General features: G+C 50.5%; 395 protein-coding genes across 395 annotated transcripts; 209 read left to right on the plus strand and 186 right to left on the minus strand.

Annotated features, from left to right (window-relative positions):
• Positions 1 to 3,579: 3,579 nt before the first annotated feature.
• N7515_008927 (uncharacterized protein) lies at positions 3,580 to 4,064 on the minus strand (the record flags this gene model as incomplete). Its single annotated transcript, XM_056669671.1, has 2 exons — positions 3,580 to 3,602; positions 3,632 to 4,064. 2 exons carry the CDS (start codon positions 4,062 to 4,064, stop codon positions 3,580 to 3,582), a joined length of 456 nt encoding a protein of 151 aa, XP_056517470.1.
• Positions 4,065 to 6,808: 2,744 nt separating this feature from the next.
• On the plus strand, positions 6,809 to 8,027 carry N7515_008928 (uncharacterized protein; the record flags this gene model as incomplete). Its single annotated transcript, XM_056669672.1, has 2 exons — positions 6,809 to 7,419; positions 7,661 to 8,027. 2 exons carry the CDS (start codon positions 6,809 to 6,811, stop codon positions 8,025 to 8,027), a joined length of 978 nt encoding a protein of 325 aa, XP_056517471.1.
• Positions 8,028 to 9,379: 1,352 nt separating this feature from the next.
• Positions 9,380 to 9,766, plus strand: N7515_008929 (uncharacterized protein; the record flags this gene model as incomplete). Its single annotated transcript, XM_056669673.1, has 1 exon — positions 9,380 to 9,766. The coding sequence occupies one exon, from the start codon at positions 9,380 to 9,382 to the stop codon at positions 9,764 to 9,766; it is 387 nt and encodes a 128-aa protein (XP_056517472.1).
• An 840-nt stretch (positions 9,767 to 10,606) lies between these two features.
• Positions 10,607 to 11,012, plus strand: N7515_008930 (uncharacterized protein; the record flags this gene model as incomplete). Its single annotated transcript, XM_056669674.1, has 2 exons — positions 10,607 to 10,651; positions 10,707 to 11,012. 2 exons carry the CDS (start codon positions 10,607 to 10,609, stop codon positions 11,010 to 11,012), a joined length of 351 nt encoding a protein of 116 aa, XP_056517473.1.
• Positions 11,013 to 11,026: 14 nt separating this feature from the next.
• N7515_008931 (uncharacterized protein) lies at positions 11,027 to 12,088 on the plus strand (the record flags this gene model as incomplete). The annotated part of the gene is made up of 3 exons (XM_056669675.1): positions 11,027 to 11,273; positions 11,324 to 11,918; positions 11,983 to 12,088. 3 exons carry the CDS (start codon positions 11,027 to 11,029, stop codon positions 12,086 to 12,088), a joined length of 948 nt encoding a protein of 315 aa, XP_056517474.1.
• Positions 12,089 to 12,440: 352 nt separating this feature from the next.
• On the minus strand, positions 12,441 to 13,817 carry N7515_008932 (uncharacterized protein; the record flags this gene model as incomplete). The annotated part of the gene is made up of 1 exon (XM_056669676.1): positions 12,441 to 13,817. The coding sequence occupies one exon, from the start codon at positions 13,815 to 13,817 to the stop codon at positions 12,441 to 12,443; it is 1,377 nt and encodes a 458-aa protein (XP_056517475.1).
• Positions 13,818 to 14,542: 725 nt separating this feature from the next.
• N7515_008933 (uncharacterized protein) lies at positions 14,543 to 14,951 on the minus strand (the record flags this gene model as incomplete). The annotated part of the gene is given in 2 exon segments (XM_056669677.1): positions 14,543 to 14,721; positions 14,741 to 14,951. The coding sequence occupies 2 exon segments, from the start codon at positions 14,949 to 14,951 to the stop codon at positions 14,543 to 14,545; spliced, it is 390 nt and encodes a 129-aa protein (XP_056517476.1).
• A 1,178-nt stretch (positions 14,952 to 16,129) lies between these two features.
• On the plus strand, positions 16,130 to 18,111 carry N7515_008934 (acyl--CoA ligase; the record flags this gene model as incomplete). The annotated part of the gene is made up of 5 exons (XM_056669678.1): positions 16,130 to 16,163; positions 16,236 to 16,496; positions 16,567 to 16,898; positions 16,965 to 17,067; positions 17,135 to 18,111. The coding sequence occupies 5 exons, from the start codon at positions 16,130 to 16,132 to the stop codon at positions 18,109 to 18,111; spliced, it is 1,707 nt and encodes a 568-aa protein (XP_056517477.1).
• Positions 18,112 to 19,617: 1,506 nt separating this feature from the next.
• On the plus strand, positions 19,618 to 20,655 carry N7515_008935 (glycoside hydrolase family 75 protein; the record flags this gene model as incomplete). The annotated part of the gene is made up of 3 exons (XM_056669679.1): positions 19,618 to 19,713; positions 19,763 to 20,131; positions 20,188 to 20,655. The coding sequence occupies 3 exons, from the start codon at positions 19,618 to 19,620 to the stop codon at positions 20,653 to 20,655; spliced, it is 933 nt and encodes a 310-aa protein (XP_056517478.1).
• Positions 20,656 to 21,133: 478 nt separating this feature from the next.
• Positions 21,134 to 22,853, minus strand: N7515_008936 (sugar porter family MFS transporter; the record flags this gene model as incomplete). Its single annotated transcript, XM_056669680.1, has 2 exons — positions 21,134 to 21,796; positions 21,864 to 22,853. The coding sequence occupies 2 exons, from the start codon at positions 22,851 to 22,853 to the stop codon at positions 21,134 to 21,136; spliced, it is 1,653 nt and encodes a 550-aa protein (XP_056517479.1).
• A 2,885-nt stretch (positions 22,854 to 25,738) lies between these two features.
• On the plus strand, positions 25,739 to 27,066 carry N7515_008937 (glycoside hydrolase 5 family protein; the record flags this gene model as incomplete). Its single annotated transcript, XM_056669681.1, has 4 exons — positions 25,739 to 25,817; positions 25,866 to 26,513; positions 26,575 to 26,703; positions 26,765 to 27,066. The coding sequence occupies 4 exons, from the start codon at positions 25,739 to 25,741 to the stop codon at positions 27,064 to 27,066; spliced, it is 1,158 nt and encodes a 385-aa protein (XP_056517480.1).
• Positions 27,067 to 27,318: 252 nt separating this feature from the next.
• Positions 27,319 to 29,115, minus strand: N7515_008938 (putative amino acid permease; the record flags this gene model as incomplete). The annotated part of the gene is made up of 4 exons (XM_056669682.1): positions 27,319 to 27,557; positions 27,626 to 28,206; positions 28,260 to 28,459; positions 28,519 to 29,115. The coding sequence occupies 4 exons, from the start codon at positions 29,113 to 29,115 to the stop codon at positions 27,319 to 27,321; spliced, it is 1,617 nt and encodes a 538-aa protein (XP_056517481.1).
• A 3,843-nt stretch (positions 29,116 to 32,958) lies between these two features.
• On the plus strand, positions 32,959 to 34,645 carry N7515_008939 (proline permease PrnB; the record flags this gene model as incomplete). Its single annotated transcript, XM_056669683.1, has 2 exons — positions 32,959 to 33,142; positions 33,195 to 34,645. The coding sequence occupies 2 exons, from the start codon at positions 32,959 to 32,961 to the stop codon at positions 34,643 to 34,645; spliced, it is 1,635 nt and encodes a 544-aa protein (XP_056517482.1).
• A 414-nt stretch (positions 34,646 to 35,059) lies between these two features.
• On the plus strand, positions 35,060 to 36,277 carry N7515_008940 (TauD/TfdA dioxygenase family protein; the record flags this gene model as incomplete). Its single annotated transcript, XM_056669684.1, has 3 exons — positions 35,060 to 35,162; positions 35,216 to 35,795; positions 35,848 to 36,277. 3 exons carry the CDS (start codon positions 35,060 to 35,062, stop codon positions 36,275 to 36,277), a joined length of 1,113 nt encoding a protein of 370 aa, XP_056517483.1.
• A 236-nt stretch (positions 36,278 to 36,513) lies between these two features.
• Positions 36,514 to 38,307, minus strand: N7515_008941 (LipA and NB-ARC domain protein; the record flags this gene model as incomplete). Its single annotated transcript, XM_056669685.1, has 1 exon — positions 36,514 to 38,307. The coding sequence occupies one exon, from the start codon at positions 38,305 to 38,307 to the stop codon at positions 36,514 to 36,516; it is 1,794 nt and encodes a 597-aa protein (XP_056517484.1).
• A 324-nt stretch (positions 38,308 to 38,631) lies between these two features.
• N7515_008942 (class I SAM-dependent methyltransferase) lies at positions 38,632 to 40,052 on the minus strand (the record flags this gene model as incomplete). Its single annotated transcript, XM_056669686.1, has 9 exons — positions 38,632 to 38,665; positions 38,717 to 39,036; positions 39,088 to 39,190; positions 39,246 to 39,386; positions 39,444 to 39,507; positions 39,563 to 39,688; positions 39,752 to 39,779; positions 39,826 to 39,933; positions 39,999 to 40,052. 9 exons carry the CDS (start codon positions 40,050 to 40,052, stop codon positions 38,632 to 38,634), a joined length of 978 nt encoding a protein of 325 aa, XP_056517485.1.
• A 465-nt stretch (positions 40,053 to 40,517) lies between these two features.
• Positions 40,518 to 42,535, minus strand: N7515_008943 (uncharacterized protein; the record flags this gene model as incomplete). Its single annotated transcript, XM_056669687.1, has 10 exons — positions 40,518 to 40,650; positions 40,715 to 40,817; positions 40,880 to 41,163; positions 41,222 to 41,305; positions 41,371 to 41,547; positions 41,611 to 41,694; positions 41,763 to 41,926; positions 42,020 to 42,144; positions 42,199 to 42,276; positions 42,328 to 42,535. The coding sequence occupies 10 exons, from the start codon at positions 42,533 to 42,535 to the stop codon at positions 40,518 to 40,520; spliced, it is 1,440 nt and encodes a 479-aa protein (XP_056517486.1).
• A 666-nt stretch (positions 42,536 to 43,201) lies between these two features.
• N7515_008944 (NAD(P)/FAD-dependent oxidoreductase) lies at positions 43,202 to 44,920 on the plus strand (the record flags this gene model as incomplete). Its single annotated transcript, XM_056669688.1, has 7 exons — positions 43,202 to 43,483; positions 43,546 to 43,704; positions 43,759 to 43,868; positions 43,937 to 44,096; positions 44,190 to 44,296; positions 44,362 to 44,670; positions 44,734 to 44,920. 7 exons carry the CDS (start codon positions 43,202 to 43,204, stop codon positions 44,918 to 44,920), a joined length of 1,314 nt encoding a protein of 437 aa, XP_056517487.1.
• A 1,817-nt stretch (positions 44,921 to 46,737) lies between these two features.
• On the minus strand, positions 46,738 to 47,304 carry N7515_008945 (GNAT family N-acetyltransferase; the record flags this gene model as incomplete). Its single annotated transcript, XM_056669689.1, has 1 exon — positions 46,738 to 47,304. The coding sequence occupies one exon, from the start codon at positions 47,302 to 47,304 to the stop codon at positions 46,738 to 46,740; it is 567 nt and encodes a 188-aa protein (XP_056517488.1).
• Positions 47,305 to 47,842: 538 nt separating this feature from the next.
• N7515_008946 (FAD-dependent oxidoreductase) lies at positions 47,843 to 49,243 on the plus strand (the record flags this gene model as incomplete). The annotated part of the gene is made up of 2 exons (XM_056669690.1): positions 47,843 to 48,448; positions 48,503 to 49,243. 2 exons carry the CDS (start codon positions 47,843 to 47,845, stop codon positions 49,241 to 49,243), a joined length of 1,347 nt encoding a protein of 448 aa, XP_056517489.1.
• A 172-nt stretch (positions 49,244 to 49,415) lies between these two features.
• N7515_008947 (A4/G1 family peptidase) lies at positions 49,416 to 50,228 on the minus strand (the record flags this gene model as incomplete). Its single annotated transcript, XM_056669691.1, has 1 exon — positions 49,416 to 50,228. One exon carries the CDS (start codon positions 50,226 to 50,228, stop codon positions 49,416 to 49,418), a length of 813 nt encoding a protein of 270 aa, XP_056517490.1.
• Positions 50,229 to 51,599: 1,371 nt separating this feature from the next.
• N7515_008948 (hemerythrin domain-containing protein) lies at positions 51,600 to 52,191 on the minus strand (the record flags this gene model as incomplete). Its single annotated transcript, XM_056669692.1, has 2 exons — positions 51,600 to 52,025; positions 52,093 to 52,191. The coding sequence occupies 2 exons, from the start codon at positions 52,189 to 52,191 to the stop codon at positions 51,600 to 51,602; spliced, it is 525 nt and encodes a 174-aa protein (XP_056517491.1).
• Positions 52,192 to 53,021: 830 nt separating this feature from the next.
• On the minus strand, positions 53,022 to 54,511 carry erg9 (bifunctional farnesyl-diphosphate farnesyltransferase/squalene synthase; the record flags this gene model as incomplete). The annotated part of the gene is made up of 2 exons (XM_056669693.1): positions 53,022 to 54,375; positions 54,444 to 54,511. The coding sequence occupies 2 exons, from the start codon at positions 54,509 to 54,511 to the stop codon at positions 53,022 to 53,024; spliced, it is 1,422 nt and encodes a 473-aa protein (XP_056517492.1).
• A 392-nt stretch (positions 54,512 to 54,903) lies between these two features.
• On the plus strand, positions 54,904 to 56,589 carry N7515_008950 (DnaJ domain protein; the record flags this gene model as incomplete). The annotated part of the gene is made up of 5 exons (XM_056669694.1): positions 54,904 to 55,009; positions 55,067 to 55,110; positions 55,172 to 55,265; positions 55,325 to 56,364; positions 56,419 to 56,589. 5 exons carry the CDS (start codon positions 54,904 to 54,906, stop codon positions 56,587 to 56,589), a joined length of 1,455 nt encoding a protein of 484 aa, XP_056517493.1.
• A 465-nt stretch (positions 56,590 to 57,054) lies between these two features.
• N7515_008951 (MARVEL domain-containing protein) lies at positions 57,055 to 57,862 on the minus strand (the record flags this gene model as incomplete). Its single annotated transcript, XM_056669695.1, has 2 exons — positions 57,055 to 57,379; positions 57,453 to 57,862. The coding sequence occupies 2 exons, from the start codon at positions 57,860 to 57,862 to the stop codon at positions 57,055 to 57,057; spliced, it is 735 nt and encodes a 244-aa protein (XP_056517494.1).
• Positions 57,863 to 59,005: 1,143 nt separating this feature from the next.
• On the plus strand, positions 59,006 to 60,589 carry N7515_008952 (histidine phosphatase family protein; the record flags this gene model as incomplete). Its single annotated transcript, XM_056669696.1, has 1 exon — positions 59,006 to 60,589. One exon carries the CDS (start codon positions 59,006 to 59,008, stop codon positions 60,587 to 60,589), a length of 1,584 nt encoding a protein of 527 aa, XP_056517495.1.
• A 1,393-nt stretch (positions 60,590 to 61,982) lies between these two features.
• On the plus strand, positions 61,983 to 63,371 carry N7515_008953 (uncharacterized protein; the record flags this gene model as incomplete). Its single annotated transcript, XM_056669697.1, has 3 exons — positions 61,983 to 62,282; positions 62,334 to 62,920; positions 62,972 to 63,371. 3 exons carry the CDS (start codon positions 61,983 to 61,985, stop codon positions 63,369 to 63,371), a joined length of 1,287 nt encoding a protein of 428 aa, XP_056517496.1.
• Positions 63,372 to 63,885: 514 nt separating this feature from the next.
• Positions 63,886 to 65,696, minus strand: N7515_008954 (uncharacterized protein; the record flags this gene model as incomplete). Its single annotated transcript, XM_056669698.1, is given in 2 exon segments — positions 63,886 to 64,618; positions 64,630 to 65,696. The coding sequence occupies 2 exon segments, from the start codon at positions 65,694 to 65,696 to the stop codon at positions 63,886 to 63,888; spliced, it is 1,800 nt and encodes a 599-aa protein (XP_056517497.1).
• A 596-nt stretch (positions 65,697 to 66,292) lies between these two features.
• On the minus strand, positions 66,293 to 68,194 carry N7515_008955 (Y-family DNA polymerase; the record flags this gene model as incomplete). Its single annotated transcript, XM_056669699.1, has 2 exons — positions 66,293 to 68,002; positions 68,057 to 68,194. The coding sequence occupies 2 exons, from the start codon at positions 68,192 to 68,194 to the stop codon at positions 66,293 to 66,295; spliced, it is 1,848 nt and encodes a 615-aa protein (XP_056517498.1).
• Positions 68,195 to 68,360: 166 nt separating this feature from the next.
• On the plus strand, positions 68,361 to 70,704 carry N7515_008956 (DNA damage response protein RcaA; the record flags this gene model as incomplete). Its single annotated transcript, XM_056669700.1, has 5 exons — positions 68,361 to 68,397; positions 68,449 to 68,508; positions 68,564 to 68,637; positions 68,688 to 68,839; positions 68,892 to 70,704. 5 exons carry the CDS (start codon positions 68,361 to 68,363, stop codon positions 70,702 to 70,704), a joined length of 2,136 nt encoding a protein of 711 aa, XP_056517499.1.
• A 365-nt stretch (positions 70,705 to 71,069) lies between these two features.
• On the minus strand, positions 71,070 to 72,466 carry N7515_008957 (glycosylphosphatidylinositol-alpha 1,4 mannosyltransferase I; the record flags this gene model as incomplete). Its single annotated transcript, XM_056669701.1, has 3 exons — positions 71,070 to 71,255; positions 71,327 to 71,434; positions 71,483 to 72,466. The coding sequence occupies 3 exons, from the start codon at positions 72,464 to 72,466 to the stop codon at positions 71,070 to 71,072; spliced, it is 1,278 nt and encodes a 425-aa protein (XP_056517500.1).
• Positions 72,467 to 74,577: 2,111 nt separating this feature from the next.
• On the plus strand, positions 74,578 to 76,000 carry N7515_008958 (DUF3712 domain-containing protein; the record flags this gene model as incomplete). Its single annotated transcript, XM_056669702.1, has 3 exons — positions 74,578 to 74,789; positions 74,829 to 75,271; positions 75,321 to 76,000. The coding sequence occupies 3 exons, from the start codon at positions 74,578 to 74,580 to the stop codon at positions 75,998 to 76,000; spliced, it is 1,335 nt and encodes a 444-aa protein (XP_056517501.1).
• Positions 76,001 to 76,412: 412 nt separating this feature from the next.
• Positions 76,413 to 78,810, minus strand: N7515_008959 (uncharacterized protein; the record flags this gene model as incomplete). The annotated part of the gene is made up of 3 exons (XM_056669703.1): positions 76,413 to 77,399; positions 77,453 to 78,524; positions 78,581 to 78,810. The coding sequence occupies 3 exons, from the start codon at positions 78,808 to 78,810 to the stop codon at positions 76,413 to 76,415; spliced, it is 2,289 nt and encodes a 762-aa protein (XP_056517502.1).
• A 2,280-nt stretch (positions 78,811 to 81,090) lies between these two features.
• N7515_008960 (glycoside hydrolase family 2 protein) lies at positions 81,091 to 83,842 on the plus strand (the record flags this gene model as incomplete). Its single annotated transcript, XM_056669704.1, has 5 exons — positions 81,091 to 81,212; positions 81,271 to 82,221; positions 82,281 to 82,711; positions 82,762 to 82,997; positions 83,045 to 83,842. 5 exons carry the CDS (start codon positions 81,091 to 81,093, stop codon positions 83,840 to 83,842), a joined length of 2,538 nt encoding a protein of 845 aa, XP_056517503.1.
• Positions 83,843 to 86,600: 2,758 nt separating this feature from the next.
• N7515_008961 (uncharacterized protein) lies at positions 86,601 to 87,019 on the plus strand (the record flags this gene model as incomplete). The annotated part of the gene is made up of 2 exons (XM_056669705.1): positions 86,601 to 86,792; positions 86,861 to 87,019. 2 exons carry the CDS (start codon positions 86,601 to 86,603, stop codon positions 87,017 to 87,019), a joined length of 351 nt encoding a protein of 116 aa, XP_056517504.1.
• Positions 87,020 to 88,349: 1,330 nt separating this feature from the next.
• N7515_008962 (translin family protein) lies at positions 88,350 to 89,242 on the plus strand (the record flags this gene model as incomplete). Its single annotated transcript, XM_056669706.1, has 2 exons — positions 88,350 to 88,546; positions 88,597 to 89,242. The coding sequence occupies 2 exons, from the start codon at positions 88,350 to 88,352 to the stop codon at positions 89,240 to 89,242; spliced, it is 843 nt and encodes a 280-aa protein (XP_056517505.1).
• Positions 89,243 to 89,715: 473 nt separating this feature from the next.
• On the minus strand, positions 89,716 to 90,283 carry N7515_008963 (RPEL repeat-containing protein; the record flags this gene model as incomplete). The annotated part of the gene is made up of 3 exons (XM_056669707.1): positions 89,716 to 89,891; positions 89,998 to 90,098; positions 90,153 to 90,283. 3 exons carry the CDS (start codon positions 90,281 to 90,283, stop codon positions 89,716 to 89,718), a joined length of 408 nt encoding a protein of 135 aa, XP_056517506.1.
• A 712-nt stretch (positions 90,284 to 90,995) lies between these two features.
• Positions 90,996 to 92,362, minus strand: N7515_008964 (uncharacterized protein; the record flags this gene model as incomplete). The annotated part of the gene is made up of 2 exons (XM_056669708.1): positions 90,996 to 92,164; positions 92,242 to 92,362. The coding sequence occupies 2 exons, from the start codon at positions 92,360 to 92,362 to the stop codon at positions 90,996 to 90,998; spliced, it is 1,290 nt and encodes a 429-aa protein (XP_056517507.1).
• A 485-nt stretch (positions 92,363 to 92,847) lies between these two features.
• On the minus strand, positions 92,848 to 93,922 carry N7515_008965 (sulfurtransferase; the record flags this gene model as incomplete). The annotated part of the gene is made up of 2 exons (XM_056669709.1): positions 92,848 to 92,905; positions 92,958 to 93,922. The coding sequence occupies 2 exons, from the start codon at positions 93,920 to 93,922 to the stop codon at positions 92,848 to 92,850; spliced, it is 1,023 nt and encodes a 340-aa protein (XP_056517508.1).
• A 244-nt stretch (positions 93,923 to 94,166) lies between these two features.
• Positions 94,167 to 94,597, plus strand: N7515_008966 (anaphase promoting complex subunit 11; the record flags this gene model as incomplete). The annotated part of the gene is made up of 4 exons (XM_056669710.1): positions 94,167 to 94,308; positions 94,371 to 94,402; positions 94,458 to 94,521; positions 94,572 to 94,597. The coding sequence occupies 4 exons, from the start codon at positions 94,167 to 94,169 to the stop codon at positions 94,595 to 94,597; spliced, it is 264 nt and encodes an 87-aa protein (XP_056517509.1).
• Positions 94,598 to 96,140: 1,543 nt separating this feature from the next.
• Positions 96,141 to 98,975, minus strand: N7515_008967 (uncharacterized protein; the record flags this gene model as incomplete). The annotated part of the gene is made up of 4 exons (XM_056669711.1): positions 96,141 to 96,314; positions 96,712 to 97,582; positions 97,633 to 98,114; positions 98,595 to 98,975. The coding sequence occupies 4 exons, from the start codon at positions 98,973 to 98,975 to the stop codon at positions 96,141 to 96,143; spliced, it is 1,908 nt and encodes a 635-aa protein (XP_056517510.1).
• A 799-nt stretch (positions 98,976 to 99,774) lies between these two features.
• N7515_008968 (uncharacterized protein) lies at positions 99,775 to 101,199 on the minus strand (the record flags this gene model as incomplete). The annotated part of the gene is made up of 1 exon (XM_056669712.1): positions 99,775 to 101,199. The coding sequence occupies one exon, from the start codon at positions 101,197 to 101,199 to the stop codon at positions 99,775 to 99,777; it is 1,425 nt and encodes a 474-aa protein (XP_056517511.1).
• A 1,613-nt stretch (positions 101,200 to 102,812) lies between these two features.
• Positions 102,813 to 104,315, plus strand: N7515_008969 (uncharacterized protein; the record flags this gene model as incomplete). Its single annotated transcript, XM_056669713.1, has 3 exons — positions 102,813 to 102,972; positions 103,732 to 103,798; positions 103,868 to 104,315. The coding sequence occupies 3 exons, from the start codon at positions 102,813 to 102,815 to the stop codon at positions 104,313 to 104,315; spliced, it is 675 nt and encodes a 224-aa protein (XP_056517512.1).
• Positions 104,316 to 104,346: 31 nt separating this feature from the next.
• Positions 104,347 to 105,564, minus strand: N7515_008970 (Transcriptional coactivator/pterin dehydratase; the record flags this gene model as incomplete). The annotated part of the gene is made up of 3 exons (XM_056669714.1): positions 104,347 to 104,560; positions 104,605 to 105,479; positions 105,532 to 105,564. 3 exons carry the CDS (start codon positions 105,562 to 105,564, stop codon positions 104,347 to 104,349), a joined length of 1,122 nt encoding a protein of 373 aa, XP_056517513.1.
• Positions 105,565 to 107,022: 1,458 nt separating this feature from the next.
• N7515_008971 (HAD family hydrolase) lies at positions 107,023 to 107,712 on the plus strand (the record flags this gene model as incomplete). The annotated part of the gene is made up of 1 exon (XM_056669715.1): positions 107,023 to 107,712. One exon carries the CDS (start codon positions 107,023 to 107,025, stop codon positions 107,710 to 107,712), a length of 690 nt encoding a protein of 229 aa, XP_056517514.1.
• A 118-nt stretch (positions 107,713 to 107,830) lies between these two features.
• Positions 107,831 to 110,002, minus strand: N7515_008972 (fungal specific transcription factor domain-containing protein; the record flags this gene model as incomplete). The annotated part of the gene is made up of 3 exons (XM_056669716.1): positions 107,831 to 108,966; positions 109,234 to 109,950; positions 109,996 to 110,002. The coding sequence occupies 3 exons, from the start codon at positions 110,000 to 110,002 to the stop codon at positions 107,831 to 107,833; spliced, it is 1,860 nt and encodes a 619-aa protein (XP_056517515.1).
• Positions 110,003 to 111,504: 1,502 nt separating this feature from the next.
• On the plus strand, positions 111,505 to 112,620 carry N7515_008973 (uncharacterized protein; the record flags this gene model as incomplete). The annotated part of the gene is made up of 1 exon (XM_056669717.1): positions 111,505 to 112,620. The coding sequence occupies one exon, from the start codon at positions 111,505 to 111,507 to the stop codon at positions 112,618 to 112,620; it is 1,116 nt and encodes a 371-aa protein (XP_056517516.1).
• Positions 112,621 to 113,021: 401 nt separating this feature from the next.
• N7515_008974 (putative kinesin family protein (BimC)) lies at positions 113,022 to 116,690 on the minus strand (the record flags this gene model as incomplete). The annotated part of the gene is made up of 3 exons (XM_056669718.1): positions 113,022 to 113,972; positions 114,023 to 116,170; positions 116,223 to 116,690. The coding sequence occupies 3 exons, from the start codon at positions 116,688 to 116,690 to the stop codon at positions 113,022 to 113,024; spliced, it is 3,567 nt and encodes a 1,188-aa protein (XP_056517517.1).
• A 385-nt stretch (positions 116,691 to 117,075) lies between these two features.
• On the plus strand, positions 117,076 to 118,652 carry N7515_008975 (UPF0183 domain protein; the record flags this gene model as incomplete). Its single annotated transcript, XM_056669719.1, has 3 exons — positions 117,076 to 117,139; positions 117,200 to 117,840; positions 117,897 to 118,652. The coding sequence occupies 3 exons, from the start codon at positions 117,076 to 117,078 to the stop codon at positions 118,650 to 118,652; spliced, it is 1,461 nt and encodes a 486-aa protein (XP_056517518.1).
• A 472-nt stretch (positions 118,653 to 119,124) lies between these two features.
• N7515_008976 (ABC transporter ATP-binding protein) lies at positions 119,125 to 123,412 on the minus strand (the record flags this gene model as incomplete). Its single annotated transcript, XM_056669720.1, has 9 exons — positions 119,125 to 119,799; positions 119,877 to 120,064; positions 120,126 to 120,241; positions 120,339 to 120,868; positions 120,918 to 121,093; positions 121,153 to 122,327; positions 122,379 to 123,035; positions 123,092 to 123,279; positions 123,329 to 123,412. The coding sequence occupies 9 exons, from the start codon at positions 123,410 to 123,412 to the stop codon at positions 119,125 to 119,127; spliced, it is 3,789 nt and encodes a 1,262-aa protein (XP_056517519.1).
• A 583-nt stretch (positions 123,413 to 123,995) lies between these two features.
• N7515_008977 (isoleucine--tRNA ligase ISM1) lies at positions 123,996 to 126,980 on the plus strand (the record flags this gene model as incomplete). The annotated part of the gene is made up of 1 exon (XM_056669721.1): positions 123,996 to 126,980. One exon carries the CDS (start codon positions 123,996 to 123,998, stop codon positions 126,978 to 126,980), a length of 2,985 nt encoding a protein of 994 aa, XP_056517520.1.
• A 420-nt stretch (positions 126,981 to 127,400) lies between these two features.
• N7515_008978 (opsin family protein) lies at positions 127,401 to 128,564 on the plus strand (the record flags this gene model as incomplete). Its single annotated transcript, XM_056669722.1, has 5 exons — positions 127,401 to 127,537; positions 127,594 to 127,660; positions 127,744 to 128,231; positions 128,295 to 128,429; positions 128,483 to 128,564. The coding sequence occupies 5 exons, from the start codon at positions 127,401 to 127,403 to the stop codon at positions 128,562 to 128,564; spliced, it is 909 nt and encodes a 302-aa protein (XP_056517521.1).
• Positions 128,565 to 130,621: 2,057 nt separating this feature from the next.
• On the minus strand, positions 130,622 to 131,995 carry N7515_008979 (40S ribosomal uS5 domain-containing protein; the record flags this gene model as incomplete). The annotated part of the gene is made up of 4 exons (XM_056669723.1): positions 130,622 to 130,879; positions 130,966 to 131,223; positions 131,384 to 131,721; positions 131,983 to 131,995. 4 exons carry the CDS (start codon positions 131,993 to 131,995, stop codon positions 130,622 to 130,624), a joined length of 867 nt encoding a protein of 288 aa, XP_056517522.1.
• A 238-nt stretch (positions 131,996 to 132,233) lies between these two features.
• N7515_008980 (Mpv17/PMP22 family protein) lies at positions 132,234 to 132,982 on the plus strand (the record flags this gene model as incomplete). Its single annotated transcript, XM_056669724.1, has 5 exons — positions 132,234 to 132,244; positions 132,305 to 132,359; positions 132,417 to 132,522; positions 132,578 to 132,883; positions 132,936 to 132,982. 5 exons carry the CDS (start codon positions 132,234 to 132,236, stop codon positions 132,980 to 132,982), a joined length of 525 nt encoding a protein of 174 aa, XP_056517523.1.
• A 605-nt stretch (positions 132,983 to 133,587) lies between these two features.
• Positions 133,588 to 134,418, plus strand: N7515_008981 (eukaryotic translation initiation factor 4E; the record flags this gene model as incomplete). The annotated part of the gene is made up of 3 exons (XM_056669725.1): positions 133,588 to 133,764; positions 133,819 to 133,890; positions 133,951 to 134,418. 3 exons carry the CDS (start codon positions 133,588 to 133,590, stop codon positions 134,416 to 134,418), a joined length of 717 nt encoding a protein of 238 aa, XP_056517524.1.
• A 4,123-nt stretch (positions 134,419 to 138,541) lies between these two features.
• N7515_008982 (peptide MFS transporter) lies at positions 138,542 to 140,365 on the plus strand (the record flags this gene model as incomplete). Its single annotated transcript, XM_056669726.1, has 2 exons — positions 138,542 to 138,579; positions 138,643 to 140,365. The coding sequence occupies 2 exons, from the start codon at positions 138,542 to 138,544 to the stop codon at positions 140,363 to 140,365; spliced, it is 1,761 nt and encodes a 586-aa protein (XP_056517525.1).
• A 739-nt stretch (positions 140,366 to 141,104) lies between these two features.
• Positions 141,105 to 142,517, plus strand: N7515_008983 (uncharacterized protein; the record flags this gene model as incomplete). The annotated part of the gene is made up of 5 exons (XM_056669727.1): positions 141,105 to 141,328; positions 141,351 to 141,679; positions 141,745 to 142,043; positions 142,107 to 142,272; positions 142,336 to 142,517. Coding segments are annotated over 5 exons (1,200 nt in total), but the record flags the coding sequence as incomplete, so codon positions are not given.
• A 951-nt stretch (positions 142,518 to 143,468) lies between these two features.
• N7515_008984 (syntaxin) lies at positions 143,469 to 144,691 on the plus strand (the record flags this gene model as incomplete). Its single annotated transcript, XM_056669728.1, has 5 exons — positions 143,469 to 143,474; positions 143,534 to 143,702; positions 143,759 to 144,231; positions 144,284 to 144,563; positions 144,618 to 144,691. 5 exons carry the CDS (start codon positions 143,469 to 143,471, stop codon positions 144,689 to 144,691), a joined length of 1,002 nt encoding a protein of 333 aa, XP_056517527.1.
• Positions 144,692 to 145,153: 462 nt separating this feature from the next.
• On the minus strand, positions 145,154 to 145,653 carry N7515_008985 (BolA family protein; the record flags this gene model as incomplete). Its single annotated transcript, XM_056669729.1, has 3 exons — positions 145,154 to 145,328; positions 145,386 to 145,492; positions 145,552 to 145,653. The coding sequence occupies 3 exons, from the start codon at positions 145,651 to 145,653 to the stop codon at positions 145,154 to 145,156; spliced, it is 384 nt and encodes a 127-aa protein (XP_056517528.1).
• A 208-nt stretch (positions 145,654 to 145,861) lies between these two features.
• N7515_008986 (acyl-CoA synthetase) lies at positions 145,862 to 147,843 on the plus strand (the record flags this gene model as incomplete). Its single annotated transcript, XM_056669730.1, has 5 exons — positions 145,862 to 146,174; positions 146,231 to 146,526; positions 146,580 to 147,478; positions 147,529 to 147,752; positions 147,803 to 147,843. The coding sequence occupies 5 exons, from the start codon at positions 145,862 to 145,864 to the stop codon at positions 147,841 to 147,843; spliced, it is 1,773 nt and encodes a 590-aa protein (XP_056517529.1).
• A 331-nt stretch (positions 147,844 to 148,174) lies between these two features.
• On the plus strand, positions 148,175 to 149,009 carry N7515_008987 (uncharacterized protein; the record flags this gene model as incomplete). Its single annotated transcript, XM_056669731.1, has 2 exons — positions 148,175 to 148,550; positions 148,609 to 149,009. 2 exons carry the CDS (start codon positions 148,175 to 148,177, stop codon positions 149,007 to 149,009), a joined length of 777 nt encoding a protein of 258 aa, XP_056517530.1.
• A 326-nt stretch (positions 149,010 to 149,335) lies between these two features.
• N7515_008988 (uncharacterized protein) lies at positions 149,336 to 150,803 on the minus strand (the record flags this gene model as incomplete). Its single annotated transcript, XM_056669732.1, has 2 exons — positions 149,336 to 150,612; positions 150,665 to 150,803. The coding sequence occupies 2 exons, from the start codon at positions 150,801 to 150,803 to the stop codon at positions 149,336 to 149,338; spliced, it is 1,416 nt and encodes a 471-aa protein (XP_056517531.1).
• A 1,169-nt stretch (positions 150,804 to 151,972) lies between these two features.
• Positions 151,973 to 154,181, plus strand: N7515_008989 (putative C6 transcription factor; the record flags this gene model as incomplete). Its single annotated transcript, XM_056669733.1, has 5 exons — positions 151,973 to 152,347; positions 152,404 to 152,769; positions 152,820 to 153,163; positions 153,213 to 153,563; positions 153,611 to 154,181. 5 exons carry the CDS (start codon positions 151,973 to 151,975, stop codon positions 154,179 to 154,181), a joined length of 2,007 nt encoding a protein of 668 aa, XP_056517532.1.
• Positions 154,182 to 154,755: 574 nt separating this feature from the next.
• On the plus strand, positions 154,756 to 155,751 carry N7515_008990 (Frag1/DRAM/Sfk1 family protein; the record flags this gene model as incomplete). Its single annotated transcript, XM_056669734.1, has 4 exons — positions 154,756 to 154,810; positions 154,878 to 154,959; positions 155,013 to 155,282; positions 155,343 to 155,751. The coding sequence occupies 4 exons, from the start codon at positions 154,756 to 154,758 to the stop codon at positions 155,749 to 155,751; spliced, it is 816 nt and encodes a 271-aa protein (XP_056517533.1).
• Positions 155,752 to 155,907: 156 nt separating this feature from the next.
• Positions 155,908 to 159,221, minus strand: N7515_008991 (exoribonuclease II; the record flags this gene model as incomplete). The annotated part of the gene is made up of 2 exons (XM_056669735.1): positions 155,908 to 158,964; positions 159,021 to 159,221. 2 exons carry the CDS (start codon positions 159,219 to 159,221, stop codon positions 155,908 to 155,910), a joined length of 3,258 nt encoding a protein of 1,085 aa, XP_056517534.1.
• Positions 159,222 to 161,984: 2,763 nt separating this feature from the next.
• N7515_008992 (FAD-binding oxidoreductase) lies at positions 161,985 to 163,743 on the plus strand (the record flags this gene model as incomplete). The annotated part of the gene is made up of 6 exons (XM_056669736.1): positions 161,985 to 162,244; positions 162,298 to 162,530; positions 162,582 to 162,695; positions 162,748 to 163,114; positions 163,166 to 163,361; positions 163,417 to 163,743. The coding sequence occupies 6 exons, from the start codon at positions 161,985 to 161,987 to the stop codon at positions 163,741 to 163,743; spliced, it is 1,497 nt and encodes a 498-aa protein (XP_056517535.1).
• Positions 163,744 to 164,477: 734 nt separating this feature from the next.
• On the minus strand, positions 164,478 to 165,290 carry N7515_008993 (uncharacterized protein; the record flags this gene model as incomplete). Its single annotated transcript, XM_056669737.1, has 2 exons — positions 164,478 to 165,036; positions 165,112 to 165,290. 2 exons carry the CDS (start codon positions 165,288 to 165,290, stop codon positions 164,478 to 164,480), a joined length of 738 nt encoding a protein of 245 aa, XP_056517536.1.
• Positions 165,291 to 168,673: 3,383 nt separating this feature from the next.
• Positions 168,674 to 170,822, plus strand: N7515_008994 (uncharacterized protein; the record flags this gene model as incomplete). Its single annotated transcript, XM_056669738.1, has 2 exons — positions 168,674 to 169,114; positions 169,182 to 170,822. The coding sequence occupies 2 exons, from the start codon at positions 168,674 to 168,676 to the stop codon at positions 170,820 to 170,822; spliced, it is 2,082 nt and encodes a 693-aa protein (XP_056517537.1).
• A 287-nt stretch (positions 170,823 to 171,109) lies between these two features.
• N7515_008995 (uncharacterized protein) lies at positions 171,110 to 172,599 on the minus strand (the record flags this gene model as incomplete). The annotated part of the gene is made up of 4 exons (XM_056669739.1): positions 171,110 to 171,911; positions 171,988 to 172,114; positions 172,218 to 172,359; positions 172,429 to 172,599. 4 exons carry the CDS (start codon positions 172,597 to 172,599, stop codon positions 171,110 to 171,112), a joined length of 1,242 nt encoding a protein of 413 aa, XP_056517538.1.
• Positions 172,600 to 173,395: 796 nt separating this feature from the next.
• On the plus strand, positions 173,396 to 173,656 carry N7515_008996 (uncharacterized protein; the record flags this gene model as incomplete). The annotated part of the gene is made up of 1 exon (XM_056669740.1): positions 173,396 to 173,656. The coding sequence occupies one exon, from the start codon at positions 173,396 to 173,398 to the stop codon at positions 173,654 to 173,656; it is 261 nt and encodes an 86-aa protein (XP_056517539.1).
• A 312-nt stretch (positions 173,657 to 173,968) lies between these two features.
• Positions 173,969 to 174,695, minus strand: N7515_008997 (succinate:quinone oxidoreductase subunit C; the record flags this gene model as incomplete). The annotated part of the gene is made up of 2 exons (XM_056669741.1): positions 173,969 to 174,582; positions 174,653 to 174,695. The coding sequence occupies 2 exons, from the start codon at positions 174,693 to 174,695 to the stop codon at positions 173,969 to 173,971; spliced, it is 657 nt and encodes a 218-aa protein (XP_056517540.1).
• A 4,004-nt stretch (positions 174,696 to 178,699) lies between these two features.
• Positions 178,700 to 179,179, plus strand: N7515_008998 (uncharacterized protein; the record flags this gene model as incomplete). The annotated part of the gene is made up of 1 exon (XM_056669742.1): positions 178,700 to 179,179. One exon carries the CDS (start codon positions 178,700 to 178,702, stop codon positions 179,177 to 179,179), a length of 480 nt encoding a protein of 159 aa, XP_056517541.1.
• Positions 179,180 to 180,190: 1,011 nt separating this feature from the next.
• On the plus strand, positions 180,191 to 181,605 carry N7515_008999 (FAD-dependent oxidoreductase; the record flags this gene model as incomplete). Its single annotated transcript, XM_056669743.1, has 3 exons — positions 180,191 to 180,616; positions 180,675 to 181,095; positions 181,154 to 181,605. 3 exons carry the CDS (start codon positions 180,191 to 180,193, stop codon positions 181,603 to 181,605), a joined length of 1,299 nt encoding a protein of 432 aa, XP_056517542.1.
• A 114-nt stretch (positions 181,606 to 181,719) lies between these two features.
• N7515_009000 (DMT family transporter) lies at positions 181,720 to 182,995 on the minus strand (the record flags this gene model as incomplete). The annotated part of the gene is made up of 3 exons (XM_056669744.1): positions 181,720 to 182,552; positions 182,622 to 182,760; positions 182,816 to 182,995. 3 exons carry the CDS (start codon positions 182,993 to 182,995, stop codon positions 181,720 to 181,722), a joined length of 1,152 nt encoding a protein of 383 aa, XP_056517543.1.
• Positions 182,996 to 183,577: 582 nt separating this feature from the next.
• Positions 183,578 to 184,658, plus strand: N7515_009001 (uncharacterized protein; the record flags this gene model as incomplete). Its single annotated transcript, XM_056669745.1, has 2 exons — positions 183,578 to 183,845; positions 183,922 to 184,658. 2 exons carry the CDS (start codon positions 183,578 to 183,580, stop codon positions 184,656 to 184,658), a joined length of 1,005 nt encoding a protein of 334 aa, XP_056517544.1.
• Positions 184,659 to 185,782: 1,124 nt separating this feature from the next.
• Positions 185,783 to 197,701, minus strand: N7515_009002 (hybrid PKS-NRPS biosynthetic cluster; the record flags this gene model as incomplete). Its single annotated transcript, XM_056669746.1, has 1 exon — positions 185,783 to 197,701. The coding sequence occupies one exon, from the start codon at positions 197,699 to 197,701 to the stop codon at positions 185,783 to 185,785; it is 11,919 nt and encodes a 3,972-aa protein (XP_056517545.1).
• Positions 197,702 to 198,121: 420 nt separating this feature from the next.
• Positions 198,122 to 199,804, plus strand: N7515_009003 (cytochrome P450; the record flags this gene model as incomplete). The annotated part of the gene is made up of 3 exons (XM_056669747.1): positions 198,122 to 198,742; positions 198,799 to 199,321; positions 199,386 to 199,804. The coding sequence occupies 3 exons, from the start codon at positions 198,122 to 198,124 to the stop codon at positions 199,802 to 199,804; spliced, it is 1,563 nt and encodes a 520-aa protein (XP_056517546.1).
• Positions 199,805 to 200,615: 811 nt separating this feature from the next.
• N7515_009004 (uncharacterized protein) lies at positions 200,616 to 202,304 on the minus strand (the record flags this gene model as incomplete). Its single annotated transcript, XM_056669748.1, has 2 exons — positions 200,616 to 201,621; positions 201,691 to 202,304. The coding sequence occupies 2 exons, from the start codon at positions 202,302 to 202,304 to the stop codon at positions 200,616 to 200,618; spliced, it is 1,620 nt and encodes a 539-aa protein (XP_056517547.1).
• A 390-nt stretch (positions 202,305 to 202,694) lies between these two features.
• N7515_009005 (zinc-binding alcohol dehydrogenase family protein) lies at positions 202,695 to 203,830 on the minus strand (the record flags this gene model as incomplete). Its single annotated transcript, XM_056669749.1, has 2 exons — positions 202,695 to 203,226; positions 203,298 to 203,830. 2 exons carry the CDS (start codon positions 203,828 to 203,830, stop codon positions 202,695 to 202,697), a joined length of 1,065 nt encoding a protein of 354 aa, XP_056517548.1.
• Positions 203,831 to 204,184: 354 nt separating this feature from the next.
• On the plus strand, positions 204,185 to 206,118 carry N7515_009006 (cytochrome P450; the record flags this gene model as incomplete). The annotated part of the gene is made up of 7 exons (XM_056669750.1): positions 204,185 to 204,399; positions 204,465 to 204,595; positions 204,651 to 204,737; positions 204,791 to 205,077; positions 205,133 to 205,384; positions 205,433 to 205,700; positions 205,769 to 206,118. 7 exons carry the CDS (start codon positions 204,185 to 204,187, stop codon positions 206,116 to 206,118), a joined length of 1,590 nt encoding a protein of 529 aa, XP_056517549.1.
• An 896-nt stretch (positions 206,119 to 207,014) lies between these two features.
• N7515_009007 (uncharacterized protein) lies at positions 207,015 to 207,380 on the minus strand (the record flags this gene model as incomplete). Its single annotated transcript, XM_056669751.1, has 1 exon — positions 207,015 to 207,380. One exon carries the CDS (start codon positions 207,378 to 207,380, stop codon positions 207,015 to 207,017), a length of 366 nt encoding a protein of 121 aa, XP_056517550.1.
• Positions 207,381 to 209,484: 2,104 nt separating this feature from the next.
• Positions 209,485 to 211,517, minus strand: N7515_009008 (putative MFS transporter Fmp42; the record flags this gene model as incomplete). Its single annotated transcript, XM_056669752.1, has 3 exons — positions 209,485 to 210,919; positions 210,973 to 211,135; positions 211,187 to 211,517. The coding sequence occupies 3 exons, from the start codon at positions 211,515 to 211,517 to the stop codon at positions 209,485 to 209,487; spliced, it is 1,929 nt and encodes a 642-aa protein (XP_056517551.1).
• Positions 211,518 to 213,184: 1,667 nt separating this feature from the next.
• N7515_009009 (Zn(II)2Cys6 transcription factor) lies at positions 213,185 to 215,133 on the plus strand (the record flags this gene model as incomplete). The annotated part of the gene is made up of 8 exons (XM_056669753.1): positions 213,185 to 213,195; positions 213,246 to 213,274; positions 213,327 to 213,524; positions 213,575 to 213,861; positions 213,919 to 214,186; positions 214,237 to 214,793; positions 214,848 to 214,941; positions 215,003 to 215,133. The coding sequence occupies 8 exons, from the start codon at positions 213,185 to 213,187 to the stop codon at positions 215,131 to 215,133; spliced, it is 1,575 nt and encodes a 524-aa protein (XP_056517552.1).
• Positions 215,134 to 215,278: 145 nt separating this feature from the next.
• N7515_009010 (putative C6 transcription factor (War1)) lies at positions 215,279 to 218,035 on the minus strand (the record flags this gene model as incomplete). Its single annotated transcript, XM_056669754.1, has 4 exons — positions 215,279 to 216,333; positions 216,386 to 216,669; positions 216,718 to 217,948; positions 217,996 to 218,035. 4 exons carry the CDS (start codon positions 218,033 to 218,035, stop codon positions 215,279 to 215,281), a joined length of 2,610 nt encoding a protein of 869 aa, XP_056517553.1.
• Positions 218,036 to 218,549: 514 nt separating this feature from the next.
• On the minus strand, positions 218,550 to 220,179 carry N7515_009011 (phosphatidylinositol-3-phosphate-binding ubiquitin-protein ligase; the record flags this gene model as incomplete). The annotated part of the gene is made up of 2 exons (XM_056669755.1): positions 218,550 to 219,203; positions 219,259 to 220,179. 2 exons carry the CDS (start codon positions 220,177 to 220,179, stop codon positions 218,550 to 218,552), a joined length of 1,575 nt encoding a protein of 524 aa, XP_056517554.1.
• Positions 220,180 to 221,576: 1,397 nt separating this feature from the next.
• Positions 221,577 to 225,040, minus strand: N7515_009012 (uncharacterized protein; the record flags this gene model as incomplete). Its single annotated transcript, XM_056669756.1, has 2 exons — positions 221,577 to 224,382; positions 224,442 to 225,040. 2 exons carry the CDS (start codon positions 225,038 to 225,040, stop codon positions 221,577 to 221,579), a joined length of 3,405 nt encoding a protein of 1,134 aa, XP_056517555.1.
• A 975-nt stretch (positions 225,041 to 226,015) lies between these two features.
• N7515_009013 (kinase-like domain-containing protein) lies at positions 226,016 to 227,593 on the minus strand (the record flags this gene model as incomplete). Its single annotated transcript, XM_056669757.1, has 1 exon — positions 226,016 to 227,593. One exon carries the CDS (start codon positions 227,591 to 227,593, stop codon positions 226,016 to 226,018), a length of 1,578 nt encoding a protein of 525 aa, XP_056517556.1.
• A 2,002-nt stretch (positions 227,594 to 229,595) lies between these two features.
• On the plus strand, positions 229,596 to 233,229 carry N7515_009014 (uncharacterized protein; the record flags this gene model as incomplete). The annotated part of the gene is made up of 2 exons (XM_056669758.1): positions 229,596 to 232,422; positions 232,478 to 233,229. 2 exons carry the CDS (start codon positions 229,596 to 229,598, stop codon positions 233,227 to 233,229), a joined length of 3,579 nt encoding a protein of 1,192 aa, XP_056517557.1.
• A 265-nt stretch (positions 233,230 to 233,494) lies between these two features.
• Positions 233,495 to 234,760, plus strand: N7515_009015 (cystathionine gamma-synthase; the record flags this gene model as incomplete). Its single annotated transcript, XM_056669759.1, has 2 exons — positions 233,495 to 233,656; positions 233,717 to 234,760. The coding sequence occupies 2 exons, from the start codon at positions 233,495 to 233,497 to the stop codon at positions 234,758 to 234,760; spliced, it is 1,206 nt and encodes a 401-aa protein (XP_056517558.1).
• Positions 234,761 to 235,024: 264 nt separating this feature from the next.
• On the plus strand, positions 235,025 to 235,285 carry N7515_009016 (MoaD/ThiS family protein; the record flags this gene model as incomplete). The annotated part of the gene is made up of 1 exon (XM_056669760.1): positions 235,025 to 235,285. The coding sequence occupies one exon, from the start codon at positions 235,025 to 235,027 to the stop codon at positions 235,283 to 235,285; it is 261 nt and encodes an 86-aa protein (XP_056517559.1).
• Positions 235,286 to 235,539: 254 nt separating this feature from the next.
• Positions 235,540 to 236,258, minus strand: N7515_009017 (uncharacterized protein; the record flags this gene model as incomplete). Its single annotated transcript, XM_056669761.1, has 3 exons — positions 235,540 to 235,624; positions 235,683 to 236,011; positions 236,097 to 236,258. The coding sequence occupies 3 exons, from the start codon at positions 236,256 to 236,258 to the stop codon at positions 235,540 to 235,542; spliced, it is 576 nt and encodes a 191-aa protein (XP_056517560.1).
• Positions 236,259 to 239,134: 2,876 nt separating this feature from the next.
• Positions 239,135 to 240,989, minus strand: N7515_009018 (uncharacterized protein; the record flags this gene model as incomplete). Its single annotated transcript, XM_056669762.1, has 3 exons — positions 239,135 to 239,855; positions 239,915 to 240,351; positions 240,408 to 240,989. The coding sequence occupies 3 exons, from the start codon at positions 240,987 to 240,989 to the stop codon at positions 239,135 to 239,137; spliced, it is 1,740 nt and encodes a 579-aa protein (XP_056517561.1).
• Positions 240,990 to 243,377: 2,388 nt separating this feature from the next.
• N7515_009019 (putative acetamidase) lies at positions 243,378 to 245,287 on the minus strand (the record flags this gene model as incomplete). Its single annotated transcript, XM_056669763.1, has 4 exons — positions 243,378 to 244,201; positions 244,261 to 244,731; positions 244,792 to 245,195; positions 245,247 to 245,287. 4 exons carry the CDS (start codon positions 245,285 to 245,287, stop codon positions 243,378 to 243,380), a joined length of 1,740 nt encoding a protein of 579 aa, XP_056517562.1.
• Positions 245,288 to 245,785: 498 nt separating this feature from the next.
• On the minus strand, positions 245,786 to 246,100 carry N7515_009020 (uncharacterized protein; the record flags this gene model as incomplete). Its single annotated transcript, XM_056669764.1, has 2 exons — positions 245,786 to 245,942; positions 245,997 to 246,100. 2 exons carry the CDS (start codon positions 246,098 to 246,100, stop codon positions 245,786 to 245,788), a joined length of 261 nt encoding a protein of 86 aa, XP_056517563.1.
• A 1,994-nt stretch (positions 246,101 to 248,094) lies between these two features.
• Positions 248,095 to 249,675, plus strand: N7515_009021 (uncharacterized protein; the record flags this gene model as incomplete). Its single annotated transcript, XM_056669765.1, has 3 exons — positions 248,095 to 248,193; positions 248,246 to 248,990; positions 249,053 to 249,675. 3 exons carry the CDS (start codon positions 248,095 to 248,097, stop codon positions 249,673 to 249,675), a joined length of 1,467 nt encoding a protein of 488 aa, XP_056517564.1.
• A 1,755-nt stretch (positions 249,676 to 251,430) lies between these two features.
• Positions 251,431 to 252,432, minus strand: N7515_009022 (Zn(II)2Cys6 transcription factor; the record flags this gene model as incomplete). The annotated part of the gene is made up of 1 exon (XM_056669766.1): positions 251,431 to 252,432. One exon carries the CDS (start codon positions 252,430 to 252,432, stop codon positions 251,431 to 251,433), a length of 1,002 nt encoding a protein of 333 aa, XP_056517565.1.
• Positions 252,433 to 252,909: 477 nt separating this feature from the next.
• N7515_009023 (uncharacterized protein) lies at positions 252,910 to 253,969 on the plus strand (the record flags this gene model as incomplete). The annotated part of the gene is made up of 2 exons (XM_056669767.1): positions 252,910 to 253,446; positions 253,514 to 253,969. 2 exons carry the CDS (start codon positions 252,910 to 252,912, stop codon positions 253,967 to 253,969), a joined length of 993 nt encoding a protein of 330 aa, XP_056517566.1.
• A 480-nt stretch (positions 253,970 to 254,449) lies between these two features.
• On the minus strand, positions 254,450 to 255,826 carry N7515_009024 (uncharacterized protein; the record flags this gene model as incomplete). The annotated part of the gene is made up of 2 exons (XM_056669768.1): positions 254,450 to 255,743; positions 255,792 to 255,826. 2 exons carry the CDS (start codon positions 255,824 to 255,826, stop codon positions 254,450 to 254,452), a joined length of 1,329 nt encoding a protein of 442 aa, XP_056517567.1.
• Positions 255,827 to 256,916: 1,090 nt separating this feature from the next.
• N7515_009025 (uncharacterized protein) lies at positions 256,917 to 257,411 on the plus strand (the record flags this gene model as incomplete). Its single annotated transcript, XM_056669769.1, has 3 exons — positions 256,917 to 257,021; positions 257,078 to 257,197; positions 257,256 to 257,411. The coding sequence occupies 3 exons, from the start codon at positions 256,917 to 256,919 to the stop codon at positions 257,409 to 257,411; spliced, it is 381 nt and encodes a 126-aa protein (XP_056517568.1).
• A 1,520-nt stretch (positions 257,412 to 258,931) lies between these two features.
• N7515_009026 (putative sugar transporter) lies at positions 258,932 to 260,455 on the plus strand (the record flags this gene model as incomplete). Its single annotated transcript, XM_056669770.1, has 1 exon — positions 258,932 to 260,455. One exon carries the CDS (start codon positions 258,932 to 258,934, stop codon positions 260,453 to 260,455), a length of 1,524 nt encoding a protein of 507 aa, XP_056517569.1.
• A 67-nt stretch (positions 260,456 to 260,522) lies between these two features.
• Positions 260,523 to 262,337, minus strand: N7515_009027 (MFS transporter; the record flags this gene model as incomplete). Its single annotated transcript, XM_056669771.1, has 6 exons — positions 260,523 to 260,683; positions 260,748 to 260,817; positions 260,876 to 260,912; positions 260,973 to 261,498; positions 261,555 to 262,054; positions 262,105 to 262,337. The coding sequence occupies 6 exons, from the start codon at positions 262,335 to 262,337 to the stop codon at positions 260,523 to 260,525; spliced, it is 1,527 nt and encodes a 508-aa protein (XP_056517570.1).
• Positions 262,338 to 263,559: 1,222 nt separating this feature from the next.
• Positions 263,560 to 264,423, minus strand: N7515_009028 (ankyrin repeat domain-containing protein; the record flags this gene model as incomplete). The annotated part of the gene is made up of 2 exons (XM_056669772.1): positions 263,560 to 264,043; positions 264,113 to 264,423. 2 exons carry the CDS (start codon positions 264,421 to 264,423, stop codon positions 263,560 to 263,562), a joined length of 795 nt encoding a protein of 264 aa, XP_056517571.1.
• A 527-nt stretch (positions 264,424 to 264,950) lies between these two features.
• N7515_009029 (uncharacterized protein) lies at positions 264,951 to 265,958 on the minus strand (the record flags this gene model as incomplete). The annotated part of the gene is made up of 1 exon (XM_056669773.1): positions 264,951 to 265,958. One exon carries the CDS (start codon positions 265,956 to 265,958, stop codon positions 264,951 to 264,953), a length of 1,008 nt encoding a protein of 335 aa, XP_056517572.1.
• Positions 265,959 to 266,949: 991 nt separating this feature from the next.
• Positions 266,950 to 267,290, minus strand: N7515_009030 (uncharacterized protein; the record flags this gene model as incomplete). Its single annotated transcript, XM_056669774.1, has 2 exons — positions 266,950 to 267,203; positions 267,260 to 267,290. The coding sequence occupies 2 exons, from the start codon at positions 267,288 to 267,290 to the stop codon at positions 266,950 to 266,952; spliced, it is 285 nt and encodes a 94-aa protein (XP_056517573.1).
• A 678-nt stretch (positions 267,291 to 267,968) lies between these two features.
• N7515_009031 (uncharacterized protein) lies at positions 267,969 to 268,998 on the minus strand (the record flags this gene model as incomplete). The annotated part of the gene is made up of 4 exons (XM_056669775.1): positions 267,969 to 267,983; positions 268,041 to 268,146; positions 268,202 to 268,280; positions 268,671 to 268,998. The coding sequence occupies 4 exons, from the start codon at positions 268,996 to 268,998 to the stop codon at positions 267,969 to 267,971; spliced, it is 528 nt and encodes a 175-aa protein (XP_056517574.1).
• Positions 268,999 to 273,012: 4,014 nt separating this feature from the next.
• N7515_009032 (uncharacterized protein) lies at positions 273,013 to 275,502 on the plus strand (the record flags this gene model as incomplete). Its single annotated transcript, XM_056669776.1, has 1 exon — positions 273,013 to 275,502. One exon carries the CDS (start codon positions 273,013 to 273,015, stop codon positions 275,500 to 275,502), a length of 2,490 nt encoding a protein of 829 aa, XP_056517575.1.
• A 694-nt stretch (positions 275,503 to 276,196) lies between these two features.
• On the minus strand, positions 276,197 to 278,648 carry N7515_009033 (uncharacterized protein; the record flags this gene model as incomplete). Its single annotated transcript, XM_056669777.1, is given in 4 exon segments — positions 276,197 to 276,708; positions 276,719 to 277,329; positions 277,379 to 278,105; positions 278,171 to 278,648. The coding sequence occupies 4 exon segments, from the start codon at positions 278,646 to 278,648 to the stop codon at positions 276,197 to 276,199; spliced, it is 2,328 nt and encodes a 775-aa protein (XP_056517576.1).
• A 468-nt stretch (positions 278,649 to 279,116) lies between these two features.
• Positions 279,117 to 281,551, minus strand: N7515_009034 (uncharacterized protein; the record flags this gene model as incomplete). The annotated part of the gene is made up of 6 exons (XM_056669778.1): positions 279,117 to 279,783; positions 279,832 to 280,179; positions 280,229 to 280,405; positions 280,457 to 280,608; positions 280,655 to 281,281; positions 281,375 to 281,551. 6 exons carry the CDS (start codon positions 281,549 to 281,551, stop codon positions 279,117 to 279,119), a joined length of 2,148 nt encoding a protein of 715 aa, XP_056517577.1.
• Positions 281,552 to 282,258: 707 nt separating this feature from the next.
• ugp1 (UTP glucose-1-phosphate uridylyltransferase) lies at positions 282,259 to 284,056 on the minus strand (the record flags this gene model as incomplete). The annotated part of the gene is made up of 2 exons (XM_056669779.1): positions 282,259 to 283,722; positions 283,964 to 284,056. 2 exons carry the CDS (start codon positions 284,054 to 284,056, stop codon positions 282,259 to 282,261), a joined length of 1,557 nt encoding a protein of 518 aa, XP_056517578.1.
• A 1,541-nt stretch (positions 284,057 to 285,597) lies between these two features.
• Positions 285,598 to 290,333, minus strand: N7515_009036 (uncharacterized protein; the record flags this gene model as incomplete). The annotated part of the gene is made up of 5 exons (XM_056669780.1): positions 285,598 to 286,190; positions 286,222 to 287,211; positions 287,267 to 289,946; positions 290,004 to 290,066; positions 290,127 to 290,333. 5 exons carry the CDS (start codon positions 290,331 to 290,333, stop codon positions 285,598 to 285,600), a joined length of 4,533 nt encoding a protein of 1,510 aa, XP_056517579.1.
• Positions 290,334 to 292,327: 1,994 nt separating this feature from the next.
• On the minus strand, positions 292,328 to 294,214 carry sti1 (Hsp90 cochaperone STI1; the record flags this gene model as incomplete). Its single annotated transcript, XM_056669781.1, is given in 5 exon segments — positions 292,328 to 292,480; positions 292,540 to 293,319; positions 293,337 to 293,824; positions 293,894 to 294,087; positions 294,150 to 294,214. The coding sequence occupies 5 exon segments, from the start codon at positions 294,212 to 294,214 to the stop codon at positions 292,328 to 292,330; spliced, it is 1,680 nt and encodes a 559-aa protein (XP_056517580.1).
• Positions 294,215 to 294,619: 405 nt separating this feature from the next.
• Positions 294,620 to 295,733, plus strand: N7515_009038 (RPC34 RNA polymerase subunit family protein; the record flags this gene model as incomplete). The annotated part of the gene is made up of 2 exons (XM_056669782.1): positions 294,620 to 294,864; positions 294,926 to 295,733. The coding sequence occupies 2 exons, from the start codon at positions 294,620 to 294,622 to the stop codon at positions 295,731 to 295,733; spliced, it is 1,053 nt and encodes a 350-aa protein (XP_056517581.1).
• A 374-nt stretch (positions 295,734 to 296,107) lies between these two features.
• On the minus strand, positions 296,108 to 297,354 carry N7515_009039 (putative PHD finger domain protein; the record flags this gene model as incomplete). The annotated part of the gene is made up of 2 exons (XM_056669783.1): positions 296,108 to 296,925; positions 297,015 to 297,354. The coding sequence occupies 2 exons, from the start codon at positions 297,352 to 297,354 to the stop codon at positions 296,108 to 296,110; spliced, it is 1,158 nt and encodes a 385-aa protein (XP_056517582.1).
• A 660-nt stretch (positions 297,355 to 298,014) lies between these two features.
• Positions 298,015 to 299,160, minus strand: N7515_009040 (uncharacterized protein; the record flags this gene model as incomplete). The annotated part of the gene is made up of 2 exons (XM_056669784.1): positions 298,015 to 298,378; positions 298,508 to 299,160. 2 exons carry the CDS (start codon positions 299,158 to 299,160, stop codon positions 298,015 to 298,017), a joined length of 1,017 nt encoding a protein of 338 aa, XP_056517583.1.
• Positions 299,161 to 300,901: 1,741 nt separating this feature from the next.
• esdC (GTP-binding protein EsdC) lies at positions 300,902 to 301,681 on the plus strand (the record flags this gene model as incomplete). Its single annotated transcript, XM_056669785.1, has 1 exon — positions 300,902 to 301,681. One exon carries the CDS (start codon positions 300,902 to 300,904, stop codon positions 301,679 to 301,681), a length of 780 nt encoding a protein of 259 aa, XP_056517584.1.
• Positions 301,682 to 301,885: 204 nt separating this feature from the next.
• Positions 301,886 to 302,125, plus strand: N7515_009042 (uncharacterized protein; the record flags this gene model as incomplete). Its single annotated transcript, XM_056669786.1, has 1 exon — positions 301,886 to 302,125. One exon carries the CDS (start codon positions 301,886 to 301,888, stop codon positions 302,123 to 302,125), a length of 240 nt encoding a protein of 79 aa, XP_056517585.1.
• A 624-nt stretch (positions 302,126 to 302,749) lies between these two features.
• Positions 302,750 to 306,570, minus strand: N7515_009043 (DNA-directed RNA polymerase II subunit RPB2; the record flags this gene model as incomplete). The annotated part of the gene is made up of 2 exons (XM_056669787.1): positions 302,750 to 302,912; positions 302,963 to 306,570. 2 exons carry the CDS (start codon positions 306,568 to 306,570, stop codon positions 302,750 to 302,752), a joined length of 3,771 nt encoding a protein of 1,256 aa, XP_056517586.1.
• A 639-nt stretch (positions 306,571 to 307,209) lies between these two features.
• Positions 307,210 to 309,435, minus strand: N7515_009044 (beta-catenin-like protein 1; the record flags this gene model as incomplete). The annotated part of the gene is made up of 10 exons (XM_056669788.1): positions 307,210 to 307,292; positions 307,344 to 307,461; positions 307,516 to 307,800; positions 307,850 to 308,364; positions 308,428 to 308,521; positions 308,570 to 308,804; positions 308,853 to 308,959; positions 309,017 to 309,249; positions 309,304 to 309,358; positions 309,409 to 309,435. 10 exons carry the CDS (start codon positions 309,433 to 309,435, stop codon positions 307,210 to 307,212), a joined length of 1,752 nt encoding a protein of 583 aa, XP_056517587.1.
• Positions 309,436 to 309,763: 328 nt separating this feature from the next.
• On the plus strand, positions 309,764 to 310,213 carry N7515_009045 (uncharacterized protein; the record flags this gene model as incomplete). Its single annotated transcript, XM_056669789.1, has 3 exons — positions 309,764 to 309,889; positions 309,994 to 310,009; positions 310,074 to 310,213. 3 exons carry the CDS (start codon positions 309,764 to 309,766, stop codon positions 310,211 to 310,213), a joined length of 282 nt encoding a protein of 93 aa, XP_056517588.1.
• Positions 310,214 to 311,037: 824 nt separating this feature from the next.
• On the plus strand, positions 311,038 to 313,366 carry N7515_009046 (transcription factor domain-containing protein; the record flags this gene model as incomplete). The annotated part of the gene is made up of 2 exons (XM_056669790.1): positions 311,038 to 311,610; positions 311,675 to 313,366. Coding segments are annotated over 2 exons (2,265 nt in total), but the record flags the coding sequence as incomplete, so codon positions are not given.
• Positions 313,367 to 313,726: 360 nt separating this feature from the next.
• N7515_009047 (uncharacterized protein) lies at positions 313,727 to 315,336 on the plus strand (the record flags this gene model as incomplete). Its single annotated transcript, XM_056669791.1, has 5 exons — positions 313,727 to 314,167; positions 314,296 to 314,554; positions 314,761 to 314,869; positions 314,922 to 315,043; positions 315,110 to 315,336. 5 exons carry the CDS (start codon positions 313,727 to 313,729, stop codon positions 315,334 to 315,336), a joined length of 1,158 nt encoding a protein of 385 aa, XP_056517590.1.
• A 143-nt stretch (positions 315,337 to 315,479) lies between these two features.
• N7515_009048 (uncharacterized protein) lies at positions 315,480 to 315,902 on the minus strand (the record flags this gene model as incomplete). The annotated part of the gene is made up of 3 exons (XM_056669792.1): positions 315,480 to 315,665; positions 315,732 to 315,758; positions 315,810 to 315,902. The coding sequence occupies 3 exons, from the start codon at positions 315,900 to 315,902 to the stop codon at positions 315,480 to 315,482; spliced, it is 306 nt and encodes a 101-aa protein (XP_056517591.1).
• A 2,754-nt stretch (positions 315,903 to 318,656) lies between these two features.
• N7515_009049 (uncharacterized protein) lies at positions 318,657 to 319,739 on the plus strand (the record flags this gene model as incomplete). The annotated part of the gene is made up of 1 exon (XM_056669793.1): positions 318,657 to 319,739. The coding sequence occupies one exon, from the start codon at positions 318,657 to 318,659 to the stop codon at positions 319,737 to 319,739; it is 1,083 nt and encodes a 360-aa protein (XP_056517592.1).
• A 281-nt stretch (positions 319,740 to 320,020) lies between these two features.
• N7515_009050 (nicotinate phosphoribosyltransferase) lies at positions 320,021 to 321,601 on the minus strand (the record flags this gene model as incomplete). Its single annotated transcript, XM_056669794.1, has 5 exons — positions 320,021 to 320,235; positions 320,287 to 320,614; positions 320,686 to 321,305; positions 321,363 to 321,446; positions 321,496 to 321,601. 5 exons carry the CDS (start codon positions 321,599 to 321,601, stop codon positions 320,021 to 320,023), a joined length of 1,353 nt encoding a protein of 450 aa, XP_056517593.1.
• A 1,157-nt stretch (positions 321,602 to 322,758) lies between these two features.
• N7515_009051 (uncharacterized protein) lies at positions 322,759 to 323,505 on the minus strand (the record flags this gene model as incomplete). The annotated part of the gene is made up of 4 exons (XM_056669795.1): positions 322,759 to 322,889; positions 322,944 to 323,030; positions 323,081 to 323,215; positions 323,277 to 323,505. 4 exons carry the CDS (start codon positions 323,503 to 323,505, stop codon positions 322,759 to 322,761), a joined length of 582 nt encoding a protein of 193 aa, XP_056517594.1.
• A 775-nt stretch (positions 323,506 to 324,280) lies between these two features.
• Positions 324,281 to 325,353, plus strand: N7515_009052 (uncharacterized protein; the record flags this gene model as incomplete). The annotated part of the gene is made up of 3 exons (XM_056669796.1): positions 324,281 to 324,768; positions 324,841 to 325,087; positions 325,138 to 325,353. 3 exons carry the CDS (start codon positions 324,281 to 324,283, stop codon positions 325,351 to 325,353), a joined length of 951 nt encoding a protein of 316 aa, XP_056517595.1.
• A 421-nt stretch (positions 325,354 to 325,774) lies between these two features.
• Positions 325,775 to 326,557, minus strand: N7515_009053 (uncharacterized protein; the record flags this gene model as incomplete). Its single annotated transcript, XM_056669797.1, has 2 exons — positions 325,775 to 326,359; positions 326,414 to 326,557. The coding sequence occupies 2 exons, from the start codon at positions 326,555 to 326,557 to the stop codon at positions 325,775 to 325,777; spliced, it is 729 nt and encodes a 242-aa protein (XP_056517596.1).
• Positions 326,558 to 327,051: 494 nt separating this feature from the next.
• On the minus strand, positions 327,052 to 327,357 carry N7515_009054 (uncharacterized protein; the record flags this gene model as incomplete). Its single annotated transcript, XM_056669798.1, has 1 exon — positions 327,052 to 327,357. One exon carries the CDS (start codon positions 327,355 to 327,357, stop codon positions 327,052 to 327,054), a length of 306 nt encoding a protein of 101 aa, XP_056517597.1.
• A 1,318-nt stretch (positions 327,358 to 328,675) lies between these two features.
• On the minus strand, positions 328,676 to 332,212 carry N7515_009055 (putative nuclear pore complex subunit Nup85; the record flags this gene model as incomplete). The annotated part of the gene is made up of 1 exon (XM_056669799.1): positions 328,676 to 332,212. One exon carries the CDS (start codon positions 332,210 to 332,212, stop codon positions 328,676 to 328,678), a length of 3,537 nt encoding a protein of 1,178 aa, XP_056517598.1.
• A 691-nt stretch (positions 332,213 to 332,903) lies between these two features.
• On the minus strand, positions 332,904 to 334,150 carry N7515_009056 (uncharacterized protein; the record flags this gene model as incomplete). Its single annotated transcript, XM_056669800.1, has 4 exons — positions 332,904 to 333,138; positions 333,193 to 333,338; positions 333,392 to 333,870; positions 333,997 to 334,150. The coding sequence occupies 4 exons, from the start codon at positions 334,148 to 334,150 to the stop codon at positions 332,904 to 332,906; spliced, it is 1,014 nt and encodes a 337-aa protein (XP_056517599.1).
• Positions 334,151 to 335,373: 1,223 nt separating this feature from the next.
• On the plus strand, positions 335,374 to 335,988 carry N7515_009057 (uncharacterized protein; the record flags this gene model as incomplete). Its single annotated transcript, XM_056669801.1, has 1 exon — positions 335,374 to 335,988. The coding sequence occupies one exon, from the start codon at positions 335,374 to 335,376 to the stop codon at positions 335,986 to 335,988; it is 615 nt and encodes a 204-aa protein (XP_056517600.1).
• Positions 335,989 to 339,715: 3,727 nt separating this feature from the next.
• On the plus strand, positions 339,716 to 340,223 carry N7515_009058 (uncharacterized protein; the record flags this gene model as incomplete). Its single annotated transcript, XM_056669802.1, has 2 exons — positions 339,716 to 339,845; positions 339,916 to 340,223. The coding sequence occupies 2 exons, from the start codon at positions 339,716 to 339,718 to the stop codon at positions 340,221 to 340,223; spliced, it is 438 nt and encodes a 145-aa protein (XP_056517601.1).
• Positions 340,224 to 340,716: 493 nt separating this feature from the next.
• On the plus strand, positions 340,717 to 342,032 carry N7515_009059 (Zn(II)2Cys6 transcription factor domain-containing protein; the record flags this gene model as incomplete). Its single annotated transcript, XM_056669803.1, has 2 exons — positions 340,717 to 340,785; positions 340,839 to 342,032. The coding sequence occupies 2 exons, from the start codon at positions 340,717 to 340,719 to the stop codon at positions 342,030 to 342,032; spliced, it is 1,263 nt and encodes a 420-aa protein (XP_056517602.1).
• A 143-nt stretch (positions 342,033 to 342,175) lies between these two features.
• Positions 342,176 to 343,273, minus strand: N7515_009060 (NAD(P)-dependent alcohol dehydrogenase; the record flags this gene model as incomplete). The annotated part of the gene is made up of 1 exon (XM_056669804.1): positions 342,176 to 343,273. One exon carries the CDS (start codon positions 343,271 to 343,273, stop codon positions 342,176 to 342,178), a length of 1,098 nt encoding a protein of 365 aa, XP_056517603.1.
• Positions 343,274 to 343,389: 116 nt separating this feature from the next.
• N7515_009061 (uncharacterized protein) lies at positions 343,390 to 345,441 on the minus strand (the record flags this gene model as incomplete). The annotated part of the gene is made up of 5 exons (XM_056669805.1): positions 343,390 to 343,520; positions 343,582 to 343,807; positions 343,874 to 345,070; positions 345,127 to 345,207; positions 345,262 to 345,441. 5 exons carry the CDS (start codon positions 345,439 to 345,441, stop codon positions 343,390 to 343,392), a joined length of 1,815 nt encoding a protein of 604 aa, XP_056517604.1.
• Positions 345,442 to 345,878: 437 nt separating this feature from the next.
• N7515_009062 (Leucine Rich Repeat domain protein) lies at positions 345,879 to 347,860 on the plus strand (the record flags this gene model as incomplete). The annotated part of the gene is made up of 5 exons (XM_056669806.1): positions 345,879 to 346,025; positions 346,081 to 346,212; positions 346,274 to 346,512; positions 346,563 to 347,112; positions 347,168 to 347,860. The coding sequence occupies 5 exons, from the start codon at positions 345,879 to 345,881 to the stop codon at positions 347,858 to 347,860; spliced, it is 1,761 nt and encodes a 586-aa protein (XP_056517605.1).
• Positions 347,861 to 348,174: 314 nt separating this feature from the next.
• N7515_009063 (indoleamine 2,3-dioxygenase family protein) lies at positions 348,175 to 349,962 on the minus strand (the record flags this gene model as incomplete). The annotated part of the gene is made up of 6 exons (XM_056669807.1): positions 348,175 to 348,387; positions 348,449 to 348,683; positions 348,733 to 348,752; positions 348,817 to 348,977; positions 349,032 to 349,348; positions 349,469 to 349,962. 6 exons carry the CDS (start codon positions 349,960 to 349,962, stop codon positions 348,175 to 348,177), a joined length of 1,440 nt encoding a protein of 479 aa, XP_056517606.1.
• Positions 349,963 to 351,182: 1,220 nt separating this feature from the next.
• N7515_009064 (uncharacterized protein) lies at positions 351,183 to 351,845 on the minus strand (the record flags this gene model as incomplete). The annotated part of the gene is made up of 1 exon (XM_056669808.1): positions 351,183 to 351,845. One exon carries the CDS (start codon positions 351,843 to 351,845, stop codon positions 351,183 to 351,185), a length of 663 nt encoding a protein of 220 aa, XP_056517607.1.
• A 1,006-nt stretch (positions 351,846 to 352,851) lies between these two features.
• Positions 352,852 to 355,177, minus strand: N7515_009065 (uncharacterized protein; the record flags this gene model as incomplete). The annotated part of the gene is made up of 3 exons (XM_056669809.1): positions 352,852 to 353,736; positions 353,805 to 354,867; positions 354,954 to 355,177. 3 exons carry the CDS (start codon positions 355,175 to 355,177, stop codon positions 352,852 to 352,854), a joined length of 2,172 nt encoding a protein of 723 aa, XP_056517608.1.
• Positions 355,178 to 355,937: 760 nt separating this feature from the next.
• N7515_009066 (Major facilitator superfamily domain general substrate transporter) lies at positions 355,938 to 357,747 on the minus strand (the record flags this gene model as incomplete). Its single annotated transcript, XM_056669810.1, has 4 exons — positions 355,938 to 356,402; positions 356,481 to 357,154; positions 357,211 to 357,480; positions 357,531 to 357,747. The coding sequence occupies 4 exons, from the start codon at positions 357,745 to 357,747 to the stop codon at positions 355,938 to 355,940; spliced, it is 1,626 nt and encodes a 541-aa protein (XP_056517609.1).
• A 1,268-nt stretch (positions 357,748 to 359,015) lies between these two features.
• On the plus strand, positions 359,016 to 359,831 carry N7515_009067 (uncharacterized protein; the record flags this gene model as incomplete). The annotated part of the gene is made up of 1 exon (XM_056669811.1): positions 359,016 to 359,831. The coding sequence occupies one exon, from the start codon at positions 359,016 to 359,018 to the stop codon at positions 359,829 to 359,831; it is 816 nt and encodes a 271-aa protein (XP_056517610.1).
• A 2,056-nt stretch (positions 359,832 to 361,887) lies between these two features.
• N7515_009068 (aminoglycoside phosphotransferase family protein) lies at positions 361,888 to 363,684 on the plus strand (the record flags this gene model as incomplete). The annotated part of the gene is made up of 4 exons (XM_056669812.1): positions 361,888 to 361,963; positions 362,026 to 362,325; positions 362,379 to 362,732; positions 362,780 to 363,684. 4 exons carry the CDS (start codon positions 361,888 to 361,890, stop codon positions 363,682 to 363,684), a joined length of 1,635 nt encoding a protein of 544 aa, XP_056517611.1.
• A 2,379-nt stretch (positions 363,685 to 366,063) lies between these two features.
• Positions 366,064 to 367,443, minus strand: N7515_009069 (uncharacterized protein; the record flags this gene model as incomplete). The annotated part of the gene is made up of 1 exon (XM_056669813.1): positions 366,064 to 367,443. The coding sequence occupies one exon, from the start codon at positions 367,441 to 367,443 to the stop codon at positions 366,064 to 366,066; it is 1,380 nt and encodes a 459-aa protein (XP_056517612.1).
• Positions 367,444 to 368,550: 1,107 nt separating this feature from the next.
• Positions 368,551 to 369,630, plus strand: N7515_009070 (uncharacterized protein; the record flags this gene model as incomplete). Its single annotated transcript, XM_056669814.1, has 1 exon — positions 368,551 to 369,630. The coding sequence occupies one exon, from the start codon at positions 368,551 to 368,553 to the stop codon at positions 369,628 to 369,630; it is 1,080 nt and encodes a 359-aa protein (XP_056517613.1).
• Positions 369,631 to 370,264: 634 nt separating this feature from the next.
• Positions 370,265 to 370,972, plus strand: N7515_009071 (ankyrin repeat domain-containing protein; the record flags this gene model as incomplete). Its single annotated transcript, XM_056669815.1, has 1 exon — positions 370,265 to 370,972. One exon carries the CDS (start codon positions 370,265 to 370,267, stop codon positions 370,970 to 370,972), a length of 708 nt encoding a protein of 235 aa, XP_056517614.1.
• An 8,262-nt stretch (positions 370,973 to 379,234) lies between these two features.
• N7515_009072 (uncharacterized protein) lies at positions 379,235 to 379,799 on the plus strand (the record flags this gene model as incomplete). The annotated part of the gene is made up of 2 exons (XM_056669816.1): positions 379,235 to 379,394; positions 379,423 to 379,799. The coding sequence occupies 2 exons, from the start codon at positions 379,235 to 379,237 to the stop codon at positions 379,797 to 379,799; spliced, it is 537 nt and encodes a 178-aa protein (XP_056517615.1).
• Positions 379,800 to 383,051: 3,252 nt separating this feature from the next.
• N7515_009073 (uncharacterized protein) lies at positions 383,052 to 383,822 on the plus strand (the record flags this gene model as incomplete). Its single annotated transcript, XM_056669817.1, has 1 exon — positions 383,052 to 383,822. One exon carries the CDS (start codon positions 383,052 to 383,054, stop codon positions 383,820 to 383,822), a length of 771 nt encoding a protein of 256 aa, XP_056517616.1.
• A 1,896-nt stretch (positions 383,823 to 385,718) lies between these two features.
• On the plus strand, positions 385,719 to 385,931 carry N7515_009074 (abc drug exporter; the record flags this gene model as incomplete). Its single annotated transcript, XM_056669818.1, has 1 exon — positions 385,719 to 385,931. One exon carries the CDS (start codon positions 385,719 to 385,721, stop codon positions 385,929 to 385,931), a length of 213 nt encoding a protein of 70 aa, XP_056517617.1.
• Positions 385,932 to 390,747: 4,816 nt separating this feature from the next.
• N7515_009075 (uncharacterized protein) lies at positions 390,748 to 391,218 on the plus strand (the record flags this gene model as incomplete). Its single annotated transcript, XM_056669819.1, has 2 exons — positions 390,748 to 390,769; positions 390,881 to 391,218. 2 exons carry the CDS (start codon positions 390,748 to 390,750, stop codon positions 391,216 to 391,218), a joined length of 360 nt encoding a protein of 119 aa, XP_056517618.1.
• A 2,978-nt stretch (positions 391,219 to 394,196) lies between these two features.
• N7515_009076 (Arrestin-like N-terminal) lies at positions 394,197 to 398,455 on the minus strand (the record flags this gene model as incomplete). Its single annotated transcript, XM_056669820.1, has 11 exons — positions 394,197 to 394,898; positions 394,951 to 395,520; positions 395,585 to 395,797; positions 395,847 to 395,960; positions 396,036 to 396,321; positions 397,105 to 397,341; positions 397,411 to 397,540; positions 397,602 to 397,640; positions 397,700 to 397,788; positions 397,964 to 398,204; positions 398,260 to 398,455. 11 exons carry the CDS (start codon positions 398,453 to 398,455, stop codon positions 394,197 to 394,199), a joined length of 2,817 nt encoding a protein of 938 aa, XP_056517619.1.
• A 304-nt stretch (positions 398,456 to 398,759) lies between these two features.
• N7515_009077 (ankyrin repeat domain-containing protein) lies at positions 398,760 to 399,980 on the plus strand (the record flags this gene model as incomplete). The annotated part of the gene is made up of 1 exon (XM_056669821.1): positions 398,760 to 399,980. One exon carries the CDS (start codon positions 398,760 to 398,762, stop codon positions 399,978 to 399,980), a length of 1,221 nt encoding a protein of 406 aa, XP_056517620.1.
• A 579-nt stretch (positions 399,981 to 400,559) lies between these two features.
• On the minus strand, positions 400,560 to 401,227 carry N7515_009078 (uncharacterized protein; the record flags this gene model as incomplete). The annotated part of the gene is made up of 5 exons (XM_056669822.1): positions 400,560 to 400,727; positions 400,798 to 400,898; positions 401,043 to 401,076; positions 401,135 to 401,173; positions 401,225 to 401,227. The coding sequence occupies 5 exons, from the start codon at positions 401,225 to 401,227 to the stop codon at positions 400,560 to 400,562; spliced, it is 345 nt and encodes a 114-aa protein (XP_056517621.1).
• Positions 401,228 to 401,488: 261 nt separating this feature from the next.
• On the plus strand, positions 401,489 to 401,815 carry N7515_009079 (protein PET117; the record flags this gene model as incomplete). Its single annotated transcript, XM_056669823.1, has 2 exons — positions 401,489 to 401,584; positions 401,642 to 401,815. 2 exons carry the CDS (start codon positions 401,489 to 401,491, stop codon positions 401,813 to 401,815), a joined length of 270 nt encoding a protein of 89 aa, XP_056517622.1.
• Positions 401,816 to 402,373: 558 nt separating this feature from the next.
• On the minus strand, positions 402,374 to 403,174 carry N7515_009080 (glycoside hydrolase family 134 protein; the record flags this gene model as incomplete). Its single annotated transcript, XM_056669824.1, has 5 exons — positions 402,374 to 402,474; positions 402,527 to 402,654; positions 402,711 to 402,837; positions 402,896 to 402,924; positions 402,978 to 403,174. 5 exons carry the CDS (start codon positions 403,172 to 403,174, stop codon positions 402,374 to 402,376), a joined length of 582 nt encoding a protein of 193 aa, XP_056517623.1.
• A 930-nt stretch (positions 403,175 to 404,104) lies between these two features.
• N7515_009081 (glycoside hydrolase family 2 protein) lies at positions 404,105 to 406,905 on the plus strand (the record flags this gene model as incomplete). Its single annotated transcript, XM_056669825.1, has 5 exons — positions 404,105 to 404,235; positions 404,285 to 405,241; positions 405,305 to 405,735; positions 405,821 to 406,056; positions 406,120 to 406,905. 5 exons carry the CDS (start codon positions 404,105 to 404,107, stop codon positions 406,903 to 406,905), a joined length of 2,541 nt encoding a protein of 846 aa, XP_056517624.1.
• A 1,245-nt stretch (positions 406,906 to 408,150) lies between these two features.
• N7515_009082 (uncharacterized protein) lies at positions 408,151 to 408,798 on the plus strand (the record flags this gene model as incomplete). Its single annotated transcript, XM_056669826.1, has 1 exon — positions 408,151 to 408,798. The coding sequence occupies one exon, from the start codon at positions 408,151 to 408,153 to the stop codon at positions 408,796 to 408,798; it is 648 nt and encodes a 215-aa protein (XP_056517625.1).
• A 3,921-nt stretch (positions 408,799 to 412,719) lies between these two features.
• Positions 412,720 to 413,583, minus strand: N7515_009083 (uncharacterized protein; the record flags this gene model as incomplete). Its single annotated transcript, XM_056669827.1, has 3 exons — positions 412,720 to 413,235; positions 413,404 to 413,443; positions 413,477 to 413,583. The coding sequence occupies 3 exons, from the start codon at positions 413,581 to 413,583 to the stop codon at positions 412,720 to 412,722; spliced, it is 663 nt and encodes a 220-aa protein (XP_056517626.1).
• Positions 413,584 to 414,228: 645 nt separating this feature from the next.
• N7515_009084 (uncharacterized protein) lies at positions 414,229 to 414,450 on the minus strand (the record flags this gene model as incomplete). The annotated part of the gene is made up of 1 exon (XM_056669828.1): positions 414,229 to 414,450. The coding sequence occupies one exon, from the start codon at positions 414,448 to 414,450 to the stop codon at positions 414,229 to 414,231; it is 222 nt and encodes a 73-aa protein (XP_056517627.1).
• Positions 414,451 to 414,656: 206 nt separating this feature from the next.
• Positions 414,657 to 415,346, minus strand: N7515_009085 (uncharacterized protein; the record flags this gene model as incomplete). Its single annotated transcript, XM_056669829.1, has 1 exon — positions 414,657 to 415,346. The coding sequence occupies one exon, from the start codon at positions 415,344 to 415,346 to the stop codon at positions 414,657 to 414,659; it is 690 nt and encodes a 229-aa protein (XP_056517628.1).
• A 3,102-nt stretch (positions 415,347 to 418,448) lies between these two features.
• N7515_009086 (uncharacterized protein) lies at positions 418,449 to 419,310 on the plus strand (the record flags this gene model as incomplete). The annotated part of the gene is made up of 4 exons (XM_056669830.1): positions 418,449 to 418,518; positions 418,623 to 418,736; positions 418,907 to 419,019; positions 419,080 to 419,310. 4 exons carry the CDS (start codon positions 418,449 to 418,451, stop codon positions 419,308 to 419,310), a joined length of 528 nt encoding a protein of 175 aa, XP_056517629.1.
• Positions 419,311 to 419,334: 24 nt separating this feature from the next.
• N7515_009087 (uncharacterized protein) lies at positions 419,335 to 419,931 on the minus strand (the record flags this gene model as incomplete). Its single annotated transcript, XM_056669831.1, has 1 exon — positions 419,335 to 419,931. One exon carries the CDS (start codon positions 419,929 to 419,931, stop codon positions 419,335 to 419,337), a length of 597 nt encoding a protein of 198 aa, XP_056517630.1.
• A 1,727-nt stretch (positions 419,932 to 421,658) lies between these two features.
• On the minus strand, positions 421,659 to 422,222 carry N7515_009088 (uncharacterized protein; the record flags this gene model as incomplete). Its single annotated transcript, XM_056669832.1, has 1 exon — positions 421,659 to 422,222. One exon carries the CDS (start codon positions 422,220 to 422,222, stop codon positions 421,659 to 421,661), a length of 564 nt encoding a protein of 187 aa, XP_056517631.1.
• A 705-nt stretch (positions 422,223 to 422,927) lies between these two features.
• Positions 422,928 to 423,677, minus strand: N7515_009089 (Winged helix-turn-helix transcription repressor DNA-binding; the record flags this gene model as incomplete). Its single annotated transcript, XM_056669833.1, has 2 exons — positions 422,928 to 423,277; positions 423,656 to 423,677. The coding sequence occupies 2 exons, from the start codon at positions 423,675 to 423,677 to the stop codon at positions 422,928 to 422,930; spliced, it is 372 nt and encodes a 123-aa protein (XP_056517632.1).
• A 4,307-nt stretch (positions 423,678 to 427,984) lies between these two features.
• On the plus strand, positions 427,985 to 432,104 carry N7515_009090 (uncharacterized protein; the record flags this gene model as incomplete). The annotated part of the gene is made up of 3 exons (XM_056669834.1): positions 427,985 to 428,337; positions 428,397 to 430,805; positions 430,853 to 432,104. 3 exons carry the CDS (start codon positions 427,985 to 427,987, stop codon positions 432,102 to 432,104), a joined length of 4,014 nt encoding a protein of 1,337 aa, XP_056517633.1.
• A 735-nt stretch (positions 432,105 to 432,839) lies between these two features.
• On the minus strand, positions 432,840 to 434,805 carry N7515_009091 (type-X family DNA polymerase; the record flags this gene model as incomplete). The annotated part of the gene is made up of 3 exons (XM_056669835.1): positions 432,840 to 433,244; positions 433,279 to 433,857; positions 433,879 to 434,805. The coding sequence occupies 3 exons, from the start codon at positions 434,803 to 434,805 to the stop codon at positions 432,840 to 432,842; spliced, it is 1,911 nt and encodes a 636-aa protein (XP_056517634.1).
• Positions 434,806 to 435,190: 385 nt separating this feature from the next.
• On the minus strand, positions 435,191 to 436,305 carry N7515_009092 (uncharacterized protein; the record flags this gene model as incomplete). The annotated part of the gene is made up of 3 exons (XM_056669836.1): positions 435,191 to 435,681; positions 435,775 to 435,990; positions 436,254 to 436,305. The coding sequence occupies 3 exons, from the start codon at positions 436,303 to 436,305 to the stop codon at positions 435,191 to 435,193; spliced, it is 759 nt and encodes a 252-aa protein (XP_056517635.1).
• Positions 436,306 to 436,916: 611 nt separating this feature from the next.
• N7515_009093 (uncharacterized protein) lies at positions 436,917 to 437,905 on the minus strand (the record flags this gene model as incomplete). Its single annotated transcript, XM_056669837.1, has 4 exons — positions 436,917 to 436,959; positions 437,007 to 437,168; positions 437,230 to 437,301; positions 437,352 to 437,905. The coding sequence occupies 4 exons, from the start codon at positions 437,903 to 437,905 to the stop codon at positions 436,917 to 436,919; spliced, it is 831 nt and encodes a 276-aa protein (XP_056517636.1).
• Positions 437,906 to 439,483: 1,578 nt separating this feature from the next.
• nfr1 (putative AIF-like mitochondrial oxidoreductase (Nfrl)) lies at positions 439,484 to 441,325 on the plus strand (the record flags this gene model as incomplete). The annotated part of the gene is made up of 2 exons (XM_056669838.1): positions 439,484 to 440,001; positions 440,086 to 441,325. 2 exons carry the CDS (start codon positions 439,484 to 439,486, stop codon positions 441,323 to 441,325), a joined length of 1,758 nt encoding a protein of 585 aa, XP_056517637.1.
• A 139-nt stretch (positions 441,326 to 441,464) lies between these two features.
• N7515_009095 (DNA-directed RNA polymerase I subunit RPA43) lies at positions 441,465 to 442,604 on the minus strand (the record flags this gene model as incomplete). The annotated part of the gene is made up of 1 exon (XM_056669839.1): positions 441,465 to 442,604. The coding sequence occupies one exon, from the start codon at positions 442,602 to 442,604 to the stop codon at positions 441,465 to 441,467; it is 1,140 nt and encodes a 379-aa protein (XP_056517638.1).
• A 287-nt stretch (positions 442,605 to 442,891) lies between these two features.
• Positions 442,892 to 444,086, plus strand: N7515_009096 (J domain-containing protein; the record flags this gene model as incomplete). Its single annotated transcript, XM_056669840.1, has 3 exons — positions 442,892 to 442,936; positions 442,998 to 443,522; positions 443,586 to 444,086. 3 exons carry the CDS (start codon positions 442,892 to 442,894, stop codon positions 444,084 to 444,086), a joined length of 1,071 nt encoding a protein of 356 aa, XP_056517639.1.
• Positions 444,087 to 445,112: 1,026 nt separating this feature from the next.
• N7515_009097 (uncharacterized protein) lies at positions 445,113 to 446,008 on the plus strand (the record flags this gene model as incomplete). Its single annotated transcript, XM_056669841.1, has 2 exons — positions 445,113 to 445,510; positions 445,600 to 446,008. The coding sequence occupies 2 exons, from the start codon at positions 445,113 to 445,115 to the stop codon at positions 446,006 to 446,008; spliced, it is 807 nt and encodes a 268-aa protein (XP_056517640.1).
• A 1,338-nt stretch (positions 446,009 to 447,346) lies between these two features.
• N7515_009098 (uncharacterized protein) lies at positions 447,347 to 449,704 on the plus strand (the record flags this gene model as incomplete). Its single annotated transcript, XM_056669842.1, has 6 exons — positions 447,347 to 448,164; positions 448,218 to 448,444; positions 448,497 to 448,627; positions 448,683 to 448,929; positions 448,985 to 449,500; positions 449,574 to 449,704. Coding segments are annotated over 6 exons (2,070 nt in total), but the record flags the coding sequence as incomplete, so codon positions are not given.
• Positions 449,705 to 450,591: 887 nt separating this feature from the next.
• Positions 450,592 to 453,249, plus strand: N7515_009099 (uncharacterized protein; the record flags this gene model as incomplete). Its single annotated transcript, XM_056669843.1, has 2 exons — positions 450,592 to 450,765; positions 451,129 to 453,249. The coding sequence occupies 2 exons, from the start codon at positions 450,592 to 450,594 to the stop codon at positions 453,247 to 453,249; spliced, it is 2,295 nt and encodes a 764-aa protein (XP_056517642.1).
• Positions 453,250 to 453,701: 452 nt separating this feature from the next.
• On the minus strand, positions 453,702 to 455,029 carry N7515_009100 (protein-lysine N-methyltransferase; the record flags this gene model as incomplete). The annotated part of the gene is made up of 4 exons (XM_056669844.1): positions 453,702 to 453,823; positions 453,877 to 454,012; positions 454,063 to 454,608; positions 454,778 to 455,029. 4 exons carry the CDS (start codon positions 455,027 to 455,029, stop codon positions 453,702 to 453,704), a joined length of 1,056 nt encoding a protein of 351 aa, XP_056517643.1.
• Positions 455,030 to 455,286: 257 nt separating this feature from the next.
• N7515_009101 (40S ribosomal protein eS24) lies at positions 455,287 to 455,973 on the plus strand (the record flags this gene model as incomplete). The annotated part of the gene is made up of 3 exons (XM_056669845.1): positions 455,287 to 455,363; positions 455,588 to 455,835; positions 455,897 to 455,973. 3 exons carry the CDS (start codon positions 455,287 to 455,289, stop codon positions 455,971 to 455,973), a joined length of 402 nt encoding a protein of 133 aa, XP_056517644.1.
• Positions 455,974 to 457,721: 1,748 nt separating this feature from the next.
• On the minus strand, positions 457,722 to 459,127 carry N7515_009102 (uncharacterized protein; the record flags this gene model as incomplete). The annotated part of the gene is made up of 3 exons (XM_056669846.1): positions 457,722 to 458,750; positions 458,818 to 458,925; positions 458,975 to 459,127. 3 exons carry the CDS (start codon positions 459,125 to 459,127, stop codon positions 457,722 to 457,724), a joined length of 1,290 nt encoding a protein of 429 aa, XP_056517645.1.
• A 2,827-nt stretch (positions 459,128 to 461,954) lies between these two features.
• Positions 461,955 to 463,505, plus strand: N7515_009103 (PPIL4 family peptidylprolyl isomerase; the record flags this gene model as incomplete). The annotated part of the gene is made up of 4 exons (XM_056669847.1): positions 461,955 to 462,034; positions 462,107 to 462,807; positions 462,857 to 463,053; positions 463,155 to 463,505. 4 exons carry the CDS (start codon positions 461,955 to 461,957, stop codon positions 463,503 to 463,505), a joined length of 1,329 nt encoding a protein of 442 aa, XP_056517646.1.
• A 441-nt stretch (positions 463,506 to 463,946) lies between these two features.
• Positions 463,947 to 465,588, plus strand: N7515_009104 (UDP-N-acetylglucosamine diphosphorylase; the record flags this gene model as incomplete). The annotated part of the gene is made up of 3 exons (XM_056669848.1): positions 463,947 to 464,660; positions 464,722 to 465,456; positions 465,517 to 465,588. 3 exons carry the CDS (start codon positions 463,947 to 463,949, stop codon positions 465,586 to 465,588), a joined length of 1,521 nt encoding a protein of 506 aa, XP_056517647.1.
• Positions 465,589 to 466,537: 949 nt separating this feature from the next.
• gisB (putative zinc knuckle nucleic acid binding protein) lies at positions 466,538 to 467,559 on the plus strand (the record flags this gene model as incomplete). The annotated part of the gene is made up of 6 exons (XM_056669849.1): positions 466,538 to 466,592; positions 466,646 to 466,681; positions 466,751 to 466,762; positions 466,818 to 466,859; positions 466,917 to 467,044; positions 467,098 to 467,559. 6 exons carry the CDS (start codon positions 466,538 to 466,540, stop codon positions 467,557 to 467,559), a joined length of 735 nt encoding a protein of 244 aa, XP_056517648.1.
• Positions 467,560 to 468,415: 856 nt separating this feature from the next.
• On the plus strand, positions 468,416 to 469,823 carry N7515_009106 (recombinase DMC1; the record flags this gene model as incomplete). The annotated part of the gene is made up of 7 exons (XM_056669850.1): positions 468,416 to 468,460; positions 468,530 to 468,622; positions 468,710 to 468,909; positions 468,974 to 469,401; positions 469,466 to 469,488; positions 469,544 to 469,706; positions 469,756 to 469,823. 7 exons carry the CDS (start codon positions 468,416 to 468,418, stop codon positions 469,821 to 469,823), a joined length of 1,020 nt encoding a protein of 339 aa, XP_056517649.1.
• A 338-nt stretch (positions 469,824 to 470,161) lies between these two features.
• Positions 470,162 to 471,146, plus strand: N7515_009107 (putative ribosomal small subunit assembly protein; the record flags this gene model as incomplete). The annotated part of the gene is made up of 2 exons (XM_056669851.1): positions 470,162 to 471,076; positions 471,138 to 471,146. 2 exons carry the CDS (start codon positions 470,162 to 470,164, stop codon positions 471,144 to 471,146), a joined length of 924 nt encoding a protein of 307 aa, XP_056517650.1.
• Positions 471,147 to 471,808: 662 nt separating this feature from the next.
• On the plus strand, positions 471,809 to 472,743 carry N7515_009108 (general transcription factor IIH subunit TFB6 family; the record flags this gene model as incomplete). The annotated part of the gene is made up of 2 exons (XM_056669852.1): positions 471,809 to 472,187; positions 472,304 to 472,743. 2 exons carry the CDS (start codon positions 471,809 to 471,811, stop codon positions 472,741 to 472,743), a joined length of 819 nt encoding a protein of 272 aa, XP_056517651.1.
• Positions 472,744 to 476,223: 3,480 nt separating this feature from the next.
• N7515_009109 (RNA-binding protein) lies at positions 476,224 to 477,561 on the plus strand (the record flags this gene model as incomplete). Its single annotated transcript, XM_056669853.1, has 3 exons — positions 476,224 to 476,519; positions 476,576 to 476,719; positions 476,775 to 477,561. The coding sequence occupies 3 exons, from the start codon at positions 476,224 to 476,226 to the stop codon at positions 477,559 to 477,561; spliced, it is 1,227 nt and encodes a 408-aa protein (XP_056517652.1).
• A 1,400-nt stretch (positions 477,562 to 478,961) lies between these two features.
• N7515_009110 (uncharacterized protein) lies at positions 478,962 to 480,668 on the plus strand (the record flags this gene model as incomplete). Its single annotated transcript, XM_056669854.1, has 4 exons — positions 478,962 to 479,302; positions 479,358 to 479,401; positions 479,460 to 479,471; positions 479,521 to 480,668. The coding sequence occupies 4 exons, from the start codon at positions 478,962 to 478,964 to the stop codon at positions 480,666 to 480,668; spliced, it is 1,545 nt and encodes a 514-aa protein (XP_056517653.1).
• Positions 480,669 to 482,943: 2,275 nt separating this feature from the next.
• Positions 482,944 to 485,505, minus strand: somA (putative cAMP-dependent protein kinase pathway protein (Som1); the record flags this gene model as incomplete). The annotated part of the gene is made up of 6 exons (XM_056669855.1): positions 482,944 to 483,114; positions 483,172 to 483,423; positions 483,479 to 483,658; positions 483,733 to 484,732; positions 484,821 to 484,966; positions 485,026 to 485,505. 6 exons carry the CDS (start codon positions 485,503 to 485,505, stop codon positions 482,944 to 482,946), a joined length of 2,229 nt encoding a protein of 742 aa, XP_056517654.1.
• A 1,725-nt stretch (positions 485,506 to 487,230) lies between these two features.
• On the minus strand, positions 487,231 to 487,966 carry N7515_009112 (TRAPP complex core subunit BET3; the record flags this gene model as incomplete). Its single annotated transcript, XM_056669856.1, has 3 exons — positions 487,231 to 487,350; positions 487,432 to 487,623; positions 487,682 to 487,966. 3 exons carry the CDS (start codon positions 487,964 to 487,966, stop codon positions 487,231 to 487,233), a joined length of 597 nt encoding a protein of 198 aa, XP_056517655.1.
• Positions 487,967 to 488,688: 722 nt separating this feature from the next.
• On the plus strand, positions 488,689 to 490,242 carry N7515_009113 (WD40 repeat domain-containing protein; the record flags this gene model as incomplete). Its single annotated transcript, XM_056669857.1, has 3 exons — positions 488,689 to 489,066; positions 489,134 to 489,317; positions 489,383 to 490,242. The coding sequence occupies 3 exons, from the start codon at positions 488,689 to 488,691 to the stop codon at positions 490,240 to 490,242; spliced, it is 1,422 nt and encodes a 473-aa protein (XP_056517656.1).
• A 692-nt stretch (positions 490,243 to 490,934) lies between these two features.
• On the plus strand, positions 490,935 to 494,379 carry N7515_009114 (glycoside hydrolase family 47 protein; the record flags this gene model as incomplete). Its single annotated transcript, XM_056669858.1, has 4 exons — positions 490,935 to 491,110; positions 491,167 to 491,528; positions 491,589 to 492,133; positions 492,184 to 494,379. Coding segments are annotated over 4 exons (3,279 nt in total), but the record flags the coding sequence as incomplete, so codon positions are not given.
• Positions 494,380 to 494,730: 351 nt separating this feature from the next.
• On the minus strand, positions 494,731 to 495,672 carry N7515_009115 (uncharacterized protein; the record flags this gene model as incomplete). The annotated part of the gene is made up of 1 exon (XM_056669859.1): positions 494,731 to 495,672. The coding sequence occupies one exon, from the start codon at positions 495,670 to 495,672 to the stop codon at positions 494,731 to 494,733; it is 942 nt and encodes a 313-aa protein (XP_056517658.1).
• Positions 495,673 to 496,244: 572 nt separating this feature from the next.
• On the plus strand, positions 496,245 to 497,000 carry N7515_009116 (gamma-glutamylcyclotransferase family protein; the record flags this gene model as incomplete). Its single annotated transcript, XM_056669860.1, has 1 exon — positions 496,245 to 497,000. The coding sequence occupies one exon, from the start codon at positions 496,245 to 496,247 to the stop codon at positions 496,998 to 497,000; it is 756 nt and encodes a 251-aa protein (XP_056517659.1).
• A 434-nt stretch (positions 497,001 to 497,434) lies between these two features.
• Positions 497,435 to 498,101, minus strand: N7515_009117 (adenine phosphoribosyltransferase APT1; the record flags this gene model as incomplete). Its single annotated transcript, XM_056669861.1, has 2 exons — positions 497,435 to 497,580; positions 497,633 to 498,101. The coding sequence occupies 2 exons, from the start codon at positions 498,099 to 498,101 to the stop codon at positions 497,435 to 497,437; spliced, it is 615 nt and encodes a 204-aa protein (XP_056517660.1).
• Positions 498,102 to 500,026: 1,925 nt separating this feature from the next.
• N7515_009118 (uncharacterized protein) lies at positions 500,027 to 501,845 on the plus strand (the record flags this gene model as incomplete). The annotated part of the gene is made up of 2 exons (XM_056669862.1): positions 500,027 to 500,182; positions 500,373 to 501,845. 2 exons carry the CDS (start codon positions 500,027 to 500,029, stop codon positions 501,843 to 501,845), a joined length of 1,629 nt encoding a protein of 542 aa, XP_056517661.1.
• A 367-nt stretch (positions 501,846 to 502,212) lies between these two features.
• N7515_009119 (uncharacterized protein) lies at positions 502,213 to 502,952 on the plus strand (the record flags this gene model as incomplete). Its single annotated transcript, XM_056669863.1, has 4 exons — positions 502,213 to 502,258; positions 502,368 to 502,381; positions 502,530 to 502,703; positions 502,806 to 502,952. The coding sequence occupies 4 exons, from the start codon at positions 502,213 to 502,215 to the stop codon at positions 502,950 to 502,952; spliced, it is 381 nt and encodes a 126-aa protein (XP_056517662.1).
• Positions 502,953 to 503,279: 327 nt separating this feature from the next.
• N7515_009120 (C2 domain protein) lies at positions 503,280 to 507,498 on the minus strand (the record flags this gene model as incomplete). The annotated part of the gene is made up of 4 exons (XM_056669864.1): positions 503,280 to 504,764; positions 504,817 to 505,285; positions 505,339 to 505,524; positions 505,577 to 507,498. 4 exons carry the CDS (start codon positions 507,496 to 507,498, stop codon positions 503,280 to 503,282), a joined length of 4,062 nt encoding a protein of 1,353 aa, XP_056517663.1.
• A 795-nt stretch (positions 507,499 to 508,293) lies between these two features.
• N7515_009121 (uncharacterized protein) lies at positions 508,294 to 508,884 on the minus strand (the record flags this gene model as incomplete). Its single annotated transcript, XM_056669865.1, has 3 exons — positions 508,294 to 508,323; positions 508,380 to 508,691; positions 508,762 to 508,884. 3 exons carry the CDS (start codon positions 508,882 to 508,884, stop codon positions 508,294 to 508,296), a joined length of 465 nt encoding a protein of 154 aa, XP_056517664.1.
• A 472-nt stretch (positions 508,885 to 509,356) lies between these two features.
• On the plus strand, positions 509,357 to 514,363 carry swr1 (putative SNF2 family helicase/ATPase (Swr1); the record flags this gene model as incomplete). The annotated part of the gene is made up of 1 exon (XM_056669866.1): positions 509,357 to 514,363. One exon carries the CDS (start codon positions 509,357 to 509,359, stop codon positions 514,361 to 514,363), a length of 5,007 nt encoding a protein of 1,668 aa, XP_056517665.1.
• A 2,694-nt stretch (positions 514,364 to 517,057) lies between these two features.
• Positions 517,058 to 518,189, plus strand: N7515_009123 (Clr5 domain-containing protein; the record flags this gene model as incomplete). The annotated part of the gene is made up of 2 exons (XM_056669867.1): positions 517,058 to 517,185; positions 517,235 to 518,189. 2 exons carry the CDS (start codon positions 517,058 to 517,060, stop codon positions 518,187 to 518,189), a joined length of 1,083 nt encoding a protein of 360 aa, XP_056517666.1.
• A 429-nt stretch (positions 518,190 to 518,618) lies between these two features.
• On the plus strand, positions 518,619 to 519,711 carry N7515_009124 (NADPH:quinone oxidoreductase family protein; the record flags this gene model as incomplete). Its single annotated transcript, XM_056669868.1, has 2 exons — positions 518,619 to 518,651; positions 518,716 to 519,711. 2 exons carry the CDS (start codon positions 518,619 to 518,621, stop codon positions 519,709 to 519,711), a joined length of 1,029 nt encoding a protein of 342 aa, XP_056517667.1.
• A 1,731-nt stretch (positions 519,712 to 521,442) lies between these two features.
• Positions 521,443 to 524,140, minus strand: N7515_009125 (uncharacterized protein; the record flags this gene model as incomplete). Its single annotated transcript, XM_056669869.1, has 2 exons — positions 521,443 to 524,028; positions 524,051 to 524,140. The coding sequence occupies 2 exons, from the start codon at positions 524,138 to 524,140 to the stop codon at positions 521,443 to 521,445; spliced, it is 2,676 nt and encodes an 891-aa protein (XP_056517668.1).
• A 672-nt stretch (positions 524,141 to 524,812) lies between these two features.
• On the plus strand, positions 524,813 to 525,781 carry N7515_009126 (SSH4 family protein; the record flags this gene model as incomplete). The annotated part of the gene is made up of 1 exon (XM_056669870.1): positions 524,813 to 525,781. One exon carries the CDS (start codon positions 524,813 to 524,815, stop codon positions 525,779 to 525,781), a length of 969 nt encoding a protein of 322 aa, XP_056517669.1.
• A 3,293-nt stretch (positions 525,782 to 529,074) lies between these two features.
• Positions 529,075 to 529,389, minus strand: N7515_009127 (uncharacterized protein; the record flags this gene model as incomplete). Its single annotated transcript, XM_056669871.1, has 1 exon — positions 529,075 to 529,389. The coding sequence occupies one exon, from the start codon at positions 529,387 to 529,389 to the stop codon at positions 529,075 to 529,077; it is 315 nt and encodes a 104-aa protein (XP_056517670.1).
• A 919-nt stretch (positions 529,390 to 530,308) lies between these two features.
• On the plus strand, positions 530,309 to 532,256 carry N7515_009128 (glycosyltransferase family 2 protein; the record flags this gene model as incomplete). Its single annotated transcript, XM_056669872.1, has 4 exons — positions 530,309 to 530,346; positions 530,401 to 531,270; positions 531,497 to 531,788; positions 532,143 to 532,256. The coding sequence occupies 4 exons, from the start codon at positions 530,309 to 530,311 to the stop codon at positions 532,254 to 532,256; spliced, it is 1,314 nt and encodes a 437-aa protein (XP_056517671.1).
• A 941-nt stretch (positions 532,257 to 533,197) lies between these two features.
• N7515_009129 (ATP12 ATPase F1F0-assembly protein) lies at positions 533,198 to 538,782 on the plus strand (the record flags this gene model as incomplete). Its single annotated transcript, XM_056669873.1, has 6 exons — positions 533,198 to 533,489; positions 533,587 to 534,360; positions 534,928 to 536,118; positions 536,176 to 537,542; positions 537,596 to 537,949; positions 538,012 to 538,782. The coding sequence occupies 6 exons, from the start codon at positions 533,198 to 533,200 to the stop codon at positions 538,780 to 538,782; spliced, it is 4,749 nt and encodes a 1,582-aa protein (XP_056517672.1).
• A 269-nt stretch (positions 538,783 to 539,051) lies between these two features.
• On the plus strand, positions 539,052 to 540,735 carry N7515_009130 (putative mRNA processing protein (Mss51); the record flags this gene model as incomplete). Its single annotated transcript, XM_056669874.1, has 3 exons — positions 539,052 to 539,916; positions 539,992 to 540,649; positions 540,705 to 540,735. 3 exons carry the CDS (start codon positions 539,052 to 539,054, stop codon positions 540,733 to 540,735), a joined length of 1,554 nt encoding a protein of 517 aa, XP_056517673.1.
• A 598-nt stretch (positions 540,736 to 541,333) lies between these two features.
• N7515_009131 (putative extracellular serine-rich protein) lies at positions 541,334 to 541,708 on the minus strand (the record flags this gene model as incomplete). Its single annotated transcript, XM_056669875.1, has 1 exon — positions 541,334 to 541,708. One exon carries the CDS (start codon positions 541,706 to 541,708, stop codon positions 541,334 to 541,336), a length of 375 nt encoding a protein of 124 aa, XP_056517674.1.
• A 689-nt stretch (positions 541,709 to 542,397) lies between these two features.
• N7515_009132 (uncharacterized protein) lies at positions 542,398 to 543,285 on the minus strand (the record flags this gene model as incomplete). Its single annotated transcript, XM_056669876.1, has 1 exon — positions 542,398 to 543,285. One exon carries the CDS (start codon positions 543,283 to 543,285, stop codon positions 542,398 to 542,400), a length of 888 nt encoding a protein of 295 aa, XP_056517675.1.
• Positions 543,286 to 544,487: 1,202 nt separating this feature from the next.
• Positions 544,488 to 545,681, plus strand: N7515_009133 (putative Ras family GTPase (Rab4b); the record flags this gene model as incomplete). The annotated part of the gene is made up of 3 exons (XM_056669877.1): positions 544,488 to 544,544; positions 544,594 to 544,648; positions 544,828 to 545,681. 3 exons carry the CDS (start codon positions 544,488 to 544,490, stop codon positions 545,679 to 545,681), a joined length of 966 nt encoding a protein of 321 aa, XP_056517676.1.
• A 297-nt stretch (positions 545,682 to 545,978) lies between these two features.
• On the minus strand, positions 545,979 to 547,166 carry N7515_009134 (NAD(P)-dependent alcohol dehydrogenase; the record flags this gene model as incomplete). The annotated part of the gene is made up of 3 exons (XM_056669878.1): positions 545,979 to 546,905; positions 546,974 to 547,096; positions 547,152 to 547,166. The coding sequence occupies 3 exons, from the start codon at positions 547,164 to 547,166 to the stop codon at positions 545,979 to 545,981; spliced, it is 1,065 nt and encodes a 354-aa protein (XP_056517677.1).
• Positions 547,167 to 547,959: 793 nt separating this feature from the next.
• N7515_009135 (FAD-binding oxidoreductase) lies at positions 547,960 to 550,002 on the plus strand (the record flags this gene model as incomplete). Its single annotated transcript, XM_056669879.1, has 4 exons — positions 547,960 to 548,209; positions 548,321 to 549,595; positions 549,647 to 549,822; positions 549,910 to 550,002. 4 exons carry the CDS (start codon positions 547,960 to 547,962, stop codon positions 550,000 to 550,002), a joined length of 1,794 nt encoding a protein of 597 aa, XP_056517678.1.
• Positions 550,003 to 550,080: 78 nt separating this feature from the next.
• On the minus strand, positions 550,081 to 552,963 carry N7515_009136 (Het-C domain-containing protein; the record flags this gene model as incomplete). Its single annotated transcript, XM_056669880.1, has 4 exons — positions 550,081 to 550,324; positions 550,380 to 552,345; positions 552,405 to 552,577; positions 552,632 to 552,963. 4 exons carry the CDS (start codon positions 552,961 to 552,963, stop codon positions 550,081 to 550,083), a joined length of 2,715 nt encoding a protein of 904 aa, XP_056517679.1.
• Positions 552,964 to 554,082: 1,119 nt separating this feature from the next.
• Positions 554,083 to 555,378, plus strand: N7515_009137 (uncharacterized protein; the record flags this gene model as incomplete). Its single annotated transcript, XM_056669881.1, has 1 exon — positions 554,083 to 555,378. The coding sequence occupies one exon, from the start codon at positions 554,083 to 554,085 to the stop codon at positions 555,376 to 555,378; it is 1,296 nt and encodes a 431-aa protein (XP_056517680.1).
• Positions 555,379 to 556,000: 622 nt separating this feature from the next.
• Positions 556,001 to 557,824, plus strand: N7515_009138 (Clr5 domain-containing protein; the record flags this gene model as incomplete). Its single annotated transcript, XM_056669882.1, has 2 exons — positions 556,001 to 556,116; positions 556,171 to 557,824. 2 exons carry the CDS (start codon positions 556,001 to 556,003, stop codon positions 557,822 to 557,824), a joined length of 1,770 nt encoding a protein of 589 aa, XP_056517681.1.
• A 594-nt stretch (positions 557,825 to 558,418) lies between these two features.
• On the minus strand, positions 558,419 to 561,232 carry N7515_009139 (WD repeat protein; the record flags this gene model as incomplete). Its single annotated transcript, XM_056669883.1, has 3 exons — positions 558,419 to 560,097; positions 560,170 to 560,879; positions 560,937 to 561,232. The coding sequence occupies 3 exons, from the start codon at positions 561,230 to 561,232 to the stop codon at positions 558,419 to 558,421; spliced, it is 2,685 nt and encodes an 894-aa protein (XP_056517682.1).
• A 320-nt stretch (positions 561,233 to 561,552) lies between these two features.
• On the plus strand, positions 561,553 to 561,954 carry N7515_009140 (DNA-directed RNA polymerase core subunit RPB10; the record flags this gene model as incomplete). The annotated part of the gene is made up of 4 exons (XM_056669884.1): positions 561,553 to 561,588; positions 561,646 to 561,704; positions 561,761 to 561,847; positions 561,912 to 561,954. The coding sequence occupies 4 exons, from the start codon at positions 561,553 to 561,555 to the stop codon at positions 561,952 to 561,954; spliced, it is 225 nt and encodes a 74-aa protein (XP_056517683.1).
• A 1,280-nt stretch (positions 561,955 to 563,234) lies between these two features.
• N7515_009141 (uncharacterized protein) lies at positions 563,235 to 565,599 on the plus strand (the record flags this gene model as incomplete). Its single annotated transcript, XM_056669885.1, has 7 exons — positions 563,235 to 563,314; positions 563,371 to 563,566; positions 563,655 to 563,756; positions 563,817 to 563,918; positions 563,976 to 564,120; positions 564,187 to 564,198; positions 564,311 to 565,599. The coding sequence occupies 7 exons, from the start codon at positions 563,235 to 563,237 to the stop codon at positions 565,597 to 565,599; spliced, it is 1,926 nt and encodes a 641-aa protein (XP_056517684.1).
• A 1,974-nt stretch (positions 565,600 to 567,573) lies between these two features.
• On the plus strand, positions 567,574 to 567,972 carry N7515_009142 (uncharacterized protein; the record flags this gene model as incomplete). Its single annotated transcript, XM_056669886.1, has 1 exon — positions 567,574 to 567,972. One exon carries the CDS (start codon positions 567,574 to 567,576, stop codon positions 567,970 to 567,972), a length of 399 nt encoding a protein of 132 aa, XP_056517685.1.
• Positions 567,973 to 571,483: 3,511 nt separating this feature from the next.
• Positions 571,484 to 572,258, minus strand: N7515_009143 (uncharacterized protein; the record flags this gene model as incomplete). The annotated part of the gene is made up of 2 exons (XM_056669887.1): positions 571,484 to 571,969; positions 572,166 to 572,258. The coding sequence occupies 2 exons, from the start codon at positions 572,256 to 572,258 to the stop codon at positions 571,484 to 571,486; spliced, it is 579 nt and encodes a 192-aa protein (XP_056517686.1).
• Positions 572,259 to 573,162: 904 nt separating this feature from the next.
• On the minus strand, positions 573,163 to 574,194 carry N7515_009144 (uncharacterized protein; the record flags this gene model as incomplete). The annotated part of the gene is made up of 1 exon (XM_056669888.1): positions 573,163 to 574,194. The coding sequence occupies one exon, from the start codon at positions 574,192 to 574,194 to the stop codon at positions 573,163 to 573,165; it is 1,032 nt and encodes a 343-aa protein (XP_056517687.1).
• Positions 574,195 to 580,994: 6,800 nt separating this feature from the next.
• Positions 580,995 to 582,157, plus strand: N7515_009145 (uncharacterized protein; the record flags this gene model as incomplete). Its single annotated transcript, XM_056669889.1, has 2 exons — positions 580,995 to 581,426; positions 581,471 to 582,157. The coding sequence occupies 2 exons, from the start codon at positions 580,995 to 580,997 to the stop codon at positions 582,155 to 582,157; spliced, it is 1,119 nt and encodes a 372-aa protein (XP_056517688.1).
• A 2,241-nt stretch (positions 582,158 to 584,398) lies between these two features.
• On the plus strand, positions 584,399 to 585,700 carry N7515_009146 (zinc finger CCHC domain-containing protein; the record flags this gene model as incomplete). Its single annotated transcript, XM_056669890.1, has 1 exon — positions 584,399 to 585,700. The coding sequence occupies one exon, from the start codon at positions 584,399 to 584,401 to the stop codon at positions 585,698 to 585,700; it is 1,302 nt and encodes a 433-aa protein (XP_056517689.1).
• A 9,199-nt stretch (positions 585,701 to 594,899) lies between these two features.
• N7515_009147 (uncharacterized protein) lies at positions 594,900 to 595,511 on the minus strand (the record flags this gene model as incomplete). The annotated part of the gene is made up of 1 exon (XM_056669891.1): positions 594,900 to 595,511. One exon carries the CDS (start codon positions 595,509 to 595,511, stop codon positions 594,900 to 594,902), a length of 612 nt encoding a protein of 203 aa, XP_056517690.1.
• Positions 595,512 to 617,405: 21,894 nt separating this feature from the next.
• N7515_009148 (uncharacterized protein) lies at positions 617,406 to 617,890 on the plus strand (the record flags this gene model as incomplete). The annotated part of the gene is made up of 2 exons (XM_056669892.1): positions 617,406 to 617,838; positions 617,868 to 617,890. The coding sequence occupies 2 exons, from the start codon at positions 617,406 to 617,408 to the stop codon at positions 617,888 to 617,890; spliced, it is 456 nt and encodes a 151-aa protein (XP_056517691.1).
• Positions 617,891 to 628,186: 10,296 nt separating this feature from the next.
• N7515_009149 (ubiquitin-specific protease UBP14) lies at positions 628,187 to 630,818 on the minus strand (the record flags this gene model as incomplete). Its single annotated transcript, XM_056669893.1, has 6 exons — positions 628,187 to 628,331; positions 628,386 to 630,066; positions 630,122 to 630,395; positions 630,454 to 630,594; positions 630,655 to 630,722; positions 630,788 to 630,818. The coding sequence occupies 6 exons, from the start codon at positions 630,816 to 630,818 to the stop codon at positions 628,187 to 628,189; spliced, it is 2,340 nt and encodes a 779-aa protein (XP_056517692.1).
• Positions 630,819 to 631,273: 455 nt separating this feature from the next.
• N7515_009150 (replication factor A subunit protein RFA1) lies at positions 631,274 to 633,383 on the plus strand (the record flags this gene model as incomplete). The annotated part of the gene is made up of 6 exons (XM_056669894.1): positions 631,274 to 631,317; positions 631,378 to 631,529; positions 631,589 to 631,679; positions 631,726 to 632,272; positions 632,336 to 633,234; positions 633,290 to 633,383. 6 exons carry the CDS (start codon positions 631,274 to 631,276, stop codon positions 633,381 to 633,383), a joined length of 1,827 nt encoding a protein of 608 aa, XP_056517693.1.
• A 574-nt stretch (positions 633,384 to 633,957) lies between these two features.
• On the plus strand, positions 633,958 to 635,522 carry dbp3 (RNA-dependent ATPase DBP3; the record flags this gene model as incomplete). Its single annotated transcript, XM_056669895.1, has 2 exons — positions 633,958 to 635,300; positions 635,366 to 635,522. The coding sequence occupies 2 exons, from the start codon at positions 633,958 to 633,960 to the stop codon at positions 635,520 to 635,522; spliced, it is 1,500 nt and encodes a 499-aa protein (XP_056517694.1).
• Positions 635,523 to 635,690: 168 nt separating this feature from the next.
• On the minus strand, positions 635,691 to 637,350 carry N7515_009152 (oligosaccharide translocation protein RFT1; the record flags this gene model as incomplete). Its single annotated transcript, XM_056669896.1, has 2 exons — positions 635,691 to 636,543; positions 636,608 to 637,350. The coding sequence occupies 2 exons, from the start codon at positions 637,348 to 637,350 to the stop codon at positions 635,691 to 635,693; spliced, it is 1,596 nt and encodes a 531-aa protein (XP_056517695.1).
• Positions 637,351 to 637,892: 542 nt separating this feature from the next.
• N7515_009153 (OST3/OST6 family protein) lies at positions 637,893 to 639,055 on the minus strand (the record flags this gene model as incomplete). The annotated part of the gene is made up of 4 exons (XM_056669897.1): positions 637,893 to 638,074; positions 638,139 to 638,494; positions 638,559 to 638,656; positions 638,711 to 639,055. 4 exons carry the CDS (start codon positions 639,053 to 639,055, stop codon positions 637,893 to 637,895), a joined length of 981 nt encoding a protein of 326 aa, XP_056517696.1.
• Positions 639,056 to 639,426: 371 nt separating this feature from the next.
• Positions 639,427 to 641,102, plus strand: N7515_009154 (uncharacterized protein; the record flags this gene model as incomplete). Its single annotated transcript, XM_056669898.1, has 3 exons — positions 639,427 to 639,459; positions 639,527 to 639,817; positions 639,879 to 641,102. The coding sequence occupies 3 exons, from the start codon at positions 639,427 to 639,429 to the stop codon at positions 641,100 to 641,102; spliced, it is 1,548 nt and encodes a 515-aa protein (XP_056517697.1).
• Positions 641,103 to 641,363: 261 nt separating this feature from the next.
• On the plus strand, positions 641,364 to 642,551 carry N7515_009155 (RlmE family RNA methyltransferase; the record flags this gene model as incomplete). Its single annotated transcript, XM_056669899.1, has 6 exons — positions 641,364 to 641,537; positions 641,606 to 641,656; positions 641,714 to 641,740; positions 641,819 to 642,235; positions 642,290 to 642,451; positions 642,507 to 642,551. The coding sequence occupies 6 exons, from the start codon at positions 641,364 to 641,366 to the stop codon at positions 642,549 to 642,551; spliced, it is 876 nt and encodes a 291-aa protein (XP_056517698.1).
• A 62-nt stretch (positions 642,552 to 642,613) lies between these two features.
• Positions 642,614 to 645,100, minus strand: N7515_009156 (putative autophagy ubiquitin-activating enzyme ApgG; the record flags this gene model as incomplete). The annotated part of the gene is made up of 7 exons (XM_056669900.1): positions 642,614 to 642,694; positions 642,745 to 643,107; positions 643,160 to 643,627; positions 643,702 to 643,846; positions 643,909 to 644,344; positions 644,841 to 644,851; positions 644,910 to 645,100. 7 exons carry the CDS (start codon positions 645,098 to 645,100, stop codon positions 642,614 to 642,616), a joined length of 1,695 nt encoding a protein of 564 aa, XP_056517699.1.
• Positions 645,101 to 645,647: 547 nt separating this feature from the next.
• N7515_009157 (deoxycytidine monophosphate deaminase) lies at positions 645,648 to 647,067 on the plus strand (the record flags this gene model as incomplete). Its single annotated transcript, XM_056669901.1, has 7 exons — positions 645,648 to 645,669; positions 645,735 to 646,068; positions 646,127 to 646,397; positions 646,564 to 646,696; positions 646,785 to 646,849; positions 646,900 to 646,950; positions 647,008 to 647,067. 7 exons carry the CDS (start codon positions 645,648 to 645,650, stop codon positions 647,065 to 647,067), a joined length of 936 nt encoding a protein of 311 aa, XP_056517700.1.
• A 666-nt stretch (positions 647,068 to 647,733) lies between these two features.
• Positions 647,734 to 649,511, plus strand: N7515_009158 (imidazoleglycerol-phosphate synthase; the record flags this gene model as incomplete). Its single annotated transcript, XM_056669902.1, has 3 exons — positions 647,734 to 647,856; positions 647,917 to 649,359; positions 649,422 to 649,511. The coding sequence occupies 3 exons, from the start codon at positions 647,734 to 647,736 to the stop codon at positions 649,509 to 649,511; spliced, it is 1,656 nt and encodes a 551-aa protein (XP_056517701.1).
• Positions 649,512 to 650,863: 1,352 nt separating this feature from the next.
• On the plus strand, positions 650,864 to 652,893 carry N7515_009159 (cleavage polyadenylation factor subunit MPE1; the record flags this gene model as incomplete). The annotated part of the gene is made up of 4 exons (XM_056669903.1): positions 650,864 to 651,035; positions 651,100 to 651,397; positions 651,449 to 651,549; positions 651,611 to 652,893. 4 exons carry the CDS (start codon positions 650,864 to 650,866, stop codon positions 652,891 to 652,893), a joined length of 1,854 nt encoding a protein of 617 aa, XP_056517702.1.
• Positions 652,894 to 653,673: 780 nt separating this feature from the next.
• Positions 653,674 to 654,569, plus strand: N7515_009160 (ornithine decarboxylase antizyme; the record flags this gene model as incomplete). The annotated part of the gene is made up of 4 exons (XM_056669904.1): positions 653,674 to 653,788; positions 653,847 to 653,856; positions 653,900 to 654,262; positions 654,353 to 654,569. 4 exons carry the CDS (start codon positions 653,674 to 653,676, stop codon positions 654,567 to 654,569), a joined length of 705 nt encoding a protein of 234 aa, XP_056517703.1.
• A 455-nt stretch (positions 654,570 to 655,024) lies between these two features.
• Positions 655,025 to 655,720, plus strand: N7515_009161 (yippee/mis18 family protein; the record flags this gene model as incomplete). Its single annotated transcript, XM_056669905.1, has 1 exon — positions 655,025 to 655,720. The coding sequence occupies one exon, from the start codon at positions 655,025 to 655,027 to the stop codon at positions 655,718 to 655,720; it is 696 nt and encodes a 231-aa protein (XP_056517704.1).
• Positions 655,721 to 655,971: 251 nt separating this feature from the next.
• N7515_009162 (SHNi-TPR domain-containing protein) lies at positions 655,972 to 657,377 on the minus strand (the record flags this gene model as incomplete). Its single annotated transcript, XM_056669906.1, has 2 exons — positions 655,972 to 656,253; positions 656,316 to 657,377. The coding sequence occupies 2 exons, from the start codon at positions 657,375 to 657,377 to the stop codon at positions 655,972 to 655,974; spliced, it is 1,344 nt and encodes a 447-aa protein (XP_056517705.1).
• Positions 657,378 to 657,687: 310 nt separating this feature from the next.
• On the plus strand, positions 657,688 to 659,963 carry N7515_009163 (DNA polymerase epsilon noncatalytic subunit; the record flags this gene model as incomplete). Its single annotated transcript, XM_056669907.1, has 2 exons — positions 657,688 to 657,772; positions 657,859 to 659,963. 2 exons carry the CDS (start codon positions 657,688 to 657,690, stop codon positions 659,961 to 659,963), a joined length of 2,190 nt encoding a protein of 729 aa, XP_056517706.1.
• Positions 659,964 to 660,136: 173 nt separating this feature from the next.
• On the minus strand, positions 660,137 to 663,474 carry N7515_009164 (mediator of RNA polymerase II transcription subunit 14; the record flags this gene model as incomplete). The annotated part of the gene is made up of 2 exons (XM_056669908.1): positions 660,137 to 662,728; positions 662,782 to 663,474. 2 exons carry the CDS (start codon positions 663,472 to 663,474, stop codon positions 660,137 to 660,139), a joined length of 3,285 nt encoding a protein of 1,094 aa, XP_056517707.1.
• Positions 663,475 to 664,523: 1,049 nt separating this feature from the next.
• On the plus strand, positions 664,524 to 666,370 carry atg22-1 (putative autophagy protein Atg22; the record flags this gene model as incomplete). Its single annotated transcript, XM_056669909.1, has 2 exons — positions 664,524 to 664,653; positions 664,719 to 666,370. The coding sequence occupies 2 exons, from the start codon at positions 664,524 to 664,526 to the stop codon at positions 666,368 to 666,370; spliced, it is 1,782 nt and encodes a 593-aa protein (XP_056517708.1).
• A 728-nt stretch (positions 666,371 to 667,098) lies between these two features.
• Positions 667,099 to 668,848, plus strand: pdiA (protein disulfide isomerase PDI1; the record flags this gene model as incomplete). The annotated part of the gene is made up of 4 exons (XM_056669910.1): positions 667,099 to 667,475; positions 667,532 to 667,910; positions 667,991 to 668,430; positions 668,488 to 668,848. The coding sequence occupies 4 exons, from the start codon at positions 667,099 to 667,101 to the stop codon at positions 668,846 to 668,848; spliced, it is 1,557 nt and encodes a 518-aa protein (XP_056517709.1).
• A 350-nt stretch (positions 668,849 to 669,198) lies between these two features.
• Positions 669,199 to 672,926, plus strand: N7515_009167 (Uracil-DNA glycosylase; the record flags this gene model as incomplete). The annotated part of the gene is made up of 6 exons (XM_056669911.1): positions 669,199 to 669,560; positions 669,613 to 670,072; positions 670,141 to 670,403; positions 670,678 to 670,882; positions 670,930 to 672,112; positions 672,169 to 672,926. The coding sequence occupies 6 exons, from the start codon at positions 669,199 to 669,201 to the stop codon at positions 672,924 to 672,926; spliced, it is 3,231 nt and encodes a 1,076-aa protein (XP_056517710.1).
• Positions 672,927 to 673,102: 176 nt separating this feature from the next.
• farB1 (putative C6 transcription factor (Ctf1B)) lies at positions 673,103 to 675,783 on the minus strand (the record flags this gene model as incomplete). The annotated part of the gene is made up of 3 exons (XM_056669912.1): positions 673,103 to 675,246; positions 675,319 to 675,485; positions 675,548 to 675,783. 3 exons carry the CDS (start codon positions 675,781 to 675,783, stop codon positions 673,103 to 673,105), a joined length of 2,547 nt encoding a protein of 848 aa, XP_056517711.1.
• Positions 675,784 to 676,611: 828 nt separating this feature from the next.
• N7515_009169 (uncharacterized protein) lies at positions 676,612 to 676,866 on the plus strand (the record flags this gene model as incomplete). The annotated part of the gene is made up of 1 exon (XM_056669913.1): positions 676,612 to 676,866. One exon carries the CDS (start codon positions 676,612 to 676,614, stop codon positions 676,864 to 676,866), a length of 255 nt encoding a protein of 84 aa, XP_056517712.1.
• A 2,460-nt stretch (positions 676,867 to 679,326) lies between these two features.
• Positions 679,327 to 682,557, minus strand: N7515_009170 (uncharacterized protein; the record flags this gene model as incomplete). Its single annotated transcript, XM_056669914.1, has 1 exon — positions 679,327 to 682,557. One exon carries the CDS (start codon positions 682,555 to 682,557, stop codon positions 679,327 to 679,329), a length of 3,231 nt encoding a protein of 1,076 aa, XP_056517713.1.
• Positions 682,558 to 682,910: 353 nt separating this feature from the next.
• N7515_009171 (uncharacterized protein) lies at positions 682,911 to 684,548 on the minus strand (the record flags this gene model as incomplete). Its single annotated transcript, XM_056669915.1, has 2 exons — positions 682,911 to 684,061; positions 684,242 to 684,548. 2 exons carry the CDS (start codon positions 684,546 to 684,548, stop codon positions 682,911 to 682,913), a joined length of 1,458 nt encoding a protein of 485 aa, XP_056517714.1.
• Positions 684,549 to 685,445: 897 nt separating this feature from the next.
• On the minus strand, positions 685,446 to 687,935 carry sip5 (Sip5p; the record flags this gene model as incomplete). The annotated part of the gene is made up of 3 exons (XM_056669916.1): positions 685,446 to 686,970; positions 687,063 to 687,511; positions 687,564 to 687,935. The coding sequence occupies 3 exons, from the start codon at positions 687,933 to 687,935 to the stop codon at positions 685,446 to 685,448; spliced, it is 2,346 nt and encodes a 781-aa protein (XP_056517715.1).
• Positions 687,936 to 688,939: 1,004 nt separating this feature from the next.
• Positions 688,940 to 690,499, plus strand: N7515_009173 (uncharacterized protein; the record flags this gene model as incomplete). Its single annotated transcript, XM_056669917.1, has 1 exon — positions 688,940 to 690,499. One exon carries the CDS (start codon positions 688,940 to 688,942, stop codon positions 690,497 to 690,499), a length of 1,560 nt encoding a protein of 519 aa, XP_056517716.1.
• A 141-nt stretch (positions 690,500 to 690,640) lies between these two features.
• N7515_009174 (uncharacterized protein) lies at positions 690,641 to 691,534 on the plus strand (the record flags this gene model as incomplete). The annotated part of the gene is made up of 4 exons (XM_056669918.1): positions 690,641 to 690,860; positions 690,954 to 691,229; positions 691,321 to 691,427; positions 691,484 to 691,534. The coding sequence occupies 4 exons, from the start codon at positions 690,641 to 690,643 to the stop codon at positions 691,532 to 691,534; spliced, it is 654 nt and encodes a 217-aa protein (XP_056517717.1).
• A 2,445-nt stretch (positions 691,535 to 693,979) lies between these two features.
• N7515_009175 (uncharacterized protein) lies at positions 693,980 to 694,838 on the plus strand (the record flags this gene model as incomplete). The annotated part of the gene is made up of 2 exons (XM_056669919.1): positions 693,980 to 694,309; positions 694,371 to 694,838. The coding sequence occupies 2 exons, from the start codon at positions 693,980 to 693,982 to the stop codon at positions 694,836 to 694,838; spliced, it is 798 nt and encodes a 265-aa protein (XP_056517718.1).
• Positions 694,839 to 695,199: 361 nt separating this feature from the next.
• On the minus strand, positions 695,200 to 696,330 carry N7515_009176 (putative G-patch domain protein; the record flags this gene model as incomplete). Its single annotated transcript, XM_056669920.1, has 2 exons — positions 695,200 to 696,144; positions 696,232 to 696,330. The coding sequence occupies 2 exons, from the start codon at positions 696,328 to 696,330 to the stop codon at positions 695,200 to 695,202; spliced, it is 1,044 nt and encodes a 347-aa protein (XP_056517719.1).
• Positions 696,331 to 697,252: 922 nt separating this feature from the next.
• Positions 697,253 to 698,992, plus strand: N7515_009177 (uncharacterized protein; the record flags this gene model as incomplete). The annotated part of the gene is made up of 3 exons (XM_056669921.1): positions 697,253 to 697,468; positions 697,521 to 697,877; positions 697,958 to 698,992. The coding sequence occupies 3 exons, from the start codon at positions 697,253 to 697,255 to the stop codon at positions 698,990 to 698,992; spliced, it is 1,608 nt and encodes a 535-aa protein (XP_056517720.1).
• A 400-nt stretch (positions 698,993 to 699,392) lies between these two features.
• N7515_009178 (snoRNA-binding rRNA-processing protein NOP14) lies at positions 699,393 to 702,171 on the minus strand (the record flags this gene model as incomplete). The annotated part of the gene is made up of 2 exons (XM_056669922.1): positions 699,393 to 701,825; positions 701,884 to 702,171. The coding sequence occupies 2 exons, from the start codon at positions 702,169 to 702,171 to the stop codon at positions 699,393 to 699,395; spliced, it is 2,721 nt and encodes a 906-aa protein (XP_056517721.1).
• A 165-nt stretch (positions 702,172 to 702,336) lies between these two features.
• On the plus strand, positions 702,337 to 703,548 carry N7515_009179 (uncharacterized protein; the record flags this gene model as incomplete). The annotated part of the gene is made up of 5 exons (XM_056669923.1): positions 702,337 to 702,379; positions 702,438 to 702,557; positions 702,607 to 702,667; positions 702,724 to 702,860; positions 702,917 to 703,548. 5 exons carry the CDS (start codon positions 702,337 to 702,339, stop codon positions 703,546 to 703,548), a joined length of 993 nt encoding a protein of 330 aa, XP_056517722.1.
• Positions 703,549 to 703,719: 171 nt separating this feature from the next.
• On the minus strand, positions 703,720 to 706,175 carry N7515_009180 (uncharacterized protein; the record flags this gene model as incomplete). The annotated part of the gene is made up of 8 exons (XM_056669924.1): positions 703,720 to 704,695; positions 704,744 to 704,865; positions 704,916 to 705,189; positions 705,241 to 705,380; positions 705,431 to 705,665; positions 705,718 to 705,791; positions 705,849 to 706,061; positions 706,116 to 706,175. The coding sequence occupies 8 exons, from the start codon at positions 706,173 to 706,175 to the stop codon at positions 703,720 to 703,722; spliced, it is 2,094 nt and encodes a 697-aa protein (XP_056517723.1).
• Positions 706,176 to 706,342: 167 nt separating this feature from the next.
• N7515_009181 (pentatricopeptide repeat protein) lies at positions 706,343 to 708,916 on the plus strand (the record flags this gene model as incomplete). Its single annotated transcript, XM_056669925.1, has 1 exon — positions 706,343 to 708,916. One exon carries the CDS (start codon positions 706,343 to 706,345, stop codon positions 708,914 to 708,916), a length of 2,574 nt encoding a protein of 857 aa, XP_056517724.1.
• Positions 708,917 to 709,265: 349 nt separating this feature from the next.
• N7515_009182 (Sec63 complex subunit SEC66) lies at positions 709,266 to 710,240 on the minus strand (the record flags this gene model as incomplete). Its single annotated transcript, XM_056669926.1, has 3 exons — positions 709,266 to 709,622; positions 709,722 to 710,032; positions 710,135 to 710,240. The coding sequence occupies 3 exons, from the start codon at positions 710,238 to 710,240 to the stop codon at positions 709,266 to 709,268; spliced, it is 774 nt and encodes a 257-aa protein (XP_056517725.1).
• A 523-nt stretch (positions 710,241 to 710,763) lies between these two features.
• Positions 710,764 to 715,665, minus strand: N7515_009183 (chromatin segregase YTA7; the record flags this gene model as incomplete). The annotated part of the gene is made up of 1 exon (XM_056669927.1): positions 710,764 to 715,665. The coding sequence occupies one exon, from the start codon at positions 715,663 to 715,665 to the stop codon at positions 710,764 to 710,766; it is 4,902 nt and encodes a 1,633-aa protein (XP_056517726.1).
• Positions 715,666 to 719,047: 3,382 nt separating this feature from the next.
• Positions 719,048 to 719,310, plus strand: N7515_009184 (uncharacterized protein; the record flags this gene model as incomplete). The annotated part of the gene is made up of 2 exons (XM_056669928.1): positions 719,048 to 719,096; positions 719,153 to 719,310. The coding sequence occupies 2 exons, from the start codon at positions 719,048 to 719,050 to the stop codon at positions 719,308 to 719,310; spliced, it is 207 nt and encodes a 68-aa protein (XP_056517727.1).
• A 476-nt stretch (positions 719,311 to 719,786) lies between these two features.
• N7515_009185 (uncharacterized protein) lies at positions 719,787 to 720,235 on the plus strand (the record flags this gene model as incomplete). Its single annotated transcript, XM_056669929.1, has 3 exons — positions 719,787 to 719,927; positions 719,996 to 720,122; positions 720,180 to 720,235. The coding sequence occupies 3 exons, from the start codon at positions 719,787 to 719,789 to the stop codon at positions 720,233 to 720,235; spliced, it is 324 nt and encodes a 107-aa protein (XP_056517728.1).
• Positions 720,236 to 720,431: 196 nt separating this feature from the next.
• On the minus strand, positions 720,432 to 722,712 carry N7515_009186 (putative C2H2 finger domain protein; the record flags this gene model as incomplete). Its single annotated transcript, XM_056669930.1, has 5 exons — positions 720,432 to 720,966; positions 721,029 to 721,637; positions 721,689 to 721,952; positions 722,004 to 722,653; positions 722,707 to 722,712. The coding sequence occupies 5 exons, from the start codon at positions 722,710 to 722,712 to the stop codon at positions 720,432 to 720,434; spliced, it is 2,064 nt and encodes a 687-aa protein (XP_056517729.1).
• Positions 722,713 to 724,228: 1,516 nt separating this feature from the next.
• Positions 724,229 to 727,755, minus strand: N7515_009187 (putative C2H2 finger domain protein; the record flags this gene model as incomplete). Its single annotated transcript, XM_056669931.1, is given in 2 exon segments — positions 724,229 to 725,387; positions 725,399 to 727,755. 2 exon segments carry the CDS (start codon positions 727,753 to 727,755, stop codon positions 724,229 to 724,231), a joined length of 3,516 nt encoding a protein of 1,171 aa, XP_056517730.1.
• Positions 727,756 to 729,716: 1,961 nt separating this feature from the next.
• Positions 729,717 to 731,387, plus strand: N7515_009188 (ammonium transporter; the record flags this gene model as incomplete). The annotated part of the gene is made up of 5 exons (XM_056669932.1): positions 729,717 to 729,728; positions 729,789 to 730,003; positions 730,068 to 730,248; positions 730,307 to 730,627; positions 730,683 to 731,387. The coding sequence occupies 5 exons, from the start codon at positions 729,717 to 729,719 to the stop codon at positions 731,385 to 731,387; spliced, it is 1,434 nt and encodes a 477-aa protein (XP_056517731.1).
• Positions 731,388 to 733,311: 1,924 nt separating this feature from the next.
• Positions 733,312 to 735,626, plus strand: N7515_009189 (putative nucleoside diphosphatase (Ynd1); the record flags this gene model as incomplete). Its single annotated transcript, XM_056669933.1, has 4 exons — positions 733,312 to 733,321; positions 733,376 to 733,410; positions 733,465 to 733,591; positions 733,657 to 735,626. 4 exons carry the CDS (start codon positions 733,312 to 733,314, stop codon positions 735,624 to 735,626), a joined length of 2,142 nt encoding a protein of 713 aa, XP_056517732.1.
• Positions 735,627 to 736,254: 628 nt separating this feature from the next.
• On the plus strand, positions 736,255 to 737,298 carry lea1 (U2 snRNP complex subunit LEA1; the record flags this gene model as incomplete). Its single annotated transcript, XM_056669934.1, has 4 exons — positions 736,255 to 736,333; positions 736,429 to 736,469; positions 736,605 to 736,865; positions 736,936 to 737,298. The coding sequence occupies 4 exons, from the start codon at positions 736,255 to 736,257 to the stop codon at positions 737,296 to 737,298; spliced, it is 744 nt and encodes a 247-aa protein (XP_056517733.1).
• Positions 737,299 to 738,818: 1,520 nt separating this feature from the next.
• On the plus strand, positions 738,819 to 739,510 carry N7515_009191 (uncharacterized protein; the record flags this gene model as incomplete). Its single annotated transcript, XM_056669935.1, has 2 exons — positions 738,819 to 738,839; positions 739,019 to 739,510. 2 exons carry the CDS (start codon positions 738,819 to 738,821, stop codon positions 739,508 to 739,510), a joined length of 513 nt encoding a protein of 170 aa, XP_056517734.1.
• Positions 739,511 to 739,977: 467 nt separating this feature from the next.
• Positions 739,978 to 740,449, plus strand: N7515_009192 (uncharacterized protein; the record flags this gene model as incomplete). The annotated part of the gene is made up of 4 exons (XM_056669936.1): positions 739,978 to 740,030; positions 740,084 to 740,190; positions 740,239 to 740,338; positions 740,422 to 740,449. 4 exons carry the CDS (start codon positions 739,978 to 739,980, stop codon positions 740,447 to 740,449), a joined length of 288 nt encoding a protein of 95 aa, XP_056517735.1.
• A 1,981-nt stretch (positions 740,450 to 742,430) lies between these two features.
• On the minus strand, positions 742,431 to 743,988 carry N7515_009193 (putative cyclin-dependent protein kinase complex component; the record flags this gene model as incomplete). The annotated part of the gene is made up of 2 exons (XM_056669937.1): positions 742,431 to 742,715; positions 742,771 to 743,988. The coding sequence occupies 2 exons, from the start codon at positions 743,986 to 743,988 to the stop codon at positions 742,431 to 742,433; spliced, it is 1,503 nt and encodes a 500-aa protein (XP_056517736.1).
• A 1,122-nt stretch (positions 743,989 to 745,110) lies between these two features.
• On the minus strand, positions 745,111 to 746,050 carry pre3 (proteasome core particle subunit beta 1; the record flags this gene model as incomplete). The annotated part of the gene is made up of 5 exons (XM_056669938.1): positions 745,111 to 745,435; positions 745,492 to 745,767; positions 745,830 to 745,844; positions 745,917 to 745,962; positions 746,011 to 746,050. 5 exons carry the CDS (start codon positions 746,048 to 746,050, stop codon positions 745,111 to 745,113), a joined length of 702 nt encoding a protein of 233 aa, XP_056517737.1.
• Positions 746,051 to 746,421: 371 nt separating this feature from the next.
• On the plus strand, positions 746,422 to 747,512 carry N7515_009195 (alpha/beta hydrolase; the record flags this gene model as incomplete). Its single annotated transcript, XM_056669939.1, has 4 exons — positions 746,422 to 746,558; positions 746,613 to 747,125; positions 747,179 to 747,304; positions 747,353 to 747,512. The coding sequence occupies 4 exons, from the start codon at positions 746,422 to 746,424 to the stop codon at positions 747,510 to 747,512; spliced, it is 936 nt and encodes a 311-aa protein (XP_056517738.1).
• A 455-nt stretch (positions 747,513 to 747,967) lies between these two features.
• N7515_009196 (uncharacterized protein) lies at positions 747,968 to 748,831 on the plus strand (the record flags this gene model as incomplete). Its single annotated transcript, XM_056669940.1, has 2 exons — positions 747,968 to 748,087; positions 748,178 to 748,831. 2 exons carry the CDS (start codon positions 747,968 to 747,970, stop codon positions 748,829 to 748,831), a joined length of 774 nt encoding a protein of 257 aa, XP_056517739.1.
• A 4,391-nt stretch (positions 748,832 to 753,222) lies between these two features.
• N7515_009197 (ATP11 family protein) lies at positions 753,223 to 754,311 on the minus strand (the record flags this gene model as incomplete). Its single annotated transcript, XM_056669941.1, has 2 exons — positions 753,223 to 754,075; positions 754,133 to 754,311. The coding sequence occupies 2 exons, from the start codon at positions 754,309 to 754,311 to the stop codon at positions 753,223 to 753,225; spliced, it is 1,032 nt and encodes a 343-aa protein (XP_056517740.1).
• Positions 754,312 to 754,635: 324 nt separating this feature from the next.
• N7515_009198 (uncharacterized protein) lies at positions 754,636 to 755,227 on the plus strand (the record flags this gene model as incomplete). Its single annotated transcript, XM_056669942.1, has 2 exons — positions 754,636 to 755,036; positions 755,086 to 755,227. 2 exons carry the CDS (start codon positions 754,636 to 754,638, stop codon positions 755,225 to 755,227), a joined length of 543 nt encoding a protein of 180 aa, XP_056517741.1.
• A 1,484-nt stretch (positions 755,228 to 756,711) lies between these two features.
• N7515_009199 (uncharacterized protein) lies at positions 756,712 to 757,089 on the plus strand (the record flags this gene model as incomplete). The annotated part of the gene is made up of 1 exon (XM_056669943.1): positions 756,712 to 757,089. One exon carries the CDS (start codon positions 756,712 to 756,714, stop codon positions 757,087 to 757,089), a length of 378 nt encoding a protein of 125 aa, XP_056517742.1.
• A 300-nt stretch (positions 757,090 to 757,389) lies between these two features.
• N7515_009200 (Single-stranded nucleic acid binding R3H) lies at positions 757,390 to 758,541 on the minus strand (the record flags this gene model as incomplete). The annotated part of the gene is made up of 1 exon (XM_056669944.1): positions 757,390 to 758,541. The coding sequence occupies one exon, from the start codon at positions 758,539 to 758,541 to the stop codon at positions 757,390 to 757,392; it is 1,152 nt and encodes a 383-aa protein (XP_056517743.1).
• A 63-nt stretch (positions 758,542 to 758,604) lies between these two features.
• N7515_009201 (uncharacterized protein) lies at positions 758,605 to 759,387 on the plus strand (the record flags this gene model as incomplete). The annotated part of the gene is made up of 1 exon (XM_056669945.1): positions 758,605 to 759,387. One exon carries the CDS (start codon positions 758,605 to 758,607, stop codon positions 759,385 to 759,387), a length of 783 nt encoding a protein of 260 aa, XP_056517744.1.
• N7515_009202 (uncharacterized protein) lies at positions 759,333 to 760,643 on the minus strand (the record flags this gene model as incomplete). Its single annotated transcript, XM_056669946.1, has 3 exons — positions 759,333 to 759,996; positions 760,208 to 760,437; positions 760,518 to 760,643. 3 exons carry the CDS (start codon positions 760,641 to 760,643, stop codon positions 759,333 to 759,335), a joined length of 1,020 nt encoding a protein of 339 aa, XP_056517745.1.
• A 3,456-nt stretch (positions 760,644 to 764,099) lies between these two features.
• On the minus strand, positions 764,100 to 765,844 carry N7515_009203 (LYAR-type C2HC zinc finger protein; the record flags this gene model as incomplete). The annotated part of the gene is made up of 3 exons (XM_056669947.1): positions 764,100 to 765,560; positions 765,641 to 765,763; positions 765,824 to 765,844. The coding sequence occupies 3 exons, from the start codon at positions 765,842 to 765,844 to the stop codon at positions 764,100 to 764,102; spliced, it is 1,605 nt and encodes a 534-aa protein (XP_056517746.1).
• Positions 765,845 to 767,218: 1,374 nt separating this feature from the next.
• Positions 767,219 to 769,931, minus strand: N7515_009204 (flavin-linked sulfhydryl oxidase ERV2; the record flags this gene model as incomplete). Its single annotated transcript, XM_056669948.1, has 8 exons — positions 767,219 to 767,494; positions 767,547 to 767,665; positions 767,718 to 767,930; positions 767,985 to 768,301; positions 768,358 to 768,573; positions 768,944 to 769,228; positions 769,308 to 769,436; positions 769,516 to 769,931. The coding sequence occupies 8 exons, from the start codon at positions 769,929 to 769,931 to the stop codon at positions 767,219 to 767,221; spliced, it is 1,971 nt and encodes a 656-aa protein (XP_056517747.1).
• Positions 769,932 to 770,304: 373 nt separating this feature from the next.
• On the minus strand, positions 770,305 to 772,726 carry N7515_009205 (Alpha-1-2-mannosidase; the record flags this gene model as incomplete). Its single annotated transcript, XM_056669949.1, has 2 exons — positions 770,305 to 770,902; positions 770,955 to 772,726. 2 exons carry the CDS (start codon positions 772,724 to 772,726, stop codon positions 770,305 to 770,307), a joined length of 2,370 nt encoding a protein of 789 aa, XP_056517748.1.
• Positions 772,727 to 774,532: 1,806 nt separating this feature from the next.
• On the plus strand, positions 774,533 to 776,530 carry sit2 (putative siderochrome-iron transporter; the record flags this gene model as incomplete). The annotated part of the gene is made up of 3 exons (XM_056669950.1): positions 774,533 to 774,840; positions 774,919 to 775,532; positions 775,593 to 776,530. 3 exons carry the CDS (start codon positions 774,533 to 774,535, stop codon positions 776,528 to 776,530), a joined length of 1,860 nt encoding a protein of 619 aa, XP_056517749.1.
• Positions 776,531 to 777,796: 1,266 nt separating this feature from the next.
• Positions 777,797 to 779,718, plus strand: N7515_009207 (MFS transporter; the record flags this gene model as incomplete). Its single annotated transcript, XM_056669951.1, has 6 exons — positions 777,797 to 777,812; positions 777,912 to 778,185; positions 778,250 to 778,644; positions 778,697 to 778,758; positions 778,813 to 779,385; positions 779,464 to 779,718. The coding sequence occupies 6 exons, from the start codon at positions 777,797 to 777,799 to the stop codon at positions 779,716 to 779,718; spliced, it is 1,575 nt and encodes a 524-aa protein (XP_056517750.1).
• A 1,529-nt stretch (positions 779,719 to 781,247) lies between these two features.
• N7515_009208 (uncharacterized protein) lies at positions 781,248 to 781,940 on the minus strand (the record flags this gene model as incomplete). The annotated part of the gene is made up of 1 exon (XM_056669952.1): positions 781,248 to 781,940. The coding sequence occupies one exon, from the start codon at positions 781,938 to 781,940 to the stop codon at positions 781,248 to 781,250; it is 693 nt and encodes a 230-aa protein (XP_056517751.1).
• A 2,494-nt stretch (positions 781,941 to 784,434) lies between these two features.
• On the plus strand, positions 784,435 to 785,849 carry N7515_009209 (uncharacterized protein; the record flags this gene model as incomplete). Its single annotated transcript, XM_056669953.1, has 4 exons — positions 784,435 to 784,521; positions 784,628 to 785,307; positions 785,359 to 785,406; positions 785,468 to 785,849. Coding segments are annotated over 4 exons (1,197 nt in total), but the record flags the coding sequence as incomplete, so codon positions are not given.
• Positions 785,850 to 786,557: 708 nt separating this feature from the next.
• N7515_009210 (gamma-glutamyltransferase) lies at positions 786,558 to 788,663 on the plus strand (the record flags this gene model as incomplete). Its single annotated transcript, XM_056669954.1, has 7 exons — positions 786,558 to 786,803; positions 786,869 to 786,902; positions 786,964 to 787,123; positions 787,176 to 787,758; positions 787,815 to 787,975; positions 788,030 to 788,163; positions 788,215 to 788,663. 7 exons carry the CDS (start codon positions 786,558 to 786,560, stop codon positions 788,661 to 788,663), a joined length of 1,767 nt encoding a protein of 588 aa, XP_056517753.1.
• A 630-nt stretch (positions 788,664 to 789,293) lies between these two features.
• N7515_009211 (putative pre-mRNA splicing factor) lies at positions 789,294 to 792,511 on the plus strand (the record flags this gene model as incomplete). Its single annotated transcript, XM_056669955.1, has 4 exons — positions 789,294 to 790,241; positions 790,554 to 790,730; positions 790,965 to 791,256; positions 791,343 to 792,511. 4 exons carry the CDS (start codon positions 789,294 to 789,296, stop codon positions 792,509 to 792,511), a joined length of 2,586 nt encoding a protein of 861 aa, XP_056517754.1.
• Positions 792,512 to 793,058: 547 nt separating this feature from the next.
• On the plus strand, positions 793,059 to 795,533 carry N7515_009212 (uncharacterized protein; the record flags this gene model as incomplete). Its single annotated transcript, XM_056669956.1, has 1 exon — positions 793,059 to 795,533. One exon carries the CDS (start codon positions 793,059 to 793,061, stop codon positions 795,531 to 795,533), a length of 2,475 nt encoding a protein of 824 aa, XP_056517755.1.
• Positions 795,534 to 799,679: 4,146 nt separating this feature from the next.
• Positions 799,680 to 800,960, plus strand: gprC (the record flags this gene model as incomplete). Its single annotated transcript, XM_056669957.1, has 1 exon — positions 799,680 to 800,960. The coding sequence occupies one exon, from the start codon at positions 799,680 to 799,682 to the stop codon at positions 800,958 to 800,960; it is 1,281 nt and encodes a 426-aa protein (XP_056517756.1).
• Positions 800,961 to 803,811: 2,851 nt separating this feature from the next.
• N7515_009214 (kinase domain containing protein) lies at positions 803,812 to 804,557 on the minus strand (the record flags this gene model as incomplete). Its single annotated transcript, XM_056669958.1, has 2 exons — positions 803,812 to 804,011; positions 804,047 to 804,557. The coding sequence occupies 2 exons, from the start codon at positions 804,555 to 804,557 to the stop codon at positions 803,812 to 803,814; spliced, it is 711 nt and encodes a 236-aa protein (XP_056517757.1).
• A 1,775-nt stretch (positions 804,558 to 806,332) lies between these two features.
• On the plus strand, positions 806,333 to 807,587 carry N7515_009215 (putative glycosyl hydrolase; the record flags this gene model as incomplete). The annotated part of the gene is made up of 3 exons (XM_056669959.1): positions 806,333 to 806,803; positions 806,862 to 807,118; positions 807,179 to 807,587. The coding sequence occupies 3 exons, from the start codon at positions 806,333 to 806,335 to the stop codon at positions 807,585 to 807,587; spliced, it is 1,137 nt and encodes a 378-aa protein (XP_056517758.1).
• Positions 807,588 to 811,521: 3,934 nt separating this feature from the next.
• N7515_009216 (acyl carrier protein) lies at positions 811,522 to 811,928 on the minus strand (the record flags this gene model as incomplete). Its single annotated transcript, XM_056669960.1, has 4 exons — positions 811,522 to 811,559; positions 811,621 to 811,669; positions 811,729 to 811,809; positions 811,863 to 811,928. 4 exons carry the CDS (start codon positions 811,926 to 811,928, stop codon positions 811,522 to 811,524), a joined length of 234 nt encoding a protein of 77 aa, XP_056517759.1.
• A 603-nt stretch (positions 811,929 to 812,531) lies between these two features.
• N7515_009217 (BCS1 and AAA domain-containing protein) lies at positions 812,532 to 813,995 on the plus strand (the record flags this gene model as incomplete). Its single annotated transcript, XM_056669961.1, has 1 exon — positions 812,532 to 813,995. The coding sequence occupies one exon, from the start codon at positions 812,532 to 812,534 to the stop codon at positions 813,993 to 813,995; it is 1,464 nt and encodes a 487-aa protein (XP_056517760.1).
• Positions 813,996 to 814,698: 703 nt separating this feature from the next.
• On the plus strand, positions 814,699 to 815,292 carry N7515_009218 (uncharacterized protein; the record flags this gene model as incomplete). The annotated part of the gene is made up of 2 exons (XM_056669962.1): positions 814,699 to 814,982; positions 815,013 to 815,292. 2 exons carry the CDS (start codon positions 814,699 to 814,701, stop codon positions 815,290 to 815,292), a joined length of 564 nt encoding a protein of 187 aa, XP_056517761.1.
• Positions 815,293 to 815,618: 326 nt separating this feature from the next.
• On the plus strand, positions 815,619 to 816,350 carry N7515_009219 (glutathione S-transferase family protein; the record flags this gene model as incomplete). Its single annotated transcript, XM_056669963.1, has 2 exons — positions 815,619 to 816,004; positions 816,068 to 816,350. 2 exons carry the CDS (start codon positions 815,619 to 815,621, stop codon positions 816,348 to 816,350), a joined length of 669 nt encoding a protein of 222 aa, XP_056517762.1.
• Positions 816,351 to 816,492: 142 nt separating this feature from the next.
• On the plus strand, positions 816,493 to 816,738 carry N7515_009220 (uncharacterized protein; the record flags this gene model as incomplete). The annotated part of the gene is made up of 2 exons (XM_056669964.1): positions 816,493 to 816,514; positions 816,551 to 816,738. 2 exons carry the CDS (start codon positions 816,493 to 816,495, stop codon positions 816,736 to 816,738), a joined length of 210 nt encoding a protein of 69 aa, XP_056517763.1.
• A 2,532-nt stretch (positions 816,739 to 819,270) lies between these two features.
• N7515_009221 (uncharacterized protein) lies at positions 819,271 to 820,089 on the minus strand (the record flags this gene model as incomplete). The annotated part of the gene is made up of 1 exon (XM_056669965.1): positions 819,271 to 820,089. The coding sequence occupies one exon, from the start codon at positions 820,087 to 820,089 to the stop codon at positions 819,271 to 819,273; it is 819 nt and encodes a 272-aa protein (XP_056517764.1).
• Positions 820,090 to 821,310: 1,221 nt separating this feature from the next.
• N7515_009222 (Zinc finger CCCH-type) lies at positions 821,311 to 823,065 on the minus strand (the record flags this gene model as incomplete). Its single annotated transcript, XM_056669966.1, has 5 exons — positions 821,311 to 821,946; positions 822,007 to 822,350; positions 822,409 to 822,709; positions 822,770 to 822,817; positions 822,868 to 823,065. 5 exons carry the CDS (start codon positions 823,063 to 823,065, stop codon positions 821,311 to 821,313), a joined length of 1,527 nt encoding a protein of 508 aa, XP_056517765.1.
• Positions 823,066 to 823,570: 505 nt separating this feature from the next.
• On the plus strand, positions 823,571 to 827,044 carry N7515_009223 (uncharacterized protein; the record flags this gene model as incomplete). The annotated part of the gene is made up of 3 exons (XM_056669967.1): positions 823,571 to 823,764; positions 825,585 to 825,625; positions 825,666 to 827,044. The coding sequence occupies 3 exons, from the start codon at positions 823,571 to 823,573 to the stop codon at positions 827,042 to 827,044; spliced, it is 1,614 nt and encodes a 537-aa protein (XP_056517766.1).
• Positions 827,045 to 828,408: 1,364 nt separating this feature from the next.
• Positions 828,409 to 829,615, plus strand: N7515_009224 (uncharacterized protein; the record flags this gene model as incomplete). The annotated part of the gene is made up of 2 exons (XM_056669968.1): positions 828,409 to 828,740; positions 828,814 to 829,615. The coding sequence occupies 2 exons, from the start codon at positions 828,409 to 828,411 to the stop codon at positions 829,613 to 829,615; spliced, it is 1,134 nt and encodes a 377-aa protein (XP_056517767.1).
• A 191-nt stretch (positions 829,616 to 829,806) lies between these two features.
• N7515_009225 (serine hydrolase domain-containing protein) lies at positions 829,807 to 830,964 on the minus strand (the record flags this gene model as incomplete). Its single annotated transcript, XM_056669969.1, has 1 exon — positions 829,807 to 830,964. One exon carries the CDS (start codon positions 830,962 to 830,964, stop codon positions 829,807 to 829,809), a length of 1,158 nt encoding a protein of 385 aa, XP_056517768.1.
• Positions 830,965 to 831,431: 467 nt separating this feature from the next.
• Positions 831,432 to 833,335, minus strand: N7515_009226 (NCS2 family permease; the record flags this gene model as incomplete). Its single annotated transcript, XM_056669970.1, has 3 exons — positions 831,432 to 832,178; positions 832,235 to 833,155; positions 833,246 to 833,335. 3 exons carry the CDS (start codon positions 833,333 to 833,335, stop codon positions 831,432 to 831,434), a joined length of 1,758 nt encoding a protein of 585 aa, XP_056517769.1.
• A 1,303-nt stretch (positions 833,336 to 834,638) lies between these two features.
• On the minus strand, positions 834,639 to 836,482 carry N7515_009227 (MFS transporter; the record flags this gene model as incomplete). Its single annotated transcript, XM_056669971.1, has 3 exons — positions 834,639 to 834,897; positions 834,953 to 835,359; positions 835,409 to 836,482. The coding sequence occupies 3 exons, from the start codon at positions 836,480 to 836,482 to the stop codon at positions 834,639 to 834,641; spliced, it is 1,740 nt and encodes a 579-aa protein (XP_056517770.1).
• Positions 836,483 to 837,025: 543 nt separating this feature from the next.
• Positions 837,026 to 838,165, minus strand: N7515_009228 (uncharacterized protein; the record flags this gene model as incomplete). The annotated part of the gene is made up of 3 exons (XM_056669972.1): positions 837,026 to 837,635; positions 837,698 to 837,961; positions 838,023 to 838,165. 3 exons carry the CDS (start codon positions 838,163 to 838,165, stop codon positions 837,026 to 837,028), a joined length of 1,017 nt encoding a protein of 338 aa, XP_056517771.1.
• Positions 838,166 to 839,388: 1,223 nt separating this feature from the next.
• N7515_009229 (uncharacterized protein) lies at positions 839,389 to 839,789 on the minus strand (the record flags this gene model as incomplete). Its single annotated transcript, XM_056669973.1, has 2 exons — positions 839,389 to 839,727; positions 839,787 to 839,789. The coding sequence occupies 2 exons, from the start codon at positions 839,787 to 839,789 to the stop codon at positions 839,389 to 839,391; spliced, it is 342 nt and encodes a 113-aa protein (XP_056517772.1).
• A 366-nt stretch (positions 839,790 to 840,155) lies between these two features.
• Positions 840,156 to 841,518, minus strand: N7515_009230 (LysM peptidoglycan-binding domain-containing protein; the record flags this gene model as incomplete). Its single annotated transcript, XM_056669974.1, has 2 exons — positions 840,156 to 841,268; positions 841,324 to 841,518. The coding sequence occupies 2 exons, from the start codon at positions 841,516 to 841,518 to the stop codon at positions 840,156 to 840,158; spliced, it is 1,308 nt and encodes a 435-aa protein (XP_056517773.1).
• A 1,922-nt stretch (positions 841,519 to 843,440) lies between these two features.
• Positions 843,441 to 847,212, plus strand: N7515_009231 (uncharacterized protein; the record flags this gene model as incomplete). The annotated part of the gene is made up of 3 exons (XM_056669975.1): positions 843,441 to 846,498; positions 846,597 to 846,841; positions 846,931 to 847,212. The coding sequence occupies 3 exons, from the start codon at positions 843,441 to 843,443 to the stop codon at positions 847,210 to 847,212; spliced, it is 3,585 nt and encodes a 1,194-aa protein (XP_056517774.1).
• Positions 847,213 to 849,337: 2,125 nt separating this feature from the next.
• N7515_009232 (uncharacterized protein) lies at positions 849,338 to 849,914 on the minus strand (the record flags this gene model as incomplete). Its single annotated transcript, XM_056669976.1, has 2 exons — positions 849,338 to 849,656; positions 849,907 to 849,914. 2 exons carry the CDS (start codon positions 849,912 to 849,914, stop codon positions 849,338 to 849,340), a joined length of 327 nt encoding a protein of 108 aa, XP_056517775.1.
• Positions 849,915 to 850,971: 1,057 nt separating this feature from the next.
• On the plus strand, positions 850,972 to 853,076 carry N7515_009233 (uncharacterized protein; the record flags this gene model as incomplete). The annotated part of the gene is made up of 2 exons (XM_056669977.1): positions 850,972 to 851,310; positions 851,388 to 853,076. 2 exons carry the CDS (start codon positions 850,972 to 850,974, stop codon positions 853,074 to 853,076), a joined length of 2,028 nt encoding a protein of 675 aa, XP_056517776.1.
• A 439-nt stretch (positions 853,077 to 853,515) lies between these two features.
• Positions 853,516 to 854,328, minus strand: N7515_009234 (uncharacterized protein; the record flags this gene model as incomplete). Its single annotated transcript, XM_056669978.1, has 1 exon — positions 853,516 to 854,328. One exon carries the CDS (start codon positions 854,326 to 854,328, stop codon positions 853,516 to 853,518), a length of 813 nt encoding a protein of 270 aa, XP_056517777.1.
• A 2,907-nt stretch (positions 854,329 to 857,235) lies between these two features.
• On the plus strand, positions 857,236 to 857,451 carry N7515_009235 (uncharacterized protein; the record flags this gene model as incomplete). Its single annotated transcript, XM_056669979.1, has 1 exon — positions 857,236 to 857,451. The coding sequence occupies one exon, from the start codon at positions 857,236 to 857,238 to the stop codon at positions 857,449 to 857,451; it is 216 nt and encodes a 71-aa protein (XP_056517778.1).
• Positions 857,452 to 858,733: 1,282 nt separating this feature from the next.
• On the plus strand, positions 858,734 to 860,472 carry N7515_009236 (sugar porter family MFS transporter; the record flags this gene model as incomplete). Its single annotated transcript, XM_056669980.1, has 4 exons — positions 858,734 to 858,809; positions 858,867 to 859,696; positions 859,753 to 860,061; positions 860,128 to 860,472. 4 exons carry the CDS (start codon positions 858,734 to 858,736, stop codon positions 860,470 to 860,472), a joined length of 1,560 nt encoding a protein of 519 aa, XP_056517779.1.
• A 271-nt stretch (positions 860,473 to 860,743) lies between these two features.
• Positions 860,744 to 862,382, plus strand: N7515_009237 (HesA/MoeB/ThiF family protein; the record flags this gene model as incomplete). Its single annotated transcript, XM_056669981.1, has 3 exons — positions 860,744 to 860,984; positions 861,055 to 861,268; positions 861,338 to 862,382. The coding sequence occupies 3 exons, from the start codon at positions 860,744 to 860,746 to the stop codon at positions 862,380 to 862,382; spliced, it is 1,500 nt and encodes a 499-aa protein (XP_056517780.1).
• Positions 862,383 to 862,523: 141 nt separating this feature from the next.
• On the minus strand, positions 862,524 to 863,204 carry N7515_009238 (RlpA-like double-psi beta-barrel domain-containing protein; the record flags this gene model as incomplete). Its single annotated transcript, XM_056669982.1, has 3 exons — positions 862,524 to 862,842; positions 862,896 to 862,985; positions 863,110 to 863,204. The coding sequence occupies 3 exons, from the start codon at positions 863,202 to 863,204 to the stop codon at positions 862,524 to 862,526; spliced, it is 504 nt and encodes a 167-aa protein (XP_056517781.1).
• Positions 863,205 to 864,517: 1,313 nt separating this feature from the next.
• Positions 864,518 to 868,024, plus strand: N7515_009239 (uncharacterized protein; the record flags this gene model as incomplete). Its single annotated transcript, XM_056669983.1, has 8 exons — positions 864,518 to 864,684; positions 864,762 to 864,794; positions 864,853 to 866,032; positions 866,056 to 866,199; positions 866,254 to 867,190; positions 867,227 to 867,383; positions 867,440 to 867,799; positions 867,868 to 868,024. 8 exons carry the CDS (start codon positions 864,518 to 864,520, stop codon positions 868,022 to 868,024), a joined length of 3,135 nt encoding a protein of 1,044 aa, XP_056517782.1.
• Positions 868,025 to 869,578: 1,554 nt separating this feature from the next.
• Positions 869,579 to 871,371, plus strand: N7515_009240 (Major facilitator superfamily domain general substrate transporter; the record flags this gene model as incomplete). Its single annotated transcript, XM_056669984.1, has 3 exons — positions 869,579 to 869,833; positions 869,898 to 870,647; positions 870,706 to 871,371. The coding sequence occupies 3 exons, from the start codon at positions 869,579 to 869,581 to the stop codon at positions 871,369 to 871,371; spliced, it is 1,671 nt and encodes a 556-aa protein (XP_056517783.1).
• A 241-nt stretch (positions 871,372 to 871,612) lies between these two features.
• Positions 871,613 to 872,586, minus strand: N7515_009241 (uncharacterized protein; the record flags this gene model as incomplete). Its single annotated transcript, XM_056669985.1, has 2 exons — positions 871,613 to 872,017; positions 872,071 to 872,586. 2 exons carry the CDS (start codon positions 872,584 to 872,586, stop codon positions 871,613 to 871,615), a joined length of 921 nt encoding a protein of 306 aa, XP_056517784.1.
• A 1,416-nt stretch (positions 872,587 to 874,002) lies between these two features.
• N7515_009242 (putative MFS hexose transporter) lies at positions 874,003 to 876,087 on the plus strand (the record flags this gene model as incomplete). Its single annotated transcript, XM_056669986.1, has 10 exons — positions 874,003 to 874,160; positions 874,216 to 874,341; positions 874,396 to 874,499; positions 874,555 to 874,701; positions 874,756 to 874,866; positions 874,926 to 875,257; positions 875,315 to 875,417; positions 875,473 to 875,710; positions 875,766 to 875,829; positions 875,899 to 876,087. 10 exons carry the CDS (start codon positions 874,003 to 874,005, stop codon positions 876,085 to 876,087), a joined length of 1,572 nt encoding a protein of 523 aa, XP_056517785.1.
• Positions 876,088 to 876,474: 387 nt separating this feature from the next.
• On the plus strand, positions 876,475 to 877,592 carry N7515_009243 (putative sexual development protein (LsdA); the record flags this gene model as incomplete). The annotated part of the gene is made up of 2 exons (XM_056669987.1): positions 876,475 to 876,828; positions 876,885 to 877,592. 2 exons carry the CDS (start codon positions 876,475 to 876,477, stop codon positions 877,590 to 877,592), a joined length of 1,062 nt encoding a protein of 353 aa, XP_056517786.1.
• A 605-nt stretch (positions 877,593 to 878,197) lies between these two features.
• N7515_009244 (putative amidase) lies at positions 878,198 to 880,091 on the minus strand (the record flags this gene model as incomplete). The annotated part of the gene is made up of 3 exons (XM_056669988.1): positions 878,198 to 879,228; positions 879,282 to 879,709; positions 879,772 to 880,091. The coding sequence occupies 3 exons, from the start codon at positions 880,089 to 880,091 to the stop codon at positions 878,198 to 878,200; spliced, it is 1,779 nt and encodes a 592-aa protein (XP_056517787.1).
• A 1,249-nt stretch (positions 880,092 to 881,340) lies between these two features.
• On the plus strand, positions 881,341 to 882,772 carry N7515_009245 (uncharacterized protein; the record flags this gene model as incomplete). Its single annotated transcript, XM_056669989.1, has 3 exons — positions 881,341 to 881,559; positions 881,692 to 882,200; positions 882,259 to 882,772. The coding sequence occupies 3 exons, from the start codon at positions 881,341 to 881,343 to the stop codon at positions 882,770 to 882,772; spliced, it is 1,242 nt and encodes a 413-aa protein (XP_056517788.1).
• A 617-nt stretch (positions 882,773 to 883,389) lies between these two features.
• N7515_009246 (uncharacterized protein) lies at positions 883,390 to 883,896 on the plus strand (the record flags this gene model as incomplete). The annotated part of the gene is made up of 1 exon (XM_056669990.1): positions 883,390 to 883,896. One exon carries the CDS (start codon positions 883,390 to 883,392, stop codon positions 883,894 to 883,896), a length of 507 nt encoding a protein of 168 aa, XP_056517789.1.
• Positions 883,897 to 884,527: 631 nt separating this feature from the next.
• Positions 884,528 to 885,567, plus strand: N7515_009247 (uncharacterized protein; the record flags this gene model as incomplete). Its single annotated transcript, XM_056669991.1, is given in 3 exon segments — positions 884,528 to 884,919; positions 884,930 to 884,989; positions 885,045 to 885,567. 3 exon segments carry the CDS (start codon positions 884,528 to 884,530, stop codon positions 885,565 to 885,567), a joined length of 975 nt encoding a protein of 324 aa, XP_056517790.1.
• Positions 885,568 to 886,188: 621 nt separating this feature from the next.
• sdh2 (succinate dehydrogenase iron-sulfur protein subunit SDH2) lies at positions 886,189 to 887,116 on the plus strand (the record flags this gene model as incomplete). The annotated part of the gene is made up of 3 exons (XM_056669992.1): positions 886,189 to 886,531; positions 886,594 to 886,745; positions 886,796 to 887,116. 3 exons carry the CDS (start codon positions 886,189 to 886,191, stop codon positions 887,114 to 887,116), a joined length of 816 nt encoding a protein of 271 aa, XP_056517791.1.
• A 1,188-nt stretch (positions 887,117 to 888,304) lies between these two features.
• Positions 888,305 to 890,052, plus strand: N7515_009249 (cytochrome P450; the record flags this gene model as incomplete). The annotated part of the gene is made up of 5 exons (XM_056669993.1): positions 888,305 to 888,509; positions 888,571 to 889,439; positions 889,490 to 889,600; positions 889,659 to 889,825; positions 889,878 to 890,052. 5 exons carry the CDS (start codon positions 888,305 to 888,307, stop codon positions 890,050 to 890,052), a joined length of 1,527 nt encoding a protein of 508 aa, XP_056517792.1.
• Positions 890,053 to 891,225: 1,173 nt separating this feature from the next.
• N7515_009250 (uncharacterized protein) lies at positions 891,226 to 891,927 on the plus strand (the record flags this gene model as incomplete). The annotated part of the gene is made up of 1 exon (XM_056669994.1): positions 891,226 to 891,927. The coding sequence occupies one exon, from the start codon at positions 891,226 to 891,228 to the stop codon at positions 891,925 to 891,927; it is 702 nt and encodes a 233-aa protein (XP_056517793.1).
• A 222-nt stretch (positions 891,928 to 892,149) lies between these two features.
• On the minus strand, positions 892,150 to 893,025 carry N7515_009251 (class II fructose-bisphosphate aldolase; the record flags this gene model as incomplete). Its single annotated transcript, XM_056669995.1, has 1 exon — positions 892,150 to 893,025. The coding sequence occupies one exon, from the start codon at positions 893,023 to 893,025 to the stop codon at positions 892,150 to 892,152; it is 876 nt and encodes a 291-aa protein (XP_056517794.1).
• Positions 893,026 to 894,035: 1,010 nt separating this feature from the next.
• On the plus strand, positions 894,036 to 895,471 carry N7515_009252 (Dehydrogenase multihelical; the record flags this gene model as incomplete). Its single annotated transcript, XM_056669996.1, has 3 exons — positions 894,036 to 894,291; positions 894,356 to 894,849; positions 894,926 to 895,471. The coding sequence occupies 3 exons, from the start codon at positions 894,036 to 894,038 to the stop codon at positions 895,469 to 895,471; spliced, it is 1,296 nt and encodes a 431-aa protein (XP_056517795.1).
• A 737-nt stretch (positions 895,472 to 896,208) lies between these two features.
• On the minus strand, positions 896,209 to 897,986 carry N7515_009253 (uncharacterized protein; the record flags this gene model as incomplete). Its single annotated transcript, XM_056669997.1, has 3 exons — positions 896,209 to 897,064; positions 897,115 to 897,449; positions 897,498 to 897,986. 3 exons carry the CDS (start codon positions 897,984 to 897,986, stop codon positions 896,209 to 896,211), a joined length of 1,680 nt encoding a protein of 559 aa, XP_056517796.1.
• A 1,018-nt stretch (positions 897,987 to 899,004) lies between these two features.
• Positions 899,005 to 901,026, minus strand: N7515_009254 (uncharacterized protein; the record flags this gene model as incomplete). Its single annotated transcript, XM_056669998.1, has 1 exon — positions 899,005 to 901,026. One exon carries the CDS (start codon positions 901,024 to 901,026, stop codon positions 899,005 to 899,007), a length of 2,022 nt encoding a protein of 673 aa, XP_056517797.1.
• Positions 901,027 to 901,432: 406 nt separating this feature from the next.
• N7515_009255 (uncharacterized protein) lies at positions 901,433 to 902,119 on the minus strand (the record flags this gene model as incomplete). Its single annotated transcript, XM_056669999.1, has 1 exon — positions 901,433 to 902,119. The coding sequence occupies one exon, from the start codon at positions 902,117 to 902,119 to the stop codon at positions 901,433 to 901,435; it is 687 nt and encodes a 228-aa protein (XP_056517798.1).
• A 245-nt stretch (positions 902,120 to 902,364) lies between these two features.
• On the minus strand, positions 902,365 to 902,958 carry N7515_009256 (LITAF-like zinc ribbon domain-containing protein; the record flags this gene model as incomplete). Its single annotated transcript, XM_056670000.1, has 2 exons — positions 902,365 to 902,530; positions 902,609 to 902,958. The coding sequence occupies 2 exons, from the start codon at positions 902,956 to 902,958 to the stop codon at positions 902,365 to 902,367; spliced, it is 516 nt and encodes a 171-aa protein (XP_056517799.1).
• Positions 902,959 to 904,067: 1,109 nt separating this feature from the next.
• N7515_009257 (ankyrin repeat domain-containing protein) lies at positions 904,068 to 906,026 on the minus strand (the record flags this gene model as incomplete). The annotated part of the gene is made up of 3 exons (XM_056670001.1): positions 904,068 to 904,305; positions 904,361 to 905,614; positions 905,671 to 906,026. 3 exons carry the CDS (start codon positions 906,024 to 906,026, stop codon positions 904,068 to 904,070), a joined length of 1,848 nt encoding a protein of 615 aa, XP_056517800.1.
• Positions 906,027 to 906,441: 415 nt separating this feature from the next.
• N7515_009258 (uncharacterized protein) lies at positions 906,442 to 906,930 on the minus strand (the record flags this gene model as incomplete). Its single annotated transcript, XM_056670002.1, has 1 exon — positions 906,442 to 906,930. One exon carries the CDS (start codon positions 906,928 to 906,930, stop codon positions 906,442 to 906,444), a length of 489 nt encoding a protein of 162 aa, XP_056517801.1.
• A 930-nt stretch (positions 906,931 to 907,860) lies between these two features.
• N7515_009259 (1,4-alpha-glucan branching enzyme GLC3) lies at positions 907,861 to 910,330 on the plus strand (the record flags this gene model as incomplete). Its single annotated transcript, XM_056670003.1, has 8 exons — positions 907,861 to 907,897; positions 907,952 to 908,076; positions 908,127 to 908,226; positions 908,274 to 908,386; positions 908,456 to 909,147; positions 909,205 to 909,540; positions 909,596 to 910,226; positions 910,304 to 910,330. The coding sequence occupies 8 exons, from the start codon at positions 907,861 to 907,863 to the stop codon at positions 910,328 to 910,330; spliced, it is 2,061 nt and encodes a 686-aa protein (XP_056517802.1).
• A 1,115-nt stretch (positions 910,331 to 911,445) lies between these two features.
• On the minus strand, positions 911,446 to 913,462 carry N7515_009260 (F1F0 ATP synthase subunit beta; the record flags this gene model as incomplete). The annotated part of the gene is made up of 6 exons (XM_056670004.1): positions 911,446 to 912,378; positions 912,445 to 912,761; positions 912,883 to 912,925; positions 912,988 to 913,073; positions 913,215 to 913,381; positions 913,452 to 913,462. 6 exons carry the CDS (start codon positions 913,460 to 913,462, stop codon positions 911,446 to 911,448), a joined length of 1,557 nt encoding a protein of 518 aa, XP_056517803.1.
• Positions 913,463 to 914,589: 1,127 nt separating this feature from the next.
• Positions 914,590 to 915,382, minus strand: N7515_009261 (cytochrome c oxidase subunit IV family protein; the record flags this gene model as incomplete). Its single annotated transcript, XM_056670005.1, has 3 exons — positions 914,590 to 914,679; positions 914,772 to 914,965; positions 915,133 to 915,382. 3 exons carry the CDS (start codon positions 915,380 to 915,382, stop codon positions 914,590 to 914,592), a joined length of 534 nt encoding a protein of 177 aa, XP_056517804.1.
• An 821-nt stretch (positions 915,383 to 916,203) lies between these two features.
• N7515_009262 (actin-binding ADF family protein) lies at positions 916,204 to 916,912 on the minus strand (the record flags this gene model as incomplete). Its single annotated transcript, XM_056670006.1, has 5 exons — positions 916,204 to 916,338; positions 916,400 to 916,448; positions 916,506 to 916,751; positions 916,835 to 916,845; positions 916,907 to 916,912. The coding sequence occupies 5 exons, from the start codon at positions 916,910 to 916,912 to the stop codon at positions 916,204 to 916,206; spliced, it is 447 nt and encodes a 148-aa protein (XP_056517805.1).
• Positions 916,913 to 917,788: 876 nt separating this feature from the next.
• N7515_009263 (glutathione S-transferase family protein) lies at positions 917,789 to 918,561 on the minus strand (the record flags this gene model as incomplete). The annotated part of the gene is made up of 3 exons (XM_056670007.1): positions 917,789 to 918,170; positions 918,202 to 918,341; positions 918,409 to 918,561. The coding sequence occupies 3 exons, from the start codon at positions 918,559 to 918,561 to the stop codon at positions 917,789 to 917,791; spliced, it is 675 nt and encodes a 224-aa protein (XP_056517806.1).
• A 797-nt stretch (positions 918,562 to 919,358) lies between these two features.
• Positions 919,359 to 921,027, minus strand: N7515_009264 (SH3 domain protein; the record flags this gene model as incomplete). The annotated part of the gene is made up of 3 exons (XM_056670008.1): positions 919,359 to 920,739; positions 920,793 to 920,876; positions 920,933 to 921,027. The coding sequence occupies 3 exons, from the start codon at positions 921,025 to 921,027 to the stop codon at positions 919,359 to 919,361; spliced, it is 1,560 nt and encodes a 519-aa protein (XP_056517807.1).
• Positions 921,028 to 922,552: 1,525 nt separating this feature from the next.
• Positions 922,553 to 923,104, plus strand: N7515_009265 (putative stress response RCI peptide; the record flags this gene model as incomplete). The annotated part of the gene is made up of 2 exons (XM_056670009.1): positions 922,553 to 922,610; positions 922,698 to 923,104. 2 exons carry the CDS (start codon positions 922,553 to 922,555, stop codon positions 923,102 to 923,104), a joined length of 465 nt encoding a protein of 154 aa, XP_056517808.1.
• An 829-nt stretch (positions 923,105 to 923,933) lies between these two features.
• she9 (putative mitochondrion biogenesis protein (She9)) lies at positions 923,934 to 925,521 on the plus strand (the record flags this gene model as incomplete). The annotated part of the gene is made up of 2 exons (XM_056670010.1): positions 923,934 to 924,603; positions 924,677 to 925,521. Coding segments are annotated over 2 exons (1,515 nt in total), but the record flags the coding sequence as incomplete, so codon positions are not given.
• A 621-nt stretch (positions 925,522 to 926,142) lies between these two features.
• rip1 (ubiquinol--cytochrome-c reductase catalytic subunit RIP1) lies at positions 926,143 to 927,125 on the minus strand (the record flags this gene model as incomplete). The annotated part of the gene is made up of 4 exons (XM_056670011.1): positions 926,143 to 926,324; positions 926,388 to 926,538; positions 926,599 to 926,687; positions 926,834 to 927,125. The coding sequence occupies 4 exons, from the start codon at positions 927,123 to 927,125 to the stop codon at positions 926,143 to 926,145; spliced, it is 714 nt and encodes a 237-aa protein (XP_056517810.1).
• Positions 927,126 to 927,544: 419 nt separating this feature from the next.
• Positions 927,545 to 928,284, minus strand: N7515_009268 (histone-fold domain-containing protein; the record flags this gene model as incomplete). Its single annotated transcript, XM_056670012.1, has 4 exons — positions 927,545 to 927,873; positions 927,939 to 928,029; positions 928,085 to 928,170; positions 928,227 to 928,284. 4 exons carry the CDS (start codon positions 928,282 to 928,284, stop codon positions 927,545 to 927,547), a joined length of 564 nt encoding a protein of 187 aa, XP_056517811.1.
• Positions 928,285 to 928,722: 438 nt separating this feature from the next.
• Positions 928,723 to 931,591, plus strand: N7515_009269 (chloride channel protein; the record flags this gene model as incomplete). The annotated part of the gene is made up of 6 exons (XM_056670013.1): positions 928,723 to 929,167; positions 929,228 to 929,295; positions 929,349 to 929,708; positions 929,760 to 929,837; positions 929,891 to 930,622; positions 930,680 to 931,591. Coding segments are annotated over 6 exons (2,595 nt in total), but the record flags the coding sequence as incomplete, so codon positions are not given.
• Positions 931,592 to 932,135: 544 nt separating this feature from the next.
• Positions 932,136 to 934,050, minus strand: N7515_009270 (Major facilitator superfamily domain general substrate transporter; the record flags this gene model as incomplete). Its single annotated transcript, XM_056670014.1, has 5 exons — positions 932,136 to 932,970; positions 933,043 to 933,183; positions 933,247 to 933,597; positions 933,658 to 933,755; positions 933,817 to 934,050. The coding sequence occupies 5 exons, from the start codon at positions 934,048 to 934,050 to the stop codon at positions 932,136 to 932,138; spliced, it is 1,659 nt and encodes a 552-aa protein (XP_056517813.1).
• A 1,471-nt stretch (positions 934,051 to 935,521) lies between these two features.
• N7515_009271 (uncharacterized protein) lies at positions 935,522 to 935,876 on the minus strand (the record flags this gene model as incomplete). Its single annotated transcript, XM_056670015.1, has 2 exons — positions 935,522 to 935,815; positions 935,871 to 935,876. 2 exons carry the CDS (start codon positions 935,874 to 935,876, stop codon positions 935,522 to 935,524), a joined length of 300 nt encoding a protein of 99 aa, XP_056517814.1.
• A 305-nt stretch (positions 935,877 to 936,181) lies between these two features.
• N7515_009272 (uncharacterized protein) lies at positions 936,182 to 937,183 on the minus strand (the record flags this gene model as incomplete). The annotated part of the gene is made up of 1 exon (XM_056670016.1): positions 936,182 to 937,183. One exon carries the CDS (start codon positions 937,181 to 937,183, stop codon positions 936,182 to 936,184), a length of 1,002 nt encoding a protein of 333 aa, XP_056517815.1.
• A 1,023-nt stretch (positions 937,184 to 938,206) lies between these two features.
• Positions 938,207 to 939,107, minus strand: N7515_009273 (uncharacterized protein; the record flags this gene model as incomplete). The annotated part of the gene is made up of 2 exons (XM_056670017.1): positions 938,207 to 938,525; positions 938,584 to 939,107. 2 exons carry the CDS (start codon positions 939,105 to 939,107, stop codon positions 938,207 to 938,209), a joined length of 843 nt encoding a protein of 280 aa, XP_056517816.1.
• A 167-nt stretch (positions 939,108 to 939,274) lies between these two features.
• N7515_009274 (putative salicylate hydroxylase) lies at positions 939,275 to 940,801 on the plus strand (the record flags this gene model as incomplete). The annotated part of the gene is made up of 5 exons (XM_056670018.1): positions 939,275 to 939,573; positions 939,630 to 939,796; positions 939,851 to 940,166; positions 940,219 to 940,300; positions 940,352 to 940,801. 5 exons carry the CDS (start codon positions 939,275 to 939,277, stop codon positions 940,799 to 940,801), a joined length of 1,314 nt encoding a protein of 437 aa, XP_056517817.1.
• A 598-nt stretch (positions 940,802 to 941,399) lies between these two features.
• On the minus strand, positions 941,400 to 942,206 carry N7515_009275 (uncharacterized protein; the record flags this gene model as incomplete). Its single annotated transcript, XM_056670019.1, has 3 exons — positions 941,400 to 941,531; positions 941,608 to 941,858; positions 942,107 to 942,206. 3 exons carry the CDS (start codon positions 942,204 to 942,206, stop codon positions 941,400 to 941,402), a joined length of 483 nt encoding a protein of 160 aa, XP_056517818.1.
• Positions 942,207 to 942,715: 509 nt separating this feature from the next.
• N7515_009276 (uncharacterized protein) lies at positions 942,716 to 943,225 on the minus strand (the record flags this gene model as incomplete). The annotated part of the gene is made up of 2 exons (XM_056670020.1): positions 942,716 to 942,845; positions 942,957 to 943,225. 2 exons carry the CDS (start codon positions 943,223 to 943,225, stop codon positions 942,716 to 942,718), a joined length of 399 nt encoding a protein of 132 aa, XP_056517819.1.
• Positions 943,226 to 943,798: 573 nt separating this feature from the next.
• On the minus strand, positions 943,799 to 946,034 carry N7515_009277 (pyridoxamine-phosphate oxidase PDX3; the record flags this gene model as incomplete). Its single annotated transcript, XM_056670021.1, has 5 exons — positions 943,799 to 944,035; positions 944,153 to 944,246; positions 944,393 to 944,539; positions 944,771 to 945,755; positions 945,857 to 946,034. 5 exons carry the CDS (start codon positions 946,032 to 946,034, stop codon positions 943,799 to 943,801), a joined length of 1,641 nt encoding a protein of 546 aa, XP_056517820.1.
• A 533-nt stretch (positions 946,035 to 946,567) lies between these two features.
• N7515_009278 (pentatricopeptide repeat protein) lies at positions 946,568 to 950,374 on the minus strand (the record flags this gene model as incomplete). The annotated part of the gene is made up of 1 exon (XM_056670022.1): positions 946,568 to 950,374. The coding sequence occupies one exon, from the start codon at positions 950,372 to 950,374 to the stop codon at positions 946,568 to 946,570; it is 3,807 nt and encodes a 1,268-aa protein (XP_056517821.1).
• A 4,674-nt stretch (positions 950,375 to 955,048) lies between these two features.
• N7515_009279 (uncharacterized protein) lies at positions 955,049 to 955,640 on the minus strand (the record flags this gene model as incomplete). The annotated part of the gene is made up of 3 exons (XM_056670023.1): positions 955,049 to 955,132; positions 955,255 to 955,339; positions 955,525 to 955,640. 3 exons carry the CDS (start codon positions 955,638 to 955,640, stop codon positions 955,049 to 955,051), a joined length of 285 nt encoding a protein of 94 aa, XP_056517822.1.
• A 2,758-nt stretch (positions 955,641 to 958,398) lies between these two features.
• On the minus strand, positions 958,399 to 960,081 carry N7515_009280 (ankyrin repeat domain-containing protein; the record flags this gene model as incomplete). The annotated part of the gene is made up of 1 exon (XM_056670024.1): positions 958,399 to 960,081. One exon carries the CDS (start codon positions 960,079 to 960,081, stop codon positions 958,399 to 958,401), a length of 1,683 nt encoding a protein of 560 aa, XP_056517823.1.
• Positions 960,082 to 961,101: 1,020 nt separating this feature from the next.
• Positions 961,102 to 963,094, plus strand: N7515_009281 (cytochrome P450; the record flags this gene model as incomplete). Its single annotated transcript, XM_056670025.1, has 9 exons — positions 961,102 to 961,387; positions 961,462 to 961,497; positions 961,553 to 961,774; positions 961,837 to 962,462; positions 962,516 to 962,627; positions 962,687 to 962,737; positions 962,794 to 962,819; positions 962,897 to 962,970; positions 963,043 to 963,094. The coding sequence occupies 9 exons, from the start codon at positions 961,102 to 961,104 to the stop codon at positions 963,092 to 963,094; spliced, it is 1,485 nt and encodes a 494-aa protein (XP_056517824.1).
• Positions 963,095 to 965,605: 2,511 nt separating this feature from the next.
• Positions 965,606 to 967,130, minus strand: N7515_009282 (aldehyde dehydrogenase family protein; the record flags this gene model as incomplete). The annotated part of the gene is made up of 2 exons (XM_056670026.1): positions 965,606 to 966,997; positions 967,095 to 967,130. 2 exons carry the CDS (start codon positions 967,128 to 967,130, stop codon positions 965,606 to 965,608), a joined length of 1,428 nt encoding a protein of 475 aa, XP_056517825.1.
• Positions 967,131 to 968,826: 1,696 nt separating this feature from the next.
• Positions 968,827 to 969,477, plus strand: N7515_009283 (glutathione S-transferase family protein; the record flags this gene model as incomplete). The annotated part of the gene is made up of 1 exon (XM_056670027.1): positions 968,827 to 969,477. The coding sequence occupies one exon, from the start codon at positions 968,827 to 968,829 to the stop codon at positions 969,475 to 969,477; it is 651 nt and encodes a 216-aa protein (XP_056517826.1).
• Positions 969,478 to 972,033: 2,556 nt separating this feature from the next.
• N7515_009284 (class I SAM-dependent methyltransferase) lies at positions 972,034 to 973,212 on the plus strand (the record flags this gene model as incomplete). The annotated part of the gene is made up of 1 exon (XM_056670028.1): positions 972,034 to 973,212. One exon carries the CDS (start codon positions 972,034 to 972,036, stop codon positions 973,210 to 973,212), a length of 1,179 nt encoding a protein of 392 aa, XP_056517827.1.
• A 763-nt stretch (positions 973,213 to 973,975) lies between these two features.
• erg8 (phosphomevalonate kinase) lies at positions 973,976 to 975,487 on the plus strand (the record flags this gene model as incomplete). Its single annotated transcript, XM_056670029.1, has 2 exons — positions 973,976 to 974,313; positions 974,380 to 975,487. 2 exons carry the CDS (start codon positions 973,976 to 973,978, stop codon positions 975,485 to 975,487), a joined length of 1,446 nt encoding a protein of 481 aa, XP_056517828.1.
• Positions 975,488 to 976,574: 1,087 nt separating this feature from the next.
• On the plus strand, positions 976,575 to 977,534 carry N7515_009286 (uncharacterized protein; the record flags this gene model as incomplete). The annotated part of the gene is made up of 3 exons (XM_056670030.1): positions 976,575 to 977,151; positions 977,235 to 977,318; positions 977,377 to 977,534. 3 exons carry the CDS (start codon positions 976,575 to 976,577, stop codon positions 977,532 to 977,534), a joined length of 819 nt encoding a protein of 272 aa, XP_056517829.1.
• Positions 977,535 to 978,589: 1,055 nt separating this feature from the next.
• On the minus strand, positions 978,590 to 979,334 carry N7515_009287 (proteasome maturation protein; the record flags this gene model as incomplete). The annotated part of the gene is made up of 3 exons (XM_056670031.1): positions 978,590 to 978,657; positions 978,757 to 979,189; positions 979,332 to 979,334. The coding sequence occupies 3 exons, from the start codon at positions 979,332 to 979,334 to the stop codon at positions 978,590 to 978,592; spliced, it is 504 nt and encodes a 167-aa protein (XP_056517830.1).
• Positions 979,335 to 979,674: 340 nt separating this feature from the next.
• N7515_009288 (mitochondrial 37S ribosomal protein uS12m) lies at positions 979,675 to 980,467 on the plus strand (the record flags this gene model as incomplete). The annotated part of the gene is made up of 3 exons (XM_056670032.1): positions 979,675 to 980,116; positions 980,222 to 980,322; positions 980,402 to 980,467. The coding sequence occupies 3 exons, from the start codon at positions 979,675 to 979,677 to the stop codon at positions 980,465 to 980,467; spliced, it is 609 nt and encodes a 202-aa protein (XP_056517831.1).
• Positions 980,468 to 981,500: 1,033 nt separating this feature from the next.
• N7515_009289 (uncharacterized protein) lies at positions 981,501 to 982,557 on the minus strand (the record flags this gene model as incomplete). Its single annotated transcript, XM_056670033.1, has 4 exons — positions 981,501 to 981,563; positions 981,614 to 982,009; positions 982,063 to 982,117; positions 982,175 to 982,557. 4 exons carry the CDS (start codon positions 982,555 to 982,557, stop codon positions 981,501 to 981,503), a joined length of 897 nt encoding a protein of 298 aa, XP_056517832.1.
• Positions 982,558 to 983,213: 656 nt separating this feature from the next.
• On the minus strand, positions 983,214 to 984,535 carry N7515_009290 (glycosyltransferase family 15 protein; the record flags this gene model as incomplete). The annotated part of the gene is made up of 4 exons (XM_056670034.1): positions 983,214 to 983,281; positions 983,332 to 983,620; positions 983,672 to 984,433; positions 984,488 to 984,535. The coding sequence occupies 4 exons, from the start codon at positions 984,533 to 984,535 to the stop codon at positions 983,214 to 983,216; spliced, it is 1,167 nt and encodes a 388-aa protein (XP_056517833.1).
• Positions 984,536 to 985,276: 741 nt separating this feature from the next.
• On the plus strand, positions 985,277 to 987,855 carry N7515_009291 (deadenylation-dependent mRNA-decapping factor PAT1; the record flags this gene model as incomplete). The annotated part of the gene is made up of 4 exons (XM_056670035.1): positions 985,277 to 985,404; positions 985,459 to 986,637; positions 986,666 to 987,673; positions 987,732 to 987,855. 4 exons carry the CDS (start codon positions 985,277 to 985,279, stop codon positions 987,853 to 987,855), a joined length of 2,439 nt encoding a protein of 812 aa, XP_056517834.1.
• Positions 987,856 to 988,726: 871 nt separating this feature from the next.
• Positions 988,727 to 990,022, plus strand: N7515_009292 (NAD-dependent epimerase/dehydratase family protein; the record flags this gene model as incomplete). The annotated part of the gene is made up of 4 exons (XM_056670036.1): positions 988,727 to 988,755; positions 988,806 to 989,040; positions 989,106 to 989,562; positions 989,628 to 990,022. 4 exons carry the CDS (start codon positions 988,727 to 988,729, stop codon positions 990,020 to 990,022), a joined length of 1,116 nt encoding a protein of 371 aa, XP_056517835.1.
• Positions 990,023 to 990,198: 176 nt separating this feature from the next.
• Positions 990,199 to 991,547, minus strand: N7515_009293 (putative oxidoreductase; the record flags this gene model as incomplete). Its single annotated transcript, XM_056670037.1, has 2 exons — positions 990,199 to 991,296; positions 991,371 to 991,547. 2 exons carry the CDS (start codon positions 991,545 to 991,547, stop codon positions 990,199 to 990,201), a joined length of 1,275 nt encoding a protein of 424 aa, XP_056517836.1.
• Positions 991,548 to 991,743: 196 nt separating this feature from the next.
• Positions 991,744 to 992,536, plus strand: N7515_009294 (putative G-patch domain protein; the record flags this gene model as incomplete). Its single annotated transcript, XM_056670038.1, has 2 exons — positions 991,744 to 992,060; positions 992,098 to 992,536. 2 exons carry the CDS (start codon positions 991,744 to 991,746, stop codon positions 992,534 to 992,536), a joined length of 756 nt encoding a protein of 251 aa, XP_056517837.1.
• Positions 992,537 to 993,050: 514 nt separating this feature from the next.
• Positions 993,051 to 995,374, minus strand: N7515_009295 (Sec1 family protein; the record flags this gene model as incomplete). Its single annotated transcript, XM_056670039.1, has 7 exons — positions 993,051 to 994,050; positions 994,108 to 994,578; positions 994,639 to 994,828; positions 994,891 to 995,037; positions 995,094 to 995,181; positions 995,242 to 995,279; positions 995,341 to 995,374. 7 exons carry the CDS (start codon positions 995,372 to 995,374, stop codon positions 993,051 to 993,053), a joined length of 1,968 nt encoding a protein of 655 aa, XP_056517838.1.
• A 349-nt stretch (positions 995,375 to 995,723) lies between these two features.
• On the plus strand, positions 995,724 to 998,129 carry N7515_009296 (ATP-dependent RNA helicase SUV3; the record flags this gene model as incomplete). Its single annotated transcript, XM_056670040.1, has 2 exons — positions 995,724 to 996,976; positions 997,034 to 998,129. The coding sequence occupies 2 exons, from the start codon at positions 995,724 to 995,726 to the stop codon at positions 998,127 to 998,129; spliced, it is 2,349 nt and encodes a 782-aa protein (XP_056517839.1).
• A 322-nt stretch (positions 998,130 to 998,451) lies between these two features.
• Positions 998,452 to 1,002,146, plus strand: N7515_009297 (uncharacterized protein; the record flags this gene model as incomplete). The annotated part of the gene is made up of 2 exons (XM_056670041.1): positions 998,452 to 999,576; positions 999,600 to 1,002,146. The coding sequence occupies 2 exons, from the start codon at positions 998,452 to 998,454 to the stop codon at positions 1,002,144 to 1,002,146; spliced, it is 3,672 nt and encodes a 1,223-aa protein (XP_056517840.1).
• A 1,378-nt stretch (positions 1,002,147 to 1,003,524) lies between these two features.
• Positions 1,003,525 to 1,003,752, plus strand: N7515_009298 (uncharacterized protein; the record flags this gene model as incomplete). Its single annotated transcript, XM_056670042.1, has 1 exon — positions 1,003,525 to 1,003,752. The coding sequence occupies one exon, from the start codon at positions 1,003,525 to 1,003,527 to the stop codon at positions 1,003,750 to 1,003,752; it is 228 nt and encodes a 75-aa protein (XP_056517841.1).
• Positions 1,003,753 to 1,004,463: 711 nt separating this feature from the next.
• On the plus strand, positions 1,004,464 to 1,007,974 carry N7515_009299 (NPA1/URB1 family protein; the record flags this gene model as incomplete). The annotated part of the gene is made up of 3 exons (XM_056670043.1): positions 1,004,464 to 1,004,620; positions 1,004,680 to 1,007,591; positions 1,007,651 to 1,007,974. The coding sequence occupies 3 exons, from the start codon at positions 1,004,464 to 1,004,466 to the stop codon at positions 1,007,972 to 1,007,974; spliced, it is 3,393 nt and encodes a 1,130-aa protein (XP_056517842.1).
• Positions 1,007,975 to 1,008,976: 1,002 nt separating this feature from the next.
• Positions 1,008,977 to 1,009,984, plus strand: N7515_009300 (uncharacterized protein; the record flags this gene model as incomplete). Its single annotated transcript, XM_056670044.1, has 1 exon — positions 1,008,977 to 1,009,984. The coding sequence occupies one exon, from the start codon at positions 1,008,977 to 1,008,979 to the stop codon at positions 1,009,982 to 1,009,984; it is 1,008 nt and encodes a 335-aa protein (XP_056517843.1).
• Positions 1,009,985 to 1,012,402: 2,418 nt separating this feature from the next.
• N7515_009301 (OPT family oligopeptide transporter) lies at positions 1,012,403 to 1,015,135 on the plus strand (the record flags this gene model as incomplete). The annotated part of the gene is made up of 7 exons (XM_056670045.1): positions 1,012,403 to 1,012,708; positions 1,012,768 to 1,013,328; positions 1,013,415 to 1,013,531; positions 1,013,590 to 1,014,135; positions 1,014,198 to 1,014,375; positions 1,014,435 to 1,014,724; positions 1,014,797 to 1,015,135. The coding sequence occupies 7 exons, from the start codon at positions 1,012,403 to 1,012,405 to the stop codon at positions 1,015,133 to 1,015,135; spliced, it is 2,337 nt and encodes a 778-aa protein (XP_056517844.1).
• A 1,775-nt stretch (positions 1,015,136 to 1,016,910) lies between these two features.
• Positions 1,016,911 to 1,019,378, plus strand: N7515_009302 (uncharacterized protein; the record flags this gene model as incomplete). The annotated part of the gene is made up of 4 exons (XM_056670046.1): positions 1,016,911 to 1,017,005; positions 1,017,077 to 1,017,210; positions 1,017,294 to 1,018,591; positions 1,018,638 to 1,019,378. 4 exons carry the CDS (start codon positions 1,016,911 to 1,016,913, stop codon positions 1,019,376 to 1,019,378), a joined length of 2,268 nt encoding a protein of 755 aa, XP_056517845.1.
• A 275-nt stretch (positions 1,019,379 to 1,019,653) lies between these two features.
• On the plus strand, positions 1,019,654 to 1,019,926 carry N7515_009303 (uncharacterized protein; the record flags this gene model as incomplete). The annotated part of the gene is made up of 1 exon (XM_056670047.1): positions 1,019,654 to 1,019,926. One exon carries the CDS (start codon positions 1,019,654 to 1,019,656, stop codon positions 1,019,924 to 1,019,926), a length of 273 nt encoding a protein of 90 aa, XP_056517846.1.
• A 547-nt stretch (positions 1,019,927 to 1,020,473) lies between these two features.
• Positions 1,020,474 to 1,021,186, plus strand: N7515_009304 (uncharacterized protein; the record flags this gene model as incomplete). Its single annotated transcript, XM_056670048.1, has 3 exons — positions 1,020,474 to 1,020,592; positions 1,020,739 to 1,020,832; positions 1,020,950 to 1,021,186. The coding sequence occupies 3 exons, from the start codon at positions 1,020,474 to 1,020,476 to the stop codon at positions 1,021,184 to 1,021,186; spliced, it is 450 nt and encodes a 149-aa protein (XP_056517847.1).
• Positions 1,021,187 to 1,021,692: 506 nt separating this feature from the next.
• Positions 1,021,693 to 1,023,567, plus strand: N7515_009305 (uncharacterized protein; the record flags this gene model as incomplete). Its single annotated transcript, XM_056670049.1, has 4 exons — positions 1,021,693 to 1,022,039; positions 1,022,151 to 1,022,405; positions 1,022,735 to 1,022,993; positions 1,023,076 to 1,023,567. The coding sequence occupies 4 exons, from the start codon at positions 1,021,693 to 1,021,695 to the stop codon at positions 1,023,565 to 1,023,567; spliced, it is 1,353 nt and encodes a 450-aa protein (XP_056517848.1).
• Positions 1,023,568 to 1,024,121: 554 nt separating this feature from the next.
• Positions 1,024,122 to 1,025,414, plus strand: N7515_009306 (zinc knuckle domain protein; the record flags this gene model as incomplete). Its single annotated transcript, XM_056670050.1, has 1 exon — positions 1,024,122 to 1,025,414. The coding sequence occupies one exon, from the start codon at positions 1,024,122 to 1,024,124 to the stop codon at positions 1,025,412 to 1,025,414; it is 1,293 nt and encodes a 430-aa protein (XP_056517849.1).
• A 515-nt stretch (positions 1,025,415 to 1,025,929) lies between these two features.
• N7515_009307 (exonuclease/endonuclease/phosphatase family protein) lies at positions 1,025,930 to 1,027,147 on the plus strand (the record flags this gene model as incomplete). Its single annotated transcript, XM_056670051.1, has 1 exon — positions 1,025,930 to 1,027,147. One exon carries the CDS (start codon positions 1,025,930 to 1,025,932, stop codon positions 1,027,145 to 1,027,147), a length of 1,218 nt encoding a protein of 405 aa, XP_056517850.1.
• Positions 1,027,148 to 1,029,374: 2,227 nt separating this feature from the next.
• Positions 1,029,375 to 1,030,082, minus strand: N7515_009308 (Zinc finger PHD-finger; the record flags this gene model as incomplete). Its single annotated transcript, XM_056670052.1, has 1 exon — positions 1,029,375 to 1,030,082. One exon carries the CDS (start codon positions 1,030,080 to 1,030,082, stop codon positions 1,029,375 to 1,029,377), a length of 708 nt encoding a protein of 235 aa, XP_056517851.1.
• A 400-nt stretch (positions 1,030,083 to 1,030,482) lies between these two features.
• On the minus strand, positions 1,030,483 to 1,033,810 carry N7515_009309 (PHD finger domain-containing protein; the record flags this gene model as incomplete). The annotated part of the gene is made up of 4 exons (XM_056670053.1): positions 1,030,483 to 1,031,758; positions 1,031,832 to 1,033,244; positions 1,033,300 to 1,033,471; positions 1,033,765 to 1,033,810. The coding sequence occupies 4 exons, from the start codon at positions 1,033,808 to 1,033,810 to the stop codon at positions 1,030,483 to 1,030,485; spliced, it is 2,907 nt and encodes a 968-aa protein (XP_056517852.1).
• A 3,105-nt stretch (positions 1,033,811 to 1,036,915) lies between these two features.
• N7515_009310 (uncharacterized protein) lies at positions 1,036,916 to 1,037,919 on the plus strand (the record flags this gene model as incomplete). Its single annotated transcript, XM_056670054.1, has 2 exons — positions 1,036,916 to 1,037,172; positions 1,037,235 to 1,037,919. 2 exons carry the CDS (start codon positions 1,036,916 to 1,036,918, stop codon positions 1,037,917 to 1,037,919), a joined length of 942 nt encoding a protein of 313 aa, XP_056517853.1.
• A 2,482-nt stretch (positions 1,037,920 to 1,040,401) lies between these two features.
• Positions 1,040,402 to 1,041,326, plus strand: N7515_009311 (uncharacterized protein; the record flags this gene model as incomplete). Its single annotated transcript, XM_056670055.1, has 2 exons — positions 1,040,402 to 1,040,456; positions 1,040,566 to 1,041,326. The coding sequence occupies 2 exons, from the start codon at positions 1,040,402 to 1,040,404 to the stop codon at positions 1,041,324 to 1,041,326; spliced, it is 816 nt and encodes a 271-aa protein (XP_056517854.1).
• Positions 1,041,327 to 1,042,154: 828 nt separating this feature from the next.
• On the minus strand, positions 1,042,155 to 1,045,773 carry N7515_009312 (uncharacterized protein; the record flags this gene model as incomplete). Its single annotated transcript, XM_056670056.1, has 2 exons — positions 1,042,155 to 1,043,477; positions 1,043,536 to 1,045,773. 2 exons carry the CDS (start codon positions 1,045,771 to 1,045,773, stop codon positions 1,042,155 to 1,042,157), a joined length of 3,561 nt encoding a protein of 1,186 aa, XP_056517855.1.
• A 436-nt stretch (positions 1,045,774 to 1,046,209) lies between these two features.
• Positions 1,046,210 to 1,048,258, minus strand: N7515_009313 (flavin-containing monooxygenase; the record flags this gene model as incomplete). Its single annotated transcript, XM_056670057.1, has 7 exons — positions 1,046,210 to 1,046,529; positions 1,046,580 to 1,046,786; positions 1,046,834 to 1,047,334; positions 1,047,388 to 1,047,474; positions 1,047,529 to 1,047,965; positions 1,048,018 to 1,048,155; positions 1,048,188 to 1,048,258. 7 exons carry the CDS (start codon positions 1,048,256 to 1,048,258, stop codon positions 1,046,210 to 1,046,212), a joined length of 1,761 nt encoding a protein of 586 aa, XP_056517856.1.
• A 2,804-nt stretch (positions 1,048,259 to 1,051,062) lies between these two features.
• N7515_009314 (uncharacterized protein) lies at positions 1,051,063 to 1,051,992 on the plus strand (the record flags this gene model as incomplete). The annotated part of the gene is made up of 1 exon (XM_056670058.1): positions 1,051,063 to 1,051,992. One exon carries the CDS (start codon positions 1,051,063 to 1,051,065, stop codon positions 1,051,990 to 1,051,992), a length of 930 nt encoding a protein of 309 aa, XP_056517857.1.
• An 849-nt stretch (positions 1,051,993 to 1,052,841) lies between these two features.
• On the plus strand, positions 1,052,842 to 1,053,102 carry N7515_009315 (uncharacterized protein; the record flags this gene model as incomplete). Its single annotated transcript, XM_056670059.1, has 1 exon — positions 1,052,842 to 1,053,102. One exon carries the CDS (start codon positions 1,052,842 to 1,052,844, stop codon positions 1,053,100 to 1,053,102), a length of 261 nt encoding a protein of 86 aa, XP_056517858.1.
• Positions 1,053,103 to 1,053,368: 266 nt separating this feature from the next.
• Positions 1,053,369 to 1,053,704, minus strand: N7515_009316 (uncharacterized protein; the record flags this gene model as incomplete). Its single annotated transcript, XM_056670060.1, has 1 exon — positions 1,053,369 to 1,053,704. One exon carries the CDS (start codon positions 1,053,702 to 1,053,704, stop codon positions 1,053,369 to 1,053,371), a length of 336 nt encoding a protein of 111 aa, XP_056517859.1.
• An 812-nt stretch (positions 1,053,705 to 1,054,516) lies between these two features.
• Positions 1,054,517 to 1,054,813, plus strand: N7515_009317 (uncharacterized protein; the record flags this gene model as incomplete). The annotated part of the gene is made up of 1 exon (XM_056670061.1): positions 1,054,517 to 1,054,813. One exon carries the CDS (start codon positions 1,054,517 to 1,054,519, stop codon positions 1,054,811 to 1,054,813), a length of 297 nt encoding a protein of 98 aa, XP_056517860.1.
• Positions 1,054,814 to 1,055,737: 924 nt separating this feature from the next.
• Positions 1,055,738 to 1,058,566, minus strand: N7515_009318 (uncharacterized protein; the record flags this gene model as incomplete). Its single annotated transcript, XM_056670062.1, has 3 exons — positions 1,055,738 to 1,056,618; positions 1,056,676 to 1,058,470; positions 1,058,525 to 1,058,566. 3 exons carry the CDS (start codon positions 1,058,564 to 1,058,566, stop codon positions 1,055,738 to 1,055,740), a joined length of 2,718 nt encoding a protein of 905 aa, XP_056517861.1.
• A 2,592-nt stretch (positions 1,058,567 to 1,061,158) lies between these two features.
• Positions 1,061,159 to 1,062,946, minus strand: N7515_009319 (uncharacterized protein; the record flags this gene model as incomplete). Its single annotated transcript, XM_056670063.1, has 3 exons — positions 1,061,159 to 1,062,316; positions 1,062,438 to 1,062,763; positions 1,062,841 to 1,062,946. 3 exons carry the CDS (start codon positions 1,062,944 to 1,062,946, stop codon positions 1,061,159 to 1,061,161), a joined length of 1,590 nt encoding a protein of 529 aa, XP_056517862.1.
• A 1,334-nt stretch (positions 1,062,947 to 1,064,280) lies between these two features.
• On the plus strand, positions 1,064,281 to 1,067,326 carry N7515_009320 (MCM DNA helicase complex subunit MCM6; the record flags this gene model as incomplete). The annotated part of the gene is made up of 4 exons (XM_056670064.1): positions 1,064,281 to 1,065,893; positions 1,065,950 to 1,066,085; positions 1,066,143 to 1,067,129; positions 1,067,207 to 1,067,326. The coding sequence occupies 4 exons, from the start codon at positions 1,064,281 to 1,064,283 to the stop codon at positions 1,067,324 to 1,067,326; spliced, it is 2,856 nt and encodes a 951-aa protein (XP_056517863.1).
• Positions 1,067,327 to 1,068,737: 1,411 nt separating this feature from the next.
• N7515_009321 (MFS transporter) lies at positions 1,068,738 to 1,070,255 on the plus strand (the record flags this gene model as incomplete). Its single annotated transcript, XM_056670065.1, has 1 exon — positions 1,068,738 to 1,070,255. One exon carries the CDS (start codon positions 1,068,738 to 1,068,740, stop codon positions 1,070,253 to 1,070,255), a length of 1,518 nt encoding a protein of 505 aa, XP_056517864.1.
• Between the last annotated feature and the right edge of the window lie 1,066 nt (positions 1,070,256 to 1,071,321).

The raw sequence follows: 1,071,321 nt of genomic DNA on the forward strand, positions 1-1,071,321 counted from the left end.
AGCCCTAAGCCCTAAGCCCTAAGCCCTAAGCCCTAAGCCCTAAGCCCTAAGCCCTAAGCCCTAAGCCCTAAGCCCTAAGCCAATGGTTATCGGAGACCATTTCGAAGTCATCAATTTTGACGTGACACCCCTCGGGGAGTATGATATCATTTTGGGCGTTCCTTGGTTAAGGAAGCACAACCCCGACATCAACTGGCAAACCAACAACATACTCTTTCGATGCGACTGCCGACAGACGAGCGAGAGGTGGACCGGATGCAGACCAAAGACGCTGAAGAGACTTAGCCAAGGGGAGGCAGGTACTCATGGAAACCCTCACGAAGGAGAACTTAAGAGGAGTTTTCGGCCAGGAGGCAGGCCCAACAAGAAAACAACCGATATCAGGGACATCGCAACGACCGAACAACGGCCGGACATGACAGACGAGGAACTCGGAGAATACGTCCTCGCCAGCAATGAGAAAACATCCCTTTACGCCACGGGAGCGCCAGACGAAGAACACAGGATCCCTGAGGAATACGCGGAATTCCAGGACGTGTTCACGCCACCACCGGACGGTAAGCTACCAAAGCATGGTCCGTTTGACCACGAGATCAAGATCAAGGACGGCCAGGAACCAAAGTTTATGCCAATTTACCCACTGTCGCAGAAAGAGTCAGCGACACTGGAAGAATACATCAAGGACAACCTCAACAAAGGATACATTCAACACTCGAAGTCATCAGCAGGATATCCGATCCTGTTCGTACCCAAGAAAGGAGGAGAACTCCGAATGTGCGTTGATTACCGACAACTCAACGACGTTACCATCAAGGACCGGCATCCATTACCGTTGATCAGCGAAATCCAGGACGTCATTCAAGGAGCAACGTACTTCAGCAAATACGACATAACCAACGCATATAACCGACTCCGGATCAAGGAAGGAGACGAATGGAAAACGGCATTCAGGACCAAGTTCGGACACTTCGAATACAACGTCATGCCGTTCGGACTCACCAACGCACCTGCATCATTTCAACGCTTCATCTTTGATGTGTTGAAAGGATACTTGGACAAGTTCGTCATCGCGTACCTCGACGACATCCTCGTGTTCTCGAAAACGGAGGCCGAGCACGTTGAACACAACAAACTGGTGTTGCAACGACTAAGGGAGGCTGAGGTCACGCTCAAACTCAAGAAGTGTGAATTCCACGTACAACAAACCAGCTTCCTCGGATACACCATTAGTCCCGACGGACTCGGAATGGAACAAGACAAGGTCAAAAGTATACTTGATTGGCCGACCCCGACATGCGTCAAGGACGTACAAAGCTTTCTTGGACTCGCCAATTACTACCGAAAGTTAGTCCCACAATATTCGAAACATGCAGCAGGACTTTACCGATTCACCAAAAAGGGTATACCATTCAAATGGGATGACGAAGCAGAAAAATCATTCACCGCACTCAAGGAAATGTACAATCAGGAGGCAGGAAAAGCCATTGTCGCAACATTCAATTACGACGCACCTATCATCATGGAGACCGACGCATCGGACTTTGCGCTCGGGGCTCAGCTCATGCAACCAGGACAAAACGGCAAGCTCAGACCTGTCGCTTTCTGGTCTCGCAAAATGATACCGGCAGAATTGAATTACGACATTCACGACAAGGAACTGTTGGCTATAGTGTCAGCGTTTCAAACATGGAGAGCGTACTTGGAAGGAGCCAAGCACACTGTGATCGTTAGGACAGATCACCACAACCTCACCTACTTCACGACGACGAAGAAACTCACACGACGACAAGCAAGATGGGCAGAAACATTGGCCCAATACGACTTCAAGATTGTGCACTGCAAGGGAACTGAGAACACAGTAGCGGACGCGCTAAGTCGACGCCCAGACTACGAACTCGGGACCAAGGAGGCAGTACCCGCTATCCTAACCACGGACAGCGAAGGGCACATCATATATAACCACCAAATCCTCGCAGCAACCAGCGAATTACAGAACGACGAATGGCTCGAGAAAATTCGAGAAAACACGGCAAACGATGAGTCACTTCAGAAGATTCTAGGCAACAACACTGCGCTAATGCGTAATGGTCTAGTCCATGTCCATGGCCTGGTGTATGTTCCTGGGAACCTCCAAACTGAGATCATCCAATTGCACCACGACGAACCCACACAAGGACACCTTGGCATTGAGAAAACCATCGAAAAGATTACGCGAAATTACTACATTCCAGCACTACACAGAAAAGTCAAAAAATACATTCAACAATGCGACTCATGCCAACGAAACAAAGCATCGCGACATGCACCATACGGAGAATTGGAATTGGCAGAAGTACCAAAACGACCATGGGAATGGATTACAATGGACTTCATCACGAAACTACCCATTTCGGAGGGTAACGACATGATCATGGTAGTCGTCGACCGACTGACTAAATATGCATACATGATACCAACAACGGAAACCATTGATGCACGACAAATGGCCAATATATTACTCAGATACGTATTCACCAATCACGGAACACCGAGCAAAATTACCTCGGACAGAGACAAGCTGTTCACATCCAACATGTGGCAGTCATTGACGGACCAACTCGGCATTGAGCATAGACTCTCTACCGCGTATCACCCGCAAACCAACGGACAGACTGAACGAGTCAACCAGACTCTGGAGCAATACCTTCGACACTACGTAAACTACCAGCAAAATGACTGGACAGGATTGCTACCAATGGCACAATTCGCATACAACAATGCAATGCACGCAACCACAAAGGAAACACCATTCTTCGCAAATTATGGGTTTAATCCCACTATTATCGGAGAACCAATCAGAAAACAACCGCTCGCAGAGTCATCTCGACTACTGGCGACCGGGTTGAAGCAACTTCACCTACAGCTTTCAAGGGATATCGAGTTTCTCAACATGCGCATGAAATTCTACTACGATCAATCGCGCCAGGAGGCGCCGGATTTTCAAAAGGGGGAGAAAGTTTACCTCTTGCGACGCAACATTCGCACCAGACGACCCAGCGCAAAACTCGACCATCTCAAATTGGGACCATTCGAAATTGCAGAAAAGAAAGGATCACTCAATTATCGTCTAAAGCTACCTGATAGTATGCGACGCATCCATGCAACATTTCATGTCTCGTTACTGGAAAAAGCACCCAAAAACGCCGAAATCGCTACCGATGTGGAAATCGAGGAGGAAACAGAAAACGAGTACGAGGTCGAGGAAATTCTGGACACAAACAGAATCAGTGGAAAGCCTCACTACCTGGTGAAATGGAAGGGATACGATACCTCGGAAAATACATGGGAACCTATCGAGAACCTAATGGGCTGCCACCAGCTGGTTCAACAATTCCACCAACGGGAGACGGGGAATCGCCGCCCAAGCCGGAGACGTTCAAACCATCCCAGAAGGACGAAGGGAATTGAGCAATCTCCTGAAACATCTGATCAAAGTTCGGATTCTCAGCAGTAGAAGCCAACTGCTGAACATCGAGAGCAGAGGAAGCAGCCTGCTCGGGGGACGTCGCCTTTTCATCCAGGATTCGCAACAATTCGGCATCATTTTCCGACATTTTGAAACCCTTTTGCTTTAAGAAAGCCATTTGCTTACGCAGCCGACGCTGCCTTGACATGGCCTCCTGATATTGTTTTTGTTTATTCAACAACTGTTGATGCAGCTCCGCAAGGCGAGACTGCAGATCGTTCAACTCGGGTTCCAACAAATCGAGTTCATCTTCATTCTTTTCAATATCGGAAGATAGTTTGTCTTCCGCACGACGCAACAAATCCCATTCGCGACCGGTGTGGAAATCCCGTTTGCACACCCGGCCAGCACGAGTGCATGACGCACATTTCGAATAACGACGACTCCGATCCATCACGCACTCTTCGTCGGACTCGCGGCAACAATCACAAGGCACCGAAGCAATAAAACTATTGGCAATAATATACTCGGCTTGACGAACGCGACCAGCGACTTGGTCACGACCAACGGGGAGCTTGGGAATACCTTCGAGGACAGAGTCAGCCTTACGTTTAGGCATGATGGGGGAACATGACGGAGGGGAAAAACACGAAAAAACAGAAAAACAGCGCACATACCTGAGGGGAAGTCAGCGTTTAAATCCTTTGAGGACAAAGGACAAAGAAAGGAGGGGATGATGTTACGAACCTCAAAGAGGTGCGGGGGCCGCAGCTATTTGAGGGGCAACCATGAACCAATCATTCCGCGGACGCCAGGCACTAGCGTCCTCACGTGCGTTTCGGTATACTTGGGCAGGCCTCAGAAGGCCCCAAGGAGGCTCTCCAGACAAGGGAGCCAGAAGCGACCTACATGCAACCGTCACAAACAATACCCGCTTATCCAACGTAACGGTTAGCGCAACTCAGGAAACGGCCACCACGCACGTGACCAAGGTGGTAGAAGGGTAGCTGGGTATACGGGTAGAACATGCCAAGAGTCATCTACCATTATACCATCTACCGCCATACCACACATACCATCAAGGAGGACTAGATATATAAGGACACTCATTTCACTATCATGTATTTAGTTCTTCGCGATCAATTGCACATTGTTACTTGGTTACTACCTTTGGTACTTTGCACTTCACAGTTCACCCTCAAGACAACCCAACCTACAAGTAGGGGATTCGCCTAGTGGTAACACTTAGTGATTGACTTACTTGGCGCGCACTTCTGGCACGTTCTGCAAGATACTCAACAGGACCCGAACCCGACGTAAGGCTTTGCATAGCAACGGTACGGTTGCGAGATACTCTTGGAATCCGCAGTGGGGACTAGGCAAGTATAACCCGTGGACATCCTAACTCACAGTGACCAGTCGGCTACGCGTAACAGAGGGCCGCAGCTATTTGAGGGGCAACCGTGAACCAATCATTCCGCGGACGCCAGGCACTAGCGTCCTCACGTGCGTTTCGGTATACTTGGGCAGGCCTCAGAAGGCCCCAAGGAGGCTCTCCAGACAAGGGAGCCAGAAGCGACCTACATGCAACCGTCACAAACAATACCCGCTTATCCGACGTAACGGTTAGCGCAACTCAGGAAACGGCCACCACGCACGTGACCAAGGTGGTAGAAGGGTAGCTGGGTATACGGGTAGAACATGCCAAGAGTCATCTACCATTATACCATCTACCGCCATACCACACATACCATCAAGGAGGACTAGATATATAAGGACACTCATTTCACTATCATGTATTTAGTTCTTCGCGATCAATTGCACATTGTTACTTGGTTACTACCTTTAGTACTTTGCACTTCACAGTTCACCCTCAAGACAACCCAACCTACGAGTAGGGGATTCACTCAGTAGCAATACTCGGTGATTGACTTACTCGGCGCGCACTTCTGGTACGTTCTGCAAGACACTCAACAGGATCCATCCCGCAGTAAGGCTTTGCGAAGCAACGGTACGATTGAGAGATACTCTTGGAATCCGCAGCTAGGATCAGGCAAGTATAACCCAAAGTTATCCTAACTCACAGTGACCAGTCGGCTACGCGTAACACCAAGGATGTCGTTCGATTGGGAAGAGCGCGTTGGTACTGAGACTGGAGAGCAAGACGCCCGATCTTACACCCAGAAGCTGCAGGAAGCGTGGTCTTCAGCACGGGAACAGATGACGAAAGCTCAGGTTCGGCAGAAGGTGCAAGCTGACAAACATAGACGGGAAGTTGACTTCGATGAAGGAGACTACGTGTACCTTTCTCTGAAAGGGTTGAAACAGAACCGCCCGAGCCTAAAACTATCGGATAAGGCAGCGGGACCCTTTGAGATTATCAAGAAGGTCGGGCACGCATTCGAGTTACGCCTACCAGCAGGGTTCGACATACACCCGGTGTTTGCACCCGAAAAACTGCGACTTGCCAGGAAAAAGACATCCGAGCCACTCACCGGGCAGATAGAGGATCCACCGCCTCCAGTCAAGGTTGGGGAGCAAGACGAATGGGAAGTGGAAGAGATACTGGACGTACGCTTGCGATACGGAAAACTGCAATACAAAGTGAAATGGAGAGGCTACGACGACGAAGATAGAGCCTGGTACCCGGCTGCTAATCTATGCAACGCACCGCAAAAATTGGAAACATTCCATGACAAGTATCCAGCGAAGCCGGGACCTCCGAGACGGCTGCAATACTGGAAACAATGCGCCTTAGAGGATGAGTACCCTGATGAGCATGTCGATGACGGTAAACCCGTTCAAAGGGACTGAACGGATCTTTGAGGGGGTGATGTGATGAATCACATGACCAATCTTTTCGTGTAGTCCTTTTCACCTCTTGTTTGTTTTCTTTCTTCTTTTCTTTTCTTCCCCAACCTTGTTGTTTTTAGATCAAAGCGAATCGAATTTTATTTCGAAAGAACTTCCTCATCACAGTTGAGTATCTTGCAGGATGTGCCAGTAGTGCGCGCCAAGTAAGTCAGTCACCAAGTGTTACCACAAGATGAGCTCCCCCACTTGTAGGTTGGGTTGTCTTAAGGGTGAACCGTAGAGTGCAAAGTCCAATAGGTAGTAACCAAGTAACAATGTATGATTGATCGCGAAGAACTAAATACATGACGGTGAATGAGTTTTCTTATATATCCAGTCCTTCCTATCCCCTGGTGGGATGGGTTCTCATCCCACGATGGGATGGGACATCACGTGATCTTGATGTCTTCGTAATCCTGTGGTTCAGTCATTCGTGAGATGCCTCGCCAGTCGACACCAAGTTGATTGGTTATCAGTGCGTCTTCCCCCGCATTAGCGTGGTGTGCCTAAATGTTCCGTAACAACTGGATCCTTCCTGACAAACCACGCCGCCAACTGGAAAGTCTCGAATGGCCATACGAAGATTGTGTGTCTGATGAGGCCCGCACCAACGGCCAATGCACGACTTATCAGCAGTCCCAGGACGAATTTCATGATGTCTGTGAGAAGATATGGGCGTCGCGGGGGATCATCTGTCAGCTAGAGGAGCCCGGTCCAAACGAGTCCGGCACCGTCATAGCAATACAAGGGAAGGGACCTTGGATGAAAGAAGACCACCACCATGCAGCTCAGGTAAATCCGACAGCCCCACTGGATCATATCGGTGGCATTTCCTGGAAGTTTTGGGCCACGCACAGATTCCCGCCGTTCCTCAGAGCCGTAAGCACTTGGCGCGTGATCCTCTCCAAGACGCATGGGAGCTGGTCTGCTCGGGATACCCTTCCACTTCACTTAATTCATCACCCACCAAGTGGGAGGCTTCCCGTGTCCGCTCTTGTCCGCTCTTTCTACGAGAATCTGGCGAAAATCTGGGACGACGTGGTTCATCCTCATGATCAGATCCAGCTTATTCCGAATCTTCCGGTAATCAATGCCTACTCCTGCTCCGTGACATCCTCTCCGTATTGCACAGTGTTCTTGGGTGACCTTATGGATCATTCCGAGGAATCGAATCATTCAAATATGTTAACGCAGCCATCGGTTTTCCAAACCTTATTCAGTAATCCGGCCGAATTGCGGTTGTCTAAGGTGTCTTCACCAGATGACTTCTCATTTCCTCTCCAGGAGGTCTGAGTTATCACTTGCGGTACTCACGGATGTGCGCTGGAAAATTAGGGGAGTAAACTTCTAACGGTCCGACAGCGGAGAGGACTCACAGACGCCGACGCATACCTTGCTTCAATGTGAGACTTTTGGCGGATTGAGAAAGAAGCATTTTGACCAGTTGCATCGAGCAATTGGGCCATCTGAACTGTCAAACTATGACAGCGTTGTTTCTAACCCGCTGGCAACTCGCTACGTTGCCAAATTCATGCACCAAACCGGCCTTCTTGCTCTGCTTCAACACGCTGATCAGGAAAGGTCCGATGATCAACCAGATGAAAACCTCGAGGTCATGGAGCAGAGTCCCGAAAATGCTGGGTACTCACCGACGCTTGCTACCACTTTTGAGGGAGGAGAGAGAGCCTCACTCAACAACTGGAATACACGGTGCCTGGCTGGGCATTGACCAAATATAATCAGCAATCAAGGCCGAAGTGAGAATGTCGGAGAATGGGGTTTGATCTTGCTCAGTGCATACTGGGTAAGGTTTGCGATGCAAAAGTACTTGCATGTCTCGTGAGAGGGAGATGATATTGGAGATACGGAGGTGCATCCAGGCATTTATTTTGTGTTCATTGCTTATAAGCCTTGACCTTCTCATTTGTACTGCCGGGTTTAGAGGCTTGGCTTACATGCACCGGCTGCTGCTTCCACTTTTGGACAACCAGCCTCACCTTTTGTACTGGAGCATGATCAGGTGGACGGACACGAGTTCTTGCTTTATCTGGAAAGAAGCGTCTGCATAGCCATTACGATACTGGTTAGGCTCCAACAGGTTAATAGATCTTCGATTGGTTGATTGATTGATGATCAGGCTTACGGACACGAGTTCTTGATTCATCTGGAAAGAAGCGTCTGCATAGCCACTACGATACTGGGTAGGCTCCAACAGGTCAATAGAGCTTTGACTGAAGGATAACAAATACTAAAGGTTATTCGGTACTAGGAGCGTCCGGAAGCCTCAAATCCCTCAAGCAAAATCACCAAATCGAAGGTAACTTCACGGGCAGATGAACAAAAGAGAAATTCCTCTCCGCATTCTGTTGCTTTGCGCCTGCTATTGACACTGAAGCCCTCTGTAGGTGAGACATGTAAGGCAAGCCATGTGCCAATCCCCATGCGTGTGTGAACGAGCATATTAGCGCGAGCCACGGGATGCCTAATGTCTCACAGCCTACATGTTCTCCGGTGATTGAGGAACCTTCCAATGTTTTGGGGCAAATGTCCAAAGGGATGGATGTTGATGTGTCTCGGCAGATTCCTACCTTGAGCACTCGATCCTCTGCAACACAGTTGTTATGTCCTTGTTTACATCCCTGGAATAGATCACCATCTGGTGCCACGCATCACCCAGGGTAAGTACTCAGGACAGTTCGAGTCAGCTATGAATCGTGTGTCCCAATACAGACTGAATTCTCCAACAAGTCCCCCGAACGGAAATGCCACCTGACAGGTATACGAACGGCTGTGCACTTCATTTATACGTAGTCCCCAATAAACTTCGGTTCCCCACTGCAGATCCTATACGGAGCTGGATCCCTAAAAATAACCTGGTTGATGATCTCATCGATCATACTAGGTACTCATTAGAAGCTCGGCTCATATACTTTGGAAAGGTATAAAGTCTACATGGTTCCTACGAGCTGTCATGCCTCTTACTCGAAAGTCCAAACAACGCAGCATACCCAATCTTATCTTTGAACCTCTCCATCACATATTCTCCAATCTAAACCTCCAATTTGCTCATAAAGCCTCAGAATGAAGTTCGCCTTTGCCAGTATCCTGCCTCTATTGGCTGTCCCTATTACTGCCACGCCCTTCGAGGTTCGCCAGTCCAACCCAGTGACCGTGGCCCTCTCGAACGACCAGACCGGGGCCTACGCTGGTGTGACCTTCCAAGCCGACGGTACTGATAGGACTCTCCGTTCCCTCTTCGGTGCCACCTCTGTTGCTTCCGAGGGCATTGTCAAGGCAAACGCCGCCCAGCTCACTGCATTTGTGCAACCCGTCAATTGTGTCATCACGAACGATGGCGCCAGTATCGGCACCTTGACCGCTGAAAATACTTATGCGGATCTTGACGGAAACCCCAACACGGCTATTCCATTCGATCTCAGCAACTCGAAGATCAACTGCCGGGTCTAGGAAGTTGTCGGGTCGTTGATGGAGCATCGTTCGGTCAATTTTGAGTCATGTCCTGTATTGAGGTTTTGATCTACGGGGTGTAGGTAATCTTCAGTTCTTGTTGCAGATATTCAGGTTCATACGCGGATTGCTCAGTTGGAGAAGCACAATATATCTTTTCTCGTACCCTGACAGGCTGACACGATCTCCGTAGTTGGGCGGTAAAAACAACGAATCAATACCCTCCATTGATGGACCTACCTAGCATTGACCTACCTAGTGAAGCGGGAAGAGCGCGAAAGGGGTTTGACATCGCAGACAGGACGATGGGAGGACTGCAGAACAGGAGACAGTAACAGGGGACGTCCTGACATCTACTAGTACTGGGATCTCACGGCAATGATGAATCATAGGTACTCAAATACAAGAGATGTGTGTTCTGTGTGTGTTCATCTGAGGCTCTGAAGTCTGAAGGAGGATGAGCGGTGTAGGTAACTAAGACTAAGTTAAGATCTCATCTAATCATGACGCCTGAGGCATCACCTCTGGACGTGGCGCAGTTCTCCCGTCCCACTACACTAGGTACCTAGGTCACAGAATAGAGCCAGGCTGAAATAGTCGGCGGCTGACTTTTATATAGATCCAATTCCCCGACTCGGCAGCGATCTGACCTGTGCTCGAATTCCAAGGTCTGTAGATCGAAGTTTATCTTATCATCCCCAAGGTCGTTCAACCACCTTAGGTGGAAACCGTGGAATCGCGCACAGGGTCCCCTCGAAGATGAAAACCCATCGTTGTGTTAATATTCCTTTGCGTCTTTTACATTCAGATGATTGGGAAGCCAACAATGTATAATTTTACATGTACAAAGGGCGGGAATGGGCAATTACACTGCAATCGAACAATGTGTGCCCACCTTATGCGAGATCCATTCAAATCATCACGAAAACCCAACTAATAGCTTTATAGGGCGGACTTTCGAGTGCTACCACTCCTGCTAGTTGGCTTTGCTAGTTACCAGCTGGATAGAACCAATATTGCCAGCGCACTTACGGGGAACTTTGCTACCGTCATATCAATCGACCAGAACACCATCAACCTCGGGAACCAATTGATGTTTTTGGGTGTTATTATACTGGAGATACCATCCAATGTTATTCTTCACAAGGTTTGTACTGCGGCTGAGCGAATAAAATACGAGTTGCTGATTGATATCAGGTTGGCGCTCGCCAATGGATCAGTGCACAAGTCTGTGTGTTCGGGATAATAGCAACCCTCCAAATGTTCGTCCGTAATGAAGCCGAATTTTTGCTCACTAGAGCCTTACTGGGCTTGGCCGAAGCTGGGTTCATTCCTGGTGCGATGTACACACTCTCAACCTGGTATACAACAACAGAGTTGACTACTCGAATCGCCATATTCTTCTTCGGCATGTTTGGGGGGACAGGTATTTCGCCGCTGCTGGGAGCCGCGTTATTGAAACTTGACGGCAAGGGGGGCCTTTATGGGTGGCAGTGGATTTTCCTGGGTACGGTGGGACTCAATTTCTCGAATATCATCCTACGCTGACGTCTACAGTGGAAGGATTGTTCTCAATCATGGTGTCTATTGCACTCGTTTGTTTCCTCCCAGAGCATGAGAGCTTTGCCTCGGGATCCCATCAAGTGCACGTACTGGGTAGTGAAGAGCTTTCCGAGACAAACAAATCAACTGTCGCCCGCCCTGGAGCAAAACATACCATATCATGCAAATTGGTATGGGCGACGTTGACGAACATAGCAAGATGGCCACATTTTATTGCAACAGCCTGTGTCTTCTCCACATGGAGCCCCCTCACCACATATACCCCGAGCATCATCATGCAGCTAGGTTTTACTAGAATCGAAGCAAATGCACTTGCCGCGGTTGGGAGCCTGCTCACACTTCCCGTGATCTTCTTCTTTGCCTGGATGAGCGATCGATCGAAAGGAAGGGGCCTCGTGGTCATGACTGCGATCTTCTTCTACTTGGTTTCCTTGATAACCCTCAGGTTACTGCTACATCGCGAAGGTAAATGGGAAAAGTTCGGCTTATGGACAACTGTGAATATATTTGCCGTTGGCTATCATCCAATCCACAACGCCTGGATCCAAATGAACTGCGAGAGGGCCGAGGAGAGAAGCATCAGCATAGCGTAAGTGATATCCTCCCTGTCCCACTCTGCGCAGACAAACTGACCAAACCAAAGAATGTGTAAGGAAGATTGACCCCGGAGAACTTTTCGGTAGACTGACCCCTGGTCCGGACAGTCGTCATGTCAGCTACATCTGGGCTTATGGCGGGAACACAGATCTTTCGGGGTGACGAGTCAGCTCTCTTGTACGTTCTCTGTCTGTTCACCTGAGATATGTCCCACCACTAACGGTGAATGGCTTGACCTTGCAGCTATCCAACAGGGCTGTTGATCATGATTGCGTTGGTCCTTACAGGGTTGGCCCTGGTTGGTCTGCAAATCTTCATCATTTGGATTCAGAATAGGCAGCTCAAAGTACGATCTGGGGTAAAGACGCCATACTTTCTATGACGAACTACTACTTGTGGATATGTGGCTGGCGTCATGGTTATTTCCTTTCGAGTGCATCCGAACATCACATTGCGAGTCGTTCGTCCCTAGGTATTAGGCATCTCCGAAGTGATTGATATCCCGAGCATGCTTCTATATAGACTTGAGATATGACAGTGTACCCTTCACTTCTGTAACTATTCTCTCAGCCAATCTCCGCTCCGAGGGATCTACCCGATCGAGGAATTGAGCACACTTCTCGTCCACTCCCGGCAGAAGGGAGTCTGACCCCTGGTCGAGATCGGCCTCGATCTCGCTCAGCAATTCCTGCATCTTCTCAAAGACTCCCATCGGAGGAAGAAGACCCAATTTGACCCAATCGAGACCCTTTAACCGGCATTCCGGCGAAATCTGCAAGGTTGCACGGATGATTGCCAGGCTCCGGGTGTTGTTATCCAGGACTTGATCCATATAGATGTGACCATGAGCCTGTGTCTGCAAGTGACGCGCAATCCGAGTCGCGCCGATCTCAGCCAGTGAGGAATAAACCAACACCCCCAAGAACGCCAATTGCAGAGCGCCCTTCATGTTCACCATACATGCCACCGATGAGAAACCTGAAAATGTCCCAGACAAGGTCCAAAACCAATGCAGGCAATCCTTGGTCCAGCTCTGATCATATTCCCAGGTGGAACGGGCCCACTCCTCAAGTTCTTTCTGGGGCCCTTTGAAAATGACAGTGCCCCCTTCATCGCGTTCGTACACCGCATACCTCTCCTGAGTATCGTTCTTAATGTGATCAGGCTTATGGATTTTGACCATAGAGGTGAACGAGATAAGAACGGAGGCAAACCAATGACTACTGTACAATGAGAACAAGGCGAAAGCCCAAATATCGGCTGCCAGAATTCCGCACACCATGCCAGTCGTCAGCATGGCCCCGTTCAGCAGACAGATCAACTCCAAAGTCCATTTACGGACCAGCCACCTTATATTACCGGCATGCTGACGAACGTTCTTTTGGCGATTTTCTGTTGACTGGAACATGGCATCCACACGAACGACAACGAAGTCGTTTCCAGGTTGTTTAGATGTTGGAAATGATATTATGTCAGTCAACCATGCATTGCTCAAGTTCAGTGGTAGCTGGCGAAACACATTTCCCGATACATCGGATCGTACGGGAAGCATGGTTGTATCTTGTGCGCATAATTTGATTGATGGGTGAATCCATTTCATCGTCGCATTCAGGCGCTCCACAAGCATCTGCATAGGTGGCAAGGTGCCCCCAATCATTGTGAGGTGCGGCCATGTATATAAACCTCGATCGAACTGAGTATAGAGTCTTGCTGCACTTTTATCGACACGAGGGTTGTAAAGTACTGCCGCAACGCCAAGGGGGTCAAAGGTGACCCCGTCCTCATCCTTCAGTTTGGCATGTAAGTCTGTCAGGGACGCTGGGAACTTTTTCGCTTGCACTATCCCAGCGAAGGACAGAAAACCTGAAAGATAAAATGACGGTGAGGGCATATCGGAGAGTATGGATAAGATCTCTCTCTCTCTCTCTCCCGACTATCCTAACCCATGGTAAAACAAGCTGGGAAACACGAGGTAAGCTGCTCAAAAGTCCTGGGCATTCGCTAAACGTCCTCGTTAGAGGCTAGTGCTTACTACTAGCTGAAGTCGCTCTGGAAGTAACCTGAATTCCTGACGATCCCTGTATCCACCGATAACTCCTGGTCCAATAGAATGTTGACAGATCTCTGGCCAAAAAAATGGTTACAGACGAATAAACATCACGAACCTTGCAGGGACCTAAGATCGAAAGAAGTTAGAAATCACATAACGGGACTCGTGGGACTCCCTCTAACTACCTCAGACTTCTAAAGTCGATTTCAGACTCTCCAATCTCTCATATTCGACGCTCCCCGTCATTCGGGGTTGTGTAAGGAATTTCCTTCCATGCCTTGCAGCCTTCCCATCCTTCATCCTTCCCATCAAGGCACGTGATACATCATGCGACAAAATCGGCGCCAACCTCAGCCCTCCCTACCATTACGCAGTCTACCATCCTACACCACCACATTCCTACCCTACCATCATTATAGGCAATAAGCTCAGTTTGAAGCTTTACATGCGCTTGTGCCACAGTGATACATGGAGCAGTCGTTCAAAACTGACCCGAATGGTCTCCCACAGCTTTGTGCTTCGTTTGACAAAGGTGGTGGGGTTGGGGTAGGCGACGCGTTCGCTATCTACTCAGTTGTCGCGTCCCCTCTGGACTGGAGTAGCGCGGCATTGGAAGCTGGCCTCCTCGCAGAACTCATCTCGGCGGCTTCTGCTGTTAGCAGTGTCATCCCTGTCATCACCACAGAGAGGCCCAGTCGGGTAAAGGTCGTCTCATTGCCGTGTCCCACGCCTCCAAGCTCCAACCCTATGCGGAAGATACCAACTCACTGCAGTCTTCCATGGTTCCTGATAAACGCATCGAAGTTTGCCAAGCACATGATCATTGGCCGAGGAGACACTACCGAGTCTCTGCTTATGGTTCTCCAGCGACCGTGGTGTATTCTTGAAATATGTTGCTGTGATAGTCTCGCAGTATCGGTCATTCACCAGTTCGCCGTTATTGCGGCCAAGCTCAACCTTGGGCTCTACAGTCATGCTGTAGAGTTGCTATATCATGAGCTGAGTATACGCACAGTACGCTCTCTTTGTTATACAGAATACAGCGAGTTTTCCTCGGCTGAATCCTGCAAACCCTATGCCGAAATGGGGACGACTTGGACCCATATCAGGAACGTGTACGTCGGTTTGTCATCAAGTCGAATTTGCTCGCATAACTCCTTCTGGCTGAGGTTGATTTCTACCAGCGCTATATACCTCGGGATTAGCTGTTTTCATATGGTCCGAATCTTGTTCGATATAGCATCAGATGGCATGCGATTCCATGGTCAAAACGACCCAGATAATACCATAAACCATGCGTGTACCAAGCGGAAAGCGCTGGGTCCTGGCCATTTGGTTCAGCCTCCCCTTATAGGTGAACTGATGCCCTCAAAGAGGAGGAATACCTGGGGTCTCGGTGATTGGGGGATGTATCAGGCTGGTTACATTTCAAACAATATGCCCAGCGATCTCCACCACCTGTGTCGGATCTACAGATATATTCTAAAGATGATCTCCGAGTCCTTTCCATGACACCAACTGGACAGTTTGGTTGGCAGGTGTTGGTTTCACATCAGACGCTCCCCCCCGTGGTCGAACATCTTCTATTCCATATATTGCCCAGGTAGCCTTCTTAAGACAAGCAGTTAAGCAGTATACCTGGCTGCGATAACAACTGACATCCCAAAGTGCAACTTACTAATGAAGAAAGGATCTTCCATCTAGTTTTACCCAACTCTCATTTCCCCACTTCCCCGCATTTTCCCCGCCATCATAGCCGGGCTTAGGCTCAACATTCAGGACAGCCCGAGCGATGTCTTCGAAGCAGTTATACTAACCGTTCAGCTCCGTGAAATCTATTTGGTATGGCCAAGATGTCCAGAGGGACATTCGGAGAGTCTCTCCCGACGTTGGATGGATAGGGAATTGATTCGAAACACCAACGGATGAACGATATGATCTGTTTCGCTTTGATGTGTTGGAAACCCGCACAAAGGCCGAGGTCCAGCTATGGCTATAGCAGACTTGGGGGTCGGTCAAGCATTGAGCCGTCTATCCTTACCCCACTCGACCTATGTGGCATTTAAGGACCATGGACAACCGAGTTGCTTCAAGGCTCCTCGCTCAATGCCGACCTATACTGTCTACATAAAGTATTCGTGCCTCTAACAATCATGATCTTTACTTCTCAGCACCCGACTATCTCTGGTATGTGACGATACTCCGTCACTGTTTCCTGAAACATGGGGAAAAATCGCTGATGGACCTGGCGTTGTTTAGTCCCCGAAGACCTGCCCATCTGGGATTTTCTTTTCGAGTCGGCCGACTCGCCTCTTTCCAAGAAAAGAGACACCGGTATCGCGGGCTTTACAAATGCAGCTACAAAGGAGCGTGTTCGCTACGATGAGGTGAAGGACTACGCAACATGGATATCCACAGCTCTTGTGCGAAAGTTTGGCCTCCTGAGTGGCCAAACGGTAGCTCTGTTTGGGCCTAACACTGTCTGGTATCCTGTGGCCATGTTCTCAACAACTCGTGTTGGTAAGTGCTCAGTTGCATAGCCATCGATTTCATGCGCACAAGGTGTTGATTAAATATTCCCGAAATATAGGTGGTATCATATCTGGTGCTTCCCCTGCATACAATGTCGAAGAGATGACCTATGCTCTGAAAACAGGAAAGGCCAAGTTCCTGATGACCACGGTATCCTCGCTTCCCGTTGCGATGCCTGCCGCAAAGAATGCCGGGATTCCACCGCAGCACATCTTCCTCCTTGAGGGTCAGGCTGATGGCCTCACCACAATGCAAGATCTGATTGAGATTGGAAAGGCATATGGCCAGCAAGGACAGATACCTTCGTTCAAGATTCCAAAGGGTCAAACAAACAAGGATGTCTGTGGCTTCCTCAGCTTTAGTAGTGGCACAACAGGTCTCCCCAAAGCAGTGAGTGCTGTCCTAGACATATACACCTGCGGGTAATGGAGGGATCTAATCGCGTTTGAACTACAGGTCATGATTTCCCACCACAACGTTATGGCACAATGCCTACAGGTCCAGCAGCTGACACCAGCAGACCATTTGAAAGTGCTCGCTGTTCTTCCATTGTTTCACAGTAGGATTTACTCACTACACGTCTTTCGTTTTGCCGAACAAGTCTCACTCATGGATCTATTATACAGTCACCGGCCTTGTGCACCAAATGCATCTTCCAGTACTTCGAAATGCCGAGGTTTACATGCTTCCGGCCTTTACGATGCAATCCATGCTAGATGTCGTGGTCCAATATCAGATCTCGGAACTGCTACTTGTGCCACCTCTTTTGATTCGGCTCCTGCGAGACCCAATTGTGTCTCGCTACAACCTCTCCCACGTGCGAAGATTCTCTTCTGGTGCTGCACCACTCTCTTCGGAGATCATTGAGGAGCTTAAGCGCAGGTTCCCAGGAAGAGGACTCAAGCAAGGGTATGGGATGACTGAGTCTTGCAGTTGCATTACCGCGCATACGCCTGAGCAGGCCACGTATGAGTATGGTCAGAGAGTGGGCACTATTGTGGCCAATACCGAGGTGCGAATTGTGGACGTGGAAACGGGACGAGAACTTGGCTACAACGAGCCCGGTGAGATCCTTGCTCGAGGTCCCCAAATTGTCATGGGATATCTTGACAACGAAAAGGCGACTCGGGAAACATTCGATTCTCAAGGTTGGCTGCATACCGGAGATGTTGGCTATATTGACAAGGAAGGGTTCATCACGATCACGGATCGAATCAAGGAGATGATCAAGGTGAAGGGCATCGCGGTTGCTCCTGCTGAGTTGGAAGATCTCCTGCTTGGCCATCCAGCAGTAGAAGATGTTGCTGTCAGCGGTATTCCGGATGACTATAGTGGCCAACGTCCGAAAGCATACGTTGTGTTGAAGCCGAGCGTGAGAGAGGACGCCAGCGCAGAGAAAATCGTGGCCGTGGGTCGAGAGCTCATTGACTATGTACGCAAGAACAAAGTGCGACACAAGTGGATCACAGAAGTCGAAATTATCGATGAAGTCCCAAAGAGTGCCAGTGGTAAGATCCTCCGACGAATGCTACGAACACTCGAGAATGGAAATCAGAAGGAAAGACAGGTCGTCAAGGGAGATGATTTCCGGTCAAAGCTCTGAACTGGGTATGGAGGGGTGGCTGGTGTCTCTATTTGGGCGACAAAGTGATGGGCCTCATGTTACATTCCATATTGCAATCTGATCTCCGTTACATATCGACAGGAAGAGAATCCGTGTGGCCGGATCTAACGAGGTGTCAAACATTCAACCTCGCGAGGTCAGTTAGTCAGTATTTTCCATCTCACTCGATCTGATAACAATAGACAGTCCACTTTGTGAATTATGATCATACCTCTCTTGGCTATCTAGACCTACTGGCATACCTACCAGAACTAGGTATTGCGTTTATCGGACAGTCCCGCTATATTTAGATGGGCATGTCATCTGCAATCATAAGGCGACCGTAGAAGCATGCTCGTATCACCCAAGCAGGCAATTGAAGTAAAGCAAAGATGGCTGAAGAAGTCAAGGCCCAGACCAACTGGGAAAATAGGGATACAACGATCGGTTTCAGGTTGTGGACTCTGCCTGCAAATTCCTCACAATACTGTGCTTTCTCGGATTGAATGCTTTTAAGTGAAGTCATAGAGGTTAAAGGTACCTGGAGCCGAACACTTACTGGTTTTGTTCGCGATCTTCCTCTATGCGTTGTGGGGGCCGAACGCGCATCTACATTCTCCTCAATCCCCACAGCCAACACCGTCCTTTCACTCGCTTTGGCCCCCGAGGTGACCCGATGATCTCTCCCCGATTTGTTAGTTGGTCTTTCTCCAACTGCGATCTCTTCCTTTATTCCATCTTTCGCTCTCTCGATCTCTGCTGACGTCGCATTGTTCGCTATTGGTCTGTTTGTTCCGCCCCCGGACAGAAGAAGACAGAGAAGAGATCGCCCTGGTGTATGATCTTCATCTTTCCATTTGATCAGCGGTAGCTCATATGTACCTGAACCAGTGAACTGATTTCCCCAAGTTTCATCTTTATGATTATCTTCCCTCTTTATCACCCCGCTACATTGGTGTTTCAGGCCCCTGTTCTTGAACCTGAGCCAGCCAGAGACGCCCACACTGCCCAGTGCCGCAAGAGTTACAGTGAAACACTTTCTCGGAACACAGGAACAAGTGGATCTGCTTCCAAAGTTTCATCGGGAATCTAGGATTCAGGACCTGTGCCTTATGCTCCAAGTCAATAGCGTTGAAGTCAATTGCACTGTGCATGATATCCCCATAAACTTCCACAAAAGGCCAATTTGCTGTCTCTCATTGGTCCCTGAAAAAATAAGAGCAGCCATTTTCTACGCTATCTCCCGTTTTGGATGTTGCCCTATGGGCCTATACTCGAAACTCCTCCGGGATGGATCTTGGCAAATACAACATCATGGCAGCCAAGTGGACCACTTCTCTAACGGGCCCCTGCATATCATGCCCACAGGCCCACAGGCCCGCTCAGATCACTCTCGGCTGCTCAATATCTGAGGCATGTCCGGTGTATATATTCCAGGCTTAACGTCTTGAACTTGCTCTAATTTCTCTAAGACAACGATTGAAGTATTTTCTCCTGCTTGCCAAAATGCAAGTCCTCAGTTCTCTGATCCTGTCCTCTGCAGGGCTCGCTGCTGCATATGATCTGCCCTCCAACCTGAAGCAAATTTACGACACCTATAAGGTATCTTGCAATCCTGATCAATCCTAAGTCATACCACTAATATTTTTAGACTGGCAAATGTGACAATGTCCTCGCTAGCGGATTTGACGACGGAGGCTCAGGCACCGATGTTGGTTATTGCGGTGACATAGACGGGGCCATTTTCTTGTACGGTACCGCCGATGGGGGAGTGTACGCCGACATGGACATCGACTGTGATGGCGCCGATAACAGCGCGGGAGGTTGCTCCAATGATCCGAGTGGCCAAGGTGTGACGGCTTTCAAGGATCTAGTGAGCGACTATGGGATTGACGATCTCAATGCCAACATTCACCCCTACGTGGTCTTCGGTAACGAAGGGGCAAGCCCATCTTTTAAGCCCGACGACCACGGCATGGAGCCACTGAGCGTGATGGCGGTCGTGTGTGGTGGCAAGTTGGTAGGTGACCCCTTCCCCTTATCCCATTCCTCAACGCTAACATTCTGTGACTGCAGCACTACGGTATCTGGGGTGATACCAACGGCGACACTTCCACGGGGGAGGCTTCAATCTCTCTTGCTAAGCTTTGCTTCCCTAATGAGGACATTACAGGCGACAGCGGCCACAGTGGAAATGATGTGTTGTACATTGGCTTCACTGGAGAAGATGCAGCTCCCGGATCCAAGGCAGACTGGACTGCGGAGGACAGCGCTACGTTTGAAGAGAGCATCAAATCACTTGGTGATAAGTTGGTGGCTGGTCTTGACAGCTCGAGTTCACCCTCTAGTGATGCGCGCACACCCATCCTAGGAGGTCCCAAGATGGGACCTGGACCCATTATCCCGTTCCGCCCTACGTCTTCGTTCGCTACCTCCACGCCCATCGCTACTAGCACTCCCAGTTCTTCGATGGTGTCCAGTTATCCCTACCCCAGTGCGACTGGGACGCCAACCTGGACGCCGCGATATGTCCGGAATCACTGAACTATCTGTGATGTACGGCTGCCGTAGGATGTCCTTCTTAAGGAAATGTGAGACTGTTCGAATCTGGGTTATGTACTTCATTGCAGGCAAGGTTTCATTACGATATTTGTACACAGTATGTACCATGGGCAGGCCCTCAGAGGTTGTCTCAAATCTAGACTTCTTTCCCACAAGCATGGCGGGATCATTTCATACTCAAGTTACAATAAGGACATATTCTGCCTAGTCAAGAGCGCTGTTGCCGATTATTACCTATTACCTAGGATTGCCTCATAGAATGAAGAAGACGACTTGTCTATGTTCTATAAGTGCAGGTGTACGCTGCTCAACTTCTATATACAAGAAAGTAACTCCGGACAGCAATGGCACTCAGTACGCCAGGCCCGAGATGATATTGTGTCATGTATCATGCAAATCTATAATTCAACACCAGCTGCGAAAAAGACATGAAAAACCAAGCAAATTGCACAAAGTGCGCTCATGCGTCCTCCGCATGAGCGCGCTGCTGCTTGCGACCGTATGGGTTCTCCTCCGCGATCCAATCCTCGTGACGCTCGGGGATCTCGAAGCTGCTGCTCTTCCAAGGAACCACCTTGTTGACATACATCCAGTCCAGTTCCTCAAGTGTGCGGCCTTTGCCTTCAATGACAAAGAAGTAGACAATACCGGCCGCCACAAAGAGGCAACCAGCGAAGACATACCCATAGGCGAAATCGATGTCCTTGGTGATGAAGGTGGTGAAGAAGCTGATGAGGAAGTTCCACAGCCAGTTGGTTGCGGTGGCCAGGGCCATACCCTTAGCACGGTACTTTGAGGGGAACAGCTCCGCAACAATGGCCCAGACCATAGGACCCCATGTCATAGCATAGGCCGCAATGAACAAGCAAGTCACGACAATCATACCCTTGCCAGCATTAGGGGTGTTGGTAGGGTTTTCCACGTCCAAAACGAAATGACCGATGGACGCGAAGATCATGAACATGACAAACATCCAGATTGCGCCAAAGATGAGGGACTTGCGGCGGCCAAAGTTTTCCACGACATACAAGCCACCAAATGTAGTGCCAAAGTTGACGGCGCCAAGGATGACCTGGGTGATGAAGCTGTCGGAGATGCCAGCGCCTTCGAAGATGGTGGTACCCTGTGGATAGATAATGTTAGCATTCTGAATTCTAAACGTCGGATGGAGGATTTCTGCTGGAACTTACGTAGTAGAAGAAGTAGTTAGCTCCACTGAGTTGCTGGAGTGATTGCAGGACCATGCCCAGTGCGAGGCGATAGAACATGCGAGGGGCAGTGAGGAACTCATGCCACTTCTGACCGTCAGACTCGGCTTCGAATTGTTCACGAATCTCGTTCATCTCTTCGATAATGCGGACGTGGTTCTCCGGGATACCATAAAGCTTGGCGAGTGTCTGTTGGCAACTCTCGGCCTTTCCGTGGCGGAACTCGTACCGGGGGCTTTCGGGGAAAAAGATCATACCACCGCCGAGGACCACGGCGAATAGGAAAGTGATCCCAAGAGTAATGCGCCATTGAGCAGTCCCGTCCATGTTGTGGGTACCCAAGTTGATGCAGTAGGCCAAAAAGATTCCGAGGGTGACAAACAGTTGGTAGCAACTGATCATGGCACCGCGGATGTGACGAGGAGCACTTTCACCCTGGTACATGGGCACAAGTAGTGAGCAACCACCGACACCCAGACCAGTGACCCAACGGCCAATGACCACCTGATACCAGTGACCGTCGGGAGCGGTAATCTGGACAATCAGACCGACAATGAGGATCAAACACCAGACGGTGATAGACCACTTGCGGCCCAGCATATCAGCGACAGGGGCACCGACCAGGGCGCCAATCAGGGTACCGATGGAGAGCAAGCCGACAATAAGACCCGAGCGCGTGGGAGTGAATGAGTATGAACCATCCGCTCCAAGCTCACCATATCGCTGCAAGTAGTTGGACATCTCCTGGAAGCCAGAGATCTGACCAGTATCGTACCCAAAGAGTAGACCACCCATGGAGACGAAGAGGGCCATCACCAGGGACCGCATAGTGAGCCGGGGAATTGGAGTATCGACACCAACTGGGCCCTTGGGCTTCTCAATCTGGCTGCTCTGTGAGGAGGATTCGAGGCTTGGCTGCTCGGCCTGGAAGATAGACTCCCCATGGTGGGAGGACGGTTCGGCACCCATCATCTGTGTAGGGCTGAAAAGGACGTGTCTAGCTAGTTGTGCTAGCTTGTTCAAATTGTGTTTAGAAGTGAAATGGGAGTAGAGAACCAGCTCAGAAAGTAGATGAGAGTAAATATGGAGAATGAAAAGAGGGAAACACGCCCATGGGGAACCAGGAAACACGGGGATGATGGGGAATAGGGGCCCTTTTGTAACTGCGCAAGAAAAACTCGAAATAAAAAACAAAAGCCAAAAGCCATTGGAGTGGAGGCGGGGACAGGATTGTGGAGAGGAAAGTTTGGCAGCGATGACGATGCTGATGGGCTCATGCTGTGCCTCCAACTGAGGACAACCAACCAACATTCAAGGAACCCGGCAACGCCGACTTGCACGGCCTCCAACCCCACATATCTCCAGGGGAAGAATCCATACATGGCAGGTACCATCTGCTCATCGGCTGTGGCTCGCCAGTCAGAGTGCAAAGCCGATTTTATCCGGGCAAAGGGTCGGGCAGATTTCCGGTGGCGAATTCAACCGAGCCAAGGCCGTGCCGAACTGGTAAACTTCGGGGAAATCGGTACCTAGCGTATTTCGAGGCCGAGAAAAGGATCCCTTATCCTCACGGCTTCTATTGCCGTGCGTTCCGAACATCTTCTCGGTGTCTATACAGTATACAGTATGCCGACTTGGATCATGGTTGACAATCTGGAGAAAGTGCAGTGGAAAGCGCAGTGGACCATATGTCAGTGACGACCCGGGCAACCTGACCCCAGGCTTTACTCCGGTTTCTCTCCAGACCGCAGCATATGTCATTCCCGATCGGTGTGCCGGTGAAGAAATCCCCGACCTTCCATGAGAGAATTTCGAGGGGAAATGCGGAGTCTGGGGGTGAGTCCATGAGCCATTTACGTGAACCTTGACATTGAACGAGTTCGAAGGTAGGAGCCATACCTGGAAATCTTACTGCAATTTACTTTATAACAGCTCAAGCCAAATCAGTCGCAATACAGGAACCCGATATCAAAACAAGTATCGGCATCGTGCCGTCGACATGCCGTTGACATCCCGAACGCCGAGTCGTAAGTGGCGGATCCGAGACGCCACACCCGCTGGCTACGTCATTGAAGAAATTTTCAAATCTTTCTGCTACATCCTCTTTTGGGTATCGATAGGTCCGCGCGCGCCCCCTTCCATCCCCAATATTTCAGGCAGACCTTCCTAATGGGGTCAGCGCCATATTTTCTGCCAATTGTTTCTGTCATTAGACTCATTACTGCCTGACTCCCAGGCAAATTCTTTCTCGTGGCTCGATCAATCATATCCCACCATTTCTATGCTTTGTTTTCAGGCCATTGCCACGGTGCTTTGGTCGTAAACATCGTAACATTTCATTCATTGATGTGCTGTTTACTCCACGAATCTCTGCCTGAGCTTTTGGGGGCGACATCGCCAATTCGTTTTTTTTTCAAACCCCGACGAACCCAACGGTAATTTCCCAACTCCTATGTCCATGGTTCACTCATTCCTTTACGTGGACATCGACTGCCTAGACTCAAGGAGTTTCAGAGTTTCTACAAGATTGAACGATTTATCACCCGAGGCTACACACTATTGCTATTGCTATCATTACCCCTTTTCGATTCTATAGACTAGTATGCAATAGTAAATAATGATCGCCCATCATCGAAATCGGGTCCACGGGCAACAGGTTCGCGGCTAAATACTAGGAGCCTTAGAGTGGATATGGCCGTGTTATGCACCTCATAACTACGCAGTACGGAGTACGGATGGGTTTAGTGAAACCGGTGAACACTCAAGAGTCAGAAGACAGCAGTGAAAGACGATTTACAAAGATCACCCAAGGCTAAAAACCGACCTTCCAAACTGGGAGGCAGACCATGCGTCTCGCTTCGGCATTTTGTTTCCACTACTTACCGTAACTCCGTACACAGCCCGAGTCCGATCGATCCCGGGGCTAATCCTCCTCCCCGTGCCAAGTCGAGGCGATTCTCGGCCAGTCAAAGCCGACCCGTTGATTGATGGAACCAGGAACGGGGTCACGCTACAAATTGTACGGAGTACAGACTACTGTCAAGATCTTGCTCAACCACGCAGCTTCAGTCTACAGAAGCCCACATATAGGTTTCGAAGAAGCTAATCCATTTTTTTGGTTGTTATGCCTACATGTATCTTTTCTCACTCTATTGAGACCAAAGGCTTAATTAAGTCAATACACAGTACGGCGATGTCTGGAATTCTTCATCGCACTCACAACGGCAAAGAGGTCACATGTATAAATCTGTAGATCTGGTACTACTATAATCATGCTTTGTTTGGAAATTCCACCCATCGGCCTAGATAATTAGTCAATCTTGCATATTGTTCATGTGGGACACTGACCCTTGTTCATCCCCCAGAGAGAGCGGCTCAAACGCCTTGACGAATGGGGATAAGTGTGCCCGCCTCTGCTTAATTCAACTTCTGCAGAACTTCCCCGCAATAGCCGATGATTGAAGCAGGGGTTTCTCAAATTACCCCGCAAACACCGGGCTCGTTGCCTATGATTTCGGTGCTTTTCATGCCGAGGCATAGTGTACCCCCGGACTTCCGCCTCGAGTATTCCACAAACAGCACGGGTTCCTCCTTGAATTGATTCACATGGACCTTAAGATGGCTCGGTATTTTGAACTTGACGGAATAAAGACAATTTCCTATTCCAGAGCGGAAGTGATAGGTCCCCGTAGGTTCCATGTTGATCGAAGCCTGGTTCTCTGGAGTCTGGAGTATATATATGCCCTACATGTCCACCTATCTCCGTGACCGGACACTACTACCTACAGGTAACGGGCATGCACTAGGTACCCCTAGGTTCCATACAACTAGGTACCTGTTGAATCTCGATACCTAAGATGAAGATCCTCGCAATTTTATCTCTGGCCACCTGTTTCATCAGCGCCCAAGCTGCGCCTTACACCCAACGTGTCGCAGGTAACCTAGGCAGAACCGAAACCGACATGATTCTGATATGCTAACAAGTAACAACCAATGCTCTAGCTTCTGGTGACGCGATTGCATCGGGCGTTGCCACTACGAATGGACTCAAGTTCGAAATAGATGGCGAGACAAGCTATTTTGCCGGTTCAAACTCGTACTGGATTGGGTTCCTAACCAACAACGATGATGTCGATCTTGTATTCGATCACATGAATGAATCTGGCCTTCGAATCCTACGAGTTTGGGGCTTCAACGATGTCAATACCGTTCCATCGGACGGAAGCGTCTATTACCAACTACTCAAAGACGGAACTGCTACCGTCAATACCGGAGCAGATGGCCTCCAGCGCCTGGACTATGTGGTTGCTTCCGCTGAGGCCCGCAATGTGAAACTCATCATCAACTTCGTTAACAACTGGTCCGATTACGGTGGCATGGCCGCGTATGTCAATGCTTTCGGTGGCAGCCAGACAAGCTGGTACACAAATACCGCCGCTCAGACGGCGTACCGCGCGTATATCAAAGCCGTTGTCTCACGATACATTGACTCGCCGGCTGTCTTTGCATGGGAGTTGGCTAACGAGCCCCGCTGCAACGGCTGCGATGTTTCGGTCCTTTACAACTGGATTCAATCCACCAGCGCTTATGTCAAGTCCCTGGACCCAAAACACATGGTCACAATTGGTGATGGTAAGTATACTCCTGACATCTTTGTTGCGTAATGGGCTTCCTGATTCTTCTTAAAATATAGAAGGCTTCGGGTTAGACATACAGTCAGATGGCAGCTATCCCTACAGCTATGCCGAGGGACTTAATTTCACGATGAACCTGGGTATTGAGACGATCGACTTTGCTACCTTCCACCTCTACCCACAAAGCTGTGTGTACTTTCATTCCCAAATACTGGAACCAGACCATGCTAATTTACGTATTACTGTCAGGGAGAACCACCAATGACTGGGGTAACGGATGGGTCACGTCCCATGGCGCTGCCTGCGTAGCAGCTGGCAAGCCATGCCTTTTCGAGGAGTATGGAGTCACTTCTGACCACTGTGCCATCGAGGCTCAATGGCAAAAGACCTCGCTGGACACAACCGGCGTTGCCGCCGACCTGTATTGGCAGTATGGAGACACGCTGAGCGGGGGAAAATCGGCCGACGACGGACACACCATCTACTATGGCACCAGCGATTTCACCTGTCTGGTGACGGACCACGTTGCTGCCATTAACTCCTCGACGTGATTATAGCGGAATGGTGTGTGAGGCAACGTAAAATCCCAGATGCTACCAGATTACCGAGCTATGGCGAGTTTGACTTATTTTTTACAAGTGTGCATCCGCCGAGGGATCTTAGAGATTCACAGAAGGATGTGGAATAAAGAAACTTGTGGGGTATTTTTTCTTATATACAATGTAATAACTAGGGACTCCCCGTAGTTGTTATAGGGAGCAAGCCACTGAGGACGAAGCCAGTCGGGCTCCAAAGTGGAAGATTTAAAGGCTCAACTCCTTCTTGGGCATTTCCGCAAAGGCAGAAGGTTCGGTAGGGGTTAGATCCCGTTCGACAGCGTCAGTTGGGGGTCCGCGGTAGTTGTGGTAGCCCCACACACCATACCAGACGGCAGCAATGATGATAAAGCCAGCAAACACTACAGAGGCATAGTTCATGCTCTCCTTGGTAACTGACATGAGGGTTGGCATGCAGAAAAGGGGAATTGCGAGGAGACTCCAGCCTGTGGTAAAAATCAGTTAGCTTCGGCTTTGGAGGCATCTGGATCAAGGACGGGTATAAGGGACTCACCAAGAGCGATGACGTTCGCGACCAGGCCGACAACGCCAAAGTTGAAGCTTCCGTTCTTGATATCCTCTCGACCACGGAAGATCAGGGACACGGCGATCGGACAAGCATAGCTCGTAGTCAAGAAGATAACACCAACACCGGAGAAGGCATTGAATGCAGCGGTGGAGCCAAAGTAGATACAGCCGAGAACAATTTCCACAATCATGCTCAAAAGCAAAGCATTGAAAGGGATATCAAGGCTCTTGTTGACCTGGCTCCACCAGCCGGAACCGGGAATACCACCGTCACGGGCGAAGGCCCAAGTACAGCGGGAGGTGGCGGTCACACATCCGACACCGCAGATCACACCCAACACGATCAGAGGAATGAGCAGGCAGAAAGTACCCGCTGAGTTTCCAATGGCGGCCTTGAAGATCGCAGGGGTGGGCTGACCCGAAGCCAAATTGATCAGGTAGGTCAAATCAGGGAGAACGAAGCAGACGGGAATCAAGAAGCAAAGACCGGCGATGAAGTTGATGATGATAGTTCCGACCATGGCCTTGGGGACCATGATAGCGGGCTCTCGGACCTCCTCACAAAGTCTAGAAAAGGTGAGCACTGTGAAATGACGGAGAGAATGCCTGATGGGACTCACGAGATGATCATGCCGGTTGCCGATGTGGCATAGGCGGCATGCAGGAGACCGATGAAGAATGACCACCCCGCAGGCCACCCAGCATTGGGTTCAAAATGGCCAAAGACCCAGGAAGCATTGTGGCGGCCTTGCTTGGCGACGGCCAATAGACAAACAACAATGGCTAAGAGACCGGCCATCGTCCAGAAGATGGCGAAGGTCTAAAAAGATGATTAGTGTCATTACTATTTTGGGGAATGCCGCACGTGCGATAACATACCTCCAACCACGGTAGCCATTTATTACCGAACGCCGAGATGGCATGGGTGAGGAAGGTGATGGCCAAAAAGATGAGGAAATTATGCCACGCCTGGAAATCATCGGTAATTCCGACGCCAGGAGCCTTCTCAAAGACATTAAGACAAGCGACGAAGAGTAGAGCAGTTCCGAAGTTGACGGCCAGCGTAATGGTGATGTTACCCGCGACGTACGCCCAACCACAGATCCAAGACGCGACGCGACGACACCAGAGCGGTGATAGGACGAATGTCTGATAGTAGACACCACCTGCCGTTGGGTAAACCGAAGTGATTTCTGCCAACGAGATAGCCACGCAGAGAATCAGGAATGAGACGATCACCCAGCCCCAGATCACATTGGCAGGCCCACCTGCGGCGAGTGGGTAGTATAAGGTGGTTGACAAGCCGTAGGGCACTGAGGAGAGAATGAAGCACATGAAAGTGACTTGCCAAATAGATCGATTGCGCGACAATTCAGGCTTGTATCCCATATCCTCCAGGGTGCGATCCGCATTGGAGGTACTTACACCCTGTTCGATCGATACCCCGGAGGGGCTACGGGTTGCATCAACAGCCATAATGAAATTAAGATGTCTGGTTTCTGAGCTGCATGCGATGCTGTTTGTTCTGACGACCAAAGTAGCGGAGATGGATGTCCTAGAAATAAAAACAAAAGGAAAAGAGAGAAAACTGGGCCATAATAAAGCAAGCCAGAAAATAAAAAAAAAAAAAAAAAAGCTCTAAGCGGAGAGAAACTAAGCCACAGGGCAGAAAGAGGGAGGGAAAGAAGAACCTTTGGGCTAATGACCAGCAGATTGAATGCAAGCCAATAGAATCCACTTTACTCCACTTGCCCCCCATCCGGCTCCACTTATTTCCTCATCTTTACTGGCTCCATCCACATGCCTTGAGCCATCTAATCTTCGAGCCAGTTAACGTCCGTTGAGGGGCCACATATCGATTGGTTCACCCAATCAGTCTGCTTATGATGCAGACTCCAGGTTAAAGCGAGCCATTGTTTCAAAATCTTCGAGAAGCTGGGGCCGAAAGAAGACCGTTTGATTAGGGGATGTGAAGTCATATCGGCAAGGATGTCGTCCATCCGAGGCTCGGACAGACCTTCATAGTCATGTTATAACCTATTTAGGCAGTGTAATCCAGAGCTTATCTTTGAACTCAATATTCACACATATCACCGTGTTCATCTACAACGTAGTACATCGTATCCCGTACTCCGTACTTGGCGCCCTGTGCTGTGGAAAATGATGTCGGGGGCGAGGCGCCACCCACTTTTAACTCCGGACCTCCCTATTTCGTATTTGGGCCGAGAAATGGAGAATTGCCGGGGCAAACCGAAACCAGCCTATCCTGTTTAGTTTTTCGTCATCCAGTTCCCAAGTATTTCTCAAGTACGGAGTACTCCGTAATATATGCAAACTTAAGTTCTGTCTAGCATCGATGTATAACGTCTAACTAAATGCGCCGTTGTTATACTAGTTCAGCCCCTCAGTTCAGGATTCGCGCTTATCATTCAACGGGTGACGCAATTAACCGGGTTCCGATTGGGCCATCCCGCAATAATATAATAGCCTCAGTTTTCAGGGGCACACGATGTACGAGTTATCGGCATTGGCGCATCTTTTCCTATCTCTCCGACGAGAAGTTTTTAAAGTTCAACTCAGATAAATCAGATGGCAACTTTCAGCGCCTGGTGCTGAAAGGCTGGAAGTTCACGATTCTAATTGCGTAGATAACAGGCTTGCCGCTTGGCCGCGCCTAAAATTTACGCGAAATACAGCAACAATCAATTTGTGAGTCATGTTGAACTACTAGTAGAACAGCGATCTAGAATGAGCTGATCCTAACTATGTGAATAAGAGCGCTAACAAAGTTGCCGAGGTCAGTTGCGATACTGTTGCTGCCTGAGGTGTCACTATCGCCTTCGCGCCCTCCCGCCTTCCCAATCGACGCGACTGCGTTCTCAACTGATCAACCTCACACTATGTACTAGGTACATGCATGTACATGTGCACTCAATTATTCCCATATCAACACTGGCAGTATATTCGTCCCCGTGGACTTTTTTGACTGCGAGCTTACGTTCCGAATCACAGCACTAACTTGTTACTTCGGACACCAGAAACATCTCAGCAACCCGAGCCCTTTAATTACTGAGTGGACTTCCTATCCACGAGCTGTCACGTCTCATGCGCTGATGTCTTGAATTTCGGCCCTCTGAATCCACCGCGACATGCGCTCCAAGTTTTCATACTATTGCCAATCATGTCTTGTTTCCGCCGACCATCGCTAGCTTCGAAACAAAACGGGATTCTGTTTTTTGAAACACCATGCAGAGCGCCGCCATCCAACAGTTTCTACATTCATAATCAGCCATGTCTTTGCGGAAATTTACCTAGAAAGTCACATATTCTCGAACCCAGGGGAATGCACTCGACACATCGAACGACACAGCGCCCACGTCGTGTGGATCGTAGGGAGTCAGAATCGGCTGGAGCGAGATAGCTTTCGTGCAACAAGGAGTACTACAATTCCTTGCGCCATTCGCTCGGGGCAACCCATGGGACTCGTAGCCTGCTACAAGGCTTCGCTATTAGGGTTTACATGTATGTATAACAGATCAGCTAGGAGCAGTCAATCTTGTTGGCAGATAGCAGAGCCAAATAGCTTGGCACCTCTGAGTATTTTCGCGCCCCGATGGCGGTTGTCGTGCGCCAGGGATGTCACTTCTGAAGACATGCGACAAACGAAAGTGCTGGTAGAGGTCTACACGGTCAGCTTCATGTGATCCGGCGCTATGCAGCAGGTCATCCCATTATGAACAGCTTTTTGGATGTGTCCTTAGGCACTGTGACCGTTGATGTGGAACGCTCAAATCAGTTTGAACTACACAGATCGTCAGACGGGTATAATCGGATGAACCACATGGGCATATTTACACGCAAAACAAACTTGTAGCTTCCTCGACACTTCAAGCTAGAAATACCACGGGCACTATTCCCGGGCAACCATCGGGTCCGCTCTGGTCCTTTGGATGCATTCTCTACGACATGAGGGGGACGTGGGGCCTCAAGCCTTTCCAGAATAGGAAAATGTGGGGAAACTGGAAGCTTGGTAGTACTTGTATGTAGAGTGTGGATCTCAACAGATCGTGACGCATCCTGATCTATCGTGATATAATGGTATAAATACCTGACTGGGAGCCCTTTTGCACTTAGCAACAGTGAAGCCCCCATGAAGTTGATGTGGTTAAGAGATCACCTATGCATCACACGACCCAGTGCGGGGAACCACAGTATGAGTGCTGCATCTGCCATCGGGCTTATTCCATCGATCACTCTGCCAATGGGACTTCCAATTTCGAGGCATGTAAGTTGGAAGTCAACATAGTATAGTTGACAAGAAAAGAAAAGCCTAAAGGTATCATCTTGACGAGAACTGGTCATTGCTTGAACATTGGGGATCTGTTCTGTCGGACATCCAGGGTGGTTCTCGGCCATGATGCTTTCTTGTTCTGAATTTCATCTCTGGATGTATGCAGTTAGCCATTACGTACGTTCCTTCATCTGTCGATTCATACTATGCAAATGACATGCAATACGAGAATTCCCTCGGAATAACTGTTTGAGTTAACCGGCGCCCGAGACCAAGCCTCATCCGTACAGACTAGTCCGATTAAAGAATGACAGGGATATTTGATTGATCAGGTTTGAACCCATTTTCCTGTTCTGGTGTAGTGCCTATGCTCCCCCCTGCAACCTCTTGCAGTTCAAACCATTGAAATTTACTCGAAGCAAAACAGCTAACTTAACCTTGGAAGAAACTAGCGCCGGACCGGTGCTACCTTAATATCCCGGTCTGCTGGCTCGTTATCGGCCAACCTCAGGGCTGTTGTGAGATGTATCCGTCAATAGATACGTCTAGTTACGCGTTGTGCTTACCTCCCATCAAACCACATGTCCACTCAGGCTCTCAGCTGAAGATCCACTGTACTATCATTGACCCACCATAGGGTTGATCTAAAGAGCCACTTGGTCAGGACAGCCAAAATTCAACCACCAGCAACCCCGTGGACGTCGCTGAGAAATGCAGATTAAAGACAGACAAGATCCCGTCCCATCTGCAGCCCAGAGTCTAGAGGCTTCACCCGATGATCGCACTTTCGTATTGCGGCGTGATTCGTGATCGTCATTGGTTAGGACTATCACGGACCCCTCATCCGGCCAGTCAGTGAGGAGAAAGATAAGAGTCTAATGTGATGTGGCTGTCCAGGATCTCTAAATGGGCAACGGCGCGGTGCAAGCCTTTTGAATCTGAGAAGATATAAGACTAAGGGCTTAGTCGGCGTTGTGTCCACCGTTTCAGTTCAATTTTCACATTCCTGCTGTTGCACGCCAGGTACAATGGCCAAACCAGAGACTGAACCTCAGGTGTCTTACGAGGGCCGACAACCAATCAGTGAGAAAGGACAAGCCGTCAAAAATCTGGTCGAAGCCGACCTGCTCGATGACCGATATGCTACTACCAAACGCGGGCTGAAAAGTCGACATGTTCAATTGATGGCCCTCGGTGGCACAATCGGAACTGGTAAGCGTTACCGATTTACGACCTGCGAATAGAGATTATTGACGCAGTCCAGGACTCTTTGTCTCTTCCGGTCAAGCGCTGGCCATTGGAGGCCCAGCTTCGCTTCTTTTGGGCTATGTCTTCATCTCGGCCATGGTCTACGGTCTTGTCACAGCCATCGCTGAAGTGGGTGCATATCTCCCCGTCCACGGCGGAACAATGAGTTATCATGGCTTCCGTTATGTGTCCCGAAGTCTCGGTTTCGCCATGGGATATCTATACTGGTATTCCCTTGGAATTCTAGTGCCCTACGAGATCACAGCTGCCGGACTGGTCATCGGATACTGGGACCAAAATGGATCGGTCAACCTTGCCGTGTGGATCACTATCATGATGTTCATTATCATCGCCCTCAACTTCATGCCGGTGCGAGTGTATGGCGAGGCTGAGTTCTGGTTCGCGGGTATCAAGATTATCACTCTGGTAGGCCTGTTGATGATATCATTCATCCTCTTCTGGGGCGGTGGACCCAATCGCCAGCGACTAGGTTTCCATTATTGGAAGGACCCGCGCCCGTTCAATGCTTATCTCGCGGAAGGCAGCACAGGGAGGTTTGTGGGCTTGCTAAAGTGCACAGTATCTAGCGCTATTGCATTCATTTTTGCCCCAGAGCTGATTGTGATCAGTGGTGGTGAGATGGAGTCACCTCGACGTAACGTGCCCCGTGCAGCTCGGAGATACATTTACCGATTGGTCTTCTTTTACATCTTCGGCGTACTGGCCATTGGCGTTATCTGTCCATCTGATGCCAGCCGTCTGACCAAGGGCGACGGCACAGTGAATTCGTCCCCATTCGTCATTGGCATCCAAAATGCTGGTATTCCCGTTCTGGATCACATCGTTAACGCCGCGGTCTTGACATCCGCCTGGTCCGCGGGAAACTCGTTCCTATACATGTCCTCGAGGTCGCTCTACTCTTTGGCCATGTCAGGCAATGCGCCGAGTGTGTTCAAGGCCTGTAACCGATGGGGTGTGCCATACTGGGCTGTGTCAGCTTCAGCATGCTTCTCAGCATTGGCTTATCTTGCCGTCAACAACTCCAGTTCGATCGTGTTCAACTGGTTCGTCAATTTCACCAATACTTCGGGATTCATCTCATGGATATGCTGTGGCATTGTGTTCTTCCGGTTCCGCAAGGCCGTGGCAGCGCAAGGTATTGAACAACCGTATAAATCCAAGCTGCAGCCATACGGGGCTTACTTCGGTATAGCGGGTGCCATCCTCATGATGCTCATCAACGGCTTCACGGTCTTCTTCCCATCGCAGTGGTCGGTAAGTAACTTCTTCACTGCATATATCGGTATTCCTGCGTTCTTGATTCTCTACTTCGGGCACCGAGTACTGTACTGGGGTGACGGATGGGCATGGCGTCCCGAAGAAGTGGACATGCAAACTGGATTGGAGGAGATTATTGCTGCTGAGCGACCGCCGAAACCGCGGGGGCCGTGGTGGAAGATTTGGTAGCTCATTCAAGCGGATAAAGGCTGAAATCAATGGAGATGTTTGTCATTTCTATGACGCTCCATGGAAGGGGACCCGAGGTGCGGGTGTGTTTTGTCACTCGCCCGCTCTATCACTTTTCGCCAACCCGAGTCAACGGCAATCGATCCAGCTGAATCTCGTAAACCCAACAGTTTTCACTTCCGCGACTCGGAGTTCAGCTTATCGCTATCCACATATTGTAGAAGTAAGCCGTGGTATGGAACCACTGTATAAATCCAATCATCCCCTCTGTGCTTCTTTATATTCAGTGCACCCCGTTGACCGTCTCTTCCGGCGAGCAATCCGACTTCAACAATTCAATATTTGACGTGGCAAAGGACCACTGATAAAAGAACTTCTTATAGCAGCCACTTGGATTCTTTAGAGAACATAAATATGGCCGTGCTACCACTCACTGTCCGTCCTATTCGACCTCCTCCTGGGTCCGATATAGATTTCGGTGCTGAGATCCACGGCGTTGATTTGGAAAATCTAACTGGTTTGTCGATGATGGCCAGGAATTCATATGCTTTGCAAACTAATCTTATCTAGATGAGCAATTTGCCACCATCCGCAAGGCCCTCTACGAACACCACGTTGTGGTATTCAAACACCAGAAAGGGCTATCGCCAAGGGCTCAATATGAGCTGACCAAGCGCTTCGATCCTGTCTCAGAGAGCTATGGACATGGCAAGACTATTGATGCCAAGCGAAGCATTCTCCATCCAGATCTCAAAACTGTTCCTCACCAGCCCCAAGTGCAGGTGATCGGGAATGGACATGTGGAATCGTACGAAGGTCTGAAAGATATCCAATTGCGACACCCTCATCACCGGACATTCCACCAAGATCACATTCCAGATGACAAAGACTATGATTTCACCCGATTCTATCGCTGGCATATTGACGCTGCGCTATATGACCTCTACCCGCCCCAGGTGACAACGCTTATGGCAGTAAGTGTTCCCAAGGGCCGCCGTCAGACATTATTGTATGATGATGGAACCGGGGAAACAATGGACGTGCCCCTGGGGACAACGGCGTTTGTGAGTGGAGAGCGGATGTTCGATCTTCTTTCGCCCGAGGATAAGGAGTTTGTGAAGACAAGCAAAATAGAATATGCCCCTCACCCGTAAGTCTCCTGTTCTATACCCCACTGGTCTCAGTACTAATCAGCATGACAGATACATCTGGATGAGCCAAGCACATTCTCGATCCACTGGCCTCGGTTTGCACTCACAAGGCTTGGAGTTGCCGGACTCAGAACTGCCGCCCATCGACCCCAGCAAGATCATGGTCTTTCCGATGACGTGGAAAAACCCAGTGACAGGCAAGCTGGCACTGCAAATCCACCCATCTGCCGTGCGTCGTATCCATTGTGCCGATGGAACCACGATCGACGATCTAGCCCGTGTGCGGGACATCGTCTACAAGTTGCAGCGGCCAGCCATCAGTCCCCAGTATGTGTATCCTCATGACTGGGAGGATAATGACTTGGTATTGTTCAACAACCGCGGGGTCCTGCATTCTGTGGTTGGCGCATTCAAACCTAACGAGGTTCGGTTATTCCGTCAATGTAACTTGGCCGCTTCGGAGCCACCCGTGGGCCCTTGATCTCCTGGGTTCAATGGATGTGGCCAATATTTTGTGTTTTTATACCTATATAGTTTTTCTGGCCATGCTCATATCTCCCTTGTAGGTACCTAATTCGGGTCTTTCGGGGGCGTCTGTAACTAGTGGATTGACGTCTTGAATGACAACCTGTGTAATATATTGATTATATTTCGGGCGTTGTCCATATTAAAATGCGATGTGCCTCCGCAAAGGGCCTATAAAATTATGAACAAGGGTTAGCGGACAATGTAAAACCCGTTGACGGCCACCTGGCTCTCTCTGAGCTCGTCACCCATTGAGCGAACTCCAACCAAGTGTAATGGGACTTGCTCTACGAACTTCTGTCCGCGCTCGATGATATTGGTACATCCACCAACAGTGCGATCAATCCAACTGGGCATCTGCTGGGTGTCTGGCGCAGCCGTGTGTTCTGCAGCCCACGCCGGATGGGCCAGAGTCTCCTGTACAACAGATGCATCGTATATATCGGTCAAAATAGCCGCCTCTGCAGCTGCCGCTTGCGCATCGGCAAGTTCTTTGCTTGTACTTCCGGTAGGTGGTGGCATCTCGGCGCGAAGATAGCCCAAGACTCGGATCTCGATTTTGGTTGATTGGACAGGAACCTGCTCGAGAAGGCGAATTGCGACCACCCGCCTCGCAATCTGGGCTAGATCGACTCGTTCAGCCTGAAGGGGATCCAGCGCCCGCACAGACAAGATAGCTGGACACCATGACCCGGCCGGGGAGCCTTGGCTAGACCCCATGTCGAAACGAGCCCAGCCAAAGAAGTACCCTCTCAACTGAAACGTCACCCAGTCGGGTATTTTAATCAAGCTCAATCTGGGGAGGTCGTCGACGGTGTCTGGAGACGGAGGTTGCCCAACTGCACAACGAGCTTTGAACGTCATAGGGAACGGCGGCTGGGGACCGACCTCAATGGAGACCGGACCGTCTCCAATGAGTTCTGGTGCTGCTTTGTTTTGCTGGGAGCGTCCGATGGGGCCATATGAGCCATTGATAATACCACCCACACGGTTCTGGACACCACTGGCCGAGTAGACTTTTTTAACGGCAGTCTTGGTAACCCATTTTGGACGGAAGGGAGCAGCTTTGGCCTGAATGGCCATGGCGGCTGGACCTGCCGCCGCTCGCGCTGCCGTTTGAGCATACACACTCACTACCATTGCCCCGACCTCTAAGGGTAGGGTGGCCAAGCTCGCGCCACGGATAGAACTGGGCGCAGTGGACGTGGAGAGCACTCGGAATACCGGGCTGTTGCCAAGCACTTTCTTCTTGGGACCTTGGCAAAGCACAAGCTGGAAATAACCATCGCCTCCTTCAGCGGGAATCCGCACAACGGCAGTCTCCCGCAGCTGATGTGGATTTCGGGCGCGGGGCGGGGCCTTCTTTTGAAATTTCTTGATGTCGCGTTGCCAAGCTCGTTCATCATCTGGTGGTATCTGTTCCGCCCTCAAGGGCATACCTGGAGTCACATCCAGCCAGCTATCTCGAAGCCGGAGCAGCGATTTGAACTGCATGCCAGTCTTGCCCGTCCACCCTTTACTCTGCAGCCACAGAGTCCGGTCCGACGGCAAGGGGGCATCAGAGAAGATTGTTATCGCGACAGAAGTAGTCGGCCCACGATAGAAGACCAGGCCATGAGAATGTCGCAAGATAGTGACATGTTTGTTTGATTCCGTTGGATGGTTGATTAGACCGCCCAGGAAATGCCTCGCATCGCCGAATGCTTTTTGCACAGGCGTTGGCGGTGGGGGAGTCGGAGATGCAGTTGGTCCCGCCGTCCGCGGTCTCGGCAGCGGCTCACGACTTACAGGTTGAGAAGGTGGTCCATAAAGCTCTGTATAGGACGGGGGTCGTGATAATGGGGGTGGCACCAGAGCAGGGGTACTTGCATGAGTTGCTTCCCGCTGATCGGCATGTGCCGTAGCTCGCAAGTTCGGGTTTGACACGGGTTTCCGGGAGATCCGAAAGGAATCGGGTGGGTATTCGGGTTTCAAATATCCAGACATTCCAACTCTACATGACTTTCACGAGAAATCTAACATGTCTTTTCCAGGTTTAAAGGGGGTGATGGCCAAGAATGATGACTGGCCCGAGCTTGCCTCGCAGCCTGAGGCAGAGGTTGCTGCCTGAGACAGCCCGGGAGAAAAGTGGAGCAGTGACAGTATGAAGGATCGCGATGTTGAGCAACTTGAGTTGTTTGAAATAAACTGATTCTTTTTCTATGTTCGAGCAGCCGATCGTGGAACTATGTCTGAATGTGTCAGATCACATTATTTGCTACACCATGCAATCAAAGTCCGAGGTATCTTGTTCGGCTTCGAGGTTTTACCTCAATCAAAAGGTCTGCGTGCGGTGATAAAATAACTATTCCACCATGTCAGTATAGTCAACTCAATCAGAACTTGCAGAACAAACCATTTTGCATAGATATGCAACTTGTTGCTCTTGAGCTCTGCTCGAATTCGAGCGAGCAACACTTCAACCTCCGCGGGCTTCCAGTCCCCATATCGTGTGAACATCGCGAGGGTATAACTCTCTAACGCGCTGTCAACGGTTTGAGCACGCATGTATCGTCCTATTTCCTTCAGCTTGGGGTCTTTGGGCCAAGTCCCGACTGGACACATGTATACGTTGGTGTCAACATCCTCAAATGGCGTATCTTTGAGCAGTGCGGGGACATTGGCCATTGGAAGCCAATCTCGTCCTTGGACTTCTGATAACCGGTGAAATTCCTTCTGATTATTTTCTCAATAGGAAGCCATGCATCGAAGAGCGGGGGTACTTACTTGCCACTTGCTGAAGTAGCAATCCTCGGGGAACGACCCGTCGTCGGCATAGCTGCGAGGTTCTACCTCAGCAATTTCAAGTTGACCACCCGGCTTAAGATGGCTGTGTGACGGTTAGGACATCCCACAGACCCAATTTGCCAGAAGTTGGGACATACTCATAACATTGGCCCAAGAATTCTGACCAATCGTCTACACATCCGGCAAGTCCACGCACGTGAATAAAGTCGAAAGAATCGGCTGGGAAGCTCCAGTCCTGGTTTAAGTCGTCTATAATGAACCGGACATTTGGGGGGACCCTATTTAGCGTCAACATGGCGCGATGGGAACGCAATGGCATGCACACGAGGGCTTACCAGGTGGGCTGAATAGGAGACAGGTCGACGCCGATCACCTCAGCGGAAGGAAACTCGTCTGCAACTGGTTGCATGTTAATATCAGTAGCCAACGGTACTGGTTATATGTAAGGACTTACTGCTTATTGCCCAAATACCCGTCCCCGTCCCGACGTCGAGCACCTTCTGCGGGTTTTGTAGTGGGGTTCGGCAGAGCTCTCCCCCGAGACACAATCGGTAGACATGGTGTAGCACATCCAGTCTATCTGTTAGAAAGAACGTCAATTCCCCAGTTACGTGTACATATAAACCAACAGACATCATCATACCTTGTTCTTGTTCATCATTTGGGAGAATCTGCATTGTTAAAACGGAAGTATGTTGATTTGGCAGCCCCACCTACATAAGCACCAGCCTGATAGGCATGATATGACCGACCATTCTCATAAACATGAGATAGAATCGACGAGCTCAACGAGGTTGTGTCACTTGAAAGACTTTCGTCATCCGCCTGCACTCAAGGTCAAAACAAAGGGCAGGGAGGGATTGTAGGAGTGTATTCGGACTAGATCTTACTGCGCTATCCGTGTCGACTTCGATGGCATCAGCCAGATCGATATTGGGGTGCATGTGTGCCATGATAGTTTTACAGTAAATGGAAGAGGCATAAGAGTGAATAGATCACGGTCACAACAGTTCTTGGCTTTTCAAGTGCGGGGGGACCACCAAAGAAAAACTTCAAACGAAGAAGGAATTTAAGAGACGATCATCGAACCGAACCAGACTGTCGGGAAGAAGGAAACGACCTAGCTGCGTATGTACTGCGTATGTACTCCGTACTGTATACTTCGTACTCGACTACTTCTGCGACTTCTTGGCTTTCCTCTTCCCTTTCAGGGCTGCAGCCTTGCCGCTTTTTGCTCACTGCGTACAACCGAGTACGCCCGTGTGCAGTACATCATCAACCGGGCTCATTGGTAAATTTCTCATCTCTTAACAAACCTCATCTCTGAAGTTGTATGGGTCCAAATCCAAGTACCATTGATACATACTTGAGCCCATAACTGGCCCAGTGGCCTTAATATACTAGCTGACTCAGGTATCAATCTTCTCTCGAGCAGCAGCCTGTTCCTCGGCAACTATATCGGCAGGGATGCGGTCTGGTGTCGTGTTCACAAGCATAATCATGGGAAGAAGAGCAGCCCCGAGTAGCCCAAAAGTTACGCCGCTAGAAAGCCTGTTAGACATATGTTTGATAAAGAGGGTAATATAGATAAACCAAGCAGACGTACAATCCAATCAGGGGGTTACTCGTCGTTTGAGTGTTCATGCCGTAGGCAATAGCCTGTCCAATAGCCTCGATGCAGCGGAATGCGGCACCGTTACGGACATTTTCTAACGTGACCGTTAGTATTGAGGCCTTTGCATATTCCCTAGTACCCCTTTGGAATACCTACCCTGCGCATCGGTCGCAAATGATGATAGGAGCCAATACATGTACGACTGTGACAACGGGCCCGTAGTCTGCACAAAGAAATACGGCAGGAAGGACGAAGGGTACAGTCCGTCATCCCAATCGATAGAGCCAGGTTTATGGCGGTTGAACTTGGTCTGCATAATAATGGACCAGATGTACACACCGAAGTTGAGGATGACGACGGTGTAGAGGCCAATCTGGGCGCGGCGGCGTTGGCTGACGCCCTTCATATCAAGGATAAAACCGAGCCCAAAGCAGCCAACGCTGAGAAGAAAGTTAGTTCATGTTTGAATGACGAGACAATACTGTACACTGGGCTTACACGCAGAAGAAAGGCGAGACGAGGGATGATAGAGCGCGGGAGCGGACAGTGAAGTAAGTACCCAAGTAGGTGGTCCAGGAACCGCTGACATATCTGTTAGCCTTTCATTTCCCTTAAACGATGGACAAAGAGTTAGAAAGCGGGCATACGTGTAAAAGAATGACCACAGTGCCCAAATGGAAGAAAGTGCAATGAGTCTCGACGTCATGGTCTTCCCAATACGCTTTATTTCCATCTTGGTAGAAAGTGTCTCCGAGGTGACGATTTTGGTACCGTCAGATCGAACAACGCGTTCGAAGGGAGTTATTAGCAACGCGAATGGCAGGCTACGCAGAATAATTAGCATCCATCTCTTACCTTCTAGCTTGTTCGCAGGGAGGTGCACTCACGCGAGACACTCAATAATCACAAAGGCAATATAAGTGTCGGGAGATACTCCACCACTGACCCCTTTTTCGTGGTTCTTAGACAGACTGTAAAACGTGAGAGATAAGTCGAAAGTCATCCATGCACTTGTTGGAATACACTTGTGGAAACTCACTTGATTGCACCACCAACAAGCTGGCCAAGATTCCGCGACACAATCCATAGAGCCAAATATTTTCCACGGGCACCGGTAGGTGCAAGCGTCATGATAGCCCCAGCCTCGGCGACATACCAGCAAGCGGTCCCAACACCACTAATAGCCCCGCTGAGAATGAGGTACTGAAGGAGAGACTTTGATTAGATATTTCAGACTTTGGGGAGGCATTTCAAGCTATTTATTCGTGTCATAAATGCTGAAGGGGCCTCACTTACCCATTCGTTGCCGAATTTGCTGTTGCAGTAGTACGCAGATCCTTGAATAGGGAAGGACATCGAGCCGATGATAAGAGCCCACTTGATACCGATTTTGTTCACGAGCGGACCACCCAAGAAGCAAACTGGTGTTCTTTGTTAATGCATTGAAAGCTGTTATCTGATCTTGAGGTACATACCGACTGCAAGCATGGCATATGTAATGGCTGTCGAGATATTCGACACCCGAGGAGAGGCAAGACCACCGCCACCGAGGCCTGGAAAAGCTAAGCTGCACATTCAGACCAGGATGGACTTTGCGCTCTCACCTGTAATTGCATCTGACATGGCCGGCCCACAGAATGCCTGGATGCTCAGAAGTATCATCTGCGTCAAACTGTTCTGCCATACCCGCTTCCAGAGCGGGACATTTGCCCTGTATTGCTCCATATTCACACCCTGAGCAATATCGGATACATTGTCTGGCAAAGATTGAGCATCATCGTGATGACTGGGGAGACTCTTTTTGTCGGCCATTATAGGGGTTAGGATCACAGCGCGTATGGTATGACTATGAGTGATTCAGAAAGATGCTTGAGATTGTTGCGTCCCATGCCTGGTTATTTATACGAGACATGGTCACGTATAGTCTGCACCCCAGTCTTATCTTTGGACCCCGGCAAATTTCCCGATTTGTTTCCCTTATCCCTACAAGGCAAAATCCATGCCATCGTGGTGGGGAGGTCCACCCTCGGGATGCGGGGGTTGATGAAGGTCCACGCGAAATCAAGGCGATATCTTCGGGAAACACTGGGGGTAATTTTATATCTTTATCAAGGATCCTTTGGCAACAAAGGAAAAGCCGGGGTCAACACGGAGTAGTCCTGTGAATGCGATGCTTATCTCGGAACTCCGGGCCCGGGGGGCCCTGTGGTGGGTCACTTCCCCGCGTTCACGGCCCCCAGCGAGTGGACCGCTTGGACGATTAGATAACTCCGTGGCTGAGATATTGAAGGTCCACGCGAAGCTTTTCTCCACTTCGCATATCATCCGCAGTATATCTCCGGAAGCGATTGCTCACATGACTGGTCTCTGGTTGTCTCGAGGGTTTTATCAATAAGGATCCTCTAATTGTCCTTTGACGTTTCTCCCCCGAAGATTGTCTAAACCTTCCGTACCTCGCGCAAGATCGATTACTACAACATGGCCCCTTCGCGAGAGAGCACAAAGGTTCTCATTGTCGGGGGAGGTGGCACAATGGGATCTTCAACCGCACTGCACCTGATCCGCGCTGGATACCCTCCGTCAAACATCACCGTCCTTGATGTATATCCAATTCCTTCCTTGCAATCTGCAGGATATGACCTCAACAAGATCATGAGCATCCGATTACGCAACGGACCAGACTTGCAACTTTCCCTAGAGGCTCTCGATATGTGGAGGAACGATCCCTTGTTCAAGCCTTTCTTTCACAACGTCGGCATGGTGAGTTATTCAATGTCCAATTGGATATCGAGCAACTTCCATAGTTATTTACACACCTTTAGTTAGACTGTTCATCGACTGAAGGGGGTATTGCAAGCCTTCGACGGAAGCACCAAGCACTCATCGACGCGAATGTCGGACTAGAGCAGACGAATATCTGGTTAGAGAGTGAAGACGATATTCTGGCAAAAGCCCCGCACTTCACGCGGGAACAGATTAAGGTAAAGTCGATCACAAGGAAAGTTTGGGGATGGCAAGGGCTAATCAGACGGCAGGGGTGGAAGGGGTTGTTCTGCGGTGATGGAGGCTGGCTTGCAGCAGCCAAGGCCATCAATGCGATTGGAACCTTTCTCAAAAGTCAAGGCGTCAAGTTCGGATTTGGCAGGTATGGGGCAGGACTTTTCGAATTTCTAGAAACCTGGAGTTCGTTACCTTACTGACGCGTATTTGCAGTGCCGGAACTTTCAAGAGGCCTTTATTTGCTGCTGATGGAACGACATGCAACGGTGTGGAGACAGTGGATGGAACAGAATACTACGCCGACAAGGTGGTTTTGGCCGCTGGTGCCTGGAGTCCGACTTTAGTGGATTTGGAGGACCAGTGTGTTTCGAAGGTCAGTTGAGGACATCTCCTTTGACGGCGTTTTTCCAGGGACCCAGTAAAGCTTGATCAAATAACCATGCCGCTAACTGAATGATGGATTTAGGCCTGGGTTTTCGCTCATATCCAACTCACGCCCCAAGAATCGAGCCAGTACAAGGACGTGCCCGTGGTATACGACGGTGAATATGGCTTTTTCTTCGAGCCCAACGAGTAAGCAATCGCTCCTAGCCCAACTGCAAATGTAGGTATGGTCCACACTAACTCTCCATCTACAGGCACGGAGTAATCAAAGTCTGCGATGAATTCCCCGGGTTCTCCCGCTTCAAACAGCATCGCCCTTACGGTGCCACCTCCCCCAAGCTCATATCCGTGCCTCGATCCCACGCCAAGCATCCCACGGATACCTACCCGGATGCTTCTGAAGAAACCATTCGAAAAGCGATTGCGAGGTTCATGCCCCGCTTCAGGGATAAGCAACTTTTCAATCGGAGCATGTGTTGGTGCACCGATACTGCTGACGCCAACTTGTTGATCTGCGAGCACCCCCGGTGGAAGAACTTTATCTTGGCCACAGGAGACAGCGGGTAAGTGGACGATCCAAAATTGTGTATAACTATCGATTATCTTGCTAACATCTTATATAATAGCCATAGTTTCAAGCTTTTGCCCAATATAGGCAAACATGTCGTTGAGTTGATAGAAGGATCTCTGCCGCAAGATCTGGCTAGTGCGTGGAGATGGAGACCAGGAGGCGATGCCCTCAGATCTACACGTGGTGCTCCGGCCAAGGACCTTGCTGAAATGCCGGGCTGGAAGCATGATGCCAAGCTATGAATCACGTCTTCATTTGTGTGATACGAGTCAAGGGACGATCGCTAAGGTCATGAGATTCGTTGAGACCATATGGATATCAGAGGCACCCATGGTACCGGGGCAAGTCCTTCCCCGGATTTCTTAGACTAGAGCGCAACACAATCAATAGTGATCGCAAAATGCACAGTATTGCTCCATGTAAAATCCTCCTTTCGGTATGGACTGAATGTGGATCGAGAGCCGGTCATTGCCTGAGCTGATTACAGAGTAAATGTTCTGATCAGTCTCGTCTCTTTATCATTGGATTTGGACTTACTGCTTGTCACCGGATGTATTTCAATTTTCAGTAGCTCACTGAGTCTGAGCCCGGACTGAAATTTACTCGGTGGGCCTGATTCAGAGCGCCCTTGTAAAAGCGGCGGCAGCTTAGATTGGAAAGTTCCGCCCGTAGATGTACTAGCGACCTACTGTACGGACTTGTAACATACATACATTAGCACACCGATAAAAACGAGGATCCATGACCCCTGCAACTCTGCAAGTCCGACACGCCCAGAGTGTCGGGTTCGAGTCTGATCCTTGTGGGAGATTAGTCTGTAGGGCCGCTTGATCAACCGGGCATGACCTTCGTTTCCATTTATTTAGACTATGTAATGCCCGTCAGTCACTCAATGCGTGTACGTATACTCTGAGCATACATCTACTAGTTATGACCTCTCCTAGGTAAGTCTCCGGGCGGATATACTACACAGCGGAAGGGCTTTTTCTACAGCACATGGTTAAGGTTTCGACTAACCTAATTGTTCTCCAAGGTTTAACTAGTGCTTCACCGGGGTGATTGGATCGGTGCCATTCGCCGTCCCCTGGGAGAAACGGGAAGTAACCATGGAAAGGCGAAAACCCCAGAAATTCTAAAATGTTAAATCGTGATACATATCTTAGTCGTAAATCGACCTCCTTGGTAAGTTCCCCCAAATCTGTACTTTGTGGACTTCATCTCTCGTCCCTTTTCCCAATCTGCCAGTTCAGCTGAACACCCACCCACAGTATCGGTAACCAATGTCGGCGCAGAAGCAAGGATTACAGTGGGGCCTGGTAAGTAGATTCAAACAACTAGTTGAATTGGGAGACACTGGCGTTGCAGAATATCTGATTGGCCTCATCCGCTACAGTACTGCGATGCAGGTGCCTTATCCATCGATCCAGCTCCGCCCGACTTTCACCTTGACACGTAGTAGAGTACATTGTGCCGACTAGTATGTCAAGTTATCTACTGCTTGCCCGAGATGATGAATTTCAGTGAATTCTCCCTTGGACATCAATTGAGGCGAGCAATGCTTGCAAGCATCGATCACCAGATTCCAGAATGCCAAGAGGCTGGCCTGGGATGGTTATGGCGAGGAATCTCTAAGTGGCTGGACCACGCTGTCACCGAAATTATGCCTGATACTTATGGCCATACCCTCTCATCCGGGTTCTGATATGGGAGTCTCCGACCGCTACCCCCGAGTGTCTTAGCGATACTGGATGATGGATGCTGTTCCATTGTCCCTGCGGTCTGGATTTACGACCCCTTTTCATCAAACAGAAGTCGTCGGATACACCAAAAGAAGGAATGGCGAGACTTCGTGGTGTTATTGACTCTGATTTGGTCGGTGGATGATCGACGAGGTCGCAGTCGACAGTGCTACTTCCCAATCATCATATATATCCACTTCTAACAATACAACGTCGATTAAAGATATTGCTGCAATAGCAAAGATTGTTGGGGTTTGCTATCACACAATCGTGAGAGGGTAATTCCGAAGACTGTATGGAGGAAATCGAGTGTCAGCCACTTAAGCCATGGACACGCCAGGTCGTGAACAAGTGAAATCACAACCCATGAAAACCGTCCTTTCAATCGGAGTTTCATAGTAGGGTGCAATATCCACAAATCCAAACCTCCGATAGAGTCGTTGTGCCGCTGTCATTTCCGGCAGAGTGTCTAGGCGCATTCCTCGGTAGCCCAGATCTCGAGCTTGAGCAATGATGGCTTGAACGAGTCTCTCCCCCAGTCGCAATCCGCGAGCTTCTTTGAGCACATATAACCGCTTCATTTCGCACCAGCCATCGGAGCTGCGGCGTAGGGCGACACATCCGAGGACGGGGGGTATTTGCGGGGCAGGAGAGATTGTTGAGTCAACTGTATGCCCGTTCGTGTGATCTCGAGCAACACTGACAGCCCGTGCTATCAACAGAGAACCCCCTTGAGATGGGTCATATTTTCCGGGGAGTGAATCGAGTTCTTCTTGGAAAGATTGGAAGGTGAGGTCAATGCCGAGAGAGATGGCATACCCGGAAAACAGCGAGGCAATGGATTTGGCATCTTCGGGAAATTTGGCGGTCTCTATCTGGATTTCCATAACGACATCGAGGAAGGTTGTGAAAGGGAATGTTGGAAGTTCCTTTCAGTAAATGTGAGGCTGAACCGTGAAGCCGGGGAGACGATGCGATGACTCAAGGTACACACCGCACACCGCTTTAGGGCGCATCGGCCCCGGCTGGCAATCCGGGGGAATCGACATCCCGACAAGCCACAAACTCCCAATTTTAGCATTTTTGTTACTGCGAGAAATGAGAACTGATGAGATACAGAGATATACCAGACAAGCCACGATTCAGAGTTTGTTCTGATTTCTAATTATCTCACGTCAGCGTGAGCATAGACTGTATGCCCATAATGCCTAGACTCCGCGCTGGCAGCTCCACCGCGTATAGCTGATAGCTGATTATTGTGGGATCAAATCAAATGCTGGGAACATGATGAGATGGGCCCCTCATTCCGAGGTTTATCTCATAAGCTTACATCCCGGCACATTTATAACTATAAGATGGTCTCGACCAGCTGGTTAGGAGGCAGTTTACAAGACGTTGCAACGATTGACCAAATTCCTAGACGCCATGGACCAACTCAGGGACTTCCTCGCACAACACCCACACATTCACCATGCTAGCCCTTCGTCTCCAGACTTCGAAACCTTGCGTGAGGCGTTTGTGATCAAACCCACAGTCCCAGCCATGATCGTGCGCCCTCGCTCGGCGGAAGATGTAGCCGGTCTCCTTGGGGTCTTGAAAGAAAACAATCTTCCATTCACCATTCGGGTCGGTGGTCATGACATGTTTGGCCGGTCCCAGGTGCAGGATGCTATTACGATTGACCTACGCGAGATCGCCTACATCCATGTAGACCGGGACAATCTCTCTGCTCGCGTCGGGGGTGGCGTGCTCTTCGTAGATCTCATCAAGGAATTGAGCCGGAATGACGTGGCTGTACCGCATCCTTTGGTCGCGACCGTCGGATATGTTGGTTGGGCTACCCATGCGGGATATGGCCTTCTAACGCCAAAGTTCGGTCTGGGAGCCGATCAAATACTCCAAGCTAAAGTGGTTGATGCCCAAGCAGTTGTTCGGGATGCGGATGAGGACATGTTGACTGCAATTCGCGGCGGTGGTGGAGCAGTCGGAGTGATTGTCGAATTAACGATCAAGGTGTATCCTCTTGAACAGGTACGAAATAGCTTCTTTGAGTATGCATTGCTTTGGTGCTGAACGAGAAATCAGATACTTGCAGGTTTCTTGGTGCTTGAATCCAGCGATCTACCAGCGACCATTCGGCGATACACCGATGCCTATCGTCAACAGAGCGAAGAAGGTCTTCCTGCCGAGCTCAATCTCCAGCCGTCTGTTCTTAACGGTCCAGCAGGTAAGGCAATGGCAGTTTTCTTCGTTTGGGCATCTTCAGATATCACCGCCGGACAGAAATGGTTGTCTAAGGTCAACACTTGGTCACCCGTGGTCATGAGCACTGTTGCACCCACCACGGTCGCTGGGTTCCATGAAAGCATCAAAGACGTCCTCCCTAAAGCCGTATATGGACATGCCTTCACGGTAAACTTCCATGAATTTACTCCTGAAGTTGTGGAGGTCATTAGCAAGCATGCACTGCTGCAGCCTGGCGATCCTGCTACCCTCATTTCCATACACCAACTACGTGACTGCGCCCCAGAGCCCGTGGAAAAATCCGTTTTTGGCACCCGTTGCCCTCATTTCGTCCTTGAAATACTCCCTTGCGTCCTGGATAAAAACAAGCTGGACGAGACGGTGGCATGGGGAAATGACTTTTACAACGACATGATGAGAATCGACACCGAGAACCTGCTACCCTCCACCTTCCTTGCGCTCACGGAAACAAGCAAAGTCAACATGAGAAAGATATATGGACAGCAGTACGAGACTCTGGCACGTCTTAAGAAACAGTACGATCCGGGGAATCTTTTCAAGCTTGCTTTGGTTCAGTTATGATCAATCATTATCTGCAGTTGATATAATACCAGTACATTGAAGTCAAAAGCCACCCATTTTAAACCACGTATTTCCACCCTCCTCATTAAGACACTTAATCCATGAATTTCGCCTGTTGTAGACTCCAACTCCAACCGAAACGCCTCAATTCAATGCAAATGCAGACCCAAGTCTACTGATAGGTGACAGTGAACTCGCTGTTGCTCTTCACTTCGACATGAGCCTTCACATCACCATTCTGCTGAATATCCAGGATCTCGGCATCATCAACACCATAAGATCCGCTACCGGCCCTGGCCTGGGCACCCGTGAAGTCGACCTTGCCAAAATTGACCAAAGGAACCATTGTGCTGCCAGCGTTGAAATCCTCGACGATCCATTCGGCGTTTTGACCAGCGAGGGTGGCGCTGGTTGAAGGAGCATCCAGAGTCTTGGTGACGCTCTTGCCGGTGGACTTGTTCTCAATGATGGCAACACCCCTACTGGGCGACGAGGACTCAACCTTCGCAATGATAACATCACCCGCTGACAACTTTAAGTCAAAGTTCTCGGCGTTCTTTGGGTACCACTCATACCAAGCGTCGAAGGTCTGTTCGCCGTTCTGAATGTAAGAATCGATACCAGTTTGCAGAATCGCCTTGGTGTAGGTGTCGCCGTCGATGCCAACCCAGGCAGACACAGCTTGCATATCGCCAGAGTTGTCAGTGGCTGTTGGCGTGGGGACGGTGAAAGTTGCCGATACAGCGTTGTAGGTTGCGCTAGCTGGAGGTTCCTCGCGCACCACACCTGCCCAGTTCTTGCTGTATTGAAGATTGCCTCCCAGGGATGCTTCCTTGAGCAAAACGCCGTTCCTTTCAGCCGGTACTGAGCGGCGTGACAGAGCACCACGTGCCTGGAGACGCTCAAGGAGACCACTGCGAGGGGCAGCAAGAGAGCTGCCTGCCAGCATGGCAGTGGTGAGGATCGTGGTTGTAGTGAACTTCATTTTCACGGTGATGAGGACAGGTCCGGCCAGACACCGGAAGGAGATGATAGAAGGATCCAAATTGAGTCGTGACAGGCTTACTCTACATTGCAATGATGCTCATGGTATTTATATTCTCCATCTCAGGGTGCGTGAGTTGCATGCGGCACACTGTCCCCCCCAATCCGTATGGGGTAAGTGAGCTCGTGGTGTGGCAGTCGGCCACACAACGTGAGACAAAGTCTGGGCCCCGCCATGGTGGAGAGATGAGGAAAAAGAAAAGCAGGTTTTCCATAGGAACCTAGTAGCATGAAGAAGCAAGCTTATTGGCCTGCGATGGGACTTGTGTTGATCTTGTTCTTTTCCTGTTGAAGGTTCACCTATTACCAAGGCCAAATTGTGCTTCCGTTCTCGTCATGAGACGACCTCTAGATCAAATGGGCAGCTCAGGTGAGATTGCGCGTCGGGGTGACAGGCACATTCCTGAAGCCAGAAACATCTAACAGTGGAGACGTGACGAACAACTGGTAGATCGGCGACGCCTGACACTGACATCTGCAAGCCACGAGATCGACCCCAACTTTGATGGACTTGCATCTTGAGAGATCTGAATGATGAGTTTCATATTCAATGGCGATTGTCTCGAGGGTTGAGGTTCTCGCATATCAGGTCTCTCTTGTTCATACATTCGCAAGGTTGAGCCCGAATACCACCGTGGCCATCGGTTCTTCCCACACGATTCACTTCTTAAAGACGTAAGTGCGTGTGTCTAATCCAACACACGACCATTGAAAGAAAGTCAGGTCCACCCTAGGCTCCTGGAAGACGAAAATGTATGGGAGCGTGCAGCTCGCGATGTCATCGGCGGGATGCGGTTAGCGTACATACCAGTCAAGGGATGTCGACACCTTCACATTCCTCAGTCGGACACCATCGGTGGCTTATGCCGGGAACAGCACACCTTATTCGCAACGGTCATTGACATCAGACTTATTGGCTTAGGGTGTTCAATGACCCGGCGAGGTGATTCCCTGTCGCGTGCTGATATGCAGCCGATGAGCATGCGATGTACTCGGCCAGATCCAATCTGACAGCTGTTGATTCACATTCGTGCAGCCTTGGCAGTCACTTGAGAAGATCTAGCCCTCTTGCGATGACGTTCGTCTCATATGTGTCGCGTAGGACGGTCGACGAGGCACCCTGAGCCGAAACAACACACAACCGCTGCCTTTGAACAGCGCACGTGCGAAATAAAACAGTTCGAGCAGAGAAAATGCTCTGGCAACAAATACAGTGAAATGAGCAACAGTAATAAACAAAACATCATGCGATAGTCAAAATGTAGTTCCAAGCCAAAGGCCGCCACAGTGTCTCGCTATCAACGTCCCGACATTACATAGGAAGCCGACGCATCTCATCAAGAGACCAAAACTTGCGCATATTAGCTGCACCGAGAGTCTCCACCTCTTGATCCAAGTGCACCCATAGAACCTTCTCAAACCCTTCCATCAGCCGCTTCACCTCCTCACGACGTAGATCTTCCTCACCGCACTGACATTGCTCGAGATATTTCTCGAGCTTCTCAAGTCCCGCATGAATCTGTTTATGTTGACTCAACAACTCGACGTTTTTCCGAAATTCAGGCATCTTTTTCGCCAACACGGGGAAGATATGTTGCTCCTCGATATTATGGTGCAAATTCAGTTGCGCACAGAACTGTAGACCCATCATGATCATTTGCCGGGCTGACAGACCTCGTTTCCCGGAGTTTCCACATGCCTCCGAGAGCTGGTTCCACGTTAAGCGGAAATGGCTGTGCTGGATGTATGTTAGTCGAACTGTTACAATGAAGATGCCGTCTCCAAGTGATTGGTGGTCAGCTTACAAATGCTTCCATATGCTCCGCCATACGATTATATGTCCGAAAATCACTGGCAGATAGGGGCGGAAGGTCGCCGGAGCTCGCAGATGAAGAAGATGCCATTTGTTTGAGATTCGCTCGAACCGGTGAGATCCTTGTATGGGGAAGAAAACTCGATCTGGGAACAAGAAATTTCAGAAGCGATGGGCGAACAGCGGGTTGGAGACGCATGAGGCGGCAGTTAGAAATTGAAGTATTGCCGATTATCAAAATGCCAGCAATGCAGAAGAGATCACCGAGATACTGAAAGGGAAGATAGAAGTGAAGGCCGAAAAACAGAGATTGCTGACTGCACGCTAGAGCCACCTGCGGTTCGTTCCATTCGCCAGTTACCTGATTCCGGAGCTCACCGTCAGTTGTCTTCGCCCTTCTGAACAGACTTCGTCCGTAAGGGTGTCCTGTACATTTCACCTGAATATAATGGATGTGACGCGGAAAAGCAGGGATTATCCTCCCATGGTATTTTCTTAGTAGAAAGAGGAACAAATGCATTGAAAAGCTACGGACATGCAAAGCTACGTTCAGTGTACACTTGATATCCCAGATCTTCAATGGATGTTTGCCACCTCGGGCGAACCGTAGGACAAAAATCTAGTACTCACTGGCGAGGGAGATAAATCTCCATTTCGTTATAAGCACTTCTTCGGCGCGACCGCGGCCATAGAAGGGCCGGATCGCAATTTGACATCCGTGCTAAGGGAACTGGGTAGGAAAGAGAAAGTCAGTCAGTCAATTATACACTTGTCTAAAAGAAAACAGTTCTGTTATTATCAATACACATCGGGGCACCGGTAGGGGGCAAAAAAATAGTAAAACAATGTGCCGCCGGGAGGGGGAATCGAAAATATTGGACAATAAAAGGTCGTAACGCCGTGGATGTGAGAATCGAGAAATCAAAGCTCGGGGTGCTCTAGCTGGTTTTTGACCGGGGGTCGGAAGTTGCCCGACGTGATCTCTTTGAAGGCAAGATCAAACCGAGCGCCCATCATCCAGGCAGTGAAAATCATGATGCTGGTGATAACGACGACAATGACGCCCATCAGAGCCATCATGAAATAGACATCGCTCTTGTTCTCATCCTCTTCCTTCTTACGCTGCGCCTCGGCCGCAGTGAGCTCACCGGCAACTCTGCGGTTGGCGGCCTCGGCGGTTTGCGTCGGGAAGAGCGTCTCGATGAACTTCTCGATCTGTCCACAGACAATGCTGATCTTCAGGAAGTTGGGATCCTTGGGGGTGTTCTTCTTGTGAATTCTGCGGACGTACTCCCGGAAGCTGTCGCATAGAACGGAGAGGTTCTGTGTTGATTTGTGCATGAGGTCACATGCATCTCCCTTGGTAATCTTGATGTTGCGCTTGAAGATGTCGGGGTTGCGGAAACACAACTCCAATGTGGCGATGGCCATGGACTGGGGAATTGCACAGAAGTTGAAGACACTCTGTTCACGCAGACCCGCCAGATAGAACAGACAGTCCTCGCCGTGCTCCAGGGCGTTCAGAACCATATCCGAGCTGCAGTTGAGGGCCGCCTCCAGATACTCTGGCTTGAAGAGATCCTCGAAATTGTCGACGTGCTTGGACCAGATTTCCTGCGGCCAAAAGCGTCGGTTATCATCGAAGTCCTCCCGGATGTCACGGATAATATTGGTCTTCTGAAGGAAAAGACCCATTGACTTATGCAACCTGGGGCGCTTCAACAGAGCCGGATTACCGAATTGGGCCTCGACGAACAGGCGAGTAAGACCCTCACCAACCAATCCTGCGACGTAGTAGCAGTACAAATCGTACTCCTCCTTGGTCTTCACACTGGCATCGTCATTTTCTGCCTTTACCGCATAGTCGGCCATGCCATTGCCCATCTTCTCGGTGATGTCACTGATGATGGCCTGGTACTCGGGCTTCATGTTCATGAACTCGGTGATGACGTGATTGAACTGAACCAGCAGCTCACGGTCCTTCTCCTCAGGCCGGTTTCCGGTGAAAGTCCAGCCGTCTTGCGTGAGAATGTCTTTGAAGTTTCGGAGGAGGGGCTCCTTAGTGGCCAGGGGAATAGAAGTATCATCCTCAATGGTATCCAGTCCACGGAGGACCAGGTAGAAGATACAGATCGGAATCAGCAGTTCCGGGTGCAACTCCTTGATCACAGCACTGAAGCTGCGGCTGGTCTTGTCCAAGAACTTGAAGCAGATTTTCTGGTTCTCAGTCTCGTCCTTCTCGTTGCGCTCATGGGGAGGATTGTGCCAGACTTTCCTGTAATTCCGGATGGTTAGCTTTGCACACGGGGGGCCAGCTTCGCATAATTAGCAATTGAAACTTACCATTGGACGATTGCCCTGAGCTGCATAGGGTGGAAGGAGTAGTAGAGAGCATTGCCGATGAAACCCATGATGGGCGGGGAGAGATGCGCGTCAGGTGGATGCTCAATGTATTAACAAGGCAAATAGCCCTAATATAAGAATGATAAGGTGAATGTAAGGCAATCTGGTATTGAAGAAAATCAAATCCAGAATTAGAAAACCAGCAAAACCTGGGGACTCGAGATTGAGGAGAAAAGGGGAAAGGCCACAGATTAAAAGCAAAGTTAGCTAGCTAGCACGTGATGTTCAGACAAACGGTGCATACAACCCCACATGATATCAGCGCCAACTTCCGAAAAATATCTCGAGATTCTGCCTAAACACAGCTTTACTCACTTATTGTCTTGATCGGATCTGCGATCTCGTTAAATCCATATCTCTCATCCACGCTTCCGTCCTCGATTTAGGCTCGGTTGCTAAGATGGTTGCCGATACTGCCTACTACGACGCCCTAGGTGTGCCGCCTACGGCCACCGAGCTCGAGATCAAGAAGGCTTACCGAAAGTTGGCCATCGTCACTCACCCTGGTATGGTCGCATTTGGTGGTTCATATCCACGGCAGAGTTTTTAATACATTATCGCAGACAAGAACCCGGGTGATGAAACTGCACACGAACGCTTCCAAGCTGTATGTCCGGAAAACCCCGAAAGCTTTTGAAATTGCAAAGGCTGACCTCGTGCTACTGTAGATTGGCGAAGCTTATCAAGTTCTGAGCAATGAAGATCTTCGAAAGCGATATGACAAGTTTGGAAAGGAGGAGTCGGTACCTGGTGGTGGCTTTGGTTGGTTTATCACATGCATGCTCGTGTTCAACGCAACATCTCTGACTTTCTCTGCGCAGAGGACCCGTCGGAATTCTTTAGCATGATCTTTGGTGGCGAGGCCTTTGTCGATCTTATCGGCGAAATCTCACTCATGAAGGACCTCACCGCGACCATGGACATCACGATGCAGGAAATGGAGGAGGAGGAGCTGGCCCAATCTGCGGAAGAGAAGCTCAACATCCACGACGAGGAAGTGAAGGCTGCAGGTGGTGAATCAGCATCCACTGCTGCCGCCCACGAAGCCACAGGTGGGGCTGCAGCTGCAGCTGCCGGTCCGTCCGAGAAACCCGTCTCCGGCCAGAGCTCTGGCACCAGCACTCCTCGCCGGAACTTTGGTCAACAGGCTCTTATGGACAAGTCTGAGGAGGAGGCCCGCATGGAGGCAGCTGGTCTGTCCCAGGAGGAGAAGGAACTGCGCAAGAAGGAGAAGAAGAAGGGCCTCTCAAAGGAGCAACAGGAACGCCTCAACGCCTTCGAAGAGGAACGCAGAAAGGCCCGTGAAGCACGTGTCAACACTCTAGCAAACAAATTGATTGATCGCTTGAGCGTTTGGACCGAGACTGACAAGGGCAAGGACGTATCCCACGCTTTCGAAGAGAAGATTCGACTCGAGGTGGAGAACCTGAAAATGGAGTCGTTCGGCCTGGAAATTCTCCATGCAGTCGGTCAGACCTATGTTCAAAAGGGTACTTCTTTCCTCAAGTCACAAAAGTTCCTTGGCATCTCCGGGTTCTTCTCCCGCCTGAAGGATAAGGGCACCCTTGCTAAGGAGACATGGACCACCATCTCCACTGCCATTGATGCGCAGATGACGATGGAGGAGATGGCCAAAATGGAGGAGCGCGGCGGTGAAGACTGGACTGATGAGAAGAAGGCCGAGTATGAGAAGAAGGTGACCGGCAAGATTCTCGCTGCAGCCTGGCGTGGCAGCAAGTTCGAAATCCAGAGTGTCCTGCGGGATGTCTGCGATCAAATCCTGAATGACAAGCGGACCCGACTTGAAAAGCGGGTTGAGCGTGCACATGCCCTGGTTATTGCTGGTAATATCTACGCGAAGGTATGTTTGATTGTCCCCCTAATACTGGGTACCATGCTCATCATTGCAACTTAGGCCGCACGCGACCCTGAGGAGGAAGGCGATTATATGGCCTTCGAGCAGCTAATGGCCGAGGCCATGAGCAAGAAGGGCAAGGATGATAAGGACAAGAAGAAGAAGAAGCACAAGCACGATCATGAGGAGACTCACAGCGGAAAGCAGTCAGTGGAAGAGACCACCATTTAATTACCCACTTATCAGTCTCCTTGTTTTCTCGTTCGAGTCACCTTCCGCACCTTGCCTGTCTTGATAGCCGGTTCATTATATCCTGGACATACATTCGAGTTTTTCTTTCATCTTTCAACATTAACGAGCTCAACCACTCTGTTTCGGGGTTACCGCTCGGGACTGGGCGGCCGCTCATCGCAATGCGCGCGGGGGTTGGCGAGCGAATAGATTGGCCTTGATACCTCCTTTATCCTTTGGTTAGTCGCGACAGCACGACAACGGTTTGTTACAAATCATATGGAAATAGATATTTTGCTGGATATTGTCACAACAATTATTGACGAATTACATTAGTACTGTAGGTGGTATAGATAATCTCAAAAAACATGCAGAAGACACAACCCGGCCAATCATGAAAACCAGTCCTACACCCGTGCTCTCCACAATCCCAAATGACGGTGATCGTCAACTCGAGATGGGCAATCAGACCGGGCTGATCTCAAGCGGGCCTGTGCGATGATCATGGTGGACGCTATTGCCGCTCAATTCGGCACTGTGGATGGGTGAAGGCTCGGAAGGGCTAAACGACTGGGTGTTCGGCTGGTTATGTAGAGCCTTAGCATCGCTAGATGACAAATCCGATGGAACCACAGTGGGCATACTCATTTGGACATCTTGAGCAGGCCCAGCGGTCTGGGTTGCCCCAACTTCCTTGTTCTTCCTGAGAGAATGATACCCGGCCCAGTCCGAGACCAAGACACCACACATTGCAAGAATGGTCAAGACAACGAGGGCGAGGAAAAGTAGCCTGATTGCAAATGAACCCTCATATCAGTTTGATGTGCTACATGTGTTGACTAGAAACGAAGCGAGGAACTCACCAGAGAAGCACGCCGAAGGCCAGCACGGCACTATAGTACGGGTCGATATTGGTATAGCCACTGACTATATTCGCGAGATCGGCGAAACACGCCAACCAGAATACCATTGTCACAAAGTACACGGCCACAAAAATGGCGGCGAGGACCGTGTTGAGCTTCGCGCTCACCAAGCCCTTACGACCATAGTGCCAGGGCAGTACCAGGGCCGCGATAGTGACGAGGATGGTCCAGACTGAAGAAAAGACAAGGAAGATAACAATGGCTGGAGGGTCCACGTCATAGTAATAGTAGCCATTTGATACCGTGCCGGAAGATATGGAGGTAACATAAGCCGAGAGACCCAGTTCGACGATGGCAAAGACCAGCGATGTGCCCAAGAGGGCATATAGTATAATGTTGAGCGCCAGCATGATGAAATCAATACGGCACGCTTTTCCAACTTCGAGGGGCAAGAGGGTCGGAGAGAAGGTAGGAAAAGGGGATAATAAAACAAAAGCTGTACTGGCAGGAGAGCCTCAAGGGGGTAGGACCCTTGCGCTTTATGGTTTCTTCCATGTGCAGCTCATGAGGCTCGTGATCGAAGCCCAAGCAGGATATTGATTTGCAGCTGAAGAGCCAGTAGAAAAATCGGCGCCACCAGAGGGTACAGACTCTGACGAGTCTTGGTCTTCGTGTCCGATACGAGCAGCCGCATCAACATGGCGTCTGGGGGAGCCAGATTGGTAGAAGGCAAGAGAGTGAGTGTTTCGAGTGTGACTTTTTTTCGCTTTGGTGCTATCGACATTATTAATGGGCCTGTAGGAAAGGCGCAAGGGATGTATTGTTGTCTTTGGATGCGGAGATGTGATAAGTCGTGAGCTTTAGCCTTTAGGGCTACTCGCTCGCTTTGGCGTCTTTATCTCCTTCACGAGCATCACGAAGAAAGGAGAATCCTGCATATCAACTGTGAGTGACCACTGTAAGTGACCACCTGTGCAGTCTCCCAGTGTCCTTACCTATCATTGGATAATGGATCGGTTTGTTTTCCCTTTGATGTCCATTCCTCAACATTTATTTCATCGTATCGCATTGATCGACGGTGTCAGCGCCCAGGTTGAGATGATCACTGCCTGACTTCATCCCCAAAGCAGTTAGTGCAATAACCTCCTGTCGATCGCGAAATTTCCCGAGTCTGAAAGTCCGTTCGACTTCGGGGCCTGATCACGGCGTGGGCCTTCGGCTTATCGGGCCTTGTCCGCCGCCTTGAAGCTGTCCTTCACAGGCCAAGCATTTCCCCACACGGCTTGGCTCTTTGGATTTTTGGACCCTACTTAAGGGATGACTACAGTATCCTAAGATCCTCCCAGTTCGATGTTCGAAGTTCAACTGAATCATGAATATCCCACACAATGTCACACCGGAGTGACCCCAACCGAAATGAACAACCGGATTTACATGGGGAAGGGATCGGCCCCCTTTCTCCACCCCCAGCCGGTAACTGGCGAGTCTTTATAACATGGCAATTCCTCGCGAAAATTCAGGAACTCCAGCCAAGTGACCAGTAACGATTCCACATGACATCTCTTCACGTATCTGCAATGGTCATGCTGGCCCTTGCCGGTGGCACGTCCGCCATGGCCTCGAGCTCATCGGCCGCCGCAGCCGGTCCGACCGGCCTTTCCTACCCGTCGGGATTTGACATGAAAACCAGCTGGGGAAATCTCAGCCCCTATGCCGATGCAACCGGGTTCAATGTCTCGAAGGGATTCCCATCAGAGTGTGAACTGTCACAGGTGCATGTGCTACACCGTCATGCCCAGCGCTACCCAACCCAATGGCCTCTGGACGGGGAGGGCATGGAGAACTTCGCCCAGAAATTGACCAATTACAGCAAAAAGCACCCAAACAAGAAGATTGGCTCCGGTCCTCTGGCCTTTCTGAATGATTGGGAGTATGTTCTGGACTTGAACACTCTGCTCCCCACTGGCGCTGCCACCGAAGCCACTTCCGGCGCCCAATTCTGGAGCCAGTATGGGCGATTGTTGTATCGCGCAGAGAATGGCCAGGCAGCTTGGGATGCATCCCTGAATGTGTATCCGAATGGCACTGCGCGCCCGAAGCCCACTTTCCGCACGACTTCGTACCCCCGAATCCTGGAAAGCGCCCGCTGGTGGCTGAGTGGCTTTTTCGCAAACACCGGAGCCAATAGCTCGTACTCAGAGTACGATCTTACAATCATCCCCGAGGAGTCCGATTTCAATAACACGCTGTCTTCAACTGATGCGTGTACCCAGGGCTGGGAGCCAGGTGACAATGCTGCCAAGGTATTCGCCTCGTCTCTCGCTAAGAGCGCCCGGAAACGTCTTGCTGCGTATCTCCCTAACGATCTGACCCTTGACTCTTTCGACATCCTCGCAATGCTCAACATGTGCCCCTATGAGTATGCTACCTTGGGTCAGTCCTCCTTCTGTGCGTTGTTCACCGAACAGGAATGGCGCGACTTCGAATATTACATCGATCTTCAATTCTACGGAGACTACGGCTTCGGCTCTCCCAGCGGCCGTGCCCAGGGAATTGGATATGTCCAGGAGCTCGCAGCTCGTTTGCAGCACAAGCTCATCATGAGCAGTGACAGCAGCGTCAACTACACTTACGACGACAACACCAAGACTTTCCCTCTCGACCAGCCTCTCTACATGGACATGTCTCACGACGACATCATCGTGTCCGTGCTGGCTGCTCTTGGATTGGACTACTTCAAGTACGGTCCTCATGGCCTGCCTGTCTCTGTTGCACACGCGCCACCCCGCACCTTCAACCTGAACCAGATGACTCCCTTTGGCGCTCGCTTGTACAGTGAGATTTGGACTTGTCCCAAGGACGTCTCATTCAAGCATCTCCAGGTGCAGAAGTACAAGAACCCCGATCTGTCGTCTAAGTCGGATACTACCGATTATATCCGATTTGTTCTGAACAATGCACCCGTGCCTCTGGATGGTTTGAAGGCCTGCGATGGTTCGGTCAATGGATTCTGCAAGGTCGACAAGTTCCTCAGTGCTATTCCCGGTCTCAACAAGGAAGCCATGTACCAGGAGGCCTGCTTTGGTGACTACAATATCACCACCCAGGTTGGCAATGGGCAGCCCATCCAGTCTTGAACGGTGGGAGTATCACTCATAGCTGTTTAAAGCCCTGGTCGGGGTCCTAGTGTATATATATGAGCACGTGAGATGCTCATTATGATTCGTGGGTTTGTAGATAAGGTTCCAGTGAATATAATTCGTTCCACGTGGTTACGTTCCATACTTCATGATCGTTGGTAAAGATGATTGGCGCTGTTACGAATACAGGCAGAAAGACAGAAGAAGGACCTTGGCTGAGAGACCTGAGCGCATCTCACATGCAATTCCAAGTTCTAACATGAGGAAGATTGCTAATAGAAAGCAATGACTCTGTCGAACGGTCTCGAACCACTTGGCAGTTAAGGCTGACTGCCCGTCCTGTTGGGAATCATGATCGAAGCAGACAAGTGGGGCCAACAAGACCAAGAGACCGTTGATTAATTTGAAGGTCCTGCAACGACGGCATGTGCCAAAGATATCTGAGCATTCACTAACGTTATGCCATCATTGTCAAGAGTCAGGCCTCAACACTCTCCCCGAACAGTGGCAGAACCGATGACCATCCTTTAGTTGTCCCCTCAAGCCTCCAAGAACAGATAGGGATTCATGCTCTGGGTAACAGAATATGCGGATATCTTGCACGCACAGCAATTTCTCGTGATGAGTTTCCGTTACCAGTCTACCAGGCTATCCACCATACCCAGGCATTTGGCACCTGACACCAAGGTTAGCTTTCACACCACAAGCGTAGCTCTTCCTGTCAAATGATATTGCGCATCATAGGCGATGCACTCCTCCACCAAATACTGTGTACAAAGTAGACCCTGAGCCAAGAGCCAAGAGCCAAGAGTACACTGATGTCATCTCGGCTTATATTGTACAAAGCCAGTCGTACGATGTCGGGTCTTCCTCCTCCGACCGAGATACCGAACCCTTTGTGTCGATCTTGCTGACTGAACTGTCTATGATTGGATCTCGGTTGTGCCATTTGCCCCGGGATAACTGTGTGCAGGATCGAGTGATTCCAAGTCGATTGCAAACCTCGGTGATATGTTTCAGGGTTGGGTCAGACCACCCTGGATATCGGATCAGTCACTTGAATTCAATCATTAAAGTCTGTATTTGGTCTCATTTGGCCTGTTTCAAGCATAAAATGCCATGTTTGGGGGCATAATCTGGGGATTATCCTCCCCCGCGCGGGATCGCCAACCTCCTCGGTCCGCATTCACGAGTGTTTTCTGACATGCGTATCCAAGCCCTAGAGTCACTCATAACCACTGCCATCGTCATGAACAGCTGATTCATGGGAATCTACCACTTCAGGCAGAATGTATATAAGGTCAAGAGCGTAGATGATCCAGAAGTATAATTTTATCCGCATTCTCGTCGAAAAACCCCCCAGTCGATAGCGATCTTACGACCTATAGAGATGCCGACACTGCCTCTGCTCCGCAACATCAGGGATGTCTCGCTCCTCAACGCCTTATTACAAGCCTCCGTGTATCAGCAGATACTCTGTGCGCTGCTAGGGCTGGCAACATACCTAGCCTTAGTATCTTCCCTCCGTTTCCAGCGACGCCAGGCAATCCAAAAGAAATATAGTTACTATGGAACGAGGCAATCCTTGCGTACCATGACCGACCGCGATGCCTGGTCCATTCAGAAAACAGTTATGCAAACCGAGTTTCCTTTCATTGTCATGAAGTCACTGCAATTTGCTCTGTTCCGAGTAAGGGAAACCCCCATCAACTGCTCGTATCAAAGCTAACACCTCGGACAGACATATGGCATCCCCACGATATCAACCCTACTATTGACGACATCTCAGTTCTCCGAGCCGTCGACTTCATTCAAGCGATATGCCGACACAGGCACCCTGATCGGCGAGTTCATGGCATTCGACCCACGCTCCGAGCGAGCGCAAACGGCAATCGCCCGAACCAAGTTCTTGCACCAAGGTTATCGAGCCAGCGGGAAGATCCTCGAAGCCGACATGCTGTACACACTGAGTCTGTTCGCTTTGGAGCCGATCCGATTTGTGCAGCAGTTCGAGTGGCGCGAGATGACCGACATGGAGCGGTGCGCTGTCGGGACATACTGGAAGAGCCTTGGTGATGCATTGGGCATCAGTTATGAGGCTCTACCCTCTGGCAAGACCGGTTTCCAAGACGGCCTCCATTGGTTGGAGGAGATGGGTCTCTGGAGCAAGCAGTACGAAGTCGAGTACATGAAGCCGCATCCTCGCAACAAGGAGATTGCAGCGAGAACCATTGACGTACTGGTATATAACCTACCTAGCTTCATGAAGCCGCTGGGTGAATACATCGTCTCATACATGATGGACGATCGACTACGAACCGCAATGATGTATGACTCTTGATCACGCGATTCACGCAGCCCAGATACTAACAATCCTAGGATGGACCCGCCGCCCGCCATCTTCCGTGTCCTCTTCACCTTCATCTTCAAAACCCGCCGGCTGTACCTGCGTTACCTTGCCCTCCCACGTCCGAACTTCATGCGTATGGACGTGTTTACCGACAAACCAAACGAGCACGGCCGCAACTGGGTGACGATATATGAAGGAGCGCCGTATTATGTGAAGCCCACGATCTGGAACCGTTGGGGGCCGGTGGCATGGTTCAAGTGGGCAGTCGGACAGCCTTTGCCTGGTGATGATGGTGACAAGTATTATCCCAAGGGCTATCGAACCCAGGACCTCGGACCGAAGTACTTTGAGGGTAAAGGGTGGAAGGAAGTCGAGCTCATCAAGGAGACACTCCGTCAGCAGCGAACGGGCCAGTGTCCGTTCCCATGATAGAGATTGGAGATGAACTTGTGTTGATAATATGACTTGATGATATTAGTTCAATCTCAATCCTGGTCTTTGTCCGCAGATACCTAAAGATAATGAGACAGTGTAGAAAACAGTGTGGATACCATCCATGGAGAGAAGTCTATTATTATCACAAGTTCAAGTCAAGTAGTGCTCATACAGACGAAACAAAAACAAAGACAATAGTTGCGCATCGGGTATCTTTCAAATATCCAGGGAAAATCGTTCGAAATGGTTGACAAGATTCAAGTGAAGGCTCTACCTATCGATAACCATCAGGTCCTCGAAGAAAGGCAGAAACAGTCCAAAAGTACATGGTACAAATCGCTAAGCCCAAAAGAGTGAAAAGATGGCCTGTATCATCAAATGGAATGGAAAACAATTCAGACTGAAAAGCATCAAGGGGTATTGTGCAAACGGTGTATGAAGAAGCGAAAAAAGGAATAGTCCCACCAGGAGACGAATGCGAAAATCAAAAGATGAAACACACAAGGCATCATGTAGTCGCATCAGCAGAGATAGAGGGCTCAATATATGTTTCAATAGACGGTGATTCAAGAAATGACACCTCGGCGGAGGACGATGTGACAGGTGAAAAGACGACGTTATATTCGGTTGAAGGGCTTAGAAGACCGTGACCGCTCTCGCCAACTTCGCCCAATTCTTCGGGGGACAAGACTCGGCCGCCGAGTTCAACGTCTTGGACATGAACGTTGTATTCAAGAGCCTTTTGTCCTTCCTTGATAAGCTCCTCGGTCCATCCTAGGCAGCGCTTGAGACTTTGGTTTATCCTTTGGCTATCCTGTAATACCTCCTGATGTCGCGCCAAGTCAAGCATGACACGTTTCTCGTCATGAACACGGTGTTTAGCATCATGCTCGGCCAGCGAGCCTGGACTCATGATACTTTCGTCCGCCATCGAATCTTCGTCGCTCAAATCGGACATATCGTCTTGTGATCGGCTGGAACACTCGCTTTCGCCTTCCTCCAACTCGCTGGTCATCGATAGTGCCACTCCGGAGAATGAGCGGGCGGACGGAGCCATCGATATACGTCCAGCGCGACTCAGTCGCCGAAATCGGCGAAGTTCTGCTTTCTGCTGTCGCATCTCGCGCTCCAGTGTACGGTTGATGGCGAGCAGAGAAGAATTGCTGATTTCCAAATCCATGATCTTGCGTTCAGTTCGTGCATTGAGAGCGGCTTCGCTTGCTCCGTCAGACTTTCCCGGGCTGAGTGGAACAGGGGGTATGTATCGGTCGAGATGCTTGAGCCGTTGCTGAAGATGCGAGGGCGAAGGGTGGGGATTTGCTCCGATATCACAGGGGGTGCTCCATCGCCAAAGTGGCTACTCGATACGATGATCGGGCTGGGACCTAAGCCATCGTGTGGAGGTACGCTATTGCGGGCCGAGTCGACACTCGAGGACTTGGTATGTCGGATCAGCGGCGGTAGTGGTTGCTCCCCAGTCGTGCTGGACGGCGAGCCAAGATGGGGTATGATCCCCAGTCCGTTATCATTGTTGGCGATATATGGGGGTCTCGTATCTTCCGGAGGAGGCGAGGCGGCATCTGAAAGCCTGGGCGAACTCAGGCGCGAAGAAGGGGAAAGTGCTGGTTTACTGGTGGGCAGGGGGCGGGGGAGACCGATCGAGCGACGCTTGCCAGAATTGGATGTTCCATTCGATTGTTCTCCCAATGATTTCCGCTCCTGTTCCCCATTCGCATACACAAAGCTCGAAGCTGGAGACGTCTTCCCGTGAGGTTTCGGCCGTGGGACATCCGGTGGCTCAGAAGGGTGCGATGATCGTGCGTCGGACGCATGAAAGAACAGAGGAGCCCCCGATGTCATCTCCGAGAAAGAATTCGGTCGTGATACGTGTGGTTGATTCTCCGCCGTCAACGTCTTTGCTCTCAAGCTTCGAGATTGTTCCGGCTTGACCCCACGAGCCGGGCTGCGGTCTCGACGACCATAACCAATTGTTGACTGGGAGTAGGGGGTTTGTGGAGACGGAGCAGGAGATGTGGTTGTCGGGGAGTAGAAAGCACCATCTCGCCGGGTCATTCGAGGGCCAGATCGTGGAGTGACGTTGGCGCTCAGGAAACCTGGAACCGCGGGGGAGTCATCTTTGGAGGGGGTCGAATAGGGGTGTTCGGACTGTGCGAGACGTCGGGGAGTGTATCCGGGCCCTGGACTTGGACTTGCAAGTTTTGGTGTTAGAGGACCCTTGTTACTCCTGTGAAAAGCAGCACTGAGGGTAGGTGTGAATGGTTTGGCGAGATTGCCATTGTTTTGTTTATCGTAGGTCATAGTTGCGGGGAGTGCAAGTTATGGCATTGCAGGATCCCACGACACATCAGCATGGTGGCATGTGCCACTACTCAGGATCGCCTGTGTATAAGGGTGTGGCCTTAGGGGATTAAGAACTGCGAGAAATACGAGAAAGGCGAGGAAGTCGGGAAAGTCGAGGGGAGACCCGACTGAAGACCGACGAAAACATTGCCGCCCGATTGGGTTTAGGGCGCCGCTTCACCGCAACGTGGAATTCCTTACTTCCAACAAGGGCGAACTATTGAGGTGATATTGAGGAATTTGTGAGGTCTCTACTTGGTTTTGACTGCTTGACACTGCTGGAAATTGACAGAGCCTATCCTGTTCCCTTCTATAGCATCCAACCTCTGGTTATCCTGAATCTGGCGGCTGTCAAGTGGAGACACGACGGTGAGCCTACAACAACAATTATTGCTTCACTCCACGCTAGGAGTGGGGTTCCGATACTGTTATTGTGTTGGGCGGCATTGGCCGAAGGGCATGGCAATCAGTGTACTGTGCATCTTGGTGATGGGTGCAGACCATGTCGTAGTTTACACATAGGTTACATTCATGAAGAACTTCAAGAGAAAAAATCATTGGAAAAAGAGGCGCTTCTGCTTCGGGTCTGCTTCATGAACACCCGAGGGAGATGTGTGCTTTCTCTTTTTGGTGCTTGGGGGTATCGTGGGTGTATCGTCTGAGGTGTCCTGCACCACTTGCCGGATTGTCTGTCTAGAAAGACAGAAGTCCACATGTTCATTGAACATTCGATCGTCGGCAATTTGTGGCCGTATACAGATAGGGCAATCCCACATGGGGGGCTCTGCAACAGGTTCAGGCACCGCAGAGGGGCCTGGCTTGCGAGACGTGGAGGTCTCCGGCGTTTCTTGACTCAATTGCTCCAAATCATTCATTTCATCCTGGAGCTCCTGGCGCGCCGCTGTCTCGAAAGCCTCCTCGGCACAGATCTCGCGATCTGCATTTACATCGCTAGCCGGTGCAGAAGTGGGCTCAGAAGTCGGCCCAGCGGCGGCTTTGGGTTGGGCCACCACGCCGAAAAAGTTGATCCCGGCCTTCTGAGTGCTAACCAAATTCGAGCAGCGCAGACCAAGAAGCCGAAGTTTCATCCCCGGGATCTCCTTCTCCAGCTTCGTCAGCATCGGCAAAGCAAAGGAGTACAAGTCCTTTGCCAGAGAGACCGGACGAGATGGCGCTGTCTGGCGGGTTAGCACCTCGAAGGTATGCAGTTTGACTTTCAGGGCAAGGGTACGGCCCTTGAACTGAGTCCGCGCTAGATCCTTTTCAAGTTCTTGCGCAGCCCACCAAAGCTTCGCCCGGAATTCCTCTTTGTCACCAATCTCGTGGAACGTGCTCTCAGTGCTGACGCTCTTGCGTTCATGATTCTCCACAGGTTCAATCTTGGTTCGCCCGAGACCGAGGTAGCACTGCGCCAGGAACTGGAAAGCCTTCTCTCCGAATAACTTGGTCAAGAAAACGCGATGTGAGTATATATCACCACACTTCTTAACGCCTATTGATTCCAACTCTCGCTCGAAAACTCGGCCAACTCCGTTGACTTTGCGGACCGGCAAGTCGCGCATGAATTCCATGATGGCCTCGCGTTCACTGGGGACTTTGAACTGCCCCTTAGGTTTATTGATGTTCGAGGCGATCTTGGCGATTTTCGCATTGGCAGCAATTCCAGCCGAGACAGACACTTTTGTCTTCTCCAATATCTCAGCACGCATCCGCTGAACCGCCTCCTCGGGTTCCAGCTGATTTTGATCGCAATAAGCTGTGATGTTCAAATAGGCTTCATCTATACTCGCGCTCTCGAAAAGAGGGTCGTATTCGGCCAGGATAGCGCGGATTTCCTTGGCCTTCTCGGTGTATTTCTCGTAGTTCTGCGGCAAGAGAACCAGCTGCGGGCATAGCTTCTTTGCGACAAACGAAGCCATGCCACTTCTGACTCCGAACTTCCTCGCCAGATAGTTGCAGGTTGTCAACACGCCCTTACCCACAGCCATCGGTACTGTCTTCAACTCAGGTCGGTCAAGTTCCTCCACCGCGGCAAAGAACGCATCGCAGTCCACGTGTATAACATGCTGGGAAAGGTCGCGGCTCATTTCCAGCTCAGCGAGGTATTCATCGGCACGTCGTAGCTCATGGCTTAAATCCAATCGTTCGAGCCGTGCCTTTTCCTTCAAAATTCGCTCAATCTTGATTGTGAGGTTCCTATCGCGATCTTGTTCATGATTGAAGAACTTAGAGCCTTTCGACGCATTGTAGATGATTTCTGATACCTGGAATTTCGAAATTCAGCCATAGCTCCATACACATACAAATACCAAGCGCACCTTTTGTTGGTCGACTGAGTCTTGACCCGCTTTGGTCAAAGACGGACCGAGCAGCTGATATTTTAGAGTATCATTTTCCCCCTCGGGGACTGATTCAGGCGTCGGACGACTATCAGGCTTCTCGCCCGTGGTATCCATGTCTCAGCGTCCCATCGATGGCTAATAAATCGTCGAAGAGGTGAAGAACGCGGGAATCACTTGACGCGGAGTCACGTGGTCACGCGTTTCAATTTGCGCGCTGGTGCCTCAGCTCGGCTTTAAGCTTGGGCTGCCTAAGATTTCCCCGGTATGCGGGCCCATCATCATGTGGATTCTCGATTCGACCGGTGACTTTCTAGAAGGTGGGATACGATTCCTAGCAATGAGATCATTTGGTCGTTAACAGGCCATAGGGAAGCGCGTATGGCTGCGGCCCGGAAAGAAGTATCTATTTGGTCGATGCAAAGGCGAAGGTACGGCCCACTTCCCATGAGAAAGCACACAGTCTTACTGACCTCTTGCTGCTAGTCCTTGTCAATCACGTTTCGATATCCCGCCGACATATGACCATTGAAATCTCACCGGTCAAGCCGAGAGATGGGGTACGGCTATTCCCCCGCAGTTGAAGCGCCCTTTAGCTGATTGAGGACAGTTATCACCACGAGCACGATCTGACATCACAATAACCGACTTGGGATCGAAATTAGGCACAGTCGTGGATGGCCAGAGAATACAAGGAGAACATAAGCTCGAGAAGAGCGATGAGCATGTCATCCAACTAGCCAAATACCAGCACCCGCTCCGGTGCGTATGCCCGACTTTTCTGCGCTGAATATAGAGCTGACAATGTGGATAGAATAAAATGGGAGCCAGTAGTGCTGACAATGTCTGTCTCCTCCCAAGCGGTACGAGGCGAGGATCCTCTAGCTCATGTTCGCATGCGCTTAGAAGATCTTGACATCAAGACCGTGATGGATTACATCGTGGATCACACAACGCATGTAGTACAACGCAAGCGAAATACGGCTAAGGGACTTCAAGCCCTTGTCAACGGGAAATACATCGTGAATGATTCCTATATTGACGCAATTGTCTATGCTGCCACACCGGGCGATCTAGAGAATATCGAGTCACTTTCTCCTCTCGAGGTCGACTATGAATCAGCATGGCCCAATCCAAATGATCACCTGCCGCCACCTGGAAAGGAGCCCACCCAGCGTCCCGCCGCCGCATTCGCCCCAAACCCCGCGCGTCTCAATGTATTCGAAGACTACACATTTATCTTTGGGGACCTAACACAGTTTGAGAACCTCCAAGGTCCGATCAACAATGGCCAAGGAAAGGCGCTTTTCTACGAAGTTGAGCATGGGGTTACAACCGCCGCCGAGATTGTCAGATTTATGAAACAAGCAGCGGGACGGAAAGGCGTCGGTAGCGAACGGCAAGGTCCTGGTGGTGTCGTTCTCGTTCGCTTTCGATCCAAGGGTGACCTCGAGGCCTGGTCCATTGAGGTCAGCAATGAAGTGGCTCTTATGACGGACCAGCGCGTGATCGAGCAATCAGAATTTCTTGACGCTATTTTGGGCAACGATGCATCATCCCTCTGTCGCCCATTACCTACGGAGGACAGTTCTAGCCAGGCATCTATATCCACGGCAGCCGCCGAGCCTGCACTAACGAAGGAACGGCCAATACCCGCTGCTGCAGAGTCACTCGCGCCCGCTGAGCGTGAGGCTAGCCAGCCCCCGAGAGCCCGGGCCAAAACCCCTCGCGTACGTCCCTATGTCAGCAAAATGAAAACATTTGATGACGGTTTCGACATGGAATCAGTCCCGATTTATGCGCCCGAAGATGAGGACAATGCCAATTTGGACACTACTCAGACGATGTTGATGGACGAAGAAGTTCAACTACCGTCCCAACCATCGCAACCCCCAGATACGATTAAGGAAGAAGCGGAAGAGGATATAGTCTCTGATCTTCTACCAGGGGCCCGTGCTATGAAGCGTCGTCGGGCAGAGATGACCAACCGTGCCGCAGAGGGCACAGCCATAGTTACTGAGCCTGAGGAGGTTCCCAAACGGAAGCGAGCTAAACTCGATGTGCTCGAAGCGGCCCGCAAGCATCGGGAAGAGGAAGAACAGCACCGCAAAACCGAGGAAGATTCACATCAGGCAGATATGAACGATATGGACATGGAACAATTGAAAAACCTGGCCATTGTGGAGGAAATGGAGATTCCCGTCCGGAGAGCCCCAGCACGCGCTGATACAACCTCGGACCGCTGGGACGAGCATTGGAACGGGCGCAAAAACTTCAAGAAATTCCGGCGAAAGGGAGAGCCAGGTAGTCGAGCTCGAATCCAGACAGTTATTGTTCCCCTTGAAGAAGTGACCCGCAAAGACTATGGAATCGGCGATCACTACTGGAGCAGCTCTGTCACTGAGAGGAATGCTCCGACGGAACTAGAGACGGAACTAGAAAACCCGACCCCTGTGGATGATGACTTCCCCGAAGTGGCTCCACGCCCTGAGTTGTCGGTCGCTGGGGGCACGTCGCCTGAACCGACTCCAGAGCCGACGCCTGCTCAGCGCCGAAAGAGGCCCCGGGAAGAGCGCGACTCTGACAGCGATGATGGCCTTCGTTTCCGGTTCAGGCGTAAACGCTAGGTTTCTCGTCAGAGTGTTCTGTATCGATACCCTCAATATCTCATTCATCTGATTTAGGATCTTTATCAATTTCCGTACAAAGATGTACTCGTAAATGTCATTTTCGGGAGTCTGGCTTTCGTCTGCCGTTTAGATATCCAGGGCCCACCTCTCTTACCTAGGTAGGCGCTCAGGTCCACGTAATGTCGAGTCATAGACCAGTGAACGTGAGCATTCCGCAGCATATCTGCGTGCTGTGGCTCTAGGTAGCGGCGGGTTCGCCCTCGGTGCAAAATTGCTCCGTATGCAGGAATATTTGCCCCATTCGTCTAGGTAGCAGCGATAACTATACATTTTTATAAAGTACATATGGCGAATATCTCATCTCAGTGCGACTTGGGATGGTCAACTTCACCCGTGATCTCACTTGCACCCTCGCCTCCATCCCTGATGATGATACCCAAGATCCACACATTCACGGCGAAGAAGAACAGGCCTGCTAGGAACAGCCCCGGGACGAAAGATGGCAATCCCAAGAATTCGAGATTGTAACCTTGGTGCAGCCATAGAGCCTAAACGATGTGTCAAAGATCAGACCCGGGTGACGTTGTTGACGAATCAGATGGGAAAAACCAATACATACCTGCCCAGCAACCCATAAGATGGCTGCGGAGATGCCCAAGCTTGGCTTACGGATAAGGGACGAAGAGGGGAGGTAAAATGGAAGCAGGATGAGGTACCACAGGAAATACTGAACAGGTTAGCGGTTACCAAGATTGACCTGAGATCATATCCATACCTGACTGGTACAAACTTTGTTGAAAGTAACAAAAGTGAACGTCTGCGCAAGCATCGCGGTAGTCAAGCTCTTCTTCGCCAAAACGAGAGGCAGAGCAATGACCGCAAGGATGAGCTGCGGAAGGAAGGCCAGTGCCTCAAAGCGTGTTTCGGCACCACCGGCAGCAGTCAGATACAGAAGGGTACTGTATGGAGAGAAGTTGTGGCGGTGATCAATACGGGTAAGATGGTGGAAGAAAGTGTGCTGCAGGAACGGTTGGCCGTACTGGAGATACATGACGAGATTCAAGGCGGCGAAACTACCCAATGCAGCGACAGTCAACTTGACCCGGGACGGCGTAATGAATCTCAATGCCTTTGCCAGCAGACCCAATCTAGTAGGGGCAGCCCCATCGCGCTCGGAATCCCACCACCACATAATCGAAATGCCATAAATGAAGGGATAGATCTTGAAATGCACAGCAATTCCCAAGATCAATCCAGCAACGATGGGTTTCTTCGTCAGAGTTGCCCATATAAGCGCCGCAACAAGCACACCGAGGAGTCCCTCGGAGCTACCACGAGTACTGATATTGGCAACCATCGGATTCCACAACCAAACCGCTGCTACATAACGCAGCGCGCGCTCAACGGGAAAGCGGTAGCAACGCACAAGTAGCTGAGTAACCAGCCATCCAGCAATGACATCAGATAGAGCAAACAAGGCCTTACCAAAGGCGAATGTCAGCGTTGACCAAGGCGCGGGACCCTCCCACGCAGTCGGAAGAAGCATCCATGCCAAGAGCGGGGTGTAGCGGTAAGTATCGCGAGCATAGGGCGATTGCCCTTTCCCAACATAGCGTGCCGCATCAGTGAATACCATGTAGTCAATGTCGGTATATTTCACAGCGGAATGCGCATCTTGCCAGCCTCCATACACGAGGAGCACGAGGCGGAGGACAATGGCACCGAGGAAAACTCGTGATGGGGAGTCGAAGAGAGTCATTTTTTATTTGACCTTTTGTCTCCTCTTCAGATGAACATCGACAGAAGAAATCAAAGATCGCTAGATTGTTTGTTGCGGCTAGCTCGCATAATTGGGCGGGCTTGGTGAACCCCTTGACGAATGTCGTGTTGAGGTTCAGCAGCTGCACATCGAATCAAGACAGACAAGACTTCTGGAATAAAGATATCTGTAATGACCGTGATTGGAATAGGTTTGATTGAGGTCCTTCCATATAATTCGTGGCTTGTTCGATTGCTGGATGTCAACGACTCAACGTGGAGGCTTGTTGTTGCCAACCTGAGGTTTTCATGACTCAGCCTGGCCCGTGCACTGTAGGTCGTCAGCCCCAGGCTCCCAGCCCTATTTGGGATGTGGGGGCCGAGTATCTGGACCCTCTCCGCCGTCTCTGGAATCAACACACAGGCAATATGGATAGCTACATCATTTAGTTTCTCTCCTTTGGATAATCAAGTGGATAGTTCAATCAATAATCATAGACATAGTTAGGCTTTAGCATATTATATATATCCTACCCCTGCCTCATAGGTAGGTAGCGCCCTTCCCATCCATGGTGAGCATGGCAATTGACCAGTTGACTCCCGAGTCCCGAGGTTTGAAGGTTTCACACCCTTCATAAACCAAAGCCCCCTCAGGTGCTTTTATGGTTTGGATGTGTTCCTGGATCTTGAACTCACAAGAATAGAGATAGTTAAGAAATAGCTTGTCGTCAAAAGTCTATTGCCTCGAATGATACCGCCCGTGATGCAGAGCCGAGTAGGGCTTGTACTGCCCAGAAGTAACTGAACATGTAGCCGACCTAAGCTCACAGCAACTATACCCGAGGAGATTGTCAAATAAGATTTATATTTACCGCGTGTCCCCCCGCAAAAGATGAACTTGCCCAATGAAGTCAAATACCCACTGATCCACGAAGTTAAGCGAATGCGGGGAGTCTGATGTCGCTGACTCGCTACCCTCGACCAGCCACACAGAAGGATTCAATTATTCCCAAATAATCCAAGCCGAGCCAGTCATATCGAGTGTTTGTGACTTCCAAGCTTCCCAATGCAGATTGTTACGCCACTGAGAGGGGTCACCCGAATCAGTCGTTGAAGACCCCCTGAATCATTCCTCCACATCTCAAGCTCTTGCTGACAGTTTCTTCATCGGCGGAATAAACAAGGAACAGCACCAGTGTTTCTCGTAATGCAACTCGTGGTATCAAGATCATGTCCAGGTCCATATATGGGGTCTAAATTGTCGGACATCGGCTAAAACACCCAGAATCTGATCTTATTGAGTCTCAGTTAGATTTCTCAACATACGCTGGGCCAGTGTATTACAGTGACAAGAACGAGGAGCCCTGTAAAAGCACCTCAGAGGCTCAGTGACTGCCCAAGCTGATCATGGTCTTAGGGCCCCATTTTATGCCCCATCACGGCCGTGATCCTCTCCTACAGTGGTAAAAAGCACTCACCATGGTCATCAAAGACCTTCCAATTAGCCAACCATTAGTAAGGCCATTGTAAGTTGATGAATATCATCGATCTACACAGAGTCAGGAATAGACGAGACCCTTAACGGGGCCGTGCCGTGTGACACGGGGAGCACATTCTTTGCCGAGTAGGCAAATTCCAGCTCGGGCCTGTATCACTTCGAATGTCCATATTGCATACATACGTGTACCTGTGGCGTAAGACGCCATCGTGCGCCTTCGAAATTCAGCGGGCTAAGTTGGGAGCTCCGAGCAACGGATATGATAGGTCCGATACAGTCAGCTGCTGTGGTCAAAATGAAAAACGGATGAGAGGACAGTAATACCTTCAATTCAAACATGGCTAGTCCAGTCAAAGATCCAGTTCATGAGGACGTACCACAGATCCGACGATGTATTGTATCTTGGTAAGAAACATGACATACATGCTCGACCTGCCTGCTAGATGTCGATCCCCCGCAAAAGAAAACAGAGTTCCTCTATTATAAACCTAATTATCTCCTATTCCTCGGTATCTTTGATAGAAAGACATATGATAATCGTGTGAAGGGTGGCATTGAATTATATAGATGGATTGTCCCTCGCATGTTCTTCCGTTCGTTCAATAAATTCCATCATGGCGAGAGAGAAGTATATCATCGGAGGCAATCGAGGGTTCCTTCACCCAAATCCCAGTCCAGAAGAGCTTTCAGAGCTCGAGAAGGTCGGATCCTCAGTGAGCGTGAGCACAAATCCGAAGAAAGATAAATTTCGCCGCCATTGCAGACGATTCTGGTGTCTTTACCTCATCGGCAATGTAATCTTCTTAGCAATTCTCTTGCCCATCTTGTAAGTGACCCTGTTATTCTGCTGCTTTCCCAAATACAGTGAGCTGAACCCGAAAAGCTTCTTGGTCGTAATTCCCGCCGTTGCACAACTTGTCGTGAACAAAGCAGACATTCGCCTTATCAAGGCGGAGGTTATGAACCCAACGCCAGAATCAGTGCGCATGACATTGGAAACCAAAATCAACTTGAAGCTTGCACTCCCCGTCCGGCTCGACCCTGTCGTCTTCTACACCTTCGTGCGCAAGTTTGGCCATGAGACCCCATATGCAGCAATCGATATCCCCGGTCAAACCGTCAAGGGAAATTATTCACTCGGAGTCTACGACCAATTTACACCACTCCTCAACCTAACGACCTGGGAGGAGTTCGTGCATCAAGCTGTCTACCAAGAGAAGACATCATTATCTCTGTATGGAAAGACCACCGGGTACCTCGGAGTCCTGAAGAACAAAATCACCTTGGATAGGAATATAGTGATTCCAAGTCAGTCTTTCGCTATGCCTTCCATTGTTCTAGCTAACCATACCAACAGCATTGAACAAGTTTGAGGGTTTCAGCATCGCAGACGCCACCCTCGTTCTTCCAGCAGAAGACGACGGCAGCAACCTTATCGCCAACATTACCCTGCCAAACCCAACCGTTCTCACCTTCGAAGTGGGCACCATTGTCCTTGACCTCAAGAGTGGCGATACAGACATAGTGCTCGGCAACGCCACCATCACAGATGTCACCCTGAGACCGGGCAACAACGTATTCCCATTGCGAGGTGTCCTCGACCTCAAGACAGTGCTCGGCAACCTCACCGCAGTCCTCGCCTCCCAAGCCACCTCGCTCCGGAACGGCTCACTGGGACTAACAGCCGTAACCAGAACAATTGTCTCCAACGGCACCCTGATTCCATACTACACCAACGTGCTCGGGTCCTTGCCGCTGGTGGCAAACGTGGGCATTGGCGAAGTGCTCAAGAACACGCTCGGCCACTTGAAATCCGGTGGCAAGCTGGATCTGTCGGGTGCACTGTCGGCCATCAAAGATGACGACAAACGCCGAAGGGCTGTACAGTTGGACAGCCCGGTTGGATACGGCGACGCATTCAGCCAGGTATCAAGTCTGAAACACAATAAACACGTCCAGGAGGTTTTCGGGGATGAAGAACCTCAACGACGAGACGCTATGATAGACTCGCTGGCTCGATATTATGCGTCGCTATGAGTACACCGAATATACCACCTACGTTGAATTGAATATAATGATACCTCTAATGATATTGTTCTTCCCTTCTATTTCCAACCTAGCCCTCATCCCTGTAATTCATTTCATCTCCCACGTATTGGAGACTCGACCCAACAAGATTTGTTGATTGACGTGTTAATATGAATGATCGTCTTCGTACAATATCCGCATCTCCATTCAATAAGAATACGAGGCATGGTATTTGAGGATACCCTTTTCAGCAGTGTTTGCCTTGCGGACGGGGCTCACTCAAGAGAGAAGCATACAAGCGCTTGATCTACTTTTCGCCATTGAGGAATGAAGTATTGAGAGGTTGAAGTCATACATTCATTTCCATATATCCTATGCTAACACGCTGAAGTAAGAAGCCACAAACAAAACAGAAAAGCACTCAGTAATAAACTCCACCATTTACAAAGTACCCCGGATCAGACATTGGATCGAAGTACGTCGGTTGTTCGAATTTCCGGACTTTCTCCTCAGGAGTCAACATAGCCATCGCATCATTTCGTCCATCGATCTCGTTAACAATCCCGGGCCACAAATTATTATCACTCCAGCTCAAGTATTCCCAAAGATACTGACCTCCGGAATCTTCCGTAAAAGGAGCCGCAAGCGGATCTAGGAACCCATTTTCGCTCATCGACATGGGACCACGTCCGGGCTCCGGTGCCGCAAACACCTGCACCATATCCCGACCAGCAGGATAAGAGCCGCTAGGAAGATTGGCCGAGGAATCAGACTCGGCAACATCCTGTCCCCGCTTGCTTGCCTCGTAGATGCGCGAAATGGCATCCAGCGACCGCTTCGCCGTATGGCCAAAGGACTGCATACGGGCAAGGGTCATCATGGCAGTCTCGACCTGCGCCTGGCAGGACTCAATAGATGCACGGGGATCATCGACTGTTGAATCGTTGAGGAAGAGTCCGACCAAAGGGACCATGGACGCCTGGAACGTCCACCAGACGGCATTCCATCCGCACAGCTGGTTCAGCTGAGCCGTCGCGGCAATGTTCTGAATAGAGAGCTCGGCTACTTCGCGACATTTTTCGATTGCCGTGCGCTCTTCTGATCGCAGTGCGATATAGGGTACGCGGCGCATGGCGTAGCTGAGTAGTGTCGGTCGGTAGAGGAGCATTCGTTGGTTGTAGTAGCGCCAGCGCATAACTGTGCGGACGGTGTTGATTGACTCTGAGCAGGGCTCGTGGTCCTTCAGGACGGAAGGGAGATTGTCCCACCACTCTAGGAGCTGAGCATCTGCCTGCGCCATTTCTTGGTGTTTGACCAGCGGTGCCGCGGCGAGGAATTCCTGGACTTGAGTTGCGATTTTGGCGAAGCGAATATTTTCGACCAAAGGGAGGATCTCGAGGACATTGTCCTATATCATAGTTAGCAAAATAATCATTCTTTCATTGACCAGATATGACCTACCTTGTCTCGACATAGAGGGGGCTTAACGGTAATGGTCGAACCTATTCGACCCATGCTGGGCCGCCCTAGGGTCATGCCGGCCCACGTATCCATGCAGAACAAAGACCACCACACGCGGCGCTTAAGATCCATAGAGGCTAATTTCGCCGGACTCGGTATTTGACGAGCCTCTGAGAACTCTTTGTGTAGTCCCAGGGCAGCTGCCATACGCATCGCAGCACCCAAGATGGAATATGCCAGATTCGGCTGGCTGATATAGTGGCAGTACCAGCCACCCATGAGACCAAGCGCCTGAATCGTCTCAATATGTGAGCTACCCAGGGAGCTTAGACTCAAGTGACCCTTGCACCTCAGGAAATATGTCTGATGTGTCATGTCATCAGGTCCTGTGGCCGCAATGCAACCCAGGGCAAGAACAATGTTCAGCAAAGCAAGCCAATGGTCATCTCGCCGACGGCCAGCAATGTAAGCCTCGCGGAAGGATCGCTCATCGATCATAGGAGCAAATGCTTGGAAATAAAGGAAATATGCATCCAACATTTGCATTTCCGAGGGTGGAATCAGGGGTTGTGGAGGTGTAATAGGTGCATGATGCGGCCATGCGATGGGATGCTCCTGCTCACTGGGCGGCGTTCGAGAAAAGTAGGAGGCACATCCCGGGTCCAACCAAACAATGACCTTGATGACGGCCTGGATCGATGATACACCCAGATATGAAGAAGGCTGACGCGCAGACAGCGATAGCGCATTGACATCGTCCGAGACACCTTCTACCAGATCTGTGGAGCTGGCATTGCGGCTATCCGGTAGTTCTTCAGGCATGGTCTGCAAGGCTTCGAGATTGTCATCATCACCCGAAGTAGGTGAGACGTGTGCATCCAGTGAAGCCGAGGTAGCCGGCGATCCACCATGATGTGATAGTCCTTGGGGATATGATCCCGACGTAGTAGTTGTGAGCTCAAGGAGCTTTTCCCGCGACAGATTGACGAGTGACTCCGGTGCGAAGTTGGGGAATAACTTTCCCAGTATACTTCGATATTCTTCCAAAGTAGTAGACAGCTTCTCTACATGTCTGTATACTCGACTTAGCCGGTTGGATCCGGGGGAAATATGAACGGCGTGACTCACCTCCGAGACGGTCGTGGATCTGAATAGTGGCACTGATCTGATTTCTTATACCACCGACAGGCCTCACACGGTTTCTCCCCGTCACATTTGATCTTACGATGGCGACAAGACGTACAAGCGCGCAAGGTTGTCACACGGCGACTGACAGAATCTCGCCGTTCACTGGATGCCCGATTGCGGGCAGGCGTTGCTGCCGTTGGGTTCTCGAAACCCTCGAATGTGTGGAACATTGTGATGAGTTATCGAATGATCCAAATGCATAGTCTGACCACCGTGTTGTCACTGAGCGGACAACATGGATGTGGATGTCAGGAGTGGAATTCTTTTGGCGTAGAATGTTCAATAAGAGTTTGAGGGCTTCACATTGCTGTGGCAAGTATGTCTATGTGAGGGATAAAAAAGAAACAGAAATTTAGAGGGAAAACACAAAGACAAAAGAGAACTAACGCCAAAATGAAATAGTTTAGGCCGATCCGCTTAATCTCCCCGCATTTTGCTTGATGCCTTCGTGGCTTAGAAGAGTAGACTTGTATGCTGTCCGGCTCGCTCGGGTCGACTTGATTGGTTGAAATGGTGATTACTTGTGATTATTATGAGCTAGTGATCTCTCTGTGACTCTACTTCTTCCCTTAGAATGCGTGGAAAGGTACCGAAAAAGGGCTGCACATCTTCTCTGATCTGGTAGAAAAGGCTGAAAGCCCCATGGGCGTCGAACATCGTTTCATCTACGTAATTCCCGGCATATAGAAAGCTAGGGTCTTTTGATGGGAGCCATTAGCCTTGTGATTCCCTGCAGACTACTCTTCTTAGCCGGGAGAGTGCCACGCCAGCATGACCAGGGGTGTAAAGGTGCCAGCCATAGGCAATTTCGCTTCCGGATTTCACACGCCACAGGGATGCGCATGTCACTAGGGTTGTATGGCCTGAATTCCCCAGAGAGAGGGGGCCGTTTCCCCAGACTTGGTCGAGGGGCAAACTGCATGGTCTTTAACAGGTCCTGCAAATGCCAACTAGACAGTCATCTGGGGAAGACCGGTGGGGTCCGGACACCGTCCGGTCCATGAAGACCCCATGCTTTTATGGGGTCGTGTCCGGTGATCTTGACCGAGGTTCCTTTCGGCCGGACTCAACTTATTCTTCACCACTGTGGCACTGGTCAGTCCCTCTCTAGTCTCAGACACTTGGGACTAGCATGGCGGCTCTGAACCAGTGAACCTTGACGCTGACGCCTCTTGAGGGAATTTTCCATAAATTGAGGGGCTCAGATCTGCTTATCCTGGAGGGGCGGCGTCTGGAGTTCTTGGTTCGTACCTTGCCACTGGGAGGGGGCAGGTAATTTCGCGGGGCGCCCATTGTCTCGTTCGAGTCAAGGGCCCGAAATGGAGAGCGGGTAGGATCTCGCCTAACAACAGCAGTTACGGCACTACTGAACACCGCTTTCTGAGTGTTGACTAGCTCCAAACCCTATTTGTTACCCTTTAGCCGGTTCGAGAACTTCGTAGAAACATTTGTAGAAACATTTGTACCTTGTCTACGGGGATGGCATATAAAAGGTACCTGGTTACTCAGAATTATCATGTAGTGGAAAACAACAACACTGGGAAAGGTGTGTAGTGTCGCAGCCCGACTATCCCATCCAATTTTGGTGATCTAGAGTGGACAAAGGCAAGATCACCAGGGACCAAGTCAGAGAAATTGAAAGATCTGCAGAGACCAGTCTCAACGGTTCTGAACTTCTGATGATCTCCGGGAAAAGAGCAGAGAAGTTGTAGAAGTTGGTTGGATGTGCCAAGGCCATGGGAAGACCCGAACCCGAAGGATGCAGCCTGTCACTGGTCAGCCGAAGAGTCAGGTCATTGGTCCGGTTATGTTGCATTTGTGCTAACGGCAAATGTCAAATAGATGAATTCAGGCAATTCAGTAGTGAGGTGTGTGCACAGAGGGGCATGCCTGCAAATGATATGCAGATGCATCCCCTTGAGATTCCACGTGTAGAAGGACACGGTAAACGAACTCATGGAGAAGTCCCTGGTCTCAACTATGCACGGCAGTCAACTATGCACGGCATTCGAAGTTTGGGTGCTTTTCCTTATAAGGTGAGTAAGAGTATGATGAGGTAGAGCATCCCACGTTTCTTCACAGTCCCCGACTCCCCGCATATCGTGCATATCTTTGTTCTCACCCCGAAGGGGAGGCATTATGTGTTGATCACGTGTAATTGTGTATTGGTACACATGCAAATCTCAACATTGAACTATTTCACTGTTACACTGTACTCGAACTTTTGAAGACGACCATTTCAATTTGCAAAAGTTTTGCGAAAGTCAGAATCGATCATGTGTTGTGCTAACCTCTTTCGGCACGGATACCCCCCTGTCCCAAAGAGGAAGGCGAGTGGGGAAAGAGGGGAGCTCCGAGCTTATCGATAACAAATGTTGATCTCCAACTGTGTATAAATTGGGGAGAAGCAAAAGCTCTTTCATATTACCAATTGGCAATTATATCTCAAAATGACCAAGGTTGTGCAGTCTCTGTCTACTGGCTGGTCCTTTAGAGACCGGGACACCGAAGAATGGCTACCGGTGGCTACGGTACCCTCAGTGGTGCAGCAAGATCTCATTGCCAATAAGAAGTAAGCTTCTTTTCTCCGATAAAGCCATTCCATCCTAACGGCGGTGTTCTTACGACAGGCTTGATGACCCTTACATCGGGTTCAAGGAACTGGACGCCCGCTGGGTCAATGAGAAATCATGGGTCTACCGAAATGTTTTCCAGAAACCATCTGCTCCTGCCGGCTCTGCAATTGTGCTGGTATTCGACGGTCTGGACACATTTGCCACAGTGAAGCTCGACGGACAGGTCATCCTGGAATGTGACAACATGTTCTTGGGTCATCGGGTGGATGTGACCAAAGCCCTGGAAGCAGATGGCGAACATACCCTTGAGATCGAGTTCGACTGTGCCCTACTAAAGGCACGCGAGCTCCGAGCCAAGGACCCCAAGCATAAGTGGGTTGGATTCAACGGCGATCCAGCACGATTGGCTGTACGGAAAGCACAATATCACTGGGGCTGGGATTGGGGACCAGTGCTGATGACCGCTGGTATCTGGCGCGCCGTACGATTTGAAGTGTACCAAGCCCGCGTGTCCAATATATGGCCTCAGACTCAGCTCTCAGCGGACCACAAGACAGCTGAGGTGACTGCTGTGATTGATGTGGAGAGCATCGTTGACGGAGAATATACGGCCGAGTTCAGCTTAAGTTCAAAAGGCAACGAGATCGCACGCCAAGTTATTTCATTGTCCGGAAAGACAGCTCAAGTAACATTCCAGGTGGACCAGCCAGCTCTTTGGTGGCCACACGGATACGGCGAGCAGATTCTGTACGAGGTTTCGGTATCGTTGCTTCGGAATGATGAACAGGTTGACCACGCATCAAAGAAGTTTGGTATTCGCACTGCCGAGGTCGTCCAACAACCAGACAAGCATGGCAAATCCTTTTTCTTCCGGATTAACGGGATGGATATCTTCTGCGGTGGCTCATGCTGGATCCCCGCGGACAGTTTGCTTCCTGCCGTCAGCGCGGAGCGATACCGCAAGTGGATTGAGCTCATGGTAGCTGGCAGACAAGTGATGATTCGGTAGGTTCGGATTTTTTTGCCGTCTAAAGCCTGTGCCAATCAAGCTAACGCTTGACTAGTGTCTGGGGTGGTGGTATCTATGAAGACGACGCTTTTTACGAGGCCTGTGATGAACTGGGAGTGCTTGTCTGGCAAGACTTCATGTTTGGATGCGGCAACTATCCCACTTGGCCCGAGATGCTCGAGTCTGTCCGTCAAGAGACAGTTTACAATCTGCAACGCATGCGCCATCACCCATCGATTGTGATCTATGCGGGCAACAACGAGGACTATCAGGTTGCAGAATCAGAGGGCTTGACCTATAACTACGATGATAAAGACCCGGAGAGTTGGTTGGCCACAGACTTCCCGGCACGATATATCTATGAGAAGCTGCTCCCCGAGGTAGTGGCTGAACACTCACCCAGCACATTCTACCATCCTGGAAGCCCGTGGGGAGATGGCAAAATCTCATCGGATACCACAGTTGGTGATATGCACCAGTGGAACGGTGAGTTGTCTTTAACAGAACACAAGTGCCCCCGCTAATCAACAAGATAGTATGGCATGGAACACAGGAAAAATACCAGATTTTCGATACGCTCGGTGGCCGTTTCAACAGCGAGTTTGGAATGGAGGCTTTCCCTCACATCTCCACAATCGACTACTTTGTCGAGAATCCCGAAGATAAATTCCCACAGTCTCATGTGATTGATTTCCACAACAAAGCCGATGGCCATGAACGAAGACTGGCGACTTATCTAGTAGAGAATTTGCGGACCGCCACTGATCTCGAGGTATGGCCACCGAGGACCATCTTGTGACTATACGCTGACATATCCAGACATATATCTACCTCACCCAAGTTGTACAAGCCGAGACAATGATGTTCGGCTACCGAGGCTGGCGCCGACAATGGGGCGACGAGCGACACTGCGGTGGAGCATTGCTCTGGCAGCTGAACGACTGCTGGCCGACAATCTCGTGGGCCATCGTGGACTACTTCATCAACCCGAAGCCCGCATACTACGCTGTGAAGCGGGTACTAAACCCGATTGCTGTCGGAGTACGACGTGAGCACCACGATTGGAGCGTAGCACACGCACAGCCCCCTAAGACCAGCAAGTACGAGCTTTGGATCTCCAGCAACAAACCCGAGACCGTCAAAGGCAGCGTTGAGCTGCGATTCCTTTCCGTCAACACGGGTCGTGATATTCGGGCACCGATTGTGCGCGAGGATATTATCATCACTGCCAATGGTACCACCGATATCATCACGGATGGAGTGCTCGATCACATTGCCGAGCCAGAACCCCATGTCCTTGCCGCCCGGCTGTGGGTGAACCATCAGATCGTTGCACGGGATGTTGACTGGCCTCAGCCATTCAAGTATCTCAACTTTTCCGATAGACAGCTGGATATCAAGCGGAGAACAGATAAATCAGGTGAAACGGTGTTGGTGATCAATGCCCGCAAGCCGGTCAAGTGTGTTGTTTTCGAGGAACAAGAAGGGGTCCAGCTTGGGGATAACGCTATTGACATTGTGCCTGGTGATGAGCAGACAGTCACAATAACTGGCCTCGGAAATAGGCCTCTGAAGTATCGGTACCTGGGACAGGAAGCTGCTGAGGTTGTTGAGTGAGTGACAGTATCCCGTTCACGGGTATGGCAGTTGATTACGCTAGAGAATGAATGTGAGAGCTTGCCCTATACCTAGCCTACTACTTTTTCAACAGAATATTGGCAACACCATGGAAAGACCATCCAGTAAATCATGCACCTGCCCGAAGCCCTCAAAGCGCGTAAAGCAAAGTTTATCAACTACCCACCTGCCAAACAGGATGATTATCCCGCCTTGATAGACGGGGAGTCACGCTAAGAGGTCTGGAAGATGCTCACAATCGTGCAGAACGAAGAATGAGGCGCAAAATCTGACGACATGGAAGCCCGCTGTACGGGTTTTCCTGTTGATAACGAGGAGCCGGCCAGAATGCTCGGGAAGAAATTCAAGTATGCTGCCCAGGCGTAATGCAAATACTTCGTTGAAACAGGGATTGGCCGTAGATTACCTATGGCTGCGGCAGCCCGATGGATGGGAAATTGATGTCACTTCTGGCTTTGTTTCTTGTTTGCATTTCGCTTGCATTTCGTTTGAATTTCTGTCGTATTTCGAGCGGGACCTCATTTTGACGGCTTATCCCAGTCGGTGGAAATGCAGCGGGAATACATGGAACTTACATCAAGTGCCCGAAGGGTCCACCAGGCGGCTACTAATAGGTATGGACGAACTGTGTATATATATCAGTGTTGAGGAACCAAGGAGTAATTATACAAGCCATTGGCCCTGCAGCATGTAGAATGCCGTTTGATGCATTCACCACCTATGAATCAATTGACTGGTTTCCTCTCCGGTCTGCGGCTGGTGAGTCCGCTGGTCTGAGTGCTCTGCCGAGCCATCTTTCAGCTTCTACATCGGTTTGAGATGGATGTCAGTACGAAAAGTGCACCCCACGACTCATTGGGACACATTTCGCTTGGTCATAACTCATGGTTCACTAAAACCATTCCATGGCTCTTGTAATTGGTCTCAATCGTTTAGCAGACCCACCAGTCAACCCAGAACACTCCATAATCCCATGTGTCGTGTAGGTAGAGACCGGTCTGAAAGTGGGAGAAGTCCAAGCGTTTGAGAAAGGGAAGCTGAGGAGTTCTCCACCTACCTTAGGCCCTTGTTCAGACAGGAAGGCCAATGGACATGATGTCGTCGGAAGTGTCACCGGCAACACAACCTCACAGCACAATGTGAGACAACCCTCCAATGCTCTCGCCTTAAGCGAGCCGTTCATTTCCAACGTATAGCAGGCGCTTATGTCGTTCCAGGTTGCCATATTCAGTGCTCCCCATGGTTCCTCTTCCGGTTTGCTGGTCTCATCATGTGTCGCGTGCTTTGGCATGCCCTCCCCTCCCTCTCACTTTATCTTCTTCTTTCTCAACCGATCCCCCATCAACCTTCATCGCCAGAACAATCCATATACCTGGCACCACGAGGTTCCTGGTTCATTTGTTCTGCGGAATCGGTTGATGAGGCGCCTCATGACGTCCGAGTAGAAAATGAAGGGCCCCAAGCGCGTCCTTCCCTCGGCTCCCTCGCTGCCTCAAGGGGGCCTCAAGGGGGCCTCGGCGGCCTCGCTGCCTCGCTGCCTCGACGGCCTCGCGGCCTTGATGCCTCGAGGGGCACTCAACCCCTCGTCTCTCTTGGTAAGGATCCCGCCATCTATTCCCCCCTTTTCATCTCTTTCCTCTGTTCTCATCTCTTCCAATTGCATCACTCCATCTCCATGACGAAGGTTGATACTGATGACTGCAGACGACACAGAGGCTGTTGAGCCATCGTTTCCTCGCTGTCCTCTCTTTCCTTTCCGATCGTCGGCTGCAGGTCGGAATACACTCCTCGAGCCCCTCCTTTTTAGACCAAAGTGACGGTGCATCGTACTCGAGATCCGCGAGCTTGGTTCAAACAAACCAACATCTCATGTTGGTCACCTGTTCTCTTCGATTCTGAGCTCCGTTCCCCAAAAATACCCAATCATAAACCATAACACCGGCCGAAACGATCACATCGTAGTTCGTCTCGGTTTCCTCGCCAAATTTGTTGTCACACCTTGCTGCGCCGCGCAGCTCACACCCACCCGGGGAATCCATGATCGTAATCTCTGCTCTCCCGACGCTCGTCGATCCCTCCGGATATCCCCCCTCTTGGTCCACGGGGAACGGAGCTCCACCTGCTCGCAGCCTCGAAGATAGGCATCGCAAGCAACGTCCAATGGAGGTCGAGTGCCTTTGAGATCCTTGAGAATCGGCAGAAGGCTATGCATAGTAAGTAATAGGCCCTCGTCCGACAATGATCTAAGATCATCTATGGGATCTCGATACTTACTCTTTCTTCCCGATAGTGCCCCCTTGTTGATGAGCACCCCCGGCTCATCAAGGCGATCTGCAAGAAGAGTACTGGTCATCTGAAACTGATTGAGACCACCCAGTCGACATACTAGGCCAACAATGGATCCTCGGTTGTATCGTCTGCCGATCTGGGTATCAAACCCGGATACTCATGCGACATTCCTTGACCCTTCGCAGTTTAACATTCCTGCGAAATTGATGACGGGCGTGGACGGTAGGGGTGACTCGGGTGAGACGACGGGCGTGGGGCTGCCCTGTGGTCGACTGCTTAGGCAATTTGGGGAAAGTGTCTCGCGATGGTTGGCGATGGAATATCTGGATCCATCGACTGCACATTCACAATGGGAAACAACACATCCTCCATGGCCTCCTCGCGAGTGACGAAGGAGAAGAAGAAGAAGCAGCAGCGCCGCAAGCATCGCCCTCAGTACCGAGGAGGCATGTTCAACCATGTTGACGGCCGAAACTACCGCGAGGATCATGCCGTGGCCGGCCCATATCCATGGGTAACCGTCTTCTTCAACTGGGCCGACCGCAGACTCACCGACGAGGAATTGATGGACCTCGTCCTGGCCCGAATTCACGCGAGAGATGGAATCATCTCCTCCCGACCCGTCCACCACGATGTGAAGGTTTGCCTGTCTCTCCCCATTCCCGAACTTTGACAACGTACCGATGTCATAATTGTCGGGGAGCCCAGAACATGGCACGATGGTACAAGGAACACATCCAGCATGCGGGAATGCGGATCAACCGACTATACCTTTTCCGTGCGCAAAACCGGAAGGACTGCTGCTACCGAAGGGCTTGGCGAGGCGGCCAGAGTGTCGACGGCTTGGGCCGACTCAATCGGCAATGATGTTGGAACAACGAAGGATGGCAAATGAGTTTTGTTTCGATTTGTTTTGATGAGAGATCCTCATTCCGAGTCAGGGCAGGCTTACTTTCATGTTTTTGTCGCTGAAGCAATGATGAGTTCTTTCACCTTCTGTCAATCTGTCAGATGAGATCTGGCCAAGGATGAAATTGGCGTCAAAGCTCCAGACATGTGCCAAGAGGCTAGAGCTTGGCGGCTTGTTAGCAAGTCGGGCGGGGACTGCGCCGCTGTGGATGACCAGTTCTTAAATCCAGATGTCCCCGAGGGATTCTCCGTTCGCAATTTCCAGGGGCCAGATTGAAAACGCTAAGCTCGCTCCAGTCACAGATATTGTTGTCTGTGCCGAAAGCCAGACCCTTCACCAGGAAGCTGTCGATGTTGATTCTGGAATCTAGATAGATGGGAAGGGACGATGGGGTTCAAGCATACTCACAAGTCAGGTGTCAAAATGCAAACCCTTGAGGCGAAGCTGGAAAGCCTGAGTCTGCTTTGAAGCTTCAAGCTTTGAGAAAGACCTGATGTTTATGGGTCTAACCTCAACTCCCCGCGCAGCCAAGCTACAGACAACAAGAATGGCGTGTCTGTCGGATCAGGGTCTGGTCCGAACCATGCACCGTCGCAACTAGCAGATGCCAAAATCGTCAAGTCGGAAGGCAGCGGCAATACGAAGACCCCGCCGAAGAAGGCCTTGCTGGGCGAGCCTGTGGAAGGGCCGTGCAATTAAAGAGAAGTGACGTGAATGTATATTACAAGCAATTTCACACGGTTAACGCAATAGTCAAAAGCAATGTACGCTTAAATGTATGCTTTTCTGATTCAAAGTAGGTAAATCATAGAGAGTCGAGACTCGAGACACAAAGTCAGGAGTGACAATAATGAACTACCTAGCTTATTGGTCAGCAGCAGCAGCTCAATAGAATGCACCACACTATATCCAAATGCATTTGTTCAGGGCTCTTGATCGCTGTCCCTCAGAGGCTCAACGAAAGGCTGTCATCTACTGTCCGTCTGTCTCGATGATATAAGCTACTGACCCTTCCCAGCATTGAGCATCCCTCGATTCCACTCTTTACACAACCTGCAATCCATTGGCCATCGAAGTAAGAGTTCTTTCATCAGGTAATGCCATAGCTTGTAATCTTCATTCAAAGAGAGGGAACTGGAGGTTTCGAAAGATATGTGCAGGTTGGCAGGTCGGCAGGTTAGAGATCTGCATGCCATATCTTATCGACGTATCGACGTTATCGTTACGCGGGAGATAGTGCAATCTCGCATTCAAGTAGCAACCTCCAACCTCCCAATTTTTTTACAAATGGGCACCAAACGCTCCTGGGAAGGCCAGCCACTTGAGCTTCATCCCAAAGACACAATCATGGCCGAATCAGAACCATCAGCCCCCTCAATCCAGTCCATGTTCGAGAACTTCCGTGACGAGCTGGACGAACACCATGACCGACGCGAGCGGATCATCAAAAAGAGCCGCGACATCACAGCTCTAAGCAAGAAGATGTATGCCTTCCCTTTCTCTTAAATGATCTACATCTAATCCAATTCTATAGCATCTTCGCCCTCCAACGAGTCCGCGCAACCAACCAACCCCTCCCACCCAAGATCGCCCAAGAAAACCAACTCCGCTTCAACGCAATCAACGAGCTCTTCGAAGCCGTCGTGCCCGAACAACTCGGCATAAACGGCTGGCGCTACCAGCGCCAAATCAGCGGCGGCATCCAAGAATTCATCGAAGCCCTCTCTTTCGACCACTACCTCCGCACACAAACGCTAATCACGCATGCCGAGTGCGCCGCCCGCATCCCATCCCAGATCCTCGTCTCAGAAGAAGACTACCTAATGGGTCTATTCGACCTAACGGGAGAAATGATGCGATTCGCAGTTCTGTCACTGAGCTCCGGAAATGCAGCAGCAACGAAGTCGGGGAATACAGAGGGCGAAAGCGCGAGACCGACACTCGCTCCGTCACAAGGTGGTATCGTCGTTGATCTGCGTGCGATTCGTGCCGGTTTCGAGGCTATGACTGTGCCGAGGCGACATTCTATGCTCCGGGACTTGGGGAAGAAAATGGAGGTGATGCAGAATAGTGTGGAAAAGGTTGAGAGGGCGGCGTATGGGATTCTCGTGCGTGGAAGTGAACGGCCGAGTGGGTGGACGCCTGATCTGTCAGGGCCGGTTGAGGTGGAAACTCACTAGAAAAGTCATCTTTAGTCTTCAGAGATGTAGCAATGAGCAACGGCATGTTTCGGACAGCATCTAACTACACTGTCTTCAATAACTAGAAGAACGTAAGACCTAGGGATACATGTAGCATGCCTATAATTACTTGATCCAACAGTAAACATCATTCATTTGATTGCATACCCATTCTCATTATCGACTTGTTAAACCTACAATTACCACAACAGATCTCCCGTCCATATTGACATTGCTCTACTCCGTACCGATAGGTGAGAATGATGCGTCACAATGACATCAGCACAAGTCACGATAAAGACAGTAAGTCGAAACGGCTGGACATAGAAACGACCGCAGAAACAATTTAAGCCAGTGAATCAAGTCAATCCCAGTGGTCAAATCGAAAGTAAAGTTAAACGCCCTCATAAAACGATCGTGGCACCCATATCTCGTATCACCGCCGTGGCGGTGATGACTCCGTAAGACAAGGATTAGACCGGCGAGCGCGGGTTCTCATCTTCAGAGAGGATACCCTGCGAAATCAGCTCTTCCGGCTGTGGCCGGTTCTGTATCTTGTGCTCGAGACTGTCGGCCCGCATATGCTTCTCGAGTTCGCGGGCGTGGGCCTGCAATGCTGGGGCGGCGGAAGATGCGGGGAGGATGTTCCCTTGGCGGGGGTTAGTACATTCACGTAGATATCGCCCATTGAAAACAAAGATGGAAACTTGGAAATGTGGGAAAATTTAAGCAAAGGTAAAGAAAGGAGACCATACGCTCAATCAGCTGGTCTTTCTCGGGTCTCTTCTCCAGGTTCTTCTTCAGACTGTCTGTAGCACGCTGACGGTCGAGGTCCTGGCGGACGGATTGAAGGGCTCTGAAGTTGGGTCAACGATTCATTTCATTACCCATATTCCATGAGAACACCCACGGAGCTACATTGGTATCCAGCAGGATGTGGCGGTCCTTGAGATCCTGCATGTCCGGGCGGGTTTGGAGATGTTTCTCCAACGAGTTGCGGCGCTCATGGGTTGGAGGGAGGGTCTGTTCGATAGAAGACATGGTAAAAGATATATGGGGTTCAAAGATGTGGGAAGTTTTAAAAGGATCTAAGCTGTTAAAGAAGAGAAAAAGAAGAAGAGAAGAAGTACAAGGTCAAGTGATGTCCCACGGCACGCGGGGAAACCCAAACGGTATAGTTACATGTACTTGAACAGGTACATCCGGCTGATCGATCTACCTGATCGATCTACGTGGAAGTGTCATTTATAAAAAAAACAAGTAATTGAAGTAATTGAATTACCGGGATAAACTGAACTGCTATGCTAGCACATGGAGAAAAATAAAAGAATCCATACCATATCCCAGTCCGAAAATAGCAACTGTCTCAACGTCTGCTTCGACGACCTCTCATCTCCGTCTCCGAGGGGAAAGGGTGAAAGGGAGCAAAGGAGGGCACAGGCGTTCCGAAATGGACATATCCAAGCAGCGCATTGAGCCGCGTGTTGAATCCACCATGGGATTCATGTCCTTTCGTTTCCAAGGTCCGATTATGCCGGGGTCCTGAGATGTTTTATGCCGAGGGAAGAGGAAATCACTCTGTAGGCAATCACAGCAAGACAGATCCAGTTTCAGTTCCCCTGAATTTGAGGATACTGTGTAGTTCTTCAGAAAGAGAGACACCCTGTCTGGTTCTGGATGCATTGGTTCACAAAACACTCCGGCCTACTGTTATCATGCGATGATTCGGAGTAGGCCGTTCTACTCGTACCGATCAAGGAACCCAGAGTTTACCACGACCACGGGCATTGCCTCTGACACCACGCGAAGCCCCGCCACGTGAAGCTCCACCACGGCGACCATTAGCTGAGCGCCGAGAGGCTCCGGAGTCACCACGGGCGGTATTGGCAGCGCCTTGCTGAGTGTCCAAGTCCACCGTGGCCTGCTTGGTAGCGCCACCCAGAGAACGACTGAAAGAGTCCGGGTCAATGGGCTGAGTAGGAACTTCAACCGTAGTAATAGGTTCAACGGGAGGAGGCGCAACTTTCGGTGTAGGCTTGCGCTGGCCACCAGTGCGCGGCGCAGCTCGGGCGGCTCCCTTACCACGGCCACGGGGAACGAACACCAGCTCATCCTCGTCGCTTTCTTCCTCGTAAGACAACAGTGTCTTGGGTTCAACGGGTTGAGTTTGAGTCTTCTCGACGTATTTGCAGCGGTTCTTGTATTCGCGTTCCTCGTACTGGATGGCGGTGCGCAGCTGCAGGATGTTCTTGACGCCAATGCCGAACTTTTGAGCCCACACCTGAGTCGCACGGTCGTTGGTGATAAGAATGCATGTCTTAGTAGAGTTCTCGGCATCGGGCCCAGCATGCAATCGCCAAAGCAGGGCGCTCAGCAACGGGCGCAGAGCGGGTGGCGCTGTCGGAATGGCGGATCCAGAGGTGGTGCGCTGGTGGCTTGAGGACTTTCGCTTGGTCTTGTCATTGCTCTTTCCTGTTCCGTTACTGGCGTCATGCTGAGCGCACTCGGGGCTAGTGCGAGAGCTGCGAGAGGATGTGCGCGAGCCATGTCCGCTGGGGGTACCGACAGAGGTAATCGACACGGCCTCCGGGTCCTTCTTGAAGTTCAGCTTGGACAACAGCATTTGCGACAAATCATCCGACTCTTTCTTGGCCACAGTCTCATTAACGCTTGATTCGGTCGCCGGCTCGTCATTAGTGGCGACCTCGCTGGTCTCCTCGGGTTCCTCCTCGAATTCTGGCAGGAAATATTTCTCGGCGTCCTCCCAGCGCTCGTATTGCTCCATGGGGCCTTGAAGGACAACTCGATCGGCGGTAATATGATCCTTGCCGGAGGTGACCCTGTCGAGAAAGCGGACTGCCTCGCGGGCATTGATAGCGACCTGAGACCCGGCTCGCTTCAGCGCATGGAGTCGTTCAAGAGCTAATCGGAGAGTAACGATTAGATCAACAAGGACTATACCGGGGCAATGAAGCCCTCTGAAAGACTCAAGCACTCACTGTAGAGAGGAACCACAAGATCAATAGCGCCGTTGGCGGTCCATTTCTTGATTTCGCTGATATTGGTGGAGAGGGCCGTCTCGTCGACGGCACAATGAAAGACCTTGCGTCCGGTCGACATGGCGGATGGTAAACGAATGTCTTTAAAGCGAAGGATAGGTGAGAGAATAGAGACCGTCTCTTATCGGACTAGAAGTGCAGACAACTGCAACTGAATCGGCCGGTCAGCACGGGCCTAGAGCTGAGGAAGGAGGTTTGACGGACATGAGAATGTGGGGGAAGGGTGCGGGTGCGGATAGAAGAGGCCGGAACTTTTCACTCACTATGAGAAGTCAGTTGACAAGATGTTCCCATCTGCAGCATCTTTGTAGTAGATACAGTCTGCTTGAAGCCAAAGAAACTGCCTCCGGAAATGATGCGATGGGCTGGCGGGATGGAGATATGCTGACTAATTCAGGAACGGCCTTCCAAGGTTGGAGGAATTTAGGAGAGTTTCTATATCTTCTGGAGGTATTTGGAGGTATCTGGAGGTATACAGTCTAATATAATGGAAATGGTCCAAAATGGAGAAAGAGATAAGAATCATGTTGGTGAGAGAGCCATGGCTTATGACTTCACCTTCTTAATGAGGCCATCCGATTCCTTAACTCGCTGCGCCCATTCACTGGTTTCATTGTTAGTACTAGCAACCACCGGGGTAATCTTTGTGCACTTACGTCCAGCTACCGTCATATACCCGACGCAGATGCGGGTCGCCATAGTCTGCCTCGCCCAAGGCCGTCTCGATGATGGAGGCAGTCACGCCAGTCCCGCACGAGCTGATGATTGTCTGAGTAGGATCCACCTCGTGTTTCTCAAAGACGTTCCGCAGCTCTTCAGCGGGAAGATATGTCTTTGTCTCAGGGTCCAAAAGTTCTTGGAAAGGCAGGCTCTTAGAGCCAGGAAGATGGCCAGATGACAAGCCTGGGCGCGGCTCCGGGTCGGTTCCAGCCCAGCGACCGTAGGAGCGTGCATCTAGTATCTCAACTGGCTCGGCACCTTCCTTGCCATAGTCCAAAGCAAGCTCTTTCATCTCGCGGAAGGAGATCACCAACCGTGAGTCGAAGGTTGGAATAGTGTACTTGGATTTCTCCACTGGCGCAGGCTCGCCGCTCTCGGTCGGAAGTCCCTCCTTAACCCAGAGGCGGTAGTTGTTGAGGACATGCACATTTGGATGGCCAAAAACACGAAATGTCCAACCAACACGGGGTGCACTGAAAATACCCAGCTCGGCAGTATCATAGACCACCACCTCGTCGTCGCGGCGGATGCCCAACTCGCTCATGGCCTCAGCAAATGCCTCACAAGTTGGAAGCATGTGGGGATATGGGGAGTCTTTGTCTTTGATGGCATCAAGGTCGAAAAATCGGGCTTGAGGAATGCGCGAGTTGCGGAAGGACTCGATGCCCGTACGACCCTGTGGGTCATTTGGCATGAACCATGCTGCGCAGAGAGGAATCACACGCGGGGAAGTTGAAATTTTGGTTGGAGGGTTCTTCTTGAGTGCTTCACTCAGTTGTTTTGGCGTCACTAGGTACGAAGAAAAAGAGATACTGCGCTGGCCATGAAGGCCGGTGGAAGTGGACATGTTGTGACGGAAGAGCCGGGCAGGGGAAAGGGATCGGATGGCCGTGAATGTCATAGTGGAGAGAAGAGCCTTTCTTGAGTCCAATTTACATAACTAGGTCAAACTTCAACTGCAAGTAAGACCAGTAAACCCAGCTAGGAAGAGCAATAAGAGGAGTGTTATTGCGTTTTAGGGCGGCATTGGGGGGATGCGGAGAAGGCCTCATGTGATAAGAGATAGTGCGTTGACCCGCTTATCAATGTTTTTCTCCAGCCTCCCTCACCTTCTTGCTTGGCATCAAGTTTCTACACTGCGCAAAATGAAAGTCACCATTAAAGAATGGAACGCCATTGCTACTTGGCATTGGGATATCCCCGACGATGAAGTGTGTGGCATCTGTCGCGTGCAATTCGACGGCACGTGTCCAACCTGCAAATTCCCCGGCGACGACTGCGCCCTTGGTGAGTGACCACTTTTGCTTCACCAAGTCGATGCTCAGCGCTGACTATGATGACCATTGCAGTACAAGGAAAATGCAACCATGCATTCCATATGGTAAGCCTGCGGAGTGGGCATATACGCTAGGACAGGACTGATCAACACTTGACAGCATTGCTTAATGACTTGGATTGAACTGGACACTTCCAAGGGATTATGTCCAATGTGCCGACAAAGTATGCTTTCCTACACTTTTTATTCTAGGTGTTGGGCTAATCGTTTCTAGAATTCGAGTTCAAGGGCAAGGAATAATGGCCTTAACGGTGTTTTCTTTTTATCATGATGATCAGGGCGTTACTGGACGAAATATAGATACCCTTTTGCTTTTTTCCTTATTTGGCTTACGATACTGGGCCTGCTTGCTACCTAGGCTCATATTGTCCCCCAAGCGTTAATGAAGTCCAGTGGTTGGCTACATAGACTATGCTGATTGAACGATCAAGATCAAACTGGATTCAGATCATTTAAACCGAAGTCATGGTGTTGGAACTGGTGTAACAAGTTAACAAACCGTTTGCGTCCGGTGTATTGAGGGGTATTTCGCGATGCTTTCAAGCTGGAGAGGGCACCCTCCTCGGATTTCGCGATGAGCCTTGTTGATCTGTAGGTTGAGTAGGGTCAACCACTGGTGACTGATCAGTGTTAATTCTACACTGCAATATTGCTGGTGTGCGAAACGTCGAAGACTACGGCGATTACTGGGCAGAGGGCCTACTATCGTGGAAGCTCCTGCTCGGTGTAATCTGTGTAGTATTTCGTTGTTGTTATAGCTAAGAATGAATGCATATCCGAGGAGGGTGCCCTCTCAATTTTTGTTGGGCACGTGATGCTTTTTGTTAGTCATGATTGATTAGTCATGAGGTTTCTGTGTACGATTAGTCATTTTTGTTTACGTTTTCTCATTTCCTTCTCCCTAGCTTGTTACGCGCGCCCCTTTCACCGCATCTCATACTCTCATACTCTCAACCCTTCTCCCACCACCCTCACCCGCTGCTTTGTTCTACGTCTTTAAGAGTGGATCCTGTGGGTATCTTTTGCACTAAGTGCAGTCGCCCCCGTCCCATTGATGAATTTCGAATCAACAAGCAAGGGAAGCGAAATAAAACTTGCGAGCGGCATTCGAAGAAACGTCCATTAGAGCTCAATCACTGGGTGGATTTCCTTACGGTCGTTTGCAATTGGAATAAGCGAGTGAGTAATCTAAATTGACTACGCGAGTAACTTGAAGCTGACCACGCCTTGCTCATAGAACCAACCTGAAATACTGAACGGTATATTCACATTCGCTTTCGATGCTCTACCGGACAGGCTTTTTTTCTAAAGCCATACAGGAGAATGCATTTGTTCGATCGAAGCTAAACGACGCAGTGCGGGAGCTCACTAAGATTATCCAAAAAGAAGGGAAATTTCGGTTCACGCACATCAAACTCGGACGTTGGTGTTTTTATATTGACTTAGTTAAACAAAAGTTTCACTTGAGGTACATGGTGGCTGAAAGGACGCTCATGAGATTCTCAATCAGCGGAGTATGCCGCGGACTTGGGCGAAACATCGGCATTCAGCCACCATGTACCTCAAGTGAAACTTTTGTTTAACTAAGTCAATATAAAAACACCAAAGTCCGAGTTTCACAATCTGCCAGGGTCAGACAATAATTACTAAGCATACAACATAAAAATTTAGATCACGTGAAATTTAAATCATGTGATGACATGACAAATTTAGCGAGGGCATTATACACAGCTCGAACATCGCGAAAGCTTCATTTTCTCGCTCAATCTTGATCCCACTACTTCTACGCGTTGCGCGCCCTCGCCAGATCCCAAGACTGCCTACCGAGGGCAAGAACGAGAAAGATGGCAACAGGCGAATCATCAGGAGGATCCCCCATGAGTCCCAGTGGCAGTGTCGGTCGCTGGGAGTACCTCCCAGGGCGAAGACCCTCAATCTTTTCGTTGATAAGGTTGACCTAGATACATGGGGTAGGATCACCAAATGCGACAAGCTTACGTCCCCCACCGAGCAACAAACTACAGGCCACATCGTCGACATCAGTCTTCTTTGGGAAAAAAGACGAGCTGTAGGCCGAGACCTATGGACTGCCTTCACTCATCAGTCTGATGACTGTAACGAAGAACAATGGGGTGATGATGATGATGTCCTTATATTCCGCAACCTCGCGAGCACTCCGCTCCCCCGCCTCCCCAAACTTCAACGACAGCTCCACGGGTCGGCAGCCCAGATCCTACTTGGAGACCGTCCGACGCACGGAACCGCGAGAACAAGTATGCGGAACCGCTCCACGCAAACACCATTGATGATCAGAAATTGGCGGAGATATTTCTGTACCTGCTTCGTTGTATCACCCCATTGTTCTTCGTTCCAGTATTGCCCTCGAGAGTTGACTTGCGACCGGACTGCTGCCCATTGGGCTTGTCGATACTAATGGCAAACTGCCCCGCATGCCCCGGGAGCCGGCGTGCCCTGCCCTCCGAAGCCGTGATGATGTCATCCACGACTTGCGAGTAGCGCTCGTCAGCATAAGCTTGGGACCTGAACACTAGCTCATCGGCGCTAGCGACAAGAGCAAGAAGCTCCGTCTCGACATCCTTGAGAATAGCACCGGAAAGATACTTCCTGCTCATCTTCAGCATGGCCTGCAGTACCAGCACCCGCTCAGCCGAGTGGACTAAATGATCCCAGGCCTGCCAGTCCCAACACATGATCACCTTCCCATCATGCATATCCACGTCTCGGCGTTCGCTAGCAACCGCCAAATTGAGGTGGCGCGCCATTGCTTGCGTGGGAGATTCTCCGATGTCGAGGCCAACCTCAGGATACCGGTTAGTGATGGCCTTGAAGGCGACCTGTTCGCTCAGCTGATCGCGCATGTCGGTGGCGGCAATTGTTCGCGTGACGCCACGCTCGTCACTCTTGTCAGCGGTTTCGACGTAAGTAGTGCCCCAAGGCTTACGCCACAAGTCCGCTCCCGTGCGCGCCAAAACATAACCCTTCGCACTGCCTGCCGGCGCGACATCAGGCCCCAACAGCTCACGCGCGCGGCGCCCCGATACTCCACCGGCTCCCCAAGCAACACGCGTCCGGAGCATCTCGTCTAGCGATACAGCCTTGTCGTTATAGCGCGCATAAAGCGGCTCGACTAGCGATTCGGCGGCAAGGGAATACTGCCTGAGATACGCTTCGAAGCTGCGCGTGCCCTGAGCACGCTCAGGGTAGCTGTATCGGGGTAGCCAACGAGGTCCTCAGCATTCAAGAAATAAGTTGACGCGATGTGCTGCGTGTTGGTCTTAGGGAAGAACCAGGACCTCGCAACCTGCGCCGTCGTCTCCTTGCAGGCGAGTCGGTATTGCGCATCCGACAGCTTGAGTAGCCCTGAGTCAAGGACGTACCGGCCGATATCTATCCAATAAGGCCCCGCCCAGATCCAGGACATGGTAAGGTAGATGCGCCCATAATCTAACTGCGAAGATACCGCGTCGAACAGCAAGCGCTTAGCGATCGAAGCAAACAAGCGCCCGTGGCCTTCAGAGGTCCAGACCTCGAGACACGCACGATATAGCGAAACGACATCAAAATAGTGCCGCCGCTTATACCGCCGCTTATACCGCCGTTCGCGATTCCAGAGCGCCCTCGTCTTCGGCCGGTCGTAGCCCTCGCCACCAAACTTCCCCGCAGGCGTAGTCGTACAGCCATTGTCTGCAACGTCCAACGCCCTGCCCACATCACCAATGTCGACGAGTTTGAGTTGCTAAGTCGCTCTACAGATCATGAATGTCATATGGCCTATACTGCAAGAGGTGGAGTATCCATTACCGCAGTCGGATAAGCAATCCGTGGTTGAAATCGACATCGGCGACAATGCTTGTAAAGAAGAAGTGTTCTGGTGGCGCGCCATTTTATTCTCTGGCAATGGCTAGGATGCGACGTCTAAATATAATGGCCGTGAATATTTGTCGCCATGGTCGGTGTCGGTAAAGAATGCGGGATTCACCCTAGCCACAGAAGGTATTTTGGGTGCCAAACCAAATCCACCAGATTCAGTTACAGCTCTCAAATACGTTTCTCGTTTCTGTATGCATCATCGCCTATACGCTCAGTGCTCAGTTGTACTTGCCAGAGTACTCTGCATCCCATTTTTAAAGAAGAGAATGGTTTCTCTTCCGTTCCCAAAATAAGGTTTTTGGCTCGAAAGAAAGAATATTGCTGGTGACTCTCATGTCTCTATTACCAAACTTCTCAACGAGCATAGCGAATCGCTCTTGAAGTACATAACGTTAAGTTCTAACGCGTGGGGTTTACGCTCCCTCTTATGCAGCACCTTTTTCAATCCAGATATTGAGTGTAATCTCGTCAGTGCATGGTTGAATCCGGCTTTTGCTATTCTTGACTCTATTTTCCAAACGAAGCAACACAGATTGTGGGCAGCAGTCTCAAATCCACGGCCCTCACTCAGTGCTCGAATCGGCCGAGTCATGGTTGCGTTGGCAATGGAGAGGAATCCGACAGCAACGTCCTCCGCCGTAAGCTCCGAGGAGCCATCCTTCTCGGCGTTTATGACATCTGTGAGCGCAACAAATTTGTCCCTAACAACCTGAAGATCTAGTTTCATCGGGAAGTACTTCGGTATAACTCGCCCCAGGAAGAAGTTGGCATCTGTCACAGTCAACGGACCACCTCGTGCGTAGCATGCTGGACCACGTTATTTGCGAGCTGTTTATAGCAGCTAGGCGGATTAGAAAAAGCTCAGACAGATATTGCCCATTCGGCACAACCATATCTATCCGATTTCTATTTGGTGTTATCTACCCCGCGCATGTCGGCTATGTGCTCCTCGATATCCACTTGGCACGACAGCTGATGAGCCGACTGAACTACGTGCTCCGGCAAGAGAAGCATTGAACCGACCCCGCAAATAGCAGGCATGTGGCACTTTCGGTCTTTAAAGTGGGTACACGAACCTGGTGAAAACTCTCATTTCTTCACAACAATTAAGACCATATGTGAGGGAGGGAGACACAATGTTAATCAAATCAAGTTTTCTAGAGGATCAGACACAATAAGTAGGTCCAAGTTTCCAATTAGAGATCATCAACGTGGCTAGGAAAAAATGGTGGCGAGAAACTTCATACCCTATTTTTTCCAGGATCAAAGACTTTATGGCTTCAGGTGTTTCTTTGTGCCTGTGGTATCGCAGGAGATAAGTTATAGAGAACAGCCTATAGACCAACAAGACTTGGGCTTCATAAGTGAGCACACTCATGCGATTGTAGATTCAAAGGAACCAAATTGGCCCACCAAGTTTCTCTTGTGTATGATATTTAAACGATTTTGTATGTTGCTACACCCCGGGCATTCCATTGAATCCGTGTATTTTCCCCTGCCCTCACAGTATTGAAAAAAGAAAACCCTTAAAGATCTGAAACGATTTGCCAAAGGTTCACCACTTGATCGTTTTCCCAGCCTCGGTAGTTAATGTTTTGTAGAGTTTTTGTCAACAGGACAGAATCGCTGGCAGTGATCGAAGCTTCATTGTCGGACGCAAGCATATTCTCAGCCACTTTTTGGTAAGCAAGCTTGTGGGCACGGTGCTTGATGGTATTTCTCATTTCAAAATATAACCATCTGCGACAGCCCGCAATGAACTTGATTCTCTCAAATGCGGACAACTTGTCCAGGTCGTCCTTGGCATCCCCAGCAGGGCCCCCTCGCGTAAACACCCGCTGTTCAATCTCGCTCGCCACCAACTCATAGTTCTTGTTCTGCGCGAGAGTTGCCAACTCAACGGGCCGTATGGGATGCTTCACACCCAGCATTTTACCAGTAGTCAAATGCTGGAGCTCGCGTCTCCCCATTAAATAATCTGCAATGTATTCGGCCAAAGTATTCGTGAGAGACATATACGTATGCACTTTCTCCCCCCTTTGCACAGCCTCTATTTCGGACGTGAATAGAGGCGTGAGAAGCTCACTGAAGACAACACCATCTGAAAACCGAGGTTCGGGATCTGCAGTCTTCATTTTCGGGCTGCGAATCAAGGCCGTCAGCTTAGATGGGAGCTTCACGAGATGCGGGAAATATTTCGAGCCGTATAGATTGGGGGCTACTGATGCAGCCGAAAGGTGGGCGAAATCATGGAGGTCCCAAAGAGGAGATGCATTTTCTAGCATCAAAATGCTCTCTTTTTCAAAATCCTTTGCTCGAACTGCAATATGGCTTACACCAATTGCTGATATAGCGTTTGGAGGAATGAGTCTGGTCTGGTAGTCCACAGTAAAAGTTGAACTTTTGACCAGACGATGAACACCATAATTAATAGCCCGAATAGCGTTGTTGTTGTCAGAGAGGAAGACATCGATTTCTGCGAAAAGATGAAGGTCCGATTGGACCGTTGGTAGGAACTTTTTCCTGCATTCCGAGCGAGCTGCCATAAATATAACTCCATATTTTTGTACCGAGATTGCTGCTTTCCAAAGCAATTCGTGATCGGAAAAGGAAGAGAGGAGCAAATTGTTGTCCGCTCTCTCCACGAGAAACTTGCATCCTTCCAGAGTATATTGGAACAAAGCGCATTTGATGGCCTCTATATGGGATCGAACTCTTTCGTCATCACACAGGTGAGGATGCGCAGGGAAGTGGCCATCTAACCACCATGTTGAAGAATCATAGGCAGGGGATAGATCTTCGAAAGGGTGCAGGAGTCCTTCCGAGGAATCACGAGAAAATTGTGGCGGTTTTTCTGAGAGTAGTTGTTCTTTGTCAGAAATTGGCTCAGCCGTTGAACTCAAGAGATAGTCTTGTAGTATTGTCCGTAATATGGAAGCGATTGAATACATGTTGTAAACAGAGAAACTTGGGATGAAGCTCAGAGATGCTCACTGGATAAGTCTGCTGAGCCCATACGTTGCTAGCACTCTTATAGACCTATATCAGATTGGGGTTCCAAAATTACGGTAACTCTTCTTGCTTGCGAGGACACTAATTTCCAGGCGCCCTGCAAGCATGGGAATTGACTCTACAAGCGTGTTTCAGCGAATCATATCAGATGCATGTACTTCGTATTCTTTTGGGGTTACATTCTTTGCTTACTTTTCTGCACGTAAGTATTGTGAAGCTTTTCCCTGACCTTCAATGGCACAAGTCCACATTCTCCACGGACCTTTGGCCAAATTAGTTGCCCCGTAACGCCTTGTTTCCGCTACGTACTGCTTTTTGTTTTCACGATAATTGATTGGATAAAGGAAAGAGTAGTCAGTACCTTTGCCAGTGGATATATTCTTGGCTTTTCCTGACTTCCTATCGCGTGAACGCGTCTTGGGACTCTAGTCAGCAAGTTATTTCCCTTTTCGTAGTCCATTTTTGTATTTTCCTTGGATACAACGAGAGAATAAAAGTAAAAGTGAAATGAAATGTACACTCAAGCCTTCGAAGTAGAGTGCTGAAGGATGAAAGACCGTAAATTTTCCCACGGAAGGCCTTCGATAGAGAGTCGCCTAAACAACCTATACCTCTTCCATGGCACGGTCATTATTGTTGACAACAGCCATTTTAGAAAAGGTCTTTGCTAAAACAATAATCTTCTTGTTCTCATGTAACGTTAGCATTAAGTTATGGCTTCCAAGGCTTATATATAGTGTTCCTTGTCTTTTCCACAAACTTCGATCTACTTCAGAACCTTGATCAGCCTACAACGCTCGCGAAACGGCATGTCTTCGATCTTGTGGTACTGAGACCATACACCCAATTGGCTACGTGACCCCTGCGATGTACCCCACTGACCTTGGACCTTCTCCCTCTGTATCTGTGATCGGCGAGAAGTCAGACTCCGGTAGATAGTCTCACAGATACTGAGATTATCTTGTCTGTAAGTAAGACTCATGATATTGTGCAGTTGAAAGATCACGGTCATACCGTACGCCAATGGAAAAAGTGGGCCATAACTTGACAGTCGTGGCCAATTTAATTCATTAGTCTAGAATTGGCCACATTGCTTTGTGGGGTAAGAGTGGCGATCGACAGCGGGCCGGGACGCGGAGGGCGCGGAGGGGATGATTGTGGTTAGTCGCTGAAAACCCAACGAGCTGGGCAAAGGGGCACACAACAAAGAAAATTGCATGGTCAAGAGCCTTCCAATAAGATTGATCCCGGGGTTGTTCGATCCAGTTTTCAGGGCAAGTCGTGTGATCGGGGTGCCCGAAACACCACTACGCTCGAGATAGAAAACTAGCTAATCTCACCAACCTAATTATCCAATGCAATTGGCAAACAAGGCAAAGATGGATTTAAAACCCAGTCACGTGTTAGGGGGCCCGACTTGGATATCGTTGAGATAGTAGATTTATCCCTTGGCAAACTATCGTCCATTCGCTTATCTCTCGCTCGTTGCCTGCCTTGTGGCTCTAGATGTTGTGTCAAAATCGTTGAATTCAGACTTGTCTAAAGGCCAAACATGGCAACAACATTTGTCACAGAGTCGAAAGGCCCGGTGGCGGCCTCGGATAGTGACGCCCAAGAGGATGCCGCTGAACAGGTGGATGGGGGAATTCGCGCCTGGACCGTCGTCATAGGAGCTTGGTGCTGTCTATTTTGCGCCTTTGGTTGGGTCAATGGTAAGACTGAGTCCTGTATCATACCATGTCTCATGCCGACCGGAGCTAATCTGAGACGCTTGTCTCCACCATTAGCCATTGGGATCTTTCAGGACTATTATCAGAGTAATCAACTACATTCCTACTCGTCATCTAGCATCTCCTGGATCTTATCCCTGGAGCCGTTTGTACTCTTTGCGGCTGGACTTGTTATTGGAAGAGTGAATCAACCCCGTCAACTACGCTCAGGATGTGAATGTTGATATTCTTTCTTTCTCCAGGTATTCGACAATTATGGCCCCAAGTGGCTACTTCTAATTGGAACATTTCTTCATGTCTTTGGCCTCATGATGACCTCCATATCCACTGAGTACTATCAATTTTTCGTGGCCCAGGGAATTTGCAGCCCTCTTGGTGCAAGCTTTGTATTCTCGCCAGCGCTCTCTTGTACCGCAACGTGGTTCGAGAAACGACGTGCCTTGGCTTTTGGTATTGTGTCCAGTGGATCATCACTTGGTGGAGTTGTCTTCCCCACCATGTTGTCTCGGCTTTTGCCCACTATCGGGTTTGGATGGTCCCTACGCATCTCCGGGTTTATCGTCCTCGCACTATTGCTAATTGCCAACCTGACTGTCCGATCAAGAATCGTACCTGTCCCTCGGCCAGTTAAGTTGAGTGATTATACAAGTCCGTTTAGGGAGGTACCGTTTGTTTTGTTGGTGCTGGCATCCTGTTGTGGATTTTTCGCCATGTTTGTACCAATCAACTATGTTGTGCTAGAGGCCCAGGAGGATGGCGTGAGCCGCGACATAGCTGGTTACTTGTTGACTATCCTTAATGCCGCCAGGTGAGTACCACGGCATTTCCTGTGTTCTTGGGAAAGGCATGACTGAGCTAACAAAATTGTCGCCAAAAGTCTTCCAGGTCGAATTCTACCAGGCTACCTCGGAGACAAATTGGGTCGATTCAATGTTATGATCGCTATGTGTTCATTGTCTGCAATTGTGATTCTCGCCCTATGGCTTCCAGGTACTCTTCTCGCACCGGGGAGTGCGACCATCTACATTGTCTTTAGCATGCTTTACGGGTTTGCATCGGGTGCGTTTGTCGGCATGGTGCCTGCCCTACTGGGTCAAATCTCACCCGACGTGACCAAGATTGGTGTTCGCCAGGGAGTTTTGTTCACTTGCATCAGTATCGCATCGCTCACCGGAAGCCCCATTGCTGGAGCGATTTTGAGTCGACAAAACGAGACATATTGGGGATTACAGGTATGGGCGGGTGCAATGATGATGGCAAGCGTATTTTTCTTCACTATGGCGAGAGTAGTTCTTGGAGGGCTGTCTATCGCGAAAAAAGTTTGAAAATAGAGCAGGGGATTTTCTAGTTACCCTTTTACACAAAACTATCACAAAGCCGAGCCATAGTAACATCCAAGTTCGTCAGCCCTTTCGGGTGGTGAGTAGTCCAGCGGATAGAGACATTGTTGTAAACCTGAAAACATTCATTGGTCAGCATTTCAAACGGCAATTTGACAGGAAAGATATTCAAATCGACACACATTCGTCCATTCAGGATGATGGCGGTGCTTAGCCGCACAATCTGCGACCTGGTTCATAAAGATCTTCATTTTTCACACCCGGTTAGTGTTACCCAGAATGTGATTGAGAAGCATAACTTACCCATGCCTGCTTGAACCCAGGGAACTGCATCTCCCGTTGAATTCCCATACCGTCCTCGCTCAATTCCCAAAATCCACCATTCTCAACGAGCAAAGTCTCAACCCCCGACAAAACACTCTGCACATCCTCTCCTTCCGCAATCATCGGTTTCCTTGTCTTCGTCTCCGTATCCCGGATTCCATAAATCTTATCGCCTATGTCTCCATTCGTATAAGGAACCAAGTACCCTTTTTCGTCACATTTCTCAGCTTTCTTTCCAACAACCACATACTCAACCACCGGGCACTCTGCTACCCTCTTTAATGCCTCAGGGGCTGCATAGCAGCATAATACCACCACTGATATGGACTGCTGTCCACCCATTTCCCAAAGCTCCTCACAGAGCTTGACAACTGTATCGCCGGTAGCAATGATCGTGTCGAGTATCAAAATCTTCCCATCATCGGGGTCCGTTGGAAACGGCCGCCGGCCTAGCCATTCAACCACCACATTCTGGGTGCCTTTTGCCTTGCTGCAGCGCGACAAGATGCATGAGGTAGCAGGGAGACATCGTTGCGCGGCCACGAACATTGGCAAAGCTCCGCGTAGAATTGGGATCATCGTGGTCGCAGATTGGGTAAGGCTTCCGTCGTGGGACTTTGCCACACTCATAATCTCCTCCGTCAAGCCATGAATTGTGTCTTGCATCAGCTTTGGAGAGGAAGATGCAGAGCAGAATGTCGTCATTAGACTCGTGAGTGTTTCATTTTGAGGGACTTCGATGATCGGAGCTGAGACTGCCATTATGTCCTGTCTTTTGTGAACATACCACGAAGTAAAGAGTGCATGATATTGAAAATTTGGAAACTAGACGTTTCTACTCGTATTTTCATGTATGAGAGGCTTAGAGTATGCATACGTGCAACAGTTCTTGGTACTTGACTAGCTTCATGTGGGGGCGGGATCTCATAATTTTCTTCCACTTTACGGAGTATAATGTTGATTGTTGTTCCTGTCTGATCAGTAGAGATAGAGCAAAGACTAGATTACTTGGCAATAATTATTGTACGTATAGTATAACTGACAGAAATTATTCTTCAAAGTAGCGGTTATCGCTAAAGTAGACTATGAATTCACTGGCAGAAATACCCACCAAGCCGATCGCCCGCTCCAAGATGCCTCGTGCAAATGCACACAGAGTCCGACCGAGCCATGCGCTAGCGGGATCAGTCTTGTTCAAAAAGTTTCGGCATGTTTCTCCGCGCCGCGATGGCGTTTGCATTTTCTCGATGTAACCATAGCACTTTAGCTGCATGAGCCTCGTGATTAACCATGTTCACTACGCCGCTGTATAAGCGCCAGGGGCCAAAATGCCGTTTCTAACTAATCTTGATGCCTTAATGCCTGACTTTGGCCTGATTTTGCCTAGGAGCCTGAGGTTTTGGCCTAGGAGCCTGAATTACGACGGGCAGAAAAATAGGGCTGTCTGAATTACGATTACACTTGACTTAATAAGCGAGGTACCATACTTTCCTAGCTCGCTGTCCAGCCATAAAAAAGAAGCCTTTTTATCCCATACAAACGCATACATCTCCAAGTTCAAAGGTGGTTTACTCTCCATGTATGATGTGCGAAATGAAGCCTTTTTGTCCCATACAAATGCATACATCTCCAAGTTCAAAGGTGGTTTACTCTCCATGTGCGAAATGAAGCCTTTTTGTCCCATACAAACGCATACATCTCTAGTTATGGGAAGATGCATGGTCGATTTATCTGGGTGAATTTAGAATTAACCTATGGTTGGAATTAAAATAAAATACTGTAAGGGATTAGCTTGTAAAGGTTTCATTAGCTATTAAAGCATCGAGGTTTACCTGTGCATTATTCCGTGCCGGAGAGAGAGCGCTGGTAAACCACCTTCAAAAATGGAGATACATGCATTTGTATGGGACAAAAAGGCTTCAGTCTCACACATGGAGAGTAAACCACCTTCGAAACTGGAGATGCATGCATTTGTATGGGACAAAAAGCTTCAATTTTACAAGCATATGATTACAATTTACATTACATTGTACAGTGCGGTGTAAAAGGCGGTCAGGGGTCTGGCCAAAATTTCAGGCTCCTAGGCCAAATCAGGCCAAAGTCAGGCATTAAGGCATCAAGATTAGTTAGAAACGGCATTTTGGCCCCTGGCGCTTATACAGCGGCGTAGTTCACCCTACGCTACTGCAACAGTCCTGACTAGACAGTATTGTAATATGATACGGGAAAACGAATTATTTCCCAGGTGATCGTTTAGTAGTTAGTCTTACGCTAGTTAGACTCTTTTTCTGTCTACCGTGCCTTTTTTTAATTGTTATTTTCATGCTCTCTACCCCTCGAGTCTGAACACACACACACCCCCCTCAAGATGATTTCTCTCGCTGTCTTTGACTTCGACGGCACTCTCTTCGATACACATGAATCAATTTCACAAACCATCAAGCTCACATTCGATGCCCTTTCAACCTACACCCCTCCTCGACCCGAAATCCATCGCCTGATCGCCAGCGGTGCTGGCCTAGGAGACACTTTCCGGGCCTTATATCCCTCGCCGAGTGAATTCGCTGCTGTTGAGAACGAATGGATTGAAAAGTACCGCGCCCTGTATGCGACTCACGGTCAACAACTTATCAAGGCCTTCCCTGGCGCGAAAGATCTCTTGACTGAGCTCAATGCCCAGAAAGTCCCAATCGCCATTGTCAGCAATAAGGGTGTAGCAGCAGTCAAGACCGCGCTACAGCGGAATGGCCTTGATGGCTACGTGCCCGAAGATTTGATTATTGGAGATAAGACCCCTGGTGCAAAGCGCAAGCCGGATCCTGCTAGCTTTGTTGATATTTTAATCCCTACCTTGCGTGAGAGCTACGGGGTGGATGTCAAGGCAGAGGACGTTCTAGTGGTCGGTGATACAGTGGCAGATATTCAGTTTGCAACCAACATTGGGAGCACTGTTTGTTGGTGTCGGTATGGGTACGGAGATCGTGAGGCCTGTCAGGAATTGAAGCCACAATTTGTGGTTGATTCTTTGGCAGAGGTCGTTGGAATTATAAAAGCCTAAGAATTGGGAATCCATATAGAGTGTCTTTCACCGCCGGTGGGGGCTTTTGTGATATGTGGTTTGGATGATGACCTACTTCAGTAGGAACTGAACTCATTGCTGTCCGCCAAATAGAAATTCATCGTCCAGGTCGCAGGCCAAGTCCCTCAAGAAATGATCCTCGGGGAAGCATTCCGTTAGCCCATAACCCCTGGTCGGCTAAAAAGCTATGAATCAAGGGATGGTTCAGAGGGAGGCCTTCACCGAATCCCAGTTCTTGGCTATCCACCACTTCGGATGGCTGTATATCCAGACTTTGGTTGTTCTCGGGGACCACCAGTGAGCGCACCTGTGCGTTACAAGTTTCTTTCAATTTCCCCACACTCACCTTCGTACGCTGCAATCTCTCATAGTAGTCACAGCTAGGTAGATTCCCATCTTCCTTCATAGCCTTCATGATAGTGAAAGCGTATGAAACGGCGTCTGAAACGATCACGTTAGGATCCATGACAGCGGAGATAATCAGAATCAAGGTTGAAGAAAATAGATAATGCGCATCAAGATAGCCAAATGATGCAAGAGTGCCCTCAACAAAGCATCTTGACAAAATGGAGTTCGAAGCCCTGGCAGCTTGAACACAGCTTTCTGCCAGGGCAAGAGTTGTGGATGAAAAGCTCCTAGGTGTAGCCTCCATTGTGGTGGAATTGAGGGAGAAACGGGTTTTGAATAAATAGAGCAGAATAGGTCGAGTGGTTGAAATGACACTCTGGTTATAGTGCAGATGAAGACTTGTGACGTTGCGAGGCAGATTGGCTTGTCGTAAAACCAGACTCTGGGGCAGTTCATCATCCCATTTTTGCAAGCTTAGGAGAACTCGGTGGACTCTTTGTACGAAGTTCTCCTGGCTTCGGTGTGGTAGACAGTATATGTCGCTAACTAGAAAGGCAGTTGTCAACTCTGTGTAATCTGTCCGGTGGGCAAGGTTGATCTTACGAATCTGACCTGTGATCCGAGCAAGCTTGACATTTGCAACCAAATGTGCCGGATCTGCGAACTCCTCCTGGTCAGTGGCGGTAAGCCCATCATTTGACGGCAATTCCACATCGATTGCGGAGTCACTTATGAGGAGCGGATATCCTAAAATCGAGCTGCACAGCCTGTCCAAAGTATATAGCGTCCACCAAACACGCCTTCGGTGTTCGCGCTCTATTGGAGGGAATGCGGCTTCAGTCGGCAGACTTCGATGAAGTCCCATCGTCAAAGCCATTCTCATGGCTATACCAATGTAGTTATATGCAGATTTAGAACGACCTAAAGTGTTTGAGTAAAGACACTAGGCATTCAATATTAGCAGGAGCACAAAAGTCTGTTTGTATTGGAAATATTGAATTAAACAACTTACAAAAAGAGTCATTACTTCGACCTGCTCAACTGATGGATCTTCATATCGATTTTGTAATAGTCTAACCGCTTGTAAAAAGTAGTCTGTTCCAGGCACATGTTGATTCACTGTCCTGCGTTTTCGACTTGAGTATATCTCACCCAGTGCCAACAGAGCAAAGTACTTGCACACCCATACAAGGTCGTGTGGCCCTTTCCCTGTGCACACTCGGTCTAGTGTTTCAAAAAAAGACCTTTTCATAACGAGATGAAAGTCGGTTCCTATGAACCGGATCGCAACTTCTACCAGCAAGCGAGACTTGATGCGATCGGGTACGGTCACACCTGGTCGAAGAAGGCGATTGAAGGTTTCGTGTTCGAAGTATGCTGCAGGAGGCACGGCGGCAAGATCCGTATCTTTATCCACGTATTTTAGCACAGTATCTCCAAAAGCAATACTGGACCCCTCTCCAACATATACTGATAATGAAGCAGAGCCAGCCGCAACAAAACCAGCAGGCGATCCCAGCAAGGGATTTGAAACATCCGTATCGGGGAAAGCTGCTGTTAGTTGGGCTTGATGATTTGAAGCACCGCATATCTCATCGGTAGTCTCAGAGGGTGTGGGAGCTCGCGGTCGCTTTTGCTCAGCTCTCAGCTCATGTAGCTCCCTCTCCAGCTTTTTGATGTATCTAGGGTACGTTGTTCGTAAACGAACCGGAATGTTGGGGGGAATACGTGGTGACCCACGTCTCTGATACCGATATCTTGCGATCCCTGGCAGGAAATTCGCATCGATCTCGATAATTTGACAAGCAACACGCTTCGCAAGGCTGAGACCCCGAGCATTTGATCTTCTGCGAATGACATCTTCGGCAGCTATAAAAGGTATTAGACGAAACAGGGCAAACATGAGACACTCACGCGACATATATTCTTCGGTGACGTTTAGTCGATGGTGCCATAGAGAACAAAATAACTGGAGAACAATAGTCAATCGGCGCAACTGGGAATTGGACTACTTATCTGCGGAGAAGAGATAAGCTAAACGTTGAAGTGGAGCTAACCGGAATAGGAAATATATTGTTTTGCCTAAACTATTAATATTAAACTACCAGGCCAAAGTTTATGACAAAGGATGGAAGTCATACAGTAATGTTCGAAATCAGCTTTAGGTTGTGACGGCGTATTGGGGCGCTAAACCAGAAAAGGCAAAACTAACCGGATACAGTAATTCACAGGTCCGCCGTTTACAATAAGCATCAACATGAGCAGAACTGCCGAAGGGGGTCGGATTCACAAGCCACGCAAGCAAGTGGGGATTATCCTTGACACGACCAATCGCGCGGGTGCCGACCAAATCCGATCCCAGCCAAATGGTGACTTCCTTAAACAGATGGTCGGCAAGCTCGGAATAGTTAGACGCGACAACCGCTGCAATGCCGCGGGCGCAAAGGCCAGCATGCCAAAGCTCCGCATCCTCCTTGTCGTTTGCCACGATGACTGGAAAGCCACAGGCCTTGTGCTCCGGTATCCAAAACTGGTCTTGCTTCCACTGCTGCGAAAGGTAGGTTGGCAAGGGTCGGCTCCTTAGAAGGCAGGCCACTGGCGTCCGAGGCTTCGGGAGGCGCCCATACTCCAATCTCTCTCCTCTTCCACACCTGCTGTGCAATATGTTCGGCATTAACAAAAAACAACCTAACTGAAAACATGGCGATCGACCTAAGTAGACCGCTGCCTACTCCCTCATCAAACTGATGGGTGAAGGCAGTACACAGGTCTCGGCCTACAGCTCGTCCTTTTTCCCAAAGAAGAGTGATATAGACGATGTGGCCTATAGTGGACTCTGCCTTGGGCGTTGTGTCGTTGTCGTTGTTGTTGTTATATTTAACGCCCAGTGGGTCGCAGGTGTAGCCTGCGTCCCCGGACCTCCCGAAGGGTATGTGGGCGTGCCACGCTACCTATGGAATTATATACAGTAATATATATTAAGGTACGCCCATAGATGGCAACTCTGGCTGTGGTACCGGGCACGTTTGGCCCTTGTGACTGGTACCCTCCCCGACATGTGGGGTTCTTCAGGTCGTGTCTTGACGCGCTGTGCTGTCGTCTCGCTGTTTAGCGTAGGGGTTCTTGTGAGGCCGTGTGGCCGTGAGTTGGGTTGTGAGGTGGTGAAGACAGACTGGGACACTCCCTTGAATCTCAGAAAATTGATCAGAGGGCGGCGAGAAAAGCGGTCGGTTAATGCCGTATGGGCCTATGGCTAGGGGAAATGAATCATGAAAGCGGGAAATCAGGCCAAATTCAGGCATCAAATTTTACTTGGTCACGTGGCGCTATCGATAAGAAGCTCTCCGCACGCTGATATAGAACCTCAAGTTCTCAACGTATCCCAAGCTCTTTTCCAAAATGATGTAGCCTCAGCTCACGGAGATGTCTCTGAACAATTCTCCCAACCATCCTCCTCTGTCCTCCTCGTCATCCCGGCAGTTCCTCCGCAAAGCAGCGCTCTCGCGGCCAGGCACCGCCTCCTCGCGGCCGAGTGATCCACACTTGCAAGGGCAACTGCCCGAGGGGCGTCTATCAACAGACGACATCCACCAACTTCCAGACACAACCGAATCCCCCAGACAAGGTGTAGGTCTGGATGGAGCGCATGGCCAAGTTGAGGAATATCAAGAGCACCAACCCGCGTCTCACCCCGCATTTCAGCCATTCTTCACCTTAATTGAAGACGCCCATACCTCGGACTACCACCATCCGACGGTCCACTACATATTCTCCGATGATGACACCGATATTGTGACAGAGGCCGCTCTACGCAGCTTGGCAGCGCAGCAAGAAGGATTATCAGATTCCAAGAAAGATCAGATCGCCCAGGCCCAAGCATCCAATCTCCGAAATGAGACCAGAGACTCCTCCAACCTAGACCAGACAAAGACCACGCTACTTCCACCGCCAATCCCAGGTGTATGGGACAACTATGTCATTCTCGACATAGAGCCATCAGCCGTCACACCCGGCGCAGCACAGCCTATCCCGATAAGAGAACTAGCACCCGCCAAAGGCGGGGGTGAAACGAAATCCATGTCCTCGTCACCGGCGAATCCATCTGAATTGCCACAAGAGCAGAGCTCGTCACACCAGCAGTACCGTGTGACCGCGGCGCAGAGCTTCTCGCCGACATGGCAGGTTCTCAACACGGAAGTGGTGCCGGCACCAACCTTTGAGAACAGCAACCCTGGCGAGTCGCCAGGACATGGGTTAATGTTGAAGATCCGGGGCACAAGTGGGTTTCCAGTTGAAGTCACCGGCAGAGAGAAGGAGGGTAAGCTCGAGGAGATGATGGATCAGTTTGCGAAGCGGATGAGCGAGTTGCAAGTTATCATTGACGCCGCCGAGGGCGCAGAGGCTGCCAATTCGAGGGGGAACCACGTGGAGGAGGGGGTTGAGCAGCATTCTTCCTTACCGGACACAGCTGAAGGGAACACGCAGGGCGGGGAAGATAATGCGGCGCCTAGTGCTGAGATAGAGGTGCAGCACCCTTGACGATTAAATATGATTTCATTCCCAGGCGCGTCGTGGGTGAAGGATTCACGTTAGCATTTACAGCTTAGTCTACTAACAGGCTAATCGGACGGATCTCATGAATACACTTTGCATATAGCGAGCGAAAAAAAGCAAACTGGAGAAAGACAGTGGTATTAAGATCGAGTCTGACATCCCCATGGGGTATATCGATGTAGCCAAACCCGAAACGCCAAATACAGTCGCCGTTCTATGGGACTCAGACAAAGGAATCGATAGATACAAGGGATTGACGAACCCATACTTTCTCTCAGCCAGAAACTCCAAAAGCCCAGCAAGTAACTCTCGGGTATCAAATAATTGACGGAAATCAAACAAAGAACAGAGAAAACAACGTGCAGGGAAAACAACCTGGGAACTACTTAATCAGAGGTGCGGTTCCTGTATCTCCGGCCACCAGCAATGCCAGAAGGCGGCAGATTCTCACGCCCCTCCTTCACGCCAGCCAGCTTCTTCGACAGCACTGTTTTGGGGATTTTGCCCTCGGTGGTATGGTGATTGTTGGAGTTTGAGCGGCGCCGTTTGCGAGATGGCTGTTCGGGCTCTTCCTTTTCGGGCGTCTCGTCCAGGTCCAGGGACGGAGCCAGCGCCGGGGTCTCCGATTTACTGGGTGGTAGGATGTCGTTGCCGTCAGACACAACCGGTCTGGCGACGTTTAGGTCGACTTCCCTAAGGCCAGTGTTGGGAGGTGTGGCTGCGGATGAAGGAAGAGGGTGGCCTACCTCTTCCGGAGTATCGTTGTACACGAATTTCTTGGAAGGCGAAGTCGAAGCAGAAGGATCTTGTTCCTCCTGTTCGCTGAATGGCAGAGCAGTGAACTGCTTGGAAGTCCGATGCCGGGCGCGAAGACCATCGTGAGGTTCCGTATGAGGTAGTTCCGAAGGGTATTCGTACCGGCGTTTCTGAGGGGTGATGCCTGTTGGAACATACTCTTTCAAGGGGTGACTCTGGATATTGGACCGTAGCTCTAGGAGTGGCTGGCGGACTTCAGTTTGGAGGGGTGCGGTGGTTTGCTCCAGACTCTCGGTGTGCATACCGACATCATCTTGGAGCTGCCCGACACGACGAGTGATTCCATCAAGTTGCTCATGAACATGTGACCGAGACTCCCGGACATTCTTCGCCATGGCATCCAAATTGCTCAAGTGAGATTGGTGGAAACGGCCATTCTGCGATCGCGCTTTGGCAACGAAGTCATCTAAAGCTTCCATTTGTGTGCCCATGTCGCTCACTTGAGCGTCCACAATACGCACAGTCTCTTGGTGCACAGACTCTGTCACTCGTTGTATAGATAGATTACGTTGATCGAAGGCCTATTCATTGTTAGTCTCATTTCGCAGCCATGAAATGCAATTCTCCTTACCTCCCAATCATTCTGCATCCTGGTCTTGATGTCATCTTTGGATGCAGTAATGTCCTTGGAGAACTGTTCCTCTTTGAAAATCCATTCATCAATGTGTCTGTCGTGTTGTGCAGTTGCTTGCTCAAGGGAGTCGCCTGATGCCGAGATGTCGGTGCGAAGGGTGTCAAATTTGCCTTTCAGGCGGTTGTTATGCTTTTGGTGTGATTCCTCCAGGAGCCCCCGAATTTGAGACATAACCATGTCACGCTCAGCTTGTGCACTAGCATGTTCCTCTTCCAGTACCTGCGCTAGAGTGGAAGAGGCCTTTCGATTGGCCTCCACCGTCTGGCGATTTGCTGCCTGCAGCTCCAGGCGTAATTTATTGATTTCGTTCTTCTGCTCATCGACATGCGTTGCCATGTTCTCAAACATGGACTTGAAGTCTCTGCCGAGCGTGCTGTATGATGAGTGAAGCTGGGAGTGAAATTCCGAAAACTCCCCGATAACCTCTTTCGAGATTCGAGCAGCAGCAGCTGACAACCCATTCAGGCCTTCCCCAACCTTGGACTTCACTTCTTCCCGAAGAACCTTGATCTCTTCCAGGACCTCATTCATCTCGTTGTGAGCACAGGAGGTATTGTGCTTTGCCTCTGTCTCCACCTTGTCGAAGGTAGTAGAAAGATCTCGGATTTGGGAGCGGGTGGACTGCACGGTGCCTAGCTCGTGGTCCACAAATTGGTGAATATTAGCGGACATGTCTTCTAGCAGCTTTGCATGCTGCGTTTGGAAGTCATGCATGCGAGCATCTATTTGCTGCGTGACATTTGACACCTCACCGGTAGAGGTGTGCCAGGTCTGCCGGTTCTCAGTCTCCAAATTGTCTTTGCGATCCAACTTCGCATATAGTCCGTCCACGTCTTGGACGGCGCCATTCAGAGTGGACACTAGACCAGCGCCGATCTGACGAAGTTGTTTCTCTGTAGCTTCATGAGCCCTGCGCACTGTTGTCTCCTCATCCAATTTCTCCTGGGTGTCCTTCCAAAACCTTTCTGTTTCGTTGAGGATGTCTCGCGTCTCGTTCAATTTGGATTGAGTCTCCTCATTGTCATGCTTCAATGAGTTGAAGTTACCCGTGATAGAGAGCAGTTCTTGGACCTTGTGTCGGAGACTGGACTCCATTGATTCGATCTTGGCGCGTTGTTCTTCGTTTACAATTCGCCGTGATTCACTTTCCATTGTCATTTCTTCGTATGCAGCAGGCGTCATGTAGACACCATGGCGATGTCGGGTGGCAATGAGCTCGCTCTTGAGCTTTTGAATCTCCATCCCGATATCCTGTAGAAGCTTGTTTTTGGAGATGATAGAATTGATCTGAGGCTTGTTGCGAATGTTCTTGGCACGGAAGGCATAGTCGAGGGTAGAGATGGTCTCCTCAAGGTTGTTCCGTGCAGGCGAAACTGTGGCAATGATGCAGGTTTTTGTTCGTCCTCCAAGTGAGTCTTGGAGTAGTCTCGTGAGTTTGGACTCGCGGTAGGGGATGTGGGAGCTTTTATCCACCAAAGCGTTGATTACTCTCCCAAGGGTGAGCAGACTCTTGTTGATGAGACCTGCCTCCGTCGCTCGTTTGTTCTCTGCGCCACTGCGTCCAATATTCTCGCTACCCGCGAGATCAACCAGGTTCAGTTTGCCCGAGCTCACATAATCCTCGCCAGATTCAGTTGTGCGCTTCGTGAAAACGGTAACGGTAAAGATTGTATGACTTCGAGAACTCAAATCGTTGCACTTTGTCGCTGCCACTTGACGTTTGTGGCTGCCCGATTGAAGTAGTTTGATGCCGCTGGACGCAGAGTCAATGTAGGTCTCCTCCATCCCTTGGACCATTGTGCTGTGCCCTCCCTTCTTCTCATTTTCGAAAATCTTGAGTTTGGTGCTATCATCGTAGGACAGTAAATCCCGGAGCTCCTCGTTGTAAAGTTCGATGAATGAGCATTTCACTGTGCTTTCCGTGTCCTCCAGCTTGCTGAATAAGGAGTAAAGGGTGCGTGGAATAATTCCTGCATCATCGGACAAGATGCCCAAGGTGTCGGTCATGTCTCCTGACATGGTATACGTCTTTCCCGTTCCGGTCTGTCCGTATGCGAAGATCGTGCAATTGTAACCTGCCAACATCTATCACAACTTAGCAAGACATTCTCTTTCCATACACGGCGGGTCTACAAACCTCGTCAAGAACGGGCACAACCACATCCTCATAAACCATGCTCTGATCGGCAGCTGGTGAAAATACTTTGTCAAAAGCGTATGTTTTGTTCGAAACCGCGTTCGGTCCCATTGAGAGATCCAAGGTCTTGCCCTTCACACCTTCTGGAGTTGACAAGACGACGCCATTGTTTTCTTTAATTTCGCGATCGCTGCGGCCACGACACCGTACCACCACATGAATGCTTGTGTCCTCGTTGAGCTCGCGTTCAAAATCTTTATCCTTCCGCTTTGCTGCAGCGCTAGATTTTTCCGGGCTTCTCGTCGCGCGCGCTGCGCTCGTTGCGGAAGAACGCACCGTCGGAGTGGAAACTGTAGATGTTGCATGTCGTTCTGGAGCTGCTGAGCCCGCTCTTCGGACCGGTTGGCGCAAACCCGACCTCCTCGTGGTGGTGGGTAGCGTAGATGGAGGCCTTGGTGGCCCAGCCATGGTGACTATGCGACACTCGCTGATTGCGAGTCGGTTGTTTCTGCAGAAATATTGCAGAGATATTCCAAGTACTGGCGAAGCAAGAGTAGGTCGAAATCCTTTTACCAGCTCGCGTCAGAGGCTTCCAGGGTTGTGTATATCTGTGGAGCTCCGTCTCAAAGGGGAAAACATAAACAAAGCTTACGTAATGTGGTCATTCCCCCTCTCACATGACCCGGTCTGCTGGCTTTATCGTCATCGCTTCTTATCGCTTATCCACCCCCTCATACCATGTGGACTTCCTTACTTCCCCGGAGCTTCCCTCTTCATAACAAGCACAGCTTGTCCTATTGCATGTACTTTCGTCCACTAACTTTCGCCGGGTCATGAAATCAGACCGCCCAATATGACTACACCTAACACTACGCCGCATGCGCAAATCATCCCTGGGAAGGGACTCGGCTTCATCAGTACGTCTCTGTCAACATATTAGCCCTCCGAGTGACTCTAACTAATCAATACTTGAATAGTCTTGGGCGCATCGCTTCATAACGTCCTTACTCGAGTCAAGTCCTATCCTCAAACCTATCCTGCTATCGACCTTGCCTATTCCTCTACAGATCCGCTTCGCAAACCGGTGGTACTGCAGTTACCTTCAAATGGCTTGCGCCTTCGCTTCGACGGCCCCGACCAGAGGCTGCGTTTGATCGAAGTTCTGGACTTCGCTCGAGTGAATCTTGTCTACAAGAATCAGGATGTAGTCAAAGGTGGAAAGTCAGCAGAACAACCCGTGTCTTCGCACGGCCCTAGCTTCCGGCACGTCTACAATCGCCTGTTTGGTCCCTCATACCCAGGAGAATACGTACCACCGGTAGACCAGTCCCCATATGGCACCTATGTGCTTTCATATCCAGGAATCGCGTTCTCGTTTCCCCTTCAACACTCGGCCTGGTCCGACCAGTGTGACTTTGTAGCGCTCTTGTCCTCTTCGGCTGCCTTGCCGGCCACGTCCATGTCTATTTTCCAAGGGTCATCATGGCCCGAGGTTCGCGCCAAATTATTCACACAGCAGCCACAGTATCCGCGTTCATCGGCTTTGATTGGCAAATCCCGAGATTCGCTCGCGGATGAACTTGAGGAGTGGCATATTCTCGGGGCCGGGAAAATTCAGGTACTCCGCAGGACGGGTTCTCCCTTACACATAACTCTGGGGGAGACGACCCCCAGGACCTCATTGCAGACTTTGGGCCACCTGACGCAATCTACCGTAAGAATGATCGCCGAATCTCGATCCATCGTGCAACTGGTGGCGGAGACCTTGGTACCTCTCCAGGCAGAGGAATGGACATTCCAGATGTCGACCACTCATCTACTAACAGTCTAACCGATGAGTCAGACGATGACCTGGCAACCTTCAATGCCGGGGACCCTACGTCGCTACCTGCAGAGTGCTTTATGAATTACTTCCACCATGGATTTGATGCCTTTATTTCATACCCGACAACCCCCGGACCGGCTTTCCCTGCCTCAGATCTACCGGATCCGTCACCCCCGCCGCCATCTGCACAGTTGACAGTAACCAAGATCGTCCTTCATGGAAACGTTCCAGGCTCTTATCCGTTCAATCGTCATCGCCGGAGTCGCTGGCTGCTTCCTCTGGATAACTCTCGCGAACCCCTGACCTCGGAATCGCCTTATGATGAAATCTCAGAACGATTGCGCGCTACTTGGAAAGGAACATATGCCAACCCTACCGAGGAGCGTGCTTTACAGCGACCAATGGTGCTAAACCGTGGATGGGGAGACAGCCCCGAAAGCAGCGTGGAATTCCTTGGTGGGTGGGAGGAGAGTACAGGCAAAGGACCTCGGACTGGTGCAGACGGTCAGGATGGGGGATTGGGCAACACCGAGCTATTTGGTTTTCCGGGGCTTCTATTTGAAGTTCTCAAGAACGGCGCCGTGAGTTGCTTGACAGTTTACTGATCTGGGATAACGTCCCAATATAGCATTTCCAACATTTGTGCATACATTACGAGTCATGACAATACTAGCTAGTCATTCTTCAATATTGCAAGATGGCATAGCGCCCTTCAATCCTGAAAGTTGGAAGCCTAGACGTAATTCGCGAGAATCCTCGAAGTACACTCCCGGCATCAAAACCCCCCACATCCCAAAGGAGAGCCCTCACGAGATGCGGGGGTGCGGGGATGGAGAACCAGCCAGAATGATTCCATGAAGATGACAGCCTCGACGTCGTGCTAAATTCAGGCGCTATCGCGATGTAAGATATTGAATCATGAGCGAAAGATTTGAACGATGTGTGTTTTATGTGCTCATTCGCTCTGCATTATTGTATGGTAGTCTATCCCGTCAATATAAGTCCCTATACACAGTTCACCCTTGTTCCTTTTAAAAATACTCTTACATATCCCAAGAACGGCTATAGTTCACCTAATCAGGTGCCTAGGTTCTGAGCCTCACACATCTTGGGATAAAGTCGCCCTTTGGCCAGTAGTTCCTCATGCGTCCCAGACTCCGCAATCCTACCCCCGTCAAAAACGCAAATCACATCGGCATGGCGAACAGTCGATAAACGATGGGCAACCGCAATTGTGATTCTGTCCCCTTGAGCTGCCGCCTCGTTCAGCGCATCTTGAACAATCCTCTCAGACTGCGTGTCCAACGCACTTGTTGCTTCATCCAACAAGAGCAGACGAGGATTTCGGAGTAACGCCCTGGCAATGGCAATGCGTTGACGCTGGCCACCAGAGAGCTGTGTCCCATTGGCGCCACAGAGAGTCATAAGACCATCTGGTAGAGAAGAGATAAAGACCCAAGCATTCGCAGCCCGACAGGCGGCCTCGATATCGTGGTCGGAAACAGTTGATCCGTCACCAGTTGGTGATCCCATGGAGACATTCTCACGAATAGTGCCAGGATAGAGCGTGGGCTCCTGCTGCACAAGTGCCACTTGGCCCCGATACAGCCATGGGTTGAATTGGTCCAATGCAAGCGAGTCGATTTTGATGTGACCGGCGACCGGATCATAGAAACGCTCGAGCATGCTGATCATTGTGCTTTTTCCACAGCCGGAGGCGCCGACGAATGCTACAAATTGCCCCTTTGTAATCTATACCAGGCATTAGAAACGAAACAGACACCAGCTGTCGGTGGAAAAGAAGGTAGAATGGGGGAAGAGGAGCTTACATGAAGGTCAATGCCACGAAGGACGCGAGCATGCGGTCTCATTGGATAGGAGAATTGCAGGTTTTCCAATTGCACGGATTTGAAGTCAGTTGGGCCGACATCGCGGTTTTCGTCAGTCTCTCGAATTGTAGGATCTAGCTCCTCAAGCCAAAACAAGTAATTGGCCGCGTTTGTTGCTTTTGTCATGCCTGTATAGCGATTAGTGGCTGGTTCCAAGTAGGGCTCAGGTGTCCAGGTGATGTATCTTACTGCTTGAGAAGCCGAAAAGAATCGAAGCTTGCTGGCCAGAGAAAAAGACACTCAGAAATGAGATAAAGAAGTTGACCATGCTCAGTTCGCCAAAGGAGACAAGACGACAGCCGTACCTGCATATCATGACTCGGTTAGCATCGAAGCAAGATGACGGACGCCATGATAGAGAGAAAGCAGGACAGCAATCCATATTGAGCGAATCAAACATACCAGAATCCGAGTGCCAGGAAGGAATATTCAACAGTTTGCGTGAATGCAAAGGGAAGCATAATGAGAAGCACTGGTTTTGTAGATGCGGCGATCGCACGATCCAGCTCCTGCGTATAACGCTCTAAGACCGAGGTCTCGATCGCCAAAGAAGATACCGTTCGGATGGCACTCACAGCCTCCGAAGCGATCGATGCGCTCTGAGAAAACATTTTGGAGATCTTATCTTCCATCAAACCCTCCAGACTGATGCGAGCGTAGCCCGAGAGGAGCATGGGAGGAAGTCCAGCCAAGACAATCACCAGGCCGAGCTTCCATGCATATACAATCGCCAGAATGGCACATGCCAACACACCGACCGATGCGATCAGAATCAGGGCAACGTTGAAGCCCATGAGCTCATACACGGCGCGAGGGTTTGAGTCGGCACGGCTGCTCAGGGCTCCTGTGGTATTTTCAGGGCGATCGAAGAACTGTAGGTCCTGCTTCATTATGTCACTGAGGATTTGCTTCCGGTACTTGTGATTCATTGTCTGTGAGGAATTAGCAAGTGGACTCATACTAGGGGATAAAGATGATCACCTGTGCCACAACGTTTGATGTCCATCCGATGATGAAGTAGACGACGAAGGATCCGAGTCCCAGAACGAAGAACATGAGAGCGAAGAAGTTTCCCTTTTCCCGCATGGCTGAACCTGTGAACTGGAAGACTTCGATGAACCTGGACATCAAGATGGATTGGCCGGGGAAAGCAGCAGCTAGATGTAAAATTTATCAGTTCTGGTCTGTTAGAACAAGGCCACAACGACTATCTTACCTCCTGTGAAGCACGCCAGAATCAGGATCGCGAAAGTCCACTTGAGTTCAGAAGTTGATGTGATGAGCCGCCAAATTGTTGGAAGAAGTCCCAATCGTTTCCAATTGTCGAAATCATCCCGCGACGATTGCTTCTCCAAGCCTGACCGTGTCATCGAGGAGTACCGAGTGAGTTCACCGGTCAGCGGGACATGATTATCTTCGTCTGAATCTTCATTGCTCGAAGCTTCTTCCGGACCTCGTGCGGCCACAGACAGATCTTGAGCCCGCACCAGTCGCGCATAGGCGCCGTTCGATGCCAGAAGAGAGTCATGTGTTCCTTGCTCGAGGATGCGGCCACTCTCCATGACCACGATATTATCAGCATCCCGGATAGTGGCCAGCTTGTGTGCAATTGTGATGGTCGTCCGTCCCTTCGAAACGTTGTTCAGCGCCTGTTGAACGACCTCCTCGGCGTGGGGATCAAGTGCACTCGTCGCTTCATCTAGAAGAAGAACCCGTGGCTGCGCAACAATGCTGCGAGCAATTGCAACCCGCTGCTTCTGACCACCTGATAGCAGTCCACCTCTCTCACCAATTACGGTGTCATATCCGTTGGGAAGCTCAGTAATGAAGTCATGAGCGAAGGCAATTTTAGCAGCTTCTTGAATCCTAACCAGCTTCTCGGCTGGGGCTTCATGTTCCCACGGTGTACCGACAAGGCCATGAGCGATGTTCTCGGCGACTGTCCCTGAGAACAGAACAGGTTCCTGCTGAACAAGCCTCACGTTCTGACGCAGCCATTTGAGGTGGAATTGGTCCAAAATCTGGCCGTCCAGCTTGATCTTCCCCGCGAGAGGGTTGTACCATCGTTCAATCAGTCCAACAATAGTACTCTTGCCAGAGCCGCTTGCTCCGACAAGCGCAGTTGTCTTCCCGGCGGGAATATGCAGGGAGAAGTCATCCAAAACTTTGACGTCGGGGCGCGTGGGGTAAGCGAACGAGACATTGTCAAAATCGAGATAACCCGTCACGCCCGTCGGTCTATTGCCAGATTCATCGAATGGGTCGATACTCGAGGTACGGTCCATGAGTTGAAATAGCTCCGATGCAGCCGAGGCAGCGCGAGTAAATTCAATCATATAAGGCATGATCGCGGTCAAGCTTGTGGCTGCGATGATGACAGACATAAGGACACTGTGAAAATGGTCAGAACCTCAATTGGTACAGAAAGAAGGTCCAACTCACATAAAAACATCTCCAACCTCCTTCACCTCTCCATTGGATATCATCTTGATACCCTGCCAAAAGCACAAGCCAAATCCTGCATAGATGATGGTGTACTCAGTGGCGAACAGGGAACCAAACAGGGGGTTTTTCTTTTTCCCAAGTCGGCTGGAAACATCCAAGAACTTGTCATAGTCTCGCAGGAGGCGATCTCGAAGACCAAAAGCATGCACGGTTCGAGTACTTGACAGAATGCTCTCAGCGAAAGTGCCAGCCTGGGCCTGGACTTTGAGAATTTTCGTTTCAATCCCGGCTTCAACTGTGGCGACTACGCCCAAAGCGAGTAGCATTGCTGGGGCAATACAACAGCAGATGAGAGTCAGCTTCCATTGGGTGACAAAGGCCAAAACGAAGGACGAGATAAAAGTGGAAAGTCCCTGAACTACAAGCCCCAGCTTCTCCGAAATACCGGCTTGAATCAGTCGGCCGTTGGAAGTCGCCTGCATGGCAATGGATCCACTGGATCCAGCATCAAAAAATGCAATTTCCTGGCTGAGTCCTGCTTTCAGGTACAGGCGGCGAATGTTTCGTGTGATACGGTATGCCGCCAGTGTGAACAATGTGCTGTATCCGTAAGTGAGGAAAAATCGACAAAGACCAATGACGAAGAAGAAGAGACTACTCAGGTGTTAGCCCACCTATCAATATCAATATGGACTAGGGAATGCACCTACCTAAGTCTTCCGGCCTCGTTCCGGAACTGCGATGGATCCGAGTCGCCCGTGGTATAGTCCGTGATGAGTGTGATGAACTGGCCAAACACCAAATTGACCAGAGCCATGCCCACCCCAGATCCTAATGCACAGGCAGTGGCACAGGCCTGCAAGGTGTAGTCCTTGGACGAGCCATATCGAAAGATCCTCTACTAACATTAGCCTTTCGGTCTACAAATCGGAGATGTGCGGCGTTACCCAGTAGCCACCAAGTGACTCTGCTTCTTTTTCGGGCTCTAGGTCATAAGACCGATTCGACCCGTTCTTCTCATCTTCTTCCATCGTGAACGTCCCCCTATCAATGTTTCCGGATGAGTGCAAAGCTGATCCACTCGAATTCGTGCGACAATGGGATCTCTGTCAAGCACGGTGACGTGACGGGGCAAGCTGTCGAATAGATTTGAAAAGGAGAGATACAAGAAGACCATGCTCAATATATAAACCATGATCAGCCACTTTCTCTCTGCGCGTTCTTTGGCGCGATCCTTGGCGTTCGTACTGCCTCGGGGTCCGCGGATTCCGATATCCCCACACATAAGGGGGCTTGGACGTATAGGAGACATCTTTCAGTTATCATCTTTCCAAGGTTATGTAAGGGACTCGAGGAAATCTGTTGCCTATTCATGACGACATTCAAAGGCCCTCTCGGTCCCTATACTGATCCAAAGTAGGTCATTAGACTCATGAGATGAGATGTACGGTACGTCTGTTGATAAGTTCGGACATAATGTTAAGAAATCGATTCCCGCAGAGCGGGGTCTAAACCATTTCAGGAATGGTCGGTGTTTGTGCCAAGACCGCTGGCCGCCTTTTCCATTTGCAATCCTTCGCGTTTTCAACTTGGAACATCCCACTCGGCTGGACAATGTCCGAACTGGCGCGGTCAATCCCCCGCTCCTGGACCTCAACACTGAAACTTCCGAAATCCACTTTCCCTCCGCGAGTATCGGCCGGCGATCGGACGAAATACCTCAAACGATGCACCGATGATCTCTACGCCTGGCAACGCCGCGAAAGGCCCGCCGACCAACCGTTTGTCCTTCACGATGGCCCACCATACGCCAATGGCGATCTGCATGTCGGACATGCTCTGAACAAAATCTTGAAAGATATCATCTGTCGCGTACAATTGGGTCGTGGGAAGAGGGTGCGGTACGTGCCAGGCTGGGACTGCCATGGACTGCCGATTGAACTCAAGGCGCTCCAAGGTCTGCGCGAGGCAGACATGGCGGATGGGTCGGTCAGCGCGGCAGTCATTCGCAAATCTGCGCGGCAATTGGCTCGACAGACAGTGAAGGAACAGATGAAGGGATTCCGGGGCTTTGCGGTCATGGCTGATTGGGAGAACCATTGGAAGACAATGGACAAACAATTCGAGATGCGACAATTAGGTATATTCCGGGAAATGGTAGACCGAGGCCTCATTTACCGGAAGTTCAAGCCCGTCTACTGGTCACCTTCAACGGGTACGGCTTTGGCGGAAGCGGAATTGGAATACAAGGATGACCATATCTCGACGGCTGCCCTGGTCAAGTTCCCCCTTGTCGATATCCCCGCCGAACTGTCTGGAAATCCTCTTCTCCACGGAAATGATGTTAGTGCTGTGATCTGGACCACTACCCCGTGGACACTACCTGCCAATGCTGCTATTGCCGTCAGCGAGTCTTTGGAATACACTGTCGTTCTGTCGGAAAAGCATGGCTATCTTCTCATCGCTCAATCCCGGTTCGAATATCTTCAGACTATGCTCAAAGAAGAACTGTCTGTCATTGTGCCGTCTATTATGGGATCCACGCTGGCAGAGAAAACTACGTATCGACCCCTGTTCAAAGGACCTGAAGCTCAAGCGCAGCCCATCTTCGCTGCATCCTTCGTTACTGCTGATTCTGGCTCTGGTATGGTTCACTGCGCGCCTGGGCACGGAATGGATGATTATGAAGCGTGTCTTGCGCGTGGTATTCCAGTGTACGCCCCCGTCAATGACGAGGGCAAGTTCACCGAGAAAGCTATGCCCCTCGATCCTACACGACTAACCGGAAAGTCTGTCTTGGACGAAGGTAACACCGCAGTATTGGAATGGGTCGAATCATGTGGCCAGTTGCTTGCCCAGCACAAGTACGAGCACAAGTACCCTTACGACTGGCGCTCAAAGCTTCCGATCATTGTTCGGGCTACCGAGCAGTGGTTTGCCGATGTGGCCGACATTCGCAGCAGTGCTCTTCGAGCTCTGGAAGATGTCCGTTTCGTTCCTGAGACTGGGAAGCACCGACTGGAAAACTTCGTGAAGAATCGCAGTGAATGGTGTATCTCGCGCCAACGTGCGTGGGGTGTTCCCATTCCTGCCATCTATCATCGGACCACTGGAGAGGCTGTCTTGACCAAAGATAGTGTCTCGCACATCATGGCTACAATCGAAGAGCGGGGCATTGACGCCTGGTGGACCGACAGTGCAGATGATGCGGCATGGATTCCTCCCTCGTTACGGGACGAACCCGGAGCGGGATACCGTCGCGGAACGGACACTATGGATGTCTGGTTCGACAGTGGTACCAGCTGGGCGGAGATTGATGTGCCCCTCGAAGGACGTAGTCATCCAGCCGACGTGTATCTGGAAGGTACCGATCAGCACCGTGGTTGGTTCCAGTCTGGGCTTCTCACGTATATCTCGCATCAACTTGGCTCAGGTGAATCCACAACGCCTCGTGCTCCATTCAAGAACCTTATCACTCACGGCTTCACTCTGGATGAAGACGGGCGGAAGATGAGCAAGTCCATTGGCAATGTAATCCACCCGCAGACTATCATGGATGGCACATTGCTGCCTCCTCTCAAACCTCGCAAAGGCAAAGGGAGGAAGCAACCCGAAACCCAGGGACCTGTGTACGACGCTCTTGGCCCCGATGCGCTCCGCCTGTGGGCGGCAAGCAGTGACTACACGCGCGACGTGGTGATCGGAAAGCAGGTGCTCCAGACCGTGAACACCAGTCTCCACAAGTTCCGTGTCACCTTCAAGTTGCTGCTAGGTGCCCTTGCCGATTTCCATCCAGAGAACGTGGTTCCGTACGAGCAGCTGCAGCTAGTCGATCGAATTGCATTGAAGCATCTCTCGGACATGGTGCTCACATCGCAAAAGGCATGTGACAATTTTGAATTTTACAAGGCTGTGAATACAATGAACCGGTGGGCCAATCTCGAGTTTTCTGCTTTCTATATGGAGGCGATCAAGGATCGGCTCTACACACTTGGTGAGAACAGCACGAGTCGCCGGGCTGCACAGACAACCTTGTTCTACGTCTACCGCTATCTCCAAGAAGTGCTGGCTCCCATCACCCCAGTGCTTGTGGAAGAAACCTGGGAACATACCCCGGAATCCATCCGCTCTAGTTCTGAGCACCCCCTGCAGCGCCTTGGTTCCACCCCTCCACAGGAGTGGCAAGATTCATCCCTGGACACGAGCTACCAGGAGCTGACTGTGGTCCACTCTACTATCAAAACTTTGCAGGAACAGGCCCGCAGTAAAAAGCAGCTTGGCTCCTCTCTGCAATCCTTCGTCCATATTGTCCTGCCTGGCAGCTCCGGTTTGTTCCAACAATATCTATCCGAACTCCCCGATCTCTTTGTTGTGTCTTCTATCACCCTGGCCTCCCATGGTGATCCTATACCCTCTGAGATCAACAGTGCCGAATGGCAGTACGAGGAAACCTTTGGAATTGGTAGCCAGCAAGGTAAGGTGTACGTATATGCACCACAGGCCTCCAAATGCCCACGGTGCTGGCGGTACGCCATTCCAGAGCCAGTGGCAACTGAAGATGCAATCTGCGATCGATGTGATACAGTGGTGAATGCCTAGACCACTGTTCAGCTGTACTATACCATTTTCTTATTTTTCTCTGTCTGTACTATACAATACCAATCTCAATACGGAGTACCTAGTTGTCGATCCTCAGATCAACGATCGTGCCTTCTTATTGGACCAAGTTGCCCAACCCATGTCAGATCTGCAGTGCCACCCGTAACCCAGAAACATCAAACAAATCTAACAAATCAGAATTCAAAGCTGCAAAGTAATTTATGTTCATGTTTCATACTTATATTAAGGCTATGACGACAGTGCAACCTGGGTCGATGACGGGCCTCCCAATCATCCCGACCTGAATCCTGCTTTATGCAATCGTCATCCCATTCATATACCCTCGTCTTTCACCTTCTCTCTTCTTTCCTTCTTCTTCTTTTCAATACTGTTCCCCATTCTAAACTGAATTGGACCATCATGATTCCACCTTCATTTGATCAGTTCGTTTCCTTGACGGCCCCCGCCACTACGTCATCCGTGGCGCCTATCCCCACGGTCGTTCCGGGGTCCCCAGTCTACCAGGAACTCCATGATGCCGGAAAGCGAACTCTTTGGTGTGTCCCTTTTTCCCTTTAGTATGGAATCTTGGAATTCAGTCTAACAATCAAAGGGTTGTCACTGTGTTGATGGGTCTCTCCTCTCTGGTGTTCTACGTTCTGGCTGCCCGCGCCCCACTGGTGGGTTTACCCCGGATCTGCGGATCTGCGATGATCGATTTCGATATCTTCACATTATGTTCTCTGCTAACCAAGAGCTCTAGCCCAAGCGAGTCTTCCATGTCTTGACCTCTCTGATTACCACCATCTCGTTCATTGTCTACCTCGCCCTCGCAACCGGTCAGGGCATGACATACCGCCACAGCACCACCCATGAATCCCACAAGCATGTCCCAGACACCCACACAGATTACGTCCGACAGATCCTCTGGCTGCGCTACGTGAACTGGGCACTCACCGCACCACTCTTGTTCACTAACTTCGCCTTGATCTCTGGCCTCCCAGGTGCCAACCTGCTGATGGCTACCGTCGCCAACCTGATCATGCTCGCCACGGGTCTCCTGGGCACCTTTGCAGGTCATACCCGTGTCCGCTGGGTCTGGCTGACCATTTCATGTATCTCCTATCTGGCTGTGATTCACCATGTTGGCTTCCATGCGCAGCGGGCGGCGATGAACAAGGATGCTCAGACTAGACGCCTCTTTACGTCTATCTCTGGATCGGCCATTGCCATCCTGGCACTGTTCCCTATGTGAGTATACCGGTGAAGAGATATTCTATATATCTTGAGCAAATACTAATAAAGTGTCAATAGTTCCCTCGCGGCTGGTGCACTGGCACTCCGACTGAGTGTTGATATGGAGACTATCCTGTTCGCTGTCCTAGATATCTTCACACAGGGTATCCTCGGATACTGGCTTCTTCTGGCTCATGACAGCTCCCCTGGAATGTGAGTTCTCTATCCAATTTTTGCTACTAGACACAACATGCTAACTTCTGCAGCACTCTATACTCGGAAGGATTCTGGTCCCATGGTGTCGGCAATGAGGGGGCTATTCGTATCTCCGATGAAGAGGGTGCTTAAGGGGTTACTTGCCCCAATCGGAACCAATGTGGCATGAACTTCTCACAATTGGCTCGGTCTTTCTCTTTGCTCGAGTCGACCACTTGATTCCCTTGATCGTTAAAATACTCTCTCCTCTCCTTACGTGACTGGCGTTTTTTATTATCTGAGAGCGATGCTCATTGCGTAGTAGGATAGCAACTTTTACCATTACTGTTCTTAATGTGTCTCTTTACTTGACCATCTACATAGGACGCAGATTGAAGACTGAATGAATGATAATCGAACAACACAGCAATTGCAACGGCGGGGCGACTCGTACAATTGCTGTGTTGCTCTCTTTTTCTTCTCAAAATTATATCCATACAAACATAGAAGCCAGAAGGCTAGATTCACTATTGTTGGCAGCAACTGTTGCCACGTTAGCTTACTCAAACCTGCAGCTTTCGATATTGACAAGCTAAAATGCGGGGGTAAGCTTTATCCGCGGATCTATCCAGATCGGGCGCATCTCCGGTTGCACCAATCACGTTCTAGTTATGGATCCCGGATGACCCGCAACCCACTACGCAGCGCTAGAACCCGCCAGGTGAATGACGGGAAGGGCTCACACGCTTTACAGTGCATCGAGGGCTTTGGGCTTGTACTCTAATGAATTGTTACAACAATAAAGTAAAACAATCAAATTATCAAAAGAGAGCAACTACTGGTGGATGTAATGTCCTGAAACCACCGAGGCCATTTCTACGCGTACGGTCATATATATATACACCCGACTGGTTATACATCCAGTACCAAGCATCAATCAAACTAGGTATGGAAATCATAGTACCTTAGGTTCCGGGCAATATTTCCATTGTAGCAAATCTCACGATACCCCAACCAGCTTCGCGAACGCCTCCAGTCAGAAGATATGGATCTGTGATCAAACTGCTAGATGCTTTCATCAAACGCCTCCCGCTTCGGATCAGCCTCCTTGTCCCAGGACAATGCCAGGTCGAATTGCACGGTCGGGTGAGAAGTGCCTACCTAAAACTTCAATATCACGCGAGGACGCGAGGCGGCCATTTGGTGGGTGGTTGCAACTTCAGGCGTAAATACTATATTGGTTTAAGCGCGCGAGTACCATTCCAACGCCTGTTTAGTTCCAAAAGATACATATGGGGCCAGACAGTTGTCATTGAACCTTTTGGGTCACCTGGGCAATAGATCTCCTTGATGATTGAGTCCATAGCACCGATATTCTGGAGTACTCCGCGTGTCTCGGCCCCTCGGGTCGACAAACTCCCATACGGGATTCCAGTTAACAGCAGTGACTATGTCATGTACGACAAGAGCGGATGACTTGCGCTCTATATGTTAAGTATCTAATTCAGGACGTCAATCCCGCAGCGGAGCATTTACGTCCAGGAATAATCACCGGGGAGTCTAGCTCTGGGGGACCTAAGGTTCCTGACTCGGTGTGTACGGGAGGATGGATGGAGGCCAGAGACTCAGACCGTCAGTAGGTATTTGGTCGGTAGGTGGTGTGATACCCTGGGCATTCTACAAATTCCCAAGTGAGTCCTGGCCTCCTGGGAATTTCATAGTATTCATGCAGAAATACTGTATTCGATCGAATACCGTCCTTTGACAGAATACTAGGAAAATCGAAATAATAGTTCACATGGTATTCATTGCAAACACAGTATCTAGCACAGTATTTTAGTCTTGTATATGGGCATGGGAATTGTGGTGTTAAGATTGGCCTGATGCTGGGCCCGCGCGACTTGCAGACGGGAACGTGTATTCGAATTGTCGGCATAGATCAGATTGGACCCCAGACTACGATGCCGAAGACTCTCTACAGAGAAAATTACTGCCCTACACCTTACGACTCCTACATCAAAGAACAAATGGCTGGCAAATGGCCCGTGGACTTCGCTATTTTGTGTCCCTCCCCGTGATAAATACACCCAGAGCGGTGCGGAGATGTCTCTCGCACACACGAACCATCTTTTAATCGCCAAGCGCAGAGGGAGAAGTTTTAAAAGAAACCCGTTGGAATTGTCGAACAAAAATCATGCATCATCCATAACCTAGTACTTCTTGCCCTGGCGCAGGACATCACCGAACTCCTCGAGAGGGCTGCGGATGAGCTTAGTCTCGGCCCAAAGGTTGGGGGTAAGGAAACCGTAGGTGTTGACGACAGCGACGAAGGTGGCCTTGAGGGTGTTCTCGAGGGTCTTGGTGGAGCCGGAGGAGGAGGTGTAGGCATCCTGGACACCGGCGAGCTGGAGCAGACGCTTGACGGCGGGGGAAGCGACAAGGCCGGTACCACGGGGAGCGGGAATGAGCTGTAGTAAATTAGAAACCGTTCATACAAATTAGTGGTCCAGAATAGACAGGACCAAATCGAAGATAACCATTGTAGGATACTTACACGGACGGAGACGGAACCACACTTTCCAGACTGCTTGACGGGCAGAGAGTGAGGCTCACCAAGGTTGGTACCCCAGTAACCGCGGCGGACGGGGAGGACAGCGAGCTTGGCGATGGTGATAGCGGCACGGATGGCGGTAGCGACTTCCTTGGAGGTCTTGATTCCGAGACCGATGTGGCCCTCGGAGTCACCGATCAGGACAATAGCCTTGAAACGGGTACGCTGACCGGCACGGGTCTGCTTCTGGACGGGCTTGATCTGTAGGTTGAAATTCACGTTAGTTTCTTGATCTCTGATTTCGAGGTATTCCTTGTTTCGCTCGAGCTTCCACTGCGCAATTGGATGTGTGCAATTGTCGCATTTCCAGTCGAATCCCGCTCAATCCTCCGAATTCCAAAAAAAAAGTGTCGATCCGTACCTTCATAACCTCATCCTTGAGCTTGGGCAGGAAGAAGTCAACAATCTGGAACTCCTTGACGGGCAGAGAGTGGAGGTAGATCTGCTCCATGGAGGTGATCTTGCCGGCCTTGACGAGACGGCCGAGCTTGGTGACGGGCTGCCACTCCTTCTCCTCCTGCTTGGGGCCACGACGGCCACGACGGCCACCACGACCACGACCACGGTCACCACCACGGTCGCCACGGGATCCGAAACCACCACGTCCACGGGGGAGCAGCGTCAGCCATATTGATGTTGTTATGGGGTAGCGACGGGGAGGGTTGTCGGGATTGAGTTGGTCGTCGAGATTCACTGGCGCTGAGCACTGTTTGCCCGAAATTTGCGCGGGTGGGCTAAGCGAGCGGGCAGCCCTAGTGGGGACCCTATGCCCTAAGTGCCTGATTGGGGGAGGTGGCACGTGCACTTAAGGTTTCCAGGGCGATGTCACATGACCTGGCCAGAAGTAGATCGATAGATCGCCGTTAACTATTTGGAGGGGTATTTGGTGTTCTTGGAGGTAGAAGGTATTTAATTCTTGTTGATTACCAGATAATAAAACTGCTTCTATTAACTACTTACAATGATACATCATGTTCCTATTAGAAGACAAAGAAATCGAGTCACGTTGCTAATCATCGGCTACGTCACTGCAAAATCTGGTTCAGGCGGATGCACTTCCTATCTGGGCAATGCGACAGGGTAATCTCGACTCCGCAATTTCGAGATTGTTTCCTCAAAAGAGTTCTTTTAGCGCCTTCCCCTACTGTGTACATGGTCGTTCGTTTTTTGTACTTTTCTATTTGTACACCTGTTAGTTCTACATCCTTATCATGTTGCGCTGGTAAGTCTCTTGCTACTCACCTTCTCGAATTGAAGCTCAATCTTTAATAATTTGATTCAGGTACCAATCCAAGTTGGCGAAGAAGCCCATCCTCACTGCAAGCATCACCAGCGCTGTACGACTCGTTCCTCGTCCCTTCCGCTCGAACACTTCCTGACTCTTTGTACCACAGATCCTGTTCGGCAGCGGAGATTGCCTAGCACAACAAGCTGTAGATCGAAGAGGTCTTGAGAAGCATGACTTTGCCCGGACCGGGCGCATGGCTTTATACGGCGGAGGTATGACCACAAGTCTCGATTGTGGTGTCTTGTACTGATCCGTGTCTTTCATTAGCTGTCTTCGGTCCAGTTGCTACCACCTGGTTCGGCATCCTCCAGCGTCACGTCGTCCTCAAGAGTAGGGCAGCCACTACCGCCGCCCGTGTTACTGCCGATCAACTGCTCTTTACTCCGGTACAACTCACCTGCTTCCTATCCTCGATGGCTATTATGGAAGGTGTCAGCCCCGTGGACCGGTTGAAGAGCGCATTCGTTCCCGCCTACAAGGCCAATTTGATGGTCTGGCCATTTGTGCAGAGTATCAACTTCACATTTGTTCCCCTAGAGTTACGGGTGCTGGTGGTCAACATCATTAGTTTGGGTAAGTACTTTGCTCCCAGTCCGATGTCACTCCGGCTGCTAACCACTGGTAGGCTGGAACTGCTTCCTCAGTTTGATGAACAGTGGCGAGGAATTATAAATCTGGTTTAAGATACCCATGAAGTTTTACTGGTCATTGTCACTTTTTTCCTCCCTGTGTTGTTCACATTGGCGCATCCATACCGGAGTAGTTGACTTTTGAGTGTTGGGCTATCAGTTCGGTCCTCAGGCACCGTCGTCGGGAAGAGTTTTTATCCTGCAAGTTGGTCAGGAATGAGTCTGCATAGAATATACGAAGGATATACAAAGGACCGATGGCAAATAAAATACGATGAAGTGAAAAAAAATGAATAAATAACTGAATTGAAGTCTTTGCAAAGTGAACACTGTGAACTCATATAAAAGCCTGATAGTTCGGTGATACTGATTGTGTTTCGGAAGAACCCAAAGAGGCAAGGCAAGTTTTTGTGGTTCGAACTTCAAAACTTCCACTCTTTGCAGTCAATTGTCGCTCACCGCACTCTCATCACACGCCTGGAGCAGACTATTACTGCCGACTCAATCCAGGCTCCTTCCTATTCAGCTCTCATCTATCTGTGTGAAAAGCCCATTCGCGCTTTCCCCGAACTTCTCGCCCCTCCGACTTTCCGTCGGAACTTTGAATCGTCCCATCTCCCCTCTCCCTCCCCTCCACATACCCTCACCATGTCTTCCGTCGCAGAGAATGGTGCACCGGTTGTGGCCGATGAGAACACCGCTTCTACCACCGAGACACAGTCTGGTGATGCCGTCACTGTCTTCCACAACCCTGATGACTTCAACGTGAAGCACCCTCTTATGCACGAATGGACCCTGTGGTTCACCAAGCCCCCCAGTGGCAAGGTATGTGATACTAATTGGACATATTGGTTTCAGTGCGCTAATGTACGGAAATAGGGCGATAACTGGAATGACCTGCTCAAGGAGGTCGTCACTTTCAGCTCCGTTGAGGAATTCTGGGGCATTTATGTATGTCCCATTTGAAGTGCTCCCCCGACCGATCATCATACTGACTGCGCTGGCTATTAGAACAACATCACGCCGACCTCCGAGCTCGGTCTCAAGGCCGATTACCACCTCTTCAAGAAGGGCGTACGGCCCGAGTGGGAGGATCCCCAGAACAAGCACGGTGGAAAATGGTCATACCAATTCAAGGACAAGCGCTCGGTTCCCATCGACGATCTCTGGCTGCACGCACAGCTGGCGGCAATCGGCGAGAGCCTCGAGAAAGACGACGACAACGAAGTTATGGGTGTGGTCGTCAACGTGCGCAAGGGCTTCTACCGTGTTGGTCTGTGGACACGCACCGTGGGCAAGAGCATCCAAGGCGACAAGCACACTCGCACACAGGCCCAGGGCAAGGAGATCCTCGAGGCTATCGGCCGGCGGTTCAAGGAGGTGCTGCGACTGAACGAGGCGGATGTGGTCGAGTTCTCTGGCCACACCGACAGCGCACACAGCGGCAGCACACGCGCGAAGGCCAAGTACACTGTTTAAAGGCTTGCGTGCGACGGTGTTGAAGACGAGGATGCTGAATGATAGAAAAGATAGCTTTACTCGGAGTTCACGATTACGGACGATACGAATCGAGAGGAACTGACTCGGCTCGATATGCGGTGCTGGAAAATGGGGAGTGATTCACATAGGTGATCATACAGGAATCGACTTGGTCTTCCATTTGTGCCACCCGCTGCATAGTTCTACAGGGACAACCTGATTGCTAGCGACTTGTATCTTGCTCTACCAAACACGTCTCACGAGGCTTACGCCGTGGTTGAGATCGAGGTCATTTCGCCATGATGGTATTTTCTTTACATTGTTCTATACAAATATGACCTTTTAAGGATGCAGTTCGCTTTTGGCACTAGAGTAAGCGGACGGGGTGAGTATCCAGTAGAGCTGACCTTTGGACATTGGAGGTCCTGACTCCTGCCTAGATACAGATCACCTGGGTAGTCGATGTCTTCCAGTGGCGTAAGCATCCAACTAGATTCCTAAGCCACATGTTTCATCTCAACTAGTATTCCACAGCCCATTCTTTGTGGTTGTGCCAGGCCGCCGGGGTCCCAGCAAGCAGCAGGACCTGGACATGATGCTGGCTGACGTCGGGCCATCTAGGTAGCTCCCTCGAATGCGAGTAAAACACTTCAACGGTACATAGAAAAAGGGGCAGCTGCCCACTCAACTTTCCTAACAGCTCCCTCCATCAAGGTTTGCCAGAGATCGAGGCCCGGGTGGCGCACGATCATGCGTTGCCGAAGGCCGCCCTCCAGGTTCGAATCCAACGAGGTTGCCGTCTCGGGCGATTTGTATGAACGTGGGCAGGAGATCACTGTTGCGAAGGCTCCGAGGCCAGTCGCCCGTCGAAAGGGTCGACCGATCGCTGATGATCAGTCATGTCTGTAATCGTATCCTAGCGCAGATAGCTTCTTCCGCTCGTAGAGGGCAACTCTGGTGCATGTGTTAGCCTAATCGCCGTTAGATTTCACTTCTTCGACGTAGTCGGAATGGCGATTGCGAAAGGGCGGTCCTGAAGAACCTCTTCTTCGGACTTCTGTCCAGACTCGACCGTAGTACCATGCGCTTGCGATCCGTAGTCATTTGTAACCGAATCCCACTGGTCGACATCCGGCGGGCCCAGCGCGGATGCTGTTTCATCGGTGTTCTTTCTACGAGGATGGTCGGCTCCTCGCAGATGCCCTTGATGTTTGTATCGTATGCTGGGCAATCGATTCCTCCCCCTCCAACGTCCTAAGCGAACCTGTCGGCCTTCACGCGTGAAGAATGGCAGGAATTCAAGCGCTCAGGTGCGCGCGCTGAGTTCGTGGGGCTGGGGGAGGAACAGATTGCTCAACATTGGGTACAAGACGGCTACTCGGCTGCCATCGTATCCGAGTCTGGGATCAGACTACTCCGTACCAAGAACCGTAAGATCACCTGATACCTATAGAAATTCCAAGTACCATGATCCATGGTCGAACGAAGCAAAGGCCCAAACTAGCAGACCAGCAAGCTGGCAAAGGTCTGCAAAGAAAGAGATACCCAATGTATGGGGATTCTCAATTTCTCCAAGCGAAATTGATATCTATGCGCAATTTTAGGCGACGAAACGTAGTTGTGCAATGTGGAGTACATTTTGTGGATGGATAGTGATGCAACTGACTCACCGGCGCTAGGCCCAGGCAATACACCGTGTGGCCTCACGGCTTTGTATAGCCGTGAGAATTGATTGCTCCGCTCTCCAGCAGAAGCTAGGTGAGCATGTATAGGCGAGTTATGGTACATTGCCATAGAGCAAACCACGGAAGCTGCTTTCGCCGACGAATCTCCGACCACAACATCTTCTTTCTTGATAAGCTCCCTACCAAGTCTGGCAAATAGAATCACCGGGTTGAGAAGAGGAATAGCATATCGCTCCTAGACTCGTATCCCTTCGGACGGCGGTGTATTGATAGATTTCCTCAGCACAATGACGGTGTATGTACGGAGACTTCCTCGCACCATGCTAGCCAGTCGAGACACCAGACCGACTCATCCGGAGAGATCCACTAAGCCGCTTTGACTCTTGAGCGGATGTCCAAGTCGCAATTTCAAAGGTTCATGAAGCCTGCTGCCTATATTGCGCGTCCTCCGTTGGCGGCTGAATGGCTTGCGATGTCGGAGTCGTGATATCCTCGTGTAGGTTCCACCCTTCACCGAAGCACCATGAGATTGGTCCAATGGTTGATATTGACAGGGACCTTTAGACTCAAAAGGCTGAAAAATGGAGAGCAAGACGCTGTTCTCGCGAATCGGGCGCGGGGCAAGGGAAGCGATTTGCAACAACCGGATAGAGACCGGCCACCCCTGAATAGGTCAATAGACGATAGAAGACGATCCTGCCAAGCGAACTCGAATGTTAAAGGAATATCTTATCTCGCCCGAAGGATGTCGACTGAGCCAAACAGACATAAGAGACACGCGATGCCGAGCTTGGCGGGTGATATATGGGACAGGCCAAGGGCTTGGGAGCTGGTGCCATTTGCACGGCGTTTGTCCATCGCCAGTCAACAGCGAGATCGGACCCCGAAGGGCGTCTGCCATGACTCTTGGAGCTCTTGGTCTTTCTTGGAGGGTTTTTGTTCTTAAATATAGCGTCTGTCCCAGTGATCTTCGATCTTAGGTTTATTTTTCTTTCCCTCTCTCTTCCTCTTCCCACTTACATTCATTTCTTCTTCATCGTTGTTCTCCTTATACTCCTATATTGAAGACGACCTCGGCCTCCCACTAATGAGCAATACTAACAGAAACTCTTATCACCCGTGGCTTGGCCCGTGGTTTTGATCCACCCTTCTCGCCTCAACAATTCATCTTTGTTACGAGAGAATAATTACCCCAGAGTCGAGCTTGACCCGAGAATCCAGGCACTCCGATCAAGTCATCGCTCCGAAAATGACACCGACTATCACTGGAGCCTTCATTGGCTACTCCCCACATGCGACAGAACACAAAACAAGACTTCACTCTGGGGTAAGCGGGTAGCCTGCAGCATGGCCAGTGAGACACCTCCGAAACTCAAAGATAAAGCTGCGCGGGGTACGGCCCCAACGTTGCATTGGATTTGATCCAGCGGAATGGAAGACCGGGGACCGGCGGGCATATCAGGTTGGTGTCACAGATTAAGTCAGATTGACAAGTGATAAGCCAGGATCACGACTTCTCCTACTAACGAAAACGGTCGGTCCTCCCGGGAGGGGGTCCAAGCAACTGTGGAATGCTATCGCCTCCAGCTGAAGACGTCCATGATCTCGACTTCCATCCGCCACTCCCATCTACGAAGAGATACATCTTGATCAAAAGACCAGAGCCCGAATATATCCCGATGACCTCCTCACCGGAGGATGGACTGGACTCCGACATGGAGAGAAAAATCATGACATAAAAAGGAAAAAAGATAAAACAAAGATACTTTTTGCCACGAGGACAAACCCAACCGGAAGCATCCTCGATTAGGAAATTTTATCGAGATTCACCGGCAATCTCCGACTGACATATCGAATGTGATTCGTGAAAGGGGAAAAAGAAGTGGGCTCGGAATGGCCCTTCGAGAACCCCCAGATGCCAAATTGCCCACTCAGGCACGACTTTGAATGAGTTGATTGATTGATTCAACTTCAAACTGAATCCACTCAATTGCTTTTTTGTACGGAGATAGCAGGCAATTCCCAGTCAGGATCTCGTTATGTTTCCGTCCAACCCGTTCTGGGGTTACATCCGTGATCCGTCGGTCTTCGATAACCCACTGCCGATCGCATCCGTGGTCGAGCTGCGAACAATCGAATGCCCACCTTCTCAGATAGCCTTAGCGTCAGGGCTGGTTGATTTGGTGATCTTATTCGTTGATTTATTATTTACTAATGCGCCTTCCTGGATGGTACGGTTCAAGCGATAAGAGAAAAAAAGGAATTGGCCCACCCCCCACGGTGTCTCGGATATTTCACGGCAAAACTGGCATATATAGTTATAACAACCACGGTCGCCTTCCTTTTAAAAGCTTCTTTTCTCCTCTTCCTCTCTATTCCACTGCTATCCTAAACCGCCTTTCTTGAAAAAGAAGGCACCACTGGGTCTAGTAACGGCCATGGCGACCACAGACCGTGAGATCGAGACTGCTGCTGCGTATGTCTTTCCCTCTATATTCCCTCACAGGAGTGAGTCACGCGACTAACTCTCTATTCTCAGACCCCCCAACTACGATAATGAGGATGTCACCAAGCATGTCGTCTTGAACGAAAAGGCGGCTATGGACTCTGATCTCGATAAGGAGAACCAGGTCAGCGCAGATGGCGAGGAACCTACTCTGCTCGAGAAGACTTCTTTGCGTCATGTCGCAGAGAACTTGCCTGCCTCCGCCTGGTTGGTGGCCATCGTCGAGTTGTGTGAGCGTTTCACCTACTACGGCATGTCTGGTTTATTCCAGAACTACGTCCAGCGTCCTCTCGATGGCAGCCAGGGCCGCGGTGCTCTCGGCATGGATCACCAGGGTGCAACCGGTCTCGTCACTTTCTTCCAGTTCTGGTGCTACGTTACTCCCATCATTGGTGCCATCATCGCTGATCAGTACCTCGGCAAGTACAAGACCATTGTGCTTTTCTGTATGGTCTATATGGTCGGTCTGCTCATCCTGGTCTGCACGTCCATTCCCACTGCCCTGCAGCACGGCTCGGGTATCGGTGGTTTCATCGTCGCCATTTTGATCATCGGTCTCGGTACCGGTGGTATCAAGAGTAACGTCGCCCCGTTGATTGCCGACCAGTACAAGCGCAAGAAGATGGCCATTTCTACAACCAAGAAGGGCGAGCGTGTTATCATCGATCCCGCTCTCACCATCCAGCGTATCTACATGATCTTCTACGGATGCATCAACGTTGGATCGCTCTCTCTCCTCGCTACTCCCTACATGGAGTTGTACATTGACTTCTGGCCCGCCTACCTTCTCTGTCTCTGCGTGTTCATGGTCGGTACCCTGGTGGTAGTCCTCGGCCGCAAGTACTACGTGGTCCGCCCTCCCCAGGGCTCCATCATCACAGATGCCTTCCGCGCTCTGTGGATCATGATCAAGAACCGCAACATGGACGCTCCCAAGCCCTCCTGGCAGCAGGAGCACGGCGGCGCCGCTGTCGTCCGCTGGGACGACCACTTCATTGATGAGTTGCAGCGTGCGCTTGTCGCCTGCCGCGTGTTTGCCTTCTACCCCATCTACTGGGTTGTCTACGGACAATTCTCCGGCAACTTCGTCACCCAGGCGGGTCAGATGAAGGGGCACGGTATCCCCAACGATCTGATGCAGAACTTCGACCCGATCTCCATCATCGTTTTCATCCCTATCCTCGAGACCCTCGTCTATCCCGTGATGCGCCGCCTGAAGATCCCCTTCCGCCCGATCACCCGTATCTCCCTTGGTTTCATCGTTGCCTCGCTGGCCATGATGTACGCCGCCATTGTGCAGCACCTGATCTACTCTGCCGGCCCCTGCTACGGCCAGCCGCTCTGTGACGCCTCTGTGGTGGACGGCACCGCCTACGGCAACAACGTGCACATCGCCATCCAGACGCCCGCCTACGTGTTCATCGGTATCTCCGAGATTTTCGCCTCCGTCTCCGGTCTCGAGTACGCCTACACCAAGGCCCCGCCCAGCATGAAGTCTTTCGTGCAGTCCATGTACCTGCTCACCAACGCCTTCGGCTCCGCCCTCGCCGAGGCCCTGACCCCGGCCGCCTTCGATCCCGCCATCATGTGGATGTTCACCGGTCTCGCCTGTGCATCCTTCCTGGTGGGTGTCGTCTTCTACATTGTCTTCCGTCACCTGAACGCCAAGGAAGACGACATGAACGCCCTTGATGCCGATGACCCAATGCCCGAGGCTCCTATTGTCGAGTCACGACGTGCATCGCACGCTCAGTAAATAGTGGACTACGACATTAGAGCTCGGACACTGGGTTCTTAATTTCCTGTACTTTTCTTTTCTTTGCGTTGCATGTATCAGTACGCTGGGGTCGTACTTGATTTGGCTTGCATCATCGGAGCAGGACCCTCTGGGTGGTCTTCTACTGCTGAGCAGAACGTGAGATGTAATAACTAAGTATGACTTCTAACCAGAAATAAATCAAATCAATTAATCAAACATGCAACCACCGTTCTCGTAGAATCTAGTGATTCAATAATACAAGGTAACTTATGTGTACTCAGTTGAATTGATTATGCCAAGAACTTCATTGCGGCGTACGCAGGTATACACTATACACCTGCGTAGCGGCGCTTATCAGCCCTTATCCAGTACGGCCTGACCCACATGCGGACATCGCGACATGTGTACACAATACATACTCCGTACTGGCTTCCCTTCAAACGTGAAGGCCGAGCGATGAAGCAGGGGATGACCTCGCCTTCGTCCACGCCATCTTCATTAACTCCCTAGAACGAGTGTTCGCTCTACCTGCGGCTAATCTCTTCCCGATGTTCTTCATAAAGAGGTCTCTAGCCCCTATATCTCAATGTCAACTGGGTCGCATTCGCATATATCCAAAAATCCGAGCTCAAATGGTCCCACGAGTTAGAATCTCCTCGTGGTCTGCAATCAAGTCTACGCTGAGAGGGTTTGCTCCCAGCTCTTGGAATAAAACATCAACTCCAAGCGGCTCAGAACCCCCCGGGATCTTCCCACTAGTGGATATGATCATATCGACGCTGAACGACCAGTGGAGGAGGAAGAACTGCCTGATGACAGAGCAGACCGGTTTTATCCCGTTCATCTGGGCGAGGTATTTAAGGATCGATATCAAGCAATTGCAAAGCTTGGCTTTGGTTCGTCGTCTACCACTTGGCTGGCTCGAGACTTAAGGCACGCGTTATCACGCTCCACTGCTCTGTAGCCGAACTAATCTGTACAGAGCACACCAGTATGTCGCGCTGAAAGTTTATGGGCGTACATCGTTAGTTCACCGTGAACTGCCGTCCTATCACCATATCGCCAGTCGTATAACAGACAGTTCACACGAAGGACGAGACAATGTGCGCAGACTGTTGGATTCGTTCACCGTTAACGGTCCTGATGGCGACCATATTGTCCTTGTCTTCGAATCCGCACAAATGAGCCTCCGCGACATGAAGGTCGTATTTCACCCGGAAGGATTTGACGAAGACTTCGTCAAGGGTGCTATCATTGAGCTCTCGAAGGCTCTCGATTTCCTACATACGCACGGGGAGATTGTCCACACCGGTACCTGTCCCGTCGACCAAAGTCCTTTGGAGCTCGACCCTAACTGCTACTATGATTTAATCTAGATATCCCTTCCAGCAATATGCTCCTTGGTGCCTTCGACAACAGCATTTTCAAGGCCCTTGAAGAGAAAGAACACACAGATCCGGTGGCCCGTAAACAAGTGTCTCCTACCCGGACAATCTATCTCTCTCGGCTGATGCGACCTAAGCTAGGCCCAATGCTGTTATCTGACTCCGGCGAAGCCAGAATCGGTCGTGGACCTCACGGTGGCGATATCATGCCCTTAGAATATCGTGCCCCTGAGACATTACTTTATGTGGGCTGGAGCCGTCCGGTTGATATATGGAGCGTCGGCCTCACGGTAAGTGCATTTGTCGGCTGTACTCCTACTTTGATCAGGAACTAATCTTATCTCTGTGAGAAGGCATGGGACCTCCTGGAGCCAAAGAGGCTGTTTACTGCACGAGACGATGATGGCGACCTCTACGATGCTGCTCATTTGGCACACATGATCGCAGCATTAGGGCCTCCTCCGATGAAATTTCTCGCTAAAAATCCAGAGAGAAGAGCGGATTTTTGGGATGACGAAGGTATGTTGAACACCCCACTAATTGACTATGGTGTACGTTTCGTACTAACCTCTATCGCTTCAGGGAAATGGCTGGGTCTTGCGCCCATACCGGAGGCTCGAACAATGGAAGCCCTTGAATGTCGCTCGAACGACAAAGCAGACTTCCTTAGGTTCATTCGGAGGACATTGACCTGGATGCCGCAAGAAAGAGCAACTGCTAAGGAGCTTTTGGAAGACCCTTGGTTGACAGGGGGAACTCGCTAGCACTGCTTCCCTCTGTATGCTTTCTATCCTATAGGTCCAGAGACTAACACTTTCGGGTTATCCTGAAAATTAATGTCCCAGGTCTAGTTGCTTGCCGGGCAGCCCGAACATGTCTATACAGTGAAAAATTGCCATACCAGGCTTCAAAGATGCATGTGCGGTGTTAAGGGAAAGAATAGGCCGAGGAAATCAAGTACATATGCTGCTATATTATCCTCGAATGTGCAACTAGAACAGATGCTTGATGCCCTTCCAAGGTTAAGATGAGGCTCTCGATGAGACTTAAACCTCCTGATTGGTCATGTTTCACATTCTATTTCGCATGCTATTTCCGACTTGTTGCCTGACAGGCAGCTCATTTCATGTCAGTTCATGACAGGTGACCTGGATTCAAATCCCATTGGATTTTCCGTGTGTGCTGTACAAGACCCTTAGACCCTGATACATAATGACGTGCCGACTTCAATCGCCACAGCAGATCTCAAAGTACTGTATACTTTGAACGAAGTGGGGTTACCCACGCAAATGCAAGTACCCAGTACTTGGCAGAAGTATCCGCCCACCGAATCAGGTCAATCTGTCTGAAATAGAACAGCCACACAGGGTGAATGAGACTCCACTGTAAACTTGCAAGGAGGCTGTACATTTTGTGCTAGTGCAGGAACGGTGCACCTGTGGAAAATTCGTTAAAACAGGGGAGACACTCAGACAACTCACTTTTGACTCCTTAAATAACTATTTTAAACCAATTTAAACGCTTTTGAATGCTTAATTCCGCTCTTTCAAGCTCTTCAAGCTCTTCAACGCGACTAACCCCCGGAGCTTATTGGTCTTGCTGAACTTGACACCGCCAGCGCTTCTGCCGCACCTCCACTTCTCCCGTCTCACCCTTCCCTCCTTCATCTCCCCCCCTAACTACACTCCCAAAGAACCCTGATCAATCCACACACAATGAGTGTGAGTGAACCCCTTTGAAGATCTACATGGAATCTGCTTTCTGACCCAAATTTCCCTAGTACCAGAGCTTAGGGGACAACAATGCTTCTGGCGGCTACGGCCAATATAACCCGTACGGAAGCCAACAGCAGAGCAATCCTTACGCTACCCAGGAACAGCCACAGAGCTATGGATATGGGGGTGGTTATGGCCAGGCTGGTGCCATGGAACAGGGCAATGGAGGCTATGGTACGTTGATCCGGGAGATCTCACCTCGCGACGACACTAACATCCTCGTCCACCAGAAATGTCCAACATCAACCAAGCCTCCTCCGGTGGCCCCACCTCAATTCTGAACAAGTGCAAGGAGATCAACGAGGGCATCGCTGAGTTGACCAGAAAGCGCGAGACCCAGCTGGTCGCAGCCCAGAAGGCGCTTCTGGATTCAAGCACCGGCAAGGAGGACCAGTCTTCGCGCCAAACACTGGACTACATTGAGGATGAGATCAACACCGCCCTCCGCTACCTGCGCGACCAGTTCAAGCGCGTCAAGGAGACCCCAGGCTCTGGCGACTCGCGCGTGCAGGGCCAGGTTGAGAACGTCAGCCGCAACCTGCGCCGCGAGATTGAGCAGTACCAGCGCACACAGAGCGACTTCCAGAAGCGTCTGGAGGATCAAGTGCGCCGCCGATACGAGATTGCCAACCCCGAGGCGACCCCGGAGGAGTTGGAGCAGGGTGTGCAGAATGTTTTGATGGGACAGGAGCAGAGCTTTGTTGTATGTTATACCCGAGTGAGGAGGGCTGGTCCGGTTGCTAACGGTCGAATAGGTTCCCGGCACTCGCACCCGCCAGGCCAACGATGCCCGCCAGGCTACTCTGCAGCGTTCCGCGGCCATCCGCAAGATCGAGCAAGATTTGATCGAACTCAGCCATCTCTACAATGAGGTCGCTGAGCTGGTGCACCAGCAGGAGCCCGCAGTTCAACAGATCCAGCAGGGTGCGGAGGAGACACACCGCAATGTCGAGCAGGCCAACACCAAGCTTGACAGTGCTATCCAGAGCGCGAAGAACGCTCGGCGCTGGAAGTGGTATGCTTTGATTATTATCAGTAAGTACTTATCATGTCTGCGCAAGGTTGAGTGCTCCGCTAACCGAGTTGCAGTTATCATTATCGCTATCGTCGTCGGTGTGGCTGTCGGTGTTACCCAGGCCAACAAGAGTGCGAGTGGAAACTAATTTGTCGCACTGCATCCCCTCCTACCTCTCCCTGTACGACCTTTTTCGGGGATTGACGTATCTCCGCATCTTCCCATTTGTCTTTGTTCCCTCGTTGTTATACCACCCTTCGCATTTTCTCTCTTGTGTAAAAGCAATGCCTTCCAAATCGTTTCCTTGTGTTTTTGCCTCCTAGCTGCACCTAGTGTACAGCTGCTCCGCCGCGACCACCCTTGATGAGTCGGCAATTCGGGCTGACGTCGCGGCGCATGGATGTATATACTAGATAGTTGCTTTCTGTCGGCACCCTATTTGGCGCTAATCCTATGTAATACCGTCTAATAATCGATTGCTTCGCGCATGTGGCTCAATTCATGACGTGGGATAGTAATTTATGCAATGTAATGACACATACGAGCTGGGGTATCCGACTCGACAGACTGACACAGAAGAAAACGAGCACCGAACGCCGAATCCAATCCGCTATGCCTTTCCCTTCCGCTCCTTCTCATGCTGCTCCTCAGCTGGCGTCTGCGTCTTCAGCTGCAGCGCATGCAGTCCACCCTCCCGAGCCATCTCTTCCTTGAACAATGCATATACCATGCGGTGGCGAGCGGCTTGCATCTTCGACTCGAACGCATCGGAGACGATCGTTACACTGTGCGATATTTAGGCTTCCATTCGTACTGCGGTTTTCGGGGTAGGGAGAACAAACTGGAAATGCGTCTCCCTCGAGACCGACCCTGCCATAGCAGCGTGGTGTGCATGGAGGTGGGAATCGTTCCGGATCTGGAGTTTCGAGGGCGTGAATGCGTGGGCGATCTATAGAAATAGTACATTAGTCGAAGTAATCAACAGCATGGAGCATGGAGCCCACCCACCTTATCACGCATCACATCCTCCAACGGCGTGGTAGAGGCCATTCTAGCAGAAGCAGAGAAGAGACGACGGGGAATCAAACCCGGAAGACAGCGAGGAAGCATTGAGAAATACAAAGCAAAGGGAGGTAGAAAAGGGAGAGCGCAAAGTCCGTTGTCCCGTTGAAAGTCGCCAATCGGAGGTTTTTTCTGACTTCCGCGGAACTTTAGTCGCATGACATCAAGTCTGTCCTTCGCCTGACCTCAATTGCTCTGGAATGGAATGACCTGATTTGAATTGAAATATTATATCTAGGACATATCCCCATTCGACATGCCGAGCAGCTTGCTCTCCCTGCTTTCGCGCTCGCGGGCGCGCGTCTTCCACACTCCGCGGATGTCCGCGCTCTCCGCGAGACTCGTATCGACTCTACCAAATACGCATATCTTCCAGGCACTTCAGAAACATGACCCTGAAAGCCTGGCTGTCGTGCATAGCCTGTCAGCTCGGTCATTTACCTATGGTGGTCTAATTGCCGACGTTGTCCGGACTAAGGAGGAGCTGGAACGAAAGGCTGCGGCGGCGCAGGGCCAATTGGTCGGCGAGCGGGTGGCATTTCTCGCGGAGAATAGCTATGACTACGTAGGTAATGTTGAACTTGAATAACCAGGAAAAGTCGGATTGGATGCTAATGGATTATAGTGACGTTGCTGGCGATCTTTGCTACTGATGCCATTGCGCTCCCGCTTTCCCCGTCGTTTCCGACTGGGGAGTTGAAGTATATTCTGGATAATTCTCAGGCGAAAATGCTGCTGGCGACTGAGAAGTATGCTGATAAGGGCATGGAGATCTTGCGGGAGGGATTGGAGCATGAGCCTATGTTCAACGTCCGGAATAAGCTCACACAGGGCGCATCAAATCAGAGCGTAAGCCTGCAAGATCTCAAACAGCCCTCCGGTGGAATGATGCTATACACATCCGGCACCACGAATAGACCGGTAGGATCAATTCGATTCGCTCGTATCAAAGCCAATGGCTAACTCGAGAACAGAAAGGCGTCCTGATCCCACAGTCCGCACTGGCAGCGCAAGCATCATCACTCCTCGAAGCATGGAAGTACACACCAAATGACCGACTCCTACACTTACTCCCACTCCACCACATCCACGGCGTGGTAAACGCAATTCTCGCACCTTTAGTAGCAGGCTCCTCCATCGAGTTCATGTTCCCCTTCCACCCAGAACAAGTCTGGAAACGACTCGCAGCACCCTTCCTACCATCCAACACCAAACCACCCATCACATTCCTCACCGCCGTCCCAACAATCTACAACCGTCTAATGACCACCTTCCCCAACCTGCCCGAGGAGACCCAAAAAGCCGCCAAAAAGGGCATCTCCCCACAAACCCTCCGGCTCAACATCTCCGGCTCCGCCGCCCTCCCAACCCCGACAAAATCCGCCTGGAAAACCCTAAGCAACGGCAACATCCTCCTCGAACGCTTCGGCATGACCGAAGTCGGCATGGCAATCAGCTGCGGTCTCGACAATGCAGACCGTGTAGACGGCAGCGTCGGCTGGCCACTACCAGGCGTAGAAGCCCGACTAGCCGATCTCGAGACGGGGGAGATAATCCCAGAGAACGCGGTGGATGCCAACGGCCGCGAACGCGAAGGCGAGATCCAGCTGCGCGGGCCATCGATCTTCAGCCATTACTGGGGTAATGAGAAAGCGACGCGGGAGAGCTTTGTCGATGACGATGGAGGCGCACCGTGGTTCTGTACTGGAGATGTGGCGTTGCGCAAAGTAGTTGATGGTGCTGGGAGTGGAAGGAGTGGGGACTGGGCACGGGGAGCTATGTATTTCATTCAGGGACGGAAGAGCGTTGATATTATCAAGACGGGTGCTGAGAAGGTTAGCGCTTTGGAGGTTGAGAGGGAGTTACTTTCTCTGTATGTTTTTCTTTTCTTTCCGGGAAAGTATTCCGCTAACGCTGATCCAGTCCCCAAATCACAGAAGCTGCTGTCGTCGGTCTACCCTCTGAACGGTGGGGACAGAAGGTCGTTGCAGTGGTTGTTCTCTCTGCCGATGCAGCTGCTTCGGGTCGGACTGGTCGGTGGGGACCGATGGATATGCGACGGGCGTTGAAGGACCGTCTTGCTTCTTTTAAGATGCCGCAGGAGATGAAGGTTTTGGAGGCAATTCCGCGGAATGCTATGGGCAAAGGTGAGATTCTCTTCTTTTTCTGTACCTGAAATCCACTGACTTTGTTATAGTCAATAAGAAGGCTCTCGTGAAGGAGGTTTTTGGGGTTTGAGTCGAACATACATATACCGTACCAATACTGTACTACTAAACTTTATACCTAAATCAAACCATACAAACCTATCATCGCTCCTTCCTTATTCCACAGAGATGCCAGCACCTTCCTCCTCTGACCTCTCTTACCATTACTCCCCTTCCATAGCCTCTCTCTTCTCATCTCTTGTTTCATCTCACTCTCTAGGTCGGTCAGCTCCTCCAACTTCCAAGTGATAAGGTAAGGATGACTCCATCCTCCAAACTTTAGATACTTACTAATAATACCTCTCAGACGCCGGTCAGCACCTTCTGTCCCAGGATACCACATCGGAAACACCTTAACCACCATGTCAGGGTATCCAGAGATGTCCGGCTCGGACTCACCCGACATCAAATGCTTCCAAGAATTACCAGATGACACATTCGAAGCCATCGGGTTAGAGACCAAAACTATCCGAAGGATCACAAGACAGCAACAGAACCTTCCTATCGACGTGATAAAATACCTACTCTTCACAAACGTCCCCCCAACCGTCGCGGAAGAGATATCTTCAAGCTCCACTCGACATATGTTCAATTACGATACTCAATCTATGATCTTAAAGCTCGTAACTGGGGCCCATCAGACAGCTTCCCGCGCCCTACTCTGTGAAGTACAATACATCCTACTCGGTATGGACCTACATCGATCGATTCTGCCGCTAGGGTCTACCCGTGTCCGGGGTGTGTCTTCCTCAAAGGAGGCCGACGAGTCATGGGGCCCCTAAGCAACCTGTTCCAGGACGCGATGCAAAATGGCCAACCGTTGCGGTAGAAATTGGGGTCTCTGACTCCTACGGGAAGTTGAAGGCGGATGCCGAATGGTGGCTGTCGAATTCAAGGGGTGAGGTGAAGCTTGTGATCATCGTGTCTATCAATAGAAAGACTCCTGGTATCAAGTTTGAGACTGTTGTTTTGGATGTCGGCTCCTTACGACACTCCCGCTACGTCACAACCATACGACAGACCATTATGGTATCCCGTCGCGGCGAACAGATTACCGTTAGCCCGGAAGTGCCCTTGACAATTGAGTTTGAAGAGTTGTTTTGTCGACAACCAGTCTCGCCGGAGCATAAGATTGATATCTCTCCTGATCAGTTGAGATATATCTCAAGCGACGTTTGGGAGCAGCAAGGTCTCTAGTTGTGTCATTCATTCTTACCTCGACTCTCTTAGCTTTATCAAAGGCATAATATACAAAGTTCAAGTCATTGATCAACGTACTACCTCGTGACTAGAAGCTGTAGACTTACCTCGTACACTACATATAGTTTATACATAGAAGAAGATTTGAATAATCGATTGAATTCCGATAATAGCTAAACCATCCGATTCTGCTAGTGAATCAATTCCGATTCTGGTATTCTGGTATTGGTAAAAAGACTAATTCGCCTGCTGATAATCTCAAAGTCGTAGCGTCATGAAAGTTCAATAGTGCAGCAAAGCAAAGTCAAGTAGCCATTGGCCATCTAGAACTTGCGCTGAACACCCTCATTCTGAGCCCGGGTGACATCCGAGTCGACACGGGGATCCAGCTTGTTGGCGATGTTCGAGCTGTGCACAGTAGTACCAGTAGTACCGGTAGTACCAGTGGAGCCGATGCCAGTACCGGTAGTGCCAGTAGCAGGAGTATTGTAGCTGCTACCAGCCGGAGCACCATGACCAGCAGTGCCGAGACCAGCGCCTCCAAGAGTCGAAGTGTGTGTACCCGCACCGGTAGTAGTACCACCAACGTGGTGCTGGGCCTGGGTATCGCGGCTCGAGTCAACGCGAGGGTCGAGCTTGTTAGCGAGGTTAGAGCTGTGCGGACCGGCGTTGGTAGCGCTGCTGCCGGGGGTGTTGTAGCTGGTACCGGTGGTGCCGTGAGCGCCAGTGCTTGTGCCGAGACCAGAGCCTCCGAGGGCTGATGTGTGGGTGCCAGTGGTGCCGTGGGTAGCGCCAATGCCAGTGGTGGCAGTATTGCCGACGCCATGGTGCTGAGCGCGGTTATCACGGTCCGAGTCGACGCGGGGGTCGAGCTTGTTGGCGATGTCGGAGCTGTGGGGACCGGCAGTGGCACTGCCAGTAGTGCCGGAGGTAGCCATGGCCGCGTGGCGAGCACGGTTGTCGCGGTCAGAGTCGACGCGGGGATCGACCTTGTTGGCGATGTTGGAGCTGTGAGGGCCAACGTTGGTGCTGCCAGTAGTGCCATGAGTGCCAGTGACGCCGTGGGTGCCAGTAGCTCCGTGAGTGCCAGTGACTCCGTGGGTACCAGTAGCTCCGTGTGTGCCGGTGACTCCGTGAGTGCCAGTGGTACCGTGAGTTCCGTGAGTGGAGGTCAAACCGGCACCGGTGCCAGTACCAGTCATAGGCTGGTGGTGGCCACGGTTATCGCGGTCAGAATCGACACGGGGATCAAGCTTGTTGGCAATGTCAGAGCTGTGAGGACCGGCAGTGGCGCTGCCAGTGGTACCGGAGGTAGCCATGGCCTCGTGGCGAGCGCGGTTGTCGCGGTCAGAATCAACGCGGGGATCGACCTTGTTGGCGATGTTGGAACTGTGGGGGCCAACGTTGGTGCTGCCAGTAGTGCCGTGAGTGCCAGTGACTCCGTGGGCGCCAGTGGTGCTAGGGCCTAGACCAGAGGCATGAGTGCCAGTGGTGGTACCAGCAGCGGTAGTTCCAGTGCCAGTGCCGCTACCGAAGTCCTTGGACTTGCCAATGTGAGAGTCATCGATACCAGTGTGGGCAGTGTGGGCAGCACGGTTGTCTGAGATGGTTAGTCTTGCTGAAGGAAGGATCAAAGGTGGATGGTGACATACCCTTGTCACTGTCAACACGGGGGTCAAGCTTGTTGGCCAACTTGGACGAGTGGGGTCCATAGTTGGAAGACTGAGTCGACTCGGGCGACTCATGCTTCTTGCCGGTAATGGCGTCTTCAACCTTATGAAGGAGATCCATAGTGACTGTTTTGATAAAGTTGATGAAAGTAGTAGTTTGGTGAAGGTATGGTTGGATGGGGAGATGAAGAAGTGAGAAATGAATTTCCTAGGTTGAGAACTGAGGTGGTATTTATACAAGCCTGTTGCAAAGAGATCCAAACAAACGCTCCCATGACGCAAATTTGGTGTTTCCTGATGTCGTGGTGTACAACATACGGACCATAGCAAACTATACACAAGCCACAAATCGCCTCACATTGAGCTATCATGACATCTTATTGGATACAAGGGTTAATTAGGCCTTCAGCCACTGAAATCAGGGTTCTGTCACAGAGCGTATGATTTAAGCTGGTTCTATGGAATCCATACAAACCAGGTCAAGATCCTTGGTTTGAAGTCATATCAAAATCTCCAATTGCGTCATGTTTCAGCCCTGTCCTGCCAAGACATATGCATATACAGGGGACACCTACAGTAGGCAGCTATATTTGTACCAGGAATATCCTTGTCAGTTTGATGGTCAACCACGGTAGATGGAAATGAGGTCACTGTAAAGTTTCATGCCATATGCCTTGTTCAGTTGTTCTTGTTTATTTTGGTATGGCGTACCATGGTACCTGTACATTGTTTACAGTAGTACTGTGTAGATCAACAGCTATTATTCTACGACATTGGTTATGGAGTAACTACTGCGTTGTAGGTAAATGATGGATTCCTTGTCCCGTCAAGGCGTTAACTACTGTATACTGTAACTCATAGCTTCGGAATACGCCACTGAATCAAATCAAATCAATACATTCTATTACGATCCAATTCTAGTCCTCAAATAAACAGCGGGGTATTTAGATGGGCCCTGCCGCCCTACGTCACCGACCCAACAATTATATGCATCATCACGTGACTTGGTACGACCACAATCCTTTCTCTTCTTTGTCAATGCTCTCAACTCTCTTCCTTAATCCATCCTGACCTCATACCGAGGTCTCCTAACCCTTCTTAATCCTACAATGAAGTACAGTCTTATCAGGAAGAATGCCGGGCAGGCATTCTTCAGTGCTTGTCACTGCTCCTCCGAGCGGAGCACGTGACTTAGATCTCTTGGCGCCGATGGTGTGCGCCAATGGGGGCAGGTCGAGGCTGGGCGAGCTTCATGTTCTCGGTCAAAGCAGTACAGCTAGGGAAACCTAAATGAAAGGACTGATGAGCCAGAGTCTCTCATCTGGATCTTCTTCCAAGGTCCCCGGCACACCTCTAGAGGCTCCTGGTAGCGAGGTTGCTATCCCTCGATTATCCAGTGAGGCTCGGGAAATAAAACATTTGCGTACCCCACAGGCCTGCACTGCTTGCCGGAGCAAAAAGGCCAAATGTGACGGCAGACGCCCGAAATGCCAGAGCTGCCAGCGCATGGGTCGAGTCTGTACCTATACCTCCTCTAAGCGGGATCACCAGCGAATGCATTTGCAGTCTCTGCAGGAGAAAACCAAAGTCTATGAAGAACTGCTCGCCGAGGTTGCTTCTCAGGCCTCCATACATGGGAATATCTCAATTCAGAATGTGTTCAAGGTTTGACGCCCCGATGGCTGCTGAAGTGCCCCAATCTCTAGCTAATGTATCAGTAGAAGCATTTCGAGCAATCACCAGATGTCTTCGCGGATCTTCTTGCTTCAGAGTCTCTGACGAAGCATCATATTCCAGTGTCATGCTCACGCATCTCATTAGATCACATGTTCTTCGAATACGTCTCTGAAGATAGTCCGTTCTCACGGCCAGTCCTTAAGGAACCTCCTGTCAAAGTCAACTCAATCGATTACTGGACCTCGCTTGTTCGCAATGACACTGCGAGCCACCTATTATCATTCTATTTTATGTGGGAGAACCCGACCTGGCACCTGGTAGAGCAGGCTCCGTTTCTCCAAGACCTGGAAAACCGCCGCGGAAAGTACTGTTCTCGCTTGCTGGTCCATGTGTTGCTCTTCTATGGATGTGTATGTATCCGCCGTGTTGCGGTTTGCTTTCTTTTGCTGACCATTTAAAGAGCTTCTCCTACAGATTAAATCATGTCACTGATCGAAGAGAGGAGAAAATGCTGGGTGAAAAGCTCTACAACGAAATCCAGCGTCTCTGGGAAAAGGGGAAAGCAAATCCAGACATCCCTACTATACAATCTGGTCTTTTGCTTGGGTTACTCGCCTGCACCTTTGGCCTTGATAGATTGGGCACACAGTTCATCATGCATGGGGCAAGATCATATTCTCAACAACGTTTCCATAGTGATTTTTATCAGTTTTCGTCGAGCGAGAATAGCGATGAAGAACGCGATCTCGCGCCGGAAGAGGCATCACAGGAAATGATCTCATGGGGCATCTATGATGTGCAAACGTAAGTAGCTCGCTTCCTTTACTGTGGCGTTGGCTAACCAATCGGACAGAATAGCCTCTCAGGTGTACCGGAAGTTGTCTCTGTGGACAAGCCCACCACCCTTGCGCTGCTCGCTGAAACAAGCGTCTAGGCTTGATGAAGACATACAGTGGGTGTCGTATCCTTTCGAGGGTCCTGTTTCTCGACCATATTACTATACCACCCTCCACTTTCGGAGTGCGCTTGCAGTCATCGTAAATGAGCTTTCCATCTTCACCATGAACCTCGACGGAAAAACTATGACCAGTGACGATGAAGATTACTGCTGGAAAATCTACCAAAGGCTGGTGCATTGGAAAGCCAGCTTACCACACCCCGTTCAGCCTGAATACAACACCACCCCGCACATCCTCTGTCTACAGTAAGGGTTCTATCCCGCGATTACCAGTCTTTTTACTAATTCGTCAGTTTCTACTACCACACAACTGTGCTATTCGTCACCGATCTCCTGACATCAACCTCAAAATCACATGTCGAGTCCGACGGAGCCGTCGAGGAGGTTGACTTCGACCTCGTGAAATCCGACGCCATGGAAGCCATCGGCTCACTGATTCTCCTCTTCAAACATCGACATGGTTGGAAATCCGTTCCAATCGTAATGCTGCATTACTACTGCTTTGCCGGTGTCCACGGAGCCTCGAGATTAGACGCGAACGATCCAAAATGGGCTCTCGTCCTCGAAAGCTGCGTGATTGGTCTCTGGCACATGAGTCTCGGATGGGGCAGGTTAAGCAAAGCCTTCCTCCGGACCATCGAGTTGGTCCTCAAATCCAACGATCCGGATCCTGCATTGATACCCATGAAAGTGGTTGCGATTTTCAAGCATTTGAATACCGACCTGTGGTCTGCGACAGATGTGGCTTCTTTGTCGGCGGATTACGTGGTACGCCAAGTGTCAATGAGGGTCAATCCTTCCAATACCCGTGCTGCCAACAGCCAGACGTTGGAGGATCTAATACGAGCGATGGAGAATCTATGAGTCCTGTATCTTTTTTTTGCATTTGATAGCGATTTGTCTGCCTCGGCGTGATTGATCAGAAAAGCATACCGAACACGAAGTTAATGAGTTTTCTACAAGCTTTCCACCAAGCTTGGCTTTCTAATGCAACACAAATCTCAGTCTATATTGATGTTCCATCGGTGACTCGAAGATCGCGTCTCGAGAGCTCCCCACCCAACTTGCTGATGTCATCTACACATCCGCCGCGATCCGACGCGTCCATCGGAGCTCAATCTGAGATTTTTAGAGGTTCCCTCCCCTACCAGGCTACCACAGGGTCACTTCTGAGATCCAAAGGCAATCCAGACTCTTGTGGGGTTGCAGTTCTGGGTTTCCGATTTTTCACCAGGTTATCGTGGTAGATTTGGCATTTTCCTCCTTGCGCGCAACCCCTGACTTAACTGTGTAAACCGACGCGACACATTCGTTTGAATTTCCAGGAGGTATCAGGAGCATCCCTTGCGACCAATAATAGAAAAGCGCTTTTTCCCGGACGAGAATTCCCAAATTCTTTCCAAGCGCCAGGTACCCGAGCGATCGCGCCACCGCCACCATGTGGATAATCTCGTTCTGGTTATTTCCCGTGGTCGCGGGATGCATGTGGATAGGTAAGGGCTGATCCGATTCAAATTTAAACGACTTCTAAGGTCAATGGCATTACTGACAGCTTCATAGCTACCCTGGTAGCCTTGCTGGCAGCCTGGGCGGCGGATGGAAAGCCCATTTACAGTACCATGAGCGTGGGGATGACCATTCCGTGAGTCTGAAGAAAAAGAAGCATTTGACAGCATATACTTAAGTTGAAAACAGTTATATCTCGCACATTGGCGCCGAAGGACTGAAACCGCTCTTCATTGTCGGCAGCGTGGTGACCGTCGTCTTCTTGGACTTGGCCCTGCTCTCTGAGCGCTGGCTTCGACATGCCGGACAGCTCGCGCGGAACAAAGGCCGATTCGACAAGTCGTGCGCGATTGGATCGATATTTTTCTCGATTGCCGGTGCCCTAGGTCTAATTCTGCTGTCCATCTTTGACACGAAACATCACCATCGTTTGCACCAAGGGTTCTTGGCTATGTTCATGTAAACCAGCCCCTTCCTTCAGTCATTGCAAATTTGGATTCAAGACTAACTGGGTTACAGTGCAAGCTACGTGGTCTGCGCGATTCTGGTGTGTCTAGAGTACATCTGGATTGGCCGGTTCTACCACCCCCAAGCGCGGATTCTCCTAGTCAGCTTCGGGATCAAAGCTGCTTTCGTGATCTGCGAGCTCGCCGTCGCGATCGCATTTGGCGTGACCCAGAACTCTGACGATAAGAAGAACGCCTCCGCTGTTCTGGAATGGGGTAAGTGCAAGCCTTTGGTCTCCATGGCTGTTCAGAATGAAGAAGCTAACCTAGCAGTCGCCGCGCTCATCTTCGCATTCTTTGTCTTTTCTTTTGTCATCGATCTCCTGCCGTCTGTTCGCACCAAGAGACATGTTCCTCAGGGCGAGAAGTATGCTTGGCCGGGCAGGCAGACTGAGATGGCTGAACGTCCGATTGACTTCTAATCATTAATATAGGCGGTGTAGAGTGCCTAGCATGCATGTACCTAATACCTAATATAGGACCAACATATAAACCAATGTTTTCCACCTGAATATGATTGGCGATGCCTTTTAGAGGATATGATACAGTATAATACACGGTAGTCAGACTACCGAAGTTCAAGCCCATTCGCCTGTCCTCTCAAACGGCTTCACAAACCGAGTCGCCTCCATCGTAACCCGCAAAGTCGCCATATCCACAGCCGTGATACGGGCTTCGACCAGACAGAAGATACCCAACTTATCTTTATCGGCAAAGCCCTCGGGAATAGTCACAGAGCAATCCACACCAAGATTGGTGATGACACCGGCATACTCAGGATCCAGATGTCTCGGCTTGGTGCGCGGGGTACGGAGCAGAGTAGGGAAGGTTTCCGGAAGAGAGCATTCGGAGAAATAGAATGCGCGGAAAAGAAGCATACAAGCCCAGTGTTGGGCAGAGTATTTGTCCAAGTTTTTGAGACGTGTGCGGAGGGGTTGAGAGTAATGGAGGTGTGCGTCGACGTCGGATTTAGAGAAGGGGAGGAGATAGGTAGGGAGATTTTCCTGATCATTTTGGAGTTCATCAGGAGACTCAGTTGGGTCAGCCTCAGCTGTCTCAGCCAGAGCAGCTTCGTCCTCTGCGAGATAGCTCTCCACAGAATCAGGACTGTCAACCAAAGCGTCGAATTGACGGCCGTGTTCATGCTCGAAACGCAATGCAGCCTCGATTTGATAGTGCGCGATGATATCAGTGTATCGGCGTAGCGGACTGGTACTCTTGACATACGTGTCCAGGCCAAGCGTATGGTGTTTAGTCGGTGAGGAGGAAGAATAAGCCAGCGGGGCGCTGAGCTCGTAGAAGTTCTCGCCGCCGAACTTGGCCAGGTTGGCCCTGGTGACGCGGCCGTATTCCGGGTCGTACCAGGTACCGTCGAAGACGGCAGGGATGTTGCGCGCAGAGAGGAATTGACCGGAGATATAGCCGGCCAGATTCATGATCAGGGAGATCAGATCGGAGCGGGATTCGTCACGAACCTCGTATGGATCGTAGTTGTGCATAGTCAGGCGGATGATTGGGTCGCCGAGATAGATGCGTCCGTCGGTGGCTTGTAGCTCGTACGGTGCCATCGGAGCATTGCCTGTCTGGACTGCGACGGAGAGGTCTGGGCTCAGCGGGGTCAGGTCCATGGCGCCATTCTTCCTGCGGGTGTTGCGGAATGCGAGCATGAGTCGCCGCATGATGTGGAATTTATCCTTGTCCTCCGGTCGCAGGCCTTGTTGAATAACTTTGCCCTCTGGGACTGGTGGCTCGGTGAAATTGCCACCTACTGTCAAAGAAACTGGGGTTTCTTCGTAATCGGGATCGAAGAACTCACGCAGTGTTTGGTGAGTGATGCTGATGACATTACGAATCGTTCCGTTTTGAATTTTGCTGTCCAGGACTTCTCCGCGAAGATTCATCTTCGTACTGAATGTGAGTACAGGCCGGCCAGCCGCTAGACTGAAGTGAGGCTCAGTAAGGGACTTGGGGAGCATGGGATAAGTGCGTTCTGGGATGTATGTGGTGAGGATTCGTGATTGTGCGTACTCCATGATGGGGTCATCATGTCTGAGGAAGGCCGTCGGGTTGGCGACATGAACGTGTATCCAGAATGTGTTATGAGAGCCTGGGACATGCTCTAATGACACACCGTCATCGATTTCTTGTGCGGTCAGATCATCCACACAGTAGACTGGCAAATCTCCCCAATCTTTTCTGAGATCTTGCATAGAATCTTGCAACTTGCCAGCAGTGAGGTTGCTGCAGGTCAGCTCGACATCTTCCAATTCCAAGTCTTTTGTGAGGGACATGCCATGTCCAGGAAGCATCAGATATTGGTCCAGAGGATAGAGATTCTCCCAAGGCGATATCACGCCCATCTCCTGCAAGAAAAGACGGGTTGAAGCCTCGCTCAGACCAAGAGTGTTGTACATCCCCGTGGCCCGCATGATATGAGTTGCAGTTGATCTCAACGTGCCAGACGGCATGACAACGGCGGGAATGCAGAACAGCTGTAAATATTCAATGATTTTCTGATCATTTTGGTCGAACTTCTCGGTGATGATTTCACGGAAAACCTGTGGTTTACCATCCTGACCCGGTGTAAACCTCTGGGAAGAAGGTCCCAGGCTAGACATGATAGTCGGAGAGCGGACGTTTCTGCTAAGGCGGATCATCCGTTGTGCCTTGATCAAAAACAGGTGCATAGGGTGGGTTTTAGCCCCCGGTGTCTCTTTGCGCATGGTAGCACGAATACAATGCTCTTGGTGTTCGTGAGTCCAATCAACAACCTGTGTGACAATGTTGGCGATTCGTTTTGGCTGCACGATATACATGCGGCTGAACAAAGAGGTGGAATCCTTCTCGATGAGGAAAGGATGTTGACGAACAGCCTGGTGAACAGCAAACAGATTGACGCTAGTCAGCTCCGATTCGTCGATGTCCAGAGCAGTCATTGTCAAGTCTTCGAGACTCAAGCAGAGGACCTCGGCATCATCTGCCACCCGCTCATGAAGCGTGTCCAGCTTGTCGGAATTTTCTCTGTAAAATTTCAGGACATGGGTCTTGAAATTTCCCAGCATTCTCAAAAGAGGAGCCCCCAGGGGTCTCGGAAGGCCGCCCTCGGGGGCCAACTGAAGATCCGTATTCGCGATAGCCTCGCCATCTGGAAACCATGGGATCAGAGGCTTAACCAGCTCAGGAGGTGCAAATCCTTTGATGACATAGTCGAGTTCTGCGTTCGAGCAGATGCGCCAGTTCCCGTTGACACCGTAGAACTGTTTCTGTTTGTGAACCGACCGCACGTAGATTCCATAATTGAAAACTCCATCTGCGTTTAACCTGGCAACCAGATCCCCTTGCTCGAGATGTTCACCTTCGAATTCAGCTTTATCATCCTGATTCAACTTGTTCGGATCACCCCAAGACTCTATCGCGTCACGGCCATTAGGCATCGTTCCCAGCGTTCCAAGTACTGGTTCTAGCGGGCCTCGGTATTTCGATTGGCGCACGGGATCCAAATCATTGGGGTTTGTATTTTGCCATCTCCGTAGATACTCGCGAATATCTCCATGCAATTCAAATTGGGACCGAAGGAGGAGATTGCCATCGATTGGGGGTGGTGGTTTTTCCGCGTCGGATGGTTGCTGTTGCTGCTGAGCATCGAAATCACATTAGCGCGAGTTTCCTCTCTCCGTATGATGCTCCATACCTCGTTGTCCGTGGGAGCAGCTTCAGCTGACTGCAATGTTCTCGCCGACGACACAAAGTGTCGCCTCCCAGATACTCCGTGGAGGTGGGTGGCTAGCGGGGTGGACAGACATCTTGTGCGATTATTTCTCCATTGACAGAGCACAGGTGAGCAGTTCCCACCAGTCAGCCTCTGTAAAGCCCCTATTCGTATAAGTGCCATGGCCAGAGCTTGACGAGTTTGATGTTACTGTCGCTCGAAAACTAGGTCATTCTGCCCGCAGTTTCAATACCGCCTACGCCTAGGGCGGTGTCACTACTCATCCCGTGATCTCGGAATACAGTTAGACCGATGATCCGATTATCAACATTGAGAGATCAAGTTCATCGAAGAGAACTCCATTTCTGCCATAGTTTGGTGGCTGAATAGTATGTGTCATTTGGAGTCATCGCTTTTCTTGCTATTGACAGACTGCCACTATGCCTCTATCCATGTTCTCAACATCGGACGAGTGATGATTTGCCTCTCCTACTCCCGCAATGGCCTAACGCTCCGTGGAAATGTACTTGATGGAATGCTTTATAGTCGCCGAAGCTCGGCTGGCTGTGTCTCGAGACTAGAGTCTAGACTATGTATGGATATTTGAGTGCGTCGTCGGCTGGGGTGCCTTTGGGAAGACTCTAACTCAAAGGCAAAAGGCCCTTGGACGTTCGGAGACGATACCAGCAGCTTCGCATATGATGGTATTCCCAATTGGGTGAATACATACACAGTGAACACACAGTCTACATTTTTCAATCCCTAGGACCCAGTGGGCATTCTCTCATATGTTGGACCTGGATCCACCTCGTAGCTTGCTTGAAGATACAACATACCCAATCCGCTCCGATCGGGAATATGTCGGTCAGCCCATCTCTCAAAAATGAGAATAATAACTCAGGGATGATACTCCTTATTGCTGCTCATCGCATAATATCGCAACCTCCAAGCCAAGGCCAAGACACTAGGAAACCCAAAGATCAACGGAGTCATTTCCCCTAACGAATGATCGACAGAACCTCCTTCTACAACACCTTTGCCAAGGGACAATGGCGCCCGAACTCCCTATGCCCTCTCATCCATGGCTTTTACTGTGGTCGGCGCACAGTACCTCCACACTCGGAGGGCTCCGAAACCGCATCGGCGGAGCGAGCTTGAAGACAGGCATGGCCGCATGTCCATCCACGTACTATGTCATCGTGCATGGTGGCCCTGGGCTGCACATAATCTCACTCAATGATACTAGTTCACCCAACTGCTTGGTCTGATGGGCTCTGACCTATCGGGCTAAATGCCCGCGAAGTGATTGCCGTCGTACTCCGATTCCTCTTCGAATGCCCAATACGCAGCCCTACTTCAATCAGCCATGAAACCGTGGAAACGTCAAAAGGTCCCTGTCGATCTTAATTCCCCGCAATCTCCATTGGAAACTATTTATATACTAGCCGAAATACAACATTGACAAAGATTGACAAAGATCAGCAGTAATCCCCAGAGGAGAGCGGCAGATAACGTATTCGCTATCGTTTAAGGGCATTGACAGACTCACCTCGGTCAATTTACGGTCCGAACCGCATTGGGCTTCATGTGATGCCAACGAACATCGAGATGGGATTTTGGCGTATCGATCTAGCAAAGACATGCAGGAAACCATTGAAACTCGACATGTCACGGACATCTTTTCCTGTCTTGTCTAAGCGAGGCATGGCCCGAGCTTGATCAATATCGTGTCCGCTAACGAGAATTCAGGAACCCATCATGATGATCCCCCGCACATTTCGCCTTATGCTGTACTCGGATTGGTGAGATAAACCCCGAACCCGAGACCACTCCACTTGTTGACTGTTCGCTTGTCTTACTTGATCGCTCCGCTTGGCATCTCCCGATGTGAACTGGTGAGACATAGTACCAATAACGCTAATTACGCCAAGTTCCAACTTGCCACATGGTTTTGTGGCTTAGTGCCGCTAAGGGTTTGCTGTTGAGATGCTTTCTCTGGGGAATGCAAACAGCCAGACCAGTTCCTGTCACGTCCCTATTTCGACACAAGGTCAAGTCCAATCCCCTCACGGGTAACTGGCCCTCACTGGGCCGAGAACTAAGCACGACGCATAACGCAAGTGCTCGCATGTTGAATTTATACTCCCTACGATTCTACTCCACTCCACACGTATGATACATTGTAGAGACTCGTCTCTCTGTGCCTATCGAAAAACATGAGCATGTGGGTCGCCAAGGATACCGCCCAATTGGGACCCACTGCTTGCGAGGTACCGTCTCCCTGAAAGCGACGGCCGAACCTGCTGGGAGATCGGCACAGGGGAAGCTCGGCTAGACGAAAGTCTACGGAGTAGTTTGAAGGGACTTGCACGGCTTCAATCCAGCGCGGAACATCCTCGGCTTCTCTGCAGTTCCGTTGCCGTTGTTCTTCTATTGCCATGTGCTTCCAACATCCCATCTGCACAGTCTGCAGTTCGGGCCCCACAACTACAGACAGACACGATGTCGAACTCGTCACAATTTGATATTCCACCCACAAGCCATTCCTGGGATATGCAGCCAGGGCTCTTACCTGATGGCACCGGGCCAGCGGGTCCTCGGATGGGTCTCCATCCCTGAACAGTGCTTCTGCAGAGAAATTCTCTACCAATCCACAGTGTATTATGTAGTCTCCGTCCTGCCGGGCCCGCTGTCTATGAAGGGGTGCGGTCCGTGGCTTGGGGAATATCCTCCGATTGTGGAGTCTGTTGGGCTCAAACTATCGAGGGCCTATATATACTCAACTCATGAACCCGTACCCGAGCTGCTCTTGATCGTGTGTCTCTTTAGGGTTGAAAATTTGACCCCAGGGCCATCCGTCATCAGTCTCTCTTTGAACCATTTCCCCTTCTTTTGTATATTTCTACTATAATCCATTTAGTATATCGTCGACACTCATTTGACAACATGTTTGGAAGCAACGGATGGCGCGCTTTTGCGCTGTCCTTGGCCCTTGCGCCCACTGCATTGGCGGCCGATATCTGCAAGACTCTCAAGGCCGGCGGCGTTGAGATTCAATCCCCTCTTTCATTGAGCTATACATCCGAGCTGAGGAATTATTGGTCCACAGCATGCGGCGATCTCAAGCCGAATTGCATTGCAGCCCCATCCAGTGCTGCGGAGATGGCCCAGATCATCAAGAACCTGCACAATGCGGACACCCTCTTGTTCGTCCCCCTGCTCTGTGTTAGCAGTGACGTCGACTAATCGTCTAACTTAGTGCCATCAAGAGTGGAGGACACATGCCCAACAATGGGTTTGCGAGTATCCAGGACGGACTGCTGATTTCGACTAAGAACCTGGACCAGGTTGACTATAATCCCAAGGACCACACTGCTATTATTGGTCCTGGTCTCACATGGGAAGAGGCCCAGAAGGGTCTCGACGGAACTGGCCGGACTATTGTTGGAGGCCGCATGGGCGGAGTCGGAGTTGGTGGCTACATGCTCGGCGGTATGTGTGTGGAATTGGCATTGGCATTGATATTGGTCTAATGAACTGTAGGTGGCATGAGCTTCCTGAGCACCCAGTACGGTTGGGCTGCGAACAACGTCATAGATTTCGAGGTTGTCCTGGCCAATGGCACTATTGTTCACGCCACCGAAACCCAACACCCAGGTGAGTGAGACTGATTCAGACTCTCATGGAAACGCAATCTAACACCCAGCAGATCTCTTCATGAGCTTGAAGGGAGGCGGTAACAACTTCGGAGTTGTTACTGCTTACACTATGCAGACTCACCCTCAGGACCACAAGGTCTGGGGTGGTAATTACATCTTCACATCTGATAAGACTCCCCAGCTCTTGGAGGCTGTGCGCAAATTCACCGACGAGTACCCCGATGACAAGGGAGCCATCATCCTGACTGCCGAGCGCGGCCTGGTGATTGACTTCTGGATCATGTTCCTTTTCTACGATGGCCCCGAGCCCCCTGCGGGCGTCTTCGACGAGTTCACTGCCATCCCACACACCTCGACCACCAAGACCTGGAACAGCTACTACGATCTGCTTAAGAACAACGACTTCTTCATTCTTCAGTAAGCCACACAGTTCTGCATGCTGTTACCTTTGTCACTAACGAGCAACAGGGGTCAACGCTATGTCATCGCCACCGAGACCACGCCCCTCCCCAATTCAACCGTTGGTGCCGTGCCGCTCCAGGAATACTACGACCACTGGAAGGATGTTAGCAAATCAGTTCTCGGAGTCGCTGGCGCCCTGGGCTCCATCGCCTTCCAGCCGATGCCCAAGACCTATTCCGAGAAGGCCAAGGCCCGTGGCGGAGTAAGACATCTACCCCAAACCTAGAAAAGAAGTCGATTACTAACAGAATCTGCAGGATCTCATGAGCATCCCTGACGACCAGGCCTACATCATCATCGAGCTGAATTTCTCCTACGGATTCGCGATCGACGACAACAAGATTGACGCAGCAACCGTCAAGCTGTACCAGGGCATGGACAACCTTATCCAGAAGAACATCAAGAAGGGTCTTCTTCCGGACGTGTATCGCCCATTGTTCATGAACGATGCGTACCACCGCCAGGATTACTGGGGTCGTATCCACCCCGACTCCAAGGCGCTGGCACTGAAGACGCGCAAGGCGTATGATCCTCAAGGCTTCTTCCAGAAGCGGACCAGTGGTGGCTGGAGACTCAAGGATTAAACCGTCATCTCTTTCTTTGGATATATGTCTATAATTGTATTTATGAGAACCTAATAAACGAGCGGTTCCGAGTCTGATATTGGAAACAAAATAAGTGTTGGTTTCACCAGCTAGGTCTGTGTACACAGTAAAGTGAACAGGTATGCTATAGTATCAAAGTGTGGATTGTATTCGGTTGTTGATGATCTATGTGTCTTCTCTAGGTCTAAGGTGACCTAGCGGTAAACACCCCTGGATCCCGCACGTGACACACCGGCCCTCGGCGGTCACAACGCCGAGCGGCACGCAAGAAGGGAAGCCGCCAAGTCACAGTGGAATATATACCGACACTGGCAGCTTTTCTTTTGTGCAAAGGGATCAGGGGCCACAAGAAGGGAATGAAGAAATGGACGTGACCACAAGAAGGGAAGTGAAGGAATGAACGCAATAACAGGGAAGGAATAAACAAAATAATCGCAACCACGAGAGGGGGGAATAAATGAATGATATCACGACACTGGCAGCTTTTCTTTTGTGCAAAGGGATCAGGGGCCACAAGAAGGAAATAGGTCAATGAACGTGAACACAGGAAGGAATGAATGAATGAATCCAACCACAAAAAGGAAAAATGAAGAAAATGAATGTAACAAGTAACCACCGCAATCATACCGTGCATCGTTTCGCACGTAGATCTCGTCGTCCCCTATCCCGTTCTCTTAACCCATCCCTCGACTCGCAGTCGTAAGATGGCTGTGTCAATGAACTCCTCCAGGCTCCGTCAAGAATCTCTCCTGATTGTCGTCCTCAATGGTCAACTCTGCGAGCATCTGGCTTGGTTCATGTGAATCATCGTCGTCGTGGCCTTCCTTTTTCTCTGAGCCTTCAAATTCACCCAGGAACAATTGAAAGTCCGGTGTTGTGGCTGACTCGCCCGTCGTAAAGTAGTGCTGCTCGCGGAAGTTTTCGAGAGATCGTTTCCGTTCGTCTCCGGTGTGATACTTGGACCAACATCCTGGTTTCCCGCAGATGAAGCATTTCTTCTGACGAGGTCCTCCATTTCCTTGTCGTGCTCCGCGGTATCCTCCTCGTGGTCCTGATTCACGGTTGTTTCTGTACCCATAGATTCCCCTGCCCTGACCGTAGCCCCCGCGGCTGTATCCACGACCTCTTCCTCCGTATGTACGGTCAGTCCAATGATGATCGTACGCGTCGTATTCCTCAGAAGCTTGGAATTGTCCGGACTGTGATCGAGCTGTCGCAATGGCAACTGCTGATCGCAGCTCCGCCTGTACCCCCTCCAGCGAGCTCGATGGCCTAAATAGTCATTGTGTGCACTCCTCGACGGCTTCGCAAGCACTGATTATCTGGTTCCGCAGGCTACTCTCGGACCGGTCTTGTGGTGGCAATGCATTCTGGATCTTCTCGAGCGTGTCGAAGAGTATTTCGAGGCACTCTGAGCGCGACTTATCCGGATTCTGGGCGATGACCTTAGGGAATGAAGTTTGCCTCCACATGGTGGTCGCCCTCTGTCTGTTCTCCTCCGTGTCAAAGCGCTCTCTCATCATCATGGTCATCAGGGGAAAGTCCCTCACTTCTCCCCTAATCTATGAGTAATCTTCGTTACATGAAAATCCCTCGCCCTTCCTGTGAGCATCAGCCGGAACGCGACGCCGAATTGGTGTTCCGGTAAGCCGGCGCTCGTGCAAACGTTGTAAATGCGACCTGGCCTTATCGGGCCTTATCCAGTACGGCCTGACCCACATGTGGATGTCGAGGCGACATATAAACATTTGTTTCATTCGGGCGTATACTGACACCAAGTCTTACGACGTGTCCCTCAGACCAAACATTTGAGCTGATCCTAACTTGGTTAGGTATTCTAAGCCAGTAATGTTTGGTCTGAGATGCTGAGATAAGGGAGAAATTGGGTAATCACGTATAGAGCACTAGGCAGGCGGTCAAGAAAGCGGTAGAAGTAATTAAGCCAATAAGATCAAAGTCAAGCATGGCGGCTACCGGCGTCCGTAGCGGCCCCCGCCTTCCACGGACCGGTCCGGCTCAACGCTGGCCAGAGCGGAAAACAGCCCCAGCAGGAATGGAATCAATGGCATTGCGCAATGGATCAACAACAGCGGGGGTCGCTTCCAAGAAGACGGATTGTTAGCAAACCATTCTGTATCAATACAGTAGTAGCCAATGATCTGACTGCTGCAACCTTCCTTTTTTGGTCAATGATGAAACCTGATAAGTTGGGGGCGGCTCTGATTGACAAAGTACAGTAGAGAACTTTATCAACGAGTCAAATGCTTCTAAGAAATTGTTCTTCTACAGGGTTGGAGCGACACCCGTAGGCTTCCTATGGCTAGTCATCCCGGATCAATGAACTCTGGAAGGTTTTCCCAGAAAATCCTACCGTTAATCAATCGATTTATAACGTAATTGTTACGGGGTCCTACCTTAGAACCCCTCACATATCATGACAGCGTTATCTCTCATGGCTCGGTGTTACAGGTTTCCCATCTTGGGACCCTCACATCACTTAGCGCTCAGACCTTGTATGATCGTCCGGCCCCACACGTCATCGGAGGCGTGGACTTTGGATGATCTTGGACGGGACCCCGGATTAGTATCATGGATCTGAATCCTGATGATTATCGGGCTTCCGTCATCTGGGGACTCGGACCCCGCATTATCCTGTTTGATCTCGGAAGATCCTAAAGGATCCTGGATGTCCTTGCGTGGCTTTGGATTATCTCAGGAGATCTCAGACGATCGTTGAAAGATCGTTGGATAAGTCTGTGAAAGACTGGGATGTTGTACGAGGGAGCTTCCCCTCTTCTGCCCCACTTTGTTGTGCCAATGAGCATTGAGCATTTGTCATTACACTCATGTTAAATACCTCGACTTGGAGAGTGCCATGAGGGCTCCCCAAGATTCAGTCTCGTTACCGAATGGACTATGCTCGTGTCTGAGCCTGCTCGTATCAGAGCCTTACATCTTATTGTCTTCTTACCTAGCCAATAGTCTTTTGTTTCTAGCTACCCCTTAACTAACATTAGTTAGCTAAATAACTACGTATTTCACTATCGAGCTGGCCAACCCACCGAGCTGACCACCCCCAAAACCCATAGTAAATGCGATTTTGTATCTCAACGACCATGAGTTTATTTTGTCTCCTTGTTTTTACGATAGCAATTGATAAGAATAACTAGCGCTCTGTATCAATTTCAAAGATATTAAAAGTCGATATTATGGTGGTATCAAAAATTACCGTTCCATGACCCCAGATATACATGTCACGCAAGCATGAAGCCTTGGATTTTCCTCAAACTCCCGCCCTATAGGTGCTTGTCATGACCTAAAAGACGCTATACTACAAGAATAAGTCCGTATAGGCCACCGTTGTTGAGTTACTGTGTTGTAATTTACCACTTTTACTATGTGTATTGGAGTGGCCAGCTCGGTAGTGAAATACGTTAACGTATTTCACAAGCGAGTCGTGAATCCAAGCGAGTCGTGAATCCAAGCGAGTCGGCAGCTCCAAACCACATAGTAAAAGAGGTCAATTACAACACAGTAACTCAACAATGGTGGCCTCTACGAAATTATTGCTATAGCATATCATCCTTTAGGTCATAACTGGCATCCATGGGGAGATTGAGGAGAATCCAAGACTTGATGCTGGTCTTATATCGATATTTCGTTTTTGGCAACGTATTTTTTCGGTAATTTTTGTTATCAAGATAATGTAGCCTTTTGATTTCGCTGAAATTAATACAGAATGCTAGTTGTCCTTATCAATGGCTATCGTGAAATAAGGACATGAAATGAACTCGTGGTTGTTGAGATACTATATGTAGGATATGTCGCATTTACTATGTGTTTTGGGGGTTGCCGACTCGCTTGGATTCACGACTCGCTTGTGAATTACGTTAATCTATAGTTAGTTAGTTAATAACTAGTTAACTAATGCACGCTGCCATTGGTCTCGATTCACACGCGCTGAATTAGAGCGTTGGGATATTAAATGCACTGATCATCCACCTATTCGCCTGATCTAAATCCAATTGAAAACGTCTGGAGCTGGATGAGAGAGTATATATCACAACGATATGGTGAGCAAGAGATCCCGCTTGATCGACTGAAACCAGTTATAGAGGATGCCTAGCGGGCAGTGCCAGAGGATATGATAGAGAATCTAGTGCGATCTATGCTTAGACGGGCTGAACAGGTGATTGAGCGCCAGGGGGTGGCTACTGACTACTGAATGTACTGTGTGGAAGCAAATGGGGAGCGATCTTGTGTATCCAAGCAACGAATGTATGTCTGATCTGTCTATCTGATCCTCGAAGGGATTTACGATACAAAAGCCACATGATACATCCCAAATAGGAATAGTGGGATAGTTGAGTACCCAGTATTGTCCCAGTATTTCCGACATACTGTATTAAATTGATAATATCGTGTGGTAGATCAGGTGATTAAAACCGGCAGAAAAATAGTGGAGAATGTAATACTATGTACAGTTTTTCCTTGGTACCCCTGTATCAGTGCCTTTTAGCTTCCCACCCCTTTTCGGTGTGGTAGTTATGGAAGTACCGGTGGCTGAGTCAGGCTTCCAACTACCGACCGGAGTTAACTACGTGTCAGACTTCATATTCATCGTTCATCTGTGAACAGCAAGGACTAGAAGGCGATGGGCTACACCAATTGATATATCTAGTCTTTTTCACTAAGATGGACCTGCCTTTCCATTCAGAAGGGTCAGAGGATAGTGTCTATGGGTCGATCTGGACGAAGGTCGACCGGAAGCCAGGCCAGCCATCCACTCTGTCTACTACCTTTTTCGCACTACAGGGATTAAGAAATCCCTCGATGAGGCTCTCAAAACCTCACTGTCCTTCCTTCAGTTCTCCCTCTCACTCTCCCCCATGAACACTGGTTCAACACCATGAGTGCCCCTCTCTATCGCCGCCGCCGACCTGCCGTTGCGTGTATCGAGTGTCGACGGCGCAAAGTGAAATGTGATCGTGCATTACCCTGTGGCCCATGTGGCAATGCGTCCCTGCTGTGTGGTTATCGTAATCCCAATAATGGATTGACCCCGTCCGATCCCCGCGCTGGCCCGACTGCCACCGATCTGCCTACCTCGGCTACATCCGAGAAGGATGGTACTCAGACTGGAGCTGTATCTAGCTCTCCCATTAACCTCACCCCGTCCAGCAGCGGTAGTGCCGGTCTACCACCACTCTTCACCTTCTCGTCAAGGTACACCTTCCCCGGGGATTTGGAGATGAACCAGAGCAAGCCTGTGGACCTTCCTGGGCGCACCGTATCCCATGCCAAGAGCTTGGGTTGTGGCAAGCATTACATCCAATCGTCATTTAGACAGGTGAGCCAACGCAGCTCCTAGGCCAAGTCTCCCCAGGCAAGCCCCTTTTGCTGATAATAGATGCTAGTCAGAGCATTTGAACATTCTGCTGCACAGGTCGGACCATGCGGACGTCCAATCGCTCTGGGATCAATGCACCCATTACGCCCGGATCATCAAGTCAGAGCGGGCCATCAAGTATTACACCCAGCTGGGCCCGCCGAACATAACGAACAATCTGCTGCCCAAGTCGACCTGTGACCGCCTGGTCATGCTCTACCTGCACACCTTCGAGGCGGTCTTTCGGGTGCTGCATATTCCGACCTTCATGCAACAATATGAGCTGTACTGGAACAACCCGCAAGGTGCCAGCCGGGCTTTCCCATCCACCCTCGCTCTTGTCCTGGCCATCGGAGCCTGCTTCATCTCGAAGGCGGAGGCGGACGAGCTTCAGCTGTTAGCGCCCAAGTGGATCGCTGGTGCGCAGTTTTGGCTCACTGAGAGCTTCGAAATGTTTGGCATTGATCTGTCCGTGCTGCAGGTCTCTGCCTTGCTACTGTTGGCGCGCCAAACAGTCCCTGACCCGTCCGAGCTAGTATGGATCTCAGGGGACTTTCCCCTGCGCATCGCGGTCGGACTCGGCCTCCACAAGGAGACGCGAATCCATTTCCCGGAGTTTTCGCCTCTTGAGAGCGAGATGCGGAAGCGCCTGTGGGCTACCATTCTGGAGATGTCGGTACAGTCATCTCTGGACACAGGCATGCCGCCATCCATCTCCAGTGATGATTTCGACAGCGAGTCGCCATCCAACATCGATGATGTCGATGCCAGCAATCTGTCCACTGCGTCGGATATTGCAGATGGCTTTACCCAAAGCACCATTCAGCGGATGATGATGCACACTATGCCGGTTCGTCTGCAGATCCTCCGTTATTGCAATGCCCTCAAAAAGCCTCCGGGCCAGGATTACCAGTGGGTCGTGAAACTGGGCATGCAGTTGGATGCCATGTGCCATTCCCATACAGCAACGCTCCAGTCGTATCAGAGAAATACCAACCCCGACACGCCGAAGCCGACTGAATTCCAGATCCACCTGCTGAACATGTTGACTCGTCGTTTTCTACTGGCGTTACATTCACCGTTCGCGGTAGACGCCAAAGCGGACCAGTCCTTCTATTTTAGTCGCAAAGTGCTCACCGAGAATGCACTCGCTTGCCTCTCACCTCTGCAGTTGGTCCCGCAGGCACCGTTACCCGGGGGCTCCTCACCGGAGAATCAGCAGCACGAGCTCCTGGGGTTGATGGTGCGTGGGGGCGACTTGATTCGGCACATGCTGTGCCATGCCACCGCCATTCTCATCGTCGAACTGACCACTGAGTTGGAGGAAAATGCCTTTCCAATCACAAACAGCCTTTCGCGGGACCTATTCTTCCATGCTATCGAAGAGTCGATGGCTATCTTCCGGCGGCGAATTCAGGCCGGGGAGACCAGTGTCGACATCTATGTCCTGTTCTCCTGTGTCATGGCACAAGCTAAGGTGATGAAAGCCGGACTAGCCCCCCAGCGACACAACGTTGAACCTGCCAAAGACAGTTTAAAATTCTGCGGTGAACTACTCAGATTTCAAGCTCAAGTCAGCGCGGTCAGTTCTCTAGGATTGACACAAGATCTGCAGGTAGCATTGGAGAGTGATCTTGGGGCTTCGAACGTGTGGGATGGCATGGTATGAATTTTTTTTTCTTCTTTCCTATCATAGAAAATAGATCCGATTCCTACCTTCGATCCTGCTCGCAACTCGTGTTGAGACATTGTCGAGGACGACTATCATGAGTTATGGCGTTTGAATATACCTTGTGATTACTTAGATATAAACGATGACAAAGACCAACCAAACAAAAAAAAGAAGAAAAAGGATATAAAAGAGAAAGCAAGCGCCCCCCTTCCATCATCTGGACGAATATCGAGTATATGAGACATTTTCGAAACCCTATTGGAGCCCCATCTATGCCTATAGTCTCATTCCAAGGAAGCTTTCAGCCTCGCTTCCAGCAAGGTCGCCTGCGATGCGAGCTCCGCCGAACTCGCCGTAAACCCTTGCGGCATCCAGACTTTCACGAGGTCAAACCCGGACTCATTCAGCAAGCGCTCGAACTGGGCCTGGGTTCGCTCCAGCGAGGCAAAGGAGACCATCATTGTCAGGTCGGCCTGGGCCGAGGACAGGGCGATCTTCGATTCGGGCAGCAAGGTCTCGTTGATAAGCAGCAATGAATCGGGCGCCATCGCCTCCCGGATCCGGGCCAGGATCTGTCGGGCCTGTGCATCGGGCCAGTCGTGCAACACCGTGCGGAGATAGTACGCCCGCGCCCCTGTCACGGTCTGCGGCTCGAAAAAGTCGTACCCCTGCGGCTCGATCCGCGCGGGGAGCTCCCTTTCCTGAATCGCCTCAATTACAACCGGCAGGTCTTGCAGCACGAGGCGGCCCCGGAGGTGGGGGAACCGTTTCTGGAACGCGATGATATCGCCACCCTGGCTGCCGCCCACGTCCACGAGCAGGACGTCGGACTCGTCGACCACCCCACCCAGTTTCTCCTCTACTGGGAAAAAGTCGAACCAGTTCTGGCCCTGGCGGCGGTGCGAGATCGTCATCACCGTATTGAACGCTTGCTGGTAGTAGGGCTCCCCGGCCAGGAAATCGAAGTAGTGCGATTTGGTCTTGGTGGCATATTGGAAGGGGCCGTCGAGGACGTTGTTCGGGTTCTGCCAGCCTTTCTCTTGGAAGTAGGCTGGGAGTTGGGTGAGGACCATGAGAAAGTGCGTGCTTTCGGGGTTGGTTTATCTTTAGTGGACGCAAAGGGACCCCAGGGGGGAGAGAGGGGGAAGAAAATGGAACATACACATGAATGACGGCGGCGGAGAGAGGCGAGCTCGAGATGTAGGCGGCTGCAAGCGGGGTTGAAGCGTAGACGTCTTGCTTAATCTCGTCGAAGATTCCCAGTGCGGATAGGAAACGCATGATGCGCGCTGTGTAATGGATTTCTTTTGTCAGTCTTCTGTTGAATATGATGATAATGATGCTTGTGATCTCTTCTGATTATTACAGTACAGAGACGGACGCATCACTTACACACGAGAAGAGGATCGGCTTTGGTTGTCTCAGCCAGCTGCGATAGAGTCGCTGTCCCTCCACCGGAGGACTCGGTATGCTGCGCTACCGCATCAAAGAGCTTCATATCAATGCCCAATCGTAATGCTATAGCTGGATAACCCTGCAGCAGATAACCACATAAGTCAGGAGTTCTCTACAGCAGTTCCAGCCATGAAGAAAGAAAGCATACCGCGAAGATCGTTCGTAAGGTGAATTCAAACGGGGATTCCAATTTCTTGCGAAGTTGATCACACGCTTGGAGGAGACGCTTCCGGTCTGCCTCATTCACCTGGAAGTCTGTTGCAGAGGCTGCAACAGACTCGATCTGGCTGGTCAGATCCGTGAGATTGACGGAGGACATCGTGGTTATCGGGATGATGGGATTGTTTGTTCAATGCTTGTAAGAAAACAAACTTCTCCGGATTTTTGTGTCGTACAATGAATGAATGAATTAAAATAGTAGAGCACACTCCCCAATGCTAATAATAGAGTTTCTGTATTGATATTGCAAGTCCCAACACTGCTATTTGATATTCGGGATTATTTAGATACCGTAGTCATCCCCCGTAGATCGTGAGCTCCCACGGCAAATAAGCACCCAACCCGAGATAAGCCGTACCGCTCCCATCCAAACCGCTCAATTGCGGGTACTTTTTCTCCGGATCGTGGCTGGGGAAATCTTTCTCGGCTCCAGTATACATTTGGTGCAAGAGGGGTGTGTTTAATACCGTAATGCCTCGGATATTCCTGTTTTGATCGGGCTGAAGCTGGACGCGCTGCGGCTAGGGTTAGCGCCGGGATATTGTGGGTCCCCAGTTGTCCGGAGTGGGTAAGACAACAACACAACAAAGGTATTTTCGGTATTGTAATCCCGGGTAATTCCACGTACGGACTCATTGCAAGAGTGTCAAACATACATTAGCTACTACACATTGGGGCCAATCCATAAAGACATCTTCGACAGCCCTCCATAATGTATCATTTTTTTCATCTTTCTTTTGGAACATTCACGGAGAAGCATAAGGAAACGAGGGGGAACTGATCACAATGTTGGAATCCATCATTAATTTCAAGAAGAGGCAAAGGTCCCCGTTTCACATCAAGTCTCAAAAGTCTCTCTCGCAACGAATCCCCCAAAGACGATAGTTGAAGCTCCCATGGTCACTGTCGAACAACTGACTTCAGATACTATCCTGCTCGTCGGTGGTGATCCTGTGGGACCTCACTCTGGCCACTGTCCTCGCGGATCATGGAGCCAAAAGCGTCTTGATCGAGAGCAACTGCGCCACGACGCGCTGGCCCCAGATGGATCTGACGAGCACACAGAGCATGGAAACATTTCACCGCCTGGTCATTGGCTGGGGCGGACGACAACTGGTGTCGTCCCACGAAGCGGACTTAGTCCCCGTCCGACCTGATGCCTTGTTTCGTGGCACAGAAGTGAGGTGCGGGATGCGGACATAGCCCTCGACATTCTCTCTTAGGCGGTAGAGAGGTGACTTTAAGAATGTTTATATACATTCAAACCGGGTATGATATTCCAAGGTGCACAAAATGACTTCTAAAAGCGAATAGTAGATGCCAGCCACTCAGGTCTCGTCTCGGTCTTGCTACAAAGCCTGTCTAGCAAATTGTGTAATCCTCTTTGAATAACTACATGTACTGGATGACTACTCTCTTCTTTGAAACACAAATCTAGCCAACGAACTTTGCCATGAATGCCACCTCCCTCAAACATAAGCCACCAAGCCGACGGCAGCCAACGCCGATGAGCCGATAACCGCCCATGCGATCTTGATAAACTGAGACTTACTATCCAGCGTGTATCCGGTAGAGGAGATAATATACCGGATACCATTAAAGAGATGGAAGGTGAAGGGCCAGGCGACGAAGAACTTAAGGATGACCTTAGTGGCCACCGACAAAGAGCCAAAGGCCGCGACGAGGGCGGCTGACGACAGATCCCAGCCGAGCCAGGGGGCTATCAGGTAGGAGGTGCCGAAGAGATACAGGCCGCCGGCGAGAAGAAGTCCCGTGTTTCGCTCCATAGCAGAGCTGACCGAGTGAACCTGCCATTTATAGATGGCCAAATGGGGCGCTACAGGCCGCCGGAGGCGTTGGCGAACGAGTTCTTCCTGGGCGAATTCCGGCTTGATCACTCTTAGTGGTGTTGTGACGGGCTTTGTGGTCTGCATTCTAGAGGCAAGAGTCGGGTTGGTTAATACATATCCACGTTCAATCTTCTGCATATCATACCGGACTTGTTGTTGCCACACCAGACCCATGATAGGCCTAGTAGACGGGGATACTACTGCGGCGCGGCGTAAACCGAGCATAGACGACGCTGGGGACTGTTCATCAGCTGACATCAAACACAACGAAGGGGGGAGTGGATGATACAACGGAAGACTCACCTTTCTGTATCAACATCATGTTTTTCTGGATGGAACCCGCCATGACGGATGGGGTGTGGATGCTTCACGAGTAACGGATAGAGACAGAGAACGGGCTGGGAGAGGAGAGAAAGAAAGAGTCAAAAAGAAAGAAGGAGAGCACTGCAGGAGAAGACAGCCTAGCGTTGTTTGACCCCTGCTAACATCCACCGGCCTTGTCATGGTGGAATCTGAGGCCCTTACATTACGGGTACGTACCTAGGTATTATGTAATTTATGTAATTCTTGGTTAGTTAAGTTAATGTGACACACAAGTTTAACGGAGCATGGCGTCCATGCCGCCAATCACGCTCTTCTACAGAGTAGAACTGGTTGCGGATTTGATATGGATATATACGTATCATATATAACTAATAGAAGGTAGAATAGTCTTACATAGGGGACAATGGGTGTCCGCGTGCCGCCCAAATTTAGGATGAAAGGTACCTAGTGTAGTGGGGAGGTGTGACCTCCCCCTACAGTCTGACTTACCCTGTTCGGGCACTCCTTGTTCACTTACGTCGGCATTCTCGAGATTTGGGAGTCTTAATACTCAGATAGCCCTAGTTTAGCAACACACACTCCTTACACATCTCATATTTGACTGCTTGTGCGCAACCGCCCAACCTCTTTGCTACCTCTGGTCCGATGTCTATGCTAGCCGGTATCTGCTGAATCGACCCGTGTGCCTCAGAGCACACAGCCTTGAGCGTTCCCCTCTTCACTAGGAGGTAATCAACTATGTAGTTATATTCATCTTTGTACATTCACTAAGCTTTTCTCCACTTTCCCCCCTTCCCATTCTGTATATCCTTTAACTCCCGGCTCCACTCCCCTCCCCACTACTTACCCGTTTCGTTCCCTTTCCCTCCCTCTCATTCGTCAACTCCCTCTGACCGCCTGCTTTCGCGTTCTTTGGTACTGCACACTGCATCCTCGCGCTCTCTGATTCGTCCTTTCTCTTTCCCTCTTCCTCTTCTTTCATTCGTCTCCGTCTTCCCTCTCCGCTTACGGGTAGTTCTGCCGTCCAACCCATCTAATCTTTCGTTCTTTCTTCTGCCTAGGTTTCTCTCTTTCATTCCTACTCCGTACTTCTGCCGTACTAACTATCTCTCTGCCACGTCTGCATGCCCCATGGGAGGCCTAAGGCAGCAGGGTTCTCACCTGGCTGCCGCCGGACGTTAAAAATTGCAACAACTATCTCTCTGCTCTTGCTCAAACCCTCTTCCTCTTCCTTTCCTTTTTCTTCCTTCTCTCACTCTTACCCGTGCCTTTCTCTTCTTTCCTTACTGTTTCTCACGTCTTCCTGTCTCCGTCTTCCTCTCCGCTTACGGGTAGTTACCGTCCGCACGAACGGCATTCGATGCCGCTTGGATCCTGAATGTGTGTATGTGGTTGGCACCCAAACGGCCATGAAGAGGCATTGGCGTGACACCCATGGCCGTTCCGGAGCTAACCGCAAGGGTCGTCCCCGCAATGACTTGACAGACGCGAATGGGTACGCAACCTTGGAGGTGAGTTCATCAAAATCGTGCCCATTCTACGTCCTTTCCCACACTACTTATGCTCCACCACTGCCTTCCTCCCGCGCGTTGCCTTTGTCTCTTGCTCCGCTATTGTGTCGCCTTCATTCGCACAGTGCTGCTTCTTCACCTGTGCCTTTCAGCGGCGCGCTGCTTCCATATCTCGGTTGTGCTGGATGTTCATTCGCACGATACTGCTTCTCGACCACCGCCTTTCTGCGAAGCCCTGCTTCGACGTCTTACTTTTGCGGTACGTTCATTCGCACGCTACTTCTTCTCCACCAGTAGCTTCCTGCCCCGCCCTGCTTTTGTCTATGCGCCTGGCTGTGACTCCCTCTGTGTTCCAGCCGCGCGCTGCTTCCATCTCTCACATTTGCCGTACGTTCATTTGCCCGGCTCTTCTTCTCCACCAGGCGCTTTTCGCCGCACGCTGCTTCCTTCTCAGCGTCTGGCCGTGCCTCCCTCTGCGTTCATCGTCTACATCACAAGCCGCACAACACTATCATCATGTAGTCAATGAACTCTGAGGCGGTGTTCTCTGCGCGCGTGGACGTGACACACTCTGCCTTCATTGCCTACATGATGATAGTTCGCTGTACGTCCACTTCTACCGTCTCTCTCTTATTATTTATTTATATTCTTACTCTGAAAGGCGGCTGGCCGCCTCGCCCCTGTGGGCAAGCAGTCCCTCCTCGGTTCGAATCCAGCTTGTTATGTACATCGTACGGGGCGCATGCGCCTCCGCCCGCAACTCCCATCGTTAACCTCAATCCACTGATGCGTCTCTCTCTTATTAGCCTCTCTTCCTTCATTCTTCCCTTCTTCTTCCCTGTCGCTTTCACGCGTACTTCTGCCCTCTCTCTCTTATTGCAATCTTCTCTTCCTTCATTGTTCCCTCCTCTTTTCCTCCGTATTATCCACAAACTCCACTCAGCTCTGCGCCTCTCTCCTCTATTCGCCTCACCGTTAACACCACTTTCTGCCTTATACTTTCTTTCCTAACACTTTTCCCCTCCGTGTTCATGGACTACTTCATAATAGTGTCCACTTCATTTGCATCGTCTTCCTTCTCAAGCACTCGCTCTCTGCCGCGCGCTGCTTCCATCTCTTCCTCTGTCCGTTACTGTCCATTGACTACTTCATCTTACTGTCCGCTTCATTCGCACGCCACCACTTCTCCGTCACTCCCTTCCCGCGGCACATTGCTTTTGTCTATGGGTCTGCCCATGACTCCCTCTGCCTTCATTGCCCACGTCATAAGCCGCGCGCTGCTTCCATCTTTGCGTCTGCCCTTGACTCCTTCTGTGTTCATTGACTACATCATGATAGTGTCCGCTTCATTCGCACGGTGCTGCTTCTTCACCAGTGGCTTCCTGCCGCCCCCTGCTTCAGAGTCTTGGTCTGCCCCTAACTACCTCTGCGTTCATTGCCTGACAAGCCGCGCGACAGTCTCATCATGTAGTCAATTAACACAGACGCGGTCATCTCTACGTCTGCCCGTCAGTGTTCATTGCCTACATGATGATATTGTACACTTCATTCGCACGGTGCTGCTTCTCGGCCACTGACTTTCTGCCGCGCTTTCAGCTTACGCTGCTCCAATCTCTTACTTTTGCTGTACGTTCATTCGCATGGCTTCATTTGCACCGTCTTCCTTCTGAACCACTGGCTCTCTGCCGGGCGTACTTCTGTCTTATCCCTCTTATTAGCCTCTTCTCTTCTTTCATTCTTCCCATCTTCTTCTTCCCTGTCACTTTCACGCGTACTTCTGCCCTCTCTCTCTTCATTTACAAACCGACTCTACACGTGTCCTCCATCTCTACCCGGGCCGCTGGCCCGGTAGTCTCTTCTCGACCTGTGCCTTCCCAGTGGCTTCCTGCCGCGCGCTGCTTCCATCTCCGCGTCTGCCCGTGACTCCCCCCGTTCATTTCGCACAGCCTAATATTGTCGCCTCAGACGCGGCACGTGTCGCCGTGGAAATCTTCGGGCAATTGGTATTCATATAGCCTTGCCAGTTGCCGGTAGGCTTCCCAGTTGCCTGGAGCTTTGCCAGTTGACGGGAAGCTCCCTAACACCCGTTGCATAGAACAGTTTCGCTTACTGACACATGCACAGCCCAAATTCGTACGTTCACTATCTGTTTCAAATGCATAGGTAATAATACTACGTAGTTTCCTCCATACACATATCCAGTTCTCTTCTTCGACTTACTTACGTATTTGCCCTTACACGTACACCCTTCACCTCTTACTTCGCCCATTCATTGTGGCCGGGCCGAAGGCCCGGTAGCGCTCTTGTATGAAGAGGTATATATCTTACAAGATTTTGCCGGGCCTGCGGCCCGGTGGATGAGACATGGATGGATCATAGATATGGTTTGATAAGCAGGCCTTAGATCGCATGCACACAATGGATTAACCCATATCCATTACCAATCCAACCCAAAGTGCGAGTTGGGTCAACCAGTTTACGCTACCAATACGGGGTTTCTCGACGCTCGACGCGGATGGGGAATGATTTCGCCGCCGCTCAGGAGCTGCTGCGCAATGCGAAACCAGCCCGCGGTAAATTCTCGGCCTCGGGCTTTTGCCGCGCCCTAGTAGGGCTTGTGTTGAACATGGTCAATGAGAGGGCCGAGTTCGGCTTCCACACTCCGCCGTGTATGTCCATCCAAAGGAAAGAGTTCCGGGTTCAGCCCGACACTGGACATACCGTGACCCATCGCGCATACAGCTATTCTTGTACTCCAGCAGGGGCAATCCCGGTGCATCTCGTCTCCTCGAACCGTGTGAGTCTGTTGTCCGGCCGCACTGCAACTCCAGGGCCGTGTCTGTATCGGCTCATTCACCCCGGATGGACGGGCCAGAAGGCTACAGAGTTACGGAATGGGTCAGCAAGTGTTTCTCGGGAAAGTGCCTCACCAGACGGGCCTGTCGGTCTTTGTGCAGTGGCCATGGGCTCTCACGGTCGCACGGGGCCCGAGTGACGACTGTACTGAATCCCCTACTACGCTACTCACTCCCGGTGCCGCGCTTCGACGAGGGGTTCTTGGGCTTTCGCGATATGCACGAAGTTGCTGCGGGTATTGTAGGCCAGGCTCTTCATAACCGCCTTCAGCCCTCGGACCGGGCGGCCGAAGATGTCCAGACGATCTCATTCCTTCATCACTCTAACGCAGTGAAACGTGAAACTGCCCATCCACCAGTTCCGCCAGCATTTGGAGCGCCTGTATGGTGGGGAGTTCCAGGACGTCGAGAGAACTCGGGCGGCTGGCATTGACCCCTTGATTAATGACTATCTCGAGGCTGAGGGGCAACCATTCAGTTTCCCTACGTGGGCGAGGATTAGATCTAAATAGTATCATGGTTCATTCGTGAAGAGAGTCGATTCAACTTTGATTCTTTGTTTTCTGTCTATAGATCCGTAAATTCAAACGATATTGCAAATAAGTCTTGTTTATTCGGGTGTTTCGAACTGACAATGTCAGCCACCACTACCGTACTACCACTAACTACCGCTTGGATATATGTAAGCTCGCACTGGCACGAGAGAAGACAGAGAAATGAGCGACCAAGGCGTCGGCACGGGATGCCACGTTCTACGCGCTCAAGTTCTTGTCCTCGTGTTTCTCAGACCCGAATACCCCGCCAGGGGAGTATGCCGCGCGCGATGACTACCTGCTCCATCGACCGTGGGTGATGTACTTCGCAGCACTGGTGGTATGGACATATGGCTTTGCAGCCGGATCAGCCTCGGGTTTCCCGAATTGAGGCTGCTCTGGACTCCAAGCTCTTGGTCCTCGTTTCATGGCAGAAGCAATATCCCGACTTTGCGGGCCTGGACCGGATTATTCGGCAGGATTTGCTCTCAATTTCCCGGCCATTGTAGGTGACATTGAATCATCCCACACATCCTGCATTATATACTCTATGCCGCGGACAAGGGGACTTGAAACGAAGTGCAACACATAGATAGGCAGACAGAGAGAGAGAGCAAAATGATCACCTCCGAAACGAGCCATAAACACATCCTCATCGTGGGCGCAGGACTAACGGGGCTGATCCTGGCTCAGGCGTTGAGATATTTGAGTCAGACTCAGAATGCGGCGAACAGTCAAGTGCGATACTCGTATTCGATCTACGAGCGAGATCCGTATGCCTTCGCTCGCGGGGCAGGTTGGAGCCTCACCATCCACTGGGCACTCACCGATCTGCATAACATTCTGCCCCCAGACATTCTGGCTAGCTTCAGCGAGTGCCTGGTCAATCCTGGCGCTGCCGAGCAGGGCAATCCAGGCAAATTCCAGTTTCTCGATCTCCGAACAGGGAAGCCGAAGGAGTCCTGGCCGATTCCTGCCAACGCCGCCTCGCGAGTCTCCCGCGAGAAACTGCTGGCGCTGTTGATGAGGAATTTGGCCATTCAGGTACGATCCGCCCATCGTTGTCATGCCCTCTCGCCCAATGGCTCATTTCAAGCGGTAGTGGTCCAAGAAACTCGCCGACATCACTCACCCTAGTGACTCCTCGGTGACGGCGCATTTCACCGACGGGAGCAGCGCCACGGGGGACCTGCTTGTGGGTTGCGACGGGGCGCGCTCGATGGTCCGTCGCCTCCTTTGTCCAGCCATCGCCATGCCGCATCGGCTCCCCGTGCGCCTGATCGGGCTGCGCGTACTGTATCCTGTGGAAAAGGTGCGCCAGCACTGCGAGCCTATAGACGTACATTTCTTCCAGGGCGGTGATCCCCAGACAAATGTGTATTTCTGGTTCTCCTTCATCCATCTCCCGCGGCTCACGGATCTGGACACCCATGCCACCTGCCAGATCATGATGAGCTGGCCCTATCAGCCGGGATTCCTGGGCCAGGAGACCCCGACGGAGATGCCCGAGAGCAATGCTGACCGTTTGGCCTGGATACGCAAGTTGGCGGCCGACTGGGCCGAGCCCCTTTCGGCAGCTAGTCTATGATCTGCCACCTGAGACGGAGTTGAGGGAGATTGTGCTCGAGGATTGGCCGCCGAGGTTGGATGCGTGGGAGCATCGTAAAGGAACGGTGACGCTGGTGGGTGATGCGGCACACGGGATGACAATGTGTAAGTCCGAGCTTCCCTTGGTTTATGGGTGTATTATGGCTTTGGGCCGAGGAAAAGCTAACGGAGAAAACGCAGTTCGCGGAGAAGCGGCTAATCATGGGGTGATTGATGTCTCGGTGCTCATTAGGCTTTTAACTGCTAGCACGAAGGGGGAGAGCCCGACGGAGCTGGAGGACATCATCCAGGAGTATGAGTCGGAGATGATTCAGCGGACGCAACCTGCTGTCCTAAAGTCGAGGCAAGCGTGCATCGACGCCAATCATTACGCACGAGTGCAAGGGTCCAGTCCTTTGATTTCTAAACGAGCAATGAAAGATTGATCATTGGGTAGATAGTAAGACTGGGGGGAGGGGGGAACAGTTAATGCCTTGGGTTCGAGATAATCAAGAAGAATCAGTTGCAGAAACAAAACTCATATAGGATTTGATACACTGTTAAGCGAATGATGACTCCTGGTGATCTTTTGCAGCTACCATCTCGGTTCCCTCGCCATCAGCTACTTCGTTCCTGGATCTCTGCTTCCATGCTGCCCCGTCTTCCCTGCGCCCATTGAGCATCATAGTGGTCACCACACTGCCCAGAATCAACATCCCCCCACCCATGCTCACCCAGCTCGGACTCTCGCCCCACATCACCGCATCCATGATCAAGAGAAACACAATCTGGATATAAACCATACTCAACGTCCGGGGGCTGCTTCCATGCTGCATACTCGTGGCTAGCAACATGTGGACGATAAACCCAGACACCCCCAGAAACACCAGCTGCGCCCACTCCGCCGGATGGGGCATCCTCCACGCGTCAACACCGGTGATGGCCAAGCTCAACGCGGTCAACCCAACGACCCAGGTCGCAAAATGGTTCACCGTCACCGCCGGATCCGCATCCTGGCCGATCAGCGGCATCACGACGTAGGCGGCGGCCCCGCCTGCGACGCCAACCAGACCGGCTCCTACGGCCGCAATCCGCTCGATCGACCTGGTCTCTGTGGAATGAGGGAGGCCCCACATCCCACCCATGCAGAAGAAGCGCCTATTACTGGTTTCCGGACGGATGTCGGTGGCAGCAAACTGGATGTGCTCCCACGGCTGGGAGACGAGGACCACGCCCAGGAAAGAGACGGCGATTGCGAGTTGCTGCGTCCGCGGGAATGGCGGCACTCTTCCCAGGAGGCTGGAGGCATATGCGGCTACCATCGGGGAGAGGAAGTTGATTACAGTGGCCTCCGAGAGGGGAAGGGCACGTAGAGAATAGTAGAAGCCCCAGACTAAGGAGTGCGGCGATGGAAAGTTAACGGCCCGGTTCTTTCTCATTTAGTACATATGGTAGGACTTACTCCCAAAGACTCCTGTGATGCTTCGAAGCGTCACCAGTAGCCAGAGATTGGTTTTGCGAAATGGCACGCCGGGGATTCGGGCGATAAGTATCCAGAGCCAGCTCAGAGTTATTACGAAGCTCATCATTGTGATAAGAACCTTTGGCCCGGGATCAGTTGGATTGCCACTTTTCGTCTGAGTCTGGTTAACATACCTGTCCTGTGTTCAGGGCTTCATTCTCTTGAGCTGCCGTCTGTAGCAGTTTGGCAGCTACGGCGGTTAAAGAGGAGATCAGTTGAGCCAGGGCCATGAGGAGAACACTACGGTTCTGTCGCCAGAGTTCCCTCCATCTCCTCTTCCTCTTGACTTGGGTCTGGATGCTTTCTGCAGACATCGGACCTGTTGATTTCAATGATTCAAGCCTTCTGTGCAGCCACGTTACCTGGAAGATAATGTGACGGCATACCAAGTATGCCATATACCTAATGAACCCAGGTCGATCCCGGTACATATCCTCCTCTGATCAGGAATTCTGTTGCCACCTCCCAATCCCTCTGCCGCCGAGCAGGGATTGAGCAGAAATCATGCTGTTTGATAAGTCAAAGAGGAGCCAAGACGCCCTAGAGGCTACCCATTTAAGACCGAATTTCCCGAATTCTCCGTTCCGAAGCTGAATGGCCACCACGCCCAATGGGAGTGGTTACAATCAGGATTGTCATGGAGAAACCCTTGGTCAGTCTCTTCTAAGCCTTGCGAGTGAATTTTCCGATTGCATGAGACCCCTCCAACATACGCCAATGGAGGAAGAGATGAGAGGTTGGGCGCGGTACTAACCATGGTGGATCGATCGTTGCTGACCACCTCCCTCCCCGCTCTTAGGTCCTTGGTATAAGACGAGTGCGAAAGCCCACTTTGCTCAGACGGAGTTGAATGATTGAAGGCCCCCAGTCTCGCGGTTGAATCACTGAACTGCATAATGGCGCCGATTCCGGAGAAGTATCACTTGCTCAAAGATGAGGATGATTCCTCGACTAGTCATCGCAATTCCGGTGGAGAGGAACTTACCGGCCATGCATACCTCCAGCGACAAGAGGAAGAGGGACTCAAATCCCGGTTCTCGAGGAAAGTGACGCTGGTGATCGTGGCCGTCCTGTTTGGAGCCTCCGTCCTCTCCAATATTTTGATGGCACTGGCTTTGACAAAAACCCACGACCATGTGCCCTCCCAGCGAATTACTAAATATGGTGAGTTTAGCTTCTGCTTTCCACTCAGCCTCTGCTTGCATTTCGTGTTTCTGATTGAAGAATGGTCGGTCCTCAGCGGGATTGGCGGATGATCATCCGGTTGCGTGGCAGGCCTCCACCCCGTACAGCACCGAGAGCATCTCTGAGAGTGACCATGCCTGGGTCAACATGGAGATTGACTATATCAATGTGGCGCTTTCAAAGGAGGAGGCCAAGGAGAAAGGTCTCCCTCCGTCGGCAAATTTCCCGTGGGATACTAACTACAGCGTCTACATGATTACTTCCATGCACAGCCTGCACTGCCTGGTACTCCCCCCCCCCTCTGCCCCTGGTCATACCATGGTTGTAATTCATCTAACTCCGAACCGTAAGAAATCTCTCCACCGATCCAATCTCGAATACCGCAAAGGAGTGAAGCAAAGCTACCCAACGGAGCATCTCATCCACTGCCTCGACAACGTCCGTCAAGACATTATGTGCGCCGCCGACGACACCCCGCGCTACATCCCCGTCGATGCAACGGGCACGGCCACCACTGCCGTCGGCCAGTACCGCCAGTGCAAAGACTGGGAAAAGCTGCGCCAGTGGAGCAAGGCGAATGACGCCTGTTTTAGTTACAACGAGCTGATCCGCCATGAGCTCCTGGAGGATCAGCCATTCCCCCACGCGTTGCGGTTCTGCTCCAGGGATAGCAAGTTCTTGCCCACCGTGCAGAAGTTTTATAATCAGTCGAGCGACTGGGTGCCGGTCAAGCCTGATCCGCCCTATCCGGAAGTCGGGATACAGTTCGATGGGTATGATCAGTATACTTGAGTTCAGATCATTGATTAAGAATAGGGATGGAAGAGAGTATATAGGCTAAGTGGGCAGGGGGATCACGATGATTTGCTATTCTAACGTGGCCCCTTTCCTTCATGGGTTCCGGCTCCTGTAGCTCTGATTTTTGTGACGGAGATTTTCCAGATTTTGTTCAGGCCATCATGTGTTATTGTCATCAGCTACCTGTACTAGGTAATGTCTTTTTTGGTGTTGGTTTGTCCTTTGCGGAGGAGGTTTTCTATAGCTTTAATAGCTAACAGAAGGCGGCCCTCCTGTTCAACCAATTTTTGAGCCTTTTGAGAGCGAATTGGGGGCATCGTTGGTGTTCAAAAACAGAGGTTGCTACGGGACCCATTTTATTTTGGCGGTGGCCGGAGTAACAGGGATCCACGTTGCCTGACGCGTCAATACAATGCTAATCTCCATTTTCCTGACACTTTTTGTTGAGATGGAGAAGACTAAATAGCAAACCATGTGGGCGTTCTGCCGCTCCACACCGACTCCAGCACAAAGCAGGAGTCTGTCAAAGTCTTGTGTCTCTAGTGTCTCGGACGATATGGTGCGGATGATCTTGTCTGTGTCATTGTCTGTGGAAGCTATCAGGAGCAAGTCCGATCACGTGGCTTGTCTTGGCAAGGAGCGATCCATGCAGCATGCTTCGACAGAGTCCAAACACTTTTCTTTCCTAAGCTTATGAAACATGATATTTTTGCCCCCAACGGCAGAAAAGGGCTCTGCGGCACTGCCACCGTACTCTTGAGTCAGCCTAAGGGTCCAATGGCACCAAGTATTTTGTGAAAGTAGTCACTCAGTAGTCAGTACATCTATTCCAAGAGAGATGTCCAGGTAGATCAGATCCGGTATTCATCTAATTGTATTCTGCTTACTGCGTATACATACAAGTGTTAATTCTACAGATGTAGGATTCAGGATATATCTTGTGTATTGGATGGATTAATCAACTGGGAGCCGTCAGGGGGCTAGAGAGGGTGTTTTGGCCAGTGCACGGAAGAGTGGTTCTTCCGTGCCGGTCACATGCCGTAGCCTTCATCTCAACAACAAGATGCAAATCAGACGAAACCCAAATCAATTGGCACAAAAGTACTCCGCACAGACCCTCAAAGCGATCCCGTCTCTCCCATATAAGGAAACCGAATCGTCTCCCCCTTCATCGTCATCGCCTCCAAGTATCCCGTGATCAGTGGATCGATACCAGCCTGCAATGCGCGTTCAATCCACTCAGCCATAGAAACCTCCTCAAACGGACACGCGAACAATGTCTCCATTCGGCCTCTGAAGTCCTTCATGGACACTTTGTGCCCGCTGGAGTGGTGCACGAATCGTGTAGTAGACTTGCTCGTCTTTGACTCAGCAGTAGACAGAGCGTCTGCCGCTATCGCCCCGGCGACCCTGTGTACGTCCTCGAAATCAAGATACCCTTCGAAGTTTTCGAAACGCGGAACACAGCGCGTGAGCTTGGAGTATTTCAGAAGAGCATTCAGAGCATCCTCGTTTGGCGCCTCGTCTCCAATGACCGCGCACGGACGATGGATCGTAACGGGGAGTCCAGGTTCGAGTACGGCGGCTGATTCAAGGAGCCGTTCACAGGCCCATTTGCTGGCGGTGAAGCCCTCGGAGCCATCCGGGTTGGGTAGGGAGGCTGAAAGCGAGACCGGAGGGAGACTGGTATTGCCAGAGAGCAAGGTGACACGGTTGGACGAGATGAAATGGATGGGGATTCTGCGTGAAAGAGCAAGGCCCGCCAAGAACCTCGTTGAGCCGAGGTTCGCAGTGCGTAGGGAAGTGTAGTTGTTCAGGCAGTGCCCCGTGCTCCCGGCATGGATGATGACGTCTATGGGGGATTGAAGGTCCGCCATCTCTGTCTGCGACAACCCCAGATTGGGCGTGAGGAGGCTGCCGGCGTAGATGACGATCTTGTCGGACGACGGGAGGAGGGACGCATCCTCCGCGGGGACAGCGACGCAGTGCACTCGTTCAACGCGCAGATTGTGGAGGAGGGACTGCAGAATTATTTTGCCGAGGAAAGTAGTGGAACCGGTAAGCAAGATCTCCTGACGGTCATGGAATTTTGCTTGACGTGTCGAGTATTGGCTTTGAGCTGCGGAGATGAGGCATTGGGTCTGTGAGGTCTCGGAATCCCAGTCAATTACTGATGTGTGGGACACCTGAAGCTCTTCCTTACGGCGACTGATTCGCCTCGCCATTTGAAGGAGAGTCGGAAACTGGTACAGTTCCGCGATGGGGATTGAAACCCCAATCGACTGCTTGATAGCACCCTGGAGTCGGACCAGCAGCATGGATGTTCCTCCTCGCATGAAGAAATCTGAATCGGCATCTAGTCGTGACGGGCCACCGGAGACCGGAAGGACTTTCTCCCACAGCAGGCGTAGCTCGCCCTCTGCGAGGCTGAGATGCCTTGCATTACCAAGGCCGGTACCCGCCGCGCTTTCAGCGGGGTGGGTTGGCAGGGGCAGTGCCATGACGGCCTTCCTGTCAACCTTCCCATTAGCGTTGGTAGGCAGGCGGTCCAGGGCAATGACCACGGACGGAAGCATGTACGGTGGCAGTGGAAGATCTCTGGCGAGCTGCTGAAGTCTGGAGACGTCAACGGGGGCCCGAAGAGGGACGACATGAGCCACGAGGAGTGGCGAACCGGAGCCGGAGCCAGGACGAACGGTGACTACAGCTTCGGACACCAGATCATGTCCAGTGGCGAGAATGCTGTTGGCAATTCCATCGAGCTCAATCCGCACACCATTCAATTTGACCTGATTATCGCCGTCCATGCGGCCCATGAAAACCAAAGTGCCATCCTCGAGAAGTCGCCCCATATCTCCTGTTCTGTACATTTTCGTCCAACCACAGGCAATATCCTTTGGGCTAGCAAAGGGGTCCTGAATGAACTTCGCGTCAGTCTGTTCGAGAGATTTCAAATAGCCTAGTGAAACACCAGCACCTCCGATACAGATCTCGCCGGCGATACCAATAGGCTCCGGAGATCCAGAAGCGTCCATGATGTAGACCGAGTAGTTGGGCAAGGGCTTTCCCACCGGGGATCCATCAGTAGTACTCTGGTCTTCCAATTGGAGAGGGATGTCTTGGAATGTTGCAGCAGCGGTGATTTCCGTTGGACCATAGCAGTTGGTCAGCTGCAAATCAGGATGATCCAGCTGGCAAAACTGCTGAATCAACTGCCGCGACACGACTTCGCCGCCCATGCAGGCATGTCTCCATGCGTAGGGTTTCTGGAGTTGCTCAAGTCCGAAGCGCATCAGCAAGGAGTATTCCGAGGGCGTGGCAATCGTCAGCGTCACTCGTTCCTTTGCAATAAGTCTGGACAGTGCAACGGGGTCTCCCCGCGCTTCCTTCGGTGCGATGACCAAGGTTCCACCGTTGGCCAAAGCGCAGAAAGTCTGCACAACGGACATGTCGAATCCCAACGAGCTCTGTTGTAAAACAACCTCCCTGCCGAGAGCCAGTCTGTCAGTCTTCGCAGCCAGATGATTCACAAAGTTTTGTTGGGTAAGCAGAATGCCTTTCGGATCCCCGGTACTGCCGCTGGTGTGGAACAGGAAAGACGCCAGATTTGATGGAGGCGCAACTGCCGGTACTTGCGCTGAAACCGTTCCCCTTATATCGTCGACATCGGCCAGTTTGGCAAACTTTCCAAGTTCCAGAGCAACGTCACGGGTTGCAGCGTGGTAAAAGACCAACGAGGCTTTGCAGCCATCGACAATGGTATTCAATCGAGCCAGCGGCAGTCGCGTGTCGAGGGGTGTATATATACATCCAACGCGCAGCGAGGCCAGCATACAAGCAATGGCGTCGATGGACGGATGAAGGAGAACACCGACTCTATCTCCAGCGGCAACATCTTGGCTGATTAGCGTCCCGGCAAGTTGCTCAACCCTTCTGGCCAGCTGCGAGTAGCTCATGTCTGAATTCCCGTCCTTGATGGCAGCTTCCTCCGGGTACGACTTCTGGATCGCGTCGAAACGTTCCCATAGGGTGTTCAGCCAAGAATAATCAACCCTGGGGCCTTTTGCGACGGCAAGACTTTCCCCGCGTGACGATTCCAACGTGACTGGTAGCTGATTGACAGGAAGTGAAGGATTGTCGGACGCAGCGCGAAGGACGTCCACGTACATCTGTAGCAAGAGCTCTGTAGACTGCTCCGTGTACAGTTCTTTTTGGCTAGTCAGTTCCATCAAGCAAGCCCCCGTCGCAGACTCTGTGATCCCAAAACTGAGGTCGTACGGGTTCTTTGCGTCGTCGGCAGACGACATCTCCATTTTGCCGTCTCCAAGTGGAACCTGGAGCATTGCGCCCATGCGATAATTGACAGCGACTTGGAACAAGGGGCTGTATTCTGCATGTCGCACGACATGCAGATCCTCGAGAATGAGATCGAACGGCGTATCTGAGTTGGAAAGGGCTTCAAGAATTGTGCGTCTGGTTGAGGAAACCAGATCTTGGAATGTGCTGTGCTTCTTCGTATTAAAGCGGACCGGAAGAAGATTTAGAAAGAATCCCACAGTTCCCGAATGAGCTTCATTATTTCGGTTCGCATCTACGACTCCAATGCAAAGATCCTCTATCTTCAACAAGCGGCAAAGGATGCTTTGGATCACGGCTAGATGGAAGTGGAAGGAAGTGACGCGCAAAGACTGGCTGACTTGCCGGATGTGCGACACCAGCCCCCGATCAATTTCGGCGCTGACGACATGGCTGTCATATGTGGTGAGCGGCTTGCGAGAATCCGTCCGAGCCATTGGTAACAGTGGCATGACAGAGAGTGGAGGCGAGTGCTGCTTGCGCCAGTAATCGAGTTGTCTGGTGAAGTCTCCTCGCTGAGCGGACCGAAATTGCTTGTCCGACCACTCGATATATTCCGTCTCAATCGGAGGGAGCGATCTAAGGCGATATGCGAGGTCCAGGTCTCGCAAGAAAATGTGCCAGCTCACCCCGTCCATGACGATATGATGGTACCCGAAGATAATGATATGCTGTTCGGGCGACAAAGAAACGACAGTGACCGCGAAGGTTTCCGCCTTCTCGAGATCCCAAGCTCGACGACGCAAACGCTCGTATTCCTCTATGACGGTATGCTCGTTTCCAGAAAGAACAGTTTTGATAGAACTGCAAGGCGGCGACAGGACTCCTTGCATCAGTGTTTCGTTGTCCGAGTCCATGAAAAAGCACATTTGCAGAGACTGATGATGGCGAATGGTTGTGTGCAGTGCATTGACGATTCGTGAAACTGGAAGCTTCCCTGTAACATTGTAACGAACGGTGACATTGTACGTCGTTGGATCATGGAGATACTGCGTCAAGAACCACAGTCTTGACTGGGCAAAGGAGGCACGTTCAGCGCGAATTATGGCTCGCTCAAGTGCACAATCGGGAGGTCCTGCGTCACCATCCAATGGCGCTGGGGTACTCTGTTTGACGCCAGGAGTAGTAGCTTGGAGACTTGGACTGGCGTGACTGCTCGACGACGAGAAATTTCCTCGCAAATCATCGCCTTGGTTACTCGTTTTGGAGCCCCCATTGGCACTCCCGACTTTGCCAAGGGCATCACCGGGTCCTTGAGGCTCTGTATTGGGCTTTTCCATCGCGTTGAATGGTACTGCCTCTTTCTTCTCAAGCTGTAAAGCCAGAAATTGCGAAACTGCATCCTCACAGATCTGAGCCGTGGTATCGCCGGACAACACCTTGAGGACTGGAACGTCAATGCCAACCTCCTTGATGAACCAGCGTCGAATCTCAATGGCCAGCAAAGAGTCGCACCCCAAGTCAATCAGGGGAATATTCAGGTTAACACTGTTGGCAGGGAGCTGCATCATCGATTTGAGTTTCCTCGCAAATGCCTCTTGGACAATAGGGGTGACTGTGTCCGCAGAAACCGCCGACCCCAACAGTTGTTTCACGTCTGCTGTAGCTTCCGATGCCGTGACCGCCGGCGTTTCGTCCTGCAATGGCCGGGAAACATAATGCGAGAACTTTGGATTGTGCTCCCATGCGGGCCGTTTAGTCGCGTTGGGCGAATCAACGAAAGGTTCTAGCCCCAAAATAATCTCGTGCTGACGCGTGCTGTGAGACGGACTGGCTAGAATGGTTTCCGCCATCGCATGGTGCATGTCCGATTCTGACAATGGCAGGAAAAACAGCCTACGGAGTCGTTCCTCCATTGCTTGACCCCTGCGAGCAACATACCCTACATCGGTGACCAGACCAATGTGCAAGACGGACGCTGCAAGACCCTTCTTACGACGGTTGGCGGCAAGACCGGAGAGAAACATGTTTGCAGCGTGGTAGTTGGATTGGCCAGCATTTCCAATGATGCTCGCCAGGGAAGAAAATAGGACAAAAAAGTCGAGAGAGTCATCCTGGAAGATTTCATCTAGTATCCTGGACCCGTCAACCTTGGGCGTGAGAGTATCGTTGAGGGAGTCAATGTCCATCTCGGAGAAGAGTCCATCCCGGAGGACCATGCAGGCATTGAAAACACCAGCAATGCGCGGCATTGACTCTCTGATCTCTTCAACAAGCCGACAAACAGCGTCTCGGTCGGTGATGTCGTTCCGGAAGACTCGGATATCGGCAGCACCCTGGCGCATGTCTTGTAACAATTCCCCGTCGACGTTTGGATTCCGGCTCGTCAAAGCAATATTGCGGGCGCCATTGTCAATCATCCAGCGACACAGTGAAAGGCCAAGGTCGCCTGTCATGCCAGCAAGGAGGTAAGTGGCACTTGGCGAAAAAAGCTCGCTGGTGCTAAGTGGCTGAAGTGTCAGTTCCACAGATTCGACACCTGTCCAATCGACCATCGACGGTTTGGAGAGCGTGGCCAGCGGAAGGTCTCTGATTTGGATGCTCGGTCTGTTATATGAGGAGCACACACGTGTGAGAGCGGCAGAATATGCGGGACCCAGAAGGCTGGCGTCGAGCTGATGGAGCGTCGTGTTGAATATCTTGCAGTGTGTCGGGAGACAGGATATGAGATTTTTGGGTACTTCACCAGTACAGTCGATAAGGGCGTCCAAGCTCTCTGGTAGGTGAGGCTGAATAGCGCGGCGCGAGGCCCTGGGGTGGAAGTAGATCCAATCACTGAAGCAGCTGGCCTTGTCGGTAGCGACGAATGAGAATTGGCGTCCCGTTGACAGCAGTGCTTGAGCAAAGTCGTGGCTAGGTTGGTAAACAAGTGTTTCATTCGAGGCCGGAAGGCGGCTGCAGATGTTTCTCGCCAGGAGATGGCGGGCTGTCGCTTCAAGCACCGCGGCATCACAAGGTTGACCCTGCTCTAATGTCAAGACCATGTCGTTGGGGACGTCGACAAAGTTCGCGTTCGAGGTGGAAAGTGCCAGGGCCGGCCGTTCACTCTCCCTCGAAACACCACTGCACAAGTAGTATGGAGGGCCCCCAGAGACTGCGAGAGGGAGAGAAAAATGGACTCGGAGCCGATCATGGCCACGCTGGACGGGGCTATCTACCATGGACGGTCCCCGCACTAGGCGCAGTGAACCCGCAGAGTCTTCCAAAGTCACGCACGTGGTCTCGATATTGACTGCCTTGGTAATGACTCGTTGACTCGCATTGTACGTCTGGTTCATTGGCGCTATGGGAAGAACCCGAGGAATAAGGCGCCGCCCGTCTTGGACTCGAATTTCCGGCTCCACTGCGCACAGCATGTTCTCAGTCGCGCACAGTGATCTAATTACTAGCTGCAGTAACATCTGCGAGAGCTGTTGTGCACATGCGGGAGCATTATCAATAGCATCGACTTCGACGAATAGGAGGTTCAAACCAGGGACCTCTGTTCTCAATGCTCGCCCGATACCGACTGTCATGTTAACATGGGCGTTCTCGCCATTGGCGTTGTTAATGGCCCAGACAACATTCCTTGTCCCGCTCAAAACCCTTTGCAGAGCTAGCAGCGTCTCGCCAGTCATGGCAGTGGAGAATAAAGGTTGATCCAACTCTTCGAGGCAAATGACATTTTCGAATTGAGCCAGCCGATCCAGCTGCTCGGTTTGGATACTATGCCAAACCTGTACACGACTCGTCCAGGAGGCGAGGTAGTGACGGATTTCCTGAACTATCTCCACCTTCGGATTGGTTCGGCCTCCGATGATTAGAACATCCCCTGTTGGGGCAAAGCTCGTGGACAATGCTGGATACCTGAGCATTTGCGTCTTCTTATCCATGGCCTGGCTCACCATGAGTGAGAAGGAGTGCTTGTCTTCATCCAACATGTCCGGCCTCAAACAGTCCAAGCCAGAGAAGCCAGTATCGAGAAGTAGCTGGTTCCATTGCTCAACCGATATGGCGGGGGACAGGACACGTCCGTCATCTACGCCGTACCACCAGCCTGGAAGGCCACCCATGATGAACTGCGTCCGCAAGACATGTGAGCCAGTAATCTCCATCAGAACAAGATACCCGCCGGGTTTGAGAAGATCCCGAACATGATTCATGGTCTCCTCCAGCTTGCGCGTGGCATGGAGGATATTCGCGGCGACGATGACGTCGTAGCTGCGCTCGTCGAAGCCCTGAGCGCCAACCTCCTTTTCCACATCCAAGACCCTGAACTGTATTTTTCGCCGTGCGTCCTCGAACTTTTCAGCCGCGGCTTTGAAGAAGGCAGGGGAAATATCTGTGTATGTGTAAGATCCATAGCGGCTGCCAATTCGGTCAAGGATACTCCGGGTCGTTCCACCAGTGCCGGCGCCAATTTCCAGGATGTTTGCGTGAGGATACTTGAACGTGATCTGCTCCAGAGCGTCCGAGACCGCGCTATTGATGACTGAAAAGCCATATCCTTCCATGTAAAAGCGGTTGAGCATGTCGTCCTGGACCATGACTTCCAGCAGCTGTGTGTCACCACGCACAACGGAGGTCAGATTCTCTCCAACCGCGTGGATGAGTCGCATATCCACACGAGACGCATAAGGCTCGCTTACTGCAAGGATGGTATTCCAATCATCCTTGAGCCATGCTGACTTCGCAATGGGATGTTGTCCGCTGCGCACGGAGGCGACCTGGAAATCGACGGCGTCAAACATCCGCTGGTGGTACCACTGGAACTGGGCGATCTCCGCGCCGACCTCTTCAAGAAGCTTCTGCCAGTAGAACAGGGACACTCGGTCCAAAGCCTCTACCAGGTGAATGTCATCCTTGGCTGCATGGCTAGCCACTTCAGTGACGCCCAATGAGACATCAGGGCCCCAGACAGTCTCCGAGAATAAGCATCTATCGTTCTCCGGCTGAGGTTCGGACATGGATTTCATCGAGATCCCTTCGACCTGGAGGGTAGCATACTGAGATTCACATTGGTAAAGCTGGATATCTCCTTTAAGGAGTGTAGAGTTCGCTGCAGTAACGAACGCGTCCGCCTCCATTTGAGTCTCGACTTTCCCCATTCGGTAAGACACATTGGGGTTCACGGCGAGTCTCTCAATGTGAATCGGCAGATAAGGGGCCCAGATCTCTCCACTGGCGGGAGACGAAAAGGCCGTATAGAGTGACTGGAATGCAACATCCAAGAAGCCAGGGTTGACAACATAGGCGTCAATTTGCATATCTGGCCCCCAAGCAGCCTTGACTGATGAACAGCCCAGAGATCGCTTGCCAGAAACTAGACCGCGGAAAATTCCCTGATAATCCAGACCAACGTTATTCATGGAATCGTAGAACCTCACCATGTCTACTGGCACATTGTTTGCTGGTAACCGGGTTCTTTGTGGCAGGGCATCTAGTACCGGATCGCCATAGTTGATGATGAGACGGCCTGTGCATGCTTTAACCAACGGCTCGGTGCCCTCGGCGGAGCAAAAATAACACGCAAACTCTGCTTCCAGTCGGTCGGTGGACTTTTTCCCATCTTTCGCGTCGATGACCCGGGCAGTGAAGACGGTTTCGACACCTCCTTGCTCTGGAATAACCAATGCGCGGCGCAGAGAAACATCCTCGAGCTCCAACAAAGTGACCGGTCGGCCACCCGTTAACGCCCGTGCCGCCTCCAGAACCATAGCCACATAGCCAGCTCCGGGAAACAGAACCTGTCCTTGAAAGACGTGGCCCTTGATCCAAGGCAATTCGCTGAGTCGCAGTACGTTTCGCCATCTCCGGCTGTCATCAGTGTCATCGGGAACTCGACGGCCTAGTAATTCGTGCGGAGTATCCTGCCGCAGCCGATATTGGCGGGAGATACGAGATTCCTTCCAGTACTGCTTGCCGTGGTCCCAAGAGTAGGGTGGCAGGTCTTTCAGCACCTGTGGCCGTAGACGCTCGGCTCCCTTGAAACTCTTGCGGTATCCACTCATGTCGACGGCGTTCGGTCCAAGTCGCGACCAAACGAAACCGACGCCGCCAGAGAACGCCTCGATCTCATTGTCACCGCGGCGCATGAGTCCGGCGTAGGCCGGGGTAGGCCCATAGACTGCCTTGATTGTTTGCTCCACGGGGCCTTTGAGCGCTGGATGTGGGCCCAGTTCGACGGCCACATCAAAGGGGCCCCCGTTCCAGATCGCAGTCTCAATTGCTTGCGAGAACAAAACCGGGTTGCACATGTTGTCCACCCAGTACTGGTCTACCAGCGTTGACAGGCCCCCCTCTAGTAATTGGGCATCGCCACGGACGCTGGATATCCACACACAGTCCTTGCAGGGCGGATTCACCTTGATCTGGCAGGCTCGCAATGCTTTCAGGTATAGCTCAGCACATGGCTCCAAATGATGCGAATGGTAAGCAGTATCGGCTCGCAAGATCCGCGCGAATCTCTTTTCGGACTCGAAAATCTGCATTGCTTCCTCGATGGCATCGATGTCGCCGGAAAGTGTGACACTCTTTGGGGAGTTGCTTGCAGCAGCCACAAGACGACAATGCCATTGAGGTCGGGCACAGAATTCCTCCGCTTCGTCAAAGGACATGGCAGTGGCAATCATGCGCCCGGCTTGACCTCGTGCCCCGGTAGCGAATTTGGCGTAGTAGCCACGGTAGTATGCAATCTTGATGGCGTCCTCTGCATCGATAATCCCAGCGGCGTATACGGCGGCAATCTCGCCGGAGGAATGGCCCACTACCGCATCAAGTGTGATGCCCGCGGACCTCAGCATGTCCACTAGCCCTATCTGTAGAGCGGTACAGAGCGGCTGTGATAAGGCTGCTTCCCCGATGCGAGACTCGGTCGCTCCTCTCATGAGCTCGTCTACCAAAGACCATTGAGGGCCGTCGTGCAGTGCGGCCAAAGCAGCCTGGCACTGCTCAATAGCTGCTCGAAAGACAAGGTTCTGCTGGAGAAGGGTAGAACCCATGGAAGCCCATTGCGCACCTTGGCCAGTGAAGATACCAAGGACTCCGGGGGCTTCGGCCGGATTCAGCGGCTGATATCTGATTCCGGCTGTCGAGCTCATGGCCACCTCGGAGTCTGCCATGAACCGATCCATGAAGTTGAGCAATTGCTGCACGGTACCACCTGTGAAGAAGGCTTTGATGGGCAAGACGCTCCGTCGAGCATGTAATGTCCACACCAGCCTTTCGAGATCAATTGAAGCGTCGGACCTGATCCGCTCCGCAATGTTTTTGACATTGGCAATAAGGGACGTGCTGGAGTTAGCGGAGAACAACAGAGGTCCAATGAAGAGACCATCAGGTGTTATCGTCGTCTCCCGTACTGGATTGCTCAGCGCGTCGTATCCTTCGATGATAGCATGAGCGTTCGTCCCGCCGAATCCAAAGCTGTTGATACTGGCACGCATGGGAGATCTGCCAGTATCCGGCCATGGTATCGGGGCTGTAGGGATTTCAAGACGGGTGCAAAAGGGGATAACTTCAGGATTCGGCTCGTGGAAGTGCATGTTTGGAGGGATGGTGCGGTTCTTGATGGCGAGAACAGCCTTGAGGACTCCAGCAATGCCCGCACAACCTTCTAGATGACCAATGATCGTCTTCACGGATCCGACGTACAGCTTGCCGTTGGGTATCAGCGGGTTCGAGGATGTGCCTGTTTCAGCCGGGAAGAATGCATCGTGCACAGCGCGCGCTTCTATGGGGTCTCCAGCAGCAGTGCCTGTTCCATGGCATTCAAAATACTGGCATCGATCCAGGATAGGGTCAAGGCCTGCATCCCGGTATGTCTGCCGAATAAGCTCCGTTTGAGACGCTGCGTTGGGCATAGTGATGCCCCTGGTACGGCCATCGGAGTTGACACCCGTGCTGCGGATGACTGCCTCGATGTGGTCGCCATCCATAATGGCTCGACTCAGCGGCTTGAGGAGCAATACACCGAACCCTTCTCCTCGAGCATATCCATTGGCATCCTTATCCCACATCCTCGAGCATGAGTCAGGGGACAGCATATGTAGGCTCGACTCAGCGATGTGCATAGCTGGATCGAAAATCAAATTTGCGCCGGCAACAATGGCGGAGGTTGCATCACCGGCGCGAAGGCCCTGGACGGCCTGATGCAAGGCTACCAGTGAGCTGGAGCAGGCCGTGTCGACAGTCACTGACGGGCCCTTTAGATTGAAAAAGTATGACAGTCTATTTGAAAGAATGCTTATGGAGGTGCCAGTGGCATTGTATGTAGGTAGCACTTCCGAATCTCGTAGCTGAATGTTGCTGAAATCTGCGTTCATTACGCCGACGTGAACAGATGTTTTTGTGCCGTTCATGGCCTCCAGTGAGTAGCCGGCCGCCTCAAGGGCCTCATAGGTAGTCTCCAGCAGCAGCCTCTGTTGAGGATCCATCCCTTCCGCCTCGAGAGGGTTGATATTAAAGAAAGAGGCATCAAACTGGCGAGGGTCCTCTGACAGCAAGTATGCCATCCCACGTACATCTGTGCTGCCATGATGCTCTCCATCTGGATGATAGAACCGAGCGAGGTTGAGTCTCTCAGGAGGGAAGGTCTTGCGAAGGTCGACGGGCTCTTTTAACCGAGTCCATAGCTTTGAAGGGCTATCTGATTGCCCAGGGAATCGACAAGCAGAGCCAACAATGGCTATCAAGTCCTGCATGTTGGGAGAGTAGTGTGCGATTTTGAAGAGTAACAAAGAAGGTGGACAAGTATTAAGTCTGCCTCGTAGTCCCTTGGTGTATGTTGATTGAGAGGTTATACATAGCGCTGGTATGTATCTATCTAAATCGCCAAGGTATACATACCTATTGCAAAGGAATATAGTGGGTCCTCGTATGAAGCCCTAATTGCTGCGATGGATGTCGCGAGATCGCGGCACCGCGGGATATTCAGCGGGATTACGGGAAGATTACGGGAAATCCACGGGGTTTCCACAACGATACTCCGAGATGCCCAGACAGCCATCAAGTGATTTTGAAATGGAAAAGAACCGGGCTGCCCTTGGGTGCAGAGAGATGAGCAGCTTGCTTGGTAGTAGCTTCCCGTATTCCCTTGCCTGTCACTATCATCTTCCACAAGAATGAGTCTGGCCACCACGATTCCGAAGGGGAGTTTGCAAACTCTCCTCCAGCACGCCACCTTTCTGGATGGAATAAAGCTCGCACTCTCTGCATTTGTGATCTATTTCTGCTGCATGATTGCAGTAGACTGGGTCGTCTATGAATGGAAACGCAAGGCACATGGGTGTGGCAGGATCCCTCGGTACCCTCATCGCGACCCGTTCTTCGGCTTCGATATCGTTCTTGGTATGGCCAAGGCACTGCGCAATGACTACTTCCTTGTCTGGCTCAACAAAATTCATGCGAACTTGCCAAAGACCTTTTTGGTGAACTTCGTTGGAACCCGGTTCATCTACACTATCGAGCCTGAGAATATGAAGAGTGTGTCCGCCATCAACTGGCAGGACTTTGCTGTTGGTCCAATGCGGCGAAATAACAAGGCGACTGCTCCGTTCGCGGACAAAGGCGTCAACACTGTTGACGGACATGAGTGGGAATTCAACCGGTTTCTGATTAAGCCATTCTTCAAGCCCGAAACCTTCAGAGATACCACTCGTCTGGCCATCCATGTTGACCGAGTTTTGGAACTGTTGCCAGCGGACGGTGAAGCAGTCAATATCCAGCCACTCATTCAACGTTGGGTAAGCCCCTCCTCTCTGCTGCCGCGAGGACATATGTCTAACCCCGTGATCTAAAGTTCCTTGACGTGACCACCGAGTCTCTATTTGGGGAGTCAATCGAGTCTCTGGTGTATCCGGAGAGAGCCCCCATATGCTGGGCCATGGTGGACGTTCTCCGAGGTCTCCGACTACGGCTTCAATGGTACAAGTACATCTGGCTCTTCCGCCACCAGGCATGGCTCGATGCCGTAGATGTGGTCCACAAATACCTGAATGCGCATGTTGACCGAACATACAAAGAGCTCGACGACTATAAGCGCCAAGGAAAAGACCCAGAGACGGCTGATCGCAAAGACCTGCTATGGTATATGGCGAGCAATTATCTGCAAGACAAGGAAGCCCTCCGATCCCAAATCTGCTTGATCTTTGTGCCAAATAACGATACGACCTCCATCTTCATTAGCCATGTCTTATGGAACCTTGCTCGTCATCCAGAGATATATGAGAAATGTTGCCAGGAGGTACTCGCGGTTGGCGACGCGGAGTTGACATTCTCGGTACTGCGAAATATGAAATATCTCATCGCCATCCTCAATGAGAGTGCGTATCTTGTTTCTCTTTCCTTTCCTATTATTCGTGATCTGGGGGCTGACACAAAGGAAAGCGCACCGCCTCTTTCCCAACGGCGTGACCCAGGTGCGGAAATGCATCCGAGATACGACGTTGCCCGTGGGCGGAGGTCCTGATGGCAAGCAACCGATTTTTGTCCGTAAGGGAGATGTCCTCCAGGTCAACAAGAATGTCATCCATCGAGACCGCGATATCTGGGGCCCCGATGCAGAGGAATTCCGGCCCGAACGATGGGAGAATTTGCGGCCCTACTGGAACTTTGTTCCCTTTGGTGGAGGGCCGCGTCGTTGTCCGGCTCAGATGCTGGTGACAGCAGAAGCCAGTTACTTCCTAGCCCGACTGATGCGCGTGTATAAACGGATTGAAGCCCGAGATCCAAATCCCTATGTCGGAGTGATGCGTGTGGGACCTTCAAATAAAACCGGCGTGCAAATCGCGCTGTTCAAGGAGTGAGAGAGGAGACCCCTGGATACTCGCGTTCTAGATAGGTTTTCCGAAATCAGGATCTTGCAGCAACACGATGCCTTTGACGAGTTGGTGTTCATGAAAACATATGAAGAGCAGAAGTACCTACATTAACTAGGTCACCAGTGATGGCCTGGCCTGGCTGGATGGACCTTGACTAAGCAATAAGTAACTAAGTTAACGAATCCACAGAATTATATATGAGTACATACATTTAGTCAACTTTGACGATTGTTAACAAGTCGAGACTCGCCTACGTGGCAATGCAAGCCATGTCCGCCATGCTGGGGACAATATGCCTGACAAGTCTATGCATCTCAACACCCCACAGGCCATCTGTTAAATCCTGCCCAAAAGGACTTGCCCCTTGTGGTGGTCGCGATGATCCTCAAGAGCGCCCTTACTGGGCGTGCTGTGTTGTATAATCACGGCATCTTTCACACAAGTATTTGCCCTGCCATTTACTTGTAGTACGCAAGGGACGACAACTTACTCTGAGTGTGGAACAGTATGTTGTGCGTTCATCGGCGCTGCAAATAGATCTTGAACCTCTCGGTGGGGTCTCAAGCTTGGTTCCTGGCAAGAAATGCAAATGCCCTTTCATATATGGATATAATTGACTACTAAGAGAACTAGTCACTATAAACAAGCTATAAGGCGCTTCTCCCTAGCACCTGGTCATGACCATCCAAGGAATCAGGACCAAAACCGCTGGCCTGGGCCATAATCCGATCAGCTTCTTCTCGACTGCGAACGTTGTTACCGTGCCACGAAACGAATCCGTCTGGTCGCACTAGAACTAGGGAAGCCCCCAAACCTCATGAGCATGCACTTCCCCTGGTAACTCAACAGTGTCAAGGGGCAGGGCTCTCTTTAGAGCCGACTCTGTCAGCTGCCCAATCGACGTGGCCAATTCTTCACTCTCTGGAAACGCAACAAGCGTGAAGCCGTAACCGAAAAGATGGGAAACAGGAGTCCCGGTCGTCAAATACACATGAGGAGCTCGGTAACCCGGCATGGTGCTTGGTGTATACTTTCTGGGCTGGAACTCTGGCGGGGAAAGCTCGGCTTCAAGAGGACTAGAAACACAAAGACCAGAAGCATAGCGGTATCCCATCTCCACCCCGATACTCTGGTTATGGCCGTCGTATGTTTCGAGATATGAATGCATGGCTGCTCGCATTTGAGCGCCGGCCTCACTGTTTGATTCGATCACGTGGGAGTCGAGACCTAGTTCGGCAGACATCTTCATCAAGTTGCCCATGTGTACTTTCGACCACTGCAGTGCTAGTTCTCCCACAGGCCGGCGCTCTTGCTCATAGGAGAGAAGCGTTGCAGGTCCAGCCCACCCTTGGATCACGGCCGCCAGCTTCCAGCCGATGTCGTAACCATCTGCAACACCAGTATTCATTCCGTAGCCGCCAGTTGGCACAGTCTGGTGACATGCGTCTCCAGCGATGAATATATGGTGCCTAGGCCCTGCGTAAGAACGCGCAAGTGCGACGCTTGGCGTCCATGTCGAGCGAACAAGGATCTCGTCAATCTTGATCGGGAAAGGTTGGCCACTCATCCCACCCAGAAGGTCATAGACGATCTCCTCCGACGAGAGCTGTGTATGATCCACGTCGGGCCGCATGAAACGATGAACGGTCCAGGTGTCGACTTCGTCCTGTGCGATGATGGCTCCCTTGATAGACCCGCCATCACTCGCAGGATTGGGGAAGAACAAGTGCCAAAATTGGCCTTGCTTTTGGATACGTGAGAGATCTCTTGATTTGAAGTGCACGAGGACCGCGTACCCATGGCTAACATTTCGTCAATGAATGGTTCTTCTTGAACTTGCGTATCAAATCGGTAGGCAGGTCAGCACTTACATCGGGCCCCCTTCCAAGGGAATATCCAGACTCTCGCGTATAGCGCTGTGGGCGCCATCGCATCCGATTACGAAGTCCGCACTGACCCTCCACTCTTCGCCTGTCTCCGGATGGATGGCATCAACTTGCGCTCCAAGGTCAAGTTCTCGCGCCCCGGTAACCTTCCACCCAGCACGGAAATCAATAAGCGGATTCTCCATCCCAAGCCCCTTGAGCCACGCCTCGAAGATCTCCTGGGAAACACGCAACCACGGTTCTGACGGCATACTCCCATCATTATGCTCCCTACTCCTTCTCTGGTACTCATCCGGACTCGGCAGATACCATGCGGTGATTGCTTTCTCGGCATGTAGCCCGCTCGAAAAGAGACATGTGAAGGGGTAGTGCGAGGGCACAGCGACCTTTCGCAGTGCCTCTGCAATACCTAGTCTCTGATATATCTCCATCGAGCGAGCATTTGTGAGGTCCATCTTCGGCCACATGGTTGTCGTCAGGTTGCGCTCGAGAATCATACTGCGCACGCCGTACTTGGCTAGTGTCGTGGCCGTGATGAGGCCGACGGGGCCGCCGCCCACCATGAGGACGGTCCCTGAGTCGAGGGTTTCGGTAGGCATGTTTCTTTCTGGTGAATGAAGTGGGTATTTAGAGAATGATCTATCAGAGATCCCACCCTCCCATGACTGGCTTAAATGGTTCTGTGCATTTTACTTGTCAAATGAGTTCTTAGAAGATGGCTGTTGTCTGTCTGCTATTCTCCGCCCGGAATATTCAAGCGCAGTACCCCGTTTGCCCTCGGGTTTTGATATTGATCCACTGTGCTCGGAAAATACGTTTATTGGACTTCAGTTACATTTATGGCTGATCCTAGATGTAGTTCTTTCTCGTAGATACTAGTATCCTGTGTACGGGGACGTACGCGAGGGAATACCTCCGCTCGCAACGCTGGTCTCGTAGAATATCCACCTAAACATTCACACCATGAGGAGCATAAATAATAAAATGACCTAATTTCTCGCCACCTCATACACAAGCTTCCTTCCCGAAACCTCTCCCCTTTGTAGCAGAGCCAAGCCCTCCGGTATACCATTCCATCTGCCAACCCTCACCTCCGACTTGAGCGGCCTAATCTCGCCCGCATCGATGATTTTCTGAGCGATCTGGAACCACCTCTTCGCAAACTCTCGGTCCTGCGGACGCGCATCCCTTTTAAACGGCCTCTTCCACGGAATCGGCTGATTGTACATCGTCAGGCTAAGCACCCAGTTCGGCTTGACACTTCGCCGCGTATGTCCCCGGATGGGGAACGGGTCGAGACTGAGGTAGTGACCGCCGGCTGACCCGATAGCCTCGTAGCAGACGGCCATCGACCGTGTGTCTGTGATGCAGTCGAGGGCGTAGCAGAGAGTGCCGGAAGAGTAATCACGGATTTGACGCCCGCATGTTGGGGAGTGGTAGTCGAAGGCTGCGATGGCGCCGAGGGATTGAACCAAATTGAAATTATGGGGCGAACAGGTCGTTATCGGTGTGTAGCCAGAGCTGCAGGGGATACGGATCAGTAACGTTGGAATTGCGTGCCGATATCACTGTTATCATATAGGGTTGCCTACCGCGTAAGGATTTGGATCGCAAGCGTCCCGGTCGCCGTTGAGCCGCCGTAAACCAGAACATATGGCGACTTGCCAGCCGGCTCAGGCTCCATAGGCAATTGTAAACAGTGATATAGCGACATCCCTACAGTGGCCAGCCCTACACCCAACTTCGCAGCCTCATTGTAGTCCATATTCTCCGGAATTCTAAACACTAAGTCCGCCGGGACAGCAACGTACTCTGCGAATGCACCATTATCCAACCTATTTGGATTATTGCCGAAGACACAACCGCAGACTTGGTCGCCCATGCTGAAGTTGAGCTTGTTGGTGTCGGAGCCTGTTGCGACGACATCCCCTGCGAAATCGCACCCCAGAGTTGCGCCGGCGGTAGGTGACATTTCGGCTGATTTTGCGTCGAAGGGGTTCAACGCGATGCTTCTGACGCGGACGAGCAGTTCGTCATTCTGGAGGGATGGGAGAGAGCATCGGACTGCGGCGATGCGTCCTTCTGGGGTGATTTTCAGAGCGGTTTGCTGCTTTGGAGGGATCATTATGGCCCAAATCTGGAGTAAAGATAACCAAGGTTTACAAGTATAGAGGAGCCCCCTAACTGAAGCTGGACGTTGATAAAGCTGCCTCAGGCTTGCCTTAGTATACCCCACCCTAGTCGGTCTCCGTGCCTCGCGTGACGGGAATCTCGGAGAATTGTCCATCGCCCCCAACACCAGGATTTCAAATTTGCCGAGTCCATCTCACCCTTCCCTGCATATATCCACCATGGCCGGGAAAATGGTCGACGATTCGGTTTATTGCCGGGGTTCGCAATGGTATTCAAGGGCAAGCCCGCTGGTTGAACACTTTTCTATTGCTAGACATGTACCTGCCTGTGTGCCTTCCTTTACAAAATGGGTTTCATCAATATTCAGACACAGGCATCAGATCTAGAGAAGCAGAGGTTGAGGGCCAGTCCCCAAGTTCTCAAATTGCTTGTTCTGATATTACTTGTCCTACTCGTACTCAAAATTTCCGCCAGGCACCGGGCAAACAGAATCACCAACCAGCACGGCAGGAAAATCTGTGAGATTCCTGGAGACGCCCGCGTGTCGAAGTTCGCTTTCAGGTATGGACGTATCCGATATCCGTTTTTAACAGTTGGGGAGGACCCAGCTAAGAAGTGTTCATTAGCCAGCAGCTCTCCGATCACGGCAAGGCTCTCGCCGGAGGCGAGCCGTTCATCATCCGCAATGGCCGAGCAAGAGAGCTGGTGGTAACCAAGCCAGAGCACATCTACGACTTTTACAAGGGTGATACTAGGCGTATGCCTTAAACAGATCCCTTAGAGCGGATAGGGTACTAATACAGGACTCACAGATCATCCTAAGCCACCATATCTGAACATGGGAAAGTACTTTAGCGGGCATGTCACTCCTTTCCGAGTCCCCTTGGCACCTTACGTTTGTCAGTTCGCCGTGGGATATTAACCAGGGTCTCCAGTATTCTCGGCCACGCAGTTGGAGCAATAGCAGGAGAAAGATGGTTGATGATCCGTCGCTATTTCGACCCCGAGTTCTCGTTTCAATCCGCTCGACGAGCGATCCCGCAACTCAGCGCGAGCATCAACCGATGGCTTGATGATCTGCCACTGCAAGCAACAGCAACGAAGAAAGGGTTTGCACTGGAGCTGAAGAAGCCCTGTCGATTTTTGCCGCTCCGGCTTGCGGCGGAGTTTGTGTATGGGGAGGTCTTTGATGATGAGGTAGCGTACCTAACCTTACATCCTCCCTCTATTCCGCTTCAGGTTCATCATTACAATCTCCGGGACATTGGCTGATGGTCGGCTTGGCTGCCGATAGCTTTTCTCTGCCTTATTGGAACTAAATATCCTCCACGAAGTCATCCTGCACGATGTGATCGCCAACAAACGACTGGCGACAAGCCTAGGCTGTTGGTTGGACCGTAATGCGGCCAAACGAATACAAGAATTCCGTTCAAGGTGGAGGGAGTTCAATCTTAGGATTGTCCAGTCTGCTCGGAAGGGATCGCAGGTGTGCCCTACCGAGAAGATATATCGCGGTGTTGAAAGGGGCGATTTGAAACATGAGGAGGTGTGTACAGTCTACCCACAGGATATACAGTTGCGCTGATGTATCCAGTTCCTACACACCCTAGACGAGATCCTCTTCGCCAACGTCGATGTCAGCTCCGCGGTCCTCAACACTCTATTCGAGCATCTAGCTGCCAATACGGCTTTCCAGCAGAAGCTTCGAGGGGAGATTGACGCGCATGTTGGGAGTCGCACCCGCACCCCGGATACCGACACTGACATGGATACCAATACACACACCGAAAAATATCTCTCAAAACAAGATTCACACCTAAACTATGCTGTAATGGAGGCTATGCGCTTGTCACCGGCTTTCGGTCAGTCTATTTCCTTACCTTTTCCCTATTAATAACTCCAGCTCTCTAATCTACTCCTTATGTCGCAGCATTCTCCCTCCCCGAGTGCACTGCTGTCCCAAAAGAGATTGGGGGGTATCGTGTTCCCGCACGATGCCCTGTCGTGATAGACGCCAAACGCCTGAACGCGGACCCAGCTACCTGGGGCAAAGACAGTGATACGTATCGCCCCGAACGGTTTCGGGATATTACGCCCTCAAAATTGCGATACGGGTTTATGCGGTTTGGCGTTGGGGCGGCGAGTGGACGATGTCTCGGGAAGCATTTGGCGGATACGGTGTTCAAGTTGACCTTGCTGGCTGTCCTTGAACGGTACAGTCTCCATTCGGGGCAGGATGAGCCAGAAATCGAAGTGCGATATATGAATCAAAAAGAATGAAACATACCCTAACTCATAGACGGTAAGGGTCGTAGTCGGTCTGTTTCCATTGAGATAGATCTTGCTCCGGCGAGCTCAACGCACTTTTAGGGGTGAGAATGTAATTTTCTCATAGCATTCTCCATGGATATCATCAATCAATCAAGATTCTATTAACTTGATGTAGCCTATCTATTGAAGCAATTAGCCATGCAGGCGCTTCACCAATGAAGCAGGAATCTAGTACCTGAACGCCTGAAGCCCAGGGTAATAGCCTAGATTGAAGGCCTTATTGAATATATCCCCGCTCGACTAAAACTAGTACGTACGACCATTCTCTCCAGGCGCTGAGTTATTGCATCGAATGCTAGAGTGAGGAGTAATATGTTAATGGGACATTGGTTTTTATTGACCAGGTATTGAATCTGTCGCGGCTAGAGCTAAGTCTATTGCATTTATGTCTCCCTGAAGCATTCCACGACGGTTTCAATAGACTTACCTAGCTCTAGCCACGAGAAATTCAATACCTGGTCAAATAAAAAACAATGTCCCATTAACATATTACTATCTTACCATGTTTCCTTCTAATATTGTGATGACACTATCTCGTTAGTCGTTACTGTGTTTCAGACCCCCCAACTCCCTCCATGGAACTCACCCAGGCAGCACCCACCAGGCTATTCCACATAAGCCACACGCCGGTGAGTTAGTAGTTGGGTGACCACCAGCCAATCCTCACTGTTGTATGTTTCTGTTCCATTCTTTTGAAGTTTTGGTTTAAGAAGTGTGATGAAGCCAGGAGATTTCTCACAAGGATTTATTCACTACCTGTGTTGTCGCGATATTCCCACCCGTGGCCAATTGCTTCTTTCTTGGTTTTACGATACCGAAATATCATCGCAAACACACTTGATTCTTCAACTTCCATGGCCGTGAAATATCTTCTTCCGTGGCCGGGCCGGATCCCTGCCGCGGTTTGGTCGGTGCTCGTACAGCTTTTCCGCAAACATTGCTCTGTGGACGCCGTTGAACCCTTCGTTGTCTGTCAGGTCGTCCCAGAATTGGAGGACATCCCTCCACCGTCCCTCCTCAGCATCCCGATTGCCGGACTGGCGCGCATCAATGTGGATTTTAATATGGGTGCATAGGGCTGCCCAAATATTCTTGACATAACGCTGCCCCCCTGAACTGGAGTTGTCGTAGTCCAGATCGTCCTTCACCCAAAAGAAGCACGAAAAGAAGTCTTCCTTCGTGAAGCTGCCGTAGAAGTAGACAGTCATCATTTCCTCATCGTAAATGGAGGAGATAGGGGTTCGGTAATGCTACCGCGAGACTTCCATCAAGTACTCAACCTTGGCCTAAGACAATAAGTTCCCCATTTATTCTTTTGTGTGCTTGTAACTTACTTTCAGCTTGTCCAAGGTCACACTTTTCCAGTTTTTAACGCGGTCGGTTGCCTCACTGACTGCCTTTGTCCACGAATGAGAGGTTTTCTGGAGTCCGGGATATACCTTCTCAACCAACTGGCCTACATTTCTCAGATGCAGTTGGCGTAGGTATGCCCACCTAATCTCTGATTCGAAAGCCTTGGCATCTGGGAGTTCAGTGGCCTCCCATTCATCAGCCCGCGGGTTCTTCAGAGGTGGACTGGGGTAATTGGCATGCCACGGACGCAGACGACGTGTTATGAGGTGGTTGTGATGTTGTCTCTGCTTCAGATGTGGGTTGGACTAATTGGCATGCCACGGATGCAGACGATGTGTTATGAAAAGGTGGTGGGTGAGAATTCATCGGTGTAATCTTAAAGCTAATATTAGTTCTGTTGGACGAAAGTGCTTAAAGTAAATCTGAATACTTACTCTGTCACCACCATTGGCTGGGTTCGCTTGCCACGCTTTTGAACTCTGTGCCATATCTGTAGATATGCATATAGCAAACCAGGGGATGAGAGAAAAGTAAAAGGACTCTGTGTGCAGAGAATCTGAGCTGGTCAATGCTAGAGGCAACTGATAGAAGTAAACAGAGGGATGAGAAGTGGAAGGTTAACAACTGTTGAGTCCAAAGTTAATATATTGGGCAGTTGATCATATGACCTCTGTGTCACTTTGGTATACTCTCACTTTCATATCTGTTGTATGAGATCACATGCTTGGGGCCTTGGTGATCAGGCTTCCCTTTACCTACTTAAAGGCCTGCCTTCTGTACTTAATCAACTCTTTCTCTCTCTCCCACTTGTCCCGATATCACCTCTGTCAAAGACCAACCGCAATCTGTCGCCCTAAGGTCCGAGAATAAATGCAGCATCTGAGCTATACCTTGTCACTGTGAGGCATCAACATACATGCCATCCATATAATTATACAAATATAAGGATCACACGACACCTCGCCTTCTCATCCACCACGGACTCCGTCGATAAGTGACGGTCGATTCCTCCCACGAACCCATTCCTCACACTCGCCACATCCACGCACTCATCTCTTTGCCGGTCGACTTGGTTCCCGGCTCATACGGGGAGATGGCACATACCCCTTCACTGCCAGTACTTCCTTGAAGCGACTGTCAACGCAGCAGCAGCCATCCTGCTGCAGACACTCGCTCATCTTCTTAGTTCTTGGCTCTGAGCTTGAATGGGTCTTTAACAGAATCCACTTTTCCTGCAAACTACAAGCAACCAAGTTTAATGCATTCACGGACGGGGCGCTACGATCAAGCAGAATCAGCGAATGTTGGCGATCCGCGAAGTTAAGAAGCGAGAACGTGAAAGGAACAATTGGCGGATTGCTATGCAAGAGGCTTGTCAAGTTGCTGCATGGCTAAGTTCGTCAGGGAAAGCAGGGGCTTGTGAGGAACCTGTCTTCGCGTGAACTTCTGGACTTCCAGGAGGTTGCCGATAGCCTTTTCGAATCCACCTTCAAGGTCAGTTTCTTCCGCCCCCCCCCCCCAGTCTCGATCATAACTCACCTATGAAAGGCATCGTCTTCCCCACCTACTACCATCTCGTCGTCTTGATCATCTGACATCACCTCCATCATCACTCGCCTCTGACATGCATGATGCATGGGACTCGATGAGCGCGACCGCCCAACCGTTCTTTTTTATTATTTGATGGAACTCTGCAAGCGGGTGCTTTGCGGAGAGGGATACCCCAACTGGCTCAGCAACTCAGGACGACACGAGGACAAATACCCATGTCCCTCTGTCAGCTTCGGCGTCAGCTCCAGGCACGGATGATTGGGGGAATGGATATGGAATTATCTGCTGTCTGCACTTGTTTCTTTCGCAAAATATGCCCTGAGAATATACTATGCATTGGTTCTGATGTGCAACTATTACACTAGAATTGACAATAAAACAAGCTATACCTACGTCTTATACACAGTGCAATCAGACCCCATACCCCCGAATAACTTCATCTCCCAACAGAGGCTCCCTCTCCCTAACATCCACATCACCAGTTTTCCCCCTCTGTAATACAGCAGTCTGCCACGCAACAAACCCAACCAAGCAACCCCCGACACCCGCAACAAGCACCGTAAGCCCAATATTCACAGGCACGGGATTTCCCTTCCAGACTCTCAACGTAAGCGTGTCAAGCCCCGCCTGCGCAAAATTGCCTATCCCGGCAAGACAGATGACAAGTCCATACACCTTCCCGAACGTCGCGAAGCCAAAGACCTTAGCTGCGTAGTCGGATACAGCGGTATAGTAGAAGGGTCTGTATAGTACGAATAGAATGATATTCGCGTATGCGGCGGTAGTACTGTGTGGTGTACACCCTGATACACCGATGAAGGTTGCTGTTACTACCAGGATGCATAGGACGGTTCTTGTTCGGAAGGTATCGAGGAATGTACCCGTGAACGGGACGGAGAGGAGACCGCCTAGTGGGAGGAGGATGTCGAAGGTTTTGTTTATTTTGCTGGCTTCGGCGCTGGAGAGGAGGTATGTATATTGTGTGCGGAGGGTTGCGACGAAGTAGTTTATGCGGAGCATTGTTATGATTGTAAAGGCTGCTAGGAGAATGAACCATGGTGTGCGGAGTTGGGAGAGGGCACTGTGGCCGTGGAGGATGCCGCGGATTTCGTCCTGGCATGATGTTGGAGGTTGTGGATGGGGATGAGATGGAGTTTCTGTGTTGGTGTGAGCGTCGATGTTGGTGTTGAAGATGGTGTTGTCGATGGTAGTTGCGGATACTACCGAGGCTGTGCCATCGTCTAGAAGATCTTGGATATGGCCGACGATATTTTGTCGTTGGAGACGTCTGTTTAGGCGCTGACGCTCGCCCTCGCTGCGGTCCGCGACGGTGTCATCTATGCGGTCGTGGATTTCATCTGCCACTTGTGCTTCGGCTTGTTGGACGAGCTCGCCGGCTGTTTTGTAGGATGTCTTCGGCATTATGAAGATCTGGGCGACGATGATGAAGACTGGTACTATCAGATAGACTGCGAAGAAGTTATTGGTTGAGATGAGGCCCTGGGTGTGTTCGCTCATCAGCCTGAAGAGCAGGAAGAGAGCGCTCGAGGCATCGAAGGCGCCGGTCAGCATAGACAGGATCAGGCCTGATCGTTTGGGAAAGGTGTTTGACAGATGGAAAGACGGAATGAATATGAATGGTCCGCCCAGGGCGAGGAACATGTACCCCGGGATGTATCCGTCGAAGGGCAGCCTGCTGGCTGTGCCGAAGAGTCCTGCTCCTATGGCGAGGCAGATACTGCCGATGATTCCGCCGGCTCGCGGTCCATACGCATCTAGGATTGTTCCTACGGGTAGGGCTGAGACATTGGTTACTACAGCGGCGATAGTGAACATAAGATTTAGCCTGTGCGGTGTTAGCAGGTGTACATTCAACTGGGGGAGAGGAAGGGGATCTACCGAATCTCCTGTCCATAGCAGACATCGACATCTTCGTCCAGCTCGGCCTGGGAGCAGAGATTACGATATACCTTCTCGTGAAGGAGGATCGGCTTGAGAGCTGCAAAGCCGAAGACCACCCCGGCTGCCAGGAAGCAGTATACAACGGCCGTGCATACCTGGGCTGCACAAGTTAGCAATCATTCGGTATCGAATTTGAATTCGCAATGCATACCAATCCTCCTGGCAGCGCTCACTTCATAAGCACCAGTCGTCTCCCCCAGGGTCCGAGAAATTGCCGACTCGTGCACAGTCCGGTCGGCGGATCCCACTGAGCCCGCCCGCCCCCCACGGGTTGGAGAAACCGAGCCGAGCAAGGAGAGCCGATCGTCGGGGCTCTCGTTCCAGGCCGGCCCCGCATACGGGTTGAAATTAAGCCTGGAGGGAAATGAAGAGGCCACGGAGCCCTCGGGCAGATCTTGGTACGAGTCCGAATCTGAATCCTCGGCCCGGTTGGCGGGGTTGCGCTCCCACCCTTCTAGAAAGGAGATACGGTTTAGGGACATTTGGCATTACAGGTCAAGTGTATATTGAGATAGAAGGGAGAGGGGAGTTCATAGATTTTGAGGCTATCTGCGAAGAGCACCAAGATATGAACGAGGACATTGGAGAGGCCAGGTTGAAATGGAGATCAGCCTGTTTTCAGCCTGTTTTGGGGAAATTGCAGATCCGTCGTTATCCAAGGCTGTCATCAGGTGTCAATTATGGCCTGAATAACCAGGCGTCAGGTTTTGAGACTCATCACCTGACTCCCATTCTCACCAACGTGACCAACCATGGAACAAGCGGATGATCACATAATCCGACCCGGGCGACGTCCACGAATGGCTTCAAATCTCAACATTCCGGAGATGCTGCCCCAAACAGGCAGCTCATAAAGAAGAACAACCCCCCACATCTTCATCAAACTCAATTTGACCACGTTTATTCTTTCATGATGTCTCGAATTAAACTTTTATACGAGGGCCAATCTCGGGATTTCAGCTCGAATCACATCTTCGGCTTCGTCTTCCGTCGGCAAGTCCCCAAGATCGACAGGGTTCGATGGGTCCGTACTTTGTCCATGGGTGAATTAGTGAGAAGAACATTGGAATTTAACTCAAAGTGTCTGTTTCATGACTCATGAGAATGGCTCACAACCAATCCTGCGCGTGTGCGTTCTACTGTGTACACAGTATCTGGACGTCACCGACTACGCAGTTAATACATACTGTGTAGTCATGGTGGAAGAGAAATCTGCAAAGACTCTGAGTCTCGAAACCGCCATGTGGCTCTCCGCGGAAGAGGACCGAGCTGAAACTTATTTTTGGCTTTTTACTTCCCGGTACCTTACTACCCGGAGTCCCGGACCACTTTCGGTGAGAATCAAAGGGAAATGAACGAACGAATACGTTAGCAATCCAAGCTTGTTCAACGTCATTGGGTCTTTTTATAATGCCTGACAAACCACAACGGCTTTAAGCCAAATATCCGGGATTAAATGGAGTCCATCCCGTTCTCTGTTTCATCTCATTGGCGGGAAGGAACTGCGAGGTCAAAACGGGAATGGATCTTCAGAAAAGTGGATATATCGCAGAAAGGCAAAAGGGTAAAAGGAAAATATTGAGCCCTATGGCCAAAGAGGAAAATGATGTCCTCGTGAGACAAGATGCAATAGTCTGACTTGGCAGATTGCACTAAGTCTTGTCTTACTCGCGACTGTGTTGTATGTGTACTGTGTACTCCGTACGGAGTATGAGATCTCAAGATCTATTCGATTGGGAACACGACTATCAAAGTTATAACTACGTGGGGGAGTCGGGACTAGGTTGGACTGTGGATTCATCAAATCCCGAGTCCCGAATATGAATCTGCGTTTATTCTCGTTGGTCATCGAGAGAGTCGGATTGAACCAATTCCAGTGCAGTCCCGGTACATTCGAAACCCGCTTCCTTCCTCCTCGACCAATTGTCCTCAATCTTCTCGGACTAAACTCCAAATTCACCGGTTTATATACCCCAACACGTACGCACATCCCGTTGATCTGCCATGGGATCTCCACCCGTATTGGTTTGATATCTTGGAGCCATGGATAACTTTGGTAGCTTGACTGTCGACAGGGCTTATTTATCTACATTGACCCTGGCATATTTGAATCCTTTTCCTTGTTTTGTGATTGTACTTTTGCTGCGTAATGAGGGGATGGTCAGTATTCGTTCGATAACATAAACAATCGTCAACTAATATCTTTTCAGCCTCACGTGTCGTCTGCGCCACCTGAAATGTATGGTCTACAGCATATCTACCATCTCTCTGGTCTTGAACTAACAGAATAGGTGATAAATCCGGCTCAAAATGTCTCCGCTGCCAAAGATCTGGCCGCGAATGTTTGCCGGCCCCCGGCAAATCTGAAGAGGTTTCCTTCAGACATGGTCAGAATCCATCCTTACGAGGAAAGGGGCCCCCGCGATATGGCGAGAGTGATCTTGCGTTCCCGGATGATCAAATCTGGGTGGAGACCTCTTCTCCTGATCGTATGTGCTCGTGTGTCTATCTGTTTTTCAATATACTCACCACCCCGTAGTCGACTTCAGAGATGAAACAGATCAGACGGCAGCTGAATACTATGTTGTCCCCGTACTAAGACAGACGTCCGCTGAAAGATCCTCTTCGGAAGATCGTTCGACGCCTTCATCCTCCACAATGGACTCTTCATTGACACCGAACCTCGTCATCCCTTACGCAGGATCCCAGCTTGGCTCCAGCTCGACTGTTCATTCACCTGCTCCTACGCCAATGAGCCAGCCGAGAGTGCCTAATGTCACCGAAGCTTTTCTCCTGCGACATTTCCAAAAGTACCTTGCGCCTTGGGTGAGCGGACCTGTCTATATCTTCCTTCACGACGAGTGCTGACTGCTAACTGCCCAGCTCGACGCATGCGACCCTAACCGCCATTTCTCGACCTATGTCGTCGAGCGCGCGACTCGCTCCCCGCTGCTACTATACGCCTGTCTAGCTGTCTCAGCCTGTCATCTCTCCCGAACGACAAATACCATTTCCATCGAAGTCGCCCACGCTTACCATGAACGCTGCATCTCAATTATGTTGCCTGTCCTCGACAAACCCGAATTCGAAATTGGCATCGAAATCCTCCTCTCATCAACAGTTATCCTCCGCTTCTTCGAATCTATCTCCTGTGCGTTCTCACCTTCCCCAATCGCCACTACCAAACTAACATTCAAAAAGCTCACAGTCCCCCAAACGACCCCCAACACCACCTCCTCGCCGGCTCTGTCTACATAAGCTCCCACGTCGACAGCGCAATCTCCAGCGGTCTCGCCTCAGCATCTTTCTGGGTCTTCGTGATACAAGATATCCAGTTCGCGTTAACATACCAGAAATGTCTACGACTGACCTTCGCACCCATCGACGACCATCTTCGTCGTTCGTGGCTTGCTAAACCTGTTCTTTCGGACGGTGACTGGACGAACCGCGCGATCTGGATTCTGGCTGAGACAGTGGATCTCTGCTTTAATTCGTCCAGGGAGAGGGTGGAGAAGGAGATTGCTTTGAGGAATCGGATTAACGAGTGGGAGGTTTCGAGACCGGATAGTTTTGCGCCCTTGCATGTTTCGCCGCCGGATCATGCGGCTGGAAAGCCGTTTCCGGTTGTTTGGTTTATGAGTTTGTGGCATGCTACGGCTATTCAGCATATCTGTCTTGCGAAGTCCATGTTGTTGATTCGTGATCTTGAGGTTTATGATCGGAGTATTTTGCATCGAGAGCAGCCTGCTAAATTGAGGGTTTGTTTTTTCGTTTCCTGCTGATCTGCTCTTTGCTAATACTGATTGATGAAGGATCTCACTGACACGCTCAATTTCATGTTCGGCGTGGGGATATCTGCTGACGAGCCTTCGCTGCGGCTTACGGCTTGTCATGCTCTTTTTGCTTGTGGGTCACATCTTGTGCCTTTGATTTTGCTGGATGTTATTGACACTTATATCTTTCTCAGACAGTTCCTGGATCGAGGACCCCGTCGTCCAGAATTTACTCGTTGATCTCCTGCGTCGCACGGAGAGAGAAAATGGGTGGCCGTGGGGGTATTTGCGGCATCAGGTTGTGCAGGCTTGGAGGTTAATGTAATCGATACCCTGTTATAGAATATACATGAGAATTAGCGGCTTATTGGAATCGGCCAGGAATTGGATATCATATACTATAGACCCTGCGACGTGATATCTTGGGGACAACAACGGGTATACCTAAACAAATAGTAGTATACAACAGCCTACAACAACCCAAAATTCCCATCAAAAGAAAGCGGAAACGTAACCAATCCCTCATCCATCAGATTCCCCAACGTGAACCACGAATCCTCATTCAGATCCGTGCTCAACTCCGCCATTCCCATCGGCGGTGCAAGCTGCATCCCACCTGACATATCCAAATACCCACTCTGTGTCCCATATGGTAGATCCGGGTATGTCTGTGAAGCGTCAGATGGATAGGGCTGGTAGTAAGCCCTCGAATCTATCTGGGAGTCAGATTGGAGTGGTGTTGGGCAGGGTAGGCTTGATGACCAGCTTTGGGATGGGTCTGCGAATGATGAGTTGGGTGTTATTTGGTTTGTTGAGCTTGGGCTTGGGTTTGGATTTGTGGGGTATGATGGTATTGAGCGTTGGGAGTTGGTGTTGGTAGCGGTGCGGTGGGCTGGATCGCCCATTGCTACTTCGCTGAGGAAATGGAGTGGTGTCATGCCCGGTGCCATTTGCGTCGGCGTAGACCCGAACCCCGTGTTGGTATCTTGCTTTGCAGGGGCACGGCCAGAGGGTTTCTGCTCGTTTGCAAACACGTCTTTTAGTTCCTTGCCTTGGTCTCCCTGGTCTCGCTTTTTGATGAACCAGTTGCGTAACAGGACGAGGATATTGCCGAACTTTGCTGCTGCGCGGCCGCCATCACGCGCGGCGGCGGTGCGATAGTGCGCTATGACTTTGTCCAGGTAGTGGTCGAGTTGGAGACTTTGCACGTCGAGGATATGGCCGATTTGACTGTCTGGTGACATGAACAGTGAATAGATCTTGATCAGACTGATCACCGGGTATGAGGTACGAGCTATTGACGTCGTAGGCAGTGAGATGAGTCGGTCGATATCAACCGTGCAGATTATGTCGATACTCTGGTGGATGCTGCGGATGGTTGTGTTCAAGGCATCCATGATTGCAACGATTGATGAGCTGTGTAGGCTGTCCTGTGGGGAAGAGTGGTTGACGGTGTTGTAATCCACACTCATTGCTGATTCATGCACAAAGAGATTCAGGACATGTTCTGTCTGAATCAGAGGCTCTGGGAATGGGTTAGCAGCAGATCAAGTACCTCCCCCAGACCCAGGGCTCACCAGTATAAACGTCTCGGGGCACTTCTTCTTTCCACTGTGCCAGTTTACCCTCCAGGGCTTTGATGCTATACCACATTTTACTCTCGGCGAAGGTGGCTACAGACCCAGCAACATCTGTATATAGCTGCCGGCCGGCGTCCTCCATTATGCGTGCCAGCTTTGCCCACCATTTCAATGTACGGTCCGAAGGGAGAGCATCTGCGTGAATCTCCAAAATCTCGAGGCTTTCGTCCATGTATGGCTGCCATGTGACCAGATGTATTCTCCTCAAAGCCGCCACCGTCCTGTCAAAATTAGCCACAGCTCCAGAGAGACACTCGAATAAGACTCACTGTACAGATAGATAATAACATCCCACCCAAGTCCGCCTCGCCTCCGGTCCATCCGGATCAAACGCCGGGTCAAGCGGCTTTTTAGAAATAAGTTCACGGAGCATATTCAAAGTCCGTCTGTCCTCCGATACACGACGATTCAACCCAAGATCCATTGCCATGATGACAGCCATGTGCGTCAAAGAATAGTACTTGAGCTCTTCGAAATTATCGGGCGGCAAATACCAGATTGAACAAACCAATATAGTCTGAACCAGCTCAAGGGACTTATGCCCTTTGATAACAGCCTGCTCGGCAATCTGACGGTATGTTTCATTCACAAGGATAGGCTGTGCATCGGAATTGAAAGCGCCAACAGCAGCAGCGACAATCGCAAGAAATAAGTACGGTTTATTGCGCCGTACCTCGCCCATCGTCGTTCCCGGCGGAAACACAACAAAAGGTAATTCCGGTGCCATTTTCTGCACATACCGGTCAAACGCTGCGCTCGCAGTCTTGAGATCTATAATTCCCCGGTCTATCATATCAGCAAACTCATTGCCAGCCTCGCGGTTGACGGCCGGCGCAGAGGCACCGACACCAGCTTTACGCAACTTCGACGCCTGGGGAATCTGTTCCGCAGACGGACTACCCGGTCGCGAATACCGCGGCGCTAGCAAACCAGACGAATCCTGTTCGTCAGAGCGTCGTCGTTTATTACCAGCGATCTTCTGCTCCCCGCCCATCCACCTCCGCCCAGTCTGCTCATCATGCTTCGGCGAGGGCGGCTGTCCAGACACTCCACTAAACAGAGCAGGGGAATTCGACACCTGCAACGACGCTGTCAACGCATCTATCTTCCGCTCCAACTCCGCGACCCGCGTGTCGGTTTTCTTTGCCCGCTTGCGCGTCGGCGCAGTCACTACACACGTCCGTCGCGCCTTGGCGCACCGCTTGCATGAGCCTTCTGGGTGTGCCGGGTCCGGGTCACAGCGGACTTTGAGCTGTCGGCAGGGCTCGCAGGCTCGTGGACGCTTGGCGTCACCGGGTGGGTCGTTCGGATCGCGTTGGACGTCGGGATTCGGCCCGAATGACGGGTGCGGCGCCTCGTGCATATCTCGGATCTGATAAGGATTGAGGGAGTTGTGGGATGGTGGTTCTGGGTACTCTGGGCCTGTGGCCATTGTCGGTCGGGTCGGCGTGTACAATCGCCGTGGGGATCCGGTTTTGGCGTGCAACTGTGGATCGATGCCTATGCAGTGCGGGGGGTTTTCTGTGCTGACGCGGAGACCAGCTCACTGTTACACATTAGCATCATTGTCTCTATGGATTTGATCATTGGCGGTCGCTGCTTGCGCTGTAGACAGCTTGAGACGGCTTTTTGGGCTGCGGAGGAAGTGCACGGGGAACGGCGATCGCAAACACCGATCACCGATGTGGAGGATCAAGGCTCTGTGCGGCGGAATGGCGTCTATCAAACAAGGGGGACAAATAGTACTGTCACTACTGTGTAAAGCAAGGCTCACCTTTCTCCAGCAACACTGTGCCGTCTGATGCAGATGCTCTAAGCTTGGGGCTAAAGTGAAGATGTTTTAGGTTCTTACGTTCTCGAGTTCTAGCGCATGCACGTGACTGCCAGAGCATAGAGCTTACTGATAGATCTAAAGAGGATACAAGGTGAACTGCAATTACACTGGATTGATCGATTACTGCTCGAATGACCAGGACTCTCATGGACAAGTCCCGGCCCCTAAAGAAATACAAGAGGCAAAAGAGTCAACCCAATGAAAGAGGGGAGAGGATTCATTAAGAATAAGATTCACGTGAGAATTCACGTGAGATAATTGCCCTCTCTAGGAGAGCTTGTGCACAGGGCACTCCCTCTTCACCTCGAACCACTCCACAATGCAATGCTTGTGGAATTTGCACAAGCACTCGAGACGTGCCAAGGTCTGTCCAACCTCGTACTCCTCCATGCAGATTGTGCATTCAGCTGCCTGGCCGTCCTGTCCAAGGCAGTCCTTCTCCGTAGCCACAAAAGGAAGCATGTGGGTTACGGAGGGCGCTTGGAGTGGCAGAGCGCCTTGCGCATCTGATGATTGGGCCGAGGCGGCTGGATTCAGGTATCCCTCAATGCAATCCCGGATGTGGGCTTGGCGATATTCGAGGGTATGCTCGGAAGTCAACGGCGGGAACTGGCGCCGACATACTGGGCAGAACTCTCCTTCATCCGGGGCAGGTCGGGAGGGGGTTGGAGGAGGATGGTGGGCGGAGGGGAGAGAGGGGGTTTGAGGAGGATGGTGGGCGGGGGGGCGAGATGGGGGTCCAGAGGGGGTTTGGGAGGGGGTTTCGGCGGGAACCTCACGGTTGGGCACGGAGCGTCGCCGGCCAAACATGCCGGTCAAGGAGGCAAACCTGCGGCGCGACATGTCGTCGAGGAATTCGGGACGATCAGGCGCGCCCAGGGTGTGTCGTTCCTGACGAGCTTCGTGGGTTTGGTTTAGAGCCTGCACAGTTCCGTGTCAATGGAAGGTCAACTGTAAAACCCAAAAGAAAGCTTACCGATGAGACTCGATAGGTATTATTCGCTGGTGAAGAAAGAGAATGTGTAGATCGATGGGCGTTTGGTCGCACGTGAGTGAATCCCAGGGGATTAGGATTGGGGTCTGGCACACACGGATTGCAAAGTCGAACCTCTTCGCCTCCTCCAAGAGCAGGGTTGGCCGTTAACGAAGAAGAAGGAATAAGGTCATCGGCTGTAAGATCGACCACAGGTGGAGAGCGAGGAAGAGTAATCGGCGAAGATTCAAGGTCAACAAACTCAGGAGGGCGGACAATATATTGCCTAGGTATCGTGATCCGATGCGGGGAACACGCTGCGCAGACAACCCTCCCACACTTTCGACAGTGGTGCTTCCTGTGCCAGAAGTTAAACACCGTCCCACAGATTGGGCATTCGGATACCTCCGAGTCTGCCTGCCATCTAGGGGCAGCCATGACCCGAAACTGTGGGGTCACGCTGTCCTGGATGGACGAAACGGAGCGTGGTTGATTAATCCACGGCAGGTTTGTTTGTCGAGCATTACGCGAGGCCCGTTCGCCAGAAGTAGAAGAACGAGCCGGCACTGGAGGGGAGGTAGAGAGGTCTATCGCCGTTGCAAATGACGACCCGGGGACTGCAGAAATAGAGGTCCTTGTGCGGGACGAGGGCAGCACCGACGAGATAGACCTATGCGGCAAGACGCTCCTGGAAGCTCCTCCATCGTCTGGGACCGGTCCTGCCGTGTCTCCAAATCGTTCCAGTTGCCTCGCATCTTCGCTGGTAGTGGTCAAACGTCGTTTTCGTTCTGAGCCCGGGCGAAAAGAAGAGGGTCCCTGTCTAGGGCTACCTCCATCAGAACTCGGAGACTGTATTATGCCATGTGCTGCTGGTCTTTCGCTTGGTGTGCCCGGCACCATCGACGGCGGGCTGGATCCAGCCATTATTATCGTTGCAAGGTCGGGTATCGGAGATCTCGCCCGACGCAGGTACCCAGATCGATCTCGATCCTCAGGTCACAGAAGCACATGAGCCCAGTGGCGATGGATAAGGATGGTGGGGATATCGATAACGGGGATATCGAAAAGATGCGCGTATCGGAGGACAGTCCCCTCGTACAATCTAGGGCTCAGTTTCAATGACGTTGACGCTTTTTGCCGAAGATTGCATCCAGGATTGAGAGGATGATGCTGATCATAAGGCCAAGGCTGATCTGATCCCCGGATGGGGGTGATAGATGAGGCTGAGAATATCGTAGCCCTCTTGATGAGCGCTAATAGCACAATGGTACCAGCACGGCCGATGACAATAGCATCAAATCAACCAGCAAGTGAACACACGTCACTCGATTCACAAGAGAAAAGAGAGATGAATGATGACAGGAGATGTTTGGCTCTGATACGGACCGTTATCGTTAAGGCCCAGGCGGTGAGGGCGGTGGCGATTGCTGTTATCGGGCGGTGGAGAGGGCGGTGTAACGGGCGGTGTATCGGGCCGATCTGCCCTGTCATCGGCCCTCGGTCTGATTGCTATTTGCTGTGGTTCTCGAGTCATTTGGGGGTTGCCATTCGGGTTTCCCCTTGCCGGAGGATTATAGACCAGTGGCAAAATGCAAATGATACCATTTAACCAAATCGTGACGGTGCTCTACATAGATAAGCGGGTTATATGCGTCAATGTCTAGAGATCAAGGTCTCCATGCGCAGAACCATGGCAGGAGGACCCCTGCATGACGCAGAATGAAGCAAACGGTCCTTCTATCAACCAGAGAACACTAGACGGGCTTATACAAACACAATATACAAGGGTCATGGTGAGGCTAGATCGATCATGTCTTAACCCGAGGCCTCAATAGTCAAGTCTCCTACTCGTCAATCGAAGTCCTTGTAAACTTCGGGATTAGTACAGGAACTCAAAGAAGCCCAGAAAGGGCCAAAAGCTAGTGCTCATTAAGTGTGATCTCGGTATTATGATGTCCAAGTGGTTAATACAGGAAGAGCGAAAAGGAGAAACAGAAAGAAGCAAGGCCTCCAGAACAACACAGCATGTGGCTTGATTTCAGCAACAGCCAGGAGAATAAGATAAACCCATATTCCAATCCCAGAAGTGTACCTTGGGGTGGAGATGTAACGCCATCGCAGCAATTTTAGGCAGAGAGATCGAGCAACGGACAGACAAGCATAAAGGAAATTCGTGATTTGCATCAGTGCGCCAGGTATTTCAGAGAGGAAGTGACGGTGATATCAGGGGAGATAGGTAGTAGATCGATAGAGAGGATGAGAAAAGAAAAAGAATAAGAAGGATATACTGGTCCAAAATACATGAGGGGACCTTTTGTCTTCTAGCGTTCGTGCTCGCCCTGTGCAGCTTCATCAACAAGTTCTGCTGAGCTTCCGTTGAATGACGGCTCGTCTGGACTCGCTTCGTGAATCTGGTCATGTGCGCGGCGTTGAGGTACATAACCCATGCTCGAGGGCCGGTCAGTTCGAGGGCCCATCTGCCCAGCGCTCGAGGCATTCGACCTTGACCTTGTAGTGGAGCTCATGGATAGTCCTCGTTCTCTGGACGGTGAGCTGCCGCCGCTGAAAGGCAGGCGAGCGGCCATGGAGCCTTCCGGCTGGAGATAATTCTCAGAGTAAGAGGAATTCTGCCCTACGCTGGAGTCATGCGACAGGGTCTCCGTCACAACTGGCAGTCCAGCCGCAGTTCCCCTTATATCTTGATCACCGGGCGCCCGCGATTGACGCGAGCCACTCCGACTGGGCAACTCGATGCCCCCGCCGACTGACGTATTGAGTGGTGGCAGTACTGGTGGGCGTGTTCCGCTTGACCGCCCGTTGTCTTGCTCGCCATCTGAATCTTGATAAGGGATATCGGCAGTAGAGACATTGCGAGAGTGGCTGGCAGAGGCTGTGCCTGGCTCATCCTGATATTGCTCATTATATTCGGCCCCTGGCGGGAATAAGCCTGGGGGAGGTGCACGAGCGCTTCGGACAACCTCAAATCCTTTGGCTTTGTCCTTGGTCTTCCCTCGAAGCAAGCCTCTGAACCAGCCCGTCGCAGAAGAGACTGGTCCTGTGGGGTCGGCTGGGCCAGTTTTCAACTTTCGAGTACCGCTGTGGGAAAGTGGTGGGCCTCGGACACCGTAGTAGAAATCAACCTCACGAACGGCATAGTCCTTTGGCTGGCGTGGGGTATCGAGCTCCATGTCATCCTTGGGCGCTGCTAGGTATGCTGGGACTGGTGTGGCCCGGCCAGACGGCCCATCTCCCAGGTCATCTTCGGTATTGATGGCTCGGCGGCTTGCTTTGGATTTCAAGAAGCCCCTTGATGGGCTCTTCCCCTTCTCGAACGAGATACTCCCCTGGGGCGTTCTCCGCCCAGGACGAGGTGGTCGATAGTAAGGATCGCGGGGGTGGGACATCGTAGCACTGCTAGGCGAGTTAGGGAAGCCAGAGAAGCCGGCTCCTTGGTAGGCCGTTGAGGTGGGCGTTGGGAATCCTCCACTGGCTGCACGACTGTGAGTGCCGCCTTGAGAACTGGCATAGTCGTAAACAGCGCTGGCCCTGCCATCACTAGCTCCGGCACGGTTCAGAAGTAGACCAGAGCTTCCAGAGAAACTGCGGGGTCGCAATCCATCAAATTGAGAAGACATACGATCGTCAACGTGAGCAAGCATTGCAGCCTCGGATCCTAAACTTTGACGAGTAAGATCACGTCGCGGGGAGCGCCTGGAAAGCTGACGCATGCCAAACACCTTGGCCAGTCCACCACGAGTCGCACCGCCAGCACCACCAGCACCGCCCACACCAGCCAGTCTTGCCGAAACCTCGATCAGAGTTTGCATCGCGTTGAGGAAGAATCCGAAGATAAGCACCATAGCGTGTAGCACAAGAATCAAGTAGCCGATCCAGCCTCGTGCCGCGTCGGACACTGTTAATGACGGAACAAACACCACGCTCAGGATGACCGTCAAGAACCGCACAGTTGAGAATATGCACTGATACAAGTTCATGTGAGTTGGTCCCGGGAAAGGTCGGAAAGCCAGCAGCGAGAGTACGGCAACAACTTCGCAGATGGCCAGCATCACCACTTGGGCGATGCCAGATGGTTGCAGCGCACCAATGGCAATCCCTCGGGCGACGTTCAGAACGATTGGCACGATGCCAAAAGCCGCTGCGTCATCGCAGTATGTGTTGTAGAGTGGCCCATACAATAACACCGTAGGCAGGTCATCGAACAGGTGAGACTTAGGCCGAGTGGAAATGATCACATGAATAGCCCAAATGGAGTAACACGCGATGCCCACAAGTACCAATGCTGCCAATGCAACAAAATAAGCAGCCGATTGGCGAGCAAGAACCAGCTGAAAGAAGGAAAGCGAAACGATAGGCAAGAGAAGAAAGTTGAACACGATTCGAATAATGTTGCCCAGGGTGAACGGCATGTTTCTAGCGCGCAAGTCCTGGACCGTGTTGTTTGCCCATTCACGATACAGCCATCGGATTGCAAAGAACACCTGGAACAGCACAGTCACACAGGCCAGGATTACCAGTACCCATACCATCATGCCTGGCCAGATATCTCGGGACGAAGCCATTCCAATCAGGTGGGTCAATCGGTCGAGACCATGAGTACCTTCGATGGCATATACACCATCGACGACAGGATCGCGGCCGGCTCCAGGCCCAACAAAACTATGGTTGAACATGAGGGTTGACCATGCTCCCTGGCTCACCGCAGGCTGGTAGAACCCGGGATAGTTCAACGAAAGAGCGCCGGTCAGCACCACGAATTGCAGGTACTGCAGGCAGTCCGCAAACCCGGGGGTGACCAGGCGGAGGACATCCTCGTCACGGCCGTAGTTGCTTGTCCATCGAAATAGATCTGTTGTTCCCCACGGACTATACATGGCGGCAGAGATGGTCGCAATACCTACCAGTAACAGAATCACCAGAGGGACAAAGGCGAGCGCATTCTTGAGGGACGTTCCGAAGTCTGGTGTAACTTCCACTGAGATACAGCCGAGCGGAAGCGCCGATATATCCCCAGAGCGTATGGTCATCAGCGGGACGATGGTACCAAAGCGGTAAGTCGAGAGCATATCATGTTGAACGGAGAAGGCTCGTAAAGTGTCCAATTGACTCCTGCGAAAGAGAAGAGATCAGTATGAGCATGAGCGAAGGGGATGTTCATAATAGCTCACAGATTGTAATTGAAGACGGGTGCCAACGGGAAGTCACCCTGAATAATCGAATCATGAAATCGAGACGCATTATTGAATGGTGAGAAGCTAAGCACGTCGAATTCTGTGAATAGCGTGCTGTATTTGTTGTTTGTGCTGCTCAGATCTTCGATCTTTCCATCAGTCCAATTGGGATTCGTCCAGACCGGGTCGTCCGCCGCCGGATATTGTTTGGCTCGAGACACGGTGCCCGACACATTGCCATAGACAGTCACGACGAGCGGATGTAAAGAGCTGGTAGAGCCGAAATGGACGGACACGTTGGTCGGAACAAATTGTAGTTGTAGGGGATCAGACTCGAGGATTGATTCTGACAGACAATTCTCAAAGTCTAATAGGACAGCAGCGGCCGGCGATGCAAAGGTCACTATGCAAATTAGTGCGATCCACCACATCAAGCTCCATGGTGCTCGTCGACGTTTTGAAGTGTCGCGCCACGCTCGTCCCTGTGAACCGTGTAATCCGCTGCATCGTGACCATCCAAGTCGTTTCCGTCGAGGGGACAATGTGGACCCATCCAGCTCGATCTCCGCTGAGTCGTACATGTCCGCTTCGGGCATCCGGGATGACCTCCTCGGGGAGGTCAGCCCCCGGTGTAGATGATCGAATCCACGTTGCGTTGCCAATTTGGTGTCAGGGTATCGTCCGCCGTGAGCCCTAGGGTCGATTGTCACTCGAGGTCGATGGGAATCTGAGCGCAGGGTATGGACCAAGGATGGTGGTTCGCGTAATGGGGGTTGGGGGGTTTCGAAGTTATGCCGGTGCCTGGAAATACGTCGGACTGCGTAAATCGATCGCTAATTCGCTAAACGCGGCAGAAACCGGGGGAAGGATCAAAAGTCAGAGTAAAGCACACGCAAAAGTGCAAAAGCGACTTTTTTTCGGTGGGTTGATCTGTTGTTGTTGCTGCGCCTTGTTTGGTCTGGCCCCCCAGTGGAGTTTGGCTGACTACTCGACTACATAATGCGCTAATAATAGGAACTACGTGGATCAAAACAACTGTTTCTGATCTTCAACCTCTTGTCTCTCTGCTACTTATACATTAACAGACGGGCTTTACTATGCCTCTGCCAGACTGCCAGTCTGCCAGACAGTCTACATCATGAACTCATATCGCCTACCACACATGGGCTTTGAAGTATACTGCATAGCTACACCGTGCTGAGAATAGGCCTCTTGTTCGCCATGCATGACCCCAGCTCTGTCTCAGCCGATCCTAAATAATCGCCGGATTGTCTCACTTGCGATCGATGACACTGACTTCACTCGAAAAAGAATTAAGAAGCGAAAGAGAACAACAACTGCGATAAGAAGCCATTCAAAGGGAAGTTTGGGGAAGTGAATCAACCTTCAAGGTTATTGATCTTGCTCTTCTTCGATGTTCTCTCTTCGTCCATTGCTTCTTAATTGACGTCAACAACTAGATGCCTTTTGCCCACTTCGCTCTCTCGGAGCTCTGATCTCCGGCCTGAAGAAGACTTGAAGAAGCTCGACGCATTGTCTACCTGAGAATAGAATAATGTGACCTAGCACACTCAGAATCCCATTGCGTGGACATAGTTGAGTGGATCCCAGTGTGATGTGACCAATCTTCCAGTTATTACATAGTCTTGGGACTGTAGGGCTGAGACTTGACAGTTTGTGGCTTGCTGCAAGACCTCACAATCATCACAGGTAAGACAATGGAGCCCTGATAATACCTGTACTTCACAGTACAGGACGGCGAGCAATGGGAGCCGTCTGGCGCCCCGCTTGCTGTCCGTCCGAATAGCACACAGAGTATGGGACCTGCTAGTCGCCTTGATTTGGGAAAACTCAGGAAGAGCCCACTTCTGCATCCATTCGCAATTCAAGAGTTCCTGCGCAGTTGGTCTTTCCTCAGGGTTAAATGCAAGCATAGCCTTCAACATCTTGAACAAAGCAACCTTCTCAATCTCATCCATCTCCTCCGTCCTATACTTCTGCCTTGGCTCCCGCACCGACTCGCTAAATCTCTGCTCCAATGACGGGGCGTATGTCTCAATTTTCTTTTCCCCATCCTCGTTGAACCAATCTGCACGAGCATCCCACTCCTGCCACCACGGCGCTGGCAGCTTTCCAAGGCAGCCAACGTGTGCTTTTATTACCATGTCGTCTGACGGATTGTATACCTCAAAAAGCGGGCTTTGGGCTATAATGACCCGAATCGTACACGCAAGCATCCAGATATCGACAGGAAAAGAAAGTGACTTTCCCTGTTCGAAGAAGATCTCTGGTGGAGTCCAAATTCGTGGTGCATTGGAGTAAGGCCGCGACGTAGTAGCTGGCATGAAAGACCCGCCGAAATCAGTCAGAATAAATTGAGCTTCTGATAAGTCAACAAGCTCACTGTCCTTTCCTAGCCAGATAGGCACAAGACCCTTTTCAGGGACCCCCTCGGGAAGCTGACCCTGATCTAGACGTTCAACCGGCTCGTATCGAGGTGATCCATACTTTTCGTAAAGCTGTTCCGGCGCAAGAGAATCCATACTTCCAGGTAGACGAATTAAGACGTTGCCATCGTGCAAGTCTGCAGTGATCCATCTCATTAGACATCCGGCACATAAAAGGAGAAGAAAGATTGGATCACCACTAGAGGGTAACTTACCACCGTGAACGATACCCTGGGAATGTAGGAATGCCACTGCCTGGACAAGTTGGACAGCCATAACCCTAGCTACAGGCAGCCGAAAGAGGTGAATATAGGAGGAATCTTTAGCTTCTCCCAGATTCATCATTCCTATTTCAGTGACATGGCAATGGTGTACGCCATTAGGCCCAGAAACAGAAAAGCCATCGAATATTGACGGGATGTATGCTGCCCCGGGATGAGCCTTTCCTTCCAACCCTGTGTGATTTAACCGGCGTAGGATATCGGTTTCTCGCGTCCCAGTAGAATCACATGTTGCGACCGGTATCTTTATAGCGACATATCTTCCGACTTCCTGGTTTCTTGCCAGCCAAATCGTCGAGTATGAACCGTAACCAAGCTTATGGATGATAGAATATTTACCACCCAGCTGCTCTCCGACATTTACCGGATGGTATCCTCCCGGGCAATACCGTTCGAGCTGCTCAACTTCATCAATTGGCATGTATTGGATTTGGAGCCGTGTATAATGATTCTCCCCGGCGGCTTTTGATTCCATCCTGCCGGTGAGAGATGTATATGATTTCGAACCTAGTGTGGTGCAGTTAGGGTGGAAGGCTAACTTCATGAGATGCGAAGACCTGGTCAAGAAGAGCCTGGGACGGTAAAGGCAGGAAGACATAGTTCTCCACGGTGAATTGATTGTATGTTGAGTTATTCGTGCAGGACTTGAGATTTGCCAACCTCCTTAATTGCTGAGCGGTTTGGCAAACATCGATATTTGGCGGTGCGTGGACATAACTCATAAGTGCAGGGCACCTCCAATGCGCCGCTGGAGCCCCGACCCCGGATCTACGAGTTACCCGTAGCCCTAGGCGAGGGGATATGTATGAACACCTGGTCTGACAAGCCAATTTTAATCCAATGCGGGGGTCCGAGCTAGCACATAGTTATGCATCGATCTCTTCTGCACACACTGCCTCTTCTTCACACACTGCAGATCAAAATTTTACGAGAGATTTCTGATCAGAGATATTTGGAAGATCTGTCGGTGAGGAAACACTAACCAATCTCAGCGTAAAAGGAGCAGGTGTAGCGGGACAAGCATAGAATTGCAGGTTGCTTGCAGATATTACTACCGGCTTTGAGGGCACACACATATCCGATAAAACGAATCAGAGACTCCGAGGTTGGGCCAGCAGGGATCTAACATGCCAAACTGCTAAGGCCTTGAACCCCTGGCAACGGAAGAACCAAAGGGGTAAGCCGACCAATTAATGCCCAGATTTGGCATCTGACGGGGATCCCAAACGAGGAATATACGTTGTAGCCAAGGGAGTAAAATTGAGCCACAAGGATCTTTTAGGGGCTCTTGGGGGGTGCAAACGAAGAAATTAGGGAGAAGACTCGGGCGCTAAGAAACCCCTAGATGAGATTGGACACAAGACCTGGGAGAATTCAAAGGTTCAATGCTGAGGATATTGAAATTTGAAACGTGAAGGGTAAAGGCGGTTATTTAGCATCAGAAAGAAGAAGTACTGTACGGAGTACACAGTAGTACCTGTAGGTACTGTGGTTATCTACTCCGTACTGCGATCTCTCTGAAAGTCCATCAAGTGATCAACCATGGAACGATGATCATTGACGAAACTCGTCAACTGCGGGTCCATCAGCCCAATCAGGAATAGTGGAGTTTCAGTATGAGACGATTGAATTGTCAGTGCTGATTGGTTGAGTTTAGCAGGTGGCTTCGAGGCGTTCACTTTGTTTCAAGTATACCAATGATGATAGTAGCTATAACTACACAGTAAAATATATATTTAGCTATATATTCATGTCTGTATCCTACAAATTAGTATTTACCGATACTACTATCCCTATTCCTGTCCAAACAGCATGAGACATTCCTATTATTATCATGGATGGCATCACTAACTCCACAGAAAGAGCCCGACTCCACCACGGCAATGCCTCCAGGCGGAGTATCTTCTCCCCCCTGATACCCATCTTTTAGAAAGGACATTCTTCTCCAGTCCAACCTTCCACGTCTCAGGCTGCTGGACCAGCTTCAATAACAATTCTTGTAAGCCTGCGAAAAAAAAATACCCTCCTTAAAAATCTTTGAAGCTCTCTACCCCCTTTGATCTGTTGACGCCGCCTCCAATCACAGAATCCTCTAGTTAAGTCTTGAAATTGGGCTAATTTTATTGGAGTTTGATAGTTGTCTTTCATCCGAGCACGGGCGCTTTCGATTCACCACCCCTCCTTCCGTTTTGTCGACTTGACTTGACTCTCTTCTCAACTTCATACTCCTCTCTTGTCTCAAATTCACCCCTTCTTCCTCTACTTCCCCGCTATTCCATCATTCGATCTCAATTCTGCCAACCCTTATCAGGCCCAAAGCCCCTGTCGATCTTTCCATCAGGGGGAGGGGACATTTGATGACAGTCATACTCGTGCGTGTTTGAGTGCGATGTGGACAGGGTCTACTCGCCATCTTGATTGACATGTCTACCGATGACCCATTCTCGTTTCTGCCCGCGGAGCAGCCCAAACCCGTCAAAAAGCCCCATTGGAGAGATAAGCTATTCTCAAAAGATAAGAGCAAAGTCGCTGCGCAGCAAAATAAAGATATCGCAGACTTCTTGGGCTCATCTCGCACTCCAGACCCTGCGACGGTACCCCCGCCTAACAATCTAAGATACTTGCCTCCGCAAAACGCTACCCCTCACCACATTCCTCCCTCCCAAGACGCCTCCGGATACCCTCCACCATCGAAGCCGACACCTGCGCAAGCGCCAGCATCAGCACCGATTCGCGATAATTATGCCGGGTTCGATTTCTCAGATCTCCAATCTGCCCCTGTCTCCGCCCCCGCCCATACCCCTGCCAAGCCCCATAGCCGGAAAGGGAAAGGGCTGCAGGTGGGATTCAGCAACCAGAAACCCGAGGTGATTGGGGAAGGGGGCGATGAGACCGAGTCCCCAACAATAGAAATATCAAGGGCCCGCGAAAGGTCGCTGAGCAGGGGAGCCCAACCGGATCGATCGCAGCTACCCAACCTCCGACTTGACACATCGCTGGGCGATGGTGCGCGAGCCCGCCAGGCCAACTTGTCGCCTCAGCGCGATCGATCGGATTGGAAACCACCACTGATGCACAGCACTCAGAATGCGGAATTCTTGAGGACATTGCCGCAGAGCGAAAGCGGCTCTCGCTTATCATTCCGTGGGGACAACGAGGCGAGTACCTTCGCACAACGCGTCCGCGATAAGATGCAAGCGGAGGAAGGTCGCGCATTGCACCATCGCTACGACGAAAATGCACTGTCTCCCGGAGCCGAAACTGAGGATCTCCCAACTCCCCCCAGTCCTCCCAGCCCTGAACCATCCTCGAAACTTCATAATGATCCCGAATCAGCCTACGACACAGCACCAACTTCGGTCTCTTCGAATGCACCTCCATCGTCTTTGTCGATGAGGTCTATCGTTGATTCGATTCGCGACCCCGCAAGTCCTGCAACACAACACGCGCCAGCGAATCTCAGTCCTATTGACCCGCGAATGCCCCCGAATCTCATTCCAGGTAGTCCTGGCAAGATTTCTCCAACGCGTGCCAAAGCACCACAGGAGTTGCCTCAGTCGGGCCCGATCCCACCGCCCAGTCGCGAAGGTCGGGAGCCGGCCGGCAGCGCCCAACCCCCGAGATTCTCTCTTCGGAACGTTGCCAATCAGGTTGGCGATACCGCATTTGCGGAGTTCAAAGAATACAATGCACGGTATCAAAGCCATGTTCAGCATTCAGCAGAGAGTGTCAAACCTCCGAGCGATGTTTCGCTGGCAGAATGGGTTCGGGCTGCGGTGTGGTGGTTCCTGCGCGGAAAAACGCGACTAGAAGCATATGCTCGTTCTCGTTCGACCTCGCCTCCTGGTCTGGCCAAGCAAGCCGTGGTTGATCTTGGGAAGGCGTTATGGATTAACGAAAATATCGTGCCTAGTCATCGTGACCTCTCTCGGTACGGTGCCATGAGTGTCGACGCCCTTCTTGCTGTTGCGAGCACTACTGGCGACAAGGATTTGGCAGACCTTCTGGGGATACACCACACTCTCAGCAATCATCTCCGGTCGCTTTCCATGTCCATCAAACGGAACAACATCCTCTCTTTAGTCATCTCAGATGAAACGTCTCCTACTCAGTTGGATACGAGTGTTTGGATGCGTTATCCTTTCTATGCGCCCGACGTCACGGCAGTATTATCTGGCTCCGCAACGCGGTCCATGTTGGTGGAAAGCGTGGGTAAAATGCCAAGTTTGGTCCACATGATGCCTTTGGGCGACACGAGTCGATACTTCAGCTACGGTAGCATGTTTGTTCAGGTCTGCGTGAGCTCCAGTGACGACGATGGGCAACAGCAATATGCCATGCCCTGTGTATTGACCATTGTCCGTGAGCGCTCGGATTGGTATGTCTTTGCTGCAATTACCAGTCAAAGTCAGCTCGTCAATATCCTGATCCAGTCCGATCGCAAGCAAGGTCCAACTTGGGAGGATGTGGACTGGCAAGTCCGGTCCCATTCGATGCGGGTCAAGCTTCCTCGTGGATTTGAGTTGGATGTCATGTTCAAGGACGAAGACTTCAAGACTCTTTGGAATATTGTCAAATACACACAGAAGTCGGAGAACAGTCTGCATCCGGAGGCAGGCGAGACGTTGGTGTTTGAGAATACTGTCAAACTGTTCCAGTATATGGATCCAGGCACGCCAAAGGCGTTCCCTCCAGAACCTACAGAAAGATCTCGAATCCGTTTGTTCGAGCGATCGGTCACTGTTACTGAAGGCACCGGTACCCGCAACGCGCACCGGGGATTCCGACTGGCTGTCATGACCAGCCCTAAGGTCAAGACGTTGAGCAGCATTCGGCATATATTGGGTAACGGCTCCCCGGTTGTATTCGGTCTCTTGCGAGGAGAAAACGGCGCACCTGCTCTTCTGCTCAAAGTGACCGAGGAGGGGCGCACGAGATCCATGTTGATGACGTTTCATGAGGTGGAGGAGCGTACACGGATACACTCTGTGCTGCTGGGCATGGCTCCGCGGGAAGGAGAGGTCAAGTCGCCCGAATTCGCCATTCAGTCCTACTGCATCGAGCAACCGGAGGATGCATTCAGCGGCCAACCGCCGGTTAAACACCTCCAGTTCCCTGCCGGAAGCGTCTGTGTCATTGATCAGGAGCATGCTTACGTTGATCATGGCTATGGACCGACGATCCTGTCCGAACATTTGAGGGCCTTTATCTCCACCGAATGGGGCTCAGTCACGGATCGCATCAATTTGGGTGAGACTTCCATTCTTTTTGTGCCTTTGGAAAGGTTGCTAATCCTTTTCTTCAGGGCCTGGTGAACTGAAGATCGGCTTGGATGTCCATCGCCAGACCAGCATGAGCCTGTTCCGCTCCGCGCAGCAAGATCTGACCCTTTCACTTGCGGATAATCTTACTCGTCCGGAGATGACAGCGCAACTTACGTCGTTGTTGGAGAAGATTACGGCGAAGCCCATGATCCGTCGACTCGACTTCGCCACCATGCAGGGTATGTCTGCTTTTGACTTGGACGTCTGTGCTTTTTTGCTAAGTTTATCGCAGATCTCCACAACTTCGAAGAAGCTGTCACTGGCTTCCAGGTACTTTACGACGGGTGAGTCTATAGATCCACTCTTCGGTCATTGGGACATTACTAATGAGTCCAGAATGGCTTCATCCTTCACCATCTCTCGTCGACGGAGTATGGTTCCCATATATAAGAAATGGGAAGCTTCCCTGGCCCGAGTCCAGATTGTCCGACAAGAGAAAGTCGTTCAAATGCTCGTTTTCCTAGGGAATTTCCAACACGGCACATGCATGAACTTTGTGCTCAAAGGCACTGATATGATGGAATCCTTTGGCCGGTCTGGCAAATTCGGCATTCGAATGGTGGACGCCAAGTTCGCCCTGCCAAAGAAGGACGACAATCCCGGCTCTGACTTTGTGTGCCTCGACATGCCTGAGTATCCTATCGAACATGACGATCTCACTATTACATTCGATACCGAAGCTGGTGAGTTATGGCTTGCTGGTCTTCTAGTGTGCCCCACTAACAAAGGTTAAACAGCACGCGCAAGCTTCAAAGCAGCCCTACCTGGATCCGTACGAGAGCCATCCCGCATGGGCTCTATTCGACGATAATCTCCCACGTTCACTCCTCCTTATCTCGACGATTCCCCACGTGACCAATTACGTGATTTCCCCCTCCTTGCCCCTCCCCGAGACTCCCCGAGACCGGCGCCCCGCATTTTCTGGTGTATAATACCTCGGTGCCTCACGGTCCCCTTTCTGTGCATACAATTCAAGAACCTACATAGCATATTTTATCATGTCGCATTCTAGCGAAGCCATTGGCGCCTCCACGCGCTCTCTGCATGCCGACGATGTCTTGAACATCGTTGACGATGTTGCGCCTCCTATGCATCTCTCCACCACATTTCGTTATTCCAACAATCCATCCAAATTAGTACCAGCTGCTGATGCCACACCCGTATGCAGCTTGACTTTAACTTCCAAGTCCAATTGCCCGTCTAACGCATATCTATCGTAGGCTGACTTTGACCCGACTTCCCATTGCTACTCGCGCATGTCCGCACCCAACCCCACCCGCTTCGAAACAATCCTCTCCACCCTCCTGCATGGCCATGTCATAAGCTACTCCTCCGGCCTGTCGGCTCTTCACGCCGCTCTCACCCTCCTCAATCCCCGCCGCATTTCCGTTGGCGGTGGCTACCACGGCTGCCATGGCGTCATCGCCCTCTTCACCCGCATAACAGGCCTCCAGAAGCTCGGCCTCGACTGTCCAGCTGAAGAGCTGGGTAAGGGAGACGTCATTCTCCTCGAGACACCCGTCAACCCGCAAGGGACTGCCTTCGACATCGCCTCCTACGCCGCCAAAGCCCACCTCCGCGGCGCATACCTCATTGTCGACAGCACCTTCGCCCCGCCCGGCCTGCAGGAACCATTTGACTTCGGCGCAGATATCATCATGCACTCCGGCACCAAATACTTCGGCGGTCACAGCGACATGCTGTGCGGTGTCCTCGCCACCAAGAACGACGAATGGGCCGCCCAGCTCAAAGCCGACCGTGTCTTCATCGGTACTGTCATGGGTAGCATGGAGGGCTGGCTCGGTGTCCGCAGTCTCCGCACCCTTGAAATCCGCGTCCAGCGCCAGAGTGAAAACGCCGCTCATCTGATTTCCTGGTTAGACGGTGCGCTCCACGCGCCCAACCCTGTGCCTGGTAGCGACGAGGCGGCTGTACAGGCTGTTCTCGGTGAGCTTCTGCATGCTAGTTTGCAGAAGGTGGAGGGCGATTGGTTGAAGAAGCAGATGCCTAATGGGTTTGGGCCTGTGTTCTCGATCGTGATGAAGGAGCAGCGGTTTGCACAGTACCTGCCGAGTAAACTGCGTTTCTTCCACCATGCTACTAGTTTGGGTGGTGTTGAGAGTCTGATTGAGTGGAGGACTATGACTGATGCTACTGTTGATCGGAAATTATTGCGGATTAGTATTGGGTTGGAGAATTGGCAGGATTTGAAGGCTGACTTTGCGAGAGCGTTCCGGGAGCTTGCGCAGGATAAACTGAATTAGAGTAGATAGCGTGTGCAATGCATGTATTATTTTCATTGTGTTTACGTGTTCTCATAGAGTTCTAGATCAAAGTCTATCTCCGATAGTGTTTAACTTACCCCGCATTGGCAATTCTATTGGTCATCCCGATGTTACCTCTATGACTTCGAATTTCTTCTTATATTCACTTCATTCTTCAATCCCACCATTCCTCGGTCAATCACTCAATAAATTTTTCAACTTCTCTCCAGTCTCCTCACTTGAGATACTCAAACAAGCTCAATCATGTCCTCAACATTCACAATCCACTACTTCGCCACAGCATCCCAATACACATCCAAAAACACAGAATCACTCCCAGCGCCACTGAAACTCTCCACTCTCTTCGACGAACTGGAAACCCGATACCCTGGAATCACTGCCAAGGTCCTGTCAAGTTGTGGCGTCAGTCTTGATGGCGAATACGTCGATATCGAGGAGGATAAGGAGCTCCTGATCATGGCTGGGAGTGAGGTGGCTGTTATTCCGCCTGTGAGTTCTGGCTGAGCTTCTGAGGATAATGGGGATCTATGTGTATTTAATCTACTATTCTGTGCAAGGTGGTCTGTCAAGCTTGTCTAGGTGGTGTGAAAAGGAATTTATTAGGGCTGCGCTATGAAATATAACAAAAAGACAAAGACATAAAAACATCCATCTCGTCCAGCTCATATCATCAGCTCCCCTTCCGTTTTCTATCTTTCAAGTAGTCTAACGTATGCCGAAACTGTGGAGGGATAATCGATCTCCATCCAAGTGGAGAGTTACTCAACACTCTTCGCAGCAACAGCCTTCTTCTTTATCTGCCACAGACAGACACTGCAAATAGCAGAAGAGAAGAAAAGAATACTAACAACACATTAGCCAATTCCCACAACACTGCAAGAAAGAAAGAAAGAAAACTCACCAAAGCGCAATACTCAGCCCCCAAATCGCCTTCGTCTCCAGACAAATCGCCCTCGAAGCCCCAATCCAACTAACATAGTCAATCCGTCCACTCATATCCGCAATATAACTCGATAACCGCGAGGCAAATGCGTAGATCGTGGCATCGACGTCGTTGAGCTGGGCCAGACTCGTGCATTTTAGGTATGAGAGGGGTTTGCCGACTAGCACTGTTACCACGATCAGGGCGATTAGGAGGGCTGTGTCGAGGATGGCGATTATTAGGAAGGGGAGGATGTCGTCTAGGTATAGGACGGCTGTTATTAGGCAGTAGATTACGGCGATGCTGGTCTGTGTGGGTGTTAGTTGTATTTCCATAGAACTGGGGTTGGGATGAATGGTTAAGGGTTGGGAGAAGGAAGAAGGAGATACTCACCACGCTGATCATCCCGACTAGCAGGTTTGGGGGCGTTGCGTTGTGTGTAACCATTAGGCTGATGAATTTGGCGGTCATGCCGATTATGGCTATGAGAGAGCAGGCTTGGAAGAGGCGGGCGATTTGGAAGGTTGCGCCGAGAGCACCGTAGTTGGGACCCATCTTGTCACCTGAGGTTTTGTTGAATGATAGTTGGATTGTATTGCGGTATTCAATGGGAAATGAGGGATTGAGGGATTGAATGAGGCCCGGATGAGGGTCAATCTGTTAGGCTGGTTGCGTATATGTTATATGCTGATGCTGATGATTGAGTCGAAGTCGGGCAGCGTATGCGAGGAAACCAGTAGATATACGGAACGAAACGCTTCGAGCAAAGCAAAAATAACCAAACAAAGGGAGTGTGTGGAAAGGTGAAGCTGATTGTCAGATTGTAGACGAGGCTGGTTCTCGGCTCTTTATAGACACAAAGCGTGGATTCCAACTCAAAGAGACTCAATTGTTCGAAAGTCTAGACCGGATAGAATTAGCAGTGGAGTCAGATCTAGACTTTCATTCTTCTTCAAGTAGTCTATGTTTATCTCTTTGTGTGTTACAGATCGCGAGGGTAGACGCCTACTATACCTGAGGGCCATGGGGATGACCCGACTGGCCCATTGAGCTGTCTTCTAGATTTGGCGATTGACATGGTAGCTTGAGATCGCCAGACAGCTTCTATGTTGTCAAAGGTAATAGTTACTGGCATAATATTCAGGTACTATGTCGGTCCATTTGATGACTCCACCCTGGCGCTTGGAGGAAACCCTAACTTCCCCCGGGCGCCTCTCGACCACCCGTGCCCCTAGCGTCTTCACACCTGAAGCAGGCGCTAATACGGACGCCGGTAGCCGCCATGCTTGACTTTGATCTTATTGGCTTAATGACTTCTACCGCTTTTTCGACCGCCTGCCTAGTGCTCTATACGTGATTACCCAATTTCTCCCTTATCTCAGCATCTCAGACCAAGCATTATTGGCTTGGGATACCTAAGCAAGACTTAGCAAGTTAGGCTCAGCTCAAATGTTTGGTCTGAGGGACACGTCCTAACGTGGATCCTGGTTGTTCGGGCATCCCGGATTCGGGCAGGCACCCCCAATTTTCCTCTCCTCACCAACCTCCAATTTTCAAATGCCTACCATGCCACCAATCCGAGGTCAAAAATCTTAGAAATTAGTTGAGCAGGTAGACAGAATCCTGCTTGTAAATAAGGTTATTAAAAATGGCTGGGTTACCTCCATTGCTGCTGCTGCTCGCTCTTTCAAGGTCCCGCGGTCGACGCGGGATCCAGGTGGTTACTATTTGGTCTGTCATGAGGGCTACAAGCCATAAATTCACCCATAACTAGGAGGATCAATCCAGGATAGGTTATCTCTATGGTTACTAGAGGTGCTGCTCTTACGATCGCCATGTCGAGAGATATAGCCAATATACAACTCGAAACCCGCAGAGGGAATACCCCCAAGACCGTTGGCAATAATTGGCCAACACGATACATCAAACGACATCCCGAGCTTTCTAGTCAATTCTCTCGTGGTTATAGCTATAAACACGACTTGCTGGAAGATCCAAATACCATTATTGAGAGGTTCAAGCCTGTTGAAAAAACGAGTGCTCAATATGGTATCACTTCGGATGATATCTACAACTTTGACGAACCAGGGTCTGCAATGGGAGTTATTGCAGTGACAAAGGACATTACACAGTCAGTCTGTACCGGTCGGAGGGGTGTTTTGCAGGATGGCAGTCGCAAATGGGTGAATATTGTCGGTCAAGTTAGTTGATGAGCGTATCTTGATGCGGGATGAAACTTGATGCGGGATGAAATTGAGCATTTATGGGAATGGAACAGAAAGCAGACAAAAAGAGATGGACAAATTAATGAAGCAGATACCCAGTAGAGGCGGTTTAACTGAGCTTTAGGGTCCTACTACCAATGTTGGTGGTGAGGAAGGTGCAAGTGTGAGATATATATCTCGTCCCTACATCCGCTCTAGAACCCTATGTTGAACCTACACTCCATGTTTTACCCCCTATGCGTCGGCAAATCGCCTGTTCTGGGTGTCATAAAAAGGGCATTCTTTTAAAAAATGCCCCACAACTTAGTTTAGTAAAATTTATGGGTTTCTGGTTGATTAATTGGCGTTTAAAAAAGGTAGGAAAGTTGATGTTTTGAAGTTCCTGCCCGAATATCCGGGATGCCCGAACAACCAGGATCCACGTTAAGACTTGGTGTCAGTATACGCCCGAAACAAATGTGTATGTCGCCTCGACATCCACATGTGGGTCAGGCCGTACTGGATAAGGCCCGATAAGGCCAGGCCGCACGGAATTTCTTGGCGTCCGTAATTAGTTCAAGCCAGGACATGATAAATTACCATAAAATACATCCCAAAAAGGGCTAGGGAAACCAGACCTTCGGGTCAACTGGCGAGCTCACTAACACCACCGCAGTCCTTACCTAGGTTATTCCATTCTTGAAAGTATAGTCTCCTGGAATATATCATCAATACATTAATAATGCATTAATACTACATTGACAATACCTTAGGAATGTATTAAGAGTGGTGGTGGTAGTACCTATTCAGTGCTCGCTCAGCTATACTACGTCCTAAGAGTAGGGTCCTGGAATATATTAATAATGCATTGGCAATAGTTACATGGAGAATATATTAAGAGTACGTATCCCTCAAACCAAACATGGATCTCTGCTGAACCTACCTACAGGTACTTGGGCCATAGTTATAAATGCAATAGACTTAGCTCTAGCCGCGACGGATTCAATACCTGGTCAAAGGTAAAAACCAATGTCCCATAAAAATATTACTCCTCACTCTAGCATTCGACGAAATAACTCAGCGCCTGGAGAGAATGGTTGTACGTACTAGTCTTAGTCGAGCGGGAATATATTCGATAAGGCCTTCAATCTAGGATATTAGTGTAAGGATGATTGCAATGAAGGGACGAGACTGAGGGGACATGTATAATCAGGCTAATACAGATGTTCAAATATTCCTATACCTAGCAGCAGCTTCCAGCCATAAGTCCTCTGCCGCCGTATCACAGGCAGGATCATACCACAGCATCGAAGCCAAGACAGACTTGACGCTGGCCCAGGACGTCAACCCCGTTTTGCGGGTGATATCCCCCAGAGCAGAGACAAACCAGCGACGGTCGAGAGTACCCGTCGCTGCGATACCGCCGAGAGTCAACACCCATATAAGCGGCACACGAGTAGACGGAGAAGACCACAGTTCTGAAGAGTTGGGTTGTAGGAGGACGGAAATGATGGAGCGGGCGAGGGTGTTGAGCGGGGTATTCTGTTGTGGGATGGGGAAGATGACTCCGACGCCGAAGATCATAGCCGCTAGACGGCAGGCTTCGTATGTAGCCGCCTGGGTAGGATAGGCGAAGTCAACTTCTGACGCGGGAGCGATACAGATGAGGGTGTGTTGGGTGAGGTTGCGCTGGTCGGTGAGGAGAGAGACGTCGGGTGTGGAGGTCGGGCTTGCTCTGACGATCCCGATGTAGGTGTGGACTGCTTGGAAGGCTTCTGCCATTTGACGCGTGGCGCCGATCTTCTGCAAGCGACCAAATCCTCGGTCAACGTCCAGTGGGCCGAAGCCAAGAATTTCCTGGACTGACAGGCCCATTCGGCTGTCGACCAGGGGCCAGAAGTCGAAACATGGGTGAATGCAGAGAGAACTACAAGTGAGGATATCGGAGCTGTAGATGGTCAGTTTCGATTTGAGAGATAAGAGCAAACAGCCAAGACCATCACATACAAGGAAATTGTCGCGGCGAGACCCTCTGTAGGGATATTTGTCAGGCCACCACGTAATTCGACCAACTGCAACAGCCCCTTGATATGGATCATATTCGGCGGCAGACATCCGTAGACGTCAATCCACTGCAGCCGCGGGAAAGGCGGATCAAATGGCGTTCGCTGGTGTTGTTGTGATATGTTCTTATCCGCCTGATGATGCGCCATGCAAATGACACTGAGGAGAACGGCATCACTGACCGCACGACTGGGGTCCTGGATCGCCTGACTGATCAACTTGATAGATTCCATCTCACATAACTCCAGGGCTCGCGCCTCTCTTCGACCGAATTTCGTCCCAGTCACCCATCTGTTCCTGCACTGGACGCGAAGATGACAGAGCGCACCAAACATGAACGCGGTGAACAACGCCGGATCCGACATGGACAGATGGAACCACTTGGTAACAGGAGCTTTGGCATTACTCGGACGGGGAGCGAGTCCGGCCAGATCACCTTCGTGAGATAGCGCTCGGACATATTGACAATCGCAGGCTCGAAGTTGCTAGGAGCAGGATATGTGGCAAAGGGATCAAATATTTCAGCGAGATTCCGCTCCAACCGTTCAAGAGAAGAAGGGCGCTCATTGAACCGGACGACAGCTCGCGGCTCCGAAGAGAACACCGTCACATCATGCGCATCGTCACCGTTGCTGGTCTCACTGCTATCGCTCGCGTGAGAGGGCGGGAATGGCGAGGCCCGGGACCCCTTTTGTGCAGAGCGGGAGTCGTGCGCAAAGGGGTAGTTCGAGCCTGCAATGGGGTTGCAAGGGCTAGAGGGACGCGAGACGAGGGTAAAAGTGGCGGGCGCGGGACCAGCGCGGATAGAAGAGTCATGGACCGGATGGACTGGACGGGAGTGGACATTAGACGATTCGCCAGCGGATCTATCCTTCGTTTGTTCTGAGATCCAGCGACCGACATGCGCGCGCACCAGTCGCTGAGCATCGAGTCGTTCTGTCTCGGTGGTGGGTCTGGCGTTGACGAAATGAATGGTTTCCCGCTTTTTGGCAGCGGGTTGCTTCCTTCTTGATGCCATTTCAGATCATATCACTTCGGGGTAAGCGACGCGATGTGTATATGATAGCTGGATTCTACATGATATAACTTCAGGCGAGACTCAGCCTGAGAGCAGAACAAGAGCCTTATGGAGGCCGATCAAATTGCGGGGCGGTTAAAGAGGAATATTGCAAGTGTAGGTGTGGAGTAACGGTTTGACGGGAGGAATGAGACTTCCGGGCAATGTGGATCATCTTCTGCAAGACTGCAACCCAGCCGTGTCATATTTTGCGATTGGAGCCTTGGAGGTCTTCGAGTGGGGAAAGGAATAAAGGAGAGACAAGCTCGGGTACTCGGGGGTACCCGTGACTGCAGATCAACTCGCTTGATCGAAGTATACAGGAACCAGTTATTATCCTCGTCCTTGAATTTCCCTTTTAGTCTAATGCACAGTATCTATTCGCGGGTATCTCGGAAGTCTCACTCCGTAATTAGCTCTGCATTAGGCCCAACGGTGAAGTGTTCTTGCTTTCATGAGAAAAAATAGATTTCGGATGTTCCTGGCCCGAGAAGTTACTCCATACTGAGACTCTCAACCATGGACTCATCAAACCTTCTGGCCTTATCCAAGGTTCCGAACAAGGTAAAATCCAAATAACCGGAGACTCGACGTAGATTGTACACTCCTACAGTACTATTGTAATAGTGTGTTTTAACCGCCATGACTCGACAGGGACCATAGATTCTCGCCTGGGCTAAACCGAGTAATCATTTCCCCTTTCACCGGGAATCCCAGTAATGCACTAATGTGGCCCTATACCAAATGCAAGCCACGCGCTGTAAATCACATGAAATACGGGATGCTATCCCTACACCCATCCTTACCAAGTACAGTAGACACATCTATCCCTCTTGCCCTCTCTTTAACCGGTTCCCGTCGGTCATCATCAGATCTTCAGAGCTGAAAGCTGCGTAGAGCCTGGCATGAGCAGGGATCTGACTGGCAATTATTTCCTGCTTCTAACCCAATCATAGAGATGTATCCTACCATGTACACACCACAAAGATGGGTTGCACAGACGGTGCTGGACTTTAGCTTTTTTTGACAGGCGGCTGTATATATCCGTACTTCATAAGATAACAATAGAGAGTCTAATAGGTGGATCCCGGGTTCGTACCCGGGTCGATCGCGAGGTAAATCATCTCGGGGTGGCGAAGTTTCAGAGAAATAGGCATAGTGAGAACGGTTACAACGCAGATAAAAACCGTTGGAAGTTTATTCAGGTGACGTTTGTGAAGCCTGTCTAACCCCTGAATATTGGAATCTCTCTTTACCTTAACTTTGTATCTCTCTGCAGAATAGACCGAGGTCATGTTGTTATTGCTATTCTGCTCCATCAATCGGTTAAAAGTTTACGATACATAGTCTACTCCATGCAATACCCTCACTGGATAAGTTCAGAGTTCAAACTCCAGGGAGAAACACCAGTCAACAACCACCAAATATGGTCCATCAACTAATCTAAGAGTATTAAACCAAACCCCTGGTCGGGATCTGCTAGTCTCTCACACTGCCCATTCACAGAATATCCAAATCCCGCTACGGACATCCGCGCCTCGGGCAGACACCGACGAATAAGATGTACACATCGAATTCTCTCTTGCGCGCTATTGCAGCCGTTGTGAGAAGAAAAAGAATATACCCGAGCCAATGGATGACACAAAGGCCTAGGCTGGATCTAGCCAATGCACAATAGGTACAGGGGTTAAAGGTCAACGGCTGCCTTGAAGAGACGGTACACTAATTGAGCAGGGGTGTTGAGATTAGTGTGTTGCTGCCAAGGTTTGCATTTGCTACAATTGATTCCGCGATGTATTTGATTTAGACAGAAATGAAGTTGGAGTTAGCTAAGTGGATCTAATTATGTCCTAGTTAAGTGTTGATGGTTGACTGACGACTGTTGTAAGTGATATCTGAGGGGGAATATGAACGTGAAGAAGCAGGGCGCAGGGCTGTCCAGCTCGAGTCTATGAAGTATGCAGAATGCAGTACTACTCCGTATATGTAGGAGCAACTGTGCAGATGAAATCGCCAATTTCCAGTCCTGCAGAGATTACGCAATTAGCCCCGCAGTGCCCGCACTAGCTACCCCCCGCACCAAGTTACACGGCATTCGTCCCGTGATGGGGCCGGGAGAGAAACTGCGATGTTTACCGGGCGAAGAGAAATAAAAGGGAAGGTGGTAGTTAAATGGTAACATGGTTAGTAATAGACTATGAAATAGAATAATTCATTGTACATTGTACCAGAAGTTAGGGCATGAAGAATGTGCTCGTCCCATGCCTGTCATTATGCACACTAAGCTCGGAAGAACTCCCCGTTAAATCGGGGCGAAACATTTGCCTGCAACAACCTTGCAAGTTCGAACTAATCAATCTCCAACAGAGCATACCGACAGCTCTCACCGGTCTGCGGATCCCGATACTCGGTCAATGCCTTCTCCACAACAGCCATGTATCCAAGAACCTGCTCTTCCTGCCAGCGACGACCGACGACCTGCACAGCAGTGGGGAGACCGGCCATCTTAACGGAGTCATAGTGTTTCCACGCACCCCGGGCAATGCCGTGATCACAGCCCAGACGCTTGAGGATCGTCTTGTACGGGGCGACGAGGGCGTCGCGGATGGGATCTACGTGGCCGACAGGCAGGACGCCAGCGGAGTAATCGAGCAGATTCCAGAGGAAGGTGTATCCGCAGGAGGAGACAGCGTCGTGCATGGCTTCGTGGGGCAGGGCCGGGGTCGCGTTTACAGGACACAGGATGAAGTCGTATTGCCGGGGTGCGGCATCCCACCACTTGTGCCAGGCGGCGCGGAAGGCTTCACGCTGGGCGGTGATGGTCCAGAGCTGGGCGGCGGACTTGGGACCGAAGTCGCGGATCAGAGCGGCGGAGACCTTGTCGCGGCGGATGTAGCGCACGAAGAGGTAGTAGAGGTAGCGGAGAGGGCGGGGCAGATGGGCGATGCTGGAGAGTTGCATGGCGCCGGGGTCGGAGGGCTCGAAGCTCTTGAGGTTGGCGTTGAAGTGGTGGCAGCCATCTGCGTTGAGGAGTTGCGAGGCAAGATTCAGCCCGGTAAAGGGATCTGCGTCGGGGGGAGTGGCGATCTCGGAAACAGAGTGGCCAGCTTTAGTGAGGGCGGCCACTGTGGTTGCGAGGGCACGTTCAATGGCGGGAGTTGGGGGGACGACGCCTGAGTTGTAAGTGACTGACATGAATAGAAAGGGCAAGGGTTGGGATGCTGGGACATACCATCAGAGCTCATGAGGCCAATGCGAAGAGGCTTGCTTTGAGCTTCGGATTCAAGCTCGTTGCGCCAGGCAATAGGGTGAACACTGTGCTCATACTTCCAAGGCTCCATGTTGATAATCGCACGAGTGAAGTACGTCAAATCATCCAGAGTGCGGGCCATTGGGCTGAAGACACTGGGGACACCCTCCTGGCCGGGCATACTGGTGCTAACACCGCCCTTGGGCCAGCGGCCAGTGCTGCAGCGGAGCGAATAGATCCCGCTCCAAGCGGCAGGTACACGGACCGAACCAGCCACATCAGATCCAATACCGATGCGACCACCCTGAGCTAGCAAGGCTCCCTCTCCACCAGTTGAGCCACCGGGAGAATAGCCTGGGGAATGCGGGTTGCGGCATCTTCCCCAAAGCCCGTTAGCCGACTCAAAGGAGAGCAGGGTGATGGGCAGTGCCGTCTTGGCATATGGAACAGCACCTATGAGAGTCAGTACTTGGTTCCGCTGTCGAGAGCATTACTCCAGAATCATGATCTCACCGGCATCTTTCAACAACCGCACCATAGGCCCATCTTCCAAGGCAGGCTTCCCAGTGAAACCCGCATACCCAACACTAGTATCGAATCCCTTGACATGAACGGAATCCTTCAAAGAAACCGGAATACCAGCCAGGGGACCCTTGAGATTGATCTCCGACTCCAGCCACGCCTCAGCCTCGGGTAGCAGCAGTTCGGTAATACAGTTGGTACGCTCCTGGGCTCTTTTGGCTACCTTTCCATAAGTACGCAGAACATCGAGCGGAGAAACGGTCGAGTCCTGGATATCATGGACAAGCTCCTCAATAGGCTGGTTGATGATCTTGAGGTCTTGGGCGCCAATGCGGAGGTGATATGGTGCCGGGAGGGTTGCGAAGCGGACTTCTCGCTCCTTTTGTTTTTGGTTTCTGGTGATATTAGCTTAGAAATGCAAGCTTGTTCTGTGATGATTAGCTCACCTTATGCGCCGATAAGTGAAGTAGTCAAATGGAGGAAGCATGGTGGCGGTGTAGTTCGAGAAAGGAGTTACAGGGGAAGTTAGGGTCTTATACGAGGGCTCTGGCGGGGAAGTTGGGGAAGTGGAGAATGCGATCAGCACCGATGTTAGCCGGCAATTTGAACTCTGGCCAGGCCTGTTAAAGTTGTCCTTCCATTTGTTCAGTAACTGGGCTGCTTCTGTCTGTTGTAATCTCGAACTTGTAAATACCAAGCAATCGCGATCTAATATTGCTAGATGTCGCCATTCGGGCGGCTATTGGAGGAGATAAAGAAGCCTCAGCCAACACCACACTATACCCGTTGTGGAAGGTGTATGCGGTAGATAAACCATGTGATGATAAGCGAATTCTATTCAGTAGGTGATGTGTATGTGCAGATATATAAAGACATCTACCCAAGATGCCAAATGCCATGTCGCTGGAGGAGCGACGGGTATATCTCCAGAGTCAAATGAGAACGCCAAAAATGAAACAAAACGCTATCAATGTGAGGGTTTGGTTTATGCAGTCGCAGGTCTAGGTCGGAGCCAGTTGTTCTTAGCGAGCCACCATATGACCACACCGGCGACAACCATAAAGACCACAATGAAGAAGATGATAAAGCCGTAGAGGATGGAGCGCTCGCTCTTTTGTCGTTGGCGCGAAAGCCATGATGTTCTGGAAGTGTTAGCTGAGGTTCGTCTTCGGGGTTGAGATGCAAGGGCGTCTTACCGGTCTGGTTTGAGTGTGTTTGGTTCGGCTGCTTTTGATTCCTCATCCAAGTGAACTGCAGTTGAGAACCGCTTCCAGAAATATGGGTCACGAACGAGAGCCATGCTGTGTGGGTTTGCTTAATGGAGCTGAGATGAATGAGTCTTGATTGTTGTGGCCGATCGGGCGATTCAAGGGATGGGTGGTTGACCAGCTGCAGAGGACAACGACCGATGTATGAGGATGCGGATATTTAGTCGAGTGATGTTAAGATCGTGATGATAGCACCGATGAATGATTTTAATATGGTTGATGGATGTCGCGGGTGGAAGACGGACTGCATTCACAAGCTCGCAACAGAAAAAGACCGAAAAGAGGAGCTAGGGAGAACAGCTACACTTATTCCTCAGATAGAGGGGTCTTTGCGGTGAAATGCCGCGTGTGGAATTCTGACCGGCGAGACAGACGGTCTCCGAATGGCTGGGATACCAATGGCCCCACGATCCGCTGCCTGCCAGTTGCTGAATCGATTTAGATTGCCCGTGGCCATGCCATCGAAGAAATCAAGGCAGGAAGCTACTGTCAGATGGCAATGGAGTACTGGGATTGGTTGTTGTTGTGGTTGAATACCAGTAAGACGATGGAATGTCGGTCCAGGAATGTTGGAACCCAAAGGGGGGAGGGATGGGCCGTAAAATCGGTGATGGGCCGATGGCTGACATTCAATTGATCGCATAGGTGGACGAAAGATCAAGAATGTGGGCCTGTCATCAACACTGAGGTCTGATCGACAGGCAACGGTGGTCCATTTGTCGCCTTGGGGTCTGGACTTGATGGTGAAGAGGTTTGTATCTGATATCGGGATCTGCTTTTGATGCCCATGTTTCATCTGTCACGAGATCTAAGGGGTGACACATGGTATAGAATCCCTTGACAAGAAACACCTGGTAGGTTTGGAAACATGGACTTGAATGAAAATAGATATCACCGGCAAGGTATTCAGTCAACTGGCGAGTATATGACTCGTTCTCTCCGACGCTTCCAGTCCAGTCGCCTCATTTTCCCACGTTGAACGACACATAACGGAGCAGAATATTGGTTGAGATCCCCCGTAGAGATATCAGCCAGTTCTGGAGAATCCTGCCATCGCTCGTATTGAAACTCAGTCCTGGAAGACATGGAAGTGCTACAAGGTACACCTTACGCAGGTCATGTGGGTGCTAGAAGTCTCGTATATTGTGTGTAGTTATCTCGAGTTCAGGAGGCGGATTAAGATATCTACAGGTGTCCGCTCCCGGGGAAGTTCCTCCGTTCCGGGGTCTCGTGACCAGCCTCGGGCGGCCACCTTCGGGCTTCGGCAGGAAGCGCTTGATCTTGGCGAGCTGGCTCAAGCCTGAGACTAGTTCTAACACAGTAGAGCTAAGAGGGCGCACATGCTTTGACCCCAGACTTTTGGTCAGTGGTCACAGCTGAAATTTTCAAATATGAGGGAATGAAGATTTCAGGTTGAACGAGCGCAAAACATCAGGGCCAGTTGATGATGACTACCTGAATGATCTCACATGTAAGTCACATGTAAGTCACATGTGAAGCTGACTTGACAACTGCCCGGTGTGAAAGGAGGCTGACAGACAAACGAGGTTAGAGGATCGGAACATACAGACATCTGGGAGAAATACAGCGGCTATCTATAAGTCTAAGCGCTGATGATCAGTGACGATGATCGGAGACTCCGTTAGACTGCGTAGTTGATGTTCTCTTGAGCTGATTGGGTCACATTGCGCCACATTAGGCTTCACATCATGTCACATTGTAAGTGAGTCACGGGTATTGAGGTGAATGACATGCCATATACTATTCAGCTCAGTCGTAGCCTGTTTAACTGGAATACTCCATATAAACAATACATCTACTCTACTAACTATCTAAGTATCTTCATCCATCACTTTCATACTTCGTGTTTCTTTGGTTCCCCCCGCAGTGGGTCCACGTGTTCCTGACCGCTTCCTCCGTCAGCTCTCGACTTTCTTTCTACACAGTACTTTCGCCCTTGAGGCCTGGAGATGAACTGTTTTGCTACATCTCGCATGCACTTCTCAACATCTCATACCCCGCATTCATGGCTTCTGCGGATATTGATTGGGGTACGCTGATCAATTCAGATAAGAGCCCAGCCCCACTGCTCGAACAGCTATGTCTGGGGATCGCGCAGTTGATGGTGAGTGTTTATTGCTAAGTCTGTAGTCATCCCTAACTAACAAATTTGATAGCACTCATTTGATTCCAAGGGCACTGCTGATATCACCCCGGAGCGCCTCGCTACCTTCTACCGCAAAGTCGGCGGCAACTATGATCCTCTATTCCTCGAGACCAAGGGACAAGCCCTGTCATTCATCTACCAGTCACTGGGCTGCTTCCACAGTCTCCAGCCCTCAGCAAACCCATATGAACCCCCCTCGGTCCCCGCTCTACTTCCAAATGGCTTCGTGCGATGGCAGACCATACAACTATTGATGGATCCGGATGAGCACTCGGTGTATCTGCAGAGAGCTGTCAGTCTTTGGGACATTGCAGACGCAAATGGTGTGATCTTTCCTAAGACAATACCCCGAGATGCATTCCCTTCCGAGCCAGATCCTGAGATGCTACAGTGGCATGAAGGCGTGAGCCGGCGGCTGGAGCAAGACTTTGTCAAGAGACACACGAAGCGTGCTTCCCCGCCGGACTTTGGAACATATCACTATCATTTCAGTGGCAAGGACCCTCTGCCAGACGAAGACGATTACTTCACACGCCCCCGCGCCGTGCCGAGTCGAAACGCCACAGTCATGCCGAGCCTGATCGGCCTAGTAGCCAACGTCATCACCGCCGACATCACAGCGGAGAATATCCTGCATTCCCCGGGAAAAGAGCAGGACGGACTCGGCCAGGATTCTCCACACCAAGGGTTTCCTCTCCGCCTCCATGGGGAGGAGAACACCCACCGCGTTCGAGGGGCCGTGACCGCGCTACCTGGTACGGTCATCCCCTGAGTCCAGGCACAGCTGAGAGGCCAGCTGCCCCTGACGTGTCGTCAGATGACTCTGCCCACGAATACAGAGATCATCCAAGCACACATAGACACCGCGAGCGACGGCACCTGTCACCGCCTTCGAACAGTAACGGCAGACGCCATTCCCATGAGGCGTACACCCGCCGACCCTTCCGAGATGATTCACCGACAAGCCCTCACCGACATCGCCGGGGTCATGACAGCCACTCGTCACGGTCCAGCAAGTCTCACTCTGACACCTCTCCCAAGGTCCATAAGAGAGATCACAAGAGAGATACGCCAAAGGATCGTTCTAGATCACGAGCAGCGGGTGTGAAATTCCGTGAATCCATCTTCGGCGGTCCCTCGCCTACCCCAGTTGCTCCCGAACCACCGTTCTACAGACCACCAACTCCTCCAAGGGCAGTACCACGACACATGGGTCCCCACGCAGACGAGATGAGAAGAGGAAGCTACAGCGGCACTCCCGGTAATAGCCGACCCAGTAGCGGAGGAAGCGGATCCGAGCGACAGCGCGCGTACAGTAGTGCTGGATTCCATCATCATCCTGTTCCTGGCTGGACGAGTCCTCGGCCCTCTGCAAAACGGTATCCTGTGCCTGAGAACGGAGGATACGTTCCCTCTCGGAGGGTTCCGATATACGAATGATCTTTATGACTTATGACCCATACGTTTTATGACGCACTTTCACACGATCCAAGCATTGCATATGTTTTTCTCATTTAGCAATCTCCGGCGTCATTTGCTTTACTACCCTTAGCTTTATGCCCCATACTTCTAGTTCGGGGCCTTCTGCGTGCCTGCCAGTGCTCGCTGGTACAATCTCTTCAGCCTCCTTCAGCTTGCCCTGATCAGAGTAAAGATCCCCTAAATTATTAAATGCCCCCCATAACTCAACATTGTCACCTGAACAGTCTAGATGACAAACATAATTGGCATGTGGAAGAAGCCGTTGCTGAAGCTCTGAATAGTCCTTCCTCCTTGCACTGGGCACAGAGTATCCAAAAGATATCAGTACCAGCTCATTAAATTGCATCTAATTTACATGTTTGTCTATTTTGGCAACATGATGGCACCAGTCTTGTACCACTGGATGCATCGCATAGCTTCCTCTTGTTGCTTACTCTTAAAAAGAGAGGATCCGATGAGAGACTTCACCCTAAGTTTGAACTCGAGACCGCTTGATATAACTTTTGTGGCCCAGTTCGGGATGTTTGAGCTGTGAAGGCTACTCTTCAGTGACTCGTACCAGATATCTCGATTATCAAATACGCTTGGATTCTTAGTTGTCGCGAAAGCATTAATAGGGTAGGAGCTTAAGTCTGTAAAGGGCGTCAGTTAAACGCTCGAAATTATAACGAGAAATGGACGCTCTAATGAACATAGTGGAAAGGCAGGCAGTTGAACATGAGCCAGAATATTTGTACTAAGGCTTGGCCTTCGGTAACCCGACAGCTGTCAAAAATACATGTAGATTAAACGAGCGTGTCCACGATCTATTCTGCCTCTTTCCGTGGTACAAAATTTGTAGTTATATCGCTTCCGAGGCTAACAGAGCCTCTTTTGCATCCAAAATCCTTTCATAGACGCCTTCCCTTGACATTAGAATCGTTCTTTTCAGGACTTTCACCAAGGAACTTACCAGAAAGTGGCCAGCGGGCTCGTAGGTGCCGAAGTAACCATCTTAACATAGTTATGCTCTCTCTGATCTCTGCCGACGGGTTTCCTTTCCCAATAGTCAAAAGCGCCGAAAGACCTTGATATACAACTCCTACCAGAAGAAATGTACACTGGCCCTGCCCTAAGTCCACCAGATAAGATCCTTGCTGGATTCCAAACGCAATTCGGCAAAGCGTGTCGAGGGCATTATGAGTCTCGACATATGTATGCTGCTGCGCCTCTTGTTGAGATCGTATATTCAACTGCTGCCAGTAATGTTCTTGGAGGAGGAAGACGCCGCTGCCATGAATGGGTAAGCTTTTGAGTTTTCTCCTTTTGAGCGGCTTAGCAACGTCTTTCTGCCAGTGCTTACCTGTAAGCAATCAGGCTTTGGCAGCAGAAGGGTAGCCTGCGGACTGTGACTTCCATTTCATTAGCACGAACTAGGGCTTCGAATGTGCGACATAGTTGTGCTGTCTCCGATGATAGGCTGGTCTTGCTGAGGTCAATAGAGACTGCAGAAAAGGATCTGATGGTAGCGAGAGCCTGGCTGATCAGGTACGTCGCCTGAGCTAGTCTGCCGAAATGGCCAATTTTGAATACGAACCCCTGGGATATGGGGACCGCATCCTCCGGCTCCGAGGTCTATAATATCCAAATCAGAACACTTAGACTTGCAGTAGAGGAAGAGAAATGGTTCTGACCGCGTCGTAGAACTTATCATCGTCGACCGGGAGAAAATCTTCAAATACGGGATCCTCTGTCGCCAAGACCCGAGCAGGATTTGTGAAGTTTAAGAATCTGTATTCCAAATGCGTCAGTTTGGTTATATGCGAGGATCACAATTTCCCCGAATGACCAGTAGAAGGAAATTGTATAGGAAGTGACGGACCGGTCCAGGTTTAAGATAGCCCACCAAACCCTTCGCTTCTCCTCAATCTCCATCCAAGACGCTGTGCGATTATGCTCTCCACCCAACCTAGATTTATTGATCTTGTCCAGACCCATGGCGATACCATAACGGGCACAACCTCCGACTGTCAAATAAGCTGCAGGGTAGATCGCATCACCGATCTCAAAAGCCGCAATGAATATAGCGGCCTGTAAAACTTGAACACACAAGTCTCCTGTACTCTCCACTTCGGAGTAGAATTTCTTGATTGATCGATACAACGAGATCCGTTTTCGGCCTTCATCGTCATTTACTGGCAAGCAGCACAGCTTCATGCACAGATTTAGCAAGACTGTTGGACGTCGGGATGGTGATAACGGATTGAGTACGGCGGCTAAGTGACGCTTCCGACTGACGATAGGCAACCATGTCATCTGGAAGAACTTGCTGGCTGTCTCCAGAACCTGCTGGCTATCGCCTAGGTGCAAGGAAACTTCGTCCGGAATGTCTAGGTCCAGGCGAGGAATTTCTAACCCAGCCTCACGGAAGAGATCGGGTGCGAGGAAACTAATGGCAGCGTTCACAGCAAACGAAGAAGTAGACGAGACGGGCTGAAACTGGGATACATTACTGCTTTGTGCTACGACAGGCTCCGCATGAGCTGAATTGGAATCATCGCCTGATTCTGATCCATGGACACCGCAGGGAGGCGAGGCAGCACGTTGGCCGCGTCTGTGGGGGTAGCTGCACTTCAAGCCTTTTTTGATACACAGCTGACATGTTGGCAGATTCTTGTCACATCTTCGTTTACTGCGGCGACAAAAGAAACAGGACGCGAGAGCATGAGACGTCATGATGGGTCATAACATTTGATGTTTGTTACGGAGCTTTCGGTGTTTGCGGAGGTTTGCGGGTGTAGTATCAAGTACTCCGTAGTTATAGCTAGTTAGTTGGTGACTGGACATTAGTAATTGCACCCCGTTTGGCCACCACCTAGCTCAACACTACTACCGCCTGCCTAAAACGAAGATCATGATTTTCATTATTTGATAAAAAGGCACTTATTCTAATCGGGGTTGCGGGCATCTGCGGGGAACTTGCGGACATCTGCGGATATTGCGGACATCTGGGGATACTGCGGACATCTGTGCTGCGGACATTCATGTGGAATTTGTTAAGATAAAATATATCCATTCACTCTTAAGTTTTATATTTATAATCTGTAGTCAAGGCTATAAGTATCCCGTACTTCTCGAGAAGTCTTTAATTCAAATCATCGCCTTCTTAAGTTCCTCCTTTCAAAGCTCCTCAAACCCATTCTCAACTTCAACATGTCCAAGCTTATTGTCGTCACCGGCGCAACTGGCATGCAGGGATCAGGCGTCATCGACGCCCTGTCCGCAAACCCCGACTGGAAAATTCGAGGTCTTACACGAGACACCAACAGCGAAAAGGCCAAGGCGCTCGTCCATCGTGGTATCGAGATGGTAGCCGCCACCTTTGACGACGAAGACAGCCTCGAAGATGCCTTTATTGGCGCCAATGCCATCTTCGCAGTTACCGATTTCTACGAACCCTTCATGAAAGGAGTCGGCCCGGAAAATGCCATGCAAATCGAGTATGACCGAGGCGTGAAATTGGCCCGTGCAGCTGCTAAGACAACCACTCTCGAAACCTACTTCTGGAGCACCCTACCCGCTGCGAGCGACTTGAGTAACGGCGAGGTGAAAGTCCCGCATTTTGATGGCAAGGGAGCTATCGATGCATACATCAAGAATGACCCGGTATTGAACGCCAAGACGATCTTTCTCATGACGGGCTTTTATGCATCTAATTTTGGCCTTCCGCCCTTCAACCCCGTTTACTCGGTATGGACTTCACCCTTTCTTTCCCCTCTGCCGAAGTTGCTTTTTGGCTAATATTCTACAATAATAGAAGCCAGCAGGACAATATATCCTTGCCCTCCCAGCGAAGTCTTCGTCTTATATTCCCTCACTAGGCCCAGTGAACAACATCGGCATTACCGTCAGTGGTCTTCTCCAACACCCATATCCCAAGGCAGCGAGTGGTTGCAAGGGAGGTCGATATGTCCATGTCACAACTGGAAAGTACCAATTCCAGGAATATTTCTCGAAATGGGCCGAGATTGCAGGCAAGGGGAAGCTTCAGGTTCTATCAGTCCCATTCGAGCAATATGAAGCGCTTCACGGCATATGGGGAACTGAAATGGGTCTTATGATGAAGTTCTGGGAAGTGGCTGGAGCCCCGAAAATGTGGGAAACAGTCGGGGAGGGAGATGTTATGCTTGATGCTTGTGAGCTCGAGGGCGTCAAGGATCGTTTGGTCAGTACTGAGGACTTTTGGAGACAGGCGGATTGGAGTCAGATTTAAGATTCCTATATATAGTTCTCGTAGGTTGAACTCCCGCTGGTGTCCCACACCTCACTGACAACATGTAACGATCACTCAGCTAGAACATACAATCAATAGAACATTCATAGTAGGTCTTGACCTGCTGTGAGTCTCCAAGAAAGTTATTATCGCTTCAACTTAATATCAACGAGTGCTAATATAATGAGATTTTAGTTCCGGGTCCTTACCGGGCTATGGGACGGCTGGTTAATTTCACTTATAATTCCAAGAAAAGTCAGGAATACTTCCGGAGTGAACACTCTATCGCGTTGCTCTTGGAGATTCCTTGGTCTCAACCTTTTCCTCGCGATCTAGATAGATCGTCACGTATATGATACACGGGGCATGTAAATTAGATATAGAAAGAGACTAGTACACGCGACGGTAGATTCGAGCATCCACTTCACTTAGATTCAAAATATGAGCTTCATTCCACAAGACTATTCTCTGCGATACTGCTCAGGACACAACGGCGAGCTGGCTTCGAACAGGCACGTTCTCCTCCATTCCCTGCTCTGGGAATCCCGACACATTGACACCATTCCGGAAAAGGAGACAATGTGTCGAGCCACCGAAATGGAACATACCGATCTCATCACCCTTCTCCACTCGATCACCCTCCTTGACGGTGATATCACAGGTCGAGACCTCCGCCATACCAACTCCAATAAACGCCATCAGCCCAATGGCCGGCTCATCCGCTTCGATGAAAATGAGTGCACGCGTAGCAGTTGAGGTAATATACCCCTGTGAAGTAACTTGGCCTGCCATATCAATCTCCTGTTTCGTGGCGTCTGGATTTCCAACTCCTTCGAAAAGAGGCTCTGAATAATATGTCCCGTCAACGACATAAGCCTTCACAACCTTCCCACGGACCGGCGAATGCCACCGGTGATAGCTCAAAGCATTGAGGAAAGCCTGGTAAACAGTCCCACCAACAAACTGCTCCGCAAGGGGATCACGCGCCAGCATATCCAACACCGAATAAGGCTGACTCTTAATCCAGAACTGGTCACGAGCATTAACATGACGGGCCAATCGATATGGTCTTGACTCGCAGGCATTAGCGATGACCTTTCCGTTATCCGGCTCCGCAACAGGCCGTATTCCCTCCCTGAACACACGCGTGAAGAAGTGGTCCCACGACTTGAAACCATGATTCGGCTTCGAAGGATCACACTCAAACAAGTCATGGAACTGTAGATTCGTAGCAGCCGTACGTCCAATCTTCGCGATAGCCGTCAGATCCCGACGTCCCGTCTCCCCAAACCATCCCTCCGAGGAATCATTCAGCACATCTGCCGAAGCAGGCGAGGCCAGGAACTCACCCCAGACGTTCAAGATCTTCTTGAGCATCTTGTTGATATCCGGATCCAGGAATGCCGCATATCCGCTAGGTGTACCCATAGGCCAGTCGAGCACTGCGTTGATGGGCAATCCGACTAAACCGACCCGGTGCGACTTATCGGTCCATGAAGGCGCGCTAGTGATCAGGTGGTTAAGGACACGGAGGAAGTGGTGGTAGTCGCGGATCTCTGGGTTTCCGGTTGGGTCGTGGCCGTATCGATTTTGGTGGGGGACTTCGTCGAACATGGATGTTATGAGCATGTATATGCGGGTGTTGGATTCGATGAGATGTTGGAATTCTTGGAGGACTGGGTGGAGTGGTTTTTGTGTGTCGTTGACTGTTTTGATTACATCGCCGAGCCATTTTTTGTGCGCTTTGTGATCTGCTGGCATCCAGTTGCCGACACTTTGCATTGTTAATGGCGGTCGTAGAAGAAAAGAATGGATGTCTTACTTGTGAAGGTGGTGTGCAGAGCTATTGTGTGCCATGTTGAGGATCTCTTTGATGAGGGGTTATTGCGGTAATGTTCAGATCGTGAACTGTGTAGTTTTGAAGTATAGAAAGGATGTTGTGTGAATTGGTGAGTGTTTCCAGAAGCACCTGAGGTCATACACAATCTTGGCGGTCATCTGGCTATCTTATGACCCTGTGAAACTACTGTGTAACACAGTACTGTAGTTAGCTCATTATTTGGTTACATCAGTATGACGGATAGGCATAAATCAGACACCTTCAAGTGGAGGATGTGGATGTTTGTTCACTTTGTCAAAAGGCTTGTTTAGATGTGGATCTCAGGCCTGGTGATGTCATCTTCTACTGCTGTAACTACGACCATCCTAGATTATTTTGTCAGGAAAGACCTTTGATGTGGTTACACAGTACTAGAGTAGGTGGTGATCCGGATCGAAAAGATTGAATGATCTGTAGGTATTCCATATTCAACTACGTACTGGACTAGCTCTGATGTTGAGGCTGTCGTCCACTTTCGCGCTTCAAAATAGGTATTGCCTTATAAAGGCTAAAAGTGGTGACGAATTCTATATTGGTAAGATGGCCGAGTTGGTCTAAGGCGCCAGGTTAAGGTACACCTTGACTCCAAACTAGCAATAGTTTCCTGGTCTCGCAAGAGGCGTGGGTTCGAATCCCACTCTTATCATTCTCTTTTTGCTTTGTGTTTGTTCACCCCCTTGGAAAAGTGGCCCTTGAAATTACAATTATTCTGCTTTGTAGGATACTCGACCTCCAGCTGATCGTAGTGCTCGGTGAAACCAATTGGTCCTGATGTCTCAAACGTGTTCTTGCAAGATCCGATTGAGATCGTCGCCTGAAAAACCAGGCAATATATGTGGCGGAGAGCGGTGAGGCTCCACCAAATCGAAAAAAATTGGCTCTAACACAGATCAAGTAGGCGGTGTGTCCGTCCTACTCCCGATCTGAAAATTTCCCACGGCCATCTTCAATTCTTCATCTCCAACATCTTCTACATTTCCTTCCGTTGCAACTACACGGCCGTGATCCACCGAGTGAGCCATTTCTTTTCAAGATCTGGTGTTTGAATATCCAACTACAACCTCAAAAATGGCCGAAGACTCCAGCGCCGCGTGGCCCATTGCCGACGAGACTCTTGCCCAGAGCCTCCTCGATCTCGTGCAGCAGGCTGCGCACTACCGTCAGTTGAAGAAGGTGCGTTTCCCTTGGGATTAAAATGGCCGATAGAATCAAGCTAACTTCTCTTTTAGGGTGCCAACGAGTGCACCAAGTCTCTCAACCGCGGTACCTCCGAGCTCGTGATCATGGCCGCTGATACCAGCCCTCTTGCCATCGTCCTGCACTTGCCCCTCCTCGCTGAGGACAAGAACGTAAGTCAAGGCCCTTTCAACAGTTGCGCGAAGAATTCAAACTCATCATTGAATCCAGGTTCCCTACGTCTACGTCCCCAGCAAGATGGCTCTCGGCCGTGCCACCGGTGTTTCCCGTCCCGTCATCGCTGCCTCCATCACCACCAACGAGGCCAGTGACCTGACCGCTCAGATCCGTGCCATCAAGAACCAGGTCGAGCGTCTCATGATCTAAGATGTTGTATTGGGCATGATTGGGTGGAGAATTGGACAGAAAAGTGAGCTATGGAGGGCTTTCACCTTCGGTGGTGGATTTCTTCTGATATATGGGGACTTCTGCTACTGAAGGCCCTGACTAGTTTGCTTGGCTTTTTATGCTATTTTGCAGATATAGCTTGGACAATTTAGACATCCTGAACTTTGAACGAATCTTGTAGTCTCGACCTCTAGCAGTCCAGGGCACTTCAATACCTAGCCTCTTATCCGGGTTGCGAATATGGGGTGGTGAAGAAGTGAAAAGGATGGTATGAAAGCGTGGAAATAAAAGGTTATGTGCACGCATCCAACCCTAAACGGAAGGCGCGACACCTGCACTTTCTTCGAAGACAGGAGACCTACAGCTTCTTATCACGGGATCTTGTGACATGAATCCAAGTCCTTGAGGTCTCTAGTTTTTGAATAATACAAACATCGATAGCCATGGATTCAAATAAACACCCAGCACATCACTGTACATTGTATGGAGTAACAGCCACAAAGACGGACAACCATATGCTGCCTATGGCCCTATGCCTAGCAGACGTAGTGAATCGGACATAATCCCTTAATCGTTGCACGGTATTCGGCATCTTCTCCACCTCACTTTCGCTTGATCATACTTAGGTAGGTAACGGGTTTTATTCGCCTACCGGGCTGATGATATACGCAGTATTTAGGTGGTGATTAACGAGAGCAAAGCTGATAGGTCACTCTCAACCGATAACTAGATGGCATATACTACCTCCAGCTCACACTGGAGATTTGAAGCAACCTCACAAATGGGCGGGCAGTCTAGCACGCAAGACACACAGGGGCGTTTGCGACGAAGAGCCTTGATTAATTGTCGTGAAGTTGAAAATTGAAATGATATGGGTTCTTCGCTAATGCTCAGCAACAAGGGCCACGAGAATGTGACCAATGTCATGATTCATTTGGGTGTGGTTGCTTCCTAGCTAGTAGCAAGAACTATCGTCTATCGTTCGTCACCGTGTTTGTCGTCCCTAGTAACTGACAAATAATTACTTTGATTATTCTTGCAGCGTGGTTAGATGGATGCTAATCACGTGATAGGTCACGATGCTCAAATTCAAAAGGCCTCTTAACACAGTAAACTCTAAGCAGAGAGTGTACCCGCATATATCATCCAATACTCCCTCATAGAGTTCGTTGCCCCAGGGGCCAGCTTGAGCAGGCATAGATGCTCATATAAAGCAAGAATTCCCCGTCTCAAATGGGGAAGTGGTCGATCATGACTTCCCTCCACTGGGGCTGACACAACACCACCCGCCGGTCACGCCATTGAGTCGTCCAATTACAATACAGCAACAGCAGCCAAACCCACTTAGTCAAGTCCCGTATGGGGGCCCGGACACTGATCTAACAAGATAGTATACTGGTTTTGCTTTGCAAGGTTACAATGACAATGTAGGCACGCTATAAGATCTGCCCCTGGTCTCCTGGTCTCTGCCCGACTTCCTCCTCCCTACCCCTTACAAGATGCCAGAAGCCCCCAAGTCGCCTGGCCTCGAGCCATCGACGACAGAGACCGCGACTATCGCGCAACATGACGATCCCGACGCCACGTACAAGGCCAAGGCCGAGATTCTCAACGACGCGATCCAAACCATCGGCATGGGCCGCTACCAATGGCAGCTCTTCGTGGTCATCGGATTCGGCTGGGCGAGCGACAACCTTTGGCCCATCGTGACCTCCTTGATTCTCCCCGCAGTCACAAACGAATTCCACCCCTCGAAAGCGCCGCTGTTAACACTGGCGCAGAATATCGGGCTGTTGGTCGGGGCTGTGTTCTGGGGGTTCGGATGCGATGTCTTCGGTCGCCGATGGGCGTTCAACCTGACAATCGGAATCACGGCCCTGTTCGGTCTGGTCGCGGCGGGATCGCCTAATTTCGCGGCTATATGTGCATTTGCGGCCTTGTGGTCTGTTGGCGTCGGTGGGAACCTGCCTGTTGATTCGGCTATCTTTCTCGAGTTCTTGCCTGGATCCCATCAGTATCTTCTGACGGTTTTGTCCATTGACTGGGCTTTCGCCCAGGTTATCGTCAATCTGATTGGTTGGCCACTGCTTGGGTACAGGACTTGTGAATCTGCAGACGGTTGTACGAAGGCTGATAACATGGGATGGCGATACTTTATGATCGCGGTGGGCGGCCTCTCTATACTCATGTTTGTGAGCCGCTTTGTCTTTTTCAAGATTTTTGAGTCACCCAAATACCTCATGGGGAAGGGGAAAAATCAGCAGGCTGTGGAGGTCGTCCACGAGGTCGCTAGGAGAAATGGAAAGACGTCCGAATTGACTCAGGATGATCTTGAGACCTGGGACCAGGGTGAGATACAGCAGCTCAGCGCGACAAACATCGTCCGTCTGCGGCTAGAGAGTGTACGGTTCGATCACGTCCGCGCCCTCTTCGACACCCCTAAGCGGGCATGGTCTACCACTTTGGTCATCCTAGTATGGGCCTTTATCGGTCTTGGCTTCCCACTATACAACGCATTCCTCCCTTTCATTCAGCAATCCCGTGGCGCCGAATTCGGCGATGGGTCGACATACATCACCTACCGGAACTCATTGATCATAGCGGTGATGGGAATCCCAGGCTGTCTCCTCGGCGGAATCCTAGTCGAATTACCACGGTTCGGCCGGAAGGGCGCATTGAGTGTTTCGACAGCCGTGACTGGAGCATTCCTTCTAGCGTCAACAACAGCGACCACATCCAACGCGCTGCTGGGCTGGAACTGCGCTTTCAATTTCATGAGCAGTCTCATGTACGCCGTGCTGTACGCATACACGCCTGAGATCTTCCTGACCAAAGATCGTGGCACGGGCAATGCATTGGCCGCGTCTGCGAATCGGATCTTCGGCATCATGGCTCCCATTATTGCCATGTTCGCTGATCTCACCACTCCCGTGCCTGTCTATGTGAGCGGGGCGCTGTTTATAACGGCAGGCATACTTGTACTTCTTATGCCGTATGAGTCTCGTGGGAAGGCGAGCTTGTAACTTGGTGATGCATTTGTCGATTTGGATTCCAGGCAGATAAGAGTGGATGAAGTTGGTGGAATTTAGCCTACTTCTTAGCGAAGCGGCTTTTGTGTCTAATGGATTTGCCATAGCGGAAAAAGAGGAACGGAAACGGTATCATGGCAACAGTGAGAAACGCCAACAATGATGACGCCCATTGGTATCCTAGCCCTTCAAACATGTGCTCGCCGAAAAGTGGGAATACGGCTGGGGTTTCAGATTAGCTTGATGCTGAAAATCAAATGGCATTCTACTGACTCCATATACGTACCGGCAAAAATGCATCGGATGAAGCCATTTGCAGCCATGGCGCTCGCTGCGTACGTTGGATAAGCGTCAACCTAATGCAAGTTATGTCAGTTGTGCCTTTCAACGATTTTAATAAACCAGAAAACTTACAAGGAAACCGAAAATAGAGGTAAACAGCAGCAATGCCCTAGTTTGGTCCACGTCAGCTTTTGAACCCTTTTCCTCTTGCACGAGAGCTTGTACTTACCCAAATCCAAATATGGTAGAGCCTATGATAGGAACAATCCAGTGCACCCAGGGGAATGTTGTCCATCCAAACATGAACATGCCAACAGGCACAATCAGAGAGCCTACCATAGCAGCAGGAAGCCGGAACTCGGGCTCGCTAGCATGGATACCCGTCTCTTGTTCTTTCTTTCGCATAAGACGGTTTCGCGCATTGTTCCAAACCGGATTCATGAAAATAGCTAGGATCATGCCAACACCAATTCCTAGGAAGGATAGACCGACTTGCCACAAGTTGAAGCCATGATTGTTGACAAAGACCAGCGGGAAAGCGTCGAAAAATAAGTAAAGAATACCATGCAAGAGTGCTGCAAAAATGCAGAGGCAGAAACACATGGGTTCAAGGAATAGAAGCTGGAATGGTCGGAGTAAGGAGTTGCCAATTGCGTGGGCAACAGACCTGTGCGCTCTTTCTATAGGAGCAAACCATGATTCGTTGTTTGTCTCTTTTCGAAGCTTTCTCGCCTTGTCTCGTAATAGAATCGGATCTTATCACATGTTAGTTACAGGACAGTCAGGACTTGAAGATTTTCCATAAACTTACGAAATGTCTCAGGAACAAGGAAGATGATTGCTAGCCACAAAGCAAAAGACCAAATGATCAAAACGTAGTACGTCCATCTCCAATCGAGATAAGAACAGATCAAACCGCCAATCAGGGGACCCAAACTAGGTCCGATAAATGGCGACACTGAGAAGATAGAAATTGGGTGTTGTAGTTGCGCCCTGTCGAAGAGATCGTGAATGGTGCCTCCAGCCACAGCGAGGAAAGCGCTGCCAGTGAAGCCATCGAGGAAACGAAAAACGAGAATCACCCCAATCTTGGCGACGGCCTGTGGTATAATGAAAATCACATAGATCGTCCAGGAAATGAGGTAAATGGGTCGTCGGCCGTAAAACTCGCTCAGGGGCCCAAGAGCCATAGGACCGAAACTGATGCCGAGAACGAAAAGAGAAAGACCAAGAATAGACACTATTCTTGAGTTGCCCAGCTCTGCTTCCATCTGTTGGTATGTCGCGGTGTAGATGGAACTAGCGCATGTCCTGAATATGTTGCGTTAGGCTTGGTTCAGTTGCTGTTGATCGCAACTTACATGCACAGACTGACAGAACAAATGACAAGAGTGATGCGCCATTTTTTCAAGGTGCTGTAGCTACGAGGGCATAGAGGATCCGCCTCACCACCCTCCCAGCCGACCTCGTAAATGTCTTTTTCCGTGCTCGGTGGGCTCTGGGCTTTTTGGTCTGCTCGTGCCATATCCGGAGTCGCGGTCTTGCTTGTGTCGTCCAGCGACTGCATTTCGCTGTCTTCGCTTTGCTTTTTCATGATTTCACGAGATCAGTTTGCTCGATCGATTTTGGCTTGTATGGAAGTAGCCACTACAGCGCTGAAAAAGATGCCACGACGAGAATCGTGCAACGCCGGATGAATCGTTCATTTTTATATTTGACCTAAACAAAGTAATTGAGCGAAATGAGCCGACGCGCCCCTATTTTCATGCATTCGGAGGGTTGACAAAGCACTTGAGGGCTGGAACTGGGCTGGCTGGCTCAGGGCTGACTAGACCTGGAGCGGGTGTCGCGATGATCGGCATCTGGGACCCTCTCCTAGCTGGCGACGGCGGGACAAATGGAATCAATTCTGTGAGTATCTGCCGTTGCAATTGATTCAAGACCGTACTGTGTAAGTAGGATCCAGATTCCAGGTCCAGACTCGGGACCCCGATCGGCCCGAACCGGTCCCAGTCCCGCCCTCCCCAATCTAAATTCTAGACCAACTCAGGCTCCACTAAACCCTCCGTCCGCATGCCTAGTGGCCAGCTTGAAACGGATCGCCCATGCTCAAAAGCATACTAGTACACCACGTCGCCGCCATGTAGCCGTACTCTGAAGGTGGTTTCGCCCAAGTTCTGCATACACAAGCAGCCTTCATTCATCACCTTTTGGTCAAACTCACCCCACAAATACAATGTCTACCACGACTACGAAACGCGGCTACCACAACACATCATCGTCATTTCTCCTTCCCAATGAGTGCGACTTTTCAGAACACAGGCTGAATTGAACCCATTGGCCATATTGACATGGTGGACGCCATTGTGGCATTTGAGGAGAACCGAAAAGCAGACTCTCTGCGATGTCTCCAACAACTCAAACCCAGGTTGGACAAGATCTATGATAGACTAAGAGACGGGTGTGGTTTTGGGGGCCACAGGTGCTCTCGACATTTTGTTATGTGCGAAACCCCGTTAATTTATAAAGGCTACAGGCTAGGATAGCATCGAATTTGCAGCGAAGTAAAACAAACGAATGGCAAAGTATCCTAGACAATGTTGGTTACCACTTACCAGCACCACTTTGCGCATTGATCTATGGAGAGTATACAAGTGAATTCCGGATCGGGAAATAGCCCCGGCCCTTGAAACCCTTACAACATGGTGCCTACAAAATCCTTCGGGTCTGTCGGCCCCTTCCGCCTAATCTAAGCGAAGCCGGCGAAGCATCCTAAGCAAATGACACGCTAACTTGGCTATCTAGTTTCTTACTACTTAGCGAGAGTAACCCCGGAAGAGACTGAGTATCGCCTCGCGGGCCTGGGGATCTCTCGCGTACTCAGCCACCTGCGCTGGTGTCTTTTTAGTCTTTGTACCGATCTTCTTGCCAACAGACAGGACAGTGGGATCCGCGCCAGCCTCCAGCAGCATCTTAACGATTTCCACGTTGCCGAGCCTCGCAGCGAGGTGTAGAGGTGTGCCCCATTCGTCGGAAGTCGCATTCGGGTCTACGCCCTTGTCAAGCAAAAAGCGGGTCTTCAGCTCGCGCTGCTGTACACGCGGAGCGAGAGAGTAGAATAACAGATTTGATTCTAATTTCGCGCCGTGTTCGAGATATAGCTCGAGTATGGAGGTGGTATCTGGTTCCTGGGTGCTCAGGATAACTCCGCCGAGGGGAGGGATTCCTCTTGGTCCGGGGAGGTTAGGGTCCGCGCCGGCAGAGAGCAATACAGCAGCAGCCGAGGGATTAACAATCGTACTATACCACCAGAGACGGAGTTAGTTATCTAAGACATCTTATCTCTTTTTTTATTAGGGCGCAACATACCGGAGTAGAGTTTCGCCGCTAGAAGTCCTCGCATTGGGGTCCAAGCCGTTGTCTAGAAAGAGGCGGACAATCCGAGGGTCCTGGTGGAAGTCTTTTCCGTGGAGACGGTTCGTTGCCCTTTCTGTGACGCGAGCACCTGCGTCAAAAAGGGTAGCCACAGCATCAGCGTGTAGCATTAGTGTTGCATTTTCAAGTCCGGTGTTAAGGTCTTCAACGGTTAAGCGGCCGGTGGCGATTGCTTCATGGATTTTTGGCATATCGCCAACGACGCACGCATGGTGAAATTCTCGGTGAAAGGCGTTAGTCTCCATTGTAGCAGGTTGCCGAGGATATCCGGATGAAATGATAGATGGATGGAGATGAGTTGGATGAGGTCGTATTGAAATATAGAGAAAGAAAACACGTGATGTCCACATGCCATTACCCTGGACTCCTGGAGACTGGGGTCTTCCTCACAGTACGGAGTGTTGGAAATGGTACAGGCTGTTTTACCACTAGACCACAACAAAAACCATTGAAGGTTCCTGTTTATAGCCCAGGGAGGCTGTATCCCAGTCTGACACGGACGGGAGTACTCCGTAATATAATCTGAGTCACTAGGTTGCTGTACTAGTAGAGAACTAGTGTTAGCGAGATGATAGAGCCGATCCATTGCAGGAATATCTGGACGTGTGCACGCTCTCAGTAAGGCAGAAACAGGAGTAAGGCCGAGGTTCGTCTTGCATCATAGGCTGGCTCGCAAAGTCAATAAGGAATGCTTACAGAAATACAGAAACAAGTATTTGTCAAACTATGGACAATATGAACATATCGCGATCGTGGAATCGTTACTGTACACTCACCTTGTATTCTTGGCGGCGCTCTCATTTACGTATTGGAAAATGCCATCTTCTCGTCGCCGCAACTCCCGCTGGGCCATTGTTGTTAGAATTTCAATGCTGTCGCCGCGGCCCGTCTCCCAGGCACGGCCCCCGGTACTGTTCGATGCCTGACTGTCGTCGATGGTGTCCAGGTCCATGGAGCAGCGTGGGGCTGCCGTGTGCTTTACGAACTGCCGGAGAGACTCGCGGAGATTCTGGGCCGTCTGGGAAACGAGCTGCAGGTGGATTTCGGCGGCCGACTTTCTCGATACCTGCAGCCGGATGCCTCCAATGTTGATTTGCGGGGCTTCTTCGGGTGACGCATCCATCGTGGTGGGACTACCTGTGTCTTGCAGCTCGTGTCGCAGCTTCGCCATGGAAAATTCATAGGCCTCGAGAAGATAGCTGTAGCAGCCCAGTATGAGCAGAGACGTCATGCCGTGGCACTTGGCAATCGGCATCGGCGGGTAGCATGGCCCGTTCTCCTTCAGGCGCTGAAGTATCTCGGTCATCTCGGCGCTAAGCCTGTATATGACCCCCATGTCGTCGGTCATGCTGAAGGACACGGCGAGCGACTCGGACAAGGCGATGAGCTCGGTGTGTGTGACTACGAGCCGACTGTGCAGGCTCTCACTCTTGACCGAAGCGGCGGCAGAAGGCACCTCGCTGCTGGAATGAGTGTCATGGTGTGTGCCGCTGCTGGAGCGGTGGGGGCTGTCGACCCCCAAGGACGAGAACAGGTCGTTGCCAGTATTTGAGCTTGCGGTTGGTGCCGTAAGCGTACCACTGTGTATCGCCTCATCGATGGGCAGATAAGATTGTCCGTAGTCTTCGAGCAAGGGTGGGTGGTCCCACAAGTAGGCGGCAGTGTTCTCGTCGGAATGGAGGTTGCTGAAGAGGTCTATGCTGCAAGCGGCAGATGGAGGCAGGCTGATGAATGGTACGTCAACTGTGTCATGTCTGTGAGCTTTCCATGTCAAATACATTTGATGCGAAGAAGAGCAAGGTTCGCGACATACTGCTCGTGGCTGGGGTTTGGCGTTGGCTGGGCAAGCTTGACTGGCCTGTCCCGCGACCGACCGGACGACCAGCGTGGCCGCTCGGACTGTACTTGCAGACTGCGCTTGACCGTATGCACTTGTGGCACTGGTTGGACGACGCATCCTTGGTGCACCGCGTTTTGGCGGCGTAGCAACGATCGCAGGCGGATCGAATAGGGTTCATGCTAGCGTTTCTAAATTCTCGTGGTATGCTTCAACGCTGGTAGAAAAGCGACGAAAAGTGGGCGTCTTCCGAATCCCGATTGCGATTTGCGACTCAAGGCGGTGCAGATAGGAGGTACAAAAAGAATACGAAATGGAACAAGAGAAAATGAATGTCTACAGTAGAGCAAACATTCATTCTCTAGGCTGGCGATGAGAATTGGACAGCGGCCTACTCCGTACAGGCTCAGCGGTCAAAACGGTAGCCTGGTTTGTAGCACAGTAGCATATGGAATGACTACGGTGCTACATGGGTGCAGAATTTTACTAAATAAAAGTAGTTCCTTGTCACGCTGGCAGCGTCGGTTGTTCCATATCCACCGAAGAAGCGTGCGACGGCAGTGGGGATTTCCCGGTGGTTTCGGGACGGATCATCCCCTGACCGGCCAAGCGGGGCCAAGCGGGCCCAAGCCGCCAGGGGCGGTTCCTACTTGTCATCGTCGCTAAAGGCCGTGTACGGAGATTAAGGAGCGTTGAGCCGCTGAATGGATTGGACATTCACATCCTTCGCAATGAAAATAGCCGTCTCGAGGAACCTTCGAAGATGGTAGTCTACATGAACTATCGTGGTCTACACAGTACACAGTACATGACCGACGTCAAACATGCATGATGGATGTTGACCCAAAGATTGCGGTATTGAGAATCTCAACGAAAACCCCTAAATGTCATTCATTCGTTACCAATAACCAAATAAACGCAGCCCACCGAAGCACTACTTGTTCAATCCAAGTGGATTATCCGCAGTCTGCTCCTTCCCTCCAGTACTAGACACCCCCTTCTGCGCACTTTGTCCCACGTTCTTCGTCGTATTCCCGAGTCCCTCCGTGGCACCCGAAACCGTCTGTCCAAGGCCGGACGTTGCGTCGCCGACGGTTGAGCCGAGGCCGCTGACTGTTGAGCCGAGTGTGTTTGTCACGCCGCCGACTGTTTTGCCTAGTGTATCGCCGAGGCCACCGAGGAGTCCGGCTAATGGGTTTGGTTAGTTGGGTACTTGGGATTTGTGGTGTAGGTCTGGGACGTACGGTTTTGGCTTTGGCTGTTGTCGTTCGACATTGTGGGATTTGTTTAGGGAGATAAGTATCTTGATTCTTGTAGGTTGGAGTTTGATGGAGGATGTTATGATCGTGTTGCATGGAGTGAAGGTGTTATTTATATCAGCAGCATGGTGGAAACCGGTTACATAGTAATGATCTAATGGGTGTTACCTCCACATTTCTGTCATGGGAGATATCCGGGCCGCGATGAAAGTCGTCCAATGACGTTGGAGGAGTAATTGGGATCCATGGTTGACAGCCACCATGATCGCGTTTAATATGAAAACGCCCTGATCTGACGTAGGTTTGGACCCCGTGTCCATGCCGTGTCTGCGCTTTCAAGATAGTCATTGGTTAATATTGTCCGAGTGCTAAAAGTTATTCATTGTATTAATCTGTCGTATAACTTGTGAGCGTTGGCTATTACTGTATGTTGGTTTGGAGGGTATGATGTCATTGTTATTCGAAGCTGTATTGTATTGAGTGGATCTGCCAGAAGTAGAACAGTCTATGCCTCTAGGTAGCTGGATGGTACTGCGTAACCATATCCTCGGCTCAGCCACACACAGTCACACTCTCTTCTCCATCTCCCTCACACTGTAGAGACAGGTATTCACTCAAACGACCCATCACACGTCCTGCTGCCTTCCGCACGTTCACAAACAGAGACGTTCGATCGATTTGAGTTGTGGCGACGTTACCCACCAGCCACCTAGGATTTATTCTCATGTTAGATCACAGAAGCATCAAATGTAGGAGATATACTTACCCCGTCGCCATCCAATTGAGCCTCCCTACGCTCTGGTGCCTTCCGCATGTTCACAGACAGAGACGTTCGATCAGTCCGACCCGCAGCAGCGACACCCACCAACCACCTGTAATTCATTCCAGTCAGCTCACAGAACCACCAGAGTCCAAGAAGAGACTTACCCCAGTTGCCACACAATCAAGCCACCACACGTTCTGCTGCCTTCCGCCCGATCACAGTCAGAAACGCTCGCCTTCGATCCTAAATAGAAGTGAAAGGGCAAAACGCACGACCAAGAACAAAAGCAAACGCCAGCAAGCACGAATAACATTTTTTTTGGAGGTTTTGGAGTTTTCTGTGAAAATCAAACGGCAAAAGCCTCGAAACAAGAACAAAAACCAAGAAAAAAGCAAGAAAAAAAGAAAGGAGATAGGAACAAAAGAGAATGGTGAGAATGAAGCCAGGCCTTACCTCTATGGACGAGGAAGCGGACGAGGTGGACCCTGGGAATTGGCTATCAGGATCAGGTACATGCCCCAGCAAGGAATAGGAACGCAAGTACGGCGAGCAAGGCTGGCACAAGTCTTGGAAAGATGAATGCCACCACAAACAACGTCAAGCAGAGGTGACTGAACGAGGTGTGGGACATACGCCCAACCTGGACGTGGGTTTGGATGACCACACGTGAATGTCGACGAGAGTTGAGTGCGAATGGCATATCCAAGGACTTGAGTACAGGCGTGAGGGGCGATGCACTGGGGGATCCATCAAGATCAGGTAAGGCTTCCAGGAGCGCACTCGTGCCGAATGCGCCGATGTTCTCACTCCAACAAGGTAGAGCCCTGGGCGGAATGAGCCTCACCTGCACGAGGTCCGCATCGTCCGGGAAGTGGACAGACTTCCGAGGAGGGGGAAAGTCGCCGCAACAAGGTGGGGGGAGGTCCCGGGGTGGGATAAGCCTCACCTGAACGAGGTCCATATCATCCGGGAAGTGGACAGTCTTCCGGACGAATGGCTCGTCAGATGGGAGCTCCTCCAGGTTCTCATCCACATTGATAAGGCAAGACTTCAGAGGAGGGGGACGGACGAAAGAAGAGGGGGGAGGAAGAGAGACGGGGGAGGAAGAGAGACGGGGGGAGGAAGAGAGACGGGGGAGTAAGAGAGTAGTTCATCGTGGAACGTGATAAGAAGTATTGACACTGGGTTTGTAGAGTCAGATGCAATGCAAATGAGAAAAGGCCAGTGGCAGTGGAGAGAGGAGAGAGGAGAGAAAGCAAAGAGTGAAAAGGAAGGGGAATAAATATTGTTTGGGGCCGTCCATGGCAACGAGAAACTAAACAGGAAGTGACAGCAACCAGAAGTTATACCAAGGCAGGTGCGATGGTGGCCATGGAAACGCCGTGGACGAGTGATTAGGGTAAGGAAACTACGACTTCGCCAGAGCAGGAACCTTCCAAGGTTGGAACATCTATAATAAGTAAACATGAACTAACTACAAGCTAGATGTGAGTGTGCTCATGTAAATGCCAGGAAAAACAGCAATGAGGCCAAGAAACAGACAAGTCTGCACCTGGGCAGAAATATCTACATACTTGAGTAATGATGAAGCTATACAAGGTGTGTGTGTGATTATGGCACCGAAGTAGTCAGGGCAAGGAAACAGGAAAGTACGACGTTGGCGTCTCCAGGACAGGAACATCCATAGATTGATTGAGTAAATATCAAGATGTACAAAGTAGGTGTGAGGATCCTGCACCTGTCCCATTCCCTCGCCAACACCTCCACAGCCGAGAAAACAGGCTACAAACCTCTTTGTGCTAGAGACAATTCCAGAGTCTCCAGTCACTATTAACCAGTCAATCGATTGCACTGCTGTATACATGTAGTCGACAGACCGTCACAGACGAGGTCCGAGAGGGCATTGAATTCGATTCCACAAGGTGTGAGAGTCAGAGCTAGATGATGATAATGACCCGATACAACCGAACAACCGCTACTCGATGCTCATAGGAGCTAGAACTTATCTCACTTATCTCAGTCTGGCACAAGCATGGCGGTATGGCATGGCATGGAAGGATAAAGAAGAATGAACACGAACCCTCTTGCGCGGCGAGAGAGCCTAGAAGGCAAGTTAGAACTCGTGAGTCCGTTATAAGGCGATATGTATTGATGATTGATGACTAGGTAGATGCATAGGCGCTACATACCATAAGGTGGTAGCGAATTCCGATTTCCAGCATTCGTAGATTAGATCATTGTATGTAGCCAAACCCTGGAACCTGCCCGAACCCACTCCATACTCCATAGGACCATAGTACACACTACACAGTATGTACCCGATTGACCCTCGAGGGGTTGTGCCATTAACACTACCTCTACCATACCAGTTTGGTGCTTATCTCTAATCTGATTGGCAAGATGGCCGAGTTGGTCTAAGGCGCACGGTTCAGGTCAACCTGATCCCGATGGTTCATTTAAACTGTCTCCGTGTCTCGAAAGGGGCGTGGGTTCAAATCCCACTCTTGTCATATCTTTTTGCTTTTTGCTTTTGCAGAACCGGACATCATGGTGCCGGAACTGCTGATAGTCGGAGGTGCAGATCATTATGCCTAGCTCAGGGCCTTCGGATAGAGACCAGGTGGTTTGCACCCGTTGAATAGGTGGAATGGCAGTCATGTAAACAATTTCCAGCAGGTTTAGAGCAGTATCCTTGGTACTGTGAGATTTGCTGGTGGGACTATGAAAAGGTGGAGCCGATGTAATATGGCACGCTAGTCTTAATTAGGACGCTATATCAAGAGATTGATCCAACCAACCCAGAAACCTGTCTTTTACAAATATAACTACACTCAATTCTATGCTCCAGCCATGTCGAGGCAATATTCCTTTCGGGACATTAGCTCTAGGGCCTGTTCTCCGAGTTCTGAATCCCAGAAAGGGGTTTGCGAAGTGCCATCATGGCTACGAAAGAGCTTGTCAAGAGAGATACCAACCAGTCTGAGGAGGAGCTCAAAACAGAGCTTCAGACAGCCTGACGGTCAAGTAGTAATTGGTTTGACAGATTCATGCCTTTGGCAACTTGCCTCACTCCCGTTCAGAGAGACAGGCCCTCACCATGGGCACGGGTTACGGGTATTGTTTCCTTCTATTCTACAATCGACAGTACAACGATATAAGGCTCTATTATCTTTCTTTCCTGGTTTTAGTTTTTTGATGTGCTTCTCTTTACCGCCGTATGTGTTCTCAATCCTCCGATACGCCTTGTATATGAGATCTTCTTTGCGATGATCAAGCACCCTGTTCAGTTGATATTCATCGGTACCTTATCCATGGGCCTTGCAACCACCATCAATTGATCTGTAGTGTATGCGCTCCTGCATCAGGCTCTTGGCTGAGCTACTTGCCTGGGGATTGTGGGTCTTTGATGCGATCGTCTCGTGATAACAGCAGAGAGCGCTATAGTTGACTTTCAACTGTACGTTCCCTCAACCGCCCCCCAGTATACGATGTGGACAGTCATTACCAGCTAGGTCCTGTGGAATATTGGGCTTCCCCTTGCGGATGGAGATGGTGATTTACCTTGAAACTGGGTCTGTGTCCGCGAGTATTTTCCCCCAAACCGAGATGAACGAGACTCAGGTCCCATCTTCTATGCGCTCAGCTTCTTGGTCTTGGTTGGAGTAACTCTATGGGCATTTGATTTGATCTGGCTTTGCTTTGTAGCTGCCTCGATCTCGCAGTAAAGCTTTGCTTTCAACCTCGGGTGGTGGGTCCACCTTCCCACTGGGGGTGTTTGCGCACCAGTACTTGTCAAATTGACAAAGAACTCATTTCTGAACTCTTCAACGTACTCGGAACAGGAGGCTGATCATGTTCTACAATCTCATTAATTAAAGCGCGGCTAATTTAGCGCAGATCCTCTCCTTATCTGTGGTTGTGCTGTGGATCATCGTTAATATTGACACTCTCAAAGGGGTAATTTCGGGAAGCTTTCCAGCGCGCCCTGCCTGTCAGATCTCCAGCTTGCCGCAGGTTGCGGAGGACAGGGATGCTGGAAAGCAGCATGATACCTAGGTGCTCTCATAGTTTTTCAGGTAGCACGTACTTTGTGTAGTACCTGTGAGTGGTGTGATCCCATGCTTTGCAAGGATTGCGGAAGATAAGCCAATGACCTAGATAGTATGAGACACCACTTGAAGAGCGAGTTTCAGGTTTGTAACGTGTTGTGTAAACTGCTAAGATCCAAGCATCAGCCTCGTAAGTCGTAACTGCCGTAGCTTGAGGAGTGCATTAAAGGTAAGTGTATCAGCTGACAGCAGAATAGCCCCGTGTGAGTGGCTCTCCCCAGATCCGCTCACGTGATGTGGAGACGAGAATCTCAAATTTCCGTTTTTTTCGCTTTTTTTATTTTTTATTTTTTATTTTATTTTTTAAATGTTTTTTACCCTCGCCATCGAGGATTCCAGCCCAGTGTCATCCACTTCATCTCCAATCTACTTTTGCTGGACCGTCTGATCCGCTCAGGACTCCAGCAAATAGATTTGGACCGCCTTCGCCGCCTCTTCGGATCAGCCCAGCTGGTCAACCCCCTGAATCTCTTGGAGAGCGCGACCGTCGACTCAGTTCTCAAACTGCGCTGACCGACACGCTTGGGTCTCCGTAGCCGCTAAGCCCAATTCGGGAACCCCTCTTGGCTGTCCTTTCTGCCTGGTTGCCTCAGGCCACCAGGGAACAACAAACACCCGTCGACGCGGCCTCGGCGCGACTCAAGTGGCGATCTTTCATATAGAATTATTAGCTGCGCTGGCGCGACATCGCTGACAGTTCCGGGCAAATTCCCCCCTTCTGTTGTGCACATTCTCCATTTGCAGCTAGCTTGCAATCATTTTTGGACTGTGCTAGCCCTTGCATGCCTCGCGCTTGAAGGATCGGATCACTCTTATCGTCTGTCGCTTACGGCCAAGTCCCAGCGCAATACTAAAATTGAGTCAAAATGATGAACTACGGTGGTCACCCATTCCACCCTCAACAGCCACAGCAAGGTCAACAGCAGCAGCAGCAGCAACATCAAGGTGTGCAACCCCAACATCCGTTGGGTCCACAGCCTCAACGTCAGCATGCCCAGTCGCCCTTGCTAGGCGCGGGGCCTACCCTTCCCCAGCATGGTAGCCCGTTCCCGGGCGGTAAGCCGATTTTCCGGGGACAACCGCAGCAGAACTTTGCCGCGACACAGTCTCCGGATCTGCGCAAAATGACGCCGACGTCGGGGTCATTAGGTGGATACCCCACCAGCAGCAGTTTTGGCCAATATCCTGGACAGTTTGCGGCGCAGAGCTCTCCAGGTTTGATGTCTCGCAACCCAGATCCAATGGCTTTGCAAAATCTTCACCGTGGGTATAATTCAATTGCCCACCTCAGGCCGCAACCAGGACTTAGTCCTACCACTGGTCTGACCCATGGGCATCCCATGAATGTTCAATCGCCGCAGCAAGCCATGAATCGATTACCTCACGCAGGCATGCAGCAAGGCGACAGCCACACTTCGGCCAGTCCCTCCATGGCTAGCCCGTCTATGTTTGCCATGAATCAACAGCGACAGCAGCAACCGCAGTCACAGCCGCAATCGCCGCAGCAGACGCATCAACAATTGCAACATCAGATTCACCAGCAGCAGCAGTTCCAACAGCAGCAAAGAATGGAGCATCAAAAACAGCTTCAGCAACAGCGCATGGAGCAACAACACCAACAACGCATGGAACAGCAACGGATGGAGCAGCAGCAGCGCATGGAGCAACAGAAGGAGCTGGAACTAGAACAGCAAAAGCTTGAAGAGCAGAAGCTGTTGGAGCAACAGCAACAACGCCTAGAGCAACAGAAGCAGCATCAGCAGCGCATAGAACAGCAGAAGCAGCAGCAGCAGCAGCAGCAATTGGACCAGCAGAGGCTGCAAAAATTGCAGCAGCAAGCTCAAGTACACAACCCATATCAGCAACAGGCACCCTTCCCCCAGCATACTCAGCCCCCGTTCCATCCTTCCCAATATCAGCAACATCCAGCTCAATCGCAGCATCAATATGCCGCTCACCAGGCGCAATTCACTCAGCAGCAGCAGACACAATTCCAACAGCCGCACCACACTCAGTTCCAACGTTACCAGCCAGGAACGCAGTCGGCTGCCTTGCCTTCATCACAGCCAGCGGCACCAGTTGCTCCTACTCCTATGGTTGCTGAAAGCCCAACCATGAAGGTCGACGAGTCGAGCTCTGCGCAAAAGAAGAAGGCCAAACCTAAGAAGGCAGCTCCGGCCCCCGCTCCGGCTATGCCTCAACCCCCTGCTCAGGTCCAGACTCAGCCGCAAGCTCATGTTCAGCCTCAACTAAACATTCCTATGCCGGCTTCTAATCCAATGCCCACCCAGACCAATGGGCAGGTGCAGATGCCCGCTGTGGCCGCAGCTGGGGGTGATGCAGTTGCTACTCCGCCTCCTAAGCGTCGTCGGGGACGCCCTCGGAAGGAGGAAGTCGCAGCTAGGCTTGCTGCACAGGCTGCGCAGGCTGCCCAAAATGGCGAACCTATCCCAGGAGCACCCCAGTCGGGACAGGCTTCATTCACGGCAAACATGACACCAACTGCACCAGGATCAGTAGCGACCACCACCAAAGGAACACCTATTATCGGACCAGATGGAACTCCTTTGAAGCGGAAACGTGGACGTCCTCGTAAGGCCGATCAGATTGCGTGGGCTGCTGCAACCGGTCAGCCTTTACCACCGCCTAAACCACGGAAGCCAGCTTCGGCCAAACCCAAGGCGCCTGGGACCGGTCGACCACGTGGAAGGCCTCGCAAGGCTGATGTGGCGGCTGCGGCTGCGGCTGCGGCTGCTGCTGCTGCCGCCGCCGCCGGGGACCAGACACAGACAGAGATTAACTCCCAGTTGGCTGAAGGCACAGATACAACGAGCACACTGAAACATGCCACCTCTACGATAGATGAGGAGTCGCGCAAACGGCCCTGTCCAACCCCACCACAGATGCATCAAGGCCAGTCTTTGCCTCAGCAGCAGCAGAACATGCACATGTTCCAGCCAGGTCAGCCTTCCCAACCGCAGCCCGGCCAGCACCTTGGCCAGCCGCAGGTCCAGGACATGCACCAGCAGCAGAACCCACACATGTCTCAGTCTGGCCACCTGCCCCACAGTCAGTCTCTGCCGCAGCAGGCGGGCCAGCCGCTTGCCATGCCACACATGCAAATGCACCATCATTCTCCTGTCCATCCTTCGCGACCTCCCCCTCACCAGCCATATCTCCAATCACCTATGCAGCAACAGATGCAGCACCCGATGTCTGAGTCTCCCGTCCACGGGATGCCAGGACAACAGCGCCGAGCACCAATTCCTCAACGCAGCCAGGCTCCTCCACCACCTGCCCCGCAGCATGAGCACCAGCATACATTTCAGATCCAGATGCAGCCCCAACCTACCTAGTGGGTGGTGATTCTCTTTTTATCTTATGTGCTGCACTGCAAACCTCGGTCATTTGTGATGTACTTTGTTCCATCCGAAAGAACGGTGTTTATCGATTTATTGTTCTACGTCTATGAGTTTCTGGTATCAATGTTTTCGAAGGTTGGCGTTCCGTGTTTTTCGTGTCATTGGCATAGGCATTTCAATGTTGCGTCTATTGTTCACTTAGCCTGTGATTTCTTTCTTTGTTTCTTATATATCTAATTCCGAGTACATACTCTAATTTCCATCTTGTTTGCAATCACGCGGTCTAAATTCAGTCAATCCAGTCCTTCCGTACCTACTGTAGGTAGAAATCAGTCATCCATCCACTCTAGGTACCTATGAGATACCAACACCGACTTTTCATCAATCATATTCTCGTATTTTCATAGGTAACCTAGGTAAGGGACATGACTATAGACATCAATTCGCTTAACACCCAGAACAAGAGATAAACTAAAAAACACCTCCATCAAAATCAACCAACCCCTCAAAAGCCTCCATCCCAGTCCCACTCCCATTACTATCATTACTCTCCCCATTCCCCTCCATCAGCCCTCCATCCACACTCCCATTTCCACTACCATCCCGATCCCGATCCCCATCCCGATCCCCATCCCCATCCCCATTCCCATGATCCCTAAACCCCTCCGCATCAGGCCAATCCGCCATATCAACCCCCCAAACCGGGCAAAATCCTCTTCGCAATCCCATGACAAAGCAGAAACGCCCTCTTCGCCGCCAAATCGACCTTAGCCAACAAATGCAACCAAGTAAACGCCTTCTTAGCGGCGAGCATAACAGTCCCCAAATCCGTCTCGAGCGGCTTATAAACGCTGGCCGCAGGCGGGGTAAGCAGCGATTGACTCTGGTCACCATTCCCATTACTCTGCGCGGCACGCGCGTGAGAAGAAAATGCCAGACCGAGTAATAGGGCTGTGGTTGCTTGCATTAGGAAGTGTAGGACGCTCCACCATGGTGCTGTGCGGGCTAGCCAGGTCATGTTGGGTGTGTCTGGTAAGACGGAGATTAGGGAGCACGAGGCTTGGAGGCAGTTTGTGGCCATTTCGGCGCGGAGTTGGGAGTGAGGGGATGTTTCTGGGTTGGTTGGGGTGGATTGGGCTTGTTCCATGTGGGTTAGACAGGGTCTGTAGAGGGTTATGCGGGCTGAGAAGTAGGTTAGGGCTAGACAAACTCGTTCGCGGACGAAGGGGGCGGAGGTTGTGGAGAGGTGGGTGTGGTTTAGATTCCATTGGGTTGTGTTTGGGATGGTGAATTGGTAGGGGGAGGGGTAATTTGGCCAGCCAGCGGTCCATTTTTAGACTGAATTTTTGGACGTGGTATTCGGTTTGGGAGGCGCCTTTGCGGAGTCCTTCGATGCTGTAGACTCTGTTTACGAGGGCGTGTGTTATGAGGGTTAGGTCGACGAGGAGGTGGAAGAAGAGGGATGGACAGGGTGGACAGGAGGTTACCCAGGCTTGGGTTTGGTAGTGGGACGGGGGTTCGAAGAGGGTGGAGCGGAGTTGGGATTCGCGGAGGGCGGGGTCTTGGAGGAGACGCTTGGCATCTGGGTGGTCGAAGGTTTCCTCTTCGCAGGGGAGAGGGGCGGGGACGGAGCAGAGGCCTTCGCCGACGCAGGAGGCGCGGCCGGTCATCGAGGCTAGGAGATGTTCGAGGGAGTAGATGGACCACCAGAGACGGCTGCGGCTTTCTTTGGCGGCGTCTTTGGTGCGGTCGTCTGTTAGGCGGAGGTTGATTCCCAGGGAGAGGGCGGAGCGGAGGGCCATGTTGGAGAATTTGGATGCTCTGCTTGTGTTAGGTGGGAATGATGTGAATCGGAGGTGGGGGGGCGTACCTGTTGACCTGCCCTAGACAGAGGAGGTAGATAGCGACTAGAAGCTCGAGTTGGATCTGCTGAAGATCGGTATGTTCGAAAAGAACATTACTGTGTAGTCCGAGGTGGCGAGCCCGAGTCAGGTATAGCAAATCGTCCTCATCGTCGGCCTGAGGCCCATCGATAAGCCGACAGTAGCGACAGCCAATAGCGAAAATCATGTTCAGAACCGCCAGCCATTTCCTCGTTGGAGTGGAGGAATTATTGAAGAACTGCTGATACTGCGAGATGAAGATCATCTTCCGAATAGCGCTGAACGTCGGATGCACGTTGACCAAGTACGCGTCGAAATATCGATCCGCGAGCTCGCGCGGAGGCACAGCCAAGACATCACACGGTTCAATCAAGGGAATCGCCACCCCATCGAGATGATAATCCATCATGGAAGTCGGAATCTGCCGTTCCAGCGATTGCTGCTTCTGAATCCACTCCGGATCACTCTCACTCTCCAAATGAAACGGGTTCGGCGCCCCGGGCCGTTCAGGACTCTGCATGCGCACACCACTCTCCAACTTGCGAATCCAATTGACCTCCGAGTTCTTGCCAAAGAAACCAGCCGCGCGCGTCCCCTCATTCCGATTCAAATCCTCATCCACCTGATCAATCGCATCGAGTGAGCCCATCGAAGTGGACGAGTCATCGGACTCCTCTCCATCGGGTTTCGGCGGCTTCCCGCTTTTCGGCTTCACTTGCCCATGGGACAAAAAAGGTCAGTCGCCCGCGAAACAGGCTCAGGTGGAACCTCCAATCGACTCACCTTCATCGCTTTTCGGATCTTTTTCGCCGTAGGTACATCCACCTCGGCCTCGAGGTCACGCAAGAGCGCCTCGTATGCATCGACGCGCTTGGACAGAGAACGGAGTCGTTTCTGGTCGCGCACTCGTTTCACATCCTCGTAGGAACAGGTTTGGTTGTTATATACGCATTGGCCGCATTGAGGCCGCATCCCGTCGCATTTGATCTTACGTTGTCGACAGGGCTCGCAGGCGCGGGCTGAGCGTCTGCGTCCGTGTAGCGTGGCATCGGAGCCTGCTAGACGGGGGATGGCTACTTTTGGAGCTGGAGTGGTTGTTGAGCCCGCTGTGGATGCTGGTCCAGAGTGGACCTGGGTTGGGACACCTGGTGAGAAGGGTAATGGTGTTGGATAAGGGTGTTGTATAGGCGGAGTGGTTAATGATCTCCAGTCGTAGGTCACTAGAGGATCATCTTGATTCCTCTGTGAGGGATCCATGTTAACATGGGGGTATGTACGGAATACAGAGCAGAAAGAGAGAGTAAAATGTTCTATTCCAAGATATTTCAAGAGTCCAAGACTTAAAGATGGAGAAGGGCGGGGACCAAGGTCTCCACTCCGGCACGTGATCACTTTTGTGCTTTGTTTTTTTCTTCTTTTCTTTTTCTTTTTGTCGTTTGATTTCTTTTCTTTCGTCTTTTCGCTCTTCTTTTGACTGTTCTTCTTCTCTTTTCTTCTTCTTTGAATGTTCAGATCTCCAATGTGGAGATTGCCACTGTTGGGTCTATGACGTCGATCGTGTCATCTGCTATCAGCCATCTCCACAACAAATCCCCAAGCCCATGTGTTCGTCCAGCCCTCACCATGGCTGCCATACGCCACGGTCCAAAATAGCGCCTTCAACCAGATAACCCTGAAAGATGACGACGATCTACCAGCATATATGATCTTGTCTCCACACCACCCTCAACACCCAGGACGATACCTCTCCACCAAAACATCGTCCTTCCCAAGGCTCAGACTCTCATATCGATCCAACATATCAGAAAGCCCAAGCCCAGGACAATCCTGCAACCCCTCCTCCCCACCACTAATCCCATGATACTTATCCTTCTGATTCAACTTCTCCAACCCCTCGGCATACTCATCAAACCTTGAACACCCCCTAGCCCTCGACCCCTCATCAAACAAATCCCTCAACTCATCCGGAACAGCAGTCGCCCCCCTTATGCGACTCCCCTGCGCCTTCGCCCTGACCGACTGCCGGAAAAGATGGAACAAATTCCGCCCAAGCCCAGACCGACTCGCAATGACCGAGAACGCGCTCGCGAGCGTGAGGAAGTCCTCGTCGAGGACATCGAAGGCCTCAGACTCCAGCAGCGTAAACAGCGCCAGATTGATCGCGTACATGGCGAACTGGTGGGCGCGGTTGACGCCGAACTCGCGTCGGTGAAGACGGGTTAGGGCGGCGATGCTGCGCGCGGCGGTTTGCGTGACTTGTCGGGCATTGTATTTTGCTTCTGGGGTGTGGCGGGGTGGGCTTTCGGGGGTTTGGGGTTCGAAGGAGGTTGGGCCGACTTCGTCTTCGGAGATGCAGCTGAAGAGGTTGATGATGAGGGAGTGGTAGCGCATTCTTGCTGATTAGTGGATGGGAAGGTAGGGAGGAGTGGATGTTACTCACTTTAGTAAAATGATATGCGGAGCCGGTCTGTATCGGACATCAAAGTCCTCCGGGAGAAGATCGTGCCAGCGACGGATACGGTCGTACAAGTCCTCGCGACTCTGGCGCTGGATTGGACTTAGGGCATTGCTGCCCCGGTGGCTGGCGAACATACTACGCGAGATATCGCGGGCGATTGTCGACAAGTTGCAGGCTTCGTCGAAGAACTGGCTGAAGAAGGACGGGCGCGGGTCACGGTGGGTCGGGTATGGTCGCCAGAGGGCATGGTCCTCGGCTGGGTTGAGGCCGATACGCGCCATGTTAACGTTGTTGATGAGACTCGGACGGAGGAAGCTTGTGTGGACCGTCCTGGTGGCTGTGAGCGGTGAGTTCCATCGACCTAGACTGGTATACGTACGTATCGACGTTGAAGAGACCCCAGGCAGTGCGCCGACAGGAGATGTCCATGTCCTGGGAGAGTTCGGTCGAGGCCATTCTGGGACCTGTACTGCCGACGAGACCTAGAGCCTCGCCCATGTGGATGGCCTGGTGCAGCATGATATAGCCGCGGTCGTCTTCGCGGGACATTGCATATCTGTCTTGTCAGCCACCAGCCACCAGAATAGTAGATATGAAGTATACAAACCTCTCATACATCAACAAGGTCCCCTGTAAGCCAGCCAGACTAGGCTGCGACGGCGCCTCGTCCTTCAATCTTTCCGCCTCTGCAAGGAAATCCCTCCCCTTGGAGGAAACATCACCAGGAACGACATAAGCTTCCGAGAATTCAGAGAAGTACTAAACAATTAGCACACCACTCAAATCCCATCGAAAGAACACTCACACAAGCATTGCTTAGCACAGCATTCACCAAAAAAGGACTACAAAACTCACTCCCAACCACCCCCCTCTGCATATGCTTAACAAAAACCCCCATATCCAAAAACGCACTAAAAGGCCAATCCCAGGCAAAATAAAGCGAAACAAGATGAGACACCAACTCCCCATCCGCGGTGACACTCGTCCAAGGCTTCGCCGGCACCTGGACCGGCGCCTCATCACAAAGGAAATGAATATCCATAACCTTACTCCTGAAAGTCGGACTCGACCCTTCAACATTTATGATGTGCTTCATATTCTCCAGCTCCGCAACTGCTTTTTGAGTCTGCTTGGACTCTGTTTCCGACTTCGATCGAGCCGAAGGGGATGTTAGCTCCGCCAAAGTCTCGTTGATGTAGGCGCGGATCTCATCGGCTGGTGCATTGTGCCGGATTATGGTTAGCAGGTATAAAGCGGAAGACTCGTTTGCTTCGCGGATTAGGCGGAAGAGATCGGATAAAAGGTCGCGGTGGTAGGAGAGTTCGTCGGCTGTGCGTTTTGCGGCGACTCGCCGTCGTTGGTCGAGGGATTCGTCGAATATGCAGACTCTTTTGAAGGTTTGGCAGTTTAGGCAGGGGGATGTACCGGAGCACTTGTTTCATCAGTATCATATCATATCATATCATGTCAAGATAGATGTGGATGTAGGTATAGGTGTGGGTATGGGTGTGAAAAATAAACTAACCTTCCTCTTCGACTTCTTACAAGCCAAACAAGCAGTCGATACCCTCTTCTTCCATGTCTCTCCCTTCCCCTCTGTACCTAGACTCCCATTTTCAGATCGGGTGTCACGTTCCACCCATTCATGGTTTGAAGAGGAAGCAGATCCGAGCTGACGGTATTTCTCACTCATGTTCTCCATCCACTTCAGGGCTGGAGTGCGTATGTATAAGATTGAATGTATGAACAAGACAGGGCAATATGTAAAAGAGGGTAGAGTATATAAAAGAGGGTGTAAAAAGTGTAAAAGAAGGTGTATATAAAGAAGTAAGAAGATATACAAGGGAAAAGATATGTACTATAATCCCAATATACACAAAACAAAAAGATAAGTGACTGTTTCCAGGGAGATCAAGACATCGTGAGAAAGAAGTATAAGCCAGAGCCCAATAGTTCGTGAGAGAGAGAGTTGGACGGACATGGCCAATGTGATGTGATGAGATTGCCGCTTATGGCGACTTTCGTTTTGCCTGCGAATGACGTTGAGTAGAGATCATGGGGGAACTGGTACCCGCCTATCATGAGTTTGTCACTGGTGGCTGGAGGGTTGGGGATCATTCAGGCGAGGTCAGGGAATAGAGGTGGAAATATCGTTATTGAACAGTGCGGGAGAAGGAACCGAGCTATAACCGGGTACCTCTCAGGTACTATAGTCGGGAGTCTATACCACGTCCCTACCTAGTCTCAGGTACAAGTATCTCTACTATCACTACAGTAATACTCTACACACAAGCAGAAGAAAAGACGCTGGATTATTGTAATGTAATACAAATACTTCGCATACTCCATGAATCCATAGCCTCGGATGCACCAGTTAACCAAAACCAAAAGAAAAACAACACGAGAAATCTAGTGCTCCAAGATTCTCAGGCTACCCTGCACAACGCAGTTCTCCAGCACGGATCCAGGAGGAATATCAATGGTGCTGCCCTCGGTAGCCACAATAATGACAGTTCCCTTCAGAGTGACGTTGCGACCCAGGTTCACAGGACCGGTAACGGTAAGGTGATCCAGCTCAACAATGCGAGGAATACTGGCAATGCGCTTCTGGAAGTCAGACACCTTCTTGAAGTCCGAACCGAGCTTGATAACGGGAACACCACCGAACCGGTTGGGGTCCATGACCAACTGGCCATGCTCAAGACGGTACAGGTCCGACTTGACCACCATCAGGTCAGAGCAGGTCTTGACAGGCAAGAAGCGGCGACGGGGCACGTTGACACCGTGGGCGTTCTTGAAGTGACGGATGGCCGCACCGACGGCGGTCTCCAGCTGGTAGATAGCCTGATCGGCCTCTCCCTTCTTGTCGGCGGGGATGGACTTCTCATTGGGGATGATCTCCATCTCCAGCTCGTTCTCCTCAACCACGCGCTTGATGGCCTGGACATTCAGCCAGATGTTGTTGGTGTTGAAGTACTTGAACTTCTTAATAGACTTGAACTCGTTGACGTGCTCCTTGGGCACCTGGGCGATCTCCAGCAGGCGGACCTTGCCATCGGAGTCGATGATGGTACCACCCTTCACGTCAGCCTTGGTCTTATCGGTCAACTCCATGATGTATTCGGCCTGGGAGTCCACCATGTGCTGCAAGATGCGGAGATCGACGACGGCACCGAGGTTGTCGGCGTTGGACAAGAAGATGTACTCGATGCCACGCTCGATGAGCTTGTCGAGAGTGCCGGAGTTGTACAGCGACTCGAACACGTCACCGTGACCGGGAGGGTACCAGTCCTGGAGGGGAGAGTCGAAGCTCTTGGGGGCGGGCAGGAGCGAGTCCTTGATGATACGGGGGTAGCGCGACTGGTTGAAGGTGATGATGTCGACATTGTGGCCCTCGTACTTCTTGATGATGGACTGAGTATCCTGATCGGTGTTGAAGGAGTTCATGAGGACGAAGGGGACGTTGACGTTGAAGGTGCGGTTGAGGTGCTCGATCTGGCGCACGGAAAGATCGAGGAAGGACATGCCCTCGCGGACCTCGATGACGGACTTGGGACCCACGCAGCCCATGGAGGTACCCAGACCGCCATTCAGCTTGACGACGGCCAGCTTGTTCAGGAACTCGACGGAGGCATCGGCACCGAGATCGTCGTAGCCGACGACCTGCGAAGGCTGGGGAGGGGCGATGCGGTCCCAGTTGACGGCGTTACCCTTGGCCTTGTCGTTCAAGAAGCGGCGGAAGAGGGCGAAGAAGTTGTCCATCTCAGCCTCGAAACGCTTCTTCTCCTTGGGGTCGGTGACGGTGTCGCCCAGGGCATTGAGGGCATTGCGCATTTGTGAAGCGGCGACGCTAGTGGAGGCATTCTCGAAAGCCTGGTGGGAGGTGAAACGGGTCAGCTCGGGGCCAAATGGGGGTAACAGAGACATGGCGAGAGAGGAGAAGAGATTGGGGATGGGAATGAGAGAAGGTTTGAGGAGACAGTAGAGGATATAAATGTTGGGGGGGGAAAATAAAGAAGAGGGAATGAGGAAGGAGGTCGCGCGTGTTTATGGAAGGCACGAATGGAAAACAGAAGCTTCCCAAAGCAGAAAGAACGAAGCTCTTGACACTTACCATGTGTGACTGAGACTTGCCATGGTGTTTTCCACCAAAAGCCTCCCCATCAGCGGGGGCTCGCAAGTGAGCAGGAAGAGCCTTGGAGGTCATTATGAGTTATTATGAGTTATAAGGGTATCGTGGTAGAAAGACTGGGAGATTGCAATTAGTGGAAGAAGTCAATTGAGAAGTCAATGATTCAGAAGAGGGGAGGTGCCAGTGGTTTTAAGCTGGTCAGTTCTTGCAAGGCCAGAATTCAAAGGTCCAAGCAAGAAAAGGAGGGGCTAAATTGCCACTGTCGATCGCATTGCATGTCAAGCTGCCGTCATTGGCAAAGCAACGGGTACAAACTCACCAGATCCAAGGTCCAAATATAAGAGTGAACCAGAAAGAAGGGGAGTAGGAAATACCAGAGGGAGTTGAGTTGTTATAAGAATCAAGGAAAAAAAGGGAGGACGATCATAGGGGGGTGGGGGGACCCGCGATTTACGTATTCCTCTATGAAGCTGTGACTCTAGTTAGCTGTGTTATATTAACTAGCACGTTCGAATTATGGTTACAATTGATTCTACTAGTAGTACTGTGAGGCTATTGTGTACTCCGTAGTACTCTCTAGGTAGGTACTTAAGTGACCTCTTCCCCCCTTACATCATCGTCAACCATGGAAGCTCGGGAGCTAAGGTTGTACTCTTTTAGGCTATTTACTACCAGTCCAGTTGAATATTCCATTTAGAATAGAATGTTCACCTGACTACTTGGTAGTACCATGTACACAGTAAATAGACAGTAGTACTACACTACACGTACTACACATAATTGAAAAATGTAGAATGCAGGAATAGAACATCTCACATATTCCAATTCCCTTCCCTACTCTACTCCGTACTCCGTATCTCAAATGGACAGCAATCTAGACTACCCTCCTATTCGCTATTTCCACACTCCGGTCCAAGTGGGACGCCGCAAATTATCGACTCCACACTGCCAACTTCCTACGTAAATGACGGAATTTTTTACTAAAAATACCCTGTGAGTCGAGGATGCGATAAGGACTTACTGTGTAGAAGGGCTATCCTTAATACATATTTCCAGACCAATCCATGTACTAGATAACTAACACAATACTACTTAGTTATGCCATTCCTATCAAACAGATTAGATAGCCAAAAATACAAGGTCCAAGCATCTGCAGATCCTGGGCTGTGCACAGAGTTGCGGGAACTGTCGGGTGAAATTTCGAGCTGTCAGGGGAATGCCATGTACGCAGACATACTCCGGATGGGATGGATTCTAGGGCTGAAATGACTGAAATGGCTGAAATGGCCGACCACTAGGTATATACGGAGTGTACTCATCCGAACCCCTTGAAAATTCCTAACTGAGACAATACAAAGTAGTTGAGTCTTGGATTCTGTTTATTCTGTTCGCTGTGCTATCCCGAATAGCTTTCAATCTACTCACAGCCTACACTCTGTAATAGATACCAACGAACAATCCCATTGATAACTCGAAAAGAAAAGGATATCAACAATAAACCGACAAACCGTTAATAAACAATCGAAAGCATTTCATATTTTCATGCACGCTTCAAACCAGACCCAGTAGAAGCCAAGACGTTTAAAAATGAAGAAAACAAAGCATCACGTAGACCATTAGACACCGCTAACAGACCGCTTGCTCAAGAAGCTGCGACGGGGCTTCCGAGAATCCGGGCTATCGCCACCCTCGGCATCCAGGCCCGCCGTCGAATGCGATGTCGTAGGTCGCAGACCCCCATCGGAGACCGCAAAGTTCGACCGAATAGTAACGGAGCCATCGCCAACGGCAACAACCTTATCCTGTCCGGCAACGGAACCTTGGTCATCGACGAAGAACGGCGCCTCGCCGAGGACATCGTCAGAGCCGAAAGTGGAGTGGTCGACGACGCGGACCTGGTACTGCGTGTCCGCCGTGATATTCGGCACCCGGAAGGAGTCGTCGTAGGTGACGGTGCCGGAGGAGTTCTTGTGAGCCTTGGTCTTGTGGACCTCCTTGGCGCCCTTGGCACCCTGCACGCGGATGATGACGCGCAGGTTGGCGGAGGTGGGGAAGTTGGCGGCGGAGACGACGGTGATGTTCGCCGAGCCCCTGTCTCCCCCGCCAGCGCCACCGAGGATGCTTAGGCGGTCGCCGAATTGTGAGGCGGTGCTGCGGTTCCGGCTGTGTTCCTTCTGCGGGGTGTTGGGCGAGGAGGAGCCGCTGGGGCCTTCGACGAGGGAGGCGGCAGGAGGTGAGACGATCGCTCTTGATGGGCTCCGCCTCATCAATGCTGTTCATGATGGCGTTGGGGTCTTCGCCCTTGTCCTTGGAGAACCGCGACATGAGGCCGTGCTTGACGAAAGAGGCGCCGCGGACGACATTCCCACCGACAAAGCCGACGCCCTTGACAGGAGCGCCGACGATCTTGCCGGGGACCGCAAAGGTACCAGAGAAGGTAGAGGAGCCTTGGCGGGCGCGCATTACGTAGGTGGGCTTGAAGAGCAGGCTCAGACGAATGACACCTGATTTGCCATCCAGCGGCAGATTGACTTCCTTGGCCTGGAAGGGCTCCAAAGCCTCCAAGTCAATGCGCGTGGCACCAAGCCAGTCAGCCTTGTCACCAAAGTCCCAGTCGTACACGTCAACGTGGAAGTTGGCACCGATGCGAGACTTGATAGGAACCTCGAAGAACTCGTTCCACGCCGGGTGCAGGGTCTTCTTCTGGACCTTGGTCTTGTGCACGGTCTCGTCGCCCAGACGGAACTTGCAGTAAGGATCGCTGAAGCCGTTGCGGTCCGCAGCGGGCAGCTCGGCGGCATCGTGAACGTCCACACGCAGGGTACCCATGTTGTTGATGCTCTCCATTGGGTCAAGCACCATTCTGGTCGGGATGTACCGGGCGCTGACAGTGACCTTGCTGACTTCGCCAGTGTTGGAGCGGAGGACAAGCTCGGTGGGCGTGTACAGCATGCGCATCAGCGTGGGTAGCGTGTCACCAGTTAGCTTGGCGACGGTGTGTTCCTCGCTTGAGTCCTTGGGGTCATCCTTGTGGACCAGACGCAAGGTGATCTTAGAGAACTCAAGCTCTCGGACGAAGGCCTCGCCAACGTCGGTGAACTTCGCGGTCGTGGTGTGGATCTTGCCGGAGACATATGAGGGGAACATGTAGTCATCCATCAAGACCTCCAACTGGACATGGGGAACAGCCAGCTGGCCCTCGTGGAATTTGAACACAATGAAACCGGACCCTAGGAAACAATTAGCCTTGAAAACATTGCAGGTAGGAAGGGAAGCTACACATACCATATTTCTCAAGATCCTCCGCAGCGATGAAAGTGCGGGGGATGGACTTGACTGACCGAATAGACGAGGTCTCGGCTGTCATGGGACGAGATACAGTGGTCTCAAGACTGGCACGGCCGTTAGCAGCCGTCTCGCCATTGGTGGTGCCGTTGGTGACGGGAGCAGCGCCGTTAGACACAGTCCTGGAGACTTTCGAGGCCTTGGAGTCAACGCTAGCGTTCTTCGAGTGCAGGGTCTTAGGCTTGGAGTCGAGGCTCTGGCGGAACTCAGTGGAATCAGGGCCCGGGCTAGCCGGGACTTCGGCATCCTCCTCCTCCTCCTCAACCTCGTCCTCAGGGTTGACGACCGGCACGACTGGGTAGAAGGCAACGGTGTAGTGGAGCTCTCCCTTTTGAGAGCCGCCGCTTATCTTCAAGCCGCTAACAATATCCTGCTTCTCGTCATCAATCTCAAATTCACCGGACTCCGTCTGGCGGACAAAGTCGGAGGCATTGAGGTCGGCCCATCCAAGGGTTCGGTCCTTGTTGATGGTCTCCTCGTCCATGACCTCTACAGTCACCTTCTCGCGTAGGCTGCGGATAGGCACGTAGACGATCTCATCCCACTCGGGATTGAGGTTGTTACGGAAAGTAACAGTGCGTCCACGGGTCACACCGGAAAGCAGCACACGCGCATAAGGGTCAGACTTGCCCATAGCCTCCAGGTTGCGCAGGTTAGTGGCACGCTTGAAGTGGAAGCGCATAACACCGATGGGGTCGATATAACCAGCGCTACCAATGCCTCCCAGAGCAACGGGCTTCCAATGGAGAGTCAACTTGACACGTCCCTCCTTAGCACCGTGGAGGTGGAACCATTGCTGGCCACGTTCCATCATCTTTATCATATCGTTCATCTTGATCTGGTAGCGGCCGATGATGGGATCCTGCATGATGTCGCGGTCGTCCTTGAGAATGAGACCCAAACGGGCGTTCTTACGATCGGTGACGAGGAATTCCTTGGAGGCATTCTGGAAGATAGGGTTGTTGGTGCGCTTGAGCTTGTTCGTGATGTGGATCTCCTTTCCGTTGAGAAGCAGAACACCGTAGGGGTTCAACTTGCCAACCAGACTCTTGCTTCCGTCGAGGTCCTTGGCCTGCTCCACAGTGAACTGGGCGATACCGGTGTTGAGTTCAGGCGCGGGTTCTTCCTCGCCAGCCTCGTTCTTACGTCCCTCGAGAACCGGGAAGAAGCGAATGTCGGCTTGGATGGCACCACGGTGGCGACCACTGGCCTGCACTTCCAGATAGATACCCTCGTGTGAAGGCTCCTGCTCAAGTTTATCCAATGCGAAGCTAGCAACGCCCATTTCCTTGTCCTTGCGGTACTCGTTCCAGTCGTACGCAGCAATAGACAAGGCATCACTGAAGGAGTTGATAATAACGTAGATTGTCTCATTCCAGCGTGGGCTATCGGTATCGTGAATGATCTTCGTGCGGCCGAGCTCGTTGCGATTGTTCAAAGACACGACAGCGTAGGGATCGGGGGTACCAGAGAATTTATCGGGGTTTTTGAGTTGCGTAGCACCGTGCAGAGTAATCGCGACGACACCAATGGCCTGATCAACGGGGTTTCCAGCAAGCATCTTGGCGATCTCAATCGGGAACACATTTGGATCGTACATCATGGGCTGCAGGTTGGCGTGAATCATCTCCTTGATAAACGACTCGAGACCGGGGATGAAGTTGATATCGAATCCAAGGTGATCACCACCAAGGGGCTTGCAGACATAGTCGAGTTCGGGCTTCTCCAGGAAGCAGACGTCCACTCGCTCGATATGGGGGAACGGAATCTGAAGCTTGACCTTGACACGCATCAAGCCCGAGCAAGCCATATCCTCGACAATGACGTCGAGACCCTTACTCACGACACCTTTACCGACACGAACCTCGAGGACGATTTTGGGGTTGATCTTGTCCTTTGTCTGGCGCGCAGTCAAATCCATGACATCGTTGGGGGTGAAGCTGAACTTCCAGTCCATGATGACGGTATCGGGGTCAGTTTTGGGGTAGGTCTTGACGTGCTCCAGGCGAGGAGGCTTGGTACCGAGGATGAAGGTCTTGAGGCGCAAGCTATCCAAGAATGCGGGAGTAGAGGTACTGAGAACCTGATCGACGGTGTTGATAATAGTGTCGCACAGGACCGGGGCGTAGATAGGCCAGAACTTGACGAGGAAGCTGTTAATCCACTCAAGACTCTCAGTGTCGGTCTCGAGGCGCTGCTTGGACATCTCGCGACTGACATCGTCGCGGAAGTTGCGGCGCACCCGTCGAATGGAGGTGCGGTAGTAGGTGCTGCATGCTGCCATGATCATAAGAACCCAGCCAATGCCACCACCTAGCACGGCAATGATCCATGAAGCCAGGCAGGCGAACACAATGACGGCAGCATTGTGGTACCAATCGCCAAAGAACTTGTCAGGGAGTCTCCCCTCCAAGAACGTCTCATGATCCAGTAATGTGCCCTCATCGCCCAAACTTGCCAGCTTATCGTCAACAAACTTGGGAGCCCAACCGGTTCGGTTGCGGTCCCATCGAAGATCTTCGTCAATGGGCTCACCCTCACTCTTTCGCGTCGCTTCCTCAGCCATAATGGCATTCGCCGATTCCGGCGCGGGGAGGTCATAGTCTGCTTTGCCATCGGTCTAGGTCGGATTAGCTTTCAGATCGCAGGCGCATGGAGAAATCTCTGGATGTCTCACTTGATCTGAAATTACAGCAACACCCGCTGGTTTATGGGGATGGTGGAAATCGGGCGGCAATCGCTACAACATTGAACAGTTAGTATGGCAGATCGCGCCCAATGTAACTCAGCGCACACGCACCCCTTTGGCGGCATTGGCCTTATCTTCTGGTGAAGCATCAGGGTCGAATTGATATGCAGCAGCGCCGGCCTTTTGTGCATCTTCGACAACCTTCTCTTCGACCACTTGTGGGTTGACGTGGGACTCGGGGTCTTTCTGCAACTGTTCCGCGGCTTCAATGCTCCCCTCTATCTTCATCTCAGTCTTCTCCGCGTCGGCGGACGCCATGTCGCCGGTTTGGTGCTGTGTCCAGGTCGGTGGATTTGCGAAGGTGGAAAAGGACCGGCTGAAGGGAGGTCAGATAACACCCATGTATGGATAGTCTGGGGGTTGGTGAGGGGAAGAATGCTGACCTGCAGATACCACACCTGAGTAACGTACCGGGTATATGGCACTGTCAATATTAGTGAACCTGGTGTGTAGGACTCAGGTATGGAGTTACAATTAAAAGAAAGGAAGAAATTAAGAATGAAGAGGAGAAGAGTGGACCGAAAGTACGCAGTACACAGCTCACGTTCCCCAGCCGCTTGCGTCAAGGGGAAGTGTGGCTGGGTCCGGTTTTTTACGGAAATGGCATTGTTTATTTTACCATTACGTTGGTTTTTATCGTTACTACACGATGTATAACTTTTGACATATTTCCGTCATGTTAAAAAAAAGCCAACAAAAGGAAGCGGAAAACGGAAGGACAAGAGGAGATCGCGAGCTCCGATGTCGATCGAAGATCAGTGACGTACGATAAGAAGTCCGAGGCGATCCCAGTCGTGGTCCTAGTTAGTTCTGGCTATAGTTACCATTGCTCTAGAGATCAATTTAGCTTGTTAATGTTCAATCAATCTGAACTGAGCGAGCTCTGTGTATTCATCTCTTCACAATTGATGCCATTGAGCAACGGAACGTGATAGGGGGAGATACAGCTGCCCAGATGTGATAGCCGACTATTACGGAGTAGATTCGAACCGAGCTTTTCAGCACCGCCACAGGAGACCCGACTCCATGGAAAGCCGTCAAATCCCTTTCAACTCCCCAATTATCCCCCTTTACCGCGGTGATCGTTATTTCTCTACCTACTATCATACACTAACGGATGATCTGGTACGATGTGGCTAATCTGGCCCAGCCCTACATACCCTCCAGGCAACAAGATACGTTGTTTCACCGTCTAGGGGAATATCGGAGCCTAGACAGTAGACACACTGCATCTAGTCCGCATTGTACTTGCAAAGCACAATCACCTCAGAACTCCGAGGTACACGTGGCATGCATCCACCACGAAGGGGGGAGCAAATCAATAAAACCCCATTGAAATCGCACACTATCGAGCCAAGAACATCTTACCCTATACCCGATTAGGCAGATCGGCCAGGCTAAATCCACTCGGATTTTCGTTGATATGCGACGTAGGATTGGTTTTCGCTACCGAGGACCGTGCTGAGAGCTGGAGAAGTACGGCTGAAGAGTGCATCACTGCATTGTGCTATGCGCGAGGCCAAGGCTCTAGTCTGTCAAGAAGCGCTAAGAGGTGATAGATCACGTTTTCGTCCCACGTCGAGGCTTGCACTCATCCAGTCTGGGAGGTCGGAGAGAGGTTATTTCCACGACAGCTTTGATCGTCGTGATAGCCACACACACTCGTTAGTTAATTCCCCGTCCAGCGTGGGATGAATTCTCGGATATTAGATCCTTACTTGAACTCCAGGTATGATTGGCAGAAATGTGAGTTCGGTAAGATCTTCTCGGTGATCTCAGATTCTTTGGCTAAGAGGTCCCACTCGCCCCAGCGTGGCGCATTCGGATATTTCTTCTTTTTCCTTTTCTTTTGCGAAAGAGGCACTGGATCAAGGCCGAGCTGCGGCCGAATTTGGTGGGACCCCGATGCGTGGAATTTATTGTTTGTCTATGATAAGTCTTGGGGGCTGCAAGCCTGCAGTGCTATATTTAGCGCATGTCCGTTATCGACAGTTTGTTTACTTCCATCTAACTATGTGGCTGGATTTGCAACTTCTTTTACAGTGTTATACACAGTACCTAGCATTGCACTTGCAACTCTTCAATCGGAGCTACAGATCTCGACGGATAATTACGACCTCAATTGCAAATAACATGATAGCTTGCTAAGCAGAATGGAATTTTGGCAACATGAACAGTAAAAATATGCCCGCAAAGAAATCTCGTGACAAGTCGTTTCCAGATCATCCTACACCCCCAAAGCCCCAAGGCATTTACCGCCCCAAGCGGATAACACCAGCAGCCATCAACTTCTGGATCTTCATCCGCACCTGAGGGTTCTTCATGTGCTCCTGCAGGGCAGCGGGATCGCTCTTGGCCTGCTGGAGAATGCTCTGCATGACAGGGTCCTGAAGAACAGCCATGATCTGAGAAAAGGTTAGTATACTGGAATCTGACATGATATTCAGGAAACATTGGAACTTACATCAGGGTCGTTCTGGATACGGGCCATGGTCTGCTCCTCAGTCTCACCAGCGCGAGCGCTGAACTGAGCGTCCAGGCACTTCTGTTGCCGCTGCTCAATCTCGCGGGCGTGCTTGCCATCGTCGTGTTCGGCGGCCTCGGTGAAAGTGTCCAGAGCACGGTTGTACTCCTTCATGGCGATCAGGGCATCACCCTTACGCATGTACGCACGGATGAACTTGGGGTCGAGCTTGATAGCCTCGTCGCAGTCCTGCACAGCACCGGGGAATGCCATAAGCTTGATAAGAGCCGCGGCACGGTTGGAGTAACCGCGAGGGTCGGAGGGGGCACGCTTGGTCATCTCAGTGAAGGCTTCAACAGCACCGGGCCAGTCGGCGGCCTGGAACTTCTGCTGGCCGAGCTCGCGGGCCTTCTCGGCCTCAGCAGGGTCAATGTAGGCGTTCTTCTCGGCAGTGATCTTGGTCTTCTCGGCGTTGCGGAGCTTGGTCAGGGTATCGGGTGTGCGGTGCTCCATGAGAGACTTGTTGTAGAACTCGATGGCCTGGGCAAGGTCACCAAGTTTCTCGTAGGAGGAACCAATACGGGTGTAGGCCTTGGCCATCAGCTTGAAGTCAGCGCGCAGCTCACGGCCTTCCTCGATGGCATTCTGGCAAGTCTCGATGGTGCCCTGGTAATCACCCTTCTCGAACTTGGCGGCACCGATGTTGTTGAGGTAGGTGATGTCCTTGTTGATCTCCCAAGCCTTGGTGTAGTGCTCAATGGCCTCATCGAACTGCTTCTTCTTGTAGAAATCGTTACCAATCTTTTTTCGGCATCGCCAGCCTCCTGGGTCTTCTTCTTGTTGATTGCCTCCTCATCCATTGGCTCGGGCTCCGGCGTGGGAGCCTTCTTGGGCTGAGAGGCGCTGGGCTGGGGAGTAGGGGCGGGAGGCTCGGCACCCTCGCCACCGAAGTTCATGTCAATACCGAGAAGCACGCTCATGACCTGCAGGAAGCGCGGGTCACGAATCTCTTCACCGACACTATTGGGGTTCTGCTGAATCCTCTGCAGCTTAGCCATGAAGTCGGCATCGCCCAGCAGGGAGGCGGTCTTGGGGTTGCTGGCCAGCTTCTGGAACAGGGCGGGGTCGTTGAACATGCCACCGAGACCCCCGGTTGGGTCTCCAGTGACACCATCTGCCGTAGCCTCCGCATTGATAGCGCGCTGGGTCGCCTCCATTCCGGACTTGGCCTGTGCGTTACCAGGTTCGAGTTTCAGAGCCTCATCGTAGGCATCGTGTGCAGCCACTGCCGTTGGTTAGCATCCTGTTATCAGGCACCTTGTCTCGCCAATCCATGCGCGTTGGGGTTACATACAAAGGTCTCCAAGACCGCGATAAGCGGCGCCCTTGCGAACATGGCCCTTGGACCAGTTGGGCTGGATCTCGATAGCCTTCTCGGCATCTTCGAGAGCTTTTTGGTATTCTTGCTGGGCGGCGTAGACAGCGGAGCGGTTGGAGAAGAGAATGTGATTTTGGGGCTCGATGGCCAGGGCCTCGGTGAACTTCTCACTGTTCGTTTATCAGTTTCTGCTTTGACGGAGTCACAATGTCAAAGGTGGGGTAGCGCGTACATAGCAGTGGGATAGTCCTTAGCAGAGAAGGCCTTGTTGCCTTCTGCCTTTAGTGCGTCAGCCATATTATAGTTGTGGTGGACAAATGCTCGATGGTGATGAATATGCAGATCAAAAACAAAACCACGAAGAGCTGAATGGACTGCGGTTATGAGCTCAAATCGCCGGAGCTTCTCGAAATTTCCGTTGGTCTCTACCGCCTGAGGCAGTAATCTATACGCCTGAGGCATTCACGCTGACATGGAAGCTCCGCCGCCGCTAATCCCTTTTAGGCCAAAGGCACTCCCCGCCGAGAAAAAGTCGCCAAAAAACAGCATCGGTGATTCACTCGTGACTCGAACTTGCTCAACACCCACGCGACATGCCTGTTTAACCTCCCTTCAGCCTATATCATTCTCCTTTGAATATGAAAAGCCACGATTCCCCTCGAATGAACCTTGATCTTGCCTGATATAGCTGTCACATCTACAATGGCCTCTGCGGGGTCTCAAGTGTCTGAGCTTGCCTCTAAGCTTTATGATGCATGTGTGAATGAATTCGCGCGCGACCATCTGTTCTACCAGAATGACTTTCTCAATCTCAAAGTCATTCCGAAGAATGACGTCTCCCTCCTGCTCGAATGCACCCAGAGTCTAGTCAATCAAAATCTTTTCCGACTCCTCCAGAAGGACGGCAAACTGACATGGAAGCTCATTGACCGTGAGGATGCTGAGAAGTAAGAACTGCCTGCACCATGCCTCCCAATTACCTGACGACTAACGTCTCCTTTCCTATAGGCTCCGCAACCTCACCCCGGACGAGGCGATGGTCTACAATGTGATTCATTCGACAGAACGCACAGGTATCTGGGTGCGACACATTGGCAACCGCACGAATCTGCACAAATCCATCCTCGACCGCTGCCTGAAGTCCCTGGAAGGCAAAAACTATATCAAATCCCTCCACAATGTGAAGTATCCCAGTCGAAAGATGTACATGCTGGCCGGGCTCGCTCCGAGCGAAGAAGTCACCGGAGGAGCCTGGTTCACAGACGGCGTGCTGGACGCCACCTTCATTGGCACTATTGCCACATTTATCGAGTTCAAAGTGGCCGAGTTGAGCTGGTACAAAGTCCCCGCCGCGGAGCGCAAAAACAAGCGCATCAAAACTGCCTCCGGCAAGGCAGACGTCAAGTCCTCCGAGAAAAACTACCTCCCGTACCCCTACGGCTACACCGGGTACCCGAACGTGGCAGTCATTTCTCAGCAGCTCCACGAAAGCAACCTCACCCCCGTCCACCTCAGCGATGAGAGCCTCATTCAATTGCTCGATACGCTCTGCTATGACAACAAGATCGTCGCATTGAACAACGGAGAGTGTTACCGAGCACTCAGAAACCCGGACGCTATCAAGGCGGAGCGCGAACGCAAGAAACTAGAGGAAATGGATTCTTCCGAAGCAAACAAGCAGATTGTCAAGAACGGCATGACGGAGGCGCCCTGCGGTTCGTGCCCGGTGTTCCGGCTGTGCTCGCCTGGTAGTGCAGTGAGTCCCGAGACCTGCGAGTACTTTGACCCGTGGCTGAACAATGCTCTGGACTTCTGAGCATCTTGCATGAGCATCTGAATTTTGATTTTCGGCGCACTTCATGCGTCTGGGTGGCAACGAAATACACAAAAAGGGGAGCATAGCGATGGCGTTACAACTTGTTTTGATTTGTGGACATACGCTGGATAATAACAAGCATTCAGCAAAGGAGGATTCTAGAGGCATTCCTGGTGTATAGCCCATAATGTCTGGAAATAAGTGAATAGGAGAATGATTCTGTTTCCAACAGATTGAATTATGCAGTACAATAATCAGTAAAGATTGTAATCCATGTGTCCAGCCACGGCAATGTAACACCATGAAAGCTCACTCCAACGCCGGTGGGTATATCAACCGTCATGCAAATCATAGAAAGCAAAAAGAAGACCGAACTACTTGCCCAGAGTCCGTCGGCACTCATCACAATACCAAGTCCCAACCGGCTCGCGCGTCAATCCAACACACTTCCAGTGGAACCACTCATAAGGACACTCATCATTATCACAAGCCACCATGTCCCCATGGCTGACAGTGCGACAGGTACAGTAGACCTTTGAATCCTCATTACCCTCATCCTCATCCTCATCTTCGACATCCTCATCAGCAGCGCCATCACTCTTATCCGAGTCCGATGTATCAGCACTACTAAGCATGGAATCATCGTCCTCATCGCCCTCCGCATTGGGCGATTTCTTCGAAGCCTTGATCCGACCACTAGCACTGGAAGAGCGCTTGGGCTTGCCACTTGCAGTCTTAAGTTTCTTGACTTGCTGATGCGGAGCCACTTTCTTGGTCAACGCCTTCTTGACGCCGATCGTAACACGGGGACCGACGCTGCCTGCGCGGCTGCCGGCCGGTGTCCCGGGCTTCGGTGTCCCCGGGCCCGTGGAAGACTGGCGCAAGTTCGACGAGGCTACCGGGACATTGAGGGAAGGGTTTAAGCGACGGCGCTTGCTATCGACCGCGCCGGCAGAGGATTCGCGTTGCCGTTGCTGGAGGTGTACGACTGCTGCTGTTGCTGCTGGTGTAGCGGGTGCGGAGCTGCGCGCTGCTGTTTGCCCGAGCTGTGCGGCCGAGACCTGGACACGGGGTGTAGTGGATTGGTTCAAGCGCTGGGCGGCAGCTAGGATGGGATTCGCGTTTCCGGAGGTCTGGTTGAGGGGCGTAGAGTAGGAGGGGGATTCGGAGGGTGCGGAGTCGGGGAGGAAGACTTTGGGCGGGTTGCGGTATTTGTTTTTTGAGTCGAAGAGAGAAGGGAGAGGGGGTCGTTGGAGAGAAGGCCTTCGTTGACGAGGTCACGGATGCGTACGTCGAGTCGCTTGATCTGGCGATCGAGGAGGACGCATGCTTTCTCGCTGAGCTGAATTTTCTCGTTCTGTAGTTCTTGGGACTTGTCCATGTTCTGTAGAATAGTCTTGGCGTATGCCTCTTCCTTCGGGTTCGGCGTCAGACTGCCGTTCATTTTGATGAATTTCTGGATGCTACCGTCGCGCGAGTTGATTAGAGCGCGGCACTCCTGCATGACCTTGTCCTTGGCCTGTATTTCCTCCATCAAGTGGTTTATTTCGGCTGGGAGGTTCGCCACATCGTGGACGAACTGCTCCAGGACAGTTGCGCAGTCCTCTGCACCGTGTGCCATTTTCGGTTCGGTCGCGAGGGCAGCGACAAGATAGTTCCTTATCTGGGTGCTTAAGGGGTGGATAGGGGCTCAACAGGATGCAATAAGATCGCCTGCTCCAATACCACCCTGTTTAAGTCGTCTTTTTGATGACCAGATAGATATCTGGTCCTTTGTTGATAATCAAACGTCCGGTGCAGGGCGTCAAATTCGTGAACCTTGGAAGTTGAGAATATGCTGACTCATGGATGATCCATCCGTTTTAGGTTCCATCGGCCCTACGAATTTCCGAAGTATAGATGTTTCCTGCCTGTTGTTTTGCACATGAACATCTACGAGATAGAGATGACGTTAAAGTAATTCGTTTCCGAAATATTGTATAGCACCTCAATGAGCATTGAACTGTGGACAATTGAACATGACCCTCATCTGCATGATAAGATACGTTCTGTCAGGAGGGCTTCGCAAAAGCGTCTACGCGCATGTTGCAATGTGAGATGATTGCTTGAAGAGTTGCTCAAAGTAAGAGCTGACTGCGCACATATCTCCTTCTCTTCTTCTTCTTCTTCATCGACGGATATCAGGATCCCCCCGCTTAACTAGCCACTGGACTCCCAATTCCATCTGTGACTTGCTCTTGGCTTAAAGCCTTTAGGTTCATCGATCTGAACTCGGTCGTGGCTACTCTCCAGTTCGTCGGTCCAGTTCGTCGGTCCAGTTCGTCGGTCCAGTTCGTCGGTCCAGTTCGTCGGTCCAGTTCGTCGGTCCAGTTCGTCGGTCCAGTTCGTCGGTCCAGTTCGTCGGTCCAGTTCGTCGGTCCAGTTCGTCGGTCCAGTTCGTCGGTCCAGTTCTTCGGTCCAGTTCGTCGGTCCAGTTCGTCGGTCCAGTTCTTCGGTCCAGTTCTTCGGTCAAGGAACTGATCTCACCCTGACTCTCCAGATACTTCTGAACGAACCTCAAACGGTAAACGTTCCTTCTCGCCTGCTTTGGCGGATCAGCCGCTAGCGCCTGCAAAGCACCGAGTCTACGCCCAGCATCAACTACACTGGCCGGTGTATGTGAGTCGCGAACGCCTCAGATCTCGTGGTCTCGATACTGTTAATCAAGGCCCAAGCTCGGAATCAGATGCTCTCTCCCTCGCCAAAGATATTGTGGTCCGTCCAGACACCTCCACAAAGTTCGTTCCGCTGTGAGCTCGTCGTCATATCTCTCCGTAGCATTTCCAAATCCCTCATACCACTCTGGCAGATTTATTGGTCCGTAGTGTGCCTTAGTATACTCCCAATACTCGGGGTACCAGCCGCCAAATTGCCAATCAACAATTGCTGAGACCTTCCCATTATCCACCATAATATTCCGAGGGGCGAGGTCTGCGTGGGCAAAACAGCTTCGATAACGACGGGTGTGGCATTCAGTGACCTCTGGGCCGATCGATTTGGCGCAGTTCTCGATCGAGACGCCCGCTCGAATGTATGAGTGAAAACCATCGTGACTGGAGAAAGGCCCGAAAGTATCAGATCCGATACGGTGATCCATGACCTCGTCGTGGGTTGCCGATGCAACTATCCCTTCTCGCGGAGGTTCTAGTTTCCGAAGCTGACTGATGTAGCCCGCAACCTCAGCGACGATATATTTCGTCTGTTCTTGCGACAGGTGATTGCGGTAAAACGCTGTCTCGAGGTTCATTCCACGAACATACTCCATTTCAATATAGAGATTATCATCGTAATAGTGGGCGTTGAAGTCTTTAGGAACAGGAATCGACGTGTGCTCAGCGACGTATTTCAAGGCTGCTAGCTCTGACGAGGGACAAGGTCCTTTGATCATTCTGCTACGGCTGATTCGAACTCCATGTGGTCCGACTTCCTCGAAGAATTTCTTGCCAATCCATAGTCGGAGTGGAAGAATATAAGAGGTTGCGTGGTGATTTCTCTCTTTGCCATCGCTCGCTTGCTTGGCTGATGAATTTCCCATCAAATTTGCAGTCAATAAGTGGTAGGACCGTAGGACTAGTAGGAAGATTAAACATCCCCTGTGAAATAGTGTGGTGGGAGGACCACGCTTATGTGGTGGAATGAGCGGTGTATTAGGTTAACAAACATCGACAATCCTAGCCCTGAACCCATGTCTTTGAACCCCTTGTTTTTGCTTCTACGCATCTCGACCGTTTGCCAGTTGGCGATCACCGGAAACACGCGGCCACCAATCAGAAATCAGATGCGAAAAGCGACCTTGGAACCAGGTCACGGGTCAACCTTAAGAGCATGAGCTGCATGTTGTCAACAATCAAGTTGAATGTCCTTCTGAACATTGAAAAAAGAAGCGCCGTGGATGTCGCAGGAAAGTCAAGATGATAAGATCCGGGAGTGGACTTCAAGGTGTCTCTCCACCGCCCAGATGAGGGGAACTGAGGAAATCAGTACTCGGCCCCCTCCCCTTTCAAGATGTGACCGGAGAACAGACTCTAGAGAGCTACACCGGCAGTCCTAGGTGCATGTGCATGTCAGCCTACATCCGACTAGGATGCATCTCATCCATCCTGCAGGATCCAGCCGGTGACGTCCGATGCGGCGCCGATGCCTGACTTTGAGCGACCTCCAACCTTGGGGAGTACCACTGACCCGGCTTATTCAACGCATTCTTTGGAAAAGGCAGTGAACATAAGTATCAACGTGAAATAGACACGGATGTCTACATACCATGCCATTGTCAAATCAGGATGAGACCTTGAGACTTTGGGAATTGAGTGCAACATAATCCAACATCATGGCTTATTCCCGCCGAGTCTAGACATGACAACGCACGACATCCACAATATCCACCGTTATGTATGAGGCTGACAGTTCTTCAGACCAGGTTGAATGCGTGGAAGTTGCTTGGACAATGGCCTTTCCTATCACAAACTCTCTCCTCATCTGGTCCGAGCCCCCAGCGCCAAATGACCCGCAATGATTGGCCCTCATCGTGAGGGCAGCACATCGCGCAACACTCACATTGAACCAACCAACTTCCCCAATTACCCGCCGAAGAGTCTCTGTACACAACCTGCACTGCTGATCGAATAGCCAGGGCTTAAAAGAATGCCATAGCCACCCAAGGCGGATTCCTTCTTTTTTTCTCTTTCCTCAGCGAGCGTTTGTTGTGTTAGATCTGCCCTATTCGAATCCTGTGCACTGGTTGCCTGGTTCCTTTGTTTCCTTTCTTTCTTTCTATTCTATACTATACTAATTTTTACCCTATCCTCAAACGAGCTGCGCTCTTTGAGATTCTGCCTTGCATCTGGAACTTCGAATATTTTCAACTTATCAACAGTCTATACTTGTCGCCGGTCGACTTGAAACCTGTTGAACAGATCTACCAACAACAAACACAACTAATTCTAATCTCGCTCGATTATTCTCATTCTTCTTTGTCGTGGACCGGTTTCCTCGTCTAAGATACAAAGAGTCTATCCAATACACAACCAAACTCTGGCAGTTTCCGGTTGTTCACCTATACGACGCTCTTAAACCTATCTTACACTCTACGACAACCTTTTATTTCCAAATTTACATTTCCAATCTTCATCATGGCCGCCGTTCAACTCAAGTTCTCCCTCCGAACTTCCGCAAATGTCAAGACAGTCCACCTCGTCGGCTCCTGGGACAACTACCAACGCCAGATCCCCCTCTCCGCCGAAGCCAAGCCAGGCGCCTGGGTTGGCAAGTTCCGCTTCCAAACCTCCATGCTCCAACTCGGCGGTCGCTACTGGTACTACTATATCATGGACGGCTACCACGTCTCCCACGATCCAGCAGTCGAGTACACCATCGAGCCCACCACCGGCCGCAAGCTAAACATCCTCGATGTCCCCGGCGGCAAGACCAGCCGCTCAGCACCGAAACCAAGCCGCTCCAACATCGCCACCGGCCGCGCCCTGTCTCCCTCGCGCATCCACCACCCAAAGCCAACAAAGCACTACGCCTCGCGCCAGCTCCGCGAAGCAGACTTCGCTCCGACAGTCGACGACCTCACCCGTCGCTTCGCCGGTTCCCGTTTGTCTGATGAGTACTCCTACTCCAATAGCCCGCCCAGCTCAGCTGGTTCCTCTCTTTCTTCCCGTTCCTCGGGTTCGACTTCGCCGTCTTCTTTGTCGTCCATGAGCGACCCGCCAGTCACCTGTCGCTGCGAGCGCTACGGCATCACCCGCAGAGGCGACCGTGTCAAGCTTGACTGTGGCGGTTCTCGTTGTGGATATCTGTCTGAGTCGTCGGAGGATAGCTGCTCGGAGTCTGAGTATGAGAGTGATGAGGAGTACTGTCGTGCGCGCAATGCTGTCCGTCGCCAGGGTATTGTTGTTCGTCGATAGATGATTACTGAGAACCTGGTTTGACCTTTTGCCGGTGTTTTGCCGGGTGCTTGTGATATTGTCTTGCTTGACGTGAAATGTCCGGATACGAGCGACATGATCCATTGCATTTGCTTTACTCTTTTCGTTCGAAAAATACCAAAAACAGCCCTGTCACCGCGTCGGACCGGTTTCGCGCGGTGCGGGCGGGGATGATATGTGTGGATGAAGGAAGAAGAGAAGAAGAAGAAGAGAAGAAGAAGAAGAGGAGAAGAAGAAGAGGAGAAGAGAAGAAGAAGAGAAGAAGAAGAGAAGAAGAAGAGAAGAAGAAGAGAAGAAGAAGAGAAGAAGGAGGACGTCGCATGCATTGCATGCAAGGAACGACGTCCCAGACAACCGTCCACCCTGGATACAGATCCAGCATCCAGCCTCGTGGACACCGACAAGCTTATCTCGCGCCGATAAAGATCTGATCTCGACGCAAGCCTATAAGAATGACAAGATTTGCTCTGGACCCCGGGTTCCTTCATGCGGATGGGGGTTCGGCTTTGCGAAGCATCAAAAATGGGCATCTAGTCCGAAGGACATCTTGAAACCTTGGATGTCGTGGGTCTGTTTCAGGTCTATACTTTGGTTTAGGTCTCATTTGACAATTGAGATACTATGATTAATGAGATATGACCTGCGTATATCCGTTTCATTCTGTAGGAGGATCTGTATATGTAAATGTGTGTGCATCTTGAAAAGGCAAGTTGGAAATGCCGTGACGAAGGTTAGGCATCCGTCAAGTAACTAGTAGTATCAAGTCTGATATCAGTACAGGAAGTTGTAGAAATATGAACTACAGAGTCGAAACGCTTTACAAACTAGAGCCAGTCGGCTACCAACTGTAACCTAAGGAAATCTACAAAAAACTGCACTGCACATAAAGTGATTCAACTATGTAGGGCCGAGAAATAAATGCATGGCCAATGATCCTCCCAGACGCCGCGAAAACAGGCCAAGCCAATGCGCATTTTTGCAGGAGATCATTAAAGTACAAGTTCTAAATAGAAAAATAGCAAAGCTGAGCAAGAAACCCCTTGCAACTTAACGAACCGAAACCCCAGAACGATCGGTGAACATCCGAGCGGCGATGTTCATTGAGGCCAGCTCTTGGAACAACAGCTTGGCGGCGTAGGGGATATGCACCTGCGAGATACGGTGCTTGTTGTTGCAGAGACGACACTCGAAGAGACCCTTCTTGAGCTTGCTATAGAGTTGTTAGTGACGTTATAGAATCGGGGAGGGAGGAACACATACGCAACGGGAGTCATGAGGCCACAATCATCGCAAATATGAACACGGAAAGGATCAGAAACGTCGAAGAGACGTTCCTTCAAGAAAGCACTAGCACCATGCGCGATCATACAATCGCGTTCCATCTCTCCGAAACGGAGACCACCATCACGAGCACGACCCTCTACGGGCTGGCGAGTCAGAATCTGAGTGGGACCACGGGCACGAGCGTGGATCTTGTCGTCGACCATGTGGCGCAGACGCTGGTAGTAGGTCGGTCCCAAGAAAACCTGTGCCACCATTTTGCGTCCGGTGTGACCATTGTACATGACCTCGAAGCCACGCGACTGGTAGCCGTGCTCGCGCAGCAGACGAGAAACTGAGTCGACAGTGACGTCGGTGAAGGGAGTAGCATCACCCTCGAATCCGCGAAGCGCAGAAACCTTGCTGAGCTGACACTCGATCAAGTGGGCAATGGTCATTCGAGAGGGAATAGCATGGGGGTTGATAATCAAATCGGGCACAACACCTTCGCGAGTGAAGGGCATGTCCTCCTGTCGGTAAGTGATACCAATTGTACCCTTCTGTCCGTGACGAGAGGCGAACTTGTCACCAATCTGGGGAATCTTGGTTGTACGCATGCGGACCTTGACGAACTTCAGGTCATCGTTACCAGTGGAAATGAGCACTTGGTCAACGATACCGTTCTCGGTACTACGCAGTGGCGTCGAAACGTCAATCTTTGTGTGTGCCTTGGTGCGCTGGCCGAGCTCTTCGGCATCGGCGGCCAGCGGAGCCGTCTTGCCGATGATAATGTCCTCTCCGGAAACACGCACGCCAGGAGCGACAATACCGTCTTCATCCAATTTGTCATAAGTACCCTTGCGCATGCCAAGGGTGTCCAGCCGCATAGGCTTCTCAAATTTCTCCACGACTTGGAGACCCACCATCTTCTCCGTGTCCGCATAGGTACGGTAGAAGAGACTGCGGAACAAACCGCGATCAATACTGCTTTGATTCATAATAACGGAATCTTCCTGGTTGTAACCCGAGTATGTTGCAATTGCGACAATGGCGTTCTGCCCGGCGGGCAACTCTCTGAATCGCAAGAACTCCATTGACCGGGTGGTGGCCAATGGCTTCTGTGGGTAATAGAGAATATTGGCCATGGTCTCCATGCGCTGGGAGAAGTTCGTCAGGAAAACACCCATAGCTTGTTTACCCATGGCAGACTGATATGTGTTACGCGGCGATTGATTGTGATCAGGGAAGGGAATGATACTGGCGCAGACACCCAGGATCATACTCGGGTGAATTTCGCAGTGTGTCCAGGTGTGGGCGCGCTGGCTGAGAACCGACCGCACACGCTTGTTGGGATCTGCAGTCTCATCTTCTGGCATGGCGTAACCAGCTTGAAGCTGTCGTGAAATCTCGAGATCTTCCGGTGTCATGACAATCATGATTGTCTCCTCTTCTTCTGCGTCAACGTACTCAACTGCACCAGACCGCACTAGACCATCCCATCCGAAGTATTGGTCGCGACGTTCTTCAGGGGCCATGTCCACAGGCAAGTCTTTGTCGGCCTCCAATTTCCGAATGTGTTCCTTGTTGAGGACCAATCCACCCGAGTTCTCACTCTTTGGATCATTGTCAATCACGAAGAGCGGGCGGCAAACACGTCCCGTATCGGTGAAGATCTTGAATTCCCGCTCACGAATGTCACGAATCAAACTGACTTCATGGGAGATCATATTGCGCCGACGTAGATTTTGCATTGTGGCAACAAGATGCGACGGGTCCCGATGGATACCCACCCAGACACCGTTGACAAACACCTTGGTTGCATTGGGGGTCACTTGGGGTTCAAATTCCTCAAGGACTTCCATGTTGCGCTGAATCATGAAGTCCACGATGGGTTCGGCAGGTGTACCGACTGTAATGTAACACATCAATGCCAAATTCTTGACCAGGCCACAAGCTTGACCTTCAGGAGTCTCAGCCGGGCAGACCAGACCCCAATGGGTATTGTGGAGCTGGCGAGGCTTTGCGATCTTTCCATCTCTGCCAATTGGTGTGTTCGTCCGACGAAGGTGAGACAAGGACGAGGCGAAAGTATAACGACTCAGCACCTGGGACACACCAGCCTTAGCCGAAGCCGCCTTCTTTTGCTCGCCCCAGTTACCAGTGGCAAGAGCATATTTCAGACCACCGGTCAGTGTGCTGGCCTTGATACCGATGTTGAGGTAAATCTCGCGATTGGTCTCGACGCATCGCTGCACATAACGCTGGAGATCTTTGGTGACGCGGGCGAACAGAGTCCGGAACAAACTAGCCAAAAGCGGGCCAGCCAAGTCAAGTCGCTTCTTACCGAAGTGATCACGATCGTCGACATCACGACGACCCAGGGCACACTGAAGAAGTCGATGCACCATGTAGCCAAGGAAGAAGGCCTTGCGGGTCTCACTTCCCTCACTCTGCGAGATGTGGGGCAGTAGTTCCTTTTGCATGATGTCCCGGGCGTAGCGCACACGACGGTCATGGTTCAGGTTGGTTTGTGATGAGCCACGCTTAGCAATGAAATCCAGAGCGACTTCACGGTCCTGGATGACAAAGCCCTCCTCGATACAGGGCTTCAACATCTCGAGCATCGGGGTATCGTTGCGGTCATAACAAATGTGGTTGAGGATATCTTCGTCGGAAACGACTCCGAGCGCACGGAAAACGACGACAATGGGAATATCGGCCTTGACGTAAGGAAGAGTGGAGCGAATGGTCGGGCCAAATCCTCCCTTGGCACTGTCACCTTTGGCGAAAAGCTTGAGAGTAAGCGAGGAAAGCATGCGCGAGCCCTTCTCGACTGCACTACGGATCTCAGCAATGTAGGGTGTCGGACTCGGAGGAGCCTTCTTGAAAACTTGAACGATGTTGCCAGCACTGCGCTCCTGCGCGATCAAGACCTTCTCACTGCCGTTGATGACGAAATAACCACCACAGTCGTAGGGGCACTCATTCCAGGCATAGAGGGAAGCCTCGTTCAGATCCTTGAGAATGCAGTATTTCGACTTCAGCATAATGGGCATCTTTCCAATGAACACCGTCTCCTCCTTCATCTGCTCCTGCGGCAGTTCCTTTGTCGTCCACTCGAGGTATGAGCCCTTGGGTTTCTGTTCGCCATCGTCCTCGTTATCGTCATCGTCGTGGGGCTTGCCCGTGATCTCGCGGGCTTCCTGGATCTTCTTTGTAACGCCGAGGTAGAGTGGGGACGCATATGTGAGGTTTCGCAGACGGGCTTCTTGCGGCAGCATGATCGTAGTCGCACCATCGCCTTCAGTTACCGAGGGGCGCGAAAGCATGACAGTTCCATATTTGAGCTCGTAGCGGCGCACAACAACGGGATTAATCTCATCGTCGGAAGGCGGGAGAGTTTGATCGAGAACTACCTGGCCTTGCTCCTCAACAAGCTCTTGCATAGTTGATGAAATGAATTCATCGAACGAGTCCAGCTGTTGGGAGACGAGACCCTTCGCATCAAAGAAGGATTGAATTACTGTCCAGCAATCCTCCGAGGTGATGCCCTCATCGGCCTCCTCGTAGAATTCCTCATCGATGGAAGTCTCATCGAAGTCGGCCATATTTGCGAGGATGTGAGGTTAGGTGTCGATAGAAAGAGAGGGAAAAGATGGGTGAGGTGTAGAAAAAAGCGCAAGGCGCGTCGGCGTGGGAGCAAAGTCTCCGCGAGAATCGCCACACGCGCTACAACGCCCCCGGTCTGGTGGTCAAAAGTGGGATCGTCGGATTATAGGGGTTAGAGGTAGGTAAAGGCGAGAAGTAGACCCGGGATATTGGAGGGGATGAAAGAGAGAGTCCCCGACGACACGGCGATGAAGGGACTGATCTCCAGACGATTGATGCTTCTCAGCCCGCTCGGAGGCGCTAGTCTCAATCTGGCTAATCTCACGTGATTATCGCTCACCGCCCGGACAGCGGACAAATCGCCACGTGATCTTATCAACCACCGAGTCTATTTAGTTACAGCTGAAATTGGGCACATTTCTACGTGATGATGAAGTGGTATGAGAGCAGATGCGTGAAGGGCCTTGAGGAGTCGAGCGGGGGTGTCAGCGGACAGCGGCCATTGGTGTCCGCTGGCATTCCCCTAGTCAAATATGGAGCTACATCTAGTGCGAGTTATCGAGGCCAAGCCGGAGATACTTGATTGCCTCTCAAAGGTTAATTCATGGATATTACATATGTTACAATGTCTGCATACTTCAGACAAACTGCAAAAGAGTGCTAAGCATCTCCTTCGTATCTTGGTGGCCCGGCTCCTCCTCGTTGAGTCCTTCGAGTTGTTCTGGGCCTGTCAGCTCTGACAACTTAACATTGATGCGGTGGATTCACTTACCCTGCAAGGTACCGCGTACCAGAGACAGATCTTCATCGCGGTCTGCAAGAAGTAAGACGATCTTTGTCTTGGCCCCATCATCCTCTGCGACAAGCCACGCTAGAATGACATCGATTGTCTGGACCGGTTAGCCAGGATATCAGCCGGTTCAGGAGTCAGAGTGTGCATGTACCTGTAATGAGAACAAACCGGCGTCAAACCGCCTCGATAACCATTCGCCGGTCATGAGCTCTTGCTCCTCCTTGTCGAAGGTTCTGCGCTCATTTTCGATGGCTTGCTCGACGGGAGCGACACGCGCGGCGTACTCGCGTCTGAGTTTGATGAGTTTCTCAATTCTTGCATAGTCCTTTTCCATAAACTTGGCCAGGGTCCGGATGCGAGGCCCAGAACCACCAGGAAGAAGACGTAGAAGAGAGGCGAAAATTCCCAAGAAATGCTCGATGTTTTGACCCTCTTGCTGCATGGGAATTAGTAAATTGCAATGCATTTGAGATGGATCGACGCACCTTCTTGGAGAACAAGCCGAAGACGGTCTTTAAGCCAGCTGCCTCCACCAACCTCTCGCAGGCCGGTGCACCTCCGACTCCGCCCAAGGCATGATCAAGGACTCTCAAAGCACGTGGCTTACTGAACTTGCCTTCCCTGAGCATGATCAACGCGAGTTCAATTCCTTCGGCCTCCACAAACTTCTCTTTGCCCGAATTTTCCTCGACAAGGCAGATGAGGGCGTCGAACAAATTCTCCACGAACTCCTCCTCATCGGAGTCCTTGGCCGGATCTCTTCTGCGGTACGCACTGAGCAACTGGAGAAGAATATCGATGCCGTCTAGCTCAATGAACTTTGTGCGGTTCTTTGATGATGACTGCAGAAGGATTGCTAGGATTTCCGCCGCATATTGTTTGTTTTGACTGACAGTAGCCTCTTTCTTCTGAATGCGAGACAAAATCCATGACAAGACTGCAGCATCTTGTCCAATTGTCTCGGCATGTGATGTCTGGGAAGCCAAATTCTCGAACACACCTTGTTCGTATTAGCAAGCTACTTCATGCAGATTGTTGACTTTCTCGGAATTAGGAAGCTCACTTAGCACGTAGTATACGCCGGCGCGATCTGCTTCAGACGCTTCATCCAGTCGGGAGAGATTTGAGGTCAATAGTTCGATAAGGTCAGCTTCCATCTAGATGCAATTAGTACTTGACGGTCAGAAAGTCATTCACCTACGCACCATTGCATTGACCAACGCATCCCATTTTTCTTGTTCTGTCTGCACATCTTCGTCTGTCAGTTCGTTGATGATCTGGATTACATCAATTGCAATATCGGCGTTCTCATGCGACAGCAGGGAGGTCAAGGATGCAACGCATCCCATCTTAGCAAATTCCTCGTACAGCTCAGGATGCTCAGATAGGATTGACACGCCCTTGATCTCTGTATCTAGGTCGGCCTCGGAGGCCATGAACCTATCTTGTTTAGCATTCAATATACACAACCACTCCGGTATTACGTACTTTTGCGGGTCGTTCTCAAATTTCGCTCGTAGTTCGGCATTTTTGGATATCTTTCGCTCGAAATTTAATGCGAAGCGGCGCACCCAAGCAGAGTCGAAGATCTCGGGCTGACGAGGACATTGTCAGCGCTTATACAAGCGTACTATCGGTAAAGGATCCCATACCGGAGCTTCTCCTTCCTCTTGCTGGTCGATATATTCCATTGCTTGTGCTGTCTTTCGTTCCATGCCACCGCCGAAGAAGCGGCCTTCCTCGTCATCTGGCGCATCTTCCTCAATGTCTGGGGGGAGCTCCGGTCCGGCTTCCCCATCGTCAAACTCGTCTTCCACCATGGGGGCTTTCCCTTTTGATCTCGCATCGCCAGCTGCATCTAGCTTCGCTGACTTGTACAGCTCGTCTGTGGGAGACCGTTAGGATCAACGACCGACGTGTTTGCGGGGAAAGGGCGTACTTGGATCTTGAATCGGTTCGAACTTGCGCTTAGTGGCCCCGGAACCGGAAGGTTTCTTTTCGCATTAGCTTTGCATTCATCTGAATCAACACACTCACAACTCACTTTGAACAGCTCATCGACGCTCGTCATAGTTGCTGCGGTCGAGACGCTACGTTGGCAGACGGGTATGACCACCGACTTGTGGTGTCGAAAAGATCGAGAGAATTATAAGTAGATAGGAGGTAGTATGGGAGAGGGCAATGAATAGAACAACATAAAAGAGAAATCATCCACAGCAGTCGCTGTCGCAATGGTCCTGTCCTGCGCGAGCGAAAGAAATACGGTTGCCCACTAGAGCTAAAGCCGCAGTGACGCCAAGCGTTCCGAGGCCGCAGATTTCTCGACGTCCGATCACACTCCAACATTAACAAACGACGTCTTCATCTATTCATCCTCCAGACCTCACATCACAGACACAATGGCCCCTAACCAGCGCATCGTTCCCTCTGGCTCTCGCCCTCAGAAGGGCTTCGTCAGCACCATCTACGACGAGGCCACCAACCCCGAGAACAAGACTATTGTCCGCAGTCTCCTGGTTTTCGGAGTAAGTTTTCTGACTTACCCTTATGTCAATGTCTTAATTTGATTCGTGAGGCTAACGCTATACGTTTTAGGCCGGTATCGCGTTCCTGCACTCCAGCTTCGGAGAGTTCCTCCTCCCTCCGTAAGTCGAAACTCAACACAGTGTCATCGAGCATCGGCAAGAACCAGTCTCTAATCTCGCGCAGTATGTAAAATCTTCACGCCTTCTACAAATTCAGTGATACGGCTTGGACTTCTCTTTTCAATCTGCGGAAGCATATCGGCGTCGGTCAAGGAACACACGATGTATCGGCATCTTTCGTTCGGTGGTTTTTCAATCGGATAACTTGTACAATATTATACTGGCAGGGCATGAGGCATCCGACATGCTTTGTTCAGCTTTGAGATTCATGAATACAAGGAGAATATCGGGATTTTCCATTTGCTGGGTGTCCAGCGGTGCGGTACAATCTAGTACTTGGCTACACGTCTCTAGCCTACCACTTGAACTCTCCTAGGCCTTGGGATCAGCGGCATCTAGACCAGCAACAATATGGCACCGCGAGCAGTTGCCCATTATGTGTCCCCTCAAGATAAGGATGTAGGTATAATTGAAGGAATGAAGCTCTAGCTCTACTCCGTCCAAACCTTGATAAAATTCGTGATGAGAAGCAACCACGACTCTCATCCATCTCACTTGCCTCATCCTTCTCACGGTAAGTAGTAGATAGGGAGAATTCCAAGAATCATTCCCACTTTGGCTCTAATCATCTAGCTAGGCAAAAGTCAAAAGTACGGAGTATATACATGGGCCTGGGTGTGGAACTACGAGGATACAGTAGCCGCTCCGCTCCATAACTACGGAGTATATAAGAATGTGATGATTAGTATCTACCAATAGTTGTGATCCATGATCAGATTCGCTTTATTCCAAAGTTGAACCACTTAAAAGCGTAGTAAATTCACCCACCAATTGAATCCGCAAAAGCATCCACACCCACGGAACGCGATATCCCCGCCAAGCCCCCGCAAAACACCCTCGTCCCCGGTTCCGAACACCGCCTTCTTGCGGGTTTGGACAACGGCTGATTCTGTCATCTCAATAGTCTCATGCACGGTCAAACTCTGATATATTATTCCTTCTGCCTATCTGGCGCTATTGGCTAACAGGTCATGTCGTCCAGCGCACTCAAGCACAAGTTGACCGAGTCCTGTCTCCAGTCCACAGCTAAGCGCCACCTTCATGGATATGATCCGCAAGCTCCATGGCTCCATGGGTCGGAGTCTCCTGGAATATGGCGGACTCGAGACAATCCCGATGTGCAGCACTCGTTACCAGCAAATATGGTGTCTGCCGTTCAAGATCTGATAGACCCCGACTTTGATCCACTTACAGCGATGTTGGATGACGAGCCCAGATTTCTGAAGCCGTTGCCGACTCGGATCGCTCCAGAAGACTTGGAGTTTTTGCGCTTTCGTGGTGCTCTCACTCTTCCAGAAAGTGGATTGCGGGATGAACTCCTTCGCTGCTATATCCAATGGGTGCACAGTTTCATGCCGGTATTGAACTTGCAAGAGTTCCTGCGATGCGTGGCCGAGAATGACCCGGAGGGAAACGTCAGCATCCTACTCTTTCAAGCGGTTATGTTCGTTGGCACGGCTTTTATCGATCTCAAGCATCTACAGGATGCTGGATATTCGAATCGCAAGAGCGCACGCAATGCGTTCTTTACTCGATTAAGGGTATCTATGCCTCGCATCAAATCTCCACCATTGTAGACTCATTCATCTGACATATGATCTCTAGCTACTTTATTCTCTGGACTGTGAAGAGGATCGCATCGTGATTCTGCAAACAGTGCTATTAATGACCTATTGGGCTGATGCAGAGAACAGTCCACAGCGAGATATCTGGGATTGGATTGGAGTTTGTAATACACAAGCGCAGTCCATCGGGTTAAACAAAGACCCTGCATCAGCCAATATTGATGCACGGACTCGTCGACTCCGTTGTCGGCTTTGGTGGTGTCTGTATTCTCGAGATCGACTAATCGCTATGGGCATGCGGCGTCCACTGCAGGTGAACGACGGAGCGAGCAATGTCCCGATGCTCAGTATGAAAGATTTCGATTTTGAGCCATTTTCTCCATCCGTGGTAGCCAAGTTCTATTGCCGCCAACTCCAAGATGTGTCACATCAGAAACGTCTCGCCACCATGTTTATCGAGAAGGTGAAGCTCTGTCAATGCATCGGAAGGGTAGTGTTCGCTCAATACACTCCGTCACAACGTCAATTTGGAACCACAACCCGAACCACCGTCACACTCGTTCCTCGACAGGCTTCCGAGTCCGAGTTTGCACGCTGTGGTCAGAAACTCGAGTCGTGGCTCAGTGCGCTTCCCAAGGACGCACAATATATCCCAAAGTCCAGGAAGGCCTTCTCCGACGGCGAGGATGTGCTCTTACTCCATGGCGCAATGCTGCGTATGCTGTATTATGCCACCACCAGTGCACTTCACCGGCCTTGGACGATGGCTTCGAAAGATCAATCCAAATCGCGGAGTGATTGGCGTAATGCTGCCCGCGCAAAGATGAACGAAGCCGCTTCAGGGATCACACAGATCATTCAAGGTTTGAACCAGCTCAACCTCACCAGATTCCTACCGCAGTCTGGCGTGACTGTGATTCTACCTGCCGCCGTGGCGCATTTGTCCAACACCATGTCTGACAATCCTGCCGTCCGCGAAAGCAGTGTCTACAATTTCCATCGTTGTATACAAGTGCTCCACTGCCTCAAGGATATCTATCCGGCGGCTGATATGGAATTTGCCAACATCGAAGCTGCTATCAAAATGCAGTCAGGTGCCTCCAGCACCTTTTTCCAGGTTATGGATTACAACAACGACGCCCCTGCCACATCTTTAACGACCAGGAAACCAAGCAATGTCTCCATCAGCCCTCCTCAAGCAGATTCAATAATGTCTGATACTACTGTCTCCGAAACCGAGGGTCACAAGTCACGAGCTCGAACCTCATCTACCCAAAGCATGCATCAACCCAACATCGATAACACTCATGAACCCGCACAACCTTTATTCTCCGACTTCAACGAATACGCTGATCCCAGCAGTGTCGACAACAACCCTTTCAACTATCTCTCCATTGACATCGACTCCTTCCCCGACTTTGATACCCTGACTGCAACGAATTCTAATACCGCCGATAAAACATACACCTCACCCCCCGATCAAGACCAAAATCCCACAGACTGGGCACAAGAGCTATTTCCCGACACCGGCCTAAACAAATACAATGATACCCGCAAGCTGCAACAAAGGAATATCCAGTCCGATCACGATCTCTTCTCATTCAGTCTAAAGGAAGCAAATAATGGTAGTCCCTCACATTCTCGGCATCTGTCAATAAGCGATGGAAGGGCTGATATCACTGGTGACCTGGATCGGGATTTGGGATTCCAATCTGGGGATGATATATTTTAATGTAGGACTCGGTCCTGACTCGGATTTAGATCGCTTTATATGTCATGTTCGATTTATGTAGAGAAGCCAAGGGGAACTAATCCAAGATGAATGGATGAATTGCTGAAGAGAGAAGAAGACACAAAGCAGGCACCATGTCGGGTTCTGGTAGACTGAGTGTTAGAAAATAACGTGACCGCCCCATCCATTTCGACACTCGGCCAGCCACCTTCGAAGTGGAGCAAGGCCTGAGACTTCCTACATAGCTCGCTAAAATTTAGAGCCAATTACCAGCGTTATTTATTTAGTTTTAACCGTATTCCTCCCCCTTTAACTACCCTTTGTTCTTTACCCTTTGTTTTCACCGTCTCTGTATGCATTATGGACGACCAGGGCCTTCCACTTCCACGAGCCCTTCCAGCACGGCCACCAACTTCTCCGGAGTATGCGCCAAGGGACTTGCCAGATGATTCTGAGGCCGAGTCAGTATATGAAGACTGTGCAGAAACACTTGAGGATTCAAATGTCCCTGATCAGGATTCTATATCTGATAAATCCAAGGGTGTAACTGAATTGCAGCCTAATATTGAGTTCAATATGGGACTACAAAACTCGGGTCTGACACAGAATGGTGCTACCATTAGTGCTAGTGGTAACAGGCTAGTCATGGTCTCTGAGCAAGAGAACCATCTCTTGATTCCTGAATACCCAGCTGTATCGCAAAGTGGTATTCTGCATCGGATCCATCTTTCAAAGAGTCCTTTGGGAACAGACCCGACGAAAGCCAATGCACTCAAGGCATTTGCTACTCTTTCATCAAACGTGAGTGTCATGGTAAACATATGTGAAGTATATCACTAATGTTTTATAGATACAATTCTCACTTCAAAACTCTGGCAGCCCAAACACCGTGTTTATGAGGCTTCTTGCTACGAGGCCTAAAGATCCAGACTCTCGAGTATGGCATCGTCAATATCGATGCCATGGAATTCATCACTGCGAGTCAGCTCATCCTGATATTATCACTCCTTGTGAACAATATGATCGGGTTGATACTCATATCTTTGGGCAGCTTCGTGAAAAGGCAGCAGTCCCAGTTTCTGAATCCCGCAAAGCTCCAGTTGAAACCTCTGGTATTCAATCAGGCTATCAGGATATTAGCTGCCATTTTGTGTGTAACCGACGAAGGACTAGTCAACGCTGTGGTAAGTTTGATAAACGTCTGTTTTATATTTGTAACTGATATGTTAACCACCTTATTCTTATAGGCTTCATCCATCAAAGAGGGATTGGACATCTCGTCAAGAGGGATTGTGATGTGAAATTTGATATATACATACCATATTTATGGGATCGCTTTCCGTTTGTGTTATTGGTGGGTCGTGGTAGCCATACACATTTCCCACCACCACCAGATAAGCTTCTTCGCAGTGTTGTGCAGCAAATCCATGAGCCAAGCAGTCGTCACTTCGTGGATAATGAAGCTATTGGGCGAAAGCAGTCAGTCTTGGCAGCGAGTTTGAAGTATGTAGAAGCTCTTCATATGGTTAACATATCACTAACTTGTTACTTTCAGGGCAAAGCGTCATGTTAATGACATGGTTGAGAAGACAAAGCTTGCTGCTGAAGAAGGCGGCCACTCAACATGGAAGCCCGCAGATGCTATTTCACGTGTTGTGGAACCAAGTCAAGGAAAGAGTAAGTTCTGCTTTCCTGCATATAGTTGACATAGTTATGTCTAACTTATCTAACAACTTGTTTTAGATAAACGAAACCGTGCTTCAGCAGAACGTCTATCTGGTACACAAAGTGTTCAACCATTCTGCTCTGGCTCTTACCCTCACTCGACTCGCCCACAATCAATTCAGCCACCATCGACTGAGCTGGCTGAGCTAATAAAAGAAGAAGAACGGCTACGGGTACAGATCCGATTGGCAAAAAGACGTCGAGTAATTGAGGAGCTACAGCGAGAGTTGGATTCATTAAGTTAAACAGTTCCTTGTACATAGGAATATCATATGTCTTGCATATCTGAAACATTCATTTCATTAAGTATGTGTATCTTGAATGCATATCATTATAAGATATAAAACATTGAAGTAGTCAATCATTATCATGACACAAAAAGGCCCACTTATCCTCCAAAAATGTGCATCATGCATATCCTAATTGGAGGACCAACAGTGTAGGGATCCAGCTTCAGAAGAGGAAGAGGTGCAAAAGCACTGTTGTCAGCACCATATTCGTCGCCAGCTCCATTCTCATCTCCAACATCGTCGCCATTGTCATCGCTGTCATCGGAGATGTACTCCTCCTCGCTCTATTCCCCAGGGGTAATACTCATGCCGTCGGCCACATGCAGCTGGGCGGGAGTCATGAATAGAACGAGATTCGGAGGGGCGTTTTGTCCGTGCTGCATATCATTAGCATATGGTTGGCGTATCAAAAAACAACCACAACTTACGCGCCTGCTGCGTCCGCCGCTGGTGGGCGTTACCGGTGACGAGAGATCGAAAGTATGGCCCCGGGACTTTTGGTTCTGGATCAAGCTCATCATATGTCTTCTTTTCAGTTATTGAGCTGCATCCGGATGAGGATGTCTGGTGGCCTCTGCCGGACGATGTGGACTGGGAGAGTATGTTGGACTCCGCAAACACAAAGCTTGGGTCCCTAGGAGATTCAAATTAAATGTACGGCCTGGACAGACTGAGGCATTATGTCTTGGTTCACCCCGTGGCTTAGCCTCTTAGGAGATGTATGTTTGAGTTCTCACACTGTCACATGATGCTAGTTATCCCCTTTTCCCCCATAGTTATCATAGCTCCACACTTTCTTCCTGTTGGATGCCTGCAAACATGTTTGCTTCAGGCATCACATGAGCCAGAACCCATCGTTAGATAGATAGTCTCTTCCTCTCTCTCTTCCTCTCTCTCTCTCTCTCTTTCTCTCTGTCCACGTTCATCAATACGATCTGCATACATTGTTTCTTCATCCTGATTCACACTGCATCCATCGTATTTCCATGACTTCCTTCTTCAGCTATCATAGCTCAGTTGAGTCAGTACCATATACATTGTACAGCTCCTTCACGATCTCGTTCAGATTGTCGACCTTAGCAGGTTATGAGGCTGGAGACTCTGTATATTGATCTGATCTAACAATCAGTCAATATCCTTGAATTTGTGCTAGCTCACAGTGTGCATTTCGCACAGGGGGTAGTGCTAAGCCCACCCCTCTACATCAAAAATTCCTCGGGACCTTGGTCCAACGAAGCTTCAACACATCTCCTCTCCGCCAGCCCGGAGGAGTCGTGAATAACTTCAGATCTAGCTATTGCTAGGTCCGTACGGGGTGACAGGGAGTCTCTGTATTACAGAGGTCCTGCCGGGTGATTGTCACCTCCTCGTTATCAACAAACGTCAGACCACGTGGTCTGATCCTTAGTGGGATGTTTGCATGCCATCTTGTTTGTTGTTGAGCCGTTATCGCGTAACTCGCCTGGGTACTCCCCTCGATCATGGATCATAGAGCCGGTGCGATATCCAGGGCAATCATCACCTCGGGGGTTTCTTGGAGGTCAGGAGATGGTGGTGAGAATTGTAATGAAGGTGATGATTGCCCTGGATATCGCACCGGTTCTATGCTCCATGATTGAGGGGAATACCCAGGCGAGTTACGCGATAACGGCTCAACAACAAACAAGGTGGCATGCGAGGCGGTCCCCGGTGATGTCTCAAGAATACAACGGCAGCAGCTATCCACCACGCCCACTATCTGACTGAACAGAGCTTCCAACCATAACTCACTCATTTTTCTTTCTGAATCCCACAGCTTCTTCCTGCATCCAGATCTTGTACCTAGCTTGCAAGTTTACTCCTTCGAATCCATCGTCTTCATTGTTGGTTTCACTGCCCTCAGTGTCTCTTCTCTACGAGACAGCCTTCTTAGGGACCCCGGTCCTATTGAGATCAGCACCTATCTTCCATGTTCCGCATCTCACCGAGACTATCGACGTTTGATCGAACCCTGCGTTTATCAGGAGACCAGCACTGTCTCCATTCTTTCTGTCGACATTGACCCAATCAACTTTCTCGATAACACACACCCGTCTTAATCATGACGGATTCTCGAGGTGGACCCTCGAACATCAAGTTCTCAGACTTAGTCCCTTCTCTTAAGGGCGAGTCTTAACTGGGAAACATGGAAACAATGCATGGAGATCGGTCTTAATGGTATTGACCTTTCATACTGGCCTCTCCTTGTTGGACAAGACAAACCCTTCCAATCTTCCTGGCATGGAAGAAGCTTCTGATTATAAAGCTTTCGATGATACAGTGACAGAATCATTGATGACGACACTCCTACTTCTGCTTCTGCTCCTACTGCTACTTCCGCTCCTGCTACCACGCAGCCTGCTATAAAAAAGGCAGATATCACTAAGCGAAAGAAAATCAAGCAAGTATGGGATCCGAGGAATGCCATCGTTCTTTCATACGTCGCATTGTCACTAGATGCCACTATGTTAGTTGGCTGGTGAGTTTTGGTGGAAGAAGGAGCTCAAATACCGGCCTATATTATGTAGCATCCCTGTGGGTTCAAGATGCAAAAAGGATTGAGGGTGGCCAGGACGGTGTGATTATGAAGGACGGCATGATGAGGGAGGTTGCCATTAAGGGATTGGAGGAATATTTTGAGGAAGAATCTGGCGGGGAGTCTACCTACGAGGGAAGAAAGCAATCTGGAAGAAGAGAGTCGCTGAGGGTATATATAGTAAAGTCAGAGCTCACGCCTGCCTCTTTTGGAACAGCAGACAGTCCTATGGTTCCATGCTGAATATGGAACAGTGTATCCATTGACAACCATGGACTATCGATCCGAACCTTAACCTTCGATTCAGAGTGTTTGTATTGTTTTCTCAATAGAGCATGTGATCAACCAGTCATCTTGCTTTGCTGCTGTTACCCTTCGCCCTATTGAAGTCTGTGGTTATTGTAGCTAAAGGCGATGGAGGTCATTGAATCGGATGTCCAATATACTGCGTAGTACATTGTACATCAGTATTCGGCTTCTTTAGTCGTCGGTCACAACGTTTGAGGAAATGGTTATAGCTGTTTATCGTAGAGGAAGCGCGCGAGTGCATAGTCCAGTCGCACTTTCGCCTTTCGGACACCTTCATATTCTCCCACACTACGCGACTAGTTACATCTGTTTGCCCGTCAGGGATCCTTTTTGTAAACATGCCTCCGCATAGTCCTTAACGACTCAACGTCTTTACTGAACCTCGGAAAGTTGGTCTCAGAATTCATGCACGATGGTCAGCCTTGATGAAGATGTGGGCAACATCAGCCATCCAGCTTTCGCAGTGAATAAACACCAACCCAAGTCCAAAGAAAAAAATCAGAAAGCGACAGTCGACCCAACAGCCCTGTTAATCGACACGCTGCCACCCATCTCGATTCCCCAAGAGGATGTCCCACAAGGTGTGGTCCAGATACTCTCGCGAAGCGCCTGCAACGTCGGCAAACTACAAGGGGATCTTGTTCTGAAATACGCCTCAGATCTCAACAACCCATTCTTCCTAACGAGTGTCAAAGTAGAAGCCCGAATCCTCGAGCTACTGGGCAAACACCCGCACATCGTCGAAAGCCATGGCCTCCATGACGAAGGTCTACTGCTGAGATATTACCCAAATGGCACGCTGCACAACTATATCGCCTTACACCCGTTCCTGAACATTGACCAGCGCATCAAGTGGTGCAGGCAGCTAGCCGACACGGTGGTGTTCGTGCACTCAAAATGGGTGATCCACTGCGATATCACGCTGTCCAACATCCTGCTTGACGAGGAGCTCAACATCGTCCTGGTTGATTTCCAGGGTCTGCTTTGCTCTTCTTCTGGGGATATCATGCTAGATGGATTGAGTCGTGCGCCGGCCAAGTCCTCGATGCCTAGAAATGACTTCCATTATTCGGATGCGCGGACGGATATTTTTGCTCTTGGCTCTGCTATGTACCACATCATTGTTGGAAATGAGGTGTTCCCTGAGCTGGATAACTTTGACGATCAAGTAGAGATCACAGAAAAGTTCAGGAATGGCATGTTTCCAATGGGTAATTACATAGGCAGCAACATTGTGGAGAAATGCTGGCGAGGGGAGTATTGGTGTGCCGCCATGGTTTCGTCTGATATCGCTGAAATCCAGGCTATTTCCAAGCGGGTTGCAAAAGGTCCGACGAATGGTGGCAGATTTTCGCCTGCCATCGCTGAAGCTCAGGCTGTCGAAACCGCTGTGAAGGAAGCTCTGATGCATGCGGCGGAGGTTTCGTCTGTTGTTTCTAAGGTTCCTGTGTCAAAGGCTAGCAATGATGATCAGACGGTTAATGCAGATTTGTAGTCAATTTCACGTGGAATGAATGTACCCTAAGGACATCGTTGTGAAAAGGCTGTGCAGATTTGTAGTCAATTGCACGTGAGATGAATGTACCCTAAGGACATCGTTGTGAAAAGGCTGTGCACATTTGTGTTCCTCAATGGCATCATGTATTCTTATTCTCTATGAGCTGTGTCTAGCGCAAAAAACTAAAATGGCCTCTCCAATGTCAACATGATCATGGAGCATGTTCAGTTGTTTTATGAATTGTAAGGAAATAATCAAGATAAGCTGAACCGCTATGCCTATTTCGTCCAGCGGTGGCTCTCATCACCCTCTTCCCAGGTATGCTCAACATAGCCGAGCTTCTTTTTCACTTCCTGGACCTTGGCGTGGTCGCCAGTGTTTTTTCCCAGGTTGTCGCTGAGCTTGACGGCGGGACTGCCGTTTGCAGTCGCAATCTTGATAACGATATTCAGGGGCTTGGACTTCTCTCCGGTTGAATTGTTGATGTAATCGTCTGCGACACGTAAGTATTTTGATATAGTGCAATCTCAAGACTCAGACATACTGGTAAAGAATGTGCCAACTCCAAATGTAGGATTGAAGCCTGCCTCTTCCGCAATGGTCTTATACTCAAGACAATTCTCAATGTTTAAAGAATCGGAGAACACCACCGTCTTCTTCTCGGCGATACCTTGGCTATCATAGAAGTCACGGATCATCTTGACAAAGTATGCTGGGTCTCCAGAGTCTTGGCGGACACCGGCGTAGCACTGAGCATAGGTCATGGTCAATGACATACCATCAGTCGTTGAACCTGGTGCTGAGATGGGCTTCTTGAATGCATCCAAGAAAGCCGGTGTACCGAAAGTGTCTGTGAGGGCAATTCCGAGGACCTAGAATTTCTCGTCAGTCTGGGGGTTTCCAACTGGAAATCAAGAAAAGAAAAAAAAATGAATACACATACCCCCTCTCCAAAACAGCCGAGCCAGTAACTCAATGCCAGCTCATTGGCATTCTCGTAGTCATCTGTGATGGCCGCGATGGTCATGTACCATTCGTGCGCCACAGTTCCAACAGCACTCAGATTGTACTTCATAGCAAAATGCACATTGCTAGTTCCAGTCAGCACGCCCGGCCAGCCCTGCTTCTTGCCTTCCTCCGCAGCACGGCAAAGACCCTTCATAACAAGGTCCTGGGTATGGTAGTCACGACGCCGGCGCGAGCCGAACTCAGAAAACACACATCCATTCTGAAGCAAAGTGCAGCCCTTGCGGTAAGCCTTATCTTCCTGGCAATGGTAGTCCCAGTCCCTATCACTGAACATGAAGTACGCCTGGCTAGTCAAGGCCAGCAGTGGGATTTCGTACAGGATTGTCTCGAGCCAGAGACCTTCAACCATGTACTCAATGTCTCCTTCATCGTCGTCACTGCCTGTATCATGTACCGGGGTGAACTTGATCTTGATGTGCTCAGCTGGTTTGAGGCGGAAGGTTTCTAGGAATTTGAGATACGCGTCGGGGAGGTAAGGGCATTTTTGACGGAGCCATTCTCGTTCTTCGTCGGTGACGCGGATCGCAGCCAGTACTATATGCGCGGGTTATTAGGAGCTGGTCAATCGTGGTAGTGAGGGTGTTTCCGTACACTCCATCTGCTCGAGAAGCCATTTGTATGCGCTGCGACGAAGTTTCATGTGCGGGGTCCGATTCGTGAAGCCGTAGGTCACGTCTGCGCTCGGGTCAGCTCCAATCCCAATTTCCTCGTCGGGGATACTTACGAACATCTGGGAAGTACTTCAGGACAGCACATTGCATCGTCAGCTTGTACAGATCTGTATCAAGAAGGGATGTGACGCCCTGTGGCAAGGGAACGTCTGGATCCATGTTGTTAGGTAGCCGGGAGGTCCGGTCTTTTGGTGGTGAGTCAGTGGAGAGGTATGGGTTGCCAGAAGCTGGAGACTGAATTAAATAGATATGAAGCCGGCAGAGGCCGAGCTGTTGCGTCTTTTCTGCTTTTTCCTGTCAAACAATCCATTTAGCGCGGGGAACACGGCGATATGCCGATAACTGTTTGCTTTGTTTGCAGCTTCTTCATTGCTGTCTGCGAGGCTTTTGCTCTTTTTCTTCTTTCAAGTCCTATTCTTGAGTATATCTCTATTAGCTCTGTGTATTCTTATTGCCCTCTAAGCATGTTCCAGTTCAAGAAAGCTATGCTATGCTTCAACATCAGGTTATTTTTGCGAGTGATACCTGAACTGGCCGTTGCTACTACAAAGCAAGCTGCATGCATTCCATGACCATGCGTAGTGATGCACCTATGTGATTGTGTTCCTGCATTCACAAAGAAAAGACCTACATCGACATCAAAGAAAGTAGGTAGCATATCTAGGTGCTTAATTGCTGGAACGTTTGGGCCGGATGTACGGCCACATGCTCTAATTTGGTGGCTCAGATGAACAATTCACATTATAAAGGAACGGACGCATGTGGTTCTGAACATAATAAAGTCAAATCGCGTCGATGTTGAGTTTCGTCTTTCAAAAACCGACGATCCAATCCACTTTGATTCTGTGCAAAAAAAGAAATGTGCATCATCCGTGAATCGAACACGGGCCTCGTCGATGGCAACGACGAATTCTACCACTAGACCAATGATGCTAGTTCATGTACTGAGGGTCCATATTATGTTAGAAGAGCCTAAATCTCAAAACACAATCGTAGCTCTGGTTTACTGCCCGTGTACTACGAATTTTTGGAAGTTTTCTGTGGCGATGTCTATTTTACGTTACAGGGCTATGTAAAAGGTCAGAATCAGCTACAGGTAGGTGATCTCCGGGCAATGAATTCCATGTAGGTAGTATTGCCCGAGGACAATGTTGTAAACAGGTATCCTATTGACCCAGGTTGGACCTAGGAGATATATATTGTTTGTCATCGAGGCCCATACCTATAGATACAGACAACCTGAAGGTTCGATTAGCGCTATGTCACTACCGCCAGAGCCTTGCTGTAACTCATCAATGGGCCCAAGCACCGTACAGCTAGACCTCCATCCATTCCTTCTCATTTTGATCAGCAAAGCTGTCCTGGTAGGGATGTTTCTCAATCCATTCCTCTGCGCCGACAACAGTCGCAGATTGCTCATAAAATTCGCTGAGCACATCGTTCAGTTCTAATAATTGTCAGTATATCTCAATGCAGTCTCAGTCATTCTCCGAGTACTCACTTTCAACTTCCATAGGTTGCGAAGGCTGCAGGGAAAAGCGAGAAACTCCTTCCCTCCACAACACCAGCGCCGGGGGAATCCGAGTGCCTGAAACAATGAGTTGATATTCCTTGAACATTGATTATGGAGAGTCATACCTCGCTGAATGCAGATAACACTGGGATCCATAAGGGACTTCCCATCACCGATCTCTTCTTGGTATCGCTCAAAATCAAATCGAAGCATTTGTTGCATGAGGCGAGTGTTTGGCATAAAGATTGGGCCATTGGAGTCTGATAACACATTCAGTTAGTCTTTCATCAAGGGCAGGTGGCGGGATACGATTCAACTCACAAGGACTTGATTTTGAAATCGTCGCATGCACCAGACCATCATCCGACACACTGACTGCATCCTTCCTGTGACGGGTCTCATCCTGGCGCACATCATATAATGTCGCCTTGCGCTCGAGCTGGAATCGATACATGGTCGCTGGGAACGAGGTATGCGTCGAAATCAGTGAGAATCCCCGGACTTGATGGATGTTCAGTCGGGCGGCTGGTAGCCATTTGGTGGTAAACATGGTGGCTGATATGTGTTGAAAGCTGATGTTGGGGAAATTTCTGATGCGTTTATGAGGTTCAATTAAATGCCGATATGGGATGGATAACAACGGAAAGTTAAATTTAGGAAAAAGCCTCGAATGGATACCGACTATCCCGCACCGCGGGGAATGCAAACACTAGACTGAACTCAAGCGGATCCACGGAGTGATATCTTGGATTCTTGATTGTGAGGACTAGATGGTCTACCACCACAACACCCAAAGGTTCATGGTATCCAAGTGTTTTGACAATGTGTCCCCTGGGGCCGAGTGAGCCGACCGAACATTTACCCGCACATTTACCCGCACTGGTGACTGTCGCCCAATCAAACCCTCGGGATATTTGATCACGTGTGTACCCACTTACCGAAAATCAAGTCAAGTCCATGCACAACCGGCCACTGTCATCTTCATCAAACTGGCTCACGGGTCACTTCTATTATGAGTAACAGTTGTAACTTGACCCGTGGATCACTGGATCTAGGCCGAAGTAGTGCTGTTAGGCTATGAGGCTATGTGACCCCCTGGCCTCTGATTGGCATACTTGACTCTGTCTGGTCATGTCATTGTGACCTTCACACCTATCTATCGGCTGCTTCTCACCCAGATAGTTCCTCCCTTCTTCGCCTATCTATCCGTCAATTCATCTCCCAATTTACACCAAGTTCTTAAACGCCGCAGTATCTACACTCGCCCTCATGTCTTCTCTTCAATCTTTAGTTCACTTGATCTCATTTCGTCAAATTTCGTCAACATGACTTTATCCCAAGCTCAGCCGCATGCCTTTCTCCGATCCCTCTTTCAACAAATCAACGTTTTTGAAGATGACTTCCCTTCTCTTGAATCTCTGCAAGCGCTCGGAATCCAAGCATCCCAAGTGTCCTTGGATACGGAGAAACACGACACTGTGAAATTCGACCCGTGCTTCTTTGAACCTCAACCGGCCAACGGGGTTCTTCAGAGATATCCTGTAGACCATACGGATTCAGCAGGAGGCGCTCTCAAGTTGTCCCCTCCTCTTAGCGTGCAGGATATCATGGATAGGTCCTTGCAGATATACCCCCCTGGAGTCGCACCAATCCGTGAGAACCTTACAGAAGAGGACCGTGTGATTTTCGAAACTGATCCTAGAGAGGAAGCAACTGAGTTAGAGAATTTTGTCCATCGTCACCTACTCAAGGCTAGGGCACGATCTCCATCGGAGGAGACCACTCTGGACCGTCGGACCCAATGTCGCTGGTAGTAAGTAGACTGCAACCTTGGAAAGAAGTTTATGTCCTATACGTGTATACTGGACTAACAACATTCTTGAAGTCCTCGACACAAAGAAGGCGACCCTGATTATGGGCAGGCCTTCGATCTCTCAAAGTGGTGGGAACTAATTAGTCATTACCGGTACCCCGATCTCCCTCGCAAGCCACATTCGATCATATCATGCGTATCTATGATTTGTCCCAGGGAGACATATTGTGGAGTCACTACACCTGAGCTGTGTGCTATCGCGTGTGCGATGCTTCTTCGAGTCAATCATAAGCCATTCAGCACATGCCATATTCATCCAGTAAGATGTTTCGCTTGATATGATGTGGTCCATATCTAACAATTGCATAGGTTTTGGTTCTCTCTTACATGGGCAATAGGCGGGCGAGAATTATTCAAGCGCTGTACGATGGAAAGACACTGGCCTTGCAATACTCGCCATTTTGGAACTTTGCAGATGCAGAAAGGGCATCACTGCAAGTGTTCGTCCGATATGGATTGAGTAAGCCAGTTGGTGGTCCAGGTCGGGTGATAACTACCTACCCGCCCCCATTCCCTGTAACTTAGATAGTCCTTGCTTTCTGATTCGGTTAAGGAGCATATCGACCCTAGGTTACACCCATAAGCACACCTCTCTCCCAGGAGCAGGTCCATGGGCTGCTTCCTAGGACCATCAAGGCCATATAAGGTATCTCTCCTAGGACTACATCCTCACGGTTCCAGGAGCCGGCAATGCTATACCAAGTGGACGATTGATAGGTTTCGGTGATTTCGGTGATCAGACGAGGAGTGCATGATCATTTATTCAGAATGTTTTAAAAACTCGAGGATCTAGCGAGACGCTCGGCAAATTTGTCATTCTCGATCAAAGCCCCGAGATTCTCGATCAAACACCTCACGCTACGACATTTCGCCTGACGGGAAATCACCGTTCTCATGTTTATTTCAGTTGTTCAAACCGAGAAATCGAAATATTAGCCCGGTCTTGTTAATCACTTATCAATGGTAGGCGACGCTCTTCAATCAAAACAAGTCGAAGCTCATCCAGTATCGAATACATCTCAGGATCTCCCACCTTAGCGGCATGGTAAAACTTTCTGCAACCTTCTTGCAGCCTACTTTCATCGAAGATATCCGTCCCATCGACATACTCCAAAAGATAGCACAGGATAGCCATCCAATAAGTCGCGTAAGAAGAGTCGTAGTCACGACAAAGCAAAAGAATCACGGCCCCGCAATATTTCTCCGCAGAAGGGATTTTCACAGTACAAGGATGCGAGAAGCGTCCTCTGCCATGACCTGGAGTTGCCGACGGCAGTCGAGTGTCCGACGCAAGTATAACTAGATTGTTCTCAGGCATGAACCTAAGGTCTTCGAATTCCCAAAGCACATCCGATTTTCGATAAAGTGAGACAGCAATTTCATCATCGATATGTAGGTGCTTGGATGCCGGTGGGACTCGTGGAGTCTCTGAGTGCCGACAGTTGCTTTGGATACAGGGTAGGAACCCGGCACTCGTGAGTGAAGAGAATGCGATCTCGATTAGATCATCTGGGATAACGAAAGCTGCTTCCTGTTAGAAGATTAGTGCCAAGTAGACTCTGCGGTCAGTCAAGAGAACACTGACATCCACAATTGTGGGAACTCCGTAAATAGTGAGTAGATAGTTGCCCCAAAGAAGGTTGGGGACATCTATGGAGTCGAGAAGACTGGAAATAGATGAGATAAGATCGTTGCTCAACTTTTGGTCAGTGAAGTGGAAATCAGCCATTACTAATAACTATGAAGTCTGGACTCTAGACTCTAGAGCAACAAGAGTTTGGATTTTTCTCACTTTAGCTAGCGACAGGAATAGGTCGGGGACTAAAGAATGGTGGCATGGATCACATGATCAACTGGCGAGTCAACTGATCAGTCAACTGGCGAGGATTCCCGCTAATCACCAACTGGCGGGTCATGGAGTACATAACATGAAGTAGTATGTAGTATGATAGTATCATTCAGCAAATAACAATAAAGAACATTAAAGCCCAGAGAGTAAGATGCAATAACTCGCTAATACTCGACTTGCCAGTCAGGAAATGCCAACACCAGTGTCGACAATACAAGATGAAAATGAAAGCACGAAAGCTCATCTCTCGAAAGAAGCATCGACACGAAGAATAAGAGAAGATAAAAAAGGGAACATTGAACAATACATCCAGATAATTCCCATAGTGGCACAGCCACATATCCCAAGTCTAACCAGAAAACCTCATTCCGCATCTATCGATACTCAGGATTCAGGAGTCCTAAGTCTTTCTGCAGCTCGAATTCACCCTCCCTAAGCTTTTTAGCCTCACTATCCCTCCCATGCCCTGCATCAGACCACAGTGACGTTATCGCCCCAGACGGAACAGCAGACAGAGAAAGATCAGAACACAACGTGTGTCTGTCACAGGCGTAGCCGACAAGCACGAGCTTTTCCTCTACTTCATGGCCGTGCTGGCCGTATGAGGAGCAAGGGTCGACGGAGTGTTCGAAGTAGAGGCATTTGCAGACGGAGTAGCGCTCGATGACCCTGTAGCACATCTTGCTGGATGATGTCTTTGTAGCAGTGTTGGGATGGAGGTAGGATTTCGGTAGTGTAGGTCGTACAGTCTCAGATGGCAATTGAGGGATGAAGGATCGGGTTGTTTGTTGCAGCCTCTGAGGTTGGATGAAGTTGGATGAGGTTGAAAGAATGCGAGCCAGTCGATTCAATAGTGGAAGGAGTGAAACCTTATGACATAGGTAGTTGCTCTTGCCTGAAGAACGAAAAGGAAAGAGAAGGAACGAAGGAGAGGGAAGTAATATAAGTGAGCGTATATAGCAGTAAGACTGAGAATAATAATGGCAACTACTGATTTAATGCAATGATGTAGATCCAGCTGATCAGCCCTATGTCTCCATGTGGCAGCCCCAGGCAGCAAACGGACGGGGCGCGCCCAGACAATCACTGGACTAGTTGCAATCACAACTGAGATGCATAGTGGGGTTATACGAAAATCAACCAGTCCAGTCCTCATGTCTCCAGACTCCCGTCTTTTACCAGGCTTGTATAGTAGTCAGAACGAGACACAGTTGAATGTTATCCCCGGCAGATCCGGTCAGACGAACATCCAACACAGCGAACCACTAGCCACTAGGTATAGTTCGGGGCGTTCAAGTCTCAACACAGCCCCAGAGCAACTGCGACTCATAGGACTATTGACCGCAACATCTCCCTACAAATCGTGAATATACCCACTTAAATATCCCCAGTCCACGCGGTAACGATATTGTCTCATATCTTCTCTTATCTTTTTCATTTCAGTTCTGTCTGTTCTGTTCTTTTTGCTTTTTGCTCGAAGGGTGGAGCAAATTAGGCGCCCACATTCAGCTGACCTGACGCTAAGACAAGACCAAGACTTGAGACGAATTTCGTGAAGAACCGGTTTTCGGAACTAACACGCTAGGGTTTCCGTACAGCAGGTTCAGGACCTGTATGTGGGATGCCACAGACTGTAGCTGAGAGGGGGAGTGAGAGGGGGAGTTCGCCCTTGGCGGTAGTTAGTTCGGGCAATCGGAGGGCGAGGAATGGAGAATAGAAGGAGAGCGAGGGTTGGGTAGGTATACATGAAGCGTTGCAGACACCCTACTGTTATCTACTGTGTACATGTAGACATACTCTCTACATTAATGATTGATAGTGGACTCTGAAGAATTAGTGAAGTGCATAATACTTCTGACATCATACACAAACGGACCAACGGTCTTCAACGGGCAAAAAGTAAAGCGGGGGAAATCCTGAAAGCGTATGGCAGTGTGCAAAGAGCCCGTGCTAAAATTCCATCCATTCCACAAGGTAACAAGGCCTCTAAACTCCGTTTCAGATCGATCCCATTGCACCATGACTCAACCCGCGTGCTAATCCCAGTCGCAGCATTCGGAGGATATCCTCGCCCTTAGCATCGCTGGGGAGTCCAGCGCGCCAGTCCCAGCCGCGGTCTGCGCTGGATGTGTCGCCTGGGTTGGGGACCAGAACGCCTGAGCTGCCTATGGAGCCAGAGCCGGAGCGATTGCGCGCTGACTCGAGCATGTCGTTGCCGATGAGGGAGAAGGTGGATGCGGAGAAGTCGGTGACGGATTTTTTCAAGAGGGCGCTAGGGGATGGCGGGCCGTCGGAGTCCCCACGGGAGGAGGACTGGTACTCGAGTAAGGTGGAGCGGAAACATTCCTCGCACTGTGCGTACACGCGGGGAGTGACGGTTTCCAGGTCCTCGATGGCAGATAGGATGGTGAACTGTTGGGAGACGGAAAGGAATGCAGTGGGTTCTGGTGGAACATTAGTACTAGGCAAGATAGTCGACGGATTCAAATCAGGACACCCACGGTTCACAAATGCACAGGCTTCGCCCAGCAGAGCTAGCAGTCCGTCGACCTGCACAGCAGAATCACGGTCTGGGTCATAGAGACCTCCGTAGATATTATCAGCGGCACTCCCAATGACAGCCACAAGAGCTTGCGCAGCGGCGCGACGTCGAGCCAATGGCTTGTAGCGTGGTCGCTGACTCTCTTGTAATTCAAATTCCTCATCGCGGATTTCGTAGAATCGGCGCAATGTCGCGTAGCCACTCAGGTAGAATTGTAGGATTCGAGCTGCTTCTTCGTCCACCTGTGCAATAGTCGACAAGCAGGCTTTTGGCTCCTTCATCAAGGAGCGGAGTTGTTCATCGAGATCGGCCGTTGCAGGGTATGCGCGTGATTGGACCAAGCTGTAGGAGATCAAGAGGTCAACTACTGACTTGACCTTGCGCCGACTCTGCGCGCGAGCGTAGCAGACGAGTGCCAGGCCGAAGTTCTCGGATTTCGACACCAACATGTCTCCGAATCGCTCAGAAACTCGGCGCCCTTGGTCCTCTAAACCAAGCTCTGAGCAGAGGACCACCAGTTTGTCTAACTGATCGGGGCTTTCTAGAGGAAGTTTGTCCACAATCTCGGAGACAGCCTTTTTCATCTGGCTAGCATCATCGAAACGGCTCAACACCTCAAGAGACAGTTCCCATCCCTCACGGGAGCTGTGCTCGTTATCGATCACGGGTCGGTCATACAGTCCGAAGGCGTAGTGACGGAGAATGTCGTCTTTGTGCAGATGACGAGCCGGAGACTTGTCATCCTGCCCGTAGGAGAGGACCATCAGATCAGTCTCAGACAGACCAGGCAGCGTCTTTTGACTGCTACCAGACTCGAACCAGCCTCCTAGGCTGGCAAGTTCTGCCACAGCGGCGGCCACGCACAGTGACCATGACTGGAGTAGTTCCAGTACACCCTGCACGTTACCTTCGAATACAGATGCGAGACCGACTTCGACGCTGCTGAGAGAATTGGGTCTGAAGTCAGCGTTGTCGGACGCATCGCTAGTAGTGTGACTAATGGCCAGTTCAAGGCGGTCAAGGTATGCGCCACGCATGTTGCGATCAACGGCGCGAACTTGGTTCTTGGGACCACGTGAGCGCAGGAAGTCTTGGAAGGTGTCGCTGGATTTGCTAGCAGCGAGATCCATGCTGGAACCGTCGTCATCTTCACCGTCCCACCATGCAGTCAATGCGATAGTCGCCTCCACCCAGTCCTGGGACCTGGCCTTGATAGCAGATGGGTCACCTAGGATGATGCGGTAGATAGACCGCAAGCATTGGTAAATCGACCACGGCACGCGGCTCTCGGCCATACGAGCCGATTGGGCGAACGAGATCCGGTTCTTATTGCAGTTTTGGTTGAAAGTGGGCATTCCAAAGTTGACAGCCTGGAAGCGATTATCCTGGACTGGCACGATCGATTCATCCCGTTCCTCTCCTTCAGCAAACTCCTCCAGGTCAGTGATAGCGGAGACAACCCGTTTGCGGTACTGCGACCACTCCAGACCGGTGACCTCCCAGTCCCCAGACTGATTTCCAGGACATGTTTCGAGTATTTGAAGAGCCTTGTTGACGCAGTGCTGGATGTTTTGCAGCTGTGTGCCGCGATAACCAGGCTGTGGGAGTCCATCCTCCAATGCAGATCGCGCATAATTGAAGTCTGCAGAACGAAGAACGTCGGCGGCATCGGCCAACCGGCCGCGCAGAACAGACGCAATGATGATATCCCAGAAGTTCGAAGAGGCGGTCGGGTTGGGTTCCACATATTTCAAGGCCTGAAGGTTATTGGTCTGCGATGCATGGTTCTCGCTGAGCCAGTCGAGCAGCACATGTGGCAGGGGTTTAGGGGAGGGGTTTCGTGCCAGAGTTTTGACCATACCGGCAGCTCCGGTGCGCATAGGGTTGATGTGACTGGTCGAGGGCATTTCACGAGGCGGGTGGTGAATCCGTAGCAGCAATGAAGCCAGGTAGATAGCTTTCACAAGGTCAGGAGACCTTTCGCCGGGCCCAATTTCAGAGTGGGCACCATAGGGCCGCTCAATGCCACTTTCGTCTGCGCAATCTTGCCAATTCTCTGTCAATTCCTTCGTCACGCTCGACAACACAGCATCGAAGTCAACGTGTTTGTATTCCGCGGCCTTGAGTTCGTCCATAAGCTTTCCTAGAGCATCCTCCGTTTCGAGAATCATTTCTTTGGGCTCATTGACGGGGGGAATGCGAGACCTGGCAGCCATGTTGTGAAGGATGGATGGCATCGCGGACGGCTTCTTCGGGGCCAGGTTCTTGCGGAGGGGCGACTGGTGCGCCCAGTGTTCGTCAAGTTTCGGTCGCTTGGCATCACTGGGGTTCGAGTAGATCTGTTTGCGCTGAGCACCCATAGAGGGCTGGGAACCGAACGGGTTTCCGAAGGCTGAGTCCAGGAAATTAAAGTTCTTGGGCTGATTTAGGTCGCCGACATCCATTTCATCTTCGGGTTGTTCGTCCTCTTCTTCGAGTTCCTCTTCGGGAAGCTCTTGTTCCTCCTCTTCCATCTGGTCTTCCGGCTCGTCGTGGTAGTCGGACATTTGCGATGACTTGAACCCATTGGATTGCCCAAAGCTCGTCGTTGAATCCCCAAGTCCTCCATTCATCACACCAAACCGCAGGCTGGACTGGGCGGCGGGCTTTGTGGAAGCTTTTGGCTGCTGAGGCATGGAAAAATCGGTCGGTCCGAAAGACGACCCAAAGATGCTATCACTTGTGTTGAGGTTACCGGATTTAGTGAAGATGGAGTTGGAGAAGTCATTGCGCGAGAAAGAGTTCTGGTTTGTTGAGACTGTGTTTTCATTTCTGGAGAAGGAGTTGATGCGAGAGCCGCCATTGATATTGGATGTAGAATGCGGTATGAACGAGCCTGCGGTAGATGGCGGCGGGCCGGCAGGAGTTGTCGACACGTTACTCCAGAGACTGCGAGAGCGATCTTTCGCCGGGGTCTCGGGTGGACTAGACTCGTAGGGCACTTGGAACGACATCGTGACAGAGTTGATCAAACTGAGTAGAGACGGGTTGACGGCATCAGAGGATGCAAGTTTTGGGCCGCAACAGGTCTAAGGACGGTGAGAGGGATGAGATGACAATTTCAAGTGCCAAAGGTAAGTGTTGTCGGGCGAGGAAGAAGTCCGGGGCAATGGGATATCAGTAAGGGAAGATCCCTCTCCTCCAAGCTTGACTTGTTTTTCTTGCCCTTCACTTTCACGACGCGACGGCGAAGGTTCTCAGGCACCAAGGCTTCAAGGCTAACATCATGTGATGTAGAGCAAGCCTAATTGGCTCACGTGATCTTAACTCACGACGTCAGACCCCCTTCGTAGGTGCTCTTCACTTACACTACTCCGTATTTCTTCACAGCAGTACAGAGTACTACGGTAACTACTTTCCGCACTGTCTTACCTTTTAGGAAATGTAGGAGAACAACACAACGTCCCTTCAACGGCGGCCAGATCTAGGCCTCTTGCGAGTTTGCGCTTCTGCAAGATCTTGTGCCACTTCAAGAGCAACACCGATGATGACTGTTATGAAGAAGGTTTTTCTGAAGTTAATCGATTCCTTAATACTAGAACAACAACACTGAAGAGATGAGAGAAAAGAGAAAAGAAGCAAGAGGAAGAAAGAGATAAATAGTGCCAGTCCGTCCTCTCATCATATGACCACCCTCCAACAGTCCTAGCTCCATGTATTCATCACAATGACCCTGGCCAGATTTTTCATACGGCCCTTCTCGCTTATATTCCACGGGCCGTACTCCTGCATCCTCAGTAATGGCAGTTCAGGGCGAGGATTCTCGGGAAGCGACGGCTCAGTTTCTATGAGCCCGCTTTTCAGATACTCGATGTATCTGGCGTCGCAGGAGGCAAGCGTGAGATATATCGACCGGTTGGCTTGCGACACAACCAGGCGTCTATAGTAGCTGATCAGAATCTCTATCCCGGTAATAACATTTCATCGAACTTACCGAGGTGGGGGGCGCTCTCGCTTTTTCCGGACGTCATGCATTAGCCATGCAATCATCTCGCCCGTCTCTTGCCAGGGCACCTCTGGTCGCCTTTTACGGCTCCGAGCGTTTGGCTTAACCTCGGCGATTGCGAAGACTTCGTCGTTCTTCGCCCTCAAGCAGCCATCCGTGCAGTCATTTGGTTATCACCAAAGACTACTGCGTCAAATGCTGAGCGGTCAACCTCCCACTGGCACCGCACGTCTCGCGCCTCGGGTACGTAGATCAACAGTGCCCTTAGAAGCAGCAGCAGGGCGTCATTGACGATTTGCTCGTCCTTGGTTGGAACCTGTACTGCGGCACTGGAACTGGTGGACCAATCGCTCGCTGCCGCTGATATCCCTGACTGCGAATGCAACGGCGATTGGCTGTCCGATCCTGACGCCATGCTCACATAGCTCGGCCGGGGAATCTCGCGCCGTTGGCGGGTGGTAGCGAGCGACTGTTCCATTGCGACGGAATCAGACTCGAGGCTTGTGGTCCAGCGAGCGGGCTTCATCGGCACTTTCTGCTGTGCTTCCTTGACGATAAGAAAGCAACCGAGCTCCCGATGGGCTACCCCTGTATCGTCAGGGTTTCCAAAGCGATCCAAATATGCCTTCCATTCGGGGAAGTTCCGTAAAGTCTCGGAGGTTTTTTCTTGATTGAATCGTCAAAGGCAGGAAACTGATTTATCGATTTTGGGGAGGGGGGGGATGCAGATCGCTCGCATTGCGATGAATTCCTGCAGAGTCGGTTTTGATGCCGAATGGAGATGTTCCAGACTGTGGAGATTGAGGTCTGCTGGTTCATATCCCTGTTGTTCTGCAGCCTGGGCCCATTGACCTTCGTTTTGCGGGAGATCAATTTGGTCGCTGTCCGATGTTCGGGGGGCCTTGATGGTCTGGGTGCTTTGCGGGGATACGCCTGAAGCAGACATTGTGGTTATTTGAGAGGCTCGCTTTTGAATAATATGAGGCTCTCGCAAAAGTTTCGGCCCAAGGACATGGAGAATCTAGAAGAGGGAATGGGGCCGATGTTACCAGCCAAATCTTTTAGATAAAAGAGTGCATTCAGACGAAACAACAACTATGAGGAAAGAAAAGAAAGAGAACAAGAAAGAATCCGCAGAAGACTTTTTATCTCTTCTCCCAGTCACAGGACATGTCCTCTTCCTCCTTAAGTTACAGGTTCTCACAGCTCTCGTATCACACACACTCACCACCCATCATGTGACGCCTGACTCCTGAGCCTTGATCGTCACATCCGAGACGAGAGTTTACCGCAGTGTACAGGCTTCTTCCTCGGAGCATGTTCTCTACATCTACAGATGGAAGGTGCAGACCTACCGTGGGGGTTCGTACCTTCCCACTTCATTTTTTTCGGGTCCCCCTCAAAATGTATGTGTATATCACTTTCACTGTATATAGCACCACCACCTATTTAATGGCCTAATAATGAGGTTGCATTTGTTGAATTGCTTACTGATAGCTCGATCAAATTGTCGCTTACTATTTCGTATAATAACCCTTAGCCTGCGGTACTGCCCAGGGAGAATAACTGTCCTCCAAATTCGTGATCCCGTTCCCATAAAAGTACAACTCTCGTCCTGAATTGAAAGTACACAAAGTGCATTTTGTCCATCTTGGGCAAAGGTCGCAATGACATGACCAGACAGAATCACGAATGGCCAGGCCAATCAGAGGCCAGGAGTCACATGACCAAACGGCACTTGCACTCTGCTTGGCTGCGGGCGCGGGCGCAGGGGTGGCAGGTGGGCTGATTGCAGATTGGCCCATTGCCCCGCACTGCCGTCTGCCATCAATCCCAGCAATGCCAGCAATCCAGCATCCTCAGGAGGCTCAGGGCCTCAGGCAGTGCTAAGCCCGTGGGTCCGTCCGTGGGGGCCAAACTCACTGGAGTCAATTTGATTGCCCAACGGCCTCGATGGGTGGATTTAGTGACCTCAGGGGCCCTCAGCCTTGCGATGATCTACATGACGCCCCTTCCAAGGCTGTAATACTAGCGCTACATAGGCCTCCTGTTGATCTGACAACGTAGTTATATAACATATCGAATCTGCTTCTCTATCAAAACCAAAAAACACGAGCCACAGTGCACTCAAACATCAATTTCAAGACCTTTATATTCTTCATCTTCATCATGAATCCAGGCGCCAAATATATCATCACCCACAGCTTCTGGCGCCACCATTACGATGTCAGCGCTCCAAATAACACACACCTCTTCCACATCGAAAACTCAGCCTTCACACCAGGAAAGCCGGACCTTACTTTACACCGCGGTTCCAACTCCCACGGGCCGGTCGTGGCAGTGTGTAAGTTCCGACACTTCTCCTCGGATTGTGAGATCGGTCTAGCGGACCCCACGCGGCCTGGCAAGATGGAATGGGGGGACCTGCACAAGAAAGGCTTTCTGGAGCGTTCATACTCGTTCCGCATGCGAATGGACGATGGCACCGATAAGACTTTCATCTGGAAGCGAACCCACTCCCTTGGCAATGGTCATGAAAACCATAAGCTTGTCGAGGAGTCTAGCCAGACTGTCATGGCGGTCTTTTCTGCTGGCAGTATCTTTTCAAAAACCGCCGGTGACCTGGACATCTACGTGAATCCGAGCTCGCTTTTCAACCTGATGGCGCTCATCACGGGAATTGCGGTGGTTGAGAAGACAAGACGCGGGAAAAACACCGGGGCGTCTGCAGGTGGTGGAGGAGGCGGGGGTGTTAAGCTGGGACTGGAGGTCTCGTTACATTGATAGCGTTTTGTACACCATGCACTTATGACGCCATAAACATACTGTCTACGGGCCAGATGTGGATTGTGTGGTTTATTTAATGTTCTTTTAGTTGTGATACCCTTGACAGAATTACCCAGGCTGTTGCTCGATACTCAATTCGCGGAAATATCTTACTCTAACGTATTCCTTCCAGTGGTACAGACTCTTGACCTAGATCAATGAAGCTAAATGGTCGAATGAAACCCTCCGGATGTATGATAGACCCGCAGTCTTACACAATCCACACTTGAAGTCGCCCTTCGGTCAGGATTGGTAGCCCAGTCATGCGGTCGTGAAACTGTGGACGTCGCAATAGCAGCTGACGTTATTTAGCAACCATCAATGGCACGTTCCTGCGGTCTCCAGGGTCTTCATTTTATAGAATGCCATTTCGGCTCGACCATTGGCTTGTGGATAGAGATCGTCTGTATTCAAACATGTCTGGAAGACTACTCGCTTCTGTCACGGGGTAAACCCCGATATCTCCGACGCGGCTTTGCCGCTCCTGTCCAGTCACGTGCCGCCCAATCTATCTTCCCCGCTGTGCATCTTGTGATACCCTTGACAGAATAATTACCCAGGCTGTTGCTCGATACTCAATTCGCGACGATCCTGTAGGCGGTGACCGTTTGAGAGGGAGGGGTACTCCGCAATGGAGCAATCTTCATTGCACCGACACCCCTTTTCTTAATCAGTCCCTTAAAGTTTCCCACCATCTCCTCAGGGTCAACTTTGAAAGACAGCCCAACGCAAAAATGCATATCCCTATAGAGATATGTGCCCAAGTAAATCCTCTGCTCCTATGACCTTAGGTCCGGCGCTAATTATCTACACAGATTGTATATTATGTCTGGCTCGACCACAACCGTGCTACGTATTTGCGGGACGTTGCAAGGCATTACTCGATACCTGATGGGACGACTCGAAAAGACTTAAGGAGTTTGCGCCTTGTCAACAAAGCTTTCTGTGACAGTGCCGCATCCTGGTTATTCCGGCACATTGATGCGAGATACAGCGCCTCTAGAAGACTTCCACATCTTGAACGACTTATGAAACTATCAAGAAGCCCATACGCTGTGTATGTTCGTCATATTGATTTCGGGTTCAAAGAAACGAGTTCGGATTCTCCCGCCAATACCGCCGCATTGTATATCGATGACCTCTTTGGATGCCTATCATCATGTTTGATCAGATTTTCCAACCTCGCGGCCCTTGAGTTTCACGAACCACCCCCAGGTCTTTCACAAGAGCAGAGAAGGGCCTATATGGATGCGGTTTCTTCGACTTTCCGTTATGTGCCGCTTTCAAATCTAAGAGAATTAGAGCTGAGATTCCCTATAACCTATGATTTCGGACGTTTCTTCCCGACCCAGACCAGCTCGGTGCGGATCCCTGTTGAGGATGTCACACAAGGTCTTCGGCATCTTGGAGTATATTCTCGTGAATATACAGATCAGCGGCACCAAAGATACTGGCCGAAACCAGTTTTGCCAGAGTATGCTGCACTTCCGAACAACATGTATGCCACCCGAATGTTAAGGATGATTGAAATTGCGCCAAATCTCCAATCGTTCGCAATACATAGTCGCGACATTCTGGATAATTGACTTTCTCGCCTTTCCTCCCTCTCTCTGCCTACGGTGTCTTGATCTCGAGGGGGTTTCTATTTCATGCAATAATCTTCTTGCACTTATCAACCAATCTATCCAGAGAATGAGCTATGTCAATTTCTCGCATGTCGAATTGAATTCTGGAACATGGAGAGAGGTCTTGGTACGGATGTGCCAGTTACCATATCTCCTTGATATCAATATCGACGGCAGTGGGTACTCGTTGACTGGAACCAGCTCTGATAAAGCTCTTAGGCTGCTTCCAGCACCAGATTGCCCTCAAGATATTGAGACCCTGGATTCCTTCGATGTGCCTGCCTTAGGCAACTTACAAAGACATGTCAATTCGAACAGGATCGCCTTTGGGTTACAGCCATTTCCAGAAACTGATTATCGATATATCAATAGTGACTCTTTGGAGTATATACTAAATTTATTCCATATATGATTCAAGTCTAAACTTGACACTATCAGATATTCGGTCTACGTGTCATTTTGATTGGAGTCAATATTCCGATTGGTGTGACGATCAGGGCTCAGGAGTCAGGCGTCACATGATGGGTGGTGAGTGTGTGTGATACGAGAGCTGTGAGAACCTGTGACTTGAGGAGGAAGAGGACATGTCCTGTGGCTGGGAGAAGAGATAAAAACTCTTCTGTGGATTCTTGCTTGTTCTCTTTCTTTTCTTTTTTCATAGTTGTTGTTTCGTCTGAATGCACTCTTTTATCTAAAGGATTTGGCTGGTAACAATTGGTGCTGAAGTCAGAACGCGTTTTACCCAGTATTGGAAGTACTTCATGAGGGGCGACTTTTTTATGGAACCTGGTAATCGTACATTATCCAGTTTTTCCTCCTTTAGTTAGTTAACGCTCAGCAATTACCTAATTACTTGGTGTTTTGTATATGCCATTCCTTAAAACTCGCTGGAGGAAGCATCATCCAGGACATCGTGACGCTCAAAGTAGATGGGTAATGAAAGGCCGATCTGGGGGTGGCGCTTGGAAGCAGTGAGCATGAACTAAATTTCTCAAGAACTAGCGCAAGTTGATCGAGACGCTCCCAGTCTTGAGTCGTGGAGGGTAGGTGGAAGGTCGAATTGGGTGGCAGTACACCTTCTGGTTTGTTGCAATAGTCTGTAAGGCGTCCCTGATCATTCGATATGTCGAATTCCACCTTGTACCATCATCATATTCGATGAACTGTCGTTCAATCGATTTGGATGACAAATGAACTTCCAATGCGGTCTTCTGTGTGGTGATACCAAGACAGCAGCTACAGCGTGCAATCTAATGCAGCCGAACAAAGACATTGGAACGCACTCTGTGGTATCAGGCCTCGAAATTATGGCCATCTGGATCGCAAGATCACCACAGCGAAGACAAAATTTCAAGTTCATTTGTCATCCAAATCGGTTGAATGATAGGTTCATCGAATATGATGTTGGTACAAGGAGAACACTGGACAACCCATCAGCTTGCTGGCCGGCCAACACCAGTCAGACTATTGAATTGACAGCATTGTCGTTGGACGTATGGCTCCTAGCCACCTGGAGCAAGAGCTGGCTTACTGTGTGCCCTCAGAGCCAGGGCTCAAACCTTAGCAATCAAATGATCCAAAAATTCTGCTAGATACTGTGTATTGTAGTGGAAAGAGCGCGTAGGCTGTCGGACATCGCAGACAGGACGATGGGAGGCCTGCAGCACAGGAGACAGCAGCAGGGGACGTCCAAGACCTACTGAGAACTGCCCGACGAGAATCATACTGAAAGAAGTGATCAAGAGGCAAGAGATATGTATTCTGTGTGTGGCGGGTGGCCCCTTCTTAAGGGGAATGAGCGGTGAACGTCACGCACAACGCCTGAGGCATCATTCCTGGAAGTGGCGCAGTTCTCCCACTATATCTGGCGCGCTAAACCTAATCGGATTGCTTGGTGATCTACTACACAGTAAAGCCAGCTGAACATGCACTTTCTGCAAGTTGCAGGAGACCATTATCAACTCAACCATTTTGACCAGGTATGCATTCATATGACTCGAAATGGCGTATCTAATGCTTTATAGTAATATTCTGTTTTGGCTGTTCAATATCTCGCTGCAATGTCTCGAAAACGCGTGCACGACGGGAGTCGACCACGGCTGGGACGCGCCCTTCCCGGCGCCCGCCGAGCGACACTTTCGATGTCCAGAGATATATTCCCGGATTATCAGAACCCGTGGACGGCAAAGGGTCGACATGATACTCAAGCATATGAATGAGCAGCATCGTTGATCTCTCAGGTCCTTCATATATCACCTAGTGACCGCACAGCCGGAAGAGAATTATGCCATCAAGGCCGTCTCCCGGTCACGAAAGCTATCCGAGGCAATATATGAGCAGGACGAAGTGCTCACTGCGTTGTACAAGGTCCCAAAGAACGCTGCCGCCACTGAATTCATGAGATCGCAGGTGGTCGCCGACATCCGGACGGAACTTTCTCGGTTTGACAGACCTGCGGTCGGGCTCGGTGAATTCGATGCAGAAGAGTCGGTTGATCAATTGGATATATGTACCTGGGATGGCTTCAAGGGTACGGACTGCTGCTTCTTGTCTGTGGGAATTACTTGACGATATTATGACACCGCAGCAGCCAAGCGCTCATAATACAACCCAGGATCATCATGGCTGTATATTTATGATCTGTGTCATTGTGGCATATGTCTTTGCTCCTCGAAGGCACAGCAAGTTTCCAGTGTTGCTCGGCCTGCATCTACATTCCATGGGGGTGAGGAGCCGTACTTTCGGACTTCTCAATGGCTCGGTCACTGTTTCAAGCTATCAACCTGTAAGGCGACGCCGTGAGGAGCTTGTCAAGTTGGGAAAAGTTACACGGTACACTGATGCGTCATTCGGTGATGTCTTAGCTAGCATAGCAGAGAACACTTGACACAATCCACACTTGATGCTCAATTACCCATAGTTAACTAGCCACAATTCTGTTACATAATCTTATGTACGGAGCGAATTCTGTTGCCTGTAAAAAAGGGATCGTAACTTCATAAAAAATCAAAGCCTCATTTTTAGTCTTCTACATCATGGGCACTTCATTAATCGCCTGACTATGGCGCTCCGACGACCACATCGGAAATCCCGCCATGGCTGCGCGGAATGCAAGAGACGACGTGTGAAGGTGCGAATCAGGGCAAACAGAAAGTGAAATATTAGTCCGCTCATGCATCGCAGTGCGACGAAGGCCGCCCATCCTGCTCCAATTGCGCTAAGCGCCATTCGGAATGTGAGTACGGGTCGTCAACATCCCTACTGTGGGCAAATGAAGAATCACCCGCGACACGCTCATCTCTCGGATCCGACAGCGGGCAGCCAGGCGACCCAGCATCGGGACTCGCACATTCAGCCTCAACCTCAACCCCAAGGACAGAAGCAGCAGACTCATTCAAAATCCTCAGCCAACTCGGCAGCGAAAATGCAGAAACCTCAACAGCCTCCACGCTGAACCTGCACGACCTAGAGCTGATTATGCAATGGTGCACCACGACGTTCCACACACTGTCACGCAGCGAGCGCACCGATCCAATCTGGCGCGACCTTGTACCCAAAGAGGCTCTCTCGCATCCATTTCTAATGCACGGTATTCTGGCCCTGTCAGCCCTGCATCTCGCCCGGACAGGACCAGAGCTAAGCCAGCGCCCGTCGTATCTCAACCGAGCCGTCGCGCACCAGAATCAGGCGCTGGCGCTGTTCCGGGGGATGCTGGGTGATGTGAAAGAGAGCAATGCCAAGGCGATGTTTGCCTTTGCCGGAATTGTGGTTATCTACACGTTTGCATTCCCGCATACACCAGACACGCAGGATCCATGGTCTTGCATCGACGATCTGTACCAGGTACTTGTTTTGACGCGGGGCGTGCAGCAGGTTATCCGGGCGCCGCGGGACTTTAGAGATTTTCTATGGCTGAGTTCCTTCGGACCGGTGTTGCAGGTTCTGGAGGTGAGGGGAACGATGCCTGAGGATGCGAGTGTTATGCTCAGACGGCTACATGAGGCGAATGAGGTCTGTAAGACGCGGAATGTGGACCATGAGCTGGAGGTTTACGGGGATGCTATTGCGAATCTGGAGGAAATGCTCAGCTGGTGCTACGGCGGGATGAGGGCGAATACGATTGCCGGGAGATGGGCGATTCGCTTGCCTGCTCGGTTCATGGAATTGTTACGCGAGCGAGATCCCCTCGCTCTAGTCATGTTAGCTCACTACGGCGTGCTCTTGCAGTATCTGGAGCATCGCTGGTGCTTTGACGAGTTGTGTGTCAGGGTCTCAAAGGCTGTGTGGGCGATCTTGGATGAGCAGTGGAGACCGCTGGTTGAATGGGCTATGAAGGAGATTCTCGGGGATAACTTTCTGGAACAAGTTGGCGGTTGAAAGTGTTGGAAGCGTTTCTGTATTGTGGTTCAGTTGATATACCCAGGGTAAAATGGATGTTTTTCATGTACAAGGGTTTACTTGGACTATGCTTCCGAGGCTATGTACAATCTCATCTCTGATATATGCCATTGACCTCAACCCTAAAGCTTTGCCTGCTCGCCTCCATTCTGCAGGACATAACGATACCTCGCCTTCCCTTCATGCATATCAACCAGCGCCTGGTTAACATCCTTCATATCCCTCTTCTGAATCCAAGGCAAAACCCTCTTCTCCGCCGCAAGAGCCAACATAGCGCGGATATCATCAGGCGACCCAATATTCGACCCAGTAACCTTCACACTCTTCTGAATAAGACTCCAAGCCATGAGCGGCGGCAAAGCCTCCTCCGGCGCACCAACCTGCACAAAGACCCCATCCCGCTTAAGCAGTCTCAAATACTGCGAAAGCGGCATATCATGCGCCGAAACAGTACACAAGATAACATCCAGCGATCGCGAATGAGTCTTCGCCCACCCTTTCTCCTCCGCCGTCGCAATAAACCCATCCGCCCCAAGCCCACCAACAGCATCCTCCTTCTTCCCCGACGACCGCGAAATAGCAACGACGCGATCCGCCCCAAGCGCCCTAGCAAACAAAATCCCCATATGACCCAACCCCCCAATCCCCACAATGCCCACCGTCTTCCCCGGCCCAACGCCATACTTCCTCAACGGCGCAAAAACAGTAACACCACCACAAAGCAACGGCGCCGCCTCAGCAGACGGCAACGAATCCGGAATCCGGAACACAAAATGCGCAGGCCCGCGCCACTTATCCGCAAACCCGCCGAACGACTTCGACTTATCAGGATAGCGCCCGTTGTACGTGCCCGTCATGCGGGAGCAGTAACTCTCCTCGCCATCGGCGCAGGCTTCGCAGTCTGCGCGTAGACAGGCGCCGCTCTGGGCGCCAATACCGACGCGATCGCCTAGGCGGATTGCGTTGGGGGAATTAGGGTCTACTGCGTCGCCGACGCGCGTTACTGTGCCGATGATTTCGTGTCCGACGACGCAGGGATAGTCGGTTGGACCCCAGCCGGAGCGGAGGGTGTGGATGTCGGTGCCGCAGATGCCGCAGTGGGAGACGGAGATTTCGACGTCGGTGGGTGTGAAGGGTTTGGGGGTGTAGGTTGTGTAGGTTAGGGGGTTTTTGGCGTCGTGAGCGACCCAGCCTTTGAAGGTGTCTTGGTTTGGAGGCATGATTGGTGTGGTGGACCTGTGTCGAGGTATTAGAATTGAATTGGAGGCTCACTGAGTCTCTGTATTGCTGGGGTAGTATGGATTGGGTAGGAGCGCTAGCTACGTACTTATGAAGTTCAGTGGTCGATCATGCCGAATAAACTAAGGGTGGCATCTGGTGCGGAGAAGCCGAAGACAAAGTTACCGAGGTTCACCTTATCTCCGAAAAAGAGTATGAAGAGGTCCATTATTAAATTCATGTCGACGCCTACACGGTTATTGAAAATCAAGCGAACTCTTATTTACATGCACTCGCTCGTAGTATGTACAGTACAGATTTGTGGGTATCAATTGATCTTTCACCGGGCCGTGCGCATCAGCTCCTCGAGCTCGTCCGTGGTGAGAGTACTCCGACGTCTGTTCGGCCTGGCAGCCTTCTCGGGTCGGCTTCTTTTTTCGCGATTCACGCGCCTTGAGTTCGCTTTGAGCTTCGCGAGCTTCATCTTCGACCGCGGCTAGCTTTTGGTGCACGCTCAGGGATTCCTTCGCATTGAGCTGAAGGATGAATTAGTCCTGGGGATCTCCTGGGTAATATGGGGAATCGTTTTCGTTGCTGCATACCTGATGGGTTCCTGGGGTTTCGGTTTTTCGCCTGGATGGCCTGCGGCTCACAGTCTCGGCCTTATAAGCCTTGATCTGCAAGGGTTCCTCGTCGGTGGTTTCCACGCATGGCGAACCTTGTAGGCCTGGCGTGAATGAGACCTTCCGCGGACGCTTTGTCATGGCGTTTTCGCTGCGCTCCCTTAAAGCGCGATCAGGTCGATCGGGTACTTTGCGAAGCTTGGATCTTGTCTTCGGGTTCGACATCGTCGCTGGGGCTTTGTCCTCAGATTCACTCGTATCCTGCTCTTCAGCTTGGTCCTCCAAGATCGTAGGAATGGGGTCAGCCTCGGGCACGCTTTGCATGCTGGAGCCTTCGGGCGAATTAATGCTGAGATCGAGTTTCATGCCACGCTTCAATTCATCCGCTTGAACAGAGTCTCCTCCGTCAGCAAGACGACGCTGCCACCCACTCATCATGGTAACTGCTTGCTTCCACCGCGATTCCATCTTCACCCAGCCGTCTCGCAATCGCTTGATCTCCTCGTCCCTCACCTCGACCTCTTCAAGAGGAACGAAGGAGGGGTTGGTCAGTAGTGTACGTAGATGATCCAGTACAGCTTCCATGTGCGTGGAGAGTTCTTCACACGAGGTTGGAAGCGACGTGACTGGCCCAGAAGAAGACTTTAGTGCTCCCATACTCACACCCATAGTCGACTGCTGATTCTCCCCGTTTTCGTGCTCAGCCTGCGGTAAGCCTTGTAAATCCTTCAAAGTATGAATCGTCTTCCGCGCAAGCTCAATCAGGGTATCGTTTTCATCGCTGAGATTCTGGCACAACTCCGTCAAGAACTCGGTCGTCTCCTGCTTCAAGCTGTATCCAGGATCATGTACACGTTCTCCACCACTAGCCAAAAGGCGCGATCGGTCCGACGCAGGGTTGATGTTGATTGTGGTCACAGTCAGACCCTCCCGCCTGCCTCTTTGTCTCTCAGCCAAATGCGACTTGAGCTTCTGCATTTCCAGATCTCGCTTGCGGATATCGTTGGCGCATTGTGCTCGGACCTGCTGGACTGTACTCTTCATGCGTTGTATTTGTTCCTTGAAACTCCGGATACTGGCTTCGGCGCTGGACACGTTCGACTTGAGTGTGCGCTCCTGCGCCTCTGCGAGAGCCAGTGAGCGGGTTAACTCGGATGTCTTTGTCTTCAGTTTTCCCTGCGCAAGCGATACAGGTTAGCGCATAAGCGAGATAAGTAGAGTGGGAGCCGTACAATCTCCGTAGTCTGCTCCGCCTCGCTCGCTTGTAGCGTGCGGATAGTCGTAGACAAGCTCTCGCGGTGTTCAGCCTCGCGCTAAGGGGTAAGTCAGCCACTGTACAGATTCCATCATAGAGCGGTCGCATGTACATCTCGCCTCAAGACCAAGTCGTTGACCAAATTGATCACCCGAGCCATAGTGCCGTCAATTCCTCCATCTTCGTTTTCTGGGTCCGCAAAATCGATGGCGCGACCACCTTTTAGCAAACCCCTTGCCAGCAAGATGTTGTTGACATAGGTCGAAGCTGCTTGCAGGTTATGCGACTCCATGGCAGCGATCACTTCTATTGTCGATGCAGACAACTCCAAATACCGAATGGGGTAGAAAGTAAACACGGGAATTACGGGTGGCCTTCTGTGCCAAGTGTGCAGTCCTTAGCGGTGGCAATTCTGCCGGTTCTATCGCGGAACTGAGTCGCGACTCGCGATGCGAACCAGGAGAGATGTTTGCTGTTACACAGTAAAATCAGCGCAACGGGATTGAAAAATGTGACAGGTCTTGACAACTGCTGTCTCAGGTCTGATTCATGGATTATATTTACATACATTAGCCCTTTGATCAATCGGACATGTGATTACCATCCTGGCAGGCCGCAGTAGCATCATCCAACTCCCGCATCGCATTCATTTATGCCGTGGTGTTAACTGCTGCCCACCCACATCCCACAACTTGCTTCTCACCAACCGCCCAGCACCTGCTCTCCATCATGACTTCGAGGCCAGAATCGCGCATAACTCGGGCCCTAGCATCCAAGAAGAAGCCCGACAAGGTGCAAGCAGCTGCTCTTCAAAAGACAGGCCAAAATGCCTACAAAAATGGTGATGTTAAAGGCGCAATCGAGTCATTCACCAAGGTGCGCCCTCCCTTGTTCGTGCGATCGCCAGCCAGGCTAATTATTCTTACTGTAGGCATTGGCAGCAGACAATGAAGATATCGGAGTTTTAGACAACCGCGCTGCCGCTTACTGCAAGTTGAAGCTGTATAGCCCGGCTCGGTCTGATGCCAGGGCCATGGTTAAGCTCGCACCTAAGGACGACCGTGTATGTATTCGTCTGAACACTTCTCCTTGGTTGAAGAAAATATTACTAACCATTGAGATAGGGATATCTACGCTTGGCTAAGGTCCTATGCCTGGATGGGAACTTCGACAAGGCCCAGGTCATCTACGAATATGCCCTCCAAAAACTCCCAGCCAATCACGCAGGCCGTGATGTAGTCATGCAGTCGCTCAAAAAATTGCAGGACAAGCTGGCTGGAGGCAACCGACGCGACCCATTTACGGCCCTGCCACTAGAAGTGGCAGATCTAATTCTCAGCTACTTATCCTTCAAGCAGATCGCGTACGTATTCACCTTCACCACTGAGATGCATTGGCTTATCTCCATTATAGGGCAATCATGCGTGTCTGCCAAGGGTGGCGTCGATTCCTAATCGGCCTATCCAACCTCTGGATGCACGTTGACCTCACAGGGGCAAGATCTCGTGTTCCATGGACTTCTGTCAGAGACTACATCCATCGATCGCGAGTTCAAGTAACCAATGCCACCATAGCAAATGTTTGCAATTCCGCTACACCCAAAGTGCTTCAGATGTTAAGCAGATGCCCAAAACTCGAGCACCTAGAATTCCAAGTATTCTGTGGGCCCAGAGACTTCTACCCGAAGATCCAAGAATTTCGTCATCTGAAGACTCTCGTCTGTGGACCAGACATCAAGATTTCTCACGCATGTGTTGGAAGCATCTTATCCACTCTCACAAAGCTCGAAAAGGCTACATTCTTTCACGTCTGGGATAGAATCACTCAGGTTCCGCAACCCACGCCGACATGGCCCACGTATCTTCCGAACTTGAAGAGTTTGACTCTCGGATGTTCACAAGATTCCCGGATAAGCTTAACCTCCACACATACCTTTGGAGATGTGGTTCCGGGACTAACATCGGTAACCTCCCTCCCACCCTGTTCTCCACCAATCGAAGCTAATACCAACCACCCAGTCTGTATACCCTAATCTCGAGGAACTACGGCTTCTCTGGAACACAGCACGATCACGGCATTACGAATTCTGTCCCATGCGTGGGGATGGCGAAGAACTGCCAATCCTGCCACCCCTGCGCACCCTCGACCTCCGAGGTGCAGTCATCGAACCCCGCTTCTACTCACTGCTCCCAGCCACCCTCGAAAGCCTCCGTGTGGAATCGAGCGGGGTGACAGACGACAGCTTGCATATGTACGATAACAAACTCCGAAACCTGAAGACCTTGATATTCAACGAATGCCTCTGGATCAACAACGACAGCCTTATAATATTCGCATCGCGCTCCGAAGCCCCCCTCGAAACCCTACATATCAACTTCTGCCACAAGGCAGATTATGCCGGCCTTTCCCGTTTGCTCCTTACCCCAGGCGCGATGGAAAGGTCGAGGGGGCTAACTGAGCTTTGTGTTGCATGTATGGATGGCTTGGACGATTACGCCATGAAAGAGGTGTCGGAGAGGCTCCCAAATTTGAGTGTACTTGACCTGTCGCAGACGAAAATCACTGGTTGTACCATTCGTCTGTTTGCGGATGCCCGGAAGGATGGGACTAAAGTTGCACAGCTTGACGTATTGATTATCAGGGGGTGTGACGCTGTTTCTCGCGATGCCATTGATTATGGACGGCAGATGGGGATTAAGATTATCACTTAGGTGACTGGGTGGAGCCACGAAGAGTCGCATAACCCTGGCTTGTACAATCACGATGAAAGAAAGGGTGTAAAGATTGGATATGAGATTGCTGATCCATTCTGGGGTTTACATTGCTTTCTTTCGAACAGTCATACAGTTATCTTTCGAGGTCGGATAGAATGTGAAACATTGGCTTGAATCAGCCAGAAATCAAAGTATCATTGCAAGACTCCAGTTGTTACACCAAAAGGTGATGATAAGGCCTGTGCCTCATGCGCAGACACAAGCAATGCAATAACAAATCCCTCTAAGCCCAGTCTCGGAATCTGAAATATCTAAACACCCCGTTCCTGACACCACCGCTCAACCTCCTTAGCCAACTTCTCCTTTTGATCCCGCACAAGCTCCATCATAGGCTCGACCTGCTTCCTGTGCGACGCAATACGCTCCTCGTCACCCGCGACCGACACACCATCCTTAGGCGCAAGGTGAGCATCATAAATCTGAATCATGAGTTCCATAACAGCCGAGAGCTGATTCGGGAGCCACTACAACCAATGCATCAGTATATCGATTACCACCACAGCAGAAGAAAGATAGAAGACTTACAGTCACGATAGGGCTACCGCCAGTAGCAGTAGGGTGAGGCGTGCGACGAATGATGTATTCACGGGCGAACAGCCAGTGACGCCAGCGGAAACTGCGGATGTGGTTCAGTGTGCGCAGGAAGAGGACAGCGGTCTCGGAGTCCTGAACGGCGTATTTCTGGACGCCGATTTCCTCGGACTTTTCGCGGATGTAGGTTAGGAATTCGCGGTGGGGGGAGGGGACGGTAGGCGCGGAACTCGTGGAGGATTTTTGTGAGGGGAGTCTCCGGCATTGGGATCTCGCACAGGTGGTCCAGGAGGGGGATCTGTTGGGATTATTAGTTAGGTTTGTTCCTGTCGAAGAGGAAAGGAGTGAATTGTGTTGCTTACGATGCTATCGTTGGCGCCACTCTCGCCGCGGAAGTACAGGGGCTTGTTATCTTCGCAGCCTTCGTAGATCACACCATTGGGGAACATGGACTGGTTGGTGATTCCGAAGATGAAGACGCGGAAGGAGAGATACTCCGAGGGCTTGGAGTTACCCCACATGTCTATGGGAACGGTTAGCTTTGATTGGGTCTATTGGATTGCTATGGATAGCTTACCTTCCATAGAAGCTTCGATCTTTTCCATGGATTTCAGAATCTCACGGAATCCGTCGTTGATCTCCTGTCGGGTGCCGTGTTGCTCAAGGGAGTCGACCACCTTCAGAACACCGCCAATGAGCGGACCAGTCTCCTTGACCATGTCAACGTGGGTCAAGATGAAACCAGCCTCAGAGCTCTTGGGGTCAAGACCCTTCTCGAAAGAACGGATCAGACGGAGGTTCGAGTACTCGCTCAGACCCTTGGCAGGGTCGGCAACAGTGTAGTTGAAGAGAGCGTAAGAGGCAGCATAAGACATGAAGGGTGGGAGGTCCAGACTGGGAAGATATGTTAGTATGATGATATGATGTTGTTATAAGGTATGTATGGAAGGGATATATGATCCACAATGTAACCCAATGAAGAAAAAGAAAGACAAAAGAAGATAAGAAACTTACATCTCCGCACAGCGATACATAGGACGGGCAACAGACTTGGGCAGGACATCCCGACCAAGCCCATAGCCACCATCGGGATTCTTGTTCCAGTGCTCCCAGCAAGGCTCAAGTAGGTAAGACGAGGCCAGGAAGGTGTAGTCACGGAAGACCGCAGCAATAGTGAAGCGATCATAAGAGCCATCAGCGAGAACCAGCTTCTCAACCTCATCAGTTAGGTCAGTGAGCTCTGCGTGAACGGCAGGGCCAAGCTCGTAGGTAGCCAGTAGACCGGGATTACCATCGAGCCTGACGACAGGCAGACGGTTAACCAGGGACAGCAGGGCACTAAAGGCCTCTGGCAACTGGACAGGAGCAGTCTCATAGGGCAAGAAGCCTGTCTGGGTGGTGATGGTGAAGGGGTCTAGGGAGTGAGAGATGGTGGAAGGGTCATCATGGATATGAGGGAACCGCTTCAGGGTAGCAGGGGAGGGGTAGGGGACTTGGGTTCTAGTCATGATGATTTTAGATGAATCAAAGAGATAATAGGATAGAAAGGGGGTTGATGATAGATGGATAAGAGGTTAAGAGATGTGTTGGGATAAGGTAAAGGTAGTGTTGTATAGGAGGTCAAGTCAAAAGGCAAGAGACAAAGGCCAAAGGCTAAGTCAGGAACCAAAGAAGTAGAAAAGATGGGTGGAAAAAGGTGGCGAAGAAGTCAGAAGACCTGGTGAGATGTGAAGAGACTTGGAACTTCCAGGATTTGGGCGGGTGAGGAGCAGATTCTTATAACCCTCTGAGGCCGGTATCAATTCCGGCCTCGAGTGATTATTACGAAAGAGAATATGAGATGGCGTGGATCCGGTGACGTCCGGTGCTGCATCAGGGAATTAGATTGTTTCTATCTTTCAGGATACTCGAGACACTTTATATGAGCATCCTCGCCTGAAATATGATCTTTTGGCACTTTCTAACATCTCGACATGAAGTATACAACTGCCCAGTGAGAGAGGGCAGACGACAGTCACGGGGTGACGCTAAGCCTAATACAGTAAGGGCTCTCAATGACAGTTTGACTGGGTTTCCTGGGATTTGGTGGAATTTAGGCTAGACTATGCCAAATCAAGCAATCGCTAGTGCTTATATTGACGGTATTCTCTCTTAACCAAGGGTCTATCAGTGATCATTGCCCAAAAATGCTCTACTCGAGTCATCATGTATGCTCTATACTTCGACCGCTGCCAAGACCAGATCCGTATCTCCCTCGTTCTGATTGGTGGATATGCAAATTTTAAACTTCCCTAGCGTTCGGAGGCCGGAATACTACCGGCCTCCGAGAATAGCCGGCCTCGTTTTATATGCCGGGCGAGTTGGATATAGGCGGGGTGCTACAATCTGGTCATGTGCCGACTCTTGTCCAGTCAATTATGCCGAAGTCATGAGACTGGATACACATAGCGTCGCTGTGATTGACTATCTCGACTTTGATTGAAATTTAAGGTCGGGAACAAGGGCATATCCATGCTTTTAGATACATTTTTGTACGGGATGGAACAAAAGCCGACCTCGAACAAAAGCACTCGATAAGTACATCTGCACTTCAAAAAGTACCGGGTAGTATTGATGCAATATATTCGGTGGCCCTATAAACACCACCCACTATGTCGACGGGAGGTCTTCACCTGAAATATCATGCGAATGAACCTTGAACATCGCCCAGCTTCTCCTCCAAATGCTTTTATACAAATCCATGCTCTGTCATATTCACCACTAAGTCCTTCGCATTCTGATAAAACACAGCATGCAGTTGCGGCAAAAAGTACCGCAAGATCGCATCACCAACTGCGCCCGGCACTGACTTCTTAGCACCCCAATAGTGCCTCACAAGCTCTCCAACACAGCCCGTATCAGCCACCTCGGGACACCCGTTTGCCTCTGCACAAGACAAAACGCGAATATCCTCCGACCTGTTGAAATCATACCGAAGATGATGCCCGAACGCAGACTGCTCGTGTGCCCATTCACGACCCCATTTCAAGCAGCCCGGATAGCGCGTCTCGGTCGGACAAGATTCCCACGCCTCGAAGAGTTCTTGCGTACGAGGGCTTTGCTGGGCAACAATGAACCCTGTATTCAGAAGTGTGGAACCGTTCCAGTCATGGTTGTGGGGTGCATCTGGGTCGAGCGCCATGGCGACGAGGGTGTTTGGGGTGATATCCCAGTAGTTGAAGAGCCATTCCATGGGGAGATTGGGGTAGGGGATCATGGCGTCTGCGTCGAGGAATACGACGTATTCGTAGTGTTTCAATGCTTCTTTGATTGCTGTGACTTTGGTCCATGTGCTGGATTGTCCGACTACGCTGGGGAACTGGACTAGTCTGTAGTCGTAGCCATGGATCATGGCTAAGGTTGTTAGTTGCGAAGCGGCGGTAGACTTGGTTGCCACGGCTTACCGAACATGAAGTGATTGAGTCTTCCACTGGTGTCGATGGGAAGTTCAGTCGCATTCAATGGGGTTTCGCTCAAGATGCCCTTCGGACCATCGAGATGACGAGTGTCGGTGCCTAGAATGAGGATCTTCTTGCCCAATGGCTTAGTGAACCTAAGCGGATCCGAAAGCCAGAAAGACTTTCCTGTGCGGCCAATGAATATTTTACTTGTAATCGGGTGTAGGTGGAGGTTGTATAAGTTGTGCACTGCGGAGGCGGAAGAGGAACCCTTGACAGGCCATCGGGAGGGTTTCCTATACCGTAGTCAGCGTTCAAATTCAATATCCAGCACTGGCTGGACTCGTACTGGAATGGTTGGTCAATCGATATTCTGTTCAGGTAGAAAAAGACGGATAATAGTCCGCATGTCATTAGGCTGAAAACCCATATGGCAACACACCGTCGATAAAACATCAGCCTCTAGATTGAAAGTGAGTATATACGAAGATTGACAAACTAAATTATAACTGAAATATGTATCGTCTGGAAGTACCAGTGGACGTGCCCGGGGCTTTGGAGTTAGGCGACATGACATAATGTTGATCGAATTTCAACCGTCTACTCGAAGTTTGCCATCCAATCTTTTCAGATATCGTATGAAGTCACAAGCATTTCATGACTCTCACGAAGACGCTCTTAAGCGTGGCGTGGGAGAGCGAAATCCGCCGAATGGGACGCACCGAAACTCCGTCCGTTATCAGGCATAGCTATGATAATTGATGGGCGTCCGGATGGACGTCCGAGCCCCAAACAGATTCCATAGCGACTCTACACCAACGGTTATGAATAAAACGGGATCACAGACAGCAAAGATTCAGAGGAAATAATATAATATAGAAAAATCAAGCAGAGTTACGCTGGACTATGTACAGAAAGAAAAGTAATATACACACCAAACAAACACGATGGCGCAAAACCTCATGTATGTTCCGTCGGTGAGTCCAAAAGCGACATGACCATGTTGCCATCCTGTGCAATAGGATCAAGAATCTCAGGCCAGAGATCGCTGTGGTCCCAGCTCAAGTACTCCCACATGTACTGCGACGAAAGAGTCTCAAACGAAGTAGCAGTCCAATCCGAAATGCGATCACGGGCAACAGGTTGACCAAGATTTGAAGCATTTGGAAGAGGAGAGTTCTGAGCACTATGGCGACCTCTGTATGCACCAAGCGGCTCTGCGCTAGTACTACGCAGATTAGCCTCAAGAATGCCGGAAATGACCTCAAGAGACCGTCCTGCGGTGTGTCCGTAGGGTCTCAGGCGGCTCAAGGTCAAAATAGCCGTTTCAACCTGAGTCTTGCACGCTTCGAACATAGCACCGGAATCGTCATCGGCGACGCCGGCAGCCATACAAATCAATGGGACCATGGTGGCCTGAAATAAAAGCCAAATGGCGTTCCAGCCGACCATTTGATCCACCCTGGTTGTTGACGAAATGTCCTGAATACAAAGTGCTGCGATTTCGTGACACTTCTGAATAGCGGTGCGCTCTTCAACGCGGATGGCCATAAATGGGACTCGGCGCATTGCGTAATTAAGTAGTGTTGGGCGATATAGTAGCATGCGCTGGTTGTAAAATCGCCAGCGCATCACAGTGCGCACGGCGTACAGTGAATCCGGGCAGGGTTCGTAGTCCTTCAGGACCGGTGGTAGATCGTGCCACCACTCAAGGAGCTGTGTGTCCATATCAAGCATCTCCTTGTGCGCTAGAATTGGCAGCGCAGCTAATAGTTCATGGATCTTTGAGGCGATCTTCACGAAACGGACGTTCTCCGTAAGGGGAAGAATTTCGAAATAGGTCTCCTACCAATACTCAATAAGAATCAGCTCTAGAGACTTCAATGACGCATATACGAGGTAGGGATACGCACCTTGTCAAGCCTGCTAGGCAAATTGACCGTGATGCTCGGACCAAAGAAATCCATGCTTGGTCGGCCGAGCGTTTCGTTACCCCAAGTCTCCAAACAGCAAAGCGACCACCAGACACGCCGTCTGAACTCCTGGCTGCCAGGCCTCATTCCGTTCGGCGCTAAGTGATTATCAGATGGTTCCCGCTGCAGGCCTAAAGTAACCGCCATCCGCAAAGACGAACCCATAAGCGAGTACGCGAGGTTGGGCTGGTTGGCATAGTGACAGTACCAACCACCGATCAATCCTAATGCCTGGACGACTTCGAGGCTAGGGGTCCCCAACGAACGTAAGTTCAAATGACTCATTGAACGCTCGAAATACGCCCGGTAAGCATATTTATCTGCGCCTGCGGTGGTGATACTCCCTAACGCGAGTACTATGTTGAGTAACGCTAGCCAGCGATCATCCTTTCGCTGCCCAACTAAATAGGTCGTGCGGAAAGCGTCTTCATCCAGCACTGGGGCAAATGGTTGAAAGTTGACAAAGTACGCATCTAACAATTCCATTTTTGTGGGAGGGAGTCGAGCCTGCGGTGTCGCGAGTGATGGGTGCAGTGGGTTGCTTGGCTGACTACCTTGCTCTTCAGACAAGGATTGAGAGAAATACGAGTCAATTGCTGGATGAATCCACGCAATGACCTTCAATGCGGCTTGAATGGATGAGACACCTAGGTAGGAGGTCGGGTGTCGTGCCGTTAAGGATAGCGCATTGACGTCGTCTGAAACATGTCCGGTTGATTCGGAGGCACTTGTGCCTTGAGCTTCGCCGAACCGTTCTTCGGGAATCGAATGCAGGGACTCAAGACCAGGTCTTTCCATTGACAATGCAGAGCCGTGCGTGTCAGTGGACGCAGAAACAGTCGGAGTATGTTGATGTTGCGCATACTGGGACCGGCCTGTTGCCACCAGATTCAACAAATCATCTCTTGATAGATGAACGATGTCCTCGGGGGCGGTGTCTGGAAATAGTCTTTCAAGCGCATTTCGATAGTCGGGTGAGTTTGTCCTCGATTCCTCTAATTGACTAGTCTGATCAGTTCGTGGCTTGAACTTGGTCCGAAGGCTCTGTTCGTGTCTCTTCTTTCTCTTTCTTTCCGTCTCGTTGCTTACCTTTGCGATGGTCGAGGTTCCGAATACCAACACTGCTCAGGCTTCTTGTACCATCGACAAGCTTCACAAGGCCTCTCGCCATTACACTTGACTTTGCGACGACGACATGAAGTGCAAGCGCGCGGGGTAGAGCCCCTTCGGCTGAGTCGTTCACTTCGTCTTTTCTGCTTTGGGTTCCGCAGAACCTGTTCGCTATCCTCGGCGGCTTTGAACGCAAGAAACATGGCGGAGAAGGATCCACCAATGCAATGCGCCCTAGAATAGTGGAGGTTCAAGTATGGAGATATCACACAGACAAGCACACAGACAAGCAAAACGACAATGAAATAAGTTTGACCGAAAGATAGTGATCCACTCAGTGAGAGTCGCAAAGGGCATATCGTACAGCTCGAGGGGTTTTTGGATTGCACTCGAGATCCATGACGCTTGTCGATGCAAATTCAGCAACTAATGAATTATGCGGGGATACCTAGTCATGCACGAGGTGACGAGAATTTCAAAAGAAACTTTCGCTTGGCAATTCTTCGTTTCAACTTTCTGGCCCCTAGTCCTCGACTCCTCGAAGCAGAAGATTGCCGACAGCGTGGAAGTCGGACAGTCGGAGCATGAGACAAATGTAGGTAGACTAAGCCTAATTAGGCAAAACAGAGGCGGACCTTGTCACTTCAGCTCCGAGAGCTTTACGCTGATCTCTGATTGGACAACAGTCATTGGAGGTCATGGTTCTCCACACTCTGCACGGAGTACTCCGACACTACGGAGAGAGAGTCGCTCTCTAGACTCTTGGCATATGCACCTTGGCAGTTTCGCAATTTCATGTCCGGACGAGGTACCCCCATACTCTACAGCTGGCAGGGGTACGAAGCCAACGGCCCAACGTTATCGCATGGAGCTATCTGTTCGCTGAGAGAATGGCATATATGTCAGAATGATATATTATAGTTTATGAAGCTATAGACCGGAGAAGATACTTTCTCATCTAACCTATGCACTCTTGCATTCCACCACCCGGCTCCCGCCATCAGCAACCAAGACCCGTTGTGGTTCCGTGCTCTTCTTCCTGGGATTCGGAGCATCAAAGATCTCCGCAAGCTCTTCGAGCGTCCGATTACTTGTTTCCACCGCAAAGAAAGTAATGAACACTCCTTGAACAATGTTCCAGCCGGCCAAAAGAATGTAAGTATGCCATCCAATAGCACTGATGGCATTGCCGATTCCAAACTGATTTACCAGCAGGGCGACGTTGGTGAAGACAGAATACATGGCCATGCCCTTGGCACGGGTTTCGTATGAGAGACATTCCACGGCATACATGGCTTGCAAGGGGGTCCAGCCAAAGCTGAAACAGAAGCCGATGAGGAAGATAATCACAATCGAAGCGGTGGCCGCGCTTGTTTCTAAGGACTTTTGGTATACTCCGGTTGCGGCTGAAAGGCCGGCAAAGCAGAGCTTTACTTTCAGTTAGCGTTGGACTGGAAAGATAATGGAAGAATAGAGAGCTGTTTCTCATGGGACAGATCCACATACACTGCATGCAATAGACGTCCCAATCATCATGGGCCTCCGTCGGAGTTTCGGCCCCAAATAGCTCCCCATATAGGCACCTCCAGCAGAAAGGATAGTGTTGCCAAGGTTGACATTCAAGACCTGTGTTGTCTCGGTAACTCCAGCTGTGGCCAGAAGCCCCCCGATGTAGTAAGTCGTGACACCAGCCTGCGCCCACTGGCTCGCAAGAGACGCGATAGCAACGCACATGAGACGCCATCTCGCAGCTTTTGTATTGACGAGTTCTCGGAAGTCCCAGGCCCGCTTATCCGAGCCTTCAAGGTTGATGGCCTCTTCATATTCACGGAGCTGGAGCTGAACATAGGCGTTGTCCCGGGAGCCCTCACCGTGGTAGTTGGTGATCACGTCCCATGCTTCCTCACGACGACCATGACTATAGAGCCAGCGAGGTGACTCTGGTATGAACCAGACAGTCAATATTATAATACTGGAAGAGATTAATTGACACCAAATGGGGATACGCCACGCGAGGGAACCCGAGAACCTCAGACATCCGCGACAAGCACCTGAGGCTGCAATGGCGCCGATGAAGTACTGGCAATTATACAAGCCGGTTAGAATGTCACGGTACGCGGGATGGCTGATTTCCACCACGTAAGCCGGTGCTGCCGAAGATGCCATGGAGTATCCCCACCCTAAGGAAGTTTGTTAGCAGCGCCATGAGGAAATGATATAGTCATGATTAACTTGCCAAGGAAGAACCGGCTAGCGAGCAATTGGTCCATATGATTGGCAGTTCCACCGAGAATAGTACCCAGAACGACAGCACATGAACCAACAAACATACCGCATCGTCGACCCCAAGTGTCCAAGAAAATGCCGACAAATGGGAGTGCGGAGACACCTCCAATAGTGTACATTCCTTGGATCAGGGACGCTTTGGAGCCAACCAAGCCGGAGCCGAAGGTCTCACGAAATTGCGCTATAGGAAGCAGAGCACCCATAAGGGAGCCGTCGAATCCTAAATTAATTAGCGATGAGGGATTTCACTGGGGTATTAGGTAGCCATACCGTTCAAAGCCGAGCAAAGATATGCCACACTGAGGAACAAGTATAGCTTTTTCATCTGAGAGCTCCATGGGTTCGGCGGATTGGCCCGCCTGGCCATGTCCAGGCCTACCGAGCCCTGAAGGGTCTCCAGCTCGACGCCTTCTTTGTGTTCCTGATGCATGGTGTCGCTCAGATCGTCCTTTTCGACCAGTTGGCCTGGGTGAATGTGTTCCGTCATTATGTCTCTCTTCGAGGGATGTGAACCTCAAAGAAGAACAATGATTTGGTCGAACCAACATTTGTGGGATGAAATGATCCATTTATCTCTGACAGTGATCAAGTTGCTTTTCACCATTTCGGATGCCAGTTACCAGGTCATTGTAATTGGTAGTGAAATGCCACGGATATCCTTGGCTAAAACGGTCAATTGCGTACGCTCTCCTTTCCCTCTCGTGATTATCGAATCACGACAGTCAGTTTCGCCTCTCTGTGGAGAAGAGAGATACCCCGGACGGTGGCAATCAGCGCCGATCGCGGACTAAAAGCTGGGGTTGACATTTGCTCCGAGAAAAATGACTCGGCTCGTTCCGCCTGCTCTTCGACTAAACGGGGTAATTCTCCGCCTCGGGCCCGAAACGATCGAGTCTGGCCTCCGAGTCTCCGAGGAATGTCTCACCCACTAGACACCTTAATCAAAGCACGTTCTCACGTTCTTTGAGCTCTACATTTGAGGCCACTAAGTGAATATGTACATACCGTACACCAACGATCACGGTTTCGCACGCGAGTTGGCTGGAATTAATGTTTTCGGGCTCAACTTGAGGGAAAGCTCAACTTTACGCGGTTAACTAAGCTTCCGTGTTCTCGTCGCCGTCGATATCAGGTCAGTACTATGTTTCTTTGCTCGACTAAGACTTTCTGGTCATATCCTTGGGGGCAAATTATGATATTGAAATCTGGAGTCAGTGCAACAACAGAGCTTCTTACCGCATACCAAGAAACGATTTAGACGAGAATGTAGTTTCCCTAGCGCGAAAAGTTCGGTTTGCGGTTTCTACTATGATGCAGAGGCCGCCAAGAGTCTTGAGGCCCTGAGGGTCCTCCAAGCTTCTGGCTGGGTCCACTCTTTTGAGACATTTACAATGGACATGATCTAGGTCTATGAATGATTGAATGTATTTGTCTACTAGGATACTACCTGCATACTCGTATTTCCATAATGCTGTATTGATGTGAACCGTGAGTCCGTGACTACCCCGTGCTCCACTTAACAGACCCTCTTTTGTGAACCCCCAACCACGAAACCTTCCAGTTTCCTAGCGCGTGGAGTCCGATTTCTACCCTCGAAATTACGCCGTTGTCTTCTGGGCCAAATTTGGGGACTTCGCCTTACCGCAGTTTCCTTTTTGTCTCTCTATCTCTTCTGACCCTCAGGCAGCTGGTATCAATTGATATCAGACTTTCTTTTTTACGCCGTCTCAATATCAACATTGCCACAATCCCAGTATGTTCAGTACCAAGACGTGTGCTATTGCCGTGAGCCTGATGGTGTCCCTGGGGGCGGCCGATAAGGCTGTCTTGGGCGTCGGAGAGGTCGATCTGATTTTTCCACGAAACGGGACCTTTGCCCCGATGACAATCACGCCCATTGTCTTTGGCATTCAGAACCCTGCGGTCATTGACGGACTCTACCCAATTCTGGGCTACGGCCTCTGGACGGCGGATACCTCACCAGACAATCAAACCGACCTGACATATCTGACTGACGGCCACTTGCCCAATAAGACTGGCCCTGTGTCATTCCTAATCGATGGTATAGCCAATACCCACAACACTGAGAATCAATGGCGATTCGTCTGGAGACTGATATGGACAAATTGCTCGATACCGGATAATGAGACCACTTCTGAACTCAGCCTCGGGCTAGGCGACCATGTGATTGCCCAATCTCTTCTTTTCACCACAAAAAAGGGGGCAACTCCGCTCAATCTCACCACTCTCACTGCCGATGACAAGTGCAATGACGCCCAGGCGCTGACATTCCATGCCACTACAACCATGCCAGCACCACTGACCGATGCTCGGGGCGAAACATGCGCCGTGCTGAAGAGTCCGTCACCTACTCCGACTCCTTGCAAGGCCAGTATTGCGCCTGCGGCTGCCTCAAGCATCTCGTCTTCCCTTACCGCGAGTTATTGCCAATACCCTACCCCTGTCATAAGCTGCCCAGCCAAGAGGAATGGGGCCCCTATCAACGAGGCGACATCTCACTTCAGATGGTGGCTTGCCGGTGTCTTGCTTGTTGGAAAGCTTTTCGTTTGAATGTGGTGCTGTTGAAATTCCAGATGCATTGGAATATTTTACCTTAGGGGGATTGGCGGGAACAGACACAGTAGTACAATGGTATGGTACGAGCCTAGCTGAGCCCCATAAGGCTGCATACTCCGTACTAGTAAAATTGATGACGGAGTGTCGGGTTTTCGTTGATTCCGAATATCCGAATCACTTCTCTTGTCGGCTTGACGGCTTCCAACGACCCTCGGCTGCCTAGTCCTACAACCTTACCTCTCCTGCGATTATGGCAATGTCTCGGCATTGCATGCAACGGCTTGGACAACCCACGCGAGGCTAAAATGTCCTCGGGGGAGGTGTGTGTTAGCTACTCCCACTATTAGAGCCGGACTACGGAGTATCCGCAGAAGGCTTTGCATCAGAGAGTGGGTCAAACCCTGATAACCCCAACCGTATGGCCAATTAAAAACAAGAAGAAAAGCCCTACCGTTCCCTTGTACGCCTGCCGGGCCGGGCCACCAATCGGGAGATCAAGACGCAAGTGCGAGTGGAGATCTAGTTCAGGTACTATGTACAGCCACAGCCCACGGGACTGTTTTGAATTGATTTTCCCATGTTTGCATCGTAGCCGAAATTTGCGATAGGCTGATGCCCAGGCTGAATTTTGAGCTTGGGCTGGACTTGGCTTGGGCTTGTGACCCACCCTTGGCTCCTTGAGCATCTTTAGTGCCTTGGCATGTTTTCAACGTCGCAGTCAGTATGTGCTCGATGCGGAGTACTGTATGCGAGTGTACCCGGCCTTTCCGCCCCATGCTTCTTGCGACTATCCAATGTGGGCAGCAGTAGGGCCAATTTTGTATAGTTCAGCCCTCGATGCGACCCACGGCAATTTCCCTCGTCACGATGGTTGGAAGTGAGACAGCACTACTCGTATCTATCGCGCCGGTGAAGTCAGATGCGGGTCAACAAACTTTCCAGCAGCTATGAAGACATTGCAGTGAACCATCCATCTCGTCGCGGCGTCGGGGGCGAACTGTGTTGAAAGGACTTCCGAAGTGCATAGTACAGTATGTGTGCACTGGGGATTGATTTGCCTGGAGAGGCTATGGTTACGTTAAATGGAGAGAGTATCTGTTTAGTAATGATTTATCCAAGTCGGACTTCGGGCGTCATGAAGTGTCGAGGGATGTGGATATGGTAGAAAGACGCTTGACTAGATACAACTTAGCGGATGTCGAGATTTTCCAGTCTCAGACTCGTTGTGACAGTAATACTTCATACATGTCGAATACTCTAATACATTGAAAATATGAACAAGGACCGTAGGGATACCGCGGTCAGATCACAATGCGATAGTGGACTTTGGGTACGGTAGTGCCACGGTATTCGAGTGATACGGTATTCGAGATTTTCCCTTGAAAATGCAGAGTGAGGCCGAATACCGTATTGTCCCAAATACTGCATCACTACGGTATCTTCTGCTCTTATGAATGTTTCACTGTTGTAACAATTCATTAGAGTACAGGCTCAAATGCCCCAATGCATCGTAGAACATGTGAACCTTCTGTCATTTACCTGGCGCCGGGTGAGCCCCAGACTACACACGCTGCATTATTGCATACTACCTAGTGGTAGTAGGTTGCAAATTGCGGGCATCATCTGGGATCCGTATCTAGAACGTGATTGGTGCAACCAGGGACCCACCCGATCTGGGTAGATCTACGGGCAATGCGGCATAAAGGCTTAAGCATCCCCACACTTTGAAAGCTTAATGTCAACATCGAAAGCTGCAGGTTTGTTCCTAACTTCCTGCAGTAGTAGACACAGCAAAACACCCGATCTACTTTATGTGACCACCAATTGATTCCTCAGGCATTGCCCTCCCCCGGCCCCTTCAAAAGGCTGAGTCAGCTCCGCTGGAAACAGCAGGCGGTGGATGCCCAATCTGCAGGGGGACGGCTGAGTGAACTGAGGTAGTTAAGAAGTGTCTCATATTCATAAGTTCTCTGGTAGGCATTCCTTCTGGCATCTCTTGACTCTTCCTTTGACCCAATCCTTACGTGTATCTTGCACACCTGCTCGTAAAATGCTAAGAGCGCTCAGAAATTTTACGGCACATCGATATGGCGGACCCGGATCGTCTCTATCAATAACGTGTCGAGGTAAGAAGGGAAAGGGGTTTGGTGTCAAGGCAGCTGCTTTCAGTTTCTGATTGTTCATATAGGTGCATCCATTACGCAGGAGGAGCTTTTTGCTTATACCAATGGTCATTTACTTGCCAACGAAGAATACCAGCTAAGGAGAAGATATGTCCGATTCGATGTGGATGAGCTTTGCAATATTACTGCAGCAGTCGGCGGAAAAGCCAGTCAAGTCACAGCTATTGACAAATTGGAAGGAGGTTTCAGCAAGGCTTTCTTGATGAGAAAAGAAAATGGATCCGAAGCCATAGCCAAAATTCCATGCGACATTGCTGGCCCGCCCACCTTAACGACAGCCGGTGAAGTCGGCGCTCTCGAATATAGTATGTTATGTTGGTGCAATTCTACATCCATTGGCTGATATCATATATAACAGTCAGAAAGCACACTAGCATTCCTGTCCCCCGCGTTCTTTCCTGGTCTTCGAAAAGGTCGAATGCCGTTGGTGCAGAGTATATCATCATGGAGAAAGCCCCTGGTGTTCCACTGTTTCGAGTTTGGGGTAGTATGACCGAATATGATCAACTACAGTTAATCAGAAACTTGACCCAGATGGAGGCTCAATTATCAGCCATTCGTTTCCCTGCTTATGGAGGACTGTATCTTCGAACGGACATGGAGCAACCAAACAAGCCCCTTGATGATGAACTTGACCCAGGTTTCTGTATTGGACCTTCTTGTGACCGGGCATATAATCCTGATCCAAGTCTGGACTTTGATAAAGGACCTTGTGAGTCCCCTGCGTATTTTGACAGTTCGTATACTAACTGCTCATAGGGTATTCAATTTCAGCCCTTGGGGCTTCAATTGCAAAGCGCGAATTGCTCCGAATATTAAGGAACGGCCACCAAGATCAAACACCATTCTATAGAGGTGATATCGAAGAACAAACCGAACTCCTACAGGCGACAGAGAGTGTCATGGGGCTTTTAGACTCGAACAAAATATTGAAAGGGGAAGCTTCCAAGGCAACTCTATGGCATACCGATCTTCATATGGGAAACATTTTCGTCGACCCTGCCGAGTGTACAAAAATAGTATGCCTCATCGACCTCCAGTCGATTTCTGTTCTACCTGCATTTCTCCAGGCTCAATGGCCAGTCTTTCTCAAACCACCGCACAACCACGATTACGAGATGGGGATATTTGAGGTGAAACTGCGCGATGATATCGATATCCTAGACGAGGATGACAAGATGCTTGCAATGCGCGAATGGTCCCAAGTAAAGTTGGCAAAGGCCTATGAGATCTCAACCTTGCTTGAGGATAAACCAGCGTACAGGGCTATGGGGGTACCCCGTGTCTTCCGAGAGCTATTCCTTCGATGCAGGGAAGTCTCCGAAATTGGCGTTCTTCCCCTTCGTGCATGCTTGATAGAACTCTTTCAGAGTTGGCCGGACCTTGGCTTTTCCGGAGAATGCCCTTTATTCTTTACGCAGGAGCAGATCGATACGCACGAACGCCAATTCTCGGAGTATCAAGCTTGGTATAAGATTCAGGCTCTGGTGCAAGAATGCCTTGATACGGATGCGGAAGGATGGATCCCACCAGAATTGGATGTGACTGAGAAGAGGAGGCAGAACGAGGAATTGTTGACCATGTACATTGAAAGCGTCGCTGGGGAGAAATCCGCCGACGAGGCGAGAGCCATATGGCCTTTCCCGGTCAAGGCAGGGGTATGATTTGAGCATTTTCTGATGCTGGATTTACACTTTGTCATATCTGTCATGGAAATTTTTCACTTCCACAGTAAAGCCAATAAAGCCAGTGAAGCACTTACCACTTCAATTGTCATAAGACTCGGCAACATGACAAGTCGAGGAAGCACCCTCTAGTTTCTGAGGCGTATGCGTCCGAGTCAGGAACGGAACTATGGCCAAATCTGGGTCTCTCGGCGTCTTCTGAGCCCTGACCGATCTCACCACCTTACCATGTGAATCAGTAATAAAGACTGCCATAAGAGGCTGGAGAAGAGGAAGTTTATTTCCGCTCTTGCGAATTCGATCGGTCATGCTGATTGTTAGTCTTCACGGAAACCGATGATGCGTCTAGGAGACTAGGACTGGAGACATAAGGGGGATCGTGACCGGTAACCTAAAGGACCCTACGCCTATGTAGACTTATATATTATGTGTTTCATAACCTTCGGCTATAGATACGAAGAGCTTTTAGTCTAGGGTTAGGGAAGCGACCGTCGGGTCAACTACCGAACTTTGGGGTCAACTGGCGAGTCTTCGGGCCAACTGGCGAGCGAACAGGACGCAGCGTCTTCTTGCCCCCTGAAAATGACTGACATCTGGAGCCCTAGACAGTTTCTGCCTACTCAATATATTATCACTTCTTTCAAAGGATGAGCCCAAATCCCATCGGATAGGTGGTCCGATTGACTGGCCCCAAAGCGCAAATGGCTTGCGCTTTGGGCTTTGTGGGCCGGTCCGGAGCAGAGGTCTAAACTATTTCGGGCGTATCTTAGAGTACGCCTTCCAAAGAACGGCGCTTGGAGAAAGTGCCTACTGGACCAGCTACAGAAAGCCGGCGTGAAGAGGCTTGATTATGACACCATGGTGTCAAACCCACTGGAAACCCGCTATATTGCCAAGTTCATGCACCGGCTTATGACGCTGAGTACTCACCATTGCCTGCCACCACGCTTTAGAGAGGGGAGCATCTCACCCAACTATTTGGATACACGCTGCCTAATTGGGTAGTGACGGACGATGATCAGCAATCGAGGCTGAAGTAAGGATTTCGGAGAACGGGGCCTGATGTTGCTGCAACAGGAACAGGCCGGGATCTTGACGTAGAGGAGCTTACGTAGTATACGTGAGGCGAGAGCCCGGACATGGGGAGGTGGACGGTGCCACGCATTCATGTTTGTGCCTACTCCCTGACGGCTGTGGCTTCTCCTTTGTACTTCGGGTTTCGTCGGTTTTATGACTTTGGCTTATGTGTAATAGACTGGTGCTCCCACTATTGGTGTTCAGCCTCACTTTCTGTACTGGAGCCTGTTCGGGCGTACGGGATACGAGTTCTTGCTTCATCCGGAAAAAGGCGCCTGCATAGCCACAGCGATACTAGTTAGGCTCCAACAGGTTAATAGAGCCTTGATTCATTGGTTGATCCCAAAGGCCTATGCACAAGTTGCCCCATGCAGAGAACAACCCCCCTTCTAAGGGCAGCGGTACAAGCCCAAAGAATTTCCCTATAAAGACCCCCACCTGTACTCATAACCTCCATTTTATTTTGCAGCCCAAATTCTCGTGACAACCTAAACATTCATCATTCTATCTGACACTTTATACCAGCAATGGCCCCAAAAAGTCGCCGTGAAAGAAGGTTTTACGTCGTATATCAGGGGCGAGTGGACAGGCCAACCATATATTCCTCTTGGTAAACGCGACTAGGTTCTAGCACAAGTGATGTGCCTGCTAATTACTGATTCGCTCAGGGCTCAGGTACATCCTAGAGTGACAGGTTTCGATGGCGCCTTACATGAATATTTCCTGAGTCTCGAAGAAGCACGACGTGAAATAGAGAACGGATTTGAAGAACTCGACGAAGCTCTCAAATGTGAGGCAAGCTATGTAGCTACGCTGCAACCCCGAGGAAATTATTATGCTGTTGCATATGGCCAAAATACCGGAGTTTTCACAGATTGGAAGTAGGTAAGCATCATGCTGGAACGAACTGGGCACTCAGTAACGCGATGTAGGGCAGCGGAGGAATCAATCAGCGGATATACAAACGCGTGCCACGAACGTTTCGATACCGAACGCGAGGCTAGGAATTTCATTCAAGAATGGAACGATGCATGCTCTGATGCAATGCAATGGGAGACCAGAAACGGGCTACACAGCGGATGGTTGGCAAGGCGCCTCAGAGGTAGTGAGTAACCTCCAACAATAATGCGAAGAATGAAGGCTACATAGACTACCTTTTCGTACTATCTTCTTATACTCAGTACATTCTAAAGTAATCATCCAAATAGATCTTCAAGGTCTTTCCGACTCTGTCACTGTGGAAATGACTCAAATGAATAGAAATTCCGGGCATCACACGACTCATCCGATAACCTGCTCCTTCATCTCAATGCCAAATCTATCTTTTAGTTCGTCCCGCAACAGACCCACAATTTCCGCACTCGACCAAGGCGCCAGCATACCCTTCGCCGAAATGCGTCCCTCCAACACAGCCAGAACCCCAACGGCGCAGGGAAGTCCAACAAGTTTCGCCATTGCACTGCGAGACCCCGGACCAAGAGGGTCCCCATATTCAACTAGAGTACTCGATCTCTTTTCCACCGAACCATCTGCATGCGTGATATTGAAGATGTGCTGCAACACAATCATATCTCGTTCTCCAGGCTGGTAGGCCATTCGGGTTTCTAGCACAGCACAGAGCGCGTCAAGTGGTGTATGATATGCGCCGACAGGCGTGGTGTCAAAGAGACCAATCCATCGTAGACCTGAAAGAACACGATCGACATCGTCGTTGTCTGTGATGAATGCCTTAACTTTCTGCCTAACCGTATTTTCCACCTCCCTCGGTGACGAGGACTCCGAAAGTCCAAGTAGGAAGGTAGTCAATTGTACCCAAGTCGTACCCGACTTTTCCAGCACAGCCATTCGCTCCTGCAAGAAATACCCAATGGTCACCAAGGCGCGAATTATCTCAGGGAACCCGGCATATCGTAGGGTGCCCCGAAAGACGGTGTGTGCTTCGGGGATGTTATAGAAATCTCGGAATCCGACTGAGTCGCGGTTGGGATATCCAACCAGGCGGAACCCGGGAAAAATGGGCTGTGGTGAAGCAGCAGCCATCAGATCCTTTCCATCCACGGTTGCGATCTCGTTATCGCGGTACCATCGCGCGGAGTTGAGAAGGGCAAGCAGACCTCCTCGAGGACTCCAGGAGAACTTATAACCAAGGGGGTTGTCGGAGTTCTCTGGTGCAGGGAGAGCACCACAGTAGCTCGTGAAGGCCTTCACTTGTCCACCTGCTTTGTGGACCTCGTCGATTGTCTTTACAGCGTAAAGGTGGTCGATGCCAGGGTCGAGACCGATCTCGTTGAGGACTGTTATACCTGCGGCCTTGGCTTGGTCGTCCAGTGCCCAGAGGGCGGGAGAGATGTAGCTCGTTGTCACCACTGGTTTGTTGTATTTGATGGCGGCTGAGACAATGAGGGCGTGGTGCACGTAGGGGACGAGGGAGATGACGATATTGGTTTCAGAGATGGCCGCGCAGAGCGCCTCCGGCTCGTTGACTACATCGAGTGCGATAGCTGTAGTAGACTTGTAGTTTGCGGTGAGGGCCTGGGAAGCACTTAGAGTGCGACAGGCTACGGTGACCTCGACGCCTGCTACGGAGAGCGCCTGGACAGCGGGCTCACACACAAAGCCTGCACCCAGAAGAAGGGCCTTCTTCCCGATTGCAGAAGACATTGTAATGATATTTGGGGTTGAATCTGATTCACGGTATGACAAGCACCGGAGAAGAACAGAATGAGCGCAGCGGGACTAGCAACGTGAGATGACTCAGGCACACTAGCGGTGACAGGGGGCTTCCTGTTTTCCCCTCCGGTAACTAGCCGTAGACAATACACATCACTTTATATCTCTTCCCCTTACACTTTTGCCTGTTTCCTAGGCTTGGCGCCGTCTCCGCCAGTGTCTTTGATTATCAGCTATTCCGGCTATCGGTATGTATAAGTAATAGGCTTGGGGCTGCTCGGCTGCTGTTCTCGCTTCTTGCATGGAGGTACCCCTACCCTGGCTATTTGGGCTCATGCACAGGCTTTCCTCTCCTGTACTTACCTGAATTCCTCCTCTGCTCCATCTTCGGCTCCCCCGTTAAGAACAACGACGACTAAGGAATTCATTCGGCGGCTCGCCAGTTGCTTCGCCTACGCTATTTGGGTGCCTTGACCCTTCTACAGAGTCTTCGCTTCATTCTTCTCTATTTGTAAGGTTCTCTTTGAAATAACTAACCTAAGTGACCTCATTTGCATCAGCGGAGCCAAGACCTGAAGACCCGCCATAATGCGTTTGTCGAGAATAGTGGGTCATAGTCATTTGCATACACTAGTCTAGATATGGCTTAGTGTATTTTGAGTTGTTCCCCACTCGGTAAGCGAGACACACAGTGTCGTTCCCTATGGGTCACCGCCTTCGAGTCCTCAATCAACATTCAACTCTATATTCATACAATTTGAATTGGTTCCCCTTGGCTTCTCTAGATTCTTCACATGTACATTTCCGCTGTGGCTCTCACTTCCACAGTTATAAGCCCGGTTGCACGTTGAATCAAAGACATCAAATCTTTCTTTTTCCAACGAACCAACTCCCCTAGATTTCAATTTCTCAGTTGGTCCCCGAGGGTAATCCGGATAGCCCCTCAACCAATCTGCTGCAGAAGGTCCAATTGGATAGACTCACAGTAGAAGTGTATGTGAAGATGGACTGGATGGAGAACCAAGGGCTTTCCGACTGGGACACTCCCCTCGGATAATTGCTCTCTCCCCTCGGACCATTGCTGCGCGATTCCTCGCAATGGCAGCTCTGGATCGCCGACATCGAGTTGCCGCAAAGATGGAGCGGGTATGGGAATATATGGATCCCGAGAAGAGCGAATCGGAGATATATAAAATACCGACCGAGTGGATCTACTCGGAATACCCTAGACCCTGCGACGTGAAGGAAGGCGTCACGCAAACATCGGACCTGAAAGGCGAAGACTTCACCGAATACCGCGAGAGGGTCGCCTTGTACAAGGACGGACAGGTCCTCGGGGAGGCAACCGTTGCTGCTATCTCTCGGATGAAGAGATACATTCGACAGTGCCTCCACCCGGACTGGCACGGAATCTTGTCGGGCCTCTCGTCACCATACGACCAACTTGTACGGCTCAAGCAGCAGTTCGCGCCGAGACGCAATACGAGGGTCCAGGACCTTCGTAACGATTTGCTAAGACGCGCAACGAGGGTCGAGGAGCTTCGTAACGATTGGCGACGAATGATTGACTCGCCCATGAACAAGACCTCGTTGCAACGGTGGTTGAAGAATTGGCACAATCTGTACGACAAAGCCAAAGCCGCGGGCGTCCCAGACGTTTGCTATACGTCTTCCCAGTACCCCCCGGATTCGATGGCAATCAGGGACTTTCTTCGGGCAGTTCAAGCACAAGATCCATACTTTGCCAACATGTGGAGGCAACGCTTGACCGACTGGGAAGACTTGTGGAGATCCAAAGCTACTACGGAGAGCTGGACTCCACCGCCGGTAGCTGACAGAAACGCAATGGATTTCCATCGAGTCGTCTCTCACTACGGAGACTACCGCCATGTCCAGAGCCAGACGCTGGGAGGAGGATCATCCATGGCATCCACAACCACCCTCAAGGGGAAGCCTTCAGGCAATCGCAACAAGTCGATGCGCTGTCTATGTGGAGGAAAGGGACACGAGTGGAGGTACTGTAGGGAAGTCAATTGGACCCTCAGATCCCCAAATTTCAAAACAACTGCATCGAAGATGATGGTCATCGAAGAGAATCTGAAAAAGGCCTCTCCCCAAGTCCAAGAAGAAGTTGCGGCAATAATGATGACTGATCCAGTTGGCGTGCTGAGAATGTAAGACCGCCGCGTGGTAGAACTGCGGGGATATCGTGGCCGTCAAGAAGGCCAACGACTCCGTTGGTAGGTCATCCCTAGGTGGCACCCTGAGCGCTAACTGAGCGGTCTTGTCGCTCGCCTCTAGATCAGCCTTCATTAGTACCGCAACTTCTTCTTGAACTTGAGGCTTCTCTCGACAGCCAATTGCCCCCGGCATTCCCACCTGACACCCATGCCACGCGAAGCCTGCATGTCGGAGGAACGCATTCAATTGGATATGAACGATTCTGTATAGGGAAAAGAGCTGCTTTCTGACAGGGTCCTGTACATATTACCTAGACTTAGCTTAGCTCGTCCTCCCATGGGAGGCCTAAGGGAGCCGACACAGTCCTCATGGCTGGATCATCACTAACCTGCCATGGATTCGAGTCAGGAAGCCAGCATTACACGCCGTCGGGCCAAAAACCGACAAGCACAACGCCGTCACCGCACTTCTCTCCTTCTCATCATACCCTCCGCTCAAATACTGATGTAAAGGCTGATAAAGATTCCCAGCACAGGCTACAAAAGCGAAGCTCGCAGGGCTCGAGCGTCTCAGACCACAAGTAAATTCCAAAAATACATTTTTGCCTTCGAGTCCCTATCAAGCGACCTGTATGCCGGACATTTCCCCGAAAACCACACCATCGCGACAGTTCTGCGACAAATGTGGTAATGACCACAGGGGCGCGATGCACGAGCAAAGTTTCGAGCAACCAAGCTTGCATTATCACCAAGTGGACTTTGATAATGCAGCCGCCTCACTCCGTGGTCTGAACGAAACACCCTCCGAATCACCACCAGCCGGTCCAAACTTCCAGGAGTTTGACTTTGCTCTTCCAGCGATCGAGGAGAGCTTGCTCATGGACTCACCCCAATGGTACCCTCATGTCGAATCTCTTGCACCAAACACCATTGATGATATGAGTACGACAGTCTCTTCATTCCACGGACTGGCGCGGCGCCATCGAGCAAAGTCTACACAAAATCAACACCATACCAGGTCAAATGCCTCCGTCTCTTATAAATCCGCTCTACATTTAGCTGCTGCGTCAGGAAACACACAATGCGTCAGGGCATTACTGAGCCACAATGTTGATATGAACGCAACCGATGCGTTGGGCAGGACGCCACTCCATGCATGTGCTGCGGCTGGTAATACGACCGGTCATGTTTCCGTGGCTCAATTGCTAATTGAGAATGGGGCGGACCCGACTCTGAAGGATCAAGCTGGGATGGGCCCATTGCACATTGCTGCAGAGAGAGGGAATGATCTGGTGCTTGAGGCCTTGATTCGGATTGGTGTGGATGTAAACGCGTTATAAAAGTCCTTGCAGATCGGGTACCGGTCGGATGACGGCGTGTTGGAAAAGAGCGAAGCATTTACATTCGTCTAGGGACATGGACAGTCGAATCAAATATTCAATAGATTCGCGAGAGGAACCGTTAGTACGTAGGTGACGGTGGGTGTACATAAATCAACCTAATTCCTAGATCACGTGCGTTCTCTTTATTCTGCGAGTCCACAGATCGACACCCGAAAAACCGGTTAACCTTCATCCTTAATGCTTGATTTTCTTAGGCTTTTATGCGTTACACGTACTGTAGTTACACACCCTATCACTGATCTGATCCACTCAAGCGGGAAGCGACCGGGAGGGCCACTACGGGACCCACTTCAGAGTGGGGTCTGCTCCAACCTATCACGTTGAAATAGCGTATGAGACTACGCTGTATTTCTATTGGCCAGCATCATTGCAGCGTGCCTTCGACGGTAAGACTGGCCAGATCAACCTTAGCGTCGGATAAAACGGCATTCTCCGGTGGGAAAAAGGGGCAGTGCATCGGCCTGGGAGCCAGTGCAGGAGGTTAGTGGGGGCAGCAATGGAAACGAGGGTCCCGTACTGATCTGATATCAAATTCCACGATGGGCGCCTATTCCCGTTACATTCGATTGTTTAGCAATCCAATATAATTCCACTCGGTAAGCTCCCAAGTAAATGAAATATATACACCCATAGAATGGAGGTATTAGATCGTCCATCCGGTCATATGGACACTGCCTTCTTACCTCTTCCAGTGCTGGGGTCCAAAGCCACCAAGTCTTGCATGAAGCAACATGTGACTCATCCTTGAGAATAACAAGACAGTCAAGGCTCAGTCTGCCAGACGTGGTGATGCGAAACGAGGGTTTGGCGCCCTACGAAGTTGATTGCGGCTCGCACCACTCGACTACCTTGTACCTACCTCTCAAACTTTGAGGACGAACTATGCGTCTCCATTCCCGTATACCTAGTCTACTACTTTTTCAATAGATTATTGTCATGGAACATCAAAGGCCATGCAGTAGATCATGCACCTGCTCGAAGCTCTCAACGCGCGCAAAGCAACGCTTATCAGCTACCTATTCGCCGAACAGGGTCATTACCCCGGCTTGACAGACGAAGAGTCGGGCTAGGAGATTTGGCATATGCTCACAATCGTGCAGAACGAAGAATGAGGCACACCGTTTGATGACTGGGAAGCCCACTGTTCGATTTTTCCTGTTGATAACGAGGAGCCGGCCAAAGTGCTCGGAAAGACGTCCAAGTATGCTGCCCAGGAGTAACACGAATACGTTGTTGAAACAGGAATTGACCGTAAATTATGGCTGCGGCAGATGGATGGAAAATCGGTGTGACGAGTGGATTCATTTGTCGTTTGTGTTTCGCTTGCATTTTGTTTGATGGCATTTCTGTCGTATAGGTCTCGAGGGCCTCGTGTTGACTACCTATCCCAGTCGGCGGTAATGCAGAATACAACTTCCTACTTCAAGTGAAGTGTCCTCAGGCCGCTAATATGGACGAACTGTGTATATATATCAGTTGTTGAGGAACCAAGGAGTAATTCCATATACAAGCCATTTAGGTTGCCCCTGCAGGATATGGAATGTCGTTTGATGCATTGACCATGGATCAAACGACAGATTTCCCTCTACGGCCTGCGGCTGGTGCGATCAATGGTCTGTGTGCTCTGCCGAGCAGGCTTTCAGCTTCTACTGCGCTTTGAGATGAGTGTCAGTACGAAAGGTGCGCCCCACGACTCACCGGGACACATTTCCCTTGGTCATAACCTACTAATGGTTGACTGAAACCATGCCATCGCAGTGGTAGTTGCCCCCAATCAATCAGCAGACCCACCAGTCAACTCAGGACACCCCATAATCCCATGTGTCGTGTAGCCAAATACTGGACTGAAAGGCCAATGGATATGATGTCGTCGTGAAGTGTGAGCCGCAACAAAAGCCCACAGCACAATGTGAGACAACCGTCCAATGCGCTCGCCTTGATAGATCCATTCATGTACAAGATAGCTGGCGCTTATGTCGTTCCAGGTTGCATATTCAGTGCTCTCCATGGTTGCTCTTGCGGTTTGCTGGTCGCCTGATTTGTCGCGTGCTTAGTCGTGCCCTCCCTCTCGGGAGGTCACTTTATCTTCCCCTTTCTCAATCGACCCCCCACCTCATCCCCGGAACAATCAATACATATACCTACCACAATGAAGTTTCTCGTTGATTCGGTCTGCGGAAACGGTTGATGAGGCGCCTCATGACGTCCGAGCAGAAAGGAAGGGCCACAAGCGCATCCTTCCCTCGGCGGCGGCCTCGATGCCTCGACGGCCCCGCTGCCTCAACGGCCCCGCTGCCTCGACGGCCCCGCTGCCTCGACGGGGACTTGGCCCCTCATCTCTCCTGGTGAGTATCCCGGCATCTCCTTCCTTCACCTTCCATCACTCTTCATCTCTATCAAATGCATCACCCCATCTCCGTGACGACAGTAGAGGCTGATGACTGCAGACGACACAGAGACTGATGAGGCATCGTTTCCGCTCTGTCCTCTCTTTCCCTTCCGATCATCCACAAAGAACGGAGCTCCAGTTGCTCGCAGCCTCGAAGGGACGCATCTGAAACAACCTCCAATGGAGGTCGAGTGCCGTTCTCTGTCCAACTCTGGCAGTGTCTGGTCCGCGTCTTCAGCCAGTACTGGAGCACCCCAGTCTACATCTACTCAAAGACCGCTCTCTTGAGATCCTTGAGAATCGGCAAAAGGCTATGCATAGTAAGTGATGGGCACTCGTCCGACAATCATTAAGATCATCTATGGAATCTCGATACTTACTCCTTCTTCCCGATAGTGCCCCCTTCTTGATGAGCGCCGTTGGGTCACGGTCGCTTCGATGGTGTGGGCATCATCCCGCCCCAGCTCATCAACGCAGTCTGCAAGAAAAGTACTGGTCCCCAGTCTCTTGAGATTGATTGAGACCACCCGGTCGACATACTACGCCAACAATGGATGCTCGGTGGTAGCGTCTGCGGACCTATCAAATCCAAGTACTCTTGCCACATTCCTTGACCCCATCCTTGCAGAGGAAATCCACATCAAGGACATGGCCCCCGGACCCCCGATGAGTTCGCCGCTGCCTAGAAGAAGGGCGATGGCTACAAGCGGCGGTTGAAAGAGGTTGCAGAGGAAATCAGCATCAAGGACATGGTCCCCCGGAACCCCAGTCAATGAGACTGTTCTCTCGCAGTTTAACATTCCCACGAATTTGACTATCGAAGAGGATATCTAAACAGCCGACCCACATTTTAACCCCACAATTGGTCTCTTTGCGATCATACGAGCGTCTGTGGCGTCTGGTCTTGCGAGTATGTTTTTTGAGAAAGTCCTAAAGGACAGCTCTAAACATCCATATTTCTTTGTGGGTCCGCAATGTGCAATTGGCTGTCTCCTCCGTCTTCCCGGCTCTCTTCATTGGGATTGTTTTCCGGGATGGCGAGAAAATCGCCGAAGATGGCTTCTTCCAGGGCTACAATTGGGAGGTGTGGTCTACCATCATCATCCAGGCCTTAGGTGGCATCGTTTCCGCCTTCTACGTCAGCCACGCGCAGAAGGACGCAAGGAGTTTGGCGACAGCCACCAACATCATTCTGAGCATTGTTGGCAGCATATGGCTGTTTGACTTCGAGGTCACTGCAAGCGTATGTCCCCTTGCCTCTTCAACGCATCACCCCAGCCTCTACCTCCTCATTTGAGTCCCTATCATGGCACATACTACAAGTATTGTGAACCCGGCTAACTGAGACGTTATAGTTCCTCCTGGGCTCAGCCGCAGTCCTGGTAGCAACGCACTACTATAGAAACCCGATCTTCATCCATGCAATGGGTGCAACTCGTCTGCCGCCAATTCGCATCGAAGCCTATGAGAAGGACTCCGCAGGCCCCGAAGACGGGCGTGGGGCTGCCATATGGTGGACTACTTAGGCAATTTGGGGATAGTGCCTCGTGATGGCTGGCGCTGAAATATCTGGATCCATCGACTGGCGTCAAAGCTCCAGACATGTGCCAAGAGCTTCGCGGATTGTTCGCAAGCCGGGCGCGGACTGCGCCGCTCTGGATGATGTCAATTCTGGATAGATCTGCAAAGGACAATGAGGTTTCAGCAAACTCACAGGTCAGATCTCAAAGGCACTCCGAACCATCGAGAAACATGGGACACGACCAATCATTCACCCCATTACTCCAATTCATGTTGTAGCCACCTGGGGTTGTTGAATCCCATCTTGCTCGAAGACGTCCCGAAGACTTCCACCAAGCTCATGTGTGGAGCGTGTGGAGTGGGAAAAGAACAATTGGCGGGGGTTCGTGATGTTCGACCCTAACGAGGGGAAGTTGGAATGGTCTGACTGAGACGGGCTTCTTCCCTCAGCGGATCCCTTCCTTTCCCCTTCGAACCTTTCCAGAACGCTTGGGCCTTCAAGGTTCCTGATATCTTATTTCTTCACTTAACCTCCATGATCCATCCTCCACGGTCTCCACCTTCGATTACACCTTAACTTTTCCGACAACCTTCATGGAATAGACCTCCGGGTACAGGATCCAGCAATTCGATCAACATGCAACAGCCCGAGGATGGTGTGTCGGCCGTTGAGAAGGTCGCAGAGGATCCTCAACTGAACGAAAGGCCCACCGAGAAACCTGTCGACAAGCGCGATGCCGACTCCGCGTCCACATCGACAGGAAAGGAACATGAGAGCACTACAGCTTCAACAGTTACAGAGGAAGATGCGCTCTATGCCCATCTGCCCGCGCATGAGAGATATACTGTTGGATGCCTTGATGCCCCAGGCATCATATATGTGTAGATAGAACCCCATAGTTTCTCTCTCTCTCCTTCTCTCTTTCTCCTCTTCGTCCACCTGAATACATACATCGCTTTCTCCATTGATCTCACATTGTATCTGTATTCCATGATATACCCAATCCAGTTGGCGGGAGACTCACCAGTTGGCAGAAAGCTCGCCCAGCACGCGTCTGCTCACGTCAACCATGTCCTAATTAGGGCTAGCGTCAGACGCTAGAGGATTAGCGTCAGGCACCCAGTTTCTACCTGAACACGCGGCCATACTGCTCCGATATCAAAGTCCACCATGGGCGCCGATTCGCGTTATATTCAATTATTTAGGAATCCCAATATATTTCCAGTTCTTCTACTAGTTAAGCTCCCAAACAAAATCTATCCACCCATAGAGTGTGGTAATTAGAGCTTCCAGACGCGTCGACACCACACGAGGCTTTGGCGCCCTGCGAAGTCGATTGCGTCTGAACATGGACAACACCAAAGACCATCCAGCAAATCATGCACCTGCCCGAAACCCCCATAAGTTACCATAACGCGCAAGGCAAAGCTTATCAGCTACTGACCTGGCAAACAGTGTGATTATCCGGCCTTGATAGATGGGTAGTCGGGCTAGGAGGTTTGGAAAATGCCACTGCCACAATCGTGCAGAACGACGAATGAGGCAAAAAGGCTGACGACATGGAAGCCCGCTGTACGGGGTTTCCCGTTGATAACGAGGAGCCCGGGAGCCGGCCAAAGTAGTCGGAAAGGCATTCAAGTATGATGCCCAGGCGTAATGGAGATACTTCGTCAAAACAGCGATTGACCGCAAATTATGGCTGCGCCAGACGGGTGGGAAATTGGCCTGACTTGTGGCTTTGTTTGTCGGTTGCATTTTGCTTGTATTTGGCTTGAATTGCTGTCGTATTTCGAGGACAAGGTTCGTTTTCGCTACCTATACAACCAATACCCCCGCGGCAATGCGGAAAAACCTCTGCAAGTAAATCGTCCAACCTACTTACTGGAACAACCGCCCGGTTAGGCAATAGGTACGGACGATCTGTGTATATATATGAGTTGTCGAGGAACCAACCTACCTAGGAATAATTATACAAGCCATTGGCCCGGACCCGCAGCATGGAGAATGTCGTTTGATGCATTCACCATGGATCAAACGACTGACATTCCTCTCCGCTCTGCGGCTTGGGAGCCTGCTTGCCTGAGTGCTCTGCCGAGCCGTCTTGCAGCCTCTACTTCGGTTTGAGATGGATGTCAGTACGAAAAGTGCACCCCACGGCTCACCGGGATGCATTTTGGATTGTCATAAGTCGTGATTGGCTGAAACCATTCCATGGCTCTTGTAGTTGGTCTCAATTGATTAGCCGAGCAACCAGTGAACTCAGGACACTCCATAATCCCATGGATGTATCATCATGTGTCGTGCAGGTAGATACCGGAGTGAATATGAGAGCAGACCAGCCTTTGGGAAAAGGAAGCTGATGAGTTTTCCACCTACCTTAGACCCTTGTCCAGACACTAGGGCCAGTGGATATGATGTCGTCGTGAAGTGTGGGCCGCAGCGCAAGCACAATGCGGCACAGCGCTCCAATGCGCTCGCCTTAAAAAACGATCCGTTCATGTCCAAGGTATAGCAGGCGCTTATGCCGTTCCAGGTTGCCATGTTCAGTGCCTCCCATGGTTGCTCTTCCGGTTTGCTGGTCTCATCATGTGTCGCGTGCTTAGTCGTGCCCTCACCTCCCTCTCACTATATCTTCTCCTTTCTCAAATGGATCTCCCATCAACCTTCATCCCCAGAACAACAAACATCCCTACCACAACGAAGTTCCGGAAGCGGTTGATGAGGCGCCTCATGACGTCCGAGTAGAAAAGGAAGGGCCCCAAGCACATCCTTCCCTCGGCGGCCTCGCTATCTCGAGGGGGACCTGACCCCTCGTCTGTTGGTAAGCATCCCGCCATCACTTGCCATTCTTTTCCATCTTCCTTCACCTCCTTTCATCCCTTCTTACTCTTTCGTCTCCATTCATCCCTTTCCATGACGACAGTTGATACTGATGACTGCAGCCGCCACAGAGACTGAGCAGGTATCATCTGCTCGCCGATCATCCACGAGGAACGGAACTCTGATCGTTCTCCGTGTGAGCAACAAATGATGGAACTGGGCTCATCTACTCGACAGCGATCGAACAGTGGCCATCGGAGGATGCATGGACTCGATTGAACGCCTCGGTAAGTTATCGATACCCAGCTGAACTGGAACGACATAAACTCGGTGATGGCTAACGTGCTTGCCTTTTGGCATGACAGGTCGCGATAGGTATAACTGTCGGTTGAGGACAGCCATCAAGGCTGCCACCTGCCCTCCGCGTCCCAGTCCAGTTCACAACCCAGGCGGGATCCCCCGAGACTCGTCCCGTCGACGGACCTTTCAATGTCGACCTCGCTCGATTCCTGTCACAGGACCTCATTATTCCTTGTATCAGCTGATCCTTTCTCTCGGGCAGCTTTTCCAAGTGCCACAGAAGTCTCTCGTCTCCTTTGTCGCCCTCGTCATCGATGAGGTGAGCGTAGGCCAGGCAAGTCTGCCGGCAGACGCACAAACCTCAGCCGGAGACATCCATGAGCTAGACTCCATCGTATACGGAGCTGCAAACCAGGCCTCGACCCCGCGGCCACGCCGGTAGTGGGAGTGGTCGCTGCCCTACCCTTCATCTGGCAGCGTGCCTCGGAATCCTGGTGGACTTACCGCAAGCGCCAGAACCAGAGGAAGGCACAAGACGCTGCCAACCGTGCACCCCAGCGTCAGTCAACGGGGAGGTGGAACCGGGTTGGTATCCTACAGAATCAGGCTCCAACAGGGTTCAGGGCCAGCCCGATTACATGATCCATGAACAATGGAACTATGGGCGCTGACCAGGAAAAGGAGAATATGATGCAAAGGAGGCAGTCGGTAGTCAGTACTGGGACACTACGGATGCACCCGTGAGCAACTTGCAAGTCCCTCAGGCATCGTCATGTTGTCTCGGATAGTCTCCGCGGGCTTGGCAGATCGTGCGCTTACGAAAGTACCAAGTTGATGCTTCGGGCTTCCACCAGCCTAACGAGCGTATGCCCAACTCGGCATCGTTGTCCAACATGGTCCACAGGATGCCCTCCCATGAGTCATTGGACCAGACATTGGACACTCAAACCATAACTCCCGGTCAGGTCGAGTCATTCCCTACCGGACCCCTGACTCCCCCTTTGAGTGGAGGCAGCCGGTGTCAATGATGGACGACGTTGTCTCGGTTGATGACTGGCCACTTTCCGATACCCCCGATGATGCTGCGAACCCCTACCCCGAGACCTCTCGAAGAGGATGACAAGGGCTTCAATTGCCTGAGCGCGCAGCGCAGGCAGCTCAGGTGAACATGAGCCCCAGAATCAACAAGGATGGCGGAAAGAAGTCCGGGTTCGGCGAAATTTGGCGACTTTTGAGGATCGCACGACCTGAATCAAAGGCGCTCAGCTTTGCCTTCTTTTTCCTCGTGGTCTCCTCATCGATGACCATGGCAGTTCCTTTGTCCATCGGTAGAATTATGGACAGTGCAACTAAAAGTGCGGCCGAAGGTGGCGGCGAATTGTTCGGCCTCAGCATGTCCATGTTTTACGCGGCTCTCCCGAGGAATCCTCTTGCTCGGCGCTGGTGCGAACTATGGGCGCATTATCATTATTCGGATTGTCGGTGAGCAAATCGTTGCCCGGCTACGTTCAAAACCTTTCCGTCGAACATTCGTGCAAGATGCCGAGTTCTGCGATGCAAACCGAGTTGGTGCCTTGATCTCGCGCGTTAGCTCTGACACCATTATTGTTGGCAAGAGTATCACGCAGAACTTGTCTGATGGACTACGAGCTGGTGTCAGTGGCGCAGCTGGGTTCAATCTGCTGGCTTATACCTGCAAACCCCGCCCGGGCCGCCCCAACCTATGTTTGTGATAGAGAAGTCGCCGCTCTACCTCTGACTGCTCAGTCGTCTTCAGATAGTCTCGCGTGCTCGGCTAGCGCTGAAGCCCATGTGTGGAGCGTGTGGAGTGAGAAAGGAGCGATTGGCAGGGATCGTGTCGTTTTGACCCTAGGCGAGGGGAAGTTGAAATGGTCTGACTGAGACGGGCTCCTTCTCTCAGCCAAGCTCTTGCCATGGCTGCCTGTCCATTCCCAGATATTGCGCTGGGAGTCGGAGCCTACTGATTTCAAGCATATTTGCGGTCAAAAGTGTCAGCGAAATGGTTGTTAAACGTGACTTCCGGCTTAGGTGCCTGAGGATGCAGGCAAGGACGAATGGATGCTAATGTGTTCTGGAACCTCCGCATGTTTTGTCTCGCATGGTCTCTGAAGCCTGATTTCTCTGTTCGACGTCACGCCTTCTCCAAGCGAAATCGGCCGCCCTCTCCAAAGATTCCTTGCGGACTACCCCGACACCTCTCGAAGAGGATGACAAGGGCTTTGAATTGTGAGCGCGCAGACCGAAAGAGCATCGTACATCGCGATCTGAAGCTCGAGAATATCCTCATCAGCAAAACTGGTGATGGACAATTCTCCTACAATTATATAGTTGAATTCACGATTCCATATTCAAATCCCCATTCCGGATACACTAAGAGAAAAGACCGTCAGCGTAGATCGTAACACAAATGCCTCATACAACGTCGTAGCAGCTATATCCGACATACAACTCACCAGATTCCTGGTGTGTGCAAGAGCAAGAGAAGACAATGGTCCTCGCCCATGTAATGGGCTTGATAGAACAGCAAGGGCACAGAGACTAGAGTATTTCTCCAACAAACATGTGAGAAGACGAGAAGACTATACCTGGCTGGAACCGATCTGGCTTCTCGGAATACGCTGCCCATTGGAAATGTCGATATGGACCTAACTTGCGGGAAAATCGTCCAGCTGAGAATCATGTCGGGGTCGGTAATCGGCGTTTTGAGCGCATCGCTTCGCGAGATTGATTCGGGATCTATTTCGTCCACTGGGGATGGCGACGCCTGCTGCGAGAAAAGGGGTGCCTGAGGAGGATCCCCCTATTCAAAGACAGGCCTTCTGATAGAAGACGCCCTTGACGTTCTACTGCCTCTAGGACTTTTCTGCTCCAAGTATCTAGTCTTTAGATGAAATTGGTGGTTATTAGATGCCCTAATGGAAGAAGCTCTATGGGGACCGACACTGAGAGGGCATCCGTCTCCGGATACTCGCAAGTTACACCCCGCTGGACACACTTAGCACACACTGGACGTGCCGAGTCGCATCGAGTCTTGCTTATACGACAGGCGTCGCATGTGGTGAGCACCCGAGTATTCTTAATCTTCCGTCGCGCAGTCGACAAAGGGTCCATGTGGTTGGTGGGGCTCTGCAGTCGGACATGGGTACGAATATGGGGTAGAACATGGGGTCAGAGAGAGATATGTGGGTAAAAGGCCAAGAGAAAAAACGACGTCGGTTAGGGTCGGTGATTGGTGATGGGCTAAGCGAAACGGTGGCTGAATTGGTCCAATCAAGCCAAACAGCCATCGATCGGTTTTTGGTTGATCTCATATGCGCCCGTGGGGCCGTGACTATGGGCTTCACCAGGGCTTGACGGCTTGTGACCTGGAGATTAAGCTCTATCCATAATCTGTAAAGGGCTGAAGACAAACTTGATTCAATTCGGCTAGACCAGATGCAAATGATGCATTACCTCAGCATGCTCAGACGAAGCATGATTCGCTGGGTAATGCTCACATGACCTGCCTAACCAAGTTGGTTCAGCTCAGACGTTTCGTCTGAGAGATATTTTGAAATTTTGCCAAGAAATATCGACCAACAGCTTGACCGCTCCTTTGGTGTGTGAATTTCGATCTCAACCTTCTCAACAACCACAGAGCTGGCCATCTTCAATCTTACAAGCGTCATAAATGCGAACTGGACAATTACTTTGCTACTATTTTGAAGTTTCCACGCCTCCTAGAACGTGAGTGTTATGCTTGAACGTGCTGGTGAGCAATGTTGCGTTTTATCGGGCATCTACATGGCTATATTGTGTCTTCCCCGCGATTTTGGGTCGAGCGCGGACGCTTCGATCTCGACGGCCTTAGCTCAGACATGGTTGATAGTGTATAGAGTAATAAAGATAAAGGAGAAGACGCTGGAGGCCAAGTTTTGAGAAGAAAATCGACGTGGTGGTCGAGATCTTATGGTTCAAAGAGAGAGGCTCGTTTCGTGGTTTTCCCCCGATCCTTCTAAATAGGCGGTCAAAAAGTCCCTCAGACCAAACATTTGATTTGGACCTAACGTTACCTAATTTGGTTAGATATGTCATGTGACTGCACATGACCCAGAGTGACTAATAATGTTTGGTCTGAGCATGCTGAGGTAAAATGATGCAATCTATCAGAAGCCTGAAGAAACATGGGAGTACCGGCAGCAGTGCAAAGTGTGCAAACAAGTACCGGCACCAGTTGCCAGTTGGCAGTTACACTATCCCTTTGACCAAACCTGGGCTGTATGATCTCTTGTTAGTAGTCGAGCCATATCAACATTCTTCTGGAGGTTATAGATAATAATAGACATGGTTCAGGGAATAGTTTGAAGACCAGACGCAACCTGGTGATTAATTTGAGGGTATTCGACCTTTTGAGGCAGCGCCGTCGCCCATTCCCCAAAATGAACGTGGGAATAGCCTCGTGTTCCATTGCTATGGAAGGCTCGTGACCAAACGTGACCAAAGGCCCGTGACCGATCGTTCCTGGGTTCCATCTCTCTGGAAGCTATTTAAGTCGCTGTGCTGGTGCCTCTTCTCCTTTCATTCTTGAACTTTCCAAGCATCGTTGGTTCTCTCTTTGGCCATCCTTTCTCACGTTTTCTCGCGTTTTATCTTCATTGACACCATCCACCTTGTCTTCCCTGTTCTTAGAAGGTTGGAAGAACGCGTCACTCACCAAAACCCACCGTGTTCATTCAACATACCTGCCTCCAGTGTGAAATGTAAGACAGCGAATTACACGGAGTCCACTCTTCCCATCCCCACGCCTCTTCACTTGGGAGTTAAGACTGACATATCCAGATCAACCCTGGGAAATATTAGTACCACATCGATGCCCACACGATCTTCCAGCTCCGGGCTGGGTTCAAGCCCTTCTGCTGCCTACCTGCCGAACTGCGCGTCGTATGTGGACCAGAACATTTTGACCAGGGGTCGGAACGCGACAGATGCCAGCACTGCTTGCCAATAGCCAACGGCCAGCTCGATCTATCCTGTTTGGCGAAGCCACAGGTAGACAAAAGGCGAACATGAAGCCCCAAGCCGTCGATCAGTATTCGCGCACTCTCCAAATCAATGACGATGGCACGAAAGTCCAAGTTGTGCAGTGCATACAACGGATCCACGACCGAGTGCAGCCTGCCTTCGTGAACAAGGGTGCCCCGGCTGACGCGTTGCTGAAGCGGTGCAATGCCCAGAAGATGCTCAGAAAGCAAATGAGCGCCGACTTCAAGATGCTGCCAATTCAAGTCCAACAGCAGCCGAAGGAGGGGGCCATATCCGGCCTCTATGACCTTTATCGTGCCCTTCGCTGTGCCTTTCCCGGGCAGTGGGGTCTGTCGGAAGCCAAACCGCGTCGCTCGCGAGCTGCGCGGGCGCAAGTACCAACACCAGCAGCTCCAGCCGCAATCAGTGCCACGGCCCCCGCAACCAGCAATGTCAACCCCGATGAGGCCACCGAGGTCCCCGCGGCAGGTAGCGAGTTCCTCGATGTCCCGGCGAGCTTTGTCAGGCAACTGCTCCAAGAGACCCTCGTCCGCCACGAGGGACGGATCGAGGCGATGGAAGCGAACATGACGGTGCTGATCCACCGAGTGACACAACTCGAGGACCAGATCAGGCGGGCTGGCGCCGCGCCCGCGCCCCCTTTGCAGCACCAGTGTTGGGGGACAGGACGTCAGTCACCGTCAGGTGACCGACTGCCCCTCATAGGCCCATAGATCATCAGACAGAAATATCATCTTCTTCCATCTTGGCCTAACAATGGTAGCATGTCCTGTGCATCAGATTCAGGCATCAGGAAGAAAGATCAAAGCGATTCAAAGCAATTTCTGAAAGTTTTTCTTCTTTTTCGCGTTTTTCGACGTTGTCGAGGCCTAGCAGTTTACCATTCTATCGATCACCTTTATCACATCAACTTTCTATCAATTTTCTCACTGTACCTTTCCCCTACGCCTCTCAGCTCACGGTCCGCATGTCCCAGAACTCGGACCCGGCTGAGTTGGCTGATCCGATATCAACGTCCGCCAATGGGCACCTGTTCGGGTTATGTTCAATTATTTAGGAATCCCAATATATTTCCACTAGTTAAGCCCTGAAACAAAATATACCTCATAGTATACACCCGTTGAGTGTGGTAATTAGAGCTTCCAGACGCGTCGACACCACACGAGGCTTTGGCGCCCTTCGAAGTCCATCGATTGCGACTCGCACCACTCGACTACCTACTAAGGCGAAGCGATACCCAGGCGGCTAATATGGACGAATTGTGTATATATATCAGTTGTCGAGGAACCAAGGAGTAATTATACAAGCCGGGATTTGCCCCTGCAGCATGTAGAATGTCGTTTGACGCATTCACCATGGATCAAACGACTGATTTCCCCGTCCGGTCTGCGGCTGGTCTGCGGCTTACCACGCGGCTGGTCTGAGTGCTCTGCCGAGCCGTCTTTCAGCTTCTACTTCAGTTTGACATGGATGTCAGCACGAAAAGTGCACCCCACAACTCATCGGGACACATTTCACATTGTCCTAAGTCAATAGTCATGACTGAAAGAATTGCATGACTCTTGTAGTTGGTCTCAATTGATCAGCAGACCCACCAGTCAGCTCAGGACACTTCATAATCCCATGTGTCGTTTAGGCAGATACTGAACACGGAGGCCAATGGATATGATGTCGTCGTTAAGTGCGAGCCGCAACGGAAGCCCACGGCACAATGTGACACAACTGTCCAATGCACTCGCCTTAAGCATAGCAGGCGCTTATGCCGTTCCAGGTTGCCATATTCAGTGCTCCCCATGGTTCCTCTTCCGGTTTGCTGGTCTCATCATGTGTCGCGTGCTTAGTCGTGCCCTCTCCTCTCTCTCACTATATATTCTCCTTTCTCAATCGATCCCCCATCAACCTTCATCCTCCGAACAATCCACAATCCTTATACCTGGCACAACAAGGTTTCTGGGCCATTTCCTCTGCGGAATCGGTTCATGAGGCGCCTGATGACGTCCGAGTAGCAGGGGAAGGGCCCCAGGCGCATGCTTCCCTCGGCGGCCTCGCTGCCTCGAGGGGGACTTGACCCCTCGTCTGTTGGTAAGCATCCCGCCATCTCTTTCCACCACTTTTCATCTCTTCATCCCTTTCACCTCATCTCATCTCTTTAATGCGTCACCCCGTCTCCATGACGACAGTTGATGCTGATGACTGCAGACGACACAGAGACTGATGAGGCATCGTTGCCTCTCTGTCCTCTCTTTCCTTCCCGATCGTCCACAAAGAACGGAGCTCCGGTTGCTCGCAGCCTCGAAGGGACACATCTCAAACAACCTCCAATGGAGGTCGAGTGCCGTTGAGATCCTTGAGAATCGGCAAAAGGCTATGCATAGTAAGTGATGGGCACTCGTCCGACAATGACCTAAGTCCATCTGTGGGATCTCAATACTTACTCCTTCTTCCCGATAGTGCCCCCTTCTTGATGAGCACCGTTGGGTCACGGTCGCATCGATGGTGTGGGCATCATCCCGTCCCAGCTCATCAACGCAATCTGCAAGAAGAGTACTGGTCCTCAGTCTCTTGAGATTGATTGAGACTACCCGGTCAACATACTACGCCAACAATGGATGCTCGGTGGTAGCGTCTGCCGATCTACCAACCACAATACTCTTGCCGCATTCCTTGACCCTCTCCATGCAGAGGAAATCAACATCAAGGACATGGCCTCCCGGACCCCGGATGAGTTAACCGCTGCCTGGAAGAAGAGTGATGCGTACCAGCGGTTGGTGAAAGATATTGCAGAGTACGACGAGGACACCCAGCATGGCTCCAAGAGCTGAAGAAAGCAGAGCGCCCCATCACCCAAACAACATCCTGGTGCAGCTGCCAAAGTGACTCTGCCGACCCTCTGTCTACCGGGACGGTTTGATGCAGCTCCCTGGTTGATGGCGCTATGACCAACTGGGATATCTGTTGCGGAGAGGTTTGTCCGGAAAACAAAGCCGTGAACGTCTTCCTTCAGTTCCACCCCGTCCCTCGCCAATATTAACAACCTCTGTCCGTCCGTCTCATCGGTGTAAATGGTGGACGAGGTTGTCCCGGTTGATGACTGGGCTATAGCCGATGATGCTGCGAAGCTGCAAACTAGGCTCCAACCCATGTTCGTGATAGAGATGTCGCTACTTTACCGCTGACCGCTCAGTCGTCTTCGGATAGTGTTTCGTGCGTGGCTGGCACTGCCCTATGGTTGACTACTTAGGCAATCTGGGGATAGTGCCTCGCGACGGTTGGCGATGGAACATCTGGATCCATCGACTGGCGTCAAAGCTCCAGACATGTGCCAAGAGACTTGAGCCTTGTTAGCAAGTCGGGCGCTGACTGCGCCGCTGCAGATGATGTTAATTCCGGATAGACCTGCAAAGGACAGTGGGGTTCCAGCAAACTCACAAGTCAGGTCTCAAAGGAGCTCCGAACGGTCGAGAAACATGGAATACGACCAATCACTCACCCCATGATTCCCTGTTGATATTGTAGCCACCTGGGGTTGATGAATCCCATGTTGGTTGAAGACTTCCCGAAGGCCTCCACCAAGCTCAGGTGTGGAGCGTGTGGAGTGGGAAAGGAATAATTGGCGGGGTGGTGATGTTTCGGCCCTAACGAGCGGAAGTTGGAATGGTCTGACTGAGACGGGCTCCTTCCCTCAGCCGAGCTCTTGCTACAGCCTGCTCGTATCTTGCCATGGCTGCTTCTCGGTTCCGGTCTATTGCGCTGGGAGTCGGAGCCAGCTGAGTTCAAGCATATTTGCGGTCAAAAGTGCCAGCAAAGTGATTGTTAGGCGTGAGTCGTGACTCATGATAGTTGTGACTCGGGTGCCTGAGAATGCAGGCAAGGACGGGTAGGGATTGTTTCTTTGACTTCTGCATCTTTGACGTTCTCGCTGCCTGGTACGATGGAATGCATGTACATAGCTTACTGTCTGCCTCTATTCTTGGTTAACATATGTCTTGGAAGAGACTCGAAAGTCGAAACTCAGTGAACGGATTGTCAGCGCGTTGGACAGTTGGACTTATTGTCACCGCAGCAGCATACATCGCGATCTGAAGATCGAGAATATCCTCATCAGCAAAACTGGTGATGGAAAACTCGCCTGCAACTAGCTAGTTGAATTCACGATTCCATATTCAAATCCCCCATCTCGCATACACTAAGAGAAAAGACCCTAAGCCTAGATCGTAACACAAATGCCTCATACCTTCTTAGCATCTATATCCGCCACACAACTCACCGGATTCCTGGTCTGTGCAAGAGCAAGCGAAGAAAGCGGTTTCTCGCCCATGTCATGGGCTTGATCGAACAACAAGAGCACAGAGACTAGATTTTTCCTCCTACAAACCTGTGGGAAATAGGTCATCCACGCTAAGTGTTACTTAGATCAGTGATCACGAAGAGGGGAGCTCTATTTATCTGGGGCAATGTATGACGCCAACCTTTATTCGCATCAGCAGTGCCACCAGCGGTAGCTGCGGGACTGCGGGACTTGTTGTCCGTCCCATGAAGCCAAGCTGCCCCAGTACCGGACTTGCAGGAGACTGAACGAGTCAACAGTCAACAATTGCCTTGACTGGCTTGAGACTCGCAACGCACGCCACAAGACACAGTTTATTCTCCCTCGGAGTGTGCTCCCCTACAGCAGCAACTACGCCTGGAAGGCCGCCAAGATTGACGGTGGCCGCTGGAAGCTCATCGATGCCTGTTGGGGCGCCGAAGTAATCGAGGGCGCTGGGCAGCCCTACAAGTAACACTTTGAACCAGTGATCTTCTCAATGTCAACCGAAGACATCGGTCTAGAGCACTTGCCGCAAAGGTTCAAGGCTATTAATCGCGCTACCAGGTGCTGCTGAGTTCGAGGTCGATGACATCAAGCAGATTATAAACCAACCTTGAAAGAAGGCAGATTTTGCCTCTTACTTGGATATTCACTTACAAGTTTGATGAGGACGGCTTTCTCATCAAATACAAGGCCAGGATTTGCGTGAGAGGTGACTTACAAGTTGTCTCCACAGAGGAGAAGTATGCCGCCACATTGGCTGTAAGAACCGCACGAATGATCTTGGCCCTGGCTGCAGCTTTCGACTTGGACACGCTCCAATTGGATGCAGTCAACGCGTTTTTGAACAGCATACTCACTGACGAGGTTTATGTGGAGTAGCCACCAGGCATGGCCCCCAAGACCGCGAACGTGCGCTGTTGGAGACTTCGGAGGGCCCTTTATGGCCTACGCAAGTCTCCTCGACTGTGGCAGAGGGAGGCCACGAGAGTTCTTGGGTTACTTGGATTCAAGATTGTACGGGGATGTGTGTTTGATGGTGTCTCCAGAAGGGATTTTGATCATTTTCTATGTCGATGACATCTTGATCTTCAGTCCTAAGGGCATGAAGCAGCAAGCGACCGATGTAGCTGCGCGTCTATCTGAACACTGGGAGCTTTGCACGTTGGGAGAAGCAAGGTGGTTCCTCGGGATTCGCATCCTCAGGGATCGGCAGAAGGGGCTGGTTTGGCTCTGTCAAGACGCCTACCTAGCTTCCATGGCTGCCAAATACCACCTGACTGACGCGCGAAAGACGGACTGTCCACCATGGACCATTGGTGAACTCAAGCCCTATGATGGAGTGGCTACCCCAGGTCAGAAGCACGAGTACGCACAGAAGGTGGGCTCCGCGCAATAGGCCACCACAACCACTAGGGTGGATGCAGCCAAGGCTACAGCCCATCTTGCACAATTCCTTGCGAACCCATCACCGGACCATTTGCATGCCATCAACCAAGTGATTTGGTTTGCCTCTTCCTCCGTGGGTACGCGATAGCAAACTGCTCTCGTGCGTGGGTGGAAGAGATAACCAATCACTTGGTTGATGGCATGCAAATGGTCCGGTGATGGGTTCGCAAGGAATTGTGCAAGATGAGCTGTAGCCAAGAGCTACAATGGAAGTACATGTGATGGAATCTAGAGGAGCCAAGGGGAACCAATCGTAATGAATATCATAAAAAATGAATGAGTTGATTTGAGTTGATCAAAGGAGAAGGAAACTCAGCCGGAAAATCTCGACATCCGCTAAGGCAAATCTGGACTAGCGTATATACATGAATGATCCACAATTCTCGACAGTTGATAACTAGGAGCCGGCCAAAGTGACCGGAAAGGCATCCAAGTATGATGCCCAGGCGTAATGGAAATACTTCGTTAAAACAGCGATTGATCCCAAATTATGGCTGCGGCAGATGCATGGGAAATTGGTGTGACTTGTGGCTTCATTTGTCGTTTGCATTTCGCTTGCATTGCGTTTGCCCGGGGATGGAAGTTCTGTCGTATTACGAGGACCTCGTTTTGACTACCTATCTCAGTCGGCGGGAATGTGGAATACAACCTAGTTCCATACTTCATGTGAATGGAGTGTCCCCATGCGGCTAATACCTATGGGCGACCTGTGTATATACCTATCAGTTGTCCAGGAACCAAGGAGTAATTATACAAGCCATTTGCCCCTGCAGCATGTAAAATGTCGTTTGACGCATTCACCATGGATCAAACGACTAATTTTCCCCTGCAGTTTGCGGGTGGTCTGCGGCTGGTCTGAGTGATCTTCCGAGCCGTCTTTCAGCTTCTATGTACTCCGGTTTGAGATGGATGTCAGTACGAAAAGTGCACCCCACGACCTACTCACTGGCACGCATTTCACATTGTCATAAGTCATGGTTGACTGAAACCATCCATTCCATGGCTCTTGTAGTTGGTCTCAATTGATTAGCCGAGCCACCAGTCAACTCAGGACACTCCATAATCCCATGGATGTGTCGTGCAGGTAGATACCGGGGTGAATATGAGAGCAGACCAGCCTGTGAGAAAAGGAAGCTGATGAGTTTCCCACCTACCTTAGACCCTTGTCCAGACACGAAGGCCAATGGATATGATGTCGTGGTGAAGTGTGAGCCGCAACGCAAGCACAATGCGGCATAACGCTCCAATGCGCTCGCCTTGAAAAACGATCCATCCGTGTCCAAGGTATAGCAGGCGCTTATTTCGTTCCAGGTTGCCATGTTCAGTGCTCCCATGGTTGCTCTTCCGGTTTGCTGGTCTCATCATGTGTCTCGTGCTTAGTCGTGCCCTCCCTGAGGTCCCTCACTATATCATTATTCTCCTTTCTCAATCGATCCCCCATCAACATTCTTCCCAAGAACAATCAACATACCCACCACAACGAAGTTCCTGGCTGATTCAGTCTGCGGAATCGGTTGACGAGGCGCCTCATGACGTCCGAGTAGAAGAATGAAGGGCCCAGGTGCGTCCTTTCCTTGACGGCCTCGCTGCCTCGAGGGTGACTTGACCCCTCGTCTGTTGGTAAGCATCCGGCCATCTTCGTCCCTTTTCACCTCCTTTCATCCATTTTCCTCTCTCTTCATCGGTTTCAACTCCTTTCATTCCTTTCCATGACGAAAGTTGATACTGATGACTGCAGCCGCCACAGAGACTGAGCAGGCATCTTCTGCTTCCCCATAATCCACGAGGAACGGAGATCGATTGTTCTGCGTGAGAGCACCAAATGATGCAACTCGGCTCATCTACTCGACGGCAATCCAACGGTGGCGATCGGATGACGCATGGACTCGACTGAAGGCCTCAGTAAGTTATCAATACCCATCTGAACTGGAGCGACATGAACTGTTCGATGGCTAACATGTTTGCCCTTTAGTATGATAGCTCGGGATAGGTATAACCGTCGGTTGAGGACAGCCATCAAGGCTGCCACATCCCGTGGGATCTTCAAGAACCCCGGGGACAAGACTAAGGTCACCCTGGTCTTTGGCATCGTGTCCGAGGAAGATATCCTTCTGAAGAAGGAGCTTCATGATTTGGAGAACACCTACCCCCAGCGCTTCCGTTGCTTCTACGTCCTGCACAACCCTGCCCTCCGCGTCCCAGTACAGTTCACAAGCCAGGCGGGATACCCCGAGACTCGCCTCGTCAACGGGCCGTTTCAATGTCGACCTCGCACCATAACTGTCACAGGATCTCAAGATACCTGGTATCTGCCGCTTTACTTTCTCGGCAAACCTTTCCAAGTGCCGTAGAGCGACAAAATCCAAACTACCAGACGGAGAACCCTGACGCCCGCACCACGGAGCTGTCCGGGATGGAGGTCTCTCGTCTGCTTTGTCTCGATCAGGCCTCGATCCTCACCGAGTTGAGCGTAGGCCAAACAAGCCTGCCGGCAGACGCATGAATCTAAGTCGGAGACATTAATGAGCTACGCCCATCTGCGGAGCTGCAAACCAGGCCTCGACCCCCGCGGCCACGCCGGCAGTCGGAGTGGTCGCTGCCCTACCCTTCTTGCGACGTTTCTCCTGGTCGTTGGATACCCATGCAGTCGGGTCACCACCAGCAGAATCCCAAGGTCCGTACATAAACCACACTCCTGGTCCACGGCGTCAAAACTGACTCGTCAGCAGAATACCACTTCAAAAGCGCCTTGCAGTTCGACAGCTCAAGTTCTCTCATCTCTACCGGGAATGTTTGATCCAGCTTCCTGGGTGATGGCGCTATGACCAGCTCGGATGTGTTGCCGAGAGGTTCGTTCGGGAAACCGAGCCATGGTCGTCCTGCTCCAGGTCCATCCAGTTCGTCGACACCGGATTGAGTGTCGAACAAGGAAAGCGTGTCACCATTGGCGTGGAACTTGTTACAAGGCCCATCCTCTGCCCGTCCGTCTCATAGGGCGCAATTGCCGTGGAGGGTGTTGTTGTGGATGAATCGAGTCCAGTTGCGACAGGATCAAGGCGCTGCAGATGAGCCGAGGCTTCTGGGAAGCTTTCTTCAGGCAGGTGGCAATATCCATCTTTCAACTCCAGCAAGGCGCGCAAGACCCCCGCTGCCGTAAGTCCACCTAGACTGCTTGCTCGAGTGGAGGCAGCTGGTGTAAATGGTGGACGACGTTGTCCCGGTTGATAACTGGGCGATACCCCCGATGATGCTGCGAAGCTGCAAAGTCGGCCCCAATCTATGTTGGTGATAGAGAGGTCGCCGCTGTATCGCTGACTGCTCAGTCGTCATCGGATAGCCTCTTCTGCTTGGCTGGCGCTGGGACATATGGATCCACCGGTGGAAGTGATGGTCTGCCATACTGGTGAGACGACGGGCAAGTACCATTTCCAGAGAAAGAGCGCCCACGAAGCGAAGCATAACAGGATGCTCACAACCACGGCATTCCTCAAGCTAGCAGGAAACGTCCGGCACGGTGGATACTTGATCGTCGGCTGCTTAGGCAATTTGGGGATAGTGCCTCGATCATTCGACTGGCGTCAAGGCTCCAGACGTCATGTCAGCAAAGGCTCATCGAAGTCTGCAGCAGCCGCGGCCGCAGCTCGAGGTAAAACTGGTTCGGAGGATGGGCTGGCAGTATCTGACGAAGAAGAAGATACTAACTATACACAATTCGACCTGTCGATCGAGACAGTCAACGTCACACTATCATTCGACTGGCGTCAAGGCTCCAGACATGTGCCAAGAGCTTGGCGGCATGTTAGCAAGCCGGGCGCAAACTGTGCCGCTGCGGATGATATTATGGATAAACCTGGAAGGGACAAAGGGGTTCCAGCAAACTCACAAGTCAGGTCTCAAAGGGACTCCGAACCATCGACACCCATCGCAGACGACCAATCACCCACCCCATGACTCCCGTCGATGTTGTAGCCACCTGGGGTTGATGAATCGCATGTTGGTTGAAGACTTCCCGAAGACCTCCACCAAACTCAGGTGTGGAGCGTGTGGAGTAGGAAAGGAACAATTGGCGGGGGGTCGTGATGTTTCGACCCTAACGAGGGGAAGTTGGAATGGTCTGACGGAGACGGGCTCCTTCCCTCAGCCGAGCTCTTGCTACAGCCTGCACGTATCTTGCCATGGCTGCTTCTCGGTTCCGGTCTATTGCGCTGGGAGTCGGAGCCAGCTGAGTTCAAGCATATTTGCGGTCAAAAGTGCCAGCAAAGTGATTGTTAGCCGTGACTCATGATATGATTGTGACTCGGGTGCCTGAGGATGCAGGCAAGGACGGGTAGGGATTCTTTCTTTCATCTCTGCATCTTTGACTTTCTCGCGGCCTGGTACGATGGAATGAACGTACATAGCTCACTGTCTGCCTCTATTCTTGGACAACATACCATGTGGCTGAACTTGACCGCGATACTTCTCAAATGTCCTTACGCCTTGTTGCTATGCAGTTTACTTTCCGGCACTTTACCAAGTGCACGGAGTTTTGCCTTGTTTGTCACTGTAAAACCAGTGGCACGTTCGAGGCACTGAAGCCATATGTCTGTTCCAACGACCTGTGTTCATAACTTCATACCAATACTTGGCGCTAGACATGGGCGCAAGGTATGTCTTAGAAGAGACTCGAAACTCTGTGAACGAATTGTCAGCGCGTTGGACATTGGGACTATTGGCACCGCAGCACCATCGTACATCGCGATCTCAAGATCGAGAATATCCTCATCAGCAAAACTGGTGATGGACAATTCTCCTACATTATATAGTTGAATCCACAATTCCATATTCAAACCCCCATTTCGCATACACTAAGAAAAAAGACCCTAATCTAGGTTAGATCGTAAGTAATACAAATGCCTCATACATCGTCGTAGTATCTACATCCGCCATACAACTCACCAGATTCCTGATCTGTGCAAGAGCACGGGCAAGCGAAGAGACCGGTTTCTTATCAATGTCAGTAGCTTGATCGAACAGCAAGAGCACAGAGTATGAGTGAGCCGATGTCAGCCTTAGCAAATGTCAGTCATGCATACCTTTTCATACTAACGCCCCCATGAGTAGATCTACAGCGCATTACATGAACAACAGGCAAGTAAGATCACCAGTACTGGGTTTGAACGGGGTATCAATTTTTGAAGGCATCTCGAATGATCATATGTATGCTAGTAATGTATGTTGGAATGCTCACAAGAAAAGAACGAAGCCTTATGCATTTCAGGACCTAACAATGAGCATGAGAGTGGACACCAAAACATGTGGGCAATATCACCCATCAAGAGCAATAACCTCAATTATTTGAACTTCGTGGAACGGGCTTCCTGTTTGGAACACCCAAGTTCATAGGACGGAGGTTATTCTGTGAAGGTCGGCGTTGTGCAGATTGAGGAGCATCCAGTCGTCCCGCCGCAACAGGCTCATACTGCGGCGGACTTTCTTCATCAACGGGATTCCGAGAGATTTTCATCATGCTCCCTGCGCGTCTCACGGGAGAGGCAGGAGGGGACCCAGATTGAGACTCCGGTGGTGTAGTAGGTAGCATGTCGAAGGACTCCGAGGAGGAACGGTTATCTCGGCGACGAGCCGCCGAGGATGCTTCCGCTGCGGGCATATCATCAAGCATCTTACCCTGTTGGGCTACCGACTTGGCATCAGGTTCCATTGTACTCTGGGAGGAGGCATCTGGTGGGTGATACTCGCGGCGTGGTCCATCCACTGGACTCAGGTGGTCTGCCATGGCATCCTCGTAACTTGGTGGTGCATCATCATACACATCACCGGAATTGACGGGTACAGGCTCGCCACTTGGTCGTGGCGGCATAGGTGGACGGTTATTTTCATTCTTTTCTGGCTGGCTATTCTGTGGTTTTTGTATTGAGGATGATGATGGCTGGAGTGATGCAGCGGCCATTGCATCCAGAAGTGCCTGTGGCGGAGCGACTCCAGAAAAGACTCTGACGGGCATCCGCAGGGGAAGAACAATGAGTTGGGGCTATGCTGGAGGTCAGCCTAAAGACGATTCGGAGGTTGATAATTCAACATACCTTCATTTCCCGGGAGTTTCCGTGAGTTAAGCCCACTCGAATCTCTAGTTCGTAGGATCTTTCGATGTTGCATGTCTGGAAAGACGGCGCCACTGAATTCGGCAGTGAGTTTCGATTCCACAGCTTTGGGTCAATAGCCCAATCGGTGCCTAGGGGGTCACCCGGTTTGCCTAATGGGATGTTCATGTTGCTACGACTCATAATAACCCACGACCCGGTTTCAGTGCGCGTCAGGTCATGGGCCAGGATTTTCGTGTAAGAGATTAGTTCCACCTGCAACATCTGAAGGAAGATCATGTCCGGTCCATCGTTCAGCCTTTTCACAAGGAGACGGAGCGGTACGGCTTCGTTGCAGGTGAGGATAGATGGATTAGGGAGCCGGGCGTCGACAGACACCCGCGGAGGCTCAGGGTCGAAATCGTTGGATGTAGAAGGCCCGCGAGAGAAGATACTCTTCTTCTTAGAGCTAACCTGTATTTTGGAGAATTGATGTTGCCGCCTGGCGTATGTTTCCTCATTGGGGTTCCCAGCTCTTGGTGGCTCAATCGGAAGGAAATTAATAGGCACAATCTGACAAGTCAGTTAGCGAGTCTGACGCTAATATGGCGCCACAGCATTCGAGCAAGTTACCTACCGATCTGATGTTCTCTTTGTAGAATTGTGGTCGGATGACGGTGGCCTTCACGAAATATTTAATATCTGCTTCTCCGGGAAATCCGCTCAAAGACGGTGGAAGAGTCTTTCGGACATGTCGACTGGTGTCTTTGGCTACCTCGACTTTCAATCCGGAGAAGTTTAGATTTGTGAGCATGCTGTTGGTGCTGTTGCAGGAGTTGTTGAAGGGAAACTAGCAGATTGTCAGAGATGTCCGAAATGCAAGATGAGAGCACACTTACCTTGAATTGGAAAGGGTACTCGTATGAGCCTGCGGCAAATGTGTATGAAGGCGCAGGGGACCCATTCTGCATCACACCGGGTGTAGGGAAGACCGTAGCGACCTTGTACAAGATCTGCATTTCGAATCAGCCAATTCTCGACTTAATGCAGTCCACCGGTAGGTGGGATAGACCATATCCGCCGCTCACCTTGTGAACCTCCAGCTCCGTTCGCTTCTTATCTGAGTGCACATGCTGAGGATGCTTGGGACCGGATAGACGGGTGCGGCTCTCGCCCTCCAATTTGACCTGGATTCCCCCGATAGCAGCTTCGGTCGGTAGCTGTAGCACAACCTTGCCTGTAAGGAAATCTAGGTTTGTATAATGCGTGTGGCGGCTGTCCAACACAACAATTGCGGACATGGCGGCGGAGCGCCCGGGCCCTGGCGGGGCTCGATCTTGTCGGGCGGCGGCGTTCGAAGGGTCGAATGGAGGTCTCGGTTACTGAATAATAATGCGACAAGGATGTAGATCTCGGGGGATGCGGATAGCGTAGGGTTCGGTGCGAAGGACCGTCGCGGGGTGTCAGATGGGGGAAGATGTGGATTATATGCGGAGGATCGTGAAATGACGTTTCGATCGTTCACAGGCCAACTGATTGCCAAGCCACACTCAACTCCCGCGATCTCGCCCAGTATCGACCCCTGATTCTTGAAGAACAGTAATAAAACTAGAAGGTTGAATTAGTGATCTACACTGCGCCTCAATCACATCACAGCCACACTTCTGCTAGACAAAGGCTGGTTCCGAACTTCCGGTGGCATCCAGAAACTCTTGCCGATCCACCCTACGTACGCGGTAGAACTACACAGTAGGTCCTTGGATTGTATAGCAACGATTGAATTGACGCTATTTGAATTCCAATGCTGAATGCTAGGTCTAATTTATACAAATCGACTAATACAGATCTATCCTGTACAAGATATCTTCATGGGCAGTACCTAACGGTCAAAAGTACCACTTCCACTCCAGGCACCAGAATTTCCACCGCGACCCACAGGGCTGAGGAGAGGAGATCCCAAATATATCCACTTGAGATGTTGGATATTCTCAGAGTCCCTCCTTTGCCAACATATCTAGCAAGAATAAGCTTGTCACTCTCTGAAAATCTATCCAATCAAGCTGCAACACATACCTGCAATGTCCAAGTAAAACGCAATGGCATTAAACCTGCACGACTGTCAGCCTGATCTCAAAAATATGCTGCGTGCCAACTCACTTTCGCTTCTTGCCTGTCAACTCCCCGGCTAGCCACCTAAGTCGGTTGGTCCAATTGATTAGATCCAAATGGCTGACACCCACAAGGGTTCCTTTGTATCCTGCATCGCCTCCCCACCGGCTGCTAGATACACTGACTAGTCCATCATTAGGCCCTTCGATCTCCGCAAGTATTCGGTGCGAGAGCCGAAAGACAGACCACATGGTTGGCTCCACTGCTGCTCCATAGGAAAAGTATCTGGGGGATGTCAGCAGGGCAGTGTATGGAGCAGGGAGATCATTTCACGACCCCGGGATTGACACTCACCTGACATCCTCTACATCCGGGGTGTTAGGGTTGAAGGTCTCAGTCATGTACTTTCTTGTTAGTTGAGAGAAAGCACCGGTTTCGATATTTAGCCGATTCAGGGCATAGTAGATCTGGGGTAGGCGATCGGCTGCACGGAACAAGTGTCAACTCTCAAGTTCACTGTGGTAACTGCATCTGTAGAGACTAACCTCCGATTTGATCGAACACGTAGTCCGCCACGGATGAGCCTATAACAAGTTCAGCGAGGGGACCAAGAAATTAGGTATAATACGCCACACTGCCATACCTCGATGTGGAGATGCGACAGTGGTAAGTGATAAGACTTTGTATTTGTCTGGTCGGATGCGGCTGATCATATATCGCGAATCCAGGCCACTTCGCGATTTATTAGCTCGCGCTGTATGATTTGATTCTCTCATGATGATATCTTACCCCTAGTCAATGATTAGTATTCAACCCCACCACGACGATCGAGGAGTCTTACCATGCTGTGTCTGCAAGAAAATTAGTCCAAAGCGCCTTCCAGGAGTTAGGAAAGGAAAGAACATACGCAATGATATTAACATCTTTCCCTCGAGCGCCGGTCTCGATGTTCCGAGCTAATGCTGCTGCCCGTGCCTCGATAGAGCCCGAGGCTGGTACTGTCGCGGTGATGACTTCGATACCTCGAGCCGTCATTGCCTCTTTGATCCCACGCCAGTACTGAATACCGGGCAAATATTGGCCAGCTAGGCGCAGCTCATTAAACCCGAGCAAACCATGAGCCAGAACGACAGGGTTTTTTGGTGCAGCTAATGGATGATCAGTACTTGCCTCACAGCACACGACGTAGACAAAAAAACGAACCATATTTATCACGGATAAGTGAGTATTCATCGTGAATCAGTCTGCCATGGTCCTCTAATCGCGGTTCGAGGACTGATCGGGGTCTGCAAGGAGACTCATGATACCGCCTGTTGTGAGGGTAACATACAGACTGACCATATGAATAACAGGCTATTGAAGGCCTTTTGAGTGTGTTCGTGCGAATTGCATATTTCATCGTACTGTTTGGTATGGTTGTCGAATGAGCGGCGCGGAACCCGAATGACGCAACTGGAAAACAATCGGGTCACTGACACCTCAGGCCAACACAAACTGCCACACTGGCAACCTCAAGGCACACCTCACTGAGGTGCAGGATGATTCAGGTGCTCCCACAAGTGAATCTCGCTAACCCGCTAACCTCCCTTTGTAAACCACCTAAACACCCAGCCTCCACTTTTGCCCATGTGATACTGTGTCTTGTAAATACTCAATCACGTTTTACTATTTGTCTCCAAACCCCTGGAATTTCAGAGCACATCATGACTCGGTTGGACCAACTGCCGCTCGAACTGCTTTGTCTCATTGCAATAGAGTTGCCCAACGAGAGGGACATCAATGCTTTGGTGCAGGCCAACCAGAATCTATACCACCTTCTACATTTTTTCCTATGCCAGCATAACATCCAGTTCCATCAGAGCTCAGCCTTGCTTTGGGCTGCCAAGAATGGATATGCTGATCTGGCGACAAGATTACTGAATGCTGGGGCGAATGTCGCTGCATTCGAGAGTCCGGCAGAGGTTGCACATACCATCGATACCAGAGACCTCTTGAAGGAAATCGAAAATCCGTTATTACTTGCCGCCCAAGGCGGGCATCTCGGCACTCTCAATTCCATGCTTTCCGAAACACGGTCGGATCGAGTCTGCTCACCAGCTCAGCTGCGTACCGTTCTTCACTGGGCTATCCGTTCTCGCGATAATGAAATTGTGGAGCTGATGATCAAGAATCGCGCCCCTCTGGACCCTGCAGGCGATGCTATATGGGCGTTCTCCGCATTAGGTGTTGCCGTTGCCTCTCTGAATGACTTCATTATCCCTCGGCTTCGAGAGGCAGGAGCAAAATCAGGTGATTCAGAACGCCCAAGTCCCCTCGCGAATGCTATATTCACCAATCAACGACCCGTGGTTGAGCTTCTTCTCAAACAAGGAGAACGGCTGAATTCTGATGGAGCTCTAATGCACATTGCCCGCAAGAATGACAAAGATCTTTATCAACTATTGATCAAATATGATGCTTTGGAGATAGACATTTTTGGCACTCAGGCGATGTTCGCCGCAATCATGCACGGGCATTACGATATGGTCGAATCATTGATTGAGAAAGGCGCAAACCCAAACTTGACCTGGCAGTTCATCAGTCAGGATCTAGTGGATTCGTATACCACAATAGGCTTCGCTCTACATTTTGGCTACCTTGAAATTGTGAAACTTCTGCTGGCGAAGGGTGTCCATCCAGACAAAACAGACCTCCGGCTCGCCACGGAGAGAAATTATGAGGAAATTGCACTCTTATCGGAATTCTCCTATGACAACCTACCTATGAAAGACGACGTGTCCAATTTCGTTTATTTTAACAGAATGGCCAGGTTAGATAAGGGTCTTGAGGCTAATGTGATGGCAGGCGGGCCTTGGACCTATGATACTACCGAAGTGGAATGCTCGGAGGATGCAACGTATCCCAATGAACGGGACATATATTAGTACAGCATGAATTACCCTCTCCTAATGAGCAGATCTCGGCCGCGGGCGACTTTGTTGTATGCTTAGAATTGGTCCATTCACCAAAAACCAGCTCGAACGCAGCTCAAGTTCAGTGGTACCTGGCGAAACACATTTCCCGATACATCGGATCGTACAAGGAGCATGGTTATATCTTGTGTGCATAATCACAGATACAACCACGGTCCACATCTTCGGCTCAGGCTCGCCCTCTCTTCTCCATCTCTGTCACACTGTAGAGAGCAATGACTCAATGAGGGCAGGCATCCATTCAAACCACCCTTCACACGCCCTGCTGCTTCGCAGTCTTCCACACGGTCATATTCTGAAACGCACGTCTCTTCCCCCGAAGCCTGTGTGGTCAGCATATCGAAGTGATGTGTATGGGATAGAAAAGAGACCAGTCGCCAGCGACAGAAGAGTCCTGATATATGCATACCATATACCCAAAAGAATAAACCAAAAAGAAAATGATATTGTCCGACAAATGGTTGGATATCGATGAACGCACACGCAAGCGCATCGCCGCGAGGAAAGCAAAGCTGAACCAAAATATTTACATTATGCCTTGATCTTCTGAGGCGCCTCGACCTTGACGTCGGTCGTCACACGAATGAGGTCTGCGACCACCTTATCGCCCTGCTTCTTGCCAGCGTCCTTGATCTCCTGGAGCTTGGCTTCGGCTTCCTTATCGGCCTCTTCTGCTGCCACCTTGTATCCGCTCGAGTGCTGGACATACCGTCAGATTAACACTGCAAACAACCATATTGTTGGAGACAGCTTGGGGGCTGTGTCTCACCTCGCCCTCGAACTTCTTGTACTCCTCTTCCTTCTGCTTCCTGTATTCCTCGATCTCCTTCTGGGCCTCTGACTTGGCGTCTCTTATGCGCTGGGTGCGGTCTGTATATTTGCGGCATAGTCAGTCGAGCTGCTCTTTATGACAATCGGGAAGCTCGTATTGCCTACATTCTCTGGCTGATTGAGATGTGACGTATTAGTGTCTGTGATAGGTAGTCGTGGGGGGTAAGCATGGATCTGACATACCTTTCTGCACAATCTTCTGAGCCTCTCTCTCAGCCTGATAGGTCAGTAGTCAGTATCTCTGCACTGCGCTGAGCATAGAAGTAAAGACATACATCTAGGAGGGTCTGAATGCCCGCGGAGTTCTGAGCCGACTGTTGTTCATCGTTAGCAGCTAGCCATCAGTTCTGAGATAGGTCTCTCACCATATTTGCTAGACAGCTCTGAGCTTTCGAAATAGGTGCGAACGGAAATAAGGCTGGACAAGGACGATTAATTGGCAAGTCTGGAGCTCCCGAGTCCAGGTCGAGCGGAGCCACGCATCGCCCCCCCGAGCGGTGGGGGTTCTGCCACAAAACGCCGCCCCGGAGATCGACAAACTGCTAATCCCCGAGATGTCAGGCCAGAACATTGTTCATTGTCAATAACTGCTGACTTCCTGTGTCGGCCGTGCTCTCAACACTTCCACCATGTCTCGAGCATCGAAATTCACATTGGCAGCTACCGGCCTTGCCACAATGGGAATTGTCTCCTTTGTCCACTGGGCACAAGAGGCAGATAGGGCGGTATGCTATGGTTTCGAATGCCTATTTCTGAGCTTTACTTACGCTGTTATACTTTAGGCTATGCACAAAGGTGTCGAGCGCGATATGGAAAAGCAACGTGTCCGACTGGAGCGCCAGGCCGAATTCGAAATGCAAAAAGCCCTCGAGCAGGAGTACCTGAAGCTCCAGACTGTACACAGTACCACGGACGACTCAAGTACATCCAGTCAAAATACGAATCTGAAGTCATAAGGAGCGCTATGGGCATGGTGCCGTCTCATCCGTTGCGATACAGAGTGCGACTCGGTGCTGATGCATGGGGACAAGGAGTTACAGTTGTTTGAATATGCATGCGAGCAGCGATCTTGTACAAATATCCGAAGTTGTGTATGACCCAACTTATCTATACTATATATCATGGAATCATCTCTACCACTTTCATTGCGTTGCGGTAATCTTCGTCTTCAGCCGTATCCACACGCAAGCATTCGTCCGGAGCTTCGGGTCTGTTCAAGCTTGAACATAGGTTGTTTTGAGCATTCATCCGTAGGAATGAATGCAGTTGGGTGGTATACTTAATCCGGAAGTGTGCAATATTTCTGATCAAGGAGTGTATTCGTGTGAGAAGCACACAATCAACTATAAGAAGTGGGTAAAGATCGAAATAATCAAATCGTGCTTGACATAACGAGACAAGAATCCGCAGGGGAACCCGTACTGCTGCGAAGCCAACCACACAGTCCGGAACTATATAGCTCAATATCTAGCCTCAGCATATGTGGTAGACAATCCGCTACAAGCTGTCATGACCTAGATAGCCTGAACATCCACCCAGAACCGAGTATCATCACTCTGGTATTTAGCGTCACTTTCGATCTGCTCTTGAATCCAACCAACGGCACTGATGTAGGCTACTCAGAACGTTAAGCCAAGCCCAGAATCAGGAAAATAGAAAAGACTCACTCTGAATGTCCTCAGTACCGGGGTTCTCGACACCCGATTGTCCGTTGCGGTGGCCACTGAACCAAGTCTCATAGCCGTAGTGCTCCTCGCCCTCATGACGAGCCTGAATGTCCTGCTTCAGGTTTGAACTAGCACTCGAAGCATTAGCCATGTACGTGATTTAGCCTTTGCTTCGCCCACTTACTTCAGAACAGCACCATCGTCGACCTGCTCTTCGGTCTCGCCGAGGAATTGAGACGCAGAATGTCTCAGGATATACCAATTCTGCTTGAAGATACCGAAGTTGGTGGCATCACCGGTCTTTCCATCACCTGCAAATCAACTTTTTAGCTAATGTATGGTGAAGAGCTGGTGAAACCTTGGACATACCATAAGTGTAGTCGGTAGTCATGGTGGTGCTAGTACTTGTAAGCTGAGTTGCCATACGATCATGTCGAAAAGATGAACTTACGTCTCCAGCATTGCAATAGCAAGATCACGGGTGTTACCACCGGCATCCAGCACGGCCTGCTTGCGAGCTCCGAGTCCAGAGATGATTTCAGTACCTCGATCATCAGCACGGGCTACGACTGCATTTGAGCCTGCCACCGGGGACGAAAGCAACGCAGACACGAGGGCAAAAGAACTGGCGAGAGATAAGAATTTCATACTGGCGATATGAGGATCGAAGTTCGAAGTGAAGCTGAATTGGAAGATGCATTGGAAACCCGGAGCATCAGGTCCCTTTTATAGCCATGAGTTGACACCAATCCATGTACACAGTATAGTTCAGACAATGGCAATGATCACCATTTTGCCCGTGCGACAATTGGAAAAGATCATCTCGTTTCAAGTCTCGTTTCACGGTGCTTTAACCACTCCACACGTAACCCGTAATTCCTTCAGTTCGTAAGGACAATCTTCCATCAGGATAGATACCGCTTCACGGCTGTACTAGATTCGGCAGAAGTATACTGCTGCTTAGATAAAACGATAAAGGAGAGGGATGGTGGGTTGGATAAAGACGTGAACGAGAATATGTGGATGAATCATACTCCGCATTATCATACTCCGCACAGTGGGAAAGTGAAATCACCCAAGCCGTACAAGCCGCCAAGCGTTGAAGACGGTATACGACGGCATTGTCCGGCAACTTTCTGGACTGAGAATGTGTGAAATGTACGCTTTGATAGAAAGGTGATCTGATCGCACGCGTTATGTAAATTGATGTGGAAGTCAATCGGAGGTCTTCGGGGTTTCCTAATTCGGTCGGACTTCCGCCTCCGAATGACCTCAAATTGGCAACCAAACGGGACAAAAGCAAGTGCTCCGTGATAACTTCAGCTGATCAACATTTTGGGTAGGCATTCCGTTAGTGGTACCCTTCAACCTTCCACGGATCCTCCGCGTTTGGAGAACATAGGCTATCTGCTGTTCAACATGTCTCCAATTCTCGACAGACTCAACGCTCAATGGCCAATTCAGGTCCGAGAAATCCACCATCTAAGAGGTATAAATTGGGTCTTTCACCCTCTGCGACGCAGATGTACAAGAAATCCTTGAATAGTCCGTGACAAACCTGTCTTTATTAGAACGAGAATGACATTATCCAAGCAGGTTCTGTCCAAGGGCTGGACCTTCAAGGACCGAGACGATGAGCTCCCAGATGCATGGATGCCGGTGCCATCAGTGCCTTCAACGGTGCAGCAGGATCTCATTGCAAACAATAGGTGGGCATAAACACCCTTCACCGCGTGGTCTGGCTGATTATTATTCTAGGCTCGAAGACCCTTACATAGGCTTCAACGAGCTCAAAGCACGATGGGTCAATGAAAAGGCCTGGGTATACCGACATGTATTCCAGCGCCCCGAACTCCCCGTCGGTGCAACCGCAGCCCTGGTATTCGACGGACTGGATACCTTTGCTAAAGTGAAGCTTAACGGCAACACAATCCTTCAGTCTAGCAACATGTTCCTAGGCCATCGTGTGGACATCACCGAGGCTCTGAACTTATCTGAGCAAACAAATGTGCTGGAAATCGAATTTGACTGCGCCCAGCTCAAGGCAGTTGAGCTGCGGAGCAAAGACCCAAACCACAAATGGCACGGCTTCAACGGCGATATGGCGCGGTTGGCTGTGCGCAAGGCACAGTATCACTGGGGCTGGGATTGGGGCCCCGTTATCATGACAGCTGGTATCTGGCGCGAAGTGCGGTTGGAAATCTACTCGGCGCGAGTAGAAGACTTGTGGCCACAAACGTGTCTTGCATCGAGCCATGAGACGGCGAGTGTCACGGCAACTGCAAAGATTGATGCTTCTGATACAGAAGACTGGGTTGCTCGTTTCTCTTTGACTCTGAGCGGACGTGAGATTGCATGTCAGGATGTTGCCGTGTGCGCTGATCAAACTGCCCGAGCTACTTTTGAGGTCAACAAGCCCGAATTGTGGTGGCCGCATGGATACGGCGCTCAGACTTTGTATGAGGTGTCCGTGTCTCTTTTGTGCTGTGGGAAGGAGGCACACAGTTTATCGAAAAAATTCGGTATTCGGTCTGCCGAGGTTGTTCAGCAGCCGGACAAACATGGCAAGTCGTTCTATTTCCGAGTGAACGGGGTTGATATCTTCTGTGGAGGGTCCTGCTGGATTCCTGCCGATAGTCTGCTGCCCAGCATCAGTGCGGAGCGATATCGAAATTGGATTCGGCTGATGGTAGCGGGCGGCCAAGTGATGGTCAGGTACGTAGACCAACAGCTGGGACACAATCTTATGTTCGAAGGGCCGGCTAACAAGCTTTGCAGAGTATGGGGCGGCGGAATCTATGAAGATGATACTTTCTATGATGCTTGCGATGAGCTCGGCCTGTTGGTCTGGCAGGACTTCATGTTCGGTTGCGGTAACTACCCAACTTGGCCTGAGTTACTGGATTCTGTGCGTCAGGAAACGATCTTCAACGTCCAGCGATTGCGACACCATCCTTCCATTGTCATCTACGTCGGCAACAATGAAGATTATCAGGTCCAGGAACAGGCGGGGCTTACTTACGACTTTGAGGACAAGGACCCTGAAAGCTGGCTAAAGACTGACTTCCCGGCACGTTATATCTACGAGAAACTGTTGCCTGATGTTGTGGCCGAGTACTCTCCGAGTACTTTCTACCACCCAGGAAGCCCGTGGGGAGACGGAAAGGTCACATCCGATCCTACTGTGGGTGATATACACCAATGGAATGGTCAGTCACTCCACTATTCAAAACAGACGCCCAGAATGAGAGGGGTCGTACTCCTTAATCGAATATCTCTAACTGATGATTATAGTTTGGCACGGCTCCCAGGAGAAATATCAAATTTTCGACACCCTAGGAGGCCGATTCAACAGCGAGTTCGGAATGGAAGCCTTCCCCCATATGTCGACGATCGAGTACTTTGTGGAGAATGAGGCAGACAAACATCCACAATCACAAGTACTGGACTTCCACAACAAGGCCGATGGCCATGAGAGACGGTTGGCCACGTACTTGGTGGAAAACCTACGCATGGCTACAGATCTAGAGGTGTGTCATCCCTGACGATCATTTCAATTCCAGAGAAAACCAAAGTACTGACACCACACCTAGACATACATTTACCTCACGCAGGTAGTCCAAGCGGAGACGATGATGTTCGGCTATCGCGGCTGGCGCCGGCAATGGGGCGACGATCGAAAGTGTGGTGGAGCCCTCCTCTGGCAGATAAATGACTGCTGGCCGACGATTTCCTGGGCAATTGTCGACTACTTCCTGCGGCCAAAGCCTGCGTATTACACAGTCAAGCGGGTAATGCAGCCACTCGCAATTGGTGTGCGACGAGAGCACTCTGACTGGAGTGCCGTACATGCGACACCTCCGACGCAGAGTCGCTGGGAGATGTGGGTTGCGAGCAATCGGCAAGAAGTGGTACATGGAACTGTGGAGCTTCGATTTCTATCGGTGGTGACTGGTAGGGATTTACGCGCGCCAGCGGTCTTCTCGAATGTGGCTATTGTGGCCAATGGTACTACAGAGATCACAAAGGGCGTTATTGATCATGTGGTGCAGCCTGAGCCGCATGTTTTGGCTGCGCGACTTTGGATCGATGGTCAGATTGTGGCTAGGGATGTTGACTGGCCGCAGCCGTTCAAATACTTGGATTTTGCTGATCGTGGGCTAGAGGTGAGGCAGCAGCCAGGGAGCGTCGCTGGACAACATATCTTGCTCATCAGCTCACGCAAACCTGTTAAATGTCTTGTCTTTGAGGAGAGGGAGAATGTGCGGGTCAGCGATAGCGCTATGGACATTGTTCCGGGTGATGAGCAGGTGGTGACGGTGACAGGGCTGGATGATAGTGACTCACCACTGGGATATCGTTATCTGGGTCAGGAGTAGACTAGGTGGTAGTCTGGTTCACTGCATTGAGCATCGAGATATTCTGCTGGCTTTGTAACCATTATTCACATGTGCATTGGCGTACTTTGCATTCCATCCTGACTCGGCCAACCAGCTCGGCGCTCGCTTTATACCTATCTGTACAGTACCGGGCATTGTGTAAAGGGTGGAATCGAGGGGTGCTCAATGCTGGGAAGGGTCAGTAGCTTTGATATCAACGAGACAGACGTAGATGGCAGTCTTTCTTTGAGCCTCTGAGGGGACAGCCGTCAAGATTTCTGAACAAATGCATTTGGATCTAGCGTGGTGCATTTTATTGGGCTGCTGACCAAGAAGCTAGGTCTGGATGAATAACCTGCACTACTCCGTAGTCCTAGCTTTGTGTCTCGACTCTCTATTTATAGTCTACTTTGAATCAGAGAGGACATTTATCGTACATTGCTTTTAACTATCTCGTTATCATAGTCTTACATCAACCTCATTTCTCTTCACATTGCAGGGCCTTTAGACCCATAGACATCAGGTCTTCCTCGAAAAAGAGCCCTGGCAGTTTCTCGAAGCTTCAAAGCAGACTCAGGCTTTCCAACTTCGCCTCTTCAAAGATTTGGTATAGCTTTGGAGTTCGAAAGTCAAAAATACAGATTTCCATCTATCGCATACAAGCCCACTTGTGGGATGAGAAATAACAGGCATTAGCTCCGCTGGCTTTTTCCATGCCCCCTTTCCCCGCGGTAAATACCCAACATCCTTTCAACCATTTACTCGTCGTCCTCCTCCTCCTTGGCGGCAATATAACGGTGCAAGGGTCTGCACTTTGACACCTGACTTGTGAGTATGCTTAAACCCCATTGTCCCTTCCCATCTATCCAGAATCAACATCGACAGCTTCCTGGTGAAGGGTCTGGCTTTCGGCATAGATACAATATCTGTGACTGGAGCGAGCTTGGCGTTTTCAATCTGGAAATTGCGAACGGAGAATCCCTCGGGGGCATCTGGGTTTAAGAACTGACCATCCACAGCGGCGCAGTCCGCGCCCGACTTGCTAACAAGCCGCCAAGATCTTGGCACATGTCTGGAGCTTTGACGCCAGTCGATGGATCCAGATGTTCCATCGCCAACCATCGCGAGGCACTATCCCCAAATTGCCTAAGCAGTCGACCATAGGGCAGCGCCAGCCACGCACGAGACACAATACGACGACGACTGAGCACTCAGCGGTAGAGTAGCGACATCTCTATCACCAACATGGGTTGGAGCCTAGTTTGCAGCTTCGCAGCATCATCGGCTATCGCCCAGTCATCAACCGGGACAACCTCGTCCACCATTCACACCGATGAGACGGACGGACAGAGGATGTTGATGTTCTGGAGGTACCGGATGGAAGTGAAGGCAGATGTCCACGGCTTTGTTTCCCGGACAAACCTCTCCGCAACAGATAGCCTAATTCGTCATAGCGCCATCAACCAGGGAGCTGCATCAAACCGTCCCGGTAGACAGAGGGTCGGCAGAGACACTTTGGCAGCTGCACCACGATGTTGTTCAGGTTATGGCGCTCTGCTTTCTTCAACTCTTGAAGCCATGCTGGGTGTCCTCATCGTACTCCGCGATATCCTTCACCAACCGCTGGTACGCATCACTCTTCCTGCAGACAGCGATGAACTCATCCGGGGTCCGGGTGACCATGCCCTTGATGTTGATTTCCTCTGCAATCTCTTTGACCAACCGCCTGTACGCGTAACTCTTCTGCCAGCCAGCGGCGAACTCATCGGGAGTCCGGGGGACCATCCCCTTCATGTTGATTTCCTCTCCATGGAGAGGGTCAAGGAATGCGGCAAGAGTATTCTGGTTGGTCGATCGGCAGACGCTACCACCGAGCATCCATTGTTGGCGTAGTATGTTGACCGGGTGATCTCAGTCAATCTCAAGAGACTGAGAACCAGTACTCTTCTTGCAGATTGCGTTGATGAGCTGGGGCGGGATGATGCCCACACCATCGATGCGACCGTGACCCAACGGTGCTCATCAAGAAGGGGGCACTATCGGGAAGAAGGAGTAAGTATTGAGATCCCACAGATGGACATAGGTCATTTTCGGACGAGTGCCCATCACTTACTATGCATAGCCGTTTGCCGATTCTCAAGGATCTCAACGGCACTTGACCTCCATTGGAAGTTGTGCGAGATGCGTCCCTTCGAGGCTGCGAGCAACCGAAGCTCCGTTCTTTGTGGATGATCGGGAAGGAAAGAGAGGACAGAGAGGCAACGATGCCTCATCAGTCTCGGTATCGTCTGCAGTCATCAGCATCAACTGTCGTCATGGAGACGGGGTGACGCATTAAAGAGATGAGATGAGGTGAAAGGGATGAAGAGATGAAAAGTGGTGGAAAGAGATGGCGGGATGCTTACCAACAGACGAGGGGTCTGGATAGCTGATTCAACTTACCAAGTGGTTGAGGTGTTTGATCAGCGATGAAAGTCGGGAAAGGTATGGGTCAGAACGGTCGTTGTGAACGATGCACAAGACGCGCGCGAGAAGTGACCGAGAACCGAGAAAGGGCTGGCTGGTCAGATGCTGCTGGAGATAACACGCCAAAACGGAAACGGGAAAGGACCGAGCAGAGATGGACAACAGAGTAGATGAAGATTGGTGAAGAGAGGGTTGGAGATGGGTGAAGAGGAACGAACACACAGATGGACATAGGTCATTTTCGGACGAGTGCCGATCACTTACTATGCATAGCCTTTTGCCGATTCTCAAGGATCTCAACGGCACTCGACCTCCATTGGAAGTTGTTTGCGATGCGTCCCTTCGAGGCTGCGAGCAACCGGAGCTCCGTTCTTTGTGGATGATCGGGAAGGAAAGAGAGGACAGAGAGGCAACGATGCCTCATCAGTCTCTGTGTCGTCTGCAGTCATCAGCATCAACTGTCGTCATGGAGACGGGGTGACGCATTAAAGAGATGAGATGAGGTGAAAGGGATGAAGAGATGAAAAGTGGTGGAAAGAGATGGCGGGATGCTTACCAACAGACGAGGGGTCAAGTCCCCCTCGAGGCAGCGAGGCCGCCGAGGGAAGCATGCGCCTGGGGCCCTTCCCCTGCTACTCGGACGTCATCAGGCGCCTCATGAACCGATTCCGCAGAGGAAATGGCCCAGAAACCTTGTTGTGCCAGGTATAAGGATTGTGGCTTGTTCGGAGGATGAAGGTTGATGGGGGATCGATTGAGAAAGGAGAATATATAGTGAGAGAGAGGGAGGGCACGACTAAGCACGCGACACATGATGAGACCAGCAAACCGGAAGAGGAACCATGGGGAGCACTGAATATGGCAACCTGGAACGGCATAAGCGCCTGCTATGCTTAAGGCGAGCGCATTGGACAGTTGTGTCACATTGTGCCGTGGGCTTCCGTTGCGGCTCGCACTTAACGACGACATCATATCCATTGGCCTCCGTGTTCGAACAAGGGTCTAAGGTAGGTGGAGAACTCATCAGCTTCCTTTTCTCAAACGGTTGGCCTTCTTTCATTTTCACTCCCGTATCTACCTACATGACACATGGGATTATGGAGTGTCCTGGCTTGACTAGTGGGTTTGCTACTTGATTGGGACCAACTACAAACGCCATGGAATGGTTTTAGTCAATCATTAGTTATGACCAAGGGAAATATGTCCCGGTGAGTCGTGCGGTGCACTTTTCGTACTGACATCCATTTCAAACCGAAGTAGAAGCTGAAAGATGGCTCGGCAGATCACTCAGACCAGTCGCAGACCAGCCGCAGACCGGAGGGGAAAATCACTCGTTTGATCCATGCTGAATGCGTCAAACGACATTCTACACGCTGCACCTGGGCAAATGGCTTGTATGATAGGTTACTCTTTGGCTCCTCGACAACTGATATATACACACAGTTCGTCCATAGTAGCCGCCTGGGGTATAATGAGGTGAGTCTTGTTTGATCCAGCATCTGTTGATGTCGACGTGGCGTAGTTTTGTGTGCATGGTAGCATCCTCTTTCGTCACCAAATCCACAGTTTGCTGGTTGTCACGCGCAATTGATGGTGCATAAGATGGTTTGAATCCTAAGGATTCAAGGACTCGGTGCCACCATCGGACTGTTTTCTATGGGCGACGAATCGGACCACACATAACCCTTTTCTGCCCGGCAGAACATTAGGAAGGTTACCATGGTATTGTTCCAAGGTGGTATCACCCCTCATTGGTTGCAATAAAACAGATAGAAACACATATCGATTTAATGGTGTTAAAGTAGTAAATGGGTATACAGCTAATTGACTGCCTCCCTCTCCTAGCACTGTGCTTTGCCCTTCTGTAAAGTGAGCTGGTGGAGGAAGTTGGCCTGAGTAAGTGGGTGGAACCCCCGGGCCATCTCCCCATCTCCCCGCCAAATTGTTCGCCAAGACATTCACCCCATGGCTCATGGGAGGTCTTTAACCCTCTCTCACCTCCAGAGTAGCTAGAGTATCCCATTTCTGTGGGTGTAGGTATAAGCGGTAAAAAATTAGCTATCTTTTGATATAATTTTCAATGCTGTTAACCTACAAATCATGAAGTTGGCTATCAAAAATGCCATACATGTCCGATACTTCAACAGAAAGATGCACCTACTTCTGCATACGTGAAATATATATTTCCACATGTTGACACTTGCTAATTCTCCAAGTGCCAGAATACTACGGAATGTTGATGAAATTGACATTTTCTTTCCATAACCTTGGTAGACTGCAGTGCCCGGTGTAGCTGGTTTTATCTATGACCTTGATTACCAGCTCCTGGGCGTTTAATCTTGAGATATTAATGCCTAGGGAGTTGAACTGCCAATCTAGGTCTGGTAAAACGTCGGGCCGATGTTGTATTGTATAGTCTTACAGAACATGCGTAAAAAACAGCGCCTGTTTTTTTCCTGTTTTTTTACCACGCATTAATGATTGGTTTATGGGCGCCAATACTGGTGAGTCGGGGTGACAGGTCATATGTATGGGCTTTATTGGGGGCCCATACCGTATACGGCCGGGGCCATACCTAGCCCACTGCAAAGGTCTACGACGGCCCGACTGGGTGCCCGTATCCAGCGGGATATTGGAGACCGAGTCGGGCCGACAAAGGAATCACTCCCCAATGAGACGAACTCCTGATATGGCCGGAGTACCAGAAAGATGGCAGGCGCAGGCAGGTGATCGGCTGATCCGCGCCTGCGGAATCATGGCCAATACACGTGCTAAACTGATCTCACCGTCCAATGACAAGTCACAAGATCAGTGCTGTACGGGATTTCTGCTCTTCATTCAACCAGAATACCCAGAGCAATGAATTCCTCGTTCATCTCATTTTTCGGAGGTAGGCACCTTCTGGCTCAGCGAGAAAGGCAGGAAAGAGACCTGCCCCTGCAACTAAAACAGCGGCCATCAAGAAGAAGGTTGATACCCTTGCTGAGGAGGTCATACGGTCATACCTGAGCCGATATCCACTCCCCTTATGCCCCCTGCACTCCTCTTTAGGCCTGTACGTGAACAAGAGGCAGGGGCGGCCACACAGAAGGCTACACAGCGGGCCAAGGACCCATACAGGACTGGAACCTTAGTAGGCTTAGTTGAGCAACCAGTTGAGGACTCAGAGCGAATAGCTCGAGGTAGAAGCTTGCACTAATGGTTTCAAGGGATTAGGCTAGAAACTCGTTTGCCGTACCGCCAGTGAACCCAACGTAGATCCATGGGACGTAAACGGCAACGGAGAATATCGGATATCCGTCAATGGCAGCATAGATGTCAATTCCAAAGTTACATAGCATGATAGCTTCATATGTCCATCAAGATGCCATACGCAGTTCGGGCCATGTGCCTCATATTACATACAGACCCGAAACGATAATCATACAGGCGGTGATTAGGGCGGTGAATCGTAATAGGGGTTATGTCGTAGTGGTCCGATTCGTCGCCCATGGTTTTCCCTGCTTCTGCAAGAGCTAGAAGCTCGGCCTCGGTGGTGGACGTTGTCACTGTCTTCTGTTTTGAAGCCTTCCAGTCGATTGGTCCACCATAGAGCTTACTGATGTAGCCCTCAGAGGTTTTCCGATCCTGGTTGTCACCAAATGATGGATCGCTAGCAAATTCAAGAGACTTTGCTGCGAGCTGTAGACCGCAATTTTCGGTCTGAACACCGTACTCAACGGCATAATACCTCGTTTGGTATAGATATTGCACCACTCGATCCACTGCATCCAGATGTTTCGGTCTACAGCTCGCAGCAAAGTCTCTTGAATTTGCTAGCGATGTATCGTTTGGTGACAACCAGGATCGGAAAACCTCTGAGGGCTACATCAGTAAGCTCTATGGCGGACCAATCAACTGGAAAGCTTCAAAACAGAAGACAGTGACAACGTCCACCACCGAGGCCGAGCTTCTAGCTCTTGCAGAAGCAGGGAAAACAGTCCGATGGTGGTACCGAGTCCTTGAGTCCTTAGGATTCAAACCATCTCATACACTATCAATTGCGTGTGACAACCAGCAAACTGTGGATTTGCTGACGAAAGGGGGTGCTACCATGCACACAAACTACGCCACGTCGACATCAACAGATGCTGGATCAAACAAGAGGTCAATGCTGGCCGCATCCATGTGAATTGGGCACGACACTGTCCCTGCAGCAGCCAGAGCAAACATTTTCCCTGGAAATGCTGGGTTCCATACCCAGAGGACAAACCAGACAGCGCCCCAGCCCCGAACGCAAAACGAAAGAAAGCGTACAATGAGGCTATGAATGAGGATCCTGAATGGAAGGCGTTTGTCGCGAAGAAGCGGGAAGAGGAAAAACCCAGCAAATCGCAAGCAAACACGGTACTTCAGAGCGGAGAACTAGGCTTCCTTTCCATGTCGGCTACAGAATCGCCAGCAAGTCGAGAGCACATCAAGGATAGATTGTTGATCGATACATGTGCACAAGTGCACATCTGCAACAACCGGAGTTTGTTTACCGAGTTTCAAGAAACAAAAAGCTCAAACCGAGTGGGTGATACAGTGTCAGGTATAGAGGGTGTCAGATTGGGATACACTGGGATTAGGCCTCCCTAGGCCATAAACAGGAACCTTGGTTTTTGAGATCATAACTATCGGAATTAATTACCACTAGACCACATCAAAAACCAAGGTTCCTGTTTATGGCCTAGGGAGGCCTAATCCCAGTGTATCCCAATCTGACACCCTCTATACCTGACACTGTATCACCCACTCGGATTGAGCTTTTTGTTTCTTGAAACTCGGCAAACAAACTCCGGTTGTTGCAGATGTGCGCTTGGGCACATGTATCGATCAACAATCTATCCTTGATGTGCTCTCGACTTGCTGGCGATTTGTAGTCGACATGGAAAGGAAGCCTAGTTCTCCGCTCTGAAGTACCGTGTTTGCTTGCGATTTGCTGGGTTTTTCCTCTTCCCGCTTCTTCGCGACAAACGCCTTCCATTCAGGATCCTCATTCATAGCCTCATTGTACTCTTTCTTTCGTTTTGCGTTCGGGGCTGGGCCATTGCACATAATAACCTAAGATCCCAGTACTTAGCCTTGATAATATCCCATCTACTGATGTCCTCATATGAATGCAGGCTACGTCGAATATTACAGACTGGAAAATAATAGTCGAATGACATCGTCCTGGACGAACCTCCGAAGAAAACATCGCAATTCATTATCTGCAAAAAAGAAGTAACAGGGCAAAATAAGACCAATCCTCACCCGGCTCTTCAGTTTCCTTCGGTGGAAGGTCCTTGCCACCATTGGGGCGTCTCGTATGGATTCTCAGGCTGGTGCTGCCAAGGGGGCTCGGGCACGGTGCCAGCCTGCCTGATCTGGTCCTCCAGTTGTGACACCCGGCCCCTCAGCGCCTCTATGTGCGCTTCCATCGCCTCTACCCATCCCTCGTGGCGGACGAGGGTCTCTTGGAGCAGTTGCCTGACAAAGCTCGCCGGGACAGCGAGGAACTCGCTGCCTGGCGCGAGGACCTCGGTTCGCTCAGCGGGGTTGACATTGTTGGTTGCGGGGGCCGTGGCACTGATTGCGGCTGGAGCTGTTGGTGTTGGTACTTGCGCCCGCGCAGCTCGCGAGCGACGCGGTTTGGCTTCCGACAAACCCCACTTCCCGGGAAAGGCACAGCCAAGGGCACGATAAAGGTCATAGAGGCCGGATATGGCCCCCTCCTTCGGCTGCTGTTGGACTTGAATTGGCAGCATTTCGAAGCCATCGCTCATTGGCTTTCTGAGCATCTTCGGGGCATTGGACCGCTTCAGCAAATCGTCGGCGGGGACACCCTCGTTGACGAAGGCAGGCTGCACTCGGTCGTGGATCCGTTGTATCCACTGCACAACTTGGACTTTCGTGCCATCGTCATTGATTTGGAGATTGCGCCAATACTGATCGACGGCTTGGGGCGTCATGTTCGCCTTTTGTCCCTTCATCATATACCAGTCTACCTCCCAGAAAGTCTGTTTCTACCTGTGGCTTCGCGAAGCAGGATAGATCGAGCTGGCCGTTGGCTATTGGCAAGCAGTGCTGGCATCTGTCGTGTTCCAACCCCTGGTCAAAATGTTCTGGTCCACATACGACGCGTAGTTCGGCAGGAAGGCAGCCAGAAGGGCTTGAACTCAGCCCGGAGCTGGAAGATCGTGTGGGCATCGATGTGGTACTAATATTTCCCAGGGTTGGTCTGGATATGTCTGTTCTAACTTCCAAGTGAAGAGGCGTGGTGATGCGAAGAGTGGACTCCATGTAATTCGCTGTCTTACATTTCACACTGGGGGCAGGTATGTTGAATGAACGCGGTGAGCTTTGGTGAGTGACGCGTGCTTCCAACCTTCTAAGAACAGAGCAGACAAGGTGGATGGTGTCAATGAAGATAAAACGCGAGAAAACGCGAGAAAGGATGGCCAAAGAGAGAACCAACGATGGTTGGAAAGTTCAGGAATGAAAGGAGAAGAGGCATCAGGACAGAGAGTTAAATAGCTTCCAGAGAGATGGAACCCAGGAACGATCGGTCACGGGCCTCTGGTCACGTTTGGTCACGAGCCTTCCATAGCAATGGAACACGAGGCTATTCCCACGTCCATTTTGGGGAATGGGCGACGGCGCTGCCTCAAAAGGTCAAATACCCTCGAACTAGCTCCATGCAGAAGTCCAAACAACAACAAAAGAGAACTGGAAAGCTTCGTTCTATAGAAGCAAGAACAAGAGGCTGGCAACCAGCCGCAAAGATCTCTTCTCCAATCCCGTGCCAATGGCTCGACGGTTGATGAAAAGATGGGACCCTGATGGGGAAGTGCCAAAAAATATGCCTATCGTCGGTTGCCCGCGACCAGATAGTCTTCCCGCGATGTGCAATGCGAGAGGACCAACTGTGGTGCCTGTCTGCTTGATCACAGACGCCAAGGCGCACTAAGGATCGAGCTGAGGAGAAGGAGAAGAAGGAGAAGGAAGAGGATGGAGACGAAGGTGATATTTATCGACGAGGTCACGCGACTGACTTACATGGGCATGCATGGAAGGAGCGAGCTGTGCAAAGTTGTTTGTGTATCTCTACTGAATGAAGTCGCGCTCAAAGACACAGAGGCATACGTGATGAAAAAATCTCTTCTCCAATCCCGTGCCCCTGGCGCGAGGGTTGATGAAGAGATGGGCCCCTGATGGGGGAAGTGCCAAAAAATATGCCTGTCGTCGGTTGCCCGCGACCAGATAGTCTTCCCGCGATGTGCAATGTGAGAGGACCATCTGGGTGTCTGTCTTCTTGATCACAGACACCAAGCTAGCCATGAAGGTGAGACGGAGAAGAAGAAGAAGAAGAAAGAGGATGGAGGCGAAGGCAGTATTTATCAACAAGGTCACGCGATTTACCTACACTTCTGAACTGTCCACGTGCTCCCACGTGGGATATACTTGTCTCCGGTGCTATGTGTAGAAGGAGCCTGAGTTGTTTTTGTTCCTTCCATGAACCACATTGCCGGTTTTCCAGGTGCTAGGATGCTCTCCCGGCAGGGTGCCACGCTGCCCAGGTGGCTGCCCGTGAATCTCGCTTTCGGAACTAGACAAGTATCAGCACCCTCAAGCTTGAAATGCACCCCATAAGGACAATGGCAGGAAGGCCGGGGCTGGTTGCATGATGGTATAAGGATATAGGGCTTTGGGTTCTTGGTTGCACACCGTCTTGTCCAATGTCTTTGAAATCCGACTGGAACTGTTGGTTTGAACATGTACTCCGTTCGTTTTTCTTCAGACCTCAGGTTATGCATTGTCTGCATCTCAATGTCTCATATGGTCTGTATCGCTTGCTCGGCTGGCTCTGTGTCCATACTGTCATAGAATGTCTGCAGCCTCATACCTATATGGCGGCCTGTGGAATGAGGTGTTTGAATTAGTGACAGAGTTGGAATACCTTCAGAGAAGCATAGCAATTGTGTATGTTTTGATTTAGTATGAACCGATATCCCGTTAAAGGGAGAGAGAAATTCATTGGCCCGATGTAGCTTGCTCTAAGTATAAGCTGCTATGCGGGGTTGCTATCAGGCCTGCCGACAGCTGGAAAGTGTGGGCGCCAGCCCACTGGACGACTGTTGGAAACTCGCTTTGCACATTTCCGACCAGTCGCCCCCAGAATAGAAAAATGTAAACCATAACAAAGGAAAGACAAAAAACAGAAAAAAAAAATGAGTGTCGCACTCCTGGCCGTAGGGACCAGAACCACATATCACCACGTGACATCCCCGTATCCCCTTCGTTCCAGCCGCCCATCCTTGTCGGCTGCCGCTCGTGTGCTCGCTTGGATCAAGGGAGTACAGTGGACCTGGCACTGCACTCCTAAACTGCGCCATCCTTCTTCTTCTTCTCCAATCGCACAATATCCCGTTAAACTGTCGTTATCGTCTTATATTAGTCCACGCACAGGTTGATGACGGGTTAAATGTCTGGCCAGATAGACGAATGGCTTCAACGTTGAGGTCTTTGTCTACCCTGGAAGATCAGAATGATAGAAGTGTACATATTTCTAGATGAGCACTCCCTCGCCCATGAAAAAGCAGAAATGTTCCGTCATGGTGTTCTGTAGTTGCCGGGGGAAACGGCGAATCGACAACAACCTCACACGTCAAAAGTCTTGTTCATGGATCATGACGGGATTAGCCCGTATGACCTGGGATTGGTCGGCGATAATTGGAGAAGTTCTACCCAACAGAATTAGGCAATAGGAGAAAAGGAAAAAAAATTGCAATGATGCTTGTGGCAGGTGAGTCGGCGTCGGTCAAATGATGTATCGATGTAGTCGCCAACTTAGCCCTAAGCCTCGACTCGGCGCCGACGGCTTCACGATCGACGTCGTCGACGACGAGCTCAGAGTCGGAGAGGGGTATAAATTCAAAATGAGACACGACAGATTCATCTCTTTTCCATCAATCAACCTCCAATTCTCTAAGTGTTCTCCCTGGACTTCTCCAATTATCGCTGGCCAATACCAAGTAATACAGCCTAATCCCCTGATAATCCACACAGAAGGTATGTCGCCGACGATGAACAAGGTATTATCGTGGTTGGATAACGTTGACTTGCCATCGTCGCGAGAGAAAAGTGAGTCGTCCTGAGTCTTGCTATCCACCCCCCATCCCAAAACCTGCCAGTCGCGATCGAGCTCGACGACTCGCTGTCCGATCGCGTTGACTAACCTCGTGTAGAGATTATTGCTGACACATTAATACAAGCAGGCAATGCTTCCAACCTCGAAGTGGACCATCATGACACCGAGTCACCATCAGTCTACGCCCAGCCGCCGTCTGATATAGGAAGAGGTGAGTCGTCCCATAGAGGTCGTCAACGAGCAACGCCCTCAGCTTTTCACGACGACTAGGTCGACAGTTGTTGCCGACCATGTCGATGACCGCTGCCGGCCATGTCAACGGGTGCTGCCGACTATGTCGAGGACTCTTGCCGTGATATATTGCTGACCATTGTGTACCAGTATCCGACAAGAGCGATGCCGATATTCTCAAGGGCGCGATTGACTCCATCTGGCCTGAAGTTATATGGCCTGTCCTTTACGGTGAGCCTCCTGATGATGAGCTCTTCCCGGGTGTTTTCCCTAGATTCCAGCGACAACGGCGGCAACTCCGAACCGCTGGCGGAAGGCGATAGGTCGAGCAATGTTCGCCTGGAGTCGTGGCAAAACCAGTCTCCCATGGTGTCGTTGGCCAGGTGCTCCTACGAGCAGTTAGCCAAGAAGATGTGGTCAGAGATGACGCTAGTCAACGTGCTGAGGCAGCAAGCAAACAAAAAGATGTTGATCAGGGTCCCATCGTCATGGGTACGATTCAGGACCGGAAGATTAGCGACGAGGTGAAAAGTGCCAAAGACGAAGCAAACTAAGAGACTTCAGCCAGTACCTCAGCGTCAGGAATCGTCCAAGGGAGGGAGGGTGGCGTCACTGTTGTCAACTGCGTCGTTTGCTTTGTCTTTGGCTCGTTTCCCCTCGTCGCTGATCTTGCGGTCTTGAATCGTATCCACGACGATGTCATCCTGCTCAACATCTTTTTGTTCGCTTTCTGCCTCAGCACGTTGACTAGCGTCATCTCTGACCACATCTTCTTCGGCAACTGCCTGCCGGAGCACCTGGCCAACGACACCATGGGCAGACTGGTTTTGCCTTGACTCCAGGCGAACATTGCTCGACCTATCGCCTTCCGCCAGCGGTTCGGAGTTGCCGCCGTTGTCGCTGGAGTCTAGGGAAACACCCAGGAATAACTCATCATCAGGAAGCTCCCCGCAAAGGACAGGCCATCCAACTTCAGGCCAGATGGAGTCGCTCCCGCCATCGATAATATTGTCATCCCGTTGATCAAAGGGCTGACTGCCGAAGACCTCAGGCCAGATGGGGTCGAGCCCGTCCTGGAGAATATCGGCATCGCTCTTGTCGGATACTGGTACACAATGGTCGTCGGCGCCGAGTCGAGGCTTAGGGCTAAGTTGGTGACTACATCGATACATCATTTTGAACGGCGCCGACTCACCTATTGCCTACGTCTGCTGGGTAGAACTTCTCCAACTATCGCCGACCAATACAAGTCATACGGGCTAATCCCATCATGATCCATGAACCGGAATTGTGACGTGAGGTTGTTGTAGGTTCGTCGTATCCCAGGCAACTACAGTGGACCAATTCAGCCACCGTTTCGCTTAGCCCATCACCAATCACCGACCCTAACCGACGTCGTTTTTTCTCTTGGCCTTTTACCCACATATCTCTCTCTCACCACATGTTTTACCCCATATTCGTACCCATGTCCGACTGCAGAGCCTCACCAACAACATGGACCGTTTGTCGACTGCGCGACGGAAGATTAAGAATACTCGGGTGCTCACCACATGCGACGCCTGTCGTATAAGCAAGACTCGATGCGACTCGGCACGGCCAGTGTGTGCTAAGTGTGTCCAGCGGGGTGTAACTTGCGAGTATCCGGAGACGGATGCCCTCTCAGTGTCGGACCCCATAGAGCTTCTTCCATTAGGGCATCTAATAACCACCAATTTCATCTAAAGACTAGATACTTGGAGCAGAAAAGTCCTAGAGGCAGTAGAACGTCAAGGGCGTCTTCTATCAGAAGGCCTGTCTTTGAATAGGGGGGATCCTCCTCAGGCATCCCTTTCCTCGCAGCAGGCGTCGCCATCCCCAGTGGACGAAATAGATCCCGAATCAATCTCGCGAAGCGATGCGCTCAAAACGCCGATTACCGAGCCCGACATGATTCTCAGCTGGCCGACTTTCCCGCAAGATAGGCCCGTATCGACATTTCCAATGGCAGCGTATTCCAAGAAGCCAGATCGGTTTCAGCCAGGTATAGTCTTCTCGTCTTCTCACATGTTTGTTGGAGGAATACTCTAGTCTCTGTGCCCTTGCTGTTCTATCAAGCCCATGACATGGGCGAGAACCATTCTCTTCTCTTGCTCTTGCACATACCAGAAATCTGGTGAGTTGTATGGCGGATATAGCTGCTACGACGCTGTATGAGGCATTTGTGTTACGATCTACGCTGACGGTCTTTTCTCATAGTGTATGCGAAATGGGGGCTTGAATATGGAATTGTGAATTCAACTATATAAGTGTAGGAGAATTGTCCATCACCAGTTTTGCTGATGAGGAGATTCTCGATCTTCAAATCGCGATGTACGATGCTCTTGCGGTCTACGCGCTCGGACGAGTCAAAGCCCTTGTCATCCTCTTCGAGAGGTTCCGGGGTAGTCCGCATGGAACGTTTGGCGACGGCGGGCGGTTTCACTTGAAGAAGGCGTGACGTCGAACAGAGAAATCGGGCTTGAGAGACAATGCGAGACACTCAGACAAAACATGCGGAAGTTCCAGCACACATTAGCATCCATTCGTCCTTGCCTGCATCCTCAGGCACCTAAGCCGGAAGTCACGTGTAACAATCATTTTGCTGACACTTTTGACCGCAAATATGCTTGAAATCAGTAGGCTCCGACTCCCAGCGCAATATTTGGGAATGGACAGGCAGCCATGGCAAGAGCTTGGCTGAGAGAAGGAGCTCGTCTCAGTCAGACCATTTCAACTTCCCCTCGCTAGGGTCAAAACGACACGATCCCTGCCAATCGCTCCTTTCTCACTCCACACGCTCCACACATGAGCTTCAGCGCTAGCCGAGCACGCGAGACTATCTGAAGACGACTGAGCAGTCAGAGGTAGATCGGCGACTTCTCTATCACCAACATAGGTTGGGGCGGCCCGGGCGTGGTTTGCAGGTATAAGCCAGCAGATTGAACCCAGCTGCGCCACTGACACCAGCTCGTAGTCCATCAGACAAGTTCTGCGTGATACTCTTGCCAACAATAATGGTGTCAGAGCTAACGCGCGAGATCAAGGCACCAACTCGGTTTTCATCGAAGAACTCGGCATCTTGCACGAATGTTCGACGGAAAGGCTTTGAACGTAGCCGGGCAACGATTTGCTCACCGACAATCCGAAGAATGATAATGCGCCCATAGTTCGCACCAGCGCCGAGCAAGAGGATTCCTCGGGAGAGCCGCGTAAAACATGGACATGCTGAGGCCGAACAATTCGCCACCACCTTCGGCCGCACTTTGAGTTGCACTGTCCAAATTTTACCGATAAAGAAAGGAACTGCCATGGTCATCGATGAGGAGACCACGAGGAAAAAGAAGGCAAAGCTGAGCGCCTTTGATTCAGGTCGTGCGATCTTCAAAAGTCGCCAAATTTCGCCGAACCCGGACTTCTTTCCGCCATCCTTGTTGATTCTGGCCCTCATGTTCACATGAGCTGCCTGTGCCACGCGCTCAGGCCATTCGAAGCCCTTGTCATCCTCTTCGAGAGGTCCCGGGGTAGGGTTCGCAGCATCATCGGGGGTATCGGAAAGTGGCCAGCCATCAGCCGGACAACGTCGTCCACCATTGACACCAGGTCACCAGCTGCCTCCACTCAAACGGGCAGTCAGGGATCCGGTAGGGAATGGCTCGACCTGACCGGGAGTCATGGCTTGAGGGTCCAATGTCTGGTCCAATGACTCATTGGAGGGCATCCAGTGGACCATGTTGGACAACGATGCCGAGTTGGGCATACGCTCGTTAGGCTGGTTGAAGCCCGAAGCCTTAGCTTGGTGCTTTCGTAACCCCACGATCTGCCAAGCCCGCGGAGACTATCCGAGACAACATGACGATGCCTGAGGGACTTGCAACAGTTGCAAGTTGCTCACGGGTGCATCCGTAGTGTTCCAGTACTGCCTACCGACTGCCTCCTTTGCATCGTATTCTCCTTTTCCTGGTCAGCGCTCATGATTGTATTGTTCATGGATCATGTAGTGGGACTGGCCCTGAACCCTGTTGGAGCCTGATTCTGTAGGATACCAACCCGGTGATCCATTACCCATGGCAAATGTAGGCGCTGGGGGGTCAAGGAAGACTGCGTCGATGTCTGGTACCATACTTGTACCTCCGACAATCATGCCCATGGGGCATTACATATACTGCTGTATGCTTGGACGGCTCGTGGGACCGTATTCATGCGTCATGATTTGTTGATGATGTGCATCGTTGCGCTCGCCATGCGGGCTGTTGGCGCTGCGTGGTTTGAGTACTTTCATCGTGTGGTTCCCCTTCCCCGTTGACTGACGCTGGGGTGCACGGTTGGCAGCGTATTGTGTCTTCCTCTGGTTCTGGAGCTTGCGGTAGGCCCACCAGGATTCCGGGGCACGCTGCCAGATGAAGGGTAGGGCAGCGACCACTCCCACTACCGGCGTGGCCGCGGGGGTCGAGACCTGGTTTGCAGCTCCGTATACGATGGAGTCTAGCTCATGAAGGTCTCCGACTGGGTTTCGCGCGTCTGCCGGCAGACTTGCCTGGCCTACGCTCACCTCATCGATGATGAGGGCGACAAAGGAGACGGGAGACTTCTGCGGCACTTGGAAAAGCTGCCCGAGAGAAAGGATCAGCTGATACAAGGAATCATGAGGTCCTGTGACAGGAATCGAGCGAGGTCGACATTGAAAGGTCCGTCGACGGGACGAGTCTCGGGGGATCCCGCCTGGGTTGTGAACTGGACTGGGACGCGGAGGGCAGGTGGCAGCCTTGATGGCTGTCCTCAACCGACAGTTTTACCTATCGCGACCTGTCATGCCAAAAGGCAAGCACGTTAGCCATCCAAGAGTTTATGTCGTTCCAGTTCAGCTGGGTAGCGATAACTTACCGAGGCGTTCAATCGAGTCCATGCATCCCCCGATGGCCACCGTTCGATCGCTGTCGAGTAGATGCGCCAAGTTCCATCATTTGTTGCTCACACGGAGAACGATCAGAGCTCCGTTCCTCGTGGATGATCGGCGAGCAGATGATGCCTGCTCAGTCTCTGTGGCGGCTGCAGTCATCAGTATCAACTGTCGTCATGGAAAGGGATGAAAGGAGGTGAAGGAAGATGGAAAAGAATGGAAAGTGATGGCGGGATGCTTACCAACAGACGAGGGGTCAGGTCCCCCTCGAGACAGCGAGGCCGCCGAGGGAAGGATGCGCTTGGGGCCCTTCCTTTTCTACTCGGACGACATGAGGCGCCTCATCAACCGATTCCGGAACTTCGTTGTGGTAGGGATGTTCGTTGTTCTGGGGATGAAGGTTGATGGGAGATCCGTTTGAGAAAGGAGAAGATATAGTGAGAGGGAGGTGAGGGCACGACTAAGCACGCGACACATGATGAGACCAGCAAACCGGAAGAGCAACCATGGGGAGCACTGAACATGGCAACCTGGAACGACATAAGCGCCTGCTATACCTTGGACATGGATGGAACGTTTTTTAAGGCGAGCGCATTGGAGCGTTGTGCCGCATTGTGCTTGCGTCGCGGCTCACACTTCACGACGACATCATACCCATTGACCTTCGTGTCTGAACAAGGGTCTAAGGTAGGTGGAAAACTCCTCAGCTTCCTTTTCTCAAAGGCTGGTCTGCTCTCATATTCACTCCGGTATCTACCTGCACGACACATCCATGGGATTATGGAGTGTCCTGAGTTGACTGGTGGCTCGACTAATCAATTGAGACCAACTACAAGAGCCATGGAATGGTTTCAGTCAACCATGACTTATGACAATGTGAAATGCGTCCCAGTGAGTAGGTCGTGGGGTGCACTTTTCGTACTGACATCCATCTCAAACCGAAGTAGAAGCTGAAAGACGGCTCGGCAGAGCACTCAGACAGGCGGGCGGCGGGCTCACCAGCCGCAGACCGGAGAGGAATGTCAGTCGTTTGATCCATGGTGAATGCATCAAGCGACATTCTAGTTTCTACATGCGGCAGGGGCCAATGGCTTGTATGATTAGTCCTTTGTTCCTTGACAACTAATATATATACACAGTTCTTCCGTACCCGCCTATTAAACGGTACCTAGGTTGTTCCAGGGACGCTTTACTTGGAGAGGTTATTCTGCAGTAGGTCCCGCGTACTGGTTCTATGTCACACCAATTCCATTCCTATTCCATCTGCGGCAGCCATAGGTAATTTGCGGTCAATCGCTGTTTCAACGAAGTATTTGCATTACGCCTGCGCAGCAGACTTGAATGTCTTTCTGAACACCTTGGCCGGCTCTTCGTTACCAACATGAGAAATGGTACAGTGGGCGTCCTTGTAACCCTTGGTCTCATAATTCGTCCGAATTCGCCCTTCGATCTTCGTTATGCACGGATTGTACGCATATTCCAAATTTGCTAGCCCGACTCTCTGTCTATCAAGCCGGGATAATCACCCTGTTTGGCAAGTAAGTAGCTGATAAAGCTTTGCTTTACGCGCTTTGAGGGCTTCGGGCAGGTGCATGATGTACTGGATGGTCTTGGTGTTGTCGATATTCTGTTGAAAAAGTAGTAGACTATGTACTTATACACAGCACAGGAAAATGCATAGGTGGTCCTCAATGTTTGGCGATAGGTAGTAGGTAGTAGGTTGTCGAGTGGTGCGAGTCGAAACCACTTCGTAGGGCGCCAAACCCTCGTTGGCCGTTGCGCATCCAAGTATCTAGGAGTTTGAGTCTTTACCTACTCTTGACTGTCTTGTCTTGTTGTTTCTAAGGATGAGTCACATGTTGATTCATGGCTCATGCAGGATTTTGGTGGTTTGGGGTTACAACGTTTGAGGAAGTAGGTAACAGGACAGTGGAATTACGACCTGATAGAAGCTCTAATAAGTCTAATTCCCACACTCTATGGCTGTATAGATTTCCTTTGGTGGGCCGGTGGCTATTGGATCAATATGGCTGCGGCTATGCCTTGACAAGTACTGCAGTACCAAGCAAATTTGGTACCGTTTCCCGGTACTGTGAGGTACCGCAGTACCTACAGACGAGGCTATTCAAACGTCAGGTGACGGTCAGACTGTCAGCCAAGGTCCGAGAAACTGCCGTAGTGCCCTGTAAACTGCCGTAGTCCGACGCTGAGCCGGATATTTGCAATTTTTTCCACTCTTCTCCTCGCGTTTGTAGCTCAACACCGAGACAATTTTCTCAGCCTGGCCCTTCTTCGCAGGTATTCTCATCTCAAATCGAAGACCCCGGAAGCCTCGACGACTGGGAGTTTCTTTCCTACAGTCCAACGCATGAGCCTCTTACGCCAGATGGCCCAATATAGTCGCCCACCCTACGCTTAGCATCTCGGAATCCCAGACTCCGGATACTATTCTTGCTCCAACAAGACTTGAACGAGTTGGCCCCGGTGTTCAGAAGCTTTGGGTTCGCTACTCTGAAATGAACAAAACACGGTTCATTGAATGGTGGCGACACACTGTTGGTGCCCGACCACAGCCCCATAACGAGGACAGCTTTCAACATTGATGACTGGGAGCGAATCCAGGTCAATTTGATAACGATGTGCCAGCTTCCATTCCAATTCCTCGGACGCCCAGAGGTCTACGAATTTGATCGTATTGCTCGCCTCTCAAAAGAAATGCCTCCGATCCTCTCTCCAAAAACCGCACGACGGCGCCTGGAAACAATGGTTCGGGCAGACCAGCAAAAAGTCCTCTCTCTTTGACCAACTGCTGCAAGAGTTTCTATTGCACTTGATTGCTGAACATCTCCTTTCCAACAAGCTTTTATGGCTGTCACTGGCTATTTTGTGGATTCCAGTTGGAATTACCATGAAATACTACTAGGGTTTCAGCCAGTACACGGTCAGCACACTGGTAGTCATCTAAGCGAGATACTACAAAAGGTGCTACACCAGCATAGTGTTATTGATCGAGTGCTTGGGGTCACTGCCAATAATCCTCTAACAATAACACGGTTGTTGAAAACCTTCATCGGTCCATTGAAGCCCTCAACCTCCCGTATACGCAAGTTGCACGAATTCCATGCCTTGCCCATGTGATCCGGCTCAGATTGAAGGAACTTCCTGACTTAATGCAAGTTAACCCAGAAAACGATTCCGTCTATACTGATCGGTATCTTTGTAATATGTCAGAAGCTTCTTTTCTCCTGCCTTCAAAGCACGAAGCATATCTTGTTTCCAAGGGACCCTTTTCTGAGCTAGCAGGCTTTGCGCTCCTTCGAAATGCCTAAGCAGTATGTGGTATACTTCGAAGACAGAGTGTATGGTGACATCTTTTACCTTGGAGAGTCCGACGGTCCATGTGGAAAATGGCTTCATGATGCAAAGAAGGTAATCAATCTACCACCAGTCTTGCGCATTGAGCTGGAATTGAGGCTGGTTGTAGACTGAATGTTGCGGACTATACACTCTGTCTTTGAAGCATACCACATACTGTTTAGGCATTGCGAAGAAGCGGAAAGCCTGCTATCTCAGAAAAGGGTCTCTTGGAAACAAGATATGCGTCGTGCTTTGAAGGCAGGAGAAAAGAAGCTGCTGACCTATTACAAAGATACCAAACAGTATTGACGGAATCATTTTTGGGTTAACTTTCATTAAGCCAAGAAGTTCCTTCCAACTCAGCTGGATCACATGCGCAAGGCATGGAATTAGTGCAATTTGCGTACTACTCGGGAGATTAAGGGCTTGAACGGACTGATGAAGGTTTTCAACCAGCGTTTTATTGTTAGAGGCATTATCGGCAGTGACCGCAAGCACTAGATCAATAACACTAATACTTGGCGGAAAATGAATTTGGCAGCTGGCGCCTATATACGTCCTCGTAGTCGTATCCATATCGATCGCAGAGCTGTTAGACGCGACATTTGTTTACATTTACTTAAGACCCAAAAAGTAGGCCAGTCCAAAGAAGAATAGATCGGAGATCGACAAAGACTTTCCAGTAATGCCGCTATACCTGAAGTGGTTAGCGCGACATCCACGCGGGTTGAGCTCTGATGCTTCTTCGTTTCCCACTTCGAGCATATGTCCTTGGAACCCCATGGCATCTGTCACCACTTCGACTCTGCATCGATCTTGCTAGACCAGCTCGGTTCAACTTCTTAGCCCCCGCACGGAGTTACCACCACCAAGTCCCAAACTCGAAAACCCTGACAGCAACCCGGGAAAAGTCCATTCACCGCGTCAATGATTTAGCTCGCGACTGACCATCCACCATGCGTCTCCACCTTGTCATCTCACGACACGGCCTGCCGGTCACGCGCATTCTCTGGACTACGACTTCGTCCACCTCTACGCTGGGTGAATATGGCACTCACCGCCCGGCGCCAGCTGCAGCTATCGCATCATCTCGAACCCCGAATGTCGCCTTCTCGAATGGCGGGTATACGATCGCACAGCTGCTGGAGGATGTAAACGAGGTTGTACCGCTGGAGACCGAACCTAGTGTTTTTGATGCGGAGTTCAGTGGTCAGTGGGGACTGGAAGATTATGTTGTTGAAGTTGCTGGTTCGGAGTGCCTCCATTTCATGGAGGTTGAAGGGTTACTTCGAGATGGTGATGAAGTTGTGTATGTACATCCACACTATTCCGTGGGAATTCTCTTTTGGCTAATTTTGTGCGCTGCAGAATTCGCGCCCTTCAGCTGGCTGACCTGCGAGCAAGACGGCTATGTGGCCGCCATCAAATCACCGCCGAGGGAAAACATCTGATAGACGGTGTGGCTTTCGGCTCACCGTTTTTGAAGAGAACGACCACGTCACGACCTGCGATCACTATACCCCCGAGGAAGAAGCGGCGCACGGTCCTTTCGGGCTGGGAACAACCCTCAGACTTTGTGCCCGCACCGGTTCATGTTGACGAGGAAGAGGATGGAGAATGGCTCCCGCCTCCGGAGACCGGATTTGGTAAAGAGCTTTCCATCATGGCGGGCGAGCACGATGAATCTCTGGGCACGGTGATTCGGCATCCTGTTGACTACACCGCTGAATCTGAGAGTGAAGCGGAGGTCTCTGAAATGTCTGACATAGAGGAAAACGAATTGGAGAGCGAGCTAAAAGCACTGAAGGAGGATTTTGAAGAACCATCTCAATTTGTCGACATCAGAAACCAGACGCGGGGTGCTAGTGGGCATGCAGTACGTGCTGCCTCGATAGTCAAGCGGCCAACGTCCAAGGGGTCTATTGCAGCTGCCTCATCTCTTTCCAGCAAGCGGTCTCGTGGGGACGATTCTTCTCCCCGGACTTCGAAGGCCGTGAGATTTAACAAAGGAGCAGGGAAGGAGGATGAGGCTATGCCTGACCTCCCGCAGGCCGTTCAGGCCCCACCGGTCGAGGACAGCGTTGCAGAATCTTCTGAGTCTGATTCGTCGGAGTCATCCGCGTCTTCTTCAGACAGCGATTCCGAGGAGGAGTCTGATAGTGATTCCGATGAGGCGTCTTCGAGCGAGGTGGAACCTGCCTCGGAGGCATCTGATTCGGATTCGTCCTCTAGTTCCGAAGACTCTGATTCGTCAGAGTCGGAATCAGAAGAAGAAGCTCCCCCGCCTCCCAAAACGGTGCAGCGACCCGTTGTATCTGGCATCCCTGGCGAAGGAACTATGCGCACCAAGAAGAGCAACAACCGCCTCAAATTGCGCCGGCGTCTCTCCAAGCTCAAGGAGCTAGGAGCCCTGCCCCAAGAGGCAGACTTTGAAGCGCTGCGGGCGTGGGAACAAAGTCACGGAGGCTGGCATTTCCCGGAACAACCCGTCAAACCGGAACCAGTCGTGGAACCCCAACAGCACGTCGAGCCGGAAATGGAATCAGCCGAAGCTCTCAGGAAGAAGCAGAAGAGGGACAAGAAGCAACAGGAACAGGAAGAGTTCGAAGCCAGGCGCCAGAAGCTACTTCAGGATCTCGCCTCGGGCAATGGTGTTTATGTGGACGCAACATCAGAGAAGGAAAATGTCCCGCCGCGGGCATCGGCTTCTATTGCACAGCCCCTTGTTTCGCAGGATGTGTCCGATGAGGCCGAACGGGAGCAGGATGCTTCGCATCGACGTAATCTCGACATCGCTAGCTCACGACGTATGCTGTTTGGGGAGCGGGGGATGCGCACCCCGAAGACTAAAGAAGATGAGGAGGAAACCCGCCAGAAGCTTGCTGCCGCAGCTAGTGCAATCGGGCGTCCGCGCAAGCGTTCGGCACAGGCTGCTAAAGAAGAGGCTGACCAGATGCAAGAAGACGAGGATGAATCCGACATCAACTGGCAGAACAAGCTAGTCATTCGTGCTGTCGAGTGTGTCTATCCTGACGTCGAGATGACCGCGCCTCCTTATCCCTTCGTTCAACGTTGGGATCAAGAAGCCAACGACCTGATTCGCCAGCTGAAGGGCCCGAGCAAAAAGCGCAAGAGAAAGCAGCGTGTTCAGGTTTACGATGCATACGAGGAGGAGTACGATGAAGATGCGAACTACTACGGTGGTGACGATCAATATCAGGACGGAGCTGACCAGGAAAACTACGAGGACTATCACGCAGAGGAAGCCCCGTACTATGAAGGGCATTATGCAGGTGGAGGTGAAGCCAATCAGCTCAACTATGATGATGGCCCCGAACCCGAGCCAGCCCCGAACGCTTCCTCTGATGACCTGCCTGCCCTTCCGTCAGATGTTGGTACTCTTTCCGATCTGAAGGAGAGCGATGTCAAGGTCGGCGCAATCATTGCATTCCGGCAGCTCGACATGTCCAAAGCCACAAATTGGCAGCCTGAGATGTCTGGCTACAGAGTGGCCGAGGTCCGCTCTCTTCAAGGTAAAGGAGTAATGAATGTCCTACTGGCCAAGCGAGACCGAAAGCCCACATCAGCATTCAGTGAGGATGATGAGCCCCGTCAATTCAGCAAGTTTGAGGTACCTGACCTAGCCAACGAGGAAGGCGAGGACGATGGCTATCGAGAGCTTGTGTTTGCGGAACTTAGCGAACCAAAGCTTCTTCGGCCTGCAGACCGGTCTGATTCTGTCTATGGGGATCAGAACAATACTCGAGAAGGTAGCATGTCAGTGAAATAAATTCCCATTGAAGGCCTATGCTCACATGTCCAAGTGTCTCTGTAGTTCAAGAATCCGTACCGATTGTCCAACCAGGCTCTCCTGAGGAAATGTACCTTGATGACACCACCTTTGTCACCATGGGAAACGACGTGACCCATCTCGAATCACCTCGCGAATCCCCAGGAATGCCTGATGAGTCAATTGAACAAACCCCTGGCAGGCCTGCAGTGCCACAGATCCAGGTTCAGGCATCTGATCATCGCCGTGTCACTCCTCCTATTCCGTCGCCTACCTTTACTGGATTTCACTCGGCTTTATCCCGACAGCAAACGACTCCTGGTCTTGACAATGGCCGCGAGCTGGAGGGTCGCACTCTCATCGGAGGAGAAACGCCTTCTGCGCTGGTCAACCGGGACGAGGATCCATCCATGCTGACTTACATGTCTGCGAACCAATCCTTCGCTGACGATCCCGAGGACGAAGACGAGAACGAGGAATCGTTCCAGAGCCAAGAGCATGAGCGACAGGTTGTCCCGGAAAGTCTTGCACCGCCTGGTGAGTCAGGGGATAGCGGCGCTCCTTCTGGCTCGCTCTTGTCCACTATCGATCGAGCTGGTAGCCAGGGTGCGCAGGAATCCACGCCTGTTGAAAAGGAGGTGAAAGAGGAAGTGAGAAAGGAAGTAAAAGAGGAAAAGCGCAGTGCGGCACCAACCAGCTCTGCTGAATCATGGAGGCAGCTTCTGGATAGGCTGAGGAATAAATCGGAGCCAGAGCCAGAGATGATGTCCCTCAGCGACAGCCCTGGGCCTTTTGAAGACAGTGAGCAGTTGCAAGACAGTCTGCTACAGTCCAACGTCGAGCTCGATTTCTCCTTCATTGACACCGCGCGGGCGTCCAGCTCTCGCTCTCCCCACCCTACTATGAGCGCCCAACAGGATGCCCAGTCCCAGAAACCAAATCCTTTCCCTCCATCCTCTCCATCGGAATCACCCTCACTATTCACTCGCTCCAAACACTCCCAACACGCGCTTAAATCCAGCGCGGCCTCCCAGATTCCTGCCTCCCAAGTCTCCGAAGTGATCGACCTCACTTCCAGCCCGCGTGGATCTCCTGAACCCAGCGGATCCAATCTGAAACTATCACAGCGCTCCAAGTCTGCCTTGTTCGGAGATTCGCAGCTTGACGATGGGTCTCGGTCATCGAGGCAGCTAACCCGAGCGTCTACGGGGAATATCCAACATATGGTGGGAGTTAGCGTGAGTCCTTCGAGTATCAAGAAGAAGCGGACCTCCCGGAAGTTCTAAAGCTGCTGGGTGAAATTGTTCATATCTTCTACCTATGGGCGCAAAGCGATGGCGTCTAGGAACCTGCACATTGAATGTTACTTACTTGGACATTCTTTTGATCGACTGAATCGAATTTAATTTATTTCGGAATTAATTCAAAGTGGTTTAAGCATCCTGATGATCCATGGTTTACCTCAGCATGCTCAGACCAAGCATTATTATTATTGGCTGGGTCATGTGAGCATTACCCAGCGAATCATGTTTCGTCTGAGCATGCTGAGGTAAGAAGGAGATAGGCTTCCAAACCATCCTAAAATGGAAAGTTATACCGGAGTCGCCCTTAGTTGCGGCCGTTGTTGAGTATGAACGCAGGTTATGTGAAGCAAGGGATTATACCAGTAAGCGTAACATTTACTGTCATTCGAAGGAAAGGAGACCGAGATAGGTTTGTACGTGTGTATGTTGCCATTTAGCGCGTACAGAATACATGACAGATACAACCCAGTATCATCCCCACTGATTGTTTCGCTTGACAGACTCCATCAACTGCCCGTAGGCAGTGAGAGCTCCCATGCACGGCAAATGGCCGGAACTAAGGAAAGCTATTTTCCGAGCTGGACCGACTGAGATACGAGTGCTGTGCGCATTTGCCTTGCACCCACACGATCGTAAATTGTTGCCGGGGCTCGGTCGTCCAGTGTATACTTCGATGGCGAGACTCGAGGTCTGCTCAGCTTCTCTGCAAGTGCCCGGCTATCCCGAACACCGTTCTTCCGCTGGCCTCCAGCCTGCCCCCAGTCCATCCAGGACGATTTTCTCCCTCTCCTCCCAAGTCTCTCCACCATGTTCCAGATCAACCTGGTTCCCAGTGACACGATCTCGCACACCACTGGAATCAAACTTCCACGAGCGTGATTTCTTCGCATACCGCCGTAAATCTCGCTGGAAGGTCGTATCACCGGACCAGCCGAGTACAGCACAACCGACCGTGCGCCAGGGCGATATAATGATATCGACACGACGATGAATATTAGGATTCTTCTTCTTATCGTCTCCATCCATAGCTTTAGCATCGAAGTCCGGGTCCTGCCAGACGACCAATGCCTTATCCAAAGTATCAAAGCCCCTCGTCTCATCATGATGCAGAGGCAACGTATGCTGTTCCCCGATGCGAATTAGTCAAATGCAAGACAAGCGTATGAGTGATATAATGTTCCTCCTCAAGACTCGCCACAAGATCCACAACGAGATTGTAAGTAACGACATCATCACGATGAGTCACTACGATATCAACATCACCGCTCAGTCCTTTTCCGCGTCGGTATCCGCCAACAATAATGCACTCCATTCCTCCCTGATTCCGGACTCGAGCAGGATGATCGCGAATGACATTTGCAATCTTCTCACTTTCAGCTCGAGGGATACCCTCCTGAAACTCTTCGTAGTACTTCAGACCAATCTGCTGCACGCGCGACAGCGTATTCCACCCGTGCTCCACGATATCATCGAGGTCACGCCAACCACGCTGGTAAAAGTCGCGCGCGGTCTTCGCGCCAATACCCCAGATCTGGTAGAAGGAGTTCAGAACGCGCAGCATGGGATCCGTCTCCAACGCATCGGCAGCGGCAACGTTGCCATCGTCGTCGGTGTGGCTGCAGCCGCCGTGCTGCTGGAACTGTGCGAATAGGTCGGCGATTTTAACATCGCAACCCGGAAGAGTGAGGATCTCGCCTGGAAGTCGGAGGCGATGTGGGTAAGCCGCTATATCAGCCTATAGCGGCGATGGAGGTACTGTAGGCCCGTACGCCGATTTGATCGAGCGTGAGTTCTCGGATACGTCTGATTTTGACCAGTTGGCCGATGAAGTCTTCGTTCGCGGGGTGCAGGGGTGCAGAGCGCATGCATGCGTACTTGACTTGGTCGCGGACCCAGTCTGGTTGGGGTGGTGGGTTCTGCTCCTCTTGCTCGGAGGTCGTATGTCGATAGAGGGTGGGTCGAGGACGGTCAGGTTCTTTTGAGCGTCGTGAGCGGAAGTGATCTGATGAAGGAAGGGATGGTGCCGGTGAGCCGGCATCTTGCTTTGCACGCTGGAGGATTTGACTTGATTGGGACTCCAATTCCTTTCGTGTGGCCGGTGTTGTCTTGGTCGGGGTGGGATCTTTCGTCCACGGTAGACAACGTATGAGTCCTGACAGACCATTTCTCCGGATGCAATAGAAGCCAGTAGCCACTCGAGCTTCAGGACAGTGACCGAATTCTTATCCTGTTCTGCCTTTTGCACTTGGGCCAGGTGTCGCGGAGAGCTAAGTTGACTTGCAACCTTGTTCTTCTCGATCTGAGTCTCGGAATCGAGATCGATGATCTCGATTGGGATGTCCTTGGTCCCATCGTGTGCCCCTGTGCGCCTGCGCTTAACAGGAGGCTCCATATCACTAGCAGTACTTTTCGGAGTTGGGTCAGGAATAGTCTCTTCTGTCCAGATACCGCGAGAGCGCAGTTCCAGTGCCGCACGTTTGGGTCGCTCAATCTTGCCCAGGATCAGGCCAGCTTCGGCAATGTCATAGGTCACCTTCCCACCATGGTCGACCAGTCGGCCTTCTGTCTCGTCCAACTCTCCCAGGGAGAGATGCGTTGGCAGAATGAAGATAGGTGGCTGAGATGAGAAGATTGACACATGGTTCGTCCCTGTTCTTGGGGAGGAGCTCTTATTTAAGATCATGGTAGTTGGTATCTCCGGGGGAATGAATATCCAGTAGGTCTATAAGTGGGAGTCATGTTATATGCGAGAAAGGTCCTTTTCACTGTTGATACATTTTTTTTCACTATTGATACATTGAGACAAGCATTAATTCGACCAAGAGCAAGTGAAAAGGAAGACCCGCTTCCACTCAAGTAAGACAAAGTATCAACTAGACCAAGTATCATGCCGGCAAGGCTCTCATCCTGATTCCCCTGAAGTGGCTGGGAAAATATATGGGTTTCAATAAACCTAAAGGAGGGGATTGGAGGCTTATGGTGAGAAAGACCTAGGCCTCGGAGACGGCGCTCATAACCTGATAGAGTGGACAGACAACAGTTCCACAGTAGACATCCTCTCCGGGCTATCATGCATATCTGAACCAGTCAGCACGACGGGTCCGGTTATCAACGAATGCCTGCTCAGACGCTAGGCTGCTCAGATATGCGAAGCATTGCCGCAACGATGGCGGCTCATTCCCCGTACCAGAGCCATCAAACGTCGCCTTTACGTTTGGCGAATACTCTACGATCCACTCCCCATCTCTGAACACTTGTCTCAGAAATACCGTGCTCTCATAGGTTGACATGAAGCCATACATCACTCGAAGCTCGAACATGTATTTGATGACTTGGGCAAATAAGAACGCCTTGTGCTCGGCTGTCGGGTAGTGCTCGAATCTGTGCGCCCGCACCCAGGGAGTTTTCAGCTCCCCTACAGCCTTGAGCTGGTTAATGCTGGCCGGGTCGGTTGAAATCAGTGCCACGTCGGGGATACAGGTATATCCGGAATACGCATCAGCAATGTCGGCTGATTTGAAGTCCGCGAATCTCGCCTTGATGCCTTGCGCGTCCAACACTGATCCAGCGACCTAGCCGACAGATTGCTGGAATCGCCCTTGGACCCCATGCTCATCGCCAATGGCGACAAATTCCACATCGACCTCTCTACCCCGGAGGCTCCATCCTAGCAGTTTGGGCGACCAATCTTGACTCTTCTCAAATTGCTTCACTTCTTGGAAGAAGTTTGCCCAGTCGCGCAAAGGCCCGAGGAATGCCTTGTCGTGCACTGCGCTCGACGTGGTATGGTTGGAGGTAATGTGCAGCTGTGGCAAAGGTTTTCTCAGAATGGCACGGCCTGTTAGGGTTGACGGCATATTGGACTGATCTAATCAATCATTTGTTAGTACGAATCAGCCGGCGTACAACTGTTATAAGCCTTCAACACTACTAATCCCAATATCATACGCCTGGAATGTAGAGTCTAGAGCCTATAGGGCAGAGTATAACATACTGGAAGATATGTGATGAGAGGTGTTGTCTGTAGCAAGGTGGTGGACTTGTTGTTGTTGAAGTCGGGAGCTGGCTTTGGATGCTGATGCTAGACATTCAGAGGAGATTCAGAGCGCGGCAGGAAGCACCCATCAAGACCAAATAGGCAGGCACCGACTTCCTTCCATCGCTCAAACTTGACAGCGGCCATTGGTGAATAGACTCTGTCGAGCACATACTAGAATTGTTGCCCAAAGCAGTGGCAAAGCTATAGAGATCATGAATACTACAGCATTCAAGGTAATGTTCAATTGTATTAGACTCAATAGTACCCCGATTCTAGAGCACAGTAACGACATTGACGAAACGAGAGCCATGGTCCACCATTAGAGAAAGCCAACAGAAAAGTTCATATACATGGCACAATAACATCGATACTTGTTTACGCGCATCGCCTCGGAACAGGGATCCCGTCTTCATTCTATCGTTACACTATTCCCAGCAGGCGTTCTGTATAGGCTTAGCTTCGCATCTCTCCTTGGCCTCACTGATCCAAGGGATGGCATTTGACGTCTGTCCACCAAAGCGGCCTTTTACCGAAGAGTATTTCGGGTCTATAGCCGGCGCCATCTAGAAATCATTCAACATTGAAATTACTAGGAGTCTAAGAGAGAGAGAGAGAGAGAGAGCAGCCACGTGAGTCACAGTCACTAACCTGTTCCCATCAATAAACATGAGTTTGCTACACATGCAGACCTTACGGGAACATGGAGCTCAAGTAATTCATGCAGGGATCATTGGGGATCTGATTGAATCAGCGAGTCAGAGCCCGTTGAGCCGGTCAGGCGATTCTTCATAAGCCGAACTAGCAACAAGTATGTATCCCCATTCCTACGTTGTCATGAGACCTACCATCTCCAGCCCTTTTCATCGTGATAGGTATCAGTGGCACCAATGGTAAAGTAATGTTTATATGACGGGTTTGCCGAGACAAGGTCAAATTGCACAAAGAGGTAGTCATCCCATTTTGCGTAACCGTCGAGTGACGCGGCACGCCAGAACCCACTGATATGCCTGGAGACTATTAGCTCGGTGGATGTGGTGAGTGGAATAGGATTATATGATAGCGACATACATCTCTCCTGTTGTCCAGTCATAGATAATCTTCCGAATTTCACTGATCAATGGCGCATACTCAACAAGCTGCCTATATCGTGTTAGCTATAAACATATCAGGTAAGTTCTTTGAAGACATACTGGTAGGTGTGGCGAAATTGGGCCCGAATCTCATCGCGCTTCGCGAGAGGAGCTTGCCAGAAGGCTTCTTCAGTCAGGGGCTCCCCCGGGACTTGCTTCCACACAATGTACATGAGGCATCCTCTAGGCACGATCTCCATGGCATCTTGCTTAGTAAGACGATAGCCGAGTAATTCCGGAACAACAACGCAGCCTCGGTGCTTTAAGGCCTTCAAGGCGATCAGCTCTCTTGGTTCGTAGGGCTCAACGGCTTGTTGCTTGCGATATTCATAGTCATAAAACTGGGTGCCGTCGTATGGAATCTGCTTGTAGATTTTCACGATGCCAAGCTTCTTCCCCTCGTCATTGTCATCGGTCGATCGGCACCGGAATGTGCCAAGTACGTACGCTGGTAGCTTACCATTATTCGAGTCGTTTTCGTCCGTGGGGCATATTTCTTCATCGATTTTTTCGGTAATTTCCCACGTTTCTGACGCAGGGCCAGTAATTGGGTGGGGCCATAAGTCGACTGTGACCTGAGTGCCAAGGAGGCCGTGAAGGAACCCAGTCCTCATCGTGGGCGTGGATTGGGTAAGGGAGTTGATGGTGGGCCCGTGGGGAATACTGTAGGAAAGACTAGCGTGGAAAGGGGAATTGCTAGTTAGTTAAGGACACCCCAATGGGAATTGATACAGGCACCACACGTTTTTACTAGCGGCACCACACCGGATCACATAATCAATTTTACCCAAAATTGTTACCATACATTACCACACCACTCCATGACTTACTACTGTAGCAACATGGTGATGATTAGTGTTTCTTACCCAGAGTTCCCATTGATCAGAATCAATAGTTAAGCTTCTTTGCATATGGCAAAAGGGGCAATTTATGAGATCTCGTGCTAGGTCCCTCGCGTTTCGCCCAGTCCGGGCATTAATATGATCATTGATCATGGTGAAGTTTGAACGCCCCTTCCATCACAGGCTTTCACAGCCAACAGAGATATCCTTCCTGGGCTGCTATCAGCTTACAAGTCGGTGTCTTGGGCGACGTGCACTGCAATACCCGCGTCTACCTTGTCAACTGCCAAGCAGACTAGCATGGCGAGGGTTAAAGAAGAGGTTGTTTGATACAAGTGGGTGGTAGTTGACACTCATGACAGTTGTCAAGTCTTAGTCCAGATCCCCCGTTCATTCCGCCAGATCGGCGTTTAGCGAGAGATACGGGAGCTAAGAAGGTCGCACTTCGAGATAGAGTATGCTCCTGGATAGAAGCAAGCCACTGGTCTCTAGTTTCAAAGACCTCTTGTCCTCTTCCATAATGAAGTTCCATTGGTGGCTCTATCGTTCATGATCAGATGGAATCAGCGAAGAATCAAAAGAAAAGTTGGATGAAGAATCAGATGAAGAAGGACCTGATGAAGAATCAAACAACAAGCAGGAAGAGAAGTTTATGTAGTTAGTAGTAGATAGAATGTAGTTGCTACTGTACGCAGTAGTAAGTCATGCAGTTGCTCTGGTAATGTATGGTAACAATTGTGAGTAAAATTGATTATGTGATCCTGAATTACGTAAGGTGTGGTGCCGCTAGTAAAATGGTGTGGTGTCTGTATCAATTCCCGGATGTATCAATTCCCTTACCAAACATTATTATTGGCTGGGTCATGTGATCCCACATGACCCAGCCAATATCAACTCTCCATATCAGATTCAGGGTTGGTGACAAATACTGGTCTCTGATTGGTCAACCAAGCTCAGGCAGATGATGTCATGGGAATCTGTATACTTCAGGTTACTCCTCGAGATGAGAACCACCGCGTCTTCATGCTGACCTCTGGGCTTGGGCTTAATAAAAGAACAATTGACACTTAATATTAGGAACAGTTGCTCTGTTCTTGCTCATCTCTTCTCTCTTCAACCATGCTCCCTCGAAGTGCGTGGCCATACAGAGCTCTCATCCAACGAACTAGTCGGTGTAGCTTCGGTCATCCTGGTCCATCCCGCTGTGCTTATATCTCGTCATCGAGCCATATCCCCTCACCCCGCACATCCAACTTACTATCCACTACTTCTTCCCATCAATTGACGTCCAGCCCTATCCATCATTCCCCATTCCATTGTCTATCACAATCAACTCGGAATTTGTCTACAATGTCTCAACAAGAATATAAACTAAAGGATATTGCCTCCTTTGCATCCCTCAGCTCGGACAAGGTCGAAGCGGAAGTGGAGGGAATCGAGGAGGGCAAGGTTCTCCTCATCAAATTGGGTGACAAGGTCCACGCTATCAGTCCGCGATGCTCGCACTATGGTGCACCATTGAAGAACGGCGTCGTTACGGGGGATGGAAGAATTACCTGTCCCTGGCATGGAGGTGAGTTCTCATCGCACACTACCTATGCGGATGACTACCTAGGGTCATGGAACGAAAGATACAGGGCCAAGGACAAGAAACTGACTGCATATATCTATACAGCCTGTTTCAATGTAGCGACTGGAGACGTCGAAGATGCACCAGCTCCAAACGCCCTGAACAAATTCGAAGTCTTCGAAAAGAACGACGGCGTGTACATTCACGCTAGAGAAGAAGATGTCAAAGCTGGACAGCGGAATCCCGTGTTCAACTGCAAGGTATCAAAGCCTGATGAACATGTTGTTGTCATTGGAGGGTAAGTTTGCATACCTTTATCTTCCCTCTCCCCGGCTTCTATCTCGCATCTCTATGCTTAGGCACTGAACTAACAACATAACAGAGGAAGCGGAACTCTAGGTCTTATTCAGTCCCTCCGCGAGCAGAAATACCCCGGTGCCATTACGGTCATCTCGAAAGAACCCTACCTGATCATAGATCGGACCAAGCTATCCAAGGCTCTCATCTCAGACCCAACCAAGATCCAATGGCGGCCTCGTGAATGGTACGCCGAGGCAGCCATAGAGACAGTCACAGATGAAGTGACAGCCGTCGACTTCAACCAGAAGTCTGTCTCCACCAAATCTGGCAAGAGCCTCTCATATACCAAGCTCGTCCTAGCAACAGGCGGCGTCCCACGCTCCCTCCCACTACAAGGCTTCAAGGGGGACCTCGGCAATGTCTTCACCCTCCGCGGCATCAAAGACGTCGAAGCAATCCTCTCCGCTGTAGGCGAGACGAAGCGCAACGTCGTCATAATCGGCAGCTCCTTCATCGGTATGGAAGTCGGCGTTGCCCTTTCCAAAAACCACAACGTGACGATCGTCGGCATGGAATCCGCCCCAATGGAGCGCGTAATGGGCGCCCAGGTTGGCCGCATATTCAGGTCAAACCTTGAAAAAGCCGGTATCACTTTCCACCTCGATGCAAACGTAAGCCACGCGACAGCATCCCCCTCAGACACTAAAAATGTCGGTGCTGTGCACCTGAAAGACGGCACCGCCCTCCCAGCCGACGTAGTCATCCAAGGCGTCGGCGTCCGTCCAGGAACAGACTTCCTCCGCGACAACCCAGCCGTAACCCTTGAGAAGGACGGCTCGCTTCGCACGGATGCCCACTTCCTCGTCCCCGGTCTGCAGGACTCTGTCTTCGCCATCGGTGATATAGCCACGTACCCGTATTTCGGGCCTGGGTCTGATGCGGGCGGCACGCCTGTACGCATTGAACACTGGAACGTTGCGCAGAACGCTGGACGTGCTGCGGCGCGGGCTATCGTGCATGCCCAGCGGGGCCCGCTTTCCTCCCTGAAACCCAAGACTTTCATTCCGGTTTTCTGGTCGGCGCTGGGTTCTCAGCTGCGGTACTGTGGGAATCCGGTTCACGGATTCGATGATGTGATTCTGCGCGAGCAGGGGGAGGCGAAGTTTGTTGCGTTCTATACGGCTGGTGAGACTGTTGTGGCTGTTTCTACTATGGGGGTGGATCCGGTTATGTCTAAATCTGCGGAGTTGATGAGGGCTGGAAAGATGCCTGGGAAGAAGGAGGTTCTTGGTGGAGTGGATATCTTGTCTGTTCCGCTGTAGGTTTTACAATGGCAAGGATGTTAGATAGTTAATGATGAAATGTTCAATTGGCATATACACATTCGAAAGAAACAGCCCGGAACGCCCACTCAAGATGTAGTCAACAGTAATATATGCTCATGCAAATGGCAGAGCCAATTTATTCGTCCTTGCTCTTCTTCGACTTGGAAGATTTGGACTTTTTCTCTTTCTTTTCAGACTTTTCCTTCTTCTCTTTCTTCTCCTTTTTCTCCTTCTTCGGACTCGGCTCCAAATGCACATCCACAGACGAGAGTTCCTGAACCGCCGACGCAGCAGGAACATCCATCACCGGAATGGTCCCAGAGACCTTCTTAGGTGACGAAAAGAACGAAGGCGGCAACGACTGACCCTTCCGCTCAGCCTCCAGAAGTCTCTCCTCCTCCTCCACAGAAAGCATAGTCCCCTCAATACTAAGGAACCCACGATCCCGCTCCGAACCAGGAATAACATCCACATCAACAACACGGAAGCGCACAGAGCCCTTCACCCGATGACCAGAAACAGACTGGAAGTATCCCGAGTGAGCATTCTCCTCCTCCTCTTCCTCAATGGATCCATCCTCCGCAAGCGCAGTAGGCTGGAACCCTTCCTTCTCGGCATCGAAATCTGCCAAATCCTTATCAGACCCTGAGTCGTCATCGGTAGCAGCGGATGTCTCAGCGTCCTCGCCAGGCGGCACCCACTTCCAATTCGACGGCAGACGCTTGCGCTCGATTCCCACAGAGAACAAATTGAATACCACCGCGCCGAGGAATCCCTCTGATTGCACATTCACCCAGCCATCCAGTGGCTGTCCGCGCTTCGGCCGGAAGACCAGGAACGTGGCAGTCAGGTAGACGTAGAGAACGCCGTACTCGTCGGCCGTAGTAGCGAGTGTCAGCGGCTGCGGGTTGAGGTTGTTGTCTGAAGCTGAGCGTGAAGATGGGACGGGCGGCTTGCTGGAAATCGAGGCATTGGAGTAGGCCAGGATGACGCCCTTCAGCGGGGGGAAGTAGGTCAGAAGCAGTGGCGAGAGATGCTCGGCCAGCAGCGAGGCCAGTGCGTGCGTTGGTGAGATGGAGATGGGTGATAACGGCAGGTAGAGGGTTGCTGTTGTGAGGGTGAAGGGGGATTCTGGGTTGAGGTCTGTAGGGCTTGTTGTAGACTGCTTGCGCTTTTTGGTTGGTGATTCGATGTCTTTGTTCTTTGATTTGCGTTTCCGTTCTGCGTCGGCGGTGCGGAGGGGGAGATTATCGATTTCCATTGCGTCAAGTGCCATCTTGGACGGCAATTTGGGCGCTCCACGGAGCTTGTGGGAGTCGTGGAGGGATTGGATGTGCTTTTCTTTTTTGCTTGCGCGGCAAGAACTTTTTTTTTTTCATTTTGACTTTTGATATGACGGGTTGGGAAGGCGGTGGGGTTGGGCGGTGACGAGTGGGCGCCAATTGGGGTCCCCCGGACTATTTAGTATCACTATCTGGGGTGTGTTACTTGGTATCTTCTTGTGGATTTCCATCATCGATATGGTGTAGTTGGATTAGCTCAAGTGAAATACATTACGAAAACATGTCTTCACTTTTACCCTTCTTTGGGTGGGCTGTCCTTCCAAATGTAAGTGGATCTCCCGTGCGGCTATGTGATGCGTGGCATCGGTGCTGATACAAATGAACAGTATGCCACATCGTTTCTGCAAAGCATTTATTATGGCATAACCATCCGCGCAGGCGAGCCTCGACCGTTACCTCAGACACCCCGATACGAGCGCCATCGCCGCCGCATCTTCATCTTCGTGATCACCAGCTACCTCCTCTACACGCTCTATGAGACCTTCTACCAAGTACAGCTGGCGGGCGACTATTACCAAGCGCTTGGAGTCTCGCCCTTCGCCGATGATCGCATAATCAAGTCGCGATTCCGTCGGCTGGCTGCTCAGTACCACCCTGATAAAGTCGGGCTAGACAGCGGGTCTGATGCTTACTTCTTGTACCTTCGACGGGCTCAGGAGACCTTGACGGACCCGGTTAAGCGGTTCGCTTATGATCGGTTTGGGACTGATTTGCATGGATGGGGCGAGCAGAAGACTATGCGCGACTTTTTGATGAGCTCGGTGACCAAGTCGATCTTACCGCAGTATATCGGCGGGTTTGTCACCATGGTGGTGCTGAATTGGCTGTGGTGGGCAAATTGGGGACGCTACGTGAGTGTCTTACCCAGGAATGAAATCACTGTCGAATCGCCTAAGCTGACTGTTTCCCTATAGTGGCGCTTCTTCACGTTCGGCGCAATGCTGACACTCGAGCTGGGCTTGATTACCCACCCCCAGGCCGTGTTTATGCCTACTGCTTACCTCCCCGCTGCGCTACAAGCCTGGCTCCCTCAGAACTCCTACTATCTGCTGCCATTCCAGATCCTGACGTTGGCACGCCGCGCTTCGATCATGCTGCACATTTTCATCTCACAGGCAGCACCACCCGCCGCCAAAGCTTCCGGCAATGGGAACGGCGATAAGATCCCTCCCCAGACCATGGAGCGTCTCAATCAGATGGTCCACATAACGCGCGCGACGGATAAAGAGGCGACACGGTTGCTACAGCTGAGTCTGGCGCCTTTCCGCGGTGACCGCGAGAGCGTATCAACGCTACGCCGAGGGATGAAAGAAGGATTGATCCTCGGCGCGGTGCGGAGCAGTCCTGGGGTGCAACTGGCTGTGACACAGGTGCTCGAACGACGCAAGGCTGAAAGTGACAATAAGCGTGATTGAGAGTGCTAGCGAAGTAAATGTCACAATTTTCAAACAATACACAGTAGATGTATTTATTGTGGAATTGTTGTTATCCATGGATCTCTTTTCGCCGTTGATGTAATTGATTAATATTAGTCTCGCGTATGGGGAGAGTTGGTCGATCCCTTGGCAGTAGTTCGCGTAATTTGGCCGTTCTTTTGGTTCACTGGCGAGCTCCAATTCCGGTGGCGAGTGGGCTTCGACTCGTGATACCCTCAGCAGATCCGTTGAGAACGGGTCTGTTGGATCTCAGGAGACTCAGAGGGTAATCTGTTTGTAAGCGAAAACGCTAAAAAAAGAAAAAGAAAAAGGCTCTCGAGAGACATCATGCGGTCAGTGAGCGTAGTGAGCCATTATTTTCGGGACACAGCGGGTATGGAATGAGATCCATCAATGGTTAGGGTTGGGCGTATTGGTTAGATTCGTCAGAATGTCGAGATTTTCTGCCTAAACGTGAATAATCACAATGAAAAACACCTGGCCATTGAGTATATACTGTAGTAGTTGAATGGTATATTTATAGATAGATCAGATCAATAAATGACAAGAAAGGATCGAGAGAGAAACGAGGATATATGGATGTTTACTAGGTATGGTATGGTCACAGTGTCTTACCACACCACCCTCTTATCCACCTCGTACCTCATCCGAAGGCAGGAAAGTTGGTAATGACAATACAGGCCGAAAGTTCCCAGACCTTCGCAACATCCCCTGGTTGCTTCATTCTGGAGGGTTTTTTTTCTCTTAATGATGAGGGCCCACGATCCCTTTTTTACTTCGCCCCCTTCTTTCTTTTTCCCTCCCTCTTCCCCTCCCCGTCCACCTCTCTCCTTCCCCCCCCCCCATCTTCTGCTTATCAGACTATGCTTTCACGACTACACAACAAACTGCTATAGAGACGGGCGGTAGAGACACCACGTCACGGTTGTGAATTGCCTACATCCAGGATTCCCCTCCTTGAAACCCTCACAAATTTCAACCTTTTCTTCATCTCCTCCATCCATCATGCCTGCCGGTACGCCAAATGGTCGCTCCCGCGCTGGAGGAGCTAAGACTTCACCCAACTCCTTGAAGATAGTCCTGAAACTATCTTCAAGCGCCCTTCGCCAATTCGCCGATAGCCCCAAGTCCAAGTCCAGTCAAATTAATACCCCGGACAGTAAGGGCGACGACCACTCCTCTCCAGCTTCATCCACCGAACTCCCTCCTGTCCGCCCATCCTCTGCCGACAACAACTCCGATGCCGACGCCATATCAACACCCGCCACAGGGGCGACTTCAGCAGACACATCGAATCGGAAGGGCGTTCCGGGTCCCAAGCCAGGCAACAAAAGATCAAAAGATCAAATCGACTCTACCGCAAAGTCGCGCGGACGACCTGGCCCTAAGAAGAAACCCAAACTGTAGGTGGAAAATTGACATCACCTTCCAACACAACTCCACAATGCCAGACAGGAAGAAAAACAGTGACTAACCTTTCATCTCGTCTTAGTGAGGACGGAGAAGCCGCGAAAAACACAGCAGCCACCCGCCTGGGACCGAAAGCCAATACCGGAGCTATCAACGCCGGTTTGCGTGCGCTAGATCGCTCGGGAGCTGCGTGTCGCAGGTGGCAGCGCAAACCTCTCCAGCTGCGCAGCTTTACGGGCGTAACATGGCAACTACCTTCCTGGCGCACACCTGGTATCGCCAAGTCAGACAGTTCGGGCGAGATCCAGGCTGCTGCGCTGGCAAGCGGCGACAGCGACACAAAGGCTGCGCTTCATGTCCCCGGCACCGATACGGCCAATGGTAGCAGTGCTGTACCAAGTGAGAAAAGCAATTCCGGGGATGGCGATGTTACCCCTGCTCCGTCTCATCTAGTCGAGCCCTCGTCGCCGGCTATCGCTATGGCGGCTTAAGTATGACTGATGAGTTTGGATGTTTTTAATGCTGTACTTATACATCTTGCGGTTCTTTCCCTTTGCGTTTGCGGGAACATTTTCGGTATGGGTTCGGCGTTCGGGAAGATTGTCCTGGTTGATGGCTCTTCTGTTCGAAGGGGGTTGGTTCTCTTCTCTTTTCAAGTCGGTAGGAGCCGGGTTCAGGCTTAGGCGGGATTTGTGCTTTGTATCATAGCATTTTCATTTCTTTTATTTTATTTTTCCTCATGGGGTTCAAGTTTGCTATTCTATTGCAACTTCTGGAGAATTGCTCTGTGAAAGCATAACATGGTTAATTTCTCTCTCTTCAGTCCCTATACGGAGTAGGGGTAAGTGATATCCTGCCAGGTCCTCGGACTTTCTTTCAACCTTGTACTTTGCAGGTACCTCGTAGTACTTCCGACAATGAAAGTATACTTTGGTGCCCTTCGCATCTACAAAGTCCTTGTTCACCCGACTCCAGTAGCACAGTAGCCAAGCATGACTGTGCACCCAGTCCCGATCAGGGGACACTCGTGACATTCTCTCTCCCCTCTTTTCTTCCTCATCCCAGAGCGTATTCCTGCTCGTAGTCTGTCGATAATCGCTTCTTAACTTCTAAGCGGGTTTCCTAACGTTAGTTTACATCTTTGTTTGTTTCGACCATGTCTCAGTGAAACATTCACTTTCTTTGTTAGAGAATCACAAGCTTTGAGCGTCGACCTTGTTTGCACTTCCCAAGTATTCAAGTGTCAGTGAACAGGTGAGATTTGAACACTTCGACCTGTCACGCCATCGTCAGTCTTTTCCACGCACTTCACTCTCTTTCATTACCACCCGCTCCATAAATTCCACGCATCTCTCGTTTCTATCCTCCACTTATTCCACGCACTTACTTACATCATATATTAGTACCACGCACTTTTTCCGTCTATCGGCCTATCAGCCCTGCTCCAAGACCTGCTGCATCTACCCACGATTGAAGCCTTTTCATCGTATCCTCGTCCCTCTCAGTCTGTAAGGCTGGAGCGCCATCTTCGCTCCACGCATTACTTCACTACCATCACTTTACCACGCACCACACCCACCTCCACCTCCAACCAAGCTCAATAAAAACCCCCCGCGACACTCGCGCCACGGCCATAATTGTCCTATTACCACGCCCTCCAAACCCCCTCAATTTGATAAAAGCAAGATCTCAAGCGAGTTCTATCAAAGAAGTGAGCAAAAAACCGCAAAACGACAAGACAAACCCACCAACAGAAAGATAGGAAAATACAAAAACAGAAATACCCAGGCACGCGATCAAACTGTGGCCTTGATTCTGTGGCAACAGTTTGGGGGGCAACCCGCGAACATCATGTTCCCCCATCCGGTGGAGCTCGAGCTCCAACCTCATACCCCGGCTTCAGGATCTTGGACCCTAACCCTAGCATCTCCTCTATCCCGCGTCGTTCATCCTACGCCTCAGTAGTATCTGGTAACGCATTGTCGCCTCCAATCTCCAGCTCCTTCTCGCATCTCCTCAACGACACCCACTCATTTCCCTACTCCTCGTCCGACAGCCGAGTCCACCGGGCTCCGCTCGGCGTGGATGCCGCAGACATGCACATGAACTCCGCCTGGAGAAAAGCAGGATCAACAGATTCAGTTCCTCCCTGGTCTCGCAAGCATGCCAGCTTCCTACGCTCGGAGGAATTTCCGCACGGCCTAGGCCTCACCGATACGCCCGCTCACTTTACCCCATCCTACCTCCGCAACTCCCGCTATATTGCCCGCCTCGAAGCCGCCCGTAGAGACAAGATCGCTAATCAACAGCGTGATGCCTCCGCTACATCTAACCCTCCCCTCTCCGCTTCCTCCAGCAATGTCCACCTCCCCCGCATGGCGCCCTCGCACCGCGGCATGACCTATGATATAATCGAGAAGGAACCGCCCGCCGCACCCGATGTCCTCATGCCGCTGCCCACGCAGTGGAACTCTTCCGATAAGTTCTCCGGTTTGGAATTATCAAATGACAATTTCGACGTCCGCTACACGGGTCCGATGCACAAGCATGACCACGAAGCTGCTTCTTTGCGGGCGGATTATCCAATGCCGCCACAGTGTGGGATCTACTACTTTGAGATCAAGGTAGAGTCAAAGCCGAAGGAGGGGTATGTTATTTGGTTGATTTCGATATTGATGATCCTTGCTGACTTGGTTCTAGCATGATCGGTATTGGCTTCTCCAGCCTCAAGGCGTCCGTCGAGAGGCTGCCTGGTTGGGAGACGGAGTCCTGGGCTTACCATGGTGATGACGGAAAGTCATTCTTTGGTGAAAGTCAAGGACAAGGACGGGCGTATGGACCGACTTTTGGCGTTGGTGACACAGTGGGATGTGGCGTGAATTTCTCGACGGGATCTGCATTCTTCACTAAGAACGGCGTTTTCCTTGGTACGTCTCGGCCGGATTGCAACTGGGGATGCTTATGGCTAACTTTTAACAGGCAATGCTTTCCACGAGCTGCGCAACGTCAAGCTCTTCCCGTCTGTGGGTATGAAGAAATTGCCGCCGGTACATCTCAAGACGAACTTTGGACAGGAACCTTTCGTGTTTGACATCGATGGCATGGTCAAGGTATGTGATATATTCCCTTGCGTTTGCGAAGACCAGCAGGCTAAATCCCAAGCAGCAAGAGAGGCACAAAGTTCAATTAGAGATTAGCGCCACGCCTACGGCTGGCCTCCACCCTCCGTTGGACGAGTCGTCACTTATGCAAGAACTGGTCGCACAGTTCTTGGCCCATGACGGATACGTTGAAACAGCCCGAGCATTTGCAGGAGAAGTGGCCACTGAAACAAGGGCCCTCCAGAACGGCCGTAACCAGCCACTGAAGAAATACGAAGCTGAGGAAGATCATGAAGCAATCAACAGGAATCGTAGGTCTATATCTTCCTCCTCTATCGCGGTTCCAAACTAACTTGCGATTTTCAGAAATCCGCTCTGCAATCCTCGACGGCGACATTGACAAAGCCCTCCAGCTCACCAAGAAAAACTACTCTAATGTCCTAGCAGACTTCCCGCACATTCACTTCAAACTGCGCTGCCGCAAGTTCCTCGAAATGATGGGGCGATCCAACGAGCTCTCCGTTGCAACTGCCTCAGCCTCGAAGCGCCGCCTTTCGACCTCCAGCTCGCACGAACACGCCGTCTTTGATCATGAAATGGAACTCGATGACGGCGACGGCGATAGTTGGATTGCAGACGGCATGGACACCGAGGAACCAGCAGTCGTCGCGCAGTTCAACCGGCTTCTCACAGAGGCCGTGGAGTACGGTCAGCAGTTGCGCGCGGATTATCCCTCTGATGAGAATGGCGGCGACCAGAAACTGCTGGACGATATCTTCTCCCTGGTTGCTTATCCTGACCCGAAGCGGTCTGTGCATGGCCATTACCTCGACCCCGAGGGGCGCGCGGCTGTGGCCGAGGAGTTGAACTCGGCTATTCTTGGTATGTTGCACTCCCTCTCTTTTATTTCTCTGCTTCTGCCACTTGTAGAACTGTCATGCTAACCCTTATATAGTCTCGTTAGGCAAATCATCAGCTGCGGCGCTAGAACGGCTTTACCAACAGACCGAAGTGTTGGTTAACGAGATCAGTGAAGACGGCGGCGCTGGGGCGTTCATTAATGTTCGGGACGACATCTTGCTTTGATTGACACTAAGGCGCTTGGGAAAGGACTCATCTTTTCTGCTTATAAGTTATTGCCCATACTTGATTTTTCCTTTCAGTGGGGATCACTACCAATCTCCGCTATGCCATATTTTCTTACTCGTTCTGCGGCGTCTTTCATGGATCTTTTTACTTTTCCCCTGCGTGCAAGACTGCACTTGCGAGAGAGTGTATCTACGTTTTTTTTATAGCCAGAATGATGAGTGAGGCCTTCATGGGTATCCTTTAACCGTCAGTGGACCTGTGTGTCTTAGAAGTTAGCCGTGTGGTGATATATTCGATTACATCGTAGCTTACCATAACCAGGGCCTCCAGTATTCAAGTGGGTATCTTGATGTCTAGACGTTCGAGTGGCTATGTGTTGAATGGAAGGAGGTATGTCCATCAGCAACTAAGTGACCAATCACATTGAAATCATCACGTGCCTTCAATACCGGCGGTGCCTTGCATGATTGCATCTGGACGTCAAATCTAGGGCTAGGGGTCACTATCTACCCAAGTCTCTTCGCTGACTCCTGAGTTTTCTCCTCCCAGTTTGTCCCAGTCCTATAGCCTCATAAACTAAAGTCTGTCGACACTACCAACACTGCCAGATCTCAGCATACTACCTAGGCGGTAGACATCAGCAATATCAAAGCGGTAAGCGCTGCTAAACCACCCCGGGTTAGCTCCACAGAAGGAACCTTGGAACACCGAGGTCTCTGCCCTCCAGCGCTTATCCGCTTATCTCACCGTCAGCTGATCTGATTTGGGCATCTCCGCTTTCTCGAACAACTCACTGATGGAGTCGGTGATGTTCTGACGAAATTCTCTGATGATAAGGCCTCTCCGCACATTCAGCTCCCTCAAGGGGCCACATTCTCGTGCCCATGGATAATCCACATAGCTCGGAGGATCTTAGCATTCCTACCCATTCAGACACTCACACGCCTACCACCCTGCGCTGCTGCTGTGGCCGCAATGATTGTGCCTTGCTCGAGCACAATAATGTAGCTCTCGAGGGCTTAGAGAAAGATCTGGAGACTGCTGCAAGATTAGGGCAGGTACGTGTATCTCTCAGCTTAGCTGCGTCATATGATTTTCCATGCATGTTGGTTGTTTATGACAGGTCATAAAATGCCAAGGGAGCTGTTCATGGCGGGCTGAACCATGCATGTCGAATCATCATTCCTAACAAAACACAATCTACCATTTTGCTTTTCTCTCTGGTTGTTTCATTCATCTCTATCTTATTCACATTTTCATGCTCACCAGCACTCAATACATGATTCACGATCTGATGGCCTATCCCGGATCACCTTCTGTTATTCTCTCGCATTGCGTTGGCGTCCGTCATGGCTACCTTTCATGATTACTCTGCTAAAGCAGGATGCTTTGAGGCGTCGTCGCTGACTTTTTCTCTACAGGCCTTGCTTCACCGCCATGAAAGCTACATGGCTGAGGCGGAAGAGGACCGCCATCGCTTGGTCGCCAACATCGATGATCTAGAGCGTGAAAAGAAACAAGTTCAGGCTGAAAATGCGCGCATCATCGAAGAAAACCGCAGCCTCCTGGAGCAGCTTGACAGTCTTAACCAAGCCGTCGCCGAGTCTGACACTTATGCCAAATCACTTGAGGTCAGGTTGAACAGCACAGAGTCCGAGTTGCGACGATTGACTGTGGCTGCAGCGCGCGCTGAGGAACTCGAAATACAAGTAGCTTTCTTGGAGGCAGAAGAGTCCAAGCTACAAGAAACCCTTATGTCTGTGCAAGAAGACGAGAAGTCAGCAGTCCAGCGGTGGAGACAGGCGGAGACCACTCTGCGAGATCTTCATGACCAAGTTGATCGCATCGAAAAAGAGGCGCGGGAGGAGCGCGAGCGACATACTGAGCTCGTTCAGCGTATGGAACGCAAGAGGGCCGTGGAGCGCGAGCTAGACAACGCAGCAGGACGCCTCAAGGGTGCTGCTGCCGCCTCTGAACTGAACCGTGGTGCCGGTGGTACTACCGTCGTCTCTCGCTTCGTCAAGGATATCCTGCAAGACAACGCCAACCTACAAGTGGGGATAATGGAACTGCGCGACATGCTTCAGAGTTCAAACGAAGAGGTGCAAAACCTACGGGAACAGGTGATCTCACATCAGCCGCTGGCCGGAATCGATGAAGATAGTGCGCAGCAAAGGTCTTTCACGACACTGAGCGAAGAGCTAGAAGCAAAAGAAGAACGACGAGTGTCTCAGGAGCTCCACATCCATCATCATTTCCACACACCAACCGCAGCTCCTAAGAAGGAGAAAGGCACGTTGAACCGTCGCGTGAAGAAACGCCGCCCTGCGTTGGCGAGTCCGATAGCACTGCACTCCGCACGATCACACTCGCCACGACGAGCCATCCACCGCTCCCAATCATCTGGATCATCCATGTCAACCATCTTATCCCACACATCTGTCTCTATTCCGCCTCACTCATCCTCTCGCCGCTATTCATTACAGTCGCATGCTCCGGACTCGCTGGCAAGCTCTCCTCGATCTGCGTACCGGACATCATCAATATTCGACCGTGTGGAATGTGCCGTTGATTTCTCCCAGCCTACCAGCCCTGGCAGCACCGTCTTTTCTTCGCCTTTGATGACCGCGCGGACCTTCCAAGGCCTTGATGGGCCATTCCGGGCAATATGTGACGATAGTCATGATCCACCCGACGACTTGTCCGCACTTGAAGATGGTCCCTACAGGCGCCAAGACTTCTCGAACATGGGTGATAATAGAGAGCCTGCCATCCCTGAAGAATCAGAATCATCCCCATCCGGGGCATACTTCCCATCGGCCATGGGCGAACAGGAAATGGTCACCGAGGATGAAATTTTTCCCATGCATGTACAGTCTTCATCCTTGCACAGATCTTCTTCTCATGACAGCTTGCTCTCCGTGGCTGGTATGGACATCCACACCCCCAACAACCGCCATGCGCGAATGGGAGACTGGCATCCCGGCATGCGGATTCCTCGGCGCATCTTGTCTCCCAGTGTCCAACTGGTCTCCACGCCGCCGGTGATCTCTGCCCCAGCTATCACGGCCGATCGCGCAAAGGGCTCAGAGCATTCGTCCAAATCATTGCTTGCTTCCATGGCTGCAGGAAACAGTCACAGATCCGATACGGCCTCCATTGCCTCCTCCCAGAGCACCAGCAACGCCTCAACATCAACCATTGGCCCGCGCAAGGCTCCGTTGAGTCGCCGCGTGGGTGGCTGGGTCCTGGGCCGATGGGGCATAGCAGCAGTCTCATCCAATGTTGACTCGCATGATTCGACGGAGTCACCCGCAGAGTCTCCTGGTGTGTCTGTCGCATCCTCGCCTTCCGTACCCTCACCTTCCATGTCCGCGCCTATCCACCCGGATCCGCTGGCTCTCCGCTTCCGACGCCCAGGCGTGAACCAGAAGGGACCGATAATGGGTCTGCGTCCTCCACCTCCTGCTCCCATCGTTATTCATGCACAGAGCATTGATGAGAACTTGCTGCGAGAGAGTCTAGTCGATGAGACTGGCTAGGTTTCGCGGCTCGTAATTTTGCACATTGATTGACATTAGCGTCTACGCTCGTTTTTATCTTGCATCTATTGCACATTCTTTATCTTTGCATCTTGTTCGCCGTTCGATTATTGCATTTCCTGGATTCCTTGGTTTTGGATGGCGCGAGTTGCGAACGTGATACCCATGCTTTCATTTTTGGTTGGTTTCCTAGGTAGTCTACCTAGATGATACACTCTTTATGTCCATACTACCGATATTGTTACGCTTCACGATCCCACATTGTAGACTTGATTGGTTGTCTACCCCGGTATACCTATCGGATGAAGTAAGGTTCCTTCTAGGTACTCATATCTTGCAGCAATATGTCGTATGACCACTCTTAGGTCGTATCATAGATTTGGCTGATAGGCAGCATGTTTTTAATCTATACTCGTTACTTCATGACATGATGTGAACGCAGTTCAAAATGCTCATTGCCTCCGCGTAATCCGATACGTCCGAATCGGGATGCTGGTCGAATGGAAGAAGCCCGTCTGGTCTTCTGATGGGGTAGACTCGAACGGAAGAGTTTCAACTGTGAATGAGTTGGTTTCTATAGAATATCAGCATCCCGCAAGACACATAGGTGTATAGATCAATACTCACCACAAGCAACCAAGAACGTGCGGAAAGTATCCTCGTTGCGCAGCGTAGCAGCAATGATGAATTCCTTAATGTGATAGTTCTCGAAGAGATCACGCACAGTGGAAACGAGCAATGGAACAAGGTCCGTATCATAGATCTAGCAATATCAGCACCAAGCCCAAGCAAATTATACATAACAAAACCCACTAGATCAGCACCAAGTGCAATATCAAAGGTCAAACCGGTCTCCCCGCCCTCGGAAATCAATCCAGCAAGGTCCCCCGACTTCTCCAACGGAGTGCCCCAATCCCAAATAGCAGGATAAATAGGAATAGACTCTTTCCCTTGCAAATTATGCCGCACGCAATCACGTATATTATCAATAAGAACCGGCTCCCGATCAGTCACAACAACCGAGCGCACACCAAGATGCCGTGCACAAAGAAGCGACAGAAACCCGGTGCCAGCGCCGAGCTCAATAACCCTCTTACCGCGCACGAGCGCTTCGCCCGCTTCGGATACAAGGAACGAGCCGAGGTGCAGAGCAGCCTCCCATGTTCGATTTCCGGTCGTGCCGCCGGATAGAATCAAGCCCCGTGATTCGGAAATCGTGACTGTGCGCGGAGATGGTGTCCCACTGGATAAAGGTGCTGTGTACTTGACAAGCGATAGTTGCTGCGCTTGCTGTAGGGCTGATGGTTTCGGCTGGGAGACTAGTGTGCTCCAGCATTCCATGAGATCGTCGTTGATCTCCTATTGGAAGATGAGGGTGATCCGTACGTTAGAGTGGAATTTCAATCATGGTATTTGCATTGGAATTGGAGGATTGGGATGTACATGAAGTGTATTAGTGTAGTGGAAAGGATGAAATAGAACTGAGGGAATTCAATGAAAATGCAAGACTGAACATGGGTGGGCATACATCCTCCTCTGGGTCAGTGATTGATTCCTCGATTCGCGAGAGAATCTCTTTCAGCACTCGGCTTCGGTAGCTGTCTGGTGGGATAGGAAAGACGTTTTCGTTGAACATGCGCTCGTATAGAGCTGCTTGCACGGCTGGCTGGATCAGCACAGAGCCTGGCGGCAATGCCAGATTCGGCAGCTCTACGAGCTGGAAATACTGCGCCGCTAATTTGTCAATTGGGTCGGCCATATGTAGTTCATAGATGAGCATAAGAAATTCAATATTCGAAGATCACAGCGGCAGATCTCATTGGAGGGAAAACGGAGAAGAATGATGAGTCAGGAATGAGATAAGCAAGGGCCAGACTAGTGAGTGCCTCAGGCAACCACTTAGTAATTATAGCCTGAGGCAGCGAGCCCAAACAGGCTAGCGTCTACCCTAGCCGAGCCCACACCACACGAAAATTGAAAGTTCGACATCCTCAAAAGACCCCGTCGACACTTCCTCCAACCAACGCACACACCAAAATGGCCGACACTCCCGTCACTCTGCGGACTCGCAAGTTCATCCGCAACCCTCTGCTTGCTCGCAAGCAGATGGTCGTGTAAGAACCCCCTGATTTTTCCCCTTCGTTTTGGATCTGTGTGTGGTGGAAATACATTGAAGGCGCGCGACACGGAATTCGACAAATCACCAGCACAATCAGACAGCACAATACAATCAGAAAGAGAAGGAGAACAAGCGCGATCGAATTATTCAACGCACACACACACACAGACACAAGCACCATATTCGAAATGAACACCGATCTGACATTTCGCGATCTAGGGACGTCCTCCACCCCAACCGCCCCAACGTCTCCAAGGACGAGCTCCGCGAGAAGCTGGCCGATCTGTACAAGTCCAACAAGGACCAGGTCTCCGTCTTCGGTTTCCGCACACAGTACGGTGGCGGTAAGAGCACTGGCTTCGCTCTCGTCTACGACTCCCAGGAGGCCCTGAAGAAGTTCGAGCCTCACTACCGTCTCGTCCGCATCGGTGTCGCCTCCAAGATCGAGAAGGCTTCCCGCCAGCAGCGTATGTCACCCGTCTCGGCGATCCAACCTCTATACAAGATGTCCGCTAACCCTTTCTACAGGCAAGCAACGGAAGAACCGCTCCAAGAAGTTCCGCGGTGTCGCCAAGGTCAAGGGCCCCAAGAAGAACAAGGATTAAGCGCCTCACCTGTAACTATCCGCACGAATCAACATGGACCGCTGACGCGGCATGGATTGGGAAAAGATTATGGCGGTGGTGGCTTTGGCTCTGGAGTTTCCCGCCTGGGTCTGGCTTTTGCGGGCTCAGGTGTGGTCGGTCGTGTGTGGGGGGAGTGGTTTATCTTCCTTTTCAGCGAACATCAGACTAAAACCCAAAAATGATGCCCGTTGAATGGTGAAGATCGTGGACGGAAACTCTTTTTTTCTTCCTGTGCTTGTTGGAGCTGGTGATTTCCCGTTTGAAAAAATAGACCTGGCGAACACCCCTGGGGAATTATTTAAAACAGGGCGTCAGCGTTTGATTCTTGGTGTGTATGTTTTTTTTTGGGAGGTCATCGGTCTTCGTGAAGACGGCCAGGGTTATGAGAATCCGGGCTTCGGCTGTTTTGCCCGGGATGAAATTACATTTTACTTGTTTACTTCACTCGGTGTTTGTAGTTGCCAGTAGTGTAGATGAGATCTGGATTGTAGGCTGCGGACTACGTAGTCCAGGCTGGTCTTGTCAGCCGCCGCTGTAATGCGGAGGTCAACTTCATCTTATCCGAGCCCTAATCTCTACACAGTCGAGCCAAAAGACATACAACTGTTGACCCTACGTCTAGATCCTGGCACCAAACCAATATGATCCAAATCCATTTCGTTTCATGCAACTGGATTGACTATCTATATGCAAATCCCTATACGCAGTAATATGAAAGATATTCCATCGCAGCCCAATGCTGCCTGCCAGGACCTCCAAGCCCTCCGTACCTCTCCCTGAAATATCTCTTCAATGAACAAAATGCAGGAACAAGTAAGAGTCTAAGACATCTAGCGTTACAACCGTCAACCTTGAACCTCGAAACCTGGACCGTGTATGTGTATGTGTATGTGTTGCCCTCGGCTCGATTGTGTGATGACGATGAATTACACAAGTCTCTTTTCTCCCCGCATCTGAATGTATCGTTAGATCTACACTGCATCTCATTTGACTCAGTGACTGCGGGGTATGTCCGTGTCTCGCGGGGGTGTGTCACTTACATTGATCAGAAGGACCTTTACTGACGTAGGACACATGGTTGGTCCTGTGGTTTTTGGTTGTATACATGGCGATGGGGTTTATAAGATGTATCATTAGTGGAAATGTGAAAACTGGTAATGAAATTGTCACAGTTAGATCTTGATCATAGACTGGATCCTTAAGGACGTGTGACTTGGATATATCGATGGATTCCAATCAAGAATAAATGCTCACGGGTAAAGACACATGGCTGGAACTTGGAAGGAATTGTTCGGTTTGAATAGATAGAAACTTGAATTGCAGGTATTAGGGCTGGTTTTCATAGACTGGAGAAAGTGGATTTCTCGTGTCCATGACTTTTTTGGTGCGAATATGAAAAGGCAAGCTGAAGCAGTAAACAATCGAATCAACGAAGAAATGACAGGACAGACGGTAAGACAATAAGCCAGTGAGACAGAGACAAGACAGCATAGCAAGAAATCAAGACAGTAAGACAGTAAGACAGCAAGACAAGACATCAAGACAAGGCAGCAAGACAGAAAGAAAGACATCAAGGAAGACAACAGGTATTCGAGGCCGTGAAATGGGTATCTCTTTTGTGTATCTTGTGAGAAAGAAAGCAATGACCAGCCAAAGGAAGATCAGAACAGAGAAAGAAAAGAAAAGACATCAAACCCCAACCATCATAACAATGACAAAGTAACAACTCAATAAGCCTCATGCCCCCCAAGCGGCGGAACCGGTGAGCGATGCGCACCCTCCATACGCCCATACTGAGGCAAAGCATCCAACAAATAGTTAAACGACGGTCCACTCCCCGAATCCCCATGTCGCACCCTCGTATACGTCATCCCACTCACAAGCGTCGAAGCCGAACACCTCGTCTCCGCCTCACCTCTTTTCCGCGAACTCGCATACCCATACACATCCGCTGCACCATCAGGCGTCAGCGGAAGCCGTTGACCTTCAGGTGGAAACCCCCGTGCATCGTGCGCGTACCCGCCAACACCCAGGGGAGACTCTATCGTGTCCAGAGATGGGTAGGGTGGGTTTGCGGCTGTTGAGGGGGGCATGTCGAAGATGAGATCTGGGGTGGTGTCTTCTGGTTCTGGTTGTTTCATGCGGGCTTGGGTCTGGGGGTACATGGTGTTGTTGGGGGGCATTGGCATTGCCCGGGTGTCTGGGGAGGTGGAGTAGCGCATGTTCCAGAAAGGAGGTTTGGAGTCTGGGGCTAGGGTCATGCCGGAGAGATTGTCTGGGAGGGTGAGGAGGGTTGGTGGGGTTTGTTGGGGTCGACTTTGGGGTGTGGGGAGGGTGCGGTCTACGGCTTCTGTGTAGTTTGCTCCTGGTCCTGTTGAGTGGGGAATGTCGGACATGGATTGGCCTGGGAGGATGAATCCATAGCCAGCTTGGTTTTGTTCGTCGAAGTACTCGCCCTGACCAGGTCTGCTGAGATCCCAGCCTCGGTTAGACCAGGCTGTGCTGTAGTCGAGCATTGCGTTGGAGTTGGGTAGCATGTATCCTGATGATGTTTGGCCGTAGTTGGCTGACTGCTCATCATAGAGTGAGTCCATTGCGACGGATTGGCGGAAGCTGGGTTGGACGTCCAGGTGATAATCATCTCGGTGTGGAACCGAGGAGAGGAAGTTTGATCTTGCCTGGGGATTTGCGGCGAAGTGTCTAACAGCCATTTTGGCAGCCTCTCTTTGGGTCTTTTCCACAGACCAAGAGTTGACCTAAGGAAGATGGAGAGTCAGCGTGTGACTCTCAGATGGGGGGAGTCTCGTGAGTTTCCTTGCTTACTCGGTTGTACGCGCACTCGGTTGCTCCCACACTCAGACAGCTGGAACAAGCTTTGCCAGAGTCGAGATCACCGTTGCACTTGATTTTTCTCTTTCGGCATCGGTCACACTGATGATGGTTAGATCTTGGTCTCTAATACCAGTGTGTAGAAACTTACTGCAACCAGGGCTCTCTTCCTCTGTTTACGGGGCTTCTCCTCTCGCTCCATACTGCGCTCCTGTTTGACCACACGCATTGAGCGGGCCATGGAGAGACTGGAGTTATGTCTGGAGTGGTCTATCCCAACCATATTGTCATATGTGGGATCCATTGCGGATCAATTGGCAACAAGAACTTGATATAACGGCAAGTTTTGCTCCAAGGGAGGTGTATATAGATAGTAGCTCAAGCTTCAAGATGTGTCAATCAAGATGCAACTGTGAGAAGCTATAAAGCAGTACTCATTGCGTGTGCAAAGAAGAAAGTAGAAAGTGAAAGATGTCTCTGGGAGATAGGGCTAGATTTAAGCCATGTTTTGGTAACAATCGGTGTGATTGCCTTCTTTTTTATGAAGATATATATTTTGCCCCCTGTTTTCTTGTTTTCTTTAATTATTTTCCCTGTATATGTCTGTTGAGATGGAGAGGAAGAAGAAGACATACACAGTACCCCGGCTAAGAGTACCCTGGCCCTAAGTCTGTGCATTTTTCTTTTTTTTACTTTTGTTGGTATTTTTTATTCCTTTCCTTATTATTTACTAGCTCCATTCTTATTTTCCCGTAATTTTCTTCCTACGATTAAGGGGAAATGATATGCAAAGTTCCGTCCCAGATCCCTTCCCCAGTGCCCAGAGATAGCATGAAAGACCAGCAATATCCCCGGTGTTTTGAAAAATAGAACGAGGTTTCACAAGGTAACGTCACACGGCCACCTGATAGCCATGACGAGAACAGGAGAGAGTGCTCCGGTAGGCAGTGTTTCAGTCGATTTGAACTGGCCTTTCTTTTTATGAATAACCAGTTCCTCTAGCCCTAGGAGACCTCAGAAGACCTCAGACCAGATCTGGTCTATCTCAACGATCTCCTAAGGGCACCTGCCGGGGCTGTTTGTAGACAGAGATATACACCTAGTGTCGATCCGCGGGGGAAGATGTCCGACGTCCGAAAAATGTTTGCTCGATAGTTTGAATTGGTGTAGCTGCAGGTGTATCAAACAGTCCTGAACTCGGTCATTGTCGAGGTCTGGAACAGCTCATCGTCCTGGAATGGCTTATATCTGGCAAACGCACGGTCTCCCAAAGAATAGAAACAAACGCTGTCTCATACTGCAAATGTCTTAAGAGGCAGAAAAAGGAAAAAAAGAAATTTAACGTAGAAACTTTTGACACCTGTCACTTTTACAAGCGCACGAGTTTGATCTTCCCCGAGCCAAGCGCGCTTTATAAAAATGTCAGGGATCAACGATCTTAAGAAGGCTGATCGGCGACATGGGGGCTGATGCACCTGTCTTTAGGCTGATGCACCCTTCTTTAGCGCTTCCGGGGGCTGGATTGAAAGAACCACCTCCCCCCATAAACTGAAAAAGTACTTACCAAAGGTACCAAAGATAGTATACTCAAATGCGATGAATCTACTTCCATATCCCCGGATCGTTGATCATGATCGACGCTAAAGGCTAAAAGTGGGAGACTAGAGACGATCCGTGGAGATGCATGAACTCCTGGGATACTTACAAGGTTCACACATTGGCTTGGAGCTAATGTGGAGAGAGTGGGTTTCGCGTTACAGTATGACATGGCAAAGGATTTGGAAGGATTCGTGTCGCGTCTTTCGCCATTTGAGAGATATAACCATCGTGCGCCTTAAGACATCTAGTGTGAGGACACGAGAAGAGTCGTAAGAGACAGGGAGGAAGCGAGAGTCAAAGAGAAATAGAACCAAAGGGGGAGAGGCGCGGTGGATCACAAGTCGAGATCTCACAAATCTGGGCCCATCCATGAATAGAGTCGCTGGCAGGTATTTCGACCACTGTCCGTGGAGACTAAGGTTTCGACGATGCACGACATCCGGGGGAAAGCAAAGATTGAGATTGAAGAGTCAGGAGAAACAAAGTAAGCTCCGCCGGCTGACTCTGATGAATTGACTCGCCAGGAACACACGTTGGGATTGAGACTGGCCTTTCCATGTTGCAGAATACGGTGGAGGTAGCGTAACCCCTGGCTGACCGTCGGAACTTCCCGCTCCCAGATCGAAGAGAGAAACAGAAGGCCTGAGGTCAGTGGCAAGAGGCTCGTTCAGGATTGATCATCTCCTCTCCCACGTGTGTGGCTCCCAGATATGGATGTGTGGTCATCGTAATGATACCCCGTTGAATCCTGCTGCAGGAGGCCGCCCGTTGCCCCCTTCCCCAACGTTTCTGCTGTGTCACAGCTCACAGAGAGGAGAAGAAAACTGGATGGTAGAGGTACTTACATGTACAAGGAGGACCGTTTTCTGAGTTGCCAGACACCGTGATCAGATCTCCGTGGGGGCTCCGTGGGGGAAAGACACAAAATGCGAAACAATACAACAGACAGTGGCTTGGGCTCCAGGGGTGAGTGGCCTTCAGCTCACTCTCGAACTCCTCTGCCAAGAACAGATGCTTCTTTTGGCTGGGGCTGCTGCTTGCATGAGGGATATAAGCACAAACAGCCCAGCCTTGGAATCCCAGTGTCGATCAGAGCCCTTAATAAGATCTGCTGTTGATCTCAAACGTAGGTTAGGTCTATGTCCCCCAACGGGGACACTCGGAAGATATGCCGTTCGATTGACAAAGACCGTTGCACAAGAGTCCCGGGTCGATCATCCGGAGAGCGCTAGAGCTCTCTTGCAGCAAGTACCCATTGAAATCGATGTGTTATTAGTGGAAAATCTTCCTGAGGCGTTATTTTGTGCACCTTGTAGTTAGAGAGGAAAAATGTTGAGCAGTACTGGAAGGGTTCCCCGTGGGTGGTCATTGGTCATTGGTCTAAGCTCCCGGCGATCTTCTTTCTTCCGCATTTCACTGCCGGACTCTCTCTCTCGACCTCTTTCTGTTATCTCTTATTAAGCGATCTTGTTGAACAAGCGCCTAATTTAGTCTCTTTTCTTATTTCTTGTGTCGCGACCCGATTCCCCGCCATGAGCGTGCTTTTAGAGACCTCCCTGGGCGACATTGTAATTGACCTGCTGGTCGATGATGCACCCAAAGCGTGTGACAAGTGAGAATAGCTCCATTCCTTGGCTTCCCCAGTCTGCTGAATCTGAAACTAAGCTCATTCGGGTGTTTTTAGCTTCCTGAAGCTATGCAAGCTCAAGTACTACAATTTCTCGCCCGTCCACAGCGTCCAAAAGAACTTCACCTTCCAGACCGGCGACCCGCTCGGTCCTGACGCGCCCGAGAGTGATGGAGGTTCTTCAGTGTGGGGTCTGCTGGATGGACCGTCGAAGAGAACATTTCCTATTGAGATATCGCGCAAACTGAAACACTTGGAGCGCGGCACTGTGAGCATGGCAACCGTACCCAACAAGAACGACCCCGACCAACGACTAGCCGCCAGTCAATTTATTATTACACTAGGAGACAACTTGGATTATTTGGATGGGAAAGCTGCAGTATTTGGCAAGGTTGTCGAGGGCTTCGACGTCCTGGAGAAAATCAATGAGGCCTTCATTGACGATAAAGGTCGACCACTGAAGGATATCCGGATTCGTCACACTACTGTGCTTGACGACCCTTTCGATGACCCCCCAAATCTGGTTGAACCGCCGGAGAGCCCGGTGCCCTCCAAAGCGCAATTGGCCACGGTCAGAATCGCGGACGATGAGGAGCTGGATGATGATATGGACGAAGAGGCTATGGACAAGCTACGTCGCGAGCGCGAGGCCCGCGCCCAGGCATTGACTTTGGAGATGGTGGGCGATCTGCCCTTTGCCGACGTCAAACCACCAGAGAATATTCTTTTTGTTTGCAAGCTCAACCCCGTCACACAAGGTTAGTCACGTTGTCCACGAGTGGTGAGATCATGCTAATCCAATGCTAGATGAGGATTTGAATCTTATTTTCAGCCGCTTTGGAAAGATCTTGTCTTGCGAGGTCATTCGGGACAAGCGCACTGGCGATAGTCTACAATACGCCTTTATCGAATTCGAGGAACAGAAGGATTGCGAACAGGCCTACTTCAAGATGCAGGGTGTTCTGATTGATGACCACCGTATACACGTGGATTTCTCACAAAGTGTAAGTCCTCAGCGGCACCATTGCTCCTAGAGTCACTAACACATCCTAGGTGTCCAAATTATCCGAAAGCTGGCGCAACTCCACCGTCACCAAGCGCCGAGAGAGGTGGATTCGGTGGTGTAGCAGATCTTGAGGCCAAACGCCAGTACCGAGAACTGGACGACGAGCCTTCTTACGATGAGGGCGATCCACGCTATCGGATGATGTTTGACAAGCGAAACAAGACCGAGAACGCTCCACCTGTGCGCTCACCACCCCGCGAGGCTCCACGAGAGGCGCGCTCAGATCGCAATCGCGATCGTCGGGCCCGAGGCAGTCGAAGTCCCCGTGGTCGAGATGGACAGGACCGGTACCGTCGTCGGTCTTATAGTCGTAGTCCACGGAGAGACCGTGAACGAGACCGAGGCCGCTATAACCGTGATGGTCGTGATCGGCGTGACCGACGACACTAGCACATACCATATGATATCCCCTATAAGTTAAGACTACATAAATATACACAGTACGACATAACATTTTCAGTTTCGCGGCTTCGCCCCTTACCATGGCAACACGGCGGGCCTCTCTAGCCCCGCTCTGGTTAGCGTAGCCCTTTCCAGTGGGCAGGTCTCACTCGGCATTCACTCCATGAATCACTAGGCACTTTTGGTAGCCAATGCTCCTTAATTATTCGTTGTAGATCCCTAAAAATAACCCAAACCCACTAGCTGAGGATAGTGTGAGGTATATTAAGCTATGGAGAACTTTTCAAGGAAGAGGCTACTTAATCAGCTTGAGCTTCCCCACCGTTTGCTTGTATTCTATTCTCCCTTCTTTCCCACCTTCGTTTCTCGACTGTCTTCATTACTACCATTGACTTCCTTTTTTTTTATCAAAATACCTCCTTAATCACAATGGCAAGCATAATCAAAGATACTGTCTCCAGCGTTCTTGGAAGGTTCCAGGGCACCGCCCCGGAGGTTCCCCGCGAGCCCTCCGCCGAAGAGTTCCAAACACTACAGAAAAAATATACAGATGCCGGTCAAGGGCATGTCTTTGCCTTTGTCGATGAATTGACGACCGTCGAGAAATCCCAACTTTTCCACCAGCTGTCCAACTTTGACCCCACTCGAATCAACGAGTTGGCCGACAAAGCTCTCAACGCTCCCCCCGCCTCCACAGGACCCGTCACCCTCGAGCCCCTTCCCGAATCCGCCACAGCCTCCATCCTTGATTCCGATCCCTCAGATATCCAGAAATGGTACGAAGCCGGCCTGAAAGAGGTGGCGGCAAACAAGGTGGCCGTGGTCTTGATGGCCGGTGGACAGGGAACCCGGCTCGGCAGCTCTGCCCCTAAGGGCTGCTTCGATATTGGTCTGTTGAGCGAGAAATCGCTATTCCAGCTGCAGGCTCAGCGCATTGCCAAGCTGCAGTCCTTGATTGGTGCCAAGAACGTTGTGATCCCTTGGTACGTCATGACCAGCGGGCCTACACGCAAGCCCACCGAAGAGTTCTTCGAGAAGAACAACTACTTTGGTCTCGAGAAGAGCAATGTTATGATCTTCGAACAAGGTGTTCTACCCTGCATCTCCAATGACGGCAAGATTCTTCTTGAGAGCAAGAGCAAAGTATGTTAATCGTTCGTAGCTCAATATGTGTAAGGAAAACTTGTGTTAACCCTCAACCTAGGCTGCCGTGGCTCCCGATGGAAACGGTGGTATTTATCAGGCCCTAGTGGTGTCTGGTGTGCGGGAGGATATGCGCCGCCGCGGTATTGAGCACATTCACCTCTACGGCGTGGACAACTGCTTGGTCAAGGTTGCCGATCCAGTCTTCATTGGCTTCGCAGCCTCTAAGCAGGTGGACATTGCCACCAAGGTGGTGCGCAAGCGCAATGCCACCGAGTCTGTCGGTCTGATCTTGTTGAAGAACGGCAAGCCCGACGTGGTTGAGTACTCTGAGATCGATAAGGAAACTGCCGAGGCCAAGGACCCCAAGCAGCCCGACGTTCTCAAGTACCGCGCTGCTAACATTGTCAACCACTACTACTCATTCCGTTTCCTCGAGTCGATTGAGACCTGGATGCACCAGCTGCCCCACCACGTGGCCCGCAAGAAGATTGCTTGTGTCGATCCCGAGTCTGGTAACAATGTCAAGCCTGAAAGGCCTAACGGCATCAAGTTGGAGCAGTTTGTCTTCGATGTGTTCCCCATGACACCGCTTGACAAGTTCGCCTGCCTCGAGGTGCACCGTCACGAAGAGTTCTCGCCGTTGAAGAACGCCCGCGGTACTGGTGAGGACGACCCCGATACCAGCCGTGCGGATATCATGGCCCAGGGTCAGCGATGGGTTGAGGCTGCTGGTGCCGTTGTTATCACCGACGGTGAGGCCGTTGGTGTCGAAGTTTCTCCTCTGATCAGCTACGTATGTGTTCTCCTGTCTCTTCCTTCTCTTCTCTAGACTCATCACTAACATGCACTACAGGGCGGTGAGAACCTAGAATTCCTCAAGGGACGGGAAATTAAAGCACCCGCTATCTTGGAGAGGGAAGACTAGATTAGATGGACTTTGCAGCGATTCCGGGGATCTACCAGTCGGATTCTGCGGGAATAGCCTTGGAACGAAGAAACGAATTGCATTGTGACACTTTTTGGCTCTCAGAGAATGGACAGAATGGATCTACTGTATCAAGTTGCTTCGTATGGATTAGGAATGCAGGGGTGAGGAATTTCCAAAAGCAATCCTTCAATACTATCTTCCGATTCAATCCTAAGATCTCAAAGCCGTAGCATTTTCTAAAGCGCAAGTAGTGCAACTTCGTATATATACTCTTCCTGTACGTCCTGGAACTAAATAAACCCGCAACCTTACGCAATACGGAAAAGCCCGGGAGCTAATGCCCGTTTGACGAGTTTGCAGCTCTTTTCCAACTTCTTCGAGTCACCTTTGTGCATCTTCCTTAATATAAGTTGTCGGAGCTGTTGTGAGGTTCTTGAGGTTCTTGAGGTTTTTGAAGTTGTGTGAGTTCATTCCTGTGGCTTTTTTCTTTTTTCCCGTGTGTGGTCGTTTTCCCTTACCCCCCACCCCACTTTTTTCTTCTCGAGTGGGCTGTCAGAACGTGCTCTACTTTCTCCATTCTCAGACTGACCCCAAAGATAGTATTTGATCAGGATTCGAAGAGTTACCGTGAGGGTGAGTGAGCTTCTGTGTGGGTGTTTCGCCGTTTTGTTCGAGCTCGTGCTCCCCGCCGATCTACGTCTTCCCCTCTTTCGCTTGAAAATTTCGAGATCGCAACAATTAGCGACAATGTGCTGGATGCTGGATGCTGGATTTGGGTCGACAACATCGGATCTTTGGTCTGGCAGTTGAGCAGACGACTGCTGCATGATTTTGCGTATTCAACAAATTTCCCGGCAATGGAGGGGAAGACGCTGCTTATCGACATCGACGGAGCTACCATAACCCCGATCTCGGGCTGACTCGCGATGGACAGAATACCGCCAGAATGATGTTGTCTCGTCGCGCATGCTACAAGTGTGGCACCATTGGCCACTATGCTGGTTAGTAGAGCTGGAAGCGATCTGGTGCTGGGGTCGAACTAACCCCTCGATAGAGGTCTGCTCTTCCACTGAGCGTCTCTGCTACAACTGTACGTGAATACCTTGCCGGGAGTGTATCGTCTCATCTTATTCGAGTGCTAATTGGTTTCGTCTCATAGGCAAGCAACCCGGTATGTCCTCTCATGAGTCATAGGACTCAGAACAAGCTCCTAATCTGTCATTTAGGCCACGAGTCGAGCAGCTGTCCTCTGCCCCGTACCTCCGAGAGTAAGCGATCACCAAAAACCAATCCTTTCGCAAATTCAGCTACTAACCCCCATACAGCCAAGCAGTGCTACAACTGCCAGGGTCTCGGTCACGTCCAGGCTGACTGCCCCACCTTGCGCCTGAACGGCGGCGCAGGCGGTGCCGGCGGCCGCTGTTACAACTGCAACCAGCCTGGTCACCTCGCTGTAAGTTCTACCCGGTATTGAACCTCTCGAGGCAATTACTAATCCCATTCCAGCGCAACTGCCCAAGTCCCGCTGCTCCTGGAGCTGCTGCCGTTCCTACCGGTCCCGCCGCTGGCCGCGGTGCTGGTGCTCGCGGCGGTTTCCAGGGTGGATTCCGCGGCGGCTTCAGCGGCTACCCCCGCGCCGCAACTTGCTACAAGTGCGGTGGCCCCAACCACTTCGCTCGTGACTGCCAGGCTCAGGCTATGAAGTGCTACGCCTGCGGCAAGCTCGGCCACATCTCGCGTGACTGCACCGCCCCCAACGGCGGCCCCCTCAGCTCCGCCGGCAAGGTCTGCTACAAGTGCGCCCAGGCTGGCCACATCTCCCGCGACTGCCCCACCAACGAGGGTGCTGCTGCCCCCGCTGCTGCCGTTGACGCCGCCCCTGTTGCCGCTGCTCCTGTGGCTGCTGCCCCTGTTGAGGCTGAGGCTAACACCGTTCCTGCTGCGGCTCCTACTACCGCCGTCGCATAAGTGTGACGTCGGCCTCTCCACCGCACATCCCCCAGCCACTTATCGTGGGGTTCCTTTTTCTTCCTTGATTCTGTTTTACGGTCACCTTCCCTGAACCTTGATCGGCCCTTCCTCTCCACCCTCTCTTCCTTTGCATATATTTGAGTCACACCCTTGTTTTGGGATACTGGTTCTCAGTTGGACTTCGAGCCTCTTTCAACCCAAAAAAATTTACGTCGACTTTTGATTTCCCTTATTTTCCCCTTGAATGATCCTTTTTTCCACCATGTATACGACGAACAAACAGAAAAGTCCTTTCTATTTGTCTTTTTTATGATTTCCGCGAAGTGACTTCGCGAATTACCCCTTCTTGACTTGTTCCAAGTCTTACGATTGGCGTCTATTGTCTTTCTCATGGATTGTCTTTCTCGATTGGTCTTTGTATCGATCGACTCTTGATTGGTTGCGGTTTTCCCGGATGGGCCAAGGAGAGAACGAGGAGATGAAGTGTGGCAATGGCTGAGAAGATGGTGAGACGAGTGCTTAGATTCGGGGACCGTTGCGTTGTTTTGTGTGGGAGGACTTCCTGATGGGAAGAGTCCTCGCGGAGATATATCGAGAGCCCAAAAGAAATTCAAGTTTCCTAGATCTGTACGGGGTACTCCGTGGTTGATGCCCTATTTAGTCACGCCCACTTGTTCGTGCATGTAGTATAGTTGTAGTGTACATCCCCCGACATGTGTTCAAGGTCGTGGTGGAACCCGTGACCAAGCGTGGAGGCTAAGTTCAGGTTAACATTCATCACCCCTCTCATTTACTTTACACCCTTCCCCATCAGACATATTCAAGTCATTTTGAATCAATTGGTTCTGCCAAAATGCCAGGCTCCGTGGGAAGTGATGAATTCGACGACGACGGCGAGGTACCATCAAATCCACAAAACTCGATGAACGTCTTAAGAGTCTAATCAGCAACCATCTGACATCTATAGGCTTTCATCGTGGACATTGACAGTATACAAGCCCATGGCATTGGCGCAGCTGACATCACCAAGCTGAAGGCCAACGGATTCTACACTGTCGCTGTTAGTACCCCCGCCCTGACCATCTCATCTCCAGGCATCATCCAAGTATCGCCCATGCTTCTGCACCCGACCTAACCACCCGTCCAGTCCGTCCATGGTGCCACTCGCAAGACCCTCTCGAAAATCAAAGGCTTTAGCGAGATCAAGGTTGAGAAAGTCAAAGAAGCAATCCAGAAATGCCTACCCTCCGCCTCGGGTTTCATCACAGCCATGGAACTCCACCACCAGCGCAAGAAGGTCGTACGCATCTCAACTGGCAGCAAACAATTCGACTCAATCCTCGGCGGGTGGGTCCATACATCCCTTCACTCAATTGGAATACCTGAACAACAGAAAACTAATGCCCTCCAGCGGCTTCCAAAGCATGAGCATCAGTGAAGTCTTCGGCGAGTTCCGCTGCGGCAAAACCCAGCTGGCGCACACCATGTCCGTAGTCGCTCAACTACCCAAGGCAGATGGCGGAGCAGATGGGAAAGTAGCCTATATCGATACAGAGGGCACGTTTCGTCCCGAGCGGATTGCGCAAATCGCCGAACGATTCGGCATGGACCCGGGCACTGCACAGGAGAACATTTCCTATGCGCGTGCGCTGAACAGTGAGCACCAACTCGAGCTGCTGAATACCCTTTCTCAGGCATTTTCTGGTGGTGAGTACAGATTGCTGGTCATTGACAGTATCATGAACTGCTTCCGGGTTGATTACTGTGGGCGTGGGGAGTTGGCGGATCGGCAGCAGAAGCTGAACCAGTTTTTGATGAAGCTGGCGCATATGGCTGAAGGTGAGATTTGATGTTTCTGTTTTCTGGTTTGTTTTATCTTTAGCTAATCTGGCTTGCGTCCTAGAGTTCAACGTTTGCGTCTTGATGGTGAGTATGCTGTTGCCATTTGTCTTTGAGTATTGGGTCTCACGCTTGAGTTCAGACAAACCAGGTCCAGAGTGACCCTGGTGCTAGTGCTCTTTTCGCTGGAGCTGATGGTCGTAAGCCTGTTGGTGGACATGTTCTTGCTCACGCTTCCACTACTCGGGTGCTTCTTCGGAAGGGTCGTGGTGATGAGCGTGTTGCGAAGATCCAGGATTCGCCTGGTAGGTTACTCTTCAACTGAGAATTGGATGCTTCTCTAACGTCATTCAGACTGCCCTGAGCGTGAAGCAATCTATATCATTACCAATGGTGGTATCAATGATCCTGACAAGGTTTGATTCCGAATTTGAATGGTGGACTGGTCGAGACGGTACCGATGTTGACGGAGATCCTTTATGATGGTTATTTTGCTGATTTACCCGACTTGAACTACTTGATGTTGCGCCAGCCTCATATAATTAGGCTATTAGCCAAGTTATACAATCAAAATATGTTACATCAATAGCCTGATATTCCTGTCCATGTCTACAGACGGTCTGTCGTCAAGCCCTAAGAGAATGTTTACCGCCTTCAGCACCGCTTTGGCAATGCGGCAGAATCCTGTGCCAAGAGGACAACCGCAGAAAAAGTTCAGCTCGATCAACGCAACAATCCAACAATCAAACCTCCGTCCAAAATGAAGAGCAAAACTGTGGAGGTGGAAGGGTACACCACCCTGCCCGTACAGCTTCCTACTCTCCCCTTATTCCCCACACTCGCAACACACTACCTCTACATCCGACCACACGAGCCCCGGATCCCCGACCCAGATTCCACCCGCTCTCTCTTCATTGTCAACGTCCCAATTGACACAACAGAAGCACACATCCGTCACCTCTTCGGCACACAGCTCGCTGCCGGCCGCGTGGAAAGAGTCCAGTTCGAAGATGTGCAGACCAAGAAGCGCGCCGTCGCAACGACAGAAACCAACCTAACACAATCCAAAAAGAAGCGCAAGCGCGAAACAGCCGACGACTTCCAACACCACCTAGACAACATAACCCTCCCCTCAACCTGGGATCGCAAACTGCAAAAGAGCGGCGCGCACGCCGTCGTCATCTTCGCCGACAAGCCAAGCATGGAAAGCAGCCTCAAGGCCGCCACCAAGGCCGCCAAGCGCGGAACGACCATCGTCTGGGGCGACAGCCTGCCCAGTGACCGCATCCCCGCATTGGGATTGAACCGGTACGTCGCACACGAGCGTCTGCAGTACCCGGACCGGGGCACGTTGCTGCGGACGGTGAACGAGTTCATGACGACGTTCACGGCGGTGTCAGAGGCGCGCAAGCGCGAGGATCACAAGCGGTTGGCTGTGCCGGATGAGGATGGTTTCGTTACTGTTTCTCATGGTCCGAAGTTGAATTCTGCTGCTCGGGAGGACGAGATGCGGGAGATTGTTGAGAGGCAGAAGAAGAAGGCTGCTGGGTTGGAGGACTTCTATCGGTTCCAGTCTCGGGAGAAGAGGAAGGAGAGGCAGAACCAGTTGCTGCGGAATTTCGATGAGGATAAAAAGAAGTTGGCGGAGATTAAGGCTCGGAAGGGGAAGATTCGGGTAGGTTTTCTCCTTTGCTGTTTGATTTGGTTTTGGGGAATGAGACTAACTTTCTGAATAGCCTGAGTGATCTTGCGCATAGCATGGCGTTTTGGGTGTCTTTCGCTGGCAGGATAAAAAGGTTCGAGGTGCCCTAGGCCCCTATGTACATGTGAGTTTTGTTTGGTTCTTTTTCTGGTTTGTCTCCAAAGATGAATACGCTGGGGCCATAGTAGCGAAACGCGCTTGTTCGCTGTTCTGCCATGTCTGCAAAAACCAGCATATCTATATCTTCTCGCCTTCTGAAATGGAGTCCACATCTCGTTGGGGTTTATAGTGCTTCTTCATGTCACATATGCTGATTCAGGTTCGAGATAGGTTAGATGAATACATACATGATATCAAACTCAATAGCGACCATATTTCTGCTCTACATACAATTCAAGATCTGCCTCCCGTCGTAACACTACAAGACATCACATCATAGTTCCGGATCTCCCGCACAGACCAAGGCTTGGCATGACATCCCACCTCTGGACAAATTGTACATCTTTTACTATTTGCATTCATATCCCAGCCAAAACATAATACAATTCGAATAATCCAGGGACGAATGACTACAGTTTAGGTACTCTATCATTTGATACTCTACACGACTGATCCGCAATCCCAACGCATAACCCAAGGCAAAAAAGCTCGACTTGATAGCAGCCAAAGAGCCCTAGTTCAATCAAAGCAAAGGCCCAACACGATATGTCACCAGCCTCGATCCAAGACGAGCATGACTCCGACGAAGATGTCGAGTTTGAGGATGTTCCAGTCTCCTGCAACAGAGACAGACAGGACGGAGATATGTCCATAGTCCTCCCTGTAACTCCCCACCCACCATGGAATCCAACACTCTCACTCCCTCCACAGCGAGCCCAGCCAATCCCCTCAGGCTCCATGGAAGAAACACAACTCCGTGGCCAAATCAGCGCTGGCATCGAGAGAGTAACCTATCGCAAAATGAAATCCGATATGGGTATGGATGCACCCGGTACCCCCACCTCAGAGCGCAGATATGAAAGTTTCAAAGAGCTCGCTGCGGATGTGGAGGGTCTTGTCGATATGCTTTGGGCGTCTGCTACTCGTAAGTCCTTTTCCAATATCTCCATGCATGAAAATATCATGGAGGATGATAAGTTCCTACTCCTTACTATCAAACACATGTATACTCTCATAAGGTTCTTGTTCTAACCTTACCAGCGGCCATCCAAACAGAAGCCCTCATAACCCTAGCAGGCCTAACCCAAACCTCCCTCCCAGCCTTCCCCTTCGAAGCCCAACCAACGCTCTCAATCCTCCACAAACTAGACTCCGTCTTCGCAGCTCTATGTACAGGCACGCACCCGGTAGACGGCCTCGTCCTCCCCGGTGCACAGCCAGGCCAGTCTCTCGCGACAGAGACGCAGAAAGTGCGGATCCGAAGTTTGGCGGAGAGGACGAGATACGAGGTCTTTTCTTGTTTGGGGAGATCGAGTGGGAAGGTTGCTGATGGGGATGGGTGGGATGAGGAGGATAGTGGGGATGAGGTGGATGAGCCGTGGATGTTGGAGGCGACGAGGGTCTATGAGAAGTGTCTTATGTTGCTTGCGGAGCAGGATCCTGAGGGTGAGAGTGAGGGGATGGAGTTTAATTGTTTATAGTTATTTCCAAGCACTTGGTTACTGTCTGGATTTGCAGCTGTGTATGTATACTGCGTGCGGAGTACATAGTAGATATCTAGATCCGGCAGAATGATTATTTTTAGTTCAGATCGGCTTTGAATATGAGACGCTCAGGCCACACATGCCCAGTACGTGCTAACAACAGCCGAGTCCCACTCCCATTGTACTGCGCACAATTTAGTTACCATGTGGAATTATGATAGTCGAACTGTCTACGATGGATCCCAACAATTCTTTAGAAGTTTCTAGCTTAATGAAAAATTGGGCAGTGGGGTCCTAATCAATGGGCCGTCAGGATTCAGGAACAGGCTCGGTAATCGAGTATACAAGTAAGCGTTCCCGTACGTTGAATTCAGGTAACAGTCACAGACAGGTTTGGCGTTCTCTTTGGCTGTAAGGTAGCGAACTAAGTGGGTGTGAGCCCTGAAAGTGGGGGCCATTGGGGTTATCTAGTGGCCTGAGGCTGTTCAGCCTCGGGGCTGTGATAGCCAGTAACATGTCTGAAGGGGACGATAGTTTAGATGTGGCAGAGTTGGTGGGTTTGGGTTTCCACGTGAAAACAGGAACAAAGAATAAGAAATAATAAGTAGAGATGTTGATATCGAAATCGGGTTGTTTATGTACACCGAGAGTGGAAGGTTCTCTGGTTTCCGTGGTTTCAGGTTCGAGCTGATACAGTTGATATTATGCAGAAGTGTGCCCTAAATATCCATAGCTTCTCTAGCCACAAAGTAACCCACATAGGTTAATTGTCCAGGGCTATGACTTCACAACGCTCAGCTGCCATGTCTCACCATGCAAGGGCTGAATTAGCTTATCTTCTCCATTAGAAGGGTTTAGATCTGAAACCTAACATCCCACATCCCACCTTTATGAATATGAGATCAATTGATCAGCTATCCCTTGCACGTAACCCCCAGCTTCCGTACACAACACCAATTTACACGGTAGAACGCGTCGCGTGAGCTCCAGCCAAGCAGATATCCATGGATGAGACTTGCGAAAACGTGAAATCTCTGCTGGTAAGTAATTCAAATACGAGCGGCCCCCCAAATCCGGCCAATAATAGCTGAACTCATCAAGACTCTCCCATCCATGGATGGTTCTGATGGAGCCTTGAATTTTGAATTTTTTTTCCCTTCTTTCTCTTTAACTCGGCCTTCCTTCTGTTTTATTGGTCTTTTTCTTTCATGACCGGACGTGCGCGGGTGACGTATTGAGTTGGGATACGGGAGGGGAAACCGGTTTGAGTAGTCCTTGCTTAGGGCAAGACGCCAGGACATGGATTATAGAACCTTGCTTCGAGAAGAATGGTGCTCTGGGGGGAGCTTTGCATGCTCTCCAGGAGGGTAAAAGTACTAGAGTAGACCTTCAGCTTTCACGGCGCAGGGACCCGGGTATTTGAGTGTCATCGCGGTATTGTGGAAAGACAATTACCGTATGAATTGGTTCCATGGGTCTGTGGCGTCTGGTTCCTGTCTTTTCCTCAAGTCGTTGAGTGGTTCATACGGGAATTATACACAAAAACCAGCATAAAATGAGATATCAGATGAACTCTTGATTGTATGCAAATATCTACCCAACAGCTACCTGATCATGAGCTTGCTCCGCCTTCTCCGTACTCTTGGGCTGAAAAAAGAGGTTTATCTTAGCAAGATGACGATAAGCGGCCGGCGGCTCTGATAGATTGACGAGTCACATTGCGAGGACGGCGACAGGTCCTTGCAGATTTCATGCATTGGGGTTCCGTGCCCCTTGTTCCTATGTCTTTCACTGAGAGTTGTACGCTTGATAAAATTTTCTCTTCTTTCTCTTGCAGCTTTATACTGTGTTTGAGCAACGCACAGGCGAAAGGGAATCAAACAAGCTTATGGCCGATCATCGGCAAAGGATGCTCGATAGACCTCGGACCCTAGGCTACAGTGTATGATGTATCAGCTTTGGAAGATCACTCGGGCTTCCCGGGATTCCTGGAACGATGAAGAATCTCGTAGGCCCCGCATAACTTATCTGATATCATGCATCGTTGACAGGAATCTGGGGCATAGACTGCAGGCACATGTATGTTCAGGGACATAGTATAAGTACTTCATTGCTGTACGACCAAAACGGATGTCTTGATTCGAGAAGAAGATTGAGCGCGCTCTGATCGGCGGAGGCAAGGTATTGTGCACTACCGTTTAAAACCACCTACTAGTTGCCAGACATGCCCATACTATTGTCTCTCAGAACAGAGGGTTCATTCTGATATTCAACTATCCAAGTCTACCATAATTTTGTACTGTATAATGAAGCCCTAATACCCAACATACTTGGCCCAACCGTGGAACGGAACATACCCATACCGCGTAATACACATACCATACAAAGCCTCACGTAATGCGTTTCCCACTTCCCCCTCTCTCTTCATCTCGCGAGGATTTCAATTCTTCATTTTCTTCTTTTCCCCTCTTCCTACCTCCCCCTCCCTTTTCTTATTGTTCGAAGATCTCGGTTTTCAATTTTTCGTTTAGTTATCCGGGAGTTCTGCTTTGCCTCCCTTGTTGCTGAATTACTCTTTTTTTGCCTCGCGCATTTCCAGTGTTTTCCCAGGTTTTCCTATCATTCAGGTGAGTTGGTCCGGTTCCTGTGTCGCATGTCGTATCGTGGCCCCAAAGCCTCTTTCATCATCCCAACCCATGCCTCCCCGCATCATTTGCCCTTCCGCAGCATTCGAGCGCAACGCAACGCAAAGCAGTGCTGGATCGCAAGCTTCCTCGGTTCGCCACAGTTCACTATGGCAATTCGCCTACCTTTGATACCTTGACCAGCGCTTCGGGACATGGCGCCGATAAATTCACCGGTCGAACGAGCCCCAATATAAGCACTATATGGTGTATTGATCAGTCGAACCTGGACTTTCAAAATACCTGATGTTGTGATGGTGGATCGAGAGGGTGGACGGTCGCATCCGGACTTCAAGCCGGGACGACGGAAACGGACAACGCACGACTACTACAGCAACCAGTGGAATTGGATCCATTTTCGTCTCGCGCACCTGTTTTTCGCTCGGCCGTTCGCCTTCGTCTACTCCACCCTCCAATCATTGCTCCATCAGGTTCATATGAAGCTGAAGAACTGGCCTTGGCGCTTACGGCACCGCTTTTGAGGCTCGGAATTGTGTGTTGCGCTCGGAACAGCAATCTGCAAACTGCCTGCTACCCGTCTTTCCCTCTCCAACATCATTTCCTTATACCGCTTGTTTGCTTTGGCGTTATCCACTTCTCGCTTCAGTTGTGTTCTTGCGCATTAGTCAAATCTAACCTTTATATCCTCAGGATCCTTTCACGCCCGTCCCTTTGCTTGGCTTCGTTACGACTTGATCTCACGCCGGTCTTTCCTTAACGACTCCACGAAGTTCTAGTCGCTCAGCCATTCTATATCCTTACATCGACTTTTCGAACTCTGATTTTTGCAACCATGTCTTACAACGGTTTCGAAAGCTTCCCTCAGCAGGACCCTGCCGCCGCTGGTGCCCCGGCTCCCGTTGACACCACCATGACCGGCCAGGCCGATCCTTCCGCCGCTCAGTTCCAGCAGGGCCCTCCCTCTGGCGAGCCAAACTCTGCCCCCGTCCCCCAGCAGGGTGCCGATGGCAAGACCACCCTCTGGATGGGTGAGCTCGAGCCCTGGATCGATGAGAACTTCATCCGCAACCTCTGGTTCCAGATGGGTGAGCAGGTCAACGTCAAGATGATCCGCGACAAGTTCTCTGGGTAAGTCCCTATGAATGCTTATTTGTGCTCAAAATTGTTTCTAACGTGGGTAGTAGGAGCAATGCTGGATACTGCTTCGTTGACTTCGCTTCCCCTGCCGCCGCTGCCAAGGCCCTTTCTTTGAATGGGACCCCCATGCCCAACACCAACCGTGTCTTCAAGCTCAACTGGGCTACCGGTGGCGGCCTTGCTGATCGCAGGTAAGCGGGACTTTTCGATTCGCTGACTTTGTTCACCGAAACTGACATTTTACAGCCGTGATGACCGTGGCCCCGAGTATTCCATCTTCGTTGGTGATCTCGGCCCTGAGGTTAACGAATACGTTCTCGTTTCTCTCTTCCAGAGCCGCTTCCCCTCTTGCAAGTCCGCCAAGATCATGACCGACCCCATCAGCGGCATGTCCCGTGGCTACGGCTTCGTCCGTTTCTCCGATGAGAACGACCAGCAGCGTGCTCTCACCGAGATGCAGGGTGTCTACTGCGGCAACCGCCCCATGCGCATCTCCACCGCTACCCCCAAGAACAAGGGTCCCGGTGTTGCCGGCAACGCTGGTCCCGGTATGGGTATGCCCGGCCCCGCTGGCATGTACCCTCCCATGGGCGGCCCTCCCATGCCCTTCTACGGTGCTCCTCAGCCTATGAACCAGTTCACCGACCCCAACAACACCACTGTCTTCGTTGGCGGTCTGTCCGGCTACGTCACCGAGGATGAGCTCCGCTCTTTCTTCCAGGGCTTTGGAGAGATCACCTACGTTAAGATTCCCCCTGGAAAGGGCTGCGGTTTCGTTCAGTTCGTCCAGCGCCACGCCGCCGAGATGGCCATCAACCAGATGCAGGGCTACCCTATCGGTAACTCCCGTGTCCGTCTCAGCTGGGGTCGCTCCCAGAACAACTCCGGCCCCGCCGGCAGCCCCTACCGCCCTGCTCCCCCGCCGCCTCCCATGTACCCCTCCATGGGTATGCCCCCGGCCCACCAGTACGGCGGGTTCGCCCCCATGAAGGTGAGCGATCATGCTGGCAGCCCGATCCCGGATCAAATGTGAAGCAGGCGGTCGGCTGACAACACCCCTTCCAGTAAGCGTTTCCCTTTGATTGAAAGCACCAGCAGGAGTTATTTGTGTCATTCCAATGATGGGTCTACTGTGTCATAACAAATTCGTTCCCTGGTTTCCACCAAGGCTATAGCTCTTGATGGGCAATTGTCTCCTGTGCGACGCATTTCCTTTTTACGTGAGCGCTATTACCTTAGCAAGATCTGAGCTTTCTCCCTTTTTACCCCCGATCTGTCTTGTTCTGATGTATCTTTCCCTTTCCCAATATCTCTTATTTCTGGGACTTTTTTTTTTCAAGTCTTACTATTTCCCTTTACCTGCTCGATCTTCTCTTTGTCCTTATGCTATTGGGTCTTCCCCGGCCCTGGATCTTTACCTGCGTGTAACGGAACTCGGAATTGTTTTGCGCTTCTTTTTCCATTATACTCCTTGGGCAGGCATTCTGCGAAAAGTTTCCGGTACACCCACTTTTTCCCTATGTTCCACTTTTTTTCTTTTTTTTTTTCTTCGAGCAGCTAAATTGAATTATGTTCGCTTTGAGGATTGCTGCGTTGTGCTTGTTTCTCCTTATTCCTTTCTTGTTAGACTGGACGGCTTGTATTCACGCGTTGTTCCGTGCGCCTCAGCGTTTGTTCTAGACTTCCTCGATCGTATGCCATAATGTCTCTTACGCGTGTCTTACGCTCTCTGGTTTGGTGTCTTGCATTGCGCTCCTGGCGTCGAAACCTTTCTTGTCGGCCCTCTACTTTGGGCTAGCACTGTGGAAATTATACCGCCCTCACTGTGGCTGGTGTCATGGATGGAACGGAACCCTTGGACGATTCGATGATTTCGAGCTCTCATTGCTCTTGTAGTTTGAAGCCCTTGGTTTGGCGCTGTCTGGGAGGTCATTTGCTGTTTCAGTGCAGACTGGATTTTGGGATTGAATTGGTTCCTTAGACAATCTTTTCTAGATCATTGCAAACCATTGATATGATCGCGGAAGCATCTCATTTGAGTCTCCCTGTCTTGAACCGGAGTGTAAGCTCATAGGGCAGTAGTTCGAGGTTGTCCTAATTCCCGGTGAAGTTTATAAAGTCCTAGCAAATCACTCTATACTCCTTCTTTCAAAATAGTCTCCTTTTCCTGAACGGTGGAAGAGTCTTATACTATATCTTCAGCTGTCTGCCCAGTACTTGGGGTGGTTAGTTAGGGCTAGGATCACATGCCCGTAGAAGGCCAAATCGGGAAGGTGGCTCCTTCCCGACATCCGTTAACACAGAAGGAGCGTCAAAGCTTCTCAAGGTTAAGCATGTGGTAATGTCCAATGACTCCTCCTTCTTCACTTATAATGAATTCCTCTTCTCCGCCTCAACCTCTATCTTTCCATCTATCCACTTCAATTCACAAACATGCGCTACAGGAACTGGGATGTTCTCCTTTTTCCTGGAGGGTCCAAGGTGCCAATTCAGGAATTTAAGACACAATGCTTCGTGACCAAGGACCGAGACTCGCCGTTCCTGCGCAATCCAACTTACCTTGGCCCACATCCACGGCAGCCAGAGCTCATGCCTTTTAACCAACTACCGACTCTCACGACATTCGTTCCGGGTCTGCAGAGGGATAGCCCGTTCCAAGTTTCAATCCACAGCTGGGAAAAACCACGACCTAGCTCCACAATCGAGTCCAATATGGAGCCTGAGGATGTCCTGCTATTTGAGGCTCGGATCTTCCTTGATGGAACTTTCGTTGCGTGAGTATCTGGTCTATACACTCTACACGTTCTATCTGCTGACAGATACTTTTAGTGGCAGCATCTACGGACAGCGAACCAAATGGCCGCAGATAATTGGTAAGTTATGCCTCAATGGGTCTGGCTTTGCGTGAACATACTGACGTGCATTCGGTAGATCATGGTTGCAGTATGCCATCCCTCCTTTTTCCATTCCGTAATTCTGACAGCAAACGCAGGTATCGACCGAGATGGTAACCCAGACTCTCTTCGCTTCCCTCCCTTTCATCCCGAGATTCTTCAACAGAGGCACTGGGATGCGGGAGACTCCTTCGGCCGAATCAAAGTTGTCATCGCTGAAGGTTTCTCTCGCCCAAACCGCAGTCCCCCGTTCGAGCGTTTCAGACATGTCATTGCCTTCTCTTTTCAGCACGCACCTCTGGATATTCTAGAATACTCCAACATTGCCTGGCCTAACCCAAAAATGTGGCTCGCAGCACCAAACGCACCTCGGTACGGAACGGCAAACAAATATGTCGTTTCTAAGGGAATCGAAGACGGTGCTCATGGTCACTCACCAACTAAGCCTGGCCGACCTGAACCTCTAATCCCATTTACGGCCGACAGTAGCAGCCAATCGAGCAGCAATATCGCCACTTACAGCGGTACTTCCTCAATTTACGACGCGTGGACGCCTCACCGTGGCTTCCCCATTCCTTCCACTCAATGGAATGGTTACCCGCAAGGGCCTCGCTGGGATCCGCAGGATATGTACATCGCCGATCATGGCATTGAGGCTCTTGTTGACGACACCGCGTGGAGACACCGAGGTGCCCGGTCCTCTCGTGAAGACGTGCCCATGCCAGACTACGCTTCCACGGGCTCTACCAGCAGCCGAGCCCTCTCCGGCACAACTGGCTTCAGTTACGAGCATAGCAAGCAGCCCAGCATCGCTTCTTGTCTCGGTGACGAGCAATACAATGAGCTGATCCAAGCTCTCACTCCGACAAAGGCATCACCGGGTACTCGGGCTCCCTTGAACACCCCCTCAACTGAACCAGGTGCAATGGGTCCCCCGAAATCCTCTGCTGCAGCCGCAGCCCGTATTGCGAGCTACAAATCCCGGACTCGCCACGGATCCGTGCTCAAGGAGATATCACAACCAAGTACCCGTGCCGTCTCAGGATCGAGCGAGCCCAGAGGCGGGACTCCCTCTCAGATGCGAGCAAGCCCAAATGAAAATGTTAGGGGCAGAAAGGAACGAGATGCCAGCCAAGACACGCCCAAGGCGAAGTCTAAGGAGAACAGTATCGTGAAGGAAAACGACAAGATCAATGTTGAGATTGCGTATGAATCCACACGGGATGAGACTGAGTCAATCTTGTAGGAGGACGGCCACGATGTATCACTTATGACCTTACGATCGCTCTTTTGCTTGCCTTCTGCACATCTTCATGTTCCAGCGAAGTATCTTTAATCAGCAGACTGACAGCAGTCTAATCAACAACCCTGGGATGATTGGACTATTCCTGGACTGGATGCGCATATCCCCAATCCACAATGAATGAATTCGGAGATCCGTTACTCTTAAGGTTGCCACTTTTAGGTAGTAACCAGGTTCGCCTGTTGAAACTTGAGCAATAAGTCAATTCTTTGGAGTCTAGCGGTGAATATGAGGCTCTACCATAAGCTGATTTTGGCATTGCTTTTGACTTGTTATTCGAATTAGGGCTAGTTAAGCACATGCCAGATAAGGCGGGGGAAAAGGCGGCCATCAACCAGCGGTGTACAACGAAAAGTATAAGAAAGGTAACCTGCTGCTGCCTGCCATGGTAGCCACACATCTCTGCATATAACCCTCGTTCGTACTCGTTGATCTACTTCATCCCTCACCATCCCATGATTCAGGCCTCCCCCTCATCCACTGACGAATCCATATCATCCACGATGTCTACTCCAACTCAAATCCGCTCGACTAGATTCTCGAACCCCACAGCCCAAAGACTCGTGCTAAAAGCACAGATAGCACAGATACCTCCCAACTAGATCCCCAAGACTACCCAATCTCAGCAGGAAAAAATACATCTCCTGAATATTCCCTGGGAAACGACAGTCGAATCAATTTCCTCGCCATCGAAGTAGGAAATCGCACTATGGGCTATCGATATCAATACCTACAACTACGACACAGCAAACGAAACTAAGGTTCTTCCTGTCTCTGTTTATCAAAAGCGAAGGGGATGGGTCCTTGTTAGATGGCTGAAGGAAGATGATCCGCTTGCGACGAAGATAGCTGAGTTAAATAATTGCAATGGGTTTGGCGGCTACGCCTTTTTTTGGCGGATTATCATCAGAGGGTTTGTTTATGAGAGGCCGTGGCATCTCTTCCCGGTGAGACAGGTTGATGAAAGAGGCGGACAAGTATGCGGTGCTGGAGTGGAACGAGAGGGAGAAGGAGACTGATACTGGCTGAAAAGGGCGAGGTAGTAGATGTGGGATGGTATAGCCTTGGTATACTGTAGTCTGTATGGGCCTGTCTGAACGTGACCACTTAATAGAGGTGACCGCTTAAAAGGCCGTGGCCGAAGGTGTGAAACGAGTCATTTCCAAGTCGGGGCTTGGCTGGGAAGCGACAGCTCTCCTCTTGCTGGACGAAGCATGTCCGAGGGACATGTCGAGGCCTACTACTTCCTCATATTCAAGAATATGAGTTAAGACTACATCTACATGTAGAGACCAGACACAAAGTAACTTGTCGAGATATGAATCCGGTTCCCATATTTTGAGACCCTGGCAAATAACATGAAACGCATAACCATAACGACATCGAAACTCCTGGAGTCCGCTAGCAGGGGAATATCCAAGTCCATCCATCCGGTCACATCCCGTCAACACGCCAACACCAACACCAACCACAAAGCATTTAGAGTCACAGAACCCCTGGGTCATGTTGGGTTCAATGTAAAGAAACGGAGAGATCAAAAGAGAAAGATAAGATAGAAAAGGAAAATCACAGGCTACGGAGCCTGGTCAGAGGCTGAGAAGCGAAAGAATCCACTACCAGCAAGACCGGTAATGATAACAGATGAAAATAAAGGAAACGGCCGGCATTTGTTGGAAATTGTTTGAGATACAAAAGAGAGAAGATGAGTAACAAAATAGAGATAAGAAAAAGCCATAATGAAAGGATAAAAGTGCACTGAATCGCCATTGGAAAAGACTTCATACTGAGAGTATCAATAGAGCCCAGGCGGCCTAGAGCAAAGAATTAAGTAACCACATCCACAAGTAATAATAGTAATAATAGAAAGAAAGGGAGAAAGGGAGAAAAGTCCAAGAAAACTCGTAGGTCACAGTGCACTAAGTTCGAATACAGAAGAGCCCTCAGTCCAAGCAATCCCTGGTATCGGTTTGTGAAAAGGGGGGGGGGATGCTGGCTGGAGGACGAGCAAGGGAGAGATGGGTGAAGATACGATGAACAAGGTACACCAACGCCAATCTCACGATAGCACATGCGTTAGAAAACACATATCCAGGTAATTGGCAAACAAAAGCAGAACAAATCGAGTATCCGCGAAAACGCATTAAAGCAATGATCAAATGTACAAACAAGGGTATATCGGAGGTGAAGCACCTGAAGGACCGTCAAGACTTTTCCACGTTCACAGGCCGTCACCCGCACCTGTCTCAACACCGTCGGCCGAATAGGATATGCTGGGGTCAAACCCAAATCCGGTGGCATCGGCGTCCGTGTTGAGGAATGTGTCAAAGTCAAAGTTCTCCAGAATGTCGGGGTTTTCCAGAGCGCTGAAGTCGAGGTTGAATGCAGAAGCCTTTTGAACAAGTCAGTAACCAAATACGGGACGAAAAGCAGAAGTGAAGGAACATACATCGGGAATACTGAGGTCATTGAAGTTTTGCTGTTGATCGGGAGGTGGCTGGACCATAGCCTGGGGGGCAGGGGCCGAGGTGGGCTGTGCCGGGGCTGGTCCATTCGCGCCGTTAGATCCATTCTTATTGAAAGAGGCAGGATGCTGCGGCGTAACGGGGGTAGATGGAGTCGGTGGCTCTGCGCTTTCGGTGGACAGGGTGGCACCTGCGGCCGCGCTGGCAGCAGCAGCAGCTTGCTTTTTGTTGGGCCGCTTCCAGTCAAGTTAGCAAATGTAGAGAACACATCAGCGTCAAGTGGGTACAAACCTTGCGGGTGTCCTTAGTGTCCTTCTTGCCCTTGGGCGCAGCTTTGGTAGCCTGTTGTGGCGTCGGCGGCGCGTTGCCAGCTGTCTGAGGTGATGCCGGCTGGGTACGGCCAGCGTTGGGGCCTGTTGGGGGAGGCGCCGAGGGCGGAGGCATCGCGCTTCGTTCCTGCGGGGTTCCAGCCTGGGGCTGGTTAGCAGGCGAATGCTGCGGAGGCATCTGCGGTTGTCCTGGCTGCCATTGTGCATTAGGCATACGCTGGCCGGCATTAGCCGGAACTGGCTGGCCCATTTGGGCCCCAGTGAAGGCGGGGTTAGAACTGGGGGGCGCATATGCGCTCCAGGGAAGAACTGAGCCCCCATCATCTCCGGGGGCATCTGCCCACCGTTCATGTTCATCGAACCGGGTGATCCACGCTGGGACATATCGCCAGCGTTGGGCGAGCCGGGAAGCCCAGTGGGGGGCATCTTAGGTGTGCCCCGTTTCATTTGTTCATTAGGATTAGGAGATGCGCCCGTCCGGCTACCAGGCGAAGTGCCCGGTGGCAAACCTCCCTGGCCGGGCATCGGGGGCTGGCCATCGGCGCGGGCCATACTGTCCTGCTCTTGACGAGCCATCATCAGGCGTCGCTTGTTTTGCTGTTCGAGCAGCATCAGCTGCATTTGATAATCTTGGAGGGCGTGGTTGCCATGCTGAGGGTTACCAGTCGCCTGCATGCCACCGGGTCGGACCTGGCCGATTTGACCGTTCGCGTTGTAGAACTCAGGACCGCCCGCCATAGGGTACATCCCTTGACCATCTGGCATGGGCACCAGGTCCCCCTGACTCGCCATGACACCTGGGTTCATCATGCCACCATTTGGGATACCCTGAGAATTGGATGCTGAGCGGGTGCGTTCGTGATGGAGGGCCAAGTTTTGAGCATATACCTGCATAGATTTCTGTTGCGCAGCTTGTCCCTGCTGGAAATGCTGGAATTGCGCTGGATTCATCCCCCTCTGCATTCCATTCTGCATCATCATCTGGTTGGGCTGTCCGGGCATTCCCTGTCCCTGTCCACGACCGTTCGGTGCCAGCTGCTGTCCGTTGACAGCGCCTTCGAGGCGTGGGCGTTTCGATGGTGATGGGGCGTTGTCGGCAGACGCTGGTGATTGTGGTCGATGTCCACCCATCTCCATTTCGGATTCCCGCATTTGCTGCATCATCTGCATTTGCTGGGTCTTCTGGTATTGCGCCATTTGTTGTTGCTGCGGCGTACTAGAGAAAAGTACATTGTTAGCACGACGTCCATTTCCATTCCAAGACTTCGTTCGCATGGGAAGAAACTTGTTCAGATAGAGCATACAGTCCAGCGGTATTGTTCTGCAGCACGGCCTTCTGCAGGCTAGGCATCATGTTATTCGGTCGCCGCAGCTGGTTCATCTGACCAGGCATCATGGGCTGCTGTCGCATGAATTGATTGTGCTGCTGTTCCCGCATGCGCTGGAAATTCTAGATGTGAGGGTTAGTCGACAGTTCTGGTTTGAGATAAAGGGCCATCGGTCACGCACTTGAGTGTGTTGGAGGTACTGCCTGATATCATTGCTGTTGCCCCTCTTGCGTTGAGCCCAAAAGAACTCCCAGAAGAGACAAAACCAATCGAGAAGGAATGACGAGGCGCTTTCATTGGGAAGATTTGGGCGGGGGAGATCGTCGGGGATTTTCATCTTCTCGCCATCCTTTCCATCAGTCATCATGGAATCAGGATCCATGCCATTCACGTCTCCATCACGCCGATTTCCGGGGCTCGACTTGGGATTGGTGTCGGTATTGAGTTTGATGGATTCATCTTGCACGAGTGCACGGGCGCAATCGTGGTATCCACGCTTCAAGAAATAATCATAGATATACGTGTTGAGATTGTTAATCATGATGTCGGGATTGTTCATAGCGCCGTCATTACGAGAAGCAGTGGATCCGTTGTTCATCATGGGCACTCCGCCCACAGGGCCCCCAGCCCCAGGGTTCATCCCAACATTCATCTGATTCATGGTGGCGTATGGTGGGACTGCAGCCACCCTTGCCTGTTATATCGTAAGATGTTCACAGTGAATGAGGTGAGGAACTTCCTACGCGCGACCTCCGTTTCAGGCTACAAGCCTAACGCGGGGTGATGGATGCGACGCGTGGGAATTGATGCGGAAGCAAAGCGGTCAGCGTTTTCAAAGCTCGCGGGCTGAACAACGCGCAGGCTTGACAGTACACCAGCGGGTGTGTGATCGCGGAAATGTTAAGGGCGACGGTACAATTTCGAAATCACCAGTGGCGTCTTTTGCTGGAGAAACCACGCGACGTGACTAGAAACGAGAGGATGGAGGGTCTGAGGCGCAGATGCGCAGATGGTGTATGCTCAGGGTCTCTGGCAGGAGAAATATGTAAGTGTGTGCCAGATGGATCAAACACCTATGACGAAGTGCAGAGGATAAGTGCGCGGTATATATGAAGTGGGCAACAACGGAGGTACAAGGAGGCGGGAAAAGCGCACAGGTGAGGTGGTAGATATGGGGGGCGGCGCCAGTCACCCGATCCGGGCAGAATCGCGGACGGGAGGAGCACCAAACCCGTGTATAATGAAGCAGAAGAACCGAAAGACAAGAAACAAAAAAAAGAACAGATTAGGAGTAGGAAAGGGGAGACAAGGAGATGTGGATCTCACAAGTGGGAAGGGAGACGGGTTCAGTAGTGAAGTAGAGCCGGGGGGGACGTACAGCGACAGGCGCTGCGCTCTGCGGGAGAATCGCTTGTTCGGAGCGGATCAACTTGGACGGAGCTCGGGGCTGGGGATGGCGCCGTCAGGCGTATTTCTGGGAATGCACCGATCTGATAACCGTTGGATTTGCGGTCTGTTACCAAAAGAAAACCGATGTCAGTGGATCACGCAGACGAATATGATAGTAAAAAAGTGAAGTAAGGGTGGTTTAAACAAAAATGAGAAGAAAGCGAATAAGAAAGTCAGAAGGGTGATGTGATACCTGATGGGCCCTACGATGGATCCCAGCGGGAGTTTAAAAAGTAGGGTAAGCCACTATGCGACCACCATGAAGATTGCAATCTGGTGAAGATCGAGCAATTGAGAAGATCAGACAGATTGATAGATAGATCAGTAGTAGTGGGAACAGTTAACAGAATCTTTCTTCCGAAGAGGTTGAAGAAAGGATGGAAAGGAAATTCGACCTGTAAAGAGTTGAGGGGCGGAGATAGTGGTACAGGGCCAGTATAGCTCGTCGTTTGTAAAATACATTACTGTACAAATACACCGACTTGGGGGTTCTGTTGACCGCTATTTAGAGTGTCTGACAGCCATTATATACTTGACAGAACTGCAGAATCACAATACAATACAGGTATGGTTATCACCATACAATTCAAGCTCCTGAGCGGCAGATTCACCGAAGATCTACGGCGGACACGTATAAAAAGGAGATCATGCGATCTCTATGGACCGATCGTGACTTGGGCCCCAAACCTTGCATTGATTCTGGTCCTGGATTGGAAGCTACAATAGAATATTGAAATATTCATAGGTCCACTATGGTAGTGATGAATCGCGAAGAGTGCGAGATACATCATAAAGCCTAATCGCGAGAAGACAGATGTACAAAGTGATTGGAAGCAGCCACAGCCCAGGAAAAGTAATAGACCCGGACCCCTGAAATCAGAACTAACGATACCCCAGAACGCCCAATGAAGTAGTGTAAATGCACAAGCTCCCGCGATTATTCTTCCTCGGGCGGCATCTCATCCTCAATGTATCGTACAAGCGAGACCCGCATCTCCGTGGTGTCATCGCCGCGCAGTACATCACTGACGAAGTGTGCCTCGATCTGCATTTGTACCTGGGATTCGGGTCAGTGCCCGGTCTTATCATAGAGAATCTCATCCAAGATCTCATCCAATTGACTAGCACAGCGACTTACCATCTCCAGAGAGCCCCGGAGGACGCCACACAGAATATTGGAGAACCAGAGCTCATCCTGAGCCCGCCCATCATCTGGAAGTTCTACAAAGTCCGCCAAAGGGTTCTCTTCAAAGATAAGCGAGAATTGGGTGTTGTCACTCGTCCAATTCGTGACCGTGGGTGTGACGTTCAGGAAGATCTTAAAGCCAACCTGCGCTATGTCAGTGGCCATAGCTCTCTTGTCTCCATTCTGTCATAGTAGCTCCCACCTTCGCAATCATATCAGCTGTCTCCCGGAAGTTGGCGCATCGGCCAACGCCTGACTTGGCCAGGAAGTCTTCTATGAGTCGCATTCCGATATTGTATCCCATCTTGTCCAACTGCTTGTTGACATCCTGATAGTTGCTATCGTAGTCCTGGCATAATTGTGCAACAAGTGTTCCGTAGGTTAATGTGACCAGCTCCGCGTTGACTTTATCGACTCTTGTTCTGCGCATGTGGATAAAGCCGATCAGTTGCGTTCGATAGTGGCAGGGCGAGGCCAATTGGTTCATCATTTATGAATCCATGGAGGAGGACACTGGGGCTTACTGACTTCCATATTCTGTACAAAAGTCATTAATGAGCGAAACGACCACTTGATGGGGCATCGGAGTCCACCTACTCTTCTCCTATTCTTGAGGTCTTCGTGGACGACATCTTTAGTACTGTGTCCTAGCAACTTTGATTGATGACCGATCAAAGTGAGTAACGCCAGGGAAGCACTGGTAGGTATGATGGTTCGACTGTTGATCGGGGTGATTGATTGTGGGGGAGGCTGTAATTGTTGGAGTTGCTGATTGTCCATCGTACACAACTTGTGCTACGGAGGACGAGAACGACCACGCTAAGCTTAAACCATATTGGTTAATCTGACCTACCGCCCTTATCTCCGCCTCATCTATTGATACCTACACAGTACAGGCATAGGCTTGAAATATGTGTCAACCTGATATAGATGTGTACTCTCATACGTCCCACGCTTTCTATCTGGCTCCCAGGCTCTTCACTCCTTCGTTGGACTTGGGCAAGTCGGATATGAGTGTATCCTTAGCAAGAGGCTATCAGTCAAGCTTCAATAGATACAGCAATTCTCTGATTCTCTCTTGAATTTGTAGGCACTCCTCGTCGTGACCACTTCTGGACCTTCCCAGCTCCTGGTCTTCACTCCAAAGCTAGCAATTGAGATTATCTTTAATAGCTGTGTTGGCTACTGTAGAATACTACTCCTGTGTGTATGTGGGGTGAAGGACTAGATAGCTTTCTGCCGGGCAATATTCAAGATCAAGGTTCACATGGTCCCTCTGGCAGTCCGTACATAGTCCGCTCACCGCCGAGGGAGTCGAGGTGGGATTATCGTTCTTCCCGCAGCTTCTCGACTGGAACTTTTGCTCTCCACTACGTCTGCTACAAGTCGCAATTGCTCACCAGCCAATTGCTTTATCCCCTCAGGCTCACTGCAGCGCTTCTCGTGACAATGTCTGGTGAAAAGCGACCTGCCCCAGAGGCATTTGGGACCTCTCAACAGCTCGTGGTCAAGCGGAATAAGGCCGTTGAACCCGCAGGAACTGAACTCGTGAAGGGTTCCTCCCAAAATGGAGCTCTTATTCAGTCGGTATGCATATTTGTCCTCGTAAATGAGAGAGATGTGGAAAGGACAGTGCGCTAACATTAGGATACAGGTCCCTCGCACAAGTGGTCTAGATGCTCCTATAATGGAGCTCACGGGTGAGATATTGTCGCCGACTTGTCAGTTTACACGCGCTAACAGAAGGGACCTGCCAGGCCACTCTGGGGAAGTCTTCGCAGTTCGATTCGACCCTACCGCACAGCATATTGCATCCGGCTCAATGGATCGTTCCATTTGTATGTCATCCTGATCTGGAAATGCGCCAGCTGAATATCTTTACTGATCGAGACTATCTAATTAGTACTTTGGAATACATACGGGCAATGCGAAAACTATGGCCAGCTGACAGGTCATCGGGGAGCTGTGTTGGATCTTCAATGGTCACGCGATTCACGGGCACTGTTCTCGGCATCCGCGGATATGACACTGGGAAGCTGGGATGTCGAGACTGGAGAACGAGTACGCCGTCACGTGGGCCACGAGGAAATCATTAACTGCCTTGACATCAGCAAAAGAGGACAGGAGCTTCTGGTTAGTGGTAGTGATGATGGATGCGTTGGTATTTGGGATCCTCGGCAGAAGGATGCTCTAGATTACCTTCAGACCGAGCTTCCTATCACCGCGGTGGCACTGTCCGAGGCAGGCAACGAGATCTACAGCGGAGGTATTGATAACACGATTCATGCTTGGGACATTCGGAAGAAGGCTATTGTCTATTCCATGACCGGGCATACAGATACCATCACATCGCTACAGATCTCCCCAGACTCACAGACTTTGCTGTCAAACTCTCACGACTCTACTGTTCGCACGTGGGACATTCGTCCCTTCGCCCCAACCAACCGGCAAGTCAAGACTTACGACGGTGCTCCTGTTGGGCTGGAGAAAAACCTCATCCGGGCTAGCTGGGATCCGAAGGGTGAGAGGATCGCCGCAGGTAGCGGTGATCAAACTGTGGTTGTGTGGGATGCCAAAACAGGAAAGCTGCTGTACAAGCTTCCAGGGCATAAGGGCACTGTCAACGACGTGCGCTTTTCCCCTAACGATGAGCCAATTAGTGAGTATATTCCCCGTTTGTATGCAAAAGCTGTCTCTGATATTCTCACAGTCGTTTCTTGCTCATCTGACCGAAATATGATGCTTGGGGAGCTGGGCAGATAAGCATAAGCGATAATAATGTTTAATGAATATAAGCGGGCGTCAAATTCATTTTTTCAAACATCCTGACATACCTCCATCCTCCAGTATCTCGAACTGGGAAAGGGGAATCTTAGCGAGAGATGAGCTGGCCAGATCATCCTGCCCGGCGGAGATAGGGCCTGTGGCTGGCTCTACACATCCGAATCTATTGTATACTAAGAATCAATCAACAGCAATCTTGCTCGTGTCTCTTTTGATCTATTTCTTTGGGTGGCAGCGATCGACTTGTTGCCGGCATCTATCCCCCTGCAGGATCACCGCCGGCATACGATCTAGGTAACTCTGTGCTTGTCATTTCTGGCTGAGACTCCGAGAGTGAAATATAGGGGCTCTGTGACAACACTAACAGAGACTCCTCTATCTATTTACCGCGTACAGAGGTATGAGGTCTTATGGAAGAAGCTGCCATGGGATTGAAAATGCTCAAACGATATGCATAACGTCGATATTTGCTACACAGTACTATATAAACCCTGCAAATTGCTGAGGAGTTTCATTACACAGTAATCCATACCTAGTAAATGCACAGTAATAAGTTCAACATGTAAGTTAGTGTATATGTATAGTGGGTGATGCAATCAGGCAAAAGATTCCCCAGTGGCTTATCTGGCCGAATCCCCTCCCGGAAGTTGTTTATTTAACCTCATTACAGGTCCACAGCCCATTCGGCGCCCATCCATGACCCCAGTGTCTACATATGTTCCGTGAAGCGCAGACGGAGACAGATGTTCATCCGCTCCGCCTGGATGATGGTGGTCTGGGCCGTTCTCCTGTCACTTTGGCTCACTGTCGCCCACGGTATGCGAGACAGCCAGGTGCGGGAATTGAGGTAAGCTGCTATCTCTATATTAGAGAGTCTTTCGATTAACTAAACCCGCCCAACAGACAAGAAACTGAGCGCATGTTCTTTCACGGCTTCGACAACTACCTCCAATACGCGTTCCCCGAAGACGAATTGCGCGCGCTGACCTGCGGCCCACTTGTTCGCGACGAGAAGAACCCGGAAAATAACGATGTGCTTGGGAATTATTCCTTGACCTTGATTGACAGCTTGTCGACGCTGGCGATCTTGTCGTCAAGTCCGGACAGCGGCGAGCGAGCTTTGGCGCATTTTCAAGATGGTGTCGAGGGCTTTGTTAGGCTGTATGGGGATGGCTCGGACGGCCCTGCTGGTCAGGGTGAGAGGTCGAGGGGCTTCGATTTGGATAGCAAGGTGCAATTATTCGAGACTGTGATTCGAGGACTGGGTATGTTCTAGTCCCCTTTATGGCGAGCGCGTCTTCCGTACCGCTGCTAACATCTTCTAGGGGGATTGCTCAGCGCTCACCTTTTCGCCGTCGGTGAGCTACCGATCACCGGTTACGAGCCATCAGAACGGGATGCTGCTTTTGCAAGCGCGTGGGATAAAACAGGCTTTGGGGAAAGGGACCATGGCATCCAATGGGAGAATGGCTTTGTCTACGACGGGCAACTTCTTCGACTGGCTGTGGATTTAGCGCACCGGTTGCTCCCAGCATTTTATACGAAAACGGGCCTTCCCTACCCCCGAGTCAATCTGCGCCACGGAATACCGTTCTACGAAAATGCCCCTCTGAATCGCAACGTAGGAGATGCCGGTGGAAAGAGGAAAACCAAGTCAACTGAGTCTTCTGAACCCGCTGAGACTTGTAGCGCCGGCGCGGGCAGTCTAGTCCTCGAACTGACCGTTCTGAGCCGGCTCACCGGCGATGGACGGTATGAAGACCTTGGCAAGAGGGCGTTCTGGGCAGTCTGGAACCGCCGGAGTGACATCGGCCTGCTTGGGTTTGGCATTGATGTGGAGTCGGGGAAATGGGTGGGGCCATGGAGCGGAGTAAGCAGGGCTTCTGTTTTGAGGTATAGGCATGAACTAATCGTCAACAGATTGGTGCGGGTATTGACAGCTTCTATGAGTATGCCGTCAAAGCCCACGTACTCTTGTCCGAGGGAGAGCGCCTGCCCTTCGACCCCGAGAGCCCCTGGGCAGCGTTGGACTCATACTATGCTCCTCTGACGGAGTACCAGCATACCGCTGAGGCCTTCCGACAGGTTTGGGAGGAATCGCATACTGCGATTAATCGGCACCTGTTCCGAGGCGAAGGGTATCAGCACCCCCATCTCATTGTAGGAGATGTGCTCACCGGTGCCACGCGAGCTTTCTGGATCGATAGTCTAAGCGCATTTTATCCGGGGGTCCTCGCCCTGGATGGTAAGCTGGATGAAGCTATCCAGATACATCTGCTGACTACCGCTATCTGGACACGCTACTCGGGTATTCCTGAGCGATGGAACGTCGCTACTGGTGATATTGATAATGGGATGCCGTGGTACGGCGGTCGACCCGAGTTCATCGAGTCCAACTACTATATTTACCGGGCGACGCAGGATCCATGGTATCTTCATGTCGGAGAGATGGTTCTCAGCGATCTCAAGCGGCGTTGCTGGACCAAGTGTGGCTGGGCTGGCATTCGAAACGTTCTGACTGGCGAGCTCATTGACCGAATGGAGAGCTTTTTCATCGGCGAGACAGCCAAATACCTTTATCTGCTGTTCGATCGGGATCACCCGCTGAACAAGATTGATGCCCCCTGGGTCTTCAACACCGAAGGACATCCTCTCATCATCCCGAAGAGGGCGGCATCCCCGCCTCCTCGGCAGCAAACCCCGTCCCGAGACCAGGACGTCGCCGGTGGAGTCTGCCAAATTATCCCCTCTCCGTTCTTTGGTGTGTCTTCCACCGCATCACGTTCAGACATCTTCCATGCCGCCACTCTGGCTCGCTTGGATTTGATGCCCGATCGAGGAGCCGAGGGTCCAATTTTGGAGAACTCGCCTGGACATCAGAGTGTCTTTGTGTCCGACCTCTCCTCGCCAACTAATTACACATTCTACCCCTGGACGCTGCCTCCCCAGCTCGTCCCATTCGACGCGATCAGTGCCCCTATGGCCGTCCGGCCCACGCTCGACATCTCATTCCCATCACTTCCAGGCGGTGTAAACCTGGGACCCGGTGCACTGGAGCGTGTCCGAGACGGAGTCATTGTGAAGACAATCGGAGGACTGCGACTGAGTATGGTTCAGGATGTACGGCTGGAAGACCCGACTGCCATGGCAGGAGAGGAAGACGGGTACCGGGTGCAGGTGATCAACAATGTGCCGTTGGGAAAAGATGAGAAGGTATATCTCTCTCGCCAGATCACCTTTGATGTCGTCGACCCATATGATCCAAACTTCACCCGGGTTCGCGACAATGCCATGCTTGACCTCGTCATTGACGTTCTCCCAGAACCCTCTCGCCGACGTAATGGTTCGGCTCCTCCAGGAGATGAACAACCTGAAACGGATAATCCACCCCCAGCCCATCTCGGAGCCCACAGCGCCTCTTCTGTCGACGATGCCGCCATCGTCGACTCGCCAGACTCAACTGTGAAAGCCGTGCTATCATCTCTGATGAACTCGGTCTCGTCTTTGCTTCGCGACCCGCCGGTCGAACCTGCCCCGCTCAGACTGACTCTCCCCGCTGCTATCTCTACAGGCATTGGGTCCAGCCCATTGCCGGATGTTGAGGATGCGGTCATCGCCTCCTTATTCGGCAATCCATCCACAACCCGCCTCTCGTGGTCCAGTATATATTTCGCCGGCGAGCTATGTAACGAGCGAATCCTGCGCGAGGTTGCCCATAATCACGAAGTCCTCGTTATCAAACGCGGTGGCTGCACTTTCTCTGAAAAGCTCCGCAATATCCCTGCCTATCGACCCACGCGATCTGCGCTGAAGATGATCGTCGTAGTCTCTTACGACGACATGCCCGGCTTCAACCAGCAGAAAGGATCAATGGCTGGCGGGTCTGGTTCGGCCATCGCTGCTGTCCGTGCTGAGTCTAGTCTCGTCCGTCCTCATCTCGATGAAGCCCAAATGACCCCCAGCGGTATCCCGCGCAACTACCTCATCAGCATGGTCATGGTCGGTGGCGGAGATGAAACATACGAACTCCTACGCCATGCAAGCAGTATTGGTATCAAGAGACGGTACAGCATGCGCTCGCGTGGTGTCCCCATTACGAATCTACACATTGTTTGAACTCAGATATACCCTTTGGAAAGATCTTCATATGGTTTGTACATAACTGCACAAAGGTTTAGACTTGAATATAGTCAAGCCCTATCAACTGGTTCAAGAAGTGTTTCATCTGATAACAAGTTTGTTTCATTTGATCACAATACATAAGGTGCAGACAAACATCATTACCATAAAACATCTGATAATACGCAATAGCACAACCTGGCAACAAATCTTGCTCACAAGATATCAAAGACAATACACTGTTCCGCATACTTGATAAAACACAAATCAAGAACAAACAAACAAATCCAGACTAGTTAGGGCTGAAAGCAGACGCCTATAAACAACTCTCAAATGAACTGACCCCGCTCAACGGTCATTGCGATTCTGTGCCCATTGCCACATCCCCCAACTCTTCCACCCCAACTCCCTATCCGTGACAATCTTCACATACCGCGGCGCCACAGCCACAGACTTCACCTTCCCATGCCAAGCAGAGTACTCCAGCCCAGCCTCCTTGAAGAACTGCTTGAGCCACTTATTAGGCTCTTCCTCTGGACAAATCGAACCCAATGCCTCAGACAGTTCAGCCTGGATGTTGATCACATAGGTATTCTGCACATACATCGATATAATACTGCGGCTCAGATGCCTGACGGGTGTGTCCAGGTACGGTTCCGTCAGGATCTCCATTTCAGCACCAGGGTATGTATCTACCGTGCACTGGTGAACGATGTCGCCCTCGGTGGGTGCACGATAAAAGAAACCACTTTGGAATACTCGGTTAGTAACCTCCTTCTCAAGTCGCTCTTCAATGCATGCTGCTACCAGCTGGCGGTGGTTGGGTGTTATGCTTAGACAGGGACAGAGATCAACTGCGCCTGTGGATGGATTGCAGTGTTTGTGCATGTTGAGACCGTTGTAGCAGTGAGACTGTTTCTTTACTGAGCGTCGGTGAAGGGTCTGGCATTCAATGCAGTATTGCCAGTACTTGTCTTCCAGTTGGTGGAGGAGTTGGATGCGAGGGTCGTTGGCAAGGTCGGTGTTTGAGCGGAGAGGGAAACGATCTCTTCTTGGGAGGGTGGAGTTCAGAAGAAGTCTGCCACTCTCTTTTCGGTAGGAGACGAGGTAGCGGTAGAGATGTCTGCAGGTCAGAGCCAGGCAGACTTGGTCTGGTAGATCGAGGTATTCTTGGATCATGTCCAGGATCTCGTGGGGGATTCGGCCATTGTTGAGCTTTGGTTTTGGCTTTGGTTTGGCTTGGCCTTGTTGTATGTGTAGGGCTGAGCGTAGAACTTGGAGGGGCTTCATTTTGTCGGATCTTTGCCGAATGGTGGGTGGATATAGTGAGTATAGTATAGAGTGATAGGTGTAGTATACAGAGTAAGATATGGATGAAGGAAAGATGAAGTGAATGAGTCGAGGATCCCTTGAGATTAGACTCTACCTGCTCCGACTCTACATCGAGATGAATTCCGTAGCCCAAATCGGCAATGTATACACATACTTGAGTCATAGGCGTATCTGCTGGAACTCTCAGTATTAGGTTGAGAGATCTAAGCTCCGGAGGATAAAAGGGAAGTGTGCAAGGTATACAGAAACTTAGGGCTTTGGACCTGTGATAGTTTTCATAATGATATTGGAGTAGTATACATGTAGGGTTATCGAGATGAATAGTACTCTCCTATATTACTGTGTACTCTACTAGTCTCAACATGGATAATTTTAGCATAAAGTTTAGAATTATATCAGCCTCAACCGTGGGTCAGCCCCGCTTCCTAACTGGCTTCTCCAATCTCCATGCTTCCACTTCTACTTCTTCATCTTCTCCTCTTCTTCTCTCATCCTCCAATATCCTCAATTATTCCCAATATCAACCCAAAATGCACATTAAAAACAACTCAATCCCAGCAGGCCCAGGTCCAGACCCAACTCTCTCCTCCACCCTCCAACCATCAGAACAACATACCAAAACCCCAATCCCCGCACCAACCAAACCACCAACCTATGCAAAACACCTCTACTTCGCCTACGGCTCCAACCTCTCCCCAACACAAATGAAATCCCGCTGCCGCATAAACCCAACCCACTCCGCAACCCCACTAGCAATCGCAACCCTCCCAAAATGGCGCTGGCTAATCTGCGAAGCCGGCTACGCAAACGTCCTCTCACCTTCCGGCTTGCGCGTTCCAACACAAGACTCAGACACAGCACATGAGATTCCCGTGTCCGGTGACAAGGATGCCGTCTATGGTGTGCTTTACCAGATGGATCTGGAAGATGAGCTCATTTTGGATGCTTATGAGGGTGTTGATGGGCTTGCTGGGGATGCGGATCCGGATTGTGGGGTTCCGGTAACTGTTAGGCCGAAGGTGCAGGGGGATGGGTCTTATAATAAGTGGTATTCTGAGGCGGAGGTTGTGAGGTGGTTGGATGGGGCTGAGGGGGTTAGGGAGGGTCTTGGGATAGATGGTGGATCGGTGCCGGTTTTGGTTTATGTCGATGAGAATTGTGTTCGGCTTGCCGAGCCGAGGTTTGAGTACATTGCTAGGATGAATCGGGCTATTCGGGAGTCGGTGGCGTTGGGGGTTCCTAGAAGCTGGGTAGATCAGGTTATGAGGAAATTTATACCAGAATAGATGAGAGATGGTTGGATTTAGATGTGAATGGTAGGTGTCAAATCATATAGAGTGCATATCATCGTGGGTCACGTCAAGTTCAGTAGCTATCAAGCTACCCTGTTAAGTCACATGTAAACGTGATTGGTCAGTCTATACATGTATAAAATGCATTCAAGCTATATATCTATTGATTGAGGATATTATTCAAGCAGCTCTGGGCCAGCCAATTCTGGCGGGTGTGGTCGACCAGCGAAACGAGTCCCCGAGTATAGTCCGTCGATCCTCGAGACTTGACACTCGAGTGAGATAGTTTAGGGCGGCCCAGGAGCGGGTGAGACGCTTCACCGCAAGATCGGGTATGGTCGGCTTTTGGAGGATGGGGTCATTATTATCGGTTGAAATCGTCGCAGTAGAAATGCTTTTCTTTTTTGGTGAAGCGGTGTGTGTTTCAATCAGGCCTGGCCAGACAGGAGAGTGTAAACAGGCGCGGGGAGCTTATCGCGTCCGTGAAGGAACTCGAGCTCGAGAATGAAGATGAAGCCGAGCAGGTCGCCGCCCATCTTTTGGATCAGCTCACCACCAGCCTTGGCAGAGCCACCTAGATATATATTAGCATGGTAGATATCATTCATATCATTCTAACCACATACCGGTAGCGATAATGTCATCAATGACAAGGACCTTCTGGCCGGGCTTGATGGAATCAGCCTGCATCTGGAAGAAGTCCTGACCGTACTCCTTCTCATAGCCCTGGGTCTCGCAAGGACCGGGGAGCTTGCCCTGCTTGCGCACGGGGACGAAGCTAGCACCCAGACGCAACGCCAGACTGGGTCCGATCAGGAACCCACGAGCCTCGAGGCCGACAATGACATCGGGCTTCTGGCCGCCGTAATTGGCAGTGATGTGAAGTTCCAGAGAGCGGATCAACGCCTCGTGCAAAGAAGGATCGGCGAAGATAGGCAGGATATCCTCGAACAGAATTCCCGGAGAGGGGAAGTCCGGGAATTGGCGCAGAGCGGCGCGCAGTCTTACCTTAAGACTGGCGAGTTCGGCGGCGCTGGCGGCATCGGAGGCGGGGAGTCCGACTTGGGAGGCATCTGGAAGAGTAGAGGAGGACATTGTGAGAGGAAAGAGGGAGGAGAGAGGGGGAATTGGGTAGAAGAAGTAAAAAAACCAAAAAAAATCTGGAGGGGGAAAATAGGAAAATGGTAAAATTACAGAGTTTTGATAAGCAAGATAAACGGGGTTTGCCCCTCACAAGGTCTAGATCGGGACTTGTGTGTACCTTTTTATTTATATTTAAGAGGAATTACTTTATTTTTTTTTCTATATACCTATTCATTGCGTACATTCAAGCATATTATTAACATACATCTCGCTCAAGTCCCATGGAAACCTCTCGGAGACCTATGGTCAATCAGCGGTCAGATATCCAACGCCAGTGGCACGCCACTGTATAAATTACTGCGTCACGCAATGCATATTTTCCTAGAAGACGGTAAACCACATGTTATACATGTAGTACAATGTTGGAGACTACGGTGTACATCACTGCGGTACCTACTAGTACATCAAGACTGTATGTCCATGCCTAACCCGGTCTTGATCTGCATATTGACCCCAATAGACAGTAGCCCACAAAACTAGTGCTTAGCCCCTCGCAATCGTCAGGGCCAAACAGATCGTGTCGCAAACTGATACGGGTCGTCATCCGTGTGCATTGTTGCACTTGGCGTCCTGGACTATGAGCTGGGGTTTGGTTTAGTTTGGAGCATTAACCGGGGATGGAACCAGAACCAGAACCGTTCGTGATAGAGGTACTGTGTACACGGTACTCCGTATGAATGACTCATTTGACAGATATGATAGTTAGCATGTGCAGATGGTGGATCAGACCATTGCGACGGATGTGAGCCGTATGGCCCTGCAGCTTTGACACACCGTACGGACATTACACCAAGCCTCGGCCAATGGAGTGTTTCATATGGCGACGTGATCTGAACTCGTCACAGTGGCTGGGATAAACTGCAGATGGTGGGGTTTTGTCCGAGCGTATTGTACGCAGTAGCGGGGTGATCACTGATTGTGTTCGATAGGGAAGGTTGGGAAATATTGGTAACTGATCACTGGAAATAAGTATGTGATATGACACGGCAAGAAGCAAAAAAAGAAATCTCAGGATTGGTTTTTAGGAATAGCCGAACGCGGGGGTCGAACCCGCAGCCTTAAGATTAAGAGTCTTACGCTCTACCGATTGAGCTAGCCCGGCCGGGCTGTTGTAGGAGGCTGCCAATTAGTGCTACATAAGCCAAATATGTACTACTAATGCGTAGTTACCTGTACAGAGTCGATACTATAGAATGTGTATTTGGTTGTGATTATCCATGGATGTATTTCATTATTGGTCTGAGTCGATATTCAAAATCAACTACTTAATCCATATTTGTTCTGACGATATGTGTTCATTGAATTAGACCGACTGGCGGGTTATAGTCATCACATATATATATGCCGCAGTGCAGTCGACTGGCCTCAGTTCATGATAAATGACGAAATCCGATAGTTTATGTGCTAGGCAACTAGGCACCAATTCCAATTTCCACCGGAGAATAACCTTTCCCACACCAGTGGCTGTATCATCAAGCAACCACGAAACGGCATGTCCTTGATTCATTACCACCTACATGTACATAGCGATTGACCATACGTGAGGTAGGTAGATGGATGTAGTCATCGTCTCAACGTCTCAGACACCTTGATTGATACAAGATTCAAGAGCTCAAGAGTCGACAATATCATCTGTGTAATTCCATGAGGTGCTGGCAGCTATTGACGATCTCCCGAGCCTATGATGTCTCACCTAAAACGGAATAGCCTCTCACATGACCACGCACAGACCACCTCGCTTCCCGTTTTTCCGCCGTCGGCCCATATAAAGCGACCGGTTTTTCTCTTTCCCATCTCTCTCTTGGATCTTCGAGAGCCTCGACAGGCCACTTCCATCTCAGATGAATTCTTTCTGACACATTGTAATACATTTGCCTATGTCACCCGCCGTGATCTCTGAAATGCAGCCAGATCTGCACCGTGAACAGCTCGAGGCCGTTGGCACAGCCCTCGATGCTCTCCTACTAACCGTGTACCGACTGACTCACAGACACCATGAGCTGTTCCAGCACATGGATGATGTCTACAAGGAGGTAAATACACACCCTTTCCATTTCCCTTGCGTTCGCATCTTGGTCTCGCATGACGACGAAAAGCTCTAGATCAGGAGTCACTCTTTTGTGACAATGACGGATTAACATGTATTATCTGATTGAGACCATGATTGCCTTGCTATTTCATGCATATGTGAAGATGAACTTGTTGCTAACATTACATCTTTAGTATTCAGAAGTGATAGACATTCTGCCTCCCAAAGATAGACCTCATGCATTGGACATTCAATCGAAACTGCTCGCGCAAACAGAAGAATACCGTCAGGGCCTCGTACACAGCAAACCTCCCGTGGAGGAGCAACTGCTGAATTCTATGGATGTAATAAACACACTCGTTGCACATCAAAATGTAGACGAAATTACCTTTTCGGCCATAAAGAACGGGGTAAAAGGCTGCAAGTCCTTGCTCCGCTCTTCAGACGCTCTTTCCCAAATATCCTCCAACTCGTGCATCGGGCAAGCACCGGCTCCAGCAATCACGCTGGAGAAGGACTTCACAACGAATGGCACCCAGGGGCAGTTGCACTGTCCCTTCTCCAAACCCAATAACATGAAAACCGAGACTGGCAGTGAAGCCCCCAGCGGGCAAAACTCTGCGAAGATACACATCGAATCCACCTGCGGCCACGATAATCTCGACCCTGTCAAGGCCGAGCTAGACGAACTACGATCCAACCGTGCCCCGTCAGCTCCGTCATCGAAAGGAGCATGCCCGGTGTCCCGATGCCCGATCCGATTCCTCAACCAACACTCTCCCGAAGAAATAGCCGATTACGTCGAACGACACAAACATGAGATCCCACGAAGCCATGCCATCTGTGTCAAGCGCTACCAGCGAAACCCACAGGACATGCGACAACTCGACGCGAAGTACGGCGGCCTGACCAGTATGATCGCCGGCCTGGGTGTCAAGCACCAAGCCTTCCTGCCAGACCGACAGACCGGCGAAGGCCACTCCTCTGCTTCTGCCTCTACCCAACGTGTTGAGAAATGGGCCGAGAACGTGGACCCCGTCACCTCCGACGCCGATCTCGAGGACGGTAAGGGCGATGATAATGATGAAGATCGCCAGGGTCGCTTTGACCGTCCCCTCCGTGAAGTCCGCGTGGGTGAATCTCCAAGTCGGCCCTGGGGCATCTCAGTGCCCGTTACAAGTCTACCTCCCATCTCAGAGCCACCCTCCGGTGCGACATCTATTCCTACCTCTCCCGAACCTCAAACCGACAAACCCCCCACCAAGCCCGCTGGCCGCTGTCCATTTGGCCACGACCGACCAAAGCCGGATGCCCCCGAACCGGAACCTGAGTTGGAGAAGCCATCGAGTGCTGAACAGACCCCGGTCGAGAAGGCTGCCAGAGCAGAGAAACCCGGTTGTCCATTTGGCCACGACAGACCCAAGGCCGAAGCTACAGAGCCTGCACCGCTCTGGACTGGCATGCCCAAGGACCAAACAGCCATAGGGGGAGATATTCCTCATATTACTCCGAACCCTGCAGTTGCTGCGAGCGAGGACCCCACGAAACCCAGCCTCCACTCGGCGCTCTCGAATGCCTCCCACGTCACCTTCAGTGGCCCCGTTTTCTTCGGCTACTCCGCCGAGGAGACGGCCAAGCTGCTGCAACAGCTTGGAATGAGCAAATGATGGCGAAGGGTCTTCTGTACAGTATGTTTATGGACGGGTTAACGCATCACGACGAAACGACTTGAATTTTTAGCCAGCATTCTCTTTATCAACTCAGACCATATTCAAATGTGCAAATTACATCCACATCTGTACTGTATAATACACAATAGACAAACATGTACTCCGTACTGTGTAAAGTAAAGTCCGATGGTGACTTCATCGGGGAGCATCAACGCTCTCCGAGGGAAACTCGAGCGGGGCATTTATCATCACCCTCTCCGTACATAACCTCTTCCTCCCCATGCTGCGAATCACTCCTCGTCTTCTATCTCTATCTCGAACTCTTCGTCCTTCAATCCCTCTTCAATCCCACCCCTCCCTCAAAATGTCTGCCCACATGTCCGCCATCACCGCCAAGGATGCTTGCCCTCGTAAGTCCCCAGTCATTCCATGAGCTTCCTCCTATCCCACGGGGATAGAAAGACTCAATCCTAGCCCTAGAACAGGGTACAGAGCAATAACTAACTGCATACTCCCTAGCTGCCGGCCCTTACGTACGTCTCAACCTTCTCAATCTACTCAATCTACTCAATCTACGAGAGCTACCCCTCCATCCCCGGATCCCCGCACAATCCACTATACAACACATCCACAAACACCTTCGAAGCAAACGAAGAGAAATATACTAACAAACAATTACAGTCCCAGGCCATCCGCGCCAACGGCCAGATCTTTGTCTCCGGCCAGATCCCCGCTGACTCCTCCGCCAACCTCGTCGAGGGCAACATCGGCGTCCTGACTCAGGCCTGCTGCGATAACATCAAGGCTATCCTGCTTGCTGCTGGTTCCAGCGTGGACAAGATTGTCAAGGTCAACGTATGTCTTCTTCCCCTTCTGTCATGGTGATGGTGGTGTGATGGGCTCCGATTTCGGGCGTAAATTATACTGGAGAGGGAACTGTTGCTGACGATGTTGTAGGTCTTCCTGACTGATATGGCTAACTTCGCTGAGATGAACGCTACCTATGAAAAGTTCTTTATTCACAAGCCTGCTCGTAGCTGTGTTGCTGTTCACCAGCTGCCTAAGGGTGTGCCTGTTGAGATTGAGTGCATTGCTCTGGAGTAGATTGACTTTCAATGTTCTATGCAATCTCATGTTTGAGTCATTGAAGACATAAAAGAGAATCGATATAACTAAAGAATTGGAGTGAACGGCTGTTACTTGTACTAAGTGGAACGTCTTCTATATCTTCATTATTTCCATTTCCGATCTTTAATTAGCATAGGCGAGTACAGCAGCCAAATTGGGAATCATAAGAGTCAAGGGTTCATGGGTGAGACATAATGCAAAGGGAGAATCAGAGGATAGGAAAAAAAAGAACGACGTTGCTGGCTTATATGTAGTAGCAAAGTAAAGAAGAGATAGCAAAGAGCCTGGTAGACAGCATGATATTCATCGGGCATGGGGAATGATACCGCTCATGCGGCTTCCAGCACCAGCCATCAGGCTCTGCTTGACGATAGCATCGGCCGCCGCCGCAGCAGCGAGCCTTTCCTTCTGACGACTGCGATCGCGCAGATAGCCAGCAGCTTCGGGGCGCATGCGGAGAATGCGCAGGATCATATCGTCGTTGGGATCAGCCTGCGCCTCCCGCCGCTTCTCCTCCTTGGCCTTCTTCATCGTGCCCAGATTGCGGGAGAGCATGATGCTCTTGGCGCGACGGGCAGCGGGGAGTCCTAAACCGCCGTAGCCACTACCCGTGTTGCCGAGGTGGGCAGGGGCAGAAGCGCGGTTGCGGTTTGCCTGTTGGCGGTTGACGGTTGCCGAGGCCATGCGCTCCGAAGTGCGAATGAGGTTCTCCGTTGGTTCGAAGTAGAAGAAATTCAGAGACTGGATTTCGTGATATTTGGGTGATTTCAGGATATCGATTGGGACACCGTTTGCTTCTCCGGTGTCTTCGTCAACCGCGTGGAAGAAGTTTAAGAGCAGCACGAGCCAGCGTGATACGATGTCGACTTCTTGGATGGTCAAGGGCTTCTGGTGGGATGGCTTGTCTGAGAGAGGAGGCACGAGGAGACTCTCGATGGTGGCAAGTACTTCCTTCCATAGGCGAGCCATCACCATCTTCATGGCTTCAGACGTGAGGGTTTTGTTCATGATGGCGAAGTTGTCATTGAAATAGTTGAATAGTGGAGTCAGTGCGTTTTCGACGTCTGCCGGGGAGGGACCAGCTGGGGCTGGCTGGGCCCGGTTGCGGTTCAAGAAGCTCGAGACGCTGGATATGCTGATTCCACGAGAGAGGAGAGACTTCAGCGTTCGCCGAGACAGACAGTTGCTGATATATGCAGACAGCTTCTCGGTGATCTTTCGCGTCATGTCTCTCTCGGTTCGTTTCAGCGTGCGGAAGGCCTTGCCGAAGTAGAATTGGATGTCGTCTCGCTCGCCTTCCATGCTGACTCGGAGCAACAGCCGACCTTGAGTATCCAGGTCGAGCCAATACTCTCTGGGCAGGAAGTCACTGAAGTGCACTGGATCCAGCTTGATCGATGTGCGACCAACGTAGTCGTGATCGCCCACTGCATCCCAATCCCAGATGGTAGCGATGATATTTATAGGGCCTTGAGTAGTGAGATCCACCGCATCCTCCCATCGGGGGTTGAGGTTATTGTAGATGGTGCGGGTTTTCGCGATTCGTTTCTGGTACTCATCCGTCAAAACGACATATGGGTCGCTACCACCACCGATATCACAGGCTTTCAAGTCTTCGGCCTCCACTACCTTGATCGTAAAGACGTAGTTGGTAGACTTGCGGACCTTCTTGAGCTGCGGTGGAGTGTGTTTCGCAATGACCTCCGCGCATCCGTCGACATTAATGTCTTTCTCGAGCTTGTCAAGCTGGGCAAGTGCATACTCGATGTTATTCAGTTTCACCAGAGACTATTGAGAATGTCAGCCATGTTACGTAGTGTAAAAGCAATTTAGAACGCACCTCGGACGAGAATTGGAAGGGCTCGATTTTGTCCTTATTGGTCCAGGTGTCTTTGGCGAACTGCATCAACTTCTCCTGGGTGGTTTGGTTCAGAGCCGCCTCCTGTTCGGGTGTGAGACGATCCATCTCCCGCGTAAACATTTTCTCCAAGGAGTCACAGTAAGTTGCCACACCTTTACCAATAGAGTTGGAAAGATGCGTCATGAACTTCGCATACTGGAGGTCATCGTCCCACTCCAGATTTACCAGACTTTCCAGAACTTGATTGAAAGATCGGAAAATGTCAATCACCGACACACTGTGACGAGCGTCTTCGGGGGCAAGATCTGCCGCACCATCGGCGCGAACGGCGAACGCATCTTGTCTGGTAGCTTGGCTCACCCAGTCCATGATCTTTTGGTCAGTGAGGCGAAGCCATCGCCAGACGAACTCTTGCAGTAGACTCTCCACATGGAAGGGGAATGGAGCACTGTAACAAGTTAGCTAATCTATAAGAGTGCTAGGGGGGTCCGGCTATCTCACTCTTCATGTGTGTTACGGAATAACCGTCTGACAATAGCAAGCTGCTTGTATAGGTCAAAGCCATCTTGGATAGCAATTTCCTCGCCCCTCGCTTTTGCCTGATCCATGATCCTGATGATCATCTCGTGTGCATCCTCAGCGAACATGGGAAGTACATTGTGGCACAAGGTCGTGAATGGGTTCACCCTAGTTGCCGGTTAGAAAATGATCAAAAAGAGAGACGTAGACAGTAACCTACCCCATGATCTCCGGGTTATTGCGGTAGCGTTTCTGGATCTTTAGCGCAAGCCTGGAAATGGCATCGCCAAGCTGAACAACATGATCGAAATCCCAAGCCTCTTGTTCCACTGGGATAAGTTGGCTAAGAAGGCTTTGATACTTCGTTGTTGCTTTTTGAGCAAGTCCTTCTTGCACATACGTGCTGAATCGATCGATGTCTTCGGGGTCTTCAATATAGTTGGGATCCGTCTGGACGTGGGTCTCCAGAACATACATTACTGGGCCGAGTGGGCGGGGCTTTGCCTCGAAGCAATCCATCATGGCTTCATAAAGCTCCCGGAGCAGAGCCTCGTGGAGCTTGGACAACAAATGCTGCATCGCCTGTAGATCATGTACGGTCCATCGCTTCCGATCAAAGACTGTGGAAGCAACGAAGCTACTGCGTTTGCGGTTCTCACCCGAAGGCATTTCTTTCACAAAAGTAAATGCCGAGTCGAGAGTATCGAGGTCGATTTCATTGTCGACGAATTTGTCCTGAGCCACCTCGAGGAACAACACGACGCGGGAGAAGGCGGGGATCCGCCAGCGGACACATATCTCATTGAGCAGCTCGGTGGACTGCTTGGAGAGGAGTTTCATAGAAGGCACATCGGACGTTGCTTGGGAAGCTTCCAGTTCACGGTCTCGGAGATCGTGACTCAAGGTCTGGGACAAGATGAACTTGTATGTCGCCCGAGGGTCAGACGGTATGAAAATGTATGTATCGGATTCATCTGAATCTTCCAGAGAAAGCCCACTCAAATCAACCGGCTGGTCAATGACATACGATGTTCTATCAGTCCGACCAGAAGATGTCCTTGCCAGGTCAGGATTCTCGTGCGGACTCGAATTGTACTGAGGAAGAGACCCCGGGGTACTTTTGGCCAGCTCGGGGTTGGATTGCACAATTGCGAGCATCATCTGGGAGAGATCGGGGCCTTCGCTCTTTTTCCAGGTCTCATAGGCTTCATCCGACTCAAAATCATCTCTTGACATTGTTTTGCGCGTCTGAAGGTTGAGGTGGGCTTGGTAGGTCTTTAGGTCCTGCAGCGCTGCCTTTTCTGTCCAAGTAGACTTGTATTTATCAATCTCGGATTGTGCCTGGGATGTGGTCATCCCAAAGATCTTGGCCACATGCTGCACCAGCGGCATGTCCTTCACATTGTAACTCAATGCGCCAGCGTTCTCTGTCGTAGACGCAGGACCGTTTGCCTGCATGAGGTCCTGATCTTGCAGGAGAAGCTTGTTTTCCAACACCGACAATCGATTGGCCAACTCTGGACGGTCCTTCGACCACTCATGATCCTTCAATGTAAGCGCAAGGAGACGGACAAAGAGCGCGACGTGTCGATCCACCATGAGCTTCCAGCTGTCATCGTCGGGCTCTTTGCCCTTTCCAAGCTCTTTCACAGCGTTTGAGTAAAAGATAAGGAGCAAGTCTTCAGCTCGTCGATCTTTCTCCATGCGTCTCCGGAACGAGTCCTCCTTCAGAACGTTTAAAAAGACAGCGAATGTCCGCACCACTAGGTGGTCCTGGTATTCCTTCCTCTTCTCCTTCCCGATCAATACCCCCGTCAGCCGTTTCTCCAGCTCGGCCACGAAACCATGGGGAACCCTTGTGCTCTTGGAGTCCCTGACCAGGGAGAAATCGCTCATCAAGTCATGAATGGAAGTGGAGGATCGTTTTGGCCGCGCCGGCGCGACGGGAGCATTTTGGATGCGACGAGAACGAGGGTGGAGGAGATAGGCTAGATAGGCGACCCGAAGGGCATGGCTGTATGCCACGTTGGCGTTTAGCGGCCGTCGTCGTGATATGGAGGAGTTGCGCTCATGGCGACTTTCATTCTGAAGACTGTTGATCCGTCGGTTGACTCCTCGGGATTGGCTAGATGCTGTCGACATGGGTGTTCCCAGTTAGATTCGTGCGACGGGGGGAAAAGGAGCAGCGGAATGCGCGAGCATGGATGAAGTTGGCAGAGCAACCAGCACTCGGATGGAAGAAGCTTTTCAGAGGCTTCTCTTTTTTGTTTTCTATCCAAAGTGGGAAAGTCGCAGAGCTTGAGATGGTGGATTGTTTATCGAAGGGGAGAGAGGGGGAAGGGTGAAACAAAAAGCTGCCGGACCAACTGACGTAGACGCCCCGTCTAAAACAAGGCTCTTTAGCGCGTGACAGTGTCGGCGATGGCATAAGATTGTCTATATTGTCTCTAACTGTATTAACTAGATGATGTTGTCCCAAGGGAGACCTGATCCTTGTTTCCCCTGCATTGGTGTTGGGGCCGAACCCACAGCACTACACACATAAACTATGTAGCTATCACCACAGTACTGTGTAGAGCTGCAAGGGTTTCCTAACTATCTGTTTGACCATCCCTCTGATACATTCGTCGTACGTACCTGGATGGTAACCTACATGGAATTAAGGGTATAACTTGCCTCTGCAAGTGTTTGAATGAGAGCTGGGTCATGGTCTCGCTCATTGTTCCTTTACTGGCACAACAAGCCAAATCTCAATATCAGATGCGACATCCCGTGGATATAACAAAGACGATAGTTTTAATCCAAATTCATTCCGAGCATGCGATCGGTGTGTTCGGGTTCTGATGAAACATGGGACCGGTGAAGCGATCACCTGTCCGTTTAGACGCCGAGAGAAAACCGTACTGGTATTTACATAAACAAAAAGAAAGATCTCAATCACCACTTGTCCTCGCCGGACTTGCGAGCCTGGACATAGTTAGCTCGCTGTTCTTGTGGTTGTATTGACCATGTCCAATACATACCGGCAGAGCATTGGGACCTCCCAACTCCTTCTCCAGACCGTCGACATAGGTCTTAGGAACACTTGGCTTGTCAGGGTAGTTCAGGCTGACAATACCAACCAAGCCCAGGAAAGCAACAACGAAGCATCCGAGGTGGAGGAAACCCTTGCCAGCGGAGACGTGGGTATACTGTTCGGGACTGAAGACACCGAGGATCTCGTTATCCTCGTGCACCGGCTCACCAAAGTTGCGCTTCTCTTGCGCATCCCACCAGCCGCCATGGGGGTCTCTGAATGCCCGCTTCACTCGGGGAGGGTTGGGGTAGTTGTTGTTCTGTCTCGGAGTTAGATTTCGGGTATCAAGTGTGGAGCTGGCGTGTACGCAGGCCATGTAGGTGTTGTACCTGTAGAGGATCGTCAACTGAAGCAGCACGGAGAGCTGGGACCTGGGAGAAGGATGCGCGGGGAGCAATGGCTCGGGCGGCAACCTGGGGCAGGCGCCGGGCCAAGATTCGTTGAGACAGCATCTGGAGGGAATTGGACGTTAGAAACGCTATGGGACAGCCTCAAAGATGAAGCGGAGCTAAAGAAAGGACTCACTGTTATGCTGAAAGACGAGCAGCAAAGGAGTGTCAGAGGAAGGCAAGTCAGCCAATTGGGTAGAGGGGGTTGAATATCGATGATGGAACGGATGGAGGTTTGCGGAATGTATGGCCTGAGGCAACAAGTCACAAGACTCAGGCATTCACGCGCGGCGCGACCATATGTAATCGTTCGCCCAAACGGAAAAAAACCACCCTCCACGTATTCTCATCATCACCCTTGTTTTTCTGTCCCCATCCACGCTACAAACCCGATAAGGATGCCAAACTTCTTGTAGTAAATCTACTCGACAGTCCCTATTCATTGATGCCAAAATAAACAACATCGACTGCGCCATTGCTGAGATAACTGGGGTCACCTGCTATCAACGGCCCCTGTCGTCTGCAGCTACAAGTCATGCAAAACGGCAGCCCCAACGGCCCATCCACACAAGATGAACGAGTAACACCCGTGTCCGATCCTGCACCCCCCAACGGGTCTGCCATCGAAAATTCATCGGATTCTACCACCAACGATACAATTCCTCCCCAGCCGCAAGACGTCGAAGCTGTCCCCCTACCCGAAGAACCTCCATCAAAAAAGAGAAGACTCACAGATTCCTCCTCATCGCAACGTACTACTCCCCGGCCACCATCGCCGCCTTGGAAGAAGGCTGGATACGACGGTCCGACATCGTTTCTCTCGGACGGCAAGCGCAGGTCTTCGCGCACAAACGCAGTCCCCATCGAGCTTCAACCCCCATCGAACACCAGAAATACGCGTGCGGCTCAGAATAAAACTATTGGCAAATCTGCTCGTGATGGAACAAAGCCGGCCACATCCTCACCGCTATCGGTGACACAGTCACGCGCCGACGTCAATGGAAAGCTGGGGGGAAAGGCTACTGCCAATGGGTCGCCCCGTGCGCCGCCTGCGCGCAGTGCAACTAACAAGACACAGCGTCTTGCGCAGGTACAAATACCGAAAGCGAGTCCTTCGCGCGCGAAATCTCGAACCTCCCTCCCTCGTCAGTCCGTCAGCGCAGTTGGCACAAATACTCGCTCCCTTCGCGACCGCCAATCCCTTTCAAACTTATCCAATGGGGATGGAACACTCGATGACGACAAGCTGAATGGTGAGCAACCCGAACAAGGATCTTCGAAAGTTCCAAGATTGCGCCTCAACCTGAAGAAGCCTGTCCTTCCCGTCCTCCACCCCGGCCACATACCGCAGAAGAAGCACGAATCGTTCAGGGAATGGATCTACCAAGTAGATGGCTCAAGTATTCTATCTGAAGAGGAGGCTATGGTAGAAGCGCGCAGGCGGCATGAAGTGATAAGTGCTGCCGAGCCCGGCGGACCATTGAGCTCGCAAGTCTGCTCAGCATTTATCACGGAACAGCAAGAGGAGCCTCCACCACAGTATTCCCACCAGGATCACCTTGTCTCCCATGCTCTCTATTTCCAGAAACTACTCGAGAAGGAGCACAAGCGCCACCTACAGACCGCCAAGATGTTCGCACAATGGTGTGCAGACGCATATCGAAAACGCCACAAGAACCCGGAAGACATACTGCGTGAGCAGCAGGAGGAGATGCGTGGGAAACGCAAGCAGCTAGCAAAGGATCTCCAGAAGATGTTCGACCTCGCCCGTGCCGATATTGATCGGGTACGTCTAGCGCGGTGGGAAGAAAAGCGCAAGATGGAAGACCAGCAGGCCCTTGATCGTGCGATCAAAAAGTCGACCATGCTGTTTGAGAAGCGTCGATCGGAGATTCTAGGTGAACTGCCCAGCGATGCTCCTGTGACCAGTGAGGATGAGGAGGATGGCAAATCGGGCTTGTCGTCTGATTCAGGCGAAGAAGACGAAAGTAACATGTCGGATTCTGAATCTGCAACCGACGACGAGGGGAACGTGGACGACGATGCCAATCTGACCGCAGAGGAACTACGGATGAAGTATGCCAACCTACCCACTGAAGACCGTTTGGACCGAATGTCTGTAGTCTCTGGCAGCTCGGGAATGACCGACCCCAACGAATCCATCGGCGTTGGAGCTGCTTTAGACGACCTAGATTCAAACGCCACTCCCGAGCATAACGAGCTGGATGAAGTCGACTCTGTGTTGATGGATGACAGCGATGAATCCACCGATATGGATGATGACATGGGTGATAGTGACGAATCGGAAGGCGCCTCGAGTGATGAAGAGTTGGATGATGAAGATGTCAGACCGGGCTTGCTGGGCTTCTTCTCCAAAGACAGCCCCATGCCAAGCGAAGCCGAGCGAGGCGACGAAACTTCAGTTGTGGGCCTTGAACATGACGTCGAAAAATCCGCATCGGAGTTCGAGGATCCAGATGAAGTCTCCCTCGTTCCTAATGGGCCGACGGCCAGCGAAGGCACTTCTCCAGAAGACACACCCGTGCACAAAGCCGATGCATCTGCAGCCTCTCCCGCCACCGGCGGAGACACTCCTACTGTTGATACTCCAATGGACGATGAACCAGCCGAACCCAAGAACGAGGAGGCAGTTTCTGTGGTTGATACTCCGGTGGAAGAGGTGCCTGTCGAGCTGACAACTGCGGAGGCAACTCCCGATGCCGATGCAAATGCGGGCGATGAGGCCCAAGCCATGGAGGTAGATCAAGTTCATGACAGCCGACCAAGTAGGGACATGTCCAGTGAGCCTTCACCGGGAACCTTCGCGACCAAGCCATCCGAACCCGAGTCGGTCTCATCGCTCGAGCCTGGAATCGACAAGGCGTTGCAAATCAGTCACTCACCCGCCCCAGGCCTTCAGACACCCATTCCATCGATCCTGCGCGGTACACTACGTGAATATCAACACTATGGGTTGGATTGGCTTGCGGGTCTGTACAAGAACCACATCAACGGTATCCTGGCCGATGAGATGGGTTTGGGCAAAACCATTCAAACCATTGCCCTTCTCGCCCATCTTGCCGTGGATCATGGTGTCTGGGGCCCGCATTTGGTGGTCGTTCCCACCAGTGTCATGCTCAATTGGGAAATGGAGTTCAAGAAATGGTGTCCAGGTTTCAAAATCATGACCTACTACGGCAACCAAGAAGAACGCAAGCAGAAACGTCGAGGCTGGACAGACGACAACGCCTGGAACGTGTTGATCACATCGTATCAGCTCGTTCTGCAAGATCAGATGTCTCTCAAGCGAAAGGATTGGCACTACATGATTCTTGACGAAGCGCACAACATCAAGAACTTCCGCTCACAGAGGTGGCAAGCTCTTCTTACGTTCAAGTCTCGTGCTAGGCTTCTTCTTACAGGCACACCGCTCCAGAACAACCTCACGGAACTGTGGTCTCTTCTGTTCTTCTTAATGCCGTCGGATGGCAACAATGGGGGCGTCGAAGGGTTTGCGGATCTGAAGGATTTCTCTGAATGGTTCAGACGCCCCGTGGAACAAATTCTCGAGCATGGCAGAGAGACGATGGACGAGGAGGCCAAGGGGGTAATCACCAAACTTCACACCGTTCTCCGCCCGTATCTCCTCCGTCGACTGAAAGCCGATGTCGAGAAGCAAATGCCCGGCAAGTATGAACATGTGGTGTACTGCAGGCTCTCCAAGCGTCAGCGATACCTCTACGATGGCTTCATGTCGATGGCCCAGACCAAGGAGACGCTTGCATCCGGAAACTTCCTCTCCATCATTCACTGCCTCATGCAACTTCGTAAAGTGTGCAACCACCCTGATCTCTTTGAAACCCGACCTATCTCTACCTCGTTCGCAATGCCACGGTCCGTGGCTATGGACTTCAATGTCAAGGAATCCCTTGTCCGACGAAGACTCCTCTTTGAACATCCACTCACCAAGATCGATCTGGATTTCCTCAACCTCGCCCCGGTGTCACGGGAAGATATCTCACGCCGACTGGCCGATGACAGTATCAGGCTCATGGCTCTCGGTCCGTTCCAGACCCTGCGAGAACGCCAGTACAACCGTACCAACTGGGAGATGGGCTTTGACGGGTCCAACATGCAGACGATTCTGGAGTCATTGGAAAATGCCTGTCGAAAGAGACGAATGGCCGAGTTAGAGCGGTGTCTTTACTTCGAATCTAAGCGCCATGGGCGTCGGCCCATCTACGGTAGCAGTCTTATCGAGTTCATCAGGGCTGGGACACAGGAACATGCGCTATCTAATGCACCCCTGCGGAAGCGCTCGATGGCGGACTGGCTGTCGAGCCGGTCTTCCGTCCTCGCGTCGATGATTTTGACCATCGAAGAGCGGGCTTTAGAGATGCACGGCTACGTCCAGCGATTCGCCTGCGTTACGCCGGCCGCAGTGGCTGCGGGAATGAACGAAGCCGCTCTGACTCCCGTCGAGACCCGGCTCTTGACCAATAATCGACCAAATCCGCCCTACGATCCCTTCCACGAAGCGCGGATGCGGCTTTCTATCGCTTTCCCGGATAAGAGACTACTTCAATACGACTGTGGCAAGCTACAACGTCTTGACAAACTCCTGCGTGACCTCAAAGCCGGTGGTCATCGCGCCTTGATCTTCACGCAGATGACCAAGATGCTCGACATCCTCGAACAGTTCCTTAATATCCACGGTCATCGCTATCTTCGACTTGATGGAACGACGAAAGTCGAGTCCCGACAGATGCTTACAGAACGCTTCAATAGCGACCCTCGGATCCTCGCTTTCATCCTGTCGAGTCGATCCGGCGGTCTCGGCATTAACCTGACGGGCGCAGATACGGTCATCTTCTACGATCTGGACTGGAACCCGGCGATGGACAAGCAATGTCAAGATCGGTGCCACCGCATCGGTCAAACCCGAGATGTGCACATCTACCGCTTCGTCTCGGAGTATACGATTGAATCCAACATCCTCCGCAAAGCCAATCAGAAGCGCATGCTCGACGACGTGATCATTCAAGAGGGTGAATTCACCACGGACTACATGACCAAATTGGGTGCTGCCCCGATCGCCGAACCCGACGCGCGCGACGGCCAGGACGAGGCCAGTGCCGCCATGGATCGCGTGCTGGGTACACGTGTCGGGGGGACCCGAGTTTTCGAAGCTGCGGAGGACAAGGAGGATCTAGATGCGGCGAAGAACGCACAGAAGGAACAAGAGCATGCAGACGATGGAGACTTTGAGGAACACAGTGCCACCCATGGTACTGGAACCCCCGCTCAGGTCGGAACTCCGGCCCAGGTTGGGACTCCGTTGCCTGTGGAGGAGACTGGTGTGTCCGATCCGATGCACGTGTCTGAGGGTATCCCTGGGGAAGCCGAACCTGGTCATATCGATGACTATCTCTTGAGGTTTATGGAGTGGAACCTGAAGGATGAACCGTTGATTCTGCCTGCGGATAAGAGTAAGAAGAAATCCAAAAAGGGCAAGGAACATCATATTAAGAGGCGTCGTTGATGGCTTGTTTGGTGGAGTCACTACTGTTTCATATCTCAATGTTTTCCTCGAGGGGTGGACTTCCCTCCAGTGGTGGGCTCTAATTGTAATTGTCTGTGTATAATCTTGAAGTTTGTTTTATTGTTTTATTGTTCGATTAGCTGTTATCACATGCCTCTTTACTCTTCTCTACTCCGTACTCTGTATCAATTTACATTATGGCCGCTTGGAATAGAACCACGACTCCACGAGCCAAGCGCGTAACTTATCTGCCTACTGTGTAAAATCTGCCTTATCTGTTGGAGACGCAGTCAATGAAATCAATAGTGTGTCTGAGATTATGGAGTCCGGAGTGGATCATCCGGATGGGCTGCACGGGAGATCATGTGTAGACCCCGCGATATGAGGCTATTGAATGGTAGACCCCGAATCCCCGAAAGTTTGGATGTGGATGACCCGTGGCCCGGTCGATCTTACCGCTGCCTCGGTAAGTTGAAAGTCACCTGAGCTTAGGTAAGGGTATACGAAATGGATACGAATGATTTCATTAGCATAGACACAGCACAATAGTTACGGAGTAACTACGGAGACATTTAGGGCTGGATAGTTGGAGTCGATCTCCACCGTTCGGAGATACCCAAATTGACCGAATCATGGAAATGTCCCCGGAGATGCCTCTATTGGGAGTATCACCCGGGGGTGCTGGGATGTTAAGCTTTAGAAGCTTTTTTGGTTCAACCGTTCGCGAACAGCAGATCCATGGATGATCTGGGGGATCTCGGTTAGGATCTCGGTTGAGATTCTTTTTATGTAGTTCGCTAAACTTCTGTCTCGGAGACCTCACTGTTCTGAGATTGAACATTGATGGTAGCGATGTTGGAGAATGATACCCCGTCATCGGAGACCGCCGGCTAAAATGAACCAAAAAAAAAGAAAGATGATGCCGAGGTGCCGGTTCTAAACAGCACAAGTCGACAGTCACGACCATGAACCTAATCCGGAATCGAAGTATTCCAAATCTATTCCCTGCCGTTGAGGACAAAGAAGAAAGAAAGCCTTGCTTTGAAGCGCGGGGAATAGAAGCCGTATAAATCCCTGCCAGAGTCCAGATTCTGGCAGGGGAAGAAGGACAAGTGAACAAAGAAAAGACAAGAGGGAAAGAGAGGGATAAAAAAAAACAAGGAAAAGGAAAAGCACCTAAGCTCTGGGGCTCCACTGCCATCCAATAGATCATAACCATGAAAGAACTGTTGACGGCATTTCTCCAGATTCACATTCCCGAGACGCAGGACTCATCCTATGGAATCGATGTGGGTCAAGTAGAGGTGAAGATACTCTCAACTTCCCCTCTGAACAGCCGAGTCGAATTGAGATGTGACATATGCACGTCGATCGCATTAGTGAATAGAAAAAGAAAAGCTCGTGGGGAGATGCATCGGGTCTGTGCATCTCTCAATGACTTGTCTCTCTCTGTCTGTGTCTCTATGCGTATCTCTCTCCCCCCCGACAGTACCGATTCGAGGTAATGGTGTGGGTTCCCTGAGAATCAAGGTCAATCATGGAGCCCGGGGATCCACTATTGAGGACCCGGGCAGATCGTCGGCGATCAATTGGCTAGATCGATTGGCGCTCGCACGAACTGCTACTCCACGCTTTATCACACCATTGGTTTGAGATGAGAGGGGCTTGACACTAGTTCTGACACCATGTGCTTTTAGCGGGTTCACCCTCAGCCGTACATAGAAAGCATCGGTGCCTTGACCGCGGTCCGGGGGGAAACCCTCTTTGCTTCTTTTTTTTCTTTTTTTACAGCTCGGACGCGATTTGGAGATAGGTTGAGTTTGAGAAATGAGGTGATTTTACTCAGTCTCCATTATGTTGCAACCGGTAGCCCATCAGAGTCCATATAGCAAACCAAAAGGTTGGGTCTCAACGGCTGGCAATGTCCGAGAAGTCCCCCTGAGGATCCCGAGTGGCGATGATCGGCGACCATAAACTCTTTCTCGGATGAGAGGAGAGACCGCCTTATCTGTTGGAGACAGACCAAGCTAAGCCTAGGGGAATGCACAGTAAATCACTGGGGAACTATGCCGTGTGTCTCCGTATGACCGTTGGCCTGGGATTTTATCCGGTTCTTTTCGTCTGATCCCCCCTCCGAAGTAAAATCCTGTGGATAATCTAGACGTCTGTCTCAATAGACGTAAATTATAATCAGACAGGTCCAATGTGAAAAGTAGCTGTCAGATCCTGCGAGAGATCCATATCGGCTTTGGTATGCGCCAAGCGCTGGGCTGGAGATAGTGAGACCTGGCAGATGAGCCGTTCCACAGTGATCCACTTGGAGTAATGACATCGAAAAGGTCCAAAGAGGTTTGAGGATCGTCGAGACCCAGTCCATCTGGTCCAATGAGCATAACCTGCGAATCTCGTTCATGATCGACGCCGCGTGCTGGACCGACGCCACGGGGTGACGCTAAGGAGGGGTCCTAAGGAGAGGAAGTAGAGAAACGTGATGAAAGACGGAAAAGAGTCTGCCTCGGAGGTAAAAAAAAAAAAAACCATTTACCTTTCTCATCCCCCAGTTATATGAGCTTATTTATTTCCTCTTTTCTCTCTCTCTTCTTACTTATATATCCCCCCGTTACCTGTCTGTTGATCTTGATCTTCAACTTACTTCTACCCTTTCTATATCCCAATTGACTGGGCTATTCAGACATGAAGACTTCTATATCCTCAGATGTATGGGAGAAGAAGAAGGCATTGATTGCCAAGTTGTATATGGAAGAGGAATGGCCCTTGAAGCAAGTCATTAAGCAGATCCGTACCGATGATTTCAATCCTAGGTAAGTACTTCACGTCAATGGTCATGAATATCAACTAAACATCTCCCAGTGAAACCCAACTACGAAGCAGACTGAAGAAATGGCGGGTAACCAAGCCATCTCGTCAAACTAGAAAGAAGAGTCTGGCAAGTGAAGCAGAGCCGAAGACGGAGGTCAAGCACAAGCCATCCACCGTCCAACGCCCATTGCCATCATTACCAACCAGAGAGACATCAACGTCTCATGAATGGCCCATGAGCCATCCCATCTACGGACAACCGTCCGCCCTCCCACGTCCCATCCCAGACCAAGATGAGGACCGTAAATGGAGCCCTCCCATGACCCAACAACTCACCCCAAGCCCCTCAGGCGATCACGTCCTCGCCGTAGACCGCACGCCAGCTGTCTCCTATGACCACAGCCCAACGACGACCTCCTTCGACCATGCTCACACCTCCCCCGTCACCCAGGGTCTGATGGTGAATACCACCTCCGCCATCGCCCCAAGCTACCCAGCCTACCCGCTCTCTCCTGAATCATGCCTGACTAGCCCGGCACCAACCACCACAGCCACAACCCCTGCCGGCGTTAGTTGGTCGCCTCGTGCTGTCTCAGTCGACTACGGTCTCAATCCGTCTCAGTGGTACTCGCTGCCCTTTGAAGCTATCACTCCCCCAGCGACTGTTTCGCAGTCGACTGCCCCCATGACACCTGAAATTCAGGGCTACCTACCCGGCCAAAACCAGATGTACCATCCCCAGTACCATCACTACCAGGGGACAGAGTACCCGCATGAGTACAGCGATAGGAACTGGAAACGTGCGTTGTCATTGCAGTACGACATGGCCGGACACCCGGCACGTTCAGAGCATGAGGGCAAGAACATGCAGCCGCATATCCAGTTCCAACATAGTCTGCCGTCGATGTCGCATTCTCAGATTGGGCCTCATTCGGTCATGTGTGCCCCGATTATGCCTTATATGGGTCATGATCAAGTGCAGAAGCCTCCGGGCATTGGATACTAGGAGTTGGCTTGGTTTGCTTTCGGTGGCTTGTTTTTTGTGTTCAATCTGTGATACCTTGATACCTTGATACGTTGTTTGATGTTAAATATGGGGTGGTTCGTCTTTTCATACCCGGTTATGCGTTTGGTGATTCTGGAGTTTGGGATGAAAAAGGAAACTGTATATATTCTGATACCAATGACAGCGATAAGTCTATTAACTTATTAAGTACTGAGTCTATTAAGTACTGAGTCTACTGAGTACGAGTCTACTGAGTACGAGTTGTCTACACTCTACACAGCACTACTGTATGTCTCGCCAAGACCCTTATCCGAAGAACCTCGGCATTTTTTGCGGGGAAAGCAGGCCAGCTTCAACTCTTTATAACCTTTCCCTCACACCCACTACTCACTACTCTACTACTCCCCTTCAAATCTACACACCGCCAAAATGCGTGCCGTTCAAGTCAGCGAATATGTCAAGGTACTACCTTACCCTTATCCTTACCTCAAATCCACCAAAACAAAAACTAACCATTGAATGATAGGGCCCCCTGGACCTAAAAGTAACGACAGTCCCAACACCAACCCCTTCACCAGACAAATACCTCATCGAAATCCACTCAGCGGGAACAAACTTCTTCGACATCCTCCAAATCCAAGGCAAATACCAACACCAACCCCCACTCCCTTGGATCGGCGGCGCCGAGTTCGCCGGCACAATCACCGCCCTACCCACATCCTCCAAGTCCAACCGTTTCAAGCTCGGCGACCGTGTCTTCGGCGCCACACAGGGCGCCTATGCAACCCATGTCCTGGCCGCAGAGCAGACACTCCTCCCTGTGCCGGAGGGCTGGAGCTTCGAAGATGCTGCTGGACTGTTCGTGACGGCTCCCACCTCGTACGGAGGTCTGGTGCAGCGTGCCGGTGTCAAGGCTGGGGATTGGGTGCTTGTGCATGCTGCGGCTGGAGGTGTGGGTCTGGCTGCTGTGCAGGTGGCCAAGGCAATGGGGGCCACGGTTATTGCGACTGCGGGGACGGAGCGGAAGAGGGAGATTGCTAAGGCTTTCGGTGCGGATTATGTCGTGGATTATGGAGATAAGGCGTGGCCGGAGATTGTGAAGAAGATCTGTAAGGAGAAGAGGTCGGGTAATGGGGCCGCTGGTGTGGATATCGTTTATGATCCGGTTGGCATGATTGATGCGAGTTTGAAGTGTGTTGCCTGGAATGCGCGCTTGTTGGTGATTGGATTTGCCGCTGGCAGCATTGAGAAGGTTGCGCTGAACCGGGTGCTGTTGAAGAATGTGAGCATTGTTGGTTTGCATTGGGGACAGTATGCCAGGTTTGAGACGGAGACTGTGGGTGAGGTTTGGCGGGGGATCTTTGACCTTGTGAAGCAGGGCAAGTTTAAGGGTACGGCGTTTAAGGATGAGACGTTTGTTGGGTTGGAGAGTGTGCCTCGCGCTTTGCAGGCGCTGGGTAGTCGGGAGACTTGGGGCAAGGTTGTTGTCAATGTTGTGAATGACGGGAAGAGCAAGCTGTAAATTGGACTACATAGTACATTTGGAAGATATGTGAATGCAATAGATTTCATGATTATGAAGTATATGAAGTGATGTAGTGCGCAAGGAGTCATGCTCTCGTAGACAGTGAATCTCCCGAAGGAAAAGACTCGAGCAAGTAAACATGAACTATGAAGGCCCTGTTTGCTCTAGCAACTTGTGAATTTCAGAGTGAGCGCGAGTCCCCGAAGGAATCCGGCTCGCAACCCAGCTCCAGTCGGTCACGGCCACAATACGCAGCGCTGTGGTGACTGTTCTCCAGAGGAGAGCCCTTGGACATATCCGTGTGGACTGGGACAGCTGGATTGAGAAGTTGCGGAGGGTGGAACGTGTCTGGAATTGGGATATCTGCGTATATTAGTATGAGATTGAGTACTGGAAGACACCATTTGTGGAAATGCAGCATTATATTTCCGAGGAATGGTGTCTTGAAGGGGCCGGAAGTTGGCACGGAAGTTGGCGAAGAAGAAGAAGAAAAAAGAGTTACCTCTGTGCCCTCAGACCGTATCACATGATCCAAACATTCTGCCGGCTTCTTGGCGCGCTAAACCTAATCGGATTGCTTCACAACAACTCAATTGGCTTACCTCAGCATGCTCAGACCAAACATTATTAGTCACTCTGGGTCATGTGCAGTCACATGACATATCTAGCCGAATTAGGTAATGGTTAGGTCCAAATCAAATGTTTGGAGCTGAACCAACTTGGTTGAGCAGGTCATGTGAGCATTACCCAGCGAATCATGTTTCGTCTGAGCATGCTGAGGTAATCAATTGGCTATTTCTATGTCACTGCAAGGCCTGAGAGCTACCTTTTGCTACATCTCATTGTTCTTGGGCATTCATACGTCGGACATGATGCTTGTTAGGGTTCAACAACTTCTACGTCGAATCACGAGGCTCGTGTTACTATATCACTCGTAAGTCGTCGCTTGGACTCGGGTATCTCTGCCTTATATCGGGACCTCTTCAATGGCCTGGACCTGTCTGCGGTTCGCCGACGATCAAGCTCAGACCGGTGGAAGTCAATAATCAAAGCCCGCCATAGCTCAGCCGCCCAGCGTTGAGCGTTCCATAGGATATTATCAGGCCGAAGGTCTAGGTGTCGGGCTCCCAAAGAGCGAATTTCTTTGTTCGACCTTTTGATCTCCCTGCCAAGACCCGAGGTCTGCTCATGATGAGCATGTGGCGAATCTCTACACCATAGCGAAAGTAGATCTTTGCGAGATCGATCTTGCCCCAGAATACGGGGACCGCAGAACCCTGTGTCCTGCGAAGAATATGGTATATCTCGGCCTTGTGGGACACGGCCTTCGTCCAAAGAACTGATGTCGTTCCTTTCCCAACAACAGTATATTCACGCATATGACCATACCGACCTCGTACACTAGCAGAGATACTAGGTAGCCGAGTATGCTTCACATCCCTTAAGTCTCGAGTCGAAGGCAGACTGGAACTACATGGGACCATCAAGTCTTGTTTCATTCATATTCATTCATTTGACTTCATTAATCTGATTATCTGAACGTGAAATGGCTCAAGACATAATCAGCAGGACCGCATATGCCAAATAAAATGCAGATGCAGACACACACGGTGTGAAACTGAAAAATGGCAAGTAAATAATCATAACATGGCATCATCCTAATCGTTAAATTCATATCTTGTATCTTGTAGGGAATCTCTTGCGGTATCGTCAATCCAGTCATCCAACTCAATGATGACGCTCGCGCATCTCCACAACGGTAGTCCAGCCCTCACAGCAAGACCGGCTCATGTTATGTCCACACCAGCAGCAGGTCACCTTGCGAGGCAGAAGTGGTGCAGGGTGCAGATCAGGCGTGTCCTGGGCACGGGAAGCAGAATAGCCGAAGGATAGGGGCCGCGAGCCTGTCAGCTTGCGGGAGCCGCTGCCGTTCCGTTTTTTGGAGAGGGCTCTGCTCAGTTTGGACTCTGGACCGAGGCGCTCCGGGCAGGCGAGGCGTGCATACACTTCGGATGGTAGGTCGTGCCAGTACTTGCACCGACAGCAGATGACGAAGAGCTTGGAAATTGGTGGTGGCCGGTTTTCTTTCGCTTTTTCGGATCTTCGCTGTAGGATGCTCATGGGGGCTGGGCGGGTTTGGGGGCTGCCAGGGCTGATTCCCGGCTGGTTGCCGGCCAAAATGTCAGAGTGGGTGCTTGGCTGAGTGTCACGTTGAATATTAGGCTGGATGCCAGGCGAAATATTGTTTTGCATGGTTTGACTGACTGGAGGCTGCTGAGCAGCGGGCGCCTCAATGGGTGGGATCAAAGGACTGGTATTCACCCGAGTCAGCGAGTTTTCTCTAAGCTCAGGAGACTCTGGGGTGTCTTCGTCAGCGGTATCATAGTTGGAGTGCCCATCGTTATCATGGTTTGAGTGCCCATCGTGGGAGGAGGCGTGTGAAGGGGCGTGGCTATGCCCTGGTACGAACGCTCCGGGTCCCCCACCTGCAAGGATATTACCCGGGAGTTCATTGGAAGCGCGAGACGCTCGTCGGGGAGACCTTGCAGAAACAGCAGAATTTCCATCCGACATGTCTCTGGACATCCGTCTGTTACGTCCACCGGGCGAAACGCTTCCAGTGTGGAACGGGGATCTGACGGCCGGCTGGAAAGGAGACACTGGAATTTCCCCCAGCGATTCATCTGACGGGGTTTTGATTCTCCAATTCTCTTGACTCCGCCTCTCACTTTTGATAGGAACCTCTGGAGCCTTATTCTCTTGTGAAGTTTCATGGAAGTTTTCCATGAAACGACTTGACGTCTGCCGAGGGCCACTCGAAGCGGCCACAGGCAGTCGGCTTCTTCCCCGATCCTCGGGATGAGACCGGGCGGAAGATTGTGGCGGCTTCGATTGAATGGGGCTGTTGATGTTTTGCCCTGCCACTGCTTCTGGGACCATGGAGCCTTTCTGTGGCGATTCATTCGTTTTGACAGGATTCAGTGCGAGAGGAGATGACTTGTATGCTCGGGGGGACTGTTCCACGCGGACCTTTCGAGCGAAACTCCCGGTGGCGTTTGTTTGAGATGGGTTGAGCGGTAGATAGGATCTGGAACTGGATGGACTCGAAGAATCCTCTGGGGCCTCTGGGGGCAGTAGCTCCTGCGACTGATGTGCTGTGGTGACTTGTGTAGGCGAATTGGGATAGGGTTGATGCGGGTCGGGTTGAGGCAAGCTTCGTGGGACTGGCATGCTAATGGCCCGGATAGAACGGTCATGTCGGGCCACACGCTCAGACACGAACTCAGTCGCGGGGGCACTCTTCCTATCATGTTTCAGAGCTGCGGAGAATAGCTCGCGGTCCAAATCGCCCCTGGCCGCTGTGGCTGCTGTTGTCTCGCCAGTTTGAGCACCGTTCCCAACTATAGACCGACTGCCTTGGGAAATCTGCTTTGAAACCGAACGAGTCGACTGACGGCCGTCGTTCTTTGTCTTCCAGGCTTCGGCCATCCTCCAGTTCTCGCGAAGATCATCAGATTTTGCCGCAGCGTGTAGCGAACGAGTCGAACGACTTTGTGTCGGATTAGACATTCTGTTCGAAGCGGATAAGTTCAGTGCCGTGCCGTGCGTGGACTGGAGTTCCCGAGTGATAGCCGTTCCAAACCTTTCAGGCAGAGTCAAGGGCAGAGATGGTGGGTTCGTATCATTCCTAAGCTGGCTAAACTCGGGGGACTGGGAGTCCAAGTCACTCGAAGTCGAATTCCGGCGCGATCGCCGAAATATCGAGGACAGCCTACTCGAAGATCTCGGACGTTCTGCATTGGCACTGGAAGATCTGCTTGAGTTGCTCACGGGTTGCTTTTTGGTCAGACGGCGGGATGATCTCTCATATATTCCGAGGTCGGCCTTGGACTGGGCTTCTTCAAGTGCTAGCAGCCGTTTCTCAAGTTCCTTTCTCTCGGCCTCCAGCCGTTTCGTAACACGCTTTTCTTTCTTCTTGGGTTTATCCAAGGTTGGTGATTTGCAGATATTGTCTCGGTCCTTGGGACGGCTAGTTGTTAGAGGCGTCATCTGCTGGGTTGGAGTGCCATTCTCTGAGGTCCCAACGGGCGCGATGGATAGACTAGAGCCAGGTGTGCCAGTAGAGGGCAGACAAGAGTTCATGGAGGAACGAGAGATCGAACTGGGTCCGGTCTCAACGTACAAGGATTGCCTGGCATAGGAAGCATTGTCGCCGGTTGCCTCATTTGCGAGAGCTTCACGCTCCAGAAAGGGCACCGGGGGAACAAAAGCACTGCTATGTCGCTTCTTCAAGGAGTCAAACAAAGCTCCTGACTGTTTGCAGGGGCTCACTTACATCCGAAGATTTGTTGAACACGCGGTGGATGTGCTCCGAGAAGGATGATCGACGGCCCCTGCGGGGCTGATCGGCCGAAATGATCTCCATAAGAGTGAAAGCTGGATGTCGACTGGTTTAGCGAACGACTGATCTAAATAGCGAGAGACATTGAACTGAAATCAAGAGGAGTCGTGAGTGAGTCGTGAATGACAAGTCGAGTCGAGTGCGCGTAATAAACGAGAGACGAGGCCCCAGGCCACAAAACGAAAGAGCAAAAGCAAGTGAGAAAAAGAAAAGAAAAGCAAGAGGAAAAAAAAGAAGAAAAAAGACGAATAAAGAAGAAGAAGAACACAACATTTGACAGTCAAGAATTGAAGACATTGAAAAGCCACCGCGACTGTGGCATTGGCTGCATCTGAGACTTGCTATTCTTAGAGGATGCATCAACCATGTGATGAAACTCTTTCTCTTAGTTCAAAGTCAAACTTACAAGTTACAACTTCAACTTCACCTCCAACTTCACCTCTAACCCAACCCAACTCAAACGAAGATCGACGACTATTGGGCCAATTACCAACTCGACTATCGTGAAACTGCCAGGAAGTGGCACAGTCACTCCGCCCCACTTGGCATCTTCTCTCTTCGATCCCTCTTATATCTTACCCTCTACCTCTCTGAAAGAATCATCTTCATTCAATACTCACTTGAATCAACCTGAATCTACAGCATCTACACTCACATCCCTTACTCCGTACACTGTACTACAGACAAGCTTCCCACATGTCTAACCAACCCCACAACCAGTTCTCCGATCTGCCGCCAAGCTATGATGCATCACAATCAGCATCCGGGACGGGGTTCCCTGGCACTCAGTACCAGCCACAGGATGCAAACCCACCGCCATATCACAACTGGCAAGATGCAGTCCCCGACACAGCCACATTTCCACCGCCCCCGATCACAGGATACCTGATATCCGGGACGGGAAATGCTTCAGAGGACGATGCGCAGCGGGCTCATGACTTCTGCGACTCAGTGCCGCTGTGGCTCCCAACCAAGCCCTCGCCGGCCGTATATCACGACGTCCAGATGCACGATCTAAGACCTGTACAGCCGAATGAGCTGCGCGGGCAGGTGTCGGCTGTTGCTCGTGGTCGCTGGCGTGGACGCAGCGCAGACGCTAATCCTGACTGTGTGATTATGACCCAGCTGCCGCTGTACTTCCCGCTTGAGGATTCGCCGTTTGTGCGCGAGCAGAAGAAAACTATCTATTTTGAAGTGAAGCTGCTGGCGTTGAGAGCTGGGCCGACTCCGCATGACAGCAGTGGGTTCTCGATTGGGTTTGTTGCACAGCCTTATCCGTCGTGGCGATCACCCGGCTGGGAGCGAGGTGGGTTGGGCGTCTTCTCGGATGATGGGTGTCGCTTTGTGAATGATTCGTTTGGAGGTCGGGATTTTACCACGGCGTTCAAGGTTGGTGAGACGGTCGGAATCGGAATGGAGATTTCCCTGCCGGATAATATCTACAGTGGGGAGAAGAAGAGCAGGAAATGCAAGGTGCATATCTTCTTCACACGAAATGGACGCCGATCTGAAGGATGGGATCTGCATGAGGAAGTCGATGCGGAGTCTGGGGGTGTTGAGGGATTGGAAGGGGACTATGACCTCTACGGAGCGATTGGACTGTTTGGTGGCGTTGATTTCGAGTCTTGCTTTGACCCTGCAGGTTGGCTATGGAGGCCTCAGTAAACGGTGCATGTGCTTTAGCTGCTCATCGTGCCAAGTAAGGGGCTGATCATAGGGCTGAGAACTCCCTCGTGTGATGGCTTACTCTATTTTTATCTTTCTGTGCACTATTGCTCCTGACTGCTATGATGGTGCAAGTCCTATAGATCCTGACTTGGAGAAGATTAGCCTCGATATCACTTCGCTTAGAGTTGAATTCGCAAACCCCCTGAGAACAAATAACCAAAAGTAACCGTTAAAATGAGCAAAGGTTCGAACGGCATGGATTAATCTGCGCCTATTAAATCTGGTTCAACGGCCAACGCCGAGGCTCCAGACCTGCATGGCGTCAGGGATATTCTGCGCATGGGTTCTAGAAAGGGTAATTCCTTATTAATATTCCTTAACTTTTTTGCCTTTTCCTTTTCCAATAAGATCAGGAATAGTCTTCCTAACTGCACCGCATTAGTGGCCGGGGGGATGCACCTCGTGCAGTTCCGCTACGAAGACGGTCCTTCCGTCTATGAGCATCTCTGCCGCTTCTCCGTATGGCCACGGGCTGATCCCAGCTGCATGAACGGAGATTTTACGGACCTTGACGTCAGGATGTGCCGAGTGCATTGGGGTTCTGCCGTTCTTTGTCCCTTTGCATACGGAGTATGTTGTCGAAGGCCCGGCTGGATACGAGTTGGATAAGGTCATGGCCAACGTGGCCTGATGTTTTCTTTGTTTCCATTCTAGGGTTGATACTTGGCTACGGCCGAACGACCCCGGTTTAGCCAGAGCTCTAGAGATACCCCTGACGATGGAGGAATTGGGACGTTGTAAGCGAGGTTCCGGTTCCTAGATATGGATATAGGTCCCAGTAGGCATATGGTTCATTTGACTGGATCTACATTGCGTTTACCTCGGTACGAAAAGAGTCTAGCCGTCGAGGCTGCGCAAATGCGCACTGACAGCACCAAGAGCCCAGATAAGCCTGCGCTCGGTATTCGAGAGATACTTTGAGAGGTATGGTAAGCGACCATTGCGTCTATCGAGATCGTGCCAACTGCTTAGCAAGACATACGATGCACATGTTACCCGATTAGTGAACTCGTAAAGAGCCGCAGTGGCCAATCCTGTCCGCGTCTGAGTCAGGAAAGACGACACGAAGGCGGAGGTTGAGCACAGAGGGCATTTAGGCTTCTTTCAGCGGAGAACCTGAAGCTCGGTTCTCCGGGATGAGGCTCCTAGGTACTCTCTCTCTCTCTATCATTCCCAGGTTCTCTCCTACTGTGTACTGTGATAGGAAGAGGTCATATTAAGTAACAGAATTGATCTGTATTTGCATTACTATCACTTTCTGATTTGGAAATACATTGTACGTCGTCAAAATTACTTCAATACCCTTCAATTTGTTATTGATGAAAGGTGGAGCCGAGTGGGTACCAAGGTCGGTGATTATCCCGGGCTACAGTACCATGGTTGCAGTCAAATGTTAGCCAAGCCCATTTGCTGCAACTAACCCACCACAGAGCGGTTAGAATGGCACGGATGATTTTACCTGCGCTCAGACCAATTATACATATTTTGCTACTTAGCGGGCCTTGTTCTTCTCTCCGAAATGAACATATGTACGTGGACAGAGTTAGGCGTACTAGATCGTCTTTTATGTGGTCCCCCCCCTGCAACTCCTACGCCGTTGCCATCAGATCGCGCTATATGTTCGTTTTTCCATGTTGGAAGAGAGTGGAGATGGTGGAAATGCTGACAGTTACAACTGCCCGTTGTGGGTTTCCGTGGACCCAGTTTCCCACTTTGACTGAGGGGTAGAGAGCAAAGACAGCGTTGAAGAGAAAGACAATGGGTTTGTCTGAGTAGTAGGACATATGTAGAGTATCTTTGTTCCTGATCCACTGCCAAAGTTACGAATTCTTCCCTCGTCGATCTAAATCTCTGATACTCCGTACTATACTTGACTTAGCACCTCTACTAACAATCCTAGTCATAAACGTCCTCACTAGAGCCGGAGAATCGAGAGATATTTCGGCTTGGACACTTACTGAAAATGGACTGAACAGTCTCAGAGAGGAAATTTGCCCAGATGGTGATCGCTGCATGTCATCGCCCCTTTTTCCCGTGATTTCCAAGTTCCTGTATGGTCCCCATATTTTATTTCCAACCAGCACCTATCTGGTTGGTACCTGTGGAGGGGGTCTATGCGCGCCTCCACCTTTACAACTCATAAAGGCTGGATATCGCAAATACATAGCCAAATACTAGTTAAAAAACACCGGCCATTCCCGGCCGGTGGAGTTGAGCGGGTTCAACTTGGGGGGGGGAAGTCCGTGCAGCCGAGCGATACGCGTCTGTTTCATTGCTAACGTGATCTGACGAATCGGCCAAGCACCGTGGCTAACTTGTACTTTTTCCTAAGAGGGAGGGAAGGAGAAAATCTTCGGCTCGGTCGGGACTCAATGGACCTTGTCTACCAGGATATAAGAGATTGGACATATGCACCGAACCCAGATGGAACTGCTGCAGATAGAAGCGTAGACGTTGCCACGAGAAAGGCCCTAGCGATCTCCAAAGTACCAGATTGCGTAGTCTCGAATGTTTGGCCGATCCCGTGAATTATCCACATTGGGCTTTCTGCAGCTTCAATTCCATGGATCCCGCCCTGAACCTACACTTTTAGACGCCAAAGCGACAACTGGCGCGGTTGTCAGCATACTGTGTACTTCGTATACAACGTAGTATTGTATTTGAGGACTATTGTTGTGGACGAGCTACATGACTGATTACCCAGCTCCTATACACAGTCGTAGTATCTCCGATCTAACTCCATACCACATACCCCATGTATTTTATAAGGTATCGTACAAACTCTGAGCACGGCCTCAACAGGTTGTTCGAACAAAGTTCACATTCTACAGTACTTACTAATCGCCACGAGATGTACTCGTGACCGGCATTTTTACCCTTCACGCCACCTAGGCAGCTGGTTGCCCTTAAACGCGCAATCTGCCTTGATATGTAGTTGGATCATTTCCTCTATTTATACATTGCCATGCACGCAGTATTTTGCAACGGTTGCAGTTCCGTATCTTGTAAAAAGGTTATGCCCCACTCAAGCTTGTCCGTGAAGAGCACGAGCGAACAGACTGTGCGAAGCGATCGCCACTAGGATTACCCGTATTTTTCCTTGTTCGGTTTGAGGCTAGTCAACGACAGGTACCTAGACAGTTAGTAGAACTGTCTGTAATCAAGCATTGGCTCGCACCTAGGCAGTCTTTTCCGGCCAATATCCACTCCGAGATTGTGCCATTCTGGCCCTAAGCAGCTAAACGGCGCTCTGGTACTTTTGGCGGATCTTCCTGGGAACCCGAATCGACTCCATTTTCCTGCGGCCACCAAGACGCTAATAGAATTGTCAGAGGAAAATCCCAATTGTTCCACAAATCAACTTTCCGTTCAATCGGCAGCTCTGTGTGGGGAGGAATCTCTCTGATTATGACCGAAAGATAGAGAATTGACAGGGCGATCGATGTCAGAGCTTTGGCAAGTCGGTTGTCCTGGGCACCAATGGAAGGTCGCTCGAGTTCCGAAGAACCAGGGTCATCTCGTGCATGACCGGATATGTTCTCCATTTGTTTTTGTTATAGCTGATATAGCTGATCCTGGTCGTTAAAGAATATTAAATGAACTAACCTAAATAGTTGCCTGTTATCCATGAGCTCATTTGGAATCTTATTTTACTCTGGGTAAATGTAAAATACTCCAAAAAGAGTGCATATATCGGTCTCCACCGGCTGAACAGGATGAACTTCACCCGTGATCGTACGTACCTTCTTCTTTGGCTGCAAATCCCTAGTTGCCGTAGATATAACATTCCAGACCACACATGATCATATCGGAAATAAGGTCGGTTTTAGTTACTACTGTACCATCGTAAGATACGTAAGATAATTGTAGTCACTTTCTATCCACTTCTAAGTTCTGCATGGGCCGCCAATCTTCCTCTCCACCTCGGACTGCCTCTAGATCCAGGGTCTCTTACGCACGAGGCAAAACTACACCTGCAGCACACTCAAAACGACAACGGGGGACTGGGGCACAGCTTTTAGTTGGCTTTCTTAGTCCTTGTATTTTTCTATTTTTTCTATTTTTCTATTTTTTTTTCTTGGCTTTTATTCACTTTTATTCCTTTTTTATATATGCTTTTTTATTTCTATTTTATCCTTATTATATTAAGAATAATCTTCTAATCTAGCTCATCGCATGTGCTGCCTTCTTCCTACTTAATCGCGCTCTCCCTTCAACCAAAGTACTTTATCTCTTTTTCTCCCTTTCCCCTTCTCTTCTCCCTCGAGGCCGAAAGGAAGCTTGGTCCTCTCGACATTCGTTTGTGACTTGACCCGAAAGCCCATAGAGGCAATTGACAATTGACCACAGGATTGGGTCGTCGGCATAGCACATTGAATGCTTATACCTCATCTTCAGACAATCTCCCAAAAGTTGCGAAATCAGCTCGCTTGAGGAAAAGCGTCGGGAGTCGAGTTTCACACCATGGCCTTCCCGTTTATGCGAGCATTTGTCACACTCTTGTGAGTACACACCTGGGGGAAGCTTGATCGGCCACCAGCTAAACTCGGTACTAGTATCTATCGTTATACCCGTCTTGTGCTCAATCTGTTCTCCTTTTGGACATTCAAACCAATCCCACCTCCGGAGAACCCTAAATTGACCTCGCAAGATGTGACGGTGATCATTCCATCCTTGGAGGGTTGCGGTGATGAAGTGGTGGAGACGATACAGACCATCCTCGATAATCAACCCTTTGAGGTGCTACTGGTGACAATTGAGGCCAATCGCAAAAAGGCCGAACAGATGCTGAGCGCAATGCCAGCCTCCAAATCTCGGATCCGCTTGTTTACTGTGAAGCATCCGAATAAGCGCCGCCAGATGACACGTGCGATTCCCGAGGTCCGAACCGCTATCACTCTTCTCGCCGATGACGACGTGAGCTGGCCCCGGACTCTGCTTCCTTGGATTCTGGCACCCTTTGAAAAGGACGAGAAATATGGTGGCGTGGTGACATGCCAGCGATTGCGCCGGGCCAGTAACCCAAGCCTCTCACAGCGGATCTGGGGCTTCTTGGGTGCTCTGTACCTGGAACGACGCAATTTCGACTGCGGCGCGACTACCCATATGGACGGTGGACTTCCTTGCATGTCGGGACGCACGGTTGCGTATCGAACACAAATTTTGCAGAACGAGACCTTTGCCTATGCCTTCACCAATGAGGAATGGTGGTGGGGGAAGTACCAACTCAACGCCGACGACGATAACTTTATCACCCGGTGGATGGTCTCGCACGGCTGGGAAACTTATATGCAGTACCACCCAGAGGCGGAGGTGCTGACTACTCTCGAAGATAACCCTCGTTTCTTGAAGCAATGCGCCCGCTGGTCAAGAAGCAATTGGCGGAGCAATCTGACTTCAATGTTTCACGAGAAGCACATTTGGCAGTAAGTGCAACGCTTCTTCTTTTTCTTCTCCGATTGGTTTCTCTCTCTTGCCTTCTTCTATCTCTCATGGCATTTTCCTTTCTTCGCATCTCGATGCCTTTGCCACTTGATAGATCCCGAGACATACGGTTCGGGGTCTTTCTGAGTCTAGATGCAGGATGGCGATAAAGTTACCCTTTGCTTTTTTTTTCAGCCGCAGAAGATCGAAGCTAATATGAGATGATAGTCGTCAGCCTTGGAGCGCTTATGCCGTTCACTTGACAACTTTGTCGCCGCCCGCTCTTGTAGGCGATCTGTTGCTTGTCTGGTTGTGTCACAAGGCAACGGGTTCATGGGGAGAGTCTTTACACGCTCAATGCATGACTCTCCTTTACATGTGGATCTTTACTAGCAAATGGATCAAGTTACTGGGTCATTACCTTCGTTATCCAGTCGACGTGCTATTATTGCCAGTCTCCATCCTCTTTGGCTATTTCCACGGCGCCATCAAGATGTACGCTGTAATGACATTGAATGTGGTATGTTCGAATCTTTTTTTTTTGTTTCACTTGGACTTTTTATATTTCTTACTATTCTTACTTTTCTGTTGTTCTCATTTCCCTGTTTTTTTCTACTATGCAACCTTTGTTTCTTACTTGGTGCATATCTGCCGCATCCAAGCGCAGTCCCCGTATTCCCCGTTCCTATGATAATCCACCCTCACAGCGCTTTGATCCCGGTCTCCTCCTTCTTGCAGCTTTTTACCCACTCTCTTCCCGTGCCAATTCTGATTTCAGATCTCAAAATATTTGCCTTTTGATTTGGTTGCCTTTTTTTACCTTTTGCATTGCGCAACTACACTGTCCGAGGGCTAGACTGACTTTTTCTTACAGACAACCTGGGGTAGCCGAGACGGCGCCGATGATTATGACGCTGAGCGTATGAAGAAGCGGACGGATGCTGATCGCATGAAGCAACCGTACTACCCGCAATACCTCATTAAATGAAGTCTTCGGTTTTGACTGGGAGACCTTCTCTTGCTCTCGATCCTTCGGCCGAACTTGGTCTTGCCATAACCCCGAGTATGCTTTCGAGAGCAGAGAAAAAAACATCTTGCTGCCCATTCAATTGGCTGGCCCTTTTATCTCATGACGAAATGCCGTGACGACACCCATATGCTCTGCTTTGATTCTAGATGTGCCCTGATTCCCTTTTCCATCCTTCTACCTTGGCGATTATGCACGTATCGCCAAGTTGTCGAGAGCAACCGATACGAGCAAACATTCGAAGTGGCATAGTGCCATACTTCTGGCTCATTTTTTGGGTCTTCTCGACGTCGGATTCTAGTCACTGAGTGATACCATTTCGACCGTTCTTTGCCTTCTTCTTCAGCCCAGTGCTTTACTTTTCCTGGCACATGGCCTGCCTATCGAAAAAAAAACAAAACGGTGGCCGGTCTTGATCCATCGAGGCTGTTCTTTTCCCCTTCTCTTCTTGTAAATTACAAAAGCATGGGCGGATCTCGTGGTTTTACGATTCTTCTGCGCTTGACTCCTTTGCGTCTCTGCTTTTCAGCTTCGACTGAGTTTGCCTTGAGAGTATTTGTCTTCTTAGATGCAGGGTGGGCGGTATTCTGATTTGAATTGTCATTCTGCTTTGTTTCAAGTTGCGGGCAGGTAATTCTTAATCGATTTGGATATTCGCATATGTTTCCTCCTAGAGAATAAATGTAGAACAAATGATGCGATCAAATCGACACTGACAAGGGACTATCTGATGGGAGTCAGGTGAATTGAAGTAGATCCCGGCAAGATGTGGCGCGTATGGCGAGCCAAGACTTCGGACCAAAATGTTCGAACTCCAATTGATCTCTTTGGGTTCAGGAACCAACCACCTCAACCCCTTTCACCATTTATTTATACAGGCTTGACCTTCCGCATAACGAGAAATGGCCGCTTTCACTCGTGCTGCGCTCCCGTTGCAGCTATCCGCCGTCCCCCGTACCCCCGTCTCGTTATGCCGGCGCATTCACTCGTCTCCGTTCAGATCGGCCGTTGCACACCCAATCACTGCTCACGGCCCTCCTCCTAAAGCTCCAGCGCCTCCCTCAGGGGTCAAGGAAATTTCCAACTCGAAAGATGCAGAGCCCCCGGCTTCGGAGGACAAATTATCGCGATCTAATCTCACCGCGGCACTGAAGAAGCGGTTCTGGAAAGATGTTCATGTGCATGCGAAGCCAGGTATGAGCGGATTGGGCATTGTCCATCAGGTCTTCTTCGTTGATAGATCTAGCCATCTATGGAAGAACTCACCAGCTAATCTATCCTTTCCCCGCAGACGAATACCAAGTCTTGCTTGACAAGCGACCCGTGAGAACCCCGGCGAAAGAAGTGCTATCTATTCCTTCCACAAAACCTCACCTCGCCCACGCCGTTGCCCTGGAGTGGGATGTGATGCGCTCTGCCCAACAGGCCCTCAAGAGCCACCTTATTCCCATGACCTCGATTGCAGCCCGCGCCACCGATATCGCCCGTGAAGATGCCGAGGGCGTAAACACCACCAGAAAACAGATCGTTGCCACAGCCATGCGCTATCTAGATACTGATACGCTACTCTGCTGGGAGCCCGAGCGACCAGTTCACGCGTTGGACCGAACGGCCGACGGAAAGCCCATCGAGACTCTCCGCCAGATTCAGACGAGGGTCGCGGGGGATATTATGAGCTTCTTGTCTACAAAGGTGTGGCCGGGACTCGAGATTATCCCTATTCTCGATGTCGATAGCATTTTACCTCTCGCCCAGCCGAAGGGTACCAAGGAGAGCATCTCCAAATGGGTTTCGGAACTGTCTGCGCATGACTTGGCTGGCCTTGAGCGGGGTATTCTGGCTTCCAAGAGTCTTCTCATCGCGGTCCGTCTCTTGGTCGAATGGAGTGAGAACTTCCGCCACCTCCAGCGATCTGAGACGAAGAAGTTCGGTATTGAGGAGGCGGCCGAGGCAGCTAGTCTGGAGGTGACCTGGCAGACCAACATGTGGGGTGAGGTTGAGGATACCCACGATGTGGGCAAGGAAGACTTGAAGCGACAATTGGGCAGTGTTGTGGTCCTTGTCAGTGGAGAGACTCGATAAGCTACGTAAGCTGTGGTCTGTATATTGGAGACGACTTTGTTGTATGATAGATTAGACGGCCTTGATGGCTTGCCTTGCCTTAGCAAGTGCGTGTATTACAATGAAGATTGAACCTAGCATATTTCCTGGTAGATAAAGCTGCGTAAAGGTGTTCACGGGTCACGATCGAACTAGGGCCTCATGTTGCCAAGGCGGAGATCAGCGTCATTTGCCCCCCAAATAAGGGTCCGAGGCCCCCCTCGAATTTCTTCTCATGTCCAAATTCTGAACAAAAGATATCTCTGGATGTATTGGACCTGCGAGCTACAGTCGAAAGATGCCTGATAGACCTGAAGGGTGAGTTCATCCCGAGAGTCGATCCATGGTTCGACATGTGTCCCATGACAGCTGTTAGGAGCACAGCCTCGACCTTCTGCCTCACCTTCCTGATCAGCTGTGATAAAGCAAAATAATTCCCCCGCTATCGGATTCACGTGTCAACTGTCGGGTATATATATATTTACTGACATGCCACTTTCTCTCAGGCACAAACGCTCTCGAAGCGCAATAGCACTGGCCCTCCTCCACCGCGATAAGTCCAAGGGCGAAAATAAAGATATTGATGACAGCGGTGATAGTAACAACTCAGTCACTTCCGCCTCTACCTCCTCGAATCCTGGCTCGTTGAAACACACCCGCAGCAGCAGCCGCCACAGCCGTCGCAAACAGGCCCAGGACCCGAGTCCGCCCCCGGCCATTCAAGAATCCGCCGAGGATATGGACACGACTGAACACATGCCCTCGGTACTCGAGGGGGACAGTGGCACCATGTCGCTTGAACAGTCTGTTCGCACCTTTCGTCTCTTCGAAATATTGCGTAGCGGGGATACCAACGCCATCGCCAAGGCCATCAACGACACCAACGACGCACAGGGCGCGAATGGTCTCAACGGCACGACCGTCCTTCATCTGGCTCTGCAATGCGCCGAGCCAGATGTCGTGGAATATGTGATGTCCGCAGCGGAAGACCTCGACATCAACTCGCGCGATCGAGATGGAAACACGCCACTTCACATTGCCGCCCAGTTGGGTCGGGGCCCGCTTGTTCGCGAATTGCTGAATCGACCATCTATCAATGATTCTATTGTCAATTATCGGGGTCAGACGGCCCTTGATATGGCCCGAACCCCTGATATCTTCCAGCAGCTTCAGCTTGCGCGGTCTCTCTTCATCGATAGCAAGAACCAGGAAATCCAGGCGTTGATCCAGCGCTCTGATTACAAGAACTTGGAGGCTTTGCTGGAAGAGCCCCGGGTAGAGGGTATTATGGATGTGAACAGCCAGGACCTGGTTACCGACGTGACGACTGTCCAGTCCGGCGGCACGCTCTTGCATGAGGGCGCGAGAAATAAAGATGCGCAGCTTATTGAGATCCTCTTGACGCATGGTGCGGATCCTTTCCGCCGCGACAAGAAGGGGAAGCTGCCGCAGGATGTTACCAAAGATGATAAGATCCGTGCTCTATTGAAGAGATCCCCGGCGGCTGCTATTGCACAGCGCGGCATCCAGGAGAGGGCTATCCTCGGAAATAGTAATGCCCAAGGACTCGCCGGTCGTGTTTCGGTGGGTGACGCCCCGCTTGCTGGCAAGGATGCTCGCGAGATGAGAGGTTACCTCAAGAAATGGACGAACTATACCACCGGCTACAAGCTGCGTTGGTTTGTCCTGGAAGATGGAGTTTTGAGTTATTATAAACACCAGGGTAAGCTCAGGAGTCGATATTCTCCATACCATGGATTTCTGCTAACTCGCGGTATAGATGATGCAGGGTCTGCCTGTCGCGGTGCGATCAACATGAAGATTGCTAGACTTAACATGGATGCGCAGGACAAGACGCGCTTTGAGATCCATGGCAAGTCATCCGTCAAATATCACCTTAAGGCAAACCATGTTGTGGAGGCCAAACGCTGGTTCTGGTCCCTCAATAATGCCATCCAGTGGGCCAAGGACGAAGCGAAGGAGGAGGAGCGTCAGCGGACAAAGAACGCAGAGGTGCTTCGCCAGGCCAAGATAGATCATACTCCGTCTGAGTCTGGCCTCTCTCACAAACCCAGCGTCAAGGGTCTGGCTCCTCCCTCTTTGGGCGGTGGCAGCAGCAGTGGCACAAGGCTCAGCACATATGCATCCCGCACCACCCTTGATATCCCGGGCGGGGACGAGGATAGCTCTGCCTACGGTGGCTCTATTGAACAGTACAACTCTGGCCCTAGCGAGATGAACAGAGTCATCAGCCATGTAACAACTGCACCGGACGCGGAGGGCGAGGATGAAGAATTCGTCGATTATGGCTCGAGTCACGAGAACGAGATGCCGGCCGCTGATAAGGATGCTCTGAATATCACCGCACAGTCTGCGAAGCTTCAACTGGATCTTCTCGCAAATGTGGCTGCCTCGCTACAGGCCGAAAAGTCCAAGAATCCGGACATGACCATCACGGATCCAGCCCTTGAACAGGCACTTGGCGCCTACGAGGCTGCAGTCAGCAGTCTCAAGGGGCTTGTGCAGAATTTGCTCAAGATCTCGCGGGATCGAGACTCTTATTGGCAGTCTCGTCTTAGCAGAGAGGAGTCCATTCGCCAGATGTGGGAAGAGAGCATGGCTCGCGTGGCTCAAGAGCATGAGGAGCTGCAGTCCAAGATGGGCGAGTCTGAGGAAAAGCGGAAGCGAACCAAGCGTGCTCTGAAGGAAGCCCTCGAGAATGCGACAGGAAGTAGCCGCTCTCTTGCCGGGGCGCCTTCCCGTTTGCCAGCAGAGAACCAGGCTCCTGAGGCGACTCATCCCGAAGTGGCGGCTGTTGAGACGACCGAAAAAGCAGACCAGCCTGCACCACAAGCACCAGTCAAACCTGGTCTCAGTCGCGACCCATCGACTTACTCCAAAGTTAGCAGCCTCTATGATTCGGAGTCTGACGGAGAAGAGTTCTTCGATGCTATTGATGCCGGCGAGATCGAAGTAGAGGACTTCAGCAAGGTTGATGAGAGCAAGATACAAAGTCCTCAATATGAAAGTGCTGAGCTTCGGGCTGTGAAGAGCACTGTCATTGCACCCTCTTTCAAGGGTTACGAAGCACCAGTGAGAGAGCGACTTAAGATGGACGCGGATGACCGGCCGAAGATCTCGCTTTGGGTAAGTCCTGACTTGTTGGCTTGAATTTCGTTTCTTTGCTGACCACGATATAGGGTATCCTGAAGTCTATGATCGGAAAGGATATGACGAAGATGACGCTACCGGTGTCTTTCAACGAACCAACTTCACTGCTTCAGCGAGTGGCCGAGGATCTCGAGTACACTGATCTCCTTGATATCGCTGCTGATCGCACCGATTCGATGGAACGCCTGGTTTACGTGGCCACGTATGCCGCGAGTGAGTATGCCTCAACCATTGGCCGTGTTGCGAAGCCCTTCAACCCTCTTCTCGGCGAAACCTTCGAGTATGTGCGTCCGGATAAAGGATATCGTTTCTTCGTGGAGCAAGTTAGCCACCATCCACCGATTGGCGCTGCGTGGGCTGAGTCGCCCAAATGGGATTACTGGGTAAGTGCATCTACATCTACATTCTGGTTGCTGTTGGCAGGGCTGACTATATTCCTGTTCAGGGTGAATCCTCTCTCAAGTCCAAGTTCTACGGGAAATCGTTTGACATCAACCTGCTGGGTACATGGTTCCTGAAGCTGCGACCTGCCTCCGGAGGCGAGGAACTCTATACCTGGAAGAAGGTCACCTCATCGGTCATCGGCATTATCACAGGCAACCCCACAGTCGACAACTACGGCCTTATGGAAATCAAGAACTGGACCACCGGCGAAGTGTGCTATCTGGACTTCAAACCCCGTGGCTGGAAGGCCTCGTCGGCCTACCAAGTCACAGGAAAGGTCGTCGATAAGGACGGCTCCCCCAAGTGGAGTATTGGTGGCCGCTGGAACGACAAGATCTACGCCCGCCATACTCCTGGCTTCGAGGCGCCTGTTTCCGGCCAGGACCCCGAGTCTGCTAAGACCTTCCTGGTCTGGCAGGCTCATGCGCGTCCCACGGGTGTGCCCTTCAACCTGACCCCATTTGTCATCACGCTCAATGCTCTCCCGGATGGTTTGAAGGAATGGCTCCCTCCCACGGACACTCGACTGCGACCCGATCAGCGTGCCATGGAAGACGGTGAATACACCTTGGCTGCTGATGAGAAGCACCGCGTGGAGGAGAAGCAACGTGCCAAGCGCAGAGAGCGTGATACAAACGGCGAGGTCTACGAGCCGCAATGGTTTACTCGTGACAAGTGTCCTATCACCGGAGAGGAATTCTGGGCTCACAATGGGAAGTATTGGGAGTCCAGAGAGGCGCATGACTGGACTCGATCAGAGGATATCTTCTGATGAAGAAGACGTGGTAGTTTTGTACAAGAGTCGCATTGTCATACATATGAATTCATAGTGCATAGCTTTTTTATTCCTACTATTGTGTACTTTAACTCTTGTGCCACAGTATGGAATGTTCTGTGAGAGTGAGAGAGAGAGAGGAAATGTTCTGTTGTGTCAGTTGTGTCCAGGTAATCCATCATCGTTATCAGTCACGTGCCGCAAAAACATCCCCAAAGCTATCCGCGGTCTGACTGCTCCCCCTCCACAAACCAATTGACATCGCAATGGCAGGATACACTTGTGTCCAGTGCCTTCAGGCCCTTCGTCAAGGGGTCCGGGCATCAGCTCCACAGGCTCGCCTACAGAGCCTCGCTCCCGTACGACGGAGCAGCCCAGTCTCCCCGTCTTTCATCCGCAGCTTCGGCTCGCACCGCAATGGTCGATCGCTCGGCAGCTCCCCAGAGCAGCCCAAGCACGTACACAGCCAGTCCTGCTGTGCTCCTGCCAAGCCCTCTCCTGTGCCCCAGGCCCAGCGAGCTGCTCACACCGCAACCCGCATGCGAAACCCTCAAGCCGTCTTGAAACCGGACAACCTATTCCACTCCTTCTCGGACTCCCCTGCGCCGGCAATCCGCAAACGCGCTCAGTTCATCAAGCAGAATGCCTTCTGCCCCCACCCAAGTCACCAGCAGACTCGCATGCCTGTCTCACCGCACGATCCCGAGGCGAGAAAAGATACCGACGAAGCAAACCTGCCCCCGGCCCATTCGCACTTCGAATGCCCTGACTGCGGTGTGCCAGTCTACTGCTCTGAGGGTCACTGGATGGATGACTTCGAGGCCCATCTCGAGATCTGTGAGACTCTGCGTCAGATCAATGAAGATGACCACGATCTGCACTCCGGCCGGTTCTTCCCTGAATTCCACTACCCCGGTCCTCAGGACGACAACTTCGTCATTAACATGACCAACTGGGATACTTATCTCTACACCCGCGAATTCGCGGCTATCAACGATGACCGCTCCATGCGTCAGGTTACCCGCATGCTCACCTACCCACAGACCATTGGTAGTGTCCTGCATGAACTGAGCCCGTACAGCGTTCGTGCCAATGGACGGTTGACACCAGAAGGATTGAAGAGTTTTAGTGGTATGTCTAATAGAGTCCTGCTTCGCTCACCCCTGATCCTTTAAAATAGAAACTAATCATCCCTCTCTTCATCAGCCCTCCGTTACTCCCTCCACCCCCCAAAGGCAGGTGAAGGCACCGACATAAAAGGTCTCCGCTTGAAAGCGCCCCCAGTGCGTATCTTCATCCTCGGTGCCCGCGCCGAGTCCTCCCTGCCCCGGCCCGTCTGGCTGCAGCTGCAATACATGTACCCGCGTGCCATGATCCACCTCATCTTCATCGGACCAGAGAGCATGGCCAACCGGGACGGCGAGTTCCCACTGCCTGAACGCACGCCCGAGAACCCCTTCGGTGGAATCGTCGAGGACAGACTCGGCGGCCAGATGAAGATCACCACCTACGTGGACTACTTCCATACCATGAACCAGGCGCAGTACTTCGGACCGTTCGATCCCTACCTGGATTGCTTCATGCTCTTCCACCCCGGTTTGGGTCACCCGGCCAGCTCGCACGAGTGGGAGGAGACGCTGCCGCAGCTGCTCGAGACCAAGGTTCCTATCATCTGCACTGGGTATACCCAGTGGGATATGGAGCGAGACATCAATTGGGTGAGTGAGAAGTGTCGTGGTGAGTTCGACGTTCTCCTCGAGCCGGGTGAGAATATCTTCCGCAGTTTGCGCTGGGATTTGAACGATCAGGATCCCCACGATGTTTCTTGTGGAAACTGGGGATTGTGGGCCTTCCGAGGCAAGAGGTATGTGATCCACTCTGTTCATTTGAGTGGAGAGATTTGCTAATGTGGATGATAGATACGAGGCTACTTTCGCCAAAGAGGAGTAGGCTAGTTTATCCTCATTGTACGATATGTTTGGGCCTTGCTTTTTAGGGCTATTGCAGTAGATAAATTCAAGTCATCTCCACAGTTTACAGCCTACTTTACTAAAGCCGTAGCCAGGTCTGAAAGAGATCTTCTCGAGAACCACAGTGGAGGCGGAAAGAAGTGTATAAATTGCACCAAAAGATGAAAGCTCGTCAGTCTTCCACTCGTCAACAGTAGTACGACATCCAAGAGCACCGATGCAAGCACCAATGTGAAGAAGGAAAATCCAAGATCCCCCCAAGAATTAGAAAGCAGTAGGACCAGAGACTGCTGTCAAAAGGGGAAATGGTAAACAGAGAAGAAAAGGGTATAGACATCAGAAGAATCGGAAAACACGTGAAAATCACCGTGACCAGAATGGCAAGGTTAAAAAGCGGTATGTCGGAAAAGAAGTATGTAGAGAGAAGGGAAAAAAAATTCAATCCCAGAAAAAAGATGATATGGGAATGACCAAGTGGGAGCCATATGGCTATAGCAGGATGCAATGCGACTAATGTCGCAAACACCCAAAAACCGCCTCGCTCCTACGTTCACTCAATATATATGAGGAATGAAGGATTAGATCATGAAGAGACCTGCAATGGCAGCTGCGCCGGCAGCCATGGCACCCGGGAGGTGGAGGGAGGCAGCACCGCTGGCGGGGACGGAGGAGGTGGCGGCAGGGGCCTCGGTTCCAGAGGCAGGTTCAGTAGCCTTGACCAGGGGAGTTGAGGTGCTGGCGACGCGGCTCAAGGTTGGGGTGGCACTGAAGGGAGTGCTGGTACTGATAGGGGTCATGGTCGAGGTGGGGGTCGGGGTGGACGACGGGGGAGGCGTGTAGCCAGAGGGCACCAGAGTGAGAGTCTTGGTGACACAATCTGCTTCGGCAGCCTGGGCAGCAAATGCGACAGGCGCGAGGGCCGAAAGGAAAAGGAGAGCCTTGGTGAAGTGCATTGTTGGTTTGTGTTGGGTTGTTGATTTGTTATGATATGCGAATATGCGTATAATTTGGGATATAAAGAGTGACTGGAGCTGGTATAATGAATGCGACTGTGAGAACAAAAGAGTGACACTGTTTAGAACAGGAGAGTTGATTGAGAGAGGGAGAGAGAGGAGAGAGTTGGAATCAAAGGGGAGTGGGAGTGGGCGCTTGTACTGTTTAAGGACTAGCCCTATAGCCAAGGGTCTCAGACTGTCAGGCCAAGGCTCTCACCCAAGCGACCATCGGAATGTTGATCTCATCAAGAATCAATGTAGTGTACGTAGTTACTGTTGACTACGTAGTTACTATACACTCACATTATGGTTGTTTCTACAGTTTTCTATTTGTTTTGTTTTTCTATTGCCGTCCACTTCCACCTTGTCTATACGACATTGCTGCATACGGTTTCAGGCTGAAACTACGTAGTCCAATTCAATATCTTCTTGACCATTGAAATTAAAAGCAAAGCGCTTCCGTGTGGTAGTAAACACTGTTATACAGGGCAAAAAAGGTCCCAAACCGGGGTATCAAAGTCGCAATCAAACATCCGTCCAGTCGTCTCTTATCATAGCATTAGGGGCTCATCATCAACATAAGCCAGGTTGAGCCATGATCATTCCCGGCCAAAAGCGCAAAAGAAAAAGCAATAATGTCGTCCTGATTAGAGTCCCCAGACCGCAGTCACAACGATAGCGACAGTCACCCAATACCCGCTAGCGTTCAAGACCATTGCGAGAGGGCCCGAGGCGGTAGAGGTGTCACCCCCGGCAGCCGTGGTACCATTAGGCAAGGTACCGTTGATATAAATGGTCTGAGTCCCATTCACATCGACCACGCGCACGGTACTGGAGTTCTTGGGCACGGTGCCGTTGAAGAGAGACTCGAAGTAGGTTTGATTGTTGTTGTTGTCACAGCTACACTCCGAGTACTCCTGGCACACGCAGACGACCGGAAGCGACTCGTTCTTGTTTTGGTTCTGGTTGTAATAGTTGTAGTGGTGGCTGTAGGGGTAGGCGTAGGCGCTGTACAGCCAGAGACCCGGAAAGAAGCCCAGGGCAGCTCCACCTAGCACGTAGGGAGCGATGCCTCCTGCCGATCGGGAGCCAGCCCTGTAGGGGGTTCTCGCGCCGCCGGCATAGTAGTTTCCTCCGCCATAGGTCGCTCGAGTGCCGGAGCCACCAGGGGTTGTGCCACCGACATTGCTGGATCCACCAGTGCGACCGCTGCTGCCGGTACCTCCAGTGCTTCCACTGCCACCGCGAGTGCCGCCACTGCTTCCACTGCTTCCACTGCTGCCGCTACTGCCGCTACTGCCACTGCTGCTGCCAGTGCGACCCCCGCTGCTCCCTCCACTGGAACCTCCACCGCCTCCTCGACCTCCACCTCCACCTCCACGGCGTTTCTCGAGAGTTACGAGGTCGGAGATGTCTTGAGTAGAGTCCAGGGAGTCGGCATCTCGCGCAATGAGATCAGTGACCTCAGCTTTGGGGACGGTCAGAGAGGTGACTTGAGTGGAGAGTAAAAGAAGCGTGGTCCAAGTGAACTTCATGGTTGTATGTGAATCGAGTATGGAATTTTAGAGATCGAGGTGGGAGGGGTGTACTCCGTAGTAATGAAGGGAAGGAAAGAATTTGAGACGATGACGAGATTCCTACGCAGTAAATTCAGGGTCCAAGAGCGGAGTCTTCAGTCTTTATACTTGGTAACGTTGTACTGCGAATTACTGCAAATGTTGGAAATCGCAAAATCGCAAAATCGCAAAATCAGGATTGGAAATTGCAAAAATCCTCCCAAGGCTGAGTTGCCAGCCTTCCAATGGAAAGCCCCTTTTCTAGCGGCCTAAGAGCGAATACGACGTCGAGGCTGAAGATTGGGTTGGACACTGCCACGATTTTATTTTATTTTCTTCCTTTATTCCTTCTAGAAACTCGCCACTTGCCAGAGAATCCGCGATTGTAGGCATTGGAGCATGTACAATGAGGTAATTGTTGATCGAATCTTCCCTTTAACGGCGTATTATGTACACACTGCGTATATCCGAAGGATCAACAATCATCCGTACGCAATCTGCACATGGCTACATAAGCCTATGCATTACTGCACGTGATCTCATTCCACATTGCCAACGGCGCAGTCAATATTTGGCTTCGCTATATAACCAACACGAAGAATGACTGGATGTCTTTGACTCTGCTCTTCATAAACTTGTTTCAGCCAGAGATCGGTGTGGCCTTTCGCAAGGCGGCAAGCCAAGAGCCCAGTTGGAATTGCCTTGCATCCTGTCCATTAATGTCTCTATACACAGCACCATACACCGTCGGGTCAAACATAGCCCCATTGATGTAGGGCAGCCTCCGTATCACCAACTCTCTCCTTCCATTCACAAAGATCTTTCACCGGCACAGTCCTCGGCGCTACATGTCGCCAATGCCATCTTATAAAGGAATGAAACCTTGTTGACTTCTGTTCCAACGGCGCGAGCTCCACACCCGGAACAGGGGGGAGGAAACAGATGGATAAAGATACCTTGAAAGGCTCTAAATATAAGGCAGATACAGTTCATTAGACATCACTAAACTATAGTATGAATTTATTTGACTAGAGGGAATAATCGGACATAACTATATCAAAATTAAGAATTAACTAGTCATACTGTGTAGTAGTCAACTCCCAACCTCGGGATCATAAGTGGGCTCTGATTCAACCCGACTTCTTTCTCAGATTCCCCTTTCATCTTCCAGCCCACCGGCCATGGCACGTCAAAGAGGCCTGTCAAATGCTTCCTCTGTATCCTCAGTTCCAGATCAGGTACCGTGAACATTCACAGCCCCGCGGGTTCGAAGCTAATCGATCATAGGAGCTGGGGAGCATGTACGACTACCTCGCCAAAGTCATTCTCTTAGGACCAAGCGGTGCTGGAAAGTGAGGGGATCCCTGACAAGATCCATGCCCAGAAGATCATTTGCTGACATCGGAATCCTTGAAAAATCAGGTCATGTGTACTACACCGCTTCGTAAAGGATGAATGTACCAAACCCCCCCCCCTTTGAACTCCCACTGGCTGACGGTCGCTGACATATCCGAAAAACAGGGCGAGTACTCTCTGCACAGACTATAGGGGTAGAATTTGCCTCGCGCATTGTGAAACTCGGCACAGGGTCGCGCCGAAGGCGCATCAAGTTACAGCTCTGGGACACAGCGGGTACGGAGCGCTTTCGATCGGTCTCGAGATCGTACTACCGTGGCGCCGCCGGTGCCATCCTCATCTATGATATCGCCTCCTACGCTTCCTTTAATGCCCTTCCAACCTTTCTCATGGATGCGCGCGCCCTAGCCTCCCCGAACCTGTCCGTGATCCTGGCTGGAAATAAAGCCGACCTGGCGTCGGATGCCGCGCTGTCAGATTTCGAAGACTATCCCCGTCCTCCGCCGACCCCCTCGAGTACTTCCAGTATACAATCGTCACTGCCATGGGATGTGAATGCCTCGATCCGCTCGACGAGCCTCATGGGGACAGGGACGAGGCTGACCGCCACGCGTGCCTCCGAGGGGCGAGAAGTCAGTTCGGAGGAGACGTCACACTGGGCCGCCAAGTCGAACATCCCTGTATCCGTAGAAATCTCGGCCCTGACTGGGGAGGGCGTCGAGGAAGTCTTCAATCGACTGGCACGCATTATCTTGACCAAGATCGAGCTCGGAGAGATCGATCCAGATGACCCGCAGAGTGGAATCCAGTACGGCGATGGAGGTTTATACGGCCATGGCAGCGATGCATCGAGTATCAGGAGTCGGGCCACGCTGGATGAGAACGCAATGTCCCTCTCGCGCAGGTCTCGACGGAAAGGCAGAACTACTGGCACGGGAGGTTGGAAGGGTGGGATGAGAGAATGGGAGGATGTGTTTCGCCTAGGCTCTGGAAGCCAACGAAACCAAGGGTGTTGTTAGTATGGCTGGATGCTTTGGTTTCTGATTTCAGGCGATTTGTTTTGACACTTGGACTTTCGTTTACTAAATACTGCACGATACCCCCTCTGCATTGACCTTCGTTTGTGATCATTTCTATCATTTCGTTACTTTACTCGACAGCTCAATATTGCCTTGCTTTTGACAAGATCCTTATACATCACACAGCTTTTGGTTCATATCTCGTTCAAAGCCTGTCTGCTATAATAAAACCAATATACCAACGCCCCGTTTATTCCCACATACCAAATGGTTCATGATAAACAAAAAAAAGATCGTTCATGCATCAATGCCGGCAATCAGGGTCTTGATGCCCTTGCCCGCCTTGACGTCCATGAAGGCCCGCTCGGCCTCCTCAAACTTGACGGTGCCGGTGATCAACTTCTTGACGTCGACCTTTCCAGATGCAACCAGCCCAACGGCAAGCTTGTAGTCTCCACTGCCATAGCGGAAGCTGCCCTTCATGGTCAGCTCCTTGGAGCACGCGGCCATGATGGGGAACTGGATCTCGCTACGGCCCATGCCACCCTGCACATATGTGCCTCCGTTGCGCAGGACGTGGATGCCGGTGTGCACGGAGGGCTCGGCGCCTGAGGCATCGATAGCCACATCGGCACCGGCGCCGAGTCCGTTCTCCTGTCTCAGGCGCTCGGCGTTCTCGGTGGCTGCGACCTTACCGGGCATGAACGTCGACGTGGTGGCATAGCTCTTGGCAAAGTCCAGACGCTGCTGTTGGATATCCACGACGATGACCTTGGAGGCACCGAAGGCAGTGGCCACGGCGCAGCACAGCAGACCCACGGGACCGGCGCCGAATACAACCACCGATTGGCCAGGGGTAACGCCAGCCTGGCGCACGATGTGCACAGCAACGCTGAGGGGCTCCATGAGCGCACCTTCCTGCAGACTGATGTGCTCGGGGAGCTTGTAACAGAAATCCTCCGGGAGGGTATAGTACTTGGCGAGAGTGCCGTCATATGGCGGGGTCGCGGCGAATTGCATGTTCTCGCACAGGTTGTATTTTCCAGCCTTGCAGGGCTCGCACCGGCGGCATGAGATACCGGGCTCCATGGCGACTCGGTCGCCCACCTTCAATGTTGTGACGGCTGATCCAACCTGGCTGACGATGCCGGCCGACTCGTGTCCAAGGACCATAGGGTCTTTGACGACAAATGAACCGATGGAACCGTGTTCCCAGTAGTGTACCTGTCAGGTACGAGAGCTTTGGTTAGTCTACTGGACTCTGATCATCCCTGACTGGGCATGGTACATACGTCACTGCCGCAAATACCGGTGTACTTGACGTTGATGATCACATCGTGGGGGTTCTTCAACTCGGGGATCGGGCGGTCTTCAAATTTGACCTTGTGAATGCCTTCAAGGACGAAGGAGAGGTTCTGCACGACCATCAGTTCCTATCATGTAGATTCATTCTTACGACGAGCATCTTACCTGAGCGGTAGCCATTGTGTATGTCTGAGGGGCAACGAGGTAATTCTGGGGAAATCAACGACGATGCGGGGGAATATAGAGGGAGGAAGAAGAGAGGAAGAAATTTTGTGAGGAGGGATATTTAATAGATCTATGAAAAAGAGAAAAGGAAAAAAGAAACAGAATATCCGGAAGAATGGAGTACATTGGAGATTGAACCGACCACCCCACCAAGTAGTTGTCCAGCCCACTTGGGATGAGATGTGAGGATCGGGCGTTTTGTATTTTAGCCGCCATGATATTAACCGGAGGTCATATGACATAGCTTTCTTCCCAGTTTTGTGCCCCGCCACAAGTCAATTACTTCAGTTCCCTCTCCCCCTGCAAAAGGCGGTGAATTTGCCTATCCACCGCCTGCTTGGTTTAGGCTGAGTTAGGCGCGCCAAAATCTGGCAGAACTTTTGGGTCATGTGATAAGGTCTGAGCTTAAACTTACTGAGGTAGAAGTCAAGTGACCTGGCTATACGTATAACTAGTAGTACTGTTTTTCTGTGTTAACTACTTGACCATGTACAATACATAATTTAGGGTAGAACACTAGTTAACTAGGTCATATCATTAAGCAATCATGCAATGAGAAATTATCCCTTTTCCAAATACAAACCACATATTTAGACTCACGTGTAGGTGTGCATTGTATGTTCTACGTACAATTTCTCATGGCCGATTCCAGCCCGCTGCCCGGATGCCGAGCCCCCGGAGTTCGGCGTTCGGTCCGACCTCCACTTCACTTCCTGAGCTTCACCTTTTCACCCAAAGCACAATCGCAATGGTCCAACTCAATGCTCTCGCCTTGCATGGGGCGATGCGCAGTATCAGGACTCGACCAGTATCCTCCCGTCTCCTACAGTATCGCCAGTTCGCAGCGTCAACTAGACAAGCCAAAGAAAATCAATCGTTCAAGAGCCAACTATACGAAAGTACCCAGCAGCGTCTGAAGCGCGAGCGTGCCGAACAGGAGAAATTCGCCCAATATCAGACTCAATCGCCCGCTGGCCGTTCTGCGGCCCTGGTTTTCGGTATGTTTTGCTAGCTTTTGTTATCTTTTGGGGGGTTCCTTTTCTTCTTTTCCTCTTTTCCTGTTGTTCAATTGAGATACTTGGCTAATCACTTTCATACTCGTGGTGTAGCTTTGGTTTTCTTCTCAACTGGCGCTTATTACCTCGGATCCCTCAAACCTGCAGCTCTCCCTGCGTCATCCACGACACCCCTCTCCGAAGTCGAGGCTCCCAAACACAACGTTTCTACCTCTAACCTCCAGGCAGCATGGGCTGATTTTGTCGAGATCCTGGGCAAGGAGAATGTCTCCACTGTGAGCAGCGACCTGGAATTGCATTCTGGATCAGACTGGTCTTCCTATTCACCGAAAGACACGGAGAAACCCTTCTTGGTCCTTTACCCGTCAAGTACCGAGGAGGTTTCGCGGATCATGAAGGTCTGCCACCAGCGGGTGATCCCCGTGACCCCGTACTCCGGTGGCACTAGCTTGGAGGGTCACTTTGCGTCTACGAGAGGCGGCGTGTGTGTTGATTTCTGTCGCATGGACCGAATTTTAGCACTCCACAAACGTGACATGGATGTCGTCGTTCAGCCCGCGGTTGGATGGGAGGATCTGAACGAGGAGATCGCCAAAGATGGGCTATTCTTCCCACCTGACCCGGGACCCGGTGCTATGATCGGCGGTATGGTCGGAACCGGGTGCTCCGGAACGAATGCCTATCGGTACGGAACAATGCGGGAGTGGGTGCTTTCGCTCACAGTGGTCCTGGCCGATGGCACCGTTATCAAGACTCGGCAGCGGCCCCGCAAGTCTAGTGCTGGATACGATCTGACTAAACTCTTTATCGGCAGCGAAGGCACTCTCGGTCTGGTGACGGAGGCAACCCTGAAGCTGACGGTCAAGCCTCAGAGTGAAAATGTTGCTGTTGCAAGCTTCGGGTCTATTCAGAACGCGGCTGAGTGTGTGACCAAGGTCGTAGAAGCTGGTATTCCTGTGGCTGGTGTCGAGATTCTGGACGATATCCAGATGAAGTGTATCAATGACAGCCAGACTACCAGCCGTCAGTGGAAGGAGTCACCCACCCTGTTTTTCAAGTTCACTGGCACACCAAATGGTGTCAAGGAGCAGATCAGTATGGTGCAGAAGATCGTGTCTAACACCGCAGGAAAGTCCTTCGAGTTTGCTCGTGGCCCGGAAGAGAGGGCAGAACTCTGGAGTGCCCGCAAGCAGGCACTGTGGAGTGTGATGGCAATGAAGAGGAGCCCGGACGACCACGTCTGGACCACCGATGTCGCCGTTCCGATGAGCAGGTTACCCGATATCATGGAGGCCACCAAGGATGATATGACCAAGCATGGCTTACTGGCCGGAATATGTGGCCATGTAGGAGACGGCAACTTCCACGGTGAGCTCGAGACCCCAAATGTCTTGTTTGAAGTGTACTAACAAGCGACAGCGATCATCCTGTTCAGTGACAGTGAGAAGGCAACCGTAGAGGGTGTCGTGCACCGTATGGTGAAGCGTGCCGTGGAAATGGAGGGCACTGTCACTGGTGAGCATGGTGTCGGTCTCGTCAAGCGAGACTACCTTGAGCATGAGTTGGGTGAATCTACGGTGGACGCAATGCGCCGAGTAAGTCCTGCCATACAATCCCTTGTTAAACTTACCCTTGTCTACGTCTATGGACAGTTCCGTTAACGCTTATGTCTCCATTGCTAGCTGAAATTGGCTCTTGATCCCCTCCGCCTGCTCAACTGCGACAAGGTTGTTCGCACCGAGCAGCCGGCTCCCGGAGAAGTCAAGGAGTGGTAGATATCGTCGTAGTCCTCTCGTACGACAGGACCCATCCATAGTCCCGCGCTTCACCCAGGGCAATAATGTTGGGGCTACCTAATCCGAATCTGAACCAGACCGTCTGTGGTGATGGTGACGGTGGCGTCGATGATGAGAACGCTCCTCATCATCGCTGCCGCCGCTGCGAGAGCCTGAGCCGTACCCGGACTGTCGCTCGCCCTCGTATCGCCGCTCGGCGCTGTATCCATCGCCGCCCTCGAACCGCTGACCATATCCTTCCTCGCGGGGCCTCATGTCATTGTAGCTAGGCTGAGGTCTACCATAGCCAGACGAGAAATCCCTGTACATTGTGATTAATAAAGAGAAACCGGCCAATATCAGATAATTTCACTTACTCCCCAAGGGGCTGGCTTCCACCTCCCTGGTATGTCTCTGTGCGTTGGTATTGGGAGTAGCCACCTTCATAGGTCTCCGTTCTCTCCTCCCGACGGTAACCCTGACTTTCCGACTGGTATTGATGATGCTCCTCGCGTCGGTAGCTCTCCACTGGAGGTGTGTAGCTGGAGTAGTCATCACGGCGCACAGGCGGCTGGCTATAGACAGTCTCACTTTGATATTCATATCCGCCGGGACGAGGACGGTACTCCTCGTGATGAACTTGGGGCTCACCGTAGCCACCATAGCTTGGCTGGCTTGGCTGTTCATACCCACTTTGGCGAACCGGCTCGCTGTGGCCGCCGTAGCTGGGCTGTTGATATCCACTTGAGTGAACCGGCTCACTGTAGCCCCCATAGCTTGAATTGCTTGGCTGTCCATATGCGCTTGAACCATGTGCCTGCGTTTGATTGTATGAGTCCCCTCCATATTGCTGGTAGCTCTCACGGTGAGGTTGACTCTGGTAGCTATTTCCGCTGTCATAGCTTTGCGGCTCTGGGCTTTCCCGGCTAGGCTTTGAGCTGTCCTGGTTGAGAAGCATAGAGCCCATGCCTCCAACCAGTCCACCGATTATACCACCCAGCGCGCCTCCTCCCACAGCCTCAGAAGCAATGTTCTCAAGACCAGAGTCAACGGATCCATAGCCTCCACCAGAGGTGTTGTGGGGCTTGGGAAGAGCGAGCGGCTTGCCACATCCGTGTCCACAATCCTGCACACCGTCTTTGTGGTTCCGGCCTTCCAGGACACCGTCGCGGCTCAGCTGATCGCGAAGAATATCACGCTCCTCATCAGACTTTTCGCCCCACCACTCCTCGACAGTGGAGAACATGATGTGTTGCATGTCGGCAGCTCCATCGCGTCCAGACCCTCGCAATGCGGGGTGATGGAAAACACCGGAAATAATTCTGTCAAGAGTCCGGTCAACATCGGCATCCTCATCATCCCAGCATTGCATGAGCTGAGGAACTGTCCATTTGATAACAGCCGAGGCAATGCGACCAGCAGGCTCATTCAGAATGTTCGAGAAGTGGTCCTTGGAAAGCATTGAGTGAGTCGGATTGGAGCAGTCATCATCGTTGAATACAATGTGCTGCTGGTCTCTGCTGCTTTGAATAACCTCGGAAGAACCGGTTTCGAGCTCAGACTTGACCTGCTTGATAATGGGCAGAACATAAGGCGCCAAAATAGAGAAGACGAAAACGGTGATTTGATCCTGGATCTGCTCAATCAAGTCGGGCAGGACTGGGATCTTCTCAATGGCCTCGCTGATCCTTTTCAAGAGCTGATCATGCCACTCAAGGACTGGGTAGATCTCCTTTTGCACGTTGTCTAGGTACATAGTCCACTCTTCAGGTTCCCGAGGATTGGCAGTCTGGCCGTCGTGTCTAGCATCATCTGCCTTGTGCTTGAAGTCATCCATCTGACCAGTCTGATCGGTGTCGTCACCAAGCAGGCCCTCGGGGATCTTGCTTAGCAAATTTTGCAGGAAACTCTGAGAGGAATCTGATTCCTGGGATTCGGCAACGACAGTCTCCAAAGACTGGAGTTCAGACTGCATTGTCTTGTCGGACAACTCTCCCAGCACGGAATGGAAGAAATCCACGCCGCCAAAAGTGCCGGTCACGATTGGGTAGACTTCATGCTCGACGCCATCAACCTGCAGTCTAGTATTGCGTCCGACATGAGGAAAGACCTCTCTCTCCCCCATCTCGATAAGGCTGAGCTCGGTGTAGTTAGAGTGAGCAGCGTAGTCTTCCAAACAGTGCAAGCCAGTTCCCAACAGGCGTAGAGCTTCGTACAAGTCGTCTTTGTTTCGGGATTGGCCATAGCGCCGACCCATCTTGATCGAGCGGCCCAGTACGCGACGAACCAATGCAGCCGAGGTGTCAATATTGATGTCCTCAGTGGCAATGTAGTGTTTCAAGCCTAGATAAAGGGTATCGGGATTAGTACTATATCCATCACTATACGATCAGATTTCATACCAGTGCGGGGGTCCACTGAAAGCTCTCGCTCTTCATCGAGGGGGCCACGCAGTCGACGATCGTAGTTCCGCGCATCCTCACCCTCGGCGTATCCCAGGGGGTTATCGATATGCTCTGTTGGTTGATAACATCCAAGCCGTTCTGTCGTCACCTCGAACTCTCCGGTTCCATATCTTCAAGTTCGCAGTTAGATATGACCAAGGCAATTTCCTGTTCACACAACTTACCCAAAGCTCATAAAGCCCAAAACCCAGATCAGAATGCGAATAGCTTCAGCACTAACATACTTCACGGTACCCACATCGACTGCCTGGCTGTAATCACGCAACCAGTTGCCGAAGTAGACCCGCTTCACATCCAGCTTGCCAAATTTCTTACCACCAGCCACTCTTGCAAGACAGAGGGTAAGAAGAGCATCCTCGATATCTCCATGGCGCCAGTTTTGACCTTCAAGGCGGGAAAGAGATGCGATATTACCGGCACCAAATGCATAGGCCTGACCGGAGAAGGCTACCAGGATGAACAGGGACAACCCCAGGTTCTGCAAAGACAGACCCATGGTTGGGAAGAAATGGAAACCAAGGGACGATTCAAAATGTGTACTCCGTAGGTTTGGGGTTTGTTTTTTCCTTACTTTATTGTTTTTTTCAAACAAGTACAAGTGCAAAAGAGTTGAAAAGAATAGAAAGCGGAGAATTGAAAAAATACCCTAAGACCAACCCCACCAAATGTACAACACATATGTCACTTTGGTGGGGGATGATCATTTGATGTTTTGCTTTATGCAGATTAGTTCCGAGGCTTTTGATTTTCCTTGGCATCTCCAGGGCTGCATTAAGTGTTCGATTTTAAACGTCTCTCTCATCTTTTATGAATTCTTACACAGTACTAGTACATCATAACTAGTTACATGGACGACTTTGTTAATTGTTATTCAAGTGGGATATATTCCTCTCCTAATTCTAGGTGTTCAGGGGAAATCATCTAAGTTAGGTCTCCACTAGGGGGAAGTGCAATGGTTTAAGGGGGATATGGAGTACAAACGTGCGTACGGAGTAGTGGAATATTACGACTAGTTAGATAGTCGATTAGATCGGAATAAAACCAGGCTAGAAGGATCATAGAAACTCGGGAGATAGCCTAATAGGAGGAAAAGTAAGGGGAAAAGGAGAAAAGTTCCGAAAGGAAATCAACTTCAAAAGGCCGCATGCGGTCTCGATCCCGTCTATCTCCGGCTTCACCGCCGCCTCCTTTTCCTCTGCTCTAATACTATTACTTTCTACTTCTCCCTGACTTCTCTCTCATCTCTTCTCCTCTCTTATCACGCGTTCTAAGCTTGTCGCCTCCACTTGCGCATGTCAGATCCTTTGCGATCTCAATCTCGCGCATAAGCGCTTATCTTAGTCTCGCGTTCTTCCCCGCTGATACACCCCCTCCCATCACGCTGATTACTCTTTACTCGTGATTACTGTGATTGTTTCTGATCACTGCGTTTCCTCAATTCTATCCTCATTCATCCTCGGCAACTTCGTTGGAACTCGATTCCCCAGCATACATACTCTGCTGTCTTGCAGATCCTCTGGTTTTCGTTTCTCCACTCTCGAACCGGTGTTGACAATCATGCATCGCGTGGTCCATTTCTAAAGCCTGACTTAGCCTGAGGAGTGTGGTCCCAATCATGGCTCGCGTTGACGATCTAACTTCCCGGGAGTCGGTCTTCCCGAACATGAGAAATACACTCGCAGGAGAATCCGGATCACTCCTACGCCCTAGAAAGCCGAGACCAGGTATCGAAACTGGGCGCACTGCATCCTATCAGATCTATTCACGGGATCACGCCTTCCAAGATCAGTTTCCCATTCCTGATGTTTCCGAGAATGCGCAGTCTCCTTCCGGTATCAGGAAGCGCAACTCGATGTCCTCCAGCATGTTCGTGCATGATACCACATCGGCCGATCAACCATGGAACTTGGAATCACAGCAGTTGATGGACTCGGAGAACAATGCATCGTCTGAAGGTCTCGACCACCGGTCTCTCAAAAGCAAATCAATCAAACCTAAGGTTCATATCAAACCGATTCTGCGAAAGCTTTCCCGGGATGATGCGCCGTCAACGTCAATCGATTTGTCCCGATCGTCCACTGAACAGGATGGATTGGGTATTTACATGAACTTCGAGCGGGATCGCCAACGCAGCGGGTCCCTGACAGGTGGGACCTTCAAAAGAACACCCTCTGGTCTTCACAATCGTTCTACTAGCGGGACGTCCCATGGATCAGGCTCGAGTGTGAGTAAGCCCGGGTCACAGTATGTGCATCCCATGCGCCAGACTCCCCGAGCGTACACTCCGCCTCTGGGTCAGTCCTATCAGGAGTCGAGCCACGATAGCGAAGAACTTGATGAAAGCCCTGAATCAGAACCTACCTCTATCCGCGAAACACGCGCTGCATCGGGCTCGGCCCTACCCCGGCTTTCTTTGCAGATTCAGGATGATTCATTCACTCGTCTATCTGGGGTTTCTCAGACCAATGTAACCAGTCGGCCGTCCTTCGGATACTCGCGGGAGACCGATGGTACTGCATCCCCAATGTCCCGAACGTCTCTCGATTTCGTTTTTCGGACCCGGACCCGGACAAGCACGGATCCGATCTCTCGTGCAGCCACGGTCCAAGCTGCCCGTCAGGCGTTCGAGGAAAAGGAAGCCGCCAAGATCCGTCGACTCGAAAAACAGCAGATCAAAGCGGAAGAAAGGGGCTCTCGACGACGCTTGAAGCGAAACATGCCACAAGAAGACCACGAGTCTCCCTTGCAGTCAAGAGAGGAGATCTCCGAGAAACCCCGATCCACCGCACATGGGAACGAAAAACCGTCGGTCTCTTGGAAATCTCAGTCCAAAAGCACATGGGTTCTGTTCATGACGTGGCTTCGGACTCGAGTCTTCAAACTACGACGAAAGATTCGGAAACTTCATTGATTCTGATTTCGTCAATATATTTCTTTTGTTATTTCCTTTGTTAGCCTTTCTTTTACTCATTCCAGTTCCCACCCAGTGAGCGAGCGATTCGATTGTTTCCCTGATCTTTGATCTGCGGGTTTTTTTCTTGCAACTTTATGGGACATCGCTCAGCATGAGCTAGATACACGGCGTCTGGATTGCTTTTTGCAACGCAAGCGTTCAATTTCTCTAGGAAATCGCAGGTCGATGAATCTGCAGAGGGAGAAATGGGTATTCCATATTTCCAGGGGCATTTTATGCAAAGGACATGGAAGACGGGGGCATGGTTTCTCCCACCCCGACGATAGTCAGACCGATCTATGAAATTAAATCTTAAAATTTCAATTTCTCTTGTGTAGGCCAGTGATATAAATGCGATGTGTAAATATAGCCATTCCTATCCATTGCCTCCATACATGTGTCATAGTCACGTGCCTATAGCTGCACTTTAGCCTTTCGCCCGCCCGAGTGCCCTCCACCCCCCCGAAAGGACTACGGCGCACAGCAGCGACAAGAACCGCCTGATAAGCTCCACATCTTCAAGCTCATATCAATTTCTCCCAACAGGACGCGCCTCCACGGAGGGAGCGTCTTCTTCGTCATGGTGTATGATTGGTCTGGCAAGCGGGAAATCTGCTTCCAGATGTACATCCAGGAAAAGAAGGCGTTGGAGGAGATCATGGAGTATATGCGAACTGCCTATCAGTTCGCGCCGAGGTAAGTACACATTGTTCCGTTCTGTTGGACGTCAATTAATCTTCGCTCGTCTAGCAAACGCGCGTTTCAAACCCAGTTCAAACGCTGGGGGTTCCCCTCGAAGCAGAACCCGGCACACAAGAATGTTGATCTCGTCGCGCGAGTCAAACAGCTTTGGGAGCGGAACACAAGCCAGCGGGATATGCTTCGCATATTGAATGACGAGGGTTTCGAGATCAAAGAAAGAGAATTAATGCGAGTTCGCGCAAAGAACCGTTGGTTGCTGCGGGTTCCCAACGGGATGAAATCACAGTCGAATATCGAGGCACGAACTGTTCCCCCGGAGGATGAGGGGCTCCTTGCCTTACAGCAAGAGGTCTACAAGGTTTCAAGCCCACTGGATGATCCAAATACGCTCCCTACACAGCCCGATTCCTCCGCTCTTTCGCCAGAGGTCATCGCAAAACGCCAAGAGCGACTAGACCGCCTGAAGTCGGAAAGTGCTGAACGTTGGGCGACGCGCAAACGACGACGACGTACTCGACGATGGGGTGGGCTGCCTGCTGACCCTCCGGGGCCTCCACGCTTTCCGTCGGAGACAACTATTGATGAGAGCAAACAGTATCTCAGTCTAGACACTACTATGTACCGTCAAACTAGGGATCATTTCCAGCGCATCTGTGAAGAAGCGGGCTTCATAAAGAAAACAGCGGCCGGTCCGGAAAGATGGCAAGCTGCCAAAGACAAATTGATCCAAGAATCTCCGCACCTCCAACAGGTGTTCAACGCTGATCCTACTCAACGCGATGCCAAGGCCCTTGCCCTCGACGTCGTGTGTACCGACGTTACCAAGCGAATGCGGACTCTAGAGAGACGCATGACAATGGCGGAGGCGAAGAATGCTCTAGGGATCAATCCGGAGGAAAGCCGACAGATTCGCAACGCGTTCTATGACACCTTGAAGGTGGACCACTTCACAAGCAAGTTAGAGGCCGGCGATGAACACTGGAGGGAACTCAAAGAGCATTGGATCTCAAATACAGAGCTGCTTCAGCAAATCCTGGCACCTGGGCCGGCCGACCCGGAGCATGGCAATAAATTGAAGGCGCTAGAAGTCCTCTGTCGCGATGTCATGAAAAGACTTCGAGACGACCAAACGAAGCGAGACCCGGCACGCAAAAGGTCCTCTGCACGTTCCGAGTCTCGAACTCAAACCCCGACAGCTTCCTCTATGGGCAGCATGCTGAGCAACGAGATTAGCAATGGAATCAGTACCCTTGCCTCTCAGGCGCTGGCCAGTGCACCCATCACGGCTACTGAAATTGGCGATATGCAGATTGACCCTTCGCTGCTCCAGGCTGCCAATGATCCATCTTTCTCAACTAATCCACACCATGAAAGCAATGGCTTCGAATATGTGGATCCCATGCTCAGCTCCGCGCTACTACACACCCCAGTCTGGTTCCAGCTCGGTTCTTCGAGCCAGTCTCAAGAGTCGATCCCAAAACCTTGGCTAGAAAAACTAGCTACACGGACAATGGAAGAGCTCCGACAATTGGTTGGCGCCAGGTATCCCTATTCCATCATCACCCACATCGAGGGCATTGACAGGGATGAGGAAGGGAATGAGCTTCGATTCTCTGTCAATGATGATCACGAACTGGATGCATACTTAACCCATGTCCACGAAAGGAAGGCGTTGCTCATTTTCACTTTGAGGCAGATTTGAGCGTTAATTGGCGAGTGTACCCGTCTGAGGTAAAAACGGCGTATTTATCGGATTTATCGGTATAACTAGTACGATATCCCTATGAAGAATACGACAATCTTCTACTATCTTGCACTGCAAATACATGCTTCGCCTGGTTTCAACTTACCAGGTACCAACCGTATCCTCCGCCCTCTTTGGGTTAGATGTATCGAAGCCAGTGTGATCCGAACGCGTTCTTATGTATCTGCTGATGTACAGCCCACCTCGAACAATAGGTCACTAGACTTCGTCAGCCCTTTTCGCCAGACAAGATAGATCATGGTAACAAGTGGAATACATTCCAACGTTACAGCAGCAGTATATCTATCTGCCTTAGGACTAAGGGCTCACCCGAGTACGAAAGAAGTACGAGTTTTCACGTAAGTTGGAACAATAGTCAAGACCTGAAGTTCTCGGAATGAAGCCTTCACTCCCCATGTATATACTATACACTGTTCCCACTATGCAACATGTTCAATGTCCAAAAGAAAATTAGAGAAATCAGTAAATCCCGGTCAACCGCTACACCAGTGCACCAAAATGAAGAGACCAAAGCGGATGATATCCCGGAGCTCAGTTAGCGCCGAGTGTTTGAACCACATTTCTGAAAAGAACCCCAATAGCCGGCAAGGAGAACGAAGGAGTCTCGCCGAAAACACTCGCAAGTCCCTTGGTTAATGCAGAAGATTCATCCGACTCGTCCGATTGAGCAAGAAGCCTGTCTGGCCCGCGATTGAAGAGAGTTGCTAATCCATTGTCGATCTGGCCGGTCACATCCCGAGACTGGTTGGTCTGACTTTTCTGGGATGCCTTTTCCAGACAGCCAAGTCGCTGCACGGTTGCTGTAGAATCAACGACGATGTAATCACCGGAATAAGCATCGGAGAGCAAAGCAACCGGGGGAGTCTGGAGAGTCTCTTGGAAGACCACCTCGAAGGATGGGACATCGTAGATCTTGATCTGGAACCGAACTTTGCGGCGCTTTCTGTGAGACGAATTCGTGACAATTGCTAAGGACTTAGTTCTGGCATTCACGGCGATTAGCTGTGAGTTCACGGGAGCCGAATCCACCGACTCGGATGACTGGATGGTCTTCACGACATCGTCGACTGTGTTCCAGACAGCTACCGAATGGGTGGAAGCAACAACCAAATGGCTCCCCAGGAAACACGTCGAGCAGGGATTCCCAAGGAAAACTCCAGTACGTCGATAGTGCACAGAGCAGCTCCGTGCATCGATCAATAGAACAAGTCCGTCGTTCGCAGCCGATGTCGACGGCAGACAGACGGCGAGAACTGAGCCGTCATCGGAGAAACCCATGCAAGCCGCATCCAGGGGAGCAGGCTGGGTAGAATCCAGACATCCCTTCAGATCAACAATACCCCGGCACTTCCACGTATTCAAAGGCTGCTCCGGTTGGTCTTTGGCTCTCAACCCACTTCGGTACTTCGCAGTTGGACACCAAAAGCGAAGGAGCGAATCCGAACCAAGAGTCGCAAACTCGTGAGCACCCGGTCGAGACACGAGACCAAGTACAACGGAGTGGTGATTATCCGAAAAGTGAGGACCATCGACACGTGTGACCAATTCCCATGTATCAGACGAAGCATCCCACTTCCAGAACTTCAAGAAGACCTCCGGGCGCAAAGTGGCGGTGGATCTGGCACTGGAAGAGCGATCGAGGGCCTCCACGTCTTGAGGATGTGGGGCCCAGGTATCAACTGTAGCCAGCCATTTTGCATCATGCACTATATCCAAGTGCTTGACATCGGGAGCGACAATTTGAGACCCTTCTGGGCTGACGTTCAGCGTCGTCGCATTGGTCCTCGCGAGAGCCTGGCGAGAGATGCTAGAATTGGCGCGGATGTCATATGTCTGAAGAATAGCCGCATTTGGAGGCTGAGAACCATGCTGGTTCTGGGTAAGCTGATGAGAAGCTGGGACAGCTACAATCAATCGCTCGGGTTGCTGCGGATGCAACTTAGCCACGACAGATCCCTTTGAGGATTCCACAGAGCCACTCATGTCTGGACACAATTGCAATCCCGTGATGGTAGTAAGAGGTTGCAACTCTCTCGTCGACAAGACCATGACCGAGTTATCGGCCAATTTAACCACATAGGAGCTGCCGCTGGAGGAGACAACAATGTTGCAGATAGGGGAGGAAAGATGGGGAAGGAATTGCTTTCGGCCCGTGTCCAACTGCCAGAGAACCATGACCGACTCTTGGCCACCTGAAATGATGTAGTTTCCTGGGATTTGTCAGAGCAACCTCTTTGGAAATATTGAAAATGCGCATAGATGTATACATACCGTCTTTAGACCAACGCACGGTGTTGACAGAGCCCCGATGCCAATGCAGCTTCCGGGGGAAGTCCTCTTGTCGCTGATATCCTTGCCGAAGAGGGTATTTAGAACATTCTGATAGATCAGAATAGAGCCACCGCTCTCGCCCAATGCAAGATCAACCGACCCAGAGCCTTGGACTTGGATGTCGAAGCAAGTAGCATTGACAGGAAGGGTCGCTTCACGCCATGTGTACTGAACAGTCTCGAGATTCTCGAGCTCCGTGCTAGTTGTAGTGCCCATGAAAAGATGCTTTCCATCACTGGCGATAACCACTTGGCCATCACGGGTGACCTTGACGTTGTTGAGCTTCTGATTGGTCTCTAGTGCGATGGTGCCTTGGATTTTCTTGCCTCCCAGTGCGTTGATCGAAATTTGTCTTTTGCCATCCTTTTGCGAAGTGGTAGCGAAGCAAAGAATACGTTTGTTGTCTTTCTTTCCAGACGAAGCCAGGCTTGTTGAGGTGGTTGTGCAAGTAGTTTCCCAGCGTGCGATCCGCTTGCCGGAATTCCAATTCCACTTACCAACAGAACCCGACGACGTAAAGATATAAAGTATTTCAGGGTCCTCAGTGCAGATACTGAACCCAATGATCTGCTGGTCAGTCTCCAGTTGTAGGGTACGTGACAGGCGGGATGTTGAGGTTGCGAATACTTGAACGGCCGTGTCGAGTCCGACCAGTAGATATCTGTGATAGAGAATGGTCAGAATACGTTCACTGCCTATCGACGGAAACCATCCTCACGCTTCATCGTCTGTCAACACTGGGTCGAGATTGTTGTAACGGCCGCCAACAGGGCGCGAGAAAGACCATGGCGCGGGGCTTTTTCGCTTGACCTTGTCATCTTGTGTCTGAATGTCGCCATTAGAAACCTCCGTCACCGCACCGGCCGGATCATTGGTCTGTAGGGGCTGGTTTTCATCTGCCCCAGAGACTCGGCGCCTCTTGGTTCGCTCTTCGTTTGACCTGGCAGGCTTTTCGGAAGCCGCATCGCTGAGCCGAGATCGTTTTTGCTGTCTTGCTGATTGATTGGTCGCCATGTCTGTGAATGAACCTGAATGGAGGTATAGATAGAACCTTGAAGGAAAACTGTGCGATTCAGACGATCATAGCTTTTGGGCCGCTATTGCAGAAACGTGAGTCGGGGATCGTCCTGGCCGAACCGTCTGCTTTTTTTTCCCAAGGGAAAAATAAAGCGGAGATCCTTGGCAGAAAAGCGCAATCGTCCTAATCGGGTTAGATCGGAGTTTTCGATCTTCACGGGAAAAAAAGTCTGGCTCAAGGCGACATCATTGACCTCCAAGCAATCTCCTTTGCTCATTTCTAATTCACTAGGTCATTGTTCACTCAAACTACCATAATGATTATTCCAATTCGGTGTTTCTCCTGTGGCAAGGTCAGTCACTGTTGCAGATTCCTCGATGCATGACCCTTTACTAAACTCGCGCTATAGGTCGTTGGTGATCTTTGGGAGCGTTATCTCCAGCTGTTGGACGATGGCGTACCGGATGGGTATGACGATATTCCACGTATCGCAGCTTTGCAGCACTAATGTACTTGTTTCCCAGTGACGCTATGGACCAGCTTGGCTGCAGGCGGTACTGTTGTCGGCGAATGATCATGACCCACGTTGATCTGATCGAGAAACTTCTTCGGTATGCCTGGGAAACCTCTTGCTGTAGAAACATATATCAGAGTATCACAGCTGATCATGAACAGTTACAATTCCGCCGAGAAAGACCGTTCGAAGGCACAAGCATAAGTCTATCAACTCCTCACACGAGCCCACCTGTCATCGACCTCAGCGGAGATCTTCCTGCCAGAATCTTCGATACGCCAGCCTCTTTTCCTTTTGGCCATGCTAGGCCTACTATGCGCCATCCTAATTTTCTGTGGACCAGAAATCATTGGAAGCCAGTCAATGAAATGGTATCTTTCGAGGAGGCATGCTCTCTCTAATGTTGATGGAGTCCCCGGTCATCGATCGCTCTGCTCATTTGTGTGCTGCATCTCTGGGCATTCTTCGAGGAAATGAAATGGTTTGCGGCGTTCAGGGTAACCCAGGTCCCTCCAAAGAAGAGATGAAGTTCCTCACGGATTGTTCCTTTCGGTTTTTGCATTCAAAGCGGCGTTACAGTCATTGAAAATAAGACATGGCGTCAGAAGGTTGACATTTGCTTTTTCTTCCTTTCATACTCTTTTCTCGTTGAGCTATGGTCATCTCCAATGAAAATTGACATTTATACATATGTTTGCATACAGACCGATGATAGCTGAGCTGTTTGTCATGTGATCCTCACCTTCGCATGGGGAACGTATCCCGACCCTGTCATCGCGCTGATCTCACTTATCAACAGGGTTTCCAGCTAACCCAATATATACCCGGGCCAAATTCCCCGCATGTACGTCTCCGCTAAGCTCAACAGCTCAAGACCCGTTCTAGATCTGCTACATGATGTGGAGCTTTGAAAAGTGCTCTCTTTGGTTCCATCAGCGGGGGAAGGTACCAATCTTTGAAAAGTCCCCTTCGTACTGTGTAGTTAATCGAGGGGTTAAATAGGCGCCGTGATAGAGGATGCATCTCGACATCTACCGCCCAATCACCAGGCAGAGCTATATCCCCACTAATCCGTATTGGGGACGAAAGCGCTTCCATCAATGGAAGCCAATCAGAGGATCCGATTGTCGTTACAATTACTACACATCCAGGTACTATAAAATTGCTTCACAGTACGGAGTACACTTTCTTCTTCCTTCTCAGTCTGCTTCCGATCTGTAATCAGCCCCCAATTTGAATGATACAGGTATTGACAAAACGAGAGAAAAAAAAATGGAAATATACAACACACCTGTTCAGGTATTAACCCTCTTTCTTAACCTTGGACAGGATAAACCACTTGTACAAATGTACAATAATCACGTGTAGTATGCGCTAGGTAAGCGATAAGAAACGGGCTCAATCAATCTAATCCAAGTTGGCTTCCCATCTTCTCTCAGATGTTCCCTTGAGCTTCCCTTTTTACCCTCCATATACACTCGGCCATGGCCGTTGCGACACCGTTATCTGTCCTACCATACGATGCCACAAGTCCGGCATACTTCTCCTCACAAAAGGTTCCAATGTAAGATATAGATAGTATCATGGATCTATAACAATGTCAACTGATGCGCATGAAAGGTCTCTTGACGGATCGGTCGCTGGCAATGAGAGTTCCCACTTCTCCGCACCCGAGCGCGCGGTAGACTTATATGGGGCCGAGGCCCCTGGCGAAAATGAGACGGATTGCGACGATTGTGATGATTACAAGAAACCAACTGGAGATACTTCTCCAAAATCTACACGTGAATCTGGGATCTCTCGACCAGAGCTCGAAGTAAGTCCAATCTGTAGCTCCGTCTCAATCTTTTTTCTTTCTTTTCCAACTAGAGCGAGCTCACACACGCTCACACACTATATCACAGATTCAGACTGGATACACAAATCATATGGGCCCCAGCACGAGATCAGACGAAGATGAACCTCCACAGTCGGTCATCCATGCTCCGCCTGGATTTGGTGACTTCGTAGGTGTCTTGATATAGGCAGCAGTTGGCATGTTGGTTAACGACTACCAATTTATCCAGGCCCCAATGCAACCCACTTTTGAGACCGAGGAGTCGCAGTCGCCATCGACCAGCTCAGATGAACAAGCTGATTCAATAACTATATCTACAAAAACGAGAAAAGTGATTAGTCAATTCCTTCTCAGTGAAACGTTGTGCTAATGGGTATGAACTATACAGTTTGGAAACAGCCCAATATCGCCCCCGCCGCTGACAACGTCCCTCGGTCTGGCTAACGATTGTACCGAGCGAGCGACACCTCGCGCACAAAAGAGACATGAGTTTGAGGAGTTGGAAAGGCGCACTCGTTCGTGTAGCTTAGAAGGTAAAGTGGTCAAACTGTCTGGCCGCGCTTTGCATCCATGATCTCATCTTGCTAACTTTTCTCAAGATATTCCGGAAGGTACAATGATGAGGCACCTCCCCCCCCCCTCGTTCTTCTCGTCTATTTATTTCATAGAGATGAGAAAAGAGAAAAAAAGATATATTTGGGAACACGACTAATGCCATTATAGGACTGACCAGCAAAGAGGCTGAAATCAGTGCTCTGAAGGCTGCCCTCGACGAATGTTGGACATTATGCAACACCCTGGCTAACCTGAGCTATATCCATCGAGAACGCCTCATGAAATCTCACAATGATGACGTACAAGAGGATGCGTGGCGATCTTGTTGGAGACTTTGTCAGAAGCTCTATGATACACGGGATGATGACTATGCATCGCAAATCCATCCAACCCTTGATCTCTGTCGTGATTTCTGCCAGGCGCTATTCGAAGCCCGGATTCGCGACACTGACTTATCTGACTCAGTTTTACGAGTGAGCTTCGAACTGAACAATCATCTCTACAATTCTCACGATAGGAACCTTCCGGATGCTTTTCGCGAGCGAACCTTGGATTTTTATATTACCTTGTGCCATCGTCTCATGAAGCAGCGCACCCGGATCACGGAGACAGATTCTCTATTGAGCGCTTGCTGGACATTAGCCGAGATGCTGTTCAGCATCCGACAAAGCAAGAGGGAAGGAAAGCCATTGGATGAGGAATTGCTGGGGTCTGCCGTTCAAGCGTGTTGGGAGCTTTGCGATATCTTCCGCGAGGGCTGGACCGCTCATAATCTGCGCAACTCGGACCGAGGAACACCACGACCCAGCCAAACCACATTCTCGCAGGCGTTCCATCAAACGTCGCGGCAGTCGGAGTTGGATTTCGGCGATGACCCAATGAGTCAACTGGCCAACCCTGAAACTCCAACCACCATCTTTGATGATACAGCAACCGTGTCGCCCGACGAAGCCCAGATTCCCAATATCCTCGTATTCGGTAATGGGAATGGGCACCATCCTCATACGAAGTGGTCATCCAATGCATCCAGCATTTCGGAGAAATCTCGGTCATCTGGACACACTGCATCTTCGGTGAACACTGTGACCACCGTCTCAGAGGATCCTAACCTCACGCGGCTGAAGGTGCTGATCACCAAGGCGGCCATCATTAGTGGGTACCAAAGGGGTGGAAACCAAAATCTTTCATCTTTTGTCAAGTCGCTTCCCTCGGATGCATTTGGGTCTACGGCGTGGCAGACGTCGTTGTTGAAGAATTATCGAAAGGTCGTGGCATTTGATCCGGCCTTCAGGAGTGTCGGCCTACAAGCCCGTGTGAGTGCCATTGATGTGGCACATGCGTGTCAGGCGATGCTGCAAAGCGGCCAGTACTCCTGGCTCCGCGATCTTTACCGGCTTGTCTTTGGCTTTCATATGGAAGAGGCAATGGGCCGCAAAGGTGTAACTATCCAAGTTTAACGGGGAATGACCATTCGATTGTTTCAACGGTGGGATTGCTCCCTCTTCTCGTCAATAGATGATCCTCACCTGAGGGATGTTGCAAACAGATGGAACGGATTATTAGCATTGACACTTGGTGTGGAGATACAAGGCCACAAAACCAACTTGTGGTTCGTTGTCTAGAGGTGGTTCTCTACGGCTCTCATTCAGGATATTGCATCTCATTTAATAAGTTGGCGTTTGGGCTAGTCATGGTCGGGGTTCATTGGAAATCAATCTATGGAGGAATTCTAATCTTGTGAAGAACTAGTCGAATAGTCCCCTTGGGGGTCCTCCCTAATGTATTAGATCGACGATAGTCCGAGGGAATGATATAAGTAATGAAATGGCGTTCTTGGTTATTGCGTAGGCTCTGATCCCCGGAGTGTGGCTGGGGAACTTCTTTCTCATTCATTGGGGTCTCAAGGCCGAACCGGTAAGGATCTTTCCGTGTGGTCTCGTTGAGATAGTCGAATTGTGCCATTATCGTGATTATGGATCACATCGATCACGAGATATCTCTGAAGAAGGCCTTTGTCCGAGATGTGGAAGTGCTTTGACACCTGATCCTCTAAACTGGTGGTAGTTTCCAGAGAAGGGGATATTGCTACTTGCTAGCAGATCATCCACGTAAATCAGCACGTAGATAGGGATCGGAGCTATTTTCACGGAGATTGAGTGATCTGCCTCTGTTTGCTGAGCCTCATGAGAAAAGGAGGTTATCATGAAGGAGCTTATACCAAAGCTCAAGGGATCTGAAAATGATACCATATGGGCTATTCTCCTCAAGGCTATACAAAGGACGGCCTTATTTCCTTGGGGATTCTCCTCCGACTGGGAGTAAAAATGCTAGGCCCTCTCAATTATACAATTGCGGTGTGAAGATGGGCCATCGCTCTATATCAAGGATCTCTCTAGTGCCAAAGCGGCATGGAAACCACCTGGGACTTGTTATCATCCGAAAGGGATTCACCACTGAATACCTTGTTTTCAAGGTTTTCACCTTAGGGCTTATTCACAGGTATTCCTCCATGGTATGAAAATCTTCCAGGCATTGAAGATTTCCTTTAGTGTTTCCCCAGTTGAGTGCATCGGGTTACTGTACGCCAGCTGTAGTCTGTGCCATCGGTAGCTGTGAGCCTGTGGTGCCCAATCGTCTTGTCGGTAATTCACATGGCATCCGAATAACTGCTTGATGGTCTGATGAACTCGTTCTGTCTGTCCGTTTGTGGATGATACGTGGTAGAGAGTCTAGCTCACCGATTCGATCCGCGAATGACTGCCACATGCGTGGTGTGAACGGTGTATCTCCGTCGGATGTGATCTTGCCTGGTGTCCTGTGTCACGGGGTATACCAATCAGAGGGTGACAGGTCACTGATCTTTTGAAGTGTTGGCCTTTGATGTTTCATGTGTTATATCAATCAAAGGGAACATGTCACTGATCCTTTGAAGTGCTGACGTGAGCTAACATGTAATGATTTGAAATCATGTGTTGATATCTTTGTTGGTTCATGTTCTCTTTATTTGTTCATCACCTTTGGTGTGACTGAGCATCATGGGGTTAGAGGTCATGTATCTATAAATCTACTGATCGAGCCGGCCTGGGAAAGGCAAGAATCAGTCTCTGTCCTACTACTGAGATCTATCAAGTCTTATTCTTCTTCACATCCATTTTCTTCTTACCTAGTTGACAGGTCTTCTGTCCTGTAAGCAGTCACCCCTAACAATTCTGATTCTTGGAGATGGCTTGTCGTGTGGTCTCGAGTTGTCTTTCAAGGTTTGCGATTCTTTCGGCGTCAAGTTGTTCTCAAGGATAGCAACTTCTGATTCTTCTTCTTCAACTACCTAAGAAGAAAGGATGTCTGTGCGACAAACTCGCCAAACCACCCGTCGCCTTGCGACAACTACCCGATCTCCTTCTCAAAGTCCAACGACCACACGTTCTCCGGAAATGTCTTCGAACGCACCGTCTAGTACCCATACCGAAGAACACCATCGGTCTCCTCTCGAATTTGTCCTTGAGCGAGTTGCTATCCTTGAGAAACAACTTGACGCCGAACGAATCGCAAACCTTGAAAGACAACTCGAGACCACACGACAAGCCAACTCCCATTCAACTGCGAGACGCCACCTCCGAGAATCTGAAGAAAGAGATAGCGACATAAAACTGGATGTTGTCTCAGTGAAACTTAACCCAACCTCAAGCCTTCAATTACGCCAACGCTGGCTCTCCGAACTGGAAGAAATTTTTGAAGCGTCTCCCCGCCGATGGCCCATCCCGGATGATGGAAGCTGGGTCAAGGGACGCCTTGGACGCCACTCTATTAAATCCGTTCGCTGCCCGGATTGACACTGAGACGGTGCCGGTGCAGCCCTCAGCTGAAGTATCATTGACGCTTGCTGATTTGTATGAGTTCAAATCTGATCTTGTCTTGCCGTCAGAGGGAGAGAAGCCCCTGGCCAGGTCAATAGATACCTGGAGGCAAGTACTGGGTCGCTACCAGGTTGGCAATCATGATGTATTTGTGAATGCCTGCAGAGTCGAGAATGCTTTCGAGATGGAAGCACCGGCTGATCTGAAGTCTCTTATCAAGGAGGTTCAGATGGAGGATCCCGAGACTGTGAGAGTCCGGGCCTCAATTGTTGCAGACTCTCCCGGCATGGAAGATTGGTCATTGAGCCCAGAGGATATCGTGATGTACAAACAGAGGTTTTACATCCCTGCCGGAGAGAAGTTGAAGCATGAGTTGCTGAAACTACATCACGATGACCCTATCACGGGAGGCCATTTTACTCTGAGTCGTAAGTACTACTGGCGAAACATTCACAAAGACGTTGATAACTATGTGAAAGTGTGTCCAATATGTCAAGGCAGCGCTGCGCCTAGACATCGCCAGTACGGTCAACTCGTTCCTCTGCCTATTCCCTCTCGTCCATGGCAAGAAGTGTCAATGGACTTTATCACCGGCATTCCTGAAACGAAATACAAAGGAAGAACCGTCGACTCGATCCTGGTCATTGTGGATCGATTTTCCAAGACTTCAAAGTTTTTCGCTGTGCATACAACCATGACAGCCCCAGAGCTCGCGGACCTTTTCCATCACAAGATTGAGTTGCAGTTTGGCCCCCCGCAAGGAATTGTCTCAGACCGTGGTACTTTATTCACAAGCAAATTCTGGACTAGGCTGTTTGATCTCGCCAAATCGCTCTACGGTTCTCAACAGCGTTCCACCCACAAACGGATGGACAAACTGAACGCATGAACCAGACCCTCGAGCACTATCTACGCTGTTTTGTTGGCGAGGAACAAGTCGCTTGGCCCAAACTCCTCCGCACTGCCGAGTTTTGCTGCAACAACCAGCAGAATGCTACCACCGGCCTCAGCCCTTTTCAGGCCCTCTACGGTTATGACCCATCTTTTCACATGCGCGACGAGGCCGTCGCCCAGGAAAGGGAGATGCCAGCTGTGAAAGCACGACTTGAGAAACTTGAGGCACTACGAGAACGCCTCGTGCAACACTGGCAGACTGCAAACGAAACAATGGCCAAGTATCACAACGCCAAACGGAAGCCGATGCAGTTCAACCGAAACCAACTTGTTGCTCTCTCTACCCACAATCTACGCATCAAAACCTCTCGCAAGTTGTCTCCAAGATGGACTGGCCCTTTCAAATTACTCAAACCCATTGGCAGTCAGGCTTACCAACTCGCATTACCTGAGAACTACTCCCGTCTTCACAATGTCTTTCATGTTTCCTTGTTGGAACCCTGGCACGAAGACCACCAACGAGACGGCGACAACTCACCGCCATTGTCTGACCTTGAGGATGAAGAAGAGTATGAGGTCGAGGAAGTCAAGGACGAACACAAGTTCGACGGCCAAACACACTTCCTCGTCAAATGGCAAGATTGGCCCTCCGAGTACAACCAATGGGTCCCTGACTACAACATGGAATCCGCGAAAGACATTGTGAAGACGGGAGTACTTCTCAGGTAATGCGAGTTGGTAAGCCTGACTGCCAATGGGTTTGAGTACTTTGAAAGGGCCAATCCATCTTGGAGACAACTTGCGAGAGGTTTTGATGCGTAGATTGCGGGTAGATAGAGCAACAAGTTGGTTTCGGTTGAACTGCATCGGCTTCCGTTTGGCGTTGTGATACTTGGCCATTGTTTCGTTTGCAGTCTGCCAGTGTTGCACGAGGCGTTCTCGTAGTGCCTCAAGTTTCTCAGGTCGTGCTTTCACATGCTGGTTCCCGTATGTCCTCTGGTTGTACTCCTTGCTCAAGGACTTCTCTTGGTAATAGGGTTTTCTGCTGAGGTCCTTCTTCCTTAGGTCGATCCTTTCTGGATAAAGCATCTGTAACGACGTTCCCCTTTCCTTGGCGGTATCGGATCAGAAAATAGAAACGAGAGAGGAACTCGCACCAGCGGCTTTGTCGTGCATTTAACTTTTTCCTTGTCATAAAGTACTGTAGTGACTGATGATCTGTCCAGACACTGAACCGATCATGCCTCTGGAGTCCTTCTAGTTCTGCTCGCCACTCCTCAAGGGCGCGGACGATTGCAAGCATCTCCTTGTCATGTGTATCATATCATTGCTCGGTGGGATCCATTGTCTTAGAGTAGTATGCTACCGGGTGCCAGAGCCCGTCAGGGCCCGTCTGTGATAGCACTGCTCCTAGACACCCATCAGACGCATCGGTCTCTACCTGGGTAGGGACAAGTGGGTCGTAGTGCATAAGCACTGGTGCTGCTAATAGCTTCTGCTTTAGCTCTTGGAAAGCTCGGTCGCATGAGTCATCCCAACAAAAAGGGACTATCTTCTTCGTGAGTCTGTGCAGAGGTTTTGCAATTGCACTGTAACCTTTGATGAATCGGCGGTAAAAGTTGCACATCCCAAGGAATGACTGTACGCCTCTCGCAGTGTTAGGCACATCCCATTTTTCGATAACCTTGATTTTTTCAGGGTCCACCTTGACGCCGTCTGTTCCGATGATAAATCCAAGGAACTTCGTCTCTGTGGTGTGGAATTCACATTTCTGAACGGCCACTTGCAAGCCAGCCACTCTCAGTCTTGCGAGTACTTTCTTCACATGCTCCTGGTGCTCCTTGAGACTACCGTTCGTGTATACCAAGATATCATCGATAAAGGCAGTGCAAAAGTCATCTAGGTAGTCCCCTAATGCATGATTGATGTATCTCTGGAACGTGGCAGGTCCATTTGTCAAGCCAAAAGGCACTACCTTAATACTTATAAGACCCGTATCTGGTCCTAAAAGTAGTAAGGTCTTCTGAGTCTGGGTGCATTCTGAGGCGATGAAAACCCTGCTGGATATCAAGCTTTGTAAAGCGCTTGGCCCTACTCACCCGTTGGAGTAAGTCGTCTATTAGTGGAATCGGGTACCGATCTTTCCTTGTCAATGCGTTCAACTTCCGGTAGTCGACACAGAATCGAAGACCACCTCCTGGTTTCATAGCCATCAAGATAGGGGAGGCATAAGGAGCGGTCGAGGGCACGATAAATCCCTTCGCCAGATTCTTCAAGATGTAATCCTTTGCAAAGCGCAGCTCCTCTTCAGTCATCTTGTAGAGAGGGCAATATCCTAATGGCGTCGGTCCTTCTAGCTCAATCTTATGATCGGGGGCACCTCGCAGTGGAGGTAACGTGTCAGAATCGATCTTCGAGAACACGTCAACGAAATCATGGTATTCGTGGGGAATAATAGCACGGATCTCGGCCTCTTCCAGGGTACGTTCCGGGCTTCGCTTCTCGTCAATCACTCCGTCGATCTGCGCCAGTGAGGTGACAAATATCTCTGTCTGCTTGTTTTGCATATGCCGATGAAAACCAGGCCCTGAGATCACTGCAATATCGACTTGTCTATTTGCAGGTCGTAGAGTTGTTGAGTCAGTCTGCTTCCTGGGCCGAATAACTTCCTCGGCGTCTTGTTGATGAGCTTTCTGCACCTCTGGGCGCCGCTGGAGTATTTGCCGGGGTATAGGTCTTTGAGAGTTAGGATCATCGCTTCGTCCTTAACCGTCCGTGACTCAGGCCAGATCAATCGGTGATTTCGGCAGTCTGGTAGCACGTAATGCTCCTTAAACCACATTTTTCCGAGGATAAGATCGTGTCGACCGAGCTCTGTCACGAGCATAGGTTGTCGCTGCTGCACTCTACCGTCGATCATGAGAGTCTTTTTCACAGCGTGGGTGATGGGATCTCGCAATTCCCCATCGAAGCTGTCACGGCGCGAGCCCGTATATAGTTGATAGAGTGTTCCTGTTGGCACGTGCCCCTTCCAGAGTTTTCTGCCTTTCGGAACTCGATCCTGTTGTAGCTCTTCGAGCTACGTCTTGTTTATAGACCCGTTACGTACAATCATACTGCTATTACTGTTCATATATATTCCTGTCTGAGCCTGCACCCTGACATTACGTAGCTCCTACCAACGCCGGAAGCTCACGTACCGACCCCTGAAAATGTCCGACATACGCCCAAGTCATGTTCCCGACCCCCAGAGTCGCATGATCTATGTGACAAACCGTTTGAAAGGGGCTCCCAAAGGCACGGTCCAGGATCTTCAGGATATCCTGATAGTCGTTCAGTTCGCAGATGCCTTCTTTGATATAAGGCATGACTTGGGCGTATGTCGGACATTTTCAGGGGTCGGTACGTGAGCTTCCGGCGTTGGTAGGAGCTACGTAATGTCAGGGTGCAGGCCCAGGCAGGAATATATATGAACAGTATGTTACGCGTAGCCGACTGGTCACTGTGAGTTAGGATGTCCACGGGTTATACTTGCCTAGTCCCCACTGCGGATTCCAAGAGTATCTCGCAACCGTACCGTTGCTATGCAAAGCCTTACGTCGGGTTCGGGTCCTGTTGAGTATCTTGCAGAACGTGCCAGAAGTGCGCGCCAAGTAAGTCAATCACTAAGTGTTACCACTAGGCGAATCCCCTACTTGTAGGTTGGGTTGTCTTGAGGGTGAACTGTGAAGTGCAAAGTACCAAAGGTAGTAACCAAGTAACAATGTGCAATTGATCGCGAAGAACTAAATACATGATAGTGAAATGAGTGTCCTTATATATCTAGTCCTCCTTGATGGTATGTGTGGTATGGCGGTAGATGGTATAATGGTAGATGACTCTTGGCATGTTCTACCCGTATACCCAGCTACCCTTCTACCACCTTGGTCACGTGCGTGGTGGCCGTTTCCTGAGTTGCGCTAACCGTTACGTTGGATAAGCGGGTATTGTTTGTGACGGTTGCATGTAGGTCGCTTCTGGCTCCCTTGTCTGGAGAGCCTCCTTGGGGCCTTCTGAGGCCTGCCCAAGTATACCGAAACGCACGTGAGGACGCTAGTGCCTGGCGTCCGCGGAATGATTGGTTCATGGTTGCCCCTCAAATAGCTGCGGCCCCCGCACCTCTTTGAGGTTCGTAACACGTGCCTCGCCAGTCACGTTCCTCGCCAGTCACGTTATCTTTCCCGCATGACGTATCCAAGTTGATTGGACTTCCTGTCTTCTGGCAAGTCCACGCTAGTGGGGTTCGTAACAGTGATCCTCCAGTATCTGGATTTGCAACAACGGGGGTAGCTTTTCGTACAGGTCAACCTTGCGGTTATCGACATGGATATTTGCCTCGTTTGCGAGCTCCATAAAATCCGCAAGGAAGCTAGTAAACTGGTCACGAGGCTTCATTGTGAGCCGCTGATAGTTGGCACGTGCTTCTGCCGCATGGTTTGGGTTTGAAAACACGGTCTTCATATGCGCGAGGATATCTCCGTAGTCTTTATACGGGTCGGGCGATTCCTCGTTCAGACGGGGAGCCATGTGACGAAACGCTTGTCCCTCGGCACGGCTCTGCACGTACTGGATACGGGCGTTCGCGTCGGGGAAATGGTCTGCATTCCCTGTGAGCTTCCTCTTGATGCCCGTCATCCAGGATTCGTAACGGATGTCAACTCCGTCGCTAAGCATGGGTGCGTCTGGCAGACGCGTTGTCTTCTTGATCGCCTCCACAATCGGTGCGCGGGTTTGCAGATCACAGACCTTGATGGCCATCTCATGCAGCTTGGTAATAGCGGCATCCTTCTCTTCCGTAGCTGCGGCTGCTCGAGAGACCGCTTTTTCCAGGTCAGCTCGCGCGTTGTTTCTCTCTTCTCTTGCTCGTTGGTAGCGAGCCATCGCCTCGTCTCGCTCACGAATGATTTTCTCTTCCTGATTGCGGGGCTTGTCCTGGAGTTCAGAGTTGAGTCTTTCAAGTTCGTAGAACTTCTGCTCCAGTTCCTTGTAGACCGCGATCAATTTGTCATATCGGTCCTTGAGATCAACCTTCAAGAGCTGTTTGGTAACCGCCGGCGAGTCCAGTTGGAGGTTGATCAATCTGGTTTCCTTGAACATGATCTGGGGTTCAAATCCTCCGCCAGTATCGTCATCATTGTCGGCGAGAGGATCAGGAGTGGTTTTGTGGGAAGGGCCGGAGTAAGGATTCGGGGGTGTCTGGGGTTCGTCATCGGGGTTGCTCACTCGCTGCTGTCTGCTGTGCTTATCAGCCTTAGGAGGAGCCATTCTGGTTCGTCGACACAGTCGGCACTGTGGGTCTTCGGTTCGGGAAATCGTCGGATTCGGGTTCGGAAGTCTTGGCTGTACGGTGCCAAGGAACGTGGGGTGAAGACGAGCTGAGACCAATCACAATGATGGTCTGTACAGCGTTGCTTCAGTGAGTGGTTGGGATGACCTTTAGTTTTAGTTTTATGTTATGAGCCAAATCTTTGATGAAATGAGTGCTGTGATTCAGAAAACTAAAGGTGAAGAGAGAAAGAGAAAGAAAGAAAGCAACTATCTGAGAGGAACCTTTATGCTCCTCAGGTACGTGCCTCAGGCACGAACAAACAATCACCTCCTCTATCACATGACCCTTGTCCTTTGTCCTAGATCTCATAGCACGTGACATAACGGGTCTATAAACAAGACGTAGCTCGAAGAGCTACAACAGGATCGAGTTCCGAAAGGCAGAAAACTCTGGAAGGGGCACGTGCCAACAGGAACACTCTATCAACTATATACGGGCTCGCACCGTGACAGAAGCCTGCCACTTCACACTGCTGGGGTAGGTAGCCTGATCGTGCGTAGCCCCATGCTATCGATCAGTAATCCCACTAAATTGATATTCACAAAAAGGTATCCGTCTGCTCCGGTATCACATAAACAAGAAACTTCAACTGTTCTTCCATTCAGTGCTATCTGAGCTTTCATTGTCAAGCTGCTGTCTGGGGACAGTAAGTTTTTTTAAGCTAATCTTGTGAAGTGAAACCATCTTTGAGGAGACTGTCAAGGGGTAGCTAGAAGCTGATGGCTAGGTAAGAAAGATAAGATGTGGAGTTCAGATGTAAGGAGGGGAGTCCCAAGATATTGGATGGGGTAGTGGACGACCCAATAGCAAAGGACTAGGTCAGGTAGAAGGATGGGTGAACCGATAAGATAAGAGGATGGGTGGTAATACTGGGAGTTTGTAGCTGAAGGTAATAAGGTAGACGATACGAATCAAGATATCTTAGTGTGGGTAGAAACATCAATTGATTCTTGAGGATCTAACAAGAACCCGAAGTGTCTGGGTCTTTTATCCTCAAGCCTCTCTCACTATCTAACGTAGTACACCAGTCAAGCGGAGACGATCCAGATCGGCCCGCCCGGATAGTCCGGGGAGGCGAACCAAACACTAATACAGATAAGGTTCACATGACATAAGTCATGACACGCTTGACAATGGGTGGAAAGCAATGACGGAGTATCGGAGACCTGTCAAGGTCTCCCGCATGCCCCAGCCAAGGCCAGTGGGCCTGGTGACAAAGAGTCAAAATACTCAAAGACAATTTCCCATCACACAGCAAGCACCCGAATTGAGGAACTGGAAGAGACGGACCAGGGAAAAGCCTCTGCCTAGGACAAGTCTCCCTTCTAGGCGGAAAGAAAGTGTCACTTAAGCTTAAGAAGAAACAAGAAGAAGAAACAAGAAGAAGAAACAAGAAGAAGGAGATAAGTACCAGTCAATTCCTCCCATCATGTGATAACCCTCCACAGTCCTAGTTCCATGTGTTCATCGCAGCATGGCTATGTAAATTTAGAAGGTACGTGGCATTCGCCATGGCGCACCCGCACTGGGAGGGTATGGGTTTAGTTGAGACGCACAGAGCTTGAAGAGTAGATTGAAATGGAGCATCTGATTGATCGAGTCAGAATCCTGACATGTCAGGACTCATGCCCACTGAGAGGGGGGATGGGAAGCAAAGTCCGGCAAAATAAATTATTGCCTGAGGTATAAGACATCATCAGCCAGAAACAAAACGCAGGGTTGGGGGATAAGCCAAGAGAGGTAAGTCCGGGGCCATCCCTACCTACATATATGAGAAATGTTTTACCAACGGATTTTACAATCTAAGAAAATAACTCGTAACGTATTCGGTAAGCAAGCCGCACATGTAAGTAAGCCAGCTGCTGAGCGAAAACACAGTAGATGCGATATATTATCTCAACAACCCTCATGTTATTTTATCTCCTTGTTTCACGATAGCCATTGAATAGGAATGAGAAGAAATCTATATCAATTTCAAATATACGGAGGAGTGAAAGACCATATTATACCTTACCCACCATTGGACTGAGGCCAACGCTGGGAGTGGCGGGCGGAGGCGTGTGCGCCCCGTACGATGTACATAAAAAGCTGGATTCGAACCGAGGAGGGAGGGGCGAGGCGGCCAACCGCCCAATCAGCGTAATACCAATAAGCAGAAATTTATTGTACCTTAGCGGAAATCGGGTGGTTTTTATAACCATTAGAAAAACCATTAGTATAAAATAACTGCTTGTTTCATAAGTAATATTATTTTGCGCAGCTCTTGTTCCTCTTCCCTTCTCCAATTCTGTTACCTTAGGTCTTAGCACAGAAAGAAAATATCTCTCATGCTGTTCTTTCCCTCTGACTTGTAACATATTATAGTTCAAACGTAAACATGGCCATCGAGTGGTTAAACAGAAATAATAGGTTTTACTATATATTGGATATGGTAGAAAATACCATAACGTATTTGTAAGATCTAAAAATATCAACATGACCTAAAAATATAAAGACACGTTAACGGACAGACGCCTGCGAACTGACGTGACATGAAGATACAACACAAGTGAACCGTAACGTTCATAGATTGACGCGGACGGACTGAGGATTGCGGTTTGTTGCTTCCGGACAGACGATTGCGGAATCTCACCAAACGCAGCACATGAAGTGCAAAGATAAATAGGAGTCAAATCCCCCAGGGGAATTAGTTTAGTGTGACAGTAGGCAGTTCTGCGAAAAGAGTCCTATTCGACAAGATAACTAGTCCAAGGAAAGGAAGAAGAGTGAAAGAAAAGAAAGAAAACGAAAGAGGCGCGCAACAAAACAAGTCCCTCGTCTCTCCTCCTCCTGTCACATGACCTGAATCGACTCACCGCCTGGACAGGCCTGGCAGAACCCACCTGCAGTGTCACATTTAGCATCACTACTATCATCAAGTTCTTGCAACACAATCAAACTTACTTGACTCAACCATCTTTCTTCCACATTCTTCCTAAGAGCCTTTCCACCCAAACATCTTCACCGCCACCATTCCTTCCTCTGCCATAATCCTCTTTGATATTTCACTACCGAGCTGGCCACCCAACCCAAAACGCGTCTAAGAATAAGCACTGTAGTTCTTCAACCACCCACCATGAAACCAATTCGCTCCCAACGCTCCCAGAAATTAGCAGAGCAGGAGGGTAGGATGGAACATGTCCCCAGAGTTATAATAATTAGTTGATTGAATTAATTTAATGACGTTTTGGTTGAGATATTTGCATTTAAATTAACGGGTTCGATTTGGTAGCCAGCTCGGTAGTGAAATACGTTATCATTGTGGGTTAAAAAAAGAATATTACGATTTAATTCTGCGTAATAGTTAGTTCATTTACAATAGTAGTTTAGATTTATATATATAATAATTTGCAATCGGATTGGGAGGTTTTATTTAATGGTTGGTGAGCGTCTCTTTATTTTCAATCGGTTCGTTGGTTTGTTTAATCAAATAGTTGTAAACTTCTAACCTAATTCACTACCGAGCTGACCACCCCCAAAACACATAGTAAATACGATATTTACATCCCGACAACCATAAGTTTATTTTGTCTCCCCGAGGAGGGACTGCTTGCCCACAGGGGCGAGGCGGCCAGCCGCCTATTCAGTGTAAGAATATAATAATAATTATTTTGTCTCCGTTTCACGATAGCGAGTGATAAGGACAATTAACGTCCTGTATCGTTTTCAAATAGAAAATGCTGTATTATGGTGATACCAAAAATGAGAGTTCCAAATCCTGGATATGTACATAACACAAGCATGCAGTCTTGGATTCCCCTCAAACTCCCTATAGATGCTAGTTATGGCCTAAAAGATGCCATGCTATAGGAACAAGCCCGTATAGACCTGTGAAGGGAAATTTTCTTTGAGTATTTTGACTCTTTTGTTACCAGACCAACTGGCCTTGGCGGGGGCATGCGGGAGACCCTGACAGGTCTCCAGTACTCCGTCATTGCTTTCCACCCATTGTCAAGCATGTCATGACTTATGTCATGTGAACCTTATCTGTATTAGTGTTTGGTTCGCCTCCCCGGACAGCCGGGCGGGCCATTCTGGATCGTTTCCGCTTGACTGGTGTACTAGTAACTTTGGATAGTGAGAGAGGCTTGAGGATAAAGACCCAGACACTTCGGGTTCTTGATAGATCCTCAAGAATCACTTGATGTTTTTACCCACCATAAGATATCCTGGATTTGTATCGTCTACTTTATTTCTTTGTCTTTTGTCATGGCTTCTTTCCACCCACTGGGCTCAGGGGCTAAGTAGCACGTGGAACGAAGTTTCTATTTACGGTTCATGATCACTTCGATCGTTTTTGACGATCCAGTGTGTGACGACCAGGCAGCTTAGAGTAGGTCGAGAGCAGGCATGAACTCGTCATGTGGTTGGACAAGTGGTGCCTGATGGTTGTTCTGTCCTGTGACAAGAAGCAGGACAAAGAGCTTCTTGGCCGATTCCCTTCTTGTTCTTCTCTCTTCTTTCCCCATAGTTGTTGTTCTAGTTCAATGCACTCTTTTTTTACGAAAGACCTGGCTGTGACATTTTTTTAGATTGTATTCATTTTGTCACGAGCTAGTGACATATGTGTACACCTCAGATGAGAAGAGTCCACACCATAAGTCGGACCTAAATTCATCATCTTCCACGTGTCTTCATCCTTATGTTTCCCTTCCATATTTGATAATCTGGTTTATATGCTACACTCTTCTTTTGACATCCCACCGGTTATAGTTTATGGAGTTACCCTATCCTATTAGGATAACTTGTTGATTCCTAGGTTTCAGCTTTATTTAGGTGTTTAATATTGTTATAATATGCCAATCAATCCCATGTTGTGATACATTTTTAGGTATTATTCTACGCTTCATATGGTGTTTTATGGCTTATTGTATACATATGTAGCCTCTTCTAAAGCTTCTTCCCATATGTAGACTGGGGCATTTGGACTGATTAATAAGGCTCTCACCTTATCCATCAAAGCGAAGTCCCTTCTTTGTACGTTGGGCTGAATCTGTGTGCATCGGAGGGCCGCTAACTACTGCTAAGATAGGGGAAGGAGGAGGAAGAAAGATAGAAAAAAAAAGATTTAGTCACATGCACTAAGACTTGTCACCAAGCTGGACGGACGAGGCCTAGCACCATTGGATTGAGGTTAACGATGGGAGTTGCGGGCGGAGTGTTAAGATCCTGTACTGTGGGTATGAATTGGAAACCTGACATGACAACTAGTTAGTTGTCATAGTGGTCTTTTTGGTTAACGCCTGGACTTACGTTCGGTAGGTGGTGTCAGGCCCACATGCCGTAACACGGAGGCGCGTGCGCCCCGTACGATGTACATAAAAGCTGGATTCAAACCGAGGAGGGACTGCTTGCCCACAGGGGCGAGTCGGCTAGCCGCCTATCCAGTTGTAAGATTAAGAAAAAATAAAAAAATAAAAATGATGAATCTGTGTCATCACGTATTGATCAAAGCCAGTATAAACTTTTTTTTGTACATTATTTACCATGCTCAGTGAAGAACTATTTTAATACGTCCATTGGTATTATTTATTTATATTCTTACTCTGAATAGGCGGCTGGCCGCCTCGCCCCTGTGGGCAAGCAGTCTCTCCCCGGTTCGAATCCAGCTTTTATGTACATCGTACGGGGCGCATGGGCCTCCGCCCGCAACTCCCATCGTTACGTCCATTGGTAGAGAGAGAGAGAGAAATTCATTGGCCCGATGTAGCTTGCTCTAAGTATAAGCTGCTATGCGGGGTTGCTATCAGGCCTGCCGACAGCTGGAAAGTGTGGGCGCCAGCCCACTGGACGACTGTTGGAAACTCGCTTTGCGCATTTCCGACCAGTCGCCTCCAGAATAGAAAAATGTAAACCATAACAAAGGAAAGACAAAAAACAGAAAAAAGGAATGAGTGTCGCACTCCTGGCCGTAGGGACCAGAACCACATCTCACCACGCAACATCCCCGTATCCCCTTCGTTCCAGCCGCCCCTCCTTGTCGGCTGCCGCTCGTGTGCTCGCTTGGATCAAGGGAGTACAGTGGACCTGGCACTGCACTCCTAAACTGCGCCATCCTTCTTCTTCTTCTCCAATCGCACCGCACTAAGGTGTCTTAGTTTTTCCCCCCCCCGTCATCCCCTTCTTCCTCACCCAGCGCCGCGGGATTGACTGTCTCGAACTGGCCCAGTAGACCAGTCTTGACCATAAATTCGGCCACCGTCGTGCGGGCCTCCGGACTTGTCAAGAGCTCATCCCGATGGAGAGTTATTCCTTTGTCGGAGAGAGTGCGTCTCATTACGTCCATTGGTATTAGTTTCAATTTGAGCTTGCACATTCAATTTCTGAAAACTTTCATATGCTTCGTCCTTTTTGCGAAGTAGGAATATCCTTATGGATCCAGGCTTCTTGTCTAGGAATTTGACGTGGTATATTATCTTTGCTATCATACGTTCTAGGCAATGGTCTGAGTGACCTTATATGTCTGTTGTTCTTTGCAAGCAGACATATTTTGCAATCCACAATGGCTTTCATGTATTTTTCTTTTCATATATCATCAATATTAGTATCAAATATATAACCGGCCCTTACATTTTTTACCAAAATTACAGAACCTCGCACAGCGAGGGTCCGCCACCCAAACATAACCTTCCACCCAAACGTAACATTTTTCTCAATTTCGTCATGTTCACTTTAATCTTGAGCCACTCCACCAACCATGCCTAAATCCAATCAAGAAGTAGAGAGTCATATTCTCAAAGCTCTCGAATCCCTCTCTGAGCAAACAAAACCCAATATCGCGAAAACTGCCGGAGAATTCGCGGGACCTGAGAGCCGCCTCTGTGGAGGCTGGAAAGGGAGAGAGTCGCTATTTGCACGACAACCCAATGGACGGAGGCTTAATTCTGCACAAGAGAAGGCTTTATGCGAGTATATTGATTACTTTGATGAGGTCGGGGCCTCAATAAATCGCAGGCAAATTGTGATCGCAGCCAATTCTATCCTCGAGGAAGCCCACCAGGACGCATCGACACCACCACCACAAATCGGAGACCACTGGCTACGGCGCTTCCTTAAACGTAATCCCCAGTACCATGTGCGACGCCGGCGAGCCCTTGATGTTGAGAGAGCTACTGCGCTTGATGAATACGTGGTTGACAGATGGTTTAAAGACTACTAGCGCGTCGTGATCAGTCTGAGAACGGGATACAGCAGCAAGACATCTACAATTTTGATGAAACTGGCTTCCAAATTGGTGTCGGTCGCGATCAATTTATCATCACAAGGGAACCTAAAAAGAAGCTGTTCAACGGGTCAATCACTAATCGCGAATCTGTCACGGTTTTAGAGGCTGTTTCTGCCGATGGTTTTACCTGCCCGCCACTCATCATTCTCAGTGCAAAACAGGCTTTATTACGCTGGTTCGATGCCATCCAAGAAGATGAGCACATAACCGTGACTGATACTGGCTACTTCAACGATACACTGGCATATCAGTGGATTCAGCTGTTCCACAAGTGGACAATTGGTCGTACACTCGGTCCGAAAAGGCTTGTCATCTGCGATCGTTTTGGGTCGTATTTAACGCGTCAATTTGTCCATTTCTGTGAGGAGAAGAATATCATACTCTTCTTCTTACTCTCTCATACTAGCCATATTCTACAGCCTCTCGATGTCGGCGTATTTAGCGTCTATAAGCACTGGCACAGTGAGGCTGTAGAGGCCGCGACAATGTCGGGATGTCGCAAATTCTCGAAGGACGAATTTCTCCACTCCATTGGAGAGATCAGACGAAAGACCTTCCGGCCGCATACAATCAAGCTTGGATTCAAATTGACTGGCCTCTGGCCTATCTATCAATTCCAAGCTTATCACGGATGAATTGGAGTCTTACGAAGCATATTCTGAGAACCGGCCCCGCGATACTACGCCCTCAGATACCTCACAAAACACCGAGTTAAGCACCCCAAAACCGCTGAAAAAGTGAGAAGGCTTAGTTGCAGTCTTAATAGATATATCCCTGGTAGTCAGCGGTTCAAAGACGCACTCGCAAAGCTTGCAAAGGCTGCCGAAGAACGCGCTACATTAGTTACCCAGCTGCAGGGGGCCCTCGACTGTGACAGTAGGCTATTCTTGCAAAAGAGTCCAATTCGACAAGATAACTAGTCTAAGGAAAGGAAGAAGAGAGAAAGAAAAGAAAGAAAACGAAAGAGGCGCGCAACAAAACAAGTCCCTCGTCTCTCCTCCTCCTGTCACATGACCTGAATCGACTCACCGCCTGGACAGGCCTGGCAGAACCCACCTGCAGTGTCACATGGGGCCGGACGATCACACAAGGCCTGAGCGCTAAGTGATGTGAGGGTCCCAAGAGGGGAACCCCGTAACAAAATGTCCCATTCTGTGTACGGGTATGTACCGTTACTAGCCCACCCCGCTCGAAAGACCAGTTGACAGCACCAAATCCAGGGGCAAGATTCTTCGCTTTTCCAACAACCAACGCAACCATCGAAAAATCGGGCGACGATATTCTGTAGACTGTCACGAGTTAGTGACATAGGTTTACAACTCAGATGAGAAGAGTCCACAGGGCGGACGGATCTCAGGGATGTGTTAGGATACTGATGACGTAGCATGATTGCATCAGCCCATCATCTTTCACTTGTCTTCATCCTTCTGTTTCTCTTCCACCTTTGATAATCTAGTTTAAATGCTATACTCTTCTTGTTTGAAACGTTATCGGCATCATCGTAACATAGACACGAGTCTCTCTTCTCTGTCTGTGAGTGTTAGAACTTCCCCAAATTTCTCAAAACAAATGTACGACAATCGTACCTAACGCGAGTGACTAGTCTTGCCAACCTACCATCGTACAGGTTATCCTGCAGTTCATGGGACTTACCATGCTGATACTGACGTTAAGCTCTGGTTGAGTGGAAATTGGAGATCACGCTTAATTATTGAGCTCGATGGCTCGTCGGAAAGCCCGAATTACTCCGTCGCGCGACCAGTCCCAGCTCTGCAGGACTAGGCTATGAGCAGACATCTCTGGACAAATGATTAGACATAACTTGGCAGCAGTGGGCTGCACATGGGAGGCGCGCTTGGCACATGCAGTTGATTAACTGTCTCATCTGTCATGAACCGACAAAGCCCGACTTCAGGTTTATCAAACTGAGCAAGCTCCTTGCGAATGATCTTTCCACTCAGCAATTCCAGGGGATCTTGTGCAGCTCAATCACCACATTCTCTTGCTCATAAATGGCTTCAAATACCATCCGTGCCCGGGACTCAGTAAATCGAGCATGTTTCTCCTCGATTACCTCCGTTGCTGCTGCTGCTCGCTCTTTCAAGGTCCCGCGGTCTACGCTACAGGACGGGATCCAGGCGATTACTAGTTGGTCTGTCATGAGGGCTACAAGCCATGAATTCACCCATAACTAAGAGGATCAATCCAGGATAGGTTAATCTCGATGGTTACTAGAGGTGCTGCTCTTACGACCGCCATCTCGAGAGATATAGCCAATATAGTACTCGAAACCCGTAGAGGGAATACCCCCAGACCCTTGGCAATAATTGGCCAACATCATACATCAAACGACATCCCGAGCTTTCTAGTCAATTCTCTCGTGGCTATAGCTATAGATGCGACTTGCTGGAAGATTCAAATACCATTATTGAGTGGTTCAGGCCTGTTGAAAAAGCGATTGCTCAATATGGTATCACTTGGGATGATATCTACAAATTTGACGAACTGTGACACTGCAGGTGGGTTCTGCCAGGCCTGTCCAGGCGGTGAGTCGATTCAGGTCATGTGACAGGAGGAGGAGAGACGAGGGACTTGTTTTGTTGCGCGCCTCTTTCGTTTTCTTTCTTTTCTTTCTCTCTTCTTCCTTTCCTTAGACTAGTTATCTTGTCGAATTGGACTCTTTTGCAAGAATAGCCTACTGTCACATAATAACTAGTCTCTTTTTACTTTCATTTCTGGACCGCCGGCCGCACAGACGCGCGTTCCTGTAACGCGTATCTTGGCACCGGTCCACCCCACCGAATCCCGACTCGCTCCAGATCCCGATCCCGATCCCGATCCCGAACCACGGTTGCCGAACGTGCCGAGAAGCTAGGATGGCTTCTCCGAACCCAGATCCCGCGCCCAGCACTGCCGCTGGCAATGACGATACCACACCGAGACACGCATCTCGCCTGATCTCCTTCCGACTCGACTCGTCGTCGGTCGCGAGGCGACTCGAAAACACCGAAGAGAAAGATCGGTATCCTAAGCTCTCGACGCTGTACCAAGCCCTCGAACAGAAGTTTCACGAACTCGAGGCACGGAATATCGAGCTCCAGAACGACAACGATGAGGCCCTAGTCCAATACCAGGGAGCAATCGAGCAGCAGAACAGAGCTCAAACCACCCTCGAAGCCGCTCTAGTAGCAGAGAAAGCAGCCGTGGCGAAACAGAACGAGATGGCTATGAAGTTTTTCGATCTACAGAACCGGAGCACACCGAGTATGGAAGCTGCGGTCCCGAGGAAATCTGCTCGTATGCCTGACGCACCAATGTTTAGCGATGGGAAGGAAGTCCGATACGAAGCTTGGGCCACAACGATCCGCCAGAAGCTACTCGCAAATGCGGACCATTATCCTGAACCAGTACATCGTAAGCTCTATGTACAGAGTCGCTGCGAGGGCAAAGCCCAGCTCCATATTGCCCCCCGCATGGATGAAGCCTCCACCAGGCCATACGAGGATGCGGAAGATATCCTTAGTCACCTGCGAAGTGTGTTCGCTAACCCGAATCGGAAGGCGGAAGCATACTCCGCCTACCATCAGCTAACGATGAAGCCCCGTGATGGTTTCACGGATTTCTTAGCTGAGTTCCTCCAGCTCGCTGAGGAAGCATGCGTGGTCCGAGAGAACTTGAAACGCGACCTCTACTTGAAACTGCCGAACTTACTTCAAACCCAGATGATGCTGGCCGTTAACCAGTCCCATGTCACGTTCGACAATTTCACTGAACAGTGCCAGAGCATCTCCCACGAGATCATGCTCCAACAGCATCGATCCACCGACCGCAGGAATCACCGGGGTGGCACAGTAGGAGGAAGCGCAAGAACCACGACCGCACACACCGCCCCTAACACATCGGGCACCAGCCAGCCGACCACCGCTCGAGTCAAACGAGAGGGATTTACGCCGGCTAGAATGACTGATGCGGAACGGAACAAACTGGTCAGTGAAGGAAAGTGTTTCTATTGCAAAGAACCCGGACACATCAGCCTCCAGTGCCCAAAGAAGACTACTACTACCCCCGCGGCTGTTGCGACAGCCTCCACTAAACCCAAGGAAACAGTGGTGACCCCGGATCCCCGCATTGTGGAACTCGAAGGATCGGATGACGAGCAGGGAAAAGAGTACGCCTAGGGCAAGTCTCCCGCCTAGGCGTCTCACGGCAATCTACTAGCGGAATTGACATCACGAAGCTGCTCTCATCTAAGAGCTTCCTGACCAAGGCACAAATTCCAATCAATTCGTTATTTTTTCAAGTCAACGCGTTAGTAGATTCTGGAGCAGATATGTACATTATGATTCACACCCGGGTGGTGGAGAAGTTAGGCAGGTACGGTCTACGCACTGCGAGAGTGCAGGATATGGGTGCACATTCGATCAGAGCGTACGATGGGCGACAGTCGGCGCCTATCACCCATGTCGCCAGAGTACCCCTGATCGTGGATAACCATCGCCAGCCATTGGCAACTATGATGATAGCTGACATCGGCCACCACAACATGATCATCGGCAGGCTATGGCTAGCAGAACAGGACGTGCTGCTGGACAGTCGGAACTCTCGACTACTATGGCCAGCTCCGCGGACCACAGAGCAGAAGATTCAAGCCATAAAGGAAGAGGTGGCGTGCCAATTGACACGGCCAATCCCCATGCAAATCCTCAGAAGGCCATGCGTGGAGGAGGATCTAGAGCACCAGAGAGACTGCGAACGACGTGACCGGAAGTTTGAGAAGGGTCTCCTCTCGGAAAAGGAATCTAAACCCCAGAAACGGATCCCACGGTCATATAACCATTCCCATGGAGAGGATACCCTGAAGAAAATGCACCGGGCGCTGTCGAATCAGAGTGTAACGCCGACTCCCTATCGGAAGGTACAGCCAGAGAAAGTTCTCCAAAACTTCGAAATTGCAGCGATCGGACGGGTCGGTTTCGAAAGATGTGCCCGTAAACCCGGTACGGAGACCTTTATTACCTCCCTCTGCGAGATCCAGCATGCCATCGATGAACTCTCCGAAAAAGAGACGGAGCTGCGGACAATCCGAGAAACGATCCCGAAGGAGTATCACCAGTTCGCGGATGTCTTCTCGAAGAAGGAATCGGATACACTACCGCCGTACCGACCTGGGACTGACCACAAGATCGAGTTAGTGGACCAGGCCACACCGGGATATTGCCCGCTGTACAAGATGTCCGTGGAGCAACTCGAGGCCGCAAAGACATATATCACAGAGAACTTAGAGAAAGGGTTCATCGTGCCTAGCAGCGCTCCGTTTGCCTCCCCAATCCTCCTCGCTAAGAAACCAGGAGGTGGATTACGTTTCTGTGTGGATTTCCGTAAACTAAATCAGGTCACGAAAAGGGATGTCTATCCATTACCGCTGATCGATGAGCTAATGCAGCGTGTACGAAAGGCTCGATACTTCACGAAGGTTGACATTCGACAAGGATTCCACCGAATCAGGATGGACCCGGATTCCGAGGATCTTACTACCTTCCGTTCTAGGTATGGGTCGTATAAGTATCGAGTGATGCCTTTCGGCCTCACGAACGGACCGGCGACTTTTCAGAGGTTCATGAACTCCGTTCTTGGGGATGCCCTCGACGTCTATGCCACGGCCTTTGTCGACGACATTCTGATTTACAGTGAAACATATGAGGACCATGTTCGGCATGTGACAGACGTCCTTCAAAGACTGAAGAGTGCCGGGCTGCAGGCGAGCCTCGGTAAGTGTGAGTTCCACACACAGAGGACGAAGTTCTTAGGATTCATCGTGGGCGCCGACGGAATCGCAGTGGACCCAGACAAGGTCCAGGTTATTCACGGCTGGAAGCCTCCATCAACGGTAAAGGGGGTACAGTCATTCTTAGGTTTCTGCAACTTTTACCGGCGTTTCATCGGGAACTATGGTCGGATCGCGAAACCGCTGTTTCACCTAACAAAGAAGACGTCCCCATGGCAATGGACCGCCGAACACGGAAGGGCCTTTTCCACGCTGAAAGAAATGCTCACGAACGCACCTATCCTGGCTCATTATGACCCAGCAGCGCAGACCCGGGTCGAGACAGACGCCTCGGATGGGGTCGTGGGAGCTGTTCTTTCCCAGCTCGGGAAGGATAATCATTGGCACCCGATCGCTTACTTTTCCAAGACCATGGACCCTGCGGAGCGGAACTATGAAATTCATGACAAGGAATTGCTAGCGGTTATTCGTGCTTTTCAGGAATGGGAAGCAGAGCTAATCGGCCTCCAAAACAAGAGGGCATTCGAGGTCTTCACTGACCACCAGGCGTTACAGTGGTTCCGAACAAAGAAAAAGCTAAATGCTAGACAGATTCGCTGGAGCCAGTTCATGGAAGATTACCACTTCGAGATTAAATATCGAGCTGGCAAAAAGAACGTACTCGCCGACGTTCTCTCAAGGAAGGACTTAGAGGATCGCCAAGATTCGAGTGAACTAGTGTTACTTCCTGAACGACATTGGAAGGACCCAGGAAACGTTACATTAGCGCCAGTGAACCCGACGTCAGTGGAACCAGCGCCAGTGAACCAGACCTCAGTGGAACCAGTGTCAACTACCGCCGACTTAGTTGACCGGGTGAAAGAGAGTAACCTTGCGCACGATAGCCTAGAGGAAAAAAGGCGGGAAGCCCTCGAAGACGAGGAATCCGAATGGACGATCCGGAATGGACTCTTGCTTCGTGATGGAAAACTTGTCGTGCCCGATGATGGAGACCTTCGTGCTCGACTACTCGACGAAATCCATCGGCAACCCAGCACTGCCCATCCCGGAATCGATAAAACGGCTCAACTCCTGGCAGCTCGCTATTACTGGCCGGGATGGCTTCGAGACGTACGAAGGTACGTGGATCACTGTTATGTCTGCAAGAGGACGAAGGCCTGGAGGGATCACCCTCCGGGACTCCTCCAGCCACTGCCGATACCCGAGCGACCTTGGCAACATGTTACCATCGATTTCTGCTCGTTCTCGAAGGATAAAGCGGGATACGACAATATCATGGTGGTTGTGTGCCGGCTCACAAAGCGGCCAATCTCCATTCCATGCACTAAGGAGGTCGATGCGAAGATTACTGCGGAACTCTTCGTTAAGCATATCTTACGATGGAGTGGTATCCCGGATTCCGTGGTATCTGACAGAGGGCCACAATTTATCTCTGATTTCTGGAAGGAGTTCTGTCGTGTCCTGCAAATCAAGAGGAAGCTATCGACGGCTCGGCACCCTCAAACGGACGGGCAGACTGAGATCGCAAACCAGTACATCACGCAGAGGTTGCGACCGTACGTTAGCCACCATCAAGACGACTGGTCGGAGTGGTTACCCATGATCGATCTTGCCGCTGCTTCCCTTCCATCAGCGTCTACTGGCATGTCTCCTTTTTTCGTCGAGAGAGGTTACGAACCGAGAATGACATTCGACTGGCAAGACTCGGAGGACTCGACTGCCCAGGACCAGCCTGGAACCGTGGAAGCAAGGAACTACGTCCAGCGCATACACGATGCTTGGGAAACGGCGAAGGAGCAGATGGCTAAAGCACAAGACCGGCAGAGAACTCAGGCCAATCGGCACCGGAGGAGCGTGAATTTTGACGTGGGCGACTCCGTTTATCTTACCTTGCAAGGCCTACGACAGGAGAGGCCCAGCAAAAAGCTCTCCCACAAAGCCGCTGGGCCGTTCGAGGTCGTAAGAAAGGTGGGCCATGCGTTTGAATTACGACTGCCACCGGAATACGATATCCACCCTGTCTTCGCACCGGAGAAGCTCCGTCTGGCCAGTAAACCAGGTCAGCCACCCTTAACCAGCCAGATTCAAGATCCGGAACCTCCTGTGAATATAGCCGGCGAAGACGAATGGGAAGTTGACCACGTTTTGGATTCTCGCCTGTACTACCGCAAACTCCAGTACAAGGTCAAATGGAAAGGCTATGACATCGACAACACCTGGTATCCTGCAGGCAACCTACGCAATGCGCCGTACAAGGTGCAGGAATTCCATGAGAAATACCCGAGCAAACCGGGTCCTCCAGCGAGATTACAGCATTGGATAAACTGCGCCCTGCAGGACGAGTACCCAGATGAGCACCAGGATGATGGCAAAGTCGCTCAACGGGACTGAGCGAATCTTGGAGGGGGGGAAATGTGACACTGCAGGTGGGTTCTGCCAGGCCTGTCCAGGCGGTGAGTCGATTCAGGTCATGTGACAGGAGGAGGAGAGACGAGGGACTTGTTTTGTTGCGCGCCTCTTTCGTTTTCTTTCTTTTCTTTCTCTCTTCTTCCTTTCCTTAGACTAGTTATCTTGTCGAATTGGACTCTTTTGCAAGAATAGCCTACTGTCACACGAACCAGGGTTTGCAATGGGAGTTATTGCAATGACAAAGGACATTACACAGTCATTCTGTACCGGTCGGAAGGATGTTTTGCAGGATGGCAGTCGCAAATGGGTGAATATTGTCGGTCAAGTTAGTTGATGAGCGGATCTTGATGCGGGATGAAATCGAGCATTTATGGGAATGGAATAGAAAGGAGGCAATAAAGAGGGACAAATCAATGAAGCAAATACCCAATAGAGGCGGTTTAACCGAGCTTTAGGGTCCTACTACCAATGTTGGTGGTGAGGAAGTTGCAAGTGTAAGATATATATCTCGTCCTAGATCCGCTCTAGAACCCTATTTTGAACCTCCATCTTTTACCCCCTATGCCGCGGCAAATCATCTGTTTGGGTGTCATAAAAAAGGGCATTCCTTTAGCAAGCCCCAAAACTTAGTTTAGTGAAATTTATGGTTTTCTGGTTGTTTAATTGGCGTTTAAAAGGGTAGGAAATTTGAAGTTTTTAAGTTCCTGCCGGAATATCCGGGTGGCCGAAGCAACCAGGATCCACGTTATTGGGACTCCCACGTCATTTAGCGCTCAGACCTTGTCTGAGCGCCCAGCCCCACACATCATCGGAGACGTGGACCCCGATCTCCGTTGCGACTCCGGAGGACCATGGATCTGAATCCTGCCGATCATCGGGCTCTCGTCAGCTTAAGGGTTGTACCCCGCATTGTCTTTCTTTATCACATCCGATCTTCGGTTGATCAGCGTGTCATTTGGAAGATTGTCAGATTGTCTATGAGGGATTATCATATTGTATGAGGGAATTCCCTCCTCGTTGTCATTGTGTTTGACATGGAGTTATCTGTTTGTTTGTTGTTAAATACTTCGGCTTGGAGAGGACCATTTGAGCTCTCCAAGAATCAGTCTCTGTTCTACTGTCGAATCTATCAAAGTCTTCTTCTTCTTTACATCGATTTTCTTCTTACCTAGTTGACAGGCCTCCTGTCCTGTAAACAGTCACCCCTAACATTATACCACAAAGGGCTGGTACCTATTCCCAGACAAAGCCCCGGAAGGTTGGCAAGCTCGCCGAATGGCACCAGCCCCAACTCCAACTACAACTCCAAGCAAAACATACAAGGCTGAAAATCCCCCAACAACAAAGAAGACTACCAAAGTCTTCCCAAACAAACAAAGTGCCATGATCACCCTCTTGAAAGAGGATGACATTGAAATTGATACAACACCAATGGATGAGGATACTATCATCACTGACGCAGCTGAGTTGTCTGATGACGACCTGCTGAAAGAGGTATGCCTTCCACTTTTCAATAAAACCAAAAACATTGATGAACATCATACTTACAAACATAAATCAGATTTGAATACGTCAGAGCGTTCAAGAAATGGTCAATGCGTTCGGGAGATTTAGTGTTTAATAAGTTTGATTTTATACTTGATACTGCTGCTACAATTCATACAATTTGCGATTTGAAACTCTTCCATTCGTATGAACCCACAAAAACAAACGTTAGTTGGGGCGAAGCAAAAGATCTAAAAACAAAATACGAAGGCAAAATCTATGTCAAAAGAAATACAAACATGCAATTCTTCATCAATGATGTCTACTACATCCCAGAATTGGGAGTCAATCTCTTGAGTGTTAACAAACTACTGAAAAATGGTATAAAGGCAATTTTCAATGAAAAGGACGCCATCATACACAAAGAAAACACTCATATCACATGCATTCAAGAAAGACAATCTATACAAAAAAGTCTGCTTATCCCAGACAAAGACAAGAATAAAAACGTCCTATTGACAAAAAGGGTGGAAAACAACTAGGGCATATATCATATGAACGAAAGCTATACTAAAAACTATCAATATTGATCTATCAAAAGAAAAATACATGAACGCGATTATGCACTGCAAAGTATGCCTGCTTGCAAAGAACAACAGGCATATAAACAAAACCAGTCAACATAACAAAATATTCCAAAAGATTGAAAGAATACATAGTGATCTAGGAGGGCCATTGTCTAGAACCTATGATAACCATACTTATTACATCACATTCCTGGACAAAAAGTCTAGATTTATATGGATATTCCTACTTCGCAGAAAGGAACAAGCCTATGATTGCTTCGAGAAATTGAAAGCTCAAATTGAAAACAATACCAATGGACATATCAAAGAGTTCTCTACCGACAATGGGAAAGAATACGTCAACAAAAAGTTCAAAATGGCTTTAACCAAATACGGGATTGAGCATAGACTTAGCCCAACATACACAAAAGAACCCAATGGTCTGATCGAAAGAATCAACTTGACTTTGATGAACAAAGTACGAGCCTTGTTGATCAGCTCAGATGCCCCGTACTACCTGTGGGGAGAAGCTTCAAAAGCAGCTACATACCTATACAATATAACACCGCATAAAGCGCTAAGTTACAAGACACCATATGAAACATACAACAATATAAAACCATTCATCAAAAACATCAAAACATGGGGATCACTTGCATATTATCATGACAACAAATACAAAACAAAACTTGAACCAGGAAAACAAGAAGCCATCCTAATTGGATACAATGACGTCACAAACTACAAACTGTGGGACTTCAAAAGAAAGAAGACAGTATGGGCCCGAGATGTCACTGTATGTGGAAACGAATTCTACAACTTTGACGCGTCAAACGACGAGAAAGACGGTGAAGCCAACATAGAGCTATCAACCGCACTATCTACTCAAAGGCCATACAAAATCGAAGTGCAAATCCCATACAAAGAAATGAATATACTCTACACAGCTCAAGACACAGAGCTAAGAAACATGATATCACGGATAGGTGAATACAATACAAAACCAGATCAAAATGATCCTAACAATCAAAACAAAAACTTCATTCTCGCTGCTACCATATTAATTGAACCGAGTGGGTGGAAACAAGCCATGAAATCAAAAGACAAAGAACTCTGGATAAGAGCATGCAAAGAAGAACTCGAAAAACAAAACACCTATGACGTTATTGATATCCCCAAAACAAAAGACAACAAAAATGCTATCACTCCCATAAAAGGAGATGGGTATTCAAACTAAAACCTATATCAAACAAGGCAACAATCAAAGAATCATGGATCATCAATGATGAGAAGACCTACAGATACAAAGCCCGATGGGTAACGCTGGGTAATTCAAGGCTTCCATCAGAAACTAGGAATAGACTTCCTGGAAACATTCTCTACGACATGTAGAACTGAAACATGGCGTATGCTATTGATAATAGCTATCAACAAAGGATGGGTCATCCTACAATATGATGTCAAAAATGCATTCGAGCACGCCGAGATAGACGCCGAAATCTATACCATATTACCCGAAGGGATATATGATGACATTACCAAATGCTGCCACTTGAAAAAAACAATCTATGGTCTAAAACAACGTCGAAGGTTTTGTGGTACAAATACTTAACCAAGGCCCTATTGAAATATGGCTTTAAGGTTTTACCATATGACCAAGGAGTCTACATCAATACAGAAACAAACTGCATCTCGATATGCCACGTGGATGATATACTAGCCATGCATAAAGATTAAGCAATATATCAGAGACCTCATGACGACGCTAAAGTCTTCTATCAAAATCGAGGAAATGGGACCAGTGTCCACATTCCTAGGAAATGATATTATCATCAAAGACAAAGAATTATACATCAATCAGTCCAAATACACTGAGAAACTACTGAACAAACTTGATATCATCAACAACACTGAATGCAAACCTGTCAAAATCCCCGGAGAACCAGGAGTCAGGCTACAGAAAAACACTGGCAATGCCTCAATAAATGAGATCAACAGCTATCAAAAGCAAGTTGGCTCACTACTATACCGGGTACTAAACACTAGACCAGACATGACATATGTGGTCATTGACTGCTCCAGATTCATGAGTAATCCTAACAAGGAACACTTCAACATCCTCAAGAAAATATGGAAGTACCTGAGAAGTACTCCGTCCCGAGGACTACACTACGATTGTTCGGGAAACAACTTGACCCTCAAAGGCTACTGCGATGCAGATTGGGCCGGGAACAAGGATGATTATAAATCAACCTCAGGCTATATCTTTAGTCTGTCAGGCAACGTATCACACAATAATAACTCCATATCGTGGAACTCTCAATTACAAAAGAGTGTGGCCTTAAGCACGTGCGAGGCTGAACACAATGCTTTAAAAGAAGCCACAAAAGAGGCTATCTACCTAAAGAGCATGTTCAATTACATCAATGACAACCTACATCTAGGTTATACACACTCAGTGCCAACTATACTAGTGGATTGTCTATCGGCCAAGCTACTAAGTGAAAATCCCGAATTCCACAAAAAGACAAAGCACACACCACTGATGTATTATTTCACAAGAAACGCTATATCAGAAGGAAAGATCAAACTGATCTTCTATATTCCCACAAAATATCAAGTGGCTGACATCTTGACAAGGAATCTACCATTCCCTCAGTTCTCAGCTCTAACAAAGTTAGCACAGCTGCAGGACAAACCAATCAACTAAGTGAAGATTATACAGATTAAGGAAGGGGGAGTGTAAGATCTAAAAATATCAATATGACCTAAAAATATCAAGACACGTTAACGGACAGACGCCTGCGGACTGACGTGACATAAAGATACAACACAAGTGAACCGTAACGTTCATAGATTGACGCGGACGGACTGAGGATTGCGATTTATTGCTTCCGGACAGACGATTGCGGAATCTATTATCAAACACAGCACATGAAGTGCAAAGATAAATAGGAGTCAAATCCCCCAGGGGAATTAGTTTTAGCATCACTACCATCATCAAGTTCTTGCAACACAATCAAACTTACTTGACTCCACCATCTTTCTTCCACATTCTTCCTAAGAACATTTCCTCCCAAACATCTTCACCGCCACCATTCCTTCCTCTGCCATAATCCTCCTTGAATAGGATTAACACCTCCGATCTGGACATTGCCGATGGATATCCATTCGATCACTGTTGTTGGTGTTGGCTGGCGTGGTCGAAGAAGTGGTGTGTGAGAAGGAGTAACCGGCGAGCTGTTGGACAACCCTGAGAAACTCGGCGTAGGTACGCGGAAGATTAAGCTGTTGGGAGAGGCGGTTGCGGATTGAAGATTGAAGACCTTTCCGGAAAGCTGAGATCTTTGTCACATCCGGCCATTCCTGACCCTGAGCTTCGTAGAGGAGTCGGTCGAATTTAGCGATGTAAGCGGCGAGGGATTCATCGGCGACCCGCTTAACGGAAAGAAGACGATCCCCTGCTTCTTGAATCTTGTTTGGATTATCGTACACGCGGCGGAGTTGGTCGAGGATAGTGTTGAAATCGTGAGTCTTGTTTTTACGTGCGGTCGCGAGTTGTGGAAGAACCATGGCCTGGATTGAGGCGGAGAGGTTGAGGTAGACGTAGTAAAACTGGGCTGTTTCGTCTCCGATGGCTGGTCCGTCGATAACGAGTTTTGCACGGATAGCGGCGTCCCACGTATCGTACTTGATAGCTGAACCGGTGAATTTCTCGGGGATCCGGTCTCGCATTTGATCCATTTGGATGGGTGGGAGATGGATCGAGGGTAAAAGAGATGAGAAGGGAGCAAGGTTGATAATTGCACTTGAACCTTATGCCTGAGGTGATGAAATGATGAGGAGGGAGAGAGAAAAAAAAAAAATCAGGAAAGGAAAAAAGAAGGGTGTTAGCAGCCTCTCGCGCTCAGCTTACTACTAACCCCGGAGGAGTCAGATCTCTGGCATACAGAGACTTGTGTCTAAGGCTTCACCCGACTATCCGTTCAAAAGGAAGATCTCCAGTCCAAGAGTGTACCTTACAGTAAGGACCTCATAAAGGCAGTTGGAGCAAGATGCCGATTCGCTTCTACAGGCCTTTGTAGAGAGGGTCTTCAATATTATGTTACGATGATGCCAGGTCCTCAAAGATAGAAGAGTGCGTTTGAACTAGAATATTGAAGACAGAGAGGGAAGGAGAAGAAGGAAGAAGGGAAGTGAGAGATGGGGCCTTGACATAGATCCTCACGTCATGTGTTCCCTGGCACATCCCTCCGTCTTGTTCAATGCACCTTCAAAAGCAAACAACAAAGTAATAATAGAAGCAAACCTGTCACACGTGACACCTGCCTGGACTTACGTTAGGCAGGTGGTGTCAGGCCCACATGCCGTAACAAACTAGTTGTCATGTCAGGTTTCCAATTCATACCCACAATCCAGGATCTTAACAGAATCCATCACTATATTCTTCAAGCAAACAAACTGGCCTCTGCCAAACTTCTTCTTTCCTTTCTTTCAAACATCTTCCTCTGCTCGTGAAGCTCCTAGAGGCATATTGATATTTTTAGATCTTACACTGGAAAACGGAATTCGTTCTCTTTCTCCAGGAAGAGAGCGGCTCTGGATAAATCGAATCAGAATATGAATGTCGAAGGGCTTCGGGAAATCACGGATTCAGTGTGGGGGGAGGGTGAAGAGATCGACAGAAGCCCATGGATGATGGGACTCATCTCCGCGCCGATTTGTTCACGCAACCAATTTCACCGCATGGCCCATGGGGGCTCCTTACACCTGTCTCACTGTGAAGAGTCAAAGGAAATTGATTCAATACTGACTAGGCCACATGCAGTGAACGAAAAGCTTGTAGAAGAGAAGGAGTGGAACTGTTATGAGCCAAGTCTTTTGTGGAAAGAGTGCTGTTATTCAGAAAACTAAAGGTGAAGAGAGAAAGAGAAAGAAAGAAAGCAACTATCTGAGAGGAGCCTTTATGCTCCTCAGGTACGTGCCTCAGGCACGAACAAACAATCACCTCCTCTATCACATGACCCTTGTCCTTTGTCCTAGATCCAATAGCACGTGACAGGAACAACAATAGAAGTAGTGGGCAGGGCGGTGGCGGAACGGGAGCGCGCGGGGAAAGGTTATGGCAGGGCCAACTACGGAATACATAGTGAGAATCGGGTCTAACTCGTTACACTCGACTCCAGAGTAGCTATAATATTGCGTTTCTATGAAAATAGAAGTCGACGGTAGAAGAATAGGAATCTTGTCTTGTGATATAAACTACAATGCCGTAGGTCTACAAATCATGAGGCTATCAAAACTGACTGTCATACACTATACTTCAATGTGATGGGAAATTGTCTTTGAGTATTTTGACTCTTTGTCACCAGGCCCACTGGCCTTGGCTGGGGCATGCGGGAGACCCTGACAGGTCTCCGATACTCCGTCATTGCTTTCCACCCATTGTCAAGCGTGTCATGACGCATGTGACGACTTATGTCATGCGAACCCTATTGTCATGTGTGACAGGTTTGCTTTCTATTATTACTTTTGTTGTTTGCTTTTGAAGGTGCATTGAACTAGACGGAGGGATGAGAACACATGACGTGAGGATCTATGTGAAGGCCCCATCTCTCACTTCCCTTCTTCCTTCTTCCCCTTCCCTCTCTGTCTTCAATATTCTAGTTCAAATGCACTCTTCTATCTTTGAGGACCTGGCATCATCGTAACACTTATCTGTATTAGTGTTTGGTTCGCCTCCCCGGACTATCCGGGCGGGCTGATCTGGGTCGTCTCCGCTTGACCGGTGTACTACGTTAGATAGTGAGAGAGGCTTGAGGATAAAAGACCCAGACACTTCGGGTTCTTGTTAGATCCTCAAGAATCAATTGATGTTTCTACCCATACTAAGATATCTTGATTCGTATCACCTACCTTATTGCCTTCAGCTACAAACTCCCAGTATTACCACCCATCCTCTTATCTTATCGGTTCACCCATCCTTCTACCTGACCTAAGTCCTTTGCTATTGGGTCGTCCACTACCCCATCCAATATCTTGGGACTCCCCTCCTTACATTCAACGAGATATGCACCCACTTCTGCTGCCTGTATTCACGACATAGACATCTCTAATAATTATGTTTACATTTGGCAACTACTCCCCAAGTGCTAGAATGTTACGGGGTCAGTAAGATCTAAAAATATCCATATGACCCAAAAAGACCACGACATGTTAACGGACAAACGCCTGCGGACTGATGTTCACAGATTGACGCGGACGGACTGACGATTGCAAATCAATGCTTCCGGACAGATGATTGCGGAATCTATTATCAATAAAACACAGCACATGAAGTGAAAAGATAAAAGGAGTCAAATCCCCCAGGGAAATTTTAATCATCATGATCATTCATAACCATCATAAAATCCATGTGACGGTCTAAGCCTAGGCGGAGAGTTGCGATTCTGCCGGGCTGATATTTTAGTTGAGGACGTGCCCCGCTTTTCCTTCCTTTCTTTTTATTCTTCAGCTCTAGTATTCTCGTAATATGATACAACAATTTTAGTTTGTTTTTGATCGTGACAATCTATACCATTCAAACCAATCAAACATACTTGACTCCAAAAGCTCTTATGTGATATATTACCTGATCTAAATTGATACGTAGCCCGAGCAGCGCTTTCCCGTGACGGCTCTGCCCCGCGGCTGGCACCCTGGTAATTCAAACCGGGACGACTAAGAACAGGCTCGCAAAAAAACTAGAGCGCGGCAGCACATGGCCCCACGAGGCCCACACGGGGGAGACGCCGAAGGGCAGACTCAGAGACATAGCTCTCTAGCTTGTCAGCTGCTTGGAGGGCCCCTGGTTCTATGATGGACCAAAAAAAAGAAAAAGAGTGACATACACTAAGACCTGTCGCCGAGCTGGAAGGACGATGTTACGTAAGATGAAGGTTATCAGGGGAATTGCTAAGGACACCCCATTTCTTAGCTAATACAACACCTTATGTAACCAAACCTCATCTTATTGGCTCAACTTTATGCACGACCCAATGGATATTGCTCAGAGAGCCACACCGCTTGCCCCTTTAACACAACGGGCCTTCGCCGCCTTCAATTTGCCCACCGAATCGCCCGGCTACTAAGGTAAAGCAGCCTGTTTCAACGGATATTCATCCATTTTGGGGGCAGATGTGACGGTAGGCAATTCTTGAAAAAGAGTCCAATTCGACAAGATAACTAGTCTAAGGAAAGGAAGAAGAAAGAAAGAAAACGAAAGAAAACGAAAGAGGCGCGCAACAAAACAAGTCCCTCGTCTCTCCTCCTCCTGTCACATGACCTGAATCGACTCACCGCCTGGACAGGCCTGGCAGAACCCACCTGCAGTGTCACAGCAGAACATAACTCCCCGAATGACACTTTAGAGTATCTACCACTACTCGGACCTCAGCTACCCATACCCAAGGCCCAAAGATCAGGCGATTCAGGTGTTTCACGTCTACAAGGTAACAAGACTACAACTGGGAAGGAAAAGGCGCCGCCTATGTGCTCAAACTGTGGGGAAGTTGGGCACACAATCAGGTCCTGTAAGGTAGTATAATGATTCCAATCAAGTTGTATACTATTTAAGTCATCTTAACCGTATGAAAATCGCGTGTGATCAACTTCAATTGCTGGGGTAAAGTTAGTTAGGAAGTTGGGGTGTGATTACTTAAGATGGGGTGGCATTAGCAAAAAGTTGGGGTGTCCTTAGCAATTCCCGTTATCAGAAACAAATCAATTCCTTTGACTACAACAAGACCGAGGAGAAAAAGGAGAGTGAAAAGAAGCAGGAGGAAGAAAGAGATAACAAGCACTACAACCAGTTCCTCCCATCATGTGACAGCCCTCTCGGTCCTAGTTCCATGTGCTCGTCACGGGCAAGGTCTAGCACCATTGGATTGAGGTTAACGCTGGGAGTTGCGGGCGGTGGCGCGAGCGCTGTCACGTACTGGTGACATAGGTTTGCAGGTCAGATGTGAAGAGTCCACAGGGCGGATCTCAGGGATGTGTTCGGATACTGATGACGTGGCAGGTTTACATCAGCCCATCATCGTTCACTTGTCTTCATCCTTCTGTTTCTCCACCTTTGATAATCTAGTTTAAATTCTATTTTTACTCTTCTTGTGTGAAACGTTATGGGCATCATAATAACAAGCGCCCGTACGATGTACCTAAGAGCTGGATTCGAACTGATGGACTTGTTAAGGGGTAGATAGAAACAGAAGACTATTGGCTAGGTAAGAAGACAGCAAGATGTAGGGCTCTGATACGAGCAGGCTCAGACATGAGCATAGTCCATTCGGTAACGAGACTGAATCTTGGAGAGCCCTCATGGCACTCTCCAAGTCGAAGTATTTAACATAAGTGTAATGACAAATGCTCAATGCTCATTGGCACAACAAAGTGGGGAAGAAGAGGGGAAACTCCCTCGTACAACATCACAGTCTTTCACAGACTTATCCAACGATCGTCTGAGATCTCCTGAGGTAATCCAAAGCCACGCAAGGCCATCCAGGATCCTTTAGGATCTTCCGAGATCAAACAAGATAATGCGGGGTCCGAGTCCCAAGATGACGGAAACCCGATAATCATCAGGATTCAGATCCATGATAATCCGGAGTCCCGTCCAAGATCATCCAAAGTCCACGCCACCGATGACGTGTGGGGCCGGGCGATCATACAATGTCTGAGCGCTAAGTGATGTGAGGGTCCCAAGATGGGAAACCTGTAACACCGAGCCATGAGAGATAACGCTGTCATGAGATGTGAGGGGTCCTAGGGTAGGACCCCGTAACAGGACTGCTTGCCCACAGAGACCCGGCAGCTATCCGCCTAGACAGTTGTAATATAAATAAATAATAATAATAAATACGTAGCCTGAGGTTGATGTATGATCATCTTTCTCCCCGGCCCAGTCTGTATCGCAGCAGCGATCTAGAATTTCTGGCCTGGTTTTTACTAGTTTCCAATAAAGCCAAATATAGTAATGATCCTACTTGCCTTTGATATTTATTTATATCATTCAGGCATTCCATTTGATCTCTTCGATTTTCTTTAACATAACATAACGTATTACACTACCGAGCTGGCCAACCCACCGAGTTGAAAGATCCAAATGCGATTATTGAGTGGTTCAAGCCTGTTGACAAAACGATTGCTCAATGTGGTATCACTTCGGATGATATCTACAACTTTGAAACCAGAGCTTGCAGTGGGAGTTATTGCAATGACGAAGGACATTACACAGTCATTCTATACCGGTCGGAAAGGTGTTTGGCAGGATAGCAGTCGCGAAGAGATGAATATGTCGGCCAAGCTAGTTCATGAGCGTATCTTGATGCGGGACAAAATTGAGCATTTATGGGACAGAAAGCAGGCAAAAACGATGGACAATTTAATGAAGCAAATACCCAATACCTGCGGTTTAACCGAACTTTGGGGCTCTACTGCCAATGTTGGTGGTGAGGAAAGTGCAAGTGTGAGATATATATTTCGTCCTACATCTGCTCTAGAACCCTATGTTGAACCTACACTCCATGTTTTACTGCTACGATCCGGAGCCGAGTGTTATGAGCCAAGTCTTTTGTACAAAGAGTGCTGTTATTCAGAAAACTAAACGTGAAGAGAGAGAGAGAAAGAAAGAAAGCAACTATCTGAGAGGAGCCTTTATGCTCCTCAGGTACGTGCCTCAGGCACGAACAAACAATCACCTCCTCTATCACATGACCCTTGTCCTTTGTCCTAGACCTCATAGCACGTGACACCGAGGAGGACTAGCACAGATCGGACTACGGCCGGATCGTTTGCAAGGACAAGATGTGCCGAGGAAGGTACCAGGACTAAGACAAGGACGACGACAACAGAGATAAATCTGGATGTTCACTGAACACCCAACCAAGTAGTCAGGAGGGTTGACGGTGAATTGTTGCGTGAAGAGGAAACTATGTACACAGTGGATGCAGCCTATATAGCTTTCCTTTCCCGCGCCGAGACAACTGGACAATGCACGTAAACAAACAATAACAATGACAAGACTAGTAACTTTGGAGACAGCAAGGAGGACTCTGATTGTCACGAGTTAGTGACATAGGTTGACAACTCAGATGAGAAGAGTCCACAGGCCGGGTCTCAGGGATGTGTTAGGATACAGATGACGTAGCATGATTGCATCAGCCCATCATCTTTCACTTGTCTTCATCCTTCTGTTTCTCTTCCACCTTTGATAATCTAGTTCAAATACAACACTCTTCTTGTTTGAAGCGTTCTGAGTATCTTCATAACACTGATTCAGCTGTGGGTGCAGGCTGCAAGGATGAGACCGAAGGAGGCGAGGCAAGGCGAGGCAATGGATGAAGCTGATAAAGGTTCATGACACCCGAAGGGGGTGTCCAAGGAGGACCCGGACAAGATTCATGACAATTACCCCCTATGCCGCGGCAAATCACCTATTCTGGGTGTCATAAAAAGGGACATTCTTTTAACAAATGCCCCAAAACCTAGTTTAGTAAAGTTTATGGTTTTCTGGTTGTGTTAAGATCCTGTACTGTGGGTATGAATTGGAAACCTGACATGACAACTAGTTAGTTGTCATAGTGGTCTTTTTGGTTAACGCCTGGACTTACGTTCGGTAGGTGGTGTCAGGCCCAATGCCGTAACAGGTTGATTAATTGGCGTTTAAAAAAGGTAGGGGAGTTGAAGTTTTGAAGCTCCTGCCGGAATAGCCGGGGTGCTGAAATAGCCAGGATCCACGTTATGTTATTTCGGTTATAATAGTACAGATACGTATTTTCTTATTCATGTAGGCATATGCCATAATAGAAAATAGTGATGTACTCACTAATAAAGAATACCCATTTAATTTCTATTGTTACGAGAAAGGTCTTTCGAAAACAGTAGTATTCGATTCACTTGCATAAAGAAAACAACAAGACTGGAGAAGAGAAGAAAGAAGGAAGAAAAACAAAAGGAGAGAAGAGAAAAGATATACTACGCTTCCCCTCCTCTCACGTGGCAAAGTCCACTTCCAGTTCCAGTTCAGTTCCAGTCCATGTGACTTGTTGTGTCACATCTATAGTCAAATTGAGGTAATCAAGCTGATAAGTGATGGCGCCAGTAATGCTCAGGCTATTATTGAAACTGTGTAATCGTGAGGATATACTGAGCATTTGAGAATACTAGAACAGTTTCTAGTAAAGCTTTAATAGCGTGTGATATTACTAGATCAAGTGTTACGATCTGGAGCCGAGGAGCTAAGGGTAGGTGGTGGGACTTGCGGCCGGACCGTAGACAAGAACAAGAATGCCGAGGAAGGTACCAAGGCTAGATAGGATAACAGAAGAGACAAGGAGGCACAAGGCCGATCAGGACTGGGTAGGTAAGGCTGCACTATAAGACAGGAAAGAAGTGAATTGTTGCGTGAAGAGAAAATGTATATACAGTAGGGGATGCGTCCTTATATAATTTTCCCTTCTCGCCACATACCAAAGATTGCAATGCGTGAATTCAAACAACTAACTTAGCAGACCCGGTAACCAATGTTCGGCCTCGGCCATCGTTCGTAACTCGGCTTCGGCCAGCTCGTAACTCGGCTTAGGCCATTGTCCGGCGTTAGTGCGCAAACCACGACAGGAGCCCGAGGAGTGTCTCGGTGGCGATTCACTCGACCAGGGGACAGGGTGGGACAAGGGTGAACCTGATGAGGGTTCATGACATCAAGACTGTTATGGAAAATGTTATCAAATGACGCAAAGTGCCGTGAAGTACTGGGTTATTGTTTTATGTCTTGTGTATTTAGCTCTATAAATGGGAGCAATCAACTAACGTACGTAGGGGTCGTGATGTTCCTTCTCACTTCGTCTTTTGCCGGTCCACTTCAAAATATACGTATCACTTGCACTGTATATAGATAGCACCACCATTTTATGGCCTATAATAATGAGGTTGGATTTGTTGAATTATTTAGTGATAGCACAATAAAAGTTTTCCTTGATATTTCGTATAGTAACCCTTGGCCTTCCGTACTGCCTCCAAACGTCTCCCCATGCTCAATATTAAGGCATCAATCTTCGCTTGATAAAATGCCCCCAAGCTTCCACCAGACACTTTTTGAAGGACACCTAATCTGCCTCCGACCTTGCCATGTGCATAAGCTCAGGAAATAGCGCAAAAGGTTTGACATTTAACAAGCGCCATACCGGTTCAATTGGGATCAAATCGGGCGAGTGCACGGCCAATCCACGACGTATACTCCGTGAATTTCCAACCACTCTTTTGAGGCCGCATGTTAAGATCCTGTATTGTGGGTATGAATTGGAAACCTGACAAAAAGACCACTATGACAACTAACTAGTTGTCTCAGACTCTACAGTACCCGATACATGGGAGAGGAGTGGAGCTGGGAGGAGGTGTCAGGGGTAAGGCAAGGGCACCACACTTCTGAGAAGAAAGTGGAATAGTACTACAGTTGGAAGCGAGTATCCAACCGATAGTACAGAGAAAGAGAATATTGCAAGTGAAAGATCGTATCCAAGTGCAATAGTAGATGTGACATTGAAAGATAGTATTCAAGTCGTCAGGGTGACAGTGAAAGAGAGTATTCAAAGTGCTTTTACAACTATGTAGAGACAGGCTGCTTTATAGGCAAATCGGTAGACAGGATAAAGGATGTGAACGGACATCCTACTGATGAAAACAGGAGAGTAACGGGAACGGAAAACGGAAGCGGAAAAAGAGTCCAACCGTAGCTTTGCGTAGCTCCGAGATAGATCGGAGAGTCGCATCTGAGATTCTCCGTTCCGGGGCAGAATGTTGGCCTGAGCATTCAGGTCATGACAACTTCATTGTCACAAGTTGTCATGTCAGGTTTCCATGTCATACCCACAATAACTGGATTTTAACAATTCTTCACATATCGGCCCAGTCCCAGACAAGCCACAAGACGCGTGGCCTCGGGGAGTCGGATCCGGCCTTGCCACTCGGCTTTTCACATGGCTTTTCCGCATAGCTTTCCACAGGCCACCTCGCCTCGTCATCACACGCGTGGCTTCGATCCTCGCCATTCGGACTCTCGCCACTCGGACAAGACAGACGGCACACGCGGCGGACAAAAGTTTAGCCAGGGACAGACATAGAAGGAGCCAAATCCCTCAGGGAATTCACTAGTACAATCAACGATCATCAAGTTCCCAATCAACTAACTATCTTGACTTCACTAGTCTCTTCCATACAATTTCCATTTTCCTTGAAAATATTTACCTTCACAATTCCTTCCTCTATTGTAACCTCCCAGAGGTTATGAGCCCGGCGAACCTTTTACTTCAACTCTGAATTCACCAAGACCGACAAGACACAATGTCCGTCGAGAAGGTTTCAGTCCCAAAGCTCACAGATTCTGAAAATTACAAGATCTGGGTCGTGCGCGTTAAGGCCATTCTCACAGAGAAGGCCCTACCTTATCTCGGTGCTCAACAACGCAACTTCTCCGCAAGCTAAGAACGACAAGGCACTCTCAACCATCCAACTACTCTGCGAAGATGGTCCCCTTCTGTACATCAAGGACCTGACCGATGCAAAATCGGCATGGTCTGCCCTTGAAGCCAGCTACCACCCGAAAGGCTTCACAACTGAATTGTCGAGGGGTAGCTAGAAACAGAAGACTATTGGCTAGGTAAGAAGACAGCAAGATGTAGGGCTCGCTGATATGAGCAGGCTCAGACACGAGCATAGTCCATCAGTCCATTTATCAGACTCGGAGATTACGGGACATTGACGAGCCTGACCGTGGCGCCTGAAAACAAGTGATGAAGGACACTTGGCGGCGCAGCCTGAAATAACTGTGAAGGAAAAGACGGAGGACTCGGGAGAGACGAGACCCGCCGGGACCCTGTCAAGATCTCTCAGCTTTCATGGTCTCGATCTACTACGTCATGGGATCTTGTGACAGATATCCGCGAGGATCCGTCAGATCGCCTCCACGTTTTGGAACCATGGAATCCCGAATCATTGTGTCCTCCTAGCTTGCCACTGATGTGAGCGCCGGGGATAAAGACCCCAGACTTGTGGGATATTTCTGAATCTCTTCAAGATTCAGTTTCTGTATTACTAGGCAATAAACTGAATGACAAGTCTACCATTTCATTTGATCCCTTGATATATTCTAGTACCTACGATAACTATCGTTTTGCCTGATCGTTCACTCTCACGTGAAAACCCCCATTGTCTTCACAATAACTGATGAAGAAGACACTTAAGCGGCAACCAGGTGGAGAAGATGAGAACTCGGGGGGAGGCCGATATTCTGCTACACGAGAAGAAGTCCTGAAGACAGGAGAGAATTTATTGAATAGATCAGAGATAAAGAGAGATTGTTCACTATGGAAGTAGAAGTAAAGAAAACGAGAGAAAGGAGAAAGGGGAGATAAAAATAGGGCAGTATGGCAGTAAAGGACAACCGAGGGATTCTCGTGATACCGAGGGATTGCTGCCTGACAGCCAAGACACAATGATGTAAGCCACCCGAAGGGGTACTCATTGTCTGTGAAGGGCTAAAGCTAGATTGATTCAATACTAACTAGGCCACATGCTGGGAACGAAAATCACAAGGAGAAAGAGAAAGAAGCAGAGAGAAAGATACAGAACGGAAATATACAGAGGACGGAACGTGACTAAGCAGGAGCGGCAAAGCCGCGTCGGACATATCGGGGTTTAGCCCGTGACATTGTCCGACACCATTCGATAACGAGACTAAATATTGGAGAGCCCTCATGGCACTCTCCAAGCCTGTCACGATCAAAAACAAAATAGAATTGTTGTATCAATTTACGAGAATACTAAAGCTGAAGAATAGGGCACGGCCTCAACTAAAATATCAGTCCGGCAGAATCGCAACTCTCCGCCTAGGCTTGGACCGTCACAAAGCCGATGTATTTAACATGAGTGTAGTGTAATGACAAATTCTCAATGCCCATTGGCACAACGAAGTGGGGTAAAAGAGGGGAAACTCTCTCGTGCAACATGATAGTCTTTCACTGACTACTGTATCCGACGATCTTCCAACGATTATCTGAGATCTTCCGAGACCATCCAAATCCATGCAAGGCCATCCAGGATCGGTCAAGATCATCCGAGATCAAACAAGATAATGCGGGGTCCGAGTCCCAAGATGACGGAAGCCCGATGATCCAATCCAAGATCAATCCGGGATCCAAGTCAATGATGTGTGGAGCCCAATGATCGGGCGAGGTACAATGCTCATCCAGAGTCCGAGCCATGAGATGATAACGCTGTCATGAGATGTGAGGGGTCCTAGGGTAGGGCCCCGTAACATTGAACGAGGTATGCCTTCCATTATTCCACAAAAACAAAAGGCTTTGTGGCGAATGTGACACTGCAGGTGGGTTCTGCCAGGCCTGTTCAGGCGGTGAGTCGATTCAGGTCATGCACCACAAACCTGTCTATTCCAACCAAAGACAAAAACAGAAAAGTACTGTTGACAAAAAAGGTTAGAAGACAACTTCATCAAAATATGACATGAGCACCTAGGCCATATATCATATGAACCTTTGAAGGCTATATTAAAAAATATAAATGTTGATCTCCCTAAAGAAAAATACACAAACTCTATCATCAACTGCAAAATATGCCTTCTCGCAAAGAACAACAGACATATAAGCAAGATTAGCCAACACAACAAAAATTTCGAAAAGATTGAAAGAATACACAGTGATCTAGGCGGACCACTGCCCAAAACATATGACCACAAGGCCTACTACATCACATTCCTAGACAAGGAGTCTAGCTTCATATGGATATTCCTACTGCGCAGAACAGACAAAGCATACGATTGTTTTGAAAAATTGAAGGCTCAAATTGAAAAGTATACCAATGGACGCATCAAAGAAGTCTTTACAGACAATGGAAAAGAATATACCAAAACAGAAAAATTTAAATTGGCTTTAATCAAACACGGGATTGAACACAGACTCAGCCCAACATATACAAAAGAACCAAATGGCTTGATTGAAAGAATCAACTTGACATTGATGAATAAAGTGAGAGCCCTATTGATCAGCTCAAATGCCCCAGACTACCTGTGGGGAGAAGCTCTAAAAGCAGCCACATATATACCTATACAATATAACACCGCATAAAGCACTGAATTATAAAACACCATATGAAGCATATAACAACACAAAGCCATATATCAAGAATATCAAAACATGGGGATCACTTGCATATTATCACGATAACAAATACAAAACAAAGCTTGAACCAAGAAAAGAAGAAGCTATCCTAATAGGATACAATGACTCCACGAACTACAAAGTGTGGGACATCAAGACAAGGAAAACAGTATGGGCCAGAGATGTCACCATATGTGAAAGCCACTTCCACAACTTTGACACATAAAATGATAATACAAACGTCCAAGCCGAAATAGGCTATCAACCAAAATACCAACACAAAGACCATACAGAATAGAAGTGCAAATCCCATACAAAGAAATGAACATATTATACACAGCCCAAGACACGGAGCTAAGGAGCATGATATCGCGAATAGGCGAATACAACCTGAAAGATGATCCAAACAATCATAAGAAGCAAGCCAAGACTTCATTCTCACTGCCACAGTGGCCACTGAGCCCAGTGGCTGGAAACAAGCCATGAAAACGAAAGACAAAGATCTATGGATGAAAGCATGCAGAGAAGAAGTCAGAGAACTTGAAAAACAGAATACCTATGATATTATCGTTATCTCCATGTAAGATCTAAAATATCAACATGACCTAAAAAAATATCAAGACACGTTAACGGACAGACGCCTGCGGACTGACGTGACATAGTATCACGTGTGACAGGTTTGCTGTTTATTGTTACTTTTGTTGTTTGCTTTTGAAGGTGCATTGAACTAGACGGAGGGATGTGCCAGAGAACACATGACGTGAGGATCTATGTCAAGGCCCCATCTCTCACTTCCCTTCTTCCTTCTTCTCCTTCCCTCTCTGTCTTCAATATTCTAGTTCAAATGCACTCTTCTATCTTTGAGGACCTGGCATCATCGTAACAGCAGGCGTTAACCAAAAAGACCACTATGACAACTAACTAGTGGTCATGTCAGGTTTCCAACTCATACCCACAGTACCGGATCTTAACATAGTTGTCATAGTGGTCTTTTTAGTTAACGTATTTCACTACCGAGCTTGCCAACCCACCGAGCTGACCACCCCCAAAACCCATAGTAAATGCGATTCTATGTCTCAACAATCATGAGTTTATTTTGTCTCCTTGTTTTCACGATAGCAATTGATAAGAATAACCAGCGCTCTGTATCAATTTCAAAGATATTAAAAGTCGATATTATGGTGGTATCAAAAATTACCGTTCCATGACCCCAGATATATATGTCACGCAAGCATGAAGCCTTGGGATTTTCCTCAAACTCCCTATATGTGCTTGCCATGGTCTAAAAGACGCTATGCTACAAGAATAAGTCCGTATAGGCCACCGGTGTTGAGTTCTTATGTTGTAATTTAACTCTTTTACTATGTGTTTTGGAGTGGCCAGCTCGCTAGTGAAATACGTTAACGCCTGGACCTACGTTAGACAAGTGGTGTGAGACCCACATGCCGTAACAGATTCAAAATATGATTCTTGTGATAATGGTCGAGATTCCCTGGGGGGTTTGGCTCCTTTTATGTCTTTTCCTGAGCGATGAAATCCGAGAGTAAACGAGACATCCGAAGTCAAGCGTCCGAAGAAAACGAAGGTATCAGAAGTTCAACGTCAGTGGCATCAGACTGTCCGAGGTCCGAGGCTGAGCCTTTCCTCTTACACGCCCCCGTAATCTGTATAATCTGTGAAGATTATGCAGATTGGTTGATTGGTCTTTCTTTCAGCTGTGCCAACCGCGTTAGAGCTGAGAATTGAGGGAATGGTAGATTGTTTGTTAACATATCGGCCAATTGGAATTTTCTGGGAATGTAGTATTCAATCGTATGTTTCCTTCGGATATGGCATTTCACGTGAAGTGATACATCAGTGGTATATGCTTTGTCTTTTTGTGGAATTCATGATTTCACTTAGTAGTTTGGCCGATAGGCAATCCACTAGTATGGTTGGCACTGAGTGCATATAACCCAAATGTAGGTTGTCATTGATGTAGTTGAACATGCTCTTTAAGTATAGAGCCTCTTTTGTAGCTTCTTTCAAAGCACTATATTCAGCCTCGCATGTGCTCAAGGCTACATACACTCTTTGTAGTTGGGAGTTCCATGATATGCAATTATTGTGATATGTTTCCTGACAAACTAAAAAGATAGCCTGAGGTGGATTTATAGTCGTCCTTGTCTCCGGCCCAGTCTGCATCGCAGTAGCCTTTCAAAGCCAAGTCGTCCCCCGAACAATCGTAGTGCAGTCCTAGGCCGGGGGTCCTCTTCAGGTACTTCCATATTTCTTCAGGAGATTCAAGTGTTCCTTGTTAGGTAGGATTACTCATGAATCTTGAGCAGCATATGACGACGTATGTCATGCCTGGTCTAGTTTTGAGTACCAAGTATAGTAGCGAGCCTACTTGCTTTTGATAGCTGCTTATCTCCTTTGCTGAGGCTGTGCCTTTGTTCTGTTGTAACCTGACTCCTGGTTCTCCAGGGATTTTGACAGGCTTATATTCAGGATTGTTTATGATATCAAAATTTGTCCAGTAGCCTTTCACTATATCTGAATTGATCGATGTATAGTTCTTTGTTTTTGATGATAATGTCATTCCCTAGGAGTGTGGACACTGGTCCCATTTCTTCTATTTTGATAGAAGACTTCAAATTTGTCATCAGATCTCGAATGTACTGTTTGTCTTTGTGGATCGCTAGTATATCATCAACATGACATATTAATATGCAATTTCTTTCTGGGTTGATGTAGACTCCTTCCTCATAAGGTAGAACTTGACGCCGTATCTTGCTAGAACTTTGGTTAAATATTTGTACCATAGTCTTGGACTTTGTTTGAGGCCGTATCTGGCCTTCTTCAGGTGACAGCATTTGGTGTTGTCATCATATATACCTTCAGGTAATATGGTGGAGATGTCGGCATCTATGTCAGCATGTACACATGCATTCTTGACCTTAAATTGCAGAATGATCCATCCTTTCTTCATTCATGGCTATGATCAGTAGCATGCGCCATGTGTCTGTTCTGCAGGTGGTGGAGAATGTTTCTGAGAAATCTATTCCCAGTTTCTGATGGAAGCCTTGTATCACCCATCGGGCTTTATATCTGTAGGTCTTTTCATCATTGACGATCCTGATTCTTCTGATTGCCGCAGCATTTGTTTTAGCTTCAGTTTGAATACCCATCTCCCTTTTATGGGTGTGATGGAGTTATTGTCTTTTCCCTTGGGAACGTCAATAATGTCATAGGCGTTCTGTCTCTCAAGTTCCTTGACTTCTTCTTTGCATGCTTGTATCCCATAGTTCTTTGTCTTTAGGTTTCATGGCCTGTCTCCAGCCACTGGGTTCTGTAGCTATGGTAGCAGTGAGAATGAAGTTTTTTGTGTTGTTGTCATGTTCATTGGAATCTGGTTTTGAATTGTATTCTCCTATTTGTGGCATCATGTTCTTTAGCTCTGTGTCTTAAAGTATGTTCATTTCTTTGTATGGAATTTGCACTTCTATTTTGTTATGGCCTTTGAGGGGGTATTTTACTTGATAGCTCTCTTTCAGCTTCAACCTTCTATCATCGTTTGATGTGTCAAAGTTGTGGAACTGGTTTTCACATATAGTGACATCTCTGGCCCATACTGTTTTCTTTGTCTTGATATCCCACAGTTTATATTTCGTGGAGTCATTGTATCCTATCAGGATGGCTTCTTGTTTTCTTGGTTGAAGTTTTGTTTTCTATTTTTTATCATGGTAATATGCAAGTGATCCCCATGTTTTTATATTCTTGATATATGGCTTCGTGTTGTTGTATGCTTCATAATGTGTTTTGTAGTTCAGCGCTTTGTGCGGTGTTATATTGTATAGGTACGTGGCTGCTTTCAAGGTTTCGCCCCACAGATAGTCTGGAGCATTTGAACTGATCAACAGGGCTCTCACTTTGTTCATCAGTGTCAAGTTGATTCTCTCAATCAGACCATTCGGTTCTTTTGTATATGTTGGGCTGAGCCTGTGTTCAATCCCGTATTTGATCAAAGCCACTTTGAATTTTTTTGTTCGTATATTCTTTACCAGTGTCGGTGAAGAATTCTTTGATACGTCCGTTGGTATTTGTAAGATCTAAAAATATCAAGACACGTTAACGGACAGACGCCTGCGGACTGACGTAACATAAAGATACAACACAAGTGAACCGTAACGTTCATAGATTGACGCGGACGGACTGAGGATTGCGATTTATTGCTTCCGGACAGACGATTGCGGAATCTCACCAAACACGGCACATGAAGTGCAAAGATAAATAGGAATCAAATCCCCCAGGGGAATTAGTTTAAGTATCACTACTATTATCAAGTTCTTGCAACACAATCAAACTTACTTGACTCCACCATCTTTCTTCCACATTCTTCCTAAGAACCTTTCCTCCCAAACATCTTCACCGCCACCATTACTTGCTCTGCCATAATCTTCCTTGAGTATTGTTTTCAATTTGAACTTTCAGTTTCTCAGAGCAGTCATATGTTTCGTCCTTGCTGCGAAGTAGAAATATCCATATGAATCTAGACTTCTTGTCTAAAAGTGTGATGTAGTGGAATAGGCCTTGTTGTCATAGGTTCTGGGCAATGGTCCGCCTAGATCGCTATGTATTCTTTCGATCTTTTCGAACTTCTTTGTATGCTGGCTGATTTTGTTTATGTGCCTGTTGTTCTTTGCAAGCAGACGTATTTTGCAGTGCGTAATGGATTTCATGTAGCTTTCTTTTGATAAATCAATGTTGATATTCGTTAGTATAGCTTTCAGGGGTTCGTATGATATATGACCTAGTCGTTCATGCCATTTGATGAAATTGTCTTCCAACCGTTTCGGAAACAGTATCTTTCTGGGTTTTTCTTTGGTTCGGATAGACAGGTTTGTGGCATATAGGTTATTTTCTTGAATGCTTTTGTTATGATAGTGTCTTCATCGTAGATGATCGAGTCCTGTTCGTTGAAGGTTGCCTTCATGCCATTTTTCAGTAATTTGTTAACGCTTAGTAGATTAACTCCCAATTCAGGGATGTAGTAGACATCATTGATGAATAAATAGTTCGATGTTTGTATTTTGCATTTAGTTGCTTTGCTTCCCCCAGTTGACATTTGTTTTTGTATGATCATAGGTATGGAATAGGTTCAAATCGCAAACTGTATGTATTGTTGCTGCTGTATCTAAAATGAACTCAATACTACCAAACAATCGATTGGACGCTTTGGCACTCTCAAATCTGATTTATGTTTGTATGTTGTTCATCATAATTGTTTTGTTTTTTTGCATGGAATAATGGGAGGCATACCTCTTTCAAAAAATCATCGTCTGAAAGCTCGTTCGCATCAGGAATGTCGCGACATGTTCTCCTCGGTGTTGGTAGGAGTTTCATCTTCCTCTTCATTGCTTCTCAAAATTGAGATCATAGCGGTTTCTTGCTTCTCGGTAAGTCTTTTATTTCCGCTTTTGGGTCTTTTTCTCAACCTCGTAGAATTTGGTGTTGGATGCTTTGCGACGAGGCTCCCAACCTTCCGGGGCTTTGTCCGGGAATAAGAACCAACAGCTGTTGGTGCGATGAGTAGTCGCCTTACAGTGTTCACAATACACTGACTCGTAAGGACGTCGCTTGAAGGCACTCTTGGAGCCCTTCTTGGTAAGGAATACCTTGTGACTTTCCAGTCCTCGAGATTCGTCGATCAGGTCGGGAAACAACGACTCGATGGAGTAGGAGTCAGGATCGTTTCTCGGCGACTGTACAATTGATCCAGTCAGGGTTTCATAGTCTTCATTTAGACTGTTCAACACCCACGCGAAAATTAGTTGTTTTGGAAGGACGATATCCCTGCCCTTCAAATCGTTGATAAGTGTCTTCACTTTGTGAAGATATTCCTCCATGGTATTGAAATCATCGAGACTTGTATTAAAGAATTCCTTTAAACACAAGATATTCAGTGGTGAACCCCTTTGGGTGATAAATCTTTCCAAGAGTTGCCCAGACTACTTTGGCGTCTGTCAGATCTTTGATGTATATATAGCAAGGGTCCATCCTCACAGAGACGTTGAATGATCGACAGCGCTTTGTCATTCTTGTTCTGGGATGCCGTCGAAGTGGTGAGAACGAAGATGAGGTCCTCCTTGGTCAAGATGGCTTTCACGCGCACGGCCCAGATCGGGTAATCCTCCGAGCCCTTGAGTTTCGGCAGCCCGATTTTGTCGACTGAGTTCATTTCATGGTGCTGTGATGTTTCAAGTGTGTCGTTGTGTAAGGCGGTGAGAGCTCAACGTTCAGGCAGAATGTTCGAGAGGTTTCGCCAGGCTCATAACCTCTACATAGGAGGTACAACCGTCCGAAGATAAACGAAGGTATCCGAAGTTCAACGTCAGTGGCGCCAGATGAGGCTATTCATACGTCAGTGGAATCAGGCTGTCCGAGGTCCGAGGCTGAGCCTTTGCTCTTACACTGTTCTATTGTCGAAATCTATCACGTCATTCTTCTATACATATCTATTCTTCTTACCTAGTTGACAGGTCTTCTGTTCTGTAAACAGTCGCCCCTAACAATCATGATAGATTTCGACAATAGAACAGAGACTCATTCTTGGAGAGATCTCATCCATCTGATCAATCAGTGAATTACATGGCCAAAATGACAGGCTTTGTGGGCCAGTGCGGAGGTGTTACCCCAGCACTCATGGTCCCTTTGACCATGAGACCAACACCATAGAGGGTACAGAACCTACGTTCAAAATCTATCAATTGTCGGAAAAGGAGTCAGAAGTACTAAAGGAGTACATCGAACGCAATCTCAGGAAGGTTAATCAGACCCTCCCCAATGTGACGGTAGGCAATTCTTGAAAAAGAGTCCAATTCGACAAGATAACTAGTCTAAGGAAAGGAAGAAAGAAAGAAAAGAAAGAAAACGAAAGAGGCGCGCAACAAAACAAGTCCCTCGTCTCTCCTCCTCCTGTCACATGACCTGAATCGACTCACCGCCTGGACAGGCCTGGCAGAACCCACCTGCAGTGTCACACCCAAGTCATCGGCAGGGTATCCCATTTTGTTCTCCCTCAAGAAGGATGGAGGTCTTCGACTTTGTGTCGATTATCGACATCTAAATTGGATAACTTACACAAAGATCGACACCCTTTGCCTTTGATCCATGAGATACAGGATCGACTAGGGCAAGCAAAATTCTTTTCGAAATACGATATTACCGATGCGTATCATGGAATACCAATCAAACCGGGGCCCGAATGGAAGATGGCGTTTCGGACGAAATTTGGTCATTATAAGTACTTAGTTATGCCTTTTGGCCTTACCAAGCACCTGCTACTTTCCAACGTTTTATTTTCCATGTCCTTGCGGATTACCTTGATCCCTTTTGCTGTTGCGTATTTGGATGATTGTGAAGGAAAAGACGGAGGGCTTGGGATTGACGGGACCCGCCGAAACCCTGTCAAGATCTCTCAGCTTTCATGGTTCTGTTACGGCATGTGGGCCTGACACCACCTACCGAACGTAAGTCCAGGCGTGAACCAAAAAGACCACTATGACAACTAGTTGTCACTAGTTGTCATGTCAGGTTTCCAATTCATACCCACAGTACACGATCTTAACAGGTTCCGATCTACTACGCCATGGGATCTTGTGACAGATATCCGCGAAGATCCGTCAGATTGCCTCCACGTTTCGGAACCATGGAATCCCTAATCATTGTGTCCTCCTATCTTGCCACTGATGTGAGCGTCTGGGATAAAGACCCCAGACTTGGTATATGTTCCGAATACTCTGAAGGCCGAAGTCATTTGTTGAAATCACGATATCCCGACGCATGGACACTTGGGAATTGAAAAAAAACCATGGAGCAGGTCACAAGGAATTTTTACTTCCCTGTAAGATCTAAAAATATCAATATGACCTGAAGATATCAAGACACGTTAACGGACAGACGCCTGCGGACTGACGTAACATAAAGATACAACACAAGTGTACCGTAACGTTCATAGATTGACGCGGACGGACTGAGGATTGCGATTTATTGCTTCCGGACAGACGATTCGGAATCTCACCAAACACAGCACATGAAGTGCAAAGATAAATAGGAGTCAAATCCCCCAGGGGAATTAGTTTTAGCATCACTACTATCATCAAGTTCTTGCAACACAATCAAACTTACTTGACTCCACCATCTTTCTTCCACATTCTTCCTAAGAACCTTTTCTCCCAAACATCTTCACCGCCACCATTCCTTCCTCTGCCATAATCCTCCTTGACCAATTCATACCCACAGGGCCACAATACAGGATCTTAGCAATGATATCCTAGTGTTCTCCAAAACACCCGAGGAGCACGTCCAACACTGCAAAAGATGAGAGAAGCAAAGGTATCCCTCAAGCTCAAGAAGTGCGAGTTCCATGTCCAAGAAACGACCTTCCCTGGATATCGAACCGGTTCCAATGGACTCGGCATGGAAGTGTTAGGTGGTGTCAGGCCCACATGCCGTAACAGGAAGAAGACAAGGTAAGAAGCATCTTGGAATCGCCAACGCCCAAGAACGTCGAAGAAGTACAACAATTTCTCGGTCTGGCCCGTTATTATCGAAAGATCATCGATGGATATGCTGTTACGCGTAGCCGACTGGTCACTGTGAGTTAGGATGTCCACGGGTTATACTTGCCTAGTCCCCACTGCGGATTCCAAGAGTATCTCGCAACCGTACCGTTGCTATGCAAAGCCTTACGTCGGGTTCGGGTCCTGTTGAGTATCTTGCAGAACGTGCCAGAAGTGCGCGCCAAGTAAGTCAATCACTAAGTGTTACCACTAGGCGAATCCCCTACTTGTAGGTTGGGTTGTCTTGAGGGTGAACTGTGAAGTGCAAAGTACCAAAGGTAGTAACCAAGTAACAATGTGCAATTGATCGCGAAGAACTAAATACATGATAGTGAAATGAGTGTCCTTATATATCTAGTCCTCCTTGATGGTATGTGTGGTATGGCGGTAGATGGTATAATGGTAGATGACTCTTGGCATGTTCTACCCGTATACCCAGCTACCCTTCTACCACCTTGGTCACGTGCGTGGTGGCCGTTTCCTGAGTTGCGCTAACCGTTACGTTGGATAAGCGGGTATTGTTTGTGACGGTTGCATGTAGGTCGCTTCTGGCTCCCTTGTCTGGAGAGCCTCCTTGGGGCCTTCTGAGGCCTGCCCAAGTATACCGAAACGCACGTGAGGACGCTAGTGCCTGGCGTCCGCGGAATGATTGGTTCATGGTTGCCCCTCAAATAGCTGCGGCCCCCGCACCTCTTTGAGGTTCGTAACATCATCCCCTCCTTTCTTTGTCCTTTGTCCTCAAAGGATTTAAACGCTGACTTCCCCTCAGGTATGTGCGCTGTTTTTCTGTTTTTTCGTGTTTTTCCCCTCCGTCATGTTCCCCCATCATGCCTAAACGTAAGGCTGACTCTGTCCTCGAAGGTATTCCCAAGCTCCCCGTTGGTCGTGACCAAGTCGCTGGTCGCGTTCGTCAAGCCGAGTATATTATTGCCAATAGTTTTATTGCTTCGGTGCCTTGTGATTGTTGCCGCGAGTCCGACGAAGAGTGCGTGATGGATCGGAGTCGTCGTTATTCGAAATGTGCGTCATGCACTCGTGCTGGCCGGGTGTGCAAACGGGATTTCCACACCGGTCGCGAATGGGATTTGTTGCGTCGTGCGGAAGACAAACTATCTTCCGATATTGAAAAGAATGAAGATGAACTCGATTTGTTGGAACCCGAGTTGAACGATCTGCAGTCTCGCCTTGCGGAGCTGCATCAACAGTTGTTGAATAAACAAAAACAATATCAGGAGGCCATGTCAAGGCAGCGTCGGCTGCGTAAGCAAATGGCTTTCTTAAAGCAAAAGGGTTTCAAAATGTCGGAAAATGATGCCGAATTGTTGCGAATCCTGGATGAAAAGGCGACGTCCCCCGAGCAGGCTGCTTCCTCTGCTCTCGATGTTCAGCAGTTGGCTTCTACTGCTGAGAATCCGAACTTTGATCAGATGTTTCAGGAGATTGCTCAATTCCCTTCGTCCTTCTGGGATGGTTTGAACGTCTCCGGCTTGGGCGGCGATTCCCCGTCTCCCGTTGGTGGAATTGTTGAACCAGCTGGTGGCAGCCCATTAGGTTCTCGATAGGTTCCCATGTATTTTCCGAGGTATCGTATCCCTTCCATTTCACCAGGTAGTGAGGCTTTCCACTGATTCTGTTTGTGTCCAGAATTTCCTCGACCTCGTACTCGTTTTCTGTTTCCTCCTCGATTTCCACATCGGTAGCGATTTCGGCGTTTTTGGGTGCTTTTTCCAGTAACGAGACATGAAATGTTGCATGGATGCGTCGCATACTATCAGGTAGCTTTAGACGATAATTGAGTGATCCTTTCTTTTCTGCAATTTCGAATGGTCCCAATTTGAGATGGTCGAGTTTTGCGCTGGGTCGTCTGGTGCGAATGTTGCGTCGCAAGAGGTAAACTTTCTCCCCCTTTTGAAAATCCGGCGCCTCCTGGCGCGATTGATCGTAGTAGAATTTCATGCGCATGTTGAGAAACTCGATATCCCTTGAAAGCTGTAGGTGAAGTTGCTTCAACCCGGTCGCCAGTAGTCGAGATGACTCTGCGAGCGGTTGTTTTCTGATTGGTTCTCCGATAATAGTGGGATTAAACCCATAATTTGCGAAGAATGGTGTTTCCTTTGTGGTTGCGTGCATTGCATTGTTGTATGCGAATTGTGCCATTGGTAGCAATCCTGTCCAGTCATTTTGCTGGTAGTTTACGTAGTGTCGAAGGTATTGCTCCAGAGTCTGGTTGACTCGTTCAGTCTGTCCGTTGGTTTGCGGGTGATACGCGGTAGAGAGTCTATGCTCAATGCCGAGTTGGTCCGTCAATGACTGCCACATGTTGGATGTGAACAGCTTGTCTCTGTCCGAGGTAATTTTGCTCGGTGTTCCGTGATTGGTGAATACGTATCTGAGTAATATATTGGCCATTTGTCGTGCATCAATGGTTTCCGTTGTTGGTATCATGTATGCATATTTAGTCAGTCGGTCGACGACTACCATGATCATGTCGTTACCCTCCGAAATGGGTAGTTTCGTGATGAAGTCCATTGTAATCCATTCCCATGGTCGTTTTGGTACTTCTGCCAATTCCAATTCTCCGTATGGTGCATGTCGCGATGCTTTGTTTCGTTGGCATGAGTCGCATTGTTGAATGTATTTTTTGACTTTTCTGTGTAGTGCTGGAATGTAGTAATTTCGCGTAATCTTTTCGATGGTTTTCTCAATGCCAAGGTGTCCTTGTGTGGGTTCGTCGTGGTGCAATTGGATGATCTCAGTTTGGAGGTTCCCAGGAACATACACCAGGCCATGGACATGGACTAGACCATTACGCATTAGCGCAGTGTTGTTGCCTAGAATCTTCTGAAGTGACTCATCGTTTGCCGTGTTTTCTCGAATTTTCTCGAGCCATTCGTCGTTCTGTAATTCGCTGGTTGCTGCGAGGATTTGGTGGTTATATATGATGTGCCCTTCGCTGTCCGTGGTTAGGATAGCGGGTACTGCCTCCTTGGTCCCGAGTTCGTAGTCTGGGCGTCGACTTAGCGCGTCCGCTACTGTGTTCTCAGTTCCCTTGCAGTGCACAATCTTGAAGTCGTATTGGGCCAATGTTTCTGCCCATCTTGCTTGTCGTCGTGTGAGTTTCTTCGTCGTCGTGAAGTAGGTGAGGTTGTGGTGATCTGTCCTAACGATCACAGTGTGCTTGGCTCCTTCCAAGTACGCTCTCCATGTTTGAAACGCTGACACTATAGCCAACAGTTCCTTGTCGTGAATGTCGTAATTCAATTCTGCCGGTATCATTTTGCGAGACCAGAAAGCGACAGGTCTGAGCTTGCCGTTTTGTCCTGGTTGCATGAGCTGAGCCCCGAGCGCAAAGTCCGATGCGTCGGTCTCCATGATGATAGGTGCGTCGTAATTGAATGTTGCGACAATGGCTTTTCCTGCCTCCTGATTGTACATTTCCTTGAGTGCGGTGAATGATTTTTCTGCTTCGTCATCCCATTTGAATGGTATACCCTTTTTGGTGAATCGGTAAAGTCCTGCTGCATGTTTCGAATATTGTGGGACTAACTTTCGGTAGTAATTGGCGAGTCCAAGAAAGCTTTGTACGTCCTTGACGCATGTCGGGGTCGGCCAATCAAGTATACTTTTGACCTTGTCTTGTTCCATTCCGAGTCCGTCGGGACTAATGGTGTATCCGAGGAAGCTGGTTTGTTGTACGTGGAATTCACACTTCTTGAGTTTGAGCGTGACCTCAGCCTCCCTTAGTCGTTGCAACACCAGTTTGTTGTGTTCAACGTGCTCGGCCTCCGTTTTCGAGAACACGAGGATGTCGTCGAGGTACGCGATGACGAACTTGTCCAAGTATCCTTTCAACACATCAAAGATGAAGCGTTGAAATGATGCAGGTGCGTTGGTGAGTCCGAACGGCATGACGTTGTATTCGAAGTGTCCGAACTTGGTCCTGAATGCCGTTTTCCATTCGTCTCCTTCCTTGATCCGGAGTCGGTTATATGCGTTGGTTATGTCGTATTTGCTGAAGTACGTTGCTCCTTGAATGACGTCCTGGATTTCGCTGATCAACGGTAATGGATGCCGGTCCTTGATGGTAACGTCGTTGAGTTGTCGGTAATCAACGCACATTCGGAGTTCTCCTCCTTTCTTGGGTACGAACAGGATCGGATATCCTGCTGATGACTTCGAGTGTTGAATGTATCCTTTGTTGAGGTTGTCCTTGATGTATTCTTCCAGTGTCGCTGACTCTTTCTGCGACAGTGGGTAAATTGGCATAAACTTTGGTTCCTGGCCGTCCTTGATCTTGATCTCGTGGTCAAACGGACCATGCTTTGGTAGCTTACCGTCCGGTGGTGGCGTGAACACGTCCTGGAATTCCGCGTATTCCTCAGGGATCCTGTGTTCTTCGTCTGGCGCTCCCGTGGCGTAAAGGGATGTTTTCTCATTGCTGGCGAGGACGTATTCTCCGAGTTCCTCGTCTGTCATGTCCGGCCGTTGTTCGGTCGTTGCGATGTCCCTGATATCGGTTGTTTTCTTGTTGGGCCTGCCTCCTGGCCGAAAACTCCTCTTAAGTTCTCCTTCGTGAGGGTTTCCATGAGTACCTGCCTCCCCTTGGCTAAGTCTCTTCAGCGTCTTTGGTCTGCATCCGGTCCACCTCTCGCTCGTCTGTCGGCAGTCGCATCGAAAGAGTATGTTGTTGGTTTGCCAGTTGATGTCGGGGTTGTGCTTCCTTAACCAAGGAACGCCCAAAATGATATCATACTCCCCGAGGGGTGTCACGTCAAAATTGATGACTTCGAAATGGTCTCCGATAACCATTGGCAAGGGTCCACTCTCGTGCGTGATTCCAGGCCCCAGGCTTTCTCCGTTGAGACCAATGATTGGTACAGCCTTGGGTTTGATTGCTCCCTGGATCTTGTATCGTTGGCGGTACTCCGGGCTCATGAAATTGCCAGCCGCCCCTGAATCGATCATCACTGTAGTTGGTCGAAGCATGATGTTGGCTGCAATTCTCATGTGTCGTCCCCACGCCGTTGCTGCGAGGTGCTGTGTTTCTGTGTTTATTCTCCGGTTTCCATACCAGAGTCCCGCGTATTCTGGTTTCCAGTTGGGTTTCTTTTCCCAGCGTAGCGGCTTTGGCTCCAGGCCTTGGTTGATCTTCCCTTGATAGTGGATCATGCAGTTGTAGTCGTAGCATCCGATGATTGCTCTACGGCCATGATCGGGGTGTCGTGCATATCCTTGGCATGAGCATCGTGTGTTTTTGCATGGGCATTGCTCGTTGTCTGACTGCTGCTGTAGCAGTTGCTGCTGTAGTTGTAAAATTCCTTGGGGTTGCTCCCCGACGTGGCGTCCGTCAAATTCCTTGGGGTCTTGGTGAGGCCGTTCAGGTGTCGTCGTTTCCGGGATCGCAGGTGGAGTCTCTAGGGTCTCCGGTGTTCCTGAAGCGTTGGTTGAGGCCTCTGGGGTTGTTGCAGCTGCGTCCTGGTGTGCGTACGACAGTTCCTGGGAGTCGATGGTATTCCAGGGACCGTACTGGGTCCATCCTTGACTCTCGATGTTTTCCCAATCAATCTCTGGGAATTCTTCCATCGCGTGCTCTGCGCTGTTCAGGCCGCGGTATTCGATATCGTCTGCGAAGGTGTCTGCGGTATTACCCTTCGTGACCTTCCGTATGGCCTCCGCTCGGTCTTCGTAGGCTGACTGAATCTGTTCTTGGCTCAGGCCTGTCCACGGTGCCTGGCTTCCTTCAGGGCTGTCTCGTGCATGCTCCTCCTGAGTGGCTCGTAGCTGCTGGGGCCGGACCTCGTTGCTTTGGGTCGCCCGTAACTGTTGTGGCCTTGCGTTGTTGCGTCCGTTGTTACGCTCACGCGCCCATGGCTTTGCGTTGTTGCGCCTGTTATTGCACTCACGCGCCCGATGTCCTGCTTTCCCGCATTCAAAGCATAAGTTGTTGTCCTTTCGTCGTTTTTCTTCTTCGGCTGGGAGTCTCGCTGCGTCGAGCTCCATTGGTCGTGGTCCATAGGGGTCGCTGTACTCCCTAGGCTGTTGTCGCTGTTGTCCTCGCCTGCCCTCGTGGCGGCGGTATCGGTAAGGTGCGTTCCCATTGCTACTTCCTTGCCGTTGCTCTCGTCGCTGGAGCTTTCGTTCATAGAGTCGGTTGTCGAACTTGACCGCGAGCTCGACCATCCTGTGGAGCTCCTCCGGTCTGTCGACCCGCATGAGTTCATCCTTGACGTCTTCTTTAAGTCCGCGCTCGAAGAGCCAGATGTAGGTGTCTTCGTCGAAGTCGAGATGCGAGATGATTTGCTGGAATTCAGCGGCGTACACGCTAGCCGATCCAGTTTGTCGCAGTCGATCGAGTCGTCGTTCCGCAGTCCTAGCGGCGTCGATGTCGCCGAAGGTTTGTTCAAGTTTCTTTTTGAACACCGTGTAGGATGCGAAGATTTCCCTGGTGATGTCTCCCCAGTCCTTCTGAGGTTTGTCGTTGAATTCTCTAACGTAAGGTTCAAACCATTCGAACGCCTGTCCGCGAAGGTAGGTAGAGGCGTAGATGACCTTGTCAGCCTCTCCCCCACAGTTGATGATACGGAGTTGCATATCCATTTGAGTCAAAAAAGCTCGAAGCTTAGCTCGTTCGCCATGGTAGAACTCGGGCTTAGGTGGTTTGACGGTATTGCCAGAGCGCGAGCTGCTTTGCGCTTGAACTAGTTGTTCCTGCAACTGGGATATCATATCCATTAGTTGCGCATTGGTGGGTGCAGAGCTCGATCTGCTCGAAACGTTGCTTGCGGTGCTGTCGTTGCCTGCCATGATGACTTTGCTTCACGGTTCAAAGACAGGGCGATCAATGTGTTACGCGTAGCCGACTGGTCACTGTGAGTTAGGATGTCCACGGGTTATACTTGCCTAGTCCCCACTGCGGATTCCAAGAGTATCTCGCAACCGTACCGTTGCTATGCAAAGCCTTACGTCGGGTTCGGGTCCTGTTGAGTATCTTGCAGAACGTGCCAGAAGTGCGCGCCAAGTAAGTCAATCACTAAGTGTTACCACTAGGCGAATCCCCTACTTGTAGGTTGGGTTGTCTTGAGGGTGAACTGTGAAGTGCAAAGTACCAAAGGTAGTAACCAAGTAACAATGTGCAATTGATCGCGAAGAACTAAATACATGATAGTGAAATGAGTGTCCTTATATATCTAGTCCTCCTTGATGGTATGTGTGGTATGGCGGTAGATGGTATAATGGTAGATGACTCTTGGCATGTTCTACCCGTATACCCAGCTACCCTTCTACCACCTTGGTCACGTGCGTGGTGGCCGTTTCCTGAGTTGCGCTAACCGTTACGTTGGATAAGCGGGTATTGTTTGTGACGGTTGCATGTAGGTCGCTTCTGGCTCCCTTGTCTGGAGAGCCTCCTTGGGGCCTTCTGAGGCCTGCCCAAGTATACCGAAACGCACGTGAGGACGCTAGTGCCTGGCGTCCGCGGAATGATTGGTTCATGGTTGCCCCTCAAATAGCTGCGGCCCCCGCACCTCTTTGAGGTTCGTAACATATGCCAGCTTCGCATCAGGACTCTACCGACTCACCAAGAAAGACCAAAAGTTCGAATGGGACGACGCCGCGGAAAACTCCTTTCAAGATCTGAAAAGCCTGTTTGGGAAAGGAACTATTGTCGCAACGTTAGATTACAATAAACTGACCACGATGGAAACAGACGCCTCGGATCTTGCCTTGGGAGCAAGACTGACGCAACCAGGAGAGGACGGGAAGAACAGACCAGTTGCCTTCTGGTCCAGAAAGATGATTCCCGCAGATCTCAGGCACGATGTACATGGTAAGGGGCTATTGGCAATAGTCTCCGCCTTTCAGCTCTGGCGAGCATATCTGGAAGGAGCAAAATACACAGTTACGGTCAAAACTCAAAAGTGACCCCAAGAACCTCACATTCTTCACGACAACGAAGGTGTTACGCGAGACCAACTAGTCGTCGCCAAGGTAGGAATATGACTGGGCTTCCTATGTCGATGATCTGCCTCTCAACCGTACCGTTGCCTGCAAGGTTTTATACGGGCTGAGTCCCTTTGAGGATATCAAAGGGAGATGCTAGTTGGGGCGCCGAGCAGATCTAATGTTAAGATCCTGTACTGGGGGTATGAATTGGAAACCTGACATGACAACTAGTTAGTTGTTATAGTGGTCTTTTTGGTTAACGCCTGGACTTACGTTCGGTAGGTGGTGTCAGGCCCACATGCCGTAACATCTATACCGAGGTAAAGATCTGATCGTTGTGGGTGTCAAGGTATAATCAAGATATATGAGTCACTATAGTTCTCTGTTGTAGCACAAGTAACAATGGTGGGATTGGACACGGGGATCTAGATACATGATCGAGGTCCTTTATATACCCCGAGTTCATTCAAAGTAGAACAATAGCAAAGACGACAAGCGCGATGGGCTGAAACCCTTGCACAATACAATTTCAGGATCGAACATTGCAAAGGAACTGAGAACAGCCAGGCAGATGCACTTAGTCGCAGACCAGACTATGAGATTGGATCCGAAACAGCCGACCCCGCTGTATTGAGACAAAGCGACGATGGATCAATTTCGTATAACAAACAGATTCTGGTGGCTTTGACTGAACTCAACGACGATGAGTTCATGCGACAACTTCGGGATGCAACGGCCGAGGATCGTCTTATGCAAGAGATCCAAGAAAACCCGAATAATAACCGCATCATCGACAGTGACAACTGATTGATGCCAACGAAACAAGCCAGCATGACATGAGCCATATGGAGAACTGCAATTATCGGAAGTACCATCCCAGCCTTGGGAATGGATCACCATGGATTTCATCACCAAGTTACCAGTGTCGGAAAACTGTGACATGATTATGGTTGTGGTCGACAGGCTCACCAAGTACGCCTGCATGATTCCAACCACGGAGACCATTGAAGCCAGTGAGATGGCCAGTCTGATCATTCAACATGTGTTCTCGGAGCACGGAACACCGCGAAATATCACAACCGACAGAGACAAATTATTCACATCACGCATGTGGCAATCATTTGCGGACCAGATGGGCATTGAGCTTAGACTTTCTACAGCCTACCATCCGCAAACAAATGGACAGACCGAAAGGGTTAACCAGACTATTAAACAGTACTTGAGATGCCACATCAACTATCAGCAAGATGACTGGGCACCACTGTTACCAATAGCGCAATTGGCGCACAACAACGCAATGCATTCCACAACGGGAGAAACGCCATTCTTTGCAAATTACGGTTACCACCCAAGGATTATCGGAGATCCAATCGGTAAGAGACCAGTGGCAGAGTCATCACGAATTCTGGTCACAGGACTCAGACAGCTGCACGAGCAACTATCCAGGGACATTGAATTCCTAGCATTGAGGATGAAAATGTACTACGGCCAGAAACACAAGGAGAGGCTTGACCTCAAAAAGGGGGAGAAGGTTTATCTTCTACGCCGCAACATCAAAACCAAGCGACCTAGCGACAAATTGGATCATCTACGACTAGGACCATTCGTGATTGATGAAAAATTGGGACCAGTCAGTTATCGCTTGAAATTGCTGGAAAGCATGAAGAGACTCTATCCAGTGTTTCACATCTCGTTACTCGAACCAGCACCGGGAAACGCCAAAATTGCTACCAACGTGCAAATCGAGGAAGACGAAGACGAGTATGAAGTCGAAGAGATCCTGGATAAGACACGAATTAGTGGGAAACCTCACTATTTGGTAAAATGGAAGGGGTATGATACCGCTGAAAATACATGAGAACCTATCGAGCGACGAGAACCTTAGGGGTTGGGTTGCTCAAGGTTGAGTCAACAATTTCACCAATAAAATCGACAACAAACAAGGACAAGTCCATCTCCAAGACAACGACGGGGAAGGTACCAAGCATCTCAACATCACCTACCTAAGGGAGAACCCAGATTTGTGAGTCTCGAGAACGAAACTCCTAGGAGGGGGAGGTGGGATCCCTGATCTCATTGATTGCGTGTACTGCAATAACCTGTGGCAACTATCCTGTTAGTCTGCAAATTGATAGTCTTTTCTATTGTTCTACTTTGAAGGAACCCAGGGTATATAAAGGACCTCGATCATGTATCTAGATCCCTGTGTTCAATCTCACCATTGTTACTTGTGCTACAACAGAGAACCTCAGTGACTCGTATAACTTGATTATACCGTGACATCCACAACGATCAGATCAGTACCTTGGTATAGATCTGCTCGGCGCCCCAACTAGCATCTCCCTTTGATGCCCTCAAAAGGACTCAGCCCGTATAAGGCCTCCCAGGCAACGGTACGGTTGAGCGGCAGATCATCGACATAGGAAGCCCAGTCATATTCCTACCTTGGCGACGACTAGTTGGTTGTGCGTAACACATTGAACATCGTCTCGAACCAAGCTTCATGTTCGCTTGATGTCGCGTACAGTCTTTCCTGCTTCGCAATCATGTACTGCGACAACTCCTCGTCAGTCATCTCTGGTGATTGCTCAGAAGCATCCGGAATGATTGTCTTCATCGTCTGGACCACCTGTGGTAGTTGCTTTGGGCCCATCAAGCGAACATGAAGCTTGATTCGAGACGCTGTTCAATGTGTTACGCGCGACCAACTAGTCGTCGTGTGAAGACAATAGAGATTTTCACGTGCGGGTGAACTATCAGGCAAAACGGTAGTTATCGAGTGTACGAGAATATATCAAAATAAAGTGATAAACTTCTAACTTGTCATCAGTTTATTGCCTAATGAATACAGAAACTGAATCTCTTCATAATATCCCACAAGCCTGGGGTCGTTATCCCCGACGCTCACATCAGTGGCAAGATAGGAGGACACAATGATTAGAGGTCCCATGGTTCCGAAACGTGGAGGCAATCTGGCGGATCTTCGCGGAGATCTGTCACAAGATCCCATGGCGTGGTAGATCGAAACCATGAAGGGTGAGAGATCTTGACAGGGTATCCGCTGGGCCCCGTCAATCCCAAGTCTTCCGTCTTTTCCTTCACACGTCGCCAAGGTAGGAATATGACTGGGCTTCCTATGTCGATGATCTGCCTCTCAACCGTACCGTTGACTGCAAGGTTTTATACGGGCTGAGTCCCCTTGAGGGTATCAAAGGGAGATGCTAGGTGGGGCGCCGAGCAGATCTATACCAAGGTACTGATCTGATCGTTGTGGATGTCACGGTATAATCAAGTTATACGAGTCACTGAGGTTCTCTGTTGTAGCACAAGTAACAATGGTGAGATTGAACACAGGGATCTAGATACATCGTACTCCTTGTAGGATCGTAGCCACGAGTCAAAATATCGGCTGGATTGGCATATGCTTGGCCGAAAAGTGTATTTTATGTTGTGATAACCCCTCGGAAATCCGCAGAGGGGAGGGAATACGAGAGACATCCGCAACTTGCAAGATCAGGTTCAAAACGCCTCTACTCTTGTCACTTGGTATATTCTATGTAGCACCCGCAAAACGGAAAGATATCCCGTAAGAGACCAACCCATAGTCTGATACCGTGACTCTGCGAGACAACATCATCGAGGCAACGCTCACTCCAACAGAGAACCGCTAAACGCGCGTGAAGAAGTAAAGATAAGCGGTCTTTTTCATCGCTTCGATATCTTCGAACTTGACAACTTTCTCATCATTGAACATCACCCATGACAAGCCACTTTGACCTGGCAATTCCTTGCGGATCAAAGCAACATAATGCCTGCAGATTGTTAGCTTGACCGGAGAATCAACAAAGAGACGTTGAGCAACTCACCCTGCATGGACAGATGTGCCCTTGTGGCATACAATCGACCTTAACTCGTAGCGAGCTGGTCGATCGGTCAGCCCAACTGCTTTATCATGAGCCTCTGCGTCAGGATTGTCCATATTCTCTTCATCCACCCCATTGTCAGGATGACTGAACACCCAATCTAGCGCCCTATTAACATCACCATCCGTCGCAGCCAACGCTCGCTGGGCATGGGATGCCTCGATACCCATATCTCCCAACTGTGAGATTTTTGTTGCGTCTTGCGCACCGATGCCAGAGCTGTGGGCCCGACCAACAAGGACTAGTGGTTCATCGATGTCCGGATCTTCCATATGGGCAAAAAGCCAATTCATGGCAGCTTCTGAATCCAGATTACCAGTGGCATGTAGAGCTTTCTCACACCTCACAGCAGGGAATCCCATGCCGATGAGTTGATCGAGAGCTTCCGGATTCGGGACAAATGCGGGGGAGTCATCGACCTCCGGAAGTGGCTCCTCGCCTGCGTCATGCTCAACAGCAAGGTAAGAACTGAAATCCACTGGCCCGTCGTCGACCAGCACAGGGATATCCAATTTTGTAGGAACCCAATTGACTAGCTCGAACCGACGAGCATTGACTACCAATTCTTGCGGCAGTGTTTTAAATGACGACCGTTTGGAGAAGCCGTCCTGACTGCCACAACCAGGGCATGTAAGCTCAACAACCTCGGTTGATGTAAAGATGTCTAGACACTCTGACAAATGTACAGATTCATAGACTTTTTCGGTCTCGCCGGAAGCATTGATAGGACGCGCGGGAACAGCGACTGAGATGTTATCTTGCTCGTCCACCTTGTAGCGGACTTTCTTGCAGTTCAAGCACTGAAGACGCTGCTCGACCTGGAAACGGAAGTACTGTACCGGGTTATCATGCAAGCTGGAGTGCTTCGATAGGCTGACCGACTTGAACAGATGGAGGAGGAATTCAAATGCATCCTGCTGTCTCATGGTTGCAAATTCCTCATGACCTTGCCCAACAAGATACTTGAACATTGCTGGTGCCAAGCCTTTTTGATGAGCAACTTCCTGAATATCCGTGGGCGACATCATCCGGGAGTCAGGCCGCGAGTACCGACCAGAGAGTAGACCGTCGGCAAGTTTTCGCAATTGTGTCTCAAGGTCCTGAGCTGGTGCTTGACATAGCGGTGGTTCTTTGGATGGGTGATAGTATCGTTCACGAAACCCGCTTACTGAGAATATGCATTGCATGATGCTGGAGAGGTAGCAGCTGTTACCCAGGTTGGCGAGACCTGTAAATGTAGGCCCAAAGACTGGAGTCAGCTCTCGTCCGTCCTCAGTCGTCATGGAAAAGTCCCATTGTAGGTTATGCTCGACCTGCATCTCCATCAGGCTCTTCTCCGTTTTCTCACGTCCGGCCAAGAGGATGCCCCAGTGTGCAAGGTGAGTGGCCAGCTCTGGGTCTACTCTTTCCTCGTTGCATTTATAGCAGTAGACGTCAGCGGAGCCCTCTGCTGTGATAGAGCCAAGTTTGACAGCCACGGCGTGCGAGGTTGAGTTGGCATGAGTGAGCCCATGTGAATTTCCCTTGCTGCCACCAAACTGACTTCGCCCACATCCCTTGTTCCCGCATTCCAGACATAACCAAAGGTTCTCACCCAGATCGCACTCTGAGCAGTGGTTTGAATCTATAGTCCTTTGTTAGCAATGCACCTGGTTGAGATCTTTACAGGATATCAATACCCGTGGATGCGGCTTGCTTAGTGTCGTCTTGAGTTAGACAAAGCGTGTGCTCGCATGGGACAAACTCCTGTTCCCAGGCTTTGATTTCCTCTCTTTTTGAGAAAGTTATTGCGTTCATGATACCGTCAATGATCATGGGAAGTTTTCCTTGGGTTTTGTCGATATTGTGCTGAGAGCATGAATAACACACCACCGAAGTCGCAATGTCATATCTATCCTCTTCTGTTTCGGCCGCAATGGCAAGCTTGGATATCTTTGGCGGAGGCTCGTCGCGCTAAAATGGGAACATAAGGATCATTGTGTACGAACTCAAGGATTGGCGGAGGATGTACCTGTACTTTTTTTGGGGTCCTTCGAATATTCAAGGCCAGGGAGTGGCCGAATCGCTTGTAGTGAAGTAAGGCATGGTCCCTGTGTCCTGCACATCCACCATTGAAACAATGGAGACAAACATTGAGACCGGCATCATCATCCTTGCAAGGTCAGAGTCAGACCAATATAGAGAAGGCTGGGAGCCAAATTGGCTGGCTTACAATGGAATCGAAGCACTGAGTGCAGTCTTCTCGATAAACTGCCTCTGAGGGTCCAGGCGGTTTCAGGTCTGTTACGCACCATTCCTTGTTAGCTTACTTTGTCCGCGATTACCAAGGTAGTGATGTCACAAACCTGCAGCATTAGAGTGAACACACGAGGCCATGTTGAGAGAGAAAAATCATAGACTCATCCAAGTACCAGCAGAGTTCAGTGTGGTAACCACCTCTTTTTCAAAGGTGTCGAAGTATCTGGTTGGACCTGCTGTGTAGAGGGGACAAGGAAGCACTACAGCAGATCAAGCCAAAGGCGGGATACGTGGGGCGCCTCTGCCTTTTGCTTCTCACCGCCTACACGTGCTGTTATCAGGCAGTGGTCTGTCCTGAGGCAGGAAGTCATGTGGTGGGGTTGTGCCACTTAACGCGTTATTTTCCTCAACACGCGTCCTGCTGCCTAGTAACTACTTTGCAACTCGATCCGGGCTTGCTTCATCAACCCTCTTCTTTTTACTTTTAGAAGTATTTCTCTTTGACTTATCGAATTCTCTTTCAATCCTTCATATCTTCTACAGGGTTTCCTTCTATCGTTCGCTGAATCTCAGAAGCCGGAAATTATCACACCATGGCTTTCGACGCAGCATCCCAAGTCAATGTTGGGGCTCTCAGGTGTGTTGAGCCACAAGGGGAAAGTTGAACAAATTGTGGTTACTAATAATATCTCAACAGTGCCATATTTGACGAAACTAAGCCTCAAGTGCGGGAGCCAGTTGTTCAATGCGTCCAGATCAAGGCCTTGCCAGCTCAGCCTGGCCAACCAGAACGTTACCGGGCAGTCTTCAGCGATATTGCAAACTATGTTCAAACCATGCTTGCCACACGTACGTGAAGCTCTATCTGATACTCTCGGCAGTTAACCAGGCTTACTGATTGTTTCAAGAAGCCAATCCCGTGGTGACAGATGGATCCCTTCGTAAGGGTTGTTTTGTGCGACTGAAGTCATTCCAATCAAACTCCGTCAAGGGCAAGAAGTATGTGAAGCACCTGTGCCACTTGAGATCGTGCTAATATCTGCAGAATCCTCATCATTTTGGACCTTGAAGTTTTGAAAGAACTAGGCGAGGCTGAAAAAATTGGTGAACCCAAACCACTCGAGGTCAAGGCCGAGGAAGGGGAAGTGAGTCAGCCGACGACGATCTCCAGCAATGGGTTTTACGGGGCCAAGGTAGAAGGCGCGCAGGTCCAGCCAAATCGCCGAGCTCAGCCCATGGCTGCCCCTGCGGCTACCCCCTCTGCTCATGCTACAATCTACCCCATCGAGGCTATCTCCCCATATTCCAATAAATGGACCATAAAAGCTCGATGCACGAGCAAGTCCGCCATCAAAACATGGCACAACAAGAATGGTGAGGGCAAACTTTTCAGTGTCAATTTATTGGATGACAGTGGTGAAATTCGTGCCACTGGTTTCAATGACCAGTGTGACATGCTCTATGAACTCTTCCAGGAGGGAGGTGTCTATTATATTTCAAGCCCCTGCCGCGTCCAAATTGCCAAGAAGCAATTCACAAATCTCAACAACGACTATGAGCTCGCATTTGAGAGGGATACTATTGTTGAGAAGGTAAGACTCTCTTTCGCTTTTTCTTCCCACATCCTTGAACACGCGACTGATTTTATGTGATAGGCCGAAGAGCAGAATGATGTGCCTCAGATTCGGTTCAACTTCACCACTATTGCTGATTTGCAAACTGTCGAGAAAGACACGACCACTGATGTCATTGGCGTGTTGAAGGATGTCGGGGAGACATCTCAGATCATGTCAAAGAGCACTGGTAAACCTTATGACAAACGGGAGCTTACATTGGTTGACAACACTGGATTTTCCGTCCGTCTGACAGTCTGGGGCGCCTCTGCAAATAATTTCAATGTGACACCCGAATCTGTTGTTGCTTTCAAAGGAGTGAAGGTCTCTGACTTCGGCGGACGGAGTCTGAGTCTTTTGAGCTCGGGCTCAATGACAGTTGATCCTGACATTGGGGAGGCTCACCGACTCAGAGGCTGGTATGATGCTCAAGGCAGGTCGGAGAATTTTACATCTCATGCTTCGCTGTCCAATGCCACCAACTCCGGGGGCAAGAAGGACCAATTCAAAACCGTTGCACAGGTCCGCGAAGAACAACTGGGCATGTCCGAAACACCCGACTACTTCTCTCTGAAAGCAACAGTGATCTACATCAAGCAGGACTCTACCTGGAGCTACCCTGCCTGCCTTTCTGACAATTGTAACAAAAAGGTAACGGAGCTTGATCCGGGGCATTGGCGATGTGAGATGTGTGACAAGACTCACCCAAAGCCGGAATATCGCTTCATCATGCCCATCAGTGTCAGCGACCATACTGGCCAGCTGTGGCTCAGCTGCTTTGATGACACCGGAAGAAACATCATGGGCACCTCTGCTGATGAACTGATGCAACTTCGTGAAGACGACCCTAACGCTTTCGGTGAAGTATTCCAATCTGCGAATTGCCAGACCTGGAATTTCAGGTGCCGAGCCAAGATTGACAACTTTGGCGACCAGCAACGGTAAGAATGACGGTAGTTCCAATCCCCTGAATGCCATGCTAATAGTGCTACACAGTGTGCGATACCAAGTTCTGTCGTCCCAGGCAATCAATTACTCGGAAGAAGCATCTCGACTTGCCGATATCATCAACTCTTACGCCATTGAGTAGATGCAGGCAAAGTGGGCTGTGATTTCTCTATCTTCTACTGGTTTTACAAGATTCGCTGCGTCAAAAGCCCCAAGAGGTTCATCAAGCTCAGGCAATATTTTTTCTTTCTTTGTTTGAGACAGGCTCTACTCTCATTCCCGGCTTCTTTATCTTGATTGGTTTTTCCTGTCCTTTTTTATTATGTAGTACTTTAACCAAAAGATAGTTTGTCCTCATTGATTATATTCGACAAGAATAATTTCAAGGTCAGGTGCAGGTGACTGTGTCCAGGAAGAGGTTATTCATGGACTCCGAAAGCTATTAGTAGTTATGTACACCTTTAGTAGGGAATTGTAGCAACCTCTCGGAAGCTTCGAAGCTGCTAAGATTTGTTCCGAAGTGGCCTTTAGGCGGTAAGTCGAAAAGGCGGGAATTTATGGCAATAAACTGCCCTGCGTCTTTTTTTTTTTTTTTTTTTGTGCTGGAGGAATTCAGGCCAAAGACATCACGTCTGACTTCCCACATTTGGTCAAACTACCCGTCGTCTTCTTACAACTTCCCTCTGTGATATACTTTGCCTTGCACAACCCTCGTCATGGGTAAGCGAAGCCATCACGACTCAATTGAGCAGCCATCGAAGAAGAAATCAAAATCTGAGAAATCCGAGAAGCCCGCAAAGGCTTCCAAAGATAAGCAGGGAAATGGCAAGGAGACAACTGCGGACTATTCTGATGCATCTGCTCTCTCCAACATCCCTCAGTCAGAAATTGACAGTTTTCTGACCGAAAACGTGATCAAAATCGCTGACCCATCACCGGATGCTCCTCAATTTCGTCCCCTACTTTCGTTTGATCATCTGCCCGAATGCGATGCTGGCCTGTACGCCCAATTGAAGGCTTTCCCCGCGCCAACGCCGATCCAATCTACCACCTGGCCGCTTCTTTTTGCTGGCCGTGATGTGATTGGCATTGCAGAGACTGGAAGTGGCAAGACCCTGGGCTTTGGCTTGCCGTGTCTGAAGAAATTGATTGACTCCAAGTCAAGCAAGAAACCTTGTCAACCTAGAGCAGTGATAATCTCACCGACTCGAGAGCTTGCAATGCAGATTTATGACCAGCTGGTCAAATTCGGCACCCATGAGAAAACTCGGGTCACATGCATTTACGGAGGTGTGGGTAAGGATGAGCAGCGTCGTGCTCTTCAAAAGGCCGCTATTGTGGTCGCCACTCCCGGTCGTCTCAAAGACCTCCAGAATGATGGGTCTATTGATCTTGGGAAGGTCAATTACCTCGTCTTGGATGAGGCAGATCGCATGCTCGACAAAGGTTTTGAGCAGGATATCAAAGATATTGTCAAGCCGATGCCCGTCTCCAGAAGACAGACGGTCATGTTTACGGCAACGTGGCCCCGATCGGTCAGAGACCTCGCAGCAACTTTCATGCAGACTCCGGTGACTGTCACCATTGGCGGAGACCCATCTGCGGATCCGCGCGCCAACACGAGGATCAAGCAAGTCGTCGAGGTTATGGACGGTCGAGAGAAGGAGGGCCGCCTCGTGCAGCTACTCTCCAAGTCCCAGCGGGGTCATCAATCGCCTGAGAAAGTCCTGGTGTTCTGTCTTTACAAGAAGGAAGCTATGCGAATTGAGAATCTCATCAGAAACAAGGGATTCAAAGTTGCCGGTATTCACGGTGACTTGAATCAGTCAGACAGATTCCGAAACCTGGATGCGTTCAAGAAGGGGAATGCTACTATCCTTGTCGCAACCGATGTGGCAGCGCGTGGCCTTGATATCCCGAACGTGAAATTGGTGATAAATGTCACTTTCCCCCTTACGGTCGAGGATTACGTGCACCGGATCGGAAGAACTGGACGTGCTGGTGCTGATGGTCATGCCATCACCATGTTCACTGAAACCGACAAGGCACTCTCTGGCGGGTACGTTACTCGTTTATCCCTTGACTGAAGTGAAGAATGCAATGCTGATTATGAACTATGAATAGGTTGATCAATGTTCTCAAGGCAGCTAAACAAGATGTGCCGGAGTCTTTGTTGAAATTTGGAACAACAGTCAAGAAGAAGCAACACGATGCGTACGGTGCCTTCTTCAAAGACGTTGACATGGACAAGACGGCAACAAAGATCACATTTGACGATTAAGAGATTTGATCTGCCTAATCCGACTTGGTGCGTTTGGTGCGAGATGATAGCACGTGACGAAGCCTTGCTATTTGACTCATTGCATATTCCCTTTCTATGTATGCTCTATTGTTTTGGTTAGGCGTTGGTGTCCAATGAACATGATTATATCGAGAGATACATAAGTACTTACATCAGAAGAGCATAGCTGCCACTTAGGGAGCATGCTTTGATCAATCCCAATTCTGGTTTGCCGAAACTGCGTCCGCTTGTGAGCCAGCTCGCCAGAGCACAGGTGATGAAGCTAGCAGGTCGGATGGCCACTTCGGCTGCGTACAGGCTGTGTTCGTTTCGTCGCAGGTACGATTTAATAAAGGTGTAGCTCCAACAGGTCCGAACGGCCATGTTCACAATGTTGGCTAGGACCAGTCCGTAGGCTCCCAGGTGCCCTACTTCGAGAAACATATACGCCGCTAAGGCATAACAGACGGAAAAGACACCCATCCAACCTGTTTGCTTCCGTATCTGTTGCGAGTTTGCTGCGGAGGACACGAAAGCTTCGGTGATTCCATTGAACGCCAGAAAGGGAATATAGTAGCAATATATGGAGAGAAGATCCCCGACTTTGGGGGAAGCCCATTGACGACCTCCAAGGATGTGCAGCAACTGTGGCACCATCATTGGGCCCAACGGAAAGATGATGACCGACAGCAATTGATACGCACGTAAAATATCTATGAGATGATCTTTCGCAGTGCGGATATGGATATCCTTCAGATTCCCATTCTCGTCACGGCTCAGCAAGACCGAGAACAGGTTCCGGCTGCTCTCCTCCAATGGCTGGAAGATGATCCGTGCAACGAGGCCGCCATAGTTCGATGCAAGAGAGTAAATACCCTGGTCTTCTAGTCCTGAAAGGGCGGCAAGCATCATAGTATCGCCCTGCGTGAGCAAATGCTTCACTAGAGATTGGAGAAAGACATTGGCAGCAAGCGACGTCAATGGGCGTGAAAACAGTCCCAATATGTAACCAGATGAGTCGCTATAGATGGTTATCGTACCGTTCTCCGTGCCATATGCTCGGCAAATAATATGGCAAATCTTACCTGGACTGCACGCGTGTCAATAAGAAAGAGAAGCGCCCTGTGCTGGGTCTGTTCAGTAACGCTAGCGAGTAGCCGCAGACGAGGGCGAGCGAGTAACTGAGATGACCAAGAGCAAACGGTAGCACGCCGAGATTACGACCAACTCGAGAAGCATGTATGAAAGTCAAGGACGTCACTGCACTTCTCAGAAATGCGGCTGGCATTTCAACCGCAGCACGCGTCTCGTAAAGCATATGTTGCTGCACTACTGAGAAAAAAGGCTCAATTGTGAGCTCCATAAGAGAAGCAGCCCCTGTCAGTATCACACTCGGATAGAAGAATGCGATATTCGACGCTTCCTCTGGGACGACTCGCAGGTACATCATAGCGAACATAAGGCTCGCAGGAATGCCGAGGACGAGGCTCAAGTAAGACACGTTCACCACGGTTTGAGACATCACAGACTGTTTCTCTGCGGCTGGCTTTGCTTCACAGACTGGGTCATTGCTGGACAGTGGTGAAATAGGCTGGCGTTGAATGGCCATTCGAATGCTTTCTCGTGAAAAATACAGTATTGAAACCTGGAAGAGCTCCAGTTGCGTTGCTACCCCTAGCACGACAGGTGAAAGGGTGCGTAGAATCAGTTGATTTGACGCAAACGTGAAGATTCGGGAGGCCAATTGAATTAGAATCAAGAAGCTGGTGCCTGTGGTTGACGAGGCCAAGATCTTGCCCATATGGGCATCAGGTTTGACCGCGCCCATGACCTCAGGTACAAGATATGGATATCCTGAAAAATGAAACCAAGGATAAAGGCGAGATGGTTCATTTATATAGGGGTAGAAATGTAGAAAGGGACAGATCAAGAGTGGGGCGATTTGGATGTTATTTTCAGGTTCGAAGGTTGGAAAGATTTGTCACACGCTTGGAATAACTAATATCAGACCACAACAGATAGTTATGCCGTTTATCTACGTTGACATTTGTGCTATCGAGTGGGCCAATTGCCAGGCAACCGAGATGATTTCGGATACCAATTGCTGGATTTCTTGTAACAATTCTGTCTAATCTCCCGGCCCTTTTACATACGCAGTAGAGTTACAATATCTTGTGTCTTGGTTGTAGGCGCCATCCGTAGATGGTTATCCACTTAAACAAGCATCGGCTTCCTCCCACTGATCCCTTTGACCAGATTGAATTCTGATCTTCATGATATACACGGGACCTAGCAGGAAATGAGCCCACGTCATGCAGACAAGGATTTATTCCAGTTGCCATGCTGAACGGGGTGTACAACAAGCTGGCTCTAAAATGGTGGCAGATAGAATGGATAGCCACCATTCTTAGCCTTGAAGACACTGAGAAGGAAACCGTACGTCACGAAAAGAACGGTTGCCCAGATCACGACAGCCAGCTGTTGACCTTTGACATCCTCCATCCGGGGAACTTTCAGTGCGAGTACAATTGTGGCGAAAGATAGGACAGCGTCTGTGTAAGAAAGATATATTAGCGTGGAATCTTTGCATAACAGAGCATTGCAATCGTCACTTACAGATAGCAGCCACAATTTGAGTCTCCAATCCGAACTGGTTCTGGAACCCACCCGCAAAGTAGCTTATGCCACCTCGACCATCACTGGTAACGTATGGGACCTTCCGAATGTGATTGAACATTTGACCACTTGTAAACAGAAGAATGGCAATTAGGCTAATTGCAGCCCAGAGGGTTCGGCTCTGGACAATTGGCAGCACGTAGGGTGAAAGCACTGCAAATGCGGTCACAACAGCCATCAAAATGACGATTGCTGATATGATCCGCATGTAGTTGATGGGCCGGACCAATTGCGGCTTGGGGCCTTCGGGCAGGTGACGTCCAATCCAAGAATAGACCTGGTCGGCTGAGATTGGGCTATTTGAGATTGACATGTTAGTGGGATAGCGGTTGGACGTAACACCCTGCACGGAGAACGTACCCAGTAAAATCAAACCGGATGGGGTCCCCTTCAACCTTGGCTAAGGGACCGATGGTGGGAGGGAATATAAGGAGCACCGGTGCAGTTTGGAGCATCAGCTGCTTAGGTCAGTCAATGTGTCAACAGAGCTTAGTCCAAGTAACGGTGCCTACCTTCTGGAAAACAGCCTTGCCATTGTCAAAGTCAAGTGTTCCAAAGACCACCTTGAGTTCCTCGGGCTTGGTGCCCTTGTTCCAACTGCGGGCGATCAGGTCCCATTCAGATTCGAAGTCGCGGCATAGAAGGCACCCAAAGCGCACATCGGTGGCAGTCAAAATGACCACGGCATAGTAATCACGAGGTGTGGAGATGAGATCCTCATATGAGGAGCTGTCCAAATCAACAGGTCCTGAACGAGACAAGGAGTGATATTTTGCGAATTTGTCCGGTGTCGAGCTCGTAGATAGGACGCCAGACACCACCGAGAGGAGCAAGAAAAGTGGCGTCCAGAGCTTCATCTTGGCATGAGAAGAAGCTGGATAGCTTCAAAGGGGTAGCTAAAGTGCAATTGACTGAAAAATATCAATCGGTTGCACAGTTGCTGAAGATGTTTGAACACGTTGACTGCTTTAAGTCCAGGTGTCCATTATCAACGTAATCACGACCGATACCAGCTTACCTAATGCGCTCGGAGCCGGCTCCGAGCCCTGAATCCCAACGCCAAAACACCGACGCGTCTTCCGGGGCAATCCCGTCTTATGCTTAAACAAACATTGATACAACAGCATATTTTACCCCGATACTTCCTACTCTAGGCTTGCCTCAAATATATTATAGCCTTCTTATTTTGTTTATGCCAAAGGGCTCCTGTCCAGTGAACTCTGTCGCAATGACAATGGCCGGAAAGGCATCCGCTTTGGACGTATGTTTTTTTCTGAAGACAGATGAGGACATGCTCAAACTGCTAATCTCTTTTTTTCTTGATTCAGTTTGAAATGTCCATGAGGACTTTGCACTTGGAGCGAGAGTATGAGAAGACTCTCTCGGATTCCGCGCGTCTCTTAGATGACGAGAGGGATCGCATGCGGCGGGTGGAGCTTATGCTTCTGAGGTTTGATAACGAAGCCCTCCGATCAGAGCTAGAGGAAGCTAAAGGGCACCTTATGGGCCTGACAAGCACTGATTCCGAGGCTTGTGTTCAGCTCAAGGATGCTTGTCAGGATATTGATCGTTTAGAGCGTCAAGGACAAGCTTACTCGGCGGAAATTGAACGACTTAAAGTAAGTTCCGATTGTACATATCCAAAGCTTTATGCATAATTCGCCTTGTTGACAATAACAGGAAGAACTCTCAACCCGGAGGAACAACTCAACCAGCTACAATACTCTTCTTGCAGAGAAAGCCCACCTCTCCAGGGAGAATTCGACTCTACAGGCAGAGCTCCAGCGGCTCAAGGCACAAAATACATTGCATCAAAGCTTCATTGCCGAGAAACATGATGTTGAACGACAAATAATCTCTCTAGAAGTTCAATTCGACAATGAAAGACACGCTCACGAACGCACTCAGGCCAAGGGGTCACAGCAAGCGGCAGAGATTGCTCGGCTTTCTGCCCGAGTCGAAGAGTTGCAAAATCAATTAGCAGTGGAAATGCGAGCAAAGCAACAGCAGCAACGTGACTTCCAACATCAGAACTCAGCATGGGCAAATCAGCGAGCAACGCTTGAAGGCAATATTAATTCGCTCAAACAACATTTGCGGTCCACCAAGGATAAGCTGCAGGAAATTCAAACGGAAGTCCAACAGCGACGCGGCCTGAAGCAACACGCAGGGAACCAGAGTGATTTTGAATCCAGCTCTCGGGCAGTCCCTCTTCAGCGCCCTGGCCCCAGTGGCCACGCCAACGTGACAATTGCAACCCCTGGGGCTGTTCGTATGCAAGAGAAACTGAGGAAGGATTCGGCGATGCCTGGTGATAAGTCTGCGTTTTCCATCACCCCCTTTTTGAATCGCACAGGCGCACCTTCGGATTCTCCAATGAGCCCATCGGGCGATGAAGACGACATCCTTGGTGATCCAGACAGAAGTCATGAATTACTTGGCAAACGGGGCATCTTTGGCGGACCAAACCGTGTCGGTTCTGCCCTACGGCGCCAACTTTCCCCAACAGAAGATCGCAATCCCATTCCAAAGGCCCCCAAACCAAGGCCAGGAGGACGTGAGAGCGCAACGGCTATTTCGGCACCAGCAAAGGAGGCCAAGAAAGCTTCCAATCGTTTAGATCGCATGATGCAACCCACAGAAACTGATGAGCTACACGAGGGGTCAGAACATGAACAAACTAAACCCAAAAAGCGCAAACTCGGTGGCCAGCGTGATCGAAGTTTGTTCGAGGAAGAGGAAGAGGAAGAACTCGGCAATTTGAAAATCAAGCGAAAACATGCAATGGTCCATGGACGAGGCCCAACATTGGGGAATAGACAACAGCCCAGTACCTCGACTAGTCTTGGGTTCGGTGCACCGATGGGATTTTCTCCCTTGAAAAAAGACCGTAAACGATTCTAATGATAGGAATAGAGAACCCTTACCCTTTTTCCAATTTCTATTTCCTATATCAAGCCTATTCCTTAAGCCTACATGGTAACTAGTTAGGGATTCGTCAGAATAGTTCACTTATCTATACCCGCACATGCCGAGGTTGATCTTGATGAGGACCGACTTGGAAACTCAGGCGGTATCGTCCGTTTCTGCTGGCAGAAAATAAAAAGAAAGGCCCCAGGTGTTATCCTTGAGCCAAATCGCTTTCTCCGGCTTTCAATCTACAATATGTTTCCTTTATACCCAACTCGACTTTGGAGAAATGCCTGCCAATTACAGGTAATTGGCCAGACAAGGCAGGCTTCGTCCAAACGCTGGCAAGCCCGGCAGCAAAAGGATCAGTTCACCAGAGAGGCAACTGTTCAAGGGTTGAAAAGCCGAGCTGCTTTCAAATTGCTGCAGGTAATTGAACATATACTACCGCTATATATCCATCGGGCCGGATTTATCTGATATCCATTTACCTTTAGATTGATGAGAAATATCGAATATTTAAGGGAGGACAGACAGTTGTTGATCTGGTATGCTGGTCATTGAACCTAGGTCCGGATTAATCTTCTAATACTCGTTGTATGCAGGGTTACGCTCCCGGCTCATGGTCGCAGGTGTGTCGATCATTCTCTCTTCGTTTTACCTTTCTCCTCTGTTGCTGTTGATCGCGGTATACCTAACTACCAGGATAGGTTGCTGCTAGCCGTACTCACCCGTATGGCCGGGTCCTCGGGGTCGATATCATTCCAGCACAACCGCCGAAAGGAGTTTCTACGATCCAAGGGAATTTCCTCGCGCCTGAAATCCAAACGTACATCCGAGACTTCCTTCGCAGTCCAGATAGAGGCAGGCCACGCCAACCCGATTTTTTGCAAGATTCTAGTGTCAGTCTGTTGGAGCCGAACTCGGATTCTGAATGCACTGTCGGGGCCGAGGAAACGAGTAATGGAGTTGATAAGATACTCGAAAGGACGGTGGATGTGGTTCTCAGTGATATGTCTGCTCCCTGGTACCAGACCTCGGGTTTTTGGAAACGAAGTCTAAGTGCTCCTTATAACAGGATGATGAACACCAGTGGTGTCAGTTTCAGAGACCATGCTGGGAGTATGGTATGATCTCTTACTCAATCTATGTATCTGTGTAACGCTTCTAACTCCACGCAGGATCTCTGCCACGCGGCTTTGCGCTTCAGTTCGGACGTCTTGAAGGAAGGCGGTCATTTCGTCTGCAAGTTTTACCAAGGCGCCGAGGATAAAGAACTAGAGCAGCAGCTCAAAGAGTTATTTAAGAAGGTTCACCGACTGAAACCTGAATCGTCTCGCAGTGTATGATTGGCCCTGTCCAATTTACAAATGTCTATGACTAAAAAGCAATCGACAGGAATCCAAGGAGGCTTTCTTCGTCGGCCTGGAGCGAAAATCGTGAGATGATCAGAAATCCTGCCGGTTGGTAGACCATGGCATATTCGCAAGGTCATAAGATCTTGTCTAAAGCATTTCGATCTCTCCATTGTCGGATGTTTCATCCCACTCAATATCGGCTAGTGCCGCTTCCGCCTTTTCGTGAACCTACTATGTGTCAGTTTGGGGGAAGTGAACAGTCCAGGCACATCACTAACCTCTTTCAGTCCACTCAGTTCTTCCACATAGCCCTGTTCATTCAGAGCTCTCCGTACAAAGTCCCAACCCTGCTCGTGGTATGCATTGACAACTTTATCCGAGCATGCACTGCAGCTAGAATAACTTTTGCCAGTGACCGATAAGTTTTCAAAAGTGGATAGGAATCCCCGAATCTGATGGGGCACAACACCCAGGGGGTGATCATCACTCTCGGTGTTGTGGGAGAGAGGGGCTGGCGCGGCGGCGCCTTGCTGGTGTTGAAGAAGCGACACAAAGAGCTCCACCAAAAGCGCGGAGGCTATGGGAGCCGCTCCAGGGCGCGTCACTGTACATTGTTGGTCGAGAGTCTGATCCTTGATAGACTATCCCTCTGTCAGCTCTGTCTAGATCAGGTTCTTTCTTCGGGAATCTTACATTAGCCGGCGCTACAACGTCGTTGCAGAAATAGCATCCAAGCTCAGCTGGCATATTGTCATCCTTTGCGATGCCGTGCCGCATCACCACAAAGGAATCAAAACCTAAGGCTGCGTTCATCACGATCTTCCCTGCGGCTTTCCCCATCACTGTAGGCAGCCATCGTGATTCTCGAGTGTCCATCAAAATGAAGATAGCATCATGCTCGTCAATTAAAGTTCTGAGAGTATCGAAGGCGCCCTTTGTCGCCACTTCGTCCACGATGGGATGACCCGCCATAGGCACTGAGAGCGCATGACCTACAGTCTCAACTCCGGGGTAGATTTGAATCAGGGCTTCGGATGCTCGGTGTGCTTTTTGTGCTCCACCGTTCAAGCAGTCTTCGAAATTGAACAGCGGCTGTCGAACTGGATTAGAAAATGAGACGGTCCCATTGTCGACAAATGTAATCTTCTTGACACCCCAGCCCTAGAGATCGGTGGTTAATATTAAATACCTTTCATTCTAGGGTGGTTGGGAACTGGGTGTTGAGGCCCACATACCAACAGGTTTCGGGAGACATAGCTGCCCAGGGTACCTGCTCCTAACAAGAGACATTTGGTGTGCTTGATTTTTTCAAGATCGAGCGTTGGGCTGATCCGCCACTTGATGAGTTTGAGGTTGAGATCGACCGACTGATCCGCTAATCTTAAGTCAAGTCAGCTTCATTGTTCAGGTGGTACGACTGAGTGCTCCCAATTGACGCATACCTCTTGGGATCCATGTACTCTGTGAGATTGACGATCCTTCCTGACAGTTTCCCATTCGGGTTGCGTTCCCAGCCGGTCACCTTTGGCAGCGGCAATGATCCTTGGTTTTGCAGTGAAGTCGGAGGTGCGCGCTCATCTTTTGAGACTGATACTAGCTGGATGACTGTACTACGGCCCTGATCACGCCTCGCATGCACGTCGCGATATCGCAGAATCTGCACCCGCTCGAGGCCCCACCGCTGTTTCACAAGAACGAGCAGGTTTCTTAGCATCCAACCTGGAGCTAGGTCATAATTTGATGGATCAGAGAAACAGATATACCGGTCTCCAGCGGCGACGTGCTCAAAGAACCCGGTTTCGTACTCGGAAAGTGTCGCAATCTCCCAGCGATTGCTGACTGACATATCTTGCTGAGTGCTCTTGGTCTCATCATCGTCTAGAGATACTTTATCAGAACCCTGTGTTCTTTTTCGAGCCAAAAAAATCCGCGTTGCCGATGATCGACAAGAGATGACCATGTTTGCACTGCGTCCACTAGTTCGGTGCCCTCGCGCGGAGATAAAGGCGTTCCCCTGAGGTTTTCAAGATGTTGACCTTGGTTTGAATGGAAAACTTGTTCTGTTGATAGAATCGGGGCCCATTGAGGTTCTGAATGAATGGCTGGGAACGCAAACCAATAATGAAACTTATACTTCTTGAGATCGGCGAAGGATATAATGACAAAGCTGGAAAGTAAGGAAGGGCATGTGAGTATTGTCCCATCGTGGATGGCATCCCATATCTTGAGATTCGTATCAGTTCAAAGTTGGGCAACTGTTATTTGATTGTCCATACCTTTTGTCCGGCTTGACGGAGTATTTGGGACCTGTCCATGCTTCGATAATCTTCGACAGTATTGACATTTTTTATCAAGCCCTCCGCTCTGTAATAACCAGCGGGGGCTCTAGTGGCTTGTCAGTGTGAAATCTTCTTTAAAGAAAGCTATACACGCTTTATCTTACTCGCCGCCAGTTAGTGCATTCCCATGAATTTGGATCCGACATGATGCTGCCTCAGGGTCGGAGGGGCGGATCTCGTAGAGACCCAGAACGGGCCGGGCGGAGTCATCTAGTTTGTCATGGTCGATCTTATGAGAAGCCAGTGAAGTATAGAATGGCAGTTCGATATCGGAAGCAAAAGGTGTGTACTGCATTGTGCAGGCAGTATGCAGGGAGAAGGGATGTACTGATCTTTAAAGGATGATGTTTTGGGAAGGTGGAGGGTTTGAGGTCATCAAATGGCGGGGGTTGGCCGGAGGCTTATTTATCATCTCTCTTGGGCAACACCATGGAAGGTTTTACCTACGCAGTATGCATCTCGTGACTATATATGCCTTATATGAGCTATACATAAAGGTAATCGCAGGACCTCGTTATTAATAATATAAACTGACGCGTGATCAAAAACAATGTCTCGTGCTTAAGCTGGATGACTGACTTTGTAGGGACCTCCAGCTGATGACTAGTTTTAGTATTATCTAGGCATGTACAACTACTTCTATTAGCGACAATAGATATAATAAACTACCTACTGCGTATAGTTGATTGAACTACATCCAGATGGTGCTTCGGCCCAATACCGCCTCTATCAGGCACGATAAGATCCTCGCGGTTTAATGCCCCACAGGCCACAGCTTCTTTCTGCTCTTCTTTTTTTCGCCTTATAACTTTCACCTCTAGATTCAGTGCCCTTGACACAATATGCTCATCGGTTTATGTGGAGGTTAGCAGATATTCTTGTTGTAAACCATTGCTACCAAATGAGCTGACGAAATTATTGTATACAAGGTATTTGCGCTGGCAAACATGCGATTGCCGAGTACTTGATCGAGCATCAAGGGTTTCGACTACTGGAACTCGCCGCAAAGTGCCAGTCCCAACCAGAGGCCGGAGATGACTTGCGGCTGCAAATATCAGAGAAAGAGGGCCCCAAGTCCCCGGAGTTCACGTTCCAGGATGCCGATTCTCTGCTTGATTTTGCGACGAAACGATGGCAAGAACGCTGGGTTACTACAGACATTGCAGATGCCAGTACCCTGGATAGGTTCCTGCTGCGCCCGTTTTTCCTTCTTGTGGGTATTGATGCACCAGTTAGTCTCCGGTGGAAACGATTTGCCGACAGGTTTGTGAAGTGTAATCTGTGACTTAAAGCGCAATCACTAATTCCCAACCTTTCGAAGATGTTGGAGGAAACAACTGGACCCACCAGACCTCGAGAAATTTGTGCTCTGGAATGACCACAATCTTTACGATAAGGACATTGGACGCGTATACCTTACTGACAAGGCTCAAGTCCGTCTGTTCAACTCTTCGTCGTCCCTTGAAGAGCTACACGCCGCTTTGCAAACCCTTGACTTGGCAGATGAACAACGCTTGAGGCCGAATTGGGACCAGTATTTTATGCAGTTAGCCTCTCTTGCTGCTCAGAGAAGCAACTGCATGAAAAGAAGGGTGGGGTGTGTGCTCGTGCGAGAGAGTCGGGTCATCAGCACAGGTTATAATGGAACACCACGGCATCTCCCGAACTGCAATCAAGGTGGATGTACGATGCAGACCAGACGGAACCCATTAGCTTGAAAGCCCCTATCGTTAACTTTGCTGACAAGGACAACCACAGGCCCACGTTGCAATCGCGGAGATGGAGGAGGAGTCGGTCTCTCAACCTGTTTATGCCTCCACGCTGAAGAGAATGCCCTATTGGAAGCAGGTCGAGAGCGGATCCGCGAGGGGGCAATTCTCTATTGCGATACGTAAGCTAAGACCATCGCCTCTTGACGGACCGGGCTACGAGCTAAGACTTATTTTTCGAGTTCAGATGCCCTTGCTTGACATGCACAGTCAAAATAGCTCAAGTTGGAATTTCCGAGGTGGTTTATTCACAAGGATATAACATGGACAACGACGTAAGTCCATGCTTGCTACTTTGTGGTTCATACACATCTGACAGGCACAGAGCGCTACTATCCTAAAAGAAGCAGGCGTCCGCCTACGGCAATTCCATCCGGTAGGTGACCTTTCTCTTACATTCTCACGCTATGCAAAACTAAACATAAGTACACAGCCTTCAAATGGACTCATCTACCTCCAGGCATCCGACAGGTCAGAGACGGCTGGAAAATAACCTTGAACACCGCACCCATCCAGATGTCTTGCATGTAAGATGGCCGGAGCGAGGCCCAGCCTAGTGCAAATGCAATATGAATCTGCATTATTTCAAGGGATATAATGAATAATATTGAACACGGTACATGAAGTAGGTTGATACGATAGGGTTCACACCAAAATAAGGCATATATATCAAAGAGGGTTCTTATTGTAAGACTAAGGAGTCAGTAAGGACAAGGCTATTATCACAATGAGTTTCATGACTTGGAGAAGCATGCCGAAATACAAAGCGTAGGTACGGAGTACATCGCTTCAATTTCATTTTACCACAGCATCGACACAACTCAGAAGTGCATGCGTGTAGGTACTTGGGAAGGACCCAAAAAGCCATAGAGTCTACTGTGTACAATGATCACGCGCTACTTATAAAGAAGAAGTACCTCGGAAGTACCCGTTACATACCCGTTCTCCTCATATTTTGTCCGGCAGAAAAAAAAACCCCTAAAAAATTATGACTCACCGCGTGATTTCTGGCGGGGCCTTTCAGGGAACCCCTCGATGGACCTGAGAGACTTGATTCCTGCGTTTTGTTAATAGCTGACATTGATAAGTCTGAAAATCTCTGCTCACTGCGACGCTCATTGCTTTTCTTATCTTTGTTCCCGTCCCAGTCCCTAAAGCCATGCCTACCGTGCACTTGTTGGACTATGTCGCAGGAAACATCCGTTCCCTAGTCAACGCGATCAACCAAGTTGGATACGATGTGGAATGGGTCAGATGCCCAGAGGACATTAAAAATGCCGATGTCAGTCGAGTAGCCTAGGTCAATTCCACCATGGGTGCCTCTGCTAACCTTCGCAATTAGAAACTGATCCTACCCGGCGTTGGCCACTTTGGCCATTGTCTTTCCCAACTGGACAAAGGTGGATTTTTGGAGCCTATCCGACAGCACATCGAGGCAGGGAAGCCTTTCATGGGGATTTGTGTTGGTCTTCAAGCTCTTTTCCAGGGCTCAGATGAGGACAAGGACGTTCCCGGCCTAGGTGTAATTCCCATGCGAATCCAAAAGTTCAACGACGCATCGAAGAGTGTACCGCACATCGGATGGAACTCTGCTATAAACACTGGGTCTGGTGGCGCAAAGGACCAGAGCTTTTATGGTCTGAGGCCTACCAGCAAGTACTATTACGTCCACTCATATGCGGCCCCCTACCACCCAGGTGTATTGGAAAATGATGGCTGGTCTGTGGCTACAGCAACTTATGGCGAGGAAGAGTTCATTGGCGCTATCAGTCGGGGTAACGTCTTTGGCACACAATTTCACCCAGAGAAGAGTGGTGTGGCCGGGCTGCGGGCCCTTCGCGCATTCTTGAACGGCGATCAATTTCAATCGCTGCCGCAGGAGTTGATCAGTCGCAAAGAAAATGGGCTCACTCGCCGGGTGATTGCTTGCCTTGATGTCCGGACAAACGATTCCGGGGATCTGGTCGTTACCAAGGGTGATCAATACGACGTCCGGGAGAAGAGTGGCACGGAAACCGGCGGCAACGTTCGTAACCTCGGGAAGCCAGTGGACATGGCCAAGAAGTATTATGAGCAAGGCGCCGACGAGGTGACTTTCCTGAACATCACCTCTTTCCGAAACTGCCCTGTCGCGGACACGCCTATGCTTGAGATCCTACGCCGAACTTCGGAGACGGTATTTGTTCCTTTGACCATTGGCGGAGGAATCAAGGACACCGTCGACACCGACGGTACTCAGGTACCTGCCCTAGACGTGGCCACAATGTATTTCAAATCCGGGGCCGACAAAGTCAGTGTTGGCTCCGATTCTGTCTTTGCTGCCGAGGATTATTATAAAGCTGGTGAACAGTTGAGTGGTCAGACCGCAATCGAGACGATATCACAGGCCTATGGCAAGCAGGCTGTGGTGGTAAGCGTCGATCCAAAGCGGGTATACGTGGACAAGCCGGAAGATACGCCCCACCACACGATCAAGACCCAGTTTCCCAACTCAAGCGGACAAAGCTATTGCTGGTACCAATGTACTGTCAAAGGCGGCAGAGAGACTCGTGATATCGATGTCCGGCAACTTGTGCGGGCTGTGGAGGCTATGGGAGCCGGTGAAATTCTTCTGAACTGCATTGATAAGGATGGAAGCAACAGTGGTTTTGATTTGGAATTGATCAATGATGTCAAAGCTGCGATCAAGATCCCAGTTATCGCTTCAAGCGGGGCTGGTGTCCCTGAGCACTTCGCGGAGGTTTTCAACCGGACGACCACCGACGCAGCATTGGGGGCAGGAATGGTAAGTTATGGATTGACTCAAACGAGTGTCGGCTGAATGTGGGTTTTCTGACTATGTTCCAGTTCCACCGCGGCGAGTATACCGTCACCCAGGTGAAAGATCACCTTGAAAGCCAGGGATTCCTAGTCCGACAATTCGAGGCCGAGGTATGATAAACAGGGCCTTATTGCACGCAGTGTTCTTTCATGGGTAAACCTTGGGGGAAGGGATTTCTTTTATGGGGTTTTATGTAAGGATATAGACCACGAGGGCTAGTTAACTAAGCCCATCAATAGACACATATTTCGAATTCACAACATTGAAGCATAACCTTCTAGGCTTCTAGTAATCACATATTTAATACCTAGCATCCTATGTCTTCATAGATCTACAATAAATCCAATGAATATGCATGCCCATTCAAGGCATCTTAACCGTATGGAAGACGATTGAATATCAAGTTCAATTGCGAGGGAGTCGTGGTGAGATTATTGTATAGTAAAAATCCATGGTGTCCCTGACAATTCCCTGAGCGGTCGGACCTCAGGGACCAGTTCTACCCAGTGAGAAGAAAAGGGGCTAGATCTGAGCATTAACGTGGAAAAGAAAAGCCCAGAAGTGGCCGAGGAAATCAAGTACATATTTCGTTAGGTCGGTGAGGATCGCACTGGAGTAGACGAACCAAAAGCGGTATCCATAACAGGAAGGCGGTGAGTGCCATCCGGAATCATCTGACTTTTCCTCACTTGCCACTTCATTCTCTCCTCTCCCTGTCGATCCTCCCGTCCTGCCACTGAGCTTTCATCCTCATTGCATCAACTCTTTGTTCTTTCTTTCATTTTCTCTGCCGGCCCGGGTCAAGTAATTCTGGATCACTGTTTCCCACTCTAATCCTCCAGCTTCCAGATTCCACATCTCCAACAACTCCCCCTCTCTCGCCGTGACAATCAAACACGATAAAAGTCGGCAGTGATACCTTGATCTTCGTTGTTTGAAAGCGCGATTGCTACCCCTAACGGGTCGATCTGTGGCTGGAGTTGGGCATTTGCAAAGTTCCAACCGCTCCCTACGATCATAGGTCAGGTTGTTAGGTTGGCTCTGCGTATCACTTGAAGGACGGGGCAGACCATCAATCTCTCTTGAATACACCTTTTTACTTTTACTTCAGCGCCAGTGTTCCTGCGACCATCTCGTATTCGCAATACTTTGATCTACATTTTGTATGCAGTGACCTGAACACTCACCATTCAGCATTCAAAAGATTCATTCTCACTATTCACTGTCTCCCCACCCCAAATTGATAGGCCGATCTATCGATACCTTCTTTTCTTGCCTCATAAATATCTGTGCTTTTTCCTGTGATTCAAGCAGATAATTTCTGTTATTCGTTGTGGCTGGTCGCGGATTCACTACATCTCGCAAGCCTTTCTCTTTATCGCCCCTATTGCTCACTGTACACGGCAGTGCCTCTAAATTTGGGTCTTAATACACTCACAACCATCCTGTTGCCCCCAAATTGAATACAATGTCATCGTCCGTTCACTTCAAATTCAAGTCCCAGAAAGAACCATCAAGGGTCACCTTCGATGGCACTGGTATCTCGGTCTTTGAGCTCAAAAGAGAGATCATCAGCCAAAGTAGATTGGGCGACGGGAGTGACTTTGAGCTATCGATCTACAATGAGGACACTAGAGAAGGTATGTTCTACTAATTTGTTATGCTCTTTACCTCGGTCAATTTTCTTCTAACATCTTTCAATAGAATATGATGATGACACCACCATTATCCCTCGGTCAACATCAGTAATCGCCCGCAGATTGCCCGCAGCACGCCCAGGTAAAGGCGGTGCTGCTCGCTATGTCTCAGGCAAGATGCCTGTCAACGCTCGCGGCGCCCCTCGCAATGAACTATCGATGAGCCGAGCAACACCCGGTACGGGACAAACCGTCAGCAGCAACGTCCTCGAGCTCAACAATGCTCAAACTGAAGAGGAGAAAATCAATGCCCTGTTCAATCTGCAGGCTAGCCAATGGCAGGAGCAACAGCAAGAAATGGCAAAGTAAGAGCATGTTTTCTACATTTACCTATGAGAGATACTGACTTCATTTAGCGCGACACCCGTCTTATTCGGTCGTGGCAGGGGGAAACCTGCCAATGTACCCGATCACCCTCCGCCTCCGGGGTATCTTTGCTATCGATGCCGAGAAAAAGGTACGCAATGCATGCTGGATTAGACCACTCCTCTGCTAAACGCTAACGTATGTATATTTAGGCCATTGGATTCAAGCATGCCCGACGAATAATGATCCCAAATTTGATGGTAAATATCGAGTCAAGCGATCAACTGGCATACCGCGTTCACTTCAAACCAAAGTTGATAAACCGGAATCCTTGGCCCCTGATGGCTCTACTGAAGACCTGAGGAATACAGGGGTCATGGTGAATGCCGACGGTGACTTTGTCATTGCAAAGCCCGACAAGGCAGCCTGGGAGCTGTATCAGGAAAAGGCTAAGGCATCAGCGGCAGCAGCAGCCGAAGCAGCAGCAGCCGAAGAGAGCAAGGCATTGCAAGCTCGAGGGCTGGAATGCCCGATTGACAAAAGGATGTTCTTAGAGCCAACAAAGACACCATGTTGCCAGAGGACATACTGCAATGATTGTATATCGAACGCTTTGATTGAAAGTGACTTTGTCTGCCCCGGGTGTGCCACAGAGGGAGTCTTACTCGATAACCTCACTGCCGATGACGAGGCAGCATCCAAAATCAAGATATATGAAGCCGACAAGGCAGATGCCAAGAAGGAGAAGGAAAAGCTTCCTGCCGCCCTGGATGTTACACCTGTTCCTGAAGTCTCCGAAGCTGAGCCAAGAGACTCATCCGTTCACAGAGAGCCCAGCCCACTCCATCAAGCCCAAGAAAATGGTTCCACACAATCCAGGAAAAGATCAGCCGAGGATGAACCTGCTGGTCAGGATGAAACTGCAAAACCCGAGTCACACAGCGTGGCGAAAAGACAGAAGGCCGATGATGGCCAGTCCGATGATGCCACCCCGGATGACAGTGTCAAAGATGGCGTGCTCGGTATGGCCCAATCAAACTTCAACGGCCAGGACATGCCTTTCAATGCATTTGGGCCCATGCCAGGGATGCCAGGGATGCCTTTCACAGCCCCCGGATTCGGCAATGAAGCCATGGGCTTTATGAACCCCATGGCAATGAACGGTCTTCCTGGTGTCATGGGCCCTGGATGGAATGCCATGAACATGCCCTTCAATCCTCTCCAGGCAGGCATGTTTGACCAGAACAATGGCGGCATGCCTAATGGGTTTCCCAACATGTTCACTGGAGATCCTTCGATGATGTTCCCAATGCCGCAGAATGGCTTTCAAGGACCAGGCGCTGGAATGAATAACTTCTCAAACCAGCAACGAACAACTTTCAGTCAACCATACTCCCGGGAAGAAGATTCGCCATATTTCCGTCAACCTGTGAATCCGCAGCGTCACCAGGCTAGAAACCGACGCGTTCGACCTAGTGATTACAGAGAGCTTTGAAAGGTGCTGATAATGACTGAAGAATTGAGACCATGAAATCCGGGGAACATTGTATATACATATTTATCTAGTTAGAGTTGTCTTCTTTTACTTAGTGTTAGTCTCCCTCTATTCTGGGAGACTCCTTGCACTTCAGAATATGTACCACTCAGTGGACTACATAACTAGCTGCAATCACATTTCAGAACAATGATATCAGTTACTTCTCCCATGTGTTTTAAGATCTGCCATAACCTAGACATCCCTAGTAGTGCTCAGGCATGAACTCCGAATCTCAGTTGGTGGTTGTCAACCCACAGCACTGAGCGTTGGTGTTAGTTCAATGTGAATGAGAAGCAGGTTGGGGATTGATGCGCACTAGGGCACCTATCACCTGTAAAGCCATGCCGTGATAAGTAGTTCTACTTTGAGAATCAATAGTAATAATGGATATTCACATAGAAGAACAGGATACTCGATGTGGAACTACACAGTTAACTGGCATAATGAGCTTAGAAGATAATTGGAAAGGGATGATCAGGTGACTAGGGGGCAAATAAGAAGCCGCTTCCATCCTCACCGTCTACCTCCTCCATACCCAACATCAGCCTACTCGAACTCTTCTTACTAGATCATCAACCGTCTTCACCGTGTATTATCTACATAATTCAAACACCAAGTTTCGATCTATCTTGAGACCCTGACCTCTGTCCTCTTATCAAATTCCACGCAGAACAAATATCCGGAAGATCAATCACCATGGCGAAATACATGAACAACCACAGTAGTAATTGCAATCAAATGCAGCGGTTTCTCGACCAGGACACTCAAAGCACTGTTCTCGCGACCTGTTACAGTGTTGAGCCGTCGACCTCTAAGGTCCACGGCTTCCACTACTGCACTACCCCGGGCGCCGGTAAATAATTCTAACCCCCAACATTGCACACTATTGGAAACCTGACCCCTATATTTAGGAGCACAGTGGTATGCCTGAGGTCCCTTCGGGGCCTAAATCATCTTTACTAAGTCCTCCCCACGATATCTCCGATTCCATCGCGGAACGAACCTGGCCTGGAAACAATTGGCCAGAATACACGGGGGAGGCAATGCATACCATTCCGGAAGAGTGTGAGAGACTCTTCTGTGACAAACTGTCTGCGACATTCCTGGGTGAGAGGAGTTTCGTGCGACAGGAGTCGCTGGGGATGGATGCGTTTGACAATCAGCCAAATCAAATCGGACACCAAGGTGGCCGAATTCAGCGATGGATCGAAGTATTGGACTACTCAGCGGATGCTATCTATCGAGGATTTCTGGCCGAGCATGATAAGGAGCGGACTTTGTTCGTCTTCTTCGAAGATTGTGTGCTTGACAACGGCCTCAAATCAGGGTACGTACCCCTTTGTGTTTCTTGAGAGGGTCGAAACCTTACTGTTTTGTTTGTAATCTTCTGGTTTACCCGCTGACGTGCATTTCTTAGATTGATCGCTCTTTATGAACTTGCCGATATTGCCGCATTTGGATGCTCCCAAATAGTTGCCTGTGTCAGTCGCTCGCAGCGTACAGATGAGATGGAGTTAGTTCGAAGCTTAGGATGGTGTGGGTTCAGCCTCACTACCTTAGCACCCTGGGTCACCAGCGATGATCCAGGGCCCTGTCTGAGCGACAGATGGCTTTTCTTGGTTGCTGAAGTCTAGTGATGACCATCACATGACCCATTCATTCTGAGTCGAGCTGAAGTTATGGATCTTGTTTTACAACTTGATGTTCGCTTGCAGCGTTGAAACATCAGAGGTCATTTGACTCTTCCAGATTGTTCAGCTATCGATTTTCGTTAATATGATTATCATCATTAGTTATTCCTCGATTTCTACGTTACATGCTGCATAGCAGGTATCACTGGCCTCAATAGAGAGAGATATGTATATCCCTCAACTACCTATGTACGTTCCCCCAGGTATCTAGTAGACACATGTGACATGTGACATATATGAGAAAGCTCATCCATTTCCCCGCTTTTTCGAAGCCGCGACAGATAAGATAAGGCAAAGATAAGCGCCATGACCTCACCGGCATCCCCTACATAGATTCTAGTACCTTCTCTCAAGCTTATGGTCAGAGTCAAGTCTGTGTCTATAGGCAACTTATCAGAATGCCCAAAGAGCGCATCAAGTCTCTTCAGTTCCCCAAATTCCTGCTTACTTCATCTGTGGTCCCTGCAAAACATGCTGTGGGGCTTTCTTCTCCCGACCCCGGAACCGAAAACACGAACCAGAAGTCTCTCGAAGGCCATGTTTCCTATATACGTTGCGCAGGCTGCGCATCCCATCTTTGCCTGACCTCTCAAATAATTAGCAAAGGTTTTACGGGTCGCCATGGCCGTGCCTATCTTGTGTCGGCAGAACCCGTGGCCACGGCCATGTCCGTCACCGCGTCGTCTTCACCTACGGCCTCACTTCCCAATACAATATTGCAACGCCCGGTTCCTCGCCAGCTTGTCACAGGTGCACACACCGTAAGCGATGTGACTTGCACCTTCTGCGACAGTGTTCTGGGCTGGAAGTATGTCGCGGCCGAGGAAGAATCACAACGGTACAAGGTTGGCAAATTCATTCTGGAAACCAAAAAGATTGTGGTCTCTTCATGCTGGGAGTCTCCATCCACTGTCGATCTCTCCCAGCAAGTCAATCATCTATCTGCGGTTGAGTCCGGTCCAGCAGGTACAGAGTTTGACAGCCAAGATGAAGATGAGTGCGAGGATCTCTTCGCAGGGATCTGGAGTCCGGGCCTCGCTGCACGTCGAAAAACTCGCGAAATCAAACGTCGACCCGCCATGTTTGGAATCTGATAAGCTGCAGGACACTTGTTGAAATAAGGCCGTTGCATATGACAAGATACCCTGTAGCAATCTTTGTTTCTTTACTGCATCCAATTCCACCACATTTTGATTCAGTAGCAGCCAATAAGAGGTTCTCGATTCAGTATGTGAAGATCATAGGACACGAGACTGGACTTAGTGAAAATCATTAATACCCTGGGCATATCGAATTGGGGATCTAAGATACATAAAATGGACGAAATCAGGCGATACGAGAATACCTATGAGGAGGCATCATCGACCCGAGACCGCTTGGAATTATTTTCTGCGGGCTCTTCGGCAGGTCTTTTCGAGGGAGGTTCAGGTTGCTGAGTTGGCTGCTTCGCAGGCTTCCGTTTGACAAAGGCAGATAGATCTGTCGCCTTTTTGCTAGCTGCGTCGAGCTGAGCTTTCTGCTCCGTTGCTGACTGGCCGATGATTTGACCCAGGACTCCCTTCAGCATACTTTCGCTGGCTTGATCGCTCTCTTCAATCGAGACAGGTGGTCGGCGTAGATCGATTAGCTGCGACCATCATCAATTAAAAGTTCAGAAAAGCGATATGAAAATCCACAGGACAGACTTACCCTTTGCTCCATCTCCGCGATGATTTCCTTGACGTTAGCAATTTTCCGCTTTGTCGCAGTTGCCTTGTCTTCATCCTCGTCCTTCTCTGTTTCGTACTTTTTCTCCTCTTGGGCCATTCTGACCTTGCAACTCTCGATAGCATGTTCCATCTGGGTGGCAGCTTCATTCCTCATCTCCTCATCGACCTTTGGCTTATCATTGCTAGCATGCTCATCACTTTGTTGAACCGAAGCAAATTCCAGAGCGAGGGAGAGCTTGTAATGGCACTCAGCAACCGATGGATCTTCCAAAGGATATAGTGAGTTTCTTAATTCGAGAACAGTCCGCAAGTCCGTGACGGCATCATTGAAACGCTCCCCTTCCAGAGATATCTCAGCTTGGAGGTCGTGTGTATCTGCGAGTCTCTCCTTGATATGCTTGATATCATTGGAAACCTCAGTCGATTTCCCTTTACCTCCGTCTTTTTCCTCTGCAGCGTCCAGCTTCTTGAGGTAGAGAACGCGGGCAAGATCTAGGACCTCAAAAGCATTGGCGAAATCATCTTCTTCTTCATCGTCCTCGGCCTGCTCCATATTTTCCTCGTCCTCGTCCTCAGAGTCAACAAAGTTCTCGTCTCCGGTAAACTGGAAAAATGGCTTGGAATCCGTGGAATCCGATTCTTTATCCGCTCGCTTCACGGAGGATGGTTTTTGCGCCATCGAATTGGCGATTGTGTCTTGGACAAGGGAATCCTTGGTAGATTTAGATCCCGCAGAAGATGTTTTTTTCGAAGATGTGGTGATGTCCGGCTGTTGCTCACCGGCGACCTTGGAGCCAAGCACATCGCTTTTACTCACAGCCACGTTGTACAATGACTTGCCGTAAGCATAGAGCAGATCCGCATTCTCGGGGGATAATTCGCCATTGAGCTCGGCCTGGAGTTCAGTAGCTTGGGAGTATAGCTCCGAGGCAGCATCATGGTCTTTGGTCGCATCCTTAGCAGCCGCACGTGCAATAAGATCGTCGAGTTGGAGTTGTTTCTCTTGCGAGGCGTTGGGAGATTGGACTTGTGAATCAACCATGATGGGAGATATGGGGGATAATGGCGAATTGCGATAGAAGGAGGAAGTGAGGCAGTGTAAGGAGTGACTCGTAAGAAAATGAAAAGTAACGGGGAGAGATAAGGGAGAGCTTTAGCTCCGGCGCGGCGCGCGTCACGCGTCTCAAATTGAAATCCCAGATCTTTCCTTACATACACACACTACCATATGCATTGCCATTCTTCTAACTCTGTGTCCGGAGAGCATCATTGAATTACGATTTGCATCTTTATCAGAACCAGATCACACCGTTCACACGACTTCGCATTGAAGTCTTCGCGTCTTTGGAAAGATGGACTCGACTCCGCGACAACCTGATCGCTTCAAGATAGCTGATCCAATTCCTTCATCCTCGCCTGCATTTGGGACACCTGCGCGTCCGTTCAGATTACCCAAGGGAAATGCGCCTCCCCCAAAACATCGATTCTCCCGATCTTACTCCCCCCATCAACCCTGCGCCCAGTGGCTTTTCGGACCTTCACCCGTAAACACAATCTTACAATCTCGTCATCCGCGCTTCAAACACTAGCAGTATTTGTGGGCAAGAATTGTGGTTCAGGATGGCGCGAGGAAGGCTTAGCAGAGCGAGTCCTGGACGAAGTCGCCAAGATATGGAAAAGAGCCGGCGGGGGAGTGATTGTCGAGGAAGGAAAAGGAGCGTCCTTGAAGACGATTCTGCAAACCCTCGAGGGCAGTATGAGCGGCGGAAGGGTGGTTTCTGGGAAATCAACTTCCCAAGATGGTCCCTTGAAGGCATCCAGCCTGGGTTTAGATGACGGGCGAATTGAAACTGGCGATACTTCAAACCCAGGGACCGAGGAAGATGATACACAACTGTCACTTCATCCCAGGAATTGGCTCAAGGTGATTGCTGCCTTTGATCTTCCGCGCCTGACGTATAACGTCGACAAGAAATACTTTGAAGCGATCAAGTCGAAGCCATCCTTATTCCCATCGCCATCCCACAAGACTGCCTTATTCCGAGATAGATACAATCTCGTGTATCAGCGACTTCTTCGAAATGAGTCCTTTCAGAGCTCATTGGGTACTGCTGGTGTGCCTTCGTTGCAACGTGCATCGTCCAATCTTGCCCAGCGACAATCCTATAAACTGACGCCAATCGCAAACTTGCTGGGCAGAAGTGGAACCTCGCATCTTTTGCTAGGATTACTTTCTACATCCCCCACTGGAGACTTGTCCCTGGTGGACTTGACTGGAAGTGTAGCATTGGACTTGAGACACGCCCGAATGATACCCGAAGATGGTGCATGGTTTGCGCCAGGAATGATCGTGCTCGTCGACGGTATCTATGAAGAAGAGGAGATGGTGAAAGGTGCTGCGTTGGGGGGAAATACGGGGATCGGGGGCGCCATCGGAGGTCAGTTTGTTGGCATATCTATTTGCGGACCTCCGTGTGAGCGACGTGATATTTCATTGGGAACAAGCAGCCGCCATGACGGGCAGCTGAGTTCGAGTGGTGGATTTGGATGGGTCGACTTTCTCGGACTCGGAAGTGAACGTGCTCAGGGCGCACGAATGAGACGAATCCAGGAACAATGCCTGCGCAGAGATCAGGAAACAGCGGAGACAACCAAGCTGAAGGTTGCTATCATGAGTGAAGTCAATCTAGACCACATGAAGACACTGGATGCCTTGAGAAAGGTCTTCAGTACCTACAATGACCTTTCTCTTCCTGAACGCCCACAAGCTTTTGTCTTGATAGGCAATTTTGCGCGGAAAGCCATCATCAGTGGAAGCGGTCGAGCTGGGAGCATTGAGTACAAAGAATACTTTGACTCGTTGGCCCTAGTTTTGTCCGATTTCCCAGCATTGTTGCAGCACTCGACCTTTGTATTTGTGCCGGGTGATAATGATCCTTGGGCATCGGCATTCTCTGCCGGTGCAGCTTCAACAATACCGCGACAACCCATCCCAGACCTGTTTACCTCTCGAGTAAGGCGTGCATTCGCAACGGCGAATTCGGAGATAAACACTTCTCAGAACTCGGAACCCATGGGAGACGCGATTTGGACTTCGAACCCTGCGCGTCTTTCATGGTTCGGGCCAGTGCATGACATCGCCATCTTTCGCGATGATATCTCTGGGAGGCTGAGACGTTGCGCTGTCAACACTACCCTTGACAGCGATCCAGACGTTACAATGCAGGATCCATTGAACAGCGGTGCTGCTGAAGCTGCAATTGCTGCGGGCGGGAGCCAGCTAGACGACGTGGGTCAACAGGCCGGCATCAAGGCTGCGGCCGTCTCGTCTGGAGCGTCGATGGCCCGCAGACTAGTCAAGACAATTTTGGACCAAGGAACACTCTCTCCGTTTCCGTTGCCATTGCGGCCAGTCTTATGGGATCGTGCGTCCGCCTTGCAACTGTACCCGTTGCCAACCGCGTTGGTACTTGCAGACCCCGAAGCTGCGCCATTCTGCATGACCTATGAAGGCTGTCATGTTATGAACCCCGGGCGCTTGCTGCCAGAGGGCGGTACCCCAACCGCGAGATGGGTTGAGTATGATGTGGTACGCAACCGAGGGAAGATCAGGGAACAGCGTTGTTAAAAATGTAGCTGTTTCAATAAATTTACGCATCATGAACAGGAATACATTTAGATGCTATGTAGGTCTAAGAATACATAGTGATGAGCACATTGAAGTTGTTCTTGTATTAAAACAAATCAGAATCCCAAAGAATCGTTAGGGCTAGATCGATGATAAAGATAGCATTGCGATGCCTAGTCAATGGTGATGACATCCGTTTTCCCTCTTGCTTGCTGCGGAGCGGCAGGCGTCGAAGCTTTCATATGCATTGGTTGCGGAAATTGCTCGGCTTTGGTTTCGGCTCCTTTGTCAAGTTGGAGATCGGGTGCACTAAGACGCTGGTGCAGTTCAAGTATGAGGCTTTCCACGTGGGTGATGTCCGCGATCACTCCATCTCCAAGGCCGGTCCAACCATCGCCTTTCGACTGATAGATTTTCTCTTGTATCATGGCTGTGACTTGATCACGACCAGACTGATCCGTTCCATTGGCATCCCTTATCAGCCAAACCAAACGGTCTTGGTGGGTCACTGCGCTCAAATGGAAACGAGATTTCAACCGAGGATAGTGTAAGAGGTATACAGTAGGCCCGCGGACGGTGATCTGCACAATTGATGGATCCACTTGACTTGACTGAGGGGTAATTTGATCCAATGACTGCAGAAGAGGAAGTGTGAGAGCCAAGAGCTGAAGAATGGTTTCAACGCCGCCTTCAGAGGACCGCTGGTTCAAAGCCACAGTGAGGGGCTCTTGGATTCGACGGTGAGGACTGGAGTTCTTGAATTTGATAGCCAGCTTCACTTGGAATAATGGCTTAGACTTGGAGATAGCATCTGCGACATCAATGTGGTCAGACAAAGAAGGCCCCTCGACGCTGATATCAAAGAGCGCAGAGAATCGTTTCTCTGGCCCGTAGGCAAAGCTGATTTGTGATAAAGACAGAGATCGAGGCTCCATTCCCTTCCGTATGAGTGACTGGAGAATAGAGAGGATACACTGGAGCCGCTGCAAGCGTTCAAGAAGACAAGCAACAAGAGAATGCCCAGCTGGCACGGGCAAACGAAGCGCAAACCCAGTGCCTTTGTCTTCAATGATCAATGAAGAATCTAGTTCTGAGACGAGGAAAACCAGAGATTTGATGCGAGTCTTCAAAGTGCCGTGAGCCATCATTATGACAGAGCGGCTCTTGGCGTCAATTCCATGGAAAGCCAGCCGAATCATTTCATTGAAATCCGACTGCTTCTTCACTCCGAAGGGCAAAGTGACCCGGAAAGCAGACGGAAGTGTTGACGGATTGTAGTTAAACAGGACATCGGGGACTCTGTGATCTGTTTCTAGCTGCAGACCATCCAACGATGGCCAAATATGCATGGCTGGTAGGTCTGACAGATAACGCGCGTTCGCATGAATGGCCAGAACTCCAGTGAGACCGTGGACCAGCTCGGCGCACGTCGTGTAGTCGAGTCGCCGCCTTTTCGAAGCCACAAGTGTTGTACCGACCATATGGGCCTGTGGAAGATTCATATTATCGAAAGCCATGATAGGGAAGCGTATCGTCTTGGTTGGCCCGGTTGGCTCGGTTGGCCCGGCTGGCCGAAGTCGAACGAGCCACCAGCGGTCACCATCCATGCTGCTGGTGGCTGCGGCGATCCAATGCCGGTTCCAAAGTCGGTGGGTGAAGAAAGCAATTCGTAGCACACCAGAGGGGAACAGCTTGCGAGGATCAAGACCAAGTGCTCTTTGGTTCACAGGCTCGAGACCGAGTGCCTTGACGCCGGACTCAATCTCATCCACCGCAGTGACGCATCGTAGCCGAGTGACACGGGATAGTATCTCGTCTATCGATGAGTTGTAGGGACCCCGATCGCCACTGAAACCTTCCAATAGATTTGGTGTTCCGTGAAGCAAATCTTTCCCACGAAGTGTGATGGAACCTGACATAGGTTCAACGGAAACCCGAAGAGAACGAGAGGCCGTTAGTTGTACATCAAGGTGACAATTTCCGGGTTCTTCTGGCGAAAGTTTCGCCTTCAGTGATAGTGTATGGCTTGAGAAAAGAACATGCCGTTTGAGGGTGGTGAATGCAGTGAGGAGGAGATGTGATGTGTGTAACGCGACAACGCTTCGTAGGAGACATTTCATGGAGAGCTCATCTGGGTTGAATCTTATAGCATCGATGCTGACCGGCTGACCGTCACGCATCCATCGAATGCCAATTTGGGATGTCCCTGACCTTTTGTCGCTCGAGCTGCGACCGCAAGTACCGCTCTTAACTCCGATTTCGAGCCAGCTCTTCGGCCCTGATCTTTGAGCCCAATACTGAACGACAAGTGTTCGATGTAGTAGTTCAATACGCAGAGAATCCGCCCAGAGCCCCCGAGAAAGTTCCATGGATTGCTTGAAGAGTATGTTGATCTTGTTCGTAAGAACAAGACCATGAAGGAATTGGAAGCATCCCATTAAACCATCAGCACGAAGCAGAGTGTTGACTTTGCCGTCAAGCTCGTTGAACACTCGACCTTTGGGAATGGGTGATGATGGTGAGAACAGGAAGCGAATATCAACGAAAAAGAATTGCGAGTCTCTTGACTCTTCTGCGACTGAGAGATCAAGCTCAAATTCACCAGGGACCGTGAATGTAACTCGTCCATCATGGACTCGGTAATTTCGCATTGGGGGCGGCACGGAGTCGTGTAATGCGAGTCGCACGCTGATAATCCGATCAAGCTTAAGTAGCTTTTTGTGAGTCGCTTGCGCTGTTAGTCGTTTGCGGGGTTTGTAGCCGAGCTGGAAAGGGTGTCAGCTTATTACAGATCGTAATGCCATGGGGGTGAGCTCACGTCTGGCAAGGAAGTTACTCGTCCCTTTGACAATACCTCCACAGCCGTTTTTAAATCCGGATTTGCGACTTGTGCTCGAACGAGATCTCTTTTCACTTCACCAACATACTGGAGAGCTGCATCGTATGACTGGTGTCGTGTACGAATGAACCCCTGGATATCAATGAGTCTGCTGACATCTGCAGCTTGTCGACTCCATTGAGAGAGCACTAGCAGTTTAATAAACTCGGCTCTCTTGGCATGAGCGAAGTCCAGAATTCGCAATTTCTTGTGCACGTTTTCCGATGACTGATTAACGGCTGGTTTCCCGTTGGTTATAACTGAGCCACCTGAGGCCGGCACATGTATCGCAGCTAATTCTGCGATCAACTCCGAAAGCTCATTCCAACATTCCTGTGCTGAGCGGTTCACCAGAGTCCCGAACGGGAAAAATCCTTGAGTGATATGGGGGAGTTCGAACGGCGTCGTTGGCACGATTTCCCCTGCCTTGTCTCCGATGGTTGTTGGCTGTTGGTTCGACGTCGCGACCCCGGTCAATGCACCGTTGACATGGGCTGATGATCCATTCAAGTCCAAGTGATGACCAGACTTATTGGCATTCTCGAAATTAGGCGCGCCGTTTCTGGACTCGTCGAGGTCAGGCCGTCGGAGAGATCCCTCGAGGTTGACATTCTCCATGACTACTCCGGGCATTTCTGTAGATATTGCCTTGCTGCCCTAAGTTTGCGCGTTGCAGCTTCCCCCTCCTTAGCCTCCTGCACGGCGCAGAACAAGCGACCCGACACGGACACTGTTCCGGGCTTGATCCAGTCGGCACTGGGGTAGGAAGGGAAGCACAGATCAAAGATGAGGTAACAATTATGTCCTCAGTCTGATGCCATATGTTTCATGGACTGTGCACGCAAAAGGCCCCGCTCATAGTCGGAAGATCTCGGCGCACGGCTTGGGTGTAAGATGGACCTTCAACTGTCTGCTGAGGCTCTGGAGGCTCTTAAAAGAGGGCGACGGTGTAGGGTAGGCACTGGCGCACAGTGCCCTCGATCGAACAGTGCTCGATTGAGATGGGTCTAGCAACTGAGTATTAGGATATTTGTGACCAAAAATTGAGTTATTTCGGTGATAGGGCAGGGTTGTCGCAATGCTAGGAATGGAGCAAAACAATCCGGCGGGATGGCAGGAAACGACGGGTGGAGGAACTGAGTCGTGGTGATCAAGATGATTAAGAGGTGATTGTGGTAGGTATAATGGGTAAGGTTCCTGTAAGAAGAAAGGTTGAGTGCCCAGAGAGGCCTGGGTCAACAATCTCAAGTCCGAGATGTGATTTAATTGAAAGCGCGATGCGCTGCATGCATTACCGCCTTCCATTGGATGCCTTGGTGCCTGATAAACCCTTGTATCGTGGTATTGGTATGTGTAATTAACGTTGTATTGTTGTTACAGGATAAGGACCGTTACTGATCGTCTAGTGGTTTCTACCAACGATGTTGATGTATTAACACTTCTTACAATACGAAAATACATGTTGGTACATTTATCTTACATACGGTGTATCACATGGATAACTCCCTGTACCAGTTCCTCCACTTCAGCCCTCTATTTAAATGACCTCACTTCTTTGATGCCATCACCCAACAATAACTAAGCAACGTTAAGTCAACTCACTTCTAGCCCACTTCAAGCTATTTTCGTGTCCATGCTTTAGTTGGTCTAGTTTAAGACTATGAGTCTGGATCTTCTTTGCAATGAGTATGCAGGGGAATGTTGACTGTCCGCAATATCCCGGCGAGGACACCAGACCAACTAGCAAGAAGGAGCTTGCTGGTTGGTACTGCTATGGCTGGGCCGCTGAGGTATTCGTTGTCTGTGCCGTGGGTATGTGCTATACTCAAAATGAATTCCTTGGGTCAACATCCTAGACTGAATCTGATTTGAGACAGGTTCATTCCTCCCGATAACGCTTGAGCAAATGGCGCGGGATCGGGGTGTTCTGCTTTCTGATAGAACTACCCCATGCAGTGCAAGCTGGAGCCCGTCGCTGCCATCTCCAGATTCGGATGCACTGGATTATCGTCCCAAAATATCGGATGGCCAGTGCATCATCTATTTTCTCGGCGCTGAGATCAACACTGCAAGTTTTGCCTTGTATACCTTTTCATTGAGCGTTTTAGTTCAAGCAGTCCTGATAATCTCGATGTCGGGGGCTGCTGATCATGGTAGCTATCGCAAGAAACTCCTGGTTATCTTTGCATTCATTGGCTCGATTGCGACAATGTTGTTTTTGGCTGTAGTCCCCAAGGTCTACCTATTAGGCGCACTGCTTGCAATTATTTCCAACACTTGTTTTGGTGCATCTTTCGTTCTTTTGAACTCATTCCTGCCTGTTTTGGTCCGCCATCATACATCGATTAGGGAAATCGAAGGAACCACTGCGGTGGATGACCACAGGACGAGTTGTGGAGACGGCCTCTTAGCCACTTCGACCAGCGATATTGATCGAAGGAATCCAGATGACACTACACCGCTATTGGGGTCCGACAGGGAAAGCACAGAGGTGTTTCCTGCTACCATCCCTTCTTTGGAGCTCAAACTTTCCACCCGAATATCGTCCAATGGCATTGGTATAGGCTATATCGGTGCAGTGATCCTACAAGTGTTCTCTATCTTGGTGGTTATGTCCGTGCGTCCAGCAACGTTCTCCTTGCGCCTTGTACTTTTTCTCATAGGACTGTGGTGGTTTGTATTTACCATCCCAGCAGCCTTATGGCTACGCACTCGGCCAGGTCCGCCTTTATTGGGTGCTGATGGCAAACCGCTCCAGTCTTGGATTGGATATATGGGATACGCTTGGAAGTCTCTTGGAAAGACCGTCGCACGAGCACGACAGTTAAAGGACATTTTGATATTCCTGGCGGCCTGGTTCCTCCTCAGTGATGGAATCGCTACCGTTAGTGGCACTGCTGTCCTATTCGCAAAGACACAACTGGATATGAAGCCTGCTGCCCTGGGGTTGATCAATGTGATCGTTATGCTTGCAGGGGTATTTGGTGCATTCTCATGGAGTTATGTGTCAAATCTCTTCAATCTCCGGCCCTCGCAGACAATCATTGCGTGTATCATTCTGTTTGAGCTTATTCCACTGTATGGACTTCTTGGGTTTATCCCGGCTGTTCAACGTGTGGGACTCGGTCTTCACCAGCCTTGGGAAATGTATCCTTTGGGGGCCGTTTATGGTCTCGTCATGGGTGGCCTCTCTTCATATTGTCGAAGCTTCTTTGGTCAACTCATTCCTCCGGGTTACGAAGCGGCGTTCTATGCGCTCTATGCAATCACGGACAAAGGATCTAGCATTTTCGGACCAGCCATTGTGGGCGCCATTACAGATCGCTATGGTGAGATTCGACCGGCATTTGTGTTCCTAGCTGTATTGATTATTGTCCCATTGCCACTCATGCTGATGGTGGATGTTGACCGCGGAAGACGGGACGCCATAGTGTTGGGGGCTGAGTTGGATCGTCTACCTAAAGGATCCAGAGATGATGGGTGCATATCTGACAGTCGAGCTGGAGTGACAGAGGATATAGGAGAGTGATAGTAGTTAAGTTGTGTCCTTCACGTTGCGTTATATGGAAGAATCACCTCTTCTCCATACGGTCAGACCTCGGAATTACACCTGCAGAAGTCAATATGGAATAGTCCGGGGTTTCAGCGGGGAAGGTGCATGAATAAGATTGGCTTATTGGTCCATTTGTTAATTAGTTACATATACGAGATTGGTTGCTAAGCAGAGATTGAGGCCACTTGTCAACATTCTATAATAAGATAGAAGGGGAAGTGTCCGTCACCTTTAGAGACATTGAGTATTGAAGATGGATTATTTGCAGTGTATTTGAAGTGTACGGAGTACTTGACTGAGATAGAACGATGTGTATGAAGCATCCGAACCCGCTCCCCATAGATTAAGCAGAAATAGTGGAGATAGTTATGAAGATAATGAAGAACCTTAGAACTTATTTATTAGGTTGATAATTATGTTACACAGTAACGTACGGAGTGCAGAGACAAGAGACAAAACCGCCCTTGCAGCCCTGCATAGCCAAGTCACATTAAAGCTCCACTCAGCCTTGCTCTTAAGTGAACAAACTGTCCTCATCGTTCCATTCCCGAGGGCCCCCCCATAAAAACAACTCTTCTTCCCTCTCTGGATCTTTTTCTCTTCTATCCCATTTGTATTGGTAAGCTTCACCACTCTACCTAAATCTTTCCTACTCTATCTTACGTCCTGAGCTCATTTGTTTTCCAATCTAGAGATATACAACCATGCGGTCCTTCGCCCCCTTAATCGTGAGCCTCCTCGGAGCTACTGCGGCCGTTCATGCAGCTGAGCCCGAAGCTGCTGATGCCGACGCCAATGTCATTACCTTGACAACCGATACCTTTGATGACTTTGTCAAGGAGCATCCTTTGGTTCTTGCTGAGTTCTATGCACCTTGGTGCGGCCACTGCAAGGCTCTTGCCCCCAAGTACGAGGAGGCAGCTACAGAGCTGAAGGCCAAGGATGTCCCCTTGGTCAAGGTGGATTGCACAGAGGAGGAGGAGCTGTGCCGAACCTACGAGGTGGACGGTTACCCTACTCTGAAGGTCTTCCGTGGCCCGGATTCCCACAAGCCCTACGCGGGCGCCCGTAAGGCTGACGCGTAAGTCATTCTGGATTCTGGATTCTTTGTTTAGCAAAATTGACACGTTTTCTCAGCATCGTTTCATACATGACCAAGCAGTCCATGCCCGCCGTCTCCAACGTGAACGAGGAGAACTTGGAGGAATTCAAGGCCTTGGACAAGATTGTGATTATCGGATACGTGGCAGCCGACGACAAGACTGCCAACAAGAGCTTCACTTCCTTCGCCGAGTCCCAACGTGATAACTTCCTCTTCGCTGCCTCCAACGACGCTGCCCTCGCCAAGGCCGAGGGAGTCAAGCAACCCTCAATTGTTATCTACAAGGACTTCGATGAGAAGAAGGCTGTCTATGACGGAAAGCTGGAGGAGGAGGCCATCCTCGAGTGGGTTAAGACTGCTAGCACGCCCCTTGTTGGCGAGCTTGGCCCCGAGACTTACTCGAAGTACATGGCGGTATGTCTACACGCTTCAATTATCCCACGTTTTGTGAAGAGGAGAGGAATCCAATGAAACTGACTGTTCACAATGCCTAGGCCGGTATCCCCCTGGCTTATATCTTTGCCGAGACAGCGGAGGAGCGCGAGCAATTTGCCGCTGATTTCCGTCCCATCGCTGAGAAGCACCGCGGAGCTATTAACATTGTCACCCTCGATGCCAAGCTCTTCGGTGCCCACGCAGGAAACCTCAACCTTGAGCCCGAGAAGTTCCCCGCTTTCGCTATCCAGGATACCAGCAAGAACGCCAAGTACCCGTACGACCAGACCAAGAAGATTGACGCCAAAGATATCGGCAAGTTCATTAAGAACGTTCTTGACGGCAAGGTCGACCCTAGCGTCAAGTCGGAGCCCATTCCCGAGACCCAGGAGGGCCCTGTTACCGTTGTCGTGGGCCGTAACTATCAGGAGACCGTCATTGACAACGATAAGGATGTCCTCCTCGAGTTCTACGCTCCCTGGTGCGGTCACTGCAAGTCGTAAGTTTCTACACCCGGCACGATTGTTTATCACATGTCTAAACTAACCCCACTCAGTCTTGCTCCCAAGTACGAAGAGCTCGCCGCTTTGTACGCCGGTGTTCCTGAGCTGAACGACAAGGTCACCATCGCTAAGATCGATGCCACTGCCAACGATGTGCCCGATTCGATCACTGGCTTCCCCACCATCAAGCTGTACCCCGCCGGTTCTAAGGACTCCCCTGTTGAGTACGCCGGTACCCGTACCGTTGAGGATCTGGTCTCCTTCATCAAGGAGAACGGCAAGTATCAGGTGGATGGCCTGGATGGAGGCGCAAAGAAGCCCGTTGAGCGCGGTGGCGATGTCACTTCCATGGGTAGCCCCAAGCCCACCGAGTCTGCTGCTTCTGAAGAGGCGGATGTTCACGATGAGCTCTAAGCTCTCAATAATTTCTGAATGTGTAACTGAATCTTGTGTGTTGTCTTGCTTGAGTTCGAAATATATCCGATTCGTGAATTATATAAGTTGTCCAATTTGTAAACCGAATCTTGGAAATTCCTGGCTACTTCAGAATAAGGAATCTTGACAAGTTGAGAACTGAAATACAAATCTACTACTCCGTACGTATACTCGTACATACTATGGATTCAATCCTTTGATAAACGCCAATCTCCGCCTTGCAGATCAGTCGCGTCGCGCGAAACGCGTCGATATCTTATCGCTCCCGGACATCCTTCCGGGGCCAATCCATCGTTACTCAACTTCTTTCCTCCCCAACTGTCTTCATCATGGCTAGCCCTGCCATAAAACGTAAATCAGAACATACATCCGGTCCAGACTCGAAGAAGCCCAAAGGTGGGAGCATTACTGCATTTTTTGGAGCTCCAAAACCGAAACCTGCGAGCACACAATCCACCTCGACTCCAGCCTCACGTTCGAACAACTTCGATAAGCAGAAATGGGTGTCCTCCTTGACGACGGAACAGAAGGAACTACTGCAATTGGAAATTGACACTTTGGATGAGAGCTGGCTAGCCCATTTGAAGGATGAACTGACCAGCACGGATTTCCTGAACTTGAAGCGATTCCTGAAGAAGGAGAAGGATTCCAAAGTGAAGGTTTTTCCACCAGAGGAGGATATCTATTCTTGGTAAGCTGAGGTCCCTACTAGAGGCTGGGATCATGTGCTGATCAGATTACAGGTCGCGACACACACCCTTGCACACCGTCAAAGTGGTCATCATTGGCCAGGATCCGTATCACAATCACAACCAAGCTCACGGGCTATGCTTCTCTGTCCGCGCTCCTGTACGAGCTCCGCCATCGCTGGTCAATATATACAAAGGAATAAAGGTGGACTATCCTGACTTCGAGGCGCCTCCTGACAAGGGAGGGCTCCTCATCCCGTGGGCCGAGCGTGGTGTCTTGATGCTCAACACTTGCCTCACCGTTCGTGCCCACCAGGCCAACAGTCATTCCAACAAGGGCTGGGAGAAGTTTACACAGAAGGTGATCGATCTCGTCGCTCGAGTTCGAACCAACGGCGTGGTTTTCCTTGCTTGGGGCCGACCTGCTGGAACCAGAGTGGCCAAGATCAACAAAGAGAAGCATTGCATTTTGCAATCTGTACATCCCAGTCCTCTGAGCGCGCATAATGGCTTTGTGCGTATTCCCTATGCATGCGACTCAGCTTTGCTAACTACATTCTTTGCTAATACCATGATTCATAGTTCCAAAACGGACACTTCAAGAAGTGTAATGATTGGCTTGCTCTGCGGTACGGAGAAGATGAAATGATTGACTGGAGCTTAGTGCCATCCCAGAAAGCCCCATCGGCCCCTAAATGTGTTTCCGACAAGGAAAACTCAACCACTTTGGCAAATAAAGCGCCGATCGAGGCAAACCCCGAGGTTAAAATCCAACCTGTCAAGGTTGACGAGTTTGATGACGATGAGGCTATCGAAGCTTTAGTGGCGGCTGAAGCAAAAGGAGTGTAAGGTTTTAAGCAAGGTACATATCACCTTGCTAGCCTCACAAATGTCTTGTGGGATATGTTACCATGCTGTTTCAGGAAGACGGTTATGGAGTTGGGGGAAGTTTGGGCGTTCAGGGATGGATCTGTAGATCTCTATGCATAAGTACACTAGCTAATAGTCATTCAATAGTCAATACTTACATGTGCTAAAAGTGATGTACATCGTAGAGATCTATTCATACATCCTTCTACTTGTGTCCGTGTAGAAATCCGATCTAGCTCCCAAGATTAGGCGCCCGGAGCTCCTTATCGATAACGAACCTTATTTCGCACCTTATCTTGATCTGCCACTCTCAATCGCTTCTGCTTCTCCTTCAAACACTTCTGATGTGATGAAGTCTGCAGGATGGAACACACTTGGCTTGCGGATATTCCCCAGTCCCGGGGTCGCACTCGAGCCTTACGAGCTTGTCCCACTTGTCAACGATCAAAGGCATGTACAACGACCGTGAGCTTGGCAGACTTCCGTCTAACCTCCCAATAGAAACGGTGCCGACATTTGATACCTAAATGGGAACCTTTGAATACAACTCCTCTATCTCCACCCCAATTGCACCAGTATGGTCCTGACAGTTTAGTTAACACCGATGGTTCGAATCACGGACGATCTCCTGCACCGGGTCATCTAGACCGAGTGCGGACTGCATCCGATAGTGCATCTACGTCATCGGTCCCTGCCGCCGGGCGATTCGTGGGAGACCTGAACCCAGAGTCCCTGATTCGGGAAAGATTGGATGAGCCAACTGGGAACCCCCAACGGGGTCGCATTGGCCTCTGGATCAACTCGCCAGCTGCACATAATGCCAAACCTCGGAGCGGATGGAGGGCACAAGCCGTAGGCAAAGATTCTACAACCAATATCCCTTCACAAACGGCAAGAGATAGTCAAACAGTTGCATTGTTGCTCCATCAACGGTTTGCCGCAGGGATACAAGCATGCGAGCAACTGCCCTTGGCTATGCGGCTGCCTTTGTCCGCCATCTACTTCTCCAAGGTCAATCATATTGTGCCTATAGTAGATCGTGAATTTCTAGATGCGCAAGCAGAGGATTCAGCATCTGTTTTCCTTGAGAAAGCCATATGCCTCACCGCGGCAAAGACCCCCATGGCCAGCCCCTACTTACGTCTTGTGCCGGACGGCCCAGTCTTACCCTCACGCCAATTCTGTTCCGAGATCTACGAGCAGCTGGTTGTTGCTATGGACACCGAGCTAGAACCTGATCGATTGACACGGATACGTGTTCTTGCACTGATGTCTTTGCACTGTGAAGGCCATGAAGGGGCCGAGGCAGCTTCTCTACATCTTTGCCAGGCTATCCATCAGGCCCAAACGGTAGGATTGCACCTTGATCGGCCAAATCAGACCTCCACAGATTCACTAAGTGAACTTTTCTGGTGCCTTTGGACGTTGGACAAGATGCATGCATGTATTGGTGGACGACCGGTTCTGCTCGCTGATCGCGATATCGGGCTTGCCAAACCCAAAGTCAATGCGAAGTCACGAAGGGCATTTGGCGTCTGGCTTTCTGTGTCAGAACTGCTTGCAACCGTAATCTCGTTCTACCGACCCTCCGCGGAATCTTCTGCTGGGTGGGAGGAGGGATTCCCTTCTTTTGAGGATATTACTGGGGAGGATACCCTAGAAGATCTGGACTTCGCAACTCTGGGTATGTCTTTCAGAATCCTCTCCGTACTTTCGAGTCACTAAATCAATCGCCACTAGCATTTTTGGAGCTCTATTATCATTCTGTTGCTATCTTATCCTGCCGATCCAGACATACTGAGGACATCGATAGCACCAGGCTCTCGTCTGTCAGGCAGGGACTAGCAGCTATTCGCATTCACGCTCTCGTCGCATCAGAGTGTACAGAAGACCTTCCACCACTTCCAATCGTGCCATACGCAATCACCCTGTCGATGGGTGTCTCATACCGACAACTCCGCTCAAGCAGGCTTATCACACATATCAACCGAGCGAAAGCCAGTCTTGAGGCGTGCCGTTCACTGTTAGAAAATCTGAGTCCGTATTGGTATTCTGCTGAGGGGATGGCCAGGCTCGGGCAAAGGGCATTGGACCAAATTCAGGGCCAGCTGCAATCTTCCCGAACAGACCGTGTAGGTCCACAACGCCATGTGACAGTGCCCGCGCACAAGCAGCCCGGTCCGAATGATTCAATGTCGAAGGGGCTAGAGACGACCCATTTCGCACCACCTGGCAATGAGTTCCCCCGAGCGAAGAGGCAGCGCAGTAGCAGCCATGGAATGGCCAATGTATCCACTGCCGCTGATGTCGCAATAGAGCCACTTCACCCCCCAATGAGTGATGTGGATACCCATGTACCCAATGGGCTTGCGGACATTGATACCTTGTTCGGAGAGTTCCTGGACATCTCTCTACCCACCAATTTCTGGGATCCTATCTTTATGGAGGAAAGTCGAGAGCAAACGGATGATCCGCGGTCAAAATCATCATCATTATAAATATATACCGTGTATAACAAAATGAAAGAAATTGTACATGATGCAGTAAGAATTTTAGTGCCCGGCAATCTTTCGAATGAGGTACACTGTTGACCCGGGGCTTAGTAGAAGTGCGTTCATCATCTCTGGTTTCCAGAAAACGTATTAGAATCCAAGTTGCTTCCGAGATAGGGTCCTCATTCTGCGACGTTGGAGACCTCGCCCTCATGTAAGCTGGTCTCCACAAGGTGGGTGAAATCAACGGGCTTAGTGTCGCCATCAAACATCATGTTCATGTTATCAACGTCAAACTCGAACCCTTTCTCCTGACCCATATGTTGCGTGTTGTCACCGGCAAAGAAGTCATTATTGCCTGAATCATCAAAGTTGACAAGGGCATCGAAGTCATTCTGCGTAACTTCGGCGTCGTTTGCCAGATCCATGAGCTCGGTGAGGCTCATTTCAGAGGGCATAGCAAAGGCATCGCGGTCCTTGTTATGACTGACATGGTTGATATTGTTCGTGCTCCCGTTCTCGCTTCCGTCCGAGTGGGGCGGTGTCGAGGCGAACAGGCCTCCGGTAGACTGTCCGCCCGCGGAAGGACCGGAGTGTTTGGGATATGTGAGGTCCGGAATCTTCTGGGCAAGGGAATCCGGCGGGGGCGTCAGGGTATGGAGGCGGGAGGGGTCGGTGGTGGTGTCGAGGGGATCTGCGGTAGTGGATTGGTCACGGGCACGCGAGGATGAGGAAGAAGACTGGACGTCTTGTGGGGAGACGGTGAGCTGGATGCCTGCTTTGCGGATGGCGGCTTCGAGGAAGGATGTGGCAAAGTCTGCAGAGGCGTAGATCTCGCGCAGGCGCTGGAGGATGCGCATGCATTGGTAGAATCGTTGCAAGCTGGTCATGCGAATGCTTGGGTCGGTGGACTTGATGTCGAGGAGATGGATGATGACTGCTGGGAGGAGGACGGTGACTCCGGTGGTTGGGTAGTACCGGGTCAGGTCGAGGCAGTGCAGGTCCTGGGCGATAGCGGTGATTTCGACTGCGGCAAATCGCACCTTGTTCCGGGACATGTCTTGGAGCTCTGCATCCGTGGAGGGGCAGGGAATGGCGGGAAGGACTTGTGGGCGGTGCAAAGCGCTGGATGTGGTCAGGTAGACCATCTTCAACAAGGCACGGTGAGAATGCAGCACTTCGTCTGCTTCGGATAGCTTCGATCCACTGGAGGGGGTATATTGGGTTTCGATGGGGAGGTTGGCCAGCCAGTCCTCCAGTTCCTGGTCACAACTGCGGACCTCAAAGGTCTCCGCTGTGGATTTCTTCGGGACGAGCATCATGGTGGTCTCCATGGTGCCACCAAACTTATGGCTGAGAACCGAGTATTGTGCAGACAAGACGTGGCTGACGCAGAGACACAGTTTCGCCTTTTCGATGAACATCAAGGCCAGCTCGCGCTGATGGCTGACATTTTGGAGAATCTCCGAGTTACCAACCATGGCCACGATTTCGGGCGAGAAAGGGTGGAACTCGAAGTCATCGAGAGTTAGCATCGGCACATCGCAATCGTCATCCTTGACGCGCATGGGGCGTCGCATGCCGAGAGCAATCAGTCGGTCGCGAGTATAGGTGCTCCACCAGATCCGCTTCCACATCCGTTGGCGACGCACATCCATCCGTGAGTTTCCGGGATCTCGGTGCAGGCCGATCGTGTGGGCCAAAGACAAGCTCACACCCATCCAATGCCAGGTGTCCTTTTGGTCGTCGGGTGTCTCGTACCAGTAGGTCATGAGCAGCAACGACTGCACGAGCGAGATACGGTCAACCTCGTAGTCGAAATCGTACAGAAGACGAGCACGCTGGAAGAAGACCTTTCGAGCAACCTTGCGGGTCTGGTAGCCAGCGGCCTGCAGGTGCTTCATATCAATGAAAGCCACACCGGCGAACATGACGGCCTGGAAGAGAAGCAGACTGATGCGGTGGATACCATCGTTGTGAACGATGTTTTGCAGGAACTCCTCCAGGTCGAGTAAGGGCATATACGTGTGAACATAGTGGATGTAGCTCTTCAGTAGCTCGTTACGTAGGGTTGCGTCGGGGATAGTCAGGGCACCCTTGGCTGCCAGGTAGTCGATATCCTCTTTTTGTAGTCGTGCAGGGAGTCCTCGAATGTAGTCAGGGAGGAATCCACTGGCAGGCCGGGCGCTGCCAAAATTTGGATCTAAGAGTTGCTGGATTTGCGTAGTCACATTTGCTAACGGCATAGACGCAGGCACTGCTGGGTTAGGGGCCATGCGACGTCGATAGGGGTCATCAGAGCCAATGCGTTGAGCCTGGTTTTGATCTATATTGTTTTTGATCCTCGGTCAGCCCGAAACTGGGGAAGTCTTTCTTCCTTTTTGTAGAATTGACGTACATAGTAAATGGGGCATATGTTGGCCCTGGTCCAAATCCACCGAGGACTGCGAAGGAGACGTCGGCGCCAAATCCGGCAATCCGGAAAGATCACCGAGACGGTGGAAAGGATTATCGTCCAAGGCCTCTGGGGATTCCGAGTGATTCTCTACCTCAACGCGAGATTTCCTATCAAGGATATCACATGTCAGTCAGGAAGTCTTATACTGATTTGTCTCGATTTCACCAACTTTCTGCGTTTACTCTCGGTCACCACGCATTCAACCTGATCTAAACGACAATTCGTACAGGGAGAACCATTCTCGACGACGTCACAGCGCACTTTACGGGCGCGGCAACAGCAACAGGCTTTTGACGCGCGTCTCTTCACGGGACGATTGTGACCGGAGAGTCCGGCGGTGGAAGCCTTTCTTTTCCCGGATTCGGAGTCGGTCATATTGTGATATTCCAGTGGATTGGGAACCATTCGAGTGATATATGTTTTACATATAAATAGCGAGCATATGGTGAGAAAGCCGTAGAGGAATGAATATCACGTTGACATGGGAAGAGAGAAGAAGAAACACCAAACAACCGGAAAGACAGAGTGGAGAGCGGTCTGTTTTATTGTCAAATTCCTAAAATCCCGCGCGCTGGGGGAAGATGAAGGTTTAAGTATGCCCCAGGTTCTTTTTCACTCCACCATGGCTCAATAATGCCCCTAATCCACGAACGGCCAAAGTTTGAGGGGAGCAGATCCACTGGAGAAATAAATTACTGGCTTCTCCACACTAAAAGTACAAACTAGTCCAAATGTAGTAATTTACGGCTTCCTACCCTGGAGCGGTAAAATATTTCACCCGTTGAGCTGGGGTACTGCGTCATTCGCCCCGAGACAGTTGTTCATAGTGGACCGTCCCTCGGCCCGGGTCACGTTACGATGTGCATCTTCTGGTCTTGTTTGGGAAATCTGAGTGCCATGTGAAAATTTTGGCTGATGGTCTGGTAATTATTCTATTCATACTGATAACTACGGAGTAGTCAGACTGATATTATGAGTCCAACTTTGGGTAAGTCCAGTTTATACTTTACCTATCCGTGTGGCAAGGTACACTGTAGGTACTCGAATGGATATTTTAAGTTGCGATCTCTATTAATTTTAACGATGTATCGAGGTACGTTCCCGCATTATTCTATTTTATTCCGCCTTCTAAATGTTATTATTACCCTTTTACGCAGATATCGCTATGTTTCTCTCCGAGGTGGACCTTGCCCTACACAGTAGAAAATGATGTACACCAACGACTCATCGACAATGGGCGTACAGGAAGTCCCCATGAAATCTGAAATCCGAAATCCGGATAGTGAAGATCTTGAACTGCGGGTCAAGGAAAAGGGGAGTGCCAGGATTTTCCCACATTCCCCCGACTATTCCAGGACCAAGACTGGAGAGACTGGAGAGACTGGAGAGACTGGAGACTGGACTGAAGGATCCTCCAGCCTCCGACAAGCGGAGCCCAGTGGAGTGAATACTGAACTTACCCTCTTTGGGACATGTCTGGACCGATGAGTAATGTGATCATCCTTGGTGGGTATGACCTTGCGAGCAGCTTCTTTTAGTACCTTCAAGCTGATGTTGTTGATGGGATAGAGTATATCTGTACTGTGTAGTCGGTTCTATCCCCGGACTGACGGCCTACTCCGTATATCAACATTGAATGCAAGCATGAAGCATGGAGGACCGATACTCCCGGGAATCCCGATGTGGAATTAACCCGCATTGTATCCTTACATGCAGCTACAGTGGTGTCTGATTAGTATTTAACCTCCGGTACATTGGGGGCCTAGGACCCACTTTAATACTGCCAGGCAGAACCCTCGGGAATTAGAATTCATCCAATAGCTGGTGACGCGAGAGTTTTAAGTAGTTCCTAAAGTAGGCGGTCTAGATAGCGGTCAAATAATAAAAGTGGGGACCTAAGTACCGGAGGTTAAATACTAATCAGACACCACTGTACATAGTCAACGTAATAGCACGGCCCTCAAGGCTCCATTCTTGCACAGGTTGTCGTCTCTGCGACAATTTTAGTCCCGTTGGGATTTTTATACTTTCTTTTATTCTGCAATTATTAATTTTTCCGAGCCCAGGCCTTGCACAGTTAGATGCTTTTGTTGTCAATTTGGACGTCAACAAATGTCATGGTACAGCGGATTTATGGATCTCCAGTGTAGTGACATGCTTGCCATTACTGTGTAGGGTCAACCAACACGTTGCGAAATACATACACAGTAATAGAGTCACAAATCACAGTCTATGGTATCTTGATAGGACCTCGAGATGTATAACTATGCAATATGTGCAAACATTTAGAACTTCTAGTGCACAAAATGGAACGGGTCGGAGTACCCCTGAACTAAGATAATATCCCGCAACCGTCGCTGTTTCACCCGGCCTGCCGACCCTCACGTGCGGAAGTGCCGATTTCCGGAAGATCCGATACCTATGTTGTACCTCCAGATTGATATAGTTGTCGGACTACAATATACAGAGAGACATTTGGTCTATGCTTAATCTTTACTACGTATATCATCCTACAGTACACTGAAATGTAATATTTCCCGAGTTTTTAGATCTGATGACGCCTTTAAAAGCCTCAAACTGGAGTCTCTGGAGAAATGGAGAATTCTTCCTCTCACGCGGTCGCGAGCGGGTCCAGTGAACTGCCAATCACAGCAGCGGAAAAGGTCAGTGCTTTTTTTTATTGTCTTGGGTTCTGTATTGTATGTATTGTATTGTGACTGTATTTTTCTCACCAGATCCCACAAAGCTGAAGTCTGGTCCTCTCGCAAGCCCCAAGAATGATCAGATCCTGGGGTAGTTCCAACTCCAAGGGTTGTTTAGTTAAATATCAAACCCAAGGGACAATTGCCGGCCTCGGCATCCGAGCCGGATGAACCTTTCGGTTATTATTACTTGTAGTAGTCCCCTAAAGTAGAACATCAGCTGTTTTCTCTCGATTCTCACTATGCAGTAAAACCGTTGCGGCGTGCATCTAGGTTTTGGCCAACAACCTTTGTGAAGGCACTTGGTTCCGGGAAAAGGGAAAAAAGGGGAAACAATGATACGCTGCTTGATCGTACAGGCTGCAAGACACCGAGAGGCAGTACGGATCCGACTCTACGTCGTCGAATGAGATGGAAATATTGAGATCACCAGAACCAAGACGGCAGTCCGGCATTTTTCTTTTCACCCCACGTTTTCGTCCAGTCCGGGGGAAAGCCGAGTCTGGACGCCACAGAGTCTACTGGGGGGATTGCGCCTCTTTTCAAGGGTCATGGCGCATTGCCCCTCCAAGTGGGGAAGCTCTAACGATTGTGATGATGAGGGGTATTGAAGCCCAGATCGGATCAGAACCGAGTTGGAATTGGCGAGTTCGGGAGTCCGAGAGGGAGAGGTCCTACTGTAGATCGACATGTACCTTGTATGGTATTTCCGTAGATGATACAGAGAACGGAGTATGCTCGGAGGTTGGGGGTTGCCACTGGGGATTTGCTGATCTGCAACTGGAGTACGCCCGGATTGACATTTCTAAATCCATTGAGGTCGTTGATGTCGGCGGATATGATCAAAACTGGGGTAATATCCACAAAGAGACGACGGCGCAGCCTGGAATAGCTCCTGATTACGGTGGAAGATCCACCATGTGGACATAGTGGCGAAAACCATCTGCGGCTGATCAGTGAGGTTCAAAGATGCCGATACAACAGTATCCTGTAGACTAGGGAGCTGAGTGTACAGAGCCATGTCTGGAATCCTACTGTGTACACATTGCCTACATGGAGGAGACAATTGGGTGAAATCATTACATCGTTTCATATCACCTGGTGATCTAATTGCATGCCTGATTCCCCCTGCCTAGCCAATAGTTGGCATAAAGATCATAACTCCAAGCCACATCTGGTATCGAACAATCAAACCGGGAAATAACCCCATGTGAAGAGTACAAAATAAAACAGGACCATTGTAGTCCTAAACACCACCACGGCCCATCCTCTCGATGGAGCTCATGATCCCGCGACCGGGAGTAGGCATCGCAATGCCGGACTTGCCACTGCTGTTACCGCGCGAATGACCACTGGGAGCACCAAATCGAGGGATTCGCTTTTGTGCGGCAGGAGGTCGAATACTCCCGGACACGGAACGACTGACACTGCGACGGAAGTCATCGGGCGTAACTTCACGAGATGGTTGAGCGGGCTCATCAATGTGGTCGTTGCGTACGGAAGATGCGACAGAGGTCTCGCGGTCTCCAGGTTGAGGTGATGGGGGGACCTGTTGCATGGCCAACCACTCATCAACAGCAGCAACGAGTTCGCCCTTCTCCGCGCGTTCAGTCTCCAGATTGGCCCGAATTTGCTCGGTATCCTCTTTCAGAGCAGCCATCTCCCGCTGCAGACCCTTGATTTGGGCCTCCATGACCCGCTTCTCCGCCTCGTGCTTGTCGTTCTCGCGACTGACGAGGCTGGCATCGGCTGCGGCCATTGAATCAGATTGCGCAGTATCACGTTCGAGGCGAAGTTGTTCATTCTCCTGGCGGGCGGCAGTGAGCCTCTTCTCTGCCTCACGCAATCGCTTCTCCCAGCGAGATTCGTAGCTCTTCTTCAAGGCTGCGACCTTGGTCTCGTGTTTGCCTTTGTAGAGCACGTGGAGTTCACGAGCGACCTTCTCAACCGCATCTTGAACTTCACGAGCAGTATCCTCCGTTGAGTTGGAAGACTGGTGAGAGGTGCCAGATTTACTGCTGCTGGACACAACTGCAGCACGCGCGGCGGAAAGCTGACTCTTGAGTTCGACCATCTTGCCTTCCAACTTCTCCCTGGCCTTTTCTGCCTCCTCTGCCCTTTGACAAAGACGCTCCCGCTCCCGCTCCCCTTCCACCAATTCGGAGCGGGCGGACCGCAGGACGGTCTCCATCTCCTGTATTCGGCGGTCCCACTCGGCATGCTCCATCTCTAGCACCTCTTTGCTAGCGGCTTCATTGCGGACTTCTTCCAGAGCTTCACCGACACGTCTCTCGGCATCTGCCACTGCCTGCTTGAGGCTGGCAACTTCCGCCTCCTTGCCGCTGAGATTGGCCTTGAGAGACGATATCTCAGACAAGAAACCGGACTTGAGTGACTCCAACTCACGGGGGGTGACCGTGGGAATGGAACGGGGGGTGGGCGCAGCCGGGATATCGAAATCCAACAGAGATGACATCTTCCCAGGCGATCGAATAGACGGCCGGGCAGGTCGCATGGGCGACCGCCGAGAGGGAGAGAAACGAGCGCTTTGCATGGACTGGCGAGGGAAGAAGTCCATTTGATCAGTGAAATCGAGCAAATTGGCAGATTCGCCTTGATTATTCATGTCGCGAGGACCTCTAGGTCTTGGCGTAGGTGATCCCATCGGCGAGTTCGCATCGAGGTAGGCGCTCGCCTTGTACGCTCTGCGATTGGTGTTCGGGGTAGTCGTGTCGATGCTGCGTCGATGCTCGTCCACATGAGAAGCTGGGCCAACACTGCCGCGCATTGACTTCATTGGGGACTGGGCGCGGAGTTTCGCAAATGTAGTCAGATCTGGCACGGCTGAGAATGTGCTCAAGCAAGTATCATCCATCGAATCATCGACCATCGAGTGTTCGTGAGACTGGGTGGTATTCTCCTTGTCGCCATCCTCCCGGAGCACTGTGCTCATACCCTCATTGCGCTTGTCATCCATCATGCTGTTCTCAATCGCCGATCGGTCCGATCGGTCCTGCACAGCATTCGCAGCGGAAAGGACGCTCTGGTCCTGAAGCAGACTAGGTTCCTCTTGGGCATCAATGTGAATCGCCAGTGGCTCTGGTCGGCTCATCATGCCCTTCTTATGGCGGTCATTCATCTGTAAGTCGTCCTCAAGATCTTGAGGTGTTTCATCGTACGATCTTTTGCGCGGAGTTGCCGCAACCGAGCGCCGGCCACCCAGACCAAGCGATCCACGAGAGATTTGGCGCGGCTTCTGAACATCAAGGGAACTCTCCTTGGGACTGGACCGGGAAGACGAATTAGGTGCTGGAACAGGTGAAGAGTACTTGGATTCAGCCGGAGGCGTTTCCTGCGATTGTAGCTTCGGAGAATCCACAGTGTCCTGTGCATCTTTGCGCATGGGCAAACTCGACTCAACCGCAGGGCTGGAGTATGCAGGCTTCACCGGTGATACTTGATGCATGTCCGGAGAATCAACAATGTCTGGTGTTTCGGCGCGGATAGGTGAACTAGGTGCCGCAGTAGGTGAAGGGCACTTCGCAACTACCGGCGAGTCGTGTTTCACATCATGTAGATCCGGATCCTCAGGCGTTACATTCCTTGCCTCATGGCGAAACGGAGAACTGACGGGCTCGGGTAATGGCCGCGCTTTGAAGATTGGCGAGTCATTTTGCATTTCGCGCAAACGATCCAAGTCGACTGTCTCATCTCGCGCATCAGGGCGGAACGGGGAGCTGGCCGGCTCCTCTAGAGCCAGCCGCCTTCCCAGGCCAGGCGACATAGGCTGAACCTCGCGCAGTCCCTGGAAACCCACCGTGTCTTCTCGGGCATGGGGTCGGAACGGAGAACTTCCCTCGCCCTCTCCCTCCAATGACTCAAGTTGTGGGTGAGGTAGTGGCGATGAACTTTGCTCCTCATACGTGTTGTGGGACTCGACAGGATCCGCGTCGGCATTGGGACGGAAGGGAGAGCTCATCGGCTCCTCCAGGGCCAGACGTTTGTCCAGTCCCGGTGACATGGGCTGCACCTCACGCAGCGATCTGAAATCTACGGTATCCTCTCTTGCACTAGGACGGAACGGAGAGCTTTCTGGGCCCTCTTCCTCTAGTGCACTAAGTCGTGGGTGGGGTTGAGACGAGGCCTGTCGCATCTCCCGTAGTTTTTGGAAATCCACCGTATCTTCGCGTCCATCATACTGAAACGGTGAGCTGGCACCGGGCTGATATGATTCGGCATCATTTATATCATCGTTTTCGTGCTCAGGTTCGTTAGGGTAATAGTCCTCGTTTTCGTTATAGGCGTTCGAACTCGGTGCGGCACGGCTTGCCCATTCTGGCTTCAATGGACTTGATGGTGCAACTTGCTCTAGTGTCCGATCAAGGGTCTTGTGAATAAAGGGTGAAGAGTTCGCCATCTGGGATTGGGCGCGTGCGTTCTGGTAGGAGGGAGAGAGGGGTGAGAGAGGATTTGACATGGCGAAAGTAGGATGAGGATGGGCAATAGCAAAATTCGGTCGTGAGTGATCGTCTCTGGTGAGGGGTTTACTCTCTTCAACCCCAGAGTTATTCGTTGGGCAATGTCCGAGCAAAGTGTTGGGTAAGGTACTGTGTAGAGCAGAGTTTGTGTATACAAATTGGAGTTGCCGTGTTGACGTTGCTGGGTAAACAAAACTAGTCCCGATTGGGGAAGGTGCATCCAGACTATCTAATCACTCGTCCGACTAACAACGATGTACGGAGTACATCGGACATCGGACATACTACAGTCTACAGATATCTTTTCTTGATTGTGGAGAGATTTCGGCAAAAAAAATCAAAGCTCTATTTCTTAATGCGACACTGCATCTGTCCCAGCATGTGCTTCATCTTCACCACTGACAATGATATGGACAACATCATTGTGATGCTGCTCTGGCACAGCAACGTAAGGAAACGCTGCCGCAGAACTAACGCTTGCTGTGGTGTGTATGTTGCGCTGGATAAACCACAGTTGTAAAGTCCCAATCAAAGCAACGAGACTACTCCCCCACCAGGCAAGAGCGGTGCATCCAATCTTCGCCCCAGTACTATAAAGCAAACCAGCAATTGGAGGAGCGAGAGTCCTGGATGCAGCTCCCGCGGAAGCAGCGAAGCCGTTTATTTTGCCCATGACAGAAGCTGAGGGACTAGCTTGCTTGATAAGAATCAAAAGGATAGGATAGTCGATGATGGACAGGGTGTTGCGAACGATTAAGCAAGTGAATATACCGATATAAACGAGGGGGCCCGACAGAAAGACCAGAAACGGAACCATGAAGTACGCAATTGGATGAAGTACCGTAACGACGATGAAAAGCCGCCAAATTCCCAGATAATGGGCCAGCACGGGAAAAACGATACTTTGTATCACAAGAGCGATGATACCATCAGTAGACATGATCACACCCACAGTTCGAGTCGAAAGACCAACGCCGCCTGGAATATTGAGAAGTGAGTGGTTTGAGCTTGGAAAGTCTCCCAACTTCGTATCCTGCAAGAAAATTGGCAACAGATGGTCATATGTCATCGAGTGATAAGTAAAGATAGCCAGCGCGATCACAAACATGGTGACACGCCAAGTGAAAGCCTTGGGTTTCGGTGTTTTCTTCCACGCTGGGGACGAACCATCGAATTGCACGTTCCAACTCTCATCAGTGTGCAGGTGGACTTGATTGAAAGTCCCGTACGACTCCGCTCGCAGGTCCGCGCTAGCATTTGCGGTTGCGCCGGATGTTACCAAATGCGCATGCTCCGCTGCGTGGTCAGAATGCTCATGGAATATTCCCGGCTGCATGTCTGGATGGGTTTCCTCGAGGAGCAGCCAGCTGCTGATGATGCTTAGGAGAAGTAGAATAGAGCAAACAAGGTTGGGCAGAAGATAGGGGAACTTCCCAAAGAGACCATCAGCCGGAAATAACGAGGGAAACCCTTCAGCGGGTCTTGCACATAAGCCTCCAATAGCTGCGTATAGTTAAGTTAGCGTTGCGGTGTAATTAGGCCATATAAAAGCTATTCATACCTGGTCCAATGATCGTTCCAATTGACCAGACAAAGGGCATGATGGCATATGCTCGAGCTAGATACAAGAGAAATTCTTAGCTTCGCTAGGTAAACACTGAAAAGATAAGGCAAAATACTCACGCTCATGCTCAGGTCGCTTCACAAGCTCACCGACCATCGTCTGGATTACCCCGATGTTTCCATTCAGGGCTCCACCAAGGGCTCGACCAGCGACAGCGACCCAGAAATTAGGAGCTAACCCGACCAAGATCAAAGAGACCATGGTGCCCATGGAGCCAGACAAAAGAATCGGCTTCCGTCCCAGGCGGTCGGAGAGACCACCCCAGAACATGCCAGTCAAAGCCTCAGCGAGCGAAAATGCCGAAATCAAAACACCAGCATAGAAGGAAGCATTGTTGCCGTCGCCCATGTGAAAATCCTTGACCATCACCCATGAATAAGGGAAGATAGAGGTCAAGGCGATGGGCTCTGCAACACGGCATATTGCTGTGAATGCGTTAGATGAGCAACAAGCCTGGAAGATGGAGGCTTACCTAGGAGAAAGAGCTGTACTGTAGGAAAGCTATCGAAGGATGAATGGGAACTTGCTTGTAGGGTCAATGCCATAGTCCTCTCGTAGTAGCCAAAACCTTGCGACCCACTATCTCCTAGTCTCGAGTGATGTCCTTTGCTTTTGTGATATTCGGGGAATTAAAGAAAATGAAAGAAAATAGGAGATTTTTCGACTTTTGTTTTCCTGGTCTGTCACTAAGATATAGTGTAAGTATGTAAGTATGTTGTTTCCGATGGGACGAGATGGAGGATAAAAAATTGAAGAGAGACGATCTAAGTTTGAGCGAACCTTGGAAAGAGCGAAGTATTTCCTTTTTGGGATGATCGGAAAAAAGCTTCGCCTCGGCACAAATCGGCCATTACGCAGTATTGTGTAGTGTCCATTGTTACATAGAGTCAACCTCAAGAGGCATAAAATAGTAAAATAGTGTAAACCGGACTGATGTGCACAGACAGGTTATGGCATCAGGCATAAACTGAATCTAGACTGTTGCACGAGATCAAACGTATCAATCGGATTTGGATGCCAAACAGAATTTCTATCCGTGACCAGAAAGTAGGAAAGGGATGCCATAGGAGCCGATGTAGATGGAAAACGAAGAAAGAAGTAGAGCGATGAACAGAGATAAACAGCAGAAAAATGCCTTTGTCACCACCGATCCCCTGCGCCGGCTAATTCAAACGTGCCATGCGGACCGGATTGTGTCTAGATACTAACCAAAGTAAAGCCAAAATGGAAAAAGGGAAAACAAAAATAGACCACGTCGGATCTTCATGAGGTAGCCTCCGGATTCGTGGGGGAATTGGTGATTTCGACAGAGCGAGTCTCAAGTTCTTTGGGAGGGATGCCGGAGTTACTGTGAGTCTCTGTATGAGACTCGACAATAGGCGTCGTTTCGGAATTCATTTCCGTCGAACTTTGATGAACCGATGGAGCTGTACTCGAGGAAGTGCCCTCTGTTAGTTGCTTGGTTGAGGTATCCTCGACGTGTTCCACAGATTCATCCGTCTTTTCCTCATCTCCAATAACGGCAGCCAGACTGCGGAAATTGAACATGGGCTCAAGGGAAGTATTGTTGCCCTCTCCAGCACATTGACCGCATGTGCGATCCTCTGGAGTAGCTTCCATAACAGAGGAGAAAGACGAGGAGGCACTGGAGACATGCCGCAAGTGGGATGGCCGTAAAGACTCGGACTGATCCGCTGGCTCAGCCGCTTGTGTGGCTGAATCGGGCAGCGAGGGGTCCTTCGGTTCTTCTGTGGTTGACGGTAGTGAGCGATCGACCCCCTTCCCTTTGCTGCCAGCAGCGATCTCTTCACCAATGGAATTCTCCTCTTTGACGGAGGAGTTGACTGCTTTGGCCGAACTGGACTCGCCAAGGACATCCAAAGCGGAGGTGCTAGCATTATTGCTGTACAATCCAGTCTTGCGCGCCACCTTGTCTGCCTTCCTGGCCTCCTTTTCCTTTTCCTTCTCCCGTCTTTTGGCCTCCTTTCTTGCCTCTTTCTCTTCCCGTCTAAGGCGCTCATCTTCGCTGGCCAAACTCAGGCGAATAGCTTCCATCATCATCATTTCCTCAAGATCTTCAAATCGATTACGCCTTGAGCTCGTGCGAGGCGCGGCCGGATTGCCCGTTCCTTCTTCGGTAGAGGCGGAATCGGTGTCTTGTCCAGCTGCTCGGCCGGTCCGATCGGTCCCAGTGGTGGTACGTTCCGTCAGAAAGGCCAACGCATTGAGAGCGGGCGAAGCAGATCGGCCGCTATACCCTTCTCCGCCGGTGGCTCGTCGCATCCCTCGCCGTCCGATACCGAACCCACGCGAGTCACTGCCGGATGCGCTAGGGTTGATCAGGTAGGCTGCAGTGTGAAGGGCAGTCGCTGCCGCAGACCGACGCGCGGCGTGGGCTCGTGCATTCGATAATTTGGTGGCCCAGTCTGGCCGAATCCGATCAGTCGTAACAACCGAAGGGTCAGTTGTGGATAGTGAGGTGGCACGGCGGCGACCTGGCACAGGTGCGGTGGCAGAGGACAACGAGGAAGTGGATGATACGGGAGAAGCGAAACTGGGCGAAGGTCGAGCACTCGGGTCCGCCATATAGGTCAGACCTCGGCGGAAGGGTGGAGATACATAGGTGACGCCAAACTCTGGCTGAACACAGAAGGGGCATGCCGAGGGCTCAGAAACCAACTGTGACTCTGTCGACTCGGTCTGCCCCCCCTCAGCCGTCGGGGCATTCTGATCCGGCTCTCCATGCTCTGGGGGTGCGGATCCGGGCGCTTTATCTGAACAAAGCATTCTGAGCAAATAGGTTGATCGCAGCATCGGGTATGGTTAAGGTACGGCGGATAATATAGGAAGCAGATAGGACATTCGCTTGCATCTTTGTACAAGTTCACTTCAATAGGCTGCCCGTTGACAAATGGATCATTGGGGAGCTGAAACTCCCGGGGAGTTAGATCTGTCTGAGAGTTATGCTTGGAGGAAGTGGTCAGAGCGGCCAAGGTCTTGGCTCTCGTCCGGAAGAGAGGGGAGGCCGATGTGCCGGATGCGATCGGAGATGTGGAGGGTAATGACTGAGGAGGGTTAGGTGATTGGGAAGCATCTGAGTTATAAGACTGTGATCTGGAAGTGATGGGCACTGTCAAGTGCTGAATATTTGCGGATTCGGTAGGAGCCCTGTTGTCTGTGCTCCTGGGTAGTTTGTACTCCAACTCCGGAGGGATCTCGTCGGGAGGAGGAATGGGCATTCCTCGGGCAGCCGCCATAAGCTGATGCTCAGCCCATGACGACGAAAAGTCATTGAGACCTCTCCAAAAGGGAGCCAGTCGGCGTTCAATCTAAGCAGTCAGCCTTCGAATTCCGCATCGGTGGGAGTCCCGGTGTACCTACCATCAGCTGGCGCACCACTGCCTTATTGAAATCTTCTGTGCCCACGTACACGCCTTGAGTCACAAGATAACCTCCATCCACATGCTCCTCCTTCATACTGCGCTCCCTCTCTTTAAGCCGGGCCACCCGCTCCCGTTCTGCACGGCGAGCCTCGCGCTCCTGTTTTGTCTCTCGCCGATGTTCTAATGTGGACACATCTCGGTCATGACTGCTGCCGATTCCGAGAATCGACAAATCAGGCCGACTGCCTCTGGCTGATCGCGAGCCTTGATACGGCCGACCTGAGGCATCGGGAGCGCCCGCAGAGGATTGGTTACTTCGACGACTCGACGGGGCTGTGGAGCGCGACTCCTTCGTCTGGGAGTTCCCCATATTAGGAGTGAGATGATGAGGGGAATGTAAAGTGGGCGAACGCGTTAGGATCACGGCCTATCAGGCCAGATAGGGTCGAAATGGACCAAAAAAGGTCTCCGATGAAGGTAGAATGCGAGGAACAATTTAAAGAAAGAAGATACAGGGGAGGTCAAAAGAGAGACATGGAGATGGGGGTTGGAGATGAGTGAAGGAAGAGGAGTAACTTTAGGAGCGGGGGTTGTGATCTGTCCGGAGTAACTGGGGAAGGGAGATCGGTGAGCACTTGACTGGGAACACCCACGAAGCCGAGGAAGATAAGGAAGAAAGTGATCAAGAGATTTATTCAAGTGTGAGAATTACTGAGAAAGACAGAAATCATAAGAAATCATATCGGAAGTGGCGGATGTTATTTTCCTGGGATTATTGAAAGGTCTGGACTTTGGGAGAAACACTCAGCTGAGAGAGCTGAACAGCTGAACAATAAAACGGACAGGTCAAATGAACTAGTTACTGTAGCTAAGCAGTGAAGCACCCCTCTTTTTAGTGAGTTCTCAATATTTAGGATCTTCAGTTGATCTATCGTCATGGTCGTGTCACGAGACAACTACGCAGTACATGTACATCGACAACTCCACTTTGCTCATAAGTCCACAGTCACCAGTGACAGAGTCAAGCTAAGCCTGGACATGTCAGGATATTTCTCTATGCCACTTTGCCAGATGCCAATGAAGTATCAAGTACCTAAAACACTGCAGTGATAGGCAAAAGAAAGGAAGTACTGGGTACTTGCTGAAAGCGGAACTGGAGGCAGAGTCAGGCAGTCAGGCCAGAATCAGGCCGATAACTGATCTTCCACCTCTGGATGACGTCTGGCCAATGGTCCCTCATTTCCAAAAGGCGGTGGCATAAACCTAACCTGGGTCAGGTCTTTTTGCCTAAAAAAAAAAATAAAAGATCGGAGAGCGGCGTTGAAGCTCTGGAATTATCCCAAACCCCATTACCTTCAGGTCACTTCCCTGGCAATGACTGAATCGACCAGGCTGCATATCACTCCTTTCACCCCTGAGATCCTTCCATCTGTACTGCCAGCATCCGTTCGCAGCTTGGCTACAGATATTTCCTTCCACGAGATTACCACTTTCCCAGAGAATAACTACGGATACGTCACTCTGCCAAAAATGGAGGCAGAGAAGATCAAGAAGAAGCTCAATGGGTCGATTCTGAAGGGCAAGAAATTCAAAGTGGAGGCGGCCCGTCCTTCAAAGAGACACCGAGAGGAAGAAGATGCGGTGCCCGAAGCTCCTTCAAGCGTCAAGAAAAAGTCCAAGAAGTCCAAGAAACAAGAGCCGGAAAATGGTGTTCTGGATGGCTTTGAACTCCCAGCAGACCGGAAAGTGAAGAGAGGTTGGACGGAGACTAGCGATGCCAAGCAAGAACGACGCAAGTCCGAAAAGAAAGAGAAGAAGGACAAAGAGAAGAAATTGCAGCCGAAGTCCAAGTACACCGACAAATCCGAGTGCCTCTTCCGAGCAACGATCCCGCCCAACCGGGCATCCGACCTAGCCCCCGATGACAAGAAAGCAAAGAAGAAGAAGGCTCTCAAGGACAACGTTGTTCATGAGTTTGCGAAAACGGTGACGCAGCCAAGCTTCCTGCGCACTGCAGAGGAAAGTGCAGTGCCTACAGCTACGTTTGAGGAAGGAAAAGGCTGGATTGATTCTACGGGGAATGTGAGAGAACCTGCGAACGAGAAGATCTCCAAGGACAGTTACCGGCCTGGCAAGATTCCAGGAGCCAAGGAGAAGCGCCCGACTAAGTCGGCCGCAAAAGAGACGAAAAAACGCCCGACGAAAGAGGTCTCTCCAGAGGTCTCTTCGGAGTCCGAAGATTATACCTCATCAAGTGGCTCGTCTTCGGAGGAGATCAGTGTTTCGGAAAGCGAAGTAGATGAGGGGAAAGAAGACGATGCCAAAACACAACTCCAACAAAAGACAGCCAAGTCGGAAAGTGACAGTGATGCCGACGCGAGTACCCACGACAAGACACCGAACCCTTCAGCCTCGGCCGAGATGGCCATTGAGCCTGTGCAAGAGGTAGAACCGGACACACTTGTCAAGGAAGTCCACCCCCTCGAAGCTCTTTTCAAGCGAGCTGCCCCGACGGCATCCGATGATCAGCTTGCGCCAGCGGCCGAGACTGGCTTCAGCTTCTTTGGTAACGACATTGAATCCGAGGATGAGCCCCAAGTGGCCGAGCCTCAGACACCATTCACACCGTTCACGAAAAACGATCTGCAAAACCGAGGTCAGCGCAGTGCAGCTCCCACCCCCGACACCACTGCTGCCGCTAGGCACATGACGTGGAACGAGAGTGATGGTTCGGATGACGATGTGATGATTGACAGTCCAGTCACAAAGTCTCGCCTGGCAGATGGTGAAGAAAAAGAAGAAACCGAGTTCGCGAAATGGTTTTGGGAAAATCGTGGGGAGAACAACCGTGCCTGGAAGAAGAGACGACGTGATGCCGCCAAGGAGCAGAGACAGAGAGATAACCGGAAAAAGGGACTCAAGGGGAAATCGTGAATTAGTCTCGAACATAGAGGTGACTGGGAGTGTGTATCTAGACTGATGTGATGCTTTACATAACGAGGCTGCTAGTAGCCTACAGCTTTCAATCACATCAATATAACATGTAATCGAGCTAATTGCCTCCAGAAATAGCAAATGAATACCGAACAGGCCTCGACATCTCGGAGAGTCGGAGGATACGCGTTGCGTATCGGTCATGTGACCCAGTCCTCCGTCATCAAAGCCGGCCAGATCAGATCTGTCGCATCGTCAACTGCTTTGCCCAGGATGGTCTCTGCCTGGTTCTCACGCAGCAGCCGACTGCTGTTGCTTCTCCTCACAGTTTTATCTCTCACCTCACTGGTAGTGGCATCTAGTATGTGGTCTCTTCCCCAAAGCTTCAGAGTCCCTGGGAGACCAAACTCGCGAACCTCGTCGATATCTTGGAACTAATCTTCTATATTTACAGCACCAACCTCGTTCTGCAAGTGCACCTGTTTCTCAAACAGCACCATCATCCCCCTCAATCCCGCCAAGTCCGAAACCTCCTCTGGCATCGACCACGTCCTCTTCTTCGAGCGCGCCTCCGTCACCTCCGAACTCGAGCAAGCCGATGAGCACACAAAACGAGGCCAGAAATATCGATCATTAAATTGCAATGATTGCAACCGCAAGTTCTGTCTCGACTACGAGCTACCGACGTGCAAGGGCGCTAAAGAGGAAGATGTGTACACGACTTGCTTCCGTAAGTGATACCCCAGCAGCGGACTAGCAGGAATGGACTGTCCTGTCAGTCCCGGTATATTGCACAATACTGACGTATGGTATGAGAACAGAACGAGACTCACGAAAAGACGAGGCGGTGGTTTTTATTTTCATCATTGCGACGGGTGGCCTACTGGCCTGGGCTGCCTGCAAGCCCTGGATCGAGCGATACGTTGAGGTAAGGCAAATGGGTCATATCTTGTTTATGGGAACTATTTCTAACCATTGATCTAGGCTGCACGAGAACGCAGGTCGTATATTCCTGTTGCTGAACCTGATCGCTGAAAATCTAACGAATCTGATTTACTCGAGCTGCAATATACCCCCTAGACAATTCCATAACTCGTGTTGAACATACGAGATCATCTGATCTAGATGATGACATTGGGAATACTCCGTACCGAGATATACTGTGTCACCATATAGAAATTGTAGATCATCATAGTGCATACTCCAATATTGGTGGTAGATCGATGATATACTATCAGCTTATTGGAATGCCTACTGTGGTAACACAGTACATGTCTAGGGATTATCATATTGACTTGTATCGTTCAACTTATATTAACTCCTCTAGCGCTCTTGGCTGTGATCCAATCGTCATTAAGCCCACTTCGCTACGGCTACGGCCCACGTTTGGGCGGCCTAATAGGGCCCGCTCAACTGTTATATTTTCAAGCTGGTAAATGGAATCCGATATAGAGTTCGAATGGAATAGTCAATATTAGTCATCAGCATAAACACGTGGGGAATTGCTTACTAAGGACACCCCAACTTTTTGCTAACTAACTAACTAACTAGTTAGGGACACCCCATCTTATGTCATCACATCCCAACTCCCTAACTTTAGTTACCCCAGCAATTGAAGTTGATCACACGCGATTTTCATACGGTTAAGATGCCTTAAATAGTATACAACTTGATTGGAATCATTATACCTTACAGGACCTGATTGTGTGCCCAACTTCCCCACAGTTTGAGCACATAGGCGGCGTCTTTTCCTTCCCAGTTGTAGTCTTGTTACCTTGTACACGTGAAACACCTGAATCGCCTGATCTTTGGGCCTTGGGTATGGGTAGCTGAGGTCCGAGTAGTAGTAGATACTCTAAAGTGTCACTCGGTGATATGTTCTGCCTCCAAAATGGATGAATATCCGTTCAAACAGGTTGCTTTACCTTAGTAGCCGGGCGATTCGGTGGGCAAATTGAAGGCGGCGAAGGCCCATTGTGATAAAGGGGCAAGCGGTGTGGCTCTCTGAGCAATATCCACTTGGTCGTGCAGAAAATTGAGCCAATAAGATGAGGTTTGGTTACATAAGGTGTTGTATTAGCTAAGAAATGGGGTATCCCTAGTTAGCAAAAAGTTGGGGTGTCCTTAGCAATTCCCAAACACGTGAGACATCAGGAATCCAGCCCGAATATCATATGAGACCCTGGCTTGAGTCTCAGGCAGCCACGCACCTCCACAAAAATCTTATGAATCAACACGTCCTTCGTGAGTATATCAATAGTCTTCCATGATGTCTGCCGCTTGGTGGCCAACGAACATTATAACATATCAGAAGAAAGACGACTTATAGGAGACCCTGCTGACTCCAGATATCCTCGGCAAAACTTCTCAGCTCTTGCTCGGGTATCACTAAGTCTCTCTCCAGGGGCTGGTGAGGAGGACGGTCAACAACCTTTTCGAAGGGTAGATCGAGCTGTGTAGTAGTCCTAGTTGTGCCATTCATGTAGGACTCTCCGGTAACTGATGCCGTGTTATTCGTTCGAGATAATTTGAGGAATGAAGTACAACGCGCTGAAAGAGAGGATGACCTTGTAAGGACGCCATATCCTCGGGGAACAACTTCCCATTGGTGCAAAATGATCTCGGGATTTTCTCGTTCAATGCTGATCGTAACCACAAGTTTCACAGATGAGGAGGAAGTCTCAAGCCAACCCCGAGCATCAAGAGCAAGTCGTCGCGTAGACTCTGACAATCCTACTTCCACCACAAAACTCAGCCTTGTATTTGCCGAAGCCGGAGCCCAGCAGCAGTCAGCCTCCTTTTTCCAATTCCCAATCTTGACTGTTGTCGAACCGAGAGGCCTCATGTCACGATGGACGTTCATCGCACGCAGCTCGAGAGAGATCAGCGAATAAAATAATCTTGTTGCAAGTTCGTGTGCAGGATTTGGCTTGACTTTCGCGATCAAGATTCCCGTTTCTGCATTGAAACAGAATCGACTGTACTTGCTTGTTCGCGACCTATCATCACTCAGTCTGGAAGATTGCGCCGGAGGGACAGACGTGAAGACGAGGTACTGATCCCGAGTTTGGTCTTGCTGAAGGGATCGTTGACGGCGTCCCAAGGACTTTTGTAAGCTCTCGTTGGTGGTGAATGGCTGCTGCTTCACTTCCTTCGCCAGTTGCGCAAGAGGATCCTCAGATTCGTATTCAACTGACGAGAACCCAGATCATGAGAGTTCAGAAGTTGAAGACTGAGACGCGTTTGAGGTGGATCGAAGGAAATCCATGGTGGGTGGGAAGTAAGAAGGACGTGAGAAGGCACGTAGGTAAAATAGGCACTCACGACTGATAAAAAGAGCAAGGCGGTAAGATCCCTTTTTTGCCTGTGCTTGTTTTGATCGCTGCAAGGCTATGGAGTATTGACGAGGAGGTGACGTGACGGCGTATTCGGGCGCTAACCCTAATTCACAGGTCCCGATATTACACGCCATATTCGAACATGGCAATCTTCGACACAGAAAAGCGCCCTCGAGGCCTGCGAGTTCCCTCGCTCGCCGCGATGAAGTCCTCAGCAATGGCGAAATCGCGATTCTCGTTCCACAACAAAAAGTCGACCGAATCCGTTCCGTCCGACGAGGCAATGTTCACTTCGCAGCCGGCATTCCTCACGACGCCACTACCCAAGCCGGCACCCCCGCCAAACAAGGGGCTCCCATCTCCCCCGAAAGAAGAAATTCCAGCGCCGTCGCAGACCCCATCCGACAACCCATACTTCCCTTCGGTCCCCTCATCCCGAAATGGGATCCCAGCACGGCGCCCAATTGAACGCGTCCCAATCCCAGGACAATCTGCATCTCCCCGGCCAACAGGAATGCGCAACAAGCAAATAGCAATCGCACCCAGATCTTAACGGGACCCACCAGCAACCACCCCCAGTGACCCTCTCCCCGGCACCTCCAGTCCCGGACCCAGCACAAGTCCCAGCTCTGGTCAACGACGCTCACTCCCCACAACCGGAAGATTTCATCCCGACCCCAGACAGCACGGAGCCGCCACTTGCAGTTCCGGAAATGGCACGCGAGGAGCTGGCCCCCTCGCCATTTGTCCCCCCGGACGTTGAACCTGTGACGCCGGCCTTCAACAAGGTACACCTTGCGTGCTACCAGCAGCACCGTGCGATGCCCGTGGCACAGAACATGTGGTGTCCGATGCCATGCATGACCTGTCATAAGTTCGACATCGAGATCCGGCACCGCTGCGTGTTCTGTTGCCTGAGGATCTGTGAGAGTTGTTTCCAGTCATTGCAGAAATGCAAGAATCGTTCGGTAGAGGAGCTGGTGGATCGTATCTCCGCATGATATAGTTATAGTTCCTGATTTGGAAGTGTTGATATTGACACAATGCGCTTGCATGAGTGACCTTGGACATATTGGTCACTTGACGACACTCTGTTGGATCATTCTCCAGATATCTTCGCCTTACTTTTGCCTTTTTGATTTTTTGTTCTGTTTGGTTGTTTTATTTTTATGTTATGATACCCAGGGCCGTGTGTATATATGTTATGGTCTTACCGGGAGAGATCGAAGCTCTAGGTATGTCTATAATGAATGTCCTACCTCCGTGATATAGGAATGTATCGACATGAGGAGATCATTATCATGTGACTGTCATAAATAATCAGCTCGTCGCTGCACTGGGATAATAATATACAACGTCGAATCAGTCATGATCCTCCTCGGTGAGCCCAGGACACCCTTCAAGCTCATCCGTTTCATAGGCAAACTTGCACCAGAAACAATATCGATGCTTTTCGCGTAAGTAGAGAACGAGCTTGTGTAGCCGTTGAGCCGGCTCCAACGCATTAAACGCGTCGAGCTCCTCATCCTCTTCTTCAAGCTCGATTTCCAGTGCGGAGGTATTCTGGTCCACTTCGTCGCCGAGGGCCTTCTTGTCGTCTCGATCCATGGTCGGATCGTCGTATCCAGGTAGCCGGGCTTTCGGGAAGAAGGATGAGGGGAGTGAGGATTGGAGAGCATGGCGTGCCAGGCGGTCACTATCTCTCTTCTCACGCTCACGGACAAGTCCGCGATAAAGAACGTTGAGTTGCGATGTAAGCCTGACAGGCTTCTTCTTTCTAGAAGCTGCAGGCGGTTGATTAGGGTCTAGCGGATCATGCTTTTCCTTATCGTCGGCGCATGGTTCCGTACCCCCTTCATTCTTAGGCTCAGTCGATGTCTCATCCTCCGCCCCCGCATCCAGCCTCTCCGCAACTTTTTGCGCAGCCCGCACCTGGGCTTCAGTGCGTTTCAACTCTCGCTCCTCACGAACACGGTCCCGATAATCACCCTCCTCATGTTTAATTTTCTTCGCGGCTTCCTCGGCTTCCTCGCGAATCTTGCGCTTCTTCTCCGAGTCCAGCCCGATTCCCCCGCGGTTTTCTTTTATAATTACATTTAGCGGCTCAGCGCGCGCTGGGTCGGCGGTGTCGGAGTCACCGGTCGGACGTTTTCCTAGAACCCCGCCCGGTTTGAAACCGAGCTTTGCCATCATTTGGAATCCCTTGTTGGTCGGGTTGAGGGTACTAGTGGCCAAGGCTGCATCTCGGCGGGCGGCTTCTTGTGCAGCGCGTTCGGCTTTGGACGGGACTCGGCCTCGGGCTTCGGCCTGCATTTGGGAGCAAAGTGTTAAAGATGGTTCGAACTTTCACCATTTATAGATGTGGCGCTAGTTAGCTTGGAATGGGGAAAGTACCTCTCGTTGTTCGCGGAGCTTCCTTTGTGAGAATGTTTCTTTTTGGGTGGGCTCCTCAATGACCATATTCATGTAGTCGTCTTCATCTTCGGAAGCCATGGCAATCCTTGCCAAGAAGCAATGTCGTAGTCTATGAAAGTCTAGAAGTCAGAGAAGAGAGAGAGAGAAGTTTAGGAGCCGCAGACGGACAAAAGAAAACGCCGATTTAGGTTTTGCGGGGGAACTGCGGTGGAGCCCTGTAGAGGGGGAGAGCAGCGTCCATACAGGACTCAATTGGTAGATCCTAGTCGTGTTACTCTGTCATTATTGAAATATTTCTGAGCTATCACTTCATGTAAATGAACGCTATATCAGGTCACAGGTCTGCCCGAAAGGAACCCTGTGCAGAGTGTCGATTACCCTGGTTTGGCTTGTAAAAGCCAGTCAAAGACTATAATTAATTATCTATAGAACTCAGCCCTAAACAAAGAAGCTATTCATGCAAGATGGGAACCCCGCGATGACCGATCTAATCTTTGTCTTCCAGTTTGGCAGTTTCATGTCTTTCAGATGTGATCAGGCTGGGACCTCGGGATCACACTCGATATTCTTCTTCGAGCTCGGAAATAATCCTCACTATCAGCTGCCCGACCATGTGGCTGACATGACTTGTTCTTTGGGCAGCAGCAAACTTATTGAATTCTATAACCAACCAAGCTCAAAGGATCGTCGGGAAGATGCAGGTAAAAACATGGTCATTTGCTACTGGGGAATGACAATTAATTATGTCTCACGTGGACACTGTTGGTGACCGCAAAGGAGCCCCTTGCTGTTCTTGTACAGATCCCTGCAACCGTCTACTATGTGCATCTCAAATCAGCCAACAGGTGTGCAAGGGCCTTTGTTACCTCGTGGTCTGGCTCAAAGGCCAGCTCTGCATGTGTTGGCACCGTAACTCTAACAGACATGGGTTTTCTTTTAGGGCCCAAGGCTCTTTATAAAGCATGGCATCGACCGGTTCGGAATCAGACCATCGGTCAAGATGGCTGTTTTCTTGTACAGATTTTACTCTCTGCTATCCCTAGTATCTGCCTCGGCAGTAGTTGACTTGGGCTATACTAGCTATGAGGGTCGCACACTATCGAACGGTGTCACACAGTGGCTTGGTATGCGTTTTGCTGCTCCTCCGGTAGGAAATTTGCGGTTTGCAGCGCCGCAAGATCCTTTATCTGTAGGAGAAATCCAGCAAGCGACTCAGGTATTTATACTCTGTGCCTATTCATCTAGAATCAGCTACTAACAGCTCACAGCATGGAAGCATATGTATCCCAACCGCAGGAAGTGAAGGCCAGGCAGTTCCAGCAGGCACCTCGGAGGATTGTTTGTTTCTTGACGTCTTTGCTCCCACATCAGCAGTTGGCTCAAAAAAGCTGCCTGTCTTCTTTTGGATTCAGGGAGGGGGCTTTGCAGCCAATACAAATGCCAATTACAATGGAAGTGGTCTGATCGAAGCATCCGGAAACAACATGGTGGTTGTCACTTTCAACTACCGGGTCGGTCCTTATGGCTTCCTCGCCGGAGACGAGGTTGAAAAAGGAGCGAGTCTGAACAATGGATTGAAGGACCAACGCAAAGCACTAAAATGGGTCCAACGGCACATCAGCAAAGTAAGTCGAGTCATCATTTCTCCCGCTCTTCGCGGGCTGATACTTGTCTTTCTTGGAATATGATCTGACATTCTCTCTAGTTTGGTGGAGACCCAAACCATGTTGTTATTGGCGGCGATAGTGCAGGTGCTGCCTCGATAACACTCATGCTGTCAGCATATGGCGGCAGAGACGAGGGTCTCTTCGTTGCAGCAGCAGCAGAGTCACAGAGCTTTGGCACAATGCTCAATGTCACCGAAAGCCAGTTTGCCTATGATGCGCTAGTTTCAGCCACTGCATGTGGCGGCAATAATACTCTGGCATGTCTGCGTAACCTAGATGTCAATGCTCTACAGCGAAAGAACGTGAACAGACCCTACCCAGGAGGAAAGGGCAAGCCACTGTACCTCTATGGCCCCACAATTGACGAAGACCTCGTGCCAGACCACACATTGGCTCTCTTCCACGAAGGCAAATTCATCAAAGTACCAGTGATCTTTGGCGACGACACGAACGAAGGCACCATATTTGTCCCAAAGAACGTTGCCAGCGTTGCCGACGCCGATACTTTCATTCAGAAACAGTTCCCGTTCATGACACAAAGTCAGATGAACAAGATCAACAGTATGTACTTGACTGCCAATCAGACCGAGACCTTTCCTGGTGCTGGAGCCTACTGGCGACCCGCAAGCACGGCCTATGGCGAAATCCGCTACATCTGTCCTGGGATCGACATGTCATCCGTCTATGCGGCTGCAGGTGTTCCAAGCTGGAACTACCATTTTGCAGTACAAGACCCGGCCGACGAGGCCTCGGGAATGGGCGTTACTCATACAGTTGAAGTGAGTACCATTTGGGGTCCGTCCAATACCGGAGGTGCCCCAGCTTCATACTACAACACCAATGCAGCCATCATACCTGTCATGCAGGCGTACTGGGCAAGCTTCATTGTGCACTTGGATCCGAACGTCAAGCGTCTCGCTTCGAGTCCGCGATGGCAGACTTGGGGAAAGGGTGGCGATGCATACCGACGGATCTTCATCCGTACGGGGGAGACGAGGATGGAAACCGTGCCACAGGAACAAAGGACACGGTGTGAATATCTGTCTAGTATTGGTGTCGACTTACATCAGTAGTATATATCAGTAGTATATATATAACCTTGGGAGTAGATGAATCGACAATGTGAATAACTTTGAAATGAACTTTGATCTACTCAAGCTTTTTGACTTTTGGCTAGCTGTAGAATCTTTGCTGAATGAAGTCTAGCGTGTGGGGGAAGATCGATCTCGTCCATGGATCAAATTATTCAAAGATCTACGGCACGTGATAGACCCACAATGTATCGACACTTCACTACTACACAGTACAGTACGAAGCAGGACACGTAATATCTCGATGAACTTGACTTTTATTCCCAGCCTTACGCCAGATAAAACATTGATGTATATACCAGCCCAACAGGATGTGCAAAGAAGTGTGATATATGGAAACAGAAGCAAAGACTCAATATGCAATATGCAAGATGCAAAAAGATTACCGTTTGCCACGTGCCCGCTCGTACTCGTTGGCAGCACGACCCTCCTGACTTTGAATCTCCGCAACAAGACGCTTGTACTTCTTCTCGTACTCGGAATCGCGTTCCTTCTTCTCGCGCAGCTTCTCGCGAGCAACGAAGCTGGCATCCTTGCGGAGCTCGCGCATGGCACCCTTGCGCTCGCGCTTGAACTCCTTCTTGAGACGGTTGGACTCCGCACGCTCGCGATCGGGATCGTAATGCTTGTCGGGGTTGAAGTTCTCCTCGAACTTAGGAATAGCTGTCTTGATGGCCAGGGGCTTGTGGTCATGCAAGAACAGCGGACGGCGAACTAGACGAGCCTGCGCGAGGTGGGCATCGATCTTGTTCAAGGTGCTCTGAATGGGCTCGCGAGCTGCTGCGTATGTCTTGCCCTTGAGTGATTGCTGGAGGAATTGCAGAACGGCACGGGCTGGCGTGAAGATCTCAGTGAAAGCGGATTTCTCGGCCCAGGTGTCGGAAGCAGAGCCAAGGAGAGACACCAGAGTAGTCAAGAGGGAAATCTTGAGTTCCTCTTGCGCCTCGGGCTGAGAGGGAGAAGTGGTCACATCGTGGAATTGCAGCTTGCGTGGTGTGACCTTCTTGGAGGATGCGAGTCGAACAGACTCCTGCGACTGTCTGTAGGGGAAAGATCCAAATTTGACAGTTGGCTCCGTAGGGGAAAGATTGCAGAGGGCGTTCAAAGTATAATTAATGAACTCGGGCATGTATCTCTTCGAGGTGGCTTGATATTGAAGGCAAAGACTTGCGGCAAATACACCACGTGCAAGGTCCGAAAGAGAGGTGGTAGTGCACTGACCCAGGTAACGAGCTAGGCAGAGATGAGCAGGTGTCGCTGTCGTATGGAAGTGATCTGATGTGGGGAAGAAGCTTGAAATGCCAGTAAGAAGGACGAGATCGCCCGGAAGCAGAGCAAGTGGGCGTTCCTTGCCAATCTCACGGAGAACTGCGCGGCACGCGATCGTCACATTCAAAGGATGGGTCTTGGCCAAGGAATGGATGTGACGGATGATATTCTCAATGATCGCGAATGGAGGTCTCCCACTCGCATTACCCATGTAAACAACATGTTCAACTAGGACTTCAGCAAATCGACCAAGCTTATCTTTGTTGCCAGGCTTGAGCCGAGGGTGATGCAAGGCGCGGATACGCTGAATGACTGTTGGGATTTCCTCGACAGGCAAGTCCTTGATGACATTCAGGAAGCTTTCGTGGTCCTTGGGACAGGGGTATGTGAATGCAAGCTTTCCATCTGATCCCTTGCTCACTTCGGTAGTAGTCGAGGTGGCAGCGGCATCGTATGTTGGTAAGGTCATGCCGTTGATGAGTTCGTCCTCCCCATCTGGCCCTTCAGACTCATCGCTTGACGACTCTCCTTCCTCTTCCTCGTCACTATCCATGGCGAGACTGGCATTCGAATCTGTTTCAACCAGATCTGAGTCGATGATAAAATCATCTTCATCTTCAACGGCGAGTTCAGGGCGCGTCTCAGTGGGGTAGGCTGGAAGGCCGAAATGGGTAGCATCGTCGATTTCCGACTCGTCATCCTCCAAGCCTTCGTCCTGATCCATGTTGTCTTCCTCGTCGTCAGTGAGCGGCTCTCCGCGCATTCGGCGAAGCCGGTCGCTCTCGAGTTTCTTGAGCCGCTCCGCCTCTTCCTCGGCCTTCTCCTCCTCTGTCTTTGTGCGATCTGTGGGTTTTGATCGTTGGTCGAATGTCATTTGCCTGAGGCGCTGATCGTATTCCTTTTCTGGATCCTTGTTTTGCGATTGCCCCATCATGGCAGCTCGCTCTGGATTCATCTCCGAGAAATCGTGCTTTGGCGCCTCTGCCACTGGCTTGGGCGCAGGCTTGATGCCTCGCAAAGCCTCGAAAAGGTCAGGAAGCTGTTTATCTAATTCCTCCCTCAGGTCTTCATCATCGTCTTTGGCCTGTTGCCGTTCCGCTTTGTAGAACTTGGACTTCGCAATGACTTCCTTCATGACCTCGGCCTTGGTTTTCTTGCGCCCGGGCTGCTCTTCGTCTCCATAGTCGATGAAGTCTTCCTGGTCCTCGGCCTCATCGCCATCGGCGAGTCGCTTCCGTTTCCGCGATGACTCTTCGTCGGATTCCGCGGCTTCCAAATCCCCCAACTCTCCTCCCGCCTCAAAATCGTCTTGGACCGGGCCGTCGAAGGTCAAAGATTGACCCATGTGAGTAAGTTGCATCTCATCCTCATCATCTTCAAGGTTGAACATGGACTCCTTGCGCATCTTTCTCTGGCTCTCTCTTGCGAATCTTTCGGCGGCTCGTTCCTCGGGTGTCATGGTGGGATCATTCTCACCGAATCGGCGATCGATAAGTCCACCGACCTTGTTGCGGCTGTTCATCTCTTTCAGAAGTGTCGCACGGCGCTAATTATCAAAATTTAGCTTTTATCGTTAAGAGAGCTTGGAAACAGTATGAACCTACCCTTTCTTCACCCAGTGATTTAGTAACACCTGGGCGAGCGCCACCACCAGCAGTTGTGTTGCCGTCTCTGGTTGTAACATCAAACTTGCTGGATTTATTGGTCATTTTGATCTCGAATGGGTTGAAGCGATCTCGGATTGCTTGTAAGGCGGCCTCGCGCTGGTTGCGATTCTTCGCACCGACGCCGGTCTTCGCATTTTGGCGTTTCTCTTTCTTGGACTTCTGAGGACCAAGAACTCCAGTCTCACGGAGTGAAGCCTTCAGCTGCTTTAGCTGAGAGGGCGGCATTGTGTGTGGTTGGACTTAAAATTTGAGGGTTAGGAATTTTTTCACTCGCCGTGATCTTCATCAAAAAAATCAGGTACACCGCCTCCGCGGGCTGCGCCGATCAAGATTCTGCCTATTGCTCTCCGCTCTCCGCATCTCTCCAACTTTCAATTTCCCACAAGCATCATGGCTCCCTTCTCTAGGGATGGTGTATTATGGGCTTGCGTAGGTATGGGTTCATTCACTCAGTCAAACACCATCGACTCAATTGATGACCTCTTCTCTAGGTGTCTCATTGGTCTTCGTCATTCGCAGTATCACTACAGAACTCCGTCAAATCGTTGATCTGACAGAAATTCAACACCCTGAGAAGGAAGACAAGATCATCAGCGAGGGAACAGAAGAAGGTATGCAGATATATCTCTTTACCGTGACATTGTATTAACGGCCCTATAGCTCTCAAGCTCGACACCCTCTTGAAGCTTTCTCAAAGCACGAGCTACGACCTCCGAGCCTCGTACGCTTACACAACTCCGTCTCCAACCGCATCGCAAGTCAACTAACATCTCTTAGAGCATTGCGCATTATTTCAGAACGATCTACCAGAGGAGATACTCGTGACTTGCTATTATTGGATTTGGCATCCAAAAACAAAGTGCAACAACAGCGAGCTTTGAATGCATTGAATTTCTTAGTCTCTAACCACGCCCGTATGTCATCTACACTGCCTGGTTCAGAGAGTTTGAATGGTTCTGATATCGTACAGGGACCCGAATTTCGATTGACGCTCGACTTACCGATCTATCCACCTTTACTGCCATTGTCGACTGCCTGTGCAACCTACTAGAAGATCATGTCGAAAATACACCTACGACCAACTCGCCCATCTTACCGAAAACACGGCCGATGGGGGAGAAGAGCGCACTGAAAATCCTGCATAACTTGTTGTCGCCAAGGAACATACCCGTTGCACTGGAGGCGGGGATAGTTAGTCGGTGGCTTAGCAGATATCCTTTCCCATGTGCAAAGGCTGAGCCTTCTCGCCGACGGGACGTTGTGATTCTCATGAAAACCTGGTGGCTAGATGACCCGGTAATGGGCACGATCCTCGGCGTGCTTTCGGGCCACCCAGATGGACTCAAGCAGCTGCGAAAATATGAACTAATGGGCAGCAACATAATTGAAGAAAATGATCACGATGATGATGAGGCGCGCAGCGACGTCTGGGTGGTGGCTGCGGATCAGGCTCGTGGCTCGTTTGGAACTTCGTCGCAAAGACTTCAAGAGGGGAGTGCTGAAGAGCAAGCCCTTCGCCGTCGTAGGAGAGAAGCCATGGTGCTGAGCGACGGCAGACGGCCGATTGGAAATGACGACATCATCCAACGACCTATTGCTTAATTAAACTGCGGCTGTGCTTTTCATGCTCTTCATGATCTTCAATGTGTTTGGAAGCCGGACAATCGAGCGAGTCCTGATTTGTTCGCTAACTGTATTCTAATGTCCATGATACCCCGCCTGATTCAACAATATGAAATATGCCATGACGTCGATCTGAACCTCGATCTAGAACTAAAGACCCATCCATGCTGACTTTGCCAGATGATCAGTCTTCTTCCGACTATTCTTGATCACACCAAACGCCTTCAACTCAGAGAGAGCGCTGTAGAACAAAGCCATCACGACTCGGTCATCACAGCCACCAGCCTTTTCCGTTTCAAATATACCATAAAAGGCCTGCCAAAGATCGTGAATATTCACTAGCGCGCCCGAATCAAGGTACAGTTGATATAAGATTGCGGTGGCGGGTTGCTTGGCCGAGACCTTGTTCATAGTCACATCCGACGAGGATATGAGGTAATCAAAGGGAGTAGCCAAAGCACGCTCAATTGCGAAACGCGGCCGAGGGGCGAATGTTTCCTTTAGTGGGTTGCGCAGATCAAATAAGAAGACTTCATGTAGAAACAGTTCCTGTGGGTTTATGAGAGTCTCCGTGAGATGTACTTGCAAAAGGGTAACAAGCCGGTCGGCGATGTTGGTGTATTCGGCGGCTTGTTCTGAGAGATCAGCTTTGCCTTTGCTTAGCTGGATACGTTGCTGGACCACAGTGGTCTTTGTGACAGTGCTGTTGATGTTGTATCCACTGCGGAGCGGAGCTGTGTCCGGACATGTTTCCAGTAAACTCTTGAGGTCCTCTTGGATTTCATCGACCTCGGGACTGGACGTAATAGCCCGAACATCCGCGAGGAGTTCATTCAACTTGTCGGAATCTAGCGTTTTCGCCGTGGCAACCATGTCTTCCACAATGGCTGATTCAGCTAGCTCACCAGAGAGTGCGCGAATAGAAAGGTCAGCTACATTGGCCTTCTTTGCACTCTGTGTGTATTGGAGGCAAGCGTGTACGATGCGGACTGCCTGAAATATTTTCCGCATTCTTTCCTGGCCTGCGTTGAGGTAATTTGGCGTCTCTCGCAAAAGATATTCATCGTCCTCTAACATATATCGGACTTGCTCCGTGGACTGTTCTTCGACTAGATCCTCACAAAACCTATGGCGACATTAGTTGAGATGTCGTCTGAGAGTTGGAGATGCTTACATTCGAAATGATGGTAGGTTTCTGATGGCCTCACAAAGCTTGTTCTGCGTGAGGATCGTTGAGGTCGAACTGGCTAACAATACTGCCAGTGGATTTGCGAAGAAATGAGACATGTATGCATACTGCAGAGGTTTAGGATTCAGTTGAAGATGCGGTTGAAGATGGTACTGACCTTGACCCTGCGACTGAATGCCTCCGGACTTTGGAAATAGTCACTCGTGTTTTCGAATAGAGTGGTGGTAACGTTGCGACCCAGCCAGATTTGGGTATCTGGGTCGCACTGGAGAGACTGATAGATACGGCCGACACAATTGCCAGCTTCTTGGACCTCAAAATGCTTTCCCCGGAGAAGAGCAACGCATGAGCGAGGCAATCGGCCTTCGAAGAGCTCCACGGACGTTGATATTCCTAGTAGAACCGTGATTGGTATACGATCAAGCCATGATCTAGCAAAGGTTAGTAAACATGTCGGCCAAAGTCTGGAATGTCCACCGTACTTGAATAAAGACAACAGGTCGGTCAAAAGACCTGGATCAAAAGCCTCGCTATCCTGGAGAGCTAGGACCAGTTTCTTGGTCTTCTTCCTCTGCACATAGTCATGGAGAAGGTCCAGATCGTAACCGAGAAGTCGAGGTCCCTGACGAGGGGTTAGTACAATATAAAAATTGGATATTGACGAGCACATACAGCACGATCTCCAAGGAACTTTTGATAACCATCATTGCCGTCAGTATTCGTAATAGCAGCGCGAATGATATTCTTCAAGGTTGTTTTCAAATTGGGAGCATCCCCTGATTCCAACACCACCACACTGCCCTCTTCCGTCGATATTAATTGATCATTGAGCCGCGCTAGCAGTCTGCTAAGGGAGGACACGTTCGAACCAACTGTCACCATAGCGGTAGGAATGCATCCATCGCAGCTATAACCTCAATTAATGTGCATTCATGGCCATCGTCGAGAGGGATACATACGTTTGAGGTGAAGTATCCCTGACAAAGGACAAGACATCCGTCAAAACTCCAGCATCGACATCCTCAAGAATAGCCTTGTATAATTGTAAGCAACTGACTGCCCGGACCACTCGGTGATATGTTCCACTAACCTGGATCTTATGTTCTTGCTTAGGCCATATCTGCTGATAGAAATCATATCGCAACTGGACGGACTCGGCAGCCTCGTCTCCATTGAAAAGGGGCACAAAGCACTTTCGATCCGAATTGTCATCGCCATCGGTAGTTGCAGATACTCTACGGCGCTTCGAGGGTCGTTCCCCAGCTGATTTTCCGTGTTTTGGCGGTTGGTAGATATACGCACCCTGCGACGATTTTGTTAGTGCGCAACACCGAAATCACCAAATCACGAGACATACCAGGGTTTGGGACTTGTCATTTGACAAGCCCAGGGCATCGTCGATCCCATTGGCATCCATGCTGCTGTTCAAAGGGACTTGGTTGTCGCAATGGGGATGACTTCAAAGGGCGGAAGCGCAATTAACGCTAAACCCAATCGGGTGATAATTGCTTCTCTTCCGAACCTGGACTTCTTCACTTTTCCCACCTCTTGGTCGCTTTCGATGACCAATCAACTTCAGACTTCATGCTGCGCCAGGCTATTCAAGGAGCCCGATGGTGTCAGCATGTGGCCCGCAGCCCATCGACACGCGCTCCACGCCGGGTCTTCTCCGCCGTAGCTCCGCGGCGACTTGATTTTGGCGGACCGAACGACAAAGTCACCTTCTACGAACAAGAGTCCCCCGGAAGCAAAACGCGACGCAAGGTTGATCCCGAAGCCGAAGTTATAGAGGAGAGGGAGGAGATCAAACAAGAGCTCGCAAAGCTCCAGGATGAATTGAAGGTCTTAGAGGAGGGACCTTTTGCCCCCAACAGTCCCTTCATCAAAAGTTTGCCTGAAGAAGACAGAAAAGTCGCCTTGGAAGCATTAAGAAAATTCGATGAAGAAAATCCCAAGCCTGCGGACGAGCCTGGGTTGGATCAGGTGTTCGACCAGGAGCTTGATGATATGCTACGGGAGGAGTTCGAGGGTCTTGCGAAGGAACACGAGAACTGGGAGGACGACGTTAAGAAACGGCGAAGTCTGGCCGCAAAACGGTCAGCTGCAGCAAAGCGTGCAGGCGCGGAATCTCACCCTTATGTGTTAAAATTCAACATTTCCTTACAGCAACTCCAAGAAAAGACGTCGGATGAGCGGGCTCGACAAGATGTGTGGAAGTGGTATCGCAGATGCAAGCAGGCTATTCCGGGATTTTTAACGATAATGCCCGAGAAGGCACTCGAGACAATCTGGGATTCGCAAGCAGGAGAGCACGATCATGGAACACGCTCAACACATTTGCAAATTCTGGCCCAGGACGCTACCTCCCTTGGTCGACCACTCGCCACTCCCCAAATTTTGTCTTATATTACATCTCTACATGACAGCGGTTCCACCAACCTTGCTTTGGAACAGTGGGAGGCATACCAAGCTGAGCTGTCTCAGAAGAAGGAGGATCTGGAGGAATACTGGAAACTTGGAGTGCGATTATTTGCGGCAGACAACAACCCACAGCGAGCTCAAGACATCGCTTTGGCTTTCCTGGCAAACGATCGGACTCGCCAGCCGCGTGTCCTCATCCCTGTGATCACAGCATGGGGAAGGCTGCCCGGAAAAGAAGCCGAGTTGAAGGCTTGGGCACTTTATTTACAGCTTAAGACATTCTTGGGCCCAGAAATGACCATGGACGACTATGACAAGATTAGCATTTCTCTCCTAACGGCGGGTCGGTTAGATACCGCTGTTGCAATCTTCAAGGATATGATGGTCACAGGAAAAGACCCGGCAAATGACTCGACTGCTTTGTACAAAGCCGCTTTGGGACTGGCGGGTAATCTTCATGCATCAAGTATCAACGAGAATGAAGTGAACAAAGTCTCTTTGTCCGCTCTCAAGGTGCTGCCTCGCCAGTTCCAAAACCGATTCTTCTATGCAAGCTGGATGAAGAAGCTTATCGGCATGGGCGAGGTCGATTCTGCTGCTCTGGTCATTGAACTCATGTACGAACGGTGTGTCAAGCCTGATAGCAAGCACTTGAATGGGATCATCGCGGGCTGGCTCCGGGACGGGAGCAACAGTGCACGAAATAAGGCAGAACGACTTGGGTGGGCCATGATCCAAAAGCGCATTGATACCGTGTGGGAGCGATTTCAACCAGCCGAGAGTTCCCCGCAACTTCAGTTCAAGCATGAGACAGAGTCTGTCCGTATGCCTCAATTCATGAAGAGAGAGGTCCCGCCTGCGAGTATCGAGACATTCTGTATTCTTCTTCTTCATTACACACGCCGAGGTGACGATGACATGGTCAAATACCTGACCAAATGTCTTGGGGATGCTCATATCAGGCCGAACTCGTACTTTATGAACCATCTTCTATACGCAGAACTTCGAAAACAAGACGTGAGAGCCCTCTGGACCAAGTTCCAAACTATGTCAACCTCCATCCGGCCCGACGTGGAAACCTATGCCTGCCTCTGGGATTGCGCTAAGCTCCAGTACGACCGCGGGCGTACTGCCTTCGATGCGGGCTTCCCATCAGCACGTCAACTCTATGCCAACATGATGTCGTGGTATTCCCAACTATCTCCTCACGCCCAGAAGACCGCCCGGGCGCAGATGACGAAATCTCTATTCGATCAAATCGTGCGATGTTTCTGTTTGTCCAAAGACGTCTCTGGGACATTGGTCGTCATGCACTCAATGCATTCCAATTTCGGCTTCGTACCTGACGAGATCACCGCTCGTATGATCGTACTCCAGATTGCTCGACTCGCTGGAGTACCGGCCGATACCCCGAAACGGCGCCTCCGTCGCTTATCTTCGACCCCGCGAAGCAAAGAGAACATTGGCCAAGTCAGCCGTTTGCTAGAAATGTTGGGTGACCGCAAGGCTGAAGCTCTGCGAGTGCAAGGCTTAAGTATTGAACAGCTGGATCCACGTGAGATGAGTCAATATCAGCTCGAGATCCTGGCTAGTCTACTGCGCATCGTGATGAGTCGAGTAGACGCCTTGAATCCCGCTCAAGTCGAAGACAAGCTCGACATCGCGGCGCAAGAAATGTCGGTCGGTCAGATTGACTTGGGGTCGCCCTTGGGGGTGGATGATAGCAAGCTTTTGTAATTAATCGGGTCCACCATCGAGCATTGCATTGGACCGAGATAGCATGAGTGGCGTTTGAGGGTTGTTTTTGATCCCTCCTAAGATGGGACTGTACTATATCTGGACAGACACTCCGAAATGTGTATTTTTATTAGCCTCTACCTCCACTTCTTATGAGCTGTACTCTCCCTGGGTGCCTTGAGTGAAGGGTGAGCAGATCCTCGGGCAACTATGAATGCTCAGGAAGCATACGGAAGTACGCAATAGGTAGCGGACCGAAACAGATCACATGAGTTCAATGGCTATGATTCTGGTAGAAACAACGCATATAAAAATACAAGTAACACCTAGCGGAAAAAACATCGTATATTCATTTCTTGCCCTTGCTCTTGCTCTTCTTCTTTGTGCTTGGCGGAGGAACAGGAGTGCTTGACGAGGCTTCCGCCTCCACAAGAACAGCATCATCATCGCTCCCCTGGACAGAACGGGCAGGGGTCGTTGCGCCAGTAGGTTTGGCCGCGCTGGTAGAGGGCGCCGCAGGGGAGCTTTCCTCCAACTCCTTCATGAATCCCTCCTGGATACTAGACTTCTTCTTGCTCCACCACTGACGTTCTTCTTCCAGTTTCCCTTGTTGGTCCTCCATACGCTTGCGGTAGATATCGTTATTCATCATTTCGTTGGCGGACTGGAAGATAATCTGGCCCCAACCAGGAGCATAGGCGTTTGCCTGTTTGATTTGTTAGTAAAACTCGGAACAATATAGTCCATCAATTGTTCACTGGGAACATGGGCTTGTCCAAGACAAGAGGGTAGGGATAGATCATACCTCGGAAACCACATCCTTGACCTCGTCCTCCATCTCTTTCTCCGCGCGCTGGAATCGCTGCCAGAGATCATCACCGACACTACCACGCTGGAGAAGCGTTGCGAGAGCCTGTTTCTGGCTACGCAGCGCCATAATGCGACGGATGTCTTCAGCTGCGCGACGTAGAAGAGAAGCCTTCAAGACTGAGTCGGGGATGGCGGGGGCTTTCTTCTCTTTTGGTGAGGTTTCTGAAGGTTCGAGGTGGAGGAGGGAAAAGTAGATGTCGCGTTGAATGTGAGCAGAGAACCATGGCTCCAGAGATGCTGCCTTGTCTAAGATGGTTGAATGTTAGTTTTCTGGGACATAGATCCGTTGGCGCAAAATGGTCAAGTTTGACAGGCTGAGCATATTTCCGAAACAATATATTCACGTACGGGCTTTGCGCTTGCGGTAAAGCGAGGAAAATGTGGCAAGGGATCCCAAGAGAATGCCTAGATAGGAAATTGGGACGGCGAGACTGAGCCAGTCCACGTCGAACATTGCGGCGATGTGAACCTTGAGGCAGGGATAGATGAATATGCTGAATATCCAGGGAGAAATGAGATTGGAACAGCGAGAGTTGTCAAACTATCCAGTAAGTAAGAAGAGAGAAGTCAAGTGTACTGTGTAGAAGATGTGGTGTTGGTCAAGCTCAAAAGGCCAGGGTGTTTAGTGGGTCGCGTCACATGTTCCGATCTACACTTTTTCATGAGAGTCGGACATCTATATTCCTACAAAGTACACAGACACAGAGACATTGTTTTTAAGACTATCGATTTCATAGTCTACTCATATTTCCCATATCAGATGGCTCTCAGAGCTCCGAGCTTTGCACAAATTAAAAAAAAAGAGGGTAATCCACAGCTTGCACCCCCAGCTCGCCATAAAGCAGGTAAAAAAAGTAAAAACAAAACCATCATCAGATCGGGGGAATATGAACCGAGCCAGCATATTGACACAGTAATGAAATAAAGAGAAAAAAAGGAAGAGTAACGTATGCAACTATGCAATAGCCGAAGGGCTCTCACTGGAAGCTCAGATTAGCCAAGATGTCCTTGGTTTGTTGGCTAATCGGTCCGATCTCCTGCATTTCTTGCATGTCTTCAAGCACTGCATTGTAGGTCTTGCCGAGGCCGTCGGCGACGTGAGTTCGGTTCCATTCCCCACGCTTCTGCCACACATAGTCCATCAAACTGGTGTTGATCTGCTCCAGCTGCTCAACTGAGAACCCGCTGGTCGACAGAGTCAGCTGCGTGTGCAGACGTTCAACAACCTCAAGATCAAGGATCAATGGCTCGTGGGCCTCTTCATTCGGCATGGGTTGTGGTTTGTTCGAAGCATCAGCAGCTGGCATACTGGGTTCATGGAAGAGCGGAGGCTGCGGCTTCGACTGCGACTGGCTTTCGATGAGATCGCTGTTCTCCTGGGTATCGACGTTGCTAAGCAACGAGTCTCGGGGACGTGGAGAAGGCTGGCTGCTATCGCCCTGCTGAGTGTCGGGCAACTGATCTTCCTGTGACACGCGGTCTGGGTATTGGGTGAGATCAGGGTAATCGATTCTTGAAACATGAGGACTTTGAGTATGGTAAGTTTGATTGGAGAGATTCTCAGACGTGACCTTCTCAGAAGTGGTCTGAGTGGTGGACGCTTCATTGACGTAATCGGCCGGCTGAGATCCGGGAGCCATTGGAGTCATAGGGCCCCGTTGAGAGAAGCTAGAAAGACCAGATTCTCGGCGAATCTGCTGAGAAGGGGCTGTGTGCGAATAAGGAGGCTTTGGCTGTGCAGATGGGCCGAATGAGCTTCCCTGGGTATCCTTGCTACCGGAGTGGTCATCAGAATTGGACATGAAGACGTCGCCATCTCCGTCACCATGGGAACCAGTGGCCGCGTCGGCAACACGAGACGGATCCTCATTGCCGAAGGTCGAATTGGACTTGTTTGCCGGGGTGACAGGACGGGATAGTGCCTTCTCATCGTCGCCATTGGTGGGGACCAAGACGGGGTGAACGGGGCCAAGTGATGGACCCAGCTCAGTATTACCGTGGGCCTTCTGGTCAGACTCAGTGGAGGTAGCAGTTGCGGTGTTCGCCAGATCACGTTCTCTGCGCTCAGCCGCCGCCTTCTCGCGAGCCAGCTCGCGCTGATAAACCCTCTCACACTCTGCCACAAGAGCCGGTTCAGCCGTCGTGATATTGGTCATGTCAACCTCGACGTTCGCCACAAGCTCCTTCGATCGCAAAATGCGTTCCGGATCCCCGGTCTGTCGAGCATCTTTGGCCAATCGCTTGATATCTGCCACAAAATCCTCAGGGCGTTTGTAATATCCATTTGAAAGGCGCTTCTCGATCGTGACAAGATCCAGGTTGTAAAAGAATTTCCCAGTGGCGGTTTCGCGGAGGCCCGCAACACCGCGTTTGTCGTATGCTTTTTCGTAAGGCCGGTAGGCGTTTTCTGGGTCATGAGGAAGATCAGTAGTAACAATGTTGGGATCTGCTTCGTCCAACAGGTATCGGATTTGAGATTCATCGATTACACCTGACTTGAAACGTTTGTATCTTTTGAGTTGATCCATCACGGGCTGGATTCGGATTTTCAGGAGATTCAAGGTGTAGTTGTCCTTCCTCTTCTGAGCCTTCAGGTCCTCTTGAGTAAGTTCCGGCTCGGGTTTCGCAGGCGGGGGCGGCGCAACCTCCAGTTCTTCCAACTGACGGAGTTTGCGGTTTTCAGGTTCTGGGAAATGCTTTGGAGGAGTCTTGACAAACTCAACGATTTTTCCAAAGAATTCATGACGCGCATTATGGTCTGGAGCAGACAGGTCATACAAATTTCGCTTGGAGAATCCGAACATGTGCTTGAGAAGGTTGGTATCCACATCCTCCTCTGACGATTCAAGGATACCAAGCAAGAGAACCGGATCAGAAGGAGGCAACGACCGCAAAAGGCCCATGAACGTAGAAATCACGGCAGGTCCAACAGTCTGGACCCATAGGTGAATGTTGGGAATGTAGATGACGCTTGGCTTATGGCGCCTGACTTCCGTGAACAGCTGAATGACAGCCGCCTCTACGGAGCGGCCTGAGTCACTGAGCAATGTAGGAAGGTCGAAGGCCTGAACATGCAAGCCCTCAAACACATGTAAGAGCGCGGCCGCGAGATATTGTTGGCCCATGCCGTGGGGTCCCCGGAGCAGCAGTCGGGGTCGGAAGACACGCGAGCGATCGAATTCCTGCAACATGAGTTCTCGACTGAAGCCGTTACCATCATTGACCTCCTCATATTGAGCTTCTTCGAGAGCAGTAAGCTTCTTTCGCTGCGGCAGAATCTCCGAGAGCAGACTCTTGATTTCAGACAATGGTTGGCGAAGAAGGGGTTCAATGTTTGGAGGAAGAGCAGTGGCGCCAGACGAGGAAAATCGTTCTGAAGAAGGCACTATTTTTTTGATTGCGATCATGAAATCTTTGGGGACGACATCGATTGTTTTTGGATCAATCACGAGTTTTTGGTCTGATTTGTAGATCTGCGGGTATCGTCGCTGCACGGCATTGATTGCAGCCTCAGTGCAAAGTGCTCGCAAATCAGCACCGCCATATCCTTTGGTCATCGCTGCCAGCTCGTCTTTGACGTTACTGGGCAAGGGTGGGTTCCATTCTTTAGTGTGAATGTCAAGAATGGCGCGACGAGCCTCGAGATTGGGCAATGAGAAGTAGAATTCACGATCGAAGCGACCAGGGCGGCGAAGAGCAGGATCGACCGAGTCAGGTCGATTGGTAGCGCCGATGACGACCACTTGACCACGACCCTCCATACCGTCCATTAATGCAAGTAGAGTTGAGACAATCGATGAATGAATCTGTTCTTGCTTGCTCGATCTCACGGGAGCCAACCCGTCAATTTCATCAAAGAAGATGATGCTAGGCTGGTTCTTGCGAGCTTCTTCAAAGAGAAGCCGAAGCTGTCGCTCAGCCTCACCGACCCATTTACTCATAACATCTGCACCCTTTCGCATGTAGAATGTGACTCTGCGTCCTTCTGAGCTGACGCTGTTGGACAAAGCCCGAGCCATGAGCGTCTTTCCGGTACCAGGAGGACCGTGAAATAAGACACCACGAGGAGGAGTGATCTTGAAACGCTGGAAAATCTCGGGGTACAAGAGCGGCAAAGAAACCATTTCCTTCAACTGATCGATGTGCCCTTGCAGGCCACCAACCTGATCAAAGTTGATGTTCATGTCCACCCCCAGAGGGTCTATGTCAGACAAAGACTTGCTGTTAGTTATCTTGCCGAGGTTTGCGGGCGCGCCGGAAGAGGCCTGGGCCGGGTCACCTGGGTGGTTGTGAGTAGCGACGAGACCAGTACGGTTTGGCTGTTGACCACCGTCGTCGTCGCTGCTATCGCTGTCCACTCCTCCAGCTGCGGTAGGACCCCCAGAACCACCGAGGATGGCTGTATTACCGGTGCCACCAAAGGGGCCTTCTGTGGAAAACCAAGTGCGCTGCCATCCACCACCCCCACGACCACGCCGAGATGGAGACGCAGCCACTTCGCCGTCGCTGCTTTCAGAGGGTTGGAGGATCTCAGGCCGAATGATACGATAATCGACATCCTTTCGGTTACGACGCGGCTTCTCGTATACGACTGTCGTTTGCTTCGCACGGCGACGTAGCCGGCCAGATGTCAAGTCTTCAAGTTCTTCTGCTAATTCTTCCGCCTCCTCAGTGGGAGCACGGGTTAGAGCACGCCGCTGGCGCAGGCCAGGGCGCCGACTAGCAGAGCTGTCCTCGGCTTCCTCGTGAGCTTGAGAATCTTTACGGGAAGGGGCTCGCGCTTCGGGCTCTGAATCTTCCTCCTCGTCATTTGAAACCTCTTCCTCTGGTTCGAAATCGCTTTCTTCATCTTTGCTCTTACGCTGTGAGCCTCGGAGTAGCTGCTTGCGGCTAGATCGACGTGGCTGAGATTCCGCGTTTGCTATCACTTGGTCAATGAATTGCTCTTGGAAAAGCCTGTCTGGGCGGTGGGTTGTTGACGGCTTACCGGGTTCTTCGGTCTGGACATTCTTGTCATCGCCGTTTTCCGATTCGGGGACGACGTGTTCTTCATCCAGCATTTCTTGGTCAATTGGATGGTTGTCTCCATCATTCACCGGCAAGGTGTCACCGTCAGCGCCACCTTGGAGCACATCGCTTTCTAGTATCTCCATTTGCGAGCCCTGGATAGTGGTCTCGTTAATTACCTCATCTTCGTCTTCATCTTCGATGATCGTACGCGTGGCCTTGCGGCCGACTCGGGTGACATGGTGTGTTGAGATTTCCATGTCTGGGCTACGTGTACCTTGCTCGATTGTTTGAACATGACGACCAGAATTAGTGAGGGCGAAGATATCCTCTGAGCCATCACGGGTGTGGCGGGTCACGCGTTTGGTATGAGCCAAGTAGCGGGGTGGAAGTTTGAGCTTAATGATGGTACTCTTGGGTGGAGAGGGAGCCCCGGGCTCATCTTCGCCATGCTCGTCTTCGCCATGCGCGTCTTCGCTATCGTCGTTGACAAGGTCTTCTTCCGAATCCGGTTCCTGGTAGAGCGGAGGACGGCTCTGCGTGGTGCGTCGACGCGCCGTTCCTCTGACATTCCGTTCGACTTGAACATCGTCGGAGTCCTCTTCCATTTCATCAAATTCGAGGTCCTCAGACACCTCGGATGACTCTTCGCCGTCCGAGGTAATTCCGTCGTCGGAGTCGCGTCGTCTCCTCTTTGGCCCCCGTCGTGAATTTTTCCTGGAGCCCGCCTTTGACTTTTTGCCGGTCGTCTTGCGGCCAGTGGTCTTCCTGCCAGTCGAGCGCGCAGAGCGACCATGGTCACTGTAGTCCTCATCCTCAGAGTCGGACTTGATGGCGATCTCGTCGAGGGTACGCTTTGCGCCACGAGCCATGGCGCCGTTTCGGTAATTAGAGGATCACTTTGAAACAGATTGTTAGAACGCATAGCCTCAATATGAGAGGGTAAATTAAGAGTAAAGTAAAAGCAATCACAGGTTAAAACAATAGATAAGATACAGAGAAGTGGGAAGCAGGTCTTTGGAATTGCGCACTGCGGGCAAGAAGGACAGCACTTACAAATGGTACAGTTGTCGCCAGCAACAGCTGAACCACCTGATCGAAAGGTGGAAGGAATTGCCTCTCACGGCAGCGAGCTTAGGACGTCCTCGGCGAGAATCGCTGATCAATATGTTAGCGGAGGCCGCACGGTGGTGGAGCGCAATTGGGCCAGAGGTGGAAGGGTCTCAACGGACTCGGGAACGCGTGGAAAAACAGGCGTCGTGCAGGATCGTCAGCAACCAGGACACATGCGAAGTGCACAGAGCAAATTGTCGAGATTAATAGCAAGAATTAGTTCGATGGTCACTTGAGGAACGAAGACTTTTGAGTAAGAAGGGCGGAAAGGACTCGCGCTCATTGGGGCTGACTGTCTGAACGCACACCAGCCACATTGTGGCGTATTGACACATTAGTCAACAACTTGCACGTGATACCCTCTCCATGGGGGTGGGATTGCTTCAAAGCCCATTATCCTCAATCAGCCCATGAACAAAGCCTCATGGATAGAGCCATCATGATGCTCCATTCCCTTCCTAAATTAGCTGAATCGATTCGTTTGGTCATTTCGATGGCCCGACACAACAATAATCAGCATTGGAGGGGGTGGACGGATGACATGACAAAGTGATGACAGGAGGTGTCAGAGGGCAATTAGGGACGTGAAGAAGACGAGAATAAGTTGGTTTTTGACTCTGGTTCATTGCCCTTCTGGCCCGGATGCTTTTGATGGACCTGATAATGGATCATGTGCCGCTGACTCAGCGGTGGCTCGTGCAGCCCTAGAAGTGCACAGTACAACTTCAGTCTTCAACAAGGGTACTCACTGAACTTGAGCTTGAATTCGACCTTCAGATTCTTTGATACCTACCATCAGTCCATCACTGAACCATCAACCAACTATGGTCTGGGTTTTTCAATCTGGCATATGTTCCTGCAGCTTGTCTACCATCACCCAATCGCAGCTCAGTCGGCGCCAAGCCGTGCCATCAAGTTTCAACGATGAGTCGATGACCTGCCTAAATCGCGTTAACACAGAGATCAGAAATGGGTACTTATCGAGTCCAGTCATTCTGGATGTGTGGAATACGGCCGACGTCTGTGTAAATGCTTTTGTTAGGGTTATATCTGTTGAGAGGCTACGAAACTAGTGGTGGCATGGGGAGAATCAGGGTCCTTCAGGGAGAAGAAACTGATCCATGAGACTATGGAAAGCAGGCTGTATATAAGCCTGAATAAACAAAGAGAATGACAAACTACAAGAGCCTCAGTCTGCAAACACAAAGGCACAAAGACATCTTCCACTCGACTACCTACTCGTATACAGCAGTGCAATCATATGGGTATTTCTGCCCTGGTGAAGTTGTAGTCTCCCTTTGTTGTTGCCCTAACCACTCCGTTTCCATGGCCACCCTCCCACCTACTTTGCATAACTTGATGTTTATTCGATCAATCTATAGACGTGAACGTTCCTGCCCTGGTTCCTCGTACTCCCCTGTCTCTTTGCTCTGACTACTTCGTTACCCATGACCTACCACCCTCACACCTTGTAGGTATAGCTTCATCATTGCTCAACCATGTACGGAGTACACAGTAAATGTTTCTGCCCAGGTGAGTACTTTTCTGTATTCTTGCCCTAGTTACTTCTCTGTATGGCATTTACATAGGCTCACATCTACGGGCCTAGTATACTTCATGTTTACTTGATATAGATGTTCCAACCTTGGAAGGTTCTTGCCCTGGCGAAGTCGTAGCTTCCTTGCCTGATCACTGGTCCACGGCGATTCCATGGCCACCATCACACCTGCTTTGGTATAACTTCAGTTTGTTGTCACTTCCTGTTTAGTTTTTCGTTGCCATGGACTGTCCCAAACAATATTTATTCCCCTTTCTTTTCACTCTTTGCTTTCTTTTCTCCTCTCACCTCTCTCTACTGCCACTGGCTTTTTCTCATTTGCATTGCATCTGATTCTACAAACCCAGTGTCAATACTTCTTATCACGTTCCACGATGAACTACCCTCTTACTCCCCCGTCTCTCTTCCTCCCTCCGTCTCTCTTCCTCCCTCCGTCTCTCTTCCTCCCCCCTCTTCTTTCGTCCGTCCCCCTCCTCTGAAGTCTTGCCTTATCAATGTGGATGAGGACCTGGAGGAGCTCCCATCTGACGAACCATTCGTCCGGAAGACTGTCCACTTCCCGGATGATACGGACCTCGCCCAGGTGAGGCTTATTCCACCCCGGGACCTCCCCCCACATTGTTGCGGCGACCGTCCGCTTCCTCTAAAGTCTTGTCTACCCAATGTGGATGAGGACCTGGAGGAGCTCCCATCTGACGAGCCGTTTGTCCGGAAGTCTGTCCACTTCCCGGATGATGCGGACCTTGTGCAGGTGAGGTTCATTCCACCCAAGGATATCCCCCCACCTTGTTCGAAGGATGTGGACATCGGCGCATACGACATGAATGCGCTCCTGAAAACCTTGCCTGGTCTAGATGGATCGTCTGGTGCATCGCCCCTGACGCCTGTACCAAAGTCCTTGCATATGCCATCCACAATCAACTCTCGTCGACATTCACGTGTGGTCATCCAAACCCACGTCCGGGTTGGGCGCATGTCCCACACCTCGTTTAGTCACATCTGTTTGACCTTGTTTGTGGTGGCATTCATCTTTCCAAGACTTGTGCCAGCCTTGCCCGCCGTACTTGCGTTCGTTTTTCTTGCTGGGGCATGTACCTGATCCTGATAGCCAATTCTGGGTCCTCCTCGTCCGCTTCCTCTTCCACAAAGGTAAGGTCTGACTTCATTCTCACCATTCTCTTTTGCTCTTGTTTCTTTCTCTTGTTCCGAGGCTTTTGCTGTTTGGTTTTCCCAGAAAATTTATAAAAAGCCCCCCAAAAAATTGTGTTATTCGTGCTTGCTGTCGTTTTGTTTTGTTCTTGATCGTGCGTTTTGCGTTTTGCGTTTCGTGCTTTGCTTTGCGTTTTGCTTGCATTCTGCTTTTGCCCTTTGCCCTTTCGCTTCTATTTAGGATCGAAGGCGAGCGTTTCTGTCTGTGATCGTGCGGAAGGCAGCAGAACGCGTGGTGGGTTGATTGTGTGGCGGCAGGGGTAAGTCTCTTCTTTTGTCTCTGATGGTTATATGAGTTGACTGGAATGACTTACAGGTGGCTGGTGGGTGTCACTGCCGTGTGTTGGACCGATCGAACGTCTCTGTTTGTGAACATGCGGAAGGCAACAGAGCGTGGGGAGGCTCAATTGGCTGTTGACGGAGGTAAGTATCATTCCTACATTTGATGCTGACGCAAGGAAGCGACCGGATTCAAACAGCTTTTCTGGAGATGCGCAAGTTCGACAAGATGAAGAGATCGGATTACAATTCAGCAAGTGAATACATTGAGGAGTACCAAAAACAATACCACGTTCTTGCAGAACCCCATCCAGTTCACGTATTGTTTTTGGTACTCCTCAATGTATTCACTTGCTGAATTGTAATCCGATCTCTTCATCTTGTCGAACTTGCGCATCTCCAGAAAAGCTGTTTGAATCCGGTCGCTTCCTTGCGTCAGATGCTTCTGTGACTGACATGAAAATCCATCATAGGTGGCTGGTGGGTACCGTCGCAATAACTCGAATCGATGGGCGTCTCTGTTTATTATTTTCATGTTTCCATGACACATCGCGCTTTTGTTCTTTTCTTAATTCCCCTTAATCTTATGACTGGATCAATAATCACGCCCTATCCAAGGACTTATCCTATCATTTAAGACGTGTCACACTGCATTTGCAAAGTATTTTAAGGGAAACGGGAGAAAGCGGCGTTGGGGATTAAACAGATCGACACCTTAGGATCAAATGCCAAGACGCTATACCCAAAATAGAACGCGAACTTCGACATCTCTCTGGGGCTCTTCTCCTCATACATCAACACGAGAAGAAAGCAGCAAGTCCTCTCAATTACAAGATGTTTTCACAATCAATTCGTCGTTTGACACCGGCCGTGGTGTCATTCCAGTCCGCTCGAGCTCCTATGAGTCGACGCACCTTCACCTCCACACAAGCCGCATTCAACTCATCTCAGAAGCCGAGTGCCTACAGGGAAGGGGTATGTCCATGTTTATTTGATCAGTAGAATAGTAGAATCAGAGGCCGTCATGTTAACTGTCTTTCTAGATGAACCAGTATCGTGCCTTTGCCGGCCCCTTCGCCAAGGTCTTCTTGGGCGGCGTCTTCGTCTACCAGGTCCTCTACTGGACGTGGTTGAAGTTGGAGATGGATGAAACGAAGGTGGCAAAGAATGGTGAGATAGTGCTTCATATGGCTCCCTTATCTTGATGGTTATTAACATTTTTGGCAGAACAAGTGGCGGCGCTAGAGAAACAGGCTAGGGAGATGACTGCTTCCCAGAAATAAAATCTGGTCTTGGATATTCTGTACCATATTGTGTTCCTTATTTGATATTCAGCGCTATATTGTATTGTGACTTGAATCCAGGCCATAGCAATTCATACTTGAGATACAGTGTCTTGATGGTCCAAATAACCTATTCAATGCAGGAGAGTTCATTATATTACGGGGCTAGAATTCCATATTCATGACCCCTGACATGTCATACCAAAGCAAATTTGCGCTTCCGCTGACCAGCAGTTAAAGATTTTCGACTAGTATCCTTCGACATGAGGACTTCGTCCTCACACCGGTCCATCTCCTCTCCCCCGGGCGACGAGGACGGGAAGCGCCAATCCTGGCCCCTCTCCCCTTTCTTGAAATGCTCAATATCAATATGATTGAATCTTTCATCCCGGCCCGCAAGACCATGGTTGGATAGCGGGACTCTGTGATTACAGAACCCGCACCAGAAATCTGTTTGCTCGGCCAAATCGAGCCTATTATTGCTTGCAGAAGCTGCAACTTTATATTCAGCGATCCCATGTTGGCGCAGGTGCTGTGTATATGTATCATGCCGATAGAACAGCCGCTCGCATGCAGCGCCTCCTCTCCCATTGGATTCCGTGCAGAGCCAGGTTGGCAACTCAAGATGCTGGGAGCTCTCGTGGCGCTTCCAGTCAGCTTTGCTGCCGAAGGACTTGGCACAGTGAGGGAATGTACAGCCGTAAGGTCGGTCATGGCGTTTCTGGTGTTTTCTAATAACGTTCATGGTCAGTAAGCCGATAATAACCCACAGAAGAATCTGGAAAAAGCTCACTTCATCTCACAGCGTAGCCGGGTTTGTTTTGGACAGGCGTCACATTGAAACCACCCCCGTTTCTCAATGACGGAATCCTGTGTGGTGGCATCATTCTCGTCGGTTAACCGTTCCAGGGCGACTGAAAGAACTTTCTGTATTATTTGCCGTTGTGGCTGGGAGAGCGGAGCATTGTCAGATTCGACCTCGATTCCCTCGTCGATGCTCTGACTTGATCTCCGCCCGCGACTTTTCACCATCTTCGTTATCGCATTGATCAAGTTGTCAGCCGCGTCTACAACAGACCCCTCTGGCTTTGTGATGGCAGGCTCCGCCGAAGAACTTTCATTTGGTGATAAACCCAGGGAGCATAAACCGGCAAAATGAGATGGTTCGGATTCTGCGACAGATGGCGTGCCGTATTGAGCAGGCTTTGACGTGATAGAACCGAATGTGAAAAGATCGTTGGTGTGTTGTGACGTGGACTCGTATGCTGGCTCAAGCTCGGTGTTCGACGGTACAGATGTGGCATCCTCCTGTGCTTCAATTACTGACTCGTCCCTTGAGCTCTGTTCCGAGGAAAGTTGTCCTGGTTGGTGACGGACGACTTTCTCATACCAGTCCATAGACCTATTCAGGAATCAGTTGCTGCAACTTTTGGCTCTCTCAGGTCCAACTCACTTCTTCAAGAGCATCTCTCCATCCTCTTCATGATGCATTCGGTTCAAGTGTTGCTTGAAGTTATCCAGCCGAGGCCACCTTTTGTTCGGGCGCGGACAGTTCGAACCAAAACACATGTACGTCATCTTAGGACCGCGCTCAGGTTCTTTGTTATGAACGCATTTCTTATGACGAGCAAGATCATTAATGGTGCCGAAGCCTTCCTTTCGAGGGCAATTTGGCACGTCGCATATGAAGAGCTTCTTATGGCGAGCCTCGTGTTTCCTGCAGAAGTTAGCACTGACGGCCCCCGGAGCAAGCGTAGATAGAACAAACCTCTTGTCTGAAGGGCATTTTCCAACCCACGAACAAGACCCGTGATCACAGCGCACCGACCCATTAACCAACTGCGACGGCGAGCTGACAAACTCCGATGTGTACGACGGCCCGGACCCGTAGTAAGGACGATCGAAGAAAAGCTCCGATTCGGCTGAGGTATTATCCTCCACGCCTATCTGCGGGCTGGACGAGTCCACACCGTACGAAGAAGCAACAACGGATTGGGCTGCACAGCTCGTCCCGCCATATCCAGAATCAGTAGAATGATAGCTGTCTATATACTGGCTTCCGTTCTCAGAGGGTTCGCTATAGTGGTATTGCGAGAAGCAGCAGTCCTGGTCAGGCATCTGAGCGGGGATGTTCATGTGTGAGTTGGGCATGGTCGGAACACCGGTGACCAGCAAGGGATTCCAGGCATCTTGACTGCTTGTGTGGGGATAGTATAGACCTCGCGATAGCGAGGACCACTGGCTCATGAGTGAGGGGTCGTTTTGAACAAGATCAAGCGATCCCAGGTCGAGTAGTGAGCTTGAAGATGAGTCGAAGGGAAGTGAGGATTTGGGATCGGACAAATCGCATCCATCTTGTTTAGTCATGATGTTCTGGAGTACATCATCTGTGGGGTCATTCCAGTCCAGCTGAAGGCCCTGGAGTGGGGAGTTAGACTATGACTGATTTGTAGAGTAAGCAGAGCACGAACCTCCATGACTATATAAGATCTTAATATGATAAAAGGTAATAAAGAGAGAATACGACCAGACAGCCGTCGTAAGAGAGAGAAATAAGCGTTGAAAAGCCGTCAAGTCTTGGGAGGGGCAGCGTATTAAAAGGGCTCACGATGCATGCAAGTGCCAAACCCTACACGCGAGAGACACACAAGCTCCACCTTCGCCCCGAGCCGGTTGACTTCACCACGCGATAGCAATTCAAGGGTTTGGAATGTGTTAAGCCGAATTGCATAATTAGGCAAAATGCTCGAAATAAAATATAAAAATCGACTGTGGTAAGACACAAGTTTTAACCGAGTTCACCCTCGCGTGCCCAGGGAATGCAACATGTCATCCCTTGATTGCGCCGCCCCGGAATACCTTCTAACCCGGGCAAATACTCACAGCGTAATGATCATAGTGAGAGCAACTGGAACAAACATGAGGCTGACAGCCATTCACATAACGTCCAATACTAAAGTCTTAGCCATCCCCGCCGAGGCCGGATCCAAGGCCGGGCTGCCAGCTCTATTCTTGGCCGGGGTTGGTTCAGTCAGTTTTGCTCATCAATTCCACCATACATAGTACAGCATAACACATGTATCACAACACGACACAAACCACACACACACACAAATAGCTGTTAGTTTCACCCCTGCACGAGGCAGTAAGACAAACTCAGCCGTTCATGAAGATCCTGATTACTGATACTGCCCTCAAAATAGAGGGGGCTGCAGGGAAGCAAGGACCAAATCGGGCTGTGACAGATAGACGATCGACATGGCTGATCGGCACCGATGTTGGCTGCCATGTTCATGCAAGGGATGAGCAGCGCACGTTTAATACGAGAGTGTGTTATGTCGGTTCGAGATTAGGATTTCGGGTTCGGCTCTAGGGGAATGTCTGACTTCTGAAACGAGGGGAAGATATCTCGGCTGGGGATTCTATATCGTACGCCAAATGTCTCGACCCTCGAGAGTCGAGTTAGTGTTCATTGTTGATGTCCAAGATGAAGTTCTTTTTACCGTTCGAGTTCTGTCACACGAACCATGGAACCGTGTGTTTTAGTGGGAACAGACTAGTCTAAAAGAGGAATAGCTCGAAACATAAATCTGATCTCTCATATGCCATGCACCTCGCCAGAAAATACGTCTGAAACGGAATTTCGGCTTTGAAATATGTACACAGTACATGAGGAAGAAGCCTGGGGATTCCTAAAAAAGTAACAGAGGCCGCTGTATCATTATCATGATCATTATAGAAATGCATAAGGTTATGACTCGCTTGCATAACTCTCGTGATGTTGGAAGTAGCAGAAAAGCCCGTGAGCACGCACCATCTATTGTAATACAGCCGACGTGAACAGTAAATAACAGAAAAACGGAAAAGGGGAATATGTAATGAGTAGAGAAAAGAAAGGAAAACAGGAAATGAGAGAAAAAAATGGGGAAAACATAGGAGAACAAGAACTCCTTAAGGGAGATCGTGTGTATGTTGTAGATCGCATTCGGGACGTCATCCAGAAGAGTAAGCAGAGGAAGTATAGGGGACACTGGATTCCATGACTTGGTAAGCAGGATAAGTTCCTTCTGCGGGGCAAAGAGAAGACTGGGGGAGAAATTGGGCAAGAGGATACGAGTTTTGTGGCATGGCTATCTCTGAGATATTTGTTCTCGGAACAGCATTGTAAGGCGGTGGGTATGACACCGAGTTCTGATGCAGGGGATACGCCTGGGCCTCAGCCGAGAGGAGGGTGTTCTGGCCAAACTGCCCTGTCGGGGCGTAGGCCGGGAAATGATCAGGGGCGGGAGAATCCGTGATAGAGTCTGGTTCCATAGAAAACTCGCCGTCGGAGATGGTGGAATAGTCTGCTAGCGGAACGTTGTTGATTGAGAACGCAGGGTTGACGGGCGTACTAGTGTTTCGGATCGCGTATTGCGGCTGCAGGTGGGAGGCGGATGACGTTTCGTGTGCTTGATGTCCAGGGTGATACATCGCGGCCGAGGGATAGGTTGCGGAGGTCGATCCCCGGGCCGGTTGCATATGGCTAGTACTGGCGACAGGGGCCGGGGCAGTGCTTGGCTTCGCTAGTCGCAAAACGGGCAATGCTAGTTGCTCCAGATGCTTGCCAAGGTGAACTGACAATTTACCCCAGTCCCGACAGACATTCCCGCAAAAGCGGCATGGCTCTTCCTGGGGGGCTTGAGTGGTGTTGTGTTTGCATTCCTCCACCATTTTCCACAACCTTTCCACATCCTGTTCCCTTCGGCTATTCGGCACAGCCTCGACATCTGCAGGGTTGGGGCATTTGGTCTTCTTGGGCTTAGGCTCGGGCATTTTGTGTTCCCGAACCAAGTGCTGAACAAAATTGTCCCTACGGTAGCATGTGTGATTGCACTCGGGGAACGCACAGGTCCACCATTCCAGGTGTCGATGCTTTTCATTCTCATGCCGAACCCAATCTGCTTTGCGCTTGAACGACTTGGGCTCATTGCAGTGAGGGAAGGTGCATGTGAAAGGCTGTACATCTTCCTGGACATGTTTGGACCAGTCGGATGGCTTCTGGAACGTTTTCACCTGGAAGCAAATGGGGCACTCGAATCGAGCGGGGAGACGACTGACTGGCGGAAGGGGCACCCCGGGAGGGAATGTGCCGCGGCCACGGTACCTTCGCCTAGAGCATACTGTTGCTCGTGTCCGTGGCCGAAATTCGTCACCCTGAATTGAATTTGTCCCGACTCAGGCTCGGCGGGTGCCTTGGGATCGTGCAATAAGGTAGGTTGTCCTCCCTGCGCAGGACAAAAGCTGCCAGATTTACATGTGCGGCTGGTAGTCTCAATGGTGTGTTTCTGCTGCAACGCGACTAACATCTTATATCGACGGTCTTGTTCGTGTGCGAGACGATGAATCAAAGCCGGCTCGAGTCTTGGATTCAGTTGCATGATCTGCGATTTGAACCCTTCCAATGTTGGGACTGGAAGACTCTGGATAGCCGGGAACTCCATGACCACGCCTTTGACATCTCCCACGTCACCGTCGCTCTCATCTTCGGGGCCACCGACACCAGGGCCCAAAGGTGTAGTTCTAGCTGTTTGATCGGTGTCTGGGCTGAGTCGAGGCGATGTGAGTTTTGGGACTGGTGGGCCCCCGTGGGCGGTCATGAGATTGATCAGCCCAGGACTACTTGGTCGGGGGAGCTCGCTTCTGCTTCGGCCTCGACCTTTGAATTGGATGTTCAAGGAGCTCCTCTCTGGATTCGGCGACGGTGCAGGTGACACAGCTCGCACAGGCTGACTACCCCCAACAGCAGCCATTTGACTGGTCATTGAAAGAAGTGCATTGCTCAAGCTCGGCGACCGCGAATGGCGACGGTTGAACATGCTTCTGGGTGAGTAACTCTGTTTCGCCGGTGCGTTCTCTATATCATCCTGCGGAAGTCCAGGGTAGGTGTTAGAATGAACAGACGGACCCATGGAAAGGTCAGACGCTTGGCGCTTCAGTATGGAGGATGCCTGCAGACGCTTGAACAAACTACCTCGCTTTTTAGGTTGTTCGGAGAGGGAAAAATTAGCGAGAGATGAGCCGACATTGATGATGCTGTTGTTATCAATGGTTGCCGCAAGCGATGCAGTTTCGAGATCACGTACGCGCTTCTCGAACGCTATCATTGCCTGTGTGGAACTGTATGGCTGCATTGCATGCGATCTGGGTGTCGGGTCGCGAGGGGGGTCATGCCAGGGATAAAGCCGGATGTTCTCATCTGTCTTGGTTGGTGACAGAGATGTGTAGATATCGGGGGTGCTACGATCATATCTGCCAGGCTCATCGACTTCGGCTGAGGTTTCATCAGAGTAAGTGCCAACGCTTGCTTCGCTCTCGCTCATGTCCTCGCTGCTTTCATGGATTAATACTCCCGGCCCGGGGAATGTTCCGTCTGTGGCGCTGGATTGCAAGTTGAAGTAGTCTTCTTGTTCCAAAGGGTGATCCCCAGTGCTCCTCGCGCGCAGTCTTCTGGAGACATGGCGTGGGCGTTGGCGCGGTGGACTAGGCGAGAGGTCACCAGCATCACTGTTTGCTGCACTCACAGACTCAGTCCAGTGGGAGATGACCTGGTTTTTCTCGTTCCTTACTTGCTGACTGTGAACGTCATTGGGACTCGGCACGTATTCGTTGCCACGGGATTGAGGGTCAATGCCAGCTAGTTGGGTCACGGAGTTTGGAATCCACCCGCCGTTCGCAGATCGCTTCACGGGCGCAGACGAAATCGAGTGACGATCATCATGCTCGCTTCTCGATTCCTCTTGGTCCGCAGATAGATGTGCGTAGGACTGGCCGAGACGCCCTCCGGGTGATATGCTGCGTTCCGCGGGCGAATCGCCTCGAGAAAATGTGGTGATCTTGACCACCGGGCTCCTCCCCCTGGTTACATCCGACGCAAGATTGGTAGTGGGTTCCTGGTCGGCCAAGGCATTGAGTTGGGACAGCTCGCTGCCTGCGTTAAAGACCCCGAGGCCGGACTGATATGAGAGGGGAATTGGATGCTGCATTGCGCTAGTATTTCCATGAGGTGCTAGGCCTGTCGACGTAGACGATGATTTCGGATTGTGTTCTGAACTCGACCACTGAAAGGCATTTGAAGGTGTAGACCATGCAGAGCCAACGGGCACATTATGCTCTTCATTTGCGTACAAATTTTCATTCTGCCAGCTTCCCGAAGTTCTTGGTAGTTCGATATCTTTCGGTTCCACAAAGATACTCGTATCGGAGTGAGGCGAAGCGCAGGTGCTGAGGTCCGCATAACCTCCCGCTCTCGGGTCTAAATAGTGTTTTTGGGTGGAGTCAGTTCGAGACTCTTCGGGGGACGAGCTCGGACCACTGTGCGAGTGCCCAGGGCTCCCTCGCGGCGTAAGTAGAATGGCACTGGCTTGAAACATGAGTTCCTCCGGATCAGATGTGGTCGACAGGTAAGGATCTGGGGCATAATCTTGGAGTGCATCCGCTGGCGACTGCCCCTGAACGCTTGGTGGGGAGGCGCGCGACATGTTCAAAAATTGTCCGATCGCTCTCGAAAAGTACAGATATATAGATCAAAAGAGCATCGGACGAGGGATATTCACATAATTCATGCACGCTGGTTCGCAATTATATCGAAATTTGTTGTGTTTTCTCTGGTCTCCGCCTGTTCTCCAATCCTGGTGGTGTGGTGTTTGGAGCCTCCAACATATAAGGTTGGTTTATGTTGGCGGGGGTGAGACAGGGACTGGGCAGACGAATCCCAAATAGTCTTCAGTTGACAAGCAAGAGCTAATAAGAGGATGAAGTTCGTAGAAGGATTTTTAAAAAAGATGGGGGCCGGAGATCCGTATTAGCGAGTCGGACTGTCGGAGATGAGGGGAACAAGCTGAACAAGCGCCGGGCGCATCGCCCACTTAAACGTTCATAGACTCTCGATTCAAACCGGATTGCAATATTGTCGTCTCATTGCAGTGCGATCGGCCTGTCAGCCTTGTCCAAATAAGAAAGACCCCAAATTCTGAATAGAGCCTCAATTCCCTGTGGCTGTGGTATGCAAGCTGCCTCTTGTACCTACATTGTACTACGTAGATACAACGTTACTGTGCATGTAGGCAAGTGAGTATGTAGGGGTAGAGAGGTACATGTAGGTACTCCATAGCCTATAGGGATGATCTATATTGGCGCCCTAGCCACATCCAATGCTATTCTTATCCTCCTAAAGCACAGCCTCCCGTCTGGGGTCCTGAAACATGTTATAAGGCTGAGGACATTCTAGAGAGCTCCAATACATTGGGCCCTATCGTGATTCAATGGCCAAATGTTCCAAAGGCTTGAACAAGACATGCCAAATCCCGATCGTCAACCAGCGAAGCGTTTCTATCTCATCGTGAGTCAGCTCTTCGAATAGATTTGTCAGCTACGTCATAAGTCATGGACAGTTGATCTTCTCCCAAAATCCCAAGAAAGGTATAGTTATGGCGTGTAATGGGTGGGTTCTAGGGCTCAAAGGTAGACGATAGATTTAGCCCATGTCTTGATCATGCCGGTACTTCTGAGAACAGAACATTGAATAGCATATCAAATATGCTATGTACTCGTCCATTGCAAGCCAAGCTCTATATCTTAATAAGTCCGGCCTGAGGCCTCTTTTCCCACTTGTCTATCAATGAATTCAATTCTACTCCGACTCTGTCCGAATATTGACAGATAGTCGTCTTGTCCTGCCAGGCTGCCTCCGACATGCCCCGCAACAAGCTCTGAGGCTCAACCATGGTCCATGAGGAAACCCCACAATTTTGATTCGATACACAAATATTGTATGTATTGCATTGAGACGGACAACAGAAGATCCTGAAGATTACATTTATGTATTTCCAGGGACTCGGTTGTGGGAATACCTAAGTGATGTCATGAAGGCTGGGCAACTATAGCATTTGTGTATATCCATGCACGAGCACGACCTGATATAGTTTCGGGAATCGGACTGGTTGCTTTCAATCGATACCTATCTACACCAAGAATGACTGGTGTATCGCAAATTTAGGGCTTGCTATCATTCAATGATGACATTCAAAACACCCAGGATCAAGATAAGATAGGCAACCTAACCCCAGGGGGTTGTAAGATCCGGGGTCAATACAAGAACGAAGCCTCATTGGATGGTTGAAATATCATCATTCGGGAATCGGGTCGTTATCTTGCCGTATATCATCTCGAGTCCTCTTATCTTAGGTATTGATCTGATTGTCATAGATACTGGGGAAACTCGGGGATCTTGCATGAACTGTGGGCAGCTCCCATTCACGCCTGGAACTCTTGGCTGCCGGCGGAGCTTCTTGGCTGCGGGTCGAGCATAGATAACGGGCTTGGTGATCATTGTCTACTAGTCATGAACCATGTGAAGATCCATGTTGCTGGAGGTTATATGTGCTGGGAACCCTAGAGTGAAGACAAGGGTTCTTGATTGCGATCCACTCTAGCTCTCATGATGGCTGAATCTGTAAGTCAATGCGATGACCGCGTGGTGTTTGCACCCGGCTAACATGGCTTGTCACATTAGCCCGTATATAATGCATCCCTCCCCACCGGCGGAGATCCACTTAAGGTCAATGTCAACCTTCAATATGCAGGCGTCGAGTGGAATTATGTGTACATCATCCTCTGCTCCTTCATTGTTTTCCTGATCATACCCGGACTCGGTCTCTTTTATGGTGGCCTCACACGGAGAAAGTCAGCTTTGGCATTGCTATTCCAGTCATTCATGGTTGTGGCCGTGTACGTTGAGTCCTTCTCCAAATCCAAAACGTGTACTTCCTACTGACTTGACGAATTGGATTAGTATCACATTCCAATGGATGTTCTGGGGTTACTCGTTGGCCTATGCCAGGGATGCAAGCCCTTTTATTGGCAACCTGAAGAACATCGGGTTAAGAAATGTCATGATAGCACCGTCGCCTGGTTCGGCAGATCTTCCTGAGATCGTATTTTGCTTTTATCAGCTTCTATTCTGCGCATGCACGGTAAGCAATTCCAGGTGACCCCTTTCCGTGGACCCCAGCTGACAAGCCATCGTGACAGGTACTGATTCTTGTTGGCGGAGCATTCGAGCGAGGCAACATGATTCCCACACTGATATTCAGCTTCTGCTGGGCGACCGTCGTCTACTGCCCCCTGGCCTGCTGGACATGGAACGCCAACGGATGGCTGTATAATCTTCCATCGCTGGATTTCGCCGGTGGAGGTCCAGTCCACATCGCATCTGGCTGTTCAGCATTGGCCTATGCCATGGTTTTGGGTAAGCGCAGGGATATCGACTCGCCCAAACAGGCTAAGCCTCACAACGTTACCATGGTCTTCTTGGGAACGAGCCTCATCTGGACTGGATGGCTTGGGTTCAACGTATGTCACACATATTCTCATTCCGGAATTAAATCTGACAACAGCGATCTCATAGGGCGGTTCGACCCTCAATGCTAGCGTGCGCGCGATGCTGGTGGTATTCAACACCAACACCGCTGCCGCTGCAGGAATTATCGGATGGGTGCTCGTCGACTATATCCGGCACCGCGGAAAGTTCTCCGTGGTGGGAGCTTGTGAAGGCGCAATCGCAGGCCTCGTGGGCATCACACCAGCCGCCGGATTTATGTCAGTGTGGCTTGCAGCTCTCATCGGCTTCCTCACGAGCATTGTCTGCGCCCTCCTTGAAAATATCAATGAGTGGATCAACATCGACGAGGGTCTGCATGTATTCAAGCTCCACGGCATCGGCGGCATGGTCGGTTCATTCCTTACCGGAATCTTTGCGTCCAAATCCATTGCAGCGTTAGATGGCTTTACTGAGATCACCGGTGGCATTGACGGCAATGGCAAGCAGGTTGGTAAACAGCTCGCCGAGATCTGTGTCATCTCGCTCTACTCTTTCATCGTCTCCTGCATCCTGCTCTATATTATGAAGTATATCCCAGGGATGCAGTTGCGCGTGGATGAGGAAGTGGAAATGGTTGGCTTGGACCGGGCACAGTTTGTTGACGAGCAGATCGGTGAGCGGGGGCTTCTCGAGGGTTTCTATGGGGCTTCATCGCCCGGGAGCGTACTCAATGGGCAGTTTCCCGTGGTAGTTGGCTCCCAGGAAGTGCCAGCCCAGGAAGACAAGAAGTAGAGAGGCTCGCGGACTTTTACCTAGTTAGTTAATTATGTTTTACATTTGTTTTGAGTTACAACATGTTTCAGTGTGACTCGGGGACACGCAAGCACCCCAGGATTGTACAAAGTATGTAGAGTATGTAGAACATGTGACGTTCTTGTTTCACATCAGTAGGTTATGCCCATACACTTCCCCGGATGGAATGCCTAAAAAGTATCGATTTCAGCCCGTAATATAACTTCCAGCCAGGATCACGATCAATAGGGATGCCCTGAAACGGTTTTTCTAGTCAGAATCACGACAAATAAGGCCTACGATGACGGAGCCACCTGCACCTACCCACAAATTACATGCTGGTTTTCTTATCCGATCGACTCCTCTATCCGAATCGTCTCTCTACTGCGAAGTCTAACTTCTGTTGTCTCGGATACTCTGTGAAAGCCATCACAAAATGAGGTCTACGTATAAGTGCGTGTGGTATATCCTTAATCGAACTACTGCTACCTATGCCTCTATCACCGCCAAAATGCTACGCGGTTCCCGGCCTTCACCTCGAACTGATTCGATCTTATATCGCAACCTATGCAGAGACTCGGCAGATGTTCGAAAGGTGATTCAAAGCATTGAGTTCCCCTAATCTGAGAGCACCTTCCGTCAGTTCCTTTAGTCCCACAGCTACCGTCGATACCGAAGAAGCCAAAAATCGTGGATCGGAACTGGCTTGAAGGCCTCGCTTTCGCGCCCACGTGGATTGGACAATTAGGGATTGGAACAAAGCCAGTACCGTGTACGGACCCACGTCCTATCGGTCCAAGCAACTTTAATTACGGGCCGCTAGATAAAATCGGTACTCCGTAGTACACAGTAATTCTTTGGCATTCCATCCGAGTTGACTACATAGTACATACTCCGTACATACCTGGGGTAACCATGGGGTATCTTTGTATACATACGGAGTAATTTTAGATATTCTACCTCCATCGAAGAATAGAACACTTGGTAGTCCAATACATTACATGTAGACGCAATAATGTGTTGGATAAATAGCCAAGCTCATCGACACTCAGACCGCAGAGTGACGCAATGGATTTTAGCGTCGGCTTCCTTGACCGGGTTCACGGGGGTAAAGGGGGATTTGGGGGGGACGCTGACGTATACCTACCATACGCTAAGCCATTTAGCGTAAGCCCTGTGTGAGATAGTGAAATGGATGCAATTTCCATACCGAACAATCCAATTTAGTATATACGATATAGTATACGATATAGTATACGATATAGTATACGATATACTGTGTAAGCAGAAAGGGGAATGTCAGAGGTTGTCCAGGTGTCAAGCACAATAACAGAGAAGAGTCCATGGGGTCGAGGAAATGGATCCCCGACTTAAGTGGAACCCGTCCCTGTCAAGATTAAAATAAACCATGCTCAATCTCTGCCGTGAGACCCGCCTAGACGCATGATGTGCGTGACACTTCAATATATTTGATAACTATATTTATTGCATAGATGCTCGATCTCAATACTTTTCACTATTTCAGTCAATTCAACCTTACAAATGAACTGGGAATATTGTAAATAACGACGTTCGTAATGAAAAAAAGATAGTTTGGTCAGGGTTGGTTATCTTACAGATAACTTACCGTCCTTTCCCTAATGCGGACGGGCCTCGTCCCCCTTTTCGCCACTAGACTCTCCCAGTCGGCCCGTCACGTTTTGTACCGCCCCCAGTCGTCGCGTCCAGGCCGTTTCTGGCTCTCCTTATCTTTCTCTTTCTTGGCTCTGCTGGTTCGCTCTCTCTTCTCTTCAACCTTGGAAGTGTCTTTACTTCTTGTCATTCGTTTACATACGCTTAGAACACGCCTTCTCATCGAGGCATTGTCCTCCAAATACTTATTGTTTACAAGTTTGTCATGATCTGCGAATAATCACGAGTCCAAATGGGCAAATGTATGCGGTCCCACCTTCGATTCGGAAGATGCAACCAACTGACCTCACTACTAGGGCGCTATGGTGTTGTCCTGGACGCAGGCTCGTCTGTATGTCGAAGTTGGATTTGAACCTCGGAATCATGCGACTAACCAACTGCTCAGGGGACTCGCGTACACGTTTACCAGTGGCTACGCAATCCGATCGCACGCCAGAAAGCTGGCCCGGAGGAGTTGAAATCGTTACCAGAGATCAAAACGAAGGAGGCCTGGACGAAGAAGATACGACCTGGTGAGCCTTGCCCCGAATCAATGTCAATCCTCCACATCATCAGCGCTAACCAATACACGCAAAAGGTGTTTCTTCGTTCGCCCACAAACCTGAATTGATTGGACCCGATCACCTCGCAGAACTATTGGACCACGCTAAGAGCATCATTCCAGCTGAAGATGCTAAGGATACCCCGATCTTCCTCCTTGCAACTGCGGGCATGCGCCTGCTGGGAAACCTCGAGCGACAAATACTTTTGGATCAGATTTGCTCTTTTGCCCGTCACAACTCAGATTTCCTGCTGCCAGATTGCGGGGCTCACATCCAGGTGATCCCCGGCGTGACTGAGGGATTATATGGATGGATTGCGACGAACTATCTCATGGGGGCCTTTGACGCGCCGGAAAAACACGACCATGGGAAGGGACATAACACCTACGGGTTCCTAGATATGGGAGGCGCGTCAGCTCAGATTGCGTTTGCGCCGAATGCTACAGAAGCCGAGAAACATGCCGAAGACCTAAAACTGTTGCGGTTGCGGAATATTGATGGGTCGACCCAAGAGCACAGAGTATTTGTCACCTCGTGGCTGGAATTTGGGGTTCACGAAGCCCGAAGACGCTATCTTGAGGCTATGCAAACGGCAGCTGGGCCGAGTGTGAAAGAGTTGCCTGATCCTTGTCTTCCAAGTGGGCTGCGGACCGCACTTGACGGCAAAGATGTATCAGGAAATGAGGTGGAACCGTATCTATTGGGCACGGGAAAATTCGACGAATGTCTTCGCCAGACATTCCCATTGCTGGACAAGGATGCCCCTTGTGCAGATGATCCATGCCTGCTAAACGGGATTCACGTTCCAGCTATTGACTTTGATGTCAACCATTTCATCGGAATAAGCGAATACTGGCACACCACTCACGAAATCTTCGAGATGGGACACAAAGATAAAGCGTACGATTTCAACACGTATCAAGAACGAGTAGACTCGTTCTGCTCTCAGGACTGGGACTCGATTGAGCGTGGACTCGAAAAGCATAAATGGGGAAAGAAGATTGATCGGCAAAAGGCCCACGAGGTTTGCTTCAAGGCATCATGGATCATCAATATGCTACATGATGGCATCGGAGTACCTCGCATAGGGTTGGAGGACACAACTAGCTCTACGCACAACGGCACCAAAGAAGTCCTGGCTCACGGAAAAGAAAAGGGTTATCTCGATGCTTTCCAGGCGGTCAACAAGATTGACTCGACCGAAGTGAGCTGGACTCTGGGCAAGATCGTCTTGTATGCGTCTTCTCAGGTGCCCTTGGACATCGAGCAAGCTCTTCCAGTGGGCTTTGGCAGCAACGTTCAGGGTATCCCGGACGACTTCCAGTATCCTAGCGTTCAGCTGCTACCAGATGCAGACGGCTTCCACAGTGAGCATTGGCACGATGCACTTTTCGACGGCGATTCTCCGCGCCGGATCCCAGGCTTTGTCCTCTTCATGCTCATTATTGTCATGGCCGGTTTCTTCTTATGCGGACGTAGCCGTCGGTCGCGGGTCTTCAACCATGTCAGTAATGTGCTGCGTCGCGGGGGCCCATCCCATCCCAATCATCCGAAGAAACGCAAGGGAATCAAGAAAATACTACCATTCCTTGGCCGAAGCGCCACTTATGAGCGCGTCCTTGAGGACGGTGCTCAAGAATACGATCTCGGTACGATTGAGTCCGACGGCAGCGAGGATGGTGGACGTCTGTCCGAGGCGGGCTCGGCCAAATTGGGACCGCCCAAGCGAGCGTCGAGCTGGGGCAGCAACAGCAATACCCCCAGCTTCAAATACGCGCTCGACAATACTTCGACCGGAACCATTGGGCTTGGGATCAGCGGGGGCAGTAACGGTTCGGGCATCGCGATGGATCGAGCAGGCTTGGTGGTTAGGACAGAGAGCAGGGACCATCTGGCTCCCATCGCCCTAGGCCCTACTACCAATGGCCGTCGATCAAGAACCGGCAGTCCGACAAGATCTCACGGCCAAAAATCACCCAGCATGACGCCCCTGGCAGACGACTGATACGACCCACATCACGCATAATCACTACCACATCGCATTTTCATTTGGAGTTCGATTGTTTGGCATACGTCGATTCATCTCGGCGCTGTCCTGTTCATCACATGGCGGAGTTCATCTTTCTATTGAAGCGCCTCAGTTGTGGCTGTCTGCTTTCGATTCTTAATATCATATTCAAACCCCGTGCTCTGGAGTACCTTTTTTGTTCTTGGCCGTGCTTCTGACGACTAGTCATCTGGCGGGTGATTGACACGTAATGAGAAGTGTACCATCAACGATTGACAATTTTGTTCTGCATATAGATTTAATATATTTCCAAAGAGTGCCTGTCTCTCCGATAGCAAGGATATTAGAGCCGTATAAGCACATGTATGTACACGGTCTTTGACCTAAAACAGCCATCAACATTGACGCGGCGACGCCAATATTTGCGGCCAACGTGATATCACGTGAATCACCGCCTGGCAAAATTGATGTAGAGAGAAACTGGCGCAAGTAGCTTCCGATTCATTCCTGACCTTGATTTAACGAGCTTGTCCAATTCACTTCTAACCTCCTACACTTATGCCGTCGCGATAGACCTTACTTTCCAACTCACCCACAGCTCTCGGCAACAGCCACTACCGCCATCATGCGCTTGACCGTTGAGCTCATTCAAAATTCCCTAACATACATCAACCCGCTCACAGACCGCGAGCTGGATCTCCGAGGTGCGTACCCTCACTACACACATACCTGAAAAGAACAGGTACTGCGCTTTTGATAAAGAGCTGGATTCATGTCGTCTTTTTGCGTGGTCGTATAGGTCACAAGATCCCCGCAATCGAGAACTTAGGTTCTGCCAAAGTAAGTGCTTTGTTTTATTGAACAAACCCCTCCGTGACCCAATTCCTCCTTAGTGCCATTTGTGGCTTGTTCTGCTGAATGGGATTCCATTCTGCACTCACAATCCGTTCCAAATCCGATGCTAACACCTCCCAGGATCAAGATGCGATCGACTTCACCGACAACGATATCTCCTCCCTCGGGAATTTCCCCCATTTCCCTCGCCTCCGCACTCTTCTCCTCGCCCGCAATCGCATTACTCATATCCAACCGGCGCTAGCAACTTCAGTGCCTAACCTGACGACTTTGGTCCTGACTGCGAATCATCTGTCCGAGTTAGCGGATCTAGATCCGCTACGGAACTTGGGGCGATTGACGCATTTGTCCCTGCTGGAAAACCCATTAACACGCAAAGAGGTTCGTTCTGCTCTCCGTCTATTGGTCATGCCACCGCCGGACTAAGTTCCAGGCTAACCAATTCCTACAGAACTACCGCTACTGGGTCATCTGGCGTATCCCCTCTGTCCGCTTCCTTGACTTCCAGAAGGTGAAGGATGCTGAACGCAAAACGGCCAAAGAGCTCTTTGGCACCGAGGAGGAACCCTCATCCGCTGCGTCAAAGATCATGGGTGTCAAGTCTCGCACTTTCGACGTCTCCGCCCCGAGTGACCGCGCGCCCGCTGAGAAGGGGGTTCGTGTACAGCTCACCGACAAGGAACGTAAGCGTGTTGAGAAGTTGATCCGCGAAGCCAAGAGTTTGCAGGAGATCACGAGATTGGAGAAGGAACTTAACGAGGGGCGGATACCCGGTGGAGCGGATGTCGATGGTGATGAGGCCATGCAGATGTGAGAAATACGCTCTGTATCTCCTTCATGCATTGCGCCACTCGATTCATGAACATACAATAATGTTTTGTTTTCCTTTTCTTTCTGGGCCTTAGCTTTCTGGGTTTCTTTTCTGATCGGGCGGGGTTCAGTGCGTCTTCCTTGAGATTTTCATTTCATACGCCTTTGGCTTGGGATTGAAAGCAAATCTCAGTTACGAAATTTGAGCATAATAAATCAAAATCATGGTCTCAAGCATTCAATATCGTGATACATAATGTAGTGGTACCCATTGCCCATTGCTGCAGACGCTAGGAGCTCGAATCCAGTCTTCCTGTCGGCGATCTCCCGGTGCATGATTATGATGGTTATGGGTAAGGTCCGACGGACCCGGGTTAGGGCTCAGGTACGGCTCTGGGTCACAATACATAAGACATCGCGGAAACGTATACACTGCGTAGGTACTAGTTGCTCGGCATATCAGTAAATACATCACGCTTGACCAATAAGGTGTACAAGTATATCAACTACGCATCGGCCGACCTAGCAATCTAGCGGGGCGTCCTCTGGTTATGGCAAGGTTCTATACCTCCAAGGGTCTGTGGAAGATAACTATCTGTGAGACTATCTACCTTAGTTCGTATGGATGTTCCTGCCCTGGTGAGGTTGTAGTAGTTTCCTTTTGTTGTTGCCCTAATTTCTCCATTTCCATGACCATCCTCACATCTGCAGTGACCTACTTTCCATGTATCTTGATGTTTACTCAATCAACCTATAGATGTTATCATGTTCCTGCCCTGGATCCGCCGACGACGTAGGTTGTTTCCTGTTTCCTCGCCCTGACTACTTCGTTACCATGGCCACCATCACACCTTCTATGGCTTCATAATTACTCAACCACGTACCCAGTAGATGTTCCTGCCCTGGCGAAGTCGTAGTTTCCCTTTTGTTGTTGCCCTCATGAGCTGGTTCCATGGCCACCCTCACACCTACCTATCCCCGTATAGCTTGATGTTTACACAATCGATGTATAGATGTTCCTGCCTGGAGACACCGTGATTTCATATCCTCTTGCCCTTACTACTTCGGTACCATTGCCACCCTGGCACCTTGTATAGCTTCATCATTGCTGAACCATGTAGCTGTTTCTGCCCAGGTGAAAACTTCTCTGTTTCTTGCCCTACTTACTCGGTTCTCTATGGCGCTTTTTTTTACATGGGCACCCTCATATCTAACTACCTTGTAGTTTCATGTTTACTTAATATAGATGTTCCAATCCATATCTGATGGTTCCTGCCCCGGCGAAGTCGTGGTTACCTTACCCTAACCACTTGTCCATGGCGATTCCATGGTCACCACCACACCTACCTTGGTATACCTTCAGTTCGTTGTCACTTCCTGTTTACTTGCTCGTTGCCATGGACTGTCCCAAGCAATACTTATTCCCGCCCTTTCGTCTGAATCTCTGCTTTCTTTTCTCCTTTCTCCCCTCCCCACTGCCACTGGCTATTTTCATTTGCACTGCAGTTGATTATCACGTTCACGATGAACTCCTCTTTTCCTCCCGTTTTTCCTCCCCCCGTCTCTCTCCCTCCCCCCGTTGTCCCTCCTCCCTTCTCTCTTCCTCCTCCTGTCTCTCTTCCTCCCTCCGTCTCTCTTCCGCCCGCCGCCTCTCTTCCTCCCGTTTTTCCTCCCCCCGTCTCTCTTCCTCCCCCCTCTTCTTTCGTCCGCCCCCTCCCCTGAAGTCTTGTCTGATCCGCGTGGATGAGGACCTGGATGAGCTCCCATCTGACGAGCCCTTCGTCCGGAAGTCTGTGCACTTCCCGGATGATGCGGACCTCGAGCAGGTGAGACTCATTCCAGCCAGGGATGTCTCTCCGCCTTGTTCGAGTGAGGTCACCTCGCTCGACAAGGCGGAGGCTGAAGACATCGGCGCATTCGACATGAGTGCGCTCCTGGAAGTCTTGTCAGAACTCGATGGATCGACCGATACGCCGCCCCCAACGCCCGTCCACAAGCCCTTGGAAGTGCCAGTCACATTCAATCCTCCACCAGAGGATGGAGGTTCACGCGTGGTCGTCCAGACACGCGGCCAGGTTGGGCCACAGGCCCACTCCTGGATCAACCACCTCTGCTGGGGGTTGTTTGTGCTGGCTTTCATCGTCCCAAGACTTGCGCCAGCCTTGCTCGCCGGACTCGCGTTCCTGTTCATCGTTGGGGCATGTACCAGATCCTGATGGGTCGGCACACCATCCACAGAGGTAAGTCAGGACTTCATTCTTCATTTCTCTTTTGTTCCTGTTTTGTTTTGTCTTGTTCTGAGGCTTTTGCCGTTTGCTTTTCCTCGAAAACTCACAAAACCCCAAAAAATCTCATTTCGTGCTTGTTGTCGTTGCGTTTCGTTCTTGATCCGAGGCTTTTGCCGTTTGCTTTGCATTTTGCCGTTTAGTTTTACCCTTTAATATACTTACCCTTTACTTTTACCCTTTACCCTTTCTCTTCTCTAGGTATAGACCGAAGGCGAGCGTTTCTGTCTGTGATCGTGCGGAAGGCAGCAGAACGCGTGGTGGCCTGATTGTGTGGCGACGGGGGTAAGTCTCCCCTTGGACTCGAATGCTTCTGTGCGCTGACTGGGATGAATTACAGGTGACTGGTGGGTGTCGCCGCCGCGGGTCGGACCGATCGAACGTCTCTGTCTGTGAACATGCGGAAGGCAACAGAGCGTGGGGAGGCTCAATTGGATGGCCACGGGGGTACGTATCTTTCCTACATCTGATGCTTCTGTGCGCTGACATGAGAATCACTCGTAGGTGGCTGGTGGCCATTGTCGCCGCGGCTCCGGTCGATCCAATGTCTCTGTCTGTGAACGTGCGGAAGGCAGCGGGGCATGTTGTAGCTCAATTGGTTGGCGACGGGGGTAAGTATCTTCCCTATATCTGTGAGCTGACATGGGAATCTATCATAGGTGGTCGGCCGTACCGTCGTCACAACTCGAATCGATCGAATGTCTCTGTTTGTGAACGTGCGGAAGGCAGACAGAGTCGTGTGGTGTTTCCCCCAACCATGTGAGTATGACTCCGTTCCTCTGTACATTACTTCGGCATGCTGACCACAGAAACTTATGGGCAGAGACATGCGATTCATACAGTGTGAAGGAGATGGAGAAGAGAGGGTGAGACTGGGCTGAAGGAGGTGGTCGTATCTATGCTTCAACATGTACAACAGAAATGGAAAACTCCTTTCCGATGTGCCAGGTGATCGTCTCTCACTGTAAATGACTGAGCCTGAGCTTTTGCTGTCCTAGTAGAGTAGCTCAAGAGGTAAGGTCATCGACATTCGACCCAATGCGAGCTTCCCTGGCCCCTGGTGACCTGGCCATTAGTAGCATAGGAGCAGTTTCGAGGTTGAATCGATTTATGCCTAGGTTGCGGGTCTTTCTGGCTTCATCTTGGCCTTGGCCTTGGGCTTCTGGACACATAGACTTTTGGCTGTTATTTGGGTATTCATTTACACAGTAGACTTGAATCACTTGATCTTGTTCGTAGCTCTAGTATTCCGATCAAAGTGAAGTGGGTCTCCATTACAGGGGGCCGGGCCCGGAGCAGCGTCAATCACGTGCATCTTTCTAGGAACAACACACGTGCCCAACCTGATTCTGACGACGACCCCGGAGGCATTGTGCTTGTAAATATCTCACGATCATAAAGACTGGTGACTGTAGAGAACAGTGTCAATGGTCAGAGTCAGACCTCGGTCAGTGATACTTCTCAAATTGGTTAATTTCGGCACTGACAGGTCCCCGGTCCACCCAACGCTAGAGCCTAGAGATCACAGTACCAGCCTTGTGGACCCATACAGTGTTCTTTATCTTGGTGTTTTGCAGTCTTGTGGCAACTTGCAAGAAGGAAGGCATGAGATGATGAGACCCTGACCCGCCAGGTGAGAGTTGATCCCTGTAATATTCGCCCATATCCAATCGCAAAATGATACCTCACAACCCCCGTAATCATGTCACTCCATTTCATCCGAATACGGGCCCTGGTAAACTCTTACCCAGCAAGACTTACGATCCAAGCTCCGACAGCAGCTTCTTTGGATGACATCGCCGCTCGTGATGAACAAACAGAACATCCTTGACTGCAGGGCGTCGAGAGAGGAGTCTGTCAACAACTTGGCAGAAGCCTGATTTCCAAAACAGTTGGGCCTTGGCTGTGATCTGCCTGGGAAAGTTTAGATGATGTCTAAACCTGGCACTGCACGCAGTTCTTAGGACTGGTTTCCTCCAGGCTGCACGCCTGTCAGTGTCTAGGGAACATCCTTAGCTAGGCTGAGGAGAGTACTCCAGACACCGGTCTGTATTCTGAGGAGGTTTTACTTCCCTTTCTCTCTCCACCTCTCCTCTTTGATAAGCTGCCAGTCTTATAATGAGGGATAGTGCGTCCTGCAGGTTTGTCGACTTTGAATGTCAGACAGAATATATGTGACTCCGGTGTATGAGTTGGTCTTTCATCTTGTGTTTCTGAATAACCTGATTCATTGCGTGCCTGTGAAGAGCTCAAATTTAGAGAATCAACTTATTGAATGTCTGTCTCATTTCCAGGAATACCTCTTCGAACTAAATGGATGGATTTATGGCAACAGCACGGAAAAGCCATAAGACGGAATCAGGCAATTAGAGAGTAATTCAAGAGTATCCCTAAGCAAGCAAGAAAAGTGATCCGGTAAAAGGACTCGCGATGCAAGAAGCGCCAGCATAACGCCGACCCATGTAAGAGAAGACAACGATAACTCGCCCCTAAGGAAAACGGAGTAGATGTTGTATGTTGCAGAAAGGGGGAATAAGTTGAAAGAGACAACCCGATCAGCCCGGCCAGCTGAGAACCAAAACTCTATACAAGTCGTGAGAGTGTAAATGCGGTAAAACAGATCCAGAGAGGTGTCATGGCAATGCGTGGGCGAAGGTGGACGGGGAAAATGGTATGAAACGCCGGGAATCAGAAAATGGATACAAGTTCGAGTGCAGAATGAGAATAAGCAAACGCTCAACGGGGCGATGTATAAGAAAGAAGACAAGAATGCCAATGGGTGAATCATGCACTGTGGGGAATGAATCATGATGCCGAGGCAAGAAACAAACTCCTATGCTGGACGGATGGACTACGGTGGAGTTGAAGTTTGTCCATATCCGGCGCGCTCGCGAGGCTTTTCGCGGGATCGCATGTACATAGCGTCAGAGTATGCGTCAGGTGCCGGGGATTCGATCGGGCGGGGGAGGCTGCCTTGGTGCTGCTGTTGTTGGGTGACAACCTCCCGGGCATAGAACTCTACGAGCATGGTGCCGTAGGACTCGAGCTCCTCGACGGTGATAGCCAGTCGGAAGTCGTTGAGAAGGAGGAACTGCAGTTCCAGGTGGTTGAGCTCCGCCAGTGGAAGACCGCCAACCTGCCGATTCAATAAGTCGCAAGACCCCAAATCCGAGGGAATAAGAGTTACATACCTTTGCATAACGTGAATTGGTGTAGAACACATCGGAGAAGAACTTGCTCGCACAGGTCACGGCCGCTATAACTAGTCGATGAATATTGAAACTATCGACGACGAAGAAATGTGAAAGGGCCTCGGCATCTGACTGAGGTGAGAAATCAGGTGAATCGGGAACATTTGGCCCCTGCGATTCCTGCGCAGGAAGGCCTGTCGAGCTAGGAGGAGTCGCCATGTGTGTGTCCTGCCGATCGTATCCTCCCGGCACTTCAGTTGCAGCAGGTGAAGCGGCAGGTCTCTCGGAAGAGTCCCAACGCTGGTATAGGTTGTCGAGCTGTCCACGGTTGACAAGCTCGGTCATGCGGTCAAAGTAGACCAGCAAGCTGAGAAAGACCTCGTAGGTTGTGGGGCAGTATTTGTGAATCCGAGTCAAATAGCTCAGGATTGTAATGCTCGGAACGTTCTTGCCGTGGAATGCGAGGACACTGGTAGCCTGGGGACTGAGGTTGGAAGTGCCCTCGGGGGGCGGGATGTGGCGATGTACATGTTCATGATGCGTATCGTTTGCGGTCGTGATCTTGGTCAACAGCCCAGCGACCATCTCGATGATCTCCGTGACCGGCATGGAGCTAATCTCGTATTGTCGTTGGGGCGATCCAGTTCCCGGGGAGTGTGAGCTCGGCCCTAGGACGTCCTCACTGGCAAGACTCTGGATATGTGACAAGCTTTGAACGCGAATGCGGCTGGGCGAATTGGCTGCGGAGCCTGGCACCGACTGCATGGACTGATATGTGGGTTGGAGCCGTGGTGAATCCGGCGCGGACTGATTAGAGGAGTATGAGTTGCTCGCCATGGACTGATTAGACGAGTACGAGTTGCTCGCCATGGACTCGGCCATGGCCGAGTGGCTCTGAGGGGCGGTTGAGTTACGATCCGGAGAAAAGGTAGAATGAGACGTCATTGAAGGCGGTCGCGGAGTGAAGGAGGGGGTGGAAGGAGCGCGTGTAGAAGCTGAAGGTGTGTAGTCGATGTAAGCCGGTACATCGTTAGGAAGCCGGGCAGAGCCTACGGACGGTGGGGCAATAGAGGTGGGGGTGTTGGAGGCGGATGTCGACCTCGAGTGAGAGTCCAGTGGCTGGGACGAGGCGCGTGAAGAATAGAGCGAATCCGGATTGACTGCGCCTATCATCTTGTCGATTTGATCCGACACGTGGTGGAGGACGACGGAGCCCATGTCCTATGTTTCTGCGGGAACGCCGGTCAGCAAGGCGGTCGCAGCCGCGGAGGTGTCGCCACAATATAAACAAACCGAGGAAGGTGGATGATACTAAGGCATAACACGTTTAAGGAGAGGGAGGGGGTACTTTCATACTTACTTGGATTATGCACTAAGAGAGACTAGAGCACAGATCAAGGAAACCCCCCGGTCTCGAACAGAGTGGGAGAAAGCGAAGGTATGGCAAGATCAGCGACTGCCGATCGAGACCATTGCAACGAGAGTGATAAGAAGAAAAGAAATAGGAGAATAGTCAATAGTACTCCGTAGGGAAGCGAGTAAAGGACAGGGTACGTAATCTTGGGGAGAGGAGTGTGAAATGGGCAGGAGGTGAGGTCAGAGAGTTCTGAGAGATGAAACAAGCAAAATTCGTATTCCTTCAGCTTAGCTATTTGCTCTACATGAAAGATGAGAAAGAAGTGAGAGAAACCAAAGAGATAATAACTAAGTAGACCACTTCAGACTTATTTACCTCTTGACTTTCCCCATAAAAGACGGTGTAGACTGTAGACTTCTTATATACTGGTCTGTTTTATATCGACGAATAAGAAGACAATCTACGCGCCCGTGTTCTGTCTGAGCGCTTCATCATGGAAGGTAATAGCTTCGGGACAAAGCTTACCTCTCGATTCCCCAAAGAGTCGAGACGTAGATATGCCTAGGCCTGTGGTTTGGTTTATATTGGAGTACATGATCCTTACTATGAATAGCCACCGTTTTGGGTAACTGCATGTGAGATGTATATGACATGTCCTACTATAGCCCATGGTCTAGACAGAACCTGTGATGTATTACACCAGGACATATACACCTGAACGGCTAGAGTCCTTCTCCAGCATATATCCAATAGCCTGGCCGAACATTTCCGATTCATCTACTTGACCTGCGTACCCCGGACTTGTCTCCCTGCATAGCCCGATCCTGCATCGGGCTTATGCGGTACAAGGGCCCAGACTTGTCATATTGGCTTTCAAACACAATATACGTGACCTTTGGGGATGCCAAGAACCATGTGAAGACCGACTTCGAGGATCATGAAACCATTTCATTTGGCGATTGACGCAATATTAGAACGCTTATTTAATTTGTCACACCCGGCCCAGTGTAGCCGTTGTCCGGCAGGTAGAGATGTCTCACGGCGCCCGCCTTGGTCAGGACCACCAGACGAATGACACCACCAGAGCTACCGTCCCACTTGATGGCCTCTTGCAAAGCACTCCGCACAAAGTCGATACCCTCTTGCTCTGTCATCTGTTCCCGCCAGTGGGCATCGGTATAACCGTAGATGTAGGTCGAGCCTGAACCGCCGATAGCGAATGACTGCTTGTGAAGGGATCCTCCCAGCGGTATCGAGTATACCTGACCTCCATGTCGTGCATCCCATCCGGCAAGAATGATACCCGCACTGTTGTTCAATCAGCATGATTTTCGAGCCATGAGCGTAGAGTCTGGGGTACAAACCTCAATGCGTCCTTGTTCTCATAACACAATTCCTGGAAGAGCGATGCGGCAACCTGTGTGGTCGGGGCCTCGGCGTTCGTCACGCCGTACATGTTGAGATGGTAGGAAACAATGTCGGCCACGGCCTGGGTGTCTGCGGCGGAACCCGATCGGCAGCACCAGATGGTGTCGTGCACCTGTGTCAATTTGTCGGTGACTCGGTTGGCAATGTAGGCACCGGTGGTTGTTCGGCTATCTGCACCAAGAATGACTCCATCTTTGAAGTTGATAGCCATGCTATTGAAAGGTTAACGGGGATTCTGGAGATGGCACGGTTCGAGAGCTCTAGCTCAACTCACATCGAGGTTCCCAAACTGATTGAAGAAGAATAGGTTAGCAGAGGCCCAATATATTCATAACGATGGTATCATTGGTAATTCGCTTACTTGACCTCGCCAGACTTCAAGTGGTTCATGTCGACGTGAATGCCATCTAGACATGTTAGCTGTGCTGTCGGCGGATGACGATAGCTCTGCTCACCTTCACCGAGCATTCCTGACGTTCCGTGCGGGGCGACCATTTTGTGCTGAGGTCAAAATGCAATAGAAAGTAAAGAAAAGGTGGCTTCAATATATCAGAAAAACGGCAAGGAAGAGGTAAGGGAAGAAGTAGAGGTGATGCTATCATGAACACAGGCAGAAGCTCACAACGCGGCAGCTCGGGCGGTGAGCCCCAGCCCCTGCGATCGACTTATCATCTCTCTCCCCGCAAGACTCCTGAAGCTCAATTTACTCTTCACCTCTGGTGTTGGTTGTTTATCTTGCTGTATTCATGTCTGGCTGCCTTGATCATATCTGCTAGTCGATAACTTCGCAATATCAGAACCTCTCACAGCTCATCTTGTCACATCCGCTATCAGGTCCCCACTCTAAGGGCCCCGACTCGAGCGTCATGTCTGAATCTCCTTCGCCTCCTCCTTGGAGTATCGGCAACATGGCCAACAGTGCTGCCCAATTCATGCGGCTTCCGGTCCTCGCTTCCTCTGGTCTGGCTGTGGTTGCAAGTGGGCTCCTATACTTCAAGCAAAAGTACGCTACTCGCATCTAAGACATTTGTTTATCGAAACTGACCAGTTCGCCCAGTGAACTAATCTACCCCCGCAATGTTCCTGTGGATGCACGCACGAATGTCCCCAGCCCTCGCCAATTTGGTATTACCAACTTTGAAGACCTTCAGATCCCCACCCCCGACGGAGAGTCTTTACACGCCTTGTTCCTACGCCAACGACCAAGCCGCTCCGCTCGCAATGTAACGATTCTGATGTTCCATGGAAACGCAGGCAACATCGGACATCGCGTCCCCATTGCCAAAGCTTTGCAGGATACGCTTCAGTGCAATGTGTTCATGCTCGAATACCGCGGCTACGGGATGTCAACGGGTACACCAGACGAAGGCGGCATTAAGATAGATGCTCAGACTGGTCTTGACTACCTGCGCCAGCGCCCAGAGACCAGGGATACCCATATTGTTGTCTATGGACAAAGTCTCGGTGGTGCTGTGGCCATCAATCTGGTTGCTACCAATGAGGATCAAGGTGATATTGCAGGACTGATCTTAGAGAACACTTTCCTAAGTATTCGCAAGTTGATTCCGAAGTATGTTGGACTCGTCATATGGCTCTCAGTCAGAAATGCTAACTTGATTTCAGCGTCTTTCCCCCCGCACGGTATCTTGCACGGTTCTGTCACCAATATTGGAACAGTGAAGATGTGCTACCAAAGATCACCAAGACTCCAGTGCTTTTCATGAGTGGACTTAAGGACGAGCTTGTTCCGTATGTCTCTATTCCACACTTGATCTCCACATGACTAACTTCCCCTAGCCCGTCAAATATGACCCAGTTGTATGCGGTTTGCAATGCCGAAACTAAGGTCTGGCGCACACTCCCGAACGGCGGCCACAACGACTCCGTTGCTGAGCCAGGCTATTTTGAGCACATCCATTCTTTTATTACGGAAGAAGTGCTATCTGGTAAACAGTGAATTGAGACACGACTTCCTTCTCTTGCTTGGGATCTGGCTATCCTTTGGCATACCAACCCAGCGTTTCCTTCGACCTTCCGACTCTAATTCTTCTCGCCAAAGAGCTCAAATACTTCAAGCTTCACTACAATGCTTGGCTGTCAAGCTTCTTTCTCCCTGGCTTCGGCCCCACAGCAGGAGACAATTGACAGTAACTGTTAATTATGACCATGATACCCCTTGCCATGCAACCAAGACACGATTCCTACTCCGCATCTACTCAATCGAACGGATCTGCTCATACCTCATATGGCCCTGGCTATTGGCTTTATCCCGCCGCCCCGGGTCAACCTCCCCTTCTGATAAGAGCGGCTTTCTTCTTTCTCTTTCTCTTTGTTCTTGTCTAAAGCCCGTCTTACTCTTACTACTCTCGGTTTCTTGCGTGCTGGCGTCCTCCACTCGCGGTATTTATAATAATGGCCCGATCTCGGGCTCTCGGCGTGGCTCTAATATGCTTTTGTTTCTGGGGCCCTTTGCTTCTTACGTTACTTATCCACGCCAACAAGCTTCCTTCTGTGCAAATAATTATTAAAGAGGTCCGATTTCGGTATGAATGCAATAACAAATTTCTCTCAAAGTGCTATTGCTTAGTGTAGAGATTCATTGCCAGGCTATATATGATCTAGGTTTCAACGGTTAAAAATCCTTCAGACGCCCCAGAAACAACAGATTATCATGGAAGCTCAGCAGGTGAATCAGACCTCGACGCAGAACCCTCAGCTGAACACGAAGTCGAAATCGACCCAGACCTCGACCCCGAAACCCCAGCCGAAGTCGACCTAGACGCTGAAACCCACGAATCCGAAGACATCGAACTAGAAGAATACCTCGAAAACATGTCCAAGAAATCATCCACCTCCCCAGAAACCGAAGTCGACACACCAGCCGAGCAAGACGAATACTTCGAAGACCTCCTCGCCATGACATTGAAAATAACCAACAAAGTCAACGGCGAGCCCGTGGAACGTCCCAATCGTCTAGGCGCGCAGGGTAAATGGACGGTCGACTACGAGCTCGATGAGATGGATGTCAAGCGTGGAAATGATATTCTGCGCATGTGCAAGCGTAGGAGACGGTTGATTTTCGAGCGCTCTGAGGATGAGGAGGGTGTTAATTCGAGGAATAAGGAGTATTTGGCTAGATTGCAGAAGATGGCGAAGCAGGGGAGGATGCATAGGCAGAAGGAGCGGAGGAAGGATAGACAGCAGGGGATTGTTTATGAGGATTTGAGTGGGAGTGGGAATTTGAACAAGGGACCCAATAAGAAGGTGAAGGGTTGAGTCGGAGGAGAGAAAGCATGTAAAGTATACAGCATTTTTCCGCTCTTTGCATTTGTACTATTATTCCTGTCATCTGATCTATATATGGAGTTGAGAATTGAGATTTGGATGCGTTCATTTAGGTCTTTATCTGCTGTGTGAACCTTTTCCATCTATAGGTCTGTTCAATGACGCAGCGGTAATGTCAATGGAAAGGTAGGACTGGTTTGGGCATAGCTTCCATGATCCATTGAACCTATCGACATGGTCGTGGATGATATGAAAGTTTGTGTTACTGAGGTAGTGACAAGACTGAAATCAGGATATACAGTTAGTCAAGTCGGAATTGCGTGGTCCAAAGCCAATACACTGTAAGAGCAGATAATGGACTGAGTAAATTGTATGATTTGTTCAGCTACCTGAAGTTTCTTATGTAGGCACAGATCTCCTGAGAGTAGAGGCGCCGAGAGAAAGGGAGGTGGAGGGAAAGAAGGCATCCGTATGAAGAACCTGAGAATGTGACTCGTTGAAGGTCACTTTCATTGCTGGTTTGACCGTGATGGGTTGATAGGTAGACAGCAGTGGACCAGGCGCTTTGTGAGACCATATCTGGTGGCTTGTTGTGTGAAGAAGTACTGTGTAAATTTGAGATTTGAGGATATGGTTCATCCCCGAGAGTTGCAGCGTGGTGGGTAATTGTAGGTGGTTGCCATGATGCACGGAGGCACGGCGGATGGTAGAGAGCCCACGGGCATGTTATCGAGATGATGATCAACACGTGGGTAACCATTGAACGATGGTGTTTATGGATGGCGTTGAGCAAGCCCGCAAAGACGAAGATAAATGGGTTGCATGGTCAATGGTGGTTGGTGGTCAAGATAAGCAGAGATGCAAGAATTAAGGAGCCAAAGAGTCATCGCTGGGCGTGGTAGACAACAGGTACTCATGAATTTATGATACTGGGAGGCCCATGGGTGCGGATGATCGATGTTTTGACCGGTTATCGGAATGTAGAGATTCTTTGGTGGCAGCACAACCAATATTAACTAGGTGGCTGCTAGAATGCATAAGGCTCTCAGGAGGAGGATGATGCTTCTCGGTGGTTTGTCGCGGATGGTCAGGATGGTAAGAAGATTGAACCTTCTTGTTTAACAGTGTGAATTACTCGCAGTCGATGCGGATGCCAGAGGGCTTGTTGGTCAATGACGTTGGCAGTGAGTGGTCAGAAAGGCCAAGTCGAAAAGATTCGTAGGTACGTGGATAAGATGTGGTCGGACGGTCAATGGTGGGTGATGATGGTATGTAAGGATATAGGTATTGAGTAGGCGGTTGATGAACAGGGTGGATGATTGAAGACCGGTGTGGACAGGCTAGTTGGTTGTGGTGGCGAGTTGTAGATGACATGACGATTATGAAGGCCATGGACGAATGCGTCGATTGCAGTGTCAAGTTGCTGGTGGATAAAGGTAGAGGGATGATTGTTTTCAGTAGTGGACGGTCAAAGATAATATTTGGAGGCCTGAATGGGCAGTTTGGTGGATGGTGGTTAATGGCGGTTGGTTGAAGACAAAGAAAGACTGCAAGATGACTATGATAATGGGCATGGCAGACAGCATGTTGAGAGAGTCGATATGAAGGTGGGTGTAAGAGCTAATATGGGAAGCCCCAATTGATGGATAGGCGGATTGCATTTAGTAGCAGATGATCGAGAGAGAAGATATTGATGGATGCGGTTGCGGTGGGGTGGTTGCGGTTGCTATATCCAGTCTCCCGATTGTCCTGAAGCCGCGAGGCCCGCCACGGTAAGACTGAATATAGGTTAATGGGGGTGGCCAAGGTTGCGGTTCCTATATCAGTCTCCCGATTGTCCTGAGGCCATGAGGCCCGCCACGGTGAGAGTGAATATAGGTCAGTGGAGGTGGTAGGGTAGATGTGTTTCCTATATCAGCTCCCGATTGTCCTGAAGCCGAAGCCCGCCACGGTGAGACCGAACATAGGTGTGTCGAGGTGGATGCGGTTGCGATGGGGTGGTTGCGGTGCCTATATCAGTCTCCCGATTGTCCTGAAGCCGTGAGGCCCGCCACGGTAAGACCGAACATAGGTGTGTCGAGGTGGATGCGGTTGCGATGGGGTGGTTGCGGTGCCTATATCAGTCTCCCGATTGTCCTGAAGCCGTGAGGCCCGCCACGGTAAGACCGAACATAGGTGTGTCGAGGTGGATGCGGTTGCGATGGGGTGGTTGCGGTGCCTATATCAGTCTCCCGATTGTCCTGAAGCCGTGAGGCCCGCCACGGTAAGACTGAACATAGGTGAGTGGAAGTGGTTGAATGGAGGTGGATAAGATGACGTTGACATGTGGAAAACGAAGTGGATGAAGTCGAGTCGATGGAGGAGAGTAGCAAGCCATGGAAGAGTCAAAGCAACTTGAAGGCTTGGGGAAGGTCGAGGCAGCATGACATGGAGTTGAGGAAGGATAAGAGTAGATGTACCTAGGAGGTGGAGAACCATGCCCGAGGTGTGGACAGCATGACATATAGTTGAGAGAGGATAGGAATAGTAGTCAAGGTAGAGAGACACGACCCATCACAACAAACATTTCATCATGTGTCATATGCCATGGCATCTTGTCATGAGGAAGGTCCCTAAGGTAGGTGGCCTGAGGTTGGGAGGTACTTATGTGTATATGGTACCTGAGGATTGATGGTGCTTGAGATAGTGTGGTACCTGAAGAAGAATGGCAATGGTGGAAAAGAGGAAGAGATGTGTAGAAGGAAAAGAAAAGAAAAAGAGAAGAAGATGAGGAGGGGGTATTTATACCCTTCCTCTGGCTGAACTGAACGAGAAGGAGGGTGAGTTGTGCCTTCCTTATTTGGAAGGCAATTCTTCTCGAATGAGAAGGAGCGTGGATGGTGCCTTCCCTTTTCAATCCGGACCCAAAGCACGTGTATGGAAACATGTGATCACCTCCATTCTCCGAGTCGACCTTGACAGCCTTGCTCATTTATTCTTGCTTTCACGGGCTATGGCACCTGTGCTTGTTCGGTCAGCTCAGGGTGGTGAACTCCAATACTGGACCGGCCCCGCCGCCCCATTCTTTGCGGGGAAAGCTCGAGCCAGACTGGAACATTCCCGCTGTCTTGGATGGCTATGTTCAGACTCCAGACCGAGGGCTTGACTAGGTATTGCTGTCGTCGGACGCTACTGGCACATTCATAGCGTATCTAGTTCAATAGAATATATTGGAGATAGTACCTACGGTCTTTCAAGTCGTAGCATTACTGCACCGGTACTCGTGAACTACGACGTTCATCTAACGAGTCAGGAGTAGAACTAAGAAGGATACGGAAGAAATGCTTTTAATGGGATATCCGACAAATACAAGCCACAAAGAAAACCCATCATCAAATAGAATAACAAGTCCACCAACCCCCAGATTAATATTATGCATGAATGCGCCGTGCCAGGAACACGCGCAAGAATGACACCTCGAATTGGAGCAAGAGAACAAGAGAGTATGAGGGCAAAGCGTAGCGAGTCAAGGCCACGGGGAATCAAATAGGAACGGGAAGGAAACGAGCATTGGTTGCTTGGGAAGAGGTATTGATTCGTGAAAACTGCTGAAATGAGGATGAACGCCTGAGAATGCGGTGTTCTCGATGGAAAGAATTAGAACGCCAGGGTATCAGTGCCGCGCGACTGGTCGTTTCGAGAAAGGGGACAGACGGGATGGTGAGTTAGGGAGTAGGACCTATAGGTCTAGACATGCAGTTCGGGTATCATACCTGCCTACGGGCTATACCTACCTATCCAATAGTCACGGCCGGCCACTCGCCGGGACCTAGGGGCGGGTACCTAGGTCCCTAGGTAGGCTGAAAGCACAGATATATATCCTGTTGATACCGGGCTGTTCGCCTGATCCATCCATAGGTACGTACCTACCTCGGTATGTGGCACATGTACACAATTTACAGACAAGCCAACACCCAGATTCTAGATCGAAAAAGCACAAGATCATTCGTCTCATAATGGATGCTAGCTAGCACACATATATCCATCCAATCCAAAAAAAAGGAAAAAAGATAACAGGCCCGAGCCGCGGATTGAACGCGGGACCTCGCGCAATAATGCTCAGGTTTTGAATACCCTAAGCGCGAATCATACCACTAGACCACCCGGGCTGTTGTATGATTACCGATAACTTACGGCTTCTATAAGGGGTTGTATCCTTAGTCCATATTGGGTCCAGCACAATTATCAAGTGTGCAACAAGCTGGTACTAGTATATGCAGGTAACTTGACACTACCGAGCCTAAAGAATATACATCTGTAAAAAAATACATGCCTATCACCAAAGGCACAGTCTATTTATGAGAGATACATAGTACATATAATACAAGCCACAATTGCCGAAATCAGTGAAGTCTCTCAGACTCCTCCAGCAACTCCTCAACCTTAAAGTTCTCAACATCACCGCGGGTAAACATGCGAACAAGCTCCCCCTTCCGACCACTCGCCTGACCCCCAAAGTCATAGAAGCGCTGCACACAACTAACCAGCCAAGTGGCCTCGGGCGCCGAAACACCCGCGTCGGGAATAATCTGCCCATGCATAAGCACCAACCCCTTCTCATCCGCCAAATCCAGATGATGAGTAACAGTAGTATGAGGCTGAGCGTACGCGCCATGCATCTTATAAGCCCCGAGATTCGTAAAAATCACCGTCGAAGTATGATTATTCGACGGCGACATCGTAGACCCCTCCGCAGGCGGATGGAAAGCCCACTGCAGGAAATGAATCTCCGCCGCCGTACCGGTCGCCCCCTCGGGCACCTCCGCCTTCTCCTCAGCAGTCTGCGGCCGGGGCAGCGGCAGGATGAACTGCGGGTTCTCGCGCGCGGCCTGGATCATACGCTGGTACGTGTCCAGGGGGATAGCGGCCGTGATGGTGTGGGGCTTGTCGGCGAAGCGGAGACGCCATAGGGCTTCGATCTCCTTGGCGGGCAGTTCGCGGATTTTCTCGACGTCCAGGTATGAGCTGAGGGGCTTGACGGGGCTGGAGTTGCTGGAGACGGCGCGGGCGGCTTTGGTGGTACGGGATTCCTGGGGGGTGGGTGATGGGGGTGCTTTGAATGCTTTTGGTGCTGTGGCGGTAGTGGGTGTGGGAGAGCTGGGCTCGGGGGTAGCTGGGGTTGATGCTTTGCGGCGGAGCTCTTTGATTTTGTCTTCGTAGGCTTGTTTCAAGGACTCGATGGATTCGAAACCCTCTCTGTTTTTGAAGTAAGCATTGGGGTTTGAGTTGCATTGATTGAGAGGCTAGGCTTACTCTTTGGCCTTTTGGTCCAGCTTGGCCCGGTACTTCTCGATGACATGGCTGGGGTCGTGGTGTGAAGCGAGGAAGCGGACATCGTGGACCTGTGCCCAGCGGCGCTGCTGATGGCGCAGCAGGTGGGCATTATTGCCACGGAGTACTGATCGGAATCCTTGCAGTCGGAATGATGGCATTTTGAGGCTGAGGAGTCAATACTGCGTAGAATGAATCTCCAAATCTCCAGATAGTTAAGAGAAATGCCGCCAATCCGATGACATAACCACCGCCTATGATTCTGCCGAATTCCCCGAATTCTGCCGGATTTTTGGCGCGCTAAACCTAATCGGTAGCTTTCTATGCTGTCCCGCGATTACGACCGCAAGCGGCCAAGGTTGAACGATACCGAGGTCCGATATCACCAAAAGATCACCGACCGCCTCAAACAAGGCATCCGTCACTCTGTTACCTCCGACTACAAGCGACATATTATTTACCAATCCCTCCGGGATACACTCATTATGCTAAAGGGTGCCTCTGGCTCTGCTCCTACGGATTTATTCCGCAAATGCCAAGTAGCAGATACATGGTACAACCTACGCAACCAGCCTCCACCAAAATCGTTATCGGCCCTCGACCGCTGGATCCTGAAATGGCACGTTTGCTACTGGGAGGCAAAGCAGGTCGGATTGGTAGAGTTCGAGAATAAGGAACAAATCACCATCGACTTCCTCCACGCCATCGCTCCTGTTTCCCCAGCGTTCTACGCGTTTTGGATCATGATGGCCCGCTATGTGTCTGACAAGACCCTCCCTGAGTTCCCTGCACTTCTAAATCTCTACGTTGAGCAAGTTCGCGCCACTACACCCCGGAAATATGCCACGAATGCGCATGCCACCACCTTCCAGGGCCGCGATGCCGGGTAAGGGTGGTAAAAAGCACCGATGCCCATGCGAGAGCGCCCCGAATAGGGGGGATCATTCCTTCTCGGAATGCCCCTACGTCAACCCTGCTGTCAGGTCGGCTGGGTGGGAAGCCGACAAGGAGGCAAACAGTCGATTTAAACGGGCAGCGAAGTCGCCCAAGTTTAATGCATCATACACAAGGCTCTGAAGAAATTCCAGAGATCTACCAACCAGACTGATAAGACTTCCGCCGAACAGACCGAGAAGAAGGATATCTGGTGCTACTCTACAGGTTCCCCGATCCATATTTGCAACAATAGGGACCTTCTTTTTTCATATCGACCGGCTGTTTGTACTGTCCAAGTAGGAGACACTGAAGCTACCATCCTTGGGTTCGGAACCCTGCAGGTGACCCCAACTGACAGCATTGATGGCACATCTTTTTCTCTCAAGGATGTGGCCTATTTACCTGGGTTTCACCTGAACCTACTATCTGCGGATCGGGCAGAAGATGCGGGTATATTCCTTGACGGGAGGACCTGCACCCTCGTGGAAACTGACGGAACCAAGATCTGCCGCCTGAACCGGAAATCAGGCATCTATCTCATCGGTTGGGATCTCCATAACCCTGATGGTATATCTGTCAAGAGCTAGTGACATACGTTTGCAAGTCACATGGGAAGAGTCCACAGGGCGGATCTCAGCCTTCTCAGGGATGTGTTCGGATAACGTGACGTGGAAGGCTTATCAACTCATCGCCTCCCACTTGTCTTCATCCTTCTGTTTCCCTTCCACATTGATAATCTAGTTTAAATGCTATACTTCGCACTCGTTGCCTTCTTTCGTCTCTTTGCCTCTTTCGTCTCTTGCCAATTAAACAACTTCCGCATCAGATCCCAGTACTTCTACGCGTTGCGCGCCCTCGCCAGATCCCAAGATTACCCACCGACAGACAAGACTGCCTACCGAGGCCAAGAACAAGAAAGATGACAACAGGCGAAGCATCAGGAGGATCCCCCATGAGTTCAGTGGCTGTGTCGGTCGCTGGGAGTACTTCCCGGGGCGCGACCCTACAAGTCCCTCAATCTTTCGTTGATGAGGTTGACCTAGAGACCTGGGGTAACCGTAGGATCACCAAATACGACAAGCTTACATCCCCAACCCAGGAACAAACTAGAGGCCACATCGTCTATATCACTCTTCTTTGGGACCACATCGCCTACAACTCGTCCTTTTTCCCAAAGAAGAGTGACGTAGACTATGTGTCCTGTAGTTTGTTGCTCGGTGGGGGACGTAAGCTTGTCGTATTTGGTAGCATCGCGAGATGCACCTCATAGTGACCATACACGCAAACGCACGCGCGCAATCGGATAAGCCGATTGCGCCAGATAACACCAGGTCACAGGACCATGTGGTAACTTGTTGCACCAGTTCCAACAAGATCATTTGCAAATCAACCTGAATACTACCTGATTCTCATACTTTTTATGCATTTCCCCCCAACAAATTAAACCGAAGCAGCCACATATCCATTTGTCAGCACTTCGGGCACCTGCAAGTGAACGGGGAAGTATAACTTAGACCTCAAAACAAGTTACAACTCTTTTACATCTCCCCACCACCGCACACACATAAACCATCTCCGAGTTCCGACACAGACCCAGTCGATCAAAATACCAAAATCATTCCAAAATGCCCTACACCCAAAAGGAATTCTCAACCCCACCACCTCACCCACCAGCCGGCACACCAGCGGATTCCCCCACCGCAAAGCCCTGGTACTCGATCGCACCAGGGGTATGGGAGTACCTTCTAAACGAATCGGGCGAGCGCAAAGCCGTGCTCCAATGGTATGAACCAAATGCTGCGTCTACACAGACAGAACCTATAACACATACCTACATCGAAGAGGTGTGTATTTTGCGGGGCGGGCTGGAGGATGTATCGCTTGCGGAGACGTGGACGATTGGGTGTTATGCTTATCGAAAGCCGGGGATGAAGCATGGGCCGTATCGGGCGACGGGGGAGGGGTGTTTGCAGTTTGTTAAGGTTGAGCCGGTGGATAAGTAGGGTTTGAGGTTGATGTGTCCAGGTTTTGAATGGAGGGGTATTGGCTACGGCTACGTTTTCTACAGTGGCTTGTTGAGATTGGTGTTGATGATTCCCAGGAGTTTGGAACTTGTTTAGCTTGATTTCTGGTATATTGGTTGCTTAAAGAGATGCTGATTATGATGCCCTGATGCAAAACATGCGTGATGACACCCAGAAAAGAATAATGCAAGTAACGTAACTCCGCAAATGATGGACGACAATATCCAAGGCTTTTGAAACATGCTATTTTGATTCTCATCAATCATCAAAACCCAGTAACTAGACCGGCACATCAGAGGCAGATGTCTCAGCCTGAGTACGGACATTTTCGTCCCGTTCTTCCTTGGGAGCTTCAGTCAGAGGACCTGGTTCAGATTTACCCTCAAGGTCCTCACTGATAGCCTGTTCCTGAACCTGCTCAGCCCCATCTCCCGTCTGCTCCTTCTCCTCCTTCTGTTCAGCTTCCTCCTCAGCCTCCTCCCAACTATCAACAACCTCAGACGTAGGCGTCTTCGCACGCAAAGACTTACCCGCCCCTACCCCGGAACGAAGCACCAAACGTTCCTTCTTGGCCCCATCCCCATCAAGGGCAGCATAAATGGACTTGCTAACCCACGAGTTCTGGACCGGAGTCCCAGTCCTCGAAGGCCCACTGCTCTTGCTCTTCGAAGCAACCTGGGCCCAGCCACCATCACCAGTACTAGCTTGAGCCCTGGTAGCTTCCCGGGCCGCCTTTGCTTCGAGAGCAGCGACGCGACGGGCTTCCTGCTCCTTGCTGCGCTCGCGTTCACGGAGCTTCACGCACTCACGCACGCTCATACCGCCAATACCGACGGTTGAGCCGCTGCCCATGCCGAAGATGGGAGGTGTCCAGACAACGGGTTTCAGCACGAAGACATGGCGGTGCGGTTCTGGGTCGTGGCTTTCTGTTACGAAGCCCCAGTCTGCGGCTAGGGAGTGTGCGAATGCGCGGAGGGTTGCTTTCGCAGGCTGGAAGCGGAATGAGCGGGTGGATTTGTCAGCTGCTGCGAGGGCGTGGAGGTTTGCCTCGTAGGTTTGGAGGGTTGCTAGAGGCGCTGAGCTGGCAAGTTTGATGTATTGGTCTAGGGTTTCTTCCGAGTAGGGGAGGTTTTCGGCTGTGATTGTTTGCGCGGTGGTCGTCTGGTTGATGTCGATGCCGAGAGCTCCTGCTAGGGAGCGGTTCCTTTCTAGACGTGTGCATTCGTCATCGCAGGTCAACGGTGTCAGCTCTGGTTGGCGCTGAGGTGACTGAACCTGGCCCTTGGATGTAACGGCCTTGGCGGCGTTGCAGCGTTTTTCCTGTCGAAGTCGTCCACAGCCACATGTTACTGTGACCTTGGTTGAGCAGGGTGTTTTCTCGGGGCAGGCATAGGGCGCATGGCATTGCTCCGTGCAAGGGTGGCCACACATCGTCTTATTCTTTCCACAAGGCTGGCTGCAGGGCTTTGTTGCGTCTTCGCAATCATCTGGACGATGGCAGTCCTTCCGACAGTAATGGGAGCCACATTTGAGCAGCTGTCCGCATACCTGCCCGCAGCGCGCATCTGTCAACCAGCAGGGCACGTTTTTCAATACCCGCTTGCCGCACAGGCACGCCTTTTCGGTCAAGAATGGACACTTGGGACAGTTCTCCTCGTCCGTGTGGCAGGTATGTGGGGCTTGAGGATGGCCACATCGCTTAGGACGCTCGCAGGGGAAGTTGCAAGCAGGCGGCTTCGCACCGCACGGTTGCGGTGGGTACAGAACAGATCTTCCGCAATTACACGAGATCTCTTCGAATATTGCTTCCCTGCAGGTGTTGCAAGCGCCCTTGTGGCAAAGCTCCGGACATGTGTGCCTTCCGCATTTCAGCATCCGGCCACATATGCGGGTACAGATATGCTCTGCTTCAATGTCTTCCTCGGCAGGACGAAGATGGGACCTGAGCTTACGACGCGCCGCCTGGCGCTCGTTGGCCCTTTGCTCCCCTGGACAGCACCTTTCAGTGCACGTGTGCCGACCGCAGTGCAAGGTCGCCTTGCACTGGCGTGGGCACTGGGGAGGCTCATTCTGGCCTTGATGGCAGATAGTCAAGTTATTAGTACGGCCGCAATTGCACTTGATGTAGACATTTCGCAAACAGGCGCCACAGGGTCCAGTGTGACACAATTTATCGCAAGGATGACCGCATGGCAGTGTCTTGCCACACGGCTTCTGACAGTTCAAAATGGGGTCTTCGCAAGAAGTCCGAGGTGTATATCCCGGTATCTCAGATAGCGGCGTCTTGCCACAAGCGCAATTGACGACAACATCCGGTGATCGTGGACAGTGTGCTGGATGAGACTCCTGCGGGTGGCAGTTCTTCTGACATGAATGAAGGCCACAATCAAGGGGACGGTTACAAGTCTCCCCGCAATTGAAGCAGCCGGTCCATTCATCTTCTGATCCGTCCTCAAGGACGATTCGACTGTCCTCCTCATCATCTTTCGACTTGCAGAGCATCTCCATCTGAGATTTCCCACAATAGCAACGAGCGTCAATGCTAACCTCGCAGCCACCGCACAATCCCTCATGACATGGAAGTGGACATGTGTGTTCTCCGCACGGCAGTAGCTCACCGCAGATCTCACCACAGCTCCAGCCATTTTCATAATCTGTGTCTTGACAACGTTTTTGCGACGAATTAAGACCACAGAAGCAATCCTGCGTTGGGCCCATGGCAGTACAAGGCGCACATGGACCTGCATGACAAGTTGCATCACATGGATGCGGACATCCCTTGCGAGGCCGCGAGCAAGTCTGACCACATGAGTGTGGGGGTAGACCAGGAAGCGGTTTAGGATCGATTTCTTTATCACACCAGCAAGAGTAGCTCGAGGGGAAGTTCTGTTGTGAAAGATTACAACCCGGACAACGCCATGCGCGAGGAGTGAAATCCTCCTGTCTATCTTCTTGAGCAGAAGCTCTCTGAGCAGCTGCCCCCTCGTTCGTGGACCACTTCTTCACACAGCTCAAATGGAAAACAGTCCAGCAGAGCTCACAGTTCCAAATTTTGGACCTGCGACCCAGTTCGCTGCAGCAGATAGGACATTCATACAGATTATGCGAGATGTCTTCGTGGATTCGGGTAGCTAGATCGTCGGCCGTGGATTTCGTCGTGACTTTAGGTGGTTGCGGCGGTGCCCTAGGCTGCCTAGCTTTGCCCTTCCCTTTCGTCGATGGCGCAGATGAAGGTGGTCCTGCTTGAGATGATGGCATGCCGGGTACAAAATCTGGTACATCGGCCCTTAGCGCATGGTCACTGTCCAGAGAAACAGCATTCCCGGACTGATCTGGTCTCGTCAATTGAGCCTCAAACCCACGCGCTCTCATTCCACGGGATTGCGGGGGCTGTGTCTCTTGGTCACCGGTTCCTGCATTCGGGCCTTCTCGCCGGGGTGGTCCGTTCCTTTGTCTTCGGCCTCTGCCTTCTCTATTGCCTCCTCTCCGCGAGCGAGACGCTCCGTCTTGTTGACCGGACTGGGGTGCTCCATTCTGCTGTGGCTGGACCTGTGTCGGTTGTATTGAGTTCTCGGTCACAGGCCCAGTCCTGGGTTGCTGACCATCGCGATTACCTGAACCCCGCCCTCTGCGTCTAGATGGTCTAGAAGAACGTGGAGGTCGTGGTCCAGCCGGGATTGAAGTCTCTGGCTGTGCGGTCGCCATTGCCAAATATGCGATCGAGGTCTGACTGAGTGGCGTAATCATACACGTGCAGTGTATTTTCTCACTTGGTGGGATGCGCTCAGCTTCAAGCAAGCGATAAGTGATGAACTGGGTATGTTGGGTCTATTCAGATTGGAAATGCACAAGAGAGTGAAAGGAATGAAAGCTAACCACCCAGCAGTGCAAAAAAGGTACAACCAAAGAGAAAAGCCTGCTTAAACGAAGGTGATGGAAGATAGCAACAAGGCGAATTATCTAGAAGACGATAAAAGCTCGCGCGGCAATTTAGGGCGGTATAAAGGGCGGTGACGAAGTGGCGGGCCTCAAATTCTCAATCGTGAGTCAGGAACTAGATAACGTGACTCATTTTGCCAAGTCCCGGGTGGCGTCCGAGATGCGGGCCCGCGATCTACAGACTGGCAACATCAGCACTTCAGCAGATACCGACACAGCGACACTTTCCACCAAATTCCTATCAATATCAAATCCTGTTAGGCTGTTTGTCACCTCTCTTGAATATGGGCAGCATGAGTCAAACTAACATAAATCTAATTCTGATCACACCTAATCTACACTCATTCTACTCATCCCAAAGTTCACTGAAGCATCCAGCAGCAAAGCCACAAGATATCATTGCAGATTCACTCACCCGGGATTAGTTCCTCCATCGATTTTCTGACCGGCTTTTTGTTATAGCATAATCATATAGCATATAGTTATATCCTTTGTTCTTTTCTACATGGTGTAGAGGGAGAACTGTGCCACCTCTACAAAGGATGTCTCAGGAGTCAGGCTCCATTCCAAGATGAGATGGATCTGAGATTTACATATCCAGACAATGACAAGACATCTCTGCAGGTGGCTTTTTGGGCCATTTCTCGGTGTGCTCCCCGTGTGTCTATTCTAGGTCCACGCCGCCATCGCGTTCTTCTGGGCTTCAATGGTTAACAATTATATACTGGAACTGTGGCAAGATCTCTCAAAACAAACTTGGTTTCATATAATAGCCGTATTAATAATTCTCATGTTCCGCACTGCGCGAATGATTCGCGAATAGCTTGTGGTAGTTTGTATACGAAGCTCATCGCTGCCTGCCTGACCGGACTGGCGGGACCGCTGGTGTTTCGACATATGGGTTAGCAGGCAACGATGCTCCGCAAGATGGAACCGAGATCTGGGAGGAATACCGACATGCATGGGCTAAGGCAACGATGCTCCGCAAGAACCGAGACGTGGAAGGAATACAGCTGCATCGTTTGCGCGCGGGTCCAGCACCTAATCATAGTTTCCTCGCCGTAGCCTAATGGTAACAAGACTCGAGAGCTTCTGGAGTATTTATACTCGAGGCTTTGCCCCTTCTCTGAACTTCCTCTCTTCCTCAAACCTTTCCCACTTATTCCGATTCTTGAACATTCCTCCCAACTTCAAGTTCAAACAACAAAATGACACACCAATCCGTAAGGGCATGAGAACCCGAGCCATCGAAGACCACTGGATCCGTCTCAAGACCAAGATGAAGGCACCAAACGCGAGGTTGAACGGTGGATCCGGCGCATTCACAACAAGGTACAGCCTGCTTTTGAAGCCCAGAGGGTCAAGCCAAATGACATATTGAAATGTCTAGACGCCAAAGGCAAATCAAGGCATGAGCGATGACTTTGGGGAACTCCCTGTGCTGCGACAACAGCAGCCGAAGGAAGTGCTATCGGCCCCCTATGACCTGTACCACTTCTTCCGATGCGCCTTTCTGGTCCACCAGAAACTATTGCCACGTCCCCCGCCCCAGACATGGCGACTCTAATCAACGGCCGATGCGGCCCTTGCGGTCCGGATTTCCACACAGATTCTTGTGAGTATTGAGGGACAGCTGTAGGCGCTGGATCGATCTGGGGTTCTACCCTAGTCTGGAGTGGCGGATCTGGGTTCTTGAGATGGGACCCCTCAGCGCCCTTTACCTTATCTTGCCACGAGTCCCCTCCAGCTGTCCTTCAAAACGCACGAGAGTCTGTGTGGAAATCTGGTCCGCAAGGGCCGCATTGCTTAGAGCAGGGGTCGCCATGTCTGGAGCTGATGGACCGGAAAGGCGCAACGGAGAAAGTGGTACAGGTCGTCGAGGGCTGATAGCACCTTCCGCGGCTGCTGTTGTCAACTTGTCTCGTGGATGCGTCGGATACACCGCTCAACCTCGCGTTTGGCGTCCCCATCTTCTTCTTGAGATGGATAGTGGCCCTTGATGGCTAGGTGTTCATCCCGTTACGGAATCGGGTTGCCATTTTGCCGTTTGAACTTGAAGGTGGGAGAAATGTCCGAGAATAGGAATAAGTGGGAAAGGTGTGAGGAAGAGAGGAAGAGAGGAAGAGAGGAAGAGAGGAAGAACAGAGAAGGGGCAAAGCCTGGAGTATTTATACTCCAGAAGTGCTTGTTGCCGTTAGGCTGCGAGGAGAGTCCTTGGTACTGTTAGGCTACGATGTGAGCTTTTGGTACTGTTAGGCTACGAGGAAACTATGATTGAGGTACTGGACCCACGCGCAAACAGGTGTATTCCTTCCACATCTGCTTGTGGAGTATCGTTGCCTGCTAACCCATATGTCGAAACAGGAGTCCGGCCAGTCCGGTCCGGCAGGCAGCGATGAGCCCATTCCGATTCGGATACCAACTACCACAAGCTATTCGCGAATCATTCGCGCAGTGTGGAACATGAGCATTATTCATACGGCTCAATAGCGGCCATAAGGGGTTGTTGTTCGGGAAGTTCAGAACCTTGGAACCTCAATATTGACGTACGATGTTCGCTATTGGCGAAGATGCTAGTATGAGATGGAGTCGTGCTGCGTATTACCGTGTATGAAGCAGATTGTTGACCAAGTCAGTCATTGATCTATGCAAGGGCAGGGTGCATAAGAGTGCATATTTGACCCACTTCCACTATGCGAAGGCATCGAATAGATGGAGCCATTGCAGATACACAATGCAGAGGTGTCTGCAGCACATCGAAATCTAACCTGACCTTGGAAAATGGACATACAGCCTCAGGCCAAACTGGTTGTTCCTCAGTTCAAGCCTCGGGATACTTCGAAGATTATGCGAGAGTTCGGTTGAGAGACACCAGGGAAGACAGTCAGAGTACACATTATGGATGCAATTGAGCCCCATCCTGAATTAATATGGACAAAAATACAACATCAAAGACAGCACATCAATATAAACATGGCGCTATGCAAGAAACCAGCCCATTCACCTCATTAAACGCACAAGAATGACACATCTTCATAACCAACAAGTCTCTAGATGAACAAGACAATCTCACCACGATCATTCCGTCGCAACCTCAACGCACGGAACAGATCCTTCTCATCATCAAGTCTGCGTTCGCGGTCCGCCCGGCTCCGACCATGATCACGGCCGCGATCAGCATCATACTCATCAGAAAGATCACGGTGGAAGCGCTTAAGCGCCTTGTTAAGCGAACAGCCACGCTCGGTGTCCTTCGACACCAGCGAAAGGAAATGGTACGCCAATTCGCGCTGCAAATCCTCATCCGTGCGCGCCGGCGGCCGGGACTGCTTGTAGACGGCGACCTGGTGACCGTGGTCAGCGGAGCCGCGGCGCTCATCAACCTGCTTGAGACGGCGGGAGGGTCTGTCGCCATCTGTGGGGTTTGAGCTCTTGCGCTTGGACTTGCGGGACTCGTCGCGATCATCATGGGAGCGGTGGGACTTCTTGCTCTTGCGGACTTCGAGATGGGCGTCGCCGCTGGAGGAGCTGCCGCGTCGGGTGCGGATAACGGCCTTGGAGTGGTGGTCTCCATTTGCGCTATTGGTGCTGGAGACGGCTGAGCCGCCGAACATGGAGGAAACGAGGCGGCCGGCGCGGTTCTTCATTGAGATGCCGAGACCTGAGTCGCCGTTGGCTTCCTTGCCGTTGCGGCGGCTGCGCTTGATGGGGGACGAGGCGTCCTGGTAGGCGCGACGGTTTGTTTCTGGGCTGTCGTCGCCATCGACGGAGGGGGAGTGCATCATTCGGTTCAGGCTGCCGGTAAGGCCGGAGTGTTGCAGCATGGGGGTGCCGGCGTTGTTGATGATGCTGGAGGGGGCGTCCATCATCGGGGTATCGACTGCATCGCGGGGGGTGCTGAGCACCTCGGCTTGGCCGCGCTTGCGCTTCTTCTCGCTGACGGTGCCGGGGGCCTTCTCCTCGCGACGACGGTCTTTCTTCTTTTTAGGTGCGGGCGTGACAAACTCTGTTGACACGTTCGGCGGCACTTCCGCGTGCGGGATGTGGCCGGCGCCGTAGGAAAAGCCATTCTCCTGGTATGCGACGTCGTAGTTTTTACCCTCGTCGTCCGTATTTGGGTTGGTTTCGACACGAGTCAGGGCTCCGCTGGGCTCAAAGACCGATTTGGCGTTGGATTTCATCTTCATTTGTTCCTTGGGCGTGGCAAGCGAGACCTTGGACGCATTCGGGGTCTCATCGGTGACGAGATAATCGAAGACATTGACAGGCTTGTCGTTCACCGGGGCCGGAGCAAGGGTCTTCGCTTCACCAGCGGGCGGGGGTGTGGGAGCAGGGGGAGGAGGAGCGTTCTTGAGGCCCTCGCCATCAGAGCCGTCCTCCACACGGGGTTGCTGGTTGCGGGCTTGGGGGTTTTGCTTCGCGTTCTGCTGGTTGTTCTGCCCTTTTTTTCCCTTTTGAGGTTTCTCTTTATAGAGAGCGCCCTGGTATTTTTGCGCCTCGCTCATGCATGACTATAGCAGCCGAACTTGTTAGCAAATGCCTCCTTCATTGTTCCAGGACCATGAGATAATGCGACAGGACCGCGACATACCGTATGAGCTCTGTACTCGGTTCCCCAGAAATGCACCATGCAATCAATACAAGTGAATGATGCGCCACGACATTGACCACGATGAGGGTCGAGCTTCTTCTTTGTGAGAACATCACCACATGCCTGTCACAGTTGTTAGTGACCATTCGGAGACGAGGCACCAGTAAACAGGACGGGACTCACCTCGCACGAGAAAGACACCATTGTTGATAGTGAAGATCCTATCAAGCACAGGCACAGACGATAAAACCGGCTAGCGATAGAGATTGAATGTCCGAAGGTTTGCGAAGTTTTTCAGAAGGAGGGTTTTCTTATCCCTTGGAACGAGATAAGGTTAATCTGTGAGTGATGCGCCCTGATAATCGAGCTTAAGAGACTTGGGTATGAATATTTTCCCGCCTTCTTCTCGTGTTCTTCTTTTCTTCCTTTCTGTCTTTTTTTCTTTTTCTCGCGAAATTTGGAAACGCGCAAATAAACGCTAGTCCCGATCTGGATAAGCGCTAGGCTATCTTAGGAAGTATGGATAAACTGGGCGCGTCGAACAAGAGTCGAAGTACACAGTAAAGTACAAAGGTACTGTTGGTTTATGAGGATGAAAATATGGAATTGAAGGACATCCCCTGGATTTATCATGTTTCAGGGTTAGTACGGCAGATGATCGTGATTCGTCCCTGGTTGGTGGGAAGCCAGTCAGGAGACCCAATGCTTTCATTTGAGAACAAGCATCGCGGGATCTGAGAAAGCAACGAGACTGGCCCCTCAAAACAAGCCCCCCCCCCAATATCTATTTTTGGCACTCGACCACACTTCGATCCCTTTGAACGTCTTATAACCTTGGAAGATTTGTGATGTACACAAGTCTGCCGCTCATCTTTATGTATGAAGAAGTATAGCCACATGAGGCATGCCGATCTGTTATGTATCACGAGGGTGTGACGTCGCGACATTGTCGCTGTTGCCGCTTGCAAGTAAAAGAACAATGCGAAGTAACTATGTCCGGCGCATGTTGCTTAGACATCTGGGTGCGACACACTGCGCACTTTAGTCTCCTGTGCTCGTTCAGGGATATACTAGCTAGGCTTCGTGGGTCATGCGCGCCATTTTCACTTCGATCACCAGATAGGCTGGTCTCTGCGCGTAAGATGTCAAGGTCATGCACTGTGAGGGGGGATCGGCAGTTTAGCTTGGAGAGTGGAGTTGTAGTTATACTACCGTTAAGTACAGTTGTTGACGTTAATGACTTGCAGGTAGACGTCTCCACATGCTGATGGGATTAGTGGAGGGGTCGATGTCTGTGGAAATGCCCTAATTCTAAAGGAGTCAAACACAAGACGCGCTCACCGTAGTATGTGGTCTATGATAGTACGAGATATAGCGAGGGACCCCCTTCATCAAGCCACATACGAAACATAACAATGGTATATTGATGGGTTGATATTATGAAAACTGGAATATGAGGACCTCTGAAAGACGCCGAAATTGGCCACTTTTGGCGCCAGAAACAGCCGTCTTTCCCTGACGTTGGAGGGCACTGAGATAACTAGCAACCGGCTTTCTGCTTGGTGACTCGGGTACTCTTCATCCAACTAAAAATGGATGATTAAGAAGTCTGGCGGTTGATTCTCGATCTTCCGGACGTTCCTGCAATGTTGACCAAAGAAGATTTGCAAGTTGCTCGGTATTTTCTTTGCCAAAATCAGTCGGTAATCTCTCACTAAGGTAGACAGCAAATCTCTGATTGCCGTTCTCAAATAGCTTGCGCATGAGAGATCGTAGTAACTCATGAACCTCGTCAGTCGTGCAGCCCCAAGCCAGGATCGGAAATAGTGGCTCGTTTGTAGCAAGTTGAAATATCTGTACTTAATGGTTAGTTAGATCACTTCGGGATTAAGGATGGGGGAAATACCAAACACCCTAGAGCCCATATGTCTGCCTTCTCATTCCACGAATGGGGTTGAAGTAACTCAGGTGCCCTCAACGCTACGGGCGTGACAGGACGAGATTTATCTTGTGTGTTCCACATAGCTATGGTTATAGTCAATAATCGACATTCTCGCATCATCAAAGGGGTTCATACCTCCGCCCATATCACCAATCTTGACTAGAAGTGTCGAGGAGGATGCACTGGCTAGCATTCCATAGGGCCGCTGCGAACACATAAGATACTGCGGAGCACTGTTATCTATTTCAACCCCTGGAAGCCATTTGACAGGACTAAATTCGGGTTCCTTGAACATGTCGCTTGTGAAGTCGCAGTTCTGGGTGAACAGTATGTTGGCTGGTTGGAGGTCTATTCACAAATCAATATCGTTTTGTGCATTCAATCCCCAAGATACCTACATACCGCCATGAATAAGGCCCTGGTCGTGAAGATACTTCAACCCGAGCAATATTTGTTTCGAAATCTCGCGAACATAATCTGGGAAGCGTGGTTCTTGCTGCATAGTAATTTCCTCACCGTCTGACATCATGACTGGGAAGACGAGACAAAGATGTAGGCCATTAGGCCCTTCGTGCTCAAACTGATCCAATAATTGCAAAACGTGGGGTTTCCCCGGATGATGTGTATCTGCTTCCGACAAGTGCTGGAGGATAGAACTTTCTTGGCTGTTACTTGAGATATCGGCCTTGAGAATCTTCAACGTAACATATCTTTCGAGTCTAGACATGAAGGAGTAAGTTTGATAGCCGATGAAATAGGAAGATGACATGGATACAACCTTGTATCTTCGGCAATCCAAACTGTAGAAAACTGGCCATAGGCCCATTTCCCAACAATCCGATACCTGTCGTGGAAAGTATCTTCGAGGTGGACTGGGTGGTAACCTCCAGCACGATACTCTTCGACAGGTTCGACAACGTAATGAATGCGTTCGAAGCGACGCGTTCTCGACATTACTGATTCGATGATGGCACCAGGGGCATCTGTACCGCTGGAGAAATGACGGAGGGGAAGACAAGGAACAATCAGTTTCTAAGAAAATGAGCCAGGTCGAAGCACATGCAGGCTGCCGGGGTTACTTGACGGAGTATTGGACTCTCAACCGGTAAACCTATCTCAAAAAGGCAATTCACAGGTCCGGGGTATTATAACAATGTATTAATGTACAAGGGAGACCAGCTCCATAAATGTGAGCAACCATAGATCCAAGAGCAACCATGCACCGCTATGCGCCAGAGCGAATGAATCGTATCAATCCAAGAGAACAAGCAATAGCCGCCCTCTCAACCGCGAGTAGTCCTACACCGCAAGTTAGCAACCAATCAGGTATCAGTGATGCGCCACAGCAGGTATTCACTCACTCTTCCTTCGAGATCTCCACTGCAGGGCCATCGTGCTGTCTCGTGCCCTCCTTCGCAGCATCAGACCGAGAAGCAGCCGACCCCTCCTCCCCCTTGCCACCCTCATCTTCTTTGCAGCCACAATCATAGAAATCCCCCAGATTGGCACAATCAAATTCAGGCTTATCAAGCATAGCATTGACCTCATTATGAATAAAGCAAGCCCACCCAGAAGCCGCATTACGCGACGACACCTGGGGCGGATATTTTTTCAAATGCTGTTGGAAATGCTCGGCACATTCTCCACTAATCAACCATTAGTCTCTCAATCAATGACGCCCATTACACGTGAAGAATAAAGACAACGCTAGGATTGCAAGCTTACCAAGGATATAACCGGGCAAATAGGTATATGTAAGAGCGCAGTGCTTCCTTCTGATCATCCGTAGGTGTCTCCGGGAACCGCGCCATGACAGTATGGAAGTACTTCCAAGTCGCACGACCTAACTCAGCCCTGTCCGCCAAATCCACTATTAGCAATCTGTCCCACCACTCGCGGCCATTGCCAAGGGAACCTCCCCAGTGCGCCTTACTTGACTGTCTCGTTGCCCAGCTTCGGCATCACCACATCTCCCTTCAGGGTGCTGTCATGGATGGTTATCGCCGGCACGGAGGCCGGAGCGGAGTGGTCGATGTGGCCGGGGGCGCGGATTGCGGGGCTCGGCGGCCCTTGCGGTCGGATAAAGAGGAAGAAGATAAGGCATAGTGAGATTGCTGCGCTGATGGTGATGCGTCGTGTGATCTGTCGGTTCGCCATGTCGGCTTTGCAATGGTCGGGGACTGAGGGTTGGGGGAAGGCGATGTTGCCAGGTGTCCGATTCCAAGGTTGCGGGGGTAATTGAAATTCGTGAGCAGGGAATATTCCCGCGCGAAACAGGTGTGAGGTTTTCAGCTTGAGAATGATTGCAGCAGGGAGCTTCGAGATGATGATTTCACGTGTCAGGTGCATGCTACAGCTTAGTCATGGATGTGTGGCCACCAGCTTACTCCGCGGGGAAAAGTAGTCTTTGGAGATAGTTAAATGTTATTGTGTGATTACATTTCTATACGATTGATATTCACAAGGATACAGTTCATGAATCATAGAAGCGCAATTCGTACCATTGCACTCGGTGGACGATGGATCTCAGAATCATTGATCCAGCCCATCTAGACCCACATCGGATATGCTCCGGGTTTCACTTGCGAAGTCACAGCATTTGGTCCTGGTCCCTGACTCCCTGGATGTGCAGATTTGACAGACTGCCACGCAGCATAGAAGGTCATTGGGTGAAATACCCGGCAGTTGCATGGATGTATTCAATCCCAAACCACCGGAGTATCTACATTCCCTCGTATCCAGCAACCGAATCACTCAAACTCGGAGGTAAGTCCTCCTTGTGTGTACCCCAGTCGCTTTCCTTGTCCCCGAGCGTTAGCTCCAGCGTCATTCCCTGAGTGAAGAACTCGTGTCCGATCCAGCTCTTGGTGTAAGGCTTTCCATTGAGCTTGGCACTTTGGATAAAGATGTTCTTGTAGGTTTTGTCGAAGTTGACGTTGCGGATCGTAGCAGTTTTATGGGTTTCAGGGTGAGTAATGGCGACGGCCTCGAAGAATGGAGGAATAATCAAGTACACGTTCTGACCGGGGTTTGGGAATAGGCCCATCAAGCTCCATGCTAGGAATGAACCCATAGCTCCCGAGTCGTCGTTGCCAGGGAGTCCGTTGTGGGTGGCGTTGAAGGAAGATGGGATGTAAGTGTGGGCTCGACTGGCGGACAGCCCTGGGCGCCCAGCATAGTGGTAATCATATACAGTCAAAAAGACGGGCTCATTTCCCATATCGGCCAAGCCAGAGGTGTGGAAGTAGTCCAATCGAGACACGAAGGACTGCGGGCCGCCAACCATCTCAATCAATTTTGCCATGTCATGAGGGACGAAACTGGACAATGTTAGCACTAAATATTTGCCATAGATGCAGAATGTAGACTCACAATATGTACTCCCAAATGCTGGATTCAAAGGTCTCTGAAGGGTTCGAGGTGAGGGAGCACCACGACGCCAGAGCGCTGCAGGCAATAGGGTCTTGGTAGCCCCAAGTACCATTGATGTATTTTGGCTGGAAGAAACCTGTAAAGCCAGTGTCCGTGCCATTCTCCAACAGAGACTTTTGATCTTCTTTGTACAAGTTTTGCCAGTTGCCGGAGCGAGATAGATAAGTAGTGTAGTCTTTCTTACCAAGACCCTTGCCAACAATCGCCAAACCATAATCGTTATAAGCGTACTCCAGTGTCCGCGAGATGCTCCGGGAATTGGTACCAAAGCCAATGTAGTCGAAGTCCAGATATGGGACATAGTTGAGGCGTTTCCAGCTTTGCAGACCTCCACGCCCTTCGTATGACCACTCCAGTGGCTCATTCTCTGCGTCGTTGACCATGGCCTTGTAGGCAAGCTCCCAGTCAATGCCGGTGAGGTTCTTCACATACGCATCTGCAAGGACAACGTCCGCATTGGAACCACCCTGTGTCCAGCCTTTGCAAAGACTCATGCGACAATCGGGCAGCCACCCCTCATGCTTGAAGGTGTCGAGTAAGCTTCGAACCATCTTTGACTGTGCTTGTGGATCGATAATAGTGAGGAAAGGGTGCTGCGCACGGAAAGCATCCCACAGGCAGTAGAAGGAGTCAAAGTATGGTTCATCGCTTTTCCAAAGTGGGTTCTCTCCAGTCAGATCCTGGGGCGATAACATGGTGCGATAGATGCCGCTCCAGAAACTGCTAATCATCTCGTCGCTGACACCTCCTGGCGTGAGCTTGATAGGGCTGAGCTTTTGCTTCCACTCGTTCTCTGCATTTTTGCGCAGATCGTCAAAAGCATCCTCTGAATCCGGTACTTCTGATTCCGCATTCTTACAAGCCTGATCCGTGCTGATATAGCTGACGCCTACGCGCACAGTCACAATGCCATCGTGTGGACGGTCAAAGGTCATATAACCTCCACCCTGGAGGTAGAAGTTGTTGAAGCCGCGAGTGACAAACAAGTCCTGTACCGGACCAGCTCGGTCATTGACCCAGATCCCGCTGTCCTTGACCTCAGCATTGACAAAATCAGCACAGAAATAAGACTTGTACGAGCCAGCTCCAAAACTTGGCAAGAAAGTCCCATTGCCTTTGATCCGGCCGCTATCAGCGTCCAGACTAATGGAAGCATTCTGCCGGCTATCCCACAAATCGGTCAAATCCAGCAAAATCAACGGATTCAAATCACTTCCATCCGCTGCCCGGCTTCGGGGGAAAGTAAAACGGTACAGAGCCGTGCGCCGCTCCGCCGTCATCTCAGCCTTTATCCCACTTTCAAGCGTCAAAGCAAAGTAGCCAGGCTTTGCTACCACGGAGTCATTCTTGTAATGAATTGCACGAGCCGATTTAGGAAACTTGCAATTATCCACGATATTGTCTTCGCAATACTGCGGGAACAGAGGAAAGTTGCCCATAGAGGGGTTCCCGCCTGTGCCACTGTCATGCATGTGCGAGAAGCCAGTGACCTTGCTCCCATCAGTGGAAAAGCCTCCCGTATTCTGGCCGCCGACGTCGGCGACAGGCTTTGCCATGCCATAGGGCAGACTTGCGCCTGCGAAGACGTTGCCGCCATTGGTTGACCCAATCAGGGGATTGACATAGCGAAGGTCATCCCGCGTTGCTACCGTGTTCTGAGCACTTTGAAGGAGGAGTAGACTGTACAGGATACTGGTCTGCAGAATCGCCATGGCGGCAGATGGCGCTTTGGAATGTGGGAGTTGGAGACGCGCAATGACGCGTGGGAATCGTAGATTTGAGTTATGGAAGGTACGATGGATGCAGGAGGCGGGTTAAAAGATCGAGAGACTGCTCCTGCAAGGAGACTCCTCATTTGATTGTGTTGTAACGTCGCATTGTTTGTTGATCGACAACCTAAATAGTGTTAGTGTTGGATGCCACGGACTTCCCTGTGCGGCCTGTGCCGCTGTGCGGGGTTGTTTTCCCCGTGCCTGGAGTGTAGCCCTGGGTTATCTCCAATGCAGATATGGGCCGATTTTTATAAGGCACTGAGTCCTAGTTCATGCCCACTGTTTAACAAGCAAGTCGATCCTCCAGGGTTAGGCAAGTGATGTCAGCCTGTATAGCCCTCAAATATTCTTCAGCCCTAAGCATGGCGAATAGCTATCTTCAACAAATCTTCCTCTTGAGCTATTGCTCATAACCCACCTCTGCGTCTTCACGGTAGATATTGATTGTATCCATACAAACGCGACGGTCTTATGGCTTTTCCGGACTGTTGTTGCCGTGAATCCATCCCATTAGTTCGAAGAGGTATTCAGACTATTCTTGGAGATGGGACTTTCATCAATGGTTGACTCTCCAACTTGGAGCTCTTCATAACACCCAATGAGTCTAGAAGCTACTTCCATATAGTTTATACTACTCCAGCAGATCACAGGACTTTGTGTTGTTCATTTGCTCTCTTCGTTAGGGTTGGTTATTTCCATGAGATTAAATCGACCAACAAAGACATCATAAAAGAAATGCAGCGACCCAAGCGCCTCAGGAATCAGGATACATCCATACCACGACCTAACCCCACTGGGATCAAATGCCGTGAAGTACCCTATTTGCGCTGAGCGTCCCACGGACCAGGGCGACGCTTGACTACCGCTGTACCCCGTGCGGATAAGAAAGCCGCGCGCACTGAGAAAAGTGGGGCTTGGCGTCGCGTTTCCCGGTTGTGCATATCTGATTAAAATCTTAAAATCTGATAAGCGAGATTACACATCTCCGGCCTCTCCGACAGTCTGATACAGTCATGATCCACATCCGTTCAGTTTGCCTTGCGATGTACAGTGACTTCTATTCGAGATCATGCAGTGATGCACGGACAGCGCGTGGACATGCAAGGGACCCCGGATACGGTAAATAGCCTCATGTTACTGTAGCAAGTGGTACGGATAAATAGAGCGAGTGAGACAGATGATTCCATGAGCTGCGTAGAATATTGTACTGCGTACAGTACCCAGGTAATGTCCGTATTGTGGACGCAACCGGATGCCGGATGCCGCATGTGGCAGGTAGCAAGAACGAGATCTTTCAAGCTTTGCCGGGAAAATTCACGCTAGTCCAGATCAAGAGAAATATTTCTTGGTGGACCAATCATAGCAAAGACTTCCACATCATTAAGGGGCGAATGGGCGACGGCCATCAGCCACCACAGCCGCTAATTGGGCGACTTATCAGATTGAGGACCCACCCACCCTGAATTATCTGATCTAACTCATCGCATCGCCGGTCTTGAGAGCCACGGCCAAAAAAAAAAAAAAAAAGGAGACAGTTGGGTACCGATGAATCCCGGGCCTCTGTGCTTCCAGAACATAGAGGGAAAGAACCCCTCCGGACGTTGCAGATCTTTCCCCTCTCCTTTTCATCTCCTCTTTCACCCATTGATTCTTTGCATAACCTCCAACGGCTTCCGTAAAGCCATTGAGGATCTGGCACACGGTTTGCGCCTCCTGTGATTGGATTCACGGAGCTAACAACCAGTGATGGGTGTCTCCGACCGAGGTTATGACGACGAAAGTCCCGACAGAACCATACTGCGGAATCAATCACCGAATCCGCAAAACACCAAACAGGAGGCGTCGGAGGTCCGAGTCGGCGATGACTCGTCTCTATATGACACCGAAGCTGCGTCTGGCTCAGAGAGCTCTCGCCATGGCGACGTATTCGACGATGTGAAGGAACTAGCACAACATCCCGATTGTGTCACCGAGGGTGCGGAGTTGGGCCAACAGAAGGCGGAAGCAGCTGCGCTCGTCTGGAGCTGGCCAGCGTTGGTTGGAATCTATGCATGGTAAGTCGACTGCGACACTATTTTTTTCCGGGGACTATGGCGACGAACTCGAATCTCTGACAATGATTGAATATGCAGGATCTGGATTTGCACGTTTATGTTGGCTTTTCACTCGAATATCAGCGGGTTTCTCATCAATTACATCCAAGGAGGCTTCCGCTCCGCACCACAGGTCTCAACCGCTTATATCCTGGCGAATATTGTTGGCGGTGTTCTTAAGCTACCGCTGGGTAAGACCTTGAATCTATGGGGTCGTGCTGAGGCCCTGGTGGTCTCGACCAGCATCTACCTGCTCGGCATGGTTGTTCTGGCCGCATGCAACGGGCCCAATGGATACGCGGCAGGCTATGTGCTTTACTGGATTGGATATAACTGTGTGTATCTGATTTTGAACATCTTCGTCGCCGATACCTCGGGTCTGAGGAACCGAGCGTTCGCTTTCGGGTTTATGCAAACTCCTTTCATCTGTACCGCCTTCACCGGCGGGCTGGCGGCCAACTCGGTCTACACGATGTTTGGATGGCGCTGGGGTTATGGCATCTTCTGCATTGTGGTGCCGTTTGTGTTCTTGCCCCTTGCCATGGTGTTCAAGTACTATGAGAAGAAGGCCGAAAAGAACGGCATTTTCCGCCGTAAACCTAGTGGTCGGACTGTGCAACAGTCTATTCTCCATTATATTCATGAGTTCGATGGTAAGATTCATACCCATATCAAAAGCTCATCTCATACCTTGACTAACATCTCCTTGCTAGTTATCGGCGCTTTCTTACTCATGATCGGTTGGGTCATGTTCCTCCTACCATTCAGCCTGGCGCAGTACGGGCGCTCGGAATATTCAAGCGCAAGCTTCATTGTGCTCATTATTCTGGGAGTGGTGATGTTGGTTGTTTTCGCGGCATGGGAGAAATGGGGTGCACGATTCCACTTTATCCGCTACGAGTTGATCAAGCGCCCGACCATTCTAGGCGCATGCACACTCGCCGCCGTGCTATTCTTCAGTTTCGAACTCTGGGACCAGTACTTCTACAACTACGTCCTGATCTCCTATGATATCACCGCTGTCGAGGCAAACTACATGCTCCAGATCTACAACGTCGGCTCTTGCTTCTTCTCGCCCATTATCGGTGCTGTCATCTGGGCCACCGCGCATTTCAAATACATTTGCCTATTCTTCGGAGCACCGCTCATGCTCCTTGGCTCTGGCTTAATGATCTACTTCCGCGGTGCCGACCACGGCATCGGTTACGTTGTCATGTGTCAGATCTTCATTGCTTTCGCCGGTGGCACACTGGTGATTGGCGAAGACATGGCGGTTATGGCGGCAGGTGGTCGCGAGGGAACACCGATGATGTTGGCTCTCATCGGCCTGTTTTCGAACATCGGCGGTGCAATTGGGCTTGCCGTTGGCGCGGCTATCTACAACAATGTCTTCGTCAACACCCTCACGGCCCAACTGCCGGACAACCTGAAAGCGAACGCCACTCAGATCTACTTAGATGGTATCAACGTTCAGTCGACCTACCCGTGGGGATCTCCTCTTCGACAAGCCGTCGCGTATACATGGGGCTATGCCCAGCGCTTGAACTGCATTGCTTCCACTGCCATTCTGGTGTTGACTATTCCTAGCATTCTGGTTTGGAAGAACTATGATGTCAACCAGAAGCAGAACAAGGGCAGAATGATTTTCTGAGGAACAAGATGTTGCACATTGTATACCGGTTCATGATCTACCGGGGTGACAAACTGACAACCTTGTTCTTCATTCTTTGCTGTGCGGAGATCAGCCCCTTTTCAATAGATGTACATATACTGTAAATTAGCATTGAGCGTGGAGGCTAGGTACATATCAATGTACTCCGTACATACTGAAGAAGTGACTCCCAAAATGATCTAGACTCATCCATGGATCATAATCTTTACCCGAGGGGCCGAGATGGGCCAAATAGCGGTTCTTATAGCCACATCCGTTCTCCGTATATGCGAACTTATATATTCGCATTGCAAATACAGCCGGCTTACAAGGTTGAGGTGATCCAACTTGTTCGTTCACACCGCATATTACCAATGGGACCAGATAGCAAGGTCGTGAGATACTGAAACAGTATGATCTCGGCATTTCTGTGCCGAACTCGCCAACCACCCCACCAATCATTGCACCTCAATCAGATTTTATAACAAAGCCAAGAAATCTACCGGGTTTATGTCCGGATGCATAAAGTTATGTACGGAGTATTTCTCCCTGACTCCTTGAGGTGGAGCCAAGTTGTGGGGGAACGTCCAACCCTTTTGCGGGGGTAATGTTTATTCCCCATCTTGAAGCGCGGGGAAAAAGAGAAGAACAGTGGAGGCCATACAATTGACGAGGCCAAATCATTGACAATAGGAACAAATACAACGGATATGTCAATCTTCTCTACAGCTTAGGCCTCTCGGCGGAATCGAGTCCGATGTCCGACTCTTTCGATATCACCGCTTGCCGACCGATCTGGCCGGGATTGTGCATATTAATCCACGTTTCATAAGATCCAATATGCAATGTGCAGCGTGACTTCCAAGAGGCTGGAATCTCACCCAATGAGAATTCTAGAATGGATGGGATATCTAATATAAGATGGTGGTGACTGGGGGGTAAATGGGGGGTGATTTTATGCAATAGCCGGGTTCAAACCGCACCGAAGTTAGCGCGAGGTCCTAATAAAACTGTCTGCTCGGAGGTTTTGACCTCCTTTGTTCTTCTTCTGCTCTCTTTTCTTTCACGGATTTGCTCCTTCCACCTGACTTCTGTGACTCGCAGAATAGTCCACAGCCCAGGAGCACTTGCCCGCCTTCTGAGACCTGGACGGGCTGTATACATTGCCGAGACAGAAAAGAGACCGAACAGGAAGTGCTTCGGAAGGAAGAGTGCCGTTGCCAACGATCTCCTGCTTATATTCAAAGATCCGGAGATTCATCCAAAATGAATGACGGCGAAGGTTAGTTCCATCTCTCCTATTTCCTACTGGAACTGCCCCACTCCCATATAGCATCAGCAAAAACAAAGAAAGAGCATATATCTAAGACGATTGATGCAGGTACTCCGTCCGTCAACGGATCTACTCCGACGGCGAGTAATCACGAAATAACTCAGATCGATTCCGAAAAATCAATAGTGGTCGACAATGTAGCCCAAAGCACCGATCTCGAAAAAGGCCCGGCCCAGAACACAGACGCTGAGAAAGAAGAAAAAGAAACCGACCCGAACATCGTCGATTGGGATGGTCCAGATGACCCCGAGAATCCCCTGAACTGGTCAACAAAGCGGAAAGTCGGAGCAACATGCTCCATTGCCTTAATCACTTTCCTGACGTACGCACGGTCATCTCCAATCTTCTTGAATCGAACCAAACTAACATTGCCAACCCAAACATAGTCCCCTGGGATCATCCATGTTCGCCCCGGGCGTACCTGCTTTACTCCGGGATTTTGAGGTCACCAACATTGAGCTCTCGGCTTTCGTGGTCTCGGTATACCTGTTGGGATACTGTTTCGGTCCTCTGCTTATTGCACCGTTATCAGAGATATACGGTCGACAATGGATATACAATTCGTGCAATATTCTCTACGTTGTGTGGACGATCTGCTGCGCCGTTGCACCCGAGATGGGCAGTCTAGTTGTCTTTCGATTCCTCGCTGGCTTTGCCGGTAGTTGTCCGCTGACTATCGGTGCCGGGTCAATTGCCGATATGTTTGCACAAGAGAAGAGAGGCGCTGCCATGGCGGCTTGGGCGGTTGGGCCTATGATTGGGCCTGTAGTTGGTCCCATTGGTAAGTTCATATCCTTCCTATCTTGCATTTATCAGGGCTAATCCCATCGAAGCTGGCGCATACCTAGCACAAGCAAAGGGCTGGAGATGGACGTTCTATGTACTGGCGATGGCAGTAAGTCAATACTGCAGTCCCCACGCCTGAATCAATCTAACAAATCACAAACAGAGTGCTGCCGTCGCTGTAAGCTCAATCCTCACGATCCGTGAATCCTACGCCCCAACCCTACTAGCCCGGAAGACCAAGAAACTCCAAAAAGAAACCGGAAATATGAACCTACGCTCCGCCCTCGACACAGGCCGCACACCCAAAGACCTCTTCATGTTCTCCATCGTTCGCCCAACAAAAATGCTCTTCCTCTCCCCCATCGTCTTCCTCCTCTCCCTCTACGTCGGCGTAATCTACGGATATCTCTACCTCCTCTTCACGACCATCACCGTCGTCTTCGAGCAAGAATACGGTTTCTCCGAAGGCACAGTCGGCCTCTCCTACCTCGGCATTGGCATCGGATCCTTCGTCGGCCTATTTATGCTGGGCACAACATCCGACAAATTAATAGTGCACCTCTCCGCCAGAAGCGGCGAGAAAAAGCCCGAATACCGTCTTCCCCCGCTGATCCCGGGCTCGCTATTCATCCCCGCCTCACTGTTCATGTACGGCTGGAGCGCATATTACAAAGTGCACTGGATAGTACCTATCATCGGGACGTCGCTTTTGGGTGTCGGCATGATGATTTCTTTTGTAAGTGGCTTTTTTTTCGTAGCGATCTTCCATCTCCAACCCTCTATATGACTCCGACTGATAATAGTGTTCATGTAGATGGCCGTAAGCACATACCTCGTCGACGCATTTACAGTCTACGCTGCTTCGGCTATGGCTGCCAACACAGTATTCCGCTCCCTTGCCGGTGCGATGCTTCCGCTTGCGGGTCCGAAGATGTATGAGACTCTAGGGCTTGGATGGGGAAATTCACTGCTTGGGTTTATTGCCTTGGCGTTGTGCGCGCTGCCTGTGATCTTTTGGGTGTATGGTGAGCGGATACGGACGAATCCGAGATTCCAGGTTGAGTTTTGAGGTTGTTCAGCGTTAAGTGGTGAGAGTTGGGGATTGCATTTGCGGATTAATTCGTACATATGATATTATAGCGCCATAGTCCTTTGAATAAGAAGTATCAGTGATGAAGCATTTTTAAGGGCCCTTTTAGGGCAAGTCGAGACACGAGACTCACGTATCCTGCCCTGTTCTTTTATGGAAGCTCGATAAATGTCTCCGGCGGTTTATCCCATATAATAAGCTGTCGTCCGGCCACTACACAAATTAAATACGAGCATTCTGTGGCTAGCCTTACCGTGTCGCAGTTGGATTATCAGGGCAGTTCGTAGGGATAGAGTCTTGCCAGTTGGCGGAAAGTTCGCCAGTTGGTTGGAGGTTTGCCAGTTGACGGAGAGCCAGCTAACTGGACAGAATACTGTTGTTGGTATTTTGTTTAGGGAGGCACTGTACTGTCTGTACACTACTCTAATATAAGACAGTTATTTACAGTGAGAGACGATTACTCGACACATCGGAAAGGAGTTTTCCATTTCTGTCGTACATGTTGAAGCACAGATACGACCACCTCCTTCAGCTCAGTCTCACCCTCTCTGCTCCATCTCCCTCGCACTCTATGGAGCGAACGTATCTGCGCCGTAAATTTGCGTGGTCAGCATGCCAAAGTGATGTACAGAGGAACAGAGTCATACTCACATGGTTGGGGGAAACACCACACGACTCTGTCTGCCTTCCGCACGTTCACAAACAGAGACATCCGAGCGATTCGAGTTGTTGCGACGGTACCTACCGGTCACCTATGATGGATTCTCATGTCAGCTCACAGATATAGGAAAGATACTTACCCCCGTCGTCAACCAATTGAGCCACCACATGTCCTGCTGCCTTCCGCGCGTTCACAGACAGAGACATTTGACCGACCGGAGTCGCGGCGACAATGCCCACCAGCCACCTACGATTGATTCTCATGTCAGCGCACAGAGGCATCAGATGTAGGAAAGATGCGTACCCCCGTGGCCATCCAATTGAGCCTCCCCACGCTCTGTTGCCTTCCGCATGTTCACAGACAGAGACGTTCGATCGGTACGACCCGCGGCGGCGACACCCACCAGCCACCTGTAGTTCATTCCAGTCAGCTCACAGAAGCATTCGAGTCCAAGGGGAGACTTACCCCCGTCGCCACACAATCAGGCCACCACGCGTTCTGCTGCCTTCCGCACGATCACAGACAGAAACGCTCGCCTTCGGCCTATACCTAGAGAAGAGAAAGGGTAAAGGGTAAAAGTAAAGGATAAAAGTAAAGGGTAAGTATATTGAAGGGTAAAACTAAAGGGTAAAACTAAACGGCAAAACGCAAAGCAAACGGCAAAAGCCTCGGATCAAGAACGAAACGCAACGACAACAAGCACGAAATGAGATTTTTTTGGGGTTTTGTGAGTTTTCGAGGAAAAGCAAACGGCAAAAGCCTCGGGACAAGAACAAAACAAAACAGGAACAAAAGAGAAGAGAAGAATGAAGTCTTGACTTACCTCTGTGGATGGTGTGCCGACCCATCAGGATCTGGTACATGCCCCAACAATAAAGAGGAACGCGAGTCCGGCGAGCAAGGCTGGCGCAAGCCTTGGTACGATGAATGCCAGTACAAACAACCCCCAGCAGAGGTGGTTGATCCAGGAGTGGGCCTGTGGCCCAACCTGGCCGCGTGTCTGGACGACCACGCGTGAACCTCCATCCTCTGGTGGAGGATTGAATGTGACTGGCACTTCCAAGGGCTTGTGGACGGGCGTTGGGGGCGGCGTATCGGTCGATCCATCGAGTTCTGACAAGACTTCCAGGAGCGCACTCATGTCGAATGCGCCGATGTCTTCAGCCTCCGCCTTGTCGAGCGAGGTGACCTCACTCGAACAAGGTGGAGAGACATCCCTGGCTGGAATGGGTCTCACCTGCTCGAGGTCCGCATCATTCGGGAAGTGCACAGACTTCCGGACGAAGGGCTCGTCAGATGGGAGCTCCTCCAGGTCCTCATCCACGCGGATCAGACAAGACTTCAGGGGAGGGGGGCGGACGAAAGAAGAGGGGGAGGAAGAGAGACGGGGGGAGGAAAAACGGGAGGAAGAGAGGCGGCGGGCGGAAGAGAGACGGAGGGAGGAAGAGAGACGGGGGGAGGAAGAGAGAAGAGGGGAGGAACGACGGGGGGAGGAAGAGAGACGGGGGGGAGGAAAAACGGGAGGAAAAGAGGAGTTCATCGTGAACGTGATAATCAATTGCAGTGCAAATGAAAATAGCCAGTGGCAGTGGGGAGAGGAGAAAGGAGAAAAGAAAGCAGAGATTCAGACGAAAGGGCGGGAATAAGTATTGCTTGGGACAGTCCATGGCAACGAGCAAGTAAACAGGAAGTGACAACGAACTGAAGTACTACCAAGGTAGGTGTGGTGGTGGCCATGGAACCGCCATGGACAAGTGGTTAGGGCAAGGTAACTACGACTTCGCCTGGGCAGGAACCATCAGATATGGATTGGAACATCTATATTAAGTAAACATGAAACCGGCCAGCCGCCTATTCAGAGTAAGACTATAATAATAATAAGTAAACATGAAACTACAAGGTAGTTAGATATGAGGGTGCCCATGTAAAAAAAAGCGCCATAGAGAACCGAGGAGCTAGGGCAAGAAACAGAGGAGTCTTCACCTTGGCAGAAACAGCTACATGGTTGGGCAAAGTAGTTAGGGCCAGAGAACATGAAATCACGTTGTCTTCAGGCAGGAACATCTATACATTGATTGTGTAAACATCAAGCTATACGAAGTAGGTAGGTGTGAGGGTGGCCATGAAACCGCCATGGAGGAGTGATTAGGGCAAGGAAACTACGACTTCGTCAGGGAAGGAACATCTACATGGTTAGGTAATGGTTAAGCCACAGGTACAACGTAGTTAGATGTGAGGGTGGCCATGGGAACGCCACGAAGGAGTGATTAGGGCAAGGAAACTACGACCACCCCAGGGCAGGAACATCTACTGTGTACATGGTTGCGTAATGATGAAGCTATAGAAGGTGTGAGGATAGCCATGGTAACGAAGTAGTTAGGGCAAGGAAACAGGAAACAACCTACGGCGTCCGCGGATCTAGGGCAGGAACATCTATAGATAGTGATTGGGGCAATAACAGAAGGGGAACTACGCAGACAAGTTCACCAGGGCAGGAACATTCGTATGGTTGCACTGGTGCAGTGATGGTCGACCTCTTCTCTCCGAACCACTTAGAGTTAGTTGCATTATTTGGAGAGTCCACAACTGCCCTCAACAATTTTCGGATCGGCGAGTTGCCTGAACTCGAGGGAAGCAACTTGAAGGAATTGATTGCAAGGGAATTTCTATGAGTGGAACGAATGGAGGGCCGCAGGCCCAGGTTGAGTCTTGTCTATCACTTTTATCAGTTAGTTAGTTATAGTTACGAGGTAACTAGTTAATTTAGTTATTATTTGCTTACTTTCGGGACTGGCTTGGAGTCTGTACTCACTGCCTTGACGGTAATCAGCTTAGCTCAGATTCACATTAAGCCAAGATTTGGTGGATCTACCCCGTGGCTGACAGCGGAGACTAGTCACTAGTCTGTTCCTTGACTGGTTGGTTCACTGTGTATCTACCAGAGCCAATACAAAGGTCAAAGAGTACGAAGAGTACTTCGTACAACGAGGAGAGAGACTGGGCGACTGTTGACTCTTGAGCTTGTTCGGGGGAGGGAGTGAGGCAGAAAAGACGGTGCTGGGAGAAGGGGAGAGCAAAGAACGGAAGCCACATGATAGGCATATGTGCGGAGTACCTCGAAACATCCTTGTCTAAGCAGATCATGGACGAGTAGGGATAGCTGCTTCAATATCTGCTGTGTATTGGCTGCTTTGTTATGGCGGTATAGGTATGCTAGATGTGTTCATTGATAGATAGGTCATAGCCCACCGAGTGTTTGGGATCTACGGGCCTCGAAACGCAAATGAAGATTAGAATCAACAACGCTTTGTCGATATAAGAGAAGCCTCACGGACTATTTACGCAGTAAAGAAGATCCAGTCTCCAGATTGTCATAGAAAGTCACTGAGTCATTGTGGGCGGGTCTTGATTCATTACCCGAGTCATGTTAGAGATGGCTCAGGATAGGAAGCTTATCTTTTACACCTGCGCACTAGATTGTGTCTACACCCCCAAAGTTGCCCAGGTGGGATCTGATATATCCATTCTTAAGTACTAGGTTAGTCGATATTCTATGTACTTGAGTACTCCATCAGAGTTCATATCGCCTGCTTTATTCTTCGAAAATCCTAGCATTCCGAGAATCTCGTGATTGTCCCTTCTCATGTCGATCATGTTCCGTGTCAGGAAACGCTCAGACACGGTCTCCACCCTGACGATGATAAGTCGACAACGGACCCCGGTCGAAGGCCTACAGACTACCGAGGCAGTCTCTGATCGTGATTTTATTTTCCCTTGCTCTTCTGTTTCCCCCGGGGCCCCGGGTCGAGGGGTTCACAGATCTAACGTGCCAATCACGTGAGACATGAGATGCAAAAGCCGGTGGCTGCCCAATCACGGTGTGTCATGTGCAGATCCCCCAGAAAGGACCGAGGTCGGATCACGGATCTAGTTTGTCCGAGATATGAGATGGGGCTGCTTGTGCTTCTCTTTTTGTTTTTCAGTTTTCTTGCTATATTCGAGTTATCGTGATTCATGTTCCTGAATGGCAGTAGCCATCAATGCCATCGCGTCGCAGCCATACAAAATCTAGGAAGGGGTGCTTGGAGTGTAAAAGGAGACATGTCAAGGTTAGTGAGCGCGTGCTGTCATCGTGCATGGGATATTGCCCTGGTTGAGAGAGGCTGAGAGCCTTCTCAGAATTGAAGTTTCCAATCATCCAGACATAAGTTCTGACGCAACCCCTAGTGTGACGAAGGTGTTCCAAAATGCAGTCTGTGCAAGAAACGAAAATTGGACTGCAATTATCCTCCACCAAATGAAGATGAGGATACCAGCCCAATGGCATCATCCACTGGCCAGGATGAGACGGAAAGCGGCACCGTGATTCCGACAGTAGATCCACAGACGGTACGCTTGCTTGAGACGAGATTACTCCACCAGTGGATGACTTCGACATATCACACTCTGTCGCAAGACGGACTCTCTGCGCACCATCTCTCCATGATTATTCCTCGCATGGCCTCAGAATGTCCCTACCTGCTCGACAGCATCCACGCACTATCAGCCTTACATCTAGCTTCGCTAGAGACCGACGATCGGGCTTCCTGGATTGATTCTGCAGTGAAATACCAGAGTCAGGCCTGTTCTGGATTGAGCAAAGTTCTAGCAAACATCTCACCTCCAGAATATGAACCAGCCTTTGTCGCCTCAATTTTCATAATGCTCTTTGCCATGGGTGTTCGGGTGCTATCGCTCGATAATCGACCGATGGATCCGCTTTCGGTGGTACTCGAAGTTCGCACATTGATGTCCGGCCCCGCTATGCTTTTCTCCCGAATAAATGAAGCCGGAGCCTATGCACAGCTGAATGGTTGGTTGTGTGTTCCTGACACCGAGGAAAGCCTGGAGGTTGGGGAACATAAACAGTATGGAATTCTTCCCCCCTGATTCGTGAACACTATGATAACACGACACAGCCGCGGTACGCCCGTTGAAAGCCCACAAATTCTCTTTCGTCTTCATGAGTATGTTCCGGTGAATTAGGGACGGATCTTATAGCGTTTGCGAGACTGATCATCAAGGCAGAAACATTCTCACGTCGCTGGATCGACTGAGTTCATTTATTCACACACATGAAGGACCAAACCAACCGATCTACCAAATGACATGGCAGCAACTGCACCAGGCAATCGAGCCGTGGCCAAAATTTGGGCTCCACGGCGGTCCTATCGCATGGCCTTTGCACCTCGATGCGAAGTTCCTCTCCTTACTTCAAGATGGCGACTGGGTTGCCCGCGTTCTATTTCTGCATTATGGCATTGCCATGCGGCTTCTGTGCCAGCGATGGTATGTGCGCGACTGGGGACGTCGGCTAGTATTAGCCACACTGGAACCGCTGGACGAGATTCCGCAGGAGTGGGTAGAGACAACCTCTTGGATTAGACGCGCAGCGGAAAGCGAAGATTAGACCATTAGAGTGCAAAGTTGATACCCCCAATCCTTCAGATGTTTTGGAGCAACTGGTTGAAGAATGACGCCCGGGAGGGTAGTCAGGGTACTATCTAAATAAGTAAATGGGAAATGCCCCAGTCTATTCGATCAATCACATCAAAGGGAAACTGATAAGGCGCACTTGGACCCCTGAGAGCCTCGGAACCGACCCCAACTCGGCTTTGAGGATTTCGGGGAAGCCAAAAGCTTCTTATCTGCGGGGTCACCTGAGTACCATGTCCGCGTGGCACATCCCTGTGATGAATAATACGAATCTATGATTTTGTTGTACACAGTACATGTGAGATACACCGCTACATTTAACAGCGGTGCCGACCTTTAAAGTCCTGCTGGATCCCTTATCCCCATCCCTCCAGGCCGGTTCAACGGTTGCATTCCGCAATCTGGAGGCTGTCGATCCTATACCAATCCGTCCGATAACGTGGATGCCCTCCAACCGTAACATGCAACAACCCTGCCAGATCAATGGCCGAGATGTGGAGAAGCAGGTAAAAGACGTAAACCAATTCCCTGTTTAGACGATTGGTGTCCCGGAGTGATTGACAATATTAATACCCCGATGGTGCCATAGGCCCCTTTGGCCTTGCCAACCTCCTCTTCGCCAGAAACGACTCTTGCGACACATACCCTACCACAGACAACTTGGTGGGAGGATCTAGTCAACATGTTACGACCGATGAGATTAGGATTTTTGGCTATCTTGTCGCTGTTCTTGGTACTTACCCATCTTCCCAGCGCAAATACATCGCCCTTGGAGCCGAAATTGTCCGAGCGAGACCCGAATGCCGACCTTGGACTGCATCTTGGTCAAATTGACTCTGGAAAACTGGGAGCTGTTGCTAGCGAAAGTTCGATTTGCTCCCGTCATGGGTCGGATATCTTGAAGAAGGGTGGAAACGCCGCTGATGCTGTGAGTATATCTGTTTAGGTTAGGGAATGCGAAATAGGGGTGTGAGGACTGACACTATTGGACAGTTGATTGCAACTCAATTCTGTATTGGCGTCGTTGGTGAGGCTACTGTTCACTACGTGCAATACACTAGTATTTTGGAGAAACTAATGAATATCAGGAATGTATCACAGCGGAATTGGCGGCGGTGGTTTCATGCTTGTGAGATCAGCGAATGGCAGCTACGAGTTCATTGATTTCCGCGAGACGGCTCCAGCTGCAGCTTTCGAGGATATGTACAAGAACAACGAGGATGCTTCCATTTATGGCGGACTGGCAAGGTAAGGAAGAATCTACCCCTGGAGGCCAGAGCCGCGCTAAAAAGGAGACTAGTGGCGTACCGGGCGAAGTGCGAGGTCTGGAGCACCTGCATAAAAAATATGGCTCTCTTCCATGGGCAACTCTCATTGAGCCGGCTATCCGCACCGCTCATGACGGCTTCCCAGTGACAGAAGATCTGGTTAAATATATGAAACAGGCCGTTGGCGACGGAGAAGACTTCCTTTCCAAGAACCCTACATGGGCAATTGACTTTGCTCCGAACGGAACTCGTCTCGGGTTGGGAGATACCATCACTCGACGCCGGTACGCGGACACTCTGGCGGCGATTGCAAAGCATGGCGCGGAAGCGTTCTACTCGGGACCAATTGCAGAGACCATGATCAATGCGTTGCAGGCCGAGAATGGTACAATGACCCTCCGGGATCTTAGCAACTACACGGTGGCTATTCGGGATATTTCGCAGATTGACTATCGCGGCTACAAGGTTACGAGCACGTCCGCCCCTTCCAGTGGAGTTGTCGCTATGAGTATCTTGAAGATTCTTGCGACATATAAGGGATTCTTTTCGACCAAGGAATCCGTGAACTTGAGTACACACAGGATGGACGAAGCCATGCGATTTGGATATGGTCAGGTGGGTTGGAATAGGTTCGCTTTTCACTGGGTTACCGAGTGCTTACACAGAAGTAGAGATCCAATTTGGGAGATCCCATGTTCGTTGATGGCGTGGCCGAGTATGAGAAGCAAATGTTGGAGCAGGCTACTATTGATGAGATTCGGTCCAAGATTTCCGATGCGCGGACTCAGAATGTATCTGCCTATGATCCGGCTGGACTGGAGAGTCTAGACACGTAAGTTCTTATTGCATGGTTTCCCTGGAACTGGGCTGACTTTGTATATCGCAGCCCTGGCACTTCTCATATTGCCGCAGCCGATCACACAGGCCTTGCTATCTCAGTTATCACTACGATCAACCTGTTGTTCGGTAGCCAGGTCATGGTCCCAGAGACTGGTATCATCATGAACAACGAGATGAACGGTATGTAGCGGAACCCCGCTTGAAGGTCCAAATTGACTGAGAGTCTCGCAGATTTCTCCATCCCCGGTTCGTCAAACTCATTCGGATACATTCCCTCTGTCGCCAACTACGTTCGGCCAGGAAAACGGCCTCTATCCTCCATCACGCCCGCCATAGTGGAACGTCCCGACGGAAAACTCTTCCTCCTTGCAGGTTCCGCTGGAGGCAGTCGTATCATCACCGCCACCGTCCAGAACATCATCCATTCCCTTGACCAGGGCTTCTCGGCTGCCAAGGCTTTGGCTGAACCCCGTTTACATGACCAGCTGGTACCGAACCAGGTCACTTTCGAGTATGCTTTTGACAATGCGACGGTTGCCTCTATGAAGGCACGCGGCCACAATGTTACATGGATCGCTCCAGGACAGAGCACTGCGCATCTCATTCGGATCTTGCCCAATGGGACATTTGACGCTGCTGGTGAGCCGAGACAGGCCAATTCGGCTGGATATTCTGTATAGAGTGGGATATTTGGTCGAAGTAAATAATATGCTAGACATACAAGTACATATTCATCACAATACACAAGGAAGAGTTCGAGTGATTGCTGTAATTGTTGAACACTGTCAAATGTTGCAGATCATTTGAGCGCGTCAACGCGTAGATTGGCGTGTCCTTATCGGAGGCGGTCCGTGCTTTCGAGATTGTCTTGCTCTTTTCGATCTACCACAGTAGGGACCTCGGTCCATGAGTTCTTTATTTCTGGAAGCCAAGACCGACGTGAAGTACGGTGAATAATTGGTGGTGTAAAGTTGTCTCTTGTTGAAGAACAAAGTACCAATCCCACGGACACGTCGTCGCGTTGCACCGTCATAGTTAAGCGTGGATCGACTCACCGCGTCGGACAGATCACATCCTTGCAACATATCAGAACACCAGGGAACCCCAGGCCTTTGGCCTTGTACTCGAGATTCAAAGGTACCGTCTCCGGTTCGTCGATTGCTTTATCTCCTGCTGACCAGAACGTTTGCTCAGTAGTCCATGCCCCCCTAAACAAACACCACGATATGTCTACGGACCCTACGAACCTTCTCCAACTTCTTACCTTGAAGAACCCACCATCTACCATCCACTATTGCCGTTGAACCACAATGGCTCGCCTTAGCAACGTCGCTGTCGTTGTTCCCCTTCCTTCCTTCGACATAGATCCCCTCAGGAACTTCGACGAAGGGTTCTTCGACCGTACTGTTGATTCCATCCTCTCTGAGGAAGTGAGCATCGAAGAATCGCATGATGAAACGACGGACAAAATGGCGGACAATACCGGCATCTCGAGTTCATATGGAAATGACGGCGCGTCAGACCCCATAAGTGATGATCGTCGTAGCAAAGTGACCAAGTCGCCGCATTTTTCCACCCCATCGGCCACTACACCTGCGGAGGCGAGACAACGGAAGTTGAAGTCGTCCTCTAGGATCAGGAAAAACGTCACGGTGGATGATCTCAATACCGATGATGACGATCTTCCGCAAACTCATTCCGAGGAAGCTATCGAGATTGAGCCGGGCGATAAACCTGCTGCACCTATCGACAACACCAATTCTGACGAAAAGGTGGTTGTTGAGAACGAAGGCACGACTGAAGACATGATTTTCGCCTCTGTAGATCCAGAAAAGCAGATTGAAGTACTGCAGTTTATTGCATCACATTCGTTCATGACGAGTCAATCCCAACCCGTCCGACGTTCAGCCAGGCTAAAATTCACCGGCCAAGTCCGCGAGATCGCTGCGAAAGCCGGGCTAGACGAGGCGGGCATTGATGCATTGATCCAACTTGTTCGAAAGACTTATCTTGAAGACCGGGGGATTCCAGTATCCGAAGATGCCGGCTCAGCGTTTGGGGATGAAGTCCATGGCGAGGAAGGTTCACGCCCCAAGAGCTCGAAACGCAAACGGACCAGGAGCAGCTTGGATCACCCGGAGGACAAGGAAATCAAGAAAAACAAGAAGAGTCAGAAGGATAAGCACAGACGTCACAGTCATGATGGTGTTCCGCATGATGAGCTGGCCGTGGCTGTGGAAGCACCGGTCCCAACAGAGGTCTCAGCGGAGGTCCCAGCGGAGGTTCCAGCGGAGGTTCCAGCAGAGGTTCCAGCGGAGGTTCCAGCAGAGGTTCCAGCGGAGGTTCCAGCAGAGGTTCCAGCAGAGGTTCCAGCAGAGGTTCCAGCAGAGGTTCCAGCAGAGGTTCCAGCAGAGGTTCCAGCAGAGGTTCCAGCAGAGGTTCCAGCAGAGGTTCCAGCAGAGGTTCCAGCAGAGGTTCCAGCAGAGGTTCCAGCAGAGGTTCCAGCAGAGGTTCCAGCAGAGGTTCCAGCAGAGGTTCCAGCAGAGGTTCCAGCAGAGGTTCCAGCAGAGGTTCCAGCAGAGGTCCCAGCCGAAGGCAAGGCCGAGGTTTTGGCTCCGGTAGATGAGCCGATGCATGAGCAGGACGACACATTCGATATTCCGAATATGTCTACCAAGGCTACGCCGGGCAGCCCCAGTACATCATCCTTGATTGTTGACTTGACCCAATCTCCGCCCCCTGAGGAGGTGATTGCTGAGTCTCCGCAGGATAAGCTTGATCCTTTGAGAACTGATCAGGAGCTTGTCCCGGTAGGGATTTTGGCAGCCGAAGCAGGTTCGACTGATATTCCGCCAGCTTTGATTTCTGAGAAAGCAGCATCACATGAACAGGGATATACTCCACTTGACTATTCAACTGAAGCAGGCTCAGTTGATGCTCCGCCAGTTTCGATCTCTGAGAAAGCAGCATCACATGAACAGGGAAATACTCCCCTTGACGTGTCAGCTGAAGCAGGTTCGGTTGATGCTCCGTCAACTTCGAATTCTGAGCAAGCAGTATCACATGAGCAAAAGCGATCGAAACGCCGTGCGTCGATCAATGAGTCGCGAAAAGAGAAGAACAAGCGCAAACGCGAACGCAGAAAGGAGCGCAAAAAGCGCGTCAGCTTAGGTGTACAGACAGGTCGACAAGAGGAGTCCGTCGACACAGAAGAACACGTCGTGCCTTCTACTCCACCAAAATCTCCAGAAAACCCACAGAGGCTTAATGATAGTGGCCGGCGGACCTCCCTTCAGCTCTCGTTTCCTGCCGAGGCATCGCTACGGGACCTGGATTTTTGAAGACCAATGATTTGCCAGATATGAGTTCAAGTGATGAGGTTCAGTCAAAGTATTTTCTGGGAGTTCACAAAACCGAAGTCGTTCGGCCAAGGAAAAGGCAGAGGATGTTGTCTTCACTACATGCTACATCGCTCCCCCTTGAAACCCAAGAGCTATTAAAAGAGATGAATTTGCCCCCGGAGTTCTTGTCTTCGGATTCTTCCCTAACTGATGCGAGTGATTGTGATTCCGATTGGGAAGATCTATCTGATCACTCTTCCAATCCTCATGTCAAGTTGTCGCCGCCCAAAAGCCCCCGTCATGTGTCCGAATCTCCAGATATCAACCCCCAGACCCCTGTTAAAAACGTCTCTTTCCTTGTTCCAGAACCAATCAAGACTCCACAGATCAGAGCCCCGAAGCTTTCTCCTTACTTTCCACGTGTGCAAGTCGACCCTGAATCTTGTCTTCCATTCCCCCCAATCGACGCACCTTCTTTTGGACTTATCCAGGAACAGCTTGCGCATGACCCCTTTCGTTTACTCATTGCAACCATCTTTCTCAATCGTACCCGGGGTGGAGTCGCCCTACCTGTCTTGTTCAAAGTCTTTGAACGATACCCCACAATCGAGGCGATGGCAGAAGCAGAATCTTCGGAATTGGTATCGATGATCAACTGTCTGGGATTTCAAAATCAACGCGCAAGGAAATGCATCACACTCGCCAAAACCTGGTTGTCCAACCCCCCGGATAAACGCAAAAGATACCGCAAGCTCCACTACCCGCAAAAGCTGGACGGCCGAAACGTTGGTCGCGAAGAATGTATTGACGAAGAAGACCTGCGTGTCGGTTGGGAGATCGCACATCTCCGGGGCATTGGAGCCTATTCCCTTGATAGCTGGCGAATCTTCTGTCGTGATGAGTTGCGCGGCAAGGCCTCTGACTGGAAAGGGACGAATGCCACCGAGGTGGGGTTTGTGCCGGAATGGAAATGTGTTCTGCCACAGGACAAGGAGTTACGCGCCTATCTTACTTGGATGTGGCTCAAGGAGGGATGGGTTTGGGATTACAACACGGGTGATTTGACGGCTGCGAGTGACAAGACGATGAGAGCTGCGCAATATGGCGGGGTTGCTCGTGAGGAAGAAGGGAATTGGGTGCTCGAGACATCTCCAATAAAGGCTGGGAATGGCTTGCATGCGGATTGATCGATGTGAGCCAAATAACGAGATTCTTCATGTGACGATCTACTACGATCTATCAGACCAATGTACATTCAAACATTCAACTATTTACTATTACTACTGTCTATAATACCGTTGAAACTTTTTATATACCTGCCTCAGGCCGTTTAGCTGAACTTTCTGGAGAATCTGGAGAAATCTGGGCATCTGATGTCAGGGTACGGAGTAGTCAGGCAGCAAAAACCACGTCAGTTAGAAGAGGCGGGGGCCGAGACTTGTTCACCGCATAATGCATTTCTTCCCACTTCACCGATCTCATGCGCTTGTACCTGAATGCGCTTATTGTTTCTTTCTTTTTCTTACATTCGAGGACTGAGCACTCCGCGGAATGCCAGGTTTCACCTGATTAAGCGACCAACACGATACGCGATTTAAGCGCCGACCAGAAGAGCATTGGAGAGACAAAAATAGGACATTCCCCTCAGTGGCGGTGCGACACGACCATAACGAGGTAAACCGATGAGCTGAGAAACTCGAAGCCGGTCTCGAAGTTTACGAACGGAAGTTCGCCATGTTCCCCGTGAGACCTAACCGAGACGATAGGAAGAAGGCGAAGACTCCCCAGACTTCAACCAAAAAGCCACAGACCCGCCCGTCAACCAAGGATCGTGAATCTCCTCCCGGTACCTCGCCAACTTCCTCTCTACGCAGATCCTCCATGCCAGGACTCGACAGTCGGTCGGGGACTGCCTCGTTCCTCGAATCTAGGACCAGTCTACCATATCCCGGTTTCTCAAAGGCTCATAGCAAGGAGGACGTTCGGAAGACAAATATCCCCACACCGGACCCGACCGATTTGACGGAACTCGAAGATGGGAAAACAAATGGGAAAACAAATGGTACCAGCCACCACCGGACGGAGAACCACCATGCGCCTCCCAGTCCGCCTCTGACTGGTCTTGACCATGAGTCCTCGAGAAAGGGGAGTGTCGTTGAGGACGAGAAGGAAGAAAAACCAAAGAGGAAAACAAACATCAAGATTAGAGCGGAAGTCAACAGGTCCTCGTCGAGTTTACGGTCGAAACGGGATGACGGCACCAAATCCAAGTCCAGTAGCAAGACCTCGCGAACAGAGACCCCTACGAAATCTAAAACCCCCAAGGATGAGAGCGAACCTACCCGGTCGTCGAGCTCGAAATCCAAGCCGAAGGTTTCCGAGGACAAGAAAATCCCCAAACGGTCCAGTCGCTCGACGATGACTGCTTCACCGTCGAACATTACGATGCGTGATGCCGTTGAGTCAGTGAACGGGTCCGACGCGACATCTATCGCGCCCAACCAACAGCACCCACGGAAACCCATGACCCCGCCTACGAAGCCTCCATCACGTACTCAGAACCGATCCGCCATGTCCCATCGACGCACTGCCAGCGACGAGTCCATCGATTTCATCAAACCAGCAAACCCACATGCATTTGGCGCACCCCCGCCGCCTCCACCTCCGCCCGAAATGCCCGCCACGATCCCTCGAGTCGATTACTTGCTGAAAAACGGTGGTCTGGATCACAAGGTGTCGAGGGCGCTGCTGGCTGGCCTCGGTCAAACGGATCCATTCTCGCAGGGACAGTCGCAGTCCCGGGCTGTCGCAAGCAAGATCTTCGATCCATATAACCGGTTGTTGGACGATTACCAGAAGGTCATGAACAAAAATGGGTCGCTTGCGGTTGCGACAGGTTACCGGTCCGTCGCACGACGTTTATTAGATCGTCTGGAGGCTGTATTCGCGCGCGATATCTCCTCCGAGCCCTGCAGTTGCCAAATATGCGAACAAGCGGACTCCGACGAGCGGCCGGACGGCGTGAGCTGGGGCGAGGTTTTGGAGCTCGTGTCCGGCCGCCGGGAACTTCCCATGTGGCCGCCCTTCACGATGGCGCCAACCAGTGTGGACACCGGTGCGCCAGGCGATGAGCATATTCCAATGCAGAAACTGGACGTCGACGTTCCTGAAGAGTACCGCGACCACTTCATCCGGCAGTCGCGTAAGACGAAGGTCGCGGTCGACAAATGGCTGAGTGAGCAAAACGACCCGGGGACCAGCGCTCCCAACGAGGTTGACGATGAAACGTTGACCTTCGCCATGCTGACGCATCTCCAACCCCACCAACGCTCCTTGTTCTGCTCCTTACTCGGCATCAATTCAGCCACTCCTGTCCCGCGAGCTGGCGACGAGAAGCCCCGACCGAAACCCTCTGCGCTTGTGTCCTCCGCCTCTGCCATCCAGCGTCTCTACCGACTTCCCTCCCTCCCTCGAGACCCAGAAACTGCCATGTACATGTTGAACAACCCCACTCTCCACCATGTCCTCGCCACTCTTTCTGCCATCAGCGACGATGAATGGGAAATCCTCATCTCCGGCCGCTTCGACGGCTTCCTCCGCAGCGGCGCAGAAGACACCGGCCCAACCACCACGCCCAACTCCCGCTGGGGCAGCCGCTCCAACACGCCGTTGGGCGGCGGTATCTCTCGCGGCCCAACACCGAGCTACGTAGACGGCAGCTTCCGACCCCCCAGCCAAGGAGCCGGTGGCCCCTCCTCACCCGCCTCATTCGGCGGGCCCATCGCCTTAGACGAGGAAACCGAAATCGCCGCGTTAGCCGAAGTCGAGCGCGACATTTTCCTCGGAATGGAAGCTTTGGAAGATGCCTTCGAAGCCCTCCACTGCAAGGCCGAGGCCGTCCGACGCGCGCTCCGCGAACGTGGTGCCGGCCTCTCAGTCGCAAACCAGAGCCGCCGCGGCTCCTACGTGGAAGCGCGTCTTGGCACGCCGTTTTCCGGCGTCGGGACGTGGGAAAGCGGAGGCGAAGACGACTTTCTCGATGATGAGCGCTCTCTTGCACCGGATGACTCGGCTAGTAATATTAGCTCTAACCGTCGGCGACGGCCGAAGAGGCGCACAGAGCGACGTACGCCTGCGCCCGTTGAGGAGGAGGACGAGGAAGATGATCCTGTTGGGCGGCGGGATTCGCGACACTCTCGACGCAGGTAGATGTATACATGCACTGTCCTTGCTCTGCTCTGCTCTATCTATTCTATGTGCAGCATTTTCAACGGGATCGGTTCAGGAATAGCATGGGAAACGGATATACTGTTGCGTTCGTTGAGCATGGCTGACGAATTCGTGATACCCCCTCCGTACCCCCTTTTCCATACTATTGCATTGAGACATTATGTTCTTTCTATGGATTTTGCATCATCTCTGATTTATTAATCGATTCTAGCCTACTGGTCTTATGCTTGTTGTTTCTTATGATTGATGAATGCCATGAGCTTCCCTTTCCGTCCTCTGTGGACCTGGGCTATGATACAAGAATGATTTAGTAGCGCTATGTTAGACCACCGTAAGAATAAGAAATGCCCGTACGCTGTACTATGTCTGGGATACTCGGTACTATCTCTTATCTCCGAAGGTTCCTGTCTCAGCTTACTCGAAAATGAGCCGAAGGATTCGCCGATCACTCGGAAGCCGAACCGAATTCATATGCTTATTCCGGTGGACATGGACATGTGAATCTGCGATCCCTGTCATCTTTTGTGGGTACTAGCTGCTAACTTGCTAAGACAATTGAGAGATTTAAGTGAAACTAGTCGCTGATCTTGAATATTGTCTCAGGGTAACTAGTTATTGAATCACCACAGTAGTCATGTAAATTTGTCCATTCAGGTGATGCTTAGCTACATGTTCTAATGGGAATGCATTAATGATTGCGAACTATTGGTGATACCAAGCAAGTGCTAACCTCAAGAGGTGGGCACTAAGTGGAAAGACTAGCCATCTCCTGCATATAATCCGGATTCCGATGCATGTGTCATGGTCTTTGAAATGAAACAGGGACAGGGCTGAGGTGGTATGCGCGGTTCAGGGGTATTGTGTCTGTTTACATTGGATATTGCTCTTAAGTCTCATTCTGCACATGGTTCATGCATCTAACTAAACACTGTATTCAGGGATTTGTTTAGTTTGCTCGGGATTTGGCGATCAATGCACATTAGCCTAATATACACGGAGTACTCCGTACAAAGTAAATTGGAATGAGTGCACGAACCCAGGACTTGGCTTCCTCTGAACGGAGTACGGGGCGATCACATGTAATTACAGGCGTCGAAAGTACGAGGTGGATAGTACTCCGTAGTGTTGCATTGACTGAGGGGCGGACGATCCAATAGTCTATCATATTGTTGGTTACCACCGCGATGGGATATCCGTTCGTACTTTTTAATGTGGATCTTAGGGTGGTCTGGCTCGAGAAGTTGAAGATCTAAATTGGTGGTTTTGATTAGCGTTACATATTGAAGTTTCGGGGTGTGATTGAAGAGATTGGGGCTTCGTAGCTTGGAAAGGGGTACCTAGATTGATAAGATTGTTCTCTGTGATGTTTGTTGTGACTATATTGTAACTACTAGTGGCGTTGTTTAGTGGTGAGTGTCATTTGCCATTATTGTGTACACCGTACCTAAAGTTGGGACCTGTGATGTCTTCATTGAACAGAAATGTGTCTCATATTCCATGGAGTTGCATGGACATACGGAGTGCTGTAGTTCACGAGTGGTTCATGACCTAGTAGTTCATCAAGATAGGTACTACATAGAATCTCTAGGAATGAAAGGGCCTATCGATTCAGACATGCATACCTACATGCTGTAGATTGTGATTCTATTTCTCCGATTTCCCCGTTGCCAAAGAGGTACAGAATAAGCTTAGATATTACCCAAGGTTCTCGACTAGTGGGACTGGCGTGGTAAAAACCTTGGCTCATGCGCTTGGCATAAAGAGATTAACTGGCAAAAGAAGGTTGGGAGCAGAAATTTGCTAGTCATCTACCAGAGCATAATCCATTGTCGAACCGTGGTCGAACCATGGAACAGTTCGAGAACAAAGTTAAGGGGATAGTTAACTAGGCTAAGCTTTCATCTTGTTCTACTGTAGTTAGTCTATGCACGTGTTTAGAAAGCCCTCTCGACGCCGAGATGTACGTCGTACATAGAGTTTCGATCGACAAGCGGGGTGAGTAAAAAAGGCAAGTCTAAGAACAACCCCTTTCTAATAAGACACGGCATTGTGTCCAACCTTGGAAGACCGACAAGATTACATAGCTTGTACGTCAATGCACAGTGTAAATCAATGGAGATCCTAAGGGGCAAGCATGAGCCCTGGGTGGCAAGATCTTGCCTCCAAGGTTGGATTGCTTGACAGCATGACCCAGCTGTCATGTCATGCGATTGTGCATCCCTCCTTAGACAACATAAAACTCGGCTCGGCAGTTCCCGAGTTCCCCTGACCGACATCTGAGACATCTAAAAAAATTTCCACCCCAAACCTCTCATCCAAATCTACGTACGGAGTACTCGGGGCATACATTCCTTAGGTTTGATTTATCAGCCTCTACGATCGCCTGCTAGCGGCTCCAGAATTTACTGCAGACCGGCCGGTGCGTAATCATCCTTCCGTGATTTTGAATGGTTGATCACATCCACCAGGGGCAAATCTCCGCTCGGAGACGATTCCAAGCTTGGCACAGTCAGATTCCTCAGCGTAAGCCGCCTTCTTTATCCAGCTAATCCATATTCATCGTATTTACCCTTTCAATGACGAAGCTCCAATAAAGAGCTAGGGTCGCGTGACCTCCCCGGATTTCTATTGATTTTTTTCAGCTTTGAGTTTGGATCGCAAGCTTTCGCAGCACTTGGCGGTGGTTTCAAAAAAAGAAAACAGCTCCCTCGGAGAACTGAAGAGAATTTGTGAGTGGAGGAGAGTCGTGTGGAGCGAAGCTTAACCAGGCCCAATCGTAGAGCCAAGAAATTGAATGCCCACTATTGAATATTATCTTAATAATCCTTTTGTTCGATCGACAAATTCTCGTATCTGCATGTTATTTCTATGCCATATGGTTTACCTCGTGCGGGGTGCCATACTTTCTAGGGTTTGTGCCAAGATACCCTGGTCAGTCTTTTGTTGCCAACGTTTTCCTTTGTTACACAAGATCTCTTTGTTCGACTTGACTGACGATATATGATCTAGACCAGTCACAAACGTCTACGTACCAGCCACAATAAGACCGTTTAGGAAGGTGTCCGCTGGTGGATATAAAGAAATAAACATCGTGTTTTCAAGCTCGTGGAGACCACGTTTGTTCATCATCTCCCCCCACTAGTGTTCCAGAAGCATCGCCCCTGCAGTTACCCTGCAGGCAACACTCTGGACGGGCGATCCGAGGCCCCTATCAATGAACATCACTTGCGCTTTGGCCTGGACGGAAATCCGGAGACCGGGTGATCAAGCGGGACGGGATTTGGGTTCTGGAAATTGGGGACATGCTCCTCTCCACAGTGTGCAGCGCCGTTTCCAAGTGGTAATATCTCCATGTTTAGTGCGTCCACTTGGTACATCTTAGGCAACCAGTCCATTTTAGTCTGTTCGTTGAGTGGGGAAACCCAAAATTACACCATCTAGCCTAAACACTTTGTCGCCGTTTCATTCGACACCTCGTGGCAAACATGCTCCCCCCTAACCCACTCTGGCAACACTGAGTTAATCCGGAACTAAAGAGGCTAGAGTGGAGTACAATGTCCGTTGTCAGTATGGAAACAGGGTTTCGCGGCTTTCACGGCTATGGACGCCGTGGACGGTGAAGGTTTATGGAGATCTCCTCGGGAGCCCATACTTCTTCCACAGAAGATTTCCACTTCCCGAACTTATCAACGTGGAGCATCCAGCTATTGACAGATAGATGGGCTGAATGGCTCAAGCGTGGTTTGTAAGTTCTGGCCTATCAAAATTTGAGTTCGAGCAGTCCCAGTAGTCTGGCTGTCGGTTCTTTCTTTTCTTCATTGCATCTGTTCCTTCAACTTTCTCGTGGCTTTCTCCTCTCAATTAGTTCTTTGTCTCTCTTTCATTGCAGGTGGACTGCTGGGGAGGTTATAACGCTCGGGATATTTTCATTTTCCATTCATTAGCACTCACGCCGGCCTTCTATATCGCTTTTCTTGCTCAGCTTCTTCAATTTGTGATCAGTGACGCCCAAGACGCAAACACGCCCAGCACGCCCAGGACGCCACTTCGCCACCATTATATGAACTTTCAACCAGGCAATGATAGCAGACATTCAGAAAGCAACCAACTACACAACGTCCCGAAATGTCGGCGCTTATTCTCATGGGCTTGATGCCCAGAGGAAATGAATACTCATTGGCCGCGCGATTGTCCAATGCTCCGGAAATTGATATCGACCCTCTTCCGGCTAACCACCGACGAGGCTTGATAGCTATCGCGGTGATGGCCCTTTTGTCTCTCATTGCAACCTCAGTACTCCTCTTCTTCATCACCTATCGACTTATTTTCTGGCGTGGCAGTTATACACGATACATCGGTTACAACCAGTATATCATCCTGATCTATAACTTGGTTCTGGCAGATTTCCAACAATCTCTTGCATTCATCATTTGTCTACGATGGATCTTAACGGACAAAATCCAATCTGGCACCGCTTCCTGCTTTTTGCAAGGCTTATGGCTGCAAATTGGCGATCCCGGCAGTGGCCTGTTTGTGCTGGCCATCGCCTTCCACACATTCCTGCTGGTCGTCTGGGGCCGTAAAATGTCCTACAAATTCTTCGTCTTCTTCGTCGTTGGCGTCTGGGCCTTCGTGGCCCTGATGGTAATCATCCCATTAGCCCTGCACGGCGCCGACGTTTTCGTCCCCTCAGGAGCCTGGTGCTGGATCAGCGAAGAATACGAAACCACCCGTCTGTGGACTCACTACATCTGGATTTTCCTCGCCGAGTTCGGCACCGTCGTTCTCTACGCCGTGATGTATTTCCAGTTGCGCCGCCAAATCGCCGCCTCCGCCATTCTGGGCAACAGCCAACTGGAGAGTCTGAAGCGGCTCCGCCGCGTTGTCGGCTACATGACCATCTACCCAATCGTCTACATCACTCTCTCATTGCCACTCGCAGCCGGCCGCATGGCAACAGCCCACCGCGACGAACCCAGCATCACATTCTTCTGCTGCGCCGGCGCCATCATCACCAGCTCCGGACTCGTCGATGTCATCCTGTACACCCTGACCCGCCGCAACTTGATCATTGACTCGGAGCCCAGCCATGACCGCTCCTACAACAAATTCAACAGCAGTAAGGGCAAGCGTGGTGACACCCATATGACTACCATCACCGCCGAGCCGTCCAAGCGCAATATGGGCGGGACGTTCGACGATCGCGATGGTTCAACGGATAACATTGTCACGCACACCCCCCAGGGCCATCATTCTGATGACCATGAAATGGCCCCCATTGGGAAAGTGTTCCAGCATACCACGATTGAGATTACGCATGAGCCTGCGTTCCCGGCCGAGGAGTCGAGCGGACGCTCCAGTAAAGAGGATTTCCAACGGCCGCCTCCTGCAGCATGGCGGAGATGAGTCGATGACTTTGCTTTCTATGTTTTTATATCTCGAGCCACTCAGTGGTTAGATGCATATACTTATCCCCTATCATACGTATTTTCCCTCACGATCTTTCACTACCTTTTCATGTCTCTTTTTCTTCTGATCACTCTGATCACTCTCTTTTATTTCTATATACCTCTATTATCATTCACGATGGGGCCCTGTACATACTTCAAAAGACGGAAACGGACTCATGTCCTCGGGTGTTATTTAACGATTCCCATGGGGGTTACTTAATTCACAATCTCAAGACCGGTTTCACTATCAATGGATGTTCAATTTGATAGACCTAGGTAACCTCATCCTCTAATCCACCAACTAAGATGACGACAACGCTCACTCTCCAGACCCCAGATCCCCTTTCCCAAAAAAAACTCCGTAGTAGCCGAAACCTCATGTCTAGTTGTTTGGAAAGCCCCTGGCGAGCACGCCAGGTAACTGCTTTCGTCAAGCACTTAGGACGATGGATTTCTACCTTCTCGTGGTGTCCGGTGTCAGTACCCTCTCATTCTGTGGAGGGGAAGCCAAAAGAATCCGCGTGGGGTGAATAGGGGTCGCGCTGCAGAGTTTTCCGTGGTCGACAACACCCATTCCACCCCCACACAAAGCAGAGGAAAACGGGTTATGAAAACCATCCGACGACTGCCTACTCGACTCGTACTCGAGACCGAAGCTGGACTTGTTTTCCAGTGGTTGTGGTATCGCCTAGGCAGGAGACAGGACACCCCTGAGCTTGAACACCTTCTGAGATCGCGAGACGCCAAGGAATGGCGCTGAGTGGCGAGGGGGAATACAACTGGTGGCGCAGCAGGTTGAGCAAGTCGCTCAGGAGCTTCCTGGGATACTTTGAACCGGAACCTCGTTAAGGCATAGCTACGGGCAACTCTGACTAGGATATTCTGTGGTTTTTTTCCAAGCGGGGTGCACATTCTGGCGACGACACTCGACGAATTTGTTAAGGCGCAGCTACGGGTGATCGAGAGGGCTGCAAAACCAGGGACACAAGTTTGGTTAGTGAAGGACAGCTGGAGTATCCTGCAGGGTCAATGGGGATACTCCTGGCCACCTTTGCGAGACACGGTCGGCCGGATGGAGAGAGATCTCTGCCGGTAACGCGAAGTAGGGAGACTTCTCCCTATGGGGCGTGGCACATCATGGCAGTGACGGACGGGTCGAGAGGACCCGACGAGACTGTCTATGTGGCCCGAGAGGACGGACGCGCGTGTCGGTGTGCAAATAGACAGAAACAGCTACCTCACTCGCACTGAGGACCTGAAATCTACCAGCCAAAGTGGTGTCGTCCTAGGGGGCCAGGTCCGACCTGTCTTTACTATCTCACTCGCACTGAGAACCTGCAGCTGGGATGTGATGTCGTTCTAGCTGAAATGCTGATGATGCATGCTTACGGAGCACTCCTGGAGACACCTGGGGTGAGAGGTTCTGGTCCGGCCTCAATATCTGGAGGGCGTCCATCGAAAGATGCGCGTGCTGAAAACCAGGGCAGTGGCCTGAACAAGCGGGCCTGTCGAAGCTGCTTTACATCAGTCAAGAACCCGTTAAGACTTAGTCACGAGCAACCTTGGCTGTGTAGTCATGTCTCTTGGCCCACGATACACGCCAGAAAGAGAAGGCCGGCTGGCCTGGATCTTCCTGACGGACACTCCCTAAGGGCAGCGCTCTCCCGGGATGGCTCCGCCCAGCGACTGGCAACTTGGTTCTTCAACCTGGGACGACTGGGTGAGAACAGGCTCGCAAGAGAGCTAGAGGGCGGCAACATGTGGCCACACGAGACCCACACAGGGGGGACACCGAGAAGGAGACGAAGGGACGTAGCTCTATAGCTAGACAGCTGCTCGGAGGGTCCCTACTACTGCTAAGATAGGGGAAGGAGGAGGAAGAAAGGGAAAAAAAATAAAATAAAAATTTTAGTGACATGCACTAAGACCTGTCACCAAGCTGGGCGGACGAGGCCTAGCACCAGTGGATCCTTGAGTTAACGATGGGAGTTGTGGGCGGGGGCGCATGCGCCCCGTAGGTACGATGTACATAAAAAGCTGGGTTCGAACCGAGGAGGGACTGCTTGCCCACAAGGGCGAGGCGGCCAGCCGCTTATTCAGAGTAAGAATATAAATATATAAATAGTTGTTTGGAAATTATTGTTTGAATTCTTTTGGCTCGTCCTTGTGTGATCCCAGATGGCATCCCAGCCCTGGGATCACACTTGTGATCGTAGTACTTCGTTTGCGATTTGACAGCGTTTCAATTCCCAGTGCTTCGCTAGCTTTCCCCGAAGCTGCTGAGACCCCGTCCGATGCGATTCGTCCTCGGATCGGATATGAAAATCGGGTGAATAGCCCGTGAAGGCTTCAAATGGGGTCATGCCGGTTGTTTGATTGAGTGCATTGATGGAAGCAAATTCGGCGGTGGTCAGTAATTTTTACCAGGGTATCTGTCCGTCGGCTTTCAAATAATTCCACCCTCAAACCGAAGGCCAAACAGAACCATAAACCAAGTTCTGGAACAATATATCCGAAGATTGTTGATGAGGGGTAGATGCACTGGCCAAAGTTACTGACCACTGCCGAATTCGCTTCCAACGATGCACTCAATCAGTCTGGTTGGACAGCTCACATTGACCTGTAAGAGCGTTCATGGTAGTATCTTTCAAATTGAGCACATTCCAGACATCTGACAACCTGATCCTAGTATGTGCGAAATCCTTGTGTCCACAACACACTATCCTTGCTGTCCGTCACCATGCGGCAAAACTTCGAGAGAATTCTGTGTAGATGTACCAAGGCAAGACAGGATGGCGTGGACTGCTCTAATCCTCCCGAAAAACCACTGGGCTAATCAACATATCCTGAGAAACATCCAACCCATCGAAATGAGGGATACAGTTGACGTTGACGTTGCGACAAACATCCCAGATGGCGGTTTTCACATCCTTCGCTGAATCAAATTGAGATAGCCAACATTGTTTGATAATTTGTCCACATGGTATATCAGATATATTAGGAAATTCTTTTTGTGTGTAAAGGATTTTTCAACCTCCTCACTAGGTATTTCTTCATACGGGCTCGTGCATTGAAAAATCTCGTAAAGAGTCGACCCTAGTACGAAGAGATCTGTGGCCACCGTCGGCGGGTCTCTCCAATGCCGAGGAAGGTAAAACCGGGTCCCTTCACCAGAGGCTGACTTTGAACCATCTAATGAAGAGCCAGAGAAGTCAATAATCTTGATGTCAAAAGTCGGATCTAGTAAGAGGTTTCGTGGTTTAATATCGCAATGGATAACCCCGTTCCTATGCAAGAGTTCGACAGCTTCTGCGACTTGATATGCCCACTTTAATTTGAGGCTTGTTGGTATTGGCTCGTGGGCTCGGAGATACGTCTTGAGATCACCGGTTTTCATATATTCAAGCTTGAGGCCTTCCCTGGAATGGCCTAGCATGCGAACAAGCCTCTTATGTGGTCCAACACGATGATAGATGCTGGCTTCTTTAGCGATATCCGAAATATGATCTTCGAGCTCACTCCCTGGAAAATGGTGATTTGAGCGCAGTCCCATCGCTAAGGAGCTCGACAATCCCAGTGAGGCCTCCTGAGATGAATTGGCCTTTAGCAATTCTCCAGCTCGTATAGACCACGTTGGGTTTGGTAACATCGGATTCTCGATCGGCCGAGGCGAGTTGTCGATCTCCCTATTTATAAGCATCAGGTAACATGGTAGAGAGGGCGGGAAAGCGTGGAATACCCTTTCAGCATCCCCAGCAGGAGTCCGACTGATCGGGCAGGCGTGGTAGCGAAGACAACCAAGACCATACCCAATTCCCAATATTGAAATATAGCTATCGTCCAAACAGCCGCATTTCCCCAAACTGAAGAGCGAATCACTAAATGCAAACCAAATCCGAACACTTAGGTATTGACTTTGACCAGGGAACAAGAAGGTAGCAATCAAGGGGTGACGAAGTGAGGCCAGGGGATAGTAGCTAGCCCTGTGCCCCTGTCACATGACGTTCTCTCTCATCAGGTCCGACGGTTCATCTTCAACAGATGTTAGCAATTTTACTTGACCGACTGACAATTTGCAGCGGCGTAGAGGCCTATTCAGTGAGACAATTCTACCACATCCCTAAAGATAACAATCCAAGGAAGGGATGCCGAGCTCTTGGTTTCCTTCCATTAGCTGTTCTCTTCAGCGCTTGTCTCTTTATGTTCTCATTGCGCATTCAAGTGCAGCCCGAGATGTGCAGTGATGTGATTGTGACCGACTGAGCAATCTTTTTGACTTTCGTCTCATGTCTGTCTCATCTGAAGCGTGATACCAACGCGACATACCACTACCCCAAGCTCTCTTGAAAAAGTGGAGCTCCTTGGCCGACAGTCGGCTTGCAGACACATGGGAAACACACCGAGACACCTGTCTTCCACGGGAATGCCAACATTCCAAGGAACACAGACCGAAGCTGCTGACGTCAGGCTGGATTTCAATGTGGTGCATCTCAGACAATGAGTGTCTCATATGGCCTGTCACTACCTCGCAGTCTGTCTAAACCGAATGCAAGCACAGAAGGAACTAAAGCGCTGGTTCCGATGCAACCCCAGATTCGCATTGCATTGCAGACACAAGCTGGAGAGAGCTCGATCGTATTACTATTGGCTATTTGGAGCTCAGGCGAATTCCAGGATGGCTGTTCAGCATCGGCCAATGAAATTCAACCAGAGTGTATCACTTCATCCAACCTCATCTGCGACTCGGGTGATTTTATTCCGAAAATAGGAATTTTAGCCTGAACAATAAGCACATAGCCGGTCTCAGAACGCGACAAAGGCCTTACCAAGACCCTCCACTTTCTGTTGCTCAATTGACTGACTGCTTCACCTGAGGGAAGAATAGCGGGGCTTGGCCTTGCAAGGGATGAGCATCAACGACACCGCCTGTATGCCTTGTACAGCAACACCGGAACGACCACACCCCTTGATCATGTGGAGTAGTGAGAGCATTGACAAACCGACTGAGATCGGACCGGTGTTCCTGCAAGGCTGGTTCCTTAAATTGCCGTCGACATGCATCTTCGTTGTTCTAAGGCAGAGCTGCAGTCCCACAACGAGGCGATCCTTGCAGATCAGCGATCCATATGATCCGCGATAGTGGACCATCTTCATACTGATTGTCAATCAAGGCACCGCAGCTGCAAGAATGCATACTTGTTCTTGGATATGCTGTCATGTATCCAGGAACCGAAGGCATTGAGATCAGAGCTATCTTATTTAAGAGAAGACGCATTGCCAACCCCAATATCTGGGTGAGTAGCTGCGTCTCTCTGAATCCTTTCAACCATGCTTTTCTCACGCCACGGTTTCCTAGCTCCTTCGCTCATATCGCTACTTCTCACTGGCAGCGCGGTTGCCGATGACGCGCGATCAAGGGCCCGCGATGCGCTCCAGACACTTCAGGGCTGGTATAACCCCAAGAGCGGGATCTGGGATACCTGTGGGTGGTGGGATGGCGCAAGCTGCATGAACACAATCGCGGATCTAGCTGCCCTCGACCCGTCGGTGATGGATACTGCGACATATGTCTTCAACAACACATTCAACATTGGGCCGGTATCAAATCCGCATCCCGGGCCGGAAATAAAGACTGTCTTCACGCGCGACAATCACCAATCGAGTGCCGTCAATGCCAGCCAGTGGCTCAACCAGGCATATGACGATGATGGGTGGTGGGCCCTGGCATGGATTGGCGCATACGACGTCACCAAAGAAGGAACATACCTGGAACTAGCCGAAGGAATTTTCCAAAGCTTGGTATGTAAAGCCCCGAGAGCCAAGTGCTTCTATTTGAAAAGCCGCTTATTGTCCCTAGGTTGACGCGTGGGGCACAAATTGCGGCGGCGGCGGTATTCCCTGGAACCCAACGAGCACATATGTCAACTCGATCACGAACGAACTATTTCTGTCCGTCGCGGCACACCTCGCGAACCGTGTTCCTGAAAGGAAGGAATACTACATCCGCTGGGCGCAGAAGGAATGGGATTGGTTCACATCCCAGGACTTTATCGGTGAAAACGGCACTATCAACGATGGACTGTTGGAGAACTGCGAGAACAATGGAGCCACAGTGTAAGACTCATCCAATCGCTAATCAGCTTCTCCCAGCTTGCTAATCCGAACCTCCAACAGATGGTCCTACAACCAAGGCGTCGTCCTCGGTGGCCTAGTGGAATTAAACAAAGCGTCACCAAACAACACATACCTCCCCTCCGCCAACAAGATCGCAAAAGCCGCCATAGAAACATTAGCCGACTCAAACAACGTTATCCACGAGTTCTGCGAGCCGCAGTGTCTTCCAGATGGCACGCAATTCAAGGGGATTTTCATCCGTAACCTGCGAAAGCTGCAGAAAGCCTCCCCGCACGACCTTTACCGAAAGGTTATCACCAGCTGCGCGGATAGTATCTGGGATAATGATCGCAACGAGAAAGGTCAGTTTGGCGTTAACTGGGCTGGGCCTATTGAGGCTGTAGTTGATGCGTCAACGCATAGCTCTGCCTTTGATGCTCTCGTTGCGGCCGTTGCGGTATTGAACTAGGGCGTACGGCGGGTTTTCCAATTGAACATGATCCATGGGTCACCCGCGGAGTTTGGTCAAATCTCGTGCATATAGATTAGTTCTGCATATACTAATATTATCGGTCGTTGCTTACGGTTCACTCAATATCTGCCTTGACCCAGCTAACACAATATGCCCAAGCTGAATCGTAGTAGAGCCCAGGGCCAAAGTTCCGATAGTGCATCACAGGTTCAATCTCGCGTTGCACAAATTGGGAACATTGAACTGGGAGCAGCTGAAATTTCCTTGGTGTCTTCGCATTTGACATCGTGGAAGTCTGTGGCACTACCATCGGGCCACCTCCCCTGCTGATATGGTAATAACCACCGTCTCATCTCCTGCCACACAAACACTTTTTGCTATACCAAAGGCTGCTACGAGGATAACATGGATTCCCGTGCATGTCCAAATCCAGCTCTACATCAAGGAGATCCGACAGAAGCCGACAACTCCATGGCCCGGTCTTTGTATTTCTTGCCCCTAGAATATGTATAAAGTCATATGCGACGACTAATGCCTCAATCCGGTGTAATCTTTCACCGTACAACACAAGCAGTTTCGCCATGCTTCCCTGCTAACTTTGGCAACGGTTGAATTTTCAAGGTGACCGACCAGAGACTGGAATGTCAATGATAGTGTCTTATCGGGTGGCGGTATCAGGATCCAGGACTCGAATGTCCAGAAAACCCGGCACTAGGAGTACTTGTCCTAACTGTGAGATACGACACGCCGCGTCGAAGAGAGCCAGGGGAAAGTGTCCCACACATACTTCGTGCAATCTGATTTGTCTGTGCCTGTTAGGTTGGCGAATAATCTGCCATGTTTTGGCGATCACCAGCATCACATGTTCAACCATTTGTTATCACCATCCAAACCGAACACCATTGTCAGCAGGCCGCGACTTACCATTGCGAAAGTTGGACTGGATTCTCGTGAGGATGCATCTGAAGCATGAAACAGATGGAATGTCCTCGTAAATATCCGAAGCACGGGTTGTACTGGCACGTCCAGCATTTTTGAATAATTGTCCTCCACTGCTGATCTCTTATTCCGTTGAGTGTTTGGAACACTTTGTCGGAAAAAAGACGCTGGATTTCTTCATCTTCCATTCCCTCGTAAGGTTTTTTGCCAAGTAGAATTTCGTAGATAGTGGACCCTAGAGCGAATAAATCGCTCAGCACAGTGTTTGGCGCATCTTCATCTCGTGGTAGGAAGTGTGCAGCATTCTCCATCACAATAGCCTCTGAGCCTTGTAATGACGAGCCGCCGAAGTCGGATAATCTGATTTTGCAACTTTTGTCTACCAGAAATTGACGAGCGCTGAGATCGGAATGAATAACATCCCTTTCGTGGATAAAGACCACTACCTCAATCGCTTGTCGAGCGAAGCAATATTTAGCATAGCTCAGCAAAGGGGTTTTCTTCAAGTAGGATTCGAGGTCGCCGTTGCACTCGTATCGTAAATCGACGAAATCATCGCCCCAGCGAATACACCGGGCAATCCGTTTATGTTTGCCCAGGTGACCATATATGCGGCCTTCAATATCTACAGCAGTTGTGCTGTAGTAATTTTTATTTCTGGGAACTTTCCGGACGGTCTTGTTGTTCAGCTTGTGGACGATACTGAATTGACCCACGCTGATGATGTTTTGTTGGTAGGGTTGCTCAAGTTCCTCAAGTTCACTGCGGAATCGACACCTTTGAACTAGTCAGTAATTGTCCAATAATAATATCAGTTTTTGTCCTAGCGTACCAGGATCATCGTGCCCAGAAGGCTAGTTGCCTTCAAAGTCAACTGTCAACTAGTTAGAAGGACGGTCGGCTCAGATAGGCTTCCTTTCTCATCTCCATAGAGAAAATCTGGAAATTCACATATATCAGTATCACCACACTTGATGAAACAGCTGGGTTCATGAATAAGTAACAGAAAGCATTCTCTCTGTGGTCGTGATGGCCACCTGGAAACCAGGGAGACAAGATAAAGGGGGTTTGGTATTCACCGCTAGCTCACCGCTATTTCTGCCCGTGGGACAGTTGTCAAATCAACAGTCGTTCTAGCCAATCAGGACTTTTGCTTTATCTGTGGGACGCGCCGGCCCGTCCCGCACAGCAACCCCACATTAGCAAGCCAGCACCGAAAGACCTACGTAATTCAGACAATAATAACAACACTGGAGCACTCTTCGAAGAAGAGGGACCGGTATCACGCACAGAGAATGCCACTTGGGGGATCGTCGGATGGTCATGTTGTATGAGGAAATTTCCCCCGTTCCCCTCACTTTGTTATTCATTGAGTCCTACTGTGCCTTTCAGGTGAAATACTTGGACCTGAAGAGGGCCATGGGGACTCTCTGTCAGACTGGGATAAGGCCTCCCTAGGCCATAAACAGGAAAATTGGTTTTTGTTGTGGTCTAGAGGGAATCAAGAAGGGCATTTCTCGTAGTTTCGTAAAGGATATTCCGAGCTAGGTCCAAAACGTAAAGAAGCTACTACATGTTTATGAAGTCGTTTAAAGCGGGTAGGGCAGATATTATTGGGGTTTAATAGGATCTGTTTAGAATTATATATCGCTTTTATAGGGAAAGTGGCTTCTGTACTTTGAATAAAAATTTCATCTTACAAATGATTATGATACGTTCATGTCTGTGAACTTTAAACGGTTTAGTGGCAGAAGAATCAAGTTCCACAGCGATTACAGTACTGTACAACTAATTTATGGGTACTTTTTGTTTCGTTATCGACGGATACTGTACTAATCCAGTATCAGGGCAGCAATGTACATTACTTCCCTACTCGAAAGTAGTGGCCACCCTGACATCCACTACTGGCAGGTCTCTTGACTCTCCCTTTTAGGCAGTCGTTGATCGCGCGCCCACGGGAGCAGAAAGGGATTTCAATTCGTCAGAACTTGCGTTTTATCACGCGCTTCGTTCGAATGGGGTTGCCTCTTCAGGATGGAGAGAACAGTGCATTACCTTTATATATAATATCTTAGAGAAGGGCTCTGCCCGGACAGGTTTGAAAATGGGGAGATTCTATACGTAATATACTGTTCTACCGTATAGTAACGCTAAAAGGGCCGCTGGTCGCAAATGACCGTGGTCTTCTCCTGGGAGAACTCAACTTTCAATTCAGAGAGGACATTGGAGCTCCTGTAACAGCCACCACTGTCGAAATCGCGTATTCTCCATCATGGCTAATAGACAGCTGTGAGAGACGTTTTCGAATTCTCTGCTCATGTGGGACTTTTTCATCGGTTCCGATCGGTGGTGCATCATGAATGACCAGCGATGGTTTCATCTGCCCCAAAACCTCCGCCTGGTGCCATTTGATCCGGCATGGAGAGACCGCCTTTATTGCCGCTTCTTTTGCTGCAAACCTAGATAAATTAAATCTCAGTAAAAGCGCAGAGTAGGTGACCTTGGTAGGTGAAATGGGCCTCCTCACCGACCAGCTAACCAGCTGGAGAGTTTCCAGAGTTTTCGTTGACCTCGGTCCTGCATGAGGCTATCGATTCTGCTCGATGAGAGGACATCGGCGACAGTTCGCGTGCACTGTAAATACTTTTTATACCGGAAATCAAACTCCCGTTATTCTGCGGCGTTGAAAATATGGCGGGCAAACCGATCTGCATGCCCTGGGTTCTCGTTCGTCAGAATCCGTCGAATTCGGGGAATGTGGCAGATGTCGGTGCCCAGGCCTAGGGGATAGTGAAAAGGGGCAATGTCGGTTCCTTGCATCGTACTCGCGGATGATGTGAGCCTCAATTATTGGGTATTACGTCACAGGACATGTCCTCTTCCTCCTCAAGTCACAGGTTCTCACAGCTCTCGTATCACACACACTTACCACCCGTCATGTGACGCCTGACTCCTGAGCCCTGATCGTCACAGACCAAAGGACATCCATTCTTTAAGCCCTATGCTTGATGTAGTCAATAGCGGCTTGAACTACCCGAAAGAGTCATAATTAGCCCTCACATCCGCATTTGAGGATTCATGAGGTATTTACCGGTGGTGATCCTTTCCGCCTCTTGATCGGGGATCTCAGTCTCAAATTCCTAGCCATCCAGGCAAGAATGTTAACATGGGATGAATATGGGCTTAGAGTTTTTCTCACCTCCTCCAGCGCCATAATGAGCTCAACAGTATCAAGAGAGTCGGCACCAAGGTCGTCGACAAAGCTCTTTTCACGGGTTACCTGTGGAATAACGGTGAATCGTTGTCGAGTTGTAGATTAGTTATGCCACTCACTTCTTCCTCCTTGACCCCGAGCTGTTCAGCAATTATCTTCATCACCCGTTCCTCAATGTTACCCATTTTGTGTTCACACGTGTAGCGGATGCTGTTTGAAATGAGAACAGAGCAGGTGAGACGGTCGATTTCAGGAGTACGGGTCTTGTTGGTCTTTAATAGCCATATGAAGGGGAATGCCCTATGTACAGTATGAGCTTGAAATGGAGTGAAACACTGCAAGGATATCCAAGACCAGGTAAGGAGACCTGTGCCTTCCAAAATTTACAACTTCTCCCACAGGTGTAGAGATGTGGAGACAGGGCCGATCAACACCAAATAAGTTACAATCCGAGATGAACTCCTCTAGATACGTCACTTGCGGTGGATCAGCGGAGGCCATTTATAACGTGTTTATCTGCAAGGGGGCTTGGAAAATGTCAGTCATGAACCATTTCCTGTGTTTTGCAAAAGGGCAAAGAGAACAGATTCGCTGGGGACAGCAAATCCCTTATGGAAAGTAAGGTCTCATACACCATACATCCTCTGGGAGCCAAGCACATAATTTTACGGGCATCAACCCCCGTCTATTTTAATAGAAAAACTGCTGTCTAGGGTCCCATCTTGCTGCAAAACCGGTCCGAGGCCTAATCAAGAATCTGCGAGGATACCTGGCAACATTTCCTAACCATGTCGGCCATGGCCTTGCTACATAAACCCTTAAATGGAAACGCGATCGCCCCCCTGAACCTGGGCCTTGCATTAGTTGCAGTGGTGGCATCGGCCCGCCCCATATGGACTCTGCTGTATGGATACGCTGAGAAACTCTGCTTGACGACCGTCTACATCAGTAGCGAGGACACGCTCTATGATGATGTGCTCCTCTGGATGAACCACCACGTTTTCCAGCATCAGAATTTCCGATCAGTCATTGCAGCCACGTCGAATCAGGCTGAAAGCATTACGAACCCTTCTACTGCCGCCAGTTCGAATAGCAACCTGAAATTGTCTGGCACCCAATTCGTCGACCCCAGCCAGTCCATCCAACTGAAGCCCTTCCAAGGCTCGCGATTATTCGTATACAACCGCAAATGGATCAACTTCACGCATTCCGCGCCCAGGACCGGGCGCACGCCCCATACAATGCCGGATGACGACCCATTGCCACTGAAGCTCCAATGTTTCAGTCTGTCCCTCTCCACCCTGCACGCCTTCCTGTCCGAGGCCACTCTGTACAGTCGTAAAGTGTCCCTGTCCAACGTGACCGTGTACCGCGCTCTCGCCAACTCGCGCGACCTGGTCCGCTGGACCCGCGTCACCTCTCGGCCGCGACGCAATCTCGCGACGGTCATTCTAGACGAGCACAAGAAGCAGACCATCCTCGGCGATATTCGCGAGTATCTGCATCCCCGCATGAAGCAGTGGTATTCCAACCATGGCATACCCTATCGTCGTGGATATCTATTCTCGGGGCCCCCGGGGACCGGCAAGACCAGTCTCGCATCGGCCATCGCCGGGGCCTTCGGACTGGACATATACGTCCTCAGTCTGGGGGATTCGACCATGACCGAGTCCCAGTTCCTGCGGTTGTTTGCTGAGGTGCCATCGCAGTGCGTCGTCTTGTTGGAGGATATTGATGTCGCGGGAGTGACGGTGGCGAGAACCCATCTCCCCGTAGGAACGTCCCAACCTGCGACAGGCACCAGTGGCCCTCCCTCAGCGGGCTCGTCGGTGATTTCTCTTTCAGTACTGCTGAACGCGATTGACGGAGTCTCGTCGCACGAGGGACGGATCTTGATCATGACAACCAATGCGCCACACGTGTTGGACCGCGCCCTAGTTCGGCCTGGTAGGGTGGATTTGCATATCCAGTTTGAGTTGCCATCACGAGAAGAGCTCCACGGGTTGTTTTTGAGCATGTTCAGCGATATGATTGGGGAGAAGATGGATGCGTCGGATGAAAAAGGGGATCCGGTGGCCTTGGAGGACCTCGCAGCTCAGTTTGCGGCAAAATTCCCCGAACGACGCCTCAGTTTGGCGGAGGCTCAGGGGTTTCTTTTAAAGTACAAGAAGCAACCAGCAGAAGCATGTGCAGAGGTGTCAGGCTGGATAATTAAAATGACTCAAGAAGAAGACGAGAGGACTGTATTGTGAATATTATCAGTGTCTCACAGTGTTATGCCATCCAAATATTCCATTAATATCGAGCGCACCTTTTCAACAGTCAAGGCCTGTAAGAAAACATTTTGTTCGCAAGCAGAATGATGCCTCATTCTGCACCGGAATCCAAGGACGTGTGGAGTTCCAAGGACGGGAGTCTTAACTGCTGGGACACTGAAAACCTTCCGACTGTATTCAGTATTTCCCTAGCCAGAGAAGTGGCAAGGTTGGGAGACAATAACACTGGAAGTTGATCCCGTGGAAGTGAGGACTTCAATGCGTAGCTTGCCTCCATGTGTAATTGCTCTGGTTGTCAGTCAACTTCGATGGGTCCCAATTAGAAGGCAGTGAGTGAATAGATGTTGACAGAACTTAGTGGACGCAGGCACATCTTCTTGGAAGGGCATCGAGGTTGCTGCCTCTAAGGCGATACCTGGAAATTACCGTATCTTACGTCATGTAAAAACAAAGGTCTATTTCTGGCAAGCCAGGATCTGCAGCTAGTCCGAATATCGACTAGTGCATCTTAGGATAGGGTTAGAGAATTATTTTCTGAGTGGACGAAGGGGAATCTGATTTCGAATATGGCAGTACAATATTTATCAACACCTTCAAACAAGAAGAATGCCGTTTTTTTTCTGCCAGCCTAAAGAGGAACAGTAATCGACCACGATTACAACCAGACTTGATCAAGGAGATGACCACCTCCGAAGCCCGAAAAGCAAAGTCCGGGGACTTTTATGTTTTCCAGCGATACCGTTTTGATAAATTCTTCCACTTCTGCTGCCACCGTGTTGATGACTCGCCTAAACTTCTCGACGTGGAACAAGAACTTCGCGAAGTGGTTCAAGAAGAGATATCCATCAGACAGGGAGCCGATAGCTCGAGCGAAAAGGCGAAAGAAAGACTGCGTGTGTTGAACATCAGATACCACTTCCTCGGCCAAAGATGGTTGTATTACCGAACTTCTCTGCAGGCGGGGTTTCTATCCAGGGCATTTGATCTATGAAGGTCCCATCTGAGATGGTATATGCACAAAAGACTTGTCAAGGATTGCGCTAGTCGGGGGGGTTGCTGTGCTCGGAGTTGTGGCTGCTGTCTTAATCGCAACATTGACCAAACCCGCAAGCTCGGAGTTGGACATTGTACCCTTCGATGTGGATGTTGCCAAAGAGCGAGAGGCGGCTTGGTCATTCCCGAGGAAGAGCAGAGATTGTTGCAGAAGAATTTAGCTGTACGAGGGACACTTACCGGTCACGCTGGTTCATCAATGTCTCAATTTGGGGGCTAGTCAAGGGTAGTACTGCAAACCCTTTTGATATGATTCAGGCCTCTGGGCAGACCTGAAGGAAGGGACATAGTGACGAGCGTTGGAACAGAAACTAGTAGGTAGGTACTACATTCGCACTAGCTGGCTGGCCCACCTGACAGTCACAGCAGCATATACCATCCTCAGCGCCATCACTTTCCACATCAAGAGTCGCCATCCATGAAATTACATCATGGCGATCTCATCTGGCCATCCTCCAACGCCCTCCGAGCCACCGAGACCGAGGACTATACCTCCCTCCAGCATCCCCAAGTCCAACAGACAGACCACCAATTTCAATTTACACAATGGCCGCACATCTAAAACCCCTTACCCTTCACGCCCACGAAACGGGTCCCAACCCCGTCAAGGTAGCCATGGCCCTGGAAGCCCTCCACGTCCCCTTCAAAGTGAAGCAATGGGAGTTCAGCGACGATCCCGAAAAAGGTCTCAAGGGGGCCAAATTCCTAAAGATAAATGAGAACGGCCGCGTGCCCGCCATCGAAGACCCGAACACCGGCGTCGTAGCCTGGGAATCCGGAGCGTGCATGAACTACATCCGCCGCGTGTATGACAAGGGCAATACGATTGGTCCGTCTGGGGATTCGGCGCAGGATTTGGTGGATTTTGAGAAATGGGAGTATTTCCTGTTGTCGACGCTTGGGCCGATGATGGGGCAGACGAATTGGTTTCGGTTTGTTCTTCTTTTGCCTTGGATTTGGGTAGTAGAGATGGAAGGCTGATTATGGGTTTACAGGCATTTCAGTCCTCAGAAGAATGAGGATGCGTTGCAGAGATACACGGCGCAGAGTTATCGGTGTTTTGATGTGCTTGAGGGACAATTGAAGAAGACTGGTGGCGAGAGTGTTCTGCCTAGTCGCGTTACTGCTGTTGATTATCATTTTGAGGCTTGGGTGCGGATGTATGAGTTTGCTGGCATTTCGCTGGAGAAGTATCCTCTGATTTGGAAATGGCTTCAGCTGATGGGGACTCGGGAGGAAGTCCGGGAGGCCTACTTGAAGGTTCAGGGGAAGAAGTGAGGGTAGTGAGGACCGTTGTCATCTGAGTGGAAGTTCTCAGATGAATTGTACAATAAAAGCAGAGATATAGAGTAAAATTGTTGACCTTGTGTGTGGTTTACAGGCCATTATGTAGTAGTCGCAGAGGAAGATACTAATAAGCATGCACAATGATGGAACTCTAGGTATAAATTTTCTATGCCGTCCAATTGTACATCCAGCACATAAGTATATCCGACTGGTCCTCATCTGCGACATCCAGATTGAACACACTGTTATCGATGAAGATATTGCTGCCGAGTTTGTAGCCGCCGCGGTCCGGCGTGTGGCCAAGGCAGATACAGGCCGCGCAGGTTACGCCGCCTATGTTGAGGACTCGTCTAGTTGGAAGAGATGGTCAAAGGCATAATCGAATTTATATCCGGGGATGCGGTATGTGTGGTCATGCACTAATTTTATGTTCTCGTTGATGCAGATTGCGACGTGCGGTTAGCCACGGGACCAGAGGGTTCGTCGGGTGAAGTATGAGACTGAGAGGTGGTTCCATGCCGTAGGGTATGTTTCGAGGTGGCAGTTGACTGAGCAGCTGCGTTTGAAAATACAGTCAATCTAGAGATCGGCGGATTGGGAGATGATGGCGAAGCCTGTAGAATCGAAGTAGAGGACTGGGGCGATAATGGCTGCTCCTTTCGCGCCGGGACAGGCGACGATGTACTGCCAGGAGCATGACTTGGGCTCGTCGAATGGGTGGACATTTGGCTCCAGTCCTTCGGCCTCGTCGGATGCAGCTCATGGGGATTGAATTAAATGAGAAGACCTGGCAAATGGTATCGGAACTGGCTCCGGGGACTGGTTGGGATTACGTAGGTATAGATCATCAGTGTCGGGCACCCAACAGTGTCGGTCTTGCCTGATGCGAATTATCGAACCCAATATAGACGATAGGTAGGGATGGTTGTCAACGGTTAATACGACCTATCTGTGTTGAAGCCGTTGGTGATTCTCAGAATGCATGTTCGCGTGATATTCTAGTCAGTCCTCTCGTGCATGTGGCAACGTGCATAATTTCGAGACTGTTCACTTGCATTCGTCAGATTGGCCACCAACTACAACCAACTAGAAGCAACCTATCAATTTGCAGGTCGCGACGACCGTTTTCGAGGACGGGTATCCCCTCTACCAACGGCGTGAGGGTGTTTCGTTCACCCAACCAGATCCCATTATCTGGGGCCAGCAGATCCATGTCGGGAAGGAGTGGGTTATTCCCTGCAATCCATTCTTGAGCCGTAAGTACAGGGCCTATATCAATGTGGAGATCTGCACTACAGTTCACGCCATCCGGTACTTCACAAGTACATGGCCGCTGGCGCTTGATGGAATTTCAAGTAAACCGCTTAGACCCTTCCGTCCGTCCGACTTTGATCGTCCACTGCGAGGGTCGACAAAGTCTCGTATATATGATATTACTATAGCACCATAGTCCTTTGAATAAGAAATATTAATGATGAAGCAGTTTAAGGGCCCTTTTAATACAAAAAAGGGTGGGTCGAGACTCTACCCTGCCCTGTTCTGTTACGCAAGATCGATATCCATGGTACCGGCGGTTTATTCCATATGATAAGCTGTCCTCCGGCCGCTACAGGTCAAACATGTGCATTCCGTGGCTGGCGTTGTCGTGTCGCAGTGGGATCATCAAGGCAATTCGTAAGGATAACTATAGTCTTGCCAGTTGGCGGAAGCCTCACCAGTTGGCTGGAGCTTGCCAGTTGGTGGAGAGCTCGGTAACTGGACAGAATATTGTTGTTGATATTTTGCTTAGGAAGGCACTGTACTGTCTGTACACGAGCTACTCTATCTAATATAATACAATCATTTACAGTGAGAGACGATTACCTAACACATCGAAAAGGACTTTTCCATTTCTGTTGTACATGTTGAAGCACAGATACGACCACCTCCCTCAGCTCAGTCCCACCCTCTCTTCTCCATCTTCCTCGCACTGTATGGAACGCACGTATCTGCCCCGTAATCTTGCGTGGTCAGCATGCCGAAGTGATGTACAGAGGAACGGAGTCATACTCACATGGTTGGGGGAAACACCACACGACTCTGTCTGCCTTCCGCACGTTCACAAACAGAGACATACGATCGATTCGAGATGTGATGACGGTACCTGCCGGCCACCTATGCTAGATTCCCATGTCAGCTCACAGATATAGGAAAGATACTTACCCCCGTCGTCAACCAATTGAGCCACCACATGTCCTGCTGCCTTCCGCGCGTTCACAGACAGAGACATTTGACCGACCGGAGTCGCGGCGACAATGCCCACCAGCCACCTACGATTGATTCTCATGTCAGCGCACAGAGGCATCAGATGTAGGAAAGATGCGTACCCCCGTGGCCATCCAATTGAGCCTCCCCACGCTCTGTTGCCTTCCGCATGTTCACAGACAGAGACGTTCGATCGGTACGACCCGCGGCGGCGACACCCACCAGCCACCTGTAGTTCATTCCAGTCAGCTCACAGAAGCATTCGAGTCCAAGGGGAGACTTACCCCCCGTCGCCACACAATCAGGCCACCACGCGTTCTGCTGCCTTCCGCACGATCACAGACAGAAACGCTCGCCTTCGGCCTATACCTAGAGAAGAGAAAGGGTAAAGGGTAAAAGTAAAGGATAAAAGTAAAGGGTAAGTATATTGAAGGGTAAAACTAAAGGGTAAAACTAAACGGCAAAACGCAAAGCAAACGGCAAAAGCCTCGGATCAAGAACGAAACGCAACGACAACAAGCACGAAATGAGATTTTTTTGGGGTTTTGTGAGTTTTCGAGGAAAAGCAAACGGCAAAAGCCTCGGGACAAGAACAAAACAAAACAGGAACAAAAGAGAAGAGAAGAATGAAGTCTTGACTTACCTCTGTGGATGGTGTGCCGACCCATCAGGATCTGGTACATGCCCCAACAATAAAGAGGAACGCGAGTCCGGCGAGCAAGGCTGGCGCAAGCCTTGGTACGATGAATGCCAGTACAAACAACCCCCAGCAGAGGTGGTTGATCCAGGAGTGGGCCTGTGGCCCAACCTGGCCGCGTGTCTGGACGACCACGCGTGAACCTCCATCCTCTGGTGGAGGATTGAATGTGACTGGCACTTCCAAGGGCTTGTGGACGGGCGTTGGGGGCGGCGTATCGGTCGATCCATCGAGTTCTGACAAGACTTCCAGGAGCGCACTCATGTCGAATGCGCCGATGTCTTCAGCCTCCGCCTTGTCGAGCGAGGTGACCTCACTCGAACAAGGTGGAGAGACATCCCTGGCTGGAATGAGTCTCACCTGCTCGAGGTCCGCATCATTCGGGAAGTGCACAGACTTCCGGACGAAGGGCTCGTCAGATGGGAGCTCCTCCAGGTCCTCATCCACGCGGATCAGACAAGACTTCAGGGGAGGGGGGCGGACGAAAGAAGAGGGGGAGGAAGAGAGACGGGCGGAGGAAAAACGGGAGGAAGAGAGGCGGCGGGCGGAAGAGAGACGGAGGGAGGAAGAGAGAAGGGGGGAGGGAGAGAGAAGAGGGGAGGAACAACGGGGGGAGGAAGAGAGACGGGGGGAGGAAAAACGGGAGGAAAAGAGGAGTTCATCGTGAACGTGATAATCAATTGCAGTGCAAATGAAAATAGCCAGTGGCAGTGGAGAGAGGAGAAAGGAGAAAAGAAAGCAGAGATTCAGACGAAAGGGCGGGAATAAGTATTGCTTGGGACAGTCCATGGCAACGAGCAAGTAAACAGGAAGTGACAACAAACTGAAGTTCCATGGAACCGCCATGGAGGAGTCATTAGGGCAAGGAAACTACGACTTCGACAGGGCAGGAACATCTACATGGTTGGGTAATGGTGAAGCCATAGGTACAACGTAGATGTGAGGGTGGCCATGGAAACGACATGCATGAGTGATTAGGACAAGGAAATTACGACCTCGTCAAGGCAAACGCATCTACAATACATGGTTGAGTAGCGATGAAGCTATACAAGGTGTGACACACGGGTGGCCATGGTCACGAAGTAATTAGGGCAAGGAAACAGGGAACTGCGGCATCTTCAGCGTAGGAACATCTATAGATTGATCGAGTAAACATCAAGCTATACAATGTAGGCGCATGGAAACAGAGCGATTAGGGCAACAACAAAGGGAAACTACACAGACAACTTCACCAGGGCAGGAACATCCGCATGGCTGCAGTGGTGCAGTGATGGTCGACCTCTTCTCTCCGAAACACTTAGAGTTGGTTGCATTATTTGGAGGGTCCGCAACTGCTCTCAACAATTTTCGGATCGATGAATTGCCTGAACTCGAGGGAAGCAGCTTGAAGAATTTTATTGCAAGTGAATTTCTAGGTATGACTGGAACAAATGGCGGGCCGCAGGCCCGGGTGTCTATCGTTTTTATTACTTATAACTGTGAAGTAGTTAACTGAGCCTGTTATTGTTTGCTTACTTTCAGGACTGGCTTGGAGTCTGGACTTTCACTGCCTTGACGACATTCAGCTCAGCTCAGGTTCACATTAAGCCAAGCCTTAGTCGATCTGGAAATTGTCAAGTTAATCAGAGCAGGGAAAATGTGGCAAGTGGAAATCACACAGTTTTGGGGCCGACGGGCGTAGACCGGAACTGTGGGCCGGGCGCGGTAGGCGCATACGCAATCCGGGGGCGGGCCCGGATGGGAACATTTTGTGCCAACAGACCACCAAAAGCAACTGCGGTTACGGAGGGGGTTAGATGATATAAGTATAATATGTTTAGCTACTTCTCCACGAAGTAGTCCATGAGATGACCATTTGAAGTCCGTACTTCCATCTTTAACCATGCACCCAATCTTTCGTCGAGCACCTGTCCTTACAACTACAGGCTTCTCTCGCAGACAGACACATCCCGGCAGGGAAATTCTCTATGAACATTTTCCAGAGCTCAGTATCCCACAGGTCGCGAGCAATCAGAAAGTAAACTGAGGCGACTTTGTCCCAATGGAAATGTCGCTAACAGACCACTGATCAATCTCACTCTGGTCGCTTGGCACATCCCATCGCGCTGTTTTAAGATCAAGGAGGTGTGCATTCTGATTGAATCGGCAGTGCCAGCTCTTGACGGCCTTACAGCCTGCCTTCTGACACAGGTGACCCATGTAGCATTTGATTGATCGGCAAGCGCCGGCCCGGCTGCAGGGATGCTGTAGGAGCATGTAACGAAGAACATCAATGATGGTGTTGGAGACATCGCTGTGGTCATAGAGACAGCTCATGTCACCGCATTCTCCCGAGAGATGATAGCTATTGCAGACTTTGTGCTCTTTTGCCCGATCCTCGTATTCTCGGAAAGCCTCGGGCGACGGTTGAGGACAGTATGGATCGATACGATCTCCGTCTTTGTTGACAGGAATGAATTCCTCAGTTTTGATGCTCGGCATCGGCAGCATGGATCGAAGGTATTCCTCTGAGCGACCGACAACGGTAGGGGAAGACCACAGCTGTTTAGGTGAATTATCCAGGCTTTGAGGCGATGATTGGCGACTCAAGGACTGATTCGGCATGATGTGTTGTTTAATACAAGTGTTACCAAACCTGCAAATCCCCTGAGTTGGTGTCAGTCAATCATTCACTCGCAATAGCATCCTGCGGTGACCACTCTATACCTTTTGGAAGTGCTTGCAAACTGGTTTAACGGAATTTGCACCATTCGAACCATTAGAAACATGATGTGTGCCATTTCCACCATTTGTCTTGATAGACGACAAACCAGCTGGGCCTGTGGACGGCTTGCCGCTAGTTAGAGGTTTAGACATAAAGACTGAAGGCAATTCCTTGATAGGAAGATCCAAGTCCTCGAATTCACGATGGAACCCAGAAGCTTTGATGAGTGTAATACGGTCACTCCTGCCTCTATAGGGCGTCAACAGAGATCCGTATCCAGTGTCATGGCAGCCAGCGAAATATATGTGGCGGCATTGGTTAGAGTCCACGAAGAGACGGAACATTTCTTGATTGCAGAACATGGATCAGTAAAAGGACAGAATTATTGATGGTATGCTCGTTACCTCTAATTTTGAAATCACTGCCTTCTTTCTTCTCTGCAGCATCGACATAGTCAAAAAGCTCCTGAGCACGGGTGAAAGATGAAGTGAAGGGTGCCATAGATCGAGCCTCGTGGCCCATAAGCCCAGCTCGAGCAAGAACCTTTGATAAACCAAGGACGTTTGCATAAACACGAACCATGATGCGACACTGTTCTGCCTGCATTCCCATGGTCGAATGCATAAGCTCTTTGATAGAGTCACTCAGCTCGCGGGCTGCATTAATGCCTCCTTCGCTTCCGTGCTTCAGGAAATGTTCTTTGAACTGAGCGGTTCGTTAGCTGAATCAATCAATCGATAGAACATAAGGTTGAACAAGTCCCACCAAATATCCATCCCCGTCTATGAGCACAAGAACAAAGGGGTTACGGTCCTAGGAAATCGTCAGTTTTGCAGCTCTTGGGTTTTCCTCTAGACTCGTACCTGGCCGCGGGCTTGTCTTTTGTACTTCTCCCGACCTTCTTTGACCTCCTCATAGTCGCTCTTGAGTGAACTGTAGTCGTCCAATAAGTTCTTGAATTGACTCAAGAGATCCTGTAAGTTGTCATGGTGTTTCTGCTGTTCTTGCGATATGGATGCTAGATGCCCATTCAGAAAATCTATATCAGAATCCCGGAGCATCTCGTCAGAGGTACTGGGACGGCATGTGCCTGTCCCACAAGCGAAGTTAAATTGTTAATACGATGCAGACAGCCAACATCCGACTATGAGATAGACGTAGAGATGTGGTTTTCCAGTCAGCGACGTGACTGAGAGCTATGGTGGGGAAACAAATTCCCCTGTTTGGGCTTAGGCGGTGGCCGGTGACTGCCCGCTTGACATCACGTGATCTGGCGTCTTTTAATTCTTAACCGTAGTAACTAACCGGCCCTTACACTTCTTCCCAAAATTACAGACGCTCGCCTGTGCGAGGCTCTGTAATTTTGGTAAAAGTTCGTAACTAAGGGCCGGTTAGTGTACCAGTCGGCAGGTCGGGTGTGACCTCCAGGCTCTTAGGCTTCCAGATCCCTTCCTCCTTCCATCCCATTCCCCACCCCGAGCTTTGACTGCACCCAATCACCGTTTTTCATTTCAATCCCACCAAGTAGTTCCCCACGACTCCAGATCTTGGGCTGTATGCTTCGCCATGGCTACCACCATCCGCCCGGCTGACTTTCCCGATTTCCATGTTATAGGCCGCCAAACCGGGACCCAACATGACTTCGTTGGTCGTGAGTTCCTAACGCATTGTCTCCCAGACGTTCCCCCGCGTCATCGCATCCTAGCCCTGCTTGGCACAACAGACATAGGTAATGCCGCTAGCCCGAGCGAAGATGGCTGGTTTATATCGGACTTCTACCTGTTCCATTATCATCATATGACGAACTAGCAAACAGCCTGTTTGCTATTCACGTTTGCATCGTTTACAGAAGTGGGAGTCTATATCAAGCTCTCCGTCTTCTACTTCTCTTCTTCCTTCTCCCACTTCTCTCAGGATGCTCATTCCATCAAATGCACTTCATAATTATATAAGGCTCTTCACCCACATCTCTTCCTTCTTCTTTCCCTTCTCTCAGCCTTCAAAATACTCCTGCGCTAGGTGAGTTACCTATCTGCCTCATCCCAGAATGAGAGTGAGACTGACTGGTATCAGAGCTCTCCTGCATCTAGTGGCCCATTCTTGTTTCTTCCTCTTCCCGCTCCCTCCAATCCTCTCATCGAGGCCACTGTGATCGAAATCATCGATGGTGGAAGAGTTTTTGATTGACGGTACTCACGCAGACCTGTCATGACAAATGAGTCCCGTCGTCAGTCGTTGCACAGACAGCGACATGTCCGTCGCGCGTTGGAAGCGCGAGAAGATAACACTGGGTTTGGAAACCCACGTCATCCAGCCTTACCCAGCCCCAGCTCAAGACACCGGCTTCAGACTGGGCCTTCGATTCGGTCAGGCCTGTTCCAAGGGCAATCGAAGAGTTCTCCGTCAGAAGGGAAGCTGCCCATCGAGCACATCGTCGACGCTCCACGGGCGGATCTGGAGCCTCCTACGGCGGCTACAATTAGCTACTCCCTCTCCAATCGACATCCTGCGGCCTCCGCGCTCTCTCGCATACCCAAGCCACATACTCAACTACCAAACCTCGTCTCATTCACATCCTGGGGGATGATGCAGCCCCAGGTGGATGGAAGATGATGCAGCCCCAGGTGGATGGAAGATGATGCAGCCCCAGGTGAAGGCGACTGCTGGCTTGAAGAAAAGTTTCTCGTTCTGAGCTACGAAAAACACTCATGCGAGACGAAGAATTTCATGGCCAAGATCCCTGATGTCTCCGGGCCCCAAACCATAGGCCCGACTTCTCATACCCACCGTACGAGACTGTACAACAACTCCATGGTGCCCCACCGGGTGCGCTACTCCTACCCTACCCCCAACCCCCTTTCCATTTGCGACGTGAGTGGGGGAAATCGAGTCTCCTACGACGAAGGGGTAATAACGAGGCTTCCACGAGGCTAGCAACTCATCACGCTCCATGGGGCCCCATTTACACCGTTGGAACCGGCACGCTACCTCTGCCACCCGTTTCTCGTCACTGATCAAGGCTTCGGTGGAGCCTCTTCATCTTTCACCATGAGCAGCAGAATACCCCGCCAGCGGGGGTGTTGAATATGGGCTGGGATTACATTCTCTCTCGTTGTCCGACGTTGTACCGATTCACCAGCTCCTTGGTTCGAACTTGATCCCTCGACATAGCTCGGCGCTGTCCTCGAGGAATCGTGGTGGTATTGGGTGTGGCGTTGAAGGCCGACGCCCAGACGATCTTGCATACTGCCATTGACGAGCAGGGGTCGTCTCTTGTGCAGACTGGAGGCCAAAACAGCGACAAGATTCGACATCAGACATAGCTTGTCGCTGCCCTCGTGGAAACGCGGTGGTAGCTCGTCGATCAATTTCCCCACCTTCCTGTGGACGAGATTGCTAAATCTGTCCGGGACGAGAAAGAAGATCCCATTGCCTCGTGCGTGGCTGGCATACTGGGCCGACGGCTCTCGCCGACAGAGAATCTGACAGCAGCAGGCTTTGATTCATTAGCTGCGGTTCGCGCTGCGCCCATCTGGGCATCCCTGGATGCAGGAATTCATCTTGGCGTTGCTATGCTAAGGCCCAAGGACATGGCGGATCACCAACATTCCCTCGACGTGGGTATATTCCGTTCCTCCGGTCATCTGCTTTCTGCTAACAGTACGAGCACTAGCGCCTAATCAAATCTGGTTGACCTGTGAAGATCCCGAAACCCTAGTCGCCAAGTACCATGAATACCTTCATGGGGATTCGAACGGTGACCGTCGGGTGGTGCTTGATACCATGAGGCTCCCAGACATACTGGGTACTGGAAATCTACGGGTTGTGCCGAGAGACATTCTTCTTGAGCGATACCTCAATACCCTTCAAGAGCAAGCTACCGAAGCAGCCCGCCTCGGAGAGCATCTTGTGCTGTTAATATTCGGTCATGGAACCACAAAATATGGTGTTGAGGTCGGAGGGTCGATCCTTCAGATAGGAGACTTACGCCGAGTGCTACTAAACAGCTCCCAAGTCACTATCTTCACCACCTCATGTTACTCCGGCGGCTGGCTGGTGCTCCACGGTATGAATCAGCAGCCGCTCGACGCAACAGCAATCGCATCAGCAGGCCCGGACGACTGCTCCTTGTCGTGGCCCCTCAGCGGAAGCATTGGACGAGCCAGTGGCAGCTTGGCAGCCACCGCAGTACTACGCTGCCTGGTAGATGCCGAGGATGAAATCAAAGAGAGGATGGAGCACCCCACCTACATCCAGCTTGCGAAGTCTATTTATGACTGTATGAAGGGAATGGGCACGCTTGGCAATTCGCAACAGATTCATTTTTCGGCGGAGAATGATGAATGGGAGTCCAGTTATCAGGTCCGTCTCGGTTTGCCTCTCACGTCATATAAGGAAAGGTGGCAGTCCCTGCGCCAGGTTCCCCCATCCCCATCCCAGCCAGGTAGTCAGCTAGCTGGCGCTAGCGGACGGTCGCTCAAACGTTTGCAGTATCTTGCCAAAGAATACTTCGCCTCCCAACCTGGTGCCGACAATGCCGCTCCGAACGTCGGCTTGCATTCTTGTCTGAAGCAGGTTTTGAATAGAGCTAGCTATTCTAAAGAGAAGGTGCAGGAACTAACGGAAATCACCGCGTACAGACTTGGGGCTATGCATGAAGCCGAGTACCTGTGGAAGGAAACAGGGGCCGAGTATCCATCAATTTTCGACATTGACCCCAGTCAGAGGCTTGCTAAAATGTCCGACAAAGAGCTGATCATGAAAACTTGGTCAATGCTGCTCACGTACGACATCAATACAACTCCGATCGGGATCCGCCGGCCTCATGTCAAGCCTCTGCAATACCTTACACTTGCGCTAGTGGAAACATGTCAGTCCTGGGCAGTGATCGAGCACCATGTCAAGGCTATGGTTGGCAAGAAAAAGGCGTGGTACCGATTCATTTTCAAGGAATGGCAAGGGAATCGAGTCGCTCATGATGAGGGCGTAAGAAGAAACCCACGTGCTTTTCTGGAAGCAGTCAAGAAGATTCGACAATAGAACTATTAGTTTGCTTTTTCTCGCTTTTCAACTTCGCTTTCACCTTCCCTTTGTTCTTATTGATAATATGGGCCTTTCTTGTCAAGTATAAGGGTTTCAGGCCGGTAATTCATGATATTCCCTCCTATAGCTGGAGCCTTCCAGGGTTAGGACAATCCACTAGTTATATCTTACCTATCTTTCACTGCATCTCATAGGTTGTCCATCAGGTACGGAGCTACTATAGCCTGGCTTTAGTATCTGGTGTATATGTTGTCTGGGCGTCTGCATCTTGATTTACAGTAATCTTCAGTTCATGGTAGCCAGATTTTCGCCAACTGGCGAACCTCCGGTCAACTGGCAAGGCTACATCCCTGCGAATTGATCCCATCAAGGAAGAGGTGGAAGAATCTGTAAACTGAGGAAGTATCTGACAAGCGGCAGAATGATTTCGGTTGACTCAAAACCCTAAAGTATTCCATCTCCGTGTCTTTGGCCACACAGCAAGACAATCTCAAGTCAGCCCCATTGACATTGCCATTCGAGACCGACTCCAGTACAGGTGGTCATATCTGCCGTACATAACAAAAGAGTGGCAGTGAGGTAGCCATGATAAAATAGCGGAATGAATATAGTAGTTACGAAGAGCGATGATTATTGTCGCCTAAGATCTTATACGAGAAACATGAAAAAGGTCATATTTAACTAGTTATTTAAACAAACATGTGATAGTTAGCTTGAACCCTAAGATTCAATCTCCAAATTCTCTTCAACTTATGATCGGAAGTCTGTACGCTACAGTACACACATCTCTCGGATGGACATATGGTCTGATGTTACTCTAATTATGAGGCTATTCCTCATTTAACCTGACGCTAAGCCTAATTAGGCATGCTCGATGCATGGGCTCCATCCATGTGGGAAACCCCACATTGTAACCAGAATAGCTATGGTGATACTACGACAGGTACGGAGTACATGATGTTCATACCATCATAAGGCATCTAATATGTACTAAATACTTTAGAAACACAGTAACTAGTACTTGTATGGGTATTTGTGAATCACCACATGTACAACATCAGTAACTACAAAATAGAATACGAATAGCGAAAGCCCCACACCTGCATGATCTACATGAATCTCATCTCACTCGCAGTTCGCACTCGGGTGGCCCCGACTAACGTGGATGACGCATGTGAAGCTTCGACAAGGAAAGATCGTCAAATCGGTTGCACAATATCCGCTCCGTTACACAGCGGAACCTCGGTCTCACATTGGAGGCTTGGCACCCGCCATTGGCCCCCATGTTTATAAATTTCCATGGGGTTCCCTGCCCCAGATTTGACTGAGCTCCTCAGCGATAACTGTTAAACTCGATCACCATGCGATTTCTACTCTTCTCGCTGAGCGCATTCGTGTTCTACGCCATTTTCTACTTCTCCCTCATCAATGGTCTCGATGCGCTGGGTCGCAAGTCCATTGAATCGGGCAAGCTCCCCAATGTGGATGCGCCTCTGCGCCTGGTTTACACAGGCATCGAGCCGCTCGATCACCTACTGGCTACCTTGACTACATTCTTCTACCCGACACTCGATGGCTCAAACCCTGGCTTGTTCCTCCATAGCACCGCATTTGCTGGTACTTTTGGCGCGGCATGGACTTTGATCGCTTTGGAATCTTGGAGGAAGGGAAATGCCGGGACGATTGCTGCATAGTATGTCATACGCACTCGCGTTGAATTAACCTTAGATGGGATTAAAATAAATGAAACTAACTGATCAATTCAGTCCCATGGTCTTTGGCCTCGCCGCCCAAGTGCTCACCTTCGCATTCGGCATCCCACTGGCCTGCGCTCTGCAACTCGGCTGCTCAATCACCGCGCGCCGTCCCCACGCAGATAACATCCGCATCCCGCGCGCAGTCCTCGCTATCCTACCTCTGACCTTTATCATCGGATTCATGGGACCGACAACAGCGATGTCGTTGCCCGCTCCCTCTGTGATCTCTGTGGACATGAAGCAAATCGCAATTGCCATCTGGCAGCCATGGCCAGCGTATGTGTCGATCCTGACCACTGTGGGCTACTATATTGTGTCTCCGTTCTTCACAAACAACCAACGGGCATCCATGTCCAGCCTGCGCTGGGTCTACGCTTCCGCCTTTATGCATGCGTCTCTGACGCACATTGTCGCTTGGACTGTCTCTCTGGCGACTGTTGTTGTGCCGGGTCTCTTTGTTGATTCCGTACGGGAATCTCTCCACCCGGCTAACATTTTCATCGTTGCGCTCCCTTGGTCGGGACTGACGGTCAGCAGTGTCGGCGATGGTGTTCAGGTATTCCTGCAGTGGGATTATGCCATTGGCACTACTGGTGTGCTCATCTGGGCTCTCTCGCTGTACACTGTGGCCCACAAGCAGCTTCTGAATACTGTTGGTTGGCCTAGTCTTCTGCTGAAGGTCGCTTTCTTGACTGCTCTCGCTGGACCTGTTGGCGCTGCGGTGGAGTTGATCTGGGAGAGAGATGAGCTGGTGTTTGCCGAGACTGGTGGAAGTCGGCAGCAGGTTTCTAAGAGCAAGAAGGCTATCTAAGCCTTGGAAGCAACCTTGGCTGACAGTGATCAGCTTGGCCCTTTTGGAACATCCGTGTTGGATAGATCATTTGTTGATGAAGTGGAAATAGACTAAATACAGAGCAGACTTTACAGGCTCGCGAAGTCCATTTGGTGCTAGCCCAGTCATATGAAAAATAATGTCACATCTGTACACACTAAATACACATCTCACAGAGAAGCAGTAGGACCCTTGCTTCCCACAATCTCAAAAATAGCATCAAGATACGCCTTGGCGTTCTCGTTGCCCAGAACACCCTGTCCCATCTTGTTCATGGTATAAGAAATGGTCATCCCCCGGTCCAAATCCATAACCAACATCGACCCTCCCCAACCACCCCAGAAGCAAATGTTCCCCTCAGGGACAAAATTGATACTCTCCGGCACGGGCAAAGCAACCCCCAATCCCCACCGAATATTCAAAAACAAAACCAAATCAACCCCACTAACTCTCTCCTTCATCATCTCGGCAATAGTCTTGCGAGAAAGATACTTCCTCCCCTCAACATTTCCCCCCAACGAAACAATCGACCCAATCCTCGCCAACGACCTCGCATTTCCAAACCCATTGGCCCCCCCAATCTCACTCCCCCTAAACCCAGCCGTCTCCGAAGCCTCCGCCCTCGTAACCAAATTCGTAAGAGCCCTAACAAGAACACTATCCTTATCCAATCCACTCGGCATCGCAACAGCCGGCGGCGCAACAACCTCCGCCGCACGTCCCCACTCCCCATCAGGCAACCCAAGCCTAAAGTCCGCACCCAACGGACCAGCAATCTCATCCTGAATAAAACTCTTCAAAGACTTCCCACTAACCCTTCTAACAACCTCCCCAATCAAATGCCCATGATTCATCAGCTGATAAGCCGACATCTCACCAGCCTGAAACCAAGGTTTTTGCCCCGCGAGTCTCTCCGTCGACTCTTTCGTGTTATAGACGTCTTCCATGGTAATCGGCTTATCCCACTGCGGCAGGCCGGAGGAGTGCGAGAGGAGATGCCAGATCTTCGTATCTTGTTTTCCATTGGCGGCGAATTCGGGCCAGTACTTGGACACGGGGGCTTCGGGGTCTAGCTGGCCGCGGTCAATGAGAATGGCTGCTGCGAGGGCTGTGACGACCTTTGTGCAGGACCAGACGACGACAAGGGTGTCTTCTTGCCAGGGTTTTGTTTTGGCAGTGTCGGTGTAGCCGCCCCAGATGTCGACGACGTTGCGGCCGCCGATGTTTACGCAGATTGAGGCGCCGAGTTCGGTGCCTGAAGCGAGTCTTTCTGAGAGGACGGTGCGGAGACGGGCGAATTTGGGATCGGTGGTGCCGTGGGTTGTCATTTTGAGGGGGTTGTTTATGGGGTTGTTGTTGATGGTAGGTTGTAAATATTGTATGTGGTACAGGGGGGTGCTAGTCCGGTGCAGTAGTTATGACTGGGGGCTTATTTATAGGTCTTTTGTCATCTACATATTAACTAGGGATCTTACCAATCGTCGATCGTGGAGATGAGGGGCTAGTTAGACATGGAAGCCGATCGGCAAGGACCGCAAGGTTAAGGTTATTCCGAGGTTAAACTGGAGAGTTTAATCTCCGCATTTCCGAATTGTGCATGTGCGCCTTGTGCGGGGACCTTTATGCTTGATAATGTTTTATTGAAGAGAATATGTCCATGCCAGGTATGACCAGGTGTAAGAAGTAAATGAGCAAATATATCCAATAAACTGTACAAAATGAACATACTTAGGATCCGCTATATGCCATGCAATGCGAACCTCTATAACAACTCCCATCTTCTCACCGGAGTATTTCAATCCGATTTCACTGATCGCGCAGTCTCAGTCTGCTGACCCTTCTCAGTAGCGACACGCTCCACCGAAGCGGAAGAGAGAGAAACACCCTCTCCAGCAGCAGCCTGTTGCGTCGCATACTCCTCATCGGCCTTCCAGAAATCACGCTTTCCATGCGCAGCACGGTTGACCCACGGCGGAAGCATACCACCCTTGACTTTCCAGGACCAAGGATCCGACTCCTCCTTATTAGGCGGGACAATGCGACCACCGCTAACCTTCTCAAGTATCCAAGCGATCCCATTGAGGGTGATATAGCTCGTGATACCCGCGATCAAGCCGTAAGCAATGCTGTATGTGAACGGCATGATGGCGATAGTGAGGAATGCGGGAATAGCATCGCCGTAGTAACGCCAGTTGATATCCTGGGCGGACTTGGCCATCATGGCTCCGACAATCACGAGCGTGCAACCCGTGGCCCAAGGTGGAATGGAAGCGAAGATGGGGGCGAAGAACACGGCGACGAAGAATGCGAGACCGGTAACACAGGATGTTAGACCGGTCTTGCCTCCCTCGGAAATTCCGGCGCCGGACTCGACGAATGCTGTGACTGGGGGGCTGCCGAAGAGGGAGCCGATAGAGATGCAGATGGCGTCGACCATATAGGCTATGGAGCTGCCTTCGAAATCTTGCGTCTCTTCGTCGATGACGTTGGCAAATCGGGCCATCGAGTACATGGTTCCGGTGGTATCTAGGATATCGACATACTGCGAACATGTTAGTGGTACGATGTCATCATTGGGTACAGATATCCGTAGCTTACCAGGAATGTGATGAAAGCCAATCCGAACTGGCCGCCCTTGCCCGCGAGGTTCCAATCTTGGGCAAGGAGAGTGTGCGTGATAGGGTGGAAAGTGACGACTTTCTTGAAGAAGTCAAACTTGCTCGATCCCAGATCGGTATAGGGGAAGAAGGTGACGGGCGTAGTGCGGGGCCAAGAGATGATAGAAACCAGCAAGATTCCAATGATAACAGCACCCTTGATGCGGTACATCATCAGCATAGCAGTTAGAATACCGCCACAGAAGATACCGATCCACATAGTAGCACTCCGCATCTTCTCGCTGCTCAGGCAAAGTCCAGTCTTCGGGTCGAACGCTCCATCGGGGCATCCAGCCAACTCGATCGGTGTATCAGTGCCACCCTGAACCAATCCAATACCGGCACTGTAGGTCAAACCAATCAATGCGAGGTAAAGACCAATGCCGACACCAGTGGCGAGCTTGATAGACGATGGCAGCGCACGTGCCAGCCACTGACGCATACCGATCAATGTCAAACCCAGGAATACCCATCCCTCGACGAACACTGCGGTGAGGGCTGTCGAGTAAGAAACCATGCCGTTACCACGGACACCAACAACAGTGTAGGCGAAGTATGCGTTCAGTCCCATTCCAGGTGCGAGCGCGATCGGCAGATTGGCGAAGAATCCCATGCAGAACGTCGAGAGAGCGGCGATGGCGGCGGTGGCGGTAACGAGATCACGGTTGATCTCCTGCGTGCAGAGAGCATACTCGGCATTGTTTAAGCAGAAGTTTCCCATATCCTCCTCGGGACAAACGCAGTTTCCACCAGTCGAAGAGGTGATGTTGCTGTTCACGGAGATGATGTATGCCATGGCAAAGAAGGTGGCAAGGCCGGCGCGAATTTCAGTGAAGAAGAAGCTATCCTTCCTTTCTTTAGGCTGGACAACGAGTTAGTCCAATTGCCTCGATACCCAGTCTGATATGCGCTGTGACACCACGCGTCGCAATAAAACAGCAGTGCAACTTACATGGCCACAGCCGTCTAGACGGAACCATTTCCCCACTGGACTGCGGGCAACCCGAAGGTTGGTATTGTCAATCCAGCTGCTGAGACCCATTCCGAGAGAGTATCACGTCCTGACTGAGGGGTTAATTGGAGTGACGCTGATCGGTCGGGAACACGCAGTATATAAGGAGTGTTCCTGCAGTAGAAGTCGAAGAAAATAGAATAACTGAAAGAAGGAGAGGGCAAGTCGCCTCTCAGCCAACAAAAGTGTGCTGATAAGAAGCCAGAATAGAAAAAAAGAAAAAAAATTGCCTTCTGCCACTTTTTGACTTTTGCCGCCGCCCTGGGCTTGCGGCACATCCGCCTCGGACTCTTGGGCCTTGGTGGGGTCGCTTCGCTTTTCATTGGCTGACTGGTATCCGCGGTAAGCCGCTAACGATTTTGATTGGCTGTATGCATACCGACCCGGCATGTGTCAAAGCTCGGCAACCCGGTGGGAGAGATAAGAAAATAGCTCTAACGTATCTGATGAAATGGACATTGAATAATATCTCAGGCATCATATGGAGCTCGAAATGGGTAATAGATACTTAAAACACAAATCCCCAAAAGAGGTGATCTCAAAACGCTCGACAAGAACCCTTCAGCGCTCATGAGCTTTATCTTAGTTACGACAATCCGTGTGTTGTGGAGCCGATAAACACGTTCTTGGCTCGATAAGCGATCACGAAGGGAGCCGATCACATAACATCGAGTATGTGAGGTTTTTCGAACTGGAGGGTATATGCACATCTGCAAAAGCCATCACTCTGGTGTATCTTGGGCATCGGCCAATTCCGATCGAGTGTCCCCAATCATGAAAAGCGCAAAGGGTATATCTCACCCGCAGATATCGGGGCTGTTCGGTTCGTCAGCCACGAAACAAGCCTAAAACCTTGGTATAGAGTACAGCTCGATGCCTGCAGAACTTGGCACCACGCGCATACCTTGGCAGCCTTGGCGGCTTATTGAATCTGATTACCCCCTTATGTTCAACTGGCGCATGCCATGTAGGCTTGTGATCTTGGGGTGGATCGATATGCTGCGAGACGAGATATGGCCATTGACCATTGTGTCTCTCTCATATCAAGTAGGTTGTCTCTCTGCACGGTAGGTGTGCGTAAGTAAGCCAAATGTACCTCCCAATTTCACGGCTCTTTCCTGTGACAAAATATCGAAAGTCAACATCGCTTTTGAAGACTCAGATACCTCAAACGAGCCCTTAATCGGCAAGTTCCGGTCGAAGTAGACCTCGGAGCTATCAATACATCTCCTCCTACCACAAATGATGCGCCGATTCGCGAGATTCCACCAATATCGGCAATGACTATGAAGCGATGGATAGTAACAGTGACCATATGAAAGCAAAGACAACACTAGACAGATTCAGCCGGCCCTTTCTCCGCTTTTGGGGGGCGAATGTCGAGGTTTGGAGCGAAAGTAGACCGTTTGCGCAAAGCAGGTCCCCACTTAATGAAGGCCAAGGGAATCGGGACCATGATAAGGGCCAAACATCCAAGGAGTGTGCCTGCCCATTGTACACCAAGGTTGATGAACATCTGTTTGGAGAACAAGGGGAAGGCAGCTCCAACCGCTGATCGAATGATAGTATTTGCGGCAAACACAGATGCAGCACTAAACTTAAGGTCAGCGAGGCGCAATGCAGAGAATCAGAAAAGGTAGAACCCACAACATCAAGTACGAGTCGATCAGGTAGTTGAAGCACTGCAGGAAGATCACATAGATGCCAAACCCAGTCACGACTCCGCTGGCAGTGGGCGCCATCCAATGGATCGACCTGGTCCATCCAGTCCAGCCATACCAAAAGAGCCCAACACAGAAGAAAATACCCCCAACTATGGCGGGTGGAAGTCTCCATTCCGGGACGGGAATGTTGTTGTTGGCAGCCAACTTTTTGGTATACGCCTTTTGGTCGTACAGGATATATGCTCCGGCTAGAAACTCGCCGATGATCAATCCGATGAAGGGAAGACTTCCGACACCCAGGTTCATCTGGTGGATTCCTTGAAATACAACAGGGTAGGCACCGAGGAGGGCGTACATCAGGCCATATACAAAGCTCATCCAGAGAGAGATCTGGAGGGAGTCAGCGGAGCCGTAATGAAAATTTTCAAGAAGGACAAACCAAGAAAACAATTGGCTCAGTGAAGAGCATACGGAACGGCCGACTGAAGTTGTTTGTGATCAGTTCACCCCAGTCAAGCTCGATCTGTTCTTGTCTAGCACAGATTCCCCAATTACGGGTCTGTCGTCGCAGGGTAGCCGCTTTTTCCACGAGAACCGCTGGAGCATAGGTCTCTTTCAAGAAAAGGAGACAAAGTCCTGTGGCGAGCCATCCCATTATGGACGAAATATACATAGTCCACCTCCAACCCAGATGCGACATGGTGATGAAGCCTCCAGTAAATGGAGACGCGAAAGGTCCCACGAATACAGCCATGGCAAACATGGCAATGGCCACGCCGCGGGTTTGGTTACTATATATGTCTGCATAAACAGCAGGGACAATGGCGATCGGGGCAGCAGAGAAGAAGCCGGCAAAGAATCGGGTCAGCATCAAGGTCTGAATGTCTTTGCTGGTCGCCGCCGCAATCGTGAACAGCGAGTATCCAAACATGCCAATACAGATTGGCCATCTTCTCCCAATGAGCTCACTTGCCGGTGCCCATACTGTCGGCCCGGAGGCAAAGCCCAAAACATACAATGTCACTCCAAGAATGGCAACTTCCGTGCTGATATGGAAGTTCACACTGATTTCCTGCACCGCAGAGGAATATATAGCACTGGCAAAAGAAGAGACAAAGGTGGTATACGCCAGGACCACTGAGATGGTCAGTCTGCGCCCGAATGACCAATTCTGAGGGTGCAGGGGATCGTTCGCATCAGTGAATTCCACTATGTATTGCTCCGGGTCTGGAAGAGGTGGAGGGTGAGGCTTGCCCGCTCCGAGTGGCAGCCACTGTTCGCGCGGTGTGATTCCAGCAACGGAACCGACGGTTGAGCGATGTTGGAGTCTCGATGTCTCGATTCGCTCTAGCTCGACCTCGCCCAGGGTGCTTTGACGGCGATCGTAGTTCTCTGGGCGAATGGTCTGAACTTCCGACAAGCGGCCGTTGGGTCGCGACTCAGTTATACTGATGTCATCACTTCCGCTGATGTTAGCTTCGTCTGCGTCGTGATATGACGCTTCAGGCTCCATGCTGCTGGGCGATACGATGTGCAATTAGGTATTTCTTTCAGTTGTCTTATATTATCAGGGGGATATGGACGATATGTACAACCGTGGATATGCTGGAAGTGAAACATTCGGTTCCTGGGAACAAGGCGGCCATTTTAATCATACTTGGTTGCAGTTGGCAGCGTCATCGATGTTGCTTTCCCCGGTTGATCCGCAGAACGGTCTACGTCTGCCCAGAGCACTCCTTAAGTCGTGACGTCCGAATAAGGTAATTCGCTCCGCTGCGAACCATGGCCTTACCCGCGAAAGCATAAAGTCTATTTGTATGAATAGAATCATGTTCATATCAAGATGTGCAATTCAATCACCAGTTATCATACCAACGTATACTGTGTAAAGATAGGGTGACACGGAGAACTAAGTTCCCGTTCAACAAAAGTCGGCGTCTTTCAAGATACGGAGCGATAGGCAATTTTGGGATGAAGAAAAACAAATTTAAAACAAAGTGTCTTGATGAATGCTTAATTATATTCATATACGCAGTATACATTCGTCAGAGGGGAATTAGAAGTACATAAAAGCCAAGGAAACAACAGAGCAAACCGCAACAGCTCCCCAGTGCAATGGACGGGGCGAGCCAAGAGAGCCATTATCATAGCCTATATTCGCGGAGTTGTTTCCAAAACCGACAGTTCGAAGCCAAGTGGGCGTTGAGCTGCTGTTGACCAAAGTATCGGAGTGGTAAGAGTCGATGACCCCGAAGAAGGACACCTTGATCTTCCCCTGTACCTCATCCGGACCTAATGGCCTTGTGGGATCGGATCTATCGATCAAATAGGGAGACCCAGCGGCATATCCATTTAAAGTGAAATTGGCCGTTCGGCTATCAAACTGGAAGTCAACCGTAGGATATGTCCAGGTCCAACCAGCATTATTAGACCAATCAAAATCAATGAGCGTCATGTAACTCCGGCTGGTCTCAGTGGAAGTGTTGCAGGGCTTGAGATCCATGTCAAAACTAGTCAGCATCGAGTCTGCGTCCTTGATGGTTCCTGTTAGTTTGTATGGAGGTCCTTTAGTGTCTGGCGATAGGGTCAAATTGAAGACATCTTTGACGGAAGATTCGATACCCGCATCGCTGTCAGTTGAGCGATTGTTCGCATGGTCCACCCAACTTCAAGAATTGGAATTAGTCAAAAAGGATTTACTTTCAATTTAGGGTGGGCTCTGACTTACGGGGATGACTCGAGATACCATTCTAGGGACGAGGAGGACCATGGTAACCCGTCGAGCGAGGTAAGGTTTGCATCTGAGTTCCAGAGGGTCAAGAGGGTATTGACTGGGTTTGATCCCTGATTGTAAGGGCCCCTCTCAGTGATAGCGAGGAAAGACTCATATTCCGCAGTGAATGTTTGGCCTTGGAGATTTTTGCATACAGACTCGTTGGTTGTTGATCCGATCTCGGGCGTGAACTCTATCTTGGTCGTGGCATTGTAATACCTACGAAAGTTAGCAACAACGATATAGTAGTAGGTAAATAAGATTATAAGAAACGACATACGATCCAACCCAAATATAGATATTACTTAGTCCTGTAATATTGCTCGGTCGGAATGGGAGAGAAGCATTGTATTTCGCGTCTCCTTCCGCGGATGCGATTAGGGGAAGGAGGCAACAAGCCAGTGTGGACAAAATTCGTCTCATCGTGCTATGTCGTCGAAAATAAATCGAGCAAGGCGGAGAACGCTCTCTGGGTATGGAACTACCAGGAGAAAGGAAGAAACAGCAAGAATAAAAGAAAAGGCCGGTAAGAGGGGGGGGGCAAACGTGAAAAGCCGACCGGTATGTAGCTCAAGTGACCGGGAATCACGGCAGGCGCCCAACCAGCCCCAGACAGACTAGGGTCGGATGGTGGCTGCAGGGACGATGTGACTCTGAGAAAGTTGGAATAGGGGCTAACTAGTTATGCGACCCTGAACTGTGGTTGACTTAGTTTCTCCATAGTCCGTAACGTATTCGGTAAGCGAGCTGCCGCTGGACAGCGCAAAACACATAGTAGACGCGATATCATCTCAACAACCATCCATGCGCAGCTGGCTGACCAAATACACAGTACGTTAGCGCGGGCTGTGGACGATACAACGCAAACTAGTCTGTAGATAGAACCCGACTTCAATTGGGTCCAGTTTTAACTAATTCTCAGAATCTGCCTTGCCTCGTTTTCGTCTAAAATGTAGTCGGACGCCCCTGGAGGCTGAAAAGCCGATTTATTCTGGAGCCGAGAGACATCTATCCCTGCCCGTCAGACATAGTCCCTAACACAAATGCTCACGATCAGGCCAGGTCTTTCCAGCTAGCGTATGGCCTAGTCCGGCTTAACCCAACTCGGCGTAAAATCTAGCAGAAAGGCTTAGCTTGCAGGGGAGGCGAATGGGAGTGGTGATTGCTACGGAGTAGACGTCCCACTGAAATTAGGCCCCCACAAGGCTTAGAGCCTCCATGCAGAACGCCATGGTTATTAGAGAAAATCGAGGCCTAGTTCGACTTTGAGCACTTTTAGTAGCAGAAAGAAAGTCCATTTGCTGGGGTTCCTTGACTGGCCCCCTGAATTTAATGCCCTTTACGAAGTAGTACGAGAATCCAAGACTCCAGTATGTCCCTACTTTCCAGTGTGTTCCTCAAGTGGTTGAACCATGAGAACATGATTCTCCATCACATACATACACTGGGATACAGTGCGTCTCGAAACCGGTGCCACCACCTACACTCTTTCATTGTTTCTCGAACTCCAATGCCAAGGTCAACTAGTCTATATTGGGGTTATTTACGAAGTATCAATATTCCTGTATCAGTCTTGATACAGTCACTTAGTTACTCTAACCTTGATACGTTGCACTGTCTTGTAACCGAATTGGCGATCCAAGAAACTAGAAATTCCCATGTCTGCCCAGGGCCTCACTTTCTGTTTCCCCACGGTCCACCACCAGCTCCGCCTCATTTCCCGACATTTCATCAACCATCATCTGCTCGCCATCTTTCTTCCAGTCCTCATACGTCCGATACAAGTACTCCTGGGCCGCCGGATGATTACGATAGTATGTCTCATGGTCAATCTCACAGACACCGTCCTCAGAGCCCTTGTGGTCGACGCAGAAAGCCCGAGTACATAGAAGACATAGCTGGGTCGGGAGGTTGTCTTTAAGGTGTGGCTTCCTCAATCGCATTCTATTATGGACGTGGCAGGGTCCAACATTAGAATTTTGGTTCTGGGGAGCGTGTTAGCTCACTGAATTAATAGAGGCTGGTGCGAGGTGGAGAAACGTACCATTTTGTAACGTTCGATGGAGATTGTGTTGATAGGTTTTGAAGGTAGGGTCTCGGAGGAGCGAGTAATGGAAGATAGAAAGGACGGGTAAAAATGGGGTCTGCTTGATACTTAATTGAGGGAGAGGGAGTAGTAGCTGTTTGGGTATACTCAAATTGGGTACTGTTGCACTGCATGAGCTCGTACTCGACACGAGCTGCAGATCTTGGCATTGTACTAGTTTGTAAGGAATTCATGCTTCTCGACTAGGGTCATATCGAGGGAAAGGGGTCAACAAGTGACAACAACACTAAATCCATGTTCGTTTTTTATTTTCACTAACTACGAGCTTACCCAGTCCTAGTCCCTTCTCGGAATATCTGGATCCAACTAAAGGATTCCAATACAAACGTAATAGCCCAACCACAATGTTGAGCAGTTGCTGCCCACTTGAGTGTTCCATGCTTCAAACTGGGCATAAGAAATATCCGCCGGGTCGACAATGTCCTGACAGTCGTCCCCGCTAACAACTTCGTGGAATTTCTTACAGTTACTAACCATTCCAGGCTGAATAGGAGTTGGAGTGGTAACCCCATTCCCGGTTGAAGTAGTCGTAGGCTTCTCGGTTGTTGTGGGGGTGGATCCAACAACTCCGGTGCAGACATAATATCCAAGCCAAAGTGAAGAGCAGCCGCTACCAACACCAGAGTTCCATGAGTAAAAGTCTGTGGTGGAGATGCCCGCTTCCGATGCAATGGTGGCACATGTATCGTCGCTGCCTACCATATGGAAGCTATTGCAGTTACCGACCATGCCAGCTTGGGTGGGAGTGGGGGTGCTGATTCCATTGCCAGCGGTTGTTGTAGTTGCTGCGGTAGTCGTGGGAGTAGATCCGACCACACCAGTACAGACGTAGTAGCCAAGCCAGAGAGAAGAGCAACCACTGCCAACACCGGAGTTCCAGGAGTAGAAATCAGCCAGAGCAATTCCTGCGGCTGTGGCAATAGTTTGACACGAATCATCACTGTCAACCATGTGGAAGCTGTTGCAGTTATCGACCATGCCGGCTTGAGTAGGGGTTGGAGTAGTGATTCCATTCCCCGCGGTGGTAGTAGAGGCTATGGTAGTTTTGCTAGCAGTCACGCCGACGATACCAGTGCAGACATAGTACCCAAGCCAGAGGGAAGAACATCCGCTGCCAACACCAGGGTTGTAGTCGGCGAAATCAGTCAGGGAAATTCCAGCTGCGGAGGCAATGGTAGCGCATGTATCGTCGCTTACTACCATATGGAAACTGCTACAGTTGTCAACCATTCCAGCCTGAACTGGAGTTGGAGTAGATACTCCATTTCCAGCCGTTGTAGTGGTAGAGGTGACAAATGTGGTCTGAGTAGAAGCACTCGGTGTGGAGGAAGAAGCAGAAGTAGTGCCGTAATTGACCTCAACGCAGTAGTCGAAGCCACTAATCACTGAGCATGAACCACCCAAAACGCAGTCCGGGTTCTAGAATTGTTAGTTGATTGACCCAAACATAGATATAACTATAATGAACACTCACCCAAGTAGCAAACTCTGCTGCGGTAATGCCATATGTGCTTTCAATTGAGGCACAGGTCATGCCCGAGGCGTACGCAACCCATCCACTGCAAGTCGATATAGTGCCTGGGAAAGCAGTTCCTGGAGGAGCCACCAAATAGCTTGCAGCCAGTGGGGTGCCGACAATGACAGCCAAAGGAGATCGAAGAAGTCTCATGGTTGCAAACAAAGGTCAAAAACTCTTCTGAATCTGTGAGAGATGGTAGTTTCCTGAGAGCAAAGACCTCACAGTGATACTTATAGAGGATTTTATGCTTCCCAAGGAACACGGTACATTCTTTATGCCGCTTTTACCGAGGGATAGTGGGCTGACTCCAGTCTGAAGCCATAAATGATAGTGGCCGGTCAGTTGTACCGTTGTCGCATCCGTGAAATCGGAGAGTTACAATGTTACAATCGAGATCTAGCCCGGACTTCGCATTTACAGTAGAGTCGCCTTCAAGCTGTGAGGCCTCCTACGCTCTGGAGTTGAATTTGAATGCAGCCCTGGTGACTTTATGTGGAAGATTAAGTTCAACATCCTGATCCCTGGCGACAATCCGGTGGGACATAGTATGCACGAGTAGCCCTTCAAATCTCGCTCTTTTTGTTGAAAATTGATTACCCTTTTCTTTGAAAATCTTCAAATATCTCGTAAATCACTAGGAATATTTACTTCCTAAGTTTGGGAATCGAGTCCGCCTGATGACTCTCCCCTCCGAACTCCGAAGTGTAACCGAGACGTACTAAGTCAGAAATGGTAGGAGACTAGGAGTTGAAAATTTCGATTGATCCTCTTTTGAGCCTCATTTACGGCAGTATAGTAGTGGATACTTCATTATCATTCGCTCCTCTTAGCGAACCTTCATAACGTCCGTGCACTTCTGTCTTTGCTTATTTCCTCCAGGCAATGACAAGCAATGACAAGCATTCTATTGTTGTTAGCTTTATGCACGGAGATCTGAAACGCCGAAGATTTTACCCGCATAGCCTACCCGCTTATAGCCCCAGGCTAAGGCAAGGAACTAGATTGCGTTATATCCCGGCTATTTACCGTGGCTAGAACTGGGCAGAACCCTATGTAGGGCGGAAAAGAGATTTTTTCGCGGGAAAGCGGTCCGACTTAGTACGTAGTGCTTTTAGAAAGCTGTCGAGGAATAGTTATGGGTAGTAGAAATACGCTAGACTAGATAACTTACGGCTAGGTTAGCGGGTCGCGTAAGTGATTCACACATTGTATCCTCGCTTCAGCTTTGTCTCTTCTTCTCTTCAATCAATCCATCCATTCATTTTGGATTGGTTCCCCTTGGCCATACCTTGGCTTCTCTAGATCTCATCACGTGTTCACCTCCGCTGTAGCTCACACTTTCACCAAAGCCAACAGGTCGTCCTCGGGGGGCAGAAACGCGTTCTCTGTACCGAGTTTGCAGGGTATAGAATATCTCACGCTAGAAAACCTGACACACTCGCATTTATATTGGATAAAATGTTCCTGTTAGGTAGGTCCAACTGAACTTGAGCTGGAATATGTCATGACTTCTGTTGCCTCTGGAGACGACAATACTATTGGGGCGTTCAAGGAACGTGGGCACCACCTATGCCATTATCAGGCGTCCCACAGTGCTGATGTATTGGAATGACTTGCCTTAGCGGACTATGCGGAGCTGATGCCGCAGCGATGTAACAATCGCTAGCGTTTTGGGGTCGAGTCTTGGAATATAGATGCTTAGGCGTTCTTAGTACTTGCAAGTAACGAATAGAATCAGTTTACTCAGGTCAAATGGATACTATGTCCTTCCCTTTTGGTCCCTGGGTTGCATAGGATGAAATGTGGAAATTGAGCAAACACGACGAGCCGCCTCGATTTTCATCGCCGTCTCGTATTGAGTTGGACTGAATTGCTTCCAACTCTAGCTAGGGAAAAGACATTTTTGAGGTGCCGGTGTGCCGAAGTCACAATGGTTATGAAATGGGGTTATCATGTTCGATGTATAAAGAAAAATCCTATTTCCTCGTATATGCTTCAATAGAATATTGGAACCAACACTCTATCCATTCATTCGTGAATTTAATCTTTTCTATTTCTGCTTTACATTGCCTATGCATCTATTCTACCCACTGTTTGCCGCACTGGCCAGCCAGTCCTGGCTGGTTAGTGCGTTGCCTGGGGAATTGGATGATTACTTTCGTTTACACCCTATCTCAACTTTGTCGCGGCCCGCAACCGCCCATAGCAGTCCAACTGCTACTATCCATGGCGTGCTTCAATCCAACCCTGCACTTGTCCGGGCAGCTCTAAGCCGCTGTCCACTGAGCTGCAGTGAAAGTGGATCCAACCCCAGCAACTGGACTGTTTATCACAGCGTTGACCGTTTATCGTGGTGCAATGAAACTATGATGCTTGACTTTGTACTGTTCAACTCACTTTCCAGTGGGAGCAGTCACAAGAGCATCCGGGCCTGTACTGTCAATTCTGATGATACAGCGCTTTCTGCCCGCAGTGTCTCATGCGAGGCCTATGCTGGTACCACCAAGAGCGTCACCGCAAACTTACAAGTGGCCCAGACGAAGTCAAGTCGTTCATCAAGTGAGGTGTCAGATATTGTTGCTGTCACTCAAGACCTCGAGAAATACGTCAAGCAACAGGCCTCCTGTAATAAGATCACTGCCTTTGCCACATCTGGTAAGGCCGCAGTTGGTATCTACATTGGCTCTGAGATACAAAGACAGGGCCTGGTAGATACTGCTGCGAAGGAATTTGTCTCTGCATTGAAGGAAAGCAACTCGCCCGATACATTCCTCCTGCAGCTCTGCGATGAAAGTCGTAGTAGTCGTTATGGATTTGGAATAATTGCTGATGCTACTGGTGACATTGCTGCGGTTCAACATGCGGTTCAATCATGGACCAATGGCGATTGTGTGACTTCTTTTGGAGACTCTTCAGACCGGAAGAATATCATCTTCTCTATGCAAGTCCCGCACCAAGTTGCCACCCCCACAATTCAACCCTCTGCAAGTCATGCTGCTCGCGCTTTGCACCCTCGATCGACTTGTTCCACCACTCAGGTTCAACTCGGCCAGCTATGTGGTGATCTAGCAACGACTTGTGGCATCACCCTCTCTCAGTTCTATGAGTATAACTCAGGCTCCACCACATGGTGCAACAACTTGGTACCAGGCCAGCATGTCTGTTGTACCTCAGGCACACTGCCTGACTATACACCTTCAAAGTACTCCAACGGCACCTGTTACACCTATACCGTTCAGCCCGACGATACCTGCAAGGGTCTGTCGGCAGCCTATGACATAGATGCTGACGATATTGAAAAATGGAACAAAGAGACGTGGGGCTGGTTCGGTTGCAATGATCTTCAAATTGGGGGCTATATCTGCCTCAGCGATGGTTCCTCTCCCATGCCCGCTCCGGTCGCCAATGCTGTCTGTGGCCCTCAGGTCGCTGGCACAATAACCCCGCCCTCTGGCACAAATTTGTCCACACTGAACGAATGCCCACTAAATGCCTGTTGTGACGTTTGGGGACAATGTGGCACAACGGACGAGTTTTGTACCATCACTGAATCCAGTACTGGGGCCCCTGGCACTGCGAAGAATAACACAAACGGCTGCATCTCGAACTGTGGAACTTCAATTGTCAAATCCGATGCCCCTTCAGAATTCAGGAAAGTCGCATATTTTGAAGGCTACGATAAGACACGCCCCTGCCTGAGCGCGTCCGTGGAGAGCATCGCTGCCAAAGACTATACCCATGTTCATCTCGGATTTGCTACTATCACCTCCGATTTCAAAGTCAATGTGTCCGATATCACAGGACAGTTCAATACTTTTGTCAATCTTGGCACCAACTGGAAGAAGATTCTGTCATTTGGTGGCTGGGACTTCTCTACAAACCCGGACACATACGATAGATTCCGCCAGGCAGTGACTGTGGATAACCGTGCTACTTTTGCCTCCAACATTGTCGCTTTTGTGGAGAAGTATAACCTTGATGGTGTTGACTTTGATTGGGAATACCCCAGTGAGCCGGATATCAAGTTCATTCCAGCTGGCAGTTTGGAAGATGGTATCAACTATTTCATGTTCTTGGATGAGTTGCGGGTTCAGTTCCTGGAATCCTCTAAGCCTGGAACGTCCATCTCAATTGCTGCCCCTGCCTCGTTCTGGTACCTGCAAGGTTTCCCAATTCAAGCTATTGGCCAAATCGTCGACTACATCATTTTCATGACCTACGATCTCCATGGACAATGGGACTACGACAACAAAAACGCTCAGATTGGCTGCCCTGCCGGAAATTGTCTGCGATCCGCTGTGAATCTCACAGAAACCATCAACAGCTTGTCAATGATCACTAAGGCTGGTGTGGCTTCAAGCAAGATCATGGTTGGCGTCACTAGCTATGGCCGATCTTTCCAAATGTCAACGCCAGGGTGCTATGACCCAATGTGCACCTACACTGGACCCGAATCTGGGGCATGGAAGGGTTCTTGTACCGATACCGCTGGATATCTCGGCAATGCGGAGATTTACTACGCGCAGTCTACCATGTCCGACTCAGACTACTTTTTTGATGCGGATAGTTACTCTGACACGCTGGTTTTCGGAGACACGCAGTGGGTAGCCTGGATGAGTGATGCCAATAAGGCGGTCCGAACAGCACTGTATGAGAGTCTCAACTTTGGTGGCACAACGGATTGGGCTGTGGATCTCGACGGAGACGAGAGTACGCTTAAATCCCAGTGCAAATCTCTCAGTGCAGCCACCGGATCTTCCTTCCCAAGTTGTACCCCCGAGACTTCCACTACGGGTTGTATTGCTGGCACTGGCAATGATGACTACAAAGATTTGTGCGAGTTCAGTTGCCAGTACAACTTCTGCCCGGGTCCCATGTGTACCTGCACCAAGAAGGGTACAATTGTTTCTACATTGATGTCATCCACTGGCAGCTACTGCCCAGTCTCCACCTTGGACACCAGTTACTCTGGCCTTTGTGCCTTCAGCTGCGAATATGGTTACTGTCCAGAAGACTATTGCGAGAAGATGACAAGCCCGACTTTCTACTCCTGCGATACCAAACCCATGGTATTGGAAGGGCTTGGTACTAATTTCTCAAGTGATGCAAGCTGTGCGGATGTTGGTGCCTGTAAGTCTTTTTCCCTTATATTACCATATCAGTGGACCGTGCTCTTGCATTTTCATGTTGTGAAAGAACTGATTGCTGACCTTGTACCACAATTTTAGCTGGGATCATCGACTCCTCGATTTGGGATAAAATAGGAACCACTCTTGCATTGTCCTCATACCTGGATAATTATGACGGCGACGATTTTGTCATGGAGATGATGAACCCATTGGGCCAGGGACAAAGTATAGCAGCTTGCTCTAGAATCGATTCCGATACATGTCGGGCACCGGACTGCACGACGACAGAAGAGGGTACAGGTTGGAAGTATTGCACCGCTCTGTCAATTTCTAATCTCAACGGCGTGAGTCCATCCAAATTTCAATCATAACAATGGTGGAATCTTTCCAACCGAGGTATCTCATACTGACATGTCTTTTCTCTCTCCTTTAGGTTATGCGAGCTCTTTACGCAGCAACCGGTGATATGCCCTCGAACTTCAGCAACATCGCAGAGACCATGTACAAAGACTTCACTTGGCCACCACCTCCGGACATGGGCCTCTTTTGGTCAGAGTTCTTAACAGCAATTAGTACAATGCTTGTGGTTGTCACCACTCTTACAGGAAATGTCGAGGTGACGGCAGCGGGTGCTTTGCTCGGGGGCATGGTCACCGAAGGTCTGAACGCAATCAATGACGTTGATTCGACCGCAGCCGACAATTTGAGTCTGTAAGTAATCTTTCTGGGGAGTGGCGAAAGAAGTACAGTATTTTCAGCTTATACTGACGATGATTCTATAGCACGGCCTCTGCATGGTCGGAGGCCCTTCAAACTCAGTGGATAGACTCCTGGAAAGACACTATTGTTCGCGGCAGCGACAAGATGATTGACTTATTCAACCATGGTGTCTTTTTGGACAAACGGAATCTTCCTATCATCAGTCCAAAGGCTTCGAATCAAATCAGTGCGCTTGAAGTTCAACAGCATATTCAACAGATCTTCGAAGCTACGATTGTCAATACGTTATGGAACGCGGACGCGGTCTTCCTATACTGCTATCCAATGGATGAGAGCACCTGTAAGGCTTTTAATTCTTCAATCGTCTGAGAACTGGAGAAACTTGCTAAATTATTTTCTAGTCAACGGCTATACAGACAAGTGGAACGAGAAGCTCCAGGCTTGGGTGGATCACGATGATGGTTACGCGTGCTACTTACAAGGGTAAATATCCAGCCCCTTGCCACGTTCGCATTACTCGGGTAGGTACTGATCTGATTCTGTGCAGAATAAGTGATTATGATATCATTTTTACATATGACGACCCTCCTGGCTACAAGGTGAGATTCAAATACGTTGACCACCTCAAAATGGCCTCGAATATCTACTAACGGTGGTGAACTGTCAGGACTTGGACACCGGAACTTATAACTTCACGATTGACCACGTTATCCAGGGCAGCTACAATAGCTTTGTGGCTGGAGGATTCAATTATACTCCACCGGTGGATACAAACGTTGATACAACCTTGAAATGGTCTTATTCGGATATTATGGAGAGGAAGATCTACACTCAGCCGGGAATGTTCAACCTGTTGATTTGCGACCCGTCAGATGAATGGTCCATCTCCGACTTCTACGAGAACATGGACTATCCTGGATATGGGTCCACTGCCAGGTAAGATAATGCCGATTCAACTACCCAGCCCTCACTCCATTAAATCATGGGACAAAAAACTGATCAAACATCTTATGTTCATAGTATCTGCGGTTGCCAAGACTATGAGGATAAGAACGGAAAGAAGTTCTCTGATTATATGAGTATTGGTACTGGTTGCTCTTGCGGTGGAGGTCCTGGCTGTTGTGTTGAGACTGGTAGTATTGTGACTTGCCCGTAGTGAGGTGTATTGTCTGATTTTGTGTTATAAGTTATGACAAGCAGCCCGAGAGGATGATATTGGTGAAGACAGATAGACAATGGAATGCTCCAAATTTGTCTAGATATGGGTACTTGATAGGAAACATTCCTTTTTCCAAAGAAAACATCTGCATCGGCCTCTCCACGTTGACAGCCTCGAATTTGCCCGCAGGACACTTCTGGCTTGGTCGATCGATAAACGGTTAACGGTAGTGTTTATGCATAGTTGAACGCTCTGGATCTTTTTGATGGATTCAAGTGATGAATGTCACTGATGATCCACGGGAAACAGTGCAATTGAAGGGACCCAGTCAAATTGGGATTCACTCGCACCTCTGCCATACCCGACATAATAACTATCCACCGCCTTTGCGGCGTTGGGCAGTACGGGTCTAATGTCCACTCCAGTCTGTTGAAGTCTAGTAGTATCTAGTGTCTTGGAAGATATGGGGTGCACCTGATGAGTTTGTCTGTATGATTGTGTGTGGGACTATCTTGACATGGAGGTTTTCTTCCACTTGTCTTATCCGGAACATACTAGTGCCGTTCCGCACCCAGGCGCAAAGAGTGCTTAATGCCCTAGCCAGGGTTGTGAATCACGTGGTTCAAACGGTTATCAACTTATCAATAAATCCGAGTTCAAGTCACTTTACATACACCGCAACCAATACCAGTTCAATTTACTTTAGATACATGGTCGCCGGATGCCGGTATCTCCCCCAAGTCCGGGGCATACTCCGCTGATTGCGGAGCTGCCCAACTTCCTCCACCAATACCCGAATTTGGTGCGCGGCGGGGGCAGCTCTTACTAGGAACTTTGCAAATTGAATCAGAGTCTGACTCTGACTTCGGTCAAAACGACGATGAATCTGAGCCAGAGGGTGAACCAGTCGACGTCCTCGCGATTGAAACGGAGAAGGCAGTACAAGAATTTCTTGACCTGATCAAATTGCATTCCCATTTGCGCGTTCCTGTTTGATTAGGTCAAGAAATTCTTGTACTGCGTTCTCCGTTCCAATCGCGAGGACGTCGACTGGTTCACCCTCCGGCTCAGATTCATCGTCGTTTTGACCGAAGTCAGAGTCAGACTCTGATTCAATTCCAGAGACGTTAGGTTCAGCAACTTCTGCTATTGGTATAGTAGCCAGTGCTTTATACTCGGGTCGCAGAACCAGTTGTTCACATTTCCAGAAAGGATAGGTGGTCTGGCGGTGGACTTCATCATAAAACTCCGGGCTTGGCGGTTCGAAGCAAAACACAAGACTGCGCCATTTGTCAATGTATAAGTGAAACCGAATTTTCCTTCCGTCCAGATAACCTCGGTGAGTTTCCGCATTGCCGTATTTATCCCCTCTCGAAGAGATTCATTCTCCTGGACGCGTAGAGGGACCAAATTCAATTGGTAAAGCGTCTAACTCGAATAAGTATTTGCCGTCCAGTATCCCACGTTGGTTCTATAAGCAAGGGCGTCGTCAGTTTCAAGTTACTCGCGTAGTCAGTTTAGATTACTCACTGGCTCATTCCAATTGCGAAGGACCTGAATGAAATTCGCCCAGTCATCGACCTCCAAGGAACGTTTCTTTGAATGACGGATGCAAGTTTTGTTGCGCTTCCCTTGCTTGTTGACGTGAGACTCATCGACTGCACGGCTCCTACGTCAAGAACTGCAAGAGATATCCTGAGAATCCATTCTTATAAAGACGTATAGCAAATAAAGTAGAGCCAAAGAAACACGTGTGAGGGAGAGGGGTGAAGGTTGACAATGAGAAACGGTGAAAGCGGTGCGCGTAACGACCTAAAACGGAGAACGGGAAAAAGGAAATGTAAACAGAAATGACTAATAATCGCGTCACGTGAAACACGACTTTCGATACAGGGCACTGCCCCCCCCATATTTCGGAGTGAGTGGTCTGAGGCCAACTTCCTAGACCCTGGCTTATTCCACTCGGGCGAAGTACATCTGCATATGCAGCTAACCTTACTACTGCAAGAATTAGTTGACTAGTGTCATCTGGGCTAGTTACTTCTTTGGGGCCATTTATAGAATGACTGACTAGTAAGTTGATGTTTCTTTAATGATTGTTCTACAGGTAGAACTAATGAGCTACATCCGAACACCGTTTGTATACAAGGTTGTATACAGCCAGCGTCTTCAGGTCCAGTATGTACTTGTCCCCGGAATTATGATCAAAATCTTAACATGTGGAATTGTGGATCTGGTGTGACAAGGTACGAAAAGGGCTGGACGCATTGACGCGTATGGGGCCAGGGCCGGCCCAGGGGCCGCCAGTTTGAGGGGTTAATCAATACCCAATCAACTAACTGCGCTAAAGCACCGAGCTTGCGCCATTAATAGGCAATGATAGACAGCCAGCATGCTTAGCCCTGACGGCTATGCAACTGGATTTGCCGCACCCAATTGCGGGCCCTCTAATGCTTCGCATCGTGACCACCCGAGAAAGCCCAGGTTTTCTTAGCCCCCGCTTTATAAGAAACGCCGATGTCACCGACATGATGTCGGACAGAGTACTCCGGAACTGGTACTTGGGGTCTCACCATTTGAGCCAAGCATCCTCGCATGTCGGCGCTACGGAGCTTAATCGAACATCGCGAGATGAGGAACTTACAGCGCACTCCGTATGGGGTCGTACCAGTGGAGGAGTATCAACTAGAGCGAGATCATTCTTCGGAGTTTCAATATTCTGCATCAATCGATCTCCCCACAGACGAGCAGAAACTCCAACCACAGCCGCTCAGGCTATCTCGGCTGGATAGAGTCTCGCGGCTACTATGGGACTTGCTTCTTGCGGTGATGGCATCGCTCTTTGCAGTGTTTGGTATATGGGTTTCCCGTGTCGATGGAAGTCCTGCCGGTCCAGGATCAATAGGCTCCAAGCTTTATGAGATTTCCCAATATGTTAGTTAGCTGCCCCGGTCTTACACCCGCTCTTGGAGGTTTCCTAAACACTAGCTGACATTGTGTTCATATCCAAGGCACCTACCGTATTTCCCGTTCTATTCGCCGCAATTGCGGGCAGCAGCATCAAAAGTATTGCCTCTTGGCGCATCCAAACTCCGCAAGGAGCGACCATCGGGCTGGTCGAGCAATGTCTCGGAAGTCAGACAATCACTGGAGCCTTCCTCACCCAGATCAGACTCCGCGCTGTGAATCTCATGGCATTATTTACCGTTTTATTGTGGTGCCTATCTCCGTTAGGCAGTCAGGCGTCTCTCCGTGTGATTTCCATCGTGACTAGTCATCCAGGCACCGCGGTCCAGTTGACCACTCTGGACACTTTCACGCCATACCAATACGGCTTCAGCCAAGGGCTATCGGAGGCTATGACAATAGTAGCAAATCCAATGATTGCTTCCATATCGGCAGCCTCGCTACTTTCCACCCGCAACCAAGATCTATGGAGCAATGTGCGATTTCCCATTATCGAGCACCTCAAAGGCGATACGGAATGGATGGATGTACCTCCAAGTAACAATATGTCGTATGCATCTCTTGTTGGCACGCCAGTCAGCGGCTTGCCTGACTCAGGCAGCACATCCTTCACCCTCCCAGGCGCCTACATGTCTCTCTCTTGTCCCGTCTTTGACACGATACGCCAAATCAACTTCACAAATTTTACGGGACCGGACGCACCGTCACCTGGCAACGACGACGACTGCAGCTGGTCGAGTTCACAAGGCGGAAACCAGTTCCAGATCGCCATATCCGAGCCATGCTCAGCATCAAATAATGCATCGATGACGAGGACTCGTAACGCTCGAAAAATGATCTGGGAGTCATGGGCACCTGGCTATGCCGGGGCCATCACGGATCGCTCCCCAATCACTCGAGCCATATGCGATCTCACCACGACCTACGTCGATGCAAATGTGACATGTGGGAGCTTGGATGGTCACGACTCGACCAATACTTGCAACCTATCCTCCGCGCGTCGGTCAGTGGACTCTCATTTCCATAGCAACTGGACCGTTCTGGATGTGGTTTTCCCTGGAGACGAAAAGCTACCACCTCACTACCCGGGAGGAATCCTGTATATTCTCACCAATATGTTTCCCCACGCCGAAGGGACAGGCGGTCTACAACCTGTTCTCGAGTACTTTGTCGACCCGTTCCACGCGGTAGGAAAATTTGACAGTGATTGGCGACTGGCGCCTGATACCATAGACCGACAAGTCTTTGAGACGCGTTTCGCTCAATTGTTCAATTCGGTGCTTTATCTTGGAATCAGTCCCTCGGCATTCACCGGGTCCTTCAATATAACGGATATTGAGGGGAAGGACAGTGAGATCCAAGACAGCCCTGTCAAACTTACTGCCCAAAACATCCGTAACCAAGACGTTGTGAAATGCAATCGTCCTTGGCTAGCCGTGCTCATTATCTCCTCACTGGTGATTTTCTGCTTTGCACTTGTGGGTGCCTATCTTCACATCGTAACGATTGCCCCAGAACTACTAGGATCAGTCAGTGTGGCACTGTTACGGAACAAAATTGAGGGTGTGACAGGATCTTCTACTTGGTCTTCGGATGAATGGTCGAAGAACTTGCAAGATACGAAATTATACCTTGGGGATGTGCAACCGGATGCTGATGTTGGATGTATTGCGCTGACTACCTCGGCGCAGGATGTTCCTGCGGCTTCTGTTAAGGGAAGATTATATATTTGAGTTCCATAAATAATATGGTAGATTGTACGTCAAGGATGTGTGAGAGAGGAAGGTACCTGAGCCTGAGGAGTCTCGGGATATAAGTCTGAGAATAGCCGTGCGCATAGGTATAGTTAGGTACCTCTGGGAAAGAGCATTAGAACCGGGAGCATGAGTCGCTATAAGTACTGAACATGACTGCTGTGAACGAAGGCAATAAAGATGAGTTACACACATTCCAAAGAGGTTTCAAATCAGAGATACCTAATAGAGATGGCATCATATGTGAGAAACTGGAACCTTCCAAGGAAAGGGCTAATACAGTCAAGATGGATTAAAGTAAGTGAAAACATGAAACCAGCCCAGAGATATCAAACGCTACTAAACACTAAGTCAAACAGTAAAGGTCCTCTTCAAGAAAAATCCGCTCGCCGACAGCAACACATCACCGCACGATATGTCATACCCGGTTGAATGGTTTAACAGCAGTCTGTCCATCCATTTCGCTGATCGGACTCGAACCCAACTCAGCACTCCTCTCATCGCCGACCAATTCCACAACCCGCGAACCAGGCGGAGGTCTGAAAGCACGCACAGCCGAGTCTCCTCCCTTCTCTGCAATAACCGTAGTACCACTAATCGAAGAATTCGTCGCATCCGCCTCATGGGGCCCATAACCACCATGCTCGACAGTAACCGGCGCACTATTCTTATTCTTCCTCTTCATATACAAGACAGCCAGAGCAAGGAGAATAGCAACACCAGCAATGACACCAATCACTACACCCGCAATAGCACCACCAGACAGCGAAGAGCCGGAAGAACCACCATCGTCGCTGGTCGCAGCCGCAGCCGGGTCAGTTGGTGTTGCAGAGGCGGAGTGAACGGGTGTAGTAGTAGTAGTAGGGTCCGGCGTGGGTGTGGTGGTGGTGGTGGTTGTGTGTGTTGCCGAGTACGCGGCGGACAAGGATTTAGCGACAATCTCGCTCTCGAGCATAACATCAAAAGCCTCGAACGGGGCACTCGCATTCTTCCTCCATAGAGTACATGAATATCCGCCTCGCGACTTGCACTCTGTGTCGCGGTAGATCGAGACGCAGAGATCTGAGCCTTCGGGATCCCAGGTGAACAGGCGGTCCTGGCCGATAGTGGCGTTCGTGCAGGGCTGGAAGGCTTCGCCACGGGCGATCTCAGTTTTGTTATCTGGGGTGGTGGTGCGGAATGTCCATGCGTTCACCAGGGGCACGAAAAGAAGTGCGTGGAACGGTAGCATTTTGGTGAGTATGTGGATGGCTTCAATGACTTCACGGGGTTTGAAGCAGAGAAAATCGGAAAAAAAGGTTGGTGTGGAGGTTTCAGCTGCCAAGGGTGCGAGAGGGAGACATGCCTGTAATATACGGGCGACGCAGACACCCTAGACCCTGGTTCCATTTGGGGAGAAATAAACCTCGTATTCAGATTGAGCCTCGTCTGTTTGGGTGTGCTTTCTAGGCCGTGTATGGGCCAGTCGAAGCCCCGGCTGTGGAGCCTGAGGTGACTGAAGTGGTCGATCTATACTGCACGAGGATAAACACCGATGAAATCCGACGGACTAGCTGAATTTAGGTGCAGATTAACACGATCTCTAATTAGCATGTGTCGAGGATTGACGGATCGCTCCAATTTTAACGGGCCGCAAGGCTTATAATGAAACCGCTTCATCTAATAACAGATGTTTGAGTGGGATTTGTGTCCAGAGCATGTCCTCACCATCTCCACATAGATGTATTATGGCGTTGATACTCCATGCAAGAAGCAGCAAGATGCAGCATTCAACGTCGGGCACCTGGTGGCAGGCCGGCAGCGCCGTCCAGAGAATACGGGGTACAGAAAGACTGAGCCCGTACATGCCTGTCAGATCATTCTAAATCTGTACGCTTTAGCTCTTTTTGTCCTGATTGTGCGAAACGTGCAACCTAAAGTCTTGGCTCGAGGTCCCTCCTGTGAAGGGAGAATGGTGATTGGTGCCCTGTGGGCCGGATACGAGGTGATGGGCGGATCTAAAATTTAAACATCAGAACATTCTTTTTGCTGCTGATTGTGGATACTAGCAGGCTCAAGGTGGAGTAGGGCAGATATCTCTCGCAGGATGTTGCCAGAGCAAAATTAAGGGGGCTGTTGCTAATGTCGAGAATGCCATAGTGATAGACAGAAGAACAACCCGCCAAGAGTCTAGAATGCTTAGCGACGTGGGTAGCCGAAAGGAGTCCGGACCTACTGAAATTAGGGTTATCGATTAGATGCAAGTAGACAGAATTATCTGACGCTTATAACGAGTCGGTATTAGAGTACAGCGAAGTCCGTGTCTAAGCAGTTCCTTGACCAACGTGGGAATCTATATTCAGCTCACGAAACCCTTTCGGGAGCTTGTTCTACAATTAACGCTGAATGATCCATGGACCTTGTGACATAAGTCAAGATATTCAAGCATGCCCCTCTATTTTACCTATCGAAATGGCTTGATAGCAGTAATTCTCATCTAGCAATTCCAGCATCAGAGGTTGCAGTAGAGAGACTATTCAACATGTTTGTGTTTTCCGCCTCAGCGTCTTGGAGTACAGAGCATGCTCTGCTGGAAGAATGTATGGGACAGCCAAACTGCTAAGCAGTTTGTGACCCACCCTGGAGAGATTGATACCATGCCATAGATTAAACATCAGATCAGACGCGGCACGTGTCGCAGTGGGATTCTTGGGGCAATTCGTAGGGATAGGCTCGCCAGTTGGCGGAAGACTGGCCAGTTGGCAAAAAGCTCGCTAAACGCAAGGATCCTGGACGAGCATACCGGTAACTACGATCCTGATACAACCCCCGAGGAAGCACAACAATGAATTAAGGACCAGTCATTCCCTTTGCTTGTCTTCTTCGAATTTTGAACATAACCTAACTGAATGTGGCTTCACTTACCAAGATGCGCCCGGCTTTGCGACTTGGTGTTCCGATCTTGCAGAGCACATAAGTCCAGCTGAGAAGCGAGAACGACTAGTCCCATTTATGGTTGTGGGATGTATAAATTTTCCAATTAGCGAAAAGGCCAAGAACTGGATGGTCCAGACATGAACGAAGAGGCTCGTGAGATGCCCATGAGTTTTCTCTCACCAACTGATTGCCTGGAGACAATGCAGAATTAGAACGTCAATGTTGTCAAAAGTGTTGTTACTGCGATATGACGTCAAATTGGAAGATGGTTTCTGGATGATGTGCTGAAAGCTTCCTACAATTGATCGTCCTCATGAACAGCTCTAATCAAGACAACCGCAACATAGAGGGTCGGGTAATGGTACATGTATACAGCAGCTGCATATCTGGTCCTACTTATCCAAGCAGGCAGCGGTCTCCTCAGGCCAGCTCGTTAAGACACTCGATGAGCCGAGCATGGAATAAGTATGACTGATGGGTGACGCAGCAGTTTCAAGAGCTGGAAGCCACCTGCTGGGCATGGGGCCTAGAGTCCTATTCCGCCTCCCACACGAGTTATTGAAACAAAATTGATCAGAGCTCCGTCTAATGCGGAAACCGTGTAATTAGGAACTGATGCGAATAGAACGAACGGATTTGCGCCTCATCAGGGCTCCATTTCTACCGGGAGAGTTGAAGCTTGAACGCCGGAGCTATACGGAAGTTGTCTTCTTGGTTCTCCCATTTGACATTTCAACCAACCATGGTAGGGCAGTCAGGGGTCCAATCACACCAAGATCTCCTCTATAAAGCCCAAGTAAATACAACGACTGAAGTCCTAGGGCGATGAGCATCATCAATAGGCAATGCTTGTTGTCCGGCGGCTGCCGGAGCTCTCTCTACTGGGCGAGGATTATGCCGTGGGACCTGGGGCATTTGTCTCGAGATTCTTTCAACAAGGTCGCCGCATCTCCCCACTCAATATTTGATATCCACGAGTCAGTCTTCGTACTTGGCTTGTGTTTTCACGAAAAGATTCTTCCATATTTGACGTTACTCTAGCAACTCTGATTTTCTAGACCCTGGTATCACATTGCCAGAAGTTGCAGTATCCTGTGAGATTACCCTCAGTTAAGGCAAGCTGTTAGCTGGTCTTACTTGAACAAACTCCTCAATGAGTCCAATCAATTCTAACCGACGTTAACACAGGAGCATTCTCCCGGTCTACCATCGTTCCAACAGCATGGCCGTGATTGGACTGGTCTATCCTGCCATTCCTGCAACCACTACTCGCCGTTCAATTATCAAACGAGGCAATTGGGCGGATAAGAATCGTGGTGTGGTCCTCGTGTTCTGCATTGTGTTCTTGGTGGTTGTCGGAATTATGGCACTCTTTGGGTATCGAAAGTTTCTGAAGCGAAAGGCTGAAAAGGAGTCATATGAGACGTCGAGCGCCTAGTCTATCGTTGGCTTTACATGTCACGGCTGCCAACAATTAGATTCGGAATCTGACGATATCTCTTGGGCACGAGAAGGTATGTTGGAGGTTGGGGTGCTTGGTGCTTGGTGCTCGGACTCGGTGTTAGGTGTGTACATCTTGCGAATAATGCCTGTTGCCTCAATTGTTGCTAGATAGCATGGCTGTTGCGAGGACATCCCCGGGTTGATGTGCGAGTGAACAATAAGAGCTGGGGCAACGACGGAGCACGTGCCAACCTTGTGAGCGAGGTCAAATGATAGTACTCAATAATACGCCGGTTCCAATCAGGTTTGTGTATATGCACGTAGAATGGCAGCAATGACTGGAGCTTCCTATTTTGATGGCCTGGCCCAAAGCAATCTCCAATTTGTCTGGGAACCTTCATCTGATCCACGACAATAATTGGCAATTACTCTCGAAGCTTCAAACATTTGACATTTTTGCGAAGTCTGTATGCTATTCATCTAGCAGTCATCAAAGACATAGTGGAAAAAAGGATATCCGCGCCGGGGGAAAGGAGGACCATGGCTGAGAGAGTTGGCCGCGGCTCGCATGCAATTCTCAGGTTTATGGTCGAAACCTCAAGTTCGTCGAAGTCAACCAGAAACAGCCTGAGGAAGGAGCAGCAGACCGCTTTTCCGATACTAACACATTGTCTCTGAGATTGACGAAATGGATATCGGCAACATCCGAATAGCTGAAAGCGAACCCCAGATTTTATAAGCCGATCGATCCCCTTTCTAAGAAGAGTGGAGACAACCGGAAAGACAAATAGTTTCTCCACCAATCAGGAGCTCCGTTGCGGCGACAGCCGTCGCGGCTCCACTGAGCAATGGCCAACGCCCTTCGACCCCAGTGTCTCTTCCCCGCGCCAAAGGCGCCGAGTACCGCACAATCTGACCAAGACCATCGTCGAATGGATGGAGAAACTGCCAGGCGAGATTCCATCCAGTGGGTCCATGAATTTCCCCAACTCGTTCCCCCAGATCCACATTTGTGCCCCCGGACTGTCTCAACCAGCAACCCCGGGGGCTTTGCGCCATTGCATGATGACGAAAGCCACTTAATTGCTTGTGCCGATTAGCTTGTCGCTTGGCATAATGGCATTGAACCGAGTCACTAAGGGCTAGCTTAAGTATAAATCCGCATGGCACCCAAGCTCGGCAGGTCTTTTTCTTCTTCGCGGAAGACTTCTCTTTAGGGTCAATTCCTCCCAATCCCAATACCTAGTGAGATATTGAACCATCCACTTCTCTTCAAGATGGGGTTCGTCAACTTCAAGAACTACCGGGTCTATATTTTGACCTCGGTGGCCTACCTGGGTTCTCTGCTGTTCGGTGAGCTGGTTTCCGATAGACCGGTGATATAATGACATTAACATGTGCATCGCCCAGGATATGACACGGGCGTGATGGGCTCGGTCCTGGCCCTTTCGAGTTTCAAAAGGGACTTCGGCCTGCCTGTCGAGTCGTCCGGCTTCAGCGACGAGAAGAACGCCCAGGTTTCCTCCAACGTGGTTTCGCTACTCACCGCAGGATGCTTCTTCGGTTCCATCGGCGCCGCGTACATGAACGACAGACTGGGCCGTCGATACTCGCTAATGATCCTAACCGTGGTTTTCATGGTCGGCGCAGCGCTCCAAACTGCTGCTCATCATGAAATCGGCCTGATCTACGGCGGACGTGTCATCGCCGGTCTGGGTATTGGTGGCATGTCCAGTATTACCCCTGTGTTCGTTAGTGAGAACTGCCCGCCCGCAACCCGTGGTCGTATCGCCGGTCTGTTCCAGGAGTTCCTGGTTATTGGTAGCACTTTCGCCTACTGGCTGAACTACGGCGTTTCTCTGCATGTCCCCGAAGGCACAAGTCAATGGCGTATTCCAGTCGCCATTCAAATTATCCCCGGCGGGCTGATGCTCGTTGGATTGTTCTTCCTGAAGGAGTCACCTCGTTGGTTGATGAAGAATGGTCGCCGCGAGGAGGCACTCAACTCTCTCGCTTACATTCGAAATGAGCCTGAGAATAGTGAGGTTGTGCAGACTGAGTTTGCTGAGATTACTGCTGCTATCCATGAAGAGTCTTTGGCTACGGAAGGTTTGACCTGGAGGGAGTGCTTGAAGCCAAGTAACCGATACCGCTTCTTCCTGGCATTCGTCCTTATGTTCTGGCAGCAATTTTCTGGGACAAACAGCATTGGATACTATGCGCCTCAGATCTTCGCAAGTGTGAGTATATCAAGCACCGAAAAACACATAAGTTATCTAACCTTCGACACTGGCAGGTCGGACTAAGCAAAACAAATTCCTCCTTGTTTGCTACCGGTATCTACGGGACCGTCAAGGTGATTGCGACAGCCATCTTCCTGGTCATCGGCATCGACCGCTGGGGCCGAAAAAAGAGTTTGATCGGTGGTGCCGCCTGGATGGCTAGCATGATGTTCATCATTGGTGCAGTCCTTGCCACGCATCCCCCGAATCCAGATGCCTCCTCCGTCTCATCGGCATCCATTGCCATGGTCGTCATGATCTATCTATATGTCATCGGCTACTCAGCATCCTGGGGACCCGTTCCCTGGGTGTATCTCGGCGAGGTGAGTCTTCCATCTGGACATTCCACATCGACCCCATCAGATGACTGACAAAACTTGCATTCATAGATCTTCCCTACCCGGCTCCGTGCCTACGGTGTCGGATTCGGTGCCGCAACACAATGGCTATTCAACTTCGTCATCACCGAGATCACTCCTCGGGCCATCAACCAGATTGGCTGGAAGACCTTCCTCATGTTCGGCATCTTCTGTTTCGCCATGGGGACCTTCGTCATTGTCTTCTTCAAAGAAACGAAGGGCCGGACCCTGGAAGAGATGGATCTTATTTTCGGTGCTGTTGATGAGCAGCAGAGACGCGCGGACATGGAGCATACCTTGGAGAAGTCTCAAATTATGCAGGAAGAACATGCAGAGACGGAGAAGACTGGGGAAACTACGGAGCACAAGGAGTAAATAGATTATAGGTGATAGATTACATTATACATACAGTTGTCTTGACAGATAGTCAGATACACCTAGAATCCTAGAATATGAGGATATGTGAGCTCACAACCCATCAATCCTGCCCTACATTAATAAGTCGTTACCTATTGATGCGGCGAATGGCGATGCCCGGACAAATACCCATCAGCAGAGCCCCACATAAAAGCGGCGGGGAATTTCCACATTTCCCCTCACGCGTCAAATTTCGATTTTCCACACGCTCAAAGCATCAACTAGCTTCATGGGATCTCTGGAAGAAACGTGCGCTTCTTTGCGCGCCCAGATCACTGCAACTGAAGCACAGCTTGCAGGTCTGAAACACGATCTCGCCAACGCCGAGCAAGCAGCACAATCTCAGAACGCGACGTCTGCGGACCCCCAGCACGAGAGTCGGAACGGGTATGGCAGGCGATGGCCATTACTTCAAGAAGAATATAAACGCTATGGACGGCAGATGATTGTTTCTCAAGTTGGTTTGAAAGGTAAGAGGGGCCTATTCTCCGGTGCAATTCCTTGAGCAATTAGACTGATGATTTTCTTTGGGAACCACAGGTCAGCTCAAACTCCGATCGGCAAAGGTCCTACTTGTTGGAGCCGGCGGGCTGGGATGCCCAGCTGCGCAGTACCTTGCCGGAGCTGGTGTCGGCACCATCGGGCTCATTGATGGGGATACAGTCGAGGAATCGAATCTGCATCGGCAGGTGCTACATAAAACAAAGAATGTGGGGAAGTACAAGGTGGACAGTGCGATTGAATCCTTGCGACAGTGAGTGAATCCCAAAGCCCGGGAAGAGGGGTCGAGCTGGATGCTGATAATTCCCGTGTTATTCGCTAGACTGAATCCGCATCCCACGTACATCGCACACCGAACACATCTCACACCGGAAGAAGCACCAACGGTCTTCCAGAACTATGATATCATTCTCGATTGCACCGATAACCCAGCGACGCGCTATCTAATCTCAGACACCGCAGTGTTGCTAGGAAAACCATTGGTTTCTGCGTCCGCATTGCGCACCGAGGGCCAGCTGATGGTGTTGAACAACCCGCCGCGGGCACCGGGCGATAAAGCTGGAGGTCCATGCTATCGGTGCGTGTTCCCAAAACCGCCACCGGCAGATAGCGTGGTCAGTTGTGCGGACGGGGGTATTTTGGGGCCAGTCGTTGGGACGATGGGGGTCTTACAGGCTCTGGAGGCGATCAAGGTCATCACTGCGCCTGATTTTGGTGGGGTACCAGATCATGGTAGCACGACCCGCCCACGCGATCCTCCGTCCCTACATATCTTCTCAGCGTACTCGTCACCCCTTGTGCGCACGATTCGTCTTCGTTCGCGCCGGGCGAATTGTGCAGTTTGCTCTGCTGAGGCGACTGTCTCGCTTGACACGATCAAATCGGGGTCGACTGACTATGTGTTTTTCTGTGGATCTGCGAGTTCCCCCTCGCTGCTTGGTCCTGAGGAGCGTATCTCTGCTTCGGAGTACAGTCAAAAATACGGAACTGTTCCTTCTGGTTCGGCACCAAGTCACACGATAATAGACGTGCGTGACGAGGCCCAATTTGGGATTTGCAGTCTGGAGAACAGCATAAATGTTCCCATTTCAAGTATCCTATCCTCGGGTAATTCCTCTGCACAACCGCACTCCGATAATGGGCTGCAAAATGCAGAGTTACCTTCATGGTTGCCCTCTGAGCTTGCCGCGCCTAATTCAACAAACCCAATATACGTCGTGTGTCGTCTCGGCAACGACTCGCAGATTGCCGTCAAGAAAATGAAAGAGCTAGGACTAGATCAGAACGGAAAGAGATTCATCGGCGATATCCGCGGAGGACTACGATCGTGGAAACAGCAGGTAGATTCCGATTGGCCCGAGTACTGATTGAAGCCTCTCCATCGTCAATTACAATGCCTGTTTGAAACACTTTCAAGTCTCCTTCCATTATACGAACCCGCCAGCCTCGAAAGCCGAGCTTCCAAGACAGCGACCCTATGGAGACAAGTACAAGAGCGTGGTACCTATTCAAATCCACCACCAATCAATATGCACACGCCCCTCATCAAGATTCCCAAGCTTCCCGAAAACACCAGTGGTGACATCAATATCAAATTCCTTACATCCCTCACAACGATCCGCAACAACAACATCAATTTCACGGCTACCGCGCTGGAGACGGATCTTCCGTCCACAAAGCCGATTGTGGTTCGGGTTGCTGTCGACGTTCATGCGGTCGTAGGCAATATGCGAGATGGCGCAGATCGCATCGCCTGGGTTGTTGTACCATCCGCAAGCTCCTAGTCCCGTCTTGAACCAGGTTAGATCGCCACCGTATCGCTCAGGTCTAGGTTTAATGTTCATTAGATGAGAAGGGGATAGACTTATCGTGTTACTTACCCGTGCGAAATAGTGTGATTACCGCCGTGGATATCGCCGTGGGCACCGTCGTGAACAACATCGGCTGACATGCCGGCGCGGTGGTCGACACTGCTCACAGCGGGACTGGGTTCGGAATCAGCTCAGTAATGCGCATGAAGAGGCCTGCGCTATGCATGTGCAAGGCTATATGTGCACGGAAGATACCACATGCATCGATAGGTCCTTGACTTACGTTTCTGGATCCATGGCGGGGGCACCGGCCGCGGCCACGGATAGGAATGCTATAATGGCCATGGCCTTACCCTTGTGCATTTTGGTGGAGACCATTATGAATTGTTTTTCTTTAGCTAGGGGACTTGTCGTTGGGGGTTTCTTGTAAATTCAGGATGTCTTATCAACCCAAACGTCCTTAAATGGACTCGACTTTTATATCTGGTTCCCAAGCACTTCACTCCGGCCAAATGCACCCTGTCCGCTCATTTACACGACGCGGAGTATCTGAAGGATAGCGCGATGGACCTGGTCGGAGTATCTAAAACATCGGGGTGAATTGGAAACTTTCCATCGCATCCATACTGTGTAGTATGTCGAAGTAGGGTTGCGTTTGTCTAGATCTCGGGGCAGGACTGGACCGACTTAGAACATAGGTACTATCTTCGGTCTGTTTACTTGCCAGGCTTCCAACAATGTCATATTGAAGGCTTGATCATGCAAACTCTGCAGAGCCCATCGGGCTCAGAAAGTCCGAAGAATAACTAGGTAGTGAACCGAATGAAGAGTGCCCTAAGCAGGTAAGATACGCTCGGGGTATCGGCAAAGCGCAAATTGTGCATAGGTGCATTCTCAGTACGGAGTAAATCGTGAATGTAGTCTGGTTCGCGACCTTTGGGGTCTTGCCATGGACATAGGTGTAAAACTACGTACGATTAGGATGGCAACGAAGTAATGCTACTGCGGGAAGAGATGAATTGAAGTGGTCTAGGTCCCAGCGGAGGGCCTCGAAGGGTCTCATAACTGTCAGATCTCTCGGAGACCAGATGACATACAACAAACCCTTCGAGGCCCTCCATTGGGACCTAATCCATTTCAATTCATCTCGTGCGCGTACCCGCTACTTCTCGCACTCTGTGGATCCGGTGCCCAGATATCAGATGGGAGAGGATATCGCTGGTAAGACATATTGCCCGAATTCCGACGAGTCGGCATAGCCTAGGGGATGTGTCAGACTAGGATAAGGCCTTCCTAGGCTATAAACAAGAACCTACAACCTTGGTTTTTGTTGTACTTGTGGTCTAGTGGTAAAATAGCCTGTAATATTTCCCACACTAGGAAAGTGGTGATGGTGAATATGGTCGAGTCAGTGAGACAAACAGCGAAGGACGTTGAGTCGGACTCCTTCCCGAACCAAAGGCGGGGAGGCCAAAAGAAGCAGGGATCGGCAAAAGTCTTCCAGACTTCAACCTGACTTCTTCAGCCGCGAGATCACTTTTTGACAGGACACGGATAAATTCATCGACTTGTATTCTTCCAAGGTTGCAGATCTAAGATCTTATCAACTAGATCACGTGGGTGATGCCGCATTCACATCTCGAGTGGCTGGGCCGAGGTACATCACCGTGTCCGTGTGAACCCTTGTAAATATGGCGTCGCGAGTTCGGTCTCGCCAGTCGGGCTCGTCATTCAATCCATCGCCGCACGGAAAGCCTCAGGATAGCGCTGAAGATGAGAAGGCATCGTTGTTCAACTCCATCAAGGAGAGATGGCAGAAGACGGGCTTGGACAGGCCTACCATTCTCTTGATGATGAAGTAAGTTGAAAAGTCAACCCTGGAATGAGATAGTTTGCAGTAATGATGCAGAAAGAGAGGTCTAACATCTATTTTAGAGGCGGCATTGCACCAACTATAGCTGTGGCCATGTAAGTTGCCAACCTCGAAATTTCAAGTCTACCAGAACCAGGCTGATCTCCAACTCAGCTATCAATCTCAAGCTGTTGCCAATGAGTTCACTACCGTGGGCTACCTCGTGGCCATCATCTCCATCTTAGGCTTTGCGATCATGCCCCGCGCAAAATTCATCCAGATGATGATCTTCGACGTCTTGTCTGTCTGCATAGCCGCGTGTTTCGCGCTGTTGACAATGTTCTCCGGCGTCAAGGCGCGCCAACACACTGCTACTAATCACAAAGATACATATAATTCGTCGGCCTCTGCTGTCAGTGGTGTGTGGCTGTTCTTCCAAATCTGGATGGTACACACCTTCCGCGCCAAATATCCGCAACTTCAATTCCCTGTGATTATCTATGCAATCTTTGCGAATGTGTCTTCGGTCTACGCTCCGCAAATGCAGAACATGGGATCTGCAATTTCTCTAATCAGGCAATTGCTAGAAGCGTTTCTCACGGGTCTCGGTATATCCACAGCAACATCACTGTTGATTCTTCCAATGACCTCACGCCAGGTCGTCTTCAAGCAAATGGCTGGCTACATTGGCGGTCTTCGCTCAGCTTTGAAGGCCCACGCTGTATACTTTGAATCATTGGAGAGAGACGACATCTTCGGTCGCACAGAGACCTTTGACGAAGCCCGTGAGAAATTTGGCAAGAAAGGCAAGGTATACAGCCCCGAAGCGGAAGCTATCCGTAGCGCGGTCCGAGGAATTACAGATATCCACGCCAAGCTCCATGCAGACCTTACATTCGCAAAGCGTGAGATCGCATTGGGAAAATTGGGACCTGACGATCTCCAAACGATATTTCGTCATCTGCGCCAGGTCATGATCCCGATTGTGGGATTGAGCTTCGTGGTGGATATTTTCCAGCGATTGTCGGACTACAACAGATGGAATCAGCCGATTGATCCCAATCTGCCGGTGATTCCAGAGGATCTCCGACAGCGCGTTGTTCACGAGTGGAATGATATCATGAGGGCGGTACATGATCCGTTTGCGACCATGATCCAGACTATCGACGAGGGGCTGCTGCATACCTCGTATGTGTTCAGGTTAACAAAGCCACCCAGACAAAAGGCTGCTAGGAAATCTCCAGACAGTGATTCAACGGAGGGAAACGAAGATGTGGAGGCCACGGCCGAAAACACTGCTCCCGGGGGAAGGCCTTTACTGGGCACTTTGAAAAGAAACTTGGGGAATTCCGAAGTGCAAAGCGAATCGCTTTACAGACATGGGCAGAGGAAAAGGGCATCAAGCTCCCGTCCGACTTCTTCGATCACCCTACATCTCCACACTTGCTGGACACTGATTTTCTGGATACTTCCGCCACGCAGATGGAGCGTAGTCGGCGACAGCTGTTTATTTTTCTATACGTAGGTCTTCCTTTGCAGGCCATGTTGTAATCGCGAACGCTAATATAAAACCAGATGGAACAATTGTTATACTCGACTGGTCAAACCGTGCTTGACTTTGTGCGTTATGCCGATCATGTTGAGGCGAAAGGAAAACTTTTGAAGACTCGACTTGTTATCCCCGGTGGCAAGAGAATATGGAAGTGGGCCAAGGCTTTCTTGAACGCGGAGGAATCGCACGAAGATGACAATATGGGTGACATTCATACACAAAACAACATCCTTCACCTTGGTGAAGCGTACAGGCTTCGCAAAGACCCCGAACATCTGCCGCCGACTACGCTATTCGAGAAGTTTGGTGACAAAATCCGGGTCCTCCCGTGGTTTTTGCGCTCGTCCGAGTCAACCTACGGCTTCCGTGTCGCCTGTGCCACTATGACTATTGCAGTAATCGGCTTCCTACACGACACACAGACCTTCTTTACTTCCCAGCGACTGGTATGGGCCATGATCATGGTCAACCTCAGCATGTCTCCCACCTCGGGACAGAGTATCTTCAGTTTTGTACTGCGAATTCTGGGTACAACTATTGCAATGGTGGCGAGTCTGCTGATATGGTATATACCGGGTCAAAAGACCCCAGGTATCCTTGTTTTCTTGTTCATCTTTGTCACCATCGCCTTCTACATCCCGATCAAGCTCTTCCGTTTCCGGGTTGTAGGCATCATCAGCATCGTCACCACCACCATGATCATCGGCTATGAGCTCCAGGTTCGCCGAGTTGGCGAGGCAGTAGCGACCTCGAATGGACAGCCTTTCTACCCCATCTACCTCTTGGCACCTTATCGGCTAGCTATTGTAGCGGGTGGTATTGCTGTCGCATTTTTCTGGACGTTCTTCCCCTATCCCATCTCCGAGCACTCGGTTCTCCGTCAAAGTCTAGGAGCATCACTGTATCTCCTCGCAAACTACTACTCAATTATCCATGAGACAGTCTCCGGTCGCATGCGCGGTGACGAGGGCCACTACATCCTTAGAAGCTCTTCAGGTCGGAGGCTCGAGAAAGCGCGACACAAAGTGTTCTCAAAACAGATGCTCATGCTAGCAGGCTTGCGGGAATACTCCGGGTTCCTGCGGTGGGAGGTACCGATCGGCGGTCGATTTCCGAAGAAGCAATACGATTCGATCATTTTATGTGTTGAGAAGTATGCCTGGGCCCGTCCCACCTCCATTTCAGGTACTAACACTTCTTTCGCACTAGTATTGTGAACTATCTCAGTCTACTCGGTTACGCATCCGATACTCTGATGAACCTCGGCGACAGCGACGACCCCGCCGATACAGCCTGGATGCTTGATTTCCGACGACTGGTCAACACCGCCAAAGTCACGACGCACGAGGTCACCTCTTTACTTTGTCTTCTCTCGGCCAGTATCACAAACCGACAACCTCTACCACCCTACCTAAAAGCACCACGTCCGTACAGTTTCACCAAACGCCTAGAGGACCTAGATCATGATATCCTAAGTCTCCGACATGTCGCCGAGCCGGGATTCGCCGCATTTGCAGTTCTGCAGATCTCGACCCGGTGCATTGTCGGTGATGTGGATAGGTTACTCCGGTATGTCTGCAACAGAAACTCCGAAGTTGGACCACGCCTTCTCATTGCTGATATCATTTCCGTTCTAGACATGTAAAAAGCTTGGTCGGCGAGTTGGACTTCTCTTTCCATGCTGTCACCACTGGGGAGTCGATGGCCGCGTCGCGAATGACCTCTCGGGCGGGCTCGAGGGTGGATTTGAGCGAAGCTCCGTCGAGAGCAGACGATCAAGTTAAAAGGGATTGATTCGTCGAGTTGCACTTCGGTTTGGGCGCATTCACGTTACATATTTTGATTCGGTTTGCACATAACGAGTCCTTATGCATAACTACGGTCTTGGCGCTCATAAAACTGATGTCCAATGCCTTAATGCCTGTCTTTACGAGCGAGTCTGTGAGGCTATCCCCTTGTCTGTTAAAATCAGGACTTTTGACACGATTACTAGGTAGTGTATTAAAATAGCGCATTTCTATTGGTTAGCTCCGGTAATGTAACAGTAAACCTGACTTTAACGGACAACGGATACGGAGTACGGAGTACAGTAGTACAATAACACCGGCCCGACGTTTTACCTGGTCTAATTAGGAAGTTCAACTCCCAATCTGCTGTTCAACTCCGCCAAGAATCAAGATCTCAAGATCCAACGGCCAGGAGCTGGTAATTAAGGTCATAGATAAAGCCAGCTACACTAGGCACTGCAGTTTATCAAATCTATCCATGGATGTAAAAGAAATGTCAATTCCATCAAGTTTTTGTAGTATTCTGGCGCTTGGCGAATCACTAAGTGTCAAGATAGAGAAATATATACTTCACGTAGAAAGAAGTAGGTGCATTTTTCTGTTAAAGTCATTGTCATATATCGCCCGGCAGGGGGCGGGGTGAATATCGCCAACAACCTACGAGATACCTGTAGCATATTCTTCCAGACTTCCATAACTTGCTCGTGTATTTCGCTTGTCCATTGTACTTATTTGTATCATCCAGACATGGCGGGCGCATGGTTTGACGAGATATATGCACACATTGAGCAAGGAGTAACATATACCGTAAGCTCTTGGCGAAGTCCCAGCACCATTTTACAGATAAAGAAGTCTTTAAATGTCTTCAAGAGGCTGGAGAGTCGGTATCAAGGGCCTCGACATTGTGATTGTAAGAGAATCCGACTTTGTTTTTACCTCCTACTTGCCCTAATAAGTTCTGTCCCAAACAACCCCAACCACAACCTACAACATAAATCCCCAACCGCTTGGAACCTTCTCTACATAGAACAGGTCCAGTGCATAGGAGCTACATCCTTGCATTATGTGCGGTATGCCCAGTGCACCTGCATACATCATCCTCCATCACGACAGCTAACAAGGGATGAGAAGGCTGGAATGCGGGATACGTTCAGGCTCTAACACCCCTAACCCATCATTCCTAGGGGTCTGGCTTCAGTTCTTTGAGAAGGGAAGAACCTCTAAACTAAAAAATCAAGAAGGTTAATCTAGGATCAATCGCCAGCACTTACAGCGCCCCCTTGGGCTATGGAATCCGCGCCAGACTCCTGTTCCAGGTTTCTCGACGGACCAAGGGGTAGAGGAAAGCTCTGGCTCCCCACAATGACTGCAGCTCCTTTATCGCACGTTTATGTGGGTGACTCCAATGACGCCTGGCTATGATTTTATCTCCGAGGAGTGGCTGCCTTTATCTTCACCGTCGCTGTCAACCTCGGACACCCACGGTAATCAGACTGCGTGAGAAACGACAGAACATATCGATACATTTATTCTTCTGCTCCACAGAACGGTCTCAGATCAAATGGGACGACACTCCATAGCGGAAGAGATATTCGAAAATGAAACGAAAATCAACTTCGGCGTGCCGGACAGCGTCCGCAGCGTGGGCGATGTGACGCCCAACCTAACACTGAGAAGCTCAGTGCAATTTGAAAGCGACTCACTCGAAGAAGAGAAACGAAGACTCGGAATACGAGGATGGCTGGTCTTCGTCTGTATCGTTATCCTGGCAATGATGGATTCGTTCAATGCCACTATCTTGATCCCAGTCTTACCTGTATGCTACCAGTGCACCAGCCAATCCTCTATACCTCCTTGTCACTCACACTAATATAATTCAGGATCTGTCAAATACCTTCGAAACACCACTCGCAAGCACACTCTGGGCCAATACAGTATACCTTCTCTTCGGCGCTACAAGCCAACTATACTTCACAATGATGAGCGAAGTCTTCAGCCACGGCCCCGTCTGGGTAATTGCCGTCGTGTTCGCAACAATCGGCACAGGAATCTGCTCTGGCTCCATGACACTTGCGGAACTGATCATCGGCCGCATGATACAGGGTATTGGCGGCGGCGGTGCGATGAGCCTCTGCTTCGTGATAATGACCGAGTCAGCGCCGGAATGTATCCATTCTCGGTATTCATGCTATATTCTGCTGACGCGCATGTGCGGGGCCATTCTGGGTCCTGTTGCTGGTGGGTTGTTTGTTGATTATGCGGATTGGAGATGGGTATTTTACTTCAATTTTATTTTCTGTGCGCTTGGCCTGCTGGCTATTCCGTTCGCTGTTGATTTGCGTGTTTCAAAGCATATACCGCTGCGTAAGATGCGCATTATGGATTGGTCTGGTGTGTCTCTGGCGTTTTTGGGGATTGGGTCTGTTTTGGTCGGTGTTTCTTGGGGTGGGAGTACGTATCGTTGGAGCGAGTGGCAGACTGTTGTTCCTGTTGCGGTAGGTAGCGCGGTGCTTATTGCGCTCGTGTTGTATGAGGCCAACTGGGCTCTGCATCCGCAGTTTGGGAGGAGGGTGTTCCGGTCGAGGATGATGGTGATGACGCATGTAGGGTGCTTTTTGCATGGCTTTGTGGTTAGTGATCTTTTTCGTTTCTTCAAGGTCAATATGGGGTTTCTGACATACAGTTTAGGTATTTGCACACTTGCAGTTCTTGCCCCTGTACTTCATTTCAGCTCATTATATGTCCACCACCTTGTCGGGCATTACCTTGCTAGCCATGATTGGCCTGGCGATTGCGCCGGCTGCGGTGGTTGGCGTTGTTCTCGCCAGGGAGTTGCGGTGTACCCAGTGGGTCATCTCCGGTGGCTGGACTTTGACTGCTCTTGCAAGTGGCTGCTCTATCCTGTTGGACAGCTTCACGCCCACTGTTGCGTGGGTGTTCCTGTTATTCACAGCAGGTCTTGGCCACGGCCTTCTGGTCTCAAGTTACAATGTTCGCATACAAAACCTACCCAAGGAAGAGGGCGGCTTCATTTCCACCATGCCAACGACAATGTCATACTACATGAGAGCCTGGGGTATGGCCGTTGCAGTCCCTGTTGGAGGGGTTGTGTTGTTGAACGTCTTCTGTCATGGACTGGCAGCTGTTGGACTGAGCAGGGAGCTCGTCAATTCGGCCAACGGGTATCTCATTCTGATGAAGGAAGTGAGCATGACGAGTGAACAGAGGGAGGCGGTGACGTTTGCTTCGGTCGCGGCGTTCCAAGTAGTTTGGGGAGGTCATAACGGGGGTTTCTGTGCTTGGAGGGATTTCTTCTGCTTTCCTGTGGCGAAAAGACGCCTGAGCATAGTTTGATTAAAGCGTTCAAATGAAATGATATTGGCAATTTGGTGGAGGTCTCAAATAACACAGCTAACTAGCCCGAAAGAGTACGGAGATAGGAAAGCTTGACAGGCAATTGAAGGCTAAGACAGAACCGTATGTTGCCAAGGATAGGGTTGCGTTCAGGCCAATCGAATAAATACAAGACAGAGTTCGCGGCTATGGTAATGACCCCCAGGCTAAGATCGTTCGTCCAAGGATGCCCTCAATCTTCCTATAGGTCGGTCTTCCTCGGCGCGTTTTTCTTCTTCAGCCTCTCCGGCACTACAGTCTCTCGCTTCCCCTTGATGGTCCAGCCAGGCAGCCTGTCCTTGCCAAGCATAGCTAGCGTTTTCTTCTCGACGATACTGTATTGGGAAGAGTCATCCCGGTCGAACTGAAACGGCGATCTCAAGGCCACCGGTGGGTTGGTGATCACCCGTAAATGTCTCAGGCTATTGACCGATTTCGAGTGACACATCAAAGGATGGAGGAGGACGACATCGCCCACCTTTCCAGTCATCTCATGGAAATCGGTGCAGTTTTTGACAATATCCAAGTAGAAGGACAGATCCCTACGAACTTCCTTATTTTCGCCTAGAGGAACCATATACGGAGTCACTCCCTCGGGATGCTCGTACTAGAAATCGAAGTCAGCAGATGCGAAACGGACCGAGAGCCTTGACCACCTACCAAGTGTTGGGCAACGAACTTTGCCGCTTCGGGACAGATCATAGTGCCACCTGCACCTTTCTGGATGTCGGTAAACAAGGGGATAACGAGCAGGGCCTGCTCAGGCGAATCAAGGAAATGCATAAAGAAATCGCCATCCACATGCCACCCCTGGAGATCCGCAGGACGGGGCCATGTCCCTTCGGACTCGGGAGTGCCGAGATTGACGATCAAGGAGTCGTTCCAATAGGCCGATTCGGGGGCAATACGGTCTTCACCTCCGAGAAGCTGGCACATGGCTGCCCAGGCCTTAGGGGCGAACGTCTTCACGGGCTCCTTCTTGGTTTCTTCCAAGTGCGTAAATTGGTCGGTCCAAGTTGATTTGTCGGTTGGCGACATGCCAAGCCTTTCCCAAACATCTCCGGCCCATTCGGTGGCTTTCTCTTGCGAGAAACAATTGGATAGAATTATGTATCCATAGCGCATGAAGTGATCAATCTGCTCTTGGGAGAGCTGGTAGTTGGTGTTGGCTGCCATTCTGTCGACTCACGGTGTTTGTGATGTGGTAGGAATACCCATCGCAGAAGACCAGGGTATATTTATGGCTTGTTTTATGGCTGTTCATGGCTGTACGATATTATCCAGGATAATGGCAGTAAACCTACTTCGGGAAGGTGTCTTTCATAGTTGTCCAACTCTGCTTAAAACCAAAATCTGACCAATGAGATTCCATGAATTGTCCGATCTTATCCGCTTTGGCGGTCATCTGCCTGGCTAAGGGAGGAAGGCGGTGACCACGGTTATACAAATCGACAACTTCGACTACAAAGTCAGGATAAAGTCGTATTTAGTCATTTCTCTTTATTACATGGCGTTGCTTGAAATCGAAAAAGATCCTTGCCATCCGCCAACCCGAGGGTAGTGGCGTTGCCAAGGGTGTATTCCGGCTAAACAGTCAGACAAGGCTGGCCAGGTGCATGTTCCCCGCAAATGAAGAACTCCAGCTTTTCTCCCCAGGGGGCCCCAGGTCGCTTGGCATCACCACCACACCACTATTCCCTCAAGTGGCGTCCGAGCTTGGACATTTACTGAATTGGGCACGGGATGAACAACGGAGATCCTGAACGGGTTCGGTAGTCTACGAAGCTCCAACGCGAAACAACCAAATGTCTCAACAGGAGCAGGATCAAACCATTGCAATGGCAGCTGAACAGATCGTACAGCTTAAATCAACACGGAGGATTATCGTCAGTATCCGCTTTTCTTCCCCCAGATTAATCATTATGTGGGACTCGGCCCGGATAATCGACCTTGACTTTTGTGGGGAGAACGACATTTCTGTCTCGTATCCAAAGAAATCTGGAGGAATCCCCAGTCCCTGAGAATGTTAAGCGAGGTCTACCCAATTACCACGCGACCGCTTATTATAGCCAATTCAGCTATCACCAATCATGACTCTGTGTGGCTTGGATTTTGATGGATCAGGACAGGTCCGACAATCACGTGGAGCTAAACCTGGGGATGGGCCGTTCCCCCTTGACTCTATTGCAGCTTCTACAGGCCAGGGCCGGTCTGACAGGGTCCCAATTATGGCTAGTCAGTGCTTGACTAGGAGCATTTACTCTCGGCGCTGCACGCGATCCGCTCTAGCGTCTTGGACAATTTTACTCGATCCTTTTATTTTCTTTTTCCGAGAGGCGTTTCGATCATGGAAACCAGGGAGCCGTTGGACATCAAACAGACCAGCCAGAGCTCGTGCCAATTAGCCGGGTAATATCATTATCACATTGTTGAATATTTCCAGAATGGCACATGTGAACTGTTTAAAAGGTTGGGGAGCCCCCGCAATCTCAGCATTCCTCTTGTGCTGTGTCGTGAGCTCGGTGGACATCCGAATCTTCCTACCTCGATATTACATATACTGTGTTCGTCTAGGCAGACTCTACCGACAAGATGGGTATCGCCGTCGGAGCTTCAACCCTCAACACGGATGCCGCTCAGGTTGCGCCTGAGTTGGAGAAGGTGAACTGGTGGTCGACACCTAACCTGCGCAAGCTCTACTTCTGGGCTAGTGTGCTCTGCATTGCTTCTGCAACTACCGGATACGATGGGTGGGTGCTAAACTTAATTGTTTGATATGTACTGGGCTAACAGGATCATTTATAGAATGATGCTTAACACTTCCCAGGCTTTGGATGCTTGGCAGGAGTATTTCCACACCCCCGAGGGCTCCAAGCTGGGATTGATGAATGCAATCTACCAGATTGGCAGTCTCGTCAGTTTCCCTATTGTGTAAGTTGTTCTCCGCTTCCAAGCCCTGGAATGGGGCTCTGCTGACTCGAGTAGTCCCTTCATTGCCGATCGATGGGGTCGCAGGCTTCCTATCATGATGGGGTGTGTTCTGATGATCTTCGGTGGCTTGCTCGGCACATTCTGCAAGAACTACGGAAGTAAGCTTTGTTATTCAGTATCCTCGCACCGTCCTATGTACTAACTGTTCTTCAGTGTACGTTGTTGGTAGATTGTTCCTGGGCTTCGGCAACAGTCTTGCCCAGATGGCATCCCCAGTTCTCCTCACCGAAATCTGCCACCCTCAGCACCGTGGAAAGGTCACCGCTATTTATAACTGCTTGTGGAACTTGGGTGCCCTTGGTATGCACTAATCTGACACACCCTGCCTTGTGATGATGTGCTGACTGGATCTAGTTGTCGCATGGATTGCTTGGGGAACCATGTACATCCCCAACGATTGGTCTTGGCGCACATTGACTCTCCTCCAAGTTTTCCCCGCTGTCATTCAGATCATTTTCATCTGGTGTAAGTCTTCATCACCTTTCTTCTATCGGATTGAATGTCTGTAGCTGACCATTTTCCAGGGGTCCCGGAATCCCCTCGTTGGCTCGTCTCCAAGCAGCGTTACGACGAGGCATTGGAATTCCTCACCTACTACCATGGAAATGGAGATGTCAATAACGCCACCGTTCAATTCGAGTTCCGCGAGATCAAGGAGACTATCAACTTGGAAATGCAGTACGAGAATAACAGCAGCTACCTGGACTTCATGAAGACCAAGGGTAACCGCTACCGTCTGGCACTCCTGATCTCTTTGGGTATCATTTCGCAATACAGTGGCAATGCCTTGTTCAGCAACTACACCAACCTGATCTACAACAGCATGGGTATCACCGAACAGACCAAGAAGATTCCTGTACGTGTCCCCTCACGCCAGAATCCTGCCAAATGGCCCCCTGCTAATCTTTCATAGCTCAACGGTGGCCAAACCCTGCTCAGTTTGGTGGTCAGTGTTTCCAGTGCCTTCTTCGTTGACCGAGTCGGAAGACGTCCTCTCTTCCTGGTTTCTACTGTTGGTACGTGCTACTCTGACTAGCGCCGGATTCACCAAGTACTAACTTTCTTCCCTAGGCATGGTTCTCATGTTCCTCGCATGGACTGTCGTTTCCTCTGTCTACGAACGTACTCAGGATGTCAACACCGCTGGATACCCCCAAGTCGTTTTCGTCTGGCTCTTCTCTGTCTTCTACGCCATCGCCTGGTCGGGTCTGCTCGTTGCCTATTCGCTTGAGATCTTGCCCTACCGTCTGCGCGCCAAGGGTATCATGATCATGAACCTGACCACCCAGGCATCTCTGGTTCTTGGAAAGTGAGTGCCCTAGAAAGTTCGCCATAATTTTCACAAAACTAACCATTCTCTCTAGCTACACCAACCCCATTGCGTGGGAGAAGCTTCCTCACCACTGGAACCTCTCGCTGATTTACACCGTAAGCACCCTAAATCCCCTATCGAAAACCCTTTGCCTTGTCAAATACTAATTTGTTCGGTATCTACAGATCTGGATTTTCGTTGAGCTTTGCTTCGTCTACTTCTTCTATGTTGAGACCCGTGGCCCCACTCTTGAGGAGTTGGCTATGATCTTCGATGGCGATGATGCCGCCGTTGCGCACGTTGATCTTCAGCAGGTTGAGAAGGAGATCCAGGTCACTGAGAAGGAGACTGTTGGTTTCACCGAGCGTGCTTAAATGTTCGTCTTGCAGGCCACACTTTGGCGCTAGATGTCGCGGGTGAGGTTATATTTTCTTGTTGCACCCGGCGTGGATTCATTTGATAATACTTTATACGATGTTTTCGAGATATTTACTGCCCGTGCAAAGAGACAAGGAATCCGATTCCCATCTCTTTCACTGATGTGTGCAATATTGTACATGAGAAGTACTGCTCCAGTAGCACCTTCCCTATCTATTCTTTCCTAATACCATTTTCGAGTCGAGGTCAGCTTCCCGGCTCTATCTCATCTCTCTTTTCTCTTCACATTTTGAGTCCTTCAAGTGTCATCAACTCTGTTATTGTACACTAGATACTAGTGTCTCTCCAACAAATTCTTAAAACTCCCTTATATACACACCAAGATGCGCATTCGCACCGCCGCCTTCCTTCTGGCAGCGGCCCATCTGGTCTCTGCTCTTCCAGTCCGCAATGTATCGAGTTACGATAACATGCCACACGGAATGCCCTATCCAAGCGATAAACAGTTGAAGATGATTGAGGAGTACGCACACGGGACCCTGCCAAACGGACCTCCTCCACCTGGCATCAGCGAACCCGGAATTACCAACCTCAAGTTGGTCGCATTCAATGAACTGTTTGAAGTTGCATTCTTCAATGAACTGATTACGAACATCACCGAGAAAGTCCCGGGGTACCGCTTCTCGAGTGAGGATGATCTTGATTACGTATTGAGGAGCTTGAGAACAATCTTGGCTGTATGAGACCATCTTCATCAATATTGCTTGATCCATTCACTAACTTGTTATTACAGCAAGAGGAACTCCATGCCCTAGACGCCAACAACGCCCTGGACAATGTTGGCATTGAACCCATCGAGCCTTGCCACTACAAGTTCCCAGTCGACAACTTCGATGCAGCCATTTTGCTCGCTAGCACCTTCACAGATGTCGTTCTGGGCACCCTGCAGGATGTCGTGGAGCGATTCGCTATGAATGGCGACTTCGGACTGTCAAGAGAGGTTTCTTCCATCGTCGGCCAGGAGGGAGAGCAGCAGGGCTGGTTTCGTATCATGCAGGGCAAAGTCCCTAGTGAGCTGCCCTTTTTGACAACCAGTGATCTCAACTTTGCCTTCACTGCGATTCAAAGCTTCGTCGTGCCTGGCACCTGCCCCAATATCGACTCCATTCCACTCAAGACTTTTCAACCTCTCGATATAATCACAACTCCGACAGCGAGGACCGCAAATATCAGCTTTGCCTTCGCCCATTCGCACCACACCAACGACACTAGGCTGTGGATGACTTATATAAACCAGCAGAACTTGCCCATCGTGGAGCCTCTTCAGGTCGTCGAGAACGAGGGAGACGATATTGTTGCGAAGGCCTTGTTCCCTTATGACACACATGAGATGAATGGGTTGACCATTGCTGCGGTGACACCAACGAAGGGACCATTCCCGAATGCGTGGAGTGTGGCCAACGAGACTCTTGCTGGCCCTGGGCTTATCATCGTCAACTGATCCAACTTCGGTGCACATGGTTGTCCACTTTGTTATCCTTAGCAACCTTCGACTTGGGTACGGTCATTCGACTGCTCCGGTTGGAAACGGTCTATTTTGTTTTCGTTCTTTGTCAATGATCAATTGGAATCAATCCATTCTTACCCAATGACCAGCTGTACATGGATCCTTGGTCTATGGAGAGTACCATAGTGATTGATACATGTATCAAAGCACTTTCGTTAAACACATATTCATACCAGAGCCTATAGTATCTGGATTCCGCATCCCAATCCAACCAGCATCCGACGTAACACCCCAACAACGGAGGTGTAAGAACTAAAAATTCATACAATTCTGCAGATCAAAGCAATCTATGGCTGTTTCATCTCCAACCAGGATTCCCCTGATCTAGAAAGCATCTTTGCTATACACGATATCTTAGCTATTTCCAGGAAGCCAACATATCTCGCATACTAGAATAAAGAAAACAGTAATCTATTGATCAATTATGCCCGCTAGAAACGTATAGTCTAAATAGCAAGTGATATATGATACATGAAACGAACTTATGCCACCAGAAACACCTCATCAGGTAATCCACTCCGACATCATCTCAGCCTACATCACATAATCACAGGCAAATTACGCTCCAGGTAACCACGCCACTGGGGGAGGTCACGACGCCACTTGGCACCCGAGTGCTTCTTCAGATCCTCGATAGCGCTAGCGTACTTGACCAAGGTAGCCTCAGAGAAAGCAGTGTTCACAATAGCAAGACCGAAAGGCATTCCAGAGACATCACTAACGCCAGCAGGCAAGGTGATAACCGGATACCCAGCCTGGGCAGCAATCTGAACGCTCTGCGCAACATCGGGTGGCACAAGGAGACCATCCAGAGTAGTATTGCCATGCTTCAGAGCAGCATCGATACCCTCCTCGCGGGTAGTGCGGCGGCAGAACTCCAAAGCCTGGAAATACGTCTCGTTCATGACGCCCTTAGTCTCAAGCGAAGCAACGAGACCATCCTGGCCAGAGCCGAAGGCGGGATGAATACCGGGCAGACCGCCTTCTGAGCCGTAGTTGTCGATATTGTACTGGACGAGGTCCTCGACGGAGCGAATATCGGTGTTGTTAACCTCGGCGAGATAGTCGCGTAGGTTGTTATAAAAGTCGACCTTGATGTAGGTATATGAGGATTCGTTGACGTAGCCGCGCGTGGTACCGTAATCCCAGTTCCAGCCATCTGGCGAGACGATCTCCTTGTAATGGGGCAGCTCGGTACCGTTAATGACGGTTGCGCCGGCGGATTCGATCAGTTTGACTAGCTGGAAGAGTTCGGCGATCTGCGCGGGATCTCCGAGCGCCCAGAAGGACTTCCAGGGGATACCGAAGGTAGCGCCTTTGAGGGCGGTTCGGTTGCTTAGAAATTGAGCGTAGCCGCCAGCGGGGGTGAGGCCTTTCTGGGCGAGAGTGTAGTTGTCGCGGGTGTCGATTCCGTAGATGGCATCGAGTGCGTAGACGGCATCGCGGACGGTCTTGCCGAATGTGCCCACGGTGTCTTGGTGAGTTGACTCGGGGATGACGCCGGCACGGGAGGTCAGACCGACGGTGGGCTTGATGCCGACAATGGCGTTCCGCTGAGCGGGGTTGATGACTAGTTCTTCGTTAGCGTGGGGTTTGGGATGTATTTCAAGGATGTGTACATACCACTGCCATCAGTTTCGGTCCCAAGAGCAAAAGGAACCAGGTTGGCGCCGACAGCGACTCCAGAGCCAGTGCTGCTGCCGCCGGGGTTCACGGTGAAGTTGTAGGCGCTGCGACATTGGCCGCCACGGGCAGAGAAGCCTTCGGAGTAGTTGTTGGAGCGCATATCGGCCCACTCGCTCAGAGCAGCCTTGCCGAGAAGCACAGCGCCAGCCTTACGGAGACGGTTGACAACGAAAGAATCGCGGGGTACGACGTTTCCGAGCAATGCCCAGGAACCGGCTGTGGTCTCCAAACGGTCCTTACTAGCAATATTGTCCTTGACAATGAAAGGAATGCCGTGGAGAGGACCACGGACGGTGCCGGCAGCACGCTCACGATCAAGCTTCTGAGCTATGGAGAAAGCATCGGGATTCACTTGCAAGATAGCACTAGTGGTGGTAGTTAGAAAGAATTCAATATTTCAGAAGATTGAAGCAGCGCTGAAACCTACTTCAAATAAGGCTGAGTCTGGTGAACACGGTCCATGTAGCACTCCAGCAGCTCAACGGCAGTGAAAGTCCCCTTCTTCAGCTGTGCCTGGATCTGGTCGATCGATGCCTCCTCCAAGGTGAAACCATGACATTTGCGCATAGGGAACAAACTGGCGCCGTCGGCGCCCAGACGAGGGAAATCATAGGCATAGGGATCGGTGAGGATCTGGGACTCGACCAAGGTGTCGACCTGAGGCCGAGGTCGAGAAGCACCCTTGGAAGCAACGACAGAGCTCACCAGAGCGAGGCCGCTCACCAATGTCTGCAATAAAGGTGCCATGGTGGAATGAGATGTTCAATTGAGACTCTAACCCCACCCGAAACCATGTGGCAAAGTGTAAATCGTTCGGGGGATTCCGTCCACTGTTATACTCCCGCGCAGACAACCTTGGGATGAGCCGCCCGTTAGCGCGACGCCATAACTCTGACTAATCGCCCCCCAATCGGGCATTCCACAAACAGTCGTGACATTTTTCACTTCTTTTGCCGTTACTGCTTGCCATAGCTGATATCTACAGCTTCCTCTCGAGCCGAAGCTTTCTCAGCGGCTGATTTGACAGTTCTTTCCACCGGTTCGTTCAAATGCTTGGCGCCGTTATCCTGGGACACGATGTTCGCGAGATACTACCTCAATCCACCTCGATATGAAAAAAAAATCACTCAATCTCGCACAGAATCCACGAGCTTTTACGGAGTAATATCAGCTACAAGACAACCCCAAGTCGAGACAAAAATCGGGCTCTCTGTCCAATTGCATTTGAGCTTTGGATCCGAAGTTTCTGCGGACCCATAGAAGACAAATTGTCGGAACCGACTTGTGCTCCGTCCGATCTCAAGAGCCGTGCCCACTAGGGAGTCTGTGATTGGTTTATCTCCCCACTGGGCTGAAGGTTCTGACACTAGCGAATCTCAGATCGGTTCTAGGTTTGTTCTTTGGGTTTGAGCATGACGCAGTTCCCAGCGTGCAATTGTCGATAGAGTGCAGGTGGAAAAGACAACCGCTTAGTGTAATTCGGCTACTTGCTGTCTTTGTGCCCACGTGGAAAGCAGATCGGAACACTCGGCTCTCAAACTTTCTCCTCTATTCCTGACTGATCTGCGCTATGTCATGTTTGACGTACTTTGCCTTGTTTAGGTATAAGCCTACCGGCAGCTCTAATTCAATAACGAATAGATCTTGAAGGATGGTGTTCAACCCTCCGGGTACCAGGAGCGTTCCATGTCTCTCCGTACAAGCCAAGCACAATAGTCGGAATCAAACCAATCCGATGCCCCACAGGCTCGATCGAAGGATTGCGATTTTGGTTCTGAGACTCGGTTTGAATTTTATGGAAAGTCTTGGCACAGGGCCCCGCTGCGCTTCCACATTCCTGAACGATGGTCCTGCCTTGCCTCGGAGGCGTTGAAAAGAATATCATAAGCCTTAATCCTTATGGCGTCAACGCTGCCGTTCTGTTCTGTTAACCTTCTGTAGTTATACACACAACTATACTACACCTGGTCATGTCCGCTCCTTTGAACACACTACGATGACCATTCCCTCCGATATCCTTGCAGCCTCTGCAGCAGGGAGAATCCCCAGCGATGTCTCGCTGGATTACCTAGCAGAGGACCGCGATCGGCCTGCTATCATTGGCATCATATTCATGATATGCTTCACAGGTCTCGTGATGATTGTACGATTATATGCCCGAGCATTCATTGTAAAAAGGATCGGCTTGGACGATGCATTAGCCATCGTGACGTTGGTAAGACCATTCATTTCACACCAGATCTACACCCTAAAACAGGGAACATCGAGCTGCTCTGCATCAACCAAACAGTTGCTTATGAGGTACTTGAGCAAATATGACAAAGCAGTAACTAATATTCCCTCCCAGCTGTTCTATATTACCTTCGCGGCCCTCTCCATTGTCCTAATCAACATGGGAAGCGGCCGACACATGGAATACATCCGATATGTACTTCCAATCGACACCGTCCGGGATACAGAGGTTTTCGATTTCGTAGCCCACATCCTCTATACAACCGCTCTTTTCCTCTGTCGTCTCTCCGGTCTGGCCTTTTACTACCGGCTCACGGCCCCCGCAACAAAACTCCGCATGAGCATCCTCATAGCGGCACCACTGCTATTCGCCGCTTACCTACCCCAACTCTTCCTCCTGATCTTCCACTGCCGACCAGTCACAGGCCTATGGCCCTACGAATGGCAAGTCGAGCCAAGGACCTACACATGTCTCACATGGGGACTAGTCTACTCGGTGAACTCAGGCGTGTCTCTAGCCTGCGACGTGGTGATGTTCACCATTCCCGCAGCTCTGATCAAGGGTCTGCAAATCTCAACAGAGAAGAAGATCAAGCTATCCTTCGTCATGTTCCCAGGTATCTTGTACGTGGAACCGTCACGCCTCCTCCCTTTGCAAAACAGCAGTCTAACAACCATCTAGCGTAATCGTTATCTCCGCCGTTCGCGTCTGGCTCGTAGCAGCCGGCCAATGGGCCGAAGACGGCAGCTGGGTCTACAACCCCATGATGTGTGTCGAGAACGCCGAAATCGCAGCAACGCTCATTGCGCTCTCCATCCCAGCCCTGAAACCCGTTTTCGGGAACGTCTTCTCGCATATAGCGGAGTATACGACTAATACGCGCTCGCACACCCGCTCTACCAAGTTGCACACCCGTGGACAACATTCGAAGACAACAAGCAGTGGTGTTGCTTCCGGGAACTGGGACAACAAGCGGCTTCTTCACTGGTCCAAAAATGGGAAGGATGAGTACGAGATGATGGCTTCTGAGGTTTCGGTTTCGCGAGATATTAGGGGTGGATCGAGTGGTAGTGCAAGGTCGAGTGAGGAGACGAGGGCGGTGGTTCCTGGTCCTGGGATCAGGGTTACGAATGAGGTTGCTATTAGTCGTGGACAGGTGGAGGAGGGGAGGGTTGAGAGGCCGGGTGATCCTTAGAGGGTTTGTGTCGTCTCTTCGTTGTACAGATAGATACCTAAACATAAACTAATCAGGTTTTTTTTTTCTTTGTTGTGTGTCCTGTATACGTGGTGTTGACTACGCCTTTTTTTCTTTTCTTTTTTCACTGCGCATCTCACTTGGTTATCCAAGGAGGCTTAGTTAAACCAACACCGAGGCTGATACGCTCTATCACTGCCATTGGCAGGACAGTCGTCTGGACAGCCTCACTGTCTATTCGTTTGTCGCCGTGGCTGTACATCCTTGGCTCTGAAACCGTTAAGTCAATTACTATAGACCAGGACTCAAGAGTTTTTCTGGATGAGAGCGATTCTCACGGTATCGATTTAGGAAGCGGCTCCCTTGAGTAAAAGCAAGGCGACTAACTACTCGCTTGCCGCTGTCTAACCGTCAAATGCCCATTCGCCGCGTTTCAATAATGAGTTTGATATAGCCACCAAAAAGGGGCCATGATATCAAGATGTCATCTATAAAGGCACTGTCAGTTCTGTCTCAACTCTCATGCACCACCACACACACTGAACCATCAATCCATCTGAGCTATAATCAAGCTCCCAGCTCCTCCAAATTTACAATCCAACACTATACTCACCCAAATGGCACCATCATCCTACCCCATGGACGACCTACCCGCAGGCCCAGCTCCCTCTCAGAGCCCACATGAAAACCAACCCCCAAACCCCCACAAAACCGACCTCAACACCCCCATAGCCGAACTATACTCCTGCTCCGGCCACCGGCACCCAGACTACCCACACACCCTGCGAGAATACTACCTCCTCACCTCCCAAAAGCTCGACAGCCTAGTCTACTTCTACCACCAAGTCCACCCGCCAACCGAGCAGACAGGACAGTACCCGGTGATGATCCGTCCGTGGATCGGGACAAGAGACGGGCTGCATCTCGATGTCGAGAGTAAGCGCGCCAGTTTCGGGACCTTTATCGGGTTCCCGGAGTACATTGTTGATCCTAAGTTTGGGAACCCGTTGAGGTATAATGCGCAGCTGGATGGGCCTGTTGGGGTTAATGCTGTGGGAGATGGGGAAGATGGGGGGTCTGTGAGGGAGAAGAAGGGGTTATTTTCGTGGCTTGGGTGTTGCTAGTGAAATTGTTTCGAGGTACTGGGGTTGATTTTGGGGGGGGGGGGGGGTAAGTAGTTAGCGCGCGCTTAATTTGGCAGGGTTTGGACGTAACCATATGATGGGTTTGTGACTCTCAGGTTCTCGCTGGGTAACTAGGTTGTTTTTGCTGCTTAGATCCATAGTGGTGGTTGTAGAACTGCAGTGAGATTGGGTAGGTTTGGCGTGGCCCCGGGTGGGTGACTGTTACACTGTATGTTATTAGGGCAGATGCAAGGTTGATTGAAGTATAGGTACATCTCGGCGTCTTCGCTAGTACTAGCTAGGTGCACAGGATAGTCACATGGCAAGGTTCGGACCGTTCGGGTGTAGCACAACGCGAGACTCTTCCTGTGGGCCTCGATTGGAACGATCTCATTTGCTCAAATGAACCTCATCCTCGAGCTGCTTATTTAACAACGCTTACGCTTACCAAGCTCAAACTTCGATACTTGAATACCTCGTTAACAAGGAATAAGTATCATCTGATGCTCATTTATATGCATAGAGAAACATCCTGTCTGGGAGTGCTTGAGAATATAATATCAACTTCAATATCTACCATCGGCTTGTGCTTTTGATCCGTAAGCTATCTACACCTCTACACCTCTACAGAATGACTCTTAAATACCTCATCACTGGAGCGACTGGCGGCCTCGGAGCAGGCGTCATTTCCTACCTTGCTGCCAATATCTCCGCCTCAGAATACGCAGCAGCCTCCTCAAGAGAGGAAAGCCACAAACAATTCGAAGACCGAGGGATCGCCTTTCGATTGGCAAACTATGACGACCCCCAGACGTTAGAGGCCGCATTCAAAGACGTCGAGAACCTCTTCTTCGTGAGCACGAACACCTTCGACGTCGAGAAGCGCCGCAAGCAACACCAGAACTTCGTAAATGCAGCGAAGACGATGAATGTGAAACACGCAAGTCATCCATCTCCATATGCAAATCACCCGAATCTGCAGCTAACCGGGGTCACAGGTCTGGTATACATCCCTCGCATTCGGTGGATATAGCTCCCACTCAAAAGCAGATGTCCAACAAGCTCATTTGATGACCGAAGAAATGCTGAGGCAGTAAGCCGACTCCCGACCACGGCGTCCCAATACAGCAATCACTAACACCAGCCAGGGCCGATATCAACTTCACATCCATTCGCGAGGGTATATATCTCGACGCCTTCCCGGTCTTCCTGGGCTGGTATCCCAGCACGAAAACCGTCTATCTTCCCTTCGACGGCCCGGTAGCCTTTACACTGCGATCGGAACTCGCCGAGGCGAACGCACGACTGATGATTCGCGGCGGGCATGATCGGGAGATTGTACTCCTCACCGCGCAGCAGACCATCACATTCTCCGAGATTGTAGATGTGATTAACGAGACGACTGGTCGAAACGTGCAGTTCAAGATCGTTTCGCCGGAGGAATTTGTGCGGTTAAAGTCGGCCGACGATGAGGGCGGGAAGTCGGAGGGTTTCTTCAAGGCACTGATTTCCTGGTATGAGTCTATTTCGAAGGGGGAGACGAGCACTATTGATCCGCTCATGGCGGACCTGCTCGGACGGCAACCTGTGCCTCCACGTGAGGCTATTCGGGCTCTTTTGGCGGAGAATCGGGATTATGAGTGGCATCAGAACTATGTGAATCGGGATTAGTTGTTAGTGGCGAGTATAATGAATTCATGAACATGGCACATGTTGACCGTGAGCGTGTTTCCGTGTTGCCGGTTCCAAGCTTGAAGGTTGACATGTGCCGTCCGCTCGGTGTTGTTTCGGCAACGCGAGCGGTAGTGGCGTTGACGCCTGAGGCAACCACATTTGTGGGTTTGACGGGGGATCATTGATCAATCGAGGTACTGAGGGGGATAGGAGTGTAAATTCTCGAGTCCTATGAAGCGTATAACATTTACACTCCCATTGACCAAGCAGACAATATAACTAAAACACATCGGAGCATAGTATCGGCAGAAGACAAAACCCCAAATTCTGCTGTTGACGCCGTGTCCGCCCGAGGCTTGCAAACGTCCTAATTCTGATTGGTCGGGTACTCGCTGATGTCAGCATCTACACACCCGACCCCGTCAAACCCGAGGTTACTAGGCGAAAGACTCCTTGGACTTCATTTTGTTGTTGGATCCTCTGGACTTGAACAGTGACTGGACGTGGAACTTCCACTTGAAATCTCTCCTCTCTCCTGTTCTCTTGATTGATATCGTCAACCTGATCTCTCAATTCTAATCTCTCCACCTGGTCCTTATTCACCTCCGATCGCCCGCCATGGCCTCCCTCCGCACCACTTCGCGATTGATCGCAGCATCGCGGCCGATGTTCCGGCCTGCCTTCGCTCGCACCTATGCGACCGTCGAGCCTACTCCCTCCAAGCAGCCCAAAATGAAGACCTTCAAGGTCTACCGCTGGAACCCGGATCAGCCTAGCGAGAAACCCACCATGCAATCCTACGAGCTCGACCTCAACAAGACCGGCCCTATGATGCTCGATGCGCTCATCCGCATCAAGAACGAACTGGACCCTACCCTGACTTTCCGTCGATCCTGCCGTGAGGGTATCTGTGGTTCTTGCGCCATGAACATCGACGGTGTTAACACTCTTGCCTGCTTGTGTATGTCTACAACGCGTTTTTTCTGCATCCGAAGGCATCCGATAGAAACTAATGCTGTATAGGCCGCATTCCTACCGAAACCAAGGCCGAGTCTCGCATCTACCCTCTGCCTCACACCTACGTCGTCAAGGACTTGGTCCCTGATTTGACCCACTTCTACAAGCAATACAAGTCCATCAAGCCATATCTCCAGCGCGATACTCCCACCGAAGACGTGAGTATTTTTCTTATACAGTCTCCCTAACAACGTCTAACATCTGCCAGGGTCTCGAATTCCGTCAATCTCCCGAGGACCGCAAGAAGCTCGACGGTCTCTACGAATGCATTCTCTGTGCCTGCTGCTCAACCTCCTGCCCCTCTTACTGGTGGAACAGCGAGGAGTACCTCGGACCCGCCATCCTGCTCCAGTCCTTCCGTTGGTTGGCCGATTCCCGTGACGAGAAGACCCTGGAGCGCAAGGCCGCTCTCGACAACAGCATGAGCGTCTACCGTTGCCACACCATTCTCAACTGCACGCGGACTTGCCCCAAGGGCCTGAACCCGGGCCGCGCCATTGCCGAGATCAAGAAGATGTTGGCCGTCTAGATTTGTGGATATAAAACGGAGTACTGCGGAATTTTCTTTTTTGTCCAACGTCTTTGCCTTTCCTCTGTGTCTCTATTTACTATTTTCCTTTTCTTTTTCCCCCTATTTCATGGATGTTTTCATAGGTGTAAATTGCGGACCTTTGTTTCTTACAGAAATGCATTGGTAGTCTATTCGGCTTCATGATTATAGCGCGACCTTTGGTATCTTTGTATCATATCATACACCATAAACATCTGATGTCGGTTCATATCCAAGAATATCTACAACATAGTTACATACTACTCTGTATCTAATACTCCGGATTTGCATATATCGCTGGAGGTCCGCTCCAGAATCCAGCTAAGCGAAAGTCCCAAGACACTTGTCCTTGTCGGGGCTAGACTTCCTCGGCTCGGCTATATGTTCAACCCCAAATACCCCGAAGTCCACCAAGTCCAGGGCAAGTCCGCTTATAAACCGTTCTAAGGACGAATCGATTACTCAGCTGGGCTGTTAGCACAGTTGGTAGTGCGCCCGCTTCGCATAACTGCGAGCGTGCGGGAGGTCCTGGTTTCGATTACCAGATAGTCCATTGTGTTTTTTTTTTCTCTCTCTTCTTCAGCCATGTATATTCCCTACTTCCCCTCTCGTCCACGTTGCCTGGTCCCTCTAGTTCGCTGCAGCTAAAAAGCACACTACCGCACGTCAACCAGGGGTTTCAATTGGGCCGGTGAAGTGGCGGAATTCGCACGAGGGGTATTATCAGCCATGCATGCTGTACCTCACCTCCACGATTCAAACCGAGCAGGGATTACGCAGGGATCATCGTCCATTGTTGACCGGGGGGTGTTTACTATGTTCGGACAAAGGATCGTATCCGGAACGCTAGCGTGGACTGTCATTCTGCAGCTGCATAAACCGGGATAATAACTGACGAATCGCAGTTGCCAGAACACCCCGTTAGCGGCGCGGACGTGCTGCCATTCTGGCATTATTGCATTTATAGTGAGAGGCTGATTCAATTAGGAAGGAGATAGTCCTATAACTTGAATCATTATGCAACTACCTCCCTCTAGAGTCTAGGGTGCGTTTCTCCTCTTTTCCTTGCAAAGAGAACAGAGAAAAAAAATATATAATGTCCCCGCCCCGGCTATAATACGGACTCAAGCGCCGTTCGTTCTCTAGTCTATGAATTGGTTTATCGTCATGGACTCCTCGTACGTGGCCTTCGTGGTGTTGGCGCTGCTGGGACTACTGGTCCTGCGCACTGTGTACCATCTGTACTTCCACCCACTGTCCAAGTTCCCCGGACCAAAATTCGCTGCCGCAACCTATCTCTACGAGTTCTACTATGATGTGATCAAGAGTGGCATGTATATATGGGAGATTGAGCGCATGCACGAGCAATATGGTGAGTACTCCGTATATAAAAGGCTATAACAAATCAAAATATACCCGCTAACTATAAACAGGCCCAATCGTACGCATCAACCCCCAAGAAATCCACATCAAAGACTCAACCTACTACGACGAAATCCACGCCAGCGCCTCCCGCAAACGCTCCAAAGACCCAACCTACGCCATCGCCTTCGGCGCCCCCAACTCCCTCGTAGGAACAATCACCCACGACCACCACCGCTTCCGCCGAAACCTGCTAAGCAGCTACTTCTCCAAACGTTCCGTCGTCTCCCTGGGCCCCCTAATCCACCAGAAAGTAGATAAGCTAATCACGCGCTTCGAGCAAGCCTTCGCCGCCGGCGATGTCCTGCACCTGCATCTCGACTTCGCCGCGCTAACCGCCGACGTCATTACAGACTACTGCTACGGCTGGAGCTACGGGTACCTGGACGGAGAGAAGGGGGCGGAAAGTAACGACCTCGTTGATGCTGTGAATGGGCTTATGGTGATGTGGCATGTTAATCGGTTTTTCCCGTTTCTGATTACTATTTTCCGGAATGCACCGCCTGCGCTGCTGAGGTGGTTGCAGCCGCAGATGGCGGATTTGTTTGATTTGAAGAGTCGGCTTAGACAACAGGCGAAGGATACGTTGCAGAAGCAGAGTTTGGAGAAGATTCAGAAGGAGGGGAGGGGGACTATCTTCGATGCGTTGACGGATTTGTCGGTGCCGGAGGAGGAGAGGACGCTTGATCGGTTGGAGGATGAGTCGGCCTTGTTGCTTGGGGCTGGGACGGAGACGACGGCTAGGGCTATTGCTATGGCGATGTTTTGGCTGATCAAGGAGAAGGAGGTTTTGGCGAAGTTGAGGGTGGAGTTGAAGAGTGTTTTGGAGAAGCCTTTGTCGAAGGCTTCGTGGGTGGATTTGGAGAAGCTGCCTTATTTGGTGGGTTCCGGTGATTTGATTTTGTGAGTATTTCTAATTGATTGATCCAGACCGGCGTCGTGAATGAGGGTCTGCGCCTTAGCCACGGCATGACAGCTCGATTGGCTCGTGTTTCGCCTACTGAGCTTATGGTATATCAGAACTGGGTTATTCCTGCAGGAGTAAGTGGATACTGGCTGGGTAGCAACGAACTTTCTTCAATTACTGACCATCTCGCAGACTCCTGTTAGTCAGTCAAACTACTTCGTCCACATGGATCCGACGGTCTTCCCAGAGCCAGAGAAATTCGACCCAGAGCGTTGGACCCGCGCCACGGAAAAGGGCGAGTACCTATCTCGGTATATTGTCTCGTTTACGAGAGGCAGCAGACAGTGTCTGGGGATGAAGTGAGTTGTCCATATATCACAATCTCCGGTTCACAAGGCTAACAATGTCCAGCCTTGCCTACGCAGAGGTCTATCTTGCTATTGCCCACATCGCTCGTCGCATTGACTTTGAACTGTATGAGACGACTACTGACAATATCTGCGTTTATCGGGATCTGGGAATTGGGTGTCCAAAGGAGGGTTTGTTTGGGGTTAGGGTTACGGTGAAAGGTCTTGTGGAGGAGTAAGCATGGGATTTCTCAGTATCAATTGAAGATGCCCGTGATACGTTACGTGGAATTCCACAACTATCTATATCCGACTCAGCCGCATTGAAGGTGCAGTCATAGGTTCTACCTCAAAGATCCACGTTTGGTAACTTGAACATCAGGCTGGCACATAAACCAAGGAAATGTTGGAACTGAAATGATGCTGTCTGGTGTGACCGAAACGCCTAAACATAAAGACCAAATGAAAGCTTACTATCAAGGGGCAGGATCATGCTCGATGCAACCTACCAGCACATATGATGACATCTCAAATCAAAGCGCACGTTGTATACGTAGATCAAATCCAACATGATATGATCTCGGATCTCGGGATTACTTCGCTGGAGAAAAATAGCTAATCTCCGTTCCCATTTAGCTAGCCTTGAAGGGAAGTAGGTCGGATACTCGCACATCGTGGATGTCACATTAGCTGGCTGCAAGGGGTAGTTAGGGTTGCCAGGGAGATTCATCCCGCGTGCCTGAGCACCCCCTCCACATTCATCAAGCACCCTTGTGATAATTAGAGGGCCATCAGATTGTTAGATTTGTCATTTGGGAGCTTTCTACGGAGTAACGGAAGACTCTATGTCATCGACCTCATCTGGAGCCCTAATCAGGTTTCTTCCATGATCATATGCCCTAAGTAAATTGAACAAACAGATGTTAAGAAGTGTTTAGTTCGGTAAAACAATCAGACGAATTGCTTGTAGTAGTACAATCCAGTTTTGACTCCCATGCACGAGGCCTACTAACTATATGTCCCCTCATCATTATCTCCGATATCATACTCCGTACAGGGACGGCCCCGAGTCTTGCGCGCTTTCACAGAGCATATTTGAAACAAGCTTCCTGGGCAGGTCTTGGGGCGATCATTCCTCAAACCCAACTCTCAAGCCCTTCCACCAGCCCTGCCATGAGCCTACTGCAATGTGAACGTCATACCCAGCCCAGCGATGTTGATCATCGACAATAAGAGCGCGAGGCATGGAGGACACGCGCGAGAATCACAACAAGTCCATCAGATACCCTAGATTCTACATAAATGCCCTAAAATCCCTACACCCCGATCGCGAGCCATTCCTTCATTTCTTCCTTCTTCCTCCGACCCTCTACACTCTCCTTCAATTCCCAACTAAAGGTCCATTCTTCATAATGCACGTCTCATACATCTCCCTGGCCTTCTTCGCCATCGGCGCCATTGCCGCCCCCGCCGCCCCCAAGCCCGGCAGCAACAGCTTCGGCGACATCACCGGCGGCTTCCCCTTCAACCCGACAGCCGCTAGCACCGTCGAGGAAAGCGACGAGGGATTCGACAACCCCTTCCCTGCTGCCATGGAGGCATTGGAGCAAGCCGAGGTCGCTAAGCAGCACTCCGCCCACACAACGGCGTCGACACCCACCCACACCACCATGGCTAAGCCCGATATGCCTAAGCCTCCCGCTGCACAGGCGACTACCGACCTCGGTGCTCTTCCGGCTATCCCTACTGTGCCCGTTGTGGATGCTGAGCCCACTCACATGCACAAGCCCACTCCCACTCACTCTGTCGAGATCGCGCCTATGCCTACTCACGCCCACGTTGCTCCTACCAGCTTCCCTGATCCTGTCGTCTCCCAGGCTCCTGTTCCTGTTGTTTCTAAGGCTCAGGCTCCTGCGGTGTCGCAGGCTCCTTCGCCCTCTTCTTCTCGCGCTCTCATTCCTTCCTCCAGGGCTTCCTCCTCCGCTGCTTCTTCCAGTGCCGCTGCTTCTCCTTCTGCTGCTGCCGCTGGTCCCATTGGCGGTCTTGTCGAGGGTCTTCCTCTTGTTGGAGGTCTTGTCGGCCGTCCCATTGCTGGCCTTGGTCTCCGTCGTTAAGCCAAAGTATATGCTCTCTGGTCTGCTCTACGTGCCCATGTTGGTCACTGTCACTCTTTTTTGTACCTCATTTCTGGCAATGGATCGGTGGCACTTTTGTTTCTCTGGCAATCATTTTCATATATCCACAGAATTTAATTCTTATACTTCACGGAAATAATAACATCTAACATAAGACGATCAGAACACTTCATTCACATTCACTTCCACATACAAACACCCCTAAGCCTTAGGATATCTCCCACTGGACCCCAACCGATCCATACACCCCTCAACAGCCTTCTGCATCGCATTAGTCGCCTCCTCCAGCAGCGTAGTCAACGGCACCTTCCCGGCCTTCTCCGCCTGCACCTTCACATACTCATTATTGAGCACCTTATTAATATTAATCTTGCTAACCCCACAATCAATACACTTCTGGAAAATCTCCTCAGTGAACGGATCAGCCCCATGCAGCACAAGCCTAACCTCCTTCCCGACAGCCTCATTAATCGACCTCAACCTCTCATACTCCAACTGAATGCCACGGGGCCCATACTCGCCATGAACATTCCCAAAAGCGGGCGCCAACCAATCAATGCCCGTATCGACAAACTCCCTACTCTCCTCCGGCGTCGTCAAAAGCCCCTCCAAATCCGCCGTATCCGCAACCCCATCCTCCCCGCCCTCAATGCGGCCCGGTTCCGCCTCAGTCGCTATCCCGCGCTCATTGCAGTATGCGACCAGCTCGCGCGTCAGGGCCAGGTTCTCGGCTTTCTCGTAGTGCGACATGTCGACCATGATGCTGTCGAAGCCGCCCAGGTCGGCCGCGTACCGGATTATCTCGGGCGTTTGCGCGTGGTCCATGTGCACGGATACCGGGACGCTGGCTTTGCGCGCGGCTTCGGCCGCCGCGTGGAGGAGCACGCCGTCCGCGTAGTGGATGGCCCACGGGAAGAGGAGGATCATCGCCGGCGAGCGTTTGGCTTCTGCGGCTCGGACGGTCGCTAGGATGCCTTCGACGTTGTAGCAGCACATGGCTGGCACGCCGTAGTGGTTTTCGAAGGCGTGGTCGAGGATGCGCAGGGCGCGGTTGTCTTTGAGGCTTTCTTTGGGCATTTTGTGTTTGGATGGAGGTGAGGGGATTGGAAAAGGGTTTGTATTTTTGGCTTTGGGAATCAGGAACGAGGATGGATATTTGTGTTATATACTCCGAGGGGTTGTGTTGATCGGGTCGCTTTGGGTCCGAGGCTGGGGGTCGGAGTTACTCCGGTTACGTCACTTGGTTATCGCGGGGCATCACGAGATGATTTGGGGCCTTGGCTGGGGTAACGTGGGGTTTATCTTGTGCAATTTGCCAGTGGGGTGGGATAGTGTGGGATAGTTGTCATCTGCTAGTGTCCACGGGTGTTTGTGTTTTGAAAGTCTGTCTTGTTGAGCCAGCATGCAAAATGAGTACATGGTTGGAGCAAATATCAACAAGGTACCTAGTCTAAGCAGGTCAAATGAGAGCGATTGCCGTTCTACTCTATAAGAAACGAAAAGACACTGACAATTGAATGCGAGCCACTTGGACAGGTCTGAGTCTTTTCAAGACTGGCAACATCCACCAGTTGGCAGTAACTGGATTCCATAAGCAGCATAGACGGGCGTGTTTACTACACATACTTAGGTTAAAGGTCAAATCTGCATGACATACACATTCCTTCTACTGCTGTACTCCGTAGTCCGTACACAAGATACCCAAAAAGAAAGCCAAGAGTAAATTCAGCCTAAACAAAGTCGGGAAAAATCCGTCCACTCCCCGGATTCCCATCACCCAACAACTCCACCAACGAGAACAGAGAAAACAATAAAACAATCTCGGCATTGATCTGTATTAACCGACCAGCCATAACCCCGGACAGCCCCTAACCCGTGGCAAAGCACCAAAACTCGGCCCGCAGCGACAGCCAAGGGCTTCCTCGGAGTTCTCCCGAATCCATTCCCCCCATATTCCCTCATAAAAACCCCCACGCCCAGTCTTGATAGATACAATTGATTTTACTGTGGCATATACAAAAGCGACGCTCCGCCCATATTATATCCCACTCAAGTTTCAACCGGTACACCCCCTCCAATACCTAGCAATGTCCAAACCGTCAATTGGCTTCGTCGGCCTCGGCGCCATGGGCTTCGGCATGGCCACAAACCTAGTCAAGCAAGGCTACCCCGTACACGGCTACGACGTCTTCCCCGCATCAGTCGAGCGCTTCAAAGCCGCAGGCGGTATCCCCGCCTCTTCACTCAAAGAGTCCGCCAAGGACAACGATTACTACGTCTGCATGGTCGCCTCCGCGCCGCAGGTGCAGAGCGTGCTCTTCGGTGACGAGGGTATTGTCGCAGGTAAGCCACACTTTCAACTTAGATACATTTTTGTCCTGAAAGGCTGAAACTAATACATATACAGCTCTCCCCCAAAACGCAACCCTCCTCCTCTGCTCCACCGTCCCAGCCTCCTACGCGCAATCCGTCTCCGCCGAGCTCGTTTCAGTCGGACGCGCAGATATCAACTTCATCGACGCCCCAGTCTCTGGCGGCGCAATCCGTGCCGCAGCAGGCACATTGTCCATCATGGCCGGAGCATCTGATTCCGCGCTCGAAAAGGGCCGCTTCCTGTTGCAGGAGATGTCGGATGCGAAGAAACTGTATCTTGTTCCCGGTGGTATTGGCGCGGGCAGTAATATGAAGATGGTGCACCAGGTTCTTGCTGGGATTCATATTCTGGGGGCTAGTGAGGCGCAAGGGCTTGCTGCGAAACTGGGACTTGATGCTGCTAAGACTGCGGAGATGATTAAGGGGAGTCGGGCTTGGTCTTGGATGCATGAGAATAGGTTGCAGAGGATGCTTGAGGAGGATTGGCATCCTGGTGCTAGTGCTTTGACTATTATTCTTAAGGATGTGGTGAGTTTTTGGAACTTTCTATCTCTGCTGATTCAATTGTCTGTGTTGGTATTGGTGCTAATTGGTTTTTGATTAGGGCATCATCACAACCTCCGCACGCCAAAGCCAATTCCCAACACCCCTCTGCTCAACTGCGGAACAGGTCTATCTCTCCGCTTTATTGCAGGGATACGGCGCAGTCGATGATTCATCTATGGTGCGACAGTACTTCGCCGAGCCCATTACGAAAGTCGCTTGCGCCATGTCTGCGGACGAGACTGCCGAAGCTACGCAGTTAGTGCTGGATATGATGGAAGTGACCAACCTCGTAGCAGCGGCTGAGGCTGTGTCCTTTGCGCGTTTCTTGAATGTCGATCTGAAGCAGTTCTATGAACTAGTCAGCGATGCTGCTGGCTCCAGTCGGCAGTTCATGACTAAGGGATTGGAGATGATTGAGGGTCGTGCTGAGGGTGAGAAACTTGAGGAGGCTGTTTCGCGTCTGGAGAAGGCCGTGCAGAAGGCAAGGGATTTGCATTGTCCGTTGAATCTGGGCAATGCTGCGTTGAGTGTGTTGTATATGGCTAAGAGGGCTGGATTGGGGGGTGAGGGGAGTGCTAGTGTGATTAAGGTTTTTGAAAAATAGGGGGGCGGTAGGGGCTGTGATGTGTTAACTTAGGGCTTTGCATTTTCAGTTGTTTTTACTTTTGTTATATTCTATATACCACTTTTTGATTCTTTCACTTGGTTCCAGCTGCGTCTTTTGATTTGTATGTATCAGCCGACTTAGGGCTGGTCTAGGTAGAAGCATGCAGCATGATATCGTCCGAAGTCAAAAGAATTGTCGCCCAGACTCGGCCGGAGGCCCGGAGGCAGCCCAATTTCCTGATCGGGCGAATGGAAGGCGCAGCAAACACTCAGGAGTCATGGTTGAGATAGCAATAGAGGCATAACAATACGAGACCCACTAGATCAGAGGTCTGCTGTCGGTGAAAGATCAGATTTTAGGTATCATAAGAGATGGTTGGCGTCCTTAGACACCTATCTGATAAAAGACATGATATATGCGGCCCGGGTCTGGTTCGAAGCATACAAGCATGGATAGGTAGTACGTTTTAAGTCACAAGAAAGGGAAGAAAAGAATATTTCGATAATATTATCAATAAGAAATAGACAGTATGTACTGCGTAGTATGTGGGTATCCAGAGAAATTATATCCAACCAAAAGAACCAAAAGGGACAAATATGTACAACCCTTCAACGAGAGCAAGGAGTACCCAGAAAGAAAAAGAAAGTTAGAAAGAGAGAATCCATAAACAACAGCCCGACTCATATCAAACGACTTGAACTCATTTCGCATGCACAAAGGCCAAATCCAAGAATCTAAACCTCAAGCTTGAGAGCTTCAAAGGAATCAACCGAAGTCCGACGATCCTTAATGAACTTAGGCCAAGTGTTCGTCAGCACAAGGTACTTAATACTAGCCTCGGCAGCATCAAAGACCGTAGCATTGAACTCCTCGGGGATATCACCCCAGTACTGCACGCGGTCCTTGATATCGCCCGCCATAGAAGCCTGCATCGTCTTCTCTGAGTCCGTAGAAGCAGGAGAAGGCAGATCGAAAGTAAACTTGTCAAAGGGACTAGTGGGATCGCATTCGCGCTCCTCGCCGTACAAAAGACGCGTAGGCTTCTCAAAGACTTCTTCCAGCTTGCGGAGATCCTGATGCGAGATGTTGACGGGGAATTCGGCTTGGCGGGTACTGATGAACTCGGCGTAGATGTGCAGGGCGCGATTGAAGTGCTGGCGGATGACGTCGCGGTTCTTCTTATCGGTTCGGGCTGCGGGGTCTTTCATTGCTGCGGGGAGGTGGGCGCGCCATTCGGCGACGCTGGTGAGGAAGACGATGTTTTCGCCGGAGAATTCGCGCAGGGCGGAGAATTCTTGCAGTGGGGCGGGGTTGCGCTCGAGGACGTGCTCGAGGGCGCCCATGGTGAGGATGCTGTCGCGGGAGTTGATGGTACTGCTGGAGGAGTTGGATTTCCAGCCGGACATGAGGGAGGCGACGACTGTTGCGTCGGAGTTGACGGATTTGGCTTCCGAGCCGGTGGATTTGACCTTTTGTTCCCAGCGGGCGATGGATTCGAGGGTTTCTTGACGGAGGGATTGGTGACGCATTACTTCCCAGCAGGGGAGGAAGACGGTGAAGATTTCAATGATCATGATGGAGAGGCAGATCCTATTGGGTGTTAGTGGTTGTGTTGAGCGGGTTGGGACTGTGGAACTCACCATTGAGGAGGCACCCAGACGGCATTGACTGGGGCCATGGCGGGGACATAGAGACCGATGAGCCACATGGGGGTAGCGTGGAGACTGGAAACCGCGCAGCCGATGGTCTGGACGCGCCAGCCGTGGGTGTCGTGGATCTTGCGGGACTTCCAGAGAACGATGGGGGCAACGATCCAGGACCAGAAGAACTGCGAGACTACACCGGGCCACCATTCCCATCCTGCACCCTGTTTTGCGAGTCTCTCTGCCGGGGTACCGGTGACTTCGGTGCCAGGAATACCCCATGAGTCGTGGTATTTGCGGGAGATCAACCACATGAGGATTGTGAGGAAGACCTGGAAAGTTAGCATGGAACAGAGAAAGAGAGTGTTAGAGAAACATACCTGAGCGAACATTGCAATAGCAACATAAATCAGAATCTTAGTAGTATATCTGAGTTGCTTGAAACGATTGAGCAACCCATCCTTCTGCTCCATAGGCGTAGACTCCACCAGACGGTGGCCATCCAGAGCAAATTTCCGCTGCTGTTTAGCGACATGTTGGAAACGAGTGTTAGAGCCATGGAAAAGGGCCATGCCACAGGGCAACAAAGTCCCCATAAGCCAATAGCCACAATCTCCCGGCAAGACAGGGCCGAGCATAGTTCCGAATTGGGTCGGCACCCAGTATAAATGAAGGACAACGATAGACGTTAATGACAGTGCGAGGCCTCTAATCCTCAAGGTGGGCATGTTGCGATGGACAATCAGATAGGCCATACCGGCCACGAGGGCAGATGTCCATACACAAGCCCATACAGCCCACCAGATAGTAACTGGGCCGAGATCGATTTGCGGCTTGGTCTCAGCCGTGTTACCGTATTCGGAACCCATGGTGGAAGAAGAGCAAAGAGTGCTTAAGGAATGTGTGTGAAGTTGGATAGCGCTTGGCTTCTTCCAAAGTGCCGGGTCGTGATCTTTTTAAGGGCCGTGGGAGTTGTAGCACATGCACGATGTGGGTGGATCCTCTTACCAGGTTTTCGGCGTCACGATGTTGTCGATCGTGGAAGGATCAGGGCTAGTACTCCGGAGAGGGCCAGCAAAGGCCAACACTGGCCAACAGAGGGCAGAGAGCCAGTTGCGTACTCCATTTACTCTGCTGGGACATTGCGTTGTGGGGCTCCGATCGCAGGCCGTCCCGTCGCAATGCCGTTGTGATGGGAAGTGGGGAAGTGAAAAGGACTCCAGTTACCTCCAGCACGGTATTTGTCAAGTGGGCAGGAAGTGTGATTGGCCAGAGATGATGTTTGGAGATTATAAGATCTCTTGGCAGGGCAAAGTTTGGGAGGTTTATTGAATCCACTGCACGAACTATCGATTTTAACGAACTTAGCTGGAGACAAAGGCGATCATTCCTGTATTTGTTGAATCACCTTGTTGAGCACAATTCCATTTCTATGTGACTGTGATGAGATCGAGATCTAACCTCGTGCAGTATGGTTGAATCAATGTTTGTCAGTAGTAGATTCAGGGGTAATTAGGGCACATTCTCTCAGTACCTCTAGGCATTTCTGCCTGTGTCTCTGTGAGACAGAAGAAATACAAATAACTGAGAGTTCCTTGGAAGAGATAAATACCTCAAAGCTTACAACTTATGAATAAGCTCATACATCCCTTCTAAAACGTCCCCAAATGTAGTTTAGCATCTAATTCCGAGACTATTGTTTCCATCCATGAACCCCTCAGAAAAGATCAGAAAAGATCAACATCTAAGACTCGATTCGGTCGATTCCCGATCCCACAATGTCGTCACAGAAATTCGCAGACCGATGAGAAGATAAAAAAAGTCCTAAAATTGAGTCAATGCACGAAATGTGCCGAAACTCAGACATAAAATAAGAAGTTAAAGAAGTTAAGAACCGAGAAATCCATCCGGCTTATCATCACTCCCAATACGCGCAGGTTCAAACAATCCCATCGCCTTAGCCTCTTCCTCTGAGCTCGCCCGCACATAACCCGAGTATTTGATATCGAACCCCGGCACAAGCAAAACACCCTGTAAACCCCTATTGACAACTTCCTCCTCCGACTTGGCGTACATGTAACCATAATACCGCACCGAGATCGACAACTCACCTGCAACCTCGGTCACGCAAACATCACAATCATCAGCATGTTCAACCTCCTTCAATCCCATCTGCATAGCCTCCAACTTACTACTCGCCTTTACAAACCCCCTATAAAACCCCTCCTCTCCCTCCCCCTCCCCCTCATGCCCCTCCTCTTCAACACAAAATCCCCTCCCCCCAACCTCCTCCCTAGAACCACTCATAACCCCCCGATAAACATGTCTCACCCTCTCAGGCAACACAAACCCACCTTCAACACAACACCCCCACGGATGTCGAATCTCCGATAATCCCATCCCCCGCGCCTGACCCTCATCATCCGCCCGTAAAAGCCCGTAAAATTCCCCCTTCCTTCCAGTCCGCCGAATATCCTCCAGCCAGCGTCTCCCGGCTTCGTACTCCGACGACGCGTGCATCAGTCCATAGAAGAGATGGAAGGGCGCGGGTCGGGACGCGCAGCACCCGCGCACGTGCACGGGATCTTGCAGGTCCATGCGTTTCGCGTCCGATGCCGAGAATGCCCGCATGTACCCTTCCCACGTGCCCGGGGTTGGGCCTGGGTGCATGCTGCGCAGGCCGCGGGTGTGCGCTTCGAAGGCGGTTGAGGCGGTTAGGGTGCCTATGTAGAGGTGCATGATGGGTTGGGGGAGGGCGTGGTTGCGTGTGGCGGTGCGGGAGGTGTTGGTGGTAGGGTTGGGATCGGTGTCGGACTCGGTGGCCCAGAGATGGGGGTCTTCTTCGATGCCTTGGTCGGCGTTGCGTTCTAGGCGTGAGATGCGGTCTTTTTGGAGGAGGGCTGCGTCGAGGTGGGTGGAGATGGCTGTTTGATGGGTTTGCTTTGTGTTGTTTTCTTCTATGCGCTTGCGGACGGTTGCTTCGATGCGTTGCTGGAGGAGGTCGATGTCGATTGGTGAGTTGGGTTCGTCGTCCTGGGTTTCTGTTTGATTGATAGAGGGTGAGTTGGGTTCTTCATTCTGGGTTTCTGTTTGGTCTATAGATGTGATCTTTGGGGTATCAAGGTAGTCATCTACGGCAGGAGGACACTCATCGATACCGAATGTCTCGCTGTTGTGCTTGTCAACGTCGGTATCCCTCTGAATCTCTTCTTCCAGCTCTCGCTGTCGAAGATACTCGTCAACCCGAAGCTTGATTATATGATATCTCATCAGCGCAGATCCACACAGCGAGCCACAGTCACTTGATTCACTGCAACTTCCACTCTGTGTCTCCGATGTCTCTTCAACGTCCGGCAGGTCAGTCTCCACAAGCTGACAGCCGCTAACGTCCGCATCAATAATTGAAGCAGAAACCGTCTCCGTCCAATCCACAATCCGAGCGGCAATCTCCTCCGACTTCGGATTCCTACGAGACAACTTCAAGATAGCACCGGCCTTTTCCTTCTCATCCACCAGGCGTTCACGGGTGTCCACCTTGGCATCATCCAAGAACACCTGAGTAGCGCAGTCAGCACGGCCTGTATCCCTACCATAGGAACCACTCACCATGCGCGCCTCAATCTCAATGAGATTGCCTGACACATCCAAGCCCTCGATCACCCGATAAGCTCTGGACACCTTGGGGAGGTTCTCGCGACGTAAACTCTCGGCCCAGTCGCTCTCGCATTGCACGCACATACTCGGCTGCGCGGAGAGGAGCAGGTCGTGGGAGGCATGTATGTTCGTACAAGCGGTGCTGCGCTCTGGACCGGCCAGACGGAGCTTGTTGGTGTATTCTTGGCAGCTGGTCATGCTCCAGTTGGAGATGTGGCCGCAGCTGGGGTAGTGATGGTAGGTGTGTTTGCACATTTTGAAGGAGTGGATTGGATGAGAGCGGGATGGGATCAATGAGGGAGTGCTCTGCTGTGTTATTCATCATGAGGATCATGGTTTATATAAGTTTGTCTAGATAGATTGGGGGATTCCTGTGTGAGAAGGTCGGAGTCGAAGGGGAACAATGAGGATAGTGAACAAAGATGGCCAAGGGAATTTGTCGGTCTCAGTTTGATACTCTTTGATCTGGACAAAGAGATTCACAAGAATACCCGACTAAACATTTGCAGAGAGAGAAGTAATGAAAGAAAAGAAGGGGAAAAAACATCTAAACATCCATTATATCCAAACCATCACAAACCCATTATATCCAACTCACACAATGTACACAATGTCTCATGCAATAGACACGACACGAAACGAAACAAACACTGAACTTCACCTAACCCTCCAAATCAACCAAATACCTAACCCCAGAATCAATTAACCACCAAGAAGCAATCTCATGCAACCACCTAACAACCCCTCTCTCCAATGGCATCTTCCTCCCCTCATCCGCCCTCTTCCACATAACAGTCTCACTACAAAACACCACATTCCCACCCTCCTCTCTGTAACTAATCCCCAATCTCCCCTGCACAAACTCCATCTTCTCCATCGCCATCTCAAACTCCACCCGATCCGCACTTCTCGACACAACACGATAAACACCACAGACCAAGTCGCCCACCTCGAAATCCGACGTTGCAAGATACTCTTTCTTGAAACTGCGCTTCTGTTCAGACGTTTTACTGGCCATGGCGAGAAGCAGTGCCTGTGGGAATCGCGAGAAGGCGGTCATGTTTCGTCGGACTAGGTTTGTGAAGAGGTGTGGGATGTCGGGGCTGGGGAGGGTGGAGAGTGGGATGCATTTTGAGGCTCGGTCGTAGAGGGTTATGAAGTCATTGCTATCATTGTTTGAGAGTTGGGGTGGGAGGGATTGGATGCTTGGTTTGACTGGGGCTTTGGTGAGGGGCCCGTGGTGGGAGATGTGGGTTATGCGTTTTGATAGGCGTGCGTGGAAGGTGTAGAGGTAGATTGCGGTGGAGGTGGTTATTATTGTTGTCGTTGTGAAGATTAGACGGAGCATTTTGGTTGTTTCCAAGGCTTAGGTTGGGAGGATGAGTTGTCTATGAGGTTCAAAGTTACTCTCTGATTTTTTGTGTCTTGGTCAAGTGATCATCTGCTGTCGGATACGAGGTCCATTCCGAGAGTGTCTTGGCCCTACATCTTATGATACCTTACTAGGGCCACTAGTATCATCGAAAAATAATATCTTCAGATTATTTCAATCAGATCAGCCATAAATAAGACGTAACATGTACACAGTAAAAATCACTTCTTCGGACCATTCTGGAAAACCTGCACCCGTCCACTATTATGCCAAGTCGCCAGCTTAGCACCACAATGTCCACAAGAATGCTCAACATCCTTCAACGACGACATCAAGTAAGGGATGCAGCCAAGACAACAGCAGAAACACAATACAGCGGCCCAACCACTATCAACCAGTCAGCGCCGACACCTAAAAGCAAAACCAAGATCAAGTACAAGATCAAGTATTCAAAGATTCACTCACTGTGTCGTCCCACCACTAACAGGCACCACCTTCGTCATCTCCCTCACCCCACATATAGGACAATCAACCGGTGTCGCCGCAGACTGCACAGCATGTAACGGCACCGCAGTAGCATACCCGCTCGGATGGGGCTGTGTCTGCGGCGCATAGAACTGCTGTGGTCCCGGTGGAGGCTGCTGGCCTGGGTATGTCTTTTCGCCTATCTGTGCTTCGTACTCTGGTGCTGGCTCTGGCTGGTGCGGGTATTGTTTTTCTGTATTGAGGGGGGCCATGGTTGCGGGTGGGTGGGATGGGTCGGTTGTGATGGCGTCTGGGTTGTGCGGGTACATTTCTGCGTGTGGGTTTTGCATTTTGCAGCTGGCTTATGGGGATGTTGGTTTGGGGAGATGTGAGGAGGTATTTATGTGTATGATGGAGGGAGGGCTGAGGAGGTTGATGGAGATCAATGGCAGAGCCGCAGGGCTTGAGATACGGATGCTATTAATATAAAAGTCGGTACGGGTACGGGGAGAGCGGTCAGTGGGATCGTCGCTAATGGATAGGCTGTGATTCTTGCACTGCCTGGGGTTTTATGTGGGGAGCATGCAGGTGAGACACTGCCCTGTTAGATGTTAGAGGTCAAGTTGTGACGTCTTGCTCTAAACCCTAAGAACTATGTACAAAGTACCTCAACACTGGACATATTCTGTATCGAAAGAAGAATCTCAAATTCAGCTCATTTGCGACCGATTAATCTATCATATCACTTTCCAAAGACCTTACACAATATCCCCTGTTCCTACCAACGATGCAGATCTCGATGGAGATCTCCAAGGAGGCAAGATAGCCAACCTCGTGTTTAGCATTTGCCTCTGAACTGTACCCTGCATGACATGTCAACCCTGGAATTCTCCGGTTATCCCAAATCTCAGCAAATGATATCCCAGTCCTCCAAAATCATGCCTTTTACCCCGTTTGGGGGCGGTTCGAGATCCATTCTTACGCCCCCGACGTAGCCGCCGATCACAATGCCAACCAATCGCACAGCCCCTTAGCCCCCCACTGCGGCTCCGCCACTGATCAATGCCCCTCTGGGCATCACTTCAAGAGAGTGAGAGGCTGAGTGTTAGGCTCTGTGCTATTTCTAATGAGACGAGGTCCTCGTAAGGCAGAATTTGAGCCTGAGGGTCTATGTCTAACCTGGTCTGTACTGCATAATAACTAAGATCCAGGGGATTTGGCTAGGAATTAAGCTGATCTTGCTATCTTGGTAGTACATGTAGGATAGTACAACGTGCATTGTGTTCTTTGCCTCCTTTAGATGCGAGAGACTGTTTTGAATATAACGTGTTGGTGTAAGTTGATGATAGTACACAGTACACTACCACATAGAGCAAGCCCTGAATACCGCACTCATCCACCATATCCATGGATCCCGATTCAATGTACCAAACAAAACACCCCAACCCACACTCTAACATCAACAATACTGAAACCTCCCTAGAGGATAAAACCCAAACTCCGCAAAAAGCTTAACAACCTCCCCCCTCCTCAACCTCCTCGCATACTCCATAACCGACTCCCTCCCAACCTTGACAAACGGATCCGCCCCCCAAACCAAAAGAAGCCTAACCATCCCAATCTCCCCCACCATAACCGCCTTCCACAACGGCGTCTGCGCCCTCCCCAACCCCCCTAACATCCACTCCAGCCCCATACTTCAGCAGTATCCCCGCAACCCTCATATTCCCATTAACAGCCGCAGCCGCCAACGCCGTCTCCCCCTTCCCACCAACCGCATCCACGTCCGCCCCGCACCCCAGCAAAAGCTCCACGATCCGGTCCTGTCCGTACGCAGCCGCCAGTGCCAGTGCCGTCTTGCCTGTATTCTGTCCCGCGTTAGGGTCCGCGCCGGAAGCGAGGAGGGTGCGGACGAGACGGTCGTAGCCGCGGCTGGCGGCGGCGCTGAGGGCTGTTTCGCCGGAGAGGGATTGGGTGTTTGGGTCTGCGCCGTGGGCGAGGAGGAGACGGGTTATGGATTCGTGGTTGAAGGAGACGGCGGCCATTAGGGGGGTTTGGGAGGTTGTGTTTTGGGTGTTTGGGGAGGCGCCTTTGAGGAGGTGGGATTGCACTTGCGGGTGGTTGCCGGTTATTATGGAGGTTATGAAGGGTTCCTTTGAGTTGGTGAGGTCCCAGAGGAGGCGGGTTAGGCGGTGGGGTTGTTTGGGGGTTGGGGGCACTTTGAAGGGGGTTAGGTCTGGTTTTGGGGGGATTGGAGATGGTGATGGAGATGGGGGTAAGGATATGGGGATTGGGAGGTTGGCGTCGCGGTATTCTTCCTGCTGTTCGGTGAGGACTGGGATTGGGAAGTTCTCTGATGGTTGGGTGGGTAGGGCTTGTTTTTGGGTATCGGTTGAATCTTGGATTTCAATCATAAGGGGTATTGGGAAGCTCTCTTTGGTGTCGGTAGAGTCTTTGATCTCTGTTGGAATGGGGATTGGGAGGTTCCCTTCCAGAAGTGCCTCTTTCTCGGGATAGGGCTGGACCTGTTCTGGGTATGAACGTGGTCTAATTGAGGATGAAACGCTTTTTGGTGGAAGTTCTTGGTATGAACGTGGTCTATCTGAAAACGAAAGACCTTTGGGTGGAAGTGGGAGGAATGGAAGGCCAATGGGTTCATCTGCTAACCAGTCCTCGTCGTCCAGGTTCTCCCGAGGCTTCGATTGCACTGGCGTCGGTTCCATAGCCGAGACCCTATCGGTTGGTGCTGTTTGCTCCTCGGCGATGGACAGCGCATCTACCTCGTTGAACTTCTGCAAAGTCGACATAATGAGACTATGGTTCTCACTTGACAATTGCGGAGCAATACCGGCAGCAGCCAGTGCCTTCTGCAGTCGTGTCCAAGCTTCCTCTTTCTCAGAAGTTGAGCAATTCAAGACATCAGTCACAAGCGAAATTTCTTGCTTTCCAGCAACAATATCATCGGCAAGACAGCTCACCGCACGCTCAATCTCCCTCTGACACGATCTATAGCAATGTTAAAAACGCACTCAAACAAAACCCAAAGCTAACCATCGACACACATCATCAAATTCGCATTGACCTCATCAAGCGCAGAAGTCACCGACGAAAGCCGCGCTCTTATCTCAGATACCTGACTCTGAGCTCCAACCATATCGGGCTGCGACTGCAGCGTTTGCAATTCCAGCAGGACGCCATGACAACTCCGCACTCTTTTATTCAAGACTGCGAGATGCACGCAGCCTGCATCTAGTGAGGAGAGATACGTCTCGGTCGCGGTCAATGCGGCGAGAAGTGACCCGAGCTCGTTGTGGGCTTGGTTGGTCAGTGTCGTCCCGCGCGTTAACTCGTATAGGGTGTCGGCTAGCAGCCGGGCTGCGGTGGTCTGGGATGGGCGGCTGCCTACTGTATGTGACATGTTTGAGTTTTGAATCGGCAATGGGCCTGGAGAGTGAAATTCGACGTTAAATTGCCGAGTGGTTGGGGGCTGTGCGGGGCGTGGCGTGCAGCGCCCGATCGGGTGTTTTTGCCCCTGTTACTGTGGGCTGCTTCGAAATGGTCTGTGTTCTGGATATTAAACGGTGAATATAATCAATTCTACATAATAGGTTGAGTTGAAATTCAAATAGACTGAGAGAAGTAAAAGTGAAGATGTCGCGATCCGTGCTATAATTAGATGTTAGAACACATCCTCTAGTTAGGTACTAGTTAGACGATCTAATCTCTCGTGATTAGTCTACAAGTCCAGAAGATGAAGCCAATTAGACCAAACACAGTTCAATTTCAATCAAAACATTCTACAATAAACCAATAAAACCTTGAAACTCACCAAATCAGTGAACACCACGAACACCCCACCGAGTCTCAGTATAAACCATACTCTCCGGCAACGGCTCCCAAGTCAACAAAGGATTATAATCCTGAATCTGAAACAAATCATTAGCAACCATAAAGTCAGCAGTGTCGAGCTCCTGACCCGCCTCCTCTGCGGCCTCCAGATCCTCAATAGCCTGCACTATAGGGTGAGTAATGCGTTCGGTGACCAGACGCTGGAATTCACCGTGGAAGTGGTCCGTGGGCTTAAAGCGGATAGTCCTGCAGCGTGGCTCGTAGCGGGCCATCATCTCGGCGAGATCGATAATAGCGTCCAGCTGCTTGACGAGCTTGCGGAGGTTGCGGATGGTCTTGGAGCGGCGAGAGTCGCCGAGGCTGAGGTAGCGGCGCTCGTCGCAGAACTTGATGATGAAGTCTTCGCCAGCGGCGAGGAATTGCTTCTCGTAGTTGTGGGCTCCATCGGGGCGGTGGACGGGGCAGTGAGACATGGCTGTGGTGTGGATGAGATTGGGATGGAAGTAAATACCTGGTTCTGGATTGGGATGGGTGTTGTGACTGTGAGGAGGAGTTGCTTGGTGATGAGAGTTTGAAGGGTGGTTACTTCCAGCCTATTTATGTGATTTTCATAGATGAGGGATGAGTCTAGTAGACAAAGACTATGTTCGTGGACAAAGAAGACAATCAGCGATGCAAGGGGAGTATTCTTTGAATCTTTGTCGAGTCTTTGCCCTTGAGCAAGACAAAGATGGCTATTTCTGGAGTAGCATTCAAAGATTACTAGTCGTCAGATGTGCAGTCTATTGTATAGCCATATGTATGAAGTAGAAGAGCCAAGGCTTGAATTCAATGCTGGGTCGCCTGTCTAGGGCTAATAGAGTCACGGGCACAGACAGTGACAGACTCACACTTGGAAAACGGCAAGAGATTGGCCTGCCGCCTAGACGAGTGAAGTTGTCCAACATGTAGAGATTCAACAGTGTGACCTTGTTCTGTGCCTAGACGGGTACCTGCTTGATTGTGTTATTTTCGGACACAGTTCATGATAGAGAACGAGAATAGTATAGGAGGTGGGAAGTATTATCGCAGTATGTAGCTTAGCTATGGTAAACTGCCTGGGTCTGTTCCTGACAGCGGATCCGTTCCCGGCGATGAGCTCTCCACCAACCCCACTCAAGCAAGGCAGCTTGGAGAAGGATCTTGTTCAGAATTAGAGGGTCAACGTATGAATAGAATAGAACGAAGAGCATTCGAAAATAAAATCCCACTTTAATTCCACTTTAAAGCCCTAAAAATATCGACAAAGCGTTGAGGGGTTGATGTCACATGTTGAGATTCCCCGCTAGACTTCCTTGATCTGGGTCTGGACCTCTAGACTCTCCCCATCTTCTCTCCCCCTCAAGCTCTCAATTTCCCTCAAAATGTCGACAGATACTTCCATTCCCACAGATGGCACAGGTGAGCTACTATGCAAATGCTAATTGAATCTTGTACTAATTGTACTTCCTACAGGTGTCATCCAGCTAGACCCATGGCTGGAACCGCATCGCGATGTCTTGAAACACAGATTCCAAGTGGTCGAAACTTGGGCTAAGACGATTAAAGAGACAGAAGGTGGTCTGGACAAGTTCAGCAAGGTGAATTGATCCCCTTTCACTACGATTCACCATACTAATTCCCTTATCAGGGCTACGAAACCTTCGGTCTGCATGCGCAACCAAACGGCGAGATTAGATACCGTGAATGGGCCCCCAATGCAGTTGAGGCCTCTTTGGTCGGCGAATTTAGTACGTTATACAGGAAATGATTCAGGAGCTTCGACTGAGACTGGCAGACAACTGGGACCCCAAGGCCAACCCCATGACGAGGAACGAGTTCGGCATCTGGGATGTAACGGTTCCGGCAAAGGACGGCGCGGCCGCTATTCCCCATGACAGCAAGATCAAGGCAAGCATCCATGCCCATTGATAAGAATTAAAAAAAAAGATAGAAGATGGGCGCGCTAACCAATTACAGATCACAATGGTGCTCCCCAATGGCGAGCGTATCTACCGTCTCCCCGCATGGATCAAGCGTGTGGTCCAAGACCTCACAGTGTCCCCCGCATACGATGCTGTCTTCTGGAACCCGCCCGCGGAAGAGCGCTACAAGTTCCAGCACCCGCGGCCCAAGAAGCCCGAGAGCCTGCGCATCTATGAAGCGCACGTCGGCATCTCGTCGCCCGAGACGCGGGTCGCGACATACAAGGAGTTCACGAAGAATATGCTGCCCCGCATCAAGTATCTCGGATATAATGCCATCCAGCTGATGGCCATCATGGAGCACGCTTACTATGCTAGCTTCGGATACCAGGTTAATAACTTCTTCGCGGCCAGCAGCCGTTACGGTTCTCCAGAGGATCTGAAGGAGCTTGTTGATACTGCCCACAGTCTTGGACTGGTTGTGCTGCTTGATGTGGTCCACAGCCATGCTTCCAAGAACGTCATTGATGGACTCAATGAGTTCGATGGAACGGATCACCTTTACTTCCATGGGGGCGCCAAGGGCCGACATGAGCTGTGGGACAGCCGTCTGTTCAACTATGGGAACCACGAGGTGCTGCGTTTCCTTTTGAGTAACCTGCGCTTCTGGATGGAGGAATACCAGTTCGATGGATACCGCTTCGACGGCGTGACCAGCATGCTCTACACACACCATGGTATCGGAACGTATGTGCAACTGCTCTCTATTATACTCTATGCGCCCCCTCGCTAACTGAAAAATAGTGGCTTCTCTGGTGGATACCACGAGTACTACGGCCCATCCGTCGACGAAGAGGGCCTCACATACCTGACACTCGCCAACGAGATGCTACACGAACTCTACCCAGAGTGCATCACAGTCGCCGAGGACGTTTCTGGCATGCCCGCTCTGTGTCTCCCCCACAAGCTCGGAGGAGTCGGCTTCGACTACCGCCTAGCCATGGCCGTCCCCGACTTGTACATCAAGCTCCTAAAGGAAAGCACCGACGACGAGTGGGACATGGGCAACCTCTCCTTCACCCTAACCAACCGCCGCCACGGGGAGAAGACCATCGCCTACGCCGAGAGCCACGACCAAGCGTAAGCCCTCCCTTTTCCCCTTCCACAAACGCAAAACCAAACTAACAAATCCCAGCCTCGTCGGCGACAAATCCCTAATGATGTGGCTCTGCGACAAAGAAATGTACACCCACATGTCCACCCTCACAGAATTCACCCCGGTAATCGAACGCGGCATGGCCCTCCACAAAATGATCCGCCTAGTAACCCACTCACTGGGCGGCGAAGGCTACCTAAACTTCGAAGGCAACGAATTCGGCCACCCAGAATGGCTGGATTTCCCCCGCGAAGGAAACAACAATTCCTTCTGGTACGCCCGTCGCCAGCTAAACCTAACAGAAGACAAACTCCTCCGCTACCAGTTCCTGAACGAATTCGACCGCGGCATGCAGCACGCCGAGCAGAAGTACGGCTGGCTTGCGTCTCCGCAGGCGTACGTCAGCTTGAAGAACGAGACCGACAAAGTGCTTGTCTTTGAAAGGGCCGGTCTGCTCTTCATTTTCAATTTCAATCCGTCCAAGAGCTTCACGGATTATCGCGTTGGCGTTGAGGTCGCCGGCACTTATCGTATTGTGCTTGATACCGATGATAAGGTGTTTGGCGGGCTGGGGAGGAATCTTAAGGAGACCAGGTTCTTTACGACGGATTTGGAGTGGAATGGGAGGAAGAATTTTGTGCAGGTTTATATTCCTACGAGGACGGCTTTGGTATGTTCTTTCTCTTTTTCCCTTTCTCTGTGTTATCTCTTCTTCGGGTACTTTGCTGACATCTTCTTTCTTTGCAGGTCCTTGCTCTGGAAAGCACTCTGTAAGCTGCGCTGCTTACATTCGTCGTAGCTACATGCGGCTGAGTCTTGAGTCTTGACTGGAGTACCAACCGTCATGGCTGGTCCTAACAGTGCTCCTCTCTGATCTTTGCTATAATATGCTTGGACTGTTTTGTCTTAGAGTCTGGCTAATTCGTGTCTAATATCTGCATCTTCTTTTGTTTTTTAAATCTTTGTCTAGCCTGGTTTGCATATCTCATATACTGTTTTATCGTGAAGATTCATTGTAGTATCCATGGGTAGTTAGAGAGCGTGGATTAAGACAAGCTTGTATTGCAGATGATATAGAGAGAAACATTAGGTATGAAGAGAAGCTTAGATGAATTCATATGATAGGTAGGTTGCTGGATGTACTCGAACTTATGAAACCTTAGGATGAACTACAGACAGCTAGCCCTACCCTGAATGAGCAAGCCTAATAAGACATGCCCTACCGATACTAACATCTACATGATACAGCCACATCTACAGCAATCTACTAAAGAGAGGAACAAGTGACAAAGGAAAAGATGTCGAGAATCAGGTTTTGAGCTCTAAATACACAGAATAATGAAACACGCCGGTCAAGGGGTTTGTGTAAGGTATCTCCAATCCAGACCGGCTTTGACTAATCTCATCGACTCGCTAACATAGACAGCTCATCAAGCATTTCTCCCCGTCTCCAAGCCCAACAGAACCCCAAGCTCAAGCTCCAAATCCCAAAGACCAATCTTCGATATCAGTATCTCCCCGTAACTTCATATTCCCTGCTCGTCCTTTCGGAGCGAGTCTAGAAAGAAACAAACAACGATTCCCAACAACGCGGACAACGACCATGCAGCGGAACTGAGAATGAGAAGAATCAAATCCCTTTTCTTGTTGCATTTGGCTTTCTCTCTTAGATCGGGTAATGTACACGCCTCAAAAAGGGGAAATGGTTGTTGTCCGCGTACAACGTTGGAACATTTTGAATGTTCTGACAAAGGGAATTAAATGAAACCGGGAGAACCAACAAAGAAAAAGGGGAACAAGGGGAAGGGGAAGAGTGAGCCAGGAGAGGAAGGGCTGTGAAGACGGAGGAAAGTTATGACGGCGCTAGCTAGCAAATGATAAAATTACATTTAGGCGCTGCCCTCGAGCTCAGCCAGAATCTTCTCACCCTTGGCGCGAGCAGCCTGGATGTCGCCAACCATGTAGAAGGCGGCCTCAGGGAGATCGTCACCCTCACCAGCAATGATGGCCTTGAAGGAGGCAATGGTGTCCTTCAGGTCAACGAGGGTACCCTCGATACCAGTGAAAACCTGGGCGACAGCGAAGGGCTGGGACAGGAAACGCTGGAGCTTACGGGCACGCTCGACAGTGAGCTTATCAGCCTCAGACAACTCGTCCATACCGAGAATAGCAATGATATCCTGGAGAGACTTGTACTCCTGGAGCATCTGCTGGACACGGCTGGCGGTGTTGTAGTGCTCGTCACCGATGATACGGGGGTCGAGCATACGGGACTTAGAGTCGAGAGGGTCGACAGCGGGGTAGATACCCAACTCGGAGATACCACGGGACAACACAGTGGTGGCATCCAAGTGAGCGAAGGTGGTGGCGGGGGCGGGATCAGTCAGATCATCAGCAGGCACGTAGACGGCCTGGACGGAAGTAATAGATCCCTTGTGGGTGGTGGTGATACGCTCCTGCATGACACCCATGTCGACAGCCAGGGTGGGCTGGTAACCGACGGCAGAGGGGATACGACCCAAAAGGGCAGACACCTCGGAACCGGCCTGGGTGAAACGGAAAATGTTGTCAATGAAGAGCAGCACGTCCTGACCCTCCTCATCACGGAAGTACTCGGCAATGGTCAGACCGGTCAGGGCAACACGGGCACGGGCACCGGGGGGCTCGTTCATCTGACCGAAGACGAGAGCGACCTTGGACTCGCCATCAAGCTGGATGACACCAGTCTCCTGCATCTCGTGGTACAGATCGTTACCCTCACGGGTACGCTCACCGACACCACAGAACACGGAGTAACCACCGTGGGCCTTGGCGATGTTGTTCTAAAGGGGGAAAATTGTAAGCAAATTATACATTTTCACAAAGGGGATCGGAAAATGAATCCTTACAATCAGCTCCTGAATGAACACAGTCTTGCCGACACCGGCACCACCGAAGAGACCAATCTTACCACCACGGGCGTAGGGGGCAAGGAGATCGACGACCTTGATACCGGTGACGAGAATCTCGGCAGAGGTGGACTGGTCGACGAAGGCAGGGGGATCAGCGTGGATGGGGGCGAACTTGGTGGCCTTGACGGGACCACGCTCGTCAATGGGGTCACCAGTGACGTTGATAATACGGCCAAGGGTGGCAGGGCCGACGGGGATACTGATGGGAGCACCAGTGTCCTCAGCGACAACACCACGGGAGAGACCCTCGGTACCTATTAACATGACGTTAGTTGCAGCTCTTGGTTGTCGGGACAGCGCACTCGGTGGGTCTCCCGATCGGGAAGGAGACCGACACGGTGGCCACGAAAGGGGGAGAAGGGGGTTCAAGCTTACCGTCCATGGCAATAGTACGGACGACATTCTCACCCAAGTGTTGCTGTTAGGCAATTGTTAGCTTTGATGCGACTGAATCAAGGTTCCACCAATCAGATCACGTACAGCAACCTCCAGAACGAGCTTCTGGCCGTTGTTGGTGGTGGTGATAGCGTTGTAGATAGCAGGGAGGTTATCCGTGTCGAACTTCACTGTAAAATGGCGAATAGAAAGTCAGATTCTGGTTTTGTTGATGATTTGGGGTTGATTGCGATGGTTTTGGTGATGGATTGGGTCCAGGGAAAAGATTTTCGCGAGGGTCCCAATTCGATCAGGGAGTCGACAACACGTACCGTCAACGACGGCACCAATGACCTGGTGAACCTTGCCGGTCAGGTGGGCACCGGAGCTAGCGTAACGAGCAAGAGCCGGGAGAGCATTTGAGCGGATGGGCTGGAAGGCGCGGGCGACGGGGGTCGTCCGGGCAAAAGCAGCCCTCCCAAAGGACCGGGCGAGACCGCTAGAGAAATTAAAATTAGTATCAAAATGAAAAGAGAAAGATCAAGAATATTGAAATCTTAAAATCATACCTCTTGAACATGATGACGGTGTTGAAGAGCTAAATGTGATGAAAGGGAGAGGTGAGGTTGGAACGGGAAAAGAGGGAAGAAGAGGAAGGGAAGAGGTTGGTGGATGGGGACTGGTCGCCCTTAGCCTTTCCGGGGCGGTTTTGCCGACGATCCCGTGATGAACCGAACACCAACTTGAGCTTTCTACAAGGAATACAGCTTGATCTAAATGTTTAGAAGTGTTTTTCTTTGGAATATGAATAATTAATTTAATGATATCTCAATCTTCACTGTCTTTGATGTGCCGTGGTGAAGTGTTGACCGAGGGAGCTCAGCCCGTTGCCCTGGAATTCGCGCACACACACCCAGGCTTGGCGGCCGGGTGCAGGGAGCCACAGCATTGTCTGAATAACCTGACATCGTTCTCCAAGCAAAAGACCTGAGGATATATTCTAGTGAGATATCAGTTGGGTTTGACTATCAGGGGTATTGGAATTGGCATGTATCAAGGTCAATGGCCCTTTGGTCCGAGGTGGAATGGGAAATCTCTGACGTGTTAGGTCCGAAACCGGGTCAACCTTATAAGAACGTATTGTCCGGAACTTATACTCCTCCTTGAAGCTAATGTTATGTTAGCATATAAAATGCATATTATTCTGTGATTCTACTCATGATTAGATCCAAAATATCATATCCATCATGTTATTCTTCCGTCACCATCGAAACCACCGTGTCCCGCTGTGAAAAAACAGGGATTCTCCGCACTTCTGCATTGGTTCCGAATAACTCCGTAGTACCGCAAGCCATCTCGGACCTGCGCAGGACATACTACATGTACATTCATACAACATACAAATATACGCTCTATGATATATATTCTAAAATGAAAAACATATTCTCTATGGCTACAAAAGGAATACATTGATTACAGCACGGTACGGGATACACGCATTTTCGGATGCTGGCCAACAAAGATAGAAATGGGAAACAGTCGACGGCTGCGCGCACGGGCGGAGGCCCATCCTCCGATTCATAGACATGCTGAACATGGCTATAGAAAGAGTAGCTTGGAATAGAAACGACTCCTGGGTCGTGCGATGGTTGCCGCCGTCCGTCATGCGTAGATATCAAATTATTCCCGGTCGGAAAACCGGCACACTTATGACTTCTCGAGAGGGGGGCTCTGGACGAAGCCCTTGCCTTGGTAACCCTCTTTGCTGATGCCGTGGATGGGGTTGATCTTCTCTTTCTGTAGCGCGATAGGTTAGCATCGTTCAATCGGGCTGCCAGGGGCAGAGACTTCTTCCGACGGCGGTCGGAAGAGGATGAGGAAATATGTACCAGAGCGTATTCGTTGGAGGCCTCCTGCCACTCCTTGGACATGGTAGCGGGCTGCTTGCCGGCGAATGAGTGGATACCGTAGAAGAGGGCAACGGAGACGACGGTGAGCTGGGCCACCTTGCCGAAGATGCGCCAGCCCTCACCCTTGGGGGCCTGGGCGCGGGGACCGTGGGCACCGAAGGCAATGTAGTAAGCTATATCAGAAAAGCGATACATGTCAGTGAATATGGCCAATTGCAAGAACAATCCTGGTGCATTTGAGGGGGGTCGGACATTCCATGGCATATAGCCTCGGAAGTCGCAGGGTAGTCGCAGTGAAAGTGCATCTTTCACGTCCACATATTATAAGGATATAACGTACCGGCCTTCTTCTCCTGGAGGGTCATAGTGTGCCAGTCGACCTTCATGCGGTCACGGAGCTGCATCCAGAGCTCGGCCTGCTCCTGAGGGGGCATGCCCTCCCAGCGCTTCTCGATGTTGGCGAGGGTGGGGTTGGGAATGGCATGGTCCGAAGCAGAGCGGGTCTGCAGAGCGTTCACAGAAGCAGTCGGGGCAGCACGGATGGCTGCGGTGCTGCGAGGGACAGCGCGAGCGGCGTTGCGAAGAAACATTGTGCGGCAGGTGGGAGGTGGCAGTACCACGTCGAATTGGGTTCAATTGGAGAGGTTAAAGACGGTTTGTGAGTTTAAAAAAGCCAGAGAGCACGCCAGGACACGGCTGAGGGGAGAGTCGAGGGGGGTCGTGGATGGAGAATGACTTGAAGACGTTTCTTGTGGTGAGGTGGAAAGGCGAGGATCCGGTCGGGACTAGCGCGGTTTGGGTTTGGCTGCCTTCTCATTGGCTCCTGACCCAACCCGGGTCTCTGCCCGTGATAAGCATCATCATTCTCACCATATGGCATGATCTTGGTGGTTTATGGAATAGTATTCGTTATTTGACCGACAGTATGTCTTTTTCTCCAATCTCAGCCAGCTTCTCGGGTCTTTTAACCACCATCGGAACCTTTAGCCGCTCGGATACACACCAGCCAGTCGACCACTGACCTAGTTGTTAAGGCCAGGAGCTGCCAATTATTTAGCTAGTCTACACTCCACAACCAGAACGACACATTTGAGCTCATCATATGAAATCTAGCCAATATGCAGCAACCTGTCCGCTACCCGCGATACCCTCAATCTGATACAGATGGAACTCAAGCCATGATGGAAAGCTTGGAAAGAGTTTAGGGGAAAAGGCTGAAAAAGAAATCAGGACTCTCCGGGCCTCGCGCCAAATGAATATGAAACACGGGCCAAGTCGTAACGGTCTTGCATTGCAACTAAGAAAAACGGGACAACGGTGTGCAGAGAAGGTTATGAGTTGAACGTTCCGCGGGGTCGTCAAGGGCGCACCCCTACCAGTCGCGCAGCCCGGATCCAGCCGGCGCTAACATCTATGCCTTGCCACCGCTGGCCTCCTTCAGGACTGTCTTCCACTCAATGTCGGACTTGTCATCGGCGTGGATGGAAGTGACGACGTTGAGAGCGTTCTTGAGAACCTCACGGGTGCTGGCGTAGATCATGGACCACTGAAAGGAAGCGAAAGGGTTAGCTATTGGGTCTGGAGCCAGACTCGAGTGGGAAACTTACGAGAGTGGGGGTCTCGCTAGGCACCCAGGAGATGAAGATGATCTTGCTTCTGTATGCACAATCAGGTCAGTGGGAGGCCAACAATCTCAATTACGGGGATGCGCACCGCTTGCCCTCGCCAGCAATCTCGTACTCAACGTCGTAGACGGCGTAGCGGGGGGAGGGACGACCGAGGCTGTCCTTGGCATCGGCGAGCTCGTTACGGAAGACCTCGTAGTCCTGGTCCTTGCCGACTGAGTCTACGACAACCGATTTCTTGTCATCGGCGATCTTGTAGATGATGTACTTGGTCTTTCCGTGGCTCCGGCTGAAGTCCTGGAAGGCGGTGATGCAGTCATCCTGGATCTGGACACTGTAAGGGGAAAGTGTCAATAAACGGTAGCAGTGAGGGGAAACCGATCGTGAGTGCGGGAAGTGTAGACGTCGATGACTTACCCTGATGCGAGCTGCGCAAAATCGAGGTTAGACTTGAGACTCTATAACATAGGGGTATGAATCAGTACTAACCGACATGTCTGCTTTTTAGATGAGGGTGACAGAAAAACAAGGCTGTCTAGATACACTCGCATGCGATGTCAGTGGCTGAAATGGGGCAAACTCAGGGGTTTTCTGAGTTTCTCGGATTGTTGAGGGTGTTCCAAGTGGCATGCTCACCAATTACTTACAGGAATTGAAGGGAGCGGAGGTCAAACAACGGAGACGTATGAGACGGGGAAGATGGAGTTTGAGGGGTGAATCGTTGCCCAGGTGTTGCCCTGGCCATGGTGGGGGTGGCTGCACGTGATATCAGACTCGCCATCGTTGCAGTATTCGGTACGAGGCTATGAGTTCACAACTCGAGTGACATGCGCAGATTTGATATACTGAATCTATTCCTAGCTTGACTACTCAGGACTAGGTCATTGAGGGCATTGCTACATGATCACAGATATAGAAATTCCGCGTAAGCTATTGCTGAGCCTAAGCTCCTTAACTAAGTATTCTCTTCCCTTGTCTCGGGGCTAATCTCCAGTGACTTGTGTAAGGTAATCCGTACCAGGCACAGCTGCCAGCATTAGGGTTGTCCAAAATCACATTACTTTCCTAGCAACTTAGTCTAGCTGCATATCATAGATGTACAGGAGTGAACAGTTGAGCCTCGACGCTGCCAATGTGGGCATCTGCAGGCTAAAATTGGCCTTCAACCATGGGACACGTCAAATGGCTATTTTTGTCCCAGGCCCACTATGCCACTGACGTGGTTTAAGTGGTTGATTGAAGCACAGGAGATGATTTATTCTTGTCTGCATGTACCAAATACTACATTTTACACATGTAAGCTTGCATTGACCTTTGTTGAAGTATTCATTGATCATTCCTACCCTCCTAATATCAAAACCAGACCTATCCCTAAATCTTAGGCGCAAATTTAGCCCTCATCTTATCAGCATTAGCCTTCTCATCCCAGATAAAGTTAACACTCTCATGCGCAACAGTCGCCTCAGCCCAGCGCTTAAACCTCGGAGTCTGCTCAAGCAAAGCAGTAAACTTGCTTGAAACAAGGCCATGCTCCGGCTTCGCGAAACCCAGAATCCTTAGCAAGAAAGATCCAGACTGAACCTCCGCCAAAGTCAACTTCTCACTTCCACCAAAGAATGGACCGCGACCCTCCGTATCCGCCAGCAGGGGCTCAATCTCCTTCACAATAGCAGCGACCAGTTGCTCGGCGGCGGCATCGCGCTCGGCGTCATTGGCAGCACGCAGACTAGCGAAGAAGTGCGGGACGACCTTGCTGAAGAAGGCGTCGACGAAGAAGGTTAGACGTGCGCGGTAGAGGGCGTTTGTAGCTGGGGAGGAAGGGGGGGAGGAGGTGGGATGGGTGCGCGTCGGCGATGAATTGGGCGACGATGCCGGATTCGGTGATTATTTCCCCGTTGTAGGAAAGACTCGGGACGAGACCGCGCTGAAGGGTGGGTGTTAGTATGCAATGTCGGGATGGTGAGGCTGTGGTGAGAGCGTTTGGGGCTTACGGGGTTGATCTCAAGGTACCACGGCTCGCGCGGGGTGTTCAGGTCGATTGTGACCTCCTCGTACTCGAGGCCGGTCTCCTTGAGCGCGATGTGTGCGCGGTGGGCCCATGGGCAGAGACGGTTGGTGTAGAGGATGAGCTTTGGGGAGGACATTATGTGTTGGTCTTAGGTAGGTTCGGAGTGAAAGAATGAAGAGGAAGGGAGGGAGGGAGAGGAAGGTAAGTTATATAAAGTGATAGACGCCATTATGTGTTTTCATTGCGTATTCCGGGGTTCCAAGAGGGGTTGGATTAGTAAATCAAGTGGTTGGAAATACGTGATTGGAAATGCCCGGATGAATCCATTTCCCAAACTTGCCGACGGGTGGATACAAAGCCGATGTGGGGGAATTAACAGAGAGCTCCTCAGTAGCTCTCACTCTTCCTTCTATGTATCTAGACGATATTTTGCATGTCAAGCAAGGTCCAGCTTTGATGAAATTGGTCTAATTATGTACATACATTAAAGCGTGCACTATATGTGTCCGATATCTTCTGAGCAACCCGCCTTCGGCGGGGTCATCCATCGGGATAGAAGTGGTCCAAGTGGCAGTCCGATGTATAGTACGCAAAAAGACAGGGCGAGAGATGCTCTAGGTCAAAGAGCACAATGGCCAAGTCCGATTCGCCAGCGACCGGTTCCACACATATTAAGTGAAGAAAGAAGGTAAGATAATGTCAAAGATAGGGAAAGGACGAGATGACACCGTCATAAAATGGGGGGTATATCGAATACGAGTATAAAAGAGCATTGAGGCGACCTTGGGGTCGGTGGGGGGGGGGGATGGCCAGCCCTAGGTGTATGGAAAAGCACATGGGATCGATCGCGAAAGCTGGAAGACGAAACAGAAGCATCAACACGCTGTCGTCAAGACGTAAGTTGCATGAAAAACTGAGCATTGAGAGCCGTGCTCAAACTTCTTGGTCTTCCTGGCCACCGTCGATGATCTTGCGCCAGTGCTGCGGTAGACAGATGCAGACCAAAGGGAAGGCCTTGATCTCCCCTGATGGCAAGGGTGACGAAGTGCCAGGCAGGCGCGAGCCGTTCGAGACGCCACTGTCGCGCTGCTCGCGATGGTTCACGTCTAGGTCCTCGGCTCGCTCAGGGAGTCGCACACCCGTCGCCCAGCCGTCGTCCCAGATGCCAATCACCTTGAGCATCTCACCTCGGTCAAGTTCGAACTCGTCGCCCGCTCTGGGGGAGTAAGCCCAAAGGACGGCTACTTTGTCTCCCGCATGAATCTCATCTTGGGAGTAGTAATCGCGGAAATACGACAGCTGCTCTGATCGACCACTGGTTACTTGCTCGGGGGAAGAGTATTGGTTCGTGGGACCGGAGCGAGGCGAGCTGTCGCTTTCTAGTCCAGCCAGAACCGAACTGCTCGAAAGTGACCCGTGGCGTTTCCCAGTCACAGGAGGGATCCTCTTGGACATAGCCCCTGGGCTGGCACTCATGCCTTCTGAGTCTGACGTGTCGCTGTACTTGGCTCCGCTTCCGTACATGGCTGCAGAGGTGCGCGAATAAGCAGGCGACGAACTAGGCATCTCGCGAAGAGCGGACATCCGTGTGACACGACCACCCGGAACGATGTTGTATGTTGGACTTGTAGGCTGCTGCATCGAAGGTGACCCGCCCTTTCGCTGTGGGTTCGGTTGGTTGAGGGCAACTTCGTTCCGATTTTCACGACGGCGGCGGCGCATGAAAATGCAGAAGAAGGCGATAAGAGAAGCGAGAATGGCGGCGCCTACGACGGAGCCAATCACGATTCCAGCAATGGCGCCGCCTGACAGGCCATGGCTAGCAGCTGCGGTGGCGGACGGAGAGGGAGTGAGAGGTGGTAGAGTGACAGTTGGCACCGCGACACCCTCGCAGCGGGTCGTCGCGTTGGATTTCGTGCAGCAGCTGTCAGTGCCGTTGACGCAATAAGTGCAGAGACCGATGGTGTTCGATGCAAAGCCACAGTTTTCGGGCTCGTTCGCAGATCCCTTGACACAATCTCCAGAAAGGGCGTCGCTTGGTTTTTGGCAGATGGTCAATTCGGCGTAAATCAGATCCGTGGAGTCCTTGTTGCTCTTGCCGCATAGGTCGGTATTGGCCACGGTCTCCTGCTCACTTCGGGCCCAAAGTGCGCATGTGTCGACACAGATTGGTAATGAGTCATTCGTCGAAAGTTTGCAGTCGGCTATTGAGCTTTGCACGACGCTGCTACACAGGACACTAGTTGTATACTGGGCATAGTAGTCGTTAGGGGCGCTCGAATTGAGGCCTTGGCAACCGAGCAAGTCCTCATACCTATGAGCGCATGTTAGTCACTCCCCGGTACCTTGGTGATGACCAACACGTACTTTGATGAGACATATGTCCCTCGGACATAGTTTTTTAATGAATCATCGAACTGTGTGAGGTTCGTTACTGTTTTGAGGAATGGGCTAGTAGCGCACTGTCAGCAATCATCTCATGTCTGACCAGGCGCGTTCCTACTCACAAGGTCGAATATAGGTTGGAATTGGTCGAAATAGACGAGCTACTCCAGGCAGGACACGCAGTTGACCCTGAGAGGGAAATGCAAGAGTTTGACATTGTCGGGCGCAAATTGGCGGCACGGTATATATGGACCTTCCTTGGGGCGATTCGAGCCGCGGAATGTGTCAATTGCGACCGAGAATGTTCAAAGCGTAGTCGGCACGAACTGCATGTCCAGATGAAGATTCGAACGAATTTAGAAGAGAAAAATGGTTGACCCCAGGCCACCGAAACTGCCCCAATGCCGAGGAGAAGAAGAACGCGAAGGAAGGTAAACGAGTGACTCGGGTTCTCAACGCCCGGAAGGAAAAAGGTTGAGCCCCTGGAGGTCGGAATTCGAATTGAAAAGGGAGTGAAGAAGAGGATGACAAGGTCTTTCTAAGATTGGAAGAAGACTGGACTCTGAGATGGTCTGGGCTTGTGGGTAACAGGGGCTGGGTAGAGACGAACTGGGTTCAGGAAAGGGCAGAAATTATGAAACACGGAGAGAAGGCATAAACTGTACAGGCGCTAAGCTTAATGTAATATTTTCACGATAGTTACAAATAATATAAGAATCTCAACGCAATAATCGAGTCGACTGGTCTTAAAAGGGGGTGGAGTGTTGTTCCACTTTGTTTACTTTTTCTCTCTCTTTTTCAGTACTTCCAGGACTACGGAGTAGACTAGGACTCTTGTTCTTTGATCTCAACATCCAACCCAACTGATATTCCACAGATAATTAGGAGTTTGTGATTGGCGACGAACAGCTCTGTTCCTGAGTGCGTTGTGTTCATTTCCTGTCAGGGCCGTTCGGTTCTGGCGCGGTCCATCCTCCACTCACCAGCCTCGCTAGGGACCCATTAGCGTGCTTAAACAGGACGATCGCTATCACCTCTTGCCGGTGGCCCGCGTCTCGGTAAAATCCCAGGAATATTATTAGCAGGCGAAGAGTTTTCGATTATCTTCCGAACAACTGCCTTGCATCATGCAGGACAGACCGTTATATTGGATCTGTGTACGGATAGTACGTACATAGCACATTATATGAGTTATCAAGAGATCACTTGAGCATGCGAGGGTTATGCCGATTACCCCAATTTGCAGAAGTATAGGATACCTGGTCATTGTAAGCATATCCTTGGCAGCTGCAGGTACCAAATACTTAGCGCACTTGAGACCGCTATTATTATTGCAACAATAGCCTAAGGTGTACGGAGTAAACCCCCGCTTTTGCAGGCATCTGACGAGTTCGAAGGCGGTGCGGTCTCGACACAACGATCAAAGCGATAATAATCAGTTCAGACGCCTTTACTTGAGAGTGTACGGAGTAAGTGAGTGTACCATAGCAAGCTCCCTGAAATATGGAGTAGATCCAAGTTCTTCAGACAGTAAACAGAGTCCCGTGACTCTCGTGTCAGTGACAAGTCATGTGACCATTGACATCATCTGATCGGGGCAACCTGCGGTTCATCTGCGGACAGTCTACCATCAATCACATTCCTAAAGTCCAACGGCGGAGGCATCTAACGCATTGCAACATATCTTGTGTACTATTGACAACTCACATTTTACTATCAGAACCCACAAGCAGCCGTGAGCCATGTGCAGCTCCGACATTTTCCTGGCAGTACTCGCCGTCTTCTTCCCACCTATTGCAGGTAAGCCAAAGCGCGCAAATATCCTTCCCTTCCCCTACATCGCCATATCTCTATGATCAGCATGCTAATCAATATACCCCTCACCAGTCTGGATCAAGACCGGGTTCTGCACCGCAGACTCCTTCATCAACATAACTCTCACTCTGCTATGCTTCCTCCCGGGCCTCATCCATGCATGGTACATCATCCTCAAGTATCCGGAACAAAACTATGACGAGGCAGTCTACGAGCCCATCCCTGGTGGCGGGAGTCGACGACGCGATCTCGAGAACGGAAACGTCACCTACTACTATGTCTCACACCCGCACCCACAAGCCCACCCCCAGCGTGGATATGGCACAGTCAATGCTCAGCCCCAGCAGGCGCCTGCCCCGGCGAATAAATCACAGAACCAGAGTGGAGATGGTGGGAACGCTGGTGGCAGCAGCGCCAACCCGCCGCCCACTTATGCTGAAGCTGTGAAGGGCGATAACAAGGTGCAGAATCACGAGTGAGACTGTGCAGGGACTCGCTAGCAGTGCTTGTGGATGGCGCGCAAGCCTATGTATCGTTGATTGATGTGTTGATCCCGAGCCAGGTGTACTCTCCATACCCTCCACTCTGCTGTTGTAAACGGCTTTTTACCGATGCATTTTGCTTTATGAGTTTTACGAAGGCATGTTCTATGTAATATTGGTTTTTATCGCTTTATTGATCGAGTCTGCTCTCTCGAGGCTCTGGTGCGGCTATTAGCTTTACCTCTTGATTCTGGAGGCATTCCACATTAAGCGAGCTTTCCGTCGAGTCCTGGGTATATAGCATTCCATGTCTATTGCTGGTTGAATATTTGTGCACGGGTCATTCTATGATGGAAGTGTAGAGGCTTTAGTTGGCGGACATCCATACCTACCTACAATTTTTACACATAACGGGCGAGGTGGTAGGTACCGGGCTAGGTCTTGACGATACATATCACTGCTAATCGGGGGTTGACGGACTCCCTATTTCTTGAACTGAACTGCAACCTACGAACCTTGGAATACAATGAATCGAACTACTTTGAAGCACTTAACAAATATCAGAATATCGAGTTTCCATTCCTTCGGCATGTTCAGTTCTCTCAGGTACTCGGAGCTATGGATGTCTCGTAGAACAAATTCGGAGAATTGGAGAAATCGAACAAATTCCTTCCTTCACCCCAAAGGAATTCATTCACTGTATTCGATCCAATCGACAAGAGCCAAGAGCAATCAAGATAGCCTCTGAATTATCCCACAGTTCGAAGGAAACCGCACATGTACATCTCCAGCTAGACCAATCTGATAAGGCTATCCGAGGCCAAGTCCCGACCCGGAACGACCCTCATTCTCTTTGCACTTGCACAACACAACCCGCCACGAGCCAGTGGCCCTAATTCTGGCCATGCAGCCTCTGCCACAACTAATAAGGCAATCATTTCGATCCAGCCTCCAACTCCCAACCTCCATACTAACGCAATTCCGCCCACCCACAGCATTCTCCCTCAGACCGACTCCGCGGAGCTTCTCCGTCTGCTTACAATGCCGATTCCGCCAACACCAGCCCAAATACGACGCCTTCGATGACAGGCAGCGGTTCGCCGCTAATACCGAGAGGTTAATCAGGGAAAAAGAGAAAGAACTCGCCGAACAGGAGCGCGCAGCGCGCGACCCGGCCCCGATCCCGGGTGTTGAGGCGGGCAGTTCTCTCGATTCGGTACCTCCTCCCCCAGAGCCCGAGCAGAGTCCACAACCACCGCAAAATGAAAATGAAGAGAAGCAGACTGCTCCCAGGGAGGAGAATGAAGCCAATGCTGCTGGCACGAGGAGCGGTGGTCTACCATCGTATTTGGAAAGCCGTCGGTCAAAATGGTCAAAGCAGTTCAGCACACTCATGGACAATGTGCAGTCCAACGTGTTCGTAGCCGGACAACGACTAAATGACCTGACGGGTTACTCCAGTATCGAAGCTCTGAAAAACGACATCCATCTCCACGGTAAGCACAAGCACAGCCTAATCAACCCTAGCACTGAGTCGAGTTCAATAGCTAATCCAAAGCTCACTAACAGAGGATCGACTCCGCACCGCCCGAGCACAAGTCAAGAAAGCGAAAGAAGAGTACGCAGCCGCAATCAATCGCCGCTCAACCTCCCAACGCGAAGTCAACGAGCTCCTCCAACGCAAACACGCCTGGTCCTCAACTGACCTGGAGCGCTTCACCTCCCTCTACCGCAACGACCACACAAACGAAGTCGCAGAGACAGAGACCGCACAGGCACTATCAGCTTCCGAACGCGAAGCCGAAGAGGCTGCCGCACAACTGAGCAAGAGCATTCTCTCGCGGTACCACGAGGAGCAGGTCTGGTCCGACAAGATCCGTCGCATGTCGACATGGGGAACATGGGGTCTGATGGGCGTGAACGTGCTACTTTTCCTCGTTTTCCAGATCCTTGTTGAACCGTGGCGAAGGAAGAGACTCGTTAAGGGCTTTGAGGATAAGGTCGTTGAAGCATTGGAGAAAGAGAAGGAATTGAGCAGGGCTATGATTGCTGAGAGCGCGGTTGCGCTCTCGGCTCTGCCGAATAACACTGTCCTCCCTGGAGACGTTGATTCCAAGGAGACGTTGGAGGACACTGCATCATTATTGACGGAGCCGAAGCTTGCCGCGGTGGAGATTGATGTTCCTGCTACTGGGGCGGCTGATGCCAGTGCGTCCCAGTCTTTGCAGACTCGTCTATCAATTATTTCTTCTCCGGTTACGTCGGTGGACTACTGGAAGCAGGTGGCCCATGAGGTCTTCAGCGAGCGGGCCGTTGCTGTCTCCCAGCGTGACGTTACTACAGTGGCGCTTCAGAGTGCTGCGGCTGGTGCAGTTGTGTCGGGTCTACTCTTTGCCCTGATCGGATCGCGGTAGAATTCCTGAGCATATCATATTGTCCTAACGGAAGATCTCAGCATGCGTGATCTCAGTCATTGATTATCACCTACCATTTTAGCTAGGGTGGGTGTATTTGCACATACATTTGAAAATAGACTTGCATTTGGATATACTCGAGTTTAGTGTATGGTTAAGCATGGAGAGCCGAGATGTCAAAACAGCGAAGCCTTGATATTGATTCCAGTTACTGTTACTCGAAACCAAATGATCTAGAACAAAGGGAATAACATGACTAGGCGATACACTAAATAACAAAGTATGTACTCAAGGAGACCATAGGACATCCTCTGCACTGCCAGGAACCTGGCTTGAGCCTCTCCAACTCCACGGCTCGTGTGCTCGCCATGGAGAAAGACCAAGACTCAGGAAGATAAGGACAAACAAAGGGAAGAAAGAGGCTCATTTTTTTGTCCATATTAAAACACAGGTCTCTTAATCTTGACAAGACACACGGCCGCTCTGTCTAAAAAAAAGGGAAGAAAACAACACACAAGCACATACACAGATAGATAGGAGACACCCTTCTATCTTTTATCTCATCCATCTAATGAGACACACCACCGGCGATGATAAAAACGGAGTGTATTCGGAATTCGCTTAACCGATAACCAGGGTCTCCTCCTCCGGGAAGCTGTAGGCGGGAACCTCGAGGTTGAGAGGGGCAGGACCCTTGCGAATACGGCCGGAGATATCGTAGTGGGAACCGTGGCAGGGGCAGAACCAGCCGCCGTAATCACCGGCCTCACCGATGGGGACACAACCCAAGTGAGTGCAGACACCTATAGGGAAGAGGATGGTTAGAAAGGATGTTCTGTGCGCGAATGGCGTCTTTCTTCACTAACCGAGCATGACGAGCCACTCTGGACGCTGAACGCGGTCCTCATCGGGCTGGGGGTCACGGAGACCCTCCCACTTGGACTCACGGGCCTCATCGATCTCGGCCTGGGTACGGTGGCGGATGAAGACGGGCTTTCCACGCCATTTGATGATGACCTGTTAAGTAAGGTCGTTAGATATGGATGGATCGGATGAATGGCGGATGGAAAAACGTACGTTCTTGCCCTCAGGAATGGCACCGAGAGCGATCTCAACCTTGGCCTGGGCCAGGACATCGGCGGAGGCGGACATGTTCACCAGGAAATCTGGAGAGAAAGAATAGCGTCAGTCATGAGTTGTTCTAAAGTCGCCGAATTTCCCCGAATATTCCAATATTCCTTGTGCAATCGTCTCGAATTCATGCCAATAATGATTCCCATCTCTTTCGTGTTCGAAAATTGAAGAAACCTACCCTGGACAGTAGCCTTGGCACCGACAGCGGAAGCCAGACCGAGGGAGCCGGCCATGAAGTAGGAGAAGACCTGGTTGGAGCGGGCCGACTTGTTGGACTTGTACTTGCTGAAGTCGGGGATCTTCAGAGTCGAGCCACGCTCGTTAGCGCTGGTGAAAGGGGATTCGAATGACGACTTCGCATCGGCAACTCCCCTCCGCTGCTGGCAGGAGGCGACGGCGGCGCGGGAAGTGGGCAGCTGCTGCCGGGCGACGGTGCGCAGCAGAGTGCTGGAAGCGGAGGAGAGCGACATTGTGAGGGCAATTGACCACGGGGGGAAATTGAGCCGCGAATGTGGAGAGAGCGAGGTGAGGCAGAGGGTGGATGAAGTCGGAAGTTGAAGTTGGAGCCAGAGCTTTCGCTAGCGATCGGAATCACGGGGCCTGTCATTGGCTGGTCGGTTCCCGTTCACTCCCTAACAGAACTTCTTCTACAACTGAATAACTATTTGCTTGATATACTATTACTGTTTATCGAGTTGTTACTGGATTTATTACTGCTAATGACTGTCAAATTCGACTCGTTAATTCAATCTTTTATGCTATCTGCGTTTTCTGTCGGTAATAACTAAGCCGACCCAATGCGACCATACAAAGCCAAAACCAGCGTAAACCCATCACCTTAGAACTCCTATGCAAATGACTAGGGTAAAGAAAGAACAATATAACGCAATCAATCTCGCATTTCAACATCATGGTCAGGGTTCCCCATGGGTTCGACTGTTCGGTCTGCAATCAGTGCGCTCACAGGCACCATCGGCCGAGAAACCGACGGCGATGTAGTCTTTGACTCGTCTCTGTGTGGGGTGGCATCTCCCTTGGGCATGCCATTTGCTGCTGCCGAGGGAGCACCGCTACCATTGAGTGTACGCTGTCCCTTCTCCAGGACGCTTTGGTTGGCCGCATCTTTTGCCTTCTTCTCTTTGAATTGTTTGTAGGTGGTAGTCTTAGGGATAACATCGGCGAGGAATTCAAGGTTGTCTGTGTGTGATACCGCCGCAGCTAGTGCGTGTTAGCACATGTCATTCGACCTCTGGCTGACCGTGGACAGGGCGGGCGCAACAAACCGAGATCTTTGTATTGAACAGTCTTGCGTGGCTTCCGCTCAGATATGGCCACATTGTGTCCTTGCTCAGCAAGATATTGGATGAACATTTCCTAGATCCAGAGTTAGTCGGTGTTCCGAAGTGATTGGGTCAAGGGTAGGGCGCACGGTAGCCATTGCGATGACAAAGGTTGCATTGTTCGAGCATTGTGCGATATCCTCGTCCAACTGAATAATCTTCTTGATTCGAGCAACTGTATAATTGCTTAGTATATGGCATTTTCGAGTAGGAACGATGTATAGGACGTACTGGGAAGTGCGCTCTGTCCGGTGATCTCATCCGGCTCTGCCACAGCCTTTGGAGCCATATTGTCGAGCCTTGTGAAGTATATTGAATGAAGAACAAAAGTGTGCGGATTGCAGCATGTATTGAATGCTATATCTCGTTTGAAGCACGTAGGCGCGAACGTGGAGTCGAGAAAGAGTAAAACGCGTTGGCCGCGGCGTTATCTCAGGAGGCTTCGTTATCGATACTTGGCGACTTCGCTTTGTCACATCATCGACTCCGAAGAGCTCTCTTCACCCCTACTACTTACTATTATTTCGATAATAACCTTGGGACCTAAAAGAAGAACCCTGGGGCAGAGTATCTAATCTCCAGCTACGAGACCTCTCTTCTCGCGGCGACGTGTGGCTTCTACCGCGGACACCGACATATTATCGAGTCCGGCTCAAGTCGACTATGCTGACCCTACCCTCTCGATCGATGTTATGACCTCTTCATACCTCTCCCCGACCGATTCCAGGTCTCACTCCGTTTCAAGAGAGCGCCGCAATGTGCGAAGGCCATCGGGTCGTGCTATCTCCCCCATCGACGAACAAGCCCGATCCGACAACCAAGAACCCCCGCCATTCCAGAAGAGATCAATGAGATCAAGCGATATGAAGACTTCACCACGATAGACTGGATTCAAGATGCAGTATATGAACAATCGCGGCGGCGCGCAAAACGGCGCAGTGGTACGAGGTTCTGGGATCAGGAAGGCATCCTTGGCTGGAGACGTAAAGTGTACGAGTCTTATGATGCAGGTCAGGCATGGCTTGTTGTTACGCTTGTGGGCTTGGCAATTGGATTGAATTCGGCTGTGCTCAACATCATTACGGAATGGCTTTCTGATATCAAGCTGGGCCATTGCACCACTGCATTTTACCTCAACGAGTCGTTCTGCTGTTGGGGTGCCGAGAATGGTCGTATGTTCAACAAGCTGTGCAACGGGGACATCGCGATCATAAGCTGACTTCATTTGATAGAATGTCCCGAGTGGAAACGCTGGACTTCCTTCGGGCTATTCAACTATATTTTCTACTTCTTCGGCGCGGTAAGTCTTGCTGTTATTGTGACCAGGAGCCAATTTACTAATCCCGAGAATAGCTGCTACTTTCATCTATTGCCGCAGTGTTAGTGAAGTCATTTGCGCCGTATGCGGCAGGCTCTGGCATCTCAGAGATCAAATGCATCATTGCTGGCTTCGTGATGAAAGGCTTCCTCGGTGCCTGGACTCTTCTAATCAAATCCATTGCGCTCCCATTAGCTATTGCATCGGGTTTATCTGTTGGGAAAGAGGGACCTAGCGTGCATTTTGCTGTGTGCACCGGCAACGTGATATCGCGGTTCTTTGGTAAATACAAACAGAATGCGTCGAAGACCCGAGAGATCTTGACTGCCTCGGCAGCAGCTGGTGTAGCTGTCGCTTTCGGAAGTCCGATTGGAGGCGTGCTGTTCTCCCTGGAGGTCAGTCTGATTGTGCTCTAGCTCCTGGTATGAATGCTGACTTCTCAATAGGAAATGGCAAATTACTTCCCGCTCAAGACTCTCTGGCGAAGCTATTTCTGTGCCTTGGTGGCAACTAGTGTGCTAGCTGTAAGTTTTTCACATATTAGATCAATCCCGGACTACCGCTGATCCATTCCTAGGCTGTTAATCCTTTCAGAACCGGCCAGTTGGTCATGTTTCAAGTCGAGTATGACCGCACATGGCACTTTTTCGAATTTATCTTCTTTATTGGCCTCGGCATCTTCGGTGGGCTTTACGGTGCCTTCGTGATGAAATGGAACCTCCGAATGGCTGCATTCCGGAAGAAATACTTATCGCAGTGGCCTATAACCGAGTCCGTTGTTCTCGCTGGGCTCACTGCTATACTCTGCTACCCTAATATGTTCCTGAGAATCAATATGACCGCGATGATGGAAATTCTGTTCCGTGAATGCGAAAACGGCCATGATTACGATGGACTATGCGAGTATGAACATCACCCTCCACTTTTGCATGAAAGCCTCCTGACACATGATAGGGCCAAGAATCGGTGGTCAATGATCTTCTCACTAGCTATCGCGACGGTTCTTCGCACTGGCCTGGTGATAATTTCCTACGGCTGCAAGGTGCCGGCCGGCATCTTCGTACCTTCGATGGCCGTCGGGGCTTCGTTTGGCCGAATGGTCGGAATCATGGTGCAGGCATTACACGAATCATTCCCTCAATCTGCCTTCTTCGCCTCGTGTGACCCAGATGTGCCTTGCATTACACCGGGAACATATGCGTTTCTGGGAGCCGGCGCAGCGCTCAGTGGAATCATGCATCTGACCATCTCCGTAACGGTCATCATGTTCGAGCTGACTGGCGCGCTGACATACATTCTGCCGACTATGGTAAGTGCATATCACAACGACGTTATCTCATTCGGAAACTGGCTGACACTGTTCTAGATAGTAGTTGGCATCACCAAAGCCGTTGGCGACCGATTCGGCAGCGGCGGTATCGCTGACCGAATGATCTGGTTCAACGGTTTCCCATTCCTAGACAATAAGGAAGACCACGTTTTCAACGTGCCCGTATCCCACGCAATGACCACCGGTCCTCTCTCACTACCAGCATCAGACTTCCCCGTCCGCGAAGCAGAGCATCTCCTCAAAGACAACAGATTCCAAGGCTTCCCAGTCGTGGAAGACCGCACTTCCAAAGTCCTAGTGGGATACATCGGACGAACCGAGCTTCGGTACGCCATCGATCGTGCCCGCAACGAAGGACTAGTCGCTCCAAACGCCCGCTGTGCCTTCACCAAAGAGGCAGCCGAGGCAGCCATCGCACGCCGAGCATCCGTCTCACAACACACCCATTCACTAGATACATTCGATGCAATCCAGCGGAGCACCGGAGCCGCCTTTGTCGATTTCTCCCGATATGTCGACCACACACCGCTGACCGTGCACCCGCGCCACCCTCTCGAAACAGTCATGGAGATTTTCAAAAAGATGGGTCCGCGTGTTATTCTCGTCGAGCATCGCGGGAGACTCACCGGATTGGTGACCGTCAAGGATTGTCTGAAATACCAGTTCAAGGTCGAAGCCGAGGAACATACTCTGGCTGCAACTAGTTCGTCGGAGTTCACTGGGCTTGGTGGGCATCTGAATAATCCGGCCCCGGAGACTCTGGAAGATCGCTTGTGGAGGCTTATTCAGACGGTGGCTGGGTTTGTATCTGGTAAGATATCTCGTCGCCCGGTCAGGCTGCGAGATCGGAATGGGTCTAGGCAGTCTGAGAGATCGGATATCTTGGATGGGACGGATGATGATGCTGTGGTTGAATTGGAGGATAGAGAGGATCGGCCTATGATCTAATGAAATGTAATGGGGAAGTGATGTTTATACCTTGATAGAACATTTTGCTGCAATACCAGGCATTTACTAACTACTCTGCTTGCTTGCTTCTTTAGATTAGTTAGTGTGTTTCCTGGCCATTTTGAGTATTTGGTAATGCCCTTTGGCTTAGTTAACCAATGCTCCGGCTAGTCCATATTAGGATATAGTTCCGTCGGCTTTGCATTGTCTAGGTACCTGGGGTCCATCATTGTAAATTACAGTATTCTTATGAGTTTGTCAAGAATGCCATTAGTTCTACATTACTGTATGGCTCCATGCTACAGTACCTAGTCTAGTATAAACTAAAGACTACAGACTGTTCTGGGAAGCAACAACGACCCCAGAATCTGTGGATAAACATCCCCGAGCCACAGAGCTAACGATAAGAACTATTTGCCATGTCACCGAAATGTTTAAGATCAATTCAAACCTTCCCACCTTAGGTTTGAGGTGATTATTTCCAATGACTGACTTGTGATGCCACTGGTAACAGGAAATGGCGACGTTCGTGTAATACTTGCAATCACAATCTTTCGACTGCTGCAAGACGGTTAGCACCAGTGGTCTCAGCAAGGTTGGCAAGTTCCCTCTCATCTATCTGTATGCGATCCTCTTCAGCCCATCCCTCACGATCATCCTTTACCAGTCTAACAAACGCGACATCAAGTATGAGAGCCAGAACACTAATTGCAACACCAAAAAAGAGTGCGGATCTGTAACCCAAGATCTGGCTTCCCGAACTCTTGCTAATTTGACCTTCAATAGTGGAGGCAAATCCCAAACCGAGACTATTCCCATAGAGGTTTAACGTGCCAATGATAGAGCCCGCAATACCTTGCTGATGCCGACGAACAGAGTTACTAGCAATGATTTGCCCGGCGGTATATACTAAGTCAGGACAGAAAGCAAAGAGCACAACAGATGGGAAAACTTGGGCCCAATAGCTTTGATGGAGTGGAACAGTTGCCATTAGTGCATTTGATACCAGGATCGTGCAGGTCCCAATGGCTAGAATCCATTGCGCTGATACGCGAGGAACCAGCCAAGCAGCAAGGCAGGCGGCCGCCGTGGCACAAATGACGAATGGTGTCCAGCCGACGGCAAATTCAAGGGGGGTCCATTTCCAAACCTCTTGCAACCACAGGACTTGGTACCAGATCAGAGTACCTACAGCCATGTAGTTGAGAAGAACAACCAGGATAACGACGAGGAAGCATGGTGCTTTGAAAATCTCGAGCGGCATAATTGGGTAGGCAGTATATCGCTTCTCCCAAACGAGGAATGCACCGAAGAGAATGATGGATAGAAGTAGGAGAGCAATCTCATAAGGCGTTTGCCATCCGACACTGGGGGCTTGACTGCAATTATCACGACAAAGTTAGCTTGTTCCACATCATGATAGCATAGCTGTGAGATGCAACCACACTTACTTCCAGACAAAGTTAAAGAGAACCAGTGAGCTAACACCTAGAGCAGAACCCACAACATCAATTTTGCCATGCAGGTCAACTGGAGTCTCGCGGGAGCTCAGTGCCCAGATAGCGAGGAATGTGATGACACCGAGACTGGCACTAAGAAATGCGAGTAATTAGCATGGCACGTGTCCGAACTTGAGATCTAGAGGCCCGACTAACATAAACACAAAAAACCATTTCCATTCTGTCGTCTCCATGAATGCACCGAGAAATAATGCCCCAAAATAACCACCTATGGGCGCAGATGCAGCAAAGAAACCCAAACTGAGGTTCCGTACACGACCGGGAGGGTTAGTGCTTGAGATCATGGCTACTGCGTTTGGCATGATGAAGGCGCCCCCTAAGCCTGAAAGAGCTCGCGTTATGACGAAAGCAAAGAAGGCGTGGTTGCAAAACGCACTGGCTAGCGTGGTCATGCTGAGCCATGCCCCGCCAGCAAGCAGAAGCTCTCGGTGTCCATAGACATCTCCCAGTCGACCACTGATGAGAACCAATGTACCTTGAGTTAGTCTCCATGGCGTTAGTACTATTTTCCCTTGCCATCCGAATAGCGCGTTGATGACACCTTACGGATAACTTGCTGCAATCCAAGAGGCGTATGTCTTCTTGACTCCCATGGACTGACTCAGCCGACTACCACCAGCAATCCCGGCAAAGTTAACAGTCATCTGGCGAGATCGAATTCAGCCTTCGAATTTCTAGGGAACGAGAACCTCGTGGTCTACATACCTGGACAAGATTTGCTGAAACTAGCAACGTAGTAATTGCAATTCTGCGGGACCTTGTGATCTTTGATGATGGAAGTTGTTCGAAAACGGGCTGACCAGCCGGGGGAATAGGCGACACCTGGGGGGAGCCATCTCTTGATGGTGGAGCTGGCCCCTCAGCAAGCGTTCTTGTAAACGACTGCTCGGGTGAAGGTAGAGCAACGGGGCGTGAGAAGTCAAAATTCATTGTAGCCATGATGCGGGATAGGTGGTCTCTTCAAAAGAAAAAGGAAGAGGTGCAGGCCCATAAAGAGCTGGGCGATCGCGAGGAAGTTTTTGAGTACCTAGGGTGGTATCTGGAAGAGAATTCAATTCGATTGATGCGCAGGTGACTCATCGTCGTATCGACTCGTGATAATCATAATTTGCGACTCCAGCCGCGAACCGTGCGAAAGTGTTGCTGTGTTGGCTCGGCACGAAGTCCGGGCTCATCTAACGTAACGGACCTGGAAGAGACCATCAAGGGTAGCTTTCTGACCATGATCCCTCGGAGAAGCAATAAATCCAAGAAATATCTAATAGCTCTTTTCTTGACCAATAAATGATGTGTTCAAAGGGAGGCCTTTACTCGCTATCTGGACTAACTGTCTCAGGGAGGCACCGGTCCGCAGGATCTGAACCGCAGGATCTGAACCTCCGGCACGGCCCTTGCCGAGGAGGAAAATGATCGCTGTGCGCTCAACCTTTTTGATCTAGCTATCCAGCCTCAGAGATATCGAGACGGAGATTAACGTCGAGACCAGACCATTGCTGCCAGAACGAGCTGGACCCTTTAGCAGAGTGGAGGGGTCACCCACCCTCGCACCATTCCCACCACAACGGACCAGTCTCAATCGGACAATACGATACAGCTCACTCACGTCGAAGACGAGGACAGTGACTCTGACGATGATGACAAACGACCTCCTCATCAAGGGCATCGTCTGCCAGGCACCTCGCTGACAAAACTCGGAAAGGTCAGGACGCTTGAACATACAGTGCTCTGTTTTTGGCTACGTACTCCACAATTGAGATGAGTTCTCCAGTGGAATATTGAAGAAGGCGGGATTTGGAGAAGCTGCATAGTACGAGGCATGCATGTGGATAGGAGTGTATTCTTTGTAACTATCACTATCTGACTGTTTTGTCTCCTTAATTGGAGATAAGGATGCCGACATAACCTAGAATCCAAAGTGACCCTGAGAGTAATACTGTAGGGGGAGAGCCTATCTCCACTCAACTATATGTATTGGAACCTTGGAACTGCTCGTATGCTACTGAGAACCAGGGAAGCTCGCATCCAATTGAGTAGGTTGATGCCCGGCCATGATGGTCGTCATCCTATTGGTATTCTTCATATGTGTGTGCATAGTCCGTGCGAATGGAACATATTCAAATCACCGTTGTCCGGTGATATGGGGGCCGAGTGGTCGATACTTTCAATCAATATCACTTGGATTCCAGGTTATATCTCGAGCTTCTTTACTCTAGGACAGCAGAAGCTTAGTACTTTTTGATTTCTGTACATGAACTATGAAGCACAGATACAACCGCATCCTCGGCTCAGTCTCACCACACGTCCCTGCTGCCTTCCGCACGTTCACAGACAGAGACGTTCGATCGATCGAGTTAGGCGACGGTACCCACCAGCCACCTACGATTGATTCTCGTGTCAGCTCACGGAAGCATCAGACATCCAAGGAAAGATACTTACTCCCGTCACCATCCAATTGAGCCTCCCCACGCTCTGTTGCCTTCCGCATGTTCACAGACAGAGACGTTCGATCAGTCCGACCCGCAGCAGCGACACCCACCAGCAACCTGTAATTCATTCCAGTCAGCTCACAGAAGCACCAGAAGTAGGAAATATGCTTACGCCTATCACTATCCAATTGAGCCTCCCCACGCTCTGCTGCCTTCCGCATGTTCACAGACAGAGACGTTCGATCAGTCCGACCCGCAGCAGCGACACCCACAACCACCTACAATTCATTTCAGTCAGCTCAGGGAACCATCAGAGTCCAAGGACAGACTTACCCCCATCGCCACACAATCAAGCCACCACGCGTTCTGCTGCCTTCCGCACGATCACAGACAGAAACGCTCGCCTTCGATCCTAAATAGAAGTTAAAGGGCAAAAGCCTCGAAACAGAACAAAACAAAACGCCAGACGCCAGAAAGCACGAACAACAGGATTTTTTGGGTTTTTGAATTTTCCGAAAAAGCAAACGGCAAAAGCCTCGAGACAAGAAGGAAAAGAAAGAAAAGAAAAACAGGAACAAAAGACGATGAAATCATACCCTGCCTTTGTGAACGAGAAAGTGGACCCTGTGGATTGGCTATCAGGATCAGGTACACGCCGCAGCAATCAGGAGGAACGCATATACGGCTGGCAAAGCTGGCGCAAGTCTTGGGAAGATAAACGCCAGCACAAACAAGACCCAGCTGAGGTGGCTGATCCAGGCGCGGACCATGGGCCCGACCTGGACGCGGGCTTGGACGACCACACGTGAATGCCCAGCCTCAGGAGGAGAGTTGGATGTGAATGGCGCAGCCAAGGACTTGGGTACAGGCGTCAGGGGCAATGTACCGAGTGATCCATCTAGATCGGGCAGGGCTTCCACCAGCGCAGTCATGTCGAATGCGACACCAGTAGCCTCCAGATCAGGGAGTGCATGCTGCAGCGCTGACATATCGAGGGTGTGGCTCTCAGGAAGCGCACTTGACAATTTCGACATGTCAAAAGCCGGAGCATGTGAACCGTCAATGGCAGGTTCAATGGTTAGTCCCTGAAGGATCTCTGGCAGTGGTCCGCACTCAGCTGTCACTGGTGGTTGCCCACGGAAGGAAGTCGTCGCACCAATGCAACAATCGGCTGCAGGCGTAGCCTTGGAACCATCCGAGGAAGGTTCGAACCGGGGAGACTTGGGTTCAGCGGCATACGCAGCACCGAAACGACCGGGACATCGCACGTGCGGCCGAGCAGAGCGTGCTTTGGGTCCCCGGCGTTTCGGTGATTTCAACTTCTGGCTGGGGAGCCGGTTGTTCTTGGCTGACCGATGTGACGAGTAGTTGATGAGGTCCTTCCGCCACTTGTCTTCAGCCACCTTCCCGAGGAGCGGGGTGCTCTCACGCCAGCAACGCGGGGGGAGGTTACGGGCTGGAATCACTCTCACCTGAACGAGGTCCACATCATCCGCGAAGTGGACAGACTTCCGGACGAAGGGTTCGTCAGATGGGAGCTCCTCCAGGTCCTCATCCACATTGGCAAGGCAGGACTTCAGAGGTGGGGGAGCGTCGGAGCAGCGGGGGACGAGATGAGCGGGGGGAGGAAGATAGGTGAAGTACATGATGAAGAATGATATGAAGTATTGGCAGTGGGTTTGAAATATCAGATGCTATGAAGCAAATGAGAAAAAGCCAGTGGCAATGGAGAGAGGAGAAAGGAGAAAAGAAAGCAAAGATTCAGAGGAAATGGGGGAATAAATATTGTTTGGGACCGTCCATGGCAACGAGCAAGTCAACAGGAAGGCACAGCAAACTGAAGTTATACCAAGGCAGGTGCGGTGGTGGCCATGGAAACGCCATGGAGGAGTGATTAGGGTAAGGAAACTACGACTTTGCCAGGGCAGGAACCATCAGATATTGGAACATCTATATTAAGTAAACTTGAGACTAGGTAGTTATACAATCTAGATGTGAGGGCACCCATGTAAACGCCACGAAAAACAGTTACTAGGTTAAGGAAGCAGAGAAGTCTTCACCTGGGCAGAAACATCTACGTGGTTGAGTAATGATGGAGCTATCCAAGGTGTGAGGGTCTGGGTGGCCATGGTAACCAAGTAAGTAGTAAGGGCAAGGAATCAGGAAACTACGGCGTCGGCGTCTCCAGGGCAGAAACATCTATAGGTTGCTTGAGTAAACATCAGATATACAAAGTAGCCTGGTGTGAGGGTGGCCATGGAAACGAGGTGATTAGGGCAACAACAAAAGGCAACTACAATTTCACCAAGGCAGAAACATCCATATGATTACACTACTGTATGCATGTAGTCGAGGGGACATGAGGTCCGAAAGAGCATTGAATTCGATTACAAGGGGTGGGAGTCAGGGCTTGATGATGATGATGATGACCCAATACAACCGAACGCCCGCTACTCGATGCTCATAGGAGCCAGTAGTTATCTCAGTCTGGTACAACCATGGCGGCATGACATGGCATGGAAGGATAAACACGAACCCTCTTGCGGGGCGAAAGAGCCTAGAAGGCAAGTTGGAAGTCGTGAGTCCGCTATAAGGCGATATGCGTGGATGATTAGGTAGATGCATTGGCGCTACATACCATAGTGTACATTTTGATAGCCCATCTGACATCATGATTTGATGCCAACATGGTAATACAAAGTGATGAAAGGAAACTGTACGGTCTTCTTGCCGCTATAAAAGGTCCAGTTGGTGAGATCAAGGTCCGGCTGGTCCAATAGTTTCCAGGTTTCCTCTGTAGTGCGTGTTCGGAGACAGGAGATGAATCCGTCGATCCAGATAGTCAACGGGGCCACAGGCACAATGAATGTATAGAGAAGATGGACTGGCGAACTCCAGTACCAGACGATGGTCACGAAGAAAGTCCAGAAGAACACCAAAGGCGAGCATAAGCAAGTCCACAGGTCGCGTGCTGTGATCTCGAATATGCTGGAATAATGCAAATTAGTCGTTTAGAGAAATAAACCTTGCCGATTAAGCCGCTTACATGAACGAGTCCGCTGACTCAATTGCACTCTTCAAAATGCCCGCTGCATCTTCATCTCCGAAGTGATGGAAACAGATATTGAAGATCCGGCACTCTTTCTTAAGACTTGCCGCAACTCGAGGAATAGCCCGAGCATCGATCGGAGTCTCGATGTAAGTGACATTTTGCTGTTTTTTCGAGATCCGCTCCCACTCTTCGACGTGAGGGTAGAGGTCAGTTAGTACAAACTGAACAGGTCCTCGACCTTCGACCTCGAGCTGTTTGTTAAGCTCTGATTCAAGAACTGGAGTAGGCCCGCCGGCACCGGCACAAACGTCTAGCACCGTGTATGATGAGAGATCGTTCAGATGCTCCTTGAACACTGCGCAGGCTTGTGTGGCCAGACTTCCGCGGCTCCACCCGGGCAAGCTGAGATTCCACAGCTGGGTGAGGACGAGCTGTTCATGCTGATGAAGCCATGCTGGACACCATCTTTGATCACCAATTTCCAAAAGCTGTGATCGAGGCCAGGCGAAAAGTTGCATTGTTTGACGATATTGAAGAATCAAGAAAGAGCCGGAAGCTCGAGTCACGAGTGGATCAAAGCTGGGAAATCCTGTTCCACAACGCTAAGCCTGATTCGGATGCTCACGTTGAGATAACACTTCACTCAATAGACAATGAACTTCCTCCCATACACTTTCCAACCAAAATGAAAGTTATTATTGTCGGCGGAGGTCTAGGTGGTCTAGCTTGTGCAATTGCCTGTCGCCGCGAAAGTATCGAGGTAGAAGTCCTCGAGCGGTCGAAAGAACTACACGAACTTGGAGCGGGCATCCAAATCCCACCGAATGGCTCCAGGATAATGCGCGACTTCGGTCTACTACCCCAACTACTCGAGAAAGGGAGTCAGGTGCAAGAGGTAGATTTCCGGAGATACAAGGATGGCCATCTTCTTCGGTCGATGCCATTTGGAGACGATATCACGGAGGAATTTGGGGCGCCGTGGGTGTAGGTGATTGCCTGCTGGAATCTTGAAATCCAAGATAACGTTGACCCGAGTGCAGTATCATTCATCGCGTGGATTATCATCGTATTCTTCTTGATGAAGCAGTTCGACTGGGTGCGGTTCTTGTACTAGGGGCAGAGGTAGTGGATATCTCCACCGAAGAACCAGCTGTGCTTCTCGCAGACGGGAGACGCATATCAGCGGATGTTGTGATAGGTGCTGACGGTAGGTTTGATTAATCTCTGGGAAATTCAATGTGATTTGTCTGACGACAAAAAGGCCAAATGTCTACGGCCAGAAAGGCCGTTCTTGGAGCTCCTCATTCTCCAGTCCCGACGGGCGATATGGCTTATCGAGCAACGTTCTCACGAGAGCAGCTGGAGGCCCTGGGTGATGAAAATATCAACGAACTATGTAAGAAGGTCGCCGTCACAAGCTGGCTAGGACCAGAAAAGCATACCATATTCTATCCCATCCGTGGTGGAAACGAGTACAATCTTGTTCTCATGCGACCTGACAACTTGTCATTGGACTGTCGCAAAGAGGAAGGTAATATCGAGGAGATGCAAGAAAGCTATGCAGATTGGGATCCAACGTAAGGACGTCCGAATTGTTTGACATTGACATGTCGCTAATCACTTCTCCAGACTACAAAAGCTGGTGTCTTGTGTGCAGTCGGTATATAAGTGGAAATTAACCCATCTTACCGAGCTAAAATCATGGACTAAGGTAGCTACATCGCTATCTCCCATTACGAAACTACTAACAGGTGTTGACTAGGGCTCTGTCGCTCTTCTCGGTGATGCCTGCCACCCCACCCTGCCATATCAAGCACAAGGGGCTGCCATGGCCGTCGAAGATGGCGCAGTTGTTGGTAAACTTCTCGGTCTACTGCAGACCCGTTATTTGGATCCCAAAGGCTCCGGGACTTCCTCTATTTCAGCGCGATTTTCGGCCCAGGATCTCACAGCCGCGGTGCTGGCTCTCTATGAGAGATGTCGGAAAGCACGTACAACCCGGAACGTCCAGGGTGCGGTCATGAACCGAAGGGCTTTCCATATCCCAGATGGGTTTATACAAACATTCCGAGATTTCCTCTTGGGATATGCAGGTGTCACCCGCAAGAGTGATTGGACATGGTTGTCTTCTTTTCGACAGAGGCAAACCCTGGGTATAGATGTAGTGGAAGATTGTACGAAGGCTTTTGAAGAGTGGAGAGCATCGCTTTGATCGTACGGGGTGTAGTGATACTGGTCTTGATTGAGTGATTCGAGATTGGCGAAGTCACATGGTAAGCCACTAGATGCTAGACTCGATTATGGGATCCCTGCTAGTGCGCCCCAAATCATATTTCGGGCGCACTGGCAAGGATATCCCCTGCTCTGGCGCCTTTACACCTCAGCTCATCCATGGGAAGTATGCGGAAGTATGCGTTGGTTGTATATCAAGAATTTGCCCTGCATAGCGAGGGAATCCGTTCTCGAAGAGCTAGCAGCGATGTCTCATAGTTGGAACACCATACATGGAACACGCCAGCGTTTGGTAAGTGCCTTGGGCCTCTGGGCAGTTCGCCGCAAACCCGGGCTTTAGGCTCAGGTACTACGTACATACCGTCTACGTAGTAAGGAAACTAATGGGACTGCTATTCGTGGGCGTGCTAACGAGGTTGAACATATTCATTTCAAAAGATATAAGCAATGTAAAGAATTGACGCATAGCGTCATACAGCTTCTTCGATCGTGTGGAGGGAGCAACGCTCGAGACATCCAGGGAGGATGGGGCCCAAGTCAGCACATTGTCGGTACTGCCTCTTTGCAGGAGCCTAAGGCTAGGGGCTCGGATAGGGAGCGGCTTCACGCCAGCTCAACCTGGAGGGAGGTGATGCCGTGGGAGCCATGGGAGGCAGGAGCAACAGCGGAAATGGAACGGACTCTTCATCCATGCGGGGGGCGATATGTAGCTGGGCTTTGCCCTCGCAGCGACTTTGGACGTAGAGCTTCCGTCTCCGCAGATGTCCATGTCCAGAGAGTACTCACGGACACATGGACACTGGTGCCCACCGACACACCCACATACGCCTCAATGCCCTCCACGGGCATGAAGTCCTCCATCGGATGAACAGTTGCTGCGTTGGCGGCCGCAGCAGGGGAGAGATAGAGCCCCAGATGATGGTTGAGGTGCCACCACCGGTTGCTGACCACCATATTATAATGGAGGGCCATGGCAGCAATCAGGTGGTGGGAGTGGAGGATTTCGAGGGGGTTGGAGGAATAATCGGTGAGCTGGACTGAGAGATGGTTAGCATGCGCAGTTGCTTCGATGCCGACAGTAGATACTTACCAAATTATGGCCACCCTGCCTCGTGGAGACCAAACCAGAGAGATTCTTTGGAGGAGCCTAAAGCTCGGGGCTCGGATAGGGAGCGGATTCCCGTCAGCTCAACCTGGAGGAGGTGATGCCGTGGGAGCCATGGGGGGCAGGAGCAGCAGAGGGGGTATGACTCCTCGCAGACATCCATGTCCGGAGATTACTCACGGTCAGTCACGGACACATGGACACTGGTGCCGACCAAAACACCCACATAGGAGGAGCGGGAGCGGGAGGGGTGGGGTGGAGCCATGGCCACCCGGACCATCTCGGCACCAAGTTGGGCACCAAGTTGCACACGCCAGCAGTTGGAGAGCGTATGCCCTCCGCAACGGCAGTGGGTACACCAATTCTAGCAATGATCAGCATGCATTTCACCATTCTTATTCCTCATTCTGAAGCGATTGAATATCTGGGGTCCTCCGAGCCCAAGGCTTCCATCACCTGGGCTGAAACGATTTCCACGTGATGGAGGTAATGGATAGTTGTTGTGTAAGATGGGCATGAGGTATGACACGTAGGGGTCAGACTTACACGGGGGCGAATGGCGATGGCTATCTGCCATGATGAGAAAACTGCAATGGGTTGTGAGGAGAAAGAATCTACATGCGCGAAGTTTTCCATTTGTTTGGGGGAGCTCCTTCCAATTCAAGTGTGGTCAAGTGACCACCCTCGTCGATGACTTCAATACCCTCCATGGGCATGAAGTCCTTCATCGGAGGAACAGTTGCTGCGTTGGCGACCGCCGCAGGGGAGAGATAGATCCCCAGATGATGGTTAGGTGCCACCACCGGTTGCTGTCTTGCTGGCCCCCATATTATAATGGAGGGCCATTGCTGCAACCAGGTGGCGGGAGTCGATGAGCTCGAGGAGGCGGGACCGTGCGAGGAGTAATCGGTAAGCTAGACTGAGAGATGGTTAGCATGCGCTGTTTCTTCGATGTCGACAGTTGATACTTACCAGGGTATGGCCACCCTGCCCAGTGGAGACCAAGCCAGAGGAACTCCCACATTAGCACCACCCGGAGGATCCAGGCATTTGCGGTGCCTGGGACCACGAGTCCATGACCACGACCAGGTTGCTGTGGAGCCCTGAGAGCTCCCAGGACAGGACGAACATGTCCGGTGTCGCGGGCCCCCAGGGCAGCTCGTCAAACAGGCGGAGCTGGTCCCACTCCAGGAGCGTACCAGCCCGGTACTCGCCAGCGAGTACCAGGAGGTCGTCCTTCTTGAAGGAGGGGAAGAAATCGACAGGAGGACGAAGGGAAGTAGACATAGGAGCAGCCATGATGTCCAGCACCGTTGTAGGGCCACGACAACCACCAGGTTGCCGTGGAGCTCAGGGAGCCCCCAGGACAGCACGAACATCTCCTCTTCCGCGACCACTCGAAACAACTTGTCAAAGAGGGACAGCTGGTCCCACTTGAAAAGGGTACCAGCCAGGTACTCGCCAGCGAGTACCATGCAGGTCACCCTTCGTGAAGGAAGGGAAGAAAGGAAGAGAGATGGGAGGGGGCTAGGAGGGAGAGGAAGAGGTGAGAGGAGAAGAGGAGGGAGAAGGGGGAAGTTGTTGACAATCAATTTATAGTAGTAGCTCAGACATTGCTGCCTAGGGAGCGGAGTGCACATAGCCCTCTGTGCTGTTTATGCAGTCATATGACCTATGCCTCAGGGTTTGAAGGTACTTAGGATCCCCTCTGCCTCACACTTATCAATCTACCCCATGTCTCTCACTTTTGACTCTCACTCATATTTCCCAAAATCTTCGAGTCTATAGATCTTACTATATCTTACTATATCTATGTCCTCTCTGACTCTGACATTCCAAATCCAACTCCAACAGATCCAAATCAAATCCAAATCAAGCACCCTCCCTCATCCCGACCAAAATACACCCAGCTCCCATCATCCCAGCCCCAACCCACCAAAGCCCACCCACAGCCTCCGAAAAAACAATCATGCCCAACAGCGCCGTAGCGAGGAAATTCGACGCCGTATTCGTGATAGACACTTTCGTCGTTGACGGGCCGGCAGTTAGAGCGCGCGTGAAGAGCGCCCACATTATTACATTGCACAGGACGTTGAGACCTAGACAGGCCTTTTGATAACGAGTTGACCGTTAGTATAAGAATGAGAATAAGGATAGAAATGCAATGATAACATCGTAAACAGTAGCAACCAGGGGAGAGTAGGGGCATGGGCATGGACAACATACACCTCTAACTATCATCTCAATTACAGGCGATGACTCCAGTCCGAAGAGGTGGGCGAGGGATTGCGCGAAGGCTGTTGTGTGGTTGTCTGTTGTTCTAAGGAGGGTTAGGTCAGTTTGAACTGTTACACGGACGGGGCTATCTCGGGGTCTATATAGCATATAAGCTTGTATAGACTCTAGAGACTCGAGAGAGGTAGTATAGCCTTTTCTCTTGAATGCGTTTGGGCTGCGTTCACGTACAGTTTCGCGAATACTCCGTTCAATGCGGCGAAGGCTCCGCTCGTGATTGCGAGGATGATCCAGGGGGATGTGGAGGATTGGGGCTTTGGCGGGGACGATGGGGTGGACATTGCGGCGGATTGGCCTGTGATTATATCGGTTCTTGGGCTGCGTATAGGATTGGCTGTCTATATTCAATTGCGTTGGCTGAGATGGTTTGAAGTGACGTTGACGTTGGATGGGATGCCAAGACTGATAAGGCATGAGATAGCTGATATGGATCGACATGAGACAATGGGTTGGTTATTATAGGGCATTGATATAGCTTGGCTCGAGCTAATTGCTTGGACGTCTAACATCTAAATGTAGTAGATATGCAGCCATAACACCTATGGCGACAGCCTCTGAAGCTTCCACTTAGGACCCCCTTCTCCATCCTCCCCGACTCGCACATACCGGAACCGATCATGCAACCGACTACGACGTCCCTGCCAGAACTCCACAGACTCCGGCACAAGTCTAACACCACCCCAAAATGGCGGCAACGGCACATCCTCAACGCCAGCAAACTTGTCCTCCATCTCCTTCACCCGCGCCTCCAGCAACGCCCTTCCATCTTCATCATCCGTCCGATCAATATCAACCGGAACGCTGACCTCTCCACTGTCCCCCTGCAACGCGGCAACGCTCTTCCTTCGCTGATTTTCCACCAACTGCTCCGGCTCCGCCTCCCACAAAACCCGACTCTGCCAACTCGCCCATCCCCCAATCCGACTCCCGCGCTCACGGGTGCGCCAGTACATCTCGCTCTCCTCGCGACTAAGCGGTTCCAGCAATCCCTCAACACGAACCTGGCGCTCGATAATCGCCCAATTGAACGTCAGTGCGGCCCATTTGTTGCCTGTGCCGAGTTCAAGTTCGGTGGTGACGCCGGGTTCTGGCATGGCGGACAGTTCGTTTTCCTTGCCCAGTCCGAAGACCTGTCCACCTTTGCCTTCGCGGCTGCCCCAGTTGCTGTAGACGACCCAGCCGCGCTCGTCAAGTTCTTTGAGGTAGACTGCGCGCGCGCTGACCCGGCCGGAGGGGAGGGAGGCTGTTGCTAGGGTGCAGGTTTCTGGGGCTGAGGAGGCCGGGAGGCGGGGGTCGTGGAACCAGGTGTTGAATTGGTGGAGGGGATTTGTGTTGTGGATTTGGGAGATTGTCAGGGGCGGGTTTGCGCCGAATTGGTGGGCGCGGGCTGCGTGAGAGAGCACTTCGTTTTCGGTCGTTGAGGTTGGGGTTGAGGTGGTGGTGCGAATGGCTTCCAAGGTTGTTTGGGTTATGGGTGCGGCTGGGGGTTCTGGAATCGGTTCGTTGGAGGCTGGGGCTATGTCGCCTGGTGCGACTGTGAGAGGTGAGTGTTAGCTTGTAGTTCGCTAGCTGTAGGGTTTTTCTGGGATCTGATGTGTTGAGGAAAGTATGGTGTAGTTTAAGGTACACACGTACAGATCAGCTTCTTCGGACGCCGGTGGGCGTCTGTAGGGGCTTCACTTTTCTCCATTGTTGGGTTGTTCGATTGCCTGGATGAGAAATATCGAGGTAGGCGGGGTTGGCGGAGAATGACGCGGGTGCGGAGGAATGAGTCAACGAGTGGATGGAAAGTAGCTGGCAAACGAGTCTGCATTAAAAGAAGTCGTAATTAAATAAGATAGATGTGACACTTCAACAGAGATATGAAGGAATCCAAGTTTACGAAAGCTGAAAACTGACGCAATGGGAGCCCTGAACGTTCCATTGGTCTCAGCGGGAACTTCCGAGATGTCATGCCACTGGGTGAGAGTACAACTATAAGAGGCCAACCTAGGTACGGAGTACTGAAGAACATTTGACTCAATACTTTTTTTATTTCATTTTTGCGTCTATGACGCAGAGAAAGAGTTGAGATGCGTCTAAACGCAGTAAAAAGAGAAGACAAATGGTATACAGTGCCATGCCCGACGCCAGTTTTGAGAAGAATAACGCCGACCCTTCGCTGAATGCCAAATAAAAAAAAACCAATAGCAGATAGCAGATATTCCACCAGGCATATCCCACCACCCTTGCAGACGCCGAACCGGGAACCCAACACAGGGATCCAGCCCTGGCAGAGAGATCATAGGGAAGCAACATGAACATTAAATGGGTATCACCTGGTCAAAAAATATGGGCAAGAGAATTTTAAAGGTTGGCAGAACTCCCGACAAGATCGTGAATCTTGCCAGCCACCGCAGGAGGGTATCCGCGAGACATCATCTCCTGGACGATGCGAGCAGCGCTGACACGATCATCCGCACCCAGGAAAGCGCGGGTCATAGCCTCGTATGTGCTCGGCTCACGCTTTTGAATGCCGATGCTATCGTAGATAGCCTTGGCCTTGGACACGTTGCCCTCAGCCGCCCAGCCGTGGATGAGCGTGTTGGCAATGTAGGCGGTCATCTCAATATTATGCGCGTGCATGTTCTGGACGACCTCTTCGGTGTCCGCAACGCGGTGATTGGCAACCATGGACTCGAACAGGGCTTGGTAGAGACATGGCTGGAGGCGCACGCGGCGGTCGGAGATCACGGTGTCGAAGATCTTGCGTGCACCTTCGAGATCGTGCAGGACGCAGCCCTTGGCATGTACGAGCGAGGCGTAGTGGACGGCATCCGGGTGTTGGCCTGCGGCCTTCATGGACTCCAGGACGGCCTCGGCGGCGGCCATGTTCACGGGCTCGAGCGAGGCGTGCGCGTCGATGAGAAGCTTGTAAGTGTGCAAGGTGGGCTGGATGTTGCGTGTCTGCATTCGCTCGTAGTAGGACAGGACCTTGCGGATGTCACGCTTGGTGTTCAGGAAGTACTGGATCATGGAGTTGTAAGGGGCAGCACGAGGCTTGTAGTTGGGCATGGATTCCATCTCTTCGAACATCTCCTCGGCGAAGCGCTCATCGCTTACACGGCAGAGAGCGTTCACGATGGTTCCGTAGGTGACACTTGTCGGGCGCACGTTGTTGGCACGCATCTCGGCGAAGTATGCAAGGCAGTCGTCAATGCGGCGAGCCTTGCCGAGCTTGCCGATCAGTGCGTTGTACAGGAAGGAAGTGGGCTCAACTCCTTCAGCGATCGCACGGTGGAAGACCTTGAGAGCCTCACTGGCCTCGTCGAAAGTCTTGGTAGACTCCTTCAATGTGGTGATGTACAAACCGAAAGTGTTGGCGGAGGGCGCAGAACCGAGAGTAAGAAGCTCCTGGTGGTACTGGGCAGCTAGCTGACGGTCGCCGAGGGTGAGACAAGCAGCGACCATCGCGTCCAGAATAGAAACCCAGCCGTATTTGACGACGCTGAAGTTCATATCGAGAGGAACATCAGTTCGTGCCATGCGGTGAATGTCGTGGGCCAGTGACATGCGACCAGCCTTGGCAGCGGCGGTGATCAGTTTGGCGTAAGTGACGTACCGCGGGTGGCGACCAATGCGACGCATGTTGTTGAGACGAGTCAAAGCCTCGTTGAGGTGAGTCTCGGTACGTCCGCTGGTCTTCTCAAGCTCCTCGGCAATGATGGCAGACCCGCGGAAGTCAGTCGCATGAGCGTAAGGATCAAACGATTCCGGGCCCACAGAAGGAGCCGTGATCGAGGTCTCCGCCATGGAGACGGGACTCTGGCGATCCGAAGACAAGAAGACCTGAGAGGGTGATGCGGAGACCTGAGAGTTCGCCTCCAGATGATCCTGCCACTTCTTGACGACATCAGGACGGCTGACAAAAAGCTTGGCAACAGCTTGGTCGACCAGACCGGTGGTGTAGAGATCCATGGGGAGGGCAGAAGACAGAGCAACCTCGAGCATGTGTGCGAAGCGAACATGGTGGGCCACATCGAAGAGCATGGAACTGCCACTGACTAGCATGCCAGCCTGGACTTGGAGTGCGAGGGTGAGATCGACAGGCTTGAGCTGGGAGATACCCATGGGACCAAGGTTAGCGACAGCGTGTTCGGCCAGAGGAGACACTAGACCACCGTTCTCAACCATGGACCAGAGCAAGGTCATCGATGATTGAGGGGAGAGAACAGCGGCGGACTCCATGAGGACGCGACCAAAGAGATGAAGCGACTCGGTAATCTGTTCTCGGACAGGGTAGGGAACGGTAGCGGGCTTATCCATAGCAGCCTTGCGAATGCGCGAGAACATGTTGCGGGCCTGGTGAAGACCCTCCTCGACGTTTCCGCTCTTGAGCAGAGCGACGGCATACATGGCTGTCGGCTGAACCAGATCCGGGGTTGCCTGACCTACCACGTTGAGCATGTTCCACAAAGCACGCGCAGCCGAGACATTGCCCTGGCGAATGTGAAGGGCCATCAGAGAGACAGCCGGGTTCTGTCGTATAGCCGGTGCGGTAGGCAGACTATCGTATGCTGCAGAAGCAGTGGGAAGATCGCCTGCGTCAGCCGCGGCAATGCAAATGCGAGATATGGCCTGATCCCGGACTTCGCCAGACAACTCCGATTTAGCCTGTTCCAATCCCTTACTGTGATCACCGATGTTGAGCGAGTGTTGCACGAGTGCTTCCTCAATGATCAAAGCTTCAACTGCGGACAGGCGATCCTCGCGGGCCTCGGTCACATCGTTGAAAGAAGAGCGAATCCGCTCAAGGAACTGCATGGCGCCCTCCTCTTTGCCACAGGAGAGGTAAGCACGGATCAGAGCAGCATAGACTTGACCATCCTGACGTGTAACAATGCTGAAAACACCGGTATCGTCAGAGACAGCGAGCCCTCGGTACTCATTGTAGCATTCAACTGCGCTGCGGAGATCACCAGTGGAAGCGAATGCGGTGATCATGGACGGGAAAATAGTGGCATGCGGAGTCATCTTCTGCGATTCCATGTGTGCGTAAATCCGGATCATGTCCTCCACCTTACCTTCCTTGGCACAGGCAATGATAAGGTGACGGTACAGGTCAAGCGGAAATACGTGCTGGCTGTGTCGTGCGGTGGCGGTATCAAAGAGCTTGACGGCAATGGACAGGGAAGTATCCTCGGCGAGAAGATCCCGCTCCAATTCACTCGACTGGAGCATGAATTTGCCAGGCTCTTCCATACCACCGAATCGAACGCGTTCCTGCTCCAATGCCTCCTTGGCCTTGATGATGTCGTGGGTACGGGTAACCAAAAGCTGAACAAGAGTCTCATAAGTTTCTTCGTCGGGAATTACCCTTCGGCGAAGCATATCGGAGTAGACATCGAGCGCTTTCGGGACAGCCTGAGCTGCATCGGAGTGAAGACGGATGGCTGCGGCCAGCAAGGCATTGTAGGCCTCAACGGTTGGAGTGAGTCCGTCTCTAAGGAGGGATTCAAAGGCCGCGGGGATCTCCGCAAAACTGTCGGAAGTTGCCAGTTGCACAATGCGATCCGAGGCAATCTTGGTAGCCTCGGAGACCTCTTGTGCGACGGCAACATCCTCGAGAGCAGGTTCCACAGTCGCCTCGGCACTCAACGCGGCCTCCTCAGCCTGTGCCTTCTCCTCCTGAATCTGGATTTCACGGGCCACAGCTTCCTCCACCTGGGCACTGACATCTTCGTTCATAGCAGCCTTGGTAGGATGGGGCGTAACCGAATCGGACGCAGCCCGATCCTCGGGGACATTCTCAGCCTCCCCGGTCGATGGCTTCCATCCAATGCGGCGCTTGAACTCGAACTGAGCCCAATCGCTGTCATCGCCAGTCTGTTGGGCCTTCTGCCAGGCAGCATAATAAGCGGCTAGACCAACGTCCCCATTTCCAGATCCTCCCTGGCTGGCCTTCGCGCCAGCATTAGACGAACTAGACGCGTTGGAGAATGCATTCTGTAATTGGACTGTTCGGGAGAATTTGGCTGGTTGAGCGACGAGCGGGTTGAAGGGGGCTGTCGACGCGTAGGTCTGCGACGCGGCGACTACGGATTGAGCATAGCCGTGAGTAAAGGCTTTGGTGAGACTCTGGCGCGCGAGGTGGGTGAATGGTTTGAAAACCATTTATCTATCGGGTGACCTCTTCAGAGCAAAGAGGCAATGCTGGGGAAAGTCAGTTGTGTTCTGTCGAGATGACCACGTGCTTCTCTTACCTTGCACTCAAGATAATAGCGAAAGTGCAGGTTCATTTGACGACAACCTGTCGCCAATGAACGCGCCGATATGAGATTAGAAGATTGAAATTAGAATGACCTGTGTTGACAGGACCAAGAAGTATGTGTAAAGGGAGAATAAGCCTGGGCAAAAAAAATGACCGAGGGGGCCAAGTAATGATATTTGCATAGGCTTCTGGAAAGAGATGGAGTTTCACAGTGGGCCCTGGTTGTTAGGGCCGATCTTCTCCGGAGAATCCTCTTGGTAGTACTCCGGACGAAATGTAGTCGTGCGGGAATATTTCTGGCCGTTCCCCATTCCCTGTCAGATTCCTGAATCTACGTGTCCATTATTGTCACAGATACTTTGCTAAATTGTATCTGGCCTATCAGATGCACCTTGTGGCGCTGAATTCCTTCAGCGGGGAGGTTGGCGAATACACCGGAGCCAAGTCACCAGTACAACTGGCCCCGATCAAGATCCAAAAGTTCAAATCGGGTCAGGTGGCTGAAAATGCAGAAGTAGATACCAGCCAATCAGCGTCAAAGTCTTCCCTGTTGGAACCGTGGAAAAGGGGGGTGTCTCTTAGAGTGAGTCACGTTCCGTTCCGGTTCTTTTTCTTGCTCCTCCCTCCCGGAACCTGCATCGTCCCTTCCCCGGCCAGTCGGGCTCCCGACTCGCCGACTCGGTCTTAACGGCCTTTGTTTCGGACTTATTTCGCCTTTAAACTTGACATTCAATGACGCTCTTGTTTCAAGTTTCAACTGTGGCATAACTTTATTCATGGTTTAGGCCTTAGTATGTAACTGTCACCCGCCGGAGCCGCCTGTGAGGCTGTGAGGCTGTGAGGCTGTGACCGTAGTAAGGTACAAAGTTCCGTCGGGGTCTCCAATGCCTATAGGCTATTGGTGCCTGGCGGGACTGCGCCCACCCCCTGAGGTGCAGAATAGTAGGCGGTCAAGTAGCGATCAGGTGGCCTTTGGTTTGTAACTCACCGCCGAAGGGTTTTTCCGTGAGGATTGGCCTTCTCAAGGCGAAGAGGGTCTGACACCCCTGCGTCCTGTCGCTTTACCACGGATTATGACCTTGCGTTTAGCATAGGTGCATAGAATCTGGGCATGGCTTATGATCCGTTGTGGTTGGCAGATGGATTGGCTCTTTGTTTGGGTCGGAAAATGCCCCAAATCAGACTTCTTGGACTAGTCGAGATCTTATAATGACATGTGTCCGTCGTTCGGCACCTACGATGGTCGTGCTGATGGCCATCGGAGCTTGGTCTCTGCGACGCTGCTCGCTTGTCAATGGATTTCTCATTGGTATATATCATAACCAGTCCTGGCAGACTGATTTTGGGTGGTTTTCAGGCCCCAACGATGAGTTAATCCACAGGCGTCGGAACCACGCCTGTCTGGGCTCAGAGTTGTGCTTTGCGGTGCCCTGCTGTGATTAGCTGTTGTGGCGAACCGTCGTGGTGTTCGAGAACAGGTCTTGAGTATACCTTGGGTGGTCACTGCGGGAGATGGGAACACAGGAAAACTTACCTCTTCTGCTCTTTTCTGCCTTCTGGCTTGTTTCTCGCTCTTCAGCTCTCCAGGATTCCCAACAGTTCCACCGGTGCTTCAAGTGTCTTGATCCACTGTCCAAAACAAAGAGCGTGTAACTGATACGTTGACTCGTGAACAGCGCATCACGGTGCCCTCTGGGATCTACATGCTATCACTAGCAATGAGACCGGTCTGTAACCTATCAACGACCGTGCCTCCAAGCACATGGCTAATGGAAATAGGAACATCCGCCAGCCGGCTACTTCCCGGTGGAAGTATTCTATTTGACGATCGAGTTCCTCTCACGTGCCGATCACCGTGTACTATGTCTTGTGAACAAAAGTATCCGTGTATTCACTGAGCCACTCCTAACAAAAGATGGGAGACAGCTCGCCTTGCCCCCTTTCGATCGCTAACGCCCCGCGAACCCCGGAGTTGGCGCCCACTGGCTCTGCGCCCGCCGTACCTGATCTCCCTTATATGTTTGATGTTGTCGATGCTTCTGGCTTTGGAAGCACTACGACAGTACAGCGACCGTGAAGGGGGGTTGTTATTCTTCACCCACACGGAGGACATCTCTCCTGTACAATCTTTCCTCTATAACTACCTGCCTAGAATCGTTGCCCTGGTGCTTGTCTTGGTGTGTAAAGTCACAGATTTCGATGTCCTCCGCCGGGAACCATACTTCCAATTGTCCCGACCCGAGGGAGCGCCAGCGGCTGTCCTCTTCATCAACTATAACTTCGGCCAAACAATTCTCACCCCGATCAATGCCGCGCGTCGCCGCCATTGGGTAGTTCTTTGGATCTCATTTGTCACCCTTTCCATCCGAATCATACTCCCAGCTCTGCAAAGTACAGTTTTTGAGCTACGCGAGGTGGAAGTGGTTGACCATAGAATCATAAAAAGCTGGCCTAATCTGGTGGATCTGAACACTCAAGCGAACTGGATGGCGACGCAGGCCAACAGGGTCTACCGTCTGCATGTGTCGATGTTCTTCTTTTGTCATAAAAACCAGGAAATGGTATGCGTTCATAGAATAATAATTCTGATAACGTCGTGAATTGAACCCACAACCTCGAGGTTGAGGTCATATGACAACCGCATAAAGTTGTGTTCTGAATAGCCTCATGTTTGTCTCGAGATGGATGTACCCAAGAAAATTATATTCCCATCAACCATCACCATATCGTGTGCAATTGTTCTATAACTTCGCAGACAGGTAGCTAGCAGTCCCCAGATCCTATGTATTAAATTTGAATATCCCAACCCCCCTATAAGGCCTCCAAGATGCCGATCTAAATCTCCCAGTGACATTCCCCGTGACCATTTGTTCCGTTATGAGGAAGAAATTGTACTTATATTTAACCTTCCCCCCCCCCGGTGGTCTAGTGGTTAATAGGGTGTCTAGGGCTCCTTCGATGGGAAACCACGATTGCCAGGCTAATGCCAGTCCCTCTTCGTGATCCTACTCTGCTAGCCGCTGCCGGTTGGATTCCTCTGTGCCAAAGCTCTCTCGAAGCACTACGCTAGGCAAACCCTCCGCGCTTTGACCCAAAGGACTTCTGTCGCAGCGGACGGCGTTACTTAGGAGGGAGGCCGTAGATTAGTACAGAGGGTGGAGGTGCAGGCGATGAAGATTGGAGAAGCCTCGTAGCCCCCCCGGGGCTTTCTGATGGTCCAGGAGCGGTCTGGAGTACCTACCCACTGGTAGGTAATGGGGCACTTTTTTGGTATATTTTGATGCTATTCATCTTTGGTCATACCTACTACCTTCTCGCATCTTGATGCTATTCACATATCCCCATCCTCTCACCTCTCTCTCCTTCCACTTTGATGCTATTCACATATTCCCTTCCTGGTGCTCTTCATCTCCCCTCATCTCCCATTATTTGTTGATTTGTCTCCTATCCTCTCACCTCTCCACTCCTTCCACTCTGATGCAATCCATCTCTTCACGCCTCACCCTCTTTCCATATTAATAGGAGGTTAGCCTTCCCTTCCCCTTCCCTTACCATCCCGCTGTATAAAGCCATTTACCTTTTCTCCTGCCTTTTCTATCTTGATGCTTACCAATTTACCCCAACGCTCACTGTCTCTCCTTCCAACATTTCTTTCCTTTTCTCGTCTTGAATATCTTCACACAATCACAACTGACGTCACGTTCTGCTTGCTCTCTCTTCATCTTACACTCCATCTCGACTGGGCCAAATACTTTTTATTTTCCATCTACCTTGATGTCTCCTGTGTGTTGACACCCACACTGACTTGCTCAAGGGAATGTCAATCCATTCCAAAGGGCCTTTCGAGATTCAACACCAGCGAGGACAATTAACCCGCCCTTGGGTACAGGCACAGGCTCAGATGCCCACGGGCCACAATCAATAGACAACTAATGATCCTCTCACCTCTGGCTGACATGTCTGATATTAGAAATTCTGCGCGCCGCCGTCGAGACGGCCTCCCTACCCCATCACCTGTTTATGTGATGGATCTACCAAACGGAAGACATAGCTCGAAGTTTTACTAGACATAAAGCAGTGAGCCCAAGGGAGCAGAGGGTCTGGAGTAGCTATGGCGAATGACCATTTATAAGCTACTCGGTGCAATACCCGGTTCATCAGCTCGATCTTATTGCAGGCAGTCGATGGCCGAGTATTCCCCTCCCTATGAGTACTACGTTTCACTTGAACCTTCAGGTCTGGAATCTGACAATACCTATACACAGGAAAACAACGTACGGTACAGCATATCAACGGCAGCTTCGACAAGTATATTGGCTCGTGCCAACTATCTATTCTCGTCGCTACCGTGACTGGCGCCATATCCGTGTCTATATTAAACACGCAGGACAGGTTTCATCCAAACCTCCGAAAGGAGACAGAACAGCAATGATACATTTGACCCTTCATCGCATGTCTAATAGATGAATAGTACAGCCGGCAACACAGCCGCAGTAATACCGCTCCGCCGCGAAGCCAGCGCAGGATAGCAAAAACCGACAGTGCGTGCGTCAGCCATCGTTTGATTCTACCCTCCACTACTTCTCACCGGCCGCATCTTTCTCAAGACACGCTCCGGTCACGGTAGTGTTAAAATCAACATCCTTCTTGATCTCAAACACCTGATCTCAAACACCTTGGATCAGCTTCAAGATAACATAAGCCATACCATTCAACGCTGTCGTTAACAGCTTGAATCTTGATATATTTTTTCCATCCTCTGTTTCTCGGAAGAAGCAGGCACCAGCGTTTTCTCATCGCGCAAAGCATCTTCCAGCTCCCGCTGTCTGCTTTGCGCCGCAAGCTTCCGGGCGCCGTCAACCCACATGCTATAAACGAAACAAAACATTCCAAAGACAGACATCATGTTCCAACGGTAATAACGACAAGAATCTGCATCACAGTATCGTTGACAAACGACAGTAAATAGAAAGAAAAAAGCGAAAATGCCAAGCGTGAACCTCCACGGAGCAGATTAGCAGCTAGCACCTGAGAGTTAGGAAATGTGTCATACAAGATTGGATGTCTGTAGAACCCAATGGGTTCCAATATACGCCCCATAGGGTGGTCTGATTTTTGCTTTTTCTGAGCCGGTCCGGGAGAGGGACCGGAGGGGATTTTCGCTTCCATGATGAGATTTGGACGACTGCGAGGAGAACTAATCGGAGTAGAAAGGCAGAGTTGGCAGAGTTTAGGTGTTGCAGGGCAGAGGGTTTTTGAAGGAGGCGTGTCTATATCAATGATCCGCCCCCGGTTTTCTAGCTTGCTAAGCTCAAGTAGGCTTAACTACAAATGGTTTAGCTTTGGCAGTTGTCTCGGAAGACGATAGATTCCCCTTTAATTGCGTCGAAACAGCTGGGACCCGATAGCCCCATTCAAATCCATGGACAAAGGAGTTTACGGACAGCGCTAAGTACATAACTAAGCCATATTAAGAATAAAGGTTTACGGCTAGGGCTGATCGCCGCTGGGGCTAACCCCTTCTGGGTTTAGTCCGCGGCACTCCGAGCACAGATTACAGTACTGTTGGCCCTCAAAATCAGAAATTCCCTGCTATAAACAGACCTCGACTTGATGCGTTCCTCGGACACCATTAATTGTTTTGAACGAACCAAGCTCCCTCCCTTCCGTGCTAGGCGTCAAAATGGGCGTGGCAATAAATTTGTTAGGCACATTTTACGTTCATCACCTACTGGAGTGACCGTTTCAGAGTTTTGCTGGTCATGAACTCGAATACCCGCAGTTTCTGGACCGCGGATTCCTCGATCGTCCCTGGTCGTGGTTTTCAACGCAAATTCGTTGCCTGCTGTGAACTCATCACCTGCCGGGGGCCGTTTCTGGTATTCGTTGACCATGAACTCTAAAGACCACGGTTCTGGAGCGCAGCACTCCTTTTCAACGCGAAAACCCATGAACATGAAGAGAGCCGTTTTGTACCTGTTTGTAGTCTTAAGAATCCCTGAGAGCCATTCGACTATACCTGCGACTATTTAGTGCCCTGTTTCCTTCAGTCTTTTCCAACGGTGACGCGTCTCTTCATATGGCTTCCGCTTCTCCCACCCAGTCCAATCGATCTAAATCGGTCAGAAAGTCCAAGCGCCAAAAACAAGGTCATCGAAAATCAAGCCTTATGAAAAAAGCGGCCGAATATAGCAAGATGTGCGATGCTGATGTCTGTGTGGGCATACGCCTTCGGGAAACCGGCCAAGTATTTATCTTATCAGCAGATGCTTCGGGATTTTGGGCTTTCCTTGGCTCGCAACTAGTATGTTTCCAACTATGTCTCTGATGAAAAGTCGACTGACCTATCAAGAACTCCTACTATCCAGCCCCAAAACTAGTAACCGACCAGGATCTGGAGCTTGTTGATAAAGATACACCGGAACAACATACATGAAGTCGTAAGACCAAGGCGGCACTTCTACCAGACTAGAAACTTTGCAATTAATTCAGCGACTTAAAAGTACCATTTATGGCTTTTTTTTAATAGTTCAAGTTACTGAGCGTAAAGCACGATAAGTGGTGGTTCCGACGTGGATTGATCCTCAATACACAAGAGTTCTCTATACATAGTAGGTTCTGAAGTCAGTCACAGCTACTTATCGGCCCGAGGAATTAAGGGAATCTAGATAGCCTATGTGGTCGGTTTATCGCACGTGTACAATTCACTGTCGTAGAGACAAGGCGATTTCTATATGTATGAATAACTCCGTATATGCATTGATGGGAAGCTCTCGTGAGGTTTGCAGAAAAACTTTACACTGTGAGCTTCAGTAACGTTGCATGGATTCTATTAATTATTATGGAGAACTGTTATTGGCCAACATAGTACGAGAAGAAGGCTTGGATGGGGGGCCTGGGAAATATGGCATAAAAGTGGACATGTCACGGACTTGTCTAAGAGGAATTCTAACTTGTGTAGCAGGGTGAAATAAATTCTTGCAGTAGACTAGCCAGCCAGGTTCTGCTCTGCTTGTCTCCCGTTAGCTCGACGGGCGAAAGTGTGGGCGATGTTTCCGTACTGCCTATATATGCGTCCTTTCTCTCGAGTTATTGGCCTGATTGGTGTTTCTGTGAGCTTTATGGGATACTCTGCGCAATTTGAAAGGAGCAACTGAGAGTTGGATTCGGCTCTTGAAGCACAGAGTAACATCAGTAGCCAATTAACTAGGCGTGATGTTTGTATGACGTATGTTGGATGGCCTGGAAAATACCCACCTTTCAGCTCTGTTTGAACTGTTTGCATAGAATATTCTATTTACGGATGGAAACCGGAGCCGTATGGGGCTTTTGTGTGCCTGTTGCAAGGAGTTTATTGGCCCATGTTACTCCAAGCTCCACATTGGAGTGCCATAGCTCTCCTCAGTCTCTCTACATGCGTACAATGATCTGCGCTATATACTCTAATCCGTACTTCCAACGGAGTATATGTCTTTGTACAAGGTCAGCCATTCATTCTGGTTGGCCACCTCGTTAATTTTCTACCTCAAGAGGCTCACGAAGACATCATGACGCCTCGGTATACTGCCTCTCATTGGGCTTATTAGCGATAGGATCAGCAATGGGATTGCTTACTTCGTACGGAGTATATTTCGGGGAGCTGGACTGGAGCAACGACTATTGAGACTTTAATTCCAAAGGCCAACTACTCCCCAAAACTCGAGGAGGAAGCCTCTGAGGCTTGCGTGGCCCAGATTGGAATTATAATCTGGCAGGATCGAAAGAATGATAAAATGGAGTGGAAGCAAATATTCAGGTCTTGGGACTAGGCAGATAGAGTTCTACGGTGGTTGGTTGGTTGGTTGATGTCATTTACCCCGACCCCTCACAAAAAGAGTCAGAAGTGCTACGATGGCTACCCTTATGAGATATTCCTCCTGAACGTTTATCATGCTCCTACTGGCTGCCCTCTGCCTCTGCCTCTGCCTCTTCCGGGGTCTGGTATGGGCTGCCCCCTTCCCTGCCACCGATTTCTCGTCTCCTCCAGTAAGTCCTGCGGAGTTTTACCCTCCGCATTTGGCTGGCTCATCAACATAGCAGCATCCTCCCCGGCAACCTCCTGCAGAGCACGCATGATCTCATCCTGAAGCCTGATCTTGTTCGCAGTTCTCACTTCCTCATCTCTCCGATCACGGCGTACATGGTCATTCCAAATCCCCCGCGCTGCCGCATGAAAGGGCGTCTCGCGGACAGTATTCCGAGCGCGGAAATCCGCCCCACGCCCAATTAAGAACTTTGCCGCCGAGACCTGCCGCAAATTCTGAGCAAAGACGTGCAATGGTGTTTTACCGTTGTTCTCGGCATGGTTGATATTGGCACCGTGTGACAGGATTAAATCCAGGAGTGTGGTCTCGATGGGTTCACATTGAGTGGAGTGGTACCCTAATAGATGTAAAACGGTACGGCCAGAGCCATCGGGGATCCGGGGGTCAGCCCCGTATTCGAGTAAAGTGCGGATAGCAAGCTCAGCGTGCTGGCTACAACCGCACATAGTGTGGGACATAGCAGCATAGTGCAGCGGCGTGGATCCAGTGTTGTCAACAAGGTTGACACCAGTAGAATCATGGTCAAGAAGCAGTCGAATGGTCTCTGTGATTTTCAGCTGTTTATCCAGGAGTCTACAGTTGAAACCTCCAGGGCCGCTAGCTGCCCAATGCAGTGGGAGTCGCCCATCACTGTCACGGCAGGAAGCCAGGTCAGGGTTGGTATTGTTCTTGTAATGTTGATGATCCAAGAGCAGTTTAACCGCATCAGGATTGTAGAAGAAACTTGCCAGATGAAGCGTCGTTACATCATACGCGTGACCCTTTGTCATCCTCAACTGGAATGGTACCATGGCATGATGCAAGTGTTGATGCTTAAGGTAGATATCGGCACCGGAGTCAATGAGCCGTTGAATTAATGGACCATTGGCCCTTGACACAGCAAGCCCAAGCACACTATCCCGCACCTGACTTCCCCCAGGACGGAGATCATTTGGCAAAGGGGGAAGGACATCTGTCGCTGGACAGCCCTGGTCAAGAAGGAGATGAATAAACTGATTGCCCCTCGCAATCCGATCCTGAATCCACTCAGTCTCATCTTCTACTTCATCTGCGGCTTTATCAAAATTCATCAGCGACCCTGCAGCCGCGATGATCGGCGTATCTCCGGAGTCATCTCTCTGAAGCAAATCCACCGGCCCGAGCGGTAACTGATTCTCCGGACTGTCATGGCAGTCCAAGATGAAGCGCACCACATCAATATTTGCCGCACCACATGCGTCGAGCAGCAGACAGAACTTGAGATTGAACCTCTCGACAACGTCCGGGGCCGCAGCGTACACCTCCAAGATGATGCGAAGAGCCTCAGGACTGCCGTATGAGGCTGCATTGAACAAGGTGTCCTCCAAGTAGGGTGATCCAGGGGCGATCACAGCCTCGGGAGGGCATGAGGCGATGAATTGACGGAGTTGAGTGAGGTCGTTCTGCTTGATGATGTCCACGAGGCGGTTTCTGCGCCAGCTGATTATTTGATGGGGGGATTCTGGGGGGTCCGAGCGATCCGAGATAGGAGAACCGGTCTCTGCCATGATAATTATGCTCCTTTTTCTCTTTTCCCCCTTATATCAGTAGTTTATTTGTGGAGAGAGAGAAAGTGTGCGTGTGTGAGAAAGGAGGAGATGGAAGAAAGAGAGGGAAAGAAAGAAGAGGTTTACGGCAGTTATCGATGATGTACCGAGAAGGTTTTTTAGAGCTGAGATGCCGATAAAAGCGGACGGCGAGGACGGCGAGGACGATAAGGTTCATGGGTTCCGGTATCATGAATCTGGATAAAAACATATCCATGTCACCGCGTAATCGCGCATAGAGGTGCGGATGTACCATGTCTGCTGCGATACCATCATTCACGCTTGGGCATATCACGGGCATATACCTAGGATCTATGCGCAAGTGCCGTCTAGGCTAGCGGTGGACCTCTCATCATTATGAACATTTGTGTACTCCACCACAACCTTTAGGTAGTAAATATATTTCATCGCTATGAATACGTGAAGGAGTCCTCTATTACCAGGTATATATCGTACTGTACTAGGTATAGCCGCAGATGAAACCGACTTAGAGTATGCTGTTTGATTGTAGAAGCGTAAGAGTAGTACTTGTTGTAAGCATAACAAGCTTACGCGGCGTTTGAAATACCCCGAATGGACCTGATTGGTTATTCTAACTATCTTTCCACTCAATAACTACAACATGCTCCACATGACTCGAGAAGCTGACGGCCCTTCCCCATGACCCCACAAAACCGCCGCCACTTCCGGTATTCCCGCTGCCCCGCATTCCCCAACCTCAAGCGGGACGATATCCTGGGTTGGGATAAGGGGAATAACGAGATAGTACGCCCCGGGTCGGAACAGTTGTTTCGGAACTGTAAAACATAGTTACCGATACAAAATTATGAGCCTCCTTCATCCAAGGGTATTTAGAAGCGATTCTTTCCAACACAATTTGTATTTCTCATTATCAGTGGCTTTTCTTTCCACTATCGACTAAAGCAGCTACTTCTACTAGCTGAGATGGACTCTATTGACGACATTCCCTTGCTATCACAAATGGACCTACCAATTGGAGCCCGGGGCCAGCTTTGTGTCAGCGCTATTTGTTTACTAGGCCTCTTCTTTATTTTGTATGTCCTATACGTCCGATTCCTCGGCCCATTGGCCCAAATCCCAGGCCCGTTCGCGGCGTCTGTCTCCCGATTGTGGATGGTGCAGCACTCGGACAAGGGCGACTTGCATCGCGTCATGCTCAACCTTCATGAAAAACATGGTAAACTGGTTAGGGTCGGCCCCAAAGAAGTGAGCGTGGCTGACCTGGCTGCTATTAAGGCCATATATGGTATGAAATCACTAAGTTCTAGATATTAACCCTTTCTTCCAAAAGAATATTAATGCTAATCGACCCAACAACAGGCGCGGGCACGAAATTCAGGAAGAGCGACTGGTATAGTGAGTCGGCCAACGAAGGTACCGAAATGATTACAATCTAACCACGCAAGGCAAGGTGTCTGGCAGGGCCGCCGCAAGTTCGATCTATTCGCAGAACGAGATGAGGGTATTCACGGAACCCAGCGAAGACTTGTGAACAACATTTATTCCATGACAAGCTTGAAAGAGTTTGAACCAGGAGTCGAGAAGATTTTGGAGAGTTTCATGCAATGCATGTCACGACATGGTTCCGACGCGGTAATCAATTTGGGAAAGTGGCTGCAACTTTTTGCCTTTGGTATGACATCTTGGTACTCCAACGCCAGCTATGACCCAAAGACGTAACTGACTTTTTCCAAGACGTGATTGGCCAGATTACATTCTCAAAGACATTCGGCTTTCTCGAAAATGGTACAGATAGTGGTGCTTTCAGCCAAATCGAGAACGCTCTTCGCTCTGCTGCGTGGGTTGGTCAGGTCCCGTGGCTTTACTGGATACATGATTACTTGACACCTATCATCGGTAGTCACCTGGCTATTACTGCGCGGCATGGAAAGCTTCGTCAGATCGCAGCTGGTGAAGTGACGAGCCGCAAAGGGATTAACGGCGAGCAGCATGATATTCTTGCCAAGCTATATGATGTCCAAACCAAAAAAGAACAGCAGATGTCAGACGACGATATCTTGTCCATGGCAGCATCAAATGTGTTTGCTGGATCCGACACAACGGCTATCTCTCTTAGGTCTATCATCTACTACTTGTTGAAGAACCCTCGTTGTCTGTCCAAACTCATGGATGAAATTGATGACCGGCAAAAGCAAGGAAAACTCTCCGACCCAGTTAAATTGGACGAGGCGGACGAGATGCCATACCTTCAAGCATGCATGTACGAGGCTTTGAGACTACATCCGGCTGTTGGTATGAGCCTGCCAAGAGTTGTACCTAAAGAGGGGATAGTGATCAACGGCTGCTTTTTGCCGGGTGGAGTGAGTTTGGATCTCCTAGTCATCTTGCACAACATACTGACAGAGTCTGACAGACGACAGTGGGCGTTAACCCTTGGGTTGTCCACAGGGACCAGAGTGTGTTTGGAGAAGATGTTGAAACATTTCGTCCCGAAAGATGGTTGGTTGGCGACAACGGTAACATGAGTATGTGACCATGTGCAGCTAAAACATACAATCCTTTTGTGATGCTGATTTTTCATTAGAACGCTTCTTTTTTGCATTCGGCGGCGGTGCTCGAGTTTGCATTGGGAAAAGTATGTGTTGTATAGTTACTCCAAGGTCTTCTCAGAACTGACATGACCTACTCCAGATATCAGTTGGATGGAGATGAGCAAGGTGAATCAAGTACCCCCCAGAAATGAACGCGTATATTGAATTTCGGAAGGCAATCGATGCTAAAGCAAATTTAACAGATGATACCAACGTTTTTCAATCGATTTGAAGTAGCGTTCACAAATCCCGATGCTGTGTGGAAAGAGACCTGCTGGTAAGTCATTACCTGTATTTTAAAGCAAGGAGCTATGTGTGATGAAGTGATGTTAATGAACAATTGAATCAGGTGGTTCGTGAAGCAAGAAGGTCTGCTAGTCAAAGTTTGTCCGCGCAAGTGACAGAATATATGCAAGTGACCAGAACCATAGGTAACCCGCTGAAAATCCGTTCTACCTATTTGATCGGGGTTTGTGACAAGAAAGGTCTTTAGTGGTAGCCAAGATCCCTATCTCCACTCATATCGTGTACCTACTCATTTTTATTCTATTGCTAGCAGAAATATTCTGAGCCCCGGAGAGATGGCTCGAGATAAGTCAAAGTAGCGTTGTAGAGATAGAGAGAGCCCGATGTAGCTCGCTCTAAGTATAAGCTGCTATGCGGGATTGCTGCCAGGCCTGCCGACAGCTGGAAAGTGTGGGTGCCAGCCCACTGGACGACTTGTTGGAAACTCGCTTTGCGCATTTCCGGCCAGTCGCCCTCGAATGGAAAAAATGTAGACTATAACAAAAGAAATGATACAAAAACAAAATGAGCGTCGTCCCCACTTCTGGCTGTAGGGACCAGAAGCACATCTCACCACATAGCATCCCCATATCCCCTTTGTTCCAGCCGCTCATCCTTGTCGGCTGCCGCTCGTGTGCCCACTTGGATCAAGGGAGTACAGTGGACCTGGCACTGCAGTCCTAAAAAGTTCCCGGGTGATCCGTGAGGCATCCGTCCGCCTTCCAGGGCTGCGCCTCCATTGGTGTCCATCCAGCCCAGTCTCTTTCTTCGGCCGGTCGGCATCACAGCATCAGTGGTGGGACAGCTAATACTGGTCCTGTTCGAAGTCGCAGGGCCGTTTCTTTCACCAATCGGTTCATGTGAACAGAGATGGCGGTAGGTGAAGTTCGGTATTCAGCGCCTCTGCTGCCGTCGTTCTGAAGGCTCCGTTGATCAGACATGCTGCTTGCTTCTGTATTGTCGCAAAAAGCTTGCAGATTGTGAGCGCCTTGGGCTTGCTGATGAGCATGGGTTGGTAGTGGTACCACACGGACACCCCAAAGAGCATCTGGGGGATTATCACTGCTTGGTAGATCTTTCACATTGCACTCAGTGAGGCACCCTAGTTTGTGTTGATTCTACAGATGTAGGATTCAGGATATATCTTGTGCATTGGATGGATTAATCAACTAGGAGCCGTCAGGGGGCTAGAGAGGGTGTTTTGGCCAGTGCACGGAAGAGTGGTTCTTCCGTGCCGGTCACATGCCGTAGCCTTCAACACAACAGTTTGACCCTGCTAGGCTTCGTAATGCGTGGAGGGAGGCGCCGGCCTTGGCCTCTGATTAAAGTAGCGTTGTAACCATACACGGTGCTTTGGGCGTAGAGGAGGTATAAAAAAAGGGCAGGCAGGCTCAATTCTTCGGTCAACCTATACGACCCAAAAATTGTCTCCCTATACAATGACTAATTTGAAGAAGCAGAAAAGAAAAGACATTTACGCAGGCACGAAACTTCCATGAGTGGAGAAGCGAAGACTTGCCTCTGGACCAGCTATGTCTCGTAGGGCTAAGAACAGCGTTCCGAGCGCACGCCAAGATGACCGCGAATTACATGCCGCCAATGCGGAAACAATCCAGAAAATAGAGTATGCGAGGAAGCCAATAGCTCATAAAAGCGGCATATCGGTTCTAGATGCTACGACGAAGGTCTCACGATCGGAAATGGCTCATGAGGCTAGCTCATATCGAGATAGAGTGTCATTGCTGACCGCGGGCCAGTAGAGGAATTACACAGCGATGCAGCGATTGCTAAATCATAGGACATTGGTGAAAATAGTATAAAAAATCTGGAGCCGGGTGCATTGTCTTCTTGCAACATCAGCCCAGATGCCCAGTAATTGAAACTGGCTATAGGGAGGACAACCTATCGGCAGAAGCGGCACGACCTGGTAAATATGGACCCAAGGTAACATGGCAGGAAAGATCGAAACAGTACGGGTCTGATATCGAGAATCGCGGACCACAGCGGATGCAGCAAGAATAACACTCTGACAAAAGACTGTTTCGCCGTTTCTAGATTTGCTTTTGCTTGACATAACTCAAGGTGCGTGCCGTGTACGAGGTCTGTCAATCCTCGGATCTACATGAGCGGGGGACTATGATGGGCACGCCGAAAACTGGGCGCATAAGCTTCCTCACAAGTCCCCGTTGGGCTAATTAGCATACGGAGTATGTAGTTTGGATATACCGGATTTAGACCCATAAACCGTTAGAGGCTAGAGAAGACCAAGCGACATCCTCAACAATCAACAGGACATACAAAAAAGCATTGATTTTCATTTCACTCATGATGTGCAGGAAATCATTACGCAGTAATAAATGAGAAATCAACGTATCAGACTGTGGCATAGCCTTTGTTTAAATAGTCAATCGTATGATAGCCGAATACACCAAACGAGAAATGGGCAAGGAAACAACAACCAGTGCGTCCCCGTCTTGTTGGTCTCAGAAAATACCCATTATACTATGATCAACGAGAGACTTTGACTTTGTCGAGAAAGGATCACTTCCTGGCACCCCACAGACCGTGATGCCAACAGACAGCGCAATACTGGACAACCAAGCGAACACCCTGTGCAGCCGACACTCTCACTCCATCTCATGCCCGGTATCGTCTTTAATCTTCAACCACTGGGTCTGTGAGTTGCAGTACTCAAGAAGACCACCAAGACCACCTTCCACTCCAATGCCACTTTGCTTGTGGCCACCAAAAGATGCAGTAGGCAAAAGGTCAAAATGACTATTCACCCATACACTACCGGATTGCATTTGATCGGCAATCCGGGTAGCGCGTTCGAGGTCTTTACTCCAGACAGAAGAACTCAATCCTGTCTCCAGGCCATTTGCACACTTGATGACGTCGTCTTCGTTGGACCATTTCATGACTGGCAGGATGGGCGCAAAAGGCTCCTCCCGCACTACGCGGGACGACTCTGGCGGGTTGTCAATGATGGTTGGGTGGATGAAATATCCGGACGAGGGCTCGACAGAGCCCCCAAGTGCTGCTTTCAGTTTCTCGGTAGAAATGGTGCTGAGAAGTTCTTTGGCTTTCTCGAACTGCATTTGGTTCTGAATAGGCCCGAAGAAGACATCTGGCTCGGTGCCTTCGCCAACTTTAAGTGTCTTGACAAAGGCGACAAGCTTTTTCAAGAAATCATCATAGATCTTCTCATGGACATAGAGTCGCTTGATCATCATGCAAGTCTGGGAGCTGCAGAGATAGGACAGAATGCCAATCTGGGGAATGATGGCATCAATATCAACATCTTCACAGACAATCGCCGGGTCATTGCCGCCCAGTTCCAGTGTAACCCTCTTCAAGGTTTTAGCGCATGAAGCCATAACCAACTTTCCGGTAGCAGTGGATCCAGTAAAACTGATTTTATCAATCCCAGGATGCTCAGTAATCATGGGACCCAGGGAGTCGTCACCGCTTAGACACTGCACAACCCCAGGAGGGAAGAAGCGAGTGGCCAGCTCAACCAACTTCAAGTCGCAGTATGGGGTAAACGGAGATGGTTTCACAATGACAGAATTTCCTGTATATACGGCAGAGACAATTTTGACAACTGCCAGAAGAACCGGATAGTTCCAAGGCACAATTGCGCCGACCACGCCGAGGGGCGTATAGCGCTGAATAATTTTCCGGTCCTTCGTTTCCTCTAGAACATTGTCGGTGATCTCGATCGAACTCAGGCCGCGGATCCATTCGGTTGCCTTTCCAAGTTCCATACTTGACTGACTCAGAGGCTTTCCTTGCTCCATGGTAAGGGTCTTCGCAAATCCGTCGGCATTCGCATCGACAGCATCGGCCCATGCAAGCAGGGCTTTACGTCGCACATCCCAAGTGGTTTTGGACCAGCCATTGAAAGCAACCCGGGCCGCATTGACTGCCTTGACGAGATCATCTTGAGTCGAGATAGGCACCGGCGGGTTGGGCTTTGTGTTAGCGGGGTTGATCCCATGCCGTGTTTCCGATGTCTGAACTAATTGATTGTCGATGATATTAAAAAAACGTCTTGTTTGCAGTGTATTAGTTGCCAAGTCAAATGGTCAAGAGCTTGCAGGGGGGACTGACCGTAAAGTCCAATAGGAATGCGGTCGCGTCGGTCATGTTGGGCAGCTCCTGAGTCTAAAACTGGAGGTTTATCAAATCGAAGGATACAACAGCTAGTTCGGGGAATAGCGAGGTTTTCGATGCAGTGAGCACGCATTTATAAGAATTACTTGGTCCATCACCCTTTAGTGCGGGGAATGGCTCTGGATGAACTATAACAGGCCATTTTCCCTACCCTATTGTGGGCTGTATATTGGCATATTGGGGGCGACTTAAGTCACTAGATAATCCTGAAGCTTGAATCTAGAGAGTCCCGATCATACACTTCCTATTTTGGTAGTTTGATCACCAATCAACTTACAAAAAGCGGGCCCAGTCACTCATTTACCAAAGTGTGGGTTGGCAGTACCAAAGGACCTAGTTCGGTGCTGTGGTACTGCGACGGTAGTACTGCAGTACTGTAAACAGCGTGCAAATACGACTACACTTGTGACGTGCATAGGTTATGTAGAAATGCCCTGTATTTTTCAGTATGTCGTTTATAATAAAAACGTAGTTAGAATGCGTAATATCACTAGAGCGATTAATGCTATTTCAATGTATTGCTTCAATAGAAATATCATAAGTAAGGTGGCTAGAAAGATCACTGAAGCTAATACATGAGTAAAAGGTACTACAGTACCGTGAAACAGTACCGGGAAACAGTACCAAAATTTGCTTGGTACTGCAGTTCTACTACTACTTGTATGCGGGATGCGGGATGTGGGATGCGGGATGTGAGATGCGGGGTGCCGGGTGCCGGGTGCGGGGTGCCGGTGCGGAGCTCCCGAATCATCATCGCTAGCAGATTAGTACATTCTCCCGCAGACCGACAACCGAGCTCGGCGTGAGATTTCGGCATTCGAAGATATTTTCTCTGCTATGGATGTCTATCGCTTTGCCCTACTTCCCTTGGTTGTACCTCACAGTATACGACAAATCTTTTCTCAAACCTGTTTGTTGTAGGAGATCACACCCTTGGTCATTTCATTTCGCATTTCGCTCCCTTGCCCCCATCTGAAAGGGCGTGGGCCCGATTAATCTGGCTGCGTAAACATTCTATAAGGGTATCATCCCTAGGAACGGGGATCTCGACCGGGCTTAGAGACCTCATTCAAGTCAGTAGCAGTCCGGCAGTCGGAATATCTAATCCAAGAGGCTAGGACAGAAAATGATTTTATACAAAGGAGAATTCAGTACTCGGTTTTCAACGATATAGTCTACGTTGTTCTTCTCCAGCCCTTGCTGCTCTTCCACATATATTACTTAACGTACTGTTTCTGGAATAGCCTTACCAAGGTACTGGCATCCAAAAAGCCATCTGTTTGACATAGGTGACTAGGCTTCTATGATGATCAACTTACAGTTGGTAGTGCTGTTTCCTACTGTTCTCACCCAACGTTTCAGTCAATTATGAAAGTTTGACCGAAAGTCCGACGCGTGGCAAAAGACGTCAATACTCATTCCATGGTACTTCGTCTACTTGCTATGCCTACATGTGTCAGCAACTTGAATATCCACTTGGAGGATGACTGATGATCCTGATCAGACAATTGCGGGGTTCCGAGGGGTTCAAAGCTCGATTTAGGTATAAGAGCTCCAATTCTCGATCGGCTATACAAAGTGTCCTTCGCCCACGCCTTGCACAGTCAAACTATACCTTCCGGTCTCTCAACCCCCTATCCCAAACATTCACCTCACCGGAACCCTCACAATGTCTCTCAAGCCCATCACCGTCTACGGCCACGGCCCCGGCCCTAACCCCTGGAAGGTCATCATGGTCTTGGAAGAGCTGAACATCCCCTACACCCACAAGATCGTCGACTTCCCCGACATGAAGAAAGAGGCATTCGAGTCCATTAACATTAACGGCCGTGTCCCCGCCATCGAAGATCCCAACACAGACTTCGCCCTCTGGGAATCCGGCGCAATCGTCGAATACCTGATCGAGACATATGACAAGCAAAACTCGATCAGCTTCGCCCCCGGCTCTAAGGACTACTTCCTTGCCAAGCAGTGGCTGCATTTCCAGATGTCCGGTCAGGGCCCTTACTTCGGCCAGGCGGTCTGGTTCAGCCGTCTACACTCCGAGAAGCTTCAGAGTGCCATTGACCGGTACTTCAACGAGGTCCGCCGTGTCTCGGGTGTGCTCGATCGTGCCCTCGAGGGTAAGCAGTATCTTGTCGCTGGTAGGTACTCGTATATCGATGCTGCTTTCGTTCCGTGGTATGTTCTTGCTGCGCAGTTTGACCTCGATCTTGAGAAGAACTACCCCAATCTCACTGGCTGGTTGAAGCGTGTGCAGGAACGCCCTGCTATTAGCAAGTCGATTCAGGCCCGCGCTGAGGCTTGCGCGCAAAAGTGAATGGATTTTACTTGGTCTATGGAACATGGTAACCTCTTATGATATGACAGCTTGTACGGTTCAAATGTTCGAAATCAAGACACAACTCAGGACTGAAGGTCTGAATGGACCAAGCCTTGAACAGTATAATTTATAAGGTAGGAAAGACTAAATTAGGCACCATCACATTGGGAAGTGACCTTCTATCACAACTCTACCAAGAAATCTCTCCGCCGTTGTAAATCTCCCATCCAGGAACATCCACATTTCTGAAAGAGCCATTAGACTCTTCATTAGCTGATAGTATGACATTCAGAACCGCATTAACCCCTTCTTCAACTGTGAGATCGGCACCGCCCATATCGGTTGGAAGCCACTTGGGAAGATTATTAGTATGAAATTGTACACCGGAACTTCAATCACTCACCCCTGGGCTCACAACAGTGAAAATAAATCCCTCATCTTGATAGGACTCTTGACTAGTCAACTTTATGTAGTTACGGAGTAGTTACACGTTATCTAGTTATTTAAACTTGGATAGATGTTCGGTTGCAGGGATGTTCGGGGTAAAGCGGACTTTAGTGCGGCGGTGTTGCCCAATGCACCTGTGGTCCTGCGGATTTGACCGCCACTGCTTCACATACGCCATTGCTGCAGTCGATGGAGACTAGCCTCGGAGCAAACATAGTTAAACGCGGCACCAACCCGGATCAGAGTGGAATTTGAAAAGAAATTTCGCTATTTCGCATAATGCGGAGAGCCGAGTCCCCGAGCACCAGAGCAGGAATCGTATATGGCGTGAAAGAGGCACATATGACAGAACTACAAAAGGAGGGGAGAGTCAACAAGGCTAGCGGGCTCAATTGATTTCTCTCCATCCTACTGTCTCGTTTTCCGCAATCGGCAATCCTGAACACGTAACAGAATGCCTAGCATTCCCGTCTCTCTGGCAATTGTGCTGCAACGCTTAATCAGTTGTGCTCTTTGTGGAGGAGGACGAACTGGACAAGTGTTTGGACTCCTGCTTTGTGCTGGAGTCGGTGTGGAGCGGCAGAACGCCCACCTGGTTTGCTATTTAGTCTCTCAGTTCGTAGGATAGAAATCCAACTCTCTTCGCTTCCTTTCTGGTCTCCATCTCAACATCTACTGATGGATCATGTATCGAAACAAGTTGTAATAGAAAACCAATAGAATCATTAAAAGCTCTAATCCCACTTCAAATGTAGAAAAGCTAGGTAGCACTTGAAGATGCTGATGGGTCTTATTCCGAAGTCTGCGATGCCAAGGACCTGTACATTTAGTTCGACATGGTCGCTAGCCCATGGACCGATTGAATAGCCGGTTTTATGTATGCTCCATGACATACCGGTGTCACTGCCAGCGATGTTGCTATGTATTTCCCCTGAGACGCTGGATGTGCAACGACCTCACCGTCAACATCCTCTCGCCGCAAAGGTCTACGGAGATAGGAGCATAATACTCAATCTGGCCTCCACGTGACCCGGCAATACGGAACAGGGTCTGTGTGGAGAATCTGAGTTTTCGCACGGGACGATCGAAGTGGGTCCCGAAAGCTATCAAGTTCCGTCATAACCTCTGAGGCTTGTCTCGTGCACGGGATGGGCATCGATTTTTCCAAGGTTCAACTTTGTCAGCTTATTCGGCTTAGAAATCATGAATCGAGATTCGACCAAATTGGAAATACTCCTCGAAGTCGCGTATTCGCTTTGCTTTTTGGCTTACAGCCTTATGAATGGGGCATTGGTTGACGTCACGTCTACTTTACGCTTAATGCTTAATGCTGAAAAATGTTGTGCGGCAAGAGCCGGAGGAAATGTCCGGTAAGATCTATTGGCGGTTAAGAAGAAGTCCAGTGAGGAATGGGCCGTGTCTGCAGAAGTACTGTGTACAGTAGACTGCGTATGTGTAATCCCATGGGGCCATGTGGGATGATCGACATGCGCAATGATGGTGGTTCGCTGCTTGTTATGTACTACAAACTGATATAGAATACAATGTACGATGTACAGTATCCAAACTATAAGAGTGGGCCTAGATCGTCGTTCTCATGACGATGGTCATTTCCTTAGGGACCCTACCCACGTCATCCGTGCCTGGCATATTGGTCTCGCATATAACGGCCTCCCTAATCTGCCGGCGGAGCTAGCGTTCGGAACCCGGGGATAGCGCGGAGGCCTTCCATAAAGTAATGGCAAAAGTGAAGCAGAAGCAGTTAGCAAGGATGTATGATTCTTGGTTATCCGAAGGAAAGAGCCCCATTCTTTGGGTCCTTGCCGTCTGATTCGAGCCACTGCCGGGATAGCCGGTACGAGCTTCCATGTCTGGTGAGAAAATCCACTCTGTGGTTACTAACCATACATCTTCCTTGACGAATGATTTCTCGTCTCGGGCCGTGGAGAAAAGGATTGTCTTCGCTCGCAGCGCAGTGCTTATAAATTGCGCTGGAGCCCCCCAGACTGCTGGTCAAAACATACCCACCCTCCAGCCTCCACCGACACCTAATATACCCATTTGTATATTACTGTGTAATAGTAGCTTGTACAAAGCTTTTACATCATGGTGGCACACACACTGGTCGAAACAGCACGCCATCCCGAACGCAGCGACCGAGGCTCAGAGAGCGATAGCTCGCTCGACGAGATCGCGCAAGAGAAACACAATGCGCTGGTAGCCACACTCGGTCATCATGGCAAGGACCTCGACAACTCAGCATCCCCGAAACGATGGAAGACCTTCTGGACCTCATTCCGACACCTGGCGCACCTGACACCGAAAGAGGTCGACGATTTCATGGCCTCATACGTTATCTATAACCTAGATTGGTCCGACGAGAAAAAAATGACAGAGGAGCTGGGTCCCAATTATCAAGAAAAAGTCGGCGCATGTCTGAAATCCTATTACGGAGTCCTGAACCACCTCTGCGCGCTCGGCGACGTCGAGAAAATGTACATCCCGCCCTGGATGCGACCCAAGACCAGCGTCCTGGACAACCAGCTCCTGTACGAGCGCTCAATTGCACACGACATCGGACTCACAAAGGGGAAAAAGGTGCTGGATCTGGGCTGTGGGCGCGGACGCGTCGCTGCCCACATGGCGCAATACACTGGCGCGCAAGTAACGGGCCTCAACATCGACCCGAACCAGGTGGAGCAAGCGACGACGTTCAATGCCGAGCGCGGACTCAACAATACCTTCATCACGCAGGACTTTAATGAGCTCCCGCTGCCATTCGCCGACGAAAGCTTCGACGCCTTCTATCAGATTCAGGCTTTGAGTTTGTGCAAGGACTTGCCGACGCTGTTCCGTGAGATCTTCCGCATTCTCAAGCCTGGCTCGATGATCTCCCTGCTCGATTGGGTCAGCTTGCCTGCTTATGAACCTAGTAATCCGGAGCACGCGGAGCTCATGCGTCGCGTGAAGCCGCTCATTGGCGCCGTCGGTACACCCACGCCGGAGAGTCTCGAGGCGGCACTTAGGGAGGCTGGGTTTGAGGTTGTGCGGTCGCAAAATGCTAGTATCGATGGTCTTCAGGCTCCGCTTATCGATACCGTCGATGTATATTTCCGGACCCTGCGACAGGCTATCCTTGCTCTGGTCAAGGTGCATGTGCTGCCGCGTCACTTCAAGACTTTGATTAATCGTCTGTGTCTTGATGGTCAGGCTTTTGTCAAGATGGATCGCATGCGTCTGGCCACGACAAGTTATAGCATCATTGCGCAGAAACCGATGGCTTAGGCTTGATGGAGCAAGGTTTCTGACCAGCTTCACTCGAGATGTGAAGTTGTCTGTTTCGACAATGGAGCGGGTGCCTTCATGTTTTGTGGTGGTTGAGTCGAACCTTATGTGAGGATGTGTCACAAGCCCTTTGTGACCTCAACCCCGCCATTGTCGCCTCTCTCTCGGGTCATTCCACTGGAATCTTCACATATCAACACATATCAACACATTACGTTCCCTGAACATTCGCAGTCAAGAGAAAAAAGATTTTGGATATTGGAAGGGGGTTTGGACATATCATCGGGTGTTTGTTTTTCCTTTCTAGAGGAGTTTGTGTGGCGCGATGGCGTTTCATGGCATTTGCATTTACAAATACTTCTATACTTCATGATAATATACATATGCCTCGAAATATCAAAGCCTCATACTGTCATACACGTACTGTAGTTACCCAAGGAGACCAGGTTAGTTTTATGCTGTGCGACATGAAGTCCACACTAGTCCCCATTAGGATAATTCCATACACCCCGCGGATAATTAGGAAGATTGTCTGTTTGTCTGTTTTGAGCTGCATCTGCATGGCATAAGCCAACACATTCAAGAAGGTTCCAATTTCCAAGGTTATCTGCTTCGCTTTGCGCTATTGACCCGCCCCTTCCCCCCCGTGACCCAGGGGAAACTCTCGACAATCTCCAACCTCCCCCCCCCCCCCCCCCCCCCGTTGTGCCCGGCCCTTTTTCTTCCCCACAAACATTCGATCTCCAATACACCCATACCCTCCATGTCTCCTTTACCAACTTCCGTCACGGCACTGTCCGCGCCGGGCAAGGTCCTCCTAACCGGTGGTTATCTGGTGCTCGATCGCAGCTACACGGGTACCGTATTTGCGCTCGATGCCCGCATCCATGTTATCGTCCAACAACTGAGGAGGGGTCACCGCCGCGGGACGTCGGTGTCTGGACCGGTTGGCGAGGCATCGTCTGGGTCCGGCGCTGAGGCCAAGAATGCGGAGGATACAATTGTTGTGCGATCCCCCCAATTTGTCGATGCGATCTGGGAATATGGTGTGGAGCGCTGCGGGGAAGGTGGTGGTGTCAAGGTTATCCAGAAAGGCGATGGGTATGCTTTGCTGTATCTACCCTTGGCGCGAAAACCCATGACTGACTAATATTCTCCCTTATTTAGCCCGCGCAACCCGTTTGTCGAGACCTCCCTTAGCTATGCATTGACCTACATCAGCTATGTGGCCGACTCCAAGGACTTTGGCTCCTTGTCCGTTACCATCATGGCTGATAGTGACTACTACTCCGAAACGGCTACTTCTAAGGGCCCGGCAACGTACGGACGGAGTGGGCGCTTTGTGAATTTCGGAGTTCCTCTCTTTGAAGCCCATAAGACGGGATTGGGCTCTTCGGCTGCGCTGGTCACTGCCCTCGTGTCCGCTTTGGTCATTCACCGCACCATGCAGCCCGAGGATCTGGGTGCTGGACGCGACAAACTCCACAATCTCGCTCAGGCAGCCCACTGCGCAGCACAGGGCAAGGTCGGATCTGGATTCGACGTTGCGAGCGCAGTCTATGGTTCCTGTCTCTACCGACGCTTCTCGCCTTCAATTCTGGAGTCCCTTGGCGATGTAGGCTCGGCTGGTTTCGAGGAGCGCTTGTTCCCCATTGTGGAGGACTCCGACCCCAAGCACCCATGGGACACCGAGTGCGTCGACTTCGGCATGCAGCTGCCCCGTGGTATGCAGCTGGTGCTGTGCGATGTGGACTGTGGCTCCCAGACACCGTCGATGGTCAAGAAGGTCCTTGAGTGGCGAAAGAACAACCGCCAGGAAGCGGATACTCTTTGGGCTAACCTCCAGAACAACAACGAGCGACTGCGTCAGGAGCTCAAGCGCCAGGCTCAACATCCTGGTGCTAATCCCGATCGTGACTTCTCTGATATTCGCGCTCTGATTCTGCGGACGCGTCAGTTTATTCGCACGCTGACCCGCTTGACGGGTGTCCCCATCGAACCGAGTGTCCAGACCGAGCTCTTAGACAGTGTCTCAGAGATCGAGGGTGTTATTGGCGGAGTTGTCCCCGGGGCTGGAGGATACGATGCCATCGCGCTCCTCATTCGCGATGATGAGGCTGTAATTGCGCGCCTGAGAGAGCACCTTGCGAATTACACGAGCTCCGTGGAGGACGACTTTGGAGGCAAGATCGGCAATGTGCGACTGTTAGGTGTGCGGCACGGATCTGAAGGCGCAAAGAACGAAATGCTGGAGCAGTATGCCGGCTGGGTTTAAGTTGATCTGCTCTTGTGGGGTTAAAACACGCTCAACCCCTTCCCATGGCCATGACTTGTCAACAACGTGTGTCGGCTACCAGCCTCCTCCCTTATTGAATCCTGGGCTGGGCCCTCCAGCAATATACACAGGCTTGTAGGAGAATTAATTGCGCGAATCACGTCTGAGACATCGGCGACTTCGGATGGATTCATTCCATCTTTTTCCTATCCCATGCGCTATATCAATACCCTATCTGCATACACCCATTCCACCTTCAGACTCCTCCCCTGCATATGCACGAGTCTCATGCCTGGAGGGTTACCCGTTCTCACGCCGATGTCAGAACGGCCCTCTCGTGTGTGTGACATGCTTGTTTGCAGTTTCAAACCACTGGATTGAGCGAGGTAATGAATTATGGCCCAGTACTCGAGTCTTTCGGCTCCATGGTACCTTATGAAAGATGAATATTTATATAGAATTAATCCACCAGCTTCCACATGGAGAAATTTCCTCTCTATCTTGTCATGAGATCTGGTTGTAGTACAGAGCTACACATGTGGAGAAAGTGACCTGTCTCTTCATGCAACTATCCAGAGATGTACCCACAGTAAGTAGCATACAAGCTTGATCTTTTCTTCGCTTAGGAATAGTTCCCCAAGTCGCCAATTGATAGTTAGTTTCTGGTTAATTAACTAACTTAGCCCGGTTTGTTTTTCTTTTTTTTTTGTCTAAAAAATAGGGGAAAGATTTGGAAGAATTGCGCAGTTTCAAGCAGGGTTAATTGGCTTCTCACCACGCCTGCCGATCCCCTATTGCCTTTCACCTTTCCTTCCTCTTCAACCTTCAACCTCGATATACCAACCTGGAGTAATCGTCCATTGTACAGCAGATTTCATTCACTTGTTGAGGCATTATTGCGCCTCCCGCTGAGATCGACTCCTCATAAGAAGCGATCGGTCCTCTCCTTTGACCTTCTCCACCCCATTCCAGCTACCTCAATCCATTCTCCAAAACCACCGTCGAATAGCGCCCCTTTTTGCAACCGGGGAAGAAGAAAAAGCGCAGTCAATTTTGCCAACTGCAAACCGGGGGACATCCCAACATCATGTCCTCAACAGACAAACCGGAGTCCGGGGCAAACGCCAAAGATATCGATCCCCAACCCCCGACCAGCACATCCCCGCAGGAACAACAGACCTCAGCGCCAACAGCAGAGCTTCCAGCCAAGCCAGACCCTATCGCCGATACATCCATCCCATCCATCGAGCCGCTGGACCGGACTGCCGCGACCCAGACCCAGATCCACCCCGCAACTGGCCTCGGTGGCGAAACCGATCCCGCCCCCGTGATACCGACAACGACCTCCACTCCTCCGCCTGCCACCGACAACGCATCAGTCGCGCTGGCCCAAAGCAATACACCGGCCCCAATGGATACAGACGAGCCCAAGACTGCGCCCGATACGTCGGTCGAGCGCTCCGATGACGGCTCGGGGAAGGAAGTCGAGGAGGATGTCGGTCCGTCATTGATGATTACGTTGCTGTTGACGACAGGGTCGCGGCATCCGTTTACCATCGATGGGAAATACCTCAGGAAGCGATCGGTTAATGTAGAGAACTCTGATCCGTTCTTGATGAGCGTCTATACGCTTAAGGAGTTGATCTGGCGCGAATGGCGATCTGGTAAGGCTTGTCTTTCAACATCCGTAATGGAGTGGATGTGATTCGCTGGGGAATATAAGAATGGCGTTGCTAACTCGAGGCAGATTGGGAACCTCGTCCTTCGTCACCGAGTTCTATCCGTCTTATCTCGTTCGGGAAGTTGTTGGATGATAAATCGCCTGTTTCTGGTACGTTATTGTTGCGGCAAGAACTAGGTATAAAGGCCTGTGCTAACGGATCGAGCAGATTCCAAGTTCAGCAAGGAACACCCGAATGTCGTGCACATGACCGTCAAACCCCAAGAAGTCGTCGACGAGGAAGATGCGAAGGGAGCCAAGGCACAATATAGCCGAGAGAATGAGGCCAGTGAGCGCAGTCCTGGATGTCGCTGCGTCATCCTATAGTCTTGCTGCGCAATGCGCCCTTTTCAAGAGTGGGAACCTGCTCCACGCATGTTGTCTTCCTGTTTATTGCTTCTGTTTCTCCCGCCTACACATCCCTCATCCATATGCCTATGTCATTGCAGCGATTCGTCTAATCCTGCCTGGACGCAGGATCAACATTTATGTCCCCGATCGAGCTTGGCGAGCTTGGCTCCCTGTTGTCGTTTGAACATGTGCCCCGGAGTCGGCGTTTGGACTTTTCTTTCTGAGTGAACATCCATCCTGGAATCATGATAACTCGACGTGTCATGTCTCCTCCCCCGAGTCTCTCTGCCTTTGGCCTTTCCTTTCCCTCTCTACCCCACAATACGAGTCACGATCCCTGTTTTCATGGATAATCCATGAACGCTTCGTGTCTTGTCTACGGGGCTCTTCTCAATGGTTCGAACGGAGATCCATATCTATTCCTTGCTTTCCTGGCATTGCTGTCACCATTATTCATTCCTCTTGCTGCCCTTCCGACTTCCCGATTTTCGAAATATACCCCCTTCCAATCCGACTTTCCTTTCTGATTCAGCAATTTCTCATTATCCCCAGGATTCGTGTACTTACGATCTGGCACCTTTTTTTCATTGTCTCTTGTTTGAGTCCTTCCTTTACATTTCCATCCCCGCTTGGGGTCAGTCGTAGTGTACAGGGCGTTTGAGGAGTTGGCCTCTTTCCTTGTCACATATTGAATAACTTCCATAGTGCATACATGTTCCAGTCTTGGTATTTGTAGCATACTAAGTCGTACCTAGGTGTTGGGTAGATAGCTGTTCAGTCGTCACAATACAGACAGACGTACGACATTATGGGGAATTCTTCTGTCAAAGTAGTTGGTAGAAATATGGATTGATTCAATATATGGAAGGATACTGTACTATCCATCCCAACGATAGACAGATAGACAGACATCCCGCAATGCATCAAACCCATTCATCTACACTCTATCGACGACATGAGATAGGAGTATGAGGGACATAAGTAGAATAGCAGGAGAGCAACGAAACACAAAAACACATCATCCATCGGATTCAGAAATCCATCTTGAGCCTCTTCTCCATCTCATCATGGAAAGAAGGCGGCTCACGAAGATCATCACCTGCAAAACAAATACCAGTTAGCCAAAATCTCAAACACATTCCCATTTCCCCCTGAATCCAGCTCGAAGAGGAGAAGGAAGTCCAGAACATGTACATACCATGATAAATATCCTCCCACTGAACCTCCGTATCCCTCCCCCCAATACAAAGAATATCCTCATGAACATTCCCACCGCGCACACCACCCAGCACAGCCGGTCTGAAAGTTCCATCCCGCACAATCTTCAGCTCCATACCACGACGCACCGGCTCCGCAATCCCATACGCCCGACGCAAACCCTCCATCTTCATCGATTCCTGCGTCGCGCGCCACGACATCAGGCGGGCTTCGAGCGGGTGTGTCGATGACGGGACATCGCTGCCGATGTTTGTCGACGAGGCGGTTGCGCTGGCGGGCAAAGTGAGCTTGTTGCGGAGCGTATCGGGTAGGCCGGGGGCTGAGGGGGCGCCCTTTGAGGGGGGGCCTTGTTGGCGGGTTGTGAGGTTGGTGGTTTGGGTTGCGTTGCCGCTTTGGGGGATGAAGCGGAGGGACTGGGTTTTTTGTTAGTTTTGTTTTTTTTTTTGGTTTTTGGAGTAGGGACGGGAATAGATGGGTGGTTTTGTTTCTCTCTAGCTGAAATGGGTTTCCAGTAGATGTCTTATGTGATATGAAGGGTCTAGCTTGATAACGTACCATGATGACGGAATGAGGGTGGATTCTTTGCGTTCGACTCGAAACGGATTGCACAGAGGAAATGTTCGTTCGAAGCTCGAGATAATAAGGAAGAAAGAAAGGCAAGAAGCGTTGGAAAAAGGGAAGGCTGAGGATGGGAAATGACACCGCCGATGTCCCAGGCAGAGTAAAGGTGCTCGCGTCCAGCTCCTCCGGAACCGCAAAGAACCCAAACCCGCAATTCGGCGTCGATAACATCACGTGCCGGACAAACCAATCCAAGAAGTCCGGATTCCCCAATTCTCGACCTACAAGCCAAAAAAAAAAGGACAATCCCCGACTCCAACCACAACACAAAACAAAAATGTCCCAGTTACTCTCCCCAATCGCCCTACGGGCCCTCCGGACCCTTGTTAGCCGTCCAGCACTCTCAACCCCCCTCCGCCGAACCCTCGCAACCAAAACCATCACAGCAGCGCCCATCACCTCGCGCTTCAACTTCCGCCCCGTCTTCCGCACAGCCGCTACCGGCTTCTCCTCAGGCTTTGCAAAGTCTACGGCCACGCGCCAGTTCTCCAGCTCACCGATCATCCGCGCAACGTACAACCAGGTCCGTCGCGGGATCCGGACTGGACAGAAGGCTCGGAGGGGTGGGTCTCCGGCACTGAAGAATACGCCGGGTCTGAAGGGTGTTTGTCTTAAGACTGGTATTACGAAGCCTAAGAAGCCGAATTCGGGCGAGAGGAAGGTTGCCAGAGTAAGGTTGAGTTCGGGGAAGGTTATTACTGCTTATATTCCTGGTGAAGGTGAGTTTTTGCATTGGATTTGATTTTTGGCATTGGGGGTTGTTTTCAGTGCCTGGGGTTTCTCAATGGGAATCAGTGATGGTTTGGCTAATTGGGTTCTTGCAGGCCACAATATCCAGCAACATAGTGTTGTTCAGGTTCGCGGTGGACGTGCTCAGGATTGTCCAGGTGTGAAGTATACGCTTGTTCGTGGTGCGATGGATTTGGTATGTTTTCCTTTTTGTTTATGTTATATACCTGTTTACTGGGTATGTCTTTTGAGGCTGGGACTGACTTTGGCTTTAGGGTGGTGTTGGAAGTCGTATGACGAGTCGCTCGAAGTATGGCACGAAGAAGCCGAAGACTAACTAAGGTGGATTGGATGGACAGGTTGGTTTTGGTTGACCTGTTTGTGTGATTGTACATTTTTTGGGCTTGGATCTGCTATTCTCTAGAGATCGTTTCATCGGGCTATTGTTTTGGGATTCGAGTTGCTCTTCGCATGGGCCACTCTTTCTGTTCGTATATGCATGTAACACTACTGATTGCGACTGTTTATTATCATGTTTATCTTTCGAGGCTCGTCTTTCCCAGTATTTCCATGTTCATGAACCTCTCTAAATTATAGAAGTGTTGCCGGGAAGGGCATTTGACTCCAGATGTATGCAATGAAACAAATATGTCATGGCGTATGGATCAGTATATATCCAGGAGTATCCTTTGCTGGGAAGGACTGTCTGACTGTCTTGACGGGACACTCAGCACAAAACCTAGAACTAAGTGTAACATTGTGGGTTTGCTTCCATTCCATCTTGGTTGACGGATTCGATGGGTGGTTTCACCTCAGCAGTTGGCACGGTTGGATGATCTAATGGGCTCAAAGTCGTAGCTCGTCCACTCTAGTGGCTGGTTGGATGTTCCGTGATTGGACGCGCGCAGGGTTCCATCTGGAGCTGAAGTTCCCTGGGCGTTCTTTCAGATGGTCCTCAATGTCTTCTTGGTCCATTCGTGCTAAATGTCATCCTGAAAACAGACATACAACCCTTTCGCAAATGATATTCCTGGACTTATCCTGATGCATACGCCGGGATTGTCAAATGGAGTCGAAGCATCTTCAATGCGGTTTTGCTTGCCACCTCTCCCAGGACATTTGATAATTCCACCTGCGCAATTTTGAGGTACTGGGGGGTTTGACATTGTTCCAGCTGGTCAATCCGTTCACGAGTTTGTCAACGACAAGGGCCTAGGTGAGATAATTGATACGGTGTTGGAACTTGTCGGTACATCGTATTTGACGAACAAGTGTGGTCGATCACACAAAACAGTATTAGGTGATAATGTAATTGTCTTCACTCACTGGAAATATTAGTTCACTCTTGGTTTCCCATTCCCTGTTCTTGGCAGTCTAAGCCGGTTGCTGCTTCACCTTGCTGTCTGTCGTGAACTTGAGACTAGCAGTGAAAGGCGACTGACTGGGAGCAGATTGCTGATGTTCGTGCTGCCATCTTGCGATAATACTGAACCGGCTGTCTCCCCTAGATTCCTTATGAGCTTTTCAATCGTTTCTCCCCTCCCACTTGCATGCAAGATGTTTCCAATTGCTGCATGGAACTCCAAATGAGCGGCTCCAGGGAGATCAATGCGCGAGTGTTGATTTGTAAATGATACCAGCCTGTCCCTTGGCAATGCAAGTTCGCAGAGAGTTGAGAGGCGCGGGAAAGTTTTGATGCGGTATTGATGAGGGGTCGAAGTGGCCTCAAGAACAAAGTGGAAGCGACCGAACCCGCCATGGAAGGCATTGAGCATCATCATAATATTATCCTCGCGATTCACAGCTTCGGATGGCATATCAAATGTAGACAGGAGACTCGGAAAGTAGCGGAAAATCTGTGTCCATATCTCAGAGATTCGGCGCTGTTCATCATCAGTGTCAAAGCTCCCAAGAGCAAAAAGGATAATGTGGACACCGTGTAAGATTCCTCTTGGTTGGTCGCGAGGGAAATTGTGTTCAGAGCTCCAATGCTTGGTGATGGTGCATTGGTAGCCGTCTCTTTTCAAACAGTTCCGGTGAAGGCGTACTTGCTTGTTTCGAGTCGCTGTGTCGAGGTCTTCGACCGAATCTTCAAAAATGAGGCGAGGGTACCGGGGAGATGGGGTGATGGCGGGGTCTTGCCGCCCTTGGATAGCAACGGCCGCAACAGGTCTGTATCGATGCTGTTGGCAAGCTGCCGGAATTCGTCGTTGTCGTTGCAGCCGCGCACATCATCAGATAGATTCACCTGCCCCTCGAGGGGGAAGTAGGTAAAACAGATCTCAAGGAACCTTTTTGTGTCGTCAGTATGATCTTCGGGATCTGACTGGTAGCTTGCAAGCGCGGCATCGAGGGATAATTTGGCCTCGGCAAAGGTAGGGAATCCAGTTGATGAAACAGCAGGGCTGAGAATCTCATCCGACTCCGACATTACAAGAGGCTAGAAAGAGGGCACAAAAGTACTGGGCCTGCGAAAGTCAATACTGGCTCGAATGGAATGACATGAAAGAGTAAAAGGAAACGAGTCGGCGGTACATAACGTTCAACCCTAACCCTTTCTGTCCACCTAGTTAGAGCTATTAGAAATTACGTCACAGAATAAACAGAATTATATAGGAGTGTTATCTTAGTATAGGACCAAGCGTGAACTAACACAGATATCTTCGACATATCTTACTGTGTACGTAGAGAAACCTATTGAAGTGGGAAGAGCGCGAACGTGGTCTGACTCGCAGACAGGACGATGGGAGGACTGCAGCTCAGGAGACAGTAGCAGGGACGTCCTGACACCTACTGGGAACTGATGGGAATCATATTGAAAGACTGTTCATAAGACAAGAGATGTGTTGTTCTGTGTGGGTGTGCGCCTCTTAAGGAGGATTGGCGGTGAACGTAACGCATGACGCCTGATCCATCGCTTCTGAAGGTGGCGCAGTTCTCCCACTACACTATGTAGTTCTGTCGATGCCGCGCAAAATGGGTGACACTGTCCTCCCGCGCGGCGCTTTGTATCCAGAGGACAACCGACCCGCGCATTGTCGCTGAAAGGAAACGCTCCGGGCGTTACAGCTAGAAGGACATGGAAAATCAGTCGTACTTCACATCCCATCCGTTCGGCTTCTGCATTTTGTTGATGTCGAACCACTTCTTGGTACCTATATCACAGTTAGTTGGCTCGCTGGGCATTCCCACGTCATAAACTTACAGGAATAATCCTTCCAGTCGAAGTTATCTTTCGGTTGGCAAGAGCATCTCAAGTCCAGCCGCTTCTGTTCATCAGTAGGACAATGCGTGAATGGGACATGGTAGTAGGCGATCTCGTCCCAGAAGTGAACTTCCTCTTTCTTCAACATCAGGGAGGCAGCGATGGAGTGAACAGGTGCGTCACCCCATCGCTCATAGAAGAAACCGCCGTCCTTGTCCAAAGATGTGAAATAGTCAATGTAGGCATCAGATCGCAGCCACTCTAAACTGCCAATCTCAAAGTTTGACCACTAGCAGCAAAGTTAGCGTCGAGGCTTGATCAAATCCCATAGGTAACTTACGAAGTGGCAGTTGTTGTAGGTTTCTCCGCCGTCATTGCTGATGAACTCCATGGCATTTCCCTCGGTGACATACTCGGGGTGATTGCCGGTGAATTTCTTCACGCTATCCCACAGGGTAGGAATAGTCGCAACATACTCGTACAGACTGAGGACAAAGCTGTACTTCTTGTTGTTCTCCTTCATGAACCGGAACGGATCGGAGTCAATATCGCAGAAGAGCTCGACGCTGGGCTCGACGCGCCAGTAGTACTCGTAGTTCATCATGAGCGGGTGGCGGAAGAAGAAGCCAGACTCATAACGGCACATATGACGATAGCTCTCCGAACCGCCGTAGATGATCTTCTTGCGATCCATCTCTTCGCGCGCATCTTTGGCCTTGTCCTTATCGATCCACTCTGGGTACGACCAGTGTTCCTCCGGGATGACACCATAATGAGTCTTGCCTGACACCAGCGCAGTAGTCAATTTCTTGAACTCCTCGTCGAACTCGTGGTCGTTCAGGAAGACCCAGTCATAGTTGTAGTTGCGGTTGAAACGATCTTCAATAGTGCGGATGGACTTGACCATGTCCCACAGGTCGGAATTGCGCGCCAGGGTCACAAAGGTGGCATTGACGCGTGCGCCTTGTTGCGTAACATTTGTTTGCGGTTTTTGCGATTTTACTGAGTCGTAGGTGGGCGGGGGTTTAGTTGCAGGGGATGTTAAGCTGGTGGTCGGGATTGGAATGGAGGATCGGGAGAAGAGGAAGAAGACCACCAATGCCTGGCCATCGTTAGCGACGGGGATTCACGAACGGCGATGAGATCAAATACTTACCGCGAAGGCAAAGACCAGGTAGCGCGAATATCGAACAGAGACAGACATGACGATGTGGGGGGGGAGGATGATTTCCCGTTACGAGTGGCAAGGCAACAACAGAGGTTAGACCAACGTGCCAATATGGAGAATTAAAAAGCGAGCGACATGAATCCCAAATGAGATAGAAGAAAGTGATAGATACCCCCGAAAGATGAAGGTTGCTTTACACAGTAGGGGTGATGGAAAGATAAGTGAAAAATGGAGCCGCGGTGCTAGACAATGACAGCCGCTTTCAGCCACTTTTGTGTCAGCCGATTTGAGACATTCCACTGCTCAAGCCTCAGGGGATACGAGTCGGGATGTATTTTTATCTCTGGACTTGGGGTCCGGAGTACGTACTTGTCATCATTCGATCTCGTCAAATCCAGTTTCTCTAATGATCGAGTGCATGGATTCTCCTCTTTCATTGTCTCAATGTAACATGGTAGTTAGTTAACTGTGTCTTTATTGTCATCCCACATTGTTGTCTACCTTATTGTACCACGTAGATTCTTACACAGTAAAGCCTTGAATAATTCATTCAGTAGATAGTCTCCTCCTTTAAAGCCTACTCCCGATCTCGATCCCTACGCATCCCCAAAGGTGCATTGGCGATCGACACTGTGGCTTGGCAAAAGAATACCATTTCTGCCTGAGGCGTCCGCACTCCAGAACTTCCCGAACATCGATCGCACCTTTCCTCAACGTCCCCCCCACCAAGCTATTTACCTCCCCACCTGTTTCCCATCTTCCTCATCGCAGCCAAAGATGTCTTTCTTTGGCTTCGAGACTAAACTACCCAGGGACCGCGATGGTTCAGGGAGTAAGGGATTCTTCGAAACTTCAGATCCCTTTGCGGACATCGCTCGAGCCCATGCGCTGGAGGATGACGACGTGTGAGCTTATCTCGATTGGCCCGGAAATTGGACATTGTATTGAATTTAATATAGGATTGACTTCGAGGATACCTACGATGGTCTTGGAGACCAGCTTCCCGACGACCAGGACGAGTTCAACGATGACACGTTTGGCGCAGGTGGCGCCGATACTTCGGTTGGAAGGGACTTCGATTTCTTTGGAAAGACCGCCCAGGTTTCCGATGTTATTGGCGAGGAACAGGTTCGATACAGCCTGCAGAATCCCAATTCTGCTCGCGTCGCTCCCCAGCCCGCCGCTCCAGCCGTTCAGCCGGCTGCCTCGAAGACGAAACGCTCAGGCTATGAGAAGTACTCGGACCCAGGGTATATTCCCGACTTGCAAGCCAAGTCCAGTGTCTGGGGTGTCTCGCAGAAGAAGCCCGAGCCCGTCGCTGCTGCCCCAGCTGCGTCTACTGCCAGCCGGAAAATGATGAGCTTGGAAGAGGTGGAGGCACAAATGCGCCAGCAAGGCCATAATACCTCGACCCCCGCTGCAGAAGCGTTCATGCGATCTATGGTGGATTCGCAGTATCCTCAACCTCAGCATCTCCAGACCCTCCCTGATGGGTTCCCCCCGGTTCCCCCTGAGTTCCTGCATGCACAGATAAAACAAGGCCACCTACCGCCGGGTATGCCACACCCACCGCCTGGTATGCCAGAGCTTTATGGTGGCCCTGGACCTATGCCACCCGGTGTGCCTCTGCATATGATGCAGAACGCCAACCTTCCCCCGCAAAGCATGCCGCCTGCTGGTCCCCGCCATGTCGGTCCTCCTCAGGCCCAGCGCCCTCAGCAGCCCCAGCTGCCTCATCTCCCCCAGCAACAGCAAGTGCCCTTGCCTAACCGGACCTCCGCCAACGGGATTCCGGTGATCACCAACCCACAGCAGCTCAGGGACCTCACCGAAGAGCAGCGTAATGCTTACTTGGTGGAGGATGCCAAGCGTGCGAAGCGCAATCACAAGATTTTCCTTTTGTCCAGAGGCAATGGTCTGATGACACCACAGGATAAGAACTTCATTACTCGTATCCAATTGCAACAGCTGGTAGCAGCTGCTGGAAACGTTGCCGACTCGGATCCGGAGGCTGTGTTGGCGGAGGACTTCTACTACCAGGTCTACAGCCAGATTCGGGGAGCCCCACGTCAGCACCCCCCACCAACCCCTGGGCCACTTCGCCCAGACCTATCTGTTTCAGACGGGCAACAGGCTCGGTGGGCATCGCCGAGGCCATTTCCAGAGTGCCGACAACCACATGCAGCGAATGCAGCAGCAGGTTCAGCGGGCTGTGGAAGCCGCCAAGGCCAAGCCCAAGAACAAGCAACTCATCATTGAAGGCAGCTTGGGCAAGATCTCATTCAGCAATGCCAAGGCGCCCAAGCCGATGCTGAACATCAAGCGTCCCGATAGCTCAGAGGGACCCAAGCCTAAAAAGCAGTCGGATCTCAGTCTCAGTGACCGAAAGTCAATTCTTACTAACCTGGAGGGCGTTTACAGCTCTTTGATGGCAATGGAAGATATGGAGCGCACGATGCCACCGCCTCCCGAGGAGGGCGACGCCGAGGCGATCCAAGTACACATGGAATGGAGACAGAAGCTTCACTCCCTCAACCAGAAGTTGTGGCGCTCATTGAAGGTGATGGAGCCAATCGTGCCCAACTCGACGACACCACACCCCTTCATCGCATTCTTGTCATACCCCAAGGGCAAGAAGGCCATCCCTCGCATCTTCCGCCACATTGATCAGGAACAGCGTGTCACCATCCTCACTATGATTGTTGTTCATCTGGATAGCTTGGACGTGGTTCGCCTCGCCCAGCCCGTGCCGGGTGAGGCCCAGCCGTCGCTTGGTGTGCGTGAAGCGATTGACCTCTTCTCCCTGGCTGTCATGCCTTGTCTTCTGGGATACGTGAACGAAGCGCCCTTCAACATTATCATTGGTCTTTTGGGCTTGGTCATCAACCAAACCCATGTGCAGACAGTGGCTCGCACCAAGGTTGGTCTGGGCATTTTAACCATGTTGCTCAGTCGTGCCGAGATTGTTAAGGAGGCTGGCCAGGCTTCCGAGCACGATTGGCAGCAGTGGGTGCAGAAGTTCAATATCCTTTTCGATACCTTGGAGCTCGGTCTGAACGACATCTTCCCCGGAACGATTAGCTCGGGCGACGACATGTATGTGTGGCAGTTCCTTGCCGCCGTGGGCATTGGTGCCAGCCCCGAACAGCAGCAGCGCCTGGTCATTGCCGTCAAGTGAGTTCCTCGTCTAGCCCCAATGATATCACTAATAAAGCTAATATTCAATTTGCAGGGATCGTGTCATGGAGACTGTGAGCTACAGCAAGACGCTCCCTGCCGACATGGGCAGTCAGCGTCTGAGCAATGTCAACTTGTTCATGCGGGCCATTGGTCTGGACGTTGAGCTTCTGGGTTAAGGTCGTAGCCAGTTATTTTTTGGCCTATCTTCCTTACAATTTGGGGCTATTTACCCCTTTCGGCGCGCTGGCTATCACTGCCGCCACACTGTGGTCGTGTCCGCGTCTGACCTCGCGTCTCAAAGACTTGAATCAGTCCCGATACTTTGAGTATCCATGAGTGGTCTCAAGTATGACACGGACGTTGCTGAAAACGCAACTTGTCCTCTAGGGCGATCTACCATCTACGCGAAGGGGATACGGGACCCTGATCATGCCAAAACTCCGGTTGTATTTTTGCCCTAACCGGTCTCTTTTTCTTTTCAATACCAATTTCACTTCTTTTTTTCTTTTTCTTCATTTTGTCCCAATTCAACATCAACAGTGTAAAGATACTCCATGCCAAGAAATTTCCGGGGACGGCCTGGACCCTTGAGGAATGCAGGCCCCCTTGCTGTCTCCGGGACATTTTTGACAGCCACGAGGATCTGAACGACACGGTCTTTTTGGTTGCAGACAGTTTCAGGAGATATGCATCTGCTTTTGCATATCTTGCCCGTTTTTAGAAATCCAGTGGATTCGTGTTTATTTCACCGCTACAATGGTCGCAACTCGCATACATAATGCTCCGAACATCAATTGACCTGATCTTACAGAAGGAAATAGGGGATGAAGAGGCGAGAGGCAAGAGACTGCGACAATTGTAATTGCGAGACAAATCCAAGTTGAAAACCAATTTACCAAATGTTGATCGCCTGGGCCGCGTCATAAATCTGGTGAGAGATAAATGCCCCCACCACCTCCAATTTCCCCTTAAAAGCTGCCCCTCGTCCGCTTTCTACTCCGTACTCTCCACCCCATCTTTTCTTTAGCCTTCATTCATTATACCATCATGCCTTCTGGTTCAGTTCTTGTTGCTGGGTAAGCAATCGCAATGGTCTTCAATTGTAATCACAACTGACAACCCGCAGTGGCACGGGCTACATTGGCTCGTTCACCACCCTCGCCCTTCTGGAGGCTGGCTACAAGGTTGTTGTCGCTGACAACCTTTACAACTCTTCGCCCGAAGTCCTCAACCGTATTGAGCTGATCTGCGGCAAGAAGGCTGAGTTCATCCAGCTCGATGTCACCGAGGAGGGTGCCTTCGACAAGGTGTTCGAGGCCCACCCCGACATTGACAGCGTTATCCACTTCGCTGCCCTGAAGGTATGTATCACACAATTGCGCATTCCCGAAGTCTACAACCAGTAACTAATGCAATTACCCCTCAGGCTGTTGGCGAGTCCGGCGAGAAGCCCCTCGACTACTACCTTGTCAATGTTTACGGCACCATCAACCTGCTGCGCTCCATGGTCAAGCACAACGTCACCAACATCGTCTTCTCCAGCTCCGCCACCGTCTACGGCGATGCCACCCGCTTCCCCAACATGATCCCCATCCCCGAGGACTGCCCTCTCGGCCCCACCAACCCCTACGGCAACACCAAGTTCGCCGTCGAGACCGCCATCACCGACGTGATCAATGCCCAGCGCAACAACGCCACCAAGGCCGGTAACGAGGCCGAGGCTAAGAAGTGGAACGGCGCTCTGCTCCGCTACTTCAACCCCGCCGGTGCCCACCCCAGCGGTATCATGGGCGAGGACCCCCAGGGTGTCCCCTACAACCTCCTCCCTCTGCTCGCACAGGTCGCCACCGGCAAGCGCGAGAAGCTGATGGTCTTCGGTGACGGTAAGACTTCCCCTCAGACTGCACTTTTTTTCCCTGAAACTTTCCCAAGCTAATACAATGCACAGACTACGCCTCCCATGACGGCACCGCCATCCGTGACTACATCCACATCCTGGACCTGGCAGACGGCCACCTCAAGGCCCTCAACTACCTGCGCGCCAACAACCCCGGTGTTCGCGCCTGGAACCTGGGTACCGGTAAGGGAAGCACCGTCTACGAGATGATCCGTGCCTTCTCCACTGCTGTCGGCAAGGACCAGCCTTACGAGGTTGCTCCCCGTCGTGCTGGTGATGTTCTCAACCTCACTGCCAACCCTACCCGCGCCAACACCGAGCTCGGCTGGCAGGCGGAGCGTACCCTGGAGCAGGCTTGCGAGGATCTCTGGCTCTGGACTAAGAATAACCCCCAGGGTTACCGCCAGCAGCCCCCTGCTGAGCTGCTTGCTCAGCTTAAGAAGTAAATTGCTTGTCTGAGTTCATAAAGGGGACTTGCCTCTGTTAATATAGAAGAGCTAGTTGGTAAAATACATGAAACGAATTTCCTTTTTTGTGATGCTTGTCTCTTATCACAGTGAGATACGTCGTAGTCTATTCGATAGTTATATGGATATCATGCATACCCACACAGGTATATGCATCACTTATTACCCTTCCGACTCCTCCTCGACCCATCAGCTTTCCCCCTTTTCGATCCCGCATCCTCTCTCTCCTTCTTCGTCTTCTCAGCCTCAGCCTTCTGCTTCTCAACCTCCTTCTCCTTCTTCTCCAAAGCCCTAATAACAGCACTCTCCTTCTCAGCCTCCTCAACCATCTTCTCACTAAACTCCCAAAGCTTCTTCCCAACCTCATCATTCCTCACATCCGTCCTTGCATAATCCATCTCCCGACACTCCTTAACCAACCACCCACCCTCACCACGCCCATACTTCTGCTCCATAGCCGCATACAAGAAACTCTGCGCACCGCCCACAGGCGACTTAAACAGCAGCCACCAGACCGGCCAAGTAACCAAATAAACCGCCAGACCCCACAACGAACCGCCCGTCAACCAGCGCCGCATACCGGGCGTCCGCGCCAAGCCTGGATCAACCACAATAACCCTCGTGCAAGGCGGCAGACCGTCGGGCCGTTTGTACGCGTTCAAATGGCGCTGGAAGGAATGTGCGAAGATCGTCAGTGCAAGCTTGCTGAGCGCGTATACGCCCTTCGGTCGCGCGTACAGCGCAGGGCTAGTATCCGTGCGCTTGGAGATAACCGTCTGCTTCCCGCGTTTCACGATATCCAGTTTACTGAAGTCCGCGCCAATGTAGCTGGAGCAGGTGGCGAAGATGACGCGGACGTCGCGGTGGGCGGGCTGGGCGCGTAGGGCTGGACTGAGGATGCTGAGGAGGTGGAAGTTGGCTAGGTAGTTTACTTGCCATTCTGGGTCTATGCCGTCTGTGGTCAGGGGTCGGGAACTAGAGGGCTCGATTGTTCCGCCGGCGAGGATGATGCTGTCTAGACGGCGGGGAGGAATATTGTCGATCCATTTTGTGGCGAAGGTGCGGATGGAGTGCAGAGATGAGAGGTCCACTTGTTCGGCGTAGATTAGTTGGTTGTTTGTGCTTGTGCGTAGGTCGTCGATGTATTCCGAGAGGAAGAGGTCGGACGGCGGTTGGCGGGTTAGCAGGATGACTTGGGCGCCGCGCGTTGCGAGTTCGCGGACTACTTCTGCTCCTATTCCTGATGTGCCGCCCTAGTTTGTTTTAGTTAGATTTTGCTCAATTGATTGGTTGCGGGGATGGAGAGGCTGTAGGGGGGTATAAGTACCGTCACCATGATCACTTTGGACCGCATCATCCGCTCCGAGCCATTGCGGGCTCCTTCGAAGTAGTACTTCAACGCGGCGAGTACTAGCACCCATGGTGCTACGCGGAGGATTTCCCACGCATACGGGATGGACGAGACACCCTCCCTGAGACCTTGGGCAATGATTGGGATGGGCATAGCTGATTGAGATGAGCTGTGTGGCTCTTCCAAGGTTGGAAGGGCTATTTTCCTCCACGTAGACGGAGCCCTGGTTATCTCTTATCTTATCGCCACCGTAAATCCGCTCCGCCCTCGACATTCTTCCTTCCTACGTTCTCAGACCTTCGTTCTCTCTTCAAAACCCTTCTGCAAGCCCTGGTATGCATATGCAATCATGGCCTCCGATGAAGAAGACTACTACCTCCCCCCGGAGCAAGTCCGCCCCTTCACCTCGGGAGTCCGTCGCAAACGCGTACAATTCGTTCGCTCCTCCGATCTAGACACAACCACCGCAACCCCAACCCCGTCTTCCTCCTCCGGAACCAGCATCGCGGACAAATACCTCTCTATCGTAATGAAACAAGCCCCAAGTACATCACCGAGTACACCAACCCAGCGACCCCCATCACCCACCATCCGCACCCAGTCCGCCCCACCCACAGACACAACAGTCGCCTCTCCCCCAGCATCTGCGTCACAGCCGGACTCCGTGTTTTGCGAAATCTGTAACCTCCCCCTAGAACCACAGCCAGAACCCGCAACAGCAGACACTACAACCGCTACAATACAAAAACCCCGCCCCCACGAAGCATCCCTCGCCCACCAACTCTGCCTCACCCACTCCCACCCCCCCCTCCCACTTGGACCGCACGCGCGCCGGTCTGCGGTATCTATCCACCTACGGCTGGGATCCAGATAGCAGGCTCGGACTCGGTGCAGCGGGTCGAGAGGGGATTCGAGAACCGATTAAGCCGCGCGTCAAGCACGATACGGCTGGTCTGGGCACTGGGCTTGATGCGGATGGGGATCGGTTGCCGGCTAGGGCGCCGCCGAAGCCGAAGGTGCAGAAGCTTAATGCTAAGCAGGTGCGGAATCGGGTTGCGGAGGAGAGGAGGAGGGCGGAGAGGTTGAGGAAGGTTTTTTATCAGAGTGATGAGGTTTTGAGGTATCTTGGGGAGGGGGTTTAGTTTGGATTGTTGTTTGAAGTGGGAGGATGGTTTTTTTATGAGTGTTTGTGGCGATGATACCCTTGATTATTTTATAGCTTGCATGACTGGGATTTGTTATTAGTTGAGTGCTTGGTTTGGATTGTATGTGCTTGCACTAGATACTGTCAAATGAACTAAACGTCCAGATTTGAACCTGGCTTAGAATGTAGTGCAGAGAAAAGATTCCCGGTTCAAGTCTTGGACTTGTTTCAGGGAGAAATCGAAAATCGCTGAGAGTAGCGCCTTGAATGCTTGGGACCAGACCAGACCAAAAGAGACACAACGAGGAAAAGAATGGTATCACAAAAGCACTGGATGGAGACCTTGGACACGGCAAGACCAGACTAAAGAAACAGAAACAGACGAAGCTAGAAGAACCGATACTTCTTCTTTTCCTTCTCCTTCTTTTCTTTGTCTTTCTTATCAGGCTTTCCGCTGCCCGATGAGTTGCGGCTGCTCGCGCTCCCATTCGGGCTGATCGACATGCCAGCCATCAGTGCTTCCGGCGGGGCCGGGGGTTGAGGTGCGCCGTTGAGACCGGTTTCTTCTTCTGGGGATGCGGAGTTGGGGCTGGAGGGGCCTCACGTTCGAAGAGGTGGGCTGGGGCGGTAGGTTTTGGGCGCTCAGAGGGGAGATTGAGACGCCGCCTGTCTACGCTGAGGTCTCCAACTTGGCGGAGGAAGAGCTCTGGAGTCAACATGTGCGTTGTGGCGAGGTAGACGTCCCTGTTGTAGGCTGCTGAGACTTCGTAACAGGATCGTGACTCGCCGTAGGTGGCGCCACCAGCCATGAAAACGATAATGCGCTGGCGAGGCTGATCCACGGATCTTGTGCGTGCCCAGGTTGGTTTGGCGCTGCGCAGAGACGCCTGCTGTGACTGCATCTCTTGCGCGGCTAGAGCGCTGTCCGCCTCGGTGTGTGGGCGTGTGAAGGGGAAAATGGTTGGGTCTAATGTACCCTGGAGTTGGTCTTCCAGCATCTGCTTGACTGCCAACTCATACCGGCTTAGGCTGAGCTCTTCTGATTCGGGGGGTGGGTTCCGCTTGTTGAAGATAGATTGCGCCGATGGTTTATCGTCCTTGAGAGGCTTCTCCACACGCACGCCGAGGAGCTCAAGGTTGGCAATCACTGCGCCGTCTTTCGGTGGGAGGCCAGCGTGCGCCATGAGTTTTCGAATGTCTCCACCCAGCAGTCCATTGCGGTAAATGATGTATAGAAGTAGCAGTCTAAGCCGATCCTGGGGTATGACCGCCTCATCATCGAGGAGCTGGACAAGTTGCGCGGCTAGGTTCTTTGCCTTTTTGTAGTTCTCATCAAGACCCGTGGCGAAGGACTGCTCGTTGGAGCTTACTTCCAAGAGCTTACGGGATTGGAAGTAGTTCATACACTCCTGAGCCATGTTGAGGTGCAGCGTATAGGCATTTTTACCCTCTTGGAATTCTGTCAGTCCACCCAACATATCCTTAATGGTGTTCACGCTGTGCTTGTCAACCCTAGCGCCTGAAGTTAGCGGTTCGATTCGAGTATTGAGGAGGGTTTGCTCAGCTTACTCGTTCGCAAACTGAGGATTTGCTGCTCGGAATTTGGCAAAGTCTTCGCCTAGTTTCCCAAGAACATCCTTCATATGCATATGGCGATAGGCCACCCAAACCCGATCATTCTCTCCTATTTCCATCTCCTTGACTTCCTGGTTGGGGCTGCCTTCATTGACAACAGTTTTGTAGACAACCTTGTCACCCTCATTTATGGGAAGAAGATCGTGGACCATGGCCTGATAAGTGAACTCGTGAAGGAGGGGCGCGAGTACGTCCATGGAACGGTCGACTACGAGCAATACACCTCGTGGGCGATTTGTTTGTGGTGGGAAGTCGCGCTGGTACTGCGCGAATTGGTCCATCTCGCTTTGGATAAAACGTGCTAGGTGAGAGCACATCACTCCAGCCTCGTGGTTTGGAGACCGGGGACGGTAGTACCGAATTATGGGGTATTCACCCAGCGAAGCGCATAGAGAGACGACCTTGCTTCCAAGTCAGCAAGCAAGCTTCAATGCATTTTGAAGGGCCTTCACCTTTTGAGCTAACTCTTCCAAGTGGCCTCGAATTAAATTATTGCAACCGGGGTGGTAGAGTGTTGGAAAGCTCCACGGATCTCGGAATGTGATCAGGCGTGACTCTCGGGGGTAGAAGTTGATGTTCATGACATGGAAGTCCGCAATGCGCTCGCGCGCCATTTGAGATCGGTCGATCCGCGCTTTTTGCTGCGGATCAAGGACTATAAGCTGTGTGAGCGAAATGACGTCGCAAACTCCTGGTGTTCGCGGACAGCCCACTAACATGAAGTCCACACCAAGTAGGCCTTTCTGTATCGGCCCACCTCGAAATCTGCCATCAAACAATCGACAACGTAGGACTCCGGCGACAAGATGTACAGCGCGTCCATATCCTGATTGGGCGGCCGGCGATGTTCGAGTTGCTCGACGTCTGTAGTGTGGCATTGTTCAGTGTTGCTCAATTCGCAAAGCGCAAGGCTGGCTCACTAGAGACATTAAGATTGAGGATTTCATCCTCTTTCACAGCACCGTTGACCAATCTCTTGCTGTTTTCATCAACTACCAAGACTTTCCACTATTAGGGGATGCCGTCAGTATCCGATGTAGAGGGGTTGATCGGGGGAATCGGGCTCACCTCCTGGCCGCCGGCATTGCGAATGGTATTCAGTATAACTATTATAAAGATTTCGCGGTCAGCCAGTGTTCTTGCAAAGAGTAGGGAGAGGTCACCGACTGTCGCGTTGGATGTTGATTATTGAGGAGCCCATGCTAGCGGGCAGCCCACAATCCGGGGCTTCAGGATGAGCGACTAGGGCAAATAGAAGAATAAACGACCAAGTGGAAGAGTGGCAATGAGTTGGTTAGCGAAAGATCCAGTATCGCAGTGAGTGAGTAGTTAGGTGGCCGTCTGAGGTATATGAAGGAGATGTTGTTCCCCACCATTGGAGCTCAGGGAAGTGGATCTGGTCGATAAGCGCCAACTTTTTGGGTTTGTCCGTAGTTTGTCACCTTTAATCTTTCTTTCTTAACATCCCACTCCCCTTTGTTTTCACCTACCTGTCCAGCTTTCTTTGTCTCTGATACCCTCTCTACGTGATTGGGAACACCGGTGCAGGAATGCAGCCATGGATTGCCGGTAGTCGCTCCCTCTACGCTTTGCGACCTTGGACTCGTTTCGCGACAAGATCTTTCACCACAACTCATACCCTCCAACGATCAAGGAAGCAAAAGCCCGTTCCTACCGACAAGAAAAAGCCTAAATCGCTTGTACAGAGGTCCGCCTCGCAAACTGTCCGAAAAGACATTGCAGCAGCACGAGATTTCACCGGTTTGGTGGAGGCAACCCTGCGCGATGTCCACCATAAGCTGAACACGACAGGCGAATCGCTGGAGGATTGGACTCGTTTTGAACGGCAAATAAATAATGCTTGCAAATTGGATGAAAGCAAGTCATCTGCACAATACGGACCCCTTCGGCATATCAAGGTAGCGCTGCAAAAGGCCTATCTTGCCTCCGGACTCCAGGGTTTACGAGAGGAGATAGAATATCTCATGTACTCTGATAGCATCACCGCCAGGTTCTCAGAGCCGGTTCTTGACGCACAGCAGCGAGTGGCAGACCTTCGATGGCCAGCCGAATGGTATCCACGCGCACGGTCGATGCGGCGAACGATTCACCTCCATGTCGGGCCGACGAATTCCGGGAAGACCTACCATGCTCTACAACGACTGGCGAAAAGCAAGAATGGCTTCTATGCAGGCCCACTGAGATTGCTTGCGCAAGAAGTATATCAACGCTTCAAGGCGGACGGGGTTCCATGCAGTCTCGTCACTGGTGACGATGTCAAGTTTCCGGAGAATAATGAAGTGTCGCGTATTGTTAGTAATACCGTGGAGATGGTCAGTTTGGGTCAGGAATACGACGTGGGTGTGATTGATGAGATTCAAATGATTGCCAACTCGTCTCGTGGTTGGGCATGGACTCGAGCCTTCCTTGGTGCGCAAGCGGCCGAACTGCATGTGTGTGGCGAAACTCGCTCAGTGCCATTGATTCGAGAATTATGTGCCCTTACAGGAGATAATTTAGAGATCCATCGCTATGAACGTTTGAATGGATTGGAAGTGATGCCGCACAGTTTGAAAGGCAACCTCCACAACCTTGAGAAGGGCGACTGTGTCGTTGTTTTTTCGCGCAAAGGTATACATGCTATGAAAGCGGACATCGAAAAGACCACTGGAAGACGGGCAGCCATCGTTTACGGTGGCTTGCCCGCAGAGATTCGGACGCAGCAGGCAAGTTTATTCAACGACCCCGACAATGACTACGATTTTCTCGTGGCAAGCGACGCCATTGGAATGGGTCTGAACCTGTGAGTATCATCCTCTCTGACTCAATAGCTATACAGTTTTGGACTGACCCGCAATAGGAGCTGCAAGCGTGTCATCTTTGATACCATTGTCAAACGCCTCCCAAGTGGACTTCAACGACTTACCGTACCGGAGATCAAACAGATTGGTGGACGTGCAGGGCGATATCGTGCAGCCAACGCCACAGGAAGCACAAACGAAGAGCCTAACGTGGGTTTAATCACGAGTCTGGAAGAGGTCGATCTTCCATATATCCAGCAAGCGATGAAGCTGGAACCTCCGCCGCTCAGTGCCGCGGGTATTTTCCCCCCAGAATCTGTCTTTCGAAAATTCGCAGCCTATTTCCCACCAGGTGTACCTTTCGAATATCTGATCAAACGTGTCCTGGATATCGCCCAGGTCAATCCCTTGTTCTTTTTGTGTGACCCTTCCAGTCAGTTGGGGAATGCCGAAATTATCGACACCGTGAAAGGACTCCCGTTTGAGGATCAGTTAAAATTCATGGTGTCTCCCATGGACCGCAAGAGTGAAATCTCGCGTGATGTGACCGGCGCTCTAGCGGACTGCGTGGCCGACCATAACGATGGTCGACTGTTAGACATCAACCATCTTAACCTGGAAGTGCTTGAACAGCAAGTTTCTGGTAGCAATAGTTACATGGCTGATCTGGAGAGTCTTCATCGGGCAGTCATTTTGTACCTATGGCTCAGTTTCCGGTTCGGTGGTGTGTTCACTGACCGAACTCTCGCGAGTCACGTCAAGGAGCTTGTCGAAGAGCGGATGGTTCGAGCATTGACCGAGTTCTCCGCTAACAAGAGACTGCGGCAGGGTGCTTCTCTGAAGCGCCAGATCGCACTTCAGAAACAGTTGTTGGAGCAGCAACGTATGGGTGTTGCTCCAGACTGGTTGAAGCCCTCTGGCGAAGGAGAGATGGGACTCGACTTGTCCGGCGAACCTGTTTCCGAGGGTGCGGAGGGCGTGGAAGGTACGGAAGGCGAAGCTTCCGACTCAGATGATCTTTCATTAATCGAGCCATCACCGGAGGCAGAGGGCCAGGACGCCAGCCAAGACGATGGCACCTCCGCCGACTTGAAGGACTCTGAAGACTCTGAACCGACGGAGTCATATTACGACACGGAAGTCCACAAATTCTGATGGATGTAAGAATAATAGACATGTATATTAGCTGTATAAAACCTATCTCCGATACCCGAAGAGACTACAAGTAGACTGTAGACCGTATGTGATTTAGACTACTGGAGCATGTGATTTTTTGGAGCAGAACATCGCGCATACCGCCTTATCTTATCAGTGGCAACTTCGGCCACACTGATTTTCCGTCTTCAAGATTCCGAACTGCGACAGGCTCAAGAGCTACAGTGTAGCAGTGTTTTGCGCACTCGCCAATATACAACCCATTTGTCCAGCTGCTATATCTGTTTCTTATCCTGATTGTACCTTTTAATTCCCACCCACCATGGACGACCTCGAGTCCCTTGAGTTGTTCTCGCTCGTGTCGCGAGTGACGAACGAGTTCGAGAATCACTTGGGAATCGCCGACAAGACTCTCGCAGAGTTCGTGATCGATCAACATATCAAATGCAATGGGAACTTCTCCGAATTCAAGAAGTTCTTCGACGACATGGGCGGCGAATTCCCCCAGAGTCTCCTAGAGAGTGTCGACCGGATGGTGCTTACGATGCACCCGAAGTACAAAGGGAAGAAAACGGAAACCAGCAACGGGGCTTCTGAGGAAAATGGCGACATGGACTTGCTTGATGCTCTGTCAAAGAAGTCCCGCGTGTTCAAGGGCCTTGCGGTTCCTGACACGGAGAAGCGCTGGGAGGAAGACGACTACCTCGACCGTGGAGGAGCAGATGAGGCCGATGCACAGGCGGGCGCAATGGACGATACTTTCGCGATGTTGGAGGGCTTAGCTGGGAAAGCAAAGGAGGACAAACCACAGGCGCCGAAAATCGACCGCGGCAGCAGGAAGCGCAGCCGCAGTCCCGGACACAACGATTATGACCGCGGGCGACGGAGAGATAAATACCGCTCGCGATCAAGGTCTCGAAGTCCCCCGCGACACAGCAAATACGACGATTACGTGGATGAATTTGGGAGATCGATTGAGAAACATGTCAACCGGGAAGACAGCCGCCGCAACGGCCACAGTGACCGTCGGAGACGCCGTGATCGGGACGATGATGAAGATTTCCGCCGTCCTCCACCTAAGGAACTGGATGATCACCCGGTCCTCTACAAAGTCTATGATGGAACTGTGACGGGTGTGAAGGATTTTGGTGCCTTTGTGAACTTGCAAGGCGTCAAGGGGAAGGTTGATGGTCTTGTTCATGTGTCGGCGATGCAGGAAGGAGCACGAGTAAATCATCCGTCCGACTTGGTTTCTCGTGGACAACCAGTCAAAGTCAAAGTGGCCAGTATCCAGGGCACTCGCATCGGACTGTCCATGAAGGAAGTGGATCAAGTGACGGGCATGGACCTTGTTCCCCAGAAGCGTCTCGCTTCTGGTGCAAATATGGAACGTCTCGATGGCACAACGGCCGATGACAGATACGGCAATCTCAGCTCTGATGTGCCCGTTATTGAAGGATCCGGGGGCAGCCAATGCGCAACCGAAAGCGCATGACTTCGCCAGAGAGATGGGAAATCAGGCAGCTGATCGCCTCCGGTGTTGCCTCTGCCGCAGATTATCCCGATATTGACGAGGAATATAATGCAACGCTCACAGGAGAGGGGACCTTCGAAGAGGAGGAAGATGTCGATATTGAGGTCAGAGATGAGGAGCCTCCCTTCCTGGCTGGCCAGACGAAGCAATCTCTGGAACTCTCCCCTATCCGTGTCGTCAAGGCTCCCGATGGTTCGATGAACCGCTCTGCTATGGCAGGCACCAATCTTGCCAAGGAGAGACGCGAATTGAAGCAGCAGGAAGCACAAGACAAAGCAGCTGAAAAGGCTGCTAATGTCGATCTCAACGCGCAGTGGCAGGACCCCATGGTTGCACCAGAGGAACGCAAGTTTGCCGCCGATCTGCGGAGTGCACAGCAGCCCAAGCAGGACGAGGCTTTGCCAGAGTGGAAGAGAGTGACGATGGGCAAGAATGCCTCCTTCGGAAAGCGAACAACAATGTCAATGAAGCAACAACGCGAGAGTCTACCAGTCTACAAGTTCCGGAAACAACTGTTGGATGCTGTCAAAGACAACCAAATGATGATCGTTGTCGGAGACACAGGCTCTGGGAAAACCACGCAGTTGACACAGTACCTGGCTGAGGGCGGTTATGCAAACAACGGAATAATCGGCTGCACCCAGCCTCGCCGTGTCGCCGCCATGTCGGTGGCTAAACGTGTGGCCGAGGAAGTTGGCTGCAAGCTCGGAGCAGAGGTTGGATATACCATCCGTTTTGAGGACTGCACCAGCCCAGAAACCAAGATCAAATACATGACCGATGGAATGCTCCAGAGAGAAATTCTTCTGGATCCAGATCTCAAAAGATACTCTGTGATCATGCTCGACGAGGCCCACGAGCGCACTATCGCCACTGATATCTTGTTTGGATTGTTGAAGAAGACAGTCAAGCGAAGACCCGATCTCAGACTCATTATTACATCCGCTACGCTGGATGCTGAGAAATTCTCCGAATACTTCCACGGTTGTCCTATTTTCTCTATTCCCGGCCGAACATTCCCTGTCGAAGTCCTATATTCCAAGGAGCCAGAGTCCGATTACCTAGATGCCGCACTCATCACCGTCATGCAAATTCACCTGACGGAGCCGCAAGGTGACATTCTAGTCTTCTTAACGGGCCAAGAAGAGATTGACACAGCATGTGAAATCCTATTTGAGCGTATGAAAGCACTAGGGCCGACAGTTCCTGAACTGGTCATCCTACCTGTTTACTCTGCACTTCCCAGTGAGATGCAGAGTAGAATCTTCGATCCGGCACCCCCAGGCGGACGTAAAGTTGTCATCGCGACAAACATTGCCGAGACTTCGATCACGATTGATCAGATTTACTACGTTATCGATCCCGGATTTGTGAAGCAGAACGCATACGACCCGAAACTCGGCATGGACTCTCTTGTGGTGACCCCAATCTCGCAAGCGCAGGCCAAACAAAGAGCTGGTCGTGCCGGAAGAACTGGTCCTGGAAAGTGTTTCCGATTGTATACTGAGGCCGCCTACCAGTCCGAAATGCTTCCAACGACTATTCCCGAAATCCAGCGTCAGAACCTCTCGCACACTATTCTCATGCTCAAGGCGATGGGAATCAACGACCTCCTCCACTTTGATTTCATGGACCCTCCACCGACGAACACTATGTTGACAGCCCTCGAAGAACTATATGCCTTGTCAGCCCTTGACGATGAAGGTCTCTTGACTCGACTCGGACGTAAGATGGCTGATTTCCCAATGGAGCCTGCGCTTGCCAAGGTTCTCATCGCATCTGTGGATGCCGGCTGCTCCGATGAAATGTTGAGCATTGTAGCCATGCTCTCGATCCAATCAGTCTTCTACCGCCCCAAAGAGAAACAGCAGCAAGCAGACCAGAAGAAGGCCAAATTCCACGATCCACACGGCGATCATCTAACCCTACTTAATGTGTACAATGGGTGGAAGAACGCAAACTTCAACAACGCCTGGTGCTTCGAAAACTTCATTCAAGCACGGCAAATCAAGCGTGCGCAAGATGTGCGCCAGCAGCTCCTCGGCATCATGAACCGCTATAAGCACCGCATCGTCTCTTGTGGCCGGGATACCATGAAAGTCCGGCAATCTCTCTGCACCGGATTCTTCCGCAACGCAGCCCGCAAGGATCCCCAGGAAGGGTACAAGACTCTCGTGGAAGGCACACCTGTGTATATGCACCCCAGCTCCGCGATGTTCGGCAAACCGGCCGAGCATGTCATCTACCACACCTTGGTCCTCACAACCAAGGAGTACATGCACTGCACCACTGCCATCGAGCCGAAATGGCTCGTGGAGGCGGCGCCGACCTTCTTCAAGGTTGCCCCTACAGATCGGCTGTCGAAGCGCAAGAAGGCGGAGCGCATCCAGCCTTTGCACAACCGCTTTGCTGGCGAAGACGATTGGCGTATCTCTGCCCAGCGGCGACAGGGAAGAGGTGGTGGTGGTGGTACTTGGGGTTAATTTTGGTCTTTTTTTGAGATACCAGCTGCGGTTGCAATTGTGTTTTCCTTTCTTGCGTCCTGCTTTTTAGATTTGTGTCTTTGCATCCACCTGTTTACTTAGCAGGTACAACGGAGTTGTCTTCGTTGGCCTAAAGGTTGTATTATATCTACGAGGAACCTCCCAATGATGATGTTTCTAGGTTCTACTATATCTAGGTAGATGCCCGTAGGGTGTTAAGGTTAGGGTGAGATATAGGTACAGGGCTGTAGCTTCCGGGCATGATGTCCATGTAGTCTAACCCATGCCGCCCCGTCCATGTTCTAAAATAGGTAGTTTGGGTGAATCCATGCCGGCAGCCCCAGAAACTAAAATACCGTATTTTCGGCTTGAATACTGTTGCTGCCACGGTATTTTAGGTCATATACCGTTGAGAATACAGTATCTCGGAACAGACACCGTGTCACTATAGGTATTCTCTGGAGTATTTCAATCACACGGGGTATTTCTAGGAGTATTTCGATCACACCAGGTATTCAATATGCAAATTCTTTATGATTTTCTAAATGCCACCCTGCCCCTGCCGGCCCCCTGGGCCGACCTTTATCCGATCCCAACGTCTGCGCTGTTCACAGGCACAGTCCTGTTCTTAGGTACATATGGGTAGTATGTTGTCAGGTATAGAGGGTTCTCATTTTGGCGCTTCTGGTGTTTATGCTCCACCCTAGTCGGATCAATTCTCCTCCGAGGGCTGTCGGTACACAAACCCCTGAATTCCTTCATGTCTAGAGTTTCACTACTGGAGTCATTCATTCATTTTCATCTTTTTGTATTGGATATCGCATTCATATCCTCCCCCGTATTGGACAGCTTGTATCTCTGCTGTCCTCCGTATCTGTACAGCACTTCGTATCGCTGTCCCCTTCATGCTTTCATTGCCTCATTTCTAGGCTGTTATATGTGCACATACTCACTCGAAATTAAACATTTCCTCCCCTCTTTGAGAGGCTCCTCGTGCCCACGGTGCCCCTCTTTAGGTTTCCTTACCGCTAGACTTTCTGGGAGTTTAGCGAATGAAGCCCGGGTGATGTTCTCAAACATATCAGGTTGGCTCATCTTATTCCAAAACCTCAATACCTCAACCCAGTCGCCAGTGGTCGTTCTGGAACAACAACCGACTACCGAAGAGCACGCGACCTCTACCAGGCCAACAAGCCCGAAGAGACTGCGAGTATCCGAGCCGCTAGTTTCGGACAATCCACCTACTTCTTCTGAAAGACAACCTTCTAAATCACCAACCCCTGATTCTGAACGCCAATATGGCCATGATCAGAATACCCAGGTTTCACAGCCTGTCTACCCATCGCCGCCTGCTCTCGACCCATCCACGTCTTTCAGCATGACACCGTCCTCTGCTCTCGGTCCATCGTCGCCTTCGCTCGACCAGACCTCGTCTTTGGCAAGTCTCTCTTGGAATAAGATGGGCCAACCTGATATGTTTGAGAACATCACCCGGGCTTCATTCGCTAAACTCCCAGCAAGTCTACCGGTAAGGAAACCTAAAGAGGGGCACCGTGGGCACGAGGAGCCTCTCGAAGAGGGGGAGGAAATGTTTAATTTCGAGTGAGTTGTACCTAATCACAGGACTGTGCCCGCCTGTGAAAAGCGCAGACGTTGGGATCGGATAAAGGTCGGCCCAGGGTGGCATTTAGAAAATCATAAAGAATTTGCATAGTGAATACCTGGTGTGATCGAAATACTCCTAGAAATACCCCGTGTGATTGAAATACTCCAGAGAATACCTATAGTGACACGGTGTCTGTTCCGAGATACTGTATTATTCTCAACGGTATATGATCTAAAATACCATGGCAGCAACAGTATTCAAGCCGAAAATACGGTATTTTAGTTTCTGGGGCTGCCGGCATGGTTTTATGTTGCACTTGCGGGACGTAGGGACTTCACACGGGCAGTTGAGATTATGACGTAGGTAGTCGTTGAGTGCCAAAATTTACAGGTCCACTGGTTTCGGTGCATACCTATCACTTGCACATGTTGCCATCCAATCTCTAAACACGTACGTAGTGTGAGTGTGTGACATCCATGGACCATAGGTGTTGAGACAAATCGATGCCTCATGTACCCGCAGCTATCATGACCGGGATCCACTCTGATAAGCCCATACCGCCCTGGTATTCTTATGGCAGTAAAAAGCGGTGTATCCACCTTTTGCACCGGGCGGGGAGTTCTGGACCAATCAACAAGCTGGAAATGTCGAAGGCATCGAGGAAATCTGAAGCCAAAGAAAAAAATAATACAACACCCCAACCCATCAGTCATGTCGCACATCACAGAACACCCTTCTCGGGCAAAGAGAAGGAAGATTGATGACCCCAAATCTGCAGAGCAGAAGACTGTCACATCAAATATCACATCAGCTGCCCAGTTGCGCGAACTGTTGGCCGTCCAGCAAAATGCCCCGTTGGCAAAGCAAGGTGAGACAGGTCGCAAGCTTGCGAGAGTCGAAAGTCGCCGGAAACTGACTACCGTATAGGCATAATCAAGTTCAAGGAATTCCTGATCTCAATCGCACACGCGGAGAACCAGAACGAGAAAGGGGAGAAATTGCGTGTCCTCAAGAGTTATTGCGATAAGCAAATTACGAACTCCGGAAAGGAGGATGAGACCTCAGTCTGCTTTCCGGACCTGATTCAATCTTGGACCTTCGGTGATGGGAACAACAATGAGCCTTTATTGACCAGTGTGCCTTCCGTTCTCGCGATCTTCCTCAAGACCATTTCCTCGGAACTGGAATTCCGGGAATTCGGAATCGCCCTGTGCAAGCATCTGTTGCAGAAGGATCAACTGAGATTGTTCAATCGCGGATTGACAGCGACTAAGTCCAAAGAGCATTTGATCTCGCCGTGTTTGCGCCTGCTCACGGAGATTGTGACTTTTGACGGAGGAGCAGTGGCACGACAGCTATATCTTCGCCGCTACATCACCTTCAAGCGATTGGAGGTCTTCTTGGTCCCCAATAAAGCACAGGAGATCTCCGAGGATGAGTCGCACAAGTCGACACTCAGACGTAACGCCCAGCGGTATCTGCTAGCAAACCTAAGAGTGCAGCATGCCTCCGAGAAAGGCGATATCATTGAACAGCACAAGATTACCAGGTCTTTCCTCGAATACGTCCGAAAGGATTCGCGTGAAACGGTTCTGGAAATCATCAAAGCTATTGAGAGGGATGTGGTACAGGATGCCGCTTTGTCGCGCAAATCGAAGAGCAAGTTCTTCAACCGACACAATCTCGAACGATTGGTTACGCTTTATGGCTACGATCGAGAGTCAGAGGAACCTAATGATGGCGGCGGCGTCGTCATCGCCAATGAGATTCATCGAGTCATGATGAACGTCTGCAAGACTGCCGGCTTTGGCGTTCTATTGCCCGAGACAGGCTGGTATCCAGCTGGAAGCGACCCCGAGGCCCTCACCGCTGATGATGATGCATGCATTGAATTGGGCCTCGATTCACCCGTCTACATCGACAAATACCGAGACAACATTCCCGTGAGAAACGGTTCACTTTCCTTCCTCATCCAGTGCCTTCGGCCTGATGTGGACAGTCTTCAGATCGAACTGCTCGTTACAATCTTCAAGGTGGCACCTGAGCTCATCGCGGACTATTTCACGAGGAAAACTATGTTCATTTCAGACCCTAAGGCTACCCCTTCATGGATGGCCGAGTCGGCTTTCCTCTTCTCTACAGTGCAGTTGCCTGTCCCAGCTAACTTTGGTTGGAAGGAAAAGCAGCCAATCCTGCCACCGCCTGTTTCCATTGTCATTGAAAATATTCTGCCTCGTCCTCTCGGCCAGAAGATTATGACCCGCTGCCTCAACCAAAATGCGGAGATCATCACCTTGTTCGCTGTCCGCATCCTGACTCTTGCGTTTACTAAGCTGCGGACTGTTCTCAAACTTTTCCAGGCAGATCACGGCCAAGGTCAATTATTTTGGAATCAGGCTTCTGCGAAATTATTAACAGAGTTCTCTCGACGATGCCCTGCAATCAAGGATGTCGTTCTCTTGTTCCGCAGAACCGGTAAGGAAGATCTGACTCAACAGGAGGCTGTGGCAGAACTCTTGACATGTTACTATGAAGTAATGCCGGACATCGCTCTGGAGGAGAACTTCGATGTCTCGCTCGTCTTGGTGGATGTGCTTAAGCGACTAGAAGCACCAGACGTTAGCGCAGATGACTCCGAGTCGCTACTGAGTCAATTGCAGAGCATCCTCCAGATCGCACAACAATCCGCTTCACTGAGGTGGTGGCAAAAACCAGCATCCATGCAATATTCACCCTTCACGTCGATCCTCAAGGTTCTGATGGGAACTTCGGACAAAGACTCTTCGCGCAGCATCTCTACTCTTCTCAAAACCGTTCTAGTGGAAAACTCCGTCTTGCAGAGCTCCCCGTATGCATTTGTGTCTATTTTGTCCAGTCTTGAAAATTCCGAGGGAGATGCTTTGCATCAGCAGCTGGTCTTCTTCGACAACTGTGCCTCGCGTGTCGCTAAAAAGCCTGTCCACTATCTGGATATGCTAGAGTCATTATCCGGGGATGCGTCTGAAACTGCTAGCGCTCTTGTTGTTGTCATTGTTGAGCAATGGCCGTTTGTCGTCAAGAGCGGCGATGCATCCACAGAAGCTGCTGTTGGAGCTTGGATCGCAAGCCTTCTGGGTAATCTTAAACAAGCGGGCGAGAGCACGAAAATACTTAAGGCTGCGCGGGATTCATTGGTGGAAGCTACCGAGACCAAGAAAACCAGATCCCTTCTCAAGAAGTCTCTGAAAGAGGTGGAGGATGCCGAAATTGAGGACAGAATGGATATCGACTCTGACTCGAAAACCCCCATTTCGTCCAACAAAGCCCCCACCGTTGATCTCGATGAGATCTTTGGATTCCTCCCCGCGGAGGGCACTACGCATAATGCTCTCCACAAATGGGAACGGGAGGACCTTGACGAAGCAGTCGACCAGGGCCACATTGCCGAGCTGATGCTTTGCTTATGTTCTCAACACGAAGAAGTTCGGAGGCAGGCCTTTTCCGCCATTATCCGCTTCATGTCCAAACTGAAGGAATCAACCTACGCAGAATGGCGCACCATTTTCACTCTCTCTGGAGAACTTCTTGAAACAGTCAACAAAATCGGCATGGAGAAACCTGTCCCATGGATAGTTGGCGAGTGCGCCGCAAACTGCCTGGCGGTTCTTACGGACCCCCTGCACAAGGTCTACGGCAAGGTCAACAAGTTCCTGCAGAAGGCACCGATGTGGGAGGTTGAGAAGATCCCTACATATTGGGTTGACAGGATCCTGCTTCACGAGCCAGAGTTGGACGACGGATACTTCGAGGAGATCGACTGGCTGCTGAACCTGTTTGTCAAGGCTCTCCGTACAGAGGCTGTAAGTTGCTATGTTTTGTTACTCCTCCCCAAAATGACGATTGCTAATATAACGAATAGGATATGGAGGTCTACCGCCGCGCCAACGTCTTCGAACGTATTCTTTCCCTCTACCAGTCCCCATCCCTCGGCCCAGCAGCTCGTCGAAAGATCCTGCACATTGTCTACCGCGCCGCTCAGGTAGGTGGCAGCACTACCTTGATCACCCGTTCAGGTGTCATCAGTTGGATCCAGATCCAAGCCGCAGAGGCGAACGCAAAGGAGGCTGCTCTGCTCGCGGCACTTGCGCGTAAGCTATATGAGACTTGCGATCGGGAGCGCGTTGATGGATGGAGTAATGGAACCCTTGGACGGGTCGTTGATGAAATTCAGGCGCATGTTTGAAGTATTGCACTTTTTGTATTATAGGCATTGGCGTTTCCTGCCTGGGCATATATCTTGTTGGAGGTCACAATACGCTATGTTGAGTGTGTTATCATTCTTTCTCGTCATAGAAATTCCCTTGCAATTAACTTCTTCAAGCTGCTTCCGTCGAGTTCAAGCAATTCCTTGAATGGACTTATATTCACGCAGTCTTCCAAAAAAAAAGACCGGCTTCAATCTATAGCTCTTCATCTCCTTCCTGGCTTTTCTGCGGCATCCGTAGCTGCTCCAAGATGCAATCCTATAGTGCTATAGCCTGAAATCTCCTGTCGGGCTGATTCCGGCTAAAAAATGTGAGGCCAATATCTCGATCCGATAATTGTTGAGAGAAGTTGGGGACTCTTCCAAATAATGCGACCAACTCCAAGTGATTCGGAGAGAATACGTCGACCATCACTGCACCAGTGCAATCATATTGATGTTCCTGCCCTGGTGAAGGCGTAGTTCCCCTAGTTTTCCTTTTGTTGTTGCCCTAACCACTCTGTTTCCATGGCCACCCTCACATCTACTTCGTATAACCTGATGTTTACTCAACCAATCTCGATAGGTAGATGTTCCTGCCCTGGCGACGCCGACGCCATAGGTAGCTTCCTGTTTACTTGCCCTGACTACTTCGTTACCACGGCCACCGGTGAATCACACCTTGTATAGCTTCAGCGTTACCCGACCATGTAGATGTTCCTGCCCTGGCGAAGTCGTAGTTTCCTTGCCCTAATCACTCGTCCATGGCGTTTCCATGGCCACCACCGCACCTGCCTTGGTATAACTTCAGTTTGCTGCGCCTTCCTGTTTGCTTGCTCGTTGCCATGGTCGGTCCCAAACAATATTTATTCCCCCATTTCCTCTGACTCTTTGCTTTCTTTTCTCCTTTCTCCTCTCTCCATTGCCACTGGCTTTTTCTCACTTGCTTCATAGCATCTGATATTCAAAACCCACTGCCAATACTTCATATCATTCTGCATCATGCACTTCACCTATCTTCCTCCCCCCGCCGATCTCATCCCCCGCTGCCGCGACGCTCCCCCTCCGAAGAAGTCCTGCCTTGTCAATGTGGATGAGGACCTGGAGGAGCTCCCATCTGACGAGCCATTCGTCCGGAAGTCTGTCCACTTCGCGGATGATGTGGACCTCGTTCAGGTGAGAGTGATTCCAGCCCGTAACCTCCCCCCGCGTTGCTGGCGTGAGAACACCCCGCTCCTCGGGAGGGTGGCTGAAGACAAGTGGCGGAAGGAGCTCATCAATTACTCGCCGCATCGGTCAGCCAACAACAATCGGCTCCCCAGCCAGAAGTTGAAATCACCGAAACGCCGAGGACCCAAAGCACGCTCTGCTCGGCCGCACGTGCGATGTCCCGGTCGTTTCGGTGCTGCGTATGCCGCTGAACCCAGTTCTCCCCGGTTCCAACCTTCCTCGGATGGTTCTCAGGCTACGCTTGCAGCCGATTGTTTCATTGGTGCGACGATTTCCTTCCGTGGGCAACCACCAGTGACAGCTGTATGCGGACCACTGCCACAGCCCCTTCGGGGATCAACCATTGAACCTGCCATTGACGGTTCACGTGCTGCGGCTTTTGACATGTCGACATTGTCAAGTGCGCTTTTTGAGAGCCACACCCTCGATATGTCAGCGCTGCAGCATGCACTCCCCAAACTGGAGGCTACTGGTACCGCATTCCAGATGGCTGCGCTGGTGGAAGCCCTGCCCGATCTAGACGGATCCTGCTCCCCTGGTACATCGCCCCTGACGCCTGTACCCAAGTCCTTGGCTGCGCCATTTACATCCAACTCTCCTCCTGAGGTTGGCCATTCACGCGTGGTCGTCCAAGCCCGCGTCCAGGTCGGGCCCATGGTCCGCGCCTGGTCCAGCCACCTCAGTTGGGTCTTGTTTGTGCTGGCGTTCATCTTCCCAAGACTTGCGCCAGCCGTGCCAGCCGTATGGGCGTTCCTCATCATTGCTGCGGCGTGTACCTGATCCTGATAGCCAATCCACAGGGTCCACTGCCTCGTTCACAATGGCAGGGCATGATTTCTTCGTCTTTTGTTCCTGTTTTCTTTTCTTTTTTTGTTTTCTTCTTGTCTCGAGGCTTTTGCCGTTTGCTTTTTCGGAAATTCAAAACCCCCAAAAAAAAGCCTGTTGTTCGTGCTCGCTGGCGTCTGGCGTTTTGTTTTGTTCTCGTCCCGAGGCTTTTGCCCTTTAACTTCTATTTAGGATCGAAGGCGAGCGTTTCTGTCTGTGATCGTGCGGAAGGCAGCAGAACGCGTGGTGGCTTGATAGTGTGGCGACAGGGGTAAGTCTGTTCTTGGTCTCTGATGGTTCTGTGAGCTGACTGAAATGAATTACAGGTGGATGGCGGGTGTCGCTGCCGCGGGTCGGCCGATTGAACGTCTCTGTCTGTGAACATGCGGAAGGCAACAGAGCGTGGGGAGGCTCAATTGGATTGCGATAGGGGTAAGTATCTTCCCTATGTCTGATGCTTCTGAGCTGACATGAGAATCATTTGTAGGTGGTTGGTGGCCATTGTCGCCGCGACTCCGGTCGATCAAATGTCTCTGTCTGTGAACGTGCGGAAGGCAGCAGGACATGTGGTGGCTCAATTGGTTGGCGATGGGGGTAAGCATCTTTCCTATATCTGTGAGCTGACATGAGAATCTATCATAGGTGGCCGGCAGCTACCGTCGTCAAAACTCGAATCGATCGAATGTCTCTGTTTGTGAACGTGCGGAAGGCAGACAGAGTCGTGTGGTGTTTCCCTCAACCGTGTGAGTATGACTCCGCTCCTCTGTACATCACTTCGACATGCTAACCACGCAAATTTACGGCGCAGATACGTTCGCTCCATACAGTGCGAGGGAGATGGAGAAGAGAGGGTGAGACTGGGCTGAAGAGGTGGTCGTATCTGTGCTTCAACATGTACAACAGAAATGGAAAAGTCCTTTCCGATGTGTCAGGTGATCGTCTCTCACCGTAAATGACTGAGCCTGAGCTTCTGCTGTCCTAGTAGAGTAGCTCAAGATGTAAGGCCATCGACATTCGACCCAATGCGAGCTTCCCTGGCCCCTGCTGACCTGGCCATTAGTAGCATAGGAGCAGTTTCAAGGTTGAATCGATTTATGCCTATTTTCCGGATCTTTCTGGCTTCATCTTGGGCTTCTGCCTCTGGACACATAGACTTTCGGCTGTTATTTGGGTATTCATTTACACAGTAGACTTGATCTTGTTCGTAGCTCTAGTATTACGATCAAAGTGAACACGTCGGGTGGGGTCTCCATTACAGGGGGCCGGGCCGCCGGGGCCCGGGGGGCGGGGGCAGGGGCAGCGTCATTCACGTGCATCTTTCTTCCGAAGTTCCGAAGAACAGCACACATCCCTAACCTGATTCTGACGGGCCCCGGAGACATTGTGCTTGTGAATATGATAGCAGAATATCTTACGGTCATAAAGACTTAGACTGGTGATGGCGGAGACAGTCAGAGTCAGAGTTCAGACCTCGGTCAGCGATACTTCTCAACGTGGTTAATATCGGCACTGTTCCGAAGATAGCTCCCCATTGGGAAGGAAGTACGGAAAAATCCACTATTCAGAGCCCTATCTCGAAATAGGTGGATCTGTCGTAAATGCGCCGTCGGAACCCCGAATTATCCATGGATGCGCTTAGCGCCGCTTACCAACTGGTGTATCGTGATTCAAGCTCGCTGCTCCTATTGGATATAGACTCAGTCGACTGCCAAAGATATCAAGGAGGTAACATCCAGCTCGGTCAAAAACCGCCAAGCTCAGCCCATTGTCCGGGCTGCCATTAAGCGTAAACGGCTCCATCCGAAACCTACTGAGGTTAACGGACGCCATATTATTGTGTACGTATTTCGTGCTAGTATCCGTGTGCTAGCTGGAATGTATTCTTCCATCCCCTTACCCCACTTAGTGCCTTGACAGTCAAATTATTGCTGAATAGATATCTCTTCGGCAGACAGAAAGCTTGGTAAAGCCGGTGGCATTTAAGTGCTGTCTGAGCCAAAAGCAATTGCAACCTTGCACGGCCTGGGGGTCCTGGAGGGACCAAAGAGGATGGAAATGTCCGAGGATCCGAGCTCTGGGATGTTGCCATCTCAGTTGAAAATGCTATCATGCCCCGCAGGCGTCTTTTCTTTGAGACATGAGCCAGGGTTTGCTGCCCCGTGTGGCTTGTCAATACACCCTGGAAGAAAATGTGCGATCGATTCAAGCGCGATTGCTCATTTTAAGGTTGCATGTTATCATGATCCTGTGGCAACTCCTAACTATGGCCCGATAAGCCTCCATGCTCTCCAATATGGGTTCATAAAGAGATCATGATGACTTCTAACTCTGCCGCGATCTTTAATCTGTTTCGAGAAAGACCACGCGCATGCTATGTCTCCACCGACCATCATGTCCGAATCACCGGTAGAGAGGAGTGTGGACTCGATCATCAGTGCAGAAGCCTTTGATGAGAAAAAGGGGACCACTGTCTTTGCTGTCAAGCCCGATTCACTGGAGGGTACAGCCCCGTACGATGAAGGCGATGAAAACCCGGGCGCAATCATCGTTACCGGTGCTGACGCGGCCATTCATCTGCTACCTCTTCGAGATGACTTTGAAAATGTCTTGACGTTTAGAAGTATCGTGCTTGCCTCCGCGCTTGCATGTTTCCAGGCTGTGATGAACCAGATTTATCAGGTAAATCCAAGTCTTACATGTCCTGCAGAGCTTCTGAGTACTAACGTCTTCGTTCATAGTTCAAACCAACTCTGATCACAATCCAGGGAACATTCATTGTGCTCATCTCTTACTTCCTTGGCAAGGCCTGGGCTAAATTCCTTCCCCGTGGCGATAAATTCGAAGCTAGATGGAGAGATAAAGGCGGCCAGGGGGAACCACCTTTGTGGATTAAGGTGATGAAGTTTTTCAATAACGGACCATGGAATTTGAAAGAGCACTCTATCTGTGCTATCACTGCTACATCCGCGTCTAACGCTTCCGGCACGGCAACGGTGTTTGCAGCACAGGAACTCTTCTATAATATGTCCTTGAGCGCGGCGACCGTGATTTTGAGCACTATCTCCGTTGGTCTGTTTGGCTATGGGCTCTGCGGAGTCATGCGTCCCATCGCTGTCTGGCATACTGAGGCCGTTTACTGGAGCACTTTGCCTACCGTCAAGACTCTCCAGGGACTTCATTGGCAGCAAGTCAAGAACTCGAAACCACTGAGATATTTCTGGTATGCTTTTACTGGCATGTCAATTTATGAAATTATCCCTGCCTACATCTTCCCATGGTTGAACTCCGTCTCTATTCCGGTACGTGACATGTTTAGTTGTTGATCCTCTGGGTCTCTTTGAGCTAACTTCCCTCGGATATAATTCTCTGACCTGAACTCTTACAGTGCCTAGCTGCCCAGAAGGCTACTGGTAACACCGCTGCGGTACTGACCAATATTTTCGGTGGTGCTACCAACAATGAAGGTCTTGGCCTATTCACGCTTTCATTTGATTGGCAATATGTGAGATAATGCCCTCTATAACTATCGTTCGGTCTAGGAGATTATCTAACGATTGTAGCTCACATCTTTTCAAACTTCGCTGCCTCTCGCCCTACAGGTGCACCAAGCCTTGGGACTTGGCACTTGCTTCATTATCATGATAGGCATTTATTACGGCAACGGCTGGCATGCGAAATCGCTGCCATTCATGTCGACCAGACTCCTTACAGCAAACGGGACCGCGTATCCTTTGGACAGTGTGTTTCCCGGTGGTGTGCTCGATAAGGACGCGATGGCCGAGTACGGCTTACCGTCGGTTACTGGAACATTCGCATTCGCAATGTTCATGGCCAACGCTGCAATTGGCGCCCTGATCGTTCATTGCATCCTTTTCTGGGGCAAAGATATCTGGAAGACCTATAAAAGTGCGAGAGAGGGCAGATTTGATGATCGTCACCATGTGCATATGGCCACGCACTACAAGGAGACCCCGTGGTGGTGGTTTATTGTCGTACTTGTTGGCAGCTTCGTCATTGGAATCATTGTGACCACAACTCAGAACATCACCCTGCCAACCTGGGCATACGTCGTATCGCTGCTGATTGGCACTATTATTGCGCCTTTTGTGAGTGACCCTATCCTCGGAACTGACACTGAGAAGCAGCGCTAATCATCACCATGATATAGAGCACCATCCTTTACTCTCGCTACGGAAATGGTATTGCTACAAACAATCTGTCAAAGATGATTGCAGGACTGCTGCTTCCGGGACGCCCGGTCGGTAACATGTACTTCGCTGTTTGGTCCCACAACGTCATCCAAAATGCTGTCAATCTCTCCAATGATCTCAAGATGGGCGAATATCGTGAGTATATCTCTACCTTGATCAAACCCGCAGAACTGGAAAGAAGCTCACATCTCCAGTCAAAATTCCTCCCCGCGTCATGTTCCTGACACAGCTCTACGGCACAATCCTTGGCGCCTTTGTCAACTACGCTGTGATGATCTCCATTGTGTCCGGGAACCGAGACCTTCTCCGCGATGGTAACGGAAACTCGTCCTGGAGCGGTGCAACTATCCAAGCTTATAACACGAATGCCGCATCATGGGCTATGGCTCCCTACATTTACAAGATCGGTACCCCGTACGGCGCTGTGCCTATCGGTATAGCTGTTGGTGCAGGAGCCGTGCTTGTCCACCGCATCTTCTACTACGTAAGTTAGCTCACAGCAAAATGTCCAACTCTCGCTTCCTCCTACTTGAAACTGACGACGACCGATGCTTAGTTCGTCCCTAGAATTGGAAAGCTTGATGTTGCGGAAGTCAACATACCCCAATTTATCCAATATGCTGGTTACATTCCCTACAACCAAAGTCAGACCTGCGTCCTCTTCACTTGGATTCTCGGCGGATTCTATGTTCAGTACTACCTCCGAAACTACAAGCCGCGGATCTTCAAGGACTACTCGTATCTGATTGCAGGCGCCTTCGATGGCGCGAGTCTGACAGTCCTCTTCATCCTCTCATTTGCTGTTTTCGGAGCTGGTGGACCTGCGCACCCATTCCCATCGTGGTGGGGTAATAACCAGAAGGGCAACTATGACTGGTGTCCGGTAGCAGAGTAGGGCAAGTGACTCGTGGCCTATATATTAGGTAGAACTCGGCTCAATCGGTTGTTTGGCTTTGATTGGACAACATAAACAGTGGAAGCAGTGCAATTTGATATGCCCAGATATAGGTAGCTTGATGATGATGTTCTCATTAGCCCGATTAGCTCGCTTTAAATCCATTACAGCCCGGCTGCTTGAAAGGACAACTCTTTCCGACCAGATTTAATCTTTGTTATATCTCGCCAGCCAGGTCCGTGAGGCTCTAAAAAATTGTTCAAAGTCTTTCTGACGACTGGCTGTATCATTTGAACTTATTTTCCATAGAAATTGTAGGAATTGAACGATGGTCGTCGCCGGTGTTGGGAGAAATTCGGATTTTCCTCCTGAGACTGAATTTTCAAAATCACCCAAAAAGCGTCCGTAAGTTCGTTGCGACAATGACATCGTGCCTGCCTCTCGATCGTGGGTGATCTTCAAAGAGAGGTAATGCGCCAGTGGGCCGAGATCTGAGGTTGACCATTTTCTTTGTCTCCTCGATGAAATCAGCATGTCGTCTACATAGACGAATATGTAGATGATCTCGCCCCCCTGAGTGCGCTTGGTGTAAAGGCATGGATCTGCCTTGGACCTGACAAAGCCATGTCTCATCAGGTGGTCTCCCAAGGTATTGAACCAGTTGGCGGCGGACTGCTTGAGTCCGTAAATGCTCCGTTTGAGCAGGCAAGCTTGGTCCTTCCCGATGCTGTCTTCCAGGTCTGCTGGGTAGTGCATCACGATCCTCTCTTTGAGCACAGAGTCGAGGTATGCGAGGTTGATATCGATGTGCGAGGTATGCAATCGCTTCTGAGTGATCACGGCGAGCAGGACTCTCAGCGTTGTGTAACTGCCGGTGCTCGCGTATCGATGACTCGTCTTCTCCAACACCATCTGGGTCAGACTGAGTAGGTCCAGCAGGGACTGTTGATAGAGGGACTGCGGAAAGGAGCGACTGCGGAAGGTTGTGACGTCAAATAAATCAAATAAAATATATACCGCATATATTCGCCTACCATCTAGGTACATGAGTCTGTTCGCTACACAGTATTTAGCATTTGCATTCACCCTGCGTTTAGGCTCGAAGGGGGGTTCGCCGGGTCTCCCGTCTGCATTAATCAGGTGGTCCGTGGTCGGTTCAACAGGTCATGCTTACTATGGAAATCATGCTCGATCTGGAATTTGAGATAGGCGAAGCTGAGCGTCGCAGTTAAATCCCAAGACCATCGGGCGCCGGGAGACCTTGTAGATCACATGTGCTATTTGACGGATTCATGGTACGAAGCTGTGGCTTGAAATATTCGGTGACCATTGCGTACCGAACTCGATTCGCCGTCTTTGTATATATCGCCGCTAGGTAGCGACTGGAGAGTGCTTCATATCTCTGATGTTATGGATGCTTATCGAAATGGGGACTTGCAAACGTGTCAGTTGATGCAAACTGATCGCCAATATCCGTAGTTGACCCCTCACCGCCAGTCAACTGGCTAATGCTGGGAAAGCTTGGCTTCCGAGACTCCGCCAAGATTGTCACTATCGCCACAAAGTGGCTTGTGTGCTTTCAACTCCTCATTCACCTCTTCTCCACGATCACCGGTTCAATTTCCTACTTTCCATTGCCCCATCGTGTTTCTATCCTTTTTTTACACCTTCGCCCTTTTTCCAAATATTTCGTGCAGTTTGGCTCTCTACTCAATCAATGAACACATCGTCGTCCTGAAGAGCACCCTACGCACAAATTCACAGCCCGAGCTGCCATGGCGCGACGGTACGAGATCGACGAGCTGTTATGGCTCCGCGACTCGCCCCTCGTCGCTAAGCCTCCCGGACTGCCACCGCTTGAAGAATGGATGTATGTTGTGTCGATGCTTCAATTTCGTCGGATTGCCCACACTGTCAACGTGGAGACTGACCGTACTCTAGGCCTCAACCCGACCCAACCACCACACAACGCAAAACCCATACTACCCGTGATACGAATAATCCATCTGAGACCAATACGAACAGAAGGCCGAGCTTTTTTGAACCCAAACATATCTCCCGGAATTCTAACTCAGGTACAGTGATCTCCCTTGTGCTATCAAGCACCATGGGCGATACGGGGGCTGAATTTGCTGACCAAAACCACCTATATCTTCAGAAGACATTGTGCTAGGTCCGCCAAAAACAGCATTTGCTTCATCTCGAATCGGCGGAAAAGGCTCATTCGATCTGACGGACCGACCAGCTCGCACAAACGATTCGGATGACGCGAAGAACGACCGATTCAATTTCAGGGATAAATTTTTCAAGGACCGCGATGCTCAGGACAATGAATCAGAGCGACGTGATGCCAAGCCAGGTCCACTGGCTAGCCGCCGGGGTGAGAGAGAAGATTGGAGTGCCGGGCGCCCGCGTCGCACATTCGGCCCTGAAGAGCAGGAGCGCAAGCCTCGACGCAATGGGGAATTTGATAGATGGGAAAACAAAGAAGGTCCCCGTGACCCCAATGCTGATCGAGCTATTCGTGATAAAGATGGCCGATTTCCCATCCGGAAAGAAGGGCAGCCCCCGCGATCTAAATACGAAGGAAGTTGGTTCCGCGATGAACATGCCGCTCGTGAGGGGGCTGAGGCTGATGAGGATAAGCCACCTCTGCGCAACCGAGAATGGCGCCAGAATCAAACCCGAAGCGGCCCCGAGCGTGAATGGAATCGAGGTGCCAAATTTGAACAAGAACCCGAATGGTTGGATGCCAATGAGCGAGACGAACCCCGACGAGCACACACCCAGGAAGATTTCCAGCGTTGGAAGGAGCGCATGAAGGCTGGATCCGGATCGTCCGCGCAAGCCCCAGCGCATGCCGAGGAGAAGAAAGAGGCGCCAGCTGAAGCGCCAAAGCCGGAGGTTCGCCGTACTGACGGCGAGATCTTTAGCAACTCTGCTGCGCAGTTCATATCGGACAATTCAATGGAACGCTTCTTCGGTCTCTTGGGCGACCCTAAAGCTCCAACTCAGTCGCCAGAGGCCAGCACCCCTGTCGCTGCCGAGTTAACCGCCAAGAAGGATCCCTTCCCTATTCCTGGAAAACCAGGAAAGTCGTCCCGTTTCGCGGGCCTGTTCAGCCCCATGCCCGAGAGCCCTGCTAGAGAGCCTGAGTCAATGCATTTATTCAATGCCATGGTTCAGCAACAGCAACAGCAACAACCCCCGGCACCTGAGGGTATGCCTTTCCCCTCCCGTAACGCGGATCAAGCTGGTTTTCAGCGCATCATGGAGATGCTTGGCGGGCAGCGGTCGCAGAATTCTACACCCCAAGAGGCAGGTTTGCCCCAGCAGCAGCGTAGTTCCTCCGTTTTGCATGCTGAGCAGCAAAACGCCGCCCAATCACTACCGTCTCCTTCCAGAGAACTTTCTGGCCGAGCTGACTACATGGGCCCGGCGCCCGAGAGTCCTATGGTTCAGGGCGGGGCCAACTCACACTTGCTCCATTTGATGCAGCAAGTCCGCGTCGGCCCGCCCCCCAGGGGGCAATCCATCCCCGCACTCTTCGGGCATTGCACCCCCTCCCGGTTTAATGCCAGAGGGGATGCCACGTCCTCCGCCAGGTCTTTCTGGCCAAAAGACACCGGCTTTCCTTGATGACCCGGCAATTGCCAACATGCAGCGACCGGATTCCGAGCAGCTCCGCCGCCGACCTGCAAATGGCCCACCTATGGGGTACTTTGACGACATGCCATTCCCTCAGGGGAATCAAGGCCCTATGACCCCAGGCGGTCCTATTACCCCGGGTGGCTCCCGGGCTCAGGGACCGAATCAGCCCCCTATGCCTCTTCATCGACCCCCAGGCTTGGAACATCTGCCTCCCCCGGGATGGACTGGCCAGCCTGTTCCGCAGCAAGGCAATGTACCCAGCCCTATGGGTCCTCCCCCTGGAATTCCCGCCCCGGGTCGCGGCATGAACCCCAACTTCCCCCCCCGGCATGCTTCCTATGCCCGGGACTGCGCCTCCAATGAACGAGCGCCAGGCCTTCCCTCGGGGTCCGCCTCCGGGCATGATGCCACCTCCTGGATATATGACTGGCCCTCCTCCCGGATTCCCTCCTATGCAGCCGAATCCCGAAGCGATGCTACGACTTGGCCCCGGTGCCCAGGGACCTTTCGGACCCGGCAACCCTGGCCCACAGGGCCCTCCCTCTTCGTCTCACCACCTTCTGGAGATGTTCGGTCAGCCCGGCGGCGTTGACCCACGTGGCGGCATGGTTGGGCCTGGTCAGTTTAGATAAATGGAACAACATGGAAAACGAAACCCTATGATCCCATTTACATTTGCACACAATTTACCTCTGCTCAATGACCATTTCATGATTATCTACGCAAATCTTGGTGAAGCCGATGTACAGGCATGGGAGCCATGATATTCGTTTTCCTTTTCCATACAGATCGCATGACAGCCTCGTATTTCCCCTTGAGAAACAATACCCAGCTTTTTCTTATTGCCAGTTTCCTTCCTCTTCTCCAATGTACTTGCTCATGACTCTTTCCGCACAACAAGCCCGTGTTTGGCAACCGCCCTTCTCCGCGTTCAAGCCTTTGCTGCGTTGGCGTTGGTTTTCTGGTGGTCACGCTGCATCTCTTGCCGGGCTTTCCCCTCTCCCCATCATCCTTTCACCTGGTATTCTGAAATCTCTCAAGGGTCTATATGTCCTTACTGCGTTCTCTGGTGCTGGTGCAGACGAGTCGACCTGGGACTCGAGAAAAAGCTTTGATCGCGTGGTGGATGCTTGGTATTGATCTATGGTTCTTTTGGGTCCCTGCTATATGTACTTCGTACAATAGTCGCTCGTAGAGTTATACTTTGACTCCATAGATGGCCGATCAGCTTCAATCCATTCATTACGTGGTTGAGATTCTGAGATTCTGATGTTGAATCTGTAAATCTCGAGGTTTATCAAAGCCTTTTGTCACTTTGTGGCCCGTCCATTGAGAAGACAAAGCGGACTACTTAGGTTTTCCGTGACTACAACTATGAGTTGATGTGTCTTGATAGACTCCTCATTCATAGCGAAGAAAGTCAGTATGGATGAGGCTCTCTCTTGCCTTCATCTATTTTTCTGTAATTCTGTTCTTCCGTGACAGCGGTGCCAACTGGTCAGTTCTGGTTTGGCACAAGTTACAACTAGTGAGCTTAGGTCTCACCTTCTCGCTTTTTCTTGAACGGGCCATAGAATTTGGTCTCTTTGAAGGACTACTATGTATGTGTCTAAATTGCAGATCGCTTTCTGGTAGCGGGGGTATACCCAGCCCAAGAACCGATATAATCACAGACCGATCCGCAGCAATGTCCACCCCATCGCCCTCGCCAAAGCCCCAATCCTCCACATCCCCCTCGATCATCAGATTCATCCTCGCAATCACGAGCGGAGCCTTCGCCGCATTGAACGGAGTATTCGCGAAACTGTACGTGAACGCAGCCCAATCGCATTCAAGAGAAAAGGCTATACTACCTCTCTCGAGTCTCTAGAGTCTATACAAGCTTATATGCTATATATACCCCGAGATAGCCCCGTCCGTGTAACAGATTAAACTGACCTAACCCTCCTTAGAACAACAGACAACCACACAACAGCCTTCGCGCAATCCCTCGCCCACCTCTTCGGACTGGAGTCATCGCCTGTAATTGAGATGATAGTTAGAGGTGTATGTTGTCCATGCCCATGCCCCTACTCTCCCCTGGTTGCTACTGTTTACTATGTTATCATTGCATTTCTATCCTTATTCTCATTCTTATACTAACGGTCAACTCGTTATCAAAAGGCCTGTCTAGGTCTCAACGTCCTGTGCAATGTAATAATGTGGGCGCTCTTCACGCGCGCTCTAACTGCCGGCCCGTCAACGACGAAAGTGTCTATCACGAATACGGCGTCGAATTTCCTCACTACGGCGCTGTTGGGCATGATTGTTTTCTCCGAGGCTGTGGGTGGGCTTTGGTGGGTTGGGGCTGGGATGATGGGGGCTGGGTGTATTTTGGTCGGGATGAGGGAGGGTGCTTGATTTGGATTTGATTTGGATCTGTTGGAGTTGGATTTGGAATGTCAGAGTCAGAGAGGACATAGCTATAGTAAGATATAGTAAGATCTATAGACTCGAAGATTTTGGGAAATATGAGTGGGAGTCAAAAGTGAGAGACATGGGGTAGATTGATAAGTGTGAGGCAGAGGGGATCCTAAGTACCTTCAAACCCTGAGGCATAGGTCATATGACAAGCTTAAGCTGCATAAACAGCACAGAGAGCTATGTAAACTCCGCTCCCTAGGCAACAATGTCTGAGCTACTACTATAAACTGATTGCCAACAACTTCTCCCCTTCTCCCTCCTCTTCTCCTCTCACCTACCTCTTCCCCTCCCTCCTCGCCCCCTCCCATCTCTCTTCCTTCCTTTCCTTCCTTCAAGAAGGATGACCTCCGGGTACTCGCTAGCGAGTACCTGGCGGGACCCTTCTGAAGTGGGACCAGCTATCGCTCTTTGACGAGCTGCTTTAGGGGGTCGCAGAACCGGACATGTTTGTGCTGGACTGGGAGCTCTCTGGGCTCCAGCAACCTGGTGGTTGTCGTGGCCCTACAACGGTGCTGGACATCATGGCTGCTCCTATGTCTACTTCCCTTCGTCCTACTGTCGATTTCTTCCCCTCCTTCAAGAAGGACGACCTCCTGGTACTCGCTGGCGAATACCGGGCTGGTACGCTCCTGGAGTGGGACCAGCTCCGCCTGTTTGACGAGCTGCTCTGGGGGCCCGCGACACCGGACATGTTCGTCCTGTCCTGGGAGCTCTCAGAGCTCCACAGCAACCTGGTCGTGGTCATGGACTCGTGGTCCCAGGCACCGCAAATGCCTGGATCCTCCGGGTGGTGCTAATGTGGGAGTTCCTCTGGCTTGGTCTCCACTGGGCGGGGTGGCCATACCCTGGTAAGTATCAACTGTCGACATCGCAGAAACAGCGCATTCTAACCATCTCTCAGTCCAGCTTACCGATTACTCCTCGCACGGTCCCGCCTCCTCGAGCTCATCGACTCCCGCCACCTGGTTGCAGCAATGGCCCTCCATTATAATCTGGGGGTCAGCAACCGGTGGTGGCACCTCAACCATCATCTGGGGCTCTATCTCTCCCCTGCTGCGGCCGCCAACGCAGCAACTGTTCATCCGATGGAGGACTTCATGCCCATGGAGGGCATTGAGGCGTATGTGGTTGTTTCGGTGGGCACCAGTGTCCATGTGTGCGTGAGTACTCTCCGGACATGGACATCTGCGGAGGCGGAAGCTCTACGTCCAAAGTCGCTGCGAGGGCAAAGCCCAGCTACATATCGCCCCCCCGCATGGATGAAGAGTCCGTTCCATTTCCGCTGTTGCTCCTGCCTCCCATGGCTCCCACGGCATCACCTCCCTCCAGGTTGAGCTGGCGTGAAGCCGCTCCCTATCCGAGCCCCGAGCTTTAGGCTCCTCCAAAGAATCTCTCTGGTTTGGTCTCCACTGGGCAGGGTGGCCATAACCTGGTAAGTATCTGCTGTCGGCATCGAAGCAACTGCGCATGCTAACCATCTCTCAGTCCAGCTCACCGACTACTCCTCGCACGGTCCCGCCTCCTCGAGCTCATCGACTCCCGCCACCTGATTGCTGCCATGGGCCTCCATTATAATATGGGGGTCAGCAACCGGTGGTGGCACCTCAACCATCATCTGGGGCTCTATCTCTCCCCTGCTGCGGCCGCCAACGCAGCAACTGTTCATCCGATGGAGGACTTCATGCCCATGGAGGGCATTGAGGCGTATGTGGGTGTTTCGGTGGGCACCAGTGTCCATGTGTCCGTGAGTACTCTTCGCGTTAGAACTGACCTACTCGAATGGATTGCTCGCTAATACCGAGTGGGAACGGCTTATAGCCCCTAAGCCAGCAGATCTGAAAACCTATGTTTCAGACGACTCCGACTATATTGCTGCTACGGGGTCCTTTAATCCCGGAGCGATGATTTGTTCTGATCAAGAGGATGCCGTCTCGGTTGGGGCCTTGGTGGAGAAGGGTTCTGAGCAGAGGCTCACCGTTGCGTGTCACTGCTGGGATCGGGAGTTCGACGAAAGGTTGGATCACCTGGGAGATCCGAATCATTTCCGAGTGCTACAAGCAAACTCGAGGGTCGGTTATGTGACGGAACGTATCGACGAAACCGACATCGGACTTGCCAAGCTGGACGATACTGTTGCGTTTAGCAATAGATTCCTAGATATCGAAACAGCAGCCCAAGTCCTTATCCCATTCACCGGGGTTAAGACAGGAGACAAATTCTTCATTGACAGCTTCGTTACCGGCCGGCAGCGCCTTTTATGTGCCGGAGTACGGGTGCTGGGATGTAAGAGAGGACAGGATTTCCTCCGTGATACCTAGACGAGAGAACCCGCCCGACGGGAAATATGTCATCATGCACCAAGGCATTTATGCCACCAACGACACCATGATTACGACTGCTCCACAACTACGTTCAGGTATCTGTGGCTCAGTTTTGTACGGCTACAGCGTGCAGGGGAGGAATCGATTTGCCTGGAGGATGGAGAAGTATGTGGGATTATGCATTGGGCCGATTTGGCCATGAAGCACTCTACGAGCTCTAAATTCTTTTGTTTCGCGGACCCTATGGACCCTTTGATTTCGAACGGATGGGCATGCGTTCCTGTCCCAGAGAAGCGCCCCCATTCCTCTTCCTAGTTCTATTAACCACGACTTATTATCTAGCGACTACAAAATTACAGGCAACTACAACCCGCTCGCTGTATCATCTAGATAATATGTATTGTTTAAATACCGTTTATTTATGATTACATTATGATTTTCTATTATTACACATAACAACCAGATGTCCAACGGCCTTGTGAATTAGCTCATCGTAACCGTAACTCCAAGAGCTACAATCTGATACCTATTTCATAGGGAAGATAGCAGTGATGGTTGCGACGGGCGCGAACGCACAAACTTTGCCCGAGAAAAATTACGACCCGCCCCGATCCATGGATGAGATCGCGGAAGGAGCCCTACGGGTGCTCAAACATATAGAAAACAGTGGCACGGAGGATCCATATGTCACTGGATTCATCCGCTCTGTCCGCAGATACGCGTTGAACGCCCAAAGGGGCGACGGCCAGGGGATGGCCAAGGTGCTTGAGGCGTTGACTGAGATCAACGCCAACACCGAACGCCTGAACCAACGAGTTCAGCAGATAGAAACCACGATTTCTGCCCCGACGATGAATCCCGCGGCGGCATGGCGCAGCTTCCGCGCCAAAGACCAGGCCACGACTGCGGCGCCCATCACCCGGGACAGTAACTCACCGTCTCCAGGGGTGGTTGAAACCCGCGAGGATCGGGAGGTGGTGGTCAAAGTTGGGGGGAACCGGGAGCAAATCCGGAAATTAACCCCAAAGGACCTGGTTGAGAGGGCTGAGGGTCAAAAGACCCCGAGTGGGCACTCATTTGTCGCTGCCCGCAAGCTGCCGTCCGGGGATGTGGCGATGATCGCCAACAGTGCTGCAGGGGCACAGGCCCTCCGCAAACAAACTGCGTGGCTGAGAGCCTTTGGACCAGGCTCGGTGGCCCAAGAACCTTCGTGGGGAGTGGTAGCATACCATATCCCCGTGCGGTCGATGAAGGTCTCTCCGGAGACGATGGCGTCCATTGCGACTGAGCTACTAGCTCAGAACAACTGGGGTGAAAACGCCAAGATCCAGTACCTTGGATGGATGACACGCCCGGGTGAGAGGGCGGAGGGCTCGATTTTGATCGAGTTCACCAACCCAGTTGTGGCTAATCGCGCCATCGCCTCGGGAGTCATCTGGGGTCGTCAGATCCACCACGCCGCGCGATTCTGCCGTGAGGGGCGGATCAAACTATGCCGGAAGTGCGAGAAACCTGGGCACATCCAATCACACTGCTCCAACGAAAGCAGATGCGGCCACTGCGCTGGCGGGCACCCGACCTGGGAGTGTTCATCGGCAAAGGGACGCACGACACCAATTAAGTGCGCCAACTGTGGCGAAGGGCATCGCCCTACGAGCCGGGAATGCCCGGTAAAGACTAAGGCAATGGAGGAGGCCAAGCAAGCGCTGGCCAATTGCCCTGCTTATCACCGAGTGTCTATGCACTTCCAAGCGACAACGGAGGCTGGGAGAGGAGCAACGGCAACCAGAAAAGAAACCACACAACAAGAGGGAATCGGCACATCCGTACACGCCGCGGAGTGACAACGGGTGGAAGAGCCGCTGCAGGTCCCCCAAAACCCGACCACCGACCTCACCCAGTCCAAGAGAGGCCCTGGACGCCCGAAAGGGTCGAAAAACAGGCAGAGGGCTGAGAAACTGGCGTTGGTGCCGCTGGCGAGCCAAAGGACAACGAGGCTCCAATCCTGCTCGAAGAAGCGTCGGATAGGCGAGCCAGAGGACACAATGGATGAGCAGCCAGACGATGATGCATGGCTAAACATCCGACCCGCTTCAGCCAATCCCCCTCGTCCTGACGCGCGGCGAGATAGCACGGATACCACCACCAAGGACGCCACGAACCATAGAAAGGTGTTCATATTAGGATCGTCCCCGCCAGCTTCTACGGCGGACGCAGCGACAACCAAATTGGACAACTCAAAGGACGACCCCAATGACGAGGTGTGGCACGAGGCCAGCGAAGGGAGCGAGGATGAGCAAGACCATCAATGGAACCATTTACGATCTTGCAATACAACGTACACAAGTCATGGCCAGTAATGGCCTCGTTCCTCAGAGACGGGAGTGTGCTCACGGCGGACGTAGTCGCCGTGCAGGAACCGTGGAGGAACGAACTCCAACACACAACGCACCAACCGGCGACAGCAGCATTCCAGCTGATGTACCCACCAAAAGCGGCCGAGGAACCAACCCGAAACCAAGCATCGAATCTCTCTCAGCCGGGAGTATGCCTATTTGTGTCCAAAAGGCTCGACCCAAGCACTTGGTCGTGCCAACTGGTCACACAGGATTACCAGATATTGAAGCTTAGGGAAGCCCATCATGGAAGAGACTGGACAGACCTCTTCGTCCACAATATCTACAACAGACCGAGCGGCGGGACTCTTGAACAACTAAGGACTGAGCTGTCAAAACGTCCTCATGGAGAGCATATCATCCTTGGAGATATGAACGCACACCACCCGAGATGGGGAGGGCCAGGAACCAGGGCCGATCGGGAGGCTGAGCAACTTTTAGAAATCGTCAATGGATGGGGACTCGAGTTAACGACACAACCGGGCACACCCACCTGGTCTCGAAACGATCAGTCGTCGGTGATCGACCTGACCTTCATAACGGCCAACCTGCTCGACAGACTAATTAGCTGTGAGAGGGCCGATGACATCGAGCATGCATCTGACCATTTCCCGATCAGGACTGCACTCGATATCGTCACGCCCATCGCCCCACAACAGAAGAGGAGGAACTGGAGCGCAACTGATGACAAAAAGTTCGTTCAGGAGATCGAGCAGGGCCTACAAACGGGAGGCCTGGACCAAGCAGGACCAGAGGAGATAGAGGCCAAGTGCCAGGGGCTTATCGACGTGATCCAAACGGCGATCGAGGAGTCAACACCATGGACAAGACCATCTGAGTGGTCGAACCCCGACTTTGACGATGAATGTAAGGCTGCAGTCGAAGAAGTTCGTCGCCTCCGTCGCAGACATACGAAAACCCAGGATGCTTACGATTGGATGTGCTATACGAAAGCACGTAACGTGAAATCACGACTCCTCAAGAAGAAGTTGTCGAGAGCACACCGACGCCGAGTACAGCAGGTCGTTGAGGACGGTCCACAGGGTCTGTGGCGACTGGCCAAATGGGCGAGAAACCGAGACGGGGCATACGAGAAAGGCATCACTCCCTCGCTGAAGTTTGGCACAAGTAGTGATGAAAGTCTTGCGATTATAGGATATTCCCTCTTGAAATTTCAATAACAATATTAGTAGGTATCTAAAATATAGCCACCCCTAACGTAGGTAGTAGTGATTTTTAGATGTACCTTTCGATTATCATACACGGGGTGTCCACCAAGGCTAAGAGCTCGCTCCTAACCCAAGCTCGCAGAGCGATCGGGTTAAATGCGTTCGTCCATCGCAGAGTGCAGAGTAACTGCAGACGACTGCCAGATATCCAATCTCCGCTCTGCCAAGAGGGCTGCGCCCCGGAAACATTTGCGCACCTCACACTCGTGTCGAAGCAGGGTAGCTCCTTGCCAAGACAAGCCACGTGATCGGACTTGCTCCTGGGTGCGGAACGGCACTAGTATGTTCCGGAGAAGACAAGCGGAAGAAAACCTCCATATCAAGATGGTTCTACAGACAATCATACAAGACCAACTCATCCGCACCATATCCTCCAAGACACTAGATTTAAGATTATTATTAGATACCACTAGACTTCAACACTCCGCTGCCCATGGTACGCGCCAGAAAGGCAAGGCCTGGCTAGCCTGGAACTTCCCGACGGTCCACGGACACTCATTAAGGGCAGCGGTTTCCTGGGACGGCTCCGCCCAGCGGCCGGCAACCTGGTTCTTTAACCTGGGACGACTGAGTGACAACAGGCTTGCAAGGGAAGATAATAAACCAAGACTTGCCTGAGACCAGACTTGAATGGTAAATACTGATTACATAGTACATATTGAAGAGCGAGAAACGCGAACCTGTCTGCGAACCAGGTCCGCCACTGGGAGTAGTGCCACTACAGGAGAGGAGAACACAGGGGTGGTCTAGAAGAGGAGAAGTGTGTCTGAGGTTGTCCTATCCATGTGATGAAGCCTTTTATATCACAAATGCTGAATAATCCGCACACCGCTCATTTCACCACGATGGCGCAGTTCTCCCACTACAATATCTATATCGAAAGGCCATGTACTGATGGTCAAAGTACAAAATTACATACTATGGACTGGGTGGACAATCCACCCGAATGGTTGTAGCCTTGTAGGAGAGAAGTTTGCGGCAAGCAACCCATGCGCACGGACCCCGCCACGCGTTAGCCCCCCGCCCGTCCTCACGTGGCGTGATCTGCACGGCACGGACCGTACACGGACCCGTAACCTTATCTACGACATACAGAATTACAGATATGCATGCATATTACAATGAACGTCGCATCCCTGAACATACATTGTGTTCAGATTGAATATATATGTAAATTAGAATAGGATAAGTGGATGGATAGTTAGTGCTTGTACCAGGCATCACACATATAGAGAGCTCGAACAGAGACCAATGTTAGTGCACGCCGCAACTCCTGAAAGCAATAGGTTCTTCAGCGAAGAAAAGGAGAAATGAAAATAAATCAAACGTGCAGGGGGAACAGCAGCCTAGGTTCATAGGTTACCTTGAAGGGCAACTGTTGCCTAAGATACATCACAGTTACTCGGGAAGGAGAGATGCAGAGATTTCTTTGTTCTATTGATGCGTTATCCTATTAAGGAAGTGTGCTAGTATTTGCCATTGACAAACGTAATTGTGGGTTCACTAGTAAACAAAGAAACAACTTCCCATTGGTCGATCAGGGTGATCCTGGATTATCCAATCAAACACAGGGACTTCTCTGATCCCGTTCTCGTCCGGGAGTATAAATAAAATCTTCCTCTTCCTCGAATCTTTCTTCTTCTTCTTCTTCTTCTCTCCATCATTTTTGATTCTTTCAGTTGAGTACAACATGAACACCAACATCAACAACCAAGTCGCCCCCTCCACAACCACCTTACCCCCCACCCCAAGTAAGTCACATGAGCTATCATACCTTGACACGTCCCTGTACTCGATGATCTATTCATCCATCCATCCACTCATCCATCTACTCACCCATCCACTCACCCATCCACTCACCCATTCACTCACCCATCCACTCACCCATCCATCCAGCCATCCATCCATCCATGCAAATCCTCAACCTCCGGTCCCTCCTCCTCATACTCCTCATCCGTCCCAAACGTCGCGAACTGCTAAACTTGACCAGGCGGGTGACCGCGGAGTTCTTTACGACCTCTGGCGCTGGCCACCTTGTCTCAGGTCCCCCTGGGGCCTTGACGAAAAAGGTGGGATCTCGGTCTCGGGGACTCTTCCTCAGAAGAAACCGAAATAGGGGTGCCCTTCGCCGACGAAACCAGTGTCCCGTCTGCTCCCGTTTCAATCACTTCGTCTACCCCTATTTCGGTTTCTTCTGGGGAAGAGTCCGAGACCGAGATCCCACCTTTTTCGTCAAGGCCCCAGGGGGACCTGAGCCAAGGTGGCCAGCGCCAGAGGTCGAAAAGAACTCCGCGGTCACCCGCCTGGTCAAGTCCAGGCACTTCCGCTTGAGCTCTTGCTTCTGCTTTAGTCGCTCACGTTCGGCGTGGTCTTGCTTGACCGCGCTGATAAAACTCAGCACGACGCCCCCTGTAGGGACGCCTGCCTCATCAAACGGGCTGTCATCGGGGTCATCAGGGACTATGACGTCGCAGTCCAACAACGCCATATTTCGCGGCCGCCGAACGCGACGCGGCCGCACCTCATCCTCAAAGGCGTTTTTTGAAACCATGTCCGCGGAGGGGACATGGTTGGGGCACAACCATCCTTTCCGGGGATTTGCCGGTGCCGCACGGGGCGGAGGAAGACAATCGACGTGCCAATGGCAGGCACAGTAATCGCATTTGACAATGGGCCGGCGTGGAGGTGGGCTTAGCAGGTTGCGGCGTTTGGGATGGAAGAGGAGTATGAGGAGGAGGGACCGGAGGTTGAGGATTTGCTCGAGGAGTTTGGACCGACGCTTGTTGCGTTGGGGGAGAGGGTTTGGACGACGCAGGCAGAGGTTACCGTATGTTCTGCTGCCACACTTTGCGCAACGGATTACTTGTCCGTTAGAGTTGGTAAACATCTATACCACTTCGAGGGAGAAGTGCTCGCCTTGATAGCAAGCGTTAGGATCTGTATTTTAATACGAATATGATTACGCCGAGAGAAATGAAACCGAGAGAATTTACAGAATTTAATAAGTAATATCGAACAAAGAGTAAGTTATCCACTCTGACAAGTAAACGAAGACCTAGCAAGCAAGTATCCATAGGCCCTCTGGCCCACTGAATGCATATCGTACACGTACATTATCCGAGCTGCTCAGCCACGTCGCCAAAAACAACAGGGGAGTTGCGGGGCCCCATTTAGTCAGGAAGACGAGGCCGGAGCCGTGAGAGAAAACACATCACCGAGAGTTATGTGGCCGCTCAGGGGGCGACCAAAGAATCGAACATTTAAATCAAACAACGGAAGTGAGATGCTCACTTCTTGGTGAATTGGCGCTTTTGCGCGGGCTCCTCCGAAGCCTGGTCGTCTGAACGTGAGCGCTTGCGACTCGACGCAGGGATGCGAGGGGCGATCTCGGTCTCCGGGTCTTCCTCAGAAGCAAACAAAATAGGGGTAGAGGAGGTATCCGAAACGGGAGCAGAGGGGTCATTGACTTCAGCAGCGTCGGCGATGTGGCCTTTGCCGACGGAAGAGGCCTGGCCACCGGCCATGCAAAGAAGGGCGTCCGCGGCGTCGATCTCTCGGCCCCTAGCGATCAGGGTCCGGACAGCGTTAGAGATTTCTTCTTTGTAGGCCTCAGGGAGACCTGACGCAATATGGGCAGCGCCCGAGCTTCCAGCTTGACTCCGTTGATTTGAAAGGAACTCATCGATCATCTGCTTGGCCAAATCCAAGCACTTCCGCTCGATTTCCTTTTCCTTGAGATGACGTTTGCCGTGGTCTTGCTTGACCGCGGTGATGAAGTTGAGGACGACGTCCCCTGCAGACACGCGTGCCCTCTTCCCCCTCCAGTCGTCATCGAACCGACTCTCATCAGGGTCATCAGTAACAATCAAGTCACTGTCCATGACAGCCATCTTTCGCGGCCGCCGAACGCGACGCGGCCGCGTCTCCCCGTCAAAGGTTTTGGTTGCAACCATGTCTTCAGAGGTGACATGGTTTGGGCACATCCACCCTTTCCAGGGATTCGGTGGAGCCGCCCGGGGCGGAGAAATGCAGTCAAGGTGCCATCGGCAGGCACAGTAATCACATTGAACAATGTGCCGGCCACCGTATGTCGTGCCGGCACACTTTGCGCAACGGATTAGTTGGCCGTTGTCATCGAATTCTCGGAGATGGTGAGGATGGTCATATGACACGAGAGTGTGGCCCCCTTCCTTGGCTGGCCCCGGGACCTTAGTTAGTCGCTCGATGTGGGGCTTCAATTTATAGAAACTGAAATTTGTCGGATTGCGAGCGTAACCATCTTCATCGGAGATGGTCATCTCACCCACTCCTTCAAAATGCTCCTTAATAGGTTCAGGAACCCGGTACTCCGTTTTCTTGTAGTAGCCAGCTCGCGCGATCAGCGTCGAGAAACTGTTGCGGACAGAGCACTTAGGGCAGTGCCAATCACCTTTCGGGGGATTCTTGGGATCCAAGGGAGGATCCAAGCATTCGTAATGGTACGAATTGGGACATGTATCACAGCACAGAAGATCCCCTCCGTCGCCACACTTGCTGCACTCGTCACTGTTGTCTGGCGGCTCGCTGTAACGTATCATGTTAGCATGTAGAACAGAGCAAGTCATGTCAAGTCACATCAGGAAGGTAGTTCACGTACATGGAATTTGGCATCTGCCGAGGTGGGTGTGGTCCAGACCAATTGTTGAAACGGACAGAGTAAACAGAGTTGGACGTCGACGACACATCCGAGAGGGTCGTGTCAATAGAGAGCGAGCGTGAGCTCTCAGCCAGCTCGTTCTGGTGCCGGTCAGAAACAACTGACTCCGGAGGTTCTGAAGCCCTGACGAGGGGAAGGTCAAGAATGGACACAGTAAAAACAGGGAGGGAACGCAACCGATCAATTGGGTCAGCGGTAATTGGGTCAGTGGTAATTGGGTCAGTGGTAATTGGGTCAGTGGTAATTGGGTCAGTGGTAATTGGGTCAGCGTTGTTAATTGTGTAAAGGTGGTGAATAGCATCTGGCGGACCGATCTCATCACGAACTGCGCTGGTGGGAATGATGTCAATCTTCGACAGCTGTAGCAAACGGGCACGCTTCTGTAGCATTTTTGCGTCGTGATTGGGATCTGACTCCCACTTGCGTTTGCGTCTGTACGCGTTCTCCTCAGAACGGACGGCCGCGTTCGACTTTCCGCTCATAAATGCCTCCCGAAGTCGAGGACCGCTTGTATCACGATAGATGTCAGAGACCTTGAAGGTGTCCTCCGCGTTGATAGTATTAGCAGTAGGCTGGCCGGTCTCCTTTCCAGAGACAGGATCATCTGAATCAGGCGGGACGTAGTTCAGGTACCACTGACGGGCATCATTGTAATCGTTCTTGAGCAGTGCCATGAGAGCAAGTCGCAGTAGATTGTCAGCACTGCCATCGGAGATGCTGGCAATTAGAGACATCTTGAATTCATCATTTACTGCATTGGACCAAAGGTACAACACACTCTGAGCTGATCGCTCATTGCCACTCTCGAGGGCGTGGACGATGGCGACCTCGATGGCCGCTCGGAGTTTGAGGAGATCATATTTGTCGGACGGTGGAAGTGGGATTGACTTCAGCACGGCGACATACTCGTTATCCTCTGCACTTGCAAAGGGAACCGGCTCAACAGGGGTGACTCGGAGGCCCTCGTCGTCCGGGATGGGGGTGTTGCGATTGGTCGCGTCAGCGGGGGATACGACATCTTTAGAGATCGGGGTAACTGCCGCTTCTTTGGCAAGTTCCTCATCATAGAGCTCGACGGCGACGGAGTTCTCAACACCGCTCAGGCGCCCATATTGAACGGGGCGCGGGATGTGGGCGGTAGCGGCCGCGACGCGCTCCTCAATTTGTTGAGCGGAGAGCGGTCTCACGCCAGCAGCCTTGTATTCCGCAACCGATGGGTATTCCCCAAGCGGTCTCATTATCTGCTCAGTCTGAGGCCGAGGTTTTGGCTCCGGCCGGGCGGCCTTCTTCTTAAGCTTACCTGAAGCCGCAGGTTGAGAAGAGACCTCTCCGGACGGGGCAGGCGCAACAGATCTGTTAGGGTTAGTGCCATGCGCTCCAATGCCCTAAATTTTCAGGCTCAACTTACTTGGTCTTTTTGGTCTTTTTGGCCTTTTTCTCGGTTTTTTTTGTGCTTTTCTTTTTCTCCTTTGCCGTCTTCTTCTTTTCTCCCTGTGCGGTGTTTTCTTCCTCTGCGGTCTCCTCCTTGGCAATCTTGTTTTCCTCGTTTTCCTTTTTATTGTTCGCGGCCTTCTCTTTTCCTGTATAAAATGAATTAGCATTGATCATCTTGTAAAGTTTCAAAAGCAAAGTGGACAGGAAAAGAAAAGAAGACAACAGAGAGATGTCACATGTGGCAAATCCCCATTTCACCTGAACAATGCAACACCTCGTTGGACTCTTTCCCCAGCCGACAAGTGATCAGATCAGTGGGAGGGCGACATGATGCCTTGAGAGACATGGTCTCCGCATCACAAATGTGACAGGACAGACACAGTAAAGGCTAGGGACCAGGCGAGAGGTTGCTGCAGACAGAGAGAGAGGCAATACTTACGTTTCGCGAGAAGGCGCTCTGAGGCTCGGCGGATAGTCTCCATCATCTTGAAAACAAGGAATCAAAGTGAGTGGAAAGAAAAAGGGAAAAGAGGTGACGATCAGCAGAAGAGACGAAAGACGAAGTCGAAAGACGTAGTAAAAGGACGCCGTGAAAAGACGACGACGAACGACGGAGTTGAGAGTTGAAAGATGAAAACGAAGGCAAAAGATGAACGATGAACGATGAAACAGGAAAGAGCAAATAGAGAAGAGAGAAGTGTTATGACGAAAAGAGGAGAAAGAAGAAGAAAAAGAGACAGAGAGGTGACGATAAAAAGAAGAGACGAAAGACGCAGTCGAAAGTCGAAAGACGCAGTCAAAAGGCGAAGTCGAAAGTCGAAAGATGCAGTCGACGCAGTCGAAAGTCAAAAGACGCAGTCAAAAGGCGAAGTCGAAAGTCGAAAGATGCAGTCGACGCAGTCGAAAGTCGAAAGTCAAAAGACGCAGTCGACACAGTGAAAAGACGCAGTCAAAAGACGAAATCGAAAGACGAAGTCAAAAGAGGCAGTCGAAAGACGCAGTCGACGCAGTCAAAAGAAGAAATCGAAAGACGACGACGAATGACGAAGTTGAAAGATGAAAACGGAGACGAAAGACGAAAGATGAAAGATGAAAGTTGAAACAGCAGAGAATAGCGAAGAGAGAAGTGATATGAAGAGAAGAGGAGAAAGAAGAAGAAGAAGAAGGAAAGGAGAGATACTAAATAGTCCAGGAACACGACATGGGGGACCTTCCCTTTTGGATCAGCGTTATTGTGCTCATGTGAGTAAACAATGAGATACAATACACCTGAATCGCCTTGACTTCCAAGGTTCCTTTGCTATTGTTTCGAAGGTGTTACCCATTGTACTTCAGCGTAGAGAAACATGGCTAGGTACCTACCTCTATTGATACAATGACTCATTGATACCTATTGTGCTCTATTGATATTCAGCGTCTGCCTGTGTATAAAGGCTCAATAGACATCCCAGATAGGGCCTATTCAGCTTATCCTAGCTACGCAGCCAGTCCACCGCACACCATTTGTCGTATTTACACAGCTTAGCCTGCACAAGAGGAGATTCATGCACATAGTACTGGACTAATATCTTCTGGAGAGGCGTGACTAGAATGCGGTCCAGTCGTAGAGCCAGCAAATGACCCTGTCACCAACTTATGTTGAGCGTCAGTCTCGTCCAGGAGTATAAATGAGAGATTCCTCCTCCAATCTTTCTTCTTCTTTTCTCCATAATTTTGATTTTTCGGTTGTATTCCTTCGAGTACAATATGAACTCCAACACAGGCAACCAAGTCGCCCCCCACCACAAGTTCACAACCACCGGACCCGTCACCAAAAGTAAGTCACCTCAGCTTGCATACCTTGGCCACGTGTGCTCCCTGTATGACCCTTAACACTTCCCTTCACGTGTACACAATGATTTATTCATCCCATCCATCCACTCATCCATTCATTGCATGCATCCGTACATGCATGCATCTGTTCATCCAATACGGTGTCGACACGCTCGACGAGGTTGTGGAGGCGCCAGCTGCTACTGAGCTGGCCCCTGCCCGATCAATGTCGACGTCACCAATGATCTCTGAGGAAAGTCCGATCAAGCCGCCTCCTCCTAGGGCGGCTCGGAAGTGATCAGACTGGCCTTGGCCGACTGTCGACCAGTCAACACAGGGGAGCTTGCGAACCGCTACTCGTTCGCACCTCCAAGTGCTGTTGGCTCAGCGTGAGGAGCGTAGACGGGCAGAGTCGGCGCTCATTTCATCTCTTGAGGGGCTGCGGGTCACAGCAGCCTCTTGAGTCTTCACCTCCCCTTCTCAGGTGGCCAGTCCCGAAGACGCTGCCGCAACGGGGACAAGTGACAACCCGTGCGGGGGTTAAGGTCACCGAAAGGGTTGAGGACGCCGATAGCCTGGCAATGCTCAGCCTGCAGCCAGGAACAGGCTGCAGGAGAGCGGCGGGCCAAATCAGGGGGCAGAGGGACGGCTTCTGAAGTACTATAAGATACAAGACCCAATTGAACTCAGAGTGAGGCCCGGAGACTGAGAGAGATAAATCACCATGGAAAGTAACACGTCAAGTGTGTACCTGTAAGTGTTAACTATACACAATGTGAACAGGACATAAGACATAATTACAGTATCGGATGGTCTCTCTCACTTTTGTCTGACTACCTAATTGTCTGTAATAGGGGGTACGCGTGTCACGTGACTCTCGTTTGTGGCATCATGCATGTAGGTCCCAAAATTTTTGGATGTCAATCGGTGAAACCCGGCAGATTAGCATCCCCCACCAATCAGATACCGGGAATCTATATCTACTTGGGGGTCACAAAAGAAATAAGAATCAACGGCGCAACGCTCAGCGATTGAAGATTGGCATCGTTGAGGTCGAGTACCAGTATGAGAGACGTCGCACAAAGAGGCGTGCCGGACTTGAGAAGCTACCTAGAGAATACAGGGTAGAGATGGGAAGGCCTAGTTTTATGGGTAGTTACTAGTGATTAGAATCACCGAATTGATCGAGGCTTCCATGAGCTTAGGTCTTCCCTCCTCCCCTTTTTTCTTTAATGAGCCATGGCCCATGAAATTTGGTCTCTTCGAAGGACTAAATTTTGTCTAAATTGCAGATGGATCTCTGATAGGGAGGATGGCTAGCAGTGTAGATTTAGAACTGTCCAGTCTGGGATCTGAGCCATGGAGGTGAAGACTTCTCTGTTTCCATAACCTAGTTACTGCTTTTCATGGCGTTTACATGGGTACCCTCACATCTAGCTTGTATACCTAGTTTCATATTTACTTAATATAGATGTTCCGAAATCTGATGGTTCCTGCCCTGGTGAAGTCGTGGTTTCCTTACCCTAATCACTCTCCGTGGCGTTTCCATGGCCACTACCGCACCTGCCTTGGTATAGGTTCAGTTTGCTGTGCCTTCCTGTTGACTACCTCGTTGCCATGAACGGTCCCAAACAACATTTATTCCCCCATTTCCTCTGACTCTTTGCTTTCTTTTCTCCTTTCTCCTCGGGCTCTCCATTGCCACTGGCTTTTTCTCACTTGCTTCATAGCATCTGATACCACAAAGCAACTGCCAATACTTCATATCATTCTGCATCATGCACTTCACCTATCTTCCTCCGCCCGCTCATCTCATTCCCCGCTGCCGCGACGCTCCCCCTCCGAAGAAATCCTGCCTTGTCAATGTGGATGAGGACCTGGAGGAGCTCCCATCTGACGAACCCTTCGTCCGGAAGCCTGTCCACTTCGCGGATGATGTGGACCTCGTTCAGGTGAGAGTGATTACAGCCCGTCACCTCCCCCCGCGTTGCTGGCGTGAGAACACCCCGCTCCTCGGGAGGGTGGCTGAAGACAAGTGGCGGAAGGACCTCATCAATTACTCGTCCATCGGTCAGCCAACAACAATCGGCTCCCCAGCCAGAAGTTGAAATCACCGAAACACCGAGGACCCAAAGCACGCTCTGCTCGGCCGCACGTGCGATGTCCCGGTCGTTTCGGTGCTGCGTATGCCACTGAGCCCAGTTATCCCCGGTTCGAACCTTCCTCGGATGGTTCCCAGGCTACGCCTGGAGCCGATTGTTTTATTGGTGCGACAATTTCCTTCCGTGGGCAACCACCAGTGACAGCTGAGTGCGGACCACTGCCAGTGATCCTTCAGGGATTAACCATTGAACATGCCATTGACGGTTCACATGCTCCGGCTTTTGACATGTCGAAATTGTCAAGTGCGCTTCCTGCGAGGCACACCCTCGATATGTCAGCGCTGCAGCATGCACTCCCTGATCTGGAGGCTCCTGGGACCGCATTCCAGATGGCTGCACTGGTGGAAGCCCTGCCCAATCTAGACGGATCATGCTCCTCTGGTACATCGCCCCTGTCGCCTGTACCCAAGTCCTTGGCTGCGCCATTCACATCCCACTCTCCTGAGGCTGGACATTCACGTGTGGTCGTCCAAACCCGCGTCCAGGTCGGGCCCATGGTCCGCGCCTGGTCCAGCCACCTCAGTTGGGTCTTGTTTGTGCTGGCGTTTATCTTCCCAAGACTTGCGCCAGCCATGCCAGCCGTATATGCGTTCATCCTGATCGCTGCGGCGTGTACCTGATCCTGATAGCCAGTCCACAGGGTCCACTGCCTCGTTCACAAAGGCAGGGCATGATTTCTTCGTCTTTTGTTCCTGTTTTGCTTTCCTTTTTTTGTTTTCTTCTTGTCTCGAGGCTTTTGCCGTTTGCTTTTTCGGAAATTCAAAGCCCCCCAAAAATAGCCTGTTGTTCGTGCTTGCTGGCGTCTGGCGTTTTGTTTTGTTCTCGTCCCGAGGCCTCTGCCCTTTAACTTCTATTTAGGATCGAAGGCGAGCGTTTCTGTCTGTGATCGTGCGGAAGGCAGCAGAACGCGTGGTGGCTTGATTGTGTGGCGACAGGAGTAAGTCTGTTCTTGGGCTCTGATGGTTCTGTGAGCTGACTGGAATAAATTACAGGTGGCTGGTCGGTGTCGCTGCTGCAGGTAAGACCGATTGAACGTCTCTGTCTGTGAATATGCGGAAGGCAACAGAGCGTGGGGAGGCTCAATTGGACGGTGACTGGGGTAAGTATCTTTCCTTGGGTGTCTGATGCTTCTGTGAGCTGACATGGTCATCAATTGTAGGGGGCTGGTGGGTACCGTCGCCAAATTCGATCAATCGAACGTCTTCGTCTGTGAACGTGCGAAAGGCAGCAGGGACGTGGGGTGAGACTGAGCCGAGGATGTGGGTGTATCTGTGCTTCATAGTTCACGTACGACAAAAATCAAAACTACTTTCCGATGTGTGATCGTCTCTCACTGTAAATGACTGAGCCGGACGAAGCTTCTGCTGTCCTAGATTAGAGAAGGTCGAGGCCCGAGGTACTATCTGTACGAGGCTACCATATAAAAGGTACTTTAGCACGGAATATCTTCTCAAATCCTCATGGCCCTGTAGATAGGAAAGAATGAATGGTACCTAATCTCAAAATCTACCTCATGGTGTCAACTTGATGTTTGATGCGACAGGTCACAGATCCATTGCAGTCCAACATGTGAACGCAGAACGATCAAAGAGCCCTCCCCGTCAAGTTTGGGGATCCTGTATCGTTGAGAAAAATGAGAACTTTCCATGGACTAACATCCCATTCACCATTTCACCTGTTGTCATAGGTACTTTTCCGGTCAATACTTGTGAGGTAGTTCGAGAATGATACTGTGTAAACGACGGGACCTTTCTTGTTCACAAATCACAATCCCGCCCGGGAATAGGCCCTAGCGGGATATATCACGTGCACATCCACGTGATAATCCTTGCCCGCATTGCAGCGTCGATATAAGACCCATGGGGGCATTTCACACCCACACCAACCCACAATCCTTCTCAGGGCCATGAAGGGACTTGATGGAAAGGTTCCCCTGGCCCCGGCCTCTTTCCCCCAGACATGCGTGACCTAGCCTGCCCGCATTGAAGCGTTGATTTAAATATCCATTCCAAAGATAGGACGAGCGCCACGTCTTGTCACGACTCACGGCCGTGGATAGAAGTCAATCGTTAACAAGAGAACCGTAGATACTCGATACATAGATCATTTTCATGTAGCTTGCCTCCGATGCTACCTAGACTTTCCTTCTCCTACTTCCTTCTCCTACCTAGTTCGTAAGTCAGTAGTGTTGGCAACGTCGTCAACCGTCGTGATATTGTCGTCGGCCGTCGCGGCTTGTTGTTGACACTCATGACATTGTCCACTGTCAGTGGTCTAAGACTCGCGGTTCGCAATCGTTTGCATTATATCCTCGGCGTCGAGCAGATAGAGCACCTATTGATCGGTTCAGCCAGCTGTTGTGTTGTTCTTCAGGCACTTCCCATCTCCCACCTGTGCCTTTCTTCCAATTCTCATCCTTTACCATCCCATCGCTTCATTTGAACTTGATTTAAAAACCCATCCAATAGCTTGATTCGAACTTGATTCAAAGACAATCAAGCATTTCTCGTGTTTCCCGTCTCTTTCTGTGAAGGTAAGTAGACTTCAAAGACCCGAGTCATCCCTCGAGCTATCCTTTTGTCTGATACTTGCACTTCAAGACAAAGCTAAGCTCGAGGTGGAAACTGAAATGTGCCATTTCCTCTGCATGCGCAAGATACTAATATGAATGTTAGTGCTAGGTACGTCTTCGGTTCGAGGGCAGATGATTCGATATAACTGGTTAAGGGAAACTGGAAAGTCGAGACTGGCGTGGCCGATGAACACTGACGCTGACGCCAGGCATGGTTAGGACGACAATATGCCGAGACCAAACACCGGTGCGTCTAACGCCGGCCTCCCTGTAGAGGGCGACGATGACAATGTAAGTTGTCCGCGACGGCTACCTCCCATACCTCGTCATCTGTTTGACCAAATATCTGACAAGCACTTCCATAATCCTAGATTGGAAACCATCCTCTGGGTAGTTTTCATCAATCCTTCCTTGAGACGTCGAATTCCCGCGACGAACAGTCGCTAAGTGACTTTCTTGCTTTGTCTGACTCGACCGGGCCTGTGATCACCGTTCCTAGAGAATACCTTGATATTATCGCTGAAGACAGCATGCTTTCCTCCGAAGGCTCTCCTTCGCACTGGCCCCAGTTCGTTCAAATTCTCGGTAGGTAATCTTCCAACATTCTGTTTGACTTTGCTGCTTTGCTCCCAAGTCACCCCAAGTCAGAAGCAAACGTCTCACCCTCTGATTCTAACAAACCATCACATCCCAGCTGAAGATCGAGACGCCACCAGTGAGAATACTCTAGTGAGAAGTGGTGCGCCGTCTCCCGACCCAAATACTTGGCACCTCCCTCCTTCGAGGCGATGGGAAGACGAACGATCTGGCAGAGTCTGGACACGCCCGTCAAACCCCATTTCCGAGGGGCCTTTCGTGATCTACGAAGATCCTCCTGGTCGTGAAGTGCCAGTGATCGAGCCAGCGGAGCCTGGTGACCGGGCCAATAACCATGAAAATGGGCGATTTTCCGACAATGGCGGCCCTGACAAAGAGAACGTGGATCCGGCTACGATCGCGCCTGATGTCAATCCCGTCGACCCCTTTGGCCTGTCGCTGGACCCTCGCATAGTCGAATTTGACCAGTACCATGACGACTATGCTGGAGATGACAGTTGGCCCAGGATTAATGGCCGACGGGTACTGCGGACGCTCTGGACCGACCCGACCCAGGAAAGCGAGAACCACGATCTGACTTATGATAGTCAGGCAATTCAGACAGGTCGACTTAGATTAGGTAGTGACCGTCGGAGCCCCTACGCCCACCTGCCTCTGAGTGCGCCCGCTCGTCGTGCTGGTCCTCGTCGCACCGGTCCTCGTCGCACCGGTCCCCATCGCACCGCTGCTCGTCGTGATGGCGTTCGTCGTTCTCTGGACTTTGACCCACCGGAGGTCCGTCAGACCACACCTGAGATCGAGGACGAGGCGGATGATGAGGCCAGCGACGCCCGGAACGCGGAGACCGAAAATCGCTAGGTGGAGATCCCGCATTCTCTCTCTTTTGGTTGTGTTTCTTCTTTTCGTCGGGATTATCTGATCCTGATATGATACTCAAGCCCGTGAGGGGGAAATTCCCTCCATGTATGAAGAAATGATGAAGTTCCTTTGCTTTTGACATTGGGGTAGGTCTGTCACAGTCTTACCACTCTGTCTTGTGTGTGATTAGCGTCTCTTCACTCTAGCAATGTACGATTAGTTCCTGAACTCCTTGTGTTCTTTGTAGGATCTGTAATAGTGTAATTGCTCGATTCTTCCTCATGCTTCAGTTGTTTACTGTGTAACCTTAGAAGCCTCGACGTTGTACGGATCAGGACCCGGACAGGACCTTCAGAGAGAAAGTCCCTGTTGAAGTCTAGTGGTATCTAGTGTCTTGGCGGATATGGTACGCATGAGTTGGTCTTGTATGATTGTGTGTAGAACTATCTTGATATGAAGGTTTTCTTCCACTTGTCTTCTCCGGAACATACTAGTCCCGTTCCGCACCCAGGAGCAAGTCCGATCACGTGGCTTGTCTTGGCAAGGAGCGCCGAGCGACCCTGCTTCGACAGTCCCACAAGTCACAACCATATTTAGGTAGGGGATTGCTTTCATGAATGATGTTATATATGGTGGGCATCGCCCCAGGGGCCAGGGCGGCTCCCGTAGGGTCAGATCAAACAGTCTCGTGCATCCACCACCCGGCCGTCCAACAACACACCAACTCGAGGCTGCCCCAACTCCAAGTTGCTGAATTTCGGCGCTAGCAGGCCAGAGGCCACAACAAGCGCGACGACAAACAAGAACATTGCCATTGCCAAAAACAATTCAAACGTCGCCAACCGACTTTATAAATTCCATGACGGGCATCTGCAACGAAGTTTCTTCCGCCAACCACAGCGCAATTTGCTTCATTTCTTCGGCTGCGCGTTCCACCCACATCGATGACATGTTCGCCAATGCGCCTTGCAGGAAGATGACAATTTGGCTTCCATCCACCCCTCCAGCTCCGGCACTAGCCAACATTCCCAGTCTGGTTCGGATATGGGTTTGTGTCACAGCCATATTCTGATATGGATTTTCGCCAAGGATAGCTGGCCCAAGGCCAGGCATCCAGTTGAATATCAATGAGTTTGCGACAGCGGGTAGGAGCTCTTCCATTGAGCACCCTACTTGTTGAGAAAGGTCGTGCCAAGGAACCTGGGCATGCTCTGTCAGGTTTCTCTGTTCTTCCTGGACCCTGATCAGATATTCGAGCACCGTTTCCGTTGGCTGGTAGGCAATCAAATTCAATACTCCGCCAAAAGTCGGGCCCGCCACATCGGCAGCATCTGGTGCATCTATGAATGGATAGGTTTTATGAACAAACGGAAACTTTGATCGGCCCGCTTCAAGATTCAAAAAGAGCGCGTGTGTGTGGTTCGTATGCAGAATCACCATGAGTGCAAGCGCCGCTTTGAGCACGATAGGCGTTGTCAGTTTCGGATGCTTCCGTTGGAGGCGGATAAATGAAGGGGCGGCAAAAGTTATCACATGTCCGTCCATCATGGCACGTTCAGCGGATACGACGAGCCGATGTGTCGGATGCGGCCAGAGGACTTGCTTGTGGTCTTGCAGATCACGTAGATATCTTGCATGAAATCTGGCACCAGAAGCCGCTACGGGAGACTTTCGGAGTGTGTGATATGTGTCGGCCCAGGCCTTAAATGACAAATGACGCTGAAGTGGCTGACAGCCCAGCGCACGATCGAGGTCTTCGTGAAAGAGTGAGTGATATGTGATATCCAATACAGCGTGGGCAACTTGATACATATATGTCAGCAATGTAGAACGAGTAGACACGGAGGAGAATTTACCATTGGTGACGACAGCTGCAGAATTGGTTTCCCGAACAAACACGATGAGGGCACGGAACAATGGCCCTGGCAACATCGCATGGTCCTTGAAAGGGTAATTCATCGTGATGAATCGTAGGTCCTGCAGGGTTTCGACTGTACCATAATCCACAATGCATCGATCAAGTGTTGTTTTGTTACGCCGCAAAGTGACATGAAGACCAAGTTCCCGTCCCAATGCTTCGTCATCCACAACGATATACGAAAGCATCAAAGGGTTATTGATCAAAGTGGCTTCAAGGGCTGTCCTAATTGCCTGTTGCACAAGTAAGCTATCACATACAGCATGAAACGATCAGCTTAACAGCACGTACCTCCACGCTTGCGTTCTGAGAAACAATAGAGGTTCGAATATTCCAGGTGTCGACTACTTGGGACCGACAGATCATTTGGATAAAATCTGTGCAGGGAAAAACGTCTTCCACATCGTCCCAAGAGAAGCCTTGTGCCGCAATTTTCTTCTCAATCGCATTTCTTGTGGTACCAAATCCGCCTTCATCACCTCCGAGGTGGACCATATCTTCCACATTTGGGGGACCTGAAGGAAGCTCCTCGACGAATTTTGCATGTTCATTCGCAATGTCCTCTGTGCCGATCTCTCCGAGTATGCTTATCTGATCTGCAATCGTGTTAATTGCAAGCCACTGTGGAAGCGGAACACTGAGTCCCGTCTCTTTTCTGATCTTTTCCCGGGCACTTAGCATAAGAATGCTGTCAGCCAGCTGCGCTATGGGGGCTTTAACATCAAGATGCGAAGCTTGAATACCCAGCACGCGTGACCATACAGCCACAATATCACGATAGAGCTTTGGGGGTGAAACATCTTTGTCAGTGTCGTGGGATGCTTGAGATCGCGTGTAGGCAGCCACTAATTCGCTCAGTTTCGCCTTTTGTATTTTTCCAGAAGAGGTGCGAGGGTAGTCATCGAGGCTCAGAGAATCTAGTGAAATGAATGTTCTGGGAACATAGAGAATTCCCAAGTTTTCACGTATAGTATCTTGCATCATCTTCTCCACGCCATGGCTCGTAGCTAGCCTGGTCACAACCACAGGGACTTCACCTGCGATAAAGTCGTCACCTGCTATGACCTGAGGATCAAGAGCGTGGTATTGAGGTGACTGTGCCAGGAGTGTTTCAATCTTTGAAGGCGCGATATTTTCTCCCCCACGAATGATCATATCCTTCTGCCTTCCCACGATATATAATTGCTTTGATTGGTCGACAAATGCCTGGTCGCCAGTCACAAACCAAACACGGCCATCAGATTCGTAGAAGCTATCTGTTTCACAGTCCAGGTAATGGTCAATCATCGAATGACCTGAAAAATGGAGCACACCGGGAACTCCTATCGGCACGGGCAAGCGATCATCGGGACCACAGACGCGAATTTGTGCACCAGGAACAGGCTTTCCAATGGAAACAACCTCACCCTGCGTCATCGTGCTCAAATCTTCCATGGGGCCAGTGGAGATGAAGGCACCTTCCGTCATTCCATAAAAGTTTTCAATTGTCGAAATGCCGAGGAACTTCTGGCACTTTTGCACAACGTCCGAGTTCAAAGCCATTCCGGCGAACACCACACTTCTCAGGCTCTGAAATTTGGTGTCTGTTCCCTCAAGCATCTGCATCAGGCTATGTATCATGGTGGGGACCAACGCTGCATGAGTACAAGCTTCAAGGCCCAGTGTCTTGACCACACTCTGGGGGGAGAAATTGAGACCGGTTAGGACCACGCAAGCACCGCGTAGAAGTGGAATAGTCATGCAGATGTAGCCAAAAGCGTGATGGCTTGGGACAGCAACATTGACCAAATCCCCGGGCCCAGCAGAGCGAAAACTCAAAGATGGCTCCAACATATCGAACCACTGAGCTGCCTTGACCAGACAGCCTTTGGGAAGTGAAGTTGTACCACTCGTAAAGAAAACAGAAAGCTCTTCTCGACAAGTGCCAGGTCTTTCCAGTTTGGACTCTTCGGAATCAAGGCTTTGGATGAGATATTCAAACGAAATCCAGTTTTCCTGATCGCCGCCGAGGCATATCTTGACCATTTCGCAGCCGAGGTCTAGTCGATCGAATTGCCTAGCAGTTTCTGCATTGTTCGCTAGAACGACAATTTTAGCGGGGTTCTTACTCGTGGTGACCGATTTCACCATATGGAGAACCTCCTGTGGATTGCACAAGTGCTCCGGACTGATTGGTACATGAATCCAGCCGAGAGTATATGAGGCCAATGTGCAAATGAGACATTCCACTTGATTCTGACAAAAGACGAAGAACACCGTGTCATTCACCAGGCCGTACACCGCCAGGCTTTCTTGCAGTCGCTGGACACTTTGCCTGAGAGTGCCGTACGACCAACGAAGATAGCCAGGCTGCTCATGGACTGTGTTGGTTGGTGTGAGGCTATCGAACCCATACAAATTGGCCGGTTGATGGGTGCAAATGACGGCTAGGCTATCAGGAAACTGTTCGACAGCCTTTTCGAAGCGTGTGATGATTGACTGGGTATTCTCCGGATGGGTTTCCCCGGAAACCTCGCTCGGGGGTTGCATGGCGAAGAGGAGCAGTGGTTTTGTGCGAAAAAGATAAGACGATGGGCGTAATTCGAAGAAACAAAACGAACGGAATCTGATTTCGCTAATGCTATTTCCAGCTATACGAAAAATAGAACGTCAGACAGCACTGATATAGGAGAGTAATGCGGGGGCTCAAGTGCCGATCAAGAGAACTGGTTCGTGAGAAAATTGGTGGGATTTTGTTGATGGCATATTTGTATAAGATCGTCATTTGTATAAGATCGTCTAGATATCCACATGCTTGCAGCTTTACGTACAATAATCTTAGCAAATACATGCATGTAACACATGGTACATGTGGATTCACCGCAACCTAGTCTCGATTTAAACTTTAAGAGCATGTAAAACATGTTTCCTGCAAGATCTTTATGCATTTCCTAGTTCCAGGAACCACACCGCTCATTTTCATTCTTCATCGAGGCATCCAGACAATAATTGCACTGATCGTCCAAATCGACCAACAGGGCCAAGAAGCTCGCAAGTGCCCCACCAATGAGCATGTTATGGCCCGTTTCTTTTCGCACAGACTTGATTCGTCTGGGACATTCACCCAAGGAAACTTTTCTGGCACGAATCCATCTTCGGTGAGTCCATTCCCGAAGCTGCCGTATGGCTGAGTTGCAGAGCGGTGGCGGAGATCGAAATCTTCCCAGCGGATGAGTTCGGTGGCCCTATAGTAGTGCAGAAGTGTCCCGGGCCACGGAACCATAACTTTACCATCGTCGTTTTTATCTTGGAGACTCTTAGTACGGTCAATTGCGTTCACTTTAGGAGAGGCTTACACCACGAGCTGCACTGCCCAGACCACACCATTTCAGCCATTCGTGACTGAACCCACTTGTTGAACTCTTGTTGTGCCTCAATCCTAACGGAGACGGAACTCAGGTTGTCAGTTTGCAGACGATCCAATACCCTGATCATGTAGTTTGCTGCTCTTTCAATGCCCGGAATAGCAGATCCATTGACTGGGCATATGGGAGGATTGAATGCTAAGAAATATCAGCACGTACCACCCATAAGCTTCACACTGACCAACCGAAGAAGTTAGGAAACTGGGCCACCATGGCCGCCATGTAGCTCTCGCATGGTCCTCGACGATTCCAATTATCATCCAGGGAGGCTCCATCTCTCCCAATGATCGGAAACCGCGGCTGATAGGGCTCGAACCCAGTCGCATATACAATGACATCACACGGGTATGTCTTCCCCGATTGAGTAATAAGGGCGCTATCGGTTAGCTCCCCGATGCAGCCCTGCGCGTACTCTGCATTGGGCTGCTGCAAGGCAGCCAAGTAATGCTGACCTGGAGTGAAGCGACGACATCCCGCCTGAAAATCAGGCAAAAGAGCATTCAGCAAAGCTGGGTCTTTGACCTTGGATTCCATGAATGACTTGCACATGGCGGTAAACCGTCCTTGGGCTGATGTTCCATTCCAAAGGCCAGAGAACCCTGTAGCGACCTTTTGTTCAAGACCAATGCGATGAGTGTAATAAAACTTTTGGTCTTCTTGGAATGACCGTCTCTCTTGGGCGGTATCTGACATGAAAAGTTAGGATAATTCGGGCCTCCTTCATTCTGATCAGACTGACAATCCTTTTGGACGGAGCCATCCTCCGAAAGTACATGGGGTACTATCCAGGTAGGCCCTCGAGAAATATTGACCAGCTTAGATACCACTGTAATAGGCCACATTAGTACAGATCAGCCAAGACTTAGAGAGATGACCAAACCTGGTTGTAGGGCCGCAACACACTGCACGGCACTTGCTCCATTTCCAATGACTACTACTCGCGCCCCTTCAACAACGAGATCATCTGGCCATGCGGCGGTATGTACAATACGCCCTTGGAAGCGATCTTGCCCCTCCACAACAGGTATGCGGTAGTTGTTGAGTCGGCCGACGGCATACACCAACACGTCGGAAATCACAACCTTTTTTTCATTGCACTGGGTATGTCCAAACACTGTTGTCCATTTGGATGCAGATTCATCCCAATTGGCTGAGACGCATCGCCAGTGGAATTGCATAAACTTCCTGAGACCATGCTGATTCACCGTATCCCGAAGATAGGTGTAGATCTCAAATGCAGCAGGATAGAGTTGAGACCAGTTGTGATTTGGTGCCCAACTGAACTGATATGTATGCGACGGGACATCACATGTGCATCTAGATCTTCATGTGAGATATGGAAAGGACTATTTTCAGGTTCATATGTTACCCTGGATATCTGTTCTCATACCAGGTTCCACCAACGTCGGGGTTTTTTTTCGTAAATCTCAAGATCAATCCCGGGAAATTGACAAGATAGATCATGGGCAATCTGGATGCCAGAAATTCTATGAAGCGTAAGCTCGGTCTGCTGGCCGGTCCGAGTGGTTTAAGGCTTACCCTGCACCTATAACTACCACCTTGAGTGGACGGGGAACAAATGCGGTTGGCTGCAAATCTGTATATTCCATTGTGGATGTGAAAATAATTCCAATTCCGAAGACAAAGTGTTTGAATGTTCCTCAAAGCTACGGCTATGATTTCCATGATTTTATAGCATTTTTGCCTAATCATCTCGACTTGATCTGAGAGCTACTGTCACTATTCCCATATGCACTCACAAATCTTCAGCGCATACAGTGGATCCTTGCAACGAACTAATTGGCTCTAGTGGCCCCACCTGTGACGTAGGAGATCTTTGTCTGCATTAGAGATCTCAGATGCATAATGTCAGGCATGCAAGGCTGAACCTACACGATCCTGTTCGGATTACTTCGGTCATAATACTCACACTACTTCGTAAACCGCCACTCGCTGAACGTTAAAAATAGGGGATAACAAAGCTCTGTTGTCCGTTCGCGATCGGTTGATGTCATTATCGTCAACAGCATGACCGAGAAGGCTGGTCGCAGCGGAGGAGAGATGTATGTCGAATGAACATAAGACGGAATTGCGTACATTCTCGTCAATAAGTGCTAGGCTTCTTGACCTGTGGGCTTGCTCAGCTTTCATGTTGCCCAGGCTGTCGTTCCGTTATAGGGTTCATCATCATGCGGGCTACGGGAATCTGGAAATACCAGTTCCATGATTGCTAAAACTTGAATCCCACATGTCCGTTGGTCAGTGGGGTGTTTGATTTGCTTGCCATTGTAACCTAAGACTGACAGCCTTGCTTCAAGCCCACCGCCTCTTCCGTTCATTCGATTTTGCATGAGATCTTGCATGCGATCATGCGTCCGATCTTGCATGCCAAGAAAAGCGAGATGATATATGACCTTTGCATTAAATCCGGCAATTTTGGATGACTGGATATGGGTAAGTATGACCTAGGAGTTTGCCGTCGGACCTTGGAGTTTGCCGTCAGTTTAACTAAAAGGCACTTTAGCACAGAAGATCTTCTAAAAGTCTACCTCATGGATGGTGTAAGCTTGATGTTTGATGCAACAGGTCACGTGCGATTGATCAAAAGAGTGCTCTCCGTTAAGTTTGGCGATCCTGTATCGTTGAGTAGAATGAAGAACATTTCATGGACTGCCACCAATTTCACGAATCACCTGTTGCACACAGTACCTTTCTGCTTTTCAGGTCAGTACCGCTTGTGAGGTAGTCCGAGAAGCATAAACCCCTGGTCGAAGTCCCTTCTTGTTTCACAATCCCGCCTAACCGGGTCCGGGTATATCACGTGGATGCACGTGGTAATCCTTGCCCGCATTGCAGCGTCGATATAAGATCCCGGGGGGCACTTGAACTTCACAACCGGAACAGCCCACACTTCTTGTCACAGCCATAAATAAAAGTGAGATTGTGAGAAAACTCGATGAGTCGATGGGAAGTTCCAGATGGCTACCTCAGGCGCACGTGAACCAGCTTGCCCGCATTGAAGCGCCGATCTATGAGATCCATTCCAAAGAATAAGATAGGACAAGCGCCACGGGTTGTCACGACTCACGGCCATGAATAGAAGTCAATCCTTACGAAGAGAATCGTAGATACTCAATAGATGGCTCATCTTCATGTAGCTTGCCTCTGATGCTACCTAGACTTTCCTTCTCCTAGTGCGTAAGTCAGTAGTGTCGACAACCTCGTCGACCGTCGCGACATGTTGTTGAAACTCATGAGATTGTCCACTGTCAGTAACATGAGACTCACGGTTCACAGTCATTTGCAATACATCCTCGGCACCAAGGATATAGAGCACCTATTGATCGGTTCAGCCAGCGGCTTTTTTGTTCTTAGGCACTCTCCCATCTCCCACCTTTGCCTTTCTTCCATTTCTCATCCTTTACCATCCAATCGCTTGATTCGAACTTGATTCAAACACAAGCAAGTATTTCTCGTGTTTCCATCTCTTTCTGTGAAAGTAAGTAGACTTCAAAGAACCGAGTCATCTCTCGAGCTATCCTTTTGTCTGATACTTGGACTTCAAGACAAAGCTAAGCTCGAGTTGGAAACTGAAATGTGCCATTTCCTCTGCATGCCCAAGATACTAATATGAATGTTAGTGGTAGGTACGTCTTCGGTTCGAGAGCAGATGATTCGACATAATTGGTTGAGAGAACCTGGACGATCGAGACTGGCGTGGCCCATGAACACCGACGCTGACGCCGGGCGTGGTTAGGGCGACAATATGTCGAGACAGAACACCAGTGCGTCTGACGCCGGCCTCCCCGTAGAGGGCGACGATGACAAATGTAAGTTGTCCGCGACAGCAAGCTCCCATACCTAGTCCTCTGTTTGGCCAACTATCTGACGAGCGCTTCCATGGTCCTAGAGTGGGAACCATCCTCTATATAGTTTTCATCAATCCTTCTTTGAGACGTCGAATCCCCGCGACCAACAGCTACTAATTGACTTTCTTGATTTGCCCGAATACTCGGTTGTTGTTGCTGAAGACAGCTCTGCTGCCATCGAAGACTCTCCGCCTCACTGGCACCGGTACGAGGTTGACTGGTGGAGTTCTGTAACACCGGCGGGAATACCTAGTTGCATTAGACTTCTCCGGTAGGTCATATTCCAACACTCTGTTTGACTTTGCTGCTTTTGCTCCCAAGTCACCCCAAGTTAGAAGCAAACATCTCACCCTCTAATTCTAGCAAACTATTACATCCCACCTGAAGAGTTAGACACCACTGGTGAGAGAACTCAAGTGAGAAGTCGTGTCCCGTCTGCAGACTCGGGCAGTGACATCTTGTGCCTCGCACGTGAAGGTCTAAATGAATTCCAACGTTCCACTGGTGAGGGATCTGAAGTCAGTGTGAATATCCCATCGTCTGTTATGCCTGGACGCGACACCTCGCACGCCGCATCTCCAAGCCCAGGGGACAACCGAGTTCTCAACCGTGAGGGATCTGAAACCAGCATGGATAACTCGTCATATGATATCCCTGAGCACAACACCACCCGCCTCGACCCTCAAAGACAGGAAGACGATTTTTCAACCACTCGCAATTCCCTCAGTGCCGAACCACAATCCCCGAGTACGCATATCTCGTTGTCCGACATGTCTGGAAACAATACTTGGCACCTCCCGCCTTCAAATTGGGAAGACGAACGTTCTCGCCGGTTCTGGACCCGCACGTCAAACTCCATTTCCGAGGGGCCTTTCGTAATCTACGAAGATCCTCCTGACCGCGAAGAGCCAACGATCGAGCCAGAGGAGCCTGATGACGGAGCCAATAATCAGGAGGATGAAGAACTATTTGGTGACAACGGCCCTGATCAAGAGAACGTGAATCCGGCTACAATCGAACCCGATCTCAATTCCGTCGACACTTTTGAGCTGTCACCGGACGCTCCCATCGTCGAATTCGACCGACACCGTGACGACTATGCTGGAGATGGCAGCTGGCCCACTAGGAATGGCCGACGGGTACTGTGGACGCTCTGGACCGACCCGACCCAGGAAGGCGATAGCTATGATCTCACTTATGATGATCGGGCTATGCAAACTGGTCAACTTAGACTGGGACGTCGCCTTGAGAGCCCCTACGCCCACCTGCCTCTGAGTGAGCCCGCTCGGCGAACTGGTCCTCGTCGCACCGGTCCCCATCGCACCGGTCCTCACAGTACCCGTGCTCGTCGCCTTGGCGTTCGTCGCACCCTCGACTTCCACCGACCGGTGGTCCGCGCGACCACTCCTGAGATTGAGGACGAGGCGGATGATGAGGCCAGCGACGACCGGAACGAGGAGACCGAGGATCGCTAAGTAGAGACCCCGTGTGCTCTCTCATTTTGCTGTTTTTCTTCTCTTCCTTTCGCCAGGTCTGTCTTATCCTGGTATGATACCACTCTTGGGACGGGGAGATTCTTTCCATGAATGCGATGGTCAAATTTTCTTTGCTTTTGACATTGAGGTAGGTCTGTCACAGTCCTACCACTCTGTTTATGATTAGCGTCTCTTCGCTTTAGAAATGCACAATTAGTTCCTAAACTCTTTGCATTTCTTTTTGGATCTGTAATTGTTCGAGCCTTTGTCATGCTTGTATACAGTGTACTGTGTAACCTTGGAAGCTTCCACCATGTTAGTGAGGTCCTGGTTTCTTGATTATCCTTTACCTACATAGTGTCGCACTCTCGCTCACCTCCGTGTTAGTATGTCCTGACTCCTGAGATATCATGCATTCCAGTAAAAGACACATTGAGATGGAAAGAGTGAACAAGGATCAGACACTCCGGAGAGGCGAATAGTTATCTACTGATGGTTCGGGCATAGATTATAGAATGATTGACATTTGAATCGTCAGCTTTAAAAGCTGCAGACTTTGATGTCTGAAGGCAAAAAAAAGGCCTTGCGCATAACCGCCTCAGGCAAATATTGACACGTGCGAAGGTCATGTGACAACTGGTGAGTCTAAAGTTAACCTGTCGAAGTGTCTGAGTCTCAATGTCTCATTGGCAATTGGCAATTGTCAGTTACGCCCACGTGTGCGTGAACCCAGCGGATGTTGAGGGTAACCATGCCTGACGTAGGCGTGTGCTGTGCGGCTGCTGGTCTGAGGGCTCGTATGTGATCAATGGATAAATGAGATTAAAATGCTCTTTAAGTCTTCCCGACATGCTGCCAACTGGTCAGTCGTGGCCTTGCATTTTGCACTGCCTGGATAGCAACCTGACAACCGGTGATGACTATCTTCTTACCTTGGTTGTATTGGAGCTTGGCAGCCACCATCCCAATGCCGTCGAGCACGTCAAGATACACTATGAATCCGTGCAAAGTTCCCAATTATCGTCGCAGAAGACGTTGTTGCTTGGCGCGGCGGCGGAAGCGCCAACTGGCGAGTTGGTCCTCAAGACCACTGCCGTCGGTAAAGAATAAGACTGCCAGGGAGGGGTCTCATCTTGTCGGGCCTCCTTCTTAGTTTTTCTTGTATTAGTATTGTGAGACTGTCTTGATTCCTTGAAAGAGGGACTTGGTCTGAAGCCGCGTTCCTCACGCAGCTACCGCTCCTTCAATGACGCATAGGATTCGTGCCCCCCATGGCGCTAGAACAAACGCACTTCGGGCCTCCTAGGCCCTAGGGGTATTCGGTATTCTCTTTGTATTTTACTGGTGGGCGTCCAGTGGTACGCGCCCGCTAAGGTTTAACCTTGGTCTCTTTGGTCGTGCGCAGGCGTAACCAGCATAGGCGCTCTGGCCGAGCCCAGGCTAATCTTGCCAGGATTCGGATAGCTGTTTCCTCGATCATTTGCTACAGATGGAGCTCGATGAATAGATGGAACAGCTCCATTTTGAGTGCGGGTGTGCTGGTCGACCTGAATTCTCCAGATATTAATTGGGCGGCGCGTTGCTAGATTCCGGTGTACTCGGTGTGATTTTGGGTCGTTCTCCATAGGCATTGTCCTTGCCTTGAGGCACAACCATACGGCGACCCCATAGAGCATCTGGGGGACTACCACCTCTTGGTAGACACGGCGCATGGCGTAGAGGGATGTGACCCAAGGGGCCAAGTGGTTGCGATCATAGCCCGGAACGCTTCTGTTGTTCAGTGGTATGTGGCCTGAGTGGTCGATACTTTCAATAAATATCACATGGATTCCGTCTCGAGCTTCTCTAATCTAGGACAGCGGGAGCTTCGTCCAGCTGAGTCATTTACAGGGAGAGACCATCACACATTGGAAGGGACTTTCCATTTCTGTCATACATGAAGCACAGATACGATCACATCCTCGTCTCAGTCTCACCCTCTCTTCTCCATCTCCCCCACACTGTAGAGTGCAATAAGGACAGGTATCCCCACGAACGACCCATCACACGTCCTGATGCCTTCTACACGGTCTCATTCGGAAACGCGTGTTTCTGCCCTGAGCTTGTGTGGTCAGCAATATACAGAGGCCCCTCGGAGATGGCTGTTCATTCTCTCGGTTGTTGACTACGTCGTTAAGCTCCGCTGGCTCGATCATTGGCACTTCACGGTCAGGAGGATCTTCGTAGATCACGAAAGGCCCCTCGGAAATGGGGTTTGACGGGCGTGTCCAGACTCTGCCAGATCGTTCGTCTTCCCATCGCCTCGAAGGAGGGAGGTGCCAAGTATTTGGGTCGGGAGACGGCGCACCACTTCTCACTAGAGTATTCTCACTGGTGGTGTCTCGACTTCAGCTGGGATGTGATGGTTTGTTAGAATCAGAGGGTGAGACGTTTGCTTCTGACTTGGGGTGACTTGGGAGCAAAAGCAGCAAAGTCAAACAGAATGTTGGAAGATTACCTACCGGGAATTTGAATACCACTCGATATGTGCGCCGGAGTCACAGACCCCCACCAGCCACCTGTAATTTATCCCAGTCAGCTCGCAGAACCATCAGATGGAGGAACGATACTTACCCCCGTCAAGCGTGATGCTCTCACGCCAGCAAGGCGGGGGCAGGTTTCGGGCTGGATTCCTCCTCGCCTGAACGAGGTCCACATCATCCGGGAAATGGACAGACTTCCGGACGAATGGTTCGTCAGATGGGAGCTCCTCCAAGTCCTCATCCACATCGACAAGGCAAGACTTCAGAGGAGGTGGATCGTCACAGCAGCGGGGGGATGAGAAAGGCGGGGGAGGAATATAATTATATAAACGAAGTGCATGGTGAAGAATGATATGAAGCAAATGAGAAAAAGCCAGTGGCAATGGAGAGAGGAGAAAGGAGAAAGAAAGCAAAGAGTCCGAGGAAATTCGGGACTAAATATTGTTTGGAACCGTCTATGACAACGAGCAAGTAAAGAGGAAGTCACAGCTGACTGAAGTTATACAGTACCAACCCGTATGGAAGCGTTGTACGCTGGCCCATGTGACGGTCTCCGGAGGTTGACTACATACGCATAGCCACTATCATGTGTTTGTGGGTATTCTGGAAGTGGAATGACATGTTCGATAATACTAATAGCAGCTTCTGTGGAAGCAAATGGGGAGCGATCTTGTGTATCCAATAAACGAATGTATGTCTGATCTGTCTATCTGATTCCCTCGAAGGGATTTACGATACAAAAGTCACATGATACATCCTAAATAGGAATAGTGGGATAGTTGAGTACCCAGTATTGTCCCAGTATTTCCGACAGCTTCTACTATCTATCGTGCGCACCTGATAATGTGAGTGGGATTTGGACAGGTTCTGGTCGTTAGAAATTTTTATTCAGATGAGACCTGGTGATTCGACTCGAGGCATGAACAAAGGACCACCATGTGATTAATTTAGATATTATAGAAAAACGAGAGGCCCGGGCCGTACGGGCCCGGAACCAATATTAGATAGATCAAAACAACAAAAAGAAAACTCCTGGTTGGAGCCGACCAGTTCCCGCGAACTGGCCCGACTGGGTATCACAGTAGACCAGAAGAAACATGGCCGGCAGAGGACATGTTTCTTATATTTAAATTAGAACAGCACGCGTCTGCCGGCTGGTTGGACATATCGTTGATTGAAGATTCGATCGAGAGCTCGAGGAACGGTGTAAGATAGAAAAGCGCTTAATAGGCAATCTTCTCCTCGTAGATGGGGGGCAGGCCCTTCTCGACGTTCCATTGGATCTTGCACTTCTCGTCGAGATAGGCGTCCTCGTCCGTGATGGGGATGACGCGCTGGGTGTGCGCGACTTCCTGGGCGCTGACACCAATAGGGTCACGGGGGATCCAGAGGAGAGGGGGCTGTGAAGTGATGGCCGGGTGGCAGTAGGCATCGCGCTCGGCCTCTGGTGGGTAGGACATGGCCTCGCCGCCGCCGGGAACCAGCTTGCGCAGTTGGTGGTAGTTAGCGTATTTGTCTGGGCGGAAGAACTTGGTGAACAGGTTGGGCTTTGGCTCTGTGGGCTTTGGCTCTGAAGAAGAAGTGTCGACGACACCCTTCTCGGCGGAGTCGATTTTGTCGACGCCGTTGTCCGCGCCGGCAACACCGCTGTCGGCCGGAGCCACGGTGGAGCCGGTGGGAGCGGTCAGATCGTCGGAGTCCGGATTCTCGTACGGAGCGCCGAGGGCAGCCTTGTCGGCGGCGAGTTGTCTCTCCTCCTCGAGCTCGAGGTTCTTGGGCAGGTAGTTGAGGAGGGGCTCCATGGCGCTGTTCATGGCGAGGTGGAACAGGACGACAAAGACCAAGAAGATGATCATCAGGATCAGGGGACCGACGGCGATCTGGTTGGCAGCAGAACCAATGGCAAAGAGACCAATCAGACAAACGATGGATATATAGCAACCCACGGTGAGCTGCTGCAAACCACGAGTGTAGCAGCGACCTTGAGTGTCAATAGTTGCGTTCGAGACGTATAGCAAATTGTAGCGGTAGGCGAAGTAGAACAGGTAGAGACCGATGGTACCGAAGCCCATAACGAGCGGGGCAATGCAGGAGTAGATGATTGCTATGACAGTGGGTTAGAATTACGAACTTATTCATGTGGCATCGAGATTGAACATACCAACAGCGGTCAACAGGGTGAAGGAAGGGTAGACTGTGCCCCATCCGAGACCAGCCAAGCTTGACCAGCGAGAGTAGATCTTGCGAGGAGTGCTATCCAACAGCTTGCCCAGCACCTTGCTGAGAATCAGCCCAACAATTTGGAGAAGGGCACCAGAGCTGAACGACAATCCCTGAAGAATGATATAGGAGATATAGAAGTTGGATGCGCGAGGAATATTATTGGCCAGCAAGGAGGCAGCGGAGGAGGGATCATTAATAATGGAAGTGACGACACTAGTAGCTGCAGAGGCGAGGGTGACCACCAGGAAGACCTGGACAAGCTGGAAGGCGTAAAACCAGTTCTGAACGATCAATTCGACGGCAGCGAGACTGGGAGCACCACTCAACTTGGCCATCAGGCGAAGAATGATGGGCACCAGTGCAATGAGGACAGACATCAAGATAGTGGGCAGAAGACCAGTGATGACACCCTTGATCCATCCCGGAACGGAGTCGATGAACCTCAGGAAGTGAACCTTGTCGGTCAAAGAGTCAATGTTGGAGATGGCACCAACAACAGCAGTGGGAATAGCCCAGAAGATGATCATAGCGCAGACGAAGGCAAGGGTAGCTGAGTAGCGACCGAGGCGCTCCCACCACTTGATACGGAGGTTGCTCCAGATCACCTGGGTAGGGTCCAAACCGATGTAGCGGGGGCTCATGTGGAGGGGAAGGTTGTGAGCCACAGACTGGAAGGCAGCCTGGGCATCTGACTGGTGGTAAAATTCAACAAAGACGGACGAAACCAGCTTCGCATCTCCAGCACGGTGCTTGGCCTGCATTTCCTCAATTTCGGGAGTGAGACGGCCGATTTCAGAACGGGCCCAGTTGATGGTGTCGACCTTCTTGCCAATAAGCATCTTGAGACGGTGAGTAGGACGCTTCTTGGCCTCGACCCAACGCGCAGCGACAGAGCCGGACTCATCATCGAACTGGCCGTCGCCAATCTCAGTCTCAGGGTTCTCAGCCGAGCCCTGCTTCTTAAGGGCCTTGGCGCGCGCCTTGTTGGCAAGCACGATCAGTTTAGTCTCGGCAGCCTCGAGCTTCATAGCAGCAGAATCACGGTCCTTGACCTTCTCCTCGAGCTCCTTCGTATCAGTCGCGATCCAGACATTCTTGACCTTGTCGCGGCCGAACATGTCGCGAACTTTCTCCCGGTCCAGGAGATCTTGGGTAACGGCAGTGAATAGCACAGTGCGCGATGAAATTCGGCTGGCGTAGGCGGGCGAGAAAAGGTACGCCTGGCGCAGGTTGATATAGAATAGATGCTCGCGAGTCACCATGAAGAAGACGAAGGAGATAAAGATCCAAGCCGTGAAACAGTGTGCGAAGTAGCGACCGTATTGAGTCTCGTCGATGTTGGAAATGCTCAACATGTTCAATTGAGTCTGGCCACCACCACCCGTGGCATTGACAGGCCACAAGATGGGGAAAGTTATGCAGCAACCCACGAACAGGATGACAGAGCACAGCTTCAAGAAACGAAGCATCAAATACGCGTCCATTGAGTGGTGTTGCAGAACGTATGTGTCGGGAAGCCGGTACATAGCCTTGATCCAGTTCCAGGTTCCGGTCGGCGAATCGGGGGAGCGCTGCCATGGCTTCAGGGATCCAATGTAGGTACGGGGCATATAGGTTCTGCGATGGCTCTTACGCAGGATAATGAAGAGTATCAGCATCACCACAGCCGCGAGCAAGGCAGGAATGAGCGTGGTAAGCAGGGCGGACAGAGATGGTGAGGCATCGGTCTCTCTCTAGGATTTTTCTGTCAGTAAACAGATAGCTTGTGAGCGCGACAGGGGGCATACCTCTTTCCTGGCCACCAACCGGTGGACAGTGTCGAAAGCCATTGCGAATATGTTTTGGAGTATATCCAGAGTATATTCCAAGCTATATTCACAGAAAATAGGAAGAAAATGAGTCTTTCCCCAGGTTGTGGGAAAAGAAGAAAAAGGGAGAATCGAGAGAAGATAAAGTTTAGTCGGAATCCCATCCCAAACTTGCACAGAGGGGCCCAAGATCTACGATCGGACGACGTAATTCGATCCTCAAATTGAATTTTCGTGTTGATTTTAATTTTAATTTTAATTTTCTTTGTAGCTTTGACATGTGCTAACTGCTAAGTGCCAACTAGCTTGGAACTTCTCTAACTAACTAGCATTACTCCTTGACACCTTGTTGACGAAGGATATCCACTCCAGTAGCCACTCAGTGGCTGATCCAGACTTGATCGAAATGTGATCTGAGATCGGCTGGTTCATCGCAATCAATGACTCGGTCTCCGAGCACATGGACGATCCTTTCCTGCTGAGCTTCTACACGGGTCACGGACAAGCCCGATCTCAGCCACACCGGCCCAGCCACAGCTGAATGAGCTACTTCAACCGAGGGCGATCATGACGCTCAATCGACAGGGGTTATTGATAACTAGCGCAAGGGATGGATGCTGTGAACACTGGAAATACTCGTTGAAATGTGCTGAGCATCTCCTTTCGCCGATACTACTCCCCCATACATTGTTTGGGTCGAATTTTTCACATGGGAATGTCTTGGCAGGACAAAGGGTCCCGAGTACCAGGAACCTCCAGTCTAAGCGTCATACAATACAAATCAAGAGAGTGGAGACACAAGGGGAGCATGAATTTTGTGAGGTCAGTCTTTGACCCTCGTTTCCGGGGCCTTAAGTCTTGTCTTCGGGATAAATAAAAAAAATAAAAGGAACAGAATCCATGGTCCTACGTCGGAAAGACGTCAGGCGAAGAAGTGCATCCTCATGCGGAATTCGATATGAACGGGGTACAACCGTACAACCTACGGAAGGCTGAGATATCTCCACACCACCGAAGCGCATTCTCCCACATACCGCGTCGCCCACATTAATCCACATTAGCAAGTGAGATCACTGATCAGCATCTGATTTGTATAAACTCGGTTAGGACCATCTCTCAAAGAACTTCTGGCAACATCACTGATTGGATTGGGGCAAACCCCCAGTGCCCATGGTTCATGATCTGTCTATAAGGAGGTTTCTTTTTCCTCTTCTTGAGAGGCAGTTCATTATGAGACCAAGTTATCGATTTTCCCATTTTTGCGGCGCGGCTGAGATTCAGGTAAAGATTATGCGAGAGCTCGCTAACTTTGCCAACGTGCGACTTTAATGGACTGGCCACCGAGATCCTAGTCAATAGTGCAGTCCACTAGTTGCCCTTGGCGCCAGATTTTGACCCTCAGTGCCGATCCACAGGAGGGATTGGCTCCAGGTGTGCGATTTCATTCGTCGATCGCTTTACGACCTTGGCGGCAATTGGCATACGCACTCCTGTATGCATGTATGATGACACGACCGCAAAGTGGCAAACATGCAGCAAGTACTTCATGGTTAAAAGCATAGACACAAAAGGCACATTACCTTGATCAGAGAACCTTGTGTCTTTCCGGAGTAGGACTTCGTGGAGACACCAATGGTAATACCCCTGGAAGCTCCACAAAGCGCAAATGCCACCGTTGCGGGCAGTTGCTCACAACATACATCATAAACAAGCTCACAACCGTATCATTTTGCCTGCTGGGTCTCGGAAAATTACACGATCTTATCGTGTCTCCAGAGTCCAGACGCAAATCCATTCCGACCCCGCTGTCTGGGGGATATAACGTAGTCGACGCGATTCAAGAGTTGGCAGCCGGATTCGGCAAACATTTTTTTCGACTACTGCAGGTCGAGGCCGACGCTGATCCCTTCAAAGGTGTTCACTGTTCAAGCTACCATCGCCCATAAAAAGTCCACTGTCTTGTTAACAACCATGTGGATGTAACTAGCAAGGAAGCCGATTGGACCATGGGTCCTGACGACCCCGGGGTGACCTTGCGACTGCCAACGAATCTCCCTCGCTTGTTGTAGTTGGGAAAAAGACAATGGATCCTCAAACAAATTACTACGCCGTGATGCTAGTTAATCGGTATACACGAATGAATACCGATTCCCTGCTCTCTAGCAAACCAAATGACCGGACAAAAAGTCGCCAAACTGAAGAATGTCGCTTCCATCAGCAGAATCAAGCCTTATTACGGGATGCGATGCTGGATACCTACGTAGCATAAAATCGCCTGTGCAAACTTGCTCTGTGCTCCTCGCGGTGCAACAATTTCTATCGCCAGAGAAACCTGATATTAGTGTCCAAACTTTGGTTAAAATGCTTTCTGTGAGTCTGTGTGGCGCAAATGCGGGAAGTCAACTTCGTTCCCACTGCCCAGGCGCCCCAGGCTGGATCGTCTACCACGAATCCGTAGAGGATATGCCCTAGGTCCCGTCGATGTCAAGGGCGGTTCTCAGATCATCCTAATCAGAACCAGCCTAGCTTGGCAATTAACTCGCAATGTATTATATCACGGATGATTAGGTGGCGGTTTCCAAAATTGTAAAAAGCCTCAATTAAACCAATATGTCATTGATAACTAGGTTTACCACGTAGAAGCTCCTTTTCGAAAAAGTCGATACCACGAACAGGTGTCGACAAAGAAAGGAAACTCATAAGAATCTCATTGAAGTGGAACTGAAGTTCCGGCCGAAGCGTTTTGTGCACCTTGAGAAGCGCGCCAGTAGACCATCCGCGTTCAGGGTCTCGTAGATCGGAGTCATACCCTTCCTCTAGCAGTAACCACAGAAGGGTTTCGCACGCCGGGTCCCGATCGAGATGGTGGAGTTTGACCGCCGTGTTGAGATATTGGAGAAATCGAGCTGTCTTATCAGGGTTTTCCTGATATTCCCACAGCATCGCCGTGATATAGATGAGGGCCGCCGTTTGGCTGACCTCTTGGGTATGCGCGTCTCGAACCACATAGACGCGCGACTCTTGCGGAACCTGGGAGGGACGTGGCCCATTGGACAGGAGAGAGAATAGCGGACTTTGCATTTGGAACGCTTGAGCCCGACTGGGTACTTGGGAGAGGTATTCAGGGGTGCTGTGTCGGCGCATGAGGTCTTCGGATCCACGCAGAAAGGTGAGCAGCCATTGGTGATCGGTCGGAGTCATCTCGGGGTTTGGGGGCATCATAAGGTATCTAATGTAGTGTATGAAGACTTCGACGGGCCGATTGGCTCCTGTGCGTGGACGCATGAGCTGAACCGCGCGGTCGATATACGTCTGGGCCAGTTGCTTGCTCCCGAAGCGTCCTTCGTGCAGGGCCATTCCGCCAAATGACATTGCCAAGACACCCGTGTTGACTGGCGCCGAGCCTGAGAAGGCTTCTTCAACGGACTTCGCGGCATGGCCCACGTGGGTTTGGATTTCCCAACTGTCGGGTAAATCGTATAGCTGCGCTTTCCACCGTGCACAGTATGAAAGGACTACTGCTTCGAAGGAGAGAGGATGTCCCATAGCCGTGCGAAAGATCTGATTCTTTACGTGGAGGTTTTGTCCGGACCAGTACGACAACTTGTTCCTCCAATAGTCGGCCAATTCATGATCCATAGTGTGGGATTCGATCGGCAGACTAGAGAACGGATCCTTGCGAGAGGCATCCATTATCGTGATTGGAGAGCCAATGTGTTGTGGCAGAGAAGGGTGAGATTGCGATTTCATGCTCGGACACATGATTTGGAGCTGAGATACAACCACAGTATTAGCATTCGGTTCTGTCATCTCGGGCGGCTGAGCTTACACCTAAGTTGTCTGGGATTTCGGTGTGGCTGGCTATCTGAGCAGATGGATGCGGTTGCCATACCGAAGTATCGCCGTTAGGGGGTTTGTGTACAGCTGTCGAGACCGACACCGGTGGAGGCCCCTGAACGATTCGTGTGGATTCATCTATCGGGCATGGTGTAGAATTCGTGATTGGCTGTGTGGAGGGTATTTCATGCGACATTTTGCGCTGTTTCCTTTTCTCCTGTACATGGTGACGCATAACATGAGCGCGCTTTTCTTTGGATGACGAGTTCCGGTCGACAAAGTAGAAGTGTTGGGCCTTGGGTAATTTATTCTTCGGTTCGGCGGCGCGTCGTCGCCTTCCAGGCTTAGTGGTCTGGGGCCCATCTTGAGAGACAGGTTGTGCTATTGGAACAAAGCTTTAGCTTGATTGACCACGAGAGTGAGGGAGTCAGTGGTAGAGGCGGGGGGTGGAGGCATACCCGAGACATCCGTACCAGCTGGGCCTGACAAAGGCTCACCGTTTCGCTTGGTCAGTGTCGATACTAGCCGTCGTTCGTGTTCAGCCATGTCGAGCTGCAAAGACATGGGTTTCGTTGTTCGATTCAAGGAAGCGGTCAGAGCTGTAGTATCACTGACGGAAGATCACCAAGATTCCTCCAGCCAAGGACTCGGGATTTGAAAGAAACCATTGCAAGACACCAGTCCTATCGGGGTTAGTAGAGCCACGGTAGGATGTGCACGCAATGAAGGGTGGTCAAGGAAATGACGCTAAATTAAGACACTCACAGATGCAATGCGAGGGGCCATATAATTCCCCGAGTAGGGAATGAACGGGTTTCAGATGGGTCAAGTGTGGGCATCCCGGGGGGGAGAGGCGTTGTTATATAAGCGCCAAGTATCAACCATTTACCCAAAGGATAAACCGGCAGTCAGTTTTTGCGATTTATGTTCTATTTTTTTGTTTTAGTAATATGGTAGTCAGCACTGCCCTAAGACGTTTATCGCCGGTCTAGAGCAATCGCTTTGTTGGCGTATTGACCTTGGTGTTCAGTTATCCATCCCCATGTCCAGTGTCAGCCAGTGCCGGTAAATAACATCAAAATTCAAGCCTGGAATCTATTTCCCGGCACTTGAAACTTGGGATACCTCGGATATTGATTGTGGAGCTACATTTCTGTGTGCTTCCCAACTACTCCGTAGTACGGAGACTTGATTCAATTTCACCCCACATCCAACTTGGCTTCAACTCGGTTGTAACGAATATATTGTGTGCGTATGGATCACACTACCAACATACGCTGATACGCACAGTAGGTGTGAATTGCAAGTCGTGAATTCGGACATATCTAAATCTTATCTTCGCCCGGGAAATTGAGTTAAGAAGCCGCTCATAGTTAGATCCACATCGTGCAGCCTAAACTTTTGATCCATGGGAACGGGAACCGTCTAGGCTTCGAACCCTACGCCCTAAAGATAGGGCTGTAACGCTATTTAGGTATATGCTCAGCACAAAACCTGGCTTGTGAGAGGCACCATCTACAATGCAGGTCATGCAATACGTATGAAACTCAAAGGCTGACATTTATGCGCCTCATGACGGCAGGGCGCTTGGCGAAAATTCAAAAATGTTATTTGTAGTACGGAGTGATGAAGAGGACCTATTACTCGATTAGGCTAGACCATTTACTTACATAATCAGGAAACCACTTAACGCGCCGGTATAGGATCAACCAATTATCCGGACACGCGTTCGCGTCGCGCGTTAGTTGCCCAAGAGAACCGCGAAGGAGACCCACGAAAATCTAAGATAGCAACCTCGAGTCCACGATATCACCTCTCCGCATTCCTTTTTTTCCCGAAGACCTGAGAGCCTAAACCCCATTTTTCGCCGGCCATTTCCAGGCCATTAACTCTTCTTCATGTCTTCCTTATTCGATGCCGTGCTCCAGTCCGAGCTGGGCTCTGCTCCCTCTCGTGACAACCTCCGATCAGACAATTTGCCCAGCTCTCGACACTCGGACGGGAATGGCCCCATGAGTGATATGAATACCTACCCAGATGACCAGGTTGTCGGACCGGGGAGCTCTGCTGTCAGCCGTATGCGGAACCCATATGCCCCTGGGCCACCGCCAGTCGTCGACGATGCAGCAGAGCAAGTTCGGGTAGCATTCGAAGAATTACTCGAGTCATACGTTGATGAACCGTCATCTTCTGCGCCGCCTTCTTCTGGAGAACTCCTCAGTGACAAATATTATATCGCCCAGATCAAGGGAATGAAAAAGTTCGAGTTATCGACTCTCTACGTTGATTTCACACACATCAATAATCCAGTCCTGGCAGATGCCATTGCTGGTCAATACTATCGATTCCTTCCTTTCCTCACCAAGGGTCTGCACAACCTAATCGCCAAGTACGAACCGGAATACTTCGTTTCCCACCGAATGACTGCCAGCTCCTCCTCGCGGGCCAGTACCTCTGTTGCGTCGGCATATGCGGGCATGGAAGACAACCCTGACCTTGAACGTCAAATACGCGAGAAGACCCGTCACCAGCAAACCGACAAGCTGTTTGCACTTGCATTTTACAATCTGCCCTTGGTTTCCAGACTGCGACAGCTTCGGACGAATCAGATTGGAAAGTTGCTTTCCGTCTCCGGCACAGTTACGAGAACATCTGAAGTCCGGCCGGAACTCTCATTGGGAACTTTCATCTGTGAAGGTTGCAAGACTGTCGTCCCCAGTGTTGAGCAGACTTTCAAATACACAGAGCCAACCGAATGCCCCAATACAACTTGCGGTAACCGCGTGGGATGGCGCTTGGATATCGGAAAGAGTACGTTCGTCGATTGGCAAAAGATCAAACTCCAAGAATCGTCCCACGAAATTCCAACTGGTAGTATGCCCCGCACCATGGACGTCATCTTGCGTGGTGAGATGGTCGATCGCGCCAAGGCCGGTGAACGTTGCGTTTTCACAGGTACCTTGATTGTCGTCCCTGATGTCAGTCAACTGGGTCTTCCCGGTGTGCGCCCTGAAGCCGTGCGCGATAACACTTCATTCCGCGGCACCGAAGTCGGTGGTGGCGGAGTCACTGGTTTGAAATCTCTGGGTGTACGTGATCTGACGTATAGATTGGCCTTCCTTTCCTGCATGGTTACGCCAGACACGACTACCCCCGGCCAAAAGCCGGAGCAGCAGCTCAGCGGCCAGTCAAATAACATCTTGGCGTCCTTGAACCAGAACCAGGATGTCGATGCTGGAGATGAATCGGCCCAAGAAGCTTTCCTGCAGAGTCTCACGCCGGCCGAGGTACAGGATCTCAAGCAACTGGTGCACTCTGAGTATATCTACTCCCGATTGACTGACTCAATCGCACCCATGATCTATGGTCACACCCAAATTAAGAAGGGTCTGCTTCTGCAGCTGATTGGTGGTGTCGGCAAATCCACGTCGGCTGAAAGCTTGAAGTTACGTGGTGATATCAATATTTGCATTGTTGGCGATCCCTCGACTAGTAAGAGTCAGTTCTTAAAGTATGTTTTTTCGAGATGCTCCACGTAAGGCCTTCGATCACTGACGAACAATCCAGGTATATTTGCTCTCTCCATCCTCGCGCAGTCTACACCAGTGGTAAAGCCTCTTCAGCAGCTGGTCTGACCGCTTCGGTGGTAAAGGACCCCGAGACAGGCGAGTTCACCATCGAAGCTGGTGCTCTGATGCTTGCGGTATGTTTTAAGATTGGCTAAAATTGATGATAAATTCGGCTGACTTTCTCCCTCTAGAACGGCGGTGGTATTTGCGCCATCGATGAGTTCGACAAGATGGATATCGCCGATCAAGTTGCCATTCACGAAGCCATGGAACAGCAGACAATCTCCATTGCCAAGGCCGGTATTCATACTACCCTCAATGCCCGCGCATCGATCCTTGCCGCCGCCAACCCCGTCAACGGCCGCTACGACCCGAAGCAGACCCTCCGGAACAACCTGAACTTCAGTGCCCCAATCATGAGTCGCTTCGATGTGTTCTTTGTCATCCGCGATGACCCCAAGGAGTCAGTCGACCGCAGTCTTGCCGAGCACATTGTCAACGTGCACATGAACCGCGACGAGGCCGTCAAGCCAGAATTGAGCACAGAACAATTGCAACGCTACATTAGATTCGCGCGCACTTTCCGCCCTGTCTTCACCGAAGAGGCAAAGGCACTGCTGGTTGAGAAATACAAGGAACTGCGCTCCAACGATGCCCAGGGAGGTATCGGCCGCTCTTCATACCGTATCACTGTCCGTCAACTCGAGTCTTTGATCCGTCTGTCCGAGGCCGTCGCCAAGGCCAATTGTGTCGAGGAAGTCGTTCCCAAGTTCGTCGTTGAGGCGTACGATCTTCTCCGTCAGAGTATTGTGACTGTTGAGAAGGATGATGTCGAGATCGACGAGGACGAGCCTACCCGTACCAACGCCGATGAAGATCACGAGATGGCTGACGGCGACGACGAGGGTGATAGCCCTATGCGCGATGTCGCGGAGCCAGTCCCGGCCCCCGCTTCATCGGAACGACAGAAGACCAAGATCACCTTTGACAAGTACGCCAAGATCCTCAATCAGATGGTCAGGCGAGTACATGAAGACGAGGTCAACTCGGGCGAGGGTGTCGAGGAGGAAGACCTTGTGCTCTGGTACTTGGAGCAGATTGAGGGTGAATTGAACACCGAGGAGGACTACAAGCGTGAGCGCGAATTGGCAGGCAAGGTTTTGAAACGCATGGTTAAGGTTCGTCGTGTTCTCTTTCCTACAGCAATAGCTGTACATCTGCATTTGGCGCATGTCACTAACAGATTTCTTTGTAGGACAAAATCCTGTTGCGCATTGCTGGAACCGGCCTCACAGATGGAACCGAAGGCGCCGACCAAGCGGACAGCAAGATCATGTTCGTCTTGCATCCCGACTGTGCCTTTGAGGAAATGTGAGACGAGATCTTACTTTCTGTCACTCGGTTGTCCATGTTCTTCTTCTTTTTCTTCTTCATTTTTTGTCGGTTGTGCTGTCTATCTTCCGGGCCGGGCTATTCTAAGCATTTCCAATGGGTTAAATACACGGAGCAAGGGGTTATGAGTGATGATATCTGTTTAGTCAAGTCTTGAATTATTGATAGAACATGAATGAGACTTTGTTCGAATTAAGATAACGCTGCAGTGGCGCAGGGGTTCATCACAAGTTACGGTGAACCCAGGTACACACCACGTTTATCCGATATAACTACCACATAACGACTCCGACGTCCACGATAAATAAGCACATAAGAAGGTGCGGGCCGAGACGATGGTCCCAAGGTTAGAGTTGGTCATGTGACCACTATCCCCAGGTACAGCGTGCCGATAAAAATCATTCAACAAAATCGAATTCGAAACTCGTTGCAGATCTCAAATTATGTCTCCTTCGCTCTGGTAGTTCAGTGGTAGAATACTACTCTTCCAAAGTAGTGGCCGGGGTTCGATTCCCCGTCAGTGCATCATGTTTTTGGCTGCGTCAATAGTTGCTTGCTGCCTTTTTGTTTACTCCCATTTCTAACCAGGATTCCATTTCAATGAACCGTGCTAAGCCTTCTTTTGGTATAATTCATTGGTTCGAAGAAGGCATAGTTACTAGTACCTAGTAAATCCTGTTCCTTTTTGGCAGAGAAAGATAGACACAGGCATCAGAACCGTCGCTCTGGTCACTCGGGTTACGTGGTGGGTCAAGCGGCTCATCGCCCAATCGGCGAATATCCTCGAAGTTGCACGCGAGAAGCTTATCTGATCTTATGCAACGACGTGCAGAGTTTGAAGTCAACATCAGCGTTTAAGACGTCCCAGGTTCTGGTCGACATATTGTCACTAAAGCACTCCAATATGCTGAAGTATCCAAAGTATTCAAGCTTGCCCCCACACTTGAAAGACCACCTCGATGCGTTTGCAAGATCTTGACTGACCTGATCATTGGATGTGAAACACCAAGGCCGGAGCGGGAAATGATACTTATTTCCGAATATCCGAGATATCGGATAAAACTTAAAATTTTCTCTCGGATATATGACCCGCCATGTGCCGACCCACGTGTTTTGCGGTTCAAGGTGGATTAAGGGACAATGAGGCCCACTAAAGGGTGCCGATGGGCGTTTTTATAGGTCACGCTGATAGTCACTTTGCAGGATTAATGTCATCGTCCCCATACAAGACCCGGTTTTGTCTTACGCCATGAGCCTTTTGGCCAAGCGGATATACCACGGGTCATGGCTCGAAGAACTACCGAAGAAATAAATATTCCACTCGATGTCCTTCACTAGGTTCCTTTCATAAACACCTTGGAAAAGTCAATTGTCAATGATCGTTGCGGTCTGCCATGGGGGAAGACAACATCATCAAGCCCGTTCAATCGGCGCAGTCTATCGCTGCGACCTTCTCACCTATTCGGGAGGTTCTCTTCGTTGCCGTCGTCTGCATGGGGCAATTCATGACACAAACGAATGTCGGGGTATGTCTCTCAGCACTCGATATCGTTGGCGATAGCTTCGGCATTGACGAACCAGGCATTTTGAGCTGGTTTATGGCCGGGTACTCCCTGACCGTGGGCACATTCATCCTGGTGTTTGGTCGTTGTGGCGATCTATTCGGTTATCGGCGAATGTTCATCATTGGATTCATTTGGCTTGCCCTTTGGTCTCTTGTTGCAGGACTCAGCGTCTACTCAAGCTATGTTCTGTTTATCTTCGCACGTGTTCTCCAGGGCATCGGTGCCGCAATGCTGTTGCCCAACGCATTGGCTCTGCTGGGAGCCACCTATCAACCAGGAAAGAGAAAGAACATGATCTTCGCTGTGTTCGGTGCCACTGCACCCAACAGCGCACTTCTGGGAGCGGTTTTCAGCGCACTCTTCTCCCAGCTGGCTTGGTGGCCCTGGACATACTGGACCCAAGCTATCGTTTCACTGGCCTGCGCTGCATTAGGCGTGCTCGTGGTCCCCTCCATCCACCACGATGCTCCCTTTGACAGGTCTTTCGTGGGCCTGCTCAAAGCTCTTGATGTACTCGGTGGTGCTTGTGGCATCGCCGGGTTGATCTTTATCAACATTGCATGGAATCAAGCGCCAATAGTGGGATGGCGCGAGCCATATGTCTATGTGCTTTTGATTATTGGCATCATGTTCATTGCCGCATTCATCTATGTCGAGTTCAATGTGGCAGAACACCCTCTCATCCCATTCCACGCATTCAGTCGCGATGTCTCATTTGTCCTTGGCTGTGTCGCTTGTGGCTGGGGCTCATTCGGAATCTGGATCTACTACTTCTGGCGATTTGAAGAGCTGTTCCGCCAGACATCTCCTCTCCTAACATCCGCCCAGTTCTTCCCTGTCGCCCCGGTGGGGATCATTGCATGTGTTGTCACAGGGTGGCTAATGGGTCGCATGCGGCCTGGATGGATCATGGTGTTATCCATGAGCGCCTTCACTTTGGGCAATGTCCTGATGGCGATTGCACCCGTGCACCAGACATATTGGGCATTGACATTTGTCGCCTTGTTGGTTATCCCTTGGGGCATGGACATGTCATTCCCTGCAGCTACTCTTATGTTGTCCAATGCGGTTGAGAGAAAGCACCAAGGCGTTGCTGCATCGCTGGTGACGACGATTGTCAACTACAGCCTCTCACTGAGCTTGGGACTCGCTGGTACGGTGGAAGTGCACGTCAACAATGGCGGTCATACTCCTAGCGATGTCCTGAAAGGATATAGGGGAGCATTGTATCTGGCAATCGGTCTCGCTGGATTGGGCATGTCTCTCAGCGCGATCTACGCGTTTAAGGGCCATCTAGACGAGAGACAGGCAAGGAAGACAAAGGCGAGGAGTTTTGGAAGTGTGTAACTTTGGAATGTACATAAATTATCATCTATATTACATGCCTGGGATTGTTTGCTTGTGTTTGGTGCTTCCCTTTCATTTCCTTAGATGGTCCATCGTTTCTTCTCGGTCAAGGAACTATCGACCCTGGGTCTTTGATTGAAAATAAACTAAGATCCATTCGTCTTGCCACCTACGAGAATGTACTTGACTTGTGGCGAGTAGGGTATGTTTTATTACCCAGAATCCAGTCGGCCCGCAGCCCAGGGCTTTTCGCTGACAGCTTGTGTTAGGTAATACCGTAATTCCATCAACTTGAGGTGCTTCGCCAAGTCTCTTCGGTCAAGCTACCAATAACATTCACCGCGACATTTTAATGCACTACATTGTCTCTCACTATGCCAGGTCAAGTTAGAGAGCGCTCTGCTTTTCTGTGAACTTCACCCGGAATGAACTTCACCCAATATAGGTAATTCAGCGGAACAGGTTGCTGGTTGCTCATACCATGATACCTGAAGCAGAGGCCAGAGAGTCCAGGGGAACAGTGCACTGTGTTATCTAGTACTTGTCGACGTCGATTCGATCCTGGAGCATAGTGGAGAACTGGAACTGGAGGTGTTTTGAAAGGTGCCTAGAGGACTTTCTGAGTCCGCCTTGGGCAGAATTTTCTGGCCAGTTGGCTTAACAGGCTACTTGCCAGTTGGCTCCTGCTCGTCAGTTGGCTCCTTTAGAAACGCTTGGTGACCTCCGGGGCTCCCTTTGGTTCCTGATGTAGGAACTAGGGGAGTTGACGTCCACCGGACGCCCAGCTTCAGTTGCTGAGCGTTTTCCTTTGGGACTCCCAAGTCTCGAAAGGATGACCCGGTAAGGAGAAAGGTGCGTGGAGGTGCTCAGCAGTAAAGTATCCGGCAGAATGACTGCTTACTACCCCATGCCAGTGCCACTGCCCGGGGTTTCCTGCTTACAATTTACACCTACATGTACAACTACATAACTACTGAGAGCTAAGTTATTAATCTCGAAATTCTTCCATTATGCGTCACGGCTCGGGGGAGCTGTCAAAACATTAAAAAACCAAAAGAAACAAACG

This window comes from Penicillium bovifimosum (assembly GCF_028826915.1).
Source record: "Penicillium bovifimosum strain IBT 22155 chromosome Unknown utg000007l_segment0_segment0, whole genome shotgun sequence".
NCBI lineage: Eukaryota > Fungi > Ascomycota > Eurotiomycetes > Eurotiales > Aspergillaceae > Penicillium > Penicillium bovifimosum.